This window comes from Triturus cristatus, chromosome 2_2, assembly GCF_964204655.1.
Source record: "Triturus cristatus chromosome 2_2, aTriCri1.1, whole genome shotgun sequence".
Classification (NCBI taxonomy): Eukaryota; Metazoa; Chordata; class Amphibia; order Caudata; family Salamandridae; genus Triturus; species Triturus cristatus.
The window spans coordinates 825934787-827088219 of record NC_140582.1 but is presented as its reverse complement, the minus strand read 5'-3'; the positions used below and the strand labels follow the sequence as shown (position 1 = coordinate 827088219).

Genomic DNA, 1153433 nt, shown 5'->3' with positions numbered 1-1153433 from the left:
TGCATCTAATTTAATCTGTGTCATTATTCGGCAAGGTCAGCAGGAAGCTCAGAACTGCAAATCTAGCCTGTAGCAAGTTGGGGCATCAATGCTCCTATGTTCCCATGGGTTTCCTTGTTTGTCTGTGTAATTAGTTAAAATTACACCCTTCATTTTGTTACATATAGCCAGCCATGCCAGCTATGGGGGCGGGGTTGCGTGGGGGCCTGTCTGTAGGCCTGGCCCTGTGGCCAACTCATCACTGAATGCAGTGGGGCATGACTGCCAGCAAGGAGTTAGGCGCAGGCAGGCCTTGTGCCAAATCCACCGCTGCTGAAAGAATGAGAAGGAAAGTGGACGGGGGAAAGAAGATGTAGAGGGGAGAGAGAGAGAAAAAATTTAAAAAAAAATAAAAAAAAAAAAATAAATAAATAAATAAACAATAAAAATATATATATATATGATAATACTAAAAAAAAAAAAAAAAAAGTACACTATCTTAAGTGGGATCACCTCTTTTTCCTTACTTTTTAGTTGTGAGTTTGGGGGGGCGTGTAATGGGAGCCTGAGGTAGGGGTGCCATCTACTGGACTTGATCCGGTTAGATACACCACGGGTTCTCCACGGGGAGGGTGAAGGGTGGGGGGGGGGGGTTCACGGGCAAAATTCAAAAATTCCTCATCAGCCATCTTTTCTATTTTTTGTAGGTTTTGTTAAAGTCTCTCATGTTGTCCTGCGAGTTTCCTTTTGGAGGTGGGTCGGTATATATTTGGTATATATCTGGTCGCATTATAAAGGCAAGACTGGCTGTGCTCTGGTTTAGTAGTGATGTCTAGTTTAAAGATTATGTCCTGGAATGTCAATGGGCTCCGTACTAATCCTAGGGCTAGAAGATTGATGCAGTATCTCCGGGACTCTGATGCCCAGGTCATCATCCTTCAAGAGACACATTTGATCCAGTCTGAAATTGACACATTGGCTAAAAAGAATAAATGGATTGATTTTATGATATCAACTTCACAATCTATGACTTCCCGAGGAGTGTCATTGATTTTCAGAAAACAGCTTAGGGCCAGGGTATTAGAGTCTATAGTCGACCCTGCGGGAAGATGGGTTATTGCTTCTGTGGTAATTATGGGTGCCTGTTTTACTATTGTTGGATACTATGGTCCCAATCTTGATGACCCTACATCTTTGGGAGTGATTTTTTCTCACCTTTTGTCCTTCCCGGAACCAGTTATATTAGCCGGCGATTTTAATATTGTTTTAGATCCAGTCTTGGATAAATCTCATAACAGTAGATCCCGTGTCCCTTCAAAATCAAGATCTTTCTTGTTGAATGAGATGAAACAATACGGATATATCGATATTTGGAGGTTAAGAGCCGGGCAGCAGCAGGGTGTTTCTTTCAGAAATTATAAATATAATCACCAGTCCAGGATAGATTTTATATTAATCAACCATAGTTTATCCGATGCAGTTAGGGACATTTGTTATTTTCCGTCACATCTATCTGACCACTCTGCAGTTTTTCTGGAACTTATGGTACCTACCTCTGACATAGTTAGGACTTGGTCCTTTGACCGTTCTCTACTTTCTCACCCTGAAGATGTCTCTTTTTTCAAATCTGAAGTGAGGTCTTTTCTAGAGATCAATGTGGGTTCTGCTGGACCTGGTGTGGTCTGGGACTCACTTAAAGCCTCTTTGAGGGGTCTTATTACAAGTAAGATGTCATATAGAAGGAAGGAATATAGAGAGGCTATTGCCTCAGTTGAGGCGGACCTGACTAGTGCACAGGCCGACATTGATGCCAACTTAGCTTCCACAGAAGCTGTTTTGGCGCCTTTGCGGGTTAAACTATTGACCCTAAGAGGCCAACTGACCTCGATCCTTAACCGGCGGCTTCAGGAAAGATGGGAGGCCAGCAAAATTGCTCATTTTCAGTATGGGGAGTGTGCTGGTAAATTATTGGCATGGAAAGTTAAAACTGATCAGGTCCGTAACAACATTAACCTGATCTATGTCAATAATGTCCCTCTTTCTTCTGATGCAGATATTAGAGCAGCATTTAAAGATTTCTATCAAGATATTTACCATGAAGATAAGATATTGGATACTGATACGATTATTGAATGGCTTGGGAAAATAGATCTACCAAAACTCTCTGCTGATCAATCAGCAATGTTAGATAGTGAAATCTCGGAAGAGGAGGTAAGGGAAGCCATTCGGGATGCCAGGAAAGGCAAGGCCTCTGGGCCTGACGGGCTGCCTGCTGAAATATATAAATCTTTGGAGCAGGAGCTGGTTCCTTTCCTAGTCATATTGTTCAATCAGATACTGCTTGATGGAGTACGACCACCTGTGTCATGGGATAACGCATCCATAACTGTGATTTTGAAACCAGGGAAGTCTCCAACCGCCTGTGGCTCCTACAGGCCGATCTCGGTTTTGAATGGAGACTATAAGATCTTTGCCTCCATTCTTGCAAATAGATTGGCCTTGGTTGCTCCTTCCATTTTACATGTCGATCAGAAGGGATTTATTAAGGGGCGTCAGCTTTTTGAACTAACTTTTGATTTGATGGGTTCAATAGACATGGCATGTTTGAAGTCTTTGCCCTTGGCGGTGCTCACGCTGGACGCCACCAAGGCCTTCGACAGAGTTAATTGGTTGTATTTGTCGGAGGCCTTGGCAAAGTTTGGCGTGGGGGGTAGATTTCGGCAGGCGATTAGTCTTCTTTATAGTAACCCTAGTGCCCGTGTCTTGGTTAATGGTATACTCTCTGACTCATTTGACATCTCGAGGGGTACTAGGCAGGGATGTCCTCTCTCCCCACTCCTGTTCGATTTATATGCTGAACCCTTTGCCCAGATTTTGAGGGACAGTGTTAACATCAAGGCATTTGCGTACAGGGGTTGGGAGAGAAAGGTGGCACTTTACGCCGACGATATTCTCATTTTCACGTCTGACCCGCATGAGGCCCTCCCAGTAATATTCAGGCTGGCATCGGAGTTTGGGATGGTCTCTGGCTATGAGATTAATGCTCTAAAGACTGAGATGATGACCTGGAACATCGATCAAAGTACCTTCGATTCTGAAATCCAGCCGGCGAGTCGGATGAGATACTTAGGTTTGGATATTGTATCTGACCTCGATCAGATTACTATTATTAATTTTTTAAAAATTGCAAAGGACTGTCGCAGGTTGCTCCAGTCCTGGGCCCATCTTCCACTCTCCCTACTGGGCAGGGTCAACCTTGTCAAAATGTTCATCCTGCCTAAGGTTTCTTTTTTGTTTAATGCGATACCTTTATGTTTTGATCCCGCCTCCATCAGGAAATTACAGTCGGATATTAGCACCTTTATTTGGGATAAACATCTCCCAAGAATTTCTTGGAAAAAAATTAGGAGACGTAGGGAAAAAGGAGGGCTTGCTGCTCCTGATCTCCAGGCTTATGCCTGGGCTTTCCAGCTTTCACATGCTAGGATCCTACTAAAAAGACCAGTAGGGGTTGGAGTGGGTTCCCTCTTTTCAGTGTTATTGGACGTAGAAGGTGTAAGTCAGTCAGGGTTTCTTTTTAAATTTGGAAACCCCAAGTTTTTCAAAAAAATTAAATTGAAAATTTTAAGGGGTATGGCAAGAATGTGGGCCCAGGTGTCTAAAGCAATTAAAGTTGGTTATTATGGAAGTAGGACACCTTTGTGGGGCCTTCCTGATGGTCCAGCATGGTTAAGGGATGCACTAGCTACACCTATGAGAGAGGCAGGGTTGGAGGAGTGGGGTAACCTATTTGTTGACGGGGACTTGTTACCCTGGGATTATCTTTGTACAAAAATTGGTCCACACTTCTCCAGGCTCAAATATCTTCAGATGTTGAGTTGGTCTCGTGCATACTCTGCTCAGCCTCCACATGGTGCTAAATATTCCTTGGGCGTATATAGCTATCTTATAACGCTTTTGGCAGATAAGCCACCTGCCAAAAAGGAAATTTCACTGTGGTATAATCTAATCTTGGAGGAAATGGACGGAACTTTTTCACTGCCGGAGGATTTTTGGTCTCAACATGTCATCAATTCCGATTTGCAACATCTTTGGAATTCGTCTTGTAAGATGTTGTGGGATATTGTCAAGCCTGCATGGTTACGCAGGAACCATCTTTTCACCATTCATCGAGCATACTACTCTCCCCTTCGTCTTTCTAAATTCTCTGAGGGGAGTAGTGTGGCCTGTGCGAGATGTGGTTTGGTGGCTGCTTCTGACATTCATATGTTCTTTGATTGCCCACATCTGTCCTCATTCTGGGATGCCATTAGTAAGACTCTTTCACTTTCTGTTGGAGTTAACATTACCCTAGATTTAACATTAGTAATTTTTGGTTGCTACCAAGGGGTCCCCTCCTTGGCAAAAAAGCTTATTTTTTATGCTATCTTGCTAGCCAGGAGGGAGATATGCAGAAAATGGAAGGATTCTTCACCTCCTTCCATTAATGACTGGTATGCTTCTACTTTGCTGGTCTCCAAGCTGGACCTGGCCAGATCTGGTATTCCTGACACAAGATCTTTCTGGCACCTCCTGAATTGGGATCATTGATCATCTGGGGTTTTTTTTTTTTTTTTTTTTTTTTCTTTTTTTCCCCAGGTCCAATGATTATGCCATCATCCTCATTCCGGGGGTCACTTGTTTCATGGTGCTAAGTTTAGTACCTTGGCTGGACTTTAGCAATTGCTTGTCTGGTAGCAAATCAGTGATCATTGAAGGTTGAAACATGTTGCTGAGGGGTGAGCCTTTCGTTCTATTACTGCCCCTACCAGTCTTGGCTACTGAGGCAGCACAATGTGTGTAAACCTACAAGATTGCATATTGAAACTTGTCTGGCAGATGAGGACAAAAAAAAAAAAAAAAAAAAAAAAAAAGCAATCAACTGATAGTGAGTAGTGCCAACGGAGAATTTGTAAATAATTTTTTACACAGGCAATTATTTCCAAGTGACATGTATACTTCATATGACCTATCACATTACATATACAGTACAGGGTCAGAATGTGTGATCAATGATGTTTCGATCCTCTTACAATGTAAGGATCATCATCAGGACATTACAAATAAAATGTCTGAGACACTAAGCATTGTAGAATAATATGTGCCTCCTGTTCAGCCTTGCCAAAACTATAAGAGAAAGGTTCTTGCATCCACCAGTCTCTTTTTTAGGCAAAAATGGCAGGATCCAGCAGCTTCAGGATAATGCCAGAAATGCAGCAGGGAGCAAGCGCACCTGCAGTGCATCAGTTTCAGGGAGAGATGCATCTAATTTAATCTGTGTCATTATTCGGCAAGGTCAGCAGGAAGCTCAGAACTGCAAATCTAGCCTGTAGCAAGTTGGGGCATCAATGCTCCTATGTTCCCATGGGTTTCCTTGTTTGTCTGTGTAATTAGTTAAAATTACACCCTTCATTTTGTTACATATAGCCAGCCATGCCAGCTATGGGGGCGGGGTTGCGTGGGGGCCTGTCTGTAGGCCTGGCCCTGTGGCCAACTCATCACTGAATGCAGTGGGGCATGACTGCCAGCAAGGAGTTAGGCGCAGGCAGGCCTTGTGCCAAATCCACCGCTGCTCATGGCCAGCCCCTGCACTTAACCCACCACATGGCCTGTGGTCTACACATGGCCAAACAGGCGTCTATGGGTGGATCTGCGCAGGGCCTAACTGTGCGCCAGTCCCTGCGTCTGATCCCATGCCGTGCATGGGGCTGGACATCTTACTTTATGTTAAAAAAGCATAGAAATTCACTGAAAAAAACAAAGGTTAAAGTAGCATTAAAGTTACATATGGTAATAATGTCTTACTTTCTATTTAAAAAAACCTTCTATTTCACTGAAACAAACAAAGTTTGAAGGAAAATTATAAAGAACCAAATAACAGCACCTGAAACCACACTTCCCACACAGTTCCTTTCAATCACAGCTTGATGCACTACATTTACAATACCAGCCAGGGTATGACACCGCTGCCAAGCAGAAACAAATAGAATTATTTTAACGCAATGGTGCACCCAGAAATTGGAAAGTTCACCGTTTTTTTTATCTTTTAAAGCTTCCTTTATTACATTTCCATGAATTTCATAAAAATAGCCAAGAGAACAGCCAACGTATTTCATTCAAAAGAATTAAACTTCCTCAGGGCTCTTGGTTGTACAGTTAGTTGTTCCTCCAAAATTGATTAATTTGAAAGACCCTTGGTTTAATTGTGAAAGATCTCATAATGCTATATGACTGTCATCCATTTTACTTTCATAAGTCATGTGTGGGATGGGATGCTGTGTGGGCGATAAATGTGGATTTAGGTATCAACATTCGGGAACACTACTACCCCATCCTAAAATTTGATAAATATATGGAAATCTAATAAAGGAGGCTTTAAAAGATACAGAACTGTGGACTTTCCAAATTAAAAGAACATTATAGTTAGGTGAAAATTTCAGGTAAACCATACCATTTTAACTTAACAAAACCACTGAAATTCACCAGTTATAGCTACTTGATATAACTATAACTCGTACCCTAAAGTAACTATGGGGCATATGTATGAAAGCAAAAATTAGTCGCAAACGCTGCGAATCGCAAAAAACAGCGTTTGCGACTGATTTTTCGCTATTTCATATGTATGACACATTTCCAAACTGAAAAATGAGAAATCGCTAAATTAGCGATTTCTTAGGCTGCGAAACAAGAAAACTGCGAATTTCCTAGCGAATACCTAATTTGCGATTCCTTAGCGTTGCGAATATCGCTAACAAGAAATCGCTAGCTAAGAAATCGCAAACACATGTATGAAAAAATCGCAAATTGCGATTTCACGAAATTCGCTAATTAAGAAATCGCAATTAACACCAATTGCTTGCAGGTGGTAAACTGGTGCAAGGTACAAAAACCAGCCCACAATGCAACAAACACACCCACAATGGCTGCAATGTACGTGATAGCCAGGAGGCTGCGTATTCGGGCCCTTGCACACAGGAGAATGAGACAGGAACGTATCTTCAGGCTGCGCATCACCCTGTTACAGAACACTGAAGAGGAGATCTATGACAAGTACAGACTGCACCCACAGACCATAATGGACCTGATTGAGGAGCTGAAACCCCACTTGGAGCACCCTACTCGCAGGACACAAACAATTCCCACACATGTGCAGGTCCTGTGCTCCCTGCACCTCCTCGCGTCAGGGAGTTTTCAACGGGTCATAGCGGAGGTTGGTGGTGTGTCACAGAGTGCACTTTCGCGCTTCTTCCATGCCTTCCTAGATGCAATGCTACTGAGGCTCCCACATCACATTTACTTCCCCACCACCCAACAGGCATTACAACAAACGATACTGGACTTCTACCAGATTGCACGTTTCCCCCACGTCATCGGCTGCATTGACGGGACCCATGTGGCCATCACACCCCCAGCAGAAACTGAATATGTCTACAGGAATCGGAAATGCTACCATTCCCTCAACATACAGATTGTGTGCAACGCTAAGTATCACATCACCGACATCGTAGCCAAATACCCCGGCAGTACACATGACTCCTTCATCTTCCGACACAGTGGAATACACAGACGTCTGAGTGCTGGAGAGTTTGGGGAGGGGTACCTGCTCGGTAAATACATTGCACACATCAATACATCCACTACATCAGTTGAGGGGGGGGACATTGACTCACCTATTGTGTGTTTTTCCATGCAGGTGACAGTGCCTATGCAGTGCGCGACTTCATCCTGACCCCATACCTGGATCCTGCAAATGCAAGTGAGAGGAGCTACAACAGGGCACACAGATCTACACGCTGTGTCATTGAGCGAACCTTCGGAATCCTGAAGAGCCGCTTCCGGTGCCTGCATAAGAGTGGAGGCGCACTGCAATACAGCCCTGAGACCTGCTGTAAAATCGTGGCAAGCTGTGCAATGCTACACAACATGGCAATGAGGAAAGGCACCACAATTGATGTGACCGATACAGACACATCGGATGACGAGCGCCCTGCTCCCCCTGCCAGACCAGCACCAGGAGTTGGGGCAGCTGCTGGACGCCAGAGACGGACTGAGATCACACAAAACTACTTTTAGGTGAGTATTGAGGAAATGAGACTACAAAGCCTGATGATGTGTCAAGTGTTTAATCACACTTAACATGAAAGAAAATGTAATTGTACCCAGCACATGTTGTACACACAGTGCAGAGAAGGCACAAGAAATAGGGCAAACAGCCTTTTGCGGGTTAATGCACCCGTGTTGCAGTCAGTGTCCCCGCAGATGATCACCTCCGTCGGTGCCGTCCAGGGTGGTTGACCCCCATGGTGCGCCCTTGGCCTGCTACCTGTCTGCCACTGCGGCGTCTTTCACCTGGCAAGGTTGGAGTGATGCTGCTGCGATTCGATGTGTCCTCACTCTCAGCAGAGGCCATTAGTGCGCTGCCACCTGCATTGGCTGTCTGCAGCTGTTCCACAGCAGTGGTCACCTGCGCCAGCCCTCGCGCTATGTCCTGGCAGCAATGTGCCATGTCCACCTGCATGGTTACGCTTCTGCGTGTGAGTGCGCTGGTGGTGGTGCAGAGGCGGTTGACTGCCTTGGTATAATTGTGTAGCCGTGCATTGGCACGTCGTCCAGCCCTGTCATTGGCAGCTTGGGTGTCCCTCAAAGTGGCACAGAGCTCTCGTATTGCCGCTACCATGTTGCGATTGTCCTGATGTAGGCGGCCTAGCTGGCGATTCATTGACCGCATTGCCTTGCTTTGCAGGCGCTGTTCCTGCAACATGCACTGTTCCAAGCCGGAGAACACGGTGCCTTCTCCTTCTGTTGCAGTGCTGCTCCTGGGCCTTGACCTGGAAATGGCCTGTTCCCTTTGCCTTGGTGTTGGTGCGTCATGACGGGGCATGTCTGTCACACCCTGACTCCCCTCTCTCCTGTCGGTGTCATCGCCTGTTGCTGGGACTTCATCCTCAAATGGAGGCAGTGGGGGCACATGTGCGCGCTTCCTGCGCTGAATTGGCTGCTGCTCTGTCTCATCGCTGGAGTCCGCAGGGTCTGCAGGCTCCTCTCCCTCAGCGCTGTCTTCTTGTGGCATGGCGTGTGCTGTGGATGTAAAGGGGACTATATGAGTTTGTGTTACTGTCTGCATGTGGCACTCAATAAAGTTACAAATCTTTGACGGCTAATCTCTGACACATTTCTATTCAATGATCCCCAAAACACATATGTTGCATTTACTTGTGATGGTGTCATGGACACACAGTCAGACACAGTACTACGAGTACCATGATGCATTGCTGGGTGTGCTGTAAGACCTGGGCTGGATTGGCATGTTGGGAGTTAACTATGCGCATTTGGGGGAGTGTGCAAGGGATGGGGAGGAGTGCAGGGTGATTTGGCATGCATCTTACCTTGTCTGCTGGATGAGGGGTCGGAGCTGTCGATTGCAGCCACACCACCAACGCTCTCAGGCAGGAGGGTTGACTCCACAAGCTCCTCATGGGGGGTTGGCTGCTCTGCAGTGGATGGTCCTCCTCCAGTCTGACTGGCATCCTTGAGTCTGGCTGCCACCCTCTCCTTGGACCTCTGGCGCATATCATACCACCGCTTGCGCAGCTCCTCGATGGTGCGTGTGGTGACTCCAACAGCATTCACCTTGCTCTGTATTTCCAGCCAGATTTTCCTCTTCCTGGCCTCTGGGACTTTGAGTGCCTTCTTCCCAAACAGGAGCTCATGGCTGCAGACCATCTCCTCAATGAGGACCTCCTGCTCCTTTTCTGAAAACTTGTGTTTTCTCTTTCTTTTTTCTGCATCTTTGCCCTGCTGGTTTTGTTTGGGATCCATTGCTGGTTGCTGTCTCCAGGAAAGCCTCCTCACACTCCACAAGCAGCCTCTGGGTGTGGCTCAGGTGAGCAGGTGCAGGCAATCACTACAGTTTCCTGTTTGTGATGTCATCAGCCTGCACCAGGCTTGCAGATTCCCGTTTTTGCGATTTCTTAGTTAGCGAATTTCGCTATTAAGAAATCGCAATACGGGATTCTGCGAATTATTTGCGATTTTTAAGGAATCGCAAATGATTAGCGATTTATTTTATACATCCCGTTTAGCGAATCTGATTTTGCGAATCGCAAATTCTCGCAATTTGAGATTCGCTAAAGGGGAGTTTGATACATATGCCCCTATGACTCTTGCACTCGCCATGCACTGCTAAATACCTCACATATTACACCACACATGACATGGTCTTTGACGTTATTGATAACACTCACTGCAACATATGAAATTACTTCATTCATAAGAACACTGTGCATTTTGGGTGTGCGAGGTCTTGTACAGTCCTAATATGTATCTATCTGCACCTGTAAATTGTAAATTGCAAAAAAGCTGAGATTTAAATCGAGGTGTAGATGTAAATCCTCATATGGGGAAGAGCTACTCATGTAAATTTACCTTTGTGAATTGGCCTCTTTTTTCTCCATATTTGGTAAGGTGGTGGTTTATGTAACAAGGTATGTTTTGTTATGTTACTCTTTCTGTAAAATGTCTAAATGCCCTCTGAGGAGCTGGAAATTTTAGTGACCAGATAAAGCAACCCTAATGGAAAATGAAGGGGGATATTTAAAGAAAGTTTGACAGAAACGCTGGAGATATGCCACCTGTCAAACTCATTTAGACGTGGGTAAGGCACCAGGTTTTCATCATGATTTCCTCTGCTACCTCTTCCCCGATATATCTTAGACTGATGACCCTTCTACCAAAAGGCTGTCAGCCAATGCACTTCTGACGGTCCACTCTATTTAGTGCAGTTGATATGAAGTGCATTTATCTGTAATAGGCTTTTTGGGAAGCCCAGGAAACAAATAAAATGGTCCCTACACTCTAGGAGAAAACTCCCCCACATCAAATCCATTTTGTTTTTCAATAACAGATCCCACTTTGGAAGTTTGTTACTGAAAAATACAAAACTTTGCTGAAAGGATGCACCAAACATGCTGCTCATTTGGCAAAACTTCACTGCATTCATATGGAAAAGTGGTGGCTATGCTGAAGGCAGAGAGAACCCAAACCTAAGAATGCTGCGGCCATTGTTTCAATGTTTCCATGATCTGGACGTCAGGCAGGCCACCTGCCATATCATCTATTTGTTCAATATCCCTATAGGGAAGGAGATTCAGCCAGTGGATTGCACCTGACATTAAGTTGTTCCGCCGCAAATGGGACTTCAGTTCACTTCAGACCCTGAATAAGGCCATAAGTCTGAGAATTCAATTCAGCTGGTGTCCAGACTCTTTCTATCTAACTTTAACTACTCTCACTGGCTACACCATCATGCCATCCCTGATGGAAGGGTTTGTCTTTCAGAAATAGAGACTTAGCCCCAAGTTTACTATCAAATTGGCAAGGCACTTGCATGATACTATGGTGCGCAAAGTGCTACAAATGAGTGCAAATGTAAGGGTGATTAACTTTCCTGAGCTAAAAGTCTTTAGATCAGATAGTTGAACCTGGAGCACTTGAAAACTACTTTGAGTCACACAGGGCCAGTCCTCTGGTAATTTATACAGAGGGCTATGTATGGGTGAAAAAAGCAAAAACTCTCCATTGTTTTAATGCAAAGCCAGACAAATGCAATGCTTCATTTATTCGTGCACCACTCATACATTTGCAACCATTTCCCAACACATAACATTAAACAGCGTGACCCAAAGGGCTTACCTGACCCATGTTCCATCTTGGTTGGACTGAAATTCAACCAAATACAACCAATGTCAGTTTTAACAATGAACCTTGACTATGATTGATTGTTTGTTCCTTGCCACTTGTTGCCTTAATCATTTAAAACTTCAAAGCTTTGATTCTCTATTCAGCTTTATCTAAATTTGTATCATTTTGCTCATTATAATTCACCTGATTTTTAAAATTGGTTGGTGTAAGAAATTGGGTGAGGGGGCTGGAAGTCCCACTCAGGCAACAATCACAATCCTTGTCAGGACCACAAATGTCACTAATTTGAACTGTGCTTAAACATTTGGCAGTTTGGCACAAAGCAGTCAGGCTTAACTTAGAGGCAAAGTGTAAAGTATTTATGCAGTACACAAACAGTAATAAATTGGGAACTGAAGACAAGAAAAATCCCAAACCAATTTTGACCAGTAGAGTAAATGTTTGTATATAAAAGGATTTCGGAACCAAAAAAATCCAGTCTGTAAAATCAGAGTTATGCAATGTCAAACATTTCGGGAAAAATGGCACCTAAAAGCACAAAGCACCACTTGCTGTCATCTGGTCATGGTATACCGGGGAAAATCCACAAGTTCAGTCCAACAGTGTTCGAGCAGAGGCAAGATAAAAGGATCAGGCGTGTTCCCCTGAAAATGTAACCTTTTAAAAAACCAGTGTGAATAGGTCAATTCCCAGTGGAGGAGGCCATGAGGAGCAGGAAAATCGTTGGTGGTCGTTGTAGCATGAAGAGCAAGCCAGGAGGCATTGGATGTCATTGCTGCACTGCGAAGAGCCGGTCACACATCATGGACAGTCATTGCTAGAGCTTCATTTTGGCAGTTACCATAGGCTATTATTGCTGTAGTGCAAAGTGCAATTCTGGCATTGCCAGTGTGACTGGTGGTCGATGTAGTGGGAATAGTCGGGTTCACCGGAGAATCTGAGGGTCGCTGTGGGCAGAAGAGTCTCAGCATGAACAGCCCAGAACTTCAGAATGTCACTTTCTTTCACAGAAGCAGCTCAACTGATGTCCGCCAAGGGTCCAGGATCTGGGGAACCACCTCTTGTGGAGTAGGAGCTCACTCCAGCAGAGACAAGCAGGGCGCATGCAGGTCTAGGTGCACAGACAGGCAGGTGTAGTGCAGCAGGGCAGCTGGACAGTTGCAGGGAGGCATCTAGAGTTTGTTGTGTCCCTGTAGCTCAGACAAGAGGCCAGACAACTGACCATTAGAGTGACTCAAGTTAGCCTGGGATGAAGGGCAGAGAGCAGGACAGTCCCCAAGCAGCATGGCAGTCCTCTGGGGAGCAAAGCTAGCTTCAAGCAGCAGGGCAGTGCTCTGGGGAGCAGGGTAGTTCTTCTTCTGTAACATCCACAGGTCTAGGAGTCTTCTGATGTGCTATTCTAAGGGTCCAATATTTATACCTCATGCCAACCTTTGAAGCATCCTGGGCTACTGACACACCTTGTTCTGGAAAATTCTTCCCTTCTCTTTCCAAGGCTCCAAGAGGTCTGGGGTGGTATCAAGGTCCTTTGTATGAGCTGGATGTAAGCCCTTTGAAGTGTAAGTGAGACAGGGAACAGCTCTGCCCAAACCTTCCCGGCAGGATGGCCCATTCTGCCTGTTCCCAGTTCACTTTGTCTCATTGTCTGGCAGGAATATAGAAACCCCAACAACACAGCCATTAACAGTCATGTGACACAGAATATTGACAGCTGCCACCAAATAGGGAAAGAAAATGGCAACTTTTTCAAAGTGGTATTTTCAGAAATGTTACCTGAAATCCCACTTTACCATTAAAGAGGATTTTCAATTACAATGCATTTCAGTCTAGACATGACATTTCTACCTGCTCCCAATGTAAAGTTGAATGTAAAAACAAATGACTGAATGGAAAAACAAATGGCTGCTCCGATTGGAGCAGGGTTGGGACTGATTTGCATATAGCTGGGTCCAAACTGAGGTGACATGGTGTGCAAAATAACAATGGATTTGGATGCAACCTGAGTAATTACCAGGGCCTGGGATTAATTCAAGCATTCCATCCATCACATTTTTGCATTTTTGTATACTTAGTGTCACTCTAAGTGGGGTGTGCATGCCCAGACATGGGGCCCGTGCACACTGCGTCAGTGGAACCAAGCTGTACCCGGCTCATGAGAACATGAGTACGGCGGAACCCCTGGTCCTGGGTTGGTTGTGCTCCGGTTCAGGGAGGGCCTGGCAGTTCTGGCTGGACTCTTCCAATTGGAGCAGTGTTGAGACTGCCTTGCACATGGCTGGGTCCAAAATGAGGTGGCATGGTATGCAAAATAACAAATGATTGGAATGGGGCCCAAGCAATTTACAGTGCCTGAATAATTCAAAGATTATATCTATCACATGTTTCTATACTTTAGTGTGTTGCCCTAAGTGGGACGGGTATGAACCAGCGTGGGTCCCATGCAGACTGTGTCACTGGAACCGAGTTGTATCTGGCTGATGAGCCCATGAGTAGGATGAAATCGGTCCTAGCTTGCTTGGGTTCTTGTTCAAGAAGAACCTGGTTTGGCAGTTGGGCTTGACTGTTCCGATTGACACTGACTTGCACATAGCTGGGTCCAAACTGAAGTGACATGGTGTGTAAAATAACTATGGATTGGGACCCATCCCAAGTAATTACCTGAGATAAATTCAAGCATCCCATCCTTCACTTGTTTATGCATTATAGTGTATCACCCTAAGTGGGACGGGTAATGCCCAAATGTCGGTACATGCACCCTGTGCCACTGGAACCGAGCTGTTCCCAGCTGATGAGCCCATGAGAGCGGCAAAACAGGTTCTGAATTGCTTGTGCTCCAGTTCAGTGTGGCCTTAGCTTGGCAGTTCAGGCTTGAATATTCCAACTGGAGCAGGGCTGTGACTAATTTAATTATAGCTGGGTCCAATCCGAGGTGACATGGTATGCAAAATAGCGATGGTTGCTGCCCCAAGACATTACCAGTGGCTGAGATTAATTCAAGCATTCCATCCATCGTATATTTGTATACTTTAGTGTGTTGCACTGAGTGGGATGGGTATGCCCAGATGTGGGTCCCTTGCACACTTTGTCAATAGAACTAAGCAGTTCCCGGATGATGAACCCATGGGAAGGGTGAAACTGGCCCTGGGTTGTTTGTATTCTGGTTCAGGGAGGACCTGGCTTGGCAGTTCGGGCAGGACTGTTCCCATTGGAGCAGCAGTAAGACTGAATTGCATGTAGCTGAGTCCAATCCGAGGGGACATGGTGTGCAAAATAACGATGGATTGGGATTAAACACTGAGTAATTACCAGTGGCTGAGATTAATTCCAGCATTCTGTCCATCACATTTTTGTATACTTTAGAGTGTCGCACTATGTGGGACTTTTATGGGGTGGGTCTCGCCGAGCAGAAAGATGGCGGCTCTTTGAGTGGGCTCTGCCAGCTGGGACATTATCCTACCATACTCCTACAGTACCGGGAGACAACAACACCGGCTGACTACACCTATTGAAAGCCCAAATGACACTGCTTCGGTTGTGCCCTCGATATTAATCAATGGACCCCGGTGAGCCACTGCTTTAGAGATGGTCTTGGGGGGCCTGGCTGCGAGGGAGGAGCACCGAGGTGAGGCACCAAACAGAGCAAGCTGCGATCAGGTAAGACAGGAGGCTAAATTGGGTCAGAGAGACACGCATGGCCAGCCGAAGATACCACTCACCTGTCAATGCTATCTGCTGCTCCTGCTTGATGAGGCGAGCGCTGCTGCGGCTGTCTCCCAAAACCCGGATGTGAGCCCTGACATGAGCATTGCAGCTTGATGCGAGTGAGTGACCTGCGAAGGGGAACTGTGTTAAGTGGAGAATTCGACTGCGCCAACATCCATCGGCCTCGCCCCACTACTGCTCAGTGTGATATCCTGACCCCGGCAGTGAAGGAGCGGACCGGACGCCAAAGTATCCTGGTGAGCAAAAGCAGTCTGCCTGACTGTGATGTCAGAGCTTGCTGGATGAGAAGCCAGAGTTAGGAGCGCAAGTCCGCGGTGGTAGTGCGAGACCATCAGACCTGCTGGTTCTATCGGGGGAGGGTGGTACTGATCAGCGAGTACACCGGATGACCTATGAGAGCTCCGGCTGTATATAACATGCCTTCACAAAACTGTGATATCTGGGACAGCGGGGCCACCGGGCACCACCTGCCTGACTCTGGCCCGGGGGTATCTCCGCATCACACGGTATGCTGCTGACCCAGCTGAAACAGATCCCCTAGAAGTGTCGCTGAAAAGGGAGCTGGTGGGCGCTAAATATGAACATAACCAGGTGGGGATCAGGGTGTGAGTACACACATTTTAGATGGCGCAGCCCTGCTGGCATCAAGTAGCCATCTTGTACTCAAGCGGAAGCCTAAGATAAAATAGGCCTACCATCTAGGGTTATACCAGGACACTATCACCTTCCACCAACTCTACCCGGCGAAGGGGGCTGTAGACATGAATATATTGGAACTGGCACAGCCTGGTGCCCCTGTGATAGTCCAACATTTGCATTGCACCCATTGCGAGCCTGGGCTGCCCTTTCCTCCAGTCATGGGGAAAACAGACATGAAGCAGTCCAAGCTGCCATTTGAAAATAAGAGACTTACCAGGCACACTCATTCGGATCCAGATCTAGACACTGAAAATAGAGAGGGGGCAGCTGAGAAAGGTGACGACCTCCTGTCCATCCTCCTGGAGGTAAAATCAAGCTTAAAAACAATCGATAACAAAATCGACAAACTCACAGATCGTCTAGACCAGGTATAAAGCAAGTAGTCTCCCGTGAACTGCGCATAGACAAACTGTAAAACCACGCTACTAAAGCCCATGTGTTCCAAACTGAATCCAGGGAACAGCTACTAAATATGAAAAAGGTATTAGAAGTCATCAAGGTCAAAAACGAAGACTTAGAAGCCAGCTCCCGCAGAAACAATATACGCATCACAGGCATACCTGAGACAACAGCAATAGGCAAGGTTGAAGACTTCGTTGAATCTCTAGTGCAGGATTTGTTTGGATCCACACTCTCTGCGATGTTTATAGTGGAGTGGGTGCACAGAACCCTTAGGTTCCAGGCCAAGACCCATTCTTACGTAGCTGCTTAATTTACGAGATAAGGATGGGATACTTAGTGCTGCCAGGGAGATGGGTCAAATCACACACCAGGGCAACCAAATTTCCATCTTCCCAGTCTTCACCCCAGCTTTACAATCAGCTAGAAGAGAGTTCAATCTAGCTAAACGCATCCTCCAGCAGGCCGGAATTACATATGCCCTTCTATAGCCGGCCAAGTTAAAAGTCACACATTAAAGGAGCCATCACCACTTGTCGGATGCAAAGTCAGCTCTCAAGTTCGCCAAACATATAGCAGGAAACAAACGTTCACCGACCTCCAGGAGCAGAAGCGGTACTCAGCGATAATGACTGACTTCAGGCCAGCAGCGGGGAGGCGTTGAGACGGTTAATAGATCCCGGTGATTTATTGGGACATGACTGTCCAGTAGAACATTTTAACAATGTATAAGGTAACTACAGTTAGTTTCCCATCAAAGTCTCAGCCACCTGGCCTATTGTCAGGTTGTAAGCCAGAGACACCCTGCCCCCAGGGAGAGCTCCCACAGTTGGTCTTTTCATTGCCATGTTGGGGTGTTGTTGGCTTTTTGACAGGGGAGAGGGACTAAAACTCAACCTAATTGGGGGGTTGGTGTGGGAGGGGGGTAGAGTTTGGGGACACAGTGCAGCAGCTTTTTGTAATCAATGCAGGCCAAAATGCACAATTACATAGGAATACACACCCAGGGTCGGTCGCAGACCACTACACCATTCAGAATGGGGTGGGGATCCCTTGACAGGTCAAGGGTACAATGTCACACACACGTCACACTGCACCCAGTTTCAATAAGACATGGCGTCCTATAAGTTCCTAACATGGAATATCAGAGGTCTAAACGACCACAGAAAGGCCAGGCTCAGTCAGGCTTATCTAATCCGCCACAAGATCGACTGCAGCTTCCTGCAGGAAACCCACTTGACTAATACGTCAAAAGCAAAGCTGCGGCATAGATACAGTGGAGAGGTCTACTCAGCAGTTTACTCCAATTACGCAAGGGGGGTGACTATACTCACATGTCGCAGGCTGGAATGGAACATGACACAAACACACTTGGACCCAGAGGGGAGATTTGTACTACTCAGGGGCTTGTTGAGAGGAACACAATTGGTGATGGCTGCAATTTATGGCCCCAACACAGATTAGCCAGAATGTTTTTATAATATGTGGGCACACATCGAAGGGATGGGGTGTGATACTATTGTTTGGGGGGGAGAGTTCAATGCTATACTCAGTGATGCCCTGGTTAGACAAGGTTTGACTCATGGGCTGCACCCCAGAGCCAGTATGGCTCTCAATACACTTATACAGAAAAATGTGCTAGTAGATATCTGGAGGCAGTGGAATCCCGATAGAGCAGAAGGCACTTGCATAACTTCATAGCATAATGACTGTTCCAGATTGGGCTATTGGCTGATGTCCTGAGATTTGGCAGCATGGACAACCGATGTTCATCTGTTGCCCAAAACACTCTCTGATCACGCCCCCTTCCTGCTGCAACTTTACATTCCGACGTCTCATAGACAAGTGTTAACCTGCAGGCTTCCCCCTATGCTCTATTAGACTCAGCCTTTCGGGAGGAAATAAGGAAAGATATAACGGACTACTTCGCGGTGAATGAGGGATCAGTATCTTCGGCGGGAATACTCTTGGAGGCCTTCAAGCTGGTGATTTGGGGGAACTGCCTTGTTAAACAGACCGGCGTACTGAAATCAATCAGGCAGCATCTTCAGACTCTGGAGCTACAGATTAAGGAAAGGGAGGGGGAATACTACAAAACAGGAGACATCGGAAACCTGGCAGCACTCAGGGTAACCCTATCAACATTTGAAGAAGAGGCGCACCACGAAGTTAAATTCTTGGTGAAATACCACACCGCAAGACGGTATGGGGAGGGTGACCACCCTGGGCAAACCCAAGCAAACACACTCAGACCACCATGAAACTCAGCCTACATAACGGAACTCTGGGATGAAAACTGCGAACAAATAAGAGGGTCGCAGTAGACACTTGATTGCCTCTCAGCCTATTATAAAGAGCTATACTATTCCACTGCCACAGACATATCAGCAGATCTTCAAACATATCTGGATTCACTAGAACTATTATGGCTCGGTAAGGCACACAGGGACTACCTGGATGAACCTTATACCGTAGATGACCTTCTATAGGTCATCAATAGCCTGCCTAACGACAAAGCACCTGGTCTAGATGGCCTGACAACATATTTCTATCAAACGTATAGCACTTTAATAGCCCCGCATCCACTGTATGTCTACCAGGAATCGCTTGAATCCTGTTGCCTCCCACCCACTATGCGCGAGGCAGTGATATTAACTCTCTTAAAGCCTGGCAAAGACCCAGCGAGCCATGACTGCTATGGCCTGCTGTCACTCATAAATATAGGCAATAAGATGTATGCCAAACTCATACCTCAAAGACTGCAGCCTCTCCTCCCCCTCATTGCCAGACCAGACCAGTCCACCTTCATTTCTAGCAGGTCAACGTCGCATAATTTCAGAACCTTCTTTGCCCTGCTTCATTACCTCAGTACCCAAACTCCAGGAGTGACCACGTTGCTAGACGCAACTAAAGCATTCAACTCTCTTGAATGGAGGTATATGTTCACCATATTGGCTAGATTAGGCATTAGCCCTGCTTTCATTAAACAAATTAAACTCCTGTATTCCGAACCCACTGCCAGACTTCGTGTAAATGGTCTTCTGTCCGAGAGCTTTCCCATCACAGGGGCACGAGACAAGGATGTCCCCTGTCCCCACTTCTTTTTGCCATAGCTATCGAGCCCATGGCTGCTCGACTCAGACAACATCATGCTGATAGAGGTGTGGGATTCACAACTAGGGGCCTGATGGTCTCGCTATATGCAGATGATGTGACACTAAATATCAGCAACCCGACAGAAAACACACACCTTATACCTCGCAAACTGACCAGGTTGGGGGGTCTATCTGATGTTCAAATTAACAGGTCCAAATCAACAATGTTCCCCCCTGACAGACTGTACTGGTCCCTTTACACTTGACTACCCTCTAAAATGGACTAAAGGTCCGGTCAAGTATCTGGGGGTTTGGCTTAGTAGTGATGCACAGGAGCTCTGGGAGATGAACTACAGGCGAACAATCAGTTGGCTGGAGGAGAGGATTAACGCCTGGTCTCGCCTGCTGCTGTCACTGGCGGCCAGAATTGCCATAGATAAGATGATAGTCCTGCCTAAACTACTATACTTATTTGTCAACCCCCCTCTCCCTTTCACTGTGAGATCCTTTATGATTAAACTGGTCTGGGTTGGGAAACAGGCTAGGATCTCTTGGGAACTACTCACGCTGCCACTCAGGCAGGGAGGATTGGGCGCACCAGACATTCCCTTATATTCTTACTCTGCCTAGGCCCAGTTAGTACATTATTGGACACACCCTACTCCATTTCAGATGCATGTGGTGATATAACTAGATAGAGCTTCTCCTACCCCTCTTAATGTGTCTCTATCTGCCAAATTCAAAAGACCCAAAAATGAAATTGATACCACTGAAATATTGAGATGGGCATAGGACAGACTTCGCACAAGAGCAGGGCTAGAGATGCCATACACCCCCTCTGCCCTGCTGGTGTACAACCCCCAGATGCCAGCACTGGCGGACCGGGGTGGGGTGTCAAGAGCCTGGAGACTTGGCATGACTATATTCACTGATATATATCCAAATGACACCTTTGTATCCCAACCGTTGCAGAATGGGGAAACCAGGTCCCACTTCTCCTATTTGTTGTTGTATTACTGCATGAGGGCATCCTGCTGCCAAACGAATAGCTCCTTTCCTGCTCCTCCATCCATATTAACTGCCTTTAGAGCTAACTTTAAGTAATTCATCCCCGCGCAGGCTGATAACACACTTATATAATGCGATGCAATGTACGGCCCGATCATGCAGCCAAAGGCCCTTGCCAGCTGGAATGAGGAGTTACCCACACCTTTGACTGAGGAGCAATGGGGGTTCTGTTGTGGTCAACTGGAGGTGTGAGCCTTGAATTATAATCTCCGCGTCATCCATTTTAAGTTTTTGCACATGTATTATGGAACGTCCATACAGCTCCATTGCATGGGGCTTCGGGAAGACATGAACTGCTGGAGATGCCACTCTGCTCAGGTCTCCTTCCTTCACTTATCCTGGTCCTGCCCCCCGATTGCACAATTTTGTTCAGAAATATTAAATGTGGTCAGTAAAATACTCGAGATACAGATGGAACCATCACCTCTGCTGGGGCTCCTGGGCTACAGAAAAGATGCCCCAAAAGAAATTAGACATCTACTAGCTATGTTACTGTTCTTGGCCAAGAGACGTGTAGCTATCAAATGGGGTAGGTCAAGGGTCCTGAAGGTCAAGACTTGGATTGTAGATGTCACATTCTGCCAAGAGCAGCTTAACACCATCTGGGAGTTAATGCCGGAGGCTTCTAGGCTACAAGACATTTGGGGTCCTTTTCTGACAGGATCAGGGCACAGGTACCAGAAAACGTGTTGCCACGTATGCCACTTGGGTAAATATTACCAAAACATTCAGATCTGGATGATAGGTGGATAATTGGACAAGCTGAGTTGACATTATAAATGAGCCATATGCGCCACAGAAGGTTTTGACCAGGTGGCAGAACTTATCCCCTACTTGCTTATGTATTCATTTATGCTGACTCTGAAGTGGTGTCAGAGATTATCATGTTTGGTGACCTCCATATGCTGCATTGTTTTTTCCCCTATGAAGTTGTTTTCCTTTCTTCTTCTTTGTTTTCCTTTCTATTCCTAATATTCACAAATATGTATTTGCTATAACATCAATGTAATCCTAGCACTAACATGCTGATTCTGGCTTTTGTATGTGCTATACTAACATGCAAATAAACAAATAAAAAAGGATAAAAAAGTGGGACTCGGATGCCTAGACGTGGGTCATGTGCACACTGTGGCACTGGACCCGAGCTGCACCCAGCTAATGCCCCATGAGTAAGGCAAAACTGGTCCTGGGTTGCTTGTGTTCTGGTTCAGGGTGGAGCTGGCTTGGTAGTTTGGGCTAGACTGTTCCAATAAGGGCTGGGTTGAGACTGATTTACATATAGCTGGGTCCAAACTGAAGTGACATGGTGTTCAAAATAATGATGGATTGGGATGCAGACCTGAGTAATTACTACTGTCTGAGATTAATTCAATCATTTCATCCATCACATTTTTGCATACTTTAGTATGTGTCACTTGAATCGAGCTGTACCCGCCTGATGAACCCATGAGAAGGTCGAAACCAGTCCAGGGTTGCTTGTGTTCTGGTTCAGGGACAACCTGACTTTGCAGTTCGGGCTGGACTGTTCCAATTTGGAGCAGGGTTGAAACTGATTTGCATGTGGCTGAGTCCAAACCGAGATGACATGGTGTGCAAAATAATGATGGATTGTAATGCGACCAGAGTAATTTCCAGTGGCTGAGATTATTTCAAGCATTCCATCCATCACATTTTTGCATACTTTAGTGTGTCTCACTAAGTGGGGCTCGTATCCCCAGACATGGGTCACGTGCACATTGAGTCACTGGACCCGAGCTCTACCCAGCTAATGCCCCATGAGTAGGGCAAAACCAGTCCTGGGTTGCTTGTGTTCTGGTTCTGAGAGGTCCTGACTTGGCAGTTTGAGCTGGCCTGTTCCAATTGGAGCAGGGTTGAGACTGGATTGCATTTAGCTGGGCCCATCTGTAACACAACTGGTGCTCATGTAAAGCACTATGATACGTTCGGGTCGAGTTCGCACTATATAAAACTCCCTGTATTGTGGTGTGGATGGGACAATGCATGTAAAAATGGGGTATACATGACGGAACTATCCTAAAAGACATGACACAGGTTCCCTTCAACTTGCCAGGGCTCATGAGGGCATGCACTCTAGAGAGCATAGTGTCTGTCCCTAACGCTCAGTAGGCATGCCAGTATTGGCCTGGGGTGTGCCCCAGGCAAAGGTGGTTTACCAGGCACCCTGTTTGTCTCTTCCACTGTATACAGGGTAAAACCTTTCCCCTCCAGCACTCTTGAAACCAGCCATTGCCCTACAAACAGCTCGGCGCAGGGCCTCTCCGCTCATTCAAGCACTCCTATCAGGTGGATGTTGTTGGGCTGAGGTCGACCCTCAGCGTCTTTAACCTTTGCTATAAGAAAGTCTGTATCCGTTTGTAGATTACACAGTTTGACCTCATAATCTGTAACAGTCAGTTGAAAGTGCATAATCGTGGATTCCACTGTAGCTGTTCTATTCCCCAGTTTCTTGTGGTCAGCTCGCAGTAGGCCCACATCCACCAATACTACTTCTATTTTCTTTTTGAGGGTGATCTTGGTGTCCAGAATGGTTGTTAGGATCATGGCAGTGTGAGCCTGTAGGTCCATTTTGGCCCCCTTTTTGACTTGGCTGTCTAGCAGGGCCACTCACCCGTCATGATTCAGGCCCCTGTGTTTGCTGGCCCCCATTCCCTTCTCTGTCATGGACCCCCACCATCTCTACTCAGGTATGGCTCAGGAGAGTCCATTTTGAGCCCTTCCACACCCTCCTGTGCCCCATCTCACCCCACCCCGCCCTGCCTATCTCCTTGTGGTTCAAATTTAATCTACCCACCCCAATGCCCAAGATGCCTGTTGCCCATCCCAACATATAGCATACATTCATCCACCACTAACTTGCAGAGTGAGGAAGGCCAGCGTAAGGGGTACCCCTAAGTCACTGTTGCTGTCATGGGGGGCTGACCTCTACCGCAGTGGCAAACTGCATATTTGAAGTCCCAGTTGCCCTGAGGCACTCACCACTACCAATCACTCCTTTCACTGCCACATGCAGCTATCTAGCCACAGTTGGTGTCCCCCAGTATGGAGGCTGCCCCCTACTGATTTCCATTGCTGCTGGAGCATGCAGGTGGTTCGTCGTATGGCAGCAGGAGCCAGTCCCTAATGTGCCATCCACCAGCTGCTTTGGGAGGAGGGGTCTATTGACAAGCACACCACCCTTCAGTAGCCCACCACCAAGCTTTGCACAGGTCCACTATGGCATACACCTGCATTGTTGGGTGCCTGTCCTACTTGTGTTTCTGGGCTACTTCTCAACCTCCGATCATCAGATTTTAGTGCATGGGTACTCATAGTACGGCCCGCGGGCTGCCAGCGGCCCGGCTAGCCTTCCTTGGTGGCCCGCAGACCTTGCAGACATCGTACCTGTGCTTGTCAGCAAACACCACTGGTTGCAGCAGAGCGGAGCTATGGGGGCCGGGCAAATCTTTTAAAGACCATTCACTTGTTAATGAGGCTTTGTTGTATTTCACCTCTTCTTAGCGCCCCTGCATCTCCACTCAGAGAGGAGATGCAGGGGCGCTAAGAAGAGGTGAAATACAACAAAGCCTCATTAACAAGAGAATGGTCTTTCAAAGACCTGTGAAGTACTCGGTGCTGTGTGTGTGCCCGGGAAGCATCCTCAGCCCAGGGTGACACACGCGGGGTGAGGTGACAGAAGGTGAGGAGGACAGCAGGGTGTGAGAGCAGCGGGTGAGGTGACAGAGGGCAGCAGGGAGTGAGAGCAGCGGGTGAGGTGACAGAGGGAGAAAGACATAGGGAGACAGATGGGGACAGAGGGAGATGGAGGGAGGCAGACAGAGGGAGGGAGACAGACAGAGGGAGGGAGGGAGGGGGACAAGAGAGAGAGGGAGGGAGACGGAGAGAGAGAGGGAGGGAGATGGAGAGAGGGAGAGGGAGGGAGACGGAGAGGGAGGAAGACGGAGAGAGGGAGACTGACGGAGGGAGGGAGACTGACAGAGGGAGGGAGACTGACAGAGGGAGGGAGACGGACAGAGGGAGACAGAGGGAGGAGGGAGACTGACAGAGGGAGACAGAGGGAGGAGGGAGACTGACAGAGGGAGGAGGGAGACAGACCGAGGGAGACAGAGGGAGGAGGGAGACAGACCGAGGGAGACAGAGGGAGGAGGGAGACAGACAGAGGGAGGGAGACAGACAGAGGGTGACAGACAGAGGGAGACAGAGGGAGGAGGGCAACAGACAGAGGGAGGCAGAGGGAGGTGGAAGACAGACAGAGGGAGGAGGGCGACTGGCAGAGGGAGGGAGACGGAGGGAGGGAGACGTAGGGAGAGGGAGGGAGGGAGGGTGAGAGGGAGAGAGGGAGACAGAGGGAGGGAGACAGCGAGAGGGAGACAGAGAGAGGGAGACAGAGGGAGGGAGACCATGACAGACAGAGGGAGGGAGACAGACAGATGGAGACAGAGGGAGGGAGACAAAGACAGACAGAGGGATGCAGAGGGAGGGAGAGAGACAGACAGAAGGAGAGGGAGGGAGGGAGACAGAGGGAGAGAGAGGGAGGGAGACAGAGGGAGAGAAGGAGACAAGCAGAGTAAGTGAGACAGAGGGAGGGAGACAGAGAGGGAAAGGGAGGGAGAGAGAGGGAGGGAGACAGAGAGAGAGGGAAACAAGCAGAGTGAGTGAGACAGAGGGAGGGAGACAGAGACAGAGAGAGGGAGACAAAGGGAGGGAGACAGAGACAGACAGAGGGAGAGAGAGGGAGGGAGACAGAGAGAGAGGGAGACAAGCAGAGTGAGTGAGACAGAGGGAGACAGAGAGAGAGGGGGAGAGAGAGTGATATAGAGAGGGAGGGAGACAGAGAGAGAGAAGGAGAAAGAGATATAGAGAAGGAGGGAAAGATAGAGAGCGAGAGATAAATAGAGCGAGAGATGTGTGTATGCTGGGTCTGGTGGCTCAGTGGACGAAGGCGTCCGCTGCACGGGCCTGTGTTCAACCTCAAGGGCATCGGTTTTTTTTGCTCTAGTCCCGCCCCCTCACCCTACTGCCCCCGCCCCCACAGGTGCGACCCTCAGCCATAAACCACACTGTAAATTTGGCCCCCAGAGAAAGTTTGTGAGTACCCAAAAGGGAGTCCAGCCTGACCGGCTGTGGTCTCACACCCCTTCAGTTGGGTCAGTTCAGGTTGCTGCAGCAGCCATGCAATCTCCACCCACTCCTCAGGCATTTCTTGACAGCCGTCATTGTGGTGCAGTGTTGCAGGCAGGCCATACCCTTTCTCAGCCACCACCATGTTTTCAAGCGGATCACCTACCACTTATTTCCTCATCATTACAGCAAGCACTCCATTTTCTAGATGTTGAGAGTTGTTGGACATGAGGGCTATCAGAATCTTATCACTAGCAGGACCTCAGCATCAGGGTTCAGCTTTAAATGTCTGACTCCATTGCTGCCATGGCCTGCACTGTAGATTTATTCAAGGGGCAGGTTATCAAAGCCCTAGGATATCCTCTGCAGTTTTAAAAGTGCCACTATAATTTCAAGGCATCTCGGACTCTGCTACTATTTTTCATTTTCCCCTTACTGTCACTAACAGGAACCAATTCATTACCTGCCCACTCCTAAGCTAAGTTCTGGATTAGATTAAAAAGGGTAGTTCAGACCAGAACTGAGACATATTTCCCTATAAACCAGGCCCTGAACACCCTGGCCATCCCTTTTCTTCCTAAACACTTCAAAGGGACCCACTGCAAGGAAGCAAAGACAACAATCTAAGTTTTTCTATTGCCTGAGACCAAACACATCTGGATTAGAAAACAGTTGCAAAATGAAAATTATTGAGCTTTCAGCCCCATCTTATTTTTTCCTGGAGCAGTTGATCTACCAGCCTGCACAGCAGAACTATTACCTCACTCAGGCAGTCATGTAAAAGGATAAATCTCATTAAAAGCTTAGTGAAGTACTTTAAGTTATATAGTATTGCATAATGGGAAATACAAATATGTCAAATTTACCTAATAATTTGATAAGAAGTTGTATACAAATTAGAGGTGGGCAGAATGTTTCATTCCACCTGCGAGTTGGTGGAATTTGGAAACCTCATATTATTCTTGGAACAAAGAGTTTCAGTCAAATTCCGCCAATCACTGAGTGACGGAATTGTTTTCCACAAGCGGTCTTAGTCAGATGACTGCTTCTTGAATAGATTTGCTGCCACTCAAGTAGATTCTCTAGTCTAGCAGCAGCAACATCAACTTGAATGGCAGCGAGCCCTTGTGCACTGCATGTTGCCGTTCATGCTGATTTTTCAACACTGCTTGCACTACTGGCACTAATGGCAGCACCACATGCATATTTCCACCTATTGGTGGAAATCTGAACATTCTTGTAGAGTTTTCATGGAACTTTGCGGAATTCTGTGGAGTCAAACTCTGCAAGTTCCACCCACCCGTAAAACAAACTGGTGAAAATGATCCTAGTATCAGGTTCCAATCTAGAGTTACTGTTTATTCCAATTCAGCATAAAGTGCAGAAAAGTGAAAAATATTACACACATTGCTAATCTGTTAAGTCAAGACAAGGGTTTCAATCATTTAAACCTTAGTTCAACCACTGGTAGCTATGCCAGAGGACAGACAGGCTTAACTTAAAGAAAAAGGGCAAAACACAACACAATAAAAATGTCATACAATTTATAAACATAGAGTAAAATGTAATATAAGCAAAATGACACTTAAAAGACAAAAACCCAATAAGGGATACTGGAAATATGATTTTTGCAATATTTAAGGAACAGTAGCACCAAAAAGCATTAAATGCTAATGATAATCTATGGTTGTTGTAACAGAGACCTAGGAGTGAATTCAGGCTAACCACAATGGAGCACTGGTCAAATACAGTAAGCAGGTTCATCGTGGTCAGGAATGTTACCTTGGCACTTGGTCTCTGAAATGGAAGTTGAAATTCTTCAGAGTCCATTGACCAACAGAGAATGAATTCCCAACATGGCAGTGAAAGCCACTGGAATATTTGGTGTGCATCTGTTTTGAGTTCCACAAAGCTGTTTACCTTCTGCCCGAGGACCCATAGAAACAGATTAGCTGCTGTTAAGAAGCTCCAAGCAGGAGAAAGCTTTTTTTTCAGCCCAGTGCCTTGGGCGGATTGGCTTGAGTGATTGTTCACAGACCGCCAGAAGTTTGAAAGTCCAACATTGATAAAATCCCTACTTATTGAGACTTGTGTCCCAGTACCTCAGGAGCAGCAATTTGGAATCAAGACTCATTCGAAGACACCAGCAGGATCCAGTCCAGGTTCCGTTGCTTTACTCTGTATTTCTTGTATATCTCTATGGGCCTGCCTAAGTAACTAAGTGAAAGAGTTATTGATCTATTACCATGATTTCCCTGTTAAGCCAGAGTTGTCATGTTCTTTGGTTGGGCATCCATTTGTTGTCATGTTAGGGGTACAAATAGTACACTGTGAGCTAGCAGGACCTCGACAAACACATCCTGATGGTGTTTATGGAGTCAGTCTGCACAGTTCTGATGTTTATGTTGACCAACAAATGAAGTTTTACTTGGGAAAGTATAAGCCAAAAGACAAAGCAACTATTTTAGTAGTGATAGAACTCCTAACCTAAATGGCTAATTTTATTCCATTAAAGAAACTTTCCACCTTCAAAGATTTAGTTGATATAGTCATTCCTTATACAAAATCGCCCTTGTTGAGCATGGGAGGGTTCACAAGTAGACATTAGACTCCCCCCCCACTAAATTAGCAGGTGTGGGACTCTAGAAATATTGAGATGATGTGTATGGGGGTCTCACCTGGTGTTTTCAGCAGAAGCAAGATGCAAGAACTGATGCCAGGACCCAACTTTCCACACCCACCAAAGCTAGCTCAATATGGTCGAAACTAGAAAAGGTGTGATGTGGGAAAAGGGGTAAACAAAACAAGGAAAGTGAAAAGGAGATGTATCACAGGTTGACATCTCTCTCAGCCTTTGGATGGAGCAGGTGATCTGTACTTCCTAAATAGAAAATAAAACACAAGAGTTATTCTATACTACTCTAGGGAAGTGTAACTATACATATGTATGCCCCTGTAAGTATGTCTACCCTTTTGTAGTCATTCTTCCTCTCGTAGTAAGGTATAGAAAGGCAGAAAACAGAAAAGACAGTCTTGTCATAGCTGGAAAAAGGTAAAGAAAAGACAAAGCATAGAGGTGATTAACCAAATGGTCTAATTAAACATGTCTTTAGATTATGTAATAATAAGTAGTGTAAACAACCTCAATATATGTCTCGTCACTATTCAGTAAAGCCCAGAAAAGCTCACATTCAATATAAACCAGGAAAAAAACAAAAAACATATTCTCCCATACTGGATAAAAAAAAACACAAAAAAAGATGCTGGGCTATATGATATAATTTATTAGTGCCTTGTACATCAGAATACTGATAATATGTATTCGAGGATGAATTTGCACCTTGTAACGTCAGGATACTAATAATATATACTTTGTTCTATTTTTTATTTACAGCCACAAAGAAGTTCCAGAAAATAGAACAGAATATCCACTCACCATGGAAGGTGTACTTTAGATAAGTATTTCATTACTGCATCATCAAATAAAACAAACATTGTTACTGTCTTTCAAGTAATGTAGATTCTTTAGAAGATCTCAGTTTTTTCTCTCGTTAGAAACAAGATGCTAAGCGAGAGGTTTTCCATGAAGAAAGGAGCAAGCATTGTCAAGGAGCAACTCAAGGAGACTGCAACGCTGCCCAGGGAGCCGACAACAACCAGGAAAGGGAAAGGGAATTGAGACAAAGGACCAGAAGCAACACACTTGGCATGTTGAGTTTGAGATCTGTCAATTTAGGTCTCCAAGAGACACTGGGAGGAAACTCTTCTACCTGGTAAACTGGGTGGGTTATTTCCTTGATTATAGGTCCTGGGAACAGACTTTTAATGACCATGCCCTGGTATGCCAGTTTCACGCTCAACACCCAGACACGCCCTGCTCCATGAATGGGCCTTTGGGGGGGGCTGTCATGCCTTGCTCTTACTCTTAGGCCCCGTTTGCTCCTTACAACACTTGGAGTGCTGGTCAATGACCCCTTCATGAGACACCACATGGGCCTTCCCCCACACCACTGTTCTTGAAACCCTGGCTGCTCCCTCTGTGCCCAATCCTAATAGTGTCCTTGAACCCTTGGCCACACCCTGTATGCACAAGATTGTCATTGACCTCCCTAGCCTCCACGCTCCAAAGTGTCTTAATGATAGATATGGACCCACGCTCCATTCCCAAATTATAATGTGTCCTTCCTTTCCAGCACGGACCATAGTTACTGCCTCAAAGGGCGGGTCCTGAAATCTTGTGAGATTTTAAAAACCCACAGGATTTGGTGGCCTTCTTGGGGGCAGTTCTATAAATTCCGCACCCATGCCTCTCAGTCTTGCTTGGCTATGAGTTCCCTCCTCGGACGGACTGTTTCTATTACTCCGCTTACCTGATTCTGGCTCCAGCTTCTTGATGTGCACAGCAGTGACCTTTTATATTCCGTGACGCCCTCAGGAGAGGCTGACTCTTCTCATCCTGTCCAGTGAAGAAAAAGAATGCATTAAGGTAAGTGCACTGAACTCGCCTATTCTACAGATCTAGAAGTAGAGACTCTGGGGTTTTTATTTACCGATGTGTGTAAACAAGAAACAATTTGATGAATGGTGACTTTGTACACGGCAAGTGTAACTCGGATAATTCCTGAAAGCTTATTGTGCACAGGTCATTTCTTTTAAGAACATTCTCCTTGGTGTCTACATCGGTGTTTCTACTGTGAATACTCTCTATGACTTAATAAAGAATTAACAGGTGTGTAAAAGTGAGTTCCCTAAAAGTTTAGTTTGTCTTCACGAAACGGAAATGAATATTTAAACTAAGATTCTTTAATGTTGTCCGTATTAATGTATGTATAATTGTATTCTTTGGACACAGAAACTCACAAGCAGAACAAGTTGTGGCTCCAATAGATAGAACTGTTTCTTGACCAGATCATAAGAGCTGAATATTCCAGATGCTAAGTGCCAGGCTGAAAAGTGTCTTCTCACTTACCTTGTCTACCTCAAACCCCAGTTCCCCCTGCGATTAGTCATCAGCACCAGAGGTTCTCTGTGTGTTGATGATTGTCCCTCAGGAGACAGAGTGGAATATTTTTGCTTCCATAGATCCCTGGACTTGTAGTGAGTGGAGACTTGTCTGTGACGGAGAATGCCTCAAGGAACAGGAAGAGTGTTACAAACGGTTGTCACCGTAGCACCAAAAGCAGGCCTGGCATTGTGGATGGTCATTGCTGGAGCTTTGCGCCAGCAGTCACCTTGGAAAGTGATTGCTGTAGTGCAAATTGCAGATCTCATTGCTGACTATTGCTGTAGTACAAAGAGTCCTGGTCACCAGGGCTTTGCATTGGCGGTCGTTGAGGACTGCAGAGAATCAGCACAAACTCGCCCGTTCACAGTCACAAAGAGGTCAAAACTTCAGGGTTTCACCTTTCTTCCGGGAGGAATGCACACTGATGCCAGTCAAGGGTCCATGATCTAGGAAGGCACCTCTAGGGAATCAGGGACTCACGCTAACAGAGACCCACAAGGTTCAGGAGCATCCTGTTATAGTTCCAGGAAGGTCCAGTGCAGTATGTCAGCTGGGCAGTTGCAGGGAGTTCTCTGGAGCTTGTTATTTCCCTGTAGCTCAGAACAGCAGGTCAGCCAAGTGACCCACGAGGTCACTCAGGTAGCCTGGAATGAATGCAGCAGGTACAGTCTTCCTTCTCAGAGATTAGGGCTGGCCTCAAGCAGCCGGACAGTCCTCTGGAGGGCGAGGTAGGCCTCGAGCAGCAGAGCAGTCTTTTCGAGAACAAGGCAGGCCTAAAGCAACAGGGCAGTCCTCAGGGGAACAAGGCAGTCCTTACCCTGGTAATGCCCCCAGATCCAAGAGTATACTGAAGAGTTATTCTGATGGTCTAATATTTAGTCCTAGTGCAAGCCTCTGAAATGGGGGATTCCCTTTACTACTCCCATATTTAGTTCTGGAAATTTCTTTCCATCCCCTGTGAAGGGTCCAACACATCTGGGGTGACAAAAGACTAGAGTCAGATTCCTTTGTGTCTGCAGGAGGAAGCCCTTTGAAGGGTAAGTGTGACAGGGAACTTCTCTGCCCCAGCTCTCCTGGCAAGATGGGTTATCCTGCCCATACCTAAATTTCCAATGTCCTACTGTTTGGGAGGAATACACAAATCCAGAAGGCAGAACCATTCATATGATATCCTTATCTGCTCCCAACCATCTCCTGAGGCGGAAGCCGGGAGAACGATCGCTACTTTAAAAAAAAATTTGAGTATCATTACTGTGTTCTTTCTTACCCACCTGATCTCCTCTCCCTGGGCATTATTTCTGGGCTCAGCACGCACTTGGCATCCCCGCGCAGCGGATCTTAGCGCTGCCGCGGGATTCAAAACAAACATTATTGCCGACATTACTGGCGAACCCTAAGGCCACGCCCCTATCGTGAGGCCACGCCCCCGCCGAAAGTTACTTAAAGGACGCTGATTACAAGCGCCAGTAAGAGACAACCATCTCCTGAGGCTGAAGCCGGGAGAACGATCACTACTTTAAAAAAAAATTTGAGTATCATTACTGTGTTTTTACCCACCTGATCTCCTCTCCCTGGGCATTATTTCTGGGCTCAGCATGCACTTGGCATCCCCGCGCAGCGGATCTTAGCGCTGCCGCGGGATTCAAAACAAACATTATTGCCGACATTACTGGCGAACCCTCAGGCCAAGCCCCTATCGTGAGGCCACACCCCCCTTCGTCTCCTCTCTCCTATAAATTATGTGCAATTTCCGGACACGCAGTGGACGAGCGCAGCGGGCGCGCCGTCTGCGCGCCCAAGGTGAGCCTAAGGCTAGCCCGTCTGCGCCCGTCCGCGCCAGCTCTGGGCCAAGGGCCAGCCATGCTGCCGGTTCCCATCTTCCACAGAAGCAGGTCTGGTCTAGATCACAGCTTCTGAATCTAAGAAAGACAATTTGCACTCCATCAACACAGTGCAACCTCCCACTGACTAGCCCCCTCCTTTTTAAATGTAACAGCTGCCCTTTCTCCTTTTTTCCTTATGCAAATTGCCCCCATGATCCATCAATTATCCATCCCACACCCATACGAACATATTTCATGGGATTACTGAATTGTCGCTCTTTGCCATGCCACGCTAGTGACATTTGGCTGCTGCTCTCATCCATGTCCTGGGACTTACTCTTCCTTACTGAGACATGGATTAAAGACTCTTCCAACCCAGACATTTTTCTTGCCTTGCCCCCGGGCTACCGCCTTACAGGTGTAAGCCGCTAAGGCTCCAAAACCAGAGGCGGAATCGCGGTTATTCTACAGACTCACCTGACGATCACGTCCAGAAAAATCACGAATACAGGGCCCATAGAGGCTCTATATTATTCCATCTCGGACGCCTCTACAGCTATCTTTTCGGGGGTCCTGGTATACAGCCCTCCCAATACCCCACAGCCCGCCATTTCTGCACTGTTAGCAGTTATTGCAGATCTGTCTCTTAAACACCCTCACTTCATGGTATTGGGTGACTTTAACCATCACGTAGATGTAAGTGACTGTAGTCGTGCCAACCATCTTCTAGATTCCATGCAAAGTTTGAATCTGACTCAAGGGGTTAGTGGCCCCACACATGTTGCCGGACACACCCTTGATCTGATCTTCTCTAATTGGACGGAGCTTAAGATTCTTCCCTCCACACCTCTGACATTGTCTGATCATTTTCTGATCCCGTTCGAGGTGTCCTTATCACAACCTCTTAAGAAGGAATCTGCCATCAGAGAACAAGGCAGAAAATGGCATAAGGTCTCATGCACTGCCCTAGACCAAACGTACAATAGTAGCTTAGACTCACTCCCTGACGATCTCAATGCAGCTGTATCTACATTTAATAAAGATCTCACAACCGCCATTGAGAAAGTCGCGCCCTTACAGACCCTCACCTCCCGTAGATCAAAACCGTCAGCTCCCTGGTTTACCCAGGAATTAAGGGAAAACAGAAGCAGTTGCAAAAAACTGGAGCGCCTATGGCGCCGGACCTATGACCCGGCAACCAAATCTCTTTACAGACAGGCCCTCAAAGAGTTTCATAAACTCAAACGTATTACCATGAGTCTATACTTTCCAGAAACTATAGTTAGCGCAAAAAACTCCACTAAGGCCCTCTTCAACATCGTTAAAGAGTTTACTAATCCCACTGCTCTGTCCGTTCCCGTTACCCCCAGCCAAGCACTTAGTGAAGGCCTATCTGATTTATTTTCTGAAAAAATTGCTAATATCACGGCAACAATCCTTCAGAATCGCACAGAAGTAACCTCAGATCTTGACACCACCTGTACCAAAGTATTTACTTCTTTTAAACCACTTACTAAAGAGTATGCCCTGACTCTATTTTTAAAATGTAAATCAGGCTCACCGCTTGATCCAGCCCCGGCACTGATCCTAAATGAGATTGCCCCACTAGTAATTAACCCCCTGCTTGAAATCTGGAACTCCTCCCTTTATTCGGGTGTTGTCCCTTCTTTATGGAAACACGCATTGCTAATCCCTATTAAAAAAAAAGCTGGTGTCGACCCAATGTGTCTGAGCAACTACCGACCGATTTCACTCCTACCTAAGCCAGCCAAAGTGCTCGAGAAGGCAGTACAAGAACAACTGTCCGACTATCTTGAATCAAACTTGCTGCTCCATGACTCTCAGTCAGGATTCAGGCCGGACTTCAGTACCGAATCAGCTCTACTAGAAGTGTCCGAATCGATTTGTGAGTGCACGGATAGGGGAGAGGAGGCCATGCTGGTCCTCCTCGACCTATCCGCAGCATTCAACACCATCTCCCATGAAACTCTACTAATACGCCTTCAGGAGGTGGGAGTTGGTGGGATCCCACTTGCCTGGGTCAAATCATTCCTTACAGATCGATTTCAACAAGTGATGCTGGGCTCTTTCTTTTCCACCAAGAAACCGTTGACATGGGGGGTTCCACAGGGATCTGCCCTCAGCCCGCTCTTGTTCAACGTATACCTGAAGCCTTTGGCAAAAGTGGTGGAATCATGGGGTGTCAGAGTGATCTTTTATGCTGACGATACTCAGCTGGTGTTTTCTTTCAAAGATCACTCTGAAAGCTCTTTGCTAAATTTTCGCCACTGCATGATGAATATCGCCTCTCGGATGTCCTCAAATAATTTAAAACTGAATACAGATAAGACGGAAGTCTTATTTTTTAATCAGAAATCCCCCATCTCCACTAGCCTCTGGTGGCCGGCTGAATTAGATCCTCCCCTGTACCTGTCCAAGCTGCCCGCAATCTGGGCTTCCAATTTGACACTGCCCTCTCCTGCAAAACCCAAATTAATAAAGTCACAGCGTCCTGTTTTGGAAAGCTCCGTATGATCAAAAAAATCATCCCTTTCCTACCATTAGATTCACGCAAGACAGTAGTCCACGCCCTTATAACATCCCATTTGGACTACGCAAATAGTCTGTACGTTGGAGCCCCGGCGTACCTCATTAATGGATTGCAGACAGTACAGAATCCAGCAGCCAGGTTGATTTGCAATGTTCCCTACCGTCATTCCATTTCACCTCACCTGATCAAACTGCATTGGCTCCCAGTGAGACTACGTATTCAGTTCAAATCCCTGACCCTTGCTTTTAGAACTCTTAATGGCCGAGGCCCCGCTTACCTGAGACACAGACTGAAGATCTCACAAGCATCCCGGAATCTCAGATCTAACCATCTTCGCCTAATGCTCTGCCCCCGTTTTCGTCATGCGTGTACCGGAGGAAGGGCCTTTGCAGTAGCCACCTCCAGACTATGGAATCATCTGCCATTGGAACTGAGATTTCTGACTTCAGAACCTATGTTTCGAAAGAAACTTAAGACCTGGCTCTTATCCTTGATCTAGCCCATTCTTTTTCCCCCTGGACATCACTGAACCTAACTAGATGTTGTCTTCAGCGCCGGGACACCCCCGTAGGGGGTAGCTGAGCGCTTAACAAACTTCTAAAATAAAAATAAATAAAAACCCCAACTTAGCACAGATTAAAACCCAATGTTATTTATTGGGAGCGGCAGACCTTACAGTAGTGGCAGTAGTGAAAAATGTACTTAGGTGTTTTTCATCACCAGGACATATGATAATTAAATCCCCATGATCTACTTTTTAAATACATTGCACCCAGCCCTATGGACTTTTAGGGCTTACCTTACAAGTATTAAAAAAAAGGTTTAGGCCTGGAAAAAGGTTTATTTTGTCAGGTAGAAATGGCAGTTTAATACTGTATTACTAGCGGTATACGGCAGGCCTGAGATGTGTTTTAAAATGCTACTTTAATGGGTGGCACAATCACTGCTACAGGCCCACTAGTAGCATTTAATCTAGAAGCCCTTGGTACATATAGTTACATACACTTTAGCACTGGTTAGCAGTTGTAAACTGCACAGAGTCCTAATGCCAACACCGATAAATTCGGAAAACACGATGGGTGAAGGCAAATCCTTTGGGTGAATAACACACCAAGAATGCCAGGTATTTCAAACCTCTTGGAGTATCTATCCTCTGCTTCATCATGGTCAACCTGAGGTTCTGATCAATCACAAAGAGTGACTTCTGATTGACCCTTTACTTTTTTTCATGTTTTTTTGCCCTAAAATATTTTCTTTCTTAAATGTTTTCTAATTGTTAGGAATTGGTTGCGGGATTTTTATTTTGTTGTGTTTTGACTTTTTAATTGTTTGAATACTGCTAGCCTATCCGCTGTCTTCCATACTTGATAGTGGCTCAGCCCAACTTTATTTATTGAATTTGCATGTTGAACCTGATAGCATTTAGGACTTATTACTTGGGATGGACTCACATGCTTTCCAGGTAATAACCCATTTTCTTACAAGCAGAAAGTTCTGACTTCAGGTGATGTACTCTCACCTCGGGGAGACTGTTTTTCAGACAAACACCAGCCCTGATGACATACCTACTCTTCGAGTAATCTATGGAGCACACCCTTCCTATTTAAAGAAGAAATGTGGACTGCAACAAAGTGGGTTGGTATGGAACCCAGTTCTATACACATTTTCTAGTAATGGGATGTGGATCCACTGTCTCATGCTTCAGAAGCAGTATGGGTAGGTTCCCTTTAATACGTCATTATCAGGCTGCTCTTGTGACACGCCAGGTAGCGCTGGTGCTGACTTCAAGGACGATTACTCAAACCAGTGGTACAACTTAGTGTCAGATATCTGCACCTTATTGTCGTCACACTACCGGAAACAGGAATAAGAGAGTCAAAAGGGTAGTCCTTTTTTTACAGTAAATAACAGAAAATGCAGTCCCACTCCTCATCCCTACCATCTAGCAAGTGGCACTGCTCAGGAATAAATAGTAAGAAACATCTCGCTACAAAGCCTTCATAATATTTCTAAAGTCATACCTGTTTTCATCCTCATTATTCAGTGCATGGGTCTCCACCCTCCAGTCAGAGAATACAGACAGTGCACATTCTCTGGTTGAAGATGATATCCTCAGCCTCCATCTTATGCCATCCTACAAATGGGCACATCCAGAATGGATTCCACTAGCTTCAATATTCAGTCTCTCTCTTTTTTTCTTTCTCTCAGGCTCACAGACACACACACACAAATACAAACACGTGGAGTCCTACTCCCATGTGTCACTCTCTCTGTGTACTCATACACGTGGTGAGCATGAACATGGGATATTAGCGCCATTGCCTTGGCCTACCTTAATCACCTAATATAACCACAGAATGTTACATGCGAGGGAATAGTAGACTGCTCTGTCTTGCACAAAAGTAAAGATCTGGTCATGCTACAATCTTAAATTATGGTACTCTGCCATCACTGCTTTAAGTGATGCACCTATAACAGAAACAGAAGTCCACTGTCTTCTATGTGGGCACTCTAGGTGTGCTCCTCCAAATCACAAGACAGGTTCTGGACAGTACTTTGTCAAAGTGGGGCCAAAGTCGTCATTCTCATGCTACATAAGTGTGACGTAGGGCCAAAAGAAAAGTCAGGATTCCAGTTTCACGTGCAGCTTGCCACGTAGGTTAGAAATATACATACATTTACCATAACCATTAAATAAAGAGCATTATAGTTAGACAGACTTTATGGGTGGGACTTGGGACTGAGCGATGATCCTTGAGGTACTCTATGAATGATTTCTTAGGTTTTGTAGGCAAATGGTGGTGAGTGGACTTTTTGTGTTCTTCCAGTGAGGAAGGCGGCAATACATCTAAGAGCAGCTCATTGGATACTGATGTTGTGTAGTCATGTGATGAGTGTGTTGTGAGACACTTTGGCGAATACCGAATAGAGGTTCGGGAGGATCAGTGATGCCATCTCTCCCCAGTTGAGAAGGGTTTGGATGTCATTGGCAGCCGCAATTAGGGCTGTTTTGGTGTTGTGGTTGCTGTGAAATCCAGATTGGGAAGAGTCAAGTAGACGGTTCCGTTCTAGATGCGTGGGTAGGTTCATAGCTTTTTCTAAGACTCTCCAAGAATTTAGCTGGGAATGGGAGCAGGGAGATGGGTTGACAGTTGTTGAGTTTGCTGAGGTCATCTGACAGTTTCTTTAGTAGGGCAATGACCTTTGCATGCTTTCAGTCCTCCAAGAAGGTGGCTGTGGCTATTGAGGTGTTGAACAGGGTGTTGAGTTCATGGCTGATCCTGACCCCACCTAGGGTGAAGATTTAGTGTGGGCATGGGTCAGTAGTGTCCTGGGGGACGAGGTGGTTCCATGTGGCCAGTCAGTTGGTCTGCGGTGGTTGCGGTGCACCTGTGTTGGTAGGAGAATTCAGTAGGCTTGGCCTCGAGTTTAAAGTTTTTGTAGACTTTGGCGACCTTGTTGTGGAAGACGTTTGCGAGGTTGTCGCAAAGTTCCTTGAGGGGGTGATGTTTCTTATTGCAGCTGATGGATTTGAGAATTCCATGATGATGTTGAAGAATTCTTTGTTGTTTGAGTTTGATTTGATACATCAAGCTAGGGCTTTTTTCTTAAACTGTCACAGCTGTCAGTGGTAGAGTTTGGCTGTCTTCAAAGAGTTCCTGTTGTGGTGTCCTTGCTAATACATCATCTCCTTTTTAGTTGTCTACAATGTTGTTTAGCAGTTCTGAGGTCTTCAGTGTACCAGTTTGCTTGCTTGGTGGACATTCTATGTGTCTTGTTCCCAATGGGGGTTATGCTGTTGGCACAGTCTGTGATACAGGTGTTGAGATTTCTAACATTTTGGTCCTGGTTGCTGTAGGGGTTGAGGTGGATGGTGTTGAGGACATTGATCCATTTGGCCTCTGAGATTTTGCGCCAGCTGGCATGGGGGAGGCTGGTCAGAGTGAGGGAGGAGGTCTGTGAGCTAGTGAGGCTGAAGTGGACGATGGAGAGGTCAGTATAGGTGGGATCGGCGATGTGGCTGTACTTGATGTGGTCACTGGAAGTGAAGATGCGGTCTAACATGTGTCCTGCAGTGTGTGTTGGGTCGTGGACAAGTTGGGAAAGGCGGAGGTTGCTCATGTTGTAGAGGAAGTTAGTGGTGTTGGTGTTGTGGTTGTCAATGTGAAAATTGAGATAATCAAGGAATATGTAGTTGTTTGAGTCTATGACGAGGGGGGCTATGAAATCGGTAATGAAGTTGCAGAAGCTTGGAAGTGGTCCCGAGTGTTGGTAGGTGAGGGGGCTCCTGATGGTAGTCTTACCATCCGTTTGGAGCCTGAAGTGTAGGAGTTCCATAACTGGTATGAAGTCATCCGTTATGTTGTACAATGGATGGATTCCTTGTAAATGATGGCAATCCCTCCCCCTGGCTTGTACGTGCAGCTACGGAGGGTGATCTTGTATCCTTCAAGTACTGTGGCGGTGATATTGGGCATGGATGTTGGGTTGAGCCAGGTCTCTGTGAGGAGTAAGACATCAGGTTTTAGGTAGAGATGAGGTTCCATAGATTTGTTGCATGTTTGCACAGTGAGCATGTTTTGAGAAGGGAGCATGCAAGCTGGTGTTCATGTGCTGGAGGGGTCTGCAGTGCGGGAAGTGTGCTGTGTACTGTAGCAGGTGAAATGTCAGTGAGTGTAGGTGAATGGTCCTACCATGGAGTGTGGATCAGTGTGGCAGCAGTTTTCATTGTGACGTCCGGGGTCAAGGGCACATAGCTCAGCATTGGAGTAGCTGCGGGGGTGGAAGCACCAGGGGTCATGGCACTGGATGTGGCCGAGGTGTATACGGGGACAGATAGGCTTTCCCTTGGTGCTCCATCGGCACACCCGCAACTCACATCTGCTATACATTTTCAAGGTCACATTTACTATACCCACTCCAAGCTAAGCAATATTGGGGAAAATCTTGCACTCTGAGGCATCAGATGTACTATTCCAGCTCCAAACTAAGCAATATTGTAGACAGTGTTTGAATCCAAGGGGTCACGTTTAATAGTCCAACTTTAAACTAAGATCCATTGGGTAGAGTGTTGGACAGTGTGGTCAAATTTACTATTCCACTCAAAAGTAAGAAACAATGGGAAACGCTTTGGACTCTAGGAGTGGGGAGCAAATTTACCATTGCCACTCGAAAATAAACATTGTAGAAAGTGTTGGTCTATTGTGGGGGATGAGATTTACTGATTTACTATTCCCAATCCAAACTGAGCAACATTGGGGAAAGTGTTGGACTCTGAAGGTGTTTAATTTACCATTCCAAGACTCCAAAAGGGCCTTGATGACCACAGAGAATTTGACCCTGAGCTAGGGGCTGTCCAACCTGCCAGAAGTAAGTTTCCCAGTAGTTAGAGAAACATAAGGCTTTATCCTTTTTTCATCTCTTGAGACAAGGTGTTGAGAACTGCCCATTAAGGCTGCATATTAGGCAGGCAAGAATACCATGTTTGTCTAACCCAGAAATGTTTGCCACACTGAAAACAGGCTTATTGGGAGATTGAAGTAAAGGTATCTTGCCTCTTAGAGATCTGCTTGGCTATAATATCCAGCACGGCCCTTTAGAACATATTGACTTCCATTTCAGAGACGAAGGGCCTGATTACAATGTTGAGCGGATGTCTCGGAAACAGGACTGACGGACCTCCAGTGGTTAGTCCTGACCGCCAGATCAGAATGTGACCTGTTTGGTCACATTCCGACATTTCCCTATGGAAGCATGTTTTACGGCTGTAAACTGGCCATAGTACATGCTCCCATAGAGGAAATGGTGCAGGGATTAACAGGGGGGCAGGCTACCAACTGGAGGCCGCAAGGGAAAGTTGGCCCTACTAGGGGCCCCCAAACACACTTTCTGACAGGGTTTCCATGACAGAAAGGCCAGCATGGAAACCCTGCCGGAAACCATGCATCGCAATCCATATGGAGTAAACTGCCGTCCATTTGGATTATGGGCCGACGGGCTCCATGAGCGCTTTGGGAGCCAGCTGGAATGACCAGCCGGTTTCAGTTCCAACTGGCTGAATCAAAATCAGCCGGTCGGAATTGAAACTGACGATGTTGGTCGTAAGGCCTCCAACCTCAGGTCCCCTAAGTCTGAAGTAAATACTTTTACTCAGTCAAACTGAGATCCATCATGGCTAGCCTAAAACTGTGCCTAGGTCCTATTCAACCACAAATACATTTTTTCAATGATGCAATCATTTTTATATGCATTTTTGCATTAAAAATGTAAAAAGTCATAGCTCACATTTCCCCGCACCTATTTTACTAATTGTTCTGTTTGTTTGTTCTGAAAATTGTGTCTACTTTTCTAGATTACGAATTGTATTATGTTATACAAAGTTTACTTTGAAATTGGCAGTACTGCTTGGAGTAAACACTTTTCCTGAGATTACCTGTTTTCTGCATTTTAGCTATCAGGGATTGAGATATATTCTCTCAGAGCGGCATTTTGACCTAAGCAGATTAATTTTTTTAATTGGTAGTGGTCATCTCTTCCCCCTTGAATTACTAATCCAATTTCTTACTCCTGCTAAAGCAATGGAATTATATGCCACTTTCATACACTATTATCCATTCATAATAAAAGTATTTCAAATTTCTTAAGCTGATCAGTCAAGTCTAGTGAAGATTTTACAGGCTATGATTACAGTTCTGAGCCCTTAGAACCAGGACCAGGGCCATTGACAAGAGTACACTTCCACAGATAGTCTCACTTGATCTCTAACTTAAAAAGCTTCAAAAGGAACACCCCTACTGACCAAAACGGACAAAGACATCTGAAAAAGCAAAAATAACACCTTTTATCCATCCCTGCTTTTCAGAGATCAAGACAACCATAAACCTTCCTGGTGCTGCCTGCCATCAATATTGTACCCTTCAAACAACTGCTGGCAAATTCCATAATCCAGCCGAAATTGTACATGACATCACATTGTGCCCTCACTATCAGTCAGCAGTACGCAGCTCAATGTACCTTTACTCCATGATCATGGACAAGACATTTTACTTCCTGTTCTTAACAGAAGCCTGGTTAACCATATACCAGTAGGCTCGTTACTCATAGACATTTTCTTTCCCATGGTTGCCCAATCTTATGTTTCCACCGATACAATAGATCAAGAGTCAGACCAGCAGTCAGCAGCAAACACCCATAACACATCACCATTATCCATACAAACCCCATCAACCTTCAAATGCTGATAGTAGGTATAGGAAATATTTCACCTATATACTTACATTTGAATCATATTTATGGTAACCCTAGCAACAAATATTGTTTAAAGTGAGAAGCATCAAACAAATGACCACACACCTCCGGTGTTCCTCTCCAAAATAATCCTTTGAAAACACCAATCTTGAATGGAATATCATTAATGATTGGAATGTCTATATTCCCACACCCTTCTTGAATGATAATAGGATGCAACATTGTCTGGAGCCAACACACGGGAAGTGTACCATGTCATTCCATAGGCAACACAATCTTTGATGATACCTAGGAAGAAAAACTAACGCTGGCCCTCAATTTGGTGCTTTGTGTTAGCCTTTTATTACTCTGCATTTCTATCATTGTATCCTGTTTGCCTTTCTAACCTAGCATTTGCTAGCTAGAATTAGGGTTGGGCCTTTGGGGGTGGAAGTAGAGTGTGTGTGTGTGTGTGTGTGTGTGTGTGCGTGAGTGTGTGTGTGTGTGCGTGTGTGTGGGTGTGTGTATGTGTGTGTGTGGGTGGGTGTGTGGGTGTGTGTGTGTGTGTTTGTGGGTGTGTGTGTGTGTGTGTGTGTGTGTGTGTGTGTGTGTATGTTAGAAGAACCAGTCCCGGTAGTGTGTTTAGGCACTTTGGAGTGAGTGCATCAAAAAAGTAAAAGTGCAGTTTTATTTGCCTCGATCCACTTTATAAACTACCCTACTATCAAGATGCGCATGGAGTTAGAATATCAAATACACACTTCATTACGGTCAGTGGATGGCCCTCATAATCATATGTATGTTGTGTGTGTTTATACTTTAATGCTAAATTTTAACATTTTGCACAATCCTTACAAGGTATTACTTCTAAATTCAAATATTCCTACTGTACATTATTATTAACTTTTTGTTTTCCTATTACTTTTACTAAGTGAAACCTTTTTTCAGGTTAAAATGAAAAGCCTACCTACTGTTAGTACAAGGAATAAGTTATTATGAGGTAAACATTTGCCAATTAAAATTCGACAATTATTTGGTTTTCGACAGGGATATTTTTGTACTTGAAGAAACAAAATTAGCCGTGGGCTCTGATTGGTTTATTATGGTCAATCTACGTTGACAGAAAAAACTCTTCAATGTAGCATTCACCAACCACACTTTAGGAAGATTTCTTTTACTCAACCTCTCTTCTTTCCGAATGTAATTGAACCATATACTTATAGAACCAAATGTTAGTATGAGCAGCCGCCAGTTTAAAAAAAAAAATGGCATTTCCTATTATGGCTAATTAAACCATCCAAATTCATATAGCTTCTTTACTTGTACACCTGCCACCATTATGCGTTTTTCAGCCCCGACAGCCATGTGAGTTTTATCTTTTAAGTTTAAACTGTTTAATTATAATACAATGGTGTTCCACTGCCTTAAATAGCTACATGTTCAGATATTGCAATGCAAAAGTTATTCTTAATAAGTCATAAAAATACTATCCTGATAGTAACACTTCATTTAATTAAAATAAGTGCCCCATAGCCTATCACCCTGCATCACATTTAATCGGAGGTGGGAAAATGCTATATGCAGCGTGTTTTTCTATACTTGATATTGATTGAAAAACTGAAAATTAATGGAAACGAAACACATGACTGTTCATTTGTAGTTGAAGATGGAAGATCTCTATTCTATGTGATATGTTTTCATTACCTATGCTTCCTGTTGCCATGAAACAAATCTCGTGTTTTGCTGAGCACAACCCTCAGAGAGTTATGCTTGACTTCAATTAACTTTTTTTCTGATCATCTGAAAGTGGGATTGATGCCTGTAGAGAAAAGTCATTCCTGATTAAAATGTAAACGCCACTCTTTAAATTAAAAACAAACCTGCATGATCACAGTACATGTTGTTCAAAGTAGGATGCATTGATATTGAAAATATAGTTAATATCTTGCTAGAATCATTAAAGTTGGAATGAAATTTGAGTTGCATATTAATGCACATCTTGTAGCAAAAAAAAAGCAACAACAATTGGTCAGAGACGTAGCAAAAAAGAGTTAAAGAGTATGTAGGTGCAATGCTGCAAAGTGTTCTGGTTGTACAAATTTGCTAATTTTCTCCCTAGATCAATTCTAACCCAAATATTCCCAAATCTTTACCACAAAATGTTATTTTAAACTAATATGTGTATCATGCCAGCAAAACAAAGTATAGCTTTTTAAAACACATTAGCTGAGTATTCAGCAACAGGACAAAGGAAGCGGACATTACTGCAAAGCCACAAACTAAAATCTTGATTGAACCATCTAGCAGTATGACAGAATATCAAGAATATCAAGAAAAACAAAATCATAAGATGAGAATACAGTGTCAAAAATATTATGTAAAAAATATAAAGTTTCTACCAAAATATCTAGTCTAAAATAATTCCAAAAAAGGTTAATATCAAAATATTCATATATATGCCACTTAAAAATATGAAAATACAAAATAATAACATAATTAAAATAGTTTTAATTTATAAAATAAATAAATATATTGCCGGCGGCAACCTACGAATTGGTGATACATAGCAGCCAAAGGATTGTTGGGGGAGTCCTACTCAGAGGTAAGCTCAGCCCTGGGGTTGTCACTCGGTAGGGGAACATCGCCCATAATTCTAGAGGCGGGAGGTTCCCTCACGAGTGGCGGCGTGTACGGGGGAGTACTTACATCTCTGAAAGTAGGACGGGTAAAGTGGGAACTACGTAGTACACACTGTTGTGACTTAAAAAAGTACAAAGCTTATCCAGCGTGAAATTGGTGACTGAAATTCGGAGTGGAGTCACAAACACTCATCCCCTTTACAACCCCTGTTGACAACGAAACAAAACTAAATTTGTAGCGGCATCAGGAACCGCTCATTTGTGGTGGGGAGTCCAGGTACGACAAGGCAGTAGTTTTCAAGTGAATAGTATGGGAAAAAAAGAATAAAATGAAATGAAGAAAACGAGTAGACGTCAATATTGAATATCAGCGAATTACAAAGGACACAGATGATAGCTGTACATCACATTCCCCTGAGATCTAGGGCAATAGAGTGATCAAGCAAGGGATACATATGCTCCTGTAAAACGAAACATCTCTGGAATATGGAGGAAGAAAAGGAAAGACGAGCTGCAGCACAATCCCTCTTTGCACGCGCTCCTGGAAAAGGAAAATCAACACCAATACCAGATACTAATAAAAAAGACAATGAGCTGAATGACTTACTACGCAAATACGAAAAACTAAAAAAACAAGAAAGCTCCAAGTGGTGGGAGGCAATATCTCTCCAAGATTATGTGGATAAACAGATGATACCGAGAGGCTTAAGAATATATGTCACGCCCTCACATGAATCTCCTAATCCGCGAATGCTCGATGAATGGGCAAAGAACTCCGCTGAAAGTTCAAAGAATATGATGTTAATATTGATCAAATATGCCTGGGAAGATCAAGATAAAATCCTCAAAGAATTAATTGAGATTGAAGATAATTTAAAAAAATATGGAGATCAATCATATATCCAGAAATTCAAGGATCAACTCAAAGGAAGACTAATAAAGTATGAAGATGATATAAAGCAAAGGAAACAAAGAAAATTACACAGAGACTGCGTGGACTACGAAACAGGACGAATCCTGACGTATAGCCACAAGTACGATCATCTGTATAACCAAACAATTGAAATTCAAGAGAGAGCTACCACAGATGAAAAAGTGATAATTCAACCAGATATGAATTAATCGGATATAAATGTGTCAATACGTACAGCGAGTTCCTTGTCAGATGTAGAGATTATAACACATCAAGCTACTTTTTAGACGAGTTCAGGGTAATGAAGAGGAGCCGACAATCAGGGAAGACAACAGCAACGCCCACTCCACCACTGAGAGGACGGGGAAGAGGCCGAGGGAGAGGAAGAGGCAGGGGCGCAGTAAGCAGAGACGCCTCAAGCGGAAACACAAAACGAAGAATAGAGCCCATGGGAACAATGCAAAGAGGCTCGAAACCAATACAATAATGGATGCCCGAATGGTAAACAAAACTATTGTTAATCTCTCTGCTCGCACCTTATCCCAATTTGAAAAATCCACTCTTTGTCTTGGGTTAACATTTTGTCCAACAGAACTGTTCAATTATGCCAATACACGCATAGACATTTTTAAATTTGTAAGAAAAGTAAAACTAAAGAAGTGGCATATATTAAATTACAGGGGAGGACAATCCTGTATGGCCCAATTGTACGACACCTCTACCCAACCAGGATTGACGGTGCAGGACGCAGATATATTGGATACTGTAATTGATTTAGGAGCACCCTACTCTATTGGTGTAGAGGATTTGGTAACTGATAAGGCAGCATGTACTCAATTCAAACCTCGCTCAATATTTTATCCTAACTTACCCCATGATGCAATTGACACTTTTCACGATGTTATTACCAAGGAACTTGTAAAACATAAACACAACTCTAGTAATTATAGAAAGGAAGCTCAGAATTTGTCAAGCAAACAATGCAAATTTATTCTATCACTATCTAAGGATAAGAGTTTGGTCATACGACCATCCGACAAAGGTGGCAATATTGTTCTCTGGGGTAAGGAAATGTATATTAATGAAGCAAAAGACCAACTGAATAATAATGAATATTACTGCATATGTGATACCGCAGCGTACAATGCTAGTATAACTGCAACATGGCAAAAATTGTCAGAGTGGCAGGAACTTGGTATCATTTCTTGGCAAGAATACTGTTTCCTAAAACGTGATTTTCCTAAATTACCTATCTTATATCTCCTTCCTAAACTCCACAAACACCCCACTATTCCACCAGGGAGACCAATTGTGTCTTCTATGGGCAATGTGAATGAAAATGTATCTAAATACGTGGATCATTTTCTTAAGGAGCATGTTATGAAATTACCATCTTTTGTAAAAGATACAAAGAACTTCCTGAACAAACTTGAGGGTCTTATCTGTGATGAAAATTACCATCTCATCACCCTGGACGTGAATTCGCTATATACTATAATAGATCAAGTCCAGGGGGTGGAGGCATGTATGCATTTCTTAGGTTCAAGAAACATTAAGTACCTTGAACATACACACATGCTAGCTGACATGATGATGTTATGTTTAAAAAACAACATCTTCATGTTTAAGGGGGTACTCTACAGGCAGGTGCGAGGCACGGCAATGGGAACGTGCTTCGCACCTAGCTTTGCAAACCTTTTCCTGGGAAAATGGGAGGAGGAAATCAGATCCAACTTGAATTTCGTCAAATACTTTGAGTCAGTGATTTTATGGCTCAGGTATATTGACGACCTGTTAATTGTGTGGAACGGTGCAAAGGAAGAAGCAGTTGAGTTCATCAGTGAACTCAACAACAACCCATATAACATCAAACTTACATCTAACACTAACATCAGTAAGAAGGAGGTAGAGTTCCTAGATACCCACATAGAAGTCCAAGATGGGAAACTCATTACAAGTCTGTATAGGAAGGAAATGGCTGGGAACAGCCTACTTCATGCCCTTAGTGGTCACCCAGAACCTTTGAAATGGAGTATTCCATATGGGGAACTACTGAGGGCAAGAAGGAACTGCAGTACAGATGAAAACTTCTTAGAAGAACAAAATAACATGCTCGAAAGGTTCCATCAGAGAGGGTACCCCAAATGGGTCCTTAAAAATGCAGTGACGAAAATTACCGGTATCAGTAGAACAAAGGCACTAGAGCAGAGAGAGAAGGATCAGAATGATGCAGACTGTGGCATTAGACTAATAACTACGTACAACAACAAATCACAGAAAATAAGCAAACTGCTAGCAGATAATTGGAAGATTCTCCAAACAGATGCTACTATAGGGAAAGAAATAGGAGAAAGACCCCTAATTACCTATAAGAAAGGTAGAAGCCTTAAAGACATACTGGTGAGAGGCGATATAACCAAACTGAAAAACAATAGCTTTCATGATTTAAAAGGGTTCTTCCCCTGTGGGCACTGTAGAGCGTGCAAATTCAGCCACTCTGTCAAAGGTTTTAATATCCCGGGAAGAAACAAAGAATGGAAAATTAACCAATTTCTGACATGCAGTAGCAATTTTATTGTATACGTACTTGAATGTCCCTGCAAACGCAGGTATGTAGGAAGCACGACCTGCATGGTAAAGAAAAGAGTTATGGAACATCTGAGAGCAATTACGAATGTGAATGTACAGTACCCAATTGTGAGACATTTTCTTGAATTCCATCAATCTAATAATTCTCTGCTCCGGTACTTTGCCATTGAGCAAATAGCTCTAGGGCCTTTACAGTCGTAAGGACGATGAGGGGGACGTTTTTCAGCCTCTTTTTCATCAAAAACTGAAGCTAAATCCTCATATTCCCTAGGAATCTCTCTAGTTTCTAAAGAGCAAATTAAAGCTGGATGACAAGCTAATCCTTTAGCTGGTGACTCTCCAAATAACTTGATTTGCTCACAAAAAATGTTTCCTTGCAATAAATTGAATTCATAGTAATGGTTCTCTTTTCCCAATCAATGTATGGATTGTGTTCTGTTAACTAAGGAAGACCAAGAATGAGCTGAAACTGAGGAGCGTCAATCAAGTTGAACGTTATTACTTCAGAATGTCCATTGAACCCTGTTAACAGGATTGATTCTGTTTCATGAGTGATGAGCCCTGAAGACAGGTTTGTACCATCCACAGCTCTGACTACTTCCATGACCTGCTTCTCAACAAATTTTATTCCAATTCGTCGGGCATATTTGATGTCACAAAAGTTCCCCGTTGCCCCTGAGTCGATCATCACTGAAACTTCTCTCACTACTTGATCACGAAATTTTGCAGTTAAGGAAACAACCAGATGGGGTGCGGAAGATTGTAACGTATTTACAACTTGCTGGTAAAATGGAGCTGTCTTTAAATTCGCTTCACCCTGTGCAACCCTTTTACAGGTGAAGCCGATCTTTTACCTGCTGTGCAACCTTAGGTTTTTTCGGACAATCCTTTACAAAATGACCAGAGAGACCACAATACAGACACAAATGCCCAGATCTTCGTCTTTCCTTTTCTTCCTTGGATAGAGGACCTCTTATTGATCCTATCTGCATGGGTTCGTGTACAGTTGAATTTTCAGAGGTCTTATTACCCTTAGTCTTCATTCGATCAAAACGAGGTGGGAGCGGACAAAAGTCTCTTCTTTTTTCACTTCGTCTCTCACTCAAACGATGATCGATCTGCAACACCAAATCAATTAATTCAGAGATTTCGGAGGGTCGCCTTGGAATCTGTGCCAAAGCGTCCTTAAGTTCATCTTTTAAACCTCTATAAAAAATTGCTGCTCTCTTGGCTTCTGGCCAACTTGTTTCCACAATTAACTTGTTAAATTGGGCAAGATAAGCTACCAAATCCTGATTGCCCTGTTTGGGCTCCAATAGTTCATTGTCTGTGGCTTGCGAGGCAGCACGTCGATCAAAAATTCGTAAAAATTCCACCTTAAAGTCATTAAAGTTGTACAAAATGGGAGCATTCTGCGTGACCAATGACATTGACCAGGCTGCTGCATCACCGTTCAAATACGACAGTATGAAAGCCACCTTTGATTGATCCTCTGCAAAAATGACTGGCCGACACAAAAAATGCAAGGTACATTGTGTCAAAAATATTTGCGTCTTTTGGGGATCCCCACCAAATCTCTCAGGAGGCGCCAATGGAATTATGGGTGAGACTGCATGAATAACCTGAGTGGAGATATCTGAAGGGGATACGTTGCTTGGCAAACTTGGTGAACCCTTATAACCCATACCGGAAGCTACCAACTCATCTAACCTTTGTCTGGTCTGAACAGTTTCCTGACTCGATCTCCTAACTTCCTCTCTTAATGATTTATTCTCCTCTAAGGCACTATCAAGTTGTTTCTGCATTCCTTCTAAAATGGAAGCTAGGGCCTTCAAATCTACCCCGTCTGCCATTCTGTTCAGGGGGGATCTATAATCCTCAAAAGAGGTTTTTAGGGCACTTCAATCTGTCAGATCAAGAGTTGCGATCTCCCCAGGAACAGATGACTAGTCCTCAAATCCCTCCTGCCAAATCCAGCGACAAGAGATTGACTACTGTCTCTGTATTCAGCCAAGGGGGAAAGGGGAAATGGAAGACAAAACATGAGAGAGACTGCCTCCGATCACTGGTGCTTCACAGGACTTTCTTATGAAGATATCTGAAATGATAAACACACTGTTTTATATCTTCCCTGCCTATCTTATCTCTTTGTTAAATTTATCGACTATCTTTTTACAAATACCTGTTAATACCAGAGGTCTTGCCACTCTCTATCTTAATTAGTTTTGCCTATTGTTTATTTGATCAGTCTTCAGAAATTCAGTATTTTCAATTTGAAATTCTTGACGCTTAGAATACCTCCTCAACCAAGGGTAATGGTAGAACAGTCTTTGAAGCCTTTCAAATTGAATTGCTGACACTCTTGAAACTTCTGTTCCTAATTGTCTCTTTCGACTCAACAACTTGCAGGCTATCAAAAAGAGTCTTTGACAAAATTATGAATAGCAGTAGCTAAACTTGCTGCAAGAGATTAATTGCAAGTGCACTACTGAAAAGTTCTGCTCAAAGCTTTAGTCTGTGCTTCCTCCAATACTTTTCTTTCTGCCTCTACTTGACTATCGAAATGAAATAAAAACTCTTACTTCAGAAGAGAGAAGGTTTCTCTTGACTGAAACGCATCTCCTGGATTCCAATACTCCGTTGCACAACTCTGACTTCAAACTCCAACTGACGCCTCTTGCTGAGTGAACTCTGTAAATTTCAAAAGGCACGTCAGAAAACTCCCAAACCTACTTTGAATGAGTACAGAATAACTTCCCTGTTCACTGGAAGCCTTGCGCTAAAACTATTCACTCGTGTAATTCTCCTCAGGATAGACGGTCGCTCTGGGATTCGAAACACGACCGTTGCAGAGATTCCTACAGTTGAAGTGCGCCGCGCGAGTATCGCGCAGGCGCATTGTAAACAAAGAAGTGTCTCGCGCCTAGGACAACTAGACCGAGAACCTCTTCGAGAAGTGAAAGCTCGCAACTAACTGTGGATAACTGAGTCTCTTAAGCCATTGAGGATGGACTTGAGAGAGGTCCTCCAGGTCGGAGCCAATCTTAACCAACGTGGATACTTGGCTAAACACAGTCTTTCAGGGAGTGAGTCAGCTCCATTGGAAATTAAATTAAAACACATCAATGGCGTCTTGACAACAGTGGTGTTAATGTAGTGTAGGAGGTCGTGCTTGGGGTAGATTTAGGGTTTAGGGTAGTGCAGTGGTGTTTGTTTAGTTTTGGGTGGTTGTGCTTGGGGTAGTTTTTTAGGGTTTAGGGCAGTGCAGTGGTGTTTGTGTAGTGTAGGGGGTCGTGCTTGGGGTAGTGTTTTAGGGTGTAGGGTTATGCAGTGGTGTTTGTGTAGTGTAGGGGGTCGTGCTTGGGGTTTTGTGTTTGGGTTTAGGGCAGTGCAGTGGTGTTTGGGCAGTGTAGGGGGTTGTGCTGGGGCAGTGTTTTAGGGTTTAGGGTAGTGCAGTGGTGTTTGGGTAGTGTAGGGGTTCATGCTGGGGGTAATGGTTTAGGGTTTAGGCTAGTGCAGTGGTGTTTGGGTAGTGTAGGGGTAGTGCTGAGGGTAGATTTAGGGTTTAGGGAAGTGCAGTGGTGTTAGGGTAATGTAGGGGGTCATGCTCGTGGTACATTTAGGGTAGTGCAGTGGTGTTTGGGTAGTGTAGGGGGTCATGCTGGGGGTAGTGTTTTAGGGTTTAGGGTAGTGCAGTGGTGTTTGGGTAGTGTAGGGGGTCATGCTGGGGGTAGTGTTTTAGGGTTTAGGGTAGTGCAGAGGTGTTTGTAGTGTAGGGTGTCATGTTTCAGGGTTTAGGGTAGTGCAGTTGTCTCTGGGTAGTGTTGGGGGTCATTTGGGGGGTAGTGTTTTAGGGTTTAGGGTAGTGCAGTGGTCTTTGGGTAGTGTAGGGGGTCATGCTGCAGGTGCAGTATTAGGGTTTAGGGGAGTGCAGTGGTGTTTGGGTAATATAGGGGGTACTGCTGGGGGTAGTGTTTTAGGGTTTAGGGTAGTGCAGTGGTGTTTTGGTAGTATGGGGGTACTGCTGGGGTAGTGTTTTAGGGTTTAGGGTAGTGCATTGGTGTTTTGGTAGTGTAGGGGGTTGTGCTGTGGGTAGAGTTTTAGGGTTTAGTGTAGTGCAGTGGGTTTTGGGTAGTGTAAGGGGTCATGCTGGGGGTAGTGTTTAAGGGTTTAGGGTAGTAGAATTGTGTTTGTGTAGTGTAGGGGGTCGTGCTAGAGATAGTGTTTCAGGGTTTAGGGTCGTGCAGTAGTTTTAGTTAGGGGTGGGCGGAATTTGCGAAATCCACTTTCGCAAATTATCGCGAAAATGTTCAAAATTATCGCAAACACGCGGAAATATCGCGAAGATGCAGAAGTTTTTTTCCCTCATGTTGCGAGATTTTCTGCATGGTTGCGGCTCGCCAACTTACCCATGTGGTGGCTCGTGGGCGCGGCCATCTTGTTTTCAGTTGTCTCGCGGTGCATGATCGCGAGAAGAAAGACGTGATCGCGCGACGCATGACGTCACTGCGGGCGCGAACTGTCGCGAGACAGCGCAAATGGCTAAAAACAATACAACATCTCATGGAGAACGTGACCGGATCAAGAAAACTTGTCGGCGAACGCAGGGATTCAGGTAAGGCGATCGCGCGCGCGCGCGAGAATGTATTATTTTAGAGCGCGAGCAAGAACCAAATTATCGCTAAGCTGCGGAATGCGGAAATTTTGACATTTTCGCGCTTTCCGCGGAAAGCGAAAATGTCAAATTATCGCAATTTCCGCGAACGGAACTACATTTTTGCCCAGGCCTGGTTTTAGTGTAGTGTAGGGGATCGTGCTGATGGTAGTGTTTTAGGGTTTAGGGTAGTGCAGTGGTGTTTATGTAGTGTAGGGGGTCGTGCTTGGGGTAGATTTAGGGTTTAGGGCAGTGCAGTGGTGTTTGTGTAGTGTAGGGGGTCGTGCTTTGGGGTAGTGTTTTAGGGTGTAGGGTAATGCAGTGGTGTTTGTGTAGTGTAGGGGGACGTGCTTGGGGTAGTATTTTTGGGTGTAGGGTAGTGCAGTGGTGTTTGGGTAGTGTAGTGGGTCGTGCTGGTGGTGGTGTTTTGGGGTTTAGGGTAGTACAGTGGTGTTTGGATAGTGTAGGGGGTTGTGCTGGGGTAGTGTTTTAGGGTTTAGGGTAGTGCAGTGGTGTTTGGGTAGTGAAGGGGTCAAGATGGGGGTAATGGTTTAGGGTTTAGGGTAGTGCAGTCGTGTTTGGGTAATGTAGGGGTGGTGCTGAGGGTAGATTTAGGGTTTAGGGAAGTGCAGTGGTGTTAGGGTAATGTAGGGGGTCATGCTGGGGGTAGATTTAGGGTAGTGCAGTGGTGTTTGGGTAGTGTAGGGTGTCATGCTGGGGGTAGTGTTTTAGGGTTTAGGGTAGTGCAGTGGTGTTTGGGTAGTGTAGGGGGTCATGCTGGGGGTAGTGTTTTAGGGTTTAGGGTAGTGCAGTGGTGTTTGTGTAGTGTAGGGGGTCATGCTGGGTGTAGTGTTTTAGGGTTTAGGGTAGTGCAGCCGTGTTTGTGTAGTGTAGGGTGTCATGTTTCAGGGTTTAGGGTAGTGCAGTTGTCTCTGGGTAGGTTAGGGGGTCATGTGGGGGGTAGTGTTTTAGGGTTTAGGGTAGTGCAGTGGTCTTTGGGTAGTGTAGGAGGTCGTGCTGGGGGTAGTGTTTTAGGGTTTAGGGTAGTGAAGTGATGTTTGGGTAGTGTAAGTGGTCGTGCGGGGGTAGTGTTTTAGGGTTTAGGGTAGTAGTGTAGGGGGTCATGCTGGGGGTAGTTTTTTAGGGTTTAGGGTAGTGCAGTGGTGTTTGGGTAGTGTAGGGAGTCATGCTGGGGGTAGTGTTTTGGGGTTTAGGGTAGTGCAGTGGTGTTTGTGTAGTATAGGGGGACGTGCTTGGGGTAGTGTTTTTGGGTGTAGGGTAGTGCAGTGGTGTTTGGGTAGTGTAGTGGGTCGTGCTGGTGGTGGTGTTTTTGGGTTTAGGGTAGTACAGTGGTGTTTGGATAATGTAGGGGGTTGTGCTGGGGTAGTGTTTTAGGGTTTAGGGTAGTGCAGTGGTGTTTGGGTAGAGAAGGGGTCAAGATGGGGGTAATGGTTAGGGTTTAGGGTAGTGCAGTTGTGTTTGGGTAATGTAGGGGTGGTGCTGAGGGTAGATTTAGGGTTTAGGGAAGTGCAGTGGTGTTAGGGTAATGTAGGGGGTCATGCTGGGGGTAGATTTAGGGTAGTGCAGTGGTGTTTGGGTAGTGTAGGGTGTCATGCTGGGGGTAGTGTTTTAGGGTTTAGGGTAGTGCAGTGGTCTTTGGGTAGTGTAGGAGGTCGTGCTGGGGGTAGTGTTTTAGGGTTTAGGGTAGTGAAGTGATGTTTGGGTAGTGTAAGTGGTCGTGCGGGGGGTAGTGTTTTAGGGTTTAGGGTAGTAGTGTAGGGGGTCATGCTGGGGGTAGTGTTTTAGGGTTTAGGGTAGTGCAGTGGTGTTTGGGTAGTGTAGGGAGTCATGCTGGGGGTAGTGTTTTTGGGTTTAGGGTAGTGCAGTGGTGTTTGTGTATTTTAGGGGGAAGTGTTGTAGGGTGTAGGGTAGTGCAGTGGTGTTTGGGTAGTTAAGGGGGTCTCGCTGGGGTAGATTTTTAGGGTTTAGGTAGTGCAGTGGTGTTTGTGTAGTGTAGGGGGTCGTGTTTTGGGGTTTAGGGTAGTGCAGTTGTCTTTGGGTAGTGTAGGGGGCGTGTTTTAGGGTTTAGGGTAGTGCAGTGGTCTTTGGGTAGTGTAGAGTTTGTGCTGAGGTAGTGTTTTAACGTTTAGGGCAGTGCAGGGGTGTTTGGGTAGTGTAGGGGGCCGTGCTGGGGGTTGTGTTTTAGGGTTTAGTGCAGTGCAGTGCAATGGTGTTTATCTAGTGTAGGGGGTTGTGCTGGGGTAGTGTTTTAGGGTTTAGGGCAGTACAGTGGTGTTTGTGTAGTGTAGGGGATCGTGCTGTGGTAGTGTTTTGGGGTTTAGTGTAGAGCAGTGGTGTTTATGTAGTGTAGATGGTTGTGCTGGGGGTAGTGTTTTAGGGTTTAGGGTAGTGCATTGGTGTTTTGGTAGTGTAGGGGGTCGTGCTGGGGGTAGTTTGTTATGGTTTAGGGTAGTGCAGTGGTGTTCGGGTAGTGTAGGGGGTCATGTTGGGGTTAGTGTTTTTAGGGTTTATGGTAGTGCAGTGGTGTTTGGGTACTGTAGGGGGTCGTGCAGGGGTAGATTTAGGGTTTAGGGTAGTGCAGTGGGTTTTGGCTTGTGTAAGGGGTCATGCTGGGGGTAGTGTTTAAGGGTTTAGGGTAGTACAATTGTGTTTGTGTAGTGTAGGGGGTCATGCTGGGGGTAGATTTAGGGTAGTGCAGTGGTGTTTGGGTAGTGTAGGGGGTCAATGTGGGGGTAGTGTTTTAGGGTTTAGGGTAGTGCAGTGGTGTTTGGGTAGTGTAGGGGTCGTGCTGGGGGTAGTGTTTCAGGGTTTAGTGTAGTGCAGTGGTTTTAGTGTAGTGTAGGGAGTCGTGCTTGGGGTAGATTTAGGGTTTAGGGTATTGCAGTGGTGTTTGGGTAGTTTAGGGGGTCGTGCGGGGGTAGTGTTTTAGGGTTTAGGGTAATGCAGTGGCATTTGGGTAGTGTAGGGGGTCGTGCTGCAGGTACTGTTTTAGGGTTTAGGGTAGTGCAGTGGTGTTGGGGTATTGTATGGGGTACTGCTGGGGGTAGTGTTTTAGGGTTTAGGGTAGTGCAGTGGTGTTTGGGTAGTATGGGGTACTGCTGGGGGTAGTGTTTTAGTGTTTAGGGTAGTTCAGTGGTGTTTGGGCAGTGTAGGGGTACTACTGGGGGTAGTGTTTTAGGGTTTAGGGTAGTGCAGTGGTGTTTGGGTAGTAAAGGGGGACTCCCTGGGGGGTAGATTTTTAGGGTTTAGGGTAGTGCAGTGGTGTTTGTGTAGTGTAGGGGGTCGTGTTTTAGGGTTTAGGGTAGTGCAGTTGTCTTTGGGCAGTGTAGGGGTCGTGTTTTAGGGTTTAGGATAGTGAAGTGGTCTTTGGGTAGTGTAGAGGTGTTGCTGGGGTAGTGTTTTAGGGTTTAGGGTAGTGCAGTGGTCTTTGTGTAGTGTAGGGGGTCATGCTGGGGTAATGTTTTAGGGTTTAGGGCAGTGCAGTGGTGTTCGAATTGTATTTGGGGGTCATGCAGGGGGTGGTGTTTTAGGGTTTAGGGCAGAGCAGTGGTGTTCGGGCAATGTAGGGGGTTGTGCAGGGGGCGGTGTTTTAGGGTTTAGGGCTGTGCAGTGCAGTAGTGTTCGGGCAGTGTAGGGTGTCGTACAGGGGGGTGGTGTTTTAGGGTTCAGGGCAGTGCAGTGGTGTTTGGGCAGTATAGGATGTTGTGCAGGGTGTGGTGTTTCAAGGTTCAGGGCAGTGCAGTGGTGTTCGGGCAGTGTAGGGTCATGCTGGGGGTGGTGTTTTAGGATTTAAGGCAGTGCAGTGGTGTTCGGGCAGTGTAGGGGGTCGTGCAAGGTTAGAGTTTTAGGGTTTAGGGCAATGCAGTGGTGTTCGGGCAGTGTAGGGGGTCATGTAGGGGGTAGTGTTTTAGGATTTAGTGCAGTGCCGTGGTGTTCAGGCAGTGTAGGGGGTCATGCAGGGGGTGGTGTTTTAGGGTTTAGGGCAGTGCAGTGGTGTTCGGGCATTGTAGGGGGTCGTTCAGGGGGTGGTGTTTAAGGGTTTAGGGCAGTGCAGTGGTGTTCGGGCAGTGTAGGGGGTCGTGCAGGCGGTGGTGTTTTAGGGTTTAGGGCAGTGCAGTGGTGTTCAGGCAGTGTAGGGGGTCATGCAGGGGTTGGTGTTTTAGGGTTTAGGGCAGTGCCGTGGTGCTCGTGCAGTGTATGGGGTTGTGCAGGGGGTGGTGTTTTAGGTTTTAGGGCAGTGCAGTGTTGTTCGGGCAGTGTAGGGGGTCATGCAGGGGGTGGTGTTTTAGGTGTTAGGGCAGAGCAGTGGTGTTCGGGCAGTGTAGGGGTCGTGCAGGGGGTGGTGTTTTAGAGTTTAGGGCAGTGTAGTAGTGTTCAGGCAGTGTAGGGGGTCATGCTGGGGGTGGTGTTTTAGGTTTTAGGGTAGTGCAGTGGTGTTTGTGTAGTGAACACCGCATGCGTTGTGTCGCTAGGGGAGACCTAAAAAGCATTGCACCAACATGGCTGCCAAAACTTCCTGGATTGAAGTGTTGGCAGCCAATTAGAACCAAGCTTGTGCTTGTGTTTTTAGGTCCCGCCCAGATATATAAGATTTTTTTCCTTTAATATCTCAAAAACTACTTAATGGATTTCCACCATTTAAAAAAAGGACGCTTTCTGAACCAAGCTCTAACTTTTTGGTAAATCTGGTGTAATTCCATTTAGCAGTTTGAGTTGTAGCCGTGTCCAAATTTTCCTATGGGAAATTGATTTTCCAACCTCTATATTTTGAATTTCTCAGGAACTACTGAATGTATTTACACCATTTAACAAAAAGGGCTCTTTCTGAACCAAGGGCTACCTTTTAGCAAAATTTTGTATAATTCCGTTCAGCAGTTCGGACTGTAGCCATGTCTAAAGTTTCCTATGGAAAATAACATGGAGAAAACACGTTATGGGATCCCCTTTTATCTCGGCCCCCGCTTGGCGAATCACCCTGAAACTTTCAAGGCAGGAGCTGACCGGAGTGCCCTACTGGTTTTGAAAGTTTTGCGATTATTCGTCAAAAAACGCTAAAGTTATTGGCAAAATAATAAATGCTTTCCCTATGGAAAATAGGTTCTAACTATAACTACCTACTGGCGATTGCCAGTAGGTAATATATATATATCTATATATAATATATATATATTATCTACTGGCGGTCGCCAGTAGATAGTTATAGTTAGGACCTATTTTCCATAGGAAATCCGCAACTTTCTATTCCCAATAAGTCTGGCACCGGTTGATGAATCCTCGCAAAATTTTCCAAACTTTTGGTCAGCTCCGCTCCGCTCCGCTCCTACCCTGAAAGTTTTGCGGTGATCCGTCAAGCGGGGGCCGAGAAAAAAAGGGGGTCCCAAAACGAGTTTTCCCCATGCAATTTCCCATAGGATCTGTTGTCGCAGCTACAGCCCAAACCGCTGAACGGAATGACACCAAATTTGGCAAAGAGGTAGTCCTCCGTTCAGACTCATGCCTTTTGCATAAATGGTGTGAATCTGCTCAGTAGTGCCTGAGAAAATTAGGGTAAAAAAGTTAGTGATATCTATGGCTGGGGAGGATCCGCGGACCCTACCCGCACTGTAAGCGCACCCTCCCCGATCCAAGCGCGCACCCTCCAGATCGCGCACTAAATGCTAATTGGCTGTAGAGTGTCTGTCTACATTCGAAACCAGGAACTGTTGGCGGCCATTTTCTGCCTCGGAAGAAGCGAGGCTGAAGAAGCAAGGGGAATAAGTGTGTAAAACATATAAAGGGGGCAGAGTGGAAATACTCTGACCCTCTAGAGGTGCTTAGGGGGTCCAAGAAGGACCCCCTGGGGCCCCCTTTTTTTTAAATAAAAAAAAGGGTGAAATGCGCGCAGGGTGCGCGTATCCCACCGCGTTGGGTGCACGGATTCTCACGCGTTGGGTGAGAGGTTCCTAACGCGTTGGGTGCGCGGATCCAAGGAAAAAAACTGAAATTTTTGGAAGATAAACATCAAGCTTAAGTGTTTTGTTCTTGAGTGGCTCTAAAAAGAGCCGTTGTGTTCATTGAGAGTTTTTGGTACTTATAAGTAAGTAACTATACAGAGTCTAAATTTGTTGAGGAAGACTCTGTTTCCTTCATCAGTAAAGTGTACTCCATCTCTCCTATACATCTCTTGCATATGAAAGCGCAGATTGTTATTGTAAATGGACCCCATTCTATAGTCTCGGAGAAAAGCAGAAACAGATTTATTCACAATTAAAAAAAATTATAGGATTAGATGTAAAAATATATTAGTTTTAAGACTAGTTTAGAGATTGTCTTCAATTAATATTCACATGAAATACATATATATATATATGTTTTTTTAAATGTTAAATATTTTGCGGGATCTGCGCACCTGACGCATCGCGGAAGCGCATAAACTTCGCGTTACGTACATCGAACGTGTCGCGTACAGGCTGGGAGTCGCGTACCTGTCGCATTGCGATCGTGCACTAAACACGTACCCAACGCATACCATGCGTGAATGCTAACGCGTAGGGATCGAGAACGGTGCGCATAGGGTGCGCGGATCCCAAAAAATAGAAAAAAATATATAAAATAAAATTTTGAACATATAGTTAAAGAAATTTTGTTTAAAATATAAAAAAATATGTTTGAAAACCCCAATAAAAACAAATAATATTTTTTAATTTTTAAAAGAATTAATTAAACAAATAAATTAAAATAATGGTGATAAAAAAGAATTAAAAAAAAACATAATTAATGAAATTGACACACTGAATTTGAAAAATATAGAAATCCAATGAAAAACATTAAACATGATTTCTTTAGAGATAAGTTATAGATTGGAATTAGCATTTAAAAAACCTTTGAAATACACTGAAATAACCATAGGTTTCATGCACGTTATAGTTATGAATTGGCATTTAAAAAACCTTTGAAACTCACTGAAAGAAACCAAAGGTGTCAGGGGCGTTATAGTTAGGAATTGGTATTTAAAAACCTTGAAAATTCACTAAAAAAACCATAGGTTTCGGGGGCGTTATAGTTAGCTGGACATTTCCCTCATACAAAACCCTAAAAATTCCCCTGTTATAGTTAGATCAGCTAACTATAACTCGCGCCTCCGCAATGCACTGCTGATGACGTCACCTATTACATCACTCATGACATGGTCAGTGACATCACCGATGACATCACTGAAGACATCTCAAATGATATCACTGATAACATCACTGATGACGTCACCCATGTGATAATTAGTGCATCTTCTCACACCCTAATATAACCTTTGATACACCGACTCAAAATTTCAGACAACCATTTTAAACCCATAGATACTCCAATACCAATAACTACACACCCACTCATTGACTCTTAATTCTACATACATCTCCACTCACTCACCTGTACAGTCACTCATACTTACAGTCACTCTTTACAGGACTATCATATGCATTTATACACCTACATAGACACTCACACACCGCCAATCATCCATTGAGATACTGACACATCTAGTCAGTCAAGCAAATAATTAATCACAGTCCAATTTACTCACCTATACAGTTAAACACACTCAAGTTCACTTTCTCATAAAAATACTAACAAATTCTGACGCTCTTATACAATTACTGATACAAGCACAGACTCATCCATACAGCCACTCCCAAAATCATACACTCTCACATATAGATAGTTATATACTCTTATACACATATACACTGCGTTTCACATATGTAGTTACTGACACATGTACAACTGAGATATACATTCAATCACTAACACACCCTTACATACAGTCACCCAACCATACAGTCTATCACAGATGCACTCTTAAAACCATGCACCCACTGAATCACCCACTCACACATCTATGCACAGAGTCACACACACCCTACCCACACAAACACTCATGCACCCATACAGATACTCAGACAACCAATCAGTAACCCATATAGATACTCATATAGCTATTCACAAAACCATGCAGCCAACCTTTTGGCCAGCTCCGGTCCGCTCCTATCCTGAAAATTTCTCGGTGATTCGTCAAGCGGTGGCCGAGAAAAAAGGGGGGTCCCAAAACACGTTTTCCCCATGCATTTTCCCATAGGACCTGTTGACGCAGCTACAGCCCGAACTGCTGAACGGAATTACACCAAATTTGCCAAAGGGGTAGTCCTCATGCCTTTTGCTTAAATGGTGTAAATCCGTTCAGAAGTTCCTGAGAAAATTAGAGTTAAAAAGATAGATATATCTGGGTGGAGCCTAAACACACATCTCATCGTGAGATCTGATTGGCTGTCAGTACTTCATCCAAGAAGTGTTGGCAGCCATCTTGGGACCAATATAAATGATAGCACCTCATTAAAAAGCATTGCAGTTAATAGAAGGTTTTCAGACTTTAGTTACATTATAAATCATTTGTTGATGGTACCATACTAATTTTAGGAATTGTGGTGTGTTCTAAGGTGATTTTACCATGTGAAAATGCCGTCTGCTGTGATATCATGAATCATGTTTCAGAGAGAACTATTTTCTCATGCTTTTCCCACAGAGATTTGGAAGGTGATCTATAAGCTAAACTGAGAGCATATTTTCTGTAAATTCACATTATCTTTCTCAGTCATGTGAGAATGAAGTCTGATATTCTCAGTAAAACATGTACATCCAACAAGGGCCGAGACTGTCAGTTGATTCCTTTGTGTTCTACTGCCGCGTCACAGAGTGTTCTAAAGAACAACTAGAGCGCTAACAGTCCTACTTATGACAAACGTACGGCACACCTGAAGCCATCAAGTGCTAACTCTCAAAACATTTAATTTAAAAAGGAACAAAATGAGGGGGTTCATCTTGCCATAGAAAGTATGATTAGTGCTGCAGAAAGAAAAATTAGGGCACATTTTGAGTGACTTCTCAAATCCTCTTCCATTTCATTAAAAAATTCTGACATGCAGACTGAAACATGCACTTTCAATACCAGCAGCAGACTTCCCTGGTGACCAACAGCTTTACTACAGTGATCTAATGAGCAACTAGAGAGCTAGCATTCAGAATTTATGGAAAATGTGTGACATATCTAAATACCTTCTTGATGGAATCAAAGTAAAAAACTGAAAGCATTTCCTTCTGAGGAGACTGCAGTAAATGAGGAAATTAGGAAACTTCATAAGAAATAAATCTCACAAGATGGCCACCAGAGACAAAAGAGCCCAAATGCAGCACAAATATCACCCAGATGTAGCCCACATGTAGCCCAATGACAGAAGTGTGTAAAACACTTATTTTTTGTGTATTTGCAGTTTTATATAGTGCAGACTTGTCAGGTATTGGAGTGCTTTACATGAGCATTGGTTACATCACACAAGATCAAATTCATTTTGGTTGTAGACATGGGGAGATTAAGTGATTTGACCAGAATCACAGATTATTGAGCTGAAGCAGAAACTCCAACCTGGTTCCCCAGATGCAAAGTCTGCAGCTCTGGAAGTAACACCACATCCTCTCCCCTAAGTGCAACATTTAATCAAGTAGTCAACTGGATAAAAAAACAAAGATTACAAATAATTTAAAAGTTCGTTGTCGCTATTTGAAAACTAAAAAAATATGTCCTCATTTTAGTTTTTTAGAGCACTAACCATAATTTTGATGGAAATAAGACCTTCTCATATATGTAAATTCTAAAGGAAATGCTCTAGGTATTACAGTTTTGATTACATCAAGATGACGTCAGGCGTTCAACACTTTTGTAGTAAATATAGAATGTTAGCAATCTAGTTGTTCATTGGGATACTGTTGAGAGGCAGAGGCCAGGGGCACGGACTCTGAAAATTGAAGGCAGGTAGGAGAGTGCAGAGGCAACAATTTGACCACACTTGGGAGGCAGGAATGACAGTGGCAGCACAACAAACTATGGAGGGCAGTGGAAAGGGGGCAGGGGCAACAAACCAACAATACAGGACTGGCAAGAGAGGCTGCGGCAATATAATAGACCATTGTGGGCAGAAGGAAGAGGCAGTGGTAGTACAACCATACAGGCCAACAGACCCGTTTCAGCCAGGAAACGTCCAATGTTTTTAAGCTCAAATGGGCTTTATGTGATGTGTCGCCTGTCTACAATATCCTCTTTTTCAATGTAACTCAAAGGGGAAAATCAATACCCCAGTTGTTTTTCAAAATCTCCCTCTTACCAAGTTCAAAATATTTGCACGTATGGTACATTGGATCATGGTAGGCAGGAGGAATTGAGGTAGGGACATGGACTCAGATAACAGAGGACAGGAGGGACATGGAGAGGGGCAGGCATCGGGGTTTGCAGCAGCACAATACACCACACAGGGCATGCGTGATGGGAGTGCAGCACAACAATCCATAGAAAGCAATAGGGAGGGGACAGGACCATGCACATGGACAACAGAGAACAGAGGGGAAAGAGGCAATGGTAGCTAGCTGACCATAATGGACAGACAGGAGAGAAAGCTGCAGCATAACAGACCATAAAGGGCAGGAGGGACGGATCAGGGGCATTACAATGGAACAGACAAGCCAGGAGGGAGGGAATAGGGGTCTGCACATGGAAACAGAGGGCTGGGGGCAAGGGGGCAGGGCAGGAACAGCAAGATGACCATGGAGGGATGGGCACTAGAAACAAGACACACCATGGAGAGCAACTGTGAGACTATGATGGCATACACACAGACCATGGAGGGAAGGTGGGAGGGGGTCAGGGGCAGCTAGCTGACCACACAGGGAAGGTGGGAGGGGCCATGGCAGCACAGAAGACCATGCATGGCAAGCGGGAGGGTTAGTGGCAGTACAATAGCTATGATGGGCAAGAAGGAGGGTGCATGGGCATGCACAAAGGACCATGGAGGATAGAAGGGAGGGTCAGGACCTGGGCACAGACAAGAGAGTTCAGGGGAAGGGGCCTCACAACAGATTGCGCGGGGCAGGCAGGAGGAGCAGTTGCAGCACAACAGACCAGGGAGGGCAGAAGGGTGTGGCAGTAAAATGGACCATGGAGGACAGGAGGAAGGGGATAGGGGCATGGCATGTAGACAGGCAGGGTGGAGGTGGCAGGGACAGGTTACAGTCATCTGACAATGCTAGGCAGGTGGGAGGGGAGTGGCAGCTCAACAGAACACTCAGAGTAGATAAGAGTGGCAGGTCCATGGAACATGGTGGGCAAAAAGGATGGAGCAGGGGCATGCACAAAGACATCGGAGAGCAGGGGGAAGGAGAATAGGGGCAGCAAGCTAAGCACAGAGGGTAAGCAGGAGGTCAATGATGGGCCATAGAATTGGGCAATGGAGGGCAGGAGGAGTGGATTGGTACATCATGCTAAATGGAGGGAAGTGGCAGCACATCAGACGATGCATGGCAGGAGGGAGGAGTCTAGTCCATGGATTCAGACAACAAAGGATAGGGAGGAGGTGGATGGGGCAGCAAGCTAACTGTTCAGAGAAGGTGGGTATTAGGAACTTTATTATTTTTAAAATGTGTGTTTGGGGGAACGATTTAAAATATGAACAAGTATGCAGCATAATCTCACTTTTATTCAGGAAGAAGAGGATGTTTTTTGACTGTGACTCCGGGCTCATTTGGCAGAAACACCCCCTGACCCTCCACCCCCATCCCAAAATGTAATGCCCGTAAAAAGGTAGGTGGACGCATTGTTATATAGAACATAGTCCTGAGAGCACGATTGAAAATGAAAACTAGATATGGTATAAGGTATAAACTATGCACCAAAAAGTGTGATATAAGATGAACTGGGGCGTGAAATATAATATGCAATACATTGTGCACAATGACAGATTCATTGGAGAGCGCGAGATAGCACAGGCACTAGCGCGTGCTATGCGATATGTACCTTGGAGTGTAATATGCACAGGGCAGTGTTGTGTAACCTAACTTGTCTCTAAAGTTGTAATATAAAATATGTGCTGGGGAGTGTAACGTTGCATATGCACTGTGACAAAGATATGGATCCCAGATTGTAATATGTATGGCATAGCGCTGTTCGTTATAACATAGGCATCGAGGAAGGCACGTTAGATGGGGCAATATAACCCGTGCGAAGGCAAGTGAGGCATGACAGATTCACGGGGTGGTGTTACAGTGCACATGGGCTAGAGAGTGTCATAGCATACGCACTAGCTGGTGGAATACAACACAGAGGTGTGTGGCACTCGGCGGGCACTGGTGGGTGTGACACATCATTGGGCTCAGCTAGGAGCACGCTGTGACTCTCAAGTGAGGTTCGTCTCCTTTCCAGAGAGTTAAATAAAAAGAATTACACATGCGGCGGTGGATGTGTGTTTTATTAACCGTGAGGGGGGTTTCTTGCATAGTTTGGTCTAATTTTTGTCGAATCCCCTTTGAATGGCTTGGTGTGCGTGTTTATTAAATGTGCCCGTCAATAGCTACCCATGTTTGTACAAATAAACGACAAGGGTGTCTACTTGGAGAGTACCCACCGGTGGGGGCTCTGGGATTAGGCACGGTAGGGCGTTAGACACGTCAGAGCTTCACTAGCGGTGTAAATACATTCCACGTGGATTCATTGTATACATAGTCGCCTTTTAATGACTATCATGCAAATCGTTATGGTGATAGGTACATATGGTTTGTCCAGCATGTCCTAGGTGTTTCGATAAATATATATTTTTTTAAAAATAATAAAAAACAGAGGCCGGCCCGGGGGGATGGGATCCCTGGGGCCGATGAAGGCCTTGGGAGGGGGGCCACTCGGCCCCCTTCCAATTTATTTTTTTCAACAAAAAAAATTAGGGTGCAGGCCCTGGGGGATGGGGTCCCCAGGGCCAATAAATTAGAAAAAGAAAGAAGTGGGGCCACACAGCCCTCCTTCTTAAAAAATCAAATAAATAAAAGACCGGCATCGCACCGGAGGCCACGCCCCCTCCTTGCAGCACTCTGCAAACGCGCCCCCTGGCCAGTTGTAAGTTGGGGAATTAATTCCCCTTCAATACTGAAGGTCCCTGAGGGCCAACTAGCCCAACAGGTATCTCCAGTATGCGCCAGGGAGCTGCGTTGCAGACAGGTGTTCTGAGGACACGCCCCTTTTTACACCTCTATGCAACGTAGCTCTGTGGCGCTTACTGGAGGTACCTAGTGGGCTAGTTTGACCCTAGGGACCCTTAGGATTCAAGCGGATTTAATCTCTCAATTTAGAACGGCCACAGGGCGCGTTTACACAGTGGTGAAGGGAGGGACGGGGCCTGAGGTGACGTGTGCAAACACGCCCTGTGGCGCATTTTAAGTTGGGGAAATAATTCCCTTTCAATCCTGAGGGACCCTGGGGGCCAACTAGCCCACCAAGTGCTTCCAGTAAGCGCCACTGCTCTGCGTTGCAGAGAGGTGGCGCAGGCCGTGCCCCTTTTTACACCTCTCTGCAATGGCGCTTACTGGACGTACCTAGTGGGCTATTTTGCCCCTAGGGATCCTCAGGATTCAAGGGGACTTAATCTCCCAACTTAAAACGGCCACAGGGCGTGTTTACACAGTGGGGAAGGAAGGGGACGGGGCCTGAGGTTACGTGTACAAACACGCCCTATGGCGCATTTTAAGTTGGGGAAATAATTCCCCTTCAATCCTGAGGGCCCCTGGGGGCTAACTAGCCCACCAGGTGCTTCCAGTAAGCGCCACTGAGCTGCGTCGCAGAGAGGAGGTCCAGGCCATGCCACTTTTTACACCTCTCTGCAACGCAGCTTTGTGGCGCATACTGGAGGTACCTAGTGTACTAGTTGGACCCTAGGGACCCTCAGGAATCAAATGAACTTAATCTCCCAACTAAAAACGGCCACAGGGCGTGTTTACACAGTGGTGAAGGGAGGGGACGGGGCCTGAGTTAACGTGTGCAAACACGCCCTGTGGCGCGTTTTAAGTTGGGGAAATAATTCCCCTTCAATCCTGAGGGACCCTGGGGGCCAACTAGCCCACCAGGTGCTTCCAGTAAGCGCCACTGCGCTGCATTGCAGAGAGGTGGTCTAGGCCGTGCCCCTTTTTACATCTCTCTGCAACGAAGCTCTGTGGCGCTTACTGGAGGTACCTAGTGGTCTAGTTGGATCCTAGGGACCCTCAGGATTCAAGGGGACTTAATCTCCCAACTTAAAACGGCCAAAGGGCGTGTTTACACAGTGGGGAAGGGAGGGGACGGGGCCTGAGGTGACGTGTGCAAACACACCCTGTGGCGCGTTTTAAGAGGTAGTTTTAATCCCCTCCCCTATTATATACTAGGGGCTTACAGAGGAGGTCATGCAGGTACGTTATAGTTAGAAATTAGCATTTAAAAAACCTCAGAAATTCACTGAAAAAGCAATAGGTTTCAGGGACGTTATAGTTAGATGGACATTTCAATCTTACAAAACCATAGAAATTCTACAGTTACAGTTAGTTCAGCTAACTATAACTCGCGCACACGCAATGCACTGCTCATGACGTCACATATTACATCATTCATGACATGGTCAGTGACATCACTGATGACATCACTGATGACATCTCCTACGAGAAACCTCATAATCTGACTTGAGTGGCTATCATCAGCTCCTCTAATTAATTAACCATTGCTTGTAAGGGGGTGGAGGCTGCCAGTCATGCCTTCATATCTACGCTCACATATTTGGATTTGAAAAAAACCCTCCCTATGTCTTCTTTTATTGAACTGTTTGTATTAGTGTCACCGGCACATAAACAACCCATGCGAGGCACAGGGCGGAAGGGGCAATAGACGATCCTTGGGTTTACTAACGAGGTTACGTGACAGGAAGGTGTCCATAAGGACGGGCCAGTGTGAGGGGCTATTTCCAAAGAAATGCTTTCTCACTATCAGACACACTTACACTGCCTGCTCCATTCTCACGCTGCCTGCCTCTATTTCTCTCTCAAAATACAGGATTGACCTTTTTCAATTTCTTCTACTTTCTTTAAAATTTCCTCCTAACCTTGATGAGGCCTGAGGTGAAAAGGTGATTTTAGAAAAATAAATACCCTTTCCTGACTTTTTTAGAATGTGTATGAAAACTACCGGTTGTCCCTGCTCTGTGTGATGAGTGGTGGTTTTGGGGGGGCACATGTGTGTGTGTGGGGGGGGGTTCTCTGTGCTAAGAGAAGTCCCTTCTCAGCATAGTTTGTCTATTAGTTTTTGGGGAAGCCAATAATAAAGGAAAGGGCTGAGTGGCTGCCTTATGACATGTTCTGTTCACAGAACACTCGTGAAAATACCTTCAGTATAAAAATAATCCGCGCTCTGGCGTGCTGTGTGCTCATGTGCAGAGGGGTGTGCACACAAGTGGAGCAGGTCCAGGCACAGGAGCGTTAGTGGAAAAGCAAGGAGAAGAGAGAATCATTTACCTCAAATATTATACATGCAGGCACATATGGTCATTTGTATATGACATGGTACAGTTTCTGTACCCGCTTCCGCTCCGAACATGCGAGACTACCTTGGGCAAAGGTGGCAACGTGATGGGGACACCACTGAGTATTACAGTGTATATATCTATCCGTCTATCTATCTATCTATCTATCTATCTATCTATCTATCTATCTATCTATCTATCTATCTATCTATCTATCTATCTATCTATCTATCTATCTATCTATCTATCTATCTATCTATCTATCTATCTATCTATCTATCTATCTATCTATCTATCTATCTATCTATCTATCTATCTATCTATCTATCTATCTATCTATCTATCTATCTATCTATCTATCTATCTATCTATCTATCCCCCGCGCCCCCATGTCTCACCTGCCTCTCCCTCCCCCGTCGCTGTTCCAGTATACACCACCGCCTCCCTCTAGTTACATACTCACTCACTAAGCCCTCTGGTTCACTATTGATCGACCCCCCATAACTCGCTCCACGCGCCCTCCTCTGCTCTCACTTTCTGTGATTTAAGGGAAACATGTCCTCTAACCATGATATGACTCGCATAGCGCCAAGATGTCTTTACTTTAAGGTGCTAAGAGGACATAACCGCATCGCAAGCTGTGAGCATGGTATGTGTCCCGTTCCAGGTGCCACGCATGTGGAGGGGGCGGGAGAATCTGGAGTGGGTCCGACTAACGGGTCTCGAGGCGAGGAAAGGCGTTATAATACGCCTCGTCAGGTGCTCCAGCCCTGGTGGTGGCCCCGCCCCTCTGCGCATCTACTGATATCACCAATGAGGCAGGCAGGGCTGGATAGATTGCTACCCCACTGCACCTGATGGTCTTGGGTGCACATTTGATCCTGTCTGCGCCCCTTCCAGGGTTTTAAAAAGTGTTCACATAGTGCAGGCCCCGGACCACATACACACCAGTGCACACACTTCAGCAGCCGCACACAACTCTCTGCCAGCCCCCACTCTGGGCGGTGGAGCAGATGGCACTACACCTAACGAGGGGCACCCGGATCTATTATTGGACTGGGCCCAGGGTGGCCTCAGTGAAACGCCCTTTGTTCTGGTGGGATTTGTCCACACCTGGACACACCTGGACACATTCAGCAGCACCCACTTTGTGTGTGTTCCATTTACTACAGCAAACAACCCGCAGGAGTTAACGTACACCTCTTCTTTTCAGCCACAGATCGACCCAATACAAAAACCCTACTTTAAGGGCCGTCTGCAATGCCTTTGTCTCATCCCGCCTAACACATGATACCATGAAAGACACCCTCAGCTGGTCAGTCACAGGAGTTTGAGAAATCGGCTATTATCTGGAGACAAGTTACTGACTTTTAAAAACTCTGTATGTACCAAATATGTGTACGAAGAACGCACTCACAGTATGGAAGGTGGGTATATCTGGGTATATGAGACATAACAAGGGTCTCTGCAGCAAGAGCCGCTCGTCCCTAAAAACAGACATGTGATCTGTATTTCCCACGGTGTGCATTGCAGCAGGGCCATTAACCCTCTATGCTATTTTACCATGAGTCAAATTTGTGTCTAGACTCCATACAGAGCTCTCCAGCCAGTGCTTCGACAGAGTTACCTCACTGTAACTATACCCTGGACATTGCTGGGAACAGGAAGATCTCTGCAGCAGGTGCCTTATTCTGTAAAACATTTCAAAGGCGGCCTGTTTGTGACCAATTAAATGAGCCAGGACAGCTTCACTGTTACACTTGGTTTTCTTGACAATTTCTTTGGGGGAGTGTTTTTAAAAGACTATTGTGTAAGTTGATTGTCTCACGCGTCTCCTCGTGACTCCGTCTCTGGCAAGCCCCCTCATCCGCCTTCTGCTTGCACTTCATCACCCCCACTTTACAGGATCCCAGGGTAATGCATTCCACTTCCAGCAGCGATCTCTGCTCATGGACCCCTAGAGGATAACAGGCACACAGCCCTGCATGATGGCAAAGGCTTCCGGGCACCTTCTAAGAGTGAATGTTTTGCGCATTATGATGTAGATAGCACAGAAGGCGCAAAAGCATAATTCTATAATACTCCCAGCGCCTCTGTATTCCCCTGACACGCCTGTTTTTTAGGTATCAAAATTACCCCAAGCAATTCTGGGCACCTAGGTCTGCGAAGCATCTCGCCTTAGACACCTCACTGTAAAGAGGGGTCTCCTTCCATGATAATGCCTGTTTATTTTATTTTATTTTATTTTAATGTTTTATAGAGCGCGAACATGACCCGTGCGGGTATCAGAGCGTTTTACATGGTTACAGGGAAGAAAACAAAACAATAAAAAAAACAGTAGAAACAGAAGTAAAAGCGGAGAAATATACAATATAGAGGGGGGGATGAGGGAGCATGGGGGCAAGGGGACATAAAAGAGAGGTTAAAGTACAAGCTAGGGTTGGCGGAGACCGTGGCCCCCTGGGGTCACAATGGTGTCCGGTTGTAGAGTTGCGGAAGACGCAATAGTCTTGGACTCAAGCCGCAAGTCATAGTGGCTGAGAAGGGGTCTTAGTACAGGAATTTACCCATGAGGAAGGTTTTGGCCTTCTTCTTGAAGCGAGCTAGAGAGGGGATTCTTCTGATATCGGGCGGGAAGGAATTCCAAATTCTTGGTGCTGCTCCGGAGAATGCCCTATTGTAAGTTCTTTTTTTACGAAAGTGGGCGGGTCGGAGCAGGAGACTGTTAGTGAATCGAGAGTTCCTGTTTCCTCCCCATAGCACCAGTTTTTGTGACAGGTAAGCAGGGGAGTTTGCGTATAAGGCCTTGTGGGTAATGCATGCCAGTTTCAACTGTATTCTGGCCTCTAGAGGGAGCCAGTTTAGGGCTTTCAGATGTGGAGAGATGTGGTCAAATTTCCTGGTGCGGGTGAGAAGTCAGGCTGCCGCGTTGAGACAGGCTTTTAGTGGTGCCAGGGAGCGCTTGGGTAGGCCTGTGAGGGTGGAGCATCCATATTCCAGCCTGGATATGACTAGAGCTTGGACTACCATTTTCAAATCCGGAGCTTCGATGAAGGGTTCTAATTTCCAGAGGTAGCTCAGGTGGAATCTGGCTGCCTTGGCCATTGAATTAATGTGGTCACGCATGTTCAGGTTGCAGTCCAGAAATATGCCCAGTGATTTGGCGGAGTCCACAATGGTCAGCTGGCAATTTAGAGCTGTGATGGCCTTGAACCACACCTGTAGCGCCGGGTTGGCTTTGGAGGGGGAGATCAGGAGAAATTCAGTTTTCTTGGCATTGAGTTTTAGTTGGTTAGTGGCAAGCCACTGGACGGTTAGTTTCAGGGTTTCGTTCAGGGCAAGGACCTTCTTGAGTGAAGAGATATTGATGTAAATTTGGGTGTCATCCGCGTACATGTGGTAGGAGATATTGGCGGAGCGAAGAACTTCAGTGAGAGGCTCTAAGTAAAGATTAAAGAGGGTAGGAGACAAGGTTGAGCCTTGAGGGACTCCAACCGTGACCGGGGTGGGAGCTGATAGGTTGCCGTCAATGAGGAATCTTTGAGATAGGTTGTGGAGGAAGGACCTGAACCATTCGAGGACAACGCCATTCATACCCATCCTGTGTTTAAGGCATTCAAGTAGTTTTTCATGATTGACCGTGTCGAAGGCGGAAGATAGATCTAAATGGATTAGGAGGCATGTTTTGCCTTGGTCAAGGGCATGGAGGGCATCGTCCACAATGTGGAGCATGGTAGTTTCAGTGCTGTGCCCTGGTCTGAATCCCGATTGGAAGTCATCCAGAAGATGGTAGTTGTTGATGTGTTGACTAAGCTGGTGTTGTACGCATTTCTCTAACACTTTGGCTAGTAAGGGTATATTGGAGATGGGTCTGAAATTGTCTGGTGAGGCTGGATCAAGCGTTGGTTTTTTTAGAATAGGAAGGACTTGGACGGCTTTCAAGGGGTCCGGAATCGATCCCTGCTGGAGAGAGGCGTTGATCATCGCGGTCCAGTAGGGAACAATGGCACGGGAGGCCGCAGCTAGGCAGTTGGACGGTAGCGGGTCATTGAAGTGGTTGTTTGGGTTTAATGTAGAGAGGATTTTAGCTATGGAGTCTTCGTCATAGACTTCGAAGTTAGTCCAGCAAGCTTCGTTTTTGGGTAAGGTCAGAGAAGAGGGTGCAGCGGGAGGCAGTTGGTCATGGGGGGGTTGAGAGCAAGAGGTGGTGCTGAGTTCAATTCCTAGGGAGGCAGTTTTTTCGGCGCAGTAGGAGGAGAATTCATCCGAAGATATAAGAGGTTTCGGGGATTCTTTAGGGCTTTTGGCCAGCTTATGTGATTGGTGTTTAACCAATTCAAAGAGCATGCGGGGTCTATTCGTGGCATTGCCCAATTTGGCTCTGAAGTATTCTTTTTTTGAATTGAGGATATGTCTGCTGTAGGAGTTTCTAGCCCGCCGGAGAAGTTTAAGGTGCTCAGTAGATGGGTGCTGTCTCCAGATTCTTTCGGCTTGACGTAGGGATCTCCTCTCTGAGTTGAGGGAGGCGGAGAACCAGGGGTTTCTGTCTTTGATTTGTGTTCTCTTTAGTTTCAGGGGGGCAAGGTCATCTAGAATGTTCAACATAGACGCCGAGTAGTGATCATAGAGGTCATTGATTGTGGTTGTGTTCGAGGTCGGGTAGAGGTCAAGTTTGCAGCAAGCCTCCAGCTTCGTAAGATCCAGGTTTTTGGTGTCCCTAATCCAGCGTTTGAGAATCATCGGTTGTAGGGGCTTAGTCTTGAGTGATCCGGGTAAGATGAAGGAGATGGTGTGGTGGTCGGACCAGTCACAAGGGTCTATAGAGATGATTTTGACTACTGACTCCTTGGATATGATCCAGTCCAGGGTGGCTCCTTTTGAGTGAGTTGGTAGAGAGCAGGATTGAGGAAGGGCTTGGTCTTTGATGGTATTGACGTGAGGGTCATTGGGGTCATTCCAATGCAGGTTGAAATCACCGAGGAAGATCTCTTTGGAATTCAGAGGAAATTTTTGAGGTGACGACTTCCAGTAGGTGATTGGTGAAAGAGTCATTAGAGCCTGGGGGTGGTAAAAGATGTGCAAGTTACCAAGATGTAGGGTGTTGTTGGAGAGGGAGAGGGCAAGGTACTCGCAGGAGTCGGTAGTGAGTGTTCCGAGTTCCTTGACCCGCAGGTAGGATCTGTAGATGCAGGCGATGCCTCCGACCTTTCTGCTAGATTGCCTATCTAGCCTAGAAATGTTGTAATTAGGGGGGACTAATAAGTCCAAACAAGGGGAGGAGTATTCATTTAGCCAGGTTTCAGTAAGAATGGCTAAGTCCAGGTTTTTGAGTAGGATGAGGTCAGCGATATCGGCTGCATGTTTGACTGCTGAACGGCAGTTGATTAGGAGACCAGATAGTGGGGGGTCTGGGGGAGTGTCAGGTGTCTGGGAGGATGGAAGTATGGGCGCAAGATTGCTTTTAACCACATTTCTATTACGTCTTGTGGTTGGCCTATTGGGGTTGATGGTGACCGTGCTGATGTGGTGTGCATGATCTGTGTCAAGAGGGCAAGAATTGACTGGGGCAGTATTGTAATCTTGGAGGATAGCAAGGATTTTGTCTTCAGTGAGGTCAGCTGGGGTAGGGGAGGAGGGGTGGATGTAGGAGAGTGCCAGAGCAAGAATGGAGCAATGGATGCTCTGAGTTAGCTTGGACGCTCTGGAGTGCAAGGATTTGAGATCGATGAGGGCTGGGGGTGTTGGCAGGGAGGGGAGCGAGGGAATAGGAGCCGGTGATAGAGAGGGGGAGGTCCATGGTTAGGGTCATAGAGTATGCTGGGGGGGAAGGAGGAGCTATGGTGGGGACTGTAATGGGAGTATGCGGGATGCACGACATAGTGGGCGGGTAGGACGGAGGGCTACTGGCGGTGGAATCACTTCTCCTGTCCGCGTTGTGAACGTGGTTTCTGAGATGGGTGAAACGGTCAGCGAATTTGTTAAGGTTATTGGTTGTGGCTTGGATCAGGACTATGCCGCTTTTGTAGAGGGTGATGGTGAGGTCTGCTCTGAGGGTAGAAGAGGGTATAATAGTGAGTTTGGTGCCATAGGGAATGTTTTTAGATGAGTGAACATTCAGAAGGTGTGTTAGGGTTTTTCGCCAGGCGGCGGTGTTTTTCGAGTAGAAGATCAGGTCATTTATGCAGGTGCCACTGCCCGAGTTGACGCGAAGGTCTGATATCAGTGTCTCAGGGTGGTTTTTTAGGGTGGTGTGTTTGAATGACTTCGCAGCGGTTTTGGAAAGGTTAGGGGGGTAGACCAGAGTAAAGGAATTGTCCCCCCCTTCGCTATGGCCGGGCGGGACATGTTGGCAGGGGAGGGGCCCTGAAGTGGGATGAGAGTAGTGGGGTAGCGGTAGGGCAGGACCTCACGGTGGGCAGGTTTGGGAGCAGCAGGGCTCGCTGGAGGGATTCCCGTGTGACAGGCATACGTAGGGAGGACCCTAGAGTATGAGAAGGTAATGAAGGGCTAACGCAGACGCAGGTGTAGTTGGGAGCGATATGAGGATGTGGCGCGCCGGTTCATAGGTAGCCGCATCTGCGGGCCTGGCACAGGATCAGGGTGTAGGGATAATCGAGGAAAGAGGCAGCGCTGGGGTCCTGTACTGTGGGGCGGGTCGAGGCTATCTAGTCGGGAGAATGGTGTAATGTTGAGACGAGGATTAATATCTGTGTGAGTGTTAGCTGCAGCGGTATGTCCTGGGTAGCAGTGTAGTACTAAAGAGTAGGGATCATAAGGGAAGATCAGCATATTTAAGGGGTAGCGCCATCTTAAGGTCAGGCACTGAGGGGCTAGTGAGGATGTCGTGGACGGGCGCCATTTTGGAGTCAGGCGAGAGGTTCTGGGTTCGGTTCGAGCTGTGCAGGGGGCTCCCAGGCCAACTCGATAGTGGAGGTCAGGGCGGAGCAGGAATGCTGGTAATATGATATGCAATAACAGAATGCCTGACAGTCACCCGTAGTGCACAGAAATCACTCAAAGGACAGAGGCGAAATTCAGATAATTAGTGCTCAATTAAATGAAGCGCTTCATTTTTAAAATAAATTTCAGCGGGATTCGTGACACCAGCTCAAATTTCACCAATTCGTTTGTAAAAAAAAATGCTTTTTTTGGCCCTGGGGTTCCTTGTAGGACACCTTGAGCAGGCCTAGGGGGTCAGGGTGTTTCTACCCTGCCCCATTTTCTTTTTTTCACCTTTGTTTTACTGTTTTCTTGTGAATCGATTCTACCGAGTCACAAGATGGCTGCCAGCACTTCCTGGTTTGGAGTGATGACAGCCAATTAGAATAAAGCTTGTGGTCGGGAGGGGTCGCGACTCCACCATGGCCATAGATATAAAAACTTTTATTTTTGAATTTCTCAGCATCTACTGAATGGATTAACACAATTTTAAAAAAAGGTTGCTTTCTGAACCAAGCACTACCTTTTTGCCAAATTTAGGGTAATTCCGTTCAGGAGTTTCGGCTGTAGCCTTGCCTAAAGTTTCCTATGGGAAATTGATTTTTAACCCTTATTTTTTGTATTTCTCAGCAACTACTGAACGGATTTACACCATTTAAAAAAAAGGTTGCTTTCTGAACCAAGCCCTCCCTTTTTGCCAAATTTGGAGTAATTCCGTTCAGCAGTTCGGGCTGTAGCCTGTCTCAAAATTTCCTATAGGAATTAACATGGAGAAAATGCGTTTTGGGAGCCCCCCTTTTTCTCAGCCCCCACTTTACGAATCACCCCCAAACTTTTAGTATAGGAGCTGACCTGGATAGACTTTTCTTTTAGAGAATTTCGCAAGAATTCATCAAATGATGCCAAAGTTATTAGCAAATTAAAAAATGCTTTTACCATGGAAACTAGGTTCTTACTATAACTACCAACTGACGACCGCCAGTAGGTAATATATATATATATATATATATATATATATATATATATATATATATATATATATATATATATATATATATATATATATTCACTGAAAAAACCATAGGTTTCACACATGTTATAGTTAGCGGAAATTTTACTGATAAAAAACCAATGAAATTCCCCCGTTATAGTTAGTGCAGGCAACTATAACTCACGCGACCGCAATCCTCTGCTGATGCTAATACTGTATTTAGACACTTATTTACCCATGTCTTCTTCCATACATTTTTAGCTATACATATATTACAAATATTTTCTTTTCATAAAGACACATATGTCATCAGCAGAAGATTGCGGTCGCGTGAGTTATAGTTGCCTGCACTAACTATAACGGGGGAATTTCATTGGTTTTTTATCAGTAAAATTTCCGCTAACTATAACATGTGTGAAACCTATGGTTTTTTCAGTGAATTTGCAAGGTTTTTTAAATGCTAATTCCTAACTATAACGTGTGTGAAACCTATGGTTTTTTCAGTGAATTTGTACGGTTTTTTAAATGCTAAGTTACTTTACGCCATTCGTGGCGTGCGCGCCCACTTAACGCAGTTTGTTCCGTGCGCGCACGGTGCGCTTCGCGCACGGTGCGCGCACAGTGAGCACGCGGTGTGCTTCGCACCCACTTTACGCAGTTAGTGCCGTGCACGCACGGTGGGCACGCGGTGCGCTACGCACACCGCGTGCCCACGTTACGCTAGATGGGCCATGTACGCACGATGCGCTTCGCGCACCGTGCGCACATGGAGGACATATGATGCACTTCGTTTTTAAAGGTAATATTTTAATTTTTCGCAGTAATTATAAGCCATGCACAAATGGTGCCCTTCGGGCACCATTTGCACACGGGGTGGAGAGAGTGTGGATAATTTTTTTTTTTAATATATTTTTTTTTAATCTTTTCGTTTTTTACTTATGTTTTTTACAAATGGTGCCCTTCGGTCACCAATTGCACACGGGGTGGGGTTAGTGTGAATATTTTTATTTTTTTTATATTTTTTTACCGTACGCGTACGGTAAGCGTAATCGGCGAAATTAGCGAAAAAATAAAAATTCCGTTTTTGGCCTTGGGGGATCTTTGGGGACTCCCTGTACATGGCTATGTATGTGGGAGCTGTCAAAACAGCCCCTTTAAATGTTTTTGTGCTTTGTTTGTTAATCATCTCTGTCAGTGCGAGAGAGAAAATGGTGGCCGCCGCTTCCTGGTTTCGGCCGATTCGAATGTTTACTAAGATCTAAGAGCCAATCATAATCGCGCTCGCGCACGCCACCGTACGCGTACGGTAAGCGTACCGTAAGCGCACCGTAAGCTGGCTCAGATATATATATTGATTTAAAGGCTATTTTCTCAGAATCTACTGAACAGATTTACACCAAACCTACAAAAGGCACTTCCTTGACCTGAGGACTACCTCTCTGCCAAATTTCTAGTAATTCTGTTCAGCCGTTCGGGCTGTAGCCCTGTCTAAAGGTCCTATGGAAAAATGCATGGGAAAAACGCGTTTTGGGACCCCCCTTTTATCTCAGCCCCCGCTTGACGAATCCCCCCGAGACTTTCAGGGTAGGAGCGGAGCGTAGCGCCCCACCTATTTTGAAAAATTCGCGAGGATTCGTCGACCGGCGCCAAAGTTATTCAAAATAGAATGTTGCGGATTTCCTATGGAAACGTGGCCCTAACTATAACTACCTACTGGCGACCGCCAGTAGGTAATATATATATATATATATCTATACACACACGCATATATATATATATATGTATCTATATATATATATATATATATATTCACTGAAAAAACCATAGGTTTCATACACGTTATAGTTAGGAATTAGCATTTTAAAAACCTTGCAAATTCAATGAAAAAACAAGAGGTTTCACACATGTTATAGTTAGCTGGACATTTCACTCGTACAAAACCATTGAAATGTCCCCGTTATAGTTAGTTCAGCTAACTATAACTCGCGCGCCCGCAATCCACTGCTGATGACGTCACATATTACATCACTCATGACATGGTCAGTGACATCACTCATGACATCACTGATGACATCTCAAATGACATCACTGATAACATCACTGATGACATCATCCATTGAGTATGTGTTTCTGAACAATTTTAATATGTTTAATATATATAGGGAAAGGCCTGTTGAAGAATGAGTGGGTATACAAGTGTGTAAATGGATGATTTTCTGTGGTGCGTAACATGATTCTATAAGTGAGTCATTAAATGTATCTTACTGCAGACTAGCGACTAAACTGTGTAAATGTCTGTATGTGTCTGTATGTTGGTGTATAAGTGGCTGCATGGTTTTGGGAATAGCTATATGAGTGTCTATATAAGTTATTGATTGCTTGTCTCAGTATCTGTATGGGTACCTGAGTGGTTGTGTGGGTAGGGTGTGTGTGACTCTATGCATAGATATGTGAGTGGGTGATTCTATGGGTGCATGGTTTTAAGAGTGCATCTGTGATGGACTGTATGGTTGAGTGAGTGTATGTATGGGTGTGTTAGGGATTGAATGTATATCTCAATGGTACATTTGTGACTAACTACATATGTGAAAGGCAGTATATGTGTGTGTAAGAGTATATAAGTGGGTAGATGTGAGAGTGTGTGATTGTGAAAGTGACTGTATGGATGAGTGTGTGCTTGTATCAATGATTCTATAAGAGTGTAAGAATGTGATACTATTTTTATGAGTAAGTGAACTTGAGTGTGTATAACCGCATAGGTGAGTAAATGGGAGTGTGATTATTTGCATGAATGAGTAGGTGTAAGAGTAGCTCTATGGATACTTGTTAGTGTGTGAGTGTCTATATAAGTGTATAAATGTATTTGATAGTTTTGTACGGAGTGACTGTAAGTATGAGTGACTGTACAGGTGAGTGAGTGGAGGTGTATGAAGACCTAAGAGTTAATAAGTGGGTATGTAATGATTGGTATTGCAGTATGTATGGTTTTGAGAATGGAACTCTTAAATTTTGAGTCGGTGTATCAAAGGTTATATTAGGGTGTGAGAAGATGTGGTAATTTATCACATGGATGAGGTCATCAGTGATGTCATTTGAGATGTCACCAGTAATGTCATGAGTGATGTCACTGACCATGTCATGAGTGATGTAATATGTGACGTCATCAGCAGTGCATTGCGGGCGCGCGAGTTATAGTTAGCTGAACTAACTATAACGGGGAATTTTCAATGGTTTTGTACGAGTGAAATGTCCAGCTAACTATAACATGTGTGAAACCTCTGGTTTTTTCATTGAATTTGCAAGGTTTTTAAAATGCTAATTCCTAACTATAACATGTGTGTGAAACCTATGGTTTTTTCAGTGAATTTGCAAGGTATTTTAAATGCTAATTCCTAACTATAACGTGTGTGAAACCTATGGTATTTTAAGTGAATTTGTAAGGTTTTTTAAATCCTTTTTTTTTCTTTTTCTTTTTTCTTTTTCTTTTTTTTTAAAACAATATGCTACCTATGTATATAATCATTGATTTACTGTATCCTGCAATATAGAAAGGTTCACCTTTTTTAAATAAATGGTTAGATATAGTTGAATAACATAGTTAATATCTTCTACAAACCTTTTTTTTTTTTTTAAAGATTTTTTACCGTGGGCATATGGTAAGCTCACCGTACACGCACGGTACGTTTTATGTACGGTGCGCATACGTAATGTTTATGCTCCGTGTGCGCATGCGTACGCGATTTACATACGCGTCCATAATTCACGTGCGACGCGTAAGCGCTTGCTCCCTACGCGCACGCGCGTGCGCACGTTACGCGGAACCGCCGTACGTGCGTGCGCGCGTGCCTCTAATGTGCATGCGTGCGTCCCTCTAATGCGCATGCACGCTTGCGCGTGTCTTATGTACGCGCATGCGTACTTTTACCATGCGCGTACGGTAAGCGTACGGTAGGTCATGTGATCCAGAAACAACACTTTTCATTGGTTTAAACTTGTTTCATTTCCAGAAACTTCCAACACCACACCCATTCCCCTCATTACTGCTTGTGATTCCTTAGGAGAAGGAGCTGAATTGTCTTTGGGATACAATGGCAGAGCAGCAGTCCTATTCTGAGAGTGAGCAGGGCAGCAGCATCATTAGACAGAGAAGGAGGAAACAGAAGAATTCTTTTGTTTGGGAATATTTCACATTTCCTGAGGGGCAGAAAAAGGTAAATGCTCCATTAGTCACCTGCTCACTTTCTGAGCATGTCTTATCTAGAGGTAATCCAAGGAAGAAGTATTCCTTTGGTAATTACACTATGTTTAGACACATTAGGGATGTACATCCCAGGACTTTTGCTCGACATAATGAAGCAAACCCTTCAGTAAGTCACCCGAGCACATCCGCAGAAGCTCAGCCGAGTACATCTTCGGCAGCTCAGCCGAGCACTTCCTCTGCGGTGGGAGCATCACCCTCTTCTGCTCCTCTGGACATCTACCCTCGGTTTCAGAGGGTACATATAAGGTGCAGCACTTGTTACTCTCTTATTGCTATGGGGGAATCTAGTATTCCTCTAATAGATAATAAGATTGAGCAGCACAAGTGTGGTCCCTTCTAATATTCCCATTCTTTCTTTCCTCTGTCCCTGTATTAACACAAGGGCTCTTTTAAGAGACACCCTACCTCACAATTTGTTTTTATTTTTCTTTACCGTGCGCGTACGGTACGCGCACCTTTTTTTTTATTTTATTTTTTAAAATATTTATTACACCCTTCAATGTACTTGAGGGACCACAAGGGAAATGACAAAAGCAGAGTGAGGAGAAGTGAAAACAAGGGACTACGAAAGTAAATGTGTGATAAATACAGATATTTCAAACTTACCTGACCAACTTAATTTTCATTAAATGTTTTTTTTAAATTGCTAGAAAAAAGGATTCATTTTCCTAAAATTTCTTTCTCAATCTGTAACAAAAGAAAAAAGTATTAATATTTAACAATACATTTTACAATACAGTACACATATTTTCATATTTAACAAAGACATGTTTTGCCCTTTTTTTGCTGTTTTCAGAATATATTGAATTTCACTGCAAATTGTGAAATGAATTGCATTCATCACTTAACAGCGGGCAAAAGAATTAACAATCTGAAAGATTGTTTAAAAAAAGCCCTGAATCTCTTCTCAGTATAACATACCTTGATAGAAATATAATATATATAATAAAAATATCATCTAGCAACAATTACTATTTGTAATAAATAACGTCTGTAAATCTTGTTGCTTAAGCTCATACACCCAAATAATATCTGTCAAAGAAGTCCACAAGAGAAATTTTTACCTTTCCATGAGGCCAAATGGTAATTTTTAAATTCTTTTTTGATTAAATATCCAAAAGTAATCCAATAAAATCGCAAAAAATGATTTGTTCAGATGTTGCAATTTGTATCTAAAATTTTGGTTTTAGAAAAAATAAATAGGAATTTGGTAATTCTGCAGGCAAACGTTGCTTGAAAATCAATTGAGAATCATTACACAGTGTCCAGCCTTTTTCACATTTAAGATAAACTGTGTAATGACCAGAAGTTATCGAAGGTCCATCATGGAAAATTATTGCAACTGCAACAAAAGTTTTTCCTGATATTGATAATTGTTTTCCTACAAACTTCTTTATAGAAGTGTCCAATTTTGTTCCATCAGCTCTACAAAGTTGCATCATTAAAATTACAAACTGTCCATATTTCTTTAAAAATAATGTTGAAAACATGTCTGATTTACATTTAGAACATTCCATGCTGTGTTTGGCATCTTTAACTAATTTACTAAAAGTGACTGATTGACTCTCTGGTAATGTTAAATATATGAACCTTTCAGAATCAACATTAGAGCTGCATGTGTTGAAACAGTTTTCACAACTATGTTCCCATTTATAAGAGAGACCAAACATATTTTCTATTTCTACCCCTTCATCTTCCAGTACCATAAGCATATACATTAAGAATTCCTGTGCATCTTGCTGGACATTTTGAGTAAACTGTGTACATCCAGAACATACATCTAAATGTTTTCTAACATCAGAAGCACTTTCTATTTTAGTTTTATCATTACTCAGCTTCTCAAAAAGAAAACTCAGCAGAGAACAAAATCTTTTTTCATGATTTAGTATTATCTGCTCTTGCAAACTTTCAAAATAAAATACAACATTCAGCACTACATTAGCGTAGCAGTTGACACCAGAGCTATTTTCAAAATGACAACCAACAACCTCTTCAACATTGTCCTTTTTCTTTTTGCTTGCAATCACATCACTCTCCTTTTGTTTTCTCTTCTGTACATCCTCATTACAGATATTCTCAATTCTCCTTTTCCGATAAACAACACGTTTTTCAAACACAGGATACTGACCTAAATGAGGAGCATAGCTTCTTCTTAATCTATTATACTCCTTTACACAGTTTGCATCAGCACTAACTTTTGAGTCATCAAAGTCTATGATGAATAAACCAGATAATTTTTTCACTCGTGACTAAGCAACATACCTTCGCTGCGGCGCGAATTCCGCCGCGGCATTAGGGGGGTGCGGGGTGAGCGCGGTGCCGCCATGCTCGTGACGGAACCACGCCGTCATGAGTCTACCCTGTTGGTTTCAAATGTGTTTGCATTTGCCTCTCATTTGTGAGAAAGTGATTTCTACTGAATGCTAACCATCACACTTCAAGAAAACAAACTGCCCCTTTCCTGCGAGTGCAAGGCTAACAGAGCAAGAGCAACATGAATTAAATCTCTTATAACAATTCCTGTGTGCACACAGACTCATGATGTGATTCTAGGCAGAAATCATTATTCCTGGGTGATACCAGTACACCTTAACTTATGGTGAAGACACACTCAATAATTTCTCACAACTTCAAGACAGTTAAATATCTCCCAAAACACAAAATGTGAAAAACAACTTTAAAAGAAGAATCACATTTCTATTATTTATATCAAAATGCTCCACATACATTCCCTCTCAAATTCATAACTCACCTTTAAAAGTAGTAAGTTCAGAAATAAATGTGGCACTCAAACGGCAGATTATCAGAGCCAGAATCTCTGAGCTGTACACCTCTCTCCTCTCACCAGAACCAGTTAATGGCAATGTTTCCCTCTCTTTTTCCACACATATACATATTAACTCCAAATCACAGTGCTTCCCACAATTTTTTCAAATGGAAACACACATTTCTATTGGGTGCAAATTTCATCCCTTTCCAAATGATCCCTTCCCCCAACATGACTTCTGACTGCTACCATAGCAACAGATCATGGAACACTGGTGTGAGCAGAGAGGTTAGAAGTTCAGCACACAATGTTTCTAATCCAAAGAGCAAGAGTGCTTGACTTTTCAAACCTAACAGCAAATCCAAAGTAATGTTCTGTGTGAACACATTTTTCTGAACCAATACAAAACATGCTTGTAAAAATCTAAACATACAGCCTAGTTTTAACTATAAAATGGTTTGAATCAGCCAATCAGTTCTTTAAAAAAAAAAAAAAAGTATGTTAGCCTCCATTTTACATCTATCTTTCTTTTCATATTGCCATTCTACTGAAAGACACCTTCTGAGTGCATCCAGATCTCCTTGAAAAATGTTCACAGTGTGGATTGTAGGTCACAGCTATGTCTTCTGGAGTGAACAGTATGCAGAAAAAAGAGGTATTGTGAAAGACCTTGCTTTGCCAAATGTAGACATTAAATGGATTGGTCAGAGAGGGTTAAAGTGGCAACAATTAATGCCTTTGGTTAAAACCTTTCTATATCTCCCACAGCCTAACCTTATTATTGTGCACTGTGGTGGAAATGACCTAGGCACTTTAACTGGGGTAGGTCTGGAAATGCTTATTAAGGACACCTTTGTGCAATTGATGTCACTTTTTCCACAAACTGCCTTTGTATATTCTAATATATGCCAAAGGCAGAAGTGGAACTGGTCCAACCAATTTTGTCCGCAGATTGACAAAGCAAGAAAGCACGCCAATAAGTCTGTTTCTGCTTTCCTCAGAGACTATGGTATGGGTTCTATATACCACAACAACTTGCGTTACAACATGCAAGACCTTTATAGAGGAGACGGTGTACATTTCAATGATGAAGGGAACAGAGTCTTCCTCTTGAACTTTCGACTCTGCATCGGTACTTACTTATAGGTACAAAAAACACTCCATGAACACAACGGCTCTTTTTAGAGCCAACCAACATCCAAACATTTCATTTTGATTTTTAATTCTATTTTTTTTTTTTCCGCCGTAAGCTTACAGTACGCACACGGTACGCGTACCCCGCGATTTTTTTTTTTAAAAATAAAAATTTATTTTTCACACTTCTGAGTCCTTTTTGGACCCCCTGGCAAAGGCTAGGGGGTCTGCAACTCTCTACCTTGCCCCCTTTTCACGTTCTCCACCCTTGTTTTTTAGTGTGAGACACACAAAATGGCGGCCGACACTTCCTGATTTCGACCGACTGGAATGTTTACTGTCATGTAACCACCAATCAGAATTACGCTCGCGCAAGGCAGCGTGCGCGTACGGTATGCTTACCGTACGCGCACGGTGCGCGCTTATAGATATATATGTACTTTTAACTGAAATATTCTCAGGAACTACAGAACAGATTGACTCCAGATATTCAAAAGGCACATCCCTGACCTGAGGACTACCTCTCTACCAAATTTCAAATAATTCTGTTCAGCCGTTCGGGCTGTACCTTGGACTAAAGGTCCCTATGGACAAATGCATTGGGAAAACGCGTTTTGGGACCCCCCTTTTTTCTCGGCCCCCGCTTGACTAATCCCCCCGAGACTTTCAGGGTAGGAGCTGAGCGGAGTGCCCCACCTATTTTTAAAAATTTGCGAGGATTCGTCAACCAGCGCCAAAGTTATTCAAAATATAATTTTGAGATTTCCTATGGAAACACGGTCCCAACTATAACTATCTACTGGCGACCACCAGAAAATAATATATATATATATATATATATATATATATATATATATATATACATATATATATATTCACTGAAAAAACCATAGGTTTCACACACGTTATAGTTAGGAATTATCATTTAAAAAACCTTGCAAATTCAATTAAAAAACCATAGGTTTCACACATGTTATAGTTAGCTGTACATTTCACTCGTAAAAAACCAATGAAATTCCACGTTATAGTTAGATCAGGTAACTATAACTTGCGCGCCCACAATAAACTGCTGATGACGTCACATAGTACATCACTCATGACATGGTCAGTGACATCACTCATGACATCAATGATGACATCTGAAATTACACATTGTGGATTGCGGTCGCGCAAGTTATAGTTACCTGATCTAACTATAACGTGGAATTTCATTGGTTTTTTATGAGTGAAATGTACAGCTAATTATAACATGTGTGAAACCTATGGTTTTTTAGTTGAATATGCAAGGTTTTTTAAATGATAATTCCTAACTATAACGTGTGTGAAACCTATGGTTTTTCAGTGAATTAGTACGGTTTTTTAAATGCTAAGTTATATATTTGTTATTTTTTTATTTTTCTGGTTTTTCACTTTGCGCACACCCTGCGCGCACGGTGCGCTTCGCGCACTGTGCGCGCGCTGTGGGCGCACGGTGCGCTTTGCGCACCGAGCGCCCACGTTGCGCAGTCCATGCCGTGCGCACCTCGCCTTTTTTTTCACAGTAACATTTGTTTTTTTCTCCGTTGTCGGTCCTTCAATGTATTTTTTAACTGTGATTGTTACTTCTTTATTTTTATTTTTTTATTTTTTTTTACCGCACGCGTATGCTAAGCTTACCGTACGCGCACTCCGCGATTTTTTTTAAAAATTATTAAATGTATTTTTCGTACTTTTGGGTCCTTCTTGGACCCCCTGACAAACACTAGGGGGTCTGCAACTCTCTTCGTTGCCCCCTTTTCAAGTTCCCCACCTTTGTTTCTCAGTGCGAGAGACAGAAAATGGCGGCCGACACTTCCTGATTTCGACCGATTCGAATGTTTACAGTCATGTAAGCACCAATCAGAATTGAGCTCGCGCACGGCACCGTACGCGTACGGTAAGCTTACGGTAAGCGCACGGAGCGCGCTTACAGATATATATATTAATTTAAATGCTATTTTCTCAGGAACTACTGAACAGATTTACACCAGACCTACAAAAGGCACTTCCTTGACCTGCGGACTACCTCTCTGCCAAATTACAAGTAATTCTGTTCAGCCGTTCGGGCTGTAGCTGTGTCTAAAGGTCCTATGGAAAAATGCATGGGGAAAACGCGTTTTGGGACCCCCCTTTTTTCTGAGCCCCCGCTTGACGAATCCCCCTGAGACTTTCAGGGTAGGAGCGGAGCGTAGCGCCCCATTAGTTTTGAAAATTTCGCGAGGATTCGTCGACCGGCGCCAAAGTTATTCCAAATAGAATGTTGCGGATTTCCTATGGAAACAGGGTCCTAACTATAACTACCTACTGGCGACCGCCAGTAGGTAATATATATATATATATATATATATATATATATATATATATATATATATATATATATATATATATATATATTATCTACTGGCGGTCGCCAGTAGATAGTTATAGTTAGGACCGTGTTTCCATAGGAAATCCACAACATTCTATTTTGAATAACTTTGGCGCCGGTTGACGAATCCTCGCGAAATTTTCAAAATAGGTGGGGCGCTCCGCTCCGCTCCTACCCTGAAAGTCTCGGAGGGATTCGTCAAGCGGGGGCTGAGAAAAAAGGGGGGTCCCAAAACGCGTTTTCCCCATGCAATTTTCCGTAGGGACCTTTAGTCCAAGGTACAGCCCGAACGGCTGAACAGAATTACTTGAAATTTGGCAGAGAGGTAGTCCTCAGCTCAGGGAAGTGCCTTTTGCAGTTCTGGTGTCAATCTGTTCAGTAGTTCCTGAGAAAATCAAAAGTAAAATCCTATATATATGTGGGCGGAGCCTAACCACACATCTCATCCTGGGATCTGATTGGCTGTCAGCACTTCATCCAAGATGTGTTGGCAGCCATCTTGGGACCAATATACATGATAGCACCTCATTAAAAAGCATTGCAGTTAATAGAAGGTTTTAAGACTTTAGTTACATTAAAATTCATTTGTTGATGGTACCATACTCATTTTAGGAATTGTGGTATGTTCTAAGGTGATTTCACCATGTGAAAAAGCCTTCTGCTGGGATATCATGATTTAGAGAAAAATATTTTCTCATGCTTTTCCCACAGAGGTTTGGAAGGTGATCTATAAGCTAAACTGAGAGCTTATTTTCTGTAAATTCACATTATCTTTCTCAGTCATGTGAGAATGAAGTCTGACATTCTCAGTAAAACATGTACATCCAACAAGGGCAGAGACTGTCAGTTGATTCCTTTGTGTTCTACTGCAGCTTCCCAGAGTGTTCCAAAGAACAACTAGAGCGCTAACAGTCCTACTTATGATAAACGTATGGCACACCTGAAGCCATCTTGCTTGGATTAAAGTGGTAACTCTTAAAACATTTAATTTAAAAAGGAACAAAATGAGGGGGTTCATTTTTCCATAACAAGTATGATTAGTGCTGCAGAAAGAAAAACTAGGGCACATTTTGACTTCTGAAATCCACTTTTATTTCATTAAAAAATTCTGACATGCAGACTGAAACATGCACTTTCAATACCAGCAGCAGTTTTCCCTGGTGAGCAGTAGCTTTACTACAGTGATCTAATGAGCAAAAAGAGTGCTAACATTCTGAATTTATGGCAAATGTGTGACACATCTGAATGCCTTCTTGATGGAATCAAAGTAAAAAACTGAAAGTATTTCCTACTGAGGAGACTGCAGTAAATGAGGAAATTAGGAAACTTCATAACAAATAAGTCTCCCAAAATGGCCACCAGAGACAAAAGAGCCCAAATGTAGCCCAAATATCACCCAGATGTAGCCCAAGTATAGCCCAATGACAGAATGTCCCAGAGTGTTCTTAAAAACAACTAGAGCGCTTACTGTCTTCATTATGACAAAAGTATGGCACACCTGAAGCCATCTTGATTGGAATAAACTGGTAACACTTAAAACATTTAATTTAAAAAGGAACACAATGAGGGGGTTCATTTTGCCATAGAAATTATGATTAATGCTGAAGAAAGAAAATGAGGGCACATTTTGAGTGACTTCTCAAATCCTCTTCTATTTCATTAAAAAATTCTGACATGCAGACTGAAACATGCACTTTTAATACCAGGAGCAGACTTCCATGGTGAACAGTAGTTTTACTAAAGTGATCTAATGAGCAAATAGAGTGCTAACTTTCAGAATTTATGGCAAATGTGTGACATATCTGAATACCTTCATGATGGAATCAAAGTAAAAAACTGAAAGAATTTCCTACTGAGGAGACTGCAGTAAATGAGGAAATTAGGAAACTTCATAACAAATAAATCTCCCAAGATGGCCACCGGAGACAAAAGAGCCCAAATGTAGCCCAAATATCACCCAGATGTTGCCCAAATATAGCCCAATGACAGAAGTGTGCAAAACACTTATTATTTTGTGTTTTTGCAGTGTTATATAGTGCAGACTTGTCAGGTATTGGAGTGCTTTACATGAGCATTGGTTACATCACACAAGAACAAATTCATTTTTGTTGTAGACATGGGGAGACTAAGTGATTTGACCAGAATCACAGAATGTCGAGCTGAAGCAGAAACTCCAACCTGGTTCCCCAGTTGCAAAGTGTGCAGTTCTGGAAGTAACACCACATCCTCTCCCCTAAGTGCAACATTTAATCAAGTGGTCAACTGGATAAAAAAACATAAAGATAACAAATAATTTAAAAGTGCTTTGTCGCTATTTGAAAACTCAGAAAATATGTCCTTATTTTAGTCTTTTAGAGCACTAACCATAATTTTGATGCCAATAAGACCCTCTCATATATGTAATTTCTAAAGGAAATGCTCTAGGTATTACAGTTTTGATTACATCAAGATGGCGTCAGGCGTTCCACACTTTTGTAATAAATATAGAATGTTAGCAATCTAGTTGTTTATTAGGATACTGTTGAGAGGCAGAGGCCAGGGGCACGGACTCTGAAAATTGAAGGCAGGTAGGAGGGTGCAAAGGCAACAATTTAACCACACTGAGCAGGCAGGAAGGGCCGTGGCAGCACAACAGACTATGGAGGGCAGTGGAAAGGGGGGCAGGGGCAACAAACCAACAATACAGGACTTGCAAGAGCGGCTGTGGCAATGTAATAGACCATTGCGGGCAGAAGGAAGAGGCAATGGTAGTACAACCATACATGCCAACAGACCCGATTCAGCCAGGAAACGTCCAATGTTTTTAAGCTCAAATGGGCTTTATTTGACCTGTCTCCTGTCTACAATCTCCTCTTTTTCAATGTAACTCAAAGGGGAAAATCAATACCCCAGTTTTTTTTCAAAATCTCCCTCTTACCAAGTTCAAAATGTTCGCAAGTATGGTACATTGGATCATGGAAGGAAATGGGGTAGGGACATGGACTTGGATAACAGAGGACATGAGGGACATGGAGAGGTGCACCAAACTGGCCCTGCAGGGCAGGCATCAGGGTTTGCAGCAGCACAATACACCACACAGGGCATGCGGGACGGGAGTGCAGCACAACAATCCATAGAAAGCAAGAGGGAGGGGACAGGACCATGCACATGGACAACAGAGAACAGAGGGGCTAGAGGCAATGGTAGCTAGCTGACCATAATGGACAGACAGGAGAGAAAGCTGCAGCATAACAGACCATAAAGGGCAGGAGGGACGGATCAGGGGCATTACAATGGAACAGACAAGCCAGGAGGGAGGGATTAGGGGTCTGCACATGTAAACAGAGGGTTGGGGCAAGGGGGCAGGGCCGGGTCAGCAAGATAGCCAAGGAGGTCAGGCAGGATGGGCACTAGAAGCAAGACACACCATGAAGACTAACAGTGAGACTGTGATGGCATACACACAGACCATGGAGGGAAGGTGGGAGGGGGTCAGGGGCAGCTAACTGACCACACAGGGAAGGTGGGAGGGACCATTGCAGCACAGAAGACCATGCATGGCAAGTGGGAGGGTTAGTGGCAGCACAATGGCTATGATGGGCAAGAAGGAGGGTGCAGGGGCATGCACAAAGGACGATGGAGGATAGAAGGGAGGGTCAGGACCTGTGCACAGACAAGAAAGTTCAGGGGAAGGGGCCTCACAACAGACCGCACGGGGCAGGCAGGAGGAGCAGTTGCAGCACAACAGACCAGGGAGGGCAGAAGGGTGTGGCAGTACAATGGACCATGTAGGACAGGAGGAAGAGGATAGGGGCATGGCATGTGGACAGGAAGGGTGGAGGTGGCAGGGACAGGTTACAGTCATCTGACAATGCTAGGCAGGTGGGAGGGGAGTGGCAGCTCAACAGAACACTCAGAGTAGATAGGAGTGGCAGGTCCATGGAACATGGTGGGCAAAAAGGATGGAGCAGGGGCATGCACAAAGACATCGGAGGGCAGGGGGAAGGAGAATAGGGGCAGCAAGCTAAGCACAGAGTTTAAGCAGGAGGTCAATGATGGGGCATAGAATTGGGCAATGGAGGGCAGGAGGAGGGGACTGGTACATCATACTAAATTGAGGGCAGTGGCAGCACATCAGACCATGCATGGCAGGAGGGAGGAGGCTAGTCCATGGATTCACACAACAGAGGATAGGGAGGAGGGGGATGGGGCAGCAAGTTAACTGTTCAGAGAAGGCGGGTATTAGGAATTTTATTGTTTTTAAAACATGTGTCTGTGCGAACTACTTAAAATATGAACAAGTATGCAGCATAATCTCACTTTTATTCAGGAAGAAGAGGACGTTTGTGACTGTGACTCCGGGCTCACTTGGCAGAAACACCCCCTGACCCTCCACCCCATCACAAAATGTAATGACCGTGAAAAAGGTAGGTGAATGCAGTCTTATATAGAACATAGTTCTGAGAGCACGACTGAAAATTAAAACTAGATATAGTGTATGGTATAAACTATGCACCAAAAGTGTGATATAAGATGAACCGGGGCGTGAAATATACTATGCAATACATTGTGTGCAATGACAGATTCATTGGAGAGCGCGAGATAGCACAGGCACTAGCGCGTGCTATGCGATATGCGCCTTGGCGTGTAATATGCACAGGGCAGTGTTGTGTAACCTAACTAGTCTCTAAAGTTGTAATATAAAATATGTGCTGGGGAGTGCAACGTTGTATATGCACTGTGACAAAGATATGGATCCCAGATTGTAATATGAATGGCATATCGCTGTGCGTTATAATATAGCATCGGGGAAGTCACGTTAGATGGGGCAATATAACCCGTGCGAAGGCAAGTGTGGCATGACATATTCATGGGGTGGCATTACAGTGCACAAGGGCTAGAGAGTGTCATAGCATACACACTAGCTGGTGGAATACAACACAGAGGTGTGTGGCACTTGGCAGGCACTGGTGGGTGTAACACAGCATTGGGATCAGCTAGGAGTGCGCTGTGACTCTCAAGTGAGGTTTGTCTCCTTTCCAGAGAGTAAAATAAAAAGTATTACACATCCGGCGGTAGATGTGTGCTTTATTAACCGTGAGGGGGGTTTCTTGCATAGTTTTGGTCGAATTTTTGTTGATTACCTCGTCAATAGCTACCCATGTTTGTATAAATAAACGACAAAGATGTCTACTTGGAGAGTACCCACCGGCGGGGGCACCGGGATTAGGCACGGTAGGGTGTCAGACACGTCAGAGCTTCACTAGTGGTGTAAATACATTCCACGTGGATTTATTGTATGCATAGTCGCCTTTTAATGAATATCACACAAATCGTCATGGTGATAGGTACATACGGTTTGTCCAGCATGTCCTAGGTGTTTCTATAAATATATAAATGTTTTCAAATAATGAAAAACAAAGGCGGCCCTGGGGGATGGGGTCCCTGGGGCCATAAGTGGTTGAGGAGGGGGTCAACGCAGCCCCCCTCCTAAAGAATTAAAAAAAAAAAGGCAATTACCCGGGGGTTGGGGTCGCCGGGCCGATTAAGGCCTTGGGAGGGGGGCCATGCGGCCCCCTTCCACATTTTTTTTTTTCAAAAATAAAAATTAGGGGGCAGGGCCTGGGGGATGGGGTCCCCAGGGCCAATAAATTAGAAAAAGAAGGGGGGTCACACAGCCCTCCTTCTTAAAAAAATAAAATAAATAAAAGACCGGCATCGCGCCGGAGTCCACGCCCCCTCCTTGCAGCACTCTGCAAACGCGCCCCCTGGCCAGTTGTAAGTTGGGGAATTAATTCACCTTCAATTAGGGCCAACTAGCCCAACAGGTATCTCCAGTATGCTCCAGGAAGCTGTGTTGCAGACAGGTGTTCTGAGGCCATGCCCCTTTATACACCTCTCTGCAACGCAGCTCTGTGGCGCTTACTGGAGGTACCTAGTCGGCTTGTTTGACCCTAGGGACCCTTAGGATTCAAGGGGACTTAATCTCTCAACTTAGAACGGCCACAGGGCGTGTTTACACAGTGGTGAAGGGAGGGGACGGGGCCTGAGGTGACGTGTGCAAACACGCCGTGTGGCGCGTTTTAAGTTGGGGAAATAATTCCCTTTCAATCCTGAGGGACCCTGGGGGCCATCCAGCCCACCAGGTGCTTCCAGTAAGCGCCACTGCTCTGCGTTGCAAAGAGGTGGTGTAGGCCGTGCCCCTTTTTACACCGCTCTGCAATGGCACTTAGTGGATGTACCTAGTGGGCTATTTTGCCCCTAGGGACCCTCAGGATTCAAGGGAACTTAATCTCCAAACTTAAAACGGCCACAGGGCGTGTTTACACAGTGGTGAAGGGAGGGGACGGGGCCTGAGGTGACGTGTGCAAACACGCCCTGTGGCACGTTTTAAGTTGGGTAAATAATTCCCCTTCAATCCTGACGGCCCCTGGTGGCTAACTAGCCCACCAGGTGCTTCCAGTAAGCGCCACTGAGCTGCGTTGCAGAAAAGTGGTCCAGGCCGTGCCACTTTTTACACCTCTCTGCAACGCAGCTCTGTGGCGCTTACTGGAGGTACCTAGTGGGCTAGTTGGACCCTAGGGACCTTCAGGATTCAAATGAACTTATTCTCCCAACTAAAAATGGCCACAGGGTGTGTGTACACAGTGGTGAAGGGAGGGGACGGGGCCTGAGTTAACGTGTGCAAACACGCCCTGTAGCGCATTTTAAGTTGGGGAAATAATTCCCCAACCTGCCACCTCCACCCTGCCTGTCCATGTGCCATGCCCCTATCCTCTTCCTCCTGTCCTACATGGTCCATTGTACTGCCACACCCTTCTGCCCTCCCTGGTCTGTTGTGCTGCAACTGCTCCTCCTGCCTGCCCCGTGCGGTCTGTTGTGAGGCCCCTTCTCCTGAACTTTCTTGTCTGTGCACAGGTCCTGACCCTCCCTTATATCCTCCATCGTCCTTTGTGCATGCCCCTGCACCCTCCTTCTTGCCCATCATAGCCATTGTGCTGCCACTAACCCTCCCACTTGCCATGCATGGTCTTCTGTGCTGCCATGGCCCCTCCCACCTTCCCTGTGTGGTCAGCTAGCTGCCCCTGACCCCCTCCCACCTTCCCTCCATGGTCTGTGTGTATTCCATCACAGTCTCACTGTTGCTCTTCATGGTGTATCTTGCTTCTAGTGCCCATCCTGCCTGACCTCCATGGCTATCTTGCTGCTCCTGCCCTGCCCCCTTGCCCCCCGCCCTCTGTTTACATGTGCAGACCCCTACTCCCTCCCTCCTGGCTTGTCTGTTCCATTGTAATGCCCCTGATCCGTTCCTCCTGCCCTTTTTGGTCTGTTATGGTGCAGCTTTCTCTCCTGTCTGTCCATTATGGTCATCTAGCTACCATTGCCTCTTGCCCCTCTGCTCTCTGTTGTCCATGTGCATGGTCCTGTCCCCTCCCTCTTGCTTTCTATGGATTGTTGTGCTGCACTCCCGTCCCGCATGCCCTGTGTGGTGTATTGTGCTGCTGCAAACCCTGATGCCTGCCCTGCAGGGTCAGTTTGGTGCACCTCTCCATGTTCCTCCTGTCCTCTGTTATCCAAGTCCATGTTCCTACCCCATTTCCTTCCATGATCCAATGTACCATACTTGCGAACATTTTGAACTTGGTAAGAGGGAGATTTCGAAAAAAAACTGGGGTATTGATTTTCCCCTTTGAGTTACATTGAACAAGAGGAGATTGTAGACAGGAGACAGATCAAATAAAGCCCATTTGAGTTTAAAACCATTGGACGTTTCCTGGCTGAATCGGGTCTGTTGGCATGTATGGTTGTACTACCATTGCCTCTTCCTTCTGCCTCAATGGTCTATTACATTGCCACAGCCTCTCTTGCAAGTCCTGTATTGTTGGTTTGTTGCCCCTGCCCCCCTTTCCACTGCCCTCCATAGTCTGTTGTGCTGCCACGGCCCTCCCTGCCTGCTCAGTGTGGTTAAATTGTTGCCTTTGCACACTCTTACCTGCCTTCAATTTTCAGAGTCCATGCCACTGGCCTCTGCCTCTCAACAGTATCCTAATGAACAACTAGATTGCTAACATTCTATATTTATTACAAAAGTGTGGAACGCCTGACGTCATCTTGATGTAACCAAAACTGTAATACCTAGAGCATATCCTTTAGAAATTACATATATGAGAGCGTCGTATTGGCATCAAAATTATGGTTAGTGCTCTAAAAGACTAAAATAAGGACATATTTTCTGAGTTTTCAAATAGCGACAAAGCACTTTTAAATTATTTGCTATCTTTATGTTTTTTTATCCAGTTGACCACTTGATTAAATGTTGCACTTGGGGGAGAGGATGTGGTGTTACTTCCAGAACTGCAGACTTTGCAACTGGGGAACCAGGTTGGAGTTTCTGCTTCAGCTCTACATTCTGTGATTCTGGTCAAATCACTTAGTCTCCCCATGTCTACAACCAAAAGGAATTTGTTCTCGTGTGATGTAACCAATGCTCATGTAAAGCACTCCAATACCTGACAAGTCTGCACTATATAACACTGCAAAAACACAAAATAATAAGTGTTTTGCACACTTCTGTCATTGGGCTATATTTGGGCTACATCTGGGTGATTTTGGGCTACATTTGGGCTCTTTTGTCTCTGGAGCCATCTTGGGAGATTTATTTGTTATGAAGTTTCCTAATTTCCTCATGTACTGCAGTCTCCTCAGTAGGAAATGCTTTCAGATATGTCACACATTTGCCATAAATTCTGAATGTTAGCACTCTAGTTGCTCATTAGATCACTGTAGTAAAACTACTGTTCACCATGGAAGTCTGCTTCTGGTATTAAAAGTGCATGTTTCAGTCTGCATGTCAGAATTATTTAATGAAATAGAAGAGGATTTGAGAAGTCACTCAAAATGTGCCCTCATTTTCTTTCTTCAGCATTAATCATAATTTCTATGGCAAAATGAACCCCCTCATTGTGTTCCTTTTTAAATTAAATGTTTTAAGTGTTACCAGTTTATTCCAATCAAGATGGCTTCAGGTGTGCCATACTTTTGTCATAAGTAAGACTGTTAGCGCTCTAGTTGTTCGTTAGAACACTCTGGGACATTCTGTCATTGGGCTATACTTGGGCTACATCTTGGTGATATTTGGGCTACATTTGGGCTCTTTTGTCTCTGGTGGCCATCTTGAGAGACTTATTTGTTATGAAGTTTCCTAATTTCCTCATTTACTACAGGCTCCTCAGTAGGAAATACTTTCAGGTTTTTTTACTTTGGTTCCATCAAGAAGGCATTCAGATGTGTCACACTTTTGCCATACATTCAGAATGTTAGCACTCTAGTTGCTCATTAGATCACTGTAGTAAAGCTACTGCTCACCAGGGAAGTCTGCTGCTGGTATTGAGAGGGCATGATTCAGTCTGCATATCAGAAATTTTTAATGAAATAGAAGAGGATTTGAGAAGTCACTCAAAATGTGCCCTAATTTTTCTTTCTGCAGAACTAATCATAATTTCTATGGCAAAATGAACCCCCTCATTGTGTTCCTTTTTAAATTAAATGGTTTAAGTGTTACCAGTTTATTCCAATCAAGTTGGCTTCAGGTGTGCCATACTTTTGTCATAATGAAGACAGTAAGCTCTCTAGTTGTTCTTAAGAACACTCTGGGACATTCTGTCATTGGGCTATAACTGGGCTACATTTGGGTGATATTTGGGCTACATTTGGGCTCTTTTGTCTCTGGTGGCCATCTTGGGAGACTTATTTGTTATGAAGTTTCCTAATTTCCTCATTTACTGCAGTCTCCTCAGTAGGAAATACTTTCAGTTTTTTACTTTGATTCCATCAAGAAGGCATTCAGATGTGTCACACATTTGCCATAAATTCAGAATGTTAGCACTCTTTTTGCTCATTAGATCACTGTAGTAAAGCTACTGCTCACCAGGGAAAACTGCTGCTGGTATTGAAAGTGCATGTTTCAGTCTGCATGTCAGAATTTTTTAATGAAATAGAAGAGGATTAGAAAAGTCACTCAAAATGTGCCCTAATTTTTCTTTCTGGAGCACTAATCATACTTTTTATGGAAAAATGAACCCCCTCATTTTGTTCCTTTTTAAATTAAATGTTTTAAGAGTTACCACTTTAATCCAAGCAAGATGGCTTCAGGTGTGCCATACGTTTATCATAAGTAGGACTGTTAGCGCTCTAGTTGTTCTTTGGAACACTCTGGGAAGCTGCAGTAGAATACAAAGGAATCAACTGACAGTATCTGCCCTTGTTGGATGTACATGTTTTACTGAGAATGTCAGACTTCATTCTCACATGACTGAGAAAGATAATGTGAATTTACAGAAAATAAGCTCTCAGTTTAGCTTATAGATCACCTTCCAAACTTCTGTGGGAAAAGCATGAGAAAATATTTTTCTCTCAATCATGATATCCCAGCAGAAGGCTTTTTCACATGGTGAAATCACCTTAGAACATACCACAATTCCTAAAATGAGTATGGTACCATCAACAAATGATTTATAATGTAACTAAAGTCTTAAAACCTTCTATGAACTGCAATGCTTTTTAATGAGGTGCTATCATGTATATTGGTCCCAAGATGGCTGCCAACACTTCTTGGATGAAGTGCTGACAGCCAATCAGATCTCAGGATGAGATGTGTGGTTAGGCTCCGCCCACATATATATATATGATTTTACTTTTGATTTTCTCAGGAACTACTGAACAGATTGACACCAGACCTGCAAAAGGGACTTCCCTGACCTGAGGACTACCTCTCTGCCAAATTTCAAGTAATTCTGTTCAGCCGTTCGGGCTGTACCTTCGACTAAAGGTCCTATTGAAAAATGCATGGGGAAAACGCGTTTTGGGACCCCCCTTTTTTCTCGGCCTCACTTGACGAATCACCCCGAGACTTTCAGGGTAGGAGCGGAGCAGAGCGCCCCACCTATTTTGAAAATTAGGCGGTCGCCAGTAGATAGTTATAGTTAGGACCGTGTTTCCATAGGAAATCCGCAACATTCTGTTTGGAATAACTTTGGCGCCGGTCGACGAATCCTCGCGAAATTTTCAAAACTAATGGGGCGCTACGTTCCGCTCTTACCCTGAAAGTCTCGGGGGGATTCGTCAAGTGGGGGCTGGGAAAAAAGGGGGGTCCCAAAATGCGTTTTCCCCATGCATTTTCCCATAGGACCTTTAGTCCGAGCTACAGCCCGAACGGCTGAACAGAATTACTTGAAATTTGGCAGAGAGGTAGTCCTCAGGTCAAGGATGTGCCTTTTGTAGGTCTGGTGTAAATCTGTTCAGTAGGTCCTGAGAAAATAGCATTTAAATCAATATATATATCTGTAAGCGCGCTCCGTGCGCTTACCGTAAGCTTACCGTACGCGTACCTTCGAATCGGTCGAAATCAGGAAGTGTCGGCCGCCATTTTCTGTCTCTCACACTGAGAAACAAAGGTGGGGAACATGAAACGGGGTCAACGAAGAGAGTTGCAGACCCCCTAGTGTTTGTCAGGGGGTCCAAGAAGGACCCAAAAGTACGAAAAATACATTTAATAATTTTAAAAAAAAATCGCGGGGTACGCGTACGGTAAGCTTAGCATACGCGCACGGCAAAAAAATTAAAAATAAAAATAAAGAAGTAACAATCATATTTATTAAATAAATTAAAGGACCCACAAGGGAGAAAAAAACAAATGTTACTGCGTAAAAAAAGGCGAGGCGCGCACGGCATGGACTGCGCAACGTGGGTGCTCGGTGCGCGAAGCGCACCGTGCGCCCACAGCGTGCGCAGGGTGCGCGAAGCGCACCGCGCGCGCAGGGTGTGCGCATAGTGAAAAACCTGAAAAAAAAATAAAAAATAAATACATAACTTAGCATTTAAAAAACCGTACAAATTCACTGAAAAAAACATAGGTTTCACACACGTTATAGTTAGGAATTATCATTTACAAAACCTTGCAAATTCACTTAAAAAACCATAGGTTTCACACATGTTATAGTTAGCTGTACATTTCACTCGTAAAAAACCAATGAAATTCCACGTTATAGTTAGATCAGGTAACTATAACTTGCGCGACCGCAATCCACAATGTGTAATTTCAGATGTCATCATTGATGTCATGAGTGATGTCACTGACCATGTCATGAGTGATGTAATATGTGACGTCATCAGCAGTTTATTGTGGGCGCGCAAGTTATAGTTACCTGATCTAACTATAACGTGGAATTTCATTGGTTTTTTACGAGTGAAATGTACAGCTAACTATAACATGTGTGAAACCTATGGTTTTTTAAGTGAATTTATATATATATATATATATATATATATATATATATATATTCACTGAAAAAACCATAGGTTTCAGGGGTGTTATAGTTAGCTGGACTTTTTACTTGTACAAAACCATTGAAATTCCCCCGTTATAGTTAGTTCAGCTAACTATAACTCGCGCGCCCGCAATGCACTGCTGATGACGTCACATATTACATCACTCATGACATGGTCAGTGACATCACTCATGACATCACTGATGACATCTCAAATGACATCACTGATGACATCACTGATGACATCATCCAGTGAATGTGTGTTTTTCTGAAAATTAAATATGTTTTATATATGTATATCTCAAGGTCGATGGAAGAATAAATGGGTATATAAGTGTCTAAATGGATGATTTGTTTTTGAAAAATTGATTGTGTAACTGACTGATTAAGTGTATCATAGTGAATACATGGCTTAGTGAGTAATGTTTAAATATGTAAATATCTGTATCAGTCTCTCACTTTGTGTATAAGTGGCTGCATGGGTTGGTGAGTAGCTACATGGGTGTCTTTATAGGTTATTAGTTGTTTTTTTGAGTATCAGTCTGAGTGTCTGCATGGTTCGGTGGGGGGTATTACGTAGTGCATAGGTGCATGAATGAGTGACTCACTGTTTGTATGGGTTGAACACAGCATGTGTGCAGCACTGTATGGGTGGATGAGTGTGTGTATGGGTGTGTTAGTGAGTGAATGACTGTCTCAATAGTGTCTTTATGAGTAACTACATATGTTTTAAACTAGTATATGTGACTATTGGTGTATATATGTGAGTATATGTGAGAGTGAGAGATTGAAAGAGTTCCTGTATGAATAAGTATGTATTTCTATAAGTGATTGTTTAAAAGACTAAGTATGTGTAAGTTTACGTAGAAGTAAGTATGGTGGTGTGTGTATAACTGTATATGCAAGTAAATGTATGTTTGATTCTTTATTAGCATGAGTGACTATGTGTGTGAGTAACTCTATGGATGAGTGGCATTGTGTAACAGGATGTATAGGTGTATGAGTACATATGATGAGTGAGTACATGTATGAGTGACTGTATAGGACTGTTGGTGAATGAGTGGATGTGTATGTGGATCTTAGAATTACTGAAGAGGTTGTTGTAACTGGTATTGGTATGTCCATTGTTTTGAAAATTTTAGTCTCTATTTTTGAATGTGTGTATCAAAGGTTATATTAGGGTGAGAGGAGGTCTGCCACTCTATCACAAGGATGATGTCATCAGTGATGTCATCAGTGATGTCATTTGAGATGTCATCAGTGATGTCATGAGTGATGTCACTGACCATGTCATGAGTGATGTAATATGTGACGTCATCAGCAGTGCATTGCGGGCGCGCGAGTTATAGTTAGCTGAACTAACTATAACGGGGGAATTTCAATGGTTTTGTACAAGTAAAAAGTCCAGCTAACTATAACACCCCTGAAACCTATGGTTTTTTCAGTGAATTTCTGAGGTTTTTTAAATGCTAATTCCTAACTATAACGTGCCTGAAACCTATGGTTTTTTCTGTGAATTTCAAAGGTTTTTTAAATGCTAATTTCTAACTATGCCTACAGAGATAGGACATGTGAAGAAAGAAGAAAAAATGCACAGAAAGAAACAAAAGAAGTGAAGAAAGAAGCAACAGAAGTCCTCAAATACGAAGATAAGTGCAGGAAGAAGGATAACGTGCAGAAAGAACAAAAAGAAGAGCAGAAAGAAGCCTTGTTGCAAAATCATCCTGTACCCTCAACTTTTTCAGACGGATACTGGTGGTAAGTGAGTCTGACTAACCAGTCCTAGAGCCAGTGCTATGTTAAAAGACACTTAGAATACAGTGAAAACACCTACATACACTAGGGAACATTATGCGTTGGGGTCCCCCTGTGATTAGCATGACCTCCTCTGTAAGCCCCTAGTATATAATAGGGCATGGGGATTAAAACTACCTCTTAAAACAGGCCACAGGGCGTTTTTGCACACGTTAACTCAGGCCCCGTCCCCTCCATTCACCACTGTGTAAACACGCCCTGTGTCCATTTTTAGTTGGGAGATTAAGTTCATTTGAATCCTGAGGGTCCCTAGGGTCCAACTAGCCCACTAGGTACCTCCAGTAAGTGCCACAGAGCTGCGTTGCAGAGAGGTGTAAAAAGTGGCACGGCCTAGACCACCTCTCTGCAATGCAGCTCAGTGGCGCTTACTGGAAGCACTTGGTGGGCTAGTTAGCCCCCAGGGGCCCTCAGTATTGAAGGGAAATTATATCCCCAATTTAAAACGTGCCATAGTGCGTGTTTGCACACGTCACCTCAGGCCCCGTCCCCTCCCTTCACCACTGTGTAAACGCGCCCTGTGGCTGTTCTAAGTTGAGAGATTAAGTCCCCTTGAATCCTAAGGGTCCCTAGGGTCAAACTAGACCACTAGGTACCTCCAGTAAGCGCCACAGAGCTGCGTTGCAGAGAGGTGTAAAAAGGGGCTTGGCCTCAGAACACCCGGCTGCAGCGCAGCTCCCTGGCGCATACTGGAGATGCCTGTTGGGGGCGCGTTTGCAGAGTGCTGCACGGAGGGGGCATGGCCTCCGGCACGATGCCAGTCTTTTATTTATTTTAGTTTTTTAAGAAGGGGGGCTGTTTGGTTCCCCTTCTTATTCTAATTTATTGGCCCTGATGACCCCATCCCCCAGGGCCAGTCTCCTAATTATATTTTTTTGACCCCAATCCCCAGGGCCGGCCACTGTTTTTTATTATTTTTAAAAAATATATATTCATAGACACACCTAGGACATGCTGGACACACCGTACGTACCTACCACCATGACGATTTGCGTGATATTCATTAAAAGGCGACTATGCATGCAATGAATCCACGTGGAATGTATTTACACCACTAGTGAAGCTCTGACATGTCTGATGCCCTACCGTGCCTAATCCTGGTAGACACCCTTGTCGTTTATTTATACAAACATGGGTAGCTATTGACGGGCACATTTAATACACATGCACACCAAGCCATTCAAAGGGGATTCGACAAAAATTCGACCAAAACTATGCAAGAAACCCCCCTCACGGTTAATAAAACACACATCCACTGCCGGATGTGTAATACTTTTTATTTTACTCTCTGGAAAGGGGACGAACATCACTTGAGAGTCACAGCGTGCTCCTGACAGAGCCCAATGCTGTGTTACACCCACCATTGCCTGCCGAGTGCCACACACCTCTGTGTTGTATTCCACTAGCTAGTGCATATGCTATGACACTCTCTAGCCCATGTGCACTGTAACACCACCCCGTGAATATGTCAAGCCACACTTGTCTTCGCACGGGTTATATTGCCCCATCTAACGTGCCTTTCTCGATGCCTATGTTATAACGCACAGTGCTATGCCATACATATTACAATCTGGGATCCATATCTTTGTCACAGTGCATATGCAACGTTACACTCCCCAGCACATATTTTATATTACAACTTTAGAGACTAGTTAGGTTACACAACACTGCCCTGTGCATATTACACTCCAAGGCGCATATCGCATAGCATGCGCTAGTGCCTGTGCTATCTCGCGCTCTCCAATGAATCTGTCATTGCGCACAATGTATTGCATATTATATTTCACGCCCGGTTCATCTTATATCACACTTTTTGGTGCATAGTTTATACCATACACTATATCTAGTTTTCATTTTCAATCGTGCTCTCAGGACTATGTTCTATATAACACTGTGTTCACCTACCCTTTTCACGGGCATTACATTTTGCGATAGGGGGTGGAGGGTCAGGGGGTGTTTCTGCCAAGTGAGCCCGGAGTCACAGTCACAAACGTCCTCTTCTTCCTGAATAAAAGTGAGATTATGCTGCATACTTGTTCATATTTTAAGTAGTTCGCACAGACACAATGTTTTAAAAACAATAAAGTTCCTAATACCCGCCTTCTCTGAACAGTTAGCTTGCTGCCCCATCCCCTTCCTCCCTATCCTCTGTTGTGTGAATCCATGGACTAGCCTCCTCCCTCCTGCCATGCAAGGTCTGATGTGCTGCCACTGCCCTCAATTTAGTATGATGTACCAGTCCACTCCTCCTGCCCTCCATTGCCCAATTCTATGCCCCATCATTGACCTCCTGCTTAAACTCTGTGCTTAGCTTGCTGCCCCTATTCTCCTTCCCCCTGCCCTCCGATGTCTTTGTGCATGCCCCTGCTCCACCCTTTTTGCCCACCATGTCCCATGGACCTGCCACTCCTATCTACTCTGAGTGTTCTGTTGAGCTGCCACTCCCCTCCCTCCTGCCTAGCATTGTCAGATGACTGTAACCTGTCCCTGCCACCTCCACCCTGCCTGTCCACATGCCATGCCCCTATCCTCTTCCTCCTGTCCTACATGGTCCATTGTACTGCCACACCCTTCTGCCCTCCCTGGTCTGTTGTGCTGCAACTGCTCCTCCTGCCTGCCCCGTGTGGTCTGTTGTGAGGTCCCTTCCCCTGAACTTTCTTGACTGTGCACAGGTCCTGACCCTCCCTTCTATCCTCCATCGTCCTTTGTGCATGCCCCTCCACCCTCCTTCTTGCCCATCATAGCCATTGTGCTGCCACTAACCCTCCCACTTGCCATGCATGGTCTTCTGTGCTGCCATGGCCCCTCCCACCTTCCCTGTGTGGTCAGTTAGCTGCCCCTGACCCCCTCCCACCTTCCCTCCATGGTCTGTGTGTATGCCATCACAGTCTCACTGTTGCTCTTCATGGTGTGTCTTGCTTCTAGTGCCCATCCTGCCTGACCTCCATGGCTATCTTGCTGCTCCTGCCCTGCCCCCTTGCCCCCAGCCCTACTCCCTCCCTCCTGGCTTGTCTGTTCCATTGTAATGCCCCTGATCCGTCCCTCCTGCCCTTTATGGTCTGTTATGCTGCAGCTTTCTCTCCTGTCTGTCCATTATGGTCAGCTAGCTACCATTGCCTCTTGCCCCTCTGTTCTCTGTTGTCCATGTGCATGGTCCTGTCCCCTCCCTCTTGCTTTCTATGGATTGTTGTGCTGCACTCCTGTCCTGCATGCCCTGTGTGGTGTATTGTGCTGCTGCAAACCCTGATGCCTGCCCTGCAGGGTCAGTTTGGTGCACCTCTCCATGTCCCTCCTGTCCTCTGTTATCCAAGTCCATGTCCCTATCCCATTTCCTTCCATGATCCAATGTACCATACTTGCGAACATTTTGAACTTGGTAAGAGGGAGATTTTGAAAAAAAAACTGGGGTATTGATTTTCTCCTTTGAGTTACATTGAAAAAGAGGATATTGTAGACAGGAGACAGATCAAATAAAGCCCATTTGAGCTTAAAAACATTGGACGTTTCCTGGCTGAATCGGGTCTGTTGGCATGTATGGTTGTACTACCATTGCCTCTTCCTTCTGCCCACAATGGTCTATTACATTGCCACAGCCTTGAAGGAGGGTAGATTTTGTATCACAGGGGGCCCCTGGCCCGTTCTGTCCACACCTGAAGTATGAGACCCTTGTCCTTGCCCTGCCAGCTGCATTTGTAGGCCGTATTAAATTGACCAGCGGGTCCTGTGTTGCTATATAATTATCCTGAGACATCCTTACCACTCAGCCAGCATAAAACCCCTGTGTAGGCCCTTCTGTTCAATATGTAGGCCTCTTTGTTAAATTGACCATAGCTCTGCAATTTTAGTGTATTGCAGTCTGAAGGCAGGTCTGCGAGGCCTTCTGATCCAAACTAGTAGCCCCCACCCTACCCGAGTGCTCCGTGCTCGGTATCAAAGTTCAACATCCCCCTGAAGCTGTCGACATACAGTAGGCTGCATCCTGGACTGGTACTTGCTTCCTGGGCAGGTTTCCCGCTTTTAAGGAAGTGGCAACCGCAGAGCGTCAAGTTAGGAGAACTGAGGAGATTTTATACATGAATATATTGAATTCCCATACAATACCCATTATTTTCTGCTTGCTCTATGGAACTTACGATAAGCGATTGGCCTGAGAGACTGACCTTTTCACCCAGTCCATTGTCAGCATTAAGTGGGTAAATGACGAAATGTCTGGTAAAATCTGCAGACGAAGCTTTTGGGTAGCATACGTAGGTAGATGTAGCGTGCAAAGGAGCCCACAAAATGATATAAAAAGGGAGCACCCACAGATATCGACGGACTACCTCGCCGTCTGTATGTAGGTTAACAGGCTGTGCAGGTTTTCCCCAAGAGCTGGGAGCTCTTGTCTTCCTTTGCTTAAAATGTCTTGCTCTGCTTTGCTTGAAGTATCTTATTTTATTTTACCTATATGAAATGTCATGTTATGTTTAACCATTGTTCTCTTTACTTTTGCATTTAAAAGATTTTGTATTGTAATTGCAGGAATGCTTGCTCTAAGAGTAAACGTGAGTGTTCCTAGGTAACATTTTCCTTGGTGTAACTTGTTTCTCATGATGCATTTATAGATGTGTTTTCTCTCTCTCTCTGTCAGTACATTAATTGAGATACAGAGAATATTATGACAGCTGTATGATTATCTGGATTCTGTATTTTGTACTTTATGTCTCTATTCTGCGGTTTCTTTGAAGTTGCATCTTCTCATTAAACTGCCATTGTATTCTGCCTCCAATTCCATGTCTCATATGTCTGTTTTCTTCATTTTTGGAGCAAGCGTTCCTAGGCACCCCGGCTCAAATTAAGGTGCCCCTTTTGTCCCTGACTCACTCTCCTGCTCAGTTCTGTGGTGGCTCCCGGGGATCTGGGGACCGCCCCTAGCTTCCTTGACCCGTAATAGATCTTCCCTCCAACAGCCTCTCTTGCAAGTCCTGTATTGTTGGTTTGTTGCCCCTGCCCCCCTTTCCACTGCCCTCCATAGTCTGTTGTGCTTCCACGGCCCTTCCTGCCTGCTCAGTGTGGTTAAATTGTTGCCTTTGCACCCTCCTACCTGCCTTCAATTTTCAGAGTCCGTGCCCCTGGCCTCTGCCTCTCAACAGTATCCTAATGAACAACTAGATTGCTAACATTCTATATTTATTACAAAAGTGTGGAACGCCTGACATCATCTTGATGTAATCAAAACTGTAATACCTAGAGCATTTCCTTTAGAAATTACATATATGAGAGGGTCTTATTGGCATCAAAATTATGGTTAGTGCTCTAAAAGACTAAAATAAGGACATATTTTCTGAGTTTTCAAATAGCGACAAAGCACTTTTAAATGATTTGTTATCTTTATGTTTTTTTATCCAGTTGACCACTTGATTAAATGTTGCACTTAGGGGAGAGGATGTGGTGTTACTTCCAGAACTGCAGACTTTGCAACTGGGGAACCAGGTTGCAGTTTCTGCTTCAGCTCGACATTCTGTGATTCTGGTCAAATCACTTAGTCTCCCCATGTCTACAACCAAAATGAATTTGTTCTTGTGTGATGTAACCAATGCTCATGTAAAGCACTCCAATACCTGACAAGTCTGCACTATATAACACTGCAAAAACACAACATAATAAGTGTTTTGCACACTTCTGTCATTGGGCTATATTTGGGCTACATCTGGGTGATTTTGGGCTACATTTGGGCTCTTTTGTCTCCGGTGGCCATCTTGGGAGATTTATTTGTTATGAAGTTTCCTAATTTCCTCATGTACTGCAGTCTCCTCAGTAGGAAATGCTTTCAGTTTTTTACTTTGATTCCATCATGAAGGTATTCAGATATGTCACACATTTGCCATAAATTCTGAATGTTAGCACTCAAGTTGCTCATTAGATCACTGTAGTAAAACTACTGCACCATGGAAGTCTGCTCCTGGTATTAAAAGTGCATGTTTCAGTCTGCATGTCAGAATTTTTTAATGAAATAGAAGAGGATTTGAGAAGTCACTCAAAATGTGCCCTCATTTTCTTTCTTCAGCATTAATCATAATTTCTATGGCAAAATGAACCTCCTCATTGTGTTCCTTTTTAAATTAAATGTTTTAAGTGTTACCAGTTTATTCCAATCAAGATGGCTTCAGGTGTGCCATACTTTTGTCATAATGAAGACAGTAAGCGCTCTAGTTGTTTTTAAGAACATTCTGGGACATTCTGTCATTGGGCTATACTTGGGCTACATCTGGGTGATATTTGGGCTACATTTGGGCTCTTTTGTCTCTGGTGGCCATCTTGGGAGACTTATTTGTTATGAAGTTTCCTAATTTCCTCATTTACTGCAGTCTCCTCAGTAGGAAATACTTTCAGTTTTTTACTTTGATTCCATCAAGAAGGCATTCAGATGTGTCACACATTTGCCATAAATTCAGAATGTTAGCACTCTTTTTGCTCATTAGATCACTGTAGTAAAGCTACTGCTCACCAGGGAAAACTGCTGCTGGTATTGAAAGTGCATGTTTCAGTCTGCATGTCAGAATTTTTTAATGAAATAGAAGAGGATTTGAGAAGTCACTCAAAATGTGCCCTAATTTTTCTTTCTGCAGCACTAATCATACTTTTTATGGAAAAATGAACCCCCTCATTTTGTTCCTTTTTAAATTAAATGTTTTAAGAGTTACCACTTTAATCCAAGCAAGATGGCTTCAGGTGTGCCATACGTTTATCATAAGTAGGACTGTTAGCGCTCTAGTAGTTCTTTGGAACACTCTGGGAAGCTGCAGTAGAACACAAAGGAATCAACTGACAGTCTCTGCCCTTGTTGGATGTACATGTTTTACTGAGAATGTCAGACTTCATTCTCACATGACTGAGAAAGATAATGTGAATTTACAGAAAATAAGCTCTCAGTTTAGCCTATAGATCACCTTCCAAACCTCTGTGGTAAAAGCATGAGAAAATATTTTTCTCTCAATCATGATATCCCAGCAGAATGCTTTTTCACATGGTCAAATCACCTTAGAACATACCACAATTCCTAAAATGAGTATGGTACCATCAAAAAATGATTTATAATGTAACTAAAGTCTTAAAACCTTCTATTAACTGCAATGCTTTTTAATGAGGTGCTATCATGTATATTGGTCCCAAGATGGCTGCCAACACTTCTTGGATGAAGTGCTGACAGCCAATCAGATCTCAGGATGAGATGTGTGGTTAGGCTCCGCCCACATATATATGCTTTTCAATGCTATTTTCTCAGGAAATACTGAACAGATTTACACCAGACCTGCAAAAGGCACTTCCTTGACCTTATGGCTACCTCTCTGCCAAATTTCAAGTAATTCTGTTCAGCCGTTCGGGCTGTAGCTCGTTCTAAAGGTCCTATGGAAAAATGCATGGGAAAAACGCGTTTTGGGACCCCCCTTTTATCTCAGCCCCCGCTTGACGTATCCCCCCGAGACTTTCAGGGTAGGAGCGGAGCGTAGCGCCCCACCTATTTTGAGAAATTCGCGAGGATTCATCGACCGGCGCCAAAGTTATTCAAAATAGAATGTTGCGGATTTCCTATGGAAAAGGGGTCCTAACTATAACTACCTACTGGCGACCGCCAGTAGGTAATGTGTATATATATATATATATATAATTCTTACACTTTTCTTAGAAACACTCAGTAACTGGATGATGTCATCAGCGATGACATTTGAGATGTATGAGTGAAGCAAGTGAGGTACAGAAACAGGCAGGAGAGGTACAGAGAGAGGGAACAAGGGTGCAAAAAGAGGCAAGAGAGGTGCAGAAAGAAGGTAGAGGGATGTAGAAAGAGGCAAGAGGGGTGCCGATAATTACAAGAGACATGCAGAAAGAAGCAAGAGCTGTGCAGAACGAACCAACAGAGGTACAGAAATAGGCAAGAGGGGTGCAGAATGAAGCAAAAAGGTGCAGAAAGAAGGAAGAGTGGAGCAAAAAGAGACAATAGAGGTACAGAAAAGGTCAAGAGAGGTGCAGAAAGAGTGAAGAAGGGTGCAGAAAGAGGCAAGAAGGGTGCAGAAAGAAGCAAGAGAGGTGCAGAAAGAAGACAGTTAAGTGCAGAAAGAAGCAACAGAGATGCAGAAAGAGGCAAGAAGGGTGCAGAAAGAGGCAAAGGAAGTGCAGAAAGAGGCAAGAGAGTTGCAGAAACAGTCAAAAGAGGTACACTAAAAGGGAACAGGGGTACAGACAAAGGCAAGAGAGGTGCAAAAAGAGGGAATAGGGGTGCAGAAAGAGGCAAGAGAGGTACAGAAAGGGGCAAGAGGGTTGAGGAAGGAAGCAAGAGGGGTTCTGGAATAAGCTAGAGAAGTGCAGAAAGAAGCAAAAGGGGTGCAGAAAGAGGCTACAGTAGTGCAGAAAAAGGCAAGAGAAGTGCATAAAGAAGGAAAGGAGGTTTGGAAAGAAGCAAGAGAAGTGATGGAAGAGACAAGAGAGTTTCACAAAGAAACAAAAGAGGTGCAGAAATAAGCTAACGAAGTACAAAAAGAGGCAAGTGTGATAAAGAAAGAGGCAAGAGAAGTGAAGAAAGAGGCAATAGAGGTGCAGAAAGAGGCATGAGAGGTGCAGAAACAGGCAGGAGAGGTGCAGAAAGAAGAGAAAGGGGTACAGAAAGAGGCAAGAGAGGTACAGAAAAAGAGAAGAGGGGTGCAGAAAGCGGCAAGTTAAGTGCAGAAGGAGGCAAGAGAACTACAGAAAGGGGAAAGAAAGTTGCAGAAACGGGCAAGAGATGTGCACCAAGAGGACTGATGGGTGCAGATAGAGGCAAGAGGGGTTCAGAAAAAGGCAAGAGAACTGCAGAAAGAGGGAAGAGAGGTGCAGAAAGAAGGAATAGGGGTACAGAAAGAGGCAAGAGGGTTGCAGAAAGAAGCAATAGAGTTGCAGAAAGAAGAAATTGAAGTGCAGAAAGAGGGAAGAGAAATGCAGAAAGAAGCAGCAGAGGTGCAGAAAGAGGCAAGACAAGTACAGAAAGACGCAAGAGAAATGCAGAAAGAAGCAACAAAGGTTTCGAATGTAGTAAGAGAAGTGAAGAAAGTGACAAGAGAGTTGCAAAAAGAAACAAAAGAGGTGCAGAAAAAAGCAAATGAAGTACAGAAAGAAGCAAGTGAGGTACAGAAAAAGGCAAGAGAAGTGCAGAAAGAGGCAAGAGAGGAGCCTAAAGAGGCAAGTGAGGTGCAAAAACAGGCAAGAGACCTGCAAAAACAGGCAAGAAAGGTGCAGAAAGAGGAAAGAGGGGTGCAGAAAGAGGCAGGAGTGGAGCAGAAATAAGTAAGAGAGGTTCGGTAAAAAGCAAGAGAAGTGCAGAAAGAGGCAAGAGAGTTGCAGGAACAGGAATAAGAGATACAGAAAGAGGGAACAGAGGTAGAGAAAGATACAAGAGGAGTGCAGAAAGAGCCACATGAGGTGCAGAAAGAGACAACAGAGGTGCAGAAAGAGACAACAGAGGTGCACAAAGAAACAAGAGAGGTTCAGAAAAAAGCAAGAGAAGTGCAGAAAGAGGCAAGTGAGGTGCAGAAGGAAGCAAGAGATCTGCAGAAAGGGGCAAGGGAGTTGCAGAAAAAGGCAAGAGAGGTACAGAAAGAGGGAACAGAGGTGCAGGTAAAGGAAAAAGAAGTGCAGAAAGAGGCATGAGAGGTTCAGAAACAGGCAGGAGAGGTGAAGAAAGAAGGGAAAGGGGTACAGAAAGAGGCAAGAGAGATACAGAAAGAAAGAAGAGGAGTGCAGAAAGAGGCAAGTGAGGTGCAGAGAGAGGCAACAGAGGTGCAGATAGAAACAAGAGATATGCAGAAAAAGCAAGATAATTGCAGAAAGAGGCAAGTGAGGTGCAGAAAGAGGCAAGTGAAGTGCAGAAAGAGGCAAGAGAACTGCAGAAAGGGACAAGAGAGTTGCAGAAACAGGCAAGAGAGGTGCACCAAGAGGAAAGGTGGGTGCAGAAAGAGGCAAGACAAGTGCAGAAATGTAGGAGAGTAGGATCTGCTTCAATGGGTATCCCCACTTTTTGCTAGTGTTTCACTGTTTTTCGACCTTAGTCTGGTCTGGCCCTGCAAATCAGGGCCCCAGCCTAGCTGCTTCCTCTCTAATATGGATTCCTTGTACATTAGGTACATTTCTAATTGGATTCTGGAGTGCCTTATAAGCCCCTAGTATATGTATACTATGTACCTAGGGCATACGTACCTCAGAGGCCTACCAGGGGCTGGAGCATGTATTATGCCACCCCTGGGAAACACTCTAAAATGACACCACAGGTCTGCTACTGCAGCCTGGGTAAGGTGGTGCTTGCACCCCTTACTGTGGTATAGGCCACCTATATCACTACCATTGCACACACATATAAAACCTATAAGTCACTCCTATGGCAGGCCTTAACAATCCTGAAGGCAGAATGCTTGTTTTTTATGTGAGAGGGTGCCCCTTCATGAGCAGAGCCCCTCTGCAGCGTTCGGAGTACCTCCTCTGATGCTGTTGGTGGTGCAGCCTGACCATATACTCTTAAGTGCATTATAACCTCGCAGTAAATGCTACCTTTGGACTGGTCGCACGGAAACATGTTGTGCTTGGTGTCAAATGCTTTGGAATACTACCCCCCTGCCAGTTCTGGTGGCAGGGGTAGCATTCCACCCTTCTAGAGGGAGAGACAAGTTCACACTGGTCTAACCCGGTAAAGACTTTCTAAAGCGCTGGCATCACAAAATGGATGCCACTGCCACAGACACGGGTCTGGCCTCCTGCTGCTGACCGAAACTCCGGCAGGGGAGGCCTGGACAATAGGTTTCCTGTCCCAGGGAGGTGAAACCACCTCCCCAGACAGGTAGATGTGTATTGGGGCTGGGCGGGAGAACTCTCTGGTGCTTTGAAGTCCTGCACTGGGGCACACTTGGTGTCCCTGGGCATAGTCCAGTTCAAACCGGTTGCAGGGTCTACCTGCCCCTGCTCTGGTGCAAAACTGGACAAAGGAAATGGGTGTAACCACCCCTCTTTCCAAACCCTCCCATAGGTGGGTCCCTAGAGTATGTCCAACCCCTAAACTTAGTGTAAGTATGGGAACCCAGTCCTTGCGACTTTAGATTACCCTGGATGAAACTCTGCAACATATATCCTGGACCTTCGACGTTCTACTTTAACTAGAAGACTGAAGAAATCTCCCTTCGGGTCAAGGAGTGACTCCCCTGCTTAGCAGGCACCAAAGAAGCAACTGTCTGGTCTGAAATTCTGAAGCTCCCGCTGGACGCCGAAGTCTCTGCATCCCCAGAGGTAGATTTCCAGACTTCCCTGAGGCTACCCTGAGTCCACAGCAAAGCTGAGGCCTGTGGCTATCGTGGGTGACGTGGAACCGTTACCCCTGGACACCTTGATCTTTTGCTGATCCATCATCTTCCTAGTCTTCCTCGAAGTTGTGCTTTGGGCTCTGAGTTATCTCAGCCTTGAGCACCTCCTGCACCAAAGATTTCTGGCCTCCACATCATGAGTGACCCGTGGGCTAGTTTCCAGTGCAACCGCTCAAAGTTCCTTCACGATCTCTTAGACCATTGGCTAGTGGGTCCCCACGAAGGTGACTCCTCTTCTGATTGGGCTTTCCTGGTTGATCCAGATGTGCCCCAACTTACCCTTGCTGGGTGAGTCCCCCAGACCTTGCTGGTCTGCACCGACATCCTTTCTCTGTTTCCAAGTGACTTGCCGTTGCCAAGGCTTGTTGGGTCCAATCTGGTCGCTGACACTGCAGCACTCGACAGACTTTGTGGTACAGCTCGAATCCAGCTTCTGGTTGTCATTGGCACCTCCTGGACCTCGTGGCTGAAGAGTCAAGACACCCGTCAACTCACCTGAAGCACCCGACATCTGTGGGCATTGGTCTATCGTGCCCTTTGTCACTGGTTAGTGACCCAGACTCTGTCCCATCTGCTTTCAGGTTCCTTCCATCCTAGATCCGGGCTGGGATCTCTCCGGACACTTCTCCTCTTCACGGCAGCAGCACTTCCTGAACAGCTTCCATTGAAACCAGCGACGCGACCCGACACCATTTGACACCTATGCACCCGGCTTCCCTGGGTGAGGTAACTCGAGTACTCTGATGCGCCCATGGGTGTTGGCCCTAGACACCTCTAAGTCCAAAAGGGATCACTCGTAGTCATCCTCTAAGTGTCCTTAAGCTCTAAATTTCCAACCGCGACTTTCCCCACAGAAGTAAACGGTGATTCGCGGCTGTGTTCTCACACTGCACGCATCCCCCGTGGGTCCCCTGTGTCACTACCTTGGGTGGTTCCTTGTGGTCCAAGCACTTCTACAGGCTCTAGGCCTTGTGTCTAGCTCAGTCGTGGTTCTTATACCACTTTATTGGTATATGGTTTGGTACACCCCCAGGGCCCAAACGTGTTTTTGTGCTTTTACTGTTGAATACTGACTTGTAACTCAAGTACTTCGAACTCCAGTCTCATAAAGAGACTAGAGGGGTGTGTTTTATCTTAAATACATATATTTTAAATATATACCTGGTGTGGTTGTCTTTTCATTTGATCATTCAAGAGATTATAGACTGGTAAAACAAGCTGCTTTACATTCCTTCAAGACTTAGCCTGAAGGCTGCTCTCCATAACTACCACTAGGATAGCTTTCAATAAAGGTTGTCTTTAACCTATCACCATAAGGGGTTGTTTGGACAGATACAAGGTGCCCACTATAACTAGTGGAAAGCATGTATCAGGCCAACTTCTCACAAGAAAGAAGCAAGAAAAGTGCAGAAAGAAGCAACAGAGGGTTAGAAAGAGGCAAGAAAAGTGAAGAAAGAGACAAGAGAGTTGCAAAAAGAAACAAGAGAGGTGCGGAAAAAAGCAAATGAAGTACAGAAAGAAGCAAGTGAGGTACAGAAAGAGGCAAGAGAAAGGCAGAAAGAGGCAAGAGAGGAGCAGAAAGAGGCAAGTTAGTTGCAGAAACAGGCAAGAGACCTGCAAAAATAGGCAAGAGAGGTGCAGGAAGAGAAAAGAGGGGTGCAGAATGGGGCAAGAAAGTTGTAGAAACAGGCAAAAGAGGTACAGAAAGAGGGAACAGAGGTGCAGAAAGAGGCACGAGATTTGCAGAAAGTGGCAATTGAGGTGCAGAAGCAGGCAGAAGAGGTACAGAAAGAAGCAAAAGGAGTACATAAAGAGGCAAGAGAGGTACAGTAAGAGGGAAAAGGGGGAAAGAAATAGGCACGTGAGGTGCAGAAAAAGGCAACAGAGGTGCACAAAGAAAGATGAGGGGTGGAGAAAAAAGCAAGAGAACTGCAGAAAGGGGCAAGAGAGTTGCAGAAACAGGCAAGAGAGGTGCAAAAAGAGGAAAGATGAGTGGCGAAAGAGGCAAGAGGGGAATAGAAAGAGATACGGAAAAGAGCAAGAAAAGTGCAGAAAGAGCCAAATGAGGTGTAGAAAGAGGCAAGAAGGGTACAGAAAGAGGCAAGAGAAGTGCAGAAAGAGGCAAGAGAAGTGCAGAAAGAAGCAAGAGAGGTGCAGAAACAGGCAACAAAGGTGCAGAAAGAGGGAAGAGGGGTGCAGAAAGAGGGAAGAGGGGTACAGAAAGAAGCAAGAGAGGTACAGAAGGTGGGAAGAGGAGTGCAGAAAGAAGCAACAGAGGTGCAGAAAGAGGCAATAGGAGTGCAGAAGAGGCAAGAGGGGTGCAGAAAGAAGTAAGGGAAGTGTAGAAAGAAGCAAGTGAGGTGCAGAAAGAGGTAAGAGAAGTACAGAAAGCGCCAAGAGATATACAGAAAGAGGCAAGAGAGGTGCAGAAAGAGGGGAGATGGTACAGAAAGAGGTAAGAGGAGTTCGGAAAGAAGCAACAGAGGTGTAGGAAGAGGCAAGAGAGTTTCAGAAGAAAGAAGCAAGAGAGTTTGAGAAAGAAGCAAGAAAGGTGCAGAAAGAAGCAAGAGAGATGCAGAAAGAAGGGAGGTGCAGAAAGCGGAGGAGATGTGCAGAAAGATGCAAGAGAAGTGCAGAAAAAGGAAGAAAGGTGCAGAAAAAAGCAAGAGAAATGCAGAAAGAGGCAACAGAGGAGCAGAAAAAGCAAGAGTGGTTTGCGCACCATTAGAAGCAATTTAACAGCCACATTTAGCAATAATCAACAGGTGACCATTCCAAGTTTGTAAAGGGCTTTCCACCATGCTGTAACACTTGTCTTTGGTAACGTTTGAGCCACAAACAAGGTTTTTTTGTTCAAATCTGCACATTATGCAGCATATGATGGATTATGTGGCAAATGCGGAAAATATATAATTAGGTGAAAATAGGTGCAGCTGAACAGTTGCATAATTCCAGTGGCCCTGCTCATACCTCTGACTTGGTCTAGGAATGCTCCTCAGTGGTTCCTTATTTTTTGTCTCATTGAGTTTATAGTTTAGCTTCACTAGCCTACCTGTTACCTCCAGTAAACCCCACACAGTGAGATTGCTGAGAGGTGGACACAGGCCACGCCCCTTTCTTCACCACTCCATAAATGCACCTCCTGGTTGGAGTCCCTTTGCCTCCAGAGGGTTCCTGGTGACCAACTAGCCCTACTAGTATGCCCCACACAGCTGGATTGCTGAGAGTGGTCATAGGCCACACCCCCTTTTGCAAGTGCGCCTCCTGGCACACTGATGCTTGAGGGATGAAGTCCACCTTAGTCCTGAGGTCCTCAAAACACAAGGGCACCTCATCACCCCACCAGCAGTGCGCCAAGAGGTAGGTTTGCAGAGTGGTGTAAAAAGGGGCGCGGCCTCCTCCCGCCTCTCAGAAATCCCACTGTGTTGGGCTTACTGGAGGTACCTGGTGGGCTATTTGGCCCCTAAGGACCCTCACCAGTGAAGGGGACTTCGTCCCACAACCTGAGCATGCCTGGAGGTGTGCTTGCAGAGTGGTGCAGGGAGGGGGCAGGCCTCTGGCGAGTTGCCGCTTTCTTTTTCTTTCTTTTTTCTTTTAGGAATGGGGGCTGTGTGGCCCCCGTTTCCTTGACCCTTTTGGGCCACGGAGACCCCATCCCCCATTGCCCTGCAAAAACTTTTTTTATGGATGGGGCCACGTGGCCCCCCTTCCCTGGGCCACTTTTAGTCCCAGTGACCCCATCCCCCGGGGCCTGCTCTGCCTTTTTTCTTATTTTTGGGAGGTGGGTCACATGTCCTCCCTCCTGAGGCCAATTTTGTTCCCGGGAACCCCATCCCGGGGCCCGGCCTTATGTTTAAAAAAATAATAAATAAAAGGATGAGGGCCATTTTTGGCCTTGGGGCTTGGTCTCACGTTGGGGACTGTGGGGGAAGCCCCATTGCCCCTGCAGTCCCTGTCAGCTCCCCACCTCCTGCGGGAGCCGGAATTGCTTTTGGACAAAGGGAGCTGCAAACATACAGCTCACCTGCCCTAAAGAAATTCTGCTTTGTGTCATGGAAGCAAGAGCAGTTTTCCTGCTCTGGCTTCCATGAAGCATAATTTGCTATGGCATGGCGGGAGCAGTGCTCCCGCCATGCCATAGCAAACTGCAATGTTCTGGGGTGATCACCCCGGGACATTACTGAAGCCGGACCTGGGGAGTGGAGGTTTCAAGGGCCATGGATGGCTCCACAAGGGGGGCTGGGCACCCCCTCCAACACGTTTAAGATGCCGGGGAGGTGGTGGTCCCTAGGGCCAAAGGACCGCTACGGACCCCCGTATTTTAGTTAATGAATGCCCCAGGAGGTGGTGGTCCCCGGGGCGGTGTGGGGGAGGGCAGGAGCCCCCACCACACTTCATTAAAAAAATTGAAGGGAGGTAGTTGTCCCCATTGCTGGGAGGGGGACCACGCGGCCTCCTCCCTGAGCCTATCAATTCCCCAGGACCCCATCCCCTGGGGCTGGCTGAAGTACTCTGTCCCAGACACCCCACCTTGGGACACAATAGTTTTCCTGCTTGCACTATTGCAGGCGGGGAAACACATCTTACACCTGCCTGGCAAGAGGATTTTTAAATCTCCTGCCAGTCTGGAGCAAACTTGCCTTTCCTGCCTCCAGCAATGTGGGCAGGAAAGGCATGTCTGCTGCCCCCAGCTGGAGATTTTAAATTGCTCCCTGCCCACACTGATGCAGACAGGGACGCAGATATTAATTACATCTGGCAGAAGCACACATAACCAGCTTCTCCTGCAATATGTGTGGAGCTGGCTGGGACTTTGACTGTAGCTGGTGCCCTGTGGCCTCCAATGTGTTGCTTGGTGGGTGCCCTGGGTGGGCACCAGGGCACCTACCTATGATTTAGAGAGGCCCCGGGAATGAGATTCCCGAGGATTAATAAGGCTCATTGCAGGAAGGTACGCAACCCTTTGTATTTGAATTCATCCTAGGTGGGGGTGGAATCCCCAAGGTCACAGAGAGGGGCCATGCATCTGCCTTCTACTTTTTCATTAGAATTTAGCCCCTTGGATGAGGTTTCTGGGGGCCACATACTCCCTCCTCTTACATATATAGTTTGGCCCAGGGGATGGGTCCCTCCTGGCTCAGGGGCGCACCTAACTCATTTAAATTTACATATATATTTTGGACCCTGGGGATGGGGTCCCAGAGCCCCAAAGACCTGGGGTAATGTGGAATTGGCTGCCATGCAGGGGGCTAGATGCAGGGCCTAGGCACACATACACTTAGCATTCTGATTACAAACAAACCTCAGTCTCATGATTTGTCATAAGTATTTTGCAAAACTGTTATAAACCTTTCCCTCTCCTGCATTTTCTACTGTTGCTGATAATCACCTATACAATTTACTGCTAACCACCATCACTTTTATTTGAATAATTAGCTTCCATTCTCCCATATCTGACAATTCCATGGACTACTACCAGTCAGACCCAACCAACTCAATCCACCACAACATCCATATCCAACTCTTCACTACCATAGAATATGCTTTGCAGTGAACACTGCAGTGAGAATATTAATGTATTACTTTAATATTTATTCTGATCACAAACGGTTTTATCCCATGCTCATCTACAAGGCTTCAGAATGCCCATGTGGGCAGCTGCTTAGTGAAACACATGTTGACAGTACATTGAAAATAGCAGGCAATTGTGACCCTTTAAGAAACTAGCATTCATCAATCTGGTGCATAGGTCTATGAATTACAATCTATACTGTTTGTTGTAATGTATCTGGTATCTGGTAATGTATCTGGTATCTGGTAATGTATCTGGTATCTGGTCTCTATTCTCTCATAAGGACAAAGGAACACAATAAAATCTCAACTGAAATATAAAAAGTGCTGTTTTTACAAAAATAGTATAGGGCAAAGTGATCTTCCCCCTCATTGTTAAGGAAGAAGTTAAGTAGGAGACCAGATGAGTTGGTCAATCAAGATATCAGTCCAACATACCATTTCTAATAGTGATACAATGTTTCTAGCCGAAGAGTTGTCGTTCAATAGATATTTTAATCTCTAAAATGGGCAGCAGCATTATACAGACAAAAGTGCTGAAACAGATAGCCTCCTAAAGTCTTGAAGAGAGAGAGACCTTTAAGCAATAAGTCAGTCTTCCATACCTAGAACTCTTTTTAAGCTACTCAGGATCTGCATCATGAATATAACATAGCATGTATTAACTCAATCATTGTAGCATAGATAATTCTTCCAAGCCATGACCGTATAAAATTCTTTCAACTGTTTAAATTCTACTTATTTCATGCAAATGAAAGGAGGAAGTTCACTTTATATAGCAGAGTTAAATCTGAAGATGTATGAGCACCTACACATTCAATAGACTGGGACACTGATTTGATAATTAGTCATTCTTCCACCTTTGCAATTGATAGAATAATTGACTTGAAAATATGAACCTAAAACCCAAGAGTCATTCATGTGTACCAATCTTTATGTTGCAGTATTCTCAAAGTTGTTTCAAGAGAACATCATCCATGTGCTATTCTATTCAGTACGTGATGGGCCTAACTATGAGTCTCTGGTAGTCTCTATCAGAGGTGTAGGGAGTCCATGAAGCAGCAGCGGTCTGACAACCATCAATAACTGAATAATTACTGCTCCGTTTGAAAGCATAAAATAAGGGATAGTAATCCAAAATGAACCTCACTCAACTCTACTTCAAGTCTCTCCTATAAATTCAAAATCCTCCTCTTCTCTTCATAGCTTTTAAGCTTTTAGGATAATAGTTTTCCTTCATCTTAATTCCACCTTGGCTGGTCAATGAATGCATTCATATTTTGAGAAAGACTCATGCATTTAGTGTGATTCTAAGTTATGGATAATTGCTTGGGTTCCTTGTTCTTGACCACCAAATCCACCTTTGAGAGGGATCCCAAAATCACTACCCCTCTCAGCATCACCTTCAAGACTCCAAGGAATATATTGAGCCACTATCACTGAAAGAGAAGTAATCAACTATCCTACACAGTGTGCCTTCCGTCAATGAATTTGTGGTTGACAATCACAGATGCTAAGTCATAGACCTCCTAGTGCCATATATATTCTTATTGGCACCATATTCAAATTACAATGGTAAAGGGAAATCATATCTGCATATTATGTTCCTCTTATACAACCATCCTATATAATTTTTAAATTCCCATCCATGAAACTAACAGATGCACTGTATGTGTTGCCAACCATAGTCACAGATTGGTTTCTTTTAAGCTTGTTCATGAGTTTGTATTTGATAGTCACAGAGTCTGGCAGTAATCACTTCATTTGTTTTAAAAGTATTAGCCTGAAGAATGTTTTATGCAATGCTCCGTGGATACCAACCACATTACATAGAAATACCATGCCTGATTCAACCTTGAGTTAGCATTATTAACAAACTCTTGGCTTGTTACAACATATGATTTATGAATGCCCTAAAATAATTCATGTTTGGGCACAAGTATGGGATGTAATTAAAAATCCCGCACATCCTGCATATATTGTCTTAAACAATTTTATTTCCCTTTCATTAAAAAAGAAAACATTTGACAGCTACAACACTTTACTTGTAGCTTTAAAGAGCAGTATGGACCATAAAGGTACACATTTTTAACCACTTACCTACCTAAACATTGTGTTACTTGCCTTCTGACATCAAGTGCAAATAGTAAATAATGTCTAGAAGAAGTGACTACATCAGTGACACAAGTTCACCGTCTAAGTTAATGCACATTAAATATTAACGGTATTCCCACCTATTTTCACAAGGTTTTGAGGGCATCCTCTTGCCATAAAATTGTCCAGTACAGGACATCTTTCCAAGCCTTGCAACTGCTTCTGCATTACTTCTTTCTCCAATATCTTCCTATGTCCCATTTAGTGTAGGTATATTGTAGGTCAGAACTCTCAATGAGGAGTAATTTAGATTTTCTTAATACCTGTGGTGCTGTTTAATGAATCTGCATGAAACATTCTAAACAAAGTCCATTCATCATGGGCCTATTATGTCATGTTTTATGCAGTATTATCAAACCAGGACCCAAAAATAAGAAGGGTTCCAAAAGTGGTATTTCTCACTTTAAAGCCTATCAGGCTCTTTGCTTCTTCTCAGCAGAGAAGAAAAAGATTAACCAAATGATACTGAACATTGTACGAAAACAGAAATGTATGCAAGGAAGTGCCTTTGATGATTTTGGTGTAAATCTGTTCAGTAGTTTTTTGAAAAATTAGTATTCAAAAAGTATTTCAGGTTGTGTGGAAGAGGTTAATTGTTACAGCTATCTGGACCATTAATCTGAGAATCCTTTCTAGATTTATAAATCCAGGGAGGACCTGCAAATCTAGTTAAAAACAATAAAGGCAGAGCATTGGACTATGGAGCTTTTTCTACTGTTGCCCATTCTGGATCTATGTATCCAGCTCCAAATTGACAAATCCACCACACTCTAATTAGCTTGCCACCACAAGAAATATTCTGTTGTGTGATTCCCCAAGATGGCTGCCCTTTCAGAATCCATGTATCCTCGATATTTGAAGCTGTAGTTCATTTGTAAAACAAATAAGTGATTGGGCTCTCGTCAGGAGGCATCTTGCACCAGCCCATTTCTTCTGTTAGCGCCACCTAAAAAAGAACCAACTGCTAACCATAAAAGTGGTGAGAAGATGTGGGGTAATGGCCAGAGCTGCAGACTTTGGAGCTGGGAACCATTTTAGAGAATCAGCGTCAGCTGAAAATTCTGTGATTCTGGGAAAATCACTTAATCTCTTCATCTGCCTGTATAATGATGTGTTCTTAACTGGTGCTCATTAAACCACCAATGTGGATGATTAAGTGCCGGTGCTTAGCTCCTGCTCAAATTAAGCATTGACTTGAAGCAATTTTGACATTCTTACTCAACATTATTCCTATATACCGGGTTTATAGATCACTACTGTCATGCGAGAATACTCATTAAACTAGTATATCATGCTCCGTTGCCATAACATATTCCACATTGCCCTGCTAGACTCCATATTCCCCTGATATTTGAAGCACCTTTACCTTGCTTCAATCAACATTATTCCTGTATGTAAACCATCATTGCCATGCAAGAAACCACACTCATGACAGTCATATTGCCCTGGTTTCTAAAAAACATGTTCACATACTGAAATCAGCCTCAATATTTCTATACTCCTTGCTATCTTCTATCAATAAGGTATCATGTCCATGCATTTTCTAATCATGTCTTGAGAAGAACCGTTTGAGATGAAAACATTTGATCTTTTTACAGTCCTATCTGAGCCTCAAAGATCTCAACACGAGGCACTGTATAAAGAACAGCATGGTGCATGTAGTCTAAGACCCTAGAAAAGAATCCAGCATTTAACTGTCACCTATAACAAATTCGGTGTGGGTATTTTCCACGTATTTTATTTTTTAATTGTTTTTAATATGTATAGGGCACACATGTAGCACAAGGGCATCTTTGAGAAGCAGCTTGCCTTTTAGGAGCTAAGAGACAGTGACCAATAAAAAAGGCGTGATTCAAGGTTGCTGAAATGCAAGTGATTTTAAGGCTGGCTTTCAGTGATAGGGAGAACATTCCTTGATTAATTTCTTTGTATATACATATTATAATTAAGAGATGTCAGCACTAATCTGTGGATTTAGAGTAAGATTCTTCTCAATTCAGAATCCATGTATAGGGATGGCCGTGGAGAACCACGCCTCCGCATAGACACAGGTGACCGCCGCTCCTACCCTCGCAATGGAGCCTGGAGAGTCTCCTCACCTGATTGCTGGCGTGTTGACTATCGGTGCAAGAGTTTTTCCTCCCGGTTACCGTTGCTGAAGTGTCCCGCGCGTAAACAGAGACAGCCTAAAATGAACCTCAGACGCAATGGAGTGGGTCTAGGAGAGGTTCTAGGATTGGACCGTGTGCAGCCTTTAAAAACGCATCTGTACCAGAGAGTGGACAAGCGTGCGCTGGTTCAGCAATGTGTGGCCAAGGAGAGCCTGCTTGGGGAGTACCTTGACCTGAATACAGGACTGGGGGTTAGGTACTGGATTTTGGAAACAGCAGCGTGTTGACCGAGGCCTTGAGGACATGAACAGAGTAGAAGATTGTATGTGCCTCATCTCAAGTAAGGAGGTTTTTTTTTGTGCTCCTTTTAAAACTAGTGGGCATTGGTATACCTTGCTGTGTGGACTTAATTAAATGTGAAGACCAAAGGATATAGAGGAAGAGAAGAGAAGGGAAAAAAAAAGAAAAAGAAAAAAGATGGGAAACATCTTAAACAAGTGAATCTCGTTGCCAAAGTAGATTTAGTGGATGGACTGAAAGCTAAAACTCGCTTAGCGCAGGCTAAAGCATTATCTTCAGCAGCCAACCGGAACATACAGTTAATCGTTCTGGCCTCAATAAGTTTTGAGAGCTCCGAAGAAGAGCCTCCTGAGCTTCTTATGGAAGGTGGGACTCTTGTGACGCAGAAGTAAATAGAAGGTCATATAACAATGGAGAAAAAACAGGGTGCTCAGTCCATAGCAGGACCGAACAAGATGAGGGAAAAGGCGCTAAAGACTTCCCATTTTGTTTTTTAAAAACACCCCCCGGTTGGCTCCCCTCAAATCAACAACTCAACCGCTGCCGCTGACGGAAGAAGGGACGGAAGACATCTATAGCAGTCCGCGACAGATCTTATCTACATCCTCTCTATTGCAGGTCCAGGTGCTTGAACAGGCTCCCTCTTTAGCTGATCAGACAGTACAAGAATTCGGTCAAACCTTGGCGGGTCAGGCTACTCCTTCAACTCCAACTCATACTCTCCCACGACTGCATATCCAGCTTGCCCAGATAGCTGCAGCAGAGTCAACTGAAGTGCATCCTGGGCCTAGGTTCAGCTACAGACCCAGCCCCAGTCATCTGATGGAGACATTATGGGACCTCCGAGTCAGATCCCGGGTCAGTCCCCAGAAGGGCAAAAGGGGGAGGAGAAGGTACAACAGGGTATGTCGGAATCTGCAGAATCTTCAATGAAAGGACCCTTCACTAAGCAGTTTAATATTAAGAACATGTTATATCTTAACATGGAAGAGATAAGAGAAATGAAGAGATCCCAAGAAAGCAAGATAACCTCTCTCCATCATTGCCTCGGGAAAATTGAAGAGGCAGTAGCTTGCTTTCCAGCAAGAATTCAAGAAGAAGAATCAAGGATCGCCCAGTTGGAGGACCAAATGAGTTCCATGATTCTGAGAGTGAACAAAGCCACCAAGGATAAGAATACTCTGGAGAACAAACTCGAGGAACTTGAAAATCAATCACGATGCTCGAATTTACGCTCAGTAGGGGTTCCCGAGAGGAGTGAGGGATCAAAAACTCTACAATGAGTCGAATCTTTCATTAAGCAGAAGGTTATGCCTGAACTCACTGGAGACCTCACAATTACAAGGGCACATAGAGTTCCCTCCCACCCGCTGCCCAATTCAAATATTCCACGCACCATTCTGGTAAACTTTGCTGACTACCATATTAAAGAAAGGATCTTGGCGAAGGCAATACAGCAGAGACAATTCTCTATTAATGAAGTTTTGAAATGCCGCATATTTTCTGATATGTCAGCTGTAGCTGAACTCGGGTGCAAAGAGTTTGCTAAACTTATTTATCTGTTTCAAGCTCAAGGCGCACAGACGTCAATAGCCCAACAATCTAAGCTGCGTGTCCTTGTGAGGGGGAAAATTCATATGTTTTCAAATTTAGAGGATGCCCAGGATCAGTTGAAGGAGATCTCTTCTTCAAAGTGAAATAACATATAGTGTGTTGCTGACGTTATTTGTTGCAGGGGGGCAGGCGGGGTCCCCAAGGATATAGTTCCATGATACCCAATAGTGAAGTAGGGGGGGTGAGATGTGGTTAGTGTGGTTGTCCACATTTCCAGAGGGGGGAGTTGCTGGGTGGCGGGGTCATTTTTGGGAAGGGTATAGCAGTAAAAAGAGCAGTAGCAAATGGGGCAAGGGAAACAGGATTTTGAGATTAAAATTATTGTTGTCTTTTTGCAGTTTGAAAATTTTGGGAAATGGCTAGTAAATACTGTATCATATCGGTAAATGTGAATGGAATGCTACACAAACAAAAGTATGGAGGGCTTATTAGGTGACTGGCTTCTTTTATGCCGCAAGTATTATTTCTTCAAGAAACCCATTTAAAAAACAATTCTCCTAAGCTTTTTCTCCCTGGAGTATTCTCCAAAGCTTTTTATGCATCTGCTGGGTTGGCCAAAAGAGGTGTAGCTATTTACTTCTGTAGAGGTTTGCCATGGGAATTTAGTCAAGTCCGGAGAGACCCTCATGGAAGATGGATATGGGTCGTGGTCAAACTAAATGGTGCGACACTAAATTTTGTAAACTACTACGGCCCAGTAATAGATGTCCCTCAGCTCTATCGAAGGTCAGTGAGCTCCTTAGGGGGACACCTGGGCAGAATATTTTAGGAGGGGATTTAAATTTCATCCAAGATCTGAGTAAAGACATCTCAAATAAAAACAAGAAACAATTGAAGCCAAAAACTAAAATGATTCAAGAAGTTATAAAACAGGAATAACATCTGATAGATCCCTGGCGCCTAACTAACCAAAGAGAAAATATACATGCCACTCCCACCAATTTCAAACAGCTTCTCGTATCGATTTCTTCCTCATATCTCGATCGCTGAACCATATAGATACTGAAATAGGGGCTAATTCATTCTCTGACCACTCCTTTGTAAAATTACAGCTGGAAATTGAGGTGGGACGGAGGAGGAGATATAGGTGTCAGATGGATCGTCTCCTTTTCCAGGATCCTCAAGGGGTATCTGATTTAAGAGATTGGATACTGGATTAGTTTAGGATCAATGAAGGAACGGCGGAACTCTTCTCAGTGTGGGGGGGGTTCAAGGCAGCTGTGCATGGGCAAATTATTGATTCTTCTGCTGCTCAATCAAAAAAAATGGTGTGTAAAAACTACCAAACTCCAGCAGGCTGTCAACAGTGCCCTGAGCCAGAGAAACATTCCTCTACACGGAGAGGGTGAAGCAGGGGGTCAGCTCCAGTAGGCCAAAATAGCGCTCAGGGAACTTTTCTTAATTGAAGAGATAAATAGTTCTTGGACTTATCAACAACAAGTATACGAGGATAGCCAACTGGTTGGTAAATTACTAGCCGGGTTAAATAAGACCATACAGGAAGGAGCCTTAATCACTGAGGTCATCTACCCCAGGACTAAAGCCACTGTAACAGATAAGGATAGAATAGCCCAAGTCTTTATGGAGCACTATCAACAGTCTATGCCACTGAATATGCGGTTAGACAAGACTCAATACAGGAATATTTTGAGAGGGTAAATCTTCCAAGCTTGATTCACTGGCGAAAAGGATCCAAATTGATATATCAGATGCAGAACTGTAATAGCTCTGAATTTAATTGCCGGGGCGAAAGCCTGTGGAAACGACGGGCTGCCGATTTTATAAGACTCTTTCAAAGGAGCTGATCCCCTTCCTGACATAGCTGTTTAACAATATCAAGCTGGGGAGTCCCGTCCCCTCAAGTTTTAAAGAGTCTATAATATTAAGTTTTGTAAAGAAGGGTAAAACCTCCAAAGATGTTACTTCTTACAGACCAATTAGTCTTGTTAATGCCGATTTTAAAATTCTAATGAAAATCTGGGCCTAAGGCTTCACCCCCTAGCGCAGGAGCTGATGCATAGTGATCAGTCCGGGTTTGTTGCCGGAAGGGCGATGTCTTCTAATACTGAGTTCTTAATTCAGGCTCTTGACTTTTTTTAACAATGATGATACTCCAAAGTTCATTATTATGGTGGATGCTGAAAAAGCATTTGACCTGGTTATTTGGGATTCACTTTTTTTCGGTTTGGGCAGGTTTGGTGTCCCTGTTCAGGTTTTAGATACATTGAGAAACATCTATCAAGGTGCCCAGGCTCAGGTGGTGATTAACGCAAATCAAGTAGGGACCGTAAATATCAACCGTGGGACCAGACAAGGATGCCCGATGTCACCCCTACTGTTTACCTTCTTTATCGAGCCCCTGGCCACAAACATTCACGACAATTTGGAAATTAGAACACCAATACTGGGTATGGCGAAATTAAAGCTGTTAGCGGACGATATTGTTTTATATCTAAGTACCGAGAGCCTGAATTTGGACTGGGTATTAACAGAATTAAGTCAATTCTAATTGATTGTTGGTTACAAAATAAATCAAAACTAAACTGAGATTTTAACTTTAAATACCGACTGTGATTTTCTTCCCTTAAATATCAAACCTCAGGCTTTAAAAGCGGAACCAATACATTATCTGGAGGTATTTGTTTCCAATCAATATGAGCAGCTATTTAATTTAAACTATCAAGCAATGCGGAATAAAATCAAAGTACTACTGTACAATTGGTCTCTATTACCCTTAACAATAATAGGCCATGTAGCCCTTATAAAAATGTCCATACTCCCCCTACTTGTGTTTCTTTTTATAAACGTGTCTTTGAAAATCAACACTAAGTTTTTTAAAGACTTAGAATCTATGTTTAGGGAATTTGTCTGGAGTAAAAAGACTTCCATGGTCAAATTAGCAATACTTCAGTTATGAAGTAATCAGGGTGGGTTAGCATTGCCGAAAATTCAAACTTATTATGAGGCAGCGATTTTAGATCCTACAGCTCGTTTATTGGAACCAAATGGATTATTAGACAATTCTTTTTAGACAAAATAATACAGCAATCTGGCTTGCAAATTCTGACATTTCTTAAAATATCTAAATTGCCAAAAAGGACTAGATACAAGACTCTGCAGTACTACGCTTCTAGATTGCAATCCTTTTTTACACAAGCCGGCTCTTCCGGATTTCGTTATCTAAAGCTAGCGGAATGTAAAAGGTTGGGTCTTCAAATCCAATCTAGTCATCTAGAAAACTGGAAGGACTTTGGTTTAGAAAAACTAAGGCATTTTTTATGAATATTAAAATAATTACCTGGCAAGAGGTTCAAAATAGATACAGCGGACGTAATAAGCTTGGCTTTTTTGAGAATCTACAGATTGTGAATTTTAGAAATAGATATAGTTTTTCATCAAGTGGCGCACCAACTAAGCAGGTGATCGCTCTATTTCAAGCCAAACTAAGAGGGGTGGGTAAATGGTATTCTCAACTGAGTAAATTTAACTAATCTCCCTTGGTTGAGAAATTCCAAGAAAGAGTAAAATGGGAAATGAATTGTACTTTGTCAAGCCAGGAATGGCAGTCCATATCCCAGCTAGGGAATAAGGCGTTAAGAGCTGCCAATTTTAAAAGGATGGCCTTCCTGTCTCTGTGGATGGAATACTATACTCCTAAAAATCTTAGCAAAAAATACCGGAAGTGGAGAATAGATGTTTCCGCTGTCAGGCTGAAGGTGAAGGGGCTTGGCTACACATATTCTTCATATGTCCAGCTATTCTGGGTCCAAATGTTTTCGGCTATTAGCCAGACAATCCAGAAGAGGCTAGATCCGGAAGCCGTGGTACTCCTCTTTGGCATTACAAGAGTAAGAAAAGATCTGAAATAAGCAGAGGAGACTTTCATAGCGATTTGCTCCCTTGTTGCTTGTTTTTTAGTTCTCCAAAATTGGAGGTCAAAAGACGTACCTTCTTACTCTAAGTGGTTAAACAAACTGAAAAGAACTATGAAGTTTGAAGAAGCATAAGCCAGGATGGTAGGTGCCGCAATAAAAGTCACTGCTGTTTGGAAATATTTAACGAACCTTGAAACCATGGTGGGAACAGAAATTTAATAGATTTTTGCAATTCAGCACCTTGGAATTTTAGCACTCTGCATTTTATAATGCTGGAAATGCACATTTATAAAAAGTAGGGATTCCTGATCAAAGCTCTAGAAAATTTGAGGAAGTAATTCGATTATGGTCGCAATTATTCCTTTTCTACTTTAATCTGTGCTGGGTATATGCCGGTAAAAGACAGTTTATGGTGGGCCTGCCGGGTACCATAGCACTCTAGCACTGTCGCACTTTAGCACCATTGTCTGAAAAAACTTGAACAAATGTAAATAGTTGTGATATTGACGCAATCATAACCCAAACATTAAGGGGGTAGCTGGATTACTGTTGCAATATGTCGCTATCTACTTGTATTCATTTTATGTTGGGTTTATGTAAAATGTACATGTTTTGGAACAGTTGATTATGGGTCTTTTGGGGTACTGTAGCACTTTAACACTTTATCAAGCAAGATTTGCACACTCATAAACAGTTTAGGATGTAGCCAGATTACTGTTCCAACATGCGTTGTTTCTATTTCTTTGTCTCTAATCCATGCTGGTTTTTTATGTATAACTAACAGGTTTTTTATCGCAAAGGGTTAGCTTAACTTCTGGTTGACAACTGCTTTTGTTATGCTTTTTTTGCTCTGCTCAATAAAAAAAATCGGAATCCATGTGATTTTACTTTGACGGACCGTAGAGGTGGTGTGCCTGAAGGAAACCAGATTGAGTAATGCTGGTTGTGAGTATAATTTGCAGGACTGAGTTTAGAAATGTCAGTCTAATTCCGGTTATGCTTTTGAAAATACACTCCAGTTCAATCAATCAATCAATCACGGAATTTGTAGAGCGCACTACTTACCCACGAGGGTCTCAAGGCGCTGGGGAAGAAAAAAGGGAAGAGAGGAGGGGGGGTGCCGCTACTGGTCAAACAGCCAGGTCTTGAGTAGCCTCCTGAAGATCAGCAGGTCTTGGGTCTGTAGTAGGCTGAGTGAAAGGGTGTTCCAGGTCTTGGCGGCGAGGTGGGAGAAGGATCTGCCACCTGCGGTAGTTCTTCGGATGCGGGGGACGGTGGCGAGGGAGAGGTCAGTGGAGCGGAGCTGGCGGTTGGGGACGTAGAAGAAGAGCTGTCTGTTGAGGTAGGCTGGGCCGGTCTCGTGGAATGCCTTGTGTGCGTGGATGAGGAGTTTAAAGGAGATTCTCCTGTCGATGGGGAGCCAGTGTAGGTTTCTCAGGTGGCGGGTGATGTGGCTGTGGCTGTGGCGTGGTACACCAAGGATCAGGCATGCCGAGGCATTTTGAATGCGTTGCAGTCGTTTGATGTGCTTGGCCGGGGCTCCCGCGTAGAGTGCATTTCCATAGTCAAGTCTGCTACTAACGAGGGCCTGGGTGACTGTTCTTCTTGTATCTGTCGGGATCCACCTGTAGATCTTGCGGAGCATGCGGAGGGTGTTGAAGCAGGAGGAGGAGGCTGCGTTGAATTGCTTGGCCATGGAGAGAGTTGAGTCGAGGATGACTCCCAGGTTGCCTGCGTGGTCGGTGGATGTCAGGGCTGCCCCCAGTGTCGTAGGCCACCAGGAGTCATCCCAGGCTGAAGGGTTGGAGCCGAGGATGAGGATCTCCATCTTGTCCGTGTTCAGCTTAAATCAGCTGCTCTTCATCCAATCGGCGACGGCCTTCAGTCCTTCATGGAGGTTGGATTTGGCGGTGAGGGTGTCCTTGGTGAGGGAGAGGATCAGTTGAGTGCCGTCGGCATAGGAGATTATGTTGATGTTGTGCTGTCGGGCGATGCATGCGAGTGGGGCAATGTAGATGTTGAACAGTGTTGGGTTGAGGGATGATCCCTGGGGTACGCCGCAGATGATCTCGGAGGCTTCGGATCTGAATGGGGGGAGGCGGACGCTCTGGGTTCTGCTGGAGAGGAAGGAGGTGGTAAATTCCAGGGCCTTGTCTCGGATCCCTGCATCGTGGAGGCATACGTGTAGAGTGCGATGGCAGACTGTGTCGAAGGTGGCGGAGCAGTCTAGCAGGATGAGGGCTGCGGTCTCATCATTGTCCAGCAGGGACCTGATGTCGTCAATGGCGGCGATGAGGGCAGTCTCGGTGCTGTGGTTGCTGCTGAACCCTTACTGGGATGGGTCCAGGATGCTGTTTTCTTCGACGTATCGGGTTAGCTGTCTTTTGATGATCTTCTCGATGACTTTGGCTGGGAAAGGAAGCAGGGAGATGGGCCTGAAGTTCTTGAGGTCTCTCGGGTCCGCCTTGGGTTTTTTGAGCAGGGTGTTGATCTTGGCGTGTTTCCAGCTCTCTGGGAAGGTCGCGGTCTCGAAGGAGAGGTTGATGACGTTGCGCAGGTGGGGTGCGATGGAACTGCTGGCTTTGTTGAAGATGTGGTGCGGAAAAGGGTCTGACGGGGAGCCGAGTTGCTGTCGTTGTTGTTCTCCAGGTGAAAGTTCAGGTCTTCGAGGAAGATGTAGTCAATGGAGGTTAGGGCATGCGGGCTGATGAAGTCGGCGATGGAGTCGCTGAACTGGGGACGGGGTCCGGGTGGTCTGTAGATGAGGGTGCCTCTTAGGGTGGTGTTGGGGTCCGTGTGGATCTGGAAGTGCATGTGTTCGGCGGTGCTGAGTGTGTCGTCAGTGCTGGTCGAGACCCTGATGGTGTTCTTGTGGACGATGGTGATTCCTCCTCCTACTCCGTTGGTGCAGTCTCTGCGGGTGATCTTATGATCCCGTCTGGGATGGCTATGGCGATGTCGGGTGCCGAGGGGTCGTTCATCCAGGTCTCTGTCAGGAAGGCGACATCCGAGGATAATGTTTCAAGCAGGTCCCAGAGATCGACGGCGTGTTTGCGTGCGGAGAGGGTGTTCAGTAGGATGCAGTGGAGGTGGTTGGGGTCCTTCTTGGTGGGCGCTTCAGCGGCTCTGAGGCTGGTGTAGCTGCAATTCTGGCAGGTGAAGGGGCCAAGAGTGCGTTTCGGGGTGGCCTTGAAGCAGGTGTGGGTCCGTCCAGGGATGAGAGCGTGGAGTGTGCTGGCATCGTAGCGACGGCAATCTTCCTGGTGGGTGCGGGGGTCGCGAGGACCAGGGTTTCTGGCCCTGGGCGTGGTCCAGGTGTGGACGGGTGCAGACGGGCTTGCCTTTGGCGCGCCAGCGGTGTGGCCGTGCAGCGGCCACCATATATGAGGAGGTGGGAGGCAGGAGTGGCTGCGAGGCGGGAGGCAGGGGCAGCGAATGGTCAGTCAGGGGGGCGGGGCCGCAGAGGACACAGCGGCAGGAAACGGGAGCGGCGAGGGACACAGAACCGGGCATAGAATCAGGGGCACGCAAGGGGAAACAGAAGGCAAATTAATCGGGTGCAGGGACAGGGGGCACTCAAGGGGAAACAGAAGGCAGTGTGGGCACGGAATCAGGCACACGAGGGGAACAGAAGGCAGAGGGCAAAGGGGCAACAGTAGGAAAAATGGGCACAGCAACGAGGAGGAAGTGGGGGACAGAGGCAAGAGCACTAACCAGCAGCAGCAGGGCAGCAAAGGCAGAGCTGTGTGGTGGGGGAACAACCTACCCGGCAAGGTCAAGGGTCGCTCTCCTCACCGCACAGCGGCCACCATATATGGGGAGGTGGGAGGGAGGAGCAGCTAGGAGGTGGGAGGCAGAGGCACCAAATGGTCAGTCAGGGGGGCGGGGCCGCAGGGGACGCAGCTGCGGGAAACGGGAGCAGCGAGGGACACAGAACCGGGCACAGAATCAGGGGCACACAAGGGGAAACAGATGGCAAATCAATCGGGCGCAGGGACAGGGGGCACACAAGGGGTAACAGAAGGAAAAGTGGGCACGGAATCAGGCACACGAGGGGAACAGATGGCAGAGGGCAAAAGGGCAACAATAGGAAAAACGGGCACAGCAACGAGGAGGCAGTGGGGGACAGAGGCAAGAGCACTAACCAGCAGCAGCAGGGCAGCACAGGCGGAGCTGTGTGGTGGGGGAGTGACCTACCTGGCAAGGTCAAGGGTCGTTCATGGTTGGATGTCGGTCAGGCATGTGCCTACATTAGCGATGGAATGGAGAGCATCTGAATGGAACTGTACAGGGAGCACAGTATCTTCCTTGTTAATGACTGCCCAACAGTTATAATGCTTGATAATGTTGGAGTACCTAGCCCATGTATACTCTGAAAAAAGTGAGCAAAGTGGGGTCCCTTGAGGCACTCCACACTTAATTACTCTACTATCCTATCAGTATCGGGGTGAGAGCAAAGTTACTGCCCACCTTTCCTCAAGTCATCCAGGGTCAACAACAAAGCAGACTCATAATCATCATAGTCTTTATTCGAATTAAAAAATAATTCATACAAGACACAAACAGATACAGAGTTATAAAATATCACAATCACTAGATAATATAAAATCTTCCAATAAATAGGTAACATTTGTAAATAAGAGTAGAATTAAACATTGAAGCAGACAAGATGAAGTGCAATACATATCAGTAATAAAAACGATAAGTAAGACAAGGATATCTAGCAAATAATTGTGGATTTTAGGGCCCTACCTATATGCCTTCTCAGTACACCGAAGGGCTTTTCGTCTGAGAGACCATGCCCACCCCAAGTATTTGGCTAAGACAATTGAATGGACTGGTAAAGTGCTTGTGTGTAGGACTCTGATAGCTACAACAGAGCTCCTTGTGCCCAGTAGTTTACATAAAGGGGAAAGCCAGTGTCATCTAGGAGTAGCGTATACAGGGCAAACGAACAAAAAGTGGGCAATAGTTTCTTCTTTGGCACCACAAACAGGGCAGGTACATGTACTTACACCAAACCACCCGCAAGTTAGGGCCCTGAGTGGGAGGGATCCTGCTCTAAGTTGAAAATAGAGTTTCCTGTCACTTGGTGAGGTGATCAGATCCCAATAAGGTTCTAAGAAAGGTGTGACCTTTGCCTCTAAGAAACGGCTGGTCATCGTGGGGGAAATAGAATCACCCCACACCCTGTGATTTGCCCGTTCCCAGTATAGTGTTTTCAATAGCTTTTTAGCAGGAAACTCAGCGACAACTGGATCGTTCCATAGGCCTTCCAACCCCAGATCTTTCAAGGATTCGCGAAGGTTCCTAAGCCACCCAATCTTATGGAAGGGGAAACAGAAGGCAAATTAATCGGGTGCAGGGACAGGGGGCACTCAAGGGGAAACAGAAGGCAGTGTGGGCACGGAATCAGGCACACGAGGGGAACAGAAGGCAGGGGGCAAAGGGGCAACAGTAGGAAAAATGGGCACAGCAACGAGGAGGAAGTGGGGGACAGAGGCAAGAGCACTAACCAGCAGCAGCAGGGCAGCAAAGGCAGAGCTGTGTGGTGGGGGAACAACCTACCCGGCAAGGTCAAGGGTCGCTCTCCTCACCGCACAGCGGCCACCATATATGGGGAGGTGGGAGGGAGGAGCAGCTAGGAGGTGGGAGGCAGAGGCACCAAATGGTCAGTCAGGGGGGCGGGGCCGCAGGGGACGCAGCTGCGGGAAACGGGAGCAGCGAGGGACACAGAACCGGGCACAGAATCAGGGGCACACAAGGGGAAACAGATGGCAAATCAATCGGGCGCAGGGACAGGGGGCACACAAGGGGTAACAGAAGGAAAAGTGGGCACGGAATCAGGCACACGAGGGGAGCAGATGGCAGAGGGCAAAAGGGCAACAACAGGAAAAACGGGCACAGCAACGAGGAGGCAGTGGGGGACAGAGGCAAGAGCACTAACCAGCAGCAGCAGGGCAGCACAGGCGGAGCTGTGTGGTGGGGGAGTGACCTACCTGGCAAGGTCAAGGGTCGTTCATGGTTGGATGTCAGTCAGGCATGTGCCTACATTAGCGATGGAATGGAGAGCATCTGAATGGAACTGTACAGGGAGCACAGTATCTTCCTTGTTAATGACTGCCCAACAGTTATAATGCTTGATAATGTTGGAGTACCTAGCCCATGTATACGCTGAAAAAAGTGAGCAAAGTGGGGTCCCTTGAGGCACTCCACACTTAATTACTCTACTATCCTATCAGTATCGGGGTGAGAGCAAAGTTACTGCCCACCTTTCCTCAAGTCTTCCAGGGTCAACAACAAAGCAGACTCATAATCATCATAGTCTTTATTCGAATTAAAAAATAATTCATACAAGACACAAACAGATACAGAGTTATAAAATATCACAATCACTAGATAATATAAAATCTTCCAATAAATAGGTAAAATTTGTAAATAAGAGTAGAATTAAACATTGAAGCAGACAAGATGAAGTGCAATACATATCAGTAATAAAAACGATAAGTAAGACAAGGATATCTAGGAAATAATTGTGGATTTTAGGGCCCTACCTATATGCCTTCTCAGTACACCGAAGGGCTATTCGTCTGAGAGGCCATGCCCACCCCAAGTATTTGGCTAAGACAATTGAATGGACTGGTAAAGTGCTTGTGTGTAGGACTCTGATAGCTACAACAGAGCTCCTTGTGCCCAGTAGTTTACATAAAGGGGAAAGCCAGTGTCGTCTAGGAGTAGCGTATACAGGGCAAACGAACAAAAAGTGGGCAATAGTTTCTTCTTTGGCACCACAAACAGGGCAGGTACATGTACTTACACCAAACCACCCACAAGTTAGGGCCCTGAGTGGGAGGGATCCTGCTCTAAGTTGAAAATAGAGTTTCCTGTCACTTGGTGAGGTGATCAGATCCCAATAAGGTTCTAAGAAAGGTGTGACCTTTGCCTCTAAGAAACGGCTGGTCATCGTGGGGGAAATAGAATCACCCTGTGATTTGCCCGTACCCAGTATAGTGTTTTCAATAGCTTTTTAGCAGGAAACTCAGCAACAACTGGATCGTTCCATAGGCCTTCCAACCCCATATCTTTCAAGGATTCGCGGAGGTTCCTAAGCCACCCAATCTTATGGAACTTATCAACCTGAATTACGTCCATGATACCCATTGCGTAAGATCAGAGCTCCGGTGTAGTCCATAGTCTCCTCCAGTATAAAACCGGACGGAGATTGGCCAAGTCCTTAATGGCCTTTCTGCCTAGATCATAACGCAATGGGACCATTGGCGTACTTTGTGGTAAGCCAATAATACAATGAAAAAATTTGTTTTCGACGGCCGTTAGGGATGTTAATGCGTCAAAACCCCAGAGCTCTGCCCCATACAGGACTGAGTTTAGGGCCTTTGCCTCATATACTTGTAACACTGGTTTAACAGGTTTGGTGAGGGATTTTTTATGCTCTTTAACCAGCGTTCCCGTAATCTGGGTGAGTTTCAACGTGGACAGTTCCAAATGTCTGTTCCACCGGTTGTTTTGGGACACGTGAATGCCCAAATAGGTAAAGTTTGTTACCTTCTCCAGAATTTGGCCGTTCATTATAAGCTTACCAGTTCTGTAACTTGGGTGTGGGTTGAATGTCATAATGTCATAAGTTTGGTCTTTGACACATTGACCTCCAAGCCATGATCTTTGCAAAAATTTTCAAAAATTGACAGAGCCCTTTGCATGCCGCACGGAGTTTTAGACACTATGAGAGTGTCGTCGGCAAACATTAATATTGGTGTAAGCAGACTCTGTTCTTCGACCTGGTTGGAAACTGTGGTGCTAAGGAACAAGTGATGGCAATGATTACCATGATATGTGCAGGCCCGACAACGGCAATATCAATGAATTCATTGTCAAGGTATGCCATAACCTGTGCCCACACAACCATGTCAATGCCACTCAATGCAATGTAAATGTATGCCATTTCTTGTGCCCACACAATAGTGTTGATACCAGCAGTAACAATGTCAATGTATGCGATAATCCATGGATGAATGACAATATTGTTACCAGTAGAAACAATGCTGATGTATGCTATGACCTAGGCAAGCATATGTTAATGTTAATGTTATTGATATTTCTAAAGCGCAAACTGTTACCCGAAGGTGTCCTAGCGCTGAAACACAATGTCCTACGGTGACCTAAGAGCCCAGGCTGGGACAGTAACCAGTTAAACCGAGAAAAGCCACGTCTTCATAGCCTTCCTGAACTCAAGATGATTAATTATGCCCCTAAGTTGCACCGGATGCTTGTTCCATTCCTTGGCAGCACCCACTACTAAGCGTCTGCCTCCCCAGATAGCCCTTTTTATAAAGGGCCCTAGTACCAGTTTTGCTGCTGAGGAGCGCAAAGATCTACCAGGAACATACCACTGGAAGTGCCGTTTAAGATTAAGTGATCCATTTCTTTGCAGGGATTTATGGACTACACACAAGGCTTTAAAACGGACGTGTTTTTTGACGGGCAGCCAGTGTAACTTTTTTATCTCATCTGAGATTGAGGCATATTTAGGCATGCCAGTCAGTAGTCTGGCGGCTGCGTTCTACAGCAGTTGAAGTCTTCCCATGAGCCCATCCTGGATATTAAGATAGAGACTGTTGCAATAATCTAGTTTGGACATAGCTAGGGCAGCAATAACAGTTTTTTGGCTCTCTTTGGGTCAGAATAACATGATCTTCTTGCAAGATCTCAGCATATAAGATGTCGCAGAGACCACCGCGTTCACTTGATCCTTGAAACTGAGCTTGTTGTCTATATAGACTCCAAGGTTCTTTACCTTCCTAATAGGGGTCGGCAACGAACCCATTGTATCTGGCCACCATATTGGAGACCAGAAATCTGGGTTATTGCCATATAGAACCACCTCTGTCTTACTGGAATTCTGCTTCACGCAGTTTTGAGCCATCCAGTTACCCACGCCTGTCATGCAGTCTTAGAAGCGAGTAGCAGTTCTCTGTATCCCATCAGGAAGCAGTGACACAACGATTTGTGTGTCATCGGCGTAAGAAGTTAAATTAAACCCATAGGATTCGATCAATGTGTCAATGTCAGTAAAGACAATTTTGATGTGTGCTGTGACATCTGTATGCACAATGTTGAGAATGCCGATAAAAATGATAGCAGTGACATAATATTTTCAGAAGTTCTGATGAACTCGTATCATTGTTGTTTTTTTCACCCACAGTGACGTCCCCATCAACCCTGAGTACGTGGTCAGGCAGGTCCTGCTATATGAACCCATGCCTATTGAATGACACGTCACCGGTAGGGTCTCTCTGAACCAAAAGGCAAATGTGCAACCAGGGACAACCCTGATCGATCCCACAGATAGATAGTTGTACCACAAAGAGGTCCAACTAAATTGGCCTAAATAAAACATGTTTGGCCAAAGGCTTGCGTTCCCTAAAAATACCACAAAGCTAGATACCACATGTAGATAGGAGCACTCAGTCAATCAGGGCACGACATGCATACCACACGTAGTGATCACGTGCTCATCATACCAGACATCTGGACACATACACAAGGGCCCACACTAGCTCCTCCGAGGTCAACAGCCCTCTTGTTCCTTATACGATGCTGGTACTATTTAATTTATGACTTAGATATTTTTCAGGAATGCAGAAGTTACTTTATTGTACCTCACAAAATATATACAATGTCAGTCAAAACTTTGTACACTAAAAGACTTTCCTCAGACACATTCTGTTGAGACTCTCCCGATCATTGCGTTTAAATAAACCAACATGTTCCTTTTTTTTCAAACCCTTCTTGTTTTTTCATTTCTTTAAGGTAAATGCATATGTGAGCAACACAAGCATGATAGGGTAATATCCGGTAGCACTTCCAAAATCTTCAAGAATTTTACCAAATACTTTTTGTGTGTTTCACCCTATTTTGAGTGCACAGGCTGAGTGCCATGGCACATGGTTCTGCAATTAATTAAACAAAGGTTTACATTCAAAGGTGCCCAAGTTCCTTTGTTCTAACCTTCAGAGAATTAGGCATCTCCAGACCCTGAGAGCTGCTGAAAGCAGGCAGTGGGTTCACTAGCTAGTTAACCCACCCTCTGATGGTTTGAGCCAGAGGGCTGGGGTGCATTGGAGCACATGTTTTCAGAGGTCAAATGTAAAGGTGAACTTTATCTTGATTTCCGTGTGATTTAAATATTTGATAATTTAGATCATTCCTCTGATGGAGTGTCAGATCAGCGTGGAATGCATTGGGAAATGTTATAAAGAAGTTAGCATTTGTAAAAAATGAAGAAAATCAATCATGTAAACATATAGCACAATGAAGCAATGATTAATTAGAAACAGAACCTTTTATGAAAATAAGTATGTATTTTATTTTTGTCAAAATCTTCCCTTCTGGAAAGACATTGAAAATGTCTAATGCTAATGAACGATTTTAGACAATCATTTTAATAATGAAGAACATATTTTGAGCCAAACAGCTAGAGAGTGTAACAGGCATAAATATTCACGATGGGCCCAATTCACAAAGGTAAAGTGAGACAAAAGTCTAACTTTATAACTTTTGGTATCCACAAAGGGCATTTACTACTTGTAAATACCCTTTGTGAATACCAAAAGTTGAACCTAATGACTTTCTGTATTCTGTAAACCAAAAACTGCCCCAAATCAGCCCTAAAACAACATTCCAGATAAAAGGAGTGGTCATGATCAGCAAGATAAGGTGTCTGAGGCCACGGGGAGGGCCACGTTATACACCACATGACCAGGAAAAGGGTTATGCATTTGCACCAAAACGTGTTCACAGGGCATGTGGCAAACACCAGGAACACCGATTGGCAACACGACCCCTCTTCCCACAGTTCCACACACATATAGCGATAATGAACTACACAGCACAAAGCAAGTGCAACTGGGGGTAATATCAACAGAGGGAGCCCTCAGCAGGAAAATAGCCTCTTGAAGGGGCCGCACAGCAACCATGCTCTTAGGTTTGAACTGGGCGAAGAACCTTTGGCAAAACTAGTGTCTCCAATAGGACTCCTGCTAAAGGCCTCAATTATATACCTTCCTGTACTCATGAGCCCACCTCTATCAAACATAACTAGCACAGAACGGATCACTCAGAATCTAAACTTCAAAGGTCTGAAAACACCTAAGTAGGATTATGGATGGGTTCAACAGCTTATAAAAAATAAGATTTGTCTAGAGAATAACAATCACTGTCACTCACTAAATCACAAAAAGACGTTTCTAACAGAGGTTGCCTTCCGATACCACACTAGATTGTGACTAGTAGATTGAGGGGATCACACCTCCATAGTATTACTCAGGGTCACCAAACCATTAATTATTGAGCATTTTAGGTAGCTTAATTAACAAACAACAAAGTTCTTTCAAAACAGGTACCCAAAAAATCAACAAAGTGCATCAACGCCGACCTGCCATCAAACTCCACGACGCAAAGAGAAAAGGACATTTTCGAACTTATGCCACTAGAAGGAGGGAAAACTCATGAGCCCTCAGTCAGGGGTCTGCTTAACACCTGCATGGGTGCACTTTCCCAACATGCAGTCATACCCTCCCATGGCGATGACACCTTTAAACTAACTACTGCAAGCCTTTTTGAACTGGTCAGAAGAACCACAGCCACTGGAGAGGCACAGATGACTCCCAGGGGACCCATACCTTGAACTACAGTATCACAACAAAAGTTATTTATATTTATGTGGTTATGTATGATCTGCCCACTATGGGAAGTACCACACTTGAGTACTAACGAGGAACTGCTGAGACAAAGGAGATCCTCTAATGGGTAACTACAGAGCCTGTGTAAGGACCTATCATACATTACCTACACTAAACAGAACTCCAGCATCCCACGTGCACAGCACCCTTTTACTTAACACATGGTACCAGCACATGACAGCAGTTGACTCCCAAGCATCAGCCAGGTCATGCTATGTCTACTCGTTGATCCCACATGCTGTAGGCGCAGATAGGCTTTACTTGTACCAGGTAGTAGCCCCTGAGAAAGCAAAATGCCTTATACACCTCTAGCTATGTAGGATAAGAGCCAACATCCAATCCAACAAGATAGAACCACACATGGTAGTTGTAAGCCTTACACGATACGACACCAACTGAATAGCGTTTTACATCTTCAATGAACCCGCTGATATTCAAACCAAGCTGGACAGGATGCGTAGGAAGGGTACAATAGGGGGAAGATATCACTTTGCCCCGAGATTTCGCAGAGAAGAGATTTGTGGAGGTAGCAAAGGCCCCAAGTCAGTGCACAAATATGTCTGCTCCAGTGTTCATCAGTGGACCGAGAGTGGCACTTAGTGTATCTGGGGTGGTCTTCTTAAACAACAAGTGGTCTGCTGACATGGAATTCCTGTGTAGGGCCATCCAGCTCAGTAATAAAAAGGGGAATGGGGCACATTGGGCAGGCTCTAATGAAAGTATGACTAACCAGTGTCAAGAAATCTGGGACACCGAGGTTGATGGATACACGTGGCTAGGAGGGAAAGGTCATCCTCTGATTGTATGGAAACTTACACTGTCTTTCTTATGTTTCAGAGAAAAAGGAACGCTTCTAATAGGCACGAATGCTAACTGCGGAGTGATACTATATACTTTGGTTATGTAATGGGGCTTCTCCAAGCTTACAGATTTTTATTGGCAGGGAAGTGAGCATGCCTACATTTAGCTGGTTCCCAAATGGAGAGGATTGTAATCCTTGGTTACACTTCACACACTGACCCTAGTCATTCCTGGAGAAGAGCTAACATGCTTGTACCAGCACCCGCTAAAGAAAAAGAGCACCTTTCTGCACCAAGCTTGTGAAAGGAGATTGACGGACTATTTTGGCTGGGGTCATTTCACAGACATTCCAGAAGAATTTAGGCTGTTCACAGAAGCACAGCCGGGGGCGGGGACGGGGGTGGCCGCTACCCATCTTCACTCTGCAAAAAAAAGCTAACGCCCACTGGCTGCAGATTACCCGATGGAAAATGCTCAAAATGATGAGCAGCACTGAGCTTGGCCTTAATTCAATTAAGGAATAAATGTGACGGAGAGGTCTGTGCCAAGATTGGTGCCTCCTGCAGCACATTTGTCCCAGGGAACAACATGAACACTGGAACACTGATGCTTGCCGTGCAAGCTCTGTATAATCTAAAAAGAAGCATGCATGAAGAGGAAGGTGGCCCTGAGCAGGAATGGTTTTTGAATTGGTTCTCCTGGCTCCCACGATTAATATCCGGTTTATGTAAATTACTGTTGCAAGTTATCATTGTGTTTCTATTGATATGCGGAGTTATACAATATGGGATTACCTGCTGTAAAAAAGCAGTCTTCAAACTGGGTAGAATGCAAGTAAATATGCTGGTATTGGTTGTCAATAGCAAACTTAAGGAACAAAAGGTACCAAGTACAGTAATTGTTGGAATGCATGAGTCAGGTAGTGTAGTTAAAAAATCAACTAGAGGGGAGAATGTTATTATGGAAAACAACGCATACATCGATGGAAATGAAATATTGTCTTTATTAACAGAACTGCCCGTTGTGAACTCTACATCAACCTAAACTTGCAAATATGTAGTTAGGCAAGCCCTGAGACCTAGGCCTGAGAATTGGTGATTGATAGGACACAGGTGGGAGGGTGCGTAGCTGGCAGGCAAACACTCGGGCAAGAAACTCTTGATCAATCCCACAGATAGGTGCAGCAACATTGCAATGGTCAATGGAGATTGCTCCAATGAAGCACTCTTGGCCTTAGGGGGTGCGTGTGTTCCTAAAACACCATAAAGTCAGATGTCACATGGGTTAGGAACACATAGCCAATCAGGACCTAGCACACGTAGTGATCACTCACTCAAGGTCGTCTTTATCACTGGTGGCTCCCAGTGCGACAATGTTTTTTGGCGCCCCCCCCAGTAACCACCTCCTTACCACAATTTAACAGGCTCCATAACCACTCTCTTGCAGATGCATTTAATTAATTTTATAGCGTCACTCATAAAAGTGAAGGGTGTCAGAGCAATTTACTTAACACACACTTTACACAGAGACAGCCAATCATAGGTGTGTAAATCAGTTAATAGGAAATGTTACATAACACAGGACATCAAGGGGTGGAGTCACATGTCATCCATACAGGTAGGCAGTATAGTTGAAGAGTACTTGGTCTGGAGAAGCACAAACTCTGAATTTAAAATGTAACACAATGTATTGGAGCTATCTTTAATAACAACAACTGATTTGTACCCAAATTAATGTATTCAATTCCTGCAACGGTTTAATGTTAGGTGACTTTGCGCACTAGCCACTGATATTGAATACAAGTAAACTCTTATCTAGTGCTCTACTCTCAGTGGTTAACCGTTTATTTATTTTATTTTTTATTATTTATATGGCGCACAAATCATCCCCAAGGGGATCTCTCGGTGCCTGGGAGGCCGACATCTAAATGCAGAGAGTATCAGTTGAATAACCAGGTTTTTAGGTGCTTCTTAAAAATAGTCAAGGTGGAACATGAACGCAGATCTAGTGGCAGCGCATTCCAGTATTTGGGAGCCAGATGGGAAAAGGCATGGCCCCCATCTTAATTGTTTTAATTCTCGGCGTTTGAAGAACGTTTTGGCTACTGGATCTTAAATGTGGTGCCGGAGTATATCATTCCAATTTCATCGTAAGGTATTTAGGTCCTTGTCCCAAAAGTGCTTTAAAAACTAGCCACAAAAGTTTGAAAAGTGCCCTTTTCCTTATAGGCAGCCAATGTAACTCTCTTAGTAGAGGTAAGGATGGCGTAAGTGGGGCTTTATTTAAAGCTAGGCGGGCAGCCATGTTTTGAACGACTTGTAGCCTAGAAAGCAGGTCCTCCCTCAACCCCACTAGAAGGGCATTACCGTAATCCAGTCTACTGACTAGCAGTGCCTGAATCAAAACCCTTCTAGCAGAGAGAGGAATCCACGGGAAGACCTTTTTTAAGGTGCACATCAGTCCAAAACATTTGCCTGATAGGGTCTTAACATGTTCTTCCATGGATAAGTTATTATCCATTAAATTACCCATTTTTAGGGGGAGGGGGGTACTCCTAGTTCCTCAGGCCACCACTCGTCTGTCCACAAATCCTCCGCTTTACCAAACAATAAGATCTCAGTTTTGTTGGAATTAAGCTGCAGGTAGTTGTTTTTCATCCATGTGGCTATTTTCATCATATAGATCTTAAATCTGTCTCTGGTCACCGTGGGGTCCTTCTCTATGGGGACAATCACCTGTGTGTCGTACTCATAGGAGATGGTTTGGAATCCACAAGATTTTATAATGGTAGCCAGAGACGACACATAGATGTTGAACAGCGTGGGACTTAAAATGGAGCCCTGAGGAACCCCCTTATCCACCACTGTAGTCTGGGAGACAAAGGTGTCCAGTTGTACACATTGATATCTGTCTGATAGGAAACTCCGCAGCCACTCTAATGCCATCCCAGTGACACCAATCTCTCGCAGTCTATCCAACAGAATTCTGTGAGAGATGGTGTCAAAGGCTGCTGACAGATCAAGAAGGACCAGCATTGTGGGAGTCCCTTCGCCCAGCAGCAGCCTGATACTATCTGTTACCTCTACCAGAGTGGACTCCGTGCTGCAACCAGCACGGAAGCCCGACTGCGAGGAATCCCAAAGGTCAATCAGAGTTTCCATTATTTTAGAGCAGCCTGGGAGGAGCGAGATAGGTCTGTAATTTTGTAAATCGGCACAGTCTGCAGATGGTTTCTTGGGCAGGGGTTTAATAAAAGCTTTTTTCCATCTAGACGGGAAAGAGGAGGTTACTAAAGAGAGGTTACAAATTTCAGTTATTGGATTTACTAGCTCCATTGCTAAGTCTGATAACATGCGAAGGGGGGCTATATCACACAGGGAGCCTGACTTGAAGTGTTTCAGTAGTGGTAGCACTTGCTCCCTAGTGATGGTTGCAAAGGTCTCCAGTCTCAATAGGGAGGGGTTATCTGTGATTAGGATTTCTTCCCTATTGTCCGATACCTGCTCGAAAGAGTCATAGATATTGTCTATCTTGATTTTAAAATGCATAGCAAGCTTATCGCAGAATTCCTGTGTGGGGGGGCAGGTAGAATTGCCTACTCTAGGAGTAGTAAACTCCTTAAGAATCCTAAAAAGTTCTTTCGATGAACCCTTTGCCTCATCTATTCGTTTGTCCAAGATTGTTTGTCTTGCTGTATTACAGTTCTTGAGGTACATCCTATGTACTATATTATAGGCCAGTCTGTCTTCCTCAGATTTTGTTTTCCTCCATTTACGTTCTTTAACCTGCAGGCAGCTTTCTCCATCTTTAAGCTATCAGAATACCAAGGAGCCGGACTTGTTCTATCCGTTTTAACCGTTCAAACAGCCACTCCCAAAATACAAAGGAGATACAATGAAAGGAGCGCTTCAATCCCAAGTAACATTTGTTAATCAATTATTGTACAATATGGATAAACAATCAAAAAATGTCCACATTTCTTCTTGAGATTCGTACAAATTTGTTTATTATCAATACTTCATTCAATGTCAATTTCTAATCTTCATTGAGTCGTGGATCAGACCATCGGTTTCTTTAAATTCATTAGTTCTTAATCACAAAGACAGCCTAGGCGTTTTGTCCTAACATAGGACTTCATCAGGGCTGTAAGAAACAGAAATATACACAATCATCAGTGTCTTATCGGATTGAAGCGCTCCTTTCATTGTATCTACTTTGTACCCAAATGAACCCTTTTTGTAAAATTTGAATAATGAAAGTCTGGGGAAAAAATCCATAAGCTCAAATCTATACCTTGAAGTCTGCAGGCAGTTCTTTGATGACAGTTGTTATCTCACTGTGAACTGCAAATAACAAAAGGAAGTCGCTGACAAAAGCAGTAACCCACTGATCAGTTTGTGATCTGCATGGTACATGTTCTTCGCAGCAGGCACATTAACCCTCTGCGCTACCTGACCATGAATCAAAACTTCCACGAGTCAAAACTTCTACTAGACAAAACTCGATCTCAACGGAAGAACATTAATCACCAGAGTTTTCTTGCAATTTTTATTGTTGACTGAAAATTGCTGGAGGCCAGGAATGCAGCAGCAGGTGCTTTTAAGCAAACAGGTGCCCCCATGCGAAGTCAGCACCGGGCACGGTGGCACAGGTCGCACCACCCTTGAGCCGGCCCTGCACTCGCTTCCCATGCCGGACATCTGGACATGCTCCCCACTGGCCACACTGTCTCCACACGAGATCAAAACCCACCTTTGAAAACAATTTGGCCATAAATGTATGACTCCAAAGACAGCAACTAACATTCCTCACCATATATGGTTGTATTATGTATATAAGAAAGACACAAACCAAATGTAAGTCGAGATAGTCCTCAGACCTAGTGCCTATAACTGTCTTCCCAGCCGAACTGTTTAATTAAACAAACACTTCCTGTTTTGTCAAACGCCTCTTGTCTTCTGTTTTTTCCAATGAATCTTCACAAAGCAACACAAGCATTAGAAGGGCACACTATGAAGTATTTCTTCTTCTAAGCCAGACCTTGTCTATGGATGCCAAAAAAGATTAAATAATGGTCTGTCCAGAGAGCCAGTTGCATTTTTAGAGAAACATTAGCATAGTGATGGGCAAAAATCACATCTAGACTGTGCCCTTCAATGTGCGTAGAGCCTGATACTTTTTGGTGTGCATGAAATGTTTTAAGAAATGCGATGACACTAGGATCTTTGGTGTGTAGATTGAAATCCCTGAAGAGGAAAAACTACTGAAAATAAAGTGATGCTAACCTGGCAGCTTCAATGGTTTACTTGTTAGGTTATGTTATGTTAAAATTATTTTTCAAGTGCACGTACACCAGTTGGTTTCTTGGCGCTAGTATATGGAGTAGTTGATCCCTGATAGATCTATTCGTAAGCCTGGACAAAGAGCCAGGTCTTAAGAAGTCTCCTGAATACAGGTAAGTCTGTGCAGGATATGATTTCACAGGGGAAGAGCATTCCAGAAGGGTGGAGCCAACACTGAGAACCTGCTGCCGCCTAGTCTCTTCCGTTTATAGGGAGGAATGACCAGTAAATTGAAGTGGGCAGATCTCAGATTATGCGTGGGTACATGTCTCCTAATAAGATTAGAGATGAATATTGGGCCCACATTCTGTAGGGATTTAAAGATGAGGCACCCAATTTTAAAGGCGCAGCGTTGTGGTATTGGGAGCCAGTGGAGCTGCCGCATAAGGGGGGTGGCATATTGCCATCTTGGCTGATGGAAGATCAGTCTGGCAGCCTGGTTCTGCACCATCTGTAGTTTCCCACCTAGATACGCAGGTAACCCAAGATATAAAGAGTTTGCATAGTCTAGGTGGGAGATGACCAGAGCTAGGACAACCTGCACCAGTGCTTCTCTAGTAAGAAATCTACCAATTTTCCTAATCCTCCTTAACTGAAAGAATCTGGTAGAGACTGCTGTTCTGATCTGGGACTTTATTGATAAATCATTGTTTATTGTGACCCAGAGGCTCTTCGTTGAAGGAGATGGAACTGGAGGACAGTCCAGCTTCATAGGCCAAAGGTTTGAGCTCCAGGGGTTCTGAGAGCCACCAGTCAAGTTCAGTTCAGTTTTCTCCGATTTAACTTCAGATGGTTGCTATTCATCCAGTTTCTGATGTACAGCAAGGTAGCCTGGAAGTCAGAGATGTACTCAGGTGTGTTATTGATAGTGGATATAATTTGTAAGTCATCTGCGTAGTTAAAGGTGCTCAACTTCTGCTCCCTTAGGGATCGCATTTAAGCGAGTAGATATAAGTTAAACAAATGCGAGGATAATGACGATCCCTGTCGCACTTAACAGTTGGTCTTAACTTTAGGAGGTGTAAAGTGAGAAAGACAAACAGATTGAGACCGATTTTCCAGAAAGGATGAGACCCAGTCAAGGGCTGGACCCTGGGGTTCTGCGTCTCTGACCCGGTCCACCAGAATTCCATGGTCGACCATGTCAAAAGCCGCGGAAAGATCTAGTAGCACCAGGGACTGAGGTGTGCCCTTATCGGCTTCCTTTCTTAATTTGTCCAGTACCAACAGAATGACCATCTCCGTAGAGTGAGATGGATGAAATCCCGCTTGATGGGGGTCAAGGAACTGAGATTGTTTGATAAATTAATATAGGCATATCGTTACATGGGATTCCAGTTTTTGTTGTCAGATAAGGAAGCAGAGATATGGGACAATAATTAAGTAGGGCCAAGGGGTCGGACCTAGGTTTTTTCCGAAGGGGGACTACAGTAGCTTTTTTAAAGGTTCTGGGGACACGACCCTGCTTCAGTGATTCATTCAGAAGACGGAGAGCGGGGGCAAGGATTGAAGTGAACACTTTCTTAAGGATGTCTGTCAGGGAACCAGATTTAATCCTGCCCAGGAGTTCCAGGAGGCCTTCACTGCTAATCAGTGGGAATTGATATAAAGAGGTAGGGTTTCTCAGGGCAGTAGGCAAGGCCTTACATGCAGGACTTACGTTGATGCTGGATTTGATCTTAGCAATTTTGTCAATGAAGAAGATGTTCAGTGAGTTGCAGAGTTAATGGGATGGCACTGTTTTTTTTGTGACTCTATCAGGGTTGGATAGTTCATTGACAATTGAAAATATGTCTTTTGATTTGTTAGTGGAATTCATAATCTTTGCAGAGAAGTGACTGGCCTTAGTGGTTTGCATCGCTTTCTTACAGTCCTTTAGTTGAGCTAGGTAGGAGACTTTCTTATCGGGGAAATAATTCTGTCTCCCCCTTCTTTCTAATTGGCACAAGGCCAGTTTTTGGATCTTTAGGTCATTAGATAACCATCTCTGCACCTCATGGTGCCTTGCAACTCTAATTATCGTGAGTGGGGCGTATTTATTACTAGCTGCAGTTAGCCATCTGTCATAGCTTCTGCCATTAATACACTCATTCGGCAAGCAATAATAGAGGCTTTTTGTCAAGTTATGAAGCAAGGATTACTAACCGGGTGTTCAGTTGCTAATGTGAAAACGTACTTTAATATCACACCTACTCACATAAATTGGCCTTTTAAAGATAAAAGTTGGTCATTTATCTCCATAGCTTCCCTCATACATTTGGAGTATCTTTCTGACATTAGGCAGAATCACAAACATCCCATTGAGTAGTTTTAGAATTCTACACGTTATAGGGTTTCTGGAGTATTTTACTCTACTTTTTGTAGACCCTGATACTGAGTAGCTTGGAAAAAGGCTAGGTATTTAAGCACCCAGTGTGAGAAAGTGAATTATTACTGAGTGATGATTGATGAATGATGATAGTCCCCCACAAATAATACATCCACCAACCTTTTAGGTAGATCCAGACAAAGGTTTTAGTAATTTAAACTTGAGCTCAATCCCTGGTAGCTATGGTACAGGCTTAATTTAGAGAAAATGTATAAACCATTTAGAAGTGTGGAGAGGATGTAGCCTAACAGCTAGGGCGGTTGACCTTAAATCTGAGGAACCAGGTCCAAGTCTCAGCAACGATGCTCAACATCCTGTGATTCTGGGCAATGCACCTAATCTCCCCATGCGTAACAAAAATGAATGTATCCTTATGTAACGCAACAGGTGCTAATTCAAAGTACCCGATACCTTCGGGTCAAGTTTGCGCTATATCAAACTCTGAAAAAAAAGAAAGTGCCAGAATAGTTAGAAAGTTGAAAGCACAACACAATAAAAATATCACTCTATTCATGAAAATAGAGAAAAATGCAATGAACTAACCTGTCCCAAAATGATACAAATCTAATATGGAGAACCAGAGACATTAGTTTTTAAAGATCTAAGGCAAAATGGACAGGAAAAAGTATAGTGCCAATTAGTTGCCACTGTTCTCTGCTCACTGGGAGATAGGTGTGATTTCAGTCGAACAGCAATCGAGCCGGTCAGATATGCCAAGCAGGTGGGCACAGTCAAATAAGTGAAATGGAAGTTGAAATCCTACAGTAGAGCAAGGTTACACTCTGTATCCAAGGAAATCTACTCGAAGCTGGATAGCTGTAAATGAAGTCATGCTGTAGCAGTTGGTTTTAACAGGTAATGATCAGAGAGGGAAAAGTTAAAAATGTCATGTCTAGGAACATCCTCTTATTGGCTGGAAACTTTAAGCAACTTCACCCATGCAAAATATGTCTCTTTGTCAGAGCTCAGAATCCTTGGCTAGAGACTGTATCTGACAGTGAGTTCCACAAGACTGACTACCTTCACGCTGAGGACTAGCTGAAATGGATTTGCTGGTGCTGATAAACTCCAAGCGGGAGAAACCTGTTTTTCAGCCCTGCAAAGTTGCTCCTTGGCCAGGTTAACTTGGCTGTTTGTTCCCAATCGATCAGTGGCTGGAAGTCAGAATTTTTACGAGTCCCACGGCTTTCCAATGAGTGTAGAAGATGTCCAAATAAAAACACCCAATGGTCTCAGGACCTCAGGGACAGTACTTAGGGGTCATGGCTCACTCAAGCCAGTTGTAGATCGGGATTATCAAATACAAAATTCAAATGTGCACGATATTGTGACATAGGTCACCAGCAGGGTCCAGTCCAGGTTCAGCTGCAATTGGTGAGGTAGGCACTTCAGGAAAAAAGGCCTCTTGGAGCTTGTTATGTCCCTGTAACCACACGGCAGGTCTGCCAACTAACCCTTGGTGTCCATCTCTTTGTCCTTTGAGAGCAGGCCCAACCCCTCACTTCTCCTCACAGGTCTGAGACAGCAGATGTAGTTTTACTTATGTTCTTCCACAGGTCCAGAAAGTGTTCAAAGTGGGGTGCCTTTGGGTGCCACATTTATGGGTGGTACTAGCTAGGGGGTGGGGACTCCTTACTCCTTTCAAAACAATAAGATCAAATTCACAGGGAAAATCATACCCACTTTTTCAGTAGTTTCTGTTTGTCTTATTGAGTACAATCTCCCTGCCCAAGTTGTAAAACCCTTTCTTCCTTGTTTCTTTCACATTTCCACTCTCCAAGCAAAGTTAATTTTACCATTTTTAAATCAATGGAACGAATGATTCTAGAGTTGTAATGGTCATCGAAAACATTTCTGAATAACTATGGGGCATATTATCAAGACAGGCAATAAAATTATCGCAGCTTTAGCGGCAGAAAAACACTGCTAAAGCAGCGATAATGGGCTTGATAATATGCTCTATGGAATTCAAATTGAAACCCATGTTAGATGTCCTTCACATCTAACATGGGCTTCAATTGGAATTCCATAGAGCATATTATCAAGCCCATTATCGCCGCTTTAGCTGCAGTTTTTCTACCTCTAAAGCGGCGATAATTTAATCGCCTGTCCTGATAATATGCCCCCAAATTCTTAAGAGTTTGTGGATATGCAGACATTTTGTGTTCCTCCTTTTTCCCTTCCCCCTCACCCAAATATTTTCCGTTCTGGGTCCTAATCATAATTTCACAATGCTTAAGAGTCACCATACTGGCAGGTTTTCTTCCATCATACATGCACTTGATAGTCCAATGTCTTTACATCTTTATTATTTGAATTGTGTGGAATTTGGAATCAAAGATGCTTTAATTGTAATTCCTCTGTGAATTGAGCCTTATGTTTGGAAGAATTGAAAGTGTATTCTGCTAGTCTATATTTAGCCAGCAGGGGGCAGCACACTGAATTTATAAACATGGCCCTTTTTTGCCAGAATAAACCAGGAGTGACCCATCTTTTTCATTCACTAACTCTGCATTTTGCTGTCAGCTCTGCAGACTTACCGCTGTGCTACACACACATAATCCTTGATTGTATTAGATGTGTTCGATCTATGACACATCAAGTAGTAGGCTCAGTTATAGTGATTAGTTTACTATTAGTAATTCTTAACTAAATATTTACACTTCACAATTAGCAGTTATGAAATGTCGTTTCAATGTGGCTGCGGTCACCTACCATCCAATGTGATCATTGTAAAAGCTGCTGCAATCCTACATGCTTAGAATAATTGTTAATCCAGGGTGAATCGCGAATCAGCTCTTTCCCATGAGGTAGACAAACGTTAAATATTTCCATTTTAGTCGTGTACACTGACATCAAAGAGACTACAGCTCTGCAAAGATCCGTTTCCCTGGCAACAAAAAGCAAATGGGTTAAGGATGTCCACGGAAAGCAAATGAGATTTTTTTCTCCTGTGGAGAGACACAATTGAATGTAGAAAGCTATGCTGTGTATGTTTTATTTTCATGCGTCACTGCCGGGCGCAACAGGTCTTGTTGCACACCAGAAAGTTATAATGTTGTGTCAGTGTTTTCATAGAATCTTAATCGTATGAGTAGAAACAAATCACACAATTCGTTTACACATGCATACTGTGGCAGGAAAAATACATCAAGCAGGAACCAGACTATACACTGAATGTTGTTGCTTGATTGTAGACCTAGAGAGAAAACGAGGAAGTGGTCAGCAGACAAGTATTTTCCTTCTATGCTCCAAGCCTTTGTAACTCTTTCGCAGTGACAGCCTGATTAATTATTTTTCATAATGTAGAAATTAAATTAATACCCACTAATCCCTACAGAACCTTTCTGACTCCAAGAGCAAAGCGTTGACAAACTGGAGCTGAAGAAACTGACGAATAAAAAGACCAGAAGTCAAGCCTTCCCCAACAGGTAGCCATTGTATGACCTGGCCCTCTCTGCAATGTCGCCCCCAAACCTTTTGCCTTTACCCTCTACTTTTTTCTAAATTCGTTTTGTTGGCCTTAGGTACACTTTACCACTGCTAATCAGTGCTACAGTGCTTGTACTCACTCCCCTAAACATGGTTAAATTAGTTTATACCTAATTGGCATATTTAAGTTACTAATACGTTCCTTGTAGAGTGGTATACCACACACGCAGGGCATGTAAATTAAATGCTACCAGTGGGCCTGTAGCACTTATTGTGCCAGTCACTTAAGCAGCCCCTTAAAAACATTGTCCCAGGACTGCCTTTTTAAACTGCCTATTTGACATAACAATATAACCCAATTGCAAAACCTTAATCTCTCTTTTTATTGCAGATAAGTCACTCCTAAGGTAGAACCGACGTAGTCCATAAGGCAGGGTGCATCGTAATTAAAAGGTTGGACATGCACTTTTAAGTTTTACACATCCTAGTAGTGAAAAACTCCTAAATTAGTTTTTCACTACTGTGAAGCCTACCTGTCCCATAGCATTACACTGGGTTGCCTTATTACATTTAAGAAGTGCTAAATTTTGATTCAGGACAGATCAGCATTTGTTGTTTGGTATCTATGAAATTGTAATTAAAAATCCTCTTGAATGGTAAGGTCAAATCGGAAATTACGATTTTGAAAATGCCACTTTTAGAATGTTGGCATTCTCCTGCCCTTAGTCATTTGTTGCCTGCAGCCTCCCCTGGGTCACATGTCTGGGTGCAACTGAAAGACTTTTTGAATTCCTCCCAGACAGTCACACAATAGAGGGAGGAGGTGTGTCTGAGTGTACACTTTGCTGGCAAGATCATGGGGCAGGGATGGGCACAGCCCCACTTGCAACTAAATTAGCTGTGCTCTGCCTTTACACAAATGGCCAGTAACCACTGCATTGTCTCTGGAGCCAGCTTGGAGCCAGGGCAGGGGAGTTATGAAATTCCGAGCACTTCAAAGAGAAACCTTTAGAAATGTCTCCCAGTTTCAAAGAATGCACTAGGTATACAAATGCGGCCCTCAGACTGACTCCGCAGTTCACTTTCTGTACCTGCAAAAGGGCACTCAGAAGTCTGTGTGCTACTGTGTCCTGCTGTGTTCCCCACAAGACTACTTTGCTGCACCTGGAAGGACTGCTTTGCTGTCTGGAGTCTACCTTGAACCCTCAGAGGACAGCCCCGCTGTTGAGCCCTACATTTTAACCTGAACCCAGGACTACCAGAGTGACTTCAAGGGTACTTTGCTGGCCTCTTGTTCATAGCCACAGAGACATAACAGGCTCCCACCTCTTCAACCGGCACCTGGACCCAGCTGAAGTGATTTTCTCATTCGCAAGTGATGCCCATTAGTGCTGGACCCTTGGTGTGGCCTCAGTTGACGTCCCCTAAAGTTTTTGTGCCCTTCGCAATTGCCTTGGTCCCTGTATCGGACCCAAGCTCCATCGCGGTTGGCCTGAACTTGTGACTGTCATCTGGTCTTGCATAACCCGATAGCTGTGAGTCGCGTTCTGTGCTTTTTTATGCTATTTTCACTTAAATCATTAAAATGTCATACCTCTGGGTCCACTGATTGGATATTTGTTGTTTTGAAGTCAAATAATTTATTACAAATTTTTCTATTTTTCTAAAGTGTTGTGGGATTTTTCCTGTGTTGTGTTTTCACTGTATTACTATTTTTAGTGATGCATACATATGTTACATATATTATCTCTAAGTTAAGCCTGACACCTTTTTGTTACAAGCTACCCAGGGTTCAGCACAGGTTAATTTTGAGACTTTTTGTGGTGCGCCCTGCCCGGGATTGTGGCTGTTGCCTAACCAGGGCCTTACATCCCAGTCAACCAACAACCCAATTTCTCACACTCATGATCTGGAATATAATATGCATCAAGATCAGATTGTCTTCTACCTTCCTTCTAATCAGAAAAATAAGTGAAGACTTTTTTAATCAAACAGCAGTATATCTCACTCACTAGGAACTTGCACATTATCTGCTTCTTTGTAAAATGTCCTGAATTCTATCTCAGGCCTCTACCAACCACTGTGAAAATAACCAACGTAGAATACAATAGACTGTACCTTTTTAGTATAATATTTTAATATCCTTATTCATGAAGCTTGGTTAGAGAGCAGTATGTAGAAAACATTAGATTGCAGTGTTATGAGCATGGATGAGGGTCATGCTTAGTCAGACTTTGATGCACTTTTTGGTTGTTAAAAATAAGCATCTTCAATAACAGTTAAAAAAAGATTATTAGAGTCCCAAGATTTATTAAATACACTCTCTAAACTAGGTATTCATATAGGGGCATTGCTGCCCTTAAGGGAAATCAACCTTAGAAATTATATATTTACCTTAATATAGGTATTCGATTTAAGGGGCACAGGCCAAGCATCAGCGATGTCAGAATACTTCACAGAATATGCATTGCTGCAGTTTAAAAATGATGAACTGGCAAAAATGTGAATTGAAATAAGTAGCTATTTCAAGAAACATAACTGAAAACACACATATACACATAACATATTTACATTGATATAATATAAATATATGCTTTTACAATGAAAAAGTAACAGCAAGAGGTTAGAGATCTATAGGCAGATAGATCAGTCAAAGGAAAACCTGGTATAGCAAGTCTGGATGTTATGCTGGATTGTGTGTCGTATCCCAATCTGCACGTGCGGTTTATCTGGATCTCCGGAGTTGTCTAGATCTTTGCAGTACTGCCTGTGAATGATTGAGAAAGCGTTCAGTTTAAAAAAAAAGCTAATTGAAGGAGGAAGCCCAAATTCTACAGCCATCGAATATCTCAAATGAATGCAGAAGATGTTCATTTTGCAAAACGTTTCTGCTGAAACCCAGAATACCTGCTAAAGATTTCTTTTGCTTTTCCCTTTGCCCCATCCGCAATGAGCACCCAGATCAAGCAATAAGATTGACCACTCATGACAACAAGACAATGGAGTTCCATGACCCTGGCCAACTGGCAGTTTATCCGGACACGGTCTCAACAAATGATTTGATCTGGGTCTTGCCATTGGCCATGTGGAAAATCACCCCTTGAATAATCAGGTATCCATTTGGGGGCCCCATTGAGCGACAGCGACTGGAGGAAGTCACCAGACAGTTGTCTGGAGGTCCTAAGTCCAGGCCAAACCAGCAAAGAACCTCAACCAAGGAACAAGTCTGACTACCCTTTGAAGACCACTGTTCCGCCTGACATTTGTAACGGCCTGTGGATCAAGGAATGTCAAAATGTGGACCTTGACAATAGATAGCAACCCAATGGGGTTTCTTTCAATTAGCAGGGCTCTTGGCTGGCATGTATATCCAGGGCTAGAATTCCTTTTCTTAACTGTATGGAGTTCAATTCTAGCCTGGCTTTCTTTATTGACAGAAAAAAACACTGCCCATTTCTCAGACATATATAGGAGGAAATGCCTTCTGGTATTAACCTATGGCTCAGGCATTTGGGGCTACAGAAAAGCCTCTAGCCTCCAAATAGAGTGCAATAGGGTATGTAGAATGCTCTTAGGCCTCCCATCAAGTAGCCTAAGCTTCATTTTGCACAAAGAGCTTGGCTTGGAGTATGTTGACGATTTCATTCATTTGGCCCCATAGGAACTGTGGTGCTCCATTTGGGGCAACCCTGAAGCCCTACTTAATAGGGATATTATTGAGGACAGTTTATCATGTACCATGGGTCTTCAAATCCCTTGGCTGGCCTATGTCAAGTGGATTTTTATTTGCTGGGCTGACAGAACTGCTTCCACAAACTAGAATGGCTGTGTAAGAATCACAGATCCCAGCTGAAGCAATTATTCCTTGAAATGAACAACGGAGCCAGTAAAATTAATCCAAACAACCCTTGAGCTCGAACCCTACTTGAAACTCATGACTTCTACTTTATATAGGGTCTTCTTAACTAGATTTAGGTTTGGATATATTAGACAGCAGCTTTGTTTCTCTCCCTGGAAATATGAATCCTTGTTCATTTCGGTTTGCCCATGTAACGAAAATTCCCTTCAGAGTTTTTAGCATTTTGAGTTTTCTGTAGATTTTAGTCCTGTTTTACAAGACACTATCTAATCCCTCAAATACAAAAGGAGGGACGGGGGGGCTATTTCCACTCCGAAAAAAGGGGGGAGTGGGAGGTCCAGCAAAAACAATGGCCCCAGTAATAATGGTTAGGAAATAGAATTAATGCTGTTCCTCTGGAATAAAGATTTTGGGAGAGTTAAAGAAAAGGTTGGATCCAACTAAATCCACATGGTGTCTATAATTGGGAATCCATTTGTTGGATTGTGGTGCCCTCACACACCCTTCCGGGTGTCATGCTTCTTCATATGGGCTGCTCCTCGTCGGGTCGGCGGTGCAATACCCAACGGGCTCCCTTAAAAAGGGGCACTTTGTCGGAGATCTTTTTTACAACTGCCGTATGGTGAAGTGCGGGTGTGGGGCCCGGATAGTGTAGATGTGAATGGTGATTTAAAATAGGGTTAGGAGTGCCTGATAGGAATTACATTTTATTCTGGGGGCCTGCCACCCTAGTTAAAAATGTGTGAACATGGCACTAGTCCGAGTATAATGCCTCGTGTTAGAGTGTCCTCTGTTCAAAAATGTGTAACGGTCAACATGTTTCTCGCATTGAGTTAATGTACTCGCGATTCGTCAGGACCAGAAATCAAAAAAAGGAACTATCTACATCTAAAAACTACTGGTATTAAGGTGTGTAGTGAGTCAAGTGTTGCTTGATTATAGTACCTGTTGTGATCAGGAGCTACCTGTAAATGAAGAAGGGGAGGTTATAGAAATATAACACACAGGTATGCATCGTATAGAACAGTTGGAAACCATGCCTTCAGTGTCATTCTCAACTCTCATTTTGTCTCAACGATGGTGATTGATAATATACCAATTGGTATGTTAAAAATTATAAAAATTGTGATGGTGAAATCCCACGGTGAGCTGATGTGAATACTCAACAATGTGGACATCCAATTTAAATTAAAAGCAGCAGAGAATACATAGGTATAACTCACCCTATTCAGTAATTTTCCAGATATCAACAGTACTCGGTGGATTGTACATAAGTTAGAGTTCCTCTGTAAGTAGGATTGTACCGGAAATGGTAATGCACTTGGTAAATTAGGTAACAAAACATGTAAACAGAGCAGAAGCAGTGAAAGAAACACATAATCCCTAGTAAAAAGTGAATCATGTATTGTAGGGTACTGCTCGTTTTGAAACGGGGGTCAAAACCTGTCTTAAGTGGATGGAAAAGTAAACCTAAAGGATCAGGTGTTGATAATATACATGGTAAACGTTATTATATTGCTGCCGTGCCATGTCTACAACCCTAAAGTAAGTGTGGTGCTTAATAGGAGAATATGTATAAAACCGGTTGAGTCTACAATGAAATATGTCCTTTGTGTACAAGAAATGATGTGGCGGTGACCAGTAGGTGGTGTCTTGGAAACTTAGATGTTACTTCTATGAAAACTCCAATAGAGTCGCAGGGGTAGGAGTTTGATTTAGGTAAGGTGTACACCAAAGGGAGTATCGTTGTTGATAAGCGGGTATATTATTTATCGAAATGGCTAAATCAACAGAATCATCACGATGTGTATTAGCAAAAGTGGGAGCTGTAGCAAGATTGTTACGGTACCGCTCCGTGACTCCGTAGCTCGTAACTACCATCGATATGTCGATTAATTGTTGTGGTGTGGTCTCTACCCTTCGTGTTGCAATGGCACTCGCTAGCAAAACAAAGTGAAAAAGTATAAGCGAGGGACTCAAAACGGTTTCAGTGGGACCCTGCTCACGAATAAACGCATAAAGAAGCGTGGTTCTATTTAGAACGCTAATAGACCGGGGAGCGGACGCTGAATGGAAACGGTACTAGTAACGGTTTGCAAATAAGTGAGCATGTAATCGTGGCAGTAAGGTAGCCCCTATGTAAAACCTACAATAGAAACCAGGTTTAAATTACAGGCTACTTACATTTTGTTAACTCGCGCTACTCCTTGTGACCCACCCGTTCCACCGAGTCCGGGAGGTAGTATGATAGAAAGTGGCGAAGGACTTATGCTAGTGATATCGGTCATGTGATAGGGAGATGGGCGGCCCATAGTGTGTCAGTTGTTAAAGCCAGTTAAGGCGGAGGCCATATTTGAATGAAGTGAGGATAGATATAAATCCTGAAATGTAATGTTAGAGAGACAGTGTAATGCTATATTCTCATATCAGAGGTTGAAAAGCAAAAGGCCGAGTTAAGGGGTACAAAGAGTATTATAATGTTGTTTACACATTATATTTGACAGTGAAAATGCTCGAGACAGTCCTATGGTAGGAAGTGGTTGTATCTGTGTAAAATTACATCGCAGTAAAAAGAGAGAAAGCTCAGTCTCTAATGATATGCAGATATTATTCATACTGTAAAGCGTGTTGGTCAACATGTTGACCGTTACACATTTTTGAACAGAGGACACTCTAACACGAGGCATTATACTCGGACTAGTGCCATGTTCACACATTTTTAACTAGGGTAGCAGGCCCCCAGAATAAAATTAATTCCTATCAGGCACTCCTAACCCTATTTTAAATCACCATTACACATCTACACTATCCAGGCCCCACACCCGCACTTCACCATACAGCAGTTGGAAAAAAGATCTCCGACAAAGTGTCCCTTTTTAAGGGAGCCCGTTGGGTATTGCACCGCCACCCGACAAGGAGCAGCCCATATGATGAAGCATGACACCCGCTAGGGTGTGTGAGGGCACCACAATCCAACAAATGGATTCCCAATTATAGACACCATGTGGATTTAGTTGGATCCAACCTTCTCTTTAACTCTCCCAAAATCTTTATTCCAGAGGAACAGCATTAATTCTATTTCCTAACCACTATCTAATCCCTGTATTGAGGGGCTCAGGGATAACCAGATGTAGACTCGCCCTTTTACACCTACAGTCACTGAGCTCACCACTGATTTGCTTTGTTGTTAGTTCTTTTTTTTAAAGTCCACTCCGTGTTATGAGTCATGTGATCTTTTGATTTTGTGCACCAAGGTCAGGATTTTAATTCACTGTTTTAATGGTTTTAAAATCATGTGTTTTCATGTTTTTTGCTTTTATGATCATATGTAATGCTCAAATAAAGCTATTTGTTTGATTGACTGTTTCTCCGGATCCTGCACCTCCCCGCTAAACTCGATTGAGGGAGGGTCGTACGGAATGCCACACATGGTCTGGTGACCTCATTCTTCCCAGTCTCAGGAACCTAATATGTGGTGGCCACCCTAGGCCTCTACATACACTGCACACCTGAGAGACCCTGGTTGCTGCACCCTGATGTCTAAGCACATCCACTCTGAACTGACCAAAGAAAGCTTCTCTTGTGCACAGGTCTGACTATGCCAACACTAGTCCTCTTTCCCCACACCTTCCTTACCCTCCTGTTAGATAGTTCCAGCCAACTCACCGCCCAAACCCTGCAACGGATACCGCCAATCTGGGGGACATAACACCTTCTCACAGTGATATCACTGAATGTAAACAATCTCACCTACTATACAAAACATCAGAGGATTTGTTGTTATACGAAATCCCTGAAGCATGACATTGCTCTCCTACACGAAACCCTGCTCTCTGATGCAGAAAGTCAGAAGTTCTGCCGGGTATGGGTGAACAGGGATTATCACACCTGTGAATTTGAACCGGGGACAGGTGAAGGTCACTCCAACAAATGTTATTGTAAAGGTGGTGTCGCCATATTATTGACTTAGCACCTGTCCCCAAGAAACCTTAAGATCTGTTGAGACCCGGACGGCCATTTCATACTCATTAAGGTCTTCATAAATGCCCAAGTGCTCCTTATAAGCTCTAAATATACCTGGCCCACTCCAAGAAATCCACCAATGCTGCCCTGGTCCGGATCCTTCAACAGCACCATAAAACAAATCCTTCCCTGGTGGGTGACTGGAACATGGTCCATGACGTATACATGGAAAAAACTGAGCATCCTTTATCACATAACACCACGGAAAGAAGCCTTCTCCAGGAATTGATCTTGGACTTTTCTCTGACTGATCATTGGAGACTGCTCCATCCTACCAAGTGAGACTATACTTACACCTCCTGTGTATAAAGCACAAGGTCTATAATGGACTTCTTTTTACTTAACGCTCTGTTGCTTGGACATTTGGTAGATGCTGACTTAGCCCCCGCTGGGGTTTTTCACCAGGATGCCATTCTTCTCCGACTACACCTGAGTGTACAACACCCTCCTCCGGCCCACTGGAGTGAAACCTTTTTTATTACAAGCATCTGGCAGATAAGGAAAGCCTGCACTCCTATCTCTGCACCTTTATAGACATCAATGCGGGACAAAGCCTCAATAAGGTGGGACTTCATGTGTGACATCTCCCACCCAAAACACAAGGCCTTAAGCGTGCAAGTCCAACTCAAATCCAACCTCGACTCTCTCACAGCTCACTACACTCAATCCCATTCTCAGTCCACACTGAGAACTCTGCTACAAGTCAAATATGAGCACAATACACTGTATTTTTCCAAGGCAGAAACAGCACTGTTTGCCTTAAACAGAGACATTAAGAGCAGGCAACAAAGGGAGCCCTCTTTTTGGCATTGCAATTATGACAGCCAGAATCCTCCCGCAGCATACCGGCTATCCAGCGGGAGGATATTATCTATCTTTTGGGATCTGATGTGGTTGCGAGTTATGCTCGCGTATTCTTATCTCTAGGTTCCCTGCGTGGAACATGGAATGCGGGGATTTCAGTAGTTGCTGCCGGGTAGCTAAAGAGCCGGGACGAGAATAAAATGACTTGGCAAACCTACCTGCGTGTTGACTTCTTTTTAGTGGTGACGAGTTGTCCAGTCCCCAGTCTTCCCCACCGCTTGTTGCAGGATCCTGTTGGTTGCCCTGCCACTTCGAGGTGACGACTTAAAGACAAACCAACTGCCAGAATCTGTTGAGTGTCACCGGAACCTGTCCGGTCTCTGACACGGATTGTCTGCTATATCGAGAATTGCGCTCTCAATGAAGGTCGTGGTGAGACTTTATCCTTTTTAATGTCCTTTGCCCAAATTTTGCTGTGCCTCGTGCTCGGAACTTTAAGCACTGCCTCTCGCGCTCTGTGTCTGAATGCGCTCTCACTGCACTTCAAGGAATTCCCAGTAATGCTCTTTGCGCATGTGTGCTGACATCATAATAGCTAAGGGAGTCTTTGTTGTGCCTAACGCACATGCGCACATAGAGCAAGTAGACTAGAGCGCTGCCTGACCTGCAAATCCTTGTGTATCAAGCAAGAAACAACTGAAAATTTCCTGTGCACTTTGCGGTCATTCTTCTTTTGGTGATCCGCACACCTTATTGTAGCAGTCCTCTGTGCCATCTATATCTCACTGTTGCTTTGTGGCTACATCGATGATCCACACACCATTCTACAACATTTCTTTTGTACATCCTTCATTTATAATAAACAAGGAAGTGTTTCCTATGGAGGCACATTGTTATTTCAATCATTCTTGGGCATTTTTCAGCATCTCTTTGATTCGCACACTTTTCTGTGGAATAAGATTGTGTGAACACATTATGTCGGTAATTCGCACACCTCTTGTGAATTTGCACATTGGTGATGTGCACACCTTGTACTCCCCTAACTGCATTTCTGTTGTGTCTTCAAGTTAGAGGAACAATTTCCGATCGTCTCTGTGCTGAGAATTCTGGGGTAGCAACTTACCAACGCACGGCCACCCAAGGGATTGTGTAATTGCACCACCTCCTTTCTGCAATCTCCCGGTACTACTCCTATCAATTGGCAGCAGTGAAAGGAGACTTTTGATGCTTATCTTGAGGCGATAAACGGAGACTCTTTCATGTCAAAGAAGAAGAAAGCCTTACTGGTATACAATCTGGGTGCACCGGGAAGAAGTATTTTAAAGACCTTACCTCTGGAGCATGTGAGCACAAATATGAATGGAGGCGATAATGGTGAATCCTTAATTGTGGGCGACTATGCTTCACTTATCAAAACTCCAGACAGGAGATTCAACCCTAAGAGGAATATAGTACTGGAGCGTCACAAATCTTTGCAACATGCTCATATTTCTGGCAAGTCCATCGATGATTTCGTAGCTGCACTCAGGACTCTAGCTGCCACATGCAATTATAGGGAATTTAGGGATGCGATAATCCATGATCAGCTAAATGAACGCACATCCAACAGAAATATTCAGGAAAAACGATTAGCCTCCGATGATACAGACTTAGAAACTGCTCTCACTCTCACTCTAGCTAAAAGCATCAACCACTCCCAGCTTTGCATTAAGGACATGAGTGGGATGGCGTTATCTAACAAAGTCAAGATGGTTAGTGCAAAACATAACAGCAAACCCGTAAAGGAAACCAACGCGAACGTGACTCGCGTTTCTTCACTTGCATATGGTTTATGTAAATCCAAATCCGAGAAGATCTTTCTTGTTTCCATTGTGGGAGCAAATCACACCTGAGAAATTCCAAGTTTTGCCATCCTGAAACCCAAACTTGCTTTAAATGTGGCAAAACGGGACATTTGGAGCGTGTATGTAAGTCTACTGGAGTGCATAAGGAGCCGTCGCAAACTGTGAATACCATTGAAGAGGACTATGCCGATTCTGGTGAAGAAGTTGCGGATAATATGTTATTAATGTTGTCCTCTTCCACTTTACAGTCGGATGGTGTTTTAGAAATAGCCTCCATTGTTGATTCACGTAAAAGAAAATCCCCTGTGTGCTCAATAAGTCTGCACGAACATAAGATTTGTTGCTGATTCCGGCTATCCTTTTACCCTCATCAATACCAAGAACTTTAATAGATTGAGTGACATTCCTGTAGACCAGTCCAGCATAAAGATCTTTGCCTATGGTGGGAAAAAGGTGGAGGTTCTTGGCACGTTTGAGGGTGACTTAGAGTTCAAATGGGATTGTGCTCGAGGAACAGTATACATTGTGAAAGATGGTGCAAATGTATTGGGGTGGGTGGAGCAGGGTGAGCTTGGGATCATTCTGGATTCCAATCATCTGGATATGGTTTGTCGAAACAGGAGGCCAGACAGTTCTATTATATTTCTTTCCCTGCCACCCCTGTGCATGCAGTCAACGTTGCATGGTTATCCGATGATGATTGGATCCAAACGTTACCTGAAATTTTTAGTGGTAAGATGGGAAAACTGAAGGGTTTCCAACACCGCATTGTCCTTAAGGATGACTCCAAAGCTGTTGCACACAAGGTGCACAAGGTACCGTTAAGCTTACATAGTGAACTCAAGCTGGAACTTGAGCAGGTGTGCACCATGGTTGTGATTGAGTCCATTAAGGGGTCCTAATGGTTGGCTCTCATCGTTTTGATGCACAAGGCGGACAAGTCTCTCCGAATGTGTGTCGACTTGCGTGACCTAAACGCTTGCATATGGATGGACCGCCAACCTCTACCTAACATCAATGAGATGCTGGCAACCTTGGAGGGTGCCAAGTAATTCTCCTCACTTGACATCTCCTCTGCTTACCACCAGGTGGAATTGTGGAAGGACTCAAGACACCTCACATCCTTTGTGACACCCGAAGGTGTGTTTCATTATATACGCATGCCGTTTGGATTATCATCAGCTTCTGCAGTGTTCCAGCGCCTCATGGGGAATCTATTCAAGAGCATTGCAGGAGTCGTGTTCTTCCAAGACAACATTCTTATTTATGGGAAAACTGAGTTAGAACATGATACCAGAGTCAGGCAAGTGTTGGACATTGTCAGATCAAGTGGGTTAACGCTGAGGAAGGACAAGTGCAAATTTTTTCAAGAAGGTGTAGACTATCTGGGGCACCACATTTCTGGAAGGGGGTTGAACCCAAGGTAAAGCTTTTAGATGCCATCCAGAATGCACCTGAACCACAGAATAAGGACCAGCTTTGTCCCTTTCCAGGGCTGGTTGAATACTACACCGAATTTGTATCCAACTTCTCAGACATGACGACGCGTTTGCATGAGCTCCTGAAAAAGAATGCAAAGTATGTGTGGTATGTTGAGTGTGGTCTTGACTTCGAGCTCTTGAAGGAGGTAACCGTTCAGGCACGCTCCCTAAAGCTGTTTAACATCAACTATTGTTGTATTGTTACTATGTATGCCAGCAATGTAGGCTCAGGGGCAGCCCTTATGCAGAACAGATGTGACAATAGGGAGGAGATCATCGCTTTTGCCTCTAGAGCACTTCAGGGGGCAGAGAGCACTTATTCCAAGATCGAAAAGGAGGCCCTAGCTTTGTTGCAGGGCTTACAACATTTCCGGAACTTCTTGTGGGGGAACGATTTTATTCTGAGAACCGACCACAAACCATTGGTGGATCTCTTTACCACCAAAGGGGGGGGCAGGGCCACTCCAGGCATAGCCAAGTGGCAGTACAGACTGAATGAGTTTACCTATCATCTGGAGTATGTGGCTGGTGTTAAGAATCATGTGGCCGATAGTCTGTCCAGGTTACCCCTCACTGAGGTTGCTGCTGACACTGTGGTTGAGGATCTGGAAATACGGTTGCTGACACTGTCAAGGGTGCCCTTTCCGAAATCGATTGGAAACTGGCAGTCTCCGAGGATGTTGAGATCACTAGGGTGATGGACTTTGTGGTTCAAGGTTGGCCTAACAATATGAATTTGGCTCCTGAGCTGATTCCTTTAAGAGAGTATGCGATGAATTGTCTCTTGTGGATGAAATTCTGTGGAGGGGTGGGTTGTTGGTTGTGCCTGAGAGCCTGACAAGAAAATGTTGGACCTAGCTCACAAAGGTCACCTGAAAAGAGGTAACATAATGGGGTCACCCAGTGTCCCTCAGAGCCTGGGTGAGTATATAGCAAACTACAGTGGCTCCGTCGGAAAACGCCAATCACTTTGATGATGAGTATAAATCATTAGAATAGCGGACACTTATATTTACTAGAAGAATCCAGGAGACAAATTAGATTAGAGTGCTCAAGTAAAAAAGAAGAACAAAACACCCTGACAAACATGAAAAACTCAGGAATACTTGCAAAACATTTTTAGTATTTAAATTTTCAGCATTTCATCAGACAATATGAATATACAAATAGTCGGGCTGTCCAAGTAAAACACAATAAACTAGTGACACGTGTTTCAAGGTGAAAAAAGTGCTCAGTGCTGGTGACAAGGTACATATATACAGGTATGAGGCTATATACAGGATTGTACAGTTTCAAAAAGGGAGTGAAAGGGGTCAGAACAATGAGTGGAGGGATCACTCTAGTCCAGGCTGAATTGCTCCAAATTGGAAACCTGAGATATCTTAGAGCTGAACCACGGTTAAGCGTCGACGTTTCGTCCCTAACTGCGCATCAATGGTATGTCACGGTGGGTCTTTATCAGGACAGGGGACAGCCCTGAGTCCAAGACGGCGTCCCACGCAGTGTGGGGGCAGCCAAATGAATCTGTCAAAGTCAAGAAAGACGTGAAGCGACAGGATTCCAAAAGTGAATCCCAATTGTAATATTAACACCAAAGGAAAACGTATGAATCTCAGTAATTCCCTGTGGATTGGCAGGAGGACTGGGATTAATCCAGTTCAAAGCAGCATGATTGAATCAGGGCCAAGAGACCTGTGGCTAAGTCGTAACGCTGTAAAAATCCAAAGGTAGGAAAAGAATCCATGCAATAAATCCGTGACTGCCTTGAGGACTTCTGGTGGCCGCGTGTAGATAAGTCCATCGAGAATTGTGTTTGTGATTGTGGAGCGTGTGTTTTGAGTGACAAAACTCAAGTAACCTATGCTTCTCCCATCAATCCTATTGCTGTAAAGAACTCACCCTGGAATAAGTTGCCTTTTCATGTGGTTGGCCCTTTTGGTGTGATGGGTAGTTCTCCGAAATATGTCTTGGTGTTGATTGATTATATGTCTAAATGGTCTGAGGTGAGGTTTGTGGATGGGGTCAATTCTGGAACCATCATCAATTTTTTCATGGATGTCTTTCTTCGGGAGGGGTTCCCGGAAGTGCTAGTGACTGGCAACGGGACTCAGTTGGTGTCTGTAGAGATGGAGGAGGTTCTAAAGGAACATGGTATCAAGCATATCCTCACCTTCCTTTATCATCCCCGCAGAAATGGTCTAGTTGAGCGCTCCAACCGTGTCGTCAAGGATCAGCTACAGTTGGCTTTGATCAATGGATTGCACTGGAAGGGGGCCATCCCTTGCTAAGGGGGAAAGTAGCGGGTTCTAAGCTTAATGAAGACTGGATGTCAAGAAAAGAGGTTGATCAGCAGCAGAAGTTGGGCAAAGTTGCTGATGTCAGGGCTGCTGCACAATCCAAGTATGCATCCGTTTGTGTCAGAGAGTCCCCGGCATGTGTCAGTGACTGGGTGAGAGTGAAGAAACCTGTCCATGTACATAAAGGACCTTCTTGCTTTTCTGCTCCGGTTAAGGTGAGGGAGGTAAGAGACCATGTGGTAGTGTTGGAGAATGGTAAGATCTGGAACAAATGTGCAGTCTCTGTGGTTTCGAAGTCGAAAGCTGAGTATGTAAGAGGGAAATTGTGGGTCCATGCCCCTTGCACAGGTATGCTTCCTGTGAGGAGAAGTCCGGGGGTACATGTTTCCGACAGGGAGATTGTTTCCTGAGAAAGCTCTTCTAGAGCAAGGGCTGCTCCCGCCAGATTTCAGGACTATGTCAGGTATTGAACCTTGCAGGATAGTTTTCTCAACCCTGCTCATCGTTATCATTTATGTTGGCTTTTTGTTTTGCATTTTCTTCTCTTGTTAGGTAGGTTTTGTTATTTTGTTGTTTGCAATGTGAAGGAAGGGGGGTGTGTTGGGACCTAGTGTGGTTGCGTGTTACGCTTGCATTCTTATCTCTATGTTCCCCGCGTGGACAACGGAATGCGGGGGTTTCAGCAGTTGCTGCCGGGGAGCTGGTGAGACTGGACGAGAATAAAGCGACTTGGAAAACCTACCTGTGTGTCAACTTCCTTTTACTCTCACAAACCTGCAGGCCTTCAAGACCTAGTATGAGGCCCTTTATACCTCTGATGCCGCATACAGTCCTGCTGACATTGCAGCGTTCTTGGCTCATATGCAACCCTGCACATCACAGCAGACCATAGTCAGGCCCTGTAAGCTGACTTCACCCCAGAGGAAACCCAGGAGACAGTTGATGGCCCACCGTATGGCAAAGCCCTGATCTTGACTGCGATTTGTCTGAATATTATAAAATGCACAAGAATATATTAGCCCCCTTTCTTAGCAAGATTTACGCTGAAGACGCACCATTTCACAGTACCCTCACTGAAGCCCACAGCTCCTCACTTACTTTATTCTTAAACCGGGCAAGGATCCCCTGAATCTTTTTAGCTATCATCTAATTTCTTTGTTGAATGTTGACACAAGAATATTGGCCAAACTTCTAGGTAACAGACTTAACTGAGTCCTCCAGCCCCTGGTCTACAGGGACCAAGTCGTGTCCCCCAACTATTGTTGGAATTCCATTAAAAAAAAAATAATAATTTTATTGGCTTTTTCATTTAAACATTAATTTATACATTTCTAGAAATTGTGCATTATAAATCAATAAGAAGGAAAACATGAATGTGCTCAACTCAGGGGGTAAACACAGTTCAAACGTAAGAATCCCAGTGTCATTGAAACCTTTTTTCCGTGGCTGTATTTGAACCAATGTCACATAGAAATAACATTCAACTTAGTAAACTCATCAACAACTAATGCATCCTGGGGCCAGTGTGTAGGTAGGTATTACATGGACCTAAATTAGGTATCTAACATCGTTCTCTGAAATATTAGGGGTCTCTAGATTAAATGCCATGTCAAGTTGGGGTATTTCAGAATGCAATTGAGCACTGTGACTCCATATTCCGGGTTTACAAGTAGTAGATTAGAGTTCCTCCTTTTCAGTCTCCATTCTGTTTATTTCAGGGGGAAGTCTCTCTACTTGTACCCCCCCCCCTCTGCTATCCCATGCTCACACTACTTCAGCCCATAAACCTGAAAGTGGTCGATACCTATTAATTTGACTATCTTCTTTTATTAAGGCTCTTTCTTCTGCTCTTACCCGGGTGGATACATACTTTTCCCAGTCAGTCACTTTGGGCCCATTACCTCCCGCCATCTGAGGACTATATGCCTTCATGCTAGTACTAGTGATAGATCCAGGAATTAAGTGCCCACCTTCTTTGCTTTAGGTCATGAGAACAGCCCCAATTGACAGACCCAAGCACTGCCGGTCAAGGAACGTGCCAAAACTTTGTTTAGAATTTCAACAATCCGTTGCCATTAAGTTTGCAAACCAGGACAATACCATACCACATGTGCCAATAGCACATCCAGGGTCCCACAACTCGGGCATTGCTGTCACATGTCCCTGTACATTATGTTAAGTCTGTGTGGGGTGGTATAGGTCATGTGTAAAATTTTGAATTGAGTACATTTAAAATTGGAGTTCCTTGAGATTTCCTTTGGGCTACTCAGTGCTCTGCTCCACTCTGCTTCTGACAGCTCCCTTCCCACCAGGGCACCCCATTTTTCTTGTTGACAGTTCAATAGCTTCACTGTTGTTGTGATGATTGCTCTATAGAGCCACTTCACTAAATGTCCTGCTGATCCGAGTGTCCCTACCGCCTGCAGCACTGTGTGTGTAGCTGGTTCCCGACTACCTCTCCCCCAAATTGCGTTAAAGGTCCCCACTAATGCATGGTAGTTTAAGAACTGACTAGGTCGTAGGTCGCATTGTGTAAGTAATTTGTTTAGGGAGGATCAATTTTCCCTCCTCCCCTCCTGATAACAATCTCGGACAGTTTTAATACCCGCTGTTGTCCAATCACTTAACTGGCTTTCTGTGAAAAAGGAGGAATCATTACCCTGCGACCAAGCCGACCAGTGGAAGGTCTGGGTCATAAAGGGGAATCCCGGAAGTGCACCGGGTGCTTCTGTTCCAGCATTTTAGCACCACTTGCAGTCGAACCCCAGAGGACCGTATTTGGATCTTCCCTGGACCGGAAACAAGCATCCTGGGAATCTGCCATGGGATTCAAGCTTGCCTGGCTGAAGAAGGGTGCTACCCAGAAACCGGTCCCAGGATGCTTGTTTCCGGTTCAGGGAAGATCTGGCTTGGCAGTTCGGGCTGGACTATTCCCATAAGGCACAGGGTCAAAATTGATTTGCATATAGCTGGGTCTGAATTGAGGTGGTGAAGTGAGCTAAAGAATGATGATGGATTCATCCCAGATCTGTGACTGGGGGTGAGTGTCTGAAAAGTTTCAGCGCTCCGTCCATCATCTCCTTGTGTTTGCTTTATTCACCCTAAGTTGGCAGGGTATGCCCAGATGTGAGCCCTAGTTCACTTTGCCACTGGATTCAAGCTAGCCTGGCTGATGAAGGGTGTTACCCAGAAACCTGCCCCAGAATGCTTGTTTCCGGTTCAGGGAAGACCTGGTCTGGCAGTTCAGGCTGGACTGTTGCCATAAGGCACAGGGTTAAGACTTATTTGCATATAGCTTGGTCTGATCTGAGGTGGTGAAATGAGCTAAAGAACGATGATGGATTCAACCCAGATCTGTGACTGGGGGATGAGTGTCTGAAAAGTTTCAGTGCCCCGTCTATCATCTCCTTGTGCTTGCTTTGTTCGCTCTTAGTTGGCAGAGTATGCCCAGACGTGGGTCCCTTGCTCACTTTGTCACTGGATTCAAGCTAGCCTGACTGATGAGGGCTGTTAGCCCAAAACCAGTCCCAGGATGCTTGTTTCTGGTCCAGGGAAGACATGGCTCGGCAGTTTGGGCTAGACTGTTCCCATTAGGCAGAGAGCCAAGACTGATTTGCATATAGCTGTGTCTTAACTGGGGTGGTGAAGTGAGCTAAAGAACAATGATGGATTCAACCCAAATCTGTGACTGGGGGTAAGTGTCTGAAAAGTTTCAGCGCTCCGTCCATCATCTCCTTGTTTTTGCTTAACTTGGCACCCTGTCAGATTGGCGAAGTCCCCCAGAATATTCATGGCGTGGGGTATCTGCATGTAGGGAGATTATATGTGTACCTTCCCATTGAGACGCTGCCCACATTGCATTCCCTCTCGCTGGAAGCGTTCTGCCAGTGGCTTGATTGCCAAGGAAAACAATAGTGGTGATAATGGGCAGCCCAGACTGGTCCTTCTGTGTATATCATAAGTCGCAGAGAGCATTCCTCCCATTCTGACCCTGACTGTGGGGCACGTATAGAGCAACTACACCAATCTCAGCCATCCTTCTCCCAGTCTCATCGCTCTCCTCACTTGCATCAGGAAGTCCGATTTAAGGGATTTGAAGGCCTCTTGGTAGATGGAAACAATATGATGGAATAGGATATGATATACAGTCTTCTCAGATTCCCGGAGGTCGATCTGGATGGGATAAATCCATTTTGGTCAACGTGAATCAGTTCATGCATGTACAGGAGCAATCTCGAGGCCAACATTTTACTTTAAAATCCATGTTTAACTTGGAGAGCAGTTGGAAGTCCGCTGAACAGGGCAGATCTGACTTGGTCTTGGGGAGTGGAACCACTAATGCCTCTCTTGTAGAGGTTGGTAGATGATCAAGACGTAAGGAATCGCCATACACCTTCACCAAGTGGGGTGTCAGTATCGATATAAAGGTAGAGTAAACCTCTGCCAGGAGTCCATCCGGGGGTTTCCCCTTGGCCATGTCTTTGATCGCAGTCCGAATTTCTTGTGTAGAGATTGCACCTTCTAGTATTTTCTGCACTGTGTGTGGCACATAGGCGAAGTGCTCCTAAGTATCTATTTATGGAATCTATGACCATGTCTCATGATTTAGCCGCACAGGTCAGTGTACTACTCATGGAATGTGGAATTGATGACTCTAGGCGAGTATACTGCCTCCCCATTGGTAGCTTGTAAACAAGTAACAGGTGTACCTCTACACTCGGGTCTAACCAGCCATGCTAATAGTCACTCTGATCAACCATCCTCCACGTGTTGCCATTCCCGGTAAACACTGAGGTCTAGAAGGTGCAAATGCTCCAAGGCTTTGTTATACCTACTCCTGGTTTCTGAAAGTTGTCTTTGGGCCTCCTCTTCCAGCCCTAGTTTATTATCTAGTGAGTGGATTTGCATCTCCAAAGCACAGAGTTCTCTGTTAAGTTTTCGTCTCACACCTACTTTCTGACCCATGCATTGACCTATCACCACCACTTTAAATGCACCCCATTCAATTAAGGAGGAGCTTGCTGTGCCTTGATTCACTCGGAAATACTAAGATAGGGAGGTGGACAGTGATTGTCTAAAACAAGCGACTTCTAGAAGGGCGGGGTCAAGGCGCCAAACCGGAATGGCCATACCCTCACTGGCCAGGGACAGTCTTAGGAGCAATGGAAAATGATCCGACAGCTCACGTCCCAAGTACTCCACGCCTGTCACTACTGAACTAAGTTGCGGCGAGCAGAGAAACATGTCCATCCGGGTATGCAAGTAATATAGTGGTGAAAAGAATGAGAAGTCCCGTTGCTGACCATTTTGCAACCTCCATACATCTAAGAGCTCCCAAAACCTCATCCAGTCTCAAAGGCCCTTTGAGGTTGCAGCTGCCAATGTACCATGTAGTGGGGGGTGGATCTATCCAGCTGTATGTCTGTCATGCAGTTGTATTGTCATCCCAAGATCAAACCACCAGCCAATTCACTGGAAAGGGGCTTAGATAAATGATGGATGAACTGAGTCTGCTCCTGGTTCTATTGTTGCTATTCAACTTGCTCTGAGGGATGTGGCACAGGTAGCTTCACACCAGCTCCCATAATTTGCAAAGCCCTAGCTGAGACCTGCACCAACCCTTACCTTATGAGAAGCAGAGAGGCAATCAACGACACACCCATCTAACTCTAGTTCTTCTTCAGGCATTTAGAGAGTTAGACAGTAAGCAAAGAGGGTGAACACATTGCAGTATGCAGCATTTGCCACACAAATGTTCAGCGAGGTAAGCCTGGTACAAATTATGGTTCTGGAGGCCAAACAACCCATGTGAAAAAACGCCATACAATAAAGTATGAGGCACACCTAAAAACAAATTGCTGAACGTGGTCATGGTGGTGAGCAAGGCCAGGGAGCATCAGCTATAAGTCCAATCATGGTGGAAGGTGATGATGAGGAAGAAGAGGGTAACACCTTCATGCAAAGCACCCTACCCCAACAGTGCACCAGCATATTCACCCACCTCTGCAACTTCAAAATGGCATAAGATTCAAAGTGAGATGTAGACACAATGGCATACAGTGACTGACCCACCATGATGCACAATGATTCTACGACCACAATCTAGTTCTTGAAAGACACCTGTATCAGTGGCCCAAGAAAAGAAGAAAATCCAGGCTACTATTACAGGCATATTTAGGCAGTAGGGGCCCTATGAGAGGAACCACCCAACCACATGTTTGTACAATGAGAAGCTGGCAAAAATGTTAGCTCTGGACCTCCTCCTTTATTTTTGTGGAAGTAGTGGGATTCTCAGAATTCGTGGAAGCCATCTGCCTGAAATGGAAGGTACCAAGTTAGATCTATTTTGCTAGAGTTTCTGTTCTAGTGCCTCATCACGATGTGCTGCAGGTGGTTGGACAATCTTTGCAGCAAAGTGTTGTTCACACTATGCACCTGACAACAGACACGTGGGCCAGTGGTCAGGTGACTGAGTCCATGTGCATCACTGCACACTGGATCTCTTTTGCGGGGTTAAAGCAAACAATATCTGCAGGTCTGGGCCCTGAAGAAAGTTTTAAAAGTGTTTGGCGGCATGCAACAGGGGCCATGTTTGCCATGGAGAAATCACATGCAGCTGCAAACATCGTGGAGGAATTTAACAGCAAGGTGTAAGTGTAAGAATGGCTGTGACTCAGAAGGCTCAGAGTTGGATTTGTTGCCATAGATAATGGTAGTAACATAGTCAAGGCCATGCAAGATATTTCAGGGTCCTGAGTTTGGCCCATTGCATTAACCCTGTGGTGCAAGACATCCTCAAAAAAAGATGACATAGTCAGCAACATATTGACCACCTGCAGAAGAATCTGCATTCATTGCAGTCATTCTTTTAAAGCTCGGAAGCAGTTGTGGATTAGTCAGAGAAATAATGGAGCACCAGTTAAAGCCCTAATACAGAAGGTACCAACACATTGGAACCTGACCTATTACGTGTTGCAGTGTCTGTTTGAGCACTACAAACAGATAAATGACTATGTCATTCAAAGAGGAGGAAACGCAGTTGAGAAAACAATGACCATAGATGCGGACAAATAGGTACTAGTCAAATTCCTGACACAGATGCTAATCCCTTTTGAGGTTTTAACATGGGAAGTTAGCAAGGAGGACAGTATGATGGGCCGAGCTATCTGATTGTTGCATCTCCTACCTACAGGACCAGGTCAAGAAGGTGTCTGAAAGGTTCACCCCCACAGTTGTGAATGAAAACACAGAAGTGCATGCCTTGGTTGAGAGATTAATCCTTTGCTTAGCTTGTAATACAAGGCTGCAATATTCCATCATTGCATCTAAAGAGTACATTTGTGCCACACTACTTGATCCACAGAACAAACAAATTCTGCCCACTTTCTTTCCTTTTTCTGAAAGGGATGTTTTAAATAAAAGAGGTGGATTTTAGAGCAGTCTTGGAAGAAGAACTGTTAGAACTTCGAGTCCCACCGGCAGCTATGGGGTAACACCTTCAACTTCCAGAGAGGGCAGTCTTGTCTCACAGCAGCCAACAACACCATCAACCAAAATACCAGCAACAACAGAAGGACTGGACCCAACCTCTGCATTGTATTGGTTTCATTCGCCACGGCTTACGTCCATTGCAGAGCAATGGCAAAACAGGTAGAGCAAGTGCAGGAAACCAAGCACCATCCACAGGAGTATCTGAGTGATCCAAAAAAATTCTTTATGGATCAAAATCCATTAATGTATTGTCATGAGAAGATGAGCCAATGGCCAGAGTTCAGCAGGCTGGCAATAAAGTGTCTGATGTGCCCTGTAGCCAGTGTGTCTGCTGAGCATGTGTTCACTGAAGCTGGTACAGTTGTTAAAGTGAGAAGGACCAGTCTCTTGCCTCAAAACATGGAGAGAATAGCCATGATCAAATTGAGCCAACATTTTATACCACCCAAATTTACCATTCCTGAAGCAGCACAGGAGGAGGAGGATGATTGGTCAGATATTGAAATAAGTGTGTTAGCTGATCAACTTCTGGTTGAACCACATGAGTTTGAGGATGAACTCTACTTCCTGGACTAAGTATGCCTGCGCCCCATGAAACCTTTTCATTATTTCTCAATGAACTTCTATCTTTGCAGCAAAAAAAAGTAGCTAGAGGAAGATTATTATTTTTGTGTCAGATTCATGCTGTCCCTCTATTTTTTGTCACATATAATGCTGGATTACAGTTGGACCAGTGTGCATTGAAGAAGACTCCACAATTCCTTATGACATTGGAAAGAATGCCTGCCACCATTGCATGCCTATTGCCTATCACTTTTTTGCATCACTTAGCACTAGCATATCTGCCCCATAAGATTGTTGATTTACAAGAGTGCCTGCCAATACCAAATGCCAATGTGTTGCCTGCATCAAAGTAGAATACCTAATACCTACACTACACATGCTTGGATTCTAAGAGGTAAAACTACAACTATTACAATGGTGAGTGAGTGATTGTGTGAGTGATGATGATTCATGATTCATGATGTGGTGGCTGATAGTGAGAGGGGGTGTGTTAAACATTAATGCGGGGATCTTCATGAGTTGATTGATTTGCTATGTTTGGGGCCTGAATAATGGGTGATAATGTTTCCCTAGAGGTAATTGGCCTTTACAAACGTACTTAGCGACAGTTAATTTACCTGTATGGCCCACTCCTATGATCCTAATTTTTTCATCATTTCTTATGGCTGCCCCAAACAATCATTTGATTTGCAAGACTGACAAATTTCAATCTGTTGCTTGCATCACAGGGGAGATAGTGTACCTACCACTGTGCTTGGATTGGAACAGATACCCATTGCACCAGTGAGTGATCTGATTATTGAGTGACTGTGAGTGATGATTGATGTGGTGGCTGACAGTGAGGGAGTGTGTGTTGAATAGACCTGGGCAAAATTTCCGTTCCGCTCGCGGAAATTGCGATAATTTGACATTTTCGCGTTCCGCGGAAAGCGCGAAAATGTCAAAAATTCCGCATTCCGCAGCTTAGCGATAATTTGTTTCTTGCTCGCGCTGTAAAATAATACATTCTCGCGTGCGCGCGATCGCCTTACCTGAATCTCCGCGTTCGCCGACAAGTTTTCCCGATCCGGTCGCGTTCTCCACGAGATGTTGGATTGTTGGTAGCCATTTGCGCTGTCTCGCGACAGTTCGCGCCCGCAGTAATGTCATTGGTCGCGCGATCACGTCTTTCTTCTCGCGATCATGCACCGCGAGAAGAGTGAAAACAAGATGGCCGCGCCCATGAGCAACCGCATGGGTAAGTTGGCGAGCCGCGACCACGCAGAAAATACCGCGAATGGGCGGGAAAAAAACGTCCGCATCTTCGCGATATTTCCGCGTGTTTGCAGAGATTTTTAACATTTTCGCGATAATTTGCGAAAGTCACTTTCGCAAATTCCGCCCACCCCTAGTGTTGAACTGTAATGCGGGAACTTTCTTGAAATTATTTTAATTTGCAATGTTTGTGGCCTGAGTGATGGCCGATCTTTTTTTCCCCTGGAGGTGATTAGCCTTTCACACTTAGCCATATTTAATTAACCTGGTATTTGTAAAGCATGAGCTAATCACCCCAAAGGTTCTCAAGGCACTGGGGGCCCTCTGAGAGATTAAGCGAGCTATTGCCCAGAGTCACAGGTTGCTGGGCTAAGCTGCAGCCTGCTATCGAACCGTGAGCCCCGTGCTCTGGAGTCAGTCGTCCTGGCTGCAGCGCCTCAACTCTGCCTAATTACAGGGTCCTCTCCTTTTTCTGGTTCTTCAGAAAGCAGAACAGTCACTTTAGTTATCAAACACAACCTATGCAAAATTCTGCAATTCTGTTTCTCTACTTGTTCTTTAACAGCTGTGCACTACACGTCTATCTTGCTTGGGTCATGACTGGCCTGGGATGGAGTTACTCAGAGTCAGGAGGAGGATGGAAGAACTCAGGGCTGGAACTGCAGGATTACCTCATCAACAATTCAACAGCCAGAAGCAACAAGTTATCAATTTCAGTTTAAAAGTAAACCAAGAGTCTGAGTCCCGTTACTCATCTATCTAGAATGGAGAGAAGTGTGTTTATTTGTGAAATGCTGCTGTGTCTGTGTGTTTGATGGACTTGTGGCAAAAGTGAAACTCTAAGTTCCCCTCTTATTGTTTTTGCTCTGCCTTTGAGTCTTCTTGATACCCTTCTCATGAAGCTTACCTTCCTTCTGTCCTTCTCCTTGACTCTAAAATACAGTTTCTCTTTTACAATGTGCAGGCCTTCTAGTCTCCATCACAAACTAAAGGCGAAAGCTGAGCTCAACACTTCTGCTTACCTACCGGACAAGTCAAGACAGGCTCCCAAGAGTGGATATTCCCAAGGAGAATGCAGATGGACTACCTCATTTTGCAATACAGTACAGTTTTTATTTTAGCAATCATATTTGGAGAACACTTGGGTGGTTTCACTCGCCAACCTAGAAGACAGAACATTTAGAAGGACTGTTTGCAATGCATTTATCTGTACTTTGTCATACTCATTCCATTGTTTCTTTCCACAACACATTGATGCCAAATGATGTGCTGCTCATTGTCCAGATGAATTTTGTCCATGTGTTGAGTTTGTCTTTGTCAACGCTTTCTCCAAATACATTTTCCCATCCATTTATCAAACCCCTAACACTATTCCCCAGGCTGCGTGATTTATTGAGGTATGGCTGAATTTACACCATCAATGGATCATACACTTAGTGGGGCGGATGTGGTGAAAGCAACACCAACTTACTGCAGGATCTTTTAAGCAATTGCCCACACTGGCCCCATTTACCCACCCACACATGAAATGTGATCCATATTTTAAATATAGAATGAAAAACATCAGTCGTTAGCATCATCATTCAGGCCTTGTGTTGCGTAACCATAAACACTTAACCTAAGTTTCTCCACTCCAGACTTTGAGTCTTTTTTTTAACACAAGGATTCAGTAAATACTACTAGCTCCCCATTTCCAAAAAGTACTACTATTGCTATTTTTTGAATCTTACTACTATCAGTAATTCTTGTTGTGTCATCTTTAGGTACTCTGGTTTCAATTCTTTATAAAGCTTTGATATATTATAACCCACTAACTCAGTCTTTTTTTTCCATTTAGTTGCCTACGATGGATAATCAATCATTCAGATTAATCCCACAGTTGAAGCTCACCTGGGTGGAACTAGGAGTAGTACCTCGTTTGTGAAATTGTGATGTCTTCCCTGTTATGGCTTCATTTATATTCAGGTAAGACACCTAGTATGGATTGAAGTGAACTAGTTAACTTTGTAAGTAAATAACTAACTGCTACTATCGTTTATCTAGGTTGTAGTAGATAATATAGGTCATGGCAGCATTTCCCCTAATGTTCAAGATAGTTAGAGAAGTATAACTCTATAACTAAGCACTACGCTCTATCTTGCTAGCACATACACAGGTTGTGTAAAAGCTGAAGGCAGGAGTAAAAAGTAAAAGTAAAACAAACTACTTCAGGCATACATTTTGAGAAAAATAAAATAAATTCCCTCTTTATATTTTTTACAAAGAAACCCATTCTCTCCACCCACAAAACATGTCCACCCCTCTCCCCAAACAAACAGATCCAAGCCAGAATGTCCCTAAATTGAAAGTGTCCAAAGAAAGTCAAACCCGGTCCCAACTCCCTTCCCACTCTCTCCACCCAGCACCAACAATACCAAGTCCCTCCCACCAAACAACATTTTTTTTAATAAGGAACTAAAAAAAGGCCTTTTGAAGTACAGAGCTGGCCCAGGCCCTGCTCCATTGTGGTGATCCAGCTCTCAATGGAGTCCAGCCACTGCAGGATGCAGCACAGCAATGGCCTGCTTTTGTCAGTGTGGGAGGGTGTGACTGCAGTTGATGAAAGCTGGCGGCATCGCTGGTGATGGGATGGCCGGATGCTGAGGGGGACCGTCTGCACTGGGGCTCGGCTGAGAGGTGTTTGTTTCCTCCTCCTCCTCTTCCAGGACCACCGGCTGTTGCTACTCTTGCTGGATACGTTCGAGCTTCTACTGCTGCAGACAGACTGCTATCTTCTGCCTGGTTGGTGATAAGGCTGTTCCAGCAGGAGCAGATATATTGAGAAAAACAAAAAAGACAAAGTGTAAATAATGCTCTGTGCAAACAATTGTTTTAAATTACTGGGTGGCACAGTAGCAGCACATTGTTGGTCCCCTAGGGCCATTGGAATTTGATATGATTATGATTAGGAGAGTCACCAAGCCAATTTTATGCTTTACTCACACATGCCCACATGCCTTAAATAAAATATTACTGACTATGTGGCAGGAAATTATTATAAGGCAGAATAACATTGGATTAAAAAAACTGTGATTTGATTATTTTCTTCTTCTAAAGGTTTTTTAAGTAACTATAAACAGACACTTTGAGCTGAAAAATAAATAACCTCTCATTATTGAATACAGCATTATGTACTATGGAGTACAAGTTGTTGTGCTAAAATAATGAAGCCATGCGCATTGCTAGCCAGTGCATTGTGTATTTTGCTACTGTCTGCAGCCGGGGCAGCTGTAGTTGACAATTATCTATTTTTAATTCTAATGGCCCTGCTCTTCTCCAAATGCATTTCTCTTTCTAACCTGACTCCAAAGAGGTAGATGAATAATAAATACACACTTCACGTTTGAAATGTGGAAATTAATATTATCCTGTCTGCCATAAGTAGATGTTGGGGGAAATGATATAGATTGTACTTGGCACATTCGTCACTGTGTATCCCATACGCCAAACTTGACATCAAATCATGCACTTACTCCCACTTTACTCAGTGGCCTTGCCCATCAGTGCATATTATTTCTAACAATTTAATTCCCTTGGCAGTCAGCAAGGAAAGGAAACTTGATTTACTCTACAGCAGGGTAGGGTAGAGGGATTAGACAGGTAGGAAAAAATCTGAACAGATGTTAAATAAATCTGCTATGGGAAACCATAAAATAAGGGATCACTTCGCTTCACATGGTTATAAAATGAAATGTGGCATATGAGAAGAATGGATTTTCCAATTTGGTAGGCTGGGAAAAAAGAACGTAGGAAAAAATGAGCGAAGAGAAACAACACACCATGCGTGTTTAGTTTGCAAGGTAATGAAAACATTGCAAATGCTGCATTAACTGAAACAGATGCACATTGCACAGCCAGTCATGATTTGACTCATCCTGCACTTCGGAAATAGGTGGTAAAAATGCCCTGGATGGGGAGGGGGTTTGATGCATGATGGGTGGGATGCTTCAGGCTCACTTAACAAATACAGCAAGTCAAGGAAGTAGAACAAAAAAGAAAAAATAGCCATCATTTGAACCATAGCTTTGATAACTCTACATAAACAAAGTAAGCAAAGTAGATGTGCAGCATGTTCCTCATGAGAAGAGCTTCCTTGCTTATTCATCCAAACCATTCAAATATTAATTCATCCTTTTATTCTAATTCACCCATAGAGACCAAGATTTAGCTTTACTTTATCTCTTTCAGTATTTCATCAACATTTCCAATCCATTATCCATCTATGCAATATCCACCCATTTCTCACACCATCCTTTTGCCCATCCATCGATTTACCCAACCACACACCCTTCTTTCACCCACCCACCCTTTCACTTACATACCATTTCCTTTCTTTTAACCTTCCATTCTTTTATGTTACCCTTAAGACATCAACGCTCATTATGTGAACTTTTGGTGAGTTGCAAATAGATGTGGCCATAATACCTCAAACACTGCTGCAGCTGGTAAAGCTGTGGGGAAGCGGGGGTTCACGGTCACATGTGGATGTCACCCTGATACTAGCTGGTGAGCATAGAAATTGCAAGAAATTATGTGACTTATCAGTGCCAGTTCCTGCTGCCACTTCTCCCCCTCCAACCAACTCTCCTCCTGCAGTGGCAATGGAGCCGTCATTATTGGTGTTCTGTGTGGCTAGAATAAAACATTATACATGTTTCAGATGCCAGATATGCCACCCCAAAATAAAACTGCACTCCATCACTACAGTTCAGTTAGCTCTGCAGCATCTTCAAACAAAAATATCTCTCTGGGCATTTGATTGGTTCACAAGCCGGGGTTGAATTAATGGTCAATGAAAGACACATGGTGTTGGTTGGCAAATGGAATGGGAGTTGGAGCTCATACATTTTTTACAGCCATGCTGCACTGTCATTGGAAACTGCTGGTATACTGTATAAATGAATTAGACAGCAGCAGAGTACATTGGGGGAAGGGTGGTCCATGATGACTATGGCGACTCTCTCGTAAACTTAACTGTTAGAGTATTCATAATACTAGCATACTTGGGCCTGCAATCTTCACGGTAGACAGTAGAATATCAAAATGTGGTATTGTTAGTCTTACTCTTACAGTACCATGAGATATATAGGAGAGAGAGAAAGATTACCAACAAAGCAGAAGATAAGTGAACTAGAGAGCAGAGGTGAGATCGTAAAAAGACAGCTACTAAAAAAGAAAAACATGTAATATAAGGAAAATAAATGATAATACAGGCATAACAGGAATGAAACAAAAATGTAATCATTGTGCTTTTCACAAGTGTGTTTGCATCCCATCCTTGTCTCCATGTGGAAGGAAGAAGGCACGTAAGGGTGTCAGAGAAACTTTATTTCTTACCAGAAACACCAGCCTTCAGGCAGCAACTCTCATCCTGGAACTCAGCACCAACATTCCAATACCCCAAGATTTTTCCCTAAACCCACAATAGTAATACAACCCAACATTAGTGAAATAACAATAATAAATAACAGGACTTACTGGGGTCAGCAGAGCCCTCTACAGTGGTGCTGGTGGTCAGGCCGGCTGACAAGCTATTCACTGACCTGTCTCCTGAGTGTCCCTCTTCTTGCCCTTGAGTGCTGATGTAAGAAATGAACATAGCAAAAAAAATAGATCAGTGAGTCAGTTAACCTCTGCAAAATGTTATTACATGCAAATACAGTCACATAGTACTTCTCTAAAATAGTACTAGGTCTAAGTCTTTTGACTATTGTTGAGTTGTCCATACTAATCCTGAAATCCCTATTCCAAACTTTCTTAACAAAACTACATTTGGAATGAATGCATTGCAGTGAATCATCATTGATTCTATGCCCATTTCTCAACACCCTTAATGGACCAACTCAGTCTCCCTATTTTGCAATGCATAGATGCATACTACACATCGCTGTGAAATAACTTGGTACTGTACGAACTACATAAACAAAGCAAGAATGTGCTACTCACTGATATTCCTGATTCACTATGGTGAACAGTCTGTAATAACTTCTTAATTAATCAGCCAAAGAGAGCACCAATGATGCGCACAATTAAGTAGCGCTGAGCCCCTGCCTAGCAGAAACTAGAAACTGGATCACACAATAATATTCCAACGTAAACTAAACGTAACTTACCTCTGAGTGTGAGAAGCATGCTATTCAGAAAACCCATTTTTTGCATTGTAGAACACAACCACAACAAATAATTAATAGTCAATGAGTCCCGGAATTTAGACGCCTAGCAGGTCAATTAAGTCCTGTTCCTGGTCCAGGATATCTGCCCAGTGGTGCGTCAACTGCTGGACTATGCACTGAACAAGGCTGGTGCACCACATGCACTGACGCACCCTCCCCAGCACAGCTGATGCTCCCGCAGGGGGTATCTTCTACAGGGCCTGCCACCTGCTGCCAGCATGGAGGGGAGATGGTGCTGTAGAAAAAACCCAGTGCTTCCTCCTACTCCTCACCAAAGAATGCCCGGTACTGCATACATAGGTGGTGGCGCCACCCGCATCATAGCCATCCTGTCTCTGCCATGGTGCTGGGACGCTTAGAAAAAAAATTGAAAAAGCAGGAAAAGAAGAAATAAATAAGGAAGTATAGGGAAATAAACAAAAAGTCATGAAAAACATTTTGTTTTCCCAAAAACATAAAATACACAAAGACACACAATAATATAAAAAACAAAAAATGAGGGGACGATACATTTTAAAGGGCAAAGATTACACAGATTAAAGAGAAATTAAGAGAGCAGAAAAACAAGATGACTGTGCCCATGCGGACTGCATGGTGCCATTTGCGCATGATTTGGAATGCGAAAACGCACGAGACCCGTGCGATGCCATTCGTGCATGATTTAGAACGTGAGAACGCACTCTTAGTTCCCGTTGCATCACAAACGGGTTCGGATAGCAGAACCCTGTGAACTCCAGCCATGCCTGGCGTTATTTAATAGATTCACACTGCAACAATGTTTTATGAACTCATCAATGTGGTATAATAGATTCTTTCAAAAGGGAGGTGCACCAGAAAAATAGAGAACAAATTCAGTCAATCAATCTTCTTTATTCACAATATATGATAAAATCGGCACTCATCCAATGCCTTTCATTCCCTTTGCAGAGGGCTTAATGAGTAATGTAGAGTGTTCACAAAAAGACCCTGTGACGGCACAGCAGTATAATCCAGATGTTCATATCACATAGAGGGGAAAACAAATCAGATCCCAGTTTGAATTCTTTAGTAGATATTGACGAGTGTTCCCCAAAAATCCATATAATAAGTAGTGATGTAGTCCAGGTGTGACACTCTCGGGTTAGGGGAAAATTAATCTAATCCCAGATCACTTTCTTCAACTATGAAAAATTACGGTAACAGCATGGTGGCAGGCAGCGCTTCATACTGAAAGGGAATGAAACGCGTTGGCTGAGTGCCGATTTTAACATATATTGTGAATAAAGAAGATTGATGGACTTAATTTGTTCTCTCAAATATTTTTGGGTGCACCTTCCTTTTCAAAGAATCTTCTTGTAACACTGGCGCTCAACAACGACGAGTGCTGGTAGTAGATTCACAGTAAATCATTCAAACAGCAACAGGGATTGAAATGCTGAACCTTGGTCAGCCATTTTGTGACTTTTTTTCTAACTAATGTGGTATAGTAGGATACCTAATAAATCATTTTGTTTTAAAAGCTGTAAAGAAACAGGTATTTTTCATATATATATATATATATATATATATATATATATATACAAACAATTTTCCTTTTGAAGAGAATTAGCCGCACTCCACAACGTTGATAATATTCATTTAATGACAGCACAGCAAGCGGCAGTCCTGACATGTTTCGATCACCATTGACCTTTCTCGAAGGTGCGCCATAGACATCATTAATGCTGGGCAGGAAAACAACAAGACATTTGCACATATTTATAAGTGTTCGCCCCCTGGTGGGCGCCCTGTTGGGTCCACATATTGCATGCTGGTACTTGTGGTTTTGCTGCCCTTTTGCTCTTTATCCCTCCAGTGGGTTGATGTCATTAAAATATTCTTACTGCTGTTGCATTTTATTTTGTTGTGTCCCTAGCAGCATGTTTTTTAAGCTGCTGAGAACCATGCCGAAGTTTGTCTTCGGCGGCTGCCCGCTGCCCTTTACGCCTTCACGAGTCACAATCAAGGTTCACTGTCGGGCAAACACGGCGCTCTTACTGGTGGTGCGTCACTATACGGTGGAACCAAGCCGTTAGACATGCAAACAATTTCCCTTTTGAAGAGAATTTGCCGCAGTCCACAACGTTGATAATATTCATTTAAAGACAGCACACCATCGGCAGTCCTGACATGTTTCGGTCACCATTGACCTTTCTCGAAGGTGCACCATAGACATCATTAATGCTGAGCAGGAAAACAACAAGACATTTGCACATATTTATAAGTGTTCGCCCCCTGGTGGGCGCCCTGTTGGGTCCACATATTGCATGCTGGGACTTGCGGTTTTGCTGCCCTTTTGCTCTTTATCCCTCCAGTGGGTTGATGTCATTAAAATATTCTTATTGCTGTTGCATTTTATTTTGTTGTGTCCCTAGCAGCATGTTTTTTAAGCTGCTGAGAACCATGCCAAAGTTTGTCTTCGGCGGCTGCCCGCTGCCCTTTACGCCTTCACAAGTTACAAACACGGTTCACTGTCGGGCAAACACGGCGCTCTTACTGGTGGTGCGTCACTATACGACGGAACCAAGCCGTTAGACATCCAATATATATAACAAAAGGTTAGCCCCAAAGGAAAGAGGCCTCAGGCAGGTGAGTAGTTCATCTTTTTAATGGTGGCCACTTGCAAACAGGCAACAGCAGCGACACAAACATCTTCATCTCAAAGCCAGGCGCGTTTCAGGAAACACTTCCTTTCTTCAGTGGCATGTACTGCTGAGTGAAAGACAGCACTTTGCATTCCAAGAGCCTTCCCCAGTGGGCGTGACCACTCTCATGGCCTTCTGGTTCCTGTAGTCCGGAAAAAGAAATAATCTCATGTGAGTCCGTCTTAAAACAGCAAAAATAAAGACACAGTTATTACCCATGTGAGTTAGTGCAAGGTCCCGCTGAAAACCCTGCCATGCTTTCCAGCTGTCACCTTTAGATACTGCCTCCCGCATTCATGCTGATACCAGCATATTTAGCACCTGCGCCCAGCCGCGGAAGGAAACAAAATTCAGCAGTATCCATTTGATTAGTAGCAAGTGCCCAGCACGACGTGCTTTGTCCGCGTTTCCATGGTCTTGATCACATTACCTACTGGCAGTCACCAGTAGGTAGTTATAGTTAGGACCTATTTTCCATAGGAAAGCCGCAACATTCTATTTGGAATAACTTTGCCGCCCGTTGACGAATCTTCGCGAAATGTTCAAAACTTTTGGCCAGCTCCGGTCCGCTCTTATCCTGAAAGTCTCGGGATGATTTGTGTAGCGGAGGCTGAGAAAAAAGGGGGGTCCCAAAACGTGTTTTCCCCATGCAATTTCCCATAGGGCCTTTAGCTGCAGCTACAGCCCGAACTGCTGAACGGAATTTCACCAAATTTGGCAGAAAGGTAGACCTTGGTTCAGAGTCATGCCGTTTGCTTAAATGGTGTAAATCCGTTCAGTAGTTCCTGAGAAAATCAAAATCAAAATCACATATATATCTGGGCGGAGCCTAACCACACATCTCATCGTGAGATCTGATTGGCTGTCAGTACTTCATCCAAGAAGTGTTGGCAGCCATCTTGGGACCAATATACATGATAGCACCTCATTAAAAAGCATTGCAGTTAATAGAAGGTTTTAAGACTTTAGTTACATTATAAATCATTTGTTGATGGTATCATACTCATTTTAGGAATTGTGGTGTGTTCTAAGGTGATTTTACCATGTGAAAAAGCTTTCTGCTGGGATATCATGAATCATGTTTGAGAGAAAACTATTTTCTCATGCTTTTCCCACAGAGGTTTGGAAGGTGATCTATAAGCTAAACTGAGAGCATATTTTCTTTAAATTCACATTATCTTTCTCAGTCATGTGAGAATGAAGTCTGACATTCTCAGTAAAACATGTACATCCAACAAGGGCAGAGACTGTCAGTTGATTCCTTTGTGTTCTACTGCAGCTTCCCAGTGTGTTCTAAAGAACAACTAGAGCGCTAACAGTCCTACTTATGACAAACGTATTGCACACCTGAAGCCATCTTGATTGGAATAAAGTGGTAACTTCTAAAACATTTAATTTAAAAAGGAACAACATGTGGGGGTTCATTCTGCCATAGAAAGTATGATTAGTGCTGCAGAAAGAAAAATAAGGCACATTTTCAGTGACTTCTCAAATCCTCTTCCATTTCATTAAAAAATTCTGACATGCAGACTGAAACATGCACTTTCAATACCAGCAGCAGACTTCCCTGGTGACCAATAGCTTTACTACAGTGATCTAATGAGCAACTAGAGAGCTAGCATTCAGAATTTATGGAAAATGTGTGACATATCTAAATACCTTCTTGATGGAATCAAAGTAAAAAACTGAAAGCATTTCCTTCTGAGGAGACTGCAGTAAATGAGGAAATTAGGAAAACTTAATAACAAATAAATCTCCCAAGATGGCCACCATAGACAAAAGAGCCCACATGCAGCACAAATATCACCCAGGTGTAGCCCAAGTATAGCCCAATGACAGAATGTCCCAGAGTGTTCTTAAAAACAACTAGAGCGCTTACTGTCTTCATTATGACAAAAGTTTGGCACACCTGAAGCCATCTTGATTGGAATAAACTGGTAACACTTAAAACATTTAATTTAAAAAGGAACACAATGAGGGGGTTCATTTTGCCATAGAAGTTATGATTAATGCTGAAGAAAGAAAATGAGGGCACATTTTGAGTGACTTCTCAAATCCTCTTCTATTTCATTAAAATATTCTGACATGCAGACTGAAATATGCACTTTTAATACCAGGAGCAGACTTCCATGGTGAACAGTAGTTTTACTACAGTGATCTAATGAGCAACTAGAGTGCTAACATTCAGGATTTATAGCAAATGTGTGACATATCTGAATACCTTCATGATGGAATCAAAGTAAAAAACTGAAAGCATTTCCTACTGAGGAGACTGCAGTACATGAGGAAATTAGGAAACTTCATAACAAATAAATCTCCCAAGATGGCCACCGGAGACAAAAGAGCCCAAATGTAGCCCAAAATCACCCAGATGTAGCCCAAATATAGCCCAATGACAGAAGTGTGCAAAACACTTATTATTTTGTGTTTTTGCAGTGTTATATAGTGCAGACGTGTCAGGTATTGGAGTGCTTTACATGAGCATTGGTTACATCACACAAGAAGAAATTCATTTTGGTTGTAGACATGGGGACACTAAGTGATTTGACCAGAATCACAGAATGTCGAGCTGAAGCAGAAACTCCAACCTGGTTCCCCAGTTGCAAAGTCTGCAGTTCTGGAAGTAACACCACATCCTCTCCCCTAAGTGCAACATTTAATCAAGTGGTCAACTGGATAAAAAAACATAAAGGTAACAAATAATTTAAAAGTGCTTTCTCGCTATTTGAAAACTCAGAAAATATGTCCTTATTTTAGTCTTTTAGAGCACTAACCATAATTTTGATGCCAATAAGACCCTCTCATATATGTAATTTCTAAAGGAAATGCTCTAGGTGTTACAGTTTTGATTACATCAAGATGACGTCAGGCGTTCCACACTTTTGTAATAAATATACAATGTTAGCAATCTAGTTGTTCATTAGGATACTGTTGAGAGGCAGAGGCCAGGGGCACGGACTCTGAAAATTGAAGGCAGGTAGGAGGGTGCAAAGGCAACAATTTAACCACACTGAGCAGGCTGGAAGGGCCGTGGCAGCACAACAGGCTATGGAGGGCAGTGGAAAGGGGGGCAGGGGCAACAAACCAACAATACCAGCAAGAGAGGCTGTGGCAATGTAATAGACCATTGTGGGCAGAAGGAAGAGGCAATGGTAGTACAACCATACATGCCAACAGACCCGATTCAGCCAGGAAACGTCCAATGTTTTTAAGCTCAAATGGGCTTTATTTTATCTGTCTCCTGTCTACAATCTCCTCTTTTTCAATGTAACTCAAAGGGGAAAATCAATACCCCAGTTTTTTTTCAAAATCTCCCTCTTACCAAGTTCAAAATGTTCGCAAGTATGGTACATTGGATCATGGAAGGAAATGGGGTAGGGACATGGACTTGGATAACAGAGGACAGGAGGGACATGGAGAGGTGCACCAAACTGACCCTGCAGGGCAGGCATCAGGATTTGCAGCAGCACAATACACCACACAGGGCATGCGGGACGGGAGTGCAGTAAACCAATCCATAGAAAGCAAGAGGGAGGGGACAGGACCATGCACATGGACAACAGAGAACAGAGGGGCAAGAGGCAGGACCATAATGGACAGACAGGAGAGAAAGCTGCAGCATAACAGACCATAAAGGGCAGGAGGGATGGATCAGGGGCATTACAATGGAACAGACAAGCCAGGAGGGAGGGAGTAGGGGTCTGCACATGTAAACAGAGGGCTGGGGGCAAGGGGGCAGGAGCAGCAAGATAGCCATGGAGGTCAGGCAGGATGGGCACTAGAAGCAAGACACACCATGAAGAGCAACAGTGTGACTGTGATGGCATACACACAGACCATGGAGGGAAGGTGGGAGGGGTTCAGGGGCAGCTAACTGACCACACAGGGAAGGTGGGAGGGGCCATGGCAGCACAGAAGACCATGCATGGCAAGTGGGAGGGTTAGTGGTAGCACAATGGCTATGATGGGCAAGAAGGAGGGTGCAGGGGCATGAACAAAGGACGATGGAGGATAGAAGGGAGGGTCAGGACCTGTGCACAGACAAGAAAGTTCAGGGGAAGGGGCCTCACAACAGACCGCACGGGGCAGGCAGGAGGAGCAGTTGCAGCACAACAGACCAGGGAGGGCAGAAGGGTGTGGCAGTACAATGGACCATGTAGGACAGGAGGAAGATGATAGGGGCATGGCATGTGGACAGGCAGGGTGGAGGTGGCAGGGAGAGGTTACAGTCATCTGACAATGCTAGGCAGGTGGGAGGGGAGTGGCAGCTCAACAGAACACTCAGAGTAGATAGGAGTGGCAGGTCCATGGAACATGGTGGGCAAAAAGGATGGAGCAGGGGCATGCACAAAGACATCGGAGGGCAGGGGGAAGGAGAATAAGGGCAGCAAGCTAAGCACAGAGTTTAAGCAGGAGGTCAATGATGGGGCATAGAATTGGGCAATGGAGGGCAGGAGGAGTGGACTGGTACATCATACTAAATTGAGGGCAGTGGCAGCACATCAGACCATGCATGGCAGGAGGGAGGAGGCTAGTCCATGGATTCACACAGCAGAGGATAGGGAGGAGGGGGATGGGGCAGCAAGCTAACTGTTCAGAGAAGGCGGGTATTAGGAACTTTATTGTTTTTAAAACGTGTGTCTGTGCGAACTACTTAAAATATGAACAAGTATGCAGCATAATCTCACTTTTTTTCAGGAAGAAGAGGACGTTTGTGACTGTGACTCCGGGCTCACTTGGCAGAAACACCCCTTGACCCTCCACCCCCTATCGCAAAATGTAATGCCCGTGAAAAGGGTAGGTGAACAGAGTGTTATATAGAACATAGTCCTGAGAGCGTGAATGAAAATGAAAACTAAATATAGTGTATGGTATAAACTATGCACCAAAAAGTGTGATATAAGATGAACCGGGCGTGAAATATAATATGCAATACATTGTGCACAATGACAGATTCATTGGAGAGCGCGAGATAGCACAGGCACTAGCGCGTGCTATGCGATATGCGCCTTGGAGTGTAATATGCACAGGGCAGTGTTGTGTAACCTAACTAGTCTCTAAAGTTGTAATATAAAATATGTGCTGGGGAGTGTAACGTTGCATATGCACTGTGACAAAGATATGGATCCCAGATTGTAATATGTATGGCATAGCACTGTGCGTTATAACATACGCATCGAGGAAGGCACGTTAGATGGGGCAATATAAACCGTGCGAAGACAAGTGAGGCATGACATATTCACGGGGTGGTGTTACAGTGCACATGGGCTAGAGAGTGTCATAGCATATGCACTAGCTAGTGGAATACAACACAGAGGTGTGTGGCACTCAGCAGGCAATGGTGGGTGTAACACAGCATTGGGCTCTGCCAGGAGCGTGCTGTGACTCTCAAGTGATTTTCGTCCCCTTTCCAGAGAGTAAAATAAAAAGTATTACACATCCGGCAGTGGATGTGTGTTTTATTAACCGTGAGGGGGGTTTCTTGCATAGTTTTGGTCGAATTTTTGTTGAATCCCCTTTGAATGGCTTGGTGTGCATGTGTATTAAATGTGCCCGTCAATAGCTACCCATGTTTGTATAAATAAACGACAAGGGTGTCTACCGGGATTAGGGGATTAGGCACGGTAGGGCATCAGACATGTCAGAGCTTCACTAGTGGTGTAAATACATTCCACTTGGATTCATTGTATGCATAGTCGCCTTTTAATGAATATCACACAAATCTTCATGGTGATAGGTACGTACGGTTTGTCCAGCATGTCCTAGGTGTGTCTATAAATATATATTTTTTAAAAATAATAAAAAACAGTGGCCGGCCCTGGGGATTGGGGTCAAAAAAATATAATTAGGAGACAGGCCCTGGGGGATGGGGTCATCATGGCCAATAAATTAGAATAAGAAGGGGAACCACACAGCCCCCCTTCTTAAAAAATTAAAATAAATAAAAGACTAGCATCGTGCCGGAGGCCACGCCTCCTCCTTGCAGCACTCTGCAAACGCGCCCCCTGGCGAGTTGTAAGTTGTTGAATTAATTCCTCTTCAATACTGAGGGTCCCTGAGGGCCAACTTGCCCAACAGGCATCTCCAGTATGCACCAGGGAGCTGCGCTGCAGACAGGTGTTCTGAGGCCAAGCCCCTTTTTACACCTCTCTGAAACGCAGCTCTGTGGTGCTTACTGGAGGTACCTAGTGGTCTAGTTTGACCCTAGGGATCCTTAGGATTCAAGGGGACTTAATCTCTCAACTTAGAACAGCCACAGGGCGCGTTTACACAGTGGTGAAGGGAGGGAACGGGGCCTGAGGTGACGTGTGCAAACACGGACTATGGCACGTTTTAAATTGGGGATATAATTTTCCTTCAATACTGAGGGCCCCTGGGGGCTAACTAGCCCACCAAGTGCTTCCAGTAAGCGCCACTGAGCTGCATTGCAGAGAGGTGGTCCAGGCCGTGCCACTTTTTACACCTCTCTGCAACGCAGCTCTGTGGCACTTACTGGAGGTACCTAGTGGGCTAGTTGGATCCTAGGGACCCTCAGGATTCAAATGAACTTAATCTCCCAACTAAAAATGGACACAGGGCGTGTTTACACAGTGGTGAAGAGAGGGGACGGGGCCTGAGTTAACGTGTGCAAAAATGCCCTGTGGCCTGTTTTAAGAGGTAGTTTTAATCCCCCTGCCCTGTTATATACTAGGGGCTTACAGAGGAGGTCATGCTAATCACAGGGGGACCCCAACGCATAATGTTCCCTAGTATATGTAGGTGTTTTCACTCTATTCTAAGTGTCTTTTAACATAGCACTGGCTCTAGGACTGGTTAGTCAGACTCAGTTACCACCATTATCCATCTGAAAAAGTTGAGGGTACAGGATGATTTTGCAACAAGGCTTCTTTCTGCTCTTCTTTTTGTTCTTTCTGCACATTATCCTTCTTCCTGCACTTTTCTTCATCTTTGAGGACTTCTGTTGCTTCTTTCTGCACTTCTTTTTTTTCTTTCTGTGCATTTCTTCTTCTTTCTTCACATGTCCTATCTCTGTAGGCATAGTTAGAAATTAGCATTTAAAAAACCTTTGAAATTCACAGAAAAAAACATAGGTTTCAGGCACGTTATAGTTAGGAATTAGCATTTAAAAAACCTCAGAAATTCACTGAAAAAACCATAGGTTTCAGGGGTGTTTTAGTTAGCTGGACTTTTGACTTGTACAAAACCATTCAAATTCCCCCGTTATAGTTAGTTCAGCTAACTATAACTCGCGCGCCCGCAATGCACTGCTGATGACGTCTCATATTACATCACTCATGACATGGTCAGTGACATGACTCATGACATCACTGATGACATCTCAAATGACATCACTGATGACATCACTGATGACATCATCCTTGTGATAGAGTGCCAGACCTCCTCTCACCCTAATATAACCTTTGATACACACATTCAAAAATAGACTAAACTTTTCAAAACAATGGACATACCAATACCAGTTACAACAACCTCTTCAGTAATTCTAAGATCCACATACACATCCACTCATTCACCAACAGTCCTATACAGTCACTCATACATGTATTCACTCATCATATGTACTCATACACCTATACATCCTGTTACACAATGCCACTCATCCATAGAGTTACTCACACACATAGTCACTCATGCTAATAAAGAATCAAACATACATTTATTTGCATATACAGTTATACACACACCGCCACACTTACTTCTACGGAAACTTACACATACTTAGTCTTTTAAACAATCACTTATAGAAACACATACTTATTCATACAGGAACTCTTTCAATCTCTCACTCTCACATATACTCACTTATATACACCAATAGTCACATATACTATTTTAAAACATATGTAGTTACTCATAAAAACACTATTGAGACAGTCATTCAGTCACTAACACACCCATACACACACTCATCCACCCATACAGTTCTGCACACATGCTGTCTTCAACACATACAAAGAGTGAGTCACTCATTCATGCACCTATGCACTACGTAATACCCCCCACCGAACCATGCAGACACTCAGACTGATACTCAAAAAACCAACTAATAACCTATATAGACACCCATGTAGCTACTCACCAACCCATGCAGCCACTTATACACAAAGTGAGAGACTGATACAGATATTTACATATTTAAATATTACTCACTAAGCCATGTATTTACTATGATACACTTAATCAGTCAGTTACACAATCAATTTTTCAAAAACAAATCATCCATTTAGACACTTATATACCCATGTATTCTTCCATCGACCTTGAGATATACATATATAAAACATATTTAATTTTCAGAAAAACACACATTCACTGGATGATGTCATCAGTGATGTCATTTGAGATGTCATCAGTGATGTCATGAGTGATGTCACTGACCATGTCATGAGTGATGTAATATGTGACGTCATCAGCAGTGCATTGCGGGCGCGCGAGTTATAGTTAGCTGAACTAACTATAACGGGGGAATTTGAATGGTTTTGTACAAGTCAAAAGTCCAGCTGACTATAACACCCCTGAAACCTATGGTTTTTTCAGTGAATATATATATATATATATATATATATATGGGGTTGTTTCAAAGGAACTGGCGGGAGAACTGTGCTGGAGCTGGCATTTGATAAAGACACAGTCCGAAACGCGTCATGCCGATGCTTCTTGTGTAAAATAAATCATGTGCTGATGTCCCCGTTGTGTCCCTCCCGTTCATTTTCACTCAGAACTTTTCGTGGTATATTCTGTGCGCTAGCCCAGAGCGCGCTGGAGGAGACCCGCTTTCATAAGTGGACAGAGCCATCTGGGCAGCTTCGGCAACTTCTTCACAAACCAAGGTATTGGCAAGGCTCTGACCCACCACACCCACGCTCGGCAGATGAGCCGCTGCGGACCGCAGTTCATGACTGCACAGAGGAATCTTTATCACTGTATCCATGCTTTCCAGGCAAGGCCGTTTGTGGATCCGTGTGGTTGAAGGCGTCTTGGGGACCCGGGAAAGGAATTTGTTTTCACCAGCAACGTTGTGCAACAGATCTTAACAGCATTCCTCATTTCATCCAGTACCCACGCAGGGATGCAAAAGAGCGGAGCAGAGTGACTTACCTGGCATGCCGTGAGAATTGCATGCTGGGACTTGCAGTTTGCCGACGTGACTGCGGGTCCGTTCGAGACTTTGACTCAGCCCACCTGGATGGCCACCAATGGTAGATTGACTGGGGTTATTTCAAAGGAACTGGCGGGAGAACTGTGCTGGAGCTGGCATTTGATAAAGGCACAGTCCGAAACGCGTTATGCTGCTGCTTCTTGTAAAAAGTAAATCCTTTCTTGATGTCCCCGCTGTGTCTCTCCTGTTCTTTTTCACTCAGAACGTTTTGTGGTATATGGCGCGCGCTAGCCCTGAGCTCACTGGAGGAGACCCGCTTTCATAAATGGACAGAGCCATCTGGGCAGCTTCGGCAACTTCTTCACAAACCAAGGTATTGGCAAGGCTCTGACCCACCACACCCACGCTCGGCAGATGAGCCGCTGCAAACCGCAGTTCGTGACTGCACGGAGGAATCTGGATCACTGGATCCATGCTTTCCAGGCCGGGCTGTTTGTGGATCCGTGTGGTTGAAGGCGTCTTGGGGACCCGGGAAAGGAATTTGTTTTCACCAGCAACGTTTTGCCACAGATCTTAACAGCGTTCCTCATTTCATCCAGTACCCATGCAGGGATACAAAAGAGCAGAGCCGATCAACTTACCTGGCATGCCGTGTGAGGTGCATGCTGGGACTTGCAGTTTGCCAACGCGACTGCGGGTCCATTCGAGACTTTGACTCAGCCCACTTTTATGTCCACCAATGGTAGAACGACTGGGGTTAGTTCAAAGGAACTGGTGGAAGAACAATGCTGGAGCTGGCATTTGATAAAGGCACAGTCCGAAACGCATCATGCTGATGCTTCTTGTGAAAAATAAATCCTTTCTATGATGTGCCCTCTGTATCCCTCCCGCCCTCCCGTTCTTTTTCACTCGGAACGTTTTGTGGTATATATATATATATATATATTCACTGAAAAAACCATAGGTTTCACACACGTTATAGTTAGGAATTAGCATTTAAAAAACCTTGCAAATTCACTGAAAAAAACATAGGTTTCACACACGTTATAGTTAGCGGACATTTCACTCATAAAAAACCAATGAAATTCCCCCGTTATAGTTAGTGCAGGCAACTATAACTCACGCGACCGCAATCCTCTGCTGATGACATATGTGTCTTTATGAAAAAAAAATATTTGTAATATATGTATAGCTAAAATTTAATGGAAGAAGACATGGGCAAATAAGTGTCTAAATACAGTATTAGCATCAGCAGAGGATTGCGGTCGCGTGAGTTATAGTTGCCTGCACTAACTATAACGGGGGAATTTCATTGGTTTTATATGAGTGAAATGTCCGCTAACTATAACGTGTGTGAAACCTATGGTTTTTTCAGTGAATTTGCAAGGTTTTTTAAATGCTAATTCCTAACTATAACGTGTGTGAAACCTATGTTTTTTTTCAGTGAATTTGTACGGTTTTTTAAATGCTAAGTTACTTTACGCCATTCGTGGCGTGCGCGCCCACTTCACGCAGTTCGTTCCGTGCGCGCACGGTGGGCACGCGGTGCACTACGCGCACCGCGTGCCCACGTTACGCTGGATGGGCCATGTACGCACGATGCGCTTCGCGCACCGTCCGCACACGGAGGACATATTATGCGCTTCATTGTGAAAGGTTATCTATTAAATGTTCATTGTCTATTTATGCCATGCACACGGGGGGGGGGGGAAATGTAGATATTTTTTATTTTTTAATTTTATTTTACCGTACGCGTACGGTAAGCGCAATCGGCGTGTTTTCCCAAAAAAAAAATTTAGAATTTTTGCTCTTGGGGGTACTTTTGGGACACCCTCACCAAGGCTAGGTGGTTAGGAGCTGTCTATCCTGCCCCTTTTCATGATATCCGACTTTGTTTTTCCTCCCCCCCTCAGAGTGCGAGAGAGAAAATGGCGGCAGCCATTTCCTGGTTTCGACCGATTCGAATGTTTACTAAGATCTAACAGCAAATCAGAATCGCGCTCGCGCACGGCACCGTACGCGTACGGTAAGCTTACCGTAAGCGCACGGTAAGCGCACGGTAAGCTGCCACAGATATATATATTGATTTAAATGCTATTTTCTCAGGAACTACTGAACAGATTTACACCAGACCTACAAAAGGCACTTCCTTGACCTGTAGACTACCTCTCTGCCAAATTTCAAGTAACTCTGTTCAGCCGTTCGGGCTGTAGCTGTGTCTAAAGGTCCTATGGAAAAATGCATGGGGAAAACGCGTTTTGGGACCCCCCTTTTTTCTCAGCCCCCACTTGACGAATCCCCCCGAGACTTTCAGGGTAGGAGCGGAGCGTAGCGCCCCATTAGTTTTGAAAATTTCGCGAGGATTCGTCGACCGGCGCCAAAGTTATTCCAAATAGAATGTTGCGGATTTCCTATGGAAACAGGGTCCTAACTATAACTATCTACTGGCGACCGCCAGTAGATAATATATATATATATATATATATTATATAATCAGTGATGTCATGAGTGATGTCAGTGACCATGTCATGAGTGATGTAATATGTGACATCATCAGCAGTGGATTGCGGGTGCGCGAGTTATAGTTAGCTGAACTAACTATAACGGGGGAATTTCATTGGTTTTTTACGAGTGAAATGTCCAGCTAACTAGAACGTCTGTGAAACCTATGGTTTTTTCACTGAATTTGCAAGGTTTTTTAAATGCTAATTCCTAACTATAACGTGTGTGAAACCCATGGTTTTTTCAGTGAATTTGTATGGTTTTTTAAATGCTAATTCTTATATTTAACGTGTGTGAAACATTTCTTTTTTTTTATCTTTGCAAGGTTTTTTACATCTTTTTTTTTAACTTTTTTTTCCCTTTAAACACTATGGTAAAATTTAATGCATTCTGCAATATATAAAGTTTCACCTTTTTTTAAAAAAAAGGTAAGATATAGTTGTATAACATAGTGAATCTTTTTAACAAATGTTTTTTTTTTTTTTTTTAATTTTTTTACCGTGCGCTTACCGTAAGCGCACGTTTCGCTTTATGTACGTAATACTTCTACTCTGTTTGCGTATGGTTACGCAATTTGCGTAGGCATCCGTACTTCCTACGCAACGCGTAAGCGCATACTTTACACGCGTACGCGCGCGCGCACGTTACGCGGAAGTGTTCGAGCGTGCCTGTTATGCGCATGCGCGCGTGTGCGTGTCTTTCGTACGCGCATGCGTACTTTTACCGTAAGCGCTCCGTAAGCATAACGTACGTGCACGGGTGGTCATGTGATCAAGAAACAACACTTTTGATTGGTTTAAACTACTTTCAGTTCTAGAACCTTCCTACACCACACCCATTCCCCTCATTACTGCTTGTGACCCCTTAGGAGAAGGAGCTGAGTTGTCTTTGAGATACGATGGCAGAACAGCAGTCCTCTTCTGAGAGTGAGCCTGGTAGCAGCATCATCAGAGAAAGAAGGAGGAAACAAAAGACTTCTTTTGTATGGGAATATTTTACCTATCCAGAGGGGCAGAAAAAGGTAAATGCTCCTTTAGTCACCTGCTCACTTTGTGAGCGTGTCTTATCTAGAGGGAATCCAAGGAAGAAGTATTCCTTTGGCAATCACTCTATGGTTAGACACATTAAGGATAAACATCCCAGGACTTATGCTCGACATACTGGAGAAACATCTCCAGTAAGTCACCCGAGCACACCTGCAGAAGCTCAGCCGAGTACATCTTCGGCAGCTCAGCTGAGCCCTTCCTCTGCGGTGGGAGCATCACCCTTTTCTGCTCCTCTAGATATAAACCCTCGTTTTGGGAGGGTTTCAATGAGGTGCACAAGATGTCATGGCCTTATTGTTCATGCGGAGACCAGTGTTTCCCTAATAAACAATAGGATAGACCAGCACATCTGTGGTCCTTGATAGTATTCCCATTCTTTCTTTCCTCTTTCCCTTTATGAACACAACGGTTCTTTTAAGAGCCAACCTTACCTCTTAACTTTTTTAAAAATTTTGTAATCACTTTTTTTTTACCGTACGCGCATTTTTTTTTTTTATTAAAACAAAATTTTTTTAATCACCCTACAAGGTCCTTGAGGGACTACTACAGAAATGAGAAAAGCATAGAGAAGAGTAGTGAAAAAAAGTGAGCATTAAAGTAAATGTGTGATAATTCCAGAAATGTCACACTTACCTGACAATCAAAATAACTTAATTAAAAATAAGTGATTTATTTAACTTTCTATAAAGAAGTTTATTTTTCATATTTTTCCTTTCTCAATCTGTAAAAAAAGAAAAAGGTATTAATATTTAACAATACATTTGAGAATACAGTGCACATATTTTCATGTTTCAACAAACATTTTTTTGCCCTTTTTTTGCTGTTTTCAGAATATATTGCATTTCACTGTAAATCGTAAAAGCAATTGCATTCATCACTTAACAGCGGGCAAAAAAAAAAAACAATCTGAAAGATTGTTTAAAAAAAGCCCAGAATCTCTTCTCACTAAAACATACCGTAATAGAAATGTAACATTTGGAATAAAAATCTCACCTAAGAAAAATAACTAATTCCAATAAATATCGTCTGAAAATTCTGTTGCATAAGCATAATCACCAAAATAATTTGTGTCAAAGAAGTCCACAATGCAAATTATCACTTTTCCTTTAGGCCAAATGGTAATTTGTAAAATATTTTTTGATGACATTTCCAATGGTAATCCAATTAAATTGCAATAAACACAACAGCTCTTTTTAGAGCCCCCTAATATCTTAACACTTAAATTTGTTTTTTTCTACTTGTTATTTTTTTTCTACCGTACGCGTACGGTAAGCTTACCGTACGTGCACCCCGCGATTTTTTTTAAAAAAATTTAAATGTATTTTTCATACTTTTATGACCTTCTTGGACCCCCTGACAAACGCTAGGGGGTCTGCAACTCTCTTCGTTGCCCCCTTTCCACGTTCTCCTCCTTTGTTTATCAGTGTGAGACACACAAAATGGAGGCCGACACTTCCTGATTTCGACCGATTCGAATGTTTACAGTCATGTAACCACCAATCAGAATTAAGCTCGCGCACGGCAGCGTGCGCGTACGGTAAGCTTACCGTACGCGCTCGGAGCGCGCCTATAGATATATATATTGATTTAAATGCTATTTTCTCAGCAAATACTGAACACATTTACACCAGACCTACAAAAGGCACATCCCTGACCTGAGGACTACCTCTCTGCCAAATTTCAAGTAATTCTGTTCAGCCGTTCGGGCTGTAGCTTGGACTAAAGGTCCTATGGAAAAATGCATGGGGAAAACACATTTTGGGACCCCCCCTTTTTCTTAGCCCCCGCTTGACGAATCCCCCCGAGACTTTCAGAGTAGGAGTGGAGCGGAGCGCCCCACCTATTTTGAAAATTTCGCCAGGATTCGTCAATCTGCGCCAAAGTTATTCAAAATAGAATGTTGCGGATTTCCTATGGAAACACGGTCCTAACTATAACTACCTACTGGAGACCGCCAGTAGGTAATATATATATATATATATATATATATATATATATATATATATATATATATATATATATATATATATAGATATATATATATATACAGCCTACTGGTAGTCACCAGTAGACAGTTATAGTTAGGACCTAGTTTCCATAGGAAAAGTGTTTTTTCTTTTGCCAGTATCTTTGGCACCTTTTGATGAATCTTTGCGAAATTTTCATTTCCTGTCCTGAAAGTTTCGGGGTGATTCAACAAGCGGGGGCCAAGACAAAAGGGGGCTCCCAAAACTCATTTACTCCATGGTAATTTCCATAGGAAACTGTTGACACAGGTAAAGCCAGAACTGCTGAACGAAATTACACCAAATTCGGCAGAAAGGTAGCTCTTGGTCCAGAGTGTTCTCTTCTTTAAAATGGTGTCAATCCGTTCAGCAGTTCCTGAGAAATTCATATATTTACAAATATTAATATCTGGGGGCCGTGAAGGATCTGCGAACCCTCCCGATCTTGAGCCTGACTGACTGGCTGCCATCATTTCAAACCAGGGAGTGTTGGCAGCCATCTTGTGAGTCAGTTGAACTAAGTAACAAGAAAAACTGTAAAAAAACAAGAAGAGGGTGCAGTGTAGAAAAACCCTGACCCCCTAGGCCTACTCAGGGGTTCCCACAGGCGTGGACTCCAGCGCTTCGTTTTCTTGAACCCATGGGTGGGCTAGGTCCTGGGGGCAATGTTTAATGATGATGTGGGCCCGCGGGGCACCTGCAGCCCCAGGGACCGCCACTTCCCCAGGGCTTTAATTAATTATGGGTTTGGGGCCTCGCGGGACCCCCCAAGCCCCGGGGACCACCACCTGCCCAGGGCATTCATTTATTAAAATGTGGGGATCCATTGTGGACCTCCAGAGACCACTACCTCCCGGGTCTTTGAACCTGATGGGAGGTGGCCCATGTGGCCCACCTCGAGGAGCCCTCCTTTGCCCTGGGCTCTGCCACCCACCAGGGCCAGCTCCAGCAATGTCCCAGAGTGCCCACCCCCAGGACATTGCAGTTTTCTATGTATACAAGAATTGGTGGATATACTTCCCAATCTGCACATCAAAGTGTCAGGTCACAATAAGGTCCGCACTACACTGATATTGCAACAATTTTTATTGGGTGCTCCCACTGTGCCAAAACACCCACCCACCTTGGGTATTAATTCACCTGTACGTCATGACGTATAGGCAGAAACAGATGGGAGGCACACAGCCCAAAACAAGTGAACCCTCCCCACAGTCCTTAGAGAAGGAAGAAGGGGGTATATGGGTGCAGAAGCATTCAATACATAATCATCAAAATTACAATAAATGAAAAGGAACACCTAATCTAATACAACTAAATAAACCTAGCTATGTTGAGCAACCAATGCACAGTAGGAAACATCAAGGAAATGCAATGAAAATATTAACAATTCAAAAATGACATTAGAGAAAACAAGCAAGTTCAAATTTGTCATTTAACCCTCTTGGGACTAAAGTTTGCATATGCCAAATCCAATATGATTCACGCTGTGAAAGAACTTTGGACAAATCCCTTTCCAAGCGGGGTCCAACCAATTCAAGGACACAGAACCTGAGCTGAGCAATGGAATGGTTCTTGTCTATCCAATGTTTTGCTAATGGAGAGCTTAAGACCTTAGTACGTATTCTGCTCTTGTGCTCCGTAATTCGAGTGCGAAGTACCCTCTCAGTTTTACCCACATAATATAAATCACAAGGACACTTGATGAGATAAATCACATGGTGGCTATTACAATTAGCATTCAACTGTATCTTTTTACCAGTCCATGGATGTGAAACATGCTTACAAGAGATAACATTGTTACAATGGGAGCAGTTCATACATTTCATCATGCCTTTAAACACGGTCTTCTCATGAGTAATGGTTTGATTCAGAATTTCTTTAAGATTGCTCGATCTTTTGTATGCAAACAAAGGAGGCTCAGCGAAAAGTGGGGTTGAGTATAGCTCCTCACCGGTCATTGTGCCAGGATTTTCCATTCTGTCCAATACTAAGTCCTCCTTTGTGTTACTGGCTGGAAGCAATACACAAACCCCAACCAAGAGCCATTCACAGTCATGTGACCCAGGACTAAGCCTGGGCAGTGAACTTCACTCCGTTCATGGAGTTTGCAGAGTTTTCTGTACTTTTCTGCACTTCGCACTCCGCGGAGTGCAGAAAACTCCACTTTGCGATGTGCAGCGGAGTTTTTTCCCCACTTGCGATCGCGAAAGGTAAGTTTGCAAGTGCGAGCTGCCGCTCGGGTAGAATTTCTACCCACGCGGCAGGAATAGCTGCACAAATTGCAGTTTACACTGCACTACACCACGCGCAGAACCTCGCAGAGTTTTTTTGTAACTTCGCGGAGGTTTGCGTAGCAAAACTCAGCGAACTATGCCCAGGCCTGCCCAGGACACTGGTAGAAGGCAGAAATATTTGGGAAAGGAAAATGCCAACTTTCTAAATGTGGCATTTTCAGAATACTGACTTCAAATCAAACTTTGCCATTTAAGATTATTTACAATTGCAATTCATTTTAATGTAAAATGCACATCTCTATCTGCTCCCAATCCAAAGTTAGCACTCATTAAATGTAATAAGGTAACCCAATGTTAGTCAATTGGAGAGATAGGCCGTACAACAGTGCAGAACAACTTCAGGAATTTTTACTGCCTGAACATGTAAGGCACAAGTACCTGTGTCCTTTTTTTAAAAATACAATGCACAATACCCGATGAGCCTTTATGACCTTCTTTAGGGTTGACTTATAAGTAAAAGGAATGTTTAGACCTGGCAATAGTGTTATTTTGCCTAGTTGAAATGGAAGTTTAAAACTGACCAACAGGCTGCAGTGGCAGGCTTGAGGCATGTTTTAAAAAGCTATTTTAAGTGGGAGGCAAAATGAGTGCTGCTGCCCAGTAGTAGCATTTAATTTACTGGTGCTAGGTACAAGTAGTACCATTTAATAGGGACTTAGAAGTAAATTAAATGTACCTATCATTTATATGCCAACTGTACCATGTTTTAGGGAGTGAGCACAAGCACTTTACAAATGGTTTACTAAGAACAAAGTTCACAGAGTCCTAATGCCAACAAAATGGGTTCAGCAGCAAAAGGCAAATGGCTGGGGGGTGACCATGTATAAGAGACCAAGTACAACAACAATGTTTTCAGTTTTTCTTTCCCACACCACAATACACATTTATAAAGATCAAACAGCACATTACCACTTCCTCACTGTGGTTTGGATCCTGTAATTTGTGTTTGATTGTGCCAAGGTGATCCCCAATTCCAGACAATGTGTGCCAGAGGTGGGAGGTGGTTGTACGAAGATCTCAGAATTACAATGCTCGAGGGTACACATTTTTGTTAAATAAATTTGATCAATAATCTCTAATTGATTTTATTTTAACAACCAAACTATTATTACCAGACATGATCACATCTACTAAATCTTCCAAACTAGGAGTCTGATACATAAAGGTAAATTTACACTTTTGTGTAAGTTTATAATGTTTTGGTTTTCACAAAGGGATTTATGAGTAGTATCTTTATGAGAGTGAAATATTCACACATCATTAGATAGGACAGTTCTCTTGTCTTTTTAAATGCTGTGACTCCGCACTCCTAAAGATACTACTAGTAAATCCCTTTTTGAATACCAAGCAATCGTAAACTTACACAAAAGTGTAAGTTTACCTTTGTGCCATTGGAATTGAATACCCTGAATGAAATTACCTAAATCTGACAGATGATGGACGTTTCATCAAAAACCTTAGACTGAGGATGGCTCGATTCACATTCATATTACCTTAGACAGAACAATGCTTTGTAATTGATCACAATCTAAAGATTTACAAATACCTTGGGATGCATTAAGACCACACTTTGCAGGTCAAACAATCAGCTATGAAATCTATACTCCAGAAACCTAGCCACAAAGCTCAGAGGACACTAACGATAGATCAAAAATTCTGTACCAGTGGAGTGTATTATGCTTCAGACCAGCCATTAACACTTTGTGACAGTGCAGTGTCATGACACCTTAATAAAGGCATACTGGTGCAACCTTTGATTGAAATTCACTTTCAAGTGTAAAACTTGTGTTGGATTGGAAAGTGGACCTAAAGTAATGCTGAGTAGTGCTGTGTGGAGCTTTGCACTATTTTGTGAGAAGGGGCATTCCATGCAACCATGCATAGATTTTGAGGCAACAAACAGTCTATTAACATTTATAGACAGGACTTTGTACCAGAATGTCACACTTCCTCAAGGCATGTGAAAAGTTGCAGACAATTTTTTTCCTCCAAATATTTACCGTTTTTCATGTGTACTGTACTGTACAGCACACATGCAAAGTTGATTTTTGCTAAACTATGCCTAAGGCTCTGACTTGTACAGATTGGATAACTTGCCAGTACGAAACCTGTGGGTAGAAACCACACAGACATACTTGAACAATGGTGCAAGGGTGTGAGAATTGCATAAGACAGTCTAAAGTGCACCAGTGCTGGCAGAGAAGGAGATGATGTCATATTTTAGTAGATATGCCTCCGTCCTACGGTCTATCTTTATCTTTCATGCAAAGCATTGCAACAACTGTGGTTGATATTCTACTTTGCATGACTTCTTAGCAAAGGTGCCCCTTCTTTTGGTGTTCCACTGCCATAATATGTAAGCAGCATATAACCACTCCCAAGTGGAAGTAATACCCTTCTTTGAAAAATGGCACAACTAAGAGATATGTGTCAAGAAGTGTCTACTACTTACTGAGCAAGTAATTAACTGCTAAACTAAATAAGAGGAAAGTGAACTTTGAAATGTGAATGAATTGAACTGCATCTTCCATAAGTATTATAGGGACCTGAAGAAACCACTGAGCCTGTGACTCGATCTTGTGAACAGCTTGAATGTGTATGAGCAAGAATTTCAGAAACAATTGAGACATGGACTGGGCATACTTCATCACAATACACATTGAGGAGTTAAGAGTCAAACCCTAAGTTAACCTGTGCTCAACCCTCAGGTAGCTTGGCACAAAGCAGTCAGGCTTACCTCAGAGACAACGTGTAAAGTATTTGTGCAACACTTCAATAAGTAACACAGTGAAAACACACCACAGTAAGGATTCCATACCTGATTAGAAATATAGGGGCAGATTTATGTTCCCTGGCGCATCTCTGCAAATCAGCAAGGATGCGCCAGAGAAGATGCGTCACGCAAGTTTGCCCTTGCGCCACCGCAGATGCGCCGCATTTACAATGCGGTGCATCGTGGCGCAAGGACAAGCAGATGCGTGACGCATCTGCTGGCGTAAGGGCGGTGCATTTCTGGACGCAGCTCCAGCAAGGCTCGGGGGTGCCCTTTCGTTACAATGCTGCGTCAATCCTTGCGCCTGCTTCAAGCAGGCGCAGGGTTTTGACGCAGCATGGGCTCAAAAGTCACTGAGTAAAATCTTGTAGATTTCACTCAGCCACTTTTAGGAGGCGTTCCTGCGACGGAACGCCCCCCCCTGCACAGGAACGCCTACTTCTGGCGCAGGGCTTTACAACGTGACACATCTCCCTAGATGCGTCACGTTGTAAATATGCCGCAGCATGGTGCTGGCTTTGCGCCGCCGCTGCATCACAAAAGTGACGCAACGGTGGCGCAAAAGTGACGCACAGGGCTTATAAATCTGCCCCCTCGAGTACATTTAAATAAATAAAACAAGACCAAAATGACAAAAATCCAATTAGTAGAACCAGTATATTTTATAGGTTTAAGTGGATATAGCTCCAAAAACAACAAAGCACCAGCTGTGGGTATCTGGTTGCGCTTGACCAAGACAAAGTTGCAAGTTCAGGTTGACTGTGACAGAGCACCGGCTGGCTAGAGGAACCCATTTAGGCACACTGAACAAGTGTAGCTTAAATCCTGGTTGTTGAGTGTCGCAAGGTCCCACGTCAAGGAGGAACCACACAGCTGAGGCAATGCGTCGGTTCAGCGGAGGCTGCATGCAAGGTCCTGCAGCATCATCGAGGAGGCTGCTGATGAGGGAAGCTTATTTTGTGGAGTTCTGCATCCTGAATCTGGGATGTGTCACACACTGGCTGGTTCCAAAGAGACTGCTTCATCACTGAGTCTGCCATTAATAAAAGGCTTGAGATGCAAGGGCCTGCATCAGGGATGCGTCACGCAGTAGCAGTTCCAATGTGGCTGTGGGCTGTGAGGTCAATACAGAGTCCTTTCACTGAAAGAATCCTCGCAACAGAGGTGATGCATTGGTTCTGTTTGGACATGCGCCACACAGCAGAGGAGATGCATCAACTCTGCTGGATCTACACTTGGGCTGGCAGAGAACCTTTCGTCCCACTTCCAAGGGTCCAGGACTGGGATGGTACCACTTGGCAGAGTAAAACTCACAGTTGCTGTGTCCAGGTGCTTGGAGTCACTCTGGTGGTCTTGGGTACAGTTTGCAGCTCTAGTCCTTCTCACCAAGGCAGGAGGGCAGCAGGGCAGAAGGATAGCACAGTGGAGCAGGCAGTACTGCAGAGCAACAGTTCAGTAGGGTGGCAGTCCATGCAGCAGCAGAGCAGTCATTTTTTCTTGCAGGGTTTTCCACAGGTCCCGAAGAGTACTGAAGAGTTGATGTCTGAGGTCTAAATGTTATACCAGGTGCCTCATTTACAGTGGGAGAAACATCTAGAGGGTTACCCTTGGAAGTGCATAGGTTTTCTGACTCCCCTGCCCAGCTTGCAGACTAACTACAGGGGGTATGCAATCATTTGTGTGAAGGCAGGACATAGCTTTCTCAGGTGTAAGTGAGGCTGAGCCTAGCTCCGCCCTCCCATCCTGCCAGTGATGGGCCATCCAGACAGGCACACCTAAGCTCTCTATTGTGCGTGACTGTCTAGGAGGAATACAGAAAGACCAACTGCCAATTACACGCTGTCATGTGACCCAGAGTCAGGCTGAAAGCACTAAAAGGCTAAGGCAGGGAAATGGCAACTTTCTTAAAGTGGCATTTTCAAAATTGTAATTGAAATTCCGAAATTACCATAAAAAAATGATGATTAGAGCATATTAAATTTCATAAGTTAAATCCAAAGCTATCCTGGGGGAGATATGCCTGGCAATAGTGAAAATGTATTTAAGAGTTTTTCACTATCAAGACATGTAAAACTTAAAAGTACATGTTCTACTTTTTAATAAGCCTGGGCGGAGTTTGTGGAGTACCGCGTAAGAAAAAAAACCGTTGCCTCGCTACGTAAGCTCCCCAAGCGGCAGAGTGTGTTAAAAAAATGCGGTTCACTGTAAGGAAATTATCGCGAATGGCACCATGCACAGTGCAAGCGGGCGATGCTTCCTTTCAGCGGCTCGAGTAGATTTTCCACTCGAGCTGCAGCTTTCTCAACGCGAACGGACGGTTTCTTAATGCGAGCAGTCAGGAGCATAAGTGACCCCTCGCATTGAGAAATCTGACCACCCAGGTTGAAAAATCTTGCCCGAGGTTAATTTCCCTCACTCGCCCTCACCAAACATAACGTTGATGAGCGCAAATGAGGAAAAATCTCGCTCGGAGGTGGATTTTCCTCACTCGCGCTTGCCAACTGAATGTTGACAAGCGCTCCGCGTAACGTGCAAAACTCCACAACTCCGGTAGCGGAGCGGAGTTCACTGCCCAGGCTTACTTTTTAAGTACATTGCACCCTGTCCTGTGGGCTCTTTAGAGCGGAACCTAGGGATAACTTATATGCATTAAAAAGGAAGGTTTTGGACTGCCAATAGGCTTATTTGTGTAGCTTTGTAAATGTCAATCAAGCACTTGCGTTGCGTGATGGAAGGACAATGAAAGTGCTTTGTAATTCTGGGCTGAAGAATATCCAGTCCAGATTCATTTGGTCATCGCAATTAGCATGACATTCACACAGCTATGCATCATCTTCATGATAATAAAGAGTAAGAGGCTGCAGGATATCTGAAAGGCTACTAGCATTTATGAGTTAACCATTCTCATCCATCGATAATAAAACAGCAAACCTATTATTGGTTTGCACACATATTGAAACACCAAGTGATCTCACCTTCTCCTGTTTGTGAGATGCAAACACACACACACACACACATGTAGTGATGATACCTATCTCCCTATGTACAATGCTAAGTTAGCACAAACGCGTTAGATGTTAGAAAGCCATCTTGCCGCTTCTGCTGCTTTTGCACGCGACACTGTAGTCACATGTTATTAATTAAGAAATGCTTACTCGACTTTGCTTCACATGAGAACTGTCTGTTGTTTAACATCTCTAACAGTGAGCAGCTTGGTCTGTACACCGTGTAAAGAACGAGTCTGGGTCACTAGACGGTGCATGTTGTTGTGTTCAGGTTGATCGTACCACTATTTAGCCATAATATGCACGCAGCTGCAGATACCTGAAAGACGAGTGCTTTTTAATATTGCAGTGCAGCATGTTTTAGAGTCAGTCGGCAGAAGAGTGTTCCCAGGAGAGAGCCTAGCTGATCCTGTGATGTGATTCCACTAAGCTGACCTATACGGTATGGGGTTCCCCATTCAAGCCTAGAGACCTTCTAATAGTCTAATAATAATACTATTAGTTTACTAGCGAAAGGAGGGTGGCTGCTTTCCACTGTCATTTTATAATGATTGCTCCTTTTATTTTCTATGGTATTGTAACAATGCTGATGGTTCTGATCTTAACCATTTGTCTGCTTATGTTAGCCAAAATACTGCATCTTAGGACGCGAGGTTTCTAAATTAAACTCTTTAAACTTTAACCGTGTCTTTGTTTATTCTGGTGTGGACTGATATGAGAATAAAAACAAAAAGGTATTTCTGATTCCCACCATTCCTGAGAATATTTTAAGTCGCTTGTTCTGGGTTGTATATACATTGGGACCGCCGAGCTAGATCTCGGATAACGAATGGGACACTAAGCTAGTCGGATAAGGGGTTCTGGGTTCTGAGGGGAGTTTTTGGTACACCACAATTCTCTGAGGTCCTGGGTTCCTGCGCATAGTTCTGTGCATAAGTAGAATCCCTGCAACATGGCGCACCTAACATTTGGTCTATTTGAGACGCCTTAGTAGTCACTCTGGTTTCCGGTTGACGAGAGTGACGGTTCCTTCAAGCTTGATCATTAAAAAGGTTATTTTTCCTGAACCCCAGTGCTACACTTGATATCGTTGTTTCGCTTTAGTGTGTCCTGATGGCGGTTGATATAGCCGCGCATAGTCGTACACCTCTGCGCCGTCATTTGTCAGCGTATGGGGTGCCAGATGAAGGGATGGCTGTTATTTTTGTGGTCAGTGCTGATGCGTCATACCCATATGAGTTGTTTTACTCATCGGTGACCTTTCCGGCGGTGGATGACGATGATACGTTTCACACCTATACTGCCACTGCGATTCCTGCGGTCTATACCCCATATAGGACACAAGAAATTCCTATTTCTGCCTGGCAGCATACTATTTGGTTTAATGGCGCCCTTCCCCATGCGGTTACACCGGCGAGAATGGGCCCGTTGTCTATTGCAGGGGCCACATGGCCGTTGCTAGCCGGATTTACGCCTCATCCCCGCTATCTCACGGTGGCGGTGGCTGAGTTCCACACTGCCCTTATTGTAGCACATAGGGCTTTAGTGCAGTACGTGTCACGCACCGTGTAGGCGGGGGCACCTGCTGTTGCGGGCCATCCTACGGACCACCACGCAGTGGTTATTAGTCCTGCTATGGTTAATTCGGTGGTGGGCAAGCGCCCCACCAGTAAGGATGAATTTCCTTATTGGCTTGCTGAGAAATTTGATCAACTGGAAGCAGTTTTTCCGAATACTGGTCCGGTGGAAAAACACAGGATACTCACCATTACTTTGCCCAAAGACCTGGTCCCGGACATTGCCGATTGTGACAACCGGGGGAAGGTCTTTGCGGCGACCTATTCGAAGTGCTATGGCACTCCGTCTATGTCTGTACTACCCTCCGTCATCAAGAAGGTTCAAGAGAACCATGGGGCGGAGGCGGCTATTGAATTGGGAATGAGGCTTGTCGACAGCTTTGATGTGGTTTGTTCCATGGTAATGGGCAACCTCAAAGGAGATGCCATGCAGTTCCAAGTTGGTAATATGCTGGAACTTGTGGATGTGAACGACAGGCCCAGGGAATTCGCTAAAATTATTCAGAAAGCCTACAGAATGGTGGGTCGTAGCGCATTGGGTGTGAAACCCACCGTGATCATTCCTGATGTAGTACAACAAACTAAGGTGAGTTCGTCTACTAAAGACGAAAAACCCAACTTTCCAAAGCAAAGTTGGAGAGCGAAGAAACAGGGGAAACAACAACAGAAACAGGGTTCTCGTTCTGCCTCACCCGACCGGTCGTCCAGTGACCGCACGTATGATCTGCGCGATCGTTCTCGTATTAAGTCACCTGATATATTTCAGGTTTCTGAACAACGCTCTCCTCGTTCTTCACAGGAAACATCGGCTTCACAATCCGGTGGCGGACACCGTGGGAAAGGAAGAGGTGCTCAAGGTCGTGAGCAACCTCGCCAGACCGACGGTAAAGACAAACAGGACGAGTCTGCACGTCAACGGCCCCCGTTTCAAAAAAAGAAAGTTGCTGCTCTAACGGCGAGGTATGCCTCAGATGGTACGGACACAGCTTCTGAACCTGACATGGGCGCTAACGCTGCTAGACAGCGTGGCGGAAGTTACAGTAGTGCGGCAAGCACTGCGTCCATATCTGGAGGTGACAGCAACTGATACATTTGTAAGTGTTGAAACTTCTGATACCCGCGTGGCTCCCCCTGAAAGACTGTTTGAAATTGTCCTTTTAATTGAGGGTGACATACAACGTAAAATTAGAGTGGTTTTTTGGGATAATCTAACCTCCACCTATGATATTCTTTTGGCAGAGGGTGATTGGCCCCCGGCTTTCGTTTTAGATGCTCCTCGAGGGGAGGACATGGTCCTCCCATCCTTTGGGCACACAGTACCGACGGAAAATTCTACGAGGTTGGCCGGGGAGTGGGCACAGGTGCTTGCGCCTGCGTTGAATCATAATCAGGTTGGCTGGGATAAATTTTCTCCCAACCATGAGATTCCGTTGCGGTCCACGCCCCAGCCACAACCCCAATATCCCATGCGTCGTGAGGCGCGACCTCACGTCGCTTCCACCCTTGAACAATTGGAATATCAGGGAGTAATTGAAACATGTTTTTCACCTATCAATAATCCTTTATTCACTGTGACGAAGCCTGACGGATCGTACCGCCTAGTTTTGGATTACCGGAACTTAAACTCACACTGCCGGACGTGCGCGGTGCAAAATACCCACGGTTCGGCTCTCGTCGATAGTCTCGTGAGAAAACGGTTTAAAACCACACTTGACATTTCCAATGGCTTTTATAGTCATAACCTGGCCCCTCTCAGTTATGAGTGGACAGCGTTCACCTCGGGTGGCATACAAAAACAGTTCAAAAGGCTCCCGATGGGCTATAAAAACAGCCCTGGGGTCTTTGCTGCTCGAGTGGTCTCTCTCTTAGAGATGGTAGACCCGGAGGCGTACTCGTATGTCGACGATATATATCTAATGGACGACGAGTTGCTTCCACACCTTGCTCACGTGGATAACATAATTACTATGTTTGCAGACTTCGGTTACAAGTTCAACTTTGCGAAGTCCCACATTGCCGAGTACACGGTGTTGTTCTTGGGGTACGAACTCAACAATGAGGGTCGAGGATTGGCTCCGCACTTCCTTGAGAAGTGTGCACGCCTCCGTGCTCCTACTACACTGAAAAAATTGCAATCCCTGCTGGGCTTTCTGAATTTCGGTCGCACGTATATTCCTGACTATGCCCAGCGTATCAAGCCGCTTTATGCCTTGGTACAACCTACTTTTTCCAAATCATGATGGCTGCCGGAGCATTCAGCTGCATTACAGTTATTGCAGGCTGACCTTCTTGCTTCGAAATTCTTACAAACGCGTGATAACCACACTAACCTGGTCATTAGAATTGTGCCGGGTACAGTGGGTTTCACATACTTAACGTTCAATGAGGGCGACACCGTCCCCATTGCATACAAATCACATCTGTACACTTCAGCTGAGCTGCGATTTTCCGCTGTCGAGAAAGTTCTGACAGCATTTCAGATGGCAATCCTGAAAGAACGTGCGCTTTCACAAGGGAAACGTATGCTGGTGGTGACACCATATCCTGCCCTCGAGGCAGTGACAAAAGCTAGTGTACCTAATTCTAAGGCTTTGCATCCAAGGTGGATACAATGGGCAACTTCCTTGACTTCGCCAGACGTCTCATATATCTTTGACGCGGCATTACAGACTCAGGAGTTCTTGCATTATGAATTCGTTCATCCACCTCCTGTGTCTTTGCGCCAGCACGAGGATTACCATTGTGTCATTTACACTGACGGGTCTGCACAGCCCGCAACTGGGTCAAAGCACGCCTATTCAGTGGCTTGCGCAATTGTGGTGGGTACATTCGTAAATGGTGAGTTCCAATCCGATGTTGTACATACACAGACATTGGGTGATTGTACCGCGCAGTTGGGGGAGCTTCGTGCTCTAGTGCTTGCACTGGAGTTTGCTGATCCTCGAGTCACTACTCTTATAGTGAGTGACTCGTTTTATTGTGTTCAAGCATACAACGATAATCTTCATTTCTGGTCTCAGAACGACTACCATGATTCCAAATGTTGCACGATTAAGCATAAGTTGCTTTGGGTTCGAGTGGCAGATCTTAAAGAACGTCTGCCTCTAGTGGATGTAATTCACACTCTTGGTCACCAACGTGTTGGCGTCCATGCTGTCGGTAACAGTTTAGCTGACGAGGCAGCAAAAACCGCAGTGGCGACATACTTAGTAGCAGCAGTTACAAGATCCAAAAGTAAGATCGATGATGACATCTTGGCGGCTATTGCTGCTACAGAGACGGGGAAGGGCTTTCCAAAAGGCTTCCCCTCTCATTACCATTATCACTTAAGTCCTGATAACATCCCGTTAGTGAGGATTAACGACGTTGGTGACAGATTGATTCCCAACGCGGACTGCAGACCTTCTTTGATATCAGCGGCCCACGAGGGCATGGCGTCCGCGCATGCCGGCGTTGCGGCTACGGTATCTTTATCACAGCAACGTTACTGGTGGTTTGGCTTATACAAACAAGCACGCGCCTATGTTCTTGATTGTGACATTTGTCAGCAGATCAAACCTTCATCTGTGGCGCGTCCACCACAAACGCAGTTGTATATTTCTAATAAACCACTTCTTTGCGTTTATTTAGATCATTGCGGTCCTTTTACCTCTGATACTGCGTACAAGTACATCTTGGTTGCAGTGGATTCATGCACACGTTTTCTGTGGGTGTGGCCACAAAGGAGTGCTGTGGCCCGTACTGTCATCAAGGATTTGCGTGTCTTTGTTGGAAGTTTTGCGTGAGGTACCTTTCATTCTGATCACAGCCCTGCGTTCGCCTCTAAGGCGTACAAAGAAGCTATGAGAAATTTGGGGGTCCGAGTCAAATTTTCGTCTCCATACCGGCCTGAGGGCAATAGTGTAGTGGAGCGGATGAACCGTGACTTAAAGCAATCTTTGACAGCCAGGGTTTTAGGTACTGGCCGGAACTGGCTAGCCCACTTGTATGACGTCCAACGTGCACTTAATAATCTCCCTAGAAGGTCTCTGGGTGGGCGGACCCCATACATGATGCTCTTTGGCATACAAATGTTTGTGTACAAAAAGACCTGTTCACAAGGTGAGCAAGTGGTTTATATATCCATAACGGTTGTCATACATTTTAGACAATCTTTAAAGCAAGTGAATGTATCATCTATGCTACTTGTTGGTGTGGCTCACTAGGAAAAGAAAAGAAAAGACAAATGTTTTGCATACGAGGTAAGACAGGATAACTGTCAATAAGTCTAAAAACTTATGTCTCCAACACCCAAACGTGGTGAAAAAAGAGGTGAAAAAAAGGTGAAAAAAGGGTGAGAGGGAGTGTTGGTGCCTCACGGTAGCAACACCAAGGAGGATTTAAGCAGGATGGTACTCGCCTGCTACCTCAAGATCTCATCATCAGCTACCAACACTCCAAAAGCAAGAAATGTGTGTAGGAGAAAATAATTGACTGTACAAGTGCTAGGATGTGTAATAAAAGAGGAAAGAACTGCGCTGTGATATGTGCACCATATTAAACCCCACAATGATATACAATGATATACAGGTTTGAGCTAGATTACACTGGCTTGCGTTTTTTATTCTATGCTGTGTGATTGCTCATATTTAAAATGCCGACATGTTTCATTGCCTTCTGGGTAAACTCACGGCAACTTCTGCAGGGCGTGGGGTCTTTTCATTCCACCCTGCACCTCTGTTTGTCAATTAAAAACAATTCTGTTGGAGACAAAAAATAAACAAAACAACACAGGACAAACTTGGTTGGCAACCGGTTTACAAAGGGACTAATACCCTATGTATTGCATTCCGAATCACACCATATTTACCGGGATATTGCCCACCATGGGCATACCTTTACCCTTGAGTCCTTGTGGCTGTGTGTACGCATTCAAGGCTCCGCTATTCAACTCCAATCGTGAGTCTGTAATATATAATAAGGGTCATGAGACTGCCAGTATCAAATGCCTGCCCCTGGTGGTGTCATCGATAATTATAACTCATGTGTCTCAGTCCTATTAGGTATCTACCCTTCAACTGTGTACTTCCTTAAATCTTCCTCATGCTCGGCATCTGGTTAGGTAAGCTCTGTCCCCTTACAATGGCATACCCTTTATCGAGTTCGTACATACCCAATTAGCATTGAAACCTAGCCTCCCGCTCCAATTAAGGTGGCCCAAGTTCCTGTCTCTTTTTGCCGAGTGCCCCAAATCAAACTTCATGGATCGGGACTCACCGTGGAAGCGTCTGTAACTGGCGTCTGTAACAGCAACAACGCGGCTGTTGTGTTTCGTGGTTTAAGAACGTGATCACGTTCACCACGTGACCTAACTTCAAAAGTCCCGTCCTCCTCAGGGAATTCGCGGGTCCCGTAGTGTAAAAGAGGCTGCCATGTTGGAATGGTAAGCTCCTTACTATGCTACACGGTGATTAGAATTAGCCCGCACAACTGAGTATAACCCCCCAGTGACTGACGAAGGTTCATTACAACATATGTTTTATACACCCATCTGGTGGATTATGTCGCATTTGTTGGTAAATCGCCCCATTTGTAACATTTAAAGCCCGCACCTAGGTCTTTCCATAAATACCCCTTCAAATGCATTTTAATTTATTGTTTTTTGTTTTTCTGTTGGAAAATGACCAAGTGGTTGATGGAAATACCCTGCCATGTACAGTCCCTTCTACAACAGTGAGGGATGTTGCCTTAACTCTCATGTTCTCAAATGATGACAATGAGAAATGGGACATGTTCTAATACACTCTTTAGGTTAACTCGTTGCTGAATGTTTGGACCTGTTAGATGTATAGTTCCCAAGTTTTTACTGTCTGAGATCTTTAATAACATATATGCTGATAAACATATTATGGTGTAAGCACTAGACTGAACGGTTTATGTGTTAACCTTATTCCATTCAATAAAGTCGTTCAATCCATTTTGATCTACACCCTCCTGGATCCAACGTGCTTCCCTGCTGTTCAATCTGGATTCCATGTTGAACTGATCGCCTGTCACCTTTTCCAACACTACCCAGCGCAAATCTTGAGGGGTATGTTTATGGGTCTGGAAATGTTGCACCAGTTTAGTGCTCAATTTACCTGCGCGTAGCGTACTAAGGTGTTCTTGTATCCTTGTTTATACCTTCCTGGTGGTGAGGCCGATATAGTGGAGCTCACAGGGGCATGTCAGTCTTTAGATGATATAAGACGTGTTACAGTTGCTAAATTTATTTAGAAACCAGATTTTTTTTATTTACAAGGGTGACACTTTTAGTAGGTGATGTAAATGCACACACAGAGCAATGACCACAGGGGTAATGCCCCGGAGGGATGTTGGTCTCACGTGGATTCATTTTGGGTCTGGTATGAACCAGCCGGTCTCGGATGTTCGCCGATCGTTTAAATGCGAAACGGGGTGGGGGCATTTGCATGTTGGTGGTACTAAGCAAATGCCAATGTCTGCGGATAATCTGCCTGATTTTGGTAGAGAGTGGCCCAAAGGTGGTGACCACTGGAATGCATTCACCTTTTTCCCTAGAGGTTTTTTCCAAAAGGGCCGCACGGGGCGTGTTATAGGCTCGTTTTTTTGCCTGTTTTATGACCTTTTTGGGATATGCTCGATTTTCTAACTTGGTGGCCAATACATTGGATTGTTCAGAATATTCTTGTAAGGTGGAACAGTTACGGCGGTATCTTAAGAACTGTCCCACAGGCAAGTTGTCACGAAGAGCTCTGGGGTGGTATGATCTATAATGCAGCAGGGAGTTTTTATCAGTTGATTTGTGATGCACCCTGGTCACGAGCTTGTCATCTTCAGCCTGAATGACAAGGTCCAGATATACTGCAGATGTTTTGCTCATCGCCCAGGTGAACTTTAAACAGCTATCTAGACCATTCAGCCAAGTTAGAAAATCCCTGAGTCTCTCTTCCGTACCTTCCCATATGCACAGTACATCGTCTATATATCTCTTCCAGAGGACGATGTTCCTCTGGAAGAGATTGGTGTCAGAATGGATGTGGTACGCTTCAAATCTTTAAAGATTGTCTAAAATGTATGACAACCGTTATGGATATATAAACCACTTGCTCACCTTGTGAACAGGTCTTTTTGTACACAGTTCATTGAGTGGGGGATGACCTGTTCTCTGCCCCTTTAGCTCCTTATTGTAGATTGATACAAATGTTTGTCCCAGACCTTGATGGTCTAGACATGGCGGCGTTGGCCGCACCCTTTGACCTAGATGATCACTGTGCTGTATTGCAGAATCTTCAAGAAGCCAGAGACGCTCTAGCGAAGGAACACGTACATCTGATGCTGCACTTCAGATTCTGGTAGTCGGCAGGCTACCTCGAGTTGGTGACCTGGTCCGTGAGAAGGTGGAGACCAAGAAGGAGTTCGGTCCCTCTTATCGTGCACCAGTTCCGGTGCTTGGAGTACAGGGTACTCGTACAGTCATTTTACCTCCACTTCCTGGTCGCAAGGATAACAGGTACATCTCTATTGACAATGTCAAGCTACAGCGAGTGGCCGATACTTCTTAGTATGACACCAGCGGTTTCTTGCTCTTCGATGCTGAGAAATTCTGTTGTAGCCCCTGCTTCTAACGCATTGCCTGATTTTGCCGTTGAGATGCATGCAGTCACTTGACCTTTGCTACCACCGACGGCTAGTGATCTGCCTGAAGATCCTAAGTATGCTTATCCTACAGAAGTCCCGGTGCCTCTTTTGCAATCAACTGCGATTACCCAGTCACATTCTTCCTTTGACAATAATTCTATGACTTCCATTGCCCCGTCAAAGGTTTCCATTTTTGCTGCCTGGTTCAAAAGACATTTTTTGATTCCCCCTTGGACTTACATTTGGCTGGTGCTCATAGGTATTTTTTTGTTTATGTCCATTGGCTTTGTGGTAGTGTTTTTTAGACTTATCAATGGACACTACCTGAAAGAAAGATCTACAATTCGTCTCATTGATGGAACTTTGGCCCCCCACTCCTCATCACATATCATGAAGAGAGACCAGACATTTGTGAACATTACCGCCTGGCCTGTCCGTGATGGGATTGCTTGGGATGCAGTTAAATTTCAAATTCATGGCCCCACTGAAGTAATTAATGTGCCAAATATATTTCGTGTTTCTATGGGTGATGTGGTTAAACAGAACATCTACTCGGATGATTGGGATGTCAAAGCCATTGAAGCGCTGTTATCTGATTTGAAATATTATGCTGCATTTGATGCTGAAGATTTGTATTTAGATACTGCAAATTATGATGAGCAATTCTGCTATCAACATTATGGCACACACTTCCTGCACAAAGCAAATACTTTTAGGAATTTTGTAAATTACACTCAATGGGAACACTGCCCCGCACCTAGGCTGGGCAGCTCAGCCACGTTAGTGCAGAAATATACTTATTTTTCTGGTTTCAGTGTATCAAACCCGGCCTCCTTTTATTTTAAGGTAGCGCCTGAGTCTGCTCCTAAAGTTAGACTGACACACACCAAATTGTTGTATTCCAAGTCCTTTATGGATGATTTGGCAATTGGAGGATATGATCTGTGGAAGGCTACTATTGATCTTAAATCGGTTTGGGGTTCTAAACCGTGGCAAGTACAGGGAACAGAAGCTTTGCATCGTGCCTGTCTTATCCCGAATCATATGTTATTTTTAAATTCTTCGATTTTTCAGACAACCTGTTTTGGATTGGGTACTACAAAAAAATTAAATTCACCCTCGATTCCGGATCTGGGTGCTTACCCTGGTTGGGGTAATCATACGGATCTTCCCCTTTCTAACTTGCAGGCATACGTGTCCAACACATCTTTCAACATTACTGATTTGAATCCGGAACAGGTGGTTGGTGTGGCAGACAAGTTCAGATGTCTGTCAACATCGGTTTCTAGGTTTCAAACAGGGGTATACACAAGTTCGTGTGGACCCACGTTTTGAATCCTCTCATAGTGTAACTACCTACTCTGTGGGGAAGTTATGCCAATCATGGCTGCAACATTCTACTTTGTCATCTGTTAAACTTCATTTATCAAAATTAAACGACAAAATAGATTTGAATGATTTTGGGAAGGGTCCTGCTACTGGCAGGTCCAAAAGATGGGTATATGGTGTTTACAACGAAGTTTGGAAGCTGTCGCAGATTGAGGCTGCATCCAGATTATGTGCTATTGATCAAGCCAATATGGAGAAAGTGTTGGCTGTAATAGATAATAGCATTAACACCCTGTCTTCCAGAATTTATACTTTAGATAATATTGTGTCCTCTGTGTTAGACATTGTGCAAGACGATTTGTCGGTATTGTAGCATGGTCAAAACCAATTGCGTTCTATTATGCAGTTTGCATGGACCTCGCAAATGTTAAAGGCAGGGAAAGTTCCTTGGGATTACATGAATGTTTCATCTTTGTTCCTCCCTTTTAATTTAACTGCAAAGCAACAGTTTATGTCCATGAAAGATGCTACTTACTCACTGCTGCACATTGAGAAGTTAGAATTTTTACCTTTCTCGGTTGCTGAATTAAATTCGGCAGTGTGGCTTATCCACGGGTTGATCACGTTACCTTTTCCCCTGTTTAAGTTTAGTTCGTGCATGAAACATTATGCTCTTGGCAGATATGAACAACTCGGTTCTGCCTTCCTGCACGAGGTTTGGTCACTCCCATTCACGTATAGATGTGTGAGAGAAGGTACAGAGGTTTACTTAAAAGGGGAGGAGTGTACTTCCACTCCAGATCACTCTGTAGTTTGTAGACACATTCAATTACATGGTGCTTGTAATGTACAGGCCCCTAATTTGGCGTGCATCCTGAAAGGGATTACGGTGCCGGTTATAACACCGTCTTTTACGCTGCTTGCTAACGGTAGTTATTTGATATTAAATAATGAAGCTTGCTGTGGGATGTTAGTGGGAATTCCTTACATAGTGACAGTATCACAGCGAGTAGTTTGCTGCAATAACGTCCTTTTCCCACCCCCGCATGGCCGTCTCGATGTTTCTATCTGGCCTTCTATTCCAACCTTGAAAGCAGAGTTCAACAAGATGAGCAGAATAAGGGCTCTATTGTTACAGAAAGAAGTCGCGTTGACTTCATCCCGTGAAACATTTGTCCTTCACGTCGCTAATACACGCACTGAAGTACAAGCTCTTTTGAACACTGATCTCCCACTACATTTTGGAACCCTGATTCAGACTATCTTTAATGCCTCATCAACTAGTGGCTTGGTTCATTTTTTTAAATTGTGGGCTCCGGCTTCATGACCTCCTTTCAAACTATTTTTGGTGTGATCCCCGCATTTTTTCATTCTATTTTTTCCAGCGTCTTCGGAGATCTCCCTTTGCTTCTCGTCCTCGTAGCTGGGGTGCTTCTACTGATTTGCGTGCTGCGCAATGGATGCACAAATTGCGTACCAAGGCAGCATGCCCAGGCTGCTCCATCTGCGTAACCGGATGCTTGATAACTGTGGCACTTTACCATTGGCGACTTAAACAGGGCCTATGGATTGTCGTTCCGGTTGCCCTTCTTTACTTGTGTGCAACCTGTTTTTCATTGCCTAGATTGTCCATTCCAGTGGGCTCTGGATTTGTGCTTGTCGTCATCGGTGTCGCCTGCTCCGGATTATGGTCAGCTGATGACCCCCTTGGTGGTTCATGAGTTGGACTGTTCTGGCATCGGGATTATGGCCTGTGCGGCTGCGCATGGAGTCCTTGGGAACTGGGACATCGGAAAGGCAGCTGCTGACTTCTTGGAACGCAGTTATCTTGAAGAACCCGCCTGTTGTCCAAGTTTGGTGCTTGAGGTTCCTTTAGTCGAGGAACACGTGTGTTCCTTTCCTTTGCTTAACTGGATGGCTGATACTTTTGCGGGCCGTTCCAATGATTTTCTCTTGGAAGGAGTTGCAACTTATTGTGCCTACACCCTGATGGATTGACATTGTGCCCTCGTCATTTCATGGTACGCCCATCGATGTTTTGATTTTTTCCCTTTTGAGGAGGTTTTTTCCTAACAACATCGTTTTTCTTTTTATTTTTTTCTTCGAACATTTTCACTTACCTTGTATGGACTTATAGTTCATGCCCTTGGCTCTGTTCTATCGAACTTGAACTCTGCGTTCTTGAAAGTGCGCCCCTAGTGGTTAGTGGTCCGATCAAAGGGGGGTGTAGTGATGATACCTATCTCCCTATGTACAATGCTAAGTTAGCACAACCGCGTTAGATGTTAGAAAGCCATCTTGCCGCTTCTGCTGCTTTTGCACGCGACACTGTAGTCACATGTTATTAATTAAGAAATGCTTACTCGACTTTGCTTCACATGAGAACTGTCTGTTGTTTAACATCTCTAACAGTGAGCAGTGACCTTGGTCTGTACACTGTGTAAAGAATGAGTCTGGGTCACTAGACGGTGCATGTTGTTGTGTTCAGGTTGATCGTACCACTATTTAGCCATAATATGCATGCAGCTGCAGATACCTGAAAGACGAGTGCTTTTTAATATTGCAGTGCAGCATGTTTTAGAGTCAGTCGGCAGAAGAGTGTTCCCAGGAGAGAGCCTAGCTGATCCTGTGATGTGATTCCACTAAGCTGACCTATACGGTATGGGGTTCCCCATTCAAGCCTAGAGACCTTCTAATAGTCTAATAATAATACTATTAGTTTGCTAGCGAAAGGAGGGTGGCTGCTTTCCACTGTCATTTTATTATGATTGCTCCTTTCATTTTCTATGGTATTGTAACAATGCTGATGGTTCTGATCTTAACCATTTGTCTGCTTATGTTAGCCAAAATACTGCATCTTAGGACGCGAGGTTTATAAATTAAACTCTTTAAACTTTAACTGTGTCTTTGTTTATTCTGTTGTGGACTAATGTGAGAATAATAACGAAAAGGTATTTCTGATTCCCACCATTCCTGAGAATATTCTAAGTCGCTTGTTCTGGATTGTCTATACATTGGGACCGCCAAGCTAGATCTCGGATAACGAATGGGACACTAAGCCAGTCGAATAAGGGGTTCTGGGTTCTAAGGGGAGTTTTTGGTACACCACAATTCTCTGAGGTCCTGGGTTCCTGCGCATAGTTCTGTGCATAAGCAGAATCCCTGCAACACACATTCCCCACCACTCATTCATATTCTTGTGGATGGGCTGTTAACAACTAAAAGCAAATAATCGATCTTGTGCCCCTGTTTATAGCTGTTGCATGTGTCTAAAAGAAATCAATGCAGTCTGAATATTGACAGTTAAACTACTACAAAAGAATTGTCTGGACCAGTGGTGGACGACCCAGAGTTATGAATATGAATTGCTATGATGTCATTTAGGGTATGGTCCCAATCTTGAAGTGAAGTGTTCAAGTAGGACCATCTATTCTTCTTTGGGATAGTGTGGCAACAACATTTAAAACTGACAAGGATGACATTCTCTTTAAGATGTGCAAATTATGAGTGCCTTTTACAAACATCTCAATATATATGAAACTAATTATTATATTTTCATTTGCCAACTTAAATCATATCCTTTAATTCAAATGCTGATGTAATTACTCTTACATTCACTGTTTCTTCCTTCAAGGGAAGAATTAATTGATTCATGCTCAAACTCTGTAGGCCTCATGAAACCTTTTCATTTCTATCACCTTCAGGATGTCACCAGACAGCCACTCTTAAAGTTAATGAGGCAATTAATTTCACCCAAGAAAACAAGCTTGTACCTTGCTCCGTTTTAATTTACTGCGCTAATAACTAGTACCACTACGTGTTTCTTAACAAAGCGATTTGCACCTACAAATTATAAGAGTAATTATGAGCGATGATGCAGAATCTGCTCAAGCTGCTAAGTCACACAGACATTTTCAGAGCCAATTGCACTGGGGTCAGAAGATATGAATATTGCAATCAAGTGCCTTCAATAACCTGCCTAGCAGCAAGACACACTTAAAATATACTTCTGTACACAACCATATATCTGAGGAATATGCCTTTTAATGACATAAATATAAAATATTGAAATTAATTACTATTATTTTTCATAAACCGTGAAGTATCGCAAGAAAAAAAGAAAAATGGTGACATTTGTCCTTTGCATGGAATTTTATGTTAGCTACACACAAGTTAAAATTACACTGATGCTACCAATGTTAGAAAGAAGTCCTTTGCAACTCCCACCATTCAAGCCACGAAGGAAAATGAGATTTTCTTAACGTTTGTTGGCTCAAATTTAGTAGGGAGGCCTGAGTGACAGGGCAATATTCGGAGAACATAGATGAGAGGCTATGTGTAAAAAGGAAACTGAAATGTTCACAACAAATAGTAAGTGATAAAATGTAAAGAATCCAAAACATCAAATGAAGGAAATAGTTCAAGGGATTAAAGAATAATAAATAATACAAGGTACCACATTTCTACATTCCACTATTATCAGATTTCAAGATAACACACATCTATATTTAACTATTTGGCTTAATAATTTCACACAATTAAACGGTAAACCCATTTTTTGGAAAGCATAGAGAAAAAATAGTTTCATATGGATAAAGCAACTATTTGTTAATAATACCCTCTTGACATTCACTCAAGCACAACTAAGTTTTGGTCTATCATCCTCCTTTAATAATGCATTTCAAACATTACATAACATAATATTTAATACATCGTCAAAGTACAAAAATACGTGCGCTCTCAGGTAAGTAAACGACACATCCGAGTTGTAGTAGTGATCAGGTTTATTCCATAACGCGTTTCGACTGCGTCCGCAGCCTTGCTCACATGGAACCGTGTACTGGAAAACTAGATGCAAATATATACAAAGGACACAACTTAGAGGGCAGTGGAGTCAAAATAGGACTAAGAGAAAGAAGGCGTCCGCCATCTTGGAAAGGTCAACATTGGTAAACATAGTGAAAGGCAAAATGCAAAGCAAATTCACAATGACGTAATGCAAAAACGACCAACAGTACAATTGTACGAAAGAACATACTCCACTGTTACATATGTGATAGGTCAAATGACCGCAAAAAGTATATGGCTCGAAAAACAATAATATATCGTAGCACTTGTAGATGACTCACAGTAAACTTAACGTAAAATGAATACCTAGTGGACTGCGAGCATCGTGATACCGCGTCTTACATAATTGGAAACGCTAGGCCAGTGTGGAAGTACTGCAAAGTAATAGACTTCCGCTCTGCATGGAAAGGTGGCTGAGTAGCCAGACAAAGGGGGGGGGAGAGCTGGACCCCTTACGAGTATTAACAATAAAGGATGGTGTGGTGATAAGAAAGAGTCAGTGATGGCATAGTCAACTGAGCAGTGGTTGCATATTGCAGACCAATGTCATGTCAGTGCGTGTTGCACGAAGTGCAAAGTTGACCCTAACATAGTTCATGGGCAAGCGAGTCCATGATCTGACGTACATGCATAGTGCTCATACAGTGCAAGACATCTGGTCTTTCAAATCATGAGGAATAAAATAGGCAGTGTGCCAAGATAAGAAACAAGTTAAGAAACATGTTAGAAAGACAGTGATGAGCAAGTGCCCTGGGTCAAAAGATAACCAAAAACCACTTATCCTGTTGCTCTCAAAGCCCTTCTTGAAGTGTCCAGTTGTGAATCAAGTGCCCCAATTCTCTAAGTGAAGGTGAAGACGTGACTCCGAAGAGAAGGTTAGGCACCTGTGTGGTGATTAGGTGCCTTCCTTATCTCCTGCAATTAAAACATGAGATAAACATTAGCTGACAAGTAAGAGAAATATGCAAAATACCAAGACGAAATAAAACACAAGAAGGTACATCCTAGAAAATACAAGACATCCCCTGTAAACTGTCGGAACGTAAATAATTACTCTTTTTTCAGATGTATTGACAGTTCCTCGTCCTGGTTCATCCCGCCAGGGGCCTTAGTTTGGAGATCTACAATGTATTTGGACTCTCTCTGTCTGAGTTTGAGTGTCCTGTTACCCCCTCTGTGATCTAACCGGACTTGTTCCAAAATAAAATACTTCAGTAGTGAGGAGTCAGAATAGTGTCGCTCTTGGAAATGTCTCGCCACCGGGTATTTGGGGTCTTTATTGGTGATGGCCCGCTTGTGTTCAAGTACCCTTTTCTTGGCCATCAGGGTAGTGCTGCCTATATAGTAAAGGCCACATGGGCATTCTATCACATATATAACGAATGTGGTACTGCATGTGAGGAACTGGGTTATTGCTCTCTGATTGTGACCTTGTTCGTATGTTTTACGTGATGTACTGGCCGAACAAGCCTTGCAGTGACCACATGGGAAGAAACCTCTGAGGTTCTGGATACCTCTGTCTTGAATCAGAGTGATGTCACTGTGTACTAGTATATCCCTAAGGTTTCTTCCTCGCCTATATGTGATATTGGGTCTGTCCTTGAAAGTATGTCCTATGCTGTTGTCATTCTTAAGTGTGTTCCAATTTTTTGACAGAATGCGTCTGATGCCATCAGACTCCGTATTGTAGGTCATGATCACCCTGGTTTCTGCATCCCCAGTTTCCTCCATTTCTGTGGTCTTATCCCTGAGTGTGTCTGTTCTATCCACGGACTCTACTCTGCAGATCGCTTTCTTAAGGACCCAATTGGGGTAGCCTCGAAGTTTAAATCTTTCAATCATGACTTTGCTTTCTTTCTCGAATGCTTCTCTGCTGCTACAATTTCTTTTAGCCCTCAGCAGTTCACCAAAGGGGATACTCCATTTGAGGGTGTCCGGGTGGCTGCTGAGGGCATGTAGGATACTGTTGCCTGCTGTACTCTTGCGGTATAATGAGGTATGTAGTGTGTTGGATCTTACCTCTACCTTCACATCTAAATATTCGACCATGTTGTCGCTAATGCACCCAGTGAGATGTATGTTGCGGTCATTGCAGTTGAGTTCTTGTATGAAATCTAGGGCCTCTGTCCGACTGCCTTTCCATATAATGAAAAGGTCGTCAATGTATCTGAGCCAAAGAGCTACTTTGCTCAAATTCTTGATGGCAATCTTTTCTGAAAAAATCTCCTCCTCCCAGAGGCCCATGGAGAGATTGGCAAAACTCGGTGCCAGACAAGAACCCATCGCGGTACCAATCAGCTGTTTATGGATGGTACCGTTGAAGATGAAGATGTTATTGGTGAGGCAGAATTCCGTCATTTCAATGATCATGTCATTGTGTTCCAAATATTTGATCTCTCTTTGGTTAAGGAAGTGCCTGCATGCATCTAGTCCCTGTTGATGGTCGATTATGGTGTACAGTGATTGTACGTCTAGTGTGAGGAGTAGTAGGCCATTCTCCCATTCGATCTTTTCTAGTTTACCCAGGAAATCTTTAGTATCCCTCACGTAACTTGGGAGCTTGGTGACAAATTCCCTGAGAAAATGGTCCACATATTTGGATATGTGCTCTGCTACACTTCCTATGGAGGACACTATGGGACGGCCAGGTGGGGATGTGGCACTCTTGTGGACCTTGGGAAGAAGGTAGAGCACCGGTATCTTGGGAAAATCCCTCTTGAGATAACAGTACTCTTCCCACTCAAGGATCCCTTTGTCTCTCCAAGTGATGAGTTTGTCCCATATCAGAATGACACTTTCATTGTACACCTCCCTAGTGATCTGCATGTAGGAATTGGTGTCCCCTAGTTGTCTGAGGGCCTCGGCAATGTATTGTTCTCTATCCAGAATTACGACATTACCACCTTTGTCTGCTGGTCGGATGACTATGTCTGTGTCATCAGCTAATGATTTGAGAATTTGTCTCTGATTAAATGTCAGATTACTTTTAGACTTGTTGCCAAAGTGTGATTTGTTTCTCAGATCAATAAGGGCCTTGGTGACGTTGTCGTGGAATGTGTCAATGCCGTCGTGAGGTAGTGTGGGTAAAAAAGTCGAAGGTGGTTTAAAACCAGTAGAGGCGGCTGAGTCATGGGTGATGTCCATGGCATCCAAGATGTCTGTTACCTCCGTGGTCTGACTGTCCCTATTCGTGTCGTTATTAAGTTCGAAAAGGGTGGTAAGAGTATTAAGATCCCCTATCTCTAGGTTAGCTTCATGTTCCTCCTGTGTGTTAGTGTCAGTGGCTACTCTGGGCTGTTGGCGACGTAATATATGCCACTTCTTTAGCTTAAGCTTTCTGACATATTTGAAGAGGTCAATTCTTGTTTCAACATAGTTAAAACTGGAAGAGGGGCAAAATGACAGACCTAAGCATAATGTGTACTTCTCCACATCACTTAAATGTCTTTTAGACAGATTAATAATAGTTTTATTAACCATGTTGTAGTCCATCAATATGTTCTGTTGGAGCGCGTCTTGTTGCTTCCCATACGCCCCCTTCCTCTGCCTCTTCTGCCACTGTTGTCTGATTCGTTGCCGTCTGTTCCTCCGTCTACTCGGCCTCTTCCTCGTGCTCGTCCTCTCTGGCCCCTCGATCTCGGTGTTGTTGTGTCTCTCGTACTCTGTCGTGTTTGTCGCATTGTCCGGTATTCGTCTAAAAAAGTGATGGTGCGGGTACTGCGTTCCTCGCCTGAAGTCTCCCCTTTGGATATGTCCGATTCCGTATCGCTAGCAGTGGATATCTCTGAGGGTACTTCTTCCACCGGAATAGCCTTCTCTGTTGTAGGTGTTTCTTTGTCCTTGTAGAGATGATCGTATTTTCGGCTAAAAGTTAGTATTCTCCCGCTATCGTAGTCTCCATAGTCTCTGTTAAGTTTCCTCTGTTTACGCCCTTTGATGTCCTCCTCGTGTTTTACCAGTCTCTCTTTCATATTCTCCATTGCCTTGTTGTAGGTCTCAGTACTCATGTTTTTGGTGAGGTCTTCTTGAAGTTCTTTAATTTCTTTCAATAGTGCATCGCGGTCGATCCAGGCGTACTTTATCAGTATCTCCAGCATGCGTCTGGAGCTGAGTGCCGAGTTCTGGGACCATTCTTTGAGCATTTCGGGGTTTGGTTTTTCATACGAGGGTGTAATGAAAATCCTCAGGCCTCTCGGAGCCATCTCCTGTTCCACGTAGTTTTGTAGTGAGATGGCCTCCCACCATTTCGATATCTCTGCTCTCTTGGTTTTCTCCAGTTTCCTCAGTTTGTCCTCTGTTGTGCGTGTTTCAGGATTGATGGCCTCTTTATGATTCTTTGGTCCCGGTTTCCTCGTGAATAAAGTAAGAGCAGCTGCTCTTCTTTCAGCCTCATCTTCCATGATGCACTAATCTGATCACTCAATTCTGTCCAAAACAGTAAGTGCGTTTATTACCCCCCTCTTACCATAGTAGAGGGTTCTTTCTGCCGTGGTATAAGGTATGTATGTTAACACAGTCAATCTTCTAATGCACGAAAGTGAACTGTTGTGCAGCGAGTCGTACGACAATGATGGTCTCTCCCCCCACAGTACACACAGAGAGAAGCGGGGTTACAGGCAGGGAGTAATCGATCCTTCTCACGTCTCCTTCCCCACTGTACCTCTGTAAGTAAGTCACTGAAATCGCGTGTGTATCGCTAGTGTGGTACAGATGGTAACTACCCAGTGAGCGGTCCCGCTGCCCCGGTTGGATAAGACGTCTCGTGCATCCGCCGATGCACGCTAAATCAGATCTGTCCTAGGGACGGAAACTCATACACACGGGCTTACCTCTGCCTGAAGATCCATGGTCAGCGCTCGTCGTTGATCGTGCTGAAGATTGTTGGTATAAAAAGGGAAACCACGGCCGGTGCAGCGCTGTCCTCAATAATGATCCAAAATCCACAAACGCTTCTTCCGGACAGCTGGCACCCTTGGAAAGTGGCGTACACGCCGGCGAAGCAACCGGCAAGATTATCGTCAAAGTACAAAAATACGTGCGCTCTCAGGTAAGTAAACGACACATCCGAGTTGTAGTAGTGATCAGGTTTATTCCATAACGCGTTTCGACTGCGTCCGCAGCCTTGCTCACATGGAACCGTGTACTGGAAAACTAGATGCAAATGTATACAAAGGACACAACTTAGAGGGCAGTGGAGTCAAAATAGGACTAAGAGAAAGAAGGCGTCCGCCATCTTGGAAAGGTCAACATTGGTAAACATAGTGAAAGGCAAAATGCAAAGCAAATTCACAATGACGTAATGCAAAAACGACCAACAGTACAATTGTACGAAAGAACATACTCCACTGTTACATATGTGATAGGTCAAATGACCGCAAAAAGTATATGGCTTGAAAAACAATAATATATCGTAGCACTTGTAGATGACTCACAGTAAACTTAACGTAAAATGAATACCTAGTGGACTGCGAGCATCGTGATACCGTGTCTTACATAATTGGAAACGCTAGGCCAGTGTGGAAGTACTGCAAAGTAATAGACTTCCGCTCTGCATGGAAAGGTGGCTGAGTAGCCAGACAAAGGGGGGGGGGAGAGCTGGACCCCTTACGAGTAATAACAATAAAGGATGGTGTGGTGATAAGAAAGAGTCAGTGATGGCATAGTCAACTGAGCAGTGGTTGCATATTGCAGACCAATGTCATGTCAGTGCGTGTTGCACGAAGTGCAAAGTTGACCCTAACATAGTTCATGGGCAAGCGAGTCCATGATCTGACGTACATGCATAGTGCTCATACAGTGCAAGACATCTGGTCTTTCAAATCATGAGGAATAAAATAGGCAGTGTGCCAAGATAAGAAACAAGTTAAGAAACATGTTAGAAAGACAGTGATGAGCAAGTGCCCTGGGTCAAAAGATAACCAAAAACCACTTATCCTGTTGCTCTCAAAGCCCTTCTTGAAGTGTCCAGTTGTGAATCAAGTGCCCCAATTCTCTAAGTGAAGGTGAAGACGTGACTCCGAAGAGAAGGTTAGGCACCTGTGTGGTGATTAGGTGCCTTCCTTATCTCCTGCAATTAAAACATGAGATAAACATTAGCTGACAAGTAAGAGAAATATGCAAAATACCAAGACGAAATAAAACACAAGAAGGTACATCCTAGAAAATACAAGACATCCCCTGTAAACTGTCGGAACGTAAATAATTACTCTTTTTTCAGATGTATTGACAGTTCCTCGTCCTGGTTCATCCCGCCAGGGGCCTTAGTTTGGAGATCTACAATGTATTTGGACTCTCTCTGTCTGAGTTTGAGTGTCCTGTTACCCCCTCTGTGATCTAACCGGACTTGTTCCAAAATAAAATACTTCAGTAGTGAGGAGTCAGAATAGTGTCGCTCTTGGAAATGTCTCGCCACCGGGTATTTGGGGTCTTTATTGGTGATGGCCCGCTTGTGTTCAAGTACCCTTTTCTTGGCCATCAGGGTAGTGCTGCCTATATAGTAAAGGCCACATGGGCATTCTATCACATATATAATGAATGTGGTACTGCATGTGAGGAACTGGGTTATTGCTCTCTGATTGTGACCTTGTTCGTATGTTTTACGTGATGTACTGGCCGAACAAGCCTTGCAGTGACCACATGGGAAGAAACCTCTGAGGTTCTGGATACCTCTGTCTTGAGTCAGAGTGATGTCACTGTGTACTAGTATATCCCTAAGGTTTCTTCCTCGCCTATATGTGATATTGGGTCTGTCCTTGAAAGTATGTCCTATGCTGTTGTCATTCTTAAGTGTGTTCCAATTTTTTGACAGAATGCGTCTGATGCCATCAGACTCCGTATTGTAGGTCATGATCACCCTGGTTTCTGCATCCCCAGTTTCCTCCATTTCTGTGGTCTTATCCCTGAGTGTGTCTGTTCTATCCACGGACTCTACTCTGCAGATCGCTTTCTTAAGGACCCAATTGGGGTAGCCTCGAAGTTTAAATCTTTCAATCATGACTTTGCTTTCTTTCTCGAATGCTTCTCTGCTGCTACAATTTCTTTTAGCCCTCAGCAGTTCACCAAAGGGGATACTCCATTTGAGGGTGTCCGGGTGGCTGCTGAGGGCATGTAGGATACTGTTGCCTGCTGTACTCTTGCGGTATAATGAGGTATGTAGTGTGTTGGATCTTACCTCTACCTTCACATCTAAATATTCGACCATGTTGTCGCTAATGCACCCAGTGAGATGTATGTTGCGGTCATTGCAGTTGAGTTCTTGTATGAAATCTAGGGCCTCTGTCCGACTGCCTTTCCATATAATGAAAAGGTCGTCAATGTATCTGAGCCAAAGAGCTACTTTGCTCAAATTCTTGATGGCAATCTTTTCTGAAAAAATCTCCTCCTCCCAGAGGCCCATGAAGAGATTGGCAAAACTCGGTGCCAGACAAGAACCCATCGCGGTACCAATCAGCTGTTTATGGATGGTACAGTTGAAGATGAAGATGTTATTGGTGAGGCAGAATTCCGTCATTTCAATGATCATGTCATTGTGTTCCAAATATTTGATCTCTCTTTGGTTAAGGAAGTGCCTGCATGCATCTAGTCCCTGTTGATGGTCGATTATGGTGTACAGTGATTGTACGTCTAGTGTGATGAGTAGTAGGCCATTCTCCCATTCGATCTTTTCTAGTTTACCCAGGAAATCTTTAGTATCCCTCACGTAACTTGGGAGCTTGGTGACAAATTCCCTGAGAAAATGGTCCACATATTTGGATATGTGCTCTGCTACACTTCCTATGGAGGACACTATGGGACGGCCAGGTGGGGATGTGGCACTCTTGTGGACCTTGGGAAGAAGGTAGAGCACCGGTATTTAATACATATAATCATTTTCAAACTGATTGTAATTCTAATTTAACTTACACAATCTCTTGCTCAAGATTCACAGGCATCTTTTATTCATAAGCATATACAAAGAGTTCCTCTAATCAGAGATAAAACCGATATTGAATTATCATTGGAAAAAGATATAGATGTAACATGGTCATATTATTGTGGGGGCAGGTTTTGATCAAAGGTAGAAAATCTTCTCAAGCAGCCAATACCATGCAGACCCTCTTTTATATTTACGACAGACTCCTACTTTCCCCCTCGGCCCTACATAATATACCCAAATACTCCTGATATTTGTTGGTCATGTCATACACAACAGGCGTATATAAAACATCTATTATTTACATGTCGATTTGGTAATAATTTCCAGTTACAAATGTGTAATCAGATTCATTCCATTTTTCATTCTAAGGTGCTGTTGTAAAGTTTATACTCATTATCTTCTGCACATCAGATTGTATGTATGGATATGCATCAGATTGTCAGCTGCTGTCTATCATGGCTGTGATGACATCTGAGGGTTCTAGAATGGGTAAGCGATGTTGGTTGGGAGGAGAATCTTGAGGAGAGGAGTAAGAGGCAGTTGGGTGGCTGAGCTGTTGTACCTTTATACTTATGAATAAAGAACCTATGGAAATCTACCTACTCTCATCTAATCTTTGATGGAAGAATCTACCATTTAACACTGGCGACGACTGGGAAAAGCAGCTCAACTCCAGCCTGGAAAATCTCAGTTTTAACCAAAGCTACATTTCAAAATCTTTCAAAAAAAAGACGAAGAGGGAAGACTGGCTAGACACCGAAGTTTTATATGAGAGGCAGAATTGTGAGGTAACCTACAGATAGAATCAAGTATCTCCCGTTCCGGGAGCTCTTTCAAGGCTTTCAAGTAAGACTTTCACTTTATTTGAAGCGCGCCCTCCAAGACTCACTTTGTAATGTACTTTCATCTAATTGCCCCTCTTCAAAGGAAGAACTCATGCGCTTCCTGGGGATGGCGGAATATTACAATAAATTTATTAAGAATTTTGCAGAAGCTACTTTCAGCATGAGAAATTTACTTAAAAAAGGAGTAAAATTTGTCTGGGATGATTTGTGTGATAAAGAGTTCATAGAAATAAAGCACAGGTTACAGAATGCTCCTAATCTTCGAAATTTTGTCCAGCTAAATGTTCAATTATCTCTACTGATGCTAGTCTCAAGGGTCTTGGTGCTGTCTTATATCAAGGTGGCACGAATCCTGACAACACCATTATGTTTGTGTCAAGGAGTCTGAAGGGTGCTGAATCTAAGTGCTCTGTTATTGAGAGAGAAGCCCTTGCTGTCTACTGGGCTATTAAGAAATTAAAAAAAATTCTTTGGGGAACTTCGTTTGTAGTTAGGACGGATCACAAACCAGTAACGAGTAAGGGTATTGACTCAATTTCTCCGAGAATCTCCAGATGGATTGTTGGGTTGCAGGGTTTTAATTTCTCAGTGAGGTATGTTCCAGGTTCAGAAAACTTTGTTGCCGACACACTTTCAAGACTGGTCCCTGTTACCCAATCTAGTGACAGTTTAGATTCTGAATTTAGTCATTCCCATGATTTTGTGTGTGAAATTGATTACAAGGTAATTTCTCAAGATTCCTGGCTAAACGCTTGTCATGAAGATCAAGTTATTCAGGAGGTTTTGAAACTTATCCATGAGGGCTGGCATTATAAGGAAGAAGGAAGTCAATCTGTTAAAGAGTTTTGGTCTGTAAGGGAACAGTTGTCCTGTTGTGAAGGAATGTTATGGAGAGGTCACAGACTAGTTCCACCTTTGTCTCTAGGGAAATCTCTTCTGGATCTAGCTCATGAGGCACACTTAGGGATTTCTAAGACCAAAGAATGAGTACGTTCTACTTACTGGTGGCCTGGAATGGACATTCAAATTGAGCGTTTGGTAAGGGAGTGTGTCCAATGTTCTCTAAGTGAGAAGAGTTTAAAGATCAGGACTCAGCCCATGGAAAAAAGGTCGCGCCCCAGTGGTCCTTGGAAGGACATAGCTCTAGATATTTTGGGACCAGTGCATGGTGATGGATCGGATACTTTTGTTATTGTTGTCATGGATCTTTATTCTAGATGGCCTGAAATTTCTTTCACTAGAAACACTAATACAAAAAGTGTTATCGATTTTCTGAAAGTGTTAATTTCTAGGGAAGGTATACCACAGACTTTGCTGACTGACAATGGTGTCCAGCTGGTGTCAAAGGAAATGGAAGACTTCCTTGTTAATTGTGGTATTGTTCACAAAAAATGTGCCTTATATCACCCTGAATCTAATGGCACTGTTGAAAGGTTCAATAGGGTTCTAAAAGACACTATTTCTCTGGCTAAACAGAATTGTCTTGACTGGAAGGAGGAAGTTTCTAGGAGAGTTGGTGTCTATCGCTTTGCGCCTCATACTATGACTGGAAAGTCTCCCTTTTCCTTGTTCAGAGGGAGACAACCTGATACTTTTTTGGAACCACCTTGGGTTAACAAATGTATCTCTGCCAAGGGAGGAGTTCCGGATGTAAGCTCGTGGGAGGAAAGGGAGGATTATAAATGTTTGAAAAGTAAAGAAAATTATGATGCAAGACATGCTGTTAGAACTACTAAAGTTTCGGTTGGTGATTTTGTCATGATCAAAAGACCTGGTTTCTGTGTTTCTGGTGCCAAATTCATGAAACCTTTAAAGGTAATTAAGGTCTTTGACAATGCCGTGAGGACTTCTGACCATAGAGTGTGGAATTTAAATAGAGTTGCTGTATGTGGTAAGATGCGTCATGTGAGTGATCTTTCAAAAAATATTGATAGCAAAGATGGCTCACGAACCTTAAGGAAATCTAACAGAATTTCTCACATTCCTTCATATTTGAATGACTATGTAGTAAAATGATTAAGTGATATTTATATGTTAATTGTATGGTGTTTTTTTTTAAACTTTTCTTCCAAATGTTAGTGTGTAAAGGAGGGAGATGTGTTGTAAAGTTTATACTCATTATCTTGTACACATCAGATTGTATGTATGGATATGCATCAGATTGTCAGCTGCTGTCTATTATGGCTGTGATGACATCTGAGGGTTCTAGAATGGGTAAGCGATGTTGGTTGAGAGGAGAATCTTGAGGAGAGGAGTAAGAGGCAGTTGGGTGGCTGAGCTTTTGTACCTTTATACTTATGAATAAAGAACCTATGGAAATCTACCTACTCTCATCTAATCTTTGATGGAAGAATCTACCATTTAACAGGTGCCTTTTCGGTTTTACTAATATTTTCTTAGGCAACTTTTATGAAGAATTGAAAAATATTCAGCAAATGTATAAATACTAGATTTATTGTTGGCTATTGCAGTTCAACAAATAATAAAAAGTTGGAAAGACTTCACTCAATTGTCATTTAAATTATGGTAGTATGCAATATGTTATAATCATAGATCGGATACTGTCTGGATACATCCTATATCTCTTGCTTTGCAAAGAGCTGTTTTATGGTCCCCAGTTGCAAACCTCCTTGATAAACATGCAAAACCTCCCCTTGAACATCAATTGAATGTTCAAGAAGTTCATTATGGTGGCTGCGCCTTTCACCACGCTTTGCTTAACTTTTATTCTTGTGTAGCGTTACATGTTTTCTGTGTGCTGCTTAATACCTGCAATCAAAACACACTGGTGGAATGCAAACACATTAAACGGATAGTGACTGACGGGAGTAATACAAAAATATTATTCAAAATGGCATGGCTTTATATTCAACGAGGTTTGTGGTTTTTTGATATTTGCATAAGTGAGCGACTAATATTTCCGTTCTATTAATGTTAACGCACATGCGGCAAAAAAGACAGCTCCGACGTAACATACAGTGAGGGTACTTGTCAGCTTGTAGGCGTTGCCTCTGTTTGTAAATGATCGTTAACAGCAAGCTGAGCTCCACACATCTGTGTGCACCGTGGGATCAGTGCTGAATGCCTGCGTCTGGTTTCACCTGTGCATAGTGTAGCATAGAAGCTGCGCAGACACTGCTGTTCCAGTCCTCTCCCCACAGCCTGTGCTGCTCTCCCAAGGGACAGTTCCAGTAACCGGGAGCAAGGGCTGAAGTTTTCCTGCTGGAGGTCTCGGGTTTCCTTTGGAATCATGACCCCTGCAGGAAGGTGCGGTTAACCCCCAGGGGCGGGGGTGGGGGTTATTTCACTACGGGCATTTCTCGTAGGGTGCGGTTTTGCTTACAGAGATCTTTCTAAACTATCCAAAGGCACCATGTTTATTGAACCCCATTTGTCAGGTCAGTGTATGTTGAGCACTGGCTAATTAGTCTGATAGTGCAGTGATGTGGGTGTCTCTCTGGTCTGTGCACGTTGATGCTAGCACCAGGCGCTAGTGCAGCCTGACGGACAGGTAGAGTTCAGCATCAGGGGGTATTTCTGGCACAGCCTTGTCTCGCCTTTGTTGGCATGGACCTTATGTGGATGGAAGTGCGCTATGCCTGATGCTTTCTGACGCACTCCTCGTCTAAAAAGATGTCAGAGGATGCACATCACAGTAAAGGAATGTGAGGCTAAACTTAACACTGTATGAACTGTTAGCTTTAAATATGTTTCAAGTGCTGGAACAGCAGGGTGCTTGATGTTTGTTCTGCGTTCAATGTGTGTGGGAGGCTGGAGGTGAAGTGGATACCTGGCTTGGATCAATTGATTTATTATGCAGGAGCATGTTGCGAGTGTCACACATCCCCATATGAATCTATTTCACAGACCCGTGTAGTGGAAAGCAAGGAGTGTGCATTTGCCTCCATTATCGATTCAGAACAAAGTTATACTTTTGTTGTCATTATGGGTCGAGCTCATTCCACAGGAGCATTTACGGACTCTACATGTCACATATTTCAATCTCAACAGGCAAGTGTGGTGACCAATCTTTGAAGGGACATACTTGCATGTATTGTATTTGTAATTGTGTTACACACATCTCTTTCAAAGTAACATATTGAAAAAATGCAGAAACTGGCCATATTTTTTGTCTGATAAATTTTATCTCTAATGGATATCAATATAGTTTCTCTTCTCGCCCGGGGCTTCTTCCTCCTCTGACATTGTGTGCTGTCTCCGCTGCCAGGTGTTGCTCTTTCCTCCGTGTCCCCACCTGCACAATTGCTTTCATGTTTTACCCACTCCCATTCTTTTTTTCTACAGTTTTATGTACCGCAAGCCCATAACCCCCACACTGCGCCCAACCAGTGGAACTTATTATCTAGCCCCCCGCCCCCACAGGCGTCCCAAGAAACTTAGCCAACAAGGATTGTAATTGTTGTGGTCGTTGTTGGCCGCAGATTTTATTATGGTTACACACATACTGGTTATCCGGTCATCCTTTGGCATGACCCCCGATCACATTGGGTTATTTGCGAACTGCCATGTCTTTGGTCACAAAGCCCTGCCCTCATCACATTCGCAGATTGTGGTACATCCAGTTCGTAAATGACCCCCCAACCAGTTCTGTTGTTAGTCCTTGGTAGTCCTCTTTTGTCCTGTTACCACTGGGACCACCATTTGGTTGGTCACCCACGCCCTCTGTGTGTAGGGAGGGGTAGCCTTTCCCCCGGAGTTAGGCCCCCAACTCGCTACCTTTTGTGCCCTGCCGACAGGCCAGGTCTGGGCCGCGAGCGCCGTCACCGTTTGCTACCCCCCTCGTTGGCCAGGCCACCTCACCCAAGGTGAGCGGCCCTCCTCCTACACACCGCCCTGTCGGTGTGTCTCCTTAGCCAACCATTGTACAGTTTTCCGCCAACGCTCGTGTTGCTGTCTAGCACTGCGACACTGCTGATTCGTAGGTGTGGTTGGGTGGGTTCCGAAAATTCTCCCCTGTGCGCCGCTCTCCCCGCTCCACGAAGTTCGGAGCTACTTGGGAGAGCGGCTGCTTATATTCCCCCCACGTTTCCCGCCGCCTGGGTAACGTACCCCCATTGGGGGGGTTCGTAACTCGCATCGCCCCCCCCATTGGACGGGGGGGGGGAGTTTGTCACCACCATGGTGGCCCGGGGGCGGGGGGGCTACCACTCGCCGCTTCCGGTCACCATAGGCGCCCAGAAACGTTTTTTTCACCACCTTTGGCGCGGCGCGGGTTATGGCGCCGGCCCCTGAGCCTCCCTCCCCCTTCGGGGAAGAGCGGCGGCCTCTGCAAAAGGCATCGGAGCGCTTTTAAATGAGCGCCAGTTACATTCATTTTTTTAGGCATTAATTCATTTGCCAAGACTCACCAGGTGTTCGACGGATGCTGGCCCAGTCGGCAGCTCTGAAGGACCATATCCTCTCTCCTGTTGTTTACACACACTCACTCTCTGCCCCCACCGCAGCGTGTGTAATTAGATTCAAGGCATCAGCGATGAAAACAAAGCACTCGGATAGCAAGCAATAACAAAATGTGGTCAAACTCATTGCCACTATTTCTATTTGCTGTGGTTGTATGTCGTTACAACGCATTCCGTTGCAAGGCATGCCTTTACCACGCATGCGTTACAACAGAATGCTTTTTCAACGCATAACCTTTACCACGAATATTCCTTTACCACGCATACCTTTACAACGATTTTCGTTGTAAATTTATTCATGGCAAGGGCATACTCTTGGTAAAGGTTATACCCCTCCCCTGTACCCTTACGTAACCCACCATCCACCAATCCTTCTTATATTTACCCCTGCCCTTAACCCTCAATCCTTTTATATATTTTTTAAAAAAAGAATTCCCCTCACCTCTTCACGTCATCTCCTCTCCATCTTCCTTGGTGACGTCATACGTCGTAAAGAGGAAGCGGAAGTTTCTTTCCGTTTCCTCTCAAACAACGCCGATTGTCTGCACTTCTCGACATGACATCAGGTGAGGTTTTTTTTGGGGTGGGAGACACCCCCAAGCCCCCTTTTTTCGCACTCCTTTTATTGGGGGGGGGAACCCCCCAAGTCCCCATTTTCTAATTTTAGCCTTTACCAAACATGCCTTTACTACGTATCTCGTAGTAAAGGTATGCGTGGTAAAGGCTTTCGTGGTTTGCGTGGAAACGGCTGCGTTGTAGTGGCCGTTTCACATTTGCTGTATGTATTATTTTTCCATTCATTGCTGTCTTTTTCCTAATACCCATTCCTCATCTAGTTCACACAATAGAAAACTCAAAGTAACAAAAATGACTACATAGCTGTTTTTTGAAGGAGATTCATTTTGACTGACCATGTACCAATTCTTTACTTTGACACTCAATAATAAGAATGCCATATTATCATCACATTCTTCCCATCCACTTGAGAAAGCAGGTTACCTGTGCCTTGACTTATTTTATGAATACTGTTGCCTATCTAATAAGCATTCATGGGTATTTTGTGAATTACAAATGTAAAGCAAATAGAGAACTAATAAAGAATCTACAACGTCCATAAATAAAAAGCATCTTCGCCTTCAGCCACTGCACCGGACTCCACTGGACTGACCACAGCTGCGTCCACTTCAGCTTCAGCTTCAAAAAGAACACGGTCCACCACCACCCGAAGCAGGTTCCCCACAGAAACTGGAGGAAGATCACCGTCGACCAGCTCACCACCTCCCTCAGCCAGAACCCACCTATCAGGACAACGGACCCTAACACAGCAGCCCTCGACCTCACGCAATGGCTGACCTCCTGTGCCGATGACCTCGCCCCACTGAAGAACCCACTCACCAGGCCCAGAAGCAAGAAGGCCCCCTGGTTCACCAACGAACTCAAGGACTCCAAGAAGGCCTGCCGCACCCTCGAGAAGGCCTGGCTCCTCGACAAGACCACCGACAACATGGCCGCCCTCAAACTCGCCACCCGCAGACATCACCAGCTCATCCGCACCACCAAGAAGAAATCTCTGAAGGAACGACTGGACAAGAACGCCCATGACAGCAAGGAGCTCTTCAACATCGTCAAGGAGTTCTCCAACCCCAGCACCGGCAACAACGACATCACTCCCTCGCAGGACCTCTGCGACTCCCTCGCCTCGTACTTCCACCGCAAGATCGCCGACATCCACAACAGCTTCGGCGTTCCACCCCCGCACCCATCGACCGAACCTACACACCCCGCCGCCATCCTCCAGACATGGACCGAAGTGACCCCCGAAGACACGACACGCATGATGAACACCATCCACTCCGGATCTCCGACCGACCCATGCCCCCACCATGTCTTCAACAAGGCTGCCTCTACCATCGCCCCCCACCTCCGAGACATCATCAACACCTCCTTCGACACAGCCACCTTCCCGGAGAGCTGGAAGCACGCCGAGCTCAGCGCACTACTGAAGAAACCAACAGCGGACCCGACCGACCTCAAGAACTTCCGCCCCATCTCGCTCCTTCCCTTCCCTGCCAAAGTCATCGAGAAGATCGTCAACAAGCAACTGGCCGCCCTTCCTCGAGACGAACGGATCCCTCGACCCATCGCAGTCCGGATTCAGAGCCAACCACAGCACCGAGACCGCCCTCATCGCAGCCACCGACGACATCCGAGCCCTGCTCGACAACGGTGAAACAGCGGCACTCATCCTCCTTGACCTCTCCGCAGCATTTGACACTGTCTGCCACCGCACCCTAGTCCAACGCCTCAACGACACCGGCATCCAGGGGAAGGCTCTGGAATGGATCATCTCATACCTTTCCGGCAGAACACAGAGAGTACGCCTCCCCCCGTTCCGATCTGAGGCCACCGAAGTCATCTGCGGCGTCCCGCAAGGATCGTCGCTCAGCCCTACTCTCTTCAACATCTACATGAAACCCCTCGCTGCCATCGCACGCCAACACAACCTCAACATCATTTCCTACGCCGATGACACCCAGCTGATTCTCTCCCTCACCAGAGACCCCGACACCGCCAAAGCCAGCCTACACGAAGGGATGAAAGACGTCGCCGAGTGGATGAACATCAGCCGCCTGAAGTTGAACACGGACAAGACAGAAGTCCTCATCCTGGGACCGTCGCCCTCCGCATGGGACGACTCCTGGTGGCCCCCGGCCCTAGGCACCGCACCCAAGCCAACGTACCACGCACGCAACTTGGGCCTCATCCTGGACTCCTCCCTTTCGATGACTAGACAAGTCAACGCCGTCTCCTCATCCTGCTTCCACAACCTCCGCATGTTCCGCAAGATCTTCCGATGGATCCCGACCGAGACCAGGAAGACTGTCACCCAGGCCCTCGTCACCAGCAGACTAGACTACGGAAACACCCTCTACGCCGGTACAACAGCCAAGCTACAGAAAAGACTTCAGCGTATCCAGAACGCCTCCGCCCGACTCATCCTGGACGTCCCCCGTCGCAGCCACATCTCGAGCCACCTGAGAGACCTGCACTGGCTCCCTGTCAACAAGAGGATCACGTTCAGACTCCTCACCCACGCACACAAATCCCTCCACGACCTAGGCCCAAAGTACCTCAACGACCGCCTGACCTTCTACACGCCCACCCGCCTGCTACGATCCGTGAACCTCACCCTCGCCGTTGTCCCTCGCATTCAGAGAGCCACCGCCGGAGGAAGATTCTTCTCCTACCTGGCGGCTAAGACATGGAACTCCCTGCCCGTCCGCCTGCGGCTAACCCAGGACCATCTCGCCTTCAGGAAACAGCTCAAGACCTGGCTGTTCGAGCAGTAGCAGATCCCCTCCCCCTAGCGTCTTGAGACCCTTCCGGGTGAGTAGGGCGCGATATAAATTCCATGATTGATTGATTGATTGATTGATTGATGGCAATGAACAGACGTACTTCAGATTTGCTGCTAGCACATGTGCAGGTCCTCGCAACGTGTGGTGGAGATTTTTGCTCCAATTAAAATATCCCTCTTTAACATGGAAATTTGAAGGGTTTTGGGGGTCCGGGGCCAAACATATTTTGGAGGCCCGGGTTGGAACACCTTTTAATTTATGATCCAGTTTCAGCTCATTTATGCCCTCTTTGGCCAGGTCACTGACAGTGCACAGGCACACTTGCTGTACTTTATTTACAGTATTAGTGCAGCACAGATCTAGCCGTGTAAAACAGTGGAGTGTATTGCACAGCGCAGTGAACGTGGCGTGTGCATAAAAAAATAATGCTAAAATGTCTTTATTTGAACACAATATTTTCAACATTGTGATTGCCAAATCGTGCTTTCTCTGACTCTAAAATGCTATCACCCAAGACATTACCCATCTACCTGCATCTCTTAATCTGCAGGACAGAACTCAAGAGATGGCATATCAGGCGCTCTGCAGTTTGTTTTTTTGTGCTAAAAGTTGGTAGCCCCACTCCTGACTCAGTTATTGCAATAAATAACCAAAGGGAGGGGGAACTAGATACATTTTAAGCCTTTAAGTTTCAAACAATTTTGTATTATGCTGTTTTATGCATTGGCTACTTTCCCTACAGCTTGCACAATCTTAACACATACAATGTTTTGTTGATCTGTGAGGGGGGATTTCATGGAAACTAGAAAAATGGATTGGCAATCCATGCCTTTCTGCTCTGCTTTCGATTGTTATTTTCTTGTCCTTTTTCTATTTGTTTGTCTCTATTTCCTGCTTTCTTTGCTTCATTAATCTTTGGATATTTTTCCTTTTTTACTTCTCTTTTTCATCATTCTATCTTTATTGTGTCATTTCCATTTTCCCCTTTATTTTATTTTCACCCCAGTTGTCTCCTTCCTCAGATTCGTTCCATCTCCGTTTCATTTTCCTCTTTTCTCTAGCATCCTTTCTGTTTCCATATTCTTTCCTCCTTCATTCCTTTGCTGGTAAAAGACATAGGGCCAGATGTACGACCGTTTTTTGCGGTTGCAAAGGGGAATTTGGCCCATTTGTGACCACAAAAAAACGGATCCACAATGTACTAACCCTATTTTGCGAGTTGCTAATCTATTAGTGACTCGCAAAATAGGGTTAGCGACTCGCTATTAGGAATGCCATGTATGAGTGTTTTGCGACTGCATTTAAGTCGCAAAAAACTCACAGTTTCCCACCTATTGTAAGTAGGTAGTAACTCATTCGCAAATGGGAAGGGGATCCCAGGGGACCCCTTGCCCTTTGTGAATGGGTGCGCAAATAGTTTTTCAAGAGCAGTTAGTGGTCCTGGGGACCACTGCCTGCCCTTAAAAAATGAAACAAAAAAGTTTCATTTTTCTTTTTTAAATGCATCCCATTTTCCTTTATGGACAATGCAGTCCCAGACATGGTGGTCTGCTGACCCCAGCAGGCCACCATCCCTGGGAGGGCTAGTCATTACCAATGAGGTCGCAAATTGCGACAGCCTAATTAATATTCATGAGGCATTAAATTTGCGAGCCTATTGGGAATCGCAAACAGTGTCTGAGACGCTGTTGTACACTGAATTTTGCTAATCGCAAAGTGCAACTTGCAATTTGTCGCAATTAGCGAGTCGCAAAATTCAATGGTCGTACATCTGGCCCATTGTCATGTACAACACCTATACCTCTAACACTCACAAATGCGAGACCAATTTGCCTTGTAATTGCTTGTTTTTTTACTGACAATAATACTGTTATTTTTTTAACTGATTCCCCATATAAAGTCAGCTTACGCTTATTATGCACTATACGTACATTTCTCTTATTTTTCCCTTTCTTATATCGAATTTCCCCTTTTTTCCTCTACTTTTCCTTTATTATTTTCCTCTTTCTTGTAGGTTCTTGCAATATTTCATGCTTTTGCTTGCATGGTGTAAGTTAGTCTAGTTTTGCTCTTGGTTTAATTTTTGTTGAGTTGGCTTAGTTCTTTTCCTGTTTGCCCTTCTAATTTTCTTTTTTGCTCTCTCTTTGAATTCCCCTTTGATCACAGGCCCCGCCCACATCCCGCTCGCCACTTCCCGCCCTCCCCGCCTTCCAGCTGCATTTTCCCGCCCCTCCCCTACTTATGGAGGCCACTGCATGGAGGATCGAGCAAGTGCCCTGACCTTCTGTCCTGGGAACCGCTCTCCCCCCACACAGCTTCACCTGGCCTTCACCGCCTCTGAGCCAGAAGAACAGGGTTTGAGACCACTCTCACCCCGCTCTCTGGCCATGCCCTGTTTTTGCTTGCATGGTGTAAGTTAATCTAGATTTGCTTATGGTTGAATTTTTGTTGAGTTGGCTTAGTACTTTTCCTATTTGCCCCTTGTAACTTTCTGTTTTGCTCTCTCTTTGAATTCCCCTTTGATCGCAAACCCCGCCCACCTCCCACTCGCCGCTTCCCGCCCTCCCCACCTCCCAGCTGCACTTTCCCGGCCCCCTCCCCTACTAATTGAGGCCACTGCATGGCTGCACGCGGCGGGCGCGCCACTGGGCAGCAAAGGCAAGCCAAAGGCAAACCCGTCTGCGCCTGTCCGCGACCCGACCACGGCCAGGGCCAGGAACCTTGGATCTACAATCCTCCACTGCTACGACTCCGTCACCCTCCACACACTCAACCCCTGAACAAGCATAGACTGCCAAAAGGCCTCACCTAACACGACCCATGGCCAGTTCTCCTGCCTCCACTGCCGCCGGACCTTCACCACCACTGACGCCAGCACCGACGACACCCTCAGATTCATCCTTCTCAAAGTGCGCTTCATACACAAATACGCAATGGAAATCTAGAACCTACTCGACTCTCTCTTACCCGACATCATCTTCTTCACGGAAACCTGGACTAACGCCGCCTCCGCCCCCAACATCAACACCGCCATCCCGGACGGCTACAAGATCCAAAGGAAGGATCGCCCCAACCACCTGGGAGGAGGCCTCGCCATCGCCTACAAGGGCACCCTCCGCCTCACCACCTCCAGCGAAACCTTCCCCCGCCAAACACTTGCACCTCCATATCCAGACCAGCCCAAAACAACACACTCCGAGGCACCCTCGTCTACAGACCCCCCGGCCCCTGGACAACCTTCGCCACCACCATCACCGACTTCATCGCCCCCACGCCATCTCATCTATTAACTACATACTCATTGGAGACCTTAACTTCTACCTTAACAACCCAAGTGACCCTAACTCCGCCCTTCCTTCATGACAACCTCGCCAACATCGGACTCAATCAACTCATCACCACACCGACCCACAGAGCAGGACACACCCTCGACCCCATTATCGCTGGAGGCAACAGCGTTCACTTCAGCCACACAACGCAACCACCATGGACCAACCTCCTCTGCGTTCAGTCCACCGTCAACAAACCCAAGGCACCTAGACCAGCCTCTCGCCCTCCACGAAGAAACTGGAGCAAGGTTATGGACAAGCAACTGAACTCCTGTACTTGGTGTAATTCATGCTTTCTCCCTATATCATCTTCTTCCTTAGTTAATTCAGGAAAATATTACGAACTGGTATAAACAAATTCTCTAATGAAAACTATAATGGTTCTTGTCAGTGGATCTGAACATTACAAGTCAACTAATCTCTTCCAGCTCTAAAAATTAAATGTCATGTGATAACGCTCATGCACACTGTAGAGATAACTGAACTCTTGTTTGTTTTTGCTAACAGAAAAAAACAGCAATAAATCATGTGATGCTGCTCACACGCACTTTAGCATTAACGAATTTCTCTCATACTGCCACAGCTGTCAAGGAATATTCAGCGGAGCTAATTCCTCAAAAGGAAGGTGCGAGTTATGATTGACTTGAATCGCGGTATTATCTTCAAGACAGTCTGAGCCTAATGTGAAACGAATTAAGTCACTCTAGCTCCTGCACTACAATCCCTTATTGTTTTGAGGCACGCAGTTCAGACAAGAGACACTGCTTCCTTTGACTTGCGTACCTCCTACAGATTCTCAGGGGAATGCGCAACAGGATTCACTAACCTGAGGTTTTCTGTATTTTCAGGAACCCGACGCCAAAGAACTGACGCCTCCAAAGATGACTCCTGACTAACTACTCCGCGATGACATAAAAGGTAGGTCTGAACCCAGGAAAGCTCTTGGTGAAGTACACCATCGAACGTTGGTGCGCGCTTCACCTGAGCTTTTGTGACAGCGAGATAAAGACTAGACCATTACACTGCGGGTGTGCTACCGGACATCTTAGATGTCCAAAGTCACCAGCACACTCGCCAACTCCAGGCACAACGAGATTTAAAGTTGGAATGTTGTGAGGAAGGGGCAGATGTGAGGGCAACAACAGGGTCGCAAGGAGGAAACCTCCTGTGAACCCTGACAACTCCACACTCACCCAAAACAGTCACACCTGGGCATCCGACGCAAACATCACAGCCAGAAAACTCCACAACAGGATCTCCAACTGTGCAGATGAGCTCGCCCGCTACACAACCCCAGCAAACAGCACCCCAGGAATGCCGCCTGGTTCACTACTGATCTCCAAGAAGCCAGGTGCACCTGCAAACGCCTGGAGAAAAACTGGAGGAACACCAAGCCAACCGAAAACTACTCCACCTACAAGCACGCCATGAGTACCACAACCAAATCAGGAACACCAAGAGGAACTTCATCCACAACAAAATCCTTGTCAACTCCAACAACTCCAAAGAACTATTCAGTGTCATTCAGGAATTCACCAACCCACACAGTGAAGTCACAGACATCAACCCATCCAAAGACCTCTGAAACAAACTTGGAACCTACTTCCACCTCAAGATCATCAACACCACCTTCAAAACAGGTACCTTCCCAGACAACTGGAAGCGCGCAGAAGTCAGGCCCCGCTCAAGAAACCCCCGGCCGACCCCACTTACCTCAAGAACTACCGGCCCATCTCGCTCCTCCCCTTTGCAGCCAAAGTGGCGTAAAAAACAGTCAACAGGGAACTGACACTTTTCATCAAAAACAACACCGTCCTAGGTCCGTCCCAGTCCAGATTCCGAAGCAACCACAGAACCGAGACCGCCCTACTCGCCGCCACAGACGACATCCGCACCCTCCTGGACCAAGGCCACTCCACAGCCCTCATCCTGCTCGACCTGTCGGCAGCCTTCGACACCGTCTCTCACCTCACTGTATTCACCAGACTACACAACGCCGGCATACAAGGAACAGCCCTGGACTGGATCCGATTGTTCCTCACTGGAAGGAGCCAAAGGATCAGACTAATGCCCTTCCGCTCCGCCCCCACGAAAATCACCTGCGGAGTCCCACAGGAGTCATCTCTGAGACCGACCCTCTTCAACATCTACATGGCCCCCCTGGCAGCCATCATCAGACAACATGGCCTCAACATTGTATCCTACGCTGAGGACACCCAGCTCATCCTCTCCCTCACCAGAGACCCCACCACAACAAAACTCAACTTCCAGAAAGGAATGCAAGACGTCGCAGTCTGGATGACCAACAGCTGCCTCAAACTCAACGCAGAGAAGACAGAAGTCCTCGTCCTTGGAACCACCCCATCAGCATCGGACAACACCTGGTGGCCCACCGCCCTCAGAAGCTCACCTACCCCCTCAGACCATGCCAAAAACCTCAGCATCGTACACGATTCATCGCACACCATGAACCGACAGGTCAATGCCGTCACCTCCAGCTGCTTCAACACCCTCCGCATCCTTCGCAAGACCTTCAAATGGATCCCCCCTGACTCAAGGAAGACAGTCACCCACGCACTCATCACCAGCAGACTGGACTATGGAAACGCACTCTACGCTGGCATCAACAAGTCCCTACTCCGCAATCTCCAGACAATACAGAACACTGCGGCCAGACTCGTCCTGGGCATCCCCCGATATGAACACATCAGCCAACAACGACGGAGAATCCACTGGCTCCCCGTGCAGAAAAGAGTCACCTTCAAAATCCTCACCCACGCCTACAAATGCCTACACAACAATGGACCCAAATACCTCAATGACAGAATCAACTTCCACGTACCCAAAAGAAACTTCTGATCTTCCAACCTCGCACTGGCTGAAACCCCGCACATCCACAGAGCCAGAGCAGGCAGAAGATCGTTCTCTCACATCGCAGCCAAGACCTGGAACGACCTACCGGCAGACATAAGATGCGCCCGATCCATGAACACCTTCAGGTAGACTCTCAAGACCTGGCTCTTTGGCTAAACAGATCTGCGTACCCCCCTCCACCTCAGCGCCTTGAGACCCCATGAGTAAGTAGCGCGCTTACAATTCCCTGATTGATTGATTGATTTATCATATTCTTGTTATATTTATAAATGTATTACCTTATTGGATTTAACTTATTCAGTATACATTTTCATTTGAAACTTAAAAAAAAATATTATAAGGCAAAATTGTAAATTGTTCACAAAAATAAACATTGCAAAAAATGTCTTTGTTTGGAAAATCAGCAAATTAAAAAGGACCAACCATGTATGCGTACATTTTTGGTGAGGTGAAATATGGGTGGTTTGAACATAATTTGAACATTTGTAGCTGTAGCTGAAAGTGTCAATTCCACTAGTTCCTAGAGTTTCGAACATCCAGTTACAAACAGTCAACCTGGCTATGTATCTTCTGGGTTGAATCAATGTTAACTGCCTGTTGAAGTGATGCAGAAATTAGATGCAGGTGGAGCTGCTACTTGGAGTTCTGTCTCAAACATGTTGAATCCATGTTTGAAAATAGTTGACATCTTTCTGAGGTCCCTAATTGAAGCTGGATTCTCATATGACTTGAATCTGCTGATCCTTTAACACACCAAAATGGTGCAACTGAGGGTCTCAGCAATTTCAAAAACAAAATTGTCAGTGTTTCTTACAACTCAGGACTCTAGGTACTCCCTCTGAAGTGGTAAGAGAGCCTCTCAGACCTCCTTGACTCCTTGCAGTAAAGGAAATTAAGTTTGAGAGGAGATATAGGATAACATTAGCATCACAGCTGAAGCAATATATAATAGAAAAGGCATATATGTTAAATTATATAATATATTAAAATTGAAAACTCTTTAATAACGCCCCTGGTTCAGTAGCATATTTACAGAAAAGTTAGCACCAAACAATCGAAACTAGACAAATCAATAAAACAACAAAATATTATGTTGAAATACCTTTGCAACACTAGACACACATTAATCAAAATACATGCAGTTCATGATCAGTAACTGGTGGCACCAGCTATGATGTTTGTAATTAATTTAGCAACATCTAGGTTTGCAATCATCCCATTAATAGTAGAACTCTCTGAAACGTTTTTTGTGATTAATATATGATTGAGATCAGTAGGAAAATTATGATGAAAACACAATTAAATGATGCAACATGAAGAAAAAGGATACATGATTCTAGTATGGAAAGTCAAGTGCCTCTGTGTTCAGAAAAATGAGATATTTAACCAGGATGCAAGTTTGGTTCCAGGCTTGTCACCTACATGAGTTTGTAGTGTGGCCTGTTGGAAGTGTTTTGGTGTTATGCATGATAACCAGAGTAGTCTTGTTGCTGTGCCATGTTTAGCTACTTTGCAGCATGGAGTTTGGTGACGAGGAGTGAGAAATGGCACATATACATACCCATCATTGTGTATGCTTCTAAAAGTGAGGATAAGTAGCATGAACTATGAGGGCAGTGTTCTGGTATCATACGTGCAGACCTGAGACTTAGTGTATGTGGAAATGTAATTTCTAAGGAGCAAGTGTGGACTGGGAGAAGAGGAATATGAGAAAACTTCACAAACTCTGCTATCTTCCATTTATGACCCCACAGCTGTATCTACTTTTAGGGGAGATGGTTAAGTTGGTAGTTCTTCTACTTTTAAAAGGTGAGGATCTTGATATTGGATTAGTTGAGTTTTAAGTTGCTTGCATTATTCAATTTCTCAAAATCAGTAATCTACTCCACAGTTATCTAGCACTCTCAGGTTTTCTCTCTGAACGATGATGTGTGCGTTGTTGGTTTATGTATAGTAGGTTAAATTGATAGACTTCATGAGGTAAAATCTTGGGACACCATTGCTTTGCTTTTGAAAGACAATGATTTGTTTGGAGTGGGTGCGATGATGCTTGATCAATCTATCTCATAGACCAAACATCATCTCACACTCTCCATACAAATCTTACAGGGAATCCCCCAAACCTTTTGGCTTCACTCCTCCTGTTTTTCTGAATTTGTAATGTCACTGGCCATGTCATGAGTAATGTAATATGTGAGGTCATAAGCATCCAATAAATGTTCAGAGAGAGGAGGATTGTCAGAGCGAAGATGAGAAGAGCAGGTGAAACCAAGAAAGGACTCACAATGATCATCTGACTACATTATTAAGCAGGACGCCAAGCCTAAAGCATCTAAACCTCAATTTAAAAAGAAGAAGGTAGCCGGACTTAAGATGAGGCATGCCCCGAATATTGAGGACTTCTGAATGAGGAATGGGCATTGACAATGATGGACAGCGCAGCAGAAGTCACAATAGTTTGCTAGAACCTGATGGATTTCCTGGTGGGAGTAGCACTGAGTGGAAATACTAGATACAAGGGTATCCACATCGTTTATACAAAGTCCAACTATGGTTAGAGGTGGTCATACCCAGATCCATTAATGTACTCTTTTGGGAGGAACTCACTGAAGGGTCTGATATTCTTCTGGTCAAAACGGATTGGCCACCTGATTTAGTAATGGATTGCCCAAACGGGGAAACAGTAATCAGTTAAACATTCATATGCCAATGGGTGGGTTCTTCAACTAGCTCCCACATCATACTGCAACCATGTGGGGTGGGATGACGATTTACCTTATCATGACATTCCATTGAGGATGACACCACAACCACAAAGACCATATCCAATAAGGAACGAAGCTAAACAGCAAGTTAGGGAAATCCTAGAACAACTTGAACACCAAGGTGTAATAGAAAATTACACCTCTTCAACGAATAATCCTTTGTTTCCAGTAATGGAACCAGATCATTCATATCATTTAGTATTAGATTACAGACACTTGAATTTAGCTACTAGCACAGTTGCAGTACAAAATTCCCAAAGGGCTGCACTAATGAATAACATCATGCAGAAGAGATACCAAACAACACTAGTTATATCAAATGGATTTTTCTGCCAAGATGTAGTGCATGGAAGCAGATATTTGACAGCCTTCACAATGCTAGGTTCTCAGAAACAATTCTACTGTTTTACCTCAAGGGTATAAGACTATCCCTGGGCTGTTCTTAGCCAGAATTACAGAACTATTTGAAAATATTGATGGAAACGAATTGTTCTATGTTGATAAAATATATTTTTGGGTGGATGACCTTATGGAAAACTTGACAAGAGTGGATCGAATAGTCCTAAAGTTTGCTCACATGGGCTATAGATGTAATTTAAAAAAAAAAAAAATTGCCCACCTCAGTGCCCTATTTTTGGGATACATTTTATTAAGTGAGGGCTAAAAAATGTGCATTGCATCAACCTCCAACGACTCAAAAAAGAGTACAATCCATTTTAGGATTTATAACTTTTGTCAGAACATACATTCCAGGTTACACAGAACAGGTAAAAGCATTCGAGATAAGTCCTTACAAATTCTGAAACACAGAATACAGGATGACATGACCACCACATCCTTTGTGATGGACTGTGCCAACATCGCCATGAAAGAAAATTTCTTTCGGTTTCAGGAACACCTGTACTGGCAGATCACTGGAACTTCGATTGGCAGCACCTTTGCCCATAGCATGGCCAACCATTACATGCACAGTTTCGAGTCCCAACACATCTACCCACCAAACATCACAATCTCAAAGTATGGAGGCAATATATTGATGACATACTAGTGGTATGGGATGGTACTGAAGAGTCACTAGAGACCTTCTCCATTAGGCTCAATACAAGGAATCCCCACTTAATTTTTTTTTGTTTATTAATCCACAGTATCACAAAAAACAAACAATTCTTCACAAAATACAAGACCACAAAAAAGGGAAAATAAGTGAAAGAGGACCCCTACTACAATTTATCTTACATAACTCAAATTCACAAATTCATATAACCAAAAAGCACCCCCAAACATAGATGCCCATTTTCAGTTTCCTTGAGCCTTAAGCCGAATATAGACTAAACTCTAAATTACATATACTATACATCCGGGCTCGCAACATTTCAAAAGCTGGAGCTTCGGGCTGCAATCATGAGGAAGCCACACAAAGATGAGCCACAGCCGTAGACATTAACAGCAAATAATGCTGCTTATACATAGGTCTTCCTCGCTCTACATCTTCACCCGTCCCTAATAACATCATGGATGCTGAGATTTTAATAGTCACACTTGTAACACCTGACAAAAATGTTTCAATATGACTGATATATAAAGCCAGTTTACGACAAGAATAAAAAATATGTAGACTATCGGCATTGTCAGCACCAAAAACGAAAACATTTACCATCATTCCTCCCCCCCATTTCAGCAGTTTTGCTGGAGTAAGATATAGGTTAAACATAATTTTATAAAATTGGGCATTAAGGTTCGCAGATTAAAAAGCTTCACCTGCTATTGCCATAACTTTCTCCAGGGAGACTGTCTGTTCTCCCAAAACATTGGCCCATTTAATGTTATGCTTCTCCAAGTCATCTACCGTAGAGGTTAAAAGGATTTTAAAAAGAACCCCTTTTTTGACACCTGATGCCATCTATGAGTTTGTGTGGTGCTGACACTAAATTCTGTCTGCCCAAAAAATTCCAAGTCTGAAGACATTTAAAAAAAACTGCGTCCTGGATAGGTTATAATTTGTTGCAAAGTCCGAGAAGCGAGGATACAACCCTTCTACTTCGTAAAAATCTCCAATTTGTAAGATACCCTTACTTCTCCCACTTATTGCCACATAGTCCCAAAAAATCAATGGAAGTATCCATATGGCATTAGTAGGTGTGTAATAAGTTATCCCATCCAAACAATTTTTTTTCCAAATAGCTTTCCACACCTTAAAAACAGCCTCTAAGAATTTGAAATGCGTTCTTTTGTAGTAGCTGCAATCTAATTCTTTAAACAAACAGTTCTTAACATCTGTTCCTAATAGCATATGATAAATTGACGGGGTTTCTGCTAGATTGCTGAGCTCTTCTCCCGTCAATAGTATCCGCATATTAGATAAGAGACAAGCATAATAATAGAGTTGAAAATCAGGGACGGACCAAGCACCCCTCTCTCTTGGGAGAGTCATGAAGCGTGCGGCTCGTCTAGGTTTCTCGGGAGCCCACAAGAATTTAGCACAATGTGCCTGCAGATGTTGAAGTTGGGCCCGCGAGACTTCTAAGGGAATTGATCTAAAAAAAGTATAAGACCATAGGGAGTATATTCATTTTTACAATGTTGCCTCTGCCCACCAGTGTGAGGTGGAGATGCTCCGATCTTTCTAAAGATTCTTTTACACTAACAATGATAACCACCCAGTTAGCCTCCGCCAATTCTTTCATAGATGCCCACATATTTATCCCTAAATATGTAACTTCCCTTACCACTCTTGGATCATCAGGCATACTATTATTTGTGCAGAGAATTTGCATTTTCGTAGTATTCAACTTATAGCCAGATATCTCACCAAATTCTTGAGCTAAACGTTCCACCTCCGGTATAGCCGTGACCAGATCCGATGTAGTGATGGCTATATCGTCCACATACGCAAAAACTGAATAATGAATCCCCTGAACAATAAAAGGTTTCACCAAAATACTTTTTTCCAGCATATTTACAAAAGGGTTGATATAAAGGGCAAACAACAGGGGCAAACAGGGACACCCCTGTCGTGTCCCTCTAGTTATTTTTAACGGATCTGATACCAGCCCCATAGAGCATATCCTAGCTACCGGTGATTGATATAATACTTGTATAGCATGAATGAATCCTTGTCTAAAACCCATCCGATACATAATGCTCCACAAATAGTCCCAGGCAACACGATCGAATGCTTTTTCTGCGCCAAGTAATATTAGCCCTACGTCCCTACATTCCACCTGGGCTATATGAAGTAAAGTCACTACTTTATTAATATGAGATACCGTCCCTCAAACAGGAAGGAAGCCATGTTGGTGTAGGGAAACCAGTGGAGAAATAACCTTTGCCAACCGGTTTGCCAATATTTTGGCATAAATTTCCCCGTCTCAGTTAACAAGTGAAATCAGTCAGTAGGACCCCGGGAGCTCTGGCAGTTTTTCCTTCTTCCTAAATACCACAATACTAGCTTCATCCCAAGACTGAGGTGCTTGCCCAGTTTGTGCTGCACAAAAGGTTGCCAACATATCGATTTTAATATCATGAAAAAAAAACCTGTAGACCTCACCAGGGAGATTATCTGGCCTCAAATTCCATGCACCCTACGATCAGCCCAGCTCTCCTACGTCGTGGTCCCCCGCACCAGAAAGACCAGATCGGGAGGCCGCTCCTTCTCCTTCTCCGTGGCCAGAGCCTGGAATGACCTTCCGCTCCACCTCAGACATACAACAGTGCTCCCCATCGTTGCAAGAAACCTCAAAACCTGGTTCTTCGACAGACCCCCTACTTGATGGACTGGAACCTGAGACCCCCCTCACCCCCAGCGTTTTGAGACCCTTACGGGTGAGTAGTTGTGCTTAACAAACACCTGCAGCCTTACCAGTCGCCAAATTATTAATAGCCATCTTTAACTCCTCCATTGTAATAGGGCTGTCCAATATTTCTACCTCCTCTTGATCTACCTGCACCAAATCATCTTGAATACACAGATTGCAAGCTGAATCCCATGGCTTCTCCTCCGTATATAAATCTGTATAGAACTTATGAAAAATCATAAGGATCTCTTGAGGATCATGAGTCGTGATTCCTAAATCGTTTCTAAGACCCGCAGTTCTGTGAGAGGCTTCCTTCGACCGTAGCCGTAAAGCTAAACATCAACCTACCGCCTCACCATACTCATGACATTCCTTTTTACAGATTAAATATTTCCGAGCGTTTTCCTTGTTCCATAGAAGATTAATATTTGCCCGACATCTAGCCGCATTAGTTTGAAGATCCGCAATATCATCATGCTGCGAGATCCCTTGAGTAACTTTTTCCTCCGCTATTCTCAATTTAGAATATAATTCCTGTAGTTCCATTTTTGCTTTCTTTTGGTAATACAGCTTGAAGCTCAGTACTTTCCCTCTGAAGCAAGCTTTAAAAGTGTCCCAGAGACCCGCTACTGTTACAGAATGTCTATTATTATCAAAAAAGTCTTAAATCCATATCTGCATATGATCTCTAAAAACACTGTCAAGCAAAAGCTTCCAATCAAATGAAAAGGTTTTTGGGGCTCTAACTACAAACAATGTGGGAATTTCTATGACTATTGGTGCATGATCAGAGGTAACCCTAGGGGATATATGCATCTGGGCCCCAGTGAGTAATGCGAAAGATATAAAAAAATAATCGAGACGTACTAACTTCTGATGGGATAGGAATAAAACGTAAACCCAGATGCCTGAAAAAAATCCCAAGCATCCACTAATCCATGATCCCTTAATAAATTATACAGTGCTTTAAACACCCTGGGTTTCCTCCCCTTGTACCCTTGTACACCACCCTGTAATTCTTTATTAACCAAATTTATATTAAAAATCTCCTCATAGTACCAGTGGCATTGGCCACAGTACAAGTTCTAAATTCAATTCTTCCAAAACTATAGATTCATCAAGATTAGAAACATACATAGTACATAATGTAAATGTTGTACTCCCTAAGCAGCATTCCACTATTGCCCACTGTCCTAATTTATCTACTAACAATCAGCCCGAGGACTGAATGGCAGGTTTAGCAGTATCGCGACCCACCCGTCATTGAAGCTTGCTGTGAAGTGACCAAGAGTACAAAGCCTACATCTAACAGCATTTTATGTTTTCCCCAAGGTATATGTGTTTCTTGAATACAAAGCAGATCAGGTTGGATCACAAGGTGTTCAGCAGCAACCCTTTGCCTCTTATTGTAGTTGTTGAGGCTGCATACATTTAAAGAACATATTCTAACTCCCATTCTAGCCATTAGAGAAAAAGAAGAAGAGTGAGCAAGCCCTTACTCGAGCTTTTAAACAATACATCAAATCCTTAAAAATCAAGCTTTTTTTAAACAATACTGTAGATTATTTTTCCAATTTTACCCCAACTAGCCCCCCTACACCACCCCACCCAACACCCTTGCCTACCCAAAACCCCACTCACCCCACCCACCCCACCCCATCTCATCTACCCCCCCTCAACGAGGCTTTAGGACCCACGGTCCTTATGATGACAAGCTCCCGATCACCCGGTGCTGTCGCCCGCAAACCCAATCCCAACCCATGAGGTAAAGAATTTAAAAACAGCCATAACGGCCTCAATATTTATTGCATATACTACATCTTCTCTCAAGTTCCATTTAATACCAATGCAGCCCAAAAATTCCACATGGGTTGACGGAGATTTTTTTTTAAAAAGAGCAGCATAACATAGGGGAAGGGATAATCCATTCCAGACCCCAAAAAAAAGAAAAACAACATATATGTATTGGTTGATATTATCCCATCCCCAGACTGTACAGGTAGTAAGGCCAGGAGAGAAGTAGAAGAAATCCACCCCTAGAGCGGAGCTATTTGTAGCAGAGATTACAAAGATTTTAAGAATTGTTTTGCTGAAACCTCCGTAGTATAAAATTAAGTACGGTCCTGAAAAATAACTTTAAGCTTTGCTGGATTTAATAAAAATACTTGCGCCCCTTTAGCCTGAAAGAACGGAATAGGCTGTCGTAGCTGCCAGTGGTTCTCGACAGTAAAGTGACAGAAATCTGGCCTGCGAAAAACTCAAAATCCTCTCCCTGCCCTCTTATTATTTGGGCAAGCCAACTGATAAACATCTTCCCTGGCTAAAAAGCTATTAAAAGAAATCAAGAATGCTCTAGGCCTATCAGATTCTTGACCCGCTCTAGGGCGAAGAGAAAACGGAAAACGATGTGCTCTTTCTATTTCTCTATTCCAATCCCACTTAGATAGCTCAGGGAATGCATCTTTAAACAAGTCAACAATAAACTTGCAAGGATCTTGTCATTCCGACCTTCAGGAATCTGTAAAACTATGAGGTTTTTCCTGCATTGAGCGATTCTATAAATCGGCCAGCTTCCACTGTGTGTCCTCTTTCATAGATCGCAAAGATTCAGTCAGGGCCTTCTGTGCAACAAGTTCATCTTCAAGACTTGAAATACGAGCCTCCCCTTCGTTAAATCTTGATGTGAAATCCGAGCCGGTTTTAGCAACGCGTCGTACTGAATTTTGAAGCTTCCGACATAGATTCTGCACTCTCTGACTTTCCACTCTTGTTTCCTCTCTGTGAGACATTATTGATTGATAGATTAAGGCTAGCGATATATCTTCCGGAGGATTAGTTGAGTTTTCTTTCTGTAGTCCATTGCACTGATCCTTCTCAAATTCCATATTACTGGTATTATGTTCTAATTTTTTCCAGACAGTATGAGAACTGCCTTCCAGAAACTCGCTGGAATCTTCTAGATAAGCGCTGCTATGGTCGCTGCCACCGACACCATTAGCTTGAGCCTTAAAAATTGCCACTAAATCCTCACAAGATGACGTTGACTGGTCAGACAGAGAGAAAAAATCTCCAGATTCTGTTTCCTGTACGTGTGGGTTAGAGCTTTCATCTGTTATTACCCCGGAGACAGAGTCAGACTACCCTACAGTATTAACCGTTGTTAATCTTATAATAGAGCTTGAGTCAGGAGTAATAAAGGCAGCTGTGACAACATTGGGGGTCTCCTCAATAACAGCAGAAGCAGAAACACAACTCGAATCCTCCAACAAAAACTGCTTGACCTGAACACCCCTCTTATCAAAAATGCCTTCATTATTTTGCAGAATAAGAGAAGTTAAAGAGGGGAGATGTAGCTATGGTTTTTATCCCTCATTATATCACCCATTACATAAGCATTCAAGTCTTTATTACCCCCACCTTATTCTCCTGTCACATCCGCTACGTCCGTCTGAGGCACATGCATATTCTTACCCTTATTTTTATCTTTGCTAGCGATGAAAAGCTCCGGAATAGTTCTCTTATCTAGATTTTCATCCGCCATCACTTTCGGCCCCTTAACAGCTAAATCGTCTTTAGCAATTTTTGCAGCGCTGACCAGGAGATTACCCGGCATCTTCAATCCTCCAGCGACATTACCTTCACCAAGCGATGCACCTTTTGGCGGCATCGTTGCTGACACAGGATCATCTGTCCTAGAGCCTACATATCACCTTAGGGGCAGACAAGCAGCCCAGTGGCGGTGTAGCGGGACCGCCCAGTAGCTCTGCCGCAAACAAATGAGTCTCGCTGCTATTACCGCTGCCAAAACGCTCAGCATACCGTGGATTTTGTCAGAAAGGTGGTACCTAGCTCATCCCTTCTCTCCCGTTCTCCTCCTGGATTACATACATATAATATCGCCGCCGTTACATCCCCATGGTTTGCGGGCGTGAGCACCTGGGAGCGGTCAGCTCACATGTCCGAGCTTGCGGACGCCATCTTGCCTCCTCCGTCAGGAATCCCCACTTAATATTTACATGTGAATTCAGTAAGACCTCCCACCCTTTATTCTCCCACCTCGCCGCCAAGACGTGGAACACCCTCCCCATCCACATACGGCAGACCGAAGACCTTCTATCCTTCAGGAGACTCCTCAAGACCTGGCTCTTTGAACAGTAGCAGCATCCCCCCCTAGCGCCTTGAGACCCTCACGGGTATGTAGTGTGCTTTATAAATGCTATGATTGATTGAGTGATTGATTGATCTATCGCAAGGATGGTGGGATATGGTCAGAGCTATATAGAAAACCTCTGGCACCCAACTCTTTACTATGCTACACCAGTTTCCACTCTTCCTGAGGAATAATCTACTGATGGGACAACTTCTGAAGATATGGAGAAATTGCACCAAAATAACAAAATCAAAGGAGCATGCCAACACACTATGCGCCCACCTGCCCTAGAGGTCAGACCCTACCAAACTCATTCACAAATCATGCAAAAAAAGGAACAACAATAGAGAAGCCCTCCTTGAAACCCATATCAAAAGCCAATCGACAGGTTGGCCTGTGTCAGTACATACAGTTAACTGACCAACACCGTTAAAAAGTCAATAAATAGGAATTGGTCCATTCTCAACACAGGAGACAACCAGCTACCCAAAGCCCTATTTGCCCTTGAATGCAGTAAGAACATTGGGGACATCCTGACACACCCCAGACATAAACCACTACCCCTTACATCATGTGAGACACGCCAGAGTACCCTATGGTTGGCTTTGCCTGTTGAGGACTACTATCCTTTGGGTCGTGCTCTGTCTGCCCTTACATCAATTTCACATCACAGATAGATCTAGGCCTTACAACCTCTTGGGAATTACATATCATAACTAATTGCAACACAGAGGGGATTATCTATATGCTAAAATGTTCTTGCAATTTGACGTATGTGGGTATAACCACATAGAAGGCAAGACTACGGATAGTGGAACATCATAGCTTGATAATATGTAAGAAATATAACACCACACTCACTAGATACCTTCTTGATGCAGGCCACACATAAGATGACATCGAATGGGCAGTCATAGACAACCCCTACTATCTCCTGACGATGGGCTTCCATGAATCCGTCCTGTTCCGCAGGGAACAATGATGGATCTTCAGGGTCCGCTGTGATACACAGGGCCTGAATGATGAGATCCCCTAGAAGAGTTTGGGGCACTAGAAACATACATTATGTTCTTAGCCCGACAATTATCAACATGAACTCAACCCACCGGTAGCCTGAACACCCTCTACCAGTTTGCGTACATGAAGCTTCACTGTCGTTCTCCATCTACACAGTATTCATGCAACCACACCCATTATTATGACTACACCCTTAATACATGCCATTATATTGTTGTTTTCTCTCAGTGTGTTTGTTCCCCCTATACTGGATCCATATGTACTTTACACACAGTTGAGCTTTTATCCTGCGGATATCATGACTATCCCTGTATCTCGGGCCCCCCATGTTATAGATGACTTGCTTGCCAAAATCCAATTATGTTGTCACAACCCACTTTTCCATCTTTATTGCCCCCACAGTTTTGCCAACAGCAAAGCACCTTTGCTTTCACTGCACCGTAATGACCATTTCACACATCATTTAATGATGCAAATCCCTGTATAAGGGGACTACATTTACGAGGGGTGCTACTTGGACTCCTCTCGGATTATGAGACATGCTGGGCGCAAACTACATTTTCTATGATTGGGGGCATCACTCTCCGATGAGTAATACTGAGCACGACCACCTTCCTTTACTTTTTTCCGTCCCAGCAAACTCCTCTGGCTCTCGCCAGGACACTGCACCAGTTGGACACGGACTTCATGAAGGTGCGCTTTAGTAAGGCTTACGTCATGCCAGAGTTTGGACTGTGCCCCTCTCATGGTCTAGTGCAGTGGGTGTGCCCTGCTTTTCTTTTCTTATCATCCTCGCAATTTTGTTTGTCTTTTTAAATGTGATGTGGCACTCACTAGTGGCAGTTGCCCTCCTTTCATCTTATCCCCAGCACGTATGCAACCCAGAGTTACACTGCCTATATTTAGACACCACAATACATGGGAACCCGCTTCAGTCTGGTTCCAACTACAGCCCACAGAAAACCTCACCACACCAGCATTTAACACATCAAGGGCATCGGTCCACACACTAGTTTGTTACATGTAATTCCAGACCCGCCTATGTGTTATCGTTTCATATTTGAGATATTTGGGAAGTATTTGGCACATTCACTTCTAGACCCACTACATTCTCATTTTTATACTAAGCTAAATAATATGAGGTTGTGATGAGTGGTTTTTGGTTCTTCTTTTCTTACTTTTAGTCTTGCAAATAGCGGTGTCATCAATAAGCTTGGAGAGTGGTCTTGATTACATCATCAATAGGTAAGACCACTGAGTTTCAATAATGTTCAAATTCTGTTTGGTAGTTTGTTTTGACATGAAGATCTTGTTGTATGAAACCAATAGAACATACCAAGACATGCTTTTTTCCACCCTCATATGACCTCCATAGCTATAGCAACCTCTCGACCTGGTCCACCTCTGGCACATATAACTTGGTGGTTCCAATCTCAGCTGGTGTTCTTTACGGGGAGCACCCGTTGCACACAACCTAAGCTGACCCAGAGGTTTTAATCATTGGAACTTATCCTATACCTTAATCTAATCTGATCTAATCGAAAGAAGGATCATCCAACAAGTTCCAAAATAACCCAGTATTTGGCCATTCTCTATATACATTTACCCTCTGATCTAAGCTCTAAAATATCTTACAGAATTCCACCAGGCATTCCAGATAGGAGGTACCATCTGACACCACAATTTACAAATCTCTCTCCTGGCCAACAAGATCAAATACCAATTAATGTTGCAACCCAATCGGGTCTCGCACCCCTCCCGACGTGAATACAATGCCAAATAAAATAGCAGATGGGCTTACCTCCACAACAGTACCCAGGACCCTAGAGATAGTCTTACCCACACTTCTCCAGAATTCTTGTATGTTGGGGCAGGAGGTGAATACGTGAGCATCATCCGCATTCTGGAAACCACATCTCAGACAGCTAGCTTCTCCACTACCCTTTATTTTGGATATTTTAAGAGGGGGACAGTATATCCCGTGGAGTGTAAAAAAGTGGTTTCTTCTGAGTGCGACAGATTTGTTCAGTGGGTAAAGAATGTCTAGAGATACTTGACATAAATCTTTCAGTTCCTCACTCGGCAAGTAGTTGTCCCAGACCCGGTATGGCTTTTCCATCTTTCTATCTACTGCAGCCAGGAGATGGTTGTACCATTGAAACACTTCTTTCTTCCTCAGGGCTAAATCTTGTAGTTCGTTTTCCCTGGGATTATCTTCCAAAAGGGACCAGCGTTGACACTTACACCAAGATAAAAGCTGATAAAACTTATACCTAGACAGAGCTCCACTCGTAACATAACTCCAAAAGTCCCAAGGATGACATTTATTACCCATTATGATGTCCTTACAGTGTGAGACTCCAGCCTCTTTTAATGGCTGAGCTAGAGCATGCAAAAGACACGCCGGTGTTCCAGGAGAGCCACACTCAGGGGCCCATTCGCTATAGTAAGAAAGTCCCAAGCAATCTCGACAATCCAACCATAACTTGGCCGCCATACGCAATGTCTTCAGACGGACCTTTTAAAAAAACTTAAGGGAGCCGAATTTGTATATGAGTCCTAACTCCACTACACCAACTAGCATACCTTAAACATGCTGCCAATCAGCGAGTCATCTGGAGTAAGCAGTAACAGCCTACAGTTTTTTAATTGGTAGGCCCAACAATACAGCTGGAGGTCTGGTAAACCCATGCCCCCTTGTGTTCAGTTGATCCTGAGTTTTTTCCAGGACAGCCTGATCCCTTTACCTGCCCAGAGAAAGGAGGATATCTTGCCCTGAATTTTAAGAATATCAGCTTTTGCAAATTCTAGAGGAATATTATTGAAGAGATAGGTGTATTTCGGAAGGACACAAATCTTAATCAGGTTAACCTGACCGTAATGGGAGAGCGAGATATTCTGCCATCTTTCTAATAAAACATCAACCGCTTTCGACACTCTATCTAAATTAATTTTTGGGATTTCTCTAAGGTCCTGAGTTATTATAACTCCGAGATATCTGAGCTCCCTGGCAAAGATCCCCTCCTGAATGATGATGTTCCATGCCATAATCTCAGTTTTGTCATTGTTTATTTCATAGCCAGAAAATTTCCCAAAAATCTGGGCTTCAACAAGAAGCTCTAAGAGTGTAGTGTTGACATTAGAGGATAATAAAATTAAATCATCCGCATATAGCGCTAGTTTCCTCACAAACCCATTTACTTCAAAAGGAGCGATATTCTAATTTAATCTTAAACTCTGGGTTACAAATCAAACGGAATGGGGGACAATGGGCAACCCTGCCTAGTGCCACGCCCTATATTAACAACAGGAGAAAGGCTACCATTGACCAGAATCTCCAAAACCGTGTTCCCTAAAACCGTCGGCGAAGCCAAAGACCTTCAAGGTCCTATCCAGAAAATGCCAATTCACACGGTCGAAGGCTTTGGCTGCGTCAACAGTAATGATTGAAAGAGGGAGACCCTGTGATGACGCCAGATTGACTGCCCCAATTAGAGTGTGTACCCGTTCCAAAAATGCCTGCCCGGGAGAAAACCCTTTTGATCCTCATAAATTATTGGCCCTATGATCATACAAAGCTGATTGTTTAAAATCCCAGCAAAGACCTCATAATCGACATTTAATAATGAAATTGGCTGATATGACTGGCATTGGGTTGGATCCTTACCGGGCTTCAGAAGCAAAGTAATAACTGCATCGCTCCAGGAGTCAGGCAGAGGGGATGTACCATCTAAGATCTCATTATACAGTTTCAGCCAGACCGGGATAATTTCCTCCCTCAATACGGAATAAACCTCAATAGGAAACGCATTGGGGCCTGTCGCTTTCCATTTTTTAGCTGTATCTAAAACTGATAATATCTCACTCCCTGTTATTTCAAATGAAATAATTTCTTGACTAGCCTCAGTTATTTTTGGAAGCTGTTTCTCTTTAAGCCACCTATCACTATGTTCCTCTACACCCTGAAGGTCTTCTTGATATAGCTCCTGGAAGATTGCGCAAAAGCCTGTTCTATATTCCCTTTATCCTCTGTAATTTGTGTACCAACTTTAATCTTTCTAAAATAATTGTTAGCTCTATCAACCCTGCTCTTCATGGCAAGGAGCTTGCCACAGTTCTCCCCTTGGTCAAAGTCCCTCATTTTGCCTGCCTCCCATTTTTGAAGTAAGATCTCTTCGGACTTAAGTCTGAACTTCAACTGAAGCTCCTCAACTTTCTTTATTAAGTTATCGTTCTCTGCTCCGAGAGGAACCAAGACATGCTTTATTGGTTCTGTTGATTATTGATTATGTATTTCAGATAGACGGTGGACCCATTGCCCCCACAAACCCGGGCCATTGCAAAAATCAACAGGCTGCTGAATCCTGGTGGCCAGCATATTTACACATATATATATATTTTTTTTTCATGCAGAGTGACTAGTTATTTGGTCCTGAAGAATGCCCCTACACCCTGAGCGGGGCAAAACAGGGCAGAAACATGTTGACCTACTGTAGGGCTTTATTTGCTGATAACCCTTAGTCCTCTTTTTTTATCCTGTCCCAGAACACCACAAATTAAAGGTTATTTGGCCTCCTGTACACAGTTTTACCCCCTTCCTGTTTGCACTCTGCCCCTTAACACCGCTCCCTCTGATTCCTCCCCTGAAAACACATCAGCTTCTCTTCATAGCTTGGAGAGTTGTAGCCCACATCAATCACCTTGCGGCCTTGGTGTGTGGAGGGAACCCTATGATGGAGCATGTCTCCTTTGGGTGAGTGAGTGTTCTTGTCCTAACAGAGGTCTCCCCCCTTTTTTTGATGGTGGGAATATTCTGTCTGACACCTTGACCATGCCAAATTTGTGGACAGTCTTTTTATCTTCCTTTTTTTCTAGAGATGTACTTATGGAGAGTTACACAGACATTTCATGCACACATTAGACATAGGAGCACACGTAAATTGTACGTTCTGCTCAAGCTGACATGATACCTTTCAAACACCTACACAAAGGTGTAAAAACTACAAACCTGGTGATCCATGTAATTACTGGTGAATCTGGATACACATATGTCATGTTCAATAAGGTTGACACAATACCAATAGGGGTTTTCTCACTGAGCGGTTTTTAGATATTAAAGAGTTCCGGCTATTTGAACCTCTCCTTGATTACATCGAGAAACCCCTGGACAGAGCATTATATTTAAAAGTTAGGTTTGGAACCCTCCCCGTAAATGCTTTTACATCAGGGTGGAACCCTCAAGGTAGTTCAACAAAGGCGTGCCTGTGTTGTGCAGCCCCCATTGAGTCCGTGGCGCACCTTATGTTTGCTTGCCCGGCTTACAAGGTACCCAGGAGGATATGGCTAAAACCCTTGTGCAGGGGCCTGGGCCTTCGTTGTCACGCAATGGCCCTGCGAGTCCTCTGTACCGATACATCCTCCTCTTCATTGGTGTGTGGTGTTGCTAAATTTATCGGAAGTGCTTGGGTGATCCGTATGAGGAGACTTAGGCTCCTACTTACCATGCAGGCCGGGGTGTCACAATGAGGGATTGGCCCAAGAGCCAGGCTAGCGCTCCCAGATATTTATTTAGCTTGGGAAAAGATTTGTTATGCTGTTAAACACAGAGTAATTGATGATTTTTATCATGTATTTTTTAGTGTGAAATTTCTATGTGATTATGATGTATAAAGCATAGCGTTTATATTGTATTTTTAGTATGTGTTTACATAGGTCATGTTACTGTATACTTACTTTTATGATAAACTTTTTTATCGAATAAAGTATTACTGACTGACTGAGTATAAAGGGATTGATAAAAATGTGTAAATTCTAAAAAAAAAAAAAGAATACCAATAGCATATAAATCACATCAATATACCAATGTTGAAATGCGGTTTGCACCTACTGAGAAAATACTGACAGCAGAATGGACTGCTTTAGTGAGAAAGTGAGACCTGGCTCAAGGGAAACGCATTATTGTTGTGACCCCAGTACCAGCCTTAGAGGTGGTTATCAGAGCAAGTGTTCGGAATGCTAAAGCTCTGTATCCAAGATGGATACAGTGAGCTAATTCACCCACTGCAACAGATGTAGATTGCAGATTTGATTCTAAACTACATACACAAGTATTTCTGTGGTACGAACAAGAATATCTTCTGTCTAGTGAAATCATGCTTCTAAATCGCTATTACTGCATCATTTACACTAATGGTTGTGCTCGGCCTGCCGTGGGGACAAAACACCAATACTGAGCTGCGTAAGTAGTTGTAAAAGGGCATATGCATGATGAGGAATTACATCCTGAAAAACCCTAGATGTAGTCCCTACTAGGTGGCTGTGCAGCACAGCTGGCAGAACTGAAGGCTCCAGTGATAGTACTACAGAATACGGATGCTGGATTCGTATTACTGCGTACAGTCATATAATGAGTACCTCCATTATTGGAGGCAGAATGAATTCAGGGATGCAAAAGGCTGCACAGTAAAGCACAAGCTGCTATAGGAACAGATAGCAAAGCTGAAAGAATGGTTGCCATGGGCTCATGTCATTCACACACGAAGCCATTTACGTGTTGGCATTGACGTTGCATGGGAATTTAATGGATGATGACATTGCAAAGGTGACGGTTTGCACTGCCTTAGTGGCTGCAAACACTTATTCTCGTACACAGATAGACGGAGACATCATGGTAGCTGTCACTTCTGCTCGCAATGACAGACACCTGTCGAAAGGTTTTCTACTCAAGTACTTCCAGTTGCACATGAGGGTGTTGATTCTCCACATGCAGGGGTGACTGCTATGCTTTCACTATTGCCACAACACTATTGGTGGCCAGGTCTTTACAACCAACTTTGTCCTCAGGTGTGACATCTGTCAACTGATGATGGGTTCCACCCAGGCGCATCCACCTCAGACACCTCTGCTGATTTAAAAAAAAGCCATTGGCTTGTGTCTACTTGGGCCACTGCTGCCCCCTATATTTCACACAGGGCTTACAAGTGTAAATTGGTGGTAGTGGATTCCTTTGGGTCTGGGTACAGCGATTGGCTGATGTCTAAACTGTTATAAAGGATCTGCGAAGCTTTATTGGGACATATGCAGTTGCCACATTACATTCAATCCATGGTCCGGCAAGCTGCGGGCGTTTAGATCTCCGGCTTACAAAGAGGCCATGGTGAGTTTAGGTGTGACCCTGTGTTTCTCGTCTCCGTACCATCCCAAGGGAAACGCAGTAGTGAAGAGGATAAAACGTGACTTAAAGCAGTCTTTGAGGGTCTTAGCCCAGGTCGCAGTTGGGTCCATCACCTATATAAGTTCCAGAAGGATTTAAAGAATATGCCAAGAAAATCCCTGGGTGGTCAGACTCCCTATGAGATCCTGTTGGGGGTTAAGGTGTGGGTCCCAGACCTTGACAATACCAGAACAGTGGAAGCGGAAACATCATTTGAAATCAATAAACGTTTGGCTGTTTTACAAGAACTGAATGATTTCTGGGACAAACAAAGCAGCATCCAAGTAAAACACACCACCACTGGGTTAGTGAAGGTAGTTTCGGCAAGGCCTGGCTGGATCCCAGAGGTTGGGGATCTAGTCAGATAAATGATTGTGAACAGGAAAGAATTTGGGCCGTCCTACAGAGTGCCTGTGCCTGCCCTGGCCATTGGAGGTACAAGAACTGTGCTTCTCCCGCACCTTGCCAGCCATCAAAATAAAAGGTTTGTCTCCATTGATCTGATCAAGCCACACTATGTTGCCTATTCTCAACAGTAAGCAGCATGGGCTTGAGGTTGTATGCCAGACTATTGTCTTGACTCACAGTGGTTTGCAAGCACAACATATATTATTATGCATGTACCTACCCACCCATCATCTATCGCCTCCCTCCAACACCGAGGCCCACTCCCGCCCTCCTTTTCCATGTCATTTTGACAGTGTCAGCCATGGGTGGCTTATTAGCTGCATGATTGGTTACAATAGTAGTACCTCAAGTCACACACAGTGCAGTATATCATCATTCATATAATCATATCATCTGTCTTGTTGTAGTAGTCAGGGTGAATGTGAAACTGAGCATTGGTCATTGTCTTAACAGAGTGGCCATAATAGAAAAAGAGATAATTGTGTACTACAGCTGCCCCACCTGCAGAGAGTAGTAAAGTAACGCAAGTCTGCGACACAAGTATGTCTGTCTAGGGTGCAACTTGCAATCTGAGCTGGCATGCCTACAACTACAAGATAAATTTAGCTAAACAAGAAAGAGAAGAAGAATACTTCTCTACTCCATAGTGCCTAATGCCTGAATCTCTAATCTCATCCAAATATTAGGGGCAGAGGAATAGAGGATAGCACACATGTTATGTACTGCTAGTGCTACTGTGCCACTGGTTACAAAGTATCTTTTTTCTTGCATGATATAGTTACTCCTGCAAAACAAACAACATCTGATAGGCAGTGTGAGAGCCGTTAGGACCTGGCAAAGAAAGCTGGAGGCCATAAGGGCTGAATATCGGCAGCTGGTGGTGCTGGGGGAGGAGGAGGAGGCAGCAGCTGCAACCTCCAATGCACCGGCCCCAAACAGGCCCCATTAGTGTCTCCGGTTTTACGACACCATGGTCTGTCAGCTGCCCACTGCAAGGCAACCATTACTTCCCACCCTCGTTCTTGTAAAAACTTTCATCACCGCATGCTCCTCCAGATGGTATGCCTAGAGGGTAGGATGGAGGAGTGCTTTGACAATCATGAGCGCAAGATCCGGCTCTTAACCCGCTGCTAGATGACCGTAGACCCCAGGTTCTTACCCCTTTTTTAAATCTTTTTTTGGTGGGTGGGACTTTCTTGGGAGAGGGTGAGAATGTGGGAGTTGGGGAAAACATAAGTGTTCTTTTTTGTTTTTATTCATGGACATTTGGATTAATCGACATTTGGACTTTTTTATTGGACATTGTTTAGGGTTAGGGAGAGGGGTGGGCCAGGTTGGCTTCTTTCATTGTAGTTTATTTGTTAAGGGAATACATGTAAAGTTTTGCAAATTATGTAAATCTTTTTTTTGGGGGGGTTGCTCTTTTACTTCGCACTGTTTCCTTTGCTGCAGGGGTGAAGCCTTTTTTGGAAATCATCCAATAGTGTAACACAGCAAGAGATATATTCTGTATCCTCACTTGTCCTACTTCTGTCAGTCCCTCTTCCAGGTCTATGCAGTCTGCAACTAAAACCCCTCTGGACTCGGAGGGTGTGGGGGTGTGAATTCATTAATTTTTAAAGTATATGCATCATTTCACCCCTCAAAAGTCTTCTCTTATCTGTGATTGATGATTAGGCGAAGCGATGGCTGCATGGAGATGGTTTGGTGTCCCAAGGTGCCATGGTGGTGGTAGTAGTAGAGACAGTAGCAGTTGCGAAAAAAGAAAATTAGACACTCATCTGAGGGAGACTAGAGAATGACTAGTATAAGTACAGTACTCAAGAAGAAGACTAGAAATCATGATAAGCAATGCAAAAGTAACAAAAAGAATGTTGGGCTAGCCTAATACAAGTTACAAACTGAAGTTGACTCGGGCTATGAACTTTTAAAGTGGTCAAGCGTAACCTTTAGTGCTGGAAGAATGATGATGCTGACAATTATGATGGATGATGTTCTTCTGAAAAAAAATTGAGTATCAAATACTGTCTGTGCATGGGTGGGCAATCTAATATATGGCAGTGTGGGCTATTGTTATACTTAAAGTAAACTTAAGATCCTCGCCCTGCCTGCCCTTGAGTTGGTATTGCTTTCATCACGTCCGCCCCATCAAGTGTGTGATCAGTGAAAGGTGTACATTTCATTTAGTCACACTAATAAATCACTCATCCTGTGGGAAAAGGGTAAGGGGTTTGAAGAATGGATAGGAAGGGGGATTTGAGGGAAAGGTTTGACAAAGATAAACACTACAATACAAATACAACAACACACATTTATCTTGGGGGCTAACCAACATAAATCTGTTATAGGAGGAAAAGGAAATGCATGCATGATGATGAGTACTAGACTAGTATAGGTCAATTCATTTTCAGTCTGCCCCCAGAGAGAGCCAAGTTATAATTATGTTCTTATCGCAGGCTTTGAAAGATAGCAAATACAATTAAAATATCTATATAAGTCAAGTAAACTAAACAAACATAAACAACACACACAGTTGTAATGATTGAAGAGAAAAAATGATACTGTATGTATTGCCAAATGTGGACATGCATCTCTGCAACACTGCATTCCTCTTGGACTGCCTGTTAATCTTGGGTGCCTGGCGGATGCGATTCTGTAAGGTAAGTGTGAGTTGTTTTTCCAGTATGGCACAGGGTAAGGGCCTGTAGATGGAAAAAATTATGATATTTAAGAAGCAACTCAAGGGGGAAAGTTTGTTTTAGAGGCAGCATGGCTAAATGTCTGTTTCCGGCAGTTACCTCATATAATAGTCACCCCCACCCAACCTCCACTTAGCTTTGAATTTGATCCTGACATCACTGAGCACAGAAACACACAGCAACAAAGCATTCCATTTCCCCAATTAAGTAAAAAATCAATGCACCGGTATAGTATCAGTCAGACAGTCACACCATACCACCACTACACAGACATGTAGGTCCGGTATTGTTGTGGGATACCTTTCAGCCACTTGAAAGTCACCATCATCCAAATCGGTTAGTTTCAGTTAATTTGAAAACTTCCATCTTCTTCTGGTGGCAGTTCTCGAAGTAGTTACACTCATGCCCATGCCCTGAGTCATTCTATCATCTCTGATCCTCCTGAGTTTGACTACTACTTCCAGTATGGTCCCCAACTCCGTACCAACAGTGTTCGGAGTGAGTCCGACTGCTGAGTCCTGACTCAATATATGGATCAGTCTGTAGTAGTTCAACTTTGTTATTGAACAAGAAGGAAAAGATTAACTTGACGGATTCACTGTAGAGTAGACTACAGTAAGGATTAGATTTGTGTTTGCAAGCTTTGCATTAACTAAGTCACTGGTGAGGTCTGAGTCTCTAAGGAGTATAAGTAAGCATAAGCAATTGAAAAAAAGCAGTGTGGACAGTGTAGATTGGACCCGGTGAAGGAATCTCTACTTCCGATCTTTCAAAGGGGAAGAAAAAAATTATCTCCAGGGGAAAAGTATTGATCAGCCATCGGTAGGCCACCACAACATTGTGAATCTCAGTTTTTTAATCATCACTAAAACATTAAATGGAACAAACAATGACCCAGTGTCACACTGCCTGCTGCCACCACCTGAATCATCTTTCTTCTCAAATGTCAAATCAGATTGACAGACACATGATTGATGATGAATGATGAGCTGACATATCAATTCACAAGTTGACATCTCAACATACCACACTCAGCGTGCAATGCATGCTATTGTTTGCCTGTTCTTCCGGTGTGCTCACCCTGATCGATTGGTGGTGGCACATCACAGAAAGCAGATCATCAATTGCTTCGCTGTAAATCAAATTATTAATAATCTCACATGCGGGCGGGGCAGTCGCTCTAGGCTAGGAGGTAAGGATAGATAGTCAGGTTTCAGGCCCACGGTTGGAGGCAGAGGCCGGCACACATTTGTTTGTATTAATTTCTCCATTGAATGTCTGGCTAGAGGAAAATGGCTTAGGGTGAGTCAGAACGTGTTCACTGCACACAGTTGCAACTCCAATCCGGCAATAAAATTAGTTTAAGAGTAAGATGGTGGGGATAGATTGGTCAACCAGACACACACAAATGATAAAGTAAATAATGTTCCGACGTATATCTTTTTGGGGGGTTTTTGGGGACGTCAAAGACAGAAAGAAAGTAGAGTTTAGTTGTCAGGGAAGTAGAGCTCGTACTAAAACTCTGGTGGTTCACCCAGAAGTAGGCCACCTAAATCACTACTTCCATGATCTGAGCTGCCGTCATCATGTTCCTGCTGTGGTACTTCAGATATGGTTTAATCCGGTGGTACAGACAATATGCAGGCAGACGTGATGGCGGGTAGGTGCTGAGAGCGCACACAACTACTAAATTCCCATAAAAGTGCGAGCATTCTCACGTGCTAGCCCATGGAGCAACCTATCTCATACCTATAGGTATCGTTAGGAGCAGGGTTTGACTATTCGTAATTGTAGCCTCCTGTAGTTTCACACAGACGAGGCCCGCCCTGACTGAATAGGGTTTCTCAACCACTTACTCACTGTTCACTGTCACTTCACGTTATTTTTGGTCCTGATGAAGCGCCACTTATCTCCCTGACCATAGAGGCACGACACATGTTGACCTTTTAGTTACTGGGGCACATTACGCCTATTGGAGTAACTCACGACCTTTCAGGGTTTTTATTCTGGCAAGGGCACCTTCACAATAAATCAATTGACTTCGGGTACCCCTTAGCCAGTTTTAACTTTCACGTACCCTCTCACCTTCCTAGTAGGACCCCTCCCCCTCCCACACACCCTCACTCAGCTGATGGCATCTCAAGCAAAATATCTCTGCCAAAGTGACCTTTCGGAGGACCCGTAGGGCATTGCAGCTCCGGTCCGATGAGGAGCAAACGCCCGATGATAAAGCATGACATCCCTCGGGGTGTGTGAGGGCAACAAGAGACAAGACACATGCTTGCCTCTGATGAGTGGGTTCTAGACATAGGTTTCTTCTTCTTCCCCCTTCCTTCCCCCTCTGACCATTTTTTTCCATTTTTCGATTATGGGGTAACTGTTAGCAACCCTCCCGTTGGAACAGTTACCCTCGATTTGGTATTATAAAGTGCTGATTCATTTTGATCATGGTTAAGCTCTCCACATTTTGGTCTGAGAGATTGGTCCTTCTCACTGTCAGAAAGGTACTAGCAGCAGTGAAAACATACTCAGCACAGATACTTGCTACAGGGCAAGCCAGATGGTTTATCGCCAGCCTGCTGAGCACTGGCGATTGGCGCCTTTTCCCATACCAATACAGCAATGGGTTGTGATCAAAGTAGGCCTCTGTTACGTCATCCAAATAGGTCTGGACCATCCACTCAATGGTCATGGGTGCTCCACTTTTCTCGGCCTCTTTTGCCTTTGCCTCAGCCCTGGAATTAAGCCATGCCTGTAGAAACTATTCCTGTGCCGATTTTGGGGCTGATGCTCCTGTTCTTGTTGTTGTTGATATTATTCTTGGTGTTGTTAGTGGTCTTGGCTGGAGGAGTGGGCCTCTAATTCTGGGCCATTATTTTTCTAGCTGACTGGCTTGCACAGCTCTCCAAGTTTTGCAGCTGGCAACATAAAAAGAATAAAAGTGTCCAGTAATGGTTTGTACAGTGGATCAAGAATTGTGGTACAAATGTAATGGTTGGATGACACAATGCCTATTTGCACCCTTGTATTTTAAGATAAGTGAAGGATTACGCTCTCCACCAACTCATATGCTTCTTTTGTTCCTCCACACCTGTGTACATTGCAGACACCTCCTTTAGCTGTTCCTGTTGCATGTGCACAATGGGATAGCTTGGCCCATGGTACAGTTCTCTTTGCTAACTTCACATGTGAAGACCTCAAAAGGAAGCAGCATCTCTGTCAGGCATTTAACTAGTCCCCATTGGTCCATTTCAATGATCATACCTTTCAAAGTAGCATCCCCTTTTTGCATGACATATTAATTGATTGGTCTGTACTGTACAAACAGACGTTCAAGCATGTAATAAGTTGAGTTCCAACGTGTTTGCACTAGGGGTGGGTGGAATTTGCGAAAGTGACTTTCGCAAATTATCGCGAAAATGTTAAAAATCTCCGCAAACACGTGGAAACATCGCGAAGATGCGGAAGTTTTTTCCCGCCCGTTCGCGGTATTTTCTGCGTGGTCGCGGCTCGCCAACTTACCCATGCGGTTGTTTGCGGGCGTGGCCATCTTGTTTTCACTCTTCTCGCGGTGCATGATCGCGAGAAGAAAGACGTGATCGCGCGACCAATGACATTTCTGCGGGCGCGAACTGTAGCGAGACAGCGCAAATGGCTACCAACAATCCAACATCTCGTGGAGAACGCGACCGGATCGGGAAAACTTGTCGGCGAACGCGGGGATTTAGGTAAGGCGATCGCGCGCGCGCGAGAATGTATTATTTTACAGCGCGAGCAAGAAACAAATTATTGCTAAGCTGTGGAATGCGGAAATTTTGTCATTTTCGCGCTCTCTGCGGAACGCGAAAATGTCAAATTATCGCAATTTCCACGAGCGGAACGGAAATTTAGCTCAGGCCTAGTTTGCACCCCCTGGATGAGTGATTTAACTGGCATTCTATTGTCACGTTGAATGAACCTCAGCTGCTTCTGGGCTTTAAAAAAATGGCTGAAATGTGTGCAGATTCTTCTGCAGGTGATCAGTAAGTTGCTGTCTTTTTTTTAAGAAAGTCTTGAACAATGATGTTAATGCAGGGCACCAATCACAGGACCCTGAAATAGTCACCAATGTTAGGTCCTCTTGGTCGCAGCTATTCAAAGACCTTAGTGTTAATGTCTTTCAAAAGGTTTGCGGCAGTATGGGATTTCTCCATGGCGAACATGGCTACTGTAGCATGCTTCCAAGTGCCATTAAAAATATCAAATGTCAACACCTGCAGATAACTTTTCTCTAACCCCCACAAAAGAGATCCAGTGTGCAGTGATGCACATGTAATCAGTGGCTCGGCAACTGGTCCACATGTCTGTTGTCAGGTGGATAGCGTGAACGCCACCTTGCTGCAAAGCTTGTCCAAGCAATTCTAGCATGTTGTGATGTAGTGCTGGAACAGCAACTCTGGCGAAATAGGACCGGCTGGGAACCTTCCATTTCGAGCAGATGGCTGCCACAAAGTCAAGAAAACCCACCCCTTCCGCAAAAGAAAAAGAGAGGAGGTCCAGCGCTAACATTTTAGCCAGCTTCGCATTTTACAAATGGGCCATTGAGTGGTTGCATTTGTACTGCCCCTCCGACCTAAACATGCTGAGAATGGTAGCATGGATTTTTTTATTTTCTGGTGCCACTGATGTAGGTGACTTCTTGACACCAGATGTTAGGCTCAATGCATGTTTTTTCATTGCACTACTCTCTTGCCTTGATTCCTTGGTGTCTTGGCCTGACTTGTGCCATTGCGGTGTTGTTGATGATTATGTGGGTGGTACCAGTGCACTGCTGGGGACAGGGCTGCTTTGTGTACCGGAGAAAATATATCCCTCTTGTTCACCTTCCACCATTATCGGATCTTCTTTATCCCCTCCACCAACAACACTTGCAGTTTTTTTCCCGCTAAGGTGCGCCTCCTAATGGATCAAGTGGTATTTTCTGAGATGGGTTGTTTGGCCTCCGGTATCATAGTTTGTACCAAGATTACCTTGAGTTACATCCACACCACAAATGGAGCATATAGCAATGTTCACCTCCTTCCTGCTAACCGAAAAGAAGTCCCAAACTGGGGAGGTCAACTTTCTGATGCTGCTGGTGCCACTTGTAATGTCGAATGAACTGGTAGGTGGGCATGACGTTTGACTCTCTGCAGTACCTACTTCTACTGAGATGGTTCTGGTGAATGTAGGTCGCTGCCAAGACTTTTTAAATATGGCAGCTGGAGGTGGTGTTGGAGGTATCTGTGTTGGTGGTATCCGTGCCACATCCCTCACAGCAATTTGGGATGGGGTAATGTCAGTCACCACTTGGGTGGGGCTAATGTCTATGATGACTGGGTCGTCATCATCCTCCTCTTCTACATCTACCCCCATAACTCTAAGGCTTTCTGGAACCTACCTGTTCCCTAGCCTTGTCTCATGGCGTGTCTCACTCTCAGAATGAGGTGGGATCCAAGTGGCATCTAGATTATCAGAAGGGGGGCTTGCAGAAGAAGTTGATGGATTAACCCTCCTTTTCCTCGCTGGGGATCTGGAAGACAATGGATCTTCTGAAAGAGTGGCTTGCTCTTCTTCTTCTGCAGCAGGAAGCTTGATCTCCTGAACTGCCCCTACTGTGGGAGGAACAACTACTATTGGGGGTGGTTGCGGCTGTTGTTGCTCACTTATCGAGTTTCCTGCATTGATTGGGTACTACTTTGCGATAACAATATGCCAATTTCAACATCACTGCTCGTCAGCGTTGTTGTGATTAGATTGTCTTCCTCTGCGACAGACATGGGCTTGGGCATAAGTTGGTGGGGTGTGTTCACTGATGTGGGGGAGCTGCTCCCAGCTTGTTCCACGGACACCACTGCTGCGAGTGCAATTTTTGGTTTCCCAAAAAGGGTCTTGGGTGATGTACGGGTGGTGGTACGTGGCAGTGCCTTCTTCTTCTCACTGGCAAATTTCTTGGTATTTCTTGAAGCTGTCAGTTAGCATGCAGTGGCACAAGTTGAATAGATATCTGTGGTCACACGTCACATGACGTCGTGCGCAGGGTGCAGGCCTTCTGTTTGGCAGTACAATGGGTGATGTTGTCTCTTCCTCCTTTGTGCACCTAAAAGCAAATAAGCAAGAATAACATCAGTGAAACTTGGCATTGTTGTGGTTGGATTACCAGTACAAACAAATATAATATAATTTTGTGTGAGGTCAAATTTGATAGTTTTATTAATATTATTATTACCTCCGTTATTAAAACAATTAACAATACAGTGTAGCCATTTGTGAGAGTTTGATAAGAACAAGGGCTTTCATGGTGTACTGTACAGTACACTCAGTAAGTATAGGAAAGAAGAAGAACAAAAATACAAATTTAATGGTTTGGCATTGTGCATCCCATGTGATGCAGCATTCAGGGAGTTGCAGCTGACAAATGACAATGGATGGAAGCAATAACCCTAGGGGAAGAAAGGGTAGACAGAAATGCAGGCCTATGGTAAAAGCACACTAACTGCCTCCACAAAATGGCTGAAAGCCACATAGTCACAACAAGCCAGAGGCCTGGAAAACAATGAACTCAAGCAGGCCTATATGGCTACAGACATTACCAAATGGCCCCTGGCCGCATGGGGAGGCGCAGCCAAGGAAAATGTTGGCCCATTGTTACAAACACACTCACACACTGGCCAGACAAAGGAGGCATGCTAAACAACAGATCTTTAATGCAACAGTGCCAAAAACAAAAATCCACAGGGCTAAAAAGGTTTGCAGGTTACAATCACACACACATCCATCAAAGGCATTTATTTTAACACGCATCAAATAAAGGTGAAATACCACAAAACAACACAATTTGTATTTTTAATCCAATGCCATCCATGGCCAAAATGATGTTTAAATTCAACAGACACCACAGAAACAGTTGTTTCATGCACCCATGATGAGTAGCTCTGGCTGAGAAATGCCTTTTTTGGCAAACTATTGGGCTACATAGTGAACTAAATAAATATTGCAAATTGATTTCAAAACATGGAGAAAAATGTAGTGAACTGTGCAAAATGTTTCCTTTATAAAAGAAGTAAAATGATTTACTAAGAAACAACTAGGCCTCTACTGAAACTACAGGCCACCCACCACAATATTTATTTTTTAAAACAATGAAAAGTACAAATAAATCTAGGTGCATGCCCAATCAAAAACACAACACCAATTTTTCAACTTACTTGTGAAATCTCAAATTCAAAGTCCTCCAATCCAATGATATATATCATGCAGCAGTCAGAAAGAGTGATTCTTTCAGCTCCAAATCCAAAATGAAAAGTGGCCAGGAGATGGACAGCACTTGGAGGAGCCTACTGGACAGAAACAAGAAGTTCAAGACTCTGGGGCACTTCCTTCCTCTTGTGAAATAAGGGAAAAGGACTCCTTGCACAAAAAAGTGTAGCCAAATGTCAATTTGAGGAGCTTTTTACTCCAAACTGTCATTTCAAGAAGGTTTTGATGCTGCTCAGGGAGAAAACCTTCTCCAGATTGTATTCATGATCAATCCTGTCTTTTCGGGATTGCGATCTTCAAAAACCCCCTGCTGGAACTCCGCTGGCGTGCTCGAAGGATGTGTTTGCAATCGCAAACTCTCGCAGGACCATGCACCCACCTAGCAAATTTCGTGGCGCTCGTGAAAGGCTTTGGAATTCTCGTCGGCAATAGCAGGTACCAGGTAAGTCTCTCCCGGGTGCGCAAAAATGCATTTCGGGCACGTGAACACAAAAAAACTCTGCTCATTTACGGAATGCAGAGATGTTCAACAACACTGCATTCTACGTGGAATGTAGAGTTCCCAAAAATCCACAAACTCCACTATCGGAGCAGAGTTTTACGCCCAGGGTTGATAAGAACATGGTGTGTAATGAGCGTTACAACAAACAAATGATGAACGGAATGCTGACAATGCAGACATTCTCCCCCAGTCAAGAGATCTAGGTTAAATCCATCGTTCTTTTGCCCACTACACCACCCCAGTTTAGACATGGCCATATGCAAATCAGTCTTGACCCTGTGCCTCATGGGAACAGTCCAGCCCGAACTGCCAAGCCATGTCTTCCCTGGACCGGAATCAAGCATCCTAGGACCGGTTTCTGGCTATCAGCCGTCATCAGCCAGGATAGCTTGACTCCAGTGGCGTAGTGAGCACGGGTCCCACGTCTGGCTGACGAGGGCTGAAAGCCCGAAACCGGTCCTAGGATGCTTGTTTCCAGTCCAGGGAGGACCTGGCTTGGCAGTTCGGGCTGGACTGTTCCCATGGGGCACAGGGTCAAGACTGATTTGCATATGGCTGGGTTCAAACTGGAATGGCATGGTGAGCAAAAAAACGATGGATTTAGGCCCAGATCTCTGAACTGGGGTGAATGTATGACATTGTTCTGCATTCTGTCCATTAATTGTTGTTTTTGCATTTGTCACCCCGAGTGGGAAGGGTATGCTCAGATGTGAGTCCCTTGCTCTCCATGCCACTGGAATCAGGCTATCCTGGTTGACGAGGGCTGAAAGCCCGAAACCGGTCCTAGGATGCTTGTTTCCAGTCCAGGGAGGACCTGGCTTGGCAGTTCGGGCTGGACTGTTCCCATGGGGCACAGGGTCAAGACTGATTTACATATGGCTGGGTTCAAACTGGAATGGCATGGTGAGCAAAAAAACGATGGATTTACGCCCAGATCTCTGTACTGGGATGAATGTATGACATTGTTCTGCATTCTGTCCATCAATTGTTGTTTTTGCATTTGTCACCCTGAGTGGGAAGGGTATGCTCAGACGTGAGTCCCTTGCTCTCCATTCCACTGGAATCGGGCTATCCTGGCTGACGAGGGCTGATAGCCCGAAACCAGTCCTAGGATGATTCTTTCCAGTCCAGGGAGGACCTGGCTTGGCAGTTCGGGCTGGACTGTTCCCATGGGGCACAGGGTCAAGACTGATTTGCATATGGCTGGGTTCAAACTGGAATGGCATGGTGAGCAAAAAAACGATGGATTTAGGCCTAGATCTCTGTACTGGGGTGAATGTATGACATTGTTCTGCATTCTGTCCATCAATTGTTGTTTTTGTATGGTGTGTAATGAGGGCATACTTAGAAAATGTAAGTGTTCAAAAAATATGCAGTATGGTTTACACTCCAAGAGTATAAAGTCTTGGTGGTGTCAGTCAGTTTTCAATTGTTCTTGCTGTTTTTGTAGGAGCACCCAGCTAACTCAGCTAACTCTGATTTAAATTCCAGAGAAGTCTGAATGGAAAGTTCATTGAAACCCCTCAGTCCAGGCAGCTTTTCAAAATATTTGTACAAAAGCATAACTTTTTAAAGGACAAAAACTATTATGAGCTCAAAATGATCATATGTTCTGCTGGTGTAGTTTAATACCCCAATGCATTATGTGTGCATAAGGTTTGCTCAACATGGTAATGTAGGCTTGTGTAATAACTTAATTTTTGGAGACATGGACTTATTTTTGTCCACATACTATGACCCTGAGCAAGAGAGTAAAAAGGTAGAAAACAAACATAGCAAAACAATGACAAAGGGAGAAAGCACGAATGAAAAAGAGAAGTGGAGCAGAAGGTGGTAAAAAAAAAGGCTGAAGTGGAAGCAAGACTAGCTCAAAGGGCAGTACATTTTGTAATCATGAAAAGTGACTCTGCTGTGCGGGTGGTTACATGCAGTTGAATGTCATTCTACATTACAGTAAATAATGCAGTTCCAGTACTTGCAACCTCTATTTCCAGACAACCTTTATTACCAAGCCTGACAAAAGGGTTCACTAACACAATACATTTATTGTGTCCTTTTTGTGCACAGTGGAGGCTGAAGGTTAATATCTTCAGCACGGAGCACAGTTTAATGCTGCTGCTCCATGAAGCCCAGACTTATTTGCAGAAAGAAACAAGAGCAAGCACAAGTACATTTTGAATGATTGATGTACTCAGAATGTTCAGCGCCAGGTTAACCCTTCAGGTCAATTCTGAAAGGACCTGTTGCATATAGGAAGTAGTACTGCAAGAATACTCTTTTACGTCATCTTGCAAACTTTTGAGAATGGATCCCAAAACATCTTAAATGGGGCTAAAATAGGCACATTCAGGAATATACTTATAATTGGTACAAATAGAAAGGGCTATGCAAGGGCTGGCTTTAGGGCAGTGCAACCGGATCGGCCCTGTAGTGTCCTGCTGGACACATTCTAGTGTCTCAGCAGGCACTTATTTACAAGCCACTCCCTCAAGGGTTGGCCACACTCGCACCCCTCACCTGTTCAACATAGGCGTCACAAGTGACATGAGCCAACTAATAAAAGGGTCCAAGTGCACGTGCTTGAGACCAGTTAATTAAGCATATCCATGGTGTCTGTTTCATAATTTTAGAAGCATGTGGGCCAAGGACCCACAACTTTACAATGGCGCTGAGTGGATCTTATCCTGCATGTGGGGTGTGAGAAGTTGACCTGATATACGCTGTCCACTAGTTATAGTGAGCACCCTGTATCAGTCCAAACGACCCCTTATTGGTTATAGGTTAAAGACAACGTTTATTGAAAACTATCCTAGTGGTAGCTATGGAGACCAGCCTTCAGGCTAAGTCTTGAAGGAATGTAAAGCAGCTTGTTTTACCAGTCTATAATCTCTTGAGTCACTAAATGAAAGATATGCACACCAGGTATATTTATAAAATATATGTATTTATTACTAAACACACCATCCTAGTCTCTTTATGAGACTAGAGGTCAAAACACATAAGTTACACTTGAATAATCACAGTAAAATAGCACAAATACACATATGACCCTAGGGGGCGAGCCAATCCATATACTAAAATAGTGGTATAAAAACCACGACTTAACTAGACACAAGGTCTAGAGCCTGTAGAATCGCTGGGACCCCAAGGAACCACCCAAGGTAGTGACACCGGGGACCCACGGGGGCCGTGTGCAGTGTGTGAACACATCCGCGAGCTCCTGTTAGCTTCTATGGGGAAAGTCGCTGTTAGATTTTTAAAGATTAGGGACACTTAGAAATGAGTCAGGACCAAACTCTTTTGGACTTAGGAAGTTCTAGGGCTAACACCCACGGGAGCACCAGAGTACTCGTGTTACCTCTCCCTGGGAAGCCGGGTACATAGGTGTCTTTTGGTGTCGGGTTGCGTCATCGATTTCAATGGGAGCTGGCGAAGAAGTGCTGCTGCCGTAAAGATGTGAAGTGTCCGAAGAGATCCAAGCCTGGATTGAATATGAGAAGAAACTGAAAGTAGAAGGGACAGAGTCTGGGTCACTAGCCAGTGACCAGGAAGGCGATGGACAGATGCCCACCGATGTCGGGTGATTTCAGGTGAAAGAGGTGAAGCTTGACTCTTCAGCCACAAGGAACAGGAAGTGTCGAGGACAACCAGGAGCTGGATTCGAGCTGTCCCACAAAGGATGTAGAGTGCTGCAGTGTCAGTGCTAAGATTGGACACAACAACCCACGCAGAAACGATAAAGATGCTTCGGTGCAGACCAGCAAGATCTGTGGGACTCACCACTTGGTGGGGAGTTGGGGCACATCTGGAGCATCGAGAGAAGCCCAAGGAAATTCAAAGTTACCCCCTCAGGGACCTACCAGTCAATGGACAAGGGTTCGCAAAGGGACCTCAAGATGAAACACAAAATGGCGGCCCACGGGTCACTCGGAATGACCAGGCTGACAATCTTTGGTGGATTCACTGCTCGAGGTGGGGGCTGCAAGACAGCCCAAGCACAACTTCAAGAGACGACGAGAAGTAAATGCACTTGCAAAAGTGCACAGTGACCAGGAGTTCTGGTTCCACGCTACTCACGAGGGCTGCGGTTCTCAGCTGTGCTAGGGACTCGGGTCGGCCTCTGAGATGTCTGAAAATCCTCTTCCTGGGCTGCAAATACTTCGGAGTCCAGCGGGAGCTTTGGAAAAGCAGACCAGCAAATTGCTTTGTTGGTGCCTGCCAAGCAGGGGAGTCACTCCTTGACCCCAAGGGAGATTTCTTCAATCCTCTGGTCTTTAGCAGAGCATCGAAGGTCCACGATTCGGCTTTAGAGTTTCATCCAGGTTAATCTAAAGTTCTGGTTACAGAGGTTCCTTACTTATACCTCAGGAAGGGGTTGGACTAGCTCTGGGTACCCACCTATGGGAGGGTTTGGAAAGAGGGGTGGCTACACCCATTTCCTTTGTCCAGTTTCAGAGCAGGTGTTGGAAGCCCCTGAACCGGTCTGAGCCGGACTATGCCCAGGAACACCAAATGTGCCCCCAGTGCCGGACTTCGAAGCACTCAGAGAGTGCTCCCACCCAGCCCCAATACACATACTCCTGTCTGGGAGGTGGTTACACCTCCCTGTGACAGGAAACCTATTGTCCAGGCCTCCCCTGCCAGAGTTTCGGTCAGCAGTAGGGTGCCAGACTTGTGTCTGTGGCTGCAGCATCCATTTTGTGATGCCCGGGGCTCTATTAAGTTTCTATCGGGTATACCAGTGCTGCCATGTCTTTCCCTCTAGGAGGGTGGGATCATACTCCCACACACTTTACTGGTGTGGGGGTATGATTCCAAGGTGTTCGACACCAAACACAACATGTTTCCGTGCAGCCAGTCCAAAGTTAGCATTCACCGTTTGGTTATAATGCACTCAAGAGGATATGGTCAGGCTGCACTACCAACAGCATCAGAGAAGGGTCTCCAAATGCTGCAGAGGGGCTATGCTCATGCAGGGGCATCCTCTCACATAAGAACCAAGCCCTCTGCCTTCAGGATTGATAAGGCCTGTCATAGGAGTGACTTATAGGTTTATATGTGTGTATATATATAGTGATATAGGTAACCTATATCACAGTAAGGGGTGCAGGCACCACCTTACCCAGGCTGCAGTAGCAGACCTGTGGTGTCATTTTGGGTAGCTTTCCAGGGGTGGCATAATACATGCTCAGCCCCTGGTAGGCCTCTGGGGTACCTATGCCCTGGGTACATAGTATACCATATACTAGGGACTTATAAGGGCAGTCCAGATCCAATCTGAACTGTACCTAAAGTACATGCAATCATTTTAGAGAGGGAGCAACTAGGGTGGGGCCCTGAATAGCAGGGTCCCAGCCAGACTAAAGTAAAAAAACAGTGAAACACCAACAAAAAGTGGAGGTAAACATGTGAAGCAGATCCTACTCTCCTACATGGGGTTGCGGCCTCCTTGCAGTTCCTTTTTGCTGGAAGAGTAAGCCGCACATAAGGCACTGCTACTATCACTTGCCCAGGAAGAAGACAGCACGCAGCTCTGTTGGAGGAGGCTGACGATTACTGGCTGCCGGCCACCAAGGTGAGGCATGCAGCACTGCTCCCCTGCCTGACCTGGAGCAGTAAGGCCTCTGCAGCCGCCTGCATGATCATGCCTCCTATGCCACTCACCGTAGTGACCAGACCAAAATGCCAATGGTGTAGCTGGTGGGGCAGAGGGGGCAGTCAGGCAGCACTATGTTCGGGGGTGAGCAGGTTGTGTCTGTCGACTACCACCATCCCCCTGCCCCCAGTGCAAGTTGTCAGTTGGCCGCCAGACCCTTCCTGGAACAAGTCATCTGCCACACACCCCCACTCTTACCTGCACCGGACAGCAAACTTAGGGTCCACCCTGGGTGGCAGTAAGTGTAGCTATGTCACTTCAAGGCGTGCTTCTCAAATGCCCGCATTGGGGAAGAGACTGTGCTGACACTGAAGTGGCCTCAAGACTGGCAGGTGAGAAGAGCACAGACCCGCCCTGCCGATTCTATCCACCTTTGTACCAAGGAGAGATGGGGAAAGCCTGTTACGGGAAGCTTTGCACTACCCAGAGTCTCCCAGCTGAGAGGGGGAAAGACAAAAAAAAATGCAGCGTCCGACGGCAATTCGGCCAGCACCACATTGTCATTTTTTTTTCATATAACAAAAGTTTATTTACACGTGAGACATAAAATTCCCGAAAACAGCTTGAAGATGGTGCAGCACTTTATTGCCCTGTAGCATATGGTATTCGGATAAAATATCGAGTTAAAAATATCGAGGCACAGAAATAAAGAGTTTTTAATATCGTGATACACAAATATCGTGATGCATGAATATCATTGACAAAAATATCGATTTCTTTTTTTCATTTTTTTTCTTCACATTTTAATAATACAATAAAAACAGAACATAAAAATGAAAAAGAAAAGAAGAAAAATAAAAATGAAAAGAAATGTTGACAGAAAAGAACTCAATCTCCACATAATTAACTAATACATATATGATAAAAACACAATCTACATAAACGTTAGCACCGCATTGTCATTACCTGCGGGTGATATGGCTCTCATCTTTACATGATGCTGGATTTGGCGACTGCCTGCTAGAGAGGGTGGCAGTGCTTGTAGCTGTAAGGTGTGGAGTGCCTCGGCCCATGCGAGCACGTCAGCGGCCTCACCACGAGACTCCGACACAGGGGCCTACCACATGTGAGGACAGTGGCTGCCATGTCCCCTGGTGGCAGCCAAGTGCACAGCCCTGCACTTGCATTTCCAGCCCCAGTCTAGAACGTCTGCCCCAAAATCACTTTGTGTGCTCCCACATCACATTACAGGCTAAATTTAAGAAGCCAAGCTGCATTGCCCCAAGCAGACAATATTATGGCCTGCAATGCCCCTGCATTGAACTGGACTGCTCAAAAAGAAGGAGAGAGACTGCAAATCCCCAGCAATGAGCCCCAAGAAGCCCACCACAACAGTGCATATGCAGAGGCACTGCCTAGCAGGGGGAAGAAGAAGAATGCAGAGCAGGATACTGAATCACAGTAAGGAGAATCACAACGCATAACATCAGCAAGGATTCCCCAGTCCCCAGCCGGAGTAAGAACGCTTCAGCACAGACAGCAAGCCCAGCTAGACAGCTACCAAGCCACGGGGACCACTGTATAGCGCAGATGCAGCACCTTGCATTTGTATCTCCATGGCCCCGTGGAGCCCGCAACAGGGTGGAAAGGAGCCAATAAAGATGCCACCCCGACTGCAGACAAGCCACTCTGCATCACAAGCTCCTGCAGTGCCAACAGGGAGGCTAGTCACAAAAAAACGGCCCAACAAAGCATTTTCAAAAGATACTTTTTGCTGCCCATGGTGGTGAGCATAGGTAGAACACCAGCACAGTGAACATTAAGTATGTCTCCACATGGCTGTAGGGAGCCTGAAGGTCGAGATAGGCCTGCAGAATTAGCCTATCAATGTCTAGGCTGGGCTGCAAAATCAAGCTCCAGCCAAGCACCCCAAGAAGGTGGGAGAGGTGTGGCTGACTCTGGAGCACAGGGCTCCTGGTTCGATCCCTAGAGCTGACGGCAGCTCAGCCAAGCACGATGTGACTCTGGGTAATAGCTTGTGTAATCTTCCTGAAGGCCCCCAGCGCCTTGTGTCCCTTAGAGGTGATTAGTTTGTGTTTACAAATACCGGGTTAAGAAGCCCGCAGTGGCGTCAGCAAAGCTGTCGCAGCCTCCCAGAGTGAGCATTGAGAGCCGCAAGTAAAAAAGGTGAGAGGGGACTACAGATTTGACAAAGCACAGCACACACTTCCCTTGAGGAGAACATGGCAACAGACTTTAAACCCAGTGGAAAAGACTGAGTACTGATCTGCCACCACAAACAGAGTGAGCAAGCATGCGCTGCACATGCATGTGCCCTAGCAGCTGTCTGCCACGTCCACACAGAAAGCAAAGCAAATCACATATACAGGGAGCCGGCCGAACACACTCTTTAAGAGAATGTAATTTACAAAGAGCCTGGGTGTCTGCCAGGCACCTGAAAAAGAGACTATGCACAATGCCAAGCCCACAAGCGTTCCCACAGAAAAGAGAGGTGAGCAAAGCCTAGCATGGCCCGAATGCGGGAGGGTGAGCCTTTACATTTCCACTGCACTAGTACTGCCCGCAATGGGCCAAAGACTGCACAAAGTGTGTCCTCCCCTCACTGCCTCATGATGGAGTCGCCCGTTGCCCAATACAGCAAAGAGGCAAGTCGCACACCCTGAGTGGCAAGCTGCCACCCCCCCAGGTTTCCTACTGGCCGTGGAAGCAATTTCCCAGAAGAGGGAACACCCCGAGTAGGAGCCTAAAGAAAGTTCATGAAGAGGGACACATGAGACATGTGGCTGGACACCACCCAGCACTCAGGAGGAAGAGGAGAAACAGATCAGTGACTGCCCTAGGGCCCAACACCGTATGCCTGTTCAAGGACTGCGCAAACAGTCGACCACATAGAGCGGCTCTGTTGACTGCCCCTGCAGAAGATGCATGTTGCTGCACCCGGAAGAAGAGACTCAAGTGACTGGAAGTCTCACCTGCATGGGCCAGAGACCATTGAATGTTGAGAGGCCCTGTTGGCCTGTTTAGAAGATGGTGCATGCCACTGCACCATGATGAAGAGCTGGAAGTGTGCCATGCAACCTGATGACTGACCAAGTTTAGGAGGGAAAGTGTGGAAGGTGAGACCGGAAGCTCAAGAAGACTCAAGCTGCTGAAGGAGTACTCCCAGACACACAAGCAGCAAGCTAACAAGGTGGCATGACACAAGAGTGAAGTGACAATTGCACAGCGAAAGACCCAAGAGTAAGCAAGCATGCACGAACAGAGTCTCGGCCTCACGCTTCTTAGCGCGTCTCTCCGGACACATTCACTGATGGCTCAGTAACCTAAGACATCCATGTTCAAGGATGCAAATGCCTCCCTAAAGGAAATGGAAACGCCTGCCCACCCCTCACTCCCGGTGATCGATGACTCAAGAACAAAGGCCTGAAACCATCAGGGCAGGTCATCACCAAAGGTTGTCTAGATTCAACACATGGTTGGCAACCCCATCACGCCAAACAATGTTATGTTATGTTATGTTATGTTATGTTATGTTATATTGATTTATTATGCGCACAGCTACTCCAGCCAAGGAGCGTCCCGGCGCAGAGACAAGGAGAAACACAACACAACAGGAAAAGAAAAAACCTGAAATAGACGGCTAAAACAAGAAAGTCTTAATAGCTCTCCGGAAAGACAGCAGATCGTCTAAATGACGGACTTCAACTGGGAGGGTGTTCCAGATTAGTGCAGCTTTCACGCTGAAGGAACGACCCCCCATCCGACTGAGTCTAAATCTAGGGACCACAGCAAGGGCCTGGCCCTGAGATTGGAGGCTACGGGTGGGGACATAGAAGGAAATAAAATTGGACAGGATTTCAGGGCCTATACCTCTTAGTATTTTAAAAGCCAAGCAAAGGACCTTGAAAAGAATACGCTTCCTTACAGGAAGCCAATGCAGGGAGCGGAGGACATTCACCACCGGGCAAAATCTGGGTAGGCCAACAATGGCTCTAGCCGCAGCATTTTGAACCCGCTGTAGGCGGGTTAACTCAGCCTGATTAGCCCCAGCCAGAAGAGAGCTAGCGTAGTCCAGGCGAGAGATGATAGTAGCCTGGACTACAAGCTGTCTGGTTGGGGCATCGAAATATTTAAGAACTGGTCTAAGTCCTCTTAACAGACCAAAACAACAGGCTGCTGTTTTTTTGGTATGTCCTATAAAGGTAAGGCCAACGTCCAACCAAACCCCCAAATTTTTCACCTCCGACACTGGGGTCGGAGTAGGGCCCAGCTCCGAAGGCCACCACTGATCGCCCCAAAGCTCCACTCCCTTCCCAACAACCATTACCTCCGTTTTTGTGGCATTAAGCTGGAGACAGTTTTAAATGCTCCAAACACTACCATCCCTAGAGCACCGGACAAGTGGACTGGAGTCCTACACCATTACCATACTAATTGACAAGAAGAACCTGAGACTACCCACTAACCTGGCTTGTATCTGGATCCCGGTAGCAGGGGCATGTCTTAACCAAGACCCGTCAACTACTGAGGTTTGTGCAAGCCACTAGGCAGTAGCTCCTCTGTGGTATTGCAGCTGTTTCAATGTAGGCATACATGCAGCCCCAGTGCAGCCCAGAAGCAGTCCTGTGGCAACCCAAACAAAGGGCCTTCCCCAAGCGTGGGAGTTGGACTTGATATTGCCACACGGACCCCAGGATTTAGCATGCCCATCTAACGGAGACTTCAATAAGTTACAGCACACCAAGACTTTCTTCAGGCGATCACGCAACCCCTTTGTGAAGCTTCACCATGGACACCAACTAGGCTCATGACACATCCTGTATTGTGAGCTGTTAGGACCTACCACAGAGATCTACCACAGATTATTCTCAACGTCAGCGGAGTGGAGCAACATCAAATCAAAGGACATGTTTCCACTGGTATCCTGCCAGAATGTGGCTGACATTTCCAAGCCAACATTCGTGTCCTGAACCACTCAGGTTAAATTATGAGTGCAAGCGAAGATGCCCTGCTGCAGTCCGAGTCATCAGCCTCATGTCTGCTGTATTCCGCTGCACAAATCTAGAGGCTGATGGACCCTGTGGTGTTTATTTGATTTTTGTTTACTCCCACAAGTTGAACTGGTGTTTTGTTTTGTCTTTCAATACTTTTTTGGCAGCAATATAGTGTCCTTCTGCACACATTCTAGTGTCTCAGCAGGCACTTGTTTTCCCAGCGACTCCCTTGAGAGCTGGCCACACTCACACTCACACCCCACACCCATTTAACACAGCCATCATGAGTGACGTGAGCCTGCTAATACAAGGTCCTGTGTGCACGTGCTCGAGGCCAGTTAATTAAGCATAGCCACAGTGTCAGTGTCATCATTTTTGCAGCATGTGGGCCTGGGACCCATAACTCTACAGGCCCGCACTGGGTGCACACCTGGGTAGGGCAGTGCTGACCTGGGGGGAGGGTCTGTGTTTAGCAATAACTTACAATTTAAAAACACCTGATGCAGAGTTCCTTGTGCGTCCAGCTTTCAGACAGCAATTAAAATATCAAGATACCTCTTGTGATTACTGTTCCTTCTAGAGAGAGAGATCGGAGTTTTGTGCAGAAGCAATTTTGACTTACCATAAAGTAACGCAGTGGGTTAAAATGCCTACTGCAAAACTGCAAATTACGCGTACCAGCAGATCACAGATCTGCATTTTATGTGGCTGGCTGACTGGATTACTGCTTTTGTTACAGCAGTTCATAAGATACATCCCTAATATAGAACAGTGACTGTTACGAACTGTCATCAAAGAGCTGCATGCAAATTGAATGATATAAGTTACAACCCTACGTTTTTTTCCTTGTCTTTCATTATTTATTCCTAATGTTGCTAAATAGGGTTTGTTTGGGTAGATATACATTCTTATTAGTAAAGCCAGCCTTTGCAGACTTTAAAACGAATGATATGCGTGTTAGAGAGGGCTGTAAAGAGATGAGGGGCATTTTTACCCAGTGGTAGTGAGTAAATCAGAGAAGGAGAAGGTTATGGCGGGGGGTGCCATAACTGATCTGTGCACCAGGCGCTACCAGTGCTAAAGCCTGCCTTGGACTGTGCCTTGTTTTTCACTTTTATTACTAGGGAGTTGGTTGTTTCGGATGGATTCATAAAAGTGTGTAAGAATACGTAAAGGAGTACTGCTGTAGTACTCCTTCCTGTTCTCATAAATGCTGTTGTGACTCAGCCTCTACGTATTTTAGTACATTTGCATCATCATCAATAACAACATTTTAAAACCACAAACCTTAAAGATATATTCATTTATATACCATTTTTAATTAATTAGTTCGATGATTTGTTAATAATCAAAAAGTTACTTCTCACCACCATACAACACTCAAAACCATAAACATACTTCAGGTAGCGAAAATAAGCTGTTAAACATGAAACAAATCAGAACACATCTCTGTATTGTCAAAATACCTTTGAAAAGAAATTCACTTGACACTCTTCAGAATATTCAGAACGTTATTACCTTCACAAGTAAAGTTCCAAAATATCTTCAATCCTATCTAGTTCATCTCTCATTTTAAAAGATATGCACTTGATTTCGAGCTGTCTGCTCATATCAGTCAGCCAGATATCAATGTTTAAAACAGATGGAATTTTCCATTTCTGAAAGATCACTGTGTGTTCTACTACCAAGGTTCAATAATGAATCATTCTTTCACCAGCCCTAAAGTGATTTAAAATAGAGGCACGTTACCAGCCACAGCACAGTCATACGTTTTATCCACTTTTTCGAGAAAAATCCTACTTAGGGCCTCGTTATGATTGTCCATCTAATTGCGTACCATGTGATTGCAAATGCAAGTTGTGCGATGTTTATTGTACCTTGTAATTACTAGGCACAATACAAATCACGCCCTTATTTAAATTTCAGCAGGTCAAACATGGTGGAATTTACCAAAGGGACAAACACCAGGAAAAAAAGAAAAGAAACAAAAGAAAAAGTAAGGCCATATCCCGGGGGATGGGGTCCCAGGAACCAAAATCAGCACAAGCAGGCAGGCCACGCAACACTCCTCACAATTCTTAAAATGCCTGGCAATGGAGGATGGGGTCCCTGGGGCCACATTCAGCCCAAGGAAGGGGGCAACACAGCCCCCCCTTCCCATTGAAACAAATAAGTTTGGCCACTCGCTTAAGGCTCCACCACTCTGGAAACGTGCCTCCTGACACGCTGCTGGTTGTGGAGGAAGTCCCCTTGGTTGCTGAGGGCCCTTAGGGGCCAACAATACCTCCAGTCACCTCCAGCAAGCCCACCATAATGGGATTTCCATGAGGGTGTTGTAGGCCATGCTGCCTTTCTCCACTACTCTGCAAACGTGCCTCTCGGCACACTGCTGGTGGGGCAATGAGGTCCCCTTGCCTCCTGAGGGCCTCAGGGATAAAGTGGACTTCTTCCCCAAAGCAGCAGTGCGCCAGGAGGCACGTTTGCAGAGTGGTGGAGAAAGGGTGTGTGGCTTCTGATAACTTCTCAGCAATCCTGCTGTGTGGGTATTACTGGATGTAACAGGAGGGCTAGTTGGCCCCCGTGAGCTATCAAGAGCCAAGGGGACTTCATCCCCAAACTAATAGTGAGCCAGGAGATGCGTTTGCATAGTGGTGGGGAAAGGGGGCGTGGCCACCAAAAACCTCTCAGCAAACCCACTGTGTGGGACTCGGAGGTAACAGGGGGGGGTAGTTGGCCCTCAAGGAGGTCCTAGGGAGCCAACTACCTCCCCTGTTTTCTCCAATAAGTCCCACACAGCGGGATTGCTAAGAGGTCTTTGGAGGCAACCCCCTCTTTCTTCACCACTCTGCAAACGTGGCTCAAGGTGCAGTACTGGTTGGGGCATGAAATCCACTTTACTCATGAGGAACAGTGAAGTAGGTAGAAAGCACAAATGAAAAAGAAAGTGCAAGAGTTATATGAAGAGAAGTGGAGCAGAAGGTGGGGAAAGAAAAAAGACTGAAGTGGAAGCAAGACTAGACATGTCAATGTTCAGCAGACCTGGCATTCATCAGAGCTGGATTCGGGCTCCGAGGGGAACCTTTGAACTTCTTGCACTTATTTTTTGCACAACTTAGGCACTGTACAAAGTTATAAGGAGGTGAACATTTGTGTGTACCTTATGCGTTTATGTATCACACCATCAACTTTAAACGTGATTCTCTTTTCTCCCTGCAATCAGTGTAGTATTTTCATTACTAGCTTTACGTGTCACACTTTCGCAGTTTCATACCTTACAAGCTGCATGATTCTGTCCTCACAATTACAACTCTAGCAACCAAATACTGAATACTTCCTCTCTTTTTTCCAAAAAACTAATGGCATCAGGACTTTCAGATAAATGGCACAAGCCAACTTCTACTGAACCAAAAATAGCTAGGTTGAAAGGAGAGTCAGTGAATTTGTTTATCTGATACAGTTTGCCCTTCCTACATAACAAGCTGACAAAGGTTAGCCAAAAAATGAAGTTGATATATGCACCATTTTTTGCAACGAATCAGGTGCTCAAAGGGCAGTACATTTTGTAATCATGAAGAGTGACTCTGCTGTGTTGGTGGTCACATGCAGTTGAATGTCATTCTGTATTACAGTAAATAATGCAGTTCCACTTCTTCCGACCTCTAGTTCAGGACAACCTTTATTACAAAGCCTGACAAAAGGTGTCACTAACTCAATGCATTTATTGCGTCCTTCTCCTGAACAGTGGAGGCTGAAGGTTAAAGTTTAATGCTGTGGCTCCATAAAGCATAGACCTGTTTGCAGCAAGAAACAAGGGCATGAGCAAGCACATTTTTGACGGTTGATGCACTCGAAATGTTCTGCGCCAGGTTAACCCTTCAAGTCAATTCTCAAAGGACCTCTTGCATACAGGAATTAGTACTGCACTGTACTTTTTCACGTTATCTTACACACTTGTGAGAATGGATCCCAAAACATGTAAAATGGGGCTAAAATAGGAACGTTCAGTGAATATGCAGATAATAAGTACAAACAGAAACAACTATGCCAGGGACGGCTTTAGGGGAGTGAAACCGGTTTGGCAACACTAGGAACACATCTGCGGAGAGGGGTGCTGTGTTTAACAATAATTTGTAGATCCCTAATATAGAACAGTGACTGTTATGAATTGTCATCAAAGAGCTGCATGCAAACTGAATGAAATAGGTTAGTACGTAATGTTTTTTTCCCTGTTTTTCATTATCTATTCCTAATTTCGCTAAATAAGGTTTGTTTGCAGAGTGGTGGTGAAAGGGGGCGTGGCTTCTGATAACCTCCCAGTAATCCAGCTGTGTGGGTCTTACTGAACGTAACAGGTGGGCTAGTTGGCCTCCATAGACCGTCAAGAGACAAAGGGACTTCAACCCCCAACTAGTAGTGTGACAGGAGGCGTGTTTGCAGAGTGGCAGAGAAAGAGAACTTGGTCACCAAAAATATCTCAGCAAACCCACTGTGTGGGACTTGCTGGAAGTAACAGGAGGGGTAGTTGGCCCCCAAGGACATCCCTAGGGGCCATCTACCCCTCCTGTTATCTCCAATAAGTCCCACATAGCGGGTTTGCTAAGAGCTCTTCGGAGGCCATACCCCCTTTCTCTATCACTCTGCAAACACAGCTCAAGGTGCACTAGTGGTTTGAGCATGAAGTCCTCTATACAGGGACATTATAGTTTGGAAATGGAATTAAAAACAACACTGAAAAAAACAAAGGTTACAAGGAAGTACAATTTAGGCTGATATCTCACTCGTATAAAACCAGAGAAATTCAGCATTAATAATTACCTGAGCTAACTACAACTCATCCCCCCCCCCACAATGCACTGCTTAGACCTCACATATAACATCACTCATGACATGGCCAGTGACATCACTCATGACATCACTATCATAATTATTTTTCGTATATCATCTGACACCTTTCTGTTTATATTTCTATTCTTATAACAGAATGTTATTGTTTTGTATTTCGATACACTGAACATATTAATAAACATTTCAAATGGATTTAATATAACTTTTATCAAATGAGAATTTCCTCCAATGCTTACAAAAAGGGAGTAAGCAATGATCCAGTAACTGCTTCACACACTTTTACTCACAATGTCTTTCCTTTGAAATTCTACAAAAAAAGGGAATTCCCAGAATGTCCTTAGTTGCAATGTTTCAATAGGATATCTGGAAATTTGTCAATATAATTACAGATCTGCTGGTCAGATTCAGCAATTTATTTCTTCCTAAAATCATTTGTTGGATTATACAGCTGAAGGAGCTCATTTGCTTTTGGGACCCAAGGTGGTGCCTATCTAAGTCATCCGTTAGCACAGGCTTATCATCTGTCATCGATGGCGGCTCCAGATAATAGAAAACACTTCAACTGACCTTATTGTTAGTAAACTAGAGATGATTACACAGATTTTTAGACAACTGTTTTAGTTCCACAGACATTGTCTGACTCTAGGCCACATTAGGTTCAGGTGTGACTTTTCCCATTGTCGGCACAGTATGCTTTATGCATATCAGAGCTGAAAGAAATTGGGTTATTGGTTGAGAGGGTTGGAAGACTCACTCAAATAATAAACACAATCCTCATCAGGGTGAAAAAGAAAATTAATTAAATAAAACTGTGTTCAACCCTCTGCTATCTTGGCACAAAAGCAGTGAGGCTTCCCTTAGAGGCAATGTCTTAAGTGTTTAGGCAGCACTCAGCCAGTACTAACATGATAAAAAAGTCAATACAAATCTGTATTCAATTTCGAAAAATAGAGTGATAATTAATAAATAAAATTAAACAAAATGAAAACAATTTAATCAATAGAACTGGAGATATGATTTTGTAATATGTTTTAGGTGAAAAAAGTGCCAAAGAGCACAACGTGACACTCATGGTTATCTGGTTGCATTGGACCGGGGCAAAGTCACAAATTCATAGATAGTAAGTCCAGTGTTATGGATTTAATGAGACATGGAGAATTCAGTAGCCCACAATGCATTTGACATCATACCAAAAGTCAACACATGTTTTGTCCTCATTCCACACGTAGGAGCTTACCAAGGTTTTCTCACAGAGGTTTACGAAAAAATACCACTCAGGACTGCCGGACTTCCTGGTCATTCCTTTGAATAGGTTTCACAACCCTGCACAGTTTTGTGAATTCAATTACGGTGGTTTCAAGCCTCAACTTTAACTTTCATGTTTATTGCACAGTATTTCATGGGTGATCTGCCGCTAGAGTCCTCAGCATATACCAAATCTCTGTACTGGGGTGAATGTACGAAATTGTTCTGCATTCTGTGAATCAACTGTTGTTTTTGCAACACTGTATGGGTGGAAAATTCTGGACTTGTGGCGCTACAATTGTTAAGGCCCAATTTTATGTGTGGCACAATCCTCGTGAATGGCTACACCCAAGAGCCATTGAAAAGGTAAAGTTAGAAAATGGTGGAGGGTAGTGCCTTCTTAATTGGTCCACGTCAGTGGATAATCAACATCAAGAACATTGCTCAAAATGAAATTACTTGTGTTGTTTTTATTTTTTGACAAAAAATGCAGGTATAGATTGTGAGAGAAAAAGCAACAATGCGACACGTGTTTCGCCCTAGTGGCCCATTGGCCTTGGGCTTTTTCAAGGCGGTTTTCAGTAAGTGTCAAAGTCTTCCTGCGGATGTCAGGAGATGAGTCTCTGCGGTCTCTGCGGTCTCTGCGGTCTCGAGGAATCAAAGCAATGAGCTTGCTCATTGCTTTGATTCCTCGAGACTGCAGAGACCGCAGAGACTCATCTCCTGACATCTGCAGTCAGACTTTGACACTTACTGAAAACCGCCTTGAAAAAGCCCAAGGCAAAAGAACGGAGCTAAATGTGAGATGACATTTGGAACATATAGAGGAATGCCAACAATCTGGAAAAGAGTAGGAAGAAGGGCAATGTGTGGATTTTCCATTCCTGAAGACAGAAGGGAGTTTGGATGTGATTAAACCTTTAGCAAAACTTGCAAGCATTGACTTTCACACTGTTCTTGAGTTTCAGAGAGCCCTTAGTAATACAGAAGCTAGCCCTAGGCACAACATATATTGCCTACTGTGCAACCAACACATGCGTTTGATTCTCCAGGACTTGCGGAAACATGACCCTTATGATTATATGTGTCACAGAATCTCTTTTGCAGTAGATTACTCTAACAATATGAACATCATCTGGAAAAGGTTTTGTGCCATATGACCTCGGTTGATGTAGATAAATGCCAGGTAAGGCCTGAGGGACCCAGCAGCATTGTTAGTTAGTAATGCTCAATGGACGAACTATGGAATTTCAAGGGCCAGGTTGAGAAGTTCATAGAAGGTCTAGAAGAATGCCCAATGGGCTTAAGTCCAGCCTTGTAAGACAAGGACAGGAGCCTTATTTGAAGAAGGGGATAATGTTAAAAATATAGACAGTCAGCAAACATTGAACCCTCGCAATGGTGATACCTGTAGGGGCTGTAACATGGAAAAGTATCTCAGAGAGATAAATTGAGATAATCTTTAAAGACCTCAATTTGCCCAGCTGTTGATTTTAACTGACAGATTCAGTACAAGAGAAGTATTTACCCGATAACTGATACAAGTGAGCTAATAATAGCTGATACTTAGTTTGACCTACTGCTCAAATCAGCAAAATGGTGCTGAGAGAAGAATGATAGGCCTGTTAAAAGTCATGTTCTACAAATTACTACAATTATTACTTACTTTTTCTATTAACCTTTTGACTGACCCTTATATTAGTATATTAGAGGTCATACAGTTTAACACTCGTAATTTCACATTTTCCTGCGAGAACCCACTGATCCAAGCTGTAATTCACTTTTGAATACTCTCAAACACATAACCTTGACACTTCATAATTGCCAAATGCTGCAATTTAATCAGTTTAACCTATGTGAGATCTTGGATTGTAACCCAATTTAGCTCCTTCTATTAGAGCTTTATGTCTATAGTCCTTCAACATGAATAATCTTTCATTAAATGCAAAAACATTTGAACCTTTTTATCACCCAAAACACTTGACATTGCCTTACTTCAAGAAACTGATATTTCTAAAAAGGCATCAGAAAAAATAATAAGAGACTAGATTGCTAAAGTAATCCTCTCTTCTGGATGACACAATCAGAATCAGAAATTACCCTCCTGATTACTGATCTACAGGAAAAGAGGTGGCACCATCTTTATACACAATAATTTACATGCAAGACTAATAAAGACTTTGGTCAACCTGGATGGATGATATATATTCGCCAAATTGCCAGTATAGAACTAGATCTTCACTATAAGCTTAGTATGTGCCCTGAATACCCGGATGGGTTATTTTATCTCACAAATGAAAAGAGTATAAATGGAATATGGTCCGTCAAACTTCGTGTGGGAGGAGACTAGAAACTGATGATAGATCCTATACTAGATATGTCAGGTAGGGCAGATCTCTACAGTTATATCTGCTTAAGGAATTGAAGTCAGATCTTGGATGGTAGCCCCATGGCAATTAAACTTTCCAACAGGCCTCTCTAACCTGAATCTGAAGGAAAGATTCTGATCCAGATTCTAATACCATCACACCTGGATCATGGCAATACACTATGTATAAGCATTCCCCAATCCCTCATCCATCAACTGCAGATGGTGCAAAATATGGAAACTAGATTTTTTCCTAGGACCCTGAGCCACTCTTCTGCCTCCAAACATCTAAATCTTTATACTTACTGTCTGTAATGAAGGTCATAATGTTTAAAGCACTGTGCCTGACACACAAACATCAAAACAACCTGTCCCGAACTACAGTCGAAATAAACTCTCGACCCACCAGCCTTGGCGACTCTTTAGATCCTCCTCAGCTCTTCTTCTGCATTTAATGAGTGTGGATTGTGGTCAGAAAGAAGGAAAGATTTGGAAAAAGAAGAGACCAGAAATATGTTTAATTCAAATTGACTACTATTCCATTTTCTGCAATTAAAATAATATGCAACGTGCAACAGAATGCTAATTAAAAATTAACTGTTTTAGATGCATAGTGTATTTCAGTATGTTCTTCCAATTAAGACCCACTATGTCTCCAGAAATGTTTTTACAGTTTGTGAAGTGTTTGTGAAGTGCATATATTATTATTATTATTATTTACATATGATGTTTGGCTTTCCACTGGTAGGTGATGAAAGACATGGAGAAGGAGACTGTCAAAATCCTGATGCAAGTTATAGCAGGGCTCCCATAATGCCCAAAGCAAAGCAAATATTCCAAAGTCGGGAATGTTTCCATGAGGTTAATATTGGCTTTCCTTAGGTAGCTTGAGCTGAGTAGCATTCCAGCTGCAAATTATGGGATACTTCTACAATATCAGACAGAGCTGAGGATACCACAAAGTTAGTTCTAGCTTCCTGTCGTTTCAATTGTTATGCTTTGAGGGAAAAAGTGGAAGAAATATGTGAGGGGAAAAAAGATAGAGTGATAATTATCAAACAACTCAGATGCACTGGGATCGTATTTAAAACCCAAAGTTGTAGTCCTGGAAATACTGGTATATTTCTCACACTTATAAGTGTATTTTACAGGACTAGACTTTCAATGTCAAAAGTTGATATTTGTGCATCTGAAATGCTCTTAGGTCAATAAGCTTGTGCGTAGACCAAAAAATTCAAAAGGCAATTTTAAAATTCTACTCATTTTATTCACCCTATGTTTGATACAGTATTTATAATTATGGCTGTACACTCTTCTAATTCCAGATACAGTATGTGCTTATAAAAAACAAAGGAAAATATATGATTAAAGAATGTTCAATTAACTAAGATCTCAGTCAGTGGCTGTACACTTGTCGCTCACTGAACCTGTAATATCCCTGACAGCAAACGTCTGGTTAAAAATACTTTCTACCAAAAAAACAGTTTAAAGTGTAGTCTTGTTTTATCTTTGCTAAAAGGATATATTGAAAGTGTTTTCTCCTCTAATAAGCAAAGTACATCTTTCTTTTCCATTACTAATCAGAAATCTGAACTGGTGTGCATGGACTATAAATATTGTATCACTACTTCTTCCCTAAAAGCATTGCTTGAATTGAAATCTCACTTTTTTATTCAGTTCAGTTTTAAGCAAGTCTATTGTACCTTGACAATTACCTGGCTTTATCAAGGTTAATATCATGTTTCAGAGACATTTGTTTTATTTTCAGGTTTTATTCCCAGTCACTGAAATTGTTTTCTGGATGAATCAAAAACAAGCAGTCTTTTTTCAGATCAGGAGCTTGATTAGACGTTTGGCGGTCTGTGGACTCCCAAACTCATAGTGATGCAGTGGTGGCACGGTCGTGGCAGTCTGGCCACTGTTGCACCGGTGGTCTGACCGCTGTATTACAACTTTGGTGGTTAGACTACAATTGGACTACCACAACCACCATGGAATCACGTTCCTGTGTGGTGGCACAGCAGGCAGGGGCTCACAATATGCTTGTGGTGCTGCTGCGGCACTGCCATGTATATTACGAGTTTCTTGACCACCAGCAGTCTCATCCAGGTTCTTACTCCATGAAACTGCTGGCAGTCAGGAAACAATGGGGGCCCTCCAAGGCCTTCCTTGTCCCATGCATGTTGGTGCATGCAGGGGGAACATGTTGTTCCCCCCTGTGTACATGCACCCCCAGTTCTAGCAAGGCTTAGACTACACAGTCCCTGCCGTGCTGGAATGTGTTGTGGCAATCCGATGGCAATGCAGCATTAGGGCTCACATTTGAGTCTTTTTACTGCATTGCCGTGGGCAGTGGCATGGCAGCCCACTCCCACACTGCCATACTCATAATTGGGCCCTAAATCAGTTGCTCTCTTGCACCGTCAATAAGAACACTAGAAAAATAGAAAGATGACCCATAAATTACATCGCATCTAAAATGCATCCATATTTCAGTTAAAGGAAATCTATGAAATTGGGTTATTGGTTAAGGGTCAACAACCACTCAGAAAACAACCACAATCCTTGTCAGGGTAAACCACAAAAGTCACTAAATTCACCTCTGTTTAATCCTTTGGCAGCTTGGCCCAAAGAAATCAGGCTTAACTTAGCAGCAAATACAATACAAATACTAATAAAGTGAAAGCACAGCACAAGAAAAATCCCAAACTAATTTAGAAAAATAGAGTAAATTTTTATAAATACAATTATACCCAAATAACAGAAATGCAATCAATGGAACCAGAGAAATGTAATTTCAAATTTTTAGGTAGATATTGCGTCTAGAAGCGCAAAACACCACTAATGGTCAACTGGTCCTACTAGACCAGGGGAAAATCACAAGTTCAGGCCGACTGCAAAGTAACATGTGTCAGATAAAGGGACCAGATTATTTCCGCTGAAAGAATTACATTCTCAAAGTCTAGTGTGAAGAGTTCTATTTATAGTGGAGTAGTCCGCGAGGAGCAGGGAAAGTGTACCGGATGTTCATCGCTGTAGCACGAAGATCAGACTAGATGGCAATCACTATCATTGCTGTAGTGCAAAGAGCTTGTCAGGCATCCTGGATGATCACTGCTGGAGCTTCACATTGGCGGTCTCCGTGAGCTGGTGTTGTTGTATGTCAAAGTGCAGCTTTCTTGGCTTTTTCAATTGACCCAGGCAACTCCTGGTGTGCACTCCAATTTAACATACTCTTGTGCAAATATAAACTTCTCTCATTGGTCCACTTCACTCTCATTTACTCTCTTTACTCCTGAATAAATTGTGTGCACAACCTGGGCCCTCGTTAGGAGTGGCTTGAATCATTCCAGTGGGATTGGTAACAGGAGTTACCTGCCCATTTAGAATGATAAGTGTTATAGAAAGCACAGCTATGAAATGTTTCACCCAGCTATATCACCTTCACTACGAAGGAAAACATTCAGAAGTCAGCACATTAAGTCCAATTTCTGCAGGTTATCCCCACCAAAAACATGATTTCTATTATTACTTAGACCCTAGAACTACCAAGACATCCAGGAAATGATAAATCAATGCAGGAAAATAACAAAAATGATTGTGGGCCACCCGTAATGATGGGACGGATCCTCCAAATTAAGCAATGGCTGCAAAATCTACTTTTCAATGTGGAAAGTGCTGCTCCGAGGCTGGCAAACAATACTAGGAATACAAAATTTCAGTGTATATTAGAAATCTCGAACCCACAATTTGAACTGTATTGGTTGCAAAGGGATGGATGTAGGAAATCCTGCTGGTGTTTTATGTGTAGACATTCCATGAGGATAACCCGCACAAGAGAAAACAAGTGATTGAATTGATTGGTAGACATGGCCACATGCATACATTATTTGTGACGCTGCTGCAAAAGTCAGGCTGTTGCTGTAGAGAGTCCTTACTATTCAGTGCCTATGCATTTCGGGTTACACCAGCTAGAAAAGTGCCTAGTTTCACTGTGGCTGTATTAATTGTTTTAGAAGTTTTGCTTCTAAAATGGTGGGTCTACTCTCTCTTCTTCAGTTTCAGCAATGAACAGAGACAGAAGGCAATTAGTTTTATAAATCTGTGGACCAGGGACCATATATGGTAAACGTACATTTGCATTGTTTGCAAACAATGAAAATGTGCCCTATTACCATGAATACGCTGCCTTCAGGGCAGTTGTGAACTCGTGCTTCCGTTGATGCAGAGCATTTTGTGAAAAACAGAGGGGCTGCTTTACAGCTGCTCCGTGTTTTCACAGTGCAGGGGGCAATCCGGCTGCACTCTGAAGAGGGATTAGAGATCCCCTTGCAGGCAGGTGGATCAGCCTGCAAAGGGATGTCTGGGGGGTCCATAGTACCCACTTTTCCCCCTCCAGAGGGCTGCTCTCAGGGGGTGCACTGTCAGCGCGCCTTCTGAGACCATCTTTGCCTCTGCGTCGGTGTCTGTAATGGGGTGCGGGCACAGAGGCAAAGAGATTCCCTCATTTGCATGAAATATAACAGCCAACAGTAAGTCTACTAGTCAAGGCGGCCAGCACCAATCGGGGATGGCGGGGCAGGGGGAGGTTGTTAGGGGGATTAAGGAAAATGAAAATAATTTAAGAAATAATTTTAAAAAACGTACAGTACTGCTGCGTCTCTTCTCTGTCTCTCTTTCTAGCCGCTCAGCACCACTGGAAGGATCAGGAAGCACACCCAGGCTCCCTAAGCCAATCACATCGCTGCAATGCAGCGGTGTGATTGGTATCCACCCAGGCTTCCCTAAGCCTATCACAACGCGCTTTGCAGTGTTGTGATTGGTTGCAGTGCCGTGAATCGGTGCTCAGCCAAGGAATGCGAGCCAGAGCATGTTCTAAACCCTAGCTGTATGCAGCCTGGGTGGAGAACATGGTAGGTGCGAATGAATGTTTAGTCGGCGCCAGACGGCCGGCCAAACACTCATGCACACTTGCAAAGTGTGCTCACCACACCCCCGCCTCCTGTGTCAAAGCAGCCCACCCCGCCCTGCAGATCTGCCGCAGCAGGACAAAATAAAATTATAATAACCTCACGTTATTATCATTTTATTTTTCCTTTATTTCGCTACTGCACAGCAGTGGCGCACCGCTCCTCTGCCTTAGCGGAGGAGCAGCCACTGCTACCAGTTTATGACCCTGAGCAAGTTCAGACTAGGTAGCGGCAATACTATTTAGGAAAATATTTGAAAACGAAAATGAAATGTTGATTTTAAAAATTGTATTAATCTGATTCCATACTTGTTTCCGAAATTTGTCAATAGTAGGATTTTCGAAGAGTATATATTTTAAATCAGCTTGTGAAACACTGCAAGACCAACAACATGGGTTTGAATCAGAAGACAAATGGTGTATTTTAACTGGAGTGAGCAATAAATGATGGTAAATGAAAACAAGCATTGGTAATGCATCGGTTTCACCTATGTGATAATAAGCTTTTATTTGTTTTAAGTTGCAGCTCAGTGAGCAGTTGTGCAATATAAGCTACCGAAATTCTGTTAAAGTGCTATGGCTAGTTTATGATTCAAGGCAGTGTAGTCTGCGCTCCTATGAGTCAACAAGATAATGCCAATTGTAATTGTGAATCTGTGCAAATGTGTGTAAAGGTGGAACACAGCTCTCAACATATTTACATGCTAAAGAAAATGAAATGCAATGGTCTGGAAAGCATTAAGGTTTCAGTAACTTATATTGTGCAACTGCTCAACAAGATACAAGTTACAACAAAAAGCCGCTTATGGAGTGGGGGAAGCCAAAATATCACAAGGCAGCAAATGTCTGCATGCCTGAAAGCAATCAAGTTGGGTAACACACTGATTTTTTATGGCAGACCTAGGGCTGTTTTATGGTAATTGTACATTTTCATTGTTTGCACCCTATTACCATGAATGTACGGCCCCTAGGGCAGCTGTGAACTTGTGCTGCCCCCAGGGCACTGCATTCCTGTGTAAAATGGAGCGCTGCTTGCAGGCGGGTGCAGTCAGCGACTGCATCCACCTGCAAGGGGATGTCGGGAGTGTCCATGGGATCCCTTTCCCTCCTCCAGAGGGCTGCCATGAGGGGGCACACTGTCAGTGCACCACCTTTTAGATGGGGCACTGTTATTGCGCCTCCTAAGAGATTCTTTGACTCTGCGCCCTAATCTGAAATACGGCGTAGAGGCAAAGGGATTCCCTCATTTGCATGGGGCACACTCCCATGCAAATGAGTGAAAGCCCCTTCAGATAGCACTGGCACTTAATGTGCACAAGCACAATTAGTATCATAGAAGAGTCCGCACAAGCATCTGCAGCCCCTTCCGTAATACTAAAGTGCCCCTCGGGTGCGCTGAGTGGGCACAAATGTCTGTTGCCCTCCCGGGGAAATTTATGCAATATGGCCCCTAGTGTCTAAAAGGGGACATCACAAATGCCTTAGCAGGACTATACTGCGTTTGGGAGGTAATTTGAGCAGGAGATATGTTGTCAATGGCAAGGATGCTAAGTGACGCTGAAATATATATTGCATCATTAGCATGGATTCTGTGGAGATAGAGAATGTGCTGTGCCCTGTGCATTTTTAAGGTAAGACTGTTAAAGTGGAAGGGCGCAAGCGAAAGCAACAACCTGGAGCATGCCACAGATAATGGGTACAGATCCGTAGCTGCCTTCTTTTCGGGGTGACTGTTACTGTGCACATGTGAGGGCCTTTCAGAGGGCTGTAAGGTAGGGCTGAGGCACACTTCAGGGTTATCAGCAGTTGCGACTTGCAGTCACCCAGTATATCAAAACCATCTTTGTACCTTTGTGCCAAGTCTCCAATGAACACAAAGAACAAGGTCAGTCCCTGATCCTCATCGAGGTCACAGATCTACATGAAAGAAGCGGAAGTGAAACTGGTGCCCCTTGGCCAATTTTCACAATGAAGCCAACAAATGGTAAGCAATGGGTGGGTTCCAAACTCCTTATATCAAAAATGATCTCTTGCAAATGACAGTGCATGTGTTCTATGTTAGGCGAAACATAAAAGGTTAAAAAGAAGGTAAGGTTACATTTAAAAGGAAAAGGAGGGACACCACAGAAGTCTCTAAAAATAATCTTTAAAAACCAAAATTGTGGAGCATAGAATAGAACAGTACACAAATGGGCAGCATCATGTGTTTTTTCGCTCACCATGCATAAGTTCAAGAATATGGATGGAGGGAGCAATAATGAAGAAAAAAGCAGAGCCCGAGTAAATGTTTTGTCACACCAGTAAAGTGACATTTCAACAATATGTTTCCTGGAAAATGCTCCTACGGTCTATATGGTGCCACACAGCTTGTATCACCCTATGTGGCTAGTATTACATCTTACAGCACCAACTCTGATACGTAATTGAAGAATCTTACTTTGTACACAAGCATAAAATGATAATTAGCGTAGCTGACATGGAGGTGGAGGTGGAGCTGACGGTGGAGGCAGAGCTGTTCCACCAATGGCATGTCTGCTTTCAATTATAATTAAACAGTGCTTTTGAACTGGCAGATGTGCAAAGGGGGATTCTGCAACTTTTAGTAGGGTCTCCATTATCTTTCTCCTTAAAATTGGCGCTGGGATGCCTACTTTTGTTTTGTGTTGTTGGTTTAGAGGCAATTGAGATTTGCTCAAGAGGTTGCAACCCACATGCAGCCAAGTTCCTGTCTTTGCAGATATTATGACCATAATTACAAAACAGAAAATGCCACATAGCAAAAGGGAGTGCGGATGGAAAACTGCCAGACTGAAGGAAAGTAGAGTTACATTTGGCTAAGTGCATGTTGATGCAGTAAAGAAAAAATGATGGTTAGGCCAAAATGGAAAGTAAGAGAGGCATTACTTGGCAGTAAAAAATAGGCAAAGCAACAGGGGCGCTTGTAAAGCTTTATTAGGACAGGTTTTGACGATCTACCCCTACCATTAGAGAGGACAGGTAAAGGCATCAGCAATCAAACACCAGTGTTTAATTTGTACAATTGCGGGCATCAGCACTCATTTTGGCAACATGACTTATTTTTAATTCCTAGACTTTGGCACAGAACAAGACAAAGAAATGGAGAACAGGGGAGAAGGTTGAAGCCACTGAGAAAGCAAAAAGCAGGGTTGAAAAAGAACCTGTAAGAATGAGATTAAGCCAAGAGATGTGGGGTGGTTAAAGAAAGAGGTCCTAGGTGGAATTGGCAGTCACAGTATTTTGCAATGGCATAGGCGTACTGTAGGAAAGACTTTGGGGCTCTGCACTTATCTGTTCACAAAATAAGTATTGGTGAAAACTACACTACAACTGGGTCATATCCGGCTGATACCATGCATATGAAGAGCTATGCCTTTCTACCAGTAACCTCTCTTCATTTTAAGTAACAGGCTGCGCACAGCACTTCTCTTTTGAAGTATTGGCCAGACACAATTTAATAATACAATTCAACATAGTTAGGTGACATAATAAACACTATCCTGAATGGGAAACTCAAATTAAACAAACTTAGATGTATAATACCTTTACTTTTGCACTTATCTTTTATTTATAAAATGTCTTAACGATTGCATCATATACCATCTCTACAAGAAGTCTTTATATACAGTGCGACAACATAGCATACTTATAACACAGTAAAATATACAATAGTTTAATAACAATGTTTGACACTGATCGAAAAGTCTAAAACTGTGAACCTGGACAAATTATTTTACCTCTCTGTGATCCATTTTTCATAACAGACAAAACTGGCAGTCAGTGTGACAGGGAAATGTGTAGTAATTAATGGAGCTGAACAGTGTGTCCATAAATAAGGAGTAGATATGGATGAGGGACTAAAGAAGGGCGTCTCAAGCATCCTAAGATATTGGAGATAACTGTGCAGAGGGGACGATACATAAAATATATATGAATCAAAGGTGCAAAGTTAAAGCCATTGAGGGTCCAGCTGTAAAAGTGGTTCATGAATAGTAATACCATATTTTTGATTAATGCCCTGTCTCATTCAGAAGGAAATCACAAATTGTATTCTCAGAAGAAACATAACTCCAAGATGGTGCCAGTCTAACAATGGCTGAGACCAGGATGTGTTGAAATGGTTGTTGAAGTGGTGTGTGGGAGGAGGAAAAAGGGGTGGGGGAGCAACATGAGGGACCAAGACCAACTGCAGAGAGAAGGCAAGCTCTGCGCATGCAAAACCATAAGAAAATGATTCTCCAAAAGTGGATGGATACAGTACTTTGCTGACGAGAAACTGATAAGAGAAGCAACAGGAGGAAAAGCATTTGTTAAAGCAGTAAAATATGCTACAGCCATTAGAAATGGAGGGAAAGTAAGTGGCAATAACACAAACCAATGAAAAGCAAGGAAAGCAAGTGGGTGGAATGAAAGCCCCTTTTGAGATATATTCGGTACAAAAGTTTTCACAAACACTTGTGTGTAGGCGAAACTTAAAAAGGGACTGTAAGGTGTTGGCATCTCTGGTGGATGTATGTAACTTGGTCCAAATGTTGTAAAAAAAAAAAAGAGGGCAGCATTCCAGTAAGTCTGCTTCCCACGCCAATGCAGTTTTTGATTTAGTTCTATCATTACAAGAATGTAATGTTTTATAGATTGCAAAGCCTTGATACTACTGTTTAATAGTGGAAGCAGCAAAGCTGAGTCAGAGGAGGAAGAAACATTGTGAGGTATTTTTTATATAAACTATGTGAGAGATTTGTGAATGAGTTCACATTGCTTCTTAGACAAAGAGGGTAGGAGAAATGTATTTTGAAGCTTTAGAATGGATCAAATGTGAACGTTAGTAATGAGCGTAAGCAAACAATTGATACATCTGTTCCGTCATGTCATCAAGTCTATAGTTAATTTGGATGTTGCGACTATGCCAAATAGATTGCTGTAGAAGATTGGGGAAAGATGTATGATTAAAAGAATGTAGGTATGATAAAATGCAATGTGAATGGGCAAAAACAGAAGTAAGAAACTGGGAAATATAAGGAATAAATACAGTACATCTTGAAAATCAAAAGGGTGCTACTAGGGATTTTTCCAGCAAAAGGCATAGGGAGAGGGGGGATCAAGTAAGTGAGCTGGTTGTTTTAAGGAGAACGTGTGTTGATATTGTTTGAAATTGATAAGGCTAGCTGAGACTTTTTACACTTCCATAAGAAATTGGAGAGTGAAGAGTCTCTTTTAAAAAAACTTAGGATGGAAATATGAGTGGGGATCACTAAGATGATGACTAATATGATGAAAGTTAACATACGTTTAATAGAATCCAGTCTACCCCACTAAGAGAGAAATGATGGAGTCCATCTGGTAACTGTATTGTTTAAAGATTTAGTAATACAATCAAAATGTAATAGTGTCTTTAATGTCTTTAATGTTAGTTTTAGAAGATTGCCAAATAAAGTTGACAGATTAAAAATGTTATTTGGTGCAGTGGATAGTTAAAGAGAGTATTTCCGATTTGTGAGTAATTAGCTTATAAACGGTGAGATGAGAAAAAGCTGAAACATGTTCCTTGAAGGATGGGGTGGATTGAGATAGGTTGGAGCAATACAAAATGATACAACCCACGTACACAGATATTTTAACGTGCTTATCACCAAGTTGAAGGTCGGATATGTTAAAACCTTGTCGAATTTTAGTTAGGGAGGCTTCCAGTACATTGATAAATAAGAGACCGGACAAGAGGTAACCAAGATGTACTCATCAAAATAAAGGGAAATAATCAGATATAATGTGGTTAACCAAAATGTCAGCTTATGGCAAGTGTAAAGTAATGAAATGAGGCTACCAATCTTTTGGGGGCAACTGATACATGTTGATGCTGCACACATTAAATTCCACCCAATCCTATTGAATGCTTTCTCAGCATCCAAAGCAATAGTTACTAAAGGATAATAAGCTAGATTGTTCCAGACCAATAAAGTCTGGCAGAATAGGGCCAATACACATGGCTAGTATTTTCAAAAGAATTTTATAATTTGTATTAACTAAGAATATGGGTCTGTAGTTTTACACAATAATTATGATCTCCATTCTCTTTTGGAATTAAACAAATCATAGCTTCCTGAAAAGCACCTGGAGAAGCATCTTGTTTCATTAAAAAAAAGTAGAAAGTATTGGACAAGAATCTTTGCAAAATGAACAAATAATTCAATGATAAAACCATCTGGTCCAGGTTTTTTTCAATTCATTATAAGAGATGCTATGTTAGCAATGTGGATTAGATAGAAATCATCACCTAAGTAATTGGTGACTAGCTTTCCCATCTTATTTTGGCCTCCATGATAGTATGTGCTGCAATTAAATAAATAGGTAGAAACAACATTTGTGGCAAGACAATTTAACTTTAACTTAGCATTGATTAGTTCCTGTAATGAGACTTCATTTTTTGAATGATAGAATGTTTATTCAAGTTTTTCAATATTATCCAGAAGATTATTTGATTGGGTTTCCATAAGTTTCATTTTATCTGACACATAATTAAATATGAAACCACAAGCTGTTGCCTTAAAGGAATCCCAAATCTTTGGAAAAAGATTATTTTGTGTTATTGATAGTAAAAAATTATTGAGTAAACTCTTTAAATTGCGGGGTAAAACTTTTCTCTAAACATAGTGAGTTGTTGAAAAACCATCTACCAGAAAGTAGTGAAAATGTAATATGATATAAATCTTTGTATACTAGGGCGTGGTCAGAGATTAGAATAACCAGCAATAGCCTGACACATAAAAAAGGAGCCACCCTTGACCTAATCATTGCTAAAGAGAACATGTACTAGTTGATTCTATTCTCCTATGCGACTGAACCAACCACTACTGTGTCACCTTCTCCCTAAATATAGAGGCAATCACCTCCAAAGGCGAACAAAAGAAAGCCAAACACAGGATTTGTGACACCTGAAACATTAACTCACACACTAGGTCAACAATCAGTAACAAGACCCTGCTCCCGCCTCACTCTATGGCCAATGCTCAGGACCTCACGGATCACTATTTGAATTCCATGGGCACTAAAACCCCTAAGCAATTAAAAAGAATTCCATCAAAACAATCCACCCCCTGATTCAACAGTAACCTTAACGAAGAATGGAATGGCCATACCTCAAACTTGCTGAAAGAGCATGGAGACACACCCCTTCTTTGGCCAACCTTATACTACTGCGTCAAAGGCACAGTGCCTGCAGCATGCACATTGGGAGCTACAAAGCTGCCTCCTTTTAATAGCAACTAGACACTGCTTATAATAAGAAACTGTTCAAAATCATCAGAAATCAAACTGCGTGAAGGAGCGACCTTGCTTCCACTAACAATCTAGCACCACCTGACTGTGAAACCTTTGCCTCCTTTTTTGTTGAGAAAACATAGCAAATTCCCAACTACATCCAGATTACTTTTAATCTATTCCCACACAACCCCTCCAACACCCATCCACAATGGATAATGAAGCATGCCCGTAAAATTGCCCCATCCCACTAAAAAATAACACCTCCTGGTTTAGTTTCTTAACCCTCGATGTGATTGGAACTCTCAGTCCTTTGACCTCCTTGAAATATTCAAACCACTTCATTGATTTTCCCCTCCAAACTCCTTAATGAGTCTACACACCTCCTACTCCCACTAGGATAATCAGTGCCTCTCTCACCCAAGGCTCCCCACCTGAGTGCCTCAAAATTGTTCATGTTACCCCATTTTAAAACAACCCAACTCTGACCAGTTCGACCCGAAAAACTACTGCCCCATCCTAGTCAAACTCCTAGAAAAATGTATAAATGTGCAGCTCCACAATCCCACTGAATGATTCCTGCTCCTTGACCACTGTCAATTCGGCTTCCATTCAGATCATAGCACCGAAATGGCTGTGGTCCACATTGACAACAATGGCCTGCGCTCACTCAACCAAAATTAATCTTGCCTCCTGATCCTGCTCGATCTGCCTGCATCCTTTGTCGCTATCAACCATGATACCCTACTTGACCTTCTAGAACATAGGATGGACCTCTTCGGCACCATGCTAAAATGGTTCTCTTCCTTTTTCAACAACAGATTGCAACGCTTCCTAATCAACCACACTCTTTCCAAACAGTCTCAGCTATCGCTGGTCGTTCCCCAAGGTTCTATCCTCTCCCAACACTTTTCAACTGCTATATGGAGTCCTTAAACTTTCCCACAACTCCTACTATATGTATGCTGATAACACCCAAATCTACATGAGAATAATCTCCATTGAAGATACCCACACTCATAACATCACCCCAACAAAAACACACCCATGACTAACTCATAACCAGACTCAATGCCCTTAAAACTGAATTCTTACCAGTCGTTCCACCCACTACCACCCCTAACATCACCGACTGGTTCCCTATTTTCTCTGCCTTGAATTGCACTCCACACATCGTAGATTCTGCAAAATCCCTAGGTAAAACACAAGGCAAAGACCTATCCATGAAAAACACATCAGAGCTATCACTAGATGAGCTATCCATCAGCTGCATACCTTAGGGAATTAAAAACTTTCATCACTGCAGCTGACCTCACAACCACAACTCATGCACTTCACTATGGTAGCACTACATTTGTAGGCGTCCCGAAAACCTCACTTGCACCTCTGAAGGCTACCCTTAATGGCAGCTAGGCACATCATGGGTTAAAAAAAGTGATCACATCACCCCTGACCTTCGTGCATTGATGTTTCTTCCCTTTGAAGCCAGGATGCAGTTCAAAGCCATCTGTATGAACCAGAAAGCGCTGCACCACAATACCCCTTACAACCTGTCCAGAAACTGACCCTGGCCGGAGGAAATAGATCCTTCATAAGCATGAGCTCCTTACTTCTCAAGCCACAAAAATTACAGACAGAGAAAACATACAACTGTTCCTACTCTGGAATGGTCACAACCATTTGGAACTCTTTGCCCACGGAGATCAGATGCAACCCATCCACATCTTTCTTTCAGAAAGAAGTAAAAAAAATTCTAGCCAACAAATTCCTCTCTCACTAGGACTAGGTCACTAGTAACCCTACCCCACAGCCCTACATAACCTGTGCATTACTACCTCGGAGATAACTAGGCCTCTACTCTCCCCACCCTGTAATTCCCACCCTCTTCTACATCAGAACCAAGTGTTCACATATTCTACAGTATATTGTTTTGTTTACATTTTTTATATTTTATTACTTTGTATTTTTTTTATTATGTAACCCGAGTAAGTGTTGCTATTTGTTTACATATCCCACTGTATATCATTTACTTTTTTTATCGCTACTATGTATTTTTATTTATTGTTTAGGTTCCTCTTGTTACTCTGTAAAGCACTCTGGTGCCTTCAGGTCATGTTCATGCTATATAAAACTCCTCAAATAAATAAATAAATAGAATAGAACCTATAACAGAGTGTGTGATGAGTTGAGTAAGATTCTTGTTGAGAAAGAGGAAATCAATACAGACTGAGAGTGATGTGGTGATGAATAAAAGGAGAATTAATGAAGGTCGGGTGGTATAGCCTCTATACTTCAATTAGAGATTCACTATTGATTGCAGATTTGAAATTTCCATGCATTTTGGTATTGGTAACTTTGATTTTAGAGCTCCTATCCAGATTTAGATCCATGACCTGATCACAGTCTCCCCCGGGAATAGTATATTCATCATTGTACTGATTTAATTTGTTCGAGATTTTGACCCAAAAAGTATTGTCAACAGAAACTGGCCTATATACATTGAAGATAGTAATTGGAATGTTATTAACAAGCAGTTTAGCTATAATCTTTCTGCCATCGGAGTCATGTTCTTGACTAACAACTGAGATTTGTACTTTTATTTGACCGAAGATTAATACACCACCCTTTTCACCCAAAGCAGGGGAGATCAAAACATTGACAAGCCAACATTTTTTTAATTTATCTGCTTCTAGTTCACGTAAATGTGACTCCTGAATAAGTGTGATATCAGTTTTAAGCCTGGCAAAATGGCAAATGACACTTTGTCATTTGGTAGGGTTATCTAAACCTTTAACATTCCATGAAAGAATCTGGAATGTAAAATCAAGATCATAACATCAGCAATATACATGTCTACAGTAATAAGTAGTAATACAAATTTGAGATAATCACATACATGAGTATTAAGCCAATCAAACAAATGTGAACTGGAAAAGGGAACAAGAAAAGGAAAAGGCTAAAAAGAAAGGATGTAGAGGCAAGAAAGGTAAAACAATATGATAGGATAAGGAGAGGAAATAAAAGGGGGAGAGAGATAGTACAAAAAAGAGGAAGAGGAGACAGTACAAATCAAATGAATGACAACTGAAAGACTACCTATATATGCTAGTAACATGAATGGGGACTGACAACACCACAAGACAACAGCAACAACAACCTCACTCTATAGACGGGCAGGTTGGGTAAGGAAAATGACAAAACATCACATGGAATTGGATTGTGGGAAGAACTAGATGCAAGGACTGAAGATCTTAATGAGATAAAAAAGAAATAAGAACTTGTAAGTAGAATAGATCACTGAAGATGTGAAAATGCATAGTAAATAAGGCACATATGAGAAGATAAACAAATTAGTGATACTTGAGGTCTCCATATCTTTTCCTTCATGTTGTTGAAGAAATTTGTTGAGAGCAGCGGAATCCTCGCAAGTAGTTGTTTTGTTCTCATAACCCGAAATGCATTGGGGTTGCTCGATGTATATCTAATACCATGCTGATGGTCAATGCAATGTATTAATTCGTAAGCATTATGAGATTTGTATTGCTCAATCATTATTTATAATTATAAATAAATTGGACATATTTGGTTTCAACTTCATATGAAGAAACACGGTCTTGTTTATTATGCATTCTATTGTTAGAAGGATCATACGCAGATCCCAGCATCACAGTTGCACACACTTTTGAATACTTTTTGAACACTGATTAACTCAAGTATACTGTTATAAGAGAGGTGTGCAGGTTGATACACAATTCTTGTTTAGTTTACATTTTGCCTACATTCTTAACCAGCACCCACTGAATCATTTCATTCAAGGATATAGCAGATTTGACAACAAATCAAGCTGAAAGGAAAGTATACTCTGCTGAAAAAGTGGAATCCATCTATTCCCTAATAAAGGATGTTAGAACTTTCAGCCCCACCCCCGGAACACTACAACAAATGTTGCGACAATTGGAATACACCATGCGAAAAGAGATCAACCAACGAATACAAGCGACAACGTTAATCCAGTATCATAAAGTGAAACGCATACTAAGGGGCCTAAGGTTAGCCCTGAAACCAATGCTGTTTAAATGTAACAAGGCCTTCATGACACGGTGGTACGCCATTTTGAACAAATGTTCATTAGATTTAATTCCCCTCGTAATCGAGGAATTATCATCAATTTTGGGGGAATTGGCTACCGAAATTGCTGAACTGAAGGATTAAATTGTTAAACGTATGGAGGCTGAGGAATAGACAAAAACTCTCAATGACATCAATGCCAAATTGGATGAACACGCTAAAGAAGTACATGATTGGAAACTAAGAAAGTTTAAAAGAGACACGATCGATTATACGTTGGATGAGGTCTATTCATGGGCTGAGGCGTATGCCCCAAAAAAGTTCTTAAAAAAACCTGGAGTAACATCTTCAGAAGAAGGCATTGCCACCGAACACGATTTATCTTTTGATAGACCAGCTGCTCCATCAGCAAAAGATCTGATGGCAAGGAACACAGAAAGAGAAACTCTAACAACTGGTGGAAAACAGTCTTTTTTAGATCAAACCATCCACCTGACAAGGGAGAAATGTCAAAAAGCAACCGATCCGGATGGGACAAAAAAAGAACTGTAGAATAGTCCAGACCTCACCGGAATCTCAAAAAAACAACAGCCTAGTAATGAACATTTCACAAAGAGCTTTCAGCAGGGACGAAATTGCTGTACTCAATAAAGGCATGGGATTTATTCCTACCTATTCATCAAATGGTTTGGAAACGGATATAGCTCTATTTAAGTTCATGATAAAGCTTAGGTTACAGTGGTTCTTCCACACAGCCCCTTCATCGCAAACCCAGACACCTATTGAACCATCAGATGGATGGAAGCCAAAAAGTACATTTATGGCACCATCCTCACACAAAACCCTAGACAACTTCGAACTTTTAGTGAGAAAAGATCTACAGCTAATCAAATATCAACCACCCAAATGCACTAATTCAACCAGCTGATAAAGGTGGAACAATTGTGTAAATTAATAAAACATTTTATGATAGCAAAGTTGATGAACACGTTTTGAATACAGACACCTACAATCGTTTGGAATCAGACACTACGAAAGAATTCATCTCTCCACTAACAAAGATTTTGGAACTCGCAGTGGGTTGGAATAATTACACCACACAACGTTTTTATCAACTGCATTTCCGCAACAACCTCATATATACATGCTTCTAAAAATGCATAAGAATGCAGAAGATCCACCATTCCGACCCATTGTGGCCGGATGTGGTTCCATACATGAATCGATAGGGAAATATTTGGATCTATTCCTTCAGCCCATGGTGCAATCATGGAGTACGTATGTTAGAGATACCACTGATTGCTTGAATAAACTAGAAACTATACGTAAGGACATTACCAAGAATACACTTTTATGCACCATTGACATGGTAGCACTCTATACTTCAATCCCCCACGGAGAGGGCATGAGGTGGTAGAATGGGTGCTGTTGAACAACCAACAAGATGATGTCAAGGGAGTCTTTTTATCACAATTACTACAGTTTTTTCTATATCACAGCTACCTTTCGTGGAAAGACAACTCCTTTCTACGAAGGACCGGAACATTCATGGGCTTTCCCGGCGCGCACTCGTATGCGAATATTTTTATGGCGTACTTTGAACACAGGCATATTCTTCACAATGATCATTGGAAGAGACATCTAGTAACCTACATGCGATACATTGATGATGTTCTGGTGATTTGGAATGGTGATCTACAAACACTTGAAGAAAATATTGACATACTGAACCAACAAAATTCTCGTATTCAATTCACGCATCATATACATAAAGACACAATCAAGTTTTTGGACATTCTGATTCAGAACATCGACACGGGCTTCAGACATCAGTTTACAAGAAACCGACCGAGAGAAACAATGCATTACATTTTTCCAGCTTTCATCTGCATACCTTAAAAAAACATTTACCAGTATCCCAATTCATCCGCATTAAAAGAATTTCATCTATTGATCGAGAAGCAGATTCGCTCATGCAGGAGCAATGGGACAAATACATAAAAAGGGGATATCCTGTTGATATACTGGATTCAGCAAATGAAATTGTGACTCTTAAGCATCGTAAGGATTTACTGTCAGTCACTCCCAAAACACGCAGTCAAAGAGAAGTTTGTGTATTACAATTCTCTCATCAATCAAGTCAAATAAAAAGAAGCATCTTACAAAGAAACAGATTTTACTACCGTATTCATAGACAAACCAATATTTGCACATACACTTGCTAAGAATTTCAGAGAAATTTTGAAAAACAACGGCTTGAAAGATGCAAAAACTTACACTGGCATGAAGAAACTTTGAAACGGTGGTCATGTGGGAATGTCATCATGGGCAACACATTTCTACATCCGCACACGGGCAAAAGTATCACTTTGAAGCACTCATCTGATTGCAACACCGAAGGAGTGATATACGCCATTAAATGTCCTTGTGGATTAACTTATGTGAGTCGCACATCAATCAAAATTAAAGTTCGGATAGTAGAACATAAGAGTATGATCCACACTAACAACAGTAGTTCATGTCTAGCTGCACATTGGATCAACACACCACACACAATTCCACAGTTACGATTCACTATTCTAGAGAAGATTACCGCACATGCAGGTATAGATCCACACATTCAACTAGCGCAAAGGGAAACTTTCTGGATTCAATATTTGGGGACTCTCACTCCAAAAGGTCTTAATGATCATTGTGAAATGTTGTGTTTCCTTTAAGACAATGCACTATGCTGTAATTCTTAAACATGTAATGTACATCTCTTTGTGAATCTGTGTCCGCACTCAGCAACCAGCACATTAGATGAGATTTTGATCACAGTTGCATTCACACACAAGTTCAAACTATTTTAGATCCACGTATTGCCGTTTGCTGCGTGTTCTATTACACATATATTTCTGAAGACCCTAGTGGTAGACTTGCACATTATGCACTTTTAATTAAGCCGGAATGAACCATCATTGTAATTTGGGATATGGCATTAGCCTTTTTGAGGAGAGGTCCAAGCCTGCTGCTAGCAGACACAAATTGCCTGCAAACAGGTCAGCCTCAAACAGCTTCCTCACATTAAGACCCTGATTTTCACCAATAGCCCAAATGTTCTGGAATTTGCCTGATCTTTGATTTATCATCATATTCCCCATTTCTGACATTCTGAGATATGTGTCAGGGAATAGCTCATAAATGATACCTCCCTACATTTCTGACTGCAAGCCTAGCCTGTTTTCACATCGCATTAAACCTACTCACTGTCACAGGAGAAGGGATAGCCTAGTTGGGGGTGGTTCAACTACTATTTAGGCTGTCAAGCTGAGAGAACCAAGATTTAATCAAATTACCTTTCCAGAATATTTAACTAAAAAATCACTTTCCGTCCAATTAAATATTTGGTTACATTTATAATGATGTGTGGCTTGAGATTAAACTGACTTTTATTCACAAGCAGGCTTCGTCTATTAGAAAAGCTGTTTAGCCATGCATTGAATACAATCTGTCCAGGCTTTTAGACACTAGTGACTCTTTTTTACAATACATGCATCAAAAATATTTCTAAGTACATTGGTTCTCAGAATAGGTCTTTGTGACATATTATAACATAATTTGTGTTTCGAGCCTATTATATTTTACCATAGTATGCTTCCATATCTTGGTTGCTTCAAGTAAATACATACAGATCACTTAGTTAAAGTAGGTTTATAAACATGTCAAGAACAGTTACTTTTGGCATGAGACCGCTACAGTTTTACTCACAGTAGTTCATTTGCAGGCCTGGAAACTTGCGTTTAAAGTAATGAGGGTAGCGGAAATGTACTATGCAGCCGATCTGTGACATTTAACCTTTACACAACTGAAGCACTTCCTGAACCATTACACGGTGGCCTTACTTAAAAGTTAACCACGTCAGTTCACTTCAGCTGAGCTCACACATCTTTATTCGGTTGATGAATAAATAAACAATAAAAGAACGCCAATAAAAACATTAGCAATCCAGGTATCGTTAAATATTTAAAAGCAGTTTATCATAGTTAATGTAAAACAATCACAACCAATAAGTCAAAGTTCATGTTCTCCAAAAGAGTTAGGCATTTCTTAATTTGTATTGCATGCAATACATAGCTTACAACTGTATTACATGCAAAATATAACAATGCTCATTTGTAAAATCTTATAATCCTATGTGTAAATAGTGGTTTTGGAAAGCGCCGTCTTGGATTCAAATACCTTTGTACAAAATAGAACAACGTGCATTCTAGATTGCAATGATGTCCCATCACAAGGGCATGGGGGCCTTACCTTATTCCATTGTCTCATTTTAGGGATATCTACCACGAGTTGTACAAAGCCGAATCAGAACCGTGTTAAAACAAATCTATAATACAAATTTAGGACATTAAGCAAATAAGATTTGACTCCATTCTCATATTCAATAGGTGGTGAGTATTTAAGTGGTGCTTTGTTAGGCTCCAAACCTAATCTCTCCTGTTCTCTCATTCAATAACCCATAATTTAAGATCTTTTTTGGAGTAGCGAATTATGGCCATCTGGGTTTTTAGAAGATAATTAAAAAAAATGTGAATATGGAGCCAAGGGACCTTGAAGGCGTGATCCAGGGTGTGATAATGTTTTTAAAATCTCTCTAGTAAATAAAGTCTCTGGCTGTGATCACACTGCTGTCCAAAGAAGAGTTGGTTTTACCTGTGTGATATCGTCAATATGAAGGGGAGCCAGCTCCTTAGTAAATTATTAGTCAGTCATTGGAAGTCATTTGTAGTCAGCTGATGGTTTACCATGTTTATGGGCCAGAGAACATGTACTGGAACACTATTGCCAATGTTCCAGTGACCAGAGGCAAAATATGTCAGTAATCCATGAACAAATCAGGGGATAGATAATTTGTAAAAGGCACAGTCCTCAACTTTAAAAGCTTGTTAGCACACTGATTCTGTAAATGACTGTGCACATTCCACCCGGCTGAAACTTCTTTAGGCTTATCACAGACCTCATAAATGCATCACTAACATATGAGCTGTGCCTCTAGACCTAACCTTTTAGAAAAAAACTTCACTGGACTAACGGAAGTACTATCATGCATATCAAATCTATCATGGTGACTGAATCTCAAGGAGACAGTGATGAGCACTCAATTCCAAACCTCTCTTGATTTCAGTAAGATCAATGATACCCATCATGCTCAGTTTAAGCTAGATCAAGGCAATTTTGTTTTATTCCATGACATTTTGAGAAAAGTATGAATTTCAACTTACCCGAACTTCTCAATACTCTAGAACCCATGGTTAGTGTTTAGTCAGTATCATTGGCCTTGTGTGTTCAAGCAACTCATTCCATATCTTCATTACAGTTTCTTTGTGGTAGATTAAATTGGCAGGAATTAGGCGGGATCATTAGTGAAGGGGAAGGAGAGTTTGTGTAGATGGTTGGTGGGGTTAGTTGATGAAAATGAAGAGATGGGCAACGTTAGTTTATAGGGGAATGATTTTCAAAGAAGGAAAGCTTGCGATCTTTGATATGAGTTGTGGCCAATTTTCAGAAATTAAGTTTTAGAAGTTAAGGCAAACATGCATGCGACTTTAAGAAGGCTGTGCTCAATGGAAATAGGTGTTGAACTAAAAATCATGTCTTCGCATTGCTTCGTGTAAGTCAGCATTCGCGGCACCATTTTGTGTTTGGGTGCCATTTTGTATCATGATCGAAACCTATCTTTGCCACTTCCGAGAAGCAACCTTTTCTGAGTTAAGTTTCTTCAGAGATGAGTTTTGCTATACTATTCTTCTTATTGCATACCTTTCACATTAGGGCCTTCTCCCACTTGTCTGAAGACGGGTCCGTCTGCAGTGGCCTTGTACGCTATAGCTTTGTAAGATATGAGTAATGAGATTATTTTTTTTCTTTTCTCTCTCGTTTGTATTGCTTCGCAGCACCTGCCTGGAAAATTTCACTATGGGCGTGTTCTAGCCCAGTTACGAAATGTACTAAGTGTATCTCTTTGCTTGTGGACTTTAGTCCCTCCGCGGGCACTCCTAGTGATTGGGCAGACAGGGCTCCGCTCTGAGTGCACGTTGAACTTTAAATAAATATTTACTGGTTTGTATTCTTTACTGCTTGACCGACTCTTCATTTGGTATGGAAGGTTGAGAGGTGGTGGTGAGTGACCCGGGTGACCCTAATCGGGTTACTTCCTTCAGAGGCATGCAGAGGATAGAAGGAAAGTAGAGGGATATTTGAAGAGAAACAAGAGGCAATAGTCAGAAGTATTAAGTTATGGAGTTTTCCATGCCATATTTAAAACAAGCAGTGGCATAGCCAATAGGTCTCGCTTTTGGGACCTTCTAAGTGTTTAGTTGTGCAACTGTTGCATGGCTAAACACTTATAAGGTCCCAAAGGCGAGACCTATTGGCTATGCCAATGCTTGTTAATTATATCTCTGCTTAAAATGTTCATGCGGGCCATGAAACAATATTTTTCATAAGAAGTATTTCATACTTCAATCCAAGTATGTGTATGTGACGTTTTTAAAGTGTGAACCTAGCGACAAACACAGTACTAGAGTGACAAATAGGGAGTAAAGGGGGCCGTGTAAACACACACTGGAGAAGGGATGGGTAAGAGGATTAACAGTGGCCAGGAGAAGGGATGGGCAAGAGGATTAACAGTGGCCAGGAGAAGGGATGGGCAAGAGGATTAACAGTGGCCAAGGAGTCATAGGAGAGGCTTGAGAGATGGGATTCCAGCGAAATCTGAGGTTTTATCCTGTGGGCCAGAATAGGCTGCAGAACAGGTGTAGAAGACATTTAAAGCTTGCAGTGACCCAGCTTGCTGCACTAGCAATGCGGCCAGAGCACCGGAAGGCATGCCCAGGTGCCTCAGCTTGCAGTCAGCATTGCTTGCAGCCTGCCCCCCGGCCCCCTCCACCCCCCAACCCATCCTAAAATGGAGTCACTCAGGACTCAGAGGAACTTCTGGTGGCACAGATGAGTCCAGCAGTGCCCTCGACCACAAGTGCAATTATCGGCGCGGTGTCATTGCCTGGCTTTTACTTCAAAGTGTCACAATCTTGGGAGTGGAATGTCACTCATAAGTACACGGATTACCATGGAAATATCACATTTGTCAGCTGTGAATTACGCCAAGACAACCAATCAGAGAGGAGACGGTCCTCTTACCTGGGGCTCCGCAGTCGGCGCACTCCTGGTTCCCCGGCAGTGTCTTGAGTTCGTATAAAAGCTTCTCGTTTCCACCAGACATTCTTTCAATCTACGCTTCTCTCTCGCTGCACCTTGGAATCCGAGGAGGGCCGCTGTCCTTCTTCGAAAGCGATGCGCTCGGGTGGAGACCGGAGCGCTGGGCAACGGCAGCCCCTACAGGCAGCCGCGGTCCGTGGAGGGAGTTCCGTGGGGCGGAAAGGCGGGGCGGGGGAGGGGCAGGGTGGAGTGTACTAAAAACCGGAATATGGATAATTGGAGGTAAGTAAACAATTAAATAAATAAAACGAATTTCGTTGTGCACCCTGCATCTCTGCGAGGCAGGGTGCGCAACGAAATTTGTTTTATTTATTTAATTGTTTACTTACCTCCAATTATCCATATTCCGGTTTTTAGTACACCCCGCCTTTCCGCCCCACAGAACTCCCTCCACAGACCACGGCTGCCTACAGGTGCTTTTTGGCTGGCTCTTTTATTATAAAAAAAAAGAAACAAGAGATAAAAAGCATTATAGGCAGCAGTACGCAGAGGGCGGGGAGAAAGATGTGGCTTTTACCACCAGGCCCTGGAACGTGGAATATACTGCAACTGGTGGAACGGGCTCTACGGCTTTACCGTTACCTACTTCGAAGAGAAGCTAGAAGGCGCTATGGAACCGGTTGTGAGCAGTGCCTGCCCTGGCCCCTGCAAATCCGGGCCGAGCCGCAGCCTGAGGCGATGTGGTTCCCCACGTGTCGCAAACCGCGGAGAAGAACTCAACCAACCGGTGAGCTGGATTCGGTTCAACAAAAACAAGAAAGTGAAGCAAAGCCATGTCTGTGGCAATTCGGATAGAGGTCTTAAATGTTAAGCATGGGCACCTGATGCCTGAGGGCTCGTGCAAACAAAACTTGCTCTACCGGCGTGAAAAGGTAAATGCTACAAGGAAGTGAGTTCCGCATTAGGGGAGTTTTCATAAGGTGTGTATTGCTTGGCCCGAGTGGAGCAGGTGTGAAAAGATATACAAAGTGAAATATCTGTGTTGGATTTAAAGTACAACGAGAGAAACAAGCATTGGCCGCACGCGCGCCTCGCGCTTGAAGTTTAAAAAAAAAAGAAAAACAAGCCCGGTGGAGCGTGGCGCGCATGCGCGCTTGGGGGCGGGGGAGCGGACCCTTTGAAGTGCTCCAAAGAGGCGGATTGCATGGCGGCACGATGCGCGTGATTGTGCGCGTGCTAGCCATGCAATACGCTTTTTGGGAGCACTTTTGAAACCCGTATTCTATAGTCTCGCTTTGCAATCGCTTGCGCGATAGCAAGGCGAGACCTAAAAATAGAGGACGCTTTTTAAGACAGTATGCAATTTGAGGATGCAAGACTGTGGAAAGAAACAGCATAATTTTGTATGAAAAGATAGTGATATATTAGGTGCTTTGAATGGCACTAGAATCGGGCGAACAGTTTGCTCACTGCTAGGCTACTACTAGTCCACAGCACAAGCTGCAGAGTGCCCAGGGATGCTTTTTGTTCTTATATTTTTTACGTTTAAAATAACTCTTTGCTACACTCATACAATCCTAACTATGTGAACAACATATAGACAACCATAGAGGTACAATCCCTTTCCAAGTTAGTCATTGGGTCTTCAATTAATCAATGCATGCAAGCAATGAAGAGATGGATAGATGAAGACGACTTTCCACTGAACACATTTGAAACTGAGATGTGTGTGGTTAGTAATATTTTGTGTGTAGATGTAGACTAAATATGGTGTATGGTTCTGGACTCAGCCCCTTCCCCTTTCATGATGGAAAGGAGACACCTATGTAAGTGCCTCCGGTTGCAGTTAGGGGTAGGCAGAACTTGTGGAGTTTCACTCTGCAGAATTCTGCAGAGTTACAGAAAGACGCCATGAGAATCCATAGAATTCCACCAAAGGGAGGAAGATGTGCTGCTTGCGCTGCGAATTAGGGCCGGTAGCATGAGCAGAACTGAAAATCAGCACAGATAGTACCATGCCTTGTTCAAGAGCACACAGCCATTTGAGATGATTTTGCTGCTGCTTGAGTAGAAAATCTACTTGAGTGGCAGCAACTCTACTTGAATGGCAGCCCTCTCAGACCACGACCACTCACGTCCACCAGCATTATAAAAGGGCGCCAGAAGGCCCCGTTGCAACTGGAAATCTTGCAATGGGCCAGCAGATCTCAGTCCTGCTCGCAAGTGTGCATTGTGGAGCCTCATGTTGTTCCTGCGAGGCGCGAAGGGCAGAATAATTCCGCCATGCACCAATTGATGGAATTTGGCAGGAATACTGCGTCACAAGTGTAACACAGAGTTACCCAAATTTCACCAATTCTGCGTGCAGAATTATAATTCCACCTGGGTCTAGTTGCAGTGACATTTATGATGGAGTCTTCTATTTTAGCTCCCTAAGAATTATATTTCCTTATTTGTAAAAGCCACAGATATATGCAAGTGTGATCTTGTCTGCCTCGGCAGACTTCTTGATTAGATACATAGTACTATTTCAGAAGGCAAAATTCACAAGCTGCTTCAAGAACACTTACACAGCTACACAATCTCACATTATGCCAGTTTACAGGCATCTGACGGTCTTTTTAGGTAAAAGTGTATTGCATTTCAAATTTTATGCAGGTAAATTGATTCTAGAACAGCCAATGCTTTTCTTTTCTGTGACCATGGATATATTATTCTTGCATTATTCTGCATTCTTTTTTTTATCAATGCATGATGATCAGGGCTTAGTCAAAGAAATATTTAAAACTCATGATGGTTGGACTTGGCTGTCTCAGCAGGTCACTCCCATAATTTTGCTTTCACCCCTCCTGTTTCTGAACCTGATTTTATTGGATTTTAGGTCTCCATGAATTTTACCACTTCTAACCAGTACTAATTTGCTTGTGCTGTCTCCATTTCACATGGTGAAATTGGCTTACACCCAATTTGCTCGTTTAATTTACTTTTGAGTCTCTAGTAAGATGGTTCTACAGGCACCCAGAGCCTGTAAATCAAATGCTATTAGCGGTCTTGCACCACTGATTGTGCCACCCACTTAAGCAGCCTTTCAAACATGTTCCAGGCCTGCCACTGCAGCTTGGGGGTGCAGTTTTAAGCTAACATTTAAACCTTGTGCCAGGCCTAAACCTCCCTTTTCTCCCCTTTTAATACATATTAGTCACCCCTAAGGTAGGCCCTAACCATCCCATATGATAGGGTTCAATGTATTTAAATAGCTAGACATGCACTTTTAAGTTTTATATGTTCTAGTAGTGAAAAACTCCTACATTTGTTTTTCACTACTGTGAGACTAACTTCTTCCATAAGATAATATTGGGTTACCTTATTACATTTCGTAAGTGATAACTTTTGATTGGGGGATGGAAGAAAAGTTATGCTTGGTGTCTAACGAATTATAATTTAAAACCCTCTTTATTGATCTAGGAGGATATAAAGTAAACATTTTGAAAATGCCACTTTTATAAAGTCTGCATTTTCTTATCCTAATCATTTGGTACCTGCAGATTGTTGCTGGGTCAGATGACTGGGTGTAGTTGTCAGTTGGCCTTTTGTATATTCCTCCTAGGCAGTTACACAAAGGAGGGTCTGGGTGTTGGCAGAATGGGTGACCCCAAACTCACTGAGGTGGAGCTGTTTCCTGCCACACTTGCACTTCAAAGGCATTGGTCCAGTTCACACTCAAAGAACTTCACACCATTGTGTCCCCAACCTGGGATCAGGGCAGAGTGGCAGGAAATTCCATACACCTCTGTTGAGGAAATCCCAGAGGTTTCTCCCACTTCAAAGTGGGCACCAGCTTTCAAAGGAGGACCCTCAGACCCACTCTTCAGTACACTTCTGGACCTCTAGCAACTTTGGTAGAAGGACACACTGCTCCCCTGCTGTGTGACACTACCCTGCTTGCTGAGAAAGAAGGCTGGACTTCTCCCTTCATCCTAGTCTCAGTGACTCCAAAGGTCAGCTGACTGGCCACCTGTTTTGAGCTACAGGGCCATAACAAGCCTCCCTAGCATCTGCCCAGCTGACCACCTGCACTGGGCCTACCAGGACCTTCAACTGGACCTACCTGAGCCCGGCATGTATCGAGGATCAGTACATCACTTTAACTTGATTGAATAACATACTGCATTTGAAACAACTACTCAATGAAGGACCCAGCAACATGGGCATAACAATACACGAGGAAGAAAGATTCTGAGGCTATGAATCTGAGAATGCAATCTCATAAATATGAAGACATGTGGTAAATAACGATACTCAAACAACTTTTAAATAGGTATTCCCCAGATCATCTCAAGGAAAGACATGTTTTGTGACTTATGAATATAAATATCGATTGATCAGGGCCTGAAACATTTTGACTGTTTTATCTTTCAAAGGGTCTGGGATGAAAGTAAGGACACCACATTATTCTAGAATGGATTAAGTAATAATTGATCCCAAATAAGGTGCATCATTGGAAAAGAGTATGCTGTGGCAAGGAGTGACTTGTCTATTCGTAGTAACCAAAAGGCAATGTTGATTTCGAATAAGGAATAAGCATGATACTTGGGAACAGAGATAAAAAAGAAGTCTCTGATGATGCTATGAGTTTAATTATATTTGGACAGCAAATCCTATTTTGCTTCTATATAGAGGAATAATGGTTTAGTCTTCTGGTGATATCTCCACCACTAGACCTCAAGGGCTGTTGGCTTTCGGAAACAATTATCATGAATCTTTTACACATACCTTCCTAGCAAAATAATGGAAAATGTTGTTTCACAAGAGTTTTGGACTGATATATTTCCCTCAATATTGAGAGGACTGTTAACAATGTTTGCTTCCGTAGGTGAGTCTTTATTGATGGAAGAGTTTATGAGGGACCAGTTGTGAGCAAACCTCCTCTCAGAAGTCAGAAGCCCTCTTTCTGAAACCCACTTTACATTATAATACTCTTATGGAGCTTCAAGGGGGTGATAAGCCGTGCTCAGGCTCACGTATTGATCCCCACTTGATTGAGGAAAACAGGCTATGTTTAAAAGGTGGCCTCACAGCCCATCTTACCACACCCTCTATGCATACACACACCACTCTTAAGATTAAAAACAAAAAGGTATCATGTGTTCTCATCAATGTCAGACCATTGATAAAGAACGCTATAGCCTTTCGTGAACTCCTGGAATCATACCAGTTTGAAATAGCCTTTGTGACAGAGACTTGGGCAGACACCTCCTCTGACCCGGATCTATTATTAGCCCTGCCATTAGGGTATAAAATTCACAAATTAGATCGGGTAGAGAAAAATGGTGGGGGCATTGCACTTATCCTTAAATGCAGTTTTAAGTTGTCTATTAAAACAAACTAAGTCATTAAGGACTGTGAATCGTTTGATTTTAAAATAGAACTATTTGGTAAACATTTAGTGGGATTTTCTTTATCGACCACCCAAACCCAGGGCCGCTTTTTTAGACAACCTAGGCACACTAAGAGCATCCTAATTTCACAGTGCTAGGGGACTTTAATTTTCATTTGGAAAAATTTGCTAATTCTGAGACTAAATCACTTTTAGATCATATGGATAGTGCGGAACTGCGCCAATTGGTGAAGGGAGCAACTCAAAGAGCTGGGCACTGTTTAGATGCTATCTTTTCAGATAATCCCTTTCCAAATTGGACCGGAGTTTTGCCCATGGTCTGGTCCGATCACAAAACCGTCTTCTTCGACATACTACTGCCACACGAAAAACATTTGAAAGCCCCCAGTGTACCTTATGTCAGCCGACCTTGGAAGAAAGTTGTGGCTAACTCCCTCAACCCTAAGCTTTTAGAAACCTTACCAGTTCTGCCCCCGAACCTCGATCTTGCCACAGTTAAATATCATGCCTGGCTGGACACAGCCATGATACAATTAGCACCCCCTAAAATGTGTCACCGAACCAGGAGCTTACCATCAGAACCCTGGTTCAGTGACACATTGAAAGCCCACAAAAAGCTTTGTCGCAGATTGGAGAGCAGGTGGAGGCTCAAAAAAAATATATAGGCTAGAATGGAATACAAGTCATCTCTTCAAGACTATAAGAAACTTATTCTCAGAAAAAAAGGTGTCTTATTTTACGGAGGAAATCACAGCTGTCAATATTTGTCCCAAAGCCCTGTTCACCACTGCAAAAAACTTGCAAGCTGCCAAATGCACCTGGCATCAGTATCCATCAGGAATTCTGCAATTCCCTAGCAGATTCTTTTCAGCATAAAGTCAAGGCTGTCTTTGACTTGTTTTCACAGCAGGATAAGCACCTGGCCCAGACAACGGCCCAGCTTAATATGGTACAAGCAGCCCCTCAGTACTTAACACAAGATCTCTCTGAAGTAGCCATCCCGACCCTTTTCTCTTTCTCTATGTTAACAGTGGAACAAACCGCTAAATTCATCATGACGATCGGGCTCTCCATCAGACCCTTGTCCTCCTAAAATTCTGCATATCTCGCCTGAAATTAATGCCATCCCATTAACAGCGATCGTCAACGCAGTGTTCTCAACGAGACACTTTCCTACGGAATGTGAGAAAGCCTTTGTTCTTCCTTTACTGAAGAAACCAAACCTGGATGCCAAATAGACTCTTAATTACAGCCCGATATCCAGACTCCCGTACCCTGCAAAAGTGGTTAAAAGGGCGATAAACACCAAACTTTCTTTTTTTATAAAGGATAACACCATTCTTGACTCCTCTCAGTTTGGCTTTCACGCTCAATATAGCAACAAGTTGGCCTTTGTCACTGCCACGGAGGAACGTAGGATGATTCCTAATGGTGGAGGGAATGCAGCTCTGATCCTTTTGGACCTGTCAGCAGCCTTTTATATGGATAATCATGGGTTGCTTTGGGAGCGGCTGACCTCCATCGTGATCAGAGGAAGTGCACTGTCCCTGCTGAGCTCCTTCCTGTCGGAGCGATCCCAGGAAGTAGCCCTGGGTAACATGGTATCAGCTCCCTTTTCGCTGCAATGTTGACTCCCCCTGGGCTCATCACTTAGCCCAACGCTTTTTAACCTTTATGTCACCCATCTTGCCAGCCTAGTAAAAAGCTATGGCTTTACCCTGGTGTCGTACGCAGACGACACTCAGATCATCGTCTCGGTAAGCAGCCCAGCCAGTCAGACAGCCACCAGGTTTCATAATTGTATGAGCCATATAGCCAACTGGATGTCAGGCAACTGCCTAAAGCTAAATTCAGCCAAGATTGAAGTGCTATTGCTGGGGAACAACCCAAAATTTTGGACACATAGTTGGTGGCCAGCCCAACTTGGCGCCTTTCCCAAACCTGTGTCCAAGCAAAAAGTCTTAGAGTAATCTTTGACACCAATTTGTCCTTCGAGGCACAAATTAACTTGGGCACCTCAGCATGCTTCTTCATCCTGAAAATGCTGAGGAAAATCTTCCCGGCAATTCCCATGGACCTAAGGAAAACGGTAGTCACAGCACTCATATCCTCAAGACTGGACTACTGTAATGCCCTCTTCACCAGCACCTCAAGCCGTAGCATTAATAAACTGCAGATGGTTCAGAATGCTGCTGCAAGAGTGCTACTGGGCATTTCTAAATTTGATTCAGTCTCCATGTTCTTGGCCCAACTCCACTGGCTACCTGTAGCCAAGAGGATTCAATTTAAATCTCTCTGCATCGCGTTTAAATCCCTCAACAATAGGGGGCCAACCCATCTGGAAACATTTTTAAAACCCTACACAACTGCCAGAGTCCTTAGGTCCACCAACCTAAGAAATCTACTTGTTCCTAGAGTTAACAAGGCCAGATGGGAAGGTAAGAGCTTCACGGCTACAAAGACTAGCCTATGGAATTCTCTACCCATCATGTTGAAAAAAGAGTCTAGCCTCCTCAAATTCAGGGAAGGCCTGAAAACGTGGCTTTTCTCAGCTTAATTGTACTACCATGTCCACTCCTTTTTCATCTATACCAAAGGCAGCGCCTAGACACCTCAGGGTATTTGTTGCGCTTTATAATTTTCTCATAATAAACAACAGGAGCATAAACCCATAAACCTCGTTGAGACTGGGGTAATAGTGTAAGAAACAACAAATATTCTCAACTGGTATCATTCAACACAGACAGATAAATTGCATGTACAAGACATTACAGTTAGGATAAGGAAGACTCTGAAAAAATTAGATTGAGAAAAGTCATAATGTATTAGATCAAAAAGTTTACAAAGGGACATACAAAATTGTAAATGAACAAGATAATGGAACAGTTGTGACAGCACTGTACGCAAAATCAGTGACGCATAAGAACAACCCGAACATGTACTTAGTGCTTAAAGTGTACGTGACACGGAGACGGCGACGCAAGTGACAAGGTGAGATTAACAGAGAACGGCGCAAAGTGAAGTGAAGGTGAAGTTTGGAATAATATATATAAAGGTTCTGAATTCAATTTCTTTACAGTAGAAGTAATTAAATATTCATTTTAAAGAACCATAAGGCCATCAATTAAGCTGAGGAGTCGACGGCGTTTCGATCCGATCAAATTAGGATCATCATCAGGACAGGGCTGTAATATTCAAGACAGTGCTGTAGACATGAATCAATCTTAAATAAGGAAAACCACTAGAGAGCACGGTTCAATTGAAGTCTGGACGTGGACCAATTGGACATGTTCCAGAGAAGGAAAGGCGACATGGGGGCAGCCAGATTACTCTGTGTCAAAATATGGTCCCAATGAAGAGAGCGAGAATTTAAAAGAATTTATGTCACTTAAAAGCTGAAAATATCAACATTGAACTGATCCTGGGTGCGATCCTCAATACCATTCTAGTTGAGCCTCTTTGGTCATCCACTTCAACATACTGCCCTGCCGTCCCACAATACTGCCCTGGCATACCACGAGCCAAGGTTAGAGCAATTGATTTCTGTTTGATAGTGAAATGGAGAGCAAACCACATTCATGAGTCTACACCTTTAATTTCAGTGTGCTTCAAAGTAAGTCTAGAATGTATTATTTTCTCCTAGCACAGTGCTTATTTTACTCCTTGATAAATCCCTAGGTTCTCTCAAATCATGTCCAGTTTAAACAGGGTTAAAGGACTTGCATTCATTATATAGGTATACCAGACAGTAGAGGATCAATGAAATCATATTCATGGACATTCTTTCATTCGGTAGCCTCTCATGTGGGGCGCTACACAAGCAGCAATCATAGGGCCCACACCTGTGTTTCTTAGGTTGCGCCAAAGGAGCACATTCTGAATTAGAAAGCAAATTAGCTTCCCTGAAATGAGCACAAATTGACTTGTTCCCACAAAGTGTACATAGATTTGAGAAAAGCCAGGAGCAAATTAGAATTATGAATGTACACAACTTTACTAGCCAAGGAGCCACTTGGTGGCAAAATGTGACAAACTCAAACTTGTACCCATGTGAAACAAATAGTTGACACAGCTAGCCATCTGCGGAAGACAACATAAGATATATATGATGGGTTGTGAGAATTCCATCCTTACCGACCTTGAGTACTATATCCTCTTTATTAAAAAGCACTAGGATGTTATTACATTATAATGAGAATCCTCCTGAAAATTCTATATTGCAGCATAAACCTACATTAGAAGTGAAACCAATGCATTTTAAATATGGTTTACTCAAATATTTTGCAGTTCTATCATTTTCCCCTCTTCAGTGCACAACTCTATGTAAATACAACAACTGCCTATTCTACCCTTGCCCATCATTTCCACCATTGTTCCAAGTAAGATTTCAATTACAAGTACAGAATGAGGAAGAGGTATTGGAGCAAGGATAGTAACTATTATAGCATGCACACATTGTCAAATTACCAAATAGAAGATTCAAGTATCTATTCCCTTGCTCACTGTACCACTAAAACCAAGTGACATCTGCTGAAAAGCACTAATCAGGGTGAAATTGGTCTTGGGTTGCTTGTGTTCCGGTTTGGAGAGGGCCTGGATTGGCAGTCCGGGTTGGATTGTTCCTATTGGAGTTGAGTCAAGGCTGATTTGCATATAGCTGATATAATATGAGGTAGCATGATGGGCAAAATAATGATGGATTGGGTTGCTACCCTAATCAATTGCCAGTGGTTAGACTTATTGCAAGCTTCCTCCCATCAACATTTGTATATTTGATCTTCCACAGGTTAGCCAACAGAGTCCTGGTGTGTACTTGTTTGGGACGCACTTCTGGGTTCAGACAGACTACTGACTTCTCAGATGGCTAATGCAGAGGACGGTGAGATCCCAAAATGTTGGTGTGATCCATCTCACTACAAAGAATGGACTTTATGGTGGAACACTGTCCTGGAACGGACCAGGCCAATGCTGATGGTATTATCAGGCTCTTCCCCCTTAGTAATGAAAACTGGCTTGATGATGGGTAGTTCTCCCTGCTTTTAGCTGGGGGAAATCAGCCTTTTGCCTTCACGCCTCTAGTTTTGCTTAATTCATTTTTGTTGACTTTAGGACTCTGAGCACTTTACCACTGCTAACCAGTGCTAAAGTGCTTGTGCTCTCACCTTTAAACATGGGAAAATTGTCCTACCCCTAATTGGCACATTTAATTGTACCCAGGCCCTGCAAATTAAATGCTTCTAGTGTCTAGTGAGCCTGCAGCACTCGTACCACCCACTAAAGTAGCATTTTTAAATATGTCTCAAGCCTGCCTCTGCAGCATGCAGTGCAATTTTAAACTGCCATTTTTACCCGGCAAAATAAACATTTGCTCGGTCTAACCCTTCCTTTTTAAAACATATAAGTCAGCCCTAAGGAAGAGCCTAAAGGCTCATAGGGGTAGGGTTCAAATGTGGGATATGTGCACTTACGTTTTACATGTCTTGGCGGTCAAAAACTCCTACAGGTTGTTTTTTCACAGTTGTAAGGCCTAACTCTCCCATTCACTAATGCTGAGTTTTGTTATTACATTTATTAAGTGCTACCTTTGTAATGGAAGAAGACAGAAATTTAGTGTTTACACTCAAAGGAATTGCGATATACAATTCTCCTTATTGGTAAAGTTGGAATTTAGGCCACAATTCAGAAAATGCCACATGTAGAAAGTTGGTATTTTCTTGTCCTAACCATTGAGTGCCTGCTGCCTGTGTCCTGGATCACATGCATGTGAATGGCTCTGCTGTTGGGGTTGCTATGTTACTTCCAGACAGTAACACAAAGAGGGCTTAGATGTGGGCAGGATGTACCATCATGGCAGGTTGACTGGTAGGAGCTGAACCTAGCCCCACTTACTCTTCAAAGAGCTTTGCCTCCTGAGTACACAAATTAATCTGACAAGGCCTGTCCTGCCTTTTGTCACCTCCAGACATTTTAGAGCCTTGACAGGGGAAGGAGAAAGACTTTGCAAAAACAGAAGTGTGGGGCACCACAAGGAATCTCACCACGCAAAGGCTGGCACCAGGTAAACATACTGGACCTCCAGAGCCACTCCGCAGAACACTCCTGGACCTGTGCAAGTTACAGACAATGAACTACCCTGCTGTCAGAGGACTATCCTGCTGCTGAGGACTGCCCTGATGTCTGAGAAGGAAGACTGGACCTGCTTACCTTCGCCCCTGGCTAACCCAGAGTGACTCCAAGGGTCAGTTCATTGGCTCCCTGCGTGAGCTACAGATTCACCGCAAGCTTTAGAAAGCCTCCCTGCATCTGTACAGCTAACCTGCTGCTACTGGACCTGTCTAGACCTACAACTGGACCTGACTGAGCTATACTGGCATCTGCTGCAGTGAGTTACTGATCCTAAAGACATGCCTCCCCAGGTCCTGGACATTTGGCTGGCATCAGAGTATATGCCTTTTCAAGAAAAGGTGAAAATCCTGAAGTTTGGGCTCTTTGTAACTGCAAATGGGCCTTTTCATGCCAAGACTCTCCCACCCACAATGACCACCAACGCAAAGTTCTGGTGAGACCTGTTCTTTATGATAACAGCGACCACAAAGGACGACCAGCAACACGAGACTGCATTTCGCACTAAAGAAAAGGCAGCCCATGACAATCATCAATGTAAATCTAGAGCAATGACCACCTGTAAAGCTTGATGAGTTCTTTTAGTTACCACAATGACCGTCTGTAATGCTCAGCCTGCTCCTAGCGGTTTCCTCCACTGCAAACAGAACTCTTTGCGCTAAACTTTGATGGTAACTTTTCAGCTGGATTAATCTAGTTCATGTATTCAACCCGCGATCCTTTGTGACCGGCCTAAACTTGTGACTTTCCTCCTGTCTAGTGCAACCAGATGACCATGAGTAGTGCTTTGTGCTTTTAGGTGCTATTTTCACTTAAAATGTACTCTATTTGTTTACATTTGTTTGGGTTGATTTTTATGTTGTGTTTCCACTTTATTACTGTTTGTGTGCTGAATAAATTCTTTAGACATTGCCTCTAAGTTAAGCCTGATTTCTTTTTCTCAAGCTGCCAGAGGGTTAAGCACAGGTTAAATAAGTGACATTTGGGGTTCGCTCTGACAAGAATTGTGATTGTTGCCTGAGTGGGGCTTCCACCTCTCTCAACCAATAATCCAACAACTACACTAATAAACAGACATTCAAACATGTATTTCTACATTGCAAACATCAATTTCTAGTGCATTACCTCAGTACAAAAAAATTATATTAACATTGGCTGTTTACAGCCTGGTGGATTACATGAAAAAATTACACAAAGAAAATAAACTCTCATAATAGACAGGAGGCCCCTGAAACGTGATTTGACCTTTATGCACAAATTTAACCTTGGTTTCAGATAAATACCTTTTGTTAAACCAAATAAACTTAAAAAGTGCCATGGCACAAAATTATATGGATATTCGCAGAGAATAATGGCCTTTGTATTACCAAAGTTGAGCGGGGAAACCTCATGACCCATGCAAGACTTCACCTCTTGTGAGTCACGGCCCCCCTACACTAAACAATGAAGCAGTATATGTATTCATTTCTTTGAACTGTTCACTTTATTTTGAGGGGGTTTGCACTCGTAATTGTTGTTTACAAAGGTGCATAGTGAATTTTTCCCAACCCTAGCAAAATCAATAGAGCCTAAAGGATAATCTTATTAATGTCTTTTGGAGTGCTGTCATTCTTTCTTTCATTAAAGTAGTTTGAATATGATAACAGGGCCTGCACCCGTGGCACGAGCACTGGTGCCATTGGTGGAAGTGTGAGACAGTAAAAAAAGTTTTCTCCTTTTTTCACAAAGTTTCTATTTCTTTTTAATGATGCGAAATCTTCTGTGTAAATCACTCTAATGCCCCTGGCCTGCTTCGCCTCAATTAAACTACTACTAAATAAGCATTGATTTGAATTATAGGAGAAACCTCATTGATATGCAAAGCAAGTAGATTTTGCATGCAATGGTTGCTTGTAATTTCCCCCTAACCAATAACACAATGCAACGTTTTATGCTGGTGCCATCTTTAACCTGAGCGATCATATTTTCCTACTACCTGCAGGATAACTGTGGCTTTAGCTGACTACAATAAACATATATTTTTATCACTGCCTCAAAATCTAATTCATGCATGCAATTCATTTGCGTTTGTTGGAAAAGGCCCTTTTTGCAAGTCTGCCGCCAAATGTTTTGCTTTCCTCCTACAATAAGGTAAATTCATTTTGTTGACCTTAGGACTCTGTGCCCTTTCCCACTGCTGACCAGAGCTAAACTACTTATTCCCCTTTCCATAAACTTAGTTTGATTGGATTATCCACAATACGCATATTTAACACCTTGACCGCGGCGCGAATTCTGCCGCGGTGCTGGACAATTAATGAGTGGGCGGGGTTCGGACGGCCCCCGGCTGTCCTCCTCACACGCCCACTGTGACGTCGGATGGCCGGGGGCCATCCGCAGCATGGAACGGGTTAATTTAACTATAAGTCCCTAGTAAAGTGCCCTAAATGTGACCAGGGCCTGTAAATTAAATGCTACTAGTAGGCCTGCAACACTGATTGTGCCACCCACTTGAGTAGCCCTTTAAACATGTCGCAAGCCTGCCACTGCAGAGCCTGTGTGCACAGTTTACACTGCAATGGCGACTTGGCATTTAACAGCCCTTGCCAAGTCTTAAACTTGCCTTTTTTAAAATAGACATCACCTCTCAGGTAGGCCATAGTAGCAGAATGATGTGTAATGATGTGTAATTTAAAGGTAGAAGATGTACTTTTAAGCTTTGCATGTCCTGGTCGTGAGAAAACTCCCAAATTCGTTTTTCACTACGGTGGGGCCTACCTCTCCCATAAATTAACATTGAGAACTTGTTGTTACATATCATAATCTGCAATTGACAATTAGAAGGAGGTAGAACTGTTATGTTTAGTACCTATCAAATTGTAATGATAAACCCTCCTTACTGGTAAAGTCGAATTTATCATTACAATTTTAAAAATGCCACTGGCATTTTTCTGCTCTTAGCCCTGTGTGTCTGCTGCCTTTCTCCAATGGAAGTCTGGGGTAGGTGACAGCTGGGGTTTGTGTTGTCTCTCTAAACAGCCACACTTAGGTTAGGTGCGAATTGATGGGCCATCCACATCCTGATGGGACATCCTGGGCAGGCTGGGAGGGAGGAGCTGGAAACAGCCCCACACTTACACCTGAATAGGTTGTCCTTTCTGCCCACACAAATGACTGCTTGATCCCCTGTAGTGAGTCTGGAGCCATGCTAGGAAGGGAGGACCTCTGTGCACTTCAAAGCCTTTTTTGAAGTCTCTCTCACTTCAAAGGCACCACTGGGTAAATAAAATGGACTACATACCCTACCAAATCAGTAGACTTCTGTACCTGTGGATACTCTGCCAGGAAGAAGGATTGCTGTGCTGCTGAAGAACTGCCGCTCTGCTAGACTGCGGCTCTGCAACAACTTCTTTCTTGCTGTGCTTACCTACTGCTTGCTGCCCTCCTTGCCTTGGCGAGAAGGACTGGACCCACATCACTTGAACCCAGAATCAGAGTGGCTTCAAGGGCTTGCTTTCTTGCCTTCTGAACAAAGTCTCAGGGATATAAAAGACTTTCAAATAACCTGCTACAGCACTTGAACTCTGCTATCTGTGAGTCTTGCCCTGTCAAGTGATGCCAATCCAGTCCTGGACCCTTGGAAATGGGTATAAAGTGCTACTCATGAAAAAATCCATGCATCAACACGTTGCACAGCTCAGAACCAGAACGTCTCCATCGAGGTCGACAAATCAGTGGCGTGCACTAGATTCAAAGCCAGTATAATAAAGGGCGAAATCTCGCTATGTCAGCGAGTGCTTTTCTACCTAGGTCATAAAGCAATGGACGCACTGGGGTACTTTGTGGGAGATTGGTGATCCTACGTAAAAACCTATTTTCTGCTACAGATAGTTTGGCCATGGTCTCATACCCCCAGAGCTCAGCCCCATATAGGGCAGAGCTGACAACTTTCATATTGTATATTTGCTGCGCCGGACTACCTGGCTTTGTGAGGGAGGTGTTAAACTCACTTTGTAAGGCTCCAGAAAGTTACCAGTTCTAAAATGTGGCCGTTTCAAACTGGCAATTCCATTTTGCATGGGAACCCCCAGGTATGTGAAGGAGCTAACCTGTTCCAGAAGACGGTTGTTCATAAGTATACCTCCTCTAAATCCTCTATGTGGGTTGAAAGACATGAATTACATTTTTGACACATTGATTTCCAACCCCCATAAGAGGCAGAACTCATCAAAGAGTAACAAGGCTCGCTGAAGGCCGCTCGAAGTTTTTGAAATAATTAACGTGTCATCCGCGTACATTAAAATAGGGATTTTTATGCCTGCTAGGACTGGGGCATCAGTGGGAGTAGACTCCAAGAGCTTTCCAATCCCATTGATGAAAAGAGAAAATAGGATGGGCGCCATAACACAGCCTTGACACACGCCTTTCTCTATGGGAAAGGGATTGGTGACATTACCCAGGGAGCTGTTATATAAATCAGTGGAGGAGATTTACACATTGCCTCTGGGATAAGCCTGATTGCTCTGCCAAGCTACCAAAGGGTAAGCAGGGGTTATTTTGAGTGTGTAACACCCCTACCCTGACTAGAGTGGTAGGTTCTGACTGCCTTAGGTGCATACCCTAGCCAACCAGAAACCCCATTTCTAACGAGAGGCATCTGCACGATGGGTCTGCACTGGGTGTCGACCCCTACAGTATGATTCCCTTATACTGGTTTTTTTTTTGGTATAGACTTTTTGTAATGTTTTTCTATCATCTGCTTTTACTATGTAATCAATTGTTTGCTGTTTTTTAATTTCTGCACACATGAGGACCTGATAAATGTTTTAATGCCTATAGTGTACGTTTATGGCTGTGTTTTACCACTGAAATAAAGAATTATCCGATCTTACTCACACATTATCTTCGGGCAAGATCTCTGCGCCCTTCAGATGCACTGCTGGCTGTGTGGCCAAAAATCATGAGGAAGAAATGGGAGGTACCTCTTTCTCTGATCTGGCTGCTTCTGGCTGGAATGCTTTTCCGCTATACTTGCATGCTATTAAAGATGAAGGTTCTTTTAAACGGAGGCTAAACACCTGGTTGTTTAACTGTGCCTTCTAGTTCAAATGTTGGAGCAGTGTTCGAAAGAACCTTCATTGCTGGGACACTTTGTAGAGTAACCGTGCGCTCTTCAAATATTACCTGATTGATTGATTGTCACTACTACACTTCAAGAAATAGCTAAAAAGTGCAAGGTATAAATCAGGAGATGCATTGAAGCAAAATGTAAGAACGTTATCACATGAATAATTGCATCCACAGTGCATTAATAATGGAAGCATAGTGCAAACAAATGTAGGGCCAGACGTACAAACACCGATGTTAATAATTTCCAAATTACAAATCCAATCAATGCTCTATTTGTGAAATGCTAAACTGAATATATGAACAACCACTGTGGCTAGAAAACAAATCAATATGATTCACATCTGCAAAATTCAATTTGACTTTTGTCACAAATTGCAACTGTTACTGTAGTAGTCACTAAATACATCAAAACCCGGAGTCCACTGCTACAAATAAACACTGCATCTAAGAAGCAGACAAGTCCAGTAAGGCATATATCACAAGATGCCTAGACATTCACACATGTCCAGCCAGGAGAGCAAACTCATACAGGAGGAACAGAGTAGATGTAAACAAATGCCTACTAACAAGGACCTGGATATACCAATAGAGAAACCACCTGCAGAACATGACTGGAGCTTTGGCAAAACTAAGAGAAAAGTGCAGGAGTCTACATAAGAAAATATGTCATTGAGTTTATACATGTATCAGTTCTGTAGGAAACATCTATTACAGCACAGAAAATGTTTGCTAAGGGTAGTATGATATCTCTTCTGGTAGCAAGGATCATCTTCCTGGTGATCTGTATGAGGCTCCTATGACTGGAAGAGGACCCAGCTCAATAGTGTAACACATAATGGAGAGCACCTTGGTGACAGAATCCCTTATGTATTGCAACGGCAATGGTCACCACAGATATACATCACCATAACATAGGGGCCAGATGTACTTTTCACTCATTGCAAAAAACTGGTCCCAATTTATAAAAATTGTTTTTGTGACCTGTAAAGAATTGTAAGAACTAATCTTGATAATAATAGATTGGTTCTCATAATTCTGAATCTTAGAGGGTTGGAATTCCAATACCTCATGAATATTAATGACGTAGGTTTAAAAAGTGCAACCCACTAAGGTTGGAGGTCGTCACATGAATGGTGGCCTGCTGGGGTCAGTACACCACCATTTCTGTGTTTGCTTTTAAATGAAGACTGTTTTTTAACCCGTTAACCGCGGCGCAAATTCCGCCGCGGTGTGGGTGTTTTAATGAGTGGGCGGGGCCGCGTCGACCAATGGATGTGCGCAGCACTAGCCAGGTAGTGCTCGCACCGAACGGGTTAATGCAGCCTATTTCCTTGAAGAAAACAGGACTCTGATTATAAAGTAAAGTTCACTTTTCTGGTTTGTTTAAGAGATGGAAGTGGTCTTCTCACAAAGAGAAGGGGGCCCCAGATGATCCCCTTTTGTTTTGTAAATGCATTACCACATTCTTTGAGATGTTGGAGAAATACCAATGTTTTGCGATTGGATTCTGGTCTGAAAACATGGAACGAAAAGATACCGATTTGGTATTTGAAAGAGTAAGCTATAACACGTCCCTTCCAGATACCGAATCAATATCCATTTGGATTCCCATTTTAGAAATCAGAGCAACTTTATCCAACCCCTAAAATGTGATTAGTACCCACTACAAATCATGTTAATGGTCGCACACGCCAAATTGGAGTTTTTGTATTGTTAAAATGCTTAGTCAAGCTGAAACTAGGAGTGGAGCTGCACAAATTTAAACTGTACAGTTGCATTGATATTTAGGCACTGCCTAGGCGACAGTTTAAACAGAAAGAAGGAGAACTTTGGGCACCAGACACACTAATAACAGCTGTTCCTCATGGTCACTAACTGCATGGGGGAATTAAAGTCTGTCAGATAGAATATAATATGAACATATTACAATAGCTATTAACACAGATGGCACTGTACAGTGCTTCCAAGTAATATGTAGCCAAGCATTATCAGGTCATCCATTTAAGGTCGTTTTCTTTCAGTTGTATTACTTGTTGTCCTGTCCTTGCCATTATCAATTCAACAGAACAAGAAACAGGAGAAATACTAAACACCTTAAATTAATGAGCGACTAATGTAATCACCTGGAAAACTTAAGAGATCTAATCTAACAGCACTGCCTTTATTAGATTATGATGTACATTCACCAATATAAATTGTTTACATGTTGCTCAATGCAAAATAAGTCTACAGAACTGTCATATAGTAGTATGAACTGACTTGCACCTAAATATTAATATTTTTAAGTATACCTTTGTAAACACAAGACCTTTTCCCATCACCATAACAACCCATTTATTTTCACACAAAAAAGCAGAAACATTCAAAACAATACAGATGATGAGATCACCAGTCTCATCCTCCATGACATCCCCTCTACAACACCAGGACATGATATAGCAAATATGGCACAACCACATCAACCCCAAGCACATGCTATCACAGGCTCTAGAAGTGTGTGTCTACACTGTTTTCCCTTTGCAGTGAGATGGATACATCAGGTGTTAAATTCATGTCCTTGGAACAGTCACTTTTACATGAGCCACAGAGACAGGTGAATGTTAATAATGTGCTGGGCCAAATGATAGGTTCAATGAACCATAAGTTCACATCTGTATTGGACTCAATGGACAGCCTCATTGAAGAAGAGTACAATAATGTTAGAAATGTAGCTAAATAGGTGCAGTCATCGGCTGAAACTGAGAATGAATGACTTTCAAGATGAGAGTCAGCTGTAGAGACTGCAGTCTGAGCCAACCTGTGGCTTGACTTTCTAATTTGCATTCTGAATCTGAAATTTTATTTTGTTGCATTCTAAATGCCTAAGCCTATACTATGAATGCATAAATTGCCTTTTTTGCAAGGTCCCCCCTATTTTTGAGACAGATTGTATTGTTTTTTTTACTCTGCACACTAGGACACTGCTATCCAGTTCCAAGTGTTGTGCTCTGACCCCTAGAACATGGTAAAGATAGCTAAACATAGTTGACATATGTAATTGTTCCTGCAGGGTGAGTAGTATTTTAAAGCGTACCATGGTGCAAAAAATACACCAATGACAAGAACATTAAATGTCACGGGGGCATGGTCTGGCCAGGAATCTAGATGGCTACCTGATCCTAGAGGAGATGGGCTCGGACAGCGGCAGCAGCACTTGCGGCATGGTGGAGGCTCGTTAGCCTGCACCCTCCCACCATCCTCCCTAGCTCAACTATTGGCCCCGGCCTCCCAGCAGCTACCACCGTGCCTACGGCCAGACCGGCCCACCCTCTTCACCTTTCTCCAGCATGGGGCCACGGACCTGGAGGAGGAAGAGAAGCCTCGACCCACAGAAATATGGCCCTGCAGGCAAGAGCCATCCTCATTGGCGAGACGTCGTGCCTGCAGCCACAAGAGGCTGTCCCACCCCTGGAGGGGTTGGAACCCCACAGCCAATGGCCCTCACTCAGGGGCAACCCCAGTGTGCACCAGGGGAGGCCCGTTGTGCCCGGAGCAGACTGCACGGTGCCACCCTGCAGGACTGTAACGCCCATGATCTGTACAGCCATGGAAGATGGCAGCAACACCTGCGGTATGACGGGGCCTGGTAATCTGCCCCCCACCATAATATATATATTTTTTTAACAAACTTTATTGAGGAGCCTTGACAGCGTAATCTGCACAGAAATTGTTACAAAAAGGTCTTTTTCATTCTTTTTCCCTGTTTGGAGGCGAACATAAACAGTACAGTCCATAAAACCATTATACAGTGATACATAGAATGTCGCTGGAGTGGAACTGTAACTACTCCTAAATGCAGATAACAGAGTCCGAATTCCACGGTGCGTTGGTCGTTGTGCATCCATATCATATAACATAGATTTCCTCTTTAACTGAAATAAATCATCCCAACAACATCCTCCCACCCTAACCCTCCCTTCCCATGCTCCTGGTCTGTGTTATGGTATTGCCATAGGTATCTAAGGGGAGGACGGAACGGGATGTACCAGGGGGGTCTATAGTTCACTAAAATTCCTGAATGGGGGGGCTTTGGGTGCAAGAGCTTGCAATCAGGTGGCCGAGAAATAGTTTACTAAACTATGGTGTTGGGGTACCCGGCAGGGGCAGGGGGTCAAGCAGTCCGAAGCCGTGTAGCATGACATCCCACTCCATTGAAATGGGTTGTTTCCTTAGTCCTGTCTCTTCCTCCCTCCGGAGGGCTACGCTCTCAGCTTTCCCCCACCGTAGCATGTCATCGTGCCAGCTGGACAACGTTGGGCACCGGGGGACTTCCATCTCATGGTAAGAGCTCTAACTGCCAAGGTGAGGGCTAGATCTATAAATCTCAGTTGTACCTTCAGTATACTTGTGCGTTTATGAAGGCCCATGAGGCAGTCCAGAACGTTATCTGCAATGTGAATATGTGTGACCTCACCCAGGTATCTACGGACATCCTTCCAGTATTCCCGGAGGGGGGGGACATGACCACAGCATGTGGAGGAAATCCGCCTCGTCTCCTTTACAACGAGGGCAGCTATGGGGAGCCTCGGGGAACATACGGTGTATCCTGGGAGGGGTGAGATATGACCTGTGTAGAACCATTGTTTGTATAAATTTCAATTTGGCATTATGGGACACTCTTTTGGGGTGTTCAAGTATACACTTCCATTCTTTATCCGAGATTTCAGTAGTGGAGTCCTCGGACCAGTTTGTTCTAAGGGATACAAGTGTGACAGCCGCATGTGTTCGTATACCCGTGTATAGCCATCTGACTAAGTGTCCTTCATTCCCCATATAATGTAAGAGGTGGACCAGGGAATGCTGTGGGGGTTCAGTATGCAGTGGGGCCCAAGTGTTTTTAATCCCAATAAAGGAATGTTCGGTGAGTATGGGGCCGTTGTAGAGGTATATGACAATGTCCTCTTCCAGCATAATAACGCAGTCTCCAGAAGGGGCGGACTGTCAGCGGGAATCTTAGCTTTAGGTAGGAGCAGGGCATTTAGTGTGCCCCGGTTCAGGTCCCTAGTTGAGTAGCCAATTTCCTGCAAATTTCTACCAACCGTCCAGTAGGATAGCCATTGCAGTTGGCTGGCGTAGTAGTAGGTTCTGAGGTCGGGAACCCCTAAGCCTCCACAGCGAGGTCCCAACTGGAGTTTTTGTAAACTGACTCTCCTACGACCTTTTCCCCAGATAAGCTCCACTAGTATAGTATTCAGGGTGTTAAAACTAGGCTGAGGGACCACAATGGGCAGATTCACAAAATAATACAATAGGCACGGGCGCATTACCATCTTTGAGATGGCGATGAGTCCCATGACCGATAAGGGCAGCGAGGTCCAAAAAGCCACACTATTTCGAAGGGCCGCTATGGCCTTTCCTAGATTGCCGTCGAGTTGATCAGTCTGCGTATGGTAGACCTCGATATCTAAATATTTAACGGTGGCGGGGGCTACTGGCAAGGTATAAGCGCCAAACTGTATGTCGTCAAGGTAAGGTATTTCCTGGAAGAAGTAGGCCACAGATTTTCTTGGATTTATATCTAGGCCCGAGACCGTTTCAAACTGGGCAAAGATATCTGGAAGGGGAGCATTGTCAGCCGTCAGATCGCGAAGGTATAGCAGGATATCATCCGCATAGATTGAGAGGAGATGGGTCGCGCCATCAATGGGTATCCCCAGCTGGTCTGCCGACCGCCTGAGCGATATTGCCAGGGGCTCTAGTGCAAGAATAAACAGTAAGGGGGACAACGGACACCCCTGTTAGGTGCCCCTATGTATTGTATACTGGGTCGAAATATGTCTGCCAGTACGGGCCCACGCGGTGGGAAAATTATATAGTAGACGCACCCATTTAAGATAGGCGTCTGGAAATCCAAAACGTTGGAGTGTCGCAAACATGAAATCCCAGGAGAGGGAATCAAAGGCCTGACGGAGGTCTAGTGCCACGCATCCCGCGGACTGGTATATGATGGGGGTAGCCTTCATAACATAATGCAGCCGTCTCGTGTTAAGAGATGTGCTACGGTTCGGCATGAACCCACACTGATCTCTATGTATGAGCGTATTGAGGTAGGGTTGTATGTGGTTAGCAAGGGCCTTGCTCAGGATTTTGTATTCTGTCGCCAGTAGGGAGAGGGGTCTATAATTAGACATATCCATGCAGTCCTGTCCCGGCTTGGGTATCGAGGTAACCAATGCTTGCATGGTAGACTGAGGGAGGTGGCCGGTTTCCAGGGCGGTCCTGTATCCTGTCTCTAGGGTGGGCACTAACGTGTCTGAGTACGTATGATAGAATTTGATAGGCAACCCGTTAAGCCCGGGAGCTTTATTACGATTCAGTCCTTTAATAGCCATCCGGATTTCTTGCTGTGTAATTGGACCGTCTATTTCCTTTTGTATTGTGTCGGGGAGCACAGGGAAGGTAAGGTACTGTAAGAATTCTGCAATAGAGGCGCTCTCAACTATAGGGGGTGCCGCATAGAGGGTGCTAAGGTGAGTGTAGAAGGCTAGATTTATCTCCTGTTGAGTGTGGGCCATACTGTCATCAGGCTTGCGAATCTGTGTTATTGCCGGTGGATCCGCCTGTCTCGTACCAGGCGGGCTAGCAAAGTGCCCGTTTTGTCAGCCTCTGAGTGTTTTCGCTGCATGTACGCTCTATGATCAATTATCCGTAGAGAGTCCAATATCTCCACATGGTCAATACGAGCTTCCTGTAGAGCTGCTGTTTTAGTTAGGTCTGACACTGCCTCCTGTTCTAATGTGTTCATTTTGTGCTCAACTCTGAGCATGCGTTGATGTATCTCCTGCCAGGCCCCCACTATCTGTCCTATTGATGCCCCTCGCACTACCACCTTTAATGTGTCCCATTCTAATAAGTGAGATGAGACTGTGTTCCAATTGTCTGCTAAATAATTTGTAATGGTAGTGGAGAGTGATGTCCTGAATGGAGCATCTTCCAGTAATTGTGGGTGCAGTTTTCAGGTGGGTACCAGGGTTGGTACCTATCCCCAGTTAAGTGTGAGCTCTTGGGGATTATGGTCTGAGAATGTCTTTGCCAGGTAAGTAGAGTGGCTGACCTGGGTCACGAGGGAAGAGGAACATAAGAATCTGTCTATCCTGGTATGGAGACTATGTACGGGAGAATAAAAAGAGTATTTCTTATGTGTAGGGTGTATGTGTCGCCAAGCATCAGACAGTGCCCAACCATCTGCCCAGGTGTTGAACACGTCGGCAAGCCTGCGGGCATTTGTGCCATGAAGGGGAGGGTGTGATCTATCTAAGTTTGTGTCAAGAACAGCGTTCCAATCACCTCCCAACATCCACAGGATACCGTCCCTTTCGGCCAAGGCCGCGCTCAATCAGTGTAAGAATTGGTCCTGATCAAAATTAGGGGCGTAAATTCTGCCCAGAATCACCAGGGAGCCATCTGGTGTGCCCTTTAGTAATATGTATCGTCCCTGATCATCAATTCGGCGTTCTAATTCGGTAAATGGGACCCCGTGGCGTAGCCATATGGTCGTACCCCTAGCAAATGCAGAATAATTAGTAGAGTAGATCTGTCCTCGCCATTTTTTGCGTGTTTTTTGTGTTTCTGTCTCGGTTAGGTGGGCTTCCTGCAGAAAGACTATGTGGGAATTGCGCCGTAGTAGATAGGCATGTATGTGGTGCCTCTTCTGAATAGCCCCCATCCCCCACACATTCCATGTTAGTAGGTTGTAAGACCCTAAGGTGGAAGAGGTTCTATGCATGCAATAACATCTTGGGTAGAACTCCATAGCAAATGGAGCCAGGTTACCGAAATCGACCAGGAGCCCCTCACCCCTTGAACTCTAACAAAACGTGGCACAGCTCTTGAACTATGCTGGGCCCAACAATAATTTCCCATAATTACAAAACAGATAACGGTGTGTACGCTCATAGGGGTGTCGCTGCCATCAACCATGGTTTTGTCTGTATTGGGGTTAGAGCCCTGGCGGCTTGACGGAACCCGGGGGGGGGGGGATGTATTAAACATGTATTAAACATGTATTAAACATGTCCAAGTCATCCTGACCATGTGAGTGCTCTGTGGTAATCTGTGGTCCACCATTCTGTACAGTAGGGATAAGTCGACCGAGACCCGGAGGTCGGCGATCGGTAGAAATACAACAAATGACCAGCCCATATTACATATACATACGAAGGGAAACATAGCTCTGTACAGTTCTGATCTCCATGTGTAAAAGGATACAATGGTCGCTGGATGTCAGGATCCGGATCTGCTGCGCTGGAGTTCAAAGTACTATGATACCTATAGTAGGCCGGGTTCGCAGCCTGTTTACATCATGGCTCAGTTGTCGAATATGTCATTGTCTGCTCATGGTGTGATAGTAGGGAAAAGAGTGATGCTATGTTCTGAATCCGAGTTTATAGTGCAGTCCTCAGTGTCCGTATGTATCCTGGTGGAGTCCTCTCAAAATGTCTCAGCCATGGCAAGAGCCTCCTCCTGATCAAGTTTTTGTTGTTCTCGCGTTGGCCCATTACCGCAGCTGTTCTGAGTAGAATTTTGTGTAAGCTGCTGACCCAATCTCCATCGTACGCTTGAGCCCTGCGAGGAGATGTCAGGATGGCTACTCTGACTCGAGCCCAGCCCCAGGACCTCCAGCCATTCCTCGGCGTCCGCCGGACTTTCAAAGAAGTGGGTTTTCTTGTCATGTATGACTTTCAGTCTAGCTGGTTACAGCAGAGCTTATTTGAGTTGTGCTTTCTGGAGTCACTTTTTCACTGCTTGATATGACGATCTTTGCCTTTGGACCAGGACGGTGTAGTCAGAGTACAGTGAAACGCGATGGTTCTCATATTGAATCAGCACCTTCTCCCTCGCCTTTTGGAGCAGAAAGTCCCTGTCCCTATAATTCAAGATTTTAACTATCAGAGGGCGAGGTGGTGCTCCGGGCTTGGGTGCCCCAGTTGGTATTCTGTGGGGCAGCTCCACACAGAATTACAGTGATAGTCCTTCCAGTGCAACATTATCCCTGAACCAAGCTTCCATGAATTCTGCGGCCCTGGTACCCTCGCAGCACTCTGGCAGACCAATTGTGCGGATGTTATTACGTCTGTTCCTGCCCTCCGCGTCCTCCACCTGTTGCTGTAGTTGGTGAATGGTTGTGGTATTTGCCGTTATTCTTGGGTCCACGTCTTCACGGGCTTGTCCATGTTCCTTAACAGAAGCAGATAGTTTACCGTGGTCTGCCCTGAGCAAGGTGAAGCCCGAGGTAAGTTTGCCAATCTGTAATTCCAGTGCTGCCCTGGAGTCACGGATTTCCTTGAGTATTAGGTCCAATTTATCGAGGGAGTCTTCGGTAGAGTCCAGGGATGTTGCGCCCGGTTCCTGATGTCCCACCGTGGGTTTTGCTCTGAGTCTGCCCATGTTGTATGCTTTTCAGCCTGAGTTCAATTAAGTGGGTTCTGGTCATTCAGGGTAGGCAGATAGGGTGATAAGCGTAAGGCAAGGAAATGTCCACTCACAGTCCAGGTACACGTCGCAGAGGTACCCCCGGGAGCCTGTTCGTATGTCACCTCGGGCCCGTCTCGAGCGCACTGGTCACATGTAGTCTGGTAGTGCCACGGGGGAACAAAGCATGTAAGTTGGACCAACAGACTCAAGGCTGCTAAATCTCCCTGTTTTGGTGTGGATAAAAGTTCAAACGGGTCCCTCCAGATATCCCCACGGCGCAGTATTAACACCAACGCGGAGTCCGGTCCACCATGACGCAATGCAGGGAAAAAAGGAAGTCGTCCCGGGCCCTGTGTGGCAGTGCGGTCACCAGTGAGCGAGGAAGGGGTCCAAGGCAGCCATGGGACAAGGGCGCTATCAAATCTCTGTCCCACCCTGGGTCAGTAGCTTAGTGTTCCCAGCGCTCGCAGTGTTCCATTAACGAAACAGTAAGGTTCAGGCAGAGGCCCACTTCGAGTCCCTCTCCAGGCAGCACGAGTATCTGTTGCATTGAGCAGCAGGGCTGTGCAGCCCTATCCTCTGGGCCGCTTACACAACCAGACTGCAGCACCCTGGGGGGGGAGGGAGGGCCAGCAACGCAGGACCGGAGGGTAGGGGAATCTGCAAAATGGGTGCAGCAACTCACCACAGTGTCTGTCTGCGGTTCGGTCAGGCATCCCCCGGGGGTCTCTGCCGCCTCCGCACCTCACCCGGATCGAGACCAGAGTCTAGTGCCACCTCGCAGGCACCCCCGGGCCTCCACCTCGCGGCCCGCCGGCTCGTCCACCAAGCACCTGGGTCCTCAAGCAGATCTCACTGCCCTCGGCCCATCTGGTCCCGCTTCACATCACCGATCCGGCCAGGCCGCGGTTCTGATGATAGGATCTCTTCAGTGGGGCCGCCAAACAGTGGTGCGCTGGGCCGCTCGCGTCACACGCAAGCCTGCGGCCTCTGTCCGATCTCAGCGGCGGAAAGGCCCATCACCAGCAGCGCTCGAGAGCTCCGCTCCCGAGGTCCAACAAGGCATTAGTCTCCACAGGGGACCACAGCGCTCAGGTAGCTGTGCTCTCCGTCACAAGCAGGTCACGGATGGCAATGCAGGAGGTTTATTTCCCCCCGAGGGTCCAGAGCTCTACCGAGACCTGACCGCCATCTTAGGCAGCTAGCCACGCCCCCATCTGCCCCCCCCCACCATACTAGCTGCACTGGACGACCGGCTCCTGGCCTGCTGATTACTGCCACCACCCCTGAGGCCGGGTCTTCAGGGCCTATAGACAGGTAGGAGGCCTCAGCCCACAGTGTTGCTGCTCTTCCAGCATGATGCACTTCCACTGGACAACCACCATGCAAGTCGCCACCGGGGCCCATCCAGTCTTCTAACAAGGCTGGCTCTTTGTGATTGCCAGCCCCTACTTGCGTCTTGAAAGCCAGCTGGGGCTAGAGGAGGCCGTACAGCCTGGACCTGCGAGGCTACAGCGACCCTTACCCATGCTGCCTATTTGGGGCATCCACACACCACCCTTCTTCAGCCCCCGCTGTGGACTCTGCTAACTTATTTAGTGAGAGTGGCCTCCTGGTCTTGCTCATCCCCCAAACCATGCTGCTCCTCAGCACTGTTACTATCCCCCCAGCCTGACTGCAAAGAGGGCAGTGCATTAGGCCTGGGGACATCTGGAATGCTTATTCTTTCCATGCCTCCACACGGCTTGCCTTTATCAGAGGAGAGGGTATTGTTATGTTTGTCCAGGGGACTGCAGTTACAGACCATTGGCAGCATGCAAACCCTTCACTGCCACCACACACTGATGGTCTCCTCAGGGGCAGGGATGCTATGGAAGGCCGGTTACTAGTTTGCATCGAGGCCGATATCTCAAGAGTCCCTGCATAGCCTTCAACCTCCGCTACCCAAGCCACATCACATGTATGCATGGCGGGTGCAATGAACTGGCCCTCTTGACTGTCCTTGAGCCTGCCGGTTCCCTACAGAGTGTGGGCAGACCATCATAGCCTCATCTGGGTCGGACCAGGGATGCCGGCTGCACTCTATCTGACCACACCGCCAGCCTTGGAGCGGAAGTCCTCTCTGATCTCCCTCTGGTATAGTCTGTGAGCCAGCTCAGGCTGCGGACCTGACACCCAGTGGAGGGTGATACAAAACAGCAGCTGCCACACCGGGTCCTTAGCCTCATGCCCCGCCTGGATCTGACACACAGGCGTACCAGGTGTTCCGCAGAGGCTACGGACAAATGTCTCCTGGGAAAGACCAGGGGCAAACCTGCATGGCAACTCCTGTTCACCGAAGCTCTCAACCAGCCCCGTGCCATGGCTAACTTGAGGGGGACAACACCTCCTCAGACTGGCCAGCTCCAAGCCCCATGGAGCGTATCCTGCAGGAAATCTCAGCAGTGGGACGTTGACTGGAATACATGGACATGAACGTATTCGCATTTGTGGCAGAGACCAAATAGATATGGCTGGATATTGCGGGTTTACAGTCCCGCATGGATGGGCTCAACCAACGAGTTCTGGTAATGAAAGAAAGCTTAAATGCCCTGCCAGACAGGGATCAAGAATTCAAATTTCTACGTAGCACGCTTATTGACATGGAGTATCGTAGCAGGCGGGATAATGCCTGTTTTTCGGGCTTCCCAGATACAGCGGAGGGCCCTGACGCAAAATCCTTTCCTAAGGAGGCTCTACCTAAGCTCACAGGCCTTATCTTTGACCCTCTGCTAGAGATGCAATGGGCCCATCATATCGGCCCTCAGTGTCAGGACTCTTCGGCACGTCCTCGTCCCCTCATGACCTGCTTCCTGCGACATGAGCAAGCCCAACAATTGTTATCTGCGGGCCGCTCACATGATCCATTCACACACGAGGGCCATGAAATACATATAGCAGTGGACTTCTCCAAGGAAACTAATGATCGCTGCAAGGCTTTTCTCTTCCTCTAGCTCGACTTTGTCAACTGGACATTAAATATTGACTCTTCGAACCCGCTCAGTTCCAGGTCACTAATGATGGCACCTGAATGAATTTGTCGACCCAGTAGACCTGCGCCTTTTCCTAGACTCTCTTCGCAGGACATGGACACTGCCCCCTCCACAAATGAGACCGCTCACCACTCGGCCCCCTCACTTGCCACTGCTGGCAGATATTGGTGAAATGCAATCGGCCCCGTCATCTGAGCAGGGGCCCTGATAGAGCAGCGCACTCCCTTGGTAACAGAGTGCCATGGGAGCGCGCCGTGGCAATCCTCACTCAAGAACAGGATAGCGGCAAACCACGATCTCCCCTGAAACCCGCCCCACTATTGAGTGACAGCCCTGGTGCAGGTGATTATGTTGCCGGTCACGGGTTGAAAGGTACAGCTTTATAGGGTTTATGTTGTTGGTTACGGGGTTAAGATTAAGTAAACCCACATTGATTTTCATTTTAATTGATCTTATTTTGTGTATGATAGTTTATGTAAATGGGTGGGGCAATATCAGAATTAATGTATGTCAGAATTAGTTTGGTTAAAACACAGTGATTTATCCAACAGTACATTTTTTTAAGGTTATTTTGATGAGTCCAGTTTTATGGTAACTGAGTAAAATGATTGATTCCTTTCATTATAGTAACCCCTGAAGAAGGGCTGTAAGAGCAAGAAATGCATTGGGTGATAATATATGAGACCAACCACTATGAATTGTTAATCCCTACGTGCCACTGATAAGACCTGGATGGGCATGCCAGTGGCATTTGAAAAAATGTGGAATAACGCTGCTTTTTAAGTGATTGGATAAAATATGGATGAAGCTGAAAATATAAATAAATATATGGATTAAATTCAGACTACTGGATGAACATTGGTTTATTGTTAAAACAAAGACTGGGCTACAAGGCTGTGCGTCTGATTGGTGCATGAGGAAGTGCCATATATTCAGTGAATTATGCTGGCGTGCTATTTGGAACAGAGCACGTAATCAGTCAGCACGTTGCAATATTGCTACAGGCAGCCAGAACAGTCCGAGTATAAGAAGTTGTCCAAGCTATCATTCTCGTTTGTACTGTCCCACACCGATCCCTTCCTTTCCTACCTTCCCCTTCCACCCTCGAATTTAGGCAGCAGCAGCTAATCTTCTACACAGAATTGTGTTCCAGGGAACCCTTCCCTGCATGTCCTGTATGCTCCCGACCCTTCCCTGCCCTTTCCTCCCTTTCTCCCCATCCAAAACATGTGTGGTGCTCCTTCCTCACCCACCTTCTACTGCTACAACCTGCACCCTGCCCTCTCCCCATCCTCCTACCTGGGTCTACCCCCTTCTCTTTCCTCGTTACCTTGGCCTCACCACTGATTGCGTTGCCTCACAACAAACTCTACCATCTGTGCTTCTGAACACACCCTTGCGCCGTCCCCACACCTGGATACCTAGTCCCCCACTATGGACTGGCGGGATTACGGGATCCCAGATTGCCCACGTCCACCCTTGTTATGTGTGCCTCTCATCCACTTTGCATCCCCTCTTGGAATGTCAATGGCCTCATGCTAAACCAATTGGATGAAGGTACTCTCTTATCTTTGGATCAAAACGGTAGATGTCGCTCTGTAGCAGGAGACCCACCTGGATGCTACACCACAACTAGGTGGGCAGGGTAATACTTTGTAGTGTTTTGGCAGTGCCCTCCACTGTTGGAGGGACACCTTGCAAGTGTGGAGTCGCAATCCTTAGCCGAAAATTGCTTCCCTTCACCATTATCAAAAAAACCCGGATGGCAGGTATGCTTTTGCAAAACTACGGCTTGGTGACAACTGCCTCTGTGTGGGATCAATATACGCACTGACTGGTATGAAACACCCCTTCCTCCTCCAGTTGAATCGCTTGCTTGTAGAGATCGGGGCATCGCAGTATGTTATCAGTGGAGACTGGAATCTTGTTGGGATGCGGACCTGGACATAACAGGTCCCCTAGACAAAGTCTATGGGGCAGAAAGAGCCCTGATGGGTGACGTGACCGCGAACCATGGTCTGGTTGATCACTGGCGTCTTTGCCACCTATCAGATACAGAGTATACTTTAATTTCCTCAGTCCATGGCTCGCTTTCTAAGTTGGACTACTTACTCATCTCCCAGAGAACCATGGCCTTCATTGGAGAGTCTTGGATCTTGGATGCAGCACTGTGTGACGACTCGCAGGTTCTCCTGCCTCTTGATAGGGGCCTGGCCTCCACAGGCTGTAAACCATGGTGCATGAGTATACAATGATCCTGCAACCCCTAGGGCAAATCCCAACAGAAAGCTCTTGTCTCGGCATATATGTTGGACAACAGAAACTTGGTGTACTCTCGCAGAGTAGTATGGGCTGCTGCAAAGGGGACTATCAGGGGCCAACCTATGGGAGACACTGCTGTATCCAATAAGCAGGCGATCATCTGCTGAACAGAGCTGGAAGGGGGAAATAGCTTCCCTTACCCACTTTTACTCCTTTTATTTTGTCTTACCCAATTACTGACATCTGGAAAAGGCACATATGGCCCTTAGCAGCATCTCCACCTCCAAATTTGAATACACGCTGCAATGCCTAAAGGGGCAGCATTACAACAGGGGGAAAAAGTGTGCTGCATGTTGGTAGCCCAACTGAGGCAATGGGAGGCTGCCAGAGCCATTCCTGCCATGCACTCGGCGATCTGGGAGGTTCTCACCTGCCCCCTGGACATCGTTAACGAGTTTGCCTCGTTCTACAAGACGCTGTATAACTCTGTGGAACTGCCCAGCGTGGATCGCATGGTTGCCTTCTTGAAGGGAGTGGACCGCCTCTGCCTGTCGGACATGGGTAGGGAGCTCCTGGCGGGGGAGATCAGCAAAGACGAGATAGCGTTAACCTGCTCCAAACTGCTTTACCGCAAGGGCCCCAGGCAAGGACGGTTTTTCAGCGGAATTCTTTAGATGGTCTTGCGAGGAGGTTGTCGATTCCCTTCACGCCACCTTCCGAGAGGTGAAGCGGATGGCCTTCCTGGGACCCTAATCCAACAAGGCGGTGATTGCAGTTCTACCCAAGCCTGGAAGAGACCCTCTACTGTGTGGCACCTACAGGCTAAACTGTGACATTAAAATCCTGGCCAGCATCTTGGCAAAGCCATTCCATCACTGATTCATCACAAGCAGGTTTGCTTTATGCCAGGTGGCTCTTCCAGGAACCATCTCCGCACCCAGGCCTATACCCTCTCGGTGGACAAGGACGTACCGGTTGAAGCGATGGCCCTCTCCCTAGATACTGAAAAGGCGTTCAACCACATCGAATGGAAATACCTCTTTGCCACCATGCAATTATTTGGGCTGGGAGACCAATTCATTGCCAAGGTGCGCCTGCTGTATTGTTTTCCAACAGCCCAGGGTAATTGCAGGGGGTTCCTTTTGGATCCTTTCCCTATCTCAGGGGCACCTGCCAGGGATGTCCTCTTTCCCCCTCTCTTGTTCCTCCTGGCCAAGGAGCCCCAGCCTCTGTTATTTGTCATTCACCCTATTTTGCGGATGTTCCCCTTGCGGACGGTTTCTCCAAAATGTACCCTTATGTGGACGATGTCCTGCTCACGCTCACTGACCTTCCTTGCTCCCTGATGGCCCTCCTGGAAATCATTGATGACATTGTGGCCCTGTCTGGGTACAAGGTAAACTGGGACAAGAGTGAGGCCCTCCTGTTCTCGACTGGTACCATGAAGGCGGCCATCCATGGCTACCCTTTTCATTGGAAGTCCTTGTGTCTTAAATACTTATGGTTCCCAGTCAACAGAGGTCTGGAGGGAATGGTCTCGGACAACTTGGACCCTTTGTTGACCCAGATGATACGGATTTTTGAGAAATGGTTCCACCTGGGGTTTTTCATGTGGGGCAGGGTGCAGGCAGTGAGGATGGTCATGTTGCTGCGCTTCACTTACATGCTAGGTATGCTCACCATATTAGTGCCCTTACCCACTCTACGCCTCATTGACTCCCAGATTTAGTCCTTCATGTGGGGCTCCTCAAGACCCCGGCTAGCTGTGTCCAAACTCATGGCTGGTTGCTCATGCTACGGATTGGGCCTCCCCTCTTTGGAACAGTACGCCTTGGGTTTTCACTACTCACAAATGGCATACTTGCTCCCAGCTATTCAAGACCCACCGCAATGGGTCCACATGGAACAATCACTACTCCCTAGAGGCGAGTACCTTGACCTTTCCATGGAGCCCATGCCTTCCAGCAGCACCTCTCACAATCTGTACTCATGCCACGCATATGGCCTGGCTACACTCTTACCGCCTATTCAGTGTGGACCCGCGACTCCATGAAAAGGCATCTTTGTGGGGCAATGATTGCCCTTGCATGGCTGGTCAGACACTATGCTGGACACACTGGGTAGAGGTGGGCATTCACACCTTGGACCAAATCTTGCTTGCTGGAGACCTGAATCTTTTCGTCCAACTGAGGAGTTCGGCCTCAACCCACGGCAAGCTTAGCGTTACCTGCAACTGCCGCACTACCTGAGGCGCTGCTTGAGTCGTTGTCCCTGGTCCTTGCAATCATCACCACTAGTGACCTGTCTTACCATGTGGGGATGCCACAGGGGAGTGATGTAGGGTTTGTACAGTGCGCTCTCAAGTCATCTTTTCTACCAGTCCCTTCTGAGCAATCTCAGTGTCCAATGGCAAACTCGTCTGCAGACCTCCTTTGAGGATAAAGACTAGGCGGACATCCTGGAGGCCAAAGACAGGTGCACACGAGAAGCCCGCCTAAAGTTCTGTCTTTTCAAAATGCTCCACCCAAAGGCCTCTCGACGCCTGTTTCATGGAGAATCGAAAGGCACTGGGGTGGTGTGTTTTCTTGGATCTTGGTTCAGTTTGCACCCCGACTTCTCCCCACGCCCCATTTCTCTTCTCTTTTTTCTCTTCTCTCCCCCCTCCTTGGAGGACTGCATTGTACTGTTTACTGCTCATATACTCTGATCTCAAGCTGTGTTTCTGGTGTATGGTTCTGTCTCAAAACAAAATTACAACACAAAAAAAAATGTCACTTGTGGACTGTAGCGTGTATTATGCTATCCACTATGCTGACCAGAAAAATATGGTCCCAGGTATACATACACGGAGGTTTTGGTGGTGACCAACATAGCCAATCCCTGGGATGATCTGTACTGGCCCCCAGAACTCGGCAAAACCCCTATCCCTGGGACGGTAGTGAAGAGTCTTGGCCTAAAGATCGATGCGGCTCTCACTATGGCCCCTCAAGTGTCGGCTGTGGTAGGTTCCTGCACAGCCGTGATGCGGCAGCTACGTAAACTTACTGCCATTCTCTCTGCCTCCACGCTGCAGACTATCGTCTCAGCAACTGTCATCTCGAGTCTAGATTATGGTAATGCTTTGTATCTGGGCCTATCACAGAAGCTGATGAGGAAACTGCAAGTCGTGCAAAACGACGCTGCCAGACTGGTCTTCTCTCTTCCCAGAAGTGCACATGCATCTACTCTCCTTCGCAAACTGAATTGGCTTCCCGTGAAGCTTAGGGTCCATTTCAAAGGCCTCTGCATGGCCCATAAAGCACTTTTTGGCAATGCCCCGGAATATGTCAAACAGCGCCTAAGGAAGTATGTTCCCGGTAGGTCCTTACGCTCTGGGTCTGTCCCAAATCTGGTTCAACCCAGATTCAATTTAAAAACTAAAGGAGGTAGTGCTCTTTCAGTACTCATTCCTCAACTTTGGAATGATCTTCCACCCAGCCTGAAGGAGGAATTTAACCTTCTTTCCTTCAGGAAAAAATTGAAGACATTTCTGTTTGGTACGGTAACATCTTCGGTCTAATTGGAGTTGGCAGATGGTTGGTGGAGGCGGTATTATGTTGTTGGTCGTCTGTCTAGCGCTTAGAGACCAGTGGTGATAGGCGCTTTATAAGAACCATATAACATAACATAACATAACATAACATAACATCTATAACCTGACTGCTGCAGCTTTAAAACCTGCAGGCAGCCCTGTCAAAATAAAACATCGCTGGCAGGAGAAAAACCTGTATCTAAATACAAAAAAAATCCCCCCCGATCAAGGCTTGCAGAACACAAGGAAGGGTGCCAGGTATTTAAATGTGGACATGTAGAAATGAAAGTTTGGCATGCTCCTTAAAACTAGCCTTACAAATGCTATTCTCATTGCATAGCTGCTGTAGCTTTTTCTATGGGAAAACTAGGGTACTGTTAAAATATGTTGTATCTTTGGTTTGGAAAATGGTACATTCCTTTTAACTACTGTTTCTAATGTTTATTAAATGTCAAAAGTATAGTGAAGTCAGATTTTTGTTAAATATGAAGGAAAAGTGAAATTTTGAAAATTCTAATTCTCCTGACTTAAGCTCAAGTTGGCTAATTTAGCAGTTAGCCTGCCTGGGATGCCATTCCTACCACTGCTTCAACCCCTGAGTAGGTGTGAAACTGATCTCAAATCAGAAACCATGGCTTATTCATTTTGGCAGGACGGCCTAGGTGTGAGCAATGTAGCTCAGCGTATCTAAGGAAGGGCCATTTAAAGGGTCTGGAAATTCATTAAATTTAAAGGGATCAGGTGAGGCCTGTTGATTTATACTTTAGTGTAAGGTAACACACTGAGGAGTACAGGCTTATTGATCCCAGGGTACATGTGAGCTTTCCCGGCTCCATTAGCATTAGAAGGAGAGCTGGTCTTGGAGCAAGTTTGGTGTGGATAGTTAGGAGAGGATTGTTCATTATCATAGATACAGTCTTGGGTGTACCAAGCTATAGCATCAATCATTCTAACCACCAAAAGAAATAACGGCCACAAAACTAAAACCCTTGGGAACTTGAGTGAAGCATGCTCATGCCCCTTCCCTGCAACCTACAGGTATGTATCACTTAAGGGAGCTCATCTGGGGTGGCAGGGATTGATTTGCACAAAACGTAAAGAACTTGGAGCCTGGAGACTTAGAGTGATTGGCCCAGACTTACCCTAGAAATAGGCTTGGGAGTAGTAGACGCCTAGAGTCAGTCCCACCAGCAGGAGGAGAAGCAGGAGAACTGCCCTTCCCAACTTCCATTTCGTCCCAGTGAGACTGGGCATAGCGGGAACTGTTCAAACAGACTCCAAACATCCCCAACAGTAGTATGAAGTTAGAGAAGGCCAGACACTCACAGCTGCAGGAGAGCAGAAGGAGGAAGATCACTCGACTGACCACAGTGTCTTAGGGCCCAGTGGCCTGCTCCAACAACCAACCCAAAATCATTTCTAAATTCCAGTTCTTGAATGACACAATTGTAGCCATTTTTGTGAGCACAACTGACAGCATTGTCCTACCAGCCCCTCTAACACCAGCTGTAGTTGTATGCACCAGGACCACATCCCAATGTGTGGCCCTGGATACGGCCCCCACGTCTGATACCACTTGTGAGGGGATATCCAACTCTCAATCCACACACCTGGGCCATCAAGGCGACACACACAAGGCTGAATGGGGTCAACCAACCAATCAGGCAAACAGGGACTCAGAGCTGGAGGAGATCATTGATCTAACCTCCAACCCAAGCAACCCAGCCAAGTTCCAGCCAAGCATAGTCCCCATGTCTGCAGGCAATCGTGAGGTGGAGAACAGCATGACCCTTCAAGGCCTACATCGAGTAACTATTCCCCTAGACCCAGCGGTTACAAATGAATCAACAGTCCTGTTTCCTAGGACTGTCCACCTCCAATTGGAAGAAGAGAACAACTCAGAGCCAACAAACACAAGTGCAAAAGATGCAGGCCAAAAAGGTAGAACCAAGCTAATACCTCAGGGAGCACATGGAGCTCTCCTACTTAACACAGGAAGAGTGGGATGAGATTCTAACTTCTTACACCACTGAAAACGATCAAGACGTCACACTGGAAGAAACTCGATCCCTGGCCAGGACACCTCAACAAACGAATGGTGCAAAAGGGAACAATTCCCCAGACAAAAGAGTCTGGCCCTCCATGTTAAGAACTATCCAATCCATGATTGACGCAATGGACTTTAACTGAGCAAAAATTGACTTTCAAATAGAGATACTGAACACCCTGGCAATGCATGTGGCTGGGATTGATGGGAAAATTGACGACTTAACAAACCTCATCATAAAGACGAAAAATATGTCAATGGAGCTAACTGCAAGGTGTGCATGACCCCTATCCTCAAGAAACTCACCACACTCCCTGACACCTTAAGCACCCTCTTTGAAGCTCCGAATGATGTCCTTAGGCCTCAACCAACCAACAGTAAACCACCCCCACCGGGTCAGATCCCTCAAAAAGCAGATGGTCTAGCAATGAAACAGCCTGAGTCAACATCTAACATTAGCACACCCAGAGCCAAAAGCACTGAACTCGGGAAAATGAGAACACCATCGATGCCCTCCTCAGTCCTAAAAAGATGCACTAGGCAAACCAGAATCTAACTCTTATTCCATGATCCACTGTAGGAGAGGGTCTCTGAAGAATGAATGGGGAATCCAGCCTGCCTGAAGAAGCGTAGGCCACATTCTTTTTTGCACATTTTAATAAAAACAAAAGTACTGCGGATGCACCAGAACAGACAGGAAAGTACAGCAGATACAATGGAACATACAGGGGGGCATGGCATATTAGCAGCTCCACCCAGCGGAAAAGACGACGTGCAAAGCATAAATGAAACTGCAGTCCAATGACAGATAACTAAAGGTAGACCACTGGAGCCCCAGGCCATAACAGAATCCCTCAGGCAATTTACAAGATCAATCCGGTGAAATGGCCAGGGAATGTGGTCCCTTTATTAAACCATGTTCTAGAAGGAACTACGATACCAGCATCCTGGAAAGGGTTCTTCATAGCACCCATTTTGAAGAGAGGCAACAAATCAAAGGAAGAGAACTATAGACTGATAGCACTTATTGACAAAGAGCTGACTCATTAGGCAGGCATTCGGTTGAATCAGATTCTTGATTGGGCTTGCACAAACTCAATCGTCCTGGTCAACTTAATAGGGTTCCCCAAATAAACCAGGATCTTGACAAACATCATTGCATTATCACTACAGCTTGACTACTCTAAAGCTGCCAAACTTCCTCTCCATCCCTGCTACATTGACTACAAATCTGCCTTCAACTTTGTCAACCGAAAAAAGCTCTGGAGCATAGTAAACAATAGTGCCACCGGTGCGCTAAAGAGCGATGGAAAATCTGCACTCCAACACCTGTTTAATAATTAAGCTGGGCAGTGGGCCAACCTCTCTATGCCTATTTCAACATCCTGTGGCTTCAAACAGGGGTGTGTCTTGGCCCCCTTTCTCTTCAATTTTGTTTCTGTCAGACCTTCCTTCATTCTTGTCTTCCATCAACTCACACACACCAAGTTTTGGCTCCATATACCTTTCAAATCTCCTCTACACTGACTACCTGGTGCTGATGAGCCAGTCAACGGTCGGGCTGCAACGTCTCCTGAACGCCACCCAAGAATAAAGAAAAAAAGCCCAACCTTCAACTTCAAGAAAACCAAAATCATGAACTGTTCTAGAAGAACAAGTAGAAAAATCAGATGGTTTCTTGACTCCACCAAGGTCGACAAAGCCAGCGAATATAGATATTGTTGCCTTATATTTGATAACAAGGGGAACTTAAGCCCCAAAAACAGGAGACAAAAAGAAATGGGTTTATTCTGGCAGCAGGGTTGAAGGCTCTGTTTAGAAATTTGAAGAGGCTGTCATACGGCCCAATCTTATAAATAGCAAAGGCTCTGTTGAGCAACTGTGAGTAGGATTGACATCCTTATATTTCTGGTCACTTTTTGTTTCCTTGTAGGCAATGAGAGAGCTAGTCTCTCGGCATGGTTTTAGGAGTCGCCTGGCTTCACATGCCCTGCCCCCCCTCTTATTGGGAACGCCATCTTGCAAGGGCTAAATAGTCCATTATTAATGGTTTTATGAGTTCATTCTCATTCTTTGCTATATTTTAAATTCTGTTCCCAGTACCTTTCCCACACAGGGGACCCTGTGTAGGGTAAGTGGGGTCGCTGGGCTCCAGGTTTGTCCCTTGTTTTAGTTGCCCACTTGTTCGTAGAACGCGATTAGCGCTGGTGTGTAATCACGCCCCATCATATGCAGGGCTACATGAGGACTTCCACAGCGTGTCCGGGCAGCTCCGTTGAGCAACTGTGAGTAACATTGACATCCTTATCTGTCTGGTCACTTTTTGTTTCCCCCTAGGCACCATAAGAGCTAGTCTCTCTGCGACGGTTTTAGGAGTTGCATGGCTCAACCTGACCTGCCCCACCTCCTATAGGGAGCACCAACTTAGAATGGCTAAAGAGCCAGTTTTTAATGGTTTTATGAGTTCGTTCTCATCTTTTGCTTTATTTTATATTCTGTTCCCAGTACCTTTCCCACACAGGGGAGCCTGTGTAGGGTAAGCGGGGTTTCTGGGCCCCAGATTTGTCCCTTGTTTTGGTTGCCCATTTGTTTGTAGAACGCGATTAGCGCTGTTGTGTAATCATGCCCCGTAATGTGCAGGGCTATATGAGGACTTCCACAACATGTCTGCGCAGTTCTGTTGAGCAACTGTAAGTAGGATTGACTTCCTTATCTGTCTGGTCACTTTTTGTTTCCTTGTAGGCACCAAGAGAGCTAGTCTCTCGGCGCCGGTTTTAGGAGTTGCCTGGCTCCACCTGCCCTTTCCCACCTCCTAGTGGGAGTGCCATCTTGGAGTTTAGCCCATTTTTAATGGTTATATGAGTTTGTTCTCATCTTTTGCTTTATTTTATATTCTGTACCCAGTACCTTTCCCACACAGGGGAGCCTGAGTAGGTGAAGTGAGGTTGCTGGGCCCCAGGTTTGACCATTGTTTTGTTTGCCCACTTGCTTGTTGAACGCGATTTTCACTGTTGCGTAATCAGGCCCCCTCATATGCAGGGCTATATGAGGACTTCCACAGCGCATCCACACAATGGACGCACGCAGCGGGGGCTTCGGTGCGCCTGTCCTCTCCTGAACCACGCGCCAGTACCACTGCCAGTTTGGTTCAGATTCCAGGACTGGAATTTCATTCTGAAGTAAGGAACTTCATGACTTAAATAAATAGGACCTCAATTGCAATTGTTTTAACCTGCTAGCTCTCTGCCACGGCTTGGAGTGAACCTGTAATAACTGTGGTTTCCAGCTTCCTGGCCCTTTCTCCCTCGCTAACTTCCTTGTTTCTAGCTTGAAAACACCTGGAAAACAGGACTCGATGGATATAATCTTCACCCAAGTCAACGCTGTTCCTTAGTATAATGCGCTTTTGAAGTAGCAGAACTCATTGATTCTCGCAATTCTGACATCTTGTTCATTACAGAAACCTGGGCTGCTAACACCTCAATGCCTGAACTTCTTACAGCTACGCCTTCCGGTTATCGTCTGCATAGGCAAGACCATCCACTAATAAAAGGAGGGGAACTGGCTGTCATTTTTAGGGAGAATTTTAGGGCTAACTTTACTACCATACAGTCTGAGGACTGTGAAGCACTGTCTTTCAAATTAGGGCTCACTAATAAACATACCATAGTCTTATTCCACCTGGCTCAATTCTGCCTTCTCTCAAATGGTCCCTATAAAAAAGGTAGCCAAGGCAGGACCTGTCCGTCTGCCTCTTGGTTCTCAGGAGACCCTCAGGCTTGAAAACATTGCTGCAGATGCCAACAGAGGAAATGGAGAGCCCAATATGACTCCCACGAGAGAGAAATGTATAAACTCTCTCTAACCAAATAGAAATCTCTCTTGGTAATAGAAAAGGCAGCTTACTTCTCATCAAAATTGAATCAGCTAAAAACTCAGCCAAAGAACTCTATCAAGTCATCAATAAGCCCACTAAACAACCTGATTATAAAAGGGATTGGGTTAGCCAGTCCTTTTGCGATGAGAACGCCTCGCATTTCAGGGGTAAAATCGATTCAATTTCTAACTCCTTTGATCACTCCGTCAACCTTCCTCCGCCCAACATTCAAGACAATGGGGTCGGCGTTTCTGATAATAATCTGTTCAGGAATGTTTTTGTTTCATTTTCCCCTGTCTCCCCCTCCCAAATAAAAATTCTCATCCTGACTACCAAGTCAGGTTCCCTGGATTGCCCTTGCCCGCCCTCAGTTATTAAGTTGGTCCCAGACATTATTGCAGCTCATTTCTCAAACATGTTCAACAGCATGTTCAGAACAGGCATCTTTCCATCTCAATGGAAATGAGCCTCCATTCTGCCTCTATTGAAAAAATCTAACCTGGACCCCAAAGATCCTGCCAACTATCTGCCCATTTCTAGACTCCTCTTCCCTGCCAAAATAGACGAAAAAGTGATGAACATTCAGTTAAATCAGTTCATCAAGGATTTTAATCACCTGGACCCCACCCAATTCGGGTTTAGATCGGAACACGGCACAGAGACTGCCCTGATCAAGGTTACTGATGAACTAAAGTTCATCTTGGATGAGTGGGAATCAGCTACTCTCATCCTGGTGCACCTGTCTGCAGCATTTGAAACGGTGGATCATTCCACTATGATCCACGGTCTGGAAGCAAAAGGCATTAAAAATCTCACCTTCAAACTAGTTTTCTCCTTCCTGTCAGACAGGGAAAACTTCACCAACATTGATGCCTTCTCTTGAAACACATTTTGCCTGCCCTGCGTTGTTCCACAGGGCTCTTCACTCAGTCCCACCCTTTTTAATTTATACATTACAGATCTGGCTCCTCTGGTTTAATCCTTCGGGTTCTCCCTCATGTCATATGTGGATGACACAAAAATTGTGCTGAAGAACCAGAACCTTTTGGGTCTGGCTGCGCAGGGTACGCCCTCTGTCCCCGGAGGTCACCTGCTTCGCTACACAGAGACACGGGACACTCTGTTGGCGTTAGAAGATTGGATTTATTTAGCTGCAGCTAGTACAGTTATCCTAGAAGTACACAAAGTAGGTGCTCAGGAGACTGCCACTTCACTCTGTGGCGCATCAGATTAAATACTATACAATACATAATTATTAACGAGACACACTCCCCAAGCATAGAAGAAAAGAGCCAATAGGGTAAGTGGAAAAACAAAGTGGAACCAATAAGAAAGGTTCGAAAACAGGAATATCAGATGACTCGAAGAGACCTCTCCTCCAACTGTGTTTGTCATCCCACCCCCGAACTAATTCATTAACAGATTATAACTAACTTGCAGGTGGTGAGATACGCTTGTGTGTGTTAGAGGACAGTCGTGACACGAGAGAATGCTAGCAGGAGACAGTGAAGGCCAGTTGATAAGATATGATCAGGAAAGAATAGTGTGAGCCTACAGATAGTTGAAACAGGGATTAGGAAAGCCATACAAGGATTAGTGTACTCGGCTAGTCCAAACACCACTTTCGCAAATAAGGCCGAGGACGTATTTCGACACCGAGCTACGGGAAAAGCAGAATAGACTTCGTTCGCCGTGCTGCCTGAGTGATGGCAACACAAAATGGTGGCGGGTCACAAAATGGCGGGTCGATTCGATCGTGATCGAAAATCGAAGTTCCTCAGTGCTATCAGCCTCTAATAATGCAAACAACACCTGCCTTCGCATCCACAATTGCATGAAACATATCCATGGCTGGATGAATAAACATTGCCTTAAACTCAAAGCCAGAAAGATCTAGGTGATCATACCCTGCAATAATCCCAACTTCTGGTCTGCCCCTTGTTTGGTTGCAGATATGGGTCCTCTTCCTTTCCCTACCAGGAAAGCCAAGAGTCTAGGGGCCATCGTTGATGATCGCTTACTCTTAGGCAATCAAATCCACTCAGTGGTCTCCTCTTCCTACAACACCTTGAGACTACTAAAAAAAATATAAATTTTTCTGACTATCTCTGTTAGGAAGTCAGTGATTTCCACTTTAGTACTATCGAAGATAGACTACTGCAATGGCCTTTACATTGGTTTGCAGGCTCAATATCTGAATAAATTGCATGTTTTTCAGAACTCCGCAGCCAGACTTTTATTAGACCTGCCCAGGCACCATTCAGTCTCTGCTGCTCTTAAAGACCTTCACTGGCTGAAGGTATAAAATAGAATCAAGTTCAATGCCCTCTGTCTGACCTATTAAGCCCTCCACGATTCCAGACCCACCTTCCTAAAGAAAGCCCTTTCATGGTACACCTCATATAGAAACCTGAAATCAACAGGCACTTTCAGAATAAACTCTATTAGATTCACAAAATCTAAATCGGGCTGTAGCTGCTTTGCGGCTAAAGCAGCTACATACTGGAACCTCCTCCCACTCAACTTAAAGTCGGCCCCTTCCTTGCCTCAGTTTAGGAAACTCTTGAAATCTTTTCTTTTCAATCAGTAGGTTCTTTTTACTGCTCATTGTTGTTCATGGAATCAGCGCCAAGACTCCTCCGGGTATATGTTGTGCTTTACAAATAGTGTAACATAACATAACATAACTAACCCTGGCATAGAGAAGCAAGGCCCTTTGGACGGGGACTCAAAGACCCTGGACACAGCCATTGTAAAAATATACAGTGAACGTTTTCAACTCCCCAGATACACCTCACCCACGCAAATGAGGCTGAGATTTTGGCAAGTCAAACAGTTAGTTGCCAGGCATGCCACATTTACCAACATATTCTACAGGCGCAAGTCCACTGACAACAACAATATAAACCAAAATGTCTGGCTAAAAGTGACCAACAAATCCCTTTCAGTGGCCAGAGACTACCTCAAAAGATCAACCAACTTGTTTGGACGGGCACAGCTGTGGTCTGCAATACCCAGCCTCGACATTTTCAAAAGAGTTGTCAATACAACATCAAAATCAGCATCACCCCTAGAAGACATGGCATCCCTCGAGAAACGTGCCCATGCCTGGATGGTGTTAAACAGCTATATCTCTCTAAACCCACAGCATTACCTGGGCAAGGCACTTAGCAGCAGGATAAAAGGTAACTTCTTAAAATCCTTCCTTCAAACACACGTGGCACCATGGCTGAGGGCAGAAGAAGTAGCCTGCAGGCTGTGCGGTCACCGAAAGAAGGACAAAATACACACCTTCTGCCTCTGCAGGTCCACTTTAAGCCTTAGTTGCCACTTGCTGCGTACTTCTGGAATCACACAAGCATGCATTCTTGCAAACAAGCCATACTAGCCTTCCCATACCCTGGAGTCCCGAAGGTAAAATCCCAAATATCAAAATACCTCTAGGGATTCAACAGAGCTTTGAGGAAGACACCCAATCAGCCAAACCAAAATTGCCAGCTTCGAACACTTGCCCCTCCCAAGGAAGGGAGTGATGCACCCCCACACAATCCAGACCCACTTCCTAAATACCTCTATCTGGTATCCTAGGGAACACTGGAGCCAAACTCTCCACATAATTCACAGCTTAATGACATATATGGAAGCGTTTTCCACTCATTGGACAACACCAGCTATATCAGCCCCAGCACTTTATTAAGGCAACTACTTTTAACTTCTGCTTTAAAATAGTCATTTGCATAAGTTCTCTTGTTGCACAAGCACTTTTCACCTGGACTAGTTCACGACCTTAAGCAGGGACATGATTACACCTATCCTGCCGCGACTTGGGCAAGACGAAGAATTAATAAATGTCCATAAGACACATTTCATGGCATACTGGCACTGACAAACGACTGCAGTATAGTAACTATTTTAAACTGCTTCTCCCAAACAGCTCTTGCATAAGCACTTTTTTGTTGGACTAGCTCACAGCCTCAGGCAGGGACAATAACAGTTCATTTTACATGTCTGCCAAGTCGCTTATTCGCAAATTGCACAAGAAAGATTTTAACATTCTAGATAATAGCCCAGGAAATTAGTCATTTTCACTTTTTAAGGTAATGCAAATGTTATCCTATGGGAGAGATACCTTGCAGAAGTGAAAAACGAATTTAAGAGTTCTTCACTACTAGGACATGTAAAACTTAAAGGTACATAAGCTACTTTTTAAACACACTGCACCCTGCCCTTGGGCTGTCTAGGGCCTACCTTAGTGGTGACTTATATGTATTAAAAAGGAAGGTTTAGGCTTGAGAAGAGGTTTAAATTGCCAGGTCGACATGGCAGTTTAAAACTGCATAAAGAGGCTCTACAGTGGCAGTCTGGAGACATGGTTAAGCGTCTACGTAAGTGGGTGGCCCAATCAATGCTGCTGGCACACTAGTAACATTTAATTTACAGTCCCCAGACACATGTAGTGCACTTTATTAGGGACGTATAAGAAACGTAAATATGGCATTTGGGTATGAGCCAATGTTACCATGTTCAGAGGCGAGAGAACATGCACTTTAGCACTGGTTAGCTGTAGTAAAGTGTTCAGAGTTAGAAAGGCCCAAAAAATTGAGGTCAGAAAAAGAGGAGGAGGAAGGCAAAATGTTTTAGCGTTATCCTGCAGAGAAAGGGCAGTTTCCAACAGTATGCTTACTCAATTTTCTCTAACACTGGTGCTCTGTCAAACAGTTTTACAGTAAGGCAACCAAGAGGTGCTGCAAAGAAGGAATGGTTTACTCTTGGGAGATATTCACTTCTAGGTTAGGGAGATATCACCATCCACTGGCTTGTGGACTGCACAAAAGTGATTCCTCGTCCCAAGCTCCTCAGACCATCTCTGCACAGGTGGATTAGCAGAAAGCTGTGGTCTGTGGCCTGTGAGGAGTCCTGAAGGACTGGATCTACTCTTGTATGCATTGAGAAGTTAACCACAAGGGACAGTTGCATGACCTTCTGTTTAGCTGCAGTGACAAAACAAGCTGCAAGAATCATTTCTTGGAAAGAACCAGTTGACGAGCTACAAATGGACATGACTGTCACCTGTTGGTGATCTCTGCGGCAGCGAGTTCTTATATCTCTGTGCTATCCATGAGATCCGGAAGCCCTAGACATGATCTGGAGTAGGTACTCCAATAGAAGCAAAAGTTAACACCTAGAAATTAGTTAACCTTTTTAGGACCAGAATTAAATATAGAGAACATCTGAAAAAGAAACAACTTCGACCAGAAGGAAAACCAGGTTTGGGCTGGTTAGAGTTTTAGGCCACTCAAAAAAAAACTTGAGATTAACATTGCGGTATCTGACTACTAATCACCTTGCTGGGCTACAGATTGCCTGCTTGTCCCAATTGTGAAAATCAAGCTCCAAAAAAAGACTAAGGGGCATATTATCAAGAACGGCGTTAAAATTAGCGCTGCTTTAGCGGCAGGAAACTGCCGCTAAAGCGGTGATAATGGGCTTGATAATATGCCCTTGAGAATTCCAATATTAGCCTATGATCTGGTGTGAACCTGGGCTTCTATTAGAATTCTCAAGGGCATATTATCAAGCCCATTATTGCAGCTTTAGCGGCAGTTTCCTGCCGCTAAAGCTGCGATAATTTTAACGCCGTTCTTGATAATATGCCCCTAAGTGCCTTATTATGAGTTTGGCAGTCTAATGGACCACCAAACTCACCGTGACGATGCGGCTACCGCTGCACCAGTGGTCCGACAGCCCTATAATGAGTAGGGCGGTCAGACCGCCATAGGACCGCTGCTACTGCCAGGGATCCACCCTCCCTGGCAGTATTGCAGTGGACTTGAGGCCGCAACAATCTTGGCTGGACTGCTGTGGCTGCACGAAGCATATTATGAGTTTTTTCTATGTCATGAGCCTGCCATGAAAACTGTGGTGGAAAGGAAACAAAGAGGGCCCTACAGGGTCCTCTGTTGCCTCAGCACCATGGGATGCATGCAGGAGGCCACATTGTGTCATGATCTGGCAGGCAGTGCGCACACAGGTTGGACAGTGAGGGAGCTGGGCAGTTCTCCTCCCACAACACCAGACTCATGATAAGGCCCTAAGTCTCAGTACTGAAATTAGGACTGGGCAAAAGTTGTCCACGTATCAGGCTATTGCTCAAATATGATTTTACCTTCGAAAAACAAAAGACAAGAGGCGTTTGGCAAAACAGGAACAGTTGGTTTAAGTGAACAGTTCTGTCGGGAGCACAGTTACAATCAACCTTAACAAGGTTTTATAAATTTCTCTGGGTATCATAAAGTGTTTTATGCGATACTGTTTTGTTAAAATAATGCAGGCCTTGTCTTTGGAGTCATAAATAAGGCCCTGATAGCAAATGCAGGGGGGCCTTGACCTTGCGTGGACACACAATCTTTGGTCTCAGTTAAACTTAAGAACAAAATGTAAGTTTAACTGAGACAAAAGTCTAACTTTACTACTCGTAAATATCGTTTGTGAATACCGAAATTCATAAAGTTAGACTTTTGTCTCAGTTTACCTTTGTGAATCGGACCATTTCTCTTAAAAGACCCCCCAGTTTTAGCTTGCTTAAGGCTGTTTAAGCATCTCAGCTTTCTGATAAGTTATGGTCAATTAGGTAAACCAATTCAGTTTTATTTTTAGAACTTTCCATGTTGCCAATTCCTGTGGTATCATAATTTGAAAAAAATAATAAATTATCAGCTTTCCATTGGCTCCACTTCTCAAAACGCTGCTCCTCGTCAACCTACACCTCATTAACCTGCCTTGAGAGGAGAAAAGTGGGTCTGGGTGAAATTTCAATTTTGCCAGAGCTATTTTGATAATTTTGCATTATTATTATACGATACTACTGAAAATTCCACAATTATACCTGTTTGTTTAATTATGAGTAATCTGCTACAAAATCATTACAACAGGAGCACAGGAACAACAAATTAAGCAAGCACAAGCGGTTGCTGCTTTTCGGGGCTCGGTTGAATTTAGTGCGCTTTTCCTAACACAAAATACATCCTCAGTACAATTTGGAAGGGAATATGCATTTTTCGATAAAAATATATTGCTACATGCTGGGTAACGCTCCTGAAGTAGTTTTGCATAATCTTGTGTAGTTTTGCTGTAATTTAGCGTAATTATGGTACAGAAAATTATACGAGTAACTTCCACCCCTACAGAAAGCAAATCCTGTTGGGCTCAAAGGAATATAGGTTGTGAGAGTTTGGCTGATGGTTACTCCATCACAAACCTGACGGATATCCCGTCCATTTTATTACAAGTGCTTTACCTTCAGTAGGAAGCTGGCTCCTAATATGGTATACCAAAAAGATGTATGCCAAGCAAAAAGTCCAAGTATTTCCTTATTAGTGGACAGGGGCTTGCTCTAGCAAACCCAATGTGCTCTTCTAAACCGTAATGTGGTCGAGCAGCCTCAGGCTTATCAGAAAGTGTTAAACATCTGCACATATACACAATAGTCACTAAATTATGCACACGGCCAATCTATCAAAATAACACATATTTTTATGTAACCCTAGTCACCAAGATCATCAAAATCAGGTAAGTACTTTTTAAAATAGTAGGATTGAAGTAAATCGGTTTTTGTTACTTTAAATAAGAATTGAAGCAATTCAGGGTAATGTTAACCTCTGGAGTAAAAACATGTATTGCATTTAGACACTCAACAGCGACTTACGGGACCAATCTTCTGGACTTAAGGTGAGTATGGAGCAAGGTCAAAGACAGCACTAACAGTTCGCTTCGGGCAGCACTAGGACGGCCAGTTGCAAAAGTACCTTACAACTTCGGGTACACCATTCAAGTCTACGGAGATCGGTCTGTCAGTAACGAGGCATCAGGCTAGGACTAGGGGATCAGTCGGTCTGAACCAAAAGCGGGTCTCAAGTATTGCAATGCTCGGGGATGTGGGGACACCTTTGGTTCTCTTCTCCAGGGGCCTGGGGCAAGAGGTTCAGCGGTGTCTTTAAGTATCGGAAATGTGTCACTGGAAGCACTGGCGGTAGATGGACTTGCAAACAGAGGCTGAAGGCAGTGGGGAAAGTCCGCAGCATGCAAGTCCAAGGTGAGCTTTGTCTCTCTAGGAGTGGGGAACCACGCTGGCACTGTTGGCCCACTTCAGCCTGGGCTCAGAAGCACAGGCGCATTGGTGTTTTGCTGTGTCGGGTTTTTGCGAATCGCAGCACTCACAGTCTTCTTTGGGGTGCCTGCTGGATGCAGAGAAGAAGCTCCACTGCTCCCCATGAGTCATTGAGTCTTTATTTAAGGTAGACAGTCCTCTTAGGCTTTTGAGGCACAAGAGCTGTAGGACGAGACTTCTTTGGTGCAGTTTTAACGGGGAACAGCTAGCATAAACAAAGGTACCCCTGAGACCATAGATATGAATATATTCACTTAAAGTCTAGACCCAGTACGTTGCCTACACTTAAGTTGCACTACGGAACAGTGTTGCATAAAGAAAAGTTGCACGAGTCTGGATATGCAAAAACTAATTGCCATCACCAATGAGATTTTATCAAAAAATATTTAATATTTTTCATTCAATTATTTATAACCATTGCCACTTTTTTTGATCTTTTTATGTTATAGACAAACAGGGCAGCAGGGCTGGTGCCAAGTTAGTTGCTTCTCCTGCAGTTCTTGTTTTTGTTGCTCTATGGCCCTTCCCCTTCTTTTGGTCTGCAGGATCTGATTTCCTGGTGCCAGGGCTTCCATAAATGCTGAATTTAGGGACATAGTGGAATGTAGGATTGTTGTCAATGGGCTACTTACTAAGCCTGGGAGGTGAACTACGCTCCACTCACGGAGCTTGCGAAGTTTAAGTAACTTCGCGATTCGCGTAGAGCGCGAAGTTGCAGACTGCTACGCAATCTACAGCGTAGCGTAGTTCTTTTGCTTCCTCGCGCACTCAATATTCATTCTCGCACGCGTGGTAACGTCTTACCGTGATTCTTCATTCGCTTTTCTGTCCGTTCGCGTGCGCCACGAGATTTGTAATATGGCCGCCCAATCCCGCGAGAGTGTGCGAATGCGAGCACATCGTTCGGACGCGCGAGCTGACTTCCGGCGGCTGTCTTGGTAAGATCGCGATCCCGAACATGCAAAAACTACAATCTGGCGAAGAATATCTCTCGAGCATCATAAAACCTTCTCGAAAAGGACCATTTTGCTCAGAAAAACTCCTCAGATAGTGATTTGGCTGTAGTCTTTTGTGCAAGGAGTCCTTTTTTTTTTTACTCTTTTTTTCAAGATGAAGGAAGTGCCCCTGAGTCTCCAACTTCCTGTTCCTGTCCAGCAGGCTCCTCCCAGTGCTTTGTCCCTGTGCTGTTCACTTTGATTTGGATTTGGAGCTGAAAGGATCACTTTTTGTGTCTGTCTGCTGCATCATATCATTGGATTGGATTTATTTGAGGACTTTTTGATTTTAGATTTAATTTTACAAGTAAGTTGGAGAATTGGTGTACATGTTTGTTTCATTGGGGCTTGTTTGTACCTACGTTTTTCTGGGATTTTCATTGTTTTTAAAAATTATTGTTGTGGGTGGCTTGTACTTTCAATAGGGGCCTAGTTGTTTTTCTTTGCAATTTCAGCCAGTTGGGTACCCATGGGTCCATGTTTCTGTGGTGTCTGTTGAATTTAAACATCATGTAGGGAATTGATGGCATAGGATTGAAATGCTAAATATGGTTGTGGTGTATTTCACTGTTTGTGTGTGTGTGTGTGTGTGTTAAATACCTTTGTTGGATGTGTGTGTGTGCTTGATGTGTAACTTCTTTCCAACCCTTTTGTAGCCCTGTTGATTTTCATTTTTGTATTAAAGCTGTGTTGTTTGACAGGCCTCCTTTGTCCGGTCATATTATAGACCTGCTTCCGTTCATTGTATTCCATGGCCTGTTGTGACTGTGAGTGCCCATGTGGCTTGTGGCAATTTTGTGGTGGTAGTTTAGCAGTGTGTGCTTCTTTTTCCATAAAGGCCTGCATGTCTTTTCTTTGTTCCCCTTGGCTTATGCTTGTTGTTGTTGTGTCCTGGCCATGTGTGTGGCGGCCATTTTGTGAAGACAGGCAGTGTGCTTTTGGCATAGGCGTACATTGTCTGTCTTCCATTTCTTGTTGTTGTGGGTGGCTAGCGGCCATTTTGTGGAGCCATCCAAGCAGTGTGCCTGCTTTTGCCATTCTGTTCCAAGCTTGTGGCCAAGTCTGCCAGTAGGCCCAGAGGTAGTCATCATCAAGTCATGGGTGCATAAAACTGTTTGTGTTGTCAGTTGAATTTTAACACCATGGATGGCTTTGGATTGAATTGCAAAAGGTGTTTTTTGTGGTGGAATTGCAGTTTTTGGGTTAGTGTTAAATAAATAGGGCTTTTCAGCCAGTAGGTAACCCTAGGAATTCAGCTCGCGTACTTTTGGCAACTCTCCACAGCGCGACAACGCGGACTTACAGTTTTTGTCATTTTCGCGCTCTCAATATGCGTGTTCAGGCACGCGATAATGACTTTTGGACAGTTCGCGATGCCGAACACGCAGAATTTGCAATCTGGCAAACAATATCTCGCGAGCAACATAAAACCTTCTCAAAAATGCTGATTTTGTGCATTTAGCTAAAAAAACTCCTCAGGTTGGCATTTTGCTGTAGTTTTGGAGCACAGAGTCACTTTTATTTTTAAAAATTGTCTTTTAGCAGAGGAAGTAAGTTCCACAGAGACTCCAACTTCCTGTTCCTGTCCTTTGTATTCACTTTCTTGTTATTATTGTGGTGGGTGGCCTGAGCATGTGGGTGGGGGCCATTTTGTGAAGGCAGGCATTGTGCTTTTGCCATAGGCCTGCATTGTCTGTCTTGTATTCCTGACCTTTTCTTGTTTTTGTGAGTGGCCTGGCCATGCGGTGGCGGCCATTTTGTGGGACCAGCCAAGCTGCTTTTTCCATAGGCCTCCAAGCTTGTGGCCTAGTCTGCCAGTAGGCCCAGGGCTACTACTCATCAATCATCACGGGTGCATGGAAGTTAAACAACTGTTTTTGTGTTGTGCTTTGAATTTCAACATCATGTATGGCATGGATGGCTTTGGATTGAATTGCAAAAGGTGGTTTTTGTGGTGGAATTGCAGTTTATGGGTGTGTGTTAAATAAATAGGGCTTTTCAGCCAGTAGGTAACCCTAGGAATTCAGCTCGCGTACTTTTGGCAACTCTGCACAGCGCAACAACGCGGACTTACAGTTTTTGTCATTTTCGCACTCTCAATATACGTGTTTGCACACGCGATAACGACTTTTTTGACAGTTCGAGATGCCGAACACGCATAATTTGCAATCTGGCAAACAATATCTCTCCAGGAACCTAAAACCTTCTCGAAAACGCTGATTTTGAGCATTTTGCTAAAAAAACTCCTCAGGTTGGCAGCTTGCTGTAGTTGTGGAGCACGGAGTCACTTTTATTTATTTTTTAATTTTTTAGAAGAGGCATTAAGTTCCACAGAGACTCCAACTTCCTGTTCCTGTCCTTTGTATTCACTTTTTTGTTATTATTGTGGTGGGTGGCCTGAGCATGTGGGTGGGGGCCATTTTGTGAAGGCAGGCATTGTGCTTTTTCCATAGGCCTGCATTGTCTGTCTTGTATTCCTGACCTTTTCTTGTTTTTGTGAGTGGCCTGGTCATGTGGTGGCGGCCATTTTATGGGACCAGCCACTGTGCTTTTTCCATAGGCCTCCAAGCTTGTGGCCTAGTCTGCCAGTAGGCCCAGGGCTACTACTCATCAATCATCAGGGGTGCATGGAAGTTAAACAACTGTTTTTGTGTTGTGCGTTCAATTTCAACATCATGTATGGCTTTGGATTGAATTGCAAAATGTGGGCTTTACTGTTTTTTCTGGGGTATATTTCACTTTTTGGGTGTTGTAAATAAATGCCTTTTTATGTGTATATGTTCGTTGTTGTTGCTCCCTGATGCTGCATCCATCCCATGTGATACACAAATTTGTATTTAGGGCAAACAGGCTACACTACATTTATGTTTTTGTTCTTTGCTATTCTTATTCTTCCTGAGTGTATACAGTACAGTAGTACACCAGGAGCCCTGGCCTTGTTGCCAGTGTCATAAATGACTACACTGTTGTTGTTCACTGACTTAATAAAATTTAATAATTTTGACCACCCACCACACACTTAAAAGTTATATATTATATTAGTTTGATTGTGCTATCTTTTGAATGATGTTCGTCTGGTTTCTTTGCTTTTAGGTGCACAAAAGACTAAGGAGGAGGTGTGTCATCATCGCCCGTTGTGGTGCAAGAACGATGTCCTGCTGCTGTACACGACGTGACGTGTGAGTGACCTGACCAGCCATCTCTGCAACTTGTGCAACTGAGTGCTGTTGACATCTGAAGAAGATGCCCCCAAAGAAAGCAGGTAGCAGGTCCTCCAGTACCAAGAAAGTTGCCATTGCGAAGAAGGAACAGAAGAAGAAGGAAGTGTCACTTAAGTCTGGTGTGCCGCCCAAAACCTTTTTTGGGACACCAAAAATGACGCCTGCAGCAGCGGTGTCTGGGGGCCAAGCTGGGGGCAGCACCTCCGCATCAGTAGCCCCAACCCACCAACCCAGGCCCAAGCAGATGAGTGTGGAAGCCTAATGGTGGAAAGCAGTGATGCTGATCCTGAATTAAACTTATCACTATCTCAAAGTAGTACACAATCAACGCAGGAGGGAACACAGCAGATAAGTGGTCAACAACAACAGCAGCAACCAAAGCCCGCAATAGTAGCTGTTGTTCCTCCCGAAGTAGGGGCAGTTCAGGAAATTGAGCCTCATGCAGAGGAAGAAGAGGAAGCCAATCCTTCAGAAGTTCCATTGTCTTCCAAATCCCCAGCAAGGAAAAGGAGGGTTAGTACATCAAGTTATTTGCCAAGCCCCCCTTCTGAAGATCTAAATGCCACTTGGAAGCCACAAACTGAGTCTGAGCTGGAGACACGTCCCAAGAGCAGGCATGGGAAAAGGAAGGTTCCAGAAAGCCGTACACTTATGTAGGTTGATGTAGAAGAGCAAGATGATGATGATGATGATGATGATGATGATGAGCCAGTCATCACGAACATCACTCCCGGCCCAGAGGAGATGGAGACCAACATTTTTACCCTATCCAAAATGGCTGCGAGGGATGTAGCACGCATACCTCCAACACAGGTAACACCAACACGACCTCCAGCTTCCATATTTACATTAGCAAAGGGCTGGCAGCGTCCTACATCCAGCACAAGCACCACCTCACTAGAAGTAGGTAGTGGTACTGCACAGAGTCAAATTCAACGCACACCCTCCAGTTCAGCCGGCATTGGAAGTGGCACCTCCAGCAGGAGACAAAAGTTAAGCTCCCACGTGTGGGAACATTGCAATATGCTCCATTTGTCATACTTCTGTTAGTCGTGGTAAGCTTAGTACCAACTATGGTACCGGAGGCCAAATGACTCATCTGAAAAAACACCACACAATTCAGTGGGAGGAGCACCTTCGTCACATAAAAACTGGAACCATTGCTGTTGGTGGGGATGAACGAGTAGAAGGTCCGCTCACAGTGGAACAGGAAGAAGAAGAGGGAGACATTCTCTGTGGTAGTGGTACACAAAGTAGTCCTGTCCCCAGCACTGCAGTGGTAACGCCCACATCCTCAGCAACATCTCAGTGGCACAAGAGTAAGAGTCAGCCTGAGACACCAAGGAGTACTGCTTTTAAAAAAAGTGCGACGTTGAGCACAGGAAGGAATACCACGCAGCCTACCATTCTTCGCATGTTTACTAGGCCGGAGGGGCAGTATGAACGCAACCACCCAATAGCACGTTTGTACAATGCAAAGCTGGCTAAAATGTTAGTACTGGACCTTCTCCATTTTTCGTTTGTTGAAGGGGTGGGTTTTCTGGAATTTGTGACAACCATCTGCCCAAAATGGAAGGTTCCTAGCCGCTACTATTTTGCCAGAGTTGCTGTTCCAGCACTACATCACGACGTGCTAGAATTGCTTGGAAAAGCTTTAAAACAGAGTGCTGTTCAGAGTATCCACCTGACAACAGCAGACATGTGGACCAGTTGCCAAGCCACCGATTAGATGTGCATCACTGCACACTGGGTCTCTTTTTCGGGTGTTAAAGATAAGATATCTGGAGGTGTTGTTGACACTGCTGAGATTTTTAAAGACACTCACAAACATGCAACTGTAGCCATGTTTGCTATGGAGAAATCTCATACTGCTGCAAACATTTTGGATGAGTTTAACAGCAAGGTGTTTCAGTGGCTGCGACCAAGAGGGCTTAACATTGGTTTTGTTGCCATGGACAATGGCAGTAATGTAGTTAGGGCCATGAAAGATGGTGGCTATTTCAAGGTCCCATGTTTGTCACACTGCATTAACATTGTTGTTCAAGACTTTCTGAAAAATGAAAGCAAAGTCAGCAACTTACTGACCACCTGCAGAAGAATATGCACACATTTCAACCATTCTTTTAAACCCGGAAGCAGCTGAGGGTCATTCAATGTGAGCATAAAATGCCAGTCAAAGCACTCATGCAGGAGGTGCCAACACGTCGGAACTCAACTTATTACATGCTTGAGCTTCTGTTTGAGCAGTACATACCACTCAATGCTTATGTCATGAAAAGGTCAGGAGATCCTACTATGAAAGGAATGACCGTTGAGATGGCCCAATGGGACCTCGTTAAATGCCTGGCAGAGATGGTACTTCCTTTTGAGGTCTTCACACGTGAAGTCAGCAGGGAGGACTGTACTATGGGCCAAGCTATCCCATTGTTGTACATGCTAGAGCAAGAGCTAAAGGTGGTGCCAGAAATGTACGCCGGTGTGGATGACAAAGTATACGCATATTATTTGGCGGACACCTTAGCCGTTCGCTTATCTGACAATACAAGGATTCAAAATAACATTGTGTCATATCGACATTACATTACTGCCTCAATTTTGGATCCACGTTACAAATTATTGCTGAGCAGTAATGAAGTAATTCCTTTTTCAGAAGTGGATGTTGCCAAGTACAAAACTTTGATAGCTGAGGAAGCCACTGACTTTGAAAACGAACGGATCTTAATTAGAGGCCCGCAACCCCAGGTCAGAAAAAGTCCTACAGGGCACCCAGAGTCAAGTTCTACTTCAGAGCCCGAGAACATTATGTTTACCTCCCAGCAGTCGCCAACACTACCAGCAAGAACATCAACAACAGCACCAACAGGATCATCAGCCACATTTAAAAAAACGGCAGGTGATTGGTTTCTACGGAAAGGGTTTTGTACATCCATTACTGATGCAAAGGCAAAAGAGGCCAAGCAAATCGGAGCACCCCTGAACATTGAGCGAATGGTTCAGGCCTATCTGGATGACACAACAGAGGTCTTCATGGAGCAAAGCCCATTGGTGTATTGGTATGGGAAAAGAAGCCAATGGCCAGTGCTCAGCAGGCTGGCGATAAAGTATGTGGCATACCCTGTTGCAAGTGTCTCTTCAGAGCGTGTTTTCAGTGCTGCTGGTGCCATTGTTACTGTGAAAAGGACCAGTCTCTCGCCCAAAAGCGTGGAGAGGTTAACCACGATCAAAATGAATCAGCACTTTATACCACCGGAGTACAAAATACGTGAATCACAGCAGGAAGAGGAGAGCGACTTTGATGACATAAGTAGTGGGTTACATGACATACTTCTGTCCGAACCACCAGAGTTTGAGGACGAGCTCCTCTTCCCTGACAACTAGGCTTTCAAATTGTTCTTCCTTCCTTTATTTGTGTGTGTATCTGTTTTTCTGGTTAAAATCTAATCACAACAAATCCATCAACACCGTCTCCTCTTTTTATTTCCCTATTGGAGCTGCACGTCTGTGCATAACTGTCCACTCCACTCCTCAGAGTCCTGCTCCATCTTCCTTACTCTCCCTAAATACATTTCAAGCAAGCCAGACATTGGATGGAGATGGATAATAGTACAATACATGTTGCCTCTAACAGTCCCTCCATAAGAAGTGAAACGTGACTACAGCTATCTTCCGTTTTGTGTCGGAGCCGAAACTCAGCACTGTCAGAAGGCTAGGCATCTGATCTGACAGCCAAAGAGAAGAGCAAGACAGGTAATGATTATTATGAATGATGGCATGCATTGCATTGGATGCTTGCTGACTACGAGTGAATGTGCATGAAGTCGAACTATACTAGTTTATCTACAAAGTAAAAGTGACTCAAGTGACAGTCAATGTTTCTTTGTTGTTTAATAACCACATTGTACTCCTACTTCTGCAGGTGCAGGCCAATATCCGTTGCAATTTTGTAATATGGAATATATTATAAACTTAATCAGTCACTACAGACTGAGTTGGTGTTGGAGAACACGTACCACACTGTCATGATGCTGACCATACTATCTTTGCACACAGTCAGTTGGATCGGAGATAATTGATGGAATAACTGCGTTTCATGGACTGCCTTAAAAGGTAAACAGTTTCAACAAGAACCACAGCAGACCTAGGCTACATGTCCGTGTAGTGGTGTGGACTGGAGTAGAGTGTAGTGGTATGAGGGACAGTGGTGCATTGATTTAGTCACTTCATTTGGAAAATGCTAGTTTGCTGCCGTGCATATGCCTTTTGTCTGGCTCTGTCAAAATTTAAGGTAAATGGGGGTAGGGTGCCTGGCCTGTGCCGTGGTTGGCCTGTTCTGTGCTGGCTCCTGTCCCGTTGTTGTTGTAGCTTAATGCTGTAGAGTAGACACGATGTATCCAAGCCGCCTCAGTCTGAAAGTGTTCTCTCAAGAGTCTTGTCTTCTCTTCTTGCACTCCACTGTGCTATAGTGGGAGAAACAACTCAGACTTACCTTACCAATCCGCATCAGGCAGGCAGTGGTACCCAAGATTGATGTGCGGAGTGTCCTGTCCATGGAAGGGAGGACCAAGATGAATGACGAGAATGATGCAACTCCACATTTGGACCAGGATAATACAGTAACGTTAGTATCATTCATCATTCGTCTTTAAATTTATTTGATTCCTTTTTTCTCTTCAATCATTACGACTGTGTGTTGTGGTTTGTTTGGTAATTGATCCCTACAACTATTTTTTCATTTCCTTTGCTAGCTTGAAAAATAAAAGAAAGCCCAGTACAACATGTAATTTGGTTCTCTCTGAGGGCAGACAGGCAAGGCAAATTTCATAATAATAATTTCTGCCCTGTACAGTCTAATTGTGTAGTAGTAGTTAGTAAGTACAACTAATTAACCATCAAGTTCTCTTCATCATCATGCATGCATTTCCTTTTTCTCCCTTTATAGATTTCTTTGATAATGGATCATGGTCGTCTTCTGAGATCGTGTTTTACTTTTGTTGTGTCCATTCATACTGTCTGTTTTTCTTTGTCAAACCTTTCCCCAAACCCCCCTTCCCATCCATTCATCAATCCCTAACCGTCTTCCCCCGGGCTGTGTGATTTATATTGAGGTGTGACGTGACTACATTAGATGTACACCAACAATTGATCACACGCTTGCTGGGACAGATGTGGTGAAAGCAACACTAATTGAATTTCAAGGCAGGGCAAGGATCTTCTTCTGCTTGCCCACCCATGCTGTACTTTACTTTGTTCTACTACTCCTCCCACAATCTCTCTCAGTCAAGTTACTTTCTCTTTCTTTTTTCAAATGCTATTGCCAGTGTCTACTACTACCACCACAATAATGGCATCTTCTCCATTCATTTGGGAAACCAACCATGCAGCCATCACTGTGCCGAACTTCATCATCATCAATCACAGGTAAGATACGTTTGGTGGGAGGTATAATGGACTAGGAGGAGAGACTAACAGTACTAGTAGGACAAATAAAATAACTCAGTGAGGGGTACCGCATCTATCTGTTTGTGTGTTACAAAATCGGCAGATCTTTTAAATCAAACACTGGCTGCGGGCATGCAGCAGCAAGGAAACAAAGTAACAAACCATGTGACGTAAATTAAATTCGTAAAACAGTAACCCACCAACAAAACATTAACATCGTATGTTTAAGTAAATAATATATAATTTAATATACCGTAACAAAAATAAATTATCCCACTCTGACCTGACCCACCTCCCTCCCTAACCCCAACCAATGCCCAAAAGTCAAAGTCCAAAATGTCCTTAAAAAAGTTAAACCCCAACACCCAAAACCCACCCACCAACAAAAGGAATTAAAAAAGGGGCAAATCGACAAGGTCCTAAATTCAGCGGGCTTTCAGGTGTTTGTCAACCAGGATTTTGACATGCTCCTCTAGGTGCTCCTCCAAGCTGGCCATCCGGCGGAGCATCTGGCGGCGAAATGCCCTGCAGTTACATACAGGGTGGGGGGCAGCAGTGCTAGATATAGAGGCACGGCAGCGGGCGGCTGCCTGACCACGGCGCCATAAAACTGGAGGCAGGGCCTGACTGGGGCCTGGGGCATTAGAGGAGCATGCAGCTGCAGCCGCCTCCTCCTCCTCCTCGCAAATGGCCTCCAGGTTACGGTGCCGGGCCCTGGATGACAACTCCTTCCTCGTAGGTTTTGGTTGGGAAGGAGTATCTATATCAAGAAGGAAAAAGAACATTGTTGTAACCAATACTCTTAGCAAAATAGAAACACAAAATTAATTCAACACATAGTGGCACAGTATCACTAGCATGCATAGTACATAACATTTGTGATTTTGTGGTAAGTATCTATACCCCTTCTTCCTCGGACTCTAACATTTGTGGGAGTTTCCAACATTATACTAGCACTATGTACTCCAGTACACACCAGTCGTCTTGTTCTTATCTCTAGTTTAGCGAAATTACATAACCCTGTTGTAGCCGGCATGCCAGCTCAATCAGCTAAGCTTGCACCCAAGAAAAACGGATATGAGTCACATGATGCAGATTCACGTTAGTTTTATTTACTACTACTGTCTGCAGGTGGGGAAGCTCATATTTTTGTATCACGGGTGGCACTGGCCATACTCTGTCTGTTACATGAGGGCAATTGCTCAATTTCACTTTCACCTTGCCCTGGGTACTACAAAAAGGCTGATTATTTATCGGATCCAATGATCATTGCTTCTTTTTATAGATGGTAATACGACATCAGGTCAGTAGCGGTCGGTGGTGGGAGTGCTGCCGGGCGGTGACGTGGGAAGGTGCAGGGTGGGGGTAGTAAAGTATGGATTACGAACAATCACAGATAATTAAACAATGCATATAAAAACATAAAACAAATTTTGTTGCACGCACTGCATCACATTTGGTGGTGTAGTGCGCACAATGAAAATCATTTTATTTATTTTTATGTTTACTTACCTGTATTTGGCCGTAATACATAGTTTACTTCACACCCACCCTGCCCCTCCCCATGTCACCACCCGCCAGCACTCCCACCACCGACCGCTACTGCATAGGGTACTTTGCTTTCATTGATTGTGTAACCAACAGATAGGCCACCCTTTGCAGGCTGGCTGACACAATCGAAAATACATTAACATAGGTAGGGAGTGGTCCTCGGAGTCGGAGGAAGGCGCTTCGGCTTGATAATATATATTTATATATATAAGATGTGCTTGCAAACTACTGCGAGTCAACTGTATTCTGAAAATACTACTTATATTCCCCTCCGATTTGCTACTCTGGCGCAGTTTCTTTTACATTTTCTTTAAAGTAAGACTCTCCAGTGACAGTCTCCACCTATGCTGTCTATTGATGATAGTACATCCAGGCATACATCCATTAAAGTGAATGTCTATCAATCTTTTTTATATATCTCTTAACAAACCTTAGTTGGTTTCACCAACAACCACCCATGCGTCCGCTCCTTCCTTGCTTGCCTTGGCTTTGACTTTGAACCAAACACCGCTGATTCTTGCTATCTAGTACTATCCACCCATACTGTGTCGCCCACCCATGCAGGCATCCTCTTTCACCTTCCACCCATCCTTCAACAACCCATGCATCTGATCTGATTACTATCAGCCACCTATGCATGCTTCCAAAATCCTTCTCTGCCAGTCAGTCATATTATCTCGCCCGTCCTTCCACCCTTCTTTCCCTCTTTGTTCAACACATCCATCAAGGTAATCTGATCTGATTTTGCCTTCTCCATAAAACCTTCACAGCTGAGTTGGAGTCAGATAGACGAGGCCATTGGTTACTCAACTCACGCTGCTAATGCTAAGTAAAGGGTGTCTTCTTCAACCGTTGTATAATGTTCCCTACAACTTAATAAGTCGCACAGTACAGTGAGTGAAGTAGTGAACACACTTCCATCTAGTAGTAATTTCATGAAGTAATGAATATTACTTACCACCGCCCGCCACTGCTGCTGGCTCACCCCTGTAGCTCCTGCAGGTGCCGCCTGTTCTCCCGCCCCATCCGGAATGGCCGCATCGCCATCGCCGCTGGCCCCGCCGGCAGGGGTGGTTTGTAGTATGCTAGAGAAAACATTACACATTTTTAGATGCCTGGACACGTCCCCCTATTTTATTAGTGTTTACTTGGAAGATTGAAAAAAAGTTAATACAACGTACATCAGCACTAGAGTAGTACAGTCAGTAGACAGACACTAGTAGTGTTATATGGTTCCTAGGGTCATCTAGTCCTACGCTACTCTTTTGAAAGTCAGCCTGAGCCATGTGTAACCCTTTTAGATTCAACATGTCTACTACTCTTCTTGCGCATATTTAATTATACCTCGCAGCTTATTGACATGTGCAGTAGACGCCTTTGAGGCCACATAATGGTTGCGTACAAGTGAAGAGGTAGAAAAACAAGCCACTTTGTTATGGAGTTTGGTTGGTCCGTATTGCTTAGCCATCACATGTACATGTTACACTTTTTGCCATGACTGTGAAATGCTTGCATTATTGCAGTATACTATCTAATGTGCAGCATTTTTCTCATAATAGGCGGAAGATTCCCTTCTACAAACCAGAGATTTGCAGAGCTTATGATGATGCATGATGTAACCAGTATTTCTACGTTCTACGGTGAGGGGTCTTGTAAGCCTGGGCGAAGCACTATGCTACGCTCGCGTAGTTTGCGAAGTTCGCGCTACTTCGCACTACGCGAACTGCACGTAGCACAGTGCGAACACGCGTAGCGTAGTGCTGCGGTCATTTTTTGCTTGCTCGCGGTCCTCAACATCAAGTTGGCGACCGCGAGCAAGCAAAATGACATCCCGGCGAGACTTTTTCCTTGTTCGCGATCAGCAACTTCAAGTTGGCGATCGCGAGCATGGAAAATAAACCTCCCGGCGAGATTCCCAACGTGAGGAGGTCAGGTTTCTCATTGCGAGTGGTCGCGTATGCTCGCGACCGCTCGCGATGAGAAACTACCAGTTCGCGTTGAGAAAGCTGAAGCTCGAGTAAAAATCTACTCGAGCAGCAGAAAACTACAGCTCGCACTGTGCAAGATGCCATTTTCAATGATTGCACAGTGCCGGTTGCTTGTCCGCACTGTGCAATCATTGCAAACGACATCTGGCACAGTGCGAACAAGGTACTACGCAGTTCGCGAAGTGCTACGCGTAGCTCGCGTAGTGCGAACTTCACTTTGTGTAGCTTCGTGAAGTGCTACTTCGCGAACTACGCCCAGGCCTAATCTTTTGTCTTGTTCTTGTTGTCCTGCACTTGTAAATGTTTACTGTTTTAATCTTATGCTTTTTGCTGTTGACGATGGCTGTAGTAAAATTTCATATAAGGACGTACAGAGCTTGTTACTTATTTCAAATAAACCTTTTGAACTTACACATAGACTCTGTGGTATTTGGTGTGGTGGGGTGGACTTACACAAGTGAGTGAGCAAAAGGGTTTTATTTTGTTCTGGGTTGTCTGTCTCAGTCATCATCATTGAGTATCTTCTTCGTGTGAGGGGTCGGGAGTGGGACCTAATGTGAGACACTATAGCTAGTCGGTTAGGGGATCGTGGGTTCTTCTGACTGAGGTGTGATGAGTAAGGTCCAACCTCCCATCACCAACATCCTACTTTGTTGTGCATAGTTCTGTATGTGGCTCTGCAGAATCACTACAACAGAAGTAGTATGTACTATCCGATCCAAAATACTAGTCAAATATCTGGTTGGGCATTTTGTTGGTGGGAATTGTCAAAGCCTCAACATTAAGAAGACTAGAAGAGGACAACCCAAAGGACAGGACACAGTGGCTAGAGCTATTGGTCAATCTGAGTTTTATTATTCCAAAGAAAACCTTCAATAAAGAGTGGCCAACTGTGCAAGCTTAGCTACAGACAGAATAATAGTAGTAGTAGTAGTAGTAGTAGTAGTAGAAGTACAGAGAGTCACAGCAGAGGCAGTTAGAAGGAACTTAGCTAGAGGCAGGGATAACCAGAATTTGGAAACAGATAGTTAAGGTCAAAGAAGCTTTTTTTAAAAAATAGAATTAGAAAGTGGAACCATAATTTATATTCAGAAAAAAAGATGTAGTAAAAGTTAGGGAAATATAATTGTTAATATTAACCACTGGAGGACTTACTGGGGCCAGAAGCAGGAGCCTCGGTAGAGGAGCGGTCCTCTACTGGTTGATGTTGTTCCGCCGACTCGGACCCTGTTTTCTTGCACCTGGGTGGTGCTGATGTTCATGTTAGATATAATAAAGAAAGAGACAAACATTAAGTAGTGCTGTGAAACAAATAAATCATTTGGAAAAACAAGTCAAAAAACATTTTAGGAAACAACAATTGCAATAAAATTGACCTATCTAATCAGATGAATCGACTACTGGGCTGCTTGCCGGATTCACGGATCGTCTACTTATTTATGAACACTCCAGTGTTCCATAATCATTCTGATTACAAATACTAACGAAGCCTAGTAAGTACCACCTGACCTAGACCACCTATTCCAGACGGGCCAATTGTTCACTAAGTCTGCATTTCCATTTTTTTTAACCATCAAATGCATAGATGAGATGGAGGACACATGCATACATTTGTGCATACTTACACCAAATTGTGGGTTGGTTGCATCTGATCTAGTTCTGCTACTGACTGACCCTGCTAAGCCTACCACTCACTAAACAAACTACAAAAGGTTCTATGGAGGACTGGGGTAAGCAGCACTCAGTGATAGAGGAGGCGTCACGCAGACCGTAAAACAATTATTACCTAATACTAACTAAACATAGTATCCAATATCCATCCACCACTATTTCACAGGAGGATAATGGAAGGACTAGAGTCTCTCTAGCAATAGCATAACCTAACTTCAGTTATCTAAAATAAATTCTTACATTAATCAGCACAAGCTAGCGCAAAGTTGCAAACAAGTAAGAGTAGCACCAAGCACCTGGGTCCTACAATCACAGAAGATTTTGAAACGTAACTTACCAGCAACGCGTTAGCAGCAGTAATCTTGTTATTCGTCAAAAATGTATACACAACAATACCTATACTAAGTTACTCACCAAGCCCACCGACCTCGACACTTAGCAGGTCCAACAGGTCCTGCTCCCGGTCCAGGATGTCAGACCACCGGTGGGCCAGCTGATTATGGGTGCGCCGGACCCCTGAGCACCGGAACACTGCCCGGCGCACCTTCGCCCACCGACGGTGACGCTCCTGGGTAGCGTACCCGGAACCAGGCCTGCCGCCTGCTGCCAAGGTCACGGGGAGGTGGCGCTGGATGAAAAAAACAAGGGCGGCCACCTCCGCCTCACCAAAAAGTTGCCCGGCCTGCACCCCTGCAGGACGCATTCTGCCGCAAGGCAGGCGGCTCTTGGGCGCAGGCCCCTTGCCCTTTGAGGCACTAGAACTAGACATGCCCTTGGCGATGGTTCTGGGGTGGGTGGGAGGCGGAAAAGAAAAGTTAGAAAGCAAAAAAGAAAGTTAGGAGGAAGAAGTAAGAAAGAAGTAATAAAAGTAAAAAAACACAGTAAAAGTAGAAATGAAATGCAAAATATAAACTTAGGGAAAGAGAGAGATAGATGATAACTAAAAAAAGTCAGAAAAAATGTGTAAAAAACTAAGGATTCCAAAGATTAATGGAGGATAGAAAAGTAGGCCCAGAACCATAGCATAGAGTGAAAAACAAGATGGCCCCGCCTATTCGTGACCGCGTGGGTAAGTTCGTGCGATATTTCTCGCGAACATGCAATAATCGTCGCGAACAAGTAAAATGCGTTCCCGAACATGACATGCGCATCGTGAACACGCTATACGCGACCCGGAACAGGAAATAAGGCATCGCGAGTGGGCGGGACAATTGAAAAACAAGATGGCCACGTCCATTGGCGACCGCATGGGTAAGATCGCAAGATATTATCCCCCGAGCATGCAAACAGCTCCCCGAACATGCACACCGCGCTCCCGAACAAGAAAAAGGCATCGCAAACGGGCGCCCCAAGCAACTACGCACGCTCGCAAAGCTATGCATAGTGCAAAAGCATCTTCGCGTAGCTTCGCGTAGCTTCGCGTAGCGCGACTACGTGAACTACGCCCAGGGTTACTACTTACCCCTGGGGTCACTACACCCCCTACTTGACCCATATACTGGGTAAGTGGGCATAACTAAGCCTGGGCAGAGTTCGAGGAGTTTTGCTGCGCAGAACTCCGTGAAGCGACAAAAAAACTCTGCTGAGTTCAGCTATTGGTGGAGTGCAGTGCAAATGCCATTCACGCTGGTCTTCCTACCGCTTGTGAAGAAATTCTACCCAAGCGGCAGCTCGCACTCGCGAACGTACCACTTGTGAGTGCAAGTGGGGAAAAAACTCCACTGCACTAAGTGGAGTGGAGTTTTTTGCACTCCAGGAAGTGCAGATTACTCAGCAAACTCTGCAAACGGAGCTGAGTTCACTGCCCAGGCCTGGGCAAAACCCTGTCCCAGACATCATAAATTTGTCACACCAAGATGGTCACTTCTGAAAAGTTGTATCCTCTTTTTTTTTTTTAGATGACTTGTAAAGCGCGCAAATACCCTTGGGTGTCTCGGCGCTACTGACGGGAAGGAAAGGAAAGGACAAGAAGAGGTGACTTATTGGTTAAAGAGCCAGGTTTTAACTTTTTTCCTGAAGGTTAGAAGGGTAGGACTAGTCTTGGTGTGAAGGGGGAGCGTGTTCCACAATCTGGCAGTGGAGACTATGAATCTTTTATCGTCCCATGAAGCTTTCTTGTTGCGAGGGACAGTCAGAAGGTTCGCCGCTGATGAGCGCAAGGGTCTACTGGGTGTATATGAGCTGAGGGCTTTCTTCAGAAACTCAGGCCCTGTATTATGGTGTGCCTTGTAAGCGATACGCAATGCCTTGAATTTGGTTCTGCTTTTTATGGGCAACCAGTGAAGCTGTCGCACCACATTGGATATCGGCTTAAACTTGGGGGTACCTGACAGAATCCTGGCGGCTGCATTCTGCACCAGCTGTAGCTTACTTAGGACTTTTTCCTGGGCATTGACTAATAGACCATTACAGTAGTCCACTTTGGACATTACCAGTGTGCTGATAAGAGTTCTACCAGCGCTGTAGAAGTTTTTTTATCATCCTGAGGGCGTAGAAGGATGAGGAGACGACTGCGTTGGTGTGGTGTATGAACGACAGCTTGTCGTCAAACATGACACCCAGATTTCTGACCTTTGTGACGGGGGACGGAGATGAATCCAGCTTGGCTGGCCACAATGTAGGGGACCAGACAGGGAAGAGATTGACGAAGATCATCACCTCCGTCTTGTCAGAATTAAATTTGAGGCAATTGTTGGCCATTCATGCACTGATGGCCAACATTCCTTCTTGGAAGCTTGCCGCAACTGTCCCTCCATCATTGTGTACTGCTAGAACCAATTGCGTATCATCGGTGTATGAAGTTAGACCCATTCCGTAGGATTTGAGAACCCTCGCCAAGTCCGAAACATAAATGTTAAATAAGGTCGGACTCAGCGCAAGGGTGCGCAAATGGTGCGGAGTTGAAACCACCGAAACTTACTAGCTGAGTCCGATTGGATAGGAAGGAGGACAGGAGGGCTTAAGCCTTGTGTCTGATGCCGATGGCGGAGACACGGTCTATCAGGGTGGGACTGGTATGAGGCCCCACCGTGATCTAGCACCATACTGATTTCATCGGAGGCTTTGATGAGCGCTGTCTCCGTGCCATGGCCCTTTCTGAAGCCAAATTGTGTGTCATTGTTAGAAATGGGATATCTGGTTGGCTAAGGCTGGCGCCTAAGCCAGGCAGAGACCACCACTCTAGTCAGGGCAAGGAACTTACACACCAAAGATAACCCCTGCTCAACCCCTTGGTAGCTTGGCACAAGCAGTCAGACTTATCCCGGAGGCCATGTGAAAAACATTTGCACACGCACACAGCAACAACATCCCAGGCACATCACAAAAGGAGCTCCACACAAGGTTATGTCAAAAATAGCCTTTGTATTCTCATAACATATTAGGATAGTACTCACATAATATACATGGTGCCACCTGGCACTAGGTCATATTTACAAGGGATTATTTACACATGACAAGGCCCCTGGCCAACTGGCCATCTCTAAGGGGCTCAAATGCCCTATGTCCCAAAGTCAGGGCGTGCTGCCAAAGCAGCAGAAGTCAAGGGTGCACACTTTGCGCAGGCCTAAACATAGCAGCTGGCACTAAGTGCTGCGCAGCTGTGAAAGTACTAGGGGTAGAGGAGTGTATCTCACTCCTAGCTCAACCACAAATGCTCCCAAAGAACTGTGGCCTAAACGTAGCAGCAGCCCACTACTTGCTGGGCAGCTGTGAAGCTGAACGTGGGCCTGGACACTCACTGTGCCCTCTGATGAGATATGCAAAACGTTGCTGCTGCCCGCGCTGGTGCGGTGCAGCTGAGGATCAACAAAATAAAGGGGCCCTGGCACATCTGTGCCTCTTCAGCCCCACTGGGCTTCTCTAAGTTGAATTGCCCCCAAAACGCTGCAGGCATGGCACTGGCACTACACGTGCCCTCTAAGCCCCCACTCCGGGACTCTTTAACTAAAACTTGCCCCCATAGGTGCAGCTGCACCCTAGCAGGTGGGCAGCTGTAAAAATTAGTCAACATGTAGGGGCACGGCCCTTCTGACCATCAGGACCCCCACTGGGGCCCTTACAACGAAAAGCCCCGAATCATGCCCCCTGATGGAGTGCACTGGCGCTTGTACCCCGAACAGGCACACACCATGGAGAAGCCCCTACTCACCGAGCTATGCGGGGGAGGCTTTACTGCTGCGGTGCGTGGGGCTCCCTCGTGCTCAGATGAGCCCCGAGTTGCATCTGGCCGCATCCACGCAGGCGGGGTGGGCTCCCGTTTGCCTACGATCCCCTCCTGGGACCCGGGACTTGAACATGGAGCCTGCTAGGTTTCCTCTCAGAACATCCCAGCGCGGGGAGGGCTCCTGACTGGGTCTTCCGGCAGCACTGCTCTTCTGCATCCTGAGCAGGCCCCGCCCACGTCACCACAAAGGTTGCTTGACTTCCGGTTGCGCAGCGGTGATCTCCTTCCCAAAAGTAGAACACGGGGTGGGCACCCGCATTTAGAAATGAATATCACGCGGCCATGTGGGGTGGGCACCCACAATGTAAATATATAAATAAAGGGGTGGGCACCCGCGATCAAAGCATAACGGGGGCATCCCTACGTCGGGATTCCCTCACAACAAGCTGCAGTGGAAAGCAGAAGCGCTCCTTCCTCCTGGGGGAAATACAAATAAAGCACTCTTCAGGGGCAAGGAGCCACAGCTCCTTTAGAAAAAGTCCATGAGAGGTTCAGGGGCATAGCTGGGCCCGGGTAGGCCAGCAGACAGGGCCCTTCAGCAGGGAGGCAGCCCCCATGGCGGTTCCTCCTGGGCCCCAGCAGCAGCAAGCCCCCACGAGTACAGGAACAAGAAGTGAACCTCTTTCTGGGGTCACAGCCCCTATATATATTTGCTTTTCCTCAAGTGCATGGCATGGGGGAACCAGACACAACTGGTTCTGGGGGGATTTGGAGCACTTTGTTTTGCCCAGCTCCTCTCTCCTTTGTCAGGTGGGTACTCAGTGATCAGACACACCACAGGGGGCGGAGCCAGCATTGTACAGCCTGGGCACAGTCCTATTCAGAGTCAGGGGATTTCTCCTCCCACTACTCTCAGCCCAGGTGTCCCATTCAGCCTAGCTGACTCACCCTGCCCCTCCTGGAGCCTCCCACACCTCTCAGCTCCTGTCAATCACAAGCCAGACATGCAATTCACATCAGGCAGGCAGATACATAGCACACAGAAATGTCAACTTCTAAAAGTGGCATTTTTCCACCAGTCACCATAAATCTGCGCACACCATTGCGCAGCATTTATCCTCACGAGTTCATACATACTGAACTCAACCCTGCGCTCCTCTCATACCAGGAATTACCATGGACACACATATCCCCAATGCATTTCTATGGGAGGGCAGGCCAACCTTACAAAGGTAACACAGAGAGGGATCGTACTTTACACTGGACCACAGTGCTAAAGTGCCCTTAGGCCTAAAACCACCAGTACCAGGTCACAGGAAAGGCAAAAGGATTAGGGGTGAACCTGCCAAAAAGAGCCAAGTCCGACAGTCGTCGAGTAGATTGCTATCATCAATGAACTGGGCCAACTGTGTGTTCATGACTTTTTCGAAACTTTTTGCTGGAAAAGGTAGACAGGCAATGGGCCTATAGTTTTTGGTTTGTGAGGAGTCTAGATTCTTCTTCTTTAGCAAAGGCTTGATGTTGGCCTTTTTCCAAATGGAAGGGTAGGTGCCTGTGCGGAACATCGAGTTGCAGATGTTTACTAGATTGGGGCCTATCAGGTCGGGCATTGCTTTCAGAACAGAAGGGGGACAGGGTCGTTGGGGAATTCAGACTTGACAGTGAAGATAAGGTCAGTGATCTGTTCTAGTGAGACCTGCGTGAATTCCGGGAGATTGGGGGTAGTTTCATTGTCACTGGGGTCGTCAGTCTGATTGCCAGCCTTTTTTAGGGCAGAGAAGTTGGCGTAAATATGGCTAACCTTCATGGCCGGACTGGGAACCAAAACCGGCCATGGCAAAGTGCATGGCCGACCCCCTGGGGCTTGGGGGTGCCGCCGAGCTCTTTGCCAGGGCCGGTTTTCGTCCGATTTCGTTACAGGACCGATTTTGCAGCTTCGCTGCAAAAACGGCCCTGTAATAAAAACAGCCCCCAGGGGCCCAAAACCGGCCCCCACCCGTGCGGCGCACCGGGGGATTGCCCGGTGCCCGCTACGGCCAGTCCGGTCCTGCTAACCTTTTCTTGGAAGTAAGAGGCAAGTGAATTGCAAAGATCTTGAGTGGCATCTTTGGAGGAGTTCGTAGGAGGTACTGATAGCTTAGCCACTACCTGGAACAACTGCTCAGCAGAGTCTTGGGCAGTTTCGATTTGTCTACGGTAGTAGTTACTTTTCTCAGAGATTATGAGAAGTTTGAATTTGTTCAATGATTCCTTATAGCGGATTTTTTCCGCGTTGTCATAATCTCGACGCCAACGTCTTTCTAGATTCCTGCAAAGTTGTTTCTCGAGGCTTAGTGCCTCTGAGAACCAAGGGGCAGATGGGGAATTCCTGTTTTTGAAGGCAGTTTTGAGTGGTACTAGTGCACTGAATGTTTTGAAGCCATTCTGTGTAATTGGTGGAACTTAATTCGGGGTCCTGAGTGGTATCATGCTGGGTGGATAGCAGGTGTGATTTGAGGCGGTAATGATCAATGCTACTCCATGCCATGAACTTCTTGGGGGGGGGGGGGGAGGCTGCTGTGCAGAGGGGTCTTTCTCCCTGTCTGAATGTCAGAACTGCTGAGTGATCTGTCCAGGTAAGAGGAAGGACGTTCCTTAGAGAAATTTGCCGATTGTTAGAGAACAGACCGGCTGAGTGTGTGGGGCATGTCACTAATTGTGAAAGGCCTACAGCCTCTAGTTCTGATATAAGAGATGAGGTGTCCTTGTCTTTATGAGCCTCTAAGTGAAAATTGAAGTCTCCCAGGATGGTTAAATTGGGTTCTCCCGCTAAAGGTTCTAATAGACTGCTCTTGGCCGAAAGGAATTCAATACGGGAGCCCGGGGGTAAAGGAGAGTTCCTTTGAAGAAATGGGATTGAGTAAGCATTATCGAAAAGGTAATAGCTTCCCACACTGTGGAGGGAATAGTCTCTGTTCTGACTAGGTATTTGTCTCGATGAATGAGTGCCAGGCTTCCTCCTTTCATAAAGGTTCTGTTGTGTCTACGTGCGCAGAAGCCTTCCGTGGTCACGGAACAGAAATCTGGGCCAGAAGAGGGGTCACCCCAGGTTTCTGTGATGAATAGAAGATCCAGGTTATGGTCCTCCAGAAGGGTGGATATTTCGTGTTTGTGTTTAGGAAGGGAGCGCCCATTTATAAGGACAGAGTGAGTATTTTCAGGACGAAGGCTGGATGCGAATGGGTGAAGATTTGTTGTGGACGTCCAGTTTGAACGGGCAGAAAGAGCAGCTGAACGTGAACTGAGTGATCAGTGTCTCCATGTCGAGGTGGGGGCAGCACTGTATGCCATGAGGGTGGCGGATATGTTTTAGTTGTGAGCTGGTGTAGACTAACATCGGGCCGAGGGGAGCTGGATTGTTAGAACCAGGGGGCATGGCCCTGGGCCCGGTTCAGGCGTGGACGTCCGCTGCGCGTCGGCGCCTTCAAGCCCTAATATAGCCAATGCGTGAATGAAAGACTAGAACGTTACTCTGCCAAGATGGCTGCCCGCAAGTGTCCCACCAGAAGAGCAGGGGAGAGTGATTTCTCCCTCAATCTCCGTAAGCTCCCTCAACTCTTCAGGTAGCCTAGTTTAGGGGTGGGGCTCACCTGAGGGTAGACATGCCTGTCTTGCCTGGCTAATTTTCCCACCTGACCAGGTGCCAAAGGGTTCTGGACAAAAGGGGTTGGTTTCCTCTCCTGTGAGAGAAGCCAGATTTGCATACCATAGGCCTCTTTCAAGCTCCCTTGCCTTGGAATGCTAATCTGCAGGTCATCCTGTGGGAGGGGGAGCAAACCCCCCATGATCGAGCAGGCTTGGTTTATGGCCCCTAGAAAGCAAAGGTCCTCACCCTTGGGGGTCACAAAATCCTCTCTGGTGGCAGGCTGGTTAGAACCAGTGAGTCGGCTCATCAGTGGCTGGTAGTTTTTTTACGGGGCACCTCTAAGGGGCCCTCTGTGTGCATGTATTACTCAATACAGCACTGGCATCAGCAGGGGCTTCAGTGAAGCCATCATGTAGCTGGGGAACTGGTTTATACTAGTGTCAAGCACATGCATGTAAAATGGCTTCCCTGTTCACCTGTATTGCCAGCAATAGATCTGACCAAAACAGGGGTATAGTTGTAGGGGTGGCTTACCTATACTGCATGCACTGTCAGTGTGCATGGCACACGGGCTGTGTGCAATGTGTTCTTACCCAAAATCCACTCCAAACCTCAAATCTAGCTGAAAGAAATCACATTTCTCTCAAATTTGTGTGTGGGAAAGTTGTGGGATCACCGGGCTGACACAAACTTCCTAGTACCCAGTGTTTCCCCAGGTCTCCCAATATAAATGATACCTCACTCGTGTGGGTGGGCCAAGAACCTGCGAAAGGCAAGGGCGCAAAACGTATTGTGGTGACATCAAAATTACCTATCACAAAAGGACCTAGTTTTTCAGGGGGGGGGGGGTGGCCTGTATTTTTTGCCTCAAGCTCGGTGCCATTTAGGCAAACCTACACAACCCACACATTTCTGAAAACTAGACACCTGGGGGAGTGTAGGGAGGTATGGCTTGCATGGACCCCCCAATGTTCTCCTACCCAGAATCGCCTACAAACCTCAAATTTAGCTGAAAAAAACACTTTTTCCACAAATGTTTGTGTGGGATCACCGCACCAGCACAAATGCCCTACGCATTATTTACTACCCCTCCCCCTGGCTCAGGCATTCCTATGCACATCAACCTCTCCTCCCCGAGAGGCTTCCTAACCCCAGGGGTCATTTATCACCTCCTCAAAGCAACCAGGCTCACCCACTTCTCTCCGGCCAATCAGGGCAGAGACCCTACAGGGTTGAATTTTGGCTTACAGACAAAAAAAAGCTAATGCCCCAATCTGTCGTCTGAGGGGGCAGAAAGACTTTTTTGCATCCCCCACCCCTACATAAAAAAAACATAATTCCCTTGTGCCTAGCGGGATTTCTGCCCCCGAAGTGCAGATTAAGGACTATTTTCCCATCCGCCTCCCGGGAGAGCAAAAAGACTGTGACTAATTTTTATGAGGGTTGTAGGGGCATTGGCATGACAATTCTGGGCAGCCCCCATCCTTATGTATAATAAAAAACATAATCCATGGTGCATAGTGGACTTTCTGCCCCCCACTGGGCAGAGAAGGCCCTATTGTCCCCATCTGCATTCGGGGGAGGTGAGGGCATTGCCAAACCCATCTGGGCAGTCCCCACTCCTACATATAAAAAATAGAAAAGTCCCTGGTGCCTAGTGGGCTTTAAGCCTCCAAATTGGGGGCAGATAAGGGACTACTGCCCCATCTGCCTCCTGGGGGGGCCGAAAGACTCTGTTAAAATGTTTTGGGGTGGGGGCATTGGTATGCCCATTCTGGGCAGGCCCCACCCCAAAATACATTTAAAAAAAAATCCCTGGCATCTAGTGGGGTTTCTGCCCCCCAAGGGGCATCAGATTGGGGGCAGAAAGACTGAATGTCCCTGAGAAAAATTGTGGGGTGGGCAAAGGCCCTTGCCCAAGGGGCCGCTCCCCCCTCCCTGGTGTCCAGTGGCCAGATCCTTGCTTGGGGATCGCACTTCAGGAGCAATCCCCAAGCAGGGATCCGCTAGGGAGGGATACTATTGGAAAGGGGAGATTCTCCCCTTTTCGAATGATAACTCCCCTGTTTTTCTATGTGCTCGGGGGCCCCCTGAGCATGTAGAAAGTGAAACTGAAATGTTTCGTTTTTGTTTCAGAGAAATGACGTCAGCGCAACGTGCACATTGATCGTCATTTCAAAGAAACCAGAAGAACAGCATCGGGAGTTATAGAAGCCCTTCCCCTGCTCCCGAGACTGTTCAGGGCTCAAAGAAATCCCTCTGGTGCCCACACCAGAGAGATTACTAGTGCCATTTGCACGGACAGCCGGGAGTCATCCAACGCACATGAGCAGAGGTGCTTTGGACATCTCTCGGCCGTTTGGCGCACCGAAGGGGTTAAAATAGCAATCATACTTTGGAGGGTTGAATGGATTATTGTCAAAAGTAAAGCTGTTGCGCTTCCAACTTGGAGATTAGCAAACTTGTTTTAATTCACCCTGTTGTAGGAGATTGTCCAAGACTTTAAGGAAGACAATTGCGATATTATCTGTTGCTTCCCAGCCCTAATGGCAAAGCGTAAAATGGTGTTAAGACAGATTTTTATCAGAAATAGTATATGAAAATGTCGGCATGCAGTAAAAGCCTATCTCTAAGAGGTTGATTCCTGAAAAGTATGTCTAATGCTGAGTTCAAATTAGCAAAGAGTGAGCTGTAATGGGTATTGTGGGTGGCATGAGTAGTGCACAGGAGGCCTATTTAAATTCAGTTACAAAAAAGGGAAAGTAAGGAAAAAAGAAAATAATTATGATATGAAGTGGTCTTAATTAGTATGAATTGTAACGGTTTTACCCTGAAGTAAGAACATTATAGTTGCGTATGTTTAATTATTCTAAACCAGGTCTTTTTTTTACTGCTGTCATAAGATAGTTTTAAAATGAAATAGGTGATTTATTAAAGGCACGTAGCACTTTGTTTTGCCTACTTTGAACAGATTAGTCACTCATTGTTAAAACATTGTTTGTAGGAACTCTTTAAATGCAATCATACTAAGTAGGTGCAATAAAGTCCATGCTCTGCAATATTTGAATATTGACACCATTCTTACTAACTTCTAACTAGGGAAAATGATTTGGATGTTATTTCATAGTTGGTGGTCTACAGCTGTGGATTAGTATTACAGGACACATGACTTCTCACTTGAAGTCTATCGAAGTAAACCTTTGGGGTTCTAATTTATTGAAAATGGATTTTATGATGTTCTTTACTGATGATGTTTTATTTGGAAAATATATTGTGATATATTCTAAGTTGTAATTAACTGAACAATAAAGTTTACTTACAGCTGAATTGTAGGTTTAGAAATACATCTACAAATAATCCAGAAGTTCATACAAAGCATAAAAACTGCTATTCGCTGAACACACAGATATTTATTATTGCTTGTTCCTGACAGTAGAAGTGAGGAGACACAAGTACAGCTGCAAACCTTCAACCTGGAAATTTTAAACCCGCACATAATCAACTAAAAGAAACCTACAAAAATGCAGCTCAGTGGCCTTTTTTACAGAAAGGCATGGGAAGGGGAAGGTGCACAGGAAGAAACAAGCACATTTACAGGGCCAGCGGAAATCAGGTACTCTGAAGGCAAGCCATAGCAGAGAGTGGACCACTTACATAATCAGAGTCTAGTTAAGTAGTCAGCTTATCCAAGTTGAGTCCAGACGAAATGGAAATTCTGATGAAAGGACGGGGTTTTGCTTGTACCACCAGGAGTTATTCATTTAAGACGTGTTTAGAACTCTGCTAAAGTCCTTAAAAGGGCAGACGAATGTTTTTCTTTAATCCCAACCAGTGATCAGCTAGTAATCATGGGGAATCATTGAACAGAGCAAGAAATCTAATTTGTTACCACTGTCTCCCATGATACCGACAGATGCTGTCACATTTAAAAAGGGTGATGACAACAGATCCATTGTGGTTGGAGGCCCATCAGAAACAGGAATACCGATGCCTTGCTAAAGAAAATAATTCATTATGAGTGGAACCAGAATAAGATCTGTAGATGAGAGCGGGGTAAACTTGGAAAAGTGAGGGTTACAAGAAGCTACATGAAGGTATCTAAATATCCTACAGCTGCATTGAAATGGAAGATCCACCATTTTGTGACTGAAGCTGATTCAGCTTGTTGGTGAAAAAAATAAAATGCTGATTTCTTAGTGGCAGATAAGCCACAGATACTCTATTTTAATTCTGGTGAAGATACATAAATATAAGGTACCTCCCTACATTAGAAGTTCCAAGGTGCTTGTTCTTGGAATCTTTGTCAAAATTCTGTGACTTCTTTTTAAAACTGGAGAACCTGAAATTGGAGATGTATGTGAAATTCACCCAAGATACCCTCAACATCATTAAGGATATGGAGTAAATACAGCATCCCTGATTTTGGTTTCTCTATATATTGAAGGTCTGTAAAACTGCAGCCCACAGAAAATGCTCTTGGAGAAAGTGAGAATATTTAACAATACAAAATAGCTGTTTGATTTCCAATACATTTTCTGTCAGACTGTGCTGAACTGTCCATGACATAAAATGTGTTCCAAATCACAGACATGATATATGCTTATGAATTATTGATAGTGTAATGGAATCAGTGTTTGCACTGAGCCTTGTGACTCTATATGTCTGCTTGTGGACATGAACATGATGTGATAATAGTTCACAATCATCTATTTCTCAATAGTATAAGACTTTGAAAATGGCACATTGATGTCACCCTGATTTAATGCCACTTGGGAAAGTATTTTTGGTTCTGCATCATATTTAAATACACAAAATCCCCATTTAATATTCACCTTTATAATGGATCAGAGGTAATGGGTGTTCTTGGACCTATAAATAAAGGTAACAAATGGAAAGTTCATCAAGGGCCAGATGCCCTAAGCTTTGAGACTGAATTCCAGTTGCAAAACGTTCATACTGTACTGACAACAAACATGTAGTGGTAACCCATTCACAGCTGCTGTCCTGTTTCCTTTAAGGAAAATTGGTTGCATTCAAGAAATATAGGGCCAGATGTACGACCGTTTATTTGAGGTCGCAAAAGGGTATGTAACCCTTTTGCGACCGCAAAAAGCAGTGGTGGTATGTACCAATGCTATTTTGCGGGTCACAGTTTCGCAAAAAAGTGTTTGCGACTAATAGCGAGTCTAAATGTTATGTACCATTGTTTTGCGACCGCATTTGCGGTCTCAAAATTCTTGCAGTTTACCTCATGGACCACTGCCTGCCCTTAAAAAATTAACCTGAAACATTTCCTTTAAATTACGAAAGTGACGCAATTTGCGAGTCGCAAAATGCAAGCGTGTTCCATCTGGCCTATGTTGCTTTAAAAGAAATCACTAACATGGTGGTCTGCTGACCTCAGCAGGCCATTATCCCTGTCACATCTGGGATTCATAGTGGGTCGCAATGTGTGACCCACCTCCTTAACAATAAAGCGGTAAGCCCAATTGCGACCCAGTACGAATTGGTAATTTGCGAGTTGACCTATTAGAACATAGGTCAATTCACAAATTACCACACTGGTCATAAAAATGCATGTCCCAAATTGCAGCCAGTATTTTGCAACCAATTGCACATACATCTGGGCCCAAGAGTACTGACAACAGCTGCTGACTGAATTTTGAAAGTGTTCTGTCCTGAACGTGAAAAGAAAATTTACCTTCAAGTCAGTAGCTGGAAATTTGAAGGAATTGTCCTGATATAAGACTTTTTACACCCAACTTGAACAACTGATGTTTAACCTTAAAAATCCAAGACGTCCACAAAAAAATCCCAGGAAGAGTCAGAAGAAAAAGAAGACAGTTGCTTTTAGAAACAAGTAAAAAACCTCCATTAAGGAGGATTACTTGTACAATGACCTAGGGGCATATGTATGAAACCATAATTTAGTCGCAAACGCTGCGAATCGCAAAAAACAGCGTTTGCGACTACATTTTCGCAATTTCATATGTATGACACACATTCCTATGAAAAATTAAGAAATCGCTTTTTCTTAGGCTGCGAAACTGAAAAATAGCGATTATGTTTGCGATTTCTTAAATAGCGATTTTTTTGACTTAGCGAAATTCGCAATGAGGATATCGCAATATAAGAAATCGCTAGCAAATGTATGAAAAAGTCGCTAATTGCGATTTTACGAAATTCGCAAATTAAGAAATCGCAATTAACACCAATTGCAAGCAGGTGGTAAACTGGTGCAAGGTACTTAAACCACCCCACAATGCAACAGACCCAACCACAATGGCAGCAATGTTCGTGATAGCCAGGAGGCTGCGTATTTGGGCTCTTGCACAGAGGAGAATGAGACAGGAACGTATATTCAGGCTGCGCATCACTCTGTTCCAGCACACTGAAGAGGACATCTATGACAAGTACAGACTGCACCCACAGACCATGATGGACCTGATTGAGGAGCTGAAACCCTACTTGGAACACCCTACACGCAGGACACAAACAATTCCCACACATGTGCAGGTCCTGTGCTCCCTGTGCCTCCTGGCGTCAGGGAGTTTTCAACGGGTAATAGCGGAGGTTGGTGGGGTGTCACAGAGTGCACCTTCGCGCTTCTTACATGCCTTTCTAGATGCAATGCTGCAGAGGCTCTCACAGCACATATACTTCCACACCACCCAACAGGCATTACAGCAAACAAAACTGGACTTCTACCAGATTGCACGTTTCCCCCACGTCATTGGCTGCATCGATGGTACCCATGTGGCCATCACACCCCCATCAGCAACTGAATATGTCTACAGAAACCGGAAATGCTAACATTCCCTCATAATACAGATGGTGTGCAACGCAAAGTATATCATCACTGACATTGTCCCCAAATACCCCGGCAGTACACATGACTCTTTCATCTTTAAACACAGTGGAATACACAGACGTCTGAGTGCTGGAGAGTTTGGGGAGGGATACCTGCTAGGTAAATACATGGCACACATCAATACATCCACTACATCACTTGAGGGGGGGGACATTGACTTACCTATTGTGTCTATCCCTGCAGGTGACAGTGCCTATGCAGTGCGGGACTTCATCCTGACCCCATATCTGGATCCTGCAAATGCAAGTGAGAGGAGCTACAACAGGGCACACAGATCTACACGCAGCGTCATTGAGCGTACCTTTGGAATCCTGAAGAGCCGCTTCCGGTGCCTGCATAAAAGTGGAGGCGCACTGCAATACAGCCCTGAGACCTGCTGTAAAATCGTGGCAAGCTGTGCAATGCTAAATAACATGGCAATGAGGAAAGGCACCACAATTGATGTGACCGATACAGACACATCGGATGACGAGCGCCCTGCTCCCCTTGCCAGACCTGCATCAGGAGTCGGGGCAGCTGCTGGATGCCAGAGACGGACTGAGATCACACAAAACTACTTCTAGGTGAGCAATGATGACATGAGACAAAAAAGCTTGAAAATGTGTGTAGTGTTTACAATTTTGAAAATTGTAGCTGTCCCCAGCACATGTTATGCACACAGTGCAGGTAAGGCACAAGTAACTGTGCACACAGCATAGTAGGGTTACTTCACCCTGTTTGCATTAAGTGTCACCGCACAGTTCACCTCCTTCGGTGACGTATTGGTGGTGTTTGGAGTCCAGGTTGAGTGCCCCCCATGGTGTTCCCTTGTCCTGCACCCTGTCTGGAACTGCGTCGTCTGTCCCCTGGCAATGTAGGAGTAATGCTGCTCCTACTGGAGGTGTCTTCACTCTCGGCAGAGGCCATGAGTGCGCTGCCACCTGCGTTGGCCGTCTGCAGCTGATCCACAGCAGTGGTGACCTGTGCAAGTCCTCGGGCTATATCCTGGCAGCAGTGCGCCATTTCGACCTGCATAGTCACGCTTCTGCGTGTGAGGGTGCTATGTGGTGGTGCAGAGGTGGTTCACGGCCTTTGTATAGTTGTGAAGGCGTGCATTGGCACGTCGGCCAGCCCTATCACTGGCGGCCTGGTTGTGCCTCAAAGTGTCACAAAGGTCACGGATGGCACCTGCCATGGCCATGATGCACTCCCCCATGTTTTTCTGGTCCTTGTGGATACGGCATAGCTGCCTATTGATTGACCTAAGTGATTTGCTTTGCAGGCGCTGTTCCTGCAGCATGCTATGTTCCAGGCCTGAGAAGACGGATTCTTCGGTTTCAGTCACAGTGCTGCTCGTGGGCCTTGACCTGCGTGTGTCCTGTGTTCGAATCATTGGCCTTGGTGTGTCCTGAATGGGCATGTGTGACACACCCTGACGTCCCTCTCTCCTGTCACTGTCATCCCCTGTGGCTGGTAATTCGTCCTCAAATGGAGGCAGTGGGGGCACATGTGCGCGCTTCCTGCGCTGTATTGGAATCTGCTCAGTCTCGTCACTGGAGTCCTCAGGCTGTGCAGGCTCCTCTCCCTCTGCGCTTTCTTCACGTGCCCTGAATTGTGCTGTGGATGTAAAGGGGACTACATGAGTTTGTGTCTTTGTCTGCAATTGGCAATCAATAAAGTTCCTACAGTTTGTTTTGGCTAACCTCTGACACTGTATCATTCACTTATCCCCAACCCACATGTTGCATTAGATTTTCTTTGTCTCATGGACACACTGTCAGATATAGTACTACAAGTCCCATGATGCATTGCTGGGTGTGCTGTAAGACTTGGACTGGAATGACATTTTGTGAGGTTACTATGCGCATTTGGGTAAGTGTGCATGGGATGGGGATGAGTGCAGATTGATTTTGCATGCATCTTACCTTGGCTGCTGGATGCAGGGTCGGAGCTGTCTATGTCAGCCACACCACCGACGCTCTCAGGCAGGAGAGTGGACTCCACAAGCTCCTCGTGGGGTGTTGGCTGTTCTGCTGTGGATGGTCCTCCTCCAGTCTGATTTGCGTCCTTCAGTCTGGCTGTCACCCTCTCCTTCGACCTCTGGCGCATGTCATACCATCGCTTGCGCAATTCTTCAATGGTACGATTGGTCACTTCCACTGCATTCACCTTACTTTGGATGTCCAGCCAAATTTTCCTTTTCCTCGCCTCTGGGACACGCAGTGCCTTCTTGCCAAAAAGGAGCTCATGGCTGCACACAATCTCCTCAATGAGCACCTCCTGCTCCTTTTCTGAAAACGTATGCTTCCTCTTCCTCTTCTCTGCATCCTTGCCCTCCTGTTGTTTGTTGGAAGCCATTGCTGGTTGCTCTCTCCTGGGATGCCTCCTCACACTCTCCAAGCAGCCTCTTGGTGTGGCTCAGGTGAGCAGGTGCAGGAAATCACTCCATTTTCCTGTTTGTGATGTCATCAGGCTGCACCTGGATTGCAGATTCCCGTTTTTGCGATTTCTTAATTTGCGAATTTCGCTATTAAGAAATCGCAAATGAGGTTTCTGAGAATATTATGCAATTTTTAAGAAATCGCAAAATATTTGCGATTTATTTTTTACATCCCGCTTTGCAAAAAACACACTGAAACATGGCAGTATTTTTTACGATATGAAGGATGGAGATGAGTGATCCTATTTGCTTTTCATCGTATTTGAGTGGACCAGGTATATTGTTTGAGTGACCTATCCTAAAGATATGTATTAGTAAGAGCAGACTATACCCTTCTGGCATACTCAAGCTTCTTGTACACATCCAATTATGGCAAGTGCTTGTCTGGACTTATGACAGCATTTAGTAACATTGTAAGAGCGGCCAGACACTAGGACAATAAAGAAGTTAGCTTCACAAGGATTTGTTCACAAGTACTAGAAGGGAGAGCCTGAGAAGCATTTCATACCGTGTGAGTAACATCTTATGTATTTGTGATGTGATATGTAGGGGACGCATGATGGAATATTGACCACATTTTTAATATAGAATGCATATTATCAAGGGCCCATCGCCGCTTTAGCTGCACTTTTTTGCCACTAAAGCTGTGATATTTTTATGGCCCTATTAGCAAGCTGTCACTAATAGCTGTTAGCAACAGCTTACTGGTGATAGCCGCCGGTTTTATTATCGCCTTACTTGCCAGCGATATTTATCGCTAATGATATGCAAAGTAGGCGTTCTGTCTCTAAACTTCACAAAAACGCCCACTACCGCACTTCGCCCTATTAGCAAAGATGGCCCGTACCCGCGAAGCGATAAAAAAAGTGTCACTAAGGCCTGTTAGCTGCAGGAATTTAAGACCAGAAAAAAGCAGGTCTTAAAAATGTGGATAAGACTTGGGCCCACACTCATGCATGTTTTTGGTGCTGGACTGCACTGCAAGCAATGTTGCAGCGCTGCCGTGCAACAAAAATATAGGGGCCGATTTACAATCCCCTTGCGACATCTTTACAACACGATTGCACCACTTATGTAACGCAGCAGCATCGCAAACAATGCGCCACTATGCGACAGATGTACAACATGACACATCTAGTGAGATGCGTCACGTTGTAAAGCCCTGCGCTACATTATACCTGCGTCAGGTATAATGTATGCAGGGTGGGCGTTCCGTCGCAAGGAAGCCCCGTAAAAGTGATGCAGTGAAATCTACAAGATTTCACTGAGTCCCTTTCACGTCGATGCTGCATCAAAACCTTATGTCTGCTTGTAGCAGGCGTAAGGAGGGAAGCAGCATAGCAAGTATAGTATGCCCCTGAGCAGTGTTGGAGTAGCGTCGCGCTTGCGACACAACTCCAGCACTGCGTCACCTCTACGCTGACAGATGCATCACGCATCTGTCTCTCCTTGTGCCAGGGTGCCCTGCATTGGAAATGCAGTGCATCCATGGTGGCGCAAGAGGTTCCTAACATCACGCAAAATAACGGGCGCATCCCTGCTGATCTGCAGGGATGCACCAGTTATTGTAAAATCTGCCCCATAGTGCAGGAATGAGCCCCATCAATAAGATAGTGCAAATTCCTGTGCCCCAGTCATGAAAAGTGTTTATGCGCTGCGACAAGACAGCATTGCAACAATTTTCATCACGCCCTCCTTGTAACAGCATGGATGCGCTGTACTCACTGGACAGCGCTCTATGACACAAGTAACGACAGAAAGTCAGGAGTCCTGACGTATCTGTCTTCGCTAAAGTCATGCATTGCTGCAGTCGTGTCACAACTATGATGCAACTCCAGCAATGCAAGGGGCCAGCCCATCCCTGTGGCTCAGCATCACCCTCATGCCTGCCATCAGGCAGGCAAAAGGTACTGACTCAGTGCCGTTCATGAAGGGTGCCCGAATGTCTGCGAAGTTGGAGATCCATCAGTGGTGGTTGCGCGCTGTGGTGTCATCGTCTGGAAGCATTGGTGGAGTGTTGGTGCGGAGGGAGTTGACGAGACGTTCTGCGGTGGCCTGTATCTAGCTGCGACGGGGTGCGATGTTGCGCTGGCGTCCGGTGGGCAAGGTGAAGACGTAATTCATCCAATGATGCTAGTGCAGGAGAGTCCGGTGTTGTGGCTATAGTTGAAGTACCCACTGGCGGAGGTGACGTGCCCGGTGGAACTTGAGTGCACCAAGTTGGATGTCATTGGTGGATGGGAGACCCTGGGGTGCAATGAGGTCCTAAATGGGATTGGAGAATGGGGGGCCACAGCCCGCGGGGCCTGCACATGAGGGTGCCACAGAGAATGTTCTTGGGCTTGGTCTGGATTTTGGAGTTGACGTGGTCCATGGTCACCCTTGGTACATTAGAGTGCGTGATCAGTCGGAGTGTGCCTCCTCCTTGACTGTCGGGGTACTCCTTGTGGGTGATATTGCAGCCATTTGTGATGGTGAAGGGGAAGTCCAGTACTGAGCAAAGGTAGGTCCTGGCAGGCGAGCTGGAGTTCAGGGTTGATGGAGAGGAGGGTGCAGGCGTCGTAGCGGTGAAGTGGCCAAGAGGAATGCTCCTTTGTGCTGAGCGCGGTCCAGGGGCTGATGGATGTAAACGGGGTAGCCTATGGGTTGCCTTTGGTATGAGAGACGACCATTACAATGCAGGAAGCACATCGTTAACAACGCAACTCCCACAACGCGGGTGCCTTAACATAGCATTCGATTACAATGCATTGTGAGGTCAGTTATGGGGTAATTTTAACTTTTCCATGTGTGAATGTGTTTTAGATGTCAGAAATGAAAATTGTTGTTTTTCTGGGGGTCAGATTTGAAGAATGGGGTGTGCTTTCGGGGTAAAAATATGAAATGTGGGGTGTATTTGGGGGTAAAATATGAAATTTGGGGTGTATTGGGGTAAAATATGAAATTTGGGGTGTAGTTGGGGGTAAAATATGAAATATGTGTTGTGGGATGAAATATGAAAAATGGGGTGTACATTTGGGTTCATGTTAGGTTTTGTTGTGCAAAGGTTAGTGTTGGGTTGCACTCACTGAAGTGGGAACTGTTGCAATGTGCCTAGTATCAGTATGCATTGGAATGGAATGTGAGATCATGGCATGCGTCGCAACTACGTATGTGCCTTTGGCACACGAGTGGTATGCCCCCAGTGCATGGGCGCACAGCGGACAACAGTGAGAAGTGCAGGGGTGTCTGGACAGCTGTGGGGTGGTAAACACTGGAAAGAACACTGGATGGTGCATGGACGCTGGATGTGTATGTGAGTGGGTGTTGAGAAAGTGTATTGAGGGAAGTCTTACCTCCAAGCCGGGTCCCGTGTCTTATTAGCTCCTGCTCTTCTGCGTCTGCTTCCAGGAATAGGACGTAGCCAGCCAGGCTCCCTCCCCGGAGTCAATCACAATGCTGCAATGTAGTGGTGGGATTGGTAATTGGTTACGGGACAAGTCATGCAGCCCAGGACCGGAGGGGTGGGCATGTTCTCCATGCAGGCTTAATGCAGCCTGCATTGCAAACAGGAAAGTGTGCATGACTGCATTGGGCAGCCTGAGTGGGCCGAACAAACAGTCGTTGCACACTTGAGTAGGCATGCCAATCCACCCATGCCCTGCTCCGTGTTTGGAGCAGTCCTACCCACCCTCCCCCCGAGGATACAAAGCATGATTACATCAGTTAGTTAGCCCTTGTTGTCCCCCTTTATAAATGATTGTTTGGCTTCTCTGAGTCCGCACTTCCCGCCGCTGCTGCCCCACACCCCTGTCCTCACCCATTCCCGCCTCCCAGCTGATCGATCCTCCACCCTCCCCTCATACATGGCAGACGCTGCGCGATTGCACAGCGGACACGCGCCGCTGATGCACAGATGGGGCTCTAATACAAGCCCGTATGCGTCCATTCGCAACACAACCATGACAGCGCCAGGGACCCTGGATCACAGGCCACCCACTGCTACAGCACAGCCACCCTCCATGCACTCAACCCTGGAAAAGTCAGAGACTGACAACAGGCCTTGGCTCACACAACCCACGTCCAGTTATCCTGCCTCAACTGCCGCCAGAGCCTAATCACCACCCCGGACTCCAACACAGCTGAACCCAGGAAACATGCTTTTTTTCGCGGTCATTACACCGCGTACCATTACTACGCATGTTTTACTATACATGCGCTGTAGTAACGCGTAGCCATTTCTACGCATGTTGTTACAACGCATGCGTTGTAAAGCGAATCACATCATTGTGAGGAAACTGAAGCATTTCCTCATAACGACGAGTAACGATTACCGCCTCTCAGAAGAAGCAGGAAGGAGAACAAAGGACACGAGGAGAGAGAGGTAAGAGGGGCTATATTTAAGGGTTTAGGGTTGGGGAGGATTAAGGTAGAGCTGTGTTTGATGAGTAGTGTTTTGGGGTGTAGGGTAGTGTCAGGGGGTCGTGTAGGGGAGTGTTTGTGTGTTGGGACAGGATTGGGGTAGGGGGAGGGTTGTCTGGGGGTAATGGTTTAGAGTTTAGTGCATTATTGTGGTGTTTATGTAGTGTAGGGTAGTGTTGTAAGGTTAAGGGTAATGTTGGGGTGTCGTGTAGGATAGTGTTGTAGTGTAGGGAGCAGACTGGGGGAAGGGTAAGGATCGTGCATGGGGTGTTTTAGAGTTTAGGGTACTGATGTGGTGTAGTGCAGGGTAGTGGTTTAGGGTAGTGTTGAGGATCGTGAAGGGGCGTGTTTGAGAGTAGGGACAGGACTGGGGTAGGGGCAGGGTCATGGTGGGGGTAGTGATTTAGGGTTTAGGGTAGTGTAATGGTGTTTGAGTAGTGTAGGGTAGTGTAGTGTTTGGGTGTTAGGGTAGTTTTTAAGAGTTTGTTTTGTGTAGGGTAGTGTATTTGTTTTTAGTATTTAGTGTAGTGTTGTGGTAAATGTCTGCTTCTATTAATATGCAAGTTTTAGTGTTTTGTGTAGTGTCAGGGGGTTGTGATTGGTAGTGAATGAGTGTAGGGAGCAGAGTGGTGGAATGCGTAGGTTTGTGCAGGGGGTAGTGATTTAGGGATAAGGTGTAGTGGTGTTTCAGTAGTGTAGGATAGTGTAGTGTTTGAGTGTTTTGGTAGTGTTTTCCATTTTTAGATGTGTATGGTAGTGTATTTCTATTGTTGTGTTTTAAACATTTTTAAAATGTGCTTAAATGTCTTTTTTTAATATGACACGTTATTCCGCATGCCATTTTTATTACTAGGCAAGTTTTTACTTCGTATACATTAACACTTGTAATGGTATGCAAAGTAAAAAGTTGCATAGTAACGGTTATTGCTAAGTAATAACCGCTTAGTAATGGCATGCAAAATAACATGTCATATTCGCTGACCCCACCAACCTCAAGAAATACCGGCTCATCTTGCACCTCTCATTCACGCACAAAGTTGCAAAGTGAACAGTCAACAGGGAACTGACACGATTCATTGATGGCAACGCCATCCTTGACCCGTCACAATCCAGACTGCGAACCAACCACAGCAACAAGGCCGTCCTACTCACCTCCACAGACAACATCCGCACCCTCCTGGACCAAGGCCACTCCGCAGACCTCATCCCACTTGAGCTTTCAGCGACCTTCTACACAGTCTCCCACCGCACACCTGTCGCAAGAATTCACGCCGGCATACAAGGTACAGCCCTAGACTGGATCCGATCATTCCTCACCGGAAGAAGCCAAAGGATCAGACTGCCACCCTTCCTCTCCTATCCCACTTAAATCACATGCGGACTCCCACAGGGGTCATCTCTGAGCCCGACCCTATTCGACATCTACATGCCCCCCCTCGCCGCCACCGTCTGACAACACAGCCCCAAAATCGTATCCTACGCTGATGACACCCAGCTCATCTTCTCCCTCACCAAGGACCCCACCACCGCCAGACTCAACTTCCAGGAAGGAATGCAGGACATCACAGTCTGGATGACCAACAGAAGCCTGAAGCTCAATGCCGTGAAGACAGAAGTCCTTGTCCTTGGAATCACCCCTTCAGCATAGGACTACACCTGGTGGCCTTTGCCCTCATAAGCCCACCTACCCACTCGGACCACGCCAGAAACCTCAGCATCCTACTCGACCCATCCCTCAACATGTGCAGACAGGTCTACGCCATCACCTCCAGCTGCTTCAACACTCTCCGCATCCTCCGCAAGTCCTTCAAATGGATACCCCCAGAGTCAAGGAAGACAGTCACCCATGCACTTATCACCAGCAGAGTGGACTATGGACACGCACTCTATGCCACAATTTACAAGTCCCTACTCTGCATTCCCCGGCACTAACACATCAGCCAACGCCTACGTAGACTCCACTGTCTCACCATGGTGTAAAGAGTGACCTTCAAAATCATCACTCATGCCTACAAATGACTACGCATCAACGTAAACAAATACCTCAACAACAGAATGAAATTCCACGTACACAAATGAGACATCCGATCTTCCAACCTCACACTGTCCGAAACCACGCACATCCACAGAGCCAGAGCAGGCGGGAGATCCTTCTCCCACATTGCATCCAATACCGGGAACGAGCTACCAGCAGACATCAGAGGTGCCCCCTCCCGGTACACCTTCATGAAGACCCTCAAGACCAGGCTCTTTAGCTAACAGATCAGCTGCACCCCAACTCAGTGCCTTGAGACCCTCAGGAGTGAGTAGCGCGCTTACAATTCCCCTGAGTGATTGATTGATAGTGTTATCATCATGTGATGATCGTTCCTCTTCTGCACTGCTTGAGGTGGTGGGGCAACGCTCTTCCAACATAGCGGTAGAGCCGTCACTGGGGGTGCATCATCTACATGTAATAGGCATGAGCAACTCCCCCGGCCCTCCAGCGCTACGTGTCCCACCTTCTCCTTACATTTACATTGAGCCTGTGGCGCTGTCCACTGCACTCTCTCCAAATCTGTGACTCAGCCAGCAGGAGCCTGAGCCAGGTGTGCTTTCACTGGGCTGGGTACAGCAGTGACCGCGTTGTCAGCTGGTGGAACAGCAGGTGCAGTTGATGCAGCAGGGCTCCCTTAGGCATGTAGTTGCAGCGCTCAGACCAGGCACCTGACGCAGGTCCAGCGAGACATCCAGATGGTCATCCTGGTCATCCTGGATGTTGGGTGGCTTGGGTGGGTTGTTGATGTGTGCTGCACTTGGCCCTGGAAGCTGCATTCAACTTTTTTTGTTGTGCGTCTTTTGTATGGGGGTGGACTGATTGGCTATTTCTTCGACACTTGCTGATTGGCTTCATCGTTAAATTCCGCCCGCTATCGCCTATTTCCCTATCGCCGTCGCTCTGCGGTTAGCGGCAGTTTTCGCCGCTGATCCTTGAAGCTATCGCTTTTTAGCGACGTGTTGGTAATACATCGCTAACATGGCGATAACTATTAGGGATCGACGGCGATAAAAAAATGCCGCTAACCTGGGTTAGCGAGAATTATCGCCTCTTCTTGCTAGTATGCCCCTTAGAGTCCTACATTGCCCTGAATCCAAACAACGTTGTGACATAATGATGCTCAACAAGCAAACACTACCTGGTGCTTTATTCAATTTATATGTCCTTTCATCATCTGTCGCTGTGTGAGCACGCCCCAAATAGTATCCCGTGACTCTTGAGCTCCTAACTTATAATAAATAGTTCTATGACTCAATCAAAAGCATTTTTACAACTATTTTCATAAAAAAAGCACATTTACTTTAAAAAAGGCCTGTTGAGAAACAAGTAGCAACATATGGGAGCAGAGGTTATTCTGAACAAAGAAAAACATTATTAAATAAGGAAACTTACAATTAGAGACAACATCCTCGTTAGAATGAAACCTTTAAAATCGTGTATATGTCCAAGACTTGTTTACTCGTGTAAGAGTACAGGATGTGTGACAGATTTGCAGCACCTGAGTTGGCGGATAAACATTTGCTCTAATTTACCACAACTACCTGGGGTTTAGAAGGAGGCATGACATATGCTCCCCCCAACTGGCACTACAGTCTTTGTCCATTTGTCTTTCAATGGACTGCCCTTTGGCAATTCACATTTTTACGATAAAGGTAGCAATATAATATCTAGGTCACTATAGAAAATGTGGGCCAATAGAAACACAATGCATATGAACCCGTCGGGTGAATTCCTGGAAGCAAGTAAGATTCAAGCTCCTCTGTGCCCCTGCGTAATTCACTTCTAGCACAAGACACACCTTGATGTTCATTGGCAAGGCACCAGAGGCCTACTGACCAGGAAGTTATTTCAAATGCATTCTGGAGGTGCTTGATCATTTATTGTGTAGCAGCAGATGACCAAATAGCCCCACTGCCGGTTTCTAAATGACATCACTTAGGCCCTCATCACAAGTGGCCTTGATGAGTATGTGATATTTATAAAATCTGACTGCACAGGTAGGAATTGTTGGTGCGATAAATCAATCCTCCTACACGTCTTCCCAGGTAATTACTAATAACATTCAGATTTGTTTACTTAACACACGAAGGGCCAGATGTACGACCAATCTAAACTGCGACTCGCAATTATCGATCGTTTGCGAGTCGCAAATTGCGAGTTGCAATTTAGTATGTACGGCAGTGTCAGAGACACTGATTGCGATTCCCAATGGGGTTGCAAAATGTGAGGCTCATCAATATTCATGAGCCACTCACATTTTGCGACCCCATTTGGAATGGCTGGCACTCCCAGGGATGGTGGCCTGCTGGGCTCAGCAGACCACCATGTCAGGGACTGCTTTTAAATAAAGCAGCTTTCTTTTATTTAAATGCAGCCCTTTTTCCTTAAAGGGAAACAGGATACGTTTAAAAAAATAAAAATACATTTTTTTTATTTCATTTTTTAAGGGCAGGCAGTGGACCTATTTGGAAGGGAACTCTCCTTCCAAATAGCGAGTCTTTAAAACACTTTTTTGCGAGTCGCAATTCATTTGCGACTAGCAAAATTGTGTTAGTACATGGCCATACCGATTTTAGCATGCACAAACGGGTCACTAACCCATTTGCACATGCTAAAATTCATTGTACATCTGGCCCTAAAACTCTTTATGTTTCTGCATTAACAGGCACATTTCTCCACTAAATTCTAGCAGGTATGACATACTGAAATGTTACAGGGTATGCAAACGTTATCACTCCGAGTAAGTTCCAGGTGTGATAATATTTTCAGAACCTCAAATTACGACCCTTGAAGATATAGGGGTTCGCATTGAGGTTGGTAAAACATCTGGGGCCAGATGTAAGACCATTTTTTGCAGTCGCAGAGGGGTTTCAGACCCCTTTGCAATCCCAAAAAACAAATTGGCCAGGTACTCTTCCCATTTAGCGAGTCAGAAATTATTTGCAACTCGCAAAATAGGAATAGGGAGTCGCTATTAGGAAGGGGCGTTGCGAGGGTGTTCCTTCCTAATAGCGAGTCCCCCAGGTATTTATGATTCTTTTGCGACCGCAATTGGGGTCGCAAAACAGTCGCAGTTTACCAGCCTTCTAAGAAGGGTGGTAAAGCACTCGCAAACGGGAAGGGGTTCCCAGGGGTGTGCAGGGGAAAATATTTTTTAAGGGCAGGCAGTGGTCCCGCCCTTAAAAAATAAAAAATAAAACATTTAATTTTTTCTGTTTTAAATGCATCTCGTTTTCCTTTAGGGAAAATAGGCTGATTTTTTTTTTTAAACTGCTTTATTGAAAAGCAGTCACATACATGGTGGTCCCTGGGAGGCTGGCCATTCCCAATGGGGTCGCAATTTGCGAGTGGCTCATGATTATTGAGGAGCCTTTCATTTTGCATCCCCATTGGGATTCGCTAACATTGTACATTGGATTTAGCGCCTCGCAATTTGCGACTCACAATTCGTCGCAAATTGCGAGGCGCTAAATCCAACGGTCATACATTTGGCCCCTAGTCATTTGTAATAAAGGCCTTAGGGGCATGGAAAATTATGCCTCGTTTTCTCAGCATCCAGGGAGGTTTAGTCCACGAGCCTCTTGACTCCGATCCCATCCCCAGATTGTTCTATATCTGATCCATTCCCATTTATGCCACCAGCCATTCATACATGTGTATCCTAATGCTCCTGCACCAATCGCCTGCCATCAACTGGACCAATGTGATTTGATCAGGCCTTTTTCATCACAAGGTTTCTTTGCAGGGTCACCTGACTGGTGACCCCTGTGATGGGTGAGTGTTCAGAGTGGGTACAACAGAAAGCTGAAAACTAGAACATGTCCAGCAAGACCCTACATCCCTCCCAAACTTTAACGGAAAAGAAACAAACAAAAGTCCAACCTATGAAAAAAAAAAACCAATACACAGCACCAATGAGTCTCTTCAGGCCATCTGTCAGGCCGTGCTGGAGCTCTGGACCGCACAGTCCGGATGCTTTAGTCCACCTCAGCGATGTAGTTCAGACCGGCCTGGTCTCACGGTGTTGGAGTTTATTTACACAGATCCAATATCAGTGCTTCTGGAGCAGTGGTGGAGTCCGCTTTCGAGATCGTCTTGCAGGCGTTCACACTCCGGTGGATGGCAAACCTGCAAATACTAAGGATGACCTTGATAGATGAGGGCCTTACTTGGAGGCGATTATGCTTCCCAGTTCCTGCTGGCACAGCAGCTTCAGACTTGCCTCTGTTGCATGGACTCCCCTCTCACAGGAGTCTCCTGGAGGGCCTTCCAGCTGGCTGCCATAGGACCATGTGGACTGTGCGGGCCTTTCATAGGCCGTGCAAAGGCGCCGTTGATGAACTGCCAATAGGACCACAGCCAAATCACTCATGCTGCCACAAAGGGTGGTGTCTCAGAGTCTGAGTGCCCTTGCCATTAAGACTCAGATTCACATGCCTCCATTAGATGGTCTTTAGATTACCAGTCTCCGTCTGCGACCTCCATGCTTCTTGGTGCCTGTCATGGAGCTGCTGCTGACGCATCTCTCCTATTCCGATTTCCCTCTCACAGGAACTCTGTTTAAGGCCCTTGCCCCTGGATTGCTACGTGACCGCGTGGGCTGCGAGAGCCTTTTGTAGGCCACACTGAGGGGTTGCTGTATAACTCTCAACAGGGCCATGGCCAAGCCTCGTGTATCCCCAAGGGTGGATAGTCCAATGGTCGGGTATGCTCTTCTTCGCAGGCCTCAGGTTTCCGGGGGCACACAGAAGGTGCCTGGGTGGCTAGCCTCCCACGACACCAGGAGTGCCTTTTTGAACTCCGGAAGACTCGAGTATTTGGATCCACTCTGGTGGTGCGATGCTGCTAAGATGTTCTGGGTGATGATGATGATGTGCCTGGATGATAGATACGATAATTTTTGGGACCTAGTGGAGTAAGGAGGACTCAAAGAAGTTTGTGGCCACTTACGGTTGTCTTCAGGCAGGTGCAGTTATTAGAAGTGATGCCATCAATGACAAGCAGCTGGTGACAGGTGAGTGGACGGTCACACTGTGAAGCGCGGGTCCAGGACGCAGATTACGCTTGCTAGCGGTTTACGGTTGGTCTTCCCACGCAGCAGTCTCCAGTGATGTCTCTGCACCCCGGTGGCTGGCTTGTGCTGATGACCTCCTTCGCCAGTGCTGGCATGAGCCCTCTGTCCTGACACTCTTCTCCTTTTCAATTTTGCACGCCTGTGGTGGTTGTTTGCCCTGTGGCGTTTTGCCACTCTCCTTTCCTCCTTGGTGGTGGGCATCCTGCCACACTCTTCTCTTTCACTGAGTGGCATCCAGCCAGGCTCTTCTCCTTCCAACCAGATTCCTCACTCAGATATGGTGTCCTGCCACATGTCTCATGTGTGTGCCACGTTGTCATCTTGCTGGTCGTGTCTGGTTCTTGGGACGGTCTTTACTTCGGTGCTGATCTATTGCAGGTCTGTCCTGTTGGTTGGACGTGCTTCTTCTCTTTGAGGACCTATTGCAGGCCCCTTCCCCTCCTCAGGGGTTTTCGCGGTGCTCCTCTGCTAGGTTGTCAGGTTACCGCATCGCTAGAGGGTGTCGTGCTCAGCCTCATGGCTGTGCCTTGGTGGCGCTTGATCCTGCCTCTATTCAGGCATGCTTGGCAGGGTCCGTCACTTCATGTGACATTGCTCACAGCTCGGCCAACAGTGGCCCTTTGGTTCTGGTGTGGCCAACTGGTGCAGCCTTTTCTGTTCAGCATTGCTTCTTCTTTTGGTGAGGTCTTACTTTCCCGGGCTCCTGCCTGTGCTGTCAGGCTTGATGATGCGGCCCTCTGCGCACCTCTGACTTTGCTCTCTCCGTCCATTCACAGGCGCCGCCTTCTGGCACTTGTCGTGCCCATTTTCTAGCCTGTGGTGGCGTCCATTCACCACTTAGGGCAGGTGGTGCAATCTTCTTGCTTTTGGCGCTTACCGGTCACTTGGGGGGCTGTGCGTGCTGTGCCCAGTAATCCTTGTGGATTACTCACTGTGTAGTGGGACTTATGGTCTTTAGCTGTGTCGCTTGGGTGTAGCTGGACTGCCGGCAGCTTTTGCGGGTGGGGCAGCTGTAAGCTTCTTGTGACTGTTTGAAGGGTTTCTTGTTCTTTTTACCTTTTTGACCAAACAGACAGACAATAGGGGACTGTGGCACTCTGGTAGCGAGTCTCTGGCTTGTGTCAGTGGAACTTGTGGGCTTTAAATGTCCCTGTTGAAGTGTTATTGCTTTCTGGGGGACAGGGCTACAGTCCTGCAGTTGCGGGCTATGCACTACTGATGTGGGAGCTGACTTGAGATACTGGCTCAAACAACCCATTTGTCTCCTTCAGTGTGTTGGGCCCCTTACTGGCTTATAACCAATGCCAGGCTGCTTGAATTTATTTGTAAGTGTTTACTTTGACAGGCTTCTTTTGTATGAGTCATTTACTTGCCTTGCAGGCCACGACTGACATGCTCCAGTATAGGCAACCAGCAGATGGCGCTGCAGTCTCTTGTCCCTGGCCATCTCACGACACTGGTGCTGGGGCTCTTATGGGGTGAGAATCGGTTGCTGCGGGTCCTCCTTCCAGGTGAGTTGCAGGGCCTTGGCCTGCTCAACACTCTGTGAGGGGTATTGAGGTACTCCTTGTTTGTGGCGGAGGTCTCCTGGGTCTTAAAGTGGCAGAACGCTCTTCCAGGGAGGGTAGAGGCTTGATCGGGGCCACTTCAATTGATCTGCCACTTTGTGGTGCTATCAAGTTACTTCTCATGAGCTGTGAGCTCTTGTGCCAGTTTGCCCTTAGTTACAGCGGGCATGGAGATGCAGGTGTGAGGATCTTGGACTGCTCTTTGCGGGTCTGCTGTGTGTTCTTCCAGCACTGCGTGGTGCGCAGCAGAAAAGTGTGGGAACTTTCAGGTCTGTTGCTTCGAGAGGCTTCCTATCTTCGCGATCCGTGTACTGAAGCAGCAGTCGCCTTGAGTGATGTGGCAAGGAGGCAGCTTGGAGGTGCTGCAGGTATTTCCATTATCGTTCCCCCCAGCCGCAGTCTCTCCTGAATCAACGGCCATGCGCGGGCTCAAACTGCAGGCTGGAGTTTGCGTTGCATGTGCAGCTAAATTCTCATAGCCCCTGGGCGTCACTGCAGTTTACTTGCCTGCCATGCTTCTCCTTACCTGCAGCCTGAGTTGGGGCTGTTCTGTGGCGGCATTTCGCGCTGGGCCCTGATGTTTTCTGACAGTGAGAGGGCTACGCACCTGTCTCCAGACTGCACACTGAAAGTAGGGGGGCAACGGGGGACATGTATGTGGGCTGGGCGGCAAAGCAGATTTCAAGTTCTTGAGTCAGTTTAATTCATAGGGCCGCTTTGCTCTTTAGATATGTGCACACCCCTGGCGTAGTGCGACACCGCATCACTGACGATGTGCTCTCCTCTTCTGCTTACTCGGGCACTGCGGGGGAGTCTTCTTGCAGATGGTTGATACTGACTGAGGCGCCTAGAGCACGGTGCTAGCGCCTGCAGGGATTTCTTGTGCATCACCTCTCTCTGCCTGGCATATGGTGCAGCCTTTAAATCGGGCGAATGTGGCCTCAGTTCTTTCTCTCCCCCCTTTGCTAGTTAGGTCTCCCAGTGCCTGGGTGGCATGCGACCCATCCGCCTTAGCGCCGCTTGCCTAGATGCTGTACCTCTTCCGATTGGTGGAAGGAGAAGGCCGCTTGCTGACTCTTCATTAGGTAGGGCCGGTTAACTTGCATTAGTTGCCGCCTGGGGTTGGATGCAGCTACGGGCTTGTGCTGGCTCTCTGTTGTAATCTAGGAAGTTTATAATGCATCTACTCTCTGTTGCTGTCCTTGCCTTGCTGCTCAGTCTGTGTGATGTCATCGGAATGTTGAGTGTGTTTGAGTGGAAGGAAAGATCAGTTGGTGAGATGGGCTGAGCAGCAGGGAGGCTGCTCCTGGTGGGGCATTTATGGATATTAATCAAGGCCTAATCTGAACTTGTTGTGGATCCTATCTAAAGAATAAAGCTAAGATCTTGGACCACATCTATGGACTACCTAGCTTTCTTTAATTGCAACACTGGCGACGAGTTAGAAGAACCTGCGTGCTGATTGGACTGTTAATAGTGAAGGTATCAATTTATTACGAACCTGCGTGCAACTTTAAGAAGTTTGGACTGTTTAAATTAGTGAAACTGAAGAAACTACAACCTGTGGACAAACCTGGCACTCTAAATGCCCCACCAGTGACCTTGTCAACGGTCGCCCACGAAGTGAGGGTGTCAGTTTAAAGCTTTACTCGGTTTTGTGGACTTGAAGACATGAACTGTTCTAGCTGTATACTGTGTGTACTACATGGAAGTACCCCGGTGTTTGGGTCACATCGCGCTTTGAAGAGACATCTGGTATTTGTTTAAATGGAGGAATATTGAAAGGAATATTGGTGACTTGAGGAGCGTTGTTTGTATACAATGGACTGGTGTGTATTTGAACACTACCGCTGCTTTTGGTGACTGGACAGAGGAGAGGCATTTCTACAAGTCAATTTAAAGCTTTAAAAACGACGCTCGAGTCCTGTAGCGCGTGCAGTAGTACCTGCTTGCTGTAAACGGCTAGGTTGCCATGGTTCCTCTTCCATGAGCGCTGTCGATGTCTGTCTGCATGCGACGACGTGCCGCGAGCCACCCGATGCATCATCGCCTGCGTGCCTCGTACGTAGTATCGCAGGAAATGGAGCGGCGAGACACGGAGCAGTATGAAAGATTTCCGTGGTTGCTGGGAGCAAAGCAGAGGCGCATTTAGTGAGGCGGGGTGGTGCAGCATCGCACAAGGTGGAGTGGCGAGACACGGAGCGGTATGGTGGATTTCCTTGGTGAACTTGAACTCTGATCAGTCCTGAATTTCTGACTTTGACTTTAGGAAGAATGTTGCAAGTCCAGTCCAGTGAGAGGGCAGCCAATTGGGAAGTTTTTTTTGCTTGGGTGGCAGCGAGAATGCAAACGTCGCTGAGAGGAGTTTCTTTTGGTATTGCTGTTTGAAGCCTCGGGTGAGAGGTCGCTCACCGGTCACGTGACTGTTTTGTGACTTTTCTTCAATGTGTTATCTGAGCCTGTGCTATTTTGTCTAAGACCTTCCTTTTCTTTTGCGTTGTTTTCCATGCTCTCTTTTAGGATTCGTGATGATGTGTGAACTTTGTTTAGTATATGTTGTAAGGCATTACGCAAGTCCTAGGTCCAGTGCCTTTTGCAGAAGAGGAGGGTGTTTGTGTTACCTTCCAAGTCCTGCGAATGTTACTGCACAGTAGTGCGTAAATGGGCGTGGTAGGGGAAATGAAATGTGTTTCCTGTGAGTTGTTGGTTATGAGGGTTCTACGTGTTGTGTGTTTGTATGGATAAGAGGGAGAAAGAGAGTATAGGGTGTGCTTAGTTAAACTTTACCTCGTGTGAGGTGTTGGTCTGTGTGTCACGTGTACGCACGTTAGAAGGCTTTTTAAGTTGAGTCTTCTCAGACTTAAAAAGCGTGTCACGTGTACGCACGTTAGAAGGCTTTTTAAGTTGTGTCTTCTCAGACTTACCTGTCTGGTTTTACCATTTGTTAGTGGTTACCTCGAGTGAGGTCTCGGTCTGTGTGTTATGGGTGCGCACGTAAGAAGACTAAGTCTTCTCAGACTTGCCTGGCTGGTTTTACCCATGAGTTGGTGGTTGCCTCGTGTGAGGTGTCGGTCTGTGTGTTATGGGTGCGCACGTTAGAAGATCCTTTCTAAGGCTTCTCGGACTTACCTGTCTGGTTTTACCCATGAGTGTTGGTTACTTGTGTGAAGTGTTGGCCTGTGCGTGGTGGATGTGCATGTTAGAAGACCCTTGTCAAGGCTTCTCAGACTTTACTGTCTGGTTTTACCTTTGGGTTTGTGGTACCTCGTGTGAGGTGTTGGTTTGCGTGTTATTAGTATGCACGTTAGAAGACCCCTAATGTGAGCCTTCTCAGACGTATGTCTGGTTGTACCCTTAATAGGTTACTTGGTGTGAATGGTTGGTCTGTGCGTCATGGGAGCGCACGCGTAGAAATTGTTTATCTTTTTATCATCTTGATTTGTTTGGCAGCAATGTTAATCTTTTCAAGTTTTTACTTGAAGATCATTTGTTTTTGGGATGTGTGTTTTTCTATCTTCGCACAGTTTATTAATTTGGCCTTGTTGCATAATGTACCTTGTTTTTGCATTTTTACTATCTTCACAATTTGCTCTAAGGTACATTGTTTTTGCATGTTCATATTTTTACTAATTTGATGAGGGGGGATGTGTTGTAATCTAGGAAGTTTATAATGCATCTACTCTCTGTTGCTGTCCTTGCCTTGCTGCTCAGTCTGTGTGATGTCATCGGAATGTTGAGTGTGTTTGAGTGGAAGGAAAGATCAGTTGGTGAGATGGGCTGAGCAGCAGGGAGGCTGCTCCTGGTGGGGCATTTATGGATATTAATCAAGGCCTAATCTGAACTTGTTGTGGATCCTATCTAAAGAATAAAGCTAAGATCTTGGACCACATCTATGGACTACCTAGCTTTCTTTAATTGCAACACTCTCCTTGGTAAAAACACGGGTGGTAGAGTCGGCAGGATGAACTCGTGCTTCCCTCACCCATCAGTCGTAAGACCGCTTCAGTGATTTGGTGCAATCAGTTTCTGCCTTATACCCCGTTTCTTTTGTGTATTGTAAGACCGCTTCAGTGCCTGTGCAGTTTTTTCGCTTGTGATGACGCCTGGGAAACGTACCTTGGTCACTACAGTGAGGGGCAGTGGAGACGTGAATACGAGGGCAGCTGCAAAGGCCTCACTGCTGGGGTCAGGCAGATGAGCAGTGCTACCTGCTTCACCTTAAGGGCTAGAACCTCTTCGTCGATGGCCTCCACGAACACCGCTGAGTACCATCTATGTCCTGAGCAAGTATGCCTCATGCTCTGCTCACTTTCCCCACGAGGAACACAAGGTGGCTACTGCCTCACACATGGGGTAGGACATGGGGTAGGACCCCCTCATCGCCATTGTAGCATCGCGGGCCCGGGGCCCACATGCTAATAATGATGGACACAGGCAGCGTGGTGGGGTACAGTAACTGGCCCTGGGCACGTGCGCCCGGCAGATTTTATATGCAGGGTCACCTGACTAGCAAAGGCCGCCCCCAAAGGGGGCTCGAGGGCTGGTGCCATAATGGCCGCCAGAGCCCAACAAGGAACGGAACTGGTTCTCGCCAGCGAGAAGCCCGCAGGGCGAAACGCCCTGAGGCCCTGCCCCCCCTTCCAAGAACAACAGGAAAAGAGGAAGGGGGGATATAAGACGACGCTCCCCCTGGGGCAGCCCACTTGCACATCATGGGAGCTGGGGGAGCGGCGCCAACGATTTTCAGATAGCCGCTTTTTCCCGCGGCTGCCGTCTCCACCGTCGGGACCCAGGAAACAGCGAAGAAGGACCCCCGAGCCAGCAGAAAGAACCAGGAATCCAGCTACCATGAGAGAGGTGCAGGGAGTCGAAGGACTGTGCGGCCTCCGCTGGGGCATGGCAGGACGGAATGGACCGAGGTCGAGAAAAGTAGTAGCGACCCCCAGCTCCCCAGGCAGCAGGCGAAGACGATGAGGTTCTTGGCGCCGAAAGCAGTCGCAGGGGAAGGGCTCAAGCAGCGAGGAGTTAGGTAAAGTAGACCAAAGTGGCAGCGGTTGTTGCTGTGGGCTGGAAGCCCAGCGTCTAAGGGCTGGACTAACGCCTCATGGCGCCGACACCACAGCGGGTGCCACCTCCTCAATTTGCCCCGTAGTAGAGATGCGAGAAGCGGGGGTCAGGCTGGTGGGATGGCTCAGTGGATGACGGGTTTGCGCGGTGCCCGCAGAAGGCGTGGGATTCAGTATAAAGTGAATAGGAAGGGGCCAAAAATGCCGGGGAAGTGTATCTTGGTGATTGAGTGAGCTCTGAGGGTTGCGAAGCGGCCTTTGCTAAGAACACTTGTATGCGTTACGACATCGCACAATAGTGCATAACAGGTGTTTAACTCAAATTTCACAAATAGAACCAGAATTTCAAATTCATTTATGTATAATACGCGGACTGATCATTTGTGTTGAAAGGGAAGTTTTCGAAATTATGATGGTCTATTTATCCTACAAGTGGTATAAGAAGTGGCTTATAGTATTTTATTCCAGTTGTACTATGGGGCTATTTATTATAACGAGCAGTCACATTTGGAAAGGAATGGTAGCGGCTATTCAGTGTTACTCATGGGCACAAAAAAAAGAAAAAATATATATATATATATATAGGAATGAAACACCTTGAGGCCGAAGGCTTCTTTAGTCGATATGCAAAGACATGATGAATGCTTTAGATCACACAAGTAACAATTTCTTATTGATTTCACTTTTGAGAAATTACCATTCACATGTGTGTACGTATGGTTAGGTATCTGTATATCGTAAACCTGGTTAGGAAGCAGCTGGGTGTGGTATAGGAGATAACGAGAAATGTAGATGTGTGTATAAATATTAAGAGATTATCTGGAGGGAGCAGTCAAGAGTAAGGAAGCTTATGCCTCTTGGGTTTTATATCTAATAAGTGCAGTACCTGGATACTTTAGCAGTAACATAAGGGGTACCCGTTGAAGACATTGCTCTTAGCTATTGTCTGAAGTGCATGGGTGTTCTGTGAAGAGGCTGAAGGTGGTTTTGGATATAATTCCTTGGTCCATCGAGGGCAGTCCGTTTGCCGGGTCGCAGGCATGGCGTGCTTGGCATCAGGTGCGAGCCTTCCTATGGTGTCCTTAGAGGTTGCTGTAGGGGGGCAGGTGAGGTGCATCCCGGTGGGAGTAGGGTTGGGAGACGCCTGGTTCTCGTGCTGTCGACCGAGCACACAGTAGTTGGCGCCCCCGCCCATCCCCCTTCTGCCCGTCGCCGGGATGTATACAAGGTGTGGCGGCTTCCCATGCCCCGAGTGCTGCGGGATGGATGCAGGAAGCAATTCCCCCTGGCGGCCTTCGGGACTGCGAATGGGTCAGTCGGGCGGACGCCTGTGGCAGCACACAAACAAGGTTTGTTTTCATGGCTGAAAATTATGCAAGACTCGAGGCCACGGCAGCGCTTGTAGCATACATCAGAGCAACAGCGAGGGGCGCAGACAGAGGGTGGATACTCAGTCGACATACCAACGGCTCAGCAAGTTAAGCGCTGCTGCCCGGTGTGACCTGTAGGTCACGAGTTCTAATCCTGGCAAGACTGAGAAATGCTGTTGATGATCACAATACACGTTTAAGAAATATTAAATCTCCAATACAAACGATATGCAGCAAAAGAGTGAGTGTTCACTGAATAATCCCTGGTAATGCAAACTGTAATTAAGGCACAAGAGATTACAAACAGCCTGTGATTCTGGGCAAATCACTTAATCTCGCCGTGCCTAACAAAAAATTAATGTGTCCTTAACTGGTCACGAAACCTTCGAAAATGTCTAACCCAATGCACAGTTGCAAGATATTGTCCGTACCATTAATTTTGGAGACAATAAAAAAAAAAAAATAGCTCTTAAACACAGTGAATTTTCGTCCTCTGGGACCAGGGTGCATACCTCGCCAAATGCTGGCAAGAGTTTAAAAAAAAAAAAATGAACACAGGGGTGTGGCTGAATGACTAGGGCAGCCCACTTTGAAACCGGGGATCCAGGTCGAGTCTCGGCGTCTGCTCAAAACATCCTATGATTCTGGGCAAATCACGTTACATCCCCGTGCCATAAAATAAATGGGTCCTTTTTGGTAAGATAGCATGTGTTCAGTGAAAGCGCTTTAATACCTTCGGGTCGGGCCTGCGCTATATAAAAGTGCCCGAAAATAAATAAACGAAGTAAAAGTTTCGCAGACAGGGGTAGCGTCGCCCACTATTTAAATATGTAGTGCCCCACCTGGCAGGAAGTAGTAGCTGAATTAAGCATGCGTGTGTTGCCTATAATCGCTGTGCTTCCCAGCCTTCTGGTGCCCGTGACAGAGTGAGGTTCCAGGAGTAGAAGTAAGCAGGTGTGTGTCGCCTAGCAGCGCCGTGCTTCCCAGCCTCCTGGTGCCTGGAAAAGAGTGCCTTTCCAGTAGGTATGGACCAGGCACCCAGAAAGGGAGGACTGTGCTGAAGTTACACAGCGCTTGGGTTGGCATTCCTGCTGCAAAGACCATATAACATGCAGATCACGAGGGCGGGGAAATGTCAGCAGGTCAGCGGGGTTACTGTCTTTTGTCAGACTTCCCATGATTAAGTTGCGGTTTGCACTAAGCTATTAACTGTGTAATAACTGTGTGCAGATTTCAAAGCATAAGATCGGAGCATATGTAGTGTCGCCAGTAGGGGTGGGCGGAATTTGCCAAATTCACTTTTGCTAATTATCGCGAAAATGTTAAAAATCTCCGCAAACACGCGGAAATATCGCAAAGATGCGGAAGTTTTTTTCACGTCCGTTCGCGGTATTTTCTGCGTGGTCGCGGCTCGCCAACTTACCCATGCGGTCGCTCGCGGGCGTGGCCATCTTGTTTTCACTTGTCTCGCGGTGCATGATCGCGAGAAGAAAGACGTGATCGCGCGATGAACTGTCACGAGACAGCACAAATGGCTACCAACCATCCAACATCTCGTGGAGAACGCGACCAGATCGGGAAAACTTGTCGGCGAACGTGGGGATTCAGGTAAGGCGATCACGCGCACGCGAGAATGTATTATTTTACAGCGCGAGCAAGCAAAAAATTTCCGCAAAAATTTTTGACATTTTCGCGCTCTCCGTGGAACGCAAAAATGTCTAATTATCGCAATTTCCGCGAGCGGATCGGAATTTTAGCCCAGGCCTAGTCGCCAGTCGGTCATTCTGTGAATGTCGCAAAAGAAGTCAATTGGTGTCAAAGTAGTTCTGATTCAAAGAGCACCTCAGTCCATTGCATGACATTGTAAATTCAGAGTTTGTGCTGGTCCAGAACAAGTACGCTTCAACTATACTGCCTACCTGTAGGGTGCAGCAGATTGTGGGATGACAGAGATCTTTAAAAAAAAGAAAAAAAAAAGCGTTAGTTAAACACTGTCTAGCAACATTGCAACATCAGAATAATACACGCCCCTGAGCAGGACTGACCAGTAAGAAGATGGAGGTCATCTCACCTGCCACATTAGGACAGTAATCTAACTGGTAGTCCGAAAATAGCAGTACCATGTATTCATCATCAAGTTTCTCTTGGGTGCAAGGTGCTTGCATAAGGTGGCGGCTCGGAGGGATTAAAAAAAATAAAATAAAAAAAAAACGGGTCAAGGGCGCACGAGGGGTGCCCATTCAGAGGGCAGGAACAAATCCATCATCGTTACATATACACGGGCATGTGCCACGCGCTCCCGGCAGCGCTAACTTGGGTTTTCACCCCCCGGAGTATGAAATAAATACCGTGGAGTGGGTAGTACAGCCTGGCGGATACTAATCAGGGTTACTGGTTGCACGGTGGTACTTACCGGGGGGAGCCTTCCAGGGGCATTGGCGAAGTAGAGGATGTTATTTAATGAATATATGCTGTATCACGCCTCCACAAGAGGTACCTGACTGTCTCTCAATTTTGATTTCATGTATGACCCATGGTGGGAGGAGACAGTACTGTAAGACACCGAAGAAGGACACAGGTGTGCCAGGGCATTAAGGGCAAAGATGGAGCAGAGCGCATCATTGCGTTTGTGGGAAGATTGCCGTCGGAGCTGACCAGATGTGGGGGGAGCCGCAGGAAGACGTAAGCCTCCCTGGCGGCGTGGCGGAAACAACGAGTGTATTGGTTTTGTATGGGAGCACACCGACAGGGCGGTGTGTAGACGGAGGGCCACTCACTTTGGGATGCCGCACGGCAGGGTAAGTGCGCCTGACAAAATCGGGGTAGCAAACGGAGACGGCGCTCACAGGCCAGCCCCCGCCAGAAGGTGGGGCACAAAAGAGACTAACAAGGTAGCGAGTTGGGGTCTAACTCCAGGGAGAAGGCTACCGCCCACAAGCAAAGGGGCGTGGGAAACAACAAAGAACAATCTACAAGCTGTCAGGGTGATTTACGACCCTAGGAGTGGCAAATGAGCAAAAGACAAACCAGTGATTTATGGCCAGACGATGATTTATGGCTGATGATTTATGATGCTCATGCAGAATGATTTATGACAGCGGAATGATGACAGATTGTGACAGAATGATTTATGACATACCGAAGATTTATGACCCATGATTTATGGCTGATGATTTATGATGCTCATGCAGAAGGATTTATGCCAACGAAATTATGATAGCTTGTAACAGAATGATTTATGACATACCGATGATTTATGACCCATGATTTATGGCTGTTGATTTATGGTGATCAGGCAGAGTGATTTATGGCAACAAAGTAGGGACCAATTGTGGCAGAATGATTTATAACGCACAATGATTTATGACCCATGATTTATGATGTCCAGCTGACAATGCGTGACATCCAATTTGTAATAATGTGTGACAATGATTTATGATCCCGGCCCCCAAGGGGGGGTCCAGGGGAGTTGTACAAGTGTGACTATGTAAAAAGTAATAAAAACTGCGGCCAACAATGACCACCAAATACGACGACTGTTGGCTGTGTTTAGTAATGCAGATGCACAAGTATGGTACGGTTGCTGGAATGGGCGTAGTACGACCGTTATGGCGACGCCTGTGATGGGTGGGTGTTCAGAGTGGGTACAACAGGAAGCTGAACACTAGAACGTGTCCAGCAGGACACTACAATATTACATGGCTCAGCTGATCATAGATACAAGCAAAGTACTGCGCATGTCTTTAGCGCATTCCAAAATCCCACGATCATTCGTATCAATCCTATACATCTGCCTGACTAATCTTAACTTATAAAAACAAATATAAAATATTTTCCATGACTAATTGGTTTACATTAAAAAAAGAAAAAGACCTAGCTAGTGCACAAGCATTCCCCAAGTAGAGATGTTTTTGAATATGAGGTAGTTTGAAACTCTCCTGAATTATTACACTTGTGCACATATTGAAGATAATTTTTGGTATTACAATAAGGTGGAAACATACTTGCACAATCATCTCACTTACCAAAGGAATCATCCGTTGGAACACTGAAAACGTTCATTTTGAAGTTGAAAAGAAAAACATGTTTAATGAAAGCTTTAACGGAGTCGGTTTACAGCCAATGGGAATGTGTTTTGCATATGAAGCGCTGCAAAAGTTCAGAAAACGGTATTTGCTTCCAGCGAACACTCTATTAAGCACAGCAAGATGATTTTCACCTGAAGGGAGCTATGGAGTCAGAAACATTAGTCACGAGGCCGATTTTGACAAAAAACATCTGTAACTCACCGTTCCTGCAATCATTTATCAAATGCACCGCTATCATGCAACTGACAACTGAAATTAATGAACAAGAACCTTTACGCTATGGATGCACTCCCGCTGACATTGATGGAGGAAACGCAGGGTGGCCCACCGGCAGAAGCACAGAGGGCTTTTTTTTACAAGCCCCATTGTTTACATTTGCTAAAAGTATTCATGTGATTTTACATGACATTTTGGAATGGATTACACGCTTTTTTTATTGTATAGATAATCACTATTAATTCACAGAGACACTACTTAGAAAATGCACTGTAAAATGTAAATACAGTCCATGAGCTTAGCAAAGTAAAACCAGAAGGGTCTGGACACAGGGAGAATCTTTAACGAAAATAACACTGTAATAATTTCGCGTTGTAAAAAAAAATACATTTTGTTAGGAAAGAAAGGTCTTTGATACTCTTTAGTATGATTATTGGGTCTTAAATACCAGCAAATGGCAAAAAGCTGGAATTCTTGCCATTCAAAGAAACATTAAACGTAAATCTTCCCAAGTCAACTAGCAGCAGCTGACGTCCCCATTATCAGAGTGTTGACAACTTCAGCCCTTAATACGATGAACCAGTGGCTCAGTCTGATGACATCAGAGCTCCTCGAGCTATGTTGAGGGGAAAATAGCAGCAGAGCATAAAAATTAAGTCAGATGCTTCCACAAGTTGCTTTGTGAGAACTAAAGAGGGAAATTAATAACTATAGAATGCAGACTAACGTTTGTTCAAGTTGTTCTGGACATACTACAACTTTAAGGTGTGAGCAGTTGGCCTGGTATATGCTGTTCACTAGGTATAGTGGGACCTTGTACCTGTCTAAACAACCCCTTATTGGTTATAGCTTAAAGACAACCTTTATTGAAAGCTATCCTAGTGGTAGCTATGGAGAGCAGCCTTCAGGCTAAGTCTTGAAGGATGTAAAGCAGCTTGTTTTACCAGTCTATAACCTCTTGAGTGCCTAAATGAAAGACAACCACACCAGGTATATATAAAATATATGTATTTGTTTCTAAACACACCCTCCTAGACTCTTTATGAGGCTAGAGGTCAAAACACATAAGTTACACTTCAAATATGACAGTAATAAGCACAAATACCCGTGAGGCCCTAGGGGCGAGTCAAACCATATACTAAAATAGTGGTATAAGAACTACAACTTAACTAGACACAAGGCCTAGAGCCTGTAGAATCGCTGGGACCCCAAGGAACCACCCAAGGTAGTGACACAGGAGACCCACCGGGACCGTGTGCAGTGTGTGAACACAGCCGCAAGCTCCCTTTAGCTTCTATGGGGAAAGTCGCGGTTAGATTTTTAAAGATTGGGGACACTTAGAAACGAATCAGAACCAAACCTTTTGGGACTTAGGAAGTTCTAGAGTCAACACCCACGGGAGCACCAGAGTACTCATGTTACCTCACCCAGGGAAGCCGGGTGCATAGGTGTCAAATGTAGGCCTGGGCGAAGCACTACGCTACGCTCGCGTAGTTTGCGAAGTTCGCGCTACTTCGCACTACGCGAACTGCACGTAGCACAGTGCGAACACGCGTAGCGTAGTGTTGCGTAGTGCTGCGGTCATTTTTTGCTTGCTCGCGGTCCTCAACGTCAAGTTGGCGACCGCGAGCAAGCAAAATGACATCCCGGCGAGACTTTTTCCTTGTTCGCGATCAGCAACTGCAAGTTGGCGATCGCGAGCATGGAAAATAAACCTCCCGGCGAGATTCCTAACGTGAGGAGGTCAGGTTTCTCATTGCGAGTGGTCGCGTATGCTCGCGACAGCTCGCGATGAGAAACTACCAGTTCGCGTTGAGAAAGCTGAAGCTCGAGTAAAAATCTACTCGAGCAGCAGAAAACTACAGCTCGCAATGTGCAAGATGCCATTTTCAATGATTGCACAGTGCCGGTTGCTTGTCCGCACTGTGCAATCATTGAAAACAACATCTTGCACAGTGCGAACATGTTACTACGCAGTTCGCGAAGTGCTACGCGTAGCTCGCGTAGTGCGAACTTCACTTTGCGTAGCTTCGCGAAGTGCTACTTCGCGAACTACGCCCACCCTTAGTCAAATGGTGTCGGGTCGCGTCATCGATTTCAATGGGAGCTGGCAAAGAAGTGCTGCTGCCTGGAAGATGCGAAGTGTCCGAAGAGATCAAGCATTGATCAGAGTCGAGAAGAACTTGAAAGCAGAGGGGACAGAGTCTGGGTCTGGGTCACTAGCCTGAGACCAGGAAGGTGATAGGCAGATGCCCACCGATATTGGGTGATTTCAGGTGACGAAGATGAAGCTTGACCCTTCAGCCATGAGGACCAGGAGGCGTCGAGGAAAACCAGATTGGACACAACAAGCCTTGGCAAAATCAACCCACGCAGAAAGAGAAGAAATGCTTCGGTGCAGACCAGCAAGGTCTGAGGGACTCACCACTTGGTTGGGAGTCAGGGCATGTCTGGAGCAACAAGGGAAGCCCGAGGAAATTCAAAGTTACCCCCTTAGGGACCCACCAGTCAACGGACCAGGGATCGCGAAGAGACCTCAAGAGAAAACACAAAATGGCGGCCCACGGGTCACTTGCGGTGACTAGGCCAACAATCTTCGGTGGATCTTCTGATCGAGGTGGGGGCTACAAGTAACCGGTGGGAGTTTCGGAAATGCAGACCGGCAAATTGCTTCATTGGTGCCTGCCAAGCAGGGGAGTCACTCCTTGACCCCAAGAGAGATTTCTTCAGTCCTCTAGTCTTGGGTAGAGCATTGAAGTCCCGGGATTCAGCTTCAGAGTTTCGTCCAGGGTTATCTAAAATTATGGTTACAGAGGTTCCTTCCTTATACCTAAGGAAGGGGTTGGACTAGCTCTGGGGACCCACCTATGGGAGGGTTTGGCTACACCCATTTCCTTTGTCCAGGATCACGCCAGAGCAGGGGCTAGAAGCCCCTGAACCGGTTTGAGCTGGACTATGCACATCTACACCAAATGTGCCCCCAGTGCAGGACTTCAAAGCACTCAGCGAGTGCTCCCACCCAGCCCCAATACACATCATTAAACCTATTGTCCAGGCCTCCCCTGCCGGAGTTTCGGTCAGCAGCAGGAGGCCAGACCTGTGTCTGTGGCTGCAGCATCCATTTTGTGAGGCCAGGGCTCTGTTAAGTTTCTACAGGGTAACCCAGTACTGCCATGTCTCTCACTCTAGAAACGTGGGATCATACTCCCACACCAGTTACTAGTGTGGGGGTATGATTCCAAGGTGTTTGGCACCAAACATGACATGTTTCTGTGCAGCCAGTCCAAAGTTAGCATTTACCGTTTGGTTATAATGCACTTAAGAGTATATGGTCGGGCTGCACCACTGACAAACCCGGAGAAGAGATTCCGAAGGCTGCAGAGGGGCTCAGCTCATGCCTGGGCACCCCCTCACATTTAACCAAGCACTCTGCCTTCAGGATTGTTAAGGCCTGCCATAGGAGTGACTGATAGGTTTGTATGTGCAGTGATAGGTGAGGTATAGTGAACCTGTACTTCAGTAAGGGGTGCAGGCACCACCTTACAAAGGCTGCAGTAGCAGACCTGTGGTGTCATTTTGGGTGGCTTAATACATGATTCAGCCCCTGGTAGGCCTCTGGGGACCTATGCCCTGGGTACAAAGAACACCATATACTAGGTTCTCACAAGGGTACCTCAGGATCCAATCTGTGGTGTACCTAAAGTACATGCAATCAAGTTAGAGAGGAAGCAGCTAGGCTGGGGCCCTGGACAGCAGGGTCCCAGCCAGACTAAAGTCGAAAAACAGAGAAACACCAGCAAAAAGTGGGGTAAACATGTGAATCGGATCCTACTCTCCTACACAACCTCCCCCCAAATGCAGGGACATTAAACTAACCTTGACCAGTTGAGTCTTCATGTTCTAAGTGGAAAATATCTGGAGAGTCCATCTGCATTGGCATGGTTACTCCCAGGTCTATGTTCCACTGTATAGTCCATCCCCTGTAGGGAAATTGACCACCTGAGAAGTTTGGGGTTTTCACCCTTCATCTGTTTAGCCATAAGAGGGGCTTATGGTCTGTCTGAACAATGAAGTGAGTACCAAACAAGTATGGCCTCAACTCCTTCAGAGCCCAAACCACAGCAAAGGCCTCCCTCTCAATGGCTGACCAACGTTTCTCTTTGGGGTCAACCTTCTGCTTATGAAAGCTACTGGTTGATCCTGACCTTCATCATTCAACTGTGACAGTACAGCCCCTACCCCCAACTCAGATGCATCTGTTTGGACAATGAACTTTTTGGAGTAGTCAGGACTTTGCAGAATGGGAGCAATGCACGTGGCCTGCTTCAGGTCATCAAATGCCTTTTGACAGCTAACTGTCCACTGAATCTTTTTAGGCATTTTCTTAGAGGTTAAGTCATTCATGGGTGTCACTATTGATACATACCCCTTGACAAAGTCTTCTGTAGTACCCAGTCAGGCCTAAGAAGGCTCTCACCTGAGTCTGGGTAGTTGGAGCAACCCAGTCCATTATGGTCTGGATTTTGCTCTGCAATGGTTGAACCTGGCCTTCACCTACAAGGTGGACCAGGTACACAACCTAACTCTGCCCTATCTGGCACTTAGTAGGCTTGATAGTTAGGCCTGCTTTTTGCAGGGCCTCCAAAACATTCCTCAGGTGGACTAGGTGATCCTCCCAGGTGGAGCTAAAGCAAGCAATATCATCTAGATATGCTGCACTATAGTCTTCCAGGCCTGTAAGGAGTTTATTCACCAACTTTTGGAAAGTGGCAGGTGCATTTTTCAAACCAAAGGGCATTACCACAAATTGATAGTGCCCACTAGGGTTAGAAAATGCTGTCTTTGGCTTTGCATCATCAGCTAGTCTGATCTGCCAGTAGCCAGCTGTCAGGTCAAATGTGCGTAGAAACTTGACTGAGGCCAAAGTATTTATCAGCTCATCTGCCCTGGGGATGGGATGGGCATCAGTCCTAGTGACCCCCTGTAATTCACACAAAATCTCATCTCTTTCTGTTCAACAATTGTATGGGGGCCACTCCATTTGTCCTGGAGGACTGCTGGGGCCACAGGCTCCAACGCCCACACTTTCTGTCCTGGCTGTTAAACAGTCAGTACATCCTTTTGTTCATGCCAGGATTTTTGTAATTCATGGCTAACCTCAAGGTTTTTAGTTCATGTACTCAGCCATCCTGGAGCGGAGACCAAGTACATAGTCCACTATGTCCTGTTTAGGGGTTTTGAGAGGCAACTCCCATCCCTCCTCCACCAGACACAAAGGACCCCTAACAGGATGGCCAAACAAAAGTTCAAAAGGGCTGTAACCAACCCCCTTTTGTGGCACCTCCCTGTAGGCAAACAAAAGGCAGGGCAAAAGTGTCCCATCTCCGCCTAAGCTTCTCTGGGAGACCTTTAATCATGCCCTTTAAGGTTTTGTTGAATCTTTCAACTAAACCATTGCATTGTGGGTGATAGGGTGTGGTGAACTTGTAGTTCACTCCACACTCCTTCCACATGGCAGTCAAGTAACTAGACATGAAGTTTGCATTCCTGTCAGATACTACCTCCTTAGGAAAGCCTACTCTTGAGAATACATCCAAGAGAGCTCTTGGCAACCACAGGTACTGTAGTGGTCCTTAGGGGAATGGCTTCTGGGTACCTGGTGGCATGGTCCACCACCACCAGTATAGACCTGTGCCCAGATGCTGCTTGAGGATCCATGGGACCAACAATGTCAATCCCAACCCTCTCAAAGAGAACCCCTTCCACAGGTAGTGGTATCAGGGAGGCCTTTGTGGTTCCACCTGCCTTGCCACTGGCTAGGCAGGTCACACAGGAGCGACAAAACTCCTTAGTGTCTTCAGACATGTGGGGCCAGTGAAAGTGAGGGACAATTCTGTCCCAAGTCTTGTTCTGGCCCAGGTGTCCTGCTAAGGGAATATCATGGGCTAGTGTCAATAGGAAGCCCCTAAACTTCAGAAGTATAACCAACCTCCTGGATGCACCAGGCTTGGGGTCTCTACTCTCTGAGTAAAGGAGTCCATCATCCCAATATACTTTATGGGTGCCACCAGCATTCCCAGCAGCCTCATCAGCAGCTTGCTTTCTGAGGGATTCAAGTGAGGGGCAGGTTTTCTGCTCCTGGCTCAGATCAGACCTGGAAGGGCCCCCTGTCCCTAAGAACTCAAGCTGGTCAGGTTCAAGCTCCTCTGGGACAGTTCCTTCTTCAGGCTCAAGATCATCTCCCTGAGGGGACTGATCTGCATTCTGAGTGAGGGGGGAAGGCACTGCCTTAACCGTACTGCTCCTCCTCTTGGGAGGCACCTGGTCCATTATTCCAGAATCCAGGGCCTGTCCAGTGTTAGACATTTTGGCCTGTGACCTAGTCACAGCAAAGACATGAGCAGGTATCCCTAACATTTCTGCATGTGTCCTGAGCTCCACTTCAGCCCAAGCTGAAGATTCTAGATCATTGCCAAGCAAGCACTGTACTGGTAGGTCTGCACTTACCACAACCTTCTTAAGGCCAGTTACCCCTCCCCAGGAGAAGTTAGCAACTGCCAGAGAATGGTCTGTTCTGACATTGCTAGCATTGGTGACTTGGTACATTTCACCAAGTATAATCTGCCCAGGATCCACAAGGTCTTTTGTCACCATTGTGACACTTGCTCCTGTGTCCCTGAATGCCAAAGCCTCTCTTCCATTTATTAAAGGCTGCTGTCTGTATTTGCCCAAATTACTGGGACTCACAATGGGGGACATATCCACGCCCCATTACAGACTAGGTCAGCCTGAGTTGGAACTCTGACTAGGCGAGAGTCCATCTCAGAACTCAGGGTCAACCCTACTACACCCTTATTCTGGACATTACCACCACCAATTGTAGCTTTACTGGGGGAACAGTTGCCTTAGGGACAACGGTGGCTGGAGTAGATTCATTGGACCTGGTGCAGTCACTGGTCCAGTGAGTTTTCCGCTTACAGATTTTGCACCATGGTTTTTTTTGCCTTTTCCCTTGTTAGACTGTGAATCCCCACCTGAAGAAGATTTTCGGGGGCCTTGTGAAGACTTCTGGTCTTTACCCTTCTCCCCACCCTTGTCAGAGATTTTAGGATCTTGCTTCTGGGGTTCACCACCTTGGTTCTGTACCTTCTGCCTCACCCTGGTTCTGACCAACTTGTCTGCCTTCTTTCCCAATTCTTGGGGAGAAGTCAGATCTGAGACCCCCAGGTACTGGTGCAACAGCTGATTCTGACAATTATTAAGGATCTACTCCCTCATAATCAAATTGTACAATCCTTGAAAGTCATGTACTTTGCTGCCAAGTAACCAACCCTCCAGAGCCTTAGTAGCACAATCTACAAAGTCTACCCAGTCTTGATTCTGTGCCTTTTGGGTATCCCTGATCTTTAACCCGTATTGCTCAGTGGTTAGGCCAAACCCATCAATCACAGCACTCTTCAAACTGTTGTAATCATCTGCCTCCTCCTCTCTAACAGTGAGGACCTTATCTCTACCTTTGTCTGCAAAGGAGAGCCATACGATTGTTGCCCACTGCTCCTGGGGGACCCTTTGAACTTTACAGGCCCTATCCAGTGCAGTTATCCATTTGTGGATGTCATCCCTACGTTGGTAGGGAGGGACAATCTTATTTAGGTTTCTATGGTCATAAGACCTCTCCCTATCTCTAGGGATGTTGCTGCCACCATGGGACTCTAGTCCCAACTTTTTCTTGCTCTGTAGAGCTCTAGGGCCTCCCTAACTAGTGCTACCTGCCTCTTTCTAATTTCCAGCTAAGCTTCCTCATACTTAAGCAGTCTCTCCCTCCTCGCCTGAGAGGTTTCCCTCCTATGAAGGAAATAGAGGTCCCTATGGATGAGCCAGAAAGGTTAGACTCCATTGAGGGAGATCTTGACCTTCTAGACCCACTACCAACTCTTCCAGGAGGGAATAAGAGGGGCCGATTGTGGCCCTCTCCATCACCTTCCAGAGGAATTTGATTTTCCAGGTCCAGATCATTGTCATCTGCCTGGTCAGCATCAGAGGTCAGGTCATGGGGAGATTCACCCCTAGGCCCTTCCTCATGTGCTGTCCCACCCACTCTGCCTACCCCCTCAGACCCTGTAGGTCTGCTGAGTTCATCCAGCCTGAGTACCTCTATGAGATGCTGGGTGATTGGACTTTTGCCTGTCTTCAGTTTCCTAGCTGTGCATAATTCTCTCAGCTCCATGAATGGGAGGTTATCATACTTGGAAACTAGAAGCCCATGGGCTTCTGGCTGGGACCCACTGGTTCCTGGCCTTGAAGACATTACTAGTGAGGTGTGGTGTATTGCACTACCTACTCTAGTGTGGCCTACTAAACTCTCTTGAGTTGTAGAAAGGGTGTGCTAAGCCCTTAACACACAACTCTAAGTTCAGTAGAACTTACTGTATTCTAAAGCTTCTATTATATGTACCTAGGGTACCTTTAGTGGTTTTCAGTTAGTCACTCAATTGAGATTATCTGGTAAAACAATAGCAAGCTGGAATCCCACACGCTGCACACCAATGTTGGCCTGGTATATGCTGTCCACTAGTTATAGTGGGCACCCTGTACCAGTCCAAACAACCCCTTATTGGTTATAGATTTAAGACAACCTTTATTGAAAGCTATCCTAGTGGTTGATATGGAGAGCAGCCTCCAGGCTAAGTCTTGAAGGAATGTAAAGCAGCTTGTTTTACCAGTCTATAATAATTTGAGTGCCTAACTGAAAGACAACCACACCAGGTATATGTATAAAATATATGTATTTATTTCTAAACACACCCTCCTAGACTCTTTATGAGGCTAGAGGTCAAAACACATAAGTTACACTTCAAATATGACAGTAATAAGCACAAATACACGTCAGACCCTAGGGGCGAGCCAAACCATATACTAAAATAGTGGTATAAGAACCACGTCTTAACTAGACACAAGGCCTAAAGACTGTAGAATCACTGGGACCCCAAGGAACCACCCAAGGTAGTGACACAGGGGACCCACGGGGGCTGAGTGCAGTGCGTGAACCCAGCCACAAGCTCCTGTTAGCTTCTATGGGGAAAGTCGTGGTTAGATTTTTAAAGATTAGGGACACTTAGAAACGAGTCAGGACCAAACCCTTTGGGACTTAGGAAGTTCTAGGGTCAACACCCACGGGAGCACCGGAGTACTCATGTTACCTCACCCAGGGAAGCCGGGTGCATAGGTGTCAAATGGTTGCAGGTCGCGTCGTCGATTTCAAGGGGAGCTGGCAAATAAGTGCTGCTGCCGGGAAGATGCGAAGTGTCCGAAGAGATTCAAGCCTGGATCGGAGTCGAGAAGAACCTGAAAGCAGAGGGGACAGAGTCTGGGTCACTAGCCAGTGACCAGGAAGGCGATAGGCAGATGCCTACCGATGTCGGGTGATTTCAGGTGTAGAAGGTGAAGCTTGACTCTTCAGCCATGAGGACCAGGAGGCGTCAAAGACAACCAGGAGCTGGATTCAAGCTGTCCCATGAAGGATGTCGAGTGCTGCAGTTTCGTTGCCCAGATTGGATACAACAGGCCTTGGCAACAGCAACCCACACAGAAAGAGAAGAAATGCTTCGGTGCAGACCAGCAAGGGCTGAGGGACTCACCACTTGGTTGGGAGTCAGGGCACATCTGGAGCAACCAGGAAAGCCCAAGGAAATTCAAAGTTACCCCCTTAGGGACCCACCAGTCAACGGACCAGGGACCACGTAGGGACCTCAAGAGGAAACACAAAATGGCGGCCCACGAGCCACTCGGGGTGACTAGGCCAACAATCTTTGGTGGATCTTCTGCTTGAGGTGGGGGCTACAGGTAACCCCCAGTGCGACTTCAAGAGACTTCGAGAAGTACATGCACTTGCAAAAGTGCACAGTGACCAGGAGTTCCGGTTCAACATTACTCATGAGGATTGAGGGTCTCAGTTTTGCTGGGGACTTGGGTCGGACTGTGAGATGTCTGGAATCCTTTTCCTGGGATGTAAATACTTCGGAGTCCGGTGGGAGCTTTGGAAATGCAGCCCGGCAAATTGCTTCATTGGTGCCTGCCAAGCAGGGGAGTCACTCCTTGATCCCAAGGGAGATTTCTTCAATCCTCTAGTCATGAGTAGAGCGTTGAAGTTCCAGGATTCAGCTTCAGAGTTCCGTCCACTGTGATCTAAAATTCTGGTTACAGAGGGTCCTTTCTTATACCTAAGGAAGGGGTTGGACTAGCTCTGGGAATCCACCTATGGGAGGGTTTGGAAACAGGGTTGGCTATACCCATTTCCTTTGTCCAGTTTCGCAACAAAGCAGGGTCTGGAAGCCCCTGAATCAGTTTGAGCTGGACTATGCACTGGGACACCAAATGTGTCCCCTGTGCAGTACTTTAAAGCACTCAGAGAATGCTCCCACCCAGCCCCAATACACATCATCCTGTTGCGAGGTGGTTACACCTCCCTGTGACAGGAAACCTATTGTCCAGGCCTCCCCTGCCGGAGTTTCGGTCAGCAGCAGGAGGCCAGACCCGTGTCTGCAGCATCCATTTTGTGATGCCAGGGCTCTGTTAAGTTTCTACTGGGTAACCCAGTACTGCCATGTCTCTCCCTCTAGAAGGGTAGGATCATACTCCCACACCAGTTACTGGTGTGGGGTTATGATTCCAAGGTGTTTGACACCAAACACGACATGTTTCGTGCAGCCAGTCCAAAGTTAGCATTTACCATTTGGTTATAATGCACTTAAGAGTATATGTTCAGGCTGCACCACTAAAAACCCCGGAGAAGAGATTCTGAAGGCTGCAGAGGGGCTCAGCTCATGCCTGGGCACTCCCTTACATATAACCAAGCACTCTACCTTCAGGATTGTTAAGGCCTGCCATAGGAGTGACTGATTGTATGTGCAGTGATCGGTGAGGTACAGTGAACCTATACCTCAGTAAGGGTTACATGCACCACCTTACCCAGGCTGCAGTAACAGACCTGTGGTGTCATTTTGGGTGGCTTTCCAGGGGTGGCATAATACATGCTTCAGCCCCTGGTAGGCCTCTGGGATACCTATGCCCTGGGTACATAGTACACAATATACTAGGGACTCACAAGGGTACCTCAGCATCCAATATGTGGTGTACCTAAAGAACATGCAATCAATTTAGAGAGGAAGCAGCTAGGCTGGGGCCCTAGATAGCAGGGTCCCAGCCAGACTAAAGTCGAAAAACAGTGAAACACCAGCAAAAAGTGGGGGTAAACATGTGAAGCAGATCCTACTCTCCTACATAAGGCAAAATATTTAGCAATGGAATTTGTCTTTACTACAGACAAGTCCGAAGCACAGTTTTAAAGGTTTACCAAGAGTTCTAGCTTCATCTAAGTACACGATTTATTAACAAATGCATAACAATAGTAATAACGTGCTTTTAAATCACATACTTCTGAAGTTTATAAGTAATTTAGCAAACAGGTGTTACTATTGCACAATTTAATGGGACTTTATTTACTGCAGAAGGATGGAAGGCTGGATCCGTGTCTCCAGGATTCAAACTTGTCTCCTGCAGACCAGCATGTTTCAGTGGTGAGCGTTCATATCGGAATATGCCTCTTTTTCCCGCTTCCCGTCACCCCGTATGTTGTTACAACGCAGTCGTTACAACAACCGCGTTGTAACAACGCATACCATTACCCCGCAAGTCGGGGTTAGGTTGAGAGGGGCACTGGGTGTTGGAATAGTATAATTTACTATTCCAACTCCAGTTTGTTCGGACAGTAGGGAAGATGTTGGATTTTAAATCCAACACCCCCCCCTTCGCAATTCGTTGGTACGACTTGCTGGGTAATGGGTACAACGCGGTCATTGTAACAACTGCGTTGTAACAGTTTCGTGGTCAGGGTTGTTTACCTTCATGAATATGCCTCTTTTTCCCTCTTCCCGTTACCCTGCATGTTGTGTAACAACATGCAGGGTGACGGTTTGGTGGTCAGGGTTGTTTACCTTCATATCGCTGAGCCATACCTCTGACAAATCTACCAAAATCAGGTCTATTGGCATACATGCATTCCTCGCCGATATACTTTCAATGAAAGGCTCTGAGGACATCTTTGCTTGGTGCACTGGAAGTAGCCACAGTATTTTAAAGATATGCCTTAGTAACATCTTCACGTGTTAGGCACGAGAGTTTGTTAGACACTAGTCAAGCACTGCCTTGACTGTTAATGCAAATGGTTCTTTTAGCTTGCAGTAAGTGTTTACTCTGTAAAAGGACGAGTGTCGGTGCCCACAAATCTGCCCAGAAGCATGCGGTCTGCACTATTGACTGTCGGCAAACCAAATACCAAGGCTGTGTAGTCTTCAATTCAACCCTGCCTCTTTAATCCACCCCCTGACACCCCCTGCCCTTTTTTCTTACTCTTGCTGGTCCCTGCTATCTCCCTTTGTGACTGTTTTTCTGTTTTACAATTATTGGAGTGAGAATAGTAAATCTTATCCTCCCACTATTCAACACTTTCCCTATTGTTGCACTCACTGGAGTTGAAATAGTAATTTTCACCCCTCCACTATCCAACACTTTCCCTACTGTTACACTCACTGGAGTGGGAATAGTGATTTTTACCCCTCTGCGATCCAACAGTTTGCCTACTGTTAAACTCACTAGAGTGGGAATAGTAGTTTTACCCCTTTGCTATCCAACACTTTCCCTACTGTTGCAGTCACTGGAGTGGAAATAATAATTTTTAGCCCTCCGCTATCCAACACTTTTCCTACTATTACACTCACTGGAGTTGGAATAGTAATTTTTACCCCTCCGCTGTCCAACACTTTCCCTACTGTTGCATTCACTGGAGTTGGAATGGTAATTTCTTCCCCTCAGCTCTCTAACACGTTCCCTACTGTTGCACTCACAGGAGTGGAAATAGTCGTTTTTACCCCTCCACTATCCAACACTTTACCTACTGTTGCACTCACTGGAGTGGGAAATTTGAGTTTTAAGATTTTTAAATAGTATCAATCAATCAATCAGGTGTTTATAAAGTGTGCTACACACTCGTAAGGGTCTCAGGGCATGGGGGGGTTGCAGCTCCAGATTGGGTCGAAAAGTCAGGTCTTGTTGCTCCTCCTGAAAGTGTACAAAGTGGGGGAGCATCGGAGGTAGACTGGGCTCTCGTTTCAGGTCTTTGCTGCAACGTAGGAGAAGGCTCTTCTGCCTGCTCTTGTTCTGCAGATGTGTGGGGTCTCTGCCAGGGCGAGTTCGGCGCAGTGGAGGTTCCTTTTGTGTACGTGAAAGGAGACTCTTTCATTGAGATATTTGGGTCCGATGTTGTGGAGGTCTCGTAGGTGCGGGGTCATGTGTGAGTTCTGGATGGTTTGGAGCTGGTGTACCAAGGTTTTGTTGATTCCGGTGTAGGAGGTGTTGCTGTCGTCCAGTCTGCTAGGTACGAGTGCATGGGTGACTGTCTTTCTGCATTCGTGGGGGATCCACTTGAAGGTCTTGCGGAGGGTGCGGAGGGAGTTGAAGCAGGTCGAGGCGATGGCGTTGATCTGCCAGGTCATGGTGTGGGAGGAGTCTAGAATGACGCTGAGGTTCCGGGCATGGTCCGTCAGGGTGTGGGGTTTCTGAGGGCAGGGGGCCACCAGGAGCTACCCCACACTGTAGGAAAGGGTCCAAGTACGAGGACCTCGATCTTCTCCGAGTTCAGTTTTAGGCATCTGTCGCTCATCCAGGCTGCGACGTCTTTCATTCCTTCTAGGAAGCTGAGCCTGGTGTCTTCGGGGTTCTTCATGAGAGAGAGGATGAGCTGAGTGTCGCCGGCGGAGGATACTATGCTGAGCCTATGCTGTCTGACAATGGCAGCGAAGGCAGCCATGTAGATGTTGAAAAGCGTGGGGCCGAGTGAGGATCCTTGGGGTACTCCACAGTTAATCTCTGTAGGTTCAGAGAGGAAGGGAAGGAGTCTGATCCTTTGGGTTCTGCCGGTGAGAAAGGAGCGGATCCAGTAGAGGGTGGTTCCTCATATACCGGCGTTGTGGAGTCTGGCTGCGAGGGTGCGGTGTGAGATGGTGCTGAAGGCTACGGAAAGGTCTAGTAGGATGAGGTACACAGCGTGGCCCTGGTCGAGGAGCATGCAGATGTCATCTGTGGCGGTGAGGAGGGTGGTATAGGTGCTGTGGTTGATGTGAAAACTGGACTGGGAGGAGTCGAGGATGGCATTCTCTTCGATAAATGTGGTCAGCTGGGCATTGATGAATCTCTCTGTGACTTTGGCTGCGAAGGGAAGGAGAGATGGGCCAGTAGGTTTTAGGTCTGTCGGGTCTGCCGAGGGTTTCTTGTGGAGGGGCTTGACTTCTGCCTGCTTCCATTCATCGGGAAAAATGCCGGATTCGAAGGAGGCGTTGATGGTCCAGCCAAGTTCGGGAGGTATGGCGGCAGCGGCTCTGTGGTAGATGTGCAGTGGGCAGGGATCCGTTGGGGCTCCTGAGTGGTTGTTCTTCATGATCTTGTTGGTGTCTTCAGTGGTAGCAGGTTTCCAGGTGGGGATGGCCAGACGGTTGTTGGTGGTGGAGAAGGGGTGGTGTCCGGAGTCTGTTCACTGAAGTCGTCGTAGAGGGCCTTGATCTTCAGGTGAAAGTAGGAGCTGAGCTTGTTGCACAGGTCCTGGGATGGAGTGACATCCATGGCTTTGCTGGGGGGTTTGGTGAATTGCTGTATGACATTGAAGAGTTCTTTAGCGTTACTTGCGTTAGAGGTGATTTTGCTGTTGATAAAGGTCCTCTTGGTGGCTCTTATGTGCTGGTGGTATTCGTTCATGACATTCCTGTAGTTGTTCAGGTCATCGGTGTTTTTCTTGTTCCGCCAGAATTTCTCGAGGCATCTGCAGGAGCGCCTGGCTTCTTGGAGGTCGGTGGTGAACCAGGCGGCCTTCAGGGGGTGTTGATTGACGGGGTGGTGGAGGGGTGCGAGGTTGTCAGCGCAGCTGGAGGTCCAGTGGTGTAGTTCTTTGACTGCAGAGTTGGCGTCGGTCGTGGTGGAGGGTGGTGTTTAGGTGTTCCTCCGTGAACTTGCTCCAGTTCCTTTGAGGCGGGTGCGGAGCAGGTTTGAGTGCGGTGGTGGTGTTGAAGGTGAAGTGTACACAGTGGTGGTCCAGCTCTGTGGGTGGGGATGGTGATGAGCTGCTTCAGTCCGAGGTTGGAGAGGTTGTCAAGGAGGGTGGTGGAGTCGGGGTCGCTGCAGTTTTGAGGTGGAAGTTCAGGTCTCCGATGAGGATATAGTCCATGGAGGCGATGGCATGGGTTGCGACGAGGTCGGCAATGGTGGTGGTGGAGGAGGAGGCCTGAGGCCCAGGGGGTCTGTAGATGAGGGTCTCAAGCAACGTGGTCCTGGGACTGGTTTGGATCTGGAAGTGGAGTTGCTTTGTGTTGGAGAGGGGGTCGCTAGTGCTAGAGGTGGAGAGTCAGAGGGATCTATTGTGTGCGATGGCGAGTCCTCCTCCTGGGTGGTGGGGGTGGTCCTTTCTTTGGATCTGGTATCCATCAGGGATGGGGGTGACGATATTGGGGGTCAGAGGTGGCGTTGGTCCATGTTTCCGTGAAGAAGGCGACGTCTGGAGAGAGGGTGTCAAGCAGGTCCCAGATCTCTGTGACGTGTCTGTGGAGGGGTATGCAGATCAGGGCTTTTGTGGTGCGGGCATCTGTCGTGGGTTCAGCAGCCATGGGGGGGCTGTTGATGGTGAAGGATAGTCGGTTGTGTCGGCAGGAGAACTGACCGTGGGTGGTGTTCAGTGTTGATCTGTGACAGTTGTTGTTCCTTCCAGGGTTAAGTGCGAGGAGGGTAGCTGAGTCATAGCGGCAGATGTACGGAGAACCAGGGTCCCTTACACTGGCCGCGATCGGGTCACCAACGGGCGCAGACCGCTTGTCTTTGGTGCACCAGCGATGCAGCCGTGCAGCGGCCACCATTAAGTAGGGGAGGGGGGAGAGAAGCGCAGCTGGGTTGCGGGAAACAGGAGGCAGGAAAGCGGCAGGAGAGGAGGGGCCGCAGGGGCAGCAGTGGCAGGAAGATGGAGGGCAGGGGGCACGGGAACAGAAAGGGCACAGAGGACACAAATACTGGCAGAAAAGAAAAATGAGACAGAAAACAGGAACAGAAAGAAGAAAGACAGGAAATGGCACAAAGACAGGAAATGACACAAAGACAGACAGACAGGCACAGGCATAGAGGCAGAAAGACGGAGAAATGGTACAAATACAGACAGACAGACATGGGCACAGAGGCAGAAAAATTACCCAAGGCGGAGTTGCGGGGAGAGAGCAGGTCTATGTTTTAAATTATTTTATAATTGTTTTTTAACCCCTTCGACGCGCATGACGGAACGGTTCCGTCATGCACGTCGGTTGGGCTGTGCTTATGATGGAACCGTTCCGTCATGGCCCCGCCCGCGCTCAGAGCCTTCAGCATGTCGACAAATTTTAGACATTTTTATACAATTTTCAGGTAAATTTTATTCAATCAGTGTCTTGTGACTATAGGTTTTAAACTGTATTTATCGAGTATTTATTGACATCTTTTATCATATTTATACATATTTATACATGTATACATTTGTATTCAAGCAAATCTTATCTATTATGGATTATTTTATATTGCTCATATGATATGTATATTTAGGTATTTTGTGTACACATTGGGAAATGTCACTCATTATATTGGAGATGCTATGTGAACCATATATAGTCAAGAATACCAACATTCCACTGAACTCCAATCCAAAACTTAAGTCACATCTGGTATTTACACCGAAATGACATAGGATTTACATTAATAATAAACGAAAAACAAAGAATAGCAAAAGAACATAATTGGGACCACCATTTGACTCAATAACTCAGAGCAGGTAACTGGGGCACCAGTACCATGATTTAACTGATCATCAATATTTTGTTGTATCAGATTATATTGAAAACATAAAAAGGTAATATGCTGCTTATTTGGGTTTACAATACTGTAACTTTTAACATGCACTCACATTTGCACTTTAGCACTGTTTTGCAAGACTAGAATTTCTGTTAGCGTATTATATTTGACAACAACATGAAATGATTTGAATTTGACGATGATACGGGTATTAATATGCATTTTAATGACAGAACAGTGTAGTTTTAACTATTTAGGTTTTGATTGATATTTTAATAGCATGAAGGTGTCATAATATCCAAAAGATCTATGAAATGTGTATTTAAAATCTTTCTTTCATGTCTAATGTACAAAAACAACACATGTCTATCATTATGCTTGCACTAGTCACTTTAAAAAGCCTATGACAATGCCGAACCGTTTCATGTGATCAAGGCCTGAGGAGGGGCTGAAACGCGTCATGGGACTTGCACCATTAAAGAACAAAGCAGCACTTAACTTTGTGGTCCGTATCCATTTTTGCCATAAAACTTGGAGGAGAGAAATGAGAATCTTGGATATATATATATATACATATACATATATATATTCACTGAAAAAACCAAAGGTTTCACACACGTTATAGTTAGGAATTAGCATTTAAAAAACCTTGCAAATTCACTGAAAAAACCATAGGTTTCACACATGTTATAGTTAGCTGGACATTTCTCTCATACAAAACCAATGAAATTACCACGTTATAGTTAGTTCAGCTAACTATAACTCGCGCGCCCGCAATGCACTGCTGATGACGTCACATATTACATCACTCATGACATGGTCAGTGACATCACTCATGACATCACTGATGACATCTCAAATGACATCACTGATGACATCACTGATGACATCATCCAGTGAATGTCTGTTTTTCTGAAAATTAAATATGTTTTTATATGTATATCTCAAGGTCGATGGAAGAATAAATGGGTATATAAGTGTCTAAATGGATGATTTGTTTTTGAAAAATTGATAGTGTAACTGACTGATTAAGTGTATCATAGTGAATACATGGCTTAGTGAGTAATGTTTACTTATGTAAATATCTGTATCAGTCTCTCACTTTGTGTATAAGTGGCTGCATGGGTTGGTGAGTAGCTACATGGGTGTCTATATAGGTTATTAGTTGGTTTTTTGAGTATCAGTCAGAGTGTCTGCATGATTCGGTGGGGGGTATTACGTAGTGCATAGGTGCATGAATGAGTGACTCACTGTTTGTATGTGTTGAACACAGCATGTGTGCAGGACTGTATGGGTGGATGAGTGTGTGTATGGTTGTGTTAGTGAGTGAATGACTGTTTCAATAGTGTCTTTATGAGTAACTACATATGTTTTAAACTAGTATATGTGACTATCGGTGTATATAAGTGAGTATATGTGAGAGTGAGAGATTGAAAGAGTTCCTGTATGAATAAGTATGTGTTTCTATAAGTGATTGTTTTAAAGACTAAGTATGTGTAAGTTTCCATAGAAGTAAGTGTGGTGGTGTGTGTATAACTGTATATGCAAGTAAATGTATGTTTGATTCTTTATTAGCATGAGTGTCTATGTGTGTGAGTAACTCTATGGATGAGTATAGGTGTATAAGTACATATGATGAGTGAGTACATGTATGAGTGACTGTATATGACTGTTGGTGAATGAGTGGATGTGTATGTGGATCTTATAATTACTGAAGAGGTTGTTGTAACTGGTATTGGTATGTCGATTGTTTTGAAAATTTTAGTCTCTATATTTGAATGTGTGTATCAAAGGTTATATTAGGGGGAGAGGAGGTCTGCCACTCTATCACAAGGATGATGTCATCAGTGATGTCATGAGTGATGTCATTTGAGATGTCATCAGTGATGTCATGAGTGATGTCACTGACCATGTCATGAGTGATGTAATATGTGACGTCATCAGCAGTGCATTGCGGGCGCGCGAGTTATAGTTAGCTGAACTAACTATAACGGGGGAATTTCATTGGTTTTGTATGAGAGAAAGGTCCAGCTAACTATAACATGTGTGAAACCTATAGTTTTTTCAGTGAATTTGCAAGGTTTTTTAAATGCTAATTCCTAACTATAACATGTGTGAAACCTTTGGTTTTTTCAGTGAATTTGTACGGTTTTTTAAATGCTAATTTTTGAATTATTTAATTAAATATTTTTTTTTGTATAATAAAAATAAAATTCCTATGTATTCATTTATATATTATTTGTATCCTTTTATGTGTTTTTGCTCTTTTTTTAAATTTCAATTAGGATAAAGTTGAATAGTTTATTTATTTTTGCAATTAATTTTTCTCCACTTTTTTTTTTTATATAAATTCTTGGGGTGCGCGCTCTGAGTGCGCTCCTAGTACAATTTCGTAAGTTTTTTATGAATACTGTCGTACGTTATTTACGTACGCATGCGTGCGTGCGTCCTACGCGCTCCACGCGGTTCACTTCCGCATACGCTTAAATTACGCGCAATAACATTCGCGTATACGCGTGTTCAACGTATGCGTGTTACGTACGCGCATATGACGTATGCACATGCGCTCCTACGCGTTCGTGCATGCGTAATCACAAGGTGCGCGCTCGGAGCTTGCGCAGTGCGCGCACCTCGGGTTATATGCTTAATAAAACAACACTTCTTATTGGTTATCATTACTTTCAGTTTCTGATTGTTTCAACACCACACCCAATCCCCTCATGGCAAATCATGTGATCAAGAATCATCACTTTTGATTGGTTTGAAGTACTTTCAGTTCCAGATTCTTCCCAAACCACACCTACTCCCATCATTATTAGTTCTGATTCCTTTGGAGAAGGAGCTATTCTGTTGTTGAGAGACAATGGCTGAACAGCAACCATCTTCAGACAGTGACCAGGACACTCTTGAGAGGCAGAGGAGCAGGAAGCAGAAAGACAGCTTTATATGGCAGTTTTTCACTTTTCCAGAGGGACAAAAAAAGGTAAATGCACCTAAAGTTACTTGTGTACTTTGTCAAAAAGTCTTGTCACGTGGGAATCCTAACAAGAAGTATTCTTTTAGCATTCACACTATGTTGAGGCATGTTGACAAAATGCATCCAGTGACTTTTCGTCGAGCTTCTGGAGCAAACCCTCCACCTGCTCAACCGACGACATCTGAAGTACTGGGTAATTTAGACCCAGCGGTGCAGGGGCACACACCCTATGACTTCTGGGTTCACCCTGACTGGGTGAAGTCAAAGATTCGTTTATTGGCTGCAGACCAATGACAGGTATCCTAGAAGTACAACAGCGTGTATGTTCTCAGGAGACTGCTGAAAATCATAGGAACGGACTTCATCTTAAATACAAAATATCATGCTCCAGGCACACATTCCTTGGTTTACGATATGGCCATATAAAGGTATACATTACAAACGAAAAAGCAGAGTCATGATGACCATCCCACATTCCAGTTCGGCCAGCCCACAATGATTTACACAGTAAGGTTCAGATCCCACGTTTGATGTAAATAGACCCCCCAATAAACATGAGCATCTCCTGTTTTGGGAAACAAGTCATAAAGCAGGAACAAGCAGGTGTGGAAGAGATTAGCCGGGGGATTGTGTAGAATGAAAGGGTTTTATGACGGGTCAAGCCTTGATGCTAATCACAGGTGGAAGGAGGAAGGGGAGCTCGTGAGACCGCTTTGACCTGGGGCAGCAGAGCCAGCTGCCCAGGTCACAGAGAAGTCAGAGGGAAAGCCCATGTACTGTGAGGCCCGTATTTACTCCATTATAGCCTATGTGAGGGCAATGACAAGATGGCCACTGCTTCCAAAATGGAACCCGCGTAGTGAAGCAGAATAACGTGTACACAGTGCATTCATAGCTAAAACGATATATAAAGCACTCGTACATGCCGCTTTTACCATTTGCGGTTCGCTAATACCAAGATAGACAGGGGTAGGGCCCTGTCCCCTACGCGGTCCCGAATATTAAAGTACGACAGACCCTCCTTTTGCCCTTACATAGGCAATCACTATACTCATCTTAATCCGAGTCTAGGTCAATGTTCACGAAGTCATGGAGATGTTGCTGTAGCATCATCCTACTACTTAGCTCGTCCCTCGATACAGGTTTCCTTACACATAAGGTAGTACAGAGACCACATATCGTGGGAGCACACTGTATACACAGGCAGAACAGGAAAAGAATGGCTAAGATCATTCCAATGACCATCAGAACTTTCCATCCCCAGGCAGATATCAATTCCCAGAACCACCCCACCAGTGACCAATCTCCCTTATCCACGTGTATGGCTTCAGATATTTTATGAAGTTTGGAGATGGCTTGATACACTGTTGGAGCATTATCTGGTATGAAAATGCAGCAACTGGATTGGATGACCTTGCATACCCCACCGTGGTCTGCAAGAATAACGTCTAGAACCATGCGGTTCTGCAAAGTCATAAGGCGATCCGCTTGGAGCTCAGCTGTCAGATTACTAAGGGCACCAGCCGTTACATTGACAGTGGATTCAACCACACGTGTCAGCTGTCTCAGGTTCCTACTATTGACCATAGGTCCCCAAAACGGCAGGAAACCCAAGAAGAAGTCTCCTGCTTCCTGACCGGCAGTATCCTCCTTACTAATCACACCTCTCACCACTCTGGTCTTGTGATAGTCAGAGGCAGCAGTAAATGTCGGCGGTAGCAAGTTCGCAATATAACATGTGCCCGAGAAATCAGGGGGCAGCCATGTATATGCTCGGTCATGACAGATGAAATATGTGCCCTTAGCAGCCAAAAACGCAGGGGAAAACTGTGACGGGAAAGTGTACGTTTCAGTACAGTCACTTCTTCCCAGTTGAGCTCTAGGATTCTGACCATTACCCTGTAAGCAGAACCGACCCATGTGGGGTACGACCCAGATTGGAGATGAGATTTTTCGCTGTCTTTCACCCAGACTAATACTATACCCCGTCGCGTTCCATCCTACATAAGGTCTCAACTCTTCTTTGGGAATGGATGAGTATGCATCGATATCCCTACTCATATCGGCAACTCCTTTCATCAAAGCCTTATTATTGGTGATAGGTCTGATGGAACGCGGTTGGCGAGGGGAGTATGTATCTAGAGCATAGAGAAACATGGTTTGGAATGCCCATGACGATCCATTGTAACTGTACGGCAGCACCAGGTAGGGAATACCCTTGTTAATGGTATGTGGCATTAACCCACACACCCAGCAATTGGTCGTATTCATTACCAGTTGGTGCTGGTGCAAGAGTTGGATAAACGAGTTATTTACGAACTCCGATCGTCTGGTCTGTTCGTGCTCAGGCAAAGGGTGAAAAGAGTGAGAGGAGGCAGTAGAAGGAGATATAGGCTGTTCAGTGGGTGCAATGGGCTTTTGAGCGGAGAAGAACACAAATCCTACAATAAACATTATGATACTACACAGTGTAAAAAGGCACAAAAAGACAAAACATTTACTTTTTACAATTCTACACATCCTTGCATTAAAGTTCATTTGCTCAATCGGTCTCTCCATCTTAAAAAACTCCATCCTCTACTCGGGCCGCTCGCGGTGGATGAGTGTCTTCTGCTAAGGAGTACGCCTGTCAGTCCAGGGAAACGCCCTAGACCAACCAGAACCGTCGACCTAGCGTCTTCGGCCTGTACCCCAAAGTCTTGGCACCGCGACCCTGCGGCAGAACCCGGATGGTGGTTCAAAAAACAAAAATCAAGAAAGTTCTTCAGATGGGAGAGCAAAAAATGTCAAAAGGAAAATAGTGAGGAAATCTTTATTTGTCCATGGGCCTAGGTCTCAAATTATAGCGGAGACGGCCAGGTGCTGTTTGGTCTTGAAACAAAAGTTCAGGCTCAGTGGTGTCCAGTCGACTTGATGGTGGCACAGCTTCCTGCAGAATATTGTCACTCTCTTGGTCTGAAACTGTGCCTTTTATGCGTGCGTCGCTGAATGTTACAAAACGAGGTACAATGTCTGTCTCTGAGTCGGCGATACCCTCCTTGACCCACTGGTCATATGGCAGAGGCAAAGGGACTACTTTGCAGTGGGTACCATGAATCCAGTGCTTCTTCACTTTCACTCGCACTGCTGATCTTGTCGAAAGAAGAACAAGATGAGGGCCGATCCAGCGAGGCTCGTCGTTGCTCTTGCGCTGGAAATTTCGGACTAGCACCCACGTACCAGGGTTGATAGGGTGTCCAGGAGGTTCAGAGGCTTGGGGAAGAGTATCATGTACCTGTTGGTGCAAAACACGCAGTTTAACAGTCAAATCATACAGGTAATCTAGCAGTACTGGATGTTCTATTTCGCTAAATTTTGCCGGTCTTGGCACGCCCCATACATTAGCCGGGCGGCCAAAGACGACCTCATAAGGGCTAAGCCCCACTCGTGAGTGTATGGTCATTCTGGTGGACAGGAGTGCTAGAGGCAGAGCGTCAGGCCATTTAAGACCGGTGCTCACCTGGATTTTGGCCAGCTTGAGCTTTAAGGCTCCATTGTAGCGTTCTACTAATCCAGCTGATTGGGGGTGATTTGCAGCGTGGAACTTCTGCTTTATCCCTAGCCCTTCACATACATTCTTCATCACTTTACCCACAAACTCACTTCCGTTATCACACCACACCATTCTTGGCATCCCAAACCTAGGGAAAAACTCCTTCACAAGGGCTTTGGCTGTGGATAGGGCAGTGTTATCTTTCAGAGGATAAGCCTCTATCCATTTGGAGAAAGCACAAACAACCACCAGTACATATTTCAGGTTGTTGCATCTTTCCATGTGAATAAAGTCCAGCTGCAAAACTTCAAATGGACATGATGGGGGTGCAAAGTGACCAGCCGGAGTTGGGGTTCCCCTACCAGGGTTGTACTTCAAGCATACTATGCAATTCTTGACCACATTCTCTGCACACTTGGGAATCCCAGCATTCTGCCATACTGGAGCCAACAACTTGCATATACCTTTCGTACTGATATGTGCCATTCCATGTGCCATAGTAACCACTGGAAGCACATATGCATCAGGCAACAACCATCGCCTATGTTCTGTCAGATCAATCCAACAACCATTCTCATCCAACTTACCCATACTTTCTCTCCACTTGCTTAACTCTTCCTCTGTGGCTTCAGCTTGAAGCGACTTCACACTCTCTATTGTGTTCTCACACATTCCCACATCATTAACCCATCTTGCGGGACCTGCAATATACATTTTAGTCTTCACATTCTGTGCTGTTTCTTTCGCGGTCTCATCAGCAAACGCATTCCCACGTCCAACATCATCTGTGACTTTCCTGTGCGCACTGCATTTCATGATCGCAACTTGCAACGGTAGGGTCAGTGACTCAAGGAGATCATTCACCAACTTGCCATTCTGAATTTTAGCTCCATGCGACGTCAGGAACCCACGCTCTTTCCACAAACGCCCAAAATTATGAGCCACGCCAAAGGCGTACTGGCTATCTGTGTATATGTTCACTCTCATTCCTTCAGACAACACACATGCTCTCGTGAGGGCGATTAATTCTGCTGCTTGGGCCGAATTATGTGGCACTCGTGCAGTTTCCACGACAGTGTGCAAAGTCGTGATAGCATATGCAGCAGTCGTGTCACCATTAGGGAGCTTAAAACATGACCCATCTACCCATAAAGTGCCATCACACTCAGTCAGGGGAGTATCTTTTAGATCTACTCTCCCTTTCGTCTCTTCTTCTGTTCTGAACAGACAGTCATGTTGCTCAATCTCATCTGAGTCTGCTGGAATTGGCAACAATGTGGCTGGATTCAGCGTATTGCATCTTTTTATGTGTATGTGATTAGCTAACAGTGTAAGCTCGTAGCCCGATAATCGTGCACTAGTCAAGTGTTGTGTCTTAGTTCTATTTAATAATGTGTCTACAGCATGTGGAACCATAACAATCAATGTGTTGTCCATTACCAAACCAGCAGATTGTCGGATAGACATCGCTGCAGCAGCTGTCGCTCTCAGACAGCTTGGCAATGCCCTCGCTACAGGGTCCAAGGTTGATGAAAAATATGCGCATGGGCGCGGTCTGTCGCCAAAAGGCTGTGTTAACACTGACAACGCACATCCATCTTTCTCGTGAACATACAATGTAAAAGGTTTGCTGTAGTCGGGGGTACCCAACACAGGTGCTGAACATAATGCATTACGCAATTCCACAAAACTTTTCTGGCACTCTTCAGACCATGGGATAGGATTCGGTGTGTCTTTGCATGTTAAGGCTAACAAAGGTTTTGCCAATAAAGAAAAAATAGGGATCCAATGCCTACAGTATGAAGTGATGCCCAAGAAAGCACGCACTTCTCTCTGTGTTCTTGGCACACTCAACTGTGCAATGGCTTGAATTCTTTCTGGGGTCAGTTTCCTTCCCTCCTTCGATAAGAGATGACCTAAGTAGGTCACTTCTTGTCGACAATATTGCAGCTTAGAGAGAGACACTTTGTGATTTAAAGCGGATAAATGGCGCAACAGTGATAATGTGGCTTCTTTGCAGATCTTCTCAGTATCCGCAGCGATCAGTAAATCGTCCACGTACTGAATCAGGATAGCGCCACTAGGTAAAACAAGTGCATCAAGCTGCGCTTTCAAAGCCTGACTGTATATGGATGGACTCTCACAGTAGCCCTGGGGAGCGCGTTTGAAGCGGAAGCTTCTGCCTCCCAGACTAAAACCAAAAATGTCCCTGCTCTCTTCTGCAATTGGGATACTAAAGAAAGCATTCTTTAAATCGATCACTGAAAACCATGCCGCAGAGGCTGGAATCATCGTTAACAAGGCAGTTATATCGGGGACAACCGCAAACTGTGGCACAACAATCTTATTAACCTCTCTAAGATCGATCACAAACCTGTAAACAGGTGGCTGTGAAGGATCCGTTCGTTTTAAGACAGGTAAAATCGGACTATTGCAAACGTTGCCTCTTGTCTCTTCAATCACACCCTTATTAATCAAGTCGCTGACAATGTCTAACAATGCTTTCTGCCCTTCATTAGAGATCTTGTACTGGGGAATACGTGGCAGTCTGACATTAGCCTTTAGAGTCACCACATATGGCGGTATCTCCAAGAGGCCCACATCATTGGGACCAGTAGCCCAAAGGGCATCCGGAAGGGACGACAATTCAGGTGGCATCGTGTTATTAGACAAATACATTGGGGAAACCACTTTCTTGCCTAATGTAAGTTGTACTCCTGAAGGAGAACAATACAGTGTAGCATGCAATCTTTTCAACAAATCTAATCCCAGCAAATTCTCACCACAACCTGTTGTCAGAATCAGGGGTGCTTTCAGCTCGCAAGGTCCAACAGAAAGTGACATGGGACTGGAAATCGGGTTCCTAACCGGGGCGCCAGAAAAACCTACTGAAACATTTATATCGCCAGACAAAGGTGCGCCAGGGAGTTTTGAATGCATGATTGAACTCTTTGCAGCACCAGTGTCTAGCAGAAAAGGCTCCGTTACATTTGCTGTAGTCACCTCAACATACGGTCCACTCTGATCCACTGGCACTGAAACAACTCCCTCTCTCTGTCTATGGCTGTCCTAGTAATCATTATTCTCTGCATCACCGTCCTCTGCATAATAATCATTATTGTAATACTGGGCCGTATTACCAGTCGCGTTAGCTTGCTGATCAAAGCTATTGATGGTACTTTGAGGCGGCAGAGGACGCGCGTTCTGGGGAACACTTCCACGCCCTCTGCCTCTAGGGGCTTGCTGACCACCCCTACCTCTTGCGCCATACATATTACCGTTCCGCTGCATTAATTTAGGGCAACTGTATTTAAAATGACCTTCCTCTTTACAGTATGAACATTGGTTGGGACCTACAGGGACACGTGGTTGATAATACCCGTTCATTTGCTGGTTGTTCTGAAACTGTTGGGGTTGGTGATAGACACCTTGAGGTTGCCTGTAATTATTCTGACCTCCACGTGGCGGATAGGCCTGCTGTAAAAGGACCTTTGTCTTGAGTTCCTTCGTTTTCTTCTCCGTTCTATCTTTCTCGTCTTTATCTCTATTTTCATAATACTGTGCAGTAGCCAGTATTTGCGCTGAAGAAGAAACAGCCCAAGAACTTTCTGAATCTTTTAACTTTTTACACAGGTTAGGAAGTAAATTCTGCACAAACTTATCCACAAACAGCCGTTGGCCACCCTCAGTACTCATATCCTGCCCTCTGTGGTCAATAAACGTTTCTTCAAACCTAGTGAAGAAGTCTGACACTGTCTCATCTTTCTTCTGCTTGCATGCAGATAACTTGTCCCAATTTACGCGCATCGCAGGCATTATTGTTTTCATATACGTAATGATTCTACCAGGCAATTCAGCTACTAAAGGTTCTGGTTTCGCACCACCAGTTTGTCTAGCATCAGCAGCAACAATGTTAGCCCATGTATCCCCTAGTTCTGCATTGTGATCTACATTACGAATTGATCCCCATAGAGGCTGTGCAACCACATTACCAAACAACATGTCTATGTCGGCCAGATTCATGATGCATGACCCTGCCGTCTGTGACAACTCTTTATAATAACCTGCTGGGTTTTTACGGGGATCAGGCAAGGACTGCTTAAGCGCTAACACCTCAGAGCGCTTCCATGGAACATGCACCCAAACACGCTGGAAATGCGCTGCCACAGCGGGGTTACCACCGACAGCTGCAACCGCTTCCTTCAATACCGGGGGAACTTCTCTCATAGGGTATTGTCGCGCTTTTGCCTTTTTCCCCACAAGGACCTCTTGTTCAAACAATGACTGTTGGCAATCGTCATTCCTAAAGGACAATACAACCGCAACTGCTTTATCTACTTCGCGGTCCACAATTATACCAGTTCCAAAATCGAACCTCACTCTACACAATTCCTGCGGGTTTGGATTTTTACCACTATCCTCCAATTCTTCACAGAGAATTTCGCACATTTTCTCAAACACATATCTCTGTTTCGGGGCATCCCATTGATGGAAAATGTTGACAACTGATTCCACATCATACAGTGAAGGAAAAACAATCCATCTACGCGCCATGTTATCTATTACCTTTTTCTCATCGGGGTTAGGCAATTGGCTGCGCAACTGCTTACGCTGTAAACCAGGAGTCGCACCAGATGACTCAAGGAGAGGAGACATTAATGTAGTAACCACATTAGCTAAGCGCTGTCGCGCTGAAGGAGAAGCTGAGGCGAGAACAGGGGGAAAAACAGAGGGAAGAAAAGAGGATGTAGAGACAGGTACTGGAGTGGTGGAAGGAAGAGTGTTAGGGGAGGCAATTACTGGATTAGGCAAAGTCGCAGGAAGTGCGGGGGCAGTTGGAAGCACAACTGGCGGCGCTTGAGAGGGCTGCGCTACAGGAATAGGAACTGGCTGCAAAGCAACTGGCGGTTGCGGCAAGGCTTGCAGTATATGCACTGGAGGCGGCATATTTACAAGCTGGGGAGGCGCCGTGGCAGTTTGAGCATACGGGGGTGGCGAACTCAACAAATGTGACATCAGGGGATCTTTCTCCTTTTCTTCTGACTCATTCTGCTTAGAATGTGGCAAAGCTGGGTAACATTTGTCAATCCCTAACTTATGCTGCCTGTGCAATTGCTCATTCATTTGCTCCTCTTCATTGTCTTTAAATTGTACAGCTGCTTGCATTACTGACATACCTCTCTCTCTCTTATTCTTTTTCGCTAACTTAATTTCCTTCTGTTTGGCTTCCTTTCGCCATAAGCGGAAAGAGTCAAACATCGCTGGCCGGGCTTTCTTCTTAAACAATTCAATTTCCAAATTATCTAAAATATCGGTATCAAAACTACCATTTTGGGGCCATTTTAAAACACCATCTTTCCTTGTGTAGTGGATCCACACTTCGTTATATGCAATGGGGCCTACGCCATGTTTTACATAGAGCTCATAAGTTGGAGTTCCAACCGGAGGAACCGGACATGATTCCTCTAGCTGGAAATCTTTTCCACAACCCAAACAGAATAATCTACCAAATAGTCCAGAACCAGGCATCTTTGCTCACTAGTCTAGATCCAAACATCAAAGGATTATCGATTACGATAGTCTCGTGAATACACGAGTCCTCTGGTTTTGGCGTTTGCAAACTCCAAAGTACCAATTCAAATGATCCCGAAGGATACCAAAACAAATGGGAGACGCTCCACTTATACTTAACTGAATATTGCTGATCGATGGCGTCACCAGAAGACTCTCTCGATTGTTTCGCTCTCTCAAAACTCGTCAAGGGTCCAAAACAGGTCGATTAATCAGGGCAGCAGTCCTTCGTAGCCGTCGGGACGCGGAGAACCTCGCAGAAAAGACTTTCGGACCACGTCGACATGCAGGGGTCGATGAAGTGGCGGCCTTCCTCCGGAATTTCCACACGAAGCTCCTCACGAACCTCTGGCTTGGACTGGTACCGCTGAAATCGTCCCGAGTTGGGCGCCAAACTGAAGTACTGGGTAATTTAGACCCAGCGGTGCAGGGGCACACACCCTATGACTTCTGGGTTCACCCTGTTCCGGACCTACAGAAACACAGAGTCTTCTGGGTGAAGTCAAAGATTTGTTTATTGGCTGCAGACCAATGACAGGTATCCTAGAAGTACAACAGCGTGTATGTTCTCAGGAGACTGCTGAAAATCATAGGAACGGACTTCATCTTAAATACAAAATATCATGCTCCAGGCACACATTCCTTGGTTTACGATATGGCCATATAAAAGTATACATTACAAACGAAAAAGCAGAGTCATGATGACCATCCCACATTCCAGTTCGGCCAGCCCACAATGATTTACACAGTAAGGTTCAGATCCCACGTTTGATGTAAATAGACCCCCCAATAAACATGAGCATCTCCTGTTTTGGGAAACAAGTCATAAAGCAGGAACAAGCAGGTGTGGAAGAGATTAGCCGGGGGATTGTGTAGAATGAAAGGGTTTTATGACGGGTCAAGCCCTGATGCTAATCACAGGTGGAAGGAGGAAGGGGAGCTCGTGAGACCGCTTTGACCTGGGGCAGCAGAGCCAGCTGCCCAGGTCACAGAGAAGTCAGAGGGAAAGCCCATGTACTGTGAGGCCCGTATTTACTCCATTATAGCCTATGTGAGGGCAATGACAAGATGGCCACTGCTTCCAAAATGGAACCCGCGTAGTGAAGCAGAATAACGTGTACACAGTGCATTCATAGCTAAAACGATATATAAAGCACTCGTACATGCCGCTTTTACCATTTGCGGTTCGCTAATACCAAGATAGACAGGGGTAGGGCCCTGTCCCCTACGCGGTCCCGAATATTAAAGTACGACACATCTGCAGCAGCTCAGCCGAGCACATCTTCGGCAGCTCAGGCGAGCACTTCTTCTGCAGTGGTGCCTTTGCCTTCTTCCACACCTCTTTTTGGACCACCTTGTTTTGCGAGGTGGTCCACACGCTGCACTGATTGCGGTTGACTTATTTCTGTGTGTGAGACCAGTCTTGATCTCATTCAGAGAAAATTTAATGCGCATGAGTGCAGTAGGCCATAGATATTTTTTCTTTTTTTTCGTTTTTCTCTTCCTGTTTCCCTCCATTAACTCAAGGGCTCTTTTAAGAGCCACTTAAAAACTAAACCCCAAAAATTTTTGGGGGGATTTATTTATTTATTTTTTTTTTGGGTGCGCGCACCCTGCGCGCACCCAAGGATGTTTTTGAAAATTAAAAAAAAAAAAAAATGTAATGTACAAAAAGAGGTGAAGAAATGGAAGCATGAAAAGGGAGGATTGAGAAATACAAATATTTTTCGCTTATTTTTTTTAAAAAAAGAAATTATTTTGAAAAAATTTTTTTTTAGTATTTTGCAAGGGAACAGAATTTTTATTTATTTATTTATTTCTAGTTCTGCAAAAAAAGAAAAAAAGTATTAATATTCAATCATACATTACAAAAAGCATTACATGTTTTTACATATTTTACAAAGCAATTTTATGCCCTTTTTTTGCTGTTTTCAGAATTTTTTAATTTTCACTTAAAATAGTGAAAACAATTGTATTCATCATTTACCAGCGGGCAAAAAAAAAACAATCTGAAAGATTGTTTAAAAAAAGCCCAAAAACTATCCTCACTAAAATATACCTTGTTAGAAATATTACATATATATTACAAGTACTTTTCTAGATGAATAAAATTTTTCTAGATAAACCGTCTTTAAACCTTGTCGCAAAAGCACACATGCCAAAATAATTTCTGTCAAAGGAGTCCACAATTGTTTTTATTAATTTTCCTTTAGGCCAAATAGTAATTTCAAAATCCTTTTTAAGTGATATCTTCAATTATAATCCTTTAAAATTACAAAAAATGCTTTCTTCAGATGCAGTTTTTAGTTTTCAAAATTTAGGTTTCAGAAAAATTAAATAAGAATTGGGTAAATCATAAGGCAAACGTTGCTTGAAAATCAATTGGGAATCATTACACAGTGTCCAGCCTTTTTCACATTTAAGATAAACTGTGTAATGTCTAGAAGTTACAGTAGGTCCTTCATGAAAAATTATTGCAACTGTAACAAAAGTTTTTCCAGAAATTGATAATTGTTGTCCTGTAAACTTCTTTATTAAAGTATCCAATTTTGAACCATCAGCTCTACAACTGTCAAGAATTCCTGTCATACAAGGGAAACACGCCCTTATGTAATCAGGAGAGCTGTTACATAACTCAAGGAAAACACGCCCTTATGTAAACAGGAGAGCTGTTACATAACTCAAGGGAAACACGCCCTTATGTAAACAGGAGAGCTGTTACATAACTCAAGGGAAACACGCCCTTATGTAAACAGGAGAGCTGTTACATAACTCAAGGAAACACGCCCTTATGTAAACAGGAGAGCTGTTACATAACTCAAGGAAAACACGCCCTATAAAGGGAGGAACCGGGAGGTACAACGCTGTCGGATATTGTGTTCACACCGACGTACCTGCTTCGTGAAGAGCAGTGTTCCGGAGTGGTGCTCCAGTAAGGCAAGAACGGAGGTAGGTCGAGTCGTTACTCCCTGGGCTGTGTCTTGCCCCATCGTCACCTGTGAAGGACCCGGAAGCTCTACCGGTCAACCATTGAGCTTCGCTTTTTGACTCGGCTGAGTCCAAGCGCAGTGGCGCTTTTGCTGGTTGGAGTTGTAACTCCCAGCCCGACCAGAGACACAGGGACTGCCAGCTGTAACACACACCAGGAGGTGTTTGCCGCGTTACAGACTCGGAAGTCCACAGGATCGATCGAGCGGCTGCTCTCGGTTCAGTCTTCTTGCTTGTGATTGGGGTATCGGTGACGCATCACCAGGAGGTGACTCCGCGTCCCGGTGCAGTCTGAGGAAGAGGTTGAGCGGCTGCTCCCTTCAGGTAGAGACCCCGGCTGGGTGTTTCCCTGACTCCTCGATTCTCCCCAACACTCTTCGTGCCCCTCACAGCCTACCGATTGGCATTGTCGGCCATTTCATTTCTGCCCTCTGTTGGCATACGCCGGGACCGGCGTATATGCAGAGGACGGTTAGGACCATCCGTGCTGTGGGCTGGTAACGTACTTAGCCTGGAGGATTCCAGTGACTATAACTTGTTTATTCTTTGTATTATATTTGCCTTCATTAAAACAACTAACCCTTCACTAGTGGTTGCGTCCTCATTGTCGTGTCTGTTAAACGATCCTGAGACGTTCAGGGCGTTACAAAATATCCGACCTTAATAACACTAACTGTCTCCCGGTCGATAACAGACATGGCAACACTTGATGATGTGCTGGCTGCTTTAGCGGCCATGCAAGTTGAAGTGGCTGCCTCTAGGCAAGAAACAGCCGATGTAAAAGCCAGACTGGATGCTATCCAATTGGACCCGCTCACGCCCAGCACCTCCCTCACGAATCAGACCCCTGCGGTAGTAGTGGAAATGCCGGTAGCCATCCCCTTGGCGACACCAGAGAGGTACAGTGGGGATCCTAACACAGTGCAGGTATTCCTCACACAAGTGGCGCTACATTTATCGTGCAAACCAAAGGCGTTCCCCACTAGTCAGGCTCGTGTGGCTTTCCTTATATCCTATTTGGCTGGAAACGCGGCACAATGGGCCGTACCTCTGGTGAGCAGGGACGACCCCCTCTTATGTGATTGGGGTGCTTTTCGCGAGGAATTCCTGAAGGTATTCGACAGAAGGGCTGACTCGTACACGGCGGACCGTGAAATGCTTGAGTTGAGACAGGGATCCAACGACCTGGTGCAGTATCTCAACGCGTTCCGAAGGCTGGTTGCGGAAACCAAGTGGCCTGTTGCTAAACAGACGGCGCTCTTCCATCAAGGGCTGTGCGATGAGCTCAAGGACGCCGTGGCTCATATTGACCCTCAACCCAAGACATGTGAGGGCCTTATCAACCTGGTATTACGGCTGGAACATAGGCTAAGTGAAAGAAAGGGGGATCATGGGAGAAAAGGAAAATCCCTTCCATCCTATGTGACGGTGGGAAGTCCTGAAACTTCCACCGCATCCAAGGGAGAACCCATGGACATCGGCGCAATACGAGCGAGCCTCACAGCCACGGAGAAAGAGTCACTCATCCATCCCTTCACTTTCCAACTTGGTCACTAAGGGACAACGACACCTGTTTATCACGGTGCACGTGGGAGTGCATGACCAGTGGATACCCGTTGTGGCCATGGTGGATTCAGGGGCCACTGGCATGTTTATGGACCACAACGAGGCATGCAGGCTAGGGCTAGTGCTTCTTCCCAAAGCTGTACCCGAAGACGTCTATGCTGTAGACGGAAGGCGATTGGTGACGGGGCCCATCGGGCAGCACACGGGGGTCCTTCCGATGAGATATGGGTGGAACCATTTGGAACAAATCGATTTTAACATCATCCGAGCGCCCCAATATGGCGTCATATTGGGATTGCCGTGGCTACAGAAACACAACCCCTTTGTGGATTGGCCAACACATCGCATCGAAATGACGTCACCGTATTGCATCCTGCATTGTGGAATAAGAACGGAATCCCTTGACGCAGATGAGAGCGGGAGTCAGACGGTGGCTACAGCGGCAGAAAAAGATGTGGCTCTCCCCCAGGCTTATCACAGTTTTGAGGATGTATTTGATGAGGTGAAGGCGGAAGTGCTACCACCACATAGACAGTTTGACTGCCAGATCGACCTGGTGCCAGGGGCCAGCGTTCCCAGCGGCAGGCTGTATGCCCTGACGGAGCCTGAAAACGTGCATCTCCGGGGGTACCTGGATAAACTCCTCAAGCTAGGATTCATCCGCCCGTCCAAGTCTCCGGCCGCCTCGCCACTCTTCTTCATCCCGAAGGCTAATGGGGAGCTGAGAGCCTGTGTGGACTTTAGGGCATTGAATGCGATAACCATAAAAAATCGGTACCCCTTGCCTCTCATCAGTGTACTTCTGGAACAGGTCAAGAAAGCTCGTATCTACACCAAGTTGGATTTGAAAGGGGCATACCATCTGGTGCGCATGAGGGACGGAGACGAGTGGAAGACCGCCTTTAAGACCAGGTTCGGCCTTTTTGAGTACCTCGTCATGCCGTTCGGTCTGTGCAACGCCCCGGCAGCCTTTCAGTACTTTTTGAATGGGGTATTCAGAGAGGAGTTGGATATCTACGTGGTCGTATATATCGACGACATCCTCATCTATTCGTCCAGTGTGGAGGAGCACGTACACCACGTCAAAGCTGTGCTCCAAAAGCTGAGGGAAAACATGCTGTTTTGTAAACTCAGCAAGTGTGACTTCCACGTCACATCCGTGGAATTCCTCGGAGTGATGCTGAGTCCAGAGGGACAGGAGATGGCAGAACGAAAGATCAAGGCGGTGAAAGAATGGCCGGTGCCCCAAAGCGTGAAGGACGTCCAAAGTTTCATTGGCTTCGCCAACTTTTACAGGCGGTTCATAGATGGATTTTCAGGAGTGGTGGCCCCAATCACACAGCTACTGAGGAAGTCCAAGGAGTTTGTCTGGTCCCCTGAAGCGAACAAAGCCTTTGAGGCCCTGAAAAGCGCCTTTGGTAAGGCGCCGGTGTTGGCTCACCCCGATCCGGATCTCCCCTACGTGGTGGAAGCGGACGCGTCGGATGTGGCGCTGGGGGCTATCTTGTCCCAACGCAACCACGACACAGGGGTGCTTCATCCCGTTGCGTACATGTCCCGCAAACTCAACGACGCCGAACGCAACTACCATATTGCGGAGAAGGAGCTTCTCGCAATCAAGGACGCCTTCACCGAATGGAGGCATTGGTTGATGGGGGCAAGACATGTGGTATCGGTGTACACGGACCATCGGAACCTACAGTTCATGACTGCCACTAGACACCTTTCTCCCAGGCAGCTGCGGTGGATGATCTTCTTTGCGGGGTTCAACTTCCGCATCACATATCGGCCGGGGACGGAAAACCGAAAGGCGGACGCCCTGTCCCGTCAATCTGCAGTTAAGGAACCATTGCCTGCGACCGAGCGTTCCATCATTTCCCCGAGGATGGTATTGGGGGTTATCCAACCGGATACTTTCCTGAGGGGAATAAAGAGAGGGATCAGGTCATTCGCATGGCGGAGGTGGCTCCTCAGTCACAGAGAATGGCAGCTGAAGGACGGGATACCCCTGAAGGGCAGGTGCCTATTGATACCCACGCCTAGGCTAAGGAAACAAGCATTCATCTGGTGCCATGACTCTCCATGCGCAGGTCATTTGGGCTTTGAAAAAACGGTGGCTAGCATGGGACGGCATTTCTGGTGGCCAACCATGAGAGTGGATGTCAGGAGGTGGGGACAGGAGTGTCCTACGTGTGCTACCATGAAGGCCGACCATGGCCGAACCCAAGGGCTCTTACATCCACTTCCAACCCCGGATAGACCATGGGATAGCATATCACTGGACTTCGTGGTGGGCCTACCGGTAGACCAGGGGATGACGGCAATACTGGTGGTGGTGGATTACTTGACGAAAATGGGGCACTTCATCCCCTGCAAGAGAGTCCCTACGGCCGGGGAATTGGCGTCACTACTCCTAAAGAATGTGGTACGACTGCATGGATTACCTGGGGTGATCGTGTCGGACCGGGGGTCGCAGTTTACTGCGCAATTCTGGAAGACTTGGTGCACTGCGCTGCATGTTAAGACCGCCCTGTCCACCAGCTACCACCCTCAAACGGACGGCCAAACCGAGCGCCTGAACCAAACGCTCAAACAGTATCTGCGATGTTTTGTGGACCAGGGCAGGGAAGAATGGGTCGACTTGCTATGGGTTGCAGAGATAGCCTATAACAACGCCACTCACAGCTCCACACAGTCATCTCCGTTCTATAGCAACTATGGCCAACATCCCAGGTTCTTGCCATTTCTACATCCGTTCAGAGAGGACAGGATTCCCGCCACAGCGGACAGGGTGGCACACATAAAAGACACATTGATGCGCTCAAGGGCTGTCCTAATAGAGGCCAAGAGAAGATACAAGGCTGCGGCAGATAGGAAGAGAAGGCCCGGGCCACTGTACCGCACTGGAGACTACGTCTGGATATCCACAAGAAACATGAGGTTTCGAAAGAACAGTGTGTTCCATCCCAAGTACATGGGCCCCTATCGAATTACCAAGTGTATGGGTCCCGTGAACGTAAAGGTGTGCTTGCCCCAGTCATTGCGGATACACCCTGTCTTTCATGTATCATTGCTCAAACCAGCACCCTCCAAACCGTCTGGGACACCTCGGCCGGTATGCGTGGAGTCGGAGGTGGAGTATGAAGTGTCGGGCATACGGGCGTCCAAATGGCGCAGGGGGAAGCTGTGGTACCTGGTTGCGTGGAAAGGCTATGGCCCGGAGGAGCATTCATGGGAACCGGCTGAAGGGGTTCATGCTCCGCGCTTGGTCTCCTTGTTCCATCGGCGTTTTCCTGCCAGCGCTGGACCCGTGGGGAGCCGCTGAGAGGGAGGATGTACTGTCAAGAATTCCTGTCATACAAGGGAAACACGCCCTTATGTAATCAGGAGAGCTGTTACATAACTCAAGGAAAACACGCCCTTATGTAAACAGGAGAGCTGTTACATAACTCAAGGGAAACACGCCCTTATGTAAACAGGAGAGCTGTTACATAACTCAAGGGAAACACGCCCTTATGTAAACAGGAGAGCTGTTACATAACTCAAGGAAACACGCCCTTATGTAAACAGGAGAGCTGTTACATAACTCAAGGAAAACACGCCCTATAAAGGGAGGAACCGGGAGGTACAACGCTGTCGGATATTGTGTTCACACCGACGTACCTGCTTCGTGAAGAGCAGTGTTCCGGAGTGGTGCTCCAGTAAGGCAAGAACGGAGGTAGGTCGAGTCGTTACTCCCTGGGCCGTGTCTTGCCCCATCGTCACCTGTGAAGGACCCGGAAGCTCTACCGGTCAACCATTGAGCTTCCCTTTTTGACTCGGCTGAGTCCAAGCGCAGTGGCGCTTTTGCTGGTTGGAGTTGTAACTCCCAGCCCGACCAGAGACACAGGGACTGCCAGCTGTAACACACACCAGGAGGTGTTTGCCGCGTTACAGACTCGGAAGTCCACAGGATCGATCGAGCGGCTGCTCTCGGTTCAGTCTTCTTGCTTGTGATTGGGGTATCGGTGACGCATCACCAGGAGGTGACTCCGCGTCCCGGTGCAGTCTGAGGAAGAGGTTGAGCGGCTGCTCCCTTCAGGTAGAGACCCCGGCTGGGTGTTTCCCTGACTCCTCGATTCTCCCCAACACTCTTCGTGCCCCTCACAGCCTACCGATTGGCATTGTCGGCCATTTCATTTCTGCCCTCTGTTGGCATACGCCGGGACCGGCGTATATGCAGAGGACGGTTAGGACCATCCGTGCTGTGGGCTGGTAACGTACTTAGCCTGGAGGATTCCAGTGACTATAACTTGTTTATTCTTTGTATTATATTTGCCTTCATTAAAACAACTAACCCTTCACTAGTGGTTGCGTCCTCATTGTCGTGTCTGTTAAACGATCCTGAGACGTTCAGGGCGTTACAACAACGTTGCATCATTAAAATTACATACTGACCATATTTCTGTAAAAATAACGTGGAAAACATGTCAGATTTACATTCAGAACATTCCATGTTGTGATTGGCACCTTTAACTAATTTACTAAAAGTCACTGATTTACTTTGTGGTAATGGTAAAAATATGAACCTTTCTGAATCAACATTACTACTACATGTGTTCATACAGTTTTCACAGCAATGTTCCCATTTGTAAGAGACACCAAATAAGTTTTCTACTTCTACTCCTTCATCTTCAAGTACACTCAAAATATATATTAAGAATTCCTGTGCATCTTGCTGGACATTTTCTTTAAACTGTGTAGAACCACAACATACATCTAAAAGATTTCTAACATCAGTAGCACTTTCTATTTCAGTTTTATCATTACTCAGCTTCTCATAAAGGAGACTCAGCAGAGAGCAACTTTTCAAGATAAAATACAATATTAAGCACTACATTTGCATAGCAGTTGACACCAGAGCTATTTTCAAAATGGCAACCAACAACCTCTTCAACACTGTCCTTTTTCTTTTTCCTTGCTATCACATCTCTGTCCTTTTTTTTTTTGTTCTGTTCATCCACATTACAGATATTTTTAAATCTCCTTTTCCGAGAAACAACATGTTTTTCAATCACAGGATATTGACCTAAATGAGGAGCATAGGTTCTTCTTAATCTATTATACTCCTTTACACAGTTTGTATCAGCACTAACTTTTGAGTCATCAAAGTCTATCATAAATAAACCAGATAATGTTTTCACTCGTAACAAAGCAACATATGCCATACCTTCTTTGAACACAGTAGAACCAATGTTTACAAAAGCACTATCTACAGTCAATCCTTGAGACTTGTGAATAGTTACAGCATATGCTAGAGAAAATGGAAACTGCTTCCTACGTACATATAAGTCTTTCACAAGCATGAAACGAACTGAACAACGACAAATGTCTTTAACTTCTTCTATCTGATCAAATTTTATTTTTAAACATTCAATTCCTTCTTTTTTCTGATAATTAATAAAACCCACAACTCTTCCCATAGCTCCATTCACTAAACCTTTTTCTACATCCACATTTCTCCTTAAAATCACTCAACAATTCATGCAAACATATAGATTTTTTTCTAATCCAGCTGTTTTGGAAATGTTCTTCTCTAGTGAATCCAATTTATTTTTCAGTATGCCTGTTAATGTAAAAGTAATTCTTTCATGCTGAATGTTGTCCTCTGCTTCCATTTTCTTAATCTCTTCCTTTTCCAATTTCAAAAGTTCCTCATTGAATATTGAGCACTCACGTAGTGTTGGCATTAAGCAGATTACAGTATTTTTTTCAGCAATGTTCTTGTATATTTTCTCTGCAACTATTTCTTCATTTGGAAATAAATTATGTAGCAACCGACTCTGTAATGCTTTTTTGCCAACTTCTGTGAGTAGTCCAATTCTGATATCTTTCAGAATACTTGCATAATCTTCGTCGTTTGCTTGTCTCATATTGGTAGTGAGTTCTTTGTACTCAAACAACGACCAAATATTCGCATTACCAATGCTTCCTAATTACTTCTTCGTGTCTTCATGTGTCACAGTATTAAACACTGGTTGTCCTTTAACTGGAGTGAGCTGTAAAAGATCTCCAAAAACTATCAGCCTCATGCATCAACCCAAAATCCAGTCGGTAAAATACCGATTCGGTAATAGCTCCCGGTATTAAGTAAAAAATACCCAATCCCAATGCATCAACCCAAAAGCAGAAATCGCTATTTAAGGAATCCTTAAATAGCGATTCTTTAAATAGGGATTCCTTAAATACCGATTCCTTAAATAGCGATTGCATTTAAGGAATCCCAAAGTGAGATTCCTTAAATGCAATGCATCAAAGTTAAAAAATTAGCGATTTCGCTAATAGGGGGAGCAAATTACCATGAAGATGAACTGCATGGTAATTTGCAAAAACTTTGAAAAATGCACTTTTGTGCATTTTTCAAAGTTTCATGTTGCGCACACACATGCCCTTAGAGCATGTGTGTGTGCAACATATGTGCACATATCATTTTCAGGGGTGCAACAGGGTGTCCTTTTGACACCCTGGCACCCTTGAAAGTGCTCCCGCTATTAGCGATTCGGTAATACCGAATCGCTAATACAGACTGGCTTTACATTCATTCCTATGGGCCTCCAAGCCCATAGGAATGAATGGGTAGGTATTCCTTATTACCGATTCGGTATTACCGATTCGGTAATAAGGAATATGAAGGAATCGCTATTTGAATAGCGATTCCTACATGCATAGCCTTTTGCTATTCCTTATTAGCGATTCCTTATTTTTCGCTAATAAGGAATCGCAAATGGCATTGTTGATGCATAGGCCCCTATGACGTGTTTACCTCCAAATAACACGTCATAGTCTCTCTTAAGAATTTGTTGCATTCTTAAATGCACAAAGGCAAGCATTAAGTTTGAAACCATGCTCACCTCATCAATAATGAGAACTTGCATCTTCTTCAACACTCTTGAAACTTCGAAGCATGCTTCTCCAGTTAGCTTGTGGTATTCTATTTTGTTCTCATGCTCCACTGGTAACATTAGCAAGCGATGTAAGGTAATTCCTTTTATGTTATAGGCTGCTAACCCAGTTGGAGCAGTTACCACACAAGACAAATTTGAAGCTGTTTTTTGCTGTAGGTAGCTTCTGATGACTTTTATTAAGAAACTTTTACCAGTTCCAGCTTGTCCACTCACATACATCCTGATTGGTTCAAATGATGTGCATGAGCACTGTTTTTTTTCATGTAGTAATCCATGATCAATTTTTTTGGTGACTTCTTCATAAATTTGTTTTTGTTCTTCATTTAGTTGTTGTTCCAGATTTAGTAAGTCGATTGAATCTTCCTGTGCTTGATTCATAGCCGTTTCTACTTCACTCATGGCTACTGCAGCTTCATTTTCTATGATTGGTTGTCCTAGGGGATCTTGACTAAGTGTTCCTGAACTTTGGCTGTCTTGAGAACTGTCTCTAGCTACTTCAGCTGCAATTTTTGCTTCCTGTTCATTTTCTTCATTTAACATTTGGACATAAGTTGTGAAAGCACTGCATTCTATGCTATCTTTGATAGCATTAAAAGAATCTTCATAGCTTTGAAATTCTCCCAGTAGTTCGTCCTCTGAACGCCATGGTTTAAACAGCTGTAAAAGAGCCAAGTAGTAAAATTCCTTTTTGTCAGTAGTGTCGCAACTCAGCTTCCTGTGATTTATCAAACTTCCTTTTGTTTGCTTCACCAAACATCCTTCCTCACCAATGACTTTATATTTTCCATTGTTGATGTCTTCTGTGGCTTTCCGTGAAAAAATGTAGTTCTGCAGCACTTCATAGAGACACATGTTCTCAAGATGATGACTTCTTTTTGGGTAATATGTGTCCAACATGTTTGTTTTCAAAATATCTGTACTTTCTGGGTCATTCTCGGCCAAATATTCAATTTCTCCAACAGATTTCAGTACCCGATTTCTCATTCCTGCAAGGCCTAAGCTTACCCAAATTATTCTTCTGGATTTCGAGTAAAGACTTGCAGATGATAACCTATCTGAGCATTCGTAGGATCCAATTTCTCGATGCGATAACATCTTTAAACTGAAACTGTACAGCTTCTTACTGACAGTCTTCTCGTGAGAAATCTCTTCCCACATTTCCTTCAATTCTGTTTTCTCAGATTTAGTGATGTAAGATGTGACATACCGAGCAACAGCAATAGAATTGTCTGCCACATACTGAATATCCATGTTAGCATTCCACATGGATAAAATGACTGGGTTGAAGTCATTTATAAATTTTGACTCTTCTTTTCTTTTTAGGTTGTATGTATTTTTGGGAGATTTTCTGGTTATAGTATGTCGCACAGCTGACATAAAACTGTTGACTCTTCCTTTTGAAAGAACAGGTCTAGGAAATCCAAATCGACACTTTGTGTAGAATTTATCTTTCGTCTTGTACTTCCGTCAACAGTATTTTCCACACCGATGACTTTGGAAACGTAAAACATGTTCTTTTAACTTTTTCTCTTCTGTGCTATTAGGTATAGCACATGTTGCATATTCTTCAATGAAAGATAACACTGCTTCATCAGCATCTGTTCCAAATTTTGGGGCATCCTTGATCCACAACAGCATATGAATATGAGGAGCACCTCTTGCCTGGTACTCTTTTCTCCAAAAGAAATCCACTACTTCTCCAAGAGGTGGATTTTTTTTATTGCAGATGAAGGACATCATAGCCTCAAATCTATGATTGAAATATCTGAAAACATTAACCAGATCCAATGAGCACAGTTCTCCTGCTGTCTTGTATTCAATGTTTTTAATGTTTGAATTTGCCTCTCGTAGAAAATCCAATAAATCATCCCAAGCGTACTCGGCACAGCTTAGGGTTACAAACCATGTAGGAGTTCCTAAATTCCGTAACATGCATTTTAATTCACCATGGCGTCGGTACCAATATTCATTTGTCCCACGCTGACAAGCCATCAGATTGATCAGTTGTGTTTCCAAATGATCATCTCGGTGCTGCACTTTCTCCATAAAATCCTTAGCAGACACATTATGTAGATGTACTCCACTTTTTAAAATGTGATTTACTGCATAAGATAATGCAGACAAGTCGCTTTCAAATAAAAGATGAAACAAATAAGGAATACTTTGACGAAATCTTGAATCTTCAGCATATAGTCTTGTAGTCCGATACTCAGAAGCTGGAATCTGTTCTGGGCGTTCATCGTATCGTCCACCTTTTCCTGTAGGAAACAGCTGAGGAAAACATCGAGCTTCCAAGCTCTTCTCCCATACACTCACGGGAGTTCCTTTTGCTTTCTCCATCTGAAACAGATCAATAGTGTCTCCCATAACTTCTTTTGAATGAAGAGGATGTATGCTAAAATGTTCATAAATTTCTTCTTCCTTTGACTTGTCCACTTTTTCAATTTGACCAGTTGGTGTTTCTGTGTCTTCTTGTAAATCTTCTTCTTCTTCATCTATATAAATTGATTCATACCATTTATTCTTCCTTTTCAAATATAAATTTGCTCTTTGTACTTTCCGTACATCTACCAGCTCCTGCCAAATCTTCTTATTCTTTGTAGGTACACCATTAACCAGAATAACTAATGGTTCAGTTTCCAAAGTATCTGCATCAATAGTTTCCATATTTTTTTTCAAATCCAAGGGCAAATACACCACTCTTCCTTTTAAACCTCTCAGTAAATCTGAAGGAGGCAATTTACCAGTTTTGGGCTCCATACGTACTATGGTCTGGAACGGATGAACACATTGAATGAGTATAGACTCATATGTATTTAAATCAGAAAGTTCGGCAGGAATAGCATCCAATTCTAAATTATTATGTACAGCTCTGGTCGGCATTCTATTTTCTTCTAACTTGTTATAACAGTATTTACAAATACGCTGATCTTCACCCAATTCAAAACAATTTTCAAGAAATATATATGTTGCAAAATCTTTCCACTTATAATTAGCTTAATTTTCACTTTTTTTTATACAGATCAACATTCCTTGTTTGAATTTTATAATGGCTTCTGCGGCAACAAATACAAGTAATATTTGGTCTTTCATTAGAGATGATAGTAAATTTTGTCATTTCATCCTCAAAATTTTTAGTAATAATGAGTTCTACATTCTGTTCCTCATTTTCCTCATTAACTGTGTCCTTTTCTGCACTTTCTTGTTCTGGACCAAAGTAACAAAACTGAATCCCATCAGTAACCTTCACTACATCTGATACAAATCCACGGAACAGAGCATTATTCAACTCATTCAACTTTACTGCTGGACTTTTAGCAAAATACAATGTTCTCACAAACTTTCTCATTTCAGTATGATGAACAGCCAGCATCCTAAAATGATGAAAAACACTTTTACACACTTTTCTAGATAGACAAGCCAGAGAATGTCCTTGCAAACCAGTATTCTCTCTCACTCTGCATGGATCTAGTATTTGAAGCACCTTCATCTTCTGTTTTACACTCTTTTTACTATATTCTCTTAGAAAGTCACGTAATTTATCAATAGATTCCTGACGCACAGTACAAATACTTCTCCAGTTCCAAGTGCACACTGGGGCTTTTGGACGTCTCCCCATAGCCTCAGCAGCCATTACTTCTTCCTCATTTCTTGGGACCATTTTCTCTTTTTCCATCACACAACCACCCTAACTTCATATGCTCTACCATTGGTGTCAACTGCATGCAACAAACTATTACTTTGAAGATAACTCTCTTCATTAAAAAATGGTTCAGTACTTGAACTGTGTTTCCATTCTCCCAAGAACACTTTACAAAAGTTACTTTTTTTCACTTCTCTTTTCCTTTTGCTTTGTGACTTCATTGCATTGACTAATTTATCTAATCTACGCATCCTATTCAAAATTAGAATAAAAAGTTTTCTATTTATTTCCAAAGCCTTACTTACAATATTTTCTATAAAAAAATGTTTCTTAATAAATTTTGATTTCTTCTTATATTTTTTCACATCCTTTAGCAAATTTAACATCACTCTTCCCTGAAACATTTTTCGACGAATGTTTTTAAAATCTAATTTTCGTGTTAAATCAGTTTTACATACTTCTGATTGTACATTAGCTTTTGTTTTTTGCTGTTGACTCTGTTGTTGCTTTGTACATAAAACACTGTTTGTTTTACATTTATTTTTGCCATTTTTTTGTTTTTTGAAGATCTTTTTTAAGAAATCTCTACTCTGCTTACCAGTAGACTTTTTCTTTTTGCCATCACCAGCTTCTCCTCCTATTTTTTTTCCCCAGTTTTGTCCAGATATACTTGTTGTTGCTTTTCTTTCCTCTTTCTTGTCCTTAAAGGCATTTTATTATTTTTTCACTGTTGCTCAGCAATACCTGCAAGAAACTTAAAAAAAAATCTTTTTTGTAATTATAATTCATTAAAATATTTTTTAAGCTTTTCATTAATTTCAAATGTTTTACCATTTGCCTCTCATTTGTGATTTACTAATTTGTGCACAGTGCTAACCACCACAGTTGAAAAAAAACAAGCTGCCCCTTTCCTGCAAGTGCATGTTTTACAGAACAACTGCAACACAAATTATATCTCTGGCCACAATTCCTGTGCGCACACAGCCTCATGGTGTGCTTCTAAGCAGAAAACAGAATTTGATTTGAAAATTCAAAGCACATTTACTACTGTGGTAGATCAAGTGATAATTACTGTTACAGCCTGGTCAACCAGCACTGAATAATCTAGGACTGGAGACGCTGGAAGGTGGACCCAGCACTGATAAATCATTTGAAACATCTAGAGGACACCCGTACCAGCTGAGACCTCATCTGTGACCAAATCAACGTTTAAAGTACTTTGTCTGCTAAGAATCTGGGGGCATTCCTGCTCACGTAACCGAGTGGTGAACTTTTGTATTTGGGTATCATGTGTTACTATTATGTTTATTTGTTTTGACTGATGCGCTTATTCATTCCCTCAAAGTTAGGAGGGATGTAGTGAGCCAACCCGCCAGTTGCCAACATTGTATCTGCAGTCACCTGAGGGGCCCTGTGTGACTCCTCGGTTATAAATAAAGGCAGCAGGGTCACTCTTGACTCTAGCACGGACCCAGACAAAGGCTGGTGTGGTTGTGTCTGCCGCACACAAAAGGCAGGGGCCTTTCCACCTAGAATCACCCCCATGCCCCCACACCACACGCTCTAGCTGTGGAACCAGGGTCGGGCGAGGTTTCTTCTGAATCCCATTTAGTGCAGGGTGTAGCACGCAACGAACAGGATGTGCGTGCAGCAGAAGAGCTGCTGGCACTCAAAAGCCTCGCCAAGGAAAGCCAATCTGCACCCGACCGCGCTTAGCCAGAGGCTTGAGCCAGCCATTATGTCCCTTTCAGTATGGATAAGAACAAGATAATTGGATATTTTAAAGAGTCTCTAATGGCATAGGAAAGGCATAAGTGTGTGGATCCACCTTTTAATCTGGCAGATGATTACACAGTGTATGTTTCAAAGTGGCAGCACTACACTGTAGTCAGAGCATAATTCTATGAATAGCAAAGGTGGGGTGGGTCCTCTCAGGTGAGAGCAGCTACGAATGCAATTGGGGCACAATTAATTAAGGGTATACCTGATAAATGAAAGATCACTCCTAAAACATAAATGAGATATGTGGAGGCTCCTGAGAGGTAATGTTTAGGACATGGTATTTCTAATTGAAATGAGGCTCACTAGCTCCACTGGGACAGATTTGGCAATAGTTATAGCTGATGGCTATTTTATTTGGCACCTGCATTGAGACTCTGGAACTGGTAAAGGTCCAGCTGTGATTCATAACTCGAATTCCCACTGCTCCTTCGAAAAGTTTGACATATTGAATCAGGTGTAGGGGTTTATTGTTTTGGGTAAGATTTCCAATACTGTTGCACTGTATCTCCTATGTAATACCGTCTAAGATAATAAAAAGATAAGAATGTAAACAACTGGACAACATATTACTACTGTAACCTGTATCAGTGATGTACTGCTGGTTTTGTGTTGTTGCAATAAAAAGAATAATTGAAAAAAAAAAGATTTTCAATAATGTTTTCCTATCGGGGGCACCCAAGTATTATACACATTTTAAGGAAGTACATGCTATGGTGGTAGCCTTGCATTTCATGCTTTATTCAAATTGTATGGCATTGGGTGATTTTAACTTACACTGCTGTAAAGAAGCAGTGAAATTCAAAGATTCGCTGGCTAACCGTAATCTTTCTGAAAAATTCAAGGACATATTTTTTTATAACATTCTAGCATTGGTGGCAGAAATCCCATTCCCCTGGGCTGGTCTGATCATTATTTCATGTCTTTTTTCCTGGTAATGCCATTTGAACCTCCTAGAGTCAATAGGCCGATTCGATCTCCTGGACCATGGCTTTTGAATAAGGGGCAGGATGTTTGGTGAGGTGTGTGAGCAATTCCTGTCCAAGCATACTGATGGGGTGAATGGGACTGTTTTATATTTTAAACCAGCCCTGTAACATGGATTGGATAAGCTGGTGCCTTTAAAAAGTAGCACTGCTAATATAAGTATGCCCTCTGTGGCATAGTTTTCACAGACTTTGCAAGCTGAGAATAGTAAATGTAAATAATTGGAAAGGCACTGGAGATGGAGTTAGCGGCAGGAAAACAAATTGATTTACAATGCTGCTCTCAGGCCCTTTCACAAAAACTTTAAAGAGAAAAAAGCCAAGGCCGTCGCTAAGTAGATTGGTGCAGCCGATAATGCTCCAAGAGCAATATTTAAGAGTTGTGTCTTTTTTTAATTCTGAAACTAAAGAGCAATCTATTCCAGTTTCTCCAACTTTGTGTGATTACCTCTCTCTATTTTGTCAATAGAAGGTAGACAAAATCTACTCCAAGTTTGAGATTGGTAATGGGAAAGGTCAGCTCTGGGTCAAAGAGGAGGGAAAAGCTTCATGCAGTAGTAGCAAGCTTACAGCATTTTGGTAGATTTCCCTGGAAGATTCAGAAGGCAGCATTCCAAAAGTACCATGAGGGTCATCTTTGGACCCATGCCTTACCAAGATTTTAGCTCATGTTTCTCCCTTTTTTTAACTCCCTAAATAACACTCTTTTTAGCACGTCATTGGACGAAGGAGTAGTGTCTGCAATGTGGAAGAAGTATTTATTGCTGCCTTTACTGAAGAAATTCAAATGCCGATCCACGCTGCCCGAGCAATTACAGACCGATTTCCTTTTTTAATTTTTTTTTGTTTTTTATTAACTCAGAGAGATATTATACATGTAATCACGCTCAAAACGTATTCATTCGTTGTACAATGTCAATTATTATCAAATAATCCAAATTGCTACGTCTTTCATTTCAAAATTCCAAGGTAGATGGCGATTTCCAAAAACATAATATATACATAGTTCATTGCGGAAAAGTGGGGAGAAAAATAAAAGCCAAACCAGAAGAGGGAGGGACAAAATGGTAAATCACAATATTAGCACCAGCTTAGTCTATGTGATCTCAATGCATTAAATATACTATATACATTACCCTACCCCCGTTAACCACTTCTCAATTGGAGCCCATAATTTCATGCCCCATTTTTTTACCTGGAGCCCCTTACAGGCATACAGGGCCTGTTCAAATGTATATACAGAATATATACATAGTTCATTGTGGAAAAGTGGGGAGAAAAATAAAAGCCACACCAAAAGAGGGAGGGAAAAAATGGTAAATCACAATATTAACACCAGCTTAATCTATATGATCTCAATACATTAAATATACTATAAACATTACTCAACCCCCGTTAACCACTTCGCAATTGGAGCCCATAACTTCATTCCCCATTTTTTAGCCTGGAGCCCCTTACAAGGATACAGGGCCTGTTCAAATTTATATACAGCTGTAAAGCGGGCCGGATAATCATGGAAGCATGGAGGCATTGGATCCTTCCATCTAGTTGCAATAAGTAACCTAATTATAGCAACTGAAATAAATGTAATACTAATTTGGACTTGATCTAGCCCAGTACTGCTATCAAATCCCACCATCAAAAGCGAAGGGGTTACTTCCACTGTTTTACCAAAGATCCTTTCCCAGAACTTTACTAGTTGTGTTTTTAAGAAATCAAGCTGCGGACCACCATAAAACTTGGGGATTTCCTCTGCTGGCCCAACCCCACATCTAGGACATTTGTCATCCTCCCTTTTCCCCCATTTAAATAATTTGGCAGGAGTGTAATATAAGTTGTAGATTGTTTTATTGTGTTGTGCCTTTAAATTGGCTGATAAAAGCGTTTTCTTTTCCAGCTGCAATGACATATCAATATCTAAATCATTATTTTCTAAACTACTAGCCCATTGTGCTTCTATTTTTTCAATGCAAAAACACAGCTGATGGACAGAATGCAGAACAATGTCATACATTCACCCCAGTACAGAGATCTGGGCCTAAATCCATCGTTTTTTTGCTCACCATGCCATTCCAGTTTGAACCCAGCCATATGCAAATCAGTCTTGACCCTGTGCCTCGTGGGAACAGTCCAGCCCGAACTGCCAAGCCAGGTCCTCCCTGGACAGGAAACAAGCATCCTAGGACCAGTTTCGGGGTTTTACCCCTCTTCAGCCAGAATAGCTTGATTCCAGTGTCATGGAGAGCAAGGGACCCGCGTCTGGGCATACCCTTCCCACTCGGGGTGACAAATGCAAAAAAACAGCTGATGGACAGAATGCAGAACAATGTCATACATTCACCCCAGTACAGAGATCTGGGCCTAAATCCATCGTTTTTTTGCTCACCATGCCGTTCCAGTTTGAACCCAGCCATTTGCAAATCAGTCTTGACCCTCTGCCTCATGGGAACAGTCCAGCCCGAACTGCCAAGCCAGGTCCTCCCTGGACAGGAAACAAGCATCCTAGGACCGGTTTCGGGGTTTCACCCCTCTTCAGCCAGGATAGCTTGATTCCAGTGGCATGGAGAGCAAGGGACCCACGTCTGGGCATACCCTTTTGTACCGCTCTATTTTTTCAATGTCATCCGGAACTTGCTCCATCATTATACCATTTAGATGTTTAATTTTACAGCTTGATTTTCCCATAGTCTCAAACAATTACATTTCGGCGCTTGAAATTGCCTGCTTCCATTTACCAAAAAGCCCCTTTATTTGAAGGTATTTAAAATAATTCCTATCCGATATTCCGTACTCTCTTTGTAACTCAGCAAATGAGTATAGTTGGCCTTTTGATTGAATATCCCCAACTGTCCTTAAGCCGAGTTGCTCTCATTGTTTCCCCCATTGTACCATAAAACCCGGGGGACATAGTAATGATCTCCTGATGGGTGTATACTTTGTAAATTTCTTAATATTCATATGTTTTTGGATTTTACCCCAGACTATCCATGCACTTATAATGATCTTAAATCAAACCTTTTTATAGTAGCTAGGTTCCACCTAGCGAAGCAGCAATGCTCTTGCCATTCCCCCTAATGCCAACTCGTAAATTGTCGGAAGACCCTCTGCCTGTGTCCCACTAACTCTGCCATCATTATCAATGAAGAGTATGTTCCAATGTTCTAATAATGCTGCCCAATGATAAAAGGCAAGTTTAGGAGCAGCCCATCCTCCACGTGCTTGTGGCAAGACAAGAAACTTTAGAGATCTCCTAACCTTACCATATTGCCAGATAAATTTACTAAATATAGAATGTAGGGTTTTTATTATAGAACCCTTGATTTCTACCAGCCCTAAACAGATACAATATCTTGGGGAGCATCACCATTTTAAGGCCATTAATTCTTCCTATGATGGTTAGGTGCAGTGAGCTCATCCGCATGAGGTCGATATCCATTTTATTAATCAGAGGGCTAAAATTGATTTGGGCAATCTGACCTATATCCGGACTAACCCTAATGCCGAGATAGGTGGCCGTAGGTACTCGCCGGCTATCCTGATAGTTAACCTTTTCAGAACAGACTATCTGGGTCTTGGATTTGTTCAATAGATACCCCGTCTCCTTACCAAATATAGTAGCCATGGTCTCTATTTCCTTCATTCCTCCCTCGGGACCAGGTGTTAATACCGCAATATCATCCGCGTAAGCCAATACTTTAGTATTGAACCCCTGGGTTGTCACTGGTATAATTGCCTGATTCTCAATTATTGCTTGGAGGAACGGGTCTATATATAGGGCAAATAAAATTGGGGACACCCCTGCCTTGTCCCCCTTGACACCCTTATAATGTCTGACTCCCTGCCCATCAGCTGTAGCTTTGTGCATGGTGCCTTATACATTGCTTTGATTGCATTGATTACCTGAGGGTCGAATCCTTTGGCTGCCAAAATTCCCCGTAAGTACTCCCATAAGTACTCCCATGCCACCCTGTCGAATGCTTTTTCCGCGTCCAGGAGGATCATAGCCAGACTGTCATTAGTTTCCCTTGCAATATCGAATAAGGCCCCAGCTCGTCTTACATGATCGGTTGTATCTCTACCTGGTACAAAACGTGCTGCCAAGGTGAAACAAGTCTGGCTATGACCCCCTGGAGGCGATTCGCCAACATTTTGGAATAGATTTTTGCATCCGCATTAATTAGGGATAAGGGCCCTTAAGAAGTAGACATATCCTGTGGTTTATCCTTCTTGGGGAATATAACAATATTGCTACCTTTCCAAGAATCTGGTGGGACTCCAGATTAGTGTACCCCCAGAGACAGGTCCCAGAGCAGAGGGGTTAGATCTTCTAAAAAGATTTTATAAAATTCTAGTGGGATCTTATCAGGGCCAGCTGCCTTACCTGAGGCCAGCTGCTGTATCGCTCTTTGTATCTCCTCCATTGTGAATTCCGACTCCAACCTATCTCTCGCGTCCCCCCCAAACTCCTATACTCTTTGGTGGTCCTCATAAATAAATTTCCATGGGGGCCCTGTTTCTCTTCTGTGTAGAGATCTTGGTAAAACCTTTGGAAGACTTCCACTATATCCCCCAGTTCTATATATGAGGTTCCCCCACTTGCTATTGAGGGTTATCTGGCTCTTCACAGTTTTTTGTCTTGTCTTTAAAGCAAGGAGTTTTCCCACTGATTCCCCATGCTCGTAGCTCACCGCCCTATGAGTCTGATATCCTGCTGCTACCTTTTGAGAGTAATATTCCCCAATTTCTGCTTTAGTCAAAGTAATGTCTAACTGAGTAGTATCCACTTCCATCCCCCGCATTATCTTACCCATGTGCTCTCTCTCTAAATCCCGGAGCTTAACTCGTAGTTGCTTGATCTTCTTCTCTTGTTGCTGTTTTTTATTATAGATGAAGCCGACCATCTCCCCCCTTACTCCCGTCTTAAACGCATCCCAAACCATATTATGCGAGGCACTATATCTATTCATATTAAAAAAGTCTGTTATCCATTTCTTAAAATAACACACATATTCCTGATCCACAAATAATTTGCGGTAGAACTTTCATTGTGATTGCTGCATTTGTATCTGCTGCAATCTTAACCCTAAATTCAAGGGATTTTGGTCCGACATTAGTTTGGGTAACATTTCTATCTCTGCCCCTCCCAAAATCTGCTTTGAAATAAAAAAATAATCCAACCTAACGTATTTCTGGTGAGGATGAGAGAAATATGCGTATCCCAGATCAGAGGGGAAGTTAGATTCCCATACATCTACTAGCCCATGGCTACCAATTAATGATGTCAATGCTCTATAGACTTTAGGCTTCCGTCCTTGAAACCTGCTAGGCATTGTGCCACCTACTCCTAAATGTATATTAAGGTCCCCACACATAATTAGAGGGGTAGGCCATGCTGTCAGCTCCACCTCCATATCTTCAAGTATCTTAGGCTCATCTTGATTTGAGCCATAAAGCGTTAGTATTGTTATTCCAAGCTCTACCTCTACCAAGGCCCATCTCCCTCCTGCATCCCCCAATATCCGCCTAGCTGGTCCTATTTGATTCTTAACTAGGATGGCCACCCCTCTAATATTAGAGGTTTGCGTAGAGCACGACATAAGAGAGTACCCTCTTATTGCAATTAAACCTCTCTTTTACCATGGTATATGTGTCTCTTGGAGAGCAACAATATCTGAATTGTTCGATCTTAGCATTTCCATAGTCCAGTCCCATTAATTCCTATCCCCTAACCCCCCTATATTATCCGAGCAAATAGTCCTCCTTTTGTGCCAAGTTGTAGCAATTCATTCCAGATTCTATCATATATCTGAACATTTTCCCCTGCCCCCCCATCCCCCTCTCTCCCTTCTTCGGGAAGAACCCAGACCGCACATCGGTCTGTTGGAGGATGGAGAGCAGTTTGCCAGCACCGTGAATTTCCATAACCCACCACAATGTCTTTTTAGGGGACGACCCTACCACGAAAAGATATAAGATAGGAAGAAAAAGAAACAGAAAGACGCAGAAGAAAGCAACAGGAAGAGGATATTAAAAAGAGATAGCTATTTTCCTAAAGGCTCCAAACTAGAATACCAGCATGTCAACAATATATACAAAAACTATCCAAGTATTATCTGCCCCCTGTCTGCTATTCACTCCTCCCAGTCCGTTAAAGTGCTAAGGCTTCAACCCAGCCAAAACCTCTTTAGCCTTGATTTCAGATGTAAGAAATGTTGTTGAGCCTTGCCATACTACTTTCAGGGAGGCCGGATTATTCAAAAGAGCATTTGCAGCTTTGTCCTCAAATGGTTTTATCAGTTGGCGCAATCGCCACCTTCTCTCAATGGTGACATGGCAGAAGTATGGTCTGAAGAAAAAAGAAACATCGCCAACATTTCTCCTGGCTTCTGGCCTAGCTTTTTCAAATTTTGCCTGTCTCAAGAGAAAGTTTCCGAAAAATACCAAGATGGCTCTTGGTCTTGATCCTTCCCTAGCTACATTTCTCAGGGTAAAGGGTGTCCTGTGTACTTGCTGGACCTCCTGCTGCCAATGCCAGTCTGAGAGTTCTGGGAAAGCTTCCGAAAGAGATCCAGCACATAAGTCCGGATGTCTGATCCCTCTTTCCCTTTAGTGACTCCTAAAACCCTTAGGCGATTCTCACTGTCCTCCAATCCCCATTGGATATCAGTCAGCCGTTTCTCTTGTTCTCTGGACTGTGTAAGTTTTTCAGTGACCTCTGTCTCGACATTGCTGACTCTAGTTTCGAGCTCCGTAACACATTCACCTATATTATTACAGGTCTTTGTTAGCTTTCTTACTGTACCCTGGACTTTCCGTGCAGCATTCTGGGCTTTACGGGTGTCTGCCTGTGTCTCTTCATGGTGCTGTAAGATAGTCTGCAAGACAGTTTCCAGTATCGAGGCTTGCGAGCCAGGGATGTCATTGGGTGCTACATTTGGGTTAGTGCTAGTTGATTCAGTTAGAGAATAGTCCCATTTCAAGCTTGCTGCCCTTTCTAGATGATGCCCCATTTTCTTATATCCAGCCCGACGAGCAGTCATGAAAGGAGAATCTCCTACTTTCTCTGGGTCACTTTCAATTTCACTAGCTGTAATTGAGGATCCTGAGTCATCAACCGACCACTCCTGGCCATCAGACAGAGAGAAAAAGCAGTCATTGGGGTCTACCTCGGCCTCAGTGCTTACAGGCTGTGTCTCTTGCCCCTGGATTAGGGGATGTTCTATAGAGTCCACTTGCGTGACTGTCTCTATTACTGGGGACCTGAGACCCATTGTGTCCCCTGTTGTAGCTCCTCCTATCTACCCTTCACTTATTGCCTGTTTATCTCCATGATCCCTATCTTGTCTTCGGGATGGCCCACTCTGCCTCGATTCATCAATTTTAACAAGCTCGAGCACCTTCCCTTTTTCTTTCTCTTTTTGTGGCTAAGTACTTACAGTCAAGCTCCCAGAAGGTGACTCTTCAGCCAGTTGTGTGTGAGAGCTTTCCTCTCCAGAAACCACTAGATCCTGACCGAATCCGTGAGGGAGAACCCCCTCCCTGATCTCCGCAGCACTTGTGTCTGTGCCTGTGTTTACAGACTGCATTCCACAGGGAGCACACAGCATTTCCAACACTGAGCCCCCCTGCACATGCCGTCCAGATGAGGTCCCGCCTCTTCCCCTTACTGGAGCCGGCTCCCTTTCCTTCTCTGATACTGGGGCCGCCGCCTGTAGCGTCCGATGTCTCCCTCGTTTCCCCTTGTTGCCGACAGAGTCCGTGCTCGGAGGTACACCAGACTTTCCTCTCGTCGAGCTAGCGACTTTAGAGGCCATCCGCGCTGTTACTCTCCGCCGGCAGCGGCGACATCCAACATAGGCGAGGACTCAATCTACCAGCAGCTTCAATGTTGTGCTGTGTCCCCGAGGCTGCCCGTCCCCTGAATAACCGTCGACCGCCGCTTTAACACCAAAGGTCCCAGTGTGGAAAATCATCAAACAGGTAGGTGCACTATATTTCAATTCAGTCGTCCCTGCATTCAATCAGAAAGCCGTTTCACTGTGCTGGGTTGGCAAGCATGCTCCTACGACCTCAACCGGCCGCCATCTTGCTTCCCAACCCGTAGACCGATTTCCTCACTTACAGTACTTACAAAAACATTGGAAAATGTGGTCAATTGCTAACATTCCAGGTTTATTGAGAATAAAGAAATTCTCCATTCCTCTCAATCTAGATTTCATTCTGGGTTCAGCACAGAATTAACACTGCTAGAAGTCACTGAATTTATCAGGAGAAAATAACAGTAATCTTCTTGCCTTGTCCCACAAGATTCATCTCATGAGATTGGAATGGGTAGGAATTGATGATGTAGATTTGAGGTGGCTGAAATAGTTTTTGGCAAATAGAGTACAGGCCATGGGCTTATCCCCATTCCTCTCTAAAAATAGGGACAAGAGTTGTGGTCTGCCGCAGAGATTGGTGCTAAGCCCTACATTATTCAAAATATACATGGAAACCAAGGCACCATTAGTAGAGACATAGGGCTTCAATCTTGTGTCATATGTGATAGACACCCAATTGATGCTAGCCTTTCACCAATTGGATGACTCAACTGTAGAAAGCTTCCAGTGGTGCTTCATGGTGGTGACCAAGAGGATCTGCAAAAATTGTCTTAATTTAAATCCGGATGCGTGAGAGATTTGTTCTTTGGGGATTCTTTCTTCCTGGATGTTAAAATATCTTTGGCCTGCAGGATTAGGGACCTTCCCCCTAAATTGCTGTAGCGGTGGTTAAAAACATTGATATAAAATTCCATACGGACTTATCTTTTAAGCCAGAAGTACGGGCTGTGACGGGAACTTGATTCTAGGTTCTTAAATCACTTACAAAATCTATGAAATTCCTGCCCATGCGCAAAGACACTGCCCATATCTTCATTATGGCCATACTCAGTTATGCTAATGTGCTTTATTAGAGAGGCCCATATGAACTACTGAACCTACTCTAACTGGTGTAAAATGCTGCATCTTGGCAATTTCTGAATGTTCCCAAAAGATAGACCAACTGTGATTGATTGAGGACCATGTGTTATGTCCTCACATTAGGCTCAGGTGAATATACCACCATTTTACATGTTTAGTACTCTCTGAAATGACTTGCATACATTTTTCATTTATTTGTAGACATGTAATTAGAGCCTTGAATATTCTGTATGAAAGCTAAAGTTCACTGCGCAAAATGTTGATGTTTGTTATTGTTCGCTCGGCGACAGCTTTGTCAGAATAGAATCAATAATGACGACCGGGCTGGAACTTCGGCAGGGCAACATGGGTGAAGTTTGTCATATTAACATAATTACTCCTTTGTTAAGTCGTAGGAGCATTTTGCTGACACTATTATGGTCACCTATGACAGAATTCCAGCCCAGCTGAGTCCTGTTTGCCTCGTGAGAAGGATGGTGCCCAGTTCTACACCAAGACGGTTTCCCAAATGAAACATACCCACAGGCAACAGGGGAGTAAGATTACAAGAATTCCAGCAGATTCACCCACCCTTGGCACACTAGGAATGGGTGTGCTAGGTAGGAGCTCAAATATAATTTTACCTATATGCAACCATATCATCTATATAACAGTATAATGGTTGAATTGTTCATTTTCTTTACCATTCTTGTGATGCTGATTACTCAGTTTTGTTTGCTTCTGTTGATTATTGTAAAGCACATATTTTAGACAGAATCATATTGCATTAATAAATATTTAAATAACAATACAAGTATTTCTTCAGTCTTCCTTTGGGCATGCATGAGTTACCAAATTAAAGGGTTCTATAACTATTTCCACAATTTCCATGGGGAGTCAGGGTTGTCATTTTCTGAGGTTGCACATACCACCTGTTACTTTGCTAGGTTAGGGGTACAGATGGTGCACTGTGAACTAGCCAGGACTCAGGCCACCATATCCTGATGTCCTTCTTCTTCAAACCTAGGTGTGTTGAGCGGGAGGTTCCCCCGTCGGCCAAGCTGTGCAACAGCATCTCTGACTTCTTTGACTCAAAAATTAAACAAGTCTATGAATCTTTAGGGCCAGAGAAGATTACGGTAAAAACGGACCTGGTTGAAAAAATGCTGGATTACACGACCCTGACACAATTTGAGCCAATAGCTCTAAACTTGGTTATGCAAGAACTTAGCCGATGTAAGTCAGGATCTCCTGACGACCCCTGCCCTCCAAAACTCTGTAACACCATAGCTGATTTTGTGGCTCCCACTATGCAGCAAATTTGGAATGTGTCCATCTCCTCTGGGGTGTTCCCGAATATCTGGAAACATGCCACTCTCCTCCCGTTAAAGAAAAAACTAAACGGGGACCCCAAGGATCTTAGCAATCTCCGCCCGATCTCTCTGCTGGCGGCACCGGGCAAAATGCTTGAGAAACTAATTCAGCGCCAACTGAATACATTTATTGAAGAGAATAATATATTACACGAGACGCAATCAGGCTTTAGACCCGGCTTCAGCACTGAGACAGCTCTAATTGAGGTGGCAGAGGCAGTGAGGTGGTCGATGGATTCAGGGGCCTCTGCGATGCTGGTGCTCCTGGATCTGTCGGCCGCTTTTGACACGGTTGACCACGCTAAACTACTGTCATGATTAGCGGAGGCAGGCATTAGGGACCAGGCCCTGGGGTGGATACAGTCATACCTGACCCAGAGAACACAGAAGGTGGCGCTAGGGTCGGTCTCTTCAACACCAAAGGCCCTCAGCTGTGGCGTCCCTCAGGGATCGGCTCTTAGCCCACTCTTATTTAATATTTACCTAGCTCCACTCTTCACGCTGATTGCCAACTGGGGGGTCAAGGCTGTTTCTTATGCCGACGACACCCAGCTGGTGTTTCCATACTCAGAAGTGTCAGAGGCGTCCTTTGCAAGCTTCAAGGGCTGTCTCCAGGATGTGGCTTGCTGGATGAACACAAATAAACTAAAACTCAACGCTAACAAGACGGAAGTGATCTTTTTCGGTAAAGGCCCTCCTCCTCCATCTGATCTCTGGTGGCCGGCAGAGATGGGACAACCCCCCTCGCCCAGCCACTCGGCAAAAAATTTGGGAGTGCGGTGGGATGACAGTCTGTCTTTTATATCGCACATCCAGCAAAAAGTTGGCTGCTGTCTGTGCAAGTTGAGGAATCTCCGCAAGATCCTGCGACTCTTGCCAGTAAGCTGCCGAAAAACAGTAATCCATGCCACGGTGACAGCTAGACTGGATTACGCTAACAGCCTGTATTTAGGCTTACCAAAATACCTTATACATCGACTGCAACTGGTCCAAAATGCGGCTGCGAGACTGCTAATGCGGATTCCTTTCAAGCACTCGGTCTCTCCACATCTTCTCTCACTCCACTGGCTACCAGTAGCTAACAGAATAAAATTTAAGGCACTTACATTGGCTTTCAGATCATTGTATAGCACCTGCCCAAACTATCTGAAAGCCCGATTGCCAAGATACACTCAAGCCCGCTCTCTCCGATCCAACAACCGTGTTCAGATTGCAGTCCCTAGAGCAAAAAAAGCACGGCTGGGAGGACGGACTTTTTCGGCCAACGTAGCGACACTCTGGAACAGCCTGCCCCCGCTCTTCAACAGGCCCCTTCTGAAGCATGCTTCAAGCGCATGCTGAAAACCTGGCTTTTCGCTCAACCGCGCTAGACGTTACCACCTCTAGCTTTTTTTTTTTTCTTTTTTTTGGTCAACAACACATCTTGTTCTGGTAGCGCCGGGACACCTCCTCGTGAGGTAGCTGTACGCGCTTTATAAAATTCTATATTATTATTATTATTATTATGGTGTGCGAGTATGCAGTCTCACAAAGTTTTAACGTTTATGTTTTCCAACAAATACAGATTTACTGAGAAATTGTGAACTGTACAACACTTGCATTGGCTTCCAATCAGGCAACAAGTCAATTCAAAGAACTGTACAACATGGCACCATCAACGTTCTAGCTTGGGTACTTATTTGATGGGTCTCTTCCGCAGTTTTTCTTTTGTATGCCCAAAGACCTTACTAACCTACTAACCGGAGATGGCTGTGATGTTAGGGAAAAATCCTCCTCAGGTAAGTAGGGAACTCCTATTTTCTGGCTGTAGGTTGTTCAAGCTTGAACCTTTAAATTGATCACTCCACAGAGGTACCCTCTCTGAATTCCACATATTCCAAAATTCAGGACAGATGGCCCTACAGATAAATTGCAGACATGCATTAACATAAATGTTATTACAACATGGGATCCTGCGAACAGGAGAGGATGCTACCTTCGTGGTAGAGGCCAATGAAGCATAAAAACAGAGGTATTCTACTCATGGGTCCCATTCCCGGCACTATATGCCAACTCAGGGAAGTAGCAGTACCGACTCAATATAGGACATATGAGGAATTAAAAATCCTGATCACTTATCAGGAATACATGAATTTGTTCCTAGGCACCCTATCACATACATTAGTAAATTTCAGACTAGGTCCCCTCAGCAATGAGGGAGCAATATGGCCAGTCTTAACCGGTCATAACCCATATCCAGATATAGCAAACATTACAGACTTGGAGCTTGGAGAGCTATACAGAGAATTATTACACTCTACATACGCCTGGTACAATTTGCTATGTGAACCCTAACAGCTATCCCACTAAGAGCTGCTCAAGCTGCACATCCACAATTTGCTGTGCATGGAATTAGTACAGTAATCATCAATGGAATAAGGGGTGAGGTTCCATCAGATGGGATGAGATTCCATTCTGGATTGCACAAAAAACTAGCCAGATTGAAACAGTGTTTCCCCATATAGGACTGCAAAGAAAACATAAAATTCTCACATTATGACTGCTAATGAAGATGGTTCCCCTGGTGGAAGACTGCGCCTTTTGGTGCACGGTCTTTGTTGCAGTCTGTACCAGAACACATGGTACAACATTATTAGCTGTTTTGCCTGGTGTGCTTAAACAGATTCAAAATGAGTATGGGGCAGCCCCTGCTCTGGATTTGGGGTTGAAACTAATGGGCAATTTTGCTGCAGTATCCTCAATTATACTAAGTAATATAAAAGGGAAAGCAACAGTGTTAGCTTTATGCCAGCAACTTTATGCAGGTTTCGCTGGTAGATCAGGTGTACAAATTCCCTAAAATTATTGAGGAAATTTAATAAACCACAAATTTAAGTTAGTTCTGAAAATGATAACTCAAAGCAGACACCTGAGTCTTCAGAAAAGAAGTGGGACAATAAGAAAAAAAAGAAAAGACTGAAGCACAGAGTCGATCTTCACAACAGGAGTCCACTGAGAAGCGCTATAATTTGTGTAACCATGATTCAATTAAGCATCCTGATAGGTATCAAGATACTGATATACACATCCTCATTCAAAAATGCATGGAGAAAGGAGGACGATCAGAGTGCATATTTAACAGAGGAGCATGTCAAACCGAAGAAGGAATCAAAACGCTCTTCTAACTACATAATAAAAAGGGAAGACAAACCTTCACAGTCTATGCCTCAATTTTAAATGAAGAATGTGGCTGGGATTGAATCCAAATATGCCACAGATATTGAGGACTCAGCTTCTACAAGGGGTTTGGGCTCTGACCATGCTGGACAGCGCTGCAGAATTTAAGATAGTTTGCTGGAACTTTATGGAGTGTCTGACAGCAGCAGAAACAAGTGACTATGTACAGAGGGAAACACCAGATCAGAGACTGAGTGTCCCTAGTCAGTTTTATGAATTACAACTCCAGATGGAGGGCATACCCAACGTAATATCAATGTTCTCTTTTGAAGAGAACTTGTCATTTGACTTCGACATTCTCTAGGCTGAAAACGATTGACCACCAAAGATTGTTAGGGATTGCCCACAAGGAAAAACAGTAATTTTATCACCCTTTCCCAACCTCATTTCAGAGTCTGTTAAACCCACATATGCCAAGGAATGCACCTCAGCGCAAGCTCCAGCATTATAACACAACCACAGGGGTTGGGATGAAGGATCCCCTTACCATTTCATGCCTGTGAGGTCCAGTCCACAACCACAAAGACAATACCTCATTAAACGGTAGGCCATAAAACAAGTTAGAGAGATACTCACACAACATGAATGCAAAGGTGTAATAGAAAGTTTCACCTCATCAATGAATATTCCCTTGTTTCCATTAGTGAAATTAGACCATTATTATTCTTTAGTGTTATACTACAGACACTTGAACACTGCTACACGCACATTTGCTGTACAAAATGTGCATAGCTCGACACTAATGAACAATATAGTGCGCAAAAAATCCAAATCCAAATTAAACATCTTAAATGAGTTGTGCTGCCAAAACATAGCACCTGAAAGCAGGTACTTGACCACATTTAGCAATTAAGATTCTCAAAGAAAGTTTTGTTCATTGCCCCATGGGTATAAGAATAGCCCTTGGCTATTTTCAGCCCATGTAAAAGAACTTTTACAAGATGTTGATGACCAAGCATTGTCCTATGTTGATAACATATACCTAACAGATGATGACTTAAAAACACACTTGACCAGAGTAGATAGGATAATGTGATTTGCTCACATGGTCTACAAATGTAATTTAAAAAAATCAGTCATTTACTATCTAAGTGTCCTGTTTTTGAGATAAGAGCTGTCAAGTGAAGGTAAAAACCTAGTGACACATTTCTTAGAGAAGTGTGTACTTCTACAACCTCCAAACAAATTGAAAAAATTCCAATCGATATTGGGGTTTCTGAATATTGGCAGAACATCGATATCAGATTATGCACAACAGGACAAAACATTTTATGAGTTGATTCGTCCGGACTTTTCAAGCACACATTTGACATCTGAACACACACATTTTATGTTCAGTACAAACTGACATGTTAGCTTCAAAACATTTGCACACACTTGTCAACACCACAAACGTGGAGATCCATATATTTGCGGGTACATCAGGATACACATATATCACATTCAATGAAGGAGACACTAACCGTACCGATTGCATATCAATCACATTTATATACCCCTGCAGAAATGCATTTGGTACTTCCAGAAAAAACATCCTGTCAGTGGTGCAGACAGCTGTAGTGAAAAAAAGATCATTGGCTCAGGGGAAGAAAATAATAGTAGTTACTCCCATTCCAGTTTTAGAGACTGTCACAAATTCCAGCATTACAAATGCACAAGCATTACGTCCAAGATGGATACAATGGGCCAATTCACTCACATCAACAGATGTAGATTACATATTTGCCTCTACACTACAAGCATACATTTAATATGAAAACGAATTTAGTCTGCCCAGTGAAATAATGTCTCTAGATCAGCATGATTTTCAAATCCACTTTCCTGGTTCTGTCCAGTCTGTATTAGGGATAAAAAACCAATACTCCTCCGCTTGTGCAGCAGTGAAGGGTAAAATGAGGAGTGGAGAATTCCAACCTTATGAAACATACACACAGGCACTTGATGATTGCACTGCATAGCTGGCTGAACTCAAAGCTCTAATTCTGGCACTTGAAAATAGAGATCCTGAATTCCCAACACTTCTAGTTTCAAATTCGTAGTATTATGTCAAGTCTTACAATGAGTATTTACACTACTGGAGCCAGAATTGATTCAGAGATTCCAAAGGGTACATGATTCAGAAGAAGATGATTTTGGGGACAAGTAGCTTTAACCTAGCTTGCCAAGGGCTCATGTTCTACAGCCACTGAGCCACCAACGTGTAGAAGTACGAGTTGCAGGAAATTCAATGGCTGATGAAGCTGCAAAAGCAACAGTGCAAACATCTGCAGTCGCTGCAATAACTCATTCCAGTCCAAGAACAGATGGACACATCATGACCGCTGTCAAAGCTGAGTGCAATGGCACTCCCCTACCGAAAGGTTTCCCACTAAAATAGTCCTACTAGTTAAGTGTGCAAAATATTCAATTCGCTCATATCCCCGTAGAGGGGGATAGAATAACACTTAATTCATATCACAGGTCAGGGCTGATGCTAGCAGCACATGAGGGTCTAGAATCTGCTCAGCCAGCAGTGGTGACTACAATTTCACTAGTGCAGCAACACTATTGGTGGACAGGTCTTCACAAGGAGACTAAAGACGTTAGCCTTAATTGTGACCTTTGCCAGCATATAGTATCCACCACAGCTTGTCTACTGCAAACACCAGTTTTGAGCTCAGATAAGCCCCTGGCTTGTGTTCATCTGGACCATTGTGGACCCATACTCTCAGATGGGTCTTACAAATACATTGTGTTAGCAGTGGATTCCTGCTCGATTCCTATGGTTATGGCCGCAGTGATCGACTGATTCTTGAACTGTTATAAAGGTTTTGCAAATCATTATCAGCACACACGCAGTAGCCACATTCCATTCAGACCATGGTCCAGCATTTGCCTCCAGGGCATACGGAGACACCATGGGATAATTGTGTGTGGCTGTGCAGTACTTCTCCCCCTGTCATCCTGTGGGAAATGCAGCAGTAGAGAAAAATAAAATGTGAATTAAAGCAGTCATTAACAGCTAGACTCTTAGGTTCAGGTCGCAGTTGAATTCACCACCAGTCTGCGGTCCAGAGAGCCTTAACCAATCTGCCTAGAACTCCCTATGAAGTCCTGTTCAGCGTTAAGATGTGGGTTCCAGATCTTGACAGTCTCAGTACAGCAGTGGTGGAAAAGCCTTTTCATATCATTGAATCTTTGGATATTTCACAGGAACATGAATGACTTCAGAGAAGCTCACACCGATGTCCAACAAAAACTGAAAGCGCTGGTGAAGCGAAGAAAGCTAAGGCAACTTCAAGCTGGATTCCAAAGATTGAGCATCTAGTATAGGAGAATATAATTGACAAGAGGGAATTTGGACCATCTTGCCTGTTGAAGATACCAGAACTGTACTTTTACTAAGCCTGGGCAAAGCACTACGATACGCTCGCGTAGTTTGCGAAGTTCGCACTACTTCACACTACGCGAATTGCACGTAGCACAGTACGAACACGCGTAGCATAGTGTTGTGTAGTGCTGCGGTCATTTTTTGCTTGCTCGCGGTCCTCAACGTCAAGTTGGCGACCGCGAGCAAGCAAAATAACATCCCGGCGAGACTTTTTCCTTGTTCGCGATCAGCAACATCAAGTTGGCGATCGCGAGCATGGAAAATAAACCTCCCGGCGAGATTCCCAACGCGAGGAGGTCAGGTTTCTCATTGCGAGTGGTCGCGTATGCTCGCAACCGCTCGCGATGTGAAACTACCAGTTCGCGTTGAGAAAGCTGCCGCTCGAGTAAAAATCTACTCGAGCAGCAGAAAACTACAGCTCGCACTGTGCAAGATGACATTTTCAATGATTGCACAGTGCCGGTTGCTTATCCGCACTGTGCAATCATTGAAAACGACATCTGGCACAGTGCGAACAAGGTACTACGCAGTTCGCGAAGTGCTACGCGTAGCTCGCGTAGTGCGAACTGCACTTTGCGTAGCTTCGCGAAGTGCTACTTCGTGAACTACGCCCAGGGTTAACTTTTACCACCCCTTGCCGATAGCAAACAGAAGCAATTTGCATCTCTTAATCTCATCAAAACGCATCATGTGGCTGGTTTTACATAGTAGAGCTCCTGGGTAGTTACCTGCCTCCTCTCACTACCTTACTGGAAGTCCTGTTACAAGCTTGGAACAACGATGAAGGCTGGGGACCCCAACACCGAAATGTCACTACTTCCAGTTATATCGTCAAATATGACTACACAGATTTCAACTCTGCAAGCAGACAATGATAATGTTTACAATGTTCCGCCAATGGAGTCAGCAATCAGTTCAACACAGCTTCACTAGCCTCCCAAGTTTTTTGGAACAGCCTCTGGCTATTTTTGCGACTTTGACGACTTCTCTTCAGATCCGTCATAATCACCTCCATAAAGAGGACCACATGAACCTTTTATTTGGCTCAAAAAGACATAACTTATGCCTCCGTGGAGATACATTTGAATTTGAATTTCATTACTTTTACTCTGCATTTGGATTGGTTTTGTGACTGACTTTATCTGAGCCTAGGCGTTTATGGAGTTTATGGAGTTCCGCTACGCAGAACTCTTTTAAGTGACAAAAAACAGTGCCACCTTACATGGAGTTCTGCGAGCAGTAGAGTGCATTAGCGTCATGCCTGTCATGGTGATTTTGAGCGCCGGGTGTTTGTCCTGTGCTGTAAAATCATTGCCAATGTCACCATGCGCAGCGCAAGAGCATATTCCTTTCTACTGCATGAATAGATTTTCTACTCGAGAGGCAGCTTTCTCAACGCGAACGGAAAGTTTCTCATTGAGATATCTGACCACCCGCATTGAGAAATCTCGCCAGGCGGTTGATTTTCCTCACTCGCCAACTAGACCTTTGTGAGCACGAGCAAGGAAAAATCTCACAGGGATGTGGAATTCCCTTCATTGCGATCGCCAACTTTATGTTGACAAGCACAAGCGAGTTTTGGGGACTTCCGCATGCTCTGCATATATCGGACTGCTGAAAACTCTGCTAACTCTGCAAGCGGAGCAGAGTTCACAGCCCAGGGTAAACCTTTTCTTGCGCCTAAATGAACACTATCTCCCAGACTGCTCTGCAGTTCAACTAGTAAAGAAGGTTTCGAAGCCTCATTCTTCATCACACAAAGCGCGACAAGACCTTTCCCTGGTGAACATTTCAGCTGTTTTAGTTGTTTGAAATTGTTTGGGATAAGGTATCTTATGATATATTTGGACCAACAGAAACTTTACAAGTCCCGTATATATTTTGTATATCCTTAAATGATGATATCACTCCTGGTACTATTTCTGATAATTGGGACAGTAACACATTACATGAAATACTTGCTGATTTCAAGCATTAAATGGTTTTTAATAGTGAAGGAATGTATGAGAGTACATCTAATTGAGTGGAAATGTTATTATGTCAATACAAGGGTATAACTTTTGGAGAGACAATATTGACTTAAAATGCATATGGGGAATTAGAGATTGGCATGTTCAGGGGAATTAGGCTTTATTTAGAGCATGACTTATACCACACCAAATGATTATCCTGAATAAAACTGTGCAACAGACATCCTGCCTAGGCTAGGCCAAGATAAAGGATCTAAATACACCAAAAAAATCCCACGTTTGTACTCTTTGCGATTTGGCAGGAATTTACAACTTACATGGATTACACGTTTGACAACATGCTTAGGAATGATATATATATTTCTTCGTGCTCCAAATCAGAGAGATGGTTAGTGTGGCTGTTAGATACTAACAGATGTCAGGCACATTTTCTTGACAACACAAAACGGTTTAGGATAAATAGGCCAGACCCACATTACGTGCAGACACAATATGCAGGAATGGTCACAGCATGCAGTGTTGGAAAGTTGTGCCTAGAGTAGCTAAAAGATTCAACCTTGTCTAAAGGTGAACAAACATCTGTCTCTTCTTTCTGATAATATGGATCTACAGGATTTTTTGTTAGTTCCTCGAAAGTCACACCAAAGCGCTTTCTGTATGCAAAATTTATTGAACCGTGGAAAGTTTCACTGCAGGAAGCTTCTGCAAGACTTTTTGAAGTTGACAGAGCAATTTTAGAAGAGGCTCTAGCAGTAGTGGACAATGATATGACTATATTATCCACTAGGATATATTCTCTGGGTAGCATTCTGTCATCTGCCATTGACATCATAGTGACAAGTCCTCTCTGCAACATGGGAAATCACAGCTTATGTCTATTATGCTGCTAAATTGAACCCTGCAGACACTACGCCCTGGTCACATTCCATGGAAACACCTGAATGCCACTAGTTTGTTGTTATCATACAACTTAACAAATGAACAGACTACTATTGCTAGGTTACACATAGAAAAATTATAAAAATTACCATTTAATTTTGCAGAGGTACCATCTGACAAATTGGATAATACACTTGTTTATTTCTCTGCCAATTTCAACCTTTTACTTTAAATACTGCTGGCAACACCATCAAGTAGGTAGATATGAAGCACTAAGAGAAAGGTTTGTACGTGATGCATGGATCCTACCTTTTATTTATCACTGTAGGAATGGTGCAACTGAGTTTTTTCTTAGCAGTACAGATTGCAAGAATACTTTAAGTCATTCTCTGGTTTGCAGGGAGGTTGCACTCCATGGAACATGTAATGCATCCAAGGCAAACCTGCTGTATTATCTGAAAGGTTCCCTAAATGCTGTGTTTCGTCTGGCATTCAGATTTCTCTCTGGTGATTGTTATTTGGTGTTGAACAGTTAAGGTCGCTGTGGGATGAAACCGGGAATACTGTATCTGGTGATGGTTTCTGGGGTCATGACCTGTTATACACAAGTGACGATTTGGCCTTCCATAAAGATTTTAAGTGTAAACTTTAATGCTTTAAGCAAACTGAAAGCCTTATTGTTTCATAAGGATGTGGCCTGAACATTGTCAAGGGAGTTGTTTAATCTTCAAGTTGTAAAGTATTCCTCTGAAATACAGTCGCTGCTTCACACTAATCTCCCACAAAATGTTGGGTGCTAAGGCACCACATTTATAACATTTCCAATACAGTGAGTATAGCGCATCTTTATAAAACTATTGGTTCCAGGTTAGTTGGTACCTTCCAGATGGTCTTTAGAGTTATTCCATCTTTTACACACTCCCTGCTGGGAAGTTGTTTTTGAGGCCACTTGTCCTATTCCTAGCTTTTGGGACAAAGGTTTTTTTCTATTTGCTCTACAATGGATTTTCTGTCATGTGGCCAAATGGGGATGGCACTACCACACTTGCTGCCGTGGCATCAGAGAATGATTCAGTCCTTTGGTGCACCCTTGCTTCAAGAACTAAATGACAACTGATTCTTGTCCTTTCGGCCTGTCTGGCTAACCTGCATGCAGCATGTATTCCGCTGTAAGCTGTGCATTTTTGAGTGTGCCCTGGATATATGCATGGGGATGCAAATGGTCAAAGCTACAGACATTTCACTTCTGGTGGGTCCCCTAAAGGGTCAATTTTACAGATGCCCTACTCAATTGCTTTTGATTCAAAATGCATAAATATGAGCCTTCCTGGGATGCTTCAGCTTCTGGTGACTTGGATCCTGGATCGTCCTCTGCAGATGCACTAGTGCCTGTTACTCCTTCAGAGCAGCTGAGGGCGTTGGATTTTAACATGTTTGTTCCCTGGAGCTAGTGAGAAGGGTGCTACCAGAACAATCATCTGCGGAAGCTGGAAACAATAATGATTTGTCTACTCCTTGGAACATTTAAACAATCTGGAACTTTTGAGCAGTGGAGATTTTTTTATTTAGCTATGTTTTCATTTTCTAAATTGCTTTTTGAAAGAAGTCTTTTTACTTAACTTTTTTCTATTGTGGTTTTAAATACAATTGAGCTTTCTGTATGCTTCTGTGATTTTAGCTTTCAAAATAAATCTATATTTTTAGCATAAGTTTTAGGAATCTATTTAGTCACCTTACGTCCAAGGAGTGGGTGTTATATGGTCACTTTAGGACCAAGTGAATACACCACCATTTTACATGTTCACATTTTAAAGTAGACCTCTTTCTTCAATGTTTTGACACAGATCTGCTTGTGTGCCTGTATGGATAATATTCTCTGAAATGACTTTTGCTTACATTCTACATTTCTTCATAATTAGAGCCTTCAACATTCTGTATGAAAGCTAAAGTTCACTGTGCAAAATGTTGATTGCTCATCTTGATGACAGCTTTTTCAGATAGAACCAATAAGGACAGCCCGACTGGAACTTCAGCATGGCAACATGGGCGAAGTTTATTTATAAACAGCATCTCTCCTTTTTTTAGTCAGATGAGCATTTTGACTGATACTGTTGAGGTCGCCCCATGCTGGAATTCTAGCACAGCTGAATCCTATGTACCTCCTGAGAAGGAATGGTGCCCAGTTCCATGCCAAGATGGGCTCCCAGATGAAACATACCCACAGGTACCTGGGGAGTTAGATCACCCTACTTGGATTCTGGCATATTCAGCCACCATAGGTACACTTGGATAGGAAATGCTAGGTAGGAGCACAAATATAATTGCCCTTATAGACAAGCATAAAATCTATGTAACAGCACAGTGGTTGAATTGGTAATTTTCTTTACAATTCATGTGATGCTGGTTACTCTGTTTTGTACCCTTCTATTGATTATTGAATCACACATATTTTACACAAGAATCTTATTGTTTCAATAAGTATTGAAATGACAATTCAAGTATTTCTTGTGTCTCCCTCTGGGCATGCATGAGTTACCAAACAAAAGAGTTCTATATCTGTTTCCACGATTTCTTTGGGGAGTCAGGGTTGTCATGTACTGGGACTGCACATACCACCTGTTACCTTTCTAGGTTAGGAGCACAGATGGTGCACAGTGAGCTAGAAAGTACTCAGGCCACCATTTCCTGATGGTGTGCATGAACTCAGTTTTGCACAGTAGTTTATGTTGTCCAACAAAAGCTTAGGTTTGCTGAGAAATTGCAAACTGTATGACACTTGTTTTGGCTTCCAATCAGGCAACAAGTCAATTCAAAATCTTACTGATTACTTTTATATCTATACATAAAAAAATGTACCATTGATTTTCAGGACAGAGTTAAACTTCATGCTCCCAATAGGGCACTTCGGTCATCTAACCAGCATGTGCAATGCATCCCAAAGTATTGCAAACCTGGAATAGGCGGTAGATCTTTTTCTGTATGGGCAGCCAGGCTTTTGAATGCTTTGCATAAGCAGTTACAGGAGACAAACCTAAATCCGTTTTTTTATAAAGGGATTGAAGACCTTTCATTTCGGAGAGTTGTAATTAAATGGCAGCTACCTTCATAGGCTTCAAGAATCTTATTGTTTCAATAAGTATTGAAATGACAATTCAAGTATTTCTTGTGTCTCCCTCTGGGCATGCATGAGTTACCAAACAAAAGAGTTCTATATCTGTTTCCACAATTTTTGGGGGGAGTCAGGGCTGTCATGTACTGGGGTTGCGCATACCACCTGTTACCTTTCTAGGTTAGGAGTACAGATGGTGCACAGTGAGCTAGAAAGGACTCAGGCCACCATTTCCTGATGGTGCGCATGAACTCAGTTTTGCACAGTAGTTTATGTTGTCCAACAAAATTGTAGGTTTGCTGAGAAATTGTAAACTGTATGGCACTTGTTTTGGCTTCCAATCAGGCAACAAGTCAATTCAAAATATTACTGATTATTTTTATATCTATTCATAACAAAATGTACCATTGACCTTCAGGACAGAGTTAAACTTCATGCTCCCAATAGGGCACTTCAGTCATCTAACCAACATTTGCAATGCATCCCAAAGTATTGCAAACCTGGATTAGGAGGTAGATCTTTTTCTTTATGGGCAGTCAGGCTTTTGAATGCTTTGCATAAGCAATTACAGGACAAACCTAAATCAGTTTTTTTATAAAGGGATTGAAGACCTTTCATTTCAGAGAGTTGTAATTAAATGGCAGCTACCTTCATATGCTTAGCTCTGGTATGCTCCCTTTGGGAGCAGCTGCATGTGCCTTGTAAATGGGGTTACATTCATTTTCATTTATCTAAATAGAAACTAGATCTGACACACCCTCAGCTATTTCAAGAAGTCCACCTTTTTCTAGTCATACCAATTTTTAACAGTTTTCTGCCCCTTATGACCTTCTTCAACTACCACACATGTATTCTTATGACTTGCTTGTTCTGTCACCCTGGCTCATTGCCTTGTCATCCCACTGGAAGCTATAGACTCAGGATCTAGCGATTCATGCATAAAAGTGATTATTTGTGGCAGTCTCAGACTCCTCAATACTCCTCAATAGTTTGGCTACGATGTTCTGGTAAATCAATATTCCCTACTCGATATTCTGGACTACAGCACTTTTCTCAATGGTCTGCACAACAATATTGTGCGATGTCTGTATTCCTTTTTTGATAATTTATATGCCAAGGAAAGTGGTTAGGAAACAGAAAGCAAGAAATGAAAATAAATTACAGTTTTATCATCATGAATTTAACAATTTAGCATTAGGATTATCAAAATGCATAGCATGTCTGAAAGCATAACAACACTTCTTGCAAACAGGGTGAGTAATTCTATATGAAAATATTTTAGTTCCTGCATGTGAGCAACTGATGGAACACAACATTGTAGACTGTCAGTGCTTAATCATCTATAATAACATCAAAAGAATATCCTTGTTTTAATAATGCTGAACTCTCTAAAATGGACATTAAAAATACATCAAAAGTATTCATGTATTTTATCAGAGAAGGGGTCCATTTGCATTTTTTTAGTATTTTCTCTGAATATTGCAAGTAGTTTCTGCTGAAAAATTCCAGAAAGCAAAAAAACAGAATGCATAATGGTTAACCATGTAATACAGTCCTATATTCTGTCTGACAGTGGGCATGGAGCCACAAAAGCACTGCCATTGATCTTCGAGTCACCAAGAGTCAAAAAAAAGCATGGAGAGTGGGCTCAGGCTCAGACGTAGGCTCAGGCTCAGTTTGGCTGACCTCAGCGGGTGCCAGGGGATCAAAGGAAGCAGCCAGAAGCTGGAAAGATCTTATTGCCACTGCAGCAAGCAGCAGCAATGTGCAGAAAAAGCTCTAGAGCTGAAAATTCCTCTTGGTAGCATGGAGGAGTCTTGTGTTAGGCCAGGGAGGCTTGTCCCTCTCTGAACGTCTATATACTGCACATCATGCACAGCATATTGCAGCACTTTGCTGCCAGCGGTGTGAACTTTTATCTACCTGCACACCCAGCCACTCAGCAGCCTACATGTCACTCACTGCCCCATCTGAACCTCATTTGAAACCTGTCAGAGCAAACCAAGCCAGCCCTAATTTGACCTCTACCAGGCTAATCAGCTGTGCCTTGTCCCACTCCTTGTTACTCTAACCTACCGCTAACAACTGACCGCTAGCAAAAAGAACCACAGAAGTTGAGCTGACCTACACTTGGGCATCCACAGTGGTGTCTCCCCCGCTATGGCATAGGAACATCATCCCACTGTGCTGCAGCAATGAAGGAAAGGAAAAATTAAATGATAATAATTGATGTTATATCATTTTATTTGGTCCTGCTGTGGCTGCTTGGGTGGTGGGGTGGGTTGCTGTGCTGCAGAGCAGGGCAGGGGAGAAGTAGTGGGCACACTGAAGTGTGCATGACGCTTTGGCTGGCCGTCTCGGGCTGACCAAACTGTCATGATCACTTAGCATATTCTCCACCCAGGCTGCATTACAGCCTGGGTGGAAACCATGCCCAGGCCCCCAGGCCCCGTCTGAGCACCAAATTGCAGCATTCAGACCAATCCTTGCCCATACTGATTTACAACTACCCTAAAGGCATTAGTTTGTAGGGTGTGGTAGCAACATAAGGGGCCGCAGTCCGAAGGTTGAGCCAGGAAGGAATGGATTTGACTAGGCCAGGCCCTGGTGCAGCTTGCTCACCCCTTCAGCAACCAGCTGCCTATTCAAAGGCTTGACCTTCTCCACAGGTAGCTGCTTAACCACTTTATGAAGCACAAACCTAATGAAAATGAGATCGAGGAAGCTGAGGCAATCGCCAGCCCATAAAGCCCTGAAACGACCATCCCGGAAAAAAATGAATAAAGTTAGTAAATCAATTAAAACGTCCATATCTAGGGTATCTCAAAGAATCAGCCTCCTGACATTGCCAATAGTAAAATTATTTGTTTGGCAAAGCAAATCTAAACCATAAATGTACCTTTTTTAAAGACCAGAAATTGGTGATATAATCAACAACAGAGGATTTACCAGGCCTGCAAAATCCATTAACCACATCAAAATATGAAACCCGCAAATGAACTAGAGCGATTGAGTGCCCAAGCATCAGTGGTCATCCCCACAATTCCAGCACAAAAGATCACCTGTACCTGCAGTAGCTCTTCCATGCTTATTTCAAAGCCTAACTCCATTACTGTAAAAGCATAGGTTCATGCATCTAATCAGTCACACTCCAACCCTTAAACTGTTTGTCAAACCATTTCAAACCAGGAGAGTCAACATAAAACTCATTATATCACTACGGTCTGTAAAGAGGAGGAGAACAGTCCGTTGTTGTGCTCGAGCTCAATCTCCAATAACGTGGAATTAATACAGGCTATGGTTGTGAGGACGATAAATCTGGCCAATAATATTAACAATTTAAAGCATAGTGCAACCAACATAACCAACATTACAACTCAAATGATCTGCCAAGAATCGTCAAAAAAGCAGCCTGTAAACCAAAGATATCTACATATTCACCTTTGGAGCTTCTGTGAGGTAAAGGAAGACTACCTTTTGTCACCATCAGAAGGAGCTATAGTGGGCTAGCAGCCACCATATTGACTGCTGTGAAGAACTAGTTCCATGAGAATTAAGCCTACAAACTGATGATATCTCAGGTATTTGGGAATCACTTTTGACAACTTTTCAAGCCTCAACTGACGCTCTTAATCTGCAATCTGACAAAGTAACATGGAAAATGGTAATATTACAAACAGCTCAATAATTTTCCCATAGACGAGGTATCAGATATGGATTTTACAGTCCATGAGACAGTGGATACAATGTCATTATTAAAAGAACCTACCAACAACACTGTTGACACACAGCAAAATAGACAACCATTGAACCTCATGTTGCAATGATTTTTATTAATTATGCAATAAATAAATAGTAATCCATTGCATGATGTCAGAGCCTACAAAGAAAGTCAAGCAAAAAGAATGAGAGTGCTAAACCAAAGTCAGTAACGTCTCGATCCGGTGTGGCAAAACATCATGTAGAACAAGTCTGAACCACTCTATCAGTCCTGAACAAGGTCATTCTGATCAAAAGTCAATTATTGCACTCGACCATTTCATCTTAGTTATACAATCAATAATGAGGCACTCGAAAACTAGGTCATTGGAAAATATGAAGCCTCCAAACTATATCGTATAAAAGCAAGGTTCATGACCATAAGATCAAAACAGTAGACATTGAACAGGTAGGGAAATCATCAATAGCCCCACTTGGGGGCAGGCAGATAGAACTCCCTTCTGACCATGTGACATTATAAAAAATAACAGTCAAGATCAAAGAACAAGGTGGCACATACCAATTAGTAGATGCAGATCGGATATTGAATTCCTCAACTGTCCTGTGCAAGGTAGCCTCCAAAAAGTTCTCCCACATAAGGAACTCTCCTCAACACTAGGAGCGAGGGCGCTACCAACTTCTTCTAAAGCTAAAATACGCCCTACAGGGCCCGCAAGATATCAGCAATAGAGGTAACATCATGAGACTTCTTGCAGAGATCTCTAACTTGAAAAATGTAACCTTCTTGGACCTATTATCCATTGAATTCTTCACATATGAAGGCCCCATGCAATGTGAATTAACCCTAACAACATGGGGTACAGAGGAAATTGCATATTTGATCTTAAAATTTGCCAGTACTTTTGAAATGTGGAAAAAAAAGCTTATAAAATAAGTTTTGCCTTGGTACACCCTTCTCCTGTTGTGGTGCACAAGAAGTTAACTCACCCCAGAAATAGCTCCCGTTTATTCAGTTCTGCTGGGTGCCCGGGGCAATTCACCCGCTCATGTGTGGTTTCAATACAAACAAAGCTGACCAATAACTTAACTAAGCATCCATGAGATTGGATTACATCCACATTAAATGGCCCTAGCAAAACATCAATCCACCACCCACAAATAACTGGGGCATCAGAGGAGGCATTACACTTCCTCTAATGGAACACAGCAGTGGCCAAAGCCCTGCTGTAAGACGTTACTCCCCCAATCGACTGGAAAAACGTTGAAATCGTTTTCCCGCAAGAGACTTGGTCAATGGCAGCTCTGCCAGTGAAAGGCAGCATGCACTACCAAGTTATGGCCAAAAAAACACAGCGCTATCGGAGACCTAAAGGGGGGTCCTGCAGTTTACGTGTCACTCACTTTGAACAATTGCCCTCTCCATATCAAAAAATTAAATTTAGTAAATGGGGTAAATATGTCTTTACCATAAATCAAAATGTCGTCTTAAAAGTAGATAACTTCATCCATATCTTTAAACAAACTATTCCTTAATCATTGGATTGCAGAGGAAGCAGACATAACAGTAAGCTCCTTCTGGTGTCACAAATAATGTAAGGTACCTTGAGTCTTCACAAAGTTCCACTTGATGATAAGCAGCATATACACAAGAAAAATGTATAACACTGCTCTATTAGGTGTGGCTAACATTTTATTAACAGTGACAGTTGGTCAACTCAAGTGTTTGAGTAAAAGTCACGCAAATCAACATGCAATCTTAAGGACTTGTCGGAATTACGTGCCAAGAGGAGTTGGCCAAACGGCTAGAGCGGTCGACCTTGAAACTGGGTAACTGGGTTTGAGTCTTGGCAATGACACTGAACATCCTGTGATTCTGGGCAAATCACTTAATCTCCCCGTGCCTAACAAAAATGAATGTGCCTTCATGTAATACAACTGGTGCTATGTGAAGCGCTCTGATACCCGATTCGGGTCAAGTTCGCGCTATATAAAACTCTGTAAAAAAAAAAACTTGAGTGAGAAAATCTAAGCCCTCAATTGGTTCATTAACTCCAAACTTGCACTATCTTTTGAGTTCCAGCTTCAATTCATGCGTTAAACTCATTGGAACTTTGTGCACCTTGTGCACCACTGAGGGGCCCCTTCTTTCAGGATTATATGGTTCTAGAACCCTTTAAGTTTCCCGAACTCCTCTGTAAATATATGCGGAAAACTCATCCACCAACTTGTGCTCCTTTACCTGATTAGCGATTATCGTCACAACAGTATATAACAATTAACTTCTGTCTTGATACAACCATGTTGGGATGAATGGGGTCTAGGATTATTTCAAGTTCCATCTGATCGTTCCATCCCAATCTGTTTGTACCATTTTTACATCATATACTTATGTAGAAGTAACACACTTCTCAAAGTCTAAAATTGCATCTGTTTTTCCCAACAGCTCTATTCTATTCCACCATATGCAAAAAATGTTATGCAAGATTTTTAAAGATGTCACATTCATTAATCAACGTGAACAGAGGTCCAAATCCTGACATCCTTATTGTCAATGGATATAACACAATATTATAACCTTCTTTTCTTCATTTTGGACATCCATGGTTATTTTAAACACTCCATTCTCCCCATAGTTAGTCTTGAAATTAGAATAAACACTAGACTTCTGACCTAATGGACCCTTGCCAACCCATGCAAAATGCCCCTTTTTCCTCACAGTTGATACACAATTTGTTAAAGCAGCACAGAATTTACCAATACTCAAAAGAGACTTGCTAAAAAACACAAAAGCATACTAACTCCTTTCTCTCCAACATGTTCTTACTATTAGAGACTTCATTTTTGCTTTTGTCACTACCAGTTTTTGCTAACTGTATATTTGGTTTGACCTTGAGGCCAAATGTATCTACCTCGTACACTGCTCAGAGTCTTCAATTACCCTAGCTAAAGTCAAACAAAAGCATACTAACTCCTTTCTCTCCAACATGCTCTTACTATTAGAGATTTCATTTTTGTCACTAACAGTTTTTGCTAACTGTATATTTGGTTAACCTTGAGGCCAAATGTATCTCCCTCATACACTGCTCAGAGTGTTCAATAACCCTAGCTAAAGTCAAAGCTGCCTCCAAATCAGGATTTTGTGCAGATATTACTTATTCATTTGATTAATTGATAACAAATTATTTTATTCTTAAATTCCCAATAGTTAAAGTGGCAGCAAGTGTTCTCAATGCAGCTGCAAAATCATTAATAGGTTATCCAGGTAGTAGTGCTCTCTGGAGGAATTTATGACATTCCAAAACATTGTTTTTCTTAGTAATGAAGATTTCATCAAGAGTTTAAATGATAGGCACATACTCATCCAGAGTTTTGGCTCTATCACCATCATCACCACTACTAGATATTCACAAAGGTACCGTTTTTGTTAATATGCTCTTTCCTTCGAGCATGCGTTGTGCACAAGAAGTGCATTATACTACTTTAAGTTGAACATGTCACCATCAATGGCTTCAAGATACAGTATAAAAGCTTCACTCCACTGCTCCCAATTTGAAGGCCCTTGAAGAAATGGAAGAGGTGCTGCTATTTTCTTGGTTGTTAAGCAAATAAGAGATACGTTATGGGTGGCTGCTGCCCAAAGCACGTTTATTGCCAATATAAGTGCCATATAAGTGCAAATTTAATAATCATAGATGCCCAGTAATTACGAAGAGCACATACAATGTATACACAGCTAATCCTTTGATATAGGTGTGCTTCACAGCGATGTTGATGAAGTACGTAATCCCTTTAGATTTCCATGAGATTCAGCCCAAAGTGGCAAAATAGCTGCTCGCAATGACGCACAACCCGGCTTTTGGTGGAAAATAAGGCACATTCAGTTAAACATGGGTTGTCCTTAACTACCAATGCAACCATGTCCAAAGTTCAAAAATGGCTTCCAATGATGTAGCAGGCAGCGTGCTTCACTGGTAAATGCGGATACTCTTCTTCCAAAAGAAGTTTGGGAATGGTTGCTAATTAGCAAAGCACAGGGAGCACCACGAAAGCAGGAGAACTACAGGACTTATGGCAGCAGGAGTTGTGGCAGTCATCCACTCATCCACCAATCTTCAACGCTGGGAATCACAGGCACAGACAGGCAGGCAGGCTGAGAACAAGCAGAGGCCGAACAGCACAGGGAGACTTGGAGGCAGCATGCCATACTGATATGGAAGACCAGTGTTTATCGCTGCCAGTGAGAAGGAGTCACCAGATCAAGGAAGTAAATGAGCTTATTCCATCACAATCGCGGGTCCCCTGGTCTAGGCAGCAACTGCCAATACATGAACACAGGAGAATCCCAGCCTCCTAACATTCACATTTAACACACTAAAACTCAGGCCCAACAAGAATATGCACTTTACCACTGGTTAGCAGTGGTAAAGTACACAGTATGCTAATACCAACGAAAACGAACTCAGAACACAGGAGGTGTGAAATCTAAACTGTTTGATGATGACCTTGCAGACAGCGGCAAGTCTAACATCTCGCGCCTTCTTTGCTTAGCTTATTTTTAAAACATCCCGTTTTTGGATTTCTGTTTGTATTACTTTTTGCCTTCCCCCCTGCTTTTAAAACGCGCTCCTGGCCCCTACCTTGCACCGTAATTCAGGAATCACCACCGCTGTTTGGCGGGTCCGGGTTACCGGGAGGTTGTGGGTTTCTCTGGGTTTCAGCGCCATCTTGCTTTGGGAGGAAGCGCGAGCGCCATCTTTGAGCGTCCAGGTCACCTGGGACGCCGAGACGACGCTATTTAGGGCGAGCTGAGCGGAAGGTGAGTCTGCTTAGTGCCCTTGAGGGCGAGAATATCACTGGTGCCCCGCTGCTGTTCGCGCTGGTCGCGCGCCTTCTTTGCTTAGCTTATTTTTAAAACATCCCGTTTTTGGATTTCTGTTTGTATTACTTTTTGCCTTCCCCCCTGCTTTTAAAACGCGCTCCTGGCCCCTACCTTGCACCGTAATTCAGGAATCACCACCGCTGTTTGGCGGGTCCGGGTTACCGGGAGGTTGTGGGTTTCTCTGGGTTTCAGCGCCATCTTGCTTTGGGAGGAAGCGCGAGCGCCATCTTTGAGCGTCCAGGTCACCTGGGACGCCGAGACGACGCTATTTAGGGCGAGCTGAGCGGAAGGTGAGTCTGCTTAGTGCCCTTGAGGGCGAGAATATCACTGGTGCCCCGCTGCTGTTCGCGCTGGTCGCGCGCCTTCTTTGCTTAGCTTATTTTTAAAACATCCCGTTTTTGGATTTCTGTTTGTATTACTTTTTGCCTTCCCCCCTGCTTTTAAAACGCGCTCCTGGCCCCTACCTTGCACCGTAATTCAGGAATCACCACCGCTGTTTGGCGGGTCCGGGTTACCGGGAGGTTGTGGGTTTCTCTGGGTTTCAGCGCCATCTTGCTTTGGGAGGAAGCGCGAGCGCCATCTTTGAGCGTCCAGGTCACCTGGGACGCCGAGACGACGCTATTTAATGCTCGCTGGTCTCGCGCAGCGGTAACGCGCAGCGGAGCGCCTTCCCTGCGCCTGAGTCGTGCCAGAGTCCTGCCCGTCTGTGCTCGTCCGCGTCTCGGAGGCGGACGAGGTCGGACTCTGGCCTTCGGCTCCTGTTGTTTGCCGGGTTAGAGGTTGACTACCCGCAGCTCTAGGATGATTACGTATAGCGCTGCTTCCTTGTTTGCTTTGCGCCCCCCTCGCTCGGCCTGTCTGTCTCTTTTCCCCGGCGGTCGCCGTTTAGGCAAGGGCTGCCCCGTGTGTAACTGGCTCCCCACATTATCATCTACTCATGGTCCATCTACCCCTCCTCAGTACTGTCACTGCGCGTTGCTTAACACTAGGTCCCTTCCTCGTCATACCTCGGATACATGGGATCTTCTCGCGCACTCCAAGATCTCTTGCTTATTTTTAACTGAGACTTGGCTGGGAGTGGGCTCTGAACCCGACATTGCCTGTGCTGTCCCGCCTAACTACTCCATCTTACGGAGGGATAGAACCGAGGGAAGAGGTGGTGGGGTGGCTCTGATAGTGGACAAGGTCTTTGATTGTTCCTCCTTTGCGGTGGACAACATTGCCGGATGTGAAGCCTTAGGTTTTACACTCCATCTATCGGCGTCCCAGACCTGTACCGGAATTCTCCTCTATAGACCCCCTGGACCCATTGGGTCCTTTTTTGAGGACCTACAGTCGGCCTTATCAGTACCTTGCATGCGTTCTGCGCACTGCTTGTTATTAGGCGACTTAAATTTGCACATGGACTGTCTTACCGATGCTGAGGCTACCAAACTCCGTGAGATTACAGCGATGTTAGGGCTAGCCCCTTTTATCCACAGCCCCACTCACGTGAAAGGCCACACATTAGATGTGATCTTTTCCTCCAAGCCTATTGAGGTGTCCCCTCCACTCCCGGTCCTCTGGTCAGATCATTATCTGATAAACTTTGCCTTAGTGTTTGAATCTAAGCTTAGCCAAAGGGCTCGGAAGGAAGGCTCCCGGCAATCTAGAGCCTACCACCTAGTGACAGCAGATATGCTCTCCGATGCTCTCTGCCAATACCCGTGTCAATTGACAGGGGTTCTGGAAACCGACCTAATCCTGGTCCAGAACTGGATGCAGGCAAGATTCGAGGAGCTGGCTCCTTTGAAGCCTGCTAGAACAGCACCTCATCTTAATTCTGCTCCTTGGTTCTCTTCCACTTTACGTACAATGCGACAAGACTGCAAAAAGTTGGAAAGGCGGTGGCGGCGCAAGTACGATCTTGTGGAGCGAATGAAATACCGCGACGCGATAAAGTCTTACTATAAACAGATTGCCGCAGCCAAAAAGAACTATCTGGAGCAGAGAATTGACAAAGCCGATAATACGAGCCGGGAACTCTTTAGGATTGTGGAGGAGTTTGTCAAACCTGTAGTAGGGACCCCGGTCCATTCACACACGGAAGAATGGATCAAACAGCTCGCCGACTTTTTTGTGACTAAAATCTTAAAGATTCAGGACACTTTTCCAACTGTGGATTCCCGAACGGCTGACGCTGTGTTAGGGGACAAGTCGACCTATTTAGCTCCCTCACAGGCTGAATCTGGGCCTTTATTATTTGTCTTTCCCCAGTTGTCCTGTGAGACATCGCTTGAGCTGTTATCCCGGCTGCAATCTGGCTCGCCTCTGGATGCTTGTCCGGCGAAATGCTTGGGCAAGGTGGCCTCAGCGTTGAACAGCTTGCTGAACCCCCTGCTTAATCTTTCATTGAGTTCAGGGGTGGTTCCACGACAATGGAAACACGCACTCATTCTGCCGCTGGTTAAAAAGCCTCTGCTCGACCCCCTGCAATGCACTAACTATAGACCAATCTCCCTCCTCCCTGCTCTGGCGAAGGTGTTGGAGAAACATGTTCAGCACACTCTGACCACCTTTATTGAGAACAACAAACTGCTGCATGACTCCCAGTCCGGCTTTCGTGCGAATTATAGCACGGAGACGGCTCTGGTAGAGGTTACCGACGCTATCAGGGAGACGCTCGATCATGGGGGAAAGGCTATGCTAGTCATGTTGGACCTATCGGCGGCATTCGACACCGTCCCACACGCAGGTCTCCTCTCAAGACTCAGGGAGATTGGTCTGCGAGGGACGGTGCTGGACTGGTTTCAATCCTTTCTTGCCGACCGCCGACAGGTGATCTGGGCTCCGCCGTTCTCGGCCGAAATGCTTTCGCTGGAGGTGGGGGTGCCTCAAGGTTCCATCTTGAGCCCCACCATCTTCAACATATACATGGCCCCTCTAGCGGAGGTAGCGGAGGCGTTTGGGGCCCGGGTCATCTCATACGCTGATGACACCCAGCTCTTGTTCACCTGCAGGAAGGGAGAGGCCTTTAACGGCGGCAGAATCAAGGACTGTCTGAGCGCAGTCTTTGCGTGGTTTCAGCGGCACAGCCTGAAATGCAACTCAGACAAATCTGAGCTGCTCTTTTTCGGCTGTGCCCCTGATCCGGGCTGGAAGACATGGTGGCCCCAGGACATGTCCCCCCCAGAGAAACCATCTTCTCAGGTAAAAAATCTCGGAGTGGTGTTTGACGATGATCTATCTTTCCGTCCACACATCCTGGGATTAGCAGGGAAATGTTTCAGCATCCTCAAGATGCTCAGGAAATTTCTTCCTCTGCTCTCACTGCAGTACCGTAGAAATGTAGTCCAGGCGCTTGTGGGCTCCCGCCTGGACTATGCGAATGCACTCTTTGCAGGCCTACCCAAGTATCTGTTATCCAGACTGCAGATTGTTCAGAATTCGGCGGCCAGAGCCATCTATGGGCTGCCTAGGAGAGCTAGCGCCTCTGTGCTCCTGGCTAGGCTGCACTGGCTCCCAATTTTGGGGAGAATTAGATTTAAGCTCCTCACTCTGGCATTTAAAGCCCTCCTTGCGATTGGCCCTAACTATCTGAGGAAGCGTATTGCTTTCTATGTGCCGCGGAGGTTGCTGAGGTCGGCGGACCTGGCTAAAATGGAGGTGCCTGTGGTCAAACGTGTTCGGATGGGAGGTCGTTCCTTCCAATACGTGACAGCCTGCTTGTGGAACGAGCTCCCACTTTCCCTTCGGAAAGCGAACAACCTCCTGGCTTTCAGGAAGGAGTTGAAGACTCTGCTCTTTACCAAGTAACCCGCTGTGACTGTAGTAGGTTTGCCTTTGGTTTTCTGTTTCTCTGGGCCTCTTTGCTAAAGCGCCGGGACACCCTTTTGGGGTAGCCGTGCGCTCAAAAAGTGCGGCTTAACATAACATAAAGAAAGGGCTGTTAACTAAATGTATTGTGTTGGAGACAAAGCAAGATACTGCGGGTATACAGCACTTATAAATGAGCAATCAAAAACTATGCTACAATTTGTGAAACATATACCTCGCAAACAATCACTTGATTTTTCAATAAGAACGAAAATTGCTGAAACATGATGGTACATCTATAAGAATCGAAAGCAGAAACCTCAGAATGCCATGAATCTGGTTCAAGGAAAGGAGCCCAGCCATTTATTGTTCAGAAAATTTGGAAACCCCTTTTTAAGAGAAGCAGTTGACAAATCAAGATCAACTTACTTAAAAAAGTAAATGACCAGCTAATAAATTCAACATTATGTTCAGGAAATCCACTTCTGAAGGACAGTGCCATTTTTGGTGCGCTCGTGAGAAAATCCATTGGTGCCCAATGAAAGAACTGTGAGCTATAGACCACACCTGCACTACCGATTTCTACACTAATATATCCAATGCACAGTGAGCAAAGTTGGACAGTTAAAGACTATGGGCCAGATTTAGATCTTGATGGGACTCCTGCTGTCCCTCTGTGGCAGAGCATCCAACTACTCTGGCAAGCTGGCAGTACCCCACCCACCGTATTCAGATGTGTGCTGACTGAACCGCCATCTGCATCGGCAGACTGTTTCACGTGCCTCAAGCGGTGTTCTGTCATCGACTGGTTAACAGTACTCCGTCACCATCAAGTCGGCGGGTTTGTGCTGAGCCTATTTAGATGTCCCGGTTGTGCTGGCATTGTCCTTGCGGCGGTTTGCTGATGGAGTGAGTCCCTGGCGGAGTGGAGACTGGTAAGTACTACTGATTTATGTGTCAATACACATGTATGTTGTGTTTGCCGCTAAAATATATGTAGGTAATATGTTATGTGCATTTTCTTACATATTGCATAGCAAACAAACAACATACACACACTATTAAATGCACACTCAGAGGCACCACAAGCACAACACCCACAACCACCCAAACAACATAATGTTAATTTTAAGTGTCAATTCAGGTGTGTTCATTTTACCGTGATGAATTGTAAAATTTACACTGATGCAGTACACATTAAAATAAATGCATGTTATAGCAATGTAAAAATACACAAGACTAAAGTGATTGTCCACACACTTTTCATAGTAAGACAAGTTTAAGAGAAACTTACCGTAGATCCTGGTGACAATGTAGTTGATCAGCGTCATGGTCCTGTAGTAGCAGCAATGGGAGGACCTGGACAATGAGGTTCAAGAGGGAAACAGAAGTGGGTAGCAGAAAAAAGGTAGGTTTCTACTTCATTTCCTTCCATTCCACCAATTTAAAGTTTACTTGATGGAAAGGCACATTCTGACTGGCCCAGCAGTAATCTTTGCTGGACTCTCGCCGACAGCCGCTTCTGCCTATGACACTGTCAACGAGGGGAAAAATACCTATAAGAGTCAGTGGCACTTGAGCTGTCTTTCATCCTTGCTAACATCTAAATAGAGAGGGAGGACGGCTGTGTAGGCAGACGGTGAAACCATCTAAAAAGTGATAGTGTGACCAGATCTGCCAAGATCTAAATCAGCCTTAAATCTTAGATTTCAACCGGACCCTTAACTACAAGTGATGGTCAGCTTTGAACATTAACCAAACTAACATCTACTGGACTCTAAAGGGCCAGATGTATCACCAGTATTTGCATGTGCAAACTGGTTTGTGACCCGTTTGTGCATGCAAAAACCTACATGGTCAATGTACAAACACTATTTTGCGACTCGCAAACAATTGCGACTCACAAAAATTTATTTTGCGACTCGCTATTAGGAAGGGGCATTCCCTTCCTAATAGTCGGAAAATACTTGCAAATTATTACCACCCTCTTCAAGAGGGTGGTAATGGAGTTGCAAATGGGAAAGGGTCCCCAGGGGACCCCTTCCCTTTTGTGACTAGCTCACAAATATTTTTAAGGGAAGGCAGTGGTCCTAGGGACCACTACCTGCCCTTAAAAAATTAAATGAAAACGTTTCATTTTTTTTTTTTTAAATGCCTCACATTTTCCTTTAAGGAAAACGGCCTGCATTAAAAAAAAAATGCTTTATTGAAAAGAAGTCCCAGACATGGTGGTCTGCTGATCCAAGCAGGCCACCATCCCTGGGAGGGCCAGCCATCCCCAATGGGCTCGTAAATTGCGAGCCCAGCAGGCCACCATCCCTGGGAGGGCCAGCCATTCCCAATGGGCTCACAAATTGAGAGTGGCTCATTAATATTAATGAGCCTCGCAATTTGGGACCCCATTGGGAATCGCATACAGTGTCTGAGACGCTGTTGTACAATTGGATTTAGCGCCTCGCAATTTGCGACTCGCAATTTGTCACAAATTGTGAGGCGATAAGTCTAATGGTCCTACGTCTGGTCCTACATCCCCTAACCTTAACCCCCTAGAAATAAAACAAATTTGAACTTTACACAGAGCTATAAAAGGGCTGGCATACATTGGCCGTCCGAGGGAATGTACTTAAGTTGTGGAGAGTTTAATTCATTAAATGAGAGCCTCGAATTACCTGTTAAGTGACAGGTAACCACTTTACAAAATACCATTTAAAAATAAATAAAACAGTGACAACTACTTATCGTTTACAGTTACTGTATTACACATAATTTTAGAAAAAAAACAACCATTTACGAAGCCATGTCATTAGGAAAAGGACTAATTCTGCATGTCCACAATAAACAAACTCAAAAGAGTGTAGGGAATTCACAGTATAGTGGCACAGAAATCATTTTCAAAGCAATAGCCTAGGTTTCGTTTTATGTAATAAAAATATACAACAATGACAACACACACCTTGGCTTACGTTTTAATGTCTTCGAGACAATTGTTGAACAATATATTCTGTAGAACTCTAACATCTGGAATTTTTGCTCATGTGTCAACCATAGAAATGCAACAGTAATAAATGATGATGAAAATATAACAGAAGCATCATTATTTTATTGTAAAGTACAAAAAGCAATCATTGTGTGTTCTACATTAACGATGAATTTCCATCAATACATCATAAAAAAGAAAAAAAATGAAAACGTGATATTTTTGCCATAAGGCAGAACATTTCAACATTATCATATATACTATTTGAGCTCTGATTTACAGTGGAAGAGGGCAATCTGCCAAAATGTGGTGGGCGTCCCATCCTTTGTATTTGGAGCGCATGGACACAAATACATTTTAAATTGGGGACAGAACATTCATCGCTTCTTGGCGGGTGCTCAACATGCTACACTCTAAAACCCTCAAGCCCCCTTTTCGTTTTCTGCAGCATGTGCCTTCTTCCCCAAGGATTTTAAATAAATCCTTGCTTTTCACAGTGCACTCCATATTTAATATCACAATCATTAAGACTACAGTTTATGCTCTGGTAAAATGTTCGCTGTTCACATTTCTTTTCACATTTATTTACATTCAGGTCATAGTACTGTGACATGATTTATGAACAAATTAAAACCAATGTTTAAAAGGAAATAGAGGCCTTGATGAAATATCACATTTTCAACAATCGGCTTATCAAAAGAATTTCTGCTAGAAGAGAGTTGTTCAAGTAAAAATACTACACTTCAGGCTGTTCTCCTTCCAGTAACATCCCAAATTTAAGTGGTTGAGGTGGGAGGAAGCAACCAAGATGGACGGCTGAATGATAACGACAGTGATAAAGAAGATGCAGCGCAAATATGGTTCACCCCTCTAAATCTGATCATCTCACAAATATGGAAAAATATGGTATAAAAACGGATGTGTCGCTACTTTTTATGTGAATTGTTAAGGCAGTTATTTTAGTACTTTGGTCTATGAACTACATCACAGTTTAGATTTCGTGTTAAAAGTAAGAGTACATTTTTCCCTGTCACAGGTACATTTCCTTTATTCATATGCTACATTCGTCTTTGACATATCATACAGAGTGCACATATGTACAAACAGTTATAAATAAAGATAGCCAACCCAGTAAACGAGATTAAACAAGGTGAAAGCAGTCGGAAAGAAGATTCTTGAATAGGAGTCAATTTTGGCAACCCGGATGTGGATCCTTCCTTTTTTCCATGATCCTGTGCGGCAATCTTCAAAGCAGCAGAAGAAGCTGGCGCAGTCCTTGCCTTCCAGGCACTCATATCCTGGCCCCGCCCCCTGCTCTTGGGTAGTGATTGGAATGGAGGTGCACACTGTGCCGACGTCAATGGTCAGTGGTTTCTGTGAAGAAATGAGGAATGGTGTGTGGGAAAGGTTTCATATGCACATTCATTACAGAAAATGTCCTCACTTTATTTTTCTTTTCGAATGGACATTTTTAACCTTATAAGCTCAAAGGATTCTTTCAAGCACATGTTCTTTCAAAAAGCGGATTTTTGAAGCAGATATCCTTCACTTGGCCTCCTGCCACTTCCCCATTTGGTTTTAGTCAGAAAGTCAGCAACACTGTATACTTTCGCATGAAATCACTTTTTTAATTTTCTTATGAAATCTTTTGCTAAAATTGTTTAAGATACAGAGGATACAAGTATTTTAGATATTGTATGTTTTTTATTAACTGAAACAATAAAGATTTTCACACTTTCATGCACTTCCCCATTTACCTCTTTTCGTGCTTTGTTTCTGACCCCTTTTCACACACTACAGGAGAGTAGTTGTGTCCATATGATTTCTGTCCTATCCAATCTCTGTCTAACTGTCCTTAAATCCTTTTTTATCATCTTTACCAATTCCAGCCCAGTGAGGTGACCCAGATGGTTCTCCCCTAAGAGAATAAAAATCATGTCTTGCCATGGTCTGCTCCCAGTCACCCATTCAGTTTTCATAAAGTGGGTGGCAGTTCACTCCATTTCATCCCTTCCTGTCCATGCTACCTCACTGAAACCTTATCATCTACAATACTAAACTGCTATTCATAACGTTTTGCTTTTGAGTGATCCTCAATCCATCTTGCAATGGATCAATCGCGTATCAAAACGTTGTTCTTTCTTTCTAGCAATGAACAATCTAGTCTCCAAGGCAGATGCACATATAACCCTTTCATGCCTCAAGACCCTTCCAGCAAAGTCACAGTAACAGGCCTATAGCTGTCCTCCACCTTCCCTTTGACTCAAGCCACTTCTTCCTTTTGAACAGTCTGTACCACCCTACTGGTACCTGAATATCACCATCACTAATGCCATCCTCCATTCTTGCTTTTCGCTTGTTAATCTTGTGACCAGCTGCTCTCTTTTCTCCTCTTCCATGCTCTCTTCTGCTGTCACGGATCCCCTCAGTCACTCTACAATTTCCATTCCCTGCCAGACAGCCTTTTGGCTGTCCCATGAACTTCAGACCTCCTATTTGCCCTCAAACTCAGACCTTCATCCTTCTGCAGGCCAATTTACATTTTCTGCTACCTGCACTCCTATTCCATTTCTCTTGCTGCCTACCGCACCCTTTGGAATGTCATTACCAGTTCAATGTCCAAGCTTAAGTCAATCTTCTCTTCTACAGGTGTGGGGTGCTCATATTCCTTCCTCTCTCTGTTAACCTGCTGGGGACACTGCACTGTGCCACGCTCCTTCGGTCGGCATCTTTTTGGTGACCATATCAGTGATTATGCCCTTCCAAATTGCTATTATGGAAGCTACTTGGGTGCACTCTTCTACCAATTTGTCTGCTCTGCCAATCATCCCACCTGACCAGCATGGCACTCTTCTTCTCTGCTGGCCAGATGCGCCACAGTGCTGCATTGCAGAGAGATGATCCGAGTCCACACCCCTTTTTACACCACTCTGCAAACTCGCTTCTGGGCGCACTGTTGGTGGGGCGATGAGGTCTTCTTGTGTCCTCAGGACACAAGTGGACTTCGTCCCCCGAGCAGGAGTGTGCCAAGAGGTGCGTTTTCAGAGTGGTGTAAAAAGGGAGCGTGGCCTCGGACCACCTCTCTGCAATCCAGCTCTGTGGCACTTATTGGGCTAGTTGGACCCCAGGGACCCTCAGTATTCAAGGGGAATTAATTCCTCAACTAACAACGCTCCAGGGGGTGTATTTGCAGAGTGGTCGAGTAAGGGGGCATGGCCTTTGTCTACCTCTCAGCAATCGCACTGCGTGGGGCTTCCGGGAGGTAAGAGGTAGGCTAGTTGGCTCCTAATGGACCCCCAGCAGCGGAGGGAACTACAATCTCATCCAAGAGCACGCCAGGGGGTGCGTTTGTAGAGTGGTGGGCAAAGGGGGCGTGGCCTGGTACGAGTTCTTACCAATGCTGCTGTGTGGGACATACTGGAGGTAATAGGAGGGGAAGGTGACCCCCAAGGATGTCCTTGGGGCCAACTACCCCTCTTGTTACCCCCAGCAAGTCCCACGCAGTGGGATTGCTAAGACGTCTTCAGAGGCCATGCCCCCCAATTCTCCGCCACTCTGCAAACACTCCTCCTGGCCGACTACTGGATGGGGGATGAAGTCCAATTTAGTCCTGAGGAAGTTTGGGGGCCCAGAAGCCCTCCTGGTACCTCCTGTAAGTCCTAGGCAGCAGAATTCCTGAGCGCTGGTCAGAGGTCCAGCACCCTTTCTCCACCCTTCTGCAAACGTGACTACTAATTAAAGAAGCATCTTTCTGCTCCTCTGACTTAGAGGTAGTTTGAATCCCCCTGCCCTATTATGTACTAGGTCCTTACAGAGGAGGTAATGCTAATCACAGTGGTACCCCAACGCATAGTGTTCCTTAGTGTATGTAGGTGTTTTCACTTTATTCTAAGTGTCTTTTAGAATAGCACTGGCTCTAGGCCTGGTCAGTCAAAGTCAGTTACCACCAGTACTCAGTAGCAAAAAGTTGGGTGCACAGGAGGACTTTCTCTTCCTATGTTGGCTCTTTCTGCATATCTCTTGCTTCTTCCTGCACTTTTCTTCATCTTGCTGGACTTCTGTTGCCTCTTCCTGCATTTGTCTTAGTTCATTCTGTGCCTTTGTTCCTCTTTCTTCACATGTCCTACCTCTGTAGGCATAGTTAGAAATTAGCATTTAAAAAATCCTTTGAAATTCACTGAAAAAAACATAGGTTTCAGGGACGTTATGGTTAGAAATTAGCATTAAAAAAACCTTTGAAATTCACTGAAAAACCATAGGTTTCAGGCATTTTATAGTTAGAAATTAGCATTTAAAAAAACATTGAAATTCACTGAAAAGAATAGAGGTTTCAGGGACATTATAGTTAGTTGGACATTTCACTCGTAAAAAAACAGTGAAATTCGGCCGTTATAATTAGTGCAGCTAACTATAACTCGCGCCCCCGCAATGCACCGCTGATGATGTCACATATTACATCATTCATGACATGGTAGTAACATAACTGATGACATCGCTGATGACATCATCCAGCGACTGTGTGTTTCTATGAAGTTTAAATATGTTTCATATATATGCCAAGGTGTATTGAAGAGTAAGTGGGTGTATAAGTATCTGGATGGAGGATTAAATAGGTGCGTGAGTGTATGAGTGAGTGATTAAATGTGTCTTACTGAATGCATGGGCTATTGACTAAACTGTGTGAATGTCTGTATCAGTGTGTCTGTTGTTGTGAAAGCTGCTGCATGGGTTGGTGAGTAGTTACATGAGTGTCTACATGGGTTATTGATTGGTTGCCTGAGTATCTGTATGGGTGCCTGAGAGTTTGTGTGGGTGGGCGGGGGGGTGACTTTGTGTGTAGATGTGTGAGTGGGTGATTCACTAGGTGTATGGGTTCAAGAGTGTGTCTGTGAAGGGCTGTATAGGTGAGTTAGTGTGTGTATTGCTGTGTTGCTGAGTGAATGGATGTCTTAGTGGAAGGGCCACCTCGCAGGCCCCCTAAGCCCCCGGGACTGCCACCTCCCCGGGGCTCTGTTTTATTAAAATAATGAAATAAATAAATGTGTGGGGGGCCTATTGTGCTGCCTTCCTCTGCTCAAGCATGGCTCAGAAGCAGGAGGGCAGAAATGTGTCTCTGGTCGGCAGCATCCATTTTGTGCTGTAAGACCAGTAGTCCTATGAAACTCGCTTCAGAAGGGTGGAATCATACCTCCCACACCAGTTACTGTTGTGGAGGTTTGATTCCAAGGTGTTTGACACCAAACTCGATATGTTTCTATGCAGCCGTTTTCGAGATAGCATTTACCGCGAGGTTATAATGCACCTCTACCTATATGCAGCCGCAGTCGGTAGTAGGAGTAACTGCAGGGCGGTGACATGGGGAGGGGGGTAGTAAACTATGGATTACGGGGGTTTAATAATATAAATTAATAAAACGAATTTCGTTGCCTGCCCTGCATCCCCAAATGCGATGCAGTGCATGCAACGAAATTTGTTTTATTAATTTATATGTTAACTTACCTGTACATCTCCGTAATCCATAGTTTACTACCCCCCACCCTGCCCCTCCTCCTCCCCACGTCACCGCCCTGCAGTTACTCCTACTACCGACCGCGGCTGCCTATATGTCTGGCTAAGTCACAAACAACCCCATGAGAATGGTCTCTGAAGGCTGCAGAGAGTCTCTGCTCATGCAGGGGCAGCCTCTCACATAAAACCACGCACCCTGCCTACATGATTGTTATGGCCTGCTATAGGTGTGACTTATAAGTTTTAAGTGTAGTGACAGATAGATATAGTAAACCTATATCTAATGTAAGTGGTGCCAGCACCAGCTTACACAGGCTGCAGTAGCAGACCTCGAGTTCTATTTTGCATGGCCGCCCATGGGTGGCATAATACATGCTTCAGCCCATGGGAGGCCTCTGGGGTACCTATGCGCTGGGTACATATGTACCATATACTAGGGTACCCCAGTATCCAATCTGGAGTGTACCAAAGTACATGTGACAATTTAAGGGAGAACACAGATAGACTGGGTTCCTGATTAGCAGGTTCCCAGTCAGACTAGTCAAACACAGTGAGGCATCAAGCAAAAAGTGGGGGTAACCATAAGAAGCAGGTACTACTTTCCTACAGTGGTCCCCGGAGCTCAATGAGCCTTAGGAGGGGGCCACATGCACCTCCTCTATTTAAATTTTTTATTTGCCTGCATGCCCCAGGGACCTGGCCCACCTGGGAGCTTAATTGAAGAGAAGTATTGGAGCCTTTTTTTCCAGTGGGAGCCATGGATCCAGCATGACACCAGCCTCAATTTTGTTTTTAAAAATGTTTTTTTGTCGCAGGTGGGGTCCTTATGGGACCCCCCCACCCAAGAGGCCTAGGGGGCCAGGGTATTTCCACCCTGACCCCTTCTCTTTGTTTTTAAAGTTTTTTTGTGTGACTTGGTTGGAGTCGAGTCCCAAAATGCCCGCGTACACTTCTTGGTTGAAGAGTTGGCACCCAATCACATTTCAGCAGGGGGACTGTCGGATCCTCAAAGGATTTGTGTCCCTCTATTGTTTTTTTTTTAATTTCTCAAAAAATACTGAACGGATTTACACTAAATAACAAAAAGTGTCCAAGAACTACCTTTCTGCCTAATTTGGTGGAATTACATCCAGTGGTTCGGGCTGTAGTCGTGTCTAAAAGTCTCGAAGTAAATGAACATTGGAAAAATATACCCCCTGATTGACAGATCACCCCAAAACATATACTTATATATATGTATATATATGTGTATATATTATCTACTGGCGGTCGCCAGTAGATAGTTATAGTTAGGACCGTGTTTCCATGGGAAATCCGCAACATTCTATTTGGAATAACTTTGGCGCCGGTTGACGAATCCTCGCAAAATAGGTGGGGCGCTCCGCTCCGCTCCTACCCTGAAAGTCTCGGGGGGATTCGTCAAGCGGGGGCTGAGAAAAAAGGGGGGTCCCAAAACGTGTTTTCCCCATGCAATTTTCCATAGGGACCTTTAGTCCAAGGTACAGCCCGAACGGCTGAACAGAATTACTTGAAATTTGGCAGAGAGGTAGTCCTCAGCTCAGGGAAGTGCCTTTTGCAGGTCTGGTGTCAATCTGTTCAGTAGTTCCTGAGAAAATCAAAAGTAAAATCATATATATATGTGGGCGGAGCCTAACCACACATCTCATCCTGAGATCTGATTGGCTGTCAGCACTACATCCAAGAAGTGTTGGCAGCCATCTTGGGACCAATATACATGAGAGCACCTCATTAAAAAGCATTGCAGTTAATAGAAGGTTTTAAGACTTTAGTTACATTATAAATCATTTGTTGATGGTACCATACTCATTTTAGGAATTGTGGTGTGTTCTAAGGTGATTTCACCATGTGAAAAAGCCTTCTGCTGGGATATTATGATTGAGAGAAAAATATTTTCTCATGCTTTTCCCACAGAGGTTTGGAAGGTGATCTATAAGCTAAACTGAGAGCTTATTTTCTGTAAATTCACATTATCTTTCTCAGTCATGTGAGAATGAAGTCTGACATTCTCAGTAAAACATGTACATCCAACAAGGGCAGAGACTGTCAGTTGATTCCTTTGTGTTCTACTGCAGCTTCCCAGAGTGTTCCAAAGAACAACTAGAGCGCTAACAGTCCTACTTATGATAAACGTATGGCACACCTGAAGCCATCTTGCTTGGATTAAAGTGGTAACTCTTAAAACATTTAATTTAAAAAGGAACAAAATGAGGGGGTTCATTTTTCCATAACAAGTATGATTAGTGCTGCAGAAAGAAAAACTAGGGCACATTTTGACTTCTGAAATCCTCTTTTATTTCATTAAAAAATTCTGACATGCAGACTGAAACATGCACTTTCAATACCAGCAGCAGTTTTCCCTGGTGAGCAGTAGCTTTACTACAGTGATCTAATGAGCAAAAAAAGTGCTAACATTCTGAATTTATGGCAAAGGTGTGACACATCTGAATGCCTTCTTGATGGAATCAAAGTAAAAAGCTGAAAGTATTTCCTACTGAGGAGACTGCAGTAAATGAGGAAATTAGGAAACTTCATAACAAATAAGTCTCCCAAGATGGCCACCAGAGACAAAAGAGCCCAAATGTAGCCCAAATATCACCCAGATGTAGCCCAAGTATAGCCCAATGACAGAATGTCCCAGAGTGTTCTTAAAAACAACTAGAGCGCTTACTGTCTTCATTATGACAAAAGTATAGCACACCTGAAGCCATCTTGATTGGAATAAACTGGTAACACTTAAAACATTTAATTTAAAAAGGAACACAATGAGGGGGTTCATTTTGCCATAGAAATTATGATTAATGCTGAAGAAAGAAAATGAGGGCACATTTTGAGTGACTTCTCAAATCCTCTTCTATTTCATTAAAAAATTCTGACATGCAGACTGAAACATGCACTTTTAATACCAGTAGCAGACTTCCATGGTGAACAGTAGTTTTACTACAGTGATCTAATTAGCAAATAGAGTGCTAACTTTCAGAATTTATGGCAAATGTGTGACATATCTGAATACCTTCACGATGGAATCAAAGTAAAAAACTGAAAGCATTTCCTACTGAGGAGACTGCAGTACATGAGGAAATTAGGAAACTTCATAACAAATAAATTTCCCAAGATGGCCACCGGAGACAAAAGAGCCCAAATGTAGCCCAAAATCACCCAGATGTAGCCCAAATATAGCCCAATGACAGAAGTGTGCAAAACACTTATTATTTTGTGTTTTTGCAGTGTTATATAGTGCAGACTTGTCAGGTATTGGAGTGCTTTACATGAGCATTGGTTACATCACACAAGAACAAATTCATTTTGGTTGTAGACCTGGGGAGACTAAGTGATTTGACCAGAATCACAGAATGTCGAGCTGAAGCAGAAACTCCAACCTGGTTCCCCAGTTGCAAAGTCTGCAGTTCTGGAAGTAACACCACATCCTCTCCCCTAAGTGCAACATTTAATCAAGTGGTCAACTGGATAAAAAAACATAAAGATAACAAATAATTTAAAAGTGCTTTGTCGCTATTTGAAAACTCAGAAAATATGTCCTTATTTTAGTCTTTTAGAGCACTAACCATAATTTTGATGCCAATAAGACCCTCTCATATATGTAATTTCTAAAGGAAATGCTCTAGGTATTACAGTTTTGATTACATCAAGATGACGTCAGGCGTTCCACACTTTTGTAATACATATGGAATGTTAGCAATCTAGTTGTTCATTAGGATACTGTTGAGAGGCAGAGGCCAGGGGCACGGACTCTGAAAATTGAAGGCAGGTAGGAGGGTGCAAAGGCAACAATTTGACCACACTGAGCAGGCAGGAAGGGCCGTGGCAGCACAACAGACTATGGAGGGCAGTGGAAAGGGGGGCAGGGGCAACAAACCAACAATACAGGACTTGTAAGAGAGGCTGTGGCAATGTAATAGACCATTGTGGGCAGAAGGAAGAGGCAATGGTAGTACAACCATACATGCCAACAGACCCAATTCAGCCAGGAAACGTCCAATGTTTTTAAGCTCAAATGGGCTTTATTTGATCTGTCTCCTGTCTACAATCTCCTCTTTTTCAATGTAACTCAAAGGGGAAAATCAATACCCCAGTTTTTTTTCAAAATCTCCCTCTTACCAAGTTCAAAATGTTCGCAAGTATGGTACATTGGATCATGGTAGGCAGGAGGAATTGGGGTAGGGACATGGACTGGGATAACAAAGGACCGGAGGGACATTGAGAGGTGCAGCAAACTGACCCTACAGGGCAGGCATCAGGGTTTGCAGCAGCACAATACACCACACAGGGCATGCGGGACGGGAGTGCAGCACAACAATCCATAGAAAGCAAGAGGGAGGGGACAGGACCATGCACATGGACAACAGAGAACAGAGGGGCAAGAGGCAATGGTAGCTAGCTGACCATAATGGACAGACAGGAGAGAAAGCTGCAGCATAACAGACCATAAAGGGCAGGAGGGACGGATCAGGGGCATTACAATGGAACAGACAAGCCAGGAGGGAGAGAGTAGGGGTCTGCACATGTAAACAGAGGGCTGGGGACAAGGGGGCAGAGCAGGAGCAGCAAGATAGCCATGGAGGTCAGGCAGGATGGGCACTAGAAGCAAGACACACCATGAAGAGCAACAGTGAGACTGTGATGGCATACACACAGACCATGGAGGGAAGGTGGGAGGGGGTCAGGGGCAGCCAACTGACCACACAGGGAAGGTGGGAGGGGCCATTGCAGCACAAAAGACCATGCATGGCAAGTGGGAGGGTTAGTGGCAGCACAATGGCTATGATGGGCAAGAAGGAGGGTGCAGGGGCATGCACAAAGGACGATGGAGGATAGAAGGGAGGGTCAGGACCTGTGCACAGACAAGAAAGTTCAGGGGAAGGGGCCTCCCAACAGACCGCACGGGGCAGGCAGGAGGAGCAGTTGCAGCACAACAGACCAGGGAGGGCAGAAGGGTGTGGCAGTACAATGAATCATGTAGGACAGGAGGAAGAGGATAGGGGCATGGCATGTGGACAGACAGGGTGGAGGTGGCAGGGACAGATTACAGTCATCTGACAATGCTATGCAGGTGGGAGGGAAGTGGCAGCTCAACAGAACACTCAGAGTAGATAGGAGTGGCAGGTCCATGGAACATGGTGGGCAAAAAGGATGGAGCAGGGGCATGCACAAAGACATCGGAGGGCAGGGGGAAGGAGAATAGGGGCAGCAAGCTAAGCACAGAGTTTAAGCAGGAGGTCAATGATGGGGCATAGAATTGAGCAATGGAGGGCAGCAGGAGGGGACTGGTACATCATACTAAATTGAGGGCAGTGGCAGCACATCAGACCATGCATGGCAGGAGGGAGGAGGCTAGTCCATGGATTCACACAACAGAGGAAAGGGAGGAGGGGGATGGGGCAGCAAGCTAACTGTTCAGAGAAGGCGGGTATTAGGAACTTTATTGTTTTTAAAACGTGTGTCTGTGCGAACTACTTAAAATATGAACAAGTATGCAGCATAATCTCACTTTTATTCAGGAAGAAGAGGACGTTTGTGACTGTGACTCCGGGCTCACTTGGAAGAAACACCCCCTGACCCTCCACCCCCTATCGCAAAATGTAATGCCCGTGAAAAGGGTAGGTGAACACAGTGTCATATAGAACATAGTCCTGAGAGCACGATTGATAATGAAAACTAGATATAGTGTATGGTATAAACTATGCACCAAAAAGTGTGATATAAGATGAACCGGGCGTGAAATATAATATGCAATACATTGTGCGCAATTACAGATTCATTGGAGAGCGCGAGATAGCACAGGCACTAGCGCGTGCTATGCGATGTGTGCCTTTGAGTGTAATATGCACAGGGCAGTGTTGTGTAACCTAACTAGTCTCTAAAGTTGTAATATAAAATATGTGCTGGGGAGTGTAACGTTGCATATGCACTGTGACAAAGATATGGATCCCAGATTGTAATATGTATGGGATAGCACTGTGCGTTATAACATAGGCATCGAGGAAGGCACGTTAGATGGGGCAATATAACCCGTGCGAAGACAAGTGTGGCATGACATATTCACGGGGTGGTTTTACAATGCACATGGGCTAGAGAGTGACATAGCATATGCACTAGCTGGTGGAATACAACACAGAGGTGTGTGGCACTCAGCAGGCAATGGTGGGTGTAACACAGCATTGGGCTCTGCCAGGAGCGCGCTGTGACTCTCAAGTGATGTTCGTCCCCTTTCCAGAGAGTAAAATAAAAAGTATTACACATCCGGCAGTGGATGTGTGTTTTATTAATCGTGAGGGGGGTTTCTTACATAGTTTTGGTCGAATTTTTGTCGAATCCCCTTTGAATGGCTTGGTGTGCATGTGTATTAAATGTGCCCGTCAATAGCTACCCATGTTTGTATAAATAAACGACAAGGGTGTCTACCGGGAGTAGGCACGGTAGGGCATCAGACATGTCAGAGCTTCACTAGTGGTGTAAATACATTCCACGTGGATTCATTGTATGCATAGTCGCCTTTTAATGAATATCACTCAAATCGTCATGGTGATAGGTACGTACGGTTTGTCCAGCATGTCCTAGGTGTGTCTATAAATATATATATTTTTAAAATAATAAAAAACGGTGGCCGGCCCTGGGGATTGGGGTAAAAAAATATAATTAGGAGACAGGCCCTGGGGGATGGGGTCATCAGGGCCAATAAATTAGAATAAGAAGGGGAACCACACAGCCCCCTTCTTCAAAAATTAAAATAAATAAAAGACTGGCATCGTGCCGGAGGCCACGCCCCCTCCTTGCAGCACTCTGCAAACGCGCCCCCTGGCGAGTTGTAAGTTGGGGAATTAATTCCTCTTCAATACTTAGGGTCCCTGAGGGCCAACTAGCCCAACAGGCATCTCCAGTATGCGCCAGGGAGCTGCGCTGCAGACAGGTGTTCGGAGGCCAAGCCTTTTTTTACACCTCTCTGCAACGCAGCTCTGTGGCGCTTACTGGAGGTACCTAGTGGTCTAGTTTGACCCTAGGGACCCTTAGGATTCAAGGGGACTTAATCTCTCAACTTAGAACAGCCACAGGGCGCGTTTACACAGTGGTGAAGGGAGGGGACGGGGCCTGAGGTGACGTGTGCAAACACGCACTATGGCACGTTTTAAATTGGGGATATAATTTCCCTTCAATACTGAGGGCCCCTGGGGCTAATTAGCCCACCAAGTGCTTCCAGTAAGCGCCACTGAGCTGCATTGCAGAGAGGTGGTCAGGCCGTGCCACTTTTTACACCTCTCTGCAACGCAGCTCTGTGGCACTTACTGGAGGTACCTAGTGGGCTAGTTGGACCCTAGGGACCCTCAGGATTCAAATGAACTTAATCTCCCAACTAAAAACGGACACAGGGCGTGTTTACACAGTGGTGAAGGGAGGGGACGGGGCCTGAGTTAACGTGTGCAAAAACGCCCTGTGGCCTGTTTTAAGAGGTAGTTTTAATCCCCCTGCCCTATTTTATACTAGGGGCTTACAGAGGAGGTCATGCTAATCACAGGGGGACCCCAACGCATAATGTTCCCTAGTGTATGTAGGTGTTTTCACTGTATTCTAAGTGTCTTTTAACATAGCACTGGCTCTAGGACTGGTTAGTCAGACTCAGTTACCACCAGTATCGTCTGAAAAAGTTGAGGGTACAGGATGATTTTGCAACAAGGATTCTTTCTGCTCTTCTTTTTGTTCTTTCTGCACGTTATCCTTCTTCCTGCACTTTTCTTCGTCTTTGAGGACTTCTGTTGCTTCTTTCTGCACTTCTTTTTTTTCTTTCTGTGCATTTTTTCTTCTTTCTTCACATGTCCTATCTCTGTAGGCATAGTTAGAAATTAGCATTTAAAAAACCTTTGAAATTCACAGAAAAACCATAGGTTTCAGGCACGTTATAGTTAGGAATTAGCATTTAAAAAACCTCAGAAATTCACTGAAAAAACCATAGGTTTCAGGGGTGTTATAGTTAGCTGGACTTTTCACTTATACAAAACCATTGAAATTCCCCCGTTATAGTTCGTTCAGCTAACTATAACTCGCGCGCCCGCAATGCACTGCTGATGACGTCACATATTACATCACTCATGACATGGTCAGTGACATCACTCATGACATCACTGATGACATCTCAAATGACATCACTGATGACATCACTGATGACATCATCCTTGTGATAGAGTGGCAGACCTCCTCTCACCCTAATATAACCTTTGATACACACATTCAAAAATAGAGACGAAAATTTTCAAAACAATGGACATACCAATACCAGTTACAACAACCTCTTCAGTAATTCTAAGATCCACATACACATCCACTCATTCACCAACAGTCCTATACAGTCACTCATACATGTACTCACTCATCAGATGTACTCATACACCTATACATCCTGTTACACAATGCCACTCATCCATAGAGTTACTCACACACATAGTCACTCATGCTAATAAAGAATCAAACATACATTTACTTGCATATACAGTTATACACACACCACCACACTTACTTCTACAGAAACTTACACATACTTAGTCTTTTAAACAATCACTTATAGAAACACATACTTATTCATACAGGAACTCTTTCAATCTCTCACTCTCACATGTACTCACTTATATACACCAGTAGTCACATATACTAGTTTAAAACATATGTAGTTACTCATAAAGACACTATTGAGACAGTCATTCACTCACTAACACACCCATACACACACTCATCCACCCATACAGTCCTGCACACATGCTGTCTTCAACACATACAAACAGTGAGTTACTCATTCATGCACCTATGCACTACGTAATACCCCCCACCGAACCATGCAGACACTCAGACTGATACTCAAAAAACCAACTAATAACCTATATAGACACCCATGTAGCTACTCACCAACCCATGCAGCCACTTATACACAAAGTGAGAGACTGATACAGATATTTACATATTTAAACATTACTCACTAAGCCATGTATTCACTATGATACACTTAATCAGTCAGTTACACAATCAATTTTTCAAAAACAAATCATCCATTTAGACACTTATACACCCATTTATTCTTCCATCGACCTTGAGATATACATATATAAAACATATTTAATTTTCAGAAAAACAGACATTCACTGGATGATGTAATCAGTGATGTCATCAGTGATGTCATTTGAGATGTCATCAGTGATGTCATGAGTGATGTCACTGACCATGTCATGAGTGATGTAATATGTGATGTCATCAGCAGTGCATTGCGGGTGCGCGAGTTATAGTTAGCTGTACTAACTATAACGGGGGAATTTCAATGGTTTTGTATAAGTGAAAAGTCCAGCTAACTATAACACCCCTGAAACCTATGGTTTTTTCAGTGAATATATATATATATATCGTGAATGTGCATACATATGGCGTTAGCAATAGTAAATCTATTTATATATTTAAATACTTACATTGTGGTAGTTGATATTCTGTCTATAATGTTTTTCTAGAATGCTATTTTTGTATTTGTTATTCTGGCATTCAAAATTGATATGGACTGTTTCCTATGTATTTCTCTACGGTCCTTATCAAATTCTCATCCCTGAAAGCCCTTGCAAACTGAAGTAAAACTTTCAAGCATATCACCCTATGTTGTCCTACAAAAATAAAATTGCTAGAATATCAACCCACACAATATCTTGAATGAAAGCATATGCACTAAAGTATACATTTCATATTCTTAGCCATACCACATCTAAATCTCTTGAAAATATTGTTTTTTGCACCTGAGGATTTTGACAAAATTAAATCTAAAATGTATTCAATTAAATTTGACAAATTAATAAGGTTTAAGTAGAACACATGGCAAGTTCATTGTCAATCATGATAAATATGCAATACATTTATCACATGACTTTTATGGTATTATATTCTTCTTTCATTGAAACAACAACTTTACTTTGTAACCTACATTTGATTAATTTCTGAACAATATTTTGCTATCATCTATAGCTCATTATTATAACAATGGTATCATAACAAACCCTTGTGATGTGGAACCTTTACCCTTGATCCTTTTACTCCAGTGTGCCATATGTATCTTGGCCAAGTGGGCTAGCATTGCCAATTAAGCAGGTGAAAAATAAATGAAAACTATTAGTAATATGATGTATATATTATCTTACCAGTGTTTAAAGTAGTCAATATTTTTACTATGATGTTTTTATAGGATGATTGTTTAAAGAAGATATTATGGGAGAATGCCCCATCTCAATCACCTACAAAAGGAATATGACCTTTCTAGCTTATTTCCTTATGTGTGTGGACACTTAGGACATAGCGAAACAGTTAAAATTCATACAGCAGCTAGTAAGTAATATAGCCACCTCCCAACTGTATCTAGGAATCTCAGGCATGTACTTGTCTGAGATCAACCAGCAACTGCCTTTCTCCCTCTCACATTATACATTTCACATACCGCAATCAGGACTGGGCCTAGTTTGCAGGGTTCTGCATAGCGAAAATCGTAAAAGTGACAAAAAAACCTCTGTTCGTGCTGACCTTCCTGCCGCTCAAGTAGAAATTCTACCCAAGCTGCAGCTCGCGCTCACCAACTTACCATTTGCGACCACAAGCGGGGTACAAACTCAGCACTATGCAGAGTGGAGTTTAATACACTCCGTGAGCTTTATGAAGTGTGAAGTGGAGAAAACTCCGCGAACGGAGAAGAGTTCACCGCCCAGGTCTAAGTCTGCAATACTATATACCTCTCCAAGGAAAAGGATTGAAGCAAGACATTTTCTCATTGGAACTAAACTAGTACCCACAACAAGTTGTGACTTACTTGTGATACTGTGCTATAAACTTTTCCCCAGTCCTAATCAATGCCACAATGTAAGGAAACATGATTTGCAGTTGCATGAATTGTCCAGTATAGAGAGAAAGCAAGCACTATAAATACACAAACAAATAAGTCCTTTGTGAATGCTGTATGCCCTAATTCTTATCAATGTTTTACTGGTCATATTGGGCCTCAAATTAAGTATACACTTTAACAGCCTCTTACATTATGTAATGGTGAATTAATACATACATGCATTGGAAATTCACAATATCAGGAAACCTGTTAAAACTTACTGATGTCTTATGTTTTGCCTCCTTTTCTTTAACTTTCATTCTTGATCTGTTGCTAGTGAAATAATGTAATGTCCCATATTCCACTAATGCAGCAAATATGAAGATAAAGCACACTGAAACAAAGAGGTCCATTGCTGTAATATAGGACACCTTGGGTAGTGACTTCCTTGCAAAAGTACTAAGAGTTGTCATCGTCAAAACTGTAGTTATTCCTAGGAAGAAGAAGGAATACAATTCTAATGAACCAATCAGTCATACATGTTGTGGATCATTAATATCAGCTCCTAAACTTTATTGCACTAAAGACCAGCTTAGAAAGGACAAAATATCTGAGTACAACAGGTGCATTGTTTTTCTGTCAATGGGTGATCCACAGTTGAACGCAATATTGTATCTCTGGTCAGAAAGGATGAGGTTGTGAACTATGCCTTGGGCCAAGTCCTGTGTGAGTGACAGTGACTGCAGTGATGTGATATGTGTATCTCTGCATGAAAGTTACTGTTGAGAATATGTATGTAAACTCCAGAGGTTTTCAGAGTCAGAGACATTTCTTCTTCTAGAATGAGGAGCTCATGGGGAGCGGATGTAGCCTTATGGCTAGAGCGGGCGACCTCAAAGCTGGGGAACTGGGTTCGAAGCTCGGCAATGACGCTCAACATTCTGGAATTCTGGGCAAATCGTTTAATCTCCCTGTGCCTAACAAAAAAATGAATGTGTCCATCTGTAACGAAATTGGTGCTCATGTAAAGTGCTCTGATACCCCATGTCTAGGGTCTAGTTTGTGCTGTATAAAACTCAACAAAAAAAAATTATGAACCATGGGTAGTCTTTTAGGCCTTAGTAAAGCCAAGCCTAAAGTGTATGAAAGGTAGGTGAACAGTCCTCTCTCCTGGAGGACACAAGAGAGTAGGAGGGCCTGGTCCTAGAGGATAAACCGAATGCTCACGGATGAAAGGGATTGACATATAGGCAGTAGACTATATTCACATGGCTGTTCATTTCAGAACCACTTATAACCATTTGCAAAGTACAGATGTTGGAGAGAAGCCAAGACAGATAGATTCCTCTGTAGACAGTATGTGGATTCTGCTGTTGTGGCTACCAACTCAGGTGGGCTATTTTTTTGGGTACTTTAGGATCTGGATTCAGTGACATGAAAAAAGACATTTTCATGACACTGGAATTCCCAGGATAGGAGGTCTTGGCAAAGACCGTTAGTTGGTTGGACCCTTGGGAGATTAGGTCACTTCACAGCTTGCTGCATTTTTTTGGCAATTGTTTTGGTGGGCTTTGGTCCACCAAATAGAGAATAGTGCCCATGGTGATAATTAAAGTTGGGAATATTGCCTTTTCGCTGACTGACTCAAAAAGGACAGTTATGCAAGAGACCTAGGGTTTATGCTTTTACATGTATGTGAGAGCCAGGTACCATAAATAATTAATACATCCAATGCTTTCTCATTCGAGGGGATGAGAAAGTAACATTCCACAAACCTACTTTCTACATCTTGTCATTGCACCAATGTCAGATTCACATACAAGGTCTCTTCTGTCCTCATTCTCATCCTGATGTTTACTTCAGGGTCAGCACTGGTCTCACTGTACAAGAAGGTGTGCAACCCATTTATTCACTGTCTGGCAACTAGTCCCTTTTAAGGTTTTCCACTATAGCTGTATTTTGTCACTTGGTCTCAGCATCCCACACCTTTGTTTTATTTCTCCATATTCTATCCCTCGGTTCCTCTACCCCTGCACTTTGGTAAGGGGTGCTGCTTCCTTTTCCTCCCTCTGCAGGTACTGGTGCTTGTATCAGAGACATTTACCTAATTGCTTGGAATATGCTTGGAGCGACCCTTGACCTTCTGGTAGGTCGCTCCCCCCGCTGCAGCGCCACCTGCACCCCCGCTGTCTGCTGCCGCCGATGGAATTCGAGGCCCTCCACCACCCGCAGGCTTCCACCTGCGCCTCATCCCTGGTGGCCAGTGGTGGCCTTGGTACGTTTTTCCAGTGTTCCATTGCTGCCTGTTGCCTTGAATCCTGATCGTCGCTCTGCTCAGTGCCCCCTGCCCCCCGCTCGCCTCTCTGATTTGTGCCCCTCCTATCTTGTATTGTGTATCCTAATCGCCGCTCTGCTCTGTGCCCCCTGCCCCCCGCTCGCCGCTCTGCTTTGTGCCCTTCCTATTTTATATTGTGTATCCCGATCGCCGCTCTGATTGTGCCCCCTGCCCCCCGTTCTGCTTTGGACCCTTCCTATTTTATATTCTGTATCCTGATCGACGCTCTGCTTGTGCCCCTTGTATTTTGCATTTTGTTTTCTGATCACCGCTTGCTCTGTGCCCCTTTGCTTTTGTACACCTTTGCTCCTCTGTGCCCCGCACCGGTCTCCCTTCCTCCGCCCCCGCCGCTGCCTCCACTCCGGCCCCACCCCCTCCGCGCCCATTCGCCACACCCGTCCCTCGCCTCCCAGCTGCTCCTCCCTCCCCACCTCCCCATATATGGTGGCCGCTGCGCAGTGAGGAGAGCGACCCTTGACCTTCTGGTAGGTCGCCCCCCCCCCGCTGCAGCGCCACCTGCACCCCCGCTGTCTGCTGCCGCCGGTGGAATTCGAGGCCCTCCACAACCCGCAGGCTTCCACCTGCGCCTCATCACTGGTGGCCAGTGATGGCCTTAGGTACATATTTCCAGTGTTCCATTGCTGCCTGTTGCCTTGTATCCTGATCGCCGCTCTACTCTGTGCCCCCTGCTCACTGCTCTGCTTTGTGCCCCTCATATCTTGTATTGTGTATCCTAATCACCGCTCTGCTCTGTGCCCCCTGCCCCCCGCTCGCCGCTCTTCTTTGTGCCCCACCTATTTTATATTGTGTATCCCGATCGCCGCTCTGCTCTGTGCCCCCTGCCCCCGCTCGCCGCTCTGCTTTGTGCCCCTCCTATTTTATATTGTGTATCCTGATCACCGCTCTGCTTGTGCCCCCTGCCCCCCGCTCGCCGCTCTGCTTTGGACCCTTCCTATTTTATATTCTGTATCCTGATCGACGCTCTGCTTGTGCCCCTTGTATTTTGCATTTTGTTTTCTGATTGCCGCTTGCTCTGTGCCCCTTTGCTTTTGTACACCTTTGCTCCTCTGTGCCCCGTGCCGGTCTCCCGTCCTCCGCCCCCGACGCTGCCTCCCCTGCGGCCCCGCCCCCTCCGCGCCCATTCGCCACACCCGTCCCTCGCCTCCCGCCTCCCAGCTACTCCTCCCTCCCTACCTCCCCATATATGGCGGCTGCGCTGAAGGCGCGCTTAAGGCAAGCCCGTCTGCTCCCGTCCGCACCTGGACCGCGCCCAGCACCAAAACACCTGGCCCCCATACTTACCAGGATGACTACCTCCGCTACGACGCCAAGGAGGAATCGCCATTGTCCACAAAAACACCATCAAGATCTCAACAAACACCACTGACACCCTCAGCATAGCCGAACAAATGCACTTCCAGATCCACACGAGCCCAAAGACCACCTTAAGAGGCACCCTCGTCTACAGACCTCCAGGAACCCGGCCTCAATTCTGTGACTCCATCGCCAACCTCATCAGCACACACACGCTGACCTCCACCGACTACATCCTCCTCGGAGACCTGAACTTTCACCTGGAGAACAACAATGACAGCAACTCCTCCACCCTGATCGACAATCTCGCCAACCTCGGACTGAAACAGCTCATCACAACGCTGACCCACAATGCCGGCCACACGCTAGATGTCATCTTCTCCTCAAACCCCCACAATACCTTCAGCCACGCCTCCGAACTCACCTGGACAGACCACCACTGCATCCACTTCTCCTTCCGAAAACCACCCACACACCACCGCACCCTACAGACCCCCCCGCCACCGCTGGGGCAAAATCACTGAAGAACAACTACAGACAAACCTCGCACTCAACACCCCGACGACTCCAACCCACCCAGATGAAGGGGCACTCGCCCTCGAACGCTGGATGAACGACTGCGCCAACACCATCGCTCCTCTGAAAAGCCCCACCAACGCAGACACCAGCAGAAGAGTCAGTTGGTTCGCCCCGGAACTCCTCAACTCCAAACGCACCTGCAGAAAACTGGAAAACATATGGCACAACGAAAAGACGCCAGACAGCCACACCGCCCACAAAGACGCTATCCGCAACCACTACCACCTCATCAGGTCCGCCAAAAGAACCTCCTTAATAAGACCACCTTGACAACAACGCACACTACAGCAAGGAGCTCTTCACCATCGTGAAGGAACTCTCCAACCCCAGCTCCAACGCGAACGACATCCCACCATCGCAAGCCCTGTGTGACTCCTTCGCCACCTTCTTTCACCAGAAAATCACCAACATCCATGACAGCTTCAGACCCCAGACGACCCCTACTGACCACACCGACTCACCGCACCCCACCGCCCACGATACCCTGACAACCTGGGCCAACGTGAGCATCGAGGACACAATCAAGACCATGGGAACAGTCCACTCCGGATCCCCATCCAACCCTCTCCCGCACCACATCTTCAACAAAGCCAGCAAGTCAATCGCTCCCGACCTGCACAAAATCATCAACGTCTCCTTCGAGACCGCCACCTTCCCTGAGATCTGGAAGCACGCAGGGATCAATGCCCTACTGAAGAAACCCAAGGCGGATCCAAGCGACCTCAAGAACTTCCGGCCCATCTCCCTTTTTCCGTTCCCAGCTAAGGTCATCGAGAAGATAGTAAACACCCAGCTCACCTGGCACCTCGAAGACAAAAACATCCTTTTCCCATCCCAATCAGGATTCTGCAGCAACCACAGCACCGAGACCGCCCTCATCCCCACCACAGACGACATCAGGATCCTGCTAGACAACGGCGAGACGGTAGCCCTCATCCTCTTGGACCTCTCCGCCACCTTCGACACCGTCTGCCACCTCACACTATGCACACGCCTTCACAACACAGGGATTCGTAACAAGGCCCTGGACTGGACCACCTCCTTCCTCTCCGGCAGAACGCAGAGAGTCCGCCTCCCCCCCGTTTCGATCCAAGGCCTCCGAGATCATCTGTGGCGTCCCTCAAGGATCCTCCCTCAGCCCGACACTGTTCAATGTCTACATGGCACCACTAGCACTCATCGCCCGACAGCACGACCTCAACATAATCTCCTACGCCGACGACACTCAGCTAATCCTCTCCCTCACTAAGGACCCCCTCACCGCCAAAGTCAACCTCCACCAGGGAATGAAAGCCGTCGCCGACTGGATGGAGGACAGCCGCCTCAAACTGAACACAGACAAAACGGAAATCCTCATCCTCGGATCCAACCCCTCCGCATGGGCGACTCCTGGTGGCCCACATCACTGGGGTCCCCCCCGGCCTCCACCAACCACGCACGCAACCTGGGAGTCATCCTCGACTCAAAACTCTCCATGACCAAACAAGTCAACACAGTCTCCTCCACCTGTTTCAACACCCCCCGCATGCTCAGCAAGATCTACAAATGGATCCCGACCAACACGAGGAAAACAGTCACCCAGGCCCTTGTCAGCAGCAGACTCGACTACGGAAAAGCCCTCTATGCCGGAGCCTCGTCCAAGCTCATCAGCAGACTACAGAGAATCCAGAATGCCTCCGCACGCCTGATCCTCGACGTCCCACGTTGTGACCACATCACCCTCTACCTGAGGAACCTGCACTAACTCCCCGTCAACAAAAGAATCCCCTTCAAACTCCTGATCTACGCACACAAAGCACTCCACTAAACCGGCCCAGCCTATCTCAACAGTCAACTCTCCTTCTACGTACCCAACAGGAATCTCCGCTCCGCTGACCATGCCCTGGCCACGGTTCCACGCATCCGGAGAACCACTGCCGGAGGCAGGTCCTTCTCCCATCATGCCGCCAAGACCTGGAACACCCTTCCCCTCTACCTGCGACAGACCGAAGACCTGCTGACCTTCAGGAGACAACTCAAGACCGGGCTCTTCGACCAATAGCAGCAGCAACACCCCTATCCCCCCCCCCAGTGCCTTGAAACCCTCACGGGTATGTAGCACGCTTTACAAATTATGTGATTGATTGATTGATTGATATCTTCTGGTCTTCCACAACAATCATGAAAGCACCAGTAGTGGAAGTACTGTGGGCATGCAATTGCTAAAAGAGATTGGAAACCAGAGCTACATCTGACTGTCTCTGTGCTTCTGCTTGTCCATTAGGATTAAGAATGACTGTGACTGTTTTCTTCCTAATATCTAGGGTTATCATCATGAGAGTCCATTAGTACAGTAAATCTTACTTTGCCATCCTTGTGTCAAGACTCCATATATCAGTCTTCTGTCTACAGTAACTATGCTGTATATATTTTCAGATCTTCTTTCCCAACTCTGTCCTCAGCTTTACCACACCTTTGTTCTGCCTATCAGACAAACATTTTCTTTACACATCTTTCCCCATCATTTAAAAGAATGATTTACTGGGAAACTGGTACTGTTGCTAACTTAGAATGTGTTACATTCATTTTGATTGTCATCCAGGGTGTTAGATAGAGGTGGCTTTCAAGTATGCACTTTTGTTATAAGGTGCCTATGACTTACGTAGGACTTTGTATCTTGACAACATAAACATCAAAATCAGACTCAGTCCTTACATATCATCAGAAAATTTGGACCCTATTCCTAGCTAGCTCACAGTGCCCCATCTGGACCCCTATCCTTACCAGGGTACCAGATGGTATCTTCAACCTCAAACATGACCACACTTATTCCCCAAGGTAATCGTAGAAACAGATCTACCCTTTTATTGTTACTTTTGTATGTCGAAGGTAAACACAAGAAATATATGAATCTGCCTTTGAAACAATCACAATCTTGTATAGAAAGCAGGAACTGCAATTATTAGGAGGATGAAACAAAGCATTTTAACCAGCAATGCAAGAATGGTAAAAAAGATAAACAGTACAATCATGATAACGTTACTGTGCGATTATAATTATTCTCCTTTCTAATACTACCTATACTATCACAATCATAGTGGGAGTACCCTCTGTCAGATCCATTAGGATAGCCTAACCCCCCATACCTGAGTATTATGTAATAGGAAGACTATCTGGTCTAAAATTGTCTATCGTCTCTTACAGAATGGAGGTCAGAGTTAGCAGGGCTGCATCTCAGTCACAATGCACAGGTTTTCAGGATAATCCCAGCAGAAGTGCTCCTCTGCCGAATAAAGCACAGAGGCAGTTTACATAATAAAACCACTGTTCCAATTGCAGTGTGTTAAAGGTGCAGGGCTGATGCAATGGTTTGTCTAGATCCTCAGCAGTTCTATTCCCAACCGGAAAATCAAATACAAGGGCAACACGATCATTGTTCCTAGTCTCAGACAGTGTGTAAGAACAACATGATAATAATGATTGCTAAGTTGAGTACGTCGCTATCTATGTTATTACGGATCTGAGCAGCCACATTTTCCCTCTTTCTCATATCTGTAATGTATGTAAAAAGCTTGCTGTATCTATAAATTAAATACAATTGGTTATTAACTGAATGCAAAATAACCTCTAAGTAGATTATTGTTTAAGTGTAGAACATGCAAAAAGTAACCATTAGAAAAGGATGTCAAGTTAAACCATGTAAATAAAATGGAGACTTAGCGTAGGCCTTGTTTGATATTACACCACCTTCAGCTTGAACACTGTTAGAAATGTGGTTTCTGATTGGCTAGGGCATGCACCTAAGCCAAGCAGAACCCACCACTCTAGTCAGGGTAAGGGAGTTACACACTCAAGATAACCACTGCTCACCCCCTTGGTAGCTTGGCAGAGCAGTCAGGCTTATCACAGAGGCAATGTGTAAAGGGTTTCCGCAATGCACACACACACCAGTGACACATTAGGCACACCACAAGGTTATATTAAAAAAAATTATTGTTTGGATTATACACAAAACACATTAGATCACAATCACATAAATCACTGTGCCACTAGGCACTTGTCCTAAAAATGCATTGTTCATAAATCACTTTACCGTTAGGCAATTTCCATTGACATAGAGACCATGAATCACTTTGCATGTTATGTAAATCAGATTAGACCATAAGCACATAAATCACAGATCACTTTTTCCAATATTCACCTTGTCATAAGGAAATGGACTTGCACATGTCATAAAAACATTGTAAAAACATTCTGCATAACACAAACTGCTCCATAGGCTCTTTCCCTGGATCCCTCTGGACTGCAGAAGAACAGTCACGCAGGGCTTGCTTATGAGTCATCTTGACTACGGCAATGCCCTTTTTGTTGGCATGAACGAGTCTCTCTTCACTAGGCTACAGATGCTCCAAAATGCCGCGGCCAAGCTGGTATGCAACAAAAACAGATTAGGTTCAGCATCAAAATGCATGAAAGACCTGCACTGGCTTCCCATGCGCCAAAGAGCGGTTTTCAAACTACTCAGCCATGCCCATAGAGCACTATTCAAAAATGGCCCCAAAATACTACAGGGAAGACTCGAGTTCTATGTCCCGACAAGAAACCTGCGGTCCTCATATCTGGCACTGGCCAGAACCAAACATGTAAAGAAAGTGAGATCCGGAGGGCGCTCCTTCTCATATCTGGCAGCAAGAAAATGGAATGACCTTCCCACAGACCTCCGACTCACACCCAACTATCTTGAGTTCCGGAAAAAACTGAAAACACATCTGTTTCCAATAAACTAGCACCTTTATACCTGTTGCAGTAGTCTAATACCCTAATCCGTGCTGTTAGCGCCTTGATATCCCTTGGGATGAATGTCGCGCTCTATAAATAAATAAATAAATAAAATAAATAAATTACTGTACATATGGTGCAGTTTCTGAGAGGGGTATTCTTCGCCGTATCATGGCCAGGTGTAACTTGCATAAACCACAACATTAGGCCATCAAAAGTTTTGCATCATGTGGGAAGCACCTTTAGGGTATAAAACGACCAAAGTCACAAAGTCAAGGTTTGAAAGGGGGTGCAGGCCATAATTAAATTGCTCAATTGCAATCAGGCCCACAGGTACACGTGCGTGCCTATCGCCAGCAGTGGGAAAATATTAATCAATGCCCCTAAGGTAAAACCAGATGCCTACCGGTAAGCAGCACAGCTGCAGGGATTCCCATTGTACACAATGCTGGCAGGCCTCCCTCAGTGGGGCCCATGTTTCTTAATACCCGGCCGATTCACTTTGACGGTGTAACTAGGGCCTGTCAGGAAACCCTACTACAGGAAGCCAGCGAACAGCTGTGAGGAGCGCTGGGCTCTCTCTCAGCCCTCTCGTAGGGAGCGTCGTACCTGCTCTCCACGAGTGCTGCGGTGTCTGATTCATGGGACTGCCCTTGCCGATCGCGTTCCCTGGTTCAAACACTGGCCGTTCCATATGGGCATGCAGCGTCCTTTCTGCCGGTGTGCTGGCTGGCCTCATCCAACACTTGGTTTGCTCCGGCGTACTTAAGGCTGGGCTGGCTTCCCTTGCAGCTCCCTCGTTGCTTTGGCAACTTGCTGGGGGCACATTCAGGCTCCTTGCACTGCTGAGGTTTCCTCACACAGTATGATTTCTCTCCTCTGCGGCAGCCACATTTGCAATGTAAGGCCATGCCTAGGGCTCGGACTGCAAAAATTCAAAAGCACTCACAATGCACTTTTACTGTGGAGACATAGTGCCTCTTCGTGGGTGCAGACATGTACTGACTACCAGGTGGGAGGGGGAGAGCCCTTCCTCAATACCAAGCTCTCCCCTTCCGCTTCTCCACACACAAGGGGCCCTTCAACAGAGCTCTCCACATGCTGGACTTGAAAAACCAAGCTCTCCTCATCACTTTTATAAAGCATAAAGGGAAAGAACAGTCAGTCATTCTCCTGCCTCAGATAGGAGCAGCAACTGCAGGCCGACACTCCATCACACAAATCACAGGCAGCACTCTTCACACACAGTCTCAGCTCACCCACGAGGCAGGTCACTTTTAGATCCAGCAAGGATTCAGCAAGGATCTTTCCCATGAAGTTTTTTGTACCCCTCACACTTCTAACAGGAGGCCAGCACACACAAGCCCTTGGAGATTTCCTTCCCAAGCACGATACCACAGCAGGGCAGAAAGAGTCAGTCCTTTTCCTCCACCGCAGACAGAAGGACCAACTGCAAAACTACCCACCCCTCACTGAAAAAAGGCAGTGCCCCTCACATAGTCCTTCCACTCTTCTTCTTGGCAGGGTCCTCTTGTTTCTCGAAGTAATCTAAAGTCATGGGGTTTTAGGTGCAATACTTATACCCCGTTTTGTCATTATCCTTGTTGTTGTAATGGTGTCTGAACCCAGTCCAAAAAAGTCTGTCCTCCCTGGTGCAGCATGACCACAGGCGGTGGCGATAGCATTGTGAAAAAGGAGAAACAGCCTATTCAGGTGCAGGCATGACTGTCTAGAGTGAATGCACTTCGTAGATACTGTCACTCAAACACCAGGCGCTGAGAACACATACAGCCAGAGGTACACATAATTTCTAAAAGTGCCATTTTTAAACACAGAATTGAAAAAACACCTTTACCAAAAGGTGTGTTAATAAATTCTGAGTTCAGAGACCCTAAACTACATTTTTTATCTTATCCCTATGGAAAGCTACACATGTAAAATGTTACCACACAGTCCAAATGATAAGCCTATGGGACAGACAGCCTTTCAAAATACACAGTATTTCACTATCAGGACACGTCACACACACCTGTACATGTCCTACCTTTCACATACACTTCACCCTGCCCATGTGGGTACCCTGAGCATAATTAGGTGTGCTTTACATGTAAGAAAAGAGAAGGTTTAGGCTGGTGAAAAGTGGGTGCCCTTCCAGGGCAACATGGCAGTTTCCAATTGTGCGTGCAGACACTACAGTGGTAGGCCTGAGATACATTTACTGGCCGACTCATGTGGGTGGCACAACCAATGCTGCAAGCCCACTAGTAGCATGTGATTTAAAGACCCTGGAACTCACTGTGCACTTTACTAGGGACTTACCAGTAAATCAAATATGTCAAAAATGGACGACCAATCATTGTCCCAATTTATACAGAGAGCGTATACACTTTAGCACTGATCAGCAGAGGTACAGTGCCCAGAACCCTTTAGCCAACAAAAACAGGGTCAGAGAAATAGGATGCAAAATGAAAACAGTTTGAGGATAAACCTGTTAAAAGGGCCTGGTCTAACAAAAACCATGAACCACAATGGTGATTTCTGAATATGCAGACCACACTTCTCTCTTGATCGCTATGTACTGAAAAAAAGAGGTCCCATTATACTACAACTGAAGAGACACTGGAGCAGCAGTGTTTCCCTGTCTCTCTCCCCTCTCCATTTTCCCCTTTCCATCCCCAGTGTTTAACTATATAGCAGCAACATTTATAGCAGTAAAGGGAGCGTCAGATTCATATCAGGTTTAAAGTGCCTGAGTTCAAAACAACTACATCCTGTAGTCCACATTGCACTCTAGTGAAGTTCAGTTTTACTATGTCCCTATGAGTCTATTCTGGACTTCTCCATGGCCTATACTTTGCCATCAAATCCTGCAATCCCTCTTACTACATAATGAAGTCTCCCTACCCACATCCTACAGTCTTAAGGCACTCTATACTGCAGTCCATAATAGATCTTCTTTTCTGGACCCCTCTGCAGGAACATGTGCTTTTTAGCCCTTTTTACTCCTGTAGCAGTGCCCTTATCCATCCTAGTACAGCCATCTGCACCCTGTCTTCCCTTACCAACCACCATAATCTACAGCTTCTGTTAAAAATAAAACATACCTCATTTGAAGCCTAAAGTCCAACTGGTGGTTAATGCATAGTAGCAAACAGCAAAACAAAAGATTGTAAACAATTGTGATTTCAACCTACCAGGACGCTCACCAGAAAACTGTTAGCGATAATGGCTAAACTTCATATATTTCAACCTAGTATGTATATATTTTCTCTCAATACAAGTAATTGAAGCATGACCATTGTTACTCTCAGCAACAAACTAATATAATGTAAAGGTGTCAGGATCTTCCACTCAGGGGAGCACAAAACGGTCTTGAGGAGATGATCTAATTTATCAACACAAAACCGGTCCTATTATTCTCGCAAAATCCTTTTTCCCTTGTCAGTTTTGAAAACACGTTTAAGCTGTTGGAAAAATGCAAGGTACAATATTAAGGTCTATGGCTTTTGGACCTACTGGAGTCATGGAAGGTTACAAGGTCATTCAATTTCACAGGTAGCTTCAAGCGAATATAACACAACATACCTATTTGTTACATTCAGGATCACATATGTGACTGGTAATATTGCATTTCAGAGTAGCATATGATCATGATCACTACATATTATTTCCCACAAACCCTATTCATTAGAATGTGCCCAGTACTAAGAGAAGCATTTTCTTCTATAAAACTCATCAGTGGGTTTTTGCCCCTTTTTTATGCAGAAACCCAATTCAAAATCTGGTTGTTATCCTCGTGTTTGTTTTGCAAGTGATAGATCATTGCCACATACAACATTTTTTTCTTTAGTTTCACATCATTATCAGTCTATTCAGATTTATCCATTGCCATTTGTGACCCATCTCCCTATTACCATCAGTAAACAGCTCTGAGTTACCCGTAGTGCAGTCCAATATTGCCTATCTTTCCATAAACTCATAAAGCAATAGGCTTACCCAGAAAACATAGTTCCCAATAGCCTTTCTCTTAATAGTACCCATGCTGTAGGCCCTCTATTAATTCATTGTGTATTATGCATTGCCTTGTGTCTTGTCTCCTAAATGTCCATTCTTCAATCCATTGAATCCCATTTCCAAAACATTACAGTCTCCCATTAATACATAAAACATACCTATGTGTTGTCTCCCCATCATGCTTTCCTGCAGTCCCCCGTTATCTAATAATGGAGGTGTTTCTGTCCTTTCTGCCCATCGCCTTAATCAGCTGTTTCTATCATTTGACAGTGCGGATGTTCCTGCCTCACTTTATACTTATTCCATCTTTCTTTCCCATTTCGTATTAGTGCAGTATCTTGTGCTACATAACTCCATAACACTTATTCAATAGTGTCCTTTGCTTATTAGGGAATAAGAGAGTTAGTCTGAATATTCATGTAATGGGCATCAATGAGTCAAACCGACTGAGAGATAGCGATGCACAACTGCAGCATTATGAATTCTACCTGGACCAAAATTGGGGTTTTACAAAATTAAGTTATTTCTCACAAATTGTCGTAAAAATCATATTAAAATTATATTAAATTACAGTTGAAGCATATGTAGTTTGGCAGTATATTGCATTATTGTTTTCATGCAAAGACATACTTTGTGAAAAAAAAGTAACACAAGGTGTCAGCAGGAGACTGATTTGAGCAGCAATAGTCTCTCAGCAAGATATTTTCACCGTAAATCAGAATGCTGTTGTGAAAAAAATTACACAATGATGAGGTATGTAAAATGTTGAGAAATGTAACAAATTTTGCTTAATATAACATTTGAGAATTTTATCAATTATGCTTGATCAATTAAAGTGCATCCAGGCTTAGTTTTTTGTGACATGGATTCCATCTGTTTATTCCCTTACAACCCACTCCCATCAACCCCATCTCCCCATCAATTAATTGATAATTGAAATTAAGTAAAGCTATTTTGTTAATGCACACAGTGTGAAAAAATATGAGCTCACAATGGGGTAGGATTGGAACCTAAGCTACATGTTTGATACGTCAGCCATAGGGTAGTATTCCACCAAGCTTTCTGCCTTTACCCTCCACTTTTTGCTGTCATTTGTTTTTGTTGGCCTGAGGACTTTGTGCACTTTACCACTGCTAAAGTGCTTGTATCCTTTCCCTTAAACATGGTAACATTGGCTTACACCTAATTGACATATTTAATTTACTTATATGTCCCTTGTAGATTGGTATACCATAAATCCAGGGCCTGTAAATAAAATGCTACAAAAAGGCCTGCCGCACATACTCTGCCATCCACTTAAGTAGCCCCTAAAACATGTCACAGGCCTGACATTGCAGCCTGCATGCAGTTTTAAACATAAGCTGTCAATTCATCTTGGCAATATAACCCCCTTTCCCAGGCCTTAGACTCCTTTTTTATTAAATATAAGCCACCCCTAAGGTAGGCCCGAAAGAGCCCATAGAGGAGGAGGCATTGTAATTAAAACGTCGTAGATGTACTTTAAATTTTACATATCCTGGTAGAGAAAAACTCCTTAATCAATTTTTCACTACTATGAGACCTATCTCTGCCTTAGGATAACATTGGGCTGCCTTATTACATTTAATAAGTGCTAACATTTGATTAGGAACAGATGAACATTTCAGTGCTTGGTGTTTGTAACTAAAAATCCTCTTTAGTGGTAGAGTCATATTTTGAGTTACAATTTTGAAAATGCCACTTTTATAAAGTACAAAAAACTATTGATGGACAGAATGCTGCACAATGTGAGTAGCAGGGTCAAAACTCATTTGCATATGGCGGGTACAAACTGGAATAACATGGCGAGCAAACAAACAATGGATTTTATCCAGATCTGTGACGGGGGGTGAATGTTTGATTTGTTTAGCATTCTGTACATCATCTGTTCTTGGACTTTCAAAAAGTAGGATTTTCCTACCCGATTTGGTGTCTACAGCCTGTTCTTGGGTCACATGACTCGGTGTAGTTGGCAGATGGACCTTGTTAGTCCTCCTAGACAGCCACACAATAAAGGGATTAGGTGTGCCTGTCTGGGTCAACAACTAGCAGGACAGGGGGTGGAGCTGGGCACTGCCCCATTATCACCCCTGCATTGTTCATGCACCGAGCTTGGAGACAGGACAGGGGAGTCAGGAATCATCATGGTCTTCAACGTGAATTCTCTAGAAACGTCTCCTACTTCAAAAGGGGCACCAGGTATAAAAATAGGACACTCCGACCCACTCTTCAATTCACTTTATGGACCTGTGGTAGGACGTTCAGAGGACTGCCTGCTGTTGTGGCCTGCTGTGCGGTTGTATGTTAGAATAATGCATGCCTTTACCATGCATGCCATTACTCCACGGTCTTTACAATGAATGCATCTTTACCATGCATTCCTTTGCCATGTACATCATTACAGCCACATGCCTTAGGGAAAGCACTCTACTTTGGAGCAGTATAATTTACTATTCCAACTCCAGTCTGCTCAACTGTAGGGAAAGGCTTTGGCTTTAAAGTCCAATACCTCTTTCCCTAAAGCATGTTGTGCTGGTGCTAAAGGTATCGAGAGGAGACCACGGCCAACCTGCTTGTCTATCAGCCCAAGGTGCATCGTAGGTTGGCTTCACTTTGCAGCAGCTCCCGCTACATTCTTCTCTGCGGCTGCAAATCCTGTTCAGAGGTCCTTCACCAAAGAGGTATCCGGCTTCATGGAACACTCATTGCCTACAGCATCCAGCCTCGTCCCCATGGAAACGTTCGACTTCCAAAAAAGAGACTAAGTCCGAATTTAGAAATCTTTACTGCAATATCATCCAGAAGTTCCCCGGCAATGATGCCTCCTTCTCAGACACTAGCCTTGCCCTGCTGAACTTTTCTCCTAAGTTTGCAGGAAAGTGTTGACCAAACCCAACCCACTCTTTGTATCTGAACTGCGCTGTATCGCCGTTGGCCATAGGTTTTGACTTTGACCCAAGCTTGCGCAACAAGATGTCCACGATTGGCTCTTTGATCTTTTAGCCACTTATTTTTACCTTAAACTTCACAAATTCATAACACTGGTTCCACCCATTGGATTTTTGTAATTTTGGGGTCAAATAATTTATTGAAATTTACAATATTATTTTAATTGGTGTGGGATTTTTCTTGTGTTTTCACTTTATTGCTGTTTGTGTGCTGCATAAAACCTTTACATATTGAGCTAAAGTTAAGCCTGACTGCATTTGTGCCAAACTACCAGAGAGTTAAGCACAGGTTTATTTAGAGATTTTTGTGATTCACCCTGACAGGCACGGTGGTGATTTATTGAACAGGGGTCACCCCCCATTCAACCATCAACCCAACTTCTCACACTGTCACAAAGTGTGGTAGGAAGAAGACAGGAACCTGTGACCGGCCCCTAAAGCTAAAAATCAGTTTATGATGAGGAGAGAGGAAAGAAGTGCAGGATATTTGGAAAATGCTGAACAATGAGTCTGGAAAGAGTCATAACATTTTTTAATGGATAAAAAATACCTTATGAGAAAAAATGTCCAAGGTTAGAACATCAGATATTATTTTGCAGTACACTTTGGGTATTTTTTTTTAGAATCAAAGCTTCTGTTTCAGACCAGCCAGCATTAAAGAATCTATAGGATGAATATTGGAAAAAAAATTGTAACTGGAGAGTATTTTGAGTCAGATGATTTAAGCAATCTATAGAACAGAGGGAAGGTTCCCTCAGGGGTGACCTGAAAGCGACCCCCTGCAAGGGACAGCAAACAGCCTTTTAGCCACATTGATATATGTTACTATATACCTTTTAACAAAAAGGCAGATAAGCAACTGTCCATTCCTGCCAACGGTGCTGAAATAGAATCTAGATTCCATTTCAGACACTAATAAACCCACCAGATTCAGGATGAATAATAAGTCCAAGGTTTTACTTATGTCCTTGTGTTCTTGATGTGGCCCTTAGCTGTAGACTGGGATAATCCATGAAGAGATGAAACACACTAACTGGTAAACACTAGATGACCCTGGCAAATTGAATAGTTGCTTTCCTCAGATTGAGTGGCCAAATGTGCTGGTAAAACCATGAGCTGAATTGCATTGTGGTGAGACATAGTCGGAAGCAAGATATGCGCCACTCATAGAAGACTGTTGTGACTTCGGTACCATTGAAGAACCTGGCCCAGGCCAATATTCATATCACAATAAAGTTCGCAGATGTGGATGTGGATGCCAAAGGTACTTCATTATGGGATTTTGTTTTTAGGATAGCTGGAAACAAAACACCCAAATGGCCCTATTCACAAAATTAAATGATAAAGTCCTTGCACCTGCCAAGAATTCACAATGGGTTTCTGGCACCATCAGCTCCTTTTACATGTGGAAAGATCTCTGCCATGAGTGCGGATTTCTCTGCACCTGTAAATTCCACTCATGGTGTGTGAGAGTGGATATCCTATATCATGGTGAGCTTTAAGGCAGTCACAAACTCATCCCCTTCTCCTTTCTATTATGAAAAGTGTTTTAACAAGGCCAAAGTTACATTTTGGTAATGCACATAATTTCTGGCATTTCGCATTATGCTTGTTATGCCTGAGAGTATGCGATTGCACTATGTTGCCTAAAAATGTGTATATGTAAAAATTCTATTGCGGCAGCGCAAAATCAAACTGAATAACAGAATGCAAGTAGCTGTTATTCGTATCACATGCAATATTGTGCTATATTTTGTGTGAAATGTGTCAAAAAGGAATTCAATTTACACTAAAAATGTAGTACACATTTCTGAATCAGCATTGTGTGTAATTACCCCTAATTTTTCTGGAATTCCATGTAATTTTTGGAAAGGAAATTAGTCAAATTTCAACCCAGGCCTAGGACTGGTATAATTTATTTTCCAGGGTGGGTAGGTGAGTGCATCACCCCTAAATTTGGTGGATTGTAGGGGAAGATGATTCTCCATGGAGAAAACTCTGAAGAACAGACATAGAATTCTGCTCTGAATGTCACATCTTCAAATGACTAGGCAGTGCAACCTGCACCTGGCGCAGATTTTCATGTTTATTCCTGGTAATGCTTGTGATGTCCAGAAAGCAATAAACTACCATTGTGAATCAGGCCCCACATCTCCAACGATTGCCACCGATTCCCCTAACAAAACTTCAGAAGTACTGGCTTTGATCATATTTGTTTATTCATATTATGTATCGATAGCAAATTGTGCCCTCTCCATAATCGGTTGAAAGAAGTTGCATAATATTTGATTTTGGAGAAATTAAAAGCGCAGTTAAAACACTTTTGATGGTAAAGAAGAACACAAAAATGCACAATTCAGTTTTCTGTTTATGATTAAACCTTCTTGTTCTCCCATGGGCATGTTTCAAACACCCTTTATTTAGTTTCCTTCATCCCATTTATTATTCTCTTGAAGCATCTTGACATTATTTAGCACCCGCTGCTGAAGCACAAACACATCTATTTCTTTGTTCGCCTACCGTGAGATGCAACTATCTTCATTTAGTAAATGAAATTGCCAAGTACTGTGTGCAACCGCTATTATGGTAATTTTACCTTTCATGTTAGATTTCAGTTATTGGTGGAGTACATTAAAGGCAGATGTGTGTTTATGTGTCTGCGAGAACAGTACATGAAGAGCTCATTTTCACAGAAGGAATTGTGCACAATAATTATGATGATTACTCTATGGGATAGGACAGCATGCCTTGAAAGCATTAACCTTGAAAGAATTATCTTGGGAAATGTGGTTATTGAAATCACCTTTGAAAGAGAACACTTTATAAATAAAACTGAAAAGGAGCCTGGTTAAATGCAATATCAATTTCCCATTGCATTGTCTTATTAGTTAAATATTTTACTCGGTTAAATAGTGCATATATAAAAAAAATACACGAAAAGTCCATTTAACAAATTAATATATTGTATTACTTAATACGACGGTGAAATCAGTTCAATAAATATCTTTTAAAATCTAAAATGCGGCGGGGTGAGGATTAACCGTGTTAAATTCTCTTCTAAAATGTAATTGGACTATCTCACTTGCACAACTATTTTCATTGTCTTCAGTCAGTTTACATTTAATATCACGGATTACATATTAGCAGCCCGGTCTGACTAGTATGGGCCTCAAGCTTTAAGACTGCTTTTCTGCACGCTATAGGAAGGATCAACAACATGCGTATTATCATGCTCATTGTTCCAGAATTGTCATAAATGGTCTTTTGCTGTTTAAACAAATTCTGGATTATTTTGGTGTAAAAACAATAAAGTGACCCATGCTTCCATCCATCGTGAGCCACGAGAATCATAAGGGGAAGGCCACAATTGAAATCAGGCATTAGGCATTGAATATCAGCAAACAACACACGCTATATATCAAACAACACTCAAAAAGCTCAATTCACAAAGCAATTGGCGCATGAATGTTTGTCTTACGCACTCAAATTGCCTTTTTGAGTGCACAAACATCTGTGAAATGCAGAAACGTGGTTTAGCACTCCCAAAACAATTTGTCCACACTGAGATTTTCATTTGAATAAATCTACTCAAGAGAGGTGGGGTTGTGCATGGTCCTGGATTGAAATACACCCCATAAACATGCAGATGTGTTAATATCAATCCCATCTTTTACTCATTAACGCTCGAACATGTCCGAGATGACAGGGGTAAGAGCAAAATCCCTTTCAAGTGTGGGAAGGACAAAGCAATACCAGAGCCGGTGTAAGAGAAGGAGTTTCTACATATTGAAGAACATTTTTCAGATGGATAAAAAGTTAGCAAATGCAATGCAGATGCTGTTCACTTTCCCTCTATATACATGTGTGTGTGTGTGTGTGTGTGTGTGTGGGCATGTATGACCCACACTGTGGGCACCGTCTCGGTCCTCAAAGCATGAGTTAACCTTGACAGTATCAGACAGACACAGGGCCCGATTCACAGAACTAACTTAAGACAAAATCCTAAACTTACTACCATTTTCGTATTCACAGAAGGCACTTACTCATTTTGGTATTCACAGAATACACTTACTCACTTCGGTATTCACAGAAGTTAGGAGTCCTAACTTTAGGACTCCTAAATGCCTTCTGTGAATACCGAAAGTCTTAAAATTAGGATTTTTCTCAGTTTAGGAGTCCTAAAGTTAGGAGTCCTAACTTTACTACTACTAAATTGAGAAAAATCCTAATTTTAAGGCTTTTGGTATTCACAGAAGGCATTTAGAAGTCCTAAAGTTAGGAGTCCTAACTTTACTACTACTAAATTGAGAAAAATCCTAATTTTAAGACTTTCGGTATTCACAGAAGGCATTTAGGAGTCCTAAAGTTAGGAGTCCTAACTATACTACTACTAAACTGAGAAAAATCCTAATTTTAAGGTTTTCGGTATTCACAGAAGGCATTTAGGAGTCCTAAAGTTAGGAGTCCTAACTTTACTACTACTAAATTGAGAAAAATCCTAATTTTAAGACTTTCGGTATTTACAGAAGGCATTTAGGAGTCCGAAAGTTGGGAGTCCTAACTATACTACTACTAAACTGAGAAAAATCCTAATTTTAAGACTTTCGGTATTCACAGAAGGCATTTAGGAGTCCTAAACTTAGGACTCCTAACTTCTGTGAATACCGAAATGAGTAAGTACCTTCTGTGAATACCAAAATGAGTAAGTGCCTTCTGTGAATACCAAAATGGTAGTAAGTTTAGGATTTTGTCTTAAGTTAGTTCTGTGAATCGGGCCCAATATCTTTCTCAGGACCGGTGTGTAGAGTCCCAGTAGAGTTTTTAGGTACTTTCAAGAGCGAGTGTATCAAAAAACTACAAGTGGAGCTAGACTCGCTTCGGTGCGCTTCATAACCTACCCTACTATCAAAGCGTGTATGGAGTTAGAATAGTAATTACACTCTTCATTGTGGTCAATGACTGCTCCTGTTCAGTATAGATATGGTACCGGGGTGGTGTGTGTGCGCGCGCATGCATGCAAACATGTGTTTGTGTGTGTATGCAAAAACGTTTACCAGGAGCAACGATGGGGCATCATGACTTTTAGAGTCATAATTTACGTTTGCGAATTTTATTTGAGATCAGAAATCTCTAGGTGTGGATTACTGATTATTTGTCAAATCGGGTCTTTTTGATTTGACAAAGCAGTAAGATGTGAGATGGAGAGTTAAATACCAGGCCTTTCATTCTGGCAGAGCAAAAGGGGGTGTGGCAATGTTTGGATGCCTAAGTTTAGATGTTACCCCCAAAACTAATAACATTTGATTCTAGAACTATCTTGGGGGTACTATTATCGTTTGCTCATCATAATAAGGTGTTGATACTAAATATTTATAATTCACCTTCTTCCAAGACAGCACTAGACTTAGAGCTTAGAAGATTTTGTAAAAAAATAAAATATTGTTAGAGTGGTCCTTCTCACCAATTGTCCTGCTAGCTGGAGATTTTAAGTTACGTCCCTATGAAACTTGTGTTGAGGAAGGGGATCAGGAACACTTAGAGGGGACAGAGTGGGTTAATTTGAAGCACTCAGGCCAGAGTGATAATTTTAACCTTTTGGTCTCAAAATTAAATTTCATTAATCTTTTATCTAAAGAAGAATTTGACTCACCCACGGCCATCCCGACTTTTAAGGGAAGAAATAATAACACTACTATTGATTATATTGTGTTGTCTGCACGCCTGCTTCAGTCTTTGGTAGATTTAAAAATAGTATGGAGTATTTTTAGTGATCATAACCCTATAACAGCAGATTGTGGTTGGAGTGAGCCTGCAGCCAAGACAACTGTCATTTATAAAGACCCGCTAACACTTAAAACTCAAGGGGGGCATATTAGCTGGGGGAAAGTCATCCCAGAGGACTTTTTAAGACATTTGGTTCAGAAGTGCAGCTGTGAATTTGAAGTGTGTCTAAATATTTGACGCTCATAATCAGTCCATTTTACACTCTTTTTTTTAATTATTTACAATGAGACCCAACTATTCTTGACTAGACATGACATCAAGACTATGAGCCCAGGGCCTAAATGGTTCGATAAGAATTGTTAAAAAGCCCATAAAGATCTAAAATTAGCACTCAAGACAAATACTAGGCAGATGTGCTGTTAAATTGTCCAGAAGGGCGTATGCATTAGTTCGCAGAAAAAGACGAAGCGCCGTGAAGAGGGAAGCATGGAATAAAGCTTAAGGAGCCCTGCGATAGAAGGAATAGTGCAGACCTATGGAGAGTAGTTAACCAGTCAATTTTTAATGAGGGCACAGTACCAAACTTAAGCATTATTATAACTGCACAGAAATGGGAACAACATTTTGGTCGCATATATGCAGGAGACAGTGATCAATTAAGATTGCCTCTCCAGTTAAAGGAAACATTGTTTATTTTGAAATGGCAGGGGCGTGGGAAAGCATAATAGAATTGTCAGTGGGGAAGGCGCGGGGTCCAGATGGGGTTTCAGGTGACCATTTTAAATCATATATAAATTTGTGGGCCCCATTGACCACCCAACACCTGAATGTAGCTGCTCGTGGTCACATTCCTATGTCCTGGAAGCAATCGGTCATAGTACCCATTTCCAAAAAAAGAGAAATCATGATGATCCAGAGTGCTACCATCTGATTTCTTTGATAGAGGGGAAGTAAAAATGCTGGATAGGGTCTTGTTGAAGCATTTAACAGACTGGGCTAATGATAACAATATCCTGTCAGATGTTCAATATGGGTTCAGGTCAGGATGAGGCATGATAGAACAGAATCTGAATTGTTATCCTTTAGTTAATAAATATACCGTAGCTCAAAAAGAAAGCATACATTTAGTCATTATGGACCTCAGCACTACCTTTGACACTGTGGTGAGATCCAAGATGTGGGCTGTGCTGAGGGACATGGGGGTGGATGAGGCACTAGGGGCGTTTTTCCACAATTTGCACACGGAGCTTGAAGCAGCAGTAAAATATGGTACTCTAGCGGAATGTATTAACCACTTTCAACTAGGGAAAGGGGTCTGGCATGGTTGTATTTTAGCTCTTTTCCTTTTTATCTTATATATACATCAGTTATACCAGTTTTTAAGAGAACATTGTAAAGATGTCCCGAGGATGGGAGATAGAATGGTTCCTTCTTTGTTGTACACGGATGATTCCGTTCTTTTCCCCCGTACAGCAAATGGCCTGCATCTTTTATTATATCATTTTTATAATGTTATGGAAAGACTGGGTTCTAAAAATTAACTATTCTAAATCGTATTTAATTACCAAAGGACCCAGAGTTACCAAGACTAAAAACTATGTAATAAAGGATAATAGTATAGGTAAGGGGGACACGTTCAGCTATTTAGGCATACTGCTGGACGATACATTGTCCTGAGAGCCATTACTGAAATCGCATACTCAATCTTTAATAGGGTTACCTTTAGCATTGATGCTTTCCTCAAGCGTTTAGTCTATAATCATATAAAGTCTATATTATATCTCTATAGCGCTAAGTGTGTTTCAACTGTAACCTTTGGAGCGGAAATTTGGGATTATAAATCTCCTACTTCTATACAAACGGCAGAAAATAAATATCTGAGAAAATTGTTGTCCCTGCAGAAATGGTACATGAGGCGGTGGGGGCACGCTCTATAGCTGGTTATATATGACTGCACCCCATACTTTTATGGTGTTTGATATGGACCAACAAAGAATTAGACTTTAATAGATTAATATTGAGAGATTATATGAAACACAAGGCTAGACTACGCTACCTTGAAGATCAAGTGGAGGATGCAGAGGGCCGCTCTAGAAGAACAATGTCCGCCTGATTGGCCTACCGGAAGGAGCTGAGTGCCAAGATGCAGTTACTTTAAAGGAATAATTGCTTAAAGACATTCTACCCTCCTCCTCTCTGTCGCTATAGGGCCAGCACACCACATCCCATTCAGAAAACCAATACCTGTCATGGGGGCACGTCCATTTATTTTTAAAATGCTACACTTCAGAGACAGAGACATGATCCTGCATGAAACAACGAAACTTTCTGAAGGTAAATTTGAGAATACAAAGGTCCTGTTCTTTCCGGATTACATAATAAGAGTACAGCGGCAACAAGGATCTTTCCTACAAGTAAAGCAGTCGCTCCGATTGTTGTACATTTCATATTCATTGTTGTACCTAGCAAGACTCTGAGTAATTTCCGGTGAGATTTTTTGACACGCCTCAAGACACCTGGCAATGGCTGGAAACTACGGGCGAGTTTTCAGGTCCTTGTCCATCAGGCATACCAGGAAATCTGAATGGTGCAGCAAATAGACCCAGATATCGCAGCCGACGGACCCAGAAACGATCTCTCAACCTATCGGCAGTGCCAGATCTGGACCAAATCAGACAAGAATGACATGTGGCTGTTCAAGGGGCAGAGCACATAGCAATAGTCTCAGAAACAGTAAATAAAGAAGGAACGCCAATCCATTCCTCAGAAGATAAGGGCTCATCGGTGGCTGGCCCTTCAGTCACTGCTTCATTATAGTTGCCAGATATAATGCCACAGACTTCTCATGATAATATATAATATTGTAGAGACTGCATCCCCATTATGACCTCTCTAAAAGATTGCACCCCAGCAAAAGCTGGTACTGTAATCCTCCTCCATTACTAACTCTGTAGGGGGGTATAATTATTTGTCATTGTATTAAGGGTCGCATAGGACGCCTGTGATGTTATACTCACTTCACACATGCTTGTGCAGCACGCTACAAGAAACATAGGGGATTTTTCAGTGGAATGTGCCATGAGGCATTACTCCCCCTTCCATTCTCCCTCACAGAGGGAGTTAGTTGGTTACGCGGGAAGTTTTTCTCCCCACTAGGGTTTGGGCAGCACCTGTTGCTGATGGGGACTGCTCTATTAGTATTGACACATTGCCATGTTGACCACATTGTTTTAAACCTTGTTCAATGGGCTTCTCTGGGGGTCGCGTGTGGTGACACTGAAGTTAACCAACTTACACATATAGTTGCAAACATGGTCCTGATCAGACTTCTCTCCTTCTCTATAGTGCTGCCATGACAGATCATACGATTCTTACTTGGAATGTGCGTTGCCTTCGCACGCCCTCTCGCCGATATACGGTGTATTCATATCTCAAGAGGCACAATGTACGCATCACTCTCTTACAAGAGACACATTTGATTCAGACCGAGACCGTTAGACTGCAGAGGATGTGGAGCGGCAAAGACTTTGCCACTGGTTTTCCCTGTACGCTCGTGGGACCTTAATTTGCATCCGCCGGGGCACATCTTTCCTGGTAGAGGAGGCCATTACAGACAGAGAAGGCAGATATGTGTTTCTAAAGGATAGGCTGGATGGGCGTTATCTCCTACTGGGTAATGTATATTCCCCGAATACAGATCAGGGGTATTTCCTGAGATCACAGTGGCAGATACTGACCAAATGGTGTGACATACCATGGCTGGTAGAAGGGGATTGTAACAGCGTCATGGACACAGGGCTAGACAGATTCTTCCACCTGCTACGATGCACAACTACCTCAGCCAACTCAACTGTACTGAGAGAATGGGTGTGCAGCTGGGACCTGGTCAATGTCTGGAGACATCATAATCCTGGAGAGAGGGTATACTCATTTTACTCCATGCCTCAAATCTTGCATGTTCGACTGGACAGGTTCATGAGCTCACCCTCTTTGCTTTCCTAGGTGACAGGCTCAGAGTACCGGCATTGCACACATTCCGACCATAACCCACGCTACTTCAGAATTGCCTGGGAGCACAGAACCCCTGACATTCCTACATGAAGGCTACAGCCGGTGATGTTGGGAGACACCGCCTTCCGAGACTTGGTAGGGGAGAACATTAGTGCGTATTTTACACACAATAGAGGTACTGCCTCATCCACATTGGTAGGAATGGGCTTCCCTGAAAGTTATGTTACATGGAACGTGCCTGGGGCTGGGCGGCGGAGTGAGGAAACAAACAGAGTCGGAATTGTTGGAGGTGGAAAAATATCTACTGGTGCTGGAAACGTGAGCGATAGTGGAAGCTCCTGATTCCACCTCATTGTTAGAAGCGCACATTGAACACGTGCGACTCTTAGAACACCTAAGATGTCTAAACTTTGCTGCACACTCAGCAAAAACACATGCAACGGCGGATCGATCTGGGCCCCTCCTGGCCTGGTTGATCAAAAATGACCTGTTATCGGGACCCATCATGGCACTTAGATCGCAGGAAGGTAGGCTCAAATCCACCCCATGAAATTCACAGTGAGCTAACCACACATTTGACACAACTTTATCAATCAGGGCAGGACGTATCTGAGGCAGACATACATACCTTTCTTGACAGTCTTGCCTTTCTCAGTCTCACACCCAAACAACATAGGGAACTAAACACTCCGCTCACACTAGAGGAAGTTAGAGGCACAATGCGAGCATTTCCATCTGGCAAGGTTCCTGGCACGGATGGTTTTTCGCATGAGTTTTATAAAAACATATGCCAACCTTGGGGTCAGAGGTACTTGGGGTGTACACTGAAACGTTACAAACTACATGCCTCCCAGCCTCCTTGACAGAAGCCACACTGAACACCCTCCCGAAACCGTAAAGAGACCCCATGCAAATGGGTGCTTGTCGACCCCTGGTGCTACTGAGTGGGGATTATAAAATACTAGCAGGAGTCCTGGCAGGACAAGTGGCACTCATCACTCCGCATCTTGTCCAAGTGGACCAGAATAGTTTTGTCCCAGCTCGAAATACCTCCCTCAACACACGTAGGCTATTCCTGGTAATGTGGGATGCTACAGAGAGGTGGCCGGAAGCGGGCTGCCTGGTATTGGACTTAGAAAAAGCATTTGATACCGTTGAAAAGCCTTATATGTTTGCGGTGCTATGGAAATTTAGATTTGGACCTTACCTTTTAGGCCTAATCAAATTACTATATGGAGCACCTACAATACGGGTTCACATAGGAGCCCTATTTTCAAGGCCCATAAAGATCGGAAAAGGTACTAGGCAGGGGTGCCCCCTCTTGCCACTAATCTTCTCCCTGGCTGTAGACCCTCGGGCGATAACAATGCGTCAATCGGCAAAGTACAGGGTGATCCAGCTAAGTGTGCTTATATGAGGATAAAAGTCTGCTATACATTAGGAACCTATAGACAATACCATCGATCATACACTTCAACTATTTGCAAGACTATCTGGGCTAGGTGTCAATTGGGGGAAATCATGTATATTCCCCTTTTTCCCCAACTCAGCAGCCCCCCTTCTGGTTGTTGATGGTGCATCAGTGACTTGGCAGCTGGTCATGTTTTGCTACGTGGGAATAAGAATATATCATACAGATCAGGATATCTTACATGGCAATCTAACCAGAGCAGTCATGGCTCTGAAGTCTCAAATAGAGTTCTGGAAACACTCAGTCACTCGGATGCAGGCAGGGTGGAGCTAATAAAGATGGCGATGCTCCCTCACCTGTTGTACTATTTTACTAACCTCCCAATCTACCTACCAGTGTCTTTTTTTTTGCACCTTGGAAGGTTCACTTAGTGATATCATATAGTGCAACACGCGATGCAGGGTGGCGCACACAAAGCTATATTTGCCCCAGATGCAAAGAGCTAGCTCTACCGAACATGGAACACTATTATCTGACATCCCAGGTACAATGGGTGGCGGGCTGGGTGGTGGAACTATACATAGCCGACACAGCAGGATGTGGTCCCCCATACACAGTGGATAGCCTTTTATATATTTTTCATCCATGCACTGGGCCACACAAATCGCTGCCCTTATTGGTATGGGTAGCTCATAAGTGTTTCCGTTGGGCTTTATACGTCACTAGACACTTCATGCCTTATGCACCAGCCATCCCATTGCTGGGTATGCCAAGGGGTGGAGGCAGGGTCAGAATAGCAGAGCTCACGACTTGGCATGAGGCAGGAATATGCATGCTGGGAGACCTTTATACAGATGGTACACTACAGTCATTTGCTAATTTGGCTGGTGAAGAGGGGTGAAACCCCGATACCGGTCTTAGGATGCTTGTTTCCGGTCCAGGGAGGACCTGGCTTGGCAGTTCGGGCTAGACTGTTCCCATGAGGCACAGGGTCAAGATTGATTTGCATATGGCCAGGTCTAAACTGAGGTGGCATGGTGAGCAAAAGAATGATGGATTTAACACCAGATCTCTTGACTGGGGGTGAATGTTTTGATTTGTTCTGCATTCCGTCCATCAATTGTGTATCTTTTGCTTTCTCGCCCGAAGAGGGAGTTCCTCCTGGACTCTTTTTAAACCATGCATCTTAGATGAACACACTGGGTCACCACTGGGGAAACATCTCACAGGAACCACAAACACATTTATTGATGCAATACATGCATGTGATGGACACGGGATGTCACCTTATTAAATGGTTTGCAGAATCGATCAGGGAACACTCTGTGAATGATTTGGACCCCTGAGGAACTGATAAGAGGTAGACTTAGCCCACCAGTGTACACCAAAAGAATGGAACATGATGCTTGAGAGCCCCAGATAGATTCTCAGAAATGTCAGGTTTCACCTGATTCAATTTTACATAGTCCACAGAGCATACCTATCTCCAGACAAAATTAACATGTATCTTTACAGAGCAGATGCATGCTGCCCATGTTGTAAACTGATAGACACTGGACTAATTGCATATGCTATGGTCATGGTCCAAGCTACACAACTATTGGAGAGGAGTGATACAGCTTTTGTCCACAAGCACTGAAAGGGCACTCCCAAATACATGGGAAGCCTGTGTCACAGGGATATTTGTCAGGGATAAGAAACCTAGAGTCACATCCAGATTTTTAGACCTATGTCTGGTGGTAGGCTGAAGACCCTCTGACACTGAACGCTTGGTCTCAATCCATGCCGAACTGGGTCAAAGCAGAGGGGGCTCCCCTTCAAAGGGAAGATACACATGGATTATGCAAATACCCAATTTTGACTGCCTGGAACAGAATCCTAACGATGCTTCAACTAGAATTAGCTCCAGAAGATTCCATAGACAACCCCAGTGCCGACTTGAATCACACACAATGCAGGACCATGTAAATAGGCCTTACCAAGTTAACCTGCAGAAGTGGCCCGATGGTCGCGGCCACACGCCTCCTTTCTCCACCTTGGATCATCTTCCTTGCCCCCCCACTTTTGTTTTTGTTACAAGTTTTGGGATACACATATATAGCTGTTTGATCAATAACCTTGGCGTTACAGTGCCCACATCAAACGTATGCACATGCAGGAAGGTACCTCTTGTATGTATATAAATTGATCTGTTACCATTACATGCTATCATTTATGTGCTAGCACTATTTGTTGCAAGACTTAATGCTTTTCTGAGATAAATTGGTGCAGATGTTATCTGCCAACATAAAAGTGTATCGCCAGACATAATATGTTTTTGAATGTAACTTATGCTTCGTCCGTAACATGTAAGCTTGTAATATGCACAATCTATCTTTAAAACCTAATGAAACGTATCCCCCCAAAAATTGAGAGATTATATGAAAATGGACTATAGCTTGTGTATACCCTAGCTGAGTTACATAAAAATAACCTGACAGGTTTAGGCTTACCACATCTTTTTAATTCGCCAGAGCTCATGTCCGAATCAGATATTGTGAGTGTTAAGAAAGCAAGAAGCTAGACCTCTAGAGTCACAGCATAAACATTGCTGTACACTTTATGCCATGGTGAAATTTTTAGATAAATTGGAGTTTTATTTAACATTGGATAAGCGCAGATTAATGTGACCTCAATAATTTCTGTCCCATATCTAACATCCCCACTCTAGCCAAACTACTAGAAAATTGCGTGCAATCCCAACTATGTGCTCACATGGAGAATTTCTAACTCCTTAACCAGAATCAATCAGGCTTTAGGAAGGGGCAGAGCTCAGAATCGGCACTCACGCACGTTATGGACGACATCTTAAAAATGCTTGACCAAAATGACTCCTGCCTCCTGATCCTCCTTGATCTTTCCTCCGCATTCGACACAGTGAATCCCGACAACCTCCTTTCCACTCTGAAGAACAGGATGGGATTCTCGGGTCTGGTGTTACAATGGTTTGCCTCCTTCCTCCACCACAGAACACAAAGAGTTAAGGCAAACCACTCCCTCTCCCACCCCTCTCCAGTACTCATGGGTGTCCCCCAAGGGTCCGCCCTCTCTCCTATCCTCTTCAACCAATTTTTGGAACCACTTGCTAATTCTCTAAATGACATGAACATTCCCTTCCATATGTACGCGGATGACACACAATTTTACCTGAAAATCTCATCCCTGTATAACATCATTGCACTCAACTCTACCCTAACGTCTACTCAAAATTGGTTAACTGAGAACCACTTCCTGCTCAACACCTCCGAAACTGAATTCCTTCTCATCTCTCCTCCGTACCACCCCCTCAAGCCTGACCTTTGGCTGACTCACCTCACTGCTTTAAATTGCACCCCTCTCATCATAGACTCTGCCAAATCTCTCGGAATCACCTTGGACAAGCACATGAATATGAAAAATCATATCAGCAATGTATGTAAGGGAGATAATCACTTGCTGAGGACACTTAGAAATATCAAGCCCTTCCTTCCTCAAAATGACTTCAAACAGGCGGTCCAAGCACTGATCTTGCCAAGGCTAGATTATGGCAGCGCTACGCTCTGTGGCCTTCCCAAATGCACCCTTGCTCCACTAAGGTCAGCACTGAACGTTGCGGCCAGATTAGTTACTGGTACCAAATAAAATGAGCACATTTCCCCAGTCCTAAAATCTCTTAAATGGTTGCCCTACGAAGCTCGAATACAGTTAAAGATTGTCATTCTAGCGCACAAAGCCCTGCTCACCAACACCCCCAGGTACCTTGCGCAAAGGTTTGAATTATCCTGTGGCGAGAGAGCCTCAAGAAGCGCTAACAATTTCCTCCTGAAACCACGTATCATGAACAAAAAGAGAACCTGTTGTCGAACCTTCTCAGGTGCTGCCCCAAATATCTGGAACTCTCTTCCCCCTGAATTGCACAGAATCTCACCAATAACTGCTTTCACACTTGAAGCCAAAAGATTCCTAATGAACACATTCTTACCTTAATTTGTGCTATGTGCATTTGCTCGTAACCACTGATCCTTCAACTAGTGCACCAACATGTGTTGCATTGACCCTACAACTTTTTTTTTACCAACTTGTGTTTCTGCTTTCTGCTCCTCTCGGCTGTAAGGTGTGACCCCCCATAGCAGTCTGTTATTTACCTGTTAATTTTATTACTCGCTGTGTACCATTTGTCTGTGATTATTGTGACTACAACTGTTTGTTATTTTGTACTTGATATCGTTACTGGAGTCTTATTCTCCCTTTCATCCTTGTGTAGTGCGCTCAGATATCTCTCAGGATCTGGTTCGCATTATAAACTAAAAGGAAAAAAAGAAAAATACCTGCAATTTTTAGACAATTTTAATGTTTGTTGGTATTTATTGAGATTTTAATTAGCTGTATATTATGCTTATTTATGAGACTGAACCTGTATGGAATTTATATTTTTTGGAATGATATTAAGTGATGTTTTTATTGTGCTTTTATGATTGTTGATGCTAATCGAATAAAGTAAATATTGATTGATTGAGATGGAGAAGCACAGAGCATCGTGAGATGCCTCTCTCAGAAATAAGTTTAAGTAGAACTCGCTCTAGAACCTCTGACCAATTATGCCACTCCATCACAGTTCCCATTTCTTTTACTTAAAGGACTCCTGTAAACATGTAAATTGCCAGTATTATTTTTGCTACTAACCCAACTTCTTGTCCTACCTCATGAACTTAGTATTTTCAGGATGGATAAAGTTAGAAATCTTCACTATCTTGGATTACAATGTGATATCAGATGCTCCCTCAACACACTTATCCATCAGAAATGGTATTCCAAGGACATATATAATGGAAGCCATATTTTTCTATGGTCTTTGTAAAGAGGATTAAATCTGTATTTGTGAGACTTTATGAAAAAAGGATCTGGGAAGTGAAGATAGCATTTCCATGCTCAGCTCTCCATTAACCTTTGACTAAATGACCTTAGATTCCTCTATTATATTTGTTAATATTTACCTCCCCCACATTGAGGAGCCCATCTGTCCATCTTTAAAACAAATCTTTTTATTGACTGATTTAATTTTTAACCATTGATTAAGGGAGAAATGTTTACAAATATGTTATCCATTTTATACGCTTTAACAGATAATTGATAACCTGACGAATGATGTTATCTTAAAATACTGTTCACAAAGGATTCCTCAAATTAACACACAGGAGCAAGACAGAGTAAATGTCACTCCGTGAAATGTATTCTAGGTTTGCTAGTAGGAGAATGAGTTGGTGTTGCACACATTTCTACAAAGGTTAAAATATATTAGTTAACCAGCAAGGGCATGTTGAGAAGCATTAGATCATTTACTGTAAAAATTGCCCATTATGATTTATAACCTGCATGGCCAGGTGTCAATAAACCTTCTTGTGCCGGAAATTCCACAGGAGCAGATGCTTTTTTCCCAAATCTCCCGTGCGACTGCAAGCACAGACTTAGAATTTTGAAACCTGCTCCTCGCATCCACCCAGGGGAAAGTGGAATGGTAAAAAAAGAGAGACTGCCTCCAGGTTCCAGAATTTTGCCTGAGTCTTCCCTCGATACTGCTTGTGAACATTTACCTTGCGCTAGATGAACCTTTCACTTCAAGGAACATTTCTATGGGGAAAACCTGTAATTGGTTGACAAAACATAGGTTAAACACCGTACCAAACTTTCCCTAATTTCTAACACACTCAATTATCAATGGTATTTTCCTCTACCTGGACACTTTACTGGCTTGATCCTCTCTGATGAAATGTGAACTATGAATGCTTAAAAATCCTCGAATATTCCCTTTATGATAATACAATTTCAAAGTTAGAATTATGAGTAATATTTCAAGGATGATGTCTTGCAAATAACACAAACTAAGTCTGAAGAGTTGTTCTAGATCTTCTATGAATTAACTGTAACAATGTCTTTTGTCTCAAAATGTAACAGCTCTTATACAGGTGATGTTGAGACTTCTTGCAAATACAACTACCAAGTCTGAAGAGTAACTCAAGGTTTTTCTACGATAACTGTACAATGTCTCTGGACTTGAATCTTACTGTCCTTTAATCTGCAATGTTCAGATGTCTTCTTCTCACAGGGTTCTTGAGAAAACTTGATTTCCTCCCAAAATTATCCAGAGACGCTAATCTCCAGATAGAGAGAAATTCTTGGTGTGCACACGGCTACCCTGAAGGAGGAGTAAAAAATTGTGGGAATAAATGTTGTTCAATCACCTATCAGGCGCAATGAGAAATCACTTGAAAATCTCCTCAGAGCAGGCGCCTAACGAAAACGCTGCTCTCCTCAATAAAGTTCCGATAAAGTGCGAGGCTTCTACTGCTCGCTCTCACAACAGCGTTGCCAGGCAAGAAAGACTGCAACAACTAGAACGCTGACCTCAGACAGCATGGCAGCTGCCATGTTGGGTGAACATTGATTCAAGGTTTGTTATATGGTGAATCAGTCTTTGCAACAGAAGCCAGGCAGGTGGGCAATGTCTTAACCAACAGGGATTTAAGGCCAGATTGTGTCTTTTCTGTCCAAATGAGTTCACAAACAAGCAGGCAATGTATTTTCTGACATCATGCATCCAAAATCTTCACAGACAGCTTTACTTGCTGTTGTTATGGTGGCTTCAATTGCATGTCTCTCCTTTGCTATGTTCTCACCACCTAACAATTATAATAGTAACGTGTTGGTTTATGGCAATAAATACCACTGTTTGACCTTTTTAAGGTCTTTAAATAGTAGGTGTTACTAATATCCAGTCTAATTGCACTCACTGTGCTGCTTTACTTTCCCAGTAGTACAACTAGATTTTTGGACATGACCAGAAAATATGCTTTCAAAGCATTAAAATGTCCATTTATGCTACACTCTGCTAAACTCTAATGTTGGTGACCTGCACAACTTAATCAAGGATTTCTGCTATACCAAACACATTTTTATATCACTGAATTATTTTTATTATTCATACTGATGTTTGTCAATTGGCATTATGGTACAGCAATACTTAATATTTTACTAAATTTCTATACATTTAACATGTTGTGCATGTTCTATGTTAATTGTTTTGCCATAAGACAGTCTAGGGACACCTTCACTACAGACTAAAGCACTTAAGAAGGTAGGATCAATCTACATATTCCCACAACTCAAACCAGGGTATATTCCCTGATCTTTAGAATTATATAGCTAACGTATAGATCTGAAGAGCAGGGAAAACGTACAAAGAATTTCACTTATTTCCTTCTGGGCCTAGTTTACAAACATAGATCAAAACTTGCCTAATCAGTAGAAATTCTAGAATTATTACAATGAATACCTGACAAACATTAGTACATGCATTTATTGAAAATATGAACAAAAGGAATACTTCTAATATTTAATCTACAATCCTGCATCTTTCTTGCTGTTAGATAAAAGGTATGTGATAGGCTATGCAGTTTCCCATGGATCACGAAAAGTCCTGCTCAAATTACTATATTTAGGTGGTTGTATACAGTGGTATGACTGTACTACCTCAATAAATGTTGCTAATCCTTACTTCTATGGAGAATGGCTCACAGAAAGGAAAGCTAATCTATCATGACGTAAAGTACACACCTGTATGGCATCTATGCATGTGACATTTCACAATAGCAATATTTCAGCTATTATACACTCAATAGTACTGCAAAACAAATCAATAATGAGGTTAACCAGTTGTTATGTCCAAATATATACAAGCTATTTTGAAGGTAAACTGATCAAGCATCGTTAGTTTGAAAACTATCACATAATCTTTCAAGGTTACACCACATCTTGGTGGCTGTACTGTCCTCCCAAAGTCAACGATGAATAAAGTATAAGGTCTAGCACACCAAAGAAAATGAATGAATTGTATTGCCAGCCATCATACATGAGGTTACATAAATAGGGGGTGTGATTCAAGTCTTAGAACATGAACCCTCATCCACAATGTGAGGCATGGTTCATCATTGGGCACTAGTCTCACCCTGATACAAAGTAGGTTAGCAATGGGCTTCCCCATTTCTGGGAGAATTTTGATGTGACATCATAGACAGGATGATTATAGTGCTAGAGGCACTTGTGGTCTGACACCTTTGAGTACCGTCATTTTAATTGACTTTGGTGTGTTATTTTATCCTAGCCTGAATGTACGATGTCGTGCATCTGCTTTGCTTCTCTAAAAGGTTTCTTTCTTGTAATCTTGCAGTCTTTCAGTGGGAGCTGTCACAGAGTAGAACAGCCTTGCCAAGAACAGAACGTGTGGGATGTGCATTTGAAAGCATAAGAGAGAGAGAGGTGTGAAATGTACTTTTTGGTCTCAAAGTACAGTGTTATGAGCAGTGGTGCACAAATGTGCACTGTGTTGTACACTGAGAGATGAAGTCTGTGATACTATAAGAAGTGGTGCAAAAATGTGCATTGTGTTGTACATTGGCAAGTATTAATAATTTCTTACTATTGGCTTTGACATGGCCTCATGTCATCCTGAATTCTGACTCTGCCTGGCTAGAGCTTTTTTCTGCGTGCACAGACATGCTTTCAAGTTGTTTGGGTTAATCACGTTCAAGGATTGTTTTGGAGGCTTCCGTAAACTTCTTCAAGATAAAGCTGGAACATACGAGAATGTAGACCGAACGTGGGATGCAATGCTTGCCTGGAAGCAGGCCAGTTCCAGTAAGTTTCCTTGGAGCAGAGGGGAAGACGCTCGAACATTCCAGTGTTTTGAGACTATAAAGCTGAGCGTTGTAGACAGCCAAGGTTGGGCGTTCACTTTCAGAGTAGATGTACTGCTGTAAGACACACGGAACGTGAGTCCCGGTAGAGAGTCCAAGCCCACCTGTGAACGGGGCCCCCCAGCTTGATTTGGCAAGGATGTTCAGTGATCGAACGGGTGAGGTGACTTGTTTCTGAATAATGCCATTGTGATGCGTGCTTCCAGTGGGTGTGGTCTTTTGAGGTGTTTGAGTTTTTATTATTACCAAGGTAATGAACAGCCAGTGGCTCTGATCATTTGAGGTGTTTTCTTTGTGATGTGTAAATGAGTCAGAGTGTACATCCAAAATAATGATTTGGTGTATTAAATGTGTATATATGTGTGTGTGTATATATATATATATAGATATATATATATAGATATAGATATAGATATATATAGATGTATATATATTACCTACTGGCAGTCGCCAGTAGGTAGATATAGTTTGGACCTATTTTCCTTAGGAAATCTGCAACATTCTATTTGGAATAACGTTGGCGGCGACATTTGAGATGTCATCAGTGATGTCACTGACCATGTCATGAATGATGTAATATGTGACATCATCAGCAGTGGATTGATGGCGCGCGAGATGTAGTTAGTACAGCTAACTATATCGGAGGAATTTCAATGGTTTTGTTTGAGGGAAATGTCCAGCTAACTATAGCACTCCGAAAACCTATTGTTTTTTAAGTGAATTTCTAAGGTTTTTTAAATGCTAATTCCTAACTATATCAGGCCTGAAACCTATGGTTTTTTCAGTGAATATATATATATATAGGAAATGCATTTTTTGATTTGATTATAACTTTGGTGTCATTTGACGAATCTTTGTGAATTTCTCTAAAACAAAAGTCTATCCAGGTCAGCCCCTATCCTGAAAGTTTGGGGGTGATTTGTCAAGCAGTGGCTGCGAAAAAAGGGGGCTCCGAAAACTCGTTTTCTCCATGTTAATTTCCATAGGAAATTTTGAGACGGGATACAGCTCGAACAGCTGAACGGAATTACCCCATATTTCTCAGAAAGGTACAGCTGGGTTCAGAAAGTGACTTTTTTTTAAATAGGGTAAATCCGTTCAGCAGTTTTAGAGAAATTCAAAAAATAAGAGTCAAAAAATCTATTTCCCATAGGAAACTTTGGGCAAGGCTACAGCCGAAACTGTTGAACGGAATTACCCCAAATTTGGCAAAAAGGCAGTGCTTGGTTCGGAAAGTGACCTTTTTTCGAATGGTGTAAATCCATTCAGGAGTTGCTGAGAAATTAAAAAATAAAAGTTTCAATAGCTAGGGAAGCGGTAGAGTAGCGAACCCTCACGACCACAAGCTTCATTCTAATTAGCTGCCACGTCGATGAGCTTCATTCTAATCGGCTGTCAACACTTCAAACCAGGAAGTGTTGGCAGTCATCTATTCACTCAGTAGAAGCGAGTCACCAGAAAACAGAGAGAGAAACAAAGATATAAAAGAAGAGAAGGGGGCAGGGTAGAAACACCCTGACCCCCAGGTCTGCTCAGGGGGTCCCAGAAGGACCCCCAGGGCCACAAAAAGCATTTTTTTCCAAAAAACAATTCGGCGCAATACGCGCAGGGGTCGCAAATTCTGCTGAAATTGTTTAAAAAACAATGAAGAGCGGGTTCCCGCATTTTATTTTTATGAGGCCCCCGGGTTGGCTAGGTCCCAGGGACATTTCTTAAAAATAATAGTTGGGGTCTGCTGGGGCCCCCGCAGACCACCACCTCCCTGGGGCTTCACTCATGTTGGGAGGGGGGGCACACGGGCCTCCTCCTGGAGCCCGTGATGGCCCTGGGGACCGCCACCCCCCAGGGCTGGCTCCTGCAGTGTCCCGGGGTGCCCACCCCAGGACACTGCTGTTTGCTATGACTGGGCGGGAGCCGCGTGGCTCCCGCCCTGTCATAGCAAACTTGCTTTGGATTTTGGAAGCGAGAGCATGGAAACTTGCTCTCACTTCCAAAATCCAAAGCTTATTGATTTTCCACGCGGGGAGCTGTATGTCAGCAGCTCCCTGTGTGGAAAAGCAATGCCGGCTCCTGCAGGACGCGCAGAGCCAGCGGGACCGTGGGGGCATTGGGGCTCCCCCCACGGTCTCCAACGGTGAGGCCAGGCCAAGAGAGATGGGGTCCTCGGGCCGGAATTGGCCAAGGGAGGGGGCCGACATGGCCCTATTCTCGTTTGTTTTATGCGCGGCTCTCAGCGCGTCACTCGAGTACTTCTTAAGTCTTTCAAACACCGAGGGGTATATTCTGAAGGACACATCACCGAGATAAGGGCACTTTATCGCAACCAAAATGGGGTTAAATTTAACGCACCATTCACAAGCTGGAGCAAACAGCCCATATCACCAGTTTACCAGCGATAGCATCCTCAAAAAGCATCGTCACGGATGACCCCGGCAAATATTGCGAATGAGAAGAAGAGTAGGCGTACCCGTGCAAAAAGCAGCGAAAACATCACTTTGCAGGTTTCTGAACCACCTGCAAGATCGTCGAAGAGAGTACAAAACAGGCAATATGGTGTGTTAGTTGTATGAGGTTTACACCTGCTCTGAGCTGGTGTAAAGTCGTACTACAACCTTCAACATGAAAGGGAGCCCAGCCCAGAGCCACACCTGAATGACAACAGATGCAATGAAGCCAACGATCATGCAGCTCGGACACCCAACACTGCTCCGGCACCCCCCGCCACCAGCCCCTTATCCGTCACCCCTTCCTCACCCCCCAACCCCCACAAACAAAGGTGAGAGCAACCTTAGGAGATCTGGAACGTAACAAATTGGCTGATGTCGCACAATTAGAATTAAGAACATGCATGTGAGGTTGGACAAGTAAGAATCTCAGTCATCTATGGATTTACATATAAAACATTTTATTTAAACAAAAGAACAAAATAAAAGTAGGTACAGGCATGGCGTGTCATCCCTCGACAATTTGTGAATCACAGCCTGCAAGACAAAAAGAAAGAAAAAATTGTGCGTCATGCATCCATCAAAGGAGAGAGAGAGAAAGAGGGAAAGAGTGAGAGAGAGGAAGAGAGAGAGAGAAAGAAAGAAAGAGTGAGAGAGACGAAGACAGAGAAAGAGAGAAAGAGTGAGAGAGAGAGGAAGAGCGAGAGAAAGAAAGAAGGAGTGAGATACAAGGAAGAGAGAGAGAAAGAGAGAAACAGTGTGAGAGAGAGGAAGAGAGAGAGAGAAAGAGTGAGACAGAGAGGAAGAGAGAGAGAGAGAAAGAAATAATGAGCGAGAGGAAGAGACAGAGAAAGAGAGAAAGAGTGTGCAAGAGAGAAGGGAAGAAATAGAGAGTGAGAGAGAGAGAAAGAGTGTGAGTGACAGAAAGGAAGAGATGGAGAGGGAGAGTGAGTGTTGACACTGTGGAGAAAATCCTCACAGCTCACCTTTCTGCCACTGGTGTGTCTCCAACCACGTGCCGGGACATAGTGCAGCCCTCAAGTTTAGTTATCTGAAACATAATATAGAATCAGTAATGGCAGAGTACATACAACTGCACACGCGTAATTCTCTGTTTTGCCCCTGCGCACCCAGGCTGCTGCACCCCATCGACTCCTGCCACCCAGAGGTGTCTGCCCATCTCGAGCACCCAGGCTGCTGTACCCCATCCCCTCCCACTGCCCAGAGGTGTCTGCCCACTGCTGTGCACCCAAGCTTCTGCACCCCATCCACTCCCAGTGCCCGGAGGTGACCGCCCATTCCTGCGCCCCCAAAGTGCTGCACCCCATCCACTCCCACTGCCTAGAGGTGTCTGCCTGCTCCTGTGCACCCAGGCTGCTGCATCCCATCCCCTCCCACTGCTCGGACGTGTCTGCCCGCTCTTGTGCACCCAGGCTGCGGCACACTATCCACTCCCACCGCCCAGAGGTGACTGCCCGCTGCTGTGAAAACAAGCCTCTCTGCTCACCTTCTGCCACCAGCGTTTGTGTAAGAGGGTCCATCACATGCCGAAGCAACCTCCTCAGCTGTTGCATACACGTGGTCAAGACGAGCTCACAATTCAGAGTGGGTGTTGATTGCCAGGATGGCCACGTATCATCGCAGGCCTGTTAGACTAAAAGCAAGATAAGATTGTGCGTCATGCGTCCATCGAAGGAGAGAGAGAGAGAGAGAAAGAAAGAGTGAGAAAGAGGAAGAGAGAGAGAGAAAGAAGGAAAGAGTGAGAGGAAGACAGAGAGAAAGAGAGAAAGAGTGAGAGAGAGAGGAAGAGAGAGAGAAACAGAGAGAGGAAGAGAGAGAGAAAGAGAGAAACATTTTGAGAAAGAGGAAGACAGAAACAGAGGAAGAGAGAGAGAAAAAGAGTGAGAGAGAGGAAGAGAGAGAGAAAGCGAGAAACAGTGTGAGAGAGAGCATGAGAGAAATAGTGTGATGGAGAGAAAGGAAGAGATTGAGAGGGACAGTGAGTGCCCAGACTGTGGACAAAACCCTCACTGTCACCTTTCTGCCACCAGTGTGTATCCAACCACGTGCTGGGACATAGTGGAGCCCTCAAGCTCACTCATCTGAAACATAGTACAGAATCAGTAATGGCAGAGTACTTATGACAGCGCACGCCTAAATCACTGTCCCGCCTTTGTGCATCCAGGTTGCTGCACCCCATCCACTTCCACTGCCCAGAGGTGTCTGCCCGCCGCTGCGTGCCCAGGCTGCTACACCCCATCCACTCCCACCACCCAGAGGTGTCTGCCCACTCCTGTGCACCCAGGCCTCACTGCTCACCTTTCTGTAGACAGGGCACCCTCCACATCATGCAGCCCCGCTCCGTAGGCCACCAGGTCTCACATTTGGTGCTGCATCTTGATTTTACCATGGCAGAGGACATACCAGTGCACTCGCCATCATCGCAGGTTGCGCACCCGCTCAGCCATTGCGGTGCCACTATCTCTGTGACCAGTGAGGCCATGCAAAATGGCAGTAGGCCCCCACTGGTCGATGACTCAGACCTACACTGTGGTCCAGCAGGGCACACAAAACTAGGGGTGGGCGGAATTTGCGTAATCACGTTACGCAAATCTCCGCGAAAAGGTAAAAAATCTCCGCGAACACGCAGAAATTCCGCGAACACGCGGAATTGCTTGTTCGCGATACATTTTTCCTGTTCACGATCTCTGTTTGCGTGCTCGGGTTGAAATATCTCGCGAACACGCATATTGAGAACGCGAACAAGCCAAAAATTTCGCGAAGTCGCGGAATGCAGATTTTTGGGCAATTTCGCGTTCTCCGCGGGACGCGAAATTACCCAAATTCCGCAAATTCCGCAAGCGGAACGGATTTTACCGCCCAGGCCTACACAAAACCTGACCTGTCCGGACCACCGGAATGGGACATCATCGCAGGCAGCACAACCGCTCAGCACTTACAGTGCCCCTACCTCAGTGCATCGAAAGTCACTGTCCCGTGGTGGTGTGCCTGTGCTGGCCGCAGTTCATCCAGTGCACCAAGTCTGAAATGGAAATGACGTGGAGCATGTGCACCCGGTCCTTTTTATTGGCAGTGTCACGTGTCCTGTGACACCTGTGCTTGATGGGTGTGGTGTGGGTGTAAACCAACCATGAGGTAGTGGCTGTGGTGTACTGACAACTAGACCTGAGAGCAGCAGATCACTACAATGAAAATCTGGGCCATGTAGCGTTGTTGTCCCTCCCTGTATGCCTAAGCAGATTGGGCTGGCCTGGTGTATGCCAGTCCTGCGTGAGGCTGTGAACAATGACTCCGGAGCTCTGGGCGTGGTTCTGTCCTGGGCTGCATGAGCATTTAACTGATGCGGGTGTCCCTGTTGTAGTGCTGCTGCCACCCGGGCCGCAAATGCCAATGTGTCACCCTGTGACCCAAGTCCTAAAACATGGCCAACATGGAAGGTAGGGGGAATCACTGACCCTACATTCATCCATATTTCCACACATGAAAGATTGTGCACATGACATATCTGTGTGGATATGAATGTTCACATTCAGTGGAGTGTTGCAGCTGTAGCAATACAGGGCCATGCAAACCCCAAATTTCTATTTTTGGCACATGAAGGGCAGCCAATTAGAGCCAAGCTCGTGCTCAGGGGCTAGACTCCACTAACATATGTACTTATCCAATCACTCCGCCAATTCCGAAGCACTTATGAATTCACCATACACTCTCCTTACAGTACTCTAATGATCCATTCTCTAACTATGTACTTATACAATGACCGAGACAAAGTTACATAACCAAATGTTTCCCCACTGCCAGAGGTAACATGGTTGCGAGTGCTGTCCACATCAGAATTTCATGTGATAGGGCCCAGGGGCGGCATCATGCATACATAATGAACACACGGACACAGTTAGGTAGATAGTGGAACTGGGTATGGGCACGAGCGCTCGGCCACTTTTAATTACCAGGGTCACATGTTCAGTGTCGTCTGTGCTTGATGCGTGTGGGTGAGTGTAAGCCACCCCTCAGGGAATGGTTGGTGCTGGCAACAAGTACAACAGTAATCATCGGATCACACACAGAGATTCAATCATAAAGGGTTCATGACTTGTGCTGTACTAAGTTTGGGGCACCAGATGTGAAATAATATACAAAAGATTCTATCGTAAAGGGTTCATGACTTGTGGTTCACTGAGATAGCGGCAGCAGATCTGAAATCATACACAAAAGATTCTATCATAAAGGGTCCATGAGTTGTGGTGCACTGAGGTAGGGGCATCAGAAGCATTCTGTGTGCGCACAGCTAGCGATGATGCGTGGTCCAGGAGGGCCGCACTGGTAGCAATGTCTGTTGTCTACTGGACTGCATCATCTGCAATCGCAACTCGATCTGAATTGTGAGCCCTGCAGTCCGCAATGTAGATGGAAGGCAGTAGTCAGCACAGACATCAAGGAATGCTTTTTGTCACTTCCTCTTGACAAAATCCGAGGACATAGAGTACAATTCTGTCTGCAATTAATAAATCATGTCTCAATGTAAATTGTGAGCTCTGCTGACCGCAGTGTAGGTAACAAAAGATGAAATATGTATGGAATACATTGTCGAAATGTGTAGGTTTTGGGGACGTTATAGTTAGTTGCCTACTGGACTCTGAAATTCATGAATCAGGATGGAATTTGAATTGTGAGCCCTGCTTACCACAGTGTAGGCTGGATGCAGTGGTCAGCAAAGGCCCACAGCCACGTGGCGTTGACTTTAGCTGCACAGATTGGGAGTATTTGGTTTTCTTAACCGATTATAGTCTCTTACACAATTTTCATTGGTACTAATCTTGAATTGTGAGCCCTGCTGACCACAGTGTAGACCGGAGACAGTGGTCAGGAAGGGCCCACAGCCACGTGGCGTTGACTTGAGCTGTATAAAGTTAGTGGTAGGTGTGGCGCTCAGAATGTGCGCAGCCAGCGATGATGCGTGGTGTGGACGGGCCGCACTGGAAGCAATGTCTCTTGCCTACTGGACTGCATCATCTGCAATCGCGACTCCATCTGAATTGTGAGCCCTGCTGTCCACAGTGTAGATCGAAGGCAGTAGTCAGCACAGACATCGAGGAATGCTTTTTGTGACTTACTCTTGAGAAAATCCAACAACATAGAGTACAATTCACTCTGCAATAAATAAATCAAGACTGAATTCGAACTGTGAGCTCTGCTGGCCGCAGTGTAGACTGCCATTCAATGTTCCTTTGGACTTGCAAGATGAATTTGGTCATTGTACTAAAGCTATAATTGATATAAAAAAAGTTCTTGAAGCAAAGGTACTAGAAGGATATTGTGTAGGTTTCAGGGACGTTGTAGTTAGTTGCCTAATGGACTCTGTAATTAATGAATCAAGACTCAATTTCAATTGTGAGCCATGCTGACCACAGTGAAGGCCAGAGGCAGCAGTCAGCAAGGGCCAACAGCCACGTGGCATTGAGTTGAGTTGCACAGTTAGTGACATTAGAAGTATTCAGCGTGTGTGGAGCCTGCGATGATGCGTGGTCTGGGCAGGCCGCACTGGTAGCAATGTCTTTTGTCTAATGAATTCTGCCTTAATAAGGCTACGTGGCGATGACTTGAGGTGCAGTGAGTTAGTGGCACCTGAAGCACTCAGAATGTGCACACACTGCGATGATGCATGGTCCGAGCAGGCTGCACTGGTAGCAATGTCTTTTGTCTAATGAATTATGCCTTAAGAAGGCCACGTGGCGTTGACTTGTGGTGCACTGAGTTAGTGGTACCTCTGGTGCTCAGCGTGTACGCAGCCTGCGATGATGCGTGGTCCGGGCGGGCAGCACTGGGAGCAATGTGTTTTGCCTACAGGACTGCGTCATCTGCAATCGAGAATCCATCTGAATTGTGAGCCCTGCTGAAAGCAATGTAGATCAAAGGCATTAGTGTGTACAGGCATAACTCTGCGGTGCTGTGCTGCTGTGTTCGCAGGGGGCCTGTGTCGAGGAGGCCCGCGGTCATGGCGGCAGCTACGTGGCAGGGTGAGGGCCGCCGCTCTGACAGACGCGTTGACATTCACACAAGTGAACCACGCCCAGAGCCCTGGCCTATTTATTCACACTTCTACGCTGGAGTGGCATACGTTGGACACCAAACCTACAAAGGGCACTTGCTTGACCTGTAGACTACCTCTCTGCCAAATTTCAAGGAACTCTGTTCAGCCGTTCGGGCTGTAGCTGTGTCTAAAGGTCCTATGGAAAAATGCATGGGAAAAACGCGTTTTGGGACCCCCCTTTTATCTCAGCCCCCGCTTGACGAATCCCCCCGAGACTTTCAGGGTAGGAGCGGAGCGTAGCGCTCCATTAGTTTTGAAAATTCCGCGAGGATTCGTCGACCGGCGCCAAAGTTATTCAAAATAGAATGTTGCGGTTTTCCTATGGAAACAGGGTCCTAACTATAACTACCTACTGGCGACCGCCAGTAGGTAATATATATATATATATATATATATATATATATATATATATATATATATATATATATATATATATATATTATCTACTGACGGTCGCCAGTAGACAGTTGACGAATCCTCGCGAAATTTTCAAAATCAATGGGGCGCTCCGCTCAGCTCCTACCCTGAAAGTCTCGGGGTGATTCGTCAAGTGGGGGCTGAGAAAAAAGGGGGGGTCCCAAAAGGCCTTTTCCCCATGCATTTTTCCATAGGACCTTTAGTCGAAGGTACAGCCCGAACGGCTGAACAGAATTAGTTGAAATTTGGCAAAGAGGTAGTCGTCAGGTCCGGCATGTGCCTTTTGCATATATGGTGTCAATCTGTTCAGTAGTTCCTGAGAAAATTGCAGTTAAAAGTACATAAATATCTATAGCCGCGCACCGTGCGCGCACCGTGCGTGCACCATAACGTGCGCAAGCGTAATTCTGATTGGTGGTTACATGTCAGTCAACATGCATCTATACGCTAAGTAACATCCCCCACTGAACCATACAGACACTCATACTGATACTCTAAAAACAAACTAATAACCCATATACACACTCATGTAGCTACTCACCAACCCATGCAGCCACTTATACACAAAGTGAGACACTGATACAGATATTTAAATATTTAAACATTACTCACTAATACTTGTATTCACTAAGATACTGTTAATCAGTCAGTTATACAATTAATTTTACAAAAAAAGCCCATCCATTTAGACACTTATTTACCCATTTATTCTTCCATTAACCTTTAGATATACATATGTAAAAAATATTTATTTTTCAGAAAGACACATATTCACTGGATGACGTCATCAGTGATGTCATTTGAGATGTCATGAGTGATGTCATGAGTGATGTCACTGAGCATGTCATGAGTGATGTAATATGTGACGTCATCGGCAGTGGATTGCGGTCGCGCGAGTTATAGTTAGCTGAACTAACTATAACGGGGAATTTCAATGGTTTTGTACGAGTGAAATGTCCAGCTAACTATAACATGTGTGAAACCTATGGTTTTTTCAGTGAATATAGATATATATAGATATATAGATATAGATATATATATATAGATATATATATCTTTCTGATCTCTTGCAGGACGTCCCATAATATTTGCTTGAGTTTTTTCTCATATTATTTGTTGCTTGTATTTCATATCCATTTACTTTACTGTTGCATTTACCAAGTGTGTTATTATTGCTTGCATATAAATATATATCTCTATACACATTTGCCTTTGGCATCTGGGAAAGCCTTTCTGTTAGAGAGCATTGTAAAATAAAACCCCAAGCCTTATTAAAAAAAGAGAGTCTTTGCATTTTGTAAAATAAAACCCTTTTCTAGGCATTGTTGTGTTTTACATTTCATTTCGCCATGTTTGAGCCACCATTTGGGAGATTCTGTATTATCTAAAAGGCAGAGCAAGACAATGATTTCTAAGCAGTGATAGAGTTTAAAATATTCTAACTGAACACAGAGGGGCACATGCATCAAGGGATTTTGCAATCGCAAACAGTGCGAATCGCAAAAATCGGCTATTTGTGATTGTAAAATGGCCTTTCTGATTCATTTAACTTTTGGTCAATTTTCAATTTAGGTAATCACAATTTTTTTGCGATTCCCTAAATTGCGAATGCATATAGGGAATCTCAATTTGCGATTCCCTAGTGCAGATGAAAGAAGCCTTTCTTAAATGCGAACTGTGCATTTGTGAAAAGCTAATTACCATCAACTTCAAGTTCATTGTAATATGTGCATACTTTGATAAATGCTCACACATGCATTTTTCAAAGTGCCATGTTGCCACACATGCCCTTAGGGCACATGTGTGCTTTACATGTGCACACTTGTATTTTTCTTGGGGTGCTTTCGGGAGGCCTCAGGCCCCCAGGCAGCATTGGCTTTACATTCGCTATTTGAAATTACCAATTTGGTAATCCCAATTAGCAAATGCAATACCATTGATTCCTATGGGCCTGTAGGCCAATAGGAATGAATGAAGTCACATTACCTTATAGCGATTTGCTATTTGCCGAATCGTTATTAGGTAATGTTAAGGAATCGCTAACTTTTTTGCAATTCCTACCTCCATAGCATTTTGCGATTCACAAATAGCGAATCAATAAAATTTGCTATTTAGGAATTGCAAAATGCAGGCTTAATGCATGTGTATCAAAAAGAATAATTTATTAGAAATGGGACTGATATTATCAAAAAATAATAGTTGATGCTTAAAAGTGTTGATTATTCCTGTATCAGTGTGAGTCTACATGTTTCAGCTACATTTCCAGGCCCCAGGTGGTTTTATGGCTTTCCTCAGGACTCACATCCATATCAGAGTTTTATCTTATCTAATATTTTGACTAGAAGTCCCAGTAGTGTCACACTCAACATGCACACATGTGAGCATACTTGCTTTTATTGACTAACACAGTGATATTCGTCCTATAGGGATGTCACTTACCCAGAGGAGGAGAAGAGGGTGTAGTCAAAAACGTCATCAAGGTGAGATGGCTGCTAGTTAACCTGGCACCCTCCTGCCCTAGGATATATGCCCCATATAAATGGCACTATTCACAACAAGATAAAACTATATTTGTGTAGTGGGAGTCTTGGAATCATGTTGTGAATTACTGAGGGTGAGTTTTATATTCCAAAATATGTGAAAATATACCCCAATATGCTTTGGAATTAATTTCAGAAACACATCAGTGTTTAACATATTATCTGATTCAATTTAAGAATGAATCAAACTATTTTTCATAGAAGACCAAGCTAATTTTGCAGTCTCACTAAAGACAGAGTACTTCTACATCTACAGCACAGACTCACAAATGCTCTATTTTTCACACAACAAAAAGTGGTGAGCAAGCAAATTCAGCACCCAGGTATTTTGAACATTCACTGAACATTATTTAGGAGGTGTGGATATTGGCTCATTAATTTCTTTTAACAGAAGTTCAAAATTGGGGAATTGGAAGGGGATACCTAACTCATTCCCCAGTTCTTTTCGACTTTACAAAGATTATCATAATTATTTTTCGTTACATTGGCTGCTAAACTTTGCTTTTAATTAACACAAAGAAATTACTTCAAGTGGGTGGTGTAATAAGCACCCAAAAACTCAGGCAATGTTGGAAAACTTCACTTTTCAGAAAAGAGGCAAACATTTTCCAGACTTTGCTGGAGACAAACTTCAGCTTGATCCAGCCACCAAACTACCTGCAGCCAGATGCCACACCTAGGAGACATCTAAGGGATGGGTTTTGCGACAATGTCTACCAGTGGGTTAGCTTGCTTGTTGCCACTGAGCTGCACATTGCTAATTGCCTACTGGAGTCCTGTTCTTTAGTTTAGGTGATGAATTGGGATGAATTACGAATGCAACACAACAAGAGCTAGGGGGAGGTCCAAGGGAGAGGTTTAAAGACCTGCAGGTGGTATTTCCCTCAATCACTAACACAATAACCACAAAACAACCTGGGTCTGTGCAGAATCAAAAAGATAAACCAGGAGACAATACTCACAGCTGTTCTGACATCTCTTTAGGAGAGAAACCCTTCTAGAACAGGACCCATCATTCACAAAAGGTGGTTATTTGTCATCATTTGGGTCTGTGATTCTCAGAGTGACGAACCTAGTCTAGACATATTGACCAGGGAGCGCACAGAGAGAACGCAAAAAAGGGGGTTGCTGTCAGATCTCAATATGTGTCAAAACGACAGTGTACCCAAAGGTTGTGAAGGGGATCCTAGAAAAAGCAGCACTAAATATTAATTGGTGAAGATAAAAATGACTAGAGGAAATCAAATGTTCTTTATTAGCAGAGTGCCCCTGTCATAATTAAAAAGCAGTATGGCAACTTAGCAAACATTATTTATCATTATGCTATTGTCCATATTAGTAGGGTCGACATGTTTCTGCCCAATTTGATATACAAGTATCTGGGCTTTCCTCAGGACCTTAGATGCTGCTGCTATAGTGAAAAAATGTGACAAAGAATATGTCAAAAATTATTTTAAATGAAATTGTTTTTAAATGAAAATCCTACCGCACCGGTCAATTCTTGAATTTCAAGATATCGTGAACCGGATACCTAGGGGAACACAAAGAACAGTTTATCAAATTGGGCAGAAACATGTCGACCCTACTAATATGGACAATAGCATAATGATAAAGAATGTTTGCTGAGTTGCCATACTGCTTTTTAATTATGACAGGGGCTCTCTGCTAATAAAGAACATTTGATTTCCTCTAGTCATTTTTATCTTCACCAATTAATATTTAGTGCTGCTTTTTCTAGGATCCCCTTCACAACCTTTGGGTACACTGTCGTTTTGACACATATTGAGATCTGACAGCAACCCCCTTTTTGCGTTCTCTCTGTGCGCTCCCTGGTCAATATGTCTAGACTAGGTTTGTCACTCTGAGAATCACAGACCCAAATGATGACAAATAACCACCTTCTGTGAATGATGGGTCCTGTTCTAGAAGGGTTTCTCTCCTAAAGAGATGTCAGAACAGCTGTGAGTATTGTCTCCTGGTTTATCTTTTTGATTCTGCACAGACCCAGGTTGTTTTGTGGTTAATGAATTACGAATGCCATTACAATGAATGGCTTACCAATACAATTTTTACAACAAAGATGTCACAGAGAAAACGAAATGTTAATATGCAAGATTACAGGTACCATCAATTAAAAAAACCAAAGACCACACATAAACTATTAATGTTTTAATAAATAAATACATTATGTATTAATTAATTAATTTTATCTGTACCTAAATGGTCTTATCCTATTGGACAGAAATATATTTATTGTACATTTGTGTACTAAAGCAATTGTGGTTTCCTAATGACATCGCTATTTTATCAGATGTGTACAGGTATGTCTACAGTTTTCCTGGGCAAAGAAGACATAAATGTATTCAAAAGTATGTCTTCTCTGTTTATTGCAGTTTGCACCACAAGTTTATGCACTCTTCACTTTAAATATGGTCATTTTTCTCTGCAGTCGCGACATGTGATCAAGGCCTGTTCATGGCGGTGTAATGGCCAAAAAAACTTTAGACACAACTACAGTCGAAACTACTGAACGGATTTACCCCAAACTTGGCAAAACGGTACTGCTTGGCTCAGAAAGTGACCTTTTAAAAATGGTGTAAATCTTTTCAGTAGTTGCTGAGAAAATCAAAAATAAAAGTTTCTATATTTAGAGGCGCGGAGGATCCTCGGACCCTCGCGGTGGATTCGGCACCCTCCTGACCACAAGCTTTATTCAAATTGGCTGTCAACACTCCAAACCAGGAAGTGTTGGCAGCCATCTTGTGACTCGGTAACCGAGGCACAAGAAACCAGGGGAAACAAAGGTGAAAAAAAAGGAAAAGGGGCAGGGGGCAGGGTAGAAACACCCTGACCCTCGAGGCCTGCTCAGGGGGTCCCAGAAGGAACCCCCAGGCAGAAAAAACTTTTTTTTTAGAAAAATAGCGGAAAGGGCGCTGAGTGCATGGATCCAGATGAAAAAATGTAAAAAAACAAAGCTTTGTTATTTTTGAGTGTTTGATGGCCCTGGGGACCGCACCCCCCAGGGCTAGCTCCTGCAGTGTCCTGGGGAGTCCACCCCCAAGATACTGCTGTTTGCTATGGTAGGATGGGGGCACATCTCCCGCCCTACCATAGCAAACTCTGCATTGGAATTTGGAAGAGAGAGCAGAGAAACCTGCTCTCTCATCCAAAATCAAAAGCAGATTGCTTTTCCACATGGAGGGCTGCATGTTAGCAGCTCCCCATGTGGAAAAGCAGTGCCGGCTTCCGCAGGACGTGGGAAGCCGGTGGGACCGTGGGGACATTGGGGCTCCCCCCACGGTCCCCAATGACGTGGCTAGGCCCCGGGGGATCGGGTCCTCAGGGCGAAAATAAATTACTGGTAGGAGCCATTTTTTATAACGAAAAATTTGGAGTCCCGACCCTAGCGCGGCGCTCAGCACGGCCCCCTGGTGTGAATGCGAGGGGTACGAGACTCCCATCGGACCCCCTAGTGTGAACACGAGGGGTGAGCGGCTCCCAGCATGGCCTCCTGGTGTGAACACGAGGGGTGCGCGACTCTTGAATGTGAGGTGTGCGTGGCTCCCAGTGCGGCCCTTGATGTGAATGTGAGGGGTGCACAGCTCCCAGCGTGGCCCCTGGTGTGAACGCGTGGGGTGCGCTACTCTTGAACACGAGGGGTTAGAGTAGACAAAGGCAGTTTGGGGGAAAAGCAACATCAATTCTGCAAAGGTGTCCCTCATTTGCATTTCCAGACCTACCCCAGTCAATGTGCCTAGGTCATTGCCACCACAGTGCACAATCATGAGGTCAGGGTTGGAGGTGCATAAAGGTTTTAACCAATGGCATCAATTGGTGCCACTTTAATCCTCTCTGTCCAATCCATTTAATATTTACATTTTGCAAAGCTAGGTATTTATCGATACCTCTGCTTTCAACATACATTTTGCACCACAAAACATATCTGTGCCCAACAATCCACACTGAAAGCATCTTGAAGGAATCTCTGTAGGTAATTAGAAGATGTCTGTAGCTGAGGTAGGCAGGTGGTAGAATGAAATCTATCTAAAATGGTGGACAACATGCTGTTTTTAAGAAAGTAGAGATTTGATTAGCTGTTTGAGAACACTCTACATTCAAATATAGGATGCATTTTACTTTGTTTAGAAAGCATGTTTCTATTGGTTATTACGAAATGTTTTAAAGGTACAGCAGAAAAGATAAGGGCATGCTTTGCAAAGCCAACCACACCTGCTGTTGCCATTTGCAACATTGTGTGGTGAACTTGTGACCTGGCAGCTAAGTTGAATGTTGCATGACCTGTTGCTATGGAAACTGACATTAAGGACAAGGGGTGAAGATGTCAGTTGAAAAGTATTATTCTCTATGACCAATGGAAATTCCTTTTTCAATTTGAAAAACACTGGGAAGCAAAGTCATTTGTGGGTTATGTGTATATGTATGGAAAATTAGAGGGGAAGTTTGCCATTACTGGTTTTACATTGGAGAGTGTGCTCATCTACATTCTCTGTGAGTAAAAGAAAATCCTGACTGAGTGTGTGAGATTTGTCATTCAAAAGATGTATTTAAAATCTGAGGCATCTTTTTAAAAGATTTATGTAATAGATTTGACATTTTTATGAAACTCTGCTGGTTAAATTAATTTATTGGATGTACAGATATATATTGGGATAATTTCTATTGTATTTGAACTTTGTTTAAAAAATAGTATGTGCACTAATATATATAATATTACGTGTCTTGAAAGGGATAGTTGAATGATGCTTCTTATTTAGTATTAATTGGTTAAATATGCATGAGGAATGTGTAGTGTCAAAAATGTTTATATAAGGTGCAGTTTATTAGGCATGCATATTTCTTCTCAGTAAAAAGGTATAGTTTAATAAAAAAATTACATTATTATAGATAGTTTGGTAAAATGAGGTACAACTGTGTTGTTTGCAAGATGATCATAGAAGGTGTTAATGATTACAATTCTGTTATTAGTTTGTACAGTTTGTGTGGTTTTAGAAATCCTTATAATAAAAAGGTGTTGTTGATTACTCTTCTTAATTAAGTCTGTTGACAGGTTCAGTTTGATGATGTTGCATATTTCTAGATTTAATTGGCAATATGTAGTTCAAAAGAAAACCACTACATTTTACTCTTTCTGGTATGTAGTATTTATATAGTTGTATCTATATTTACTGAATTAATGAGAGGTACCTGATAGATTACAGGAATGCAAAGGTAGTGAATATGTGATTTTATAAGTACATGAGAAGTGTTTTTGTGGTTCTATAATGTCTAATTTCGTAGTTAGTATGCAGGTAAATGTGCACAATCTATACGGTCCCATAACCCCCTGCAGCGTACTGATTCGCTCCTGCAAAAATCCAAGTATTAGACATGCAGTTCAGTAAACACAGTGTCAGTCTTTGTCCACTCCTGCTATCATTCTGACAGAAGCATATCCTTATCTAATCTCTGTGCCAAAACACAAGCACTTATAAAATCACCCTGCTGTCAACTACCAGCACTCTACCTACCCTGTAACTGTCCATGCACTTGTACAATGACGCAGGCATGAAGAGACCATGCTACAGTGAAATGTGCACAATCTATGCAGGCCCCTAACCCCCTGTAGACTACTGATTCACTCCTGCAATAATCTAGGTAGTACTCATGCAGTGCCCCTATCACACTATCAGTCTCTGTCCACTCTTGCAATCATGCTGACAGAATCATGTCCTTATCTAATCTCTGTGATGAAACTCAAGCACTTATAAACTCACCCTGCTGTCAACTACCAGCACTCTATCTACCCAGTCACTGTCCATGCACTTGTACAATGACTCAGGCATTAACACACGCAGTGCTGCAGTCAAATGTGCACAATCTATGCAGGCCCCTAACTCCCTGCAGGCTACTGATTTACTCCTGCAATAATCCAGATAGTACTCATGCAGTGCCCCAATCACACTGCCACTCTCTGTCCACTCTTGCAATCATCCTCACAGAACCATGTCCTTATCTAATCTCTGTGCCGAAACACAAGTACTTATAAACTCACCCTGCTGTCAACTACCAGCACTCTACCTAACCAGTCACTGTCCATGCACTTGTCCAATGACTCAGGCATTAACACACGCAGTGCTACAGTCAAATGTGCACAATCTATGCAGGCCCCTAACTCCCTGCAGACTACTGATTTACTCCTGCAATAATCTAGGTAGTACTCATGCAGTGCCCCAATCACAGTCACTCTCTGTCCACTCTTGCAATCATCCTCACAGAACCATGTCCTTATCTAATCTCTGTGCCGAAACACAAGCACTTATAAACTCACCCTGCTGTCAACTACTAGCACGCTACCTACCCAGTCACTGTCCATTCACTTGTACAATGACTCAGGCATTAACACACGCAGTGCTACAGTGAAATGTGCACAATCTATGCAGGCCCCTCACCCCCTGCAGACTACTGATTCACTCCTGTAATAATCTAGATAGTACTCATGCAGTGCCCCAATCACACTGTCACTCTGTCCACTCTTGCAGTCATCCTGACAGAACCATGTCCTTATCTAATCTCTGTGCCGAAACACAAGCACTTATAAACTCACCCTGCTGTCAACTACCAGCACTCTACCTACCCAGTCACTGCCCATGCACTTGTACAATGACTCAGGCATTAACACACGCAGTGCTACAGTCGAATGTGCACAATCTATGCAGGCCCCTAACCCCTGCAGGTTACTGATTCACTCCTGTAATAATCTAGGTAGTACTCATGCAGTGCCCCAATTACACTGTCACTCTCTGTCCACATTTTGCAATCGTCCTGACAGTGGCATGTCCTTATATAATCTATGTGACTCAGGCATTAACACACACAGTGCTACAGTCAAATGTGCACAATCTATGCATTTCCCTAACCTTGTGCAGGCTACTGATTCAGTCCTGCAAAAATACTGATAGTAGCCATGTAGCTCAGCAATCACACTGTCACTCTCTGTCCACTCCTGCTATCATCCTGAAAGAACCATGTCATTATCTAATCACTCTGTTGAAACACAAGGACTTATAAATCATCATTCTCTTTTGTTGCACTACTCTAATGATCCAATCAGTACCCATGTAGTTATGTAATGACCCAGGTACTACTATATCTAGTATTACAATCATCTATCCACTATTGATGCAGTCCTCTAAAATATAAGCACTACTTATTTAGTTCTATGATTATTAAGTTAGTATCTGTGTCTTGCAGTAAATGGATTGTGATTTTAAAACAAAGTGTTTAAATGGTTTTTATATACAACGTGTTTTTTTAGTAATACAATAGTATATTTTATAAATTTATTTTAATAATGTCATATATATATATATATATATATTTTTTACAGGTATTGTTCATCATCATTAAAAAACTTACCATGACTAGAATAACACAAAAGAAGAAACAACATAAAAAGGAGTATTATTTGAAGAAAACAGAACAGTAAAAATTAGCTGAACTACAACATGTGGGAAACAATAAAAAAGTCTTCTGGTAAGAGAACAAAATAATTTATTTAAAAACTTTCAAAGGCTAAAAACAGTGTGCACAATGTGGAACGTACAAAGAATGCCCCAACAACAAACAAGAATAAAAAGAAAAAAAGGAGAAGTTCATGGAAAAATGCATTCTGAAAAATCAATGTATGGTAAAAGGAGAAAGAATCAGTTTGAAGAAATTAGAAGGAGAATGTTTTACAGTAGAATTGTTTTTAATTTGTTGAAAGATGCGAAGAAATATAAAAAAATGAGCATTTTATACAAAGAAGAAACAGGTTGAAACTATTGTTGAGAAGGCATTTGAATTAAAAAGGAATGTATTCATTTTAGTTTTAAACAGAATTCGATCACTAGATAAGCCAATGCATTTTATGAAGGCCTAAAGTAAAAAGAAGAGAGAAATTAACAGAACAATCTTTTGTGATTTTTTTTGGGTGAATGGAAACACAGTTCAAGTTCAGAGCCTTTTTTTAATGAAGAGAGTTATTTCCAAACCAATACATTATTGCTTGCAGTTGATACCAGTGGCCGTGCTTATGAGGTTAGAAATGGTTGTCCAATTGAAAAAGAGAAGATGGTTCCCAGAAATATAGAAGAAGTGATAGCTGATGAAGTTCTATGGAGACGTACTAAAGCCCCAGTGTATACTTGGGATTATAGTAGTATTTGCAGTATACGAGAGGAATCTATTGATATTTTACGGAATTTCTTATGGGAGTATTGTAAAAAAAGTGTTAAACAAAAGATTAAGATGTTGCAAGGACTAGATCCTTGCAGAGTGAGAAAAAATACTGGTTTTCAAGGTCATTCTCTGGCTTGTGTTTCTAGAAAAGTATGTCAAAGTGTTTTTCATCATTTTAGAATGTTAGCAGTACATCATTCTCAAATGCGGAAGTTAGTCAGAAGATTGTATTACGCAAAAAGTCCAGCAATAATTTTAAATGAGTTAAACAGTGCTCTTTTGCATGGGTCAGTATCAGATGTAAAAAAGGTTTGTGGTGAAATAGAGTTTTGTTACTTTGATCTTGAAGAAGAGAGTGGACAAAGTGAGACATTGATAGAAGTAGGTGTTGAAGAAAATTTGGAAAACAGTAGTACAGAGAAGTTTGAAGAACAAATTACAAAGTTGAAGGTGATTTCGTGTGAAAGGACAAATTATACTTGTATTTGTTGTCGAAGAACTCACTATAAAAATCAAACTAGGACTGTTGATCTATATTTTAAAAGTGAAAGAGAAAATAATGATAAGTGGAAGGAATTTGTAACTTATTTGTTGGTAGAGGATTGCTTTGATTTGGGTGCTGCTCAGCGTATTTGTAAATATTGTTATAACAAATTAGACGATAATAAAATGCCTGCTAGAGCTGTCCATAATAATCTAGAGTTGGTTACTATACCTCCAGGACTGACAGATTTAAACACATATGAGTCTATTCTGATTCAATGTGTGCACCCATTTCTCGCTATTATTCGTATGGAGCCTAAAACAGGTAAATTGCCTCCTACAGATATACAGAGAGGATTAAAAGGTAGAGTTGTATATTTACCTCTAGATTTAAAGAAAAATATTGAAACTATTGGTGTAGAGAAAGAAGAAAGTGAGCCACTAGTTATTCTAGTTAATGGTGTTCCTACTAAGAGTAAGAAAATCTAGCAGGAATTAGTGGATGTCTGGAAAGTGCAAAAGGCAACATTATATCTTATAAAAAACAATGATTACTACAAAAATGTGTATGTGGAAGAGGAAGAAATACTTTTAGGAGATGATAGTGAAGTGTCAAGTGGTCAAATTGAGAAAGTGGACATGTCCAAAAGTGAAGAGATTTATGAACATTATAGTGTACATCCACTTCATTCAAAAGAAGTGATGAGGAATACTACTGAATTATTCCAAATGAAGAAAGCGATGGGGATTCCAATGAGTGTTTGGGAAAAAAGTTTGGAAGCTCGTTTTCCGCAGCTGTTCCAAACTGGAAAAGGTGGACGATATGGCGAACGATCAGTACAGATTCCTGCATCAGAATATTGGACAACAAGATTGTATGCAGAAAATTCAAGATTTCGACAATGTATCCCATATATATTTCATCTTTTGTTTGAGAGTGACTTGTCTGGACCTTCATATGCAGTCAACCACATATTAAAAACAGGAGTACATCTTCAAAAGGTTTCTGCAGAGGAATTTATGGATAAAGTATATCACAGAGATGATCATTTAGAATCTCAACTGATTAATTTGATGGCATGTCAGCGCGGTACGAATGAGTATTGGTATCGTCGTCACGGAGAACTTAAATGCATGCTAAGGAACTTAGGAACTCCTATGTGGTTTGTTACCCTAAGCTGTGCTGAATACGCCTCGGATGATTTACTTGAATTTCTTTGAGAGGCAAATTCAAATATTAAAAATATTGAACACAAGACACCTGGAGAATTGTGTTCTTTGGATCCTGTAAATGTATGCAGATATTTCAATCATAGATTTGAAGCTATGATGTCTTTTATCTGCAATAAAAAGAATCCTCCTCTTGGAGAAGTTATTGATTTCTTTTGGAGAAAGGAGTATCAAGCTAGAGGTGCTCCTCATATACATATGCTTTTATGGATCAAGGATGCACCCAAATTTGGAACTGATTTGGATGACACTGTTTTATCTTTTATTGAAGTTTATGTAACATGTGCTATACCAAAAAGAACAGAAGAAAACACCTTAAGGCAACAAGTGTTACGATTCCAAAGTCATCGATGTGGCAAATACTGTCGACGGAAATACAAATCAAAGTAAAGGTTTTATACAAAATGTAGTTGGGGATTTCCACGTCCAGTAATATCTAGGCCTGGGCGAAAATTTCGTTCCGTTCGCGGAAATTGCGATAATTTGACATTTTCACGTTCCGCGGAGAGCGTGAAAATGTCAAAATTTCCGGTTTCCGCAGCTTGGCGATAATTTGTTTCTTGCTCGCGCTGCAAAATAATACATTCTCGCGCGCGCGCGATCGCCTTACCTGAATCCCTGCGTTCGCCGACAAGTTTTATTGATCCGGTCGCGTTCTCCATGAGATGTTGTATTGTTTTTAGCCATTTGCGCTGTCTCGCGACAGTTCGCACCCGCAGTGACGTCATGCGTCGCGCGATCACGTCTTTCTTCTCGCGATCATGCACCGCGAGACAACTCAAAACAAGATGGCCGCTCCCGCAAGCAAACACATGGGTAAGTTGGCGACCCGCAACCATGCAGAAAATCTCGCGAACATGCAAGAAAAAAACTTCCGCATCTTCGCGATATTTCCGCTTGTTTGCGATAATTTTAAACATTTTCGCGATAATTTGCGAAAGTTAATTTCGCAAATTCTGCCCACCCCTAGTAATATCCAAAGGAAGAGTAAACAGTTTCATGTCAGCAGTGAGACATACCATCACTAGAGATTCACCCAAAGATACTTACAATTTGAAAAGAAGTGAAGAATCAAAGTATATCAATGATTATTATCAAGTTATTCTGTCAATGTGGAATGCTAATCTAGATATCCAATATGTTGTGGATAATTCCATTGCTGTTGCTCGGTATGTAACATCATACATAACAAAATCAGAAAAGACAGAGTTGAAGGGAATGTGGGAAGAAATTTCTCACGAGAAGACTCTTAGTAAGAAATTGTACAGTTTTAGTTTGAAGATGTTATCCCATTGAGAGATTGGAGCATACGAATGCTCGGATCGGTTGTCGTCTGCAAGTTTATATTCAAAGTCAAGAGCAATCATTTGGGTGAGTCTAGGTCTTGCTGCAACGCGAAATCGAGTACGTATATCTATACAATAAATCGAATATTTAGCAGTAAATGACCCGGAAAGCACAGATATTGACAAACATGTTGGATACGTACTATCCAAATAGAAGTTGTCATCTTGAAAATATATGTCTCTATGAAGTGCTGCAATTTTACAGTTTTAAGAGAAATACTACAGAAAACATAAATGAAGGAAAATATGCAGTGATTGGTTCAGAAGGATGTTTGGTGAAACACAGTAGAGGAAATCTGATTAATCATAGGAAACTGAGTTGTGACACTCCTGATAAAAGAGAATTTTACTATTTAGCTCTTTTGCAACTGTTCAAGGCATGGCGTATGGAATTGGAATTACTTGGAGATTTTCAATGCTATGAAGATTCTTTCAATGCATGTAAAGATAGCATTGAATGCATAGTTTTTTGCAAATTATCTCAAAATGTTGAATGAAGAAATTGATCAAGAAGCTACTATTGCAGCTGAGAATGCTAGAGACAGTTCACAAGACAGTCAAAGTTCTGCTTCACTGAGTCAAGATTCACAAGGACAACCAGTTCTTGAAAATGAAGCAGCAATTGCCATGAGTGAAGTGGAAACAGCAATGCATCAAGCTCAAGAAGATATTATGGACTTAGGAAACTTGGAAGAACAACTAAATATTGGAACAGAAAGAAATATATCAGCATGTGAGACAACAAATCAACCATGGTTTTCTTCATGAAAGGAAAGAATGCAGATCATTTCAACCTATCCGGATGTATGTCAGTGGTCAAGCTGGTACAGGAAAAAGTTTCTTAATTAAAGTTTTGACCAGCTATCTACAGAAAACAACTGACTCGCATTTGTCTTGTGTTGTAACTGCTCCAACTGGGTTGGCAGTACACAACATTAAAGGAATTACATTACATTGTTTACTATTGCTACCTGTAGAGCATGAAAATAAATTAGAATATCACAAGCTATCTGGAGAAGCTTGTTATGAAGTTTCAAGAGTACTTAAGAAAATGAAACTTCTGATTATTGATGAAGTGAGTATGGTCTCAAACGTAATGCTTGCCTTTGTGCATTTAAGAATGCAGCAAATTTTAAAAACAGAATACGATGTCTTATTTGGAGGAAAACATGTGATAGTTTTTGGTGATCTACTACAACTTACTCCTGTAAAAGGGCAACCAGTATTTAAAACGCTTGTGCATGAAGACACCGGAAAGTCTTTGGGAAATGTTGGAAACGTTAACATTTGGTCATATTTTGAATCCAAAAAACTCATTAAAAATATGCAACAGGCAAGTGATGAAGATTATGGAACCATTCTTCAAGATATAAGAATTGGAGTATTGACAGAACATGGCAAACAATCTTTGCAAAGTCGGCTACTTACAAACTTGTTTCCAAATGAAAATATAGTTCCTGCAGAAATATACAAAAAAACTTGCAGAAAATAAATCTATAATCTGCTTAATGCCAACACTGAGAGAGTGTTCTACATTCAATGAAGAACTTTTAAAGCTTGAAAATGAACAAATAATAAAAATGGAAGCCATTGATAAAATAGAGCATGAAGGAATTACTATTATTTTGATGGAAAAATTAAAAACAAAATTGGATTCTTTGGAAAAATCTATATCTAAAACTGCTGGTATAGAAAAGAATTTATATGTAGGTGTAAACTGTTGGGTTATTTTACGGCGTAATTTGGATGTGGAAAAAGGTTTAGTAAATGGAGCAATGGGAAAAGTTGTTGATTTTGTTAATTATCAAAAAAGAGATGGAATTGAATGTTTGAGAATCAAATTTGATCAAATTGGAGAAATAAAACAAATTGCTCGTTGTACTGTTCGTTTTTTGCTTGTTAAAAATGTGTATGTTCGTAGAAAACAGTTTCCTGTTTCTTTGGCATATGGGGTGACTATTCACAAATCTCAAGGTTTAAGTGTAGACAGTGCTATGGTAAACACTGGATGTACAGTTTTTAGAGAGGGTATGGCGTATGTTGCTTTGTCTCACGATGGTCCTTCAACAACATCTGGACATTACTCTGTCTATTTAAAATGTAATAAAGGATGAACATATTGTAATGATACTCATTTGGTTTTTAGATATCGTTTGCCTAACGAACTACCAAATTCATACCTAATATTTTTAAAGCCAAACTTCTAAGAACATAATTCGGCCTATTGGGAATATGTTAATATGTATTAATACCAATAATTTGGACAATTTCAGTTTAAAGGATTTTAGGAATATCATTTGGCCTGCAGGAAAGATATTAATATGAATCAAGCAGTTTTTCTGGGATATTCTGACAGCAAATATTTTAAAGAACATCATTTGAAGTATATGGAAATAATAATGATTTTTTGATTGAATTATTGTTTCTCTTCTTTGATATTGTACTGACTAAATTCTGTTACAAAGAAGCATTTTATATATGTGAGATTTTTATTACATGCTATGTTATTGAGGATGTTATTTGTATGCAATGCGCAGAGATAGCTGACTATGTTGAAATATTTTTGACACAGATTTGTTTTTTTTTAAACAATCTTATTGATTGGTTTTTTAGAACAGCTAAAAAGGCAAACTAAATAATTGATATAATCCTAAAATTATGTTGTGTTCTTAAAATTATAATATTATATATTATAACTGTATTTTTTCTTCTCTTTTACAGATCCTAATTCTAAAGTTCAAATGTTTTTAAACTTTAAAATATAACAAACAACTGGAAAAAATGTTTACAATATTTTGATATCTACTACTATAAGGTATGGTTAAGTAATCCAAACACTATCCATCCACTTCTACATTCATCCAGACACTATTCATACGCACCTCTAAACACCTAGTCACTGCTTATTAATGTCTAAAATACCTCAGGTCCTAACCATACAGTCCACCAATCTCTATGTTACTGGTAATGCAGTTTTCAGACATTTACTACTAGCATGTACTAATTCAATACCTGTGTCAATACCCAAGCAGTTACGCATTTCCTCAGGTGATCTCCTTGCTATACTCTAATCATTCAGCAGAACTATGTCCTTATCTAATCACTATACCAAAACACAAGCACTTATAAATTCACCTTGCTGTCAACTATCAGCACTTTAACTATGCAGTCTAGGTATCCTCCTGTCTATCCCATGCACTTCTCCAATCACTTATCCACCGCTATCTACTTATCCAATTACTCTGCCAATACCAGCACTATCTTCTTATCCTATCACTCCGCCAATACCTAAGCACTCATAAATTGACCATGTACTCTTTTTGCAGCACTTTAATCATTCTAATTACTAGTGATGTACTTATGGAGTGGCCTAACCACTAACACAAGTACACCTACAATATTCTCTGCACACTGCATGCAGACCTCTAACCACATACATACTATTGGTACACTCCACTAAATACCCACGTAGTACCCATGCAGCCTAGGGATCCTCCTGTCAGTCCCATGCACTTCTCTAATCACCCATTCAGTACTATCTACTTATCCTATCACTCCACCAATACCTAAACACTTATACATTTACCAGGGACTCTCTTTGCAGCACTGTAATAATTCCAATACTAGTGATGTACTTATGGAGTGACCTAGCCACTAACACAAGTACATCTCCAATATTCTCTGTCACTCCCATGCACTTCCTCAATCACCCATTCACACTTTCCTAAACACCTCCAATCTACTATCCTCCTCATACATTAGAAATACTCTTGTGTAATAATGCACGCACTAGTGATGCATTCATATAATCACCATTCACTACTACTGAATTCTTCCACTCAATCATACTCTACAGATATACTCAAGCAAACTTTCAAACATTATCATGCAATTATTCTTTTTTTAACCAGATAAGGTAGCTCTGAGAAGAACTTTCTTTTTCTTCTTTTTTCTTTTAGATTTTTTTGTATTTTTTGAACAATTTTGAATTTTTGGGGTGTTTTTTTAAAAACTGAACAAAAAAAGCAACAAAGCAAACTATCAACTTTTGGAATTAATTATCATTTCAAAAAGAAAAAAGGAAAAAAAATAATATTGGTGATTTCTCTGTGCAGCACATTCAGCATCCACAGACTGTTCTCCATAACAGATCACCTTCTTTCACTTAATGCAGTGCTGTTCCAAGAAAGCAAATTCAAGCCTAAAATTGAGAGGAGCCATGGATGACGATGCTCCTGAGGTGCTTGCAACACCTGGTGGTGGATTTTCTGCTGTATGTCGCATTTCTTCCCCTGCAAGATTGCGGGGATTAATAGTATGAAAATGTTTGTACATACTAATAGTACCACAAGAGTATTTCTTATTGCTGCCTCTTGACAGCACCCTCTCACACAGCTTGCATGTCACCTTTGTTGCATTTACTTTTTTTTCTCCTTCAGGATAAGTAAAACACTTCCATACGACTGACTCCGGTCTCTTCTTGTGTGGTGTGTCCTCTAACACCTCTTTATCTGAAGAACGTGAACTTCTCCCTGCTGCGATGCCATTGCAAGTGTTCAGGTTTAAATCAACACCAAAAAAAATCAAATGACTTCTAGAAGGAGAAGAGATGTTTCCCTTAAGCTGCTCCAGAAGAATGAAGAAAATGGGTGAGGTCCTTCAACTGTTACAATGGGAAATATTAGGTACCAATCCAATCCTTTTTTTTAGGGACCCATGGGATGCGCACACCCAGCGCTTACGGAGAACACACCAGACGCGACTTCGCAAAAATATATGTACAACTAATATAAGTGTATTACAAGTACAAATATATTATTTTTATGAGTAGTTTAGATAATCTCTTGCCCTGATATGTACATTAAAGTTACATACATTTAGTTTTATAATATACATTTTTTTACGCGAGTCGCGCACCCAACGCATCCCATCACGTATATGACGTCCTGCCACCGCGCAAACATCGAGTACCGTAATGCGCACGAGATGCGACTAGGCCGTATATGATGTAACATGAAGTCACGCACCTGTCGCACACCGTATACGAATCCTTCGCGACTTTTCCAAGATGGAATCTGCAATACGCGCACCCTCCGAGCTTGGTGCGCGTTGGGTGCGTGACTCCAAAATAAAAACATATATATTTGAAAAGACAAAGGACATTATATAATTATATTTTTTTAAAGAATTATAGATTAATACAGTTGTAATTTTTTGAAAGAAAAAAATGCAATTTTCAGAAAAGTATATAATATTGTTCAACAAATATTACATTTATAAATTAACAATTAAAAATCTAAAAAAAATCAGTAAAAAAACATACATATAAAGATCATTATACTTAAAATTAACATTTAAAAAACCTTTTAAATTCACTGAAAAAACCATAGGTTTCAGGGACATTATAGTTAGAAATTAGCATTTAAAAAACCTTAGAAATTCACTAAAACAACTATAGGTTTCAGGCACATTATAGTTCGAAATTAGCATTTCAAAAACCTTAGAAATTCACTGACAAAAACATAGGTTTTAGGGAAAGTTATAGTTAGTTGGACATTTCACTTGTACAAAACCAGAGAAATTCCCCCGTTATAGTTAGTTGAGCTAACTATAACTTGCGCCCCCGCCATGCACTGTTGATGATGTCACATATTACATCATTCATGACATGGTCAGTGACATCACTGATGAAATTTCAAATGACATCACTGATGACATCACTGATGACATCATCAAATTAATGTGTGCTTCTGTAAAGTAAAAATATGTATTATATATGTGCAAAGGTATATTGAAGAATAAGTGGGTGTATACGTGTCTGGATGGAGGATTTAGTAGGTATGTGACTAACTGTATAAGTGAGTGATTAAATGTGTCTTACTGAATGCATGGGTTAGTGACTAAACTGTGTGAATGTCTGTATCAGTCTGTGTTTTGTTGTGTAAGGTGCTGCATGGGTTTGTGAGTAGCTACATGCGGGTTTTTATGGGTTATCGATTGGTTGTCTGAGTATTTGTATGGGTGCCTGAGTGTGTGTTTGTGTTGGTGGGTGGGAGGTCTGTGACTGTGCATAGATGGGTGAGTGGTTGATTCACTGGCTATATGGGTTTAAGAGTGCATGTGGAAACAGCTGTATGGGTGGGTGAGTGTGTGTATTGGTGAGTTGGTGAGTGAATGAATGTCTCAGTGGTACATGTGCGAGTAACTATGTATGTAAAAATCAGTATATGTGAATTATGGTGTATATAAGTAACTATATGTGAGAGTGAGTGATTGTGACATTAGCTGTATGGATGAGTGTTTACCTTTATCAGTGATTGTATTAGAGAGTAAGTATGCGTTAGTATCCGTATGAACAAGTGAGGTGATGTGTGTATAACTGTATAGGTGAGTAAATGGAAGTGTGATTGATTCATTGCATGACTGACTGGGTGTGTGAGTAACTCTGGATGAGGGGTGGTGTGTGAGTGCTTGTATAGGTGTATGAGTGCATATGGTAGTATCATTTTGATTAGTGACTGCATGTATGAGTGACTGCATGGCTGAATGAGTGGATGTGTATGTAGACCTAGGAATCAGTGAGTGCGTATGTAGTAACTGGTATTGGTGTGTCTATGGTTTCGAAAATGGTAGTCTGTATTTTAGAGTGGGTATCTCAAGGGTTATATTAGAGTGTGAGGAGGTGCATCAGATTTTCACATGGATGATGTCATCAGTGATGTCATTTGAGATGTCATCAGTGATGTCATCAGTGATGTCACTGACCATGTCATGAATGATGTAATATGTGACATCATCAGCAGTGCATGGCGGGGGCGCGAGTTATAGTTAGCTGAACTAACTATAACCGGGGAATTTGTCTGGTTTTGTATGAGGGAAATGTCCAACTAACTATAACTTTCCCTAAAACCTATGGTTTTTTCAGTGAATTTCTAAGTTTTTTTAAATGCAAATTTCTAACTATAACATGCCTGAAACCTATGTTTTTTTTAGTGATTTCTAAGGTTTTCTAAATGCTAATTTCTAACTCAAACATCCCTAAAACCTATGTTTTTTTCAGTAAATATATATAGATATAGATATTGATAGATATAGATAGATATAGATATTTAGATGTTTATAGATCCATATATAGATATAGCTATACATATATTTATATATATACATATATATTAATATTTTTATAGATAGATAGATAGATAGATAGATAGATAGATAGATAGATAGATAGATAGATAGATAGATAGATAGATAGATAGATAGATAGATAGATAGATAGATAGATAGATAGATAGATAGATAGATAGATAGATAGTTAGATAGATAGATAGATAGATAGATAGTTAGATAGATAGATAGATAGATAGATAGATAGATAGATAGATAGATAGATAGATAGATAGATAGATAGATAGATAGATAGATAGATAGATAGATAGATAGATAGATAGATAGATAGATAGATAGATAGATAGATAGATAGATAGATAGATAGATAGATAGATAGATAGATAGATAGATAGATAGATAGATAGATAGATAGATAGATAGATAGATAGATAGATAGATAGAGTTTATACTTATCACCTCCCCGGGACAAAATCAAAGAAAGGAGTGGGCCGGGATTGTGATGTCATGTTAGATGTCAACAGTGATGTCATGAGTGATTTTACTGACCATGTCATGAGTGATGTAATATGTAAGGTTAGAACAAGCAGTGAATTGGGGCGCAAGTTATAGTTAGCTCAGCTCACTATTACTACTGAGTTTCGCTAGTTTTGTACGAGTGAAACCTGAGCCTAACTATAACCTTTGTTTTTTTCAGTGAATATCTATCTATCTATCCATCTATCTATCTATCTATCTATCTATCTATCTATCTATCTATCTATCTATCTATCTATCTATCTATCTATCTATCTATCTATCTATCTATCTATCTATCTATCTATCTATCTATCTATCTATCTATCTATCTATCTATCTATCTATCTATCTATCTATCTATCTATCTATCTATCTATCTATCTATCTATCTATCTATCTATCTATCTATCTAGCTATCTATCTAGCTATCTATCTATCTATCTATCTATCTATCTATCTATCTATCTATCTATCTATCTATCTATCTATCTATCTATCTATCTATCTATCTATCTATCTATCTATATCTATCTATCTATCTATCTATCTATCTATCTATCTATCTATCTATCTATCTATCTATCTCTATCTATCTATATATATATATATATATTTATTTATTTATATATATATATATATATATATATATATATATATATATATATATATATATATATATATATATATATATATACGTATTAAATGAAGAAAAAACTCACCTATACAGCCACTCACATAGCCATAAAGCCGTTCGTATTCTCACTCACATACTGATACAGACAGTCACAAAGCCACTCAGATGAGATATGTTAGAAACAGTATCACTAATCAGTGTTACAGAATGAAGAGTAATTTCACTTATGGTGTAGCTTTGTATATATCTTTAAGTCTAGAAAATGTTTACAAAACACTTACACTCACTGTATGATGTTAATAGTGATGTCATGAGTGATGTCATTAGAGATGTCATGAGTGATGTATTATGTGAGGATATAAGCAGTGCATTGTTGGCTTCAGTGTTGATGGTAAGGTGGCAGTGTCGGCAGGAGAATGGTCCTCTGGTGGTTCGTGGAGATGTCCAGCAGCAGAGAGTGTTGTTGGTGTGTCCAGGGTCCAGAGCTCGGAGGGCATAGCCAGTATATCCTCTTGGGGTGGGAGAAACCGGGATCCTGGCACAGGGTGTGGTACAGGCATGGACAAGCTCAGGCGGGCTTGCCTTTGGAGCAATATTCTCAGAATGGTTTCCGCCCACGTCACAGCACGGAGACAGCCCTCCTAGTTGTAACTGAACATCTAAGGGGTGCACTGGATGCCGGGCGCACGTCAGCTCTGATGCCATTGGATCTAATTGCTGCATTTGACACAGTGTCCCACCAGATCTTGCAGCAGCGCCTGGAGAAGACTGGCAATGGAGGCCCAGACTTGGGCTGGTTAGCCTCTTTTCTATCCGAGAGAACCTTTCAAGTGTTGGTCCCTCCCTTCAGCTCCCAGGTACATGCTATCCATCAAGGGGTTCCACAGGATCAAGCTCTGAGCTCAACCCTATTTAACATATACATCCAACCAGCAGTAGCCAGGAGCAGAGGACTAACTGTGGTATCTTATGCAGATGATACACAGTTAGTGGTGGCACTATCAGATGACTCCGCGCAGGATGCGCTTAAGTTTAGGGATGATTTAACAGCTATAGCAGACTGGATAACCGCCAACTGCCTCCAACTGAATACAAGCAAATCTGAGATCTTGCTAGTGGGGAGAGATACTGAGCTGTGGAGTGAGTGTTGGTGGCCATCCACTCTGGGCTGCCCGCCCGTCCCTTAACAGGCGGCCAAAAATCTGAGAGTATGGGTTGACTCCGCCCTTACCTTTCAGGCCAAAACTAAAGGGAAAGCTGGGACCTCTTTCGGACTCCTGCTTGTGCTCAAACCACTGTCGGGATTTTTTTACCCCACCGTCCATCAGGCTATCATCCAGGCCACCATTCTATCTAGGCTGGACTATGCCAGCTCATTTTACTTAGGGCAAATAAAGCCGAGATTCTCCGCCTACAAAGGGAACAAAATACAGCTGACGGACACTACTCTGCCTGCTGAGAGCCTGTCCAACAACTAATGCCATTCCAGACTGAATTGGCTGCCGGTGGCAAAACGTATCGAGTTTAAGACTCTCTGCATCGCCCACAGAATTCTGAACCTCCATTCCCTGGATAGCTTGGCAAATTTCCTCTCGCCCTACACACCCACCAGCCAGTTCCGCTCAATGGGCCAACACCTGACCATTGTCCCCCGGGTGAGGAAAGTCCGCGCGGGAGGACACTCGTTTTGCGTCCTCACTTCAAAGCTCTGAAACTCTCTTCCTGTGTGCATCGGAAGTATTAAAAACCATGCTCAATTCCGCAGGGCCATTAAAACACATCTCTTTCCTGTTTAATGGGTCTCCGGTGTCTCTCCCACAGTGACTTTAACAGTTTGCAGTTTTAACACTGGGACGCCCCTTAGCTGGGGCTGCTGTGCGCTTTACAAAACTTATACCATAACATAACCTTCTACCAACCATTCAGACTACTCCAATCAGCCTCCCTCTCCATTGCAGACACCCCACATATCCGTCCAGTTTAGAGCTGAGGACTCTCCTTCTCAAATCTGGCAGCCAAGGCCTGGAACAACCTCCCCACACCTCAGGACTGCATGGTCTATCCAACAATTCAGACAAGACCTAACCTAGCTGTTTGAGTAATCATTGCCAGGCAGCAGCGAACAGCCCCAGCACCTCGAGACCCTCACGGATGATTAGCTGCGCTCTAGAGATGACTGATTGATTCATATTTAATTTACATTATATGAATGTTGTATATTAACTTTTTAAGATTTACTTTTTTAAACTATATATATTAATTTGACTGAACACAGTAGTCAATCTATCAAAACGTGGACTAACAAACACTTTGTGCCTGATTTTCCCTGAACTTGCATTTTCTAACAAATTACAACCACATACTTCTCTCATCATCACATCAATAGTTGGTGTAACAGAGGAAAGTAATAACATGTAAAGATATACTTAAAATCATGAGAAGATCTTGTCAATGACATCTCAACTCCTTCCTCTTCACCACATTTTTATCTTCATTTGGCATTTCCGGATCCCACCTGGTGGCTCCTAATGGTCTCCTTCCTATTCGAGGGCTGTTCCATTGCAGGGTGTTGTTGTGGAGTATGCATCAGGGCACTGTGATTTTGCACACCTGATCGGTGAGTAGAGGAATGCTCCACCATTTTATCCAGACAACAACATTTTGGCTATAGGAGTCCAAAAGCCTGCTCCACTTTCTGCCATGCCCTTTAATGTGCCTCATTGAAGCAGACTTGTCGTGGGGTTGTTGGGTTCCTCGGCTGTGCCAACAACCATGGTCTGTTGGCATAAGCTGATTATCCTAGATGGAAGGCAAAAAAGTGTCCAAAAATGTTGCAGGATTATAAAATATTCAAATGAACATTTCCCAAACAATATTGTAAAAGATTGTACTGACCAACAAACCAGGCTCGCTCAGGCCCAAGATGTGACATGTGCAAGGGTATGGAGCTCTTCTGTAGTACAAAGAAATCATGGGCAGAGCTGGGCAAATGCACACAAACCACTGTGATGTACAAATCCTGTAAGCAGACAACTTGCAGTTGATTGAATGGAAGTGTTTTCTATTCCGGTAGACCTATTCTCTGGTCGGTGGCTGCGCTAAGGCATATGTGTGTCATCAATTGCTCAAACCGCATGTGGTAGGCTGCCCAAACTATAAAAGTCTCCCTTCATATTGGCTAAATCCTGCTGGCGAGGAAACTGGATGAAGCTGTTGATGAGTGTCATCATAACTTCTTGTAAGCACACAACTGAAGGTTGGTTGTAACATTCCAGCAGATACTGCCACAGTGCATTGGAAGGTTCATGTGGCCACAAAAGGTAGTAGTGCCATGAGTTTAACAATTGGTGTCATAGATGTGAGATTTCTATTGTGAGGCTGAAGATCTGGCTCCAGCTGGTGACATAAATCCTTGCCTGTTGAACCTGAACTTCTTGATTATATCCCTTTCTTTCATAATGGAAAGGTCTGGAAATGGGGGGTATACCTGAGGTTGTCATCTCCTCACTCTCCCAGGGTTCATATATCTGCATTGGAAAATACATTTGAACATTTGACACCTTTTCCACAGCAACACAGTTGGTAATTAACACTGAAGTCATGTAGTTCTACAAAATATATATGGTTTACTACATATTTTAATCCAACATTTGCTTTTTGTCCATTATTCTTACAAAATTATATTTATAGCCTGCCATAAATTTCAAATGTAAGAACATTTTAAATAATACATTTCAAATGTATTATTTACACATTTCTTTTTTTCAATTTCCCCCCAGAAATATTGTCAACAGAGATGTAAACAACACCGTGCTAATATCACTTTCCAGCATTGCAACACACTATATATATATGTGTTTCTTAAAAGAATTAGTGCTCATCAAAGTTTGAATATATAAACAAACTAGCCTCCATTTTGAATGGTGGTGACGCACTTAACAGTCATAAAACACACAATTTTGCACTTTTAATATGGTGGGTTCCTGACTTTGATGATAGGACTTTTGAAATCAGATGAGCGCTGCAGAAGTTCACCATGTTATGGGTGGTAAACTCCAAGACGGAAACTGCCATAGACTAACGTTGGTGAAAATAATGTACTAAGGCCAATGGTTGTGTCTGTATATGCTGATGATTGTGTATGTCGTGTACATGTATGCGGCGGTTGGAAATTTTGAGCACTGCTGCCATCAAGACCTCCTCCACTTTTGCTGCTGTTTGTCACCTCTGGGAGCAGCAATGCCAAGTCAAGCGGGTGAGAGGGCCTTCTCACCAGAGGAACTGGAGTTGCTGGTACAGGAGGTCTTCTGCCTTTATGGCTAGCTCTGTGGCTCACCAGTGTAACAGGTACATGTCTGAAATGTATATGGGAATCTGTGCAACTGAGTTTTCTCCATTAACATAGACAACAATGCTTCTTTTAGTTTGTGATAGAAGTGTAGTTAGTGATGTGATGTGTCATATATTTAATTCTTTACAGAGGACAATGATATTGGGGATTTCAAAGCACTCTACAATGTTAAAAAACAACTAGATTAGTATGTTGTGTGTGTTTAAAGCCCTAGATTGTAATTAGTGTGTATGGAGAGATGTATCTATGTATATGCTTGAATTACATGTATTATGTTGAAAACCTCACATTACTGAAATTAGGAAGCACATTATGTACTCTTTACAACTGCACATATAAATGTGTTCAGTACAAACAAAATTAAAATGATGTTAGCTATGAGTATGGTACGACAAATCACTCAGCCTATATCAGGACTCTCCAAACAGTAACTCACAGGCTCCTTCGGAGTAGCTCACAGCCTTGAGGTATTTTATTAGATGGGCACAAGGTCTTTTTTGCATGTAAAAGATAAGGGAAGGCTGTGGTCATGTGCCATCATGATCAATAGGCTGCAGATTAAAAGGCCTGATAATGACCTGTTGTCAGTCAGGATAATGGGCCAGAATGGAGCTGAGGCACAGGGACAAACAACTGAAGCACTCAGGTACATCTGTCATAAACATATATCTTTGTCAGGTCAAATATTGAGGTGTGCTTAAAATTATGCTCTTGAATGCTTTTAAATTGACAACAGTTGAAAGGTAGAGTTACCTACTTCTTGAGATAACACTTCCTTTCATTTTACTTCTATTTCAAAATGTGTCATGTCCAAACTGCAGGCCCCTTACTCACAGTGGCCACTATTCACTGTGCCATAAGTATATATGTTTAGCCTTCTGTTAGTCACACTCTTTTGCAACTGATCAGAAGTAGGTCACATCGCAGAACATGTAGAGCCCCCCTTATGGTGGATGCTGTCACAGGCCCGGATTGGTGAGTTTAGACCACGACATGGCATAAAAGTAGGCAACATGTCTCTGACCTCCTGACCAGAGACCTGCCCTCTCCCTCTGCAGCTCTGCTGCGCCGCTGCCCTGTGCAGTGCCCGGTGCATGGAGGGGTTTGAGCCACCACCTTGTGCCTGCTGTGTTCTGCCCATTTTCTTGCCTCTGTCACTGTTGCCCTTGATTTTTTTTTCCTTTTAACTTTTGCCCTCTTGTTATTGTTTTCAGCCAGTTTTCCCACTCCTTCTGCTGCTGCTACTGCCCCAGTGGCCCCTCCCCTATGCCGATTCCAACCTACCAGCTGCACCTCCTTCCCCCTTTCACTATTTAATGGCAACCGATGCGTGGGAGCGCGAGCAGGACCTCTGACCTCCTGGCCAGAGACCTGCTCTCTCTCTGCAGCTCTGCTGCTGTGAAGCTGCCCTGTGCAGTGCCCGGGGCAGGTAGGGGTTCAAGCGACTGCGTTGCGCCTGCTGTGTTCTGCCTGATTTTCTTTGCCTGTGTTCACTGTTGCCCTTTATTAGTTTTGTGCATGACTTGTGCCCATTTTTTTGCCTGTGTCACAGATGCCCTTGATTGTTGTGCCATGTAACTTTTGCTGTCTTGTTATTGTTTTCAGCCCATTTTCCTGCTCACTCTCCTGCCGCTGCTGCCCCTGCGGCCCCTGCCCCCGCCGATCCCCACCTCCCAGCTGCACCTCCCTCCCCCTTTCACTATTTAATGGCAGCTGCTGCACGGCTGCGCCGCTGGCACACCGATGGTGCACCAAAGGAAAGCCTGTCTGCACCCGTCAGCGACTCGACCTCGACCAGCCAGAGGGACCGTGGATCTAAAATCATCCAGTGCTATGACTCAGCTGCCTTTCTCTTACTCAACCCCGGGAGTAGCTACAACTGCCAGATGTCCATGCCGAGCACCACCCGTGGACAGTTCTCCTGTCATCACTGCCACCAGACCTTCAACACCGTCTGCACCCCCATGACCACCACTCCAGCACCAACACCTCCAAAACTCTGAGGTGAATCCTCTTCAATGTGTGCTCCCTGCACAGACACACCGTACAGATCTGGGACCTCCACGACACCCTCTCACCAGAGTGCTTTCTTTAGAGAAACATGAGCCAACGCCTCCTCTGCCCCCGACATCGTCACCGCCATCCCCAAGATACAGAGGAAGGACCACTCTAACCGCCCAGGGGGAGTACTCACCATCACACACAAGATCTCCCTCCGACTCTCCACCACTACTGCAAGTGACTTCTTCTCCACCACCAAACACCTTCATTTCCAGATCCAGACCAGCCCGAGAACCACACTTTGCGGCACCCTCACTTGCGGACCTCGCACCACATTCGCCACCACCTCGCCGACCTCATCACACCCCACGTCATCACCTCCATGGACTACATACTCATCGGAGATCTGAACTTCCACCTGGACACCCCAGCAAGCCCAACTCCACCCCCCTCCTGGACAACCTCACCAACATCGACCTGATACAGATCGTCACCATACCCACCCACAAGGCAGGACACACTTTCGGCACCATCTTGGCAGGAGGTAACAACTTCAACTTCAGCCACACCACGAAACCCCCATGGACGGACCACCACTGTATACACTTCCACATCAACAAACCCATGCCGCCCCAACCTACACCACACCCGCCACAAAGGAACTGGAGCAAAATCAATAAGGAGCAGCTCAACTCCACCCTCAACCGCAACTCTCCACGCACCTCGACCGACGCCAACCTCACAGTCAAAAAACATCACAGATGGATCTCCAAATGTGCAGATGAACTCGCGCCCCTACATAACTCCGACAGACAGTGCCCCAGAAAGACCGTGAACTCCAAGAATCCATGCACAACTGCAGACATCTCGAGAAGAACTGGAGAAACAGCAAAACGCCAGAAGATCGCACCACCTACAAGAACCCCATGATGGAATACCACCAATGCATCAGATACACCAAAAGGACCTACATCCAAAACAAGATCCGCACCAACTCCAGTAAGATCCAAGGAACTCTTCAGCATCATCTAGTAATTCACCAAGGCCCTCAGCGAAACCACAGACATTACCCCAGCCCAGGACCTCTGCAACAAGCTTGATCCTACTTCCATCTGAAAATCAAGTATCTCCACTACCACTTCAATGACCGGACACCTGATCCCGAAACCACTTCTTTCTCTAGCAAAGCCAGCCAGCCCACCATCTCCTTGTGGACACCAGTCACCACTGAAGAAAGCACTTCGACCATGAAAGGCATCCATTCAGGAACCCCCACGGACCCCTGCCTGCCGCACATCTTCCACAGAGCTGCCATCGCTCTAGAACTACAATGCACCTTCAAGACTGGCATTTTTCCCGATGACTGGAAATGCACAGGAGTCAGAGCCCTGCTCAAGAAGACCTCAGCAGATCCTGCAGACCTCAAGAACTACTGGCCCATCTCCCTCCTCCCCTTCACAGACAAAATAACTGAGAAGACCGTCAATGCCCAGCTAACAAAATTGATCGAAGAAAACTCCATTCTCGACCCCTCCCAATCCAGATTCTGCAGTAACCACAGCACCGAGACCGCTCTACTCGCCGCCACAGATGACATTCGCACACCCCTGGACCAAGGACACACCGAGGCCCTGACCCTACTTAACCTTTCTGCAGCGTTTGACACCGTCTCCCACCACACACTCACTGCCAGACTCCATGACACCGGTATACAGGGAACCACCCTCGACTGAATCTGCTCCTTCATCACTGGCAGAAACCAAAGAATCAGACTGCCACCCTTCTTTTTGGAACCCATGGAAATCAACTGCAGAGTACCCCAAGGATCATCATTCAGCCCCACGCTCTTCAACATCTACATGGCCCCCCTCGCCATCGTCAGACAGCACGGACTCAGCATAGTATCTTACGCTGACGACACCCAGCTTATTCTCTCCCTCACCAAGGACCCCATCACCACCAGACTCAAATTCCAGGAAGGAATGAAGGACATTTCATCCTGGATGAGCAGCAGTTGCCTGAAGCTCAATGCAGAGAAGACAGAGGTTCTCTGTCCTCGGACCCTCCCCCTCTGCATGACACAACACCTGGTGGCCCACCGTCCTCTGCAGCACTCCCACCCCCATGGACCATGCTCGAATCCTCGGCATCGTACTTGACTCCTCCCTCTCCATGACCCAACAGATCAATGTTATCGCCTCCAGCTGCTTCGACACCCTCCGCATCCTCCGAAAGACCTTCAAATGGATTCCCCTGAATCAAGGAAGGCTGTCACCCACTCAATCATAACCAGAAGACTGGACTACTGAAACACCCTCTACACTGGAATCAACAAGTCTCTGCTCTGCAAACTTCAGACGATACAGAATACTGCAGCCAGACTTTTCCTCTGCATCCCTCAACACAAACACATCACCCCACACCTGCGTAACCTACACTGGCTCCTCAATGAGAAGAGAGTCACCTTCAAGATACTCACCCACACCTACAAATACCTCCACAACACCTGACTCAATACCTCAATGAGAGACTCTCCTTCTATGTGCCCATGAGAAACCTCCGATCTGCCGACCTCGCCGTAACCCTGCGCATCTGCAGAGCCAGAACAGGTGGAAGAGCCTTCTCCTACATCACAGCGAAGACCTGGAACGTGCTCCTGATTGACATCAGATGCGCCTCTGTAGGAAAGTAGGATCTGCTTCTTATGGGTACCCCCACTTTTTGCTTGATGTCTCACTGTTTTTGACTAGTCTGAATGGGATCCTGCTAATCAGGACCCCAGTCTATCTGCTTTCTCCTTTAAATTGACATGCATGTACTTTGGTGCACTCCAGATTGGATACTGGGGTACCCTTATCCAGTGGCGGCTCCTCGTGGGAGTGTTGCGAGACGGTGGGGCGGGGCGGGGGAGGGGCAGGGTGTGGGGTAGTAAACTCCGGCATTAAGCTGAACGGAGTTCAGGTAATAAATAAATAAATAAAACAAATTTCATTGCGCATACTGCAATGCAGAAAAGCAATGCAGCAATGTAATGCTGCACGCGCAATGAAATTTGTTTTATTTATTTATTTATGAATTGAACTCCGTTTGCTTAATCCCGGAGTTTACTACCCCCACCCTGTCCCTCCCCTGTTGCACCCCACCGCCTGCAGCACTCCCACGAGGAGCCGCCACTGCCCTTATCAGTCCCTAGTATATGGTACCCATGTACCAAGTGCATAGGTACCCCAGAGGCCTCCCATGGGCTGAAGCAAGTATTATGCCACATGTGAGATGCCATGCAAAATGGTACTCTAGGTGTGCTACAGCAGCCTGTGTGCTTGCACCACTTACTTTAGATATAGGTTCACTATATCTATTAGTCACTACACTTAAAACTCATGTCACCCCTTTAGCAGGCCTTAACTATCCCAAAGGCAGGGTGCTGGGTTTTATGTGAGAGGGCGCCCCTGCATGATCAGGGCCTCTCTGCAGCCTTCGGAGACCATTCTCCCAGGTTGTCTGTGACTCAGCCGGACATATAGGTAGAGGTGCATTATAACCTCACGGTAAATGCTATCTTGAAAATGGCTGCATAAAAACATATTGTGTTTGGTACCAAACACCTTGGAATCATACCTCCACACCAGTAACTGGTGTGGGAGTATGATTCCACTCTTCTGAAACAAGCTTCGTGGGGTCACTGGTCTAACCGGTGCCAGCCTTCTCGACCCGGACAGCACAAAATGGATGCTGCCGACCAGAGACACATTTCTGCCATCCTGCTGCTGAGCCAAGCTCGAGCAGAGGAAGGCAGCACAATAGGCATCCTGTCACAGGGAGGTGTGACAATCTCCCAGAGAGGATTTAGTGTATTGGGGCTGGGTGGGTGTGCTCTGAGAGTGCCTGAAAGTCTGCACTTGGGCCACATTTGGTGTCCCTGTGCATAGTCCAGCTTAAACCAGTTCTGGGAGCCATTGGCTCCTGCTCTGGTGTGAAACTGGACAAAGGACATGGTTGTAGCCACCCCTCTGTCCTGCCCCTCCCCTAGGAGGGTCCCCCTAATCTGTCCAACCCTCTCCTGTGGGTACAAAAGGGCTTACCTGGCTGTAAGACTTTAGATTTTACGTGGACAAGATTCTACAAGAAGAAACCACTAACCTTCTACCGTCTGGACACCTTGGAGTTTGGCGGACCTCGACTTGGCTCAACCTCGTCACCCTTTCCGTTTGACGCTTAGTTTGTGCCTTTGCTTCATTCATACGTGCGGTGCACTTAAGACAACTGAAAAATCTCCCTTGGAGTAAAGGTGTCACTCCCCTGCTTCACAGGCACCCAAACCGCAACTGACTTGTCTGCAACTCCTGCGTACTCCGAAGATTTTAGCAACACAGGAGGTGGATTTCCAAAGGTACCTGAGGTTGATCTACCGTCTCACTGAGTTTGAGGCCAGTATCCCTAGAGGGGCTGCGTAACCCAAACCCCCGTGCATCACGTCCATTTGTAAGTGCATATGTTTGTTGGTGATTCCCGAGCTTGTGCACTGGACTCCGTGTAGTCCTGACCCTGAGCAGTATTTGCACCAAAGAACTCTGGCCTCCTTGCACCGAGTGCTCTGTGGGCTGGTACTTTGCAATCTTGCCCGAGGACCCCTTGTGACTCCTGGTCCTTGGGCCTGTGGGTCCCACTGACGGTCATCTTGATTTCTGTTGAGCTTTCCTGGTTTCTCCAGATGTGCCCTGACTCCCCATTGCTTGGTGGCTCTCCTGGAGCTTGCTGGTCTATACCGTAACCTGCTTGACCTTCCTGCGTGGGTCGCTGTTGCCAAGGCTTGTTGGTCCGACCCCTCAGCACTCAGCATACTTCGTGGGACAGCTCACCTCTAGCTCCTGGTTGTCCTCGACATCGTCTGGTCCTCATGGCTGCAGAGTCAAGCATCCCTTTGCCGCCCTTGAAGCACCCAACATCGATGGGCATTCATCTCCCTAACCCCTAGTCACTCTGAAGTGACCCAGACTCCGTCCCCTCTACTTCCAGAATCCAGGCTTGGTTCCCACCAGACTCTTTTCACCTTCACTGCAGCAGTACTTCTTCACAGCCTTCCACTGAGAACGACAAGAGTTTCCAACGCCACTTCAGACCTATGCACCCAGCTCCCCTGTGATAGGTAACTCTGGTACTATGGTATCCACGGGTGGGGTGGTTCTTCAAACTCTTAAGTTCCAAAGGGTTCACTCGAAGTCTTCTAGAAGGGTCCTTAAACTTTAAAAGTGTAACCTTGACTTTCCCATGGAATAGTACAGAGCCCACGGTCGTGTTCCCATGCTGCACCCGTCCTCTGTGGGGTCCCTATCTACTAATCTTGGGTGATTCCTTGGGGTCCCAGCGATTCTACGTGTTCTAGACTGTGTCTTGATCCAAGTCGTGATTGTTATACCACTATTTTAGTATATAGTTTGCTCTTCCCCTGGAGCCCACTGTGTATCGTGCTACTTACAACTGTTCTATTGATTACATTTTGTGTGCTTTGCGTTCTATCCTCATGTAGAGGATAGTAGAGAGTGTTATATTAATAAACACATATTTTTATATAACTACTGTGTAGTTCTCTTTTATTTAGTCATTCAGGAGGTGATATTCTGGTAAAACAAGCTGCTTTACATTCCATTAAGATTAAGCCTGAAGGCTGCTCTCCACAGCTAACACTAGGATAGCTTTCTAAAGGTTATCTTTGACCTCATACATCATAAGGGTCGTGTGGACTGGTACAAGGTGCCCACTTTAATTAGTGGACAGCATATACCAGGCCACCTTCTCACAGCCCCCTCACTGAACATCTTCAGGAAGACACCCGAGACCTGTCTCTTCAACTGAATGGATTTGCTTACCCCCCTCCAGCACCTTGAAAACCTCATGGGTGAGTAGCGCTTACAGTTCCCCTGATTGATGGAACATCTCACTAAAAAAAAGTGTATAAAAAACATTGATTTTGGCCAGCATGTGACAATATACAGGCCTGGATTGGTGTGTTTAGACAATGACATGAGATGAGGTTAGGCAACAAGTCACTACAAGAGTGTGTATTATGATATTGCTTTTGGTCAGTATGTGACAATACACATGTTGTATGCTTACTTATGAGTTATGGTAGTGAAAGATGTAGAAAACGTGTGTTACTTCAATACAGACAAACAAAAATTCACAAAACTATTTTCCCATCAGAAGCGGGACATATGGAAAGCCATCGTCCTGAAGCTGTGGACCCTGGGGGTCTACAAGCGGCGCATCGTCTATTGCTGCAAGAGGTGGGAGGACCTACAACCCTGGACCCAAAAGTCAGCTGAATTCCAGCTTAAGCAGTCCTCCTAACATGGAAGGCACATTCGCCACACCCTGGCCTCTCTGATGGCCCACATTCTTGAGGTGGAGTGCCGGTGCTTGATGGGCCGTTGAGGGCCCAACAGCAGCAACAAGGTGGTAAGTTTTTATCAGAGTTTCACGTTACATGACTCATTTTTGGTTACAGGCAGTATTTTAACATCACCATTAAGGGTCACCCATGTTTAATGCACACAAAGAGTTCATGAAGGTGCAAATTTTGCACAATATGGATGATGCTGTGCTATGCCTAATATTTATGGAAATGATCCCACCTGACAACCTGTTCACAAGCAATGGGCTGTTCTGAGCAGACACTTGGCTGCCTTAACTCCATATATATACTAAGTTGTTTGATGTCATGAGGGACTGTTGTACCAAACAGGCCAATAGTGTGTATTCTGTCAGGTGTGATGCTCCTTCAATATTGTGGATGATGTAGTGGTAGACCTATTACATGTGACATAGCATACTAGACTCTTAGGATACAGTTAATGTACCAAACATCACAATGGTAAGTTTTGATTCTACACAAAAAAAGAGTGATTATGTGATCCAAAATTACTGGTGACATCAGTATTAATAGTAGGCCTGGGCGGTAAATTCCGTTCCGCTCGCGGAATTTGCGGAATTTGCGTAATTTCGCGTTCCGCGGGGAACGCGAAATTGCTAAAAAGTCTGCTTTCCGCGATTTCGCGAAATTTTTGCTTGTTCGCGATCTCAAAATGCGTGTTCGCGAGATATTTCTCCCCGAGCACGCAAACAGCAATTGTGAACAGGAAAAAAGCATCGCGAACAAGCAATTCCGCGTGTTCGCGGAATTTCTGCGTGTTCGCGGAGATTTTTTACCGTTTCGCGGAGATTTGCGTAACGCAATTCCGCAAATTCCGCCCACCCCTAATTAATAGTTACATTTTGGAGTCAAAACATATACAAATTGTGGTTAGCATCAGAAATACTGTTTAATATATGTTGAAAGTGACATATTAGCATGACATCTTACTCTTTCACAAAAATGTATGAGAAAGCCAGTTTGTTTTTCAACAAATAATAGTGACAGGCATACCATTTTTGTTGAATCACAGACGGGAATCTTTACACATTGGTGAAAGAGTGACACATACCCTGAACCATTTCTCAATGTTCTTTGTCATTTCCTGATGATAAAGCTATGATGGAGATAAATGGGAAAATTAAAGGGTATTTGCAAGATGGAATGTTCCATCACATGTAGATAGGATTATCACGTAAGCTAAAAATCAGGTCTTTATCATGACTCAAGTAAGTAAGTTTTATGTGTGAATTAGTATATGTAATAATTAATGTGATGTTCTACAGATTTTTTACTACAGCGAAAGTCAGCATATTCAGTAAAATAATTTCACTAACATACAACAAACATCAAATACCTTGCGGCATTTAGGAGTGGAAGGTGAAATTGTTTTTGCTCTGTGCTGAAGTGTATTAGAAATGTTACGAGAGCTATGCATTTACTTATGCTGTGGAAGTCATTTGTCAATCCACTTAAATATTTGTTTCTGACTGTCTTTAACAGCATGGGTATCTATATAGTATTAAAAACATTGCTATGTTACTTCAGTACAGAAAATAATTTATGATTACTGATAATTGTCATATACTTTAGTGACTTGAAATAAGTATTGTAGTGGTGAAATACCCAAAGAAAGTAAACCTGCTTTCAATTTATGCTAATATTGAAACAACACTGCAGTATTTGTTGACACACATGTATTCATATTATATTTATTGCGAATGGAATGTATGACGATTTTAGGGCCTAGTGAACACAGGGCCCGATTCACACAACTAATCTGAGACAAAAGCCTAAACTTACTACTTTTGGTATTCACAGAAGGCAATTAGTAGTAGTAAAGTTAGGATTTTGCCTTAAGTCTGTCTTGAGTCCGTCTAAGTCTGTCTTAAGTCTGTCTTAAGTTTGTCTTAAGCCTGTCTTAAGTTTGTCTTTAGTCAAACTTAAGACAAAATCCTAACTTTACTACTACTAAATGCCTTCTGTGAATACCAAAAGTAGTAAGTTTAGGATTTTGTCTCAGATTAGTTCTGTAAATCGGGCCCACACTGTATAAAGGTAATTTTAGTTGATATCCATTTTGGTGACATCAGTTCACTATTCTAAGCAGCAAAGGCCTACCATTCAGAGGTGTGAAACAGTTCATGGAGAGGCGTAAACATGGATAAGAGGCAAGATCCTACATGATATAGGAGTAATCATAGGAAATAACATAACTGTGACCTTTTTTTTTTAATGTTGCCTACATGCATGAGCTTATGCTAATGTAGAATCAAAGGTTGAGAGCATTGAAGCAAGTGAACACTGAAAATTTGGGAACTGTCTTGTGATCAAAGTTCATGATCGATTCTTTTTGTAAAGATTAACTGAAACTATTTTATATGTCATTTCAGCATCATCAGGAGCAGGCGGAGGAGACACTGGCTGCAGTGATGGGGAAGCAGCTGTGCTCTGTGGTTCTGATGCTGATACCACCAACACCAAGGGTCTCAGTGGCGCTGAGGTTGAGGGCAGTGCAATGGAGGCCACCAGTGGCTCAACATCTTCTTCATAGGCCTCATCCAGTGAATACTTCCTAGTGGTGGCAGACCCTACTGCACCTGTTACAGCTGCATACATTTCTGCCATCCAGAGTACCATCTCCATACTCCCTATTGCTCCCCTAAGTTGTCCAAACCCACCCCCTAAAAGGGGTGGTGTCTCCTTCTCTCTAGACACCTAACACTGTGCCCCACCCAATTGGCTGTGAGTGAAGAGGCTATTGACTTCCTCAGGAACTTCTCTGTAGGCCAGACTACACTACTGAATACCATCTATGGGCTTGGCTGCCAGTTGCAACAAATTTTAGCCTACTCAGAAAGTATTCACATTACTATACGTGGCCTACAGAGGTCTTTTCAAGGTCTAGCCTCCTCACTGACAGCAGTCTCCTAACCTTGTGCCCCATCTCCTGGCCCATCCCAATCCAGATTCCCTAATCCCAGACCTGGTCCAAGCACACTCACACCTTCGCACGCACCCACTCACACAGTCCCCATGCAGCACACCCACACAGAAACCCAAACATCACAAAAAACACAGGTGTGCATCCAAACCGACAACCACAGTCACCACAGCCACCACCATACTCACATGCACTACCACCACCACAAGTGCACCCCCAGACTCTGGACTCACCACCACAGTCACATCTACCACCAGAAGCACACTCTCAGACTCCACAGTCACCACCACACTCACACGAACTGCCATACCACCACCACAACCCTAGAAGCACCACCCACCACCAAAGCCACATCCACCACCACAAGAAGACCCCAGAACAGCACCCACCACCGTACTCACATGCACTACCACAAGCACACCCCCAGCCACATCCACCACCACCACAAGCACACCACCAGACACTTCACCCACCACTACAGCCACCTGCATCATGATCACACCCAGCACCCCCACAGCACACTCCCCCACAAAACAGAATCGCCCAAACTCACTCAAACACACACCACCAAAGCAACACATATCCAAACATGCACAATCTACACCAGACCCACGGATACTTGCTTCATCAATAGACACATGCACAACAGACACCTCAACTCCCTGTACCTTTCAACCCCAACTCCCTCCTAATCATCCTACCCATTTACCCCATGAGAGTCTTATGTTTTCCCTTGCCTTGATATCTGTCACACCTAAACCCACCCCTCCCAAATTTACACCTACCCCTTCCACGCCCTAACCTATCCCTTCCACATCCCAACCAACTGCCCTCAAAAGACAGGAATCACCCCTACTACCACCCCAAGGTACCACTAAAGGCTTAGGCACCATCCCAAACCCAAGACTACCCCCCCAAACCCAAGACCACTTCTCCCACACCCAAGACCACTCCTCCCAAACCCAATACCCAAAGTAATATCTTTGAGGTGCTTGCTCTGCCTGCTAGAGGTTCCCCTAGCAATGCAATTGGAGGGAAGCTGAGTGCCTCGGCACACATGTGCACTGGACTTTCTGGACAACATTTGGACCTGTGTTTGCCTTGTTTAAAAAAGGTTCAGAGACCTATCTCATTGTGCAAGTTCTTTCCGTGTAAATTGTGATAGTGAATGTTTATCCAAGATTGGCATATTTGATTTACTTGTAAATTCCAAGTAAAGTGCACTGAGTGTGCCCAGGAATTGTAGATTAAATGCAACTAGTGAATCTACAGCACTGACTGTGCCACCAACATAAGTATCCCTACAACCATGTCCCACACCTGCCACTGTAGTGTCCGTGAGTGCAGTTTTAAACTGCCATGTCGACCTGGCAAGTGCACCCACTTGCCAGGCCCAAACTTTCCCTTTTTCTACATGTAAGGTACCCCTGAGGTAGGCTCAAGGTATCTCCATGGGCAGAGCACGTTATTTAAAAGGGAGGACATGTACTGGTGTTTTTTACATGTCCTGATAGTGAAATACGGCTAATTTAGTTTTTCACTATTGCAAGGACTATCTCTCCCATAGGTTATCATTGGAGCTGCCTTGAAACCTATAACAAGGCTAACTTCAAATCGGGAAGAGATGGAGATATAGAGTTTTGGGTCCCCAAATGCATACTTTAGTGAAGTTGGTTTTTAAAGTGCGTCTTCGAAAATCCCACTTTTAGAAAGTGGGCATTTTCTTACTTTACCATTCTGTGCCTCTGCCTGCCTGTCGAATCCACGTCTAGTTTAGACTGACAGTTGGACTGGTTGTGCATTCACACAAAGGGAGTTCAGGTGTGCCCTGCATATCCTGATGGCCCATCACCAAGCTGATGGGCCTTCCTGAGGTTGAGTGATGGGAGGAGTTGTCACTGACACCTGAATCGGGTTGTGCCTGTCTTCACAAAAAGCTGTCTCCACCCCCCTGTAGTGTATCTGGAGCCACGTCAGGGAGAGGCAGTGTCTTGTGTGCTACAAAGTCTTTCCTTTGAAGTATGCCTACTTCAAAGGCAGAAGGGGTATAAGTATTGGACCTGTGACCCCACATTTTTAGAACACTTCTGGACTTAGATGAGATTCTGCCAAGTAGAAGAGCTGGGGAAGCTTTAGGTGGGGAACTATTACAATGATGATTATGTAGAGTGCTTCAAATCTGGAAATACCATTGATTTTCCAGGTAATCTGTCAGGTTAGGGTTACATCTTGTCTAGTACAATTTCTACATGATGTTACTTATCCGAAGGATGTGTAATGCACATGTTCTATTGTGCCAATTTTCGTAATTTATATAAACACAACTGTATGGTGAGTTCTTGATTTTTGGATTTGATATCTTTGTTTGTGCAAATGTCCTTTTTTCGGAAGCCAGCTGGTGCCAAATTTATGAACACACTGTGGTTAGACTGAGCTGTTACTTTACTTTTCTCAAATGTCAACATTAGAGACATATGCAATGCACAATGGTATGCTATTGCTTGAATGAGTAATTTAAATTGCATGAGTCTTGAGCAAATGAGAACAGTCAAGTGAAAATGAAGCAGGTAATGGGGGAGGTTACCTTCAGTTCCAGCAACGACTGTGTTGATTTGCATTATGATCAGCCAGCAGAGGATGTCAGAGCCATGGCTATACAGGAAGTGGGAAGGTGAGTAAAAGTGAGTTTGTTCCTTAAATATATTCATTCCACTAACTCAGGTGTTGAGGTTTGTCACAGTTGCGTTGGCAGGAAGGCACATTGTGATTGGCCCAGTGGACAAAGTGGCTGTTCCACCTCCAACAGCTGCTTTTGTCTATCCTGCCGTTAACGCGGTCAAAACCTCCTGGTGGTGATAGCAGGACCATGGTGGTCTTTCATCTTTGCAAATCTAAATCAGGCGGGTGGACAGCCAAGCTGCCAGGTAAGAAGACCGCTGAAAAAGCCACGGCGGGACTCGATCTGCCAAGATCTAAATAAGTCCCTAAATCATTGTCCATTTGCAAGGTATATTAAGGAGGGAAGCAACATTTCTCATTAAGTTTTCAAATCATTGGAAAGATATTTTGAAGTGCAAGTCTTTTTGGACACCTGAATTATTTTCAATGAACCCAGATGAGATGCATATGACATTTAATTGTAAGTGTTTTCCTTGAGGCATATTAGGTGTTGACGATTCAGTTACTTTTCAATGTCTTGCAAACAACAGCTATGGTCCAAGATAATGATACGTTAATCACAATTAGGAAAGACGGCACTTTCATGCTCTTTCTTACCTGGGGTTTAAAATGAGTCACAAATCCGTTTAGGAAATATAAAATACATCCTCACTCAAACAAAGGGGTGTACTAGTTTATGGACAAAAACATTGTGCAAACACAAACCCTGTGGTTCTGCAAATCAAAAGGTTTGTGGCTGCATTTCGTTTTTCTGAGTTATAACGTTCAATGGTACCCTTTTAAAAAAAACATTTACAGCCTTTACCTACATGCTCTGTTTTTGATATGTTTATGTATTTTGTATTGATAATTGCTTCTCTGAGTCTGCTTTTAATTATACACTATTGTTTTGATGCGTGGTACAATGCATTTATATTCTGTGTCCCTTCGTCTACAGTTTCACATTTGCATTGAAACTGCAGCGAGGCACAGATTGTTTTAGAACAAGCTCTTTCCAAACAGATTGTATGTATTTTTAAGTTGGCCACCGGTAAGGCATTGTGTGTATTTTCTCGAGCTAAGGAGCCAGGAAAAATAGGATGTTTTGAGGTCTTTTACTATGAAGGCGACAGTCTGAGAAACTGCGAATTTAATCTTTGCTACTTTTCACGGTTTTGCTAATGTCTGGACTCTCCAGTGAAGATATGGGACTGCTTCATGCTGGCTGAAATTGATAAGCAAACAAAACACCCATGCCCATAAAGCAGGAAATATGCATCTATTGGAACCGTTATATATGTGTTGCTTTAAGTACATCTCCTGATTTGCCTATTTTATGTTATAGTCCTCATAGGTTTTAAAATTTTCACGAAAAAGGAATCTTCCATGTGAAATAATTTCCTTATTTCGCGGAGACTTCTTAATTGACAGGAAACTATGCTATGCCAGTGAAAATTAATATGGACAGTGGCATGTTATTTGGTTCAATTGTACCAATAAACATAGATTCACACTTTTGCTAGTACAGTGGGAGTTACTATCACATTACAAAATAACAAATTTGACAAAACACTGCTTTTGACTCACAGATTTCAATATAGTCACTTTACAAAATAAAATAGTGGGCCGTAGTGACAAGGCCTAGTTATTTGTTTACCTCTTCAGACTTTGACCCAGAGCAAGAGAGGAAAAACGCACAATGAGTAAAGAAGGAAGAAAAGACAGACATAAATCCTTGACAAAGTAGAAAGTAGAAAAAGTCTGGTGATGGCATAAAGCGGCATGAGGTGGAAACACGACTATGCAACTATAGTATTCGGAATGCCGACATTAAATATCAATGGTCGTGGCCTTTGCAAAATGATGGGACCGTCACTTAATTTTTACAAATTAAGCACTGGCCCTCATCACACTAAGCGATGGTAATAAATGGTGCTTTACACTTTCTTTATTTAATAATGTTTTTACATAGTGCTGCTGTATTGACTGGTTTTTAAGGGCTTTACACAAATGCTCAAAGATAATTTGACATAGAGAAAGCAATAGGAATGCTGCAAGACCATGTCCAGTCAATACATGCCACATGTGAACCATGTATTGAGAGAGAATTTTTAATAGATCAGTGGCATATGAATGGGATTTGAAGAGAAAGAATTTGTGTGGGTCACTGTCTATAAAGAACTATAACAGAGTTTATAATAGAATATAATGTGAGCCAGTGTCTATGATTAACTTATAATCAAGATTGTGATGGGTATGATCCAAATGGCTGTTGTTTGAGTTATGGATTGTACAGCTAACCATAACTTGTGAATTTCAGTGTTGCTTTGGTTACATTCGACAAACCAATAGTCCAAATATTTCTTAATTTTAAACTATTTATGCCCAACAGAAGTACCTTTTTAAGCGCACCTTTCTGTAAACCATGTAACAACACTTTCTTGTGTGAAGTTTTCCCTTCATTCCAAATGTTGGGATCCACCCCCACCCCCCCCCCACTCAGCAGATCTTCATGAAAGTGACACTGAAAACCCACAGTGGATTTTACTTTTTTAAAACGGTTTGTGAAGATTCATTGTATACCACCAATGGTATTAATGACTTTTCAATGCAAACTTTAATGCAACTATAACAACCCTGGCACTATAATCCACAGCTCTCTATCTATCTATCTATCTATCTATCTATCTATCTATCTATCTATCTATCTATCTATCTATCTATCTATCTATCTATCTATCTATCTATCTATCTATCTATCTATCTATCTATCTATCTATCTATCTATCTATCTATCTATCTATCTATCTATCCATCTATCCATCTATCTATCTATCTATCTATCCATCTATCATCTATCCATCTATCTATCTATCTATCTATCTATCTATCTATCTATCTATCTATCTATCTATCTATCTATCTATCTATCTATCTATCTATCTATCTATCTATCTATCTATCTATCTATCTATCTATCTATCTATCTATCTATCTATCTATCTATCTATCTATCTATCTATCTATCTATCTATCTATCTATCTATCAATCCATCCATCCATCCATCCATCCATCCATCTATCTATCTATCTATCTATCTATCTATCTATCTATCTATCTATCTATCTATCTATCTATCTATCTATCTATCTATCTATCTATCTATCTATCTATCTATCTATCTATCTATCTATCTATCTATCTATCTATCTATCTATCTATCTATCTGTCTGTCTGTCTGTCTGTCTATCTATCTATCTATCCTGAGGAAATTTGACTAATGACACGGGGTAGATCAATCCTAGTATTATTAGAGCTGTTAGCGGCCTTTGATACCGTCCCGCATGCCAGGCTCTTGGAAAGGATTCAGAAGCTTGGTATCGGCGGAACTGCATTAAAGTGGCTGGCATCTTTTCTTGAGGACAGAAGTCAGGAAGTTTGTACTCCTCCCTTTGTGGCCACCATTCCCAAGACCAAAATTGATTTTTAGAAAAAAACAGTAGTTCTTATGCTCATATTAGATAAGTCTGGACCCCCTTACCTTTTACCAAGAGCGTTCAATGGGATTTCATTACTCTAGTTCTTAATTTGTAGGACTGGTGAACACTGAATACATTTATGTTAATGTGTTTGTTTGCATTGTTTCTTGCATGTTAGTCATGATGAAAAATATGTTCTTCTTTTTCACATTGAACACAATGTCTTTCCCCAAAAAATGCTTTTGCACAATTTGAGATTCATTACTGGTCATTTCTTTCTTTCTTGTAAAAATATTGAAGTTTGTATTGTGTCCAAATTAAATGTAAAAAGAAATTTGAGATCATGTTTATTCAGTAAAATTTCCCTCGTTTAGAAGTAAAAATGTATATGAATCACAAAACCACCTATTGTCGTATTGTGTTTATACCTTTCTAAAAGTGGCATTTTCGGAACATTGACTTAAAATCTTACTTTGCCATTACAGAGGGCCCTTAAATTACAATTCTTTACACACCTCTAATTGAAAGTTATCACTTATTAAATGTAATAGGTAACCCAATGTTATCCTATGGGAGATGTAGGCCTTGCAGTGGTGAAAAATACATTTATGTTCTTCACTACAAGGACATGTAAAAGTTAAAAGCACGTGTCCCGCTGTTTAAATGCAGTCCACTCTGCCCTATGGGCTATTGGGGGCCTACCCTGGGGGTGACTTAAAGTATTAAAAAGGAAGGCTTAGGCCTATCAAAAGGTTTATTGTGCAAGGTCGAAATGTCACTTTAAACTGCACACACAAAGGCTGCAATGGTAGGCTTGGGACATGTTTAAAGAGCTACTTAAGTGAGTGGCACAATCAGTTCTGTTTCACTCATTGTCAGTAAAAGTGCTCTCCCACCCTCGCAGCTCCACCATTAAGTAAGGCCTCTCTTGAGCCCCTGCACTCCCGCAGTGATGGTGTTGGAGGCCCTCCTCCACCCGCAGGTTATACCTGCGCCTCGTCCCTGGTAGTCCAGTGGACCCCTGACTCCATTCTCTCACTCCGCTTTCTGCCCCCTTCATCCTCTCCTTTCTGCTCTGTTTTCACCCTTTAGTTTCTTTATTGTGTTTTCACCCTTTCATTCCTTAAAGCATTTTTCTTCTGCTTTCTGCTCTGTTTTATACCCTTTAGCTTCTTTAGAGTTTTTTCACCCTTTCACTCTTTAAAGCATTTTTCTTCTACTTTCTGCTCAGTTTTCACACTTTAGCTTCTTTAGCGTTTTCACCCTTTCACTCTCTATTGCATTTTCTCTTCTGCTTTCTGCTCTGTTTCACCCTTTATTCTTTTCACCCTTTTACTCTTTATATCTTTTTCTTTTCTTTTTTCATCCTTTCACTCCTTACTTTTTTTCCTCTTCTTTGTTTGCTTTCCCTGTTTTTCCCTCTGCTGCTTCCCACGCAGCCCCTCGCCCCAGTGCGACCAGCCCGAGCCAGTTTCTCTCCCCGCCTCCCATCTGTTCAGCTCTCCCCGACCCCTACTTAATGGCGGCCGCTGCAGGGACAAGTGAGCCAGACCACTGACTCATTGTCAGTGAAACTGCTCTCCCACCCTCGCAGCTCCACCATTAAGTGAGGCCTCTCCTGAGTCACTGCACTCCCGTAGTGTTGGTGTTCGAGGCCCTCCTCCACCCGCAGGTTATACCTACGCCTCATTCCTGGTGGTCCAGTGGACCCCTAACTCCTTTCTGTCGCTCCGCTTTCTGCCCCCTTCATCCTCTCCTTTCTGCTCCGTTTTCACCCTTTAGCTTCTTTAGCGTTTTTTTACCCTTTCACTCCTTAAAGCATTTTTCCTCTGCTTTCGGCTCCGTTTTTCACCAAATAACTTTTTTCACCCTTTCTCTCCTTAAAACATTTTTCTTTCGCTTTCTGCTCCGTTTTTCACCCTTTAACTTCTTAGTGCTTTTTCACCCTTTCACTCTCTTTAGCATTTTTCTTCTGCTTTTTGCTCCGTTTCACTCTTTATTCATTTCACCCTTTTACTCTTTATATCTTTTTCTTTTCTTTTTTCACCCTTTCACTCCTTACTTTTTTCCTCTTCTTTGCTTGCTTCCCCCATTCTTCCCGCCGCTGATGCCCCTGTGGCCCCTCCCCCGCAGTGCGGCCAGCCTGAGCCAGTTCTCCTCCCCGCTCCCGCCTCCCAGCTGTCCAGCCCTCCCCAAACCTTACTTAATGGCAGCCACTGTGCAGTTGTGCGCAGCAGGCGTGCCGCTGGCTTGCAAAATGCAAGCACGTCTGAGCCTGTCCATGACCCGACTGCGCCAGGAAGCCTGGACCTCCGCACCACCAATGCTACAAGCGAGCAGCACTCCATGCACTCAGCCCAGGCCGCAACAACAACTGCAAGCTAGCATCACCAGCCGACACCCATGGACCCTTCAGCTGTTACCGCTGCCGGCACACCTGCAGCACCGTCTGGAACACGGACCCAGCACAACACGCCCGCAAGAACACAACCAAACCGAACTGAAGACCCTGTAATGCATCCTCCTCAACGTCTGATCACTCCACAACACGTCACCGAAATCTGGGACCTCCTCGACAGCATCTCCCCAGATGTAGAATTCTTTCCGAAACCTGGGCTGACACCACCTCGGGACCGGACATTGCCATTGCGATACAAGATCTCCCTGAAGGACCACCCCACCCACCCTAGAGGAGGAATCACCATAGTCCACAAATCCACCCTCCAGCTGAGCACACTCCCCGACGAGCCCACAGACCTGATGGAACACCTACACTTCAAGATACAGTCCAGCCCTACCACCACCCTCTGAGAACCTCTCATCTACTAAACCCCCGGGCCCTGCGGACCTTTCACCAACTCCATCACCGACATCATCTCCCCACAAGCCATTGCATCCACCAACTACACCCTGCTGGGAGACCTCAACTTCCACCTCGACAATCAACTAGACCCCAACACCACATCCCTCCTGGCCAACCGCCACAACATTGGACTCTACCAGATCGTGACTGAGCCCACGCACTCAGCAGGACACACCCTCAACCCCCTCTTCACAACAGGAAACTCCATGACCTTCAGCCACACCACCGAACTCCTGTGGACAGACCATCGATGCATCCACTTCACCTTTAGAACACCCACCATCCACAGACACCACCACCTGCTCCCACAAAGAAACTGGACCAAAATCACCAACAACCAGCTCACCTCCTAACTCGGCAACTCCAACCCAACCACCGTGGAAGTCGACGACCACAAGACCACAGCCCAAACTCTGCACAGATGGATCTTCGACAGCACCAACACCATAGCCCCCCTCCAGAAAAACAACACACATGCTAAGAAACCCAGATGGTTTACCAGCGAACTGCGAGAGTCCAGACTCACATGCCGCTGCCTCGAAAAGGCCAGGAGGAACTCCAAATGCATAGACGCCCACAACAAGTTCAGAGCCGCCACAAATGCCCACCACCAACTCATCAGAAACACGAGAAAAACAGTGACTGAAGACAGAATCTCCACACACGGGCACAATAGCAAAGAACTCTTCAGCATCATCAAGGAGTTTGCCTAACCCACAGCGAGTTTACTGATATTCCTCCCTCACGGGACCTCTGCAACACACTCAGCACCTTCTTCCACCACAAAATAAAGAACATCTATGACAACTTCGACGAAGACAACCAACACAGCGAACCCTCACAAACCACCCCCAACACCCTGAAGCCAACGATTGACATGTGGACAGCTCTCACCACCGATGACACACTAAAGACAATTAAATCAATCCACTCCGGGGCCCCACGGACCCCTGCCACCACCACATCTTCAACAGAGCCACCGACACCATCGCACCCGTGCTTGGCCACACCATAAACCACACCCTGGTGAATGCCTCCTTCCTCGACGACTGGAAACACTCCGAAATCAACCCTCTCCTGAAGAAGCCCTCGGCTGACGCCAGCAACCTCAAAAACTACAGACCCATCTCCCTGCTCCCGTTCCCGGTGAAAGTCATTGAGAAAGCCATCAACAGTCAACTCGCTGCCTTCATCGAAGAGCACAACATCCTTGACTCCTCCCAATCCAGCTTCAGAAAAAAACACAGCACAGAAACTGCCCTCCTCGCCGCAACAGACTACAGCGCTCCTGTACAGAGGAGAAACAATAGCCCTCATCCTCTTCAACCTCTCAGGGGCCTTCGACACAGTCTCCCACCGCACCCTAACATTCAGACTCCACAACACAGGGATCCGGGACAAGGCCCTCAACTAGATCCACTCTTTCCTCTCCAGCAGAACACAGTGGGTCAGACTCCCTCCTTACCTTTCAGACCCTACACCAACCACCTGCAGAGTCCCTCAGGGGTCCTCCCTTTGCCACATGCTCTTCAACATCTACATTGCTCTGCTCGCCCCCATCGTCAGAACCCATGGACTCCACATTGTTTCATACGCAGACGACACTCAACTCATCATCTACCAATCCAACAAACCCAACAAAGCAAAACACAACTTTCAAAAAGGCATGGAAGCCGTTGCCAAATGGATGAAAAGCAGATGCCTACAACTCAACAGTGAAAAACAGAAGTACTCATCATGGGCCCACACCCCAATGCCTGAAATGACACATGGTGGCCGCCTGCCCGCAGAAGCCAACCCACCCCCACGGACCACGCATGTAACCTTGGAATCATCCTGGACTCCGAGCTCAAAATAAACTGCCAGATCCACTTCACTGCATCCTTCTGCTTCCACACCCTCCATCTCCTACTTAAGACTTTCAAATGGATCCCCCGCGAGCACAGAAAGACTATCACTCAGGCCCTCGTCGCAAGCAGACTCGACTATGGCAACGCACTCTAGGCCAGAAGAAACAAAAACCTCAACCGCAAGCTACAAAACATCCAGAACGCCGCCCCAAGACTGGTCCTCAACCTGCCAAGACGCTGCCATATCTCCCAGCACCTGCGCACACTTCCCATTGAGGCTAGAATCACCTTCAAGATTCTCACCCACATACACAAAGCCCTCTACATCCCCGAACCATTATACCTGAACAGCCGACTCAAATTCCACACACCCCAAAGGACCCTACAGTCAGCCCAGCTCTCCTACGCCATGATCCCCTGCACCAGAAAGACCAGATCGGGAGGCCGCTCCTTCTCCTTCCTCACGGCCAGAGCTTGGAACGCCCGCCGCTCCACCTCAGACAGACATCACTCCCCATCTTCACGAGAAACCTCAAAACATGGCTCTTTAACAGATCCCCTCCTTGATGGACTGGAACCTGCACCTCCCCTCCTCCCCAGCACCTTGAGACCCTTACGGGTGAGTAGTCGTGCTCAACAAACACATGATTGATTGATTGGTTCTGCAGGCCCACTAGCATTTGACTTACAGACCCTAGGTACACATAGTGCCAATTTACTAGAGACTTACAAGTAAAAAAAAATGTGCCAATTGGGTGCAAGTCAATGTAACCCTTTTATAGGGAGAGAGCACAATCACTTTAGCACTGGTTAACAGTGGTAAAGTAGGCATGGCCATAAGGCCCTTCAAAAATTGAATCAGCAAAAAACAGAAGAGTTGAAGGGAAAAAGTGGGGGGAAAACCATACCGAGGATATCAGGTATAAAAGCACCAGTGTTATTTGCACAAGAATACTTTTTGCCCCCCCCCCCCCATTAGCCATGGTGCCTGTGTAGAGCTGAACAACACTCAAAATATCAGTATTAAATTAAACTTGGTATATATTGTCCAACTTTTATGCAGATTTGTAAAAGAGCATCACAGTTAGAAGCACATGGAATATTTATTGACCTTTCACCACTTAACTTTCTCCTTCCTTTGTCACATTGTTAAAACCTGAGATCCCTGCACTGGGCTTAATGTGAAAGTAGCCTGTGAAATGGCTTATAAGTTAAGTAAACAGCAGCACAGTTATTAGCAGCAAAAGCCCTTTTTGATCCCAAGTACTTATGCCCAATTGATGAATCTGCATTAAGCTCAAAATAGCAAAAGGAAGCTAAACATGTGCAAGCTTTTTAGGAGATCCATGAAGTTCCATGAAAGTCATTTTATAGTTAAAGATTTTTAAATGCCTTCCCCCTTAATTGTGTCCTCTAACTGTATAAAACCTTAAATAGGCACAGATTTAACAATATCAAGAGTCCTCTAAACATATTAAGGATCTGCCAAATTTGTACAAATGTATAAAAAGTTGTTAATGTTATAGGGAAATCAAAAAAACATATTTTCAAATGCCAAGACAGCTTTGAAAGTTAACTCATCACAGGCTGCCCAACACCCTTTTCAAACCCTGGTATCTCAAAAAGCAGAGAACCGATTTGGACCAAACCACTTTGTGAGTCAAGTTTTAATTTAATGCTAGGTTGGAGTAAACCTGTTCTGCAATTGTGGTTGCAGCATGGAGTGAAGTTTACTAAGAGAGCTAAAAATGGAAAGGCATCATTTTGAAACCCCTACTTAACTTGTTTATCCTTAAATGGGTCTTCATGAAACTGAACATGCAAAAACAGAAGGGCCTGCTCAATTTTAGCAGATTTGAAAATGGCACCAAAGATTGTAGCAATCCTAAAAATTCAATTTTAATGGCCAGTGGTCAGTGGCTGAACCATAGCTACAGAAAACTGAGCCTATTCACAAGGGTACATTTAAATGTGAGAAAATCTATAGGCCTGATTCACAAAGATAACTTACATTTTTGAGTAATTTAAACTTTTGTGTAAGTTTACCATTATTTGGCTATTAACAAAATCCAAGTGTAAATTTACTTTAAACATGTAACTTTCATGTCTCCATCAATAATAAAGGGTCTAGAAACTATCAACAAACTGCAGGGGTTATTTGCAAAAGTGACTAACTCTTTTCACTAACATACATGTGAATTTTCCTATTTTTATATTTGAGTAACTGTAAAGTCAGATTTTGTGAATATCCAAATGTAGTAAACTTAAGTGGAACAGCAAACTACACATGTATATTACTCAAAAGTGAGTGTCGGTTTGTGAAAAGTCCCTGCTGTTTGTGAATAGCTTCCAGTCCCTTAGGTTTGGTGGAGACATGTAAGGTACACTGTTGGAATAAATTTACACTTGGATTTTTTGAAAAGCCAAAAAGTTTTAAACTTCCTCAAAAATGTAAATCACTCAAAAGCGTAAGTGACTTTTGTGAATCGGTGCAATTATGAGTAAATGTACACCTACATCTTGTAGTAACTTTATTACTTTTGGCTATTCACCATTTGCTAGTGTAAAGTTGCTACAAAATGTAGACTTACATGTCTCCACCCCTTCAGTTTAGGGGGTGGATAAAATTAATTTATATCCATAAAGTTACTACTAGTAACGTTATATTTTGCAAACTTGCCAGAGACCTCCACTACTGGGGCAGAGACCTCCACAACCAGGGCTCAAAAATCACTTCTGAGGATTGTAAATCCAAAGCCATTAGCCATTAGCTAAGCGGGATATTGTTCCATTAAGGTGCATCTCTGTTTTTCTCTCATTCATTGGCGACATAAAATCCCTGGTGAGGATCGGGTATTACCCCTTCCATCATTCTCATCCATACAAACGCCCAATGTCATTCCTCTCCATGCTGACTAACCTACTAGTCATTTCAGACAGCCATGCATGCAGGGGGTGGTTGGCTTGGTCTAATGATGATCTATGGAAGGATCCTATTTACAACAACAGTCTAATGTGTGGCACATATATTCTTGCAATGGGGGCTACTCTCTATGGGAAAGCTGTCTTTTTTAACCCCTTCGACGCCCATGACGGAACGGTTCCGTCATGCACGTCGGTTGGGCTGTGCTTATGACGGAACCGTTCCGTCATGGCCCCGCCCGCGCTCAGAACCTTCAGCGTGGCGCGGAAATCCGCGCCGCGCTGAAGGGGTTAAAGGATTCCTTCAGGTGATTGACATGCAACATGTGGCTTGGATAATATTGTGAAATACTACCAAGACATGGAAAATATGCACCAACACATCTCTGTAATTTCAGGGAAGAGTGCAAGGCAATATTCCTGCCCCTCAAGATAATAGTGGTAATACGCAAAAAGTGCCAATGTCACTTTTCATGGCCAACTGATGCACTAGGCTTTATAGAGGCATCTCATTTTAGGAGGAACACCACCTGCCCACCTCACACCTCTGCCACAATGACCTCCACCACCTTCATCTGCAGAACCTCTACCTCCATCTCTACCTACACCAACTCAGTCTCCAATACCATAACCTCAACTACAACCATCTCATTCTTCAACACAACAAAAGTACAGTCCTCCTCCAACACTGACTTTAAATGACTGGCCGTGTTGGACCCCCCCTTGGGAAGACAGAAGTAGAGAGGTAGCAGAGGAAACAGTCATGACAGACAAACTAGGACACAGTGCAAAAACAGTTGGGTAGTTGGCAAGGCAGAGACAAAGTTAAGCATGTTATCAAGGAGGTCATGAAGCTATATAAAGGTCAGAGCTACTCAATTACTTTTCTCGAGTATCCAGACATCGCCAGCTAAGTTTGAGATATACTGAATGATTACTCACTTAACATTTCTGATTAACCTCAGGAACTCCTTGAGAGCAGCTAGAGACACATATTATGGGGGATGGTAGTAGGCTACACAAGCAGACTGGGGATGTCAAGGGCTGAAATGACCCTCAACTGCTGGTGTTTTTCTGGGCTGGCACTGGGAAGGGGAGATGATATCGGTGCTAGGGGAGCAGCTGGAGTTAAGTGGGCCTCTAGTTCTAAGGAGGAAATAGGTGCAAGCCCAGATAGTGGTGGGGCCTGTACTTAGAAAACCCCTGGATGATCTTGTTGAAGGCCAGGAGGAGCCCTAGTATATACCTCCTCCTGGTTTGGAGTATCCACATTACACACCCAGCCCCAGCTGGCTCTTCATTCACTACAAGGAGTCTTTTGGTGGCAGTTCTTTTTTGTCTCTGGGTCAAGCACTCCATGTGCTGGTATGGGCATCCTTCTCATTGGTGGTGGTGTCAAGCTGTCATGCCCACCTCGCAGTTGAGGATCTACTTCCTTGCCCCATGTCCCAGTTTGATGGCTGTTTTCTTGCCCAGTCCACTGAAAAGGAATGTGGAAAAAGACAGAAATGTAAGTTCATATGTTGAATATTGCATATTAAATGTTTTTATTAAACTGTGCTATTATGTCCCTAAATACAAGAACTGAGATTGTGTACCTAGTCCAGCCCAGCCTACTGAAAAAGAATGTGGAAAAGACAGAAATGTCAGTTCATATGTTGAATATTGCTTATCAAATGTCTTTATTTAACTGTGTTATTATGTCCCTAAATACAAGAACTGAGATTATGTATCCTTTACCAAACACAATCCAATGTTTATCTGTGAATTTGTAAGAACTTCCAAATAGTAAGGAATTCTAATTTCCTAAACTTTCAAATGAGGAGAAAGGTTTTGTATAAACATTTTATTAAACGTTCAAAGGAAGGTTTGCAACATCTTAAGCAGATTGCCTGTCTTATAGTTAAGCATATTTGTACAAGTCAAGAACACATTTTGAAGGAATATGTCCTACAGTTGTTTTAAAAGCTACTCAATGTCAACACTTATATAATCTTGATAACTATTCTAATTTAGGTATACCCTTTCAGTTTATACATGGTCATTTATTTAAGTACATGCTTCAAAGATAAATTCACAAATATTAATGTTGTTAAACTATTTGTTCCATTGCAACATGATAATTTGGCTTGCTTCAATATATTAATGTTTATTTTAGCATGGCTTGGATTGCTTTTCTAATGAACAGGTATCATAGAGTGTAATATCCTGACTTCTCAGTCATTGTTGTTAAACAGCATGCAATATTTGCAAGAATATAAGTAGGTGAAAGGCTGTGGGAGCTTCATTGTTGATTGTGTATTCTGAAAATGTTCAACAATTTTTAGACACAGTATAAACTGGAGAGAAGCAATATTAGACAGAGAGGACCTCCAATCCAGGGACATCAGGCTGAAGGTTGTGAGGTAGCTGTAAATACCTTTTCTTGCTGAAGGTTACAGAAAAGGCACATCAAGTCCTTATATGTCTGTTCAAGGAAAACATTGCCACTTAGATGTGGAGACAAGAACAGCAGCTACTGTCACTTTATTGTACACTGCTTTAATTTTTCAGAAAAGGTATGCATGTGGATATCATCTATGCAACTAGAGAAGGCGTATTTTGGTGCTAAGGTTAGACAAGGAAGAGGTCAGATATTTTGCTGCAAGAAACTCCTTCGGCAAATATTACAGCATTTTGTGTTGTTCTCCCTATTGACAAATAATATTGCCACTATTTGTATAAAATCTTGTATTAATTTTATGTGCACTAGGTTAGCATTTTGATGATTTTAATAAATCTTTATAACATCTCCTTAGCTTCTTAGTGTTCTTGAGTGTGGCTAATCTTGATGAAAGACAGTTTAGTTTCCAGTGCCTATTCATGTGAGTCCCACAGGAATGGCTGCTACCTAATAAACACCTTAGTTTTTCAATGCTCAGTGGGTTCAAAGGGATTTCAGTCCATAGGATTGTCTGACTTATAATGGGACATTGATTAAGTACTTGGTGCTAGAGGTTTGAGAAAACCCTTTCTCGGGTGGTGTTCTGGACTTAACTCCATTAAATAATTCAGCATCATATACATTAGGTTTGAAAAAATAGAAATTAAACAGTTAGCATGTTGAAGTAGTGTTTTATCTGCTTTGTTATACCAAAGAATTTGAAAAGCAGATAAATATTAAAACCACCCAAAACTACATGTTTGGTAGTATTTTTAACCTTTCATACTTTTTATTACACATGATTAACATGGGTTAATTACAATATGGAACATTAGAACAAAGCTCAGTTGAAACACATAACTGGAACCACCAAAATAAATTTGCTCTTAAGGGAATTCACAAATAATAGACTTACCATTGATCTGCTGCTTAAACTCTTCCAGCTGAGCATTGAGGGGTGGCCAATCTACACTCAGGAGAGTTTGTACAGTTGCATCTTGAGAGAGAGCGCAGAGAGTCTGACTTTCAGGCCAATTCCCGAATGTTCTGAGCCTTAATCCTGGCCCAGTGACAAAGGTCCTCCCATTGCTTAAAGTATTTTTTTCTCACCGAGTGTCGACATGTTGACACCCACTGCATTGTAGCTTGTGGTGATTTCTCTCCAGATGTGGGCCAGCCATGGATTGAAAACCTGGTTCCTTGGATCTCTATAAAACTGATAATTCATTTGGAGGACCCCCTCACAAATTGTCCCCAATTCTTCATCTGTGAATATTGGGGCCCTTTCATATTGTCCCTCATCCATATTTGCGTTTATGGAAAGGAGCAGCTGGATGAATGAGGATGGAGTTGTAATTTGGTTATTCCCCATCCTTTTTCGAATTTCTTGGTTTTTGTGGTGGGTGGAAATCTCTGATTTAATAGCAGAGATCTCTGTAACTCCCATGTTTGCAAAAGAGATGCCTGCTGTATGTCAGAGGTACACCCCTGCATGTAGAGAAAACCCAAAACAATGCATACAATCGCAAAATTAATAAGAGGGATTGTTTGAGTACTTCATTTATATTTAAAACATCAGATTATTATGTGAAACTTTGTACTTACGTGTTCTTCATCAAAAGAAGGTTTAATTTTATAGGCAATGAAAAGGTATATTTTTAATTGGAGTATGTTGATGACATTATTCAAATTAAACAGAGGTGTCTCAGGGATGATATTGGGTAGTGTTTCACCATTCATCATTGGCAGGAGACTATCTAAATACAGCAACCAAACTAACTGCTCAAGGAAATAATGAGTTAACAAGCTAATGTGGCATGGATTGGGGTCAAGATCTACTTGCAGGTCCTGTCACATAGAGATGTTGTACAGTATGAAACATGCTTCTACAATCTTGCCCACATCTTCTGTGGCGTGCATCAGCACTCCACCCCCTCTATGCGTTAACAATATCTGCATCGCAACTTAAGAACTCAAATGTGCATTCAATCACAGCTTATGTATGTCTATGTGTCGTACTGTACCTCATTTGAGGTATTGTGATTGGAAATATGCAGGGTGTGAGGAGAGTAGGAGAGAGTGCATACCCATCATCACCTGCAATAAAGACATGCAAAATCGGTTGGCGTCAGCATTGCGTGTGTATTGTGTTATAGTGATTCATGAGTATGTTTGAGAAGCCACTTCCAGATATTCCTCACTGTAATGTATTGTTACTTATCAATGAGCCATATGTTACCAAAATCCACACCAACCTATTTAGGTTCAAAACGTGACTGCTGGAAGATGCAGCTATTGGTTGTGCAGGAAAGAAAGCATACACAGTAGTTTTGGATCTCTTGTTATCAAAGCTAGATTGCACATTGATGGTGTGCTTGCAGTGTCTGTTTTGGAAACTGTGTGCTGTGTGGTGAGGTGGATGAAGTTCCACATGGGTGAAACTAACAGCGTCTATAACATAAAGGAAGTGGCAAAGACATAAAATAGCCTTGCTACCCTTGGTCTCTCTGCCAGTGACTGTGGCATGGTTTAAACTGGTGCACTCTTCTGCTGATATATCTCAGTACCTAATACAAGTATTTGTGAAATGCCCATTGTCAGAGCCGACCTTCTACAAAGATCCAGTGGCCATGAAATAGTGTGCAGCCCAAATTTTGACATAGGCAGGGATAGCCTTGGAATGGACTGTAAGAAAATCAAGCTCCTGCTCCCAGTCTGCAACCATGTCAAGCATCAGATCAGAGGAGAAGACAAATCTTGCAATGACTGCTTCTCTGAACATACCAAATATGTTAATCTTCTGCGAGTAAACTCCCTCTCTCCACCTGAAAAATGTATTCCTCAAAATGAGTGGTAAAGCAACAAACGTGCACTCCCACAGTGAAGGGAGAGAAAGTTATTCGGTATGTGACTTCATTTTTATGTCGACAGCCTGGATGTGATTGGTTGGCGTTGAAATACGTTTCAGCAGTAGATGGGCTGTGTTTATGAGAACAATCACTCTTGCATTAACAGGTGTGCTAAACTGTTATAGCATTCAACAGTACTATCTTTAAGAAAACTAAAACAAATAAGAAATGGATGTTAAAAAATACCCTGTAGTAGGTTTACACAGAATTTACTTAACAGTTTACAATATTATTGGCTCTTAAAAAAAAAGTAAGTTTTCACTCAGAAAAAGTGAATTCCCTAAAGTAGTAAAAGCCCTCACAAGTGTAAGAGTAAACTTACATATATAGATTTACACACATGTCAGTCCCATTCACAAACGTAACTTGCACATGAATAAATATACATGTTTAAGTTTGTGCCTACACTTTTGAGTAACTTAGGGCCTGATTACGATAGCGGTGAATCTGCCACCGTCAGCCTGCTGCTGGCAGATTCACCGCCAACTTGCGGCCATTCTCCGCCCGCCAAATTACGATGGCGGGCGGTTTGCTGGCAGACAGGAAGACCATCCACAGTGGGTCGAACACAGGCAATCGTTCTCTATTGCCTGGTGGACCTGGAAAGCATACCTAGAATGGTGGCAGTGCATAGCAGCCGCCGTCTGCCACATTAGGATGCTTCATCCCCGCCAGCAGTAGATGGCGGTTCAACCGCCATTCACAGGCTGGCAGGGTTTGCATTTGGGGGACGGTTGCGGGTCCCCCTTGTGTTGGGAGGAGTTGGGTGTGCACTGGGGGGGCATTTCCCTGCACCACGTGGCAGGCACCACGTGGTGCCTGCCAAATAGTGCAGAGAAATGCCAACATTACATTTTGGACATTGCAGTGGGTGCTGCAGCCAGCAGCACCCGCCGCAATGTTAGAGATACACGATGCGACCGCCGCGGTGGCAGTCGCATCGTAATCTCATGTGCGGGACCACCTCCTTAAAGGTGGCCGGTCCCAAGCCCCACGACGATGGTGGTCAGTCGAATGGTTTCCAATACTAGTGTTTGTTTTACAAATGTGAGAGGTTGCACTGACTTTCCTAACATTTATAGTTGTATATTGTTAGGTGCCATTATCTGAAAGTTTAAAAAAAAAACGTAATAAATAAATCAAATAATCAATGATTGAAAGTGAAAACGTTCATAATCAAGAAAAGTAATTGTCGGACCTGACACTTTCAGCAGGGTCATCCCCAAACGTGTTGCCTTCCCCCAGCAATATTTGCTTAATTCGCTTTTGTGGACCTTACACTTGAGAACTGCTAACCAGTGCTAAATTGCTTGTGTCTCAGCTTAAGATATGGTAGCATTGGCTTATACCCAATTGGCATATTTAATTTACTTGTAATTCCCTAATAGAGTGCACTAGAGGTGCCCAGAAACTGTAAGTTAAATGCTACTATGGTGCTCATATGTTGTGACATGTTCACCATATGGTCAGACACATAGGGATCATGATTTTTTGTCTTTGAATGTTATATTGGGATAGGAACCTTTTCCCTAATAAGTGAAGCAGTTAGGAACATCCTCTGACATGAGTGTATACAATTCGTATTGTTGTATATATGTGTCATGTTATATGTTGCGTACATTGTCATTATAATTATTTATATGTGATAGGTTTTGATATATGTGTTTTTATATGTGTTTTTAAAAATTGCAGCCCTGAAGAAGTTCTATTTATAGAACGAAACGCGTTGGCTGTGATACCATAAAGGAATCAATAAACAAGCAACATTCCATATTTTTCAATACGGACTGAAGTTTTTGATTTTTTTAATCACAATTGGATATGTGGTGCAGTTTTGACGTTGTTTGAAATGACACAATAAATCTTTTGCCAGGCCCACACTTTCCCTTTTTATACATATGATTCACCCCGAGGACAGGCGGGGGACAACTTAGAGGGCAGGATGCAGTGTATTTAAAAGCCTGGGCATGCATGTTTAAGTTTTACATGTCCTGGTAGTGAAATAATCTTAAATTCATGTTTCACTACTGCATGCCTATCTCTCCTATAGGATTATATTGCAGTTACCTTATTACATTTCATAAGTGTGATCTCCAAATTGGAAGAGATGAGCAGTTCATGTTTGATGTCCCTGGAATCACAAAGTAACATTAAAACTTATGGTGAAATCAGATTTTAAATTGCCATTCTGAAAATGCCAATTTTAGAAAGTTGGCATTTTCCTGTCTTAGTCATTTGGTTCCTGCAGCCTGACTCTGATCACATGACTGGGTGTAGTTGACAGATGTACTTTGTGTATTCCTCCTAGATAGCCACACACAATGAGAGCTTAGGCGGAACTAAATGTGCCATCACTGGCAGGATGGGAGGGAGAATCGGAGCCTAGCTGCACTTACATTTGAATAGGCTGTGTGCTGTCTCCACAACAGGAGCTGCATACCCATTGCAGTTAGTCTGAAGCCAGGGATAGGAAGGCAGGGTATTTGGGTCCTTCAAAGGCATGCTTCTAGAACCTTTTCCCCACTTCAAAATAACAACTGTTTATAAAAAAGGACCTCAGAAACTTCTTATTCAGTACACTTCTGGACCTGCAGATACTCCACCAGGAAGAGGGACTGCTGTGCTGCTGAATGGCTGCCCTTCTATTGGACTGCACCCTGCTGAATTACTGCTTTGCTGTGCTGACCTGCTGAACTCCTGCCTGAGTGAGTAGGAATATACCACAGTCTCCTGAACCAAGAACCCAGGAATCACTGACACAATATCAAAACTATAAATATCATGATACCGAAATATTGTAAAAAATATTGATTGCAAAAATATAGTTTTTCTATACATACAATGGTAATAACAAAAATATATACAAACATTTTATTTTACACTAATATCGAAAAATATATACAAAAATACCGTTGTTACTATTAATATAGTTTAAATAAGAAAACATAAATATTTTACATATAACATTAATAAAATATAAATATGTTTAATTAATATTAAAAACATTTTATACATATTTACTAATTCAAACAAATACACACACATATATAAAAGTGTGTATACTTATATATACATATATAGTATAAAACTATTGACAATAATAATCATTTTCACTTATATAGATATCTATGTATATATACATGTATGTGTATGTATATATTTATACACATAAAAATATACATCAAATAAACTGCAAAAAGTGTAATATTTTTCCAATGTATTTGTACATAAAAGTAAACAATATATAAAACTATAATATGCTAAAAATATCTAAAAAATCACATAAATGTATAAATATACACATATTAAATTCAATTCAATAATGCATAATATTAATATGTATTTAAGCAATATTAAAAAAACTTAAACTATTTAAATTATAAATATAGTATCCCCACTCCGATGTATACAACTGTAAAGGAAAGCTTTGGACTCAGGACTGGTAAAAATTACAATTCACACTCTAGTGAGTGCAACAGTAGGGAAAGCATTAGACATGGAAGGGGTAAAATTTACTATTCACACCCCCGTCTGTGCAACAGTTGGAAGAGCGTTGGATTGAGGAGGGGTAAAATTTACTATTCCCACTACACCTTATGAAACAGTAGGGAAAGCGTTGGACTCAGTAGGAATATAATGCACTATTCCCACTCCAGTCTACTGATTGTTTTTTTGTCAATGTGTTTATTAACTTCTGTTCTATTTGTCTAACCTGGTGTGAAAACCTTTTTGTGTGGTGTTTTCACTGTATTACTGTTTAAAGTGCTGCACACATACTTTACACACTGCCTCTAAGTTAAGTCTTACTGCTCTGTGGTATGTAACAGGGGTTGAGCACAGGTTAATTTGGGGTTTGCTTGTGCCTTACCCCGACAAGGATTGTGGTTGCTGCTTGACCAGTGTCCCTCCTCACCACCCAGTCAACCAGTAACCCAATTTCTCACAGTGATAATGAAGAAAAGATAAGAAACACTATGGCAATTTATATTTTCTAAATGGTAAAAATGTTATTTATCAATAAATACAATTGAGATACACTTCAAATTAAGGCTTGATTATGGGTTACATTACGGTTAGGATCAGAGTTGAAGGAGGGGGTGGATTTAGGAATAGTGTAATGGTTAGGGGAAGGGTTAAAACATTAAGGACAGGCTTAGAATCCATATTATAGTTTGTAATATGGTTACACTAAGCTAAAGAAATAGGTGTAAAGGTAAGGCATTGAGCTATGATTAGCATTACGGTTGGAATTAGATTATGATTAATGTACTGGTTATGATAGGGTTATGGATAACATTAGTGTTACTACAAAAGTGAGTTAAAAATTAACAGTAAGTTTAGCAGTAAAAGTACTAATTACGGACCAGCTTTAAGATTAGAGTGGGTGTAGAGACAATGTAAAACTTTTGAGATTGTGAACATTTGATTATGGGTTAATCATCGTATAAGTACATATACCATAAAATCGTGGTTCATCTGATGACACCGAACACAAGTGATTGCCTTTGTTGAAAAGATACAATTCTATATTGATTGATGTTTTTGGACTGGAATGACTTGTTGGATAGATGAAGACAACTATGAAGAGCCCCAAAGAAGGGCTCTCCTTTCACAATGAATTCTGAGTATTACTATGCAGCAGCTACAATCCAATGCCTGAGACAGTTTTTTAGATGCATGTCCGGCAAATACTTGAAAATGTTACAAAATATCAGTATATTTCATAATGAAAATATCTCAGTATATTTCGTGTACTGTTGGGAAATCCAATTATCCTTTCTTCTTTTGAGCAGAGTTGAACAGTGGACTTTAGATGGTGAAAGAGATTTAATACTGGACCCCGAGGATAAACGTGGATTCACTTAGAAGCCCTACTTCTATAAGCAGGTCTTCTGATTAATGAGTTTTTAAAGTAATACAGGGGCAAGGGTAGAATGAGGATAAGCAAACAGAACTCACGCTAGAGATAGGAAATGTCACAAATAGACCCAAATCGTCATTGATGCCAGGAAGTAGCATACGATTGCCAAGCCATACTTCTTCGGAATATGTCCTAATTTGTGAGCCTTAATTGTTTCTGCCTGTATCAATTATGCCTTAGGACTAAACAAATAATGATGTGAGCAAAACACATGGACAAAATAAAAAACAAACAGGAGCATATGCATTGGGAATGCCAACATTTATCAGAGTTTGGGCGGAGAATATTTAGCGAGGTCCCTGGAATCTGTAATTAATGATTGCAAGCCGATATTCTGACCCTCACTGAGAGTGGGCCACTCTGAGTGGCAATGAAGAGCGGGTCGAAATGTGCAGTGCTTGGGCATTCTCTTGGCACAGTCTCTCATCAGGAGATGCAGTAAATTCAAAAAGCTGACGAATTTGCAAAATGGTATCTAAATATTGAGGAAGTATTTTGTAGTAGGAATTATTCAATCTAACATCTTGATATCAGTGTTTTTGTCACATTTTCAAAAGCTATTCTGTGATTCTGCATCTGGGACTTCTCAGGTGGGAGAGAAGCTACTTGTTTTAACTATCCGTAAAATTGGAGCCAATGTGCAAACATAGATTTCTGACATTCTTTGGTCTGTCGCATTTCGACTTCGATTTCCACTGCTTCTTCAATATTTAAAAGTGTTGTGAGTCATCGTGTGAGTTGTATTAATAAAGCTCAGCTGCATTTCAGTTACAAACTCAGGACATTTCAGTCTGTTTCATATTGCGTGACATTCATGGCTATCGTAACTGGTGGCGTAATACAAAACGATGGGGCTCTCGTGTAGAATGTGGTGAGGGGCCCCCTTCGCTTCCATGTCTCACGTATACTTAAGGCCCTTGTGATGAATGGGGCCCAACGAAGGGCGTGAAGGGAGTTGCCCCTGTACAGCAAGGGCTGCAGGACTTGTGTAATGCCTCTGAGACTAAGAAATATATTGTACACTTGACTTGAGTGTTGCCGCTTTTGCTTTGATTTCAACAAAATAGTTCTGGGCACAGTCCCAAGTCATTTACAAAAGCTCATGGCGTTTTACAAGCTTGAACTGTTCTTACCCAATGATGTCCTCGCAGGAACCGCGTCTTTGTTGATCCAAAAAGACACCCATGACAGCACAACCGTCAGTATGCAAGGGATATATGTCTGGATTGTGAAGTACCCCATGCGGCGGCTTAGATCAAAGAAAATTGTCATAGTAACATAATCCCCTGAAAAAATAAATAAAACCGTCTTATAATGAGCTCTGTATAGAACAAGGCTTTCTAGTTAATATTTGTTTTAATGCCACTCCAAAGGATGCATTTGTTACATCTTCAAAAGTATTTAGCATTTTGTCCACTATGATTCAGGGATGTTTGAAATATATTCCATTGCAGAGCAAATATGGGATAGTGTTTATTTAATAACATGATGATTTCCACACTCCAATTGTATTTTTAGTTCGAATTAAAAAATTAATCGACACAATTCAAAAATAAAATATTTCCTATAAAATACAATCATTGACATATATCAAGTAAAAACAAAAAATAAATATGATGATTTCCAAATCAATCAAATGAACACTCAACTATCTTTATCAGTTCACCACACCTAATTATATTGTATTGACTGTTTTGAAGGGCTCTGTCGCTTTCTCCAGTATGATGGTACTTCTGCTTCAGCTGATTGGAAAAGGACTATCATTTTATCACCCTTATAAAATCCCCATTTCTAATGTTTTAAAACACGTAGTCATCAAATGAGAGGGACAGGGGCTTGGTAGGTCCGGCATACAGGTCTCTAATCGATATGGCATGAACAGAACTGTGCAGTTCCTAAAGGGGACTTGGAAGTGGCAATGAAAGAGGGGGAGGAGGGTTAGAGAGCAGGTGTTCCTGACATAAAATGGAAAATAAAAGTGGAGTAGCTCCAAAAAGGAGGAAGGGCCCTCACACACCCAAAGGATGTCATGCTTCATCATAGGGCAGCTCCTCGTTGGGCCAGCACTGCAATGTCCAATGGGCACCACAGGGGGCTCTTTGCAGTAGGTCTTCCCAGGTTGCTGCCGTGAAGCTAAGGACCGGGGGCCACCAACATCCTCATGTGTGGATGTTGGCAGCCCCCGGTCCTGAAGAAATGCTGTTGATCCTTTTGGACAATTGAGGGCATGAAACATGTCGACCATATCCACATATTGACAGTTGGTTGCTTTTATTAGTAGCAGAGGAATCCAGTGAATAAAATTGATTTTGGATCCCCTTAGCTATTTTTAAATCATTTGTTGTTTCCCTCCTCTACTCACTACCCAGACGGTGTTATGTTTTATTTAGTTTTTGGTGCATGTGTGTGTATGTGTGTGTGTATAAGTGTATATATATATATGTGATTGTATGATGTGAATGTATTTGTGTGTGTGTGAGTGTGTGTGTGAATGCACAAGAGTAAATGACTGTGTATGTGTGTGTGGATGCACCCCCATGCTCTAATTACTCTCAAACACTGACCTGCTAGCTAGTTTCTTCTATTTAATGACATAAAAAAATGAATTGCATGTTAAGTTGCGAGCTGCTAGTTTAATATTCGCATGGAAGCTATTCATAGGAGTGGATATATGTAAGATCAACAACATTTGTACATTTTTAAACTCAATGGTGTTAATTATTTGCTATACAATGTAGTGCCACACTCGAATATGGCACATAGATATTTTCCCCTTATAATGCTTGTTAGACCTGGCATTTCTTGGCGTGATTACCCCTGACTTTTTGCCTCTACCTCCTCTACTTTTGGTGCTGTGCTAGATTTTGTTTTGCCAACTTAGATGCTTTGGACACTTTGCCACTGATAAACAGTGTCAAAGTGCAAGTGTTCCCTGTATAAAGTATAATGGTAATTGGTTGTCCATGATTGGTATGTTTGCCTTCCTAGTAACGTCCCTAGTAAAGTGCACTATGTGTGCCAGGGCTGGTAATGCAAATGCTGCTAGTGGGCCTGCATCACTCATTGTGCCACCCACACAAGTAGCCTTAAAAAGGGAACTCAGATCTGCCATTGCAGTGCCTGCACGCAGTTTGTTAAACTGCCATGTTGTTCTGACAATTGCACTCACTTGCCAGACCTTACCCTTCCCTTTCTATGCACATTAGACACCCCTATGGTAGGTCTAGGGTACCCCCAGGGTAGGGTGCAGTGAATGTGAAAGGTAGGACATGTACTAAGGTGTGTGCCATGTCCTGACAGTGAAATAATCTCTATTTCGTTTTTCACTGTGGAAAGGCCATCTTGCCCATAGGATAGAATGGGAAGGCTGTGTAATATGTTTTCCAGCCTATCTTCCTAAAGGCTTAAGATGGACAGGTTAAGTTTAGTATACCTGAACTCACAATGTAATAACGCATCTTTCTATGAAGATGGTTTTTGCATTGTGTGTTTATAAGCCACTCTTTCAGAAGTGTCTGGGTTTTTGTGCTCCAATATTTCTGTGTGTCTCTGCCTGGTTGTGGATTGACTGTCTGGATTTGAAAGCGATAGGATCTGGGGAATGTCTTGACCCAGGGGAGGAGGTGAGACAGCAACTGGCTGACCTGCATCTGGAGTGTAGGGGGAGGAGTAGCCCCTAGAGGTGAAGAGGCCAGGGTTGCTGCTATAAAACAATTGTCCCATCTCCTGCTGAGTGATTGAGAATCCAGACCCCACTAATCAAAGGAAGAAGGTGTCACTGGCACGGAGGCACCCAGAACTGGGTTGAACAGGGGTTAGTGCCCCCTGAGCACAAAGACTTCAAAGCCATTGAGAAGTATAACTATGAAAGTTGAAGCCCCTGAACTTTGGAGAATGGCTTGATCAAGATTGAACAAGACTGGAGTTACTTTGTTACTTTGGGAATTCATTGCCCACTTCTATTAGGCTGGAGGCTGACTACTTGCGGTTTAGGAAATCTCTAAAAACCTGGCTATTCTCCCTGGCCTGTAACTAACTGATCCTCTATCTGCTCTCCCTCTCTTCTTCTGCTCAAACTTATCAGCGCCAAGAGACCTGCAGGTGAACGTGCGCTTATATAAATTCCCATATAACATAACATAACTTCGTGGTCAAGAGGAACCTTTGCCAAGGAAGAAACAACTGAATGGACTGAAGGAAAGGACTGACCCTTGCTGTGTATTCTGGGGCTGGCCGGCAGTTTGCTGTTTTAGCCAAGGAAAGGTTGAAGAGACTTTGCTGTGTGCTGTATCCCCGTGCTTGAAAGGACTTTGCTGTTCTGTGTCCTGTAGTGAGGATATGGACACACCTACAGACATTGCTAAGTTAGCATAAGTTAGACATGCTTGGCTGCCATTTTGCCGCTTTTGCTCATGTTACTACATGCCGCATATCTCGTAAACACTTTGCCTGCTCGCTTTCACATGAGAACAGTGCATTTCACATATTTAGTTGAACACTCTGCTCCTCGTCTGTACAGTGTGTTCAAGGTCGAAAAACAATAAACTGTTGATTTGCTTTGGTCAGTTTCACGTCCCTAGCCATGACATAGAACACAGCTGCAAACCTGGAAATCTGGTGCTTTTAATATTGTCTTGCATGCATGTTAAGACACTTGGAGAAACGCTTTCCAGGATAGAAGAGCTGTGTTTGTCCGGAGATGTAAATTCCTACATCTGAGCTCGGAGGTATGGGGTCCCCCTGACAAAGCCTGGAGGTCTTCTATAACTATAATAAACTAGCTTCGAGCACGGGGAGGGTGGCGAGGTGCTATAGTCCTGTTTGCACTATCATTATACTATGATTTCCCCTTTTGTTCTATATGGAATAGTAACAATGCTGATTTATTTGATCTTATGCATATTGTTGCTAGTACTGGCGCGTGTACTGCATTATAGAGCACGTTAGTTAAAATAAACATTTTAAACTACTCCTTGGCTCTATTTACTCATGTTGTACGAGAGTTGAACAAAAGAGTCTTCTTGTTCCCACGTATCCTGAGAGGGACGGAGTAGCATGTTCTAGGATGTCTAATCATTGGTAGCTTCGCTATAGCACGAAGAATGAATGAGACACTATAGCTAGTCGGATTAGCTAGCTAGCAAGAAACCGCAAGGTGTACGCTGCGCTCTAGAAGTATTTTAAATTAGAAATTAGAAATTAGAGTCTGGGCACTGAGGTTGGTATTTAGGTACACCACTACACACTGAGGTCCTGGTTTCCTGCGCATAGTTCTGTGTGTGTGCAGAATCCCTGCAACAGTCCTGAAGTAACTTATCCCCAAGGGCCCGAGGTGAGTTGGCTCCCTGTTGCGGAAACACAGGAACACAAAAGTTTCCAGGAGAGTCTCTGCGGCGCTGTGTGCGCTTGCTTGTTGCAGCCTGAGACCCTCGTAAACAGTGCCCTGTGATTGTGGGCTCCTGGAGTCCAAGGGAGGATCAGCGACGCTGTGCTAGTGTGCTTTTTGCAGCCTGAACCTTTTGTGAGGATTGTCCAGTTACTGTGTGCACGGGAATCCAAGTGAGTCTCGAGACGCTGTGTGCATGTGCTTTGTGCAGAATGAGACCTTCATGAGGATTGCCTTGTTATCATGTACCCGGAATCCAAGTGAGTCTCATTGATGCGGTGTGCGTGAGCTTTGTGCCGCGTGAGACCTTCGTGAGGATTGCCTTGCATCGAGCATCCGGAATCCAAGCGAGTCTCACGACGCTGTGTGTGTGTGCTTTGTGTAGCGTGAGACCTTCGTGAGGATTGCCTTGTTATCATGCACCCGGAGTTAAAGCGAGTCTCAGTGACGCTGCGTGCATGTTCATCGTGCAGCCTGAGACCTTCGTGTGGAGTGCCCGGTGATCGTGCAAAGACAAAGAAGACTCAGCGACGCTGTGTGTGTGTGCCCTGTGGCAGCCTGAGATCTTCGTAGCAGTAGCGGCCCGGACCGGCAGTCCCAGGGGAGCTGAGTCGCCGGCCCGAGCCCGCCGTTGCCAAGTCCCAAAGATTGCATCGGAGGCCCAAGTCGCTGGACGAGGAGAGGAGTGTGAGTTTGCGCCTCCCATGTAACGTGTGTTGGCTCCTGGGGCAGGGCACGGGCTCAGAAGGAGGCGCTCTTGGCCTCTTTCTCATTTCAGCAGTGCAAGCCTCTACTTTGGCTCGGATCGTGGCCCGTATTGCCAAGGGAGTGGCAGTACCAGGGCCGGAGTGTGGAGCTGCACTATTTGTGTTATACGACACCCGTGTGGGGGGGCAACTGTTGTCATAGGCTACCTGCGAGTCAGCACGAGTGGCGGAGGGACCGCCTAAGGCACCGTGATCGGTGCCTGAATGTATTACGGATTACTCTATTTCTGCATAGCGGAGTACCCGATTGTCGTATTACACACTGCATTATTTCTGCATAACGAAGTACCTGATTAGAGTATTACGCATTGCATTATTCCTGCATAACGAACTACCTGATTAGTTTATGACGCATGGCATTATTTCTGCATAACGAACTACCTGATTGTCGTAGGACACATTGCAATGTTTCTGCATAACAAACTACCTCATTAGCGTATTACACAGTGCATTATTCCTGCATAACAAACTACCTGATAAGTGTATTACGCATTGCCTTATTTTCGCATAACAACGTACCTGGTGGTTGTATTACGCATTGCATTATTTCTACATTGCTCAGTGCCTGATTGTTGTGTTACGCATTGCATTATTTTTACATCGCAAAGTGCCTGATTGTTGCGTACGCATTGCATTATTTTTACATTGCAAAAGTGCCTGATTCTAGCATTAGGATTTGCATAACATGATGTTAAGATTACAGTGCACTGTTTAGAAGTGCTCATTAATATCGCCAGAACTTACAAGTGTTGGCTGGCCTAACAACCGGCCAAAAGGAATATTACAAATACACATATGTTGAATGTATATTGTGTGGTCTTATTGTGTATCTTTTTATATAAAGTTTATACTCGTTTTTATAAAACTCATGTGGAGTCTATTTGTAGTGTCATCATAGGGTTGCTGTGAGCGTGGTTGCAAATACTTTACACATTTGCCTTGAAAATAAGCCTGGCTGCTCGTGCCAAGCTACCAAGGGGGTGATCAGGGCTATCTCAGAAGGTGACCTTCCTTTCCCTGACGTGGAACCACGGGTCCCTAATTGGCCCAAGGTACCTACCTCAGCCAAAAAGGGATCCCGGGTCTAACAATGCTCAAGGGTTTGTTCAGACGTTGGCCCCTCATAGATGTTGTTAACTGCTTTTGAAGAAAAGAAAACACTTTTTATATTTCTTTTCTCTTCCTTGAAGCATGATGTCCTGTTTGAACAGTACGGGGGTATGCTGAAGGCACACAAGGATTATGCGGACCCAACCACTGCTGTCCATTTTATGATGTGTTGGACCTGACATCCTTGGCTTGGTTTTCCCCCTTTATTTTGCCTTCAATCCACCTGTTTTTGCTGACTTCACCCTGCACACTTTACCATTGCTAATCAGTGCTAAAGTGCATGTGCTATCTCTCTAAAATATGGTTACATTGGCTTACAACCAGTGGCACATCTAATTTACTAGCTAGTACCTCGTAAAGTGGTACTACTTGTACCCAGGAACTGCAAATTAAATGTTACCAGTGGGCCTGCAGCAATCATTGTGCCATCCTCTTCAGTAACCCTGTAAACATGTCCCAGGCCTACCATTGCAGCCTATAAGTGCCGTTTACACTGCCATTTCAACCTGGCAAAAAAAAACCTTTTGCCAGGTCTAAACCTTCCTTTTTAATGCATATGAGTAACCCCTAGGGTAGGATCTCAACAGCCCACAGGGCAAGGTGCAGTGTATTGAAAAAGTGGGACATATACTTTTAACTTTTACATGTTCTGGTTGCGAAAAACTATTAAATTCGTTTGTCACTACTGGAAGGCTTACTGATCCTATAGGATGACATTGAGTTACCATATTACATTTGTTAAGTGATAATTGTCAATTGGGAGCGTGTAAGATATAGGAATGTTGAGTTTGCTGTCTAAAGAATTGCACTGTCACCTACCGCACTTGCACAGCCCAAAGACTCTGCACTCTTACAAAGGGTTTCCCACAAGTCTTTTGTGTACACAGACAAGCTGGGGCCAGGGCAGCAAGGCAGAGAATTCCAGACACCTCTGTAGAGGGAAACTCCAGAAGCATCTCCCACCTCAAAGCTGGCATCAGGTATAAATATAGAACCCTCAGAGCCCACTCTTAAGTACACTTTTGGACCAGTGGGAGACTCAGAAGAAGGATTGCTTTGCTTCTCTGATCTGCTGCAAGAAGGACTACTGCCCTGCTGCTGGAGTGAGAAGGACTTGACTTGCATCTTCAACCCAGGACCACCAGAGTTGCTCCAAGGGCTAATTAGCTGGCGACAGAAAAATCTCCAACCCACTTAATCCCTTCACTTGGATCCTGCCTGCTGTGACTCCTGCCACCAATTCAGCCACCCCAGTCCTTGACCCTTGGAAGTGGGCCTGAAGGTGCTCTGCCAGCCCAGCTGCGGTCTTTTGGGCAGAACCGATGCAGTGTGATGCATCTCCTTGCAACCCCACATTGGAACCACCACTGCATGTCGCATCCCTGATACAGGGCCACACAGCTCTTCGGAACTGCCTCTACACAACACCTCCTCGACACAGAACCTCGCATCACAAACCTGCAACTACTCAGAACCACTGCAGCGTGACACGTCCTTGATGCAGGATCTCCCATCGCAGCTCGCAGCTCATCAGAACCGCCACTGCAAAGTGCATTCTCAACGCAAGATCTTGCAATGCTCCACATCCAGGATTTAAGGTAGGTGAGTTAGGTAAGCCTAACTTGGTCTGTGTATCTGATCCATGCTCCATTGTGGTTGGCCTGAACTTGTGACTTTCACTCTGTCTTGCAAGACCAGATAAGCGCAAGTGGCTCTTTGGTGTTATATTTACCAAAATCTTCAAAGTTGCATATCTCCGGTTCAACTGTTTGGAATTTTCTCATTTTGGTCTCAAATAGTTTACTAAAATATAATTTGATGTGGGATTTTTCTTTTGTTATATTTTCACATTGTGACTGTTTGACATGCTGCATAAATACTTTACACCTTGCCTCTAAGGTAAGCCTAGCTGGTTTGTGCCAAGTGACCAAAGGGGATGAGGTTAATTTGGGGTTTGCTTGTGTTTCAACCTGGTGAGAATTGTGTTGCTGCTTGAGTATGGTTTCACCCCCCTCAACGAGTCAGCCAATATCTTACACTATGAAAAATAGGCCAAGTTTACCCTTTCTTCACTAAACTCCCAGGGTATCAAGACCAAGCAGTCAAAAGATTCTCATGGAGGTATTGTATGGTACAAGCCATCAGAACTCTACGGTCAGGCAACAGACGCAGTAACGTATTGTACAGCCAACTGCTTACCGTTCTGTTAAAAAGAAAGTATTTAAATCTTACAGAAAAATGAAATAATACAGAGCTCAATTAGGTTCTTCACCCCTTTGGTATCCTCTCACCACTATCATAGTGCACTTGTGTCTACTGTCCTCTGTTTATAGAATGGGTATAGGCAATATTTACTCATTGGTGAATTTTACTAAAGAGTAGCCAACAGTCTTGTTATGGAAAAGTAAACACTTTTTACATTGATTTCCCCTTTCTTGAAGACTGAATTCCAGTCAGAAAAGTACAGGGGTTGTGCAGAAATCACAAAGGCGCTATGGGGCCCCAAAAGTTGTGGTTGAGGTTGCTTGCCACTTGTGCCCTGGGGTCTGTTTTACTTTATTTATACAAAATGGGTCAGATTTGCGCTTTCGGCACTTAACTCCCAGTGTATTGAGAGCAAACAGTCGAAAAGATTCTCAGGGATGTAGTGAATGGGGCAAGACCTAAGACCTCAACAGTCAGTGGTTAAAAAGAAAGTATTTAAATCTTGCAGCAAAACAAAATATTACAGAGCTTAATTAGGGTCTTCATGCATTTGAGATCCTCTCACTGCTGTCTAGGTTCCCCAGTGTGGTGAGCAGTCTAAATATTGAGTTTTAAATGTCGACCTACAAGTATATCGAGTTGTAAATATCGTAGGTAAAGAATATCGAAGTCAAGAATATCGATGGACAGAATATCGACCCCAAGGTAAGTATTATCGAAGTTAATAATATCGAAGTCATGAATATAGATGTAAGTAATATCGTAATCAAAAATTTCGATGTCAAGAATATCGATATTTTATTAGTGTAATCTATTTTAATATGTATTTTATTTGTATGTGAAAGATTATTGTAATGTATTTTAATACATTTAAAAATAAATGTTTAGAGATTAATAATTATTTAAAATATAATTTAGCGTTTTAGTATCAGAGCGGGTTGTGGGTTTATAGGGGAATAGGGTGGGAAGTAATTTAATTATAATTAATTAATTAATATGTATTGTTTAATTGGTATTTATGATTAATTAATTGTTAATTAATTACTAACAGTTAATTAAATATATTAATTGATTAATTAATTGTTAATTAATTATTAATTGTAAATTAATTTTATTAATTGGTTAATTATATAAGGTATAATTAGTTTAATATTAATATTTCTTTATTGGTACTAATTAATTTGTGATTTAATTTTATTAAGTGATTAATTGATGCTTAAATTAATAATGTGAATTTTTATGTGCAGTGGGTTGTGGGTTTATAGGGGAATAGGGTGGGATGTAATTAAATTCAAATAATTACTGATAATTTTTAATTATTTGTAATTAATAATAATATTTTGTTAAATAATTATTAATTGGTAATTAATTGTTATTAGTACGTTAAATATAGTAAATATAAATAATTTATTATTTCATGTTCTTTGTTGTTATTGCTAATTAATGTATTGTTAAATAATAATTAATTTGTGAATAATTGTAATTTGGTAGTTAATATGTATACATTTGTAAATAATAAGTATATTAATTATAAAGAATGTATTAATAATTGTAATTAATAGATAAACTGATATTTAAATGTATTGTGTATTTTGTATGTGTAGTGTGTTGTGTGTTAAAGGGGGAATAGTGTGGGATGTAATTTAAAGTTATTTATATAAATATTTATTTTAAATTATTGGTATTTAATAATACATATTTTGTAAATTAATTATTAATATGCTATTTTTTTATAACTAATAATTTAATTGGTTATTATGTTTATAGAATCCCTATGCTATCCAGTGCTTTCCCAACTGTTTTACTATCTGGAGTTGGAATAGTAATTTTTAACCCTACGCTATCCAGTGCTTTCCCTACTGTTTCACTTACTGGAGTGGGAATAGTAATTTGTACCCCTACGCTATCCAGCGTTTTCACTACTGTTGCACTTTCTGGAGTGGGAATAGTAATTTTTATTCCTACGCTATCCAACGCTTTCCCTTCTGTTGGACTCACTGGAGTGGGCATAGTAATTTTTACCCTTACGCTATCCAACACTTTCCCTACTATTGCACTCTCTGGAGTTGGAATAGTAATTTTTACCCCTACGCTATCCAACGCTTTCCCTACTGTTGCACTCTTTGGAGTTGGAATAGTAATTTTTACCCCTACGCTATCCAGCGCTTTCCCTACTGTTTCACTTACTGGAGTGGGAATAGTAATTTGTACCCCTATGCTATCCAACGCTTTCCCTACTGTTGCACTCTCTGGAGTTGGAATAGTAATTTTTACCCCTACGCTATCCAGCGCTTTTCCTACTGTTGCACTCTCTGGAGTTGGAATAGTAATTTTTACCCCTACGCTATCCAGCGCTTTCCCTACTGTTTCACTTACTGGAGTGGGAATAGTAATTTTTACCCCTACGCTATCCTGCGCTTTTCCTACTGTTTAACTTACTGGAGTGGGAATGGTAATTTGTACCCCTACGCTATCCAGCGTTTTCACTACTGTTGCACTCTCTGGAGTGGGAATAGTAAATTTTACCCCTACGCTATCCAATGCTTTCCCTACTGTTGGACTCACTGGAGTGGGAATAGTAATTTTTACTCCTACGCTATCCAACGTTTTCTCTACTATTGCACTCTCTGGAGTTGGAATAGTAATTCTTTTCCCTACGCTATCCAACACTTTCCCTACTGTTGCACTCTCTGGAGTGGGAATAGTAATTTTTACCCTTACGCTATCCAACGCTTTCCCTACTATTGCACTCTCTGGAGTTGTAATTGTAATTTTTACCCCTACGCTATCCAACGCTTTCCCTACTGTTGCACTCTTTGGAGTTGGAATAGTAATTTTTACCCCTACGCTATCCAGCGCTTTCCCTACTGTTTCACTTACTGGAGTGGGAATAGTAATTTGTACCCCTACGCTATCCAACGCTTTCCCTACTGTTGCACTCTCTGGAGTTGGAATAGTAATTTTTACCACTACGCTATCCAGCACTTTCCCTACTGTTGCACTCCTTGGAGTTGGAATAGTAATTTTTACCCCTACGCTATCCAACGTTTTCCCTACTGTTGCACTCTCTGGAGTGGGAATAGTAATTTTTACCTTTACGCTATCCAACGCTTTCCCTACTATTGCACTCTCTGGAGTTGGAATAGTAATTTTAACCCTACGCTATCCAACGCTTTCCCTACTGTTGCACTCTTTGGAGTTGGAATAGTAATTTTTACCCCTACGCTATCCAGCGCTTTCCCTACTATTTCACTTACTGGAGTGGGAATAGTAATTTGTACCCCTACGCTATCCAACGCTTTCCCTACTGTTGCACTCTCGGGAGTTGGAATAATAATTTTTACCCCTACGCTATCCAGCGCTTTCCCTACTGTTGCACTCTTTGGAGTTGGAATAGTAATTTTTACCCCTACGCTATCCAACGTTTTCCCTACTGTTGCACTCTCTGGAGTGGGAATAGTAATTTTTACCTTTACGCTATCCAACGCTTTCCCTACTATTGCACTCTCTGGAGTTGGAATAGTAATTTTAACCCTACGCTATCCAACGCTTTCCCTACTGTTGCACTCTTTGGAGTTGGAATAGTAATTTTTACCCCTACGGTATCCAACATTTTCCTTATTGTTGTTTTTTTGGAGTTGGACTAGTAGTTTTATTGTGTCTGATATTTCATATGTTTTGTATTTTTTTTTCTATTGTAATATATCATTAATAATAAAAATTATTCACATTAAAAATATTGATTATTATTTGCTATATGTAATTATTAAATATTTATTAATGTTATTATTTTATGTGTATAGATGTATTGGTAATTTTAAAAAACATTTAATAATTTATACGTTACAGAAATTATTAGTAAAATTAATTATTCAGTAAGTATATACATTATATATTATATGTACATGTTTAATTAAAGTTGTATTAAATTATATATATTAATTATACATTTTAAATATTATACAATATATTTAATTATGTTTATTTAATTTCTAAGTATAATTTGGTTTATTTTATATATATTTTTAAAGTAAAAGAAAAACGATATTTTTAATAACGATATTTTTGACATCGATATTTAATTTTCGATATTTTTGTACTTACCATGTTGTAGATAGGATGTCGATATTCTTGACATCGATATTTTTGTTGCGATATATTTGTCTGTCGAAATTATGTCATACAACCCCCCAGTGTATACTGTCTTCAGTCCATAGCATGAGCATACACATTAAGTAAGCTCAGGTGGAATTCACTAAAAATACCCAACAGTCTAGGTATGCAAATCAGTCCAAATATCTTTCATCAGTTCAAATTCATCATTTAAAAGTCTTAAATTCAAATTGACAAATTCTTCTGCACTATCAGTCTCTCACTCGACCCAAAATTAGGCCCCACTTTTACTTGCTTCACTGTAGGTACATTTCTGGCAATGCAATTGGGCATTCTTAGCGTACTAGCTTCTTCTGTGGCAGCTCTTGCAATGCAGGGGCAACAGCGGTGACCTCAATCAAAACTTGGAAGCTGGTCAAAATCATCCCAGCAGATTCTCATAGTAGCAAGCAGTCTCATGATTAGCGGCCTACCACATCTGGTGCATCCAGCCTCTTGAATGCAGCAGATGTGGATTTTGATCTGGTCATCAGAAGGTGGGCAGCTGTGACAGTTGAGGTCTCTAGGCAATTCAGAACTCCCAAATCAGCAGCAAGAGAAATCGCTAATGTTGATAGACAATAGTCTCCTGGGCACATAGAAAGATGCAGAGTGACACAATGATGCTTGACACTTTAAGTGTTGAAGCACTTTACAGCAGAACCATTTAGAAGACTGGGAAACCCTTTCACCACATAGAATTTCTTCTTGTTACATGCTAAACCAGAGACAATCCAAAATACATACCATTGGGCCCTGGTACATACCCTCTCACCACACACAGAGTGCAGCTACCCTACATACTCTACACATTGAACACACACACATGGAATGGCAGCACAAGGTATGGATTCACATTAAAGCAGTACTCTACAAGAGAGGTGTCAGCAGGCTGTGTTCTGTCCTGAAAAAGGAAAGTGGTCTGGCCGTGCTAAAGATTTACAAAAACTTGATATTCTGCTACCATCACATTATGTGACTTACCCACTCTGTGCACTCTTTCAGGTCACAGAACAGGCTCTAGATGTTCCTTTACCAGGCACAGGCCTAGGCCTCTGCTCAACTGCTAAAATGGCGTGATGGCAGGGCCAAACAAAACAAACCATAAGAACAGCAGATGTACTTGCTGTCAGGCACTCAGGCCAGGTGTACACGCCTATTCATAATGAAGGGGACATTCCCATCCCAACAATTCCAATTTAATGTAGATGTAAATTTAAGGCCCAAATATTTTGATGTCTGAGTTACTTACAATTTCTTTCCTGAGACAATCTAAAAATGTCATATTTATTTTTGTCAACATACACATTTTTGTTATAATCAATACAAGTGGATTTTCCCACTGAGGAACTATACCCTGATTTACAAGTGCTGAACACCAATAGGAGTCCTGTCCATGATATAACATCATCTGAAATTTTTTCTCAGGTAACCATTTCTCTATTATAAAGGGAAGCCGTTTACTTTGCAATTTCCAAGACCATACCATCAATCATTTACCAAATTGCGGCATGGTACAGCCCTGCTTCAGTTGTTTACTAATTACTATTTTACTTGGCTTCACTATTTCAAATCTTGCTGAGCTAAAGTGATGCTGAATCAATGAACAATTACTGTAATATCATCCAAAGTTTGTTGTGAGTGACATTATCAAATGCAACATTATAATCCTCAAACCTGCAATCTACTTTGGGAACACCTGCTTCCACAGCCTATGTTGACAATGTGCTCAGAAGTGTTATGTTATTAACCATGATGGCCTATTTGCAAAAGCTAGCTTTCTGTATTGGTAATGTGTTATCTACCATCTACTGTTCAATATGTTAATTTGTAAAAATAAACCCTTTAAATCTAGCAATTCAATCAACCTGTAATTGGCTGCATCATGCAGTGTCACTTAGGGCATATTGCCTGTCTGTTTTTCCTAAAAGGAATTCTGGCAAGTTGAACAGGGCATCCAGTCTGTTGTTAGACTACACCAAGTATGGAAATCATACATGTTCATGCAAGATTTGGTAATTTAAGATGGGCTCTTGTGGTGCTTTTAAACAGCAGCCCCTGATTCATTGTTCACCTGCATCCTATTAGAAGAACATAACTTTTGGAATCCTAAACAACAAAACCACTTTACATGATTCATGGTTAAATATGTATGCAGTTGTCAGAGAAGGCCTTCTGGGGAGTGAACAGAAGGGAAGAATCTATCTTCTAGAATTGGGCTTTCAAAACCCATGGTGTGTCACCAAAGCTGACTATTTATGCTGAGGGAGTGACCCCTCTGACATGTATCAAGTTGAGTGAGTGCCAAATTCTTTGTGGAACTTCCTCCATAAATCCTTACTTCTAGGCTCTTCACCAAGTCCAACTTTAGAAAGGCAGGGACAAAGAGAAGATCAGATTTGGGGTCAAAGGCCTGCTGTCTAATTTGTTTAGCCGAGCGATTCACGTTGGAGAAGCAGAGCCTCCTGTGGAAAGGAGAATGTTCCCCTTTTAATCCTCTATTGAAGAGGTGTATTTGTTTTCTGATTATAAAACAAGACAAAAACTGCAGGGAAGTAGGCCTTTTAGGCAACTTCCTACCTACTTGATTAGTCACAGTCTTAGCACTGTCTTTGCTCTCTCATTTTCATAATATTCCCTTGTGTCTGACGATACCCTTATGCTGAGGTTAAATAAGGGTCTAACCTCTCCCTTACGCCATTTCTATGCCTTCTGCATCACCAAGGATTCTAGAAATCAGCTCCCTGTTGGTTGTTCCTTTTGGATTACTCACCTTTTTCTTTGCTATAATTTGAATGATAACTAGCCCCTTTCAAGATTCGTACATTGAAGTAAGTAGACTCCTCCTCATAAAGCAAAAATAGATAGTAAGAGAGCCCAACAGCAAACACACATTAACATCCCTGCAAATTATAGGTTAGTTGTACAGCGTTATGGTGCAGAAAGGGTGCAGAGGGATCATTAAGAAGATAATGTGTCATGTGATATAATTTTATAGCACACTCTTAAAATTGAGACCTTTCTTAGCAATGTAATATTTACTGTTAATTCGTATTACCAAATTTCCATGATTCATCTTGCAGTATGCAGATGGGTGAAAGATCAGAAATTGAGGGCCCCAAAATTGATATCTGAATACTTCACACTGATCTCTGCAGCAGTTCCACAACCCACTGAATTTATCCCTTCATGATTGTATGCAGAATCCTATCTAATTCCCCAGGAATGTCTTGCTCACAAAGAAATCCTTATGAACTGACAAAGGCACATGCCTCACTTTATGTTTGGTAGGAACAGCATTTGCTTAAGTTGAATTGGATGTGAAAAACCTTTCACTTTACCAAATTGTTTCCTAAATAAACTCTTTGTGTTTGCCTAACACACTTTCCAACTCCTTTTCCTTCCTAAAGATGCCCTGCACTCACATCATGTCTTTTGCGAAACAAACTTGAACCTTGGCATTGGGATTAAGGGTGATATCAAATTTCCCTTGATGTCTCCAACCAAATACTTGCCATCCATCAATTGCTACATACACTTTGCCAAAAAAGCTTTTTGTGTTTAAAACTTATTTTAGTTACAAAATGTCCCATCATATTGATTTCTTTACCTCCAACACCAAAAACGTTCACATCAGTAGGTTCTAAGTATATGATTTTTCAGTTTTTAATAACAAAACACATCAGAAATATTGGTATATGGGGATCCTGTATCCGCCATTACTTTTACCTTTCTGTCCTCAATAGTAATTTCGCACATGGGTGGTACATACGGTTCAGTATCTACATCAATACTTTTTACCTTACTACTGGCAACTATATGAGCTTCCTTAACTGTTGCATTATATTCTATATTACCTATGTTACCAGAGTCTTCTTACACCTCCTCTGGTACTATAGCATCACACCGAACTTCAATGTGTTCTGGGCTTTTGCGAACAACCCCTGCAAAGAGTGAAACTATCAGTTTGAGGCAATAAGGAAGTGGTGACTGAAAAAGCCAATAGTTTGGGGAGTATCACCCCAGATAATGGAGTTCACCGGCTGCTTAGTCAATTATTCCTCTAAATTCTAGGATAGAATGATCTCAGTTTATGTCGGGTTTTGGCAATGTCATCATTAATACATGTGTAAATGTTTGTTTATTGATTATAACCAATATGCTCTGACAGCAGGAGAGTGGAACACAGTATGTGAAAAAAAGGTGTGTCTTACCATAGGATTCCGCATATTGTAAGTTGTCTTAAAAACATTAACAGATGTCCAATTTAGACACAGATGTTAAAATGTAATAATCTAACCCACTTTTATTGTGTTTGCACTCATCTTTAAATCGAATCTCCCTGCTGTAATTCACTTGGTGTCATCATCTCTTTTTGAACCCTGATGGTTAATGTCAAAGGGGGCTTGTTTATTTTTAATCAATACCCTTTGACACGATTGGCCAAGACTCCTGAAAGTCTTCTAAGTGATTACTTTATGCTGTAAAGCTGAGGAGATTTGTTGAACTTCTAACTATTTCTCCTCGGAAAATTTGTTTATTTTCATTATGCTGCATTTTTATATCTTTATTATTTTCTGACTGAGTATCTATCCGAAAAGAAGTATTATTAATTTAAGCATTACATTTCATCGGATGAACATCACTATGATCTCAACTATTCCCTATCTGGAATTCTATGGTTATTTGCATGTAGTTGTCAGCAACAGATTGTAATGAACCTTTGAAATAAATCACAAAACCCTGGGTAGTTTTCAGTTAATGAGTTGCTGTTTACACGTGTCCTACCAGTTACTGTTCACATTTAATGTTTGTGAAGGAATCCAAATGCCTAATTTTCATGTGTCGCCCATTCATTTTCGTTTTCATAATGGGATATCGTGCATTTATGGTGGACAATATTTCCTTACTTTAGAAATATTTTGTGAGACAAACACGTTCATTCTCATCATCATTAAAGGAATTTCTGTATGCAGACTGCAGTAACGATGTGACGGTGTTCTTTGAAAGATTCCATTAAAAAATAGATCTGAATTCCAAGTGACCAAACTATCAGCCATTTTTTGTCAGCATTCGTTCTGACGCTAATGTTCAGATGCACCTGCAATAGCAGCTAGCATGATATTCCTATTATCCAGAACTGCCCCTAATGTATGCTTTTACTCTTTCTCTATAGTTCTAACTTGGCTAAGTTACTCATCTTATTTGGAGTCTGCAAAGGCACTGACGACACAAAGCTAGAGACATAAGAGCTGCTTCCCAACACCTTCATGTTAAAAATCGGGCTCTTGATTGGGGTATAAGCCCTGGTGAAGAAGTAACCACAATTATAGTCAGGGTAAGGCACAAGCACACCCTAAATTAAACTGTGCTCACCTTCTGGCAGATTTGCACAGAGCAGTAAGGCTTAACTTTAGAGGCAGCGTGTAAGGTATTTGAGTAACACTTCAAACAGTAAAACAGTGAAAATGCCACACAAAAATATGCCACATCAGGTTAGAAAAATAGTAATTGATTTGATTAATAGAACAAGACCAAAATAACACAAATCAAGTTAGTAGAACTTGAGATATGATTTTTTGAAGAATAACTGTAAAATAGCACGTAGAAGTAGGTAGGTTAGAAGCCTTTTATGTCCCAGAGACTGCAGATCAGAACAGCAAGCTAGCGCTTAGAGTCACTCCAGGTTCAAATGATGCAGTTCCAGTCCCTCTCACCAGGCAGGGAAAAAGCAGGCAGCAAGGTGTCCAGTAAAGCAGTAGTCCAGCAGAATGGCAATCCTTCAGAAGCGCAGCAGTCCTTCTTCCTGGCAGTCTTCACAGGTCCAGAAGTGTACTGAAATCATGGTGTCAGAGGTCCAGTATTTATAACTGTACCAGCTGGACCTTTGAAGTGGGAGGGACTTCAACGACAGGTCTTTGAAGTGCACAGAAGTCCCCCATTCCTGCCCTGGCTCCAGACTCACTACAGGGGGTATGCAGCCCCTTGTGTGGGAACAGAACACAGCCTATTCAGGTGTAAGTGAGGCTGGGTCCAGCTCCTTCCTCCCATCCTACCAGGATGTCCCATCAAGTCACACCTAAGCACCCATTGAGTGTGGCTGTCTAAGGGGAATACACAAAGCCCAGCCTGTCTCCCACACCAGACTGAAAATGGCAACTTCCTAAAAGTGGCTTTTCCCAAATTGTAATTTTAAATCCAACCTCACCATAAGTTTACATATTAATTTAGAGTTCCAGAAACACCAGACTTGGTGTTCTTTTCTCTTCCCAATTGGGAATTACACTTATAAAACGTGATAAGGTAATCCCCATGTTATTCTATGGGTGTCAGAGACCTTGCAGTAGCCGATACCCTTGATCAGTTTGAAACAATTACGTTAGATGAGGTTGCCAACTTACTATCCTCTGCTAAATCCGGCTCGCCATGCGATCCCTGCCTCCCCAAAATAATAGCCCTTCTATCTACTATTTGTGCTCCTGAAATTAAAAAAAAATGTAATGGCTCAATTCAATCAGTTATCATCCCCACCTCATGGAAAGAGGCATATGTATGACCAATATTAAAAAAAACAACCGCCGACCCTCAGGTACTTAGTAATTATCTACATATATCCTTGTTACCCCTGTTGGGCAAACAATTGGTAACTGCAATAAATAGGCAGCTAAGCTCATATCTCGAGTCTAATAAAATTCTGGACCCCTCACAATCAGGGTTCTGTCCAGGCTTTAGCACTGAGACCGCTATCCTGGCTGTGACTGACTCCCTTAGGCAGGTAATGGATGCCGGAGGATCAGTAGTCCTGATCCTACTAGATCTCTCCGCGGCATTTGATACCATTTCACACTCAAAGCTCGTGGAAAGACTACACTCTTGTGGTATTCAAGGTACAGCCCTAAAATGGCTGCAGAATTTTTTGTCGGATAGAAGGGCCATACCTCTTAGAGAAAACTCGCCTAGACAAGGGCGTACCCCAGGGCTCTTGCATAAGTCCAACATTATTTAATGTCTATATGGCCCCTCTGGCGAAAATTGTAGAACAACTAGGGTTCGAGATAATTTCATGTGCTGAAGATACTCAGCCTATGTTGACAATCGGTCCCAATTTAGAAGCTGAGAAAATCTGATTTTCGGCAGGTATGCTCACCACCTCAAACTGGATGACGGAGAACTGCCTTCAGTTGAATCCTAGTAAAATGGAGGTTATGCTAATGGGGAAAGCATCAGCCATTTGGACGGATGATTGGTGGCCACCTCAGTTGGTAGTGGACCCCACCCACAAACAATGTGTGAAAAATCTTGGATTAAAGCTTGATCAGACATTATCTATGAAAGATCACATTGCAGCTATTACTAGCTCCTGTTATTATAGCCTACGTCTCCTACGTAAGATTTTGCCTTTTCTGCCCACTAAATATTGAAGCACCCTGATCCAGGCCATGGTCATTAGTCGCCTGGATTACGGAAACGCACTGTTGGCTGAAGTAGGCGAGACGTTGCTTGCTAAATTGCAAGTGATCCAAAACACCGCAGCAAGAATGATTTTGAATCACCCGGCAGGTTTCCCATCAAGCCCCTTGCTGAGAGAGCTTCTCTGGTTACCTGTGAGGAAGCAATCTAACTTCAAGATCTGTTGCCTCACCTATAATGCCTTAAACGGCAAAGGCCCCTACTATCTGCAAAAGAAATTCACTAAACAGATAACTTGTTGTAACCTTAGATCTAACTCACTAGCTCTCTTGAAGGTCCCTCGAATACGTCTTAGTCGCACTGGGGGCAAAGCTTTTTCGTACCTTGCCCCACTGTACTGGAATCAATTGCCTATTGCTCTACGTGAATGTACCTCATATAGCATCTTCAGGAAACAATTAAAAGCTTTTCTGTTTTGAATCTATGCATCAATTTTGACTCTGGTTCCCACCTTTCAGCCTCTTTCACTATGTAAGCGCCGAGATGCCCCCGGGTGAGTTGTGCGCTATAGAAATATGCCTAACATAACAAAAACGACTTTAGACGTTTTTCAGTTTCTGGACCTGCAAAACTTAAAAGTGCATTTCCTGCCTTTTAAATACATTCCACCCTGCCCTCTGGGTCTACTAGGGACTTATCAGTAAATTAAATATTTCCTATTGGGTTGAACCGATGTTACCATATTTATGGGTAATGTCACCTTTTTTGTTGATCACCACTTTCATGATTGTGCTGTTGTGGAAGTTTTTTAGCTGTTCTATGTCTGATTTGTTGGAGGGGCTATTTTTGCTTAGAGTGACCAAGGTTACCCAGTAATAGGCTACGTTCTTTAGGCAGTAGATCTCTCATGTTCTGTATCAAGGAGATCTCTTCATGCAAGTGCATAAAATCTTGTATGCGTTCCCTGGTAGCAGTCTTGTTGCAGTATCTTGTAATAATTTCTACAAATTATTATTCTTTAGAATATTTAGAAATATTTGATGATGGTCTTGTTATATTTCTTCTATTTTCTGGTAGCTGTGGAGTGTGCCAGAGAGGTTGATGACTTAGAGAGTGAGATTAGTAACATTTGTGGGCATATGCTGGTTTATGCCAAGCATTAATTAAATGTATTAGCACATTTTTGTATCTGTGTCTTCTACATTGTTTGGGCATTCAACTGACATTTTTGATGCCTGCCTCATTCCCAGACCGAAATACATGTGTTAACCAGTCAGTATAGTCTGTGGTTGTGTATACAAATATAGTAGGCAGGATTCTTGAAGGCATAGTGTGTGCAGTCACTGGCTATGGATTTGCAGGCAGTGCAGAGAACTCCACTTATACTTAGAAATTAGCTTTGATATCTCTGATTTCCTATAATGTTATAGGAAAGATGAGCTGTTTGCTGCAAGAGATTTGGGTCCATTCAGCAGTTCCAAAATTACCTTGCTAAAAGATGACTTTACAATGCCAAACGTTACTTGTGCAAAAATTGTTTCTAACAGGGGCACACAATCTGAATGCAACCACTGCATTTGTTTTGAAAGACAAGGTCCAGGGTACTGAATATCATGGCATATTTATCTATACATAGTAGTTTCTAGAAGATGGGATTTGTTGGACCAGATTTCTGGCCATTGTAGACATGCAGCATTCACACTATACAGTATTCACACTGATGGTGAGCATTCAAGTGTGCTGTAATTATCATCTTCAATGGATAGTTATAAACAACATACCATCTGTGTTTTGATCATGTGGGGTGCTGTTTTTTCTATTTTATTTGGATGGCAACAATGTGTATTTGGACGATGAACACAATGTTCTGGATTGAAGCAATGTAGTTACAATGATGCTGGTGTTTGCATCATGCTGAATTGCAGTGTTTTCCCAGTTCACTTTAATGCCAGTTTAATTTGCACTTTTGTAACCACCTCTGTCTAGCAAGATTGCTAAGCCACTGCCTCCTGCTGAAATCTTAACTGTATCTGTTCAACAGAAAAATAATAGGAGATTTGAAGTTTTGTAAGTTAAATATAGACATTCTATCACCAATTGCAGTCGAACATGTAGAAGCAGATGGCAGCTGCATGAATCTCTTAATGCAGGGGGCAATGATTGAATGCAAAGGGTTGACCAGTTTTAATATTTATTCGATTTAAGGCTTGGGCTTCTCCAGTAGTGAGGACAGAAAACTACTCATTTGCTGATCAGACACATACAGACAGGTATTCAATCTGAGGGTTTCTGTGGAAGCGCCAGAGTGTTGCATTACAATGAGTTTTATTGTTTTGTATATCTTTAAAGACGCATCTGTTCCGTCTTCATCCTGATAACCATAACAAGGGAATCTAGATCAATATTCTTGACAAGTTCCTTCTTAAGTGGCTATTCTAAGGAGGGTAAGAGTTTTTACAACACGTTTGTTTTACAACGCAGGACGTTTACCATGCATTGTTTACTACAAACCACGTAACATGCAGCTCCCCTTGCCCAAAAGCAAGTCTGCTTTGCTTCTTAGCAGTGAGAGCAGGTTTCCTGCTCTCGCTTCCAAGAAGCAAAGCAGTGTTTGCTATGGCAGGGCGGGTACCGTGCTCCAGCCCTGCCCTAGCAAACGGAAATGTCCCTGGGGTGGGCACCTCAGGACATTGCAGGAGCCGGCTTGGGGGGTGGTGGTCTCCAGGGCTAAGGAGGGCACCAGGAGGTGGGCCGCACGGCCCCCCTCCCAATGTATATAAAGCCCTGGGATGTGGTGGACCCCGTATTTAAATAACTAGTGCCCCGGGGAGGTGGAGGTCCCTGTAGCAGTGTGGGGGGGGTGGGCAGGAGTCCCCCACAATTCATAATTTTTATTTAAGCCCCAGGGAGGTGGTGGTCCCGGGGCTTGGACAGCCCGCGAGGCCCCCCACATATAATAAACAATGCCCCGGGGAGGTGGCGGTTCCAGGAGCATCATGGGGGCAGGAGCCCCCCATGGATTTTTTTTGCAAGCAGTGGCGGTCCCTGGGACTGTGGGGGGCCACGTGTTCCCCGCATATATTTAGCATAGCCCTGAGGAGGTGGCGGTTTCCGGGGCTGTGGGGGCCCCTGTGGGCCCCCGCTACATATTTACTCATAGCTCCTGGGACCTGGCCCACCGAGGGGCTTATAGAAAATGAAGCACGGGCCCGCACTTCATTTATTTTTTGCTTTCTCGGCCGGATTTGCTCACGCAGTGCACTTAGATGCTAACATTTTCTTTTTTTGTGTCTTCTTTGTAGGAGGAAAGGAAGAGACCCATCACTACAAATTCACCTGCACGGGCTTCCCTACCCTTTTCTTCGACATCACCTCTAGGACTCCATCAAAGATACGATTCATGCATGATACAATTTTTCTTTTAGTTGACACCTTTCCAGTACACATGATACAGTCAATTGTGAATTTATCTCTACATGATCTGAACTTTGCCATACTTTTCCATACTTTTCCATACCAACTAGACCCACTCACATTATAAGGGAATTGATTGAAGAACACAGTGCTAATCTGGCACTATGCCAACATGCCCACTGGCCTGCTGATCACTGGTCTAGGGTGACTGTTTGCACTGTGACTTGTTTGAAGCGCTTTGCCCCTGATAGTTAGCCTTCACCAGTTTGATATCATCTTTGCAATGTGCAATCATTTGTTTTTTGGCCATCTGTCCAAATTGTTCTTGGCTTTGTATATTTGCTATTCGGCATGATTTACAATTTCCATGGCATGTACTTCTCAATGCAAGTGTCAACAACCACTTTCCAATATGTCCTACACACGACTTTAATGTTGTCCCTTTCTTGATTTCTATCATGCATTCTTAAGGACACCCTATTGGTTTTGTAAACACATGTGACCAAGGCCGCTGGGCAGTCGAAATTTGTTGTGCGAAATAAACAGCTTTCTGCATAACTGTGACTACTTTTGCTGTATCCTGAGAGTGTGCCTACTTAAGCTTGTATTGAATTTCCAGCCTGTGCGCTCTGCCGGCATGCACACCACCTCCCATGGGTCCCTCAGTTCCAGAAGGGGCAATAAGGAGGAAGAATATAAATTCAGTAATAGTTGTAAATCTATTCGATTGTCAACTGAGCAACAACCGTTCTTAATTGAGAAACATTTGACATGTGACTCTGAATATGTTGTTTATGCTTTGATATGCCCCTGCAAATTGGCCTATATTGGTAGTATAATCCATAGGGCCAAGAAACGCATTTTAGAGCACATGCAGGCAGTCTGAAATGTTGATAAGAATTATCCAGTGGCACGCCATTTTAAGACACACCATTCACAGAACTGCAATCTATTAAAGTTCATTGTACTAGATGCAGTACCTAAAAGGGAGCGAGGTGGTGATCGAGTGACTGAACTAAGGATACTGGAGTCTAAAATGATAATTAAATGTAATACTCTGCATCCAAATGGGTTGAATATGGATTAGGAGATGGCGATACATTTGGGGTGAAATTATGTTTTCTGACTGCATACAAATTTCTCTTTTTTCTACAGTATAGGTGAATGCCTTTTTTAATGTTGTCTTTTGTGTGTTACAGATGGAAAAGTGTGGAGATGCCGAAGAGCTGATTTATCTGAATATATAGCTGTGCTGTGAAGTTATTATTATCCCTGTCCTTTTACGCGCCTGACATTTCTGTAGCTTTGTTCATTGTAATGCTACTCAATGTACTGATGGAGTATTATTTTGACTCTTGCTTCAATATGTTATTGGTAACTGAAATAGAACTTTTGTTGAGAGTATAGATGCCCACAGGGGCGGAATTGTTCAAAAGCGTAATTTCTTGATAACATCTTTTTTTTTTTAAACTGGTGTTATTGCGCCCGCTGGGGCAGAATTGTTATTCAGTTTCCTCTGAGTACGTAAACTGTTTTCAATCTTTAGCGAAACTCACAAGGTTTGCTAATATTGCTTTGTTAGTTTTTTCTATCAACAAATTTTTTTCTATCAACAATACTTTATCGACAACTAATAACCGCAGCGATTAATGCTAGTAATATACGCAGTCGTTTCAGCATAGAGCTACTTGTAAATCCATAAGATGGCAAGAGCGGGGTATGCAACCGTAACAAAGTGCAGTAACCGTTTAGAAATGAAAGCAGGCGGTGAAGAGCATTTTATTCATAAGGTGCACAAAGGTTAATGGCTGTGATTGAACAGATGAAATGTCAATAATTAATAATCTGATGCACAACAGTATTATGAAATGCTTAAACACTGCTATTCAGTTTGTCAATTTTGAAAACAATAACACAAAGTATTTTCTTTATGTTTATTTTACTGCACATCCTGTTACTTTAAAAATAGCAGGAAGTTGATATTTACCTAACCAGTGAGCAAGGAGTGCGTGAACTCCGAAACGCGTTAGGTCTCTTATTTTTTGGTTGCCGTGTGTGGAATACAAAATATATGCTTTTTTGAAACTAGAGTATCGGCTCTGTTCTTTTTTGCTTCTGGTTGAAAAACGCTGTGAAGAAAGTTACAGATTTGTTGGGATATATGTATATATATATTGTCACTGAAAAAAACACAGGTCTTAGGGACATTATAGTTAGTTGGACATTTGTCTGTTATAGTTAGTTGAGCTAACTATAACTCGCGCCCCCGCAATGCACTGCTGATGACGTCGCATATTACATCATTCATGATATGATCAGTGACATCACTGATGACATCACTGATTACATCGCAAATGACATCACTGATGACATCACTGACGACCTCATCTTGTGACTGTGTGTTTCTGTAAAGTTTAAATATGTTTTATATAGATATAGGCCAAGGTGTATTGAAGAATAAGTGGGTGTATGACTGTCTGAATGGATGATTTAGTAGGTGTGTGACTGTATAAGTGAGTGATTAATTGTGTCTTACTGAATACATGGGTTAGTGACTAAACTGTGTGAATGTCTGTATTAGTCTGTCAGTTTGTGTGTAAGCGGCTGCATGGGTTGGTGAATAGCTACATGAGTGTCTATATGGGTTATTGTTTGGTTGTATGAGTATCTGTATGGGTGCTTGAGTGTCTCTGTGTGTGTGACTCTGTGCATAGATGTCTGAGTAGGTGATTCACTGGGTGTATGGGTTCAAGAGTACATCTTTGAAGGGCTGTATGGGTGGGTGAGTGTGTGAATGGGTGTGTTGGTGATTGAATGGATGTCTCAGTGGTACATTTGTGAGTAACTACGTATGTGAAAGGCAGTATATGTGAGTGTTTGAGTATATAAATGACTAAATGTGAGAGTGGCTGTATGGATGAGTATGTGCTTGTGTCAGTGATTGTATAAGAGATTAAATATGTGTTAGTATCTGTATGAATAAGTGAAGTGATGTGTGTATAACTGTATAGGTGAGTAAATTGGAAGTGTGATTGATTCCTTGCATGACTGACTAGGTGTGTGAGTAATTCTATGGGTGAGTGGTGGTGAGTGAGTATCTGTAAAGGTATATGAGTGCATATCATAGTGCTTTATTGATGAGTGACTGCATGTGTGAGTAACTCTATTGGTGAATGTGTAGACGTGTGTGTAGACCTAGGAATCAGTGAGTGGTAGTCTGTATTTTAGAGTGGGTGTATCAAAGGTTATTATAGGGTGTGAGGAGGTGCATCAGATTATCACGTGGATGATGTCATCTGTGATGTCATCAGTGATGTCATTTGAGATGTCATCAGTGATGTCATCAGTGATGTCACTGACCATGTCATGAATGATATAATATGTGACGTCATCAGCAATGCATTGCAGGGGCGCGAGTTATAGTTAGCTGAAATAAGTATAACGGCCGAATTGCTCTGGTTTTGTACGAGTGAAATGTACAATTAACTAATGTCCTCGAAACCTGTGGGTTTTTCAGTGAATTTCTAAGGTTTTTTAAATGCTAATTTCTAACTATAACGTCCTTGAAACCTGTGGTTTTATCAGTGAATTTCTAAGGTTTTATAAATGCTAATTTCTAACTATAATGCCCCTGAAACCTATGTTTTTTTCAGTGAATTTCTAAGGTTTTTTAAATGCTAATTTCTCACTATAACGTCCCTGAAACCTATGGGTTTTTCAGTGAATTTCTATGGTTTTTTAATTGATAATTTCTATGCCTACAGAGGTAGGGCATGAAAAGAAAGAGGAAACACGGCCTTGAAAGAAGCAAGAGAAATTCAGAAAGAGGCAACAGAAGTCCAGAAAGACAAAGAAAAGTGCAGGAAGAAGCAAGAGATATGCAGAAAGAATCAACAGAGGTGCAGAAAAAAGCCTTGTTGCAAAGTCATCCTGTGCCCACCAACTTTTTACTGACTGCTACTGGTGGTAATTGACTCTGACTAACCAGGCCCTGAGCCAATGCTATGCTGAAAGGCACGTAGAATACAGAGAAAACACCTACAAACACTAGGGTACACTATGGGCTGGGGTACCCCTGTGACTGGTATGCCCTCCCCTGTAAGGCCCTAGTACATAATAAGGCAGGGGGATTAAAACTACCTCTAACTCAGAGGTGCAGAAAGAGGCAAGAGAAGTGCATAAACAGGCAGGAAAGGTACAGAAACAGGGAACAGGGGAGCAGAAAGAGGCAAGTGAGGTACAGAAAGAAGTAAGAGTAGTGAAGAAAGAACGAACAGAGGTACAAGTGGCAGGAGGGGGGCAGAAAAAGGAAGGAGGGGTGCAGAAAGAGGCAAGAGAGGTACAGAAAGTGGCAGGAGGGGTGGAGAAAGAAGGAAGAGAAGTGCAGAAAGAACTAACAGAGGTGCTCAAAGAGGCAACAGAGGTGCAGAAGGAGGCAAGAGAAGTGCAGAAAGAAGGAAGAAGGAAGGAAGAAGAGTGCAGAAAGAAGCATCTGAGGTTTAAAAAAAAGCAAGATAAGTGCAGAAAGAGGCAAGTGAGGTGCAGAAAGAAGCAAGAGCAGTGCAGAAAGAACCAACAGAGGTGCAAAAAGAGGCAAGAGGGGCAAAGAAAGAGGTGGGAGAGGTTCACAAAGAGGCAAGAGGGGTACAGGAAGAAGCTGGAAGGGTGCAAAAAGAAGGAAGAGAAGTGCAGAAACAGGCAAGAGAGTTGCTGAAAGAAGCAACAGATGTGTAGAAAGAAGCACGAAAAGTGCAGAAAGAGGCAACTGAGATGCAGAAACAGGCAAGAAAGGTACAGAAAGAGGGTAGACGAAGGCAGAAAGAGACAACAGGGGTGCAGGAAGAAGCAACAGAGGTGCAGAAGGAGGCAAGAGAACTCCAGAAAGAGGCAAGAGAGTTGCAGATACAGCAATATTTTGTGTTCCAAAACTCAAAGAATCAAACCTATTTTGTAAAATAGGCCATCCTACTAACAGCAAATCCCCCCTTGCGACACATTGCATGGTTCTAACCTGGAGCACAGAGATGCAGTCTAGTTTTACTTTCTCGCCAAACAACAATAGAGGATGTCTGTGGGTAAGAAGTTTGAAGCATTAATTGTGGCACTACAAGGAGGCCAGTCTTTAATGAAAGACAAAGTTTCATTTCCGATGAAAATATGATGAGAATATGAGTGAAAACTTGTGTTTTTAAAGTATGCCAAATAGAACCGCCACACCTGTATAATAGTTGTCAGACATAATTCTGAGGAAACTCAGACTGGCATCAGCTCTTCAAACATACGTCACAGGAAAACAATTGCAATTTGAGCCTCTTTTAAGTACTTCCTTTCAATGTGGAGACATTGTAGTTTCACTGATATGATCATTATAAGTCAATTACTTCCTATTTCCATATAACTGCTCCCATGCTTAGAAATGTACCCATATTTTCACCAGATGACACTTCAATATTGGCTATGCTGATGCACATCCTGCATTGGGTAACTTCCTTTGTGTGAAGGATCACACACTAGAGGTTAATTTGCCATTTTTGCACATATTGAACATAGAAGGATCCAGAAGGTCATTCCTCAAGCTCCCCCTGATATAATATTTCCTAGTCAGATAGGGACTGCTGAAGGTGCCTGGCCATTGGATGTTCTGCTAAACACAGAGGCTTTTCAATTATATGCAACAAGTCCCAATGGTTTTAAGACACATTTAGTGAAGCAGAGTATGTGGATTTTTTAAGTGTATAACAGCACTTACAATCCCTACTTCTTACCTCAACACTTGATGCTGAACTGTAAGCTTAAGGCCCTATGCATCTCTAAATGGTGCACTTTGAGAATATTGTGCCTGAAGGAGTCCCTTAATAAGGGCCAATATATAGGTAGAACCTTGACGATCAGAATCAGGATAATGTTTGCACTATATTCATTTTTCTTCCCCAAGCTTTGCTCCATAAGTATTTTAGATGTATTTGTTTTAGCTCAAATGTTATATTAATGGTCTAAATGGCTATCACAATACACCTTTGGTTCTAATTTATCACACTAACTGTTGTAATAGCCGATTTAATTAGTTACTCACATTTAAGATTGTCAATGATAAAGTGTATTTATTAGCACGTGAAACATTGTGGTTCTTTTCTTACCCAATTGTTCTCGTCACACCCAAACATGCACACTCCTGGAATCTGTATGCTTCTGGCATTAAAATGACTTCCGGCTAAATGCGCTCCTTGGCATAATTTAATATAACTATTTGTTTAAATATTCTTCTAGAGAAATCCAGTACTTATTAATATATTTTCCTATACCTCACCAGCACGTGATATTTGGAGAACAGGTCACGGTAGTTCAACTTTAGAACTCCCACAGAGGCAAAAGAAAACAAAATCACTCTTCGTGGAATTAGGCTAGGTGTAAATATAAAAGAACGCTTTGAAGTCAGTTTACAAACAGGTAAATACTCTTTATGCGAGCAGTGTATACTTTCACACACATATATTCCACAAAGAAAGAGCTGTGCCTACAGGAAGAAATGCGCCTAAGAATTTCAATCATAGACAAGTAACTCAGCCTCTACAGAAGGTAATCTTTCTTGCTTATAAGAACTATATATTGTTTTTTTCTAGCAGTGTGCAATTTCACCAGTGCCTGGTACCGCTTGTTCTCTCCTACTTACATGAATTCAGTAATCTAGCCGGAAACTCTTATCAGAGCTATGCGAGAGTCCCGATACCAAAGTTCAAAAAGCACAAACACAGACAGCCCCAACAAAAGGTAAACAACTGCTCCACTACTGGGGATGGATTCAGTCACTGCATGCTGGGAAATGAAACAGCTTTAAATCTACTTTTCTGTTTTCTAAATCCGACTTTTCAGACACAATGGATTCCGCTTGAGCAATAAAGCAGGTGGAGGTGTCCCTGTATAAATATTCTGAACTTCTTACATCTGACAGGGCTCACCCAGATGACAGGGTCTAAAATGGTTAGCCATGCTCCAAAGATTTTGTTCGCCAGCTGCCCGGTGACATGAACAATGTACTTACGAATAGGACCCACGCGTATGTGCTAAACAAAATTCATTATCTCTACAGCGCTGCATAGTGGGTCGTAGACAGTGCAAGCGGGACCCACGCCGCATGCGATGTTTTCAATCAAGGCCTCACTTTGATAGAAAGTCAATGAGTCTACTACACTTCTATTGGCTGAGTCCTATCTAAATGTCACGCGTTGACTGTTTTAAGCGCTGTCAGCAGTGGCTGGCATTGCCTTATGTAATATTACTAAAGAAAGTAAAATTACGAGTCTCACACGACAGCACAGTCCAAGAATTAGTTACCTGCGTCACACATGCCATGGATCCAGTTGTTGTCACCCCACCACAGCCCGAGGCGTCAGAGTGCTGAATATGAGGCGCACACACATAGCGTGGTGATTAAAAGAGTCTGAATGGTACAAGCTATTCTGCTGTACAAGTAACGCACAGGAAGTAAGGCGTCGCAGCCCAAAGCTTAAAAAGCTTCCACTGCCAGTACCCGAATGACCAGTGCCAAACAGAAGCATCATGTGGCAAGTTAGCAACCGGTTTTGTAAGGTGTAAGAAGGTGAGGACGAGAAGGGAAGAAGACCAGCAGAAAAGCAAGTGGTCCTTCAGGACTTGGGACTGGTACGCCTAGGCGAGTTCAGTGCTCAGAGGGGAGCCTGCCTTCCCTCCAAAAATGGTAGCAGCTGAGCTATGATGCACCCCCACACACCATAAATGAAGCCCTTGGGAGGTGGCAGTCTCCAGGGTTGCAGGGGCCCCCGAGGGCCCCTGCAACATAAATTGGCATGCCCCCGGGACCTGGCCACCCGGGGGCTTAAATACTAAGAAGCGCGGGAGGCCGCGCTTCGTTTTTTATAATTTTGTCGGCCAGATTTGAGCAACCAGCATGAATTCGGCTGATTTTTTTAATAATAAAAATGCTTTCTTTGGGCCTGGAGGGTTCATAGCAGGCGTATGAGGTTAGGGTGTTTGTAACCTGCCCCCTTTTCTTGTTTTTCAACTTTTTTTTAACTCTTTTCTTGTGACTCGGTTACTGAGTCACAAGATGGCTGCCAACACTTCCTGGTTTGGAGTGTTGGCAGCCAATCAGAGTGAAGCTCGTGCCCGGGGGGGTTCGCGAACCCTCCTTGGTGCTCAGATATCGATATTCTTCTTTTATTAATTTCTCAGGACCTACTGAATGGATTTACACTATTAAAAAAAAAAGGTCTCTTTCCGAACCAGGGGCTACCTTTTTGCCAAATTTGGTGTGATTCCGTTCAGAAGTTTGGGCTGTAGCCTGCTCCAATTTTTCCTATGGAAATTAACATGGGGAAAACGCGTTTTGGGCCCCCACTTGATGAATCACCCCAAAACTTTTAAGACATGAGCTAACCGGAGCACCCCATTAGTTTTGAAGATTTCGTGAAGATTCATCAAACGGTGCCAAAGATATTGGCAAATCAAAAAACACTTTTCCTATGGAAACTAGGATCTAACTATAACTACCTACTGGCCACTGCCAGTAGGATATATATATATTCACAGAAAAAAAACATAGGTTTCAGGCCTGATATAGTTAGGAATCAGCATTTACAAAACCTTAGAAATTCACTGAAAAACAATAGGTTTTAGGGGTGTTATAGTTAGCTGGACATTTCACTCGAAAAAAACCATTGAAATTCCTCCGATATAGTTAGTTGTACTACCTACATCTCGCGCGCCTGCAATCCACTGCTGATGATGTCACATATTACATCATTCATGACATGGTCAGTGACATCACTGATGACACCTCAAATGGCATCACTGATGACATCACTGATGACACCACCCAGTGAATGTGGTTTGGTTCATTATTTAAATATGTATTATATATATATAGCAATTTGCATTGAAAAATGAGTGTATTATATATATATTAATTTCTGGATGGAGAATTTAGTAGCAGTGTGATTGACTGTTTACTTGACTAATTTATAGTGTCTCACTAAATATATTGGATAGTGACTAAACTATGTGAATATCTGTATCACTTTGTCAGTTGTTGTTTAAACTGCTGCACCAGTTGGTTACTAGCTACGTCAAAATCTATATTAGTTATAGATTAGTTAACTGTGTATTTGTGTGGGAGAGGGAATGTGTGTGTGGTTCGGTGGGGGGTGTATGACAGCCCAAAGATGTGTGATAGTTGATTCAGTAGGTATATGAAGTTAAAACTACATGTTATAACAGTTGTTTGGTGAGTGAATATCTTTATGGGTGTGGTGATGAGCCAATATATGTCTCAATGGTACTTGTCCAACAAACTATAAGTATACATAAGACTCAGTAATTGTATGAGTGACTGTATAGATAACTGTATACTTGTAATAGTGTTTTTATAACACACTAAGTATGAGTTATTATCTATATGAATAGATGAAGTGGTGTTTTTATAAGTGTATAGCTAAGTAAAAGTAAGTATGATCCATTGTTTGCATAAGTGAGTAGGATGACTTCATAAGTGATTAGGATGTGTGCTGGTGTGTAATGTCGATATAGGTGTATAAATATATTTTATAGTTTTCTATTGATCATTGACAGCATGTATGAGTGAATCTATAGGTAAGTGATTAGATGTGTGTATAGATCTACGAATCACTGAGTGGGTGTTTAAAAACTTGTATTGGTGTGTCAATGGTTTTAAATGTGGCACTCTGTATTTTACAGTGAGTGATGAAAGGTTATACTAGTGTATGATTAGGTGTATTTGATTGTCACGTGGATGATGTCATCAGTGATGTCATCAGTGATGTCATTTGAGATGTCATCAGTGATGTCACTGACCATGTCATGAATGATGTAATATGTGACATCATCAGCAGTGGATTGCGGGCGCGCGAGATGTAGTTAGTACAACTAACTATATCGGAGGAATTTGAATGGTTTTGTTCGAGTGAAATGTCCAGCTAACTATAACACCCCTAAAACCTATTGTTTTTCAGTGAATTTCTAAGGTTTTTTAAATGCTAATTCCTAACTATATCAGGCCTGAAACCTATGGTTTTTTCTGTGAATTTCAAAGGTTTTTTAAATGCTAATTCCTAACTATATCAGGCCTGAAACCTATGGTTTTTTCAGTGAATTTCAAAGGTTTTTTAAATGTGAATTCCTAACTATATCAGGCCTGAAACCTATGGTTTTTTCAGTGAATTTCAAAGGTTTTTTAAATGCTAATTCCTAACTATATCAGGCCTGAAACCTATGGTTTTTTCAGTGAATTTCAAAGGTTTTGTAAATGACAATTTGTAATGTATTAATTGCTATACTGATTTTGTTGATACTGATTTACTACATTTTTTAAACTATTTATTTTTAGATTTCTTTTAATTACATTATAATTACATTATACATTACATTACAAAATATACTTTGTCAGAATGAATTACTTTAGTTTAAATATTTTGCAAATAGGCAATAGACTTTTAAGTACAGTAGTTACAGTTGTTGCAATGGGCAACACAATTTCAAACACAATGCAACATTGAGCTCAATGTGAATTTCTAGTCAAATGCAATTAGTTACTTTATGGATTACTTTTCTAACCACAGAACTGGATCCTAGATTCAGTCCTTGGACATCTCATGTAAACAGTTGAGTAAAAGCGTTTTGGTTACAGTAGTGATTTTTAAGGAATATTATTGTATTTTAAAAGGTGACACAGAAATTATTTCACATAGAATCACCTATGTTATCCTATGGCAGAAAATTCACTTAGCAGGTAAGTAGTGTTATTGTTACTTTTTCATACTCAGTGGTGGATCCTGGATCCAGCACCGGTGAATCTCCTGTAAACAGTTGCAAGAATGTGTTTAAGTCCAACAGACAATTTTTAGGAATATTTTTAGTTTGTGAAAATAGACACTTAGAAACTTTTCTGGTGAAAACCACACAATAGATTCCTATGGAAGGAAATACAAGTTACTGGTAAGTACGCTTAGAATTACTTTCCAGAGTCAGTGCTGGGCTAAAAGGTGCAGCACTGGGGTCTCTCCTGATAACAGGTGAGTAAATCGGAATTCGTAGTTCGGCTGATTTTTGAGGAATATTTGTTAGTTTCAAAAATGGACACTTAGAAACTTTTATGGTGAAAACAACACAATGGATTCCTATGGAAGGAAATACAAGTTACTGGTAAGTATGCTTAGAATTACTTTTCAGGGTCAGTGCTGGGCTAAAAGATGCAACCCTGGGTTCTCGCCCGATAACAGGTGAGTAAATTGGAATTCGTACTTCGGCATGATTTTAGTGGAATATTTGTACGTTCCTAAAATGGACACTTAGAAACTTTTCTGGTGAAAACCACACAATAGATTCCTATGGAAGGAAATACAAGTTACTGGTAAGTACGCTTAGAATTACTTTCCAGAGTCAGTGCTGGGCTAAAAGGTGCAGCACTGGGGTCTCTCCTGATAACAGGTGAGTAAATCGGAATTCGTAGTTCGGCTGATTTTTGAGGAATATTTGTTAGTTTCAAAAATGGACACTTAGAAACTTTTATGGTGAAAACAACACAATGGATTCCTATGGAAGGAAATACAAGTTACTGGTAAGTATGCTTAGAATTACTTTTCAGGGTCAGTGCTGGGCTAAAAGATGCAACCCTGGGTTCTCGCCTGATAACAGGTGAGTAAATTGGAATTCGTACTTCGGCTGATTTTAGAGGAATATTTGTACGTTCCAAAAATGGACACTTAGAAACTTTTCTGGTGAAAACAACACAATGGATTCCTATGGAAGGAAATACAAGTAACTGGTAAGTACGCTTAGAATTACTTTTCAGGGTCAGTGGTGGGCTAAAAGATGCAGCCCTGGGTTCTCTCCTGATAACAGGTGAGAAAATTGGAATTCGTACTGTGGCTGATTTTAGAGAAATATTGGTACGTTTCAAAGATGGACACTTAGAAACTTTTCTGGTGAAAACCACACAATGGATTCCTATGGAAGGAAATACAAGTTTCTGGTAAGTACGCTTAGAATTACTTTCCAGGGTCAGTGCTGGGCTAAAAGATGCAGCACTGGGTTCTCTCCTGATAACAGGTGAGTAAATCTTAATTCGTAGTTCGGCTGATTTTAGAGGAATATTTGTACAATGGTGAAGGAAGGGGACGGGGCCTGAGGTGACGTGTGCAAACACGCCCTGTGGCGCGTTTTAAGTTGGAGAATGAATTCCTCTTCAATGCTGCAGTCCTCTGGGGGCCAACTAGCCCACCAGGTACCTCCATTATGTGCCAGGGAGCTGCGTTGCAGAGAGGTGTTCAGAGGTCACGCCCCTTTTTACAACACTCTGCAACACAGCTCCGTGGCTCTTACTGGAGGTACTTGGTGGGCTAGTTGGCCCCTAGGGGACCTCTGGATTGAAGAGGAATTAATTCCCCAACTTAAAACGCGCCACAGGGCGTATTTGCACACATATCACCTCAGGCCTCGCCCCCTACCTTCACCACTGGGCAAACGTGCTCCGTGGCGTGTTTTAAGTTGGGGGATTAAGTCCCCTTGAATCCTGACGTCCCCTGGCGGCCAACTAGCCCACCAGGTACCTCCAGTATGCGCCAGGGAGCTGCTTTGCAGAGAGGTGTTCAGAGGCCATGCCCCTTTTTACACCTCTCTGCAACGCAGCTCCGTGGCGCTTAATGGAGGTACCTGTGAGCTAGTTGGCCCCTAGGGGACCTCTGGATTGAAAAGAAATGAATTCCCCAGCTTAAAACGTGCCACAGGGCATGTTTGCACACATATCACCTCAGGCCCCGCCCCCTACTTTCACCACTGTGCAAACGCTCCCCGTGGTGCGTTTTATGTTGGGCGATTAAGTCCCCTTGAATCCTGAGGTCCCCTGACGGCCAACTAGGCCACCAGGTACCTCCAGTAAGGCCAGGCCACCTCGTTGGGGACCGTGGCGGGGTCCCAATCCCCCCACGGTCCCAGCCAGCTCCCCACTTCCTGCGGGAGCCGGCATTGCTTTTCCACATGGGGAGCAGCTAACATGCTGCTCCCCATGTGGAAAAGCTATCTGCTTTGCTTCATTGAAGTGAGAGCATGTTTCCCTGCTCTCGCTTTACTGAAGCAAAGCAGTTTGCAATGGCAGGGTGGGAGCCGCAAGGCTCCTGCCCTGCCATTGCAAACAGCAGTGTCCCGAAGGTGGGCACCCCAGGACACTGCAGGAGTCGGCCCTGGGGGGTCGCGGTCCCCAGGGCCTGTACCAGGCTCCAGGAGGGGGGCCCCCCTCACACATGTTAAAGTTGCCCCTGGGGGTGGCAGTCCCCGGGGCTGGGGGGGCCTGAGAGCCCCCCACCCATTATTAAGAAGCTCTGGGGGGTGGCGGTCCCCAGGGCTGCGGGGGGCCATGAGTCCCCACGCCTATTTTATGTGTGTGCCCCGGGGGGTGGTAGTCCCCGGGGCTGGGGAGGCTGTGAGCCCCCCACCCATTTCCAAAAAGCCCTGGGGGGTGGCGGTCCCTGGGGCTGCGGGTGGGCCATGAGACCCCACACATATACTATCGTCGAGCCCCGGGGGTGGCGGTCCCCGGGGCAGTGTGGGTGGGATTGGAACCCCCCCCACACACTTTTTTTTAATTCTCCCCCCTGGATTTGGCCCCCTGGGGCAAATTACCATATTCATCGCAGAATTTTTTTTTCTATCAGGAGGATCCGCGCATCCAGCGCGCATCCTCCCATTTTGCACCTTTTTTTTTGGTTTTCTTGTGCCTCGGTTCTACCGAGGCACACGATGGCTGCCAACACTTCCTGATTCAGAGTGTTGGCAGCCAATTAGCATACAGCTCGTGCTCGGGAGGGTGCGGGGAGGGTGCGTGGATCCTCCGAGGCCATAGATATACATGTACTTTTACCTCTAATTTTCTCAGGAATTACTGAACAGATTTACACCATTTAAGCCAAAGGCACGAGTCTGAACTGAGGACTACCTCTTTGCCAAATTTGGTGTAATTCCGTTCAGCAGTTCGGGCTGTAGTTGAGTCAATAGGTCCTATGGCAAAATGCATGGGGAAAACGCGTTTTGGGACCCCCCTTTTTTCTCGGCCTCCGCTTGACGAATCACCGTGAAATTTTCAGGGTAGGAGCGGACTGGAGCTGGCCAAAGTTTGGATAATTTCGCGAAGATCCGTCAATTGGCGCCAACGTTATTCCAAATAGAATGTTGCGGATTTCCTATGGAAAATAGGTCCTAACTATATCTACCTACTGGCGACCGCCAGACGTCATCAGCAGTGCATTGCAGGTGTGCAAGTTATAGTGAGCTCAACTAACTATAACAGGCAAATTTCTCTGGTTTTATATGAGTCAAATGTCCAACTAAATATAAAGTCTCTGAAACCTATGTTTTTTTCAGTGAATTTCTATGGTTTTTTAAATGCTAATTCCTTACTATAACGTCTGTAAAACCTATGGTTTTTTCAGTGAATTTCGAACGTTTTTTAAATGTTAATTTCATATTTTATGTTTATAAATTGTTGTTTAATATTTTGCAACTCTATCATCCTTTTTTTAAACTTTACAAATTATGTAATCTTTTATATCTTCCCCACAAAATATGTATATCTTATTTTATTTATTTTGTAGAAAACTACAGTCCCGTACCGGTAGTCTACCAAGCTCGATCAACACGCGAATCCTATCCACCACATTTAAATGATGCGCATTTCGTATCTGACTGGTTTGTGGCACCACGTCCCGCGTAACAACATGTACATATGAGGTCGCACCAGCTGTTACTTTGGTATGCGATGGATACGCGCTACCAAGCCGCACGTTACGTCATGTACGTATAGGGTTGCACCCGCTGCGTGTTGCGTATGCGACGAGTGCATGCTGCCATGCCCTGTGTTACATCTTAGATGTATGATGTTGCGCCGCATATGTCTTTCCCTCATTTTTTTGTCTCAAAACTATATCTAAAAAACTTTAAAGTGTATATGAGAGTAAGCATTAATTAAAAATGTTTTAAACAGTTATATATTTAAAACTCTAATAAACTTATATTATAATAAATATATTTTCTCAAAATCACATTGGGTGCAGTCTCATTGCGCATTGGCTGTGCGATTGCCATGTAACCATAAAAAAAAAAGCATTTCAGTAGTTCATAACATTTCATATTGTAACTGTTTGAAAACGCCACCCATTTTAGTCAATATCTGTGCTGCATTTCATGAGACACACCTCTTCTGCTTAGAGAGCTTTGTTCAAAACTTTTTGCAATATACACATATCTTACATTACACACAACATGCAACCATCATTTTTCATCAATATTCATGATCTGTAAAGTAGCCTTCCACCTATGATACCCATACACCTAAAAGCTACATTACCAAAATCTCCAATACCACAGGTAAATGGTTCAATATGCTGTCCACAACACAACGTAATATAGTGTGGCCCAGAGACATTATCATGCATAGATAATGAATACACGGACAAAGATAGATAGTGGAAGTGGATTCGGGCACGTACGCTCGACTCCTTTTTATTGCCATGGTGACATATCCAGTGACGTCTGTGGTGGATGTGTGTGCGGTAAGTCTAAACTAGGCTTCAGACAATGGTTGCTGCTAGCATCAACTACAACAGTAATCATTGGATCACACACAGGGATTCAATATTAAAAGAATCAATAATTTATGCTGCAGTAAGGTAGGGACAGTAGATGTGAAATAATACAGAAATAATTCCATCGTAAAAGAACAACAACTTGTGGTATACTGACACACAATCAATAGATCTGAAATAATGCACAAAAAGATTATATCATAAACGCTCCATCAGTTCTAGTGCACTCACATAACCACATCAAAAGCATTCAGCATGTGCACAGCCATCAATAATGCATGCTGTAGATAGCCCGTACTAGGAGCAATATCTGTTGCCATCAACACTGCATCATCTGCAATACCGACTCAATCTGAATTATGAACACTGCTGTCTGCAGTGTAGGCCATAGAGAGCGGTCACAAAGGACCCACAGATACGTAAAGTGACTTCACCTACCCAGTTTGTTGTCAGCGAAGCAACAAAAGAGAGAGTGCAAAGCCTGCAATGATACATATGCTTGGTGCAGACAGTACACACTGGAGCAATGTCTTTTCCACTGTTTGGACCCAGAGTTGATTGCACCTGATCGGAGGGGGTACACCGAAATCATCACAGACTTTAACTTCTGAAATCCTCAATCATAGAATCAAGACCCTGTTTCATTGTTCGGACCTGCTGTACCGTGGTGTACGCCACCGACTGCAGTCAACAAAGCCCAATTATCCTGTACAGCAGTTAGCTACGGAAGCAAAGAGTGTGATGCACCTCAACAGAGGGAGTTCTCTGAAAACTCAGCAGCAGGTAATATCGGACATCGTCCATTATGGGATCAAGACACCGTTCCACTGTTGGGGCCTACAGTTGGTTGCAGCTTGTCGAAGGGAGTACCTTCATCTCCACTCTCAGATACAGTTCTAACATCGTCCACTATGGTATCAAAACACCGTTCCACTGTCGGTACCTGTCGGACAACTGTGTTACTATTATACAGAGCACTCCAAGCTCCTGGGCCTCAGGATGGGCTCTCTGTGCCTGTGTCCCGGTAGCCAGCGTTAATCTCAGGAGCCTTCCGAGCTCGCAGACCTCGGCCAGGACCTTCTGCCGGCATGTGGTTGGCCCTCTTTCACATACAGCAGTGTCGAAAGGTGAACTGTGGGGCATATATGCGTCACAGTGGCCATTTCTGAGTACCAGCAGGCTGACAGCATCATTCACGCACCGACCTTCGCTCACAGCATCAGCCTCGTAAACTGCGCAGACCTGGCAGACACGTTCGCCAATCCGGAAGAGAACCACACCCAAAGAAACGTGCCTTTTATTCATACCCCTACGCTAGCCTTACGTACGGTGAGCCAGCCCGAGAATTACTTGCCACCTTCGCAGATACTTTGCTCCCATCTCTCCCCGCGTTCTGCATTGTGTGGCAGAGGTGCAATGCCATGTTTGCTTTGTGTACATGGCTAGCCACGGTTCCCACAGTACATATTGTGATTGTGTCTGCTAGGTGTACATGTTATTTGTCATGTTGTATGTGATTATATGAAGTAGCGCGTTTATTCACGAGCAGTGGTTGCTCCCATTTACATATCGCTGTTTTAAAGAGCATACAGAAGTTTTTCTCACAGGTGAAAAGTGCGACCACAATAGCAGTCATTCATTACTATCCCAGAATGTCCAACTACAGAGTGCTTCTAAGCTTACAGCCCCCAATCTTGCATCCTTTCTTAAAAGGACTCCAACTCCCACAATCAGACCAACATTCACACAGCTTTCTAACAGCAGTTATCTGCTTCTCAATAACATGCACTCCTACGGAATGTGAGTATGTCCTTAATGTTTCAAACCTAGTAACTTCCTGTGTCAATGTCTATTCCCACCCACACAAACTAACTGCCAAACTTCAACTTGGCTTTCAATCCCTACTTTGAAAACAGATTTCATTAAACAAACAGAAAGCGCCTTTGTTCACAACAGAAGTGTCCCTCACTTCTGCAAAAGAAATTTATCGACTGCAACCACGAACTTCAAGTAAAATACATTCCCTTTCACATACACGGCTGAAAAATGGGAGTGTTAGTGACACAAGTTACGTGTCCAAAATCAATTTCTTTAATTGCATGTGATAGTCACGATGACACCAGCACAGCCCCCATGTACCATTGTGGGGACATTTCAAATATCGCTTCGTCATCATGAATATTTGTAAAAATATTTTTTTTATTTCAAGGAATCATTAATATGCATTGTAATAGAGATATTGAGATACTGATCAAAATTATTTATAGAGTTATTTATATAGTGAGTTATCTACTGTGAGGGTCATCATGTGTATAGTTATACAAAAATGTTTCCTCTATGTCTATGAACACGTGCAAACTATGTACTATCACAAAGCACAATGTCACTTTAAAATACGCAAATGATGTTGAGAACATTACCATGCGACCAAGACTCTGAGGAGTTGAAACGCGGAATGGCGGAGACATCGACAAAATAAATGCCTAATTTGCACCAAGAATGTGGTCTGTGTCCGTGTGTGGTTAATCAAGGCAGAGACGCTGCAGATTCTGGAATATATATATATATATATATATATATATATATATATATATATATATATATATATATATATATATATATATATATATATATATATATATATATATATATATATATATATATATATATATATATATATATATATATATATATTTAATGTAAAGAAACGCAGCACTCAAAAAATCTTAGTAAATTCCTTTTATTCGACCTCACAGGGTCTTTGTCATGGTAGGTGAGTCTTTCTTCCCAATCATATTTATACCTTACCCATCATTAGCCCATTATGAAGCATGATGGGAATTGTAGTTGCCATAATGAACTGTCACAAATATCATTGTATTCTTTACAAGTTGTGCCTTTTTTTGTGATTATGAAAACACCAGTATTATCGAGGCATTCCGCATGTTCCACGTGACAATTGTTCATCAATACACAATTCTTTGTAATGCTTTAATTTGATAATCCTGTAATCATTAATGCCAGTCATTAATCTTGTGTGGCATTTAACTCAAGGTTAGTACATTTGTTTTTGATGCATACTTTGGTGATCATTCATCACTTGTTGGTATAGTACCTATATCACCCTTTATGTATTTATTGATTAACCCTTTGATAATACTTATTGGGGAATCTCTCCTCTTCGAGCCTGCTACAGTGTCTTATTGTACAGATATTATACTTCAGAAATGTACATAAACCTCCTAATCAATATTTACACCTGTCGGGGTCTTTCTCCTGAGTCTGATAATAAAGCGAGATTCAAGTTGTCTTAATCTTTTGGTTCTATCTCCCCCAGGTTTGCTCTGCATAACTGTATCCAGTCCAAAGAATCCCATCGCTCTCCAATCACTGTTCTGACATTGAATCAAATGTTTGGCTGTTGCATAATTCACATCTTTGATTTTACTGCTCTTATATGTTCAAGTATTCATAAATTACGTATATTGTTTTGCAAGTGATTTTATGTTGAATTTGAATAGTTTTTCCGTCTTCATCCAATAGATGTCTCTTAGTAATACCTATCTTGCACACCTTGCAGTTGTTGCATTTCATAAATCCATTGCAGCCTTCATCTAGCCAGTTTTTTTTTTAATTCTCTTGTACGTGACTTTGAACCAATTGGTCTTTTAGAGATTTCCTTTTTCTGTAAGTGACCAGTGGTCGTGAACCTAACAGATTGCCTATATCTGGGTCTTTTGATACCAAGTGCCAGTGTTTTTGTATGGCATTAATGATTTTTTTTACTTTTCTTACTATACGTGAGTATTAGTCTTGGCGCTTCTTGAATTTGTGGTTCACTTGCCATTTGCTTTTTCTCTTTCTTGGTGATTAATGTGTCTGCTCGAGATTACATTTTAACTCTTTTGAGATGGTTTATCAGATCCTTTTGTTTATATCCTCTGTTTTCTAACCTTGACACTTGAGCTCCGCATCTTCATCCTTAGAGCAATTCTGTTGCATTCTTATCAGTTCTCAATATGGAATGCTTTTGATCAATGATATCTGATGAAAACTGGTTCCATTGAGTCCGCTGTTAGTTACTGTTTCATTTCTAAATAGGTTAGATTGAATTTCACCCTGATTTATGTAGATATGTTTATCTAAGAAATGTATGTTCATTTTACTGGTTGTACATGTAAATGATAACCCTATGTTGCTGTGATTTAGTTTCTCAAAGTACTTCATGAAATCATTGTTGTTGCTATTCCATATCAAGATATTGTCTATATATCTGACCCATAGTCTAATGTTTTCCATTTCCTTTTGATTTTCAGCTCCCCACGCTATTTCCTTTCCCCACCAGCCCATTACAATATTTGGGTAATTCGGTGAGAAGGAAATTCCCATTGGGCTAATAATGGGTAAGGTATAAATATGAATGTGGAGAAAGACTCTCCCACTGTGATAAAGACCCTGTGAGGTCGAAATGCATTGGTGGAGTAGTGGTGTTCGAATAAAACAGGAATTTGCTAAGATCTATTGAGTGCTGCGCTCCATTGCATTCAAAATTAACCTTGGGAGCCAAGGTTCAGCCCTGCGCTAGCACCCACAGTGGAGCGTGTCAAGTTCGAACCTTATTGTGGATTGCATTAATTCTTGGCAGCACCCTACAAAACACGAGGAGAAGAAAATGCTTACAGAGGGTTAAGCACCGAGGGGTGGAGCCGGAGGGCACCGCCTGCATGGGAGTCTCCCCAGGAGGTCAGCCCAATTTACGGAATATTGAAGTGTTGTTGCTGAAGCGGCTTGTGTGTTTTGTTTGTCAAACTGAGGCTGTTCATGAGCGGTAACAGTCCGATGTACAAACAAAGTAATAAACGAGTAAAAGACCGATTTGAGCAACAACAAGAGAAAGCTTTTTTTTTAAGTCTTCACAGTATCAGAATGTGCCGTAAATATTCAAGTGATTAAAACGTTCCAAAAATGAAAGCGCATTAAGTGAAACGAGCAGTAAAAGTAGCTACAATGTTTCAACCAGCAACTGGAGAACTGAGAGAGACAGAATCAGACCGGGCCCAGGAACTTCGCTAAAACAAATTTTTTGCTTAACTTCAATTTTTCTTTAACTTGAACTACGTATAAAAAAGAAATTAATAAGAGTTGAGAAATAATAGCTCTGGAGAAATATCTGGAAGTAAATCGGCTCACTGGAGGATTAAGGATTTTCAACATGCCCACAAATCTAGAAACCAGGTCTGAATTACTAGTAGAATGGTGACAGAATAACATGCAATGGTCCATTAACATGATGAAAATATTAATCAAACATGGAAAGATCGGTCTAGATGGGGCACATGTTATAATAGAAGAAATAGAGTCAAAAATAACATCAAGCACAAATAAAGAGGAATAAACTAAGTTAAGAAAAGAAATGGAGACTCGTTTAGAAAGATATGAGGATGATACACAAGAGAGAAAAAAGAAGACATTCACTAGAGACAAAATGGATTACAAACAAGGGAGATTTTTTTTTTAAACATCTTTTTATTAAGCAGTTAGTTAAGAGCACAAATCAATCATAGGCAATGCAATATACATTTAAGGGCTGCTCGCAGGGGGCCTTCTCCACAACAAAGTATAATACATGACCCAGCCCTGTTCCCCTGTAGTATACCCTGAACAATTAAGGTGTGTTTTGACCCCTCCGCCCAGGCCTTTTATGAGTTAGAGATCCCCCCTTCCCTGCTTAGCCTAGCCATTGGAGCCCCTGTAATGTTTCCATGGATCCCAGATCTTTTTGAATTTGCGTTCTGCTGGTTAGCACCAATCCAGGTCTTCTTTCCATTCTCTAATCGTTGGGGACCTGCCTGCACCCCACAGTCTGGCTAAGTTGCTCTTTGCCACCCCTGCTGCCATGTTTTGCCAAGCATGCATGTGGCTGGGCAATTTTTCTTCCCCCAACACACCCAGTAGCAGCCATCTGCCTCGTGCGGGACAGTTAGGCTTGTTACTTCCCTCATTCCCTCTGACAAGCCCAAAGTGTGTGGTAGAACATGCCCACATTTTCACAAAAAATGGAGCATTTGGCTGAGTCACTGCGGCTCATTTTGAACACCCTTAACCTAGAGAGGTAGGACATGTGCAGTATATGAAGCTGCACCAGGCAGAACCATGCTCGCATAGCGATTTCTGTGGGGCTCTGCAATGCCTCGATCCACTCCTCATCCTCTAGGGGACCCAGGTTGACCATCCAGGCCTCTCTAAGTGAGACTAGGCAGTCGGGCAAATTGTTTATTATCTTCCTATATGTTAGGGAGACTGCCTTAATGGGCATCGGGTCTAGTATCAGTTGATCCTCCATGGGGTAGTAGTCTGGGATGAGCTTCCCCCTCTGGTACATGGCATTTCAGGGTGTGCTGCAGCTGTCGGTATCGAAAAATCTCACCCTGCACCAGCTCGTGCTCTTATTGCTGCACCTCGCATGTCACTAGTGTGCCCGTTCTCCAGACATCACCCAATTTGTCTAGCCCTATTGTGTGCCATCATGTGATGGTGCATAGTTTTTTCAACTTCCCTCAAGCTGTCGCTGTCCCATTGAGGGGTCTCTGCTTTCAATTTATTGCCCCCTCCCAGGCATTTGTTGGACACTTTCCTTGCCTATAGTAACAAAATAGCCCCTTTCTATGAGAACATACAGGCATGGCATAGATTTATAGATGATATCTTCTTCATCTGGTCAGGGAATGAACAGGATCTCCTACAATTCATTGAGGGGCTCAACCTCAGTGATGTGAATCTCAAGTTTACGGCCAAATACTCAGCAGAGAAAGTGGAGTTCCTAGACATTTTGGATCATTGACGGTAAAGGTAACATCGAAGTAAGTCTTTTTAGAAAACCGACTGCGAAAAACACTATCTTGCAACATAGCAGCTTTCATCCTAGTTGTCAGAAGGACTCCATCCCCTTTGGGGAATTTTTGAGGATTAGGCGTAACTGTACCAGCCTAAGTGAGTTCACTTTCCATGCCGAAGAACTCCAGAAGAGACTTCTTTACAGGGGATATCCCAGACGATTAGTGAGACACTCCATGAAACGCGCCAAATATTACAACAGAGACGCCTTGATTTCTGGGAGGGAAAAACCCTCACTTGATAAGATCGTTTGTGTAGTTAACCTTAATGCCTCTGAAGAAGATAGTGCTCTAGCTCCCCCCATTGTAGCATTTAGGAGAAACTCCAATTTGAGAGACAAACTGGTTCACAGTAGACCACGCTTACGCAAAGAACATCAGATGACTATTGATGGACTCCCTCCCATCTTAGGGAACCACAGATATGGTAACTGCCATGCGTGCCCTTCAGCTATTACCACCCAAACCTGCACCTATGGCCTTAAAACAGCCAAACTGAAAAGTCACACAAACTGCAGAAGTAACAACCTGGTCTACTTAATACTCTGTCCTTGTGGACTAGGGTATATAGGAGAAACAGGCAGAGAGTTTAGAACCAGACTGTCTGAACACAAATCTGCGATCAGAACTGGTAAAAGACAAGCTCCAATGGTAAGTCACTTTTTGGACCTCCAACACACCGAGAAAGAACTTCGGTGGCTGATATTGGAAAAAATCATTCCGAAAGCTTGACGAGATACAGATAAAGTAAGAAAAGAAAGAGAATCCTTTTGGATTTTCTACTTTGATACAGTCTGTAAAGGTTTGAATGAAGAAATTGTGTGGCTGGTCACATAATTCCTTCATCACATTCTAGGCCGACCTGCTGGATATATAATCATCAGCAGTATAACTTGGCACCCTCCTCATATGCTCTTGTATTTCAGCCAATTAGCATATGAACACACAACTAGGAACACTCCATTTTTCTTGTGTGATTAATATTGCTTCTATGATCTCTTGTGACCAGCTTTCCACCCGCCTTCTGATATTGTTGGCTTCGGGTCTTACTTCACTATGACTGTCTATCTCATTAGCTGAGAGGTATCTTGAATGGATCTGTCACGCACCACCCCGTGAGTACATTTTCTTTCTCCCATCATTTGTCTCTATTTGAACACTCTGGCCGCGGCTTCGCGATTTCATAAATACTTCGCTCGCTTTTGTTAAAACATTTTGACCTCTCTGGGTTTTCACCCATGTATTTACCAAGAGTATCCTTCTCTTAATAACAAAACATTAGTATAAACATGCACAGCTATATTAAAAATTGAATTTTGTCTGATACTTTACAGCAGTCCTCTATTAGATCTGTTATTACTACCATGTACTGTCTATCGGTACAGACAGGTCTCTGACCAGGGCTAGACATCGGGGCGTGTTGGACTGCGCAAACTATTGGAGTTTCTGGGATAGCCCTACATTACAATATGGCGCCCGTAGTTTCATGTACTTCCCAATGGATCACAAGTCCTTCCCACGTGACCCCGTGGGATACCTCGTGATTACACTCTGGCCAATCACAATATGGAGTCAGATTTAAAAATCGCGGTAGCACTACGAGTTCTGATGAACTTCCCTATGGTGATGTGTGATCCAGACTGACACTCTGCAGCAGTCGGGTAAGCTTCGTTAGTAGCTGTCAGAGATGGAAGGAATCTCGTTTTAGACTTAGCATTTGCATCTTGTGACTTTGTTGCATTAGCTAATTGCGAGTGCCGAATGCATATATTCTAGCATCCTTGCAACACACTCTTTAAGCTGAGCTTAGCATGCCCGTAAAGATATGAGGTATAGTTTAGCGAACACAAAAGAATAAAGGCTGTCGCCCACTGCTCTCCGTTATTTCTGACGGTTTATTTAACTTCACACCGAGCATTTACAAGAACTTCTTTGTAAACTCTGTATAGGCCGCGCTTAGCTTTTGCGAGACAGCAGGCAAATGACGGTTTTTAGAATGATTGTTAGGCACATCCCTATATATATATACTATGAAGACCTGTGGGCACCTCCCCTAAGGTAGTCTCTTTGTAGACTCCGTATAGGCCGCGTTTAGTTTCTGCAAGACGGCAGACATATGACGGCATATTGGATGGAAGGATTGTCAGGCATACTACTATATATATATATTTTGAAATACTGTTGTCATCTCCCCAAAGGTAGTCCCCAGCAGCATTGAGATTTGACCGTCCTGGCTGTAGTTACACAGCGGACTTCGCGGAACTAAATATTTGAATGAAGAGCACCTCACACGCATTTGGATCAGTAAAATTCATTTTTTTCGAAAATACGAAAGGGTAAGCACTCCTTCATGTCCTATACGTATGTGGTAAAAACAAACCTTACTGCTCTATGCAATGTAATGCATTTCAAGTAACTGTCAATTTTTTGCTCAGACACAGACTGACCTTTGGTCGACCAGACAGACAAGATTGCGCCTGAACATCACCATTGTGACTAGCTTTTTAACTGTTTACTCTGGTTTTTGCAATTCAGGTAGCCCTTCTAAGAATATTTTTCTTTTTCTTTGCCTTTTTAGGCCTCATTCTCGTTAACCTTTAGGTGAAGGCTTTATACTTTTCTATTTATTTTTAAGGTTTTCTTTATCACTTTTCTTCTAATTATGGCAATATGTCGGGCTTGTAGCACGTTTGAGGTGACGTTAGATGTAGAGACTGTGGATTTACTCAGGATTTATGAAGTCTAAACGTATTGTTCAAAGTGTTTCCTGCCTTATTCTAAAATTGGTATATTTAACTTTCTACAGAAAACCCCGATCCATTTTAGGGCTTGTTGCCCCTCCTGTTGGTGGCCCTGAAGAAGGTGTTTCTCCACTGAAACGCGCGTAGGCCTACCCTATCCATCTAGAGGAGAGGTCCCAAGAGACCCAGCATCATCAGAAAAGAACTGTGCTAACTGTTGTCTCTCTCCCTTTATAACCTTGTGGGACCGTGCTAAGCCTCTAAATGTTTTTTGCTATTTTAACAGTATGAGTATGACTGACGAATGATTGAGAGTATGATGAGAGATTGTTTTGTGCTATATTAGTGGCGGGGTTATGTACATTTAAAAATAAGTGTTTTCTGTTTTGTAGATCACCCAATGAATATGTATGTGAATTGTTTATAAAATAATGGATGTTACTTTCTAAATAGATCTTACCTAATTGAAAAAAGTGAAAAAATAAAAATGGTTATTAAATAATATTCTATTTTGTTTATATTTTCAATTAACCTACTATGGTTGGCAGGAGAGAACTTGTATAAGTCTCTGTTAAAAGCAATATAGGTCCTGATAGAGATTTCTCAGATTATTTCCATGCCTATAGTAATGCCTGGGTGTGGGGTGGGAGTGAATCCCTCCTAGCTTTGCCATAAAGAAGCGTAGGGTTACCCCGAATTCCCATGACCAAGCGGTCTACCCTATATGCAGGTTCATTCACCACTACCAGTTGAGAGGCCCAGTAATAAGCTCGCAAGTCGAGGATCGCCAGACCACCATCATAGACACCACGGTGCAGTTTCCCCAATGAGATTCGGGTGGCGTAGAGCATGCGTGGGACGGTCATCATTTTAAAAAGGGCTGTCTGTCCCATTAGTGAAAGGGTAGTGTGTGCCAGTGGTTTGTGTTGGCCTGGAAGCGATGGGGAAGTATGTTGTGGGCCAGGAATGTTTTCTTGTCTCTAGTTACGTAGATCCCTAAGTATGTAAACCCTTCCTCTGCCATCGGGTTAGACACCGAAGATGCAAGGACAGTTTATCGGAGGAAAGGGGAAAGATCGTGGACTTGTCCCAGTTGAGTTGGTAGCCAGCGTAGCTCCCAAAAAGGTCAAAGATGTGCAGAATTCTTGGTATCGAGAAGAGGGCTTTGTCATATATAACAAGATATTGTCCACATAGAGAGATATCGTCTCCTCTCAATTGTCATCCACTGTGATACCCCACTAAGGTTTCCAGACCTAGGGTAAAAATCATGGGGGATAGCAGGAATCCTTTTCTTGTGCTCCTTCACAATCCGAAGACACAGGAGGTGTAACCATTTACTTGCACCCTGGCTTGCGGCACCTTGTAGAGTAGCCAAACCCAGGAGCAGAAGTCGGGGCCAAAGCCCAGCCGAGGCAGCACTGCAAAATGTATTTCCACTCCACACTGTTGAAAGCCATACGGGCATTGAGGGAGAGGACTACCGCCTTGTCTACACGAAATGCTTCTGTCAAATGAAAAACCCCATGTAGCTGTCTCAGGTTCAGGCAGGTGCTATGTTTCCGCATGAAGCCAGATTGGTCAAGGTGTACCACAGATACTATGACCCCATATAGTCTATTTGCTGGGACTTTAGCTGGTACTTTGGGCTCTACGTTGAGCAGGGATATGGGTTGATATGAGGCGCAATCTGTTGGTGGTTTGACTTTTTTTGGGATTACCACAGTAGTGGCCGTTCTTTTTTAATCCAGGAAGGTCCCCACTTCCCTGGCTTCCAGAAACATGTTCAGTAGTTCGGGCGCTATTTTCTGTGCTGTCCTTTTTAATAGTTCAAGGGGTAGACCATTCGGTCCCGGTGCTTTCCCAGTTTGCAGTCTCTGAAGCGCCCCACCATTTCTTCTACCATCAACTCACTGTCTAGGGCCTCTCTGTCGTCTTTCATCAGGGTGTTCAGGGTCATAGTTTCTAAGAGTTCTCTGCAGTTAGAGCTGGATCTGTCAGATTTTGAGGCATATATCTTTTCGTAGAAGGCTGCAAATGGCTCAGCAATTTCACTACCTTCCATATGTGCCTCCCCTTTCAGGTCCAGTATTTTTGTCACCACCCTCTTTCGTTGTCCCTTTTGACCCTCTTTCGTTGTCCCTTTTGTCAAGCAAGGCAATACGTTGTGTGGCTTTGTCCCTTACATCATAGAGCCTCCTCAGGACTGCTACGGCATGAGCCCTTGCTGCATTTTCTGCAATGTCTTGCAGTTCCTGTTGTGTAATGCATAATTAGTGTATCAAGTTCCTCATCTGTTCCCCCCTTCTACTAATTCAGCCTCCAGGGCAGCTACTTTTTGCTGGGACTCCTAATGTCTCCTACTATCCTCTTTCTTCTTTACCCTGACTTGTGCTTGATATTGGCCACGTATCACTGGATTGTAGGCTTCCCAGAGGGTGCAGCAGGAGTCCACTGACCCCTCGTTTTGCTGGAAGCACCTCTCGCCGCAAACTTCCTGTCTGTCAGATGCCAAGCCACCAGTCGGGGCGGCAGGACTTTCCCACTAATTGCTACCTGAACTAAGTGGCCACAGGGGAGTGGTCGGATATCCACCTTGCCATGTGTTGGGTGTCTTGAAAGCTCCCCACGTCTGGTCTGAAGGTGAACAGATAGTCTATTCTGGACAGGATGCTATGCTGTGCCGATAAGTGTGTGTATTGGTGCTCCTTCGTCTTCTGGGCTCTCTCTAAATCAGCCCACCCTAGCACCTCCACAAAGCTACCCAGGGTAGTCCCTGTTTCGTATTTGCCTTCCTTCAGTCCTCCCACCGGGAGATGACATCTTTCATGTCGCCAACCAGGATCAGGGATCCCACCGACAGCTCGAGGAGTAGTACACCAAGGGCTGATAAAGTGTCTCCTTGTAACCCTGACGGTGTGTATACTGAGTATGATTTAAAATTTGCCTGTCCCATTTTCCCTTCTAGAATACCAATCTGCCTAGCAGGTCCCTCCATATTTTCCCTAGGGTATATTTCGCAGCAGATCTAAGAAGAATATCTAATCCCCGAGACCCCAAGGTATATCCTGCATGTGCCACCAAGGTGTAGCCCCATCTGTCCAGGGCCTTATAACTGTGTCCCTGCAAATGTGTTTTTCCTGTAGCAGGACTAAATCTGGCTTGTGTCCCTTAACGTATCAACGTTCACCTTATCTTGGACCCCTGGCCATTCACATTCCAGGATATGATTTTAAGCGTATGTTGTGAGCTTGTTCCAGTTACCTAATGTGGCATGTGTTATGCGTGGACCATCTCGGATTGACTGGTTGTTGGGCTTGAGATTCCCCACCTCCCACCCTCCTGTGCATACTTCGCCCTGAAGCATAGCGTCTCATACAATAGCTGCAATAAATCCTAACAAGTAAACAATACCCCTGAACTCCCCCCTCCTGCCACCCTGCATTGTGGGACTAAAACTTCCCACAACCCAAATTTGCAGAGCGTCGTTCGCCTTTAACTGTAACATAACCATATTAGGAGGTTGGCTACCCTAGCATTCCTTCTCCGTGTACCTGCTTGATCCACAAACACCCCGCCGATCCTGGGGGACCATGCCCCCACTCGGATCATTACATTCTCTTCCATCTGCCTAAGGCCTAGTGGTTAACTGTCCATTCCCATGTGTCGCTCCACATGCCTTCGGCCCCCCACTCCCTGGCCCCTCCTTGTGTGCACCTGACTGCTCATCTTCCTCTGTCACCGATCTCCCCGCAGATCATTCTGGAGGCAAGTCCCAAAGTCTCTGATGTCATCCATCAACCATCCTGGAGGCATGAGGCCTTTTGGGACTGCTCATGGAGCTGCCTGTCATTGTTGTTGCCCTCACCCAAGGATTCTCCATCCCGCTTTCTACAATAGTTGGGGCTTTTTCGGATCTGTGGGGTGTCATGACTCCTGCGTGCACCACCCATCTAGCCAGTCCCAGTCCTCTGCTGGGGAGTGAAAGAACCAGGATTTCCATTCTGCAAGAACTTTGAGCTTGGCTGGAAATAGCATCATGTATTTTAAGTCCTTTTCTCTAAGGGCTCTCTTGACTTCCTCGAAGCTCCTCCTCTGTTCCTGGACCTGGTAGGAAAAATGCAGGAAAAAAATGAATCGTGGAATTCTCATATTTAAGGCCTCCCTGCACCCAGGTTGCCTGCAGGATGACATCGTTGGCACGGAAGTTGAACATGCGGGCTATGATGTTACGTGGTAGGGCCCCTGTTCTTGTCAGTGGGATTGGAGCCTTGTGTGCCCTTACAACCAAAAAGAATGTTAACAGATAATTGGGTCACAGGTGATTTGTGATCAAGTCTTCCACAAATAGGTCCATGCTTTGGGCTTCCGCTCCTTCCGGCACCCCCTACAATGCGTTTGTTGTTGCACCTGGAACTCCCTTCCTGGTCTTCTATTCTTGCTTCCAGAGCCTCTTTTTGCTTAGCTAGTTTGTGCACTTGTTTCTCTAGGGACCTCGAGGATGTTTGGAGCTCCCAGATATTAGTTTCTGCTTTGTGTACATTATCCGACAACTTCTGGAAGTCCGCTCTAAAGAGCTCCACTTCGACTGTGACCAAGTCTATTTTGGGAGGACTGCAGGCTTTGAATCGCTGACATTATTGCCCCTAGGGTGGGTTCCGCGGAGGCTGCTGGACGCGTGGGCAGGGTCGACTCTTCTTGGTAAGGGTCCGGGACTGCGTATTTATGCATCTTGTTAGTTTGCGGTGGTAAGTGCCCCTTGGGTTTCACCATGTTCTTCAGTCTCCTACTGCTATCAGGATTATGGCCCAGAACCACCGTCACCAGGTGCTAGCACTTCCCACAGCCTTTCAGACTGTTTGCTTGGTGCCGCGTTATGTTCTTGGTTTATAACCGTGCCTTCAGGTGACTGGGAGGCCCTGAGGTACTGCACCCAAGCCTCGCCCCCTGGCCTCACCAAACAGTCAGCATGTAATCTAATGTAACCTGCTCTGTAAGGCCAAAGCTTTGGGTGGGTACCCCCACTCGCTGTAGGTTTCAGATCCTCAGCTGCTGGCTGCCTGATGCACGCCCTTGACCCGGTCCCTGCTGAGTAGGTTCCAGTCCACTGGCCCTCCCTGTAGCTGGTGCCCTCCTGCAGCCCGGGGGCCAAGTGTTGCCAGGTCTCCTAGGTCACACGAGACAGCTTGGGGTCCCCTCCAGGCCCTGGCACAGGTATGCCCGCGCTGATAAAAGTACTGACTTCCTCTCACTCCCTTGCCTCTGCATGCCGAGCCCTTGTGGAATTGACTCTTGCAGGGCCAGAAGACACCCCAACCACAGTCTTACCTCTTCTTGCTGGTGTTGAATTCAGTGCCCGTGGAGCATTCAGGGGGCCCAGGGGCTGTTCCTTCCTGGCCTGAAGATTGTCTCTGTGTGAGAGCCAGCAGGGAGGCCGCCCACTCAGTGACTGCTTGCAATCCCGCCATGTAAGGGAGCAGTCAAATGCTACTCTGCCAGGGCATCAGCGCTGACCCAGGATCCTCCCTTGAAACCCAGCCAGGGGGAATATCTGTGGTGCTGTGAGCGCCCTCCCTCGCCTGGTACCACCAACCATTCAGGGCCCTCAGGAGGTATCTGCATGGGGAGGCCTGTCACCACAAGCCAACTCCCTCACTACCGCATTCGATGGAACCCAGCACAGTCACCTCAAGGCCCGGATCAGCACAGCTTCGGCCGCGGTAATTACTCTACTTGTGCGAGTGCCCCCTCACTCGCTGGCACCAAAGATCATGAACAGTGCAGTGGGCACTCTCCCCTACTGTGCACCAATGGTCTTCTCGGGCCCTCAATGATCCCCACTGTGGGCAGGCCAGCCATTGTGAAGGCCGCAGGCCCGTTGTCTCCTCACCAGGTCTGCTCCGACCCCGTGAAGCAACCCGAAGACCCGGAAATCGAGTCAAGGCTGGCTGAGATGGATGCCCCATGCAAAGGATCTCCCTCAGGATCATATGAAGCCAGATGAAGGACGGATGGAGTGCCGGGCGTCGTCGGCTCAACATAGCTCCTTAACTACGCAGCCATCGCAGTCGGCGTCAGGCCAAACCCCCCATAAACGGGAGAATTTTTACATTTACTAAGAGATTTAAAACTTTAAAACAGAACCATGCAACAAACAAAATGACAACAACAACGGGAGAAATAACTTGTGAGTCAGACATAAGCGGAAGAGAAGGAACAAGCAACACAGCCCTTTCACTGGAAACCACTTTTTTAGAGGAAATGAGTCTCATGCTTTGAGATCAGACCATGACAAGAGGGTGAGGTAAGGGAAGAGAAGAAGGCAGAGGATGTGGCAGAGGAGATACAAGGTTCTCAAAAGCACAAGAAAAACCAGAAGATCAAAACGAAAGAAGACAATATCCTCTGCGCAACCTAACGAATGAAGAGGAATATCTAATAACCAATCTTTCCAATCATGAATTAATAAAAAGATGAGAGATCCTTACTCAGCAAAGGTCTCTCCTCCTGCCCAGAAAGCCCTTCAACTATACAGATACAAGAATTGACCTACACAAATACATACGAAAAATTTAATTGGCAAACAAACCCGCTGGATCCAATGCTCAAACATCAATCAGACATATAAATTCACTAAAAAGAGAGCAAATTTCGGAAATATGTTTGATCCTATTTTTGACCTCAATAAAGAAGATATGACAGAAAGCGAGATATTGCATGAACTATTGATAGAGACTGATCAATATCAATATTGCCAATCTTTATCACTTGGCAACAAGATTGATCTCTTCTCAGACGCTATAGTTAGCGAACTGGAAGAAATTACTAATACAAGACAATCCAAAACTAAAAATCTAACCATGACAGAACGAGCATCTCTAAAGAATCTAATTGAAAATTAACAACTAATAATCAAACCCACTGACAAGGGAGAGAACATAGTCCTATTGAATAGGAGTGACTTCATGAAAGAAGCGTATAGACAACTCAACGATAAGACAAAATATGTAAGACTATCCCCCAATCCAATCAATCAGATGACAATAGATTTGATGAAAAGATTAAAACAATAGCTTGATGCAAATCTAATCAACAATGATGGATATCAAATTCTAACTAACGATCAACTGACCATTCCAACGATATATTATTTTACCTGAAATTCCTAAGAATCTTTGTGATCCTCCGGGGAAACCTATTGTTTCTTCCTGTTATATGCTATATGAAAACCTGTCGACATACGTGGATACCTATCTAGCACCCATAGTGCAAAGTTTAAGCCCATACATAAGGGACACAGGAGATTTTCTTCGAATATTAACAGAGACCAACTGGAATGAAAAATATCATTACGGCAACTATAGATGTAGTATTGCTCCATCGAACATGAAATAGAATTGCAGGCCTGCCCCTACTTTCTGAAACAATGACAAATCACTAAATTACAACATTCCAAAATGCTGTTAATGATGATGAAATATGTTAGACGAATAATGTTTTTTGTTCAACCATGAGTTTTTTCATCAAAGATGCAATACCGCAATGGGAATTTCCTTCTCACCGAACTACATGAATATTGCAATAGGCTGGTGGGAAAAGGAAGTAGTTTGGGGAACTGAAAATCAAGAGGAACTGGAAAACATTATACTATGGGACAGATATATAGACAATCTATTCTTGGTATGGAATGGCAACAACAATGATTTCATGAAGTAGTTTGAGAAACTCAATCGCAACAACATAGAGTTATCATTTACATGTACAACCAGTAAAACAAACATACATTTCTTCGATACACATTTCTACATGAATCAGGGTGAAATTTGCTTTACCTAATTAGAATAAAAAACAGCACCTAACAGCATCCTCTCCATGGAGCCAGTTTTCATCCGATACCCTTGATCAAGAGCATTCCATATGGAGAACTTACAAGAATGCTACAGAATTGCTCTAATGATGAAGATGCGGAAACCAAGTTCGGAGAAACAACGTCAAGATTAAAAAACAGAGGATATAAACAAAAGTATCTGGCAAACTGTCTCAAAAGAGTTCAAATGAAATGTCAAGCTGACACATTAATCACCAAGAAAGTGAAAAAGCAAATGGAAAGTGAACCACAAATTCAAGAAGCTCCAAGACCAATACTCACGTATAGCAAGGAAAGTAAAAAAAAAAACATTAAGCCATACAAAACACTGGTAGTTGGTATCAAAAGACCCAGATATTGGCAATCTGTTAGGTTCACGACCAGCAGTCACCTACAGAAAAACTAAATCTCTAAAAGACCAATTGGTTCAAAGTCATCCACAAAATAAATCAAAAAAGAACTGGCTAGATGAAGGCCACAATGGATTAATGAAATGCAACAACTGCAAGGTGTGCAAGATAGGTATTAATAAGAAGCATCTAATGGATAAAGAAAGAAAAACTATCCACATTTGACATATAATCACTTGCAAAACAACATACGTAACTTATGTGATAGAGTGCACCTGTGGATTGCAATAAGTAGGAAGCACAACATGATTGTTGAAAAAAAGAATACTTGAAAATAGAAGAGCAGTAATAAACAAAGATGTGAATTATGCAACAGCCAACCATTTGATTCAATGTCAGAACAGTTATTGGAGAGCGATGAGATTTTTTGGACTGGATACAGTTATGCAGAATGAACGTGGGGGAGATAGAACCAAAAGATTAAGACAACTCGAATCTCGCTATATCATTTAACTCAGGACAAAGACATCAACAGGTCTAAATAACGATGAGGAGCTTTACGCTCATTTCTGAAATATGACATCTGTACAATAAGGCACTGTAGCAGGCTCGAAAGAGGACATATACCGCAATAATTATTATCAAAGGGCTCATCAATACATACATAAAGGGTGATTTAGGTTCTATACTAACAAGTGATGAAAGATCACCAAAGTATGTATCAAGAACAAATGGACTAACCTTGAGTTAAATACTACACAAGATTAATGACTGGCATTAATGATTACAGGATGATCAAATCATAAAACATTACATAAAATGGTGTATTGATGAACTCTGAATACTAACTGTCACGTGGAACAAGCAGAATGCCTCGATATTATTGATGCTTTCAAAATCACAAAAAAAGGCACAACTTGTAAATGATACAATGATATTTGTGACAGTTAATTATGGCAACTACAATTCCCATCATGCCTCATAAGGGGCTAATGATGGGTAGGGTATAAATACGATTGTGAAGAAAGATTCACCTAATGTGACAAAGCCTCTGTGAGGTCGAAACATGTTGGTGGAGTAGTGGTGTTCAAATAAAAGAGGAATTTACTAAAATGCATTGAGTGCTGTGTTCCTTTGCATTCAAAATTAACCTTGGGCTCTAAGGTTCAGCTCTATGCTAGCACCTGCAGTGGAGCGCGCCAAGTTCGAACCTCATTGTGGATTATATATATATATATATATATATATATATATACATCCAGTGAAAAAACCAAAGGTTACAGGGACGTTATAGTTAGGCTGACATTTCACTCATATAAAGACCCTACTCAACCATAGATAGTTGTTTTTGAAAGCTGAAGCATGTGTAAGGTATGGTCTACAGGGTGAGTGCACCAGATGGTTTTAAGTTATTAGAGGTGTTCTCAAAGGGGGCGTCCTTGCAACCTTTCTGTTTTTGTTACATACAAACGGGGTGGAGTCCAAACTGCTAGAATCAGCCATAGACGTTCCCAGAATCAATAAGATTATTCCGATTTCATTATATGCAGATGATGCAGTTTTCATTGCGTAAACGGGAAGATCGCTCCAGAAATTGCTAAATACCTATTTAGATTTTATAAAAAGCCTGGCTCTATATACAAATGAATCTAAATCGTTTGATTTAATTATAGGTCAAAAGTTGAATAATCCCCTGTCCTTTTTTTATTTCTAATCGCAAAGTGGTGCAGGCAGAGTTGTTCTCATACCTAGGGGTAACCTTTGATTATAAGGCATCCTGGATGAGTATGGTAGAGAATCGTGGGACCGTGCTTGAATAGAGTATAAATGCATTTGTTCATTTTCAAAAAAGTTGGGAACAAGAAACCCAGATATTTTAAAGAGGTTTATGGTGCCAAATCCAGTGCAGTAGCCGCATATGGTGCGGGAGTGTGGGGCCATGTTAATGTAAAGGGGATATAAACAAAAGAGGATTGTTTTGGGAAATCAATGATAAGCCTCCCTATTAGTTGTTCTAACCTCAAATAACATCAAGAGTTAAGTATCCCCTATATAACTGATTTGATAAACGTAACACCTATTCTCCTATGGCACTCAATATGGCGTAGAGACACTGTGTCCCTTACCCAACAGATAATATTGGATTGTTTATCTCTAGAACCTAAAGATGATATTCAATGGCTAAAGTATGTGAAAAACACTCTACATACCCTAGATCTACGTAGCCTTTTTGAATTTCCAGGAAAATGGGCAACTGTGGTGAAAAAAGTTTTAAAGACCCGTTTTTTAACCATTGCTAATGATGTGAGAATAAATGTAAACTGTAGTAAACCGACTGTTAAGGAATATAATGAAGGCCCACTGCAGGTTGAGGGGATACCATTCTTTTTGGAGTTCGTAACAATGCCTCTGCATTGATTTATTCTTCTAAGGTTTGGCCTCAATTACATCTCCGGCATGTTGGGTCATCCTGCTGGTATTTACTCTACTAATGACTAGGTCTGGGCGGTGAACTTCACTCCGTTAGCAGAGTTTGCAGAGTTTTCTGCACTCCGCACTCCGCGGAGCTCGCGTAGTGCAGAAAACTCCGCTTCGCGATGTGCAGTGGAGTTTTTTCCCTGCTCGCGATCGTGAATGGTAAGTTCACGATCGTGAACGGTAAGTTCACGAGCTGCAGCTCGGGTAGACTTTCTACCCGAGCTGCAGAAATACCAACACGAACTGCAGTTCGCACTGCACTCCGCCACTCATGGAAATTTGCAGAGTTTTTTTTGTATCGCGAACTATGCCCAGGCGTACTAATGACCTCCCTTGTTGTCCATGTCACGCCAAACGGATTTGCACATCTTCTTCTTCTGTAAATTTTATTGTATTCATGGGAAAAGGTTTTTAACTCCCCTTTTGCGTAAGCATAATTTTAGACAATGTCGCCCGGCCCTATTTTTTGTTCATATGACCCTTTAACCTGTTACAGAGTTGCTTTCTTTTTTATGTATGTTCATGAAAACCAGGAAATTACGTACTTATTGATATGAATGAACTGTTTAATGTATGCTTGAACTTATATGATTAATTTTGTATTCATTGAATAAAGTAATTCTGACTGCTGATATATATATATATATATATATATATATATATATATATATATATATATATATATATATATATATATATATATATATATATATATATATATATTATCCAAAAACATCAGGTTGCCCTGCATAGGTTGCCCTGCAAGGAAACGCCAGACTCAGATGGAAAGTTTGCCTTCATTTATTCTGGGCAGCAAACACAGCGCATTTCCCCATCAAGCAGAAGCGCCATACCGGTTTCGGGCTCCATGCCCTTGATCACTGGCTGTGCACAAAGTCCCGACAGCTGTGTGGACTTAACCCTTTCGCTCCACCCTCATGGGATTACATGCAGCAATGCTTTCTGGGTCTAGTAGTCCGTGACTATACCAAAGTGGGTGCTTTAAGGGTCTTTGTGCAGTAAATTTCAATCCCCAAGTGGGTACTGCGAAGGGGAAACATCACTGTACTTGCCAATGTCCTTTCCCACAATACCGGCTCTCCATCTCCTCGAAGCGCCCGAGTTTGTAGGCGCTGTGGTCCGCTGAATATGCGGCGGGGCATTTCCGCGGCGAGGCGCGCCGCAATTAATTATCCAAAAACATCAGGTTGCCCTGCATAGGTTGCCCTGCAAGGAAACGCCAGACTCAGATGGAAAGTTTGCCTTCATTTATTCTGGGCAGCAAACACAGCGCATTTCCCCATCAAGCAGAAGCGCCATACCGGTTTCGGGCTCCATGCCCTTGATCACTGGCTGTGCACAAAGTCCCGACAGCTGTGTGGACTTAACCCTTTCGCTCCACCCTCATGGGACTACATGCAGCAATGCTTTCTGGGTCTAGTAGTCCGTGACTATACCAAAGTGGGTGCTTTAAGGGTCTTTGTGCAGTAAATTTCAATCCCCAAGTGGGTACTGCGAAGGGGAAACATCACTGTACTTGCCAATGTCCTTTCCCACAATACCGGCTCTCCATCTCCTCGAAGCGCCCGAGTTTGTAGGCGCTGTGGTCCGCTGAATATGCGGCGGGGCATTTCCGCGGCGAGGCGCGCCGCAATTAATTATCCAAAAACATCAGGTTGCCCTGCATAGGTTGCCCTGCAAGGAAACGCCAGACTCAGATGGAAAGTTTGCCTTCATTTATTCTGGGCAGCAAACACAGCGCATTTCCCCATCAAGCAGAAGCGCCATACCGGTTTCGGGCTCCATGCCCTTGATCACTGGCTGTGCACAAAGTCCCGACAGCTGTGTGGACTTAACCCTTTCGCTCCACCCTCATGGGATTACATGCAGCAATGCTTTCTGGGTCTAGTAGTCCGTGACTATACCAAAGTGGGTGCTTTAAGGGTCTTTGTGCAGTAAATTTCAATCCCCAAGTGGGTACTGCGAAGGGGAAACATCACTGTACTTGCCAATGTCCTTTCCCACAATACCGGCTCTCCATCTCCTCGAAGCGCCCGAGTTTGTAGGCGCTGTGGTCTGCTGAATATGCGGCGGGGCATTTCCGCGGCGAGGCGCGCCGCAATTAATTATCCAAAAACATCAGGTTGCCCTGCATAGGTTGCCCTGCAAGGAAACGCCAGACTCAGATGGAAAGTTTGCCTTCATTTATTCTGGGCAGCAAACACAGCGCATTTCCCCATCAAGCAGAAGCGCCATACCGGTTTCGGGCTCCATGCCCTTGATCACTGGCTGTGCACAAAGTCCCGACAGCTGTGTGGACTTAACCCTTTCACTCCACCCTCATGGGATTACATGCATCAATGCTTTCTGGGTCTAGTAGTCCGTGACTATACCAAAGTGGGTGCTTTAAGGGTCTTTGTGCAGTAAATTTCAATCCCCAAGTGGGTACTGCGAAGGGGAAACATCACTGTACTTGCCAATGTCCTTTCCCACAATACCGGCTCTCCATCTCCTCGAAGCGCCCGAGTTTGTAGGCGCTGTGGTCCACTGAATATGCGGCGGGGCATTTCCGCGGCGAGGCGCGCCGCAATTAATTATCCAAAAACATCAGGTTGCCCTGCATAGGTTGCCCTGCAAGGAAACGCCAGACTCAGATGGAAAGTTTGCCTTCATTTATTCTGGGCAGCAAACACAGCGCATTTCCCCATCAAGCAGAAGCGCCATACCGGTTTCGGGCTCCATGCCCTTGATCACTGGCTGTGCACAAAGTCCCGACAGCTGTGTGGACTTAACCCTTTCGCTCCACCCTCATGGGATTACATGCAGCAATGCTTTCTGGGTCTAGTAGTCCGTGACTATACCAAAGTGGGTGCTTTAAGGGTCTTTGTGCAGTAAATTTCAATCCCCAAGTGGGTACTGCGAAGGGGAAACATCACTGTACTTGCCAATGTCCTTTCCCACAATACCGGCTCTCCATCTCCTCGAAGCGCCCGAGTTTGTAGGCGCTGTGGTCCGCTGAATATGCGGCGGGGCATTTCCGCGGCGAGGCGCGCCGCAATTAATTATCCAAAAACATCAGGTTGCCCTGCATAGGTTGCCCTGCAAGGAAACGCCAGACTCAGATGGAAAGTTTGCCTTCATTTATTCTGGGCAGCAAACACAGCGCATTTCCCCATCAAGCAGAAGCGCCATACCGGTTTCGGGCTCCATGCCCTTGATCACTGGCTGTGCACAAAGTCCCGACAGCTGTGTGGACTTAACCCTTTCGCTCCACCCTCATGGGATTACATGCAGCAATGCTTTCTGGGTCTAGTAGTCCGTGACTATACCAAAGTGGGTGCTTTAAGGGTCTTTGTGCAGTAAATTTCAATCCCCAAGTGGGTACTGCGAAGGGGAAACATCACTGTACTTGTGACGTCAGATATTACAGTGATGTAATATCTGACGTCATCAGCAGAGGATTGCGGTCACGTGAGTTATAGTTGCCTGCACTAACTATAACGGGGGAATTTCATTGGTTTTTTACGAGGGAAATGCCCAGCTAACTATAACATGTGTGAAACCTATGGTTTTTTAAGTGAATTTGCAAGGTTTTTTAAATGCTAATTCCTAACTATAACGTGTGTGAAACCTATGGTTTTTTCAGTGAATTTGTACGGTTTTTTAAATGCTAAGTTATGTATTTATTAATATATTTTTTTATACCGCGCGCCCACTTTATGCAGTTCGTGCCGTGCGCATATATATATATATATATATTCCAAATAGAATGTTGCGGATTTCCTATGGAAACACGGTCTTAACTATAACTATCTACTGGTGATCGCCAGTAGATAATATATATCTATATCTATATATATATGTATATATATATATATGTGTGTGTATATATATATATAGAGACTACAATTTTCAAAACAATGGACATACCAATACCAGTTACAACAACCTCTTCAGTAATTCTAAGATCCTCATACACATCCACTCATTCACCAACAGTCCTATACAGTCATTCATACATGTACTCACTCATCATATGTACTCATACACCTATACATCCTGTTACACAATGCCACTCATCCATAGAGTTACTCACACACATAGTCACTCATGCTAATAAAGAATCAAACATACATTTACTTGCATATACAGTTATACACACACCACCACACTTACTTCTACGGAAACTTACACATACTTAGTCTTTTAAACAATCACTTATAGAAACACATACTTATTCATACAGGAACTCTTTCAATCTCTCACTCTCACATATACTCACTTATATACACCAATAGTCACATATACTAGTTTAAAACATATGTAGTTACTCATAAAGACACTATTGAGACAGTCATTCACTCACTAACACACACATACACACACTCATCCACCCATACAGTCCTGCACACATGCTGTCTTCAACACATACAAACAGTGAGTCACTCATTCATGCAACTATGCACTACGTAATACCCCCCACCGAACCATGCAGACTCTCAGACTGATACTCAAAAAAACAACTAATAACCTATATAGACACCCATGTAGCTACTCACCAACCCATGCAGCCACTTATACACAAAGTGAGAGACTGATACAGATATTTACATATTTAAACATTACTCACTAAGCCATGTATTCACTATGATACACTTAATCAGTCAGTTACACAATCAATTTTTCAAAAACAAATCATCCATTTAGATACTTATATACCCATTTATTCTTCCATCGACCTTGAGATATACATATATAAAACATATTTAATTTTCAGAAAAACACACATTCACTGGATGATGTCATCAGTGATGTCATCAGTGATGTCATTTGAGATGTCATCAGTGATGTCATGAGTGATGTCACTGACCATGTCATGAGTGATGTAATATGTGATGTCATCAGCAGTGCATTGCGGGCGCGCGAGTTATAGTTAGCTGAACTAACTATAACGGGGGAATTTCAATGGTTTTGTACAAGTGAAAAGTCCAGCTAACTATAACACCCCTGAAACCTATGTTTTTTTCAGTGAATTTCTGAGGTTTTTTAAATGCTAATTCCTAACTATAACGTGCCTGAAACCTATGGTTTTTTCTGTGAATATATATATATTTATTATCTACTGGCGGTCGCCAGTAGATAGTTATAGTTAGGACCTAGTTTCCATAGGAAAAGTGTTTTATCTTTTCCCAATAACTTTGGCGTCGGCTGACGAATCTTCGCGAAATTTTTAAAACTAGTGGGGCGCTCCGGTCAGCTCCTGCCTTGAAAGTTTTGGGGTGATTCGCCAAGTGGGGTCCGAGAAAAAAGGGGGGTCCCAAAATGTGTTTTCTCCATGATAATTCCCTTAGGAATCTTTAGACACGGCTACAGCCCGAACAGCTGAACAGAATTACACCAAATTTTGCAAAAAGGTAGCCCTTGTTTCAGAAAGAGACCTTTTTTTCAAATGGTGTCAATCCGTTCATTAGTTCCTGAGAAATAAAAAAAAAAAAAAGTTTTGATATCTGTGTGTAGCCTAAACCCCTGAGCATGAGCGTGGCTCTATTTGGCTGCCAACACTTCAAACCAGGAAGTGTTGGCAGCCATCCTGTGCCTCGCATGGAGTGAAATCATAAAGGTGAGACAAGTAGGCAAGATTGTGTATTTGTAAAAGAATTCTACAGAAAAACAAGTAAGTAAGGCTGGATATCTTTTCTTAAAACACCTACTGTGTTTAGGTGGTCTGCGTAAAGTCCGTTCTCCCTGTCTGTGTCTGGAACAAGGAAGCTGCATCGGGAGAGAGCTGCATACTTGGCGAGTCCAAACCACCATAGCTGTTACACCATCTGACATGCATGTTAGAACTTATAATTTCTTTAAATATGTGTTCTAGTCACATTTTATGTTGCTGCAAGTGTACACTCTCACCTTATGGGACTTCAATGCGCTATATAAACATCTGAATTAATACACTAAATACACACGGTAGAGAGTGTTTGTGAAATAAACAGAATAGGTTAAATAAAGTAACAGCTGGGGGGGGCGTCTTGGGCCTGCCCAAGGCGCCAGGGGGTGGTAGGAGGGGGATTCATTAACAGAATTGCTTTGATTAAGCCGCCAGGGCTGGGAGTGAAGTGCCCACTTTGAAATGAAGTCTTGCGCTGATATGAATGGGGCTCTCGATTAATTATGGAGGGCGCGTGTGGATGTGTGCAGGCTGGAAATGGAAGGCACTCAGGAGAGAGGCGTTTATCCATCACTCAACGGCCTGATTGCCAGGCGCTTTTGTGATATTCAGGCTTCCAGATTCACTGCACTGGCATTGAGGGGGGGATGTGGCCAGTTCATTAAACATAGAAACTCTGTAGTAAAGAAGAAGAACTAACATGCGCCGCTATTTCACAGCTTCAAGGCACATGTGGTTAATAAACACGTAGGGAATGAGGGAGGAGGGGTGCGGGGGGCAGGGGGAGAAGAGGGTGCACTGTGGCCCTTAAACAACTAACTGGTTTTATATAGGGCTGGCTGCTGCAGTTTGTGGCTTTGTAGAACAGTAGGGGCTGCTTCTGGCCATCCCAGAGGGCAGAGGCATCACAAACCCACATTCTAGCAGCTACAAAGAGGGGGAAGGAAGGGGGAGTAGGTTGTCACAGGGCCACACACACTTTGAGGAGTTTCTATGGGACGCTTCTGTTTTGAAACAAAACTTCAAAAGGTTGTGGCTCAAACATTCTAATCAAGACAAATACAGCAAGTGAGACAGAGAAAGTGAAGATAAACATGGGGAAAACGAGAGAGCGAGAGATGGAGAAATATATTTGTTGAGAAAAGGGGGAAAATGTACAAAGGATGGTTGAAATGAAAGAAGGTAAGGGAAAGGATGAAGCATGAACAGGAAGCTAAAGTGAATAAAAAGAAGAAAGATATAAAGGACAAATCTAATAGTGAAAGAAACAAGAGTGAACATAGGGAAAAAGTAAAAGGACAGATGGCAGGGTGAAAGGAGGGTAAACAGAAGGAAGAAAGTGAAAGGATAGCTTGATGGGTGGAAGGATGGTGAAAGAAGGAAGAAAGTGCAAGTTAGATAAAAGGGTGAAAGGAGGGTGAACAGAAGTAAGAAAGTGAAAGGCTAGATGGAAGGGTGAAAGAAAGGTGAGCAGAAAAAAGAAAGAGTAAAAGGATAAATCTAATAGTGAAAGAAGAGTGAACAAAGGGGAAAAAGTAAAAGGACAGATGGCAAGGTGAAAGGAGTGAGAACAGAAAGAAAAAAGTGAAAGGATAGATGGAAGGGAGAAAGGAGGGTGAAAAGAAGAAAGAAACTAAAAGGCTAGATGGAAGAAAGGTGAGCAGAAGGAAGAAAGAGTGAAAGGACAGGTGCAAGGGTGAACGGAAAGAAGAAAGACTGAAAGGACGGATGGAAGGGTGAGCAGAAGGTGGAAAAAGTGAAAGGATAGATGGAAGGGTGTAGCAAGGGTTAAGAGAAGGAAGAAAGTGTGAAAAGATCGATGGAGAATAAAAAAGAATGGGCAGAATGAAAATAGAGTGAAAGCATGGATGGAAAGGTGAATGGTAGGTGATCAGAAGAAAGGAGGAAGGAAGAGTGAAAGGATGAATGAAAGTATGAAAGAAGAGTGATCAGAAGGAAGAAAGAGTGAAAGGGTAGATGGAAGTGTGAAAGAAGGGTGAATAGAGGAAAGGAAGTGAAGGGATAGGTGGAAGGGTGAGAACGAGGCATTGGTAAAGGGGCGGGTGCTAGGATGGGTCGATGAAAGGGTGCATTGGAGGATGAAAGGAAAGATGGATGAAAGGATGGATGGATTGAAAAGGGTGAAAGGATGAGTGGATGGCGGCATGGATGGATCGAAGGGTGAAATGATGGACAGAGAGATGGGTGAAGGGGATTCTTCTAGGGAGGGTCTGGCTCACTTGCTTATCTCTCTTGATGCCAAAAGAGATATGGTGCAGAGGGGGAGGTCAGTTAATTTTCTGGTTCATTGTAGTGGGACCTATTTATGGAAATCAACAGCTGACACACTGAGCTGAAAGGCAGATGCATTAACTGACTGAGCTGCCATTCCCTCTCTTGGAGCACTCAGTGGGTCAGATGATGCATTCACTCCAGGGTCACATCTCTTTTTGAGAATATCCCATTGTTAGCGATGTAAAGAAGTACTGTAGGGGGAGTCTATGTTTCCAAGAGCTGTATTTAAAGTGCAAATGACAGGTCTTAATACCAGCAGGGCTGACTCAGTACTTCATCATATATCAACGACAGGAGCGGTAAGAGGTATTACAGAGGAGGGCCCATCCTTCCTAGCTGTGAAAGTACATCAACAATCAGGAGCCCTACTCATTTATGTGGGCTAATCTTCTCTCAGGGCAAAAAAGTAAAAAGTTTTCTACAGTGTAACCTTCACCCACAAGGTTCACCCCATGCTTCCTCATAGGGTTCTTCCTGTTCCACTGTGGAGCGGGGCATGCTGCGACCTGTGTGTTACATGGAGCACTGTGTTGTACTTCATCCATCCGAATGGATGGATAGAAGTTGAAGGCTTTTTTTTAAGTGAAGTTAAAAATACCTGTCTGGTAGGAAAACATATGTTTTATTCTGTCCTCAAGGCAGTATGATTAAAAATAGGGGAAGAAAAATGCATAAAGTAAACATGAGTATAATAGCCCTACTTTCTTACAAGTTCGGTCAACATGTTTCTGTCACCCTTCCCTGTGGCCTTCATCAGGACATTCAATCTCACTCCCTTAGACCACTCCTACTTTTATAAGCACAAAGTGTTTCTAACATAGAAACCATACACCTACTTGGTGTCTTTTGATCCGTAATATGTATTTAAAACACTAGTAGTGCTTCATGGGTTCTTCGGTGAAGAGGCAAGCTTGTAGTCACACTGTTGTCAAAGTCTCACCTGGTCATATTACCTGTCTTGATGAAAACTGTTCATGTTTTACACCTGCAGACACAGCCACAAACACACAGCCTGGTACCAACTGCGGCTCCTGAAGAAGGTAGCACCATATGTACTGGAAGCAAAGATACATGCACCAGTAGAACCCTCCCTGCTCTACGGCGCCACAAGTACCTCTCGGCACTGGTGAGCAGCTTCATTTTTGTCACCCATCAAAGTGCAACAAAAATGAGACAATATCACATTCTCACACACACTCATTTTCACCTAGTCTTTCTATCACTCTCCTACATTTATTTTTATTTATTTACACTAACTCACTTTGCATGCAGTCACACTTATTCTGATTCTCACTCACTCTGACTCACTTTGGGTCACTTACCACCATTCTGTCTCGAATATATGACGTTACGACGCATACAATTACAACGCATGCTTTTACAACACAGTTTTTACATCACAACTACCATTACATCACATGTTTTTACAACACATGCCCATTACAACACATTTTTAAGAACTACTATTACAACGCATTCCATTACAATGCATACCATTACAACGCATTGTACTTTTAGTGCAACAGTAGGGTAAGTGTTGGATAGCGTAGGGGTAAAAATTACTATTCCCACTCCAGAGAGTGCAACAGTAGGGAAAGTGTTTTATAGTGTAGGAGTACAAATTACTATTCCCACTCCAGTGAGTGCAACTGTAGGGAAAGTGTTGGATAGCATAGGGGTAAAAATTACTGTTCCCAACTAGCCCAAAACCCATATCCACCCTAAAACTTAAAAATCTCCATTACTTACCTTATAATGCATTGTAATGGCATGCGTTGTAATGGTATGTGCTGTAATGGCATGTGATGTTAAGGCATTTGCATTGTAACAGTTGAGTTGTAAAAGCAGTGCGATGTAATGACTGCGTTGTAACGGCTGTCACACTCATTTTCACTCACTACCTGTCACTCACTCCCCCTCACATACACATTCTTACACATGCAAACTGATAATGATGCTCATACATACGCATGTTTCCCTCACATTAACACACTCTCACCTGCAAGCAATCACCCAACGTACATTTAAAATAATGTTTGACTAACCTCAGATGCCTGTGAATGCTCCATTTCATATATTTGGGCTCCGACAGCTTGCAGACTGGATTGCATCAACACACACTGGTCAAGATTCACAAATGCAATGCCAGGGTTATGAAAGAGCAAGCCAGAGGTATCAAAGAGCAAGCCAAGGGTATCAAAGAGCGAGCCAACACTATTAAAATGCAGGCCAGGGGAATTAAAGAGCATAGAAGGGGTATTGGAGAGCAGCCATGGGTATTAAAGAGCAAACCAGGGAAATTAAAAAGTTAGCCAAGGGTGTCAAAGGCTAAGCTAAGGATATTAAAGAGCAGCCATGGGTATTAAAGAGCAAACCAGGGGTATTAAAGGGTGAGCCAAGGGTATCAAAGAGTGAGCTAAGGCTATTAAAGAGCAGGCCAGGGGTATTAAATAACATGCAAGGGGTATTAAAGAGCAGCAATGGGTATTAAAGAGCAAACCAGGGGTATTAAAGAATTAGCCACGGGTATTTCCGGGTTATTGAGGGGCCTCACCACGGCTTTCTGATCAACCTGGATAAAGGCAACCAAAGCATCATTCAGTTCACACAAGGTAAAGTGTACAGATCTTCCTGTTCTGTCTCTGTCTTTTTCCTTGCTTTCATCACTCTTTGTAAATCGTCAATGTTAAAAACATAATAAATGCAATGTGAAATGTATAGTGTACAAAAGATCGGAAATGTCAGTGTTAGTTCACAGCCTAAATAATGAATAGGCTTGTGTAGTCATATATATACGTCATGAGATTTAGTACAGAGTTCACCATCTTTAAAATGTTTGCTTGTTTGGAAAATGCATGTTGGTGTAGTTATAAATAAGTGTTGTGTGCCTCCAAGAAATAACCTGCACACAAAACTCGTATAATGGATAAATATGCTTTAGGCATAAGGAAGACCAGAGAAACTCTGCACTGTTTTCAGCTGTATCCAAACACACTGTAGTCAATAGTGGTTTTAGCTCGAAGCCTACCAGACAACCAGCTGTCTGGTTCATTAATGACATCTTGGAGACATTCAGAAAGCTTCCACTCTACTCTGCACCACTCCACTGTACGCCACTCTACTCTGCAACACTGCACTCCACACTGCACAACTCTATTCTACACCACTCTACTGCATTCTGTGCCAATTCAATTATTGCCACTACACTTTATGCCACTACACTCTACGCCACTTTAATCTACTGTGACACACTGCACTCTACGCTTCTCTACTCTGCATCACTCTACTCTATGCCAGTGCACTATACCCCACTCTACTAAGCCCCATTGCTCTTTTCGCCACAGCACTCTACACCACTCCAGTCTAGGACGCTCTGCTCTTAGTCACTCTACTCTGCAACACTGCACTCTACGCCAATGCACTTTACGCCTTTACTCTGAAACAATCTACTCTATGCCACTGCACTATATGCCACTGCGCTCTATGCCACTCTACTCCCCTCTGCGCCACTCCACTCTATGCAAATGTGCTCTATGCCACTGCACTCTATGCCAACCACTGTGCACCACTGCACTCAGTGCTACTATACTCTGCTCTGCGACACCCTGCACCTCTACATGCTATGCCACTCCACACCATTGTGCTCTGCACCACTCTACTCTGCACCACTGCATTCTATGCATTGCGCTCTACAACACTGCACTCTATGACACTGCTCTCTTTGCTACTCCCCTCTATGCCACTCCACTCTATACCACTCTACTACACTCTATGCCAATGCACTCTACGCCTCTACTCTATGCCACTGCACTCTAACTTGCACAACTCCACTCTACGCACTTCATTCTACTCTGAAACAATCCACTCTACTCCACTGCACTCTATGCCACTCCACTCTATGCCATTGCACTCTACGCTACACTACTCTGCACCACTCTACTGTACACTACTGCGCTCTACACCACTTTACTCAAAACCAGCGCAATATACGCCACTGCATTCTACACCAACTATTCTTCACCACTGCACTTTATGCCATTATATTCCACTCTGTAACAATCTAAGTCACTGCATGCTATGCCACTCTACTCCATTGCGCTCTGTGCCACTCTATTCTGCACCACTGCTCTCTACACCAGTCTACTCTGCACCGCTCTACTATCCATCACTCTGCTCTGCACCGCTGCACTCTGTGCTACTACACCGCTCTACTATCCATCACTCTGCTCTGCAAGAATGCACTCTCCACCACTGACCTCAACACCACTCTACTCTGCACCACTGCACTCTGTGCCACTGCACTCTATGCTACTGCACCCTATTCTGCCCCACTCAACTCTACAGCATTCTACTGCAGTCTATGCCACTAACTTCTACATTATTCCACTCTACGACACTCTAATCTATTCTTTATCACTGTAATCCATGGCACTGCACTCTGCATCACTCTACTCTACACCACTGCACTCTATGCTACTCTACACTTCTCCACTCTACCCTGCACCACGTCACTCATCACCACTCCATTTTACTCCACCCTACTCAACTGAGCACCACTTTCCTCTACTCTGAAACAATCTACTCTGACTATGCCACTGCATTCTACACCACTATGCTCTACGGCAGTCTACTTCACTCTAGGCCGTTGAATTCTACATCACTGCAATCTACTCTGCACCACTCTACTTTATACTACTCTACATCACTGCACTCAATGCCAATGTAGTCTCCACTACTTTATTCAAAACCAATGCACTCTACGCCAATCTGCTCTGCACCACTGTACTTTATGCCACTTCATTCTAGGCCACTGTACTATACTCTCAACACTCCACTCTACAACACTACACTCTGCTTCATTAAACTTTACTCCACTCTATGGCACTCCAGCCTGCAACACTCTACTCCACTCTACAACACTCCATTCTACGATGCTCCTCCCAACTCCCTCTATGCCACTCTACTCCACTCTATTCTACAACACACTACTCTACTCTGCTGCATTCCACTACTCCACTCTCTGCCATTCCCCTCTATGACACTCTATGCCACTCCACTCTATGCCACTCGACTCTACAACACCCTACTCCACTCTGTACCATTCCACTCTCCTACACTACTCCAATCTATGTCACTGCACTCAACAGCAATCTATTTTGCTCTACTCCACTCTACTCTAGGCAACATCCTCTATGCCACTCTACTCTATTCCATACCACTCCATGACACTCTATGCCACGACACTCTACTCCATGCCACTCAACTCCACTCAATGCCATTCTGCTCTATGACATTCTACTCCCTCCACGACACTCCACAACACTTTACATCACTTCACTCTATGCCACTTCATGACACTCCACTTCACTCTACTTCAATTCACTCAAGTCTACTCTACGCCACTCCATGACCCTTTATGCCACTCCATAACACTTCACTCTACACTGCTTTATGACCCTCCATTCCACACCAATCTTTTTTACCCCACTAACTGTTGGCCATGCTGAACAGCAGGCATGCTGGTGTACAACATGGCTAAAAAACATTGGCAAAGGCAATAGCTCTTGCACAGGCGAGTCCGATTGGCTTCGCCAATGGATGTTTTAATCATGCCTGTTTACCAGCCAATAGACAGTATTGTGAATTGTATTTCAACAAAAGAAATCACTTTAGTGTGACTGTCTTCAGTAAGGCCCTTGTGACAAAGGTCTTCTTTTTCCATAGTGGACCTGATTCATAAACATCACTTTGTAGTATGTTTTGCAGTACTACAAAATGTACTACAAAGTGCTATTTACAAGCTGCACATTTGTAGTAAATTACACTTTTTAGTAAGTTTACTACCTTGCAGTACTTGCAAACTGCACTTCTGTAGTAACTTACACCTTTGTAGTAAATCCCTACCCCCAATTTTTACTTTGGGAGGGTGTTGCAGTACCAGTGGTTGGCCATGTGTAGTGCTAGACTTACTACAAAAGTGTACGTTACTACAAAAGTGCAGTTTGTGAGTACCAAACAGTAGTAAACTTAATCTTAAGTGTAAACTTACACAAAGGTATAATTTACCTTTGTGAATCAGGTCTGATATGTCTGTGGGAAAATACTTTGATACATAAGAGCCCTCGCCCCTCCACCTCTCCAAGTAATTTGTGTGAACTGAAAGTGCAGTGTGCATCTGCTACACATGCTACTGTTTACACGTGTCAGAGCACTATTGGTAATATGGGTATCCTGGCACTTTACAAACCTGGGTCATTTTATAACATTGTACCAAAGCTAATGTAACACATACCATTCGAAAACAAGTGACGCCCCTCTTATTTCAGGTTGTCTTCCTTCTTTCAGTTAGCTTCTGAACTCTGCTCCCCCTGAGTGCCAAGCACCTGTTTTTACCTAACATAAAGTTGTAAACACAAGACACCTGAGTTCATTGGAGTAACTAGTGATTTTGAACTGTTTGAGCGGGAAGCTTGTCTTGTGGCTGAAATCAACAGGTCCAGTGGCAGGTGTGCGTTTCTGCGGGATTCAGCAGCGTCGCTGAATTACATGGCCTCCGGGTGCCATAGTGCTTACACTCCATTCAGGGATGTTATTGTGAAATTGCCGCAATGAACCGGACTGGCCACATTTCTTACATTTTGGGCCTAACAAGCTTAAACTGTACGTACTCGCATGCCCAGTGTAGAATGACGTAGCTTGTAATCAGCATGTGAGGAGAGGAGATTCTTAATTCGGGTGACAATACCTTTGTCAGGCCACAGCGGCGTGCACACTCTTGATACCTACTTTTTTGCTTTTTTTAAAGCTCATTTATTTTTAAGGTAGACATAAGCAGAAATTAGTGACTGTTTTAAATTCAAACATGTTTGCATTCATTCTCAGTAACCTGATGACTGTAGTTAATCCTTCCCAGTCATCAGAATGTTCACAGATTTTCAGTTTAATTATCCTTATGATGTTCCTAGGTGCAACAGAGCACCATTGTTATAATTCTCTGCACGACGTATTAATTACAGTTTACTCTGCAAAATACCTGTGAAAACTCTATTGTAGACACAAAACACACCGTCATGTATGTGTGCTTTGGAGGTGTCCTGGATATATATATATCAATTACTCACTTCACCCACGCCGTCAAACTCACAGCGGGTGCCTCCGGATGGGGGGTGAGTCCTTTCTGAGCACTCTCGGGAGTTCAGGTAAGGTTTATTTTCGGTAAAAGCATTTCGGCATCGACCTTCATCAGTACGAATAAATCCATATCGTGAACACAGCATGGGGTTTTAAAAGCATCAATGTCTGTCCTTATTGGTGGGGCTTCTGACAACTAATTGACGGCATTTCCTGTGTCAAGGGTATATCTCTCAGAGAACTAATGGCCTCAATGTCCCACAATGCAACATTTGCTTTAATTCATTGTGTCCAAATCGGCGTCTTTCATTACGCCATAATATATATATTCACTGAAAAAACCATAGGTTTCGGGCACGTTATAGTTAGAAATTAGCATTTAAAAAACCATTGAAATTCACTGAAAAAACGATAGGTTTCAGGCACGTTCTAGTTAGCAATCAGCATTTAAAAAACCTTAGAAATTCACTGAAAAAACCATAGGTTTCAGGGGCGTTATAATTCGTTGGAAATTTCACTCGTACAAAACCATAGAAATTCCCCCGTTATAGTTAGTTCAGATAACTATAACTCGCGCGCCCGCAATGCACTGCTGATGACGTCACATATTACATCACTCATGACATGGTCAGTGACATAAGTAATGACATCTCTGATGACATCTCAAATGACATCACTGATGACATCACTGATGACATCATCCTTGTGATAGAGTGGCAGACCTCCTCTCACCCTAATATAACCTTTGATACACACACTCAAAAATACAAAATAACATTTTCAAAACAATGGACATACCAATACCAGTTACAACACACCTATTCAGTAATTCCAAGATCTACACACACATCTACTCATTCACCAACAGTTCCTATACAGTCACTCATACATGTACTCACTCATCATATGTACTCATACGCCTATACATCCTGTTACACACCGCCACTCATCCATAGAGTTAGTCACACATGCAAAGTATCAAACATCCATTTACTTGCATATACAGTTATACACACTACCACACTTACTTCTACAGAAACTTACACATACTTACTCTCTTAAACAATCACTTATAGAAACACCAACTTATTTGTACAGGAACTCTTCCAATCTCTCTCTATCACATATACTCACTTATATACACCAATACTCACATATACTAGTTTAAAACATATCTAGTTACTCATAAAGACACTATTGAGACACTCATTCACTCACTAACACACCCATACACACACTCATCCACTTATACAGTCCTGCACACATGCTGTCTTTAACACATACAAACAGTGAGTCACTCATTCATGCATCTATGCACTAAGGAATACCCCCCACCGAACCATATAGACACTCATACTGATACTCAAAAAATCAACTAATTATATTATTATATTATATTTATTTCATTTATAGAGCGCAACACTCATCCCAAGGGATATCACGGCGCTAAAATATAACTGAGTGCAAGCACAGAAAGATTCCAGTTAACAGCTAAGTAACCAGGGAATAGGTGTGTTTTACATTTTTTTCTGAACATTAGATATTCTTCAGTCAGGCGTAGTTCTGGAGGGAGTTTGTTCCAAATGACCGCTGCTAATTTTGAGAACGATCGATCGCCCATCCTAGCTTTGGTCGTACGCTTGACTGATGCCAGTGCCTGATGGCGGGATCTCAGATTGCACAAAGGTACATGAAATTTTAATTTTCCATGTAGGATTTGAGGACCTGTTTTGTATAGCGTTCTATGTGCAAAGCACATGACCTTAAAGTTGGCTCTTTGGCGTACAGGTAGCCAGTGTAATTCCTTCATACAAAAGGAGGCTGAACTATATCTACTCTTGTTACATATTAGTTTGGCAGCGCCATTTTGGACTACTTGTAGTCTGGTAAAGAGATAGTCAGCCATGCCCATATACAATGCATTGCCATAGTCCAGCCTACTCACAAGAAGTGCCTGTGTCACTGTCTTCCTACAATTTAGAGGGATCCATGGAAAAAGTCTTCTAAGAAGTTTTAATGTGGCATAGCTTTTTCCACATAGTGATCGTACTTGATTCTGCATAGATAAAGCATCATCGAAGATGAAGCCCAAATTCTTGGCAGCCTACCTAGGATCAGGAGCAGTTCCCAATAACTGGGGCAGCAACTATTGTCCCAAATTGTTTGAGCTCCTCCGAAAAGTAAGATTTCTGATTTTCCGGCATTGAGTTTTAAGCAATGTTCAGACATCCAATTTGCAATTTCAGTAAGACAATTGATGAGGTTATCCTTAGTATCTACTTTTGTCAGCCTGTCGGACAAAGGAATTATCAATTGTGTATCATCGGCATAGGAGCATATATCTAAGCCCCATTTCCTGCTGATATCTGCTAAAGACATATATATTAAAAAGAGTAGGGCTCAGAGTAGCTCCCTGTCGCACTCCATAATTAATACTCTTAGCAGTGGAGGAATAAGGACCCATTTGCATTATCTGGGTTCGGTTTTTAAGAAAAATCACGAACCATGCTAAAGCTTTTGAACAAAGTCCTTTTTCATGCAGAATTCACAATAGTTTGTTATGGGATACAGTGTTGAAAACCGCAGTAAGGTCCAAAAGGATCAGTGCTACAGCTTTACTCTGGTAAAATAGAGACCTAATATTGTCTGACATAGCTAGCAAGGTAGCCTCAGTGCTGTTGTTTGCCCTAAATCCAGTTTGTGAAGAATCAAGTAGATTATTGGATTCAATAAAGGCCGTAAGTTGTTTGTTAACCAATTTCTCTAAAACCTCCGATAAATATGGTAGTTGGGATATTGGTCTATAATTGGGCGGATCGTAGATTTCGAGACCTGGCTTCTTTAAAAGGGGAAAAACAACTGTTTTTTTCCAGATATCTGGAAAGGAAGCAAGCTCTAACGATTGATTAAGAGATTTAGTAACTTGGGGACACAGTACTGAGACTAGACGAGAGAAAATGAAGTGTGGGCATGGGTCTAATGGGGATCCTGCCTTAACTTCTGTCCTGGCTTTAGCCACTTGTTCTTCGGAGAATGGTGACAGACTATCTAGGTGGTTGTGAGCCGCAGGATGAGGAGCTAAGTTTTCCCAAACCTTGGAGTCTTCATTATTTGAGGGAATAAAAGTTGTGTAAATTTTTGTCACTTTGTTTATAAAAAAGTTGTTGAGTAGCTCACAGTTCTCAGATGGAGGTGCCATAGATTGTTACAACACAGTGGGCTTACAAAGTTCCCAAATTATTTTATAAAGTTCTTCAGATGAACTTGCCATTTCTTCAATTCTTTCTGAGTAATACTTAGTTTTGGCCTCTTTTAGGACCCCATGGTAAGTATTTTGCTTGGCTAAGTAAATACATCTGTCTGTGCTGGTCTTTGAAAGTCTCCATTTATGTTCCTTAATTCTGCACTCTCTTTTCATAAGTTTTAAATTCGGCATATACCATTTTTCAGATTTTTTAGTGGCTAGTTTCCGAGTGAGTTTAGGGGCACACTGATCAAGTGTTTTTTCAATGTCTTGCTGTAACTGTGTAACTAATGTGTTTATAGGATTTTGGTACAAATGCCTAGAGATACAAGGGAAAATGACACTGAATGATTCCTCCGTGATTTGATTCCAGGCCCTAGACCTTGGCTGACCCCTTATCTCAGACTTTGGTGTATGTTTAGATAAACTGAAGGAAAAGGAAATTAGGAAATGGTCCGTCCAGAGTAAGGGTTTAATTTCCTGAATACATATAGATTCCATGTTGGAGAACAATAAATCAAGGGTGTGGCCAGCCACATGGGTTGGTTTAGTAATCCTTTGGAATAGTTGCATTATGGTCATATCATCATCGAGATGTTTAACTCCTGGGTGTGTGGGCTTTTCATAGTGGAGATTAAAATCTCCTATAACTAGAAACTAATTTTGCTTTAAGCAGAGAGGAAGAAGTTGTGTTAATAGACTAGTGCTTAATCCGGGCTGATGTCCTTGCGGGTTGTAAATGACTGCCCCACCAAATAGTTTATAGTCATCCACAGACACTGAGAATGCTAGAATCTCATGTGTGCCTGCTTTAGTGACCGCAATGGGAATACAAGTAAAGTGGTCTTTATATAAAATTGCTATCCCCCCTCCTCTCTTACCGCCCTTCCAATTTTGTTGTAGAATTTTATATCCTAAGGGTAAGGCAGTGACAATATCTGGGATATTATTATCATCAAGCCAAGTCTCAGTAACAAAAGCCAAGTCTGGACTTAGATCATCCAATGTCTCCCAGATCTCGATACTGTGCCTAGGAAGTGATCTAGAGTTAAAATAGATACAGTTTAGATCCTGCATATTATGTTTAGGATTGGGTGTTTTCTCTGGGTGACTGGATTGAAAATCATAGCTACCCCATTTACAGTGTTTACAGGAGAAAGGGCCTCATGTAGCTACTCACCAACCCATGCAGCCACTTATACACAAAGTGAGAGACAGGTACAGATATTTATATATTTAAACATTACTCACTAACCCATGTATTCACTAAGATACACTTAATCAGTTAGTTATACAATCAATTTTAGAAAAACAATTCATCCATTTAAACACTTATATACCCATGTATTCTTCAATCGACCTTGAGATATACATATATAAAACATATTACATTTTCAGAAAAACACACATTCACTGGATGATGTCATCAGTGATGTCATTTGAGATGTCATCAGTGATGTCATGAGTGATGTCACTGACCATGTCCTGAGTGATGTAATATGTGACGTTATCAGCAGTGCATTGCGGGCGCGCTAGTTACAGTTAGCTGAACTAACTATAACAGGGGAATTTCTATCGTTTTGTACGAGTGAAATGTCCAACTAACTATAAAGCTCCTGAAACCTATGGTTTTTTTCAGTGAATTTCTAAGGTTTTTTAAATGCTAATTTTTAACTATAACGTGCCTGAAACCTATGGTTTTTTCAGTGAATATATAAATATTTATGATACTATGTATACATGTGAAAATGTCTCGGTCCGCCTGTTTGCCTCGGTGGCACAGAAAAAATGGGTAGAACTGACGTCAGCACGCCGATGAGGTCCTCTTATGGCTCCGATGATGTCATACAGTGTCGCAAGCAGAGCCGTGCTATTATGACGTCCTTGTCGAGGTGGGAGAGCCAGGAAAGAATTTCTATGGAATGCTGGTGCAGGGGATTTTCACCTAAGTGTTCAGGTTAGTCCTTTGGAAGCAACTGTTTATGTTGCCACTCCAGAAACCGAAACCAGTGATTCAAGGGCAGAGGGCCCAGAGACACACGAGGTGGGGTACCCAGTCATGTGCACCGGTGGGGCAGCGAAGTGACAAGCACCACAACCCACAAAAAAGGTAACGAGGGCACTGAATAACACAGGATCTTCTTTGTATCTGGCAGGAACAACAAAGTTAAAATGCCCTAGTACCAAAATGTGGAATTAGTGCTACAACGGTCTTCAAGAGGACCTGCGATGCCGCTTCTGCCTCCCATACCCTGGAGGTGGCACATGGGTCATGCGGTACTGTCCTACCGCGGTGGGATGCACGCTCGTTGACCTCTCATGGCACTGCTCCACACTTCAGGGAGGACGCTTTCCATTAGCTAAGTTTTCTGATGATGTGTAGCGCCGGCCCCGTCCAACAACAGAACTCCTTTAGATCCAAACAGACTCTTCCACAAATTTTGTTGTAAAGGTATGTATGGTAAATGACCATGCGTTCTAAAAACATGTAGACGATCCACGTTGTTGTAAGGAAACAGAGGCTGTTCCGTTTCCTCACAACGAAGTTCACTGCCCCTCAGAGACTACGTGAAGCAGGAACCACGAGGAGAGAGGAACCACGAGGAGTGACAGGTAAGGGGGATTGGGCATGGGGTGTTTTTTTGTTCTAGGGTTTAGGGTAGTGCAGTGGTGTTTGGGTAGTGTAGGGGGTCATGCTGGGGTAGTGTTTTAGGGTTTAGGGTAGTGCAGTGGTGTTTGGGTAGTGTAGGGGGTCGTGCTGGGGTAGTGTTTTAGGGTTTAGGGTTAGTGCAGTAGTGTAGGGGTTGTGCTGGGGGTAGTGTTTTAGGGTTTAGTGTAGTGCAGTGGTGTATGGGTAGTGTAGGGGGTTGTGCTGGGGGTAGTGTTTTATGGTTTAGGGTAGTGCAGTGGTGTTTGGGTAGTGTAGGGGGTCATGCTGGGGGTAGATGTAGGGTTTAGGGGAGTGCAGTGGTGTTTGAGTAGTGTAGGGAGTCGCGCTGGGGGTAGTGTTTTAGGGTTTAGGGTAGTGCAGTGGTGTTTGTGTAGTGTAGGGTGTTGTGCTGGGGGTAGTGTTTTAGGGTTTATGGTAGTACAGTGGTGTTTGGGTAGTGTAGGGGGTCATGCTGGTGGTAGTGTTTTAGGGTTTAGGGTAGTGCAGTGGTGTTTGTGTAGTGTACGGGGTTGTGCTGGGGGTAGTGTTTTATGGTTTAGGGTAGTGCAGTGGTGTTTGGGTAGTGTAGGGGGTCATGCTGGGGGTAGATGTAGGGTTTAGGGGAGTGCAGTGGTGTTTGAGTAGTGTAGGGAGTCGCGCTGGGGGTAGTGTTTTAGGGTTTAGGGTAGTGCAGTGGTGTTTGTGTAGTGTAGGGTGTTGTGCTGGGGGTAGTGTTTTAGGGTTTATGGTAGTACAGTGGTGTTTGGGTAGTGTAAGGGGTAGTGCTGGGGTAGTGTTTTAGGGTTTAGGGTAGTTCAGTGGTGTTTGTATAGTGTAGGGGGTAGTGCTGGGGTAGTGTTTTAGGATTTAGGGTAGTGCAGTGGTGTGTGTGTAGTGTAGGGGGTAGTGTTTTAGGGTTTAGGTTAGTGCAGTGGTGTTTGTGTACTGTAGGGCGTCATGCTGGGTTCTAGTGTTTTAGGGTTTAGGGTAGTGCAGCGGTGTTTGTGTAGTGTAGGGGGTTGTGTTTTAGGTTTTAGGGCCGTGCAGTGGTGTTTGGGTCGTGAAGGGGGTCATGCTGGAGGTAGTGTTTTAGGGTTTAGGGTAGTGCAGTTGTGTTTAAGTAGTGAAGGGGGTCGTGCTGGGGGTAGTGTTTTAGGGTTTAGGGTAGTGCAGTGGTGTTTATGTAGTGTAGGGGGTCATGCTGGGGTAGATTTAGTGTTTAGGGTAGTGCAGTGGTGTTTGTGTAGTGTAGGGAGTCGTGCTGGGGTAGTGTTTTAGGGTTTAAGGCAGTGCAGTGGTGTTTGTGTAGAAAAGGGGGTCGTGCTGGGGGTAGATTTAGGGTTTAGGGTAGTGCAGTGGTCTTTGGGTAGTGTAGGGAGTTGTGCTGATGGCAGTGTTTTAGGGTTTAGGGTAGTGCAGTTATGTTTGGGTAGTGTAGGGTGTCGTGCTGGGGGTAGTGTTTTAGGGTTTAGGGTAGATCAGTGCTGTTTGGGTAGTGGAGGGGGTAGTGTTTTAAGGTTTGGGGTAGGGCGCCCAACCAGCCACAATATCCGTGGACAAAGGGGATCCTGACTCTTTTGAACGCTCCGCCAATTGAATAATTTGGGTCAAGGGCCCTACCACGTCCAAGACCTATCAATTCCTTTCTTGGGATCCCTCATATACTTGGAGAAAAAGGTACATATTTTCTCATCAATTTCAGGCATGTGTGCCACCTTCCCCTTCAGTGAGGGCCTGGGGCATTCTCCCCTCATCCTACTCCTCCCTTTCAAGGGGTTGATGGATTTTCCCCACCACATACTCTGCCACTTTGGTGTCATGGGTCCACTCCATTCGAGTGGACCCCGTCCCCCAACCGGGACTGAGAGGAGTGGGACTCTGGATGCCAGGGACGTCCAGAGTCCTTATCCTCATCGGAGGAGAAATCGTCCTCCGAAACACCCTCTCCCTCTAAGGGAAACCCGTCGTCGGGGCCTACAATAGTGGTGATAGCGTCCCAATTTTCTACGGACTCCTCCTCCTCCTGGCAGGGTGCATGTTTTAGTGTTTGCACATTCTTGAGGAAGGTCTCCGCAAGTTCCTTCCAAGTGCCCCGCGTTATGCTTAACGGCCCTTTAATTCCCCATCTGGGAGGTACTGTGACCCGCCACACCCAGATCTGGGTCACTGAACACCCCAGGGATGCTTTTTGCCAGCTTATCAACCTGATCCCTAAGAGGAGTGAGCGCCCTAGAAATAGCCAGAGAGAGGGCTTGGTCCACTGCTGGAGGGAGAAGTTGGGGGGGCATTCCTCCTCCACTTCCTGGTAGGAGGAGTAAAATTGGTTTTCTGGAGAAGACATGATAGCAGAGGGTGTGAGCACAGAACAAATGCTCTTAAAATCCTTAAGCCAGCCCCCTCGCCGGTGCTCCAACAGCTGGGCTTTCCCCGAAGCTGTTCTAAGAATAGACTGAGGCGCAATTCCAATTACCACCACCAGGTGGCGCTGGTCACTAACGTCGGGAAATCACTGCGTAGCGGTGTCCAAATTAGGTGAGGGTTGGTCGGGAATCAAGCGGACACTAAAAGAGTGACCGGATTCCCAAACGTGCGTAAAGACCAGCGGGAGCGCTCGAAGGGAGCTGCCTCGCTCGGACCAGCCGCGTCTGACAGGATCTCACCGCGCGCCGAGCGCACAGCGGGAGAAACTGCGAGGGGGAGAACGCTCTCGGGCAAGAGCCTGCTGCGCAGGGAATATGACACAATACCAAGGCAATAATGCTAATAACGTGCACAAGAAACCGCTATACAAATAGCAACAACGTCAGATTAAGCCAAGAATGTAAGGAATTCACTTAACTGACGAGCAGTGAAGAAAGAGGAAGCGGAAGGGACGACACGATATTATATACGATGGACTGTGATATGATTGGACTATAGTTGCCTTGGAGACTATCCCCCTAATGGTTCATGGGTTGTGTAGTCTTTTATTTAATGATTGTTGTGTTACGTTTTCTTTGAACTGCTATGCAAATAAAGTTAAGAAAAGGAAAGATATGCATAATCCTTGCCTCCGTCCTGCCATAGAATTCATTAAACTTTAATCGATCTGATTTAGAAACATAGATCATAAAAGTGTACATAAAAACACTAAATCCTCTTTCCTAATACAATACAGTGCGAATTAATTAAAACCAGTAGGTAAAAATGGGTGTTACAAACCACGGTTCAGAGCAACTTCAGGTTAACAGAATCGTAAAGTTCAATGTTTCGCAAGATCAATCTCATGTACTTTGTGCAAAATACGCAATAAGGGGTCCAAGTAAGATGTAATGCTCCAATACCTGACCAGTCTGCACTATATAAAACTGCAGAAAATCTAAACATAAAAAGTGTTTTGCACACTTCTGTCATTGGGCTATATGTGGGCTACATCTGGGTGATATTTGTGCTACATTTGGGCTCTTTTTTCTCTGGTGGCCATCTTTGGAGACTTATTTGTTATGAAGTTTCCAAATTTCCTCATTTACTGCAGTCTCCTCAGTAGGAAATGCTTTCAGTTTTTTACTTTGATTCCATCAAGAAGGCATTCAGATGTGTAACGCATTTGCCATAAATTCACAATGTTAACACTCTAGTTGTTCATTAGATCACTGTAGAAAAGCTACCGCTCACCAGGGAGTTAACTGGAAGTCTACTGCTGGTATTGAAATTGATTGTTTCAGTCTACATGTCAGCATTTTCTAATGAAATAGAAGAGGATTTGAGATCTCACTTAAAACATGCCCTACATTTTCTTTCTGCAGCACTAACCATAATTTATATGGCAAAATGAAACCCCTCATTTTGTTCCTTTTTAAATTAAATGTTTTAAGAGTTACCAGTTTATTCCAATCAAGATGGCTTCAGGTGTGCCATACTTTTGTCATAAGTAAGACAGTAAGCGCTCTAGTTGTTCTTAAGAACACTCTGGCACATTCTGTCATTGGGCTATACTTGGGCTACATCTGGGTGATATTTGGGCTACATTTGGGCTCTTTTGTCTCTGGTGGCCATCTTGGGAGATTTATTTGTTATGAAGTTTCCTAATTTCCTCATTTACTGCAGTCTCCTCAATAGGAAATACTTTCAGTTTTTTACTTTGGTTCCATCAAGAAGGCATCCAGATGTGTCACACATTTGCCATAAATTCTGAATGTTAGCACTCTAGTTGCTCATTAGATCACTGTAGTAAAGCTACTGCTCACCATGGAAGTCTGCTGCTGGTATTCAAAGTGCATGTTTCAGTCTGCATGTCAGAATTATTTTATTAAATAGAAGAGGATTTGAGAAGTCAAAATGTGCCCTAATTTTTCTTTCTGCAGCACTAATCATAATTTCTTTGTCAAAATGAACCCCCTCATTTTGTTCCTTTGTAAATTAAATGTTTTAAGTGTTACCACTTTATTCCAATCAAGATGGCTTCAGGTGTGCCATACTCTTGTCATAAGTATGGCTGTTAGCGCTCTAGTTATTCGTTAGAACACTCTGGGACATTCTGTCATTGGGCTATACTTGGACTACATCTGGGTGATATTTGGGCTACATTTGGGCTCTTTTGTCTCTGGTGGCCATCTTGGGAGATTTATTTGTTATGAAGTTTCCTAATTTCCTCATTTACTGCAGTCTCCTCAGTAGGAAATACTTTCAGTTTTTTACTTTGGTTCCATCAAGAAGGCATTCAGATGTGTCACACATTTGCCATAAATTCTGAATGTTAGCACTCTAGTTGCTCATTAGATCACTGTAGTAAAGCTACTGCTCACCAGGGAAGTCTGCTGCTGGTATTCAAAGTGCATGTTTCAGTCTGCATGTCAGAATTTTTTAATGAAATACAAGAGGATTTGAGAAGTCAAAATGTGCCCTACTTTTTCTTTCTGCAGCACTAATCATAATTTCTATGGCAAAATGTACCCCATCATTTTGTTTCTTTTTAAATTAAATGTTTTAAGTGTTTCCAGTTTCTTCCAATCAAGATGGCTTCAGGTGTGCCATACATTTGTCATAAGTACGGCTGATAGTGCTCTAGTTGTTCTGACAGTCTCTGCCCTTGTTGGGAGTACATGATTTACTGAGAATGCCAGTAGGTAATATATATATATATATATATATATATATATATATATGTCCATGTCATGTGAACAAGGCTCTGTGGAGTTGAAACGCGTCATGGCGACAAAAGAGCGAAGAAAAGTCACCTTAGCACTCATATTGGGTCCGTGTCAATCTGTTCGGTGTGGATTTTGCCAGATGTGGAGAAGAAAGTGATATATATATATATATATATATATTATCTACTGGCGGTCGCCAGTAGATAGTTATAGTTAGGACCGTGTTTCCATAGGAAATCTGAAAATTCTATTTTGAATAACTTTGGCGCCGGTTGACGAATCCTCGCGAAATTTTCAAAACTAATAGGGCGCTCCGCTCAGCTCCTACCCTGAAAGTCTCGGGGTGATTCGTCAAGCGGGGGCTGAGAAAAAAGAGGGGTCCCAAAACGCGTTTTCACCATGCATTTTCCCATAGGACCTTTAGTCGAAGGTACAGCCCGAACGGCTGAACAGAATTACTTGAAATTTGGCAAAGAGGTAGTCCTCAGGTCAGGCATGTGCCTTTTGCATATATGGTGTCAATCTGTTCAGTAGTTCCTGAGAAAATTGCAGTTAAAAGCACATAAATATCTATAAGCGCGCACTGCGCGTGCACCGTGCGCGCACCGTGCGCGAGCGTAATTCTGATTGGTGGATTCATGTCAGTCAACATTCGAATCGGTCGAAATCAGGAAGTGTCGGCCGCCATTTTGTGTGTTTGGTGTGTGACAGTGAAAAAGAAAGGTGGAGAATGTGAAAAGGGGGCAGGGTAGAGAGTTCCTGATCCCCTAGCCTTTGTCAGGGGGTCCCTGAAGGACCCCGAAGGGTGAAAAAAACATTTTATTTTTTTTCCAAAAATTCGCGGGGGGCGCGCACCGTGCGCGCACGGAGCGCGCATAGTGAAAAACCTTAATAAAAAAAAAACATTTTACATGAGCCATTCCATATTACAGGATACCGTCAATCTATAACTATATACATAGGTAGTTTATTGTAAAATAAATATATAAAAAATATAATAATACATACATAACTTAGCATTTAAAAAACCTTGCAAATTCACTTAAAAAACCATAGGTTTCACACATGTTATAGTTAGCTGGACATTTCATTCGTAAAAAACCAATGATATTCCCCCGTTAAAGTTAGTTCAGGTAACTATAACTCGCGCGACCGCCACTCTATCACAAGGATGATGTCATCAGTGATGTCATGAGTGATGCCACTGACCATGTCATGAGTGATGTAATATGTGACGTCATGAGCAGTGGATTGCGGGAGCGCGAGGTATAGTTATCTGAACTAACTATAACGGGGGAATTTCATTGGTTTGAAACCTATGGTTTTTTAAGTGTATATATATATATATATGACCTACTGGCAAACTTTTGGCCAGCTCCGGTCCGCTCCTATCCTGAAAGTTTCACGGTGATTCGTCAAGCGGGGGCCGAGAAAAAAGGGGGTCCCAAAACGCGTTTTCCCCATGCATTTTCCCATAGGATCTGTTGACGCAGCTACAGCCTGAACTGCTGATCATAATTACACCAAATTTGGCAAAGAGGTAGTCCTCAGTTCAGACTCATGCCTTTTGCTTAAATGGTGTAAATCCGTTCAGTAGTTCCTGAGAAAATGAGAGTTAAAAAGATAGATATATCTGGGCGGAGCATAACCACACATCTCATCGTGAGATTTGATTGGCTGTCAGTACTTCATCCAAGAAGTGTTGGCAGCCATCTTGGGACCAATATACATGATAGCACCTCATTAAAAAGCATTGCATTTAATAGAAGGTTTTAAGACTTTAGTTACATCATAAATCATTTGTTGATGGTACTATACTCATTTTAGGAATTGTGGTGTGTCCTAAGGTGATTTTACCATGTAAAAAAGCCTTCTGCTGTGATATCATGAATCATGTTTGAGAGAAAACTATTTTCTCCTGCTTTTCCCACAGAGGTTTGGAAGGTGATCTATAAGCTAAACTGAGAGCATATTTTCTGTAAATTCACATTATCTTTCTCAGTCATGTGAGAATGAAGTCTGACATTCTCAGTAAAACATGTACATCCAACAAGGGCAGAGACTGTCAGTTGATTCCTTTGTGTTCTACTGCAGCTTCCCAGAGTGTTCTAAAGAACAACTAGAGCGCTAACAGTCCTAATTATGATAAACGTATTGCACACCTGAAGCCATCTTGATTGAAATAAAGTGGTAACTCTTAAAACAGTTAATTTAAAAAGGAACAAAATGAGGGGGTTCATTTTGCCATAGACAGTATGATTAGTGCTGCAGAAAGAAAAATTACGGCACATTTTGAGTGACTTCTCAAATCCTCTTCTATTTCATAAAAAAATTCTGACTTGCAGACTGAAACATGCACTTTCAATACCAGCAGCAGACTTCCCCGGTGAGTAGTAGCTTTACTACAGTGATCTAATAAGCAACTAGAGTGCTAACATTCTGAATTCATGGCAAATGTGTGACACATCTGAATGCCTTATTGATGGAATCAAAGTAAAAAACTGAAAGTATTTCCAAATAAGTCTCCCAAAATGGCCATCAAAAGAGCCCAAATGTAGCACAAATATCACCCAGATGTAGCCCAAGTATAGCCCAATGACAGAATGTCCCAGAGTGTTCTAACGAACAACTAGAGCGCTAACAGTCTTACTTATGACAAAAGTATGGCACACCTGAAGCCATCTTGATTGGAATAAATTGGTAACACTTAAAACATTTAATTTACAAAGGAACAAAATGAGGGGGTTCATTTTGCCATAGAAATTATGATTAGTGCTGCAGAAAGAAAAAGTAGGGCACATTTTGACTTCTCAAATCCTCTTGTATTTCATTAAAAAATTCTGACATGCAGACTGAAACATGCACTTTGAATACCAGCAGCAGACTTCCCTGGTGAGCAGTAGCTTTACTACAGTGATCTAATGAGCAACTAGAGTGCTAACATTCAGAATTTATGGCAAATGTGTGACACATCTGAATGCCTTCTTGATGGAACCAAAGTAAAAAACTGAAAGTATTTCCTACTGAGGAGACTGCAGTAAATGAGGAAATTAGGAAACTTCATAACAAATAAATCTCCCAAGATGGCCACCAGAGACAAAAGAGCCCAAATGTAGCCCAAATATCACCCAGATGTAGTCCAAGTATAGCCCAATGACAGAATGTCCCAGAGTGTTCTAACGAATAACTAGAGCGCTAACAGCCATACTTATGACAAGAGTATGGCACACCTGAAGCCATCTTGATTGGAATAAAGTGGTAACACTTAAAACATTTAATTTACAAAGGAACAAAATGAGGGGGTTCATTTTGACAAAGAAATTATGATTAGTGCTGCAGAAAGAAAAATTAGGGCACATTTTGACTTCTCAAATCCTCTTCTATTTAATAAAATAATTCTGACATGCAGACTGAAACATGCACTTTGAATACCAGCAGCAGACTTCCATGGTGAGCAGTAGCTTTACTACAGTGATCTAATGAGCAACTAGAGTGCTAACATTCAGAATTTATGGCAAATGTGTGACACATCTGGATGCCTTCTTGATGGAACCAAAGTAAAAAACTGAAAGTATTTCCTATTGAGGAGACTGCAGTAAATGAGGAAATTAGGAAACTTCATAACAAATAAATCTCCCAAGATGGCCACCAGAGACAAAAGAGCCCAAATGTAGCCCAAATATCACCCAGATGTAGCCCAAGTATAGCCCAATGACAGAATGTGCCAGAGTGTTCTTAAGAACAACTAGAGCGCTTACTGTCTTACTTATGACAAAAGTATGGCACACCTGAAGCCATCTTGATTGGAATAAACTGGTAACACTTAAAACATTTAATATAAAAAGGAACACAATGAGGGGGTTCATTTTGCCATAGAAATTATGATTAGTGCTGAAGCAAGAAAAATTAGGGCACATTTTGAGTGACTTCTCAAATCCTCTACTATTTCATTACAAAATTCTGATATGCAGACTGAAACATGCACTTTTAATACCAGCAGCAGACTTCCGTGGTGAGCAGTAGCTTTACTACAGTGATCTAATGAGCAACTAGAGTGCTCACATTCAGAATTTATGGCAAATGTGTGACATATCTGAATACCTTCTTGATGGAATCAAAGTAAAAAACAGAAAGCATTTCCTACTGAGGAGACTGCAGTAAATCGGGAAATTAGGAAATTTCTTAACAAATAAATCTCCCAAGATGGCTACCATAGACAAAAGAGCCCAAATGCAGCACAAATATCACCCAGATGTAGCCCAGATGTAGCCCAATGACAGAAGTGTGCAAAACACTTATTTTTTGTGTATTTGCAGTTTTATATAGTGCAGACTTGGCAGGTATTTGGAGTGCTTTACATGAGCATTGGTTACATCACAGAAGATCAAATTCATTTTGGTTGTAGACATGGGGAGATTAAGTGATTTGACCAGAATCACAGAATGTTGAGCTGAAGCAGAAACTCCAACCTGGTTCCCCAGTTGCAAAGTCTGCAGCTCTGGAAGTAACACCACATCCTCTCCCCAGATGTGCAACATTAATTAAGGTGGTCAACTGGATAAAAACACATAAAGATTACAAATAATTTAAAAGTTCTTTGTCGCTATTTGAAATCTCAGAAAATATGTCCTCATTTTAGTGTTTTAGAGCACTAACCAACATTTTGATGCAAATAAGACCCTCTCATATATGTAATTTCTAAAGGAAATGCTCTAGGTATTACAGTTTTGATTACATCACGATGACGTCAGGCGTTCCACACTTTTGTATTAAATATAGAATGTTAGCAATCTAGTTGTTCATTGGGATACTGTTGCAAGGCAGAGGCCGGGGCACGGACTCTGAAAATTGAAGTCAGGTAGGAGAGTGCAGAGGCAACAATGTGACCACACTGGGCAGGCAGGAAGGGCAATGGCAGCACAACAGGCTATGGAGGGCAGTGGAAAGTGGGGCAGGGGCAACAAACCAACAATACAGGACTGGCAAAAGACGCTGTGGCAATATAATAGACCATTGTGCGCAGAAGGAAGAGGCAGTGGTAATACAACCATACATGCCAACAGACTCATTTCACCCAGGAAACGTCCAATGTTTTTAAGCTCAAATGGCCTTTATTTGATCTGTCTCCTGTCTACAATCTCCTCTTTTTCAATGTAACTCAAAGGGGAAAATCAATACCCAGTTTGTTTTCAAACTCTCCCTCTTACCAAGTTCAAAATGTTAGCAAGTATGGTACATTGGATCATGGTAGGCAGGAGGAATTGGGGTAGGGAAATGGACTCGGATAACAGAGGACAGGAGGGACATGGAGAGGTGCACCAAATTGACCCTACAGGGCAGGCATCAGGGTTTGCAGCAGCACAATACACCACACAGGGCATGCGAGATGGGAGTGCAGCACAACAATCCATAGAAAGAAATAGGGAGGGGACAGGACCATGCACATGGACAACAGAGAACAGAGGGGAAAGAGGCAATGGTAGCTAGCTGACCATAATGGACAGACAGGAGAGAAAGCTGCAGCGTAACAGACCATAAAGGGCAGGAGGGACAGATCAGGGGCATTACAATGGAACAGACAAGCCAGGAGGGAGGGAATAGGGGTCTGCACATGGAAACAGAGGGCTGGGGGCAAGGGGGCAGGGCAGGAGCAGCAAGATGACCATGGAGGTCAGGCAAGATGGGCACTAGAAACAAGACACACCATGGAGAGCAACAGTGAGACTATGATGGCATACACACAGACCATGGAGGGAAGGTGGGAGGGGGTCAGGGGCAGCTAGCTGACCACACAGGGAAGGTGGGAGGGGCCATGGCAGCACAGAAGACCATGCATGGCAAGTGGGAGGGTTAGTGGCAGCACAATGCCTATGATGGGCAAGAAGGAGGGTGCAGGGGCATGCACAAAGGACCATGGAGGATAGAAGGGAGGGACAGGACCTGGGCACAGACAAGAGAGTTCAGGGGAAGAGGCCTCACAACAGACCACGCGGGGCAGGCAGGAGGAGCAGTTGCAGCACAACAGGCCAGGGAGCGCAGAAGGGTGTGGCAGTAAAATGGACCATGGAGGACAGGAGGAAGGGGATAGGGGCATGGCATGAAGACAGGCAGGGTGGAGGTGGCAGGGACAGGGTACAGTCATCTGACAATGCTAGGCAGGTGGGAGGAGAGTGGCAGCTCAACAGAACACTCAGAGTAGATAGGAGTGGCAGGTCCATGGAACATGGTGGGCAAAAAGGATGGAGCAGGGGCATGCACAAAGACATCGGAGGGCAGGGGAAAGGAGAATAGGGCAGCAAGCTAAGCACAGAGGCTAAGCAGGAGGTCAATGATGGGCCATAGAATTTTGCAATGGAGGGCAGGAGGAGTGGACTGGTAAATCATGCTAAATGGAGGGCAGTGGCAGCACATCAGACCATGCATGGCAGGAGGGAAGAGACTAGTCCATGGATTCAGACAACCGAGGATAGGGAGGAGGTGGATGGGGCAGCAAGCTAACTGTTCAGAGAAGGTGGCATTAGGAACTTTATTGTTTTTAAAATGTGTGTCTGTGTGAACTACTTAAAATATGAACAAGTATGCAGCATAAACTCACTTTCATTCAGGAAGAAGAGGACGTTTGTGACTGTGACTCCGGGCTCATTTGGCAGAAACACCCCCTGACCCTCCACCCCCAATTGCAAAATGTAATGCCCGTGAAAAGGGTAGGTGTACGCAGTGTTATATAGAACATAGTCCTGAGAGCACGATTGGAAATGAAAACTAGATATAGAATACGGTATAAACTATGCACCAAAAAGTGTGATATAAGTTGAACCGGGCATGAAATATAATATGCAATACATTGTGCGCAATGACATATTTATTGGAGAGCGTGAGCTAGCACAGGCACTAGTGTGTGCTATGCGATATGCGCCTTGGAGTGTAATATGCACAGGGCAGTGTTGTGTAACCTAACTAGTCTCTAAAGTTGTAATATGAAATATGTGCTGGGGAGTGTAATGTTGCATATGCACTGTGACAAAGATATGGATCCCAGATTGTAATATGTATGGCATAGTGCTGTGCGTTATAACATAGGCATCGAGGAAGGCACGTTAGATGGGGCAATATAACCCGTGCGAAGGCAAGTGTGGCATGACATATTCACGGGGTGGTGTTACAGTGCACATGGGTTAGAGAGTGTCATAGCATATGCACTAGCTGGTGGAATACAACACAGAGGTGTGTGGCACTAGGCGGGCACTGGTGGGTATAACACAGCATTGGGCTCAGCCAGAAGCACGCTGTGACTCTCAAGTGAGGTTAGTCTCCTTTCCAGAGAGTAAAATAAAAAGTATTACACATCCGGTGGTGGATGTGTGTTTTATTAACCGTGAGGGGGGTTTCTTGCATAGTTTGGTCGAATTTTTGTCGAATCCCCTTTGAATGGCTTGGTGTGCGTGTGTATTAAATGTGCCCGTCAATAGCTACCCATGTTTGTATAAATAAACGACAAGGGTGTCTACTTGGAGAGTACCTACATGCCGGGATGCCGGGATTAGGCACGGTAGGGCGTCAGACACGTTAGAGCTTCACTAGCGGTGTAAATACATTCCACGTGGATTCATTGTATGCATAGTCGCCTTTTAATGAATATCACGCAAATCGTCATGGTGATAGGTACATACGGTTTGTCCAGCATGTCCTAGGTGTTTCTATAAATATAGTTTAAAAAACAATAATAAAAAACAAAGGCCGGCCCCGAGGGATGGGGTCCCTGGGGCCATAAGTGGCCTGAGGAGGGGGGCAACGCAGCCCCCTCCTAAAGAATGAAAAAAAAAAGGCCATGACCCGGGGGTTGGGGTCCCGGGGCTGATTAAGGCCTTGGGAGGGCCAAATTAATTTTTTTCAACATAACAAATTAGAGTGCAGGCCCTGGGGGATGGAGTCCCCGGGGCCAATAAATTAGAAAAAGAAGGGGGGCCACACAGCCCTCCTTCTTAAAAGAATAAAATAAATAAAAGACCGGCATTGCGCCGGAGGCCACGCCTCCTCCTTGCAGCACACTGCAAACGCACCCCCTGGCCAGTTGTAACTTGGGGAATTAGTTCCCCTTCAATACTGAAGGTCCCTGAGGGCCAACTAGCCCAACAGGTATCTCCAGTATGTGCCAGGGAGCTGCGTTGCAGTTAGGTGCACCAGAAGAGAGAACTTCTGTTGCTTCTTTCAGCATTTATTTTTTTTCTTTCTGTGCGTTTTTTTTCTTTCTTCACATGTCCTATCTCTGTAGGCATAGTTAGAAATTAGCATTTAAAAAAACTTTTGAAATTCACTGAAAAAACCATAGGTTTCAGGCACGTTATAGTTAGGAATTAGCATTTAAAAAACCTTAGAAATTCACTGAAAAAAAACATAGGTTTCAGGGGCGTTATAGTTAGCTGGACTTTTCACTCGTACAAAGTCATTGAAATTCCCCCATTATAGTTAGTTCAGCTAACTATAACTTGCGCGCCCGCAATGCACTGCTGATGACGTCACATATTACATCACTCATGACATGGTCAGTGACATCACTCATGACATCACTGATGACATCTCAAATGACATCACTGATGACATCATCCTTGTGACAGAGTGGAATGACTCATCTCCCCCTAATATGACCTTTGATACACACATTCAAAAACAGAAACTAAAATTTTCAAAACAATGGACATACCAATACCAGTTACAACAACCTATTCAGTAATTCTAAGATCCACATACACATCCACTCATTCACCAACAGTCCTATACAGTCACTCATACATGTACTCACTCATCATATGTACTAATACACCTATACATCCTGTTACACAACGCCACTCATCCATAGAGTTACTCACTCACATAGTCACTCATGCTAATAAAGAATCAAACATCCATTTACTTGCATATACAGTTATACACACACCACCACACTTACTTCTACAGAAACTTACACATACTTTAAAACAATCGCTTATAGAAACACATACTTATTCATACAGGAACTCTTTCAATCTCTCACTCTCACATGTACTCACTTATATACACCAATAGTCACATATACTAGTTTAAAACATATGTAGTTACTCATAAAGACGCTATAGAGACAGTCATTCACTCACTAACACACCCATGCACACACTCATCCACCCATACAGTCCTGCACACATGCTGTCTTTAACACATACAAACAGTGAGTCACTCATTCATGCACCTATGCACTACGTAATACCCCCACCGAACCATACAGACACTGAGACACTCATACTGATACTCAAAAAACCAACTAATAACCTATATAGACACTCATGTAGCTACTCACCAACCCATGCAGCCACTTATACACAAAGTGAGAGACTGATACAGATATTTACTTATTTAAACAGTACTCACTAAGCCATGTATTAACTAAGATACACTTAATCAGTCAGTTATACAATCAATTTTTCAAAAACAAATCATCCATTTAGACACTTATATACCCATTTATTCTTCCATCGACCTTGAGATATACATATATAAAACATATGTAATTTTCAGAAAAACACACATTCACTGGATGATATCATCAGTGATGTCATCAGTGATGTCATTTGAGATGTCATCAGTGATGTCACTGACCATGTCATGAGTGATGTAAAATGTGACGTCATCAGCAGTGCATTGCGGGCGCGCGAGTTATAGTTAGCTGAACTAACTATAACGGGGGAATTTCAATGATTTTGTATGAGTGAAAAGTCCAGCTAACTATAACGCCCCTGAAACCTATGTATTTTTCAGTGAATATATATATATATATATATATATATATATTACCTACTGGCGGTCAACAGTAGGTAGTTATAGTTAGGACATATTTTCCATAGGAAATCCACAACATTCTATTTCCAATAAGTCTGGCGCCAGTTGATGAATCCTCGCGAAATTTTCCAAACATTTGGCCAGCTCCGCTCCGCTCCTACCCTGAAAGTTTCGTGGTGATTCATCAAGCGGGGGCCAGGAAAAAAGGGGGGTCCTAAAACACGTTTCCCCCATGTAATTTCCCATAGGATCTGTTAACGCAGCTACAGCCCGAACCGCTGAACGGAATGACACCAAATTTGGCAAAGAGGTAGTCCTCAGTTCAGACTCGTGCCTTTTGCTTAAATGGCGTAAATCCGTTCAGTAGTTCCTGAGAAAATTAGAGTTGAAAGTACATATATATCTATGGCCGGGGAGGATCCGCGGACCCTACCCGCACCGTAAGCGCATCTTCCCCGAACCAAGCGCGCAGCCTCCCGATCGATGCTAATTGGCTGTCGAGTGTCTTTCTACATTCGAAACCAGGAACTGTTGGCAGCCATTTTCTGCCTCGGTAGAAGCGAGGCTGAAGAAGCAAGGGGAATAAGTGTGTAAAACATATAAAGGGGGTAGAGTGGAAATACTCTGACCCTCTAGACCTGCTTAGGGGGTCCCAGAAAGACCCCTGGGACCCCCCTTTTTTTTTTTTTAAACGGCGAAATGCGCGCACGGTGTGCGCATCCTATCACGTTGGGTGCTCGGATTCTCTCGCGTTGGGTGCGCGGATCCACGGCAATTTTTTTTTAAAAAGACAAGAAATCATTGGTTGTAATACTACTTTCTACACTGAAAGGTAGGGTGTTTTTAAAGGTATGATTCTTATTGGTTAACAAAAACAGATTGTAAGGAACATTATATATGATAAGCTGATATGTTGAAAAGTCAAGCACACTTGCTGTCTTGTTTAGTAACATTGTGTGCTGAACTTGTGACCTGTGTGCTCAGTGCAGTGTTCCATGACCTGTTTCTATGGTAACAGGCAGAAAGCAGATTGGGGGAAGGGTTGAAATGTATTTCAGTTGGAAAGGGTTGAAATGTTTAACCAATAGAAATGTGTGTTTGCTTTTGAGTTGATGTGTGAAGGATTGTGATTTGATGTTTACATGTATATGTGTGGAAAATGAAAGGGAAACTTTTCCATTCTTTGTTTTTGCTGAGAGGTGCACAGTGCCGAGATTCTGTAAAAGAAGATCTAGTGTGCGACTGTTATACTTCTTAATCTACAAAACAACTTGAAAGGTGAGTTATTTAATTGTGAGGGGATGTATGTAGACTATTTTGATTTTAATCAGACTAATGTATTTCTCCTGCTAAAGTGTAGGGAGTACTTTTTTTCTCTACAATCTTATTGACAGTGTGTGTGCATGTAGAAACCATTCTGTGATAAGCATTTGCATTTTTCATGTGTTTGCAGACAGATAACTGTGCTGTTTTTATATTTTGGTAGAATTAGAAACCAGTCATTGTTTATGAATTTGTGAAATGAGTTATGTTTCTATATTAAAATTTAGTACTCCTTCTAGATGAAGAAATGTGTTTTGGTATAGTGCAAGGGATAGTATTGTTTGTCTAGAATCACACAGTGAGTATGTGTGCATTTGGGAAACACTGTGAGAGAAGCATTTGGTAACATCGTGTATTTGCTGACAGATAACTGTTTTAAAACCTGTCATGTTGTCAAGTTTTAGTAGCATTAGAAGCCAGTCTTTGCTAATGCATTGACAAAATAAGTCCTGCTTTGACACTAATGTGCTGTACTTTAATATGTAGATTGTGTGTAGTCTCCTTACCCCTTGCACAGTAGTGAATGAGTTTTGGTAAGCTGCTAGGGATAGTGTTGCTTGTCTAGAATCACACTGTGAGTCTGTGTGCATTTGGGAACCACTGTGAGAGAAGTATGTGGTAATATTGTGTATTTGCTGACAGAAAACTGTTTTAAAACCTGTCTTGTTGTCAAGTTTTAGTTGCATTAGAAGGCAGTTTTTGCTTATGCTTTGATTAAATGAGTCAGGCTTTGACACAAAAGTGCAGTCCTGAAATATGTAGATTGTGTGCAGTTCCCTTACCACTTCCACAGAAGTAAATGATTTTTGGTAAACTCCTAGGTATAGTGGTTGTTGTCTAGAATCACACTGTGAGTCTGTGTGCATTTAGGAACCACTGTGAGAGAAGCATTTGGTAACATTGTGTATTTGGTGACGGATAACTATTTTAAAACCTGTCATGTTGTCAAGTTTTAGTAGCATAAGAAGCCAGTCTTTGGTTATGCATTGATAAAATAATTCATGCTTTGACACTAAAGTGCAGTACTGGAATATGTAGATTGTGTGCAGTCCCCTTACCCCTTTCACAGTAGTGAATGAGTTTTGGTAAGCTGCTAGGGATAGTGTTGCTTGTCTAGAATCACACTGTGAGTCTGTGTGCATTTGGGAACGATTGTGAGAGAAGCATTTGGTAACATAGTGTATTTGCTGACAGATAACTGTTTTAAAATCGGTCATGTTGTCAAGTTTTAGTTGCTTTAGAAGCTATTCTTTGCTTATGCATTGATAAAATGAGTCAGGGTTTGACACTAAAGTGCAGTACCATGTCCTATTCTCTTCACTGTGCCAGAACTGAAAATTTAAAAGTTTTACCCAGGCACTGTCCTAGCAGTAGTCTGATGATTTAGTCAGTTTCCAAGTACTCATGTTGTGAACCATACATTACCACATAGATTGCTTCAAATGTCTATGCAGTATGCATGCAATCTTCTAACATACTATACACTTGTCTTTCACATTTTCAATTCCCTAGTCAGTATCCATACACTTCCAGGAAACACCCTGTAACTCCCTTTGCAGTCCTCTAGTGACCCATTCATCACCATGTACTAATCCATTCACTGTGCCAAAACCCAAAAACTTACAAATTCACCAAGACACTCTCTTTGCAGTACTGTAATCATTCAGTCAGTGTCTAAGTATTCATGCACTGAGCCAGGCCTTAGCACATGGACTGCTTCAAACCCCTATCCACTATGCATGCAGTCTTCTAACCACCTAGACACTTGTCTTTCACACTTTCAATTCCCTAGTCAGCATCCATACAGTCAAGCAAACATCATGTCACTCCCTTTGCACTCCTCTAGTGACCCATTCAGTACCAAGTACTAATCCATTCCCTGTGCGAAAAGCCTAGCACTTATAAATTCACCTAGGCACTCTCCTTGCTGTTCTCTAATCATTCAGTCAGTACCCAAGTACTCATGCAGTGAGCCAGGCCTTAGCACATGGACTGGTTTAAATGCCTATCCAGTATGCATGCAGTCCTCTAATCACCTACACAGTTGTCTTTCACACTTTCAATTCCCCAGTCAGTATTCATACACTTCTAGCAAACACCCTGTCACTCACCCAGTGTGTCTCCTTATAGTACTGTAATCATTCAGTCAGTTAGCATGTAGTCTTTTAGTGAGGTAGGCTTTAGGGCATGAACTGCTTCAAAGTAGTATGCACTATGCATGTAGTGTTTTAGCCATCGTCACACTTGTGGTTCAGGGCTATAGTTTCTTAGTCAGTTTTTATATAAAATGTGTTTGTACAGTAATGGAATAGTATACATTTGAAAGTTATGAATATACTTTTATTTGTGATTCTTTTTTACAGATACAGAACAGGAGTGTTTCTCATCTGTTTGCACTCTTCTCGTGCAAGATTGTTTGGATGAAGGGTCCTTCGGTGTTTCATCATACTTGCCGTGCCGTACGAGTATTTCTTGTTAGGATCCCCTTGCAACAGAACTCTTTTGCAAATCTTGCACGTGACCAAGGTGGCATTGGTCTTTGTTTGCCCCTCGGGAACAGTAAAAAATTTCCACACCACTGAAGGAAAACGTTGTGGGCGTGGTGCGTCCTCCAAAAATTCATCCTTAGATTTGGTGAATATTTTAGAGCAACAACATTTACAGTTTTTGTAAGTTAAACTTGTAGTGATCAGTACGATTGAAAACACTATTTTTAGTGAAATTTAATATATTCTGAGAACAGCAAAAAAGGCAAACAAATTACTTTGTGTAAATTATGCTGTGTTGTAAAAAATGTATTATTACATGTTATACATTTTTTTTCCTTTTCTTTCACAGATCCAAATTTTAAAATAGGCAATTTATATGAATTTAGATTGGAATGAAAATCTGAAAAAAATGTATACCATTTTTTATTCCTATTACTGTGAAGGTAAGTTTAACTAAGTCTCAATATGCAGAATGAGGAGGTCTGCAAGAAGCTACAAAGTTGAAACACGTTTCTAAAAACACTCTGTTTATACCTATGTAGTTTTGAAATCTGACCATAATCAGATATCATGTGACCTGTAAAAAAAGAGATTTGAGGGGTTCATAATATTTCCCATTTTAGCTATTGAAGGACCGCAATCATTTCAATCATTCTTCTTTGAACATCTTTGCAGACAAAACTCTGTGCTTACCTTCTATCATTCGCAAGGAATTTTAAAGATGGAAATATGTCACTTTTTGTAACATAGTTATTGTGAAAGATACTCTTTCATATTTACAAAGAGAGGAAAAGGCACTCTGTGAACTTTTTATACTCCATGTAAATACAACCTCATCATGCACACCACTTTGGTGCCGATCACGATCCGGTAAAAAATGTCCCCGTGCGACTCGTATCCGGTCTTTTTACCGTTCGAATCGTACAAGTGCCGTACGAACTGGCAATCACGATTCGCATGGTAAAAAGTCCATACGAACCGCATTGGGAATCATTCCCCACACGTCCTCGGGTCGGAAAATGTGTCCGACACGTCCTCGGACGATTTACCGTACAAACGTGAAAAGTCAAGTCCGACCGAGGAATCACGATCCATCCCGTGCGTCCGAGGTTACAACCGTATGTAAAAAACACCGTCCGCACCGAACTCCTATAGCAACCATGGAGACATGTGCCCGCATACGCGCCCAACACTCCCCCCAGCCCCCGTACGTCCGACACGTACCCCCCCGTGTATGTACACCCCCACTCGTCTAGGTACACCCCAGTACGTTCGAGTTGTACCCCCACCCCTGTACGAGCCGTACCACCGTCTATGTACACCCCAGTACGTTCGAGTCGTACCCCCACCCCTGTACGAGTCGTACCACCGTCCATGTACACCCCCCACCCCTGTACGAGTCGTACCACCGTCTATATACACCCCAGGACGTTTGAGTCCTACCCCCACCCCTGTACGTGTCATACCCCCGTGTACCTACACCCCAGTACGTTCGAGTCGTACCCCCACCCCTGTACGTGTCATAGCCCCGTGTACCTACACCCCAGTACGTTCGAGTCATACCCCCACCCCTGTACGTGTCATACCCCCGTGTACCTACACCCCAGTACGTTCGAGTCCTACCCCCCACCCCTGTACGTGTCATACCCCAGTGTACCTACACCCCAGTACGTTCGAGTCCTACCCCCACCCCTGTACATGTCATACCCCCGTGTACCTACACCCCAGTACGTTCGAGTCGTACCCCCACCCCTGTACGTGTCATACCCCCGTGTACCTACACCCCAGTACGTTCGAGTCCTACCCCCACCCCTGTACGTGTCATAGCCCCGTGTACCTACACCCCAGTACGTTCGAGTCGTAACCCCACCCCTGTACGTGTCGTACCACCGTCTATGTACACCCCAGTACGTTCGAGTCCTACCCCCACCCCTGTACGTGTCAAACCCCCGTGTACCTACACCCCAGTACGTTCGAGTCCTACCCCCACCCCTGTACGAGCTGTACCACCGTCTATGTACACCCCAGTACGTTCGAGTCCTACCCCCACCCCTGTACGTGTCATACCCCCGTGTACCTACACCCCAGTACGTTCGAGTCCTACCCCCACCCCTGTACGTGTCATAGCCCCGTGTACCTACACCCCAGTACGTTCGAGTCGTACCCCCACCCCTGTACGTGTCGTACCACCGTCTATGTATACCCCAGTACGTTCGAGTCCTACCCCCCACCCCTGTACGTGTCATACCCCCGTGTACCTACACCCCAGTACGTTCGAGTCGTACCCCCACCCCTGTACGTGTCATACCCCCGTGTACCTACACCCCAGTACGTTCGAGTCCTACCCCCACCCCTGTACGTGTCATACCCCCGTGTACCTACACCCCAGTACGTTCGAGTCCTACCCCCACCCCTGTACGTGTCATACCCCCGTGTACCTACAGCCCAGTACGTGCGAGTCCTACCCCCACCCCTGTACGAGCCGTACCACCGTCTATGTACACCCCAGTACGTTCGAGTCCTACCCCCACCCCTGTATGTGTCATACCCCCGTGTACCTACACCCCAGTACGTTCGAGTCGTACCCCCACCCCTGTACGTGTCATACCCCCGTGTACCTACACCCCAGTACGTTCGAGTCCTACCCCCACCCCTGTACGTGTCATACCCCCGTGTACCTACACCCCAGTACGTTCGAGTCCTACCCCCACCCCTGTACGTGTCATAGCCCCGTGTACCTACACCCCAGTACGTTCGAGTCGTACCCCCACCCCTGTACGTGTCGTACCACCGTCTATGTACACCCCAGTACGTTCGAGTCCTACCCCCCACCCCTGTACGTGTCATACCCCCGTGTACCTACACCCCAGTACGTTCGAGTCCTACCCCCACCCCTGTACGAGCCGTACCACCGTCTATGTACACCCCAGTACGTTCGAGTCCTACCCCCACCCCTGTACGTGTCATACCCCCGTCAATGTACACCCCAGTACGTTCCGGTCCTACCCCCAACACAACCTCCTAAGTACGGAGCGCACCCCAGGCCCCAACATCACAACCGCATGTACGAGTCGTACCAACCCACACACAAGGACAGCACCGTACAACCAAATGGCCCATGTACACACCGTACACACGCTCAAAACGCACGTACGCAACCAGGCCAAAACTAAACAACACAAGAATACACCATACGAATGGCACAAAGCCACTAAACATGGCCAACAAACACTACAAAAACACCTTCACTGACCTGCAACTGCCAAAGACAAACAGAGGCCCAAAACACCACCACTACTTATAACACACCCACCCAAACTTCAAACACTGCCACACCCACCCATGGACCAATAAAAAGGGCCCACACACACAAACCATGAGCCTTTGCAACAGACTCACTGCTGCCAGACACCACAGAACCATACTACAAGCTACACCACACCTTACACTTGCACACCTTCACACAACCACCTTCACAGACACACCCTCATCACATTCACACACACACACACCCACAACCATCCACACACCCCCCCCAACATCCACACACACCCCCCACCATCCACACCCACACCCCTCACCATGCCCACTACCAAGAATCCAAAGTTCAGTAACCGAGAGTTGGAGGTCCTTGTTGACCAAATCCTCAGAGTCGAGCCACAGATCTTTGGAACATTGGTCAGAAACACCAGCCTGGCAGCAAAAACAGCCATGTGGCAGACCATCGTCGATGCTGTGAATGCTGTTGCGGACACCAGAAGGACCAGGCAGGAATGCCAGAACAGGTGGTACGATCTGCGGAGGAGGGTCCGAGCCAAGAGGCAGGAGGAACACGACCAGGCCAACGCCACCGGAGGAGGGCCCTCCCGCAGAGCCGTAACCTACCATCCCTGGGAGGAGAGGGTGATGGCCATACTGCCGGTGGAGGCAGTCGAAGGATTAGAAGGACTCCGCGACCCGGGTGAGTACACAAACAACGCACCTCACATGGGGGGAACGGCATCCACAACCAAATCACTAACAGGCATGCAACCACCACAAGCCATCGCATGACTCAACCACACTCCATGAGCACGCACATGCCACTGCTGCCACCATGCCCCATGCACCCAGCTGGACAATGTCAAGTCACAGGCCACAGAAGACAACAACACATGACACGGTAACCCGGATGGCGGGAGGCTGGGCCCCAAAAATCACATAGTGCAACTCCGAAGCAGACAACAATGCACTCTGCTCATAAGGCCTAGGTCACAGCCAGACAAACAGTGTGTCCCAACACAGGAATGACTTGCCAGCAAATGGCGGACGCCTTGCATCAACACATGGGGGTGAAGGCACTGTTTTGCACATGACAGCAGCTAATGAACAGCCAACATTGTGAAAGAGTGGCAGCACACACCACCACAGCAGCAGCGCACAGACACACATCACACCCAATGGGTGCCTGGAGATCAGAAACAAACTCACATCAACAAGCCAAGGGCCACTCAAAGATCTGCTAACAGTGTGTGCCCAGGAAGCTGGGCTGAGGTGACAGAGGGTGACACACGGAGGGAGGGAGAGGGGGACACAGAGGGAGGGAGAGGGGGACACAGAGGGAGGGAGAGGGGGACACAGAGGGAGGGAGAGGGGGACAGAGAGGGAGGGAGAGGGGGACAGAGAGGGAGGGAGACGGACAGAGGGAGGAGGCTGACACACGGAGGGAGGGAGACGGGGACACAGAGGGAGGGAGAGGGGGACACAGAGGGAGGGAGAGGGGGACAGAGAGGGAGGGAGAGGGGGACAGAGAGGGAGGGAGACGGACAGAGGGAGGAGGCTGACACACGGAGGGAGGGAGAGGGGGACACAGAGGGAGCGAGACACAGGGAGAGCAAATCAGCCGTGTGGCGTGTGCGAATGTCTGCTCATCAGCAGGTAGACTGCGTGCATGTAGACAAGGGTGGCCAGTGCCAGAACCCCCCCTCTTCACCATGGCAAAACACAGGGCCATGTCACAACCTGTTCTCGAGCACAAGGACAGCTACCTGGATCATATAAGTGTGTGGATCCACTCCATGTGCACATGTACAGTGCTACACGGAAGGCGCCAATGCATGGCTCGCCACACCTGCCCACTCCACTGCTGACTGCAGTCACACTTGACGCAGCAAGTAAGACTGTGCCACACATAGTTAAAGGGGCCAAAGTGGTGCCCAAGGGACACACCCATGCACAAGTGCACTGTGAGTGGAATGCAAGACAGATCCTAATTCCAAGAGGAAATGTGCCAACTTTGAAACTGATGAAACATGGATGTTGCATGGACCAAAATTAACATTGACTCTCTCACACACAGGTCAACGTCGTGGTGCACCCCCCAACACTGGGGGGGAACACTCACAGGACCTGGATCTGCAGGAGCCCGATCCCACCGGCAGCGACCACTCTCACCACTCTGTGGACGAGCCCGACCGACCTAGCCCCTCTGGTGTCCAACCACCTGCAGCACCTGCGTCAGGTACAACTGTGCCAACCACCACCCCCACTCCTGCCACATCCCAGGAGACACCCAGGATCCCTGCCCCAACACCACAATGCAGCCAGGCTGGCCAGGAGGGACACGGTGTCCCGGGCACCCAGGAGGAGGCAGGCGACAACGCCAATGCCACCCCCAGGGGTCCCGGAGACCCCATGTGCCCACAAGGGCAGGCCAGGCGCAAGTGGGCAGGGGTGGTGGGAGTGGAGGACGGCGGAGGCGCGAGCCTGACCAGTTGGCTGGGGATCCGGTATTTTCCCATGTCCGTAACATCCTGGACTCATACCGGGAGGACACCACGGGCATGGCCCAGGTTGTGTCCGTCCTCGAGGGGATCAAGGCACAGCAGGCCCAGCAACATGCGGAGCTACATGCCTGTCTACTGGTACACCAACGGAGGATGGAGGACAGACAGGCTGAGCAAGTGACGGCATTCCAGGGGATTCACGCTACACTCCGTCGGATGGCCGACAACATGGCCGACCCTCCCTGTGCCAGAAGGCGGAGAACATCACCACCCACAGGGAGGGATCAGGAGGAGGAGGAGGAAACATCCGACGGAGCATCCCAGACGTCGTCACGGCCTGCTGCTGAGGTTCCCCGCAGGAGGCCGGGTCGTCCACGGAAAGGACCGTGAGGGTCGGCGCTACATCACCATCTCCCAGGACACCTGGCCTGGCACCTGGCCCACTGGAGCAACAGCATCACAGCATCAAGAGACATTCTCTGCCACATGGCCCTGCTGGTCACTGGCTGACCAATGTTGACAAAGACTGTGGCATGGACTCTGAGGATTTCAAATGGCAAGGACACCAACTCCCCTACTGAACTTTGGATTCCAAAATCCCGGAAAGACCCTCACTTTGCCCCCCCCCCACTAATAAATCACACTATGAAGAGTAGATGCCTGCTGGTAGCATTATTACCTAACATGTGTCTTGTAAAGTCAAAACATGCCTGAGTCATCTTTTGTCTTCAACCATCCACACCCTGGGGCCTGAGTCTGGCACAGGACACATGGGTCACAGTGTATTAGGCAAGACAGACATGGAGCACCATACACACCCGTGATGGGCCCAACCAGCTGAGGGGGTTGCCGAACAACCGTGCTGACACACACATTGAGTACAGCAACAGTCATGCGCAGAGCTCAGGGATCCAGTCCAGTGTCCTGGGGGGCACCCAGGTATGTGTAGACAGGTGGCAGAACCATGTCCTGCAAGCTTGAGTCCGGTGGATGCAGAGAATGGGGGCCTGGCCAACGTTGGATGCATGGGGATGGCACATGTCACAATACCCACACAGTCATGGGCATCATGCCCAATACACAGTCTCAGCCCACACACACAGCTTGCATCTTGCAACTCGACACATTGACACATAGCCACAATCAGGGAATACCATGCCAGACATGCAGGATGCACCGTGGCAACACACCAGCATTGACTGAGAAGAGGCACCTTGGAGGCATAGGGACACCTTTATTAGTCATGTATTCGGGATTGCAGAGGCAACTCGAAGTACACATGAACACATCATGTGGAGTAACATGTGGGTCCAACACTGGCACCCCCCATCAGCAGCACACATGCGTGTTTGCCATGGAACTGGCACACAAGCGTCGGCTAACAGCTAAATACCCACAGCTGCACACGGAGAGCCTGCCATACACCATAGATCCGCTGATGTCGAAGTCCCACACCATGTCAAGCAAATGCTAACCGTATGTGGCCGAGGGCAGTGTCACACACATTGATGCCATCATCACAATCCCCTATCCCATCACTGATGCCAGTCAACCAGGCAGACCATCTATTCAGGTGTACACAGCTGCATGTCGTGTCCCATGGGGATGCGACCTGGCTGCAGAGGAACAACACATCGACAGGGGCAGTGTGCATACATCGTGAACAACTGCACACCCAATACACCCCAGATGCATCCCTTACCCCATGGAGACTTCCAAACGTGTCCGTGCCTGTAACACTGAGTCAGCCCACGATGTCATGTCCATGAGGAATAGCAGTGCCACAACAATGCAACCAGCAGACGGCATGTGCAGGTACCTGGGGAAGAGAGACACACAAGAAGTCAGCCACAAAACAGCACAGCCACTTGCATGTGCATTTACTCGACACATGTATGGATGACAACATGCTAGGTCACAATTATGACTGGGGAAATACTACCATCACTGCCACCATCACTCCAGTGACACACCCACACACACCTCTGACTCACGTGCCATACATGCAGGTGGAGACACACATCACAACACATGCCACACGGGGACCAATGCGTGCACACTCAGACACTGGTACTCACCACTAAGCAAAGAAGTCGCGTATGAGCCGAGTCCGGATGTCCTCTTGCGGCTCCACATCCTCCACATCACTAGCCCCATTGCCAAGCCCTTCGTCCTCCACGGGTGGATGCTCCTCGTCATGTTGATCCAGGATGAGTGGCACAGCTCTTTCAACTGCCATGTTGTGCAGCATGCAGCAGACCATGAAGATCTTGCAGACCTTCGCCGGGGCATATGGGAGTGCGCCGCCGGTCTTGTGGAGGCACCGGAATCGGCTCTTCAGCATGCCAAACGTCCTCTCTATCACTCGCCTTGTCCGGCCATGGGCGGTGTTGTAGCGGAGCTGGGCCGGCGTGATGGGGTTGCGGAGAGGTGTCAGCAGCCAAGGCATGTTGGGATAGCCAGCGTCCCCTACATGGGAAGCACATGGTCATCGTTAGAAGTGGTGAAGCGGTCGTGCTGGTAGGCTATACAGAATACAGGACAGACAGACTGTACCCACCAACAACACATGCCCGTTCGTTGCGCAGCTGCATCATCATATCAGGCATCCCGCTACGCCTCATGATGTAGGCATCGTGTGCTGATCCTGGAAAACGAGCACAGACATGTGAAATCACCATGTTGGCCTGACACACCACAAGGGCATTGATGGAGTGGTAGTGCTTCCGATTGCGGTACGCCACCTCCCGTGCGTGTGGTGGTACCAAAGCTACATGTGTACCATCTATGGACCCAATGACATGGGGCATCCCTCCCAGGGCATAGAATCCACGCTTGACCTCAGTCATCTGTTCAGGGGTTGGGAACTTGATGAAGTCATCCAGGTGAATCAACATGGCCTCTAAGAAATCATGCAGCACACCGCTGAACATGCTCTGGGACATGCCACCAACATGAGCTATGGTATTTTGAAAGGTACCCGTGGCAAGAAAAAGTAGGGCAGCCATTACCTTCAGCTGGGGTGTCAGTGCCGTGGGATACCTGTGCAGCGGTTGGAGGTGTGGTGCCAGTCTCGCCGTCAACTCCAGAATCAACGGTTGGGTGAAGCGGTAGAGCCGGATGCTGTCATTCTCCTGCATGGCAGCCAAGTCTGGAATTCTTCGGGTAAGAGGCGGCGCTCTGCAGTAATTTGGAAGTGACAAGAAAGAGTGAGTGCACTACGACAACAACTCATGTGTACTGAGCACATGTTAATCTGGCAATACACACATGCTACATAGGGAGTCAGGTATGTGCTACATGGCCAGGACACGTATGGATGCAAGGTGGCACTCCTTCCAAGACCCAGCTACACACGGAGATTGAGAACCTCCCCATGCCACGCCATGGGAATAGCTGTGTCCCAGTGCAAGTGAACAGCCAGACGCAAGACAGGAGTGACATACGCCCACACATCAGCAGCAGTAGGATGCCGATTGCAGAGACTGGTAGCGGAACACTAGAGCCACAGGTCACATGACATTACACTAGGACAGCCCACACACCTTGCCATGAAGGTGCACATGTCATGACTCACCACACATTCCTTGTGAGGATGCTGACATGTCCTTGTCACGCTACTCCGTGTCCCATGCATACATGTGCACCTCACATCCGATACCACATGTGGCATGGTGTGCGGAACTGTGTGCAATGACAATCTACACACAGACACATGTTGGTTGCTGCAACGGCTGCAGCTTTTGAGGGTGCTCCAACATCAACCTGATGGGAAGCCCCCACACATACATGACATAGTCACATTGTGCACCGTGGGTAGTGACAAGTCAGGTGTCATAACCCCTGTACCGGGCATCAGGGGACACTTCCGTGTGTTGGTGTCCGTGCCATGCCAGTGACGCTCACCCCAAGTGCGCAGTACGACATGCACACATGTCAAAGGAGTCAAGGGCATGCCTGGCACACATCGCACCATCACACAGTACATCTGTACACATCTCATCATACATCTGGTGCCTTCTCGACTCAGGAGTAATGTTCCACATCACAGGCCGTCACACCTGTGCCCCACACATGTAGTGATGCACAGACGATGCCTCGATGTCAATTAATGGACAAGTATGTCCATCCATGGACAAGTATGTCCGCCCTATCCCTACCTGTGTGCCGCCTGTCACCACTGTGATGTGTGAAAACCGCTGTACTGCTGCCAAGAGGGCCTGTGTACGTTCCCATATCACTATGGGAGTGCTGCCGTATGTGTACCCATCGTGATGGCGAACGTACAGGCATGTGTACGGCCCGTACCACGACGAGTACGCATACGCGAGGACACCCATAGTGGTACGGGCCGTACACACGCCTGTACGCTCCCTATCACTATGGGTGTCCTCACGTATGCGTACTCGTAGTGATAGGGAGCGTACAGGCGTGTGTACGGCCCGTACCACTATGGGTGTCCTCGCGTATGCGTACTCGTCGTGGTACGGGCCGTACACACGCCTGTACGCTCCCTATCACTACAAGTACGCATACGTGAGGACACCCATAGTGATAGGGAGCGTACAGGCGTGTGTACGGCCCGTACCACTATGGGTGTCCTCGCGTATGCGTACTCGTCGTGGTACGGGCCGTACACACGCCTGTACGCTCCCTATCACTACGAGTACGCATACGCGAGGACACCCATAGTGGTACGGGCCGTACACACGCCTGTACGTTCCCTATCACTACGAGTACGCATACGCGAGGACACACATAGTGGTACGGGCCGTACACACGCCTGTACGCTCCCTATCACTACGAGTACGCATACGCGAGGACACCCATAGTGGTACGGGCCGTACACACGCCTGTACGCTCCCTATCACTACGAGTACGCATACGTGAGGACACCCATAGTGATAGGGAGCGTACAGGCGTGTGTACGGCCCGTACCACTACGAGTACGCATACGCGAGGCCACCCATAGTGATAGTGAACGTAGTCACGCGTGTACGGGCCGTTGCAATGCATTTGGGGTGCCCTAGGGCCCCGGAACGCACCGTACCTGTGTGTGAAGCACCAATTTACATAGGGGACACATGAGGGACAAGTATTAAGGCCTATATGCATGCTGGTTGTCATGGAGACCAAGTTCAAAATTCGAATTTCTTCTGGAAGGTGAACAGCAGAAGTCAGTTGGAATTAAAATACTTTGTTGCAATGTGTTTGTGGAGCTGACATCATGCAGGAGAATGAAACCGATAGAGTACACACAGACTGCTAGTTTTGAAGGGATTGGTGGAAACATAGGATGCAAATGTGAGTGACCAATCACTCTGTACTCCTGTGCATGAGACAGGGCAGAAAGGCACATATAAGGCAGCCAGGTCCCATGAGGGAGCACTTGCCTGCACATCTTTGTATTCGTCGACCCAGCTGCTGCTACTGATTCCCTGGAACCATGTCAAGGGCTGTGGAGAGGACACAGCCATTCACCCTGGAGGAGAACATGGCTCTGCTGGATGTGATCCTCCCACAGTACACCATGCTGTATGGGCGACCAGGGTATCAGGTGAGTGCATAGGCCACTGGCACAGACTGTCCCTATGTTGTGACTGTGACTTCTGGCATTGTGTCCTGGTGTGACACACATGCCATGTACTGTAGGGGGAGTCCCAGGGGGGGGATGCCTGATGTCTCCCAGCAGTGCCCTGAGACAAGAGGGGTGTGTGCCTATCACTAACAGCAGTGCCCTGAGACAGGAGGGGTGGGTTTGGAGTCCTCCCAGCAGTGCCCTGAGACAGGAGGGGTGTGTGCCTATCACTAACAGCAGTGCCCTGAGACAGGAGGGGTGTGTGCCTATCACAACCAGCAGTGCCCTGAGACAGGAGGGGTGTGTGCCTCTCACTACCAGCAGTGCCCTGAGACAGGAGGGGTGGGTGTGGAGTCCTCCCAGCAGTGCCCTGAGACAGGAGGGGTGTGTGCCTATCACTAACAGCAGTGCCCTGAGACAGGAGGGGTGTGTGCCTATCACTACCAGCAGTGCCCTGAGACAGGAGGGGTGGGTGTGGAGTCCTCCCAGCAGTGCCCTGAGACAGGAGGGGTGTGTGCCTATCACTACCAGCAGTGCCCTGAGACAGGAGGGGTGGGTGTGGAGTCCTCCCAGCAGTGCCCTGAGACAGGAGGGGTGTGTGCCTATCACTACCAGCAGTGCCCTGAGACAGGAGGGGTGGGTGTGGAGTCCTCCCAGCAGTGCCCTGAGACAGGAGGGGTGTGTGCCTATCACAACCAGCAGTGCCCTGAGACAGGAGGGGTGGGTGTGATGCACAATGTGAGCCTTGATCATTGATTGTGACATTGCCATCATTCCACCTGTGTACCCACTATGGCACGTACTGCTTTTTCCCTCACCAGAGGATCATGTCCCTATGACAAAGGTGCAATGCGTTGGCTGCATGACATGCCTTGTTGTAACCAGCTAATTTGTTCTCATATGTCTCTCTGTGACATGTGGCTGGTGTATTGATGTGGTGTCACTTGTTCTTCCTCACAGGTAGGCGCCACTGCCAAGGAGCAGATCTGGCTGACCGCCGTCAGTGCCGTGAGGGGTGTGGATGGTCGGAGGCGGAGCCTGTCCCAGGTGAGGAAACGCTGGCAGGATATCCGGTGCTGGACGCGGAGGATTGCGCGGCTCCTGCTGGGGGACTCACCTGAGAGCCACAAGAACCGCGGCCGCCGCCGTCTGAGCCACCTCCACAGGCGTGTGCTGCCGGTGGTCTTTCCAGACTTGGAGAGGCGCTTACAGGCGATGCAGCAGCCGGAAGGGGGTAGGTACATGTGTGTTTGTTGTGTGTCACCGGCATTTGTAAGGGCACAGTAGCATAAATTCACTGCCAGGGTTTGAAGGTGCTGTGCAGATCCAGTTTGCCCCAGTATAGCGCTGCGCCCCTGCCACCCTTCCCCTCCTTGCATGTGTTCCCTGGTCTGTGTGTAGTCACTCCTTCACAAGGTAATGTAGGCTGGCGCATTGTCCACGAGAACTATGCCTGTAGCATCATGTGTGGGGGTGGTGTGTAACAGGTTTTGGGACCTTGGCTGTGCCCTGTCCTGTTCACTGCATGTGGGTTCCATGTCAGTTGGCACTGATGCTGACTCCAGACATGGGAGTTGGTCTCTCATGTGTCATGCCTTACAGCGCGCATGTCCTATGTAGTGGCCTGTGACATGATGTGCATGAGTGTGCGATAAGCATAGTGCAGGGATGGTGGCGTGTGTTGCAGTCATTACCATTCAGGAGCATGGAGTTGCGTGGCCACTACTGTCCCCTGGGGCACCTTTTCCTCAGTGTTGTATGTGTCATCATAAACGTGGACACTCTCAGTGTCTACAGCGTAGGTTGTGCTCTGTGCCATTGTCCCCTGGCACCATGTATATAGACGTGCTATTTTGTACAGGTGTCCACTGTGCAGCCTGACCTGAATGTCCTTCTTCATACTCACAGTTGCCAGTGCCTGTGTGTCTTGTTATACTCATCTGAGGATGGGCACTGGTACCTCATTATTTGTACAGGCGCACCTTGGCTGTTTGGCGTCCAATCTGGCATTTTGCCTGCCCCTGTGTTTATCACCCAGACTATGAGATGTTGGTGCCACCTGTGTCTCAACAATTTGCATCGTGTAGGGGGTGGTTGGGGCGGGCAAAGCCTATATGTCAAATCCTGATTTCTACTTGCTGGGTCTGGGCAGTGTGTGATGTTTGTCTGGACACACACGCAAGGTGCAGTGACCGAGTCATGTTGGGCATGTTTTCAGCATTACCTATGCAGCATGTGTCTCAAGTTCATGGAAATGGTCCCTGGTCATCCGTATTTTTGCCAACGCTGTGTGGTGCAGATGCAGTGCTGGATTGTCCCCAGGGCCTGGGTGCTATGTCAGACTCCGTTTCCTGTCTTTAGCTATTGTCTCATGCTCTCCATGGTATTTCAGTGGCATGGTGGCTCAACCAACTGTGTGTTTCATGCCCTACATCGGTACCTTGTTTAGTAGATGTTAGGGATCTTCCTCTTCAGGCTATGCAATGTTACCTATGTAGATTTGACTCATGTGACAGATGTGTACAGGTGTCTGATTAATTTCTGTCTCTCCACCCTGCCCACAGCATCGTCGGGGGACACAGAGGGAGACATGGACACAGACAAGGCGGAGGGACCGAGCACCAGTGCCAGCCGTGACATCGGGGCTGGCACATCGAGTGGGACAGAGGCGGAGGATAGTGCGGCCGAGGACCTGTCGACTGGCACGTCAGAATACGAAGCTGACAGGTCCGAGGAGGATGTCTCCGAGTGGGCGGTGGCTGCACCAGCAGCTGACAGCGGAACAACACCTCGCACCGCCCCCTCAGTTCCCATCAGCCGCCTCCCACTTGCTCGTGTCCCTTCCCAGCGTGCCCGGTCACCGCATGTCTCCTTCATGCCAGGCACCGCACCCCCTGCCCCTGTCTCCACTGCTGCCGCCAATGCCGAGTCTGTGGACATCCAGCGGCAGCTGCAGGTTGGTCAGGCTGCGATCCTTAATGTCCTCCATGCCCACGGCCAAACCCTCACCAACATCGAGGCATACTTGGAGGGCATTCATTCATCGCAGGCTGACCAACGCAACTTGCTCAGGTCCATAGACTCCACACTGACTGCAGCAGTGGGTCTCCTGCAGCGCGACCTCCCCCCACCTACACCTGCCCCATCCACACTTCCCACTCCCATGCCTGTCCCACGTACACCCAGACGTCGGCATGCACCCACATCAACAGACACAGGCACCACACCAGCAGGGAAGGTCCACCACACTCCTCCTGACACGCACACACAGGGTGAGGTAGGCACACCCACTGGGTCGGGGGGCAAACGTGTGACACGCAGCCATAGTGGGAGTCCGCATTCCACCCAGTCCACTCCCTCCAAATCCCCTTCCCTCAGCTCTCCTGGCCACATCTCCCCCAAGGACTCCTTCATGGCCGCTCTGTCCCTGAGCCCCACAGTGACACCACCACGCAAGCGGTCAAGGAAGTCCTCGGTCAGGGTGGTTGATTCTCCCACATGTCTCCACCCTCCCCCGGTGGCGCTGCGACCCATCCCTCTGACCCACCCCCCTCCTTGGGGCCTGAGGTTCCTTCGGGTGCAGGGGACTCCCTGGAGGACCTTGCAAAGAAAGGTGTGTAGTGCCATCCTGGCCTCCGCCTTTGGCCCTGCCCCACCCCCTGTGGTGGAGTCCTCCATCCCTGCACCCACAACGCCTCTCCTTTGCCCTGATGTCCCTGCGGTGCCTGGTGCTTCCCCCCCCCATGATGCCCTCACCACTGTGGAAGACGATGGCATGTAACTGTGCAGGCAAGGTAGGGGACACGCATCCCACTGTGTCCCCCATCCAGCTGAGACTCATTGACTGCCCTATGGGCTTTGTGAATATTGAACTGCCTGCGATCCACGGACATTGTGCTCATGCTGAATAAAGCTTAATTTTTTTTTCATTATCACACTACTGCTATGCTGGTATTGGTGTTGGTGGGGCTGCTACATGGTTTTGGGTGGGGTTTATGTGTTGGGTGTGTGGGATATGTAGTAGTGTGCTGCTCATTGGGGGGACCCTGGGATCTGTGTGCCATCACAAGGTGTTAGCTAACTTTCTTTGTTCATGTAAGCAGTTACTGCATGGTGCAATTGTCCCAGGGTGTATTCCTTCCTCTGTGTACCCTGATATCTTCCCTGCAGGGTGTTCCCAATGTTTAGCGCAGAGCTGTGTCTACATGAGCTGTGTGTGTGATGGAGCCCTTCTACTTTGGCCATGCATGCAGGGCCATGTCTCCACCTGCAACATTCGTGGCATCCTTGGTGATCACTGTACTTGTGTGTGGAGTCTGTTGACATGAGTTCATGGGGACATGTTCCCTTGTAGGCAGTATGCATGTGGGTACTTCCAGCCTCACACACATGTGTTACACCCCTCCTGTCTCAGGGCACTGCTGTGAGGACTCCACACCCACCCCTCCTGTCTCAGGGCACTGCTGGGAGTGATAGGCACACACCCCTTCTGTCTCAGGGCACTGCTGGTAGTGATAGGCACACACCCCTCCTGTCTCAGGGCACTGCTGGGAGGACTCTGCACACACACCTCCTATTTCTGGATATGTACGCTTGGAACATACACGGTGGGGGTACGCTCCATGCATTCGAGGTGAGGGTACGAGTCTACTTACACTGGTGTGGTGGGGGTACGGTCCGTACGTCCGGGGGTGGGGGTAGGAGTCGTACTTACACTGGTGGGGGTGGGGGTACGGTCCGTACGTCCGCGGGTGAGGGTACGAGTCGTACTTACACTGGTGGGGTAGGGGTAGGCTCCATGCATACGGGGGTGGGGGTACGAGTCGTACTTACACTGGTGGGGGTGGGGGTACGGTCCGTAAGTCCGCGGGTGAGGGTACGAGTCGTACTTACACTGGTGTGGTGGGGGTACGGTCCGTACGTCCGCGGGTGGGGGTACGAGTCGTACTTACACTGTTGGGGTGGGGGTACGCTCCATGCATACGGGGTGAGGGTACGAGTCTACTTACACTGGTGTGGTGGGGGTACGGTCCGTACGTCCGCGGGTGGGGGTACGAGTTGTACTTACACTGGTGGGGGTGGGGGTACGGTCCATACGTCCGCGGGTGGGGGTACGAGTCGTACTTACACTGTTGGGGTGGGGGTACGCTCCATGCATACGGGGTGAGGGTACGAGTCTACTTACACTGGTGTGGTGGGGGTACGGTCCGTACGTCCGCGGGTGGGGGTAGGAGTCGTACTTACACTGGTGGGGGTGGAGGTACGGTCCGTACGTCCGCGGGTGAGGGTACGAGTCGTACTTACACTGGTGAGGGTGGGGGTACGGTCCGTACGTCCGCGGGTGAGGGTACGAGTCGTACTTACACTGGTGGGGGTGGGGGTACGGTCCGTACGTCCGCGGGTGAGGGTACGAGTCGTACTTACACTGGTGTGGTGGGGGTACGGTCCGTACGTCCGCGGGTGGGGGTACGAGTCGTACTTACACTGTTGGGGTGGGGGTACGCTCCATGCATACGGGGTGAGGGTACGAGTCTACTTACACTGGTGTGGTGGGGGTACGGTCCGTCGTCTGCGGGTGGGGGTACGAGTCGTACTTACACTGGTGAGGGTGGGGGTACGGTCCGTACGTCCGCGGGTGCGGGTACAAGTCGTACTTACACTGGTGGGGTGGGTGTACGCTCCATACGTACGCGGGTGGGGGTAGGGTCCGTACATATCCGTCCCCACGCTAAGTGATGCTTGTGCGGGCCGTACCCAGGCCTTTGCCACGTGGGTACGATCCGTCCCGCCATTGTTGGGGTGACGTGGGTGTGGGCGTGGTACGTCTCGTACCCACGCTCTTCATGCGTGGGTACGGGACGTACCGGTCTGGTTGTGTTGCCAGTTCGCGTGGTGACGGACTTCCGTTGTGGCGGTCGCTGGCTTAGCTGGACACGCCCCCACCCCCTCGTAGTGACCAGGGCATGGGTGTCAGGTATGTCCTGGGCATGTGTGGTGTGTGACTTTGGTGGGGGTTTTGTGGCCTGCCCTGGTCCTGCCACCCCCACCCCACCCCACTTTCCCCCCTCCCTTAGTTATTCTGACCTTCTGCGGCGTCTGCGTCGTAACCTGTAGAGGAGGTGGACTGCTATGAGGGCCGGGATGACTCGTAGGTTCGGGTCCATGTCTGTTCGTCGCGTACGGGTCCTCCTTGTTCGCGTCGTCGTCTGTCCGTCGCGTACTGGTGGTCCTTGTTCGCGTCGTCCTGATTTCCCGGCAGTTTTTGGAAGCCGGAAAATATTCTCCGTGCGGGATGACGTCGGTGCGAATCGTGATTCCTGGTTCGTGAATGGCAGGCTGCGAGCGTCCCGACGTCAGGTCGGCGCTTTCCCGGATCGCATTAGTAGGTTTATTTTGTTCGGTCGGAAATGGTGTTCCCGTGCGAATCGTAATTCCTTGTTTGTAAAATTTGTCGACCGGGTACGCGTCGGACAGAGATTGTGCTCCGTCCGACGGTTCGTACCCGGTTTTTACCGGATCGTGATCGGCACCTTTGTGTTGAAAGGGTGTTCTATAAGTGTTGTTGTGCATGATTGCACTTAATACTCATAGAACAAGACACATGTCTAGATTTATCAGAAATCAGAAATCTCGATATTTGTGTGAATGCTGCACCATTCTAAAATTGGTGTAGGAAAGCACAACAAGGAGAATTGCTTTAATTTCTTCACATTTTTATATCTTCAAGGCATGCTGAAATGTTCAGCATACATTGAAGGAGAAAAATGCATTTTCTCATTGTTTTTGTGCAGGAAGATGTGTCTTCCTGGAGAAAAACAAACAGCACATGACACAGATATCCTTGCACTATGGTGCAAGGGTGCCTGTGTCACCACATGGCTGCAGTTTAAGCAGCCATGCAAAGAGAAGCATAGATTTGAAACATATTTATGTACATATGTTGCATCCCTGTGCTTCGTAAGTACTACAGCACACAGCAGTTAAAGAGGATACTGTGTGATGCTGCAGCACTTCCTCATAGTTCTGCACTTATACATTCACCATACGCTACTAATGCATTCATTCAGTCAATTACGTACTACACATACATTCATCTAAACTTTCACACACTAACAAAGAAATGTAGCTCTTTTTTGAAACTAGGAAAGTTAGTTCTTACAAGAACTTTTTTTTCCTTCTTTTTTGTTTTTTAATTTTTTGTACTTTTTGGAATAATTTTGTTATTTTTTTGTTTTTTTCAAAAGGAAAAAAGACAACAGGAGGAACAAAACAGTCAACTTCTGCAAAAAAAAAAAATATTAAACACAAGTTTAGCACTTGTGGTTTTGCTGCGCTCGGCAGATTAGTTCAATTGACTGCTCGCCGTAACATAGTAGTTTGTTGCATTTAATGCAACTAATTTTTAGTTTTCCAAATTCTGGACGTATGTCCAGGTGAGTGCTTGATGGTGATGCTGCAGAAGTGCTTGCCACTGCTGGCTGATGCTGCTGTCGGAGTCTTCTGCATTCCTGCTTGGCCAGGTTCACGGGATGCAGAGTCTTCAGGTGTTTTAACATACTCACAGTCCCACAAGAGCATTTTTTTGATGGATCTCCTCTGGAAAGCACTCTTTGACATATTTTACATGTCACTTTTGTTGAATTAGTTTTATTTTGTCCTTCTGGGAAGGAAAAAAATGTCCACACCACAGAGGTGTATCTTTCTGGACGTGGAGGTTCCACAACAAATTCCTCATCGGATGAATGGTCTGATTCTGATTCTGGCTGCTGTGCAGAAGCCATTGTCTTCAGAAAAATTGCAGCTGTGGAAATCTTCCCCAAAAAGTTTCTTCTGGTTCTAAGGTGTGAGATGTTCCTCAAAAGAAGCTCAAAGAATGATTGAAATGGGTGGGGTCTTTCAATAGTTAGAAGAGGAAGTGTAATGAACCAATCAAATATCTTTTTTTGCAGGTCACATGGGATCCGCGCACCCTGCGCATACGCAGCACGCACCCAGCGCGCATCCACGAAATTGAATTAAAAAAACATTATAGGATTAGATGTAAAAATATATTAGTTTTAAGACTAGTTTAGAGTTTGTCTTCAAGTAATATTCCCATGAAATACATATATATATGTTTTTTTAAATGTTAAATATTTCCCGGGATCCGCGCACCTACCGCGTCATAGACCCAGATGATGCATCACGGAAGCGTGTAAATATCACGTTACGTACATCGAACGTGTCGCGTATAGGCTGGGAGTCGTGTACCTGTCGCATTGCGATCGCGCACTAAACACGTACCCAATGCATACCATGCACAGATGCTTCCGCGTAGGGATCGAGAACGGTGCGCATAGGGTGCGCGGATCCAAAAACATTGAAAAAAAAATGTAAAATAAAGTTTTGAACATATAGTTACAAAATATTTTGAAAAATATAAAAAAATATGTTTGAAAAACCCATTACATTCAAATATTATTTTTTAATTTTTAAAAGAATTAATTGAAAAAATAAGTTTAAAAAATGGTGATAAAAAGTATTTTTTTTTTTTTTTAAATTAATGAAATTGACACACTGAATTTGAAAAATATAGAAATCCAATCAACATCATTAAACATGATATCTCCAGAGATAAGTTAAAGATAGGAATTGGCATTTAAAAAACCTTAGAAATTCACTGAAAAAACCATAGGTTTCAGGGGCGTTATAGTTTGCTGGACATTTCCCTCGTACAAAACCCTAGAAATTCCTCCGTTATAGTTAGTTCAGATAACTATAACTCGCGCCCCCGCAATGCACTGCTGATGACGTCACATATTACATCTCTCATGACATGGTCAGGAGCATCACTGATGACATCTCAAATGACATCACTGATGACATCACTGATGACGTCATCCAGTGACTGTGTGTTTCTGTAAAGTTTAAATATGTTTTATATATTTATAGTGAAAGAACCTGTGAAAGAATGAGTGGGTGTACAAGTGTGTGAATGGATGATTTTCTAGGTGCGTAACTGACTCTATAAGTGAGTCATTAAATGTATCTTACTGCAAACTAGTGACTAAACTGTGTGAATGTCTGTATGTGTCTGTGTGTAGGTGTATGAGTGGCTGCATGGTTTTGTGAATACCTATATGAGTGTCTATATGGGTTATTGATTGGTTGTCTGAGCATCTGTATGGGTGCCTGAGTGTTTGTGTGGGTAGGGTGTGTGTGACTCTATGCATAGATGTGTGAGTGGGTGATTTTATGGGTGCATGGGTTTAAGAGTGCATCTGTGATGAACTGTATGGTTGGGTGAGTGTATGTATGGGTGTGTTAGGTATTGAATGTATATCTCAGTGGTACATGTGTGACTAACTACATATGTGAAAGGCAGTATATATGTGTGTAAGAGTATATAAGTGGGTATATGTGAGAGTGTGTGATTGTGAGAGTGGCTGTATGGATGAGTGTGTGCTTGTATCAATGATTGTATAAGAGTGTAAGAATGTGGTACTATTTTTATGAGTAAGTGAACTTGAGTGTGTTTAACTGTATAGGTGAGTAAATTCGACTGTGTTTAATTACTTGCACAACTGACTAGGTGTGTCAGCACCTCAATGGATGATTGGCTGTGTGTGAGTGTCGATATAGGTGTATAAATACATATGATAGTCTTGTACGGAGTGACTGTAAGTATGAGTGATTGTACAGGTGAATATGTAGACCTAAGAGTTAATGAGTGGGTATGTAGTTATTGGTATTGGAGTATTTATGGTTTTCAAAATGGCCGTCTGAAATTTTGAGTCAGTGTATCAAAGGTTAAATTAGGGTGTAAGAAGATACACTAATTTATCACATGGATGATGTCATCAGTGATGTCTTCAGTGATGTCATTTGAGATGTCATCAGTGATGTCATCAGTGATGTCACTGACCATGTCATGAGTGATGTAATATGTGACGTCATCAGCAGTGCATTGCGGGGGCGCGAGTTATAGTTAGCTGAACTAACTATAACGGGGGATTTCTAGGGTTTTGTACGAGGGAAATGTCCAGCTAACTATAACGCCCCTGAAACCTATGGTTTTTTCAGTGAAAATATATATATATATATATATATATAAACTGGTTGTCTGCTAATAAGCACAACGCACTCTCAGTCGCTTACAGGTAACTTTAATTCGCACTGTAACGCGTTTCGGGAGACACGCTCCCTTGGTCACACAGTGTGGAATCGGATCACACGCTACCATTAGTACAAGGTGAAATCAACATAGTCAAGGGACTGCCAGTAAACAGTGCAAATCAATACGTAATCATGGCGGCCATCTAAAAGAGGTGTCGTAATGTACAGCCTGATAGGCATACATAAACCATATACAGAAATGTACAGAACAGAATGGCCTAATATTCATTTTGACAGTTATGTGTTACACCCAATTCAATACTCTTCGTCATGGTGACTTGTTAACGATTGTAATTATGGTCACATTTACTGTCGGCTGTAACTGTAAAATAATCTGAGCGGCCATCTTGTAGATGTATAAAAGTAAAACCAAGTGGTTAGAAAAATTGAATTAAGGCCTCATTACTCTATATGTAGTACGATAATTCATCAAAACATGTCTATGCAACTCGTCTTAGTGACTAAATGATGAAAGAAGGAAGGAGCTATCTTATTCACAAGCACATTATAATTGCTTCAATCAAATGAAAATATGGATACTCCGATGCCGGAAGTTAAAGAATAAGAAAGCATACATATGAACTGAACCGGCTGATAAATCCAAGTGTACTCTAAAGTGTACTATGGTGCAAGTGTGATCCTTACAATATAATACAATAAACGTGAAAACTAGAAGGAGAGAAGACATATGTGAAACAAATCTCGTGAAAGAAGAGAATAAATAAAGTCCAAATATAAAAGAAGTGTTTTCATATCTACTTTTTGCAGATTTCATTCCAATGGAACTGAAGAAAAGGGTAGGAGCCCGTGAAGTGCTCGTGAAGATATAAAGGGCCCCTTCCTTTCCTCCTGAAACGATAAACAGAGAAAAGGAAAAAATATTGGTTAAAATGTTACCATTATCATGATATCATAAACATTTACACAGACTGTAAAGATTGCACATGCACAAAACGATGAAAACTGCAGCACAATAGGGCTAGTCCTCAATCAAGTGCGTTGCCAATTCCTCATCTTGATTATGGCCTTTTGGAAATTTCGTTTCGAGGTCCATGATCCACATAGATTCACGTTTCCTCAAGGATAATTCTCTATTACCTCCCCTCTTCCCCACTCTCACTTGTTCTACAACAAAATAACTGAGTAAATTGCTATTAGAAAGGTGAAATTCAGCAAAATGCCGTGCAATGGGGTAATGTGGATCCTTATTGTTCACTGCTCTCAAGTGTTCGAGAACTCTCTTCTTGGCCATGTGAGTGGTACTACCTACATATCTTTTAGCACAAGGACATTCAAGTACATATACAACATATGTCGTGCTACAAGTGAGGAATTGTGTAATACTTTTAGTACCAACTCTGCCAGGTATACTCAATTCTTTGACCATCTTACTATTTCTACATGCCTTGCAATGTCCGCAAGGATGGAAGCCTTTCAGATTATAGTGAAATGGGTCTTTGTTAATTGTGATGTCACCATGTACTAATATATCCCGCAAACTTTTACTTTTGCGGTACGTTATTTTGGGTCTAATGCTGATTTTAGGGCCTATGATGGAATCATTCTGAAGGATATTCCAATTATCCGTAAGAATTTTTTGAATCTTACTGGAATCTCTGTTAAAAGTTAAGATCACCCTTGTCTCATTGTTTCCCATCGTGTTTTCACTTGTCTTTATTTCTAATGTTTCGTCTCTAGTTGTTTTTTCGATTTTCGAAACAGCCCTGTTAAGTACCCAGTCCGGGTAACCACGTTCCCTGAATCTTTTGAGCATTATCTGTTCTTCCTTGTGGTATCCCTCATTATCACTACAATTTCGTCTTGCCCTAAGCAGTTCCCCATAAGGTATGCTCCATTTAAGGGTATCAGGGTGGCTGCTGCGGGCATGAAGAAGGCTATTACCGGCTGTTTCTTTCCGGTAAAGAGTGGTTTCTAAGGCATTGCCTTTAACTGAGATTTTGATGTCAAGAAATTCTATTTCCTCTTTTTGTAAGTTATGAGTTAGAACAATATTGTAGGGGTTGTCATTAAGGAGGTTGATAAATTCTGTGGCTTCCTGTTCACTACCTTTCCAAATAAGGAACAGGTCATCTATGTATCTTAACCAGGTTACTACCTGGTTAAGATGAGTGGCATATTTGACATCTTTGCGAACTTCTTCTTCCCACAGACCCAGAAACAAATTCGCGAAACTAGGCGCGAAACATGTCCCCATTGATGTACCTGTAATCTGTTTGTAAAGGTCACCGTTAAACAGAAATATATTATTGCGAAGACATATGTTCATCATCTCTGTAAGCATCTTAGTGTGGTCAAGATACATTATGTCCCTCTCATTTAGGTAGTGTATGCATGCTCTAATACCCTGACTGTGTTCAATAATAGTATACAAAGAGCATACATCAAGGGTTAAGAACATGTAGTTTTAATGCCATACAATACTATCGATTTTACGTAGGAAGTCTTTGGTGTCTTTAACATGTGTGGGTAATTTGAACACATAGTCCTGTAAAAAGTGATCGACATACTTTGATATGTTTTCAAATACACTCCCAATTGAAGAGACAATTGGTCTTCCAGGGGGTACAAGTGGGTCTTTGTGAACTTTGGGAAGAAAATAAATAATGGGGAGTTTGGGATAATCTCTTTTGAGGAATAAGAATTCCTCCCATGTAATAAGACCCTGCTGCTGCCATATGGACAGGTTTTCCCATGTTGTAGTTATGCTTTCATTGTATTCTCTTGAGCTGCTTTTGGAATAAAATGTATCATTATCCAGTTGCCTGTACGCTTCTTTGAGATACATTTCTTTTTCTTGCAAAACTACATTCCCCCCTTTGTCGGCTGGGCGAATGACGAGGTTAGGGTCATTACCCAATGTAGTGATGATTGATCTCTGTTTTAAGGTAAGGTTAAAGGAGTTGTCCTTTCCTTTATATTGTCTATGCTTGCAATCCTGAAGTGATTTGGTGACTATGTCATGAAACGTATCAATATTGTCATGTGGGAGCATAGGATAGAATATTGATTTTGGCTTAAAGCCCGTCATGGCTGCTTTGTCGGTGACAATATTGTTTATCCCCGCGAATGTGTTTTCACTGCCATCATCTGTGTCAATCTCATGCGCAAGATTCTGCATGGTTCGTACCATGTTGGCATCCCCTACAGTGAGGCTTGGTCGGTCATCAGGGTTCAAAGGTAAGTAGCTAGGATCAGATGTGCTACTTTTGAGGGTGTGCCATTTGGTAAGTTTCAGCTTACGAATAAACTTAAACATATCTACTCTTGTGTTAGAGTAGTTAAAGACTTCTGTGGGGCAGAACGATAGACCCAGACAAAGTGTTTTCCTTTCGAGGTTAGACAGGTGTCGGTTAGTGAGGTCATTCGCCCAGCCGACAAAGGGGGGAATGTAGTTTTGCAAGAAAAAGAAATGTATCTCAAAGAAGCGTACAGGCAACTGGATAATGATAAATTTTATTCCAAAAGCAGCTCAAGAGAATACAATGAAAGCATAACTACAACATGGGAAAACCTGTCCATATGGCAGCAGCAGGGTCTTATTACATGGGAGGAATTCTTATTCCTCAAAAGAGATTATCCCAAACTCCCCATTATTTATTTTCTTCCCAAAGTTCACAAAGACCCACTTGTACCCCCTGGAAGACCAATTGTCTCTTCAATTGGGAGTGTATTTGAAAACATATCAAAGTATGTCGATCACTTTTTACAGGACTATGTGTTCAAATTACCCACACATGTTAAAGACACCAAAGACTTCCTACGTAAAATCGATAGTATTGTATGGCATTAAAACTACATGTTCTTAACCCTTGATGTATGCTCTTTGTATACTATTATTGAACACAGTCAGGGTATTAGAGCATGCATACACTACCTAAATGAGAGGGACATAATGTATCTTGACCACACTAAGATGCTTACAGAGATGATGAACATATGTCTTCGCAATAATATATTTCTGTTTAACGGTGACCTTTACAAACAGATTACAGGTACATCAATGGGGACATGTTTCGCGCCTAGTTTCGCGAATTTGTTTCTGGGTCTGTGGGAAGAAGAAGTTCGCAAAGATGTCAAATATGCCACTCATCTTAACCAGGTAGTAACCTGGTTAAGATACATAGATGACCTGTTCCTTATTTGGAAAGGTAGTGAACAGGAAGCCACAGAATTTATCAACCTCCTTAATGACAACCCCTACAATATTGTTCTAACTCATAACTTACAAAAAGAGGAAATAGAATTTCTTGACATCAAAATCTCAGTTAAAGGCAATGCCTTAGAAACCACTCTTTACCGGAAAGAAACAGCCGGTAATAGCCTTCTTCATGCCTGCAGCAGCCACCCTGATACCCTTAAATGGAGCATACCTTATGGGGAACTGCTTAGGGCAAGACGAAATTGTAGTGATAATGAGGGATACCACAAGGAAGAACAGATAATGCTCAAAAGATTCAGGGAACGTGGTTACCCGGACTGGGTACTTAACAGGGCTGTTTCGAAAATCGAAAAAACAACTAGAGACGAAACATTAGAAATAAAGACAAGTGAAAACACGATGGGAAACAATGAGACAAGGGTGATCTTAACTTTTAACAGAGATTCCAGTAAGATTCAAAAAATTCTTACGGATAATTGGAATATCCTTCAGAATGATTCCATCATAGGCCCTAAAATCAGCATTAGACCCAAAATAACGTACCGCAAAAGTAAAAGTTTGCGGGATATATTAGTACATGGTGACATCACAATTAACAAAGACCCATTTCACTATAATCTGAAAGGCTTCCATCCTTGCGGACATTGCAAGGCATGTAGAAATAGTAAGATGGTCAAAGAATTGAGTATACCTGGCAGAGTTGGTACTAAAAGTATTACACAATTCCTCACTTGTAGCACGACATATGTTGTATATGTACTTGAATGTCCTTGTGCTAAAAGATATGTAGGTAGTACCACTCACATGGCCAAGAAGAGAGTTTTCGAACACTTGAGAGCAGTGAACAATAAGGATCCACATTACCCCATTGCACGGCATTTTGCTGAATTTCACCTTTCTAATAGCAATTTACTCAGTTATTTTGTTGTAGAACAAGTGAGAGTGGGGAGGAGGGGAGGTAATAGAGAATTATCCTTGAGGAAACGTGAATCTATGTGGATCATGGACCTCGAAACGAAATTTCCAAAAGGCCATAATCAAGATGAGGAATTGGCAACGCACTTGATTGAGGACTAGCCCTATTGTGCTGCAGTTTTCATCGTTTTGTGCATGTGCAATCTTTACAGTCTGTGTAAATGTTTATGATATCATGATAATGGTAACATTTTAACCAATATTTTTTCCTTTTCTCTGTTTATCGTTTCAGGAGGAAAGGAAGGGGCCCTTTATATCTTCACGAGCACTTCACGGGCTCCTACCCTTTTCTTCAGTTCCATTGGAATGAAATCTGCAAAAAGTAGATATGAAAACACTTCTTTTATATTTGGACTTTATTTATTCTCTTCTTTCACGAGATTTGTTTCACATATGTCTTCTCTCCTTCTAGTTTTCACGTTTATTGTATTATATTGTAAGGATCACACTTGCACCATAGTACACTTTAGAGTACACTTGGATTTATCAGCCGGTTCAGTTCATATGTATGCTTTCTTATTATTTAACTTCCGGCATCGGAGTATCCATATTTTCATTTGATTGAAGCAATTATAATGTGCTTGTGAATAAGATAGCTCCTTCCTTCTTTCATCATTTAGTCACTAAGACGAGTTGCATAGACATGTTTTGATGAATTATCGTACTACATATAGAGTAATGAGGCCTTAATTCAATTTTTCTAACCACTTGGTTTTACTTTTATACATCTACAAGATGGCCGCTCAGATTATTTTACAGTTACAGCCGACAGTAAATGTGACCATAATTACAATCGTTAACAAGTCACCATGACGAAGAGTATTGAATTGGGTGTAACACATAACTGTCAAAATGAATATTAGGCCATTCTGTTCTGTACATTTCTGTATATGGTTTATGTATGCCTATCAGGCTGTACATTACGACACCTCTTTAAGATGGCCGCCATGATTACGTATTGATTTGCACTGTTTACTGGCAGTCCCTTGACTATGTTGATTTCACCTTGTACTAATGGTAGCGTGTGATCCGATTCCACACTGTGTGACCAAGGGAGCGTGTCTCCCGAAACGCGTTACAGTGCGAATTAAAGTTACCTGTAAGCGACTGAGAGTGCGTTGTGCTTATTAGCAGACAACCAGTTTACAATTTTGCCGGCAGTGGCTCTACCGGCGTAGCGCACCACCCAACAACGGGCGAAATCCCAGGAGGAGCTGACAGCGTCTTTTCTGAATATATATATATATATATATATATATATATATATATATATATATATATATATATATATATATATTATCTACTGGCGGTCGCCAGTAGATAGTTATAGTTAGGACCGTGTTTCCATAGGAAATCTGAAAATTCTATTCTGAATAACTTTGGCGCCGGTTGACGAATCCTTGCAAAATTTTCAAAACTAATGGGGCGCTCAGCTCAGCTCCTACCCTGAAAGTCTCGGGGTGATTCGTCAAGCGGGGGCTGAGAAAAAAGGGGGGTCCCAAAACGTGTTTTCCCCATGCATTTTCCCATTGGATCTTTAGTCGAAGGTACAGCCCGAACGGCTGAACAGAATTACTTGAAATTTGACAAAGAGGTAGTCCTCAGGTCAGGCATGTGCCTTTTGCATATATGGACTCAATCTGCACTGTATAACACCTATGGCAGGTTGGATCTCATGTGCCTAAACAATTGCATAATTTGCACGATACACTTGCACTTTACTAAAATGCACTGTATTACAATTACGGCAGCTTGGATCTCATTAGCCTAAAATAATTGCAAATTTGCACAACACACTTGCACTTTATTAAACACCTTAGCAGGTTATTGACACCATTGATACAATTTGCACATTGCACAAATCACTTTTCTACCATCCCCTCAAAAACTTTAAGAACTTCTTTTTAAACTCGGGAGATGATTAACTTGAGACCATGGCCTTTGGTAATAATTTTCAATAATTTTTAATAACTTTTAATAATTTTTGGAAGATCTTGAGAATTATTAACAATTCCCTTGGGTTTTGAGGTCTCCTCCTAAAATTAGTCAAAACTGAAAATCCAGTTCTTTTTCCTGCATATCCCTTAGGTTGTTTTTAGGATTTTTTAGGACCTTTTTAGGATCTCTCTCCTTTTTTCTTTGGAATGTGAATATATGCATGATCCTGACAATCATAGCATACATGGTATTCTAAGGCCCTCATAAATAAGTCTTCCATAATTGGTGAGTACTTCACTCAATAAATCCGCCAACGCTGTCTGGTCACCTGTTTAAGGACCCAAAATAGGAAGTGTTTCCTATGTATAGAACAAAACACATAAATAAGAAAATAAATAGAAAAATAACGAATAAATATATAAACAAATAAAATGAATAAAAATAAATAAATAAATAAATAAACAGACATACATAAAATAATAATAAAAAATTAAGAATGTAAATGTAAAATGGCGCTTAATGTATGTTATCGTTGAGTGTGGGTTAACATTCTAGTTTACAGACAAACACAATGTTAATTATTTGTTTTTTGCACTCTGTCACTTTAAAAAGACTGTCTAGATGTTGGGACTCTATGGTCCAGTTGAAGGCTTTCGCCGAAACGCGTCGACCGTCCCTGTTGTTGTGCACCTGGTGAAGATGAAATAAAACGTTATTGACTGACCTTGCTGTGCTGTTGGACTTCCTTGCTGCCGTGGACATCTTGGTGGGGATTGCTACCGAGTTTCTTTTTTAAATATATATATATATATTATCTACTGGCGGTCGCCAGTAGATAGTTAAAGTTAGGACCGTGTTTCTATAGGAAATCTGAAAATTCTATTCTGAATAACTTTGGCGCCGGTTGACGAATCCTTGCGAAATTTTCAAAACTAATGAGGCGCTCTGCTCAGCTCCTACCCTGAAAGTCTCGGGGTGATTCGTCAAGCGGGGGCTGAGAAAAAAGGGGGGTCCCAAAACGTGTTTTCCCCATGCATTTTCCCATTGGATCTTTAGTCGAAGGTACAGCCCGAACGGCTGAACAGAATTACTTGAAATTTGGCAAAGAGGTAGTCCTCAGGTCAGGCATGTGCCTTTTGCATATATGGACTCAATCTGTTCAATATTTCCTGAGAAAATTGCAGTTAAAAGTACATAAATATCTATAGGCGCGCACCGTGCGCGCACGGTGCGCGCAACCTACCGTGCGCGAGCGTAATTCTGATTGGTGGTTACATGTCAGTCAACGTTCGAATCGGTCGAAATCAGGAAGTGTCGTCCGCCATTTTGTTTGTTTTGGGTGCGACAGTGAAAAAGAGAGGTGGCGAACGAGAAAAGGGGGCAGGGTAGAGAGTTCCTGACCCCCTAGCCTTTGTCAGGGGGTCCCTGAAGGACCCCGAAGGGTGAAAAAAACATTTTATATTTTTTTTAAAAAATCGCGGGGTGCGCACGGTGAAAAACTTTAAAAAAAAAATATAATAAGACATACACAACTTAGCATTTAAAAAAACGTACAAATTCACTTAAAAAACCATAGGTTTCACACACGTTATAGTTAGGAATTAGCATTTAAAAAACCTTGCAAATTCACTTAAAAAACCATAGGTTTCACACATGTTATAGTTAGGTGGACATTTCACCAATGAAATTCCCCCGTTATAGTTAGTTCAGATAACTATAACTCGCGCGACCGCCACTCTATCACTAGGATGATGTCATCAGTGATGTCATGAGTGATGCCACTGACCATGTCATGAGTGATGTAATATGTGACGTCATGAGCAGAGGATTGCGGGCGCGTGAGTTATAGTTATCTGAACTAACTATAACGGGGGAATTTCATTGTTTTTTTACGAGTGAAATGTCCACCTAACTATAACATGTGTATATATATATATGTGTGTGTGTGTAGGGGTTTTAGGGATAGTTAGGTCTAGGGGAACGTGGAAGCAAGGGTGGGAAGGGTATTTTTAGTGTTTAGTGGTGGGTAAGGGTCTTGGGAGGTAAGGATGTTTTTGGGGTCTGGGGTGGGTAGTGGTATTGGGGGGTATATGTATGGGTATAGGGCGGTAAAGGTATTTTTAATGTTTTGGAGTGGGTAGGGGTATTGGGTACTAAGGGAGTTTTTAGGGTTTAGGGGGAGTAAGGGTATTGGGTGATAAGGGTATTTTTAAGGTTTAGGGGTGTGTATGGGTACTTTGGTTGTAAGGGTGGCACGGTTTGGACCTGTGTTGTATTTTCATAAAACCTTTTTCGGAAAACATTGAAGTACTTAGAAACCTGAGGGTAAGTTCCAGGCCGATATTCCACTCTGTGATGTAGAAATAGCCAAAGTTCCTGGTCAGAAATGTGGTGTGATAAAAAGTAGGTGGGTATGTCACATGGAAGTTGTCCTTTACAATATTGGAGGTGGGCTATTTGTTTTTTATCCTACGTTCTTCTGAGTGATCGACCTGCCATTCATCTCCTCCCTTTTCCTCTGAAAAAATATGAGATGTTCTTTCCCTTGACATCCCTTAGCAAGATTTGAATGAGCTAGGCTTTGTCAATGAAGAGCCATAGAACTTGTTTCTTTCCCAGCACATATCCCCTGTCGAAAGGGATATTTTGCTTCCACAGAACATCCCACTTAATGTTCCTGACACACACTTTTCAAAGCACTTTTATTAGACAGTTTGTATTTTCAAATATTAAAAAGTAACATTTGTAAATTAAAATACATATCATACTGCTGAACAAAATGTTCCCATAACTACATTAGAAGACTGGGATTCAGATGAGGCCGGAACTTGAGCACAATACAATTTTAAATAGTAAACACGACGGGCTGAACAGGGCCTCTCAAAGTTACCAATCTACCCAGTTGAATATAACAGACTCAGCAGGAGACACACTCTTTGGCAGAAAATGAGAACAAGAAGAAACCAATTAAATTCAAGATTATGGGAAAATAAATTGATAAACGCAGGCAGCAAGCGTACACATTTTAGCAATTCATTAAATACCTGAAATCAAAATTACACTAACTAGCTTAAGCCTAAAATAACTCAAATACAATAAAAAATATTTAATTAGGTTTTAGTGTACCAAAGAAAGTGGACGCAACAGAAACAAGCATTTGCAATGCAATAGGTCTCACATTTGCTAGAGTTAGAGCTATTGGCGTTGTCAATGACAATGTCTTTTACCTATTTGGTTTTGGAGTGTTGTGGACGTATGTGATGTGGAGTGGAATTATGTGAGATGTATTGGAATTTTTAGTTGTGGAATTGTGTGGGTTAGAATTGTGTGGTGTGGTGAAGAGTGCATTTTGTGTAGTGGAATTATGTGGCATGGTGAATAGGCACAGGAAAGAAACTGCACTGGAAGACCTGAAGCCAACCACATAAGAGATGCGGGAAGAGTCTTGCCTTTGGAACCTAATGGCTTGCCAATGGGTTTTAGCCATGATGCATAGCATCCCTGATCCTATGGAGTATGGCTAAAGAATTGAAACCATTAACCCTTTACACGCCTTCCACCCTGCCCACCCCCGCAAACGGATGAAGCAGCCGCAATAGTGGACTTTATTTGCAATGGTTTCTTAGGTAGCCCTAAAACAACTGGTTCTCTGATTACAAATTAAAAATGAAATGATAAATAAATGTGCTCAGAAGAAAGAATTTGACAGTTAAAATGCTATTAATAATTTAAATGTACACAAACACAATGCAGAAGATTTACTGTACATCTTGTGCACAGTACCCGTTTAATCAGCCTCAGAAAGCTGAAGAACAATTCAGCCCATTCGGGCTAGCGGATATAAGCTGTACTATACATGCAGTTTTCAGAAGCAGGCACTCAACCTTTGAGCTACCTTACCATCTGTTCAGGTGAGAAGGTTGAACCCGAATTCAGAGGTTACTAGAGGCAAAAATGATCTGAATGCCAGGCTGGAGTGTTAAACCGCCCACTTACCATGATGTAAATTAGCATAAGATAACATACACCAATGTGGGTCACAATACTGAAAACATGTGACCTGATGCCACCCAATAACGTGCCTTGCCAGTTTTATAGAAATGTATAAACGTATGTAGCCCAAAAAAAGTAAATAGTAAGCCATTATCTGTAGGATACATAGACAGGTAGGTAAGGAAAGCGCATAAATAGTAGCTTATTGGGTCCTGCAGGGATTCCAACCCGATGTCATTGTTTGCACACCACTGCAGAAAGCGCATTAACCTACTGGGCTACCCACAAGTAGCAGCATAGCGCAGAGTAACATAGCATAACAGAGCATAGCGTATCTATTATAGCATACCCTAGCCACATAGAGTAGCACATCCTAGCATGAAAACATCGCATATTATAATGAAAAACATTTCATAAGGACACGTGGCATAACGAAAAACGATACCAAAACAATACCAGACTGCTACTGGAATTAATTGCTTCAAGAAATGAGACCAGATTAAGGGGAGGGTCCAAGCAGTGTAAAGCGCATGATCGCAATTTGGCGCTTTGAGGATAAATAAAAGATACAACAGAACAGGGAAAGAAAGCCCTGCATATTATACACTTCTGGGTGGCCTCAGGCCTGGGCGCTGGTGCACGGTTACTGATGGGCAGGCTGAGCCCTGGGACACAGTTTTGTATTCCAGTAGCTGGATCCTGCCCACTGACAGAAGATGGGCAGTGTTTCCAAGCCCAAAATCCAAGAAAAACCTTGGAAAGACACTCAAACATGTGCAACTCCTTCCAAAGCAAGCCCAAACTAGGTACAATGGAAGCTAAGGACAGGATATTTTTGTCATTTTATTTTGTGACATATCCTTGCAATCTTAAAAATATATAAACATCTCAATGTACATTAGAAAGCGGTTTCGTGATTAATGCCCCACTTTTGTTCAAAGTCTTAAGCTAAATAAATATCAAGCATTATATTTATGCATATTTGGAGTATGCTCTCATTTGTTTGTTTAAGGGAAATGCTGCATTTGTGTCAGAGGCCGGGCAGAAGCACTGTGGGGCATAATATCAAGAAACGGCGTTAACATTATCGCTGCTTTAGCGGCAGAAAACTGCCACTAAAGCAGCGATAATGGGCTTGATAATATGCCCTTGAGAATTCCCATAGAAGCCCATGTTCTGGTGTCAACATGGGCTTCTATGGGAATTCTCTGCGGCATATTATCAAGCCCATTATCGCCGCTTTAGCGGCAGTTTTCTGCAGCTAAAGCGGCGTTAATGTTAACGCCGTGCTTGATAATATGCCCCTGTGTTTTTGTCAGAGGGTGGTGGGAGGGCAGAAAAAGCGACGGGCGTAAAGCAACATTTTACAAGAAAAGTTCTCTAAAACAACCGATAAAGAAAGTAAGCCTAAGGAAACTGTGCTTGACCCGTGCTTTTTAGCCTTGACCGGAAGTGAGGTATCAGCTGCGTGAACAACTTAAGAGGCAGCAAAGAAGAGCGAAGCAGGAGTGAACCAATGGTAAGTAGCAGGTGGGAATAAAGTAGTTTTGTTGAATATAACAGGTCTTGCATACGCGCTGTCTAGGCTCGACCTCAAAACATTAAATGGTCAGGGTAGGGATCTTCAGTCTGAAGGCAAGCATGGGCCCATCATTGACACTGGAAAACTCTGTGCATCTGCCTTGACAACCCACATTGCATAAGCCCAAGAATGTTTACTACACACATTTAAATTAAGCCAAACAAAACACAGGGGTTACAATAATTAAATAATTTTGCCAGCAAATACATTACCTGAAATCGTATGTGAGATTCCTGTTGTGTTCCTTAACCCTACAAATGAAAATTGGTAGAGTCTCCAGTATTTTTGATCCGCCAATTCAACAGAGTTTTTCTTCCATTTGTATTGAATTTCAGTTTTGGGATACCCATCTGCGAAAAAGGGAAATCAGAGTAGTTTACATGGCATAAAAAATCTTCAATTAATGTTACAACAGAAACAAAGATTTAGTCCCTGATTGCAAGTCAGATGGAGAGGAATTATCATATGGAATTAAGTTATGCTTAATACTGAGAGGGACGGTGCTCCTACACTTGATTTTCCCAGATATTGTAACACCAGACCCAATTTTACTAAGTGGTAAATCTGTCTGGCAAAATGATTTGATGCTTTGGCTGCAGCTGAAGCCAAAACTCTTTCCCCATTTTTTTCTGGCAGGGGCAGTATACAAGGCGTCCCCTTAAATGTAACTGCACCACCTTCCCCTTCTCCCCACTTCCTCGACAATCCACCCCAATCCCACACAGAGGCTGATGCATACATTTTCCACCTCCGCACAGCAGGTTAACCAATAATCTTTGTAGGAAAGTAGGATCTGCTTCTTATGGTTACCCCTACTTTTTGCTTGATTTTACATTGTTTTTGACTAGTCTGACTGGGATCCTGCTAATCAGGACCCCAGTCTATCTGCTTTCTCTCTAAAATGTTATGCCATGTACTTAGGTACAATCCAGATTGGATACTGGGCTACCCTTGTCAGTCCCTCGTATATGGTACACACGTACCCAGGGCATAGGTACCCCAGAGGCCTCCCATGGGCTGAAGCATGTATTATGCCACCCATGGGAGGTCATACAAAATGGAACTACAGGCCTGCCACTGCAGCCTGTGTAAGATGGTGCATGCACCTCTAGCAGGCCTTGACAATCCTGAAGGCAGGGTGCTGGGTTTACATGAGAGGGTGCCCCTGCATGAGCGGAGCACCCCTGCAGCCTTCGAAGACCATTCTCACGGGTTGTCAGTGACGCAGCCAGACATATAGGTGGATGTGCATTATATGCTCACGTAAAATGCTATGTCGAAAACGGCTGCAACAAAACATGTAATTTTTGGTATCAAACACCTTGGAATCATACTTTCACACCGGTAACCAGTGTGGGAGGTATGATTCACCCTTCTGAAGTGAGCTTCGTGGGGTCCTTGGAAGGCAGGACAATAGGCCTCCTGTCACTGGGAGGTGTGACCACCTCCCAGACAGGATTTAGTGTATTGGGGCTGGGTGGGTGCACTTCCAAAGTGCCTGAAAGTCAGCATCTGGGGCACACTTGGTGTCCCTGTGCATAGTCCAGTTCAAACCAGTCCTGGGAGAGGTTGGCTCCTGCTCTGGTGCGAAACTAGACAAAGGACATGGGAGTAACCTTCCCACTGTTCTGACCCTCCCTCGGGAGGGTACCCTGAATCTTTCCAACCCTCTCGTGTGGGTACAAAAGGGCTTACCTGGCTGCAGGACCCTAGATTCGATGTGGACAAGATTCTCAACAAGAAACCACTGATTTTCGACCGTCTGGACACTCTAGACTTTGCTGGACTTTGACTGGGCCCGACATCGTCTCCCTCTCCGTCCAAAGCATCATCTGTGCCCGTGCTCCCTACAGGCTCCATGCAGGACCTGTGGAGCATCCAGGAAAACTGAAGTTATCTCCCTTGTGGTGAAGGAGTTGCTCCCCTGCATTCGCAGGCACTGTTATGCAACTGACCAGTCTTCTGACCCTGAGCTCCTGCAGTCTCCGAAGGCTCCAGCAGCACAGGTGGTGGGTTCCTATAATTCTTGTGGTTGAGCTGCCCTCTCACCAAGTCTGAGGCCTGTATCCCATGTGGGGACTGCATAACCAGAAGCCCTGTGCACTGCGTACTTTTGCAAGTGCATATGCTTGTTGGTGTTTTCTGAACAAGTGCATTGGGTTAGAAATAACCTTAACCTCAGTGCACATTTTGTACAAAGGACTTTGGCCTTCTTGCGCTCTGAGCCCTGCAAGCAGTTACTCTGTGAAACTGCTAGAGGTCCACTCTCAACTCCTGTGCCTCCAGCCTGTGGGATCATTTGAGAAACAACACTGCTTTTCTTGGGATCCCCTGGTTGCTCCAGGCCTACCCTGACTCCCCTTGCTGTGGTGAGTCCCCTGGTCCTTTCTGGGCCAGAGAGTAACCCTCCTTGTCTTTCTTTGTGGGTTGCCGTTGCCAAGGCTTGTTGGTGCTCCAGCCGGACACCGACCCCTCAGCACTCTATATCCTTTGTGAGACAGCTCATATACAGCTCTTTGTTGTTCTCAACAGCTCCTGGTCCCTGCAGCTGTAGAGTCAAGGTCTCCATCATCACACCTGAAGCACCCGACTTTGGTGGGCATTTGTCTACTGAGCCCCTGGTGACTCCTGAGTGACCCAGACTCTGTCCCCTCTGCTTTCAGTTTCCTTCAATCAAGAAAACGCCTGTGGGTTCCACCGGACACTTTTCTTCTTTCCAGCAGTGGCATTTCTTTGAAGAATCCAATTGAGATCGACAACTGTTTCTGACGCCACTCCAGCCCTATGCACCCAGCTTCCCTGGGATAGGTAACTCTGGTACTTCGGTATCCATGGTTAGGGTGGCTCTCCAACCCTCTAGGTTCCAAAGGGTTTCTCCGTAATCCACTGGGAAGGGTCCTTAAACTTTAAAACTGCAACCGCAACTCTCCCATTGAATTGTATGCAGCACACGGTTGCGTTCTCACACTGCACCCATCCTCCGTGGGGTCCCTACTTACTCACCTTGGGTGTTTCCTTGGAGTCACAGTGATTCTACATCCTCTAAACACTGTCTTGACTCGAGTTGTGCTTCTTATACCACTATTTTAATATATGGTTTGGTCTCCCTCTGGAGCCCACTGTGTATTAGTGCTACTTATGATTGTTTATGTGCTTCAGTATTGTATGCTTTGTGTTTATCTGCGTGTAGCAGAGACTGTGAGGTATTTAAGGTGTGTTATAATAATAAATACATATTTTTATAACTACTGTGTGGTTCTCCTTTCATTTAACCAATACAATAAGGTTGTATTCTGGTAAAACAAGCTGCTTAACATTCCTTCAAGACTAAGCCTGAAGCCTGCTCTCCACAGCTACCACTTGGATAGCTTTCTAAGGGTATCTTTGAACTTGTAAATCACCATCAGGGTTGTTTGGACTGGTGTAAGGTGCCCACTTTAATTAGTGGGCATCATATACCAGGCCAACTTCTCACGATCCTCATACAACTGGCAATTTTGTTTGGTTTAAAGACAGGTGACTCTGCAGTCACATGGTTATTCTCCAGTCAGTTGGGATAAATACATAATTTCAACACACTGCTCCAGTGTTGCTGCACTGGAACGTACATTTAGCGCGCACAGTTTGCCACTCTCCATTAATTAACAACTCGCAATTAAGGCCAAGGCGTGCAGTCTACTTTACTGATATTTTTTCTTTGGATGATATCTGATAAATATTCCCTCGAGGGTGCTAAAAGGATTGATGTCACTAAAATGGTAATCTGGGAAAATGCTCCAATAGAAGGCAAACAAATGGAAAGCGAAGAAAAAAGGAGTACAATGTGTATACGTAAAATTAATAAAAATATATGTGATAAAATATAGATTACAGAAATAAGGGGTGTCTGAAATTATAACCCATTAATTAATACAAAAAGCATAGCTGGAGTGCTTGAATTAACCTCAGCAAGTGTTAATTACTTGGGGCTGCACCCAGAGGCGCAACTCAAGCCAAATTTCGGAGAGGGGGGGCTAAGAAAAATTTCAGGGGGGGGCTGAATCTTCAAGCAATAGGCAAAGTGGAGCTGATTTCGGGGGGGCTGAATCTTTAAGCAATAGGCAGAGTGGAGCTGCAGGGGCTCTTAGAAGGGGTGAAACAACAGCGAGGCCTCATTATCATGCAAATGGTCTTTTAAAGACCTGTGAAGTGCTCGGGTGCGGCTGTGTGTGTGCCCGGGAAGCTGTCTCATCCCGGGCTGCCACACACGACGGGGGGGGGGGCTGAAGCCCTTTGAATCCAATGGGTGTTGCACGCCTGGCTGCACCCCAGTCAATCCTTTTTTTACCGACAGTGCCACCTCAGACAAGAATCAGTAATATGGAAAACAGCCTTGATCCTGTCTCCAATATCAACTGCCCAGCCCTAATTTCAAGATCAGATTCCCTCTGAATCAGAACACAGGCAACCTCAGATCCGTTTTTGGCCTCTTTTATAGGATGTAGCTTGGCTCCAGTGGCACAGTAAACAGGGGCCCCACACCTGGACATACCCATTGCACAATTGAGGCATACCCTCCATCACTTTTTTGTTAATTGCAGTTGATGCCCTACGTGCGATGGATAGACCAAGACATGAGCCCTCAAGCAGCACCCCACTGATGAAGCCCAAGAAGTCTGAAGCCAGCCTGAAGTTACTTGTGCTCACTTCGTCAGGGGACTTCGTCTGGAGGTTTGGGATAGAATGTTCCCATGAAATGTAAGTCACACTGATTTCTGTAAAGTAAGCCAATGTCTAGAGTGGCAAATTACGCATAAACAATAGCCTGGAATGTGACTTGAACTCTTTCAAGTTAATTATTGCAGGAAAAATCGCTGCCTGGAAAACAATTTATTCATGTCTTGCAGAAAAATATTTTATTGAAAGTAAACAATTTTAGCTGAATAATTAATTCGCTCAATATTTCTTTATAGGATTTCACAAAATTATAGAATTTTGCACATCCTTACCAAAAGCTCTGAGGAGCATTATTAAAAAAAGAAGAAAGGTATTTAGTAACACAAACCAATCTGTAGATGTTACCCACTGATCACTGCTTTCTAACAATTTGGTTATGCTTTGTAATCACGTATACAGGCAGAATCAAGAAGCACAGCAGCTTCCACTTTAAATGCAGTGTGCCACATTTACAAAGCTATTTGCATATAACAGTTCATTTATTAGATTTATTTGTATTAATATTCAATATGCAAATAATAGATATGCAATAAAACAGCACCAAATTCACACCTTTAGATATGATAAAAAAAATCATAAAATACATTCAAAATATTGGTCTTTACAATCCAACTGAAATAGAGATTAAAAAGACTCCGCCCCTCATCACATCCTGCCTAACTCCTGCACTTCATATTATTGTTGTGGAGCTATCCATGTATAAATTGCCACGCCATACTGCACTAAAATGTAACTTGAGTCTTTGCACAAAAAATCCCTCTGATTGCAGGATGATGGTTTCAATTTCCACACAACTGACCAAGCATTTTTTCTCTCAAATCTGTATGTTGTGGTAAATAAAAAAGAAACCTATCTTATATTCCTTGGAAATAATCATTTCAAGAGCAAGCTGGGAACGGTTTTTGTTACAGCTTGCTATAAAGCCGTTCAATTGTATAATACCTTGGCAAAATCAAATCTAGGCTCCATTACAATTGTCTGATTTATATTTAAAAGGCATTTCTACTTTCCAATAGCAACAATGCTTTAAAATCATCTGCCTGATGCCAATACAAAAAGTTTACCTCAAGTTGTCTATCAGCCACCTTAGTCATTGATTTTGGTTTCATCATAGTCAATTCAAACCTAAAGTTAACAATGAGTTTCAAATATAAATAATCCAAAGACCTTTTCACACTTTATCACAACCCATTATGTCTCTTAGTGCATCTAGAAAAAAACAAAGCTTTAGGATTATTCCAAATGCAAAGGTTTCTAATTAGCATCTTTATCTATTCCTCCTACATCAAATTCTGTCCTCAAACTATTCAAACAATTGGGTTTAGGCACTATAGCAATCCTCTGAATAAAACTATTATGAACCATTATCAATGAGTTTAGGTTTGCCATGTAGGAAACAACTTTTCAAATGCTGCCTTAACCATGCAATGCCTCTGCCTTTACCACGTGGGTAAGTTTTCACTAAATTCGGCAGGAAGCTAGATCTTGGTCTGCTGATTGTGCCTTTTGTAATATCTGTTCAGGAGTTTTTGAGAAATTGAGTGTAAAAATAATTGTATATTTTGGCAGTTTGGCTCAAAAGAGTCCCGCAAGCCTACTGCAAGAGCGCAAGTTACAAAATCTAGGCATGTGATCGGCCGAGAGGCCTGATTTTGCTGTGAGCCTTCACGTTCTTGTGGAAGTGAGAGGCGCCTGTCAGTCCCACGAGAGCATGCACTCTGAAGGTCTGGCTGTTAAAATGTTAGAAATGAAATGTCAACCATTACTGTTTTCTGTGAAGAATTGGAGGTGTTGTGGAAATGAAGTCAAAATCTATATAAGGGAGCAGCAGAAAGGTATGCTGTCTGCCTAAGGTTAGAGAGTATGTGTCAAAGGGATATCAACTGTGAGGATTATATTGTTTTTTACTAAATGTTATAATCTTTCAGAATTTTCATGATTGTGAATAGTAAAAAGGGGTAGATGAGCACTCAATACACTCCATTAGTAGGAATGCATATTGTGGTGCTTGTTTTTAAGAGGAAGTGTATAGAGATAAGTACTGTGGTGAGTAGATACTTAATTCCCATTTTAAAGAAAAGGTATGATCTCGTGAGAATCTTGTGAGATCATGAAACGAATAAAGGACTAGTTCATCTTTGAATACACTCTAGTATACACACTTGCTATAATGGGAAGGCATATTACTGGAAATGGCGCTTATCAGAGTCTACTATTTATGCCAATTAGCTTTGAAAAAGTTGCAAGTAGAGTATGATCTGTTCCCACACCCTTCAATGCACACACATTATCAGAGAGAGGGGTGTTAGCAGGGAGGACTGTACCTGGACAGAGCATCCTATGCACAAATGTAATCCAAGAGAGAGGTCTCAGTGGAAAGGGCAGTCTCCCTCCACAAAGCATACTATAGAGATCAGGCATCTGAAACGGAGGTCTGACAGTAGAAGCCAGTCAATGTACGTAGCCTAAAACAAACACCTGTCAGCTGAGAGAGAGGTCTGACAGGAGAAGCTAGTAGATGTGCACACTTTACTAGGCAGAACCATCATTTGAGACAGAGGTCTGACAGAAGAGGCCAGTCCATCCACACACTCTACTACACACACCCGTCATCTGAAAGAAAGGTGTGAAAGGACAGGCCTGTTATTATCCACACATTACTATGAACGCCCATCATCTGAGAAAGAGGTCTGAAAGAAAAGGACATTCCATCCACACACTCTACCACACACATCCGTTATCAGAGAGAGAGTTCTGAAAGGAAAGGCCAGTTCCTTCCCACACCCTACTACACACATCTGTCATCTGAGAGAGGCATGTGGAAGGAGATTGTAGTCCATGTTTATGCCCTAGTACGCACACCCATCATGTGTGAGAGAGCTCTGACAGGAGAGGTAGTCCATGTACACATGCTAATACGCACTTATGTCATCTGACAGTAGAGGTCAAATGAGGTACACATTCTAATACATACACCCGTAAGAGAGATGTCCCAGTAGATAGAGCAGTCTCTCTTAGCACAACCTGCAGCGCATTTTCATCACCTGAGACAGAGGTCTCAGTGGAGCGGCCAGTCTCTTTCCACACACCCGACTACGCACACCCATTATCTGAGAGAGAGGTCTGGAAGGAGAGGCCACTCCATATACAAACTCTACTAAATAGACCAGCCAAATGAGAGAGAGATATGAGAGAAAAGGGTAGTCTCTCTCAACTCACTACTGTGCACACCCATCATCAGAGAGAGATGTGTCAACAGAGAGATCAATTTTTCTCCAAACACCCTGCTACATACACCTGTCATGTAAAAAAGAGGTCGCAGTGGAGAGGCTAGTCATTCTCCTTACACCCTACTATGCACAACCACCACCTGAGAGAGACGTCTCAAAGAAGAAGTCAGTATCTCTCCACACACCCTATTATGCATACTCATCATCTGAGAGAGAGGTCTCAGTGGAGAGGGCAGTACCTCAAAACACACTATACACACTTGTCATCTGAGAAAGAGTTCTGTGTGGAGAGGCCAGTCTCTCCCCACACCCTAATACACACACCTGTCACGTAAGAGGAAGGGTCTCCATGGAGAAGATACTCTGTCCTACATACTACTATTTCCCTACAATTTCGTTGCGATCCCGCAAGACTCTTGCAATAGCTCACAAGTTTAAAGGAGTGAAGGTCTCTGTATGGACACGTTTGACTTTTTGTGCACCTTGCTACAGCTGCCTGTCCCCATAAAGAGATGTCTGAGAGAGAGGTGAGTGTGTCCTTGCATTGAAATATGCACACCAGTTGTCCAAGGCACAGTTTTAAACAGATAGGATATTCCATTTTATATTCTACTATGAAAATGCATTATCATGAAGAGAGGTATGAGCAGAGAGAGCAGCCTCTACCTTCAGTCTGCTTTGCACATGTTACTCTGGGTAGATGTCTGAGCTGATGTGAAAGCCTCTCTATATGCTAGTCGGTATGCTTGTCATCCAACAGAAACTTCGTAGCATAGAGTTCATTTCCTCCCCACACCCTAGTTGTAGATCTGTCATTCAAGTGACATGTCTCGGCAGAGAGGCCAGTCTCTCCCCATACCCTACTATGCATACCCAACATCCAAGAAAGAGATCTAAGGATCGGGGCCTGTCCTTTCCCACACTCCACGACATGTGCCTGTCATCCCAGAGAGAGGTCTCAGCGGAGAGGCTGGTCCCTCCACACATCCTACTATGCACACCTGTGATGTGAGAGACAGGTGTCAGTGTGAGAGACTAGCTCCTTTCTACATCCTACTTTGGACAACCATCACCTGAGAGAGGCGTCCAAGCAGAGAGCCACTCAATCAACATACCATAGTACGTTATCTATCAATGAAGAGAGAGACCTTAGTGAAGAGACAAATTCCGGAAGACACCCTACCCACTGCTGTGTCATCTGAAGTTTAGGTCCTAGCAAACAGGTCAGTTTTTCTTCCCACAGCCTACTTTGCACACCCATCATCAGAGACAGAGGTCTCAGTGGAGAGGCCAGTCCCTCCTACTATTATGCATCAGTGTCATGTTAAAGAGAGATGTTACCAAAGAAAGCAGTCACTGTTTATTTGTTAGCAGAGGCATCCATCATCCCAGAGAGATCTTTCTGCGGAGAGGCCAGTATACACACAATGCACAGGTGTTACCCAAGTGAGGACTGTTGGCAAAAAGCCACTCCTTGCCAACACCATTCTGCAAATCCATGTTGTTTTGGAGATAGGTGTTAGTGAAGAGGAAAATGTTTCCCTTCACACTATTGTGTGTGCCTGTCATCCTGGGTAGAGCTGTGACTGGACAGTGAAATCCATTCCAGCACCCTAATATAGATGGTTATTTCCAGTGGCGGCTGGCATGATAGATAAATTGTAAGCACTCACCGTAAATGATGGGTCTTCTGTCCGGTGATTCTCTCCGCACTGATCCTGGGTTGATGAGGAGCAGGAAGGAAATGGAAGGACTTCCTTTCAAGTGCAGCGTGAATCCAAATAATCTTGGACCAGCTCTTGTGCTGTCTTCAGCATTAACACAGCTCCAGGATTGGTTAGAGCAGGCTAACCCAATGCTCATTGTGAGCCTGGGGGATCTGTGCCCGCAATCTCCTGGCTGTTTCTCAGTCCAGGGATTTCTAGGTCTGAAGTGCACATGTCAGATTGGCCCACTGATGACAGTTGGACATAGGCACTGAGCCCTGGGAAACATCCTGCAATCCACAGGAATCTGCCTCACCTTCACACTCCAGCAGTGTGGGCCAGTGGCATACAGAATAATAAAATGGTAATGACCATTTTATTATTCTGTGTTTACCACCGCGCCAGCATGTGGGGCAACGCTCTTCCACCCATGAAGAGAAATCGCTGCTGGTTATTCTCCTGGGGAGAGGTCTCAATGGAGAGACCAGTAGTTTTTATACCTACTATGGAATAGTAAGGTCTTACATGTGAGGTGTGTACCTTCCCCACCCTACTATGCATGCAATTGAGCCTGAGGAAAAGAGTGAGGGAGGGGCAGTGTCTCTTTGCACACTACTGGTTACTTTATAAAGCGTGAATGTGACCCGAATCGGGTATCAGAGTGCTTTACATAGCTCCATTTGCATTACATGAAGACACATTCATGTATTTTTTTTTGTTAGGCACGGGTAGATTATGGGCCAGATGTAGGTGGCTAAATACCGGTCGGTAATGCAGAAACGCCATCGCAAATAACGAATCGGTAAAAATAAGGGAAACCAGTTTCCTTAATTTGCAATTAGCAGACACCGAAACCCCCAAATACCGATTCGCTAATAAGAAACTCGCAAATCGATGTACCAAAAATCGGTAATACCGATATTTCCATTTTTCGGTATTTAGGAGTCGCTAATTACCACTTCTGCCAAAGCTTCATAATACAATGGGAGCTGAGGACAAAGGCTAGCAAATATGTCACAATAACTTAAATAATTTTGCATGCCGCATGGACGATTGTTTTTTTTTTTTACTTGGGACCGCTATTAAACTTGGAACCTTCAAAACCTTTCTAGTTGGAAGTGTAATCAAACAGAAACAGGAATAACGTGTCCATGGGAGGGAGGAGGGAGCGATGGGGAGAAGGGAGGTGGGAAAAGAACCAACTGCAGCAAAGCCACTGCAAACCCAACCATCCTCCCCATGGGTGGGTCAAAAACGTTTTCCAACAGCTCTCCACATGCATACACAGATGCACTACTGCCAAAACCGCACCTGGCATGCTGCGAACAACAGCCAAGGAGGGATGGAAAAGCGACAGAAACTAAACATGCACGTAACACAAACAGGTAGAACCCAAGATGGAGTGACGGGGTGTAGAAAGGAAACATGGATGAAGAAAGATGCACTCATTAGGTCGAGCTTTTGAGACCTATTGTACCTTCTTCTGGGGGTAAAGTCCACCCACTGCTTCTCATTTGTTTGTCTCAGTGTCCTTTAAAAATCCTCCGCTGTTATTGGTCAGACATCCCTCCTTTTTCCCTTTTTCGTTTCCTCCCACACATCATGGCCTGACTACTGTATCTTTACACCTTGGTTCTATTTCTGTGTTTTGTGGGACTATATTTATCTTCCTTTCCTGCCCGTTTGCTGTTGCCTGTTTATTTTGGTCACTCTGTTTCTTATCTTGTCGCAGTTGCTATTCATTGAAAGACTGCCCCTTTAACAATCCTCATGCATTTGGCATGCTCCTTTAATTTCCTTCGGCCGTACAGACCATCTGTTGTGCTCTGATCGGGGCTGCTGCGAATGTGGTGCTCCCACTCGCTCCCCTGGTAGATCCTCCTGGTTTCCTATTTACGTTTATTATCTTTTTTACCCCTTCAACACAGCTTTCCTAACCTTGCCTAACTACTTACTTCATAGTGTAAGAAAAATATTTTATTCATGGGCTAACACACTTTATTTACGAATGCAATGTATTCAACAATGCTTTCTCGTCATTCGCTCAGTTAGACCGTGCCCAAGACATGCTGCATCATGTCCCACATCCAGGTCTTGCCTGGTCTGGTTTTCACTTTAGAGTCGGCCCTTAAAAGCCTCGCCCTCGAGACAAACATGCAGACTCCCTCCTCGGTGTCGTGGTGCAGAGCCCTCCGCGTTCCTTCTGCCTGCCTTGGAAATGCACTGCCTGGTAGTTGGTAAATTACTATTTTTCAAAAGGCTACGTTGCTGTTAGTAATTGTGTTGTAATCGTAATTGGAATGGCTTACAAAGCTTTTTCTATTGCTTTCTTCACTTTCTATTCAGCAGCTCAGCACTTTCCCAATAGCTTCGATTACATGTACCACGTTGAGTCCTTGCTTTCTCTTGCCCACGGTCACTTAGGTGGCAGCCATGTCGGGCCAAGATGTTTTCTCTGACAAAATCCTCCCCCCATTTTCTGCTTCATTAACACCAGGGCCATGCGACTGGTGCGGCTGCACTGGGCGCTGACCTGTGGAGGGGCGCCAACCTCAGGGGGGATGCGCTGTGTTTAGCAATAACTTATGATTGGAGAGATAAGGGGCACTTATGCCCGGTCGTAGTTAGAGAATCCGAGGAGGCGGTCATGGGGTGTAGGGGCACCAAAAATGATTGTCGCACCGGAAGCCAACAGCGCAAAAGCCTGATTAACACAACACTGAGTTTGAAAGTCATCAGGACTCTCAATTCGTTGTTTTCCAGATCCTTATCCTTCTCGAGCATGTCTAGATTTATGCTTTAAATTTTTGTTTTATGGTTTTTGTTCAAGCACTATGTGTTGTAGCCTTGCTACACGGATAGCACTTTATTAACCACAAACTAACATAACGCATTGCAAGACATAAACATTTTCAAACTTCAACTTTCAATCTGACCATTCATCACAGGGGATCATTTTTATTGGCAGTACAAATGAAAACCTTTCATCTTTTCTTGTACTAGGGACGTGTTTAAAGGTATGTTTAAAACGGTCCGGGCGCCGAAGTGCAACTATCATAGCCAAAAAGGGTATAGATACCTCCTTCAGATGCCAGTATAACTTCAGGACAAATAGTTGCCTCCTTTGATTATTTTGCATGTGTTGCACTATGATAAGAAGCGCCTGTGGGCTGAGGCCTGTGCTGAATAAGGCAAACAGACCATACTTTTCACTCGCGTCAAATCTTTGCTTGAGTTGCGTTGACCCACACGTGCTGAAAGTTGTGAAGGGAATTATCTAGAGAGCTTTGCAAATGTGAGCTGTGTGTGTACTATTGCAAATTCCAAAATGTCAACCGGAAGCATTCATTTAAATTAGTATAATACTTTTAGTTATGTTAGTCTTTTTATGCATTTGCAATTTTCAGATTCGAGTGAGGTTCTTTTGTATGTTTGATTGCCTGATTTCTTCACCACTCACAGGATTTACTGGAGTCTTATTGTGACGTTTTCAACGTCATGCGTGTTAATGCATTTTGATATATACATTTAATATAGCCCGTGCAAATAAGGCTTTGGTGGGTATTCGCCAATTTGTTATATCTTGCTTACATCTACATATCGTTTGAATATTCCTGGACTCAAAGCAGGTGGTAATCAGGTGCACTTCATTTAAACAGCCCCAAAATGCAACAATGTGAACACAATGGCGGCCCTCTACGTCGTATGCAAGCAGCAGGACTGAGGATCTGGAGACGGGAGGTGCGCGTGTACAGACTGCTCGTTACACTGTTCCAACTTACTGAGGCTGAAATCCATGAGAGGTACAGGCTAGACCCCCAAACCATCCTAGACCTTATATGTGACCTGCACCCACTCCTGGAGCATCAGACACCAAGGGCGCACGCTATACCAACACATGTTCAGGTGCTCTGTAGCCTGCACCTACTTGCACCAGGTAGTTACCAGGGGGTGATAGCTGTGGCAGGTAGTGTGTCACAGAGTTGCCTGTCCCGTTTCTTCAACACTTTCCTGGATGCCATGATGCAAATGCATCACTACATACGCTTCCCCAGCACACAGGTGGAACAGCAGAAAACAAAGATGGATTTTTACCAAAAGGCACAGTTTCCACATGTAATAGGGTGCATTGATGGGACACACATATCAATCTGCCCACCTGCAGCTATATATGTACATATATCGGAACCGCAAATCTACACATTCCATCAACGTGCAGGTAATATGCGATGCGGACCACATCATCACTGACATAGTAGCCAAATTTCCAGGGAGTACCCGTGACTCCTACATATTCCGGAACAGTGGGATCTACACACGTCTGGCTCGGGCGAATTTGGAGAAGGATACCTGCTAGGTAAATCAATGTGACTCACCCTGATGTATACCTTGGATGAATGTGTGGGTGACTTATTATTGGCACTTCCTTTCTCACTCAGGTGATAGCGCATATGCCATGCGGGCATTTATCCTGACTCCATACCTCAACCCATCTACCCCAAGAGCGATAAGATACAATGTGGCACATAGAAGTACGTGCAACGTTGTGGGGCGCACATTTGGACTCTTAAAAAGCAGGTTCCGCTCCCTCCACAAAAGTGGAGGTGCATGTCAGTACCGCCCCATCATCTGCTGTAAAATAATAGCAACATGTGCCATGCTGCATAACCTTGCCACAAAGAAAGGAACAGCAGTGGAACTAACTGACTCCGAGGACGAGGATGAGGATTGTCCACAGCCAGAGCACACTGCAGCAGGTGTGGCAGCAGCACCAGATGGGAGACACAGACGGGCTGAGATCACACGCAACTCTTTCTAGGTAAGTAAGGAGACATAGCCAGTTACTGTAATTGTGTGACGGTGTTTTATTAGCATAGCACACTGCCACAACATGAAGGGCTTAACATGCCAGGCCAATATGCAATGCAGATTACAAAGGCGAAATTGGTTACATCACCCATTTCGCTATACCATGTGATGGCTGGCATTACTTCCTGTGCCCACGTGCAGCACTGCTGCGTTCCCTGGGCACACTGTCCTCACTGGAAGTCTGTCCTGTGGCAGTGCTTTGCCTTTCGCTGCACCTCCTGGACTCAGTTATAGGGGTAGTGATGCTTCTGCGGCTAGTAGCCTCTTCACTTTCCCCCTCATCACCTGCAGCTGTAGTGGCTACCTGGTTTGTCTGTAGCACTTCCAGTGCACTGGTCATGGTGAGCAGCCCCCTTGCCACTTCCCGGCTACAGTGGGCCATCTCCTCCTGCATGGCCACCGAGCGCCTGCAGAGCAGAGAGGTGGCAGTGGAGAGGCTGTTCACCGCCTTAGTGTAGTTGTCAAGTTTCTGCCTCTCCCTGCGCCTCGCCAAACGGCCCTCATCCATTTTGCTGCACAGCAGCCTTACTGCCTCGGACATGTCCCTCATGCCATCAGCCACAGTATTGTTCATGCTGCCGATGCCCTTCTCGATGTGCAGCATGTGTCTATTCATGTGTACCATCTGATGTTGGACTGATCTTATTGCTTTGCCTTGCAGGCGCTGCACCTTGAGCATGTTGCCCTCAAGACCGGCAAATACACTTTGTTCATCGCCCTGTGAAACTGGACTGGCTGCCTTTGCTCTGCGGCGTCTGGTACCTGTGTGGGCGAGCTCAGTGGGGGACTGTGTGCCTGCACTGTTGGCATCCTCTGCCACCATGGACTGTTGGCCTCCCATGCTGTCATCCTCGGGCACCTCCATCTGCTGGAGGCTAGCCACAGTATGCCTCCTGGCTCTCGGTGGTGGTGGCGGTGATGGTGGCGGTGGTGATGCTGGTGGTGGTGGTGTTGGTGATGGTGGTGGTGGTGGTGATGGTGGTGGTGGTGGTGTGGTGTGTTCTGCAGACGACAAGACCTCCTCCTCCTGTGTTCTCTCTCTCCTGGGTGCCTTTCCCGTGTCCCCTGTTGCAGCCCTGCTCGATGGCTCATCTGTGGAGACAGAATGTACATTTGCTCACTTGTCTGGCAGCATTTGCGTAATAATAAATTTCATGACTGCCAATCAAAATGACTGTCCTCTGCTTGCTAATTGCTGATGTGTGTCACATGCCTTTGGGTTCAGTGGACTGACTGTTATGATATGTGTTACTTCTGACTACATCTCCCATAATGCATTGCAGGTTTGTAGTAAAACATGTACTGGAGTGGAATTCATACTGCCTCATTGGGGATTGGGGATTGGGGTTAGGGAGTGCGGGGCACAGCATGCTGTGCATGCATCTTACCTTGCCTGTTGCCAGCTCTGGCTGAGCTGTCTGCATCCCCAATTCCACTCACACTCTCCGGCTGGAGGGTTGACTCCACCAGGAGATCCAGTGCAGTTGATGCAGGTGCTGTGTTTCTCCCTCCACCTGTCTGGTTGGCTTGCTTCCTTCTCTCTGCCAGCCTCTCCTTTGCAAGCTTCCTGAGGTCATACCAGTGTTTTTTGAGTTCGTCAATGGAACGCTGGGTTACTCCGATGGCATTAATCCTTTCCTGGATGACCAGCCATATCTGCCTCGTCTGAGATTCAGGCACGTGCAGGGAGTTCTTGCCAAACAGTTTGTCATGGTCCTTAGTAACCTCCTCAATAAGGACCTCCAGCTCCCTCTCACTAACTTTGTGTTTCCTCTTGTATTCAGCTGCCTCCTTTTCCCTGTCCTGTTTGTACATATCTTGGCTGTGATGTCAGCAAAAACTTGGAAGAGTTGCTCCTGGGTTGTTTGCTGTGCTCCCACAGCTTCAGCATCAGTGTAGGTGCATGGGTGTGGCCACTTCCTGGTTGAGGTAATGAGGAAGCACAGGATTAGCTGATTCAACATTTTCCGATTTTTAAAAAATACTGAATCGCTAATTACCGAATCTGTATTAAGGAATCGGTGATACCGATTCGGTATTGGGGAATCGGTATTTTTTTTGCGCTTTTTATGTAATCGCTAAATATTACCGATTCATTAATTTTTAGCGCTTTATTACCTACATCGGAAATACCGACTTCTTAATAGCGAATCAGTAAAATTCGATATTAAGGACTCGGTATTTCGGAACTATCTACATCTGGCCCTAAGTGATTTGCCCAGATTCACAGGATGTTCAGCATCATTTCTGAGACTCGAACCCAGTTCCACAGATTCGAGGTTGTCCGCCCTAGCCATTAGGCCAACTCCTCTCCTTAATGCAAGGTTTTATTGATGAGGCCAGTTTCATCCCCATAGTCTACTATACACAGTTGTTAGACTGTGGAGAGGTGTCAGTGAGATATAAGGACTCCTTATGCCCTACGGTGCGTTGTTGTTTTGTGAAAAGGTCTAGTTTGAGAGTCTACTTTCTCCCCACAACCTACTAATGTGCACAATGAAGCATAAGTACTGTAATAAAGGAAAGTGTAAATGTTCCACTAAAAAATGTTTAGATCTTGTGAGACTCTCACAAGATCATAAAAAAAGTAGTGATGGAAGTTTTTCTAATAATAATAAATGGATTTAAAGTAAATAAATGAGTATCGATGTGTGCTGTGTACCAATGTTCATCTAATGCAGATAAAAGAAGTTGGGTTTTTCCACAAATCTAAGTGATTTATTTTTTTCCACAATTATGTAACGGATTACATTTTTTTCAAATAAACACACTGTTACTATACTCGTGTATATAAATTATACATACTATTTCAGGATATATTCAGTGTAAATTAAAAGTCCATTATAAAAAATATGATCTTGCTAGAGGCTTGTGAGAGTAAACCAGGAAGAAATGCTGTCTTGGACTGCACGTGAGCAAACTGAGGCTGCCTTCCTGGCTCTCACGAAAGCTTTGTAGAAAGGAAGAAAAGGTAAATAGTACAAACAACATAGATCATGCAACTAAAGGGTAGCTCTCAAAAGAGCCAATTTAGTTAACAGGTTTAAACAACTATAAAAATAATTGTGTTTTTAAACAATTGTAAAAAAAATTGGGTATATTGTTTTTTTTTTAAGGTTAGGGCATAAACATAAAAACGGAGGTGTTAAACCCAAGCAGCAACTCCTTAAAAACAGAAATGAGAAAAAATACAAAAAAATGATTTACAAAACTACTGCCTGGGGGGCATTTGTGCTCTTGGGCAGGCTTGTCCGGGGCAGACCTGCTTGTCACAGATGAAAAAAAGATCTGCTTGCAGAGGCAGCAAAATAACACTTTATTTCAAACAGCAGGGCTATTGTTTTGTCTGTGCAGTTAGAACCTGTGGAGGCAAAGTATCTCCTGGTGCAAAAGATGTTGAAGCCCCAGTAGAGTTTTCTACCTCTGCTGCACAAGCGAACTATGACCCTGCAAGCCTTTGAGGATGCATATATCTCAGGTGTCTCCTCATCCCCATGGTACAAGTTTACAAGCAACATACAGATTTTTGCTTAAAGGGAAACAGGAGAGGCGAGCAAGCCAAATATGTCTACTCTCACTAAAATTCAATTGTGTAATTAAGCAAAAAGGTTGGAATCTTCTTCATCTAAAAGTAGACATCCACATGACCCAATCACAATTCTTACTTAGAGTGTGTTGCTCTCCCGGAACTCTCACGAGATACTTCGAGATACCAGCGAGCATCCATCGAGATCGTAAAAATATCATTGCTTTATATATTTCATGAAACAATTCATATTGAATTTTTCCAATCCAATCTACATCTCATTAAATTATGAGAAACCATTGCTATTAACCTGATTCAAAATTTACAATCTCTTGGGTAGATCACGAGAGCCGAACTGGAAACTCATCCCACCCGGAGTCCATGCATGGGATTGTGTGCTCGACTCCTGTGAACTTTTTGCGACATTGTAAAAATATCATTGCTTTAATATTCAAAGGAACAAATCAAAATCAAAATTCCTAGCATTATCAACACCTGAAATCTGTTACTTTGTTCAGAATTACAGAAAAACACTGTTATTAACTTAATACCAAATGTACAATCTCGCTAGAAGGTCATGAGAGCTGACCTGAAGTACATCCCCCTCTGTAACCGTGCAGGGGATTGTGTGTTTGACTCACGCAAATGAATAGTACAACCCTATTTAACGATTGTCTTACTACAGATTAATATTAAGTAATAACTGAACACATAAAAAATAACTCTAATCAGTAGATAAAACGTAATACTATATATTATTAAAAAAACTGATTACTTTCTTTCTGAATTATAATTACAACTTTGATGTAAAAACAAATACAAATGCTATGAAAAGTATGCTAATTCAATATTAATGAACTTGCACGGAAAATTGCTCATTATGAGAGGCAGTACAACTGAGGAATCTCAACTCAATATTTATTGTATTACTATGTATTATACTCAAAAATCATTTTTAGAAACATTTTGCAAAGTGTGCACCCTTTCCCGTTAAGTTACAATAGGAAAGCAATTCTGGTTCAGAATAATGTCCACACACAGGATATATTATTCAGTTACTTTTTTGTTTTTAAAAATACTTTTTTTTAAAACTAGAAATTGAAAAAAATCCTGTTTTCATTTACAAAAATAACGTATGCATTCACTGAAAAAAACAAATGTTAAAGGATCTTTATATTTAGGTGAATTTGTCAGTTTCAATATTAACGTTTTGATAAAAAAAAAAACAGAACTTCACAATTTATAGTTAGCAGCTCTAACTATAATGTGTGTCACCGTCATGCACCGCTTATGACCTCACAGATAGCATCACTCATTACATGTTCTATGACATTATTTATAACATCACTTATGGCATCTCAAATGACATCATCAATGACATCATTGATGACTAACCGAGGATTTAGGGTTTATGGTTGGGTAGTGGTAAAGGGCTGTGAGGGTAATTTTAGGTCTAAGAGGTGGGCAGTGGTAAAGAGTGGTAGGGGTCATTTTAGGATTTAGGGGTGGATACTGCTAAAGGGTGGTGAGGATAATTGTAGGGTTTAGGAGTGGATAGTAGTAAAAAATAGTAAAGTAAATTTTTGGTTTAAGGGATAGGTAGTGGTAAAGAAGGATACAAGTAAATTGCTAAATAGGATTTGGAGGGGGTTCCTACTGCCGATTGCCAGTAATCAGTTATAGTTGCAACCTAGTTTCCATTAAAAAAGCATTTTTTGTCTTTCCAATAACTTTTGCGCCGTTTGAAGAATCTTCACGAAATGTTAAAAACTAATATGACGTTAACTTCATCTGCTTACTTGACAGTTTAAGAGTGATCCCTGAAGCGGGGACCGGGAACCAGGAGGTGCTTAAATACACATTTTCCCCATGTTAATGCTCATAGGACTTTTAGGCACGGCTACAGCCCAATGCTGAATGGAATTACACTAAATTTGTCAGGAAGGTAGATGTTGGTTCAAGGAAGTACCTTCATCTCATACAAGGCCATTTCCTTTCTTCACCACACACTTGCTCACAAGATCCCTCTGAGCCCTATAATGCAGACTTTTCCAGATTAAAGTATTTATATACTCAGTACAGTACTTGGCATCATGTAAAAATTCAGAACCATGCCTAAAGTAAGTACTTCATTAAGTAAGAAGAGAACATTCGATTCACAAACATTGTGTGAACGGACGTGCAAGCCCCCTGGAATTATGAGGAAGTGGATGACACCTTATGAGGCAGAGTTCATTATGCTATGTGGCAAGAAAAGGTGAATTATGTTTCAAGGAAAGGCGAGACAGGTGGCATTGTATGTAATTAAAGGAAATTAATAAAAGAAAAATGTGTGGCATTTGCACATATAGAAAAACACATAGGTCTCTAAGTAATGGAAACTAAACTTCTAAACCAAATCCTGTAAAAACTAATAACGTTTACTTATACCACCTAACACTGTACCATCATTACTTGTAAGACCCATAAATATTATAAGATAATAGAAAATATTATATTATTAACTGCATATGTTAGAGGAAAGAGTTTAGTTTGGTAAGCCTTCTGGTGCTTGTTTTTGCCAATAATCATTTGTTTTATCCTACATAGTGGATCACGAAAAAATTGTGTACAACATACAGTGTTGCATTCAGCAGAACATATACTTGTGGAGACATTTTATAATGTGTGCCTCTCATATACCCAAGGTATTTTTTTGAAAATTGTTTTCAGAACTGGTTTACTCTCTGTTCACATGAAAGGATGCAGCGCTCATTTAATTTAGTAAGCATCAGCATCCCTGAGGCACTGCATTGTAATTTCATATGCACTTTCCACTTGTTTTTTTATGGCACACTTTGAAATTTAAGACATTTCACTTTTAAAGCACCTCGGTTTAAACGACAAATCATTTGTCTCTCTAAATTAACTCCAAATTTAGAATATTGCTTGTGTTGTCAAAGAGATTTTTTTTTAAGGAAACAAAAAAAATTCATTACGAAAACGAATTGTTTCACCTTTTTTTTAATCATGTGCATGTCCACATTATTTGCCTTCAAAGGAAGCTCTAGCCAGCACTTATTGTTGTCCTGCTGCATTTATGTACATTTGCAATCACACTAAACAAAAGGTCTATCAGGCTGACAAAACACCAATGGCCTGATTACTAGTTCGGCAGTCCAACCAGTGGTGACAATCCGCTGGCCGTATCACGAGTACAGTGGTGGGACCACCACAGGACCGCTGTTGCCACATGGATCCTTGAGCCCATCCCTCCCCGATGCCTGATGTCCATGGGGACACATGCAGAGGGGCACATGGTCTGCTCCCCTGTCTGCATACCTGCCCAGTTCCTGCACGGAATGCACTTAACAGACCATGCTGTGCAGGAACTTGCTTTGGTGTTCCCATTGTGGTGCATTTCTAAGGCTCAACTTCTGAGACCCCCAAAGCACTGTTTGCCAGACCATGAGAAAACTCTGAATCTGGCAGGTGGTATCAGTATGGCTTTGGTGGTGTGGCAATGGGGACCTGGTGTGGTGGCCCGCTGCCACACCTCCATAGTCGTAATCAGGCCACAAGACTTCTAAACCCCACTAGAAGCCTGCTCTCAGTAATTGGGAAATGGGTCCTGCTGCAGAGAACAACCTTTGTACAGAAAGGCATGGTGAGGTGAGACTGACCTTCCAACCTGACAAGAGCCTGGAAGGGGCTGATGTGCCCAAACAAAAGAGGGGAGAGAATGTGGCCTTACGGCTAGGGCGGTGGACCAGCCTCGGCAGGATGCTCAACATTCTGTGATTCTGGGCAAATCACTTAATCTCGCCGTGCCAAACAAAAATGAATGCGTCCGTATGTAATGTAACTGCTGCTCATGTAAAGCGCTCTGATACCTCCAGGTCTAATTAGCGCTATTTAAAACTCCACAAAAAAAAACACTCTAAGATCAAAGCCTCCCCCCACTCAGAACAATTATACACTTTTAACATGTACCATTTAGAGGCTCAAAGTAAAACAACGTCCTGTGCATATTGCTGTCATTGTTTTAAACCGAAGTTATTGTACAATTAAATAAAGTACGTGCCCAGTCTGTGGGTGTATTGCATCATACCACTCTTCACATCTCTCGGAACCAACCACAGACTGACCTTGTGAGCTATTTGGAAGTGTTTTTCCAAACTCCTTACAATCACAGCATTTCATATTACAACAAGAGAGCGTATGTTATCATTTTAGATTGAAATAATATTGTGATGTATTTGAAAAGTTGTTAGGCCATACCTTAAGTGTTCTTGAGAACATTAGGGCCTGTGTCGGATAGGCAAGATGGGCAATTGTAAATTACTACCTCAGCAGCAGTCAAAGGCACCAATTCCATGGCTTGCACCAGGGCCCGTAGCATCCTTGCTACACAACTGACACTATTAGCACTCCCCTCAGCGGTAGAGAGGGGAAGAGGGGGGGGTCTTTCTTTTTTCTCCCTAAGGCCGGGACTTGGTACACAGGACCGTGGCTGGATGCCCAGGTTCAAGGGGGCGGAGTGGGTTGCTCGAAATAACAAGCTGTTCTTGCTCAACTTCTCACGTCACTCTAGTCTTAGGTATTTAGGTATTACTAGCTGAACCTCTTCAACAGTTACTACCATCTACTATAGCAGTTTGAAGGGGTAAACTTGAGTATTCTGAAGGCTTTTTAACCAACCTGGCTATTTCTTCAGTCACTCAATACTCTATATTCGCAAACAGTATTTTTTATAGAACAGCGTTTCAGGATGCTTTAAAGGCAAGGATTCGTAAAGCTGCTTTACAAAAATAGGGAATCATGAAAGAATAGGCTTGCATCAGTGTATTTAGTTGAGCATGGACATTAGTTTCCACGGTCACTATGAAATGTGTCCGGGCACCAACGGTGGGAGAGCACCTCCAGTTTAATCACATGGAGGAGACACGGAAGAGGTGAAATGCCCACATTTAGGCAGCACCCTCAGAGAAAGATGTCCTTGCTTCTGATAGTCAGTGGATATACTAACACACACTATATATTTTTTCCAAAGATCACATAGCTGTGATGTGACTGAGCTATAAACTTGAACACATGAATTCTCACTCCAAACCCAATTGTGGGAAAGATAAGATGAGATTCCTGAAAATCTCACTTTGTCACTCGTGGAATCCTGGAGAAGTCAGGGGAGTGACACAAATCAAACTGCCCAATAACAGCCAAGTGCTACATACTAACTATAATTAGGGCTGTACATTTTGCAATCATTTCCTCATTCTGTCTACTTGTAGATGATAGGCATTAGGTACACAAGTACCCTAAAATGACTTCTTTGTTCTAAGTACAAACACCATCATAGAACAAGCATTGTCAAAGTCAATAGGCCTGGCCCTCGCTAGCAAGTACAATGGTTAATTATTAGCATTTTTTTTATTACAAGTATACTCCACATAAATTTTAAAAATAAAACATGGAGCCATCTAAAGCTATCAGGCAACTGCATGCAGTATTTTATTTTAATTAATAAATACACATAAAGTTCTGACAGTGCACTACTGCCCTAAATTGCACAGATGCCATGCACATCCAGCCCTGCCTTGATCCTTCTACCTTGACCTGCTCATATCTTGTTCTCACACAATTCCGTCAGAGCGCACATGAACCTAGCCTTTACCTATCATTTGCATACATGGCTGTGCCAGATGGCCAGCACATTCCTTATGTACACACAACTCTGCCTTTTCATGTACAGTGTGGACATACAGCTCAACCAGTGCACCTCAACCTTGATCTGTGCTCAACTCAGTAAACGTACCTAATTCCTAACCTGTACATCCCAGATGTACTGTCAGGGGACGCACATCGAGACCTCTTTCACCGCCGTGAGGGAAACGGCTGGGTTGCTGTTCACTCCCTGCTCCTCTGAACTGGCTACCACTTTGTTTGTAACACCGTGAGGGGAACGGCAGCGCACGGGCAAAACCACAAGCCCCAGAAGCCCCTGCGTGTCTGACGCTGTCACGCATCAGCCGGACCAGCTGCCAGCCCCTTATCAGGCCGGGAAGCCTCCCGCAGCGCGGGACGCACATCGAGACCTCTTTCACCGCCGTGAGGGAAACGGGTGGGTTGCTGTTCACTCCCTGCTCTTCTGAACTGGCTACCACTTTGTTTGTAACACCGTGAGGGGAACGGCAGCGCGCGGGCAAAACCACAAGCCCCAGAAGCCCCTGCGTTTCTGACGCTGCCACGCATCAGCCGGACCAGCTGCCAGCCCCTTATCAGGCCGGGAAGCCTCCCGCAGCGCGGGACGCACATCGAGACCTCTTTCACCGCCGTGAGGGAAACGGCTGGGTTGCTGTTCACTCCCTGCTCCTCTGAACTGGCTACCACTTTGTTTGTAACACCGTGAGGGGAACGGCAGCGCGCAGGCAAAATCACAAGCCCCAGAAGCCCCTGTGTGTCTGACGCTGTCACGCATCAGCCGGACCAGCTGCCAGCCCCTTATCAGGCCGGGAAGCCTCCCGCAGCGCGGGACGCACATCGAGACCTCTTTCACCGCCGTGAGGGAAACGGCTGGGTTGCTGTTCACTCCCTGCTCCTCTGAACTGGCTACCACTTTGTTTGTAACACCGTGAGGGGAACGGCAGCGTGTGGGCAAAACCACAAGCCCCAGAAGCCCCTGCATGTCTGACGCTGCCACGCATCAGCCGGACCAGCTGCCAGCCCCTTATCAGGCCGGGAAGCCTCCCGCAGCGCGGGACGCACATCGAGACCTCTTTCACCGCCGTGAGGGAAACGGCTGGGTTGCTGTTCACTCCCTGCTCTTCTGAACTGGCTACCACTTTGTTTGTAACACCGTGAGGGGAACGGCAGCACACGGGCAAAACCACAAGCCCCAGAAGCCCCTGCGTGTCTGACGCTGTCACGCATCAGCCGGACCAGCTGCCAGCCCCTTTTCAGGCCGGGAAGCCTCCCGCAGCGCGGGACGCGCGCGGGCAGCGCCCGGGCGAAGCCCGGGCCAAGGGCGGGCCCGTCCTTGCCCGTCATCGCCAGGAGGAGGCAGGGCTGGACCGACCCTCTAATATTGACACTGTGATTGTGATTAAAAGACAAGTGAAGCCTGTTCATCTCACCGTGAGTAAGCTGTGATCTGAAAGTATTGGGTAAGCAGAACAGAACCAGCAGCAAGTGCTCAAGATCTGAGGCCTAGTAATGCTCATTTGGGCCAACGCGGCTGTTGTATGACTCAGTGGCAAGGTGGTTGGACTGACATCATTGACACATTTAGCCACTGAGGCCGCAACCAAAACTGTCTTCGCGCGTGGTGGGAGTGCCCTGGAAGGGTTGAAGAAATTAAGTTAAGGGGCTGGTGACCATTAGGGGTGCAGAAGGCCCCCACGGGTGGTACGGCCAACTTGGTAGGGAATATTGTTGCGCGAGTGGCGGGAGTTTAAGCTGTCTGCCTGGTGACTTAAGGATAAGATTTCGGTAGTATGGCAGGCACAGCTAGAACTCGCTCAACTAAATTAAAATTAAGGCCACCCACTCAACTAAAGCCGCCCCCTATGGAAGACGGGTTACTGCCCCCACAGGTTCATCCTACGGCAATCGACCGTATGTTGCAAAAAGCTATAGGGGCGGTCTTCAGTGAAATTGAACGCACTGAGAGACGTTTATCCCTCACACCATTATTGGATATATCGACTCCAACACAAGTGACAGTTAGCGACAGAGTGGAATCTCCCCCTCCCCTAAACTTAGAATTGAGTACCTTGGATCTCCCAGGTGCCCAGCAGATTTTAGAGAGGGACATGGGGGTCAACACTGTGGGTATACCACCAGAGGCAAGTAGGAAACGCAAAGCCGGCCCAACGAAAGGCAGGCCAAAGAGATTAAAAAGCTGTAACACTCCACCAATAACGAAAATTAAAACTGGGATAGGGAGGAAGGATGAGTCTAAACAATATTCAATTCCACCACTCTGGATGTCGCAAATAGTGGCAGATCTCCAATTACATCTGGAAACTTTTATAGTTAGCCAGATCAAACCACTTGCCAGCAGATTGGATAAGATAATCAATGAAATAAAAAGTAGGGATAGGATACATAAGTCAATATTGGACACCGCTTTCACCCCTAGTGCTAGTGGCCCTAATTGTGCCCCTGCGGATGAGGGACAATCTAGTAACTCGGAGGCGAATCAAGTACAAGCCTCGCAGATACTAGTACGAGAGGCCCACACAATGCAGCAGACCAAGCCTACAAACCAAAAGGGGAAGGTTCAGCTAAAGGGAGCGCAAGGGCAAGATTCAAATGTTACACCAAGGGACCATCTAAGTCCCCAAAACACAATTCAAAAGAATCATGCAACCTATCAACCAATGAGTGTGCCTAGGCCAGCAGCCACAGTCTCCCTCCCAACTTTAAATTTACCGCCAGAGGCATGCCCATTAGTTGTGATTCTGGCTGGGGTCCCAGAACTTAAAGGTGATCAGAAGGAGTCCCACCAGGAACTGAAAAACAAGGTTATATATTGTTTGGGCTGTCATAAACCTCTCCCACAGGGGAAAGATGGAGAGATACTTTTAGTCAGAAGGGTCAACTGGCTCGGAAATAGGCACAAAGATATCCCAGGAAACTGTATTATCATTAATTTCAGGGATAGCAGTGTAGCTAAATACATTCTTAGAGAGGATACAATGACACATAGTAGGATTATAAAACCCCTGCCCTTGGACTATTTTTATCCCCGTCAACATGTTTTAAACATGGAAAGACCTCATGAGGGTGGTCAAAGGGAGCTAACCCGTATAAATCCTCATGTAATACAGGGATGTCAGGGAGAAAGGCTGAGGCCGTGGGAAGCAGACTTGGCTAGGTGGGAAAATAGGTTTACTCCCCTTATGTCCCTAGAGGATAATGATTGACTAACCCGTTCTTTCTCCACATTGTTACCCCTATGCAATGAAGGGAAGTTTAATAATCGGGGGGATAAGGTAGTCGAACTATGTACAGCACAGGTTGACACTTTTGCAGTTAAGTGTCAAATGAATAACACAGAACAATTAGTATTATTACCAGAAATATGAGAGATTGAACCAGTTGATCAGCTAGTTGTCCCTAGCGGTGACATACCATGCCCCAATAGAGTGGAAAGCGAGATAGAGGAAGGCGGTATACCTCAGGATCACGAGGGTTTAAGAGAGGAGTCAAGGGTGATAGGAGGTTTAGGTGGGGCGCAAGACACTATCCAAAGAACGGGCCAGGTAAGGAAGCTAGAGGGTGGGCTAAACATTATCTCCTGGAATACGGCTGGTTTGGCAAGCAAGTTCCACAACCAGGAGTGGAGGGAAAATATTACCAAATTTGAGGTAATAGGCCTTCAGGAAACTTGGGTAACTGATAATAGCTCCTTTCATATACAGGGTTTTAAAAGTTTTTTTATCCCAGCCCTAAAATCCAGTTCTGGTAGAGCCATGGGGGATCTATCTATATATGTGACCTAAGGGTGCAAGGCAAGTGGACAAATATATCAAGTCCATCCCGCAACGTACAGGCCGTAAGGTTTGAGGGGCTGGGACTTGGCCTGATATTATACAATATATATAAGCTGGGTGATGGTAACGAGGAAGATGATATCTTGGGAGTATTAGATTCCATATTGAGCAAGGATCACCCACACGCAAATGGGGCAATGCACCCACATCACATAATTATGGGTGACTTAAATACCCACTTATGCCCCTTTTTGCTTCCAATAAGCCCAGACTGGTCGCGCTGTCCCTCGGATAAAGGGCCCCATTTCGCTCATACAATAGAGGGTAGAGAACTGAGTAAACTCCTGATTAGCCGCAATATGGAACATACAATGGATATGATGGCTATGTAAAGTGACGGCTCTCTCCCTCCGACTTTTAAAGGAAGAGGGTGCTCGTCAATTATTGATTATTTTTTAGTTTCTAGGTCCCTTAAGCGCTTGATAATAATGGTTTGAATTGAGTGGAACCCATTCAGTGATCACAACCCTTTAACATTGAAATTGCAGTATCAGGTCTCATCCAGGACATGCATAGTGGGTGGGCACACAGAGAGGGCGACAGACCAAGGAAGGCGGCTCAAGTGGGCTAAAATTGAGGGCGCAGTATACTATAGAGCCCTGATTGAGCAAGGAAAACAACCAATCGAAGAATGCCTTGACCTAGCAACCGAGGGACCTCAACTGCTAAGTGCATTTGGGAAGATTACCAGTTTGGTTGACGAGCTTCTGACAACTCGAACTGCAAAAAGAATCTCAAATCAACCAAAATGGTTCGATAGTGATTGCTCACGGGCCCTTAAAGATCTAAAAAGCTGTTTAAAACAGAAGCCCAGGAACACAGACAGGATTACTCAGTGTAGAGCAAAATACAAGGCTGAGGTTAAAAGAAGGAAGCTAGTTCTCCAGGGGGAAGTGTGGGCCGACTTAAGGGAAGCGGCAGAAAGTAGGGATCTCTCAAAATTTTGGAGCATAATCAATAAACCCTGCTTTCACGATAGCCGCACACCGGACGTTAGTGCAAACATCCTCCCAGAGCAGTGGGTCGTACACTTTAAAAGTCTGTACAATCACGAGAGGATGATTGCTGCCCCAGAGGAAGATGTCACCTCGCAGGACCAGATGGTTGAGTTCACCCTAGCCGAAATATCCAAGGGAATTGAGGGCCTATCAAAAAATAAGGCACCAGGCCCCGATGGGGTCCCCCCAGACCTGTTTATTAGCAATGTGGAATTATGGGCCCCATTAATGACTAGGGTTATAAACGCAGCAATCTTGTTTGGTCTGCCGCGATCCTGGTCAACTGCCACTATCGTCACCATTTTTAAGAAGGGCAATAGGGATAATCCCCAGTGCTACCGTCCCATTTCCCTGATTGACGTCTCTGCTAAGATCCTGGGAAGAGTAATCCTTAACAGACTAATTGAATGGACCGAGGACAATAATATTGTTTCGGACATTCAATATGGATTTAGATCAGGGAGGTCAACCAGTGATCAATGTCTGAATCTATACTCGCTAGTCGCCAAGTACACCATGACAAGTAATGAATCCATCCATTTAGGATTCATGGACTTGGCGGCAGCCTTTGATCATGTAAATAGGGAGAAATTGTGGCTAATGTTGAGCCAATTTGGCATTGACCAGGGACTGATTACTATCCTTAGGGAGTTACATAGAGATACCACAGCCAGGGTACGCTATAATACTGAAGGGGGCCTCACTGAAGCTTTTGTGTGCTCTAGTGGGGGTAAGACAGGGGTGTATTCTTGCACCCTTTTTATTTTCCCTTTATATTAATAACTTAGAGCAGACCCTGATCGCTTTAAATACTGACTGCCCAAGAATTGGTATGCGTCAAATTACAGTTTTGCTTTATGCTGATGACGCAGTTTTGTTAGCCCGTACCCCGAAAAGCCTACAGATTCTAATTGATGGATTTGTGAAATACATGGGAACTCTAGATCTCTCTGTAAACTTGGGCAAGTCATTTGTGATGATGGCAGGCAAAAAATCGCGGTCCAAGTTCACACACAAAATTGGGACTCACACACTGGAAAGAGTGCAACTCTTCTCCTACCTAGGGATATTGTTCGATGAGAGATTAAAATTTACATCCCTGGTAGAAGAGAGATGCGGAAAATTAATATCCTCAAATGGAGCAGTGACTAGCTATGGGCGAAGACTAGGCAGATGATCCCCTGAACAAGTAATGAACCTGTATAGTTCCATCTGCTGTTTTAACCCCTTCAGTGCCCATGACGAGATGGTCTCGTCATGGGCCGCGGTTGCGCTGTGCCCATGACGTGACCATCTCGTCATGAACTCCGCCCGCTAATCGAAAGCCCGGCACAGGGCGGGGAAAGGGCGGGGCCCGCAAGAGGCTAAAGTTCTGTATGGAGCAGAAGTCTGGGGCTTTGTAAACACAAAACAATTACAGCGGGAGGAAAATAAAAAATTTCGGTCCATACTAAAAATCCTGCAGAGTACCCCAGCTATCATTGCCCACAGAGAGCTAGGGAGGCCATATATTGAAGATATGGTCAAGTACAGACCGATCTTAGCGTGGCTCAATATTTGGATTAATACTGAAGCCAAGATAAGTAGGCTAATATTGAGCGACTGCCTAGGAAGAGAAAAATGTATGGAAATACCCTGGCTTAAGTATGTTATGGCCTCCTTGGAGAAGCTGGGCCACATAGAATTTTTCACCAATCCATCAGTAATTAGAGCTCAGGATAAACCCTTGTTAAAAAGTCTGTTCCTGGCCCAAAGAAATACAACTAGAATGATGGAAGAAGGGACCAAAGTATCAGTGAACTCGCATTGCCTCATCAAGACCACTGTGGGAATGGAACCCTATCTCTATTTAATGTATAATGCACAGGATAGATTTTTAATATCTCGTTTTAGGCTCAATCTTTTACCTTATTTATTAGCGGACCCGCAAGGCTACATTGTTCCGATTGAGCAGAAGGGTGCCTGCGGCTGCGACAATCGGTCTCCGCAGGACACCCTTCATTTTGTATTTTTCTGTTCTTATTATACCATACCTAGGCGAAGTTTTTTAATTGATATTTTGAAAAAGGCTAATTTGACTCAGGCTAAATCAGCATTATTGTTTCTGCAAAGGGCAGCTGACCCATTGACTCTGTGTTGCATTCTGAATTTTATTAAAGTAGCACTGAGATTAAGATTAACTAAAGGTCAGGCCTAAACTGTGTCCGCTAAGAAGCTGTGTACCCGTTAGGTGACATGCCTGCCTTCCTCTTTTTCTTCTCATCAAATGTTCTTATGTGATTGATTTAATTGTTTTTTAAACGATTTCTGTATTGTATATATATGCTCTTTTATGGTGTTTTTAACATCCGAATAAAGAACTATTGATTGATTGATACTGTCAGTGCACCCACATTTTAACCTGCAGATACACTGTACACATACAGCCAGATTCGCCAATGCAACTTAGCCTGACCATTACAAAATATGTGCACATAAAGCTCTGCCAATATATGTAAATCCCTACAGGTGCTCTGTGCTCACCTGACTCTGCTTTTGTTTGAGCAGGAGCATCTGGGCACCTGAGATGACCCGTGGTTAGCAGAAGCCTCAAGGATCTGAGGCAGCTTAGGGTCTTAAATGAAGCAGACAGGTACTAGTAACTCTGAGACTGAGTAGGATGTTTTGGAACAATGGGGCAAAGAGTGAAGTGAGGAGGGCGAGTACAAGCTTTGGAGTTCTGGGGTCGGGGGGACCCTTGCGGCCTTATGGTGAGCAGTGCACGAGTGGAGCTGAGCTTAAACATGACATTCATGGAGTCTCATGACTATGGTGGACATGATCCTTTCAGATATGAGGGTACCACACAGCTTTACAGGTTGTAGGAGCAAGCAGTGCAACAAGGGACCGCAGGGTGAACATGATTCTAAAGGCATTTGAAAGTGAGAAGTGGCCTCTGAGAACCTGATAGTGGAAATGCATTAAGGGCCCTGAGTCAATAATTTGGGGATGACTCACTCTAAATGTCAGCAAGGATCATGGGCTTTTTGGGGGTAGAAGAAATCTCTATACCTGAGGGTCAGCATGATATTCTTGGGTTTTCTTTGTTAGTGGGGAGTTAGAATCCCCATGGATGTTGAAAAGAAAAGCATTCATGGATCTCAGGGTGGGTAAGAGCTCAGGGACCTAAGCAGGACCAGAAGATTCAGAGACATGAGGGTGAGATTGAGATGTAAAACCTGAAGCTAAGTGTAAGGAGACCTGTGGGTAAATCACAGTTTGAATCTTGACCAATGTTACTCACTTTACAAGATTTAAAACAATTATTTGAATGCATATGTGCCCAAATATTTCTCCCATCAGACAAGTAATGTTTTGAACAAAGTCACAATCTGCAGATGCGGGCCACTTTTTGGGTGCGCAAGTCTATTCTTGGTCTTGGCTAGGACTAATCGAATTTCTTTTCTAAGAACTCTGCCCAGTAAGCCTCCCCTTTCTCAGCCTTCACATGTAGCTGCTGGTCCAGAAGTAAAATCCTTAGTACCTCCAGCGCGTGATAATATGCATGTTGTAGGAAATTATCAATTTCTGTCACCCATAAGAAAAAGTCCAGTACTGCTGAATAGATTGTGTAGGCAAGAACATTTGGGTGTTTAACTCACCATATGTTCACAAAAGCGTGATGCATCTTCAATTATCACACTAAGGGGGTGATTATGATGGTGTTGAACCAGCCACCGGCAGCCTGCCAGTGGCGGCTCACCACCATTGTGTGGCCAATTACCGCCCGCCAGATCAGGATGGCGGGCGGTGTGCCTGGCAGGCAGAAAGCCCGTGTGCCACGGGTCCGACAGAAGCAATCCTTACGATTGCCTGTCTGACCCACCCCACATCCACAAAATGGTGGCAGTCCCTAGCAGGCACCGCCCACCAGATTTGAATGCTGCATCCCGCCAGCCTGTCTATGTCAGTTCAACTGCCATTGAAAGGCTGGTGGGGATGTACTTTGGGGGCACGTTGCGGGCCCTCCTTGTGCAAGAGCAACTTCATTTTGCACTTGGGGGCACCTATGATGCCCCCCTACAGTTCCATGCACCAGGTGGCAGGCACAATGTGGTGCCTACCACGTAGTGCAGGGAAATGCACAACATGCATTTTTACCATTGCGGCAGGTGCTACAGCCAACAGCACCCTTCACAATGGTAAACATGCACAATGCGACCGCCACAGTGGTAGTCGCATTGTAATGTCATGTGCATGACGGCCGCCATATAGGCGGCCGGGTCCAATCTCTGGGACAATGGCAGATGGGCTGCAGTCCGTCCGGCATCATAATCACCCCCTAAATGATTTGCAGGATCACAACGCTAAATGTTAAATATCAGGCTTATGATTAGATTGAAATACCCATGCCAAATCGCTCGTAGCAGATAGCGTTGACCATTTCAACAGTACATCTTAAAAAATTTGCGGGGCAAGCTATAAATGTCCTATAGTTATTTACAATTGTTACTAGAGTTAATTATACTTGGCCAGTTCCACTCAGCATCTTCTTCCTTTCCTTTATGCAACCTGGAAGTTGATTCCCATCTTATTCTTGGACAACTATTGATATATGCATTTTTGATTTCCCTATTTCCAATTTGCGGGATCTAGCTCTCCCTATGTGGAGCATGTACATGAGTATGTGTTGTGTATTTATAGGATATATGGGACTTGCACTTTATTTGATTCACCCAGAGCCTCATCTCACCATGAGAGTTATACCAGAAACCATTCAGTTGTGTATTCCTTCCCCTTTTTGTCTACCATTAATACCTTGATGTACATATTGCTATTCTCACATAGACAGTCACTAGGTTAGTGGCATATCTCACCATCTGAATAGATGTGCTGCCTTTGCTGGCATCTGATGAGGAGGGTGGTCTATTTCTTTATTAGCCATGAGTGTTGATTTATTAATCACTATCCTCCAACACCACTTAGCATGCAGAAGTACCTGCCCTGTGTTTGTTGAGGAATGTTGCAGCTTGCTGGTAGTCAATGAAGATATGCATCTTGCCTTGCCGACTAAATTCCAGACACCATTTTGGATATGGTATAAAATATTAGATATTCACCTGGTGTAGCTTCTTCACTGGTGCAAATAACCTCCTAGCATCCTGTACTGACTATGTGAAGTCTGGATAAATGGAAACTGTAGATCACGTACCGCTCTGTTTTTTCTTGCTCTAATCTCACTAAAATATCTCTATCACTTACATTTAATAGTTGTGCCATGATTGGACATGCTGGGACACCTCAGATCAATCTGAAGGCAAATGAAGGCAAGGAAATTACCATACAGTGGTCATTTCCTTGATGACAATTTGGGAAAGTTGTGCACTGTTGGAAAAGGCCCTCTCTGAAGGGTCACGCCAAACTTTTTGCCTTCCTCCTCCTCTTTTTCTGGCCTCGTTTTTGCTAGCTTTAGGACTGTGAGCCCTTTACCACCGCTGACCAGTGCTAAAGTGCATGGGCTTCTCCACTAAAACATGTGTAATTGGTGCATACATGATTGACATATTTAGTTTACTTACAAGTCCTGTGTAAAGTTGTATTCTATATATCCAGGGCCTGTAAGGTAAATGCTACCAGTGGACTGCAGCACTGATTGCGCCAACCACAAAATTAGCCTTTCAAACCTGTGTCAGTGCCTGTATGTGCATATTGCAATGCAGAGGCCTGTGTCAGGGATGCGTTGTGGAGCAGCGGTTCCCCTGAGGCTGAGGGAGCGATGAGAAGTCATTGTGACTGGTAAATCCACGCCGCAAAGGCGGTGCTTCAGTACTGCTCAGTGTTGCGCCACACAGCCGAGCAGGTGTGTTGATACTGCCGGATCCACAGAGGGAGGCAGAGCACCTTCAGGCCCGCTTCCCAGAGTTCAGGACTGGGGTGACACAAATTGGCATTATAGAACTCACAGTTGCATATTCCAGGTCCAGGTTACAAGTGACTTGGCCCTTGGAGACACACTGGGAGTCATGAGTACAAGTTGCAGGTCCAGTCTTTCTGACCTAGGCAGCAGGGCAGCATGTCAGCCTAGCAGGGCAGCAGTCCAGCAGAGTGGCAGTTTTTGCAGCAGCAAAGCAGTCCAGAAGTTTACTGAAGAGTTGGCGTGAATAGATTTTGTGGAGTCTGGCAAAGGTATATCATCCATTTACTGAAAAATGCCATACTTCTTAAATTAGCCACTCTTCCTGCCTTGCAGCTCATTTGATTACCCCCCTGCCACTGTTGAAGGTGGTTAACTTAACACAACAGGCAGTGGATTTGCAAACTCTCTCCAGATGATCTTAAATCATCTGCTTGTACTATGCAGATTTAAATAACCTATACAAATTCCCCAGCCCTTTTGTTCTTACTACCAAATGGGCCTTGCCAAGTTGCATTCCATTGCTATTTTCTGTACCTATTAAACCCATGCAGAACAGCTTAATTTTTGCATAGCTGAAAACAAGAAGCATATTTATATTAGTATTATGATCTACGATTTCCTGCCACGATCAGTAATGCTAGTATTTGTAAAAGTCTTGTATTTTATGAAACCACAACTTTGCCCACTGGCTGCAATCCCATAGGAACATATTCTACTAAACTCAGTTGGGGATGCAGCCAATGGATTCCGTGTGCTTCCCAGATATTTTGAAAATGAGATGTAATTATTATTTTTTTATCTAGTTTTATATAGCGCAAACTTGACCAGAATGGGGTATCAGAGCACTTTACATAACACCAGTTGCATTACATGAGGACACATTCATTTTTGTTAGGCACAGGGAGATTAAGTGATTTGCCCAGAATCACAGGATATTCATCGTCATTGCCGAGACTCAAACCCAGTTCCACACATTCGAGGTCGACCGTCCTAGCCGTTAGGTCAACTCCTCTCCCTAAATGACTAATGACTCTGGGAATTCTGTATCATGACTTTTTCAGTAATTTAGGAATTCATAACAAAGGAGCAAGGCCAATCTCAGATTCCTTAAGCATTAATGTCAAGAACAAATTTGCAGGAGACATATTCCCTCAATTATTATAATTCAGCCAATTAATGAGCAAAACTTTGTAGTATAAACGAAAGTCAGGTAGGGCGGGACCTCCATTTTCCTCTTCAACCTGCAGCGCTTGTAGTCTCAATCTTGTTCTTTTTGCTTGCCATATGAATTGTCTTATTTCTGAGTAGATACAAATAAAAGAAAGACTTGGGAACCTTAGTCATTATATTAGAAAATAGTAATAAAAACAAAGGGAGAATACTCAACTCATGATTGTTATGGGAAGATTCTTCCATTGTTTAAAAAGATTACGCGTTTTAATGAATGTAGGAATACAATTAAGCCCAAATAAAACCTCCAGTCGAGTGGTAACAAATATCCTCAAATACCTTATGGGGTTGCTTTATTGAGTAATGTGCCTGCATTGCAGGAGGTAATATATCTAAAGAGCAATTAAAAAGTGGTGCCTCTGATTTTGAATGATTTATTTTATACCCACCTATTGCTGTGAATCCACTTATTTTAGAGAAGGCTCTCGATATATTTTCTTTATCTGCGGCAAGATAGAGAACCATGTCATCCGCAAATAGTTTAAGTTTGGCTGGCCTAGGAGCAGAGGCTAAAATGGCACAATCTAGCCTGATAGCACATTTCAGAGGCTCAATGGATAGGGAAAATAGCACTGGGGGCAGGGGACAGGCTTGATGCATCCTCCGGCTAATAGAGATTGAACCAGCCATATTCCCATTATTAATGACAGACACCTTAACATTGCAATATAGGCTTTTCACTACCTGGCTAAATTTAGGCGGAACCGCAAATTTGTTCAGAACTGCAAAGAGAACATTCCACTTGCACTCTGTCAAACGCTTTTTCTGCGTCTAACATTATTATTGCTGCTTTTTTTATCTGTACAAAAATAATCAATTGCTTGAATTAGATAATGGGTATTAGAGGCCAGAAGCCTGCCCTGAAGGACACCATTTTGACCCCAATGTATAAGAGAGCAAGTGACTTCTGAAAGCCGGTTCGCAAGAATTTTAGAGAAAATCCTATAATCGATGTTCAATAAACTTATAGGTCGATAAGACGTTACCTCTTCCTTCAATTTCTCCTTTTTGGCAAAACTAATCACCACTGCTTGGGTAAAAGTATTGGGAACTGCACCCCCTTTTAGAATCCCATTAAATAATAACACCAGAAAAGCTTTCAAATGGGGAGAGAATGTCTTAAAAACCTCTATAGGTATTCCATCTAACCCACAGGCTTTGACCGACAGAGAAGTCTTCACCGCCTGACTGACTTCTTCGAGTGAAATATCAGCAAGCAAGATCTCTCTATGCTCCATAGATAATACGGGACTATTTATCCCACCTAACCAGCCTATAGCTTCCCCCGAGGAGGGATTATAAGACTCAGAGTGAAGCTCCCTGTAATGGTTGAGAAAGAGCTCAGCGATTTCTTGGGGATGTGATGTAGATCTTGCATTAGCCGGGTCAGTTATTTTTTTATGCAGTTGGCATTGGCTCTACGCTTGGTTGACCAAGCCAAGTATCTACCTATGTGGAAGTTTTCTTTGTATCTTTTTTGCAGAACTTAATCAGAATTCAGAATTTCCTTAGATGTAAAAAAGTCTTCTAAATTATACTTTGTTCTAGAAAGCTTGTTTTTGCCTTCTTGAGTAGGTATGGCTAAGTAACTTGTCATTGCCTTACAAAGGAATTTTTCAAGCTGCAGTCTTTTCTTCAGTCTCTTTCTTCTTCTAGACCTTATAGGCAATTACTTGCCCTCTAAAAAAAGATTTTAGAGCACCCCATACCAAGAATTCCGAAGTTGTATTAGCATTTAGCTTTAAGAACTCCTCTAATACCAGGCGCATGTGAGTGACCCACTGTTCGTCAACTAACAAGGATTTATCAAGGGCCCATTTATACCCAGCTTTAGCTTGAGTTTGAATTTTAAACTTAACTGAAATTGCTGCTTGGTTGGAAAGTGGATTTTCCTATATTCCAGACTCAGTTTTTAGGTGAGGTTAGGAAATAAGAAATAAATAAATCCAGGTGGGAGAGAGAAATCTATCTGAGTGACATGTATACTTCCTTTCACCTGGGAATTCATCTCTCCAACAATTGAGCAAAATCCCATATTAAATCCTGACACAGCCTTCTCGACTTAGGTTTCGTCTGTGTTTTGTGCGCCCATGAAGAGTCAATAATAGGGTCAAGCAGTAAATTGAAATCGCCACCTACTACATAAAACCTGGATTAAGCTATAGAGAAATCATAGACGGACTGCAGCGTTAGAGAGTCCTCAATGGGTCCATAGTAGCTCACAAAACTAAAAAGCTGTTCGGAAGCCTTATCTGTACCCAAAGCCACCTGGCACTATTATCTCTATACACGATTGTAATTTCACACTGTGAGTTTTTAACTACTAATGTGTAGTCCCCCCTATCCTTACTGTGTCTTACCTTCCCTCCACTCCAAGCCTACTCCCCTTCTCTGAATTGGGGTGCTGGGACATGGCACCCAAAGTAGTGGGCAGGAACCTGGTGGCTGAAAGCAGCTAACACGCACAACCAAGCCCCCTTATGTATCAGATAGCACCTATGCCTATAGAGGGAAAAAATACACTGCGCACACATGCAAATACCACCATTCAAGCCTAGACACTTATGGGGCATGACTATCCCTTGCTCCCACCCCCTTGGTGTTGTATGGACTGAAGAAACTCCTGTGCTGTCACGACTGACTGGAAAATGTGTACCCTCCCCTTATGCAGAACTTTCAATTTGGATTGCTGGATAATACCAGCCGGGACCCCAAGCTGCTGGAAACAGTCAATCATACCTCTACACTCCTTCCTACGCCATGCAGAGAAAGCAGACAAGCTTGAGAAGACTTTAAATGTAAAATGATCCGTAGTCTGATACACTTTGTCGCGAATAGCACATGTCAGAATCTTTTGGATTCTAAAGTCACCGAAGTTTTCAATAATAGTTCTCGGATATTTGGCATTAGGGTACTGCATTCATGTACATGATGGGCCCGTGTGATAGTAAGGTCGATCTTTTGTGCTGTTACTTCTTGGCACACATATTTAGAAATAAGTTCCAAAACTACTTCTATTACTAATTGACCATTTTAACAGCCTTGTGGGATTCCTGTTATACGTAGGTTAAATCTTTGTGACCGATTTTCCGTATCATCTTGATTTGCAAGTTGATTACCTCAGATTGTAGTTTGGTCACTTGATCAGCTTGCTGAGGCACACTATCTTCAAGATCTGATATACGCTGCTCTGCTTCTGTGATGCGTGACGTAAATTGTTGGATATGAAATTGAATTGAAGAAAGCTTTGATTCCGTATTCTTTTGAGCTTCTTCCTGGGAAAGATTCATACTTTTTAATTCTAAAAAAATTGTTGAAGCACTTGTGTGGAGACTTGTGTTGAGTCCTCTAGTCCAGCCATGTTCTTTGTAGTTTCAGGTGCAGGAGCAGTCTGCAGAATTGGCGAAGTTATGGGTGTGGTTGTGAATGGGACTTAGGTTGTGACTTCCACGGCGGTGGTGAACATTGAAGTGTCAGCAGTTAACCTCACTTGCGGTCTCCCCGGAAGAGCACTCCTCATGGATGTTGAGGCTTAAAGTTGACTTTGGTGTTATGTAACTGGTTGATTTATGCTGATTCCTTGCATTGAGGCCTGAAAATATTGTCTGCTGAGAGGACCCTCATTGTTGATGCTTCATTTGGTGCTGACAAGCTTGCTTCCATTTTCAGGAGAAAGGCATGGCTTGCTGCAAGTTGGGGAGTCTCTATGGGCCTGATTCAGAAAAGTAAACTTAGACCTAAAGTCTAAGTTGAGACCTAAAGTCTAACTTTACTACTAGTAAAGTAAGACTTTTGGTCTAAGTTTGGACCAAAAGTCTAACTTAAATAGCAGTAAATTTAGACTTTAGGTCTAAAGTTATACGTTTGGTTTAATTTTACCTTTATGGAATAGGCCCTATGTATTGCAGGCATCCCTAACTAGCTAGGGACCCCAAGCAGCAGCTGAATCTTTAATCCCCTGTTGCCCATCCAGCTTTCTATAGTCCAATTGCCCAAGTGCCTCGTTGGAGGAGTCAATAGCCTAAATTCCATTTCTTTAGTAGAACGATTCTGCCCATGAATCTTTGTACCCTGTGTAGAGTTTTCCACTAGCTGGGTTTTAACAGTGATGTCTCAGGAGATTCTTTTCATTATCCTCGTAATGTGGCACTTTAGGGAGGTGACCTGAGAGGAGGAAGCAATCCGCACCTAAACCTAGCTAGGCAGCTTCTGAGCCCACCCCTGACCACCACCGCAGTGGGTGGCCTAATGCCCACCCCTGCGGTATCTAGACCCAAAGATGGTAACACTAGCGGTGTAGATCTAAAGTAGCAGATGTTGCAGACATTGTGGCAATATCACACATGAAAGTCACAAAATAACAGTTTGTTTTAAAGATTGTTTAGGACCTTTCTGTGCATAAGCAATCCATGGCGGTTTGCTTTTTCCGTGTGTGCTGCACAAGGCAAAACCAGAGAGAAATAATGCATTTCTCATCGTTTCGCCAAGTTATGACCATGGTTTTACCTGGTCTTAATCTTGGCACTGCTTCCTATGAACGCTGGCCTTGTACATTGGAGGCAGCATCAAAATCAATGGGTGTTGTGGTGGAAGGCCCACCGCAACACCTACTGCCCATCCCTTTCATGCTAACCAAGAGACATCAAACAGACCTTCATAAGGGACAAAGTCCAGACCAACGTGACCAACGCCCAGGAACTGTTCAACGTCATACAGCAGTTTGCAAAACCCACCAGAGAAGCCACGGACCTCACACCTTCCCAGGAACTCTGTGACAAGCTCAGCTCCTACTTCTATCTGAAGATCAAGGTCCTCTACGACAACTTCAGCGAACCAGCGCCGTACACCACCCCCAACCCACCACTGCCGATAAGCCGACCATCGCAACCTGGGATCCCGCTTCCGTCGAACTCATCACCACCACCATGAAGAAAACTCACTCAGGAACCCAAACAGACCCCTGCCCACTGCACGTATTCCACAGGGCCGCTGCCGCCATCGCACCCGACCTACAACGGACCATCAAAGCCTCACTCAGATCCGGCATCTGCCCAGACGACTGGAAAAAGGTGGAGGTGAAACCCCTCCTCAAGAAAACTACGGCTGACCCAACGGACCTGAAAAACTACAGGCCCATCTCTCACCTCCCCTTCGTGGCCAAAGTCACAGAGAGACTCGTAAACACCCAGCTGACTGCCTTCATCAAAGAAAACTCCATCCTAGATGCCTCCAAGTCTGGATTCCGCAGCAACCACAGCACCAAGACCGCCCTCCTCGCCGCCACTGACGACATCCACATACTACGTGACCAGGGACACACTGAGGCCCTCATCCTTCTAGACCTTTCCGCAGCTTTCGACACCGTTTCTCATCGCAATCTCACAGCCAGACTTCACGATGTGGAATACAAGGCGCCGCCCTCGACTGGATCGAATCCTTCCTCTCCGGCAGAACCCAGAGGATTTGATACCCTCCCTTCTTCTACGAACCCAAGGAAATCAACTGCGGAGTACCCCAGGGATCGTCCCTCTGCCCCACGCTCTTCAACATCTACATGGCCCTCCTCGTCGCCATCGTTAGACAGCATGGGCTCAGCATCGTATCCTACACCGACGACACCCAGCACATCCTCACACTCACGAAGAATCCCGAAAACACCAGACTCTGCTTCCAGGAAGAAATGAAGAACTTGGCAGCCTGGATGAAAGACAGCTGCTTGAAGCTCAACTCAGAGAATACCGAGGTCCTCATCTTTGGACCTGTACCTCCGCCTGGGACAACACCTGGTGGCCCTCTGCCCTTGGGAACCCACCCACCCCTACAGACCACGCTCGGAACCTCGGCATCATCCTCGGCTCCTCCCTCTCCATTAACCGCCAGATCAACGCCGTTGCATCCACCAGTTTCAACTGCCTGTGCATCCTCCGTAAGACCTTCAAATGGATCCCCCTGACTGCAGAAGGACCATCACCCACGCACTTATAACCAGCAGACTGGACTACGGCAACACCATCTACGCCGGAATCGACAAGACCCTTCTACACAAACTCCAAACCATCCAGAATGCCGCAGCCAGACTCTTCCTTGGGACACCGCATCACGAGCACATGACCCAACACCTATGAGTTCTCCACTGGCTCCCCGTCGAGAAGAGGGTCACCTTCAAACTCCTCACCCACACCTACAAATCCCTCAACAACATCCAGACCCAAATACCTCAACGAAAGTGTATCCTTCCCCGTACCCAATAGGAACCACTGCTTCGCCGACCCTGCCCTGGCTGAAGTCCCCCGCAGCCGCAGAAACAGATCTGGTGGAAGAGCTTTCTCCTACATCGCAGCCAAGACCTTGAACGAGTGCCCTGTGAACATCAGACTCTTCCTGACCCTGCACATGTTCAGGAAGGACCTCAAGACCTGGCTCTTCGACTGATCCGGAGCTGCTCCCCCCCCAGAGCCTTGAGACCCTCACGGGTGAGTAGCACGCTATATAAACCCCTGATTGATTGATTGATTGATTGATTGATTGATTGATTGATTGATTGATTGATTGATTGATTGATTGATTGATTGACCATAGCATGAAAGGGGGCCTTATGTTTTTCATGCTCAAACTAATAAAATAAGTGTTAAAAAAAGGGTGGCCTTATTTACAATGCAGCGTTATGCCATGTTAAGTGGCTTAATGCTGCCTTGTAAATAAGGCTAAGCCCCTATTGCCAATACAATGTTGGAAAAAGTGAAGTTGTGGTGGCGATAGGGGCTTGTAAATATGCCCCTACATCTCTTGGGACTTAAATATCCCTTTAACCACACACTATCTCTCTGGGGACTTGAACATCATGATATTCACACACTATCTTTGGGAAGACCTGGGCATTCCTGTAGTTACACTCTATCTCTATGATGCTTGCACATGGCTATAATGACACATTATCTTTGTTGGGACTTAATCACCACTAGAATAACACACTATCTCTGTGAACATCATTATATTCACACACTATCTGTGTGGAGCATAGAACATTATCTTTAAACATTTTTCCCTAGGGACTTGATCAAAATTGAATTTACACCCTACATCAGCGGGGATGTGAACACAATCATTTTCAAACACTCTCTCTGTGGGGACTTGAGCATCACATAAGTCACACACTATCAGTGTGAGGACTTGAACATGATACACTTCACACCACCTATCCCTGAGCACTTGAACATTCCTATAATCACAAACTACCCCTGTTTAACAATGAACATCCTTAGCTTTACACTCTATCTGTGTGGAGACTTGAACATTGTCTCTTTACACTTTCAGTGGGGTCTTTAACAAGATTATCTTTACAAACTTTTTGGGGACTTTAACTTCACCATACTCACCCACTCTCTAGGGTCTTAAACACCACTATACTCACACACTATCTTTGTGGAGACTAGACCATGCCAATATAATTACATTATCTCTTGATATAAACATCCCCATCCCCATACCACACACTATCTGTGTGTGGAATTGAACTCTGTCTTCACACACAATTACATTGAGGATGTGAACACACATTTCTTCACACACTATCTCTGTGTGTGCTTAAAAATCACTATAATCACACACTATCATTTGTGAAGCTTACGGTTGCCTTGACAGTGGAATGCCTTCAATTCTATGTTTTGGATGGTGGTGACGTCAGCTAGTTTCCTCAGCAACGGTTGCCATATGGTCAGATGGACGCCTTCGTCACTACGTTCATATCTGCGTGACGCACTGGTTGCTAAGTTACTGTTACTGTGACACTTTCTCCTGCGCGTCATATTACCTGTGTGTGATCTTCACGCCTGCCACGTCGTGCGTTGTCACGATGGTGGCCATCTTGATTTCACCGGAATTTCTTCTCATGTCGAAAGAAACCAATTATTAATATTTTGTGACTATGGCTGCCTGAGGAGCACTATTCGTTTACTTCAGCTACAGTTGTAGTCACAGATACTTATCTTTTCAGCACCTGGACACAGCAGTTTGACAGTAGCTTTAATTATTTTCACCCTTTTTCTTCAATTGTTGTACTTGTTCGTTTTCAGGATGCCTGTTCATACTACCGTGACAGGCACACCATTTTAACTATACTATGAATTTGGAAAATCTCTACTCAGCCTGTCTATTTATGGTGACAGGCACACCTTGACTTATTGACCAAATGTTATGCTTGTTAGCAGCATTAACCAGTTTATTTTAGTTTATTGGTGCTTTTATCTTCTTATTTTCAATTTTGTCTGCCATTTATTCATTTTATGCATAGATTGCCATTTCTATTACTTTGATATTATATTAGAGGTATTTTTGTCTAATATAGTGACCACTGTGCCTCTCGAGGCCGGGTCACCCCCTTGCTCCCTCGCCTGCTGATCCTGCTAGCCAGCCTCCTTGCCAGCCTCCTGCCTGCCGCCACCGACCGTCGCCCCCCCAGCACCCCCGAGCGGCCCAGCCACAGCTGAGCCGCCCGCTCGCCACTTTTCCCACCACTGGCCCCCTGCGGCCCCACCCACCACCGGCCCATTGGCCCAGCCGCTCGCCCAGCCCAGCAGACCCGCCCTCCCGTCCCCCTTCTTAAGGGAAGAGCCTGGTTGCCGCGGGAGTGACCACTGTGCCTCTCGAGGCCGGGTCACCCCCTTGCTCCCTCGCCTGCTGATCCTGCTAGCCAGCCTCCTTGCCAGCCTCCTGCCTGCCGCCACCGACCATCGCCCCCACAGCACCCCCGAGCGGCCCAGCCACAGCTGAGACGCCCGCTCGCCACTTTTCCCGCCACTGGCCCCCTGCGGCCCCGCCCAGCACCGGCCCATTGGCCCAGCCGCTCGCCCAGCCCAGCAGACCCGCCCTCCCGTCCCCCTTCTTAAGGGGAGAGCCTGGTTGCCGCGGGAGTGACCACTGTGCCTCTCGAGGCCGGGTCACCCCCTTGCTCCCTCGCCTGCTGATTCTGCTAGCCAGCCTCCTTGCCAGCCTCCTGCCTGCCGCCACTGACCGTCGCCCCCCCAGCACCCCCGAGCGGCCCAGCCACAGCTGAGCCGCCCGCTCGCCACTTTTCCCGCCACTGGCCCCCTGCGGCCCCGCCAACCACCGGCCCATTGGCCCAGCCGCTCGCCCAGCCCAGCAGACCCGCCCTCCTGTCCCCCTTCTTAAGGGGAGAGCCTGGTTGCCGCGGGAGTGACCACTGTGCCTCTCGAGGCCGGGTCACCCCCTTGCTCCCTCGCCTGCTGATCCTGCTAGCCAGCCTCCTTGCCAGCCTCCTGCCTGCCACCACCGACCGTCGCCCCCCCAGCACCCCCGAGCGGCCCAGCCACAGCTGAGCTGCCCGCTCGCCACTTTTCCCGCCACTGGCCCCCTGCGGCACCGGCCACCACCGGCCCATTGGCCCAGCCGCTCGCCCAGCCCAGCAGACCCGCCCTCCCGTCCCCCTTCTTATGACGCCCCCTGAGCGACCACGCAGCGGACGCGCGCAGCGGGAGCACCGATTGAGCGCCGAAGGTGCGCCAAAGGTAAGCCCGTCTGCGCCCGTCCGCGCCTGGACCACGCCCAGGGCCAGGACCCCTGGCCCCCGCAGACCCCAGCCCACCCACCGGACGTACGATGCCGCCACCCTCAACGCACTCAACAACGGCCGATTCCCGGGATGCTACCGAGCCACCCCGAGACGCACCCACGGACCCTTCTGCTGCAACGCCTGCAAGTTCTCCTGCATCCGGACCTGCCCCGCACCAGCACCCGCCAAGCCGAACACCAGCAGCAACCATCTCAAGTGCATCCTACTCAACACCCGCTCCGTCCACAGACACACCATCGAACTCTGGAACCTCCTCGACACCACAGCTCCTGACGTCGCCTTCCTCACGGAAACCTGGATGAACGACTCCTCAGCGCCAGACATCGCCATCGCCATCCCAGAGGGTTACAAGATCACCCAAAGAGACCGAGGCAACCAGACTGGAGGAGGCATCGCCATCATCTACAGGGACACCATCCGCATCACGACCAACACCGACGACACCCTGACAACCGCCGAACACCTGCACTTCCAGATCCACACGGACCCCAAAACCACCCTCAGAGGCACCCTCATCTACCGACCCCCGGGACCACGCACACAATTCAGCGAAGACATCGCCGACTTCATCAGACCGCACGCCCTCCCCTCCGCTGACTACATCCTCCTGGGGGACATCAACTTCCACCTGGAGAACAACAACGACCGCAACACCAACACCCTGCTTGACAACCTCGCCAACCTCGGACTCAAGCAGCTGGTGACCACCCCCACCCACCTCGCCGGACACACACTCGACGCTGTCTTCTCATCCAGCAAGGACATCGTCTTCAGCCACGCCACCAGACTCCACTGGACGGACCACACCTGCGTCCACTTCACCTTCAGAAGATCCACGATCCACCACCACCAGCAACAGGTTGCTCGAAGAAACTGGAACAAGATCATAGCAGACCAGCTCGCCACTTCCCTGAGCCAGAACCCTCCCGCCAGCTCAGCGAACCCCAGCCAGGCCGCCGACAACCTCACAAAGTGGATCAGCAACTGCGCAGACGACCTCGCCCCACTGAGGACCCCGCCGAGCAGACCCGGCAGCAAGAAGGCCCCATGGTTCACCGACGAACTCAAGAGCTCCAAGAAGAACTGCCGAGCCCTCGAGAAAGCCTGGATAAGGGAGCCAACACCGGACAACATGACCACCCTCAAGCTCGCCACTCGGAAGCACCATCAACTGATCCACGCCACCAAGAAAACAGCATTCAAGGACCGGCTGGACAACAACGCACACAACTGCAAGGAACTCTTCAACATCGTGAAAGAGCTCTCCAACCCCAACGCCGGAAACAACGACATCACCCAGTCGCAAGACCTCTGCAACTCCCTCGCCTCCTACTTCCACAACAAGATCGCTGACATACACAACAGCTTCAGCCCACAAACAACGCTCCCAATGACCGCACCAACGCCCCCCACCACCACCCTCAGCGCCTGGACCCAGATCAACACAGAAGACACCATCTGCATGATGAACTCTATCCACTCCGGCTCTCCGACCGACCCCTGCCCCCACCACGTCTTCAACAAGGCCAACGCTGTCATTGCACCCCACCTGCGGGACATCATCAACACCTCCTTCGACACCGCCACCTTCCCTGAGAGCTGGAAGCACGCCGAACTCAGCGCTCTACTAAAGAAACCAACAGCGGACCCCACCGAACTCAAGAATTACCGCCCCATCTCGCTCCTCCCGTTCCCAGCCAAAGTCATCGAGAAGACCGTCAACAAGCAGCTGGCCGCCTTCCTCGAGACGAATGGATCCCTCGACCCCTCACAGTCTGGCTTCCGAGCCAACCACAGCACCGAGACCGCCCTCATCGCTGCCACCGATGACATCCGAGCCCTGCTGGACAACGGTGAGACAGCGGCCCTCATCCTCCTAGACCTCTCCGCGGCGTTCAACACTGTTTGCCACCGCACCCTAGTGCAGCGCCTCAGCAACATCGGAATCCAGGAGAAGGCACTGGAGGGGATCATCTCCTTCCTCGCTGGAAGGACACAGAGAGTCCGCCTACCTCTGTTCAGATCTGCAGCCACGGAAGTCATCTGCGGCGTTCCTCAGGGCTCCTCGCTCAGCCCCACCCTCTTCAACGTCTACATGAGCCCCCTTGCGGCCATCGCACGCCAACACAACCTCAACATCATCTCCTACGCGGACGACACCCAGCTGATCCTCTTCCTGACCAACGACCCCGCCGCCGCCAGAGCCAACCTTCACGATGGGATGAAAGACGTAGCCGAGTGGATGACGACCAGCCGCCTGAAACTGAACTCCGACAAGACGGAAGTCCTCATCCTGGGCTCCTCACCCTCCGCCTGGGACGACTCCAGGTGGCCCCCCGCCCTGGGCACCGCACCCAAACCGACAGACCACGCACGCAACCTGGGCTTCATCCTGGACACCTCCCTCTCCATGACCAGACAAGTCAACGCCGTCTCCTCGTCTTGCTTCAACATCCTGCGCATGCTACGTAAGATCTTCCGGTGGATCCCCACCGAGACCAGGAAGACGGTCACCCAGGCCCTCGTCACCAGCCGACTGGACTACGGCAACGCCCTCTACGCTGGTACCACCACCAAGCTCCAGAAGAGACTCCAGCGGATCCAGAACGCCTCAGCCAGACTCATCCTCGACATCCCCTGACGCAGCCACATCTCCGGACACCTGAAAGACCTGCACTGGCTCCCCGTCAACAAGAGAATCACCTTCAGTATCCTCACCCACGCACACAAAGCCCTACACGATCAAGGCCCGAGCTACCTCAACAACCGCCTCAACTTCTACGCTCCCAAACGCCATCTCCGATCAACCAGTCACGCCCTCGCCGTCGTCCCCCGCATCCGAAGAGCGGCAACAGGAGGAAGGTCCTTCTCCTACCTGGCCACCAAGACCTGGAACTCCCTCCCGACCGACCTGCGCCTGACCCAAGTCCACCTCTCCTTCAGGAAGAAGCTCAAGACCTGGCTGTTCGAGCAGTAGCGGCACCCCCCCCCCCCCCCCAAGCGCCTTGAGACCCTCCGGGTGAGTAGTGCGCTCTATAAATGTCTTTGATAATGATGATGATGATATTGGCATCATGCAGTTTGATCCACCAAGTAAGTTTCTGCAAAGCAAAGGTGAACCACCTATTCCGTTGTCAAGGTGGAAAGAAGAGTTTATCACATATCTTAAAGCTATTAATGGTGAACGCATGTCTGTTGAGAGAAAGAAGAACATTTTCCTTCATTGTTTGGGCTCTGAGGGTCAAGTAGTTTACAGGATCTTCCCTCCTGTAAGGTCTGGGGGTGATTGTGATGTTTAATCTCACCAGCAATTACAACTGGTTCAACAATTGTGCTCTAGATTTTTATGGGCCCCTGGGAAACCACATAGAGCTATACGATATATGACTATGCCGCATGATAAAGGGGGGTGGTCAGTTCCAGAATTTGTATTATATTATTATGCTTGTATCTTAGCAAATCTTTGTTTATTACTAACTGGGGAGGGTGTAGTTAATCCTGCCGAGGCTCCATCAATTTATCAGATGGTATTGGGGACCGAGGCTAATAACTGTCTATTCAAAAAAAATAATGGTAGCTATTACAAAAGAACCCACTTTAAAATATTGAGTGCAGCCTATAAAGTTTGGAAATCTATACGGAAAAAGTGTCAGATTGATGGGTTATCATTTTATACACTGACGTCTGCTGCGGGGATTCTCCCATCGATATTCTACGATAATGTGCCAGGAAGATGGAGACTGGCTGGCATAACTCGATTGGGGCATCTTATTGAGACTGGGAGCTTCCTCTCCTCTTTTTCAAACTTGGCAGGTAAATGTAAGCTACACAAAAGTCCATTTTTTTAGTATTTACAGATACGGGATTTCTTGAACAAACATGTAACAACACTAAAACAACATAAGATAGTTGAAATCATTAAAAGTCATGGAAAAATTGGGGTTCTCTATAAATAGCTGCAAACTTTTAAAATAGATAATTTAGAAAAAATTAATCTTAAATGGGGGACTGTTCTGGGAGAGCCACATGTTTCTATTGAAGAGTGGATTGATATAGCAGGGAAAGTTCTTATGGCGGCAAATTTGAAATCACAACATTATAAAACCATATTAAATTTTTTTCATACTCCCGCAAAGATTCAGAAATGGGGGGGTAGATATAATGGAAAATGTTTCCGATGTGGCGCAGACGACACCGATATTCTTCATGTTTTCTACTCCTGTACCAAGCTGACAGTGCTTATTCTGCATATCAAGAGGTTATTACCCGAAATTACTGGGGTAGCTATAAAAATATCGTCGGCAATGATGTTGATTGGAACTGGGGAAGATTTAAGGTTTGGGAGACCAATGTACAAGTTTAGATATTTTGTGTTTATTGCTGCGGCTGTCACGGGGTTGTGTATAGCATCTACAAGGTTACATCCGGAAGCACCGTCTTTCGAAATGTGCCGTGCAAGATTTTATAATACATTTAATATGGAATATAGCTTATATTCTGTCAAAGGTTTAAGAAAGCGAAAACTTGGTATTTATATTTAGGGGGCTATGTCTGAGCATATAATCGGATGAATCTAATCTTGTCGGAGCTATCTATTGATTATTTTATTTGTTTTGTCTTCTTTTTATGTGATATGTTTCTATAAATGGTTTGATACTGTGGATTCCAATAAAATAAAAAAAAGTGATAAAAAAATAAAAATCACCTCTATTGGCATCATCGCACACCATCCCTTACAAGCCATGCCGAGAAAGATGTGGTTGAATAGCTAGTATGATAAAAATGAAAGTAACTAAACAAACCCTGGGTTCCAAATCACCACTGTTTTATTCCATTTATTATTTCTCTATCTGTTAGTTCCCTTATGTCCTTTGAAATTAATAAAATGCAGGTTCCAGTGTAATGTGCCTGTAATCATGATATATAATACTTTCTGACACAATATTACCATTATTAATTTTTTGTGTACCCACAGGAGATGTGCAGAAAAACATATACGAATAGACAATGATTTACTTTTTGTGTAGTGCTGATAAAAAAAAACATTTAACCTTGGACTGTATTAAATCACTAATGAGAATTATTGAATGAATGAATGTCTTTTATATAGCGCACAGCTACTTGGAGATTGTCCCGGCACACAGTATAGAACAGGAGGGAAGAGGCAAAGTCCCCACAAGTATACCCAGTTCTAAAGCTTAAAAAGATATGTCTTTAGGGCCTTCTTAACGGGTCCTTCCATAGACATCACAAGGATGGTATCACATGTTCAAGTCCACTGAAGGATAGTTCTGTGCGTGTGATTAAATAACAATATATTTGCAAATTTGAAGCAGGAAGCAGTATCATGAATTTTTCTTGAAACTTTTCTTTTATTAGAATATTGTAAAAAACATTGGAATAGGGTCATTCTAAACAAGTATCCACCCATAGTTCTCACAAGAATGGTAACACATGTATAAGTGGGTGTGTGAGTAGTTGTGCAGGTGTGTGAGTGATTGTGTGAATGGTTGTTTGGGTGTGTGGGTGCTTGCATGGGTCTGTGAGTGGAATTGTGGGTATGTAAGTGGGTGTGTGAGTCGTTGTATGGGTGTGTGAAAGGTTGTATTGGACTGTTACTAAGTGTGTGAGTGGTTGTATGGGTGTGTGAATGGTTGAATGGGTTTAAGAGTGGGTATGTGAGTGGTTGTGTGGATGTGTGAGTTGGTATGTGAGTGTATGACGGGGTGTGTGAGTGGTTCTGTGGATGATATCATCAGTGATGTCATTTGAAATGTCATCAGTGATGCCATGAGTGATGTTACTGACTATGTCATGAGTGATGTAATTTGTGAGGTCATAAGCAGTGCATTGTGAAGCCTTAAGTTAAAGTTTGTTCATGTTACTATAACTGGTGAATTCCACTGGTTTAGTACATGTCAAATCTGAGCCTAACTATAACTTCCCTGTAACCTTTGTTTTTTCCCACTCAATTTCAAAGGGTTTTTTAATTCTATTTCCTAACTATAATGTCCCTGTAACCTTTGATTTTTTTGTGTGAGTTTCTATGTTTTTTGTGTTATTTTCTAATTAACCTGTAAACTTTGATTTTTTTTTGTAAATGCCTATGGGTTTTTAATTTTATTTCCTAACTATAATGTCCTAGCAACCTTTGAGTTTTTAGTGAATATCTAAGGTATTTTAGTTTTATTTCCTAACTGTAACCTGTGAGAGTGGGTCTGTAAATGGGTGTATAGGTGGGTGAGTGAGTGTGTGAGTAGCTGTATAGATATGTGAGTGGTTTTAAAGGGGCGTGAGGGGGTTTGTGATTGGCTGTATGGGTCAGTTAGTGGGTGTGCGAGTGGCTCTATGGGTATGAAAATGGCTATATGGCTGTATGGGTCTGTGAGTGGCTGCGTAAGTAGTTTTATGGGTCAGGGTCAGTGATTGGGTGTTGTGAGTGGCTGCATGGGTCTGTAAGTGAATGCATGAGTAGCTCTAAGGATCTGTCAGTGAGTGTGTAGATGGCTGCATGGATCTATAAGCGGGTGTTTGAGTGTCGGTATGGGTATGTGACTGGGTTTATGAGTAGTAAGTTGTCTTGATGTGTGAGTGGGGGTGAGTTGCTCTATGGTTCAATGAGAGGGTGTGTTAGTGGTTGTATGGGTGTATCAGTGGGTGTGTGAGTAGCTGTTTAGGTCTGTGAGTATATGTGAGAGTGGCTTAATGGGTTTGTGAGTGATTACCCAAGTGTCTGTGTGGGTGTGTCAGTAGCTGTGTGAGATACTGACCAGAGTGGAATCTCACCTGCCTCTTTATCCAACAAGAATCCACAGTTTTGCAGAAAAGGTCTACCCAACTGGAGTAGTTTTTACTGGTTAATTAGTAAGTGCTATCTCATTGGGTAAATGTCTAGTGCATGTTCTACACTACATCAAAATGGACCACAAGGAAATGTCTCTAGTTACCTTGTGTGCATGTAATTTCAGCAATGTGATTGTTCCTCAAACATCTTGATCCATAAATCTATAATAACATGAATCCTCATCTAGAGGTCAAAAGTATACAGAGGGGATTCTCCACCAAACAAGTGTACTTCCTCCGAACTATATGAAGTAAGTGCTTCCTTGTTTGATGGGCATATCTTTACAATTCCTCTGCATCTAGAGCGCGTCACCAAAATAGGCAGGAAACGTGCACGAAGGCCTTTTAGTAAGCTGTCAATCAATGTGGGAAAAGGCAGGGAGACCGCTACATACCATTAAAAAAAATGGGGCTGAGTCAAATGAGCAGAACTCACAGATGATTTTGAGTACTTCCATACCCAGGGTTTTTAAAAGGGGAGCTATGGACTCTGCTCTCAAGACAAGAAAAAAAACCACTTGTCACGGTCACTACAGGACAGATTGTGCTCCAACAGATCAATGTGGCATTTACCTCCATTAAGGATTTCCGATTGTTTTTCAACATAGAATAAGAGAGGAAAAACACTTGCTTTGCCTTCATCAAGCCCAAGAAGTTAGGATCATTTGAGCTTTACAGAAGTGGAGCTCCAAGTGGGGCGCCTGCTATGTTTATATTTGTCAATTCTTCCAGTTGAGATTTAATATCTGTGAAATGAGCATCAGGGCCCTAATGAAAACTAATTTCTTCCAAGAACAGTCCACAGTTTTGCCGATAATGTTTACTCAACTGGAGAACTTTCTACTGGTTAATTAGCAATTGCTACCTTGCTTGACAAAGGTCTAGTGTATATTTTACACAACAGCTGCATAAAGGTCCAGGAAGTAATGTCTCCAGTGACCTTGTGTGCATATAATATCAGAGATTTGACTGTTCACTGAGCGTTTTCATCCAAATATCTGTGATAACATGAATCCTTGTGAAGAGAAGATGAGGAGACTACATAGAGGTGAATCTCCACCAAACAGGGGTACTTCCTCTTCAGTTTATGAAGTAAAGGGGATGGGGGACATGCAGCACTTCTTCTCAGGCGGATTTTTCCCAGGGGGCCCCAGCCTCTGGGTCCCGGCCTATTGATGCTGGGTGCCCTGAATCCCACCCAGGGCATGCAGTCTACAGTGTTGGGGAAGGTGGGGGAGCCTCAATGCTCTCACAGTCACTGACAGCTTCCCTCCTCCAGCAAGAGCTGGTATTGCTCCTGCATGCAGAGAGCAGCCAAAAATTCTGCTCTCTGCATGTAGGAGCAATTGTTTCATCTCTCTTCTTGTCCGCTTGACAGCAGGCAGGTAAAACATATGAAAGGTCAGCTCCCAGCAAGCGGGAGCAGGTTTCCCACCTGCTGGGAGCAGATGTACAGTTTCTTCTCACTTGGCGGAGCTTAGACCTAGCATTCTTGGCATGGTTTCCCCTGTCTTTTTGCCTCTGCCTTCTTCATTTTTGATTGTATGCTGAAATTAGTTTTTGCTGGTTTAGGTACTCCGGGCACTGTACCACTGTTGATTAGTGCTAAAGAGCAAGTGCTACCTGTGTAAATTGTGAATTTGATTGGTTCTCCATGATTGCCATATTTGATTTACTGGTAACTCTCAATTAAATTACACTGTGTGTGCCCAGGACCTGTAATTCAAATGCTACTAATGGGTGTGCATGAAGAACAAAAATGAATGCCAATGCTGATCAACAATTTGCGAAGTAAATAGTCCGCAGAAGAACTGTGAAACAACCACGACTGCACTAATTAATAGTATTTATTCAAGTGACATCTTTTTTTGGTTCAATTGAATTTTACATGGAAAAACATTTTTTAAACACACATACGATAAAAAACACCACGTTGAATCATAATATACCACAATATTGACAACAATGACTAGACTGCCAATTTGGCAGATATCCCAATTCGCAAATGCATTCATACACCACTCCTCATTCATCAAAAACACACTCATTCATACATTCTGCCTTTGGTTGCTGGTAACATCAATTTGAATGAACCAAAGGTCTACCCAAACACGGAAAAAAGTTGACCAATTAAATTTGATGTGCATATATCCTATTGTTGGACAATCATTTTACAGTTAAACAAATTTCTTTTTATAATGCACAAAAAGAAACCATTTGAACCAGTGTTTGGTATAAAAACGGAAGAAGGTCTACGCGTTTCGAACCCCCAATTGCTTTAAACAAAGGGGTTCTCTTCAGGACCAAGACACTGTGAAATAGAAAAAGAAGAGATTCTTGACTTAAAATTATAATTATAGAATGACCCAAGAGTGCATCGCCACTAAACGCCGCCTAGTTATGACAATTCTTACCGAAATGGCAGCGCACTTGTAGGTGACCTTTCTGAATTCTCAAGTAGGAACAACTACAACTACAAAAATTAAAAAAATACAAATAAATCAAAAGTAGTAAATAAAAAATAAAGAGATCCGTCAAGACTTTACTTGATGCTAGTCGACTTACTATGGTGATGGAGACTCCCGTGGTGGAAAAAGAGGCTACTGCCTCTGTAGATCTATTTTCATTTCATGCAGTTAAATAGCAGCTCACGCTCCAAGCTGCAAGGGAAATGAAGGATTTCTTGAATGAACGGAAGAAGGATGGCCATCTATGAGACATAAATAAAAAAATGGAGCAGGAACATACCTTGCGAGTGCTTAAACTCTGACCCTGCAGATCAAAGAGTCCCCCGGCTGTCTGAAAAAATCCTTAAGGGAACCGACGAATCTGTAACCAACAGGTAAACCATAATTTACTCAGAGCTCGCCCGTTTAGGTGAAACAGTGTTATCGTTAGATCCCCAAACGCGAACGGGCCGATGTAACGTAGAACAAAATTGACCTAATTCGTAGAGGAGACTGTGTTCTTCGAGCGTTTCTTCCGACAATGTGTGAATCAATTGCTTCTGAGTCAGCACTTCCGTGTTGGATCTAAATGGAATCCTGGGAAAACCCGGAATTATGGGAAATGTAGTTAATAGTCCAAATGAAAAATGAAAAAGCGATGTTGATCCACTGAATCTACTATATTGAATACCAACTGTAATTATAAGGTAAACAAAAAAAGCAGTATTTGTTGATGGCCAACTGGTAAGATGGCATTGGTTAGAAATTCTTTTTCAAATAGCGCTCCCGTGTGTAAACCAATAAAGTTACTGGGAAAAGTGAAACTTATAGTCGCTATTGTTGTACGACATGGGGGAACATGTCGATCAATGTGTTTAATGGCTCCATAGATGAAAACATCTTTGACAAATGTAACATAGATTATGATAAACTGACTGCCATCCTTACAATCTATAAATTTCCAATAATTCGTTTAAACCTGTAATTGCAGTGTCAAATTTTACGATTAACATTGCTTCACGTTGTGAAAGCATTAACTCCAGGTCACCTCCTCGAGGATCACGTTCCACTTTAGAAATAACTGTCCAACGGAGATCTTTTTCCGTATGTGTCATTTTTTGCCAGTGTTTAACGAGTGGGGCAGTCTCGACATTCTTCCTGATCCGAGACTTATGTTGCGTTATTCTATGTCGGACCTCCTGGTTTGTTGGGTGTGCAGCACTGATTGCGAGTGAGTGTGGTGTGTGTTGTTTGGTCCTGAGGCGGAAGCCGGGACAGTGCTAGTAACTTTACCGCTTGACTGCAAAAGCCATAGATTGTTTTTAACGTGCACTTAAAAACCGAATGCTGCATTATAGCTTCTTTTAAAATCACATTTTGTATTCTGCCACTTACTAATCAGGCCGACGCTGAGTGATAGCGCATCCTGCCCCCCCTCGTGAAACCGACAGAGCCTTCGGCTTCCCTGATGCACTTTCAACTTCCGGGCCCACCATCTTGGGTGAGGAACCCGATCACCTTGCTAGGCCCCTCCCACCCCGAGGCCCTAGCCCTACAAAATGATTTCCCTACCCAGGAGGCGCAGCGGACGGGCGCAGAGGCAGCGCCGGCGGGGCGCCGAAGGCGCGCCAAAGGCAAGCCCGTCTGCACCCGTCCGCGATCGACCGGGACCAGGGGCCATGACCGCTGGCAAAATTTGTCCCATACAGTACTCCCCCAACAAACTACATCTCCTACGTGGACACTCTAATAATCTTTGCCATGTGTCATGGGACCCCACTACAAAACACTTCAACTGTTCACACTGTAAGTTTCAAAGCCACCCGACCACACTCTCCCCCTTGTTCCACATGGTTTACTCAACTGCAGATCCCTCCCAAAACATGCCACAGAAATATCCCTGCTGATCTCGGACACAGACCCCGACGCCATTTTCCTCACGGAAACTTGGCTCCAATCTGACTCCGACCCCGAGGTCATTCAATCACTCCCTGCAGAATACCAAATTCTCCAAGCAGATCGCTCTTCTGGAAAAGGCGGCGGCATAGCCATTATTTATAAAAACTGCTACACCTGCCGCTCCTTTCCAACTAATCTATCCAACTGCGAACACCTCACTTTCTCGCTGGACTTTTCCCCTACCTGTACCTTCTCATGGACTCTCATCTACCGTCCACCCGGCACTCCGACTAATTTTATAAATCAACTTGCCCCAGAGATAGCCAGTGGTATCTGCTCATCACCTAATTACACTCTATTAGGTGATCTAAATGTGCACTTAGATGACCCCCTGGATTCGGCAGCCGCCGAACTACGAAATAATCTACTAGCACTGGATCTCCCCCAACTAGTTCTGCAACCCACCCACGAAAAAGGTCACCTCTTGGATTTTATCTTCAGTAACTGTACCCATTTTACAGTTAATTCACCCATCACCCTCCCATGGACGGACCACTTCATGATCCCATTCTCCTGGGCACCAGCAGAATCTCGCCCCACACCACTCCCTGCCCCAAGCAGAAACCGCAAATGGTCACAACTCAATACCAACCTGTGGACCTCCGCACTGGAAGTTTCTGCCCCGGAAAACAACCCCGATCCGATCATCAGTAACGACAATTTTAATAAATGGATTACCACCTCTTTAGACTCCACTATCCCACTTAAGGACATCAAATCCAAACATAGACCTAAAAATGCCCCTTGGTACTCCCAGGACCTGCGCACTCTTAAGAGAGAATGCCAAAGACTGGAACGGAAATGGCGCCTTGACTATTCTCATACCAACAAAACTGAATATCGGGCGTCTTTAAAACTCTATAAAATCAACATAAAAAAGGCCCAAGCCAGTTTCTTCGAAAATAAGATTAACGAAGCAGCATCCAAACCTAAGGAAATTTACCAGATCACAAAAAATCTGCTAAAACTCCCAGACAAGCTTCCAGATCCTCTGACCGCACAAACTCGCTGCAATGAACAGGCCGACTATTTTTACAATAAAATAGCCACGATCTACTCCACCTTCCCCCCATCCCCTCACCCCCTATTGGCTCAACAGTATACCAGACCCACCCCTCCTACTTCTCTGGAAACCTTCCCTCCTCTGCAATCTACCAATCTAGAATCCATAATACTACAAGTCAAGTCTGGATCCCCTAGTGACCCAGCCCCAGCTCGTTTCCTAAAAACTATTACCCCCACCATCCTCCCCACTATTCTGAACCTAATCAACAACTCTCTCTCAGTAGGGCTTGTTCCCCCAAAGTGGAAACAAGCTATAGTGAAGGCTCTCCTGAAGAAATCCAATCTAGACCCGATGAATCCGGGGAACTACCGCCCGATCTCTTTGCTACCGTGGATGACTAAAATCACAGAAAAATACGTAAACCAATGCCTGACAGAATTCTTGGAAACTAACAACTCTCTGGCCACCTCTCAGACTGGATTCCGCCCCATGCACGGAACGGAAACTGCTTTATTAGCAATAACAGAAGGAGCTAGAAAAATCGTGGATCAGGGCGGCACTGCGGCCATCATTTTACTGGACCTCAGTGCCGCCTTCGACACTGTAAATCATGACATCTTATGCCACAGAATGTCAGAGCTAGGGATAACCTCCACTGCTGCGACCTGGCTACACTCCTTTCTTTCTAGCCGCTCCTTCCGTGTCTGTGAGGGCAATACCACCTCGCCCAGCAAACCACTTAGTTATGGGGTTCCTCAGGGCTCGTCCTTGAGCCCCACACTATTTAACATTTACATGCTTCCCCTTGCAGAAATAATACGCCCTTTTGGCGTTCAAGTCGTGTCTTACGCCGACGACACGCAATTGGTGGTTACCCTGACTCATCACTCCTCTTACTCGAGCGATCTCAGAGGCTGCATGGAAGCAGTATGCACCTGGATGAGCCAGTCCTACCTGAAGCTGAACGGCGACAAAACAGAGCTAATGGTGCTGGGTAACTCCCCCCAAAAATCCATCGACTCTCTGTGGCCGCCAGCACTAGGCCCCACACCCCCAGCCGTGAATTCCATCAAGAGCCTGGGCATCTGGCTGGACAAAGCATTAACCTTCGGTAACCAAGCAACCAAACTAGCAGCCACCTGTACAGGTATTATTAGACTCATACGAAAGATCCTACCGCTCCTCCCTTTCAAGGCCAGACAGATCTTGGTCCAGGGTCTAATCCTCTCCCGGCTAGACTTCGGAAATGCCCTTTACCTAGGAGCCCCCGAATCCACCCTAAAAAAACTGCAGGTTATCCAAAACTGCGCGGCTTGTACTCTCCTACACATCCCTAGATGGCAATCAGTGAAATCTGAATTAAGAGCCCTTCACTGGCTGCCAGTAAAGGATAGAGTCAACGTTAAAAGCATGTGCATCGCCCACCGTGCTTACTGGGGGAAAGGAGCAACCCTGAATCACACCTTAATCACCCCCTACCACCCCAACAGGCAGCTGAGGTCGACCCTCGCCTTCCAAGTCATCATTCCTAGGTTCAAAAAAGAAAGAAGTGGAGGAAGAATGTTCTCAACAAACGCGGCCAGGCTCTGGAACTCCTTCCCACTCTCTATCCGATCTGAACCTAACATCCTGCTTTTCCGTAGAAAATTAAAAACCTTTTTCTTCAGGAGATAACCTCGACCCGCGCCTTTACTTGTATTCTGTTAAAGCGCTAGGACGCCTGCGGGTAGCTATCGCGCTATATAAAAATGTATTCCATTCCATTCCATTGTGCCACCCACAGGAGTAGCCCTGTAAACTTGTCTCAGGCAGTGTTTTTGAGTGTCATTTTAAACTGCCATGTTGACCTGGCGAGAACACTCACTTGCCAGGCCCCAACTTTCCCTTTTACTACAAGTAAGGCACCCCTTATGTAGGCCAAAGTTACCACCATGGGCTGGGTGCAGTGTATTTGAAAGGTAGGACATGCACTGCTGTGTTTTACATGCCTTGATAGTGAAATACTGCCAATTTCATTCTTCTCTATTGCAAGGACTAGCTCGCTTATAGGCTATCATTAGAGCTGCCTTATAACATTTTAACAATGTAACCTTCAATTGGGAAGAGATAGGGATTTGAATCTTGAACTCCCTGATCTCAGAATTCAAAAATACATCTTTCAGTGAAGGTGGTTCTACTTTTAGGAAGAGCAAAAAGAATTATTGATGGACAGAATGCAGGACAATGTCATACAGTTACCCCAGTACAGAGATCTGTGCCTAAATCCATCGTTTTTTTGCTCACCATGCCATTCCAGTTTGGACCCAGCCATTTGCAAATCAGTCTTGAACCTGCGCCCAATGGGAACAGTCCAGCCGGAACTGCCAGGCCAGGTCCTCCCTGGACTCGAAACAAGCATCCTAGGACCTGTTTTGGGCGATCACCCCTCTTCAGCCAGGATAGCTTGATTCCAGTGGCATGGAGAGCACGTGACCCACGTCTGAGCATACCCGTCCCACTCGGGGTCACAAATGCAAAAAGAACTATTGATGGACAGAATGCAGAACAATGTCATGCATTCACCCCAGTACAGAGATCTGGGCCTAAATCCATCTGTGTTTTGCTCACCAAGCCATTCCAGTTTGGACCCAGCCATATGCAAATCAGTCTTGACCCTGCACCCAATGGGAACAGTCAGGGCCCGAACTGCCAGGCCAGGTCCTCCCTGGACTGGAAACAAGCATCCTAGGACCGGTTTTGGGATTTCACCCCTCTTCAGCCAGGAAGTGGGCATTTTCTTGTTTAACCATCCTGTGCCTCTGCCTGCATGTGGAATCATCATCTGGATTGGAATGACAGGGGCCTGTTTGTGCATTCACTCTAGACAGTCACACAAAGGGAGATGAGGTGTGCCCTGCATATCCTGATGAATCATTACCAGGCTGATGGGTCTTCTTGAGCTAGTGTGGTTGGAGGAGTTGTCACGGACACCTGAATAGGACTGTGCCTGTCCTCTCCCAATGCTGTCTCCACCCCCTGGAGAGTGTCTGGAACCAAGGCAGGGCAAGGCAGGAGCTCATAAACTACAAAGACTTCAAAGGCCAAAAGGGGTATAAGTATTGGAACTAAAAGCCCAGACTTTTAGAACACTTTTGGATCAAGAGGACCCTGCCAAGAAGAAGAGCTTAAGGGTTGCCAGGAGGAGTACAGTCCCTTTGCTGTGTGTTGGTTTGCTGGATTGGCCTGCAGTTGCTGCTTCCGCTGTGGGCAGTGGAACGGACTGGACTTTTATTTTAGTGCATCCTGCTTGGAAAGATTCTCCAAGGGCTTGAAGGGGAGGTTGCCTTCTGTTAAGAAGTCTCAGGGGCACAAAGAGTTCACCTGACTTCACCAAGACTTCACCAAGATTTCAACATGCGTTAATATCTTGGTGAGATTTCTCCGCCAGTGATAATTCTGACCCGGCTGGTCTGGTCAAAGTAAAAGGAAGGCACTGGTTCACCTCTGTTCCGGATGTGGAACAGAGGTGAACCAGTGACTGCACTCCGCCTCAGCGAACACGCTTGAGGTTCCTTTTACGGCGGATCTGCCATTCAACTTGGATTATAGGCACTCACATCCTGGCATCTCCGGCACACCGGAACTTCGTTTTCATTTTTACACTCCCGAGGACGCTTCCGTTCTTCCTTTTACTTTTACCAGACCAGCCGGGTCGGAATAATCACCGGCGCAGCGATCTCACCAAGATATAAACGCATGTCCTAACAGCCCTGAAGAAGTCCCGGGATACTTCCCATTGTGACGAAACATGTGTTGGCTGGTTATGTCCATTAATGATAAAGGTTAAACGAATTGAAGAAATTTCAAACAACTTTTGTGGACCTTGTTTGACAACATTCTTGATACAAGAAACATTGCTAATCATTTGCCTTTATCTAATAAAGTGTGCCCGGGACTTTGTTTGTCTATAAATTGTGCGGGTCTCTGCCCACACATACATAGGGGTTATAGGGCATTTCCCCAAACCTGGCTGCACCATGTCACAGTCACAACGAACATACTAAATGCAAACATAGCAAGGTGCCACGCTTCCCGGTACATCCTAAACCCTACCTTTCAGACAACATACGGGAGCGTATCGATGAAAGGAAAAGACACAGCAGCCCTAGAGAATATAATAACCAATGCATATCGAGCAATCTTCCAGCTTCCCAAGTATGCTTCCCCGGCCCAAATACGGTTGGAGTTTGGGCTTCAAAATCAGTCAATCGAAAGAAGGGGAGCATATGTAAAATGCTGGCATGAAATCAAAGGAGTTGAGGAAGGATCCTTGAAACACCATCTTTGGGCAGAGTTGCTTCGTCCTGAAAAATCGCCAGCTAGAGAGTACCTGCAGAATCCGTCAAACTTCTAGGTCTGACGGACCTTTGGAGCATTACCATGTCACACGCCGTATTTAAAAAAGCTGTAACAAAGGTGACCTGTCAATTGTCTGCTAAAGAGGACAAAAAAACATTATTCAAACAATCTCATGGCTGGATAGTACTAAACACGTATAAAGCCCTTAAACCTCAACCATACTTGAATATGGGAATAAAAACCATTGCCAAGGAAAAATCCGTGGAGTGGCGGACCTAATTCATGTTATCTGCATCTGTAACAACTTAAGAGATATAAGGATAACCCTGTTAAAACCAATGTTCAGACAGCATGGAGTTAGGACCTGCAGACAAGCGGCATTGCTGTGCTTCAACCCAGAGAGAGTGCAGCTAAATTGTCGACTTACAATTTTTTTTTACATAACAGCTAAGAGACTGAAAAATGTGTCCATGTTGTCCATGGAACAACTTACATCTGAAGTGCCATTAGATGGTTAACTTTCATAGAGCAAGAGGTAGAAGATTCACCAACTGAGCCTAAGCCTTAATGACCCTTTCTCCTTTTCTTCTCTTAAAAACAGCAATCCGTGGCAAAAAGCATAGGCCTTTTATTAGTGCCTCTTTATTGCAGCCACATTGTTGAATTTTAATCCTGATAGAGTGCTGCTAAAATGTCGACTTACAAAATGTTTAGATATTACAGCAAAGAGATTGACAAATTTGACCATGTTGGCTACGGAACAACTTACAACAGAACAGCTATTACCTGGAACAATTTTTATAGGGTAAAATGATGAAAGGTTTAATAATTGAGTCAAATGACTTTTTCTCCTTTCTCTTTCTTAATACTGTAAATGGTGCAAAAAATGTGGTCTTTTAATACTGTTTTTTACTGTATATGAGTAAGATACATTTTTATTTAATTTTTCAATGTATGCAATGGTTTTAATTAATCAAGCATAATCAAATTCTGTACACTCATAAACTCACTCAGACACTCATGCACCCACTCAGACTCACTCAGACACCAACATACCCACTCAGAGACTCATGCTCCCACAAATAGACCCACTCAGACACTTATGCACCAACTCACAGACCTACTCAGACACTCATGCAATCATGATTGACCCATTCAGAGACTCATACATCCACTCACAGATCCACTCACATACTCTTTCACCCATTCACAGAACTACTCATACACCCACTCACAGACTCACTCAGACACTCATGCATCCATCACAGACTCACTCAGACACTCATGCACCAACTCACAAACTCACTTAAACACACACACACACACCACTAAATGACCCACACAGACATACAGATCTACTCACAGACCTACTCAGAAACTCATGTATATACTCATGCCCCACTCAGAGACTCAATCACTCACTCAGAGATCCATTCACTTACTCATCCATACATAGACTCACTCATATTTCCAATTACAGACCCACTCAGACCACTGACACACCCACTCACAAACCCACACAGACATGTACACATCTACTCACAGGCCACCTCAGAAAGTCATGCACCATCTCATAAATCTACTTGGATATTCACTCACCCACACACAGACTCAGTCAGATACTTACAGACCCAATCAGACACTCATATACCCACTCACAGACTCACTCAGGTACTCATGCACACACTTACAGACCCACTCAGATACTCACACTCCTACTTACAGTCCTAGACAGAGACTCACATACCCACTAACAGGCCCACATAGAAACTCACACACCCACCCACTTTAAGACTCACTCATATACCCAGAAACAGAGCTATTCATACTCTTACACCCACTCACAGACCCACTCATGCACTCACTCATAGACCCATTCACATGCTCACACTCCCACTCACATACCTACTCACAATTTCACACACCTTTTCACAGACCCAGTTATATACTCACATACCCATTTAGAGAGTCAGACACTCATGCATCCACTCAGAGACCCTTTTACATGCTCACATACCCACTGACAGATCCACTCAGAGACTCATGCACTTACTCACAGACACATTCAGATACTCATGTAGCCACTCTCAGACCCCACTGACAGTGACATACCCAGTGACAGATCTACACGGACACTCACACACACACTTATAGGCTTACTTAGATACTCATGTACCAACTCACTCACCCAGTCAGAGACTTATGAACTCACTCACAGACCCATTCAGGAACTCAGGCACCCAAGCAGAGAACCACTCCGACAGTCATGTTCATGCTCACAGACCCACTCTGAGACTCATGTACCCATTCACAGATTCATAGAGACACGTATTCATCCATTCACAGTCTCACACATTCACTCATAGGCCCATTCAGACACTCATGCACTTATTCAATGACTCATTCACATACTTGGGGGCCGGGCTGAGGGTTGCGACGAATTCTCAAATACATCTCAAAACACTTCTAGGTTGAGCTTCTTTACTTAAGTGCCAGAAAGGGTTAAGAAATATTGACCATTGAGAAGTTGAATAACAAAAACTAAAATATGAAATGAATGTTTTGATTTGCTAACTACAGCAGTATCAACTAGAGCAAAGTTTAAAAGGTTGCCATTTATGGTTGCTTTGTAAGGTAGGGCTGCACTATTCTTATGCATAGTTTTCACATTTTCTGTGAGAGTACAGTGCAACAGACAACATAAAAAAATTACTGACAAACCAACTTAATTAACAGGTATGTGAATTAGAGCGCAATTTAAAATAAAATGTGAGTAAAAAGATGCATGTGTACATAAGGTTGATGAAAGTGTGTATGTTATTTGCAAAATAATTGATAGTGTATTTTGAGTTTTGTAAGTGGGTGTGTTATTGTTTTGTAAGATTATTAATGGGTATGTGAGTGTGTCTGTGGGTGTGTGAGTAAGTGTTTAAGTGTCAGTCTGGGTCTGAGAGTAGGTGTATGAGTAGTCCTTTAAATCATGTGTGTGAGACGCTGGCCTGGTATATAATGTCCACTGATTAAAGTGGGCACTTTGCACCAGTCCAAACAACCCCTATGGTGATTTAAAAGGTCAAAGATAATCTTAGAAAGATATCCAAGTGGTAGCTGTGGAGACCAGCCTTCAAGCTTAGTCTTAAAGAAATGTTAAACTGCTTGTTTTACCAGAATTCAACCTTATAGTATTGGTTAAATGAAAGGAGAACCACAAAATAGTTATAGAAATATGTATTTATTATTATAACACACCTTAAATACCTCACAGTATCTGCTACATGCAGATAAACACAAAGCATACAGTACTGTAGCACAGAAACAATCATAAGTAGCACTAATACACAGTGGGCTTCAGGGAAGACCAAACCATATACTAAAATAGTGGTATAAGAACCATGACGCAAGTCAAGACTATGTATAGAGGATGTAGAATCACTGGGACCCCCAGGAACCACTCAAGGTGAGTAAGTAGGGACCCCAGGGAGGACGGGTGCAGTGTGAGAACACGACCGCGTGCTAAGTACAATTCAATGGGAGAGTCGCGGTTGCACTTTTACAGTTTAAGGACCCTTCCCAGTGCATCCCGAGGAAACCCTTTGGAACATAGAAGATTGGAGAGCCACCCCACCCGTGGATGTTGAAGTACCAGAGCTACCTATCCCAGGGAAGCCGAGTGCATAGGGCTGAAGTAGCGTCAGAAACCTCTGTTGTTCTTATTGGGAGTCTTCAAAGAAATGCCACTGCTGGAAAGAAGAAAAGTGTCCGGTGGAGCCCACAGTTGTATCCTTGATGGAAGGAACCTGAAAGCAGAGGTGACAGAGTCTGGGTCACGCAGGAGTGACCAAGGGCTTGGTAGACGAATGCCCACCGATGTCGGGTGCTTCAGGTGTGAAGAAGGAGACCTTGACTCTAAAGCTGCAGGAACCAGGAGACTTTGAGGACAACCAGGATCCAGATACGAGCTATCCCACAAAGGATATTGAGTGCTGAGGGGTCAGTGTCTGGCTGGAGCACCAACAAGCCTTGGCAGCGACAACCCACGAAGAAAGTCAAAGAAGGTTACGGTCTGGCCCAGCAAGGACCAGAGGACTCACCACAGCAAGGGAAGGCAGGGCAGGCCTGGAGCAACCAGGAGAGCCCAAGAAAAGCAGTGTTGTCCCTTAAATGGACCCACAAGCCGAAGTCACAGAAATCGCGAGGGGACATCTAGTTGTTTCACAAAGTACCAGCTTGCAGGGCACAGAGTGTGGGGAGGCCAAAGTCCTTTGTATGAAATGTGCGTAGAGGTTATGACTATGGATAGCACCGTTTCCGCGAGGAAGCCTGCAATAGGGAAATAAAGTTATGGGTACTATACTACCAATAACGAATATAGAGGATTGGTAAATCATTGGCCTACCTTTCGAGGCTGCCAAAATTAGCAACCTCACATAATCACAGGTCCTGAAGAAAGCCCCCCGACACGGCTGGGCACATATGGGACTGAAACATGTCGACCACTCACATGGACAAATAGGTGCGTTAGATCAGTAACTCTATCTTCCTATGCAAGACAATGATTTTACCTTACTGCGTTTACAACTGAATAAAGTTCTTTGAGTTTGGAGACGCAGGTAATTTCACTCACCTTACCTAAAGCGCTATTTATCTTTGATCACTACTGTACTACCAGTTGGTCCACCTCCAGGTGGAGGATAGCATACCAAAAAAACCTGATGATGATGCTGTAATGTTAATAATTAGGCAGACAACCAAGATATACTGCCCAACCACCTATGTACGTGAATGAGGGTTTTAAAGATGGCTAACATACCTGACCCTGGTTTCACAGGTACAAGTGATCCATTCTCTATTGATTATTGATTACTGCTTGGAAGCCGAATGGATCTCAGCTTCTCTCTCCCCCTTTTGATCTAACAATATCGATAGCCCAATGCACTTAGTTTGTGAACGCCAACAAGCATATGCACTTGCAAATGTACACGGTTCACAGGAGTTCAGGTTATGCAGTCCCCACGAGGGATATTGGCCTCAAACTTGGTGAGAGGGCAGCTCAACCTGAGCATAGGAACCCACCTCCCTTGTTGCTGGAGCCTTCGAAGTCGCAAGGAACTCAGGATCAGCCGACCAGTGAGTAGCGTTTCGGTGCCTGCAAATGCAGGGGAGTGACTCCTTCACCCCAAGAGTGCTGCTGCAGTTGTCCTTGATGGTTTCTTGATCAGAAGGGAGATACTTCAGTTTTCCTTGATGGGTTCTTGATCAGAATCTTGTCCAAGTTGAATCTAGGGTCCTACAGCCAGGTATGCCATTTTGTACCCACAGGAGAGGGTTGGACAGATTCAGGGGACCCTCCCAGGGGAGGGTCAGGACAGTGGGGAGGTTACTCCCATGTCCTTGTCCAGTTTCATACCACAGCAGAAGCCAACGGCTCCCATGACTGTTTTGAATTGAACTATGCACAGGGACACCAAATGTGCCCCTCACAGAGACGTTCAGGCACTTTGGAAGTGCCCCCACCCAGCTCCAATACACTAAATCCTTTCTGGGAGGTGGTCACACCTCCCTGTGACAGGATGCCTATTGTGCTGCCTTCATCTGCTCGAGCTTGGCTCAGCAGCAGGAAGGCTGAAATGTGTCTATGGTCGACAGCAACCATGTTGTGCTGTCCAGGTTGAGAAGGCTGGTACCTGAGGGGTGGAATCATATCTCCAACATTGGTTACCGGTGTGGAGGTATGATTCCAAGGTGCTTGATACCAAACACAACATGGTTTGTTGCAGCCATTTTCGAGAAAGCATTTTATGCGAGCATATAATGCACCTCTACCTATATGTCGTGCTGCATCACTGATAACCCGGGAGAGTGGTCTCCGAAGGCTGCAGGGGTGCTCTACTCATGCAGCTGCACCCTCTCACATAAAACCCAGCACCCTGCCTTCAGGATTGCCAATGCCTGCTATAGGGGTGAATTATAGGTTTTCAGTGTAGTGACCCATAGATGTAGTAAACCTATATCTAAAGTAAGCGGTGCATGCACCACCTTACACAGGCTGCAATGGCAGGCCTGTAGTTACATTTTGCATGGCCTCTCATGGGTGGCATAATACATGCTTCAGCCCATGGGAGGCCTCTGTGGTACCTATGCCTTGGGTACAGATGTCCCATATACTAGGGACTGACAAGGGTACCCCAGTATCTAATGTGGAGTGTACCTAAGTACATGGCATAACATTTTAGGGAGAAAGCAGATAGACTGGGGTCCTGATTAGCAGGATCCCAGTCAGACTAGTCAAAAACATTGTAACATCAAGCAAAAAGTAAGGGTAACCATAAGAAGCATATCCTACTTTCCTACAATGTGTTGCCCTGGAAGTGTGGAACGTGCATGTGGAGTTTTACTGCACAGTTGCATTGTAAATTAGTAACTGCTTGCGTAAGCTTTAAAGTTACATTTTACTATGTACTAGTTACCCCTTAGGTAACTTTGTAGGTAAGCAATAGAGCACGGTGCTCTGAGCTTGAAAGGTAAGGCATGCATTTTAAAGTCTCAGTCAGTCACATATGTAGCTTTAGACCCTAGGCACAGTTAAATATCCAGTGTCTCACCCATTCTGCATTTAACGTACATATTTACAAAAGCATAGTGACTGACCTAGCCAGTCAGAGAGACACAGAGGCATGTACATATTCAGTGACATTTCCACACAGCACTTAAGTATGCAGCACTAACAAAGCCATTTGCACACAGCTATATTCCTAATCACCCAAGCAGCCAAGTAGCACTTTAAACATGAATTAGGCCTGTTACTGCAGAGGTTGTGTGTGCAGTTTTACTGTTAAGTCGAGTTGGCATTTACAACTCCTCTCCAAGCTTTAAACATCCCTTCTACTACATATAGGGCATCCCTAAGGTAGGGTGTAGGTTGACCATAGAGCCGGGTGTTATGTGCTTAGACTGTCAGACATACACTTTCTAGTTTTAGTGAGCTACATTTATGCTTGCAGACCAATATGGCAAGTTAAATATCCAGTCTACCACTCTTACTGCAATTCACATACGTATTTACAAAAGCAAATAGGCACTTGCCCACCCAGTCAGACAGAGGCATTCACACATTCAGTCACATACCCAAACAGTCCTTAAGAATTCAGCAGTAACAGAGCCAGTTGCACACAAACATATACAACCAAACACTCAGTAATAGAGCCAGTAAGTAATATATACAGCCACTTGCATATACATAGAGACCTATACTGATAGTAAGACAGCTAGTGGTATAGTGTGATACTCACCTACCCATCCACTTACACCCAGAGTGGGACTAATGCAATTATTTAGATATGTATTCGAGCAGTGATCCTCCTAATAACCCATCCAGACAAGTAGCCCTTTAAACATGCATTCGGCCTGCTACTGCACACTTTGGGTGTGCAGTTTTACTGGCAGGTTGAGTTGGCATTTAAAACTAATTCCTAAGCCTTATACCTCCCTTCTACTACATCTAATGTATGGTACAGGTAGGCCATAGGGCAGAGTGCTATGTACTCAGAAGGTAAGTCATGCACTTTGAAGTTTTAGTGAGTCACATGAGCACTTCGAGACCCCTATGCCCAATTAAACATCCAGTCTCCCACCCATACTATACCTCATATATGTATTTACAGAAGCATAAAGGCACTCACCCATCCAGTCAGACAGAGATGGAGACAGTGACACATTCAGTCACATGTTCATACAGCACTTATGTATCCAGGCGTAATAGAGTTAGTGGTATACACAATTGTAACCCCAACACTCAACAAGAGAGTCAGTAAGTACTATATACAGCCACTTACATATACATATAGATACCCATACAGATGCTAAGACAGCCAGTCACATATCAAGATAGTTACTTACACCTTCAGTGACACAGCCAGAAAGCGACTGATACACTTATTTAAGTATGTACTCAAGTAGTGATACTCTAAGTCACCTATCCAGACAAGTAGCCCTTTAAGCATGTGGCTACTGCACAACCTGTGCTGCCAGATTGAGAAGGCATTTAAAATCCCTGGCTAAGCCTTAAACTCCCCTTTGTCTACATATAAGTCACCCTAAATTAGGCTGTAGGTGGACATACACTGATGCATATACTGACACAGCCCATGACACACTAATGCATTCACCAACACACCAAGGCACACCCTTCTGCATAACCTGACACACCTAGACACACACTCATTCATACACTGACACAGGCAGGATCACACACTTATGCATATAGTAACATAACCAGAGACACTCTGAAGCATATAGTGATACAGCTACACATAGACTAATGCTAACACTGATACACCCAGGCTCACATGCATGCATATACACTAGCACACTCTGGCACACACGTATGCATACACTGACATACCCAGGTACACACTTATGCTTACACTAACACACTAAGGTACACTCTGATTCACATAGTGACACAGATACATATGCATACACTAATGCATACAATAACACCCAGGCACACAATAATGCACACTCCAATGCCACACAATTATACACTGATCCAAGTGGGTGCCCCTCAAGACTCAGCACCAAGCCCTTTTTAATGCTTATCTGGCTCCTCTCACCGTTCTTGCTGAATCATGTGGAGCCAAAGTGATATTGTATGCTGACGACACTCAGCTTCTCTTCACTTGTGATAAAGGGGCGGAATTTGATGGTGAAATCTTCAAAACTTGTCTAACTATAGTGTTCAACCGGCTCTACATCAACCAACTAAAATGTAATTCAGACAAATTGGAGATTGTCTTCTTGGCAAAAATCCTGCAGAAATCTGGAGATCGTGGTGACCCCTTGATGTCCCTCCTCCTGCCATTCTTCAGAGCTCAGTAAAAAATGTGGGGATTAAAATTGGCAGCGCGCTGTTTCTGCAACCCCAAATTCAAGCCCAGGTGGGAAACTGATTTGGGTTACTAAGATCTCTGAAATAATTCTTGCCACTTTTCTCTGTTGATGTTAGGAAACAATGGTCCAGGCCTTGATTACATCCAGACTCTATTATGTAAATGTCCTGTATCTGGGTCTGTCTGAATAGCTCTGGAACCAGTTGCAAATTGTTCAAAATGCTGCGGCCAGATTGGTTCTCAGTGTTGCCCCTAGAACCCATCTGTCCTCACATCTTCATGCACTTCCCTGGCTTCCCTTGAAAAAGAGGATTCAATTTAAAACACTAGTCCTGGTGCATAAAGCACTACATGGAAATGGTGCTTTATACCTTAGGAGGAGGCTTTCTACTTATGCCCAGCCTAGGAAACTGCGATCGACTTTTGGTCATCCCGTCACCATCGCAAAAATCCACCAGACATGAATCGGTGGAAGATCATTCTCTTATGCTGGAGCTAATACCTGGAATCAACTTCCACTGGCATTTTGGACCACCTCTGAACTCTCAATTTTCAGGAAGAAACTAAATCGTGGCTGTTTAGCAAATGAAGTAATTCTGCCCTGTCTCGCAGAGAATTTGCTCCAGCACCAGGACACTCATTGGAGTAGGCATGTGCTCTATAAATTCCATTTTATTCATTCATTCATTCATTCATACACTAAGATACTGAGGAACAAACTGATTCATACACTGACAGGCAGACAGTGATACATGTGGTTACACACTCATATACATTCTGATGCAGGCTGTAGTACTTCCAGGCACACAGTGATATGTACACATCCACACCCAAGTAGACAGTGATGGATATACTAACAGACCCAGCGACACACTCATACATACACTAACTCACCAAAGGACACACTTATCTACACACTGACACACCCAGACACACACTGATCCATACATGAATACAACCAGGCAGACACTCATGCATATACTCACACAACCAGGCATATACTGATGCATGTGATGAGATACTCAGACACACACTGATCCTTATGGTGATACACCCAAGCACACACTGATGCATACGTCAACACAGGCAGGCACACCCTGATTTAAACATGAAAAGTAAAAGACTTATGGCCTGATTTAAATTTTGGTAGAAGGTTACTCCGTCACCACGGTGATTAATATACAGTCCGCCGTAATATAAATCGCATAGAATTTAATGGTATTTATATATCAGCGAACAGGATATCCATCACTGTTTTGTCAGAGTAACCCATTCGCTGAGATCTAAATCAGGCCCTTAAAGTGTCTATAACATAATGATGGGACCGTATTAGAACCTAAATGCTTACAATATGTAATTTAATAGTATATAATAAAAAGCTGTAGGAAACCGCCTCTCTGTAAAGTGTACTAAAATGAAGTACCTTATGTAGAGAGTGTGAGAAATTCCCAAAAGACAGGTAAAGGTAAAAGTAGATAATACTAAGTCTCTTTTTGTGGTAGTGTGGGGAGCAGTTAGGGTCATCAGAGGGTTGTGTTAAACATCTGTTGTACTCACAGAGGCAGAAATGAGACACATCCTCAAGAATAAATCCAACACCAATTTGTAAAAATAATGTTGATTTTTATATAATTTTTAAAACCATAAACACAGTTCTAAGATAAATACTTTCAGAGCTACGATTTTTTCAAAGTTCGGGAAATATATCACTTTTGTGAGTAATTCCGCACGATAGGAAACAAAGTAGAAAAATGCATGTTAATTCAGGCAATGCTTTCATGAAGTTCACCTTCTTATTTGAGGTCAGTGTTGGGGCCAGGTCCAAAGTTCCAGGAGGAGAATTCCGAGAGCATTCCGAGAGGTACTGAGGTCTTGTAAGTTGGTGCGCAAAGACGGAGGGGGCCACTTGAAAAAGTACTGCATAAAGGGCCTTACAGGTAAGTCTGGTGGGTGTGCTTGGAAAAAGGAGATCTGAACTGCCTGGCGACCATGGGAGCAGGGTTGGTTGGTCAGTGCTGGGGCCAGCCGGATGCAGAGCAAACAAGTTAGCTAGGCGTCATGTGTTTTGAGGTACTCACAGTCAGGAGCTGGCAACTTGGAGAGGCGATCTCGGGACAGCTGGGCTACTCAGGAAGTGGGTCTCAGGTGTTTCAATCTCCCTCGACAGGTGCTTTCCTCTAGTACTTTGGGAGTCCAGAGTGAACTCTTCCTCATGGTGTTTGCCATTGGGGGTCTGGTACCCCAGGAATTGGTACGCTGCGGCTCTGATAGGTTCTGGTGCCTGAAACCTGGGTGGAGAGGCAGAACTAACCCTCCACAGCTGCTGTACCTCTTTTGATTTTGTGCTGCGCCAAGGTTGTTTCAGAGCAGCAAGTCGATAAACCAGATTTCATGGGATTGGTGCCTTCTGTGTGCAGGGGAGTGGTACCTTCACTCCAAGGGTGTTTGATGGCAATTTGCTGAAGGCTAGAGGTGCTCTGGGTTCCTTGCAGTCCTTTCAGGAGTGGGTATTCATTGTCCTGGTCTGCTCGTCCATTGAATCTCATGTTTAGGTCTTGGGGTGACACCTAGATACTGAATTTAGGGGAGTTAAAAGGAAAGACAGGTAGGAGGCTACTTACTTTTAGGGTGTCTACACCTTCTAGTGACAACTTTCTGTGGCAGGAGGTACTACCTTAACACTGATAGGAGGTTTTCTCACCATCCCAAGATGGTGGAATTTCAAGAGAGGCGTTCAACTCGCCTGCCCAGCTCTACAAGTGCTGTAGGTTAAGTGGGGACCCTGATCCTAATCTAACACATTTTCCGAGCTTTCCTCCCACTAAAGGTGGAGCAGGAAAGTGGGCCTGGCCTTCCAAACTATCTTGTTCTGGATGAGGTGTGAAGCACCTCTCTCCAGAGCAGGTTTTGAATCTGTCCTATGGGAGCGCTTGCTCTCACCCCATGAGTTTAGAAACATGTTTGGTAGTGACAGGCTGGTGAAAACAAGTCAGGAACCACATCAGTGCTTGGTATATTTTCTAAAAGGGTCTCCTGTGTGAATGTATTAATACATCCAACACTTGCATCAGTGAGGATTTTTTAAAACAGTGGGCCCGATTCACAGAATTAACTTAAGACAAAATCCTAAACTTACTACTTTTGGTATTCACAGAATGCACTTAGTACTTTTGGTATTCACAGAATGCACTTACTACTTTTGGTATTCACAGAATGGATTTACGACTACTAACTTTACGTCCGCTTTCCGGCCCGGAGGTGGAGCTTCCGGGCCGGAGGCGGGGCTTCCGGGCCGGAGGCGGAGCTGCCGGCCCGGAGGTGGAGATTTTGGCCATGGCTAAATCTCCGCCACTGGCCGGAATCCCCACCTCCGGGCCGGAAGCTCCGCCTCCGGCCCGGAAGCTCTGTCTCCGGGCCGGAATTTCCGGCCTGAGTGCAGACGTAAAGTTAGTAGTCGTAAATCCATTCTGTGAATACCAAAAGTAGTAAGTGCATTCTGTGAATACCAAAAGTAGTAAGTGCATTCTGTGAATACCAAAAGTAGTAAGTGCATTCTGTGAATACCAAAAGTAGTAATTTTAGGATTTTGTCTTAAGTTAATTCTGTGAATCGGGCCGAAGATGTTTGGTACCAAACACCTTACAAATCAGTGAAGCCATCATGGAGCTAGGAAACTCGTGTTAACAAGTTTCCAGCCCATAATCTCTTTATGGCGTCCCTGTCCACTTACAATATCTCAGAATGGACTGGACATTGTAGGGGCATATAAGCTCATGCTGATATGCCCACAAATAGGATATACTGTACACTGCCTTAGGGCTAAAGCCCTGCAGTAGGGGTTACTTACCTACACCATGCAGTGTATGGGAGGCATGGCACACAGGGCTGTGTGCCATGTCAATTATTTAGATTTCTCTGCACCAAGACACACAGCCTGTGCAATGGCATAGTGCAAAGACTTGGTGAGGGGTCCATGGGGTGGCACAACCAGTGCTGCTGTAGCCCCAGAGGACCCTTTTCAGTACCCATGACATAGGTACCCGGAGTATCATTTATTAGGGACCTACAGGGGTAACTGAAGTGGTGATAATCGTGGTACAGTTTTTGGGAAAGAGATCTGGCACTGGATACCTGATGAGCAGGGACCCAGAGCACTTGCAGTTTGAAATTGCATCAGGCATCAGGCAAACAGTGGGGGCTAACCATGTCAATAGATGCACTTTCTTACAAAAGCTAAATATATAGATTTGTTTTTATTTCAGACATCTGTTTGTATATAAAAAAACAGCTATAATGCTGAAAAAAAGAAAGAAGAAAGAAACAGAGGAAATGATACTATCTACTTACAACAGAGAAACAAAAAGAACAGAATGGAGACAATGTGGTTAAAGAGAAAAGAGCAGCTGGTAAGTAAACTAAGATGTTCCTTAAAATAGTATGCAGAAAACTGTAAAATTAGCAAAAACAAGTAAATAAAAAGTGAGATTTAAAATCAGTTAATAAAGGACAAAAAGTAAGTGACATTAAGAGTAATAAATCAGATATGAAAGCAGATAGTTTAGCAAGAAGTCACAGGCAGTTTAAGGAAAAACAGTCAGAATATTTTGTAGTAGGGTAATTTAGAATATCGTACGAAATATGAAGCAGAACAAAAGGAGAAGAGAATGGATGAAACAAAGGAAACGTGTTGAGGCTGTAGTTGATAAGGCATTTGTCCTAAATAGGAAGTTATTTATTTTGATTCTCAGCAGAATGAGAAAACTGGATAAAACAGTGTTGTCTATGTAGAGAAGAAGTAAAACCAAAAAAGACTTATGACTAGAAGTAATTTTTGTAAGATTTTCAGTGGTGAAGGGAAGCATACTTCCAGTACTGAGACCATCTTTAACGAAGTAAGATAATTTCAAGAGAACACAGTAGTGCATGCAGTTGAATGATGGTACTCCCATTCTTAAAAGCAGATGATTCCAAGGAATCTTGAGGAAGTGAATAAATGATACGTGAAATGGTACAGAGAAGGCGTGGCCAGGCTCATGTGTTAGGTGGGAATCAATTGCTATATTGAGAGCTTTCCTAAGTCAGTTTCCATGCAAAAGTCTGAATCAGAAAATCGGGGTTTTTGAAAGCATTAAATCTAGGCAAAGTAAAGAATTATACTAATTTACAGGGTCATTAACTAGCATGTCTATAGTAGACAGGGTGCAGAATCACCTTCCATCACTTCGTAATGTTAGCTGTTCATCACTCTAAAAGGTGAAATTTAGTTAGGAGACTATACTATGTGAAAACTCCTGCCCTATGTTTAGGAGAAATTAATACATCTCTTTTGCATAGTACAATAGCAGAGGTAGAAAATGTTTTGGAAGCTGTTCAGTTTAATTTCTTTGGTCCTGAAGAAGAGTCTAGTGAAAATGAGGAGTTGGTGTGTGCAAGTGTAAAGGAGCAGGACACAGGTATTAGTATTGATCATTTTACACAAGAGATAGCAAAGTTTAAGACAGTTTCTTCAGAGAAACCAAACTGTGTTTATGTTTGTTGTCTCACTACCAAACCCTCAATGTATTCATATTCTCAAAAACTGAACAAGAGAACTGGGATAAGTGGCAAAATTTGCAGCATATTTATTCGTAGTGGAACACTTTGATTTACCCAAACATCAATTTATATGAAAGTATTGCTGTAATGGTTATGAGGATAACAAAATCTCATATAGAGCTGTACGTCACAGGTTAGAATTTGTATAAATTCCAGAAGAACTTTGTGAATTAAATGCTTATGATTCAATTCTCATACAATGTATGTCCTTTTTTCAAGCAATAGCTGGTATGGAACCAAAGACAGAGAAATTACCATCAAAAGAGCTGCAGAAAGGAAGAGTTGTCTACTTACCTTTAGACAGAATATTGAAACTGTAGGAGTAGAGAGAGATATTGATGAACCCCTTATCATTCCAGTAAATTGCTTGCCTACCAAGAACAATAAAAATCTGGCAAGAGTTAGTGGATGTTAACAAAGTAAAAGATCTACAGTATAACTAGTATGAAATATTATTTTTATATTTATTAAAAAACGGTGATGTTGTTCAAGATGTAACATTTATGGAGGATGAAACATTACTATCAAGAGGGCAGATTGAAAAAGTGGATCGATCCAGATCAGAAGAAATTCATGAACACTTCAGCATTCATGCATTGAATTCTAAAGAGGTTATTGATGATGCTATTGATCTCTTTTAAATAAGACAAGAAAAAGGAGCTCCTATGAGTGTGTGGAAGAAACGTTTATTGGCTCTCAGTTTTCAACAATTATTTCCCACTGGTGCGGGTGGCTGCTATGATGACCGCCCCATACAAATACATGTAGCTGAATACCAATCAACCAGATTATATTCAGAGGATCCTGTATTTCAGCAGTGTATTCCAGAGATATTCCATCTTCTGTTTGAGAGTGACGTATCTGGACTATCATATGCTGTAAAACACATACTGAAGACAGGAGTTTATCTACAAAATCTCCCTGCAAAGGACTTAATTGACAAAGTTAATGGAAATGCTGAAAATTTAGAATACAACTTGATTGATCTGATTACATGCCAACGTGTATTGGTGGTGTTGTCAAGGAGAACTGAAATGTATGTTGAGAAACCCAAGTGCACCTACTTGGTTTCTGACACTCACTTGTACTGAGTACACGTGGGATTACCTGCTTGAAATTATGAAAGAAGCAAACTCAAACATTAATGACATCAATCTGAAGACAGCAGGAGAACTCTGCTCTTTGGATGCTGCTAATGTTTGTAGATATTTTAACCACAGGTTTCAAGCCATTATGTTTTTCTTCTGCAACTAAACAAATTCTCCATTTGGTGCAGTAAATGATTACTTTTGGAGTAAAGAGTACCAAGCAAGAGGTGATCCTCATATTCACATGCTGTTATGGATAAAAGATGCACCGAAATTTGGAACAGACATTGATATGTCTGTATTCTTTTCCACAGAACAATAGGTGGCATGCGCCGTCCCTAAAGACAATGGTGAAAAATGCCTCAGACCACAGGTTTTGCGCTTTCAAACACATATCTTTGGCAAGTACTGCAGTTGGAAATACAGATGTAAAGGCACGCTTTACATAGGATGTAATTTTGGACTTCCACAATCTGCCTTGTACCAAGGACAAGTGAACAGCTTTTTTATATCTGCAGTCAGACATACACCGACACAAAAACCACCAAAGAACACATTCAACCTCAGAAGAACAGAGGCCTCCAAGTATATTAATGACTCTAAGACTATGATTCTCAAAATGTGGATTGCTAATATGGATGTACAATTTGTTGTAAACAGTTTCATCGCTGTTGCTCTTTATGTTACATCATGTACTGCAATATCAGAGAAGACAGAGATGAAGGAGATGTGGTAGGAGAATTCTGTAGAAAATTCAGCTTGAAAATCCTCTACCATAGAGAGATTGGGTCTTATGAATGTTGTAATTGGTTGAGCTTGGGCAGTTTGTTCTTGAAGTCAAGGGGAATTGTTTGAGTAAATCTAGGTCTAGAACGCATGCTAAATAGAGTGTTGAAGTATTTCCAGAAAATTCAGTACCTAGCAGAGTTCGTCCAGGAAAGTACAGACAATGTGAAATCAACAATGTTGGATACATACTATCCAAGATGGAGTCCACAGCTAGAAAAGATGTGCCTTTATGAAGTACTTCAACACTACAGATATAGAAGCAATGTAACAGAAAACATAGAAGAAGTTCAAATATGCAGTAATTGGATAAGATGGTTCTACGGTTAGACACACAAAAGGAAATCTGATTAACCACAGAAAACTTAGTTGCTAAATTCCAGACAGAGAGATTTTCTATTTGGCACTTTCACAACTCTTCAAGTCTTAATGTGCCGAATCAGGATTACTTGGAGACTTTGAGTGCTACGGAGATTCTTTCAATGCTCCAAATGATAGCATTCAATGATCATTCTTTCCAAACTATTTGCGAATGTTAAATGATGAGATTGAACAGGGAAGAAATAATTGCTGCTGAGATAGCTAAGGAAACTTCACAAAGCAGCCACATTTCTATATCAATGAGTCAAGATCCTCTTGGACAACCACTTATTGAATGTGAAGTTGCATTAGCCATAAATGAGGTGGAAAGTGCAATGGAACAAGCAAGATGAGAAAGTGTTGATTTGGAATAGTTAGTTGGACAACTGAAGGACAAAAAGGAAGAAATGTATATGGAGGTAAAAGAGAAAATAAAGCATGGATTCCTCCAGATTCAAATGTATCAAGTAACAGCACCAACTGAACTAGCTGTATACAACATTAAAGGAATGACTTTACATTGACTACTTATTCTACCTGTTGAACATGACAATAAACTAGAATACCAGAAGTTATCTAGTGAATCAATCAATCTATCAATCTATCTATCTATCAATCTATCTATCAATCTATCTATCTATCTATCTATCTATCTATCTATCTATCTATCTATCTATCTATCTATCTATCTATCTATCTATCTATCTATCTATCTATCTATCTATCTATCTATCTATCTATCTATCTATCTATCTATCTATCTATCTATCTATCTATCTATCTATCTATCTATCTATCTATCTATCTATCTATCTATCTATCTATCTATCTATCTATCTATCCAGAGTTACAGAGCGCTGCATTACCAGTAATGTTTTCAAGCCATGGTGCATACAAACCAGGCACCGCCCACAAATGTCACTTTATATAGCATACATTGATTTTCCTATACCAGTTGCAGGATGTATGATCAAAGAGGAAAACCTCTGTTAACTAACTGCGACAGGGGCACTCTGCATATAGTTGGAACCAGTACTCAGTGAAAACATATATGCTACTCTATCCAAATGTGCATGTCATAGACAATATAATGCTACATCACACAACATGAAAAGAAAGCAAGAAAAATGGTGATATGCATAACGTCTATTAGAGGTGTTTTTCGTTAAATGGCAACATTTAGGTTCATGCATATAATAGCCAGAATATACCCCTGTAGATTAGATTAAAGGGGAGAAATGATTTGACATTTGCACCCAGGAGCATCTCACTACTTCAGGTCTTGGGTTTAAAATGTCCATCAGACAAGCAAGCACACTATTCTTCAATTGCTGCACAAACTAGATTCAGAGCAGAGTTTCCTATAATTCATCTAATTGAATGAAATGTGCAAAACAATCTCTGAAGAAGAGGGAGAAAATACCACCCTGGCCTGATCAGAGGTACAGAAATGCAAAAAGTTGTTTCTCAACCACCAGATGAAGCTCAGTTTTGAGAACTGAGAATTAGTTTTGCAAAATAGCCAGACTCTCCATCTTAGTCCGATGAGAAAATTCCTATGACATCCTGCAACAGCTCCTGGAACAGTCTTACTGTATCTATGGCAGTTTCACCTCTCCTTGACCCCAGGGTGAAGCACTCTCACTGCCTGGTCACACAGAATCACTATGGGCTGACAGTGCATATTGGCTGCAATAATGAGAGTGCCTTGAGAAATAACGCAAGCATTGGCAACTTGTAACCCCTTGGGTGCCATGTATGTAATGGTTATGTCCATGGCCATGGTGCTCCTGTGCAGAGAACATAACCATTATGTTCAGAGACCCACAAATGGAAGGTACCCACCCACATGCCCCCACCGGGGATGGCAGTGGAAGTGCTTCCGCATCCAACCCGATCCCCCATGGCAATCTGATGATGCTGGCACACTCATGGCGTGCTGACAAGTGCAGCTGGAAACGCACTGCAAGCCATTTGCTTCCAGTGCATACAGGATGAAGACTCGTTTGTGGTGATTCCTTCTCTGGGGGAAGGGTTCATAGGAAAACAGTTAGGCAATTTGCAAAAAAGGGTCAGTTTTCAGTTGACAAATGTGATGTGTCCATGTTACATTTTGGGCAGTTTACAGTCACAGGGACTAGGTCTACCCCACAAGTGAGGTACTATTTGTATTGAGAGACTTGGGGGAATGCTAGGTGGAATAAAGTTTGTGGTTCCCCTCAGATTCCAGACATTTCCATCAGAGAAATGTGAGAAGAATGTGTTTTTTAGGCACATTTTGAGGTTTGCAAGGAGTTCTGGGTAACAGAACCTGGTGAAAACTACTCAAGTTACCCCATCCTGGATTTCGCTGGGTTTCTAGTTTTCAAAACTGTTAGTTTTTCTAGGTTTACCTAGGTGCCAGTTGAGCTAGGACCCAAAATTCACAGCTAGGCATATTACAAAAAAGGTCAGTTTTCTGTGGAAAAATGTGATGTGTCCACGGTGCTTTTTGGGCTGTATCCTGGCTTGGGCACTAGGCCTACCCACACAAGTGAGGTACTATTTTTATCAGGAGTCTTATGGGAATGCTGAGTTGAATGACGTTTGTGGCTCCCTTCAGATTCCAGACTTTTCTATCAGAGAAATATGAGAAAAATATGTTTTTTAGACACATTTTGAGGTTTGTTATCTAGAGATTTTGGGTAATGGAATCTGGTGAAAGCCACACAAGTCACACCATCCTGAATTTCCCTGGGTGTCTAGTTTTACAAAACGTACAGGTTTACTAGTTTTCCCTTGGTGCGGGCTAAGCTAGGATCCACAATCCACAGCTAGGCACATTGAAAAAAAGGGTCAGTTTTCAGTGGAAAAATGTGATGCGTCCATTTTGTGTTTTGGGACGTTTTCTGTCGTGGGCACTAGGCCTACCCACACAAGTGAGGTACCATTTTTCTTAGGAGAATTGAGGGAATGCTGGGTGGAAAAAGATTCTAGAGCTTTCCATCACAGAAATGTGGGGAAAGATTTTTTAAGACACATTTTGAGGTTTGCGAGGGATTCTGGTAACTGAACCTGGTGAGAGTCACCTCATCCTGGATTCTTCTGGGTGTCTAGTTTTTAAAAATCTACAGGTTTGCTAGGTTTCTCTAGGTGCCGGTTGAGTTAGGGCCCAAAATCCACAGCTAGGCGCTTTGTAAAAAAAGGATCAGTTTTCAGTGGACAAATGTGATGTGTCCACATTGCGTTTTGGGCCGTTTTCTGTCACGGACACTAGGCTTACTCACACAAGTGAGTTACCATTTTTATTGGGAGACTTGGGTAAATGCTAGGGGTGGAAGTTTGTGGCTCCCCTCAGATTCCAGAGCTTTCCATCACAGAAATGTGTTGAAAAGATGTTTTTTTAGGCAAATTTTGAGTTTACAAGGGATTCTGGGTAACAGAGCCTGATGAGAGCCACACAATTTACCACATCCTAGATTCCGCTGGGTGTCTAGTTTTCAGAAATATACAGGTCTGCTAGATTTCCATAGGTGCTGGCAGAGCTAGGGCCCAAAATACACAGTTAGGCACATTGGTACTAAAAGGGTCAATTTTCAGTGGAAACGTGTAATGTGTCCACATTGCATTTTTTCCGTTTTCTGTTGCTGGTACTAGGTATACCCACACAAGTGAGGCACCATTTTTATTGAAAGACTTAGGGGAACACAGAATAGCAGAACAAGTGTTGTTACCAAATGTCTTTCTATGTATTACTGTCTTCCAAATGTATGCCAGTATGTAAAAAACAAGTCATTCTGAAAATATGCCCTCTAATTCACATGCTATTATGGGTACCCACAAATTCAGAGATGTGCAAATAACCACTGCTTGTAAATGCTATATCTTATTCCCATTTTGTAAATACATAGGTTTCCTTGATACCTATTTTTCGCTCTTTATATTTTACCAAATGAATTGCTCCTGTTCCTGGTACACAATGAAAAACCATTACACGGTACAGGTCAGTTATTGGCTCTGGGCACCTTGAGTTAATAGTCAACCTACAACGCCTATTTAGCCTCACAACCAGAATAGTTCAGCAGACATAAGAGTATATTGCTTTAAAAAAATCTGAGATAGTTAGAAGTTACAGGTGAAAATGTAGACACAAATGGCAGTTTTTTTCAACTTAATTTCAATATTAATTTATTTCTACTGTTACTTTCTATAGGAAAACATTGAAGGATCTATACTAATGACCCCTTATAACTTCTGAATTTTGCCTACTGTACCAAAATATATAGCTTTCCAGGATCTATTATTGGGTTTAGGCCGATTTCTACCGCTAACTAGAAGGAGGTTAAAAGCACACAAAATAGGAAATATAGGCTATGTCCCAGTAAAATGCCAAAACTGTGTAGAAAGTTCTGTTTTTCTGACAAACGTCTGCCTGTTCCTGAAAGCTGGGAAGATTGTGATTTTAGATCCAAAAACTCGTTGTTGATACCGTTTGTTGGAATTAACCAGATGCTTTCTTCTGAAGCACCTTTTCAATTTTGTCCTAAAATCACCTTAGGTATCTGTTTTTTGGTTAATTTCTCGCCCCCCGGAGAAATTCACAAACTCTTGGTGCCGTTAGAATCCGCAGGATGTTGGAAAAAAAGGACATACATTTGGCTTCCATAACTTATGTGGACAAAACGTTATGGGGGCCTAAGCACAAATACCCCAAATAGCCAAAAAAGACTTGGCACAGGGAGAGGGGCCTGGCTGTGAAGGGGTTAATATTCATGACATTGCTTTTCAGTGCAGTAATGTGGGAACTTGCAATCAAATGTATTATCTTAACTAGGCCTCGACATAAAATTCTGCTCTGCTCCTACTGGTTGTGATGTTTTTCCCACTTCACGTAGAGTGGGGAGTTCTGAAAACTCTGTGCATCATTTGGAGTCTTTCCTCTCTCATACCTCACCAACGTTAAGTTGGTGAGAGAGAGCAAGGTAAATCCAATACTAAACCACCACCCGGAGAGATTTCACAACCGGGGCGGTAGCAGCAGGTTGCTACCCAATCCCCAATTTTCAAGGTCCAGGGATCCCAGTCCTGGATGGTATTGCCCAATATAGGTATGAGTAGGTTTGGAGGAGATTCACTCGAGGCTCCGGACCTCTCCAGCCTCAAAATAATAACTATGGAGTGTTTTTTGAGTGTATACTCCTCCTTCTTTTTGTGTTTGAGTAAGAAAGGAGAAATCTCAGTTCCTTTTTAAGAAAAGCTGTTTATTTATTCTTTGCATATTTTTTTGATGGTCCAACACAAAGCTTACATCCCAGTTTTTCAAGATTTATTTATTTATTTATTTATTTATGTTAAAGGTTTTATATAGTGCTGGCTGGACCGGAGAGCATCAGAGCGCTTTACAGGCTTAGGTAATACAGGCTTTGGCAAAAACAGAATTACAATATGTCTTTAGTACATTCAGGTCTAGTGACAATTAGAAGAATAGAGACAGTGTTCTTATAAATGGAGAAGAATTAGCTAGGAAGATCTAAGTTGAACAGTAGATCAAAGATAGTGGGACAGGAAGAAGGCATGGTTGAATTAGTGGGTGAGGAGGGGGGAGGGCGAGAGAGTGAAGGCAACCTTTGACCCCAGGGTAGGTCGCTCCCCTGCCCTCGCGGCGCCACCAGATCCTCTGTGCCTGCCTTCTGCTCTGTTGTTGTGCCGACTGTCCCCCAGAGTGTCTGCCTTTTTCCCCTGTGTATGATCGCGTCCCCTTTTGCTTTTTTGTATCCCAAAGTGCCTGCTTTCCCCGTGTGATCGCGCTCCCCTTGCCTTCTGTATCCCTGAGTGCCTGCTTTCCCCGTTGTGATCGCGCTCCCCTTGCTTTTTGTATCCCTGAGTGCCTGCTGCCCCTCATGCCCCCGCCGTCCCCCCCGTCCTTCCGCCGCTTTTTGTCGTTTTTTCTCACTTTTCCGGCTTTTGTACCCCTTCTAGGTACTTTTCCGCTTTTTCGGGCCTCCTCGCCTCCCTGAGGCCCTTTGCCGCTTTCCCGCTCTTTTTCCCCCCTACCCGCCCTCCTCCCGCCTCCCAGCTGTCCCCGCCTCCCCGGCTACCCCTTATATGGCGGCCGCTGCGAAGGCGCACCTAAGGCAAGCCCGTCTGCGCCCGTCCGCGCCTGGACCGCGCCCAGCACCCGAACCTCTGGCCCCCGCGCCCCCCGCCTGACCTACGACTCCGCCTTCCTCGCCAACCTCAACCCCGGCCGCACGCCGGGCTGCTACTGCGCCACCCCGAAACGCACCCACGGACCCTTCACCTGCAGCAATTGCCGCTTCACCTGCCTCCGAACCCACTCCGCTCCCGCCAAGAACTACTCCCCCGGAAACAACCTCCACTGCATCCTGGTCAACACCCGATCCATCCACAGGCACGCCATCGAACTGTGGAACCTCATCAACTCTACGAACCCGGACATCGCCTTCCTCACCGAGACCTGGATGAACCCCTCCTCGGCACCCGACATCGCCATAGCCATCCCCGATGGCTACAAAATCATCCGGAAAGACCGCACCAACCGCATCGGAGGAGGCATCGCCATCGCACACAAAAACTCCATCCGCATCTCGACCGACACCGACAACTCACTCCCCGACGCCGAACACCTCCACTTCATGATCCACAGCGACCCCAAAACCACCCTCAGAGGCACCCTCATGTACAGACCACCAGGACCTCGCACCAAGTTCAGCGAAGACATCGCAGACTTCGTCAACCCTCACGCACTCTCATCCACCGACTACATCCTCCTAGGAGACCTCAACTTTCACCTGGAGAACCTCACCGACAACAACACCACCGCCTTACTGGACAACCTCGCCAACCTGGGACTGAATCAGCTAGTCAACACCCCCACCCACGACGCCGGACACAGGCTCGACCCCATCTTCTCCTCCAGCAAACAAATCACCTTCAGCCACACCACCGAACTCACCTGGTCAGACCACAGCTGCGTCCACTTCATCTTCAAGAAGACCACCGTGCCCCACCACACACAGCAACCACCAAGAAGACACTGGAATCGTATCACCACGGAACAGCTCGCATCAACCCTCTCCCAGAACCAACCCACCAGCACCACCGACCCCAACGTAGCCGCCAACAACCTCACAAACTGGATCTCCGACTGCGCCAACCTCCTGGCCCCCCTGAAGACTCAAGCCAGCACCAACAACCACAAGAAAAACTCCTGGTTCACCCCCGACCTCAAGAACTCCAAGAAAGAATGCCGCGCCCGCGAGAAGACGTGGCGCCTTAACCAGACCGAAGAGAACATGTCAGCTCTCAAGGACGCCACCCGCCAACACCACCAACACCTCCGCGCCGCACAAAAAACAGCCTACCGGAACAGACTTGACAACAACGCCCACAACAGCAAGGAACTATTTGGCATCGTCAAAGAGCTCTCCAACCCGGAAGCAGAAAACAACACCATCCCTCCCTCACAGGACCTCTGCGACTCCCTCGCAACCTTCTTCCACCACAAGATAACCGACATATACAACAGCTTCCCGACCGCCGACACAAGCCCCCCTCCGGAACCCGCTACCGACACCACCACCATCCTCACCTGGAACCCTACCACCACCGAGGAGACAACCCGCATAATGAACTCGATCCACTCCGGATCCCCATCGGACCCCTGCCCGCACCACATCTACAACAAGGCCGACGACATAATCGCACCGCACCTCCGAGACGTCATCAACGCCTCCCTCACCGCCGCCACCTTCCCGGAGAGCTGGAAACACGCAGAGCTCAACGCCCTCTTAAAGAAACCTACAGCAGACCCCACCGAACTCAAAAACTTCCGGCCCATCTCTCTCCTGCCGTTCCCCACCAAAGTGATTGAGAAAATCGTCAACGCTCAACTCACCAACGCCCTGGAAACCAACGACTCCCTCGACCCCACACAGTTCGGTTTCAGGGCCAACCACAGCACCGAAACCGCCCTGATCGCAGCAACGGACGACATCAGAGCCCTGACCGACAAGGGAGAGAAAGTGGCCCTCATACTCCTGGACCTCTCTGCAGCCTTCGACACGGTCTGCCACCGCACCCTGATACGCCGCCTCAGCAACGCCGGCATCAGAAGCAAGGCCCTGGAATGGATCGTCTCCTTCCTCTCCGGAAGGACTCAGAGAGTCCGCCTTCCCCCCTTCAGATCCACAGCCACGGAGATCATCTGCGGCGTACCTCAAGGATCCACCCTCAGCCCCACTCTCTTCAACGTCTACATGACCCCCCTGGCTAACATCGCACGCAAACACGGACTCAACCTTATATCATACGCCAACGACACCCAGCTCATCTTATCCCTCACTAACAACCCCACATCAGCTAGGACCAGACTACATGAAGGAATGAAGGAAGTGGCGAACTGGATGACAGACAGCCGTCTGAAACTGAACACAGACAAAACGGAGGTCCTCATCCTCGGCCCCACTCCCACCGCATGGGATGACTCCTGGTGGCCCCCCGCCCTAGGCAGCACTCCCCAACCCACCGACCACGCACGCAACCTCGGCTTCATCCTGGACTCTTCCCTCACCATGACCAGACAGGTGAACTCGGTGACCTCGGCATGTTTCAACACCCTCCGCATGCTCCGCAAGATCTTCCGCTGGATCCCCACCGACACCAGGAAGACCGTCACCCACGCCCTCGTCACCAGCCGCTTGGACTATGGGAACACCCTGTACGCCGGCATCACCACCAAGCTGCAGAGGAAACTCCAACGGATCCAGAACGCTGCCGCAAGACTCATCCTGGACATCCCTCGCCACCACCACATCTCCGGACACCTGAAAAAACTCCATTGGCTACCCGTCAACAAGCGGATCACCTTCCGACTACTCACCCACGCACACAAAGCCCTTCACAACCTCGGACCCAAACTCATCAACAACCGCGTCTCCTTCTACACTCCCCCACGCACTCTGCGCTCCACCGGTCAGGCCCTGGCAGCCGTACCCCGCATCCGCAAAGCCACCGCCGGAGGAAGATCCTTCTCTTTTCTAGCAGCGAAGACCTGGAACTCTCTGCCCAGCCACCTTCGCGCCATACCTGACCACCTCTCCTTCAGAAGGCAGCTCAAGACCTGGCTCTTCGAGCACTGACCCCCCCCCCCCCGCTCCCAGCGCCTTGAGACCCTTGATGGGTGAGTAGCGCGCTTTATAAATGCGATTGATTGATTGATTGATTGACTGTGGAGTGTGAGGGGTAGGTGAAAGCAGGAGAAGGAAGACGATTCTTATCCTGAACAATAGAGCGGGGGTGGCCCAAATGAAAGAATAGGGGGGTTAGGGGGGAGGTGAGAATACATAGAGGTGAAGGTAAGCAGGCCAGGAAGGGGTAGTAAGTCATAGCCAGTAACGATATATGAAGGACCCCAGTATTTGTTGAGTAGGAGCAGCTTGAGGTCTTTTTTGCAGCAGGTGTAGGAGGAGTTGCAACGTGGTTCTTTAGGGAGTGCATTCCAGATGGAGGGTGAGTTACCAGAGAACAAGCGAGATTGCGTTGAGTTCTTTTTTAGTAGAGGAGGGACCAGGACAAGAGCGTTAGTGCTCCTCATTGTTCTAGTACAGCCAGCTATGTGGAGTTTGTTAGAGAGGTAAGATGGTGTATTTTGATGGAGGGCTTTGTGTGTGTGCAAGCAGTCTTGTAGGTGGATCTGCCTTCAACAGGAAGCCAATTGAGGTCTTTGAGGACGGGGGAGATGTGTTCAAAACGCTTACAGTCAGAGATAAGCCTGGCAGCGAGGTTAAGAACGGATTTGATGGGGGCAGTGTGAGCTTTAGGGGTTCCTGCGAGAGTGGCATTACCGTAGTCGATTCTAGACAGGACCAAAGATTGCACCACTGATTTAAAGTTATCAGCAGGGATAAAGGGTTTAATTTTTTTAAGATGGTGTAGTGCAAAGAGAGCACCTTTGGCCGAATTTTTTATGTGGGGAGTAAGACTGAAGCTCTGTTCCACACTGATGCCGAGGGATTTGACAGAGTTAGAAATGGAGAGAGAACAGTTAAGGGCTTTGATGTCAGAAATCCAGAGTTGAATGGGGAGTGATTTGGTTTTAGGAGAGAATAGAATGATTTCTATTTCATTAGGGTTTAGTTTCAGGTGGTTGGAATTGAACCACAATTGAATCTTTGTCAGGGCATCGTTCAGATGTTGGACATCAGCATGAGATTTGATCCTATAGTAAAGTTGGGTGTCATCAGCAAAGAGGTGATAACTGATTTTCACTTGTTTAAGAATGAGGGTGAGGGGTTCCATGAAGAGGTTGAATAGAGTGGGAGAGAGAATAGAGCCCTGGGGGACACCCAAGGTGAGTGGAAGAGGTTTGGAAAGGCAATCGCTGACTTTAATTTGTTGGGTTCTATGTTGGAAGAAGGAGGTGAACCATTTGAGAACAGCACTGTCTAAGCCAAAGCGGTCTTTGACAATATTAAGTAAGGCTGCATGGTTAACAGTATCAAAAGCAGCAGAGAGGTCAAGAAGAATGAGAAGGGAGGATTCACCTTTGTCTAGGGAGCGGTGGATGTCATCAATAATGTTAAGCATGGCTGGTTCGGTGCTACAACCCTTATGAAAGCCTGATTGTAAAGGGTCCAAGAGGTTGAATGCGTCAATGTGTTTGTCCAATTGGAGTAGGGCGCATTTTTCCAGGGCCTTAGATAAGAAAGGTAGGTTAGAAATCGGACGTAGATTATTTAAGTCATTAGGGTCCAGTGTAGCTTTTTTGATGATGGGGGTGATTTGGCCTAGTTTGAGGGATGCAGGGAAATCACCAGAGGCAAAGGAGGAGTTGATGATAGTGGTCCAGTAAGGGGCAATGATGTGTTTCAGGTCTTGTACAAGATAGGCCGGGAGGGGATCTTTGGTATGGGAGGATGTTTTGAGTTTGGAGATGATGATGAGGACATCCCGTTCTGAAACTGGACAAAAAAAATTCCAGGAAGCTTTGTTTTTTAGTTGAGGGGTGGGGTAGAAGGCATCAGAGGTGGAGGCAGCTAGAGGGAGGTGTGCAGAATCAGGAGGAGGAGTAAGGGTGGCTGGAGATAGGGTGGGAAAGTTAATGACGGAAGGATGGCTATGTGGGAGGGGGTTTAAGATGAAAGATTGATCGATCGTAGTGATTTTACCTGAGAAGAAGCTAGCAATTTCTTCACATCTTTCGACCGTAGCCAGTAGTTTGGATGGGGCTGAGGCAGATTGGTTTTTAACTATATTAAATAGTTCCCTAGGTCAATTTCTTGCCCTGTCAAGTTGAGAGCGGAAGAAGGAAGCTTTTTAAATTAAAGATGTGTTTTTTTTTAGTTGGCCCTTGTGGCTCTGAGGAGGACAAGATTGGAGGGGGAAGGCTGTTGTCTCCACGTGTGTTCAGTCTGCCTGAGAGCGCGTCTCTCATTGTTGAGGTCGGTATTGAACCAGGATTTAGAGGGTTTATTTTTTTGCAGTTTAAGTTTGGCCAGGGCGATTTGGTCAAGGATTTCAACGTTGAATTTGTTGTAATGTTCCGTAAGTTCACTGGCACTTTGGGAGTGTGGAGTGATCTGTAGATGAGCTTTGATTTTAGTCTCCAGTTCGTCCGGGGGGATAAGGTGAAGATTTCTGGTCAGCTTCATTTGTTTGAAGGAATTAGTTAAAGGTGGGGCAAGCAGTTGATCGAGAAGAGGATGAGGTGGTGGTTGGACCAGTCAATGGGGATAATGTGGGAGGGAGAGGGAGTGTGGGGTAGGTTAGTATGGAGTCCGAGGGATAGGAGTGATTAGAAGGGTTTCTACTTGGGAGGGAGTTGAACTCATTTCTGAGAGAAGAGAGTTCTAATACGAGGGTAGAGAGGTGAAGTTCTATATTGAGGAGTGATTGGGTAAAAAGAGAGAAAGTGAGGAGGGTTAGGAGATCAGGGGGAAGAGGAGAATGGTCCAAATTGGGTGGGAAAGACGGTCTAAGATGTGGATAGGGCGGGAAGCCGGGCGGGGGAGAGATAGGGTTGTTAAGGTTGTAGGGTAGAGGTGGAGTTGTGGGGTGGGGGATGGCATTCTCAGGGGTCAGTTCGGTGTCCTGAGAGGGAGAGGGAGCATGGGAGGAGTGTAGGCAGCTGTTAGTTAGATCGTGTGGGTAATGACTACTAGGAGAGGTGATTGTAGTTATTAGTGGAGCTGATGGGAGATCAAGGGGAGGTGTAGAGAGAGGAGGTGGGATTAGGGTTGTTGAAGGCATTATAGTAGGGTTACTAGGAGAGAGGGAGATTGAAGTTAATCGTGGAGTCATGGAGGGATCAGGGGGTGGGGGTGTCAGAGGAGGGGGGAATGGGAGGCAGAGGAGATAGTAAGAGATTCAGAAGGAGGGGGGATGGTAATGCGACCGAGGGGAAATACATCTGAGAGTCAGGGGGTCTCATTGAAGATAAGTGAGTCAGGGACCGAGAGGGTTGGGGTAGGGGTGAGGGGGGATAAAGAGGCATCGTGCGTTTGTGAGCCTGAGAGGTCGAGGGTGAGTATAGGTAGTAGGTATCGGGATAAGGAGCTGAAGTGGCGATCAAAAATGTTGAGGTGGTTTTCAGGGGCTTGAATAAGGATGTTTCCTGATTTAAAAATAGAGATGCCGATTTCACCAGAGAATATGGGGGAAGGAGTGGTGGAAAGTTTCAGACCATAAGGGATTTTGCAGGAATTCATGACGGGAAGGTGGAAGAGAAAGATATTTTTCCATATAGAGGGGCGTTTAGAGTAGAAGATGTAGTTAGTTTTTATGATGGAGGTAAGGCTAAGGTAGTTGTCAACAAATAAGGTTTCTTGGTGGCGCATAGGAAGTTTGTGTTTAAAGTTTTTCTTGCCATTTTTGGAAAGGTTAGAGGGGTAAAGGATGGACCAAGAGTTAGGGCCATGTCCAATGATGGGTGATTCAAGTGTCATGGGGGTATGGATGAGGGGAGGCATGATGAGTCCACTATGGTGTTCAAGTGGTGAAGGGAAGATAAGCTAGGGAGGGAGGGGTAGGAGTGGATCACAGTGGGGATGGGGAAAAAGGGGGAGAGGGAAGGTGGAACGTTAGTGGGAGGTGGTATCCCCAAGAGATAGTGGGGGCCGTGAAAGGAGGAGGTTTGCGTGTGAGGTGAGAAGGGGGAAGGTAGGAGAAGGGGAGAGTGGAAGGAAGAACCAGCGGGGATGTAGTATAGTCGAGTGAAGTAAAGAGAAGGAGGGGGGAGAAGGAAACTGAGGGGGATAGGGAGATGAGAGTAAGAGAGCAGTTTAGTGTCTTTTTTCAATGGTAGGCTATGTAGCAATCAGAAAAAGAAATTTAATTTAGAATTATGAAATTAAACAAAAAGATAAAGGTGAGGTAGACCATAACAAGTGTACGTAGAGCAAGGATAAATAATAATAAATAATATTAAAAATTAAAGCCAAATAAAATAGACCGCGTGAGGTAGATCATTAAGAGTGCATAAAGAGTAAAGATAAATAACAATTAGCATCATGCTTGATAAATTTCGAAACAGCATGAACGAACAAAACATTAAATAACAAAGCAGAGTGAGGAAACAACAATGAGGGCATATTGTTATAGTTAGCAGGTGTAGGTTTGGCAGAAGACCTCTTATTGTATAAGTAGTATCCGGTCAGTTTTACAAATTGAGCAATAAAGGGAAGCTGATCATCCTAGTAAAGGGCTATTTCTAGATATGAAACATGGAAGAGTTAGGGGTGAGTACCTATTGAGGGGAAAGAATAGCAAGACTTTGACTAAGAATAAACATATTAAGGAACATGATCAGATAGTATGATATCAGGAGTTGAATCCAAGTCAAGGCTGACTCCTTTCAAGATGGCCACCGTGGCCGAGGGGTGATAAGAGTGATCAAGATGATTTGGAAATTACATGGTTAGAACCAGCCGACACGTGTTTCACCCTCAATGGTCGGTTAGACCGTGGCTTTCTCAAGGCTTCTTGAATCATTAATACATTGCAGTTCATTCCTATGATCACAATTTGAGACTTGGTCAATCTTCACATACATAATTAGTGTTGATATTTCTATTGTAGTCCGAGTAACGCTTACATGAGGGATTAACCCTGGATTCTGACAGACTCATGCACTCACTTATAGTCCCACCCAGAGACTCATGTATTCACTCACAGATCCATTCAGACTCCCACACCAGCTCACAGACTCACCTAGAGACTCATGCACACACTTACAGACCCACTCAGACATCCACACACTCTCTCACAGACTGACTCACATACTTTTTGAACTGCCTTTGGAGCTCAAATCCAACAGGCTCATCTAAAAGGAGTTTCTTGGCTGAAGCACAAAGCTTCTCCCTTCTGATTTTCCTTTGAGAAATTCTAATTTTAGCCACAAAAAGGCAATTCAGCAAACAGACCAAAAGGTTTGCTTCAAAACGAAGAGCCAGATGTTTCTACATTACGCAAAACTTGAGGCAGCTTTGTTTATTCTCTCGGTGCAGCAGAAATATTAGGCCCCTCAGGATGATATGTGATTTGAGATGATGGGTTTTGCCAGGAGCTGCTTAGACAAAGTATTTGTCTTTGACGGGGGCACTCTGGACCTCTATCTTTTGCTCAAGTGTTGTTGCTGCATGGGCCAGCTCCTTCGCGTCTCATTCTCTAACCTATCGGAACCCTCTGACAGCCGGGTTTGCTTCTGAGAATTAAAGCCTAGCAGCGCGGCTACAAAATATGTTACTACGGCTTTGTGTATCATGGGAGACAAGCGTCTTTTCGACAGTTGTTTCCTGTAAAATGAGATACTGTGGATAAAAAAGGGATGTATCCTCATATGTACTGAAGCTTCACAATGGCTAGAATGAATGGTAATGTATCCGTATTTACTTGGTTGACAAAGGTCTCACGGAATGCATCCAAAATGCTGCATTGTGTGACAGGGGGAGAGCCGGAGAACACCATAGTCACAGAGAAATGGCTCTCTCCTTCTGTTTCCCTAGCGCCGGAGCTGATTTCAGCTGCCATGCACCATAGTGCTGGGGTGGGTACCTGAGACTACCATAGGTTTTGTACAAAATACTATGGCTAGATAAGTGAAAAACTGTTTCCTATGTGTGCTGTACAGTGCAGCACACATGAAAGCTAAAAAAAGGAGACGCCTGCTTTTCAGTGGCATTACGTTTTTGGCTCTCAAGACTGTCTATTAACGTTAGTAAATATGGTTTATCCTCAATAATCATGGCTCGTTGCATTGGAAAGCCCATGTACTACCCATGTAATGCCCCATTGACGCTAAGTACTGCAAAGCAGCGTTTCACACTGATTTACGTTAGTTTTGGGCACTTTCCAGTTTTGCACTGTAAGTGAATCAGAAAAAAACATTATGTGCTGGTTAATGTCACTTTTGTGATGCTAACCAACTGCAAAATGTTTGAAAATCCCCCCAGTGTTTATAGTCCTATGTTTGTGTTTTATTGTAGCAAATGAAATGTTCATAAATACATTTTTTATTGAAGGCTCATTTATTGACCCACTCACTGCTGCTTTTCAATGAGAAACAAGTAAATACGGTTGTGCAGAACTCCGCTGAATTTTCCAGAGTTTAATGCAACTCCGTGGAACTACGCAGAGTAAAGCTTCGCAGGTTCCACCCACCCCTAACGACTACAGCCCAAATCACACTACAGAATTACATCACATTTGGTAGAAAGCTAGATCTTGGTCCAGAAAGAGCCCTTTTTGTGATTTGGGGTAAATGCGTTCAGTGGTTTTGGAGTTATTAAAGAAAAAAAAGATTTATGTTTATTGAAGTATGGGAATCCTCAAAATGAGATCTGATTGGCTGCCCACACTTCAACTAGGAAGTGTTGGTACCTTGACCTCCTAGGCCTGGACGTGGGGTCCCAGAGGGATCCTGTCTGGATACAAAACCATTTATTTTTTAAATTTAGCCCAAATTCGTGGAGGAGCCACAGCATTCTTTTTTTAAATGTCTTCTGAATTATTATCAGGCATGATAATGTTTTAAAAAGATGAAAATCATAAAATTAGGGCTTTCCAATTGATTTTTAGAACCATACAACATTTTAAAAGATATGATAAACAAATGTCAAAAAGTGCTGCAATCTGTGGAAATTTAATACAACACAAACAGCCTGAAAAATTGTGATAATGAGATAATGTGATAACAGGAAGAAGCAAACACACATAGTAATGTCTCATGTCCATGTAGTGAACCCAATTTACACTGGCTGAAAAATACACCAACATATTTGCACTCCTTGAGCTACTTAACACAGAAAGAAAGTGTAAATATATGCACCCAGTAGTTTTTTCTTGGGTGAAATCTTTTTTTTTCAACAATCTTATTGGTTTGGTGAAAATACCATAGAAAGCAACTTTACTCTTCAGCACATGATTGTTATTAGTCCAAATAAAGCAGTTATTGCTCAGACCTGAAAAATCAGACCCCCCCCCCGGCCCATTTAAAAGATTCCAGCCATGTTGTATATGCTACAGTATAAACAAGCAGACTTGAATCTACACGCTGTAACTCCGTGTCTGGGTGGCATAAAGAAAGATGTTAATTTCATCAACTTAACAAAGATGGAAGGCTAGGTCTGTTCAGTCAGGTTTCAAACCCAGGACTGAGAGTCTCTGCATGATCACCCTGATTTCTCTCTGGTTTTGGTTCTCTCTGTAAGATGTGCAAGTAAATACATGAAAAATAAACTTTAAAATTGGGTTTCTGGTTAGCAGAGTATACACCCTTTCCAAAAGGAAGCCCCAATCCTAGTTAGGGTAAGTCAGATACAAAGCAACATTTAACCAGTGCTCACCTTTTGGTAGCTTGGTATAGACCAGTGGTGGAGCACAGGCAACTACAGGACCCATGCAGGGCCTGCTGAACACAAGTACCTTAATACTTGTCACATCATGAGATGCGTCAATGATCCCCACGCTGATGGGGTGTTGCACCGGATTTCTCCACCCAACTGCTGTGATACATCGGTCCCATTGAGCAAAGCATCAGGTCTGAGTGTGGTGGTTCTGAATGCGATGCACTGGGTTTATAAATTCTGGAAGAGTGATGCTTTGATCTTCTCCTCACAGTGACAGCGATTCATTGTTTCAGATGCAGTGGTTCCGGAGGTGATGCAGTGGTTTCAAGTGCAATGCACCGGTCTGTTCCTTGTAACAGGTGTGGTGCATCGATCCCGATAATGCAGCAGGCGATACAACGGTTCCAATCAGCAGAACAGCATCGATGCGCAGGTTCTGGCAGATGCAGCACTTTAAACGTACTTCCTAGGACCCTGGACTGTATTTGCACCACTTGGTAGAACTAGACAGCAAGTAAAGTCCAGATGCTGAGTTGAAGATGAAGTCTGACATCCCTGAGACTTCAGAAACAGGAGGCCAGCCAACATGCCCTTAGAGAATACTTAGGTTCTGGGATGTAGTGATGCAGGTCCAGTCCATTGCCAGGCAAGAAGCAGTAGTCAAAAGGGCAATACAGCAAAGCACTGCAGCAAAGTGGCAGTCCATCCTATCAGCACAGCAGACTTTCTTCCTAGTAGAATGCCCCCAGTTCCAGAATTCTTTTTTTTTGGTGGTGTCAGAGACCCAGTACTAATTCTCAGTTCGGCTTTTGAAGTATGGAGGCTTTGAAGTGCACAAGACCCTGCCTTTCCTGCTCATGCTCCAGACTCACTCCAGGATAGCATACAATATTTTGTGTGGGGACAGGACTCAGTTCTATCAGGTGTATAGTGTCAGCTCCTCTGTTCCACCCTCATCACGGTAGCCCATCAACATGCAGAGAGCTACTCAGCCACACCTACCCTTCAGTTCTGTGTAGCTGTCTAGTAGGAATGCAGGAAGCCAGCTGTTACCCACCCCAGACTTGAATTTCAGAGACAGGCTGAATGCACCACATGGTTTAGGTAAGAAAATGCAATTTTTCTAAAAGTGGATTTTTCAGAACTGCAATTTAAAAACCAACTTCCCCATCAGTTGTGTTTAAATTGGGTTTTCCTATCTCTTCCAAATCGAAAATTACATTTATAAAATGTAATAAAGTAATCCAAATGATAATCTATGGGAGAGATAGGCCTTGAAGTAGTGAAGTATACATTTAAGTGTATTTCACTACCAGGACAGGTAAAACTTGAAAATTCATGCCCTACTTTTTAAATACACTGCACCCTGCCCATGAACTTTTCAGGACCTATCTAAGCGTTATTATCTATTTGAAATAAAACTGAAGAATTGGGCTTGGCAAGTACGTTAAATTACTAGGTGGAAATGGCAGTTTAAAATTGTACACACAGGCTATGCATTAGCAGGTCTGAAACATGTTTTAAGGGCTACTTAAGTGGGTGGCACTATGAGTGCTACAAGCTCACTGGATACATTTTATTTACAGGCCTAGACATATGCAGTGCACTTTACTAGGGACTTATAAGTAAATCAAATATGCCAATTGTAGAAAATATCAAAGATAGCATGTTTAAAGTAAAGAGCACATGCACTGCAGCAATGGTTAACAGTGGTATATTGCTTGGATTCGTAAGGCCAACAAAAACAAAGTCAGCAAAAACAGGAGATGAGGAGGCAAAAAGTCAGGGGAAACCTCTCCAAGGATGCCAGGTCTAATATAAACATACACAAAACAGCAAATTTAACAGGAATCTAACTTCTACGCTAGATTATCTGATTGCCCATTTTAGGATACCTCTGGCCCCGCATGAGTGAGGTCAACACCATCTTGGATCATGTAAGCTTCATAAAGCAGGGGAAGAGGCACTAATATTTGATGGGAAGTGAGGGTGCTGCATTTAATAAAATGTCCATTCTTCCAGGGGCATTGTTCATACTGAGCAGAGGTGAAACACTGTTGCCTCTGTTTTCATTCTTTTTTAAGAAGCTTGAATTAATATTAACCAAGATTCCAGTACTTAGCAGGTGGCAGGCACTGGCTCTGATTTTGGGGTACCAGGGCTTACATTTAATTAACTAGGTTGTGCCCCAGAGTAAGAGAGTGAAAGACATATGAAGGTAGAAAGAAAGAAGAAGAAAATTCTACCAAATGGGAAAAAGTAGGGTTGAAAAAACTGTAAGAGAGAGAGAAAGAGACAAGTAGTATGGGGTGATGAGTTTGAAGCAAGACTAGGCAGCAGAATTTGAAGCACCAATGCCTGCAACCACCTTTGGGCTTCTAGAATAATGTTTTTTAATTCGATTTGTTTTGAAAAATAAAATGCTATCTTCACACACCATTATTATAATAAAACATAGCTATAACCTTGTTAATCATAAACCGGTGCCTATTGCAGGATGGAAAGACATTTAAATTAGTGCACGCTCCCCCGGTTGCATCTGTTTGGGACTTGAGGGGTACCCCTCCCCATGTCAGGCATCTGAGAGGTCTGTGAAGTTCACCCCGATGTTGTCATGCATGCTGCCTGTCCCCGTGCATTCGGGACTCGAGGGGCACACCCTCTCCATGGCAGGTGTCAGAAAAAGCCTGAAGGTCACACTTAAGCATTTTTTAGCACTTTGGCCCTGCGGACTTCAGTAGCACAATGGATATCCCAGCCCTCTAGCAGAGTACCGAGAAACCCGTTGAAGGACATCCCGGTATTGTCATGCACGCTGCCCCCTCTGTGTGCATTCAGAGTGGGAGGGGTATACATGCATTCAGTGACATCTTAAAATTTTGGGGTACATGGGCAAAGCATAATTTGGGGCCAATGTCTAACAATGCTTATGGATATGCGGAACGTAAAGTAACACGGTGTAAGGATCTGGGTATACTATATGATATCGCTGTGGGTTCTTACCATGGATTTCACAGATACTATGTGTTACTTAACCTTCGCTCAACCGTGGGTAGCTGTTGCTGTGAAAAATAAGGCTTGGTAAAGGAACTTAGTGTAAGGCATTCAACACCACCAAACAACGGAATAAGAAAATCACACACCAATAAAAAGTCACGACAACAATTTATAAAAGTAGAGCACATTTTAATGATTTTTTAGAGGCCTTAACCATTAAAATTTACCAGATCCTGGAGATACAGATTTAGAACTTTTTATCACTTTTAGACGTAACTGCAAACAAGTGAAGGCAAACGTTAAGTTTGAAAACCTTTGGAAACTTTGGAAAAGTTAATGTGAGAACTCCGGCCCAAATTGGGCAACCAAATCCAGCAGGGATAAGGGCCAGAAAGCAGGGTAGGAGGCACTAATATTTGACAGGTGGTCAGGGTGCTGCATTTGATAAAATGTTGGTTCTTCTGGGGACATTGTTCGTTCTGAGCAGAGGTGAAAGACTGTTGCCCCAGTTTTTATTCTTTTTTAGGAAGGCTTGACTGAATTTAAATTAACCACGATTCCAGTACTTATCAGGTGGTAGGCACTTGCTCTGATTTTGGGGGACCAGGGCTTACATTTATTAACCAGTTTGTGCCCCAAAGCAAGAGAGTGAAAGACATAAAAAGGGAGAAAGAAGGAGGAAGACAATTCTACCTAATGGGAGAAAGTAGGGATGAAAAAACTGTAAGTGAGAGAGAGACATAATGAGACAAGAAGTTAGGGGTGATGAGGCAAAGGGCAATGAGTTGGACGCAAGACATGGCAGCAGAATTTTAAGCACCTGTGGCTGACTTCTTAAACAACCCTTGGGCTGCTAGGAACCTATTATGAGGCATTCAATACCACCAAACAACGGGATGAGGTCAAGGGGGCCAGAAAGAATACTTTGGACCATTACCTGGCCACCAGAGCATTTTTACAGCAATTTCCAAACTTTACAGGACAACCGCCATAAAGTAAATGCAGTGGTGCTGATGCTGAGGGATGCAGGCAAATATGCTCAAAAGGATACTCTGGTTGTGGTGGGGTCAACAGGGGTCTCTCAGTTGCGATTCCTAAGTATCAGGATCTCGCCTGGTAGCGTTTCTGTAGGAGTGAAATGGTCAGTCATGAAGAATACTCCTAATCGGCGGTTCAAGCAGAAGAGCCTCAACTATATAAAGGCCTAATCCTGCCCACCCCGGAAGCGGAATGGAAATGTAAAGCTTCCTTTTCTGTTATCTTGAATTCCCTCTCTCTTTCCTCCTATAATTTAAATAATTGTTTTTGAGTTACGAAGAATACTACGCTTTTTCCCTACACTAGACTGAAAGTAGGCACATACAGGAGAAATACCTGACAATTCCCCCTTCCGTCTAAATGTTCTTTAGTGCTGCCCTTCTGGATAGACTGACTGGGTACTGAAAAGAAAGAACACAATGTAATTCCTTCAATTCCACTGACTAGGTAATATCTCACCTACCCTGCAGTCTGTAAATCTTCAAAACATGTGTTTCCTTGGAACTTGCAGGTACAGTACATATGCTCTCAAAAATCTGTTAACAATTAAGCATTCCTCAAATAAAATTACGTTTTCATGCAGACTAAAAATATAAATGATAAATGTAACATAAGGTTAATACAGCGTTTAGTAAAATGTTACTTTGAAATAATTCATTTTTCCAAAATGAAAAACCACTAACGAATGCCTTTGTATTTTTTGTTTCTTTGATAGACAGCTGCAACACACAAAATAGACTCTATTCCTAAAATATGTACAGGTCAGTTATTCTCTCAAAATAATGAAATGATTTCAGCATGTTGCCCAGAAGAAGTTAATAATCTCTCCTCGTATTTTTCTCTTCATCTTGGCAGCAAACATGAAACAGAAGAAGACAGGAGCTGCTCCAGGAGAACACATGCACTGCGATTCTCCACCCGACGCCGAGACTACAGAAACCGGAGCTGCGACAAATCCCAAGAAACAGAAGCACAGAAGACACAAGGAAAGGACACCGACCCTAGCTCCACACCTGGTAATGTTTGCCAAAAGCAAGCAGGAAGTCACTCTGACAACGAGCGAATTCCTGCAAAGGAGCACGCAGTCTTAAAGGCTATATTCTTCCCTTAAATGGAGTCACAATATTCCTGGCCTGCAATCAGGCAGGTCCGACAACTTTGACCACTGAGATCGGGGTCCTTCGATGTCCTCTACGTTGCAGCAGTCGAAAAGCTGATGCAGTACTACTAACTACACAGCACAGCAGTTGGATGCAAACTCCTTGGTAGGGGTTGGGGTCCCTTGGGTATGACGAATCCAAACTTGGACAGCACTCTCGGGTCCACCATACTCAGGTGCGGGTTTTGCCTATCTCTGATTGGTTTCTTGTCATGCCCGGTAACTGGTAACGACAAAACGTCTGTGGTGGCTACCACTTTGTCCGTTTGGGTTCTTTCAGCTCCTCATCCTTTGCAGTCCCTAGTCTTGTAAAACTGGGAAATCTATTTTTCCCATGGTCAGGACCCAAAGGCACAGTCCCAGTCCCAGTCTTGCTAGCACAAATGTGCAGCAGTTTGCAGTCCTCTTGATGGGGCAGCCTTTCCTTGGGCAGTTCAAGGGAAGCAGGGCAGTCCTCCTTCGGTCAAGTCTTCTTCTCCAAAGTGAACTTAGGAACAGGGTGATGTGTGGCATCTGGCTATCCCAGAGTGCCCCATTATTGACCCTTCAAGATGGCAGGACCATCATGCAGCTTACACCTGGGAGTCACTTTGCATTATCATTTGACTTAGCTGGCCAATTTCCCATATTACTACATCTAAAATCCAAATAGTTTAATTTAGAGACCATTCCTGGCACACCATAGTTCAAATTAAACCTTCTTTTTGGGATATATAGCTTGCACACCACTAATATTTCAATTATTGTCACATTTTGTAGCATTATTCACCTTATAATGTGTACCAAATGATTCCAATAAGATGTGTGACATATTCTCAGTTTGAATTTAGTGCTGTTCAGTGGAATGACCTTAGAGCGATGGGTCGGCAGATCATTAATAAATATATTAAAAACTGTAATGTGCCAAAAGAAAACCCTGCCTTTGACGTCCGTTAATACTAGATGATACAGACCAGCTTTCGCATTCCTCGCATGTATTGTTGCAAAAAGTAAAGCATTGCTATAATTAGACCCTATGACAGTTACATCTCACTGTTTTCTTGCCTTAAAATTGACCAGTGTGCATTAATATCACAGTTGGCATTACCATCATAAAACGTCTACCCCCTTGTCCTTGGGAAAATCTCATATCTTTCTCCTCGTTGATAACACATGGACATTCCCAACAGAATTTCCCCTTCACTGAGAGCTAACTATGACATCATGCTCAGCACTTTTAGTGACCAGATCGCTCACTGGATCTCAGTCCTGCTCTTCCTAGCAGGACAAAAATGACTAATAAAAATGGTGCTCCTCTCAAAACGTTTCTACCTTATTCTTCAACATACCGTACCCGCTCACAACTGCCTTTTTTGCATTACAAAAAGCTCACCTGGTCCACCGGACTTGGGTAGAAAACAACTCTGGTTAAAATGCCTTTTCTTGATCTACCAACTAGAAACCATAAAAAAAAGTTACATCCACAGTGAAATGTATGACAAGGGTGTAGAAAGGATTTGGTCGAACAGTGGGCGGGAGAGATAGTATTCCCCACACCTCCTGCTGATGAATCATCCTCTACTGCCAGTAACACACGAGAAGTTAGTAATATCAAGCTTCTCAAAAACAACCCATTTGTTAGGGGCAATATTTATCACCAGGGTGTCATCCTCACACTGGCAGAGTTCATAGACGGTTCTTCACATTCCCCTCTGGACACTTTTAATGATTACAGGAACTGTAGTAGCTCCAGATTTGAATATCTAGGTTTTCCAAGGGAGTTCCCAGGCCTTCATGACACTCCACAGATTGTTAGATGCCACTTCTACTTAACAGCTATAAGCGCTATACACTCCAGCTCAGGAGGAAGTGGTAGTGTTGCTTCAGGCTGCTGGATTGAGATGGGACGGGGAGATGGGCTTTGATGTAACTGAGGTACAATGGAGATTCTGTTGTGCACAGAAAGCTGTAATCTCATCTAACAGTAGACTGAGAATACTACATTATAAATTCCTGCATCAGTTCTATTATACCCCAATAAGGCTACTCAAATTTAGACTCTGCAACAATAACTGTGCCAAGTGTGGCTCATTCCTTGTTCTGGCATGGGGCTGTCCCAAAATATTTGCTTACTGGAAAGAGGTTCTCAAAGCCATATTTGGCATGGTAAATGAGAAGATATGAATGAATCTCCTGGTGGCCTTATTGTTAAAGATACAGAGGAACCACAGTAATGTATGGCCTTGGCTCTACTGATGGCAAAGCGGCTGATACCGAGCAGCACCTAAGTTTAAGCAGTGGCTAGATGATGTCGCATATTGTAATGAACAAATGGACACATGTGCGGAGCTGTTGCCAGCACCGTCAAGCCCAGAGATTTTGCCACTGAAACCATACTAATTATCCAGATGGAAAGCTCCAACTGGAGATCCAGAGAAAGGCCCACCAGAGCATGTATGAATCACAAACCAAGGAGGTGCAATCTCTGAGTACGGCATCCGGAGAGGCCCAACAGTGGCCACCACCTGCATGAGCAGGAGACAGTCACAAAGGAAAGGCACACATTGGGAGAATACAGAGTGGTTATCAACAGGGAAACGATTTCTGTACCCACCTAACTAAAAAATATTTGTACGCTTATTGAAATGCCATGTACTATACTAAACATAGAAAAGTGTTGGATTTAATTAGGGAAGTTTATTGCAATGGGGTAAAATATTTAAAAAATAAAGTTAAAAAAAAACAATTTTCCAAACAGACAAACTATCTATCTTGTTGGAAAGTTATCAATGCTGTCCAAAAGAGAATTCTCATCCAATTTTACATATTAGGACAATGATCACTTCTTTTCCAGAAGACAAGACTGACCCTTGTTTTAAAATATGATTAAATAACGTTTTCATGGGGACTCTCTGAAGGTCAATATCTTAGAAAAAAATCAATTGCCACAAAGTCTGAAACAGGAACATTGTTCTTATTTTGAGCTATAAGTGCTTAACAAACCTCCTGTATTGAGAAAGGAGCAAATGGAATTTATTTTGTCATAACGTCTGCAATGACATCAGAAGTGTTGTCATCCATTTCCATATCCATATCTCATTTGAGGCTTAAAAGATATTGCATCTACATTGTTTGGTCTATAACATCCTTATTCTATGTTGTTCTTTTTTGTTTAATATTTAAACTTTTCACCAGAATTTTCCAGGATAGATTCATGTTTTGCTCTCCTATTTAGCTATCATATTCAGTTTCAGTAATATTTTACATTCTTTCCTTTTAAAGACATGTTAATCTTCCTCATACTGAGATGTGATTTTGAGACCTCGGGTAACTCAGCCTAGGACAACCTGCACTCCCTATCATACCCCTTTTGTCTACTATAACCCCTTTTGGCCATAATTGGTCTAAGAAGACTGTAATCAATTCGCGATAATACTTTTTAACTTAAATTGAAAAAGTATGAAAGGAGACTACTAACTTCTTCAGAAATGGAAGACTGTTCTTAACCAGTGTTGAATAGAGTAACGCAGTGTTTTCATTGCTCCATATGAGACTTGACATCTTTGGCGTGGTATTCCCCTATACATTTTACCTTCACCCCTCCTGTTTTGCAGAATTTTTTTGTTGGCTTTACACTTTACCAATGCTGATCAGTTCTAAAGTGCTTGTGCTCTCTTCTTCAAACATGGAAAAATTGGTCTACACCTGATTAGAATATTTAGTTAATTGTAAGTCCCTACTAAATGGTAGTACATGTACACAGGGCATTTAAATTAAATTCTGGTAGTGGGCAACAGTACTCATAGTGCCACCCGCTAAAGTATCTTTTTAAAACATGTCTCTGGCCTTCCACTTCAGCCTGTATTTCAATTTCCGACTGCAATTGTGTACTAGCAAAATAAACCTTTTTCTTCCTTTCTAATATACAAAAGTGACCCCTAAATTAGGCCGTAAAGGTTAATAGGGCAGGGTGCATTGTATTTAAAAGGTAGGACATGTCTGCTTACGTTTTACATGTCCTGGCAGTGAAAAACTCCTAAAGTTACTTTTCACTGTTGTAAGGCCTAAAACTGGGTTACCGTACTATATTTAATAACTGCTAACTCTGTATTAGGAGCAGATAGAGATATGCTGTTTACACTTTAGAAAGTAGGCATTTTCTTGTCTCAACCCTTTGTGCCTGATGCCAATATCCTGGGTCAAATGATTGTGAATGCCTCTGCTGCTGGGGGTCTGTGTATTGCTTCCAGATAGTAATATAAAGGGGGCTTAGATGTGGACAGGATGGGTCATCCTGGCAGGATGACTGGGAAGGGGTTGTACCCAGCCCCACCTACACTTTACAAAGGGATTTGCCTCATGCCCAAAGAAAGGAGCCTAATACTAGGCCTATTCTGCATTTTGTCACCTCCAGATAGTTTGGTGCCTTGAACAGGATGGGGAAGAACTAACCAGAGTCAGACGTCAGGGTAGGACAGGGAGCCCCCCCACACACAGGCTTATACCAGATATTAATATAGAACCTCCAGAGCCACTCTTCAGAACTCTCCTGGAGCTGTGGAAGTTACAGAAGAATGACTGCCCTGCTGCTGAAGGACTGCATTTCTGTCTGAGATGGAAGACTGGAAAGAGTTACTCCAAGGGTCAGTTGGCTGACCTCCTGTGTGAAGTACAGCACACAACAAGCTTCAGAGGCCTTCCTGCAAATGCCTAGCTGATTTGCTGCAATAGACATGGCTGGACCTGCAAATGGACCTGCCTGAGCCCTGCTGCTGGCCTCTACCTGGAGTGAGTCCTGATCCTCCTCCAGGTCCTGTACCCTTGGCTGGCATCAGAGTGTACTCTTCCCGGCCTAACAGTTGGTTCCAGCAAATCTATTGATGCTCACCATAGTACCTTGCAGCTCCTGATTGTTGGCCTCATCGGAACCAATGCAGCGCAATGCAACTTGATGGAGAACCTCGCAGCCCTCGCAGCTCCTTATCAGAACTGATGCAGCATAATGCAACTTGGTGCAGGACCTTGCATTGCAGCCCTTGTTGCTCCTGATCGGTACTGACACAGTGCTATGCAACCCAACGCAGGACTTCGCATTGCAGAAGCACTTGCAGCTCCTGATCAGAACTAACAATGAGCCACCAAAGCCTTGCATTAAGGACATGAGGTACAACTCTCAGCTTGACTAACTTGATCCCTGCATCCAACCTGAGCTTAAGTCCAGTTGGCCTTAACTTGTGACCTTGTCCTGGTCTTGCGCGACCAGATAACCACAGTTGGCGCATTGTGCTTTTGCTGCTATTTTTACAAAAAAATGTAAACGTCCATTTCTCTGGCTCTACTGATTGGATTTATGTCATTCCACTATTCATTTATTCACTAAAATGTTGTCTATGTTTTTAAACTGGTTTCGGATTTTCTTGTGCTGTGTTTTGACTTTATTACTGTTTGAGTGCTGCATAAATACTTTACACATTGCCTCCAAGTTAAACCTCACTGCTCTGTTCCAAGCTACCAGAGAGTTGAGCACAGGTTGCTTTAGTAATAACCCAATTTGTTACACTCCATCTTATCCATCTTATTTCTATTGTTGCCTGTGAGAAGACAATCTTCAGCCCGTCTTTCAGCATTATACCTTTATCAGAAACTCGCATCAAAGTGTGATTGTCACTTTCATCCCTACCCTTGACTTCAAAATCCTCAATTAATGGTCCAGCCTCGCATAACCATGATAACATATTTTTAGTACTGACAAAGTACTTTCTGGCCCATTTCGCCCACTGAAAAGGTTACGAATGTACTCCTGACAACATCTTTCTCGAGTGAGAAAGGGAAAGGAAGACCAACCAAACTGATAGGGCTTCCTTAGCGAAATGTATTTTCCCCTTGGAAAAAGAAAAACAAAATCAGTATGTGCATTTGCGATAGCTAAGCAGATTTATGAATGAATACAGTGTGCATGTGCCCATTCTGTAAGGGAATTCATGAAGGTTTTCCCAGGTGTATGCCTGGCAGTTTCCAGACATATCTGGCCAAACCTTTTTGTATCCAAAAAATGATTAAAACTACACCTTTGTAGAGCTGTAAATCCCCAAGCTGTAGCATTATTAAATGTTTGGACATTAGGTCAAGCCTCCTTTTAGTAAGCTAAATGCCATACAATTTCTGTCTCATTTCGTGAGATAAAATTCATCCACTACAATGTTTTCGATGTTCTTTGTGGAATTTGATTGATACCATGTCACCTCTAGTGTGACCAAATAGCAAAGGGTTAAATATATGTTATGCAAGAATCATTAAAAGAACAGGAAGAAAAATACATTTATGTATGTACTCGTTGAAATGCAGGAACAGCGGGATCGAAATACGTGAAGAATCTTAGTATGATTAAAAAATTGAATTTAACCGAAAATAATCAGGGTAATTCTCGGGCCGCCTCTACAATGTAAAAATATGTTTTATCATTGAATTCCTCAGCTAATATAATTAGCCCTTTTCAAAATATGAATAATTCAATCCTGAGGTCCTAAAGTTCGCAATATTTTTCTCCCTTGTGGTTTACGAGGGACAATTTCAATCACTTAACATTGCATTGAATTGACGTCTGGCATAAATAAAGGATGAGGACGGATTCTTCAAAGGAAACTCAGTAGCACTCGCATGCTAATTTTTCGAAGTTTTGCATTACCATTGTATTTACATATCACAGCTCAAAAGTATACTTGCTTAAGGGTGCACAAACGCAGGTTGCCCACACAATGACAAAGGCAATCAAAATACTTCACTGTTGACATGGTTAAAGGCTTATATTTACTGTTAAATATTAAGGATAAAGACCAAATATCGCATTTGAAATTGAAATGTTTTCCTATTATTATAGCAACCTTCTATTCTTATACCTATCTCTAGGGCCATGCTTGACCATTAGATTATGGTCAGTCGCGCCTTTCGTCAATGAGACTACTGGTGGTCTGCGGTACAAGAATAAAAGCATCATTTATTGAGCACATACCACCACCTCATTAGTTGAGTAATGATAAGGTATGCATGTCATTTGATTTAATTGCACTGACATCCCAAAAAATTAGAAATGTAAAAGTATTTTAAATATTTTGCGGGTTTCTTCGAATAACCTGCATTCGGGAAATGTGATCTACATCTTATTAAAAAAAGAAAAATGAAAACAAAAAAAAAAAGCATTTATGAGTCGTTTCAGCAGTACTGCTCTTGAAGTCAAAATTGAATAGAAGTTAAAGTCACATTGAACCTACCAGTAGTATTGATATAAATGTTCTATTTTAAGTAATAATTCTGAAAAAATAACAGTGTATATTATATCGATGTATAATGCTGTTCTAAACTAATGAAAGTTGCTGAAAAGTTTATGAACCCTAACTCTGATTCATATTTTACCAACGTATAATTCTGGGTGTGACCACCAACCAAATGTGACTGACCAGCTTTGAGATATGGCTCTGTGAGGATCTGCTACATCTAAGGCAAGACAAGAATCACAAGCTAAGGAGATTTTTGCTCTCAGGCCCTCCTAATATATACATTTCCCAACAAGGTGTCACCAAGCTTTGTCTGCCCAGTCGGCTCCTTGGACTATCCAGTCATTTACCTCCTGTATTTGGGATGCCCAATAATAGGACGTAATATGTGGAAGAGTGATCGCCCAGTTGTAAATGGATCTGCACAATATTTTCTAAGCAATCCATGGGGCTGCCCCGTCCTACAATAACAGCCTGATTTCTTTTTCCAGTGTCTGAAAAAAGGCCTCTGGTATTGGCAATGGTGTGTTCTGCACCACATAAAGTCATTTTAGGAGTTTTACCATTCTGAAAATGTCTGCTCTCTTCAGGAAAGTCAGTGCTGATTTAGGCCATACCCCTGCAATTCCGTCAATCAACTCTCCAGGATTCTTTCCAATATCTTCTCTGTATCGGTGCTCCATTGACCCTTATTCTGGAGAGCCACCCAGCTACAAAAGCATGGTCCAAAGTCAAATCACTTTACTACCATCTAGAGGTACGACCAGTGTACTGATGACATGCTTTTTCAGCATCAATAGATATTATGGCCAAAAGGGTTTGGAAGTCTTTCTTAGGGAACAGCCAGTTGCAAAGGCGCATGAGATTCTGATGGATGGAACGTTTGGTATAAATCTGTCTGGTCTCTATGGCTCAGCAAGGATATTACTGATGCTGGCCAATTATTTGATCTCTGCAGAAAGTGTCGATATTGGGTGTTAATATCCACATTCTGATTATGGTTTGCCCTCCTTGTATATTACCTCAATTAGTACATATCGTAGGTCAGGCGGCAAGGGTGCCTGGGTCAAGGCATCCTGGAAAATATATAGTAAGTGCTGGCCCACAAGCAACAGAAATCACTTCTGGAGTTGGGCTGGAAATCTATTGTGATGCGGCTTCTTTCTGCTTTGCATATGTTTGATAGCTCCAGTAAGCTCATCTAATGTGAACTCTAGTTTAAGCAAATCAACCTCTTCCACGCTCAAGGTTAGGCTGGTCATCCTGATCAGAAGTTGTTTCATCTCTTGCTCTCCAAATTCATAGCAAACTCCTCAGCTACATATGCAGCTTTTGTTATCTTTCCACCTATGCAATCTATTATTTTCCCTACTCATCAGGCTTCCTGTTCTATGCAGATTAGCCAGGAATGGTATCACCGAGTTTTACCCTCAACATCAATTTCCTCTGTGATAGGAGAAAATGTAATTGCACCACCTGCTCTGTTTTATTTTGGTATGCCACTTTGACACTTTCTCATGCCACAGTCAGATCTATTGTTAGAAGTGCAGTGGCCCAGTGTACTAAGGCCAAAAGGAGGTTTGCAAGGGTGACAGTGTCAACATCGACATGATATTCTGAATCCTGACTTGGAGAACCGCCTTATAGATTTCAAAGGGAGTAATGTGGTCGACAACCAATTCTACATTTTCATCAAAGTATAAGCTTGAGTTCACAAATATTTCTTTCATAGTGTTCTGGGTCCTTTAGATACCAGTCACTGAGTTTCCATTGATTGCCCAGTAGGTGGTCATGTCTTCCCAGAGTAATCGTCAGCAGTGAGTGATCAGAGCTTCCTCAGGCAAGATACTCTGCATCATTTAGCAGTAGGATCTCTCTAGCTGTGACATCTGGAGCAGGTCCTGACTGCTACAGATAAATATGAGCAGTGTCAGTCTGTGTGATGTATCAGTCCTGACATCAGTAAGCACCATTGCCCTAGCAAATTGAGACAGCAGCATGTAATATGGTTCTCTATTAGTCATGGTTACAAGTAGATTTTTGACTTTAGACTGTTTCTTCACACACTCTGACCAACACCATGGACACTGTTTGGAACACCTGCAAATTCTGGGTATTTGATCTTTGGTTTATATTGTAATGAAGCTCCATAAAATACATATATTTATTACTGCAAAGACCTGTAAAAAAGAGGTGATGTGTGATTGTCTTAATAACACGAGCAAAAAGGTCAGAAAAAGAGGAGACATGAGTAAAGCAACATAAAGGTTTTTGTCAACAAACAACATACAGTAAGTCAAATTGCATATTGCTTGGGAAAAGGCCTCACTTACAGGATGCGGACTATCGGCTGATCGCGCCATAGGCCACACCCCCTTTCACTTCCAGGACGACAAAGGCGGCAGAGATGCTGTTTTACTGCAGAATGGCCACAGCTGATTTTTGGTGCAGGAGCTAGGAAGGCTCTGGTGCTCGCCGTGAAAACCGAGCATCACTGTGGGGTAAATGTTATGCCCAGGAAGCAGCAGGAAGCGGCTGCAAAAAAGGGGAAAAGAAAACGGCAGTCTAGGCACAGAGTAACCTGCTGAAAACAGTATTTATAGAACAGCTGGTGCCATACATCTACCAAGCTCCTGTTTTTTTGTTTTGTTTGAATCCCTGCTGGGCTTTGCTGGGCTGTTCTGGAATAAATTCAGAGGATACAATGAATATTAAGGATGCTTTAAAAAAAAAAGGGGAAAAGAAATCAGTTGGATCGGGCAGGGTCACCTCCCAGTCTTCAGGCAGGCTTGCTACTTCTGACACTTGCTTTTGATGGCGCCATTGGAGGACCACCAGGCTTACTCCCCATTGGGTAAGTGCATGTGTTCTGCTGCCTGTCTGTGCATGGGGCTTTTGTACTACTTGGTAGAGGGTCACTGGGGGAGTTCTAAGTGCCAAAGCTGTCATTCACTTTTCCTGGTATTATCTGGTTATCCATCACAAGAATGTAGTCGAAAAACTTTCTGGATCTCTCAATATGCAAAATTTCTCCAGAAATACAGCCGCAATCCATCTTGATTCCCCAGTTCTGGCTCAGAGGGTCAACAGGCGTGCTGGACAAGAAGCGGCCCGGACTAATCGTGCAGCAACTTTGAGGAAAGATCATGGATTATCCACGGAAAACTCTGAGATGGCCACTGCAAAGCTCTCCTAGAAACAGTACCCGGGGAGGGGGGCTTCCACTGATCTGGACACGAGTTTAAGTCCCTGCCCTGCTGTCTCTCCTGGGGCCCGGCCCTTAACAGTGCAAAGCCCAGAGAGGCCAGGCTCAATGACTCCCGAGGGTGACGCTGTAGCTGGGAAATCTAAGGATCTTAAAAAGTACCCTCTATTTTCCAAAGCTAAATCTGGGTGGACATCTGGCATAGAGGGGGCTGATAGTGTTCCACCAACAGCTGAACAACCTTTGGACTCCATTCAGGGGACGTCTCTCGGCGGTGGCAGCATTGCTCTCGCCTCTCTAAAATTGAAGACAACATGGCGCTGGTCCCAGCGTGACTTCAAGAGGCGGAGACTAGAATCTTGCAGTTGGAGGACCAGATCGCTTCTATGAACGACAAAGTTGCTGCTTATTAGAGACAAAAATCTGCAATGGAGTTAAAATTGGAGGAATTGGAGAATAACTCTAGGTGCTCCAATCTTCTCATTCTTGGTATCCCAGAAGGTCTTGAGGGGCAGCAGACTCTAAAATGGGTCAATTAGTTCATTAATAAAAATGTCCTCCAGGAATTTAATGTATATCTGACTATTATGAGGGCCCACCGGGTGCCCGCACATGCCCACCCCTAACGCTAAATTTCCGCGGACAATCCTTGTTAACTTTGGAGGCTTCAGGGTCAAGGAACACATTTTATCTAAGGCTATAAAGCAGCATCAGTTCACCTCTTTGGACGTTCCTTTTTGTCACATTTTCGCTGACATGTCTGCCTCAGCAGCCAAAAGGCGGAAAGAGTTTGTTAAAATGTTGCACTTATTTAAAGAACAGGGGCCACAGGCTATGACTGCACAACAAAGCAAACTTAAAGTGCTAGTTAAAGGTAGATTTCACGTCTTCTGTAATGTACTCGATGAGCAGGAATTACTGCAGCAAATCTCTTCGAGCAAGTCCTAGATTTCTTAACTTAGGGCCTTTATAGTTGCTGCTATAATCAGTTGTGCAATTGCTTTTTTGTATGTATTTCTTCCTTTGTGAGTTTGGTTTCCTATTTTCCTACTTCTTATAGAGTATTGTGGGGTTTTTCTTTTTCTGTGTCCCCCTTTTTTTTCTCCACATCCTGGATTAGGGGATGGGGGTACGTAGGCCGGTAGTACCCGGCACAAGGTCAAGGTGCTAGTTTTGGGGAGGTGGGTAAGCCTGTCAGGTGTGAGCAGGGACGGTGCGCTGCTCACCACGGCTTTTCAGGAGAGGGGTCCACAGGAATGGAATGGGTAGCAAGAGAAAAAGAAAGAGATCCATTTGTAAATTTTAAATCCATCCAAGTTTTACCTATAAATATCTATCCTGTCAGGCCGAGGAAGGGAGTAAAGACAGATCTTGTGGCCCTTCAGCAAACTTTACCCCATCCTGTGTCCCCTTTAGGATTATATTGTGCAGTGTGTTAATGGATCAAAAGGAAATCCTAAGGGTGGTCTCCTTTAATGTAAACAGACTCAATAATAAAAAGGAAATGTGGGCCATTGAATCATGGATTAAGACAGAAAATCTGGCCGTTATTTTAATTCAAGAATCCCATATAGCAGATGGGAAGCTAGCAGATTTTTCAATGTTAAGGTCTTGGGCAGCATACTGGGGCTTCTCCTTCTCCTCTGCATCACATCGCGGCACAGCAATTTTCCTGGGTAAAAAACCTCAATCCAAGGTGGTTAATTTTGTAAGTGATCAGAGAGGTAGGTGGTGTTGGACGACCTATAAAATGGCAATTAGATTCTTAGCCTTTGCTAGTATTTATGCTCCAGTAGAAGATAATCCAGTACCATATGAAGAGTTTTGATTTTTAGTCAGCAGAAAATCCTTCCGAATGAATTCTCAGATTATGCAATGCTCATTTTAGAGCTCGAGTTAGGTAAAACTCCAGCTCGTTCTAAGAGATGGACCTTAAATAGGCAGTATCTTTCGGAAGAAAGTTGGTTTATACTCTGTAAAGCAGAGATAAAGGAGTTTCTCAAAAGACATCATGGAACGGCTCCTCCCCATATTGTCTGGGACTCTCTGAAAGTTTTAATCCTGGGCATAGCTATTGGGAAGGATGCTGAAAGCTTTGTAAAATGAAGGAAAAAAAGTGAAATTAAGAACAGGAGTTACATAGGTGCTATGATAGTTTTCTCAGTAACCCCTCGGCCCCAACCAATGTAAATTTGATGAGGCCAAACGGGGTCTCATCCAAGCTTATTATGAAGAAGGTGAAATACTTAATAGCAGTAATAGGCAGAAGGTATTTAATGAGAGAGCAATTTCACCGGAAGGTTTCTCGCATGGCAGGATCCGGAGCAGGCTGCAAGTAACCAGATTAGTACTTTGAGATGTCCTGTAACTGGGACCCGAAGCGAAGATCCAGCTGTTATAGGGGACATAATGCTTCAACACCATAAGAATATTTATGGTCAACAACAACCTATTGATAAGGCATCCCTGGACATGTTTCTCCAGGAACAGGAAATTCTGGTTCTTTCCGAGGCTGATAAAAGTAAAACGATGCGCCCTTTTTCTAGAGCAGATTTTGGGGCTTTCATTAAAAAAAAAAATGTCAAAGCCTGTGGACCGGACGGTCTCCCTGCCCAGTTTTTAAAACATTTTTTTGGAATATTTCTTGCTGGCTGCCAATTCAATCTTAGAGTGAGGCCCGATTTTGCCTTTATTCCAAAAGGCGAATGTAGTTCGTTTTTTTAAAAAGGGAAAAGACTCTGATTATAAGATCATTACCAAACTTTTAGACAACAGATTCAATGTTATAACCCGAATCTGATCCACTCCAAACAAAATGGGTTTATAGCAGAGAGACAGCTTGGGACTAACACGCATTATCCCGCAGAAGCATTGGATTATTTTGAGACCAAGAAAATACCAGCCCTGCACCTTCTGTTAGACGCCAAGAAGACGTTTGACATCATGGTCTGGGAGACTTTATTCCATAACCTCTCAAGTTTTGGTATACCTCTTTAGATCGCGGGGCTGATCCAGAAAATGTATCTCAACGCAGAAGCTTAGATTATCGGTAACGCCTCTGAGGCAGGTCAAATTAGTGTAAAACGCGGGACCAGACAAGGCTGTCCAATGTCCCCCATTTTATTTGCTTTTTTATTGAACCTTTAGCTATCGCTATTCGAAACAATGCAGATATTTGCCCCCCTTTACCTTCTATGGGGACACTAAAATTATATGCAGACGATATCATGCTTATAATTAAAGCAGATAATGGGGTTCAAGCAAAAGTCTAATAGGGTTTTTCAGCAGTTTGAACTGCTCGTAGGGTATAAAATCAACAAAAAGAAAACTGAAATATTCCAGTGCGGATGCAAGCCTGATGTGTTACATTCCGATATCCTGTCCCGTCTAAATTCTAAAACAAAAAGATATCTGGTGGTTTATTGCTTGTCTCGAATCTTTGACTTGTATGATTTAAATTTTGTCCCATTTTTGCAGAAGGTACAGGATTTACTGCTGCGAGGCAACTCGCTCCCGCTAACTATTATGAGAAGGGTCTCACTGATACAAATGTCTGTTCTCCCACTATTGAATTTTTTATTCTTATCAACTCCATGTGTTTTAACTGCACCATTTTTGCCACATTAGAGTCCATGTTTACATCCTTTCTCTGGGGAAAGAAAACACCACGAATTGCACTAAGCACCCTATATGAGGAGGTGGAGAAGGGTGGGTTAGCTCTCCCTAATCTCAGGGACTATTAATTTGCATATTTTGCACAATATATGTCTAGGTTTAAGTCAGATTTGAACACAGGACTATTTGTAAATTATTTTATGAATTTAATCTGTAGAGAGCATCAGATACGCTGTCCTTTAAAAATCTCGAAATCCACCAAAATTGGCAGGCTATCAGTGAATGCAGTGGTTCTCTTATAAACGTCAGGACTTTTATAGAAGATATACAATTCCAGTCATAAATTCCTCAACCCCGTTATCGGAACTCCCTTCAGGATTTGGAGCTTGAGATTCATCCGATTTTATACGGATTGATAAGTGGCTGAACATTTCCGAATTGTACAGCTTAATTCTGAATGATTTCCTTCTCCTCGGGTCATTTAATATTCTTATTAGGTTCCTTAACAATCTGGATCTGTTACAGATTAATGAACGTAAAAATCTGGCATATGCTCTTTTTGAAGAAATCACATTCAGGAAACTAGGGGAGTGGAAACATTTCTTAGCTCCTATCAGAGGTTCGGATCTTTCCGAGAAAGCAATAACAAAATGGAAAAAACAAGAAGGTTTGGAGGTTACAGCAAGTCTGTGGTCCGAATTAAATAAACTTAACTTTACAACACTAAGGGGAGCTAATTGGTGCTGGATGCTATTTTTCAGCAAATGGCTTCTATATAGAACTTCATATTTTTTATCTCAAGTTTACCATAGCCAAACTGGTCAGTGTTTTTGCTGCTTAAATCATCTGATTGCCAATTGGACACACATTATATAACAGTGCCCTTTAATTCAGGGGTTCTGGAATTAGATTTTTCATCATCTAGAGGCTGAATGTTTCATCACAATAGACTAAAATAATTGGCTGAACGTCCTTGGCTATGACCCTTCCTTTCTCCTCTCTGATAACTTGGTTAAATTATTATATATCGCTATGGCGGTTAACCCTGGGGGGACAACTACGCTATGCCCGCGAAGTTTGCATAGTTGGTGCTACTACGCGCTACACAAATTGCACGTAGCACAGTGCAATATCGTGTAGCGTAGTTGGCATTTTTTGCTCGCTCGTGGTCCTCAGCGTCAAGTTCGCAACCGCGAGCGAGCAAAATTACATCCAGGTGAGACTTTTTCCTCGTTCGCGATCAGCAGCATCAAGTTGCCGATCGCGAGCGTGGAAAATAAACCTCCTGGCGAGATACTCAACGCGGGGATGTCCGGTTTCTCATTGCGAGTTGTCGCGTATGCTCGTAACTGCTCGCAATGAGAAACTACCAGTCCGCATTGAGAAAGCTGCCGCTCGAGTAAAAATCTACTTGAGCGGCAGAAAACGACCGCTTGCACTGTGCAAGATGCCGTTTGCAATGACTGCACAGTGCGGACATGTATCCAGCACTGTGCAATCATCGCGAACAGCATACTACGCATTTCGCATAGTGTGAAATGCACTTTGTGTAGCTACGCGTAGCGCAACTACGCGAGCTACGTCCATGGTTAATGGCGGTTGCCAGGTCACTTCTGCTTCAGTGATGGCGATCAGACCTGGTACTAACAAAAGGTGACTGGGTTCAGAAAATGAAGCAGGTTAGGAATAGTGAGCCCTTGTATGCATTACAAATTGGCGGGATTAAGAAATTTGAAAAGGTCTGGGTGGCAGAGTTACCCGAATGGCAGCTCGTGCTTGCGAACTTAAGTTTGTGAGCGCAAGTGGGGAAAAAACTCCGCTGCACTACGCAAAGTAGAGTTTTCTGCACTCTACGAGCTCCGCGAGGTGCAGAGTGCAGAAAACTCCGCAAACATAGCGCAGTTCCCCTCCCAGGCTTAGTAGGTAGCCAGCCGGGATGACCGGTCAGATTCCTTACCTACTACCTCCATCAAAATGAGGTGGATGGAAAGGAATCCGACTGGCCCTTTACAATGTGGGAGACTTCTGAGCTGCATCATAATTGGCCCCTAGTGTCACAGATCTCATATTTTGATTAAGAATAGTTGCAGTGTTTTCCTAATGATAGTATAATATGAATGGCAAATTTTGCTAGAAATTTAAGTGCCACACTGCTCATCTTATCTCTTCTCTCCTTATGAACATTAAACTTAAGGCCTTTGAAGCAAATTTTCAGTTTTGCATGGCAAACATTTGTAACATTTTCTGGACCACATTTTTGATTCTGTTAGTACTCTATGAATGGTGCTATTGATATTCAGTGCCATAGTGCATGTGCTTTGGTCCAAAAATGGTAATTGTAAAATGATCTCAACCAATTGGTCTAGCAAATGTTCTTGTAAGCCCATAGCAGATGAGTAGACAATGCACTTATATAATGTAGCTTATATGTTATACATAGTATGCAATGTGCATCATTTGCATATAAGACAAAAATATATGGCTGCCAGGAGCACCAATGTGCTCTGACAGGGAGGAAGTTCAAAGGCACTACAGTAACACATGGTAAAGAAAAGTGTCCTTTCCATGCAGGAAAATGTTTTTTTTGTTGATGTCACCCCAAAGTGTGTTTTGTAATTCAACTAAGGAAGCTACCTAATATATAAAAAAGTAGCATAATTCATTAAAATAATTTCTCCTTAGTTTTAAAAATCTTCCTAATGGTGGGAATCAGATTTTAGATAACTTTAGTGGAAAGGTGACTTAAAAAAATACAAATATATGGCCAGTGCCAGACCCTGCTCAAAAACAGTCAACTATCACACTTCCAGCGTGTGAACACTCATCCTTGGCTGAGAAAGTTAACAACTCTAGGCCAGAAGATAATATCCTGTCTCTGAGCCCATGGAGACAAGAGTTTTGTTAACTATTGGTCACTTAGGGGTCAATTTTGATGTCGTCAGGAAAGGCTCCGAACAGCATTCCATTCAGACGCATCTGATTCGGAAGCCTTGTTTCTGACCGAAACGGTAACCGTTCCGGATAACCAAGTACAATGCAAGGGAGCAGTCCGGGCTGTACGAATCAGTTCCAAACGGGTTCCAAATGGGTTTCAGGTAGCCCGAGTCATTTGGAGCCGAATCGTACAGCCCAATGGAGATGGTTTCCAAACGAGCGAGTATGATGACCAATTCAGACAGCTGTTCCGAATCGGTTTGGCCAAAAGGAAACAGCTATGGGAATCGGACTTCAGGGGCCTATAGCAGGCCCCCCTTCACCTGGGGCCCTCCGAATCAGGCATGTGCGAGTACCCATGGGTCTCCCCTTCCCAGGCTTGCACAGTGTGACAGGCACCATGGGGTGCCCACCTCAGGGTGCACGACTTTCCCCAATTAGCCCTTTTGTCAATGGGAACCTGTGTTTATGTTTGGAACACAGGCTCTCTTTGAAGTCAATGGGAGTCCGATCGAATCGTATACGGATGCATTCAAATCACTTGTTTGAACTCCCCCAATCCGAGTTGTTCGAAAGCATTCTGGAACCAATTCAGTAGCAATGATTTCCTAACTAGATCGTAATCGGCCGCTTATTTGGGTTTAGTGATTTTGGAGAAGTGCAGACCTGCTGACAGAACAAAAGGTTAGCCTTAACACTTCTTCTGTTGACTTTATAATCCCAAATGGGTTAGACAGAATCTGCTTGACTTCTTTCCGAGAATGCTACCCTATCCTTTGGCCATGCTGCCAACAGCAGGAGGAACCCTTGAGAAAATGATGAAGATGAGGAGAAAGCTCATCTAAATAGGTGTGCAGCTAGGAGCCTGCCAGGAGCTCCATCAGAGAAAAGAAGGGTCTAGCCATTTACAATTTAGGGATTTGTTAAACCTTTAGTTAAGCTAAGAGCACTGCTGGTAAACGGAATTGGCATAGGGTGAGACAGTTGCTAATATTGTCTAAGGAACCATGCACAGGTAAAGCCTGGCCCAGTGGTGATTGAATCCCTCTTGATATTGAGTCAGCTGTGCCATTTGCACCCTAAAATGTGAGAGAACCGTGCTCCTCAAATCTCAATGAAATATGCACCCTTCAATTTCAATGAACTATGCCATAGCACAATTGAATGACCCATTTCCAGTGAACTATCCACTTTAACAAACCACTGTAATCTATTTTGCTTTCTATGTTTCTGTAGAACCACCTTACATCAAGCATTTTCTCATTTGTTTGGGCCATATAAGTAATTATTCATTTTCCATACCTGATACATTTCTTCTAGTTGTTGTACAACAATGTGCATTATGTGCAATTCATATATCATGTGTTTTGATAATATGCTTATGGATCATATATTCATGCATTCATTTGTATTTAGGGTGCCTAGGGAAAAGCAGATCAGCTTTAGATTTTCACATGAGTGTGAAAGGGAATTCTCAGTTTACATCTCTCACAATACATTACAGGGTTTATTTTTCCCACAGTAAACATTTAGAATGGATATATTAGCTGTTCACAGCCCTCCATGAAAGAGATCAGGACTTTGACAAAACTGCAGTCATCGGAGTAGTACAGCTCTGAGGCGAGCCATTCAAGACATTCTAAGTCTGATTGTCTCATACTAGATTTCAGAAACATAACTTAGCCTTGTTTTGTAGACAGCCCGGCAATTTGTACGAACATAAATGATGTACAGGTATAAATGTGTGCTGATTCTATTGAAATACTGACCTTGAATTTGACAATTTAATATGAAGCATGCAGGGAATCTAAAAGTGTGTTGTGTGTGGAGGAGTGTGGCTCAATGGTTAGAGCGGCAGACCCTGAAGCAGAGTTCTGGCCAGGGACCAGGGTTCGATTCCCGCCTCGGCGGGGCTCGGGCTCAATTTCCTCGGACCTGTCTATTCTCGCCTCGGTGCCTATTCTAATCACGGGCCCCACGCTGCAACTCTGGGCAATAGCTTGCTTAGCCTCCACACCGGCCCCAACAGCGCTAAGGATGCCTGGCTTCACCCTGGGGGTGCCCAGGAGTGGACACTTCGCAGGGAAAGCCAGGAGGGGTTCCACAGCGGTAAGAGTATCAGCGCCAGGAAACCGCAAAGGCGACACCGCAAGGTGGCCGTCTGGTGACAGTGCGCTCTATAAGTACCTTGACATTTACATTTATACAATACATTACCAATTATCCTTATATTTACGTTTATGTCCATTGCAGTTATTACAATTTTACAAATTTCTGCAAATAATTGGTTTCATCTATTCAGGGCTAAGCTTGATTAAAATAAAACCTTAAAAAACAATATTGTTAATTTCTAGTGTGTGCACATGTGGCAAAAATATGCCAAACCTCATTACAAAACTAACTAAATATTCCGGGCAGTCTTTGGCATTGTTACTAGACCTAGGTGAAATTTGCAAAATTCATGATAATATTGCATAATTTGGGAATTATGAATTGTTCTTGTTATGCAAAATTACTGAACTTACACTTTTAACCTCCTTAACTGCATTACATGAGGTTTGCAGCAAAGCTTTACTGCAACCTCTGGGAATAAATGACCAGAACACAAGCAGCTGCATCTCACAACACTTGTGGCTTTTGTTCTATATTGTTAGCCTAAAATGCGCCCTCGCATCCAAAGTGGATACAAGTATTAATTTCACAGTAAAATATAGGCTAAATGATAGATTTGCTGTTCATGTATACTCGCATATTTAATTTAAATTATGCCCATTGAAAGTAAACCGGACGGTCATTCCGGCTGGCTTCCGACAGGCCAATAATCTCAAGAGCAGGCCGTTCGTCCTTTGAGATTACAATGCATGGTTTCCGACATGGTTTCCATGCCGACCTGTCCGACATGGAAACCATGTGGGTAAGTGTCTTTGGGGGCCCCCAGCAGGACCCCTTTGGTGCATGGCCTCCGGTTGGTGGCCAAGGGGGCACCTATAATGCCCCCCTGTTGATCCCTGCACCTTGCAGTGCCTGCTACTGGGTGCAGGGATGAACTTCACCTGCCATTTCACTATTAAATGTAAAATTGTGAAATGTAGGAATGCGACCGAACACAGTTCGGTCGCATCCTAATGAGGTAATCGGGATCGCCGACCGGGTGTCGGTCGGTCCCAGGACCAAGATGGTGTCGGGCAGTTCTTGTTTAAGTTCCATTGTTGGACCAAAGACTACCTGGCTTTTATAAGCATATCTGCATGCACTAACCCTCTAGAACACTTACTCCTAGGCAATTCCATCGCATTGCAAGGAGCTTGTAACCCGCTGATGCCACGGTTTGCCTGCAAATTGCTAGCCAAACAAACATGATTCATTGCCTGTAATTACTTGCTACTTATAAATGGATCATATCTAACAAGGGCACAGGTAAGTTCTTGTGACATGGCCTCAAGGATTACCTATTAGTTAATTGTTAAAAATAAAAACTGTGAAATGGTATGGTATCATATTGTATCTTCCGACACGAAAGATGTTTGCAAGTGTCACAAAATAGATATTATAAATATGTGCTTTGATAATTAAAATCAGCTTGTTGTGATATTACTGCAGAAAGAGATATCTTTTACCTCTGTGGCAGAAACCTTTGCCTTGCACACAGCTCATTTGACCTCTAAAATTCAAAGACTCTTGTAGTTAAAGATTCCAACACATTTTGCTCAATCTGTTGCACACTATTTTTCATTCATCAAATACAATGGGCAACACCAGAGTTTTCATAAATATTGCATATGACTTCACTGGTTTTAAAGTTATATATTCATACTGATTCTTTCATTCTTCAGCTCACAGTTTTTTTAGTTTGGTAGCTTCTCAACTACTCTAATGATAGTTGGCTATGCAATCCTCATTTCTCTTCTAGTACAGAAATAAAGCCAGCATGAATTCTAGTTTTAGCAGAAATTACATCTATTGAGTTGTGCAGCAGTGGTGTGAAAATATGGCATTTTACTTCATCGGAAAATGATTGAATGCAAGAAATGCAAATTGGACTATATTATTCTTCAAGTTCCAAGCTCCTTGAGTGATACATTTATTCTGGTGCATGAACTACTTTGAAACCATCTAACTAGATGTTCCAGGAATCAGGCCCTAGTTGTAGGTGTTGCTTGTACATTTTGTAGTGGTATATGGTGGGTGGAAACTAAAATAAAAAGAATTTGATAAATTAATTGTTTTTAATAGAACAATTGTAAAGAATATTTTTATATGAAACTTTTTGGGGGATTTGAATTTTAATGTTTGTAATTATTTGTGATATGTATTTAACATTAAAATATGTTTTTTTTTAAATAATTTTTATATGAAATATATGTGCAAAGACAGGCTCCAGTGGATGGCCTACGGTCATTTTTTTCATGATCACTCTGGTTGTGGCACAATGTGTGTTGCAGTCCATTAGTGACAGTGAACTAGTGACATTTAACTTACAGGCCTAGGGTACACTTTGTGCAGTGTACTAGGAGCCAATAGGTAAGGCAAATATGGCAATTGAGAGTATAAGCTGATTTCTATATGTTTTAGGGGTTAGCACAAAGTCACTGGTACCTGATTAGATGAGTCCCACTGCACACAGAAGTATCAGTTTAAATAAATGTGGGTGATCACACAAAAAGAGACATTTTACTATATGCACCCCTCCAAATCAAAGTGAGGAACAACTTGGGCATTCCCTTGGCAGTTTTGATCATCTAAGTGGAAAAACCTGTAAAGATCATCTGTATTAGCATGGTAAGTCCAATTTCTGTGTCCTACTAAAGTCCATCCCCTGTAAGGAGATGGACCAGCTCAACGGTTTGGGGTTTTCCCCTCTCATCTGTATGGGATATCAGAGAGGCATCTGGGCAGTTTGAACCCTGAAGTGAATATCAAGCAAAAAGGGTCTCAGGTTATTCGGCAACCAAACCAGAGCAAAGGCTTCCATCTCTATGACACTGCAACATGGCTTTCTAGAGAAAAGTAATCTAAAGTCAAGTAGTTAATCCTGACCTTCCTCTTTTAGTTGTAATAACCCTGCCCCAATCCCTTTTCTTATGTATCCATTTGGACACCAAACTCTTTGCTGAAATTTGCTGAAATCAGATGTCTGAGTAAAGCTGCTATGCACAGCACCTCCTTCAGGGTGTCAAAGACCTTCTGACACTCCTCAGTCATTATGACCTTCTTGGGCTGTTTTTTTAATGTCAGCTCTGTCAGGGGGGCACAACCTTCTGTAGTAACCTATTAGACCAAGTAAAGCTCTACCTTGATATTGGGTTTTGGAAGGTTTCCAAGCCAAAACTGTCTGGAGCTTAGGCAAAAGTGGTGGCACGTGTTAACTGCCAACTTGTTGGCCCATGCATACTACAGACCCATGTCTGATCTAGATGTTTTTTGCACTGATAGTCAGTCTTGACTTTTGCAGGGTCTGAAGCACTTCCTTGAGTGGGGTCAGACGTTCCTAAAAGGTGGAGCTAAATACTGCAATTTCCTCTAGATATGCTGCACTAAAGGTTTCCAGCCCAGACAAACCCTGTTCAACAGTCTCTGGACGGTGGCTGGGGCATTCTTCAATCCGAAGGGCATTACTTTAAATTGGAATGCTGAACTCTTCTCCCTCAAAAAGGGCAATCTGCCAGTACCCTGAAGTTAAATCAAATGTGCTGAGTTACTTAGCAGCCTCTAACTGGTAAAGGAGCTTATCTGCACTGGTAATGGGGTGTGCGTCAGTCTTGGTGATGACTTTCAGTCCTCTGTAGTCCATGCAGAACCTGAGTTCTGGGGTGCCCCCTTTCAGGTTGGCCTTGCGAACCAGAACCACTGGGATGGTCATGGTCTACTAGTAGGCCCAATCACTCCTAGGGACAACATTTTGGAAAGGAACCATCTTCATTAGTGCTGGCCCTTTATGTGTCTCGCAACCTGCATATTCTGTTTTTGACAGAGAAGCTGTCACCAGTGTTAATATTATGAACATAACACCGGGTTAGTCCAGTTGCCAAATTTAATAAGGGCTTGTGTTGCCTTTGTATGAGGCAAGGTGAAGGAAGGCATCCCAATCCATTAACTGGGTTTTATTAAGCCATGCAAAACAACCTTGCGTGGTTTAGTAAATACGATTACACAAAGCAGTGCATTTCTTTGCTTTGCATTGCCTTGAGGCAGGGACACATTGAATGGGTGGAGTGTGGGCGTTCCCACTCATCCATCCATGTATTGTGGCCCAGTCCCAGATTTACAAAGAGTTTAAACCTGGGAATGTGTCAACATGGAAGGCCTTCAGACCAGACATAACAAAGAGAATTGTCGTTATTTCTTCTTGTTACTCCCTTTTTCTATGTGTGATGCATTCCGAATCACACATAGAAAAAGGACGTCTTTAAGGATAGTTTTTGTTCAGGAAGGTGTAGCTTCCTGCACTTAAATAATCCTGTTTGTAACACAGGCACCCTTACTGCATGGTGCAAGGATGCCTGCGTTGGCGCTTGGTGCTTGTCCTGGGCGGAAAACTCAGTTTTTCCCACGCTGCGCATCAGAAGATCTCTGCAGAGTGGTGTGGAGCAGAGTTGTTCCTCTCTCGCGGCTCACCGATGTTAAGTTAGCAAATGCGAGTGATTAAAATCCAACACAAGACCACCTCCCATTTCTCAATGTGGGTGGTCATAGCAGGTCACTACTCCTCGCATTGAGAAACTTGACGCTCATGTTGAGTTAGCTGCCACTCGAGTGAAACATCTACTCAAGGGACAGAAAGAAGCTGCTACTTCTTGTGCTACAAGTGGTGCCATTTGCACTGAATTTACAGCATGGGACAAATGCTTGGCGCTTAAAGTCAGTGTGAGCAGTGGACTTACCTCACTCCGACTCTTGTGGAACTCCGTGGAGTGCAGCAGAGGTTTTTTGTCACTTCGCAGAGTTCCATGCAGCAGAACTCAGAGAAACCTGCCCACGCCTACTTGGCTCTAAGCAACACACACTGATCCAGCACATAAAAGCTAACAGCAATGTGCCATTTATTTATGAATATGGTGCATTTCTGATGTCTACCTTTCATGCAACACAGTGCAGCATGTTGCCTTGCTGCACTGTATTGTGTGTAGTTTGTGAATCTGCGAAAAAGCTGTCAGTGAGAAAAGTCCAGCAAAATTCCCTATTAGTTGGTGACAGTCTCTCTGCTGCTGCTCTGTTAGTGTAGGGTAGAGTACTACTCCCTCCTCTGAATTAACTTCAGCCTTGTGGGATAGGATGTCTGGGAGCGGCTCAATCTGCTCTTTCCCTCCTCCATGAGCATCTTCATATCAGCGTTGTCAAACTGCTTATCCCCCTGTGGCGGTGCCTGGGTGTCTGAAGCCCATATCCTTTTTTGGTAACTCATTGTAGGTAAATAAACGGCATGGGAGTAGGACTTCCTATGAGGTTTCTCAGACAAACCCATAATTATACTGTTTACGGTTTTGTTGCCTCCCTCCACAAGCCCACTAGTTTGGGGATGAAAATAAAGAAGTCAGCAATCAAATTCAACACTGCTAATATATTCATGTATGCTTCATCATCATATTGGAAAATGCAATACTATGAACTAAATGTTCATTATATTAACCACACTCATTAAGCATCACCCTACAGATTCATTTTTGATTGATTCACAGACACATGCAGGGAAATACCCAGAATAGAAAAGTTACATCACCTTCTACTGGGTGCTCGCAAGCATTTCACTTCACTAAAGTTGGTGTGGGTACATATATAATTATAAAAATAATTATTTTAACATTATTTCCAATGGGGTGTTATTTTAATTCTCTGTCTCATTTACTTTCTATGGGAGTGTGTTTCAGTACATGTGAGTGGCCATATGTGGTGTCTGATTTACTTCAAGATGAGCTGGAGTACATTTAGTCCTGTGTTTTTACCTTTAGGACGGTACTAACAATAGAAGATTAGCTTGTAAATACAAGTGGTCCTACTCTTTTGTAGTGTATATGTATTTACTTTCCTAAACCCCTCCTTACATTTCCATTTTGAAGTATGTAGTTCCCATTTTACTTCAACATTTGCACCTATGTTATATACCTATGTGTTGAGCAGATCTATAGTTAAAACCAGAATGTTTCTCTTTGGAAATCCTTTATATACACATAAGTGCTTATATACTCTGATGGAGTTTTTTAATTTTAATCTTGGGGGAATAGTGAAACATCATATGTTCAGTGGTATGACTGATGAGTGAAAGATTAAGTGTATGTAAAGGATTTCCAAAGGGAAACATTCTAGTTTTAACTATTCAGTTACATAGGAGCTCTGTCTCTTTGGACTCTTTGAGCTCTCTCCTTGTTTTGAAGGTTGAGCAGATCTATGCCATGATGGTGGAGATCGCCACATAGAAAAGATATGTGAAGCAAAAGCTGAGTTCTCTGCTTGTAGGTTAGTGAAGAACATTTTATAGTATGTGATTAGTACTGCAGTATTAGTACTTCATGTACTACAAAGAACAGTTTGTGGATAGACCCCAAGGTGTCTACCTCTGCAAGAGGTCAGGTGTTGTATGCAAGTTTTGGCCATTGGTAAAGCCTATGTCCAACATACCCCTCTGCACATGGTCAAAGGTCATAAGGTGCAACCAAACTGCGTAGTTTTTTCAACTTCTTTGGTCAATCTGTATTTTCAAAGAGAGCTAAAAACATGGAGCACTTTACTACTCACAGCTTGAAAACTCCAGCGGGCAGGAATGTTCATCCATTGGAAAGTTATGAAGCTGAAGGTAACATTCAGCATTAATTGTCAACCTAATGAGGAAGAGAAAGCAAGAACCAATTGTGAGAGACATCGAGCCTGTTACTCGTCACACACATTAGCAGTCCATCTACAAAGGGTACAAAGCTAACATATCAGTAACGTGCGTGATCGTTTAAGAGGAATCCTTAACCTTACACATAATAGATAATTCTGCAGCAAAATGTTTTAAAATAAGTGTAGGATATGTGGGACAAACACATCTCAATTATAGAAGAAACTAGGGAATATTAAGGTTTTATTTTGTTAATATCAATTTCATAACGGTAATGGGATTGAACATGGTGCCAGAAAAACATGTTTATTGCTAATACATTTTTCAAAGCAAGACAATTCGAAATGTATTAAAAAGTCAAATTAAACAGTTGGGGTAATGATATGTTTAAAATGTGTGTTTGGATTTCTCCTTTGAAACAAATAAGCAAAGATATCTCATCACAGGATCAATTGCCTACAATGGAGACATGAGTCATATGTATTTATAATATTGGTTTCACTAATATTTGTTTTACACAAAAAATAAGAATATCTCTTGTGGATGTGGATGAGCCTTCGAGGGACAGCCTCATCTTCCTTTTCTGTATTTGATATTATGCCCATGTCTTGGGTCATGCTGCCAGGGCTGATGTTGGTGCCATGCATGCATGCATGTTGAAGCTTGCATGTGGCTGGGAGCCAGAATTTTGCGGGACCTATTTTTGGGTGTTTGATCGAAAGAATGGGGTGGATTTTGATAAGATGTATTTTAGTGGAAGACATAGTACCATATTTGGTGCCACTTAGTGGAGTTGTTGCATTAGCACTCTTGTAATAAAAATTTAAAAAATGCAAAGCATGTCGTGTGAGGGGAGTTGGGCCTCAAAATGCATAGGGCTTTGAGCTAAGAGCCCCAGACACTCTTTCCTTGTGATGGCTCTACTTGCATAAGACACTGGATTGCTTGGTTTTCCAGGTTTGGCATGTCTGTGATGAGATTGGACATCTTCCAACATGTAGAAGATAGGGTTTGTGATTCAGCAACATTTCAGATCTGGACCAGTGCTGAATTGAGAGTAATTAACGGTGTGATCAGAAAACTAGCTGATCTACAAGCTTTATTAAAGCCTAGACCTCAGAAGGGGATTTAGAATGAAACTGAAATCAGGAGTGGCTGCCTGGCCCACATTGCCTGTAGAGATCAGGTGGGTGTTTGAGGCTACTGGGAATTTTCCAGATGCTTTAAGAAACGTTTTGAAATTGGGACGCTTCCACATTCTGGGAACTGAGAGCTGGTGTGGCATATGATCCCTAACTGGATATCATTTACCCTTTCCTATGGCTAGATCACTGCTAGCCACCCCTGAAGGAAAGCAAAATACAAGGTTAGTCTATTTCTCACTCTTTTTCTGACTTGCCAGTTAGCCAGAGAGGAGAAAGTGAGGCCTGCTGACTTAGAGGTGAGAGGTCAAGGAGAGATCCATCATGAATAGCTTGACACTGTCAGTGATATACCGAGGGTGTACTCAGAAGGAAGAGGTATTGCAAGGTAATATATAAAAATATGCTTGCATCTCCTCTATCAAGGTATTCAAAGACTGCTAGATTCCCATTTGCTGGTGTGCCCCTACATTCTTCATGCCCTGTGACTCTACTAGTACTTGTAACTTCTGCATTAAATCCAGTAATACTCTGTCCTCTCAAACTTGGAGATGGTTACTTGCTCTTTCCCTCACATTCATTAATTCAATCAAAAGGCACAGTAAAATCTGTTGATGTGCCTAGTCATCATATGCTGTTCCCTTGCAAGGGGGTGGTATCCATACTGAAAGTACTTTATCTGTTTAAATGTTGTAGTCAGAGACAGCATTTCACCAGCTAGGTGGAGTAAACCCAAAGATCATTTCTGATCATTCACCACAGGGGACTTGAGCGTTTGCAAGATGAGAGGAGGTAGCAGCTGTATGCCTCAGTGGAGGACCTGACTCACTTCTATGACTCACTTCTATGGAGTCACATATAACCTTGATACCTTCACCCTTGCCTGATACATGGCATGCCTAATCCGTAAACAACTGCTTTCAAGCTAGGTGAGATGTACAGATGAGAATTGGTGAAATAATAGTGCCCACCCCAATAAAGATTGCCATACCATAAACAGCATGTTTGCACATCAAATACACAGGGATTCCTTTGACATGAACGCACAATTCACCTCACTCATACAATAGTTCTAACACATCTTATATACTACATCTCCACATACAATCTCTAAATAGACACGTCAACAGTCATCTTATTTACTCTGTCCAGAACATTTGTCTTCAATATTGCAAGAAGCAGGAGCAGCAAATACGCTCTTCCTCTCTTATAATTGTAGGAATATTTAGTTACCTGTTGCCACCTTCACTGCTGTTGCCATGCCTTCAGTGCCATGCAGAGTAGCCACTTAGATCAAACAGATGATAGACCCTGGTAAGTATCCTTCAACATAAGCAACTGTCACTGAATGTCTGCTTGTCACCTAAAGTTACACCTCCTTTTAGTTGCTAAAACGCTGGCTAATGGAATGCATGTTATAAATAGTTATATTGTGAGCGTTGTTACAATTTACATGCCTATATTAACCACAAGGAAAACAGACCTTTCTCATGACAAACAGTGGTGTTCTCATTCACTAGATAGTGAAGTCAATAAATGTGTATGTGTTCCATAATGTATAACTTATCACATTGAAACACAATGTTAAGATGATTACAGTACCTACAAAATGCAATCTCTCAAAAGCCACCAGTGTGCTCATATCATGTCATAGACTGCAGATGCATTGTTATGTAGTTTCCATTATTTAGGAATGGCGAGTTTGTGGACAGCATAAACGTTGGGATGGTGTCAGACTTATTCCGTGCACCCCCTCAGTATATGTTGTCCCATAGACCAGCTAGCTCACAGTGCTCCCATAAGCTCCCCAAAACTATATAGGGGAAACTATTGCTGGCAACCACTGATCATGACAACTCTGATCCCTCTGGAACCATGGTGACAGATATAGAACCCTTTTGCTCAGACACTCGTGCTCTCTTTTGCTCGGAGCAGTATAAACAGAATACAAGGAGGGATGTTTTCAATATTTATTGAACCAACACGATTCTTGCATAAAATATATGTGCTGCATTCATCAATAGACAGAAGCAGATGAAAGTAATTAGAAGTATCATGACAGTGAACAAAATAAAAAGTTCCACCATCTTGCTGAAACAAGATATATATGGAAGCTTATGAAACAGCTTAACAATCTGGCATCCTCCTACTAAGCGTACCCTAACCTATGTCACTAGGTTAGGGTACGCTTAGTAGGAGGATGCCCGTCACTATGTCACCTATTTTGCGGCTGAAAATGCAGTCGCCAAACTATTGTACATGGCATGGTGACTCGCTATAAGGAATGGACGCCCCTTCTTAATAGCGGGAGTCACAAATGCTATTTTGAAATACAGTGACTTTCAAAATAGCATTTGTACATGCCATTATACTTTCTTGCGGTTGCACACGGGAGGTTCTCGTGTTTGCGGCCGCAAAAAAGGGTCGTACATCTGGCCCTAAGGCTCTTCTACTGATTAGTGTTGGCATAAACTGTTTCTAAGACTTTAAGTATCTGAAGCTTGCTCCGCGGGGTTTGGTCTCTTCTGGTAACAGGCGAAGTATTAAAAGTTAAATTGGGTATGTCTGCACTCTGAACTCCCTACAGAGATAGGCAATGCAGGAGCCCCACACCTTATCGAATCATGGAAGTTGGTTGTCCACTACCACTGTGAGCTTTTCCATCTCTAATAGATCCGACAGCCTGTGAAACCAGTCCATATGTTGCTGTATAATGTTCGTGACCCATTGCCCCAACAAGGTTTGTTTAGCTGCAAATAAAGCCATTGCAAATGCGCGTTATTTCAGGGAATCCGAGAGGGTATGTTAAAGGGTTGGGGAGACCCAGGAAAACATAACTCGAGAACCTGGGGAGGTGGGTATCAAACATTTCCTCTATAGCAGCTAATATCTCCTGCCAGTAAGTCAGTATTTTAGGGCATTGCGACATGAGGTGGGTCAATATCCCAGTGTCTCTGCACCCTCTCCTCCTCTTTTCCAATGTGCTGTGTGCTCAGGTGTGTAGTACCAGCAGTGAGCTATCTGTAATAGTGTCCCTTTACCTTTGGCAGACCGTGCCGCTGTATTTGCCCGTTTCTGTATGTCTGACTATTCCTTCTGTGTGAACTGTCCGTCACACTCCTTCTCCCATCTCCCCTGAGCTTTTGTTTTAGTTTAGTTTGTGATTGTGATGTATTAAGGAAAGTATATATATCTGATATCAGTTTTTTATCTGTATGTCTGGTGATAAGCCATTTTTCAAATGGTAGCAGTGGCCTGGTTGCATAGGGTTTCTAGGCTGGCTTTGTGACCCAGTGACGAATAGTGGTGTATTGCATTGTGCCGAGGAGACAACCCATATCCTTTTGGATTTGCTGAAAGTACATAATACCCAAATGATCCAATAGGTCGCCCGCCCTCTTACAATTTACCTGTTGCCAAGGAATGTATGCCAAACCGTGCATTGCTGGTGGGAAGTCTGGATTTCACCGAACGGGGGTCATGGGGGAAAGACTCATGGATAATTTCTTCGGGGGTCACTAGAGAATCCCAGACACTGACCATGGTTTAAAGTATCGGGGAGATATATACTCCTTGTGGCTGGTGCAGTTTAGGAAGCCAGGGAATCTTCCACATGTGTATGCCTGTGATGGCCTGGTCAATAAACCAATCATAAAGGAGAGACTGAAAAATCTGGGTCTCCATCGGATCCGTGTTCGGCCAGGCTATTTGCCTCGATTGCCGATTCAGTGAATTATGAGATCAACATACTTAATAATCTTTCCCTCGATGAGGCAGTCGTCCCATTGGAGTGGAAACAGGCAAAAATCATCCCACTGCCAAAAAACCAATCCCTTGATTCGGGGGACCCAGCGAACTATCGCCCTATCTCTTTACTCCCCTGTCTTGTGAAAATTTGTGAAAAGGTAGTACCGATTTTGTTGAGAGCTCTAGTTTACTACATCCAGCACAATCAGGATTTAGAGCCACCTATAGTACGGAGTCTGCCTTAGTCGAGGTCTCAGAAGCTATCCGAGAATGTCTGGACTCGGGCGGAAGTGCAGCCCTCATAATGTTGGATTTGTCGGCTGCATTCCACACTGTTCCTCATGCACTTCTGTTGGATCGGCTAGCGGATATTGGTATCACTGGTCAAGCTTGGAAATGGCTGGAATCCTTTCTCGCACGGCGCTCGCAACAGGTGTGGCTTCCGCCTTTCTCGTCTCCTCTTCAATTGGTTACCACGGGAGTTCCGCAGGGATCTTCACTGAGCCCCCGGCATTTTAATATATATGTCACTCCTTTGGTTCAATTGACACAGGAACGTGGTGCCAAGATCGTTGCCTACACCGATGACACTCAGCTCCTGTTTACGTGGGGCAAATCGGAATACTCCACATCTAGAGTGCAGGGGTGTCTGACAGCCGTTTTCCAATGGCTTTCTGCCGCTCAATTGAAATGCAATGAGGATATCACGGAAATTCTCCTTTACGACAAATTTCCTCCTCATTTTAGGGATTCTCTCTGGCCATCTGATTATCCTTCACCATCTTGTACGGGCCTCCCAGTTAAAAATTTGGGGGTCTGGTTTGACGAGCAGCTGTCTTTCTCAACCCAGATTAAAAAAATGACGGGGAGTTGCTTCGGGATACTAAGGTCTCTCAAGAAGTTTCTGCCATTTTTACCGAGACCAGCGAAGGAAACAGTGGTCCGGGCACTGATCCTCTCTCAGCTCGACTATGCTAACGGACTGTATCTAGGTCTTCCGGACTATATGTTCAAAAATCTGCAGGTGGTTCAGAACGCGGCAGCTCGGCTGGTGTTGAATATTCCTATTAGGAAGTGCATTGGACACTATCTGCGCACGCTTCACTGGCTCCCGGTCAGGAAACGTGTTGAGTTTAAGGCCTTGGTCCTTACGCATCGTGCTTTGTATGATAGAGGTCCTCCCTATCTTAGAAAGCGTTTTGCTTTCGACATGCCTACCAGGCATTTGAGATCGTCGTCGCAGCTGCTTGAGCATATTCCTCGGGTGCGTCTACCCCCATTCAACGAATGGGGGTAGATCTCTTGCCTTTAGGGCAGCCACGGTGTGGAATACGCTGCCGTTCTCTCTGCGTGCGTCTCAAGAGCCGAGTCATTTCAAGAGCAGCTTAAAACTTTCTTGTTCTAATCTCTTTCTCTGCTCTGCTGACCTTTAGGCTCGCGCCGGGACACTCCCAGGAGTAGCTGTGCGCGCTATAAAATACAATAACATAACATAACATAACTGAGGGCTTTTTAGACAGGTCCAGCATACATGCCCAAACAATAATCAAGATCCAAAAGGTATGCTGTTCCTAATATCGAGCCAAGGGAAAACTGCTTTTATGTGGTCATGAAGTATAGGAGAATGAGGATTCCTCCTCGTGGAATATAGGGCCCTCACACACCCGGCAAGGTGTCATGCTTCATCATATGGGCTGCTCCTCATCAGGTCGGCGCTGCAATACCTGACGGGCTCCCTAAGATCTCCGCTCTTTGGCGGATATCTTTTATTCCAAATGCCGTTTGGTGCCGTGGGGGTGAGGGGCTTAATTAGTGTAGATGAAAGTGTGGAGGTGTATAACAGGTAAGGGAGTTCCGAGGGGGTGGGCCTAGTGAGTAAGTCCTTTATGATGCTGTCTTTCTTGTTGGGGGTTTTGAGGTCGCATTTTCCTCTCCCAGAAATGCAACAGTTTGGTATTCCTCACCTCAGCCTCCTGGCAATGTTCTTTTCCCCAATCCCTTTTGGTCTATGTCATCTAGCCATTTGGGGGCTCCCCCTGTGTCCGCTATTGTTCCTGGCTGCCGACTTCACCCCCTTAAATTTGTCGTTATGCCTGTCACAAGAAATCACCCATTCTTCAGCTCCTGCGGCCACAAGCGTGGGCTGCTCTGCTTGCCTCTCAATATTCTGGCCACTGTTCCTGTGGGCTCACTATCGAGTTTGTGTCTGTTTGATATAGTGCCACTGCCCTGGGCTCTTTATCTCTTCCACTCTGAAGCCACGACCCGAATCTTCTACTCCCCCAGTCTGGAGGGACTTCAGCCGGGTACACTACCCACATACAATTGGAGGGATTTTCTCTCCCACTGCAGGGGTGGCAAGAAGGGGACCCTGCTCACTCCAGATTTGCGGTTCCCATGCAGGCCTTCTTTTGGCTTCTCTGCTGCCTGCAACCAGCACAGAGCACCAGTTTGCATCGGGCATGCACCCTTGACACCTCTGTACCTCCGCTCCGTCTGCAGCCAGCAGGCACATCCACCAAGTGCTCCTGCAATTTCCTGGTGCACCAGAGGCTCCCTTGCTGGCGTTTCAGGGCAGCTCCTTGCTATAAGGTACTGGTGACTGGTCCCGTGCAGTCCTTCTCTCAGGCCTCTCTGTAGCTCACCACCAGTCCGAGGCCCTAGCTCGCGATGGGTGTGTACTAACCTCTTGTACGCCCAAGCACGTCCTCCAACTCCTCCTCCGCTCGCTCCAGACTGCAGCTGGGTCCTCGTGATTGTCTCAGGCCGCCGACACCTGGGTGACCCAGACCGATGCTATTTTGCTTGATAGCCCCGATGGCGCCGGGGGCTTTTCTTCGCTTCCGCGTAGTCTGCAACCGGCGTGCATGACTGGCGAGCACTACAGCAGTCTTCCAGTGTACCTTTGCTGGCGTTTGGGTGCCCGAGGGCAGCACCCAGCTGTATTATACTGGTGGCGGAGTCACAGGAATCACTACCACTCATCTGCCATCTTGGGCACGCCCCCAGATGATTATTTTCAGAAAAGGCATCCTTGCCCTGGACTGAGATTATAATAAGGCTGCCATTGCCTGTGTGCTAGAGATAGCTATGTTGCCATATATACACAGTGTCCAGGCAATACAATGGTATTCTTCAGAAGTTGATTTGAGTAAGCAAGGTTGGTGTTTCCAAGAAACTAATCCAAAATGTCACAAATGTGTGTCAAAAGTCGAGAAAGTAAAGGTAATTTTAGGAAGAACCTCTGTTCATGTAAATGGCAATGTTTCCTACTAGGCCGAACTGGGACATATAACAGTCTGGTGAGTATACATGATGAACAAATATCTGATTGTCTCAGCTTGTGATGTCACTGTTGTTAAAAGTGGCAAATGTCCTTATTGGAGAAGTATTTCTCAGCAGACCACCACAATTAGCATTCACCATGATAGGGTATACCTGGAAAAATAAATTCAAACTAGGAGAAAACGAAACAATACAAATAAACTATAAACAAACTGAACCAATACAATCTGGCAAACAATTAAACTAATAATATCAAAGACAAATAAATGTCATCAATTTACTACTCCAAAAACTACAAAAGCTGCAAAAAGAGAAGACGGTTCCGGATTTTCTAACCAGAACCTGAAAACTGAATATACGTGTATATATCTATATATACTGCCAGTAGGTAGTTATAGTTAGGACCAAGTGGGGACCGAGAATTCAGGGCGTGAAATAAGGTTGGGTTTGTAATGTTATTTCCCATAGAAAACTAGCCACACCTACAGCCCGAACCGCTGAATGGACTTACACCATATTTGGCACGTAGTTAGATGTCGGTTGACGGAAGTGCCTTTTGCTTATTTGGTGTAAATTTGTTCAGTAATTGTTGAGAAATTTATGTTTAAAATAATTGTGATATCTAAAGCCATTCAGTAATTGTTGAGAAATGTAAGTTCAAAATTATAGTGAGATCCCTGGCCGTGGATATTTTGCGATGAATGGCAGATGCACGCGCCAACAGGAAGCTCTGATTGGATGGATGCAACCTGAATAGAAAGTTGAGGCTGCCGTTTTATCTATTGGGAACAGTTCCCGGGCTGAAAATCTGTTTGAAAGACCACATAAGGGTTCAGGGTGGAGATACTCTGACCCCATGGTTGAGAAATTGAGGTGTTAGTGACGTAAGTTATTTGGCCAAAATTGCATTGTTTTATCGTGCACGATATTCGCGACAACAACAAGACCACCAATATTGGTGAAAATATTACAAAAATCGTTATAGAGATATTGAGATATTTTTTAAAATATTTATATAGTGAGTTATGAACTGTGATGGTTAGACCTAATTATATAATTATCATTTGTTTATGAGGTGGTGGCTATTGAATTCCTGCTTTTGCTTTCTGCTTCCGCAATGTGTCGAAGAGGATTGTGATTACCGATGTCATCGCGATCTCTGGCCTCACCATAAAAAAGGTAAAATAGGTTTTAGAGATGGATGTTCTAGAAATACAGTAGAAAAACATGAGTTTGAAGTGTACTGTAATAAAGCACTAGTGTGTAAAATAGTGTAATATGTGTGCAAATTTTTGTTTTCACTTTATGGAAAAGGTTTGATCGTCACGGTTAACAACACCATTGCAATGTCTTGAATAACCGCAAAAACAAGAAATAGATCTGAAAGACACTTAGTACAAAATTGTGAGTCTAAACATGCTTTGAAAGAAGTATGTATATAGAAATATGTTTAGGGCAATGTTCTGAATGGATTTTTTTTACATATTATTTTGGAAGTGTTGGTGGCCATTGAATGTCGGTTTTTGTTTTCGGTTTTCATGGCATATCATTGTGAAGATCCCCATAAACGAAAGGAAAAAAAACCTTTAGAAAAAAAATCACAATATTTTGGGTGCTAGGGTGGGTCTGACAAGAGCTGTTGCATTGGCTGTGTGTATATGGCGGCTACACATAGGTACGGATGCAGAGTGTCATGTTACTTAGAATCACCCTGTAGCCTTCATCTGGAAAATGCACTCTATCATTTCTATAAATTCCATGCATCTCAAAATGCAGATTGTTGTTATAGATACTGCCCATGCAATTGTCCCTGCAGAATGCAGAAACAGTTTTATTAACATGTTTCCTAGCGTTGTCAACTGTAGACAGAATTGATTTGACCTCTTCAATTTCTGTCTTTTGAATGTATTAAGAGTACACCAAGAAAGTGTGAGGGAAAATCGACATCAGTTCTGCAAAGGTTTCTATCATTAGGATTTCCAGCCCTACCCCAGTCAATGTGACAGGTCATTGCCACCACAGTGCACAATTATTAGGTGAGGAGTTTGGGAATCCACAATGGATTTAGCCAAAGCCAACAACTGATGAAACTGTAACCCTCCCTGGCCAAACCAAGTAATCTGCACATTTGTCAAACCTAAGTCCCTGTCAATACCTCTCTTTTTTGCAGCCTCTTTAGCCCAATAGATATTGCTATGGCCCACAATCCATACTCTAAGCATTTTGAAGTGAAGGAACAAGAGTTGCCAGGAGAAGGCTGGAGCTGAATTAGGTAGAGCAATTAAAATGGAGGTGTTTTAAAAAAAATCAAAACAAACATATATTTCATTGGAGCTGTCAGTATGAAACTGAATAAAATTAGGTAATGTATTGGATGGCTCAAGAAGAAGTCTTATCATTGGCAAACACTGATCTGCTTTTGAATCTGTGGAATAAACCACACCTGCTGTATCTCTTTTGGAAGTAGTATGTTCCTTCTAGAATGTACTGTGAACTTTTGCCCTTCTGGTTCCACTGGGTTGCTAGGTACACTGCGCTCTGACTGTATTGGCGAAAAGGCTATTAAAGAGACACACATTTTTTTCTTACAGTTGAGGAGTGATGACAAAATGTACGTAATAGCACGTTTTAATTTCCAACTCAGGATTATGTAATAAGCTCTTGTGCAGTATCTACATTTCAGAAATATGAAGCTAGCTATAGGTTTGAACTCCGGTTTCATTTTTCTCGATGATCACAAAAATATTGCAAAAACACACCAACAGGAACCTCTTTTCGAAAGAGAGGGAAAGGGTCAACAGATGCTAACCATTCACAAGTGGAGATGCAATAGTCTAAAATGAAAGACATGATTTCATTTGCTGCCTTTCTTATGATGATAGAGTGGAAAGTTGAAGAGGTTGCCATTTTAAAGTTGGTTTGTATGGAAGTGGTGTACCATTCTTGTGCTTAGTTTTTACAACTCTTAACAGTGTCAAAACTATTTAAAAAGAGCTAAACAACAATATAATCTACAAAAAGAATTCACTAATATATATAAAACTTTGTCAATATTTTAAAGATGTACATTACAGATAAGGTTGACATAGATAGGAGTTTGATTAAAAGGAGTATCACAGTGATGAGAAAAAATATATGAGAAGAACTGTATCTATTAGAGGGTATGTGTTTAAGGGATTAGTGGTGCATGTTTTGGGAAGTAATAGAAAAATGAATTAGTGCCTCTTTATTACCTTGTGTATTTTATTGAAAAATAACAGTATAGTCTTGTGAAAAGTTGCAATGAGGAACTAAGAAAGTTTTAAATGTCTAAACATCATGTGCATCTGTTGTTTTTATTCTGGGAGTTGTAGTACTTTTAGTAACCTTATTAAACGGGAATAGTGTTGTGAGAAATAAAAGATGAGAACATGTTGTCCGCCTGTATCATTCCTTATGTGCAAATTCCTCCCATAAACTATCACACAGACCACTCCAGGTCTACACGCTTAAACTTGCCACTTCTATCCATCGAAGGACACCCTCGCTGCTCATGACCCATTGCTCAGAAATACTCTCACGCCTGCGACCCTCCGAAATTTGTAAAATTTGCTGATTTTATGTATGATATATTTTGCTACTGGTTTTATTCCTACTGTGCTCTCATTGTAAAGCACTCTGATACCCTACCCTTGGAATGGACCACGCTATAGAAAACTCTAAAAATAAAAATAAAAATATTAGTGCAAGACTATTGGCTCAGTAAGTAAGTGACTGCATAGGTACTGGATGGGTGATTGATTTACTACAATGGTACTCTCTGTGTAATTACATGAGTGCCTGAGTAGAGCCTTAGTGTTTCATCAGTGCACACGTGTGCCTCGGTATTTCAATGAATGCGTGGGTTGTAGGTAGGCCTGGGTGGTGAACTCCACTCCGTTCGTGGAGTTTGCGGAGTTTTCTGCACTCCACAGAGCTCGCGGAGTGAAGAAAACTTTGCTGCTCTTAGTGCAGCGGAGTTTTTTCCCTGCTTTTCTTTGTGAATGATAAATTTGTGAGCTCGAGCTGCTGCTCAGGTAGAATTTCTAGTGATGGATTGAAAACCGTCGCTGCCTGGATGAAGGACAGCTGCCTGAAGCTCAACTCTGACAAGAAAGAAGTTCTCATCCTGGGAGCCTCCACCTCAGCTTGGAATCATTCCTGGTGGCCCTCTGTTCTGGAAAGTCCCTCTACCTCCGTGAACACAAAACCTTGGTATCATACTGGACTCCTTGCTCAAAATGGACCACCAGTTAGACACCATCTCCTCAGCCTGCTTTAAAACACTCCGCCTGCTTCTAAAGACCTTCAGATGGATCCCCACTGAATCCAAGAAGACAATCACCCATGCCATCAGCAGCAGCAGACATCACTGCAGCAAAGCACACTACGTCAGCATCACCCAGAAACTTCTCCGAAGACTCCACAATGTACAGAATGTACAGAACACAAAAGCAAGACTAATCTTCAACATACCCCACCAAAGTCACATCACTCAATACCTCCATGACCTCAACTAGCTCCCAGTTGACAGAAGAATACCCTTCAAACTCCTCAGCCATGCATACAAGGCCCTTCACAATGGCGGACCCGCATACCTGAATCACCACTTCACATTCCATGTACCCAACAGATACCTCTGCTCCACCCAGCTTTCCTTGGCTACCAAGACCAGAACCAGAGGAATGTCCTTCTCCTAACTCACCTTCAAGACATGGAACACCCTACCCATCCACCTCAGGAAACCACCCTCACTGACTCAATTCAGGAAGGACCTCAAGACCGGCTCTTCGGATGAACTCAGCACTTATGGGCTTATTACGATATCAGTCGGAGTTGCCTCCGACCGACACCGTCTTGGACTCAGGACCGATCAAACTAATGTTGGCAGTTCCGACTGCCTACGAAGCGACTGAACACTGTTCCGTGAGATTCCCACTGTTCTCTATGGGAGCTTCTCTTACGGCTGTAAACTGGCCATAATACAGGCTCCTATAGAGAAATGGGTGTGTGTGTAAATCCCTGCACCCTGTAGCCATCACCCTATGGTGCCTGCCACACTGTGTAGTGTTTTACAGGGGGGTATCCTAGGTATCCCCTCAACCACCAACCATAGACCATGGAGGCAAGGGGGGCCTTCTAGGGGAAGCCCCAAAGTCACTTTCCGACAGCCTGTCAGTGTCGGAATGGGTATGAGAAACCAACATCATAATCCTGACTTCGGAAACAGCGTCCATACGGGATTACGGAGCAGTTCCAATCGACAGGAATACTCCGAGAGGTGGTTATGTCGGAATAACCAACCAGTTTACATTCCGACCGCTGACATTGTAATCTGTCAGTCAGGCCACAAACCGACTGAGTCAATCGAAAAGCCTCCGATTGGTGGTTAGAGGCTTTCTGACAGGCATCTTAATCTGCCCCAATGTCTGATCCACTGCCCCCCACAGCGCCGTAGCTGTGCTTTACAAACCCTGATTGATTGACTATTCTCCATACAAACTAAACCATTTTAGAGAAGGTGTTTAACTCTAAATGGGTTACATTTACTTTTCCCGTTCTAAGAGAAACCATTTTGGGGAAAGTGTTGGACACTAAAGAGTTTGTAATTACTATTCACTCTCCAATCTATAACATTTTGGGGAAGGTGTTGGAGGGTTACTTCTACTATTCCCACTCCAATCTAAACTATTTTGGGGGGATGTTGGACACTAAATGGGATACATTTACTATTCTCAGTCCAATCTAAAACATGATAATATTTTATCACAATATTTTGTAATTGGTATTTTGTCCGAACACACACTCCCTATAACTTTAGTTATGTAACACTGATGGCAGTACCCCTACTCTGAAAATAGTTTCAGTGCCACTCCAGTCACCTGCCTTGCAGAATTGTTAGTAATGTATTATTTATTCCAATTGAATCTTTATGTTACCATAATATTGTTGCCTAAATACAGTCAAACAAAATGCTATGTCCTAATCATTTACAAAAACATGACTCAATTGGAGTCAATAAATGTGCAATGTTTTTATCAACGCTAATTAGAGCATGATATTTATTTCAGACCTTATTTTTGTTAATAACATTCTGTCATACAACCCCTAAAACGTGTAAAGCTGCTGCTTTTCAACTCAAATAAGCAATCTAGTAATTTTCTTTTGAGGTTAGGTCCATTTGATATGCACAAAGACACCATTCATGCAATACTGGCCAAGGAATGTGGCAACTTCCCAGCCATGCCCAAGACCACAGTGATCAACTACTCACTAATCAATGTTCTTGTTATGAAGATCTTTAACATATCTGTCCTGACACATACCTATCACAACACCACTATACAACTGATTAGGCAGACATCCAATTATGTCTACAAAAATGATGGCGTTGCAACCAATCTCTACCACTGGTTGAATTTGTCATACTCACCCCAACTGGTACTCAGTATTACTTCTTATATATGTCCTCCATCAAGTAAGCTAGGGGTTCTTTTTATCAAACACATAATCAGGATGAACATTAACTAAAATCAGCAAGTAGAATTTGGAGGTAAACATGATCATAACAATAGTCTGATTAAGCAGGCCACGTTGAACAACCAGTAGATGATCACAAGAATACGATACAGGACTAATACATTGTAAATTCAACAAAGTAAAAATAACTAAATGTGCAGGACAGAAAATCACAGAATGAGTCTGAATGGCACAACTGCCTTCGTAATACAGAGAATTTTCCCCAAACAGCACAAAAAGACTTTTTACAAAGGTGTAAATTACACACAAAATTAATGTCAATTTGTACTTCAACAGATGGAAGACTTATATGAAATATACTTATAATATGTAATACCAGTGAGTCCTAATGAAGGAAAGTTGAAGGCCTGCCAAGACAATCTGCAGTCCAATGTGCCTCACACAGATTCTGCACAGATCAAAGGTATACAAGAAGAAAAAATTGTAAAAATTGTCACTACATAGGGCCTGATTACGACTTTGGTGGTGCGGCACTGGGTCTCACGCCACACCACCAAATCCGTGGCCAGATTAGGAGTTTCTCCTGTCTGGCGAGCTTTATTTTTGTCTTCCCCTTTAGTGGTGCTCTGAAAATGGGCACCACAATGGGAATTTCAAAAACAGTTCCTGCATGGCATGGACTTGAAAGTCCATGCCGTGCTGGAACTGGTGTGCATTCACACAGCGGGGCACACACAGGGCCCCCTCTGTGTCCTCCCTGCCACGGTGTTCATGGAGTAAGAATCTCCATGACATCACTGGCGGAGAGGAAACTCATAATATACTTGGCGGGAGCGCAGCGGCATATTGGGGCCTCCTGACCACCGCAACAACACCGTGGACCGAGAGACTCATAATAAGGCCCAGAGTGTCTTTACTATGGTGATATTAATCATTGGGAGGAGGGAAAAGTGAATATTCATCAAAAGAGTCACATTCTTTGCTTATTCAGATAAAGAGATGGGAAGGAGGTACCTTTTTTCATCACAATCTTAACACCCTACTCACAAGCCATCACCAGACCATATGATTTCCTGATTAGGTTCTTTGAGATGGCCAGTAGCATCATTGCATCCATCTCACAGGTTATCCATTATTGATGTCTGCAGTAGGTATTGTCTTCTCTCAACCTATGTGTGCAGCAGAATTTTACCATACCAGTCTCCAAGATAGAGAGGCATGTGTGGCACTACGCATTTACTCTGTGGTGAATAGTGCCATTTCTAAGATAAAATAATGTTTCCAATAAACTATGCCTGGGCGAAGTTTTATTTACCTCAGAGTAATCACAATAATATCAGTAATTCGGCATTACACTTGTGATGCGAAATTACACAATTACGCCTGTTTGAGTATGAAGAGTAATTTGAAGGAAAACTCCTGTCACGGGAGAGCAGTAACAACTATTTATGAGAAAGCAAGTGGCTGCTGACTACTGCTGTTTGTGTCCTGTAGCATTTTGTGCTATTTTCTTCTGCGCAAAATTAAACCTATGGTCCATTTTGGAGGTGAGGGACAATTTACACCAAAAAAATAGCACTAAATGCATATTATAAGTAACTTAGCTATAATTACGAGTACTTAGTCTAGACAGAATTACACCAGTAATGCCCATCCCTACAATAATCCCCTAATTTCAATGTGCATATAGTGTAGGCTAGCTTCACAGCCTTCAATTCACAACCTTCGGTTCTCTGCATAATCTTGCAGAGGACATTTTCCATTAGTGATTTAGAAGAGCATTGAGTTATGTTTCCTTTTCTAGGACACTGTCTGGGGACCAGGTGTAACTAATGAGAAACTGTGATTCACAGTTAGAACTGTAGCAAATGGTAACATTGTTTATGTTTAGACAGAGAAGTTCCAGTATAGTTGAAAGAATTTATCCATGTAAGGTTTCGTTAGAGGAACGGAAACCATTCTGTGAACAATGTTTTTAAATACTATTGCAAGCCATGTGAATTGGCTCTCTTTTTTGGCGATACACAGTCCATGGGTATCTCAGGCATGGCAAGAATAATCAATTTAGCTATCGCTGACTTGCAAAGTCTGATAACTTTTGTGGCATATATTAGAAGGAATGGGTTGGAAATAATTACCAATAAAACAAAGTTATGGTATTTGCCAGCTGCCAGAAGAAAAAATTATTTTCTTGGTATTTGGACACAACTGATACAAAGCGATATCTAGAAGTAATTTTTGATTGGTGTCTTCAGTATGCCCACATTTACAAATCAGGAGAAAATCTAACTCACTGCATTTAAATCAGCGGAGTCCAATCTGATAGGTCCAACATTAACTCCCATACTCAAGGCAATCAAGGCAATACTCATTACTCATTACTCAAAACTCATTACTTTTGGCTCCGAAATAATGCATGGGTGAGACTGCAGTCTTTCACACACAATCCAGATGAATCTTTACAGGTGTCTTTTTTACTGCAACCAAATACCTCTCACGGACAAATATGCCTGAAATTTGGCATAGCTGGTCAAGTGCTGTTTAGGCCTGGGCGGAGTTTGCAGAATTTCGCCAGTGGTGGAGTATGTTAGATCATGCTTCGCGGACTGATTTTAAGTGCCGGGAATTTGTCCCACACTGTAAAATCAGTGCGAACTGCACTCCGCGTCATGCTGGAGGCCACTGCTGCTTTCTGCCACTCAAGTACACATTCTACTCGGGATGCAGTTTTCTCAATGCGAGCGGCAGATTTCTCAACATGAGCATTCGTATCCTTCCGTGACCTCCTGAATTGAGAACTCTCACCAAGGAGGTCTAGCGTCTGATTTTTCTCTCACGAGTGCTCGCCAACTTACCGTTGGCGAGCCGTGCAAGGGAAGCAACTCAGCTCTGTGTCACTTTGCAGAGGTTTGTGGAACTCCGCATAAAGTATGGAGTGCAAAGTGGGTAAACTTCTGTGAGCTCTGCAGGTGGAGCGGAATCGTTCGCCCACCCCAAGTGTTGTTACACCATTGCTCGTTTGTTACATATTGTGAACAAACTAGAGCAAGCTCCCAAACCTTCCCTTACCTCTCTTATCGGGGCTGAAGTTGGCTTTGGTAAAAAAGACACCCCCGGGGAAGACTACCTTTCACCTACATTGAGCACCTTAACTTATTAAGGTGCCCAGGAGCCTGACCTGCAGGCTCCTGGGCCCCGCTTTCTTGCCCTGTGCCCCTGTATTTATTGTATTGTATTGTAAATTTGTATTTCTGTAGTGCCTGTTTGCCTGTTTTCTTGTTGCCCCCGTCTCTTCCCTCCCCGATCCCCGCTTCCCGCCACCGCCGCTAACCACGCCCCTTTTCTCCTTCTGTACCCTCCCCGCTCCCGCCTCCCAGCTGCTCCGCCCCCCCTCGCACTTGGCCATATATGGCGACCGTGTGACGCAGGTGAGTGTGACCTAGATTAGAACACCCCCCGCGCTGCACGGCCACCAGCTGCTGCGTGTGCCTCCAGCCTGCCTGCCTCGCTGCCCCGGCTGCCGCCGTGTGACCACGCCCCCTGCCACCGAGCGACGTGGTCCGTGCTCGCCTGACCTGCAGGCTCCTGGGCCCCGCTTTCTTGCCCTGTGCCCCTGTATTTATTGTATTGTATTGTAAATTTGTATTTCTGTAGTGCCTGTTTGCCTGTTTTCTTGTTGCCCCCGTCTCTTCCCTCCCCGATCCCCGCTTCCCGCCGCTAACCACGCCCCTTTTCTCCTTCTGTACCCTCCCCGCTCCCGCCTCCCAGCTGCTCCGCCCCCCCTCGCACTTGGCCATATATGGCGACCGTGCGACGCAGGTGAGTGTGACCTAGTTTAGGACACCCCCCGCGCCGCACGCCCACCAGCTGCTGCGTGTGCCTCCAGCCTGCCTGCCTCGCTGCCCCGGCTGCCGCCGCGTGACCACGCCCCCTGCCACCGAGCGGCGTGGTCCGTGCTCGCCTGACCTGCAGGCTCCTGGGCCCCGCTTTCTTGCCCTGTGCCCCTGTATTTATTGTATTGTATTGTAAATTTGTATTTCTGTAGTGCCTGTTTGCCTGTTTTCTTGTTGCCCCCGTCTCTTCCCTCCCCGATCCCCGCTTCCCGCCACCGCCGCTAACCACGCCCCTTTTCTCCTTCTGTACCCTCCCCGCTCCCGCCTCCCAGCTGCTCCGCCCCCCCTCGCACTTGGCCATATATGGCGACCGTGCGACGCAGGTGAGTGTGACCTAGTTTAGGACACCCCCCGCGCCGCACGGCCACCAGCTGCTGCGTGTGCCTCCAGCCTGCCTGCCTTGCTGCCCCGGCTGCCGCCGCGTGACCACGCCCCCTGCCACCGAGCGGCGTGGTCCGTGCTCGCCTGACCTGCAGGCTCCTGGGCCCCGCTTTCTTGCCCTGTGCCCATGTATTTATTGTATTGTATTGTAAATTTGTATTTCTGTAGTGCCTGTTCGCCTGTTTTCTTGTTGCCCCCGTCTCTTCCCTCCCCGATCCCCGCTTCCCGCCACCGCCGCTAACCACGCCCCTTTTCTCTTTCTGTACCCTCCCCGCTCCCGCCTCCCAGCTGCTCCGCACTTCGCCATATATGGCGACCGTGCGAACGCGCAGCGGTCACGCGCAGCGGGCGCGCAGATTGTGCGCCGAAGGCGCGCCAAAGATAAGCCCGTCTGCGCCCGTCCGCGCCTGGACCGCGCCCAGTGCCAGGACCCCTGGCCCCCACAGACGGAAGACGACCCGATTGTCCTACAACGCCACCGAACTCAGCGCACTCAACACCGGCGGCATCCCTGGATGTTACCGAGCCACCCCGAAGCACACCCACGGACCCTTCAGCTGCCACGCCTGCAAGTTCACCTGCATCCGGACCTGCCCCACACCAGCACCCGCCAAGCCGAACACCAGCAGCAACCACCTCAAGTGCATCCTGCTCAACACCCGCTCCGTCCACAGGCACGCCATCGAACTCTGGAACCTCCTCGACACCACAGCTCCTGACGTTGCCTTCCTCACGGAAACCTGGATGAACGACTCCTCAGCACCCGACATCGCCATCGCCATCCCAGAGGGATACAAGATCACCCGAAGAGACCGCGTCAAACAGACTGGAGGAGGCATCGCCATCATCCACAGGGACACCATCCACATCTCGACCAACACCGACGACACCCTGAAAACAGCCGAACACCTGCACTTCCAGATCCACACCGACCCGAAGACCACCCTCAGGGGGACCCTGATCTACCGACCCCCGGGACCACGCACACAATTCAGCGAGGACATCGCCGACTTCGTCAGCCCACATGCCCTCCCCTCCGCTGACTACATCCTCCTGGGGGACCTCAACTTCCACCTGGAGAACAACAACGACCGCAACACCACCACCCTGCTCGACAACCTCTCCAACCTCGGACTCAAGCAGCTGGTATCCACCCCCACCCACCTCGCCGGACACACACTCGATGCAGTCTTTTCATCCAGCAAAGACATCGCCTTCAACCACACCACTGGACTCCACTGGACGGACCACAGCTGCGTCCACTTCACCTTCCAAAGAATGACGATCCACCACCACCAGCAACCGGTTGCTCGAAGAAGCTGGAACAAGATCTCAGCCGACCAGCTCGCCGCTTCCCTGAGCCAGCACCCCCCCGCCAGCTCAGCGAACCCCAGCCAGGCCGCCGACAACCTCACGAAGTGGATCAACAACTGTGCGGACGAACTCGCCCCACTGAGGACCCCGCCTAGCAGACCCGGCAGCAAGAAGGCCCCATGGTTCACCGACGAACTCAAGAGCTCCAAGAAGAACTGCCGAGCCCTCGAGAAAGCCTGGAGAAGAGAACCAACACCGGACAACACGACCGCCCTCAAGCTGGCCACCCGGAAGCACCACCAACTGATCCGCGCCACTGCATTCAAGGACCGGCTGGACAACAACGTACACAATTGCAAGGAACTCTTCAACATCGTCAAAGAGCTCTCCAACCCCAACGCCGGAAACAACGACCTCACCCCATCGCAAGACCTCTGCAATTCCCTCGCCTCCTACTTCCACAACAAGATCGCGGACATACACAACAGCTTCAGCACTCAACCGACACACGCCACAACCGAACCACCGCCCCCACCACCACCCTCCGCGCCTGGACTCCGATCAGCACCGAAGACACCATTCGCATGATGAACTCCATCCACTCCGGATCTCCGACCGACCCCTGCCCTCACCACGTCTTCAACAAGGCCGACGCGGTCATCGCACCCCACCTACGGGACATCATCAACACCTCCTTCGACACCGCCACCTTCCCGGAGAGCTGGAAGCACGCCGAACTCAGCGCCCTTCTAAAGAAACCTACAGCGGACCCCACCGAACTCAAGAATTACCGCCCCATCTCGCTCCTCCCGTTCCCAGCCAAAGTCATAGAGAAGACCGTCAACAAGCAGCTGGCCGCCTTCCTCGAGACGAATGGATCCCTCGACCCCTCCCAGTCTGGCTTCCGAGCCAACCACAGCACCGAAACCGCCCTCATCGCTGCCACCGATGACATCCGAGCCCTGATGGACAACGGAGAAACAGCGGCCCTCATCCTCCTAGACCTCTCCACGGCATTCGACACTGTCTGCCACCGCACCCTAATGCAGCGCCTCAGCAACGTCGGAATCCAGGAGAAGGCACTGGAATGGATCATCTCCTTCCTCGACGGAAGAACACAGAGAGTCCGTCTACCACCGTACAAGTCAGAGGCCACCGAAGTCATCTGCGGCGTCCCTCAAGGATCCTCGCTGAGCCCCACCCTCTTCAACGTCTACATGAGTCCCCTCGCGGCCATCGAACGCCAACACAACCTCAACATCATCTCCTACGCCGACGACACCCAGCTGATCCTCTCCCTGACCAACGACCCCGCCGCCGCCAGAGCCAACCTTCCCGAAGGGATGAAAGACGTAGCCGAGTGGATGACGACCAGCCGCCTGAAACTGAACTCAGACAAGACGGAAGTCCTCATCCTGGGCTCCTCGCCCTCCACCTGGGACGACTCCTGGTGGCCCCCCGCCCTGGGCTGCGCACCCAAACCGACAGACCACGCACGCAACCTGGGCTTCATCCTGGACTCCTCCCTCTCCATGACCAGACAAGTCAACGACGTCTCCTCGTCATGCTTCTACATCCTGCGCATGCTACGGAAGATCTTCCAGTGGATCCACACCAAGACCAGGAAGACGGTCACCCAGGCCCTCGTCACCAGCCGACTGGACTACGGCAACGCCCTCTACGCCGGAACCACCGCCAAGCTCCAGAAGAGACTCCAGCAGATCCAGAACGCCTCAGCCAGACTCATCCTCGACATCCCACGTCACAGCCACATCTCCGGACATCTGAAAGACCTGCATTGGCTCCCCGTCAACAAAAGAATCACCTTCCGCCTCCTCACCCACGCACACAAAGCCCTACACGATCAAGGCCCGAGCTACCTCAACAACCGCATCAACTTCTACGCTCCCAAACGACATCTCTGATCAGCCAGCCACGCCCTCTCCGCCGTCCCCCGTATCCGAAGAATGACAACAGGAGGAAGATCCTTCTCCTACCTGGCCGCCAAGACTTGGAACTCCCTCCCTCCCGACCTGCGCCTGACCCAAGACCACCTCTCCTTCAGGAAGAAGCTCAAGACCTGGCTATTCGAGCAGTAGCGGCCCTCCCCCCCCCCCCCCTAGCGCCTTGAGACCCTCCGGGTAGGTAGCGCGCTATATAAATGTCTGTGATTGTGATTGATTGATTGATTGATTGTGATTATCGGCATCAGTGACCTTTGACACGTACTTTATGCAAGCCATAAACAGATCAGTCAAACTTGGTTTGTATCTTCAGAACAGGAATCAATTTGCCAAGAGAAAGCACACATGGATGCTTATAAATTGCTATGGTCATTTACAACCAGTCTTAGTTGAGCACCACATTTTCCTATCACATTAAGACAAAGTTCATGAGGTTAAGGATGGATAATTTCCCAAAAAAAGACATAATCCCACATTAGAAGTGCACCTGGTCAACACAATCCTTTTGTTTGTGATGATACAAAGACGAAACATTGATTCACACCTTATGCATTTGTTCAAATCTGACAGATGCTTATAAGTACTTTCTACATAAGCACTTTACGAATTAGATCATGCAGGCCAGCCGTGATATAGTGTTTCAGTGGGAACTATCCGCAACTTTCATGTAACTTAGTAACATTGATTGACTATGCGGCCACCATGATGTCATTAACCTCTTCCATGCTCATGACATCTCCCGGCCGTCATGAGTCACGATGGGCGAGTGCGGACGACGGCCAGGAGACGTGATGACCACGCCCGCGATGGAATGTCAGCACTGCGGCAGCGCTGCGGCGGAATTTGCACCGCAGCGAAGAGGTTAAATTGACTTGTTTTGACAGCAAAATTACTTGTCCTGAATATGTTTTACCAACTACGGATTGACACATGTTGACAATTTTTGTCCAAAATATGACAAAACATACTGCCATTTTTAGAACAAGCACTTTAAAAAGTTTTAAAAAAAAATACATCTATATATGAAGGAAGTATGTTACACTGTTTGCAACAAATCATGATCGTGCAGGATTGTCTTGCTAAATGTTAAGTGGTTGCATCCTGCAATTCCAGTGTAATTTGGTAAGCTCCGCAGGTGTTCATTAGGTTGCTTTTGAATGGGTTTGCCTTATCAATTGACATATTTTGGTGATTTGCTGGATAAAGAATATGCCTTATGGACACATTTATGGATATATGATCTCATTTTTGATGTGTAGGTATCTCATTTGTTGGTGTTGCTTCTATAAAGCCACGTATTTTTGTTGGATATTAAGGGAAAATACTTAATTAGCTGATTTATTAATGTTCTTACTTATAGCTGGTTTTATGATGGAGGATTGATGTAATTGTTATTGTCTTTAAAATTATTTTCAGTCAAATATATTTTATTTACTAATAGTTATTATATTTGCCGCTGATACCTGCGTATTGTGATAAAGATGACTATTTTTTATTATATTATATGTCAGCTCTAGAAGATTATGAAAAAGAGCCTACAAATAAACCTACCATGGAATCAGTGAATATAAACTTATGAGCTAAGGTTTACCTTTTGCCCTGCCATTCTTTTCCCGAAGACAATTTTTGAAGTACATCTCCCTAACATACCTGAGTGGATTCGGGCTTGTGCTACTTTTGCCAAGAGATTCTATATTGACTATATCCTACTTCACATAATAAACTTTAATAATAAGTTTGCCTGTCCTTTGACATATATTTTGATTAAAAAGGTAATTTACATGGGGCTCATGTTATAACATAGATGCATAAGCTCTTTCATCCACAGCTCCAGCTTCAATATAACTTTCAGGTCTTCCAGCACCCATTGAGTATTTTATGAATACAATATTGTTGGACCTGGCCCTCCCTGTAGGGTGACATCCACACTTTTTGCCTTCTCTCCTCCTGTTTTGCTGAATTCATGTAGTTGGTTCTAGGACTGTGCACTTTCCCACTGTAGTGCTAACCATGGCTACAGTGCTCACTCCTGTGAACATAAAAATATTTACTTACACCCAATCGGCATATTTAATTTACTTGTATGTCCCTAGTAAATTAACTGTTACTGGGGCAACTAATTGATATAGCAGCACTCATTGTGCCATCCACTTATGCAACCCTTTAAAAACATGTCTCAGGCCTGCCATTGCAGCCTGTTTGTGAAATTTTAAACTGCCATGTCAACCTGGCAAAATAAACCTTTTGTCTGGCATAAACCATCACATTCAATCCACTTAACAAAAGAGACATTAAAAAATTGTTTGTATTGCCTGCCATTGTGGTAAAGAAAAATAAGTACTTCACATTTTACTCTGAAACATTGCTATGTTTCAAACAAATGCTAAGGAAAATTAATGCCAGGACAAATTTGGTCAAATCAAAGGTATGTATTTATTCAAAAACATGAGATAAAGCTCACAAAAGAATAATTAAGCAAAATGGCAGTCCATAAAGCGAAACATCTGCAGTATTGTGCAGTGGCACAAAGCATGGTTCCAAATACACTGATTTGGGTTTGGTTTGACTGGGGTGGCTTGGGATATAAAAGGGGTGGGCTCCAAATACACTGCCAGGGTAACCTCCTCAGAAAGGGGCATCTAGTGAGCAGACCAGGCACCTCCATGATATTACATGGGGTGGGGTGTTGGGTTTGGGAGGAGTGCCCTTGGGTTTGAAGGGTGGTTTTGGGAGGGGTTGTCATGTATTTCGCAATGGTGGGTTGGGATTTGGAAGGGGTGGATTTGTGTTTGGTTTGATTGGGGTGGCTTGGGATATAAAAGGGGTGGGCTTGGGTGTGGAAAGTGTTGATTGGTGTTTGGTGTTTGGTAGTGGTGGGATAGGATGTGACAATGGTTAGGGCAAGTGTAAAAACCACATCTTCAATAGGAAAATGGTAGGGTGTCTGGGAGGGAGTTGGATTTGGGAGATAGAGGGGGTGGCAGTGTCTGGTGTGCATGTGTCTGTTGAGGGTGCGGGTGCCTTTGGGTCTGGGGTATGCTGTGCATGTTTGAGTGGGTATTGCATCATAGGTGCATGTTGTTTGGATGAGTGTGTGTGTTCACATTTTGTGGCAGTGAATTCTGATGTAGGTGTGGATGGGTGTGCTGTAGAAGGCACTGGGTATGGTTATGGTGCATGTGGTGGTGGCTGCGGTATCTGTGGAGGTGCTTGTGGTGGTGCATGTGGATGTGGTATGGCTGCGGTGTTTGTGGAGGTGCTGGGTGTGGATGTGGTGCATATGATTGTGGTGGTAGCTGAGGAGGCTATGGAGGTGCCAGTGGTGGGGTTGGTGCATGTGGGTGTGTTGGTGTCTGCTGTGTCTGGGAGTGTGCTGGTGGGTAGGAGGGGTGCATGTGTGTGTGATGGTGACTGTGGTGTCTGTGGTTGGGCTGGTGGTGGCAGAGGTCTGCCAGTTTGGATGTGTGCCTATGTTTTTTGTGGATATTCCTCTCATGTTTTTGTGAGTGTGTACGTGCAAAGGTGTGAGCATGCTTGGGACAGGTCTGGGAATTAGGACTTAAGATGGGGAAGGGGCAGGAGGTGGGGTACAAGGTTGGGATGATTGGGAGGCTGCCATTGAAAAGACCTCTGTAGGCCAGACATACCACTATGAATGCCTTCCCGGTAGGCTACCATTTGTTGCAATTGGCCGCCAACCCCCTGGATGGCATTCGGTAGTACAGTCTGGCCAACAGGGATGGTGCTGAGGAGGTCACATCACTCAATGCAGCCAGAGGGACAGGTGCATGGGGGTGAGGAGTGTGGAGCCATCCCTTTTAAGGTGGTGGGATTAGCCAACTGGGGGGACAAGTGGGAGGGTGGAGATGGTACTCTGGGTGGTTGACAAGGATGCAAGTGTAAGAGGAACAGTAGGGTCCCGCACTACTAAGTAGTGATTGCTGAAGGAGGCCTAGGAACAAGATGTTGAGTCACTTTCCACCTCCATTGCATTACCCTCACCCTCCACACCACTGGGTCCCTCGGTGTCTGTGGTATCCAAACCCAAATCACAGTGGCCAGCTGTTTCCCCGCCTTTGTTGGCAACTTCTCCTTCGCCTGCCCCGAATGATGCTGAAATGATTTATACAATAGTGTTAATGAATCTGTGTAAACAGAACTGATCATGAACTTTGATCTCAAAACAGTTCCCAAGTTTTCCGATTTCTCCTGTCCAGGCTCTCAAAATGTGGTTGTACATTAGCATTAGCTCATGCATGTAGGCTACATTTTCACAAAAAATTTGGTCACAGAGTTGTCATTCCCCATGATAGCTCCTATATCATGAATGATTTTGTCTCCTATCCATTATTTTGTCTCTCCTAGAACTGTTTATCACCTCTTAATTGTTGGCCTTTGTTGAATAGAAAGAGAACTGATGTTACTAAAAAGGATATACACCAAAAATAAATTTGCACAGTGTTTTCATAGGGCCTAAAATCTGCATATTTTTCATTCTCACTAAGTAAAATATGAATCAAAGTGTGTTAACAAATACTGCTATGTTTTACCAATATTAGCATAAATTGAAGGCAGGTTACCTTTGTTTGGGCATTTCACCATGCCAAAACTGACTTCAAATCACTAAAGTATATGTCAATTGTCAAAAATTATAAATGAAATCTGTACTGAATAGTGCATACTATTAGCTACCTATGATGTTGAAGACAGTCAAAAACAAATATTTGTGTGGATTGACACATGCCTTCTAGAGCATAACTAAATATATATCCCTTGAAACATTTCTAATTACTTCAGTACAGAGCAAAAACATGTTCATATTTGACTCCTAAATATCTCTAATTATTTGAACTTTGTTGTATCTTTATGAAATTGTTTCGCTAAATATGCTGGATTTCACTGTAGTCAAAACACTTTAGAACATCACAGTAATCACTCCATACAATGATTCTTATATAATAGTGGCTTCAAATATTGAAATGTAAATCACACCATGCAACATTTTACACCTTAAAGCATTTAAATATTTGCCTAAAGAGTCAGGAGTTTGGTCTTATTCTAAATTTTCTAGATGGGATTTTCCTACATATATATGATAGAACATTCATTTTCCATAATCCATTTATGTTTCCCATTTTTCTCCATCATTAATTTTTCATCTGGACATGACAAAGGACATTGAGGAATGATTTTGGATGTGTGTTACACTGTCAGCAATGTGTACACATTCCTGTATTTGTTTCATATAAAATTCTATGCCTATCACAATTTTTTGTTTAAAAACAGAATGGCTTACACACACATTTTTTAAAGAGTAGGGCATCATACCAATCTGTCACTTTAAACATGTATGAAATAGTATTTCTGATGCTGAAGACAATTTGGATATGTTCTGATTCCTAAATGTAGCCATCAATCCTAATGTCATCAGTCATTTTAGATCATATGCTTACTCTTGTTTGTATAGAACCCCAACTTACCAATGTGACGTTTGGTACATCCACTGTGTCATAAGTGCCTAGTATGCTACGTGACATGTAACAGGGCTATCATTGCATCATCCACAACAGTAAAGGAGCATCACACATGACACAATAAAAACTGTTAGCCTTTTTGGTACAACTGCCTCTCATGATATCAAAGATCCAGATGAATATGTTAAGTTTAGACAGCCAGGTGTCTGCTCAGAACAGTCTTTTGCTTGTGAACTGGAATCAGGTGGGATCCTTTCCAAAACATTTATAGACAAAGCACATCATCCTACACATTGTACAACACTTACACCTTAAAGTACTCTTCTTGTGTGTTGGACATGGGTCACACTCAATTTTAATGGGACAAATCGTGGCTGTGATAAATATTTGTCATGTAACGTGAAAAGAACTTACCCCCTTGTTGCTGCTGCTGTGTCCTCAACTTCCCATCAAGCTCTGTAAATACCACAGCTAGAATGCAGGCTATTAGGGAAGTCAAGGTGAGGCTCACATGCCTCCCAAGTTGAGAGGACTGCCTGTGCTGGACTTCTGGTGATTTTTTGGTCCAGCGTTGTAGGGGCTCCCACCTCTTGTGGTAATGGATTCTGTGCTGCTTGTAGACCACCAGGGTCTGCACCTTCAATGTCTGCTTCTGATGGGCATTGACTTAAATTGATACAAGAAATTAAAGAAAAAACAATGATTTTGTGACCTTTTGTTTGTCTGTATTGATGTATAACAATGTGTCTACATCTATCACTAGCATGACTATTCAGTTAGCATACAACTTGTGAATTTTCACATGCCTACCACAACAAATATCTTAATACATACTTTTGTAGTACCCTGTTCACTACCCTTATCCCATGTCATGACCTAAACTCACCACTCCAGGCCTGTGACAGCATCTAGCCCAGGGTGCTCCTACATATTATGTGATGTGACCTACTTCTTATCTGTGCACACAAATGTGAACTACTGAAGGCTAAACATAAACTCTTATGGCAGAGTGAATCTTGGCCACTGTGAGTAAGGGGCCTGCAGTTTGGACATAACACACATTGAAATGGGAGTAAAATTAAATGGAGTGTTTGCGTAAGAAGTTAGGTAACACTCCATTTTAACTGTTGTCCATTTAAAAGCATTCAGGGGCACATTTTTAGACACACCTCAAAATCAGACCTGGCAAGGATATATGTTTATGACAGATATTTTTTATTATGACAGATATACCTCAGTGAGTGACTCAGCCCCAGCCTGGCCTTTGAATCTGACTGAGCACTGCTCATTGTCAGGCCCTGTTATCTGCATTCTGATGATCATGATTTCATATGAACACTACCTTCCCTTACCTTTTACATGAAGAAATGACTGTTTGCCCATCTAATAAACGACCTCAAGGCTGTGTGGTACTCTGAAGGGGCCTGGGAGCTGCAAGTAGCTCGCACCAACTGCTTGGAGAGCGCTGATCTATGCTGAGTGACTTGTGGGACCTTACACATAGCTAACTTCCTTTTCATTTGGTTTGTACAGAAAACCTTTCTTGTGCAGTTGTGGAGAGTATATAATATTTTGTCCTATTTCCATTATGTGAGTTTCATCTTAGCACATGTAATTCATGTTGTTGCTTTTTCACATTGCAAAGTGGTTAGAAATCCCCAACAGTATTGTCCTCTGCAAGGAACAACATTATATGATACTTCACATTACTCAGGAACTCAAAGAGACATTGTAGCCTCTGTTAATGGAAAAATACCAGTTAGACAGATTCCCATTTACTTTTCAGACATTTACCTGTTCCTCTGGTGAGCTATAGAGCTGGCCATACAGGAAGAGGGCCTCCTGTGCCAGAAAGTCCAGCTCCTTAGCAAGAAGGCAGGGACCCTCTCACGTTTTTGACCAGCCATAATTGCTCACAGATGTAAGTAACAGCAGCAAAAGCGGAGGACGTCTTGATGACAGCAGGTTAAAGAGGCAAGTGAGCTAATTTTCCAACCTCTGTGTACATGTACACATACGTGATTGTCATTGGAGAGGGACGCAGCCATTGGCCTTTGTACATCACTTTCATCAACGTTAGCGTATGGCTGCATCCGTTGTTGAGTTTACCACCCTCTACGTGGTCAACTTCCGCCTCGGGAGTTTGCTTCCAAAATGTCCTATTGGCAAGGCCAGGCATATACCATTTTAGAAGTTCAAAATAGTGTGTTTGTGACTGTTAAGTGCGTCAACAGCACTCAAAATAGGGGCTAGTTAGTATGGTATAAAGATAGAATATCGACGGGAAAATATCGACTAGCATTAATATCGTGGTAAGAATATCGACTGTTAAAAATATCGTAATAGAAAATATCGTTGTAAAAAATATCGTTTCGTGAGAATGACAAAAATATCGTCATAAAAAAATATCGATGAACAGAATATCGTTGATCAAAATGTCGTTTTATATAATATCGACACAAAAATATAAGGTGTTATAAAATTTATAAAAAAATATGTATTATGTTTTTAAAAAACTTACAAAACTCCTACTAGTAATAATATGTGTTAAAAAATATTTTATACAAAAGAATTGTTAAAATTTTAGTAGCGGGTTATTGGTATTATAGGGGATAAGGGTGGGTAGTAATTTAAAATGTGGTTTTTAAAAAATTTATAAAATATAAACAAATTAGAAAATAATTAAGAAATCGAAATTTTAATTTGAAATTTCGAATTGTTCACGAAATTAAATTTGTAATTAAATTTTAAAATTTCAAATAAAAATGTTAGGAGCGGGTTTTTGGTATTATAGGGGATTAGGGTGGGTAGTAATTTAAAAATTTTGTGTTCAAAAATTGTATAAAATATTAATAAATTAGAAATTTATCATGAAATCAAAATTTAACATCGAAATTTAAAATTTTACACGAAATTTATTTTTTAATATTAATAAAAATTATTAAATTAATATTGAAGAAGCGTTATTTTGGTATTATAGGGGAATAGGGTCTAAAAAATAATTTAGATAGAAAAATGTATATTGTTTACTAACCTGCACTTTTCCTGACTTATGTTGGATTGGAGTTAGAATAGTAATTTATTATAGTTTACTATCCAGCACTTTCCCTGAGTTATGTTAAGTTTGGAGTTAGAATAGTAATTTATTATGGTTTACTATCCAGCACTTTCCCTGACTTATGTTGGATTGGAGTTAGAATAGTAATTTGTTATGGTTTACTATCCAGCACTTTCCCTGAATTATGTTATGTTTGGAGTTAGAATAGTAATTTATTATGGTTTACTATCCAGCACTTTCCCTGACTTATGTTGGATTGGAGTTAGAATAGTAATTTATTATGGTTTACTATCCAGCACTTTCCCTGAGTTATGTTATGTTTGGAGTTAGAATAGTAATTTATTATGGTTTACTATCCAGCACTTTCCCTGACTTATGTTGGATTGGAGTTAGAATAGTAATTTGTTATGGTTTACTATCCAGCACTTTCCCTGAGTTATGTTATGTTTGGAGTTAGAATAGTAATTTATTATGGTTTACTATCCAGCACTTTCCCAGACTTATGTTGGATTGGAGTTAGAATAGTAATTTATTATGGTTTACTATCCAGCACTCTTCCTGACTTATGTTATGTTTGGAGTTAAGATAGTAATTTATTATGGTTTACTATCCAGCACTTTCCCTGACTTATGTTGGATTGGAGTTAGAATAGTAATTTATTATGGTTTACTATCCACCACTTTCCCTGAGTTATGTTATGTTTGGAGTTAGAATAGTAATTTATTATGGTTTACTATCCAGCACTTTCCCTGACTTATGTTGGATTGGAGTTAGAATAGTAATTTATTATGGTTTACTATCCAGCACTCTCCCTGACTTATGTTATGTTTGGAGTTAGAATAGTAATTTATTATGGTTTACTATCCAGCACTTTCCCTGACTTATGTTGGATTGGAGTTAGAATAGTAATTTATTATGGTTTACTATCCAGCACTTTCCCTGAGTTATGTTATGTTTGGAGTTAGAATAGTAATTTATTATGGTTTACTATCCAGCACTTTCCCTGACTTATGTTGGATTGGAGTTAGAATAGTAATTTATTATGGTTTACTATCCAGCACTTTCCCTGACTTATGTTGGATTGGAGTTAGAATAGTAATTTATTATGGTTTACTATCCAGCACTTTCCCTGAGTTATGTTATGTTTGGAGTTAGAATAGTAATTTATTATGGTTTACTATCCAGCACTTTCCCTGACTTATGTTGGATTGGAGTTAGAATAGTAATTTATTATGGTTTACTATCCAGCACTCTCCCTGACTTATGTTATGTTTGGAGTTAGAATAGTAATTTATTATGGTTTACTATCCAGCACTTTCCCTGAGTTATGTTATGTTTGGAGTTAGAATAGTAATTTATGATGGTTTACTATCCAGCACTCTCCCTGACTTATGTTATGTTTGGAGTTAGAATAGTAATTTATTATGGTTTACTATCCAGCACTTTCCCTGACTTATGTTGGATTGGAGTTAGAATAGTAATTTATTATGGTTTACTATCCAGCACTTTCCCTGAGTTATGTTATGTTTGGAGTTAGAATAGTAATTTATTATGGTTTACTATCCAGCACTTTCCCTGACTTATGTTGGATTGGAGTTAGAATAGTAATTTATTATGGTTTACTATCCAGCACTCTCCCTGACTTATGTTATGTTTGGAGTTAGAATAGTAATTTATTATGGTTTACTATCCAGCACTTTCCCTGACTTATGTTGGATTGGAGTTAGAATAGTAATTTATTATGGTTTACTATCCAGCACTTTCCCTGAGTTATGTTATGTTTGGAGTTAGAATAGTAATTTATTATGGTTTACTATCCAGCACTTTCCCTGACTTATGTTGGATTGGAGTTAGAATAGTAATTTATTATGGTTTACTATCCAGCACTTTCCCTGACTTATGTTATGTTTGGAGTTACAATAGTTAATTATAATGGTTTACTATCCTATATTATATATTTTTATATCAATAAGTATTAGGAAAAATAAATAATTATATGTGTGAATAGTTTTGTAAAGTAAAATAGTAAAAAAAGTGAGTAAAATAAAAGAATAGTGCATATCCAGTTGGTAATAAAAAGACGATATTTTTTGTATATTTCTATAAGCAGATAGGTCGTCGATGTTAGTGTAGTCGATATTTATGTCTAAGGTAATGTTATTTAAAATAAAGTCGATAATGTAGTAGTCGATATTTATGTTGTCGATATTAGTGTGAACGATATTAGGGTTGTCGATAAAAAAAAATCGATATTTGTGTGAATCCTTGTTTAAGTATAGGATGACGATATTAATGTAAGCGATATTTTAGTGACGATATTTATTTCTGACGATATTTATGTTAACGATATTCCATCATGGAACCAGTTAGTATACATACTCAAACTTTGATGGACACTCATTGTTTTCAAAATAGATATCTATATGTAATGTGTTACTGTGATGACAAAGAGATATTAGTGTGGTGTTGTTTACACCTCCGTTGAGGTATTTTTGGAGAAAAAATCTTTCAAAAAAAATAAATGTGTAAATAATACATTTGAAATTTATTTTCGGCTATAAATGTAATTTGTGAAGAATAAAGGAACACACGTGCTAATGTTTTATGGAATGTGTATTAAACCCATATATATTTGGGACAACCATATGACTTAAATGTTAAATAGCAAATATGTTGCTGTGGAAAATGTGAAAAATGTGCAGGTGTTTTACTAATGCAGACATATAAACCATGGGAGAGTGATGAGATGACAGACTCAGCTGTATAGCCCGTTTGCAGACCTTCCATCATGGAAGAAAGGGATATAATCAAGAAGCACAGATTGAATAGGCAAACTATACTAAAGTTATGTCATCAGCTGGAGGCAGATCTTCAGCCTCAAAACAGAAATTCAACATCTATTACACCAATTGTCAAACTCATAGCAGTACTTCATTTTGTGGCCATAGGATCCTTCCAATTCATGGTGGCAATATCTTGTGGACTGTCACAACCAACTTTCAGTGGTGTGCTACAAGGAATTTTGTCTTCAATGATGAGACACATCAACATCTTTATCAAGTTTTCACAGCAGCATGATTTAGCAAATGTGAAGTGGGACCTTTATGGTTTGGGTCACCTACCACAAGTGGTTGGAGCAATTGATGGCACACAGATTTCCTTAGTGCCACCACACACCAGAGCACAGGTCAACCAGAATCAGAGGTAATTCCTTTTCAATCAATGTTCAAGTTGTCTGCTTACAGGGTTTGTACATCAAAGGCATGTATATGCATTTCCCTGCACTGGCCATTATTCCATTGCACTACAGAACAGCTCCATACCCCTGCAAATGTCACAACTTTTTCCCTGAAATGGCCTGGCTTCTTAGTCATTACATGTTTTCATAATATTGTTTGGGGAATTTCTGGTAGAATAATCTGTAATTGTGTTGCATTTTTGGGTACTTTTTTGTCTTCCATCTAGGAGATTAAGTATATCTGAACTGACCATGGTTGTTGGCACTGCTGAGGAGTCCAGCAGTGCCAGGGGAAGTTTGTTTTAATGAGGCCCATGAAAGAACACAACAGCCAGTGGAGCAGGCTTTTGGGATCCTAAAGGCAAGACTTTGTAGTCTGGACAAAACTGGTGGAGCCCTCCTCTACTCATCCGATAATGTGTGCCAAATCACGGTGGCCTGCTGCATTCTCCAAAACTTCACCCTGTGACAGAACATCCCTTACATCGCAGAGGATGGAGATTATGAAGAGCCACCAGGTGAGGATCCTGAAGTACCAAATAAAAATGACAGTGGTGAAGAGAAAGGAGTTGACTTACGTCAAGATGTCATTGACAATTTCTTCTCATATGTTTAAGTATATCTTATCACTTTCAGGATTACACCAACTATTGATGTGATGATGAGAGAAGTATGTAGTAGTCATTTTTTAGGAAGGGCAAGTACAGAGAGATTTAGGCAAAAGGTGTTTGTTGATCAAAGTGTTGGCACATTAACTACTGCATTCAGTTACATTGTTTATTTTTGATTGTTTTGTGAAACTGTGTCCTTCAAAAGTTGATTTTGTGAAGTGTCTATTATGTAATGTTTGCTTGGTAATCTTTTTGTGTTGATCTTTTTTAGGTTCCTTCACTACGTCATCTTCATTTGGCCATTTCAGAATTGTGAGATTTGTAGGTATATGGTGCTGTTTTGAACTGCAAAGGGAACATGGGTTGTTCCTGGGAAATGCAGACACAGACTTTGGATGTACAAATCCTGTACCAAGGCAACTTGCACTGTGATTGAATGGAAGATTTGAATATTGCATTGGACTTGTTCTCTGTCATGTGTTGGCACTAAGACAATATGTGTTCCATCATTAGCTCAAGCCACATATGGTAGTGGAGCCAAATCATGCTAATCTCCCTTCACATTGGCAAAATCAGCTTTTTGTGTAAATGGCTTCTAGCTGTTGATGTGTCTCATCATTTTCTGACATACTCCTTGTGGCACACCACTGAAACTTGGTTGTAACATTCCAACAGAGTGATTGGAATGATCTTGTATCTACAAAATGTAGTACTGCAATGTTTTTTCTATTGGTGTTATTGATGTTGGATCCCTTATGTGAGCCAGAAGATCTGGGTCCAGCTGATGACAAGAATAAATGATAATATGCCAATTCAAACTAATTGTTTTGGATACATTCCCTTCTTCCATGTTGGCAAGGTCTGAAACTGGAAATGTGAAAACTGACTCCGAGTATTAGTGTCAAGTATGGATCGTGATGCTAGTAAAAATGTTGACAAACAATTATTGGACAAATGGAATAAGCATAACAGTAGAGGATTTTCAGTATATTTCTTTGGGAGTCATGTTTGGGAACCTTTAGAAAAACATTACCTACATGGAAAATATCTATGTTTACAGAAAGGTATGATAGAAGGGAACCAATACATTGATATAGTTGATATATACAACAACAGTCTATGAGTTTTTCAGTTGTGATTTTATTGAATAAAACATGAAGAAATTAAACAAGTCAGTAATGGCAAATGAAACCATGATTGAAGAGCTAAAATTGTTTGAAGTTCAATGTCCAAAATACGACTAGCATCAGAAAGGTAAATGTCTCCAGAAATAATCAACAGAGTGAATGCTATTCACACACTGGATTACATTAGGTATGTTAGGTCTGGTGGTGCTGGAGTTCTTCCTCACCGCCTGATAATTTGGATGAACGTTCCCCTCCTGCGGGTGAGTCGAAGATCCACAGTTGCAGGTCCTGGGGTGGCTACAGGTGGTTCTTCGGTGGCAGGGCCACCTTTCCTGTGACTGTGTGAGATGCAGATGGGCCAGATGTTGTAGGATCACCGGAAGGATAGTGCTGGAAAAGACCTGCACATATAGGTGTTAATCTCCTGCAGCACTCCAGTCAGAGACCCCATTTTGGAGCTGTGAGCCTCCATCGAATAGTCGAGTTCCAGCGCAACTGCTTCATCTCCTGAAGCTCAGTGAATACATGGCCCATCATGTCTTGGGACTGATGATAGGCTCCCAAGACTTGGTCATTGGTGGTCTGAGTGAGAGTGACCTAAGTGGTCTCACTTTTCTGGCTCACATAAGCCCTCCCATGACCCCTAAACCCACTACCCTGTGCCCTTGGCCCAGTGTGCCCCATCTGACTGGATCCTGGGAGATCTGGTGCTGGTGGCTCTGTAGTGTCAACATTACCCACGACTGGGGAGCACACAATCGGTGCTGGGGTGGTAGAAACTTAGGAAGTGGAGCCTTTGGTTAGCTGAGGTGTTACAGCTGGTGCGGGTGGTGTTGTTGTGGGCCCAGTGAGACTTACTGGAAAAGCCTGCCCATCTAGAAGTAAAAATAGGTTGAGATTATTATGATGATAGCATTCAGTCTTATTCAAAATATTACCAAAACTTTCAGATATTTCAAGCAGAGCAACTTCAAATAAGCAGGTGATAGGATGTCCTGAAATTTTTATGGCGTGATTAGGAATTTTACTTAACCTCTCCTAACCATTCAACCCAACACAATTGAGAGGTGAAATGTGTGATTGAAAATGCCAAGTCATAGCTGACTTCAAAATGTTTTACAGTTACCAGTTATATTCAGCTTAGCAATTTATATACCTTATGATTTTTGTGGTCAACACAGTTTGATTTGTGAAACTCATGACATCAACTCAATTGGTTGAGAAGAGCAGGACAATATTCAGAAAGCAACACAAACCATTTTCAGAAGAGAGCATTGAAAAGGGATTGATCAATACATGACACCTTGCCATATGTTGAAATCTGTTAGACAAAAGAGAATGAGCAATGTGACATAGTAATATTCTTTTGACAGAACAGAAACAGGGCATCATGGTATTTGTTGTCATATACAACTTCCTAACAGTTGTAAAAGGGTTAGCGGAACTTACGTGTAAAATTATGCAGTTGAAATGGGATGGACACTTACAATATGGCACAATGCAATACATTCACACAAACAAACAAAATGATCTGATACTGATAGCTTGAGATTTAGTTTTAGGGAGAAGAAGCTCATTCATCTTGTTATTTTTTATGGTTGGTATGTATGCTTGGTTTGAGAATCTCAGGTAAATTTCAATATGATGAGCGTACAGGCGTAAGCTGATTTCCTTTTCCTAGGATAGTCTGTGAGGTTCCATAAATTATTGATAAAACATGGAGGTAAGATGGATCCATAAGGATCATTTCAGTAGTAATGGCAGTAATCAATATAAAATCATACTTACAAATCTGAATTTTGCTGACAGGAAAGATGAAAGCTAGTCAGGAAATGTCCCACCATCCCCTTTCCAGTGGACAGGATGTTGAGAAGTTATTTATGCCTTCTTCAAAAGTGTCAAATGCAACTAGCATGTCAAACACAAGTAAGTGGCGTCAATCACTGTCTTCCAAAACTGGGAAAATAACATCCATTATTTTGGTGGTTGCTGTTTCAAGGTCAGAGTTTGTTTTATCTGAAAAATTGATAGGAATGCTGAAAATCATTTCTGGAAGCATTTGAGAAGAGTCTTAATGAGACAAATCTTTCTATGATTTCATCTAGAAAGAGCAATTTGGATAGTGTATGGAGATATTGTAAATCAATAGGATTTAAATTGGATTGGGCAAAAAAAGGGGATGATCACTCCACATTTTAGCAAGAATAGGAAAGTACGTTTTAATAGGGGGAATTAACATTTTTCAAGATTAACTAGGCTATATCATGAGCACTATAGTGACATAATATTGAGGTCAAACATTTTGTGCTGCAAAAATATTGTGGGAGAAATACTGTGGGCAAGAATACCAACTTTTTATAATCCAATGTGAAGTGCAAAGACTATGAGTACTAATTTTAGCGGACAAAAATATCTAGATTACATAGTTTTATACTCCATTAGGATGACAGGGTAAAATACTTGTTTGCCTTAATGTAATACATGTCTTCAGTATTTACAGACGCCCACTGGCCCTGAAAACATCTTTAGTCACTGGCATAAACCACCATCATTGCGGTTCCTTGTAATGTGTTAACAGTTTGACAGAAGGTATAGTCAAATTGAAAGATGTTTGTCAAACTTTTAATGATTTTTGTTTTTCAAAAACAAACTCTCAAAGCGGGAGTGTTTTTTTGAAAAACCTCAAACTATGGGAGTTTATATTTTCACATTTCCTTTCCACCAGGTTTTGCCCAGAATTGGCAACCATTTGACTGTGCACTGTAAATTGGGCAGGTGATCAAATGCCAAAACTCCAACATCCCCTACTCTTTCAACCCATCGGAATACTATTGTGAAAACAGAGTCATAGTAGGAGTAGGTTCTGTTGTCAAAACACTGACGGTCTCCCCGGGGCTGGCAGAAGGGTTTAGTGGTGAGGGTACCCTCTCCTCCAAACTTTAAATCAGATCCTATATATTAATAAAAGTATTTAAAATTATAAGAAATTAAGAAATAATTACATTTAATCATTTAAAATTTCATGTATCATCTGTATTTTTGAAAATATATGAACCAATTTTAAATAAATTAATAGAAATATACTACGAAAACATACATTTATACAAAGAAGTGAAAATAAAATAAAACATATTATCAATAAAATATATTATTAAAATAAATTATTAATGCCCTGAAATAGTTACAAATTATTTACAATATATAAAATTGAAATTTTTTATCGCATATCATATATTTAAAAAACAGAAAGTAAATAAAAAGGAAAACTGAAATTAAGATAAAGAATAACCAGTATTCAAATTTACTAATATTGAAGAAGTTTGCAAGCATTACTATATATAGATACAACTATAAAAAGGAAAAATATTGTTAATGCTACCTTGAAACTATTAGACACAAAATTTGAAATATATGTCAAACAAGCATTTAACCTCTATTAAAAGAAAGCTAAATAAAACAAATAAACATAAAATAATAAAATCAACTTCAACATAAACAAGATTAGAAAAATGTTGAGATTTGGAGAGATAAAATGTATTTCCACTCCAACTAAGCAAATGTAGAAGAAAGTGTTGTATATCGGAAGGAGGAAATGCATTAATCCAACCTAAGCAATAGTTGAGAAAGTATTGTACTTTTCTAATCTAAATACCATTAGAGAAAGCGATGAACTTTGAAGGGCTAAAATGTACTATGCCCACTCAAACCTAAGCAATAGTAGGGAAAGTGTGAGACTTTTGAGCAGTCAGATTTACTGTTCCCATCCCACCCTAAGCAACAGTAGGGAACGTTTTGGACTTTTGAAGGCTCATTCTTACTATTCCTATTCCAACATAAGAAACGTTAAGGAAAGTATTAGACTTTATTCACATTGCCACCTCCATGTCACATATGATCACTATCACATGTGAAGTCCTCCAGGGTTCTATACTGTCCCCATGTCATCTTGAAACTTAACATGTATCCACTTGGTGCTTTACTCACAGATAACAGCATCAAGATTCACCAATGGGCTGATGAAACACAACTCTCCATGGATTTTTCCTCTGTTTCAGACATCCAATGTCTCAAACACTGCTTGCACATCGCCCAGAACTGGAGATCCAGCACCTATCTGAAGCACAAACCAGCCAAGACAGAGGCCCTACTATTTTCTAAGAACATCTAACAAGGTTCATTACAAACCTGGTCCAATGACATAACACTTGACTGCTCCAAATACCAACTCTCCAAAATGCAAAAAAATACTTGGGTTAACCCTGGACACCAACTTCTCTCTCAAGGGACATATTATTAAAATAAATACCAAAATTACCTGGTACCAGTTCTCTCTTCTAAAGAAAGTCAAACCGTTTCATCCAGAAACCAACTTCAGAAATACTCCATAGCCTCCCAGGCTCTACAATCCCATCCCTTCAGGGCATCTTACATGCTGCAAGAGTCTCATCCAGGGCCTGAGAAAATATGACCAAATTGCCCCCGCCTGATGGAACTCCATTGGCTCCCACTGCCAGGTTGCACCATCTTCAAAACCAACTGAATCATTTACAAAAGCCATCCCCACCAATACCCCTCACTAATTTTACAGATACACCATCTCTGGTGGCTGTCAGCACACTCACAGCCAGGATGCCATCAAAATGACTAAGAAGTGTCAAAAAAAACAATGCAACAGGCATTTTAAATCTAAGTACCCAGTACCTGGAGAAATATCCCCAGGCCACTTTAGGCCATAAAGTTGCTCCAATTTAGGGAAAAGTAGAAACCTCAATCCTTAAAAGAAGACATTCTCACAATGCATTAACCATCTCTAGCTCAGCTTCCTCTGCTATCATGTGCCAACTTAAGCCTGCCTTTGACCATGTACAACTCCCCGAAGCCTTTTTACTAAGTTTGGGCTATAGAAATACCAAATACATACATACTTTGCAGTGGTAAAATCCGCTATTCCCACTCCAGTCTAAGCAACATCAGGGAAAGTGTTGGACTATGCAGGGTCCAGATTTAAAATTCTGAATCCTAATTTAAAAATAAATAACTAATGAAACTAAATATATATATAAAATGTATTAAAAATAGCTTCAACTAATGTATTAAAATATGAAGGGCCAGATCGCGAGTTTAGAGGTGCGCCATTGGGTCTCCCCTGCCACCGACAAACCCGCGGTTGGGCCGTCCACCAGATTACGAATGTAACATGTCTGGCCAGTGTTTTTTTAATGTTTCCACGGCTTCGCCCTGAAAATGATCACCGCAATAGGAACACCAAAAACAGTTCCTGCATGGCATGGACTGAAAAGTCCATGCCATGCAGGAACTAAGGTGCATGCACACAGGAGGGCTTTGTGGAGAAGGAACTGCCATGAAAACCATGGAGGAGAGGAATCTCCTAATATGCTTGGCAGGACTGAGGTGGTCCTGCCTTCTCTGCTTCTTTTTTGCATAATTTATTTGTCACTCTATGCCTGAAAGTGAATTTGTTTTACTTATACTGGGTGCTCCCTTGTGTCTGGACACAGCTATACCTCTCGGAAGAGCTCTAATTAGAGCGAAACACTGTATCAGAGGTTGCTTTTGCTCATTTCAGGTTGGCTTGGTTGGTATTTTACCAATTCAAAGCTGTAATACTGTGCCTGGAGTGGTAAATGGCTTTTGTCATTTTACAGCTCGGCAAGGACAGCACTCTGCTAGTCCTATGCTTTAAGACTTTGCTGTAGAAATGGCAAAAGACTTTGTCCTTTTCTATCTCGGCGTGGATGGCACTGTGCTAATCCTATGCTTAAAGACATTGATAGAAAAACAGACATTTGAGGTGAGCAGATCTAGAGTGTCACTGGTGTTGAGAGTGCTCTATACAGGAGCTGCTTTCCACCTAAACTTGAGAACTACTCAGAGTTCTCTGCTTCTTTTTTGCATAATTTATTTGTCACTCTATGCCTTTTAGGGTGTTTTTTGGGATGTATGACGTAACAACGCGAGTCATTACAACACGTGCAGATACATCGCAATCGTTACAACGACTGCGATGTTACTACGCTATGCCATTACAACGCAAGTCTTTACATCGACTTGCGCTAGATGGCATGCTAACATTAGAAAAGCGTAATTTACTATTCCAACTCCAGTCCACTTAACAGTAGGGAAGGTGTTGGGATAGTAAACAACACTATTTGTAATGTTAGCACGCCATCTAGCGCAAGTCGATGTAAAGACTTGCGTTGTAATGGCATCGCATGGTTACATCGCGTTCGTTGTAACGACCGCGATGTAACAGCATCGCGGTGTACTGACTGAGTTGTTAACGATGTTTTCCTATTTTTTTACTTATACTGGGTTCTCCCTTGTGTCTGAACAAAGCTATACCTCTCTGAAGAGCTCTAATTAGAGCGAAACACTGTGTCAGGGGTTGCTTTTGCTCATTTCAGGTTGGCTTGGTTGGTATTTTACCATTTCAAAGTTGTAATGCTGTGCCTGGAGTGATAAATGGCTTTTGTCATTTTTGTCAGCTCGGCAAGGACAGCACTGTGCTAGTCCTCTGCTTAAAGACTTTGCTCTAGAAATTGGAAAATACTTTGTCCTTTTCTATATCTGTGTGGATGGCACTGTGCTAATCCTATGCTTAAAGACTTTGATAGAAAAACAGAGGAACCGTAGTGAGCAGGGAGGGCTCTGTGATGAAGAGGACATTTGTTTATGGAAATGACTGCAGCCAATATGGGCTTGATGTATAAGGACTTCCAATCCCATAATGCTGTGCGTGAATACTCACCTGAGTTGAATCTGCAAAATAAAAAGAGGAAAAATATTGGAGGTCCCTTGCTATCATTTCCCAGCAGCTTACCTTTGACAAAGGGCGTCGGCCAGAAACGCGTCAGGATTGCTGAGACGTGCTTCATCACAGAGCCCTCCCTGCTCGCTACGGTTCCTCTGCAAGTGCGTCCTATCCGGTGGGCAAACCCTTTCTTCTCATTTATGGCGGCCGTGCCCGGTCGCGGGATGCACTACCGCTTCAAAGCGGGTCTGTTACAGCTGATGGTTGGCTGTGTTGTGCAGAGCAGAGGTGAGGGTGTTTGCACTGGGGAGGACTACTGTTGGTGAGTGAGACATTGGACAATTGGAGAACATTTGTTTATGCGAATGACTGCAGCCCACATGGGCTTGATGTATAAGGACTTCCAATCCCATAATGCTGTGCGTGAATACTCACCTGAGTTGAATCTGCAAAATAAAAAGAGGAAAAATATTGGAGGTCCCTTGCAATCATTTCCCAGCAGCTTACCTTTGACAAAGGTCGTCGGCCCGAAACGCGTCAGGATTGCTGAGACGTGCTTCATCACAGAGCCCTCCCTGCACGCTACGGTTCCTCTGTAAGTGCGTCCTATCCGGTGGGCAAACCCTTTCTTCTCATTTTTGGCGGCCGTGCCCGGTCGCGGGATGCACTACCGCTTCAAAGTGGGTCTGTTACAGCTGATGGTTGGCTGTGTTGTGCAGAGCAGAGGTGAGGGTGTTTACACTGGGGAGGACTACTGTTGGTGAGTGACACATTGGACAATTGGAGAACATTTGTTTATGGAAATGACTGCAGCCCACATGGGCTTGATGTATAAGGACTTCCAATCCCATAATGCTGTGCGTGAATACTCACCTGAGTTGAATCTGCAAAATAAAAAGAGTAAAAATATTGGAGGTCCCTTGCTATCATTTCCCAGCAGCTTACCTTTGACAAAGGGCGTCGGCCCGAAACGCGTCAGGATTGCTGAGACGTGCTTCACCACAGAGCCCTCGCTGCCTATCCGGTGGGCAAACCCTTTCTTCTCATATATAGATATATATATATGTTTTCATACCGATATACAGATAGTTTGTTACTGAGTGATATCATATATCTTATACATACAAATCTTATACATACATATATATATATATATATATGTATGTGTGTTTGTATATATATATATATATATATATATATATATATATATATATATATATATATATATATATATATATAACGATCCAAAGTGCCCTGAAGCAGCAGGAGGGCACTCGACGGCACTCAGCTCACAGCTTTAAAGATGCGGCCCGTTTTTCTCCTCCACCTTGTAAATTAAATGCCGACGCGTTTCTGGGACTTTCCCCCCCTTCTTCTCTGGGCTGCAATGACCAACATCTGAGGCTCACATTTCGTTATTCACTTCCGCTTTTATTGATAGGTATCACTGCCCCCAGTGGGCGTTAGCTTAGTGCAGACATAGTTCAAATGCATGATGGGACACAGAGTCCCAATGTGAGCAATGTATCACTTCAGGTAAGTTCAGATGTCGCCATTGTATTAAAAAATCCTTGTTTCCTATAGTAGGTAGTGGTGAACAGAAACGGGCCTTATTTGCATAAAGAGCGCCGCGCTGATAATGTCCCGACAGTTCCAGGGACTACAGCCTCACCTCGCTGGTTCACCATGTCGTGCTCAGCAGGTGATGTTGCTCCTCCCCACGGCCAGGCTGCCGTGAAATAATGTTTAAGATCCAAAGTGCCCTGAAGCAGCAGGAGGGCACTCGACGGCACTCAGCTCACAGCTTTAAAGATGCGGCCCGTTTTTCTCCTCCACCTTGTAAATTAAATGCCGACGCGTTTCTGAGACTTTCACCCCCTTCTTCTCTGGGCTGCAATGACCAACATCTGAGGCTCACATTTCGTTATTCACTTCCGCTTTTATTGATAGGTATCACTGCCCCCAGTGGGTGTTAGCTTAGTGCAAACATAGTTCAAATGCATGATGGGACACAGAGTCCCAATGTGAGCAATGTATCACTTCAGGTAAGTTCAGATGTCGCCATTGTATTAAAAAATCCTTGTTTCCTATAGTAGGTAGTGGTGAACAGAAACGGGCCTTACTTGCATAAAGAGCGCCGCGCTGATAATGTCCCGACAGTTCCAGGGACTACAGCCTCACCTCGCTGGTTCACCATGTCGCGCTCAGCAGGTGATGTTGCTCCTCCCCACGGCCAGGCTGCCGTGAAATAATGTTTAAGATCCAAAGTGCCCTGAAGCAGCAGGAGGGCACTCGACGGCACTCAGCTCACAGCTTTAAAGATGCGGCCCGTTTTTCTCCTCCACCTTGTAAATTAAATGCCGACGCGTTTCTGGGACTTTCCCCCCCTTCTTCTCTGGGCTGCAATGACCAACATCTGAGGCTCACATTTCGTTATTCACTTCCGCTTTTATTGATAGGTATCACTGCCCCCAGTGGGCGTTAGCTTAGTGCAAACATAGTTCAAATGCATGATGGGACACAGAGTCCCAATGTGAGCAATGTATCACTTCAGGTAAGTTCAGATGTCGCCATTGTATTAAAAAATCCTTGTTTCCTATAGTAGGTAGTGGTAAACAGAAACGGGCCTTATTTGCATAAAGAGCGCCGCGCTGATAATGTCCCGACAGTTCCAGGGACTACAGCCTCACCTCGCTGGTTCACCATGTCGCGCTCAGCAGGTGATGTTGCTCCTCCCCACGGCCAGGCTGCCGTGAAATAATGTTTAAGATCCAAAGTGCCCTGAAGCAGCAGGAGGGCACTCGACGGCACTCAGCTCACAGCTTTAAAGATGCGGCCCGTTTTTCTCCTCCACCTTGTAAATTGAATGCCGACGCGTTTCTGAGACTTTCACCCCCTTCTTCTCTGGGCTGCAATGACCAACATCTGAGGCTCACATTTGGTTATTCACTTCCGCTTTTATTGATAGGTATCACTGCCCCCAGTGGGCGTTAGCTTAGTGCAAACATAGTTCAAATGCATGATGGGACACATAGTCCCAATGTGAGCAATGTATCACTTCAGGTAAGTTCAGATGTCGCCATTGTATTAAAAAATCCTTGTTTCCTATAGTAGGTAGTGGTGAACAGAAACGGGCCTTATTTGCATAAAGAGCGCCGCGCTGATAATGTCCCGACAGTTCCAGGGACTACAGCCTCACCTCGCTGGTTCACCATGTCGCGCTCAGCAGGTGATGTTGCTCCTCCCCACGGCCAGGCTGCCGTGAAATAATGTTTAAGATCCAAAGTGCCCTGAAGCAGCAGGAGGGCACTCGACGGCACTCAGCTCACAGCTTTAAAGATGCGGCCCGTTTTTCTCCTCCACCTTGTAAATTAAATGCCGACGCGTTTCTGGGACTTTCACCCCCTTCTTCTCTGGGCTGCAATGACAAACATCTGAGGCTCACATTTCGTTATTCACTTCCGCTTTTATTGATAGGTATCACTGCCCCCAGTGGGCGTTATCTTAGTGCAAACATAGTTCAAATGCATGATGGGACACAGAGTCCCAATGTGAGCAATGTATCACTTCAGGTAAGTTCAGATGTCGCCATTGTATTAAAAAATCCTTGTTTCCTATAGTAGGTAGTGGTGAACAGAAACGGGCCTTATTTGCATAAAGAGCGCCGCGCTGATAATGTCCCGACAGTTCCAGGGACTACAGCCTCACCTCGCTGGTTCACCATGTCGCGCTCAGCAGGTGATGTTGCTCCTCCCCACGGCCAGGCTGCCGTGAAATAATGTTTAAGATCCAAAGTGCCCTGAAGCAGCAGGAGGGCACTCGACGGCACTCAGCTCACAGCTTTAAAGATGCGGCCCGTTTTTCTCCTCCACCTTGTAAATTAAATGCCGACGCGTTTCTGGGACTTTCACCCCCTTCTTCTCTGGGCTGCAATGACCAACATCTGAGGCTCACATTTCGTTATTCACTTCCGCTTTTATTGATAGGTATCACTGCCCCCAGTGGGCGTTAGCTTAGTGCAAACATAGTTCAAATGCATGATGGGACACAGAGTCCCAATGTGAGCAATGTATCACTTCAGGTAAGTTCAGATGTCGCCATTGTATTAAAAAATCCTTGTTTCCTATAGTAGGTAGTTGTGAACAGAAACGGGCCTTATTTGCATAAAGAGCGCCGCGCTGATAATGTCCCGACAGTTCCAGGGACTACAGCCTCACCTCGCTGGTTCACCATGTCGCGCTCAGCAGGTGATGTTGCTCCTCCCCACGGCCAGGCTGCCGTGAAATAATGTTTAAGATCCAAAGTGCCCTAAAGCAGCAGGAGGGCACTCGACGGCACTCAGCTCACAGCTTTAAAGATGCGGCCCGTTTTTCTCCTCCACCTTGTAAATTAAATGCCGACGCGTTTCTGGGACTTTCACCCCCTTCTTCTCTGGGCTGCAATGACCAACATCTGAGGCTCACATTTCGTTATTCACTTCCGCTTTTATTGATAGGTATCACTGCCCCCAGTGGGCGTTAGCTTAGTGCAAACATAGTTCAAATGCATGATGTGTGGAAATATGGATTTTTCTGGTCAGTTATGTCCCCTATCTTGGACCCCAACGGTTCTATGTGCATGTGACAAGTACATGTATGTTCCCTCCAGTTCCAGTTATGAAGACGCAAATACATGTGCGTCCACCGTTAACATGTCCTCTTTTCGATCCGCCATGAATAGACTGGATATTCCATTCATAAGTACAAAAGGCCACCGCCTTTATATGGTTCACTTATGCCATTTTACAGTCCAGGCAAGTAGGCCCTGATTCTGTCATCAAGCTTTTCTTGCTTTGTGTCTCTGAAAGCTCCAGTCTGAGCCTGCATCTGTGACCATGAACTTTGTCTCATTCTCTGCGCGGCTCACGAAGCCTGACATCAGCTTGCTGCCTGCCAAAAACTGTATTTCACCTTCGAGTTATCTGCTCCGCTCCCCGCCCAATGCATTCCTGTCTAGTAGCTTAAGTAAACATTCTTCCAGCTACCAAGCAAAGGCCCGACTTCTCTGTCTTTATGCAAATAATTCATAGCCCTGTTACTATGGAAGATTCCTGCCCTCGCATCTAGTGTAGACACTTAGACGCTTGTGCACGCACACACAGTCAGTATAGAATAGATTTTGTCCAAGAGTCCTCCCTTTGTGGATAACATAGTTCTTTAAACATAGGATGTTAGATATGATTTGGGATTAGGTTGACTTGACCCCCCAGACTTCTTGTCTCCACATGTAGAGCTAAATGTCAAGTCCCCCTCACCCCCTAGTTGCACGTCAATCACACGTCATGCTGCTGCGCGCGCATCTATGCCAAGTATAATCTTATAGATCCACCTATATATGACATCATAACCAATTATGTTCCTTTTTACTCCTCATTACGCCCATTTTCGGTTACGCAGGTGAATCGTCATTTTTCCTTATCAATTGTTACGCCTACCGCATCTATTTCATTGTAATGTATGTTCTATAAAAGTCATTTCTTGTCAATAATGTATGTACTTCACTTCCTGAACCTTCGTGGTGATGGAACCTGGAGCAACCGATTATAATCGACCATTGGAATAAAGCCCATTCCGAACCTCTAATACCACGGATTCTGCCTCTTATTTACTGAGCTATTTTATTATGTTTCTGTATCAAATTAAGTCCCGGTAATTAAATTATTTACCACATGAATGGCGCCCGAACAGGGACACTTTCTCATCTCACGCGCCGGTGGTGCGTTGCAGGCCCAGTCTCCTGCCACAGCTGGACGGACAACAACGCGTACCAGCAGGATTTCCTGTATCTCCCTCCGGTCAAGCGGGGGCGACTGAGGCTGCGATCAACACCCAGACGAGGCGGTGAGAAGTGCGAAGTATCCCGACCAGAGCCTAGCTGAGAGAGCAAGATCCGAGGTATACAGAGGCCCACCAGTTTTCCGAAGTCCGAAGTCGAGTCCAGTGTCCGAAGTGTTCGAGTCGAGTCCAGTCCGGTTCAAGTTCAGTCCAGTTTCTGAGGCCTTCCGTTTCCGAGCTACCCGGTGAGTACCATTACTGGGGAGGCGTTCTGGCGTGCACATAAGTTGTGCCGGTCCAGACGGGTTTGGGTACACAAATCCGGTCTGCACTGTTTCAGCAGTGTATCTGTACTGTTTAGCAGTATATCTAGTATATCAAGTATATAAATTCAGAATCATTCAGTTCAAGTCGAGTATTATGTTTAGTGATTAAATTTTTCTTAGATCATCGTTGCTCAGTTAAATGTTAAATGTTAAATGTTTTAAATACGTTCGGTATATTGTGGTATGAATGACTGTTCATTATTGTGTTTATTGTATTAAGTTTGTTCAAAATCAAGTATCAGATCAGTTTTCAATATGCCGCTCTTTTCGAAATTAAGACAGATCACAACAAGAAAAGGGGTACTCGAAGAAGCTGTTCCTATTCCTCCTAGGGACACTCCAGGGTACTTCATGTATCATAAACATGGCTTATACGCTATATTATTTCTTGATTTATGGGTAGACTACACTAAGGAATTACCAGAAAGTCAGAGGTGGCCCGCAGCTGGGACCTGGGATGCAGAGTGCATCGTGAAAGTAGAGGAAGAATTATGGAAAAAGAAAGCTAGACAATCACAGAAAGACGCCATTGAATTATGGCGTAAAGAATCATATAGACGTACAGAAAAAGCACGTAGACAGGAAGAGAAGAGTAAAGAGAATTCCAATGAAGTCCGAGAAAATCTATTAATTGAAGAAGGTGCACGAGTGAAATCAGAACAAGTAGACAGACAAAGAAATGCCCTTATGAATGGCATGTATCCCCTTCTGGCCGAAGGATTACCTAAGGCTACTCCAGGGATACCAAAAGACTTGCCAACCCCATTATTTCCAATAAAGGTACATCCTAAGGGGCATCCTAGAACAGCAGAAGATGTTTTTCTTTCCTCATATTTAGATGACGCAGCTCCCGAGTATGCTAATCCCGCCCCACAGAGACCGCTTGCCAGGGAGGTTCAACGCCAAGATCCAGTACCTGTATCCCTACAGCAACAGGTTCTGACACAAGTTCCGGCAAGCACCTCTGTTTCTGCATCTGTTCCTACAGCTACTTCTATAGCTGTATCCACGCCTATAGTTGCTGTATCACGTTCAACGAATCCTTTCACACCCGATACCCCAGACGGGGCTACCGGAGGTGCTACCAATATCTTTTCTACGCCACCTAGAATAAATAAACTTACTTTTCAAGAGTCAGCACATTCACGTACCCCCAAACTCATAAATGCCCGTACGCTTAAGGAACTTCTTATAGATTGTAGATATGACCCTGTGCCCGGAAAAGAGGACGAAATGACCCTAGCATCATTACGTATCAGACGAGCCGCAGTATATTTAGGGAAATTACCAGGAATGACTGCACATCTAGATAATATATACCATTTTGTCCAAACCGGGCGAGATTCTGAATGTATTAACAGAGCTATGGAATACCAGAAAGTGGAAATACAGGGGGAACTGTTGCGTTTCCTCATAAATTGTGTGATCAAGAATCAAGACCGACCGGGGGTAGACCCGGAAGCAATGCAGATTCTTACCAGGTGGAGCCAGAATATATCAGAAGGGAGACATGACAAGCAAAACTGTATAATAGCCATGTGCCGAAAGATCCGAAAAGAAATAGAACGCCTACACGAAGAAAGATTAGCGGTAGACCAGTTCGAACAAAGCGAGGAAGAAGCATCAGGACTGCCCACAGGACAGTCAGAAACTATAGCCTATGTAGGTAGAGGAAGATCTTGTAATAGTACTAGATGTCTTACTGATCCGATACGTCCGATATGTCTAGAAAATAACAGGAATTTTCAAACACCAATAATAAATATAAGGTCTAACGAGCATTCATTCCAAGCAGCAGATAAATTACTCCGAGAACGAAGGGGTTATCATTTTCTCGATTCTATGGATGAACAAGAATTAGCCAGGTCAGCTGTCCATTGGGTTGACAGTCCCGGGAAGTATAGTGATGATACAGTAGCACACACATTTTTGAATCTCACCCCAGATGAACAGCGTTTAGCTGGGATTTATATGATTCAACAACTTCTTATACTATATAAAAGCCAACATTCAGATCCGGGTCCCTTACCTGATATGTTGACCGAATTACTCAAGAATAGATGGAGAGGTTCAGGTACTAAGTTAATTAAAGAGATACTAGAATCAAGAAAGCAGTACATTCTTTTTATATACCCAGAACATGTCTCACTGCCCATCAAGGAAAGAACCACGTATTACATGGACAGACAGAATCCCTTACGAGAAGTGCACCCAATAAAGGGCGAGGACAATGAGTTTAAACGTGTATATGTATATACGCCCATATCGAAAATAGAATTGTTAGAAATGAAGAAAGTGGTACCCAGTCATGACAAAGACCCAGCGGGTTTCCACCGAGAAATTAAAGACATGTTACTCATGGGAGAGTATACCTATCCCGACATTATGACAATATTAAAGGTATTAATGCCTGCTGGCATTTATGAAAAACTCAAGGAAAAAGAGTGGGAGGTAGGAGACCAAAAGATAGATTGGACAGCATTAGAAAATGAAGAAAAGGCCCGAGGTCCAGGTTCGGGGCTTGGGGACAAAACTAAAGCACTGCCAGGTTTATTAGTCCAGGTACTGCCACGTTTATTAACTACGAAAAAGGAAGACTGGGGTGCAATTTCAGCCTGTAAACAAAAGCAAGATGAAGACACTAGTGATTTCTATGCCCGATTCGAAAAATGTTTTGGTATAAATAGTGGTATAAAAGCAAGTAGCGAGTCCTACCCACATCTGTTTGTGACAAAATTAGTTGAAAATTCCTTGCCCCAAGTGAAGAATAGAGTATTAAAATTCGAGAGTACCTGGCAAGGTAACACTCCATCACAAATGTTACAAATGTTACAGTATCATCACAATAGAATTAGAGAGGAACAAGATCATGAACAAAGACGCATGAAAGACACGAAAATGAAAATGCTAGTCTCCCAAACAGTTCCCGCAGAAGGACATAAAAAGGGTACGACACATTCTGGCGATTTAGCAGGACCTGTAAAAGGGACATGCAACTATTGTAAACAACTAGGTCATCATGTACACGATTGTCCAGTCCTGAAGCGTAATATCGCCACAGGTATCACAAAAGAAAGACCACGGCCACTTAGACAGGATCAGAATGAACAAGGAGCCCCGCAGCATGCACAGTCCATGCCAGCTCCACAACAGACTATACAGTTTGTGCCAGCTGCACCAGCGCTGCCTGTTGCTGCCACGCAAACCACGACACGACAACTGTACCAGACCGCACAGTATGACTATCCTGATTATCAACGGTATGCATGAACCAGCCTAGAGAGGGAAGTTGACTTACCCCTTATCGAGATCCCTGTAGATCAAGAAGGACCTTATGTACATAGTGAATTATTAGGCCAAGACAGAAAATGTTTACTCGATACAGGGGCAAGTCGAACAACTATAAAACGTAGTGAAGTTCCAGGGGCACCCCTCTCAGGCTCACAGAATATTTCCCTTGGTTTTTCAGGAAAACCTATTGTTAATGAAGTGTCACAACCTCTTCCACTTACGATAGGACCTTTGACCCGAACTACAGATTTATTGCTTACTAAATCATGTCCAGAAAACCTGTTAGGAATAAAGACATTGAAAGCTCTAGGAGCTATAATATGTTGTTCTCCGGAAGGAGTAAGATTGTTTTTACGTGATTTTAAAGGTCATTATGTGTCTAGAGACATGGATCCCCGATTGCAGACTTTACCTACCCATCTATGGGCACAAGGCCCTACTGATGTTGGTTGCATGAATATTACACCATATCGAGTTACACTAAAGGCAGGAGTGGTACTACCACGAATGCGACAATACAAGTTACCACCAGATGCTGTAGTGGCTTTACTACAAATCATTGACGAGCTCATTGCCCAAGGAGTGGTTGTAGAAACAGACTCCAATGTATGCAATTCACCGATAATTCCGATTCTCAAACGAACAGATCCGAAGGCCCCGCCAGTATATCGATTGGTTATTGATCTGCGCGAATTAAATAAGTGTATTGTGCCACAATTCCCTGTGGTCCCCGATATCTCATCATTACTGACAGCTATTGATTCCGAAGCAACATTCTTTACTGTAATTGATCTCAAAAATGCCTTTTTCAGCGTCCCAATAGATCCGGAAAGCCAATATTTGTTCGGATTTAGTTTAAATGGACGTAGCTTCAAATTCTCACGCGCACCTCAAGGATTTACAGAAAGCCCCAGCATCTATAGCCAAGCACTGAAACGAGAACTCGACAGTATTCACATGCCAGTTAACACTGCCTTGCTTCAATATGTCGATGATCTGCTGATCACCGCTAGAAGCGAACCCGAATGTGAAAAAGCATCACTGACAGTTTTACAATTTCTAGCCGAAAAGGGGCACAAGGTGTCCCCTTCTAAGCTGCAATTCTGTGTCCAGCGAGTTGTTTATCTTGGACACTCGCTGTCCAAGGAGGGAAGGCAGCTTACACCAGATCGCATTCAGTTAATAGCTAACATACCAATACCCAAGACACAAAAGGAGGTACGGGCTTTCATAGGCCTCACTTCATATTGTAGGCAGTGGATCCCTCAGTATGCATTTCTAGCAAAACCACTCATTCAGTTGACAACACAGGAGGCAGCCACATCGACTGTTCTCCCTTGGACTCAGGAACATACACAAGCTTTTGAAAGCTTAAAGAAAGCTCTATGCCAAGCACCTGTTTTAGCAACACCATGTTACAGTAAACAGTTTACACTCTTTATTACAGAACGCGAAGGTACTGCCTTGTCAGTACTCACACAAGAACAAGCAGGAGCACACAAACCATGTGCTTATTTTTCTAGTACATTAGATCCCGTAGCTCAGGCTCTGCCTGCGTGCCTGAAATCAGTGGCAGCGACAGCTTTAGCAATCAGACAAAGCGATGCCATAGTGTTAGGACATCCATTGACAGTACAAGTACCACATGCAGTGGAGGTTCTTGTGAATCGAACGCAAACACAACATTTGACTATAGCAAGACTTACAGGGTATGAACTAACATTGTTTCAGCCACATATAGAAATCAGACGTTGTAACACATTGAATCCTGCCACACTTTTACCTATAAATGGAACAGATCCACTAGCACATGATTGTATTGAAGTTATTACAATAATGACGAAACCCAGACAAGATTTAACCGATGTCCCGTTGTCAGACCCAGACCTGACGTTGTATGTAGATGGTTCATGTATGAGAAAAGGTACAGGAGAACTAGTGGCCGCTTACGCAGTCACAACAGACACTGAAATTATTGAAACAAATTGCATAAATACCTTGTCCGCTCAAGCAGCAGAGCTCGTCGCTCTGACACAAGCCTGTATTCAAGCCACAAATAAAAAAGTCAACATATACACTGATTCACGTTATGCATTCGGAGTCGTACATGACTTCGGCGTGCTGTGGCGAGAGAGAGGTTATTTAACTTCTCACGGTGCCCACATTCAGCACGGACCCCTCATTCACGCCTTATTAGATGCAATACATTTACCCATTGCAATATCGATTATGAAATGCAAAGCACATACGAAAGTTACTGATATCATTTCTCAAGGCAATGATTTAGCTGACAGAACAGCTAAACAGACTGCCCAAACTCAAACATCCGACATGACAAAGACAATAGTCCAGACGCCAACACATTGTATGACGGTTAAAGATCCTACTCTTGATGTAATTGATATACAGACACATGCTACATCAGAAGAAATAAAGAAATGGACTGAATTAGGAGGGATCCAAACGGATCAAGGATGGTTGATGAAGGAAAAGTCTGTGTGGTTCCTTCCTGATTCAATGGTCCAAGTCATTATTAACACTATCCATAGTCCAGCGCATCTAGGAGAGAAAGCTATGCTAGACAGCATTCAACATATTTGGTTCAACAAGCATTTACGAGCAGCAGCGAAACAAAAAGTTCGTACCTGTCTGATCTGTTGTCAGTTCAACCCAGGAAAAAGCGTTCCCGTAGAACAAGGTGGATTTCATCCTCCTGATCACCCTTTTGAAGTCCTCCAGATGGATTATATCCAGATGGAACGATGTAGAGGATTCAAATATGTTCTCGTAGTTGTGTGTGCTCTTTCCCGTTGGACGGAGGCATACCCGGTTTCAGATTACACTGCCCCGACTACTGCCAAACAGTTGGTTCGAGAATTCTTCCCACGATACGGTTTACCACGTGTTGTTCACTCAGATAACGGCCAGCCGTTCTCATCCGAATTAATGAAACACGTTTCACTTTTGTTAGGCTATCAGTGGAAATTCCACTGTGTCCGACACCCCGAAGCAGCAGGTCTCGTAGAAAGACATAATCAGACTCTGAAAATAAGATTATCCAAAATATGCAGAGAGAAAGGTGTCGACTGGGTAGTAGCATTACCAGTTGCACTCTTTTACACAAGAATGGTAGCACACTCTCGAACAGGGCTATCCCCGTATGAAGTGATCTTCGGCAGACCACCAAATATGTGGGGGACGCCTATACCACGCAAAATAACTGATATTGACTGTAACATGCTGACAGATTATTTGGCTTCCTTGATGTCTGCACTACAATCTTGTCGTTTACAGGTAGCCGCAGCTTTTCCTGACAACACTGAGGTGAAACCCCATGACGTGGTTCCGGGAGACCTGGTCCTCGTGAGGAACTTTGATCGAAAGACTCAGCTGGAACCTAGGTGGCGGTCACCTCAGCTGGTGTTGCTCACAACAAGAACAGCCGTGAAGATCGAAGGCAGAAAAGGATGGATTCATTCAAGTCATATCAAGAAATTTCATGGACTGAAATCAGATGTGAATAGCACACCTTGTGTGTCTTCACCCATTGACTCAAAACTTCCTTTTGTGGAAAAAAGTGACTCCGAACTTTATAAATTAAAGCTCAGGCCCAATCAGTCGAGCAATTTGATTGTTTAAGTCCTCTCCAAGGTGAAGCGGTTGAATTGTCTCTGACATGTATCCCTTGGACCTGAATAGAGGAAGCACCCGAAAAATGTTGAAACGACAGGCGTACTGTAAATCACTGCGTAGTCATTGTATAGTGACGTTATTAATTTTGTTTTTCTCAAGTCTTTTAATAATTACTGCAAGTATATTGTTGCACATATATTATCCTATTTCTAGACATGTTTACAATGTTACTGCTGAACATTCTTTTAGTGAATTACCTCCGCTTGAATTGTCATACAGATTTGCGCTGCGCAATAACACTTTTATTAGTATGTTACATCATTCCCATCAGGTTAGCAATGCTACAAATTGTTGGATATGTGGCCGACTCCCTCCCTATCAGAACTATAAAGGAATTCTACCTCTTTTTCCATACCCGTTCACACACAACGGCTCCTGTGGAGCATGGTTTAGCTTAATTAATTCTCTGGATTCAAATTCTGCAGTTTATCAAGATAACTGGGTATGGGGAAATTTGAATTTAGTTTTACTTAAGGTCTGCTATCCTAACAAGGAGGGACTTCCCAAAAGAACAGGAACTGATCTAGAAAATGAAGTATATGGATTAGGTAATTTTACGCTTAATCTTATGATCCTAAATGTCGAATCCGAAGCTACTCCAATTTTGCCCGCTATGTCAATATTTCCAGTAAAAGGTGAATTATGTGTAAGAAAGAATGGTTCCATACATATGGGCCATAGTAGATGCACCACTGTAGTAGAATTTAGTGATCAAGGCAAGTCTACATTTAGAGCTTCCCGCCATTCCTATTTTATATGTGGTCAGACGGCATATGTACGTTTGCCTCTAGATTGGGATGGTACCTGCTACATTGGATTCCTTTTGCCACCTGTTTTTCTAGCTCCTCCTGATTATCACAGGAATACTCATTTAGTACACAATAGAGAAAGGAGAGATCTCCCAATAGTCGATTACACTGAAACAGCATGGGAAAAATACACAGATTTCAATAAAGGTCTCTTTCCCTATATAGGTACCGTTACTAATAGTAAGCTGATACGTAGATTAACTAGAACCCTTGAAGCAGTAGTGAACGAAACTATTTCCGCCTTAGGCAATTTAACAGAAGAGCAGTCTGCTATGCGGATTGTTGTGCTTCAAAATCGTCTTGTCCTTGACGTCATCCTGGCCGATAGGGGCGGAGCTTGTAGGGTCATCGGATCAAGCTGTTGTATTTTCATACCAGAAAATTCGCCATCTGTATATAAAGCCATAACCCGCCTTCATAAGATTGTAAGCCAGATACACCAGAATCCAGGCACCTGGACTTGGTCCGGTTGGTTTTGGAGCGTGTTATCAGCCTGGGGATGGAGAGTCCTATCCTTCCTAGGTATTGGCCTTCTCATATTATTCAGTTGCTGCTTATGCCTGCAATGTGGACCAGCGATTTGTGGTCTGTGTGCCACATCGTGCATTCCACATCAAGATTTTCATTCAAGATCCCGGAAGAAGAAAGAAGAACAAATGATGCTATATGAACAGATCAATGGATTAATGAAGATCGATATCTCTTGACGGGCAAGTAGGGGACAAGGAGGGAATGTGGAAATATGGATTTTTCTGGTCAGTTATGTCCCCTATCTTGGACCCCAACGGTTCTATGTGCATGTGACAAGTACATGTATGTTCCCTCCAGTTCCAGTTATGAAGACGCAAATACATGTGCGTCCACCGTTAACATGTCCTCTTTTCGATCCGCCATGAATAGACTGGATATTCCATTCATAAGTACAAAAGGCCACCGCCTTTATATGGTTCACTTATGCCATTTTACAGTCCAGGCAAGTAGGCCCTGATTCTGTCATCAAGCTTTTCTTGCTTTCTGTCTCTGAAAGCTCCAGTCTGAGCCTGCATCTGTGACCATGAACTTTGTCTCATTCTCTGCGCGGCTCACGAAGCCTGACATCAGCTTGCTGCCTGCCAAAAACTGTATTTCACCTTCGAGTTATCTGCTCCGCTCCCCGCCCAATGCATTCCTGTCTAGTAGCTTAAGTAAACATTCTTCCAGCTACCAAGCAAAGGCCCGACTTCTCTGTCTTTATGCAAATAATTCATAGCCCTGTTACTATGGAAGATTCCTGCCCTCGCATCTAGTGTAGACACTTAGACGCTTGTGCACGCACACACAGTCAGTATAGAATAGATTTTGTCCAAGAGTCCTCCCTTTGTGGATAACATAGTTCTTTAAACATAGGATGTTAGATATGATTTGGGATTAGGTTGACTTGACCCCCCAGACTTCTTGTCTCCACATGTAGAGCTAAATGTCAAGTCCCCCTACCCCCTAGTTGCACGTCAATCACACGTCATGCTGCTGCGTGCGCATCTATGCCAAGTATAATCTTATAGATCCACCTATATATGACATCATAACCAATTATGTTCCTTTTTACTCCTCATTACGCCCATTTTCGGTTACGCAGGTGAATCGTCATTTTTCCTTATCAATTGTTACGCCTACCGCATCTATTTCATTGTAATGTATGTTCTATAAAAGTCATTTCTTGTCAATAATGTATGTACTTCACTTCCTGAACCTTCGTGGTGATGGAACCTGGAGCAACCGATTATAATCGACCATTGGAATAAAGCCCATTCCGAACCTCTAATACCACGGATTCTGCCTCTTATTTACTGAGCTATTTTATTATGTTTCTGTATCAAATTAAGTCCCGGTAATTAAATTATTTACCACAGATGGGACACAGAGTCCCAATGTGAGCAATGTATCACTTCAGGTAAGTTCAGATGTCGCCATTGTATTAAAAAATCCTTGTTTCCTATAGTAGGTAGTGGTGAACAGAAACGGGCCTTATTTGCATAAAGAGCGCCGCGCTGATAATGTCCCGACAGTTCCAGGGACTACAGCCTCACCTCGCTGGTTCACCATGTCGCGCTCAGCAGGTGATGTTGCTCCTCCCCACGGCCAGGCTGCTGTGAAATAATGTTTAAGATCCAAAGTGCCCTGAAGCAGCAGGAGGGCACTCGACGGCACTCAGCTCACAGCTTTAAAGATGCGGCCCGTTTTTCTCCTCCACCTTGTAAATTAAATGCCGACGCGTTTCTGGGACTTTGTTCTGCTTGGGTTTTTTGGATCAGATAGAACCCACTCATCAGGGCCTCACTAACCCAGCCAGAACGTTACCCCCCCCTCCCTAGAACCTATTTACAATCCTACAACCACATATATCTATCACCTAAGGACAGGGGATTCCTACTATGTATACCAAGATCTCACAATCGGCGGCCTCGCGATCCCATACGGATCCAGACCTTTCTGCCCATACGACAGTATCACAAGTGGCGGCCTCGCGGTCCCATACGAACCCAGACCTCTCTGCCCATACGACAGTATCAGCACAATCGGCGGCCTCGCGATCCCCTACGAATCCAGACCTCTCTGCCCATACGACAGTATCACAAGTGGCGGCCTCGTGGTCCCATACGAACCCAGACCTCTCTGCCCATACGACAGTATTAGCACAATCGGCGGCCTCGCGATCCCCTACGAATCCAGACCTCTTTGCCCATACGACAGTATCACAAGTGGCGGCCTCGCGGTCCCATACGAACCCAGACCTCTCTACCCAGACGGCAGTCTCAGATCACAAGTGGCGGCAGTCTCAGATCACAAGTGGCGGCCTCGCGGTCCCATACGAACCCAGACCTCTCTACCCAGACGGCAGTCTCAGCACAAGTGGCGGCCTCGCGGTCCCATACGAACCCAGACCTCTCTGCCCATACGACAGTATTAGCACAATCGGCGGCCTCGCGATCCCCTACGAATCCAGACCTCTCTGCCCATATGACAGTATCACAAGTGGCGGCCTCGCGGTCCCATACGAACCCAGACCTCTCTACCCAGACGGCAGTCTCAGATACAGTTCATCCTATGGTCACCATAACATACAAAAAGGGAATCAGTCTCACTATTCATCAGATCACACAAGGATTGCCAGTTCGAGTATAGCCTGTTCTCAGGTTCGAGGGACTCCTCTTTCCCTTATTCAGTTACCACTTACCTGATCAGGGTTAACATCTGTTCATGTAGCCGCAGCTGACTAGAAGAATAGGCTACCCTCTTATACAAGAACACGCAGCACATGTTGGTTCACTACGAACTGGATACTTTATTACTCATTACATACACAATCACATAACATTACGATATAACACATAACCTGCAAAGAAAAGTGAAAGATTAAGTTGTACACTCTAATAAGAAAGGGTCGACATCACCTTAGTAGTATGTAGCCTGCACTCAGTGGTCATCTAGGTTCCCTTCTCGTCTGTATCTCGGCTCGCCTGGAATCACCCTTCCCCGAGTCACTGGGACCTCTTCCTTATCGGCTACTCTCTCCTCTCTGGCTATTCTGTTAGGAAAGCATCTTTCTCTCAGTTCTTCTCCGCCTTCAAGATGGCGTCTGTCTTCCCTGGAATAAGTAGTAGCTTTACTGCTAACGGCTAGATGCCGCCTACGGACTGAACATGTAACTGCCTCAGACTTTCACTAATATAGAGGTGCATTTCCTCATGGAAAATTCCGGCCCGTAACCTGCCGCCCACCAAATTCTTGTACCTCCCCGTACCAAGGACACGTTCCCAGCCGGCCGGCCTGATGTAGTGTCTTCGGCATGAAGAAAAATACAATCCTTCGATAAGGGCCGGCCTGAACCGGTTCTCTCCAAGCGAATAACACCTCATAACTAAAACATAACTCTTGGCCTAGAAGCATCCCAAGCTGCCGAAGCAGAAAGAAAGATGGAGTCTCTCCCGTTTGAGGCCTACCAGGCCTGAATTCAGCACAGCTCCATGAAATACCCTCACTACAGGACAGGTTATCCCTAATACTAACGAATCTATCCCCTAGGCTATGTGTGCAAGCCCTGATCTATGGGGAAGAGCACAGAATCATGTCAAAGTGCCTAGTAAATAGGCTCCATTCACTACTCTAACCCTTAGGCTTGAATGGTAAGAGACTGAAGTCACATTCAATCACTTGTTAACACAAGAAGGCCAGGAAAATCGAGCAGAACATTTCACCCTTGACTTCAGTCTATTATACATTCATTAAATGGAACTAACATCTGTGGAAGAATAATATGAAACAAAACTAACTGATCTATGTCTAGTACCAGGTGTGCAGAATTGAAGTAGTGAAGGAATACACTGAATAAAGCAACAGATGGAAATCAAAATGGCGATAGTAATCAGAATACCTCCTAATATTTGACGTAACAAATGCAAATCAGGTAACCAATTAAAGAGCCAGTCAAACCAGCCCTGATCAATGTGTTTTCTAACTTCTTCTGTCAAGTCATGTAGCTTGTTAATGTGAGCTCGAATGGATTGTGTATGATCAGACAAGTTAAAACAACAAAGACCCTCAAAATCAGAACAATCGTGTCCATGTTTAAGCAAAAGATAATCAATGGCCGCTCGATTTTGCAAGATAGCCCTTCGTTCACCCTGGGCGTCTAATAGCATGTCCGACAGGACTGTGGAAGTATTATTAATGGATTTCACTATCCAGCAGGCCATTTTCTCAATAGATTTGGCATTATAAACTGCCAAAGCAGGAACACCAATAATTGAAATAGCCAGGCTAAGATATTCGGACTTAGAATATAAATGCAAAGATGAGTCACAATCCTCCTGTAATCTCACTGTATCTCGAATCACACGAGAGTTGGCGTTCGGATGTGAGGAAAACATTAACAAACTCAATCTAGTAATGGCACAAGGGCCTCCAGAAATATTTGCGGGGACATATGGCCAGGAAGTATTACCACATGAGAAAAGCCATCCGGCAGGTAGTAACATCGTGCGATAATGACTGGGGGCAACTACCATACTCTTGCAAGTCATGTTATTCTGAACAGAAGTACATATTTTCGGCGTCCTTTGAAGGCACAAAGTTCGTTCATGAGCGGTGAATGAGGTGGCCCCTTTCAATTTTAAACGCATACATTCCGAAATTGCACTAGGATTACACGTAAGGAAAAAACACAAATCACCTTGTGTGATATTATAGGTAACTATTTGGGACTGGATGGGGGGTATCGGGTCTGACAGTTCAGTACACAAGGGGCAATACTGATGGGTAGCGAAATCGCCCAGAAGAACATTGGGGCGAGCGGTTGATATATTGAAAATATGAGTCAAAGTTTCCAACGAGGCAGGAACAGCAACCAAACAAGTTGACAAAATGTCATTCACTGATCTCATCGGTGTCAGGCAGAAATGAGGGGCGCTAGTCACCCGTTTCGCTAGTGAAATCCAAAAGTTCGATGACGAATCCCACGCAGCGAAGGAACGCGACACTCGGGTTCTCAACTCATCCCGGGTTGATGGGATCCCTCCTCTCTCGTCTCACCAGCCCAAAAACAGTCCGATGCCGACACATCCCGCAGCAACAGTCCAAAGAATGATCTGAAAGAGAATCAAATACAGGCATTATTCATTCTCGTAAGTAACATTTGTCAGCCGGGACTGCTTCCCAGCTATCTTTCCCTGGTCTCATAACTAAAATGGTATTATCTTGACCGGTTGCAATGACCTCTGCTTGTTCAGGGGGATTCTTAGGCGACTGCACCCAAACTCTGGCCCCAGGATTGTCTGTAGAGCCAAAACCTTTCTGACCTCGTACAGTTAGCAACGTTGGGGCAGTGCCTTTTACCATCTCACCACTGAAGACAGGCATTATTAGCAATTGAGCCACTCGGTCAGTTTTATGTATTAGTAAGTCAACCTCACTTCCATTCAGCAGGAGCACCTTAATCTCTCCCTGATAATCACTATCAATGATTCCTCCAAGCACCTGAATGCCTTTTACAGCCAGCCCCGATCTAGGGGCAGTTAATCCGAAATTTCCAGGTGGTATCTGAACACCAACACCTGTCTCAATGATGACTCGATCTTTACTTTTTATAATGGTGTCATCCATGGCATGCAAGTCTAAACCTGCCGACCCTGGGGTCGCTCTGCATGGAGCCAAAGCTCCGGGAGTAATCTCCCAGTACATCACAGTCTCTCTGATCTCATTGGGTTTAGCAACAACATTCGGAGGAAACAGACGCATAAGTGGGGATTCAGCATTTAGAAAAGGACGGTTATTCAAAATCAATAGCGCTTGAGGCAAAAAATCTCGCCAATTCTTATACTTGTCATCTGTTAATTTGCGCAGTTGGTCTTTTAGCAGGCCATTCAACCTCTCCACAAGACCCGAGGCCTGTGGATAATAGGGTATATGAAACACCCATTCAATATTGTTTTCCACACAGAATTCCTGTACCCATCTTCCACGAAAATGGGATGCATTGTCAGATTGAATTTGGAATGGCACACCATAATACATCATAATCAATTCCAATGTTTTAATAGTATTCAGTTGGGTAGCTTGCTTACAGGGAAGGGCCACCAACAGGCCACTGTATGTATCAACAATGGTGCAAACATATTGACAATTCCTACTCATAGGGAGTGGACCAATGTAATCAATCTGCCAAATTTGAGCGGGCACTTTCCCGCGATGTAAATGACCTTTAACAATTTGGGGCACTTTGCGCTGCCTGATATGCTGACAAATGGGACAATGTAGAATAACATTTTTAATTAAATCTAGGGGAATATAAATTCCTCGATCAGCAGCCCACCTGCTAGTGGCTTTCTCTCCAAAGTGTCCTGCTTTCTGGTGTGCCCATTTCGCCAATCCCGCAATATCAGAATCTTGCGTGTCCACCACTGCCTCAGCAATTTTAGATTTCTCATCTGCAATATTATGAAAGAATTTGTCAAGAGAGTCTATCGGGGTATGAGCATCCACATGGAAGATTGTAACAGTACTCTGTGGGAGCATTTCCCAAATCTCCTGCCATAATTCTTTTCCCCACAATTCCTTGGAATGGATTTTCCAACTATGGGAATGCCAAGTCGGTAACCAAACTGCCAGTCCATTGGCAGTAGACCAAGAATCGGTAAAAATATGACATATGCCAGGTAACTCTTGTTTCAGAACTTGATAAACAGCATAGAGTTCAGCAAATTGACTGCTCTTACCCTCACCAGTTGTACTCAGCAATTTTTGTGTGATCGGATTATAGGACACTGCCTTCCAATGCCGTTTCGTCCCTCTGAACCTTGCTGAACCATCCGTAAACCAGACATGGTTTCTGTCCTCTGCGGACAAACCATCAAAAGGTTTACCCCACTTAACAGGAGATTCCTGTACTAAAGGTACGACACATTCACTCTCAGTTTCAGTTGATGGCGCCCGTGCCACCTGCTCATGCAAAGATGCAACTCCTTTTTGTCCCACACGTGCCCTATCTTGTATATACCATTTCCATTTAATCACACTCGCCTCTTGAGCGTGTCCAATTCGGTGAGTTTTCGGCGAACTCATAACCCACTGCATGATAGGAATTTCAGGTCGCAAAACTATATCATGTCCCAAAGTCAACTGCTCGGTATCCACCAGAGCCCAATAACATGCAAGTAGCTGTTTCTCAAAAGGTGTATAACGCTCACCAGCATCAGGTAACTTTTTGGTCCAGAAACCTAACGGTACTCTACTCTTGCCTTGTTTCTGCCACAAACTCCAATTCGCATAAAGGCCTTGTACAGACACATTCAAATCCACATCACCATCACATACAGGCCATAAATCCAGAGCATGCTGAATTGCTTCTTTTGCCAGACTGAACGCATCTTGCTGTGGTTTATCCCATTCAAATGCATTCTTTTTACGAGTGACACGGTACAAAGGGGCCAATATTTGACTCAAATGAGGAATATGCTGGCGCCAAAATCCAAACAAACCAATGAAGCTTTGGGCTTCTTTCCTATTTCTCGGAACTGCAAAATCAAGAATTTTCTGTTTAACCTGAGGGATCACTTCTCGGTGCCCTTCATGCCAATTAATACCCAAAAATTTTACAGCTTGGGACGGACCTTGTAATTTATCCGGGTTGATTTCCCAACTTTTCTCACGCAGGCACTCAATGACTCTATCCAATTGGGTCTGAACTTCCTCTCGTGATTCGCCTTGGATCAAAATATCATCAATATAGTGACATATCTGAATTTGTGGATGAACCGGTACCTCAGCCAGATGCTCTGCCACCAGCCGGTGACATATCGTAGGACTATGCACATAGCCCTGAGGAAGACTTCTAAACGTCATCTGACGCCCGTTCCACGTAAAACTGAATTGTTTCTGACACTCAGGGGCAATCGGAATCGAAAAGAAAGCATTAGCAATATCAATGGACGCATACCATGTACCTGGATGTTTTTGGATTCTTTCAATTAGGGTAATAACATCCGGTACTGCAACAGTCAAAGAGGGTGTGTGTCTATTCAATTCTCGATAATCAACAGTCATGCGCCAAGAATTATCACTCTTACGTACAGGCCAAACAGGATTATTCCAAGCAGAAGTAACTGGGGTGATAACACCTGCATCCACCAACTCCTGAATAGTGGTACTAATCTCTTCATGACCACCCGGAATACGATACTGCTTCTGACGAACCACTTTTGTCGCCTGGGGAACTTTTATGGGGGGCATTCTTAAACGACCAACCCGTACAGGCCTGGACGATATATAATGTTTAGTTCCAAATTGGTAACATCCATCATCTAAGTGCAAAGTCATTCCTTTCAAAATATCAATTCCAATTATGAATTCTAAGAGTGGCACCACTAATACAGAGTATTCTTTTCTAGGAATTCTACCTATTCTCATTTCAAGTAAGGTTTGAACTGCGGGAGTTTCCTTTCCGCCTAATCCGGTAATTGTAAAAGGCTGACCTTTAAACTTCTTTGATTTTCCATGAATAAGAGTGGCCCTTTGGACATTACGATGTCTCCAATAAATATCAATATCTACATAGGGTCTATTATCTCTGTGAGCCCATCTGTGTACTGGAGCTTGACCTATTTCCTAGTCATCTTTACTGCGTTCTGTGTACCAGGATAAATCAGGATAAAGACTCTCACGTTTCCTAGGTATCGATACCTCCTGTTCATATCCATCTCCATTACGAAATGGATTACTGTTCCCTGCATTGTACTGCGGGTTTCGATCGGCCAATATGTGTCGATCCTCTCTCCTTCTCAACTCAGGGGATTGATCCCTATCATCTCTACGTCTGCTGTTAACATAATCATCTCTCCCCCTCTCTCTTTCCCCCTCTCTCTCCCTGTCTCTCTCACGACGAGGGGACAAGTCACGCACATAACGTCGATCATCACGACGATCAGAGCGCCCACTGCGGTCGTCATCACCGCTACCGTCAGAAAAACCACGATCACACTCAGTCGTCCGAACACGCCGGGCACCCTCCTTTCGATCCAAGCCACGTTTGCGAAACATTTCCCACAAACGAGAAGTGGTCTCACCATCAATGTCCTCCTTCCGCACACCATCAGCCATAAGACCAAAAAACATATCACGTCTAGTAAGTTTATTGTCACCAGGAGTACGAGTGTCAGGCCGGGATTGCCGTTCAGGTTTAAACCACTCACCCAACTCACCGAGTTGGCGTACCGATTCCAGCACCACAGATAACATGTTACCAGTCTGATTAATCAATAAAGTCATCATAACCTGCTTATAAGCAACAGGAGAAGAACGAATAATACGATTCCGCACAGAAGATGTCAAGAAACCATCAAGCAACCTGTCAGCAGTATTCAGAAAAATTGCCGTTTTCATCACCTCCTCTTTGAGACGTTGCGTAGCATCGCGCAAAGTATACCACGGTTTGTCATTCACAGGCCAATCAGATTCAGTAGGATATTTTTGATTACAACCCTCAGTCGCCAATTGAAGCAAAGAAATTTGACCACCAACATTAAAGTTACGAAAATGATCCTGTACAGTAGAATCCGAACTCAAGGAACAAAACTTCAAACAATCGCCAGCATCCAACATAATGCCAGCAGCGCCCAGTTCATAAAGGCGCACCATCCATGTGAGTAAGGACTCACCAGCTCGCTGCCGAAATCTTTGTAAAATATCACTAATTTCTTGTTGAGTAAAATCCTCCAAAGAGTCTAAAGCAATACCATTCGGAGCACCGGGAGCCTGCTGCAACTTCCGCCGAAAAACCGGATGCACCGAGACCGCGGGACGAGCAGCACAAGGAGCTCGACCAGTACACGTAGAGGAACAATCAGTGTAAGAAGCATCGACCCCACTCGAAGGACGAACGCAATCATGGAGTGCACCATCAGAGGCGCAAGAAGCAGACTTACAATCACGGCCGGAGCGAGAGGACTCGCGCTTGGCAGACTCCTCACCCGAGGAAGGAGAATCACTCGAGTTCCAGATATTACCATCCCATTCATCAGGATTCCAATCCAGACCGGCTTTCGCCACAACCAGACGCACCTTTCGCTTCGAAACCCGACCACGCCGATTTTTGTATTTATAACGAGCAATTCGCACAGCCGCCCTCTCGGCAATAGTTTGGTACGTCTCAAGTTTGTCAGCAAGCAACTTATTTTGACACCGCAACAAAGTATGAGCATTCTGAATCTCAACAAAATTCGCTTCCACATCCTTATGCACATTCTGTAACTTCAACAACCTCTCATGCAGGATCCTGTACGCAGACAGAACAATCCAACCTCTGCGCCCCAAAACGGGAAGTTCATCACCCTTAGATACCGGCGCCTTCTGTAAACAAGTAATCACATCAGCCGGCTCCGCCAGCTCCAAAAAAGAATTCCAATTCTCACTCAAACCAGTAGAATCAGCCCACTCACGGGCTAAGGCTTCATAAGGCGTCGAATCCCAGCCGGGAATATCAACGGGTAACTTAAAAGTAGATTTCGACTTTCTAGAAAACATGTTTGAAAATAAAGAAAAAGAGAAAAAGAAAAAGAAGAAAGAGAAAAGAAAACTACACTCACAGTTATGTAAAAATAATATACAAACGAAACCACGCACGCACCAGAAGCAAACACGATACAACCACAACGCACACAGGTTTCGTAAACGGTTCGTGACGCCAAATGTTCTGCTTGGGTTTTTTGGATCAGATAGAACCCACTCATCAGGGCCTCACTAACCCAGCCAGAACATTACCCCCCCCTCCCTAGAACCTATTTACAATCCTACAACCACATATATCTATCACCTAAGGACAGGGGATTCCTACTATGTATACCAAGATCTCACAATCGGCGGCCTCGCGATCCCATACGGATCCAGACCTTTCTGCCCATACGACAGTATCACAAGTGGCGGCCTCGCGGTCCCATACGAACCCAGACCTCTCTGCCCATACGACAGTATCAGCACAATCGGCGGCCTCGCGATCCCCTACGAATCCAGACCTCTCTGCCCATACGACAGTATCACAAGTGGCGGCCTCGCGGTCCCATACGAACCCAGACCTCTCTGCCCATACGACAGTATTAGCACAATCGGCGGCCTCGCGATCCCCTACGAATCCAGACCTCTCTGCCCATATGACAGTATCACAAGTGGCGGCCTCGCGGTCCCATACGAACCCAGACCTCTCTACCCAGACGGCAGTCTCAGATCACAAGTGGCGGCAGTCTCAGATCACAAGTGGCGGCCTCGCGGTCCCATACGAACCCAGACCTCTCTGCCCATACGACAGTATTAGCACAATCGGCGGCCTCGCGATCCCCTACGAATCCAGACCTCTCTGCCCATACGACAGTATCACAAGTGGCGGCCTCGCGGTCCCATACGAACCCAGACCTCTCTACCCAGACGGCAGTCTCAGATACAGTTCATCCTATGGTCACCATAACATACAAAAAGGGAATCAGTCTCACTATTCATCAGATCACACAAGGATTGCCAGTTCGAGTATAGCCTGTTCTCAGGTTCGAGGGACTCCTCTTTCCCTTATTCAGTTACCACTTACCTGATCAGGGTTAACATCTGTTCATGTAGCCGCAGCTGACTAGAAGAATAGGCTACCCTCTTATACAAGAACACGCAGCACATGTTGGTTCACTACGGACTGGATACTTTATTACTCATTACATACACAATCACATAACATTACGATATAACACATAACCTGCAAAGAAAAGTGAAAGATTAAGTTGTACACTCTAATAAGAAAGGGTCGACATCACCTTAGTAGTATGTAGCCTGCACTCAGTGGTCATCTAGGTTCCCTTCTCGTCTGTATCTCGGCTCGCCTGGAATCACCCTTCCCCGAGTCACTGGGACCTCTTCCTTATCGGCTACTCTCTCCTCTCTGGCTATTCTGTTAGGAAAGCATCTTTCTCTCAGTTCTTCTCCGCCTTCAAGATGGCGTCTGTCTTCCCTGGAATAAGTAGTAGCTTTACTGCTAACGGCTAGATGCCGCCTACGGACTGAACATGTAACTGCCTCAGACTTTCACTAATATAGAGGTGCATTTCCTCATGGAAAATTCCGGCCCGTAACCTGCCGCCCACCAAATTCTTGTACCTCCCCGTACCAAGGACACGTTCCCAGCCGGCCGGCCTGATGTAGTGTCTTCGGCATGAAGAAAAATACAATCCTTCGATAAGGGCCGGCCTGAACCGGTTCTCTCCAAGCGAATAACACCTCATAACTAAAACATAACTCTTGGCCTAGAAGCATCCCAAGCTGCCGAAGCAGAAAGAAAGATGGAGTCTCTCCCGTTTGAGGCCTACCAGGCCTGAATTCAGCACAGCTCCATGAAATACCCTCACTACAGGACAGGTTATCCCTAATACTAACGAATCTATCCCCTAGGCTATGTGTGCAAGCCCTGATCTATGGGGAAGAGCACAGAATCATGTCAAAGTGCCTAGTAAATAGGCTCCATTCACTACTCTAACCCTTAGGCTTGAATGGTAAGAGACTGAAGTCACATTCAATCACTTGTTAACACAAGAAGGCCAGGAAAATCGAGCAGAACAGACTTTCACCCCCTTCTTCTCTGGGCTGCAATGACCAACATCTGAGGCTCACATTTCGTTATTCACTTCCGCTTTTATTGATAGGTATCACTGCCCCCAGTGGGCGTTAGCTTAGTGCAAACATAGTTCAAATGCATGATGGGACACAGAGTCCCAATGTGAGCAATGTATCACTTCAGGTAAGTTCAGATGTCGCCATTGTATTAAAAAATCCTTGTTTCCTATAGTAGGTAGTGGTGAACAGAAACGGGCCTTATTTGCATAAAGAGCGCCGCGCTGATAATGTCCCGACAGTTCCAGGGACTACAGCCTCACCTCGCTGGTTCACCATGTCGCGCTCAGCAGGTGATGTTGCTCCTCCCCACGGCCAGGCTGCCGTGAAATAATGTTTAAGATCCAAAGTGCCCTGAAGCAGCAGGAGGGCACTCGACGGCACTCAGCTCACAGCTTTAAAGATGCGGCCCGTTTTTCTCCTCCACCTTGTAAATTAAATGCCGACGCGTTTCTGGGACTTTCACCCCCTTCTTCTCTGGGCTGCAATGACCAACATCTGAGGCTCACATTTCGTTATTCACTTCCGCTTTTATTGATAGGTATCACTGCCCCCAGTGGGCGTTAGCTTAGTGCAAACATAGTTCAAATGCATGATGGGACACAGAGTCCCAATGTGAGCAATGTATCACTTCAGGTAAGTTCAGATGTCGCCATTGTATTAAAAAATCCTTGTTTCCTATAGTAGGTAGTGGTGAACAGAAACGGGCCTTATTTGCATAAAGAGCCCCGCGCTGATAATGTCCCGACAGTTCCAGGGACTATAGCTTCACCTCGCTGGTTCACCATGTCGCGCTCATCAGGTGATGTTGCTCCTCCCCACGGCCAGGCTGCCGTGAAATAATGTTTAAGATCCAAAGTGCCCTGAAGCAGCAGGAGGGCACTCGACGGCACTCAGCTCACAGCTTTAAAGATGCGGCCCGTTTTTATCCTCCACCTTGTAAATTAAATGCCGACGCGTTTCTGGGACTTTCACCCCCTTCTTCTCTGGGCTGCAATGACCAACATCTGAGGCTCACATTTCGTTATTCACTTCCGCTTTTATTGATAGGTATCACTGCCCCCAGTGGGCGTTAGCTTAGTGCAAACATAGTTCAAATGCATGATGGGACACAGAGTCCCAATGTGAGCAATGTATCACTTCAGGTAAGTTCAGATGTCGCCATTGTATTAAAAAATCCTTGTTTCCTATAGTAGGTAGTGGTGAACAGAAACGGGCCTTATTTGCATAAAGAGCGCCGCGCTGATAATGTCCCGACAGTTCCAGGGACTACAGCCTCACCTCGCTGGTTCACCATGTCGCGCTCAGCAGGTGATGTTGCTCCTCCCCACGGCCAGGCTGCTGTGAAATAATGTTTAAGATCCAAAGTGCCCTGAAGCAGCAGGAGGGCACTCGACGGCACTCAGCTCACAGCTTTAAAGATGCGGCCCGTTTTTCTCCTCCACCTTGTAAATTAAATGCCGACGCGTTTCTGGGACTTTCACCCCCTTCTTCTCTGGGCTGCAATGACCAACATCTGAGGCTCACATTTCGTTATTCACTTCCGCTTTTATTAATAGGTATCACTGCCCCCAGTGGGCGTTAGCTTAGTGCAAACATAGTTCAAATGCATGATGGGACACAGAGTCCCAATGTGAGCAATGTATCACTTCAGGTAAGTTCAGATGTCGCCATTGTATTAAAAAATCCTTGTTTCCTATAGTAGGTAGTGGTGAACAGAAACGGGCCTTATTTGCATAAAGAGCCCCGCGCTGATAATGTCCCGACAGTTCCAGGGACTATAGCTTCACCTCGCTGGTTCACCATGTCGCGCTCATCAGGTGATGTTGCTCCTCCCCACGGCCAGGCTGCCGTGAAATAATGTTTAAGATCCAAAGTGCCCTGAAGCAGCAGGAGGGCACTCGACGGCACTCAGCTCACAGCTTTAAAGATGCGGCCCGTTTTTATCCTCCACCTTGTAAATTAAATGCCGACGCGTTTCTGGGACTTTCACCCCCTTCTTCTCTGGGCTGCAATGACCAACATCTGAGGCTCACATTTCGTTATTCACTTCCGCTTTTATTGATAGGTATCACTGCCCCCAGTGGGCGTTAGCTTAGTGCAAACATAGTTCAAATGCATGATGGGACACAGAGTCCCAATGTGAGCAATGTATCACTTCAGGTAAGTTCAGATGTCGCCATTGTATTAAAAAATCCTTGTTTCCTATAGTAGGTAGTGGTGAACAGAAACGGGCCTTATTTGCATAAAGAGCGCCGCGCTGATAATGTCCCGACAGTTCCAGGGACTACAGCCTCACCTCGCTGGTTCACCATGTCGCGCTCAGCAGGTGATGTTGCTCCTCCCCACGGCCAGGCTGCCGTGAAATAATGTTTAAGATCCAAAGTGCCCTGAAGCAGCAGGAGGGCACTCGACGGCACTCAGCTCACAGCTTTAAAGATGCGGCCCGTTTTTCTCCTCCACCTTGTAAATTAAATGCCGACGCGTTTCTGGGACTTTCACCCCCTTCTTCTCTGGGCTGCAATGACCAACATCTGAGGCTCACATTTCGTTATTCACTTCCGCTTTTATTAATAGGTATCACTGCCCCCAGTGGGCGTTAGCTTAGTGCAAACATAGTTCAAATGCATGATGGGACACAGAGTCCCAATGTGAGCAATGTATCACTTCAGGTAAGTTCAGATGTCGCCATTGTATTAAAAAATCCTTGTTTCCTATAGTAGGTAGTGGTGAACAGAAACGGGCCTTATTTGCATAAAGAGCCCCGCGCTGATAATGTCCCGACAGTTCCAGGGACTATAGCTTCACCTCGCTGGTTCACCATGTCGCGCTCATCAGGTGATGTTGCTCCTCCCCACGGCCAGGCTGCCGTGAAATAATGTTTAAGATCCAAAGTGCCCTGAAGCAGCAGGAGGGCACTCGACGGCACTCAGCTCACAGCTTTAAAGATGCGGCCCGTTTTTATCCTCCACCTTGTAAATTAAATGCCGACGCGTTTCTGGGACTTTCACCCCCTTCTTCTCTGGGCTGCAATGACCAACATCTGAGGCTCACATTTCGTTATTCACTTCCGCTTTTATTGATAGGTATCACTGCCCCCAGTGGGCGTTAGCTTAGTGCAAACATAGTTCAAATGCATGATGGGACACAGAGTCCCAATGTGAGCAATGTATCACTTATGTGCCTTACTTTTAAATGAAACAATTGAACTTACTGCAAGAAAAGAATGACGCTCCCATCCAGGACTCTATGTCCCAGCACACATCAAAAGCTGCACTGAGCATACGCCCACTGGGGGGGCGGTGATGTAACCTATTAAAGCTGCAAAGTGAAAGGAGTGCGAGGTTCAGTGTTTCATTGCTGGCAGCCTGAGAAGAAGAGGTTTTTCCTCGAAACGCGTTGGCATTTTGAACAATTAAAGACCAGAAAGGCAGACTGCATTAAGGAGCCGTATGGCGAGGCTCTGTCGAGTGACCTCCTAATCGCTTCAGGGCACTTTGGATACATATATATATATATATATATATATATATATTATCTTACGGAAGTCTTCCATAGATAGTTATAGTTAGAACCATGTTTCCATAGGAAAAGCATTTTTTGATGTGCTTTTAACTTTGGCGTAGTTTGGCTGCGAACTGATGAAACTAGAATGTGTTGGCAGCCATTTTGTGACTGAGTTGAAAGACGCAGGGCGGAAAAAAAGAGAATAATTGTATAAGAGGGAATAGTAGGAACACTGTGGTCTTAGTTTAAGCAGTCTGTACGGTGCAGATGCAGGGAGTTTGAATGTTGCATAGGCCGTGGAAATTACGCCCGCAGAACAACGTTGCACGGTATTGTGGCAAGGGTGTGTAGGTTCTGGAAATCCCGTCGGAAAAACAATGCGCCATATTGCGGCAAGCAGTGTGTAGGGTGCACACACAGGTAGTGTGAATGTGCAGTATTGCAGCAATGTTCATTAGGCTGTGTAACAGTGCACACATAGGTAGTGTGAATGTGCAGTATTGCGGCAATGTTCAGTAGGCTGTGTAAATCATATCAGAAAAATAACAATGCACCGTATTGCAGCCTTCCTTTAATATAATGCGCAATAATGTTTACTTATAATGCGGTGTTCACTTTTATCACGGACAGTGTCACTTTCTTAGACGAAATTTAATATTATGTGGGAAGGAGTGTTCTGTTCCTGTGCCCGGAACAAAATTAACTTTTAATTGGCTGAGGTGTCCAACAGCGAGCTCAATGTTCATTGGCTGCGAACCATTGAAAGTAGAAGTGTTGCCAGCCATTTCCTCCCCGCCCGCGGAGTAGCAGGGACATTTCATTGGCTGACGTGTTCCAAGTAGGACCTTCCCAAGCTTAATGTTCATTGGCTGTAAAACATTGAAAGAAGAAGTGTTGCCAGCCATTCCCTCCCCCTCTGCGGTACACCATGGACATTTTGCTGTAATTCTAAATACAAGACATAAAACAAATATATTTCAAAATAGAAGAAAAAAAACATGCTAACATTTCTCATCACTATGGTTTTAAATTAAAAAAATGCGAGCATTTGTAAAGAGTACAGCTACCCCTGGAAAGGTGTGCTGGCGCTCGAGAGCGTCGGAAAGATTAAGCAAGGTGTTGCCCAGAGTGACATAGTGGTGGGCTAAAGTGCCGCTGGAGCCGGGAAAATATTGTTAAATTATAACTTATAACAGACTACTGTTACAGTTAGTTTTTCACTACAAAAAGTATGCACGTCTTTTTAAAATGTACTTAAAAACACTATTGGTTTCAGGGACATTGTAGTTAGAAATTAGCATTTAAAAAACCATTGAAATTCACTGAAAAAAACATATGTTTCAGGTACGTTATAGTTAGAAATTAGCATTTAAAAAACCTTTGAAATTCACTGAAAAAACCATAGGTTTCAGGGGCGTTATAGTTAGCTTGACATTTCACACGTACAAAACCATAGAAATTCCACCTTTATAGTTAGTTCAGCTAACTATAACTCTACCCCCGCAATGCACTGCTTATGACGTCACATATTACATCATTCATGGCATGGTCAGTGACATCACTGATGACATCACTGATGACATCTCAAATTACATCACTGATTACATCACTAATGACATCATCCAGTGACTGTGTGTTTCTGTAAAGTTTAAATTTTCTTTTTTTATATATATAGTGAATATATATGTATACATATGCCTATCTCTGTATCCAGGGGAATGTATGATGTTACAACACACACATTTACAACGCATGCCTTTACAACGCAGTTTTTACATTGCAACATCCATTACAATGCATGATTTTACATTGAATGCCATCACAATGCATTTTTAGAAACTACATTTACAACACATTCCATTACATCGCATTATACCATTACAACACATACCATTAAAACGCAGACCATTTCATTGCATTTAAGGTAAGTGTTGGATAGTGTATAGGTAAAAATTGCTATTCTCACTCCAGTGAGTGCAACGGTAGGGTAAGTGTTGGATAGTGTAGGGGTAAAAAATACAATTTCCACTCCAGTGAGTACAACAGTAGGGTAAGTGTTTGATAGTGTAGGGGTACAAATCACTATTCCCACTCCAGTGAGTGCAACAGTAGAGTAAGTGTTGGATAGTGTAAGGGTAAAAACTATGCGTTGTAATGGTATGCGTTGTAGTGACATGCGTTGTAATGACATGCGTTGTAGTGACCTGCAATGTAATGGCTGCATTGTAATGGCATGCGATGTAAAGGATGTTGCGTTGTAATGACTGCGTTGTAATGACTGCGTTGTAAAGGTAGTGCGATGTAATGACTGTAATTTAAATGTTGTTTCTCTATCCAGGGTTACTACATCAAGCTGTGTGACCATATATTTTTGTGGAGGATGAGTATAGTTTTTAAGATGATTCACAGAGTCCTAGTAGAGTAGCCTTTTGGTCCTTAGAAATAAGTTCTTAGTAACCTCTGACTGGCATTTTATCATGAGAATGATGCTGTAGAAATATTTTGACCGCTTAGGTTGATCTTTTCAACTGGCACTCTTATGGTCCTATATTTCTTCTTTTTACTAGTTTAGTTCATGTTTGACATTTTCATTTAGTTTGGTGCTTTTTATGATGTTTAGAATTAATGGCACTGTATGTTTACTTTAAACGGCTGGTTATCATTGAGGTTTGAGTCCTTTACTTTTCATTGTTCATGTTACTGCTTTGCATGCAGTATTGAACTTCTTCTTGTATTCAGGGTAGTCACTTGAAGTTGTGCCACATGGCCTTGCTTATCCTGCCAAATATCTGTTATAGGGAGATTGGTGATGATGGCAGAGTGAGTGGTTGTAGATTGGTAAAGAGAAGAAAATTAATTGCCTTTGAGTGGATATTACTTAGTATGAAGGGTTATTTTTGATGATTTAATACACCTCAAAAAATATTCAGCAATGACACTTTGTACTTAATGGATGCATTAATGCATTATTACCAAATCGTTACGTTATTTAAAGTTGTGACTGCCCAAACAAATGCACATTCTATCCCACTATACAACAGATGTTCAATTCATCCAACAAGAAAACTAAAAAGTGCAACAAATATTTGTAAAGGTGAATAACATTGAAAGTATGTCAAAGAGCATCAAAGAAAATTAAGATATTTTGGCTGTTTTCTGTTCAGGAAGTTTGAACAACGAGATGGACATACATATGCATGTTTATTCTCAATTTTCCATTTCTTTAGTACAATTCAAAACTAATCAAGATGTCATTTTGATCTCTCATACAGTACTTGGGCTGGTTTTCATCAGCACTATGTTCTGGAAACTTTGACATAGTAAATATATGTGGGTATCTCTAATCCTATGTTAATCATTCAGCATTTATTCTAGCAATTATATTAACATATAAGTAAATGTAGAAACACTCAGAAAAAGTAGCGAGAAACCATCTCCTAAAATGGCTTTTAAAGTGACTTGTATAAAGCAGGGCACCATCCATGTCAGTGGAATACACCAGATCCTTAATCGCTGTGGGAATGTGGCTATACCATACAGAAACAATTAATTTTTATTTTGGAAATAAAATAGTTGGTTTTCTTCTATCATTGACACTTTTGTAATGAGGACTTCAAGGGTAGCAATGGAAGTGTTAGGAGATTCATGGAGAATATCCATAACTGAGGCAGTGGCCCATTATAATAGCAAATGTAGAGTATATCTCAGTGAGCAAATGGATGGTGGAAGTACATTTTAGGAACTGGGTGGTATCCCTAGTTGTTGGAATAAAGAGCATTTCCCTAGGCAGCATCTGAGTACCCCTAGTTGTGGGAGGAAAGAGTATTGTTCTATGGAGCATTTGCACATTTTTATGTTTGTAGACATTGTAAATATTTATTTTATAGTTCTTTATTGAAATATTATTGTTTAAACAATCACAATTATTTTATATTTTTATCAGAATGTATTCATATTTAGTAGAATGTTCTTTGAGGAATGTCAATAATTGACATTGATGTTACATGTAAATTATCGATCCTAAGTCATGTTTTCAGATGTCAAATATTTTTATATTTTTCCCATTTGCATACATGAACTCTAGTTATTCAGTTTTGTCCATATGTATCAAATAAGCTATAGGTCTGTGGAAACTGTAAAAACATTCACATGGCAAACTATAATGTATAAAACTTAAATATAAACATATTTTCTAAGTGGACTAGCAGCTTGGATTACCCACCAGCCTAATTAACTAATTGTAATTAAATAACACTTGGTACATCCAGGCAAAGCATCACCTAATGCCATGTATACAGTTCAGAGGAGGGGAGGATCCAGACAGGGGCTGTATGTCATCAGTGGCAAAACATAAAGGTCCGAAGCATTTTTTGGTTGTTGCTGCTGGACCATCATAGATACTGCTATTGAATATAGTCACAAAGGACTAGAGGAGATTGACTTAGAAAAACCAATGCTTGATGATAGCACCCTTACAGACGCTAAAAATCTCCTTGACAAGATTGACAGCACAATTGCTACTTTCAATATTTTTAAAAGGAACAAAAAAATGAATAAAATACAAAAGGAGATTAAGAACTATGACAAAGAAAAGACATCTCTATTTACGAGACAGATTCTTCACTACACCATATCAACCACCAAGAAAATGAAACTGGGGTAGATAAAGGAACAATCAAGCAATAAAATGTTCAGATTCTTCCAACACATAGGTTGAGGACTCCGACCCAGGAGGGGGATCTAGCACAGACAGAAACCAGAGTAGACCACCACAGCCACTCCTACCCACTCATTTTTTAGGCAGGACCAGGCCCAACTAACAGTACCAATGCTCAGAGGAATGCCAGCCCCGAGGCACGTTTTACCAATGGGGACCACCCCAATAACTATAGCTAACACTGCACCTGACCTAACACTGAAATGATTCACATTTTCAATCTTTCTTGACATCATTTGTCCTCTCAAGAAATTTCTTTTTTATGTAAATGTTTATCATTTGTCCATATGGATCGAAGTAATTTTTTTGACCTTCAGGAAAGCTAACTTCATTTCTTCAGATGCATTAGATTAAAGCCATTTTTTTCTAACTGGCCACTCAAGGAGCAATTGCTCCAATCTCTTTTCATCCTCCTTCCCACCAGCGGCATCCATGCCCCGTGAAGTGTTCACCTTTGAAAAATGTGTTCTACATGAAATCATGGAAATGAAAAAACAATTGGAGTTTGTGCCTTACAATCTTACTCTTGCAGAAAAACAGGCCTTACACAATCTTAAGGCGAACTTAAGTATTGTGATCAAACCAGAGGATTAAGGTGGCGGGATTGTAATCATGGAAATAGACAAATATGACATGGAAATAATGAGACAACTATGCTCTTTACAGCACTCTACCCTCTGATCCTTTACCTGGCATTCCCTCCAAAATACAAACAGGGACAAAACAGTCCAGAACATAATAACAGAAAAAGAACATGTTTTCTTCAATAACCCCCATCCTCAGACCCCAGTTATCTATGTACTACCGAAGATGCATAAGGATGCCACCAACCCCCCGGGTCTACCTATAGGCTCTGGTTGTGACTCCATTCTTGAGCCATTAGGCAAACACATTGATGCCATCATCAAGAAATTGTTCTCTCTATGGACACATTCATACGAGATAGCACCGATCTCGTTAACCTTATAGAGGACAGACCGTTCAAAACTGACACTAAGTTGATGGTAGGCTTGGACATTGAGTACCTATAAACAAATAATCTGCATGATGGTGGCCTACTGATTATTCAAAATCTTTGAAATACCCGACCAAAACCCACTAGTATCCCGACTGAATTTGTAATTGACTTACTTAAGATTTCCCTCAGCAGTAACTACTTCGTGTACAAGGACACCTTTTACCTGCAGGTCAAATGTGTTTACATGGATGCATGTTTGGCACCCGAATTTGCCATCCTGTATGTACACAATCTAGAAGTGACCCGTATTCTCACACCGCTTAACCTTTTTTAACTCTAATAAGGTTCTGGCGAAGGTATATTCATAACATTATCCACCTCTGGCAGAGATGCAATGACAACTTGAGTACCTTTATCGAATGGCTCAATAGCTGCCAAACCTATTTGAAATTCACTTCAGACTCCAAGAGAAATGATTTACCTTTCCTGGGTCTTAATCTTCATGTAGAGGATGGAATGATTGGTACCTCAGTATTCCAAAACCCACAGAACGGAACACACTTTTACTATACTCCAGTAACCATCCTCTTGGTGGTTTCCCCTATGGTCAGTTCCTCTGCATTCAGAGGAACTACAAATGGAAAAAATAATACTTCCGGCAGTCATCAATACTATCTGAAAAATCTAATTAACATGGCTTCCCACATCGCCTGATTTATTGGGAATGCAAATGTGCTTGGTATAGCCACAGAGATATTCTTTTAGCACCCTGACAGAAACAAGAAAATAAACACATTCCATTTGTCTCAACATTTAGCTGGTCAAGCCATAAAGCTAAAATCATCAAACAAAATTGGAAGATATTGCATACACATATCTCTTTCCAACATCCTTGCTTATTTTCCTTCAAAAGAAGTAACAATTTGACAGACCATTTGGTACCTGCTTCCACATGGCCGATAAGTCTGATAGCACTGATTCCATGACCTCAGCGTGGGGCTTTTCCCCATACTTGGACACTTAAAATGCCAGAATTGTTTGGTGTGCCCACTCACATTTAATACAAAAAAAAGTGAGGGCTCACACATACCAATTGAAGCATTTCACCAGTTACCGCTCCACAAAAGTGATTTATGCTATAAGTTGTCCATGTGACCTATTATATTTAGGTCAGACTAAACATATGGTAAATCAATGCATCATTCAACACAAGAGTCGTATCCGATGCAGAATAGAAAATGCTCCCCTTGACTCACACTACATTGAGAAAAACCATGCCAAAATAGACATTGTGTGGCAAGAAATTGATCAACCTACATTGCCTCCATGCGGCAATAATCTACAACAACTCCTTAATAGATGTGAATGTAGGTGGGTCACACGCTATGACTCAGTCAATCATGGACCATACACCTTAGATAAATGGAATAACACAATCCATATCTAAAGGGTCTTTTGCCGTTTTTCCTCAGTCTGACACAGTCTTCATTCCAGTTTGAGGTGATCCTCTGTTAACGTATTCCCGTGGCCTGCACATGGAATGTTTTACAGGGGTTGGCTCCTATCCACCTTACCATCATAGATTGCCCCATTACTCTTTTCATACTAAGTTGGATTATTCCACCTTATAAATTGTTAAAACATCTTTCCAAATGACATTTTTATAACTGAACTTGCATGGTCCTTTCCTCCTATGCATATCTATGTGTCTGTTTATTCTGTTCATGCATATGTAGATATAGTAATTTGTCATTACTATCTACAGTTTACTTGTTTGAAATTTGTTAATTATTATTTTGTTTTTTTTAAATGTATAAATTTATTTTGTGACATTTATTTTCTTCACCACATACATGTGTGCATTTATTCATTTAAGTATTATAATATTGTCATGTTGTTGAATATTTGCTAACCATGCCACAATATGTCCTATGTGGACCGAGTTACCATTTAACATCAATGAATATCTGTTTAAACACTATCTATGTTTCTTGGGCTGTCTCCATGGGGTAGTTCAGATAACCCCCTCCTTACTCAACTGTCTGCTCTTATGTTCTCACACAGCTTTTTCAATTTATCCCTGCTGGAACCACCCCATTTTCTATGCAACTCAAACTCACGTCGACATCACAACCGAGAGGTTACTCCCATTCATTAAAAAATCTCGGATCCCTCCAGGAACTGACTGTATTCATTACAGAGGTGAGCTTACACTTATACATGCCCTACAACTCTACGTGCTTCTCCCCCCATAGTTATTAAATTATACTTTATTTTATTCCTCTTGTGATTAGTCTTCCACCAAGCCCAGACGCCCTCATCTGCACTCCGGATCTTGTCTGATGAAAACATGCCTCCACCTCGATTAATTTGCTATACATGATTTTGATGCTTTGACCTGTATGCCGGCTCTATTGAGTCCATATTCCGGCCAATTTGCACAGATTCCATGGCTTGTGGCCCTGTCTCCGGTTTCTATGAGCCATCATGCACCTTCCTCAAGACCAATCACAAACCCAGCCCTTTCAGATGACTAGTTCCCAAGGCTCACAATGGATGGTTCCATTCTGGAACACATTCCGTATTCCAATACTGCTTGATGTGATCACAGATCAAGTTACTTCTCCTTGTTCACAGCCTAATTTTCCGAATTGGTCCCCAACAAGGTCCTCACCTGTTATACACCCGACATTATGGTTTATTTAGGCCTCCGTTTGATCCAACAGGGCTTCTTTATGTAACACTCTCCCTGCTCAGATTTTCCTCATTGCACACAAGACTGGTGTACAATTGTGAGTTTAATATGCATTGCTATTAGGGATGTATGTGCCTATCACTGCGGTAGAGTTGCAGGGGAAGTCATGATGGTTAACCAGAAATACTCTGAGCTTTACCCAGTTATCCATCATTGTAGTCATACGTTTTACTCTATAGACAGTGGATAACAGATTACTATCAAACCTGAAGTGTCCAAAAAGATCATTCAACAGGACCACATTCCCTGAATGTTCTAGGTTTTACATAAGCAAGAGGCACAGTTTTACCTTGTTGATGGAGGTCAGCATGGTTGAGTAAACATTGCAGCTTGCATCCGTCATCAGGGACCCTCATATTAAAAGTTGGTAGAGGCCATACTAGTTATTACTTACTTCTAGTGGAGAGGAGCAATAGTCTGGAGACTATATGGATGCAGGAAAATATACCATAGGTATCAAGCTAGCATCTGCATGATTCAACAAATGAGACGAACAACAGAGACACCTCACAAAACCAGTATATGGTGATCTGCACACAGGATCTACAAGGGAAACCATGTCAGTACATGGAAGTCTGAAATAAACCCAAACAGTTGGTTATTTTTCCTAGGAAACCATACTGTGTCCCTGGGTGTCCAAGCTTTTATTACTCCAGAAACTAATAAAGGAATCAAATGTCAGTCAGAAGTGTCCAACACCTAGTCCTGCTAAATGCCACCAATGGAGTTAGAGAGCCCAGTGCATTTTTAAACTGTGAAATTTGGGAATAGCTACTACTGTTCGAGAACCTAAGCTGTAGAAAGTAAAAACATAATTCCTTATTTGGTCCCAGGTATTGCTGATACCCGGATTAAAATGACATAATACTTGAAATTAGGGAAAATGAGGAAATAATAAACTGTGATAGACCAGGACAGACATTGTGTCAAAACTCCCCATAGATTGGAATTACTGCAAGAAGCTTGGGAACAGGAAAGGAGGATGAATACAGAGCAACAACCTCCTCTCCAGCCACTTAACTCTAAAAACCACAAGCAACAGTGAAGCAACACTGTGTCAATCACTTGTTCTGGTGCCACCCTTTTTTTTATTTCAGCAGGTCTCTCTGCAATATGGAGTGCATTTTCCCAACCATTTCATATAGCCTCTCAGAACAAGGCAGTAACCTATCAGGTAGGTAAAGTGTAACATGCAACCTCTGTTAGTACTACAACACCGTTGCATCCATGACAATATTCAAGAGAAATGTCCTTGTCCAACCCAGTATTCATAGATCTGACATCATTGTTCTCTCCAAAATCCATTAAAGAGAGTTGATACATTTTCATTTGCTAACTCTGTTGCTATGTGAAAGTAATTCCTGAACCATTTTCACAGAATCACAGTATTTGCCCGACCTAAATTGCTTACAAATAAATAAACTAATATGAGTGGAAGTCAAAGTTCCAAAGTAGTGATGAGGCTATAGAGAGACACAGGAACAGAGTGAGTCAACATTTGTATCCTCACAAATGAACCATGTGATAGGAGAGATATGTTTACTACAATAGTCTGTGAATGAAAGTCGCACTGGTCCATTGGTTAAGAGGGACAACACTTTGATTCTCTTTTGGAGTCTGGAGTTAACAGAAAATCTAGTTGAATATCCTCCTCCATTGCTCCAATAATGGAGGAAATTCATCCAGGGGGTTATTTTATGTGCATCCAAAATGTGGAGGATTGTCAGTTACCACCAAAGTCGAATTCAGGCCCTTAGAGTATGGCTTAGGTTTCGTGGGCTAGCAGCCAATGTGCTGGGGTATCAAAGACAAGGACTCAGCCTAGCTAGCAAAAGCAGGCTAGCCAGAAAAACCCCAATGCACTGAAAGTTAATTCACCTGCTCAAGCAGCATGGATTTTTCACTAGGAGTCGCTTTGTTAAAAAACAGAGTGACTGCCAGTCTGCTGTGACATGAGGGCATGGTGCTTTGGTTGGAATTGTTTTTCTTTTCCAAAGACATTCTGCAGGGTTGTATAAAAACTATGCAAGGTTTTGTGGAGTTCTGCCAACGGGTGGAATATATGCACACTGTGCTGCAATTTAGAGACAGTTGCAAGACCAGCGCTGAAAATCAGCGCGAACGGCACCAGGCAAGAGTATGCAGCTATTCCAGTTAATTTTGCTGCCACTTGAGTAGACAATCTCCTCAAGCAGCAGCAAATCTACTGGAGAAGCAGCCCTCTGAACACGACTGCTCGCGACTGCCCTACATTTGAAAATTGCACTAGGAGATGCCAAATCTTGCTTGTGCTCAGCAGCTGGCATTCCTGGAGACTGCAGAGAAAACACATTCTTCCACGCCGCGATTAGTGGAATTTGATTCTGAGGAAGACAGTATTGCAGTACTCCTTCATTTTTATCATTTTATAATTTTAAAAGCATAATTCATACATAAATCCAAGAGAGTCCCACATCGCAATTGGGCTTAAACACATTTAGGGAGTTATTTCGATGTCAGGCAGAATTCCTTCTGCCTGACACCGACTCGGTCATAAGACCGACTGACACCCGGTCGGCGGTCCCAACTGGCATATTATAATGCGACCGAACACTGTTTAGTCACTTTCCACTTTTCTCAAAGGGAGCTCATGTTAAGGCCGTAAACCGTCCGTAACACAAGCTCCCATTGAGAAAAGGGAGGTGCAGTTCATCCCTGCACCTGTAAGGTGTAGAGATCAACAGGGTGGTGCCCTCTCAGCCACCAAAGAGGGCCCTGCTGGGAGCCCCCTAACACGCTTTCCGACATGGTTTCTATGTCAGGCTGGCCAGTATGGAAACCATGTCGGAAACTGTGATCGTAATCTCAAGGGCGGAAAGGCCCGCCCTGGAGATTACTTGCCTGCTTCTGACTGGCGGACCGGATCTCTAAGCCTGTCGGAAGCCAGCCGGAATAACCAGCAGGTTTACTTTCCAACCGCCTCCAACATGATGAGGCGGTCGGAAAGTAAACTGCAGGTCACAGCCTTTACTGGCTATATAGTAATCAACCCCTTAATGTTAAAGGAGAAACTGCTTCATCATTATACACATAATTTCACTTCTGCAACATGCAATTACCCTCGAGTTAAGTATTTCATGAGTTAGATCAGATGTCTTCAAACTGTGGAGTGCACCACACTGGGGGTCTGTGACTGCATTTCCAGGGGCGTGAAAATGCTTTTGCAAGGACTTATAAATGAAGACCTTCTGGAAGCGCAACTTTGTTTGTTTGGCATGCTTCCAGGCTGCCTTCAGTTATCTACAGAAGTTAAAGTAGATTAGGTGTGGAACTATAATCCTGAATGCCCTGGGGGCACAGTCAGTAAGAGTGGTGGTGGAGTCAAAGATATGGCTAAAAATAACAAACTGTTCTGTAACTATTTTGCCTAATATTTAAAGTCAGGAAACTGTATATCAAAGAAACACGCACATAGTTTAAATAAAAATAAATACAAATTAAACTAATCAGTTGAAAATATACTCTCTTACATAATGAACTCAGTTAGCTAATGCTATCAGTGCTGAGTGCATGTGCGTGAGCAGAGAGTCACAGAAGTGAATTCTGTTTGCTGCAATAAGGAATAGTGATTTTTTTATTTATAGTGCTATGAGATCCCAGCCTGAAGAAAAAACACGGTGAGTATGTAAATCATTATTAGTATGATTTGGTTTGATTTTGATTTATAAAGCATGCGGTTACCCAAAGGTGTCCTGGTACTAACGTAAGAATAAAACACAGAAACAAAGAGGGGAATAAATATCGTGACGGTTTTTTAGGGACTTGCAAATTCTTAAAAGATTGTTGTCAGTACGGATTGCAATAGGGAGGTCCTTCCAGTTTTGTGCAGTGATAATATACATATATATTTTTATATATTAGTAATAAGTAATCAGGATATACCTAAAAGCATTTTTGTGTCCATTAAAAGAACGTACTCGGACCTTAACTAGCAGCACCCTTGCATTATCGCTCAAGAAGAATACATCTTTGATATCGTCATGAGGGGACAAGTAAACCCAGGGCTACTGGAAATATTCTGCAGGGTAAGCCCAAATCATGTGGCAAGGTTGATTAAATTATGTAACAAGAAAAGGTAAACTGTGTGGCACAACACAGGACATTTTTTGATGGTATTACTTCATTATTTTGACATTTTTACATTTGTTAACACTATTGGCATAGGTTTCATTTTATTAGTGCTAGTTTAACACCCAAATATTGCAATACTGTTAGAAATAGAGGTGTCTAGTTAGCAGAGGTAGGCACATTTGTCCAAATAGGGACCCGTGCTTCTAGTCAGGGTAAGGGGGGATTCATTTCTAAAATAGCCCCTACTCACTCCTTGGTAGCTTGGCACGAACAGACAGGCTTATCTCAGGGGCAGCGTATAAAGCATTTGTGAATACATGCAGTAATACAGTGAAAACACTTCAAATGGACACCACACCAGTTTAGAAAAATAAGTAATCTTTATCTAAACTAAAACAAGACCAAATGACAAAAATCCACAATACAGTAATAAAAATATGACTTTCAGATGGTAGAAATGGTTCAGTTCAAAGCAAATTGCAGATGCAACACTTTTCTCACAAAGTACCTGGGTTGCGTTGCGCAAACAAATGAAACGGGCCGCAAGGAAGGTGATGCGTCAGTTCCTTACACTCAGGTAAGGTGATGTGGGTTCCTTGCTTTGGGGGAGGTGATGCGTCGATTCCTTACTGCTGCACAGGGGAGGTGATGCATCGGTTCCTTACCTGAGAGGAGGTGATGCGTTGGTTTCTTATTGCATCCCCCCTGCATCGAGCCGAGGGAAGACGCTGAAACGATTTCTTCAGCGATTCATCGGAAACAGGCAGGGATGCTTCATGCTTCTCAAAGTTGTGTTACTTTTTCCAGCTCCCAGTGGAATACAGCCTACAGAGGTCCATAACAACAGCAGGCACCTCCTAGCAGATCAGAACTCCCAGCAAGGGAGTTTAGGGGAGCTGGTGTTGAAGTCTTTATGTTACTGAGACTTCAGAACAGGAGGCAAGCTCAGTTTCAAGCCCTTGGAGATCTTCCTCAAGCAAGGGACACAAAAAACAGCAAAGTCGGTTCCTTGTTCTGAGGGAGGTGATGCGTCGGATCCTTACTGCAGGGGTGGTGATACGTCGGTTCCTTACCGGAGAGGAGTTGATGCATAGGTTTCTTACTGCGTGGGTGGTGATATGTTGGTTCCTTACCGGAGAGGAGTTGATGCATAGGTTTCTTACTGCGTGGGGAGATGATGCGTCAGTTTCTTACTGCGTCCCCCAATGATGTGACAGACTTGACACCTCAATGTAATGCGACGATCCAGGACGATGCGTCAACACGTGATGCCGCACAGCAGGCCTTGCATCGGAAACAGGTGCGGATGAGTCTCACTTCTTCGAAGTTGCGTGTTTTTTTCCAGGACAGCAGCATGCACCTCTTTGCAGGTTAGGATTCCCAGCAAGGAAATTCAGGGGAGCTGGTGGTGAAGTCTTTGTGTCCCTGAGACTTCAGAACAGGAGGCAAGCTCAGTTTCAAGTCCTTGGAGATCTTCTTTCAAGCAGGTGACAAAGCAAACAGCAAAGTCCCTTTCCCCATTCCTTGGCAGCAAGTAGCCACTGCAGGCCAGCCCTAGACAGCAAACAGCACAGGGACAGTATTCCTCCTCAGATTCTCTGGCTCTTCTCCTTGGCAAAGGTTCCTCTTGATTTCCCAGAAGTGATCTAAAAGTCTGGGGTCTGGGTTCCTCCTTTTATACACAAAAATCCTTTGTTTTCTTGAGGCAGAGAGTATCAGTACCCAGTCAAGACCCATTTTGTCCTCACTGGTGCAGCTTCTCAACGGGAAGTGGAGATTGCAGGCCCATTCAGGTGAAAGGAAATCTTCTCCCCCTCATCTAAATGCACCACAGGTCTATTCAGCCCAGCCCTGACTCATCGGACTTCTGGAGTTACTTCCCCTCTCCAGTCCCTGTCATCCAAAAGCCAGACATTGAATACACAAACCTAGCAGAGGCACACTGGATGGTTAGGCAAGAAAATACCTACTTTCTAAAAGTTTTTCAAACACAGAATGTAAAATTCACTCTCACTAAAAGATTCACTTTAACATTCTGAGTTCAGGCATACTAAACTTTATTTTTTTCTACCATGTTCCCAGGGCCAGTTATGTTTATAAGATGTTATAAACAAACTCCCGATTCTGTCCTATGGGAACATGTAGCCTTGCAATAGTGAAAAACTAAATTGGTAGTAATTCACTATCAGGACATGCCACACACATCAGGAAATGTCCTACCTTTCACATATATTGCACCCTGCCCGACGCTGCCGGCTAGTACGTCATCCGACACACTCATCCGACCGATCACTTATCCCTGGAATCCGTAACGGCTCGGTTGCCCCAGTGAGCTCAGAGCCTCTGCACCCAAGCAGTTTATGTGACTCGTTCCCTCTTTTGCAAGACCTTCATGGTGCATCGTTTTTAGACACAAGAGCTTCATCAAGCCCACACTCAACATCAATTTTGGCGGAGATCTCCCATCTTTTCAAAGTGCTCCTCCCAGTCCTGCAAGGACTACAACCAGTCCTGCACTCAGGGGTCGAAACGTCGACACCGCATATCACACAAACTCCAGCGACACTATTTCAAAATAATTAGTTGTCCAATATGTGTTATGTGTACCTTCCGGAACAATTGATCTCGTTGAGACTGGAAAAGAACTACACTATGGAATGTGATGTATTTATGTCAGTAATACCTTTCCCTTGTCCCTTACCCTCACGTTACCACGGAACCCCTACCTCCCCCCTTTTTCTTCCACTTCCACACTGAGAGCACTGTAGTGTATTCTACTTTAATTACAATGAATATCAGCATTGTCTTTGACTGTTAATGCTTGGAATACAACTGCAAATGGGATTTCTTCTCTTTTTTCTTAAATTAAAATAATTGGATTTACACCAGAACAATTAATGTTGTGTTTTTCTACTACCAATTCGCTCTGTTCAAAAGAGTACGCTACCATGACCCTATGCTATATAATGTACAAAGGGTGCCTTGGGTTAACCTTAGGGGTGTCTGACATGTAAGAAAAGGGAAGGTTAGGGCCTGGCAAGTGGGTGTACTTACCAAGTCGGCATGGCAGTACCAGATTGCACACAGGCTCTGCAATGGCATGCCAATGTTACATTTACAGGCTGCTTCTGTGGGTGGCACAAACAGTGCTGGAACCCACTAGCAGCATTTGAATTACAGGGCCTGGGCACACACAGTGCGCTCTACTAGGGTCTGACTGGTAAATCAAATATGCCAACCATCGGGTCACTAATCCTTGACAACACTTTATAAAGGGAGAGCATATACACTTTATCACCGATCAGCAGTGACAAAGTGCCCAAAGTCAGAAAACAGGTCAGAAAAAATACAGGAGGAAGGCAAAAAGTCCTGGGATAACCCTGCACAAAGGGCCAAGTCCAAAAAATACGCATTAGAAATTGGGCCAGTTAACATTTGCCTAGAGCCTTTTACTGAGCTGAAACAAATGTTGCCAATATTTTAGTAACTATTGATCAATTTGAGCTATAAACTATGTTCTTAGCTGAAATCTACAGATATTGCAACCAATGATGGATTTTGTGGCAAATATGGGTAATGCATAACTATGCAGAAAACACAGTGGTCACAAAATCACGTAATTTTAGTATCCTTGACTGAACCCAAATTATGGCTGTTTTACTATCGTTCCTTGAGGCCCAAGTGTACATGTGCTGTGTCAGTGTTGATTTGGGCCCTGGAGCAATGGCCCACAGGAAAGGGAAATGGAAGCAGAGGAGACACCTTAGTCAGGGCATCGGTGACATGGCAATAACAGGGATGAGGTAATATGAGAGCCCATATTTTTAACAAAGGTCAGAAAGAACAGCTCACTTCACAAGGCAGTAGCAGTCATTAGTGGAAAAGTTGCTGCAGCATTGCAGTCCAGGGGTCTAAGGAACCCACTGGATCACAAATATCACAAATATGACTGTCTTCCTTTAGACAAGTCTATGGGGGTTCATTTGCTAAAGGGGGGGGCAACTTAGGAACTAGGGAACCGGTTTTAAGTCCTGGTATCAGCTCAACATTCTATGATTCTGGACAAATTCCTCAATTTCCCCGAGCCTGAAAAAATAAATATGACTCTAATCTTGTGTAATGTGTCTGATGCTCATGCTCATGCTCATATAAAGTGTTCCAATGCCTTTGGCCAAGTCTTTGCTATATAAAGCTACAAAAAAGAAAAGGGACAGAGAGCATGCTTCAAGATTGGAATGTTCATGCAGCATGGTGAAGAAGGGGTGAAAGAGGCAGCAGAGATAGTGTACTACTCAGGGCCCCGGTTATCATTAGTGCAGTAGGTGCAGCTGCAGTAGGGCCCAAGAGTACCAGGGGCCCACAGCATCCCAAATTATTAGGAGCACGTTTTTTCTTGGTCAATTTCTGTTTTTGTTTGATACATTTTCCCTATTATAGTTCTCACATGTATTCTGGATTATTTATGAGCTACAGTCCTGCCCCTGAGCTCAGCCTTGCCCCTTTCTCTGCCTCAATCCTTGCCATAAAGTTTTGGAGTGGGCCCAACTTCAAAATATTTCACGTTGGGGGGCTCAGAGAAAAAGTGGTGGAATATTGGATTTTAAACCACCTACAATGGTGGTTGGCTCACTTCTGCTCCTCATCCAAATGTCCTACATATGGCAGGACTGACAGATTTTGAGTCAGGCATTGTGGACACTGCCATCCAATGATTGGCAGACATCATTTGCAGCCCTCTCTTCAGGCCTGTGGCCCTCCAATATAGCCCAACTCATCAACAAGGTCATCCTGAACAGAATGATGGAACAAGTGAATACTCAGTTATTAGAACAGCAAGCTGTATTCCACAAAGATAGATCCTGCACAGACCAGGGTGAAACACTGCACATCATCATTGAGCAGCAAGTGGAATTGAACTACCCCCGTCTATGTCAACATCATCAACTAATGAAGGCATTCGACAGCATAAAAAGGGTGACCCTTTGGAAAGTGCTCCACCACTGCGGTGTGCAAGATAAACTTAGAAGAATAATCAGGAACTCTTATTAGTGAACCTGCAAGATGGTCCATCGAGGACAACTCATGGAAGCCTTTGAAGTGAGGACCAGAGTGCACCAGGGTTGATTGCTCTTACCTTTTCTCTTCCTGCTGGCCATAGTCTGGATCATGGAGACATCCACAGCAATAAAAAGAAATAGGATACAGTGGACACCTTGGATACACCTTGACATCCTGTACTTTGTAGATGACCAGACACTACTCTCGCATACCATCTGAAGATGCAGAAGAAAATCATCAAAGTGGCAGCCACATCAGCACACCATGACCTCAATATCCACAGGGAAAAAACAAGATCCTGAAGGCTAACATGGCCTCCACAACTGCACTTACTCTTGCAGGTGGTGCACTGCTAGATGTTGAGACCTTCACCTTCCTGGGCAGTATCGTAGACAAATAGGGCAGCACAGACACCGACGTCAAGGCAAACATTGGCAAAGCAAGGCTGCCTTCATTCAGCTAAATAAGATATGGAGCTTCATGGACCTAACACTGCAAACCAAGATCAGGCTTTTTAACACCAATGTAAAATGTGTCTTTCTGTATGGAGCAGGACAACAGTGACCACCACCAACAAAGTCCGAAACTTCATTAACACATGTCTGAGGATAATCCTCCAAATCCGGTGGACAAACACCATAAGCAACAAGGACCTATGGCAGCAATCTTTACAACTCCCTTCACATGAAGAAATCATGAAAAGACACTGAGGCTGGATGGGACACACCCTTTGCAAGCCTGCATCAAACGCCATCAAATAAGCCCTCACCTGGAACCTTCAAGGGATAAAGAAAAAGAGGAAGGCTAGGAAACACATGGCATTGAGGCCTCAAGGCTGACCACAAAGAGATGGTTACACCTCAAGTCAGATTGAAAGAAAAGCCCAAGACAAAGATGGGTGGAGAGTCCTGGTTGATGGCATACACCCCAGTAGGAGCAGTGGACATAGGTAAGTAATCATCAGGCATGCATGCTTGGGATCCACCTTTCTAAGCCACTCTGATGAAACAAAGCTCCATCAATTCACTCTCTCTCTGGCATGATGGGCTCTCAAAATTATGAGGGAGTACTTCACAAGTAAACTCATGTCAGTGACCCAACTAGGTAAACAGATGGCCAAAGTGATTGAAGGTATAAATCAATGAAAAGGAAGGGTGCAAGCAGTTGAGAGGCCATGACATACATTTATACTCAGATTTAGGAATAAGTGATGAAGTGATGAAAAATATGCATTTCATCTTTTTATTGACATTAAACACTAATATGCCAGCTAATTACTTCAATTAGCAAAACAGAAATTCAGGCAAGGTACCTGGTATATATGTATGAACAAGATAACTACTAGAATTAACTTAATTACGCATTGATTGAACACCCATCACTTCATAGCTACAACAACCATAGAAATGAGTTTCATAGATCTGTTGGGCTGCTTATCATTGTATTGCTACATAAATCTAACACCAAACTTATAATGTAGTAATGCTCATGGTATATGCAAGTATGGATAACCAGGTTTTCCAAACATTAAAAAAATTAACCACTTGGATAAAATAATCAGCACAAATCATAATCACCCTTCAGTGGAAGTGAAGCAAAAAGGGAAAACACAAATTCTATTTCAATCAAGTAGTAAATGAGATACCTAGCTTTAAAAAAAAATCTAAACTGTGTTACCTCAATGTATACAGAACTCTTCCATCATTCCATATCCGAAGCAAACGATTTGGCGATGTTATCCAATGTGCATCGGATTTCCGTGAGTTTCTGAAGAATGTGTCAGGAATCCATATTTTTCCAACCATATTGCTATTTAACATGAGTACCTTCATGGAACCATTAAACTTTAAACGACTGTCATACCAGGCTTGTGCAAACATTATATCAATTGTATATTCCTAAAACGAAATAGAAGCATTAGTATAGTAACATTGTCATGGAGACATTCTTTGCAGTACAAACCAGCCAGTAACAGAAATTATATCAGTATGTATGTCATCTTTATTGCTGATAACATTGCTCCTAACCTATATTTAATATTTATTGAGTTTGTAAAGTGCTCTGTTGCCCAAAGGGTACCCTCAAACTGTGGAAATAGAGTGCCTCTAATATGTAGAGTGAGGTGCATGAAAAGGGGAGTTGACTAATTATCTTGCTGGAAGAAAAGCCAGGTCATGAGTTGCTTGCGGAATAAGGATCTGTTTGTTTTTGTCCTTAAGAAGAGGGGGATTTGGTTCCATTCAGAAGGGGCTAGAATGGAAAATAACCTGCCATCTCTGGTATTTATCCTATAACTTGGGACCTCCAGTAAATGAGCATTACAGAAGCGCTGAAGTCTTTTAGGTATGTGAGGAACAGTCTTCTTTCTGAGGTAGAGTGGCCCAATGCCTCTGAATGCTTTGCAGATTGTATTGTTTGTATAATTGTTATTAATTCTTTTTAAATATATTTGGTCATTTTACGTGATTTATAGTTTTCAAATTAATTGTTAACAATAATGTATGGTCTTGTAACAGGTTGTTCTGTTTGTAGGGGATAGGTGGGAAGTTAATTAAGGAATAATTAATAAATAATTAATTACTGAATTAATAATTTTACATTTTTAAGCAAGTATGTGATGGATATTCATTATATGTTTTAGGTGATATTGATTTATTAAACTTATATTTTAGGTGCGGGTTACTACGTCTGTAGGGGTATAGGGTGGTAAGTTAATTAGGTAATAATTAATAAACAATACATCATTTATTATTCGGAAACATCGTTAACATCGCAGTCAGTACACCGCGATGCTGTTACATCGCGGTCGTTACAACGAACGCGATGTAACCACGCGATGCCATTACAACGCAAGTCTTTACATCGACTTGCGCTAGATGGCGTGCTAACATTACAAATAGTGTAGTTTACTATCCCAACACCTTCCCTACTGTTAAGTGGACTGGAGTTGGAATAGTAAATTACGCTTTTCTAATGTTAGCACGCCATCTAGCGCAAGTCGATGTAGAGACTTGCGTTGTAATGGCATAGCGTAGTGACATCGCAGTCGTTGTAACGACCGCGATGTAACTGCACGCGTTGTAATGACTCGCGTTGTTACGTCATACATCCTTTATTATTTCTTATTTAATTGATTAATAATCATCAATAATGTAAATTGTGTACTGTCTTTAAATGTTGGCTGTAGTTTAGGTGTGGTAGCAAAAATAATTAAAAAATAATTAATTACCAATTATTTATTTATTACTAAATATTTAATTGATAATGAATTTATTTTCCTCAATCTTTAGTTGTGAGTTGCTAGGTTTGCAGGTTGCAGGGTGGAAAAATAATTAAGTAATAGTAAATTAAGTAACTATTAACTGTCAATTAATTCGTTAATTGAGAATCAAATATGTAAATTGTGTTCTACTTATTTTTTTTATTTATATTTTAAGTGTGGGCTGCTAGGTTTGTAAGGGTATATCAAAGGAAGACAATTAAGTGATAATACATTAACAACATTAAGATTGATAATTATTAAAGTGTTTAATAATCATTTGAATTGTTTAATTGCTTTTAATTTTGTATATGTATTCATTTTTTGCGGTTAAATAATAATGTTCATATTAAGAGTTTTATATTTGTTCTAAATTTAAATGGTTATTCAAATATGTAATTTGTTTACAATAAAGTACTTTACCTGCTTAGACAAGAGTGAGAAGAGTAAATTTAAACCCTCCAAAGTCCAACACTTTCCCTACTGTTGCACAGATTGTACTGGGAATAATAAATGTTACCCCTCCGAATTCCAACACTTTTTCAATTGTTGCATAGACTGTGGTGGGAAGATGAAATTGTATCCCTCTGAAGTACAATGCTCTCCTTACAGTTGCACAGACTTGAGCGAGAACAATATATGCAACCACTCCGAAGTCCAACGCCTTCCTTACCATTGCACATACTGTAGCGTGGAGGCAGCCCAAACCAGCAAATCAAGACATTTTAGAATTGATTTGATGATAGAGTTGCTAAAACAGAAGAATGGTTGGGAACACTTTCGCGCTGAGTTGGGTCCAGTGGTATTTCTCAATACAAGATGCTCAGAAGGACATAAGTGAAGGCCATCCACCTTCACTACTTGTGCAAAACAAAGATTCTACACTCCATAAACACAATGGGTTAATGTCCTGAGCAAAAGTCATCCAAATTCTCATGAAAATGAGATCAACATGAAAGTTCGTGACAAGCTTCTTATCTTCTTTATTTTCTCTTGCCAAGATTCAACAGACTTCTAGCCAACACGTGTTTCGTGTATTAATGGTGTCATCCACAGACTTCTTCAGGGCTTAGATGATACGTCTAGTGAATATAAAACAGATACAACCCAGCCAGCCGAGTAATCTGGGATTGACAAGTACCGCAATAATAAGGAATCAGTGCTGTCAAGATATATGCATCTCAACCATATTAGACTTATATGTGCAGCATGTCTTGTAACAAATAGAGCGTAGGCAAGTATCACCTGAAGATAAAGAAACGAACAAAGAGAGTACTCCTCCGGGACAACGGCATATATCTTGATGGAACTGTTTCCTTATTATTGCGGTACTTGGCGTTCCCAGATTACTCGGCTGGCTGGGTTGTATCTGTCTTATATTCGCTAGACGTAACGTCTATGCCCTGGAGAAGTCTTTGGTTGACACCATTAAAAGACGAAACGCGTGTTGGCTAGAAGTCTGTTGAATCTTGGCAAGAGAAAATAAAGAAGATAAGAAACTTGTCACAAACTTTGATGTTGATCTCTTTCTCATGAGAATTTGGATGACTTTTGCTCAGGACATTAACCCATTGTGTTTATTGATGATAGAGTTGGTTGTGGGCTTCGTGCTCAGAAGATGTGCTGCAGCACAACGAGGACATTCTGCAGAAGACTGAGCAGCTGTGTGAGGTAATTGATTTTCTTATGTGTATATTTATATTACAGTATATTTGTTATGTGTATTATGTGTATGTATTATGTGTCTATGTCTATATGGGTATGTATGTATATGAGCATGTTATGTGTATAATGTGTATTTGTTATGTGTATATTATTTGCTCCTCCCCAATGTGATTTGCCACCACCCACCACTGCATCTACCATGGCCATGCAGTTGAAGTTGCTTCTGGTGGTATTTGTTTTGTCAGTCAGGGAGAGGATGAGTTGTGTGTCATCGGTGTAGGAGAGAACAGTGATATCTTGTGATCGGATGATGTTGGTGAGCAGTATGATGTATATGTTGAAGGAACAGATCCATTTGAGATCGCATCCTTGAATGCCAGTTTTGTGGATTCTTCTGATGAGGGTGTTGTGGGAGACAATGTCAAAGGTCACAGAGAGGTCGAGCAGGATGGGGGCTGATATTTCTCCCCAGTCCAAAAGTTTCAAATGTCATTGTGGGCCACAATGAGTGCTGTTTTGGTGCTGTGGTTCTTCCTGAATCCTGATTATGTGTTGTCTAGAAGTTGGTGAAGTTCGAGGTGGTTTGGGAGTTGCTTGTTAATGGCCTTTTCAATCACTTTGGATGGATAGAGGAGCGGGGAAATGGGTCAGAAGTTGCTCAGTTGATTCAGGTTAGCTGTTGGATTCTTGAGAAAGGCGTTGATTTCTGCATGTTTCCAGTAATCAGATAGGAAGTAGACTTGATGAAGGTGTTGATGATGTGGGTCAGGGTGGTGCTGATTGGTGATGCTCCTGGGTTGTAGATGTGATGGTGGGCAGGGATCTGTTTGGGTCTCTGAATGGATCGTCCGTATGATTGCTGCTGTGCTGCTTTTGGTGAGGATTGTCCATTTAGTCGGATGTCTGTCTTGGTTGGTGGTGGGTAGGTTAGTGATGAGTACTCTGGGGTTCGGTAGGTGTGCAAAGTTACTGTAGATGTTGGTAATTTTGCTGTGGAAGTAATTGGATAGGTTGTTGCAGACTTGTTGGGACGCAGCAATGTTTTTGACAGTGGCTAAGGGTGAGGTGAAATCCTTAATGCTCAAGAAGGTCTCCTTATAGCTGTTGTAGTTTCCTTCAATACAGTTCACTAGTCCTTTTTAGGTCAAGCCTATAGCGGCAGCGCGCATGTGCTGCTTGCTTTGTGAGGCATGCAGTATTCAGTATGGAGTGGAAGCTCCGCCCACTCTCGCCCATCTATTTCATTGGCTTAGTTTCTAAATGCTGCCTTCTGATTGGTTTTAGGCTTGTTAGTCCCTCCTCATGATGGCCATTTTGTCATTTGTATCCTTCCAGGCCTACTGGCCCCTTTACTTCAAGTGTTGCACAGTATGTTTTATTTCGACTGTGAGCACTATTTTCTTCCCGTGCCTCCTTTCCCACCTCCCGCATCCCGTGCCTTCTCGCCCCCCCCCCCCCTAGTCATTTTGAATTTTATCCCACTCAACCGGAGTGAAAGAAGCTAGCCTTCCGCTTTCCTCAAATGGGGGACTCGGCCTGTGAAACAACTCCACCGATGTGCGGAAGAGTGCCTTGCAAAATGTTTTCGTCAAATCTCCTCCATGGCAGGAGTACGCAGAATTTTTATTATATTGGTGTCCCAGACAGCGGTAGCAACAGGGAAGGGCATGTGACCCGCCGCTTCCTCCATCAGTTCATTGAAGCAGCAGGACTGACTAATCAGGCGAGGGAACTCAAGCTCAGCTCCACATCAGCATAAAGTCTCGGTGCACCCGCTGACCATCCCTGTCCACACCTCCACCATCTCCGCAAGCCATGGAGTTGCGAGACAGCCCCACGGAAAACTGCGAGCCAGCTTTCACCAATGCTCAGAGGTGGCTAGAGGTGAGAACCCTCATTTCTGTATTGTTTCTGTTTCTAGCTGTTCGGTGACTTGTCTACAGCTAAACATTAACCATGACTGCGCTGCGTCAGGTGACAAACGTGAACTTTCATTGCTTTGCGGCGAGAGGCGAGGGTTAGCTGGGACACGGGGATGAGCTGAAACCTGACTGCACTCTAACACAGATAGGTGGCTCAAGAACCTGGTGGTGTTTAAGTGTAGGGCAAAATATTGCAGGATTGGAAATATATTACAAGAAAAAGTACACGTGTGAACAACCTTCTTAATACGTGGAAACCTTGAGAATTGTGCATGGCCCTAAATTCCACTGATTTGTAAGTTGAGGGTAAAATCAGATCACAACCTCAGAACATGAAGCCTTTGGTGGCGATTTTTAAGTCAATGACAATTAGAGATCACTTTCTGTTTAGACTGTTCTCGATACTAGGATTTGAAAAAAGTTTACTGCAAGCTGCCAAATGTTACCAGTAGTCTAGTTAATTAGCTCTGGAATGTATAGTTTTGTTTATCATTGCAAGTGGTGACTTAAAAATCTCTGCACTCATCATGTTGTTGGTTACAGATCCAGGATGAGGCCACTTGACAGCTATGACCTTTATACACGTTTAACACTTATTTTTGGCATCTAGTTATGCCTGCGCTGTTTCCAATTGTTTTTCTTGCATTATTATTAGCTTGAAACGCAAAGCCTCCACTGTAATCAGTAATCTTTTTTTTTCCGGTGCATTCTGGTACTTGTAGTTTAAAATGTTCCATTATGAATGCAGGACTGCATGTGGCAGAGTGTCAAAGAGCATGAAGCGACATCTTTGGGGCTGAATTTGTAAAGCAATCGAGTTCTGATCCAACTGCATACTTGACCATTTCTAAATGTTTTTTACTGGATCCCGTTGCTTCCAGATGCTTTTTCTTCTATCTTTTGAACTGACCTGGAAAGCAGTCATATTATTCCTAGTGGTGTCCTGGAACTGGTTGTTGGTGACCAATGGTTTTGCATTGTGTTAAACCACTTGAGTTTCCGTTTTTGTTCTGCTGGGCATATGTAGTCAGGCACCTGGCCGTGTGGTAGTATAACTGAAGGGAGCATGGGTTCAATTCTATTTATTTTATTTATTTATTGATGAGGTTTTGCATAGCACGAACTTGAACAGTGGGTATCAGAGCACTTTACAACGATTTGCATAGCAGCAATTACATGGGTTACATTTGTAGTAAATTAGGTGGTGAATTGTGAGTAATTTTCTTTGAATTTACAGTGGGGGAGAAATGATGTCTGCATTTTCTCCACAGTTCTTTAAATGCCATATGATATATTTCCATGTAGTTTTTGTGTTACTGAACCGTTCTTCAATCAAACCTACCTGCTTAATAAGGTGCACGCTGCACTATTTAATGGAGGTGTTAAATGAGCGGTAGTAGCAGTAAATGCATTACCTTGGGCATGAGGTGCAACCACATCACTGTGAAACCGCATAATAAGTTAATGTTTGCGGTATAACACAATAGCACATTTCACCCGTTATCACAACCATTCTAAATGAGGGCTGTAGTGCTTGTGGAACAGGTGATTACACTCTTGAGCACTAATATCGAGTTAACTGTCTGTGTCATCCTGAGCAAAAATACTAATTTCTTTTTAAGTCCTTAAGAAGTGACCATCAATCCCAGTCAGCAGTTGTTTTTTGGTGAACAAAATGTTCCTAAGCAGAGCTGGTTGGAGAGAAAGAGGGGCTGAATTCAGCTCTGTGCTTGGGGTCCTGAATATAACTGGGCCACGTTCCAAAGGCACGCATGCACTACACATTAAAACAAATACTGCAAATATCAATGAATTACTCGCACAGTGTGAACACTTGGATGGATAACAAAGCATAATATGGAAGCTTGCAGCCAGCCATTAGCAGCAGCTGCTAGTTCCACGCTGGCCCCTGATAGCTGTGGCCTCTTTAGTTTGAAAGGGATGAAGAACCCTGATGCCACCACTAAGCTACATTGCTCAATGGGAGCATTTATTCCCACCCATAAAAATTTACAATAAGCCACTTCATTCTCGAGTTTGTGCACAGGGGCAGCTCTGCTAGCTTGGAGGCTGTCTGCAACGAGTTTTCTGCCCCAGATTTCGGGGCACCTCGAAGAGCTCTCGTGGTCAGCCTTTGACCTATAGCTGCCTGTGATACAAGGGCTTGGATTGTTTAAGTCTGCTCTGTTCAGGGATGCGAGCCTCATGTCTCCTCATTCTGTCTGAAAGACAATCGTACCTGTTAAAAGCTGGAGATTAACTCTGCTTTTGTGAGCTTCATGTACACCAGTAACAATCGGGCATTTTCGACTCTCTGAGGTTCTCCAATTGCATCCACAATTGCCAAATGAGGCCCGTGGCATTTTAAGGTGCCCGACATGGCAGAGTACACATACATTAGTGTTTGGTGCGAGTGCAGGATGCAGTAAACGGAAAACATTCCCTTTGGTTAGATAAGGATGCAAAGCGACATCAAAAGCCTGAGACTTCTTTCTGGCCCTCAACACTTGTTTTTCTTCCTACTCTTCTCTATCTTTTCTACTCCTCTCTCTTGTGTTCCAGGCATAAGATCCTTAGCTCAAAGTCTCTCTTCTACTTCCTCCCTCCTTCCTTCGTAGGTAAAAGACATTACCATTTACCATACAAATAACTCTAACTCAAACAAATGCGAGACCTGTTGCATTTCCAATGCTTTTTTCTTAGTGTCTTTAATTTTCTGGTGATAAGGTCTGAGTGCAGCCTTGTAGGTAGTTTTGTCCATGGTGTCGTGGCTGGCTCGCCATTTAGTTTCTAGCTATTTACAGTGTTGTTTATTGTCTCTGAGGTCTTCTTGTTTGTTCTACTGTGCTTGTTGGGTTTGATGGAAGTCAAGGAGTCCACACATTTCTTGATCCAGTTGTAGAAGTTATTGATTTCCTTGTCAAGTCTGTTTGTGGCGCTAGGCTGATCAATGCTGAGGGCGCTGAGATAGTCTGCTTCTGTGATTTTAATCCAGCTGTGGCTTGAAGTGTGTTGATTTGGAAGTGGATGATTGAGTGGTTGGTCCATGTGAGCTTTGTGGTGGAGTGGTATTAGCTGCAGTAGCTTGTGGTAAACATGAGTCTAGTGTTTGTCCTGCGGTGTGTGTTGGCTCTCTGATGAACTGGGTGAGTCCAATGCTTCTCAAGCTTTCGAGAAGTGCTGCGGAAAAGGGTTTTTTCAGTCTTCCACCTGAAAGTTGAAGTCCCTAAGGAGAATGTAGACTCTTGATGGCAAGCGGAGCAACTAAATTGGTGATGATGATAGAAAAGGTGGCTTGGGTCCAGGTAGTCAGTAGACAAGGGTTCCATTCAGGGTGAATTTTTTAGACATTTGCTACTTGATATGCAGGTGTACCATGAATGAGGTGGCATTCTATGTGAATGTTTTGCATTTGATAAATTCCTTGTAGATGATAGAGAGTCCTCCTCCTGCATGTGAAGGCTGTCCTGTCAAGAGATCTTGTAGCCTGATGGGATTGCTATAGTGATGTTCAAACCCACTTATGGGTTAAGGCAGGTCTCTATGTTGAAGACAATGTTGGGTCTGTTGAGGTTCATATGGTCCCATATTTCTATTGTGTGTTTTCTGAGTAATTGTGTGTTGAGAAGCATGCTTGAGAGTACAAGCTGACGTACGGGCATGCTATGGATTGTTGTGTAGGGTGGGAGTTTTGGTGTTGTCCCTGGAGGACCCCCTGGCCAGGCCTAGGGCATCAGGGTGTTTCTACCCGGCCCCCTTTTCTTCATTTTTAACCTTTTTTCTTGAGACTCAGTTCAACCGAGTCACGAGATGGCTGCCAGCCCTTTTTGGTTTAGAATGTTGGGAACCAATCAGAATGAAGCTCGTGATCAGGAGTATTTGTGGATCCACCGCTGTCACAAGATATATTAATATTTTAAATATGACTATTTCAGGAACTACTGAACGGATTAACACCATTTTAAAAAAAAAGAATGTTTCCTGAACCAAGAGCTACCTTTTTGCCAAATTTGATGTAATTCCATTCAGCAGTTCGGCCTGTAGCCTCTTCCAAACTTTCCTTTAGAAATTAACATGGAGAAAACGTCTTTTGAGTCCCCACTTTTTTCTCGGCCCCCGCTTGATGAATCACCCAAAACTTTCAAGACAGGAGCTGACCGGAGCACTCCATTAGTTTTGAAAATTCCTTGAAGATTCGGCAAACGGCTCCAAAGATATTGGCAAACGAAAAAACGTGTTTCCTATAGAAACTGGGTCCTAACTGTAACTACCTACTGGCGACCGCATAACCTTCACTGTATACATCATTACTCAATCTGTATATTACCTATTACAGATTGTTGGCACTTTGTCAGCATGCTAGCTCTAATAACAGTCAGTACACTCTACGTATTTAACAAGCCATCAGAGCATAGGGTGGTATCACAGTTTAGTACCCCTTTTTTGTATATTCCATTATCATGCATGCCATATTCACTTATTCTTGTTATTTATTGTGTGCATTTATCAGTTGCTGTCTGTATCACTGGGCAGTGCACATGGGTACACTGTGGCACTGTAACATAGAACTGCTGGTTGCGGTATATGTTACATATATTTTCCACATGACACATGGATGTTAAACCCATTACTGCATGCATCATTGTTGTATATGTATAAATGGGCAAACTTCATTGCAACAGCATTGGCATAATTTTGCTTGAGGATTCATTGGACTTGCTAAGATGGCAGCTGCTCTCGGCCTATGGGTCTCACTAGTACTGCATTTGTGTTGTTTTTCTATGTTACTGACCATGTGTGTAATGGTCTTGTCAGTTCCTACCTCTTAACGTTATCAAGGCTACAGCTGAAATGCATGGGAGAGGACTTGACACATTAAACTTGCATTTGACAATCCAGGAGTGTTCAAGTTATTCTTTACTACAGCATATTGTAGTTTGAGACTATAGGTAGTTATAGTTAGGAACTTGTTTCTATTCAAAGAGCGTTTTTTCTTTTGCCAATATCTTTGGCTCTGTTTGACGAATCTTCGTGAGCTTTCAAAAACTAATTAGGCGCTCCAGTCAGCTCCTGTCTTGAAAGTTTCAGGGTGATTAGTCAAGCGAGGGCCAAGAAAAACGGGGGGTCCCAAAACGTGTTTTCTCTATGCTCATTTCCATAGGGAACTTGTGTAGCTGCTACACCCTGAACTGCTGAACGGAATGAAACCAAATTTGGCAGAATGGTAGCTCTTGGTCCACACTGCACTCTTTGCTTTAAATGGTGTAAATCCATTAAGTAGTTTTTTAAATTTCAAAAGAAAAATAAATTGATATATCTGGGCAGGGACTAACCACACATCTCAAAATGAGATCTGATTGGATGTCAGCACTTCATCCAAGAAGTGTTGGCTGCCATCATGGGACCAATATACATGATAGCACCCCATTAAAATGCATTGGAATGAATGGAAGGTTTTGAGGGTCATCAAAAGGAGAACGTATAAAGGGTGGTAGCAGACTTTAATTACATTATAAATCATTTATTGATGGTACCATACTAATTTTAGGAATTGTGGTGTGTTCTAAGGTGATTTTACCCTGTGGAAAAGACTTCTGCTGGATATCAAGAAACATGTTTTAGAGAAAACTATTTTCTCATGCTTTTCCCATAGAGGTATGGAAGGTGCTCTAAGAGCTAAATTGAGAGCATATTTTTAGTAAATTCACATTATCTTTCTCAGTCATGTGAGAATGAAGTCTGACATTCTTAGTAAAACATGATCATCCAACAAGGACAGAGACTGTCAGTTGATTCCTTTGTGTTCTACTGCAGCTTCCCAGAGTGTTCTAAAGAACAACTAGAGCGCTAACAGTCCTACTTATGATAAACGTATGGCACACCTGAAGCCATCTTGATTGGAATAAAAAGGTAACACTTAACATATTTAATTTAATAAGGAACACAATGAGTGGGTTCATTTTGCCATAGAAAATATGATTAGTGCTGCAGAAAGAAAAATTAGGGTACATTTTGAGTGACTTCTCAAATCCTCTTCTATTTCATTAAAAAAGTCTGACATGCAGTCTGAAACATGCACTTTCAATACCAGCAACAGACTTCCAGTTAACTTCCTGGTGAGCAGAAGCTTTACTACAGTGATCTAATGAGCAACTAGAGTGCCAACATTCTGAATTTATGGCAAATATGTGACACATCTGAATACCTTCTTGATGGAATCAAAGTAAAAAACTGAAAACATTTCCCACCAAGGAGACTGCAGTAAATGAGGAAATTAGGAAACTTCATAACAAATAAGTCTCCCAAGATGGCCACCAGAGAAAAAAGAGCCTAAATGTAGCACAAATATCACCCAGATGTAGCCCAAGTATAGCTCAATGACAGAAGTGTACAAAACCTATCCTGACTAAATAGCTCTGCTATCTAAACAAAACACTTTTGCAATTTTTGTAAACTGAGAGATAATCCTTACAACCCAAAATGAGCAAACAGGGTAGGTGGTAGGGGCCGTGGCAGCACAGAAGACCATGCATGGCAAGCAGGAGATTAAGTGCCAACACAATGGCGATGATGGGCAAGAAAGAGGGGGCAGGGGCATGCACATCCATGGAGGATAGAAGGGAGGGGTAGGAGCTGGGCACAGACAAGAGTGTTCAGGAGAAGGGGCCTTACAACAGGCCAAATGGGGCAGGCACTAAAATGAGTCAATGTAGTTTCTATGTGTGTTTCATATACACCATCGCTAGACTCCATTTGAATATTTGAGTTAAAGTTGATCCACCTACATCCCCTCACGTATTGTTCCATTGTCTCATGTCACTACGGAACATTGTTTGCAGTTTGGCTATCTACACTGAACCAGACCTGATGAGTACCTTTATCCTGCACCTAGATAGCCGCCCTTCTGTTTACGTTACATAACTTAGCAACTACAGTCGTCACCGCGTCATCACACACCCTCCACCGAGTTGGCCACCCTCCTGACGTAACCTAGCAACCGTAGACGTAATTGCATTGCCAAACGCCAACCACATAGCGGCGTAAACGACTCCTCTATACAGTATATCCTTCCGTCATGACTTCCTGTATTCACCACCCCGGTTCTTGGCGGTTTGGGTAGGTCTTCCGGCTTTAGCGTGAAATCTTGATCGGTTATAGCCCGGTAAGCAGTACTCGGGACTTCGCTGGTGAGTTGCGCCGCCTATGCATTCCCCCCCACTCCTTTGCCGACCTTATCGGTTCTCCGCTTGCCTCGGCGATAAACATCAGTCGCATAGGCTCCGGATACGGTGGGTTTTCGCTTTGGAGTGGGCCATAATTTGCAATTGACGGACGTCCCAGTACCCGGATATGTCGCTCTTATTCTGTTCATTATCATTAGAGGTATTGCCAACCAGTTTATTTTGGTACTTTTTATGTTTTACAGGACCCAATCAGTGTCCTTTTAGTTGCCGCCAGAACTGTTGCTAGCAATTCTAGTAACGTTACTAGGTGAGTCCGGCCTTGCATTCTCCATGTATTAATGCCAGCTAGTTAGCTGTTTTTAACCACCCTTCCTCCCCCCACTAACCACCCACCCCCACTACTTTTCCATTTACACACAGCCCTATGAGGTACTTCACTATATAGAATTTCGATTTGAGCTACTTCTAGCACGGTGGTTTAGTTAGTCACCACACTATTGTATTTATCTCACAACATCAGTACTATACCTTGTCAATAAGAAGAAGAGATGTTTTTAATTATCTTGCATTTTCTCAACAGGTCACAGACCTAAGGACGTGGTATGTAGATTTCGCTCCACCACGTAGTGTAGATAGTGTTTCTGATCCTGAAGAATTGCCCAGATCCTTCTGACACATACAGCATGAAACATGTTGATCTCCTAGAGTAGAGCTACATGTCTAGATACACCATCTCTAGCACTTAGCCACTCTACACCATTTTTAACAGGGTAGTTTACCTTCTGAATAAAATATCGACTAGGACTAACTGACCCTTTTTTAATTCACTCCTTGCTACATCTACACACACTAGGCCCCTCACCCCCATGCACCTATCGGCAGGAACAAAAGATCCCCGATAAAGATCCCCGGTTTCGGGAGCCCGTCAAGGATTGCAGCGCCGACTTGACGAGGGGCATTGCTCATATGATGAAGCATGACACCTAGCTTGCTGGGTGTGTGAGAGCTCTAGTTCCACCAAGGGAATTCCCCCCTGGTCTTCCCTTGGTTACCTTCTGGTAGCTAGTGGATGGTTGATCCCCTACATTCACTTCATCTCTTCATTGCTAATTGAGGAACTGTGTACCTTTTTCGTTGAAGGCACTAAAATGGACCATGGAGGACAGGAGGAAGGGGATAGGGGCATGGATCGGGGACACGTAGGGAGGAGGTGGCAGGGACAGGTTACAGTCATCTGACAATGCTAGGCAGGTGAGAGGGGAATGGCAGCTCAACAGAACACTCAGAGTAGACAAGAGGGGCAGGTCCATGGAACATGGTGGGCAAAAAGGATGGAGCAGGGGCATGCACACAGACATTGGTGGGTAGGGGAAATGACAGTAGGGTCAGCAAGCTAAGCACAGCGACTAAGCAGGAGGTCAATGAATACATATATATATATAATCACTGAAAAACACAGGTTTCAGGGACATTATAATTAGAAATTAGCATTTAAAAAACCTTAGATGTTCACTGAAAAAAACGCAGGTTTCAGGGACGTTATAGTTAATTGGACATTTCACTCGTACAAAACTAGAGAAATTCAGCTGTTATAGTTAGCTAAGCTAACTATAACTCACGCCCCCGCAATGCACTGCTGTTGACGTCACATGTTACATCACTCATGACATGGTCAGTGACATCACTGATGACATCTTAAATGACATCACTGATGACATCATCCAGTGACTGTGAGTGTTTCTAAAAAGTTTAAGAATGTGATATATATATGATTAGTCAGTCAGTTTGTGACTGACTGTATAAGTGAGTGATTATACATGTCTGGGTGAATGTATGTGTGAGTGAGTAATCTGTATGAATGTCTGTATCAGTCTGTCAGTTGTGTAAGTGGCTGCATGGGTTGGTGAATAGGTACATGAGTGTCTATATGGGTATTGATTGGTTGTCTGAGTACCTGTATGGGTACCTGAGTGTCTGTGTGTTGTGTGGCTACCTCCATGGATCAGTGAGTAGGTGATTCACTGCTTGTATGGGTTCATGAGTGTGTCTGCCAGGGGCTGTAGGAGAGGGTGAGTATGCATATGGCTGTGTTGGTGAATGAATGTATGTCTCAGTGTTATATGTGTGAGTAACTGCATATGTGAATGGCAGTATATGGGAGTGTTGGTGTATATAAGTGACTGTATATGAGAGTGAGTGATTGTGAGAGTGGATGTATGGGTGAGTGTATGCTTGTGTCAGTGATTGTATAAGAGAGTAAGTATGTGTTAGTATCTGTATGAATAAGTGAGGTTGTGTGTGTATAACTGTATAGGTGAGTAAATGACATTGTGTTTGACTCTTTGGGTGACTGACTAGGTGTGTGAGTAACTCTATGGGTGAGTGGCAGTGTGTGAGTGTCCGAATGGGTGTATGAGTGCATATAATAGTGGCTGTATTGATGAGTGACTGCATGTATTGGTGATTGTATGGGTGAGTGAGTGGATGTGTGTGTAGATCTATGAATCAGTGAGTGGGTATGTACTAACTGGTATTGGTGTGTGTTAGACCTGTCAGCCCTTTGGGTGGTCCCTCCTCATCATTATTTATTTTGTCCCACTTTTGCCTCAAACCCTGTTATAATTTTTCCTTTTTGGCAACCACCAGACTTTTTAGTGTTGATGCAGGATCAGGGAGCCATTTTCCCTACCCCTGGAACTTCTGTCTGAGGGCCTGAGACACAAAATGGTGGCCACCCATTGTCACCTGTGACATCATCAGAACCCACTGGAGATTTCTAGAACCTTCCGTAACATTCTAGAACCCTGTGACAGTGAGAGGCAGTTTAGAATGTTGGGAGGCCATCTCAGAGTGGCAGTTGGCATCTGACTGGAGAAGAGAGAGGACAGAGATAGAAGGAGGTCGGAGTAAGGCAGCAGAGGTGGAAACCAGTGCTTGGAGTGGGGTCCAGAAACCCACCCTTGATGCTAGTCTCTACTGACCAAGCCCAGCCTAGAGCCCTGTGTGGGACCAAGACCAGAAGAACCATCTTAAAGGACTGAACATTTGAAACAGGCCTTAAAGAAGAAGAACAGCAAGTTCCTGACCTGTTCAGCAGTGTCCTCCTGGAGTCCTGACGTCGAGAAGCCTGGAGACCTGGGGCCTGAGGGGGAGAAGCAGCGCTGACAGAAAACAGACGTCGTACCCGGAGCCACCAGAGGTCGAGTGAGGGCGCCGACGGAGGTCGTGGAGAGTCACCGGAGGTCGAGTAAGGAGTAACCTGAGGTCGAGGTGAGGCGTCGACGGGGGAGTGAAGTCCGTCCACCGGAGTCGCCGGAGACTGAGGTGAAGCGCGCCGGAGGTCGGGAGTGGAGATCGCACTCCGGAGACACCAGGAAGTGGGGAGTCCGAGTCCCTGCGACGCCGGAAGGCGACATCGAGTCGAGACCGCCCAGCGACATCGAGCCGGGGCCGCCCAGCGACATCGAGCCGAGACCGCCCAGCGACATCGAGTCGAGACCGCCCAGCGACATCGAGTCGAGACCGCCCAGCGACATCGAGTCGAGTCGAGACCGCCCAGCGACATCGAGTCGAGACCGCCCAGCGACATCGAGTCGAGACCGCCCAGCGACATCGAATCGAGGCCGCCCAACGACATCGATCCGGAGCCGCCTCACGGCGTCGACACGGTGCCGAGCGGAGCCGATCATCGTGAAAAGGGCAGTAAGTGGTAGAGGGGGCGTTTGAGGTCCCGTGGAGCCCTAAAAGACCATTCTAGGGGCTAAAGGGGTGTTAGAACCAGCCTGGGAGTGCCAGGGGTGAACTGAGACTGGTACAGTGACCTCCATAAAGGGTTGTGTGGTTTGGAGGGCCAGATCTTTAGGTTACTCTTGTTCTACCTCAGCTTAGGCCCCAGCCTTGATCAATCTAGGTGGGACACCCCCATGCCATCCAAGTGTCCTTAAGTTGTGTATGGGCGAAGTAAGACCAAGTGACCTCAAGAAAATGATTTGAACTGTAACTGTCATTGATTGTTTTACCTTATTTATTGGAGGTGCTTTATTTATTGTCATCCACTAATTTATTCCTGCACTATATTTATTGTCTGACTGTATTTATTTGCCATCTGTATTTATTGCACATCTATTTATTCTTTGCTTAATGAGGACCTGAACCTATTTATTGAAATTCCAATGTAGTATTATTTATTTGACCTGCTCTTTTAAGGAAAATCTTATTGTCTTGTATTTATGTAATGAAACCTGCAACTAAGAGAAAATAAGATAAAGACATATATATTTTCAACTGGACTTGCATAATTTTTACGGTGTAGTCTCGTTTTTGGAACGGATGAACGCATGGTTATTGTGAGGGTGTGACGTACGCTTAACACGGTGCCTGACCCCCAACCGCTCGAGCCAAGCTATCATTGTGCTGGGAACCTGGTGACTGCTAACCCGGTTGCCCGGTTTCCAACATAAAATTGGTGTTCAGCGGTGGGATAGAGCTGTGCTTGCGTCTACTCGACAATAACTGTGGGTAGTCCATAGGCCTACACCGGGAGTTTTCTCCAAGCGGACTTCCTAATTTTGAGTTTTGTTTTTTCCAAATTTACTTCTGGTGGTGGGAGGAGGTATTACAAAAGGTACCCCCCTGCATAGCTTCTGTAAGCAACTGTCTTCTATCCTGAGTGGGCAAAATGGAGTTTGTGTTGGAGGATCTGGAAACTTACACGGTGACCCAACTCAGAGAGTTTTGTCAGAGAGAGGGGGTGTTTTGTCCCCAAGGTGCAAAGAAGGGTGAGCTCCAGACCAGCTTAAGGGCTTGGTGGGAGGCACGACGAGAAAGTAAGGTTGAGAACGAGGATAGTGATGGAGAGCCTGACAGCGAGGGGGCTGGTTTGTACCAACCTGAGGTGGGGAACCTAGTAGAGGGGCCCAGAACACTTTCAAGGAAGGGCAGCAGTGTCTCTAGTGGCGGCTTATCAGAAGCAGTATTAATTGACCGGAGGGAGAAAAGACAGCTCACATGGGATTTGGCGAAGCTGGAGAAAGAAAAAGAGGAACAGAGGATGGGTCACGAGTTGAGGCTCAGGGAGATAGATCTCCAGATCCTACGGGTCAGGGCACACACTGTTCCTAATGGTGGCAGCGAAGAAAGAGAAATCACCAGGGAACCCAAACCCTATTTGCCGAAAGACATAGTAGCCAGCTATAGTGCGGGAGATGATATCGCCAAGTGGCTAGCGGCCTATGAGGTCTCGTTAAGAGCCCATGGGGTTCCAGAGAAGTATTGGGGAGGGGGATTGTATAAATACATGCCTCCAGCTGGCAGGGATACATTATTGGCCCTAGAGCAGGATGAGCAGACCCACTACCCCACCATGAAAGTGGCGCTCGTGAGGAAGTTTGGACTAACACCCGAGAAGTATAGACAGAAGTTCCGGGGTAGCCACAAACTGGGCACACAGAATTGGGTGGATTTCCTGGACTATGCAAAGAAGGCATTAGAGGGTTGGATACAAGGCAGTGAGGTGAGGGACTACGAGGGGTTGTTTGATTTGATGTTGAAGGAACACCTGCTCGAAAAATGTTTCCCTGACCTGCGTCAACACCTGGTGGATAGCAAGCTGACCAATCCCCGGAAGCTTGCTGAGGAGGCGGACATTTGGGCTAGTACCCGGGTGTCCACAAGGGGGACTGGAGGGGACTCTCAAAAGACCGGACAGGGCGCCCCCCAGAAGAAAGAGGGAGGGGAAAAGAAAACGGAGTTCTCTAAAGGCCCCCAAAATAGTTTCCAAGGGAAGGGAACAGGATTCACCCCTAGGGCTAACCCACCCAGAAACCCTAATCCTGGCCAGAGTCAGCAGCCAAGGGTTGTCCATTGCTTCGAGTGCGGTGGTGTCGGACACTATAAGGGAGATGTGAAGTGCCCGAAAAGACCACCCCCTCCCATCGGAGGAAAGGCCCCCGGAGTAGCTAGTGTAGTGCTCGGGGAGGAGATGCCTTTAGATAAGGGAAGGGAGTGGGCGGGTGTCACTTTAGTGTCCCTGGGAGAACGGGAGATGGTTCCTAAGATCCAGGTGCCCGCAAATACCACAAAGTATGGGCAGAGGGTCACCATCAATGGCCAAAGAGGGGAGGCTCTGAGAGACACAGGAGCCAGTATGACTATGGTACATAGCCAACTGGTGTCTCCAGAGCAGGTGATTCCCCATGTACTCCACCCTGCCGCGATGGCTGACGGCAGAATGGGCCACTATCCGGTGGCCGAGGTTCCATTTGAATGGGAAGGGGTTGCAGGGTCACTTCGAGTTGCCGTAAGCCCTGCCGTGCCAGTCGATTGTCTGCTGGGGAATGACATGGAGCATAATGCTTGGAAGGAGGTGGAATACCGGACTCATGCTGAGATGCTGGGTACACCTGAATGGGCCTGTGTCAGCACCAGGTCTGCGACTACCCGTAGGGGGAGTTCGTTTAGGCGGGAGCCTGTAACAAAGGCACCGCCGGCTGCCAACCAAGGGAAGAACCGAAGGCAGGAGGAGCCTGCCTCGGCATCCGCGCCCCGTGTGACGGATAGGCCACCGGAGGTGGTGGACCAGGAGTCCGCGGAGGGGGATGTTACCGAACTGGAGAACCTACCCATCCCGGCCGAGTGGCACGGGGAGGGAGGGCCGACCAGGGAGTAATTCTGCAAGGGCCAGAAGGAGTGTCCTACCCTTGAGGGACTGAGGCGACAGGCCGAAGCCCAGGCAGCAGGGAACGTTGAGGGGAACTACAATATTTACTGGGAGGATGGCCTCCTCTACAGTGAATCCAAGGCACCCATGCACGGATCGTCACGGGCCTTGGTTGTCCCTCAACGTTACCGAGCCTTCCTTCTGGAATTGGCTCATGAGATCCCCTTGGCAGGACACCTGGGGCAAGACAAGACCTTTGCCCGGCTTGTCCCACACTTTTATTGGCCTCAGATGAAAGTGTCGTCCGACACCTACTGCCGGACGTGTGTGTCTTGTCAAGCCAGTGGGAAAACAGGGGTGAAGCTGAAAGCTCCCCTGCAACCACTTCCTGTCGTTAGCACCCCCTTTGAAAGGGTGGGCATCGACATTGTGGGTCCGTTAGATCCGCCTACTACAGCTGGTCACAGGTTTATCCTGGTTCTGGTGGATCATGCCACACGGTACCCAGAGGCTATACCTCTGAGGACCATTACTGCACCTGTTGTGGCTAGGGCCCTGATGGGAATCTTTACCCGAGTGGGTTTTCCCAAGGAAGTTGTGTCTGACAGGGGGACCAACTTCATGTCAGCATATATGCGGGCGATGTGGAAGGAGTGTGGAGTGACCTACCGGTTCACCACTCCTTACCACCCTCAGACCAATGGTCTGGTGGAGAGGTTCAATAAGACCTTGAAAGGCATGATCAGAAGTCTGCCTGAAAGCCTGCAGAGGAAATGGGACGTCCTCCTACCCTGTCTATTGTTTTCTTACAGGGAAGTGCCACAGAAGGGAGTGGGCTTCAGCCCCTTCGAGCTTTTGTATGGGCACCCTGTGCATGGACCTCTCAGCCTGGTGAGAGACGGATGGGAAAGAACTCCCAGAAAGCTTCCCCAGGACGTGGTGAGCTACATGCTGGCCTTCCGGAGCCAAATGGCTAAGTTGTGGAAGCAAGCTTCTGACAACTTGGAAGCCAGCCAAGCAGTGATGAAGGCGTGGTATGACCACAATGCTCACCCGGTGGAGTTGGAGCCTGGCCAGAAGGTGTGGGTGATCGAACCAGGAGAGCTTAGCGCCCTCCAGGATCGCTGGTCAGGACCCTTTGAGGTGTTGGAGAAGAAGGGTAAGGCTACCTACTTGGTGGATCTGAAGACCCCTCGTCAGCCCCTACGGGTGCTGCATGCCAACCGCCTCAAACCCCACCATGAGAGGCCCGAAGTCATATTGTTAATGGTGACTGACGGAGCAGAGGACGTGGAAAGCGAGCCTCTCCCCGACTTATTTGCGTCTCAAGAGAAGGATGGGTTGGTGGAGGGAGTGATTCTCTCCCCGTCCCTAACTCCTGAACAGCAGGAGGACTGCTGCCAGGTCCTGGGGCAGTACTCTTCGTTGTTCTCCCTTGTTCCGGGTAGGACTCACCTGTGCGTCCATGACGTGGACACAGGAGACAGCCCACCTGTGAAGTCAAAGATCTACCGGATGACAGACAAGGTGAAGGCCAGCATTCACAGTGAAGTCACTAAGATGCTGGAGCTAGGAGTGATTGAACCTTCCAGCAGCCCCTGGTCCAGTCCGGTGGTACTAGTACCAAAAGCTGTACCACCGGGTGCCCAACCGGAACTGAGGTTCTGTGTGGACTACCGGGGACTGAACTCAGTAACCAAGACTGATGCTCATCCGATCCCAAGGCCGGATGAATTGATTGACCGGCTGGGAGCTGCCCAATATTTGAGTACCTTTGACCTTACTTCCGGGTACTGGCAGATCTCTCTGACTGATGGAGCTAAGGAAAGGTCAGCCTTCTCCACGCCCAAGGGCCACTACCAGTTCTGCGTGATGCCCTTTGGGCTCAAGAACGCACCTGCCACGTTTCAGCGTCTGGTGAACCAGATCCTCGCCGGAATGGAGAGTTTCTCTGCTGCTTATCTGGACGACATTGCCGTCTTCAGTAACAGCTGGGAGGATCACTTGCGTCACCTGCAAACTGTTCTCCAGGCCCTGAAACACGCTGGTTTAACGATCAAGGCCAGTAAATGCCAGATCGGGCAGGGGTCGGTAGTGTACCTTGGACACTTGGTGGGTAGGGGAGCGGTGCAACCCCTCCAGGCGAAAATTGAGGCTATCATGGCCTGGGAACCCCCCAAGACTCAGACTGAGGTCCGAGCTTTTCTGGGCCTCACAGGATATTACCGCCGCTTCGTGAAGGGGTATGGGACCATTGTGGCCCCCCTCACGGAGCTTACGTCCAAGAAGCAACCTCGACGGGTAGTCTGGACGGAGGCTTGTCAGCAGGCCTTTGTGAAACTGAAGCAAGCCATGTGCGAGGCCCCGGTCTTAAGGGCCCCAGACTTTTCCAAGGAGTTCATTGTCCAGACAGACTCATCGGAACATGGCATTGGGGCAGTGTTATCGCAACTCAATGAAGAGGGTCTAGATCAACCTGTGATCTTCCTATCCCGGAGACTACTTCCCAGGGAACAGAAGTGGAGTGCAATAGAGCGTGAAGCCTTTGCAGTGGTATGGGCTCTGAAGAAGTTGCGGCCATACCTGTTTGGCTCGCACTTCCTAGTTCAGACCGACCACAGACCCCTTCGTTGGCTGATGCAGATGAAGGGGGAGAATCCCAAGTTGCTAAGGTGGTCTATCTCCCTACAGGGAATGGACTTTCAGGTGGAACATCGGCCTGGAGTGGACCACGCCAATGCAGACGGTCTCTCAAGGTATTTCCGCCTTAGTGATGAGAACTCCCAAGGGGTTGGGTAGCTCTCCCCACTTTCAGCTGGGGGGGACACGTGTTAGACCTGTCAGCCCTTTGGGTGGTCCCTCCTTATCATTATTTATTTTGTCCCACTTTTGCCTCAAACCCTGTTATAATTTTTCCTTTTTGGGAACCACCAGACTTTTTAGTGTTGATGCAGGATCAGGGAGCCATTTTCCCTACCCCTGGAACTTCTGTCTGAGGGCCTGAGACACAAAATGGTGGCCACCCATTGTCACCTGTGACATCATCAGAACCCACTGGAGATTTCTAGAACCTTCCGTAACATTCTAGAACCCTGTGACAGTGAGAGGCAGTTTAGAATGTTGGGAGGCCATCTCAGAGTGGCAGTTGGCATCTGACTGGAGAAGAGAGAGGACAGAGATAGAAGGAGGTCGGAGTAAGGCAGCAGAGGTGGAAACCAGTGCTTGGAGTGGGGTCCAGAAACCGACCCTTGATGCTAGTCTCTACTGACCAAGCCCAGCCTAGAGCCCTGTGTGGGACCAAGACCAGAAGAACCATCTTAAAGGACTGAACATTTGAAACAGGCCTTAAAGAAGAAGAACAGCAAGTTCCTGACCTGTTCAGCAGTGTCCTCCTGGAGTCCTGACGTCGAGAAGCCTGGAGACCTGGGGCCTGAGGTGGAGAAGCGGCGCTGACAGAAAACAGACGTCGTACCCGGAGCCGCCAGAGGTCGAGTGAGGGCGCCGACGGAGGTCGTGGAGAGTCACCGGAGGTCGAGTAAGGAGTAACCCGAGGTCGAGTGAGGGCGCCGACGGAGGTCGTGGAGAGGCGCCGGAGGTCGAGTCGGGAGTCACCTGAGGTCGAGGTGAGGCATCGACGGGGGAGTGAAGTCCGCCCACCGGAGTCGCCGGAGACTGAGGTGAAGCGCGCCGGAGGTCGGGAGTGGAGATCGCACTCCAGAGACACCAGGAAGTGGGGAGTCCGAGTCCCTGCGACGCCGGAAGGCGACATCGAGTCGAGACCGCCCAGCGACATCGAGCCGGGGCCGCTCAGCGACATCGAGTCGAGACCGCCCAGCGACATCGAGTCGAGACCGCCCAGCGACATCGAGTCGAGACCGCCCAGCGACATCGAGTCGAGACCGCCCAGCGACATCGAATCGAGGCCGCCCAACGACATCGATCCGGAGCCGCCTCACGGCGTCGACACGGTGCCGAGCGGAGCCGATCATCGTGAAAAGGGCAGTAAGTGGTAGAGGGGGCGTTTGAGGTCCCGTGGAGCCCTAAAAGACCATTCTAGGGGCTAAAGGGGTGTTAGAACCAGCCTGGGAGTGCCAGGGGTGAACTGAGACTGGTACAGTGACCTCCATAAAGGGTTGTGTGGTTTGGAGGGCCAGATCTTTAGGTTACTCTTGTTCTGCCTCAGCTTAGGCCCCAGCCTTGATCAATCTAGGTGGGACACCCCCATGCCATCCAAGTGTCCTTAAGTTGTGTATGGGCGAAGTAAGACCAAGTGACCTCAAGAAAATGATTTGAACTGTAACTGTCATTGATTGTTTTACCTTATTTATTGGAGGTGCTTTATTTATTGTCATCCACTAATTTATTCCTGCACTATATTTATTGTCTGACTGTATTTATTTGCCATCTGTATTTATTGCACATCTATTTATTCTTTGCTTAATGAGGACCTGAACCTATTTATTGAAATTCCAATATAGTATTATTTATTTGACCTGCTCTTTTAAGGAAAATCTTATTGTCTTGTATTTATGTAATGAAACCTGCAACTAAGAGAAAATAAGATAAAGACATATATATTTTCAACTGGACTTGCATAATTTTTACGGTGTAGTGTCGTTTTTGGAACGGATGAACGCATGGTTATTGTGAGGGTGTGACGTACGCTTAACACGGTGCCTGACCCCTAACCGCTCGAGCCTTGCTACCATTGTGCTGGGAACCTGGTGACTGCTAACCCGGTTGCCCGGTTTCCAACAGTGTGTCTATGGTTTCGAGAAGGGTAGTCTGTATTTTAGAGTGGGTGTATGAAAGGTTATATTAGGGTATGAGTAGGTGCATCAGAGATTAAATGGATGATGTCATCAGTGATGTCATTTCAGATGTCATCAGTGATATCACTGACCATGTCATGAGTGATGTAATGTGTAATGTCTTAAGCTGTGCATTGCGGGGACGTGAGTTATAGTTAGCTCAGCTAACTATAAAGGCTGAATTTCTCTGATTTGTATGAGTGAAATGTCAGACTAACTATAACGTCCCTGAACACATACATGATCCATTTAGCCAGCAGCATCTATTCTCACAACATTAATGTCCTCTACTATGCTGACAACATAAACTTACTCTCACAGACAAGGCACCTGGAACCCTGATGAGGTTCAATTACTGAAATCACCAACTGGATGAAGGCAGACTGTCTAAAGCTAAACTCTGCAAGGCTAAAATAGTGATCTTTGGGAACAGTACTTCACTGAGGGACTTCACCTGCTGGCCAACAGAGCTAGGACCGATAAACAACAAGAATCTTGGTATCATCATTAACAGCAAACTCAACATGACTGGCCAAGTCAATGCTTTGACCGCCTCATGCTTCCATGCTATGAAGATGCTGAGGAAGATTTTCAAATTTCTCTCAATTAGCATCCAGAACACCATCACACAAGCCCGAGTCACATCAAGCTGGACTGTGGGAACACATTATATTCCTAGATCTACAAAAAACTCACACGAAGGCTACAGACCGTTTTTAATTCTGTGGCCAGAATCACTCTCAACCTCCCACACTGCAGTCACATCACACCACACATGATGGATAATTTACTAAAGAAAGTTATATTCAAAACATCCTACCTTTAGTGGATCCGTCAGTGCATATATACAGTTAAAAATATATGTACAAAATACCAAGTACATCTGTGCAGTACAAATAAATCACCAAATTTATGTACATTTCGCCATGTTCTACAGATTCTTTGAAAAAGCACCTGATCTTTAATATGCTCAAGTTTTATCTTGGTTTTTCATCGACTCAACATTTGTACCATCCATTCAGTCTTCATTTGGGACTCTAATATGTGTGCCTGATATTAAAATCCTCAAATGAACATTAGTTGATATAGCACTGTAAACTACTATCAAATGGAAGAATCCCATAGTAATGGACTGCCTTTCCTACTGGCAATATGTATGTTCAGGAAAAACCTCAATGTCATCAAAAGAATCTTTGACTAGTTCACTGACTTTGTTTATCGGTATGTTTGTGGGTGCAGTGACTCAAATATACCTTAATACAATTACTGTTCAGTTATTAAGTTCACTTTGAACTTTATTATATGGAGGCTTTGACAATGTTTATATATTTTAGTATACTGTAGAGCAAAACGAATCAAAGATCACAGCTTGAACATGTGCACACATGCACATACACAAATTGTCATTTTGGGATGTAAGGGTTATCTCTCAGCTTACACAAATTGCAAAAGTGTTTTCTTTAGATAGCAGAGCTATTTATTCAGGATATATAGAAAGAGAAAGACCAGGGCTCAGGCAGGGATATCTCACTGTATTTACAAACCTTCCAAGTTCAGGCCTCGCGTAGCAGACCACACCTATATAATGAAATGACTCAGACTTTTAGCTTCGGTCAAAATCAGCAGCGCAGTCTTAGATAGCAAATTCATGTCTGAGGTTCCTTAGATGTTAAGCATACCAAGTGAGCAGCTTAGGATTACATCAAGTGTCAGCAAGTAGCAAGGACCTTTGCACCTGAAGCCCAGTCCCTGTGTGACTTGTCAGTTTTACACTGTCTTGCCCACTGTTTGATTCATGCTGTATCATGGAGTTCCCCTTTGTCTTTTCCTCTCTCTCACCCTCTCGGACTGTGTCACACTAAAATAAACACAGTAGTGTAAATGAAGGAGTCATTTATTCAGTGAACACTTGCTCAAAGTCTGTTAAGAGTGTTATGTACAAAAGAAACAATCAGACTCATGACCAAAGAGACCTTTCTGCGCTTTAGTGAAAGAAATCAACCCAAGTATCCTGACAGCCACATAAGCTTCAGGGATGCAAATTACCATTGAAGAATACCATCCATTTTCATAATAATTTCAAACAAAAGGTAAACGTTTATTCAGTAAACAGTCCTGGTTCAAAGTGACTGTCAGTGGAAGAGACGCATATAACAAAATATTAAACAAGAGCCTGAACAATTGAATCGGAGAAATGTTTGGAATTATTGCCTGGTGGTTATAATCAAAAAGAGCTAGCTGTACTAGTATGGTTCATGTAGTGTGTGTCAGAAAAACATATTCGTTTTTATCGCCATATTTACAGTATCGCAAAAAAATCCGATTACTATTCACTGTGAATACCTTTGCTATACATATAAATGAAACACTGATGACACAATACAGTTGTGCAGTCTGTCGTCCGTTTTGACTCTTTTTTCTAAAGAGGCTACTCATGCCTTAGAGATGCTACATGCACTGAACGAAGAACTCGCAACAGCTGTGGCGTCAAGATGATACATAAACGCCCACCGAAAGGCCTGCATACACCGATGGAGTTCCTGTTTGGCCACATTAGATTGAGACGTGGGTCCTGAGCAGCCACCAAGTAAGTGAGGCACAGGGGGTTTCTGGACGATTAGCGTGTCCTTGTGAACCTCACCCATGACTTGATCCGGGCCACTTTCTGCTACTCAGAGTATGAATGACGTCCATGATCATGACAGGGCGACGCCTTACTGTTTTCTCTCTAATTTTCTTTAAATCACAATCAGAGTGCTACTAATAAGCCGGACCCCCTCCAGGGACTCATGGAGTTTGTCCCCTTGAACATGAGAGTAAGCACACTGTATATTAACGTCTCACTCAGCACCTTGGCCTTTTACTTTTAGCACAGTAACGCATAATCGCTCATTTTGGCATTTTAAACCAAAGCCGACATGAAACGCCAAACAGTTCCATTTTTATCCGACAATTCACTAAAGCAGAACGGAATGAAGTCACTAAAATAAGTGTGCCTAGCCTGATTCCCATCTATATGTGTGCGTCTGTATGTTGTTTTGTCCTTTTATCTTCCCAGGTACAAACTTAGAGGAAAACATATTCTTACAATTACCGCACCTTAGCGAGTGCGTCACTTAGGAGAGTATACATACTCTTTAAACCCCCTTTTAACTCACCTTCACACATATGTCCTGATGTAAGCCAGAATTAACACAAGGCCTGTCTGAAACTAGTTGACCACACCAGATGTGAGAGCCCATATGTCTCTCCAACCCCATCCACTAGCCTTGCTTTTAAACACTACCAAGGGCCCACGAATAAATTATCCTGTGGATCTTGGGACCCTTAGGACAGTTTTTTAACTTACACCCTTAACACCATCACTGCACACTCACTTAATACTATCCGCTCCTCTGTAAACAGACGTTGCAGTACACCCGAGGCACACTCGGTGCCTTGGGTGGGGACCGATGAAGAAGCATGCCACCAACTAGGTTGGTAGATGAGTACCTTCATAAAAACTAATATGTTTTTCTGACACACACTACATGAGCCTTACTAGTACAGCTAGCTCTTCTTGATTATCACCATAATCCTACAGGGAAGTGTACTAGCCATTTCTGTTCCTCACTCTCCTTTTGATACTCATCACAAAATTATTGCCTGACATCAATTTCTGAACCCGGTAATCTCGGGTCAGATAAACATGTACTGAATTTTCTAATGACAATTACTTTAACGTGTATATCAACTGTCATGTTATATTTGGAGTGAGGGTAGTTATTTCTTTTTTTAATGTTTATATTTGTATTTTATGTATGCTGTAAAATGAGTTGCAAAAGCTGTAACAATACTTCACATTGTATTGAATGTAATGCTTCAGCGGGTATTCACAGGGACCCATTCTGAGTCTTTAGGTAGTGATTGCATGGTATACTATACAGTTGGGCAGTGAGAACATGATCTACAAATAACACTACATGCCTCAAACAATTTTAGTCCTTAACTTTCTCAGCGGTATTGTCAAATGGTAATTACAGGTGCTTCAGTGTCCCACTGCTTGATGGTCGTGACTTACCATATTGATCGGATCCACTGGACCAATGCTATTGACATACACATCAATATCAATTACAGTTGGTCTCACTGAAAACAGAAACAATAATCAATATTCAACCCAGAATTTATATTTCCAGTGAAGTTACGTCAGCAATAGTGCAACTAGCAAAGTTATTCAAATAAACACTATTTTCTACATTTGAAGATCAAACATGTCAAGAAGATGCATTTAGGTGCCCACAAATAATGCATATAAACTTGACAGCAATTTAGTTTGGGCCATGTTTTTCTTTTAAAATCTTGAGACTCGAGTGTCAAGACTGATTAAAGTAATTAGACAAGCGAATAACTAACCACTGAGATTTTGAACTCTGGATGCCATGTGACACGCATTTTTGTCTTTTGCCATCTAAACGTTTGTAAAATCTAATTTTCTTTATCTTCAGAATATTATTTTATTGGTCATCTAAAACAATATTATTAAAAACTATCCTCAGTACCGGTATAACACTACTATATTGTGTGCATTACATTGTATGACAATTCAACCAAATCCACTACTTAGTCATATTCCTAAATCGCAAGATAATTAGAGGTATGTATAACAGGTGAATACAGTAGATTATAAGGTGATGTACAGGATTTAAAGTTGAAATTATAATCATAATAATAATAATAATAATACACTTACCATATTGATGTATATTAGGCGATGAACTGGATGCAAAATAATTGTAGGTCAATATTACTGACCCCAATATAATATCGTACAACAATAAGAACCATGGATTTTCATTTTTAACTGTTAATATTTTGACAGATGGTGGTAGAGGTATCCTCTTTGAGTATATTCACAGAATTGTGAGTCCCCTCTACTCTCCACTCCTGGAGGGTTTTATGCAACTTTAAAATCCAAATGATCAATCACCAACAAACTACTTTTTTTCACTAGTTCCCTGACTAGTCTCATGTCCCTTGCACATACAGCCAAGTACCATTTGTCCAAATAAATATTTAAAGGATGCTCAATCTCTGAATACATTGATCCAATCAAGTAAATGATGGCGTAAAGTTTCTCAGCCACATCTTTTTCTTCAAATTTAGTTGCACTTACCTGTCACTCTCAATTGCTGTGCTTCTTCACCCCTGCAACGCCAGTCTCAACTACTAATTACACTTCTCATTTGAGTTTGAGGAGTACATCTGTGCTCCCACCACAAAAAAAGAGTAAATGTGTCCCAGAAATTCCTCATTAGTTGGGAAAATGGCCCTCAACCTACTAAAACCGCCTGTAGAATGTAAACATTCATTTTCTAGTTAAGTTCATTTTTGTCTTCGTATTGAAGCCCTGCTCTGAAAGCATGATTCACAAAGCCCTTTGGACACCAATGTTGGGTTTATATTATGAATGTAAATACATGTTTTGTCTCCACTAAATTTAAATTTACACTTCTAATACTATTTACTCACACATAATGTTACCACTGTATGGCTTACCATTACATGAGTGAAAATCTGCTCTCAGGGGTAGGAGAAGAGGTTCCATGGTGGTGATGCCTTGGAAAGGAATTGAACACCCATTATTTTAAGAATTGTTGGGTGCTCGATTTTAAAAGGCACATTACAGCTATGGATATGGTTTGAGATGCAATCCTTTTGAGTAAATATGTGTCCAGGAGGAAAATGGGAAGGGATCATACTTACATTTAATACGGTGCACAGGAAAGAGTTTCTCCATGGGTAGAAGTAAGAGGCCTTCCCTGGAACTGTCCAGTTCAAACAGGACCTGCCCTAGACCCTGCTGTTGGCCTCCTCTGAAATAGGCCTCACCTGGCTTCCTTAGACCCTACACTGTGCCCTCTAGACTCGTGGGGAAACGCAACCACGTGTAGCAACCATACTTCATTTACAGATACTCACCTAATGAGCCCTGATGAAGTTCCCTTTGTGAGAATGAAACACGTTGGCTCACTATAACATTCCAAGATCGTGAGAGTTAAGCGATTGATAATAAAGACTTTTTTTGAAACTCAATATTGACTTTCTGGACTTTGTTACTTGGTGCATGCCCAACCCCTGCTTTGCTTAGGATCTGTTTTACAGAGGCACCACTTGACGGCTGATGCCAGGGTTTGCTGTACAAGGACCTCGGATATATTTGAAACTAGCATGAGGTGCGGAAGCATCAGTCCACCGTTAAAGTATCTTTGTTTTGTCTGTCACATTCTGATGAGAGCCTCATAATTAAACGGTGTCAAAACATCAACAAATCCTCCCTTTTGTTTGACTAGGGATTTGGAATACCAAGGATACAGTGTACAAATTGACACAATCCATGTTGGGAATACCTTAAATCACAGTATAATTAACAAGGGGACCCGATAAGGTAGCTTTGGACCTCGGGTGATTACTTATTTTAAAGAACAAAGGTCCTTAGCTTAAGGTAGGTAAAAAACATTTCGACATAGACTTCAATTAGAACTATGGGTAGTCTTCCAATGTCCAGCCGGTCAAAGGAACGTTTATTTAGAACAGATGTAGCAGAAGTTAAACAGAGTGAAAGAAAGGAGAAAGGATGAAACATAGACACAATCCTGTACCGAGCTTTACAAGAAGGAAAATAGGGAAATGAGAAGAAATGGCAGGTAAAAACTTTGGAGCAAATGGTGGCTTAAAGTACAATACAATCTTAAATAAGCTCTAACCCACAGTTACCACAATACAATTTACACAGTGGATAAATTGCGGTACTGTTTGAAAAAAACAGTACCGCAATTTATCCATTGTGTAAATTGTATTGTGGTAACTGTGGGTTAGAGCTTATTTAAGATTGTATTGTACTTTAAGCCACCATTTGCTCCAAAGTTTTTGCCTGCCATTTCTTCTCATTTCCTTATTTTCCTTCTTGTAAAGCTCGGTACAGGATTGTGTCTATGTTTCATCCTTTCTCCTTTCTTTCACTCTGTTTAACTTCTGCTACATCTGTTCTAAATAAACGTTCCTCTGTCCGGCTGGACATTGGAAGACTACCCATAGTTCTCATTGAAGTCTATGTCGAAATGTTTTTTACCTACCTTAAGCTAAGGACCTTTGTTCTTTAAAATAATCTTTAAAATAGGGAATACCTTAAAGGCATATATAAGATTTCTGCCTCTAAATGTGTCCCACGGACAATTGTTCATTTAAAACAAAAGATTAGTGCATTCTGGCAGAACGGTACTGTAAATGTAGGGGTCAATCAACAGAAGTACATTTCTGAGTACGTTTTGTTTATCAGGCACAATCAACTCCATCTAATCCCCTGCACCTCTATAGCCAGTCCAGTTTTCCAGCCAACAACTTCACCTATTCTCTCTTTCTGAAGGAAAACTGTTAACACTGTGAATATATGAATGGGCATTAGTTATTTGTTTTACAATTCTTAATGTACATCTCTTATTTAGAGGGCTTAGCACGTGATTCTTTAAATCTGCCATATTAGCAGCCTTTTTAATGTGTTTAAATTGTGTCAAATTATTTATTTGTTTTACAATTGTGCACCCACTCTGCCCCTAATTAATATCTACCATCTGTCCTAATCATAGGTTTGGCATCACCTGCAAACATCTACAAAGGAAAAGATAGAATGTGTACACAGTTTGAGATTAAGGGACAGATTTTTTTTGCGGTCAGTAATAAGAAATTGGCCTATTTGCGACCACAAAAAACTGTGGTGGTATGTACACATGCCATTCGGTGAATTGCAAAATAGCGTTTGAGAGTTGCTATTAGGAAGGGGCATGCCAAGGGCGTCCCTTCCCAATAATGAGTCAAAATGGTGTGTACCATTGTTTTGCGACTGCATTTGCGCTCGCAAAACACTCACAGTTTACCACCTACTTCAAGTAGGTGGTAAGCCACTCACAAGCGAGAAGGGGTCACCAGGGGTCCCCTTCCCCTTTGTGAATGTATGCAAAAATATTTTTAAGAACAGGCAGTGGTCCCAGCGACCACTGCCTGTTCTTAAAAATGAAACAGAAACATTTAATTTTTCTTTTTTAAATGCATCCCATTTTCCATTAAGGAAAATGGCCTGCATTTTTAAAAAACTGCTTTATTTAAAAAGCAGTCACAGACATGGTGGTCTGCTGACCCCGGCAGGCTACCATCCCTGCAAGCACTGGCCATTCTCAATAGGTTACAAATTGCAACTTTCCTCATGAATATTGATGAGGCAGGTCAATTCCGACCCCATTAGGAATCTCAAACAGTGTCTGAGATGCTGTTGTACATTCCATTTTGTGAGTCGTAAATTGTGAGTCGCAAAATGACGCAATTTGCGACTCGCAAAATGGAAGGGGGTTACATCTGGCCCTAAGTGTGTATGAATGTTCTATTCAGCTCTAAAGAATATAACAGAAAAGATAGGAGGGCAATGTTTTACTTCTTTTCAAAGAGAAGCTACATCACATGCGTAACCTTCATATAGATTACCATACCCAAACATAAACAGGTTAACTGGTTGCTTGTCATGGTATAAAAATATGGACTGTCAAGTGATTTGAGCTGTTTATGGTGCACAAAAACACATACCTCCAATATCAGGTCGAAACTTGTTGTCATAGCCTTGAAGTAAAGAATTTAGAATCTGAGTGATGTCTCCCTCATGAATCTTTGGAGCTAGAATCCATGTTCGGTTCAAAGTCAAGTCCTCTTCCTCTTCCTCGTGAACCTTTTCAGTGCTAATGAGTTAGAAATCATATATAAGGCATTTAATACATGAAAGGTGATCATGAATATGAATCTTGCCAGATAATTATAGCTGAACATATTTCCCATTGCTAAAGAAGCTTAAGGACAGTACGGAGAGACACAGAAATCTACAACAACATATTTGGAAACCAATCATCAACCCTTAGGAGGCATTTAAGTAACACATTGCAAGCAAATGGTTCATTAGTTGCGAAGGATGTGAGTCCTTTCCAAGTATTAAGCCCACAACTCACTGTTACGGAGAACTAAGTACACAACAGTAACACTTGGCTCCTTCAAGGTAGCAAAGCAGAGCAGCACAAGGCCGACCCTTGAGAGGTGGAGTAGGCTAGTACTTCCGGCTTGCTGATCCATCACAAAACTACTCAATAAATCATTGGCCAGGCAGCGTTTTCTTCTTATAGAATGGAAAATTACTTTATTATGCACATACTACTAAATACTACCCATTAATTTGGAAATAGCTATAATTAGCTCGATGAAAATATCTATGCTGATACCCTTATAACACGTTATACCCTTCATAGGTCCTGAACACTCTTACCAAAACACCCCTCCACCCATACCAGACACAATATAAGGGGCTGTTGTTCTCAAAAGACAGTGGCTTTGTCAGGGTGTCACGACTCCAGTAAAAGTAGAAGTATGACATGATAAAACAATATAAATAAAACAATACAACATTTTAAACAGATAGGGTACCATCGTTCAATGACATTCATTAAGGCCTGCCAGGATTCACTGTTAACATCGAAGGTGTCAATAAAGCATTTTAAATCATTATATAAATGATTATTTAAACATGAACATTGTTGATAAATCAGTATCAATTTAATTCAACACATATATGAGTCTTTTGTCTACTTTTAACATTCTTCATCTGCCGCTTTAGTGCCAACCACCAGGGCTCACAGCACTCCACAGCCTTTATGCACAGACACAAGGTTTAGGGAGCGCTGGCAAGCATGAAAGGCCTCTACTTGGGTCATGGCTATAACCCCCTTAAAGACTTTGGTGACTTTCTTGGTGCATCGTCTGTGGGTTGTGGAGGCTGCTGGGGTACTTCTGTCAGTCCCCTCAAACACTCTACTGAACTGTTGGTGATTCCCCGCCCATCCTGGGGTACCACAAAAAGCATTTCCCAAGGCCTTTTGTGTTATAGCATGAGCCCTTGCGCTGCATTGCCTTTTCTTTTAAATGCAGCCTCTTGCAGCAGTTTCCACGTTTTGGAACTGGAAGCCTGTGCCCTCTTGGGCACCTAGCTCCTGTCTTGAGTGGTTCTGGCTCCATTCTTGTGCCTCACTTCCAGGGGGGATGTCCACGATGCGTTCCATCTACCTCCCCCCTAGATATGGACACAGGTCTACCATCCATGGAGAGCAATGGTGCTTTTTCTTGACTCCTGCTGTAATTACAAGATGAAGTCCCTTCTTTCACTGGGGGATGGGATTCCCAGGTCTATATGTCACCTCAGGGTAGGGGCCTTATGCACCCCATCTCCCAATTAAAATGAAATATTAGAGGTTGTGCCAAACCACAGGAGCTTGGTCCTCTCCGGGGGCATTTTTCAAAAATACAGCTCAGTTTTGTAGCATGGTCTCTGCAGAGGACCATGCCTCTCATGCAGTTTTGACCAACCTCATACGGACGAATTTGAAGAGGGGGGTATTTGTTGCACTCCTGGGGATCAGCTCTCACCCACAGGAGACTTTACTTCTGGCTTCCTGACATATTTTTTTTTTATTATTTCAACTCAGAACGTTCAATACGTAAGACTTGATAAACAAAGTATGTTTATGAAAAGCAGAAAACATCATTATTGATATACTAATATATTACAACATAAAATATCTAGGGAGCAGAATATTCCTGAAACAGACATAAATAAATGCATACTTGGGGCATCCCTGTCCAGTATATAAATGAAAAGAGAGAAAAAACGTTAAAACAATTAATCAGCATTATAATGTGTCAGGCCCAAGCTACGACTCACCCAGATTTTATCCAATTTTCAGCGTGAAAAAGGGCCTCCTAATGTTTGCAAGGGCCCGCTCTAACTCATATATTTGTCTCAGAAGAAACCACCATTCAGTTGCTTTAGGAGGGGCATCAGAAATCCAAACACGGGCCATTCATAACCAGGCACAAACTATCTTTCTTGACACTAGGCACTTGATACCACCATCACATTTATATTTAACACCCATCAAAATCTCTTTAGCGGATAAGAACATGTGCAGGCCACGACAAGAAGACATTCACTTAATTACATCAAAAGAATACTGCTGTAGGGCAGGACATGTGACAAACATATGAGCCATGCCTGCCGACTGCTGCCTATATTTTGGGCACCTAGTTATATTCCCGAAAGCACTGGGACCCCGTTTAGAGATTATTTCTGGCTTGTGGTATAAAAGACAGATAGTCTTGAATGGTTGAGGCTTCCGGTTAATAGAATAGACTGATCTGTCAAAAATCTCCAATGCCCTCTGTATACCTGTGACATAAGCACCTGTTTGAAGTTGCCAACTCCATTTTGAAGCCAGTTGCAGATTATCAGTTACATGCTGACAAAGAGCCTGATATACTAAACTTATCATTGGTTTCCTACCTACTTTATAAAGAAACACCATTAAATCAGTATCTTCAAGATTCATCGTATAATTGCAACGTGTCAAGAAATATTCTCTCATTTAAATATTTAAAGAAAAAGTGATGTGGAAGCACATAGCTAGCCTGTAATCCAGAAAAAGAGCAAAACCATCCACGTCATACACCTGCCGGAGGGTCTGAACCCCATATAGAGCCCAGGCCCTTCCTTTTGGATCATGAAACACTAACGGGAAGGCTGGATTGTCCCATAGCAGCGTTTCTTTATTTTAAAAAGAAATTAAATATTTATTATGTATTTCCTGCCAGATATGAATAGTATCCTTCATGACCTTAAAACATACCCTCTTATAGTAGTTTGGATGCCACAACTGGTAAAAAAAAGCCTATAGTCTAAACCTAGTGCTTGTTAATAAAGGAAATCTACTTGATCAGAGTTGTCTGGGACTAATAAACTACACAAATGCCCCAAAGACGCAGCCCGAAAATACAACTTAAAATCGGGAAGTTGAAGCCTCCCTTGTTTATATGGGAGATTCATAAGTCGGATTGCTCATCTCGCTATCCTGTAGAACCATATAAAATGTAGGCCTGGGCGGTAAATTTCGTTTTGCTTGCGGAATTTGCGATATTTTGACATTTTTGCGTTCTGCGGAGAGCGTGAAAATGTTAAATCTTTCGCAACCTGCCGCAAAAGGGAAGTATTTTTCTTGTTCGCACTTTAAAAATGCATTCTCGCGCGCGCGTCGCGACTTACCGGGTCCCTGCGTTCGCCGGCGAGTTTTCCTGTCCGTTCGTGCGCGCCACAATATGTTGGATTGTTGGTAGCCAGTCGCGCTATCCCGCGAGTGTTTGCGATCGCGAATATGTCATTGCGATCGCGAACAGGAAATAAGCATCGCGAGCAAGATGGCCGCGCCCATTAGCAACCGCATGGGCAAGTTGGAGATATATTTCCCCGCGAGCACGCAAAAACACATCGCGAACGGGCGGGAAAAGCAATCTGCGCATCTTCGCGAACATTTTGCATGCTCGCAGAGATTTTGCTCAATTTCGCGATAATTTGCGAAAGTGAATTTCGCTAATTCCGCTCACCCTTAATAAAATGTCTAATGGCTCCTTCCTGGCGCCTAAAAAAGAGTCCAAAACTAGTTCATGGATGGCTCAAAAAAGAAAAAGAAATTTTAGAAGGATGATCATTTTAAAAATATTGCATTGCTCAATTATAGTAAGTGGTAGTTTATTTCATGACTTCATTTTGGCAATGACTAATATCAGCGGAGGCTTATAGTTGAATTTAATTATTTCCCCCACCTCAGGTACAGTTTACCACCGAGGTATACAGCAATCGACTACCACTGGGGCATCTGGCATAAAATTCATACGGACCTGTGCTTTAGAGTTATTTAACTTGAGTACCTCCCTGAGTATATCACCCTAGCATGTGGGGTCTTATATAATGCCTGTAGTATTTGTATGAATGTCACTGACACCGAAAGCACACAGCGTAGCCCACATACAATCACAGGGCACGCGATCAAAGGCCTTCTCTGCATCTAATAGGATCATGGAGACTGCTGTGTTAGTGTGACTCGTAGTGTCCCCTCCTGATTCAAATCCATGCTGTTGTTCAGAGACTAACATAGGAACGAAAGGAGCAAGTCTCATCGGTAGGACCTTAACAAACCATTTAGCGGCTGAGTTGATCAAGGAGATAGGTGAGTATGACCCGATGTCTTCTGATGGCTTGTCTTTCTTCAAAAATACCATCGTGTTGGTTACTTTCAAGGAGTCGGGGATTTCACCACCGTCATGGATATGCTGTGCGAGCCTTAAGAATTCCCTAACTAGTACATCCTTAAATACCTTTTTTTTTTATAACTCTGTTTATTCGTTTTTTGGTAAAGTATACACAAGTTACAGAGACCGGCATGTCCTCGGTTCATACAAACTGTACCGGCATTTCTATCCATATGTACATTTGTGGCAGCACGCCTCAGTACATCCCTTAACAACTCTGCAGGAAGAGGAATCCACCAACCAACCCCCAGCGCCCACCCGGACATTCAAATCCACACCGTCCCTCCCAGGGCCCCAATCTGTGCAGAGAAATAAACAGGCTTTGTGTCCCATCATCACATTTCCTATGTCGTACTATCACTTGCCAGTATCGGGTAGCAATTCACCCCCACCCCGCCTCCGCTTTCCAGCTTCATGTGGTCATTAACTCCTCGTGTCAGTGCTCCCCCCTCCCCCCCCCCCCTCTAGCAACGTCCCGCTCGCTCTCCGGTCTCGATCCCCCCGGCGGACACTCCAGCAAATAGCAGGTCAAGGGAGCCCAAATATTCCGCGGCCTGGAAGCAATGGGCAGCAGCTCCGAATATAGGGCCAACTGCTCTTGACACACTACCAAGTCAGCTATCCAATCCTTGAACTTCGGGGCCCTTCCCCTACCCCACCTGCAGGCCACCCGTCGTTTCGCCATGAGGAGCGCCAGTGCAACATATTTTCGGTGCGTCGCCTGTATCGTTTTGACATACCACAACAATGCCATCACCGGCGTGGGCTCAATTTGTGTGCGTCGTACGGGAAAGAGCGTCAAACACCTGCCGCCAGTATTCATACACCCCCTGAACACTCCCACGCCAGGTGCAAAAAGTCCGCCTCGGGCACTCCTCACCGGTCGCATATATCCGAGTCTCTCAATTTAAATCTAAGCATCTTCACTGGTGTGTAGTACAATCTATGTAGGTATTTATAGTGTATCATGCGGAGTCTACTACTGGCCGCCACCCTCTCAGTCAAAATTCCCACTGCTCACCGGAGAGCGTCATTCCAAGCTCTTCATCCCAGCGCACCCGGGAGGCTGGATCAATCAGCTCCTTCTGCGTATGCACCCTTCTATAAATGAGCGAGACTAATCTTGTAGCTGTCGTGCATTTGAGCAGTGCCTGCAGCGGAGCCAGCGCCTCAGGCTCCTCTGGAAAATTCGGGGTGGCTTTACGCATCCCCTGCCGTAGTCTAAGATACAGGAAGGCGTCCAGCGCCGTCTGCTGCTGGCCCCGAAGCAGCTGCTCCACTGTGCAGAAACGCCCCTCTCTGTACAGGTCGCCCCACGTCACAATCTGCGCCTGTTTTTTGAACTGATGGAATACGGCCTCCTGTAGCAACGGCATGTTAGGGTAGTACGCCAGCGACAGTGAGGCCGCATACGTCATGGGGGCACCCAGTATGCGTCCAATCCGGTTCCAGGCGCTTATTGTACATGTTACTGTAGTCGGGCTCTTATCTCTCGGCGCTACCTGCTCAAATATCGCCCCTTCTATTGGTATCGGCTGAGCCAGCCAGTGCTCCGCCGCTACTTGTGGCATATATCTAGGCTGCACTATCCAGTACCAAGCGTAATGGGCCTGCGCACTATAGTAGTATAACTCAAAATCAGGGACTCCAAAGCCCCCCTTCGAATATGGTCTGGTGAGAATGTCCCTCTGGAGCCGCGGCTGTCGGCCCCCCCAGACCAATCGCGTTAGTTCTGAATGAAGCGTCGCGAAGAAGTGTCGCCCCGGATAAAATGGGATGTTAAGGAATAAATATAGCAACTGGGGAAGGATCACCATTTTGATCAGGGACACTCGTCCTGCCATCGACAGAGGCAATGCAATCCAACAAGTCACATTTTCCTCAATGCGTACTATCAAAGTGCCATAGTTCAAGCGCATGAGCTCGTCCTTGTCCCTTATTACCTTTACTCCTAGATATCGCACCTCTTCGTCGCACCATTCTAGCGGATAGTCTGGCTCAAACCTCGTGGTCGCCTGCGTCAGCGGGAAGATACCTGATTTGCCCCAGTTATGTGGATTCCTGACAGCTTTCCAAAGATAATAAATTCCCTCAGGATAGGATTCAGATTCTCTTGCGGATCCCGGATGTACAGTGTGATGTCATCCGCGTACATGGATATGAGGATTTGCCGCAAATTACACCTCAGTGCTTTATCGTTGTGGCGTTGCCTCAATTTCGCCGCCAGCGGCTCCATCGCTATTGCAAAGAGCAACGGAGAAAGTGGACACCCCTGCCGAGTGCCTCTCGTGATAACCAGTGGCCCAGTCGTTCGTCCATTTATCAATATCTTAGCCTCTGGTTTTGTATATAACAATCTAATCCATGACAGGAAAAGGGGAGGGAAGCCCATCCTCAGCATTACGCCAAAGACGTAGTTCCACTCTACCGAATCAAACGACTTAGTGGCATCTAAGAAGATCGCAGCTAGGGGCAGCTCCGGCGCAACATTATTGAGCACCGTAAACAGCGTATGCAGGTTATGGGATGTGGCCCTTCCCGGGACAAATCCCGATTGATCCAGGAGTATTAAGTTTTCGAGCAGGAGGTTTAGGCGGGCAGCAGTCAGTTTCGCCAGTATTTTGGCGTCGCAATTCAGGAGGGACAGCGGTCTATAAGAGTCACACACCCTCGGCGACTTTCCTGGTTTCAACAGTGAAACCATCAGTGCCTCCCTCATAGAGGCCGGTAGGTAACCAACCTCCAGCGACTCTTCGTACACTTCACGCAGCACCGGGGCCATAATATCTATATATGTTTTGTAGAATTCAATTGGAATACCATCCGTCCCAGCAGCTTTCCCCGACTGTATGCTCATGATAGCCTCCCGCACTTCATCTAGGTCAAATGGGGCGCATAAGAACTCGCGCTGTCGATCGCTGAGCCATCCTAACGCTACATCGTCCAAAAAATCTTCCAACTTCAACTCATCTCGCCTCGTGGAGGTATATAGGTGTTCATAATGCCTCATGAATGCAGTCAGTATACCATCCGAGTCCCGGAGGACTACACCCTCCTGTTCCTCTATCTCTAGTATATAATTGGCATACCGAGGTTTCTGAACCAGGGCCGCCAACACCTTCCCGGGCCTGTCTCCCTCACCGTAGCTTCTGGCCCTCCAGTATTTACCCCAAAAGTTCACCTCCCTTTTCGCCGTGCTCATGTAGTCCGTGAGGGCATCTCTAAACCTTATCTGGCGTCAGCAGACGGCCGCAGTGCCAGCTCCGCCTCAATTTTTTTCAGCTCCCCTTCCAATGTTTGCAGTGAGCGGACTCTGTCTCGTAGCACCCCGAACCCCTTAGCTATGCAAAACCCCCGAATTGTTACCTTGAAGGCCTCCCATATAATTTCCACACTTTACATCGAGCCCTTATTGCGGGCAAATAAGTCATATACCTCCTCCAGCAACTCCTCCTGGAATACAGTGTCGAGCAGCATTGCCGCATTCATCTGCCAGCCGCCCTTCGGCACCTCCAGGTCTGATGACACCAGTGTGAGCCTAACCGGAGCATGGTCTGAGTAAGTGCGGGCTAAGTGCTGCACTTGAACTATCGCTGGCCCCAGACCCCTACACACCAACCAATAGTCCAGTCTCGCCCAGGAAGCCGCCCGTGCCGTGAAGTGAGTCCCCTCCCTAGTGTCTGGGTGGGTGTGCCTCCAGGCATCCACCAACTGATATTCCGCGATGGTGTCCCTGAGTACTCCAGCGGCTTTAGTATAATGATGCGGGCCGGGTGTGATCTGTCGCACCTCGGGCTATGCGTAGCATTAAAGTCTCCACCCCAGATAATATGTTGGGAGCCCACCTCCAATATCCTAGCCCACAGCGTGGAAAAGAAAAGCGGGTCATCGACATTAGGCCCATAACAGCAGGCCAGTGTAACAGACACCGAGCCCAACTGTCCCCACATAAGACAATATCTACCTTGCGCGTCTTCCGATGCTCCTCCAAAGGAGAAAGGGACCTGCTTTTTTATTAGTATCACCGTCCCGCGCGCATAGGAGGAGTAGGAAGAGAACACCCTGTGGGCAGCCCACTTGCACCCGAAGCGATTGTTTCCCTGAGGGGAGAAGTGCGTTTCCTGTAGCATAGCAATGTGTGTGTGGTGTCTGCCTAGGTAGGCTAACAATTGTCTCTTTTTCCTTGCATCTCCCATCCCACGTACATTCCAGGTAAGGATATTCAGTTTGTTTACATCCCTCTCATCCATGATCTATTGTTTCGAACGTAACCTGGCGCGCCACCCTAGCGGGGCCACACAATCTATGTCGTGCCCAACATCCCAGCACAGTAGCCAAGTACAAGGCCTTCATGCCTAAGTTCTCCAACCGGTCACCTGGCGTGTTACCAATAGCATCCTCCCTGATGTGCAACATTTGTAAACCAACAAACAACCCGTAAGCCCCCACCCCCTCCCACTGAAGCAACCCCAACATGCCAGCAAAATCACCCCTCCCAGTACCCCCCCACCCCAACTTAGACATATACAGCACCCTCACCCCCACATGGGGATGCAGCGCTTCGCCCGTGTGTAATACCCGCTGAGGGCTTCTACTAGGTGGACCCACAGCAACCTTCCGTCCCACTAGCCCGATCCAGTCCCCACAGGCAAGGACTAGAGGACCAGAGGTCGCCCGATGAAGACAATAAGCTGCTCAGCTCGGCGGGGCGTACCCCCATCACTTCGCCAGCAGGCCAATCCTCTCCTGCGTGTTATAGCATATACAGTCCCCGGGTCTTAGGTAGTCCACTGGAGCCTCCTTCTTCCTGGTCAGTCCTCACCCTCTGCGTCCCCTTTCGCTTCTACTGATCGCGACGACACCCCTGCACCTCCACCACGAGTCACCGCTCTCACTTGCTTCAGGAAGTCCTCCACTTGATTCGGCTTAGTGAAGAAATGTTGCTTGCCTTGGTGCGTCACCCTCAATCACGCCGGATAGAGCAGCGCATAATCTATTTGCGCTTTACGCAGTTTTGCTTTCACATCTAGAAACTTACGCCTTTCCTCTTGGACCATTGGGGTGAAGTCCGGATAAATCGAGAAGGTGTTTCCATCATACACCATAGTTTGTTTCTTTCTGGCTGCCCGAAGCACCACGTCACGGTCCCTGTAATTCAGCAGTCTCGCAATTATTGGGCGCGGGTTAGCGCCCGGCTGTGGTCGGGGCCCCAACGACCTGTGGGCACGCTCCACTATAAATTGGCTAGACAGTTCCTCTGCTCCGACGGTGGACAGCAGCATCTTTTCAACGTATACCTCCAGCCTCCCAACATTGGTGGACTCCGTTATTCCCATAACGCGTATGTTATTGCGTTGACTGCGTGCTTCCAAATCCTCATTCTTTGCAGCTATCACCCTTAATAGGTTATCCATCCTAGCTAGCTGCATATTGTGTCTGGACATCGCATCCTCAGTTTCCAATATGCGCCTTTCTGCCTCCTGAATCCGCTCCTCATGACCTTCCAGCTTGTGGACCAGCGCGTCCCTTCTGGTAGACATGTGGTCCACCCTCTCCACTACAGTGGCAAACCCCTGACGTATCTCTTGTAGTATGTTCTGGGTGTCTGCTGTCCCACCTACAGCTCCATCCTGGGATTCACTGCGCCCCTCCTGATGTTGGCCACTTTGCTGAGACTGCGCCCCGCGGCGCGCTCCCTCGAAATGTAGCTTCGACTGTTTTGCCTCTGGCGTGCCCATGGTGTCTCCGCTGTCGTGGTCCCCGGCCCAGGCGCCTCCACCGCTCTTGCTGCCAAGTACTGCTACCGGCCCCTATCGCCTCTCGCCTCCTCCGCCGTGTCCGACAGTCCACGTCTGCCCTCGCCGGACCCTCCAATTCTGTCCTCAAGGGGGGGGATCACTGCTTCTCACTGCCCCCCACCGACGAAAAACATTCACCAGAGGCAAACTCTGGCAGCCGCTTACTCCTCACCCCAGCATACACAGGGGGCAGCAGCTGTCTTGCCCCCACTATGGTTCAACACATGTGTCACAGCGTCTCCCCGGTGACTCTCTTATGGTGCCCGCACACTAATCTCCTCTCCGCATTCCTCCACCACCAGTCTAGCAGCCTTCGTGGCAATCTCCGCTACAATCTCAGTGCGTCCACCGGCAGCTCTCGGCGCTATCAGGCTCCAGCATTCAATCTCCTTTGGGGCGATTATACCTGCCACAAGGTGGGGGCACTCATTAAAACCTTTGATCTGACCTGTGGTCAGAGGCGTAGCGCCACGACACCCCTACCTGCTGCCTCCACCGATGCCTTCAACGCCGCAGCGGGGGCGCAGTCCTCGCCCCGTGTCGGCCGTTGCGCTCTCTCGTCTCCCAGGGAAACTCCCGGCCGCTCTTCCAGAGTGGGCCCGCCTGCACCCCGGACAATCAGCTCGGCAGAGTCACAGTGCTGTGCGAGCACCAGGAGCACCAGCGCTCAACTCCCGTGGGTGCACAAGCCTGCCAGGCGCTTCTGCCTCCCCGGTCGGGGTCGTCGCTGCCTCCACGCAGCTTCGGTGCTTGCGGCCTGTTTCCTCATGGGAGGCCTCGGGCTCAGGTACTGCCCCTGTCCGCCGTCCCTCTCTCCTGCGCTCCACAGCAGCTTCCTGGTGGGGCTTCGGCGCCTCGTATCTCCGGTTCCCCAGGCACGATTCGCCCCAAACCTTCAGCGAGTCTCCGTAAGGGCTTCCTGTCACCAGCGATGCGGGTATTTAGGTCCTCCGCTGTCTTGAGCAGGATAAAGGAAGGATAATTACATCGGGCTGCGGGAGCCTCACGAAAGTGCGGCCATTCCGCTAGTGCGCCACCTAGCGCCCCTAGTACATCCTTAAATACCTTATAAAACTCTAAGGGAAGAGCATCCTGCCCTGCCGCTTTTCCTGAGGAGAGAGCTACCAAGGCCACCTCCACCTCACCCATAAACAACTAAGCTTTTAACTCACGTGCCTGAACATTCCCCAAGTGGGGCAGCCTACACTTCTGTATGTATGTCATAATTAGGGGTGGGCGAAATTTGCGAAATTCACTTTCGCAAATTATCGCGAAAATGTTAAAAATCTCCGCAAACAGGCGGAAATATCGCGAAGATGCGGAAGTTTTTTTACCGCCCGTTCGCGGTATTTTTTGCGTGGTTGCGGCTCGCCAACTTACCCATGCGGTTGCTCGTGGGCACGGCCATCTTGTTTTCACTTGTCTTGCGGTGCATGATCGCGAGAAGAAAGACGTGATCGCGCGACGAATGACGTTACTGCGGGCGCGAGACAGCACAAATGGCTACCAACAATCCAACATCTCGTGGAGAACGCGACCGGATCGGGAAAACTTGTCGCGAACACAGGGGATTCAGGCAACGTGATCGCGCGCACGCGAGAATGTATTATTTTACAGCGCGAGCAAGCAAAAAATTCCGGTAAATGCGGATTGCGGAAATTTTGACATTTTCGCGCTCACCTCGGAACGCGAAAATGTCGAATTATCACAATTTCCACGAGCGGAACGGAATTTTAGCCCAGGCCTAGTCATAATCTCTGACCGGCAGTCTACATAAGGCTGAAAGTAGAGATCCTAATAAAACAGGGAAAATTGCTCTGTAATGGAATTGGGGTTCGTATGGGAATTACCGTCCATACCTTTGATACATTATATTGTACATTTAGACTGCCTTTCCGAGATTGGGTGAGCTAAAACTCACCTACCCTGTCACCATAATCATATTGTTGTGCTTTATTCTTGGGATACTTAGCTGCGATCTGCTCTTTTAGTACTCGCCCTGACACAGACCGTTTTTTAGTTAGTTGTTAAAAGATAACCTGTTCATCAGTGCCACCTTGAACAATTTCCTGGGCATGAGAAATTTCAAGCTGTAGAATTTATTGCCCAGTTGATGCACAGCATCCAGAACAGCTCGATTTTCTTTAATGATATACTGTAGTGTGAGAGCACAAATATATGCTCCAGCAACAAAAGTTAACTTTAGAGGCCACAAATGTAAGCTTTCAAGGCTTCCTGACCTCTAAAGTTAACTTTTGTTGCTGGAACTTGTTTTTCTACTCCAGCCATTGGACCTGTTCTTATGCTCTAGGCTCCTGATGGTCTCTCCTGTTTTGGGGGGCATCATCCACAGTTCCCTCCCAACAGCTAACAAGCAGAACACCAAATCTGCAGCTCTTCCCAAGTCCCATAGCCTCATGGATAATTGCAGGTTACCTGTGTGTCAGCAGAATCAGTGCTTACTACACAGATGTTGTAGGGGAACTCTCCAGAATCGCCCAGCAGATCTATTTCCCCTATTGTTCATCAGGGGACATAAGGGGACCAAAATCAATGGGCCTGGAGAAATCCATTCAAGTCCTGGATCCCAGTTGGGGACACAGTCCTTCAGTCCTTCAACTAATTGGGGTCAGGTACCTTCTCCTTCTAGCTGGGCACTCTGTCACTGTAATACCTCCTAGGTCCAGTGAGGTAGCTTCCATTTCTTACTTGTGGAGTTGTTATTAAGTAGAGGTGGACACCTTTGGCCAATCCGAGGATGTCACATCAACACTCCACTCATGTCCCTACCCTCCTGCACAGCATTCTTGGACTTTTTTGAAAGATGGCAATTTGAAGTGGTCTTTGAAAAGACAATTTTTAGAAACTCTATTCCCACCACAATGACACAGCTGTCAGATCCATTCCCATCAAAACCCCAAAGAAGACTCCCTTTCGTGTTTTACTCCAGAGGTCTGGCCAGGTCAGGTGCCCTTTAAACAGTTAATTAAAACATGCAGATTTCCTCCTCACCCCTTCCCAAGCACTGTTCAATGGCTCTATTGTGTTGGGAGGTCTCTGATCAACCTGTTTTCCAGCAGAGTAATGACCTTAGCCCCATAGGGTGGACAAAGCCCTGGAATCTGATTATGTCTGAGTCAGGAAAATATGATAATTTTTCAAGTGCAATAAAGAATACAGTTTTCACAGAAGTGACAGTTCATCTGGACATGGGGTAACGCTCTATCCCAAAATTGATACCTGACCAGTATCTCTATGCCTAAGTATAATGAAAGTTTGAGAAGAGACAGATTTCTCCCTTAAGTTATAAGTTATAATTCAGAGACCGTACATCCTTTCAGTAATCACTACAGATGTACACGATTTATTCCAACTCACATTATAAGGCATGCACCAGGCCAGCACGAATATATCACGTTACTCTGCTAACCATCACTCCACATACTGTCATCACAAAATTTTTATAACACAAATTCTATCACCCCGCATTTTATAATAACGCAAACTTTTACCACGACTATACTTTTACCACGCATGCCATTACAAAGTAAAGGCATGCGTGGTAAAGGTATACTCCTAGTAAAAGTTTTGCAGGTAAGTGAGAGTACACTAACACTAAACTACACTACACAAACACTACCCTACACTCCACTAACACTACCCTAAACCCTAAAACACAACCCTACGCTACACAAACACTACCCTAAACTACACCTACACCACAACCCTAAACCCTAAAACACTACCCTAAACCCTAAAACACTACCCTACACTACACATACACTACACTAACACTACCCTAAATCCTAAAACACTACCCTACACTACACAAACACAACCCTACACTACACATACACTACCCTAACCCCTAAAAAACTTAACACCCACCCCATTCCCATTCCCCCCTACCTCTCTCTCCTCATTGTTTTTCTTACCTTCTGCTTCCTGCATCACGTCGTCTTTCTGTGAGGGGCGGTGCACGTCGATGTGAGGAAACGGAAAAGCCTGTTTCCTCACAACGACGTGCATTGCCGCCCAAAATCTTTTTTGTTTTACTCCGCATGTGCATTTACCATACATACCTTTACAACGATTTGCGCTTTAACCCCTTCAGTGCCCGCCCCTTTCCCCGCCCTGTGCCGGCCGTTGTATTAGCGGGCGGGGTTTATGACGAGCTGGTCTCGTCATGGGCACAGCGTGACCGCGGCCCATGACGAGACCAGCTCGTCACGGGCATTGAAGAGGTTAAAGGCATGCGTTTTAAAAGCACATGCGGAGTAAAAAAATGCAGAGTGATGGTATGCGGGGTAAGTGCACTTGTGGAGAAAATGTATGCGGGGTCAAAGTCCGCGTTGTAAAAATAGCGTTCTAAACGATATTTACTGTCCAGCACTAATCCTTGAATGTTCCCTTCTGCAACAGACTACCCATGCACTGATACCAGGCTGAAATAGAATGTAGTCTCACATGCTCATCTCACTTGTAACCAGCTAAGGATATCTTACACATTCTCTATCTTTGAAGGCAGAGGCTGGAGGGTAGCACCCTCAGTCCATTTCCACAGAATTTACTGTGAGTGAGAATCAGTTGGTGACATCTGCAGTAAAAGTCCAAAACCAGGAGGTCATAATGTGGAAAATCTAAGGGGATTAAACGGTTGGATTCCATTTCCTACAGATGAAGTAGAATGAATAGACCTTTGCTAATCTTACCCTTGATTCTATATATTGTTACTCAATTTACTCTTTGGAGATCTTCATGCCACACAAAATCAGGTACATGCTATTGACACTATCATCTCTTCGAAATTAAAATATCTTTTAACGATGACGGCTGAGTAGTCCATCATGTAATTTATCAAATAAAATGTTTAAAACAATATCAATCCATCATGTATTTTATACAGTAAAATGTGTAAAACAGCATTTTATATTTTGCTTGATTTACAATTTATCTTAACAGTTGCTCCACCGTATGACCTGCATTACTTTTTTTTACCCTACAACAATGGTCAAATAACCAAATTTAATATAAATTCACAAACTATGCCAAATTATTAAAATATGTTTGTATTATCATTAATTTTCTTCAGTTTCAGAATACAAATATAGACATATTTTATTTCACCAGAATATCTCATGCCCTGTCTTCTAAAATAGCAAGAGAGCTCATGTAATGCCAATGCCCAATATTTTTTGAGATCCCACAGCACAGTAGGGGAGTCATTATGACCACTGACATGGACTCATGGTGCCAAAATGCAACACTCACTAACATATGGATGTCATATATGGCTACCCTATTAATTATTGCACTGATGGATCTGTCTTCTTGGCATGAATTTGTAGGACTGAGCAAAGGGAATGCCCATTAATATCATCAGGCTTGAACAGAATTTGGTGTCAAAGATCAGTTCAGATGATCCTAACCTGGTATCATTTACTCTGTTGTTCATTTTATGATACTCATGCTGGATAGACTGGAAAGGAATGCATTAATCTGAAGGAGGGTTTGTATTGTGAACATTTAGTTTTTTTGAAAATTACTACAAATATTTGATGATGTTTTGCTGTTTGCATCCACTGGAGACAATGTAGTTATGTTTGCTACTAAGACGTAAATTAGAAAATAGTTTATACAAGATGATTTAAAACATACAGAATGAAGAACATTTTACTTCATCTAATAAAGGCTTGATTTCTTTTCAAACACTATCAATTGTAAGATATTTAAGCAAAGGAGATTTGGTCATGCTTGAACATTGATGTTGTAGGAAAATGATTTGAAGGAGAATCACAAAAGAAAGACGTTTGTGATTTCTTTCCTAATGCTCTGAAATATTTGATGCTGGTTATGTCTCATTGGGAGAACCTGGCTGCCCTGTGGCCTAGGGAATTGTCATTGGATCTCTATTATAAAAATAACAAGGACTTAATCATATTGAGTGTTTTTATGAATCCTGATATCTACCGATTTTCAAGGCTGCATTCTCTTCTATAGTTGGATGTGTATTTACTAAAGGTTCATACAAAGCAGAGTAGCAAGCAGAGTTGCTGTGCTGCATTGTATGAATGGAAGAGATTTGAACAGTGCCATATCTACTAAGATATGTCACCCTTCAGCTCTCTGTCTGCGCTGGAGCACTTGTAACTGCATAGCACCAATTCAGACACTGTTGAGTCATGCTACCAGGGTGCCTGCATTACAAACAGCATTGTTTTGTACAGGAGGGGACACCTTCCTGCACAAAAACAATTATAAAAGGCAATTTCCTTAGTATATGAGTGGTGCATAATACATCACAAAAAAACAGATGTAACAAGTAGAAAAAAACATATTTCTCATTGTTACACCTTTCTGTGGTTGGCTCACCATTTTCACACAATCCCAGATTTACTATCATTAGTAAATCTGGGATTGCATCAAATTCCATGGGTGGATGCATGGGAATGCCCATGTTTCCCCCATGGAATGTCTACCACAATGACATGTAATGCAACACAGTCCATGCCACTGCGTTGCTTTACATTTCTTTTCAAATCACACAAGACAATGCAAATAGCCCCTTGAATGTCTTTATAAATCCCATTTAAAGGTGTGCTTTGTCTTGCAACAACACGCATCATGCAAGGACAGCGCAAGTCCTTAATAAATGAAGGCCTGAAATTTTATGATCTATGAGCCTATTTTCCATGATTTTGCAATGAGTGTGATTAATACTGGCATATTACTAAATTTCAAGGCTAAACCAGGAATACTCCTAACTTGCTCCTTACTCATTAAATTCAGCAGTATGCAGCAATTTAGGACTAAACCTAAGCAAAACAATTTTTGAATTGGAACCAATGTATGTAACCCAAATTGAGTTTGATGCTCAACGTGGTTTGTTGCAACTATAAACATTGTCTTTTTACTGTTACTTAAAGAAATATACTATTTTGTTTTGTAGTAAGATTAGGGTTTTGCCCCCTGGGCTTTTTTATTGAGACCAAGCAAGCAAGCAAGCTCGCAGCCAGCACCCTACTCCCAGGCAGACCTCACACTTTGCTGTGCCAGTCTCTTTTCCCCTTTGGGTGACCTGTCTGAGGTCACCCAAAGGGGGCGCAGCCATCACAAAGTGCCAACTTACCCCGTCCAAAGGAGCCCAGGGTCCCTATTATTACTACTTAATCCACCCTGGACACAATTAGTGCGTACAAGAGTAATGTGGGGAACATGCCACCTAACGGGCATACTCAAACCCCTGGGAGGGACCCCAAAGCATGGTGTGAACATCCTCTTTTGGAATGTAGCACGACTAGCCAGTAAATTGGTATATGATGACTGAGTGTGGTATATACGTATGCATGATATTGCCCTATTTCAGAAGACCTGATTTTCCAAGGAAGTGCTCCTGGAGAGTTCCTACTCCATCCCTGCAGCCTGTTTGAGTGCTGGGCGGACCAAGGCGGGCCTACCCTGCTGGGTGAAAATCATCTTGGACTGTAAAGTCACTCCAATCGACTTGGATAGTCCTTCAATCTAAGCCCTTCTAACCACATGGCCCAATGTTTTGTGAATCGTTTCAATAACTTTTATGATGGCTATTTTGAGGCAGTCCATATCACCAACCTTAAAGTGCTGTCTGAATTTGTGTAGGGTCTTGAGGACACCTTAGCTCCCTGCCTGCATAATGGTTATAATGTCATTTTTGGGGTTATTTTAATGTGAAACTGGGATCTACACAAGTGGAGCATTCACAAACTATGTTCAATAGCCTTTCTATCGGGAAGTGATAGGCAACCCAGAGAGATAGGGGGAACCCTTTACCAACTCAATAAACTACACAATCTCATTAATGTAAGTGAAGTCTATGACACCCTTTCCCCAACCAAGGCAACTGTTGAGAGGGGGCAGTGTTAAACTGATTGATTTTGCTAATCAGGAGCTTGAAGTTTGGGTTTTGAGTGCCGCACTAGATTAAAGTCCTCATCGGGACCATAACCCCCTGTGTGTGGAACTATGCATCCCCTAAAACAACCTACCACTGGTTCCTGCTTGTCATAAGACTCCCAATTGTTTACAGGCCGTGCCTTTCCATTTTTTAGAACTAGGTCTAGTGATGAGCGGCCTACTGACTAGACCCATCAGAACAACACACTAGTCCCTCTTTGTCTCACTGTCTGGGAGGCATGCACAAAGGCCAACTGTCACTCTATTCACAGTCCTGTGGCCAAAGATACAGGCCCCAAATGTTTAGGACAAAAAAATGCACATTTTCCATAAGCAGTGTTTTCAAAATTTGACTTTACCATTACAGAGGATTTTAAATTATAATTCTTTTGTGACCAAAGATGACATCTCTGCCTGTTTCCAACCAAATGTTAGCACCTATTAAAGGTAATAAGGTAATCCAATGTTATCCTACGGGAGATGTAGGCCTCACTGTAATGAAAACTGAATTTGGGAGTTTTTCAACTACCAGGATGTATAAAACTTAAACGTGCATCCCCAACTTTTTAAATACACTGGACCCTGTTCTATGGGCTATGTAGGCCCTTTCTTAGGGGTATCTTATTTGTATCAAAAAGGAATTTTAGGCCTGGCAAAAGGTTAATTTTGCCAGGTCGAATTGGCAGTTTAAAACTGCATACAGGCTGCAATGGCAGGCCTGAAACAAGTTTAAAAACGCTATTTAATTGGGTGGCACAATAAGTGCTGCAGGTCCCGAAATGGCAGCCGCAACATTTTCTCTCTTGCTACGGCCTGCCAATCAGATTGCTTCAGCACTGCATATGTGTTTCTCCAGATCTGTGGCATTGGCTAATCAGAAATAATTGTTTTGGATTTTGGAACTGCAGCGAGAGCAATATTTAACTTTTAAACCATCTATGCCCACTCTGGACACCTTTTTTAAATGCTATTTCTGGAAAACTACTGAATGGATTAAAGTTGTAGCTTTATACTAAATTTGGTGTACTTTCAACCAGCTTATTTTCTCTCTAAGAGACAGGAACATTTTTTATGAAAAATACTATAGGAACCCACTCCTTTCTGCTGGGCCCTTGCTTGCTGTCAAACATCCCATAAAGGAGCCATAGTGGATAAACTTTTTTGTCGCACGTTTTCTGCAGATTCATCAAACGGTACCAAAATATTAGGAAAAAAAAATCTTTCCTACAAAATATGTGAATTACCGCAGGAGCAACCTTAGACCAAGGAAAGACAAGAGTTGTTCCCAGAAACTCAAAAAATCTTGAGTGTTAAATCACGGGCCAGTATTAGATTTGGCAGAACCTTGGCATGTTTATCTTACCCTTAGTATATGGCATTTAATGCAAATCCATCAATGGGTCAGAGTTTTAGGGCAGCAAAAGGTGAGCAGCAAAAGGTGACCATTTGGTAATAATTTGTTAATAATTTGCTAAACTGTTGCACACTGCCAAACTAAGCTACACTCAACCTTTAAATATAGAGAGCACAAATTACCCAAGGGTCCGGGCCTATGGTCTGGCCTGGTATTTTAGCTGTGCACCCAATTTTAGCAGGTTTGCCAACTAAACTTTAGTACTACAGACTTGAAATAGACAATAAGAGCTAAAGTCCAATGGGAGTTCTTATCTTTTTAGTGTAGGTTTACTGACATTCTGCAAATCTGGGTTTGAGACTTGCCTGCACTCTAAATGTCAAGCTATATTTAACTTTTAACCCTTTCAAGCCCAATAACAACTTATTGTAATGCTAATTACTTGAAAACTACTGAACAGATTTACTCCAAACCAAGCATCCTGAGTGAAGTTTTAGTTGTATGAGAAGTTTGCTATAGTTTTCATCAAGGTTTCTTTCTGTTGTGATTCATTGGAAATTTAAAAGGGGAAAAGCTGCTTTTTCCCATCATTTAACTGTACCACCTAGACATGCCTGCATAAAACTCAAAATATCAAAAGTTAGCTAAACATGGTTTTTGCCAAGTTGTGTGCAGATCTGTAAAACGGTGCCAAAGCTAATAGGAAATTCATTATTTTTTGACCACTCCCTTTTTGAACTTTTCCCCCGTCTCAGATCTGCATGAAACGTGAGATTCATGCACTAGGCTTAACATACCAAGGGCCAGATGCATCAAAGGGTTTTGCCCATTCTGTGTCTATGGGAAAATGTGTTCATGCATATGGCCAAGAGCCTGTCAGATTTCATGCAGATTCCTAACAGATCACCAAGGTTATTAGCAGATTAAATCATGTTTGCCCCTTCCATTCAATTGCGTCTCCTTTGATACACCTGCACAAAACGTGCCAAAGGCAAAGATAAATAAACATGCTAAATATCTGCAAAATGTTCCGTGGATTTTCTGCATTATCTCATAGTTACTAGAAATGGGTATGTTTTTCAGCCCCTTATTAAAAGTATCTCCGTGATAAATCTACACAAATTAAAAAATATAAAGAGCAAGCTAAACTTGCTAAGCAACTGCAAATTCATCTAACAACGCTAAACTTATGGGTAACTGAAAAATACAACTTTCCAACTGTCAAGATATCGCTGAAATGCAACCATTTCATGCCCAGCCTGTGCATTGCTTTAAATTCTAATTTCTTGAAAACCACTATTCAAATTTAACCAACATAAGTACAATTTTTAAGTAAAGTTCTCACTTTCGGGCAAATTTGATGTAGTTCCATGCAGCCATGTTTTCTGCATCAAAAAGCAAATAACCCCTTGGGAATTAAAATGGAAAATCACAATTTTGGGCCCCCCTTTTTCTTGCCCCTTCACCCCCATAGATGTGTGCAAATTGTATATGCACACAAGCACAAACACACACACACACACACACGCATGCACACACACACACACGCACACAGATATATTTCATTTTATCACATTAACCTAGCAAGCCAGCTGAAACTGCCTCTAAGCCAGAGACAAATAAAGGCTGCATTCGATTTGGTGCATGGTTACCTTAAATGATCATGGTCTTCAGTTCTCATCACCCTATTACTACATATGAACTATAGGAACGGCCATAGAAATAGAAGATGTAGTGCATGCTCGTTGCTCACAAACTTGCCCACAAATAGTTACCATTATTGTGCAAATGTCTTTTAAACAAACTGGTCTGGTAATTGGTGCAATATTTATTGCTCCTCTGCTGGTCAGAATTTATAAGGTTCTATAAACACCACCCAATTATGAGTTTTCCCCAGCACGTGGAATACAATGCGCATTTTGGGGCTTCCTACATCAAAATCCGCGTGTCCTCATATTTATTGGGACTTTCCCCTTGATTTATTTTGCTTAATTTTGCCAGCCAAGATTTATTTTATTTTTTATGAGTGGTTACAAGAAATATGGGAATTTAACAGCCAACTCGTAATGAGGGCCGAAGTTAAACGGCATGTGAGCACTATCCGGTGTGTCTACTCAGTTCTCAGCTTCCAGTTTGCATTGTGGGACCCTCAGTTACACCAATTATTTTGAACACAACATTCAAAATGCAGCAATAGCTTTTAATATTTTCTTTTATTTTAGCGCTATTTGCAAATTTTATCAGCACAAATATTACATATGAAACCACCCACTAAACTTAAAATTTTGTTTAAAAATGCCCAGTGCTTTTGCTTTTCTCTGGTGACCATATTAGAACATGTGGAGTCATGGTGTGCCAGAGCCTTGAAATCATTGATGTCTATAAGTTGTATTAACATTTAGTGTTCAGGGCACAAAACGTTGTTATTTTCCATAAACCATGACAAAATAAATGATATGTGGCTGTCCATTGCTGATTTAAAGGAATGCAGCAAAGTCTTGGTTGTTTGTCTGTGCACTCAAGCAAAGAATCATCAAAAGGTCATAGCATGCCTAGAAGAAATATTCCTTCTCGTTGAACCAAATGAGTGTGGACTTAAATATTCCCCTAGTGCTAAAATCTTCCAGCAGTGTTACTCACACAGACTATTTCTCCAGGCCTAATGTACATGACAGTGCATCGCTGCAGCATATAAATGTGCTACTCTGTTTATTGCAGGCATATTGAGTACTATAAAATGCATCTAACATGAATAGTGTCTGCTATAATTATAAGCAGACAATGGTTTGATGTTGCAAGTGCAGTGACAAATCTCAACTAGCCAATAGTGCTGCCTTTTCTGTTCTTCAAAGCCCTGGTTCCCAGTTCGCCTTTAGTTATACAACTATTCTTTTCCGCAAACAAAAAATCCCTGTTCTTGATTTGAGAGAACAGAGGGGCATATCAGCAACGAGGCGATATAAAATTATCGCCACTATTGCGTCTGTTTTCGGGCGAAAACCTTGCATTAGTACCCAGATTCTTAACACCCAGCTTTGCATCTCTAATGAGATGCAAAGTGGGCATTCCTGACCTGACATGATCGGAGAAATGTCGCTAAGGGACATTTCTCCTATCATCAAGCCCACGCTATGAAGCATAGCGGCAAGAAAAGTAGCGATAACCCCTGTTATCGCTACTTTCCTTACGCCTGCTTCAGGACTGACTTAGCCATGATATCCTATGGAAGGTGGATATCATGGCTAAGTATGTGAGGCCCTATCATCAAGCTAACGCCAAACTTTGTGAGATTATTGCTGGGTTTCCAGCGGTAATCTCACGTTTGGCAGTTAGATCTAGGATTTTTATCTCTTTTGAGATGGGCATTGCTAATAGCACACTATCTCAGCGATAAAAATCCACGTTAGCCGGAGATAATTATCCTAGCACTAAGTGCGCTTAGCGATAATTATCGCCGGTTGTTGCTGATATGCCCCTAAGTAATTTCGAATAAGAACATGCATAATTAGAAAGCTGAGGCAAAATTAGTTGCATATTATTAGTAGAAAACAACATTTTTTTAAATAGTTCTTAGGTTACAAATTAGAGATGATAACATAGAGACAATTGTAAATCATGATGACTGGAATGCTGATTAAAGGAACAATAGAATAGAATACTCGGACAACACTCGCACATACCTGGGCAGTACGTGGACCTGTTGGACGGCGTTTGGATCGCCATTGCCTTTGCCTCTGACCTCACGCCTCGCGGAACCCGCTCCGCGGGTCCCGCTTCGCCAAGGGGCGCCTGGAACTTGGGAGCTGCCGTTGTTGGGACAGACCAGGGCTAAGGGCTGTGAGGGCTGCGAGCAGGAGGGGCTGGACTCAGTTTCCCAAGAGTCACAGCTCAGCTCCGCCCGCAACACCTGGGCCGCTCTCCCTCATCGCCACGCCCTCAGCTGACCAGTGAAAGCTGCCGGATTCCTCCCTCTACGTGGGACAACACTCGCACATACCTGGGCAGTACGTGGACCTGCTGGACGGTGTTTGGATCGCCATTGCCTTTGCCTCTGACCTCACGCCTCGCGGAACCCGCTCCGCGGGTCCCGCTTCGCCAAGGGGCGCCTGGAACTTGGGAGCTGCCGTTGTTGGGACAGACCAGGGCTAAGGGCTGTGAGGGCTGCGAGCAGGAGGGGCTGGACTCAGTTTCCCAAGAGTCACAGCTCAGCTCCGCCCGCAACACCTGGGCCGCTCTCCCTCATCGCCACGCCCTTACCCATTACCCAATTATATCCTAGGCCATAAGTAAGAGCACGAACACCGCTGCGCGGGAGCGCGCGGGAGCAGCCCGGGACAAGGGCGGGACCGTCTTTGGCCGTCAGTGGCCGAAGGAGGCTGGGCTGGGCCCACTCTCTTGATCCCCCTGTGTGTTACAATTAAGGCAATGCCTTCGCCCCCACCACGGGAAACCCCCTCAAGGGATGGCGCCTCCAGCTCTGGGACGTTGGATAATTACTTTAAACCCACTAAAGGAGAAGCGGACAAGGAAAGCTCGCTTGAGAACCGTAGGGTGGAGCGCAGGCGCTCCATTGAATCTATGAAAACCAGGCCCTTGACCGATATCATTCCTTATCCCACCACTCAAGAGGAAGGCACTCCACCCAGCAGTCTGATTAAATCGACACTCGAGGACTTCCCCGTCTTACTAAGGGAAATTCCTTCTACTCCAGGGATAGCGCTTGGAAAAAACACAGAGCCAGCCCCTCTCGAGTTCTCCCATACCCCTATTAACCTGGTAACTCAAACCCCACCTACGCAATTGGTTAATAAGAGCAAGTCCAAATTAAATGTAGTGGCGGAGTTACATAGGCCTCCACCCAGTAAACGTGCTCGGAAAACAGTGGGGGGGCGGGGGAAATCCAAAATATCACATCTTGACTTTGGCAAGAAACGCACTAACACCGCTCTATCGGGGAAGCCTACGGAGATAGTGCCTACCATTCCACCGCCCACGCCCCCAAACCCCAGTATAACGGCCACCACTAAAGAACCAGAGGTAATTTCTTCAAACTTAAACCTCCCACTCTCTGCCAAAGGGAGCATTGAATTCCTACTCCGCTCCCTTTTGCAGCCCATTACCGACAGCTTAAAAAAAGTCGAGATCAGGCTCACCCTACTAGAAACTTCTCTTACCACTTTGAACACTCTAGTAAGTAAGCAGACAAAGCTAGTGGGAACCTATTCCTTTGCTGGGGATCCTTACAAAGCAGAAGCTGCAACTAATGCCAATAAAGCCCCCCCCAGAAACCCACCGCCTGCCCCCCCTCTGCAACCCCTTATGGCCATCCAACTCCAGGCACGGCACAATAATCAAAGCAACAGACCTACCCACCCCGTGGACTTAGCCTCCCATAGCTCTCAAATAGAGTCCTCTGGAATACATCAAGATCAGGTTAACGCCCCCCCACCCACGCACATTTGCCCAACTCCCAGACCACGAAGGCCAGACCTCCCACCTCAAGCTAATAGATTAATGGTGGTCTTAGCTGGTGCCCCCCACTTAAGATCATGGGAAAATGAGGACTACCAATCCCTTAAGAAAAAGGTAATCAAATGGCTTAACTGGAACCGACCCTTGCCATCCCATTTTAATAACGAAATCATCATGGTGAGAAGGGTTCCATGGCTAGGGAAGACCAGGAAAACCATAGTGGGGGACTGTATTATGGTAACCTTTAAGGATCCGGGAACGGTACGACACATTTGTGGAGGAATGAACCGATCCCTTGATTCCACCATACAGACCCTCCCAGTATCTTTTTTCTTCCCCCCGATTCCCAGGCACCAGGTCCCAACACACGATGACTGGACAAGGGTGGAACACAGACGTAAACACAAAGGCTTTCGACAACGCCCGTACTTCCAACCGCCTGAAACACCTTTTTGCGATTTTAATCGCTTTAACTGCCTGAACGGTTTGGGTGGGGTCGACTGACTTACCGTCTGTAAGACAGTGCCAGGGGTCTCGGGCTCCCCCGCTGTGTCCTCCGGTTCAATTTCTGGCCCCCTGAATGATCCAGCTGCTTCAGACCATGGCAGAACCGAATCTTTTCACCAAGCCACTGATGGGGTAGTTGTTGCTGAGGGGATAACTACGGTTCCTTTCCTTGTGGGCAATGGTGCGCCAAGACCACCGGTGCCACATGCATCTTCTGCTGCCCCTACTATAGGTCCCGCATTTGAAGTGGGGCATGGACTCACCTCCTCCAACCCTCATGGTATGGCATCTGCCACCTCCGAACATTTGAAGATAATTTCCTGGAACATCGCGGGATTAGCTAACAAACTGGAAGACCCGGCTTGGGCAAAGTACATAGAAACTGGTGACATATGCATGTTCCAGGAAACCTGGGCCAGAGAGGACTATGGACATCAAGGCTATTCGTCATTTTTCATCCCAGCAAGGTGGGAAGGCAAAGGCCGCCCATCAGGGGGCCTTACGACGTGGGTTGCTGCGCACCTGGGCTGTGTGGCCACACGGCTCCCATTCAACTCTGATGACATCCTTGCGGTCTTATTAACATGGCCAAACAAAGCTAACCTCCTGCTGGTTAACATCTATTCCAGGCCGATGGGAATGGCAAAAGAATCATCGACCTTTGATGAACTCTCGATCTTCTTATCTGATCTGTCGATTGATTCATATTATGTGGTGGGTGGGGACTTTAACTCTCACTTTGAGCCACTCCCCGGCCTCCAGGAAGGGTTCTTATCAGAAGAAGAAGTTAGGTGGGCAGTACCATGGGTTGATGTGCCATCTCCGAAAGCTTGGACCCCACTGGCACTGCAAATCACTGCCCTTACGTTAAGGTTTGGACTCAGAGCGTGTAATGGGCGAATTCAATCCGATATACCAGGCAAAAATACTTACAATCGGCGGGGAAGAGAGTCTCATTTGGACTATGTCCTGGTCCAATTGGCGAGATGGTCAACAATACAGGACTTCAGGGTAATAGACAGGCTGGACAGTGACCACATGCCCTCGAGTTAGACCTTGCTCATCCAGCACCTCAGGCACCAGTGACCCATGAGGAAGGGAATCGCCCCACGCTCCTCATAGACAACAGTAGGAGAAGAATTAGGTGGGAGCATATGGTCACAAGCAAGGATAAACTCCCACTGCTTTATGCAGAGATTACTCCCATCCTGGAAACTGTTGGGGATCTTGACAGTGTGGCAAATAAAATAGATATAAGGAGCAAACTGTTTGTTGCCCATGAGGAACTTATAAAAGTTGCGGCACCCCACTTTACTCGTAACATACGAAAGCCAAGGGAGAGGTGCCAAGGTAAAACACAATGGTATAATGTAGCCTGTAGACGGGCCAAAACAGAACTCCTTGGAGCAATTAAGGAGGGCACAGGAGGGGAACGCCTTAAGCAACGCAGGCAAGCTTACAAGAAGCTTCTTGCTCAGGGCAAAATAGAATGGGAGGAAAATCTGTGGGAAGAACTTACAAAGGCCCTAGCAATTCAAGATCAACGCCTGTTCTGGAGAATTGTGAATGGGGGATCAGGGAGTCTACACTCGGCAGTGGAGCCTAACATAGCTCCTGGAGTGTGGCAGGCCCACTTCCAGTCCCTATATAGCGCTGAGTCTGGAGAACTCCCTGCGCCAATCGAACCGGAGAGGCTGGGCCCTCAGGCGGATCCAATAACACTGAGTGAGGTCACTGCTGCTATTTCAGGCCTGGCTTCGGGGAAGGCGCCTGGACTGGATGGGCTACCGGGAGACCTGTTCAAGCAGGAGCCCACCGTCTGGGCGCCTTACCTCGCTGCTCTTTTTAACGGTATCCTCGGTGGGATGGAAATCCCTAGTACTTGGCTGGGGGCTGAGGTGGTCCCGATTTTCAAAAAGGGATCCCCCCTCCTCCCAGCCAACTACAGACCGATTAGTCTGATAGACGTAGCGCAGAAGCTGTTCGGCAGGGTTCTCCTGAATAGGCTCCAGGACTGGATAGAGGAGGTGGGCGCCCTCAGTCCCTATCAGGCAGGATTTAGGAAAGGGGTATCGACTGTGGACCAGGTTTTTAGATTGAATCTGGTCTATTGGAGGACAGTGAGGTTCGAGGGCGGTAGTTTGTACACGATTTTCGTGGACCTACGGGCCGCCTTCGACCTCGTGCCCAGGGGAAAACTTTGGATTATCTTGGCAGGGATGGGCGTACCACCAGATATTTTATTGACCTTGCAGAGGTTGCATCATAACAATTATGCCCAGGTGAGGTGTGGGAGGTCGGGGGAACTGACTGACAGATTCCCCATTGGCAGAGGGGTAAGACAGGGCTGTGTGCTGGCGCCGACCCTGTTTTGCCTCTTCGTCAACGGGGTAATCGCCCATCTTAACGCCACCGACTACACAGATGCCCCCAAACTAAACGGCAACAGTGTGCCCGCAATAATGTTCGCGGACGACACATTGTTAATATCTAAAACACCCATGGGCATCCAAAGGATACTCGATGCCTTTGTGGCCTTCTGCCAGGATAGAGGGTTGGAAATCAACGCCACAAAAACCAAATATATGGTATTGAATCCGAGCCCCAAACAGCGCCCGAATCCCCAACTGGGAGCAGTGCGGCTGGAAAGAGTAGCCACGTTTGAATATCTCGGCGTGACGCTCAACGAAAATATGATCTGGGGGACCCATCAGAGCAGGGCTAACCTTAAATTAGTGCAAATTACCGGGGGTATATCCCGGATGATGATTGGTTCGACCTACCGCCCACTGGGGGCCTTAATTCAGATATATAAAGCCCAGGCCAGGGGGGCGATCTTGTACGGGGCTGAATTGTGGGGCCACATTCCATGTCGGAACCTGTCTTCCACGGAAAATAGGTTTATAAGACAAATAACCGCACTTCCCCCTAGCACTCCACTTCTTCCTCTGAGGCTTGATCTAGGGCTACGGCCACTTGCCGACGAGATAAGTCTAAGACCCATTGCCTTCTGGCGCAGGCTATGGAGCAGCGATGATCTCGCCGACTATAGGGCGGAATTGGCCGAACTATTAAAGCACCACAAGGCGCTCAGTATTCCCTGGGTCAAAAACATCCAGTCAATTTGCACCGATCTGGGGCTCCCTGAATTGTGGACCGAACCAGCGAATGTAGCACCAGGAATCTCTAAGAGATCCCTGGCGAATCTGTATCACGAACACAAAAGGGCAAGGGCCTTAGCTACCCAGACAGAGGGGTCCCTCTCTTCCATATTCCTGCAAACTAAGGATCTCTACAGATTTGAGAAGGCTTTCGATCCCATATATCCCATACTCACCAGAAAGTTATTTCTCCAGTGGAGATACAGTACATTGCCTTTTCGGTCCTTTTCAAGCACCTGGCTACAAGTCCCTTCCACCAAATACTGTCCTCTTTGCGCTGATAAAGAGGAAAATGATTTGCATGTGATCTTTTTCTGCCCAGTCTACAAGGCAGCCAGAAAGCATTGGCTGCTTCCCTTGATTAAGAATTTGGGTGGCAGGGAATATACACCTATGTACAGGATTTTAAAATCCGATGTTTCTGGCCCAACCGTTTTTGCACTTTCCAAATTCTTTACGAATGTTTGGTATACGCGTATTCGTCTTTTAAAAAATGCTGGGTAGATTTTAGAATCACTTCAATTCTTAATAACTGTTTTTATTGTCTGTGTTGATCTTAAAATCATGTATTGATGTTTTAACAAATCTGACAGAATTCATGTGATTTTTTTTGTATGTGCATCTTTTATGACCAAATGGTCGAAATAAAGATTGGAAAATGAAAAAATGAGAATAGAATATATAAAGTGATTTTCAAATAAGCTATTATACTATATAGACTCAGGTACCCACTGCCCAACACTAGGTGGTTAATGCAAGTCACAGAGAAGTTATGTGACCATATAGAGAAAGGAGGATGAAGGTCGAGTTCCTTTATATGGTCATGGAACTCCGAGGTGACCTGTAATATCTTTAGAATAAACGGTAGGTGCTAATTTATTCCTTACAATACATGGTCATACATTGACTTTCTCACGAACCCCTTTAATCCTTGGTGCACTGCTCTTTAATATGAAAGAGACACATGTTTGGAATTATGAACAAAGTGCAAATTTAAACAAAGTCAAAAAAGTTAGATATTTGTTGCTAAACTATATTATAATCAGTTTAATACCAGTCATGTTAAAGAAAAGGGCTGTATCTCAGAATGTGTACATACATGCAGAAAGATTCTAGGTTTTCTATAATTACCTATGGTGTGCAAAAAATATACATGTTGCAATAAATACCTCTTTTCTTCTTTTCACAGGTTATCTAGACAAACAGAGCAGAGGTAGTAAAAGCCACGTTTCTTTTTATTTTCTTGCATCTGCACCGTAAATTATGCTCCTTGTTCTTCCTTTCATAGTCTTGCTGAATCTGGCACCATACATGGGGACATCAGAAAGCAACTGTAATAAGTCTTTAGAGTTGAGCAGCTCCATAATTTCTTTATTTCAGGTGACTAGGTGAGTCACAAGTCACCTGTAATATGGAAATTAGAGACAGATGTGTATACAGGGATTGAAAGATTCCATGTATTATGTAATAAATAAGTTTGAGTACTTGCAATACCAGTAGTATGGTTAATTGTTGTCTTAAAATCTCACATTCAAGCAGTAAAATTATGCATAATAAATTAGAGGCTACAAGGAGGTTATGGAAAATTGGGTTTGAGGACATTTGAAAAGGAATTAAAGAAGGGGCAGGCTAATACAAACACACACCTACAAACGAGTAACATCAATGCTAGTCACAAACTACACTTCAAAGGTTACTGCTACCCTAAACATGTCAAAACTGACTCAAAGGCTCTGCTTTGGAGTAAGTTAAACATCACATATTACCCCTCAGGGGTACAGCTAAATACTTCCACATAAACACATAGTCAGGAGAAATAAACTAGCACTGCAGAGGAACCAATGTGGCGCTAAACAATTATTTTGACATTTAAATTATAAATAGGCACTGTTATAAATGATTCACCAGGTAGATGCCATTATATTTGCACTCCATTACCTGAAAGGGCCCAGTCCACTCGTCCTGCAGACCACAAGGCTCTACTGTGGCCTCAACCCACACTTTATGGCCAGGCTGAAACTCTACCAGAATGGCATTCTGGTCATACTAGCATTTTATCTCCTCCTGGCTGGCTTCTAGGTTCGCCTGAGCGAGGTTCCTGAAGCAGGCAGTTTGGTTTATCAAAGCCAGCATATAGCTAAATACCTCCTTGGGAGTTTTCCTGTGAGCTGTCTCCCAGCCTTTATTCACCAAACTGAGATGTCCTCTCATAAGTTGGCCATACAGAAGCTCAAAGGGACTGAACCCTAATGACTTCTGTGGTACCTCCCTGTGCGCAAAGAGACGGCATGGTAAGAGGAACTCCCACTTACACATCATGGGTTCTGTTAGACCCTTGATCATGCCTTTTAGGGTTTGGTTGAAACTTTCTACCAACCCATTACCTTGGGGCCGGTAAGGAGTGGTGAACCTGTAGGTTACACCACACTCCTCCTACAGGGACGTCATATACTTTGTTATGAAATTGGTACCCTGCTCGGATACCACCTCTCTGGAGAACCCCACATGGGAAAAGATCCTCATTAATGCCCAGCTCACCACTGGCACCGTCATTGTCCTGAGAGAGATAGCCTCCAGGTACCGGGTGGCATGGTCCACCATGACTAGGATACACCTGTTGCCCATGGCTGTCTTGGGGTCCAGTGGCCCCACAATATCCATTTCTACCCTGTCAAAAGGGGTGCCAACAACCATAAAAGGTTGAGGAGGAGCCTTGCACTTCCTCCCACTCTCACCACTTGCCTGGCAAGTTTGACAAGACCTACAATAAACATCTGACTGACTTTGCATTTGTGGCCAAAAGAAGTGGGTGACAATCCTGTCAAAGGACTTGTCCGGCCCCAAATGTGCTGCCAAAGGCACTTAGTGAGCCAGACCCAGAAGGAATGTCCTCAAGGGCTGGGGTGCCACCAGCACATGGGCTGACCCAGGCTCAGCAGCCTTAGGCTTGCTGTATAGGAGACCATTCTCTAAGTAGATCCACTGTGATCCAGACTGATCACCAGCTTCCTGGTTTATAACCTGCTGATGCAAACCCTCTAGAGAAGAGCATTTCTTCTGCTCCTGCAGAATTCTTCCCTGTTGGGACCACCTTCTTGTTGCCAATGGGTCAGCTCAGATAAGTCCCCCAGTTCAGCCACTTGTTCTCCTGCCGGCTCCGTGGTGTCCCTCTCAAGGTCAGCCTCCCACTGGATCGTGGAAACCTCAGGGGTGGGTTTTCAGTGCCTCCTGCCCTTTCTCTTGGCAGGCACCTTTGCCACTGTTTCAGGCTCCAGGTCCTTCTAATCACTCTTACTGGCTGCCATGGACCGGGTGGTCATGCACACCCACTCTGGCAACCCAAGCATCTCCAAGTGAGACTTGAGCTCCAAATTCTTCCACAAGGAGTGCTCCAGTTCATTACCTAGCAGACAATGTAGGGCACACAACCACCCTCAAGCCTGAGACCCCCCCCTATTCAAAAGGAACCTGCACCACCTTATACTGGCTCTCTGAGTTGTCCATACCAACTACTTGGTGGAATGATCCTGGGAACTACTTGCTCCCCAGAGACCAGGTGACTCCAGACTGAGGACACACTAGCTCCAGTATTGCTGAGACCCTCTAACCTTCTCCCATTGATGGTCACCCAAAAGCTGTACTTCTTAGTGTTTGCAGGTACCTGGTTTTATGGGAGCATCTCACTGCCTCCTGGTGAGACAAGGATCATTTCGGCGGGATGCCCACCCTCCTCTGGGTACCCCTTCTCCCCAAGGTCTACACTAGCCAACACCTTGGACTGCCCACCGGTGGCTGACTGTGCATTTTTGAGGCATTTGGGACCCCCCTTCAAGTGACCTACCTGCTCATGGGCATAGCATTTGCAGGGGCCAGTCTCTGCAGGCTTCTCTGAAGAGGCCCCTGGTTTCTTATCTCCTGGGGATGGGAATCTCCTGGGGATGGGAACCTTTACCCTGGGTACTAGTTTGGGGCCCTTTAGAGAACTCCTGAGCTTTACCACTGTCCTGCCCACTCTTCTGCTGGGAACCCTGCCCACTTTTGTTGGAGTTTCCCCCATACACCTTCTTGGGGACCCTGGTACTCACCCAGTGGTCCACCTCCATAGCAAGCATCCTGGGGTCAGTCAGCTTACTGTCAGTAAAGTGCTGGTGCAGCTCTAAAAAACGTAGACTAGACAAGTGCTCCCACACAATTAAATTGTAGAGCCCCTGCAAATCTGTCACATTACTGCCATTTACCCTACCATCCAGTGACCTACAAATAGAATCTACACATTCTAAATGAGTGTGTGCATCAGTTTTCCGATCCCTGTACTTGTCAGGAGTGAGACCATACCTGGTGAAAAGGGCCTCCTGCATGTCAGCGTAGGTGAGGTTACAACCCTTACCCAAAGCCATTTAAGTATCCCTCAACTCTTCTCGGAAAAACCTGCTCCCCAATTCTTATCAGGAACCCCATTCATGTTTAAAGCAGCCTCATAACCCTGAAACCATCTTTGGATTTCATCAACCTTCTTGTACTGCTTGCCTACATCTTTAGGAATGTGTACTATCCTGAGTGTACGCAGGAATTGCTGCCACCATCTGTGCTGGATCTACTCCTCTGATCCAGCTCCTTAACTTTAAGCATGTGGTCTAACATCATTCTTTTCTCTTCCACTGTCAACTTGAGCCTCCTCTCCTGCTCCATTGCATCTCTTTTGCTTCCTGACTGTCCTCCAGTTCCTCTGGCAACAAGCCACCGCTGTCTGAACTGGGAGGTGCCCCTCCTCCAAAAAGCACATCAACCCTTGGAATAGGCTCCTCCGCCTTCATACCAAGATCTCCAGATTGCTCACTAGCATGTCTGGCTGCTACCCAGGCACTCAGCACCTTTTGTAGTTCTTCTTTTCTGGTGAGGCCTCTGATTTGGACTTTAAGGATTTAGCAACTAGCCTTCATCTCCTTTATGTTGTAGGTTTCCAACCTTTCCTCCTCAAAGGCTGCTTCCAGGGATGCAACTGATGATGTTATTGACTCAAGCATGATGCCATGGAAAGTTCAAGTTTCCACCTAATGCCAATATCAAAGATGGACGTAAAATGAAACAGTATGTGGTACATAATGGTCTGTGATATGGTAGTAGTGCACACCAATCACTGTAGAGCAAGTGCAAACGCAAGTCCTATCTACACCGCTGACAAGCAATGTTATAAATAGGGGTTTCTAGTTGGCAGGATGTTACTCTTTCCAAGTAGGGACCCTTCTTCCTTGTCAGGATAAGCAGGATACAATTCTAAAATAACCCCTGCTTACCACCTTGGTACCTTGACATGTGCAGTCAGACTCATCTCAGAGACGGTGTGTGAAGCATTTGCACATAACCAACAGCAATACAGTGAAAACATTGCAAAAGGACACCACACCAGATTTAGAAAAATATCCAATGTTTTAGCTGTGCAAACAAGACCAAAATATTAAAGATCCACCATACAGTTCACACAAATATCAATAATCAAAAATAGACTTAAAATACAGTTCCTTGAAGTTGATAGCTCTGTCTGGGACTATCACGGCGGCATGAACAACAAATCCAAACAGTTCAGGCTGACAGCAACATCGCAAGCCAGCTACGGCATTGGGGAGACCTGCAAAACGGTACCTTTCGTAATGCAGGGTGTCGGCGACCTCTCGTTGAGCTGTGCAGACCCAGCGTTGGTTGCTGAGGTCGGTGCAGAAGTTGTTAGGCCCTTGAAGTCACACGTGTTGCAATTCGGACTTCTCGCGGGTGAAGTCAGGAGCACTGGCTATGGCAGGCATCGGGGCTGCAGTGCGAAGTGCAGTGGTGCCGTGTGCCTTTCCCTCCGGTCGTGGTGCAGAGAGTGGCTTGGTGACGGTCGTCCAGCGGCATCCGTGAGACCAGGGCTGCACTTTAAAGTGATGCAGTGCTTGTTGCAATGCTGGCAGGTCATGGTGCAAGCATCAGAATCGTCGGAGTGGAGGCGCTGTCGCTGGCTGACAAACTGGAGTCAATGGCGCCGGCATCAGTAGGCCAAGACTGCGGTGCAGGATGAGGGCAGTTCATCGTGTAACTTATGAGCGGTGCCCTCGAACCATAGTGCAAGCAGCGACATCAATGTCGGCTTGGAGCAGCATCATCGGGGATACCAATCGGTGTCAATTGATTACCTGTATGCCACATTGTTAAATACTCTTTTGAGGGCCTTTGGCAGTGCACACAGAGGCTAAGACTTTTGTCCAAGTGATCATATTACTTTCAGTATAGGGGGCGGGCTGATCCTCCTCTCTGTCTGTACACCGTAGAGATCACTGTTGATCACATTATAAATTTGTTGTTTCCTCTGATTAATTTGAGTGCAAACCAGCTGTTCGCTTTATCTTACTTTCTAAAAGTGGTATTTTCAAACACATAATTTAAAAACCATCTTCACTAAACTATGTGTTATTAAATTCTGAGTTCAGAGAGCCCAAACTCCATTCCTCCATCATGTCCCAATGGAGGTTATATTTGTAAAATGTTACAAAGTATCTCCTATTCTATCCCATGGGACAGATAGCCTTTCCATAGTGAGAAAACGAAATAGACTGTATTTCACTGTCATGACATGTCCTACCTTTCACCTATACTACACCCTGCCCCTAGATAGATAGATAGATAGATAGATAGATAGATAGATAGATAGATAGATAGATAGATAGATAGATAGATAGATAGATAGATAGATAGATAGATAGATAGATATGCACAAAAGTGGATAGGTATTATCAATATATTAGTTTATTAAATTAAAATGTAATCTTAAACTGAATTTAAAATAATAAAATACATTATATTTAATTATTGTTTAAAATCTATTTATAAATTACATTATTACATTTTTAATTCACATTTAATTTGTTGAGTTCATGTACAATAACATTTTATGATAATATTTCTAGCTGAATAATAAATATCTTTAGCTAGTATACATATATATTATTCAACAAATGTGCTTTATATTGCTTTAAAGATATTTTTCAATATGGAATCCCATAGGGAGATCTCTGACACAGTGGCAGAGATCTCCACCTATGTGTGTATTGCCACGAATAGTACCTTTACACTAGTAATCCTGTTGTAGGACACTCCAGCCACAGATCTGAGAAATGAAGACATGTAATTCTACACTTAGGTGTACATCTCCTCTGGAAATGGAGAATAGCAACAAAGTGGAGTGTTACACTTTAATTATAGCAGTAAATATACACATCAATAAATATGCAATTGTATGCTAGCATTTTACACCGGTAAAATTAGCATATTTTGGTAATTTCTAGTAATGAGATTTTCTAATAATTACAAAGATTACACCATTATAATACATTGCATAATGACACTCCCATTTGAAATCTGCCTTTCCACAAGTGGCATGGTACTGTGGTGAGCAGCAGTACTTAAAAACTGGTGATCAACAAATATTTCAGGTTGCTTTCTTTAACCAAGTGGACTGTTCGTGTATTTTTTACCACAAACATACAATTCTGAATGTGAGTGGCAGTTCTTTTAATGACCAGAAAATCATTTCAAAATTACATTTTCAAATTGAATTTATAACCAAATGGAATATTTGGTTAATATTTTGAGCACGCAAGCCAGTTTTTCCATTATTATTCTTTTACAAGAATAAAATGCCATAGAGACTGGGAGGCTATTGTACATAGAGTAGCAGCTTCCTCTTTCTCTACTGGAGACTTCTCCCTCTGTTTTGTTCAGTCCTGGGCATTTCAGATCTGGATTATGGAGGGGAACCCTCACTTTATTTTGTCTGCAATCTTTGCTGCATCCATAGCCTTTACTTTTTGGGGAAAATCAAGTAAATGTAATGCATTCATTTCCAAAAAGCAATTTGACGAATGAGTGCAGGCAACACCACCATTTTATAACCTTTTTTTTCCCTTTCTGGTAATTGTTGAATGGTTTGGTGTTAGGAATTAGGGGTCTTGTGGGGTTAAGTTGTTTTAAGTGATAACGTTTGTATACATTTGTTGGATGATGGAGGCGTCGGATTATAGATACATTTTATGAATTTCAGATTTATTCAGAATTTTGTACACATTTGTAGTTTAGGGCCTAGTCCGGCCTGCAGTATAGGTTTGGTGTATTTTTAAGTGTCTTATTCACATTCCCACTGCTGCTGTTCTATATATGTTTTGATAATTTTGGGTTCCTGAGAATGGCCTTATAGTAAAAGCAAAACATATGTTATTTCTGTCTGCATGTGCCTCTTGGTGGCTATGGTGTTTGGATTGGCTCATGGAGTTCAGGCCCATGCAGTCAGACATGTTCCTTTGTTCTCTGCTGCATTCTTCTCCATGTACTTGACCACCATTTTTGTGAGTTTTCCATGTGTGATATGGTTGATATTGTGTTTTTCTTTTATTCTGCAACTTTTAGAAGTATTTTGGTGAGCTAATTGATGCTCCCATACACTGTGGTTAGGGAACTTTCAAAGATTTTTTTTTTTACATTTCAAATTTTCTGGTTGTAGTAAAGGGCATTCCCATGTGTGGGACCAACCACTTTTTGGATAAATAATAGACAGATATGCCTGGCCCTGTGCCCAACCCCATGCCATGCATGGCCAAAGACTGTACTCAGCAGTGGAGTTGGGCACGCCCTCCACCCAACTGCACACTGTATACAGCCAAAGGCCGTGCTCAGTGTGAGAGTAGAGCGCCAAAGGGAGTTGGGAGCGGCCCTGCACCCAACCCCGCTCTATGCACAGCAATTGACTTCTAACTTTATGGTAACAAAACTGGAAATTCCCTAAAATTATATCGGTTAAAGTGTTGTTATACTTAGGAGTTGTAATACTATGTTACATTTGGGAAAAAAACCAGAAATTCATGGTAAAAAAACAAAGGCTGAAGGGAAGTTATAGTTAGGTTAAAATGATAATTAACAAAACCATTGAAATTCACCAGGTATAGTCATCTCAAGTAACTATAATTCATGCTCTAAAATAACTATAACTCGCTCTTGTATACCTAATTACCTCATATATCACGTCATTCATGATATTCTATGACATCATTGGTAACATAACTGCACTATCTGAAATGACATAATTGATGACAACACATGCATGGGGGCACCTCCTAAAAATTAATATTTGTAAAGTGTTAAAAAAATTAAACAGCATCACTTACCTATTACTACCACTTCCACATTAAGGAGGTTGAGTAGGTCCTGCTCATGGTCAACAACATCAGCAGTGTGGTGCGTTACCTGCTGCTGGGTAAGGGATACCGCAGAGTGGTAGCACATACTGCTCCCGCTCTCCTTCACCTCATATTGTGCTCTGCCAGGCTGCAGCCTTGTCCTAAGCTGCCTCCTGCTGCATCATGAGGGGGAGGTATTGCTGTGTGAAAAAGACTAGTGCTAACACTATCGCTGTGCTAAAAATGTGGTGTGGCATTACCCCAACCTCTGCCATAGCTGAGTGGAATGGGGATACCTACAAAAAGGGAGAAAGAAAATTAAATTAAAATAAACACCCAATGGTAGTGAAAAACTAACAAAAAGTGAAAAATAAAGTTGAACAAATGAGAGACGTTGGCAAGAATGGAGAAGATGGAGGGAACTGGAAAGACAAGGGATAGCTAGGCAGGAGCAGGCTTAAGTAAACATGGCCACATGTTTTTGCATTGCTGACATTAATATTTTGGATTAAATATTCACCTCTCTTGTGAGATGGTTTTCACATGAGTCATGGCATATGCATTTTGTATAATTGCATGTAATTTCCCATTAATTTAGTGCAATTACATGGAAGAAAATTGTGCGAATTTTTCACACTCGACGGGCCCGATTCACAGAATTAACTTAAGACAAAATCCTAAACTTACTACTTTTGGTATTCACAGAATGCACTTACTACTTTTGGTATTCACAGAATGCACTTACTACTTTTGGTATTCACAAAATGGATTTAGGACTACTAACTTTACGTCCGCACTCGGGCCGGAAATTCCGTCCCGGAGCTGGAGCTTCCGTCCCGGAGGCGGAGTTTCCGTCCCGGAGGCGGGGCTTCCGGGCCAGAGGCGGAGCTTCCGGCCCGGAGGTGGGGATTCCGGCCAGTGGCGGAGATTTAGCCATGGCCAAAATCTCCACCTCCGGGCCGGAAGCTCCGCCTCGGGCCTGGAAGCCCCGCCTCCGGGCCAGAAACTCCGCCTCCGGGCCGCGGACGTAAAGTTAGTAGTCCTAAATCCATTCTGTGAATACCAAAAGTAGTAAGTGCATTCTGTGAATTTATAGGGCGCAAGCCAGAGGAGCCGTTATTTATGGCAGTGAATTATGGGGCCACAAAGTCTCGTCTTGCTTGGCAAAGGAGGAGAACAGGTTTCTCAGGTGCTTAGTAGCCCTCCCTCCAAGTACACCTTTAGTGCCACTAAGACTTGACTTAGGTATTAGACCCCTGGAAGAAGATCTGGCGCTTCGCCCTCTGATCTACTGGCATAGATTGTGGGCGGTGCCCGAATTGATCCATTATAGGCAGGGCTTGCAGGAAGTCCTTAGCCTTCCGAATTCGGGGAACATTGGTTGGCTCAAATTTGTAAGGAGTAGTCTGGTGGGTCTAGGCCTTGACACCCTATGGAATGATCCTCTAGATGCTTGCCCCAGGCTTCCAAAAAAGGCCCTCACTAAAATGTACTATGACTCCAAGGCTCCCACATTGCACCCCTGCACAACCCCTGGGACCCTCACGGAGCAATTTATTTGTATTAAAAATGCTTATAGCCTGGAACCAGCCCTGGACAATATACACCCAGTACTAATAAGGAAGCTGTATCTGCAATGGAGGCATGGGTCCCTGCCAATCCGTGCACTCACTAGTCACTGGATTAAGTCCGCACCTAGCACTTGCCCGGCATGCAGAGTAAGTGATGAAACTGAACTGCATATAATATTCTTTTGTCCGGGCTATAGTGAGGCGCGGAGAAAATGGATCATCCCCATTTGCAGGAACTTGGGTTTTACTAGGTGTCATGAAGCCTTTAGAATCCTCAAGAGTGAAATGGCTGCCCATATTGTGTTTGCTGTGGCCAAATTTCTGGGGGCTTTCTGGCATACAAGGAGACGGTACCTGAAAACGCTCACCTGATTCAATTTGTACTGGTTTAAACTGTATATGACTGTTGTAACGAGCGGCCATATAGATGTCCTGGTGTTCTAAATGTTTTAAATATTTTAAACCACTTTTTAACTAATTCTATGCATGTTTTTAAATATTTTTATAATAGTATAATTCTATGCATCTTTTATGGAGATATTCTCCGAAATAAAGTTTATTTGACTTGACTTGAATACCAAAAGTAGTAAGTGCATTCTGTGAATAACAAAAGTAGTACGTTTAGGATTTTGTCTTAAGTTAATTCTGTGAATCGGGCCCCTAGTGCATACATACCTTTGTGAATAGGCTCCAGAATGTATAAATGTGGGACGTATTACATATCAAAAAAGTTATGTCCCCAAAGGGAACAGTTGTTAAAAGTAGTTTGTCACTTAGAAGGCTCAACTGCATTTTTCTTGAATAGGCCTGACTGTTTGTCATGATTCAACATGGTTAAAATGGTAGCAAAACAGGTCACATGCCCTTTTTACTTGTTGGTAAATATATAATCCATGGTGAAAGTAAGTTTTGATCAGTGTAGTAGAAAAGTCAAATGTGCAGTTCTGCTGCTATAGAGCCAACTTGAGTTAAGCTAGTTAGCCTGGTAGCGCACTCCAGTGATTTGACTATAAACCCTACAAAATATGCCAACATCAAGACTCCTGGAGGATACTAGAGCGGCCTGTGAGAGCAGGAAGACTGTGGTGGTGTCAACAAAGACCATTTAGTTTAGATGAGTCATCTGGGAGGGAACAAAAGCTGATGTCAGGAGAACGTACTGGCACAGCAACTCTTCCTTTGAAATAGAGATATCAAATGGGGGCCCCTACAACTGAGACTATTAATTTCCTAATACAACTCTAACAGTTGTCTGTACACCCAGGAAAAGGAACATTTTTTCCAGCAATTACAGAAAAGGCAGTTGAATAGTTGCCTTATTTCAATACAGATGCCAAAAGGGGAAGAATTCTAGGATCCTTTCGATCGAGGGAATTTTATATGGTTTACAATAAATGGAGAGAGGAACTGCCACAAGAGGTTGGATTTCTATGGGAAAGTTACTAGGATTCGGTGCCTGGAATTCTCCAAACACTGACCAGTACACTGGATGATACTGGTATCTCAGTCAATACCATTTCCTTACAACACTCTTACTTTTGAAGAACATCTGGAAGATAAAAAAGTATTCTATCTGTGGGGAAGAAGGCTTTAGGATCCCTTACTCCTACGGGCACCATGGGACTGAAACTTCTTTCACTGGCCAAGTGGTTGTTGCCTCTTGTTGGTGCTGCAACAGGAGCACAAAAGGCACCCTGCTCTGAAAATGGCCCAGCTGGCCAATGGGAACTGGGCCACGAGAAAGCCACATTTAGAAAGAGACCTGGTGCCTATAAGTCTGCCCTAGGGATGTGGAGGCTGCAGGAAAAAGCAGGAGTGACTTTTTAGCATAAAGAAACATCGTGGCTCCTTCAGGCATGTCCCAGATGGAAATTTGTGCCATAAAATAAAAGCTTCAGTGGGACCTCATGCTAAAGTGTTCTGGCTTCCTCAGATTTTTAGAACCAAATTAGTGACTAATGGAGTTATTTCATGTTTGGCAGACAGGATACGCTACTACAAACATTATGGAGTAAATTGTCTGCCAAACTCATGGTCCACTCACTCTATTAGAACTGCCAACCAGACTTTAAACAACCCCCTGATAAACTTTGGACTGGGGTGAAGTGATCTTCTTGGCTACAAAATTGTGCTTTATCCCTCTCTGAGCTTTTGGACACAAAACTGAAAGGGTCACCATTACCTCTGTAAGAAATTGGATACATTTTGCCCACCTCGACAAATAATCACACCTCTTGTCAAAGTGTACCCTTTAAGTCACTAAATTAACCTGAGCTCAATACCCTAGTGTTGTAAAGTGGGTTATTAGTAAGGGCAAATGTATATCTGCCCCTGACAATAAAGACACGACCACAATATAGGGCTCAGTACAGGTCTTAGAAAATTATTCCCATGCTCAGCTCTTTGTAGCTTGGGTGAACACCAATTCAGTAAATAATCAAGACACAAAACATAATAAAAATCCAACACCAATTTATAATAATAGGAAATATTTGTATCTTTAAAATTATACCAAAACAAAAATAATCCAATGTAGGGAACTGGAGAGGTGATTTTTTTAAATTTAACACTGTGTAGCGAATACAAACCCATAGTGCCTTTTGGGACATCTGGTCGCAGTAGACCGGGTCAAAGTCAGAGTTTCAAGTCAACCGTGATGGAGCCCTGTGCGACTACCCCTAGCAACAGCTCTTGGTCAAAGTTTTTACCTTCTGAATTAGAAACTTTTCTGGAGCTTTTCTTCCAGGGGTCCCTAGAATCTCTCTCCAGTTCGGATTTGGTGAGAATTTGCCGGCTAGCCTTGCGACGAGCTCCTGGTCAAACTTTTGGAAGTTCAAACTTTGGAGCATTCCAGCAGGACAAACTAGGGATCGAGGTGGGTGCGCGGTTGAAGGTGGGTGGCTTGGCTCTCACGACTGGTCCTGGTCACCTTTTTTACGGTCGGGCTTAGAAACCTCTATGGAGCTTTTTCTTGTGGGGTCTCTTGATGCATCAGGTCAGATTCAGTGAGGGCTCCCCGGCTGGGGTTTCTGCCTACTCCCGGTCAAACTCTGGAAGTCGGACCTCTGAAGCTTTCCAGCAGGATGAACATGGATGGCAGGCTGGCTCGCAGTGGAGGGTTTCTGGCTCGGCCTGCCAGGTCGAGTCGGTCCACTTTTGGAGCTTTTTTCCAAAGTTTCTCCAAACTTCTCCAAACTACTGGAACTTCTTCCTGAAGTTCTCCAAAGGGTCCCAAAGTGTGCAAAACTTGCTCCAAGGGTTTGGAATATCCAAGACGGTCCGTAAAAAAGTTGCAACTTCAGTTTCCACAATCCACTTGCAAAACCCTTTCAAATCCACTGGTAATTCTCTTGGCAGGGTATTCTTGGTGATGGTCCAGGTGAGCTCTGTTAACCTGTAGCTTTCATGGAGTCCACTCTTTACTCCTTTTGAAGCAAAGTAGTGTACAGGGCTGTAGTTCCAGACTGTGAAACAAGTGCAATCTTCAGAGTGCAGGGCCTGGTTGGTGCAAATCAAACTTCTCAGCATGGACCCTTCTTCTCTTAAATTTCAAGCAGCAGATCTGAGAGGCTCAGTCACTCTCAGACACTCATTCTAAGTTCTCTGGGTCAAGAAGGAGGTCACTCCTGCCTGGTGAGGTACAGAGCAACACCGCAGGGTATGACCACATTCTCTAAAGTGTGGCATTATTTCCACCCAGAGAGTACCATATCTTCAAAATTCATCATGGCTGCTTTTCCAGAAGAGGGATCAGAACTAACTAAACCAGCTTACAGGATGGCTTTGTCTGCACGAGTCCACTCCCCTTACATCTGGGAATTCCTCCTTAATCCACCCTTCTGGCTGTGGGGCAGAGGGGAGAGGTGTAAATAAAACTGGTTTCTCCAGCTTGTCTTCTCCCTCCCTTGAAGATCATTATGTACTACCCCTCCCCCTGGCTCTGGAATTCCAATGCCCAACAACCTCTCCTCCCAGAATACTTCCTAACCCCAGGGCTCATTTATCACCTCTTCAAAGCACCCAGGCTAATCCACTTATCTCTGACCAATCAAGGCAGAGCACTAGAGGGCTGAATGTTGGCTTACAGAAAAAAAGTCTTATCACTTCTTGTCTGTACATTTTAGAATAAATTCAACAATACCATATTGTTCGATTTATCATTACCATTCTACTGAGTCCTTTAATCCTATTATTCAATAACCTCTTGCAATGTTCACCTATGAGTTGGGGTTGCTGCAATGGAAAAATGAACTTGGCTCCAATATCAAGGCCTATGTTATGTTATGTTATGTTATGTTATGTTATGTTATGTTACGGCCATTTATAGAGCGCAACTGTTACCAAAAGGTGTCCTGGCGCTTGGAGAAGGCCTAAAGAGGGACCGAGTCAAAGGGGGGAACACGGAGGATCAATTAGTGAAGAGCAAGGTTTTTAATGTTTTTCTAAATACAAGAAGATTGGTCGTACTTCTTAGAGATAAAGGAAGAGCAGTCCAGGCTCTTGCTGCATTGACTATGAAGCTTCTGCCACCCCAATTGGCCTTCTTCACCCTAGGTACTGTTGCCAATTTGGCGTCAGAAAATCATAGGGTTCTATTAGGGGTGTAGGTCCTGCTCATGGTCAACAACATCAGCAGTGTGGTGCGTTACCTGCTGCTGGGTAAGGGATACCGCAGAGTGGTAGCACATACTGCTCCCGCTCTCCTTCACCTCATATTGTGCTCTGCCAGGCTGCAGCCTTGTCCTAAGCTGCCTCCTGCTGCATCATGAGGGGGAGGTATTGCTGTGTGAAAAAGACTAGTGCTAACACTATCGCTGTGCTAAAAATGTGGTGTGGCATTACCCCAACCTCTGCCATAGCTGAGTGGAATGGGGATACCTACAAAAAGGGAGAAAGAAAATTAAATTAAAATAAACACCCAATGGTAGTGAAAAACTAACAAAAAGTGAAAAATAAAGTTGAACAAATGAGAGACGTTGGCAAGAATGGAGAAGATGGAGGGAACTGGAAAGACAAGGGATAGCTAGGCAGGAGCAGGCTTAAGTAAACATGGCCACATGTTTTTGCATTGCTGACATTAATATTTTGGATTAAATATTCACCTCTCTTGTGAGATGGTTTTCACATGAGTCATGGCATATGCATTTTGTATAATTGCATGTAATTTCCCATTAATTTAGTGCAATTACATGGAAGAAAATTGTGCGAATTTTTCACACTCGACGGGCCCGATTCACAGAATTAACTTAAGACAAAATCCTAAACTTACTACTTTTGGTATTCACAGAATGCACTTACTACTTTTGGTATTCACAGAATGCACTTACTACTTTTGGTATTCACAAAATGGATTTAGGACTACTAACTTTACGTCCGCACTCGGGCCGGAAATTCCGTCCCGGAGCTGGAGCTTCCGTCCCGGAGGCGGAGTTTCCGTCCCGGAGGCGGGGCTTCCGGGCCAGAGGCGGAGCTTCCGGCCCGGAGGTGGGGATTCCGGCCAGTGGCGGAGATTTAGCCATGGCCAAAATCTCCACCTCCGGGCCGGAAGCTCCGCCTCGGGCCTGGAAGCCCCGCCTCCGGGCCAGAAACTCCGCCTCCGGGCCGCGGACGTAAAGTTAGTAGTCCTAAATCCATTCTGTGAATACCAAAAGTAGTAAGTGCATTCTGTGAATTTATAGGGCGCAAGCCAGAGGAGCCGTTATTTATGGCAGTGAATTATGGGGCCACAAAGTCTCGTCTTGCTTGGCAAAGGAGGAGAACAGGTTTCTCAGGTGCTTAGTAGCCCTCCCTCCAAGTACACCTTTAGTGCCACTAAGACTTGACTTAGGTATTAGACCCCTGGAAGAAGATCTGGCGCTTCGCCCTCTGATCTACTGGCATAGATTGTGGGCGGTGCCCGAATTGATCCATTATAGGCAGGGCTTGCAGGAAGTCCTTAGCCTTCCGAATTCGGGGAACATTGGTTGGCTCAAATTTGTAAGGAGTAGTCTGGTGGGTCTAGGCCTTGACACCCTATGGAATGATCCTCTAGATGCTTGCCCCAGGCTTCCAAAAAAGGCCCTCACTAAAATGTACTATGACTCCAAGGCTCCCACATTGCACCCCTGCACAACCCCTGGGACCCTCACGGAGCAATTTATTTGTATTAAAAATGCTTATAGCCTGGAACCAGCCCTGGACAATATACACCCAGTACTAATAAGGAAGCTGTATCTGCAATGGAGGCATGGGTCCCTGCCAATCCGTGCACTCACTAGTCACTGGATTAAGTCCGCACCTAGCACTTGCCCAGCATGCAGAGTAAGTGATGAAACTGAACTGCATATAATATTCTTTTGTCCGGGCTATAGTGAGGCGCGGAGAAAATGGATCATCCCCATTTGCAGGAACTTGGGTTTTACTAGGTGTCATGAAGCCTTTAGAATCCTCAAGAGTGAAATGGCTGCCCATATTGTGTTTGCTGTGGCCAAATTTCTGGGGGCTTTCTGGCATACAAGGAGACGGTACCTGAAAACGCTCACCTGATTCAATTTGTACTGGTTTAAACTGTATATGACTGTTGTAACGAGCGGCCATATAGATGTCCTGGTGTTCTAAATGTTTTAAATATTTTAAACCACTTTTTAACTAATTCTATGCATGTTTTTAAATATTTTTATAATAGTATAATTCTATGCATCTTTTATGGAGATATTCTCCAAAATAAAGTTTATTTGACTTGACTTGAATACCAAAAGTAGTAAGTGCATTCTGTGAATAACAAAAGTAGTACGTTTAGGATTTTGTCTTAAGTTAATTCTGTGAATCGGGCCCCTAGTGCATACATACCTTTGTGAATAGGCTCCAGAATGTATAAATGTGGGACGTATTACATATCAAAAAAGTTATGTCCCCAAAGGGAACAGTTGTTAAAAGTAGTTTGTCACTTAGAAGGCTCAACTGCATTTTTCTTGAATAGGCCTGACTGTTTGTCATGATTCAACATGGTTAAAATGGTAGCAAAACAGGTCACATGCCCTTTTTACTTGTTGGTAAATATATAATCCATGGTGAAAGTAAGTTTTGATCAGTGTAGTAGAAAAGTCAAATGTGCAGTTCTGCTGCTATAGAGCCAACTTGAGTTAAGCTAGTTAGCCTGGTAGCGCACTCCAGTGATTTGACTATAAACCCTACAAAATATGCCAACATCAAGACTCCTGGAGGATACTAGAGCGGCCTGTGAGAGCAGGAAGACTGTGGTGGTGTCAACAAAGACCATTTAGTTTAGATGAGTCATCTGGGAGGGAACAAAAGCTGATGTCAGGAGAACGTACTGGCACAGCAGCTCTTCCTTTGAAATAGAGATATCAAATGGGGGCCCCTACAACTGAGACTATTAATTTCCTAATACAACTCTAACAGTTGTCTGTACACCCAGGAAAAGGAACATTTTTTCCAGCAATTACAGAAAAGGCAGTTGAATAGTTGCCTTATTTCAATACAGATGCCAAAAGGGGAAGAATTCTAGGATCCTTTCGATCGAGGGAATTTTATATGGTTTACAATAAATGGAGAGAGGAACTGCCACAAGAGGTTGGATTTCTATGGGAAAGTTACTAGGATTCGGTGCCTGGAATTCTCCAAACACTGACCAGTACACTGGATGATACTGGTATCTCAGTCAATACCATTTCCTTACAACACTCTTACTTTTGAAGAACATCTGGAAGATAAAAAAGTATTCTATCTGTGGGGAAGAAGGCTTTAGGATCCCTTACTCCTACGGGCACCATGGGACTGAAACTTCTTTCACTGGCCAAGTGGTTGTTGCCTCTTGTTGGTGCTGCAACAGGAGCACAAAAGGCACCCTGCTCTGAAAATGGCCCAGCTGGCCAATGGGAACTGGGCCACGAGAAAGCCACATTTAGAAAGAGACCTGGTGCCTATAAGTCTGCCCTAGGGATGTGGAGGCTGCAGGAAAAAGCAGGAGTGACTTTTTAGCATAAAGAAACATCGTGGCTCCTTCAGGCATGTCCCAGATGGAAATTTGTGCCATAAAATAAAAGCTTCAGTGGGACCTCATGCTAAAGTGTTCTGGCTTCCTCAGATTTTTAGAACCAAATTAGTGACTAATGGAGTTATTTCATGTTTGGCAGACAGGATACGCTACTACAAACATTATGGAGTAAATTGTCTGCCAAACTCATGGTCCACTCACTCTATTAGAACTGCCAACCAGACTTTAAACAACCCCCTGATAAACTTTGGACTGGGGTGAAGTGATCTTCTTGGCTACAAAATTGTGCTTTATCCCTCTCTGAGCTTTTGGACACAAAACTGAAAGGGTCACCATTACCTCTGTAAGAAATTGGATACATTTTGCCCACCTCGACAAATAATCACACCTCTTGTCAAAGTGTACCCTTTAAGTCACTAAATTAACCTGAGCTCAATACCCTAGTGTTGTAAAGTGGGTTATTAGTAAGGGCAAATGTATATCTGCCCCTGACAATAAAGACACGACCACAATATAGGGCTCAGTACAGGTCTTAGAAAATTATTCCCATGCTCAGCTCTTTGTAGCTTGGGTGAACACCAATTCAGTAAATAATCAAGACACAAAACATAATAAAAATCCAACACCAATTTATAATAATAGGAAATATTTGTATCTTTAAAATTATACCAAAACAAAAATAATCCAATGTAGGGAACTGGAGAGGTGATTTTTTTAAATTTAACACTGTGTAGCGAATACAAACCCATAGTGCCTTTTGGGACATCTGGTCGCAGTAGACCGGGTCAAAGTCAGAGTTTCAAGTCAACCGTGATGGAGCCCTGTGCGACTACCCCTAGCAACAGCTCTTGGTCAAAGTTTTTACCTTCTGAATTAGAAACTTTTCTGGAGCTTTTCTTCCAGGGGTCCCTAGAATCTCTCTCCAGTTCGGATTTGGTGAGAATTTGCCGGCTAGCCTTGCGACGAGCTCCTGGTCAAACTTTTGGAAGTTCAAACTTTGGAGCATTCCAGCAGGACAAACTAGGGATCGAGGTGGGTGCGCGGTTGAAGGTGGGTGGCTTGGCTCTCACGACTGGTCCTGGTCACCTTTTTTACGGTCGGGCTTAGAAACCTCTATGGAGCTTTTTCTTGTGGGGTCTCTTGATGCATCAGGTCAGATTCAGTGAGGGCTCCCCGGCTGGGGTTTCTGCCTACTCCCGGTCAAACTCTGGAAGTCGGACCTCTGAAGCTTTCCAGCAGGATGAACATGGATGGCAGGCTGGCTCGCAGTGGAGGGTTTCTGGCTCGGCCTGCCAGGTCGAGTCGGTCCACTTTTGGAGCTTTTTTCCAAAGTTTCTCCAAACTTCTCCAAACTACTGGAACTTCTTCCTGAAGTTCTCCAAAGGGTCCCAAAGTGTGCAAAACTTGCTCCAAGGGTTTGGAATATCCAAGACGGTCCGTAAAAAAGTTGCAACTTCAGTTTCCACAATCCACTTGCAAAACCCTTTCAAATCCACTGGTAATTCTCTTGGCAGGGTATTCTTGGTGATGGTCCAGGTGAGCTCTGTTAACCTGTAGCTTTCATGGAGTCCACTCTTTACTCCTTTTGAAGCAAAGTAGTGTACAGGGCTGTAGTTCCAGACTGTGAAACAAGTGCAATCTTCAGAGTGCAGGGCCTGGTTGGTGCAAATCAAACTTCTCAGCATGGACCCTTCTTCTCTTAAATTTCAAGCAGCAGATCTGAGAGGCTCAGTCACTCTCAGACACTCATTCTAAGTTCTCTGGGTCAAGAAGGAGGTCACTCCTGCCTGGTGAGGTACAGAGCAACACCGCAGGGTATGACCACATTCTCTAAAGTGTGGCATTATTTCCACCCAGAGAGTACCATATCTTCAAAATTCATCATGGCTGCTTTTCCAGAAGAGGGATCAGAACTAACTAAACCAGCCTACAGGATGGCTTTGTCTGCACGAGTCCACTCCCCTTACATCTGGGAATTCCTCCTTAATCCACCCTTCTGGCTGTGGGGCAGAGGGGAGAGGTGTAAATAAAACTGGTTTCTCCAGCTTGTCTTCTCCCTCCCTTGAAGATCATTATGTACTACCCCTCCCCCTGGCTCTGGAATTCCAATGCCCAACAACCTCTCCTCCCAGAATACTTCCTAACCCCAGGGCTCATTTATCACCTCTTCAAAGCACCCAGGCTAATCCACTTATCTCTGACCAATCAAGGCAGAGCACTAGAGGGCTGAATGTTGGCTTACAGAAAAAAAGTCTTATCACTTCTTGTCTGTACATTTTAGAATAAATTCAACAATACCATATTGTTCGATTTATCATTACCATTCTACTGAGTCCTTTAATCCTATTATTCAATAACCTCTTGCAATGTTCACCTATGAGTTGGGGTTGCTGCAATGGAAAAATGAACTTGGCTCCAATATCAAGGCCTATGTTATGTTATGTTATGTTATGTTATGTTATGTTATGTTATGTTACGGCCATTTATAGAGCGCAACTGTTACCAAAAGGTGTCCTGGCGCTTGGAGAAGGCCTAAAGAGGGACCGAGTCAAAGGGGGGAACACGGAGGATCAATTAGTGAAGAGCAAGGTTTTTAATGTTTTTCTAAATACAAGAAGATTGGTCGTACTTCTTAGAGATAAAGGAAGAGCAGTCCAGGCTCTTGCTGCATTGACTATGAAGCTTCTGCCACCCCAATTGGCCTTCTTCACCCTAGGTACTGTTGCCAATTTGGCGTCAGAAAATCATAGGGTTCTATTAGGGGTGTACCAGTAGAGTCGCTGTTTTAGAAATTCAGGCCCGATTCCGTAAAGGAATTTAATAACCAGAGTCAAGGCCTTGAATTGAATGTGTTTCCTTACTGGCAACCGGTGCAGAGCTTTAATTTGAACAGAGATGGAATCAGTCCTAGGTATACCTGTAAGTAATCTGGCGGCTGCGTTCTGCAGAATCTGTAATTTATTTAGAGATCCTTCATGTATTTTCAAATACAGACTGTTGCAATAATCCAATCTTGGCATGATAAGAGCATTGACAACTGTTTGTTTTACTGCTTTTGGGAGTAGGGGCATGATGTTTTTACAAGATTTGAGGATGTAGGTGGTAGTAGAGACAGCTTTATTTACCTGGTCCCTGCAACTCAATTTGGCATCTAACCATACTCCCCAATTTTTTACTTTCCCTACTGGCATGGGGAGCTGGCCAAGGTCTGCCGGCCAGCAGACTGGTGTCCATAGATTAGGATTATTGCTGAAAAGAATCACCTCCGTTTTATTGGAGTTGAGCTTTAGGCAGTTTTTTGCCATCCAGGCACTCATACAATTTTGTAACCTTAATGAGGTATTCACAGAACCGCCTGGGAATAGGTTAACCACTATTTGGGTATCATCAGCATATGAGGTTAATGTAAACCCAAATGATTCAACAAGCGGTGCCAGTGAGGAAACATAAACATTAAAAAGTGTCGGACTTAATGATGATCCCTGGGGAACACCACATGGCAGAGAAAATTATTCCGCTTCAAACTCCGCCAAGGCTACAGTTTGTACTCTATCCGTCAAAAAAGATTTAAGAAGTTTCCAGGCAGAGCCCTTGACTCATACTTCCTGTAGACGTTCCATCAGTATACCGTGGTAGACGGTATCGAATGCCGCTGAAAGATCCAACATGATCAAGGCGGCATTCCCTCCTTGGTCCAAAATGTTCCTGATCTCTTCGGTGGATTTTAGCAGTTCAGTTTCAGTGCTGTGACCCCCTCTAAATACGAAATGGGTTGGGTCCAAGGCTTGTGAGTCTTGCAGAAACCTATTTAGTTGGGCATTAATATTCCTCTCAATGACCTTCGCCGGGAGTGGGATTCTTGATATTGGTCTAAAATTATTGGGGTCATTGGCATCCAAATTAGGTTTCTTTAGAAGTGGCAAAATTGAAGCATGCTTCCAGTCTCTTGGGAAGTATCCCTCTGAATACATAGTGTTAAAGATGGAAGTCAGTATTCTTGAGACCGGTTCTACAGCTAACAGAACTACTGTACTTGGGCATGGATCAAATGGAGAGCCTGACTTTATCTTCAATAATAGGTTAGTTATATCTAGTTCTGTTAGAGGGGCAAAGTTAAGTAGAAGAGGGCTATTGATCTTAGTTCCTGTGTGAGAATTTGCTAGACTCTGAGTGTTTTCATAGGTCGAATCAGAGAAGGTAACAAAGATGTTATTTACCTTCTCAAAAAAGCATTTAGCGATCTTGTGACACAACTCTTGACTAGCTAAAGAAGTCGGGGAACATGTGTGGGCTAGAGTTTTCACTATTTTAAAAAGCTCTTTAGAAGAGTTTTTTGCTGAGTTAATTTTATCAGTAAAATAGTTCTGTTTTGATTTTTGCAGCATATGTTTATAAGCTGACATGCTAGTTTTATAGACCATTTTGTCCTTTTCCTTGTAGCCTACCCTCCACTTTCTTTCCAAATGCCTACACGCAAGTTTCTGATCCCTAAGTTCAGAAGAGTACCAGGGAGCAGAGGGTTGTTGTCTGGTAAAACGGAGATATTTCAAAGGTGCCAATTTATTCCCTGCAGCTGCTAGCCAATTTGTATATACATTAGTAGCCTCGTCCAGATTTCTTGATACTGGTGGTAGAGTTAATGTAAGATGTTGCTGTATTTCCCTTGAGTCTAACTTATTCCATGATCTGGTCACTGAGTTTTTAAGGCCACGCGGTCAGGCAAGATAATCTCACTGATGACCGCCAGGTGGTCTGACCATGCCAGAGGAAGGATATTTAAAATATATATACGCAGATTGTTTGAAAAAATACCATCTAAAGTGTAGCCAGCTATGTGAGTTACTCCACTCACCAGTTGCTCTAGATTTGCACCTCTCATCAACTCTATCAGCCGGGTTGTATCCGAATCGGAGGAAGATTCCAGATAATAGTTGAAATCTCCCAGATTGGTATAGGAGTCCAAGCTAATCCCTCTTTCAAGTATGTTGCCAATTTGAGTTAAAAAGCGTCCTCTTGGACCAGGGGGCCTGTAGATAAGGGAGCCTCTGAAAGAGCAATGATGTGATAGATTGAGACAAAACTAAGGCTTCACATTCCTCTATAGATATAAGACTAAATGATGCCGTGATTGAATTATGATAAATAATTGCCAATCCCCCCCCCCTTTTTTCTGAGATCTATTCAGTGTATAACAAAGGTAATTGTGAGGTGTGGCTTTAACAAGGTCTGGCCCGGATGCGTCATCCGTCCAGGATTCCGTAATGAATGCAACGAGAATCCCTTCATCTTCAATAAGGGAGGCGCATTCCAAACTATGTTTGACCAGAGACCTAGCATTTAAGAGGGCAAATTTCCGAGCCGATTGAGAACCGTCAGCCATTCCCATTGAATTCTGTGATTGTAGGGTCTTTATTGGTTCCAGCAAGAACTCTGGCAACATGGTGTTACATCCTGGGCAGAGCACTCTGTCCTGGGGGTGTATAGAATCCATATGTAGGTTACAACATCTCTGATCTACAGTAATGTGATTAAGAAATTTAAAGTTTCACTATAAAATGTGTTCCAAAAGGACCTTGCTTATACCTACAGGACCCCCACCCCTGGAACACCTAGGAAAGACTTTAGGGGTTCTGAATATATCAAAATATTGCAGTTCCTAGCTAGACAGTGCTCCTAGCGTGAAAATCGATTTTGGGAAGCACTTTACTACAATGTGGGGAGTAAAATGTGCAATTTCACTAACCCAGGGCATATCAAAACCATTTTATAAGGATTCTCCTCATAAGTACCTGACCCCCACCCCTGGGACACCTTGGAGAGACCCTGGTGGGACCTAATATGCCCAAACATTGTAGGTTATCAATTTGTAAGCACCCTAAATACAAAAGTCGAGTTTGGGCACAATTTTCATTTTAAAAACAGTCCTGCAACACGGGGCTGTTTTTACAGTGACCTCAGGCATCAGCAGTGCACACATGCAAGTGCAGCAAGGCTGCTGGCCTTTAAACTGCCATGTCCTATTACATACTAGGGACTTGAAGGTAGTTCCAATCCCCCTGCCCTATTATGTGCAAGGGCCTTATAGGGGAGGTCATGCCAATCATAGAGGTACCCTAACCCATAGTGTACCCTAGTGTATTTAGGTTTTTTTCACTGCATTTAAGTGTCTCTTTCAGCATAGCACTGGCCCTGGGCCTGGTCAGTCAGAGTCAGTTACCACCCGTACCAACGGGCAAAAAGATTGAGGGGTGCCCAGGTCATAGGATGACTTTGCAACACCTGGGAACTATAGAACAGAGCAGACGGGATTAATTTAGGGTAATGTATAAAGTATTTATGCAGTACCAAAACAATAATAAGGGCAATCAATCAATCAAATAATCTTTTTCAGGCAGAGCGACCCACCACAAATGCAGTTTAAAATACATACAAAAAAGAAAAAAAATTAACATCAATGGCGTCCACATGTACCATATAGAACATAAGTGAAATCATGGAAGACATAGATAAATAGTTTTAAAAAGTACAAGAGGTTAGTCAAAGTACATAGTGTTCTTGAATGTACTGTGCCTTGAGAAACACATTTACACAACAGGTCTCATTGTCAGTTAATTCTTGCAAACACCTAAAAGCTTGTTGGCATTTTCAATAATTTCTGAGCCTCAAAAAAGTTACTAAATATATTCTCATAAATAATTGGTAATACCCACAGAAGAATGTCAAGTGAATCATAGTTTGCTTAGATACATTGTTGCACGGGCAAACTCATGAACTCAAGTTGTGCTAGAAGCCTCACAGGAAGCAGAGGGAGTATTTGACAAATATAACACTCTACATTGTGGTTTTTACACCGTGATGCAATCACAACACGGTTGTTACAATGACTGCATTGTTACAACGCAGTGCTATTACAACGCAAGTCGTAAGAACGACTTGCCTAGATGGCGTGCTGGACTTGGGAATAGTATGATTTACTATTCCAACTCCAGTGTGTGCAACACTAGGGAAGGTGTTGGAATAGTAAATCATTCTATTCCCTAGTCTAGAGCGCCATCTAGTGCAAGTCATTGTAACGACTTGCGTAGTAATGGCACTGCATTATAACAATGTGGTCGTTGTAACAACCGCGTTGTGATTGCATTGCAGTGTAAAAACCGCGATGTAAACGTTGTTTCCCATATTTGACGGTACCCGCTCTAAATCAAAATAGTATTTATCAGGTAATCAGTTGGCACAGCACCAAAATTGGCAAGTTAGTTATCTCCAATACTGGGTTTCTGTGATTCCTCATGCAACCTGATTCCTTGCAATTTTTCTAACATCAGGGTCTGCATTTGCCTTCTGCTGTGCAGTACACCTATAGCTGACTCAGAAATAGCAACCCTTACACCAGCCCCTTCCAGTGAATTTTTTATGTAGGGCAGCCAAGGAGTATAAAGCCCTTTGTCACAGGCCAGCCTGTCAAAATTTAGCTTTCTAGTGAATGAGGATTCCACGTTGCTCATAACAGAAAGCCACAGCAGCGTGAGGTGAACACGTATTTTGTCACAAAAATAATTTAGTGCTAACTCCTCATGGCAAATAAAATCTGAGGTCAATGCAGGCACCATTATTTAATGCCTGCAGAAATGATTTTATTCCATATGCAGTGTCTGCAGGACACTAAGCCCCATATCCCTGCCCCATATATAGCAATAGGTACACACTGAGCTGAATACATTTGTAGCAGTGAGACAAGGGCCCTCCCTTCTGTGGTGACGGTAGGCTAAGGAGGGAGCCTATTGCCTTCGACAGTTTCATTCTAATTTGTGCTCTTAAAGATGACCATGAACTAGAGGCTCTAAATTAAATCTCTAGATATGTAAAAGTGCAGGTGTGCAGTAACTTATTTGGCCCTACTGTGATGGGTGAAGATTGTATACACTTTGGACCAAAAGTCATAGTAAACGACTTTGAAAAATTTGTCCTTAGATCCAATTTCTCCATAAAATCCACAAAGAATTGATTAAAATGCATAAGGCTTACAGGGTGCGGCCCATTAATACAGTGTCATCCGCATATAAAAGTACAGGAACAGGTGCTCCGTTTACCATGAGGATATTGGTGGTGATGTTTATAAGATCCAGACTGAGTTATTTATGTACAAAATGAGTGACAAAGGAACACACACACACCCTTGATGCATACCTCGTTCAACATTAACAACATCAGGCACTTCCCTATCAGTCCCAAACCCTGAAACATGCTTTTGTCTCATGGTGCAAAGATATCAAAGTGCGCACCAGTGTTTGGCCCAGCCCCATTTCTATTAGAAGTTGCCAGAACCTAGCACTGCTTTCACAGTTAAAGGACATTGACAAGTCAATATAAGCAAGATAAAGGTTTGATCGCTTTGCCACAATGTACTTGCCTATAATTAAGTGTACGTTCAGACATTGTTCCACCATACCTATTCCATAAAAAAAACAGCAGACACTCATGCAATACATTGTTTTCATTGACCCATGTAAGCACCCTATTCTATAGGAATCTTTCAAAGATCTTTGCAGGGATGCCTATCAGGGAGATAGGGGGATTATTTTTAGGTTCAGTGTGACTCCCCCTTCTAAAAATGGGCAATATAATTGAAAGGGCCCAGGATTTTTGACTTGTGTGATGGATCATGGAATTAAAGACATTTGTCACTAAAGGTGGCCATAAAATTGGCTCACACTTAATCAAATCAATGGGAACACCGATAATTTCCTGAATGGCAGCTGTGACTTTCAACAAAGATAGAAATAGGAAAGTGGAAGTATCATTTTTTACAAAGTCAGTGTTGTTTTGGCTACTGGCAGCGTATATGGCCTTAAAATGCATTCCCATTCCGCTCCCCATACACGGAAGCTAATAGTGGTGCCAGTTTGATCTATTGTCCTCATATGTGATATTGTTCTCCAAAAAGCTTTACTATCCTTTATCTTAGTGGTATCTGTAAGAATAGCCGACCAGTCAGCTAAAATTTCCTTTCTGCGCTTTCTGGTCACAGACTTATACTCTGTATGCGGAGAGGCCACAAGAACTTTATCTTGAGGGTGAGTAATGAGTGCCTTTAGCAGGAGGCGATTAGCAAATGAGCATGTGTGATCCAACCACCGAGGAGCCTGCAACATTGATTTAGTTGCCTTCATTAAGGGCAACCTGATTTCAGCACAAAGGGCTGCAAAGCTGTCCACAACCCCTTCTGCTACTATTTTCCCCAAAGATTTTATCGGGTCAGGTAGCTTCCGAGACAGTCTAAGGTGGTCTGGGGTTGGCTGTACACTACTCAGACTGGGTATGGTTCGGGCAGGGTCCCTAGCATGAGTTTCTAGAGCAATCTTATTTGGATTATGGTCACTGAAATTGGTGCACTTCCTCCCCCCTAAATGTAGGAGGCCCTTGCATACCTAACCCTGCTCCGTTTAGTATATCATACAGGTCTGCCGCAGTAAGCAGGGCCTCCAGTTCAGTCTCTCTTGTATCTGATTTTGACATTGCAACTGGATCTATTTTTGCTTGGTAACTAGGTAAGCTAGCATTAAAATCACCTGCTAGCCTAAAGTCAAAACACCATGCAATAAAAATCTCAAAACAAATTAGAAACAAGGAGTACAAATAAATAAACAATATTTCACCAAAATGACAAAAATCCAATGAGTGGAACCGAGATGTGAATTTTTAAATTATTGGGTAGAAATAGCACCAAAAAAACCAAAATGCTAATGATAATATATGGAAGCAGTAAACCAGGACCTAGGCTAGAAGTGAGGCCTACCACAATGAACATCTGGTAAGGTACAACAAGCAGATTTGTCCTTGTAAAAGTTTATAAGTCAAAAAGCGTGAAGACATTTCTAAGGGCCTAATTTAGAGTTTGACAGATGAGATACTCCATTACAAATGTGACAGGTATCCCATACACTGTAATACAAGTGCATTATATTCAATGACACTTGTAATACAGTGGATAGGATATCTGCCCTGTTTCTGAAGGAGTATCCTAACCACCAAACTCTAAATTAGGCCCTAAGTCCCAAAACAGAAAGCAATTGTGTCACTTTTGCGAAGAAATTTTTGAGATTTCTTCTAAGGCCCGAACAACCATAGAAGTACACTTCTCAGGCAACCAGGAACCTTGGGGGAGGGCAAATACAGGCAGAGGCCAACATCAAAGGCCAGTCCAAGTCAAGTTGCCACTGGTCAGCTGGGCACTTTAATAAAAAGACCTTTTTAAGCTTGCTGTGTCCCTGTAGTCACAGACAGGATGTCAGCCAACTGACCATTGGAGTCCTGGATAAAAGAGGGAGCAGGTTGAGTCATTCAAGGCTCCTGTCAGGTCACAGACAGCAGGTCCATAGAGTGTTCTGATGGTGTTCTGATGGATTGCCATATTTGTGGCTCTTGGGCACTCTTTAACCAATAGGTTAGAGGTTCCTGGGGGCACAAAAACCCACTTGTCAGCAGTTCATGTTTACTTTACTGCAAGCATGTCCAAAAAGCCAAGTGCTAGGACATTCTTATGATGGCGAAAGTTTTCGACCACACTAAATTTGGGCTCTGAGGGCTAGGTGTGTGTGTGCAACTATCATAGGGATATAACTAGTATCTTCCTACATCAAACACTAAATCCAGTTTAAAGCTGGCCCTGTTCCCACAAAAAACCATGAGACAAAAAGCAGTGCCCTGCAGCATCCAGACTGGGTGTACTGGCATCCTGTTTTTCCCTTTCAAGTGTGCCAAAGGTTTACATGTTTTTCTGATATTGAGATAGACCTGTCAGGCAGGATTTTACATTGTTGTGCCAACAGAATTCCCACTGACGCTGCCCCGAACATTTTGCTGAGCTGAGAGGAATAATCCCAGCTCATTCAGTTGAACCTGTCATTCAAGCTGGCCGTACTGTTTAGCACATCTGACTCACACCTCATTCCGGCTATTTACAGGCTGGAATTATCTGAAGTGTTAATGTGCATTAGCTACCAGGAGCTTTACGCAGGGTAAAAGTAACTTTCTAAAAGTTAGCTTTCTTTAGTATTTATGGAAAAATCCAATGTTAGCATTGAATTGAATTTGTTTTTAATAACTATTACAAACAGTGGCATTATTATGTTTCTCGCAAGACCCATTACTGAGCTACCAGTATTAATATTTTAATCTGTACACCGGTTTTCTACATAGAACAGCTAGACTTGTCACAGAGAAAATAGCTTTGTGGGCCTTGTCACTATAGGGCAATATATTATTAATGATCTACCTGTTCCACTTTTAAAAAAACATGCACCCTGCTTTGTGAGCAACAAGGTCTATGTAGGAATGATGTACTAATATTTAAAAAGAAGGTCTTTACCTGTCAAAAAGGTTTCTTTTGACAGGTTGCCCTGAAGGCTTTACATTGCAACAGTCAGACTACACAGGGTAGGCATGTATCCATGTTTGCACTGCCACTGTAGTGGATGGCACCATAGGTGCTCTAGTCCACAAGGGCCCTGGGTGCATTGTATACACCATATACTACGGACTTATGGGCAAGATAAATGTCCCACTCAGAAATAAGCCAATTTAACCATGCTAAATGTGGGAGCACAGGTGCTTTGCTGTTAGTTAGAAGGGCTACAGTACACAGTGTTCCAAAGACAGCAAAGCAGGTAGGACCAAAATCATGCTATCGCTCTCTTTCATTCTCTCTCTTTACTTCTTCCTTACTTGGATACACAGTGTCAACATATTCATAAAGCAACTTCAAATAGGCATTTGAATAAGAACCTCCTCCATAGGAATCGACATGCAAAGCTTTATAATCTACTACATGCAAACTATCATCTGTAGGACTTCGGTTCTTAGGGGCAACAATAGGTTTAAGCTTGGCTACTGTGGAAAAGGTAGGTGAAGATGATCCTATAGAGAAAACAATTAGTAATACATCTATATCAAACAATACCCCTACTAACATATATCTACGTCTTTTTGTGCTATTATTATCCATGGCTTCTCTAGAATCAGACAATTGAGCAGAAATTAACAGCAAATACAGGCTTCTCTGGACATTTCTACTTGTGCAAATGGCAAAACAGAGTTCAAACAATGTGCAATGAAAGCATTTACAAAGTCTTTGTGAGTCTTCCTAGCCCTACTATGTCTTCTTCTAAATGGCACCCTTACAGTCCTTGGGCCTAGGGAATTTTCTTAATTCTTTAAACAATGCCCTTTTTTATTATTTCTAGCAAAGGACAGGTCAAAGTTCAGTTCAAATGATCATGTCAACAGCATTTCAAATCAGTTCTTTTAATCCGAGTGCAAAATTAAACTCAGTACAGATTGCAGCTCGTTTTCAAGGAGGTTCAACTTGAATCACACTCTTGTTCCCCAAATCACAGATGTTTTTCTTCACAACCATTATCTACAGTTTGTTTTAAATGACTAGTCACAGTGGCAGTAAACTGCACACACACGCCTTGTAATGGCAGGCCTGCAACAGGTTTGAAAGGCTATTTGTGTCGGTGACATAATCACTGCTGCAGGCCCACTAGAAGCATTTCGGTTACAGGCCTTGGGTATACATTATACCATTTTACAAGGGACTTACAAATAAACTAAATATGTAATTTGGGTATACATGAATGTCACCATGTTTAGGGGAGAAGCACATGCACTTTAGCGCTTGTCAGCAGTGGTAAAGTGCTCAGAATCCTAAGCCAACAAAGAGGTCAAAAACGTAAGAGAAGGAAGGCAAAAAAACATGTATGACCCTTCAGTGGGACATTTTCAAACACTTCCCAACACATGTATTGTGCTTATTCTAGCTATATCTGAATTTAACTCAGAATTGACACTGCTCATTAAAGTTGGTACTTTAAGCACACAAATTAAACAACATAAAACAACCAATGATGGAAGGCTCAGTAAAAATCCAACCTGAAGTTTACGACATCAACAGAAATTAGTATTTTCTGCCAACAATCAAGTCTATTACCTATTTACACCAACATCTCCCTATTTTCTCTCCTTTAATACTCTCACCTCAGTGCATACAACTCACATTTGGTTGAACTATTATTCACTATGGCACATTCAAGTGGGAAAGGCCATTCGCACATTGTGCTTCTTGACTACCTGGTTAAAACCTGATTCAGCTCAAGTATATTTGATAAGATTTCTCATTATATTTAATATTATTATCTCAACACCACTTTTATTATTATATTGCATTCTGAATCAATACAAAAACATGCATATTTAGTGTCTACTGGTGCTGTTCATATTATGGAATCGAAATAAGAAAGGATTCAAATGCAGTAAAGAAGTAGGAGTTCTATCTTTCCTAATAACGCTGAATGATGTAAATTGTCTTGAATGAAGCATGAAGAAGAGAAACTATTTCAAATATATCACGAGATTCATAGTATGTTTGCATTCCCTCCTAACAAATTGCCAAAGCAGTATTGCTGGTGAAGATAATATTTAAGATAATGGTATCCATACTAAACAAAGAACTGTGCAGTTTTGAGGTGTTTTACGTGGCAGTAGGGAGCTACAAGTTCTCTTTATCAGGAGGACAACAAATTGTGAGGCAGCTGTCAGATTACACATCAGGCACAAGGTCCAGGATTGTGCTGTTGGCACCTACATTGAATGTGGGCATCGCAGACTAGGACTGCGTGCTGAATACTATAAAAATATGCCCTGGCAATTACATGCCATAACACTTCGCACGTGCTGGACAGCATAACAGTGACCGGCGGAGATGCGGCTGCAATTGTTGCTTTCTCTTTCACTGTAATACAAGTGCATTATATTCAATGGCACTGTAATTGTGGCCTGCCTTTGGCAGGAACCAGTGGAGTAGACAGTAACTGCACCCAAGTAAGGTGGGTGTTGTCCAACGGTCATGTACACCTTTTATGCTCCCTTCCAAAGAAACACTGGAGACTTGGGACTTATCAACTCTGCATCACTTCAAGGCGGTGCTCAGTGAGTGTGCTTCCTGAGAGACTCCTGGGAACCTCTTCACTGGTGCGCCTGCAGCTCTAGTACAGCCCAGGTGCACGGGTAAAGACATTCAGGGGCATATATACAAGCCCCTATTGCCACGTGGCAATAGGGGCCTTGCCTTATGTACAAGGCAGCGTTAAGGCACTTAACGTGGCTTAACACTGCCTTTTACATAAGGCCCCCTTTCACGCTATGTTTAGTATGAAAGGGGCGTGCAGTGGGTGTTGTGGTGAGCGTTCCACCACAACACCCATTGTATTTAACCTTGTCCCTTATGTACAAGAGTGATGTACATAGGAGGCAGCGCCAAAATTAAGACCAGGAAAACCCTGGCCTTAAGTTGGCAAAACGAGGAGAAATGCATTATTTCTCCTCGTTTTTGCTTTTTCCATGTGTGCTGTCTTGTGCAGCATACATGGAAAAAGCAAAACGCCATAGTTTGTTTATGTACAGGAAGGTGTCCCTTCCTTTACATAAACAAACCTTTTAAAAAATTGCCATTTTGGCACTTTCATGTGTGCTGCATGAAGCAGTTCACATGAAAGTGACAAAATAGCATTTTAGGATTGTTTATGTACAGGAAGAGACACCTTCCTACACATAACCAATCCTCCGCCGCACGCAGACACCCTTGCACTCTTGCACTCTGGTGCAAGGGTGCTTGCGTTGGCGCTAAATTGTTAAACTTAGCGCCATTGCAGGGGGAAATGCAAGGCTGCACCACATGCTTGTAAATATGGTGCAGCCTTGCGTTTCCGAAGTGGTGGAGCGTGTCGTTAAGCCCAGGAGGCTAACAACACGCCCCGCCACTTCTATTGTACATATCCACCTCAGACATTTACATGGGCTTAAGAATCACATGGGTTTTGGGGAAGGGGCCGCTCAAGCACACGTGTTCCCTTCTTCAATATGGAATTAACTTGGGGGAGAAAATGTAGGCATTAATGCCTACTGCACTTTCTGGGCATTTCAATATTTCTCCATGGCAGCACTCTAATGGATATGTATAATAAATATCAGAAACGCTACTGGGTGCAAAGTGTCCCCCCATTAAACACCTTAAATCATGAATAATCTATGAACAGTCCGTCAAATACCTCACAACATTGCTGTAGAGCTCAGGAAAGCAACAAAGGTCCTAGTACGCCCCCACTTGCCTTGTGGCTAACTGAATTGCCCTAGTCAGTGGCAACAGGCGCCCGCCAATTGCTTAGCGTCTTCACAGATTGGGATTGTGGTGGTTATTAAAAAAAGAAATGGAATGTCCCCCGGAGATAATCACATTCTATGAGCCTGCGCTGTAAAAAAGCAGCAGTAAAATCAGAGTGGTGGTTCGAATTGTCTCTCTGTCTTTCCATGTAACAGACCCAGACAGACTTTGAAGAGGGGCAGAAATGCACCAAGGGGGTTATACGAGCTGACTGCAACCCCATGTGAGTTTCCCCAGGCTGTCTTTAGAACCCGCCACGCCCCTCTAAGAAGGGATCCTCAAGGCACACAGTAATCATGTATGATTTTTTAGGTCAAGCTTTCGAGACCTATTGTAATTTCTTCTGGTGTTAAAGTCCACCCACTGCTTCTCATGTGCGTGTTTTAGTGTCCATTAAAAATCCTCTGTTGCTATTGGTCAGTCATTTCTCTCGTACCTCCTTTTTGACTTTCCTTGACACACAGCACTGCCTGACTACTGTATCAGTACGCCTTGGTTCTTTATTCAGTACGCATTGGTTCTTTATTTCTGTTTTGTGGGACTATTTTCATCTTCCTTTCCGGCCCATATTTGCTGTTGCCTGTGTTTTGGTTACTCTGTTTATTATCTTGTCGCGCCCTACAGGCCGTCTGTTGTGCTCTGATCGGAGCTGTTTGCTATTCAATGAAAGACTGCCCCTTTAACAAGCCTCATGTGATTGTCATGCTGCACAGACTTCACTTATTGTCATAACGCCTCACAGGCTGCAATGCTTATAAGTTTATCCTGCATTTATGTTACTCCATGCCACAGCTGCAATTTTTTATACACTGCAGACAAAGTGCAGGCTTGTTCCAGTGTGCCTCATCATCAGCTCCTCATGCCAGTCCTGAGTAACCAGTGCTGCTTCCTTCCAGGGCAGTGTAACCAGAGAGAAGCCTCTTTCCGGTGCTCTCTTGCCCGGCCCCTGCAGCCACTGTTTCCTCATGTGGCGCTCTCTTGCTCCTGGGCTTCATTAGCATAGCCCACTCCATCTGTGTGATTGAATGTAAATATTATGTCTTAAGGGAAGGGTGCAGTACCATAGGTCGTTACTAGGTGTCCCTAGTAACACCCTGTGGCTGCACTCTTTTCCTTGAGACATAATAAAAGAATTCCATTACTATGTGGCTCAAGTAACGAGCGTAGGCATTTCTGTGCATTCTTTTTATGCTTTTGTAGCCATTGTGATAAGAACAGAAATTGCACTTCTTAAGAAAATAAAGCGTGCTCTAGTTCCTTAAGCCTCATGGTAATAGAATTCCTATATTAGGTCTTAAGGAAAGGGTGCAGTCCCACAGGTTATTACTATGTGTCCCTAGTAACAGGCTGTGGTACTGCACCCTTTTCTTAAGACATAATATAGGAATTCTATTACTATGTGGCTCAAGGAACAAGTGTGTGCCTTTTTCCTTCATTAATGGAATACATTTTTTTATTGCAAAGGCTACAAAGATGAAAAAGATCCTGCTCGTTTCTTATGCTTCATGGTAATGGAATCCCTGTATTAAAGAAGGGGTGCAGTGCCACGGGTTGTTACTAGGTGACCCAGGGACACCTACTAACAGTCTGTGGTACTGCACCCTTTCCTTCATGTGGAATTAATTTCTTATAATGTATTCTACTGCTGGCATAATTTTTTGATACATTGACTGCTTCCACCACACATCAGATTTCAGCTTTAAAAATGGAGGAGTGAAGAAAACACCACCTAGGAAAAAAACATTCCTTTGAAGATAATTGTTAAATTAATTAACTTACTTATTGTCAGGACCACAACAATTGTGCAATTTTGCTGCTGTGGATTTTTCAGCAAAATGACATATTTGCTGCACTTGTTACATAATCCAACATCTTATGCGTAATGCACAGTTTTGCAAAAGAATTGTGAATAAGCAGTTGTGCAATAGGTCTCACATTTACGCAAGTTTGAGCTATTGGCCTTGTAAATGGCAATGCCTTTTATTTATGTTTTGGTTATCAGAACATAAATAAAAGGCATTGTCATTTACATTGACAATTGCTTAAGCTCGAGGAAATGCGAGACCTATTGCATTGCAAATGCTTGTTTATATAGCATGTAAGGCTGGCCTCCTGAGAACCCTTTCGTCACTGCATGTACCGCTACATTATGGCCAGAAGAATATGTAAACCGGTTCTCACATCTACATGAGGCCACAATCCCAGCACCAAGTGCAAATGCACCTGTCACATGGGTGCACAATATACACCGCTGCAAGTGGTATCACAGAAGGGGCCGTGCAAGTGTCTGTAGGGTCGTCTATAATTTGAAGGTGCCATAGTAGTGCCGAAGCTAATGCCCACTCTGTATCTGGCACATTTCATTTAGGAATGAAATCTGCTCAGAAGCTTTGAAAATGTGGAATGAATAGCTGTGGCCACTTTGTTGATGTGGTAAAAGATCCATCTTTTTTACGTTTCAGAAGAAAAATCAATATGTAGACATTTTGCAATGTATAAGTGAAAAAGCTTCCAAATATTTGCATATTTCACGCATTGAGCAACACATAGATTAACTTATCATACTGTTACCTTAAACGTGGAAACCACGCTTACTACAAATTAAACAAGTTTACTTTGTTTCTTCCTAAAACCTCCAACCCCCACAACAACATGTAACATAACATAACATAACATAAAATAACACAACAAAAAATAACATCACATGCCATAACATAACATACATTTTTCTTGCCACTTGTATAGGATTTCCCTTATAGCGCCTCTGACAAACGCAGGGGGGGCGTTCATAACTGACATTTAAACAGAAATCTGTGTTTCAACTGAGTGCATTCATGCAATCATAAGCTAACCATAATTAGAAACGTGAGGCGGTCTCAAATTGTAACTTTCTTTAAGACTGAGAAAGTTTTCTTCTTTTAGAAATAATGGTCTACTTATCAAAATCAATTATTAATTCACAAATATTCCTAGAGTAATTAATCACAGAGAATGTTTTGTAAATTTGACATTTACTGAGGTTTAAATGTAAATGTAAAATAAGCATTGGCAAAGTCATTAAGGCTTGACTTTAAAAGGCTGAGCTATTGGCTGTTCCAATGTTTGTTTTCATCGGCATTTGAGAGCACACGTCAACATATAGGTGCAAACCAGTCTTGGAATGAGCTTGTTATTAAAGGAAAATCATTCCTTGTGGGCTGCCATTCATCGAGATGTGCTCTTAGGAAGAAAATGCACCAGGGCATTGTGGAGCATGCGCACTCATGATTAATGATGCGTGCATGTGCATGCCTCAGGACACAGCTGCTATGTTGCTTGTTTTTTTATAAATTTACCTATCTAAGCTGGCAGACACCCATCTTGGAGGGGTAAGTTAAAAGAAAAAAAGGTACACTTTGGTAAAGGAGAGGTCCAACAGCAAAATGCAGCGCCAAACACTCCAACAACGAGTGGGCTTGGGGACAAATTAAAGGCCACTAAGCGATGAGAGCAAGACGGAGAAAATATAGGAGCTATATTTTTCTTTTTTTTTTAAAACTAAACAAGCACAAAGAGGTGTTGTACGCAATGTAGAAGCTTGTTAGAGGATCTTGGGAGATTTAAACAAGAAGGAAGCAGCACATTGGGGAGATAGCAAGACAGAAGCAGCACACAAAGGAAAGTGGCAAAACACATGCAATCCCATTAACTGCTGAAAATAAAAATGAAAATGAATTCCCAGAAGCCAATGTAATGTCAGCAGTAGATGGATACATGTCAACCAATCAAAAGAAGGCGCGACTGAAATGACCCTGAGTGGGACAAACACAGTAACATGGAGGAAAGCGATTGAATCAAGAGGACATAAGAGAGCTAGCCACCAAAATCCTTCAATCAAGAGCAAGTTGCTGACCCCTCTGTATATATTGGACACAGTAGGTCCAGGGCTTTAAGTGGGTTGAAAAAACCGGGGGGTGCCTGACGTAATTAGGGGCATGGCTTTAAACACGTAAGCTGAAAATCTGTGCTTAGCATAGTGTACAGCCCGACTGGTATTTTGCTGCTTCTGTCAGTGTATCCAGATTAAAATACAATGAGTAATATTACACCTACAAGAAGCCAAGACTATTGGCTTTGTCAATGGTTATTAGTTGCGTAAGATAAAAGGATTAATGAACACTAACACGGCCACACACACCAATAGGGGTCAGGAACCAGGGAGTGGTTCCATTCACTGGCAGCCTTTTTAATAGTTTAGTGTCCCAGCTTGCCGGGACAGGAGAATGCCGACGAACTCCCTCCGTTCAGCATAGCTGGTCTGGGTGAAACCCGTCAGCATCGAGCCGCGGGCAGGCTATCCTTGTAAATCGGAAGGGCAGTAGCCTTGGGCTAGTAAGTACGGCATAGCTGCTTTTCCACAGAGGGGCCCCACACAGAGGGGCCTCTTGCAAGCTGACATTGATCGTTTCTCTATGCAATCATTTCTCAAATCAATCACTCGCATTTTCCCGCATTCTCCACAGAGGGACTACAGACGTTCATTTACCCCGTTGGACTCATGGTACCGGATTTAGCCATCTTACATGTATGGGGTGCATTTTATTTTGATTTCATGTACTTGGCCAATTATAGTTATTTTTCAGTCCTTTGTCTACCAAATCTATGTTTTGCTGTGTGTGTGCCTTTGTGTAACAAGCTTTTAATCTTCGGTTCCACTAGAAGTGTTCACCTCTATTAAAATTTTCTTAAACAAATATACATCAAATGTCACAGAGGTAATGTTTACAAATGAGTACAACATGTATGAATCTCTCTATGCAACAACATGTATAGAATGTGTAACATAGCCAGAAACTTTGGCGGACTAACTTTCACTTTATGTAATTACAGATAACCCAGATATAACAACAAAACGGTGCTGCATGTTGAATGGAGTGGTATCATGGAGTAGAAATCCTTGGTACTAAGGAAAAGCCTTGGGGTAGGGCTTGAAATATGTAGACCTTTGAAACTCAGGAACATAACCATACCGACTAGAGGTGTGGATAAAATATTTTTTCCTAATAGACAGGTATTTTTAATTTCCACTTAAACTCCCCACTCCTATTCTGTTCATCTTTATTAATCTATTATAAAACACCTAATGTGCTTCCACGTAACTCGTAGGTCGCAGCACGCACCGTTCTGCTGTGGAATGGGAAGGACCCAATGATGAAGCATGCCACCAAGAGGAAACCCTGGTGGGTGCGGGTTATGTAAAGAAAACATTCTGTTTTCCAAACCAGATGTGTAAGTCAACATCAGTGAATGGCAGACACGCTCTTTTTGTTTATTGATATGACAAAAAAAGTAACAACTAAGACTTCATTGTACAGCCTATTGAAAATGCTTCAGTTCTGAAATGACGAGACTGTAAAAGAACTATAACAAGTCTCTTTGAAGTTACATCAAAGGCATTGATGGATGGTAATTCTGGGGAGTTAGGATTTATTTTTTTCACCTTGAGGGTGAGGGAAAAAATGAGAGCCGGATAGGGTCCCCTCCCAGCACCTGCTTTTTAGAACTGCTGGTGCTGACCATCGTCAGGACCCGGCCCACTTAAAGCCCAGCGTGGGTCTGTGTAGCTAAGACCCAATAGTGCTCTGTGGGTAAAGTCTCAGCAATTAACAGAATACTTGGTAAATTTTCATGATAACCAGGTAAATTTAAATGACTATAAAAAGAGCTAATTTACATAGTCTTTAGTTATCCTCAAAATCTGCAATAAACCTGGCCCTCTTAGACCTGCGTTGGACACTCCTGCATAATATGAACAGTGCAAAAGTTAATCGCACATCTGGGGCCATATTACATAAGTGCCCCGGGGGTGCAATGGGCGTTTGTGCCTGCTTTGCACGCCCTAGGGGCACTTTTGTATTACAGAAGGGGCAGCAGATGCTCGTGTGACCAATTCTGGAATGCTGATAGCGCTGGTGCACATAAAGCGCTAGTGCTATCTTCAGAGGGCAACCCCAAATATGCATTGCGTGTGGCCACATGCAAATGAGGTAATCCATTTGCCTCTATGTCCGTGTCGTATTATAGACAGGAATGCAGAGGCAAAAAACGTTGTCAGGAGGCACACTGACAGGGCGCCAACAAAAAGGTGGTGCACTGTCTGTGCGCCCCCTGATTGCATCCCTATTGAGCAGTAAAAGGGGCTCCTGTGGAGCCTCAGACATCCCCATGCAGGCAGGTGCAGTCACTCACTGCACCCACCTGCAAGGGGATCTCTAATCCCCTTTAAGAGTGCAGACAGGTTGCCGCCGGCACAATGAAACACGGAGCGGCTTCAAATCTGCTGCTCCATTTTTCACCGGAATGTCCTGGGGGCAACGCATTCCATGCAATAGGCCGCATTTTCCCTGTTTGCGCCTGGCGCACCTGTTTTAAGTTGCACCGGGCACACACTGGGAAAGAGTGCCCTTTTCATAATAGGGGCCCTGGGCTGAATGCTGGAGACTCCCTGCTGTTGAATTGTTATAGCTCTATGGAAATAACTCATCCAGAAAACGGCGGGCAGAAGGCGTCAATTAATTCGCTGATTGTTTATTGGTTTTCTACGTGCACATTTAAAAAAAAAATGCATGTACTACTTGACAGATCATCTTTGATTGCCTAAATAAAATGCATTTAATATATATGATTAAACAGGAACTAGGTCTGAGCGTTATACTGATCTCTTGTAGCAAAAATAACCTTTTTAGAGCTAAATGCATATGCCTATTAACTGTATCTTACCGTCTCTCATTATATAATTTCAAATTTTTTACATTTCAGCACTTTTGTGCTATATAGTGTGTCATATTTATGGAAGAGCAGCAAAGAACTATACTGATAGTGCCACATTGAGTCCACGACCTGACATATACTAATTAGAATATCAAGCTTATCTGATTAGTTGCGCTTGTTAAAGAACAAAGGACTTGTTATGATGAGTATGTAGCACGTACAGCAACTCAAAGGCCTATCCAGTCATTAGTCACTGGTGCTTGGGGACGTATTAGTCCTCGTCAGGACTGTAATTAGTTAGGAAATATAGCGCATTATTAAAATAAAGATTTGTGCCGCAATACAGGTAAAGACGAAACATCATGGAAGCACAAGTGAGTATTTCTGTGTCTAACTGATAGAAGGTTCCCACCTCTTAGCTAGGTTTCTAGCCATTTGAATATCGAACACATATAGTATAATAGGACATGTATCTACCGGTTTTAATTACCTCTCATTCTCCTTTTTAAGTCTCCTATACAGTTGCATCTGTTTGTAGTTGAAAGGACTATTATGCACAATACCAATACTTGACTGGGTTTGGTTCAGCCTATTAGTTGGCTTACTCGTCAGTCGCGTGTGCTTGCGCTTTATTTGATGCATTTCCTTCCTCTTGTATTTGCTGCTCTCATGGACAGCCTCTTTACTTCCTTTTGTTCTGATGCTTTGTGTCCTCCCATAACTGACATCAGGAGGCAACTAATTTGTTTTTCTTTCAGCCCTTGAGAGGAGTGTGTGCGCTTTTTTGTGCTATTCCGTGTGCTGCTTCCCTGTCCCCATGCTCTCTGTGCTTCCCCTCATCTGGCTCATTGCTTTTCTTGCACCTTAGTTTTTTTCTGCTTTTTTGTTCTACCCCACTGCGGATCCTCTCTGGCTCCCCACCTCATCCTGCTCATTACTGCTCCCTGTCACTCCACTGAGTTGCTCCTTCATTTCCCCACTACTTTGTTACTTACCCGGCAACTCTCTGTCATGTATTTTTTATTAATATTATTAGTGCTCTTTTGTCAATATTAATACTTTTGTTATTATTATTATTATTATTATTATTATTATTATTATTATTATTATCATTATTATTAACATTATTATTATTATTATATAGAGGGCCTGTCAATCATTTCTCTATAATGCAGTTTCATGCACTTTACTCTATAATGAATGCTATCAGAGCAAGACACCTCACTGCCAACTCTTATGGCGATTGTTGATAACTTACACCTCAAATTAGGGCACAGTGTGAACTGGGATAAAAGTGAGGTTGTTCCCTATGTCTTGTGTCATGACACAGACCGATATTAGTGAATTACAACTTCTGCAAGAAGGCAGAACAGTGAAACAACTTGAAATATATGTTAACAGGGATATGGAAAGAATGTTGGAAGACAACATGAATCCGTGGATCACTAAAACGGCCAATGACTATGTGAGATAGAACCACTTAAAGTCATCATTTTCAATAGTATAGGAAATTGCTCCTTTTTGCCTCTTTCTGCATGGTCATTCCCACTTTTTACTAGATTTTATCACTGCTTTTTTACCTCTAAACACGCAGATACTGCTGTCCAGTGCCCGGCGTATGTGCTCTGACCCCTAAAAACATGTTGAAGTTGATTTACCCCTAATTAGCATATTCAATGTACTTATAGTCCTTGCTAAATGGCATATAAAGTGTACCCGGAGCCTAAAAGTTAAAGGTGACAGGCCTAACCCTTCCTTTAAATAGATAAGTAGGTCTCAATGCCTAATAAGGCAGGTTACCTGACACTTAAAATGAGGAAGATATATAATGTAAAACACGTTCTTACAGTGACAAGGCTCCAAAAGCTAGTTTCTCTTTTGCAGGGTTGTCTGTTCCACAGGAAAGCATTGGAAAATAAAATTCAATAATGGTATCTTCGCTTAGGAAGCAGCTACAAAGTTCATTTTGGGACTTTTAAAAATATTTAATAAAAGCCCCATACATGGTAAAGTCTGGTTTGTATTAAATAGTTTACAAAAGGTGCTTTTAAAGAGTCATCTTTTACCGACCTAAAGACTCTAGACACCCATTTGCATGACCTTTCAACTGTTACCCAGGAACTGAATAGCCTCTTGGTGAAGTGTAAACTTTCTCCCAGAGCTGAGACAAAGGAATTGTGTGTGTCTAAATGTGTTTTATTCCTCTGACAGGATGACCATCTGGTCAGTGCCTAACAATGTAATTAAGTTCAAATGGATCTACACTGTAATGGGCAAATTTAGCTAATACCTGTGCCTGCCCATCCCTTGTCCCTCTAGTCAGCTAGGCACCAATTCCCGTGGGTAATCAATTACTCCCTGAACTGGTTTTAAGTGACCACATAGGAGGGCCTGCTCATTTCCCTAGACACACATCTAGAGTGGGCATAGGCGTGCTGCACGTGGTAAGAAATGTCCTGTCATTTTAGATTTTGGTAAAGTGGCGCACTATGAGATTATTTGCACTAGGGTATGCAGGAAATGCTGCAAACCTGGATAGGGTTACCACTGGGCACCTTTTTTTTATTTGTTATGGAGGGGGTCAGGAGCCTCACCTCCCCGAAGCTAGTGCCAGGCTTAAAGATGACACACCTCAGCACCAACTTTGGAACACTATGGGGCCTGTGAAAGACAGATGAAATACAGCACCTGCTAAGAGAACCTGTGAGGAGACCTGAAAGGAGGGACCTGCTCCCCGTTGTACTCGAGAAAAAGAAGTAAACTGCAAGAATCAGCTGGCTGACCTCCTTTTATAGGTACAGGGACACAAAAACATGTTAGAATACCCTTTCCTGAAGAGCCCATCTAACCAGTTCCAACTGGCCACACTCAACCCTGCTGGTGGCTTCTGCTGGAGTGAGTTTAGACCCCCAAGTGCTGCTCCTGAATTCCTAGGACCCTTGGCTGTGTCAACGTATACTCCTCAGAACATATTGACAATCCTGGGACTTAAAGAACTTTTTGTCTGCAAAGACCCTAGAAGGACCGGGACATCCTGCCAAGTCAATCTGACGAAGGTGCAAAGCCTCCTGCGTCAAATATTCAGGTTACTCCCACTCAGATCTTTTCCACAGCAGCATATCCATTTCAGCTGTATCAAGTAGGCGAGGGACATATCTTGAGCATTAATGGGATACAGTATGCAAGGGACATTCCTTGGGCATGAATTTTGAATTTCTGCCACTCATAGCTTTCCCTCCATAAGTGAACGGCTTCACTAAGACTTTGTCCAATGGCTATCCAACCTTGAGAAGTCCATCCTGCCTGATATCTGATGTCTGATGTTTTGCCCCACTAAGGATTTTTGACTTTCATTTTAAAGACTAAGGATCTGATAATAAGTTTGGCAGTGTGGGAGGGGTCCACCACACCAGTGTCCTGCTCCCACACCGTCAAACTAAATTGCCGACTGCCCACCAGATATGGATTTTTCTCCTGGTCTGGGGGGCTTAGAAAGGCACCGCAGTGAGAACACCAAAGCACGTTCCTGCATGTCATGGACTGTTAAGTCCATGACATGCACGAACTGGGGGAGCATGCATACAGGAGGGCACACGATGTGCCCCCTGCATACATCTCCTAGCCCTGAGGAAACAGGGGGCCCTGTAGGACCCTCATTGTTTCCTCACTGTCACACTTTTCATGGAGGGCTCACAGCCATTAAAACTGTGACAGTGAGGAAACTCATAATACACAGCCAAAGTATTGCGGGGCTCAGACAGGTGCGCCACAGCCGGGGATCTGAAATTCCCAATGATTGCAGTGGTCCTTCGGCAGTGTGACCGCCAAACTCATAACAGGGCAGTCGGACTGACGGTGCGACAGTGCCTGCACCACCACGGCAGCTTAGGTGGTCCATAGGACCGTCGTAGTCGTAATCATTCCCATAGTCAGGAGACAAAAGTTCTGACCGGTATAGACGTGGTTTCTGTATCCGACCCGTGCGTCATTATGGTTGGCCTTAACTTGCATCTAGGTTCTAGTCACGCACAACCAACTGCCCATGGGTGGAGCTTATTGCTTTTTCCCACTATTATCATATAAAACTTTACAAATGCATATTTCAGGCTCCCCTAATTGGATCTTTGTCATTTGGTGTAATTTTGTTCATTACAGTATTTTCTATTGTTATAAATTGACATAGGACGTTTATTGTGTTGTATTTTTGATTTTTTAATGGCATGGTACTTCTAAATGCATTCCACATTTTCTTAAGACAAGTCTGTATCCTCTGTGCCATAGCTACCTAAGACTGACCTTGGAATTGAATTACTGTTACCTTTCCTGAGCCTAATAAGAGTAGAGACATTGCTTAAGGTGGCCACCATCTATCCTAACTAATAATCCACTTTCTCGCAAGTGTTTACTTCAATATACCTGTAATAAATATTGTTTTTTTACTGAAATTATTATTTAATAGTTAGTATATTAATTTTATGTGTTTGTGTTAAGGCCATTGTTATAACAGTTTAGTTTGTAATTTAAATATGTAATTACTCTCATCATGTTTAATCAGCAATTCATAACTAAACAGAGCATTGTTGGGTTTGTAGTGTAACGAGGTGGGATTCCTTTGAAATTATCGTTTTGTATTCTTAATTAAATATTTATGTAATAAAATAATACTTATTATTTATGTGCATTTTAATTGATTAATTGTTATCTTATTTATTTATGTTTAATTTGCCACCTTTAATGTATATTTTAGGTTTGTATAATATAATTACTAATTTATTTTTAAGTAATGGGTTGCTGCTTTGTAAGGTGAATGGTGTAGGAAGGTATTTAGGTTATAGTTATTTTTACATTACGTTTAATGGTAGGTAAATATTTGAAGAGTAATTATACGTCATGTAATAGATTATTTATTATGCAATTTTTTAAAAGAAAATTTTTATTGATTGATAACTGCATTTAATAATAAACTTTGTAAAATGTATCTTATTTTATATTTATGTGTTTAATTTAAGTAATTTTGTAATGTTATTGTTGTTTTTATTTATATTTTTTATTTTCTAAAAAGTTTTTTGATTTTCCAAAATTGGGGAGATAGTTTGAAAAATGTGAATCATAGCCCTGCACTCCTGTCTGTCCTGAACATTATGATCAATTGCCCATTTATAATGCCTGGAGGATAGGGGGAGAATAGAACAAGCCCCACTACAATAGAGCAATCCACAAAGCATTGCTGACTTTTTCATAGAAGTGCGTCATAATAGGGGCACAGGCGGCGTGATTCATGTACTTGATCTGGAAAATCTGCATTGTCCCAACATAACCATAACAAGAAGTATAACTCAAACCACCCCGCTGTGTTGAGTATAGTAAATCAAGGGTACATAACCGGGGTGGGAAGATGCTGTGGGAAGTGCTTTTGCTCAAGAGCAAGAAGAGTGATAGCAGTATGAGAGGTTTGTGTGGTATGAGTGCGTACTCATGTAGTGTGGCTTGGGCAATATTTTTAGTCTGAGTATTCCACCTCACTCCAGGGGGTGTTTCCGAACCCTACTAGAGCCATCCATTTGGGGGCAGACCCTAAGGTATAGAGTTCCATGCCTAGATGTAACTCAGGGGTTGGAGACCTCGCCGTACCTCTCCCTTTGAGGCCACTCACTCCCTTTCTTACCATTTAGTGAAGTTGGGTCCCTGCTATGTTTTCCAGAGGATTGCAATTTGGTGGCAGGTCAGAATATATGCTAAATCTCTAAACCTTAATGTGACTGCCTTTTTGTGGTTCGTGGGAAATGTAGGTTCAGGTAGAAATCTGATGTGTTCAAGATGTGTTGCCCAGTGGCCAATTGCATATATCTAGTGATGGTGTTCCAGTATTGTAAAAGTGTGAGACAACCCCACACCATGTGGTAAAAATCTGCCCCTTCTAAATCTCTGTCTGGAACATAGCATTAATCTGTTTGGGAGTACTGTGTATCCAATGGAGGTAGTAGAATTGTATGAGCTTGAATCTAGCATTCTGCGATGTTTGATGAATGGATTCTAAAATTGTGTCCAAGTCATATTCGGTGATTGAGGTGCCAATGTCAGCCGCGCAATGGTCATGTAGCCCCTGCCGGTTGTTCTCGGTCTGCTGAACTAGCACAGCGTAGAGTGAGAGTGAGGCAATCACTAGTCTTTTCCCATTCATAGTAGAGATGATCCTGAGACCCAAGTGAGGTGCTAGTTTGGCTGTATCTACCCACCAGCATGCTCACACCACAGCTCTTATTTTCCCTAAAGAATGAAGTGATGAGGCGGAACCAAACTTGTCCACCACCTCCTGGAAATCTCTAAAAGATTCCAATTCAAAGAGCACTCCCAGAGGATTTAGTCATGCTTTAACCCACTCTCACTGACCCCCCATTCCTCCCTCAGCTGCAGGACAGTCAGGGATGTGATCAGGAGCTCTAAGGGTATGGTACCAATGTGCAGGTTAGCTGTGGTGCTCTATTCCAAGCACACATGAATGTGGTGAATAAAATGTTCCTCACAGCATTGCGTGTGCCTCACAGAGGATGGAGGATCATTTGTAGGTACATGGACTGAGAAAGGGTCTCACTACCTATCGGTGTGGAGGCTCCGCGTCTCCTTCCATCACGCAGCCCAAAGTGTCTGTGCGGCAAGGAAGTATAGCTCAAAATTGGGGACTGCCATCCTACCCTCTATGGACGGGAGGCAGAGTTTTGTCAGCAAGATCCTATGCCTGTCCACACCCCAAAGCAGTGTGAAAAGCAATCCATTTCCAGGAAAATTGACCTTCAAAAAAGAAAATGGATTGCCTCAGGAAAGCTAGAGTCACCCAGATGTTTCCATCAACTAGTTGGGATTTGGAGAGATATATTTGCACTCCTAGGTATCGAAAAGTGTGTGCTTCCCAGCAGATCTCAACCCCCAGTTCTGGTGGTCCATCATCGGTGCTCGAGATGGTTAGGGGTTACGTACTGGATTTACCCCATTTCACTTGAAGATCTGATACCTCGTTAAAAGCAAGCTAATTCTGCACAGGCCCTTTCTATGTCAGAATGATTCCCACACAGAAATAGTAGCATATCATCTGTGAATAGAGATATGTGTAGTCAGGTTTTTCCAAAATCCATGGCATGGAAACAGTTACCCTGCCTGAGGGTTAAGTCGAGGGCTTCCACCGATATTGAAAACAGCATCGGGCACAGTGGACAACCCTATCTGGTGCCTCTGCTGACACGGGGCAAAAATAAATCCACCTGTCTTGACTTTGACTGATGGGGCAGAGTTGAGCAGTCAGGTCCGTGACAGAAAACTGCTCCCATGCCTATGCTGGCCATTGTGGCATACAGAAAGCCCGATCGCAGGGAGTCAAAGGTGTTCTAAATATCGATTGCCAGCACAAGAGCCTTCAGGTATTCTTGAGCAGAGAGGCTAGGACTTGAACCAGCCATCTGATATTTGGGACTGTGCTGTCTGTTGGTACAAATCCTGATTGGTTTGGGTGTATCAGCCCTTGAACCCATGGCAGCAGTCGATTGACCAAGATTTTACTGAGAATCTTATAAGTTGCGTTTAAAATCATTAGTGGCCGATATGAGGAAATAAGTTCCTCCTTCTTTCCTTTCTTCCAAAGTGAGACAATCAGACCTTGCGCATGCTGTGGAGGAGGGAGACCGGATCTTTAGTGGATTTGTAAACTTAGGTCGGTATAGAGGCAAGAATATCAACATATGCCGAGTTATGTTCATCAGGGAGACCATTGAAGCAGGGTACCTTGCCTCTGGCTAATGCATTAATGGCTCGTCTTACCTCCTGTATCAGGATGGGGCCACCCAGGATGAAAGTGACATTGCCCCCCCAATCATTGGGTCCCAGCATCTATTACATAGCTATGTATAGCCTGTGCACCAGGGCCCTGGAAGTTAGTATAGATGGAGGTGTAATAGTCCCAAAAAATGGCATTGATCACAATCTGTGTATATACTTTGTGACCCGTTGTAGTTAAGATGGAGAGTGCAAGTGATTGTCCTTTTGTGGGATTTGTGAGACATGCAATAAGGGGCCCAACCTTGACCCACTCACTGTGCACTTTAATGAGATATTGTTGATAGTCTTATCGTTTTAGCCTCTCAATGATCCTCAGTAACTTCTCTTTTTAGATCACAGCTTGGCGCCAAGCAGTAGGATTGTGTGGGCTATCTCTATCCACGGAGATAAGCAAGGTTTTCTACTCTGCAATCTCTTGATAGAGTTGGGCTCGTAGCCCTTTGAGGAGGCTATGCAGTGTTCCCATGCAAATACCTTGAGCTGCTTCATTCATACCTTAATGTAATCTTTTTGGGTGTTTTTGTTTTTTGGGTAATAGGGAGGGAAGCAATTTTTTGGGACAATATTTATTTTATTTTTTATTTGATTATAAAAAAAATAATAAATTTTTTCAAATTTCTATATCATATATTTGTTATTTTGTATATGTTTTAACAATGTTAGGTAGTTAGGTATTTATACATTTCTTCTTAATGATAAGGAGTTGGTATGGTATATCTTACAATCTTGAGATATTTGTCTTACTAATAGGAAGAGTCGTTGATGAACATATATCTTTGATGCTCACTAACCACTTCCAGAAGAGAGGTGACACATCTTTCCCTTCTTGTCATTTTCGAAAGCTTGTGGTCACCTAACAGAGCTTTTCCCAATCACTCCCTAGTGAGTCTCTGGGACTGTAAGGTTTCTCTGAATGTAGCTAGCACTACCTTCATACTATCTACAAAGATTTTACAGGGGTGCCCAAGTCATACCATGGAAGCTGTCCCTTTGTTACTCCTATTTATGGTTGAGTAATACAGGAGGCCGTGGAGACAAAGGAAGGTAATATCTGGAGAATGTCTGTCCAAATCTAAGCATAGATTGCATGCTTGCCAATGATTTCCCATGGTTGGATTTGGAACCTAAGAATCTGAAAGCCCAAGTGGCTACTTAGTGCCCTATGAGTTAAAATGCTGAAGATATTTTTCAGGGATTTCAGAAGAAAGTTATGGTTTGGACTGCCAGGTGCAATCTGTAGTATTGACAACAGTGGTGTTGGTGTTGCTGTGGCTTGGGCTAGAATAGCCCCCCCTCACCTATAGTAGCTTCCTGTTCTATCTGAAACAGGGGACAGGGGGACTGGCAACCCCTTGAATGCCACAGACAGAATGTACCACCTTTAAGGGTTTAGATATTTTACCAACCCTGGAAGTCCTCAACTACCGAGTAAATGTCCAGTCTCATGATCTATATCCCAAGCGGAAATCTAGTTATCTGTGTATGCCTCCTGAGATTGCAGAGGTGAAAGTGAAAGATGGGTGCCTGCTTAATAAGAATGTAACCCTCAACCATGACCAAATGTGGAGGCCAGAAACCATTTAGGAGTGTCAATAGACTGATCTGCAGCTCTTAGCTAATGTTCGAAGAATGAGAGACGGCCTCCATTCTCCCACATGCACATGTTGCCATGTCAATTTCTTTAATACTGTCAGAATTGTCTCCTGAAAGATTTAATATTGCCATGCTCAGTACACAATTTCCCCATTTCACCACATATTGACATGCCAAAATCTACATTGACAGCCATGCCACTTTTGCAATTTATTGTGCAATTATACATTGCCTTACTGTGCCAGTTTATGGATCAGTCGTTGAACCTTTCATGCCAGTGACCATGTTCAGGCCCATTTTCATTTTTCTGTTTTCTTCTCTTAGCATGTGGAATGACCCAGTATTCTGCTTCAAGCCTTGTTCTGATTTACTCCTAGGTTAAACCTTTGATTTAAAATTCCATTTCTCTTTGATGTAAAGTTATAGAAATACACCAATGGAACATGGGATAACAACTATTTCAAACGTATATGTTAGCCCTTAATAACTGTCTGAGCAACAAATCCCTACATTTTAGTTGTATTAAAATAGTGATTGTATTTCCGGGAAGTCCCCTTCCCTATTAACTTTGTAGCCTGTTTAATGCACACTGCTCCACCAGACATCATGGTTCCTTGTTTTTGGGATGGAAAGGCTGTCTGAATGGTTAAAGACATGTACCCTTGCACTATTGTACTGTGGATTCCCAATGAAGATTTTTTTGTAGGTAAAAATGGACCATGCGTGTGGGGTCTACTGATGAAATGTGGTAAACAATATAGTTGACAAAAATATAATGTCAAAAATATCATTTACCACAATATTGTGCTCCTGTAAATATAATGGTTAGTTCACAAATGTCAAAAGAAAATATTGTTTGCACTAATATTGTCTAAACATATACAAAAATATTTATTTATTTAAATATAAAAAGTTCAAACTAGTAAACGTTAAATATTTAAAAATAAAAATGTAATATAATGTAAATTAAATACATTACACAAATATATATATATATATATATATATTATACTTATATAAACACACGTATATGTGGTTATGTTTATATATATATATTCACTAAAAAAACCATAGGTTTCAGGATCGTTATAGTTAGTTGGACATTTCACTTATTCTGGTGTTATAGTTAGTTCAGCTAACTATAACTCACGCCCCCGCAATGCACTGCTGATGATGTCACATATGACATGGTCAGTGACATCACTGATGACATCACTGATGACATCATCCAGTGACTGGGTGTTTTGTAAAGTTTAAATTTGTTTTACATATATGCCAAGCTGTATTGAAGAATGAGTGGGTGTATAAGTGTCTGTATGGAGGATTTAGTAGGTACATGACTGACTGTATAAGTGAGTGATTAAATGTGTCTTACTGAATGCATGGGTTAGTGAATAAACTGAGTGAAAGTCTGTATCAGTCTGTCTGTTGCTGTGTAAGCTGCTGCATGGGTTGGTGAGTAGTTGCATGAGTATCTATATTGGTTATTGCTTGCCTGAGTATTTGAATGGCTGCCTGAGTGTGTGTGTGGGTGGGTGGGAGGTGTGTGACTCTGTGCATAGATGTGTGAGCGGTTGATTCACTGGGTGTATGGGTTCAAGAGTGCATGTGGAAACAGCTGTATGGGTAGGTGAGTGTGTTTATGGGTGTGTTGGTGAGTGAATGGATGTCTCAGTGGAACATGTGCAAGTAACTACATATGTAAAAGACAGTATATGTGAGTGATGGTGTATATAAATAACTATATGTGAGAGTTAGTAATTGTGAGAGTGGCTGCATGGATGAGTGTGTATTTGTATCAGTGAGTTTATAAGAGAGTAATTATGTGTTAGTATATGTATGAATAAGTGAGGTGGTTTCGGTATAACTGTATAGGTAAGTAAATGGAAGTATGATTGATTCTTTGCATGACTGACTAGGTGTGTGAGTAACTCTGGATGTGTGGCAGTGTGTGAGTGTCTGTATAGGTGTATGAGTGCATATGATAGTGTTATATTGATGAGTGACTGCATTTATGAGTAACAGTATGGGTGAATGAGTGGATGTGTGTGTAGACCTAGGAATCAGTCAGTGCGTATTTATTAACTGGTATTGATGTGTCTATTTCTTCGAAAATGGTAGCCTGTATTTTAAAGTGGGTGTGTCAAAGGTTATATTCAGGTGTGAGGAGGTGCATCAGATTTTCACGTGGATAGTGTCATCAGTGATGTAATTTGACATGTCATCAGTGATGTCATCGGTGATGTAATTGACCATGTCATGAATGATGTAATATGTGACGTCATCAGCAGTGCATTGCTGGGGTGCAAGTTATAGTTAGCTGAACTAACTATAACGCCGGAATTTCTATGGTTTTATACAAATGAAATGTCCAATTAACTATAAAGTTCCTGAAACCTATGTTTTTTTCAGTGAATTTCTATGGTACTTTAAATGCTAATTTCTAACTATAACGTGCCTGAAACCTATGGTTTTGTCATTGTATTTCTATGGTTTTTTAAATGCTAATTTCTAACTATAATGTGCCTGAAACCTATGTTTTTTTCAGTGAATGTCTAATGTACCTCAATCCTATGTTTTTTTTAATTTTCTATATATATATACATATATATATAATTTTAAAAAAATGTGAATAATTTTTAGTTAGGAAAACTATAGTCAATCTTTTTTTTTTATATTATACAGAAGTCGCCGACCCTTTGCGCACCCTACACGATGGCTGCCTGCATTCTGGTAGCCATTTTGAAAAGTTGCGCTGGGGTTGCGACTTTGGCATAATTTGTAAAGTATGAAATATATTTAAATTAATTATAAATAAAAGTTTTCCTTTAAGTGTTTGTCAACATTTATTAATAAAAGTATTTTTAAAGTATTATTTTCAATATAATTATGACGAAAAATTATTCGATTATTATTGGATTCGGAGGTTAGGAGGGATGGCCATTTTGCTTGATCTGTTTTGCAAGATATTTTGGTCTAGTCAGGTGGACACCCTCCTCCGGGTGAGGTATGGCTTGGGGATTCTATTCAAAAGGTGAGGAATCCACAGGCAGAAGTATCCGTCAGAAGAACAAGTTACTTACCTTTGGTAACACTTTCTCTGGTGGATACAGTATCTGCCTGTGGATTCCTCACTGTCCCACCTGCCTCCCCGTTGTCCACCTGTTTCTACCAAAAAGATGCTATTGCTGTTTGGCATGTATGTTTTTAATATGTCTTAATCATGCGTATGTTTTAATAGTGAGAAATGCTTGATCTGTTGCTATTTCTTTATGCCTTTATTGGTTATGCATTTGTATGTATATAAATATATATATATATATATATATATATATATATATATATATATATATCTAAAAAAACATAGGTTTCAGGCACGTTATAGTTAGAAATTAGCATTTTCATACCTTAGAAATTCACTGAAAAAAACATAGGTTTCAGGGATGTTATAGTTAGTTGGATATCGTTAGTTCAGTTAACTATAACTCGCTCCCGCAATGCACTGTTGATGACATAACACATTACAACAATCATGACATGGTCAGTGACATCACTGATTACATCACTGATGACCTCTCAAATGACATCACTGATGACATCATCCACTTGGAAATCTGATGCACCTCCTCACACTCTAATATAACCTTTGATACACGCACTTTAAATAGAGACTATCATTTTCGAAACTATAGACACATCAATACCAATTACTTCATATGCACTCACTGATTCCTAGGTCTACACACACATCCACTCATTCACCCATACAGTCACTCATACATGCAGTCACTCATTAATACAACACTATCAGATTCACTCGTATACCTATACAGACACTCTTCCACCACCACTCATTCAGAGTTACTCACATACATATTCAGTCATGCAAAGAATCAATCACACTCCCATTTACTCACCTATACAGTTATACACACACCACGTCACTTATTCAAACAGTCACAAATGCATACTTACTCTCTTATACAATCACTGATACAAGTACACACTCATCCATACAGCCACTCTCACAATCACTGACTCTCACGAATAGTCATTTATATACTTCAACTCTCACATACACTGCCTTTTACATATGTAGTTACTTGGACATGTAACATTGAGGCATCCATTCACTCACCAACACACACATACACACAATCACCCACCCATACAGCTGTTTCCACATGTACTCTTGAATACATACACACAGTGAATCAACCACTCACACATCTATGCACAGAGTTACACACCTCCCACGCACCCACACACACACACTCAGGCACCCATAGAAATACTCAGGCAACCAATCAATAACCCATATCGACACTCATGTAGCTACTGACCAACCCATGCAGCAGCTTATACAACAACAGACAGACTGATACAGACATTCACACAGTTTAGTCACTAACGCATGCATTCAGTAAGACGCATGTAATCACTCACTTAAACAGTCAGTCACGCACCTATTAAATCCTCCTTCCAGACACTTATACACCCACTCATTCTTCAATACACCTAGGCATATATATAATACATATTTAAACTTTAAACAAAAACAGTCACTGGGTGATGTCATCAGTGATGTAATCAGTGATGTCATTTGAGATGTCACTGATGTCATCAGTGATGTCACTGACAATGTCATGATTGATGTAATATGTTACGTCATCAGCAGTGCATTGCGTGTGCGTGAGTTATAGTTAGCTAAACTAACGATAACTGGGCAATTTCTATGGTTTTCTATGAGAGAAATGTCCAACTAACTATAACGTCCCTGAAGCCTATGGTTTTTTCAGTGAATTCTGAAGGTTTTTTTAAATGTTAATTTCTAACTGTAACGTGCCAGAAACCTATGGTTTTTTCAGTGAGAAAAAACCCCAGTATATATATATATATATATATATATATATATATATATATATTATCTACTGGCGGTCGCCAGTAGATAGTTATAGTTAGGACCTATTTTCCATAGGAAATCTGCAACATTCTATTGGGAATATCTTTGGCGCAGATTGACGAATCTTCGCGAAATTTTCCAAACTCTTGACCAGCTCCGCTCCGCTCCTACCCTGAAAGTTTTGTGGTGATCCGTGAAGCGGGGGCCGAGAAAAAAGGGGGTCCCAAAACGCGTTTTCCCCATGCAATTTCCCATAGGATCTGTTGTCGCAGCTACAGCCCGATCCGCTAAACGGAATGACACCAAATTTGGCAAAGAGGTAGTCCTCAGTTCGACTCGTGCCTTTTGCATATTTGGTGTGAAAAGATATAAAGGGGGCAGTGTGGAAATACTCTGACCGTCTAGATCTGCTTAGGGGGTCCCAGAAGGACCCCCTGTGGCCCCCCTTTTTGAAAAAAAAAGCGGCGAAATGCGCGCACGGTGCACGCATCCTATCGCGTTGGATGCACGGATTCTCTCGCGGTGGGTGCGCGGATCCACGGCAACGTTTTTTGAAAAACGACAATAAATCATTGGTTGTATAACAACTTTCTACACTGAAAGGTAGGGTGTATATTTTTGTTTTTTAAAGGTATGATTGTTATTGGTTAACAAAACCAGATTGTAAGGAACATGATATATGATAAGCTGAAATGTTGAAAAGTCAAGCACACTTCCTGCCTTGTGTAGGAACATTGTGTGCTGAACTTGTGACCAGTGAGCTCAGTGCAGTGTTCCATGAGCTGTTTCTATGGTAACAGGCAGAAGGCAGATTGGGGGAAGGGTTGAAATGTATTTCAGTTGGAAAGGGTTGAAATGTTTAACCAATAGAAATGTGTGTTTGCTTTTGAGTTTATGTGCGAAGGATTGTGATTTGATGTTTACATGTATATGTGTGGAAAATGAAAGGGAAAGTTTTTCATTTTTTGCTTTTGCTGAGAGGTGCACAGTGCAGAGATTCTGTAAAAGAAAATATGGTGAGTGATTGATATACTTCTTAATCTACAAAAGAACTTGAAAGATGAGTTATTTAATTGTGAGGGGATGTATGTAGACTATTTTGATTTTAATCAGACTAATGTATTTTTCCTGCTAAACTGTAGGGAGTACTTTTTTTCTCTACAATGTGTGTGCATGTAGAAACCATTCTGTGATAGGCATTTGTGTTTTTCATGTGTTTGTAGACAGATAACTGTGAAGTTTTTATATTTTGGTAGAATTAGAAACCAGTCATTGTTTATGAATTTGTGAAATGAGTTATGTTATGTTTCTATACTAAAATGTAGTACTACTTCTAGATGAAGAAATGTGTTTTGATATAGTGCAAGGGATAGTGTTGTTTGTCTAGAATCACACAGTGAGTCTGTGTGCATTTGGGAACCACTGTGAGAGAAGCATTTAGTTACATCGTGTATTTGCTGACAGATAACTGTTTTAAAACCAGTCAGGTTGTCAAGTTTTAGTAGCATTAGAAGCCAGTCTTTGCTTATGCGTTGATTAAATTAGTCAGGCATTGACATTAAAGTGTAGTCGTGAAATATGTAGATTGTGTGCAGTTCTCTTACTACTTACACTGTAGTGAATGAGTTTTGGTAAACTCATAGGAATAGTGGTGCTTGTCTAGAATCACACTGTGAGTTAGTGTGTATTTGGGATCAGTGTGAGAGAATCATTTGGTAACATCATGTATTTGCTGACAGATAACTGTTTTAAAATCTGTCATGTTGTGAAGTTATAGTAGCATTAGAATCCAGTCTTTGCTTATATGTTGATTAAATGAGTCATGCTTTGACACTGATGTGCTGTACTTAAATATGTAGATTGTGTGCAGTCCCCTTACCCCTTCCACAGTAGTGAATGAGTTTTGGTAAAGTCTTAGGATAGTGTTGATTGTCTAAAATCACACTGTGAGTCTGTGTGCATTTGGGTAAGGAATGTGAGAGAAGCATTTGGTAACACCGTGTATTTACTGACAGATAACTATTTTAAAACCTGTCATGTTGTCAAGTTTTAGTAGCATTAGAAGCCAGTCTTTGCTTATGCGTTGATTAAATTAGTCAGGCATTGACATTAAAGTGTAGTCGTGAAATATGTAGATTGTGTGCAGTTCCTTTACCACTTCCACTGTAGTGAATGAGTTTTGGTAAACTCCTAGGGATAGTGTTGTTTGTCTAGAATCACACTGTGAGTCTGTGTGCATTTGGGAACCACTGTGAGAGAAGTGTTTGGTAACATCGTGTATTTGCTGACAGATAAGTGTTGTAAAACATGTCATGTTGTCAAGTTTTAGTAGCATTAGAAAAAGGTTATGGCTTATGCTTTCATTATATGAGTCAGGCATTGACAGTAAATTGCAGTTGTGAAATATGTAGATTGTGTGCAGTTCCCTTACCACTTGCACTGTAGTGAATGAGTTTTGGGAAACTCATAGGGATAGTGTTGCTTGTCTAGAATCACACTGTGAGTTAGTGTGTATTTGGGATCACTGTGAGAGAAGCATTTGGTAACATCATGTATTTGCTGACAGATAACTGTTTTAAAACCTGTCATGTTGTGAAGTTTTAGTAGGATTAGAATCCAGTCTTTGCTTATGCGTTGATTAAATGAGTCATGCTTTGACACTGATGTGGTGTACTTAAATATGTAGATTGTGTGCAGTACCATTAACTCTTCCAGAGTAGTGAATGAGTTTTGGTAAACTCCTAGGATAGTGTTGCTTGTCAAGAATAACACTGTGAGTCTGTGTGCATTTGAGAACCACTGTGAGAGAAGCATTTGGTAACATCGTGTATTTGCTGCCAGATAACTAATTTAAAACCTCTCATGTTGTCAAGTTTTAGTAGAATTAGAAGCTAGTCTTTGCTTATGCATTGATAAAATGAGTCAGGGTTTGACACTAAGGTGCAGTACCATGTACTATTCTGTTCACTGTGGCAGAACTGAAAATTTAAAAGTTTTACCTAAGCACTGTCCTAGAAGTAGTCTGATTATTTAGTCAGTTTCTATGTACCAAATAGACTGCTTTAAATGTCTATGCAGTATGCATGTAGTGTTCTAACATACTATAGACTTGTCTTTTACACCTTCAATTCCCTAGTCATTATCCATACACTTCCAGGAAACATCCTGTCACTTCCTTTGCAGTCCTCTAGAGACCCATTCAACAGTATGTACTAATCCATTCACTGTGCCAAAACCCAAACACTTATAAATTCACCAAGACACTCTCTTTCCAGTACTCTTATGATTCAGTCACTGCCTAAGTATTCATGCACTGAGCCAGGTCTTAGCACATGGTCTGACTTCTTCAAACCCCTATCCACTATGCATGCAGTCCTCTAAGCACCTACACACTTGTCTTTCACACCTTCAATTCCCCAGTCAGTATCCGTTCACTTCCAGCAAACACCCTGTCACTCAATTTGCACTCCTCTAGTGACCATTCAACATCATGTACTAATCCATTCACTGCGTCAAACCCTAATAAATTCACCCAGGCACTCTCCTTGCAGTACTCTAATCATTCAGTCAGTACCCAAGTACTCATCCAGTGACCCAGGCCTTAGTATATGGACTGCTTCAAACCCTTATCCACTATGCATGCAGTTCTCTAACCACCTACACAATTGTCTTTCTCACCTTCAATTCCCTAGTCAGTATCCATACACTTCCAGGAAATACCCTGTCACTCCCTTTGCAGTCCTCTAGTGACCCATTCAGCACCATGTACTAATCCATTCACTGTGCTAAAACCCAAACACTTATAAATTCACCAAGATACTATCTTTGCAGTACTCTAATCATTCAGTCACTGTCTAAGTATTCATACACTGAGCCAGGCCTTAGCACATGGACTGTTTCAAACCCCTATGCACTATGCATGCAGTCTTCTAACCACCTAGACACTTGTCTTTCACACTTTAAATTTCCTAGTCAGTATCCATACAGTCCAGCACTTGTGACTGCTTTTGCACTCCTCTAGTGACACATTCAGTACCAAGTATTAATCCATTCCCTGTGTGAAAAGCCTAGCACTTATAAATTCACCTAGGCACTCTCCTTGCTGTACTCTAATCATTCAGTCAGTACCCAAGTAGTCATGCAGTGAGCCAGGCCTTAGCACATGGACTGTTTTAAATGCCTATGCAGTATGGATGCAGTCCTCTAATCACCTACACAGTTGTGTTTCACACCTTTAATTCCCTAGTTAGTATTCATACTCTTCTAGCAAACACCCTGTCACTCACCCAGTGTGTCTCCTTATAGTACTGTAATCATTTAGTTATTTAGCATGTAGTCTTTTAGTGAGGTAGGCTTTAGGGCATGAACTACTTCAAAGTAGTATGCACTATGCATGTAGTGTTTTAACGATCGTCACACTTGTGGTTCAGGGCTATAGCTTCTTAGTCAGTTTTTATATAAAATGTGTTTGTACAGTAATGGAATAGTATAAATTTGAAAGTTATTAATATACATTTATTTGTGATTCTTTTTTACAGATACAGAACAGGAGTGTTTCTCATCTGTTTGCACTCTTCTCGTGCAAGATTGTTTGGATGAAGGGTCCTTAGGTGTTTCATCATACTTGCTGTGCCGCACAAGTATTTTTTGTTAGGATCCCCTCGTAACAGAGTTCTTTGGCAAATCTTGTGAATGAAGAATGTGGCATTGGTCTTTGTTTGCCCCTTGGAAAAAGTTAAAAATTTCTTCACCACTGAAGAAAAACGTTGTGGGCGTAGTGCCTTCTGCAAAAAAAAATCCTCAGATTTGGTAAATATTTTAAAGCGGCAACATTTACAGTTTTTGTAAGTTAAACTTATAAAATTTAGTTAGCTGTATGCATTTTATATATCTGCGATTTGTTTCTTGTGGTATTTTGTTGAGAATACCATGTTGTTGTGTTTTTTTAGCAATCTTTCTGATTTTCCAGGTCTGTCGTCGACATCCGTGGTTCCCACAGGAGTGTTCCACCTTGTTGTTTTGTATTATTGTTGTTACATTTTGTTTATTAGTTTATTGTTTATATTTATGTTAATAAAAAAATAAAGTTTGAAAATAGTTTATCGTTTATATATTTATTATTATAAAAAATAAAGTTTGAAAAAAAAATTAATAACGTTTTTGGTTGTTCTCTTAACTGCTGTGTGACTCTTTCTTGTTCTTATTACTGTTATTTGATGGAGTCCACCATGGTGTTAAATTTTGGGGCACTTATCGCTGGAATACTGGTGATATCTGCAGTTTGCACCAACTTCTGAATAGTGTGTTAGATTTAGCTCAACTTTACTTCCGTTAAAGTGCTGATAATGAAATGGAGAGTAGCCGTTCCCGTGCAAAAAGACACGAGGTGCACCTTTGCGATTTATTCTAAATACTAAAATCCTGTATTGTATTGCACTGAGGTATTGGCAGCACTTACAGTGTACACACAAAATCTATTAAGAAATCTCATTGTATTTATATTGATTGGGAATAGTGCGTCAGGTGCTGGATCTTGACGAGATACACTGCTCAGTTCGTATATTGTTGTGCACACGAAAAAAATCACATCACAACTTTCACACCAATTCCAATGCGAAACAAATTCCGGCGATAAGACACGTTAGCACCAGGGATTTTACACCTGCTTTCAGCTGGTGTTAAGCAGGACAACTACCTGCACCATGAAAGAGAACACAGCCAAGAGCCACACCAGAACACCCACAGGTGCCATAGAGTCAATGAGCATGATACAGGGATATCCATGAGGGCCAGAAGACTCATCTCAACAACTGCAGGACCGCCAATGCCCCCCAAACCCACATCTTAGTAAGTGTGTCTCTGTGGTCATTGTCTTAGCATGATAGGCACGAGCCCTGCAACATCACAGTGTGCTGTCACTTCAGCGTTGGCAGTGAGCCTGGATGTGTAGCTATGTACGCATCCTCCTGCATGCACAACTGGCGTGTGCTGGTCTGTCGTTTACAGGTCAGTGCAGGGGTGTGCCTATCCGGCGAGGGGAACGGGGTGTCTCGGACATGTCCATGTACAGGAAGTGCGGTAAGTGTGTCTCTGTGTTCTGGTGTAGCCTGTTACAAGAGCCGCAGCAGTCGATGTTGTAAAGTGGCATGCACCACCTCCGAACGGCACTGTGATGTTGTAGTTCGAATGTAGCAGGAGATGCGCAAATAAGCATTACAATGGCGTGCCGTACGAGTGCACAAGATACAACAGCTCACCGTACAAAAGTGTGGGGGCTTGTGGGAGGGAGGAGCAGCCGTTTGGCAACATAACACACAGTGAACTCGACTAGGTGCCACATGCTGGGCATCTCATCCATGATGACCACGGTCGCAGACATCCCACAACACCAATGACTGGCCTTTGTACACATCCTCAATGAATGCAGCGTGGTTTTCACTTCTATGCTCGTTCAGTGGTGTGATGTTGGCAGGTTGTGTGACTTGTGCTCCTTGTTGGTGTGTTTCATTTTGGCCATTGTTAGTCTATATGTGTGTTGTACTTAATTGTGCATGTGTGCCATTCTGCCCATCTCCCCCCACTCCCTGCTTCTTCCTTTTCCTAGTGCTGCTGTGTCTATAATTTTGTTGCTACACACATAAATACATGTAAAGAATAAATTAGAATAGTTCCTTGATTCTTTTAGGTTTCAAAACTTCTCTATTGGTTTCTTTTTAATTTTCCATATGAACCGTTTTTGTAAATATTCAACAACACATAGAAGTCAGAAGTGCAACGTATTCTATCAACACACTTTCTAGAACACTCTACAATACGTGCAGGTTAAAAGTTCATCGATTTTTTAAAACTTTACGATTTTTTTTGTAACATTTTCTTGAACATTTAACGACACGTGCAGGTTAAAAGTTGACGATTGTTTTAAGTTCGAACAGTGCCTTCCAAATGCAAGTAGCAGGTGTGGTTGGGCTGAGCAAATTTTATCCTATGATATATACTCCATGTTGAAACTGCTTTTTCTTAACCAATCACAAAGATGCTTTTCCACAAAAATAATGTGCACCCTACTTTTAAAAAAGAATGCTTTTCATGATATCTTCAGAGATAAGTTATAGATAGGTATTAGCATTTAAAAAACCTTTGAAATTCACTGAAAAAAACATAGGTTTCATGCACGTTATAGTTAGGAATTGGCATTTAAAAAAACTTTGAAATTCACTGAAAAAACCATAGGTTTCATGCATGTTATAGTTAGGAATTGGCATTTAAAAAACCTTAAAAATTCACTGAAAAAACCATAGGTTTCAGGGGTGTTATAGTTAGCTGGACATTTCCCTCGTACAAAACCCTAGAAATTCCCCTGTTATAGTTAGTTCAGCTAACTATAACTCGCGCCCCCGCAATGCACTGCTGATGACGTCACATATTACAGGAAGAAGGAAGACGGAAGGAAGACGTGCAGAAAGAACAAACAGAGGAGAAAAAAGAAGCCTTTGTTGCAAAATCATCCTGTACCCTCAACTTTTTCAGATGGGTACTGGTGGTAACTGAATCTGACTAACCAGTCCTAGAGCCAGTGCTAAGCTAAAAGACACGTAGAACCCATCTAAAACACCTACATACACTAGGGAACACTATGCGTTGAGGTACCCCTGTTATTAGAATTACCTCCTCTGTAAGCCCCTAGGATATATTAGGGCAGGGGGATTAAAACTACCTCTTAAAACGCGCACACCTGAAGCCATCTTGATTGGAATAAACTGGTAACACTTAAAACATTTAATTTAAAAAGGAACAAAATGAGGGGGTTCATTCTGCCAAAGAAATTATGATTAGTGCAGCAGAAAGAAAAATTAGGGCACATTTTGCGTGTCTTCTCGAATCCTCTTCTATTTCATAAAATAATTCTGACATGCAGACTGAAACATGCACTTTCTATATCAGCAGCAGACTTCCAGTTAACTCCCCGGTGAGCAGTAGCTTTACTACAGTGATCTAATGAGCAACTAGTGCTAACATTCTGAATTTATTGCAGATGTGTGACACATCTGAATGTCTTCTTGATGGATTGAAAGTTAAAAATTGAAAGCATATCCTAATCACGAGAATGTAGTAAATGAGGAAATTAGGAAAAAAATAACAAATAAGTCTCCCAAGATGGCCGCCAGAGAAAAAAGAGCCCAAATGTAGCACAAATATCACCCAGATGTAGCCCACATATATAGGTGACGTGTGCAAACACACCCTGTGGTGCGGTTTAAGTTGGGGAATTAATTCCTCCTCAATCCTGAGGGTCCCTGAGGGCCAACAAGCCCAACAGGTATCTCCAGTATGCGTCAGGGAAATGCGTTGCAGACAGGTGTTCAGAGGCCACACTCCTTATTACACCTTTCTGGAACACAGCTCTGTGGTGCTTACTGGAGGTACCTAGTGGGCTAGTGTGACCCTAGGGACCCTTAAGATTCAAGGGGAATTAATCTCTCAAGTTAGAACGGCCACTGGGTGCATTTACGCAATGGTGAAGGGAGGGGACAGGGCCTGAGGTGACATGTGCAAACACGCCCTGGGGCGAGTTTTAGGTTGGGGAAATAATTCCCCTTCAATTCTGAGGGTCCCTGGAGGCCAACTAGCCCACCAGGTACCTCCAGTATGCGCCAGAGAGCTGCGTTGCAGACAGGTGTTCAGAGGCCACACCCCTTTTTACAACACTCTGCAGCGCTGCTCCATGGTGCTTACTGGAGGTACCTGGTGGGCTAGTTGGCCCCAGGGACCCTCAGGATTGAAGAGGAATTAATTCCCCAACTTAAAGTGCGCCACAGGGTGTGTTTGGACACATGTCAACTCAGGCCGCGCCCCCTCCCTTCACCACTGTGCAAATGTGCCCCGTGGCGCGTTTTAAGTTGGGGAATTAACTCCCCTTGAATCCTGAGGGTCCCTGGGGTGCAACTAGCCCACCAGCTACCTCCAGTAAGCGCCACAGAGCAGCGATGCAGAGAGGTATAAAAAGGGGCGTGGCCTCAGACCAACTCTCTGCAACGCAGCCCTCTGGCGCATATGGAGGTTCCTGGTGGGCTAGTTGGCCCCCAAGGACCCCCAGTATTCAAGCGGAATTCTTTCCCTATCTGCAAGCGCGCCAGGGGACATGTTTGCAGAGTGCTCAAAGGAGGAGGCGTGGCCTCCGGCGCGATGCCGGTCCTTTAAAAAAAAAAAATTAAGAAAGGGGGCTATATAGCCCCCCTTCTTTTCTAATTTTCTTGGCCCTGGAGACCCCATCCCCAGGGCCTACCTCCTAATTTTTTTTTTTAAACATTTGGGAGGGGGGCCATGTGGCCCCCCTCCCAAGGCCTTAATCGGCCCCGGGGACCCCATCCCCCGGGGCATGGCCTTTTTAAAAAATATATATTCTTTTGGAGGGGGGTTGCATTGCCCCCCTCCTCACGCCACTTAAGGCCCCGGGGACCCCATCCCCAGGGCTGGTCTTTGTTTTTTAATTTTTTTAAACATTATTTACATTTTGGGGAGGGGGGCCACGTGGCCCCCCTCCCGGGCCACTTGCAGCCCCGGGGACCCCATCCCCCAGGGCTGGTCCTCTCCGTTGGGGACCGTGGGGAGGTCCCCAATCCCCCTGCAGTCCCTGACGGCTTCCTGTGTCCCTTGGGAGCCGGCATGGCCTTTCCACGTGGGGAGCTGCTAAGATGCAGCTCCCTGTGTGGAAAAGCAATTTGGATTGAATTTTGAAAGAGAAAATTCAAACCAAGTTTGCCATAGCAAACTACAGTGTCCCGGAGTGGGCACCCCGGGACACTGCAGGAGCCGGCCCTGGGGGGTGGCGGTCCCCAGGGCCATCACAGGCTTCAGGAGGGGGGCCGCGTGCCCTCCCCACAATCTACAGAGCCCCAGGGGGTGGTGGTCCCCGGGGCTGGGGTGTCCATCACGGACCCCCCAATTTAGATATTTAGAGCCCCGGGGAGGTGGTGGTCCCTGGGGCATATGGGGGGGCTCAAGCCCCCCCACACAGGGTATTTTTTTAAAAAATAAATCCCCGGGGATGGCGGTCCCTGGGGCCACGGGAGGCCATGAGCCCCCCGCCATTCATTTCTTGAATCCCAGGGGGTGGCGGTCCCTGGGGCTCGGGGGGCCTGAGAGCCCCCCCGCAACTAATTTATATATATATATATATATATATATATATTTAGTATGCTATGTATACATGTGAAAATGTCTCGGTTCAACTGTTTGCCTCTCGGTGGCATAGAAAAAATGGGTGGAACTGACGTCAGCACGCCGACGGTGTCCTCTTATGGCTCCGATGACATCATACGGTGTCGCGAGTGGAGCCGTGCTATTATGGCGTCCTCGTAGATGTGGGAGAGCTAGCAAAGAATTTCCATGGAATACAGGTGCAGGGGATATTCACCTCAGTGTTCAGGCTAGTCTTTTGGGAGCAACTGTTTATGTTGCCACTCCAGAAACTGAAAGCAGTGATCCGAGGGCAGAGGCCCTGCAGATGGCACATGAGGTGGGGTGCCCAGTTGTGTGCTCCAGTGGGGCAGATAAGTGACAAGCACCACAACCCACAAAAAAGGTAACGAGGGCACTGAATAACACAGGATCTTCTCTTTGTATCTGGCAGGAACAACAAGGTTAAACTGCCCTAGTTCCAAAATGTAGAATTAGTGCTACAATGGTCTTCAAGAGGACCTGCGATGCCGCTTCTGTCTCCCGTACCCTGGCGGCACATGGGTCACGTGGTACGGTCATAAACTCATTGACCTCTCATAGTACTGCTCCACACTTCAGGGAGGACGCTTTCCATGAGCTGTGTTTTCTGATGATGTGTCACGCAGGCCCCGTCCAACAACAGAGCTCCTTTAGATCCAAACAGACTGTTCCACTCTCTCACCGTAAGTGAAACCAGGCCACGCGGACACTTTCACAATACAACAGCCGGGAATGCACTTTTCGGTAAATAAAACACATTCCTTCCTCCTAATTTATCAAATAAACGACTCACTGAAGAACAGGGGCCAGCTTCAATCGGTAAACAGCCGTTACAAAGACTTTTTTACTTTGCGATACCATTGCAATGCATGTATTACCACTTAAGCGTTGTACATCGTGAAGTCATTGTTTTAGAACGCATGGTCATTTAACCACATGCCTTTACAATGAATTTCGTAAAGGTACATATGGTAAATGACCATGCATTCTAAAAAACATGTAGACGATCCATGTTGTTGTAAGGAAACAGAGGCTGTTCCGTTTCCTCACAACGACGTGCACCGCCCCTCAGAGATGACGTGAAGCAGGAACCATGAGGAGAGAGGAACCACGAGGAAGGAGAGGTAAGTAGGATTGGGCATGGGGTGAGGGTCTTTTTTCTAGGGTTTAGGGTAGTGCAGTGGTTTTTAGGTAGTGGAGGGGGTCATGATGGTGTAGTGTTTTAGGGTGTGGGGTAGTGCAGTGGTGTTTGGGTAGTGTAGGGGGTCGTGCTGGGGTAGTGTTTTAGGGTTTAGGGTAGTGTACTAGTGTAGGGGGTTGTGCTGGGGGTAGTGTTTTAGGGGTTAGGGTAGTGCAGTGGTGTTTTGGTAGTGTAGGGTGTACTGCTCGGGTAGTGTTTTAGGGTTTAGGGTAGTGCAGTGGTGTTTGTGTAGTGTAGGGGGTCGTGCTGGGGGTAGTGTCTTAGGGTATAGGGTAGTGCAGTGGTGTTTGTGTAGTGTAGGGGTCGTGTTTTAGGGTTTAGGGTAGTGCAGTGGTGTTTGGGTAGTGGAGGGGGTCGTGCTGGGGGTAGTGTTTCTGGGTTTAGCGTAGTACAGTGGTGTTTGTGTAGTGTAGGGGTCGTGCTTGGGGTAGTGTTTTAGGGTTTAGGGTAGTTCAGTGGTGTTTGTGTAGTGTAGGGGGTCATGCTGGTGGTAGGTTTAAGGTAGTGCAGTGGTGTTTGCGTAGTATAGGAGGTCGTGCTGGGGGTAGTGTTTCTGGGTTTAGCGTAGTGCAGTTGTGTTTGGGTAGTGAAGGGGTCGTGCTGGGGGTAGTGTTTTAGGGTTTAGGGTAGTACAGTGGTGTTTGTGTAGTGTAGGGGTCGTGCTTGGGGTAGTGTTTTAGGGTTTAGGGTAGTTCAGTGGTGTTTGTGTAGTGTAGGGGGTCATGCTGGTGGTAGGTTTAAGGTAGTGCAGTGGTGTTTGCGTAGTATAGGAGGTCGTGCTGGGGTGGTGTTTTAGGGTTTAAGGCAGTGCAGTGGTGTTTGTGTAGTGAACGGGGTCATGTTGGGGTTAGTGTTTTAGGGTTTTGGGTAGTGCAGTGGTGTTTGTGTAGTCCAGGGGGTTGTGCTGGGCGTAGATTTAGGGTATAGGGGGAGTGCAGTGGTGTTTGGGTAGTGTAGGGAGTCATGCTGGTGGTAGTGTTTTAGGGTTTACGGTAGTGCAGTTATATTTGGGTAGTGTAGGGTGTTGTGCTAAGGGTAGTGTTTTAGGGTTTAGGGTAGTGCAGTGGTGCTTGTGTAGTGTAGGGGTTCATGCTGGGGGTAGTGTTTTAGGGTTTAGGGTAGTGCAGTGGTGTTTGGGCAGTGTGTGGGGTCATGGTGGGGGTAGATTTAGGGTTTATGGTAGTGCAGTGGTGCTTGTGTTGTGAGGGGGTCATGCTGGGGGTAGTGTTTTAGGGTTTAGGGTAGTGCAGTGGTGTTTGTGTAGTGTAGGGGTTGTGTGTTAGGGTAGTGCAGAGGTATTTGGGTAGTGTAGGGGTTCATGCTGGGGGTAGTGATTTAGGGTTTAGGGTAGTGCAGTGGTGTTTGGGTAGTGTTGGGGGTCATGCTGGGGTTAGTGTTTAAGGATGTAGGGTAGTGCAGTGGTGTTTGTGTAGTGTAGGGTGTCATGCTGGGGGTTGTGTTTTAGGGTTTAGGTTAGTGCAGTGGTGTTTGGGTAGATCGACAACAATAGATCTCACCAAGCACACAGAGCATGCGCTGCATCGCTAGGCGAGACCTAAAAGCATTGTACCAAGATGGCTGCCAACACTTCCTGGATTGAAGTGTTGTCAGTTAATTAGAGCCAAACTCGTGCTTGTGTAGTTAGGTTCCGCACAGATATATAAACAAATTTTTCCTTTAATAACTCAAAACCTACTGAACTAATTTACTCCATTTGAAAATAAAGTATCTTTCTGAAACAAGGGCTACCTTTTGGCCAAATTTGGTGTAATTCCATTCAGCAGTTCGAGCTGTAGCCGTGTCTAAAATTTCCTATGGGAAATAACATGGAGAAGCTATGTTTTGGGACCCCCCCTTTTTCTCGACCCCCGCTTGGCGAATCACCCCAAAACGTTCAGGATAGGAGCTGACCGGAGCGCCCCACAAGTTTTTAAAATTTCGGGAACATTCATCATCAGGCACCAAAGTCATCGGCAAAACAAAAAACGCTTTTCCCATGGAAACTAGGTCCTAACTATAACTATCTACTGGCGATCGCCAGTAGATTACATAGATATATATTATCTACTGGCGGTCGCCAGTAGATAGTTATAGTTAGGATCGTGTTTCCATAGGAAATCCGCAACATTCTATTTGGAATAACTTTGCCGCCGGTTGACGAATCCTCGCGAAATTTTCAAAATAGGTGGGGCGCTCCGCTCCGCTCCGCTCCGCTCCGCTCCTACCCTGAAAGTCTCGGGGGGATTCGTCAAGCTGGGGCTGAGAAAAAAGGGGGGTCCCAAAACGCGTTTTCCCCATGCAATTTTCCATAGGGACCTTTAGTCCAAGGTACAGCCCGAACGGCTGAACAGAATTACTTGAAATTTGGCAGAGAGGTAGTCCTCAGCTCAGGGAAGTGCCTTTTGCAGGTCTGGTGTCAATCTGTTCAGTAGTTCCTGAGAAAATCAAAAGTAAAATCATATGTATATGTGGGCGGAGCCTAACCACACATCTCATCCTGAGATCTGATTGGCTGTCAGCACTTCATCCAAGAAGTGTTGGCAGCCATCTTGGGACCAATATACATGATAGCACCTCATTAAAAAGCATTGCAGTTAATAGAAGGTTTTAAGACTTTAGTTACATTATAAATCATTTGTTGATGGTACCATACTCATTTTAGGAATTGTGGTATGTTCTAAGGTGATTTCACCATGTGAAAAAGCCTTCTGCTGGGATATCATGATTGAGAGAAAAATATTTTCTCATGCTTTTCCCACAGAGGTTTGGAAGGTGATCTATAAGCTAAACTGAGAGCTTATTTTCTGTAAATTCACATTATCTTTCTCAGTCATGTGAGAATGAAGTCTGACATTCTCAGTAAAACATGTACATCCAACAAGGGCAGAGACTGTCAGTTGATTCCTTTGTGTTCTACTGCAGCTTTCCAGAGTGTTCCAAAGAACAACTAGAGCGCTAACAGTCCTACTTATGATAAACGTATGGCACACCTGAAGCCATCTTGCTTGGATTAAAGTGGTAACTCTTAAAACATTTAATTTAAATAGGAACAAAATGAGGAGGTTCATTTTTCCATAACAAGTATGATTAGTGCTGCAGAAAGAAAAACTAGGGCACATTTTGACTTCTGAAATCCTCTTTTATTTCATTAAAAAATTCTGACATGCAGACTGAAACATGCACTTTCAATACCAGCAGCAGTTTTCCCTGGTGAGCAGTAGCTTTACTACAGTGATCTAATGAGCAAACAGAGTGCTAACATTCTGAATTTATGGCAAATGTGTGACACATCTGAATGCCTTCTTGATGGAATCAAAGTAAAAAGCTGAAAGTATTTCCTACTGAGGAGACTGCAGTAAATGAGGAAATTAGGAAACTTCATAACAAATAGGTCTCCCAAGATGGTCACCAGAGACAAAAGAGCCCAAATGTAGCCCACATATCACCCAGATGTAGCCCAAGTATAGCCCAATGACAGAATGTCCCAGAGTGTTCTTAAAAACAACTAGAGCGCTTACTGTCTTCATTATGACAAAAGTATGGCACACCTGAAGCCATCTTGATTGGAATAAACTGGTAACACTTAAAACATTTAATTTAAAAAGGAACACAATGAGGGGGTGCATTTTGCCATAGAAATTATGATTAATGCTGAAGAAAGAAAATGAGGGCACATTTTGAGTGACTTCTCAAATCCTCTTCTATTTCATTAAAAAATTCTGACATGCAGACTGAAACATGCACTTTTAATACCAGGAGCAGACTTCCATGGTGAACAGTAGTTTTACTACAGTGATCTAATGAGCAACTAGAGTGCTAACTTAGAGAATTTATGGCAAATGTGTGACATATCTGAATACCTTCATGATGGAATCAAAGTAAAAAACTGAAAGCATTTCCTACTGAGGAGACTGCAGCACATGAGGAAATTAGGAAACTTCATAACAAATAAATCTCCCAAGATGGCCACCGGAGACAAAAGAGCCCAAATGTAGCCCAAAATCACCCAGATGTAGCCCAAATATAGCCCAATGACAGAAGTGTGCAAAACACTTATTATTTTGTGTTTTTGCAGTGTTATATAGTGCAGACTTGTCAGGTATTGGAGTGCTTTACATGAGCATTGGTTACATCACACAAGAACAAATTAATTTTGGTTGTAGACATGGGGAGACTAAGTGATTTGACCAGAATCACAGAATGTCGAGCTGAAGCAGAAACTCCAACCTGGTTCCCCAGTTGCAAAGTCTGCAGTTCTGGAAGTAACACCACATCCTCTCCCCTAAGTGCAACATTTAATCAAGTGGTCAACTGGATAAAAAAACATAAAGATAACAAATAATTTAAAAGTGCTTTGTCGCTATTTGAAAACTCAGAAAATATGTCCTTATTTTAGTCTTTTAGAGCACTAACCATAATTTTGATGCCAATAAGACCCTCTCATATATGTAATTTCTAAAGGAAATGCTCTAGGTATTACTGTTTTGATTACATCAAGATGACGTCAGGCGTTCCACACTTTTGTAATAAATATAGAATGTTAGCAATCTAGTTGTTCATTAGGATACTGTTGAGAGGCAGAGGCCAGGGGCACGGACTCTGAAAATTGAAGGCAGGTAGGAGGGTGCAAAGGCAACAATTTAACCACACTGAGCAGGCAGGAAGGGCCGTGGCAGCACAACAGACTATGGAGGGCAGTGGAAAGGGGGGCAGGGGCAACAAACCAACAATACAGGACTTGCAAGAGAGGCTGTGGCAATATAATAGACCATTGTGGGCAGAAGGAAGAGGCAATGGTAGTACAACCATACATGCCAACAGACCCGATTCAGCCAGGAAACGTCCAATGTTTTTAAGCTCAAATGGGCTTTATTTGATCAGTTTTTTTGTAAAATCTCCCTCTTACCAAGTTCAAAATGTTTGCAAGTATGATACATTGGATCATGGAAGGAAATGGGGTAGGGACATGGACTTGGATAACAGGGGACAGGAGGGACATGGAGAGGTGCACCAAACGGACCCTGCAGGGCAGGCATCAGGGTTTGCAGCAGCACAATACACCACACAGGGCATGCGGGATGGGAGTGCAGCACAACAATTCATAGAAAGCAAGAGGGAGGGGACAGGACCATGCACATGGACAACAGAGAACAGAGGGGCAAGAGGCAATGGTAGCTAGCTGACCATAATGGACAGACAGGAGAGAAAGCTGCAGCATAACAGACCATAAAGGGCAGGAGGGACGGATCAGGGGCATTACAATGGAACAGACAAGCCAGGAGGGAGAGAGTAGGGGTCTGCACAGAGGGCTGGGGGCAAGGGGGCAGGGCAGGAGCAGCAAGATAGCCATGGAGGTCAGGCAGGATGGGCACTAGAAGCAAGACACACCATGAAGAGCAACAGTGAGACTGTGATGGCATACACACAGACCATGGAGGGAAGGTGGGAGGGGGTCAGGGGCAGCTAACTGACCACACAGGGAAGGTGGGAGGGGCCATGGCAGCACAGAAGCCCATGCATGGCAAGTGGGAGGATTAGTGTCAGCACAATGGCTAAGATGGGCAAGAAGGAGGGTGCAGGGGCATGCACAAAGGACGATGGAGGATAGAAGGGAGAGTCAGGACCTGTGCACAGACAAGAAAGTTCAGGGGAAGGGGCCTCACAACAGACCGCACAGGGCAGGCAGGAGGAGCAGTTGCAGCACAACAGACCAGGGAGGGCAGAAGGGTGTGGCAGTACAATGGACCATGTAGGACAGTCAATCAATCAATCATCGCATTTATATAGCGCGCTACTCACCCGGAGGGTCTCAAGGCGCTGGGGGGCTCCGCTACTGCTCGAACAGCCAGGTCTTGAGTTGCTTCCTGAAGGTGAGGTGGTCCTGGGTCAGGCAGAGGTGGGTGGGGAGGGAGTTCCATGTCTTGGCGGCGAGGTAGGAGAAGGACCGTCCCCCTGTGGTGGCTCTTCGGATGCGGGGGACGGCGGCGAGGGCGTGGCTGGTCGATCGAAGCCGGCGTTTGGGAGTGTAGAAGTTGAGGCGGCTGTTGAGGTATCCTGGGCCTTGGTTGTGTAGGGCTTTGTGTGCGTGGGTAAGGAGACGGAAGGTGATTCTCTTGCTGACCGGGAGCCAGTGCATGTCTCTCAGGTGTCCGGAGATGTGGCTGCGACGGGGGATGTCCAGGATGAGTCGCGCTGAGGCGTTCTGGATCCGCTGGAGTCTCTTTTGGAGTTTGGCGGTGGTTCCGGCGTAGAGGGAGTTGCCGTAGTCCAGACGGCTGGTGACGAGGGCCTGGGTGACCGTCTTCCTGGTCTCGGTGGGGATCCACCGGAAGATCTTACGTAGCATGCGCAGTATGTTGAAGCACGACGAGGAGACGGCATTGACTTGTCTGGTCATGGAGAGGGAGGAGTCCAGGATGAAGCCCAGGTTGCGTGCGTGGTCTGTTGGTTTGGGTGCGCTACCTAGGGCGGGGGGCCACCAGGAGTCGTCCCATGCGGCGGGTGAGGATCCCAGGATGAGGACTTCCATCTTGTCTGAGTTCAGTTTCAGGCAGCTGTTCTTCATCGATTCGGCTACCTCTTTCATCCCTTCGTGAAGGTTGGCTCTGGCGGTGGCGGGGTCGTTGGTGAGGGAGAGGATCAGCTGGGTGTCGTCGGCATAGGAGATGATGTTGAGGTTGTGCTGGCGTGCGATGTCTGCGAGGGGGCTCATGTAGACGTTGAAGAGGGTTGGACTGAGCGAGGAGCCTTGAGGGACGCCGCAGATGACTTCGTGGCTTCAGATCTGAACGGAGGGAGACGGACTCTCTGTGTCCTTCCGGCGAGGAAGGAGATGATCCACTCCAGTGTCTTCTCCTGGACTCCGATGTTGCTGAGGCGTTGTACTAGGGTACGGTGGCAGACAGTGTCGAAGGCCGCGGAGAGGTCGAGGAGGATGAGGGACGCTGTATCTCCGTTGTCGAGAGCGCTCGGATGTCATCGGTGGCTGCGATCAGGGCGGTCTCGGTGCTGTGGTTGGCTCGGAAGCCAGACTGCGAGGGGTCGAGGGATCCGTTCGTTTCGAGGAAGGCGGCCAGTTGCTTGTTGACGGTCTTCTCGATGACTTTTGCTGGAAACGGGAGCAGCGAGATGGGGCGGTAGTTCTTGAGGTCGGTCGGGTCGGCCGATGGCTTCTTGAGTAGGGCGCTGAGTTCGGCGTGCTTCCAGCTCTCCGGGAAGGTGGCGGTGTCGAAGGAGGTGTTGATGATGTCCCGCAGGTGGGGTGCGATGACAGCGTCGGCCTTGTTGAACACGTGGTGAGGGCAGGGGTCGGTCGGAGATCCGGAGTGGATGGAGGTCATCGTGCGGACGGTGTCTTCGGTGCTGATCTGAGTCCAGGCGCGGAGGGTGGTGGTGGGGGGCGGTGGTTCGGTCGTGGCGTTCGTCGGTAGAGAGCTGAAGCTGTTGTGTATGTCCGCGATCTTGTTGTGGAAGTAGGAGGCGAGGGAGTTGCAGAGGTCTTGCGAAGGGGTGATGTCGTTGTTTCCGGCGTTGGGGTTGGAGAGCTCTTTGACGATGTTGAAGAGTTCCTTGCTGTTGTGTGCGTTGTTGTCCAGTCGTTCCTTGAATGCAGTTTTCTTGGTGGCGTGGATGAGTTGGTGGTGTTTTCGGGTGGCGAGCTTGAGGGCAGTCATGTTGTCCGGTGTTGGGTCTCTGCGCCAGGTTCTCTCGAGGGCTCGGCAGTTCTTCTTGGAGCTCTTGAGTTCGTCGGTGAACCATGGGGCTTTCTTGCTACCGGGTCTGCTGGGCGGGGTCCTCAGGGGGGCGAGCTCGTCTGCGCAGTCGCTGATCCACTTCGTGAGGTTGGTGGCCGCCTGGCTAGGGTTCGTTGTGCTGGTGGGAGGGTTCATGTTCAGGGAGGTCGTGAGCTGGTCGGCTGTGATCTTGTTCCAGCTCCTGCGTGCAACCTGTTGCTGGTGGTGGTGGATCGTGGTCCTACCGAAGCTGAAGTGGACGCAGCTGTGGTCCGTCCAGTGGAGTCCGGTGGCGTGGCTGAAGGCGATGTCCTTGCTGGATGAGAAGACGGGGTCGAGTGTGCGTCCGGCGTAGTGGGTGGGGGTGGTCACCAGTTGCTTGAGTCCCAGGTTGGCGAGGTTGTCCAGCAGGGTGGTGGTGTTGCGGTCGTTGTTGTTCTCCAGGTGGAAGTTGAGGTCCCCTAGGAGGATGTAGTCAGCGGAGCATAGGGCGTGCGGGCTGATGAAGTCGGCGATGTCTTCGCAGAATTGTGTGCGGGGTCCCGGGGGTCTGTAGATGAGGGTGCCTCTGAGGGTGGTCTTGGGGTTGATGTGGACCTGGAAGTGAAGGTGTTCGGCGGTTGTCAGGGCGTCGTCGGTGTTGGTCGTGATGCGGATGGTGTTCCTGTGGACGATGGCGATGCCTCCTCCGGTGTGGTTGATGCTGTCCTTTCGGATGATCTTGTAGCCGTCTGGGATGGCGATGGCGATGTCGGGCGCTGAAGAGGCGTTCATCCAGGTTTCCGTGAGGAAGGCGACGTCTGGTGACGTAGTGTCGAGCAGGTTCCAGAGCTCGACGGCGTGTCTGTGGACGGAGCGGGTGTTGAGCAGGATGCACTTCAGGTGGCTGCTGCTGGTGCTCGTCTTGGTCTTGGTTGGTGCAGGTGTAGTGCAGGTGAACTTGCAGGAGTTGCAGCAGAAGGGTCCGTGGGTGCGTCTCGGGGTGGCTCGGTAGCAACCCGGGATTCTTCCGGCGTTGAGTGCGTAGAGATCGGTGGCGTCGTAAGTCCGGTGGGTGGGCTGGGGTCTGCGGGGGCCAGGGGTCCTGGCTCTGGGCGCGGTCCAGGCGCGGACGGGCGCAGACGGGCTTACCTTTGGCGCACCTTCGGCGCTCAGTCGGTGCTCCCGCTGCGCACGTCCGCTGCGCGGTCGCTGAGGGGGCGACATAAGAAGGGAGCCGGGAGGGCGGGTCAGCTGGGAGGCGGGGTCGCGTCCACCAATGGACTGGCGAGGGGGCGGGGCCGCAGGCAGGAAGCGGCGGGAAAACGGGATCGGGTTGAGCGGGCGGCCCTGCGGCGGCTGGGGCGCCGCTCTCGGCGTCGGTGAAGAACTAGCACAGCAAGGGGCCCTGGAGCAGGATCGCGGAGGAGCGAGGGGGCAACCAGGCCAGAGGCGCAGGACAGGAGGAAGAGTATAGGGGCATGGCATGTGGACAGGCAGGGTGGAGGTGGCAGGGACAGGTTACAGTCATCTGACAATGCTAGGCAGGTGGGAGGGGAGTGGCAGCTCAACAGACCACTCAGAGTAGATAGGAATGGCAGGTCCATGGATCATGGTGGGCAAGAAGGATGGAGCAGGGGCATGCACAAAGACATCGGAGGGCAGGGGGAAGGAGAATAGGGGCAGCAAGCTAAGCACAGAGTTTAAGCAGGAGGTCAATGATGGGGCATAGAATTGGGCAATGGAGGGCAGGAGGAGGGGACTGGTACATCATACTAAATTGAGGGCAGTGGCAGCACATCAGACCATGCATGGCAGGAGGGAGGAGGCTAGTCCATGGATTCACACAACAGAGGATAGGGAGGAGGGGGATGGGGCAGCAAGCTAACTGTTCAGAGAAGGCGGGTATTAGGAACTTTATTGTTTTTAAAACGTGTGTCTGTGCAAACTACTTAAAATATGAACAAGTATGCAGCATAATCTCACTTTTATTCAGGAAGAAGAGGACGTTTGTGACTGTGACTCTGGGCTCACTTGGCAGAAACACCCCCTGACCCTCCACCCCTATTGCAAAATGTAATGCCCGTGAAAAGGGTAGGTGAACACAGTGTTATATAGAACATAGTCCTGAGAGCACGATTGAAAATGAAAACTAGATATAGTGTATGGTATAAACTATGCACCAAAAAGTGTGATATAAGATGAACCGGGCGTGAAATATAAATATGCAATACATTGTGCGCAATGACAGATTCATTGGAGAGCGCGAGATAGCACAGCCACTAGCGCGTGCTATGCGATGTGCGCCTTGGAGTGTAATATGCACAGGGCAGTGTTGTGTAACCTAACTAGTCTCTAAAGTTGTAATATAAAATATGTGCTGGGGAGTGTAACGTTGCATATGCACTGTGACAAAGATATGGATCCCAGATTGTAATATGTATGGCATAGCACTGTGCGTTATAACATAGGCATCGAGGAAGGCACGTTAGATGGGGCAATATAACCCGTGCGAAGACAAGTGTGGCATGACATATTCACGGGGTGGTGTTACAGTTAGGCCTGGGCAAAAATTTCGTTCCGTTCGCGGAAATTGCGATAATTTGACATTTTTGCGTTCCGCGGAGAGCGCGAAAATGTCAAAAATTCCGGTTTCCGCAGCTTGGCGATAATTTGTTTCTTGCTCGCGCTGTAAAATGATACATTCTCGCGCGCGCGCGATCGCCTTACCTGAATCCCTGCGTTCGCCGACAAGTTTTCTTGATCCGGTCGCGTTCTCCATGAGATGTTGTATTGTTTTTAGCCATTTGCGCTGTCTCGCGACAGTTCGCGCCCGCAGTGACGTCATGCGTCGCGCGATCACGTCTTTCTTCTCGCGATCATGCACCGCGAGAACAACTCAAAACAAGATGGCCGCGCCCGCAAGCAACCACATGGGTAAGTTGGCGACCCGCAACCATGCAGAAAATCTCGCGAACATGCCGGAAAAAAACTTCCGCATCTTCGCGATATTTCTGCTTGTTTGCGATAATTTTAAACATTCTCGCGATAATTTGCGAAGGTTAATTCCGCAAATTCCGCCCACCCCTAGTTACAGTGCACATGGGCTAGAGAGTGTCATAGCATATGCACTAGCTGGTGGAATACAACACAGAGGTGTGTGGCACTCGGCAGGCAATGGTGGGTGTAACACAGCATTGGGCTCAGCCAGGAGCGCGCTGTGACTCTCAAGTGATGTTCGTCCCCTTTCCAGAGAGTAAAATAAAAAGTATTATACATCTGCCAGTGGATGTGTGTTTTATTAACCGTGAGGGGGGTTTCTTACATAGTTTTGGTCGAATTTTTGTCGTCCCCTTTGAATGGCTTGGTGTGCATGTGTATTAAATGTATGTGCCCGTCAATAGCTACCCATGTTTGTATAAATAAACGACAAGGGTGTCTACCGGGATTAGGCACGGTAGGACATCAGACATGTCAGAGCTTCACTAGTGGTGTAAATACATTCCACGTGGATTCATTGTATGCATAGTCGCCTTTTAATGAATATCACTCAAATCGTCATGGTGATAGGTACGTACGGTTTGTCCAGCATGTCCTAGGTGTGTCTATAAATATATATTTTTTAAAAATAATAAAAAACAGTGGCCGGCCCTGGGGATTGGGGTAAACAAATATAATTAGGAGACAGGCCCTAGGGAATGGGGTCATCAGGGCCAATAAATTAGAATAAGAAGGGGAACCACACAGCCCCCCTTCTTAAAAAATTAAAATAAATAAAAGACTGGCATCGTGCCGGAGGCCACGCCCCCTCCTTGCAGCACTCTGCAAACGCGCCCCCTGGCGAGTTGTAAGTTGGGGAATGAATTCCTCTTCAATACTGAGGGTCCCTGAGGGCCAACTAGCCCAACAGGCATCTCCAGTATGCGCCAGGGAGCTGCGCTGCAGACAGGTGTTCTGAGGCAAAGCCCCTTTTTACACCTCTCTGCAACGCAGCTCTGTGGCGCTTACTGGAGGTACCTAGTGGTCTAGTTTGACCCTAGGGACCCTTAGGATTCAAGGGGACTTAATCTCTCAACTTAGAACAGCCACAGGGCGCGTTTACACAGTGGTGAAGGGAGGGGACGAGGCCTGAGGTGACGTGTGCAAACACGCACTATGGCACGTTTTAAATTGGGGATATAATTTCCCTTCAATACTGAGGGCCCCTGGGGGTTAACTAGCCCACCAAGTGCTTCCAGTAAGCGCCACTGAGCTGCATTGCAGAGAGGGGGTCCAGGCTGTGCCACTTTTTACACCTCTCTGCAACGCAGCTCTGTGGCACTTACTGGAGGTACCTAGTGGGCTAGTTGGACCCTAGGGACCCTCAGGATTCAAATGAACTTAATCTCCCAACTAAAAACGGACACAGGGCGTGTTTACACAGTGGTGAAGGGAGGGGACGGGGCCTGAGTTAACGTGTGCAAAAACGCCCTGTGGCCTGTTTTAAAAGGTAGTTTTAATCCCCCTGCCCTATTATATACTAGGGGCTTACAGAGGAGGTCATGCTAATCACAGGGGGACCCCAACGCATAATGTTCCCTAGTGTATGTAGGTGTTTTCACTGTATTCTAAGTGTCTTTTAACATAGCACTGGCTCTAGGACTGGTTAGTCAGACTCAGTTACCACCAGTATCCGTCTGAAAAAGTTGAGGGTTCAGGATGATTTTGCAACAAGGATTCTTTCTGCTCTTCTTTTTGTTCTTTCTGCACGTTATCCTTCTTCCTGCACTTTTCTTCGTCTTTGAGGACTTCTGTTACTTCTTTCTGCATTTCTTTTTTTTCTTTCTTTGCATTTTTTCTTCTTTCTTCACATGTCCTATCTCTGTAGGCATAGTTAGAAATTAGCATTTCAAAAACCTTTGAAATTCACAGAAAAATCCATAGGTTTCAGGCACGTTATAGTTAGGAATTAGCATTTAAAAAACCTCAGAAATTCACTGAAAAAACCATAGGTTTCAGGGGTGTTATAGTTAGCTGGACTTTTCACTTGTACAAAACCATTGAAATTCCCCCGTTATAGTTAGTTCAGCTAACTATAACTCGCGCGCCCGCAATGCACTGCTGATGACGTCACATATTACATCACTCATGACATGGTCAGTGACATCACTCATGACATCACTGATGACATCTCAAATGACATCACTGATGACATCACTGATAACATCATCCTTGTGATAGAGTGGCAGACCTCCTCTCACCCTAATATAACCTTTGATACACACATTCAAAAATAGAGACTAAAATTTTCAAAACAATGGACATAGCAATACCAGTTACAACAACCTCTTCAGTAATTCTAAGATCCACATACACATCCACTCATTCACCAACAGTCCTATACAGTCACTCATACATGTACTCACTCATCATATGTACTCATACACCTATACATCCTGTTACACAATGCCACTCATCCATAGAGTTACTCACACACATAGTCACTCATGCTAATAAAGAATCAAACATACATTTACTTGCATATACAGTTATACAAACACCACCACACTTACTTCTAAGGAAACGTACACATACTTAGTCTTTTAAACAATCACTTATAGAAACACATACTTATTCATACAGGAACTCTTTCAATCTCTCACTCTCACATATACTCACTTATATACAACAATAGTCACATATACTAGTTTAAAACATATGTAGTTACTCATAAAGACACTATTGAGACAGTCATTCACTCACTAATACATATATTACAAATATTTTTTTTTCATAAAGACACATATGTCATCAGCAGAGGATTGCGGTCGAGTGAGTTATAGTTGCCTGCACTAACTATAACGGGGGAATTTCAATGGTTTTTTACGAGTAAAATGTCCAGCTAACTATAACATGTGTGAAACCTATGGTTTTTTCACTGAATTTGCAAGGTTTTTTAAATGCTAATTCCTAACTATAACGTGTGTGAAACCTATGGTTTTTTCAGTGAATTTGTACGTTTTTTTAAATGCTAAGTTACTTTACGCCGTTCGTGGCGTGCGCGCCCACTTAACGCAGTTCGTTCCGTGCGCGCACGGTGCGCTTCGCGCACCGTGCGCGCACAATGTGCACGCGGTGCGCTTCGCGCAGAGCGCGCCCACTTTACGCAGTTAGTGCCGTGCATGCACGGTGGGCACGCGGTGCGCTACGTGCACCACGTGCCCACATTACGCTCGATGAGCCATGTACGCACGATGCGCTTCGCGCACCGTCCGCACACGGAGGACATATTATGCGCTTCGTTGAGAAACTTACTCTATTAATTTTTCCAAGGGAAAATATGCCATGCACAAATGGTGCCCAGCGGGCACCTTTTGCACACGGGGGAGGTGTGAATGTGGATATTTTTTTTTTATACTTATTTTTTACCGTACGAGTACGGTAAGCGTAATCGGCGTTTTTTCGAAAAAAAATAAAATTGATTTTTTTGCCTTGGGGGATCTTGTGGGGCACCTTAATCAATGCAAGGTGGTTAGGAGCTGTCTAACATGCACCTTTACATGTTTTCCGCCTTTGTTTTTCCTCCCCCCCTCAGAGTGCGAGAGAGAAAATGGCGGCCGCCGCTTCCTGGTTTCGACCGATTCGAATGTTTACTAAGATCTAACAGCCAATCAGAATCGCGCTCGCGCACGTCACCGTACGCGTATGGTAAGCTTACGGTAAGCTTACGGTAAGCGCACGGAGCACGCTTACAGATATATATATTGATTTAAGGGCTATTTTCTCAGGAACTACTGAACAGATTTACACCAGACCTACAAAAGGCACTTCCTTGACCTGTAGACTACCTCTCTGCCAAATTTCAAGTAACTCTGTTCAGCCGTTCGGGCTGTAGCTGTGTCTAAAGGTCCTATGGAAAAATGCATGGGAAAAACGCGTTTTGGGACCCCCCTTTTTTCTCAGCCCCCACTTGACGAATCCCCCCGAGACTTTCAGGGTCGGAGCGGAGAGTAGCGCCCCATTAGTTTTGAAAATTTTGCGAGGATTCGTCGACCGGCGCCAAAGTTATTCCAAATAGAATGTTGCGGTTTTCCTATGGAAACAGGGTCCTAACTATAACTATCTACTGGCGACCGCCAGTAGATAATATATATATATAAAATCCAAAGAGGCTGTCTCCCACTTCCAGTCGGCGAGGAAGAAGCACACGGACACCAGCTCGTGCTTCAAAGTCTTTAATAAAAGTCAGCACCCACACAGCACGCCATTACGCGTTTCGGCCACCAGATGGCCTTGATCACGATTCGGGGGCTCACTGGAGGGCCAAAAACAAAACCCTGAACTAAATCGGAGCAAACGGGCCCACTGGAGGGCGATATCATGCTAGAATTAAACCACAAGGACCAGCGTGCATTGAGAAACTCAATGAATATTGAGGCACACCGGAGGCCAATGAAAGTATTTAAAGCACGTAGTAATCTCTGTGGTTTTGCAAGCGAATTAACTGAATGCTCGGATGACCTCTGAGGAAGGAGTGAGAGACTCTGAAACACGTCAGGTCAAGGGTTTAAAAAGACGGGATCGGAAGCTGCCTGTTCCTTTAACCCCTTCAGTGCCCATGACGAGCTGGACTCGTCATGGGCTGCGGTGGCGCTGTGCCCATGACGAGTCCAGCGCGTCATGAACACCGCCCGCTAATGCAAGGCGCGGCACTGGGCGGGGAAAGGGGCGGGCATGCAAGGGGTTAAAAATAAAGATGTTCTTTTACCTGAAGTGGTGTGCGGCCTCAAATTGCTGAGCAAAGTTGGAACATATATATGTTTGTATATTTATATATACATCCTCTGCTGATGCTAATACTGTATTTAGACACTTACTTGCCCATGTCTTCTTCCATTAAATTTTAGCTATACATATATTTTTTTTTCATAAAGACACATATGTCATCAGCAGAGGATTGCGGTCGCGTGAGTTATAGTTGCCTGCACTAACTATAACGGGGGAATTTCATTGGTTTTTTACGAGTGAAATGTACAACTAACTATAACTTGTGTGAAACCTATGGTTTTTTCAGTGAATTTGCAAGGTTTTTTAAATGCTAATTCCGAACTAGAACGTGTGTGAAACCTATGGTTTTTTCAGTGAATTTGTACGGTTTTTTAAATGCTAAGTTACTTTACGCCATTCGTGGCGTGCGCGCCCACTTTACGCAGTTAGTGCCGTGCACGCACGGTGGTCACGTTACGCGGGATGGGCCATGTACGCATGATGCGCTTCGCGCACCGTGCGCACATGGGGGACATATTATGCGCTTCCTTGTGAAAGGAATTCATTTGTAGTTTCAAGAAATTTATATGCCATGCACAAATAGAGCCCTAAGGGCACCATTTGCACACGGGGTGGGGAAAGTGTGGATAATTTTTTTTTTTTTATCTTTTTAACCGTACGCGTACGGTAAGCGTAATCGGCGATTTTTCGAAAAAAATTAAAATTGTTTTTTTGGCCTTGGGGGTTGTTGGGGAACACCTATATCGATGCTAGGTGGTTTAGAACTGAATATACTGCCCCTTTAGATGTTTTTGGACTTTGTTTATGCTGTCCCCCTCAGAGTGCGAGAGAGAAAATGGCGGCCGCCGCTTCCTGGTTTCGACCGATTCGAATGTTTACTTAGATCGAACAGCCAATCAGAATCGCGCTCGCGCACGTCACCGTACGCGTACGGTAAGCGCACCGTAGGAACAGGGTCCTAACTATAACTACCTACTGGCGACCGCCAGTAGGTAATATATATATATATATATATATATATATATATATATATATATATATATATATATATATATATATTATCTACTGGCGGTCGCCAGTGGATAGTTATAGTTAGGATCGTGTTTCCATAGGAAATCCGCAACATTCGATTTGGAATAACTTTGGCGCCGATTGACGAATCATCACGAAATTTCAAAATAGGTGGGGCCCTTCGCTCCGCTCCTTCCCTGATAGTCTCGGGGGATTCGTCAAGCGAGGGCTGAGAAAAAGGGGGGGTCCCAAAATGCGTTTTCCCCATGCATTTTTCCATAGGACCTTTAGTCCAAGCTACAGCCTGAACGGCTGAACATAATTACTTGAAATTTGGCAGAGAGGTAGTCCTCAGGTCAGGGATGTGCCTTTTGCAGGTCTGGTGTAAATCTGTTCAGTATTTCCTGAGAAAATAGCATTTAAAAGCATATATATATCTATAGGCGCGCTCCGTGCGCTTACGGTAAAACTTACCGTACGCGCACGCTGCCGTGCCTGAGCGTGATTCTGATTGGTTGTTAGATCTTAGTAAACATTCGAATCGGTCGAAACCAGGAAGTGTCGGCCGCCATTTTGTCTCTCGCAGTCTGAGGGGGTGAAAAACAAAGGTGGAGAACGTGAAAAGGGGGCAGGGTGGACAGTTCCTGACCCCCTAGCCTTAGTCAGGGGGTCCCAGAAGGACCCTCAAGGGCCAAAATTTCCTTTAATTTTTTTGCGAAAAATCGCGGAGTATGCGTAGCGTGCGCGTACGGTAGAAACGGGAAAATTCCGCAAACTGCATAACGTAGGCGCGCGGTGCGCAAAGCGCACCGCGCGCCCACAGCGCGTGCACGGTGCGCGATGCGCACCATGCGCGTACGGTACGCGCACGGCGAAAAACCTTAAAACCTTAAAAATTAAATAAAATAAATACATAACTTAGCATTTAAAAAAACCGTACAAATTCACTGAAAAAACCATAGGTTTCACACACGTTATAGTTAGGAATTAGCATTTAAAAAACCTTGCAAATTCACTTAAAAAACCATAGGTTTCACACATGTTAAAGTTAGCTGGACATTTCACTCGTGAAAAACAATTGAAATTTCCCCCGTTATAGTTAGTGCAGGCAACTATAACTCACGCGACCGCAATCCTCTGCTGATGACGTCAGATATTACATCACTGATGACATATGTGTCTTTCTGAAAAAAAAATATTTGTAATATATGTATAGCTAAAAATTAATGGAAGAAGACATGGGTAAATAAGTGTCTAAATACAGTGATGTAATATCTGACGTCATCAGCGGAGGATTGCGGTCGCGTGAGTAATAGTTGCCTGCACTAACTATAACGGGGGAATATATATATATATATATATATATATATATATACAATTGCAGAAATATAAATGTATAGATCGATAGATAGATAGATAGATAGATAGATAGATAGATAGATAGATAGATAGATAGATAGATAGATAGATAGATAGATAGATAGATAGATAGATAGATAGATAGATAGATAGATAGATAGATAGATAGATAGATAGATAGATAGATAGATAGATAATAAAACCATCAAATGTATCAATAATGTAATACCAAATGATGGGTTAATTAATTTAGGCAATAAAAGAAGTATTAAAAAATGTAAAACCACACAAAACACATTTACTCAAAATACTCCAAACATTAAAATACATTGCAAAATAAAAACAAATAGTTCAAAATAAAAGTATTAATGCTATACAATATATTTAAACTATATTTTGAAAATTATTGGAGTATAAAAATATTAAATATACTATTCCCACTCTAATTTGCGCAACAGCAGAGAAAGTGTTGGACTTCGGAGGGGTTAGACTTACTGTTCCTAATACAATCAGTGCAACAGTAGGAAAGCGTTGGATTTTGGAGGGGTTAAATTTACTATTCCCCCTCCAGTATAAGCAAAAGTATGGAAAGCGGCGGGCTTCGGAGGAGTGAATTTTCCTACTACCACTCAAATCTAAATAGCAGTAGGGAAACTTTTTGACTTGTGAGGGATATCATTTACTGTTCCCACTTCAAACAGTGCAACAGTAGGGCAAGCAATATATTTTGGAAGAGTCAAATTTACTGTTCCAACTCCAGTCTGTGCAACAGTAAGGAAAGTGCTGTTTTTAGGAAAAGGTTAAATTTACTATTTTGACACCAAACAGCGCAACAAGTAGGGAAACTGTTGGACATTGGAGGGGTAAAATATACTTTTCCTACTCCAATTTGTGTAAAGGAAGGGAAAGCGTTTGACTTCAGAGGGGTTGAGTTTTCTATTCCCAAACCAAACAATACAACAATAGGGAAAGTGCTGGACTTTACAGGTGTTAATTTTAATATTCTTACTCCAAACAGGTCAAAAGTAGGGAAAGCATTGGATTTTGGAGGAGTAAAATGTACCATTCACATGCCAGTCTGTGGAACAGCAGGGAAAGCATTAGGTTTCGAAGGGGTTAAATTTAGTATTCCAACTCCAAACAGCCCAACAGTAGGGAAACTGTTAGACTTTGCAGGGGTGAAACATTTATTATTCCTACTCCAATCTGTACAACAGGTGGAAAAACATTGGACATCAGAGGTGTTAAATTTACTATTCCTACTCCAAACAAAACAACAGAAGGGAAAGTGTTGGATTCTGGAGGTGTTACATTTACTATTCTCACTCCAAACAGGGCTATAGTAAGCAAAGCATTGGATTTCAGTTTTGAAAAATGTTCTATTGGCACTCCAAACAGTGCACAGTAGAGAAAGTGTTGGACTTTAGAGGGATACAATTTGCCATCCCCACTCTAGTCTGTGGAACTGTTGGGATAGAGTGGGATTTCAGAGGGGTGAATTTTACTATTCCCAATCCAAACAGTACAACTGTATAGAGAGTGTTGAACTGCAAAGAGGTTAGTTTTACTATTCCTACTGCAGTTTAAGAAAGAGTATGGAAAGGGACTGCACTTCAATCACATTACATATATGAGTAACCCAATAAATGTTAAAAAATCTATAAAAATCTTAATATAAACATTATTAAATAATATGTAACATATAAACATATACTACAAAGCTATAAACAATTAATCAATTTACATAATTATTGTTCAATAAAATAATTAATTATCAATTAATGAAGAAATATTATTCAATTATAAATTCAGAAGTCCCAGTCCATACCCCTACAAACCTAACAGCCCGTACCTAAAATAAACCTAAAAAATGAATCATTCCATAATTTAAATATTTAAAATCAATAAAATAATTAATAATTAGTTGTTAGTTAATACGTAGTAACATTCCCACCCTAGAACGCTACAAACCTAGCAGCCCACAACAAAAGTGAAATAATTAAGTATTCTATAATTTACAGGTTAAACATTCTATTAGAAAATTAATTTACACATATTAATTAATAGCTATATAAATGTTACTTAATTAACTTCCCACCCTAGACCCCAGCAAATCTAGCTGCCCACAAATAAAATATATGTAAAATAAAAAAGTATTCCATGAATTACAAAATTGAAAATCAAATAAATAATTAAATAATTATTTAACAATTAATAATTGAGTTGCTAATTAATTATTGCTAAATTAACTCCCCACCCTCCACCCCTACAAAGCCAGCAACCCACTACTACACATCACTATTAATAATTAAATAAAGCATTCTAAATCACTTAAAATTACAAGCTATATATTTTTAAATTATTAATGTGTATATAAACAATAGCAATGCATAAAAGTACGGGATAGACCAGTACTGTGTAGTACATGTTGGATTAGAGCATGCGCTGACTATATATGACAGTTGGGAATACATTACATGAGAGATGAAGTGCTGTGCTGCGTGTGCACAAAGGAAGCATGTGCTAGTTGCATGTGTGCTTGCGTGAAGTACAATACGTCAAGGGTCAAGTGTTAAGCAGTGCACAAATGATGAGTGTGTGTGCTGACAGTGTTTGTACAATACAGAAAGGCTACAGTACTGAACAGTGTGTGCAGACTGCATGTATGTGCTGAATGTATGTGTGTCTGTAAAGGCACAATGCATGGAGATAACATGTGTGCTGCAAATGTACAAGAGTGCAAGTGTGCCCGCACTGGTACGTTACATAGAGGACCTTGGGTTAAATTTTGGGAAGCCTAGGCCTCCCAGGTGAAGTTTTACGGTGCTATGGAATCCCCCCAGACAGATTTGTGTATTGCTGCATTCTTGTCAGCTGGGTGGGACATAAACCGGAGGAAAGGAGTCAGAGACTGCACTTACACTTCAAGAGTAAAGGGGAGTCTCAAGAGGTTGCTCTAAGATTCGGTGATAGATCACAAGGAAAAGGACTGGACACATCTCAGGAAGGTGTTGGTTCAGGATCAATGTTTTGATACACATATCACTGTGGCTGACATCCGGGTGTGAACTCTGGTGACACCTATGAATTGCGTTGTAGGTCAATCACCTTCAGGGTCTTGCCTGCTGTGACAGACATCCTTTCACTGGAAAAGAAGACAAGGAGAAATGTACACTTCAAAAGAAGTAGAATCCCAACATAAAACTTCATAAACCAAGACCCTAAAGAACATTTGGGTGTCTAAAAATGGACTACAAGAAGGGGAGGCCAAGCAGCCAGATAAGCCGAGTGAGAAGGGGAAGCTCCGCAAGATATCTGCCTCTGGCCAGTCCTGGCGGCCATGGCCTGTAAGTCATATGCTGTGGGAGCGCACATCACCCAGGGAAACTAATATCACCTGCCTGCTTGCCAAGGCCAGTGTGCCCTGTGAGGAAGAGGAGAGAGTTATAAGGACGGAGGTCCAGTGGGAATCTACCTTACGGACTACCTGTGCAAGGCATGAGGATTCAGTTGTTCAAGGATCCTGTTCCTGGGTTTAGATATTCCAAAGGTTGCACAATAAAGCACAAGCTGCTTTGGGAACAGGTGGCAATGCTGAAAGTTTGCTTGCCACGGGCTCATAAAATTCACCCATTAAGTCATCACCATGTTGGTGTGCACGTTGAAGGGAATTCATTGGCTGATGGAGCCGTCAAGGCGACAGTACTCGATTCACTTGTTCTAGCACAAGAATAGACGGACAGATAATGGTAGCTGTTAACGCTATGTGCAACAGTTCAGCCTTGCCAAAAGGTTTTCCACTCAAGTACTCCTACAAGCTAGATGTGCAAAACATTCTGTATGGGGATAGAGTAATACCAAACATAGATCACAGGTTAGGATTAATTCTAGCTGCACACGAGGGTCTGGGTTCAGCACATGCAGGTATCGCTGCAACTGTTTCACTACTAAAGCAGCGTTAATGGTGGCCAGGTCTCACTAAACAGACCAAGGGTTATGTCCTCAAGTGCGACATCTGTCATCAGACGAAAGGTTTCATTGTAGCACGTCCACCACAAACACCATTGCTGATATCAGACAGACCTCTCATGTGTCTATTTGATCCACTGCAGACCTTAACAAACTGACGGAGCTTACAGGTACATCTTGGTGGCAGTGGATTCATGCTGTAGATTCCTATGGGTTTGGCCTCAGCGCCTGGCTGACACCCAAACTGTTTTAAAGGATTTGCGAGTCTTTATAGGGACATAATCAATTGGCACATTACATTCTGAACGTGGTCCTGTGTTTAGCTCATGGGCTTACAAAGAAGCCATGAGAAGCTTGGGTGTAGCATTGTGGTCAACCCTGGGCGTAGTTCGCGAATTTGCACTAGGCGAAGCTACGCAAAGTGCACTTCGCACTACGCGAGCTACGCATAGCTCTTCGCGAACTGCGTAGTACCCTGTTCGCACTGTGCAAGATGTCGTTTTCAATGATTGCACAGTGCGGACAAGCATCCGGCACTGTGCAATCATTGAAAACGGCATCTTGAACAGTGCGAGCTGTAGTTTTCTGCTGCTAGAGTAGATTTTTACTCAAGCGGCAGATTTCTCAACGCGGACTGGTAGTTTCTCATCGCGAGCAGTCGCGACCACTCACAATGAGAAACCTGACCTCCTCGCGTTGAGAATCTCGCAGGGATATTCATTTTCCATGCTCGCGATCGGCAACTTGATGTTGCTGATCGCAAACAAGGAAAAAGTCTCGCCGGGATGTCATTTTGCTTGCTCGCGGTCGCCAACTTGATGTTGAGGGCCACGAGCAAGCAAAAAATGACCGCTGCACTACGCAATGCTACGCTACGCATGTTTGCACTGTGCTACGTGCAATTTGCGTAGTGCGAAGTAGCGCAAACTTCGCAAACTATGCGAGCGTAGCGTAGTGCTTTGCCCAGGCTTAATTGTGGTACTCCATATCATCCTGCAAGAAATTCAATTGTAGAGAGGAAGAACCAGGACTTAAAGCAATCCTTAACAGCTAGGGTATTAGGCTTGGATGGCAATTGGGTGAATCACCTATATGGGGTCAAGAAGGCACTTAACAACATGCCAAGAAGTTCCCTGGGGGGCAGTACTCCATATAAAGTCCTGTTTGGGATAAGAATGTGGGTACCAGACCTTGAATGTGGCAGCACAGTGGTGCATGAAAAACCATTTGACATCAATTATCATTTGGCTGTTTTACAGGAACTCAATGAATTCCGGGCATTACAAAGCAACGTCCAAGTAAAGCACACCGACCCTGGAGAAGTGAAAGCTGTTCTGGCAAGACCTGCCTGGGTCCTGAAAGTTGGGGACCTCGTCAGAGACAAGATTGTGGACAAAAATGAATTTGGGCCATCTTACAGAGTGCCTGTACCTGTCCTTGTGTTGAAGGAACAAGAACAGTACTTCTTCTGCCTCTTGCCAGCTGCAAAGACAAGAGATTTGTCTCAATTGATCTGATCAAACCACACAATGTGGCTGATGCTCAATAGTAGGTCGTGTGGGCTGCTGGGAAGCCACCGATCTCCTCTCGCTACCATACAAGAAGTTCAGATGGAAACATTAATAAACTTTGAAGACTCCACTCTGCGAAGTGAAGGACTTACCAACAATGGAATGCAACTTGTGCCTGTTGAAATGGAACAACTTGAAACTACAAATGAAACACAAATCTCAATTCAGCCTAACACCGACAGCTATGTGAATGTCTCGAACAGCGGCCCCTGCCAGTTCCACAAACCTGTTGAGATACCAAAGATAGAAAGGACTGCATCTGGCTACTTCATCAATTTTTACAATTTCTCATCGGATCCAAGTGAACCCGAGTCCCCACCTTCACCTGTGCCCCACAAACAACAAATTTGTGATTTCTACCTTTGGCTGAAAAAGACTTATTTTGGTTTTCCCTGGCTACAGCTCTGGATTGCAATTGGTCTTTTGTTCCTAGTCCTTTGAATTGGTATGTTGACTGTCTTCTTCTTGCTCTTAAATGGACATTACCTCCCAGAACGCTCTGCAGTACAACATATGAAGTTGGTCTTGAAACCGCATGCATCACACCGTGAACAGAGGGACCTGCCCTTAGTGAACATTACAGCAGTACCAGTTCCTGAAGTAATAGTTTGGGACAGAGTTTGCCATGATGAATTTGGTCCTACTGAAACTGTTAAGGATACTACATTTATTCAAAATTTCTCTTAGTTATATCATCACATTTAGTACTCTCTCTGATGATTGGGACATTGAAACTGTGCATGATGATTGGGACATTGAAACTGTGCATACTATGCTGTATGATTTAAAACAGTTTGCTGCATTTCCAAATGATGAATTGTATGATGGTACATCTAATTTTGAGACCATGTTTTTTTACCAACTCTACGTCACCATTTTTTGCACAAAGCAAATATCCCATGTAATGTTTTCACTTACTATCAATAGGAACATTGCCCAACACCGCCAAAAGGTAGTTCAACAAAATGTGTACAGAAGTTTGCTTGTTTTTCTGGGTTTGATACTTCAGATCCAACCTCTTATTACTATAAGGTTGCGCCTACACTTGCAAACAAAAGTAAGCTCACTAACACTAAGCTGATATACTTTGCATCCTTTATTGCCCAGATTTCTGTACATGGTTTCTACTTTTGGAAAGACAGTATAGGCATAAAATCTCTCTGGGGGACTAAAGATTGGCAAGTGTAGGGAACTGAGGACTTATTTAGGAGTGCCTAATACCACATCTTCCTGAACGACACAGTGCACAGACTTCCTGTCTGGGCTAGCCAAGATCAAGGGTTTGAACACACCTCAGATTCCCTCGCTTACACACTTTGAGGGTTGGAAAAATTACACACAACACAGTGAGGATACATTAGATGCCAGCTGCACAATTCATCTGACCCCAATTGGAAGGGATGGTTGGTTTGGCCTATCGACACAAATAAGTGTCAGTCAAGATTCAGGGGTACCACCGAAGGGTTTAGTATCCATAGGACTGATCACCACTATGTACAATCAGAACACTCGGTGCAGTGACATCTTACAGTGTTGGGAAGTTATGCCTAGCGGAATTTGGGTAATATCGCGTTCCATGGAGAACACGGAATTGCCAAATATTAAGCGATCCGCGGCTTCGCAGACTTTTTTGCTTGTTCGCGCTTTCAAAATGCGTGTTCGCGAGATATTACCTCCCGAGCATGCAAACAGCATTCACGAACAGGAAAAAAGCATTGCAAACGGGCAGAACAAGCAATTCCGTGTGTTCGTGGAATTTCTGCGTGCTCACGGAGATTTTTTACTGTTTCGCGGAGTTTTGCGTAGCGCGACTATGCAAATTCTGGCCACCCCTACTAAAGACCTCAACAGTGTTCCAATTGAAACAACACTTACCTCTTCTCTCAGATGACATGGATCTTAGGGATTTTTTGTTAGGTCCCCAGAAGCCACGTCTGGATTGCTTCTTGTATGCTATTAACAATGAGCTATGGAAAATATCTCAACAGGAGGCTTCTGAGAGACTACGTGAGATTGATAGGGTTAGCCTAGAAAAGGCTTTGGCCGTGGTTGACAGTGGTAAGGCCACCATATTATCCAGAATAAATTCATTAGGCAACATTGTGTCTTCTGCAATAGATAGAATGGAGCAGGATTTATCTATTCTACAACATGGACAATCGCAATTGCGGTCCATTCTATTATTAAGCTGGACACTACAATTATTGCATTCTGGCCATGTGCCCTGGTGTTACATCAACAGCACGATTCTGCTCTCTGTATACCATCTAGCGGAAAGACAGATGGATATGGCATACAGAGATGCAAAATATACCATGTTGCACATTGAAAAATTGGGCAAGTTACCTTTTACCGTGGCTAAGTCACTATCCACAGAAGGGTTAATCCATGGCTACATTACACTGCCAGTCATAACATTCCAATTTTAATACTGTCTCCATTCTCACCAGGTAGGCAGATATGAAGCTCTGGGAGAAGGATACATACATGAGTACTAGGATATACCGTATAGATTTAGATGAAGGAAAGGGGAATTTTTTTCTCAGCAGTTCAAACTGTGAGAGTTCTTTAAATGGGTCCTTAGTTTGCAAGGACATTTCACTTCATGGAGCCTGTAATGCTTCAGTTGCTAACTTGTCCTGTCACTTGAAGGATTCCCTAGCTGCTTCATCCGGTGTTTGAGCTGCTCTAGAATGGGAGCTATTTGATGCTGAATGATCAAGGCTATTGTGGAATGGTACCAGGCATCGCATATCTGGTCACAGTAAGTTCCAGGGTTACTTGTTGTATGCAAGTATTGTTTCCACCAACCCACATATTCGGAGAGGCAATGCTAGGGCCGTCATTAAATATTTTGTTTTTATGGTTGATTCCCTAAGCAGACTGAAAGCCATGCTTTTTCAGAATGATGTGGCCTTAACCTCAGCCCGAGAGACATTTGATCTCCAGGTTGCAAGGTCTTCATCTGAGATACAGGCACTAGTCCGTACGAACTTCCCGCTCCATTTCGGGGAAATGGTTCATTGTATCTTTAACAAGTCTGATACAAGGGGAATCGAGCATCTATATAAATGTATAGGTTCTGGACTGTTTAGCACCTTTCAGACAATCTTCTCAGTCATTCCAGCAGTCTTACACTTGGTATTGGGAAGGGTTTTTGCAGGGCTTGTGCTGGTCCTACTACTTGTAGTGGGTATCCTGGTTTTCATTTTCCTACTTCGCAATGGACGTCCCAGTTCCGCGAGTGATGGAAAAAGCACTGCTGGTGCGACATTGTTGTGAATGCAAGGCACTTCATCTGGACACACCCTGGCTTCGGGATCTAAGCGAGCAATGGTTCCTATCATTCAGACCAGTCTAGTTTGACTGCATCTTGCCTGTGTTCCGCTGCCTATTCTGCGGAAACTAATGCATGTTGGACCTGTGTCTGACCCTTCCATCGGTTGCGCCATCTGACATAGACGTACTAATGGAACCCTTAAAGGCAAACGTGTGTCAGTGTCGTCAGCATATTCTCATGATCCTCCACAGGATACTTCAGCTCCTGGTGGAATGGACAACGGCTCTACAACGTGCTCACAGGTGTTGAGTGTTTCTTTAGCGACTGCTGTGGGAACAGGAGAAGATCACCTTTGCTCCATCGACCTGAAACAGGAGGTGCCACGGGGATCGTCATCTGCGAATGCAAGCAACAGTGATGTTGCTTCTCCCACACAGGACACATAAATATTTGGCTCCCCGTGTGCTGGTAACAATACAGCCTTTTCCAAAACAAGCCAAATTGGAATAAGAAACACTGTTTTGTTTAATTTTTCTTCTACTCTCACTGAGCACCATAGCTTTCGATGTGCTCAGTCAGTCTAAGCATCTCTTTAGTGGACTTGTAAAGCTTTTTAATTTTAATAGCATTTGTTTTTACATATAACATGTTTTTAGATGTTTTTAGACACTGGTTTTATGACAATGTTTTTATGCTTTTTAGTAGGCTTATTTAAGCCTTAGTTGACCTTGTCGACCTTTGGATGACTAGTGGGTGTTATGTTCCCCAAATTAGGCCTAAGTAGCAAAGCGACCTTTTACCTACATTTGTCCTACCTTGTTCTGCATAACTGTTCAAGCACTGACTTTTTATCCAGTTATGTGCTGAATGAATGTCCAATTGTTTCCTCGAAACTAACCTCATTTATTATGCATGAGGATTCTTAGTAAAATCCCCTGCACATGCCATACATAACAGGATTAACATACTCCGTACGAACATCATGGCTATCTTCATCTTAGGGTGACAGAGCTAATTTTCATAAATGCAATCAATGATTTAGGTTTATTTACATAATCATACTCACAACATATCGATTGTGGTAGAAACCCTGAGGCTATCTTTTTGGTATAAAAGAACCGCACCTTCATTAGGTAATTAGAGGAGACACTTCCATGCTGACACAAGACACGGAGGTCCCCGCACGCTGAAGCCTCAACATGCAGTAGTCTGACATCCCTTGCGGGGTGTTCAACTCATGACCAAGACGGGGTCTTTCATTCTTCCCCATCAGGTAACAGGGTTGGCTCTTTTCTAGGGAAATCTTGACTTCACATCCACATACATGCTAGGTGCACTTAGGTACACTTTGGTAGGGTCCGCATCATAGGAGTATGCTTGATTACTGGCCTGCATATATTCACTGTTTTAGCACCATGGTAGAATTCTACCTTCTATTTACTCTGTTGGTGCTTTCTAAGCTCTTACAATAGTTTCTGTCTATTGATTGTCACAGCAAACATGTTTTATACTAGAATGACGCTGGTTCAATAAATGCTTATTGAAAACGTCCCCAATTTTTTTCTGTGTATCTCTCTGAGACTAAGTGAGCACGATTTATTGACCAAAAAGTACTGCACTGTATCCACAATCCCTGAAGGATCAAGGGTTGTCATGAAGATGGTTGCCAGAAACTATTCGCCCCTTGGTAAGGTTAGAGGGCTTATGGTAGCACTGTGAGCTAGCTGGTCTATAGGCTGACTTATCCTTTGCGGGGGGCCGGAATCATTCTTGACACCAATCTCTTCGTTTATGTTATCCAGCAAACATGCAGATCCTATGTATTTTTAGGAACTACACAACAGACGGTGAGCGAGATTGCTGTAACTGACACCCCTTATGCCAGGAAAGGGCTGCTGTAGACTGAGCTGTGCATCGAGCACTGTGTGGAGGGAGATCACCAAGCCTGCACTACCTTGTACTAATAGTTTGACCAGTATGCCAGGACTGGAGAATGCCTTAGCCGCGACCTCATATGCCAAGAGGGGCCGATATGTTGTGGACAATTGCACCAGAGGAGTCTACATTTGGTACATTAGATACTGCATCAACCCCGTGTGCCAGGATGGATCTGCCGGACCAAACTACAAAAGACTTCGGGCCGTTGCCGGGACCGGCCGTTGCCGGGACTGGAGTGAGGCTGTGACCAGTGGGTCAAGCACCACCATGACATCAGCCCTGACTGACCCCCAAGGATCAGGAGGATGCCAAAGAGGATGTAGCATCCTCACTGAGCTCTATTCGAGAGCCAAAGAATTAAACTGATGTTCAAGTAGTGACTGAGTAAAGTGAGTAAGCCAAACCTCTTTTAGGGGGTTTTTTCATCTGAGAAAAATGTGAAATGAATGGGGTGAAATTGTGCATTTTATTGCTTTTCATATAAATTTGCTAAAACATCATAGGCACTGAGAGGCCACTCATTAAATATTCAAATACTTTCATGGTGTGCCAAGCCAATGAACCCTGACAGTCCACAGAAGTTTACCCCATGTTTTTCAAAATGTGCATTGACCACCCCCATGTCAAAAAATACCTCCAATGGCCTAACCCAGCATTTTGTAATGGGTACCCCCATATTCAATAGCTGCCCCCTTATACCAACAACCATTGTCAAAGCCAAAAGGTTTCCCCTATGAGCGATCTATTGTCTTTGTCAATGTTTTTTTTAAATGTTGCACAACAGTGCAAGCAGCTGTGCGACATAGCTTAAAGTAAAAAAAAAAGCAATATGATGTGGCCAAACCATGTCATAGCATTTTTGTACTTTAAGCTATGCATGCACAAGCAAGTTAAAACTTTTATTTTACCTATATTTAATATGCAGTTTATATTCTTGAACAAATGCCCATTGTGGTTACCAGTGTGTCAAAGTGTGGCTAGCTGGGACACTGAGCATGGAGAGGCTGTGGCTTTATGGCTCAAGCTGCAGCCTTTGGAGTCGGGGAACCAGATTTGAGTCTCAGTTCCAGCTCAATATCCTGTGATTCTAGGAAAATCACCTTATCTCCCTGTGCCTTTAAAAATGAATGTGTCTTTCTGCAATGTAACTGGCGCTCATGTAAGGCAATCCCAGGGGGCATATTTACAAGCTGGCGATAAAGCGAAAAGCGGTGATAACTTTATCGCCTAATTAGCAAGGCCACGCTAACGCGTGAAACCTTGCTTTAGCATGGGGATTCCAAACGCCCAGCTTTGCATCTCTAATGAGATGCAAAGTGGGCGTTCCTGACCTAACATGACAGGAGAAATGTCGCTGAGCGACATTTCTCCTATCATCAAGCCCCACGCTATGAAGCATAGCGGCAGGAAAAGTAGCGATAACCCCTGTTATCGCTACTTTCCTTACGCCTGCTTCAGGACTGACTTAGCCATGATATCCTGAGTAAGGAGGATATCATGGCTAAGTTTGTGAGTCCCTATCAGCAAGCTAACGCCACACTACGTGAGATTATCGCTGGGTTTCCAGCGATAATCTCACGTACGCAGTTAGCGTGAGGATTTTTATCGCTGAGGAGATAAGCGTTGCTAATAGCACGCTATCTCAGCGATAAAAATCCACGTTACCTGGCGATAAGCGATAATTATCGCCGCGTGTTGCTGATATACCCCCAAGTCCTTCCCGTAGACTTCACACAATATAAAACAAGCTATGCTGGGTGTGGAAAGGAAGGGGCATGCAGTGTTGGGAGTGAAGTGGTTGGAGGGACAGGCCTGCAATGAACGGGCAAGGGGAATGCAGTGACAGAACTCAGGTGGTGGTAGGGAAGGGCAAGCAACAAACAGAATGCTAATGTTGAAAATTAAAATAAAATGTAAAAAATTGCATGCACAAACACAATAAAATTGTTCTTTTCCCTATACTACATATGCTGTTTATATTCTTGAATAAATGCCCATTGCAATTAGAAGTGTGTCAAAGTGTAGCTAGCTGAAACACTGAGCATGGAAAGGCTGTGGCATTATGGCCAGAGCTGTTGACTTTGGAGCTGGGGAACCAGGGGGTATATTATCAAGCACGGCTTTAAAATTATCGCCGCTTTAGCGGCAGAAAACTGCTGCTAAAGCGGCGATAATTGACTTGATAAAATGCTGCAGAGAATTCCAATAGAAGCCCATGTTGACACCAGAACATGGGCTTCTATTGGAATTCTCAAGGGCATATTATAATGCCCATTATCGCTGCTTTAGCGGCAGTTTTCTGCCGCTAAAGCGGCGATAATTTTAACGCTGTTTCTTGATAATATGCCCCCAGGTTTGGCTTTTGGTGCCGATTTAACATCCTGTCAGTCTGGGAAAATCACATAATCTCATGGTGCCTGGAATAAATGAATGTGTTGATGGGGAATGTAACTGGCACTCATTTAAAGTGCTCCAAGTCCTTCCAATGGATTTTGCGTTATTTAAAACAAGCTGTGAAGGAGGTAGAAGGGAGGAAACTAGCGATGGGGTGGGGAAGGGGCATGCAGTGTTGAGAGTGAGGTGATGGAAGGACAGTCAGCAATAAAATGTAAGGGGCATACAGGAAGGGGAATGCAGCAACGAAAGTAAGATAATGGTAGGGACAGACAAGCAACAAATGGAACGTGGATGCTGGAAAGTTAAAAAAAAGTATGTTACAAGTAGGAGTGGGGAATATATTCTGCTCTGCCGCGGAGTTTGGAGAGTTTTGGCAACTTCACATTTCGCTTGTAACAGGGAGTTCTGGCCAAATTCTGTAAACTGCTATGCAGCAGTTTTTTTTCTCATGTGGGGTACACTAACGGAAGTTGGTGACCGCAAGTGAGATTAGTTGTTCCCTAGCATGGTTTTCTGTCACTAGGAAGGCACACTGCAAGTTTCCTCCATTGCGGGCAGTTGTGAGAGGTCACGTCCATTTGCGGTAAGAATGCTGCTGCTCGAGTATAAATTCTACTTAAACTGCAGGAAAATCAGCTTGATAAGCTGTGCCACCTGGTGCGCTGCATGGTGCTGTTCGTGGTGAATTTTCAGTGCCAAATGAGCTCCCAGCTCTAAATCACAATGCGAGAAGCGCAAGGTGCCTATTTCCACCCGTTCGCAGAATTTCGCTAAAACTCATGGAGTTTTTTTGTAACTTTGTGGAATCCAGCGAAGTGGAACTCCATGAGTTCTGCCCAGGTTTAGATACAAGTGCGCGGCCAGTGGAAGTACACTGGCAGCCAGGAGCAATACTTGATCGAAGCTTCACAGAAAGGCCGAAGACGTGAAACTGAGCAGGAAGTTGGAGGAGGAGAAGACATTGGGCAATAGGAAGAAGGGAAACAATAGTGATGTGGGAGCCAACCAATGGCAACTAAAGGTAAGTAATGGGCAAACTCTAAGCCCCTGTTAAGATTTTTTTTCGTTGTAAGAGATTTTGTAAGCACAGGGCAAGCACTGTGTAGGTGAAACCTAAAAATGACATAAAATAGACCAGTTTCAGAATTTCAAAATGTATGCCATCCATATAACATAGGTGACCTTTATGTCAAAAAGTATCTCAGTATGTCAGAGCCAACATTTTGTCATGGTTACCACCCTCCCATATGCCATATTGTCTACATTTAGCCAAGAATTACCCAGATTCTGCTAGTTCCAGCACTCTGCACTGGTGTCCACATGCTAAGAATTTCCTTAACTATGTCAGTATTTTTCCATGGGTGCCTTAAATGCCACAAATGCCCTCTAGGTTTCTATTACCATTATATTAACATTAATATATAAACCTCATGCTTAGAATTACCCCAGTGTGCCAGTGCTAGTATTTTTTCCATAGTGTCTGCCATGCTTTAGAACTGTGACAAGTATACCAACCTCAGTATTTTGCCCTGGGTAGCCCTGTGAGACAATAATTACCTGCAGTATACAATGGCCAATGACAGACTCGCAAGCATCTCATCACATCACATTTTCACTCACACTCACATTCACACACTCATACCCATTTTCTCACTCTCTCACTCATTCATTCCCACTCACACTCGCTTACAACTCCTTAGACTCATCACTCTTATTAATTCTCACTTATTTCCTTGCATTCATTCTTAATCTCACTCCCTCATACTTACCGACACTCAGGGCCAGGTTTACAAATGCCTTGCATCAATTTTATGATGCACACCCAGCACAAGGTGTTAGGGTGAAGTTTAATATCCAACGCAAATTGGGATTTGCATTGGGTAGTTTCCCAAAGTATGCAAAGTATTCCTATCAACTTTTGCATTATTTTGCGTAAAAGGGGCATTCAATGGGTGGTGCATGGGTTTTCATGCAGCCACCCATGGGTTTTGATGCACATCCCTCTCTACAAACAATGGTAGACAGAAATTTGCACTAAAATGCTACACCTTCTCAGGGCAGCCAAAACAAAGGGAAATGTTTTCATTTCTCCTTGTTTTTCCATCTTTTTATGTGTGCCGCATTGTATAGTACACATACAAAGTGAGAAGAGCCTTGAAGCATAGATTTTGTATGGGAAGGAACCCATTCCAGTACAAAACCTATGCTTCAGAGAGCACACACATCCTTGCACTATAGCACAAAGGTAAGTGCATTGATGACTGACTTCCAAAATTGCACCCGTGCACAGGGAGTGTAAACAATGCACCATATCTTAGTAGATATAGCAAATTATTTCTCTCTACCTTTGATGCAAGGCAGCACAACTTAGGCACAGAATTGCCTTCCGTCAAAGAGTAGTAAATCTGGGCCACAATGGCACTTATTACCTGTCACTGACTCTCACTCACTTTCACTCACACACACACACATATGCATACATATATAAACACACTTTCTCATACATACCTATGCTCTCGCTCACTTAAAATCACTCATCTGCAAGCCAAGCATGCACACAACATACATTTAAAACAATGTTTACTTACTATAGCTTGCACCAAAGCTCCTGTTATAGTTTAGTGTGATTCATTATTTATTAAAATAATAGTGAACAATAGATTATTCACCATCAGTATCATGAAAACGGGCAGAACATAAGGAATACAGAGCTGCATCTGTGTTCTTGCCACTGATTATGCCACCTCTAAAGTCAGTGGTCTCAAAGAAATTACCAGGGGTTGCCAGAGGCCAGCTAGGGGTTGCACCTGCAACCACTGGGGACACCTATATGAAGTCCATGAACTCGCTGTGCGTTTTATTGATGCACGATCTAATTGGTCCACTGCCGAAAGTCACAAGGAACGTTCATTGAATCAGATCACCTGCAGGTACAGGAGAGGTGGAAGGAAGACAAGCCTTCCCATTCAATGTCTGCACAGCGAGAAGGCATGATGCTCCTTCAGGCTTCACTTCTGGTAGTCAACCTTGGTAAATCAAAAAGAGTTTCCAGGTGCTCGGCCTAGGAGAATCACCTTGCAATGCCAGGCAGGCGAGCAGTTCCATGGAAGCAGAGGCAGGCATCTCTACCACTAACCTGCCCATACATCCAAGCAGCTTTAACCCCAAGCCCAGCCACACAGAACCTGGCATCCATGTACCTGGCAATAAGAGAGGGTTACCCCACCTGCACCTCAGCTATCTGCCACCATGCAAGGCCCGCAAGATTCTGTGTTTAACCCCTGCATATCGAGAGTCCCTGTCTAGGTGGTGGGCCCAAATCATGCTAACAGTCTGGACTCCCCATGAATGGTGGGGAGGCGCCAGTGGAGGAATGGCTAGTTATCCCCTATTGCGCAGCCATAACTAGGGTGGGCGCATAGAAGCCGAAGCAGCCAGGGTCTGCTCCCCTTTTGTTCCTCGAAATGGAAACTGTGCACAGCCACTGGGGTTTGCACCTAGGGCCACTCTGACCAACACGGCGTCTCCACCAAAAGGAGCTGGGGTTCATGCATGTCCACAGCTCCTTCCTATTGCAGGCTGCCCTGCTACCCAAGGTGGACTGCTCCTTGGACGTTTGAAGGATCAAGCATAGGAGGGCTTAGGCAGACAGGTCTCTCTCTTTCTCTCTGGCCCAGCCTAAGAAGGCACTGCCATTCGGTGCTGGGTGAACATGGGTTCGATCTAGAGAGGGTTTTCTATCATGACATGTCCCTCCCATGATAACCCTAACCCTCAAAATTTAATAGGGCAGACATGCAAATGTATTTTTACTGTCACTACGACAGGCGATCTGCTTGAGGTTATCTTGAGTGAACAAAGTGGTCAGGGGAGCCTGGATTGGTCTTGGTCTGATAAATGCATGCCCCCCTGGAGGCCAGCACTTTTCGGCATGTATTATCTCTAGAATCACCACAGTTAGCCAAGTAACAAATTGAGTGATCAAAGGAGCCATAACAGATTTAATGTGTGTACTTCCATGTTCATGGCTTAATCTTTGAGACAATTGTGTGCTCCTGACAGACTCACCAGGTAGCAGCACTTGCTGATAGAAGTCTTGCATGCCCATCTCAGACCGACTTTCGCATCCCTTTGGAGTGTGCATGGGTTGGTGGGCCATGCTACTGAAATGGCTGGTGTGACAAGGTGATCCACAGGCACTCGCTGCCCTGCCTGCTCTGTGACAGTGGAGTCGAGAGGCTGAGCCGAGGTGCAGCCTAAGTGAGATACAGGGATTCCAGCGCCACCCACAACATGAGCCAGCGGGGTCACCCCATGGTGCAATTGTTACTAGCTGCTGCAGAAATGTATTGGGTCTAGAATGAGCAGTGGTGTGGCACATTGGACCTGGGCTACTAGGCCACATTCAGGTCTAGCACCACTCAAGGCCCATTCACTTTGGTCAGACCAAAGTCAGAGCACAACTCCAGGTCCTGAGAGCCCTCAGTCTACCAGAGCCCTGAGCTGGATCTTGGTCAGAGCTTTTCCCCTGCCAAAGCAAGGGAGCCATCCCTGGGCACTCTGCAGCATGTGAGCGAGCATATGTACCCCCAGATGAGCCCCACTGGAGCTCCTTCCTGAACCCTGCCATGGCTCTCTACAACACTGACAGCAGACTGTCCATCTGCTCACTTACATGGGGCTTCACTGACCCTTTTGCCATCTAGGGATTGCAACCAGATGGATAACAGGTCACTCACACCATCGACCTACTAATCGGGAGTATGGCCACTAGACTTTCTTGCAATCTGTACACACCATGCAACAGAGGGAATTGTTCGAGGAACAGCATCTGCCCTCTGGGAGCCCTAGTCAAGCGTGAAGCTTCAAATGAGCCCTCATTGTGACTTCTGGGGCAACCTGAAATTCGGAACAGTCATTCCTGGACGTGACTTGTTTTATTTATTTATTTTATTTGAAATACAAAACCTTACCAGTGACATTGGATTGGCACCTTTTGCACCACCCATGTGAGTGTGGGAAATGCTTCAGGGGCGTAATTTTACACACCTCTAATTATAAAGCACATCAGCATACACACTAATTAACTAACAAAATCACTGAAGAAATGCCATCCTATCAGATTAAATGTATTCACTCTATTTAAACACAAAACAGGTTTAAAAAGGCCATTTGCAGTTAGATCAATATAAAGAAGTTAATTTTGACTAAAAGCAGGCAACGATTATAAAGTCTAGTCTTTGTAAAAAAGTTTTATATATCACCTGATCCAATGCATCAGCAAAGACATTCACCACAGTTTTAGAATGAATACTGACGAGGGGGGTCTGGAAATAGAAGGGCCTTACATCTGCAATAGAAAGCGCTGCACATCGGAGGTCATTGACCTAAGAGCTGTGGGGTCAGGCAAGGAGAGTGGAGGGTTCGCGCCCTCTTTTGGGGTACAGGGCAGGGGCAACTGAGCCTTAGTAATCATTGCTCCTGGAAGAGATGCTTTCAGCCTCATTTCTATAGTTAAGGAGTGCACGTTCCATCCCGATCTGTGACCAAGTCGAAAGAGAAGGGGCGTTTATTGTTGCTCTCGTTAGTAGCAGTGAAGTCGCCCCCCAACTCCCCACGTTGTCAATATGAGACACAGGAGAGCAACAGCAGTGTGTAAAAGTTCAGATGTATTCACGGCCCAAAAACTATTTTCTTGTATCCGCTAGCTCTCTTAGCTTGAAACGTGCGCTTCATTTTCCAATAACTATTTTTTCATATCTTATCGACTGGCAACACATGTTTCGCGACTTAAAGCTGGTTGTTTCCTCAAGACAAACCAAAATGCTTTTTGAAGCTAAACACGCACTCATTAGACCTTCACGTCCAACTATAAATAACAATTTCTTAAGATTGACACGTCTCTAAATAGTTTACGGTGAACAGGATTCGCAGATCGGTAGAGTCACCTGGGGCTGGTAGATATAAGGTTGTACACTGGAAGATAACTGTAGCCTGCTCCTAAAGATGGGGAGCAGGAATAAACTAAGCTGAAGACGGTGAAGATGTTTCCCATCGAGCTCTCTCCGCCTGAAATCAGTTTCAGTATGAAGCTCTACTATCCACTGAATGGATGGAACTCCTTGACTTTAAATGCTGGTCTTCTGTCATCACAGACCGATTCTGCAAGGCATCCGGATGCCTATAGATGGCAGACAGATGCACAGAACTCACAAAATCGTAATATATGTTCTCAACGCAGACAAAGTTTTAGACGTAGGCAGATTTTTTTTTTAAAGAAATCAGTTAGTGAAAAGTCTGGCAAAAAAGTCGGTTTAGCATAAAAAAGAAACAAAAATTGCTTTTTAATACAGAATTCTGTTGCAAGAACAGAAATTGGTCTACAGGGAAAAAATATTTTGTAAAAGCCTTTTTTGAAATAAATGTTACGTGCAAACCAAAAAAAAGGTGAGAAACGTCGACACTTTACAAAGTGGCAAAGTTTGTGAACTTTGTAAAATGTGGAGCCACTATGTACATTTGCACGCTCAAAGGAGTAAATGCACTGAAGGGTGGACGAAAAAAAATCCTTAATGTGAGCAGATTGAAAAAGCAGAGCAACACTTCGTGCCAAGAATGACTGAGAAATGCACATCGGAGAAATATGCAGTACGTAAAGAGAGCATGCCCGGAAGCAGTGTTAATTGAACTGTATTTTCTGCAGAAAAGAAAGGCAAAGCTGGACAATAAATGGATTCTTCTACTATTGCAAGCGGCAAAAGGTTCTTGTCTAATATGACTCGCTATCATGTGGGACTGGACAGGACTCAGCGGCGTCCAACCCGCCTCGGGTTCTGTATGTTTAAATTAATGCCCAACATAACATCACGTGGACGTTTAACACCCGTGGAAACTTCTATTAGGCGTATTGAGTATTTCTAAAAGAACAGATATTTGTGTATGTGGCATGCAAAGTAATTCCAGTTCTCAAATGCATTAATGTTGCGCTGCATTCTCTTCTACGTTGAATGAATACACAAATGAAGATTTTGGAGGCAGGTCAAATGGCCTAGGCCTTCAAACCCTGTGGTATATTTTAACCAGAAATATTATTGCCTAACTAAAACTCATTTTACGAACCTCAGAGCGTTGATGGGCTGAGTGGATCAGCTGGGATATTAATGTGTGACCTTCACACACATCTCTGCAATGGGTGCATTACTCCACTGAGCTATCTTCCCAGGCAAATCGCTCTGACTGGCTTTAATCTACAATCAGTTTTTTCTCCTCCTATCAGAAAAAACTCGAAACATCGCTTTCTAAAATGTGTTAAATACAGGAATGTTTAGCAATAGCCTTCGATATTTGTTTTAAACTAGTGCCCTTCTTTCACAGGTTCAAATGTAACCATTATGCGCGTACAATATGCCAATGTACTCCTCCACAGGTTAACCACAGTTAATCAACCCAGTGTGGGCACAGTGCTGTCTAGTAAAGTATCACAAACACAACTACATAAGCAGAAGAGTGGCATAGAAGGCTGCCATGTGCCCTGGTTCAAACAGAGGAAATTGGCTCCCCATCCCTGGGTTTGGTATTGGCAGTAAAAAACTGCTACAGGCGGGTGCGTTGGATCCCTCAGACTCAAGGGCTCCGGTGCCACTGCACCTTCTGTACTGTTGATAACAACATCCCTGGAACACAAGCCGTTTGTGTTTGTCAAGGCTGAAAGACAAGCAGCACTGCACGGGTCTGTGATCGCGTGAATTATGTCTTTAAATGAGTGGAAAGTAGCAGAAAGCACCCTCGTAGTTTATTTATCTATGAATAACTCTCTGTGCCCCATAATTTAACTCCGCTGACACTGAAAAAGCTAATACGTATTCTCGTGTTCCACCGAGACAACTCCCTGGTGAGTGTCCTCCTGCTGCTCAAACGATGTCTACTCAAATACATTGTCGCAGCAGGAGATGTGCTACTGAAGTGAATCACGCTGCAGCTGCACTCTTTCAAGTAGGTACGTGCCCGGTGCGGCTTGTGCATCTGCCTACCGGAGCGTGCGGAGAGGGTCTTAGAGCATCGTGCAGCCTGTGGGGTGAAAGGACAGTCAAGGCTACCCAGGGCCACGCTGCTGCAGGGCGGGTCGTCAATCTGTACACAGCCCTGCCTTAAAACACTCTCCGAATACTCTATCGAGATAAGGGCTGGCGTGAGGGCTGCTGAGAGACACGCCTTCACCACACACCGAGAGACCAGTTCGAAAACACTGTCAAACTTGAGGGCCCTTCTCGATAGATACAAAGGTATGTCTTCCTAATTTAACATAGCGTACACAGACTGCAGTCTGTGGGGCCACGGAAGCGGTGCAGTTCGCGGAGTGATGTCCTGGGCTGTGGAATGACGAAGTGTGACGCAGAGATGGGCTGTAAACACAGGGCAGCGACGCAGCGTGGGGAAAAAAGTGGCAGCTCTTGGAGCGAGCTGGACCCGCGAATGTTACGTGATAATGTTAGCATCGTGCGGAGTATATAGGGGAGACAGTCTGAATGATGCCACGTGCATCTTTAGGAGGGATGTCCTTTGGTGTTATATTATGCTAACACCATCATGCAGGAGGGAGGCAGAAACTGTTCCAGGCTATGGACATGGATATCGTGTAGTTATATGCTAATACCAACGTCACGCACAATATACAAAGAGGGCAGTCCAGAAGCACTGTATTCGGGCAGTGAAGAGACGTCATCTTTAAAGGCAAAGTGAAACACTGTATGGCCGTGGGTGACATATCTAATTACTAAAGGAGAGTTTTACCATAAAATATATCTCACAGATATATACAGCGTCTTGTGGAAAAGCTCTTTCAATAGCAGCAAGTCTGAGTCAACGCAGTAATTTCACCTTTCTTAAATTAGTACTTCACCTACATCAGTATGATCCGGCAAGAATTTCAGCAAACATCTAGTATAAAATTAACTGGAACACTAAAAAAGAGTACCCTTCCTAAGAGGTGCCCGTTTTCCTCCTATTAAGCCACCCCCATGCCTAAGTAACACAGAACATACCAAACTTCCAAGGTAGTCACCATCCCATGGGAGAGGGAGGGAGTGCAAGGGAAGAAAGGGGCGGGGTGAAAGGGATGGGGCGAAAGAGAGAAAGGCAAAGCGCATTCTCCGCCCGGCGTGGCACGTCCCTGGACTGAGGCGCGAACACATTAGAGCGGACATTAAACAAATAAGTCTGCAGTGCAACAAATCAGAGGAAAGAAAGGAACAGGGGCTGCCATAGGTGGCCCAGCCCCTGAGCGGTCTGTACTCACCAGACGCTCCGGCTCACTACTGCCAGCAACAGCAAGACGAGTCTCAGCCCAGCACAGCAACCTCTCCTGCCCGCAGGCACGCGGAGACCTCCCGAGACAGCCATTGCCCAAGGGCGTCGCTGCCTTACTGTTATTGTATTTAATGACCTGTAGACATTTCGAAACGAAATGCACTCCGGCATGTATTGGGAATAGCAGGTGGCATCCGCTCACAGACGCACCGCGGGTGGCCAATCAGGTCAGCCGCTTTTAGCAAGAATTATCTTATAAAAGTGTGGCGCCAATCAGCCCGCACCAGGGGTGGGGCTTCCCACCAGAGAGGGCGAAAACACAGCGCTGACATGATTTCATTAAAACGTCCTTCTGTGCAGCCACCAACTTGTATCATAAAATGTATTTACAGACGTTGGCGGATTACAGATGTCAATTTAAACCACTGGCAAACTGAGAAAACAGACGAGAAAAGAAACGCTTTGAAGATGCTGCCTTGAAGAATGCAACTTAAACAAGTCATCTTCTTTCACAACACACGCACGAGTCTTTAGTTCATCAATCAATGAATCAGGCAGTACTT

The 1153433-nt window shown here is 44.0% G+C and overlaps 2 protein-coding genes across 2 annotated transcripts; one reads left to right on the top strand and one right to left on the bottom strand.

The window, feature by feature from the left end:
* The first annotated feature begins 166256 nt into the window (after positions 1 to 166256).
* On the top strand, positions 166257 to 223398 carry LOC146862839 (uncharacterized). Its single transcript, XM_085643114.1, has 3 exons — positions 166257 to 166379; positions 211015 to 212199; positions 223348 to 223398. The coding sequence occupies exons 1-3, from the start codon at positions 166257 to 166259 to the stop codon at positions 223396 to 223398; spliced, it is 1359 nt and encodes a 452-aa protein (XP_085499240.1).
* A 285484-nt stretch (positions 223399 to 508882) lies between these two features.
* On the bottom strand, positions 508883 to 1153041 carry LOC146862838 (gamma-aminobutyric acid receptor subunit gamma-1-like). Its single transcript, XM_085643311.1, has 9 exons — positions 1152860 to 1153041; positions 1017268 to 1017416; positions 1012715 to 1012782; positions 984833 to 985053; positions 892360 to 892442; positions 766194 to 766331; positions 632811 to 632963; positions 525276 to 525487; positions 508883 to 509996 (listed from the first exon to the last, which is right to left on the bottom strand). Exons 1-9 carry the CDS (start codon positions 1153039 to 1153041, stop codon positions 509730 to 509732), a joined length of 1473 nt encoding a protein of 490 aa, XP_085499437.1. The 3' UTR covers positions 508883 to 509729.
* Positions 1153042 to 1153433: the final 392 nt, after the last annotated feature.

What these genes read in the sequence shown, in the direction of transcription:
- LOC146862839 (XM_085643114.1), top strand. Translation starts at nt 166,257, where the DNA reads ATGTCAAGAAAAGAGGTTGATCAGCAGCAGAAGTTGGGCAAAGTTGCT. An exon ending in CGGCATGTGTCAGTGACTGG is followed by an intron (nt 166,380 to 211,014) that starts GTGAGAGTGAAG and finishes CAGTTATTGCAG; the next exon opens with GCTGACCTTCTTGCTTCGAA. An exon ending in ATGCCGGCGTTGCGGCTACG is followed by an intron (nt 212,200 to 223,347) that starts GTATCTTTATCA and finishes TTGCTCTCAAAG; the next exon opens with CCCTTCTTGAAGTGTCCAGT.
- LOC146862838 (XM_085643311.1), bottom strand. Translation starts at nt 1,153,041, where the DNA reads ATGCCGGAGTGCATTTCGTTTCGAAATGTCTACAGGTCATTAAATACA. An exon ending in GTTTCGACCTGATATTGGAG is followed by an intron (nt 1,012,783 to 1,017,267) that starts GTATGTGTTTTT and finishes TTCTGTTTTCAG; the next exon opens with TGAGACCAACTGTAATTGAT. An exon ending in AATCTCACATACGATTTCAG is followed by an intron (nt 632,964 to 766,193) that starts GTAATGTATTTG and finishes TTATTTTTTCAG; the next exon opens with GGGATTATGTTACTATGACA.